This window comes from Microcebus murinus, chromosome 8 (assembly GCF_040939455.1).
Source record: "Microcebus murinus isolate Inina chromosome 8, M.murinus_Inina_mat1.0, whole genome shotgun sequence".
Classification (NCBI taxonomy): Eukaryota; Metazoa; Chordata; class Mammalia; order Primates; family Cheirogaleidae; genus Microcebus; species Microcebus murinus.
Genome location: NC_134111.1, coordinates 34,653,036 through 35,806,468, shown reverse-complemented (window position 1 = coordinate 35,806,468; position 1,153,433 = coordinate 34,653,036). Strand labels below are relative to the sequence as shown.

Sequence of the window (1,153,433 nt, the reverse complement as noted above, 5' to 3'; positions counted from 1 at the left end):
TCATTGAAACTTAGACTTTGAAAATAGTGCCCAGCCCCCATGCACCTATACAGTGTCTCTGCATTCAGTTCATTGATTATCCGGTTAAAACACATTGATATTTATTTATTTTGAGAATATCATGGGGGCACAAACACTTTGTTTACATATATTGCCTTTGCAACACCTGAGTCAAAGCTACAAGTGTGTCCATCCCCTAGACAGTGTGCACTGCACCCATTAGTTGTGCATTTACCCATCCCCCCCGCCCTCCCACCTGCCCAACATCTGATGACTGTTATTTTCATAGGTTCACATAAATGTTGATCAATTATTACCAATTTAATGGTAAGTACATGTGGTGCTTCTTTTTCTATTCTTATGATACCTCCCTTCGAAGAATGGGCGACAGCTCCATCCAGGATAATTCAAGAGGTATTAGTTCAGCATTGTTTTTTATGGCTGAGTAGTACTCCATGGTAGCCATATACCATGTTTTATTAATCCACTAATGTATTGATGGGCACTTGGGTTATTTCCACATCTGTGCAATTGTGAATTGTGCTGCTATAAATATGCAAATGCAGATGTATTCATTATAGAACATCTTTTCTTCCTTTGGATAAATACCTGCCAGTGGGCATGCTAGATCAAATGGTAGTTCTAATTTTACTTCTTTGAGATATCTTCATATTACTTTACATAGAGGTTTTACTAATTTGCAGTGTATGACTGTTCCTATCTCTCCGCATTCACACCAACATTTGTTGTTTGGGGAATTTTTGATAAAAGCCAATGTCACTGAAGTTAAGTGACATCTCATTGTGGTTTTGATTTGCATTTTCCTGGTTATTAGAGATGGTGAACAATTTTTGATATGTCTGCTGGCCATTATTCTGTCTTATTTTGAAAAGTTCCTTTTCATATTTATTGTTCACTTTTTAAAGGGGTCGATTTTTTCTTGCTGATTTTCCCAAGTTCTATATAGATTCTAGCTATCAGTCTTTTTTCAGATGTGTAGCATGCAAATATTTTCTCTTATTCTGCAGGTTGTCTGTTTGTTCTCATGATAGTTTCCTTGGCTGTCCAGAAGCTTTTTAATTTGATCAGGTCCCATTTATTTATTTTTGTTGTTGCTATGATTGCCCTTGGGGTTGTCTTCATAAATTCTTTATCTATGCTGATGTCTATAAGAGTTTTACAACATTTCCTTCTAGACTTCTTATGGTTTCATGCCTTAGTTTTTGAGTCTGTTATCTTTCATGAGTTGATTTTTGTGATAGGTGAGAGTTATGGGTCCTGTTTCAGCTTTCTACATGTGGCTATCCAATTTTCACAGCACCATTTGTTAAATAGGTGTTCTTTTTCCAAGTGTATGTTTATGTCTGCTTCGTCAAAGATCAGATGACAATATGAGGATGGTTTTCTACCTGGGTTCTCAATCCTGTTCCATTGGTCTATATATCTGGTCTTGTGCCAATGTCATGTTGTTTTGGTTATTATTATAGCCTTGTAGTATAGCTTGAAGTCTGGTAGATTGATGCCTCCCAATTTGTTATTTTTGCTTAAGATTGCTTTGGCTATATGAGGCATTCTCTAGTTCCATACAAAGTGTAGAATTATTTTTTCTGTATCTGTGAAAAATGATACTGATATTTTAACACAGATTGCAATGAATCTGTAGACTACTTTGGGTAGTATAGACATGTTAACAATATTGATCCATGAGAATGGTATGTATTTCCACCTGTTTACACCCTCTGCAATTTCTTTTCTCAGTATTTCATAGTTCTCTTTATTTAGATCTCTCACCTCCTAGTTAAATATATTCCTAAATATTTTCTTTGATACTATTGTAAAAGGTATGGCATCTCTGATTTGATTTTCAGCATGTTATTGGCATATATGTAAGCTACTGATTTGTGTATGAAAATCTCTGGGATAAAGCAAAAGCAGTCCTGAGAGAAAAACTCATGGCCTTAAATGCCCTCATCCAAAAGACAGAAAGACCACAAATCAAAAAACTAATGAATCATCTCAAGAACTAGAAAAGGAAGAGCAACCCAATCCTAAACTCAGCAGAAGAATAGAAATAACCAATATCAGAAAAGAACTAAATAAAATCAAGAAGAAAGAACCATACAGAAGATTAATGAAACAAAAAACGGGTTCTTTGAAAAGGAAAACAAAATTGAGAGTCCTCTTGCTAGATTGACCAGATGCAGAAAGGAAAAGACTTTGATAAGCTCAATTAGAAATGAAAAAGAAGTCACAACTGATATCACAGAAACACAAAACATCACCCTTGAATACTGTAAAAGTCTCTATGCCAATAAATGTGAAAACACGGATCAAATGGACAAATTCTTAGAAACACACAAACTCCCTAGGCTCAATTAGGAAGAAATAGAATTCATGGATAGACCAATAGCAAGTACCAAAATTGAAGCAGCAATGAAAAATCTTCCCAAAAAATAGACCCAGATCAGATAGGTTCACACCTTAATTTAATCAAACCTACAAAGAAGAACTGATATGTATACTGCAAAAATCATTCCACAACATTGAGAAGGATGGAGTCCTCCTCAACTCATTCTACAAAGCCAATGTTACCTTCATACCAAAGCCAGGAAAGAATACAACAAAAAAAGAAAATGATAGACCAATATCCCTATGTATGTAGATGCAAAAATTCTTATTAAAATCCTAGCAAACCAAATTCAACTGCACATCAGAAAAATAATTCATCATGACCAGGTGGGCTTCATCCCAGAGATGCAAGGATGGTTCAACATACACAAGTCTATAAACTTGATTCACCATATAAATAAAAGCAAGAACAAAGACCATAAGATCCTCTCAATAGGTGCAGAAAAGGCATTTGGCAAAATTCATCACCCTTTTATGATAAGAACTCTTAACAAAATAAACAAAGATGGGACATACCTCAAAACTATTAAAGACATAGATGACAAACCAATATCATACTGAACAGGGAAAAATTGTAAGTATTTCTTCTTAGAACTGGAATGAGACAAGGTTGACCACTATGGCCACATATATTCAACATAGTGCTGGAAGTCCTTGACAGAACAATCAGGCAACAGAAGGAAATGAATGGTACATTGAAATTAATTTCTAAAATTAATTTCCAGGTCATAAGCTTTTATACATTTTAAGTGTCTGTGTGGCCCAATAATATTTTTCTGCCAACGAATACTCACTCCAGCTCTCACGTTGCATTGCTAAAACTTAAATTTACTCTTGATACTGTTTTAAGACCATAGGGTGGGGTAACTAACCAAGAAAAAGTGGACTTGATATACAAGCTTAGATTCAGAACATTGAAGTTATGGATGTTGTTTCCAATCTATTTTAATATAGTTTGTTTTCTTTTCTTTTCTAGGAAGAAGTGTAAAATAAAACCTGGTTAGACATTTGCTCACAGACTATAACAAAAATAGATTTTTAAGAGAATAATTAAATAATGTACTGTTAAATATGTTTCTTCACAAGGAAGGATGCCATGAAAATGAGTACTTGCTCTTATTTTTTAATTTACAAAAAGATGTACATAGATTTGGGGAGAAAACATTTTTTTAAATTATCTTTTTATAAAAGGAAGAAAAAAGAGAGTTTAGTGAGCTAGGCAGAATAATGGCCCACAAAGAGGTCTGTATCCTCATCTCTAGCACCTGTGAATATATTACCTTCCTTTGCAAAACGAACTGGCAGGTGTGATTAGGTTTAGGATCTTGAAATGGGGATATTATCTTGGATTATCTTCCCCAAGGTAATCACAATGCTTCCCAGAAGTGTAAGAGCAAGATAGTCTTCTATCCAAGCAATATGTGACTATAGAAAAAGGCACAAAGAGATGCCACTTCGCTATCTCTGATGATGGAGGGAAGGTGTGACAAGCCACAGATGAATCTAATCAGCTCAACTATTTCATTGCTGTTCTCACATTCCGGCAGAAAACCGAAGATTTATTTTTTGGATGAAGGTAAAACTAGAATATTAGCACACTTAAGGATGAAGATACTGTTCCAAAAACTGGGAATAGATAAAGACTTATCCTGAGCCCACTGTGCTCTCAGAACATTGGCAGCCAGTTACCTACCCTGCATATCCTGCAAGAGGAGATTCTTATCTGGGCAATGTTACTGACCTTAAAGTGGGAGCCTAAAGATACTAAATTAGGGTAAAGAGTTCAACTATGTCAATCATCAGTGAAATCCATGGTTCAACTTACATTTGCACAAAATCTGATTAATGTTTGTAATTGCCCCACTATTAAATATGAGCAGAGACCTAACAGTCACCAGATATATGAAACAATCATTTTGTATGAAATATAGACTCAAAATTATACATATAAAAAGAAACTAGGAATAAGTATAATGAAGAGAGAAGAAACACTTAAACCATGCTATCATTAATAATTTGAGAGAGCTAACATCATGTATTTATGGAACAATAAAAGGAATCTTTAAAACTTTAGAGAAAAAATAGTCTTGAAAATTAAAATTAGTATAGCAGAAAGAAAATCTTGGAATATAAGTGACAAAAAAATGAAATAAATGGATATAACTGAAAGTCAATAGAGGATAAAGTCAAGAAACTCCCCAAGAAAATAGAGAAAAAATACAGAGACAAGTAAAAGAGGAAATATGAAAGTATTAGGGAATCAGTCCAAGAAGCCCAACATCCAAATAATAAAAATTAAAACTCCAGAAATAAAATTACACTATTCTGGTCCAACATCCAGAATAATGAAATGAAAATGAAGAAAATGCCAGGGAGTAAATGATATAACAAGAAAATTTTCCTGAAGAACATGAGAGTCCAAATGGAAAAGGCCCAGCAAAAGGGATTGAAGCAAAACCATACTTAGGCAGATTCTTTTGAAATTTTTAGAACACTGGGGAAGAAGAGAATATCTTAAGGGTTTTAGGGAAATATTAGTTTCATACAAGGGCTTATAATTCATGATGCCATCAGACATCTCAATAGCAACACTGGAAATTATTTAATAGAAAAAAAAGAACAATGTCACTGAAATTCAGAAGGGAAATAATTTCTATAAGAGATCAAATAATTATGGGCAAAAGATTTATTTAAAGATATGCAAGGTCTCAAAAAGATTATCACCATATTTTCCTTCTCAGAAACTCCTAGACAACGTGCTTTATTAAAACAAAAGGAAAATAGAGAAAGAAGAAAACATATGTTCCACGAAACAAGGTTTCTACACCAAGTACAGAATCCGTAGAATGTTGATTAAGGGAGCTCCCAAGACAACAGCTGTACAGGAGACTGAAAGAACTTTATATAGTAGAGCAGTTCAGAATGTCTTGGTAGAGATTTCTTCAAGAAGAAAATTGATAGAATATCTAATCAGTTTGACAAATTAACAGGAAAGTATTTACATAACTGTGAAATTCTCTATGGCTAGATTTATAATAAGTACATACATAAATGAGCAAGGCAAAATCAAGACAATTATCAACTCTAGAAAGAAGAAGCTGTGAAGGTTGAGGAAATAGATCAAAATGCATGGAGTCCAATTGTGATAGAACTTAATGAAAATATTGATTGATAATTAACCTATTAAAATATGATATATCTCTATTGGTAATTTAACTATATAGTAAAGTGAATGTTATAGATACATAGTGGGTAGCAAAGGTTGAAATAAAACTAAATCTTCTATCACAGTGGAAAGCAAACAGATAATGCCACAAAATTGAAAATCAAGAAGCAATAAAAGACTGGTTAGGAATTTGCATGTAAATAACAATAGAATTATTCAGAAGTGTTGAAAGTCTTTGTCTCTGGGGAGAGAGTGAGGAGAGAGTAGGTAGTGGGGACTGTTGTTTATTGTATCAAGCCTTGTAGAAATTTCTTCACGTTAATATATATGTAGTATGGTTTTCTATTACATATGTTTACACCCACATATATTTATGTGTGTGTATATATGTATATGCATATATGTATACACACACATATACACAGATACTCTCATATAAGGAAGAAATTCCTTCTGAATTTCAAAGACATTATTTCCTATATGTATATATATGTGCACATATATGCACACTCCCAGAGAATAAAACTTAGGTGACAATCTTAATTTGGGGGACTGAGATTCTAACATTTATGATGGGAAATGTACATGTTAAGACACTTGTGAAGAAGATAACAAGAACTGAAGATCCTATATGATTGCAGGGCCCTGTAAAGACTTATGGGGGACAAAATTTTATACCTACGCCCCAGTGACAGGGAAGCTTGGCTGTGCATGGGGCTATGGACAGAGAAAAAGATATCCTGGGAGAAGTTGAAATTCCAAACCTAACATTATGCAGTTATGGGTATATTCTCCAAGATATCCTACAGAAAAATTCGTTTTAATTTGGTTCCTGATTAATGAAATCATGGTGAAACTGAAGAATGTTTAAATCAAAGAGAAAATACAAGTACTCTTCCCTCCAAAACACAGTAATTTGATACATAATAGATTTTTAATCAATATGAAAATCCAGAAGACAATTATAAAAAACGAGAAAAAATATTTCAGATGATCAAGAACTGAGATTTTTCCACCACAGATGTTTGCTTAAAAAACTATTGAGATATAGACTTAACCACTTTGGGACCAGCGTCTATTGTAGTCGACAGCCACAGATGAACACGCACAGAGACTTTAGCTGACAGCCATGATATGAAGGCGCATAGCCGAGCATTAACTTTAGCCAACAGCTGTGATGACTTTTCTAATTTTTCATTTATCAAAATAAAATTGTGAACATTGAAAAATAACGTAACAAAAACATGTATGTATATGCTACCTATTCTGATTTGCATTACAAGTAAAGCTGCCTGTAAAGTAAAACAAGCTTTCAGTGCTTTAACGTTTTCCTCATCACACAAGAGCAAAACGGTGTTGTCAATGCACACACAAACAATCATGTGGACTATGAGTGCTGGCTGTGAGCAAGGTTTCGTGGCCTGTGAGCACGGTACCAAAGTGGTTACTTACGAAAAAAAGAAAAAAGAATAAAAGAGTGAAATGCAAGAAGCTATGGTGAACAAAGACATCAGTACATTTATAGGTAAATACAAAAATGCATTGACTTAATAACAATTATTTGTTAGAACATTAAAAACACATATAATACTGTATAAAATAGCACAGACAACAGAAGATGTGAATTTAACATGCTCTAAGATATTTGTGTTGTTTGAAAGGAGAGTAGAGATGTTAACTTTAGATTTCACTGGGTCATGTATACAAACTTAAATATTAAGGGTTACTAAAATAATAGACAAGAAATATTTCTAAAAAGGCAAAGAAAATACAAAATCCAAGAGAAGGCAGAAAAAAAAGTTATTGTTAAGAGTGTGTGTATGTATATATGGTTTGTTATATTTATATAACATATGAAATATTTCTATGTAAATATTTAAGTATGCTTATAGTATGCATATACATACTCATTTTTATACACACACATGCTCATGGGAAGCATTCACACAAATTTCCAGATAGTGGTAGCTTGGAATAGTGTAGGGTTTAGAAGACAAGAGGTGGCTGTTTTAGCTATTTCTATACACTTTATTTCTTCAGCAATTCATGAGGCAAATGCAGCAAAATGTTACTGTATCATTTGTTTTAACCTTTAGGTCTGTGGTACCTCTGTATGAGGACACTTCCTATTTATTCGAAATACTTTATATTAATAATTATTTTTTCAAGTGTCCAGTGGACTTCTGATTATTTAGTTTGGCTTTCATTTTACCACTTTGCCATTCAGGTATTTCTCTGTGCGTGACTTCAAGTTTCCGCCTTCCTCCATACTTTCTTCATTTTAATTTGTCCTTGTCTTCACAGTGCTGACCACAGCTATTCCTCATGCACCTACCACCTTCCACCCAGCACTTCTCCAAATCACAGCAAGGATGCCCGTTGGACGAGGCATCCTGTAGATTTGAAACTATTGCACACAGTCGTTGAATATTTATGTTTATGCATCCAAATTGCCTGGGATGCACAGTTGTTGTAAAAGACAAAGATTCTCCATAGATTTTAGACTCCCAGGGGGTAGAGACTACATCTCATGTTTGTGGGTTTAATTAAAAAACCCACCAAACAACCTCTCTGTGAATCAGTTTCTTCAAGTGTAAAATGGGGATGATCTCTACTATGCACAGTTGTTCTGAGGATTCAAATAATGTGTGCAAGTTCTGAGGATCCAGATAATGTGTGTGTATTCTCTTTGAGCTAAACGATCTTCAGTTTCACCATGATTTCATTAGTCAGAAGCCAGGTAAAAAAAATATATATATTGCTTGACTATCTTGAAGAAGATATCCATAATTGCATGATGTTAGGTTTAGAGTTTCAAGTTCTCCCAGGATATCTTTTTACATGTGCTTGACCATGCAAGTGACTGACAATCCAGAGCTGGGAAAGGATAAATAGGAGTACGTATGTGATGCTTAACCATTTCGGTACGGTGCTCACCGACCAAGAAACCTTGCCCACAGCCGGCACTCATAGTCCGCACATAGTTTGCTGTGCATTGACGACGAATCCTATTTGCTCTTGTGTGATGAGGAAAGCTTCAAAGCACTGAAAGCTTGTTTTACTCTACAGGCAGCTTTACTCGTAATGTAAATCAGAATAGGCAACAGAAACATATATGTTTTCATTACGTTATTTTTAAATGTTCACAATTTTATTTTGATAAATGAAAAATTAGAAAAGTCATATCACAGCTGTGGGCTAAAGTCGCCGTGCGTTCATCTGTGGTTATCGACTGTAGTCAATGCTGGTACTGAAGTGGTTAATAAGCTAGGAGGACATAGTGGGCCCTACAGTATATCTTATCTACAGAATCTATTGGCATAAACTGCCCTGATATTCTGAAACAGCCATGATTTCAAGAAAATCTTACAAGGAAAGAAAAATTCCCAACTTGGAAAACAAACAAACAAACAAACAAACAAAAACTAACAATTCTACTAAATGATGAGGACCATTCTCTCTGAACTGCAGCACCTTAGCTTTTTAAATGAATTCTGTGAGGTGCCTGGGAGTTTGGCGAATTACATATCATAGAACTCATCTGATCCAAGATTAGAAACACATTTTTCTATGGAACACTCTCAGGTGAAGCAACTGAACACTTTATTAAAAGATGATTTGATATTTAAACAAAATTAGGAAAACTATGCACGTGTCTGCTCTACTTACTGTGGCTTTTAAAACAGAGTTCAGCAAAGAATACAACGGTCATGTTGCTTCTTCCAAGAAATGCAGGTCTCAGGTGTCTGCATTATTAAGTTCAGGTTCCATGCTGTTCAAGTATCTCACCAACAAGGAGCCAAAATAAAAGGAATTCTCAAGGAATGACTTGTGATGGATTGAATCAGGGTCTATCAGGAACTGAGTCTTATGATAAACAAACTGAACCAAGGAATGTAGATTATTAACTGTTGAAAAGTAGAAAAATGATGAGCACACTGTAAAAATTAAACCCAATCATGTTTCAAAAGTTTAATATAGTTTTTAAAAAACTGAACTTGCAGTGTTGAATACATGATTTTATATTTTTGTAACCTAAATGACCTTGTACATTTAAATAGTTTGCATGCCAGAAAATGCAATTAGTTTGATACTAATTTAAATATGTACAATAAAATTCAAGCATAAATTCTGAAGTAGAGCTCATAGACATGCTGTGCAGTCAAGCGGAACCCTCTTTATTATATGGAATGGCAGAAATTTTCATAATACAAATAGAATGTAAGTCATCTTCTCATGACTTCAGTTTTCCTCCCACAGAAATAATGCATTATGAGCCCATTCTGTCCAGACAAAAAGGTTCTTGAGTACTGACACAACTGAATGCTTTTTATAATACTTTAAGCCATATAGGGATGAATTTAAAACAGCATAGGAAGAATTTTTTCAGAAATAATTAATGATAAAATATCCTTATTTTTCATTTGGTATATATTTACAAAAGTGTATACACATATTGCTGAAAAGAATAAATATTTAAATTGAAGATAAATATTATCAAAATAATTGTATTTCTTTTATTTACATCATTTTGATAAATAGAATGAAATATTTTACTATAACAAGAGCTATGTCATGAAAATCCTATAAAAAGGGACTATAGTTTCCAATGGTTAAGTTATTCAGTTCAAAGATCACATAATGTTTTCCTTTTCAATAGCCACCACATCAGTGGGGTGAAAATTATCTTGGCTAAAATGGACTGTTAGTCTATTTGATTTGAGCTCTTACAACTTCCAGAAATGGAAATAGCAGAGGTTTATTTTTTTATTCATTCAATAAAATGCATAACTTTTCATTGCTGAGAGACATGTCATGTACATATTGAATATTACATAAAGACACTTTAGTAAGAAATCATCCAGGCTGAAATATATGAAACTGAGATGTTTTTTCTTATAATGATCAGTGTCAGAAAAGTCAGAAAAAGGAGAAGAAAAGCAATTCTTTATTTTTATCCAAATATATCAGACTTTATAATTTAGTTTCAACAAAAGCTTCACCATATATCATTCAAACCAGGACATTATAAGAATGAAAGGGAGTGCTACTAATAATTACATAGATACAACAGGTATAAACTGGAATATTTCTGGGTCAACTGGGACCTATGATAAACCTAGAAATAAGGGTTAAACTGCAATTACATGCAGAAATCATACCTTTCCCACACATATGTGGAAAAGACAAAAGAATACCATTCACTCAGACAGGTTAATTTTGGCAACAGTAGCTCTTTCTCATCATTCAGGTTTCTCTTTAAATATCACTCTCTCCCTAAGCCAACTACATCTGCTGAAATAATCAATTTATTCTTACTTCCACAGTCATTTTGCATCACGCTACCCTGTTTTCATTCTCTTAGTCGATATTTTGACTACCTGAAATGGACTCCTTTCTTTTTCGTTTGTCTCCTCCCCACTCTCCTTCTCGTATGCAGTGTTCCTGGTGAGCAGTGACCTCCTCTGACTTAGTCAAATCCAAATCCCCGGGAACTAAAAAATGCCTACGTCATAGAAGGCAGACAAAAATTGTGTTGAACGTGTGAACACGTTCGGAGAGTTTGTTTTTGGTTCCATCTTCTCCTTGGCACCAAAGACAATTTAAAATGACTCTCCAACTTAATTATGGCTCTGTTTATTTTTAAGTTGTTGGACTAAATGATCTATGCAGCTTTCCCCACTGCTGATAAACATACAATGCCCTCTGGACCCCTTTCCCTCTCTGCCACTATTTTCCTTCCTGCATCTAGCAAGTAAGGGAGTTTGGTAATCAAGGGAAAGGGCAGCCCACTCTCTTCACAGTGGATGGATGCTCCAGTTTGATCATTTTGCCAGTAACAATTCCCTGGTATATGTTTGCACCTACAGAATTTGGTTGATACAGAGGTAGCCAGAAGGTATTAGTATAGTTAATGATAGAATTGTGAATGTGATAATTTGCCAATAATAAAATCATCACAGGATTCTGAAAAAACAGGAAACAATGGCAGCCCAAACCAGTGATTCATTATTTACATATTAATGAGAAATATTTTAATTCTGGGCAGACTTAGATGGTAATTCCCAAAGAAGTTGTATAGAAAATCCCACAATATTCTGATAAGGAACACTTCTAAATTTTCTTAAAAATTTCATCATTCCAAATCTTTATTTTGAAGGTCATCTACTGATCACTTTTGATTACTGCTAATGAGTCATAAATATCAGACTTCAGGGTTAGAAAACCATACTGCAAAAATTATTTGGGTAAGCCAGGGATCCAAGACACCAATAAAATCTGTGTTCAACAAAAACAACTGTGTGTAAGTTTTCTTCAATTCATTTAGTTTTAATTTCTCTCAGGTCTGTTCAAAACAATCCTCCTGAACTATATGAATGACAAACATGGGATAGGTTCCTCAGGTGAGGAAAAAGTCTATCCTATTACAACAAATGTCATAAACAAGAAAACAGAATAAAAAAGAGACTCAGTTAGACATACATATTTTAAGCATCATTATTTATCATCTGTTTCATTGTATTGTCATGTCTTCTGAAAGATAAATGATTGTTTTTTAAAATGGACAGAGCTTCCAGAAAAAGAATGAAAATGTTTCCAATTGACTCAGTTTGAAACAGGGACCATTAATTATGTAATTTCACATAGATTCTGATATATTCAATATAACTTGGCTACTGACTATTACAATGATTCAGCATTTGTTCAGAGCTCACATTTGTATTAGATGGTATACAAAACAAATTTCCATATTTTAATTAGTCCAGGAAAGGACCAACTCTCAAATTTATCAACATTTATTTCCCCATCACTACTAGCAACTTTTAAAAATCATAAAAAAATTTTCAATGATATACCATGACTGGTATGATCCAGAATTTACAAGTTAAACATATAATGGTTATATTTTTGCAGGGCCATAAATAGCACAAACTTGTGTGACTCTCATAGAAAATACAAGTGAAAACCTCCCAGGACCTTAACAGCAGAAAACATAAATCAGATTTTAAAATGACAAATAATTTAAGGCTAAAATATTTGGTATTAATAATTAATGCCAGTAGCCTCTCTATTCTAATAAAGTAAACATGCACAAGAACTACAACTTTGAACAAAACATCACAATTTTATCAGATATTTATGTATGTATGTGTGTGTATGTATATATATGTATATGTGTGTATACATACACACACACACATATATATATGTAGTTTTATCGCCCTGAAAGCTATCCACTCATGTTTGGCTTAATACATATATTAGAAATGTTGGGGAGAATACCTCCCTTTAAATATATATATTTTTTTTTCCAGAATATACAATATAAATATGCCATATATAAATCATGCCATAAAACTAAATGCAAAATTTGCACATTATTGCATGCTTGATGTGATAATACATGCCCATTAATAACTGCCTTATAATATCCTCCCTTCATAACCTTTGTTTTCTGCCTATTAAGCGATGTTTGGGAAGGAAAGGTTCTCAAATATGCTTATAGGACTGGGAGAAAAATGTACCTTCAGATTCCTTAGGGAGGATTACCTCATCAGCCAAATATTGGACTATTACTAAATCAAACATTAAATAATGCCTAAAGGGGGTGTTTTGTTATGTGAAGCGATCAGAGTTCATTTTTCTTAATTTGGCTGGGAGATTCCCTTCCATTCTAGCTGCTCCTCCAGCCATCTTTTGAAGCTTTGGTGGCAGATCAGCCACAGACTGGCTCATGGGATCAGACAACATCTTGGTAGTTTTAGAAACCAGTTTTTCTTCTGAGTTGCCAGGAACTGAACTTATTCGTTGAAGTTTCATGGGCAAATCTCCCAAACTGTAGGCTTTTTCTGAAGTTGTAGAACTCATCCTCAAGAGTTTTTTTGGAAAGTCTTCTCTTCCAGTAATTTTCTGCAGCTTAGATGGAAGTTTTGTACTAATGTCATCTAGTCCATCTAAGCATTCCACAGAATTGTGTCTTTCTTTGCTGTTAGTTATGGCTGGTGCTATTAAAGGGGACGACATAAGAAGCATTTCTTCCTGCTCTTTCACACTGTAAGGTGGGGTGGGGACTTCAAATGTTGCATGGAACTGGGAGTAATCAACTTTAAAGAATCCTTCTTCTAAGGAAATTACAGGAAAAAAACGATGACCCCAGAGAACTTCATCTTCTGTGTACGATGTCCGAGCTTGACAAGTCATCCCTATAAGCAAAAAGAAAACCCTTAATAAATTTTGCATAGTGGAAGCAAATGTAAAGCCAGTTTGATGTAAAGAATTCATCTTGCTTTCTTAAATCATTTTTGGAGTATTTATCTGAGTAGAATGAATAATAGAACAGGTTAAAAGACTTACTATAGGTTAATAGTTTTGATATATATGTTTTCTTCCAATAAAAACACACAGAGTGCTGATACTGTTTATGTTTGAAGGCTAATGTATCATAATATAATTATGATCCATAAACCAAGGCAAAAATGGCACATATTATTTCAAAACTGTGTGTCCTTATAAGGATATAGGTGAAGAAATTATGTAATTATTTCAAATGATTTAAGAAGCAATGTCATATATGAAACAAACCTGATTTTGAATCCAAACTTTACCAATGTGTAAAGTTAGGACAGATACGTAACTGAGTATCATTTTCCTCTTCTGTAGAGTAAAGCATGGAAAACAACATTTGTCTCATAGGACTGTGGTGAACATGAAATAAAATAATATATATGGAAATATTAAATGGGTCATATAATTTCTACAGGTAGTTGGCTCTTAACAAAATGAGAACTCACTTTTTTCTCTTCATACAGTGAAAGCTTGCTACAGGAGGTAGGAGGACCAATGATAATTCTCCCAAGTATTTGATAAAGAATAAAAGGTGAAAATATTTGCATGTTGGATAATAGAAAGTCATTGCCATTCTACCCTTTTGGACCTATAAGGCCAGAATAAATTTGCTCAAGTTTTAGAAATCCATATACTACAATCAGTAATCTGGGCAATGTGATATATCAAGTTCCATTCTTTCTCTAGAAATATCTGGAACTGGATGCTGTATATCAGATGTAAAATTTTGCAATTTATATATTATGTTGCTTGGATGTCATTTGCCTCAAGATACTCTGATTTACTCAATTTTGTTCTCTTCATTAGTCATTTATTTTGATTGAGTTCCTATCAAATCAGTCAAGCTCTGAATATTCATTTTGTGAAGACTGGAAGTACATGAATAAATTAAAACCATATATCAAGTTCCTGTCTTATATTAATCAAAAGACACAATTTGCTGTAAGTAGTAAAATCCACCGCTTTCCTCTACCTTTACTATCAGACTTCTATTAAAGGCTATTAAAATGTAAAATGATGAATTTTAAAAAATCATCCCTTCAATAATTAAGTATCATTTAGATAGGTAATGATAATCGTTTCAATTCATTTCAATTCTCCCTCATCACATTCTAAGTAATTTCTATTGTTTTTAAGTCTGGAAGAGTTCAGATAAAGTGATATTCTGCCTTTTTTCTCCCTGACTAGTAATCACACATACAATATGTACAGAGAATTAGGATAAAATGCATAATTAAAAAGCCACGTTGAAGATAAATTAAATCCTTCACTGAGTCCTTCCGAAATCTTGCCTTATGAATAATATCACTTATGTATTACCAGGGAATTAGTTATCACTATATACCATCTTTTTCAAGACAGTTTTCAAAGAAGCTTACATAGGAAATAAATGCCTATTATATGACAAGTGCTATGTTAGGCGCTCTATCTCTCTCTTTTTTTCCTAATCCCCAATATGGTCCTGTTAGGAAGATATTCTTATGTCCATTTTAAAGATAAGGAATCTAGTATTGAGAGAGGTTAAGTCTCTTGAAAGTGTATGTACCAAAGCTATAAATATTAACCTAGTAAGCTGTAAAGAAAAGATGTCAGTATTATTCTAGTTTCTGTGTTGTGATTTGTTTTGTTGTTTTACTTTGCAATGATGCCCCTAATAGATAGGAACCCGATTCCAAACAATTTATCACTTTATCTCTGTAATGGTGCAACTGTGACAGTGACTAAAATATCAGTGTTTACAATCAATCTGTCAGGAAAAGCCCCCAGAAACATTTATGTATAAAGATAATGAAATTACTTTAAAAATTAATTTGCAAGTTATATAGACACACATATAGCAGCATTTTGTAGTTTCCAATAATTTTATAATCTCTAAATATTTCACAAGAGAAATTTGCAGATTATCATTTAATCAGAAAAGGTCAAAATGCATTTCCTGATATATTTACTTCATTTTATTTTGAGAAATTTAAAGATATAGAAAAATATTTAGACTAAAAAGCAAATATTCAATGTTCCTATCCATTAAGATAAGAAATAATAAAATAAATAATGATAAAATATCTTTTAATTTCTTCCTAAAAGCAACCACTCTCCTAATTTCTTTATGTATCATTCTCTATGTAAATTTCAGTCTGGGACATTAATTTAAAAGATCATAAATGTATGTTTTATTAAGTGTAGTACTTCCTTATAACCTTGTTTTAATTAAAAAAAAAACTTAGACTATTGACAATTGATGGCAGGCAGAATTATCCTAAGTAAGTACACACTCAATATAATTCAATGTTTTGAAATATAAGGTAAGTTTGTAGGTTTGTCTTTTGGTTAATATAAATGCATGTATATATTGAGTTACAATAAATTCAGATCACGAACTTTGTTCGATTATTTCTAACACAATAAATATTGAAACAAAATTTGGTGACTATCATCATCTTAGCCCATTTCATTTTGGTGATTTTTTTTTACATTAGAAAAAGAATATAAAATGTAAAATCAAAATTCTGTCCCCCACTTTAACCATTACAACATACCATGTTGCTGATCACCTTGAGTCATTTCCTATAGGGTTGGCAGAAGCCATGGAAAAGAACTAGAGACACTTAAATGAAGAAAAAATGGAGGAGGAATAAAATCTTACACAATTTTAACTTTAGGGAAACAGGCCATCAATTAGTAAGGTACCTCAGGTGCTATTACCTCTATAGTAGAAATAGGCATTCAATTGTTTGTTCACATTAAAATACCCATAAACATTGTTATTGAAATGCCAGTGCATGATTTTGACTGAAAAGGAAGGTAGGGATTCTACTCCACTATAAAAAATTAACTTTCCTTCTTTTCACAGCAAACTAATATATACATGAGGCAAAATCATTATATAATTACAAAGTTTATGAATGTGGCTGTCAATACCACTACTAAATAGCTTGTGAAAATTACCTAAAGCTCTCTGGGCCGGTTTTCTGTTTTATAAACTAGAGGCAACATCCCCTCTCCATTGAGCCTGGTGAGAGTTTGAAAGTGAAAGGCACAGAACTCTGTTTGGTGTTTAGGCAATACCCATTAATGACTGCTGTTCTTATTGTTCCATAGTTACCACCTGCATTTCCTGATTTTCCTGAAAATTAGTGACAATACATTAATATAAATGGGGAACTTTTACATATTAGTCATTTATTCCATATTACTGATATACAAAATTAAATATAAAAGTCACTGGGTATGAAATAATAATTTTTTTAGATATTTTCAGATAAATATTCAAAATATTTTAAAATATAGGAAAAGTTACATTATTCATATTCCCAACTTTGAGAGTTTCTCAACATTTTCCACTGCAGTATCCCGAATAGCAGAGGAGACTAAGTGTAGAAACTTGAAGAAACTATTAAAAAGTCTTGCAGCAAGCTAGATGGATAAAACTAATTGTAATATTTTAGAGTACTGGGTTGATTGTACCAAGAACATTGGCCAGCACTTTAACACTTGTTTGTTCTTCTGCTTTTCCTTTCACACTTTCATAAAATGTAGTTACACAACAAATATTTCTAATCCACAAATATCATGGTTTTAAAATCTGGTTTCATCTCAGGATCTTATTAATTAACAAGCAATATATGGGTAATGATACTGATGATTTATAAATTGGACACAGGAAAATGTCTATGATTGTCAATCTGCAGATTAGACAATGAACTAAGATAAGATATAATTGAGAGACTACTTCTTTTTGCAAAAGTTATCCCAAAATGGTGTTGAAAAAAATAAAAATGCAAATTTCAATTGAGAAGCTTTAAAGTAGATATAATTATGTTTTCTAAGAACATGCATGTATCATAGCATTCTTGCTTCTATAATGCTTTATCTTCTCTTCCTCTAATTTTCTTCCTCTAATTCAAATTATTTTAAAATAATCCATGCTTGAATTGCAAATGTCATCTGAATTAAAATAAATGCAAATGAATACCATTATCCAAAGGGTACTATGCGATTGATTGCACCCCTTAGCCAGCAACAGGACTGTTTGCATGTTTTAACCAGATTCTGGGCTTGAACAAATGTGGTGAAGATCAACAGGAGCTCATCTCTGTGGAAACTGGCAAAGCAACAGATGCTGCTACTGGAAATAGCTGGAACTTTTGAATCTTTAGATAAAAAACATTTTGTGAAAAAAAAAATAAAGATTTATTCTGTGCACTGATTCACAGAATTTAAAAGGGTATATGTTATTGTTTAATGTAATTGATTCCAGTGTCAGTATGTCTATTTAAAATGGTAGAGGAAATGTAGTCTAACCTCTTTATTTTTGACATTTCCCTTTCCTGCTTCTGCCTTTACATCACCCTGAGTTCATCCTTTTAACTGAATTGAATGTTCATTCAAAGAACAGGTCTGAAAGGTTTTTAAGTGAAAATGACAAAGTGAGTTGTTATTTGACGAGACCTTAATTCAACTTTCAGAATACCTCTAAATCAGTTATTTTCCATTATTTCTCCTGACCAGAGGTGACGGCAGTGTCACTCACACAAAGTGGGCATGATATGGTTAAAGACAGTATAACCACAGGCCAAGGGCAGGGTGTCTGGAGGCTATGACACAGAAAATATCACACAATCAATAACTTCAGCACAGCAGCAGCTTTATTTAAACCTTATCAAATATAGAAGCTGCTTTGAGGGGGTGGGTGAGGAGACAGGGAAAGAATAGAGAGAGGGAGAAGGACAGGGAGGAGAAGAACCAGAGAGAGGAAAAGAGAGAGGGAGAAGAAGAGGGAAAGGGGAAGATGGGGGCGGTAGGGGTAGAGCATCCTCCTGTAATGGCTGCTGTGTCTTATCACACATGCATTAAACAAAACCAAAAAAAAAAAAAAAAAAAAAAAAGGAGCAACTCTCCTTCAGGTAAGCCATGTCATAATAATCTATATAAGGTTATGTGCCGAGAATCTCTCTAAGCATTTTTCACATGTTGGCTTTATCCTCACAGCTCTCTGAGGAAGGTGCTGGTATCCCTCTTCCTATTTTCTAGAGGTAGAAACTGAGTCACAGAGGGCTACAAGATAGTAATATCACATAGAGGTGATGAAGCTGGATTTTGAATTCAAGAAATTGAGCTTGAAAATTCATGCTCTTAATCCCTATGTATGCTGTATACCGCCCCTCTGTAAAGTTGTAACTACATAGTCAAAAGAAGGAATGAGAGGGAATTCAGCATTAGGAATATAGTTGATTAATATTAAGTTAAAGTGTTAACTTTAGGGCACAAGAGCATCAAGTCTGTGATTTTTGCGGTCAGGATGACCAGATTTGCTATAGTAAAGACAAAAAGCATGAAAGAAATGACTGCTTTTATAGTGATGAACACCAGAGGCACTTTGTACAACTTCTTGAAGTAAGTACTCTGGTGCCAGACAACACTCGGGCCACTTCCCAGCTCTATTGCCTGTGCTGTTTAACTTTGGGAAGGTGTCTTTGCCTCTCTAAACCTCAGCTGTTCTAATCCTTAAAATAATAATGATAGTACATATGTCCCACGATCTTTGGTATAATTTTATGAGATATTGTATGCAATATAGTTAGCAATGCCAATACCTATTAGCTATTATATTTATTGTAGTTATTATCTGTAGAAAAACTATGGGAAATCAAAAGGATCCGTGGACTTTTAAGAAATAATGAATGAGTCATCTTCCTACTGGACAGGAAAAACAATTTTCTTATGTTCCCCTGACTGTTGTTTAAGTGTTAATTATTAACAGTAAAAATAATAGTGACAAAGTTAATTAAATATTAGGTACTTAACCATATGTCAAATATGGTATAGATATTATATATTCTATCTCATTATATCATCATAACAACACTGTAAATCAGATTTTATTATTTCCATATTTCAGGGAGAACTCTGGAGCTTGAAAAGTCAAGGAACAGAGAGTAAGCACAGAGCTAAGTCCAGAACCCACACTGATTCCCAAACCTAAGCTCTTAACCAATAACTTCACTATCTAATGAAATCCTCAGTAAGAGCATATTAAAACCTAATCTCAGAATTAAAAATTAGTATCATTTATACAAATATATATATATGTATGTGAGTATAGGTACGTATATATATATATTTGAGTTTATTGGTTAAGTAAATTGTATATTGTTCATTTCTAGTGTGGGTTCCATATTTCTCAACTATCTTCTTAAATAAACAAAACCTTTAAATATCACCAAAACAATTGAACCAAGAAGATTCAGCTTCTTGGTCAGCTAGACAATCCTAGCTGATATTCTGTTGTCCAAGGTAAGCAGGTCATGTCAGCCATAGAGATCATTTACATAGAGCATAAAACATGAATTTTTAAGGCAAAACTCACCTAAAATCAAACACTGAATCCCAACTACACCACTAATTAATGTGTGACCTTAAAAAAATTACTAAATCTTCTTAAGCTAAAATTTCGTTATCTGTAAATTGAGTCCCGCTCTGCTGATTTCACATGGATTACTGTGAGAATTAAATGAAAGTAAGTAACATATGTAAACTGCCTGCACAATAAATATTGGTCATTTTCTCTCAGATGAGTCTTTGGAATACAGGCTATATGACTACAGCTTTCATTCATTCACACACACACACACACACACACACACACACACAGAGAGAGAGAGAGAGAGAGAGGTTGAAAATTTAATCAAATAACACATTTTTCCTTAAATCTATCCATTTTGTCTATTTTTCCTTCAAATTGGCAGCTGTTTTTATAAATGAATCAGCTAGTAGCTTAATATGCAGAGCATGTTCTATATCACAAAGTAATTTCTTAGTCTACCCTACATATTGCTCTGAGAATTATTGAATAAGGACTGTAGCAGTTTCTTCTCTAGAGTACTTCCAAAGTTTCACCCATCCCCCAAGATGTAATAACTATAAGCCTTGCTTGGCATTCTCTGCATGTACTCTATTGTGTTGCACTGAGCTGAACCCAGATTTAAACTATAAACCTTCTGAGGAAGTTTATTATGTTTTTTTTTTCTTATCTTGTTTATAAAACCTAAAGACACTGTGTACACTACTGTTCAATACTACTAAGGTTACTGGCATCAGGCTCTTCTGGGATATAGGTTACAAAACTATTAAGAATACATAAATTGCTTCCAGAAACTGCAGTTTTCAAATAGATGGAATCCTTTTAAAGCTTAACATATTCTGCTCAAGACAGACTTTTAGAAAGGAACAGAAGTTTCTGGCATGCACTCAATGCAGTATTATCCTCTATTATTTACAAGTACTTGGTCTTAAAATGTGTTCTCAGACATCAGTTTGACATTATTGTTCAAGGTAGGTCAAAGAATTATAGAAAAAAAATTAAAAAAAAAGAAGAGAAGCCCAATTATATTTGTTAGAATATAAAGTTTCAGTAAGACATTTACCAAAAAATATTTCAAATATAATACTTTAGCTTTCTAAGTTCCCAGAACAAAAGAAAAAAACAGATTTTTAATAATGATCAATCTAACAAAATGTTAGACTTTCAAAAAAGAATGTAAGTACAGATGCTAAGGATCAAAGACAAGGGAATATTAAACAAAAGAATAATGGGCTTTCCATATAAACTTGAGATTTTTCTTGTTTGACCATTCATTACTAGCAGGACATTGGGCATGTTATTTAAATTATCTGAACCTTGAGTGCTATAAACTATGGAAAATAATAAGGGATAATATTTTCTAATTTATAAGGTTTTTGTGACTATAAATGATATAACCTATTTATGGGCCTACCATATTACCTGGTAAATAATAAAAGTTTAATCATTGGTGGCAAATATGAATCATTATTATTAAGGTTCCAATTAATTTGAAGGTCAGTTTAGATATATTTTAACTGATTCTTTAGTTATTACCTTATTTCTCAGAAACAGCTCTATGCAATGGAAATAATTTTCACCTTGTTTATTTCTGGCAATTTGACATAGACCATGTTGCCTTTATTATCTGGAATATGAAGAAAGGCATATAAGGAACTGAGTCAAAGCCACTATCACTATCAGGCTGGCCTGCCCTGAACAAATATGACTCAACTTTGTAGTAGCAACTACTCTCTCCAACATACAATTAATTTCTCTACTGCATTGACAAAGCACTATTTTCAGCTCTTTACTTTTACTTTATATAGAAATATTAACTGAATTTGCCAAATTCACTTCCAACTGATTATCATTCCTTTAATCTAACCCAATGGAAATGTTTCAGTCTTACGACACCTTTTTCTCTGCTTTCTCTTTACGGTACCTATTAAATCATGTTTCATTGCATTGCCGATTATACAATGAAAACAGTAGCTACCTAAATCCATTCATTGTTAGCTTCCAAAAGGTCTTATCTATGTAGGTATAATAAATCCAATTGCTGTCGGAGGACATTTCATCTTGTAAGACTGACATCAGAAAATGTATTTTTGAGAAGCGAAATGTAACAAATTTGTAGCTTAAAAAACAACAAATGGAACATCTTTCAGGGGATGCTGAAATTTAATTATTTTAGAAAACATTATCCCTAGTCATAGGGAAGCCTTTTGAAAAATTATACGAAGCAAGAACATATATGTCAATTTTAATAAATGTTACAAGCGAATTACAAAAAAACCTCTGCTTTATATTGTCATGCTTTACAATGTGATGCTTATACAAAATAAATAAATGTAAACAAGAAAATAAAAATAAACTAAATTTTCTAGCATGTTTTTCTAGTTCCTTTAAATCTAGTTCTGAGTTCCCATTACAGTTTCATTTCTTAGAAATCCTTTATAACAATAACCACGATACAGAGTAAAAATATGTACCAGATCCTAAGTGTTTCTACGTATATTACTGCATAGTTCTGCCCACTGCCCTCTGTTCTTTTTCTCACGTGACTGATAAAGATATGGAAGTACAGGGAGGTGAAGCTGCTTGCCTAAAGTCAAATGACAAAGAGATGGATGTAGTCAAGATACAAACTTTAGTCCTCAATTCCATAGCCAGGCTTTTTACCTTCCATGCCACTCTGCTATTTTGTTTTTTTTGAATGACGTTTCCGCTAGATAAAAATGAGTGCCCTCCCCATTCATAGGACTTGATCAATGGTGTTTCAACTGCTTGGCATGTCCTTATCCATCTCTCTACCTACTGACATAATTCCTCACCTTCAAAGCTCAGATCAAATGCTTTTAATCTATGAAGTCTTTCCTGATTTCTCTATTTTAATTTATTGTATTTTAAATATGCCATATCGTCACACAGACACGTGCACACACATACACACATCCTCACCTACTAGGTGATGTAAATGTCTCAACATACATAGTTAAGTTCAATCATTAATATTTAACATTCGTTAATTTATTAAACATCTCCTTTCTGCCAGGCACTCTTCTAGGTACACAATTAAAGGTGCTTTTGGCAATGGAGGAAGGATAGACCTGCTCAACTTCCATTTTAAATCAAGTCTTGAAAGATGGATCATAGTTTGCTACATAGTTCATATCCACAAAGTTAAAAAACCCCATTCTGGAGTGAGGAAAGAACACATGCAAAGGCTTGACCAGTTCTACCTGTTCTAAGATACACTTCCTATTGGTTAATTCATTGCAGTTACAGATACATTTCAGATTAGAGTAAGCTTCTTAAGGGAGTGCTTATACATCTTATCCATCTCCTTACTCAACATCGTGCCAGGTATTAGATGATCAATGAATTCCTGAGGAGAGACAGCAAGTAGAAAGGAGGAAGGGGAAGAATGAGATGGTTAAAAATGTTAGCAGAGGTGAAGTCAACTTTTTGAATGGAACAGATCTTCCATTCCCATCACTGTACTATTCTACTTCACAACCAATACAGAGTGTCACTAACAAAAATGCAAAGGATATAATTATTAATGAAATAGATATATGCAATATGCCAGCCTGGATTATTTCCTATGCTTTTAAAGTGACAATATATGAATCAGTTCAACTCATGAACTCAAAAATTGACTTTGAAACATCTATACTAAGAGCTTCTTATATTGATAAGTGGGGGAGAAGAATATAAAATAAATTATATATAATCACTATTCAAATTATGAATCACTCATGCACAAAGAAGCAAGATATACTTGCTGATAAATCGCATTCAGTGATAACCAGTTGGTTTTTTTCTTACACCTTTATAAAATTAACCATAGCTACATGTGTATATAAATACATTTACTGGAGAGCTTGGCCCTTTCTACATTTAACCATTAAACTGTAGGATAATTACATTAATTGGACATTTCTGATACACTTGAACACTTGACCTCTATTGAATTTAAAGTTTTAGTGAAACTTCTATCTCTCATGCAACTGTATTTGATCATCTTATAAAATATAGTATATATTTTTTTACCTGACAATTTAAAACTTGTTTTCCCTAAACCCATGAATCTTACTTTTTATATAGGCTGCCACATCTTTTTTAATCACAAACTATAGCTATTTTTTAACATCTCCTTTGGCAGAAATTCAAATACATTGTGTTTGCTTGCAGGCTTAGAACAGAGCTTGAATAAATATTTGCAATTCAGCAGTTGTTCTGGTTCTATGCTTTGCAGTAAAAGGTCATAGAATTTTGCTTCTAATTTTGTTGTTATGCTATTTATAAAGACTAAATGAAAAATAAATTTCCCATAATTTTATGGAAACTATTTCTGAGTGCCTTTTATTTTTGTTGTGAAAATGCCACCTCACACTAATAATCACAAATATATGATGTTTTAGCACATATATTTTCAAAGGAAAAGGAATGTTTGGTTTGAACATGTATATACAAGTCTTATGAAGAAATTTAATTTTGTGCCATGACATACACTTAAAGTCAAATTATTAAACATTTCCCTAAACTACATGGTTTCTCATCTCCTTAGATACTATTATAATTCACTTTAATTTCATGAAAAAAATAGAAAACCACTTAAAGAAGTCAATGATATAAAAATACTGAGACAAATAGCATATAAGATACAAAAGTAACTAAAAAGTCAAAGATGCTGAGACAAATAGGATACAAATATAAGATACAGTGACTTCATTAAAATTGATATTTTCAGAAATGATAAATGACTTCTAAGTTTATGCTAAAATGTAGTTCAACTCCTATGGCAAGCTACATTTTTTCCCAGGTTTTAAAGTGAAAATATGATCTATCTACAAGCATTTTGTTAATATAGTGAGCCAAGGGTACTAGAGGTAAAATTCTCAAATAGTCTGGGGACCTTTTAGGGGAATTTTATCATATATATATATTTGCAGAATGTTTTGACATCTATGAATAGAATTATCCATATTATATAAATGATGCTAATATATCCAATAAATAAAATATTCAAAGGCTTGTTAAAATTGCAAAAATAATTAAGGCCTAAACAAGGAAGAGAGAGAGAGAAAGGAGGAAGATCAGGGAATTTAATCCACCTGTAATATTAGAAATCAAGCTCTCTGGCCATATCTCAACTTAGAAATCACTAGATAGAAATAATAATTGGACAATAAAAGGTTTATGCTGTGGCCATACATATCCGTAGGTATTAAATTATGTTATTCAGAATCAGAAACTAAATTTTTACACATTCTGACAATTTTAATATCCTTTGAGCTAGTGGTATACATCCTTAAGTGTATCATTTTCTGAACAACAAAAAGATAAGATTTTGAAAATAATTTAATGCCATGCAGCTATTTTATTTCAAGTAATATTTTATTACTTGAATTTAACAATTCTGCCTAATAAACATTTAAAAAGTTAACAAGGTATTATTCCAATTAACCTGAAAAATTAACTGTTTGATTAAATCCTCTCTTATACATAAGTACCAAAACTATCCTAAGACTATTTCTTTCTCTATCTCACATATTTGCTTTAAAAAATTTTAGAGGATAGAAAAGTGACAGAAATTTGTTTGCATTTAGGAGATGAATAAAGAATACGAAAAATATATAAGCCAAATCAAAACGAAGAATATTGGAGGTATTGATATTTTTAAAAGATTGGAAGGGAAGCTGGTTGAGGGACTGGAGAGGAGTGAGTTATGTTTTATTAATAGGTATGTTATTAAGAAGTAATGTAGATAATCCATAACAATTTCATCTAATGTTTACTGCATATATATTGTATGCTAGCTTCTATGCTGAAAAGTTTAAATTATTTATTTTCAAAATCCCAGTAATATAATTTTCTTTTTCAAATGAAAAATCTATACCTAAAAATAAATGGGCAAAAGATGTGAATAGACAACTTACCAAAGAAGATATACAGATAACAAGTAATCATACAAAGATGCTCAACATAGTCAGTAAATAAAATACTAATGAGATGCTGGTCGTGGTGGCTCATGCCTGTAATCCTAGCACTCTGGCAGGCCCAGGCGGGAAGATCGCTCGAGGTCAGGAGTTTGAGACCAGCCTGAGCAAGAGTGAGACCCCATTTCTACTAAAAAATAGAAAGAAATTAATTGGCCAACTAAAAATATATAGAAAAAATGAGCCATGCATAGTGGGAAAAATTAGCCAAGCTTGGTGGCGCATGCCTGTAGTCCCAGCTACTCAGGAGGCTGAGGCAGAAGAACTGCTTGAGCCCAGGAGCTTGAGGTTGCTGTGAGCTAGGCTGATGCCACCATAGCACTCTAGTCTGGTCAACAGAGTGAGACTCTGTCTCAAAAAATAATAATAATAATAATAATAATAATAATAACAACACCAATGAGATACCACTACATACCTATTAGGATGGCTAAAATCCAAAATTTTCACACCACCAAATAGTGGTAAGAATGTAGAATAAGAATGTAGAAACTTTTATTCACTGCCAGTAGGAATGCACAATGGCACAGCCACTCTGGGAGACAGTTTGCCAGTTTCTTATAAAACTAAACATATTCTAAACATATAAGCCAGCAATCATACTCCTTTATATTCACCCAAATGAATGGAGCATTCTTTTGTCGATGTAAAAATCTATACAGGAATGTTTGTAGCAGCTACATTCATAATTGCTAAAACTTGGAAGCAATCAAGATGTCTTTCAGCAGGTGAATGGAGAAACTGTGGTACATCCAAACAAAGGAATATTATTTAGTGATAAAAAGAAATGAGCTATTAAGCCACTAAAAGACATGAAGGAACATCGAATGCATATTACTAATTGAAAGAAGCCAATTGAAATGGGCACATACTATATTATATCAATTATATAACATTCTGGAAAATGTAACTACGGAGACAGTTTGTACTGTTTCCATAGTTACAATTTCCAGAATGTTATATAATTATTAATGTTATATAATTAATGTTATATGGTATTAATAACAGAATGTTATATAATTAATAAAAATTAATTATTGCTAGGGGTTTAGGAAGAAGGAGAGATGAATAGTTGGAAAATCAGTGATTTTTAGGGCAGTGAAATTGTTCTGTTTGATACTACAGTGGTGGATACATGCCATTATATATTTATCAAGACTCAGAATATACAACACAAAGAATGAACCCTGATGTAAACTATGAACTTGGGTTGCTAATGATGTGTCAGTGTTAGTTCGTTGATTTCAACGAACTTTATCTAAGATTACGTGCTGCATTTCAACCATTTCACTGGAGGACCTATGTATCATGATACATATGGTAGGAAAAAAACATTGACATAAAGATTAACCATCTAATCTGTTTTCTTGTCTAACAATTTCTAAATTTTGATTATAATTCATAAATCTATGATTAAGGGGATTTTAAGAACTTTTTAAAAATTACTTTTAAGGATGGCACAAAAAGTCACATTGTCAAATTCTATTTTGTTCTTACATTTGTATATGCCAAACACTCAGCTCACCACATTAGACTATATCTTGTCTATTCATATAAATGTTTTACTACGCCTATATTATATTTCCACAGATGAATGGAGGCAAGCAACATGAAAGTTTTCTATAATTTCTATGATAAGCTACTTTCCAAAACCTAAGTCTAATGCCAAAGTTTCCATGAACGAAGGTAAAATTATGTAATGTAATCATTCTTTATAATATAATATGAAGGAAATTTTTTTCTGTATAATTTGAAGGCAACACTATTGTTTATAGTATCCACAAGGGCTCATTCCCTCCATAGTTATTTATAGGCTGCTATCATACTGTTTTTGATCTGTTTCTTCCCTCCAGCAATATCTATTTATTTTCTTAATCTTTCTTCAGCCATCAATTCTTTAAGCACATAAAACATCTAATAAATAGTGAAAGAAGTAGAGCTTCCTATAAAGTAGTATCATATAACATCCAAATCTAAGATTGTTATGAGAATATGCTAGATTCTTAATAGAGAAGCATTCCCATAACCATCAGACAAAGGGAAGCATAGACTATTTTTCAAGAGGAACAGAAAGTGAACATTCAAAACTTCAATTGTCCACAGGTAGATGTAACATGATATAAATGAAGTTTAAGCTTCAGGGACTCTCACTAGCACAAGTCCTTTCCATTTTCATACATTTGATTTAATAATTTTATATTCAGTTTTTCTTTAAAAAAAAATCTCCCCAAATTATGTTAACCTCCAACCTGTTATGGTTAAGATATTTGAGCTCTCCAAAGCTCATGTTGAAATTTGAATCCCAATGTTGGAGGTGGGGTCTAATGGGAGGTGCTTGGGTCATGGGGGAAGAATCCCTCATGCACAGATTGGTGCTGTTCTTGCAGTGGTAAGTGAATTACCTGTCTATTACTTTTTGGAAGAGCTGGTTTTTAAAGTGATGTGACACGTCCTAGTCTCTCTCTTGCTTCCTCTCTCACTATGTAATCACTGCACACTCCCCTTCTTCCTGAGTCCCTTACCAGGAGCAGATGCTGGTACCACACTTCTTGCACAGCCTGCAGGACTCTGAGCTCAATAAACTTCTTTTCTTTATAAATCACCCAGCCTCAGTTACTCCTGTACAGCAACACAAACAGTTTAAGACACATCCTCACCTAGATTTGCTCCTGCAAAGTGCTATAACATGTAATCAAAACAAGGATCCCTGATGTAGACAGCATGTGCAATTGAAAAGATTTACCAATATCTTGATGGTAATGTTTCATAAATTTTCTATTCTTAATATTTATGAACATTGAAAGCAGAGTACACAATTTTGCATATCATTTATAGGCATTGCCTATTTCACCTCAGTTACTTATCTCATTCACATAAACAGCCCATTGGACACTATTCTTAATCCAGTAGGATGCTTCCCCATGCCAAAGCTGGTCCTGACAATAGCCACTGACAGCAAGACCTGGCCATTATCCTGACTTAAAAACTCTCCCTCACAAACTCCATTCTTCATTTCTGAGGGTGGTGTGTGATAAGTATTGACTACTATTACTACTACTATTAGTATTTTAATATTTATTTTTAGGACCCAGGCACTTACACAAAACGATTTCTACAGTAAAAGGTTAGACTTTTTCATTTCCTTTGAATGTTGACAAACCTCTATCAGATAAGGAATATTTGGTGTCGTATACTGAAGGGAAGTTGTACTTATCACCTGAAATAATGTGTTACTCCAGTGAGTGACGGGTAACTGATGGATTTTATCAAAGGCTATGACACAGTCTGATAGTGTTTTGCAGAGATCACTTTGACTGCTCTTTGGAGAAAATATCTGATGAGATCAAGACTGAAACAAGTAGAGCAACTGGGAAGCTGTAGTAAAAGACAAGGCCAAATAAGTAGCTGTGGAGATAGATCCCAAAGGTATTTAGGAGGCAAATTTAACAAGACTTGACAACTGATTGTATTTAGAAGGAGAGGAAGACTGGCTATCAACAATTTTTATTGTTGGGATGATGAAGATGGACATAGCCTGAAATTTTACTTGTACTTCTTTGTTGGAAGGAGAATATAAAAATAGTAAATGAAAAAATCACATCTTTCATGTTCTGAACTTTCTGATCAAATATATCTGACAGTTTTGTAGCATCACACCTGTCAACAGTCTTAGCAGCCAGTAGCATGAGAAAAATAACCAGCCTCATCTAATCATGTGCCATTAAACTAAGAACAATTACTTCCAACTAAACTGTCTCTCCATTCTGCTAACCTCAAAGGAAATGTTATGACCGAAATGTCACCTCAAGTCTCAAGTTTCTATATCTGGCATTAATTTCGTTAATTACAGACTCTTTGTTTTACTCCCGATCTGCTGACAGAGCACTGGCTGGGTCTCAGCCAACTAATCAGATTAAATACATGAAATCTGAAATACACACTGTGCATCTTAATGCAGTTGTCTTTCCAAAGCTCTTCTCTGGACAATTATGTATCAATAATCTTATAGTGATTTAGTGGTGTTAAAATATATTTTAATGAAAGCTGTTAACTTCTCTGGGGTCAATAAGAATCTGCTGGAATACAGCCACAATTCCCTGCTGCTTTTCCAGGAATATGATAGCAAAATAGGCAAAGAAAATGTACTTTGTTAAGAGCTCTGATGAGATAAACATTATGTCTTTTGTAAGTGAATAACCTTATTGCCCAAACAGTACAACTAAAGAAATAAACCCAGACTATTTTGAATTGGAGAAGGCTTATTAAACATAATCTAAAACACTAGCTTGCATCATAGAGCGAAACTGAGGTATAGAGGAATAATCTCTCCTGTGTACGTGCTAACATTACCTATTTCTACATTTTATAACACAATTTGGTTTATAGATGATATGTCAACAGTAAAAAGGTAAAATGGGTCCATGGCCTCAACGACCAGTTAATTTAAACACAATCTAAATTCTTGCTATAAAATGAAGAGAACTGTGATCTTGTCTACATTATTTAGTTTAATTTAACTCTCTGTAGAGGTTTACTTACATTCTGAGTTACCTCTTATTTTAATTAACAGTTCTAGTTACTATTAGAATATGCAAAGGAAACAGCCATCTGTCTCGTTCTCTACTGCTATTTATAAATAATATTTGGGTTTCAGTCCTTATTATACGTATTTTGAGGTCCCATCAGTTATTTTCAACCTCTATTTCACCAGGGCAAGGAGGTAAGTAATATAAGCAAAATGGTATGTCAGAAGAAAAGATATAGTTACTATTGAGTACTTTTTAAGTTTCTTATTTCAGACCTAAACATTATATAAAATCAGTTATTAATATATACTGTAAGAGTACCTATGTGGCTTTTGCTTGAAAAACTCAAATCAAATATTTTGTTCCGAAATCTATCTACTGAGCAATAAAGAACAAAAGCTCTTGATTTTGAAAGGATATAAAATTTTACATATCCCAAGGCACAGGCAGAAGAGAATTAGTAATATGAGATTTCCCACCTCTGCCAGAGGGAGGAGCACTCAAGGGAGAAGCTTGGGAGCTGAGGCAATGTCTAAGCTTGTACTTCACATTAGTCTAAAATAGCCCTGTTTGGCCTGAGCTAAGAGTTTAGCTAGCTGTTGTTCTCATTCCCATTCCATGTTGACATCTCTTAACCCTGACGTTGCTAAATCCACTGATTATATCAAACCCCTTGATGAGTCTTGACAAATCACCACCCCAAAATGCCAACACTTGTCCCCCATTCAGCAAAGGGATGATCCTAAACATATTAAAAACTTCTAACTCAACATTCGCCCTCCCAGCATTTAGAAACTCCTACCCTTCCCTGCCTTGGTTGCCCTTGTATGTGGAATGTGGCAGGGCTGGGACTACTGCAGCAGTCACCAACATTTTTGGCACAAGGGACTGGTTTCATGGAAGACAATTTTTCCACAGATTGGGGTAGGGGGGAGTAGGGAATGGTTTCAGGATGATTCCAGCACATTACATTTATTGTGCACTTAATTTCTATTACTATTACATATACAACTCACCATAATGCAGAATCTAATGCTGCAGCTGATATGACAGGAGGTGGAGCTCAGGAGGTGATGCAAGTGATGCAGAGCGGCAGTAAGCACAGATGAAGCTTTGCTTGCTCACCTACCACTCACTTCCTGCCATGCAGCCCGGTTCCTACCAGGCCACTGACCAGCAGCAGTCAATGGCCTGGGGCTTGGGGACTGCAGGATTACTGGGAGTCCCAATAGGGTATCTAACGCTTTTAATGCCTACTGAAAACACATGAAATAGGTTTTCCAAGGGTGAGGTGCATGTGGTTTTCATATGATGGCTCTCATCAGTGAAACCTGCCCATGCAGTGATCTTGGGATAACCATGTTTTATAATTTTTAAATGTAGAAAATAACAGATTAGTAATTAGTTATGTTTTCTTCAGAATTGAGTCATTGTAGTCTCATTGTTTATTTGTTCTCTAAGACTTAATTTTAGCATAACTACAATGTAAATGTCAAACTTGTCACCCATTTAATATGAGGGTAATTAATTTGAAGATAATCAAGTATAGAGATGCAATCAAAAATTGTGTACTTTAGTCTAACACAAGAATAGATACCTGGCAGAATTTGTTCATATTTTCTAAAGTCTCAGTTAGTTACAGAAAATGTATTGTTCTTTCCGGAATCTGATGATTGAATTGCTAAGAGTTATATTGAGGAGCAAAATTGCTTATTATGTTTAAAATGAACTGTATGACTATAAACTGTGTTTATATTTATTACTGTCTATTAAGATCCACTAGATTATTACAGAGTATTACACTGGGTATAGCTAAGATAGTAAAAGCCTAGTTAAGAATGGAATCTTTTACATGCACCTGCTTAAAGAAAATTGATGATTTTCTGAACATTTATAAAAAGCACCTATATAAGTCTGTCTTCAATTTATTTACCTGTCCCTTTCCCTCCTGTGTCCTCCAAATGTCATTAGACCGTGAGACTCATAGAGCTTTACAGCCTCTTGTAAATTGTTTTTCAAGCAGGAGTCCTTGCTGGAAAGGGGCACCAATCTCATCATACTTGCCAAGCAGAAACAGTCTTATTACCATGAGGCAGCCTATTTAGCAGAACATCTGTTAAGCTGATTTAGGAAAAATATCACCTTTCAGAGGTCTTAGGGGAAATTTCTAGGTTGGAGCACTAAGCCACAGAATGATGATGGATTTTGTCAACATACAAGTGCAAAGGAATGAAGGCCCTTTTCAGAACTTGTTTGATTTAAGTAGAAGAAAAAAAAAGAAAAAAAAAACCCACAAAATTATAGCAAACCAAAAAAGTAAAAAGCCAAATAAAAAAGCTTAGGCCTAAAACACTTTGCCTCTAAGAGTTTCTCAGCAAAACAAAGAAGATTTAAGTTGATTAAAAGACATGCTATGTTAAACCACCAGAATGGGAAAATGAAAGGAAAATAAAGGCAGATGTATTAAGCTGGAAGAGGGAAGGCTTTGATTTGGCAAAGGTTGGCATCTGAGAGAACAGGAGGTACCAATCAGAAAGGGAAACAGGGATCTTGGAGGCTCAGCTAATCAGACATATAAAAGGAAATGGAGAGACATACACTCTGAACTGCTCTGGAAAATCAAATTGTACAAGATGCCTAGAAGCCCCCAAATCACATATGCTGTCTTGAACAATAACTATAATAAATATATGCAAATTTATGAAGTTCACAATTTTGTTAAATGAAGTATACCTGCTTTAAAATAAAATGACATTGCAGAAAACACCCTCCCACTCCGCCCCCACAGACATACACATATATACACACACGCAGATATGTTTATTTCAAAAATAAAATGTCTGGGCTAAATATGCATAACAAAATTGGTGCTTTCTGAATTCACTGTGCAGCATTTTGTAGCAAGGAGTCTTGTCCAAACTCCTCATAACCAATTTCAGTACCCCAATTATCAGGGTGCTCTTATTGAAGGAAAGCAACAATTCAAAAGTATCTGCATGTGTTTATTACTAGTTCAATATAAAATTAGTTTTAACATTACATCTCAAAAGCACATTTTAGTAACAATTCTTAATAAATTACCTATGTGGAAATAGTAAAGGTTTTTCCCACATTAGCAAAACTCGAGAAACTGACACCGCAAATAACTAATGTCTTCATCAACTTCCATTTCATACAAATAAAAGGAAAACAACATAAGGGTCTGAAATTCTTTAAATAATTTATAAGTATATGAAAATTTTCAGACGACAAGGTTAACAACAACAACAACAACAACAACAAAAAAAGCCCTTGGCCAAAATTCTATGTCTTCTGAACCATTTTTTAATGAACATTTTCATATATCCTGTTGGGGAAAAACTATTTCTTATTCATCTGTGCCCTTTCTAATGATTAGTTCAGTCTAGTATATACCGAGTCCTCAATAAACAATTCATGAATCTTGAAACCATGTAACCAAGGATGCCATGGAGAAGTTAGTGAGAGCCTCAATCAATCTCTTTCTCTCTCACTCTCCCCTCTAAGTTAAATAAATTTGTAACATGCTTATTCTATAAGTCCAATAAATGGGATAGAAGTATCACTGAGGAATTTTTTTCAACTAAACGAATTGTGAGTTCTTATTAGGTAATGCTATCACGGATCTTTTCACCACTAAAATTTCCATTGCACCCCTGTGGAGTGTGCAAGCTTGTTTGTAATAGGTGATCACTAATGAAGAATTTCACAAGAGTCCTCAGGTATCTGAGCCTTCATTGCTGTGACTAGGTCTTTGAAATTGCCATTTGCTAATTAACATTTCTCCTGGTATTTCAGCTAGGTCATTAATACATTCATTTATGCATTAGGTATTGAACATTGTACTAGGCACCAAAGATAAATTGGAAAGCAAACAGGTTCATTCTTACTCCTAGGGACGTAAGGGTTTAGCAAAGAATCAATTTTTTAACACAACATTTTCAGCAAAGCGCAATAAATTCTATCCCAGGATCTTTTAAAACACAGAGCTGGGGCATACACCCTGAGCATTAGAGGTCAAAGAAAATGACCCATTAGGTAGGTTTTACTTAAAGGTAGGTAAAACACTGAAGGATAATAAAGAAAGGGTAAGTTGGGAGGAAGACTGTTCAGGACAAGAGATCTTCCTACTAGAATGCCCAGAAAGGAAGCCAGAAAGCACCTTGAATATGTTAAAGAAAAACAGTTATAGGCAAAGCATGGACTACTAAAAAGAAAGAAAGAGTGAGACCCCACATAAGTAAGCAGTGACCAGTCACAGAGAACCCTGAAGCCATAGTAAACAAATTGTACTTTAAGAGAAATACTCAAGGGGATTGCATAGGACTGTTTGTATCAAATAATTCACATGACTATTTTCCCTTAAAGGAACTTCACGTATGCTTTATTGTATCCCCTTTGGAGAAGACCCCAGTGTGGTTATTAATGCACAGTAGTTGCTTAGGCCTGCACCCCTGCAAGGTTAGCTATACATGTGTTTTTAGTATAATCCATCATCTAGTGACATGACTACTCCTCAGGTCTCTGCAACATCCTTTTCTTGTGGGATGGATTCTGCTTCCTGATTTCCATATATGAAATGGCCTGTGTTATATGATTTAGGAACAAACACTGTTTTATCTTCCTATTTTCTAAATGCATTTATATTTTTCTAAATACAAAGAATACCATTGCAAGCAAGAGGTAGATCTTAAGTTTCTTATAGATTACTCACCAATTTCATTTCAGTTATAGAGCCTCAATAAATGCTTGACTTTTACATGACTTTGAAAACACTAAAATTTTATGTAGTGAGACTTTGACATCTGACCTATTTTAGGCCTTTAAATCTTTGTTAAAATTAAGAGCTGATATTTAATATTTAAGGAGACTAGCATGAATATATTAAGAATACTAGTAAAAATAAAATTACAGTGATATATTTTCAAGTGTAGGGTAATTTAAGGCCAAATAGACTTTTCCCAATTTCATGTTCCTTAAGAGCAAAGCAAAGGAATTAAACAGATACACCAGGACTGTGTACTCTTCATTCATTCATTCCTTCTCGTTCATTCAACAATTATGTGACAAGTACTTCCTTTATGCCAAACACTAAAAGGTCAGGAAATCAAAGTCAAATAAATAACACAAAATCACTGACTCCATGGGGATCACAGTCTTCTATAGAAGACAAAAATATAAATAAATACCTCACAAAAAGCAAGATAAATAAAACAAGATATGTATGTATCAATACTGAGATAACAGAAAAGGAACTAATTCATGTAGGGCGTGCTGGGTGGGACTGGAGACACCACTTAAGAGGATGCAATACATGAATTGACTTTGCAATACAGATATAAATCACATAATTGAGAAAAGCAATAAAGGATAAGGAATTGATATATTCAAAGGTCAATGAAGGCAGTGGGACCAGACAAGAGATTACATTTGAGAGATGTAGGTACTCAGATCTATGTGTTTACAGTAATTATGAAAGATGCTTGAAAAATATTTGTTGTTTGAGGAGATAAAAGACTGAATAAATAAAACCATAAATTATTGCTGGACTTTGGTCATTGACTGGATGTAGGAAGTTTCTATGGTACCTCAGTCCTCTCTATTTTCCCCTGGCCTTCCCCACCTCCAACTCTCCCTCTGTACCTCCCTCTCTCCCTCCCTTCCTTCCTTCCTTCCTTCCTCCCTCCCTCCTTCCCTCCCTCCCTTCCTTCCTCTCCTCCCCCACTTCCTTCCTTCCCTCCTCCTCCTTCTGCTCTTGCACGTCAATGTTCTAATTCTATTTCAACATGAATTGTTCCTTATTTTAGCAGTGCTTTCTTGCAATTATTTTTAATATAATTACATTAATGTACAGTACACTAAGAAATGGTTAAAAGTCAAGTCAACGTTGCATATGCATTATTGTATATGCCATACTTTTTGTTAGTGCCATATTAACATTACTTGGCAATGTAAATTATTACAAACATCTGTTAAGGTTCCCAGCAGTCAAAAAATGAACATCATGATATCATGAACTCCATTAAAAATAATATCCTTCATGTTAGCAGAATGTCAAATATTAACATTATATTGATACATATTATAAGAAATATATTGATATATTATATGTTAATTATATATGATTAATACATAGCATTCATATAATTATATTGTTTTCATAAAATGTTCAATGCCAAATTTAACTTAAAGATTAAACTACTACTTAATGAAGCTAAAAGTATTTATAATTATAGTGCCACAAATTATATTTTTGTAATGCCAACTCTTCTTTGGATCTAGTCGTGTACTCGATTGCTAATCAAGTTGTGTACTCGATTGCTAATACTATAAGAAAATATATTTTATTTTAATAAAGCAATTTTAAAAACATATTTTAAAGTATTTTATTCGCATATTAGTTAAAATAATGGCTCATTTACTTGGAGAAATCAGAACCTTGCTCTTAATCTAATAGGTACGTTCTGCTCTCATTGAAACATAATACCCGTTACACAGCAAATGCTCAGCAACTGCTAAGTAATGTATAAGCTACATTGGCTAAAATAGTTACAGCTCATCTTGTCAATGAAATAAAGACAAGTGGACAGATACCTTTTTTCTTTGTAACAATGAATGAATAGATTTTCATGGATCTAATTCTTCTAGTATTTGCCACACCACTGTTTCATTTTGTTAATGAAAGAAATTGAATAAAAGATATATATAAATGTCATCCTAGGTCATTTATTGCTGCTGAAATGCCCCAGTGGCTCAAGATAATTATAAGGCATACAGATCAGAAATGAAATTACTATGAATACCTCTTTTAGTATTATATTTTTAATATCACATATTAAAAATTAAGTGATTATGTATATTTGACTTATTTCACCTCTGATATTTGAAAATCTGCTCAGATTAATTTGTAGACATCTACAAATAAATTCCCAAACTAATTACTGGAGTCAAACAAATATTATGTCACTACCTTGTTTTTACTGTTTTTGTGGAGAACATCATTAAGTTTGACAAGTGTACTACTATATAAATAGTGAACAGTAACAATAGCAGCTTAAGTGTCCTATGTCCAAAACTAAGGAAGTAGCATGACCACATTCTTTGGTATAGTTCTGCTGTTACACAGATGCATATTGATCTCAAAAAATTGGCTTATTCTTTTTTTTTCTTTTTTAGAAAGGTTTTGGTGCGAGCATTTCTATTCAGTCACTTTAAGCTTCTGAGATGGGATGCACTTGCTTTAAATTAGAAAGTCATCCCTAGGAAAGAACAAGATACAACTAATGGAATCTTACTGAAATTGCTGTGCAGAAAATAATTTGTAGATAGCTTGGCTTTGAGGAGATATAAGAAAAATATTTTTTAAATAAAATTTCTAACCTTTAAAACTTTGCAGTAGATTATTTTCTAATAGTTAATTGCCTAGTAATGTGCTCATGAAAATAATACATTTCAAAGAAATAGTGTCCATGCTTTGAAACTTGTGTCCTGGGTATGATCTCTTAATACCATTTTCACAAGAGGAATTGGGCTTATTCCAGATCTAAGGCAAGAAATGCACAAGATGAAACTCTGCTAACTTGTGCTTAAAAAAAAGGAAACTGTCAATGTCTAATGTCTAAAGGACACAAGTGCCAGCTTGATAGGGCTAGTACTAATAAGAGATGAGGAATTTGAGCATGAAAAAGAATAATAAATACAATGAACAGAAACAGTAAATGTATAAAAAAATCCAGGAGCTCATAACAATACTTAAAAACATACATGTACATAGACAAATTGTTCAAACAGAATAAAAGAGAAAAGCAAATCTCTAGTTTTCACTGGGGGTGGCTATAGCACTAACCCTTTAATCTAAGAGTTAGTAATTAAAGGGAGAAAATTAAAATTCAAGGCAACTAAATAACTAGTTTTTAAGGGCAAATTTTTTTCTTCACAGAGCAATTCCAGATAATAAATTTCAAAATAAACAATAAAATTAGAAGATTACCACCATTTTGCAACCCAAAATGAAATATGTGATTCAGGAAATGATTATCAATGAATACTAAAACCATGAGGAGAAAAATTGATGGAAAATTTACGATAAAATAACCTGGCTACGAATACCTGCAGCCTCCAATCTATATCCATCACTAAAATGGGACAAGCAACTACCATGTGTCTCCTGATGTGATAAAATATTAAGTAAACAGCATCACCCATGAAGTATTTTTGTCAAAAATGATGAACTTAAACTTAATTGAGCCATATGATCTATCTTTCAATTCTCAGGAATTGAAAGTATGTACACTGAATCAAGGTACATACTGAATAACACTATGAAGAAACAGATAAGTTCAGAATGTATAACATCCTATCCATCAGTTGTTTTGGTTTCTTCAATAACTGAATGACTTTGTGGGGGAAAGTGAGATATCTATATAACAAGGGATCCTGGATTGGATTCTGGAAGAAAAAAAAAAGTATTAGTGAAAAAACTGGTGAAATGTAAATTTTACCAGTAGGTTATTTAATACTTGTGGCCAATGTTAATTTCTTGATTCTGATCATTGCATTACTGCTAAGTAAGATGTTCATACTAGGGGAAACTGAAAAGAACTCTGCAATACTGTATTATTTTTGCAGTGTTTCCATAATTCTAAAATTATTGCCAATTAAAAAGTTAAAAAATAGGGATACAACAAATGCAAAGTGCACAGCTTGTTTGGTTCCAAATTTGAACATATCAACTATAAAAGGACTTTTTTTAGACAATCTGGGAAATTTAAATATGAATTTGGCATTAAATGTGCTTAATTATTTTAGGTATGATAATGATATTGTGGTTAGAGAAGAAAATCTCATTATTTTGAAAAAAATATATAGGAGTATTTAGTGGGCAAGTGTTCTGATTCTAAGGATTTGACTTAAAAATTCAAAAGAAAGAAAGAAAGAAAATTAAGATTTGATAATTTTTCACTAGTATTGATTGAATCTGAGGATGATTATATAGGACACCCTCTCCACATGTGTGTTTGTTTGCAAACTCTAACAATAAAAAGTTATTAAAAAGTTTACATTTCAGAACTTTTGCTTGGCCATATAACTAGAAACAAGTTCTGGATCCATCTAAGCCTCTGGCCATAACTTTCACTCACCATGCTGTTCGGTGCAACTGCTACCTCATAGTTGTTGTTTTTTTTTTAAAATTTAAATAGATTTAGGGGGTACAAGTGGAGTTTTGTTAGATGGATATATCGTATAGTGGTGAAGTCTGAGCTTCTAGTGTACCTGTCACTTGAATAGTGTACATTGTACTAAATAGGTAATTTTGCATCCCTCACTTCCTCCAAGCATCCCCCCTTTTTGGTCTCCAATGTCTTACACCACTCTAAGTGACCATGCATAGCCAGAGATTAGCTCCCACTCATAGGTAAGAACATGTGGTATTTAGTTTTCTGTTCCTGAGTTACTTCACTAGGATAATGGCCTCCAGTTCCATCCAAGTTGCTTCAGAAGATATTATTTTGTTCTTTTTTAAGGCTGAGTACTATTCCATTGTCTTGCTCTGTTGCCCAGGCTGGTCTCAAACTCCTGGGCTCAAGAGATCCTCCGCCTCAGCCCCCTGAGTAGCTGGGACTGCAGGCACGGCCACTGTACTGGCCTTGCCTTGTGATCTTTCTGTTGCAAGCACCGACTGGCAATCCCTATGCCTACTCTGAGGGCAGGCAGGAGAAATTCACAAGAAAGGCTTTGGCAACTAAAGCTTAAGTGCTATGGAATTTCTATTATGTGTAACAGGCTACTGAATTATAACAAAACAGACAAAATATCAAATGTGTCAGTTATGTTTTGTCCATAATCAAGATTTTTAAATATTTTGCAAGCTCCATGGAGCTAATCACAGAATAATTAGAGAAAAAAGTATAGTTTCTTAAATGTCTACACAGTTGGTAATTATTATTTAAAAAACAGCTTAAAAAGCTTAAAAATAAGTGTGTTTCGCCGGGCGCGGTGGCTCACGCCTGTAATCCTAGCACTTTGGGAGGCCGAGGCGGGCGGATTGCTCAAGGTCAGGAGTTCGAAACTAGTCTGAGCGAGACCCCGTCTCTACCAAAAATAGAAAGAAATTAATTGACCAACTAAAAATATATATATACAAAAAAATTAGCCGGGCATGGTGGCGCATGCCTGTAGTCCCAGCTACTTGGGAGGCTGAGGCAGGAGGATAGCTGAGCCCAGGAGTTTGAGGTTGCTGTGAGCCAGGCTGAGGCCACGGCACTCACTCTAGCCTGGGCAACAAAGTGAGATTCTGCCTCAAAAAAAAAAAAAAAAAAATAAGTGTGTTTCTTTTCTTCTGCTGGCTTTAGGATTGATTTTCTCTTCCTTTTCACATTTCTTGAGACAATTCATTATTTTGTTGATCTTTCTGTCTTTTGGACATGGGCTCTGAGTTTTAAGGCTCTGAGTTTTAAGGCTGAATTTTCCTCTCAGGAATGCTGTTGCTGTGTCTCACAAATTTGGATAACTTGTGCCCCCATTATCATTTAATTCAAAGAAATATTTTGATTTCCATCTTAATCTGCTTGACCCAACAATCATTCAGCAATAGATTAATTTCCATGACTTTGTGTAGAGATGAGTGCTTCTATTGCCATTGATTTCTTATTTTATTTCACTGTGATCTTAGAAGATACACGGTATAATTTCTATTTTTTTAATTTGCTGAGATCTGTTTTGTGGCATAGGATGTGATCAATTTTAGAGAAAGTTCCATGAGCTGATGAGAAGAACTACAACCTCTATGGAAATTAATATGGAGATACCTCAAAAACTCAAAGTAAAACTACCATTTGATCCAGCAATCCCATTACTGGGCATCTACCCAAAAGAGAAAAAGACATCTTATAAAAAAGACATCTGCACTTGAATGTTTATAGCAGCATAATTAACAATTGCAAAGAAGTGGAAACAACCCAAGTTGTTTTCTCAACAACCCACATCGATACTGAATGGATTAATAAAATATGGTATATGTATACCATGGAGTACTACTCAGCCATAAAAAAAAATGGTGAACTAATACCTCTTGTATTAGTCTGGATAGAGCTGGAGCCCATTCTTCTAACTGAAGTATCACAAGAATGGAAAAACAAGCACCACATGTACTCACCATTAAATTGGTACTAATTCATCCACGCTTATGTGCATATATGGAAGTAACATTCAACAGGTGTCAGGTAGGTGGGAGGGAGTAGGAGGGGATGGGTAAATTCATATCTAATGGGTGTGGTGTGCACCGTCTGGGGAATGGGTATACTTGTAGCTCTGACTCAAGTGGTGCAGAGGCAAAATATCTAACCAAAATGTTTGCACCCCTGTAATATTCTGAAATTAAAAAATAAAGTAAAAAGTAAGAAAATAAGTGTGTAATGGCAGCATAGTAACATAGTTAAAGTTAGGATTTAGAATCAGAAATTTTTGCCAGGTACATGATTTCTCTAAGCCTCTCTCTAAGCTTCAGTTTCCCCATTTGACAAAAGGAGATAATAATAGAATTCTGAGAAATAGGTCACAAACAACTAATTTACGTGCAATTAAAAAAGTTATCTAGTTTCACTTACTAGCCAGTTCTGTGGGAAAATAATTTCAAACTCTAATCCAAGACCCACCCTCAGAAGGATTGCAGATTGCCCAAGGTAATATATGGTATGATGAAAGTAAACTCCATTTTCTGACATTTGACAATGGAATATTTGTTCTAATCTTCCTTTTACCAAAAAGGGGGTGCAAATAATCTTTGAATGATCATGTCTGGCTCTTGCTTTTCATATAAGAACATGGAGGAAGAAACAATTATATATTAAAAAATGTATCCATTTTTATAAGGCATATGAAATAAGAGAATTTCTTTTTTTCTGTGTTTTTTTTAACTTCAGAATATTATGGGAATACAAATGTTTAGGTTAATATATTGCCTTTAGTTGATTAATAAATATAACTTTGATTGACCAAGTTTTTGCCTTTCATAAGTTTTCTTATTGTCCATGTGTTGAATCTCAGTGAGATAAATGCAAATCTTACTTGGGAAATGGGTTGCATATAAGGTATAGAAACAAATGGACAATAAAACAAAGGTTAAAATAAGAGAACAGCATGAAATTAAAGGGTGGGGAAAGATTTAGCAATTAGGAAGCACTTCCCAACAATGAAATCTATTAGAGCAGAGAAAGTTCTCCTGGGGGAAGTATAGAAATCTTATGGACCAAGTCATTTCAATAGACTAGACAAAATAATCAAAAATGGCACTAAGAAAGCAGTCCCTCCAGAGAAAGAGGAGGGTGGGAGGTTGATTAGATAATGTAATAGAGCTGTCTCATCTTTAAATTTCCATGATTCTAAAATTCTAGGAGATTTTCAGACAGTTTGATCACTCACTAGAGAGACTTTAATTTCATTTTTTATGACACATCTAATAGGTGAACAGCAGTGATCCTGCAAGCTTGTCCTGACTTGCTCTCTGGGGCTTGGATTTCTGGCACAGAGCTAACTACAGCTCTAACATAAACCTCAATGAAACCAATAATTACTAAGTAATCCCTGTGCAGAATTTCCATCAGACATCTAAGGCTCATATCAGCCCTGGTAATGTAGAATTATTGAAATTTAAATCAGAAGTGTTTATCCAACACTGTGATGAGATAAAGTGATTTGAGACTGCTTATCATGATTAAGCCTGCAGATTGCAGATTATTATTAGAATGAAAAAGGAATATGAAATTAATGGGAAGAAAACCAAACATAGGTTCTTATTATCAGGCGGAAGAAAAAAGATTATATCTTGAATGCAATGAATGCACTAAAATGATTGTGGTATTCTCTTGTTTCCTCATATTAATCACTTTTAAAACAGAGGACTGGCATAGATATGACATAATGCCTCTGGGCCAAATGACTTTCCAGAACAAAACACAGTCCTAAAATCACTCCCAGGGAAGATATGAAACTAATATTTGTGAGTAAAGGCCAATGAGAAATTGCAATAAAGATAAAAGGGCTAACATTGAACTACAATTTACATTCATATTTCAGAACGTTTATACAGAATAATTATTAACACTTGAATAAAAACATCATCCAGGGAAATTTGTTTTTCCTAAGCCTTACATAAACTGAAAGTTTAATGGTGAAAGTTATTAGCTATGATATTTGCTGATGTATTAACATTTTTTCTATCCATCATTTTATAGCCCCAAGGTTGTAAAGAATACTGCTGATAGAGCCTACCAATACATAAATATTTGCATTTATTTAATATCATGTGCATAATTAATTATAGTCAATTGTTAGTGCTTTTATGTTTTCAACAATTTATATTTGTTTAATAGTATTTGTGGATATGCTTTTATTTTTACCAAGGAAATGACCTCCTTCAGCTTTGGAGTCTCACTTATTCATATACCATATTTTGTAACACATAGTAGCATTCCAAAGTCTATGCTACATGAAAGGAAAAGTTAAAAAGAAATGAAAGACAAAAACAAAACTTTAATAATTTTTTCCTTCTTAATCAGTGACATCACATTTTAGTGCAGAAACAATTTTTAAAATGTAAACCTTTTTAAAACTTTGATCAAATTGTAACAGTCAATATTCCTTTTCACATAATATGGTAAACAGCAATTTTTACTGACTTCCTACAGCTACCTTTATAAGATATTTTTAAATGTTTAATCATGTTAACTAATTTGCTTATATTTTAAAATGTTCTTCATTTGAAATAAAGATTGTCATCATTATTTTCTATAGTTTTATGAATCTTCTGCATGCCAGGCAAAGTAACAACCTAATAAAATGTGCATTCTAAAGGAAAAAATGACAAAAAAATAAACAAGCAAATAAATAACTTAATAACATCATGACAGGCAGTAATTAGTAATCTCTGAAGAAAAACAAAGCAATATGGTGGAGCATGCATTTGTATATTGAGTGCCAAGAAACACTTCCCTGATGAGCAGATGTGTGGATACAGTGAGCAAAGGAAGCCATGAAAATATCTGATAGAAGAGGGTTTCAGCAAACAGACAATAAGTACAAAGGCCCTGAGGTGAGTACAAGCCTGGCAAGTATGACCATCAGTAGGAAGTTCAATATGATTGAGGGAGTGAGAGTAAGGTAACTAATATTAAGAATTGAATCAGTGAACTCATAAAGAGTTCGCTCATGTAGGCTTTGTGGACTGATGGAAGGAAATACAAAGTATGAAGAAGAAGACAGGAAGGAAATCTGTGTCTCTAGTCAAAATGCATAAGCACTTCACATATGCCCATGTGTAAGAGCACACACAGTCAATACTGGGTCAACTCCTACATTTTCCATCTATCTAGTCCATTGATTTTTTTTTTCTGGTGAACATGGACATGTATAATAAACCTATAAACAGATTGCCAAGGACAGCATTGAGCGCTGACTACCCAATCAATATTATGTCTAATGCAGTTTTCAAAGGAAAACGCAGCAGTAAAATAAAGAACTGAACAAAAATAGCAGAGCCTGTTTGCTATTAACAATTATTAATATAGATCTTTGAAGCGGAATGAGCTGTTGAGATTTTATAAATTCCCAGGTATTCTTTATAGTTGAATTAATAGCCATGTACATTTGCTTTTTCAAAAGGAGTTAAATTTGAAGCATATATTGAAAAAGCTGAGAAGAACCTTTTGCTTAAGAAGAAAAAAAGATGTAGAAAAAATAATTTATATAGAAATATGGTTTTAAAGGAAATGAGGAAATGTATATATTGAGTAGCAGTCGAACAAATTAGGCAAGGCAACTTTCATACATGCTTGACTTCTGGAGACAGCAGCAGCTATTCTGGTACATTCAACATACCATAAATACACAAGTCTTGCTTTTGTGCAAGTCATGGTGCCTGTTTTAACTGTCTTACCTATTTATGGCTGTGATCTTTTCCAGAATTGCTTTCTGGCTCTGAAAGTATTATTTGTTACATTTCCTATCATACAATAATTCCTTTGGTTACGACTTTATTCTTAGAACTTAACAAAGCTTACAAAATGTTCCATTTCTCCTGAGATAAGTATAAAAGAAAAGCCTGAAAGGTGAGCAAAAATGATTTTTATCAATTTTATGTATTAAGAGATTTCCTCCCTTAACATACTTCATTTTATACCCTACAAATGCTTTGAGAATTATACTATTATTATAGCTCTATATTGTATTAGACATTATATATTTGAAAGCTTTGCTAGTAATTTATAGCATTACATGTCTCCTGGGGATGGAGCTGTGTCATCTTATGTCAAAAGTCACACAATTAAGTAAAAAACAAAAGAAATTACTAAATTTATTTAAAAAGATGAAAGTTAAACCTTTCAAAATTGTGTTGTAAGTAGTAATTTTAACAGAACTTTTGAGGAAGTAATGAGAGGGTAGGAAAGAACATGATGAGACTAGATTGGAAGACACTGTTTAGTAAGGGGGAAATGTAGTAATTGCCCACCAAGTGGCAAATATGTAGGCAGCACAACCAGCTTGTTAGGTCTGAGTGGAAGGCAAATGGGTGGCAAGGCAGGTAGAGGAAGTGGATAAAGGTGGAGAGTGGGAACCAATCAAAATGCAGAAAAGAAACTTCAATATCAGATATTTGTGGTTAGAAATTTTTCCCTGGATGGAGCATGCACAGTGAGGATCTCCTAGTGACCTTAACTGACTTGGGTCTCATTAACGTCTAATTAGCGTTATGGTTTGAGCCTTAGGTAGGGCTTTTATGAAGGATTTGGGAAGGCACATGAGTAAAATGGAAACTCTTACATAACCGCAACCTGTTATATAACTCCAGCCTGTCAATCACCCAGAAGGCGGGAAATGTCAACCAATCTCACCCAGGAGAGAGGCAGGACAAACTAGTGAGCATATAAAAGACAGTATGTGCTAAGACTTTGGGGTCTTCTCCATTCACAGAGAATGACCCATCTTTCCCTCTGAGATGTAATTTTGCTTTACAATAAATACTGCGTGTGTGAGATTGCTTGTATTTGTGATCACTCCCTCACCAACCCAACTCGATACCAGTACTCATTACTGACACTGGGAACCAAGGACCAGGGAACATCAGAGAACATTGAGACACACCTAACAAGATGATTAACATATACATTTAAAAGAGCTACAAATTATGACTATCTGGGGCATATAACCCCAATTTCGGAAAATAATATTGTAGGGATAATGTATTTATCTCTGACTCAGTGTAATACATTGTTCTTTCTGTGTGAGGAAGATGCCAGTTGACAACATCACAGTCTGTAACTCAAGCCCTCACAAAATCTTAACATTTTGTCCTTAGGGCAAAAGAGTTGAATGTATAAGACCAACAACAAGAGTTACACACTTTAATCTCTAGATCTGAAATTTCATTCAGCTCACTGGATGACATCATGATCAAATACGTATTATTTCATATTTTGTTGAGCTAATTATAAAACTGATCCCAAACAATAACACATTTATCTTGAAAAGTGGCAAATTAGCATATATATCTAAGCCTACCTTCTACCAGAATTCACTGAAGTAGGCAAAAATATATAAGAAAAAGGGAATAAAAAGAGTTAAACTTTGGATCTTAATAGAAGTAATTTCTGCTAAATAGAGTGTAGAAAGTACCAGAGGATGGAAAGGCCACTCTGATGCAGGACTCCATGCATGCTGAAAAAGTTTGTTTCGGAAACAAGTGGAGCAGAACTCCGGGGGCCATGAACAACATGCTCTATTTTGGAGAGCTCATGGATGGTGAGTTCATATCAGCAACGCTTTGAGTAGATGCTTCACAGGACATCCTATGGTTTGCACTTGGAAAAGATCCCGTGCCAGCCAGAAAGCAGGCACGGCAGCAAGTAGTTATTAATGAGGGCAAATAGGCTAGGAAAAACGATAGGATTGCCTCTGTTGACTACTGAGTATAGGAAAGAAATGCTTTCACCATCCACACAGTGATTAGTAGTGCGAGTTCTAGCTACTTACTAGCTGTGTAACCTGGGTTAATAAGTTAGTCTTACTAACGTCAGTTCCTGCACGTGGAAAACAAGGATGATAACAGTAATTATCTATGGATACTGCCTGGATTAGTGGAGATACTAAATGTAAAGCACTATTAAATATGAAACACACAGGAAGTGTTCAATAAATGTTAGCTAAGAACATTATACACCATATCCACAATGCCCTTTGTCCAGCTTCAGTCACAATTCAATATATGACCTCAAAAATCAAATTATAGACAAACTATTTTCATATTTCTTCACCTGATTATAGGATAACCAAAATAAATCAAAACAAACTTTTGTAAAGCCCCCAGCATCTCCCAAAATTGTATTATACCTATAAGAATGTGAAAACAAAAAGATCCCCAGATATTTTTTTAAAAAATTATTTCGTCTAAAAAAAGGGAGTTTCTCTATAGATAAGAACCACCATCTTAACAATGAAATAAATGACCTAAATGAAATACCAAACAATTTAAAAAGTTTGTCTTCTCGACAGAATTTTAAAAGATTCTGCAGTTTTCACAAAAGAACAATCATGAATGAGCAATGATAGCCTAGAAAAGCTTGGATAGAGATTTTTGAAAGACTGTTTTAAAATTAAAAGTGTACATATATATTTTTAAATATATATTATCCATTTATAATTTTGTCCTCTTTCATCTAACAAGTTATATACATTCTGTGTCCCACACACCATAACAAGGCAGTTTGTTAAAATTTCCTTGATTATATAAGTACCTGTTTCATGCTACTGGGCTTTTAATTAAAATTGCATTACTTTTAGAGATCAATTTGAGCAAAGTTTTACCTTTCTAATATTGATTGTTTCTGTCCAACACAATGGAATTCATTTTTTTGGTACCAAAATCAATCAAATAAGCATTTAGCAAAGGAACAAGTAAATGTCACCCAATTATTCTTTTTAATGCTTCTAAAATAGATCCCAAAGATTTCTTTTCAAAGTTACTCCAGGTTATTTTGTACTTTTGGTAAATGTACAAAATTTTCTGTCTTATAGAACTGTGTTTAATTTTCACTATTTAATACGAAAGGATGCTGAGTAGGACGTTTTTCTTTGTCCAACTATTGAAAACTGGGGAACAACCTGAAAACACAGGAGGCCTTTAGTATTTTTTATTCTAAAGAGAATCTCAAGCAACAGGAGCAGACCCTTCCTTCCAGGCTTATTACCTTCCAGGTAAAATACCACCTAATTCTGTACAGGTGGTATGTGCAGGCACATAGCAGCATTACCATTCAATAATTAACCAGGAAGAGAGAAAAGCAAATTTAACCAGAATCTACATAGAACTCAAGTAAATCAGTAAGAAAAAACCCCATCAAAAAGTGGACAAAGGACATGAACAGAAGGTTTTCAAAAGTTTAAACATCGGAAAAAATGCTCAACATCACTAATCATCAGGGAAATGCAAATTAAAGCCACAATGAGATATCACCTTACCCCTCTTAGAATGGTTTTTATTAAAACGTACAAAAACAATAGATGTTGGTGTGGATGCAGAGAGAAAGGAATACTGATACACTGTTGGTGGGACTGAAAATTAATACAACCTCTATGAAAAAAAGTATGGAGATTCCTTAAAGAACTAAAAGTAGACCTACCATTTGATCCAGCAATCCCAGTACTGGGTTTACCCAAAGAAAAATAAGTCATTTTATCAAAAAGACACCTGCATTCAAAATGTTTACCACAATTCACAATTGCCAACATGCAGAATCAACCCAAGTGCCTATCAATTCATGAGTGGATTAGCAAAATGTAATATATATATATATATATATATATATATATATATATATATATACACACACATACCATGGAATACTACTCAACCATGAAGAGGGATTACTTAATGCCTTTTGCAACAATTTGGATGGAACTGGAGACCATAATCCAAATTGAAGTATCTAAAGAATGGAAAAACAAACACCACCCTTACTCACTATTAAATTGGAACTAACCAATGAGCACACATGTGCATAGAGAGAAGTAAAACTCAACAGAAATCAAGCAGGGAGTACAGGGAAGGAAAGAATGGGCAAAAACCTACCTAACAGGTACAATGAACACTATCTGGGTGACAGGCACACTTATAACCATGACTCAAGAATTATAAAAGTGATCAATGTAATCAAAACTACTTCTACTATTTCATGATACTTTGAAATAAAAAAAAAAGAAAATCATTTCAGAGTGTTATTAAGATGTTTTCTGAAATTAAGATGTTTCTGAAACAGAAAAAAAAATGCCTTATAGATACTGTATTTATGAGCACAAAATAGGTCAACTTCACAAGACTTCTGCTTCATTTTAGGACAGTTTTTCTACTCCCTCTTAAGTTTTAGCTCTTATCAAGCCACTTACATGATTTTGGCAGTCTAGCTGCCCCAGGAAGATGGCATGACTTCTCCAGCACAAGAGGAAATTATCCTTCCCCAAATCCCTACCACTTCCTTTTAGCCCTTTCTTTAGTCTGGATTTTTAAAAAAAAAAAAACAAAAACAAAAAATAAAACACATTTTTTTAAAGTCTTTCACCAGTTTTTAAGTCTACCTCTTTGGTACATATACCTACAGATTGCAGCTTTTACTTCCACACCGTATTCCAACTGCAGCACACACTTCTTCATAAAATTGTTCATTCTTCTTAGGATTTCATTTTACTCCTTCAAAATACTCAGAAAGCTCCCCTTTAAAGTTTTACACATCTTGATCTAGATCCTTATTCTCTTTAATTACCTTACTTTTTGTCAACTTAAAATTTAAAAATAATTTTAAATTATATTTTTTATCCTTACATTCTAACATCTGATTTGGAAATGAACTTTTGTACCATAATCTATTTGTAACTTGCAGACACTCTGGAATTTTATATTGAAATACATAAAAACTCAAGTGATACAAAAATGGAAAACTGATAACATGTAAATATTAGTTATTATAGACTACTTATGTTTACTGTTTACAAACTTTAGGAGCATTTCAAACACTGGAAAATGCTTCCTCCAGTTGGGAACATGGCTTCAATTCAGACTGCCCTGGATTTCAACACCAGCACTTTATTTTTTTGTGTATGAATATGGACAAGCTCCTTAATTATTTTCATCTTAGATTATTCATCAATAAAATGTAGATAATTCCTACTTCACGGGGTTGAATGCTATATTTCGCAGCACCGTGCCTCACGTGTCACAGAGTAAATCAGAGATACTATTATCTCATGAAACATTTGGCAGAAAATTATCATAAGCATATGGTGGATGGCTTCTCCTTCATTCTTACCCACTTCTCCCCATTACACCAATGTGAAATATCTGCTAAACAGTCAGGAAATAAAGAATTTTTGCAAATGTGCACAGTCGAGTAAAATAAAGTTTGTGTGACTGAGAAGAAGAGCAAGTGACAGTATTAGAAACAACTGGACCATAAATATGTTTGATTAGGTTTTTTTGCTAAAGCCAGCACTTTTGGGGGAAGTTGAAACTCTTATTATTTCTTTAGAGATATCTCATAAACCTCAACCCCTAGATTAAACATTTACTACCATTCATTGAGGACTTCTTATGTGCCAAAGGCTGTCCTGTTTTACATGTATTATCTTTTATATGTCTGAAAAACTGTTCTTTGAAATAATCTTGATATTTTATCAAGATGTCATCTTTTGAACATTAATTTGTATGATTTCATTGGCTATGTCTTTATCTTAGCCAGTACAATTTCAGGCCTCCAAAATTTGAAAGGGCCTTCAAAATGCTGAAATCTTTCTTAGAACTATAAAAGTTTTTTTTAAAAATATATGTTTGAAGACCCTAATGTAGAATGCATGAAAATGCTATTAGGCTCTATCACAAATATTGCGTTTTGTAAAGTTATGTTCTTTTTAAATTTTTTTCCTTTAGTTCAAAAATGATACTTAAAATGTCATAATTTTCTGTATTTAGAACAATGTTATTATTCACCTGAAGACTAATCAGCATTACTTACTCAATTTATACCACACTTCCACTCAACTTCAGTATTAGTCTTAACCACACTTCATTTCCAGATCATGATATATTTTTATTTCTATATACACCTTGTCAGTGAGGTGTTCTATTTATTTTTATTTCCATTTCAAATTCATCAGAGAGAAAATAAATGTCAGCATACACCCATGTAAAAATATGTATTTTGGAAGTCAGAATTTAAATTCTAGGTTTTAGAAATAATAATTAAAGAGACATAATAATTTAATTTAAGAATAAATATAGTAGATTCTTAACTCTGTGTGGGAAAGAATGTTACTTATCAATCTTCATTCTTTTGCCATCTTACTTGGAATTGGCACTAGATATTTGATAAATTAATATACTGAATCTTTCTCAATTTTTATGTGTTTGTGTGGGTGAACCATTTTGATTTAGAATCACTTTATACAAGATTGATTCTTGAGGATGATTTTTAAATTATTCATAATCATATTTTTAAAGACAGGTATTCGTTTAATTCAATTCTAATTTCATAATTCCCCACACTCATGCTTTATAATTTATTAGAAAAATATAGGACGTGAAGAATAGATTATTTACTAAAAATATCATTTTTGTGTCATGAATAATGGATCCTTTGAATATGAAAAATCCATTTAAATTAAATGATAAAACATTCTTTATTGGTATAATCTGCAAACTTTAAGAAATCCCCAAGTTTGTTCCCTCTGTGTAATGGAAAGCTTCTGCTAAATAACCTTGAGTACCAAGAAGTTACAATTGAACATTGTTCTTAGCTACTTCCTTCATCTTTCTTTTCATCATTAGTTCCAATAGTGGAATTATGTTATGTTAGTTTGATTGTAGAGCCTTTAAAATACTATTGGATTTACCATTAGAAAGTGAGTATGATGATTTCAACTATAATCTATAAATTATTTTTACTCAATCCAAGCTGGTAATTCCTCCTTCCTCTCAAAAAAAAAAAAAAAAATGTTCAATGCATTGTAAAAGCCACTGAAACGTCAACAACTTATCAATATTATCTTCAGTTTGTTACCCTATAAGAGAGCTGTACTATAAAACTATTAAACAACATATATATTCATATATATATATATATATATATAAACATTATGAGACTGAATGCGATAGAATTAATTTCTCATAGCCATGAGTTACTTGTTTGTGGGAGTGAAATGGGAATGTGGATCATTTCACTGATAAAAAAGTAGTCATGCATATTAGGCATCTACCCAAAAGAGCAAAAGACATTCTATAATAAAGACATCTGCACCTGAATGTTCATGGCAGCACAATTCACTATCGCAAGGATGTGGAAACAACCTAAATGTCAGTCAATTCATGAATGGATTATTAAAATTTGGTATATCTATACAATGGAATATCACTCAATTATAAGAAATGACAGTGACCTAGCACCTCTAATATTTTCCTGGATTGAGCTTGAGGCCATTATCCAAAGTGAGGTAACACAAGATTGGAAGAATAGGCTCCACTTGTACTCGCCATCAAATTGGTACTGACTGATTAACACTATGGTGCTCACACGGTAGTAATATTTTCCAGGGATGAGGAGTTTGAGGGGGGTGTAAATTCACAACTATAGGACACAGTGAGCATTGTAGAGGGGAAGGGTATGCCTCTAACCCTCGCTAGGGAGAGGCAGTGATATAAAATATAACCAAAATGTTTGTACCCTCATAATATACTAAAATTAAAAAATATATAGTAGTTATGTATATGCACCATGTAAGTATATGTTTAAACTTTCAGTCAAAAATGTCAATATACAGAAGAGATCAAACTTTCACTGTTTGCTGATGATATGATATTATATTTAGAAAACCCCAAAGATTCAACCAAGAAACTCCTGGAACTGATAAATGAATTTAGTAAAGTCTCAGGATACAAAATCAATACACAGAAATCAGAGGAATTCGTAAACGCCAACAACAATCAAATTGAGAATCAAATTAAAGACTCAAGACCCTTCACAATAGCAACAAAGAAATTAAAGTACCTAGGAGTATACTTAACCAAGGAGGTAAAAGACCTCTACAGGGAGAACTATGAAACACTGAGGAAGGAAATAGCAGAGGATGTAAACAGATGGAAATCCATTCCATGCTCGTGGATCGGCAGACTCAATATCATCAAAATGTCTATACTACCCAAACTGATCTACAGATTCAATGCAATACCTATTAAAATCCCATCAGCATTCTTCACAGATATAGAAAAAATAATTTTACGCTTCGTATGGAACCAAAGAAGACCCCGAATATCAAGAGCAATTCTAGGCAACAAAAACAAAATGGGAGGCATTAATATGCCAGATATCAAACTATACTACAAAGTTGTAGTAATTAAAACAATATGGTATTGGCACAAAAACAGGAATATTGACCAGTGGAACAGATGTGAGAATCCTGATATAAAACCATCCTCATATAGCCATCTAATCTTTGACAAAGCAGACAAAAACATATGATGGGGAAAAGAATCCCTCTTCAATAAATGGTGCTGGGAAAACTGGATAGCCACCTGTAGAAGGCTAAAACAGGACCCACACCTTTCACCTCTCACAAAAACCAACTCACGCTGGATAACAGACTTAAACCTAAGATATGAAACTATTAGAACTCTAGAGGAAAAAGTTGGAAACACTCTCCTAGACATCGGCCTGGGCAAAGAGTTTATGAAGAAGTCCCCAAAGGCACAGCAGCAACAAAAATAAATAAATGGGACATGATCAAACTACAAAGCTTCTGCACAGCCAAAGAAATAGTCATGAAAGTAAACAGACAACCTACAGAATGGGAGAAAATTTTTGCATCCTATGTATCCGATAAGGGACTGATAACTAGAATATACTTAGAACTCACGAAAATTAGGAAGAAAAAATCAAATAACCCCATTAAAAAGTGGGCAAAGGACTTGAACAGAAATTTTTCTAAAGAAGACAGAAGAATGGCCAACAAACATATGACGAAATGCTCAACGTCTCTAATCATCAGGGAAATGCAAAGCAAAACCACAATGAGATATCACTTAACCCCAGTGAGAATGGCCTTTATCAAAAAATCTCCAAACAATAAATGCTGGCGTGGTTGCGGAGAGAGAGGAACACTCCTACACTGCTGGTGGGACTGCAAACTAGTTCAACCTCTGTGGAAAGCAATATGGAGATACCTTAAAGTGATACAAGTAAATCTACCATTTGATCCAGCAATCCTATTACTGGGCATCTACCCAAAAGATCCAATGACACTCTACAAAAAAGACACTGCACTCAAATGTTTATATCAGCACAATTCATAATTGCAACGCTGTGGAAACAGTCCAAGTGCCCATCAATCCAAGAATGGATTAATAAAATGTGGTATATGTATACCATGGAGTACTATTCAGCTCTAAGAAACAATGGTGACATGGCACATCTTATATTTTCCTGGTTAGAGCTGGAACCCATACTACTAAGTGAAGTAGACCAAGAATGGAAAAACAAGCACCACATATATTCACCAGCAAACTTGTATTAACTGAGTAGCACCTAAGTGGACACATAGGTACTACAATAATAGGGTATTGGGCAGGTGGGAGGGGGAGGGGGCGGGTATATATATACATAATGAGATATGCACCTTCTGGGGGATGGTCATGCTGAAAACTCAGACTTTTGGGGAGAGGGGGGGAAAGGGCATTTATTGAAACCTTAAAATCTGTACCCCCATAATATGCCAAAATAAAAAAAAAGAAAGAAAAAATGTCAATATATTAAAAAGATAAAATTATGATTAAAAGCATGCTACCCAGCTTTTCTTAGTCCTTCTCTGAAGTTCTCTATTTATTCAAAAACACTATGAAGATACACAACTATAAAAACTGGCGATATGAACCAAAACATACATGGGATACAGAACCAAGTCATGGCAAGAACCAGAGCACCAGGCAGCCATAATCCTGCTTAAGGTCCCTAACCCAACCCACGCTGAACCATGCCTCCTCCCGGTTCCGTGACCACTCCTCTGGCCCCGTCGACACTTTCTACATCCCTGTAGACAACTGGGAGACAATGTACAGGCATAGTATAAGAGAAAAGTTGTTTAAAAAAAAAAACAACAAAAATGAAACAAACAAAAAAAACCTTGAAACATCATCTGATAGGTAGCAGGTTTTTTAATTAAAGACTGATATAAACAGTTATGCATTACTGCTGACTCAGAACTGCAGTTAAAATCAAGTAGCCAGAGCAGAAGAAAATCCCAAAGCAGCAGTTCCATAGATTTAAACAATATTAATACTAATAAAATGGGAGTAAGGATAGTTATTTTTGTTGTCGTGCTGCTTTGTTTTAATTTTGGGCATAACATGAAAGGGGGCCTTCCAGCAGCCTGGGGAAAATGCAGTAGGTAGAAACAGTTCCTTCCAGATGCCAAAAGCTAAGAATATATATGTATATATATATATATATGTGTGTATATATATATATATATATATATATATAGTCTCTTTTAAAGTTCAGGAAACAGAAACAAATAATTAAAATCTATAAGATCTATAAATAATAGCAAACAAAATTAAGAATAAATTTGCTAACACTCTTGCAGTGCTCACTATTTACCAGCCATCCTTTTAAATATTTTGCATACATCTACTTATTTAATCCTAACAATAACCCTCTAAAATCAGTAACATTTTTATTTCTACTTTATAGATCAGGAAAAGGAGAACCAGAGAAATTAAGGTAAGGGACTTTCCCTGAGTCATGCAGTTGACAAGAGTCAGTAAAAGTGGGATTTAAATTCATCTGGCTTCAGAGTACATACACAGGCTTAATACTACACTGTTCCTTCCGTATCCAAGTCTTAAGAAAAAGTGAGAATGTCTAAGACAGATTCTAAAACAACTAATGCTTGTCTTCTCCAAGTCAGGTGGGAGCCAGAGACACAGAAGGCTCCTAGGGATAGGAAGGCTGTGGAGCTTGCTCCTCTGATAGTGATGATACCGCCAAGCATTCTGCGTTGCATGGCCACCTTCCAGTTATGCTTTTATATATTTTACTTAAAATATAATCTCTACAGCAAGCACAAGCTTCCTCAAAACACAGCAGTGAAAAATATTTTTTAAATGAGATTCAAAATGCAATTTTGAAAATAATCGTTTGATGTCATCAAAAAGTGTCAAGCTCTATGAAACAGAAGAATGGGCCATAAGGAGAAGACAAGCAAGGATGAATGAGAAAGTGCGAAGAAGTTGGCAGAAATAAGAAAAAATGCAGAAAATCCTAAATACTAAAGCTCAATTAAAATTCATATTGAAGGCAGTAAAAAGTAGAATTAAAGGCATAAAAGCAGTGATGTGAAGGAAAAAACATAATAAGTGCTCTGAAAATAGAGAAGAAAGTCACTGAAAGGAAAGCTAACAAGAATCTGACAGATTTGGGGAAAGGGAATGGAGGGCAAACCTCTGTATTCATTCCTCCATTCAACAAATGCTTTTCAAGTATTTACCTAGGACTGGTTGAAACCTAAAACCTCTTGCCTCTAAAATAAAGTCCATATTTTTATAGAATTCATAAATTGAGAAAAGCAGAACTCTTCCGCTCATTTTGCTTGAATTTTAGTGGAATTGTAAGTTGTCCTGTAGAAGAAACTAGAACAGCTTAAGCTGTATTCAAAGATTTTAACAGTAAGCTTTCCAGAGCTGAAGGAAGGGAGGACCTAAACCTATAGATCAAAATAACTCAATGAAAACGAGACAAACATAGTGCAAATGAACCAATATGTACGTTTGTTGAGTTTGAAGGATAACAAAAACAAGCTATTTAGTGTAGAGTCCAGATGTCTTCACTGCTCATTCTGCCAGCTTCTTTTGAGACTTTGCAAAAATGTCTCCACCTCATGCCTCTGCCCTGCCCAACCTATTTAAAATTACAACGCACTCCTCAACTTGATCCCATTCTGCTCTACTTTTATGTATCCTTAACACTCACCATGTGCTTCTGTATTACCTAATTTGACTAGAATGTAAAATCTATGCAAGATGGGACTTTTTTTAATGCTGTTCAGGAATAAATCCCAAGAACAGGTAACAGTGCCTGAAATATATTAGGATATCAATAAGTGATCATTTTATTATGGTGTGAGGTCCCCAAAAGGTGGCAGAGGGAGGCTGCATTAACAGGAAGAAATAGCAGGCCTCAGGCACTTACACTGAGAGAAGAACCGGAAATGTGGCTGGAATGGTGTACTGGGGTCAAACAGGAAGAAGAACTTTTATTCTAAGTCTAGAGATGGTTTGGTGAGAATGGATTGAAGTTTTGAGCTGTCTAAGGTAAAAAAAGGAGGGGTGGTTAAATCCAACATGCAGAGCCTCTGAGACATCTAGGACTTGATTAAACCATTACCATCTCCATCCTCTTCTCCTCACCCCTGCCTGCCTCATCACCATACATTCCTTCTTCAACCTTTCCCCATAAATTGCTTTAAAATCTTATGATTTCTTTTCTTTTGACTGTGGAGTCTGTCAAATTCACAAAATCACAGACATAATTCTCACAGAACCACAATCTTATGTATTCAGCCTTGTTCCTCTCCCACCCCAACACACACACACACACACACACACACACACACTCCACACCATGTGCACAACACATATACACATCATACATACACACCCCACACTATGTGCACAACACACATACACATCATACACACACCACCCACACCATGTGCACAACACATATACACATCATACACACACACACACGTACAACACACATACACATCATGCACACACCACTCACGTGCACATGCATATATGTCATGTACACACACACTACGCATACACATGCACTACCCTCATACATACTACACACACCATGCACACATACACACTAAGTGCACACACACTACACACACAAATGCACACACAGTTTGTTCCCCAACAGCATTCATGCTCACCACAACTCCAAATGTAAGATATATAGTTAAACTTAAGATTCCTAGACAAAAGGTTCAATATTTTAAATACATCAGTTCTTCCCCAAAACATCTAAAACTCAGGGCAATCTTAATCAGAATCTCAACAGGTTTTTTTTTTTTTTTGAGAACTTGTCAAGTTGATTATAAAGTCCATCTGGAAGAAAAACTGTGCAAGAACAGCCAAGATATTTCTGGAAAAAGTAGAATAATAAGGAAGACTAGCCTTTCTTGTGATCAAAACATATAAAAGGTTATGGTGATTAATACAGTGCAGTTTTGGTGCGGGAATATATCAATGACAAAGAAGAGAGTCCATGAATACTAGGACCTGAGCATTAGGATAGGTGAACCATGATATTTGCTACAACTTCATTTAGAATTAAAAAAAATAAAAAGGTAGAGTTTGTTCTTCTGTGACTGGCTTATTTCACTTAGTATAATGTCTTCAAGATTTATATCCATGGTGTTGCATATTGCAAAATTACCTTCTTTTATAGGGCTGAATATATCACTGTATGTGTATAACACATTTTTCATCTATTTATCTATTAACATTGTTTCTATATTATGGCTATTATGAATGGTGCTGATAATGGCTGCCAGGGGCTGGGAGGAGAGGGAAATGAAGAGTTGTTCAATGGGTATAAAGTTTCAATTATGACAGATGAATGTGCTCTAGAGCAAGGTTGCTGTACAACATTGTGCCTATACATAATAATCCTGTATTCACCCTTAAAAATCTGTTGAGGGAAAATCTCATGTTAAGTGCTCTTATCATAATAATATAAAATAATAATAATAATGATAAAAGGTAGAGACAACCTAAACATTCAATCTAAGAAGAATGGTTAAACTAATCATCATATATTCCATAAAATATTATACATAGGGAAGAGAAGATGTATGTGTGCATGCGTATTTGTTTATATGTGTATCTATAGATACATATAAAATATGTTCCCACTTTTATAAAATAATAACCCTGAAAACATCAACAATAGCAAAACTAAATATATTTGCTTGTATGCATGACCACAGCTAAAAACATCAAATAGTACACCAAACTGTAAACAGTATGGTTTGGGAAGGAGGGATTTCACTTCTTATTTTATAGAGTTCTAAGTTATTAGATATTTTAAACAAGAAGTATATTTCATATTTTACTTTTGTAACTAACTGTATTTTATTCTTAAAAGAATATTTTAAACAGTTGACTTTCTGTGATTGTTATGCACCTTAACAGATTTAAAGTAGTAAATAGTAATAAAACTAACAAGGTAATCTGTTGATAACCTAGGTCATCTACTTTAAATGTTGCCCACATCAAGCCATTCAACTGTTATGTAGTATATTTTTTCATAATTATTATCACAAAGTAAGCTTTAAAATATGATTTTAATTCAGTGACTCAAAAATTAATGAGCAATATAAACTTCTGTATTTCCTAGTCAAATGTTAAATGCTTTGCCTACATCTGGTGGAAAAACATGACCTAGGATCCTCAACGAAGTAATGAGCAAAAGGTGTCACTTCATTTACCAAGGTGGTTAGTGTTTAAAAGACACAAAACCAATAATTATGCCACTGTATCAGTTAAATCACTGAAAGAAAATATAAGAATAACGGTAGGTCATTGGAATGCTTCAACACTGTCTGGACAACATTAACTGGAAAAACTGTGTTTTTCACTTTTGTATGAAGACGGATTTTATATCCACAGAAATTCATAGAAGCGTTTCCATGTCCACCTGGCTTGGCATTTCTTCTTTTGTGACTGCATCCCCTAAGTGTCATTCCCAGAATGACTGTTTCTATTGTACAAATTGATATTGTACCTCAACGACAGACTTCAATTCCCTCAATCCCCCAGATAACCTCACACTATTATGTATTTTAGTCCTGCATTACAACCTTTGTTAAGACACTCAACACAGTTTGCTGTTTAATCCATCACCCACATCATGTAAGTGATAGTCTGAGAAAGGCCAATGAAAAAACTGCAGTCTAGTAAAAAAAAAGAAAAAAAAAAAAGGAATTTAATTGCGGTCCAGGGCTTTGAGAACTAGTTTGCAAGGATACTCCGAAGGATGCCCTTCTCTTAGAGTTTGAGTTCCTGTCATTCACACTCTACTGAGGAAATTCAACTTCTCAAAATCCAATTTCCCAAGTATAAATCCAATTCTCTAAGTCTTTCCTTACTGTGCAATGATGCTTTTGGCTCCACACTGATTTAATAGAGAATATAAAAAGGAAAACACCTTACAAAGACATGCAAAAAATAAAGCACCAGGTATTCTTTTGCATCTCGAAAGAGGCCTGCTTTGCAAGTATATAAAAGAGAAAAAAATACTCGTAATTTATTCAATTGGCACAGCTACCAAATAAATCTGAAGCATTAAAAAGAGAAACTTTTAGCCTATTAGTTTTGCTCTGGAATATTGATTGAAAATACCCTTCATAAAATAAAAGACTTGAAAATTCTTAAATAGGAAAAAAGTTATTCATGAAAATATTTTTTAAAAAAGAAGCAAACAAATGAGTTTTGGCAATAAAATGATCTTGAAATACTTACAAAAAGTATGCTAAAGCATATTATTACATTATAATAGTTAATGGACACAGGAAATTAATTTTAAATATTGATTGTAACTAAAGGAAAAGCACTTTATGTGCATGTGTGTGTATGTGCGTGTATATACATATATATATATATATATATATATCTCACACAAATACGCAACAAAATATAATTTCAGGTTCAAAGAGATAATTTATCTTGACTTTTATTTTTCTAGGTGAAGGATTATAGATTTACAATCTCCAGTTTCATAAAACACAAATTTTCCTCTAAAACTGTGGAAAATATTAATACATCCTAATTATGCACCAAGCCCAATGAAAGGACCAACAAGAGGGTCAACATAATATGTTTCCTTAAGGCATACATATAAGAAGAAAAAAAATTAATACTGAAATAGATTCTGCATAGATAAAATCAACATTTTAAAAAATATTATAAATCTAAACTAGTAAAAATTTATTCTGTCAATCAAAATTATTTATTGTGGAGCACTGGTTCGTGCCAAGGGATATACATGCTGTTATTCAGCAATGCAGACTTGTTTGCTAAACTTAAAATATCAGCTTCCTATAGAAGATAAAAGGAACTTATGGCTGCTCAAAAGGAGATTATTCAAAATGGCAGAGTTTCAATCAGATTATCCAGGATAGTTGTAAATGTTACTGAGGATAATTTTCCTTTAGTATATTTCCTTAGCGTCCTGTGTTACATTCCCGCCTTAGTATTACAGATCTGTGTCTCTCACTTCATTATGAGTTTCCTGATGACTGGAATCTTATCTTCATTTTTATATCCAATTACATAGTGCTTGGCATATGGCATTAGGAAAGAACATTGTTCTTTGCTAGGAAGAAGAATAGGCCACTTTTTAAGGATTTTCAATATTTTCTCATTTGCTAGTATTTATTAAATACCCACCAAGCACTGTACACAAATATCTCAATGTGACATAGTCAATATGACTAAGCACTAAACTACCTCCATTGAAAATAATGAGGAGTCAGATAATACATTTATTATTCAAGAATATTTACTGCTTCACATGAACAGACATAATTCATCAAAAGGAATGATCACACTTGTTCATAAATGAGATTCATTATGACTTTGAGGGCAAGATGCCATTTGGCAGGTTAATCCCCTTTGCTGGTGAAATGAAAAGAGAATTTTGCTGCGAGCACTCTTCTAGTTATATTTATTCCTGGATCTCTTTCTCTCCTCCACTCAGTCATACTGCAACATATTGCACACTGCTCTATCTTGGAACAAGCACCAACCTCAAAATTCAAATTGGAGAATCTTAAAAATAGACTGAACATATCATGACAAATCAAACGTTTTGAAATAACACTGTTGGCAAGGTGGTTTTCACTTAAAATTGAAAATGTTAACATTTTGCAAGAAGGTGAATTATTTTTCTTGGCAGATATATTTTAAAGAACATTGAGAGGAAATACTGAATAAGAACAAAAGTTACTAAAGTAAAATCAGTTCTCTTGAAAGAAATAAAAACATCAAAAGGAAATGACAACAAAATATGTATCACTTTGCATCTGACAAAAACTTTATCTGAACAGGTTCCTAACAATAAAGCAATAGAAATTCTTACTCAATACCCCAATACATACAATGGTAGAACATATTAATTTGATTCTTTCACTTAGATTTGAAATGTCAGCTCCCAATGCAGCAAAACCAAACTTTCCTCAGAGATTGGTTTTGAGGAGATTCCAGACACCTCCACTTTACGTTGCTGAAAGTGAACACATAATAGTCCCTGAAAATAGCAAGGCATTTGCTTCAGGAAAAACAAAAAATTACCATAATGTTTTGGCTCAGAATCTACAGTATGAACTCCTAGAGGCATTAAATCCAATTACATATATTTAATCCATAGTCATGCCTTCTGATACTGTTCACTCACTAATTCATTCAACCAGCAAATATCTAAATGCCACCCTCCCTGTACTGGTTGCAGAGCTTACAGAGAGAGACATATTAAAGGTTAGTCCCCAGTCTCTGAAAACTTAAATCCCAGTCCAGCTTCTATGTGTTTCTGTGTGTGTGTGTTTATAAGAACCTTCCACCAGCAAATACTTGGAAACTTAAAACCTTTGAGGCTTATATGTTTTAAACTACAAATATATCTTTATGAAAACACTCAAAAAAATTTAATGTAAGGAATATTATAAAAGGATTGAGGACCAAGCAGTAATGATAAACTTAGGTAATCACAATTTTCTGATGTAATATAGTCCTGGAAATCAGGTTTCTTAAAAAAAAATGTTAAAAGACAGAGCACTTATGTGGTGTTCCTTGCTTCCATTTGTTTAGATAAATGCCTACAGTTTTCAGCTTTCACCATCAATTGATAAACATGTGCCTAAAAGGCACAAACTTGACAGACTTTATACAGTTGTCTTTGATTATGCAAAATTATTCAATGTCATCAGTGAATATTTTCCAATGTGCAAAGAGAGGTAGTGAGAAGAAGATTGCAGGTATTGAACTGCCTCAAATAGATGAAAAATGTAGTAAAAATTCACCAATATAATTCTTATGGCCCAGGTTTGTATTTTCTGTTTACTCATTTATTTCCCCGAAATCTCAAAGTTGTTTACTTTCAAATGTCATTATATGAATCTTTAGAAACTACCCTATATTCTGGAAAAAAAAATCCTGAATCAGCTCATGGCCTAAGTTTATTCTGTTCCCATAAAACTGACCATTTTAAGAAGCACTTTCCAAAGTGCAATTCAGTACAACTCTGTGCTTTCATTTCAAATAAAACTGTTTTAGAAATCTTTTTTTAAAAAATCACTTCTGAAGATTCACATTAGGGGTTTGTGGTAAAGCTTTATCTTTTTCTTACCTCTGTGTTCTTTATTTATAAAGAATGTATTTATATAGAATGTATATATACATTTTCCCAAGTGGGTTGAAGTATGGTCAACAGTGTGGCAAACTAAGCTAATATTTTTAGGTAGAATAGTTATTTCTCCAAAAACACACACAAATAACTAAAACAGAAAGAAAAGACAATCATTCTGTGAGGACACAGATCTCTCTGCCTTTGAGTTTGGCTATAATCAAAATAAAGAATGGTTCTCCAAGGAAACACAATTGATTATTAGTGATTGATTGAGTAAACTGCATTGCTCCTAATAGGATTTTATTGGACTCTTTCTCTACTTAAATAAGTATGATTGTGGGAAGGAGAGCTAGAAACAGGGCGATTTACACTGAAGCAACTCTATAAGCTAGTAAGTTAGCCTGTCAAGCCCCATAGATTCTGACAGAAGACATAGGACTCTTGGGTCAAAGAAGCAGAAGTATCAGTACAGTAGTACTGGTTCCCCAATCCACAAATCCCACAGGGCAACACAAAGAGAGAGGTGGAACTCGCCTGTGGAGTAGGGTGTGTTACCAGAGAGGAGCCCTCAACTTAGGGAATCTACTACTTTTACAACAAGCAGTGAGCCAGTCTCTGTTCTGCCCACTGAGCGACCAAGTGCAGCTCAGGACTACACGATGTGCTCCTAGGATGCATTGCCTCTCTTTTCAGAATTGCTTGCTGCATAAACAATCCTGAGAGGGAGCACAGGGGCATAGTCAGGACCTTGTGGATTTGGCACACTCAGGAAGACAAGTAGAAGCCTCAGAGGACTGTGGTAGACTGCCTCAAAGAAGATCTGAAAATTGTTTTGTATGTACCCAAGGTCAGGAAGTCATGTACTCAGAACTAGAAATATAAAAGCAGTTAGAAGACAAACCACTACTAATGGACGTGGTGAGCATTGTAGAGGTGAAGGGCATGCCTCTAATCCTTGCTTGGGTGAAGCAAAGACATAAAATATAATCAAAATGTTTGTGCCTTCATAATATCCTGAAATTAAAAAAAAAAAAAAAAAAGACAAACCACTACTTCTACTTTGCCTCCTACAGAAGCCACATAAGGACAGGCACTCTCATTTGCTTTGCTGACTAATATAACCTCAGGCCTAACATAAAATCTGGCCTATAGTAAGTTTCTTAATATAATTTTTGAATAAATAAAAGCATTTTGATTGCTTGTGCACCTATGACATTCTGTTGGGCATTCTGCTGATTAACGACTTGCATCTTGTGTATTTTCTGCTTTAATCACCATCCTTGGCTGTATCAAAATTTGGCTTATTCCTATACATTAATACAAAAGGCTTTCTGTCTCTGCTTTGATGCTCTGTTTCCCAAGTCCTTGCTTTAACTCTCCTATCCTTTATCCATTTCAGAGCTTTTATACCACCAGCCTATTTCTGCTCTCTGCAGTCATGCAATCTTATCTCCTATTTTACCACTTCTGACACCTACTCACATTGGATAAAAGGACAGATTTCTAAGTCAGAGTGTCTAGTTTCAAAATCTGGCCTATCTATACACTAGTTGTATAAACTTAGGTTTTGCAACCTCTTTTGAACTACCATTCCTCAAATGGCAATAATAACAGAATCCACTCCACAAGGATTAAATGAAGTAAGCACCTATAACCAGTTTGCAGAACAGGCTGGACTCAGAAGGCTTCAACACAGAATAAGAAACTTTACTTAATTTTCTAACACTAGCTCTTTCTAAAATCAACTTTGGAGCCCCCTTCTTCCTCTTCCCTGGACCAAATTTTGGGTATACTCTTTAGCTTTTTAATCACTTTCAGAAATTCGTTAATAGGCAGTTCTTATATATTTTCAGCTACTAAAACTTTAATCTTAACCAATTAAAATTTCAACACTTTGCTAGCTCAAGCATAAGCAACAAATCCCACTTTTCAAAACTGGTGGGGCTTCTCCCTTTTTCCAGTATTCTTCCCTGTGTTCTTCCCCTCTTCTTCCATATCCAACTTCTACTCATTAAACAGCTCCAGGATCCCAATACTGGTGGAAAGGAGAAGAAGGAATATAATGATAAGATCAAAGTCTTACTGAACTGAGGTTGTTGAAATCCAGACATTGGTAATGTCTTGGAATTCTTTTCTGAGTTATTCAAAGATCACTCTCTCCCCTTGCTGGGGTCCCCTGACTGCCAAATTCCCTGTCAAAGGGGGCATAGGCTCTCTGAATGACCTCTCAGGACTCCCACTCAACTTCCACTGAACATTCCGCACACCTTCTATCTACCAGGATCATCACACCAATTGATGATACCTGGATCTGAAAACATAGGCCTTCTAAGTGGGAGATAATAAAAAAAAAAACAAAAAAACCCAAATCTGCTCTTATGTCTTATGATAATCTACAATTTATAAGCCTGCTTAATTTTTCTCTTGGAAGGGAACCTTCTTCAAAGCATTTAACCTTACCATGAAACTTCAGTGAAAAATGAGAGAAAAGCAACATAGCTAATCATTAGTGTATCTATCATCCACCAGATAGAATGGTGTTTTGTGTATCTCAGGGCACATTTGAATGCATTATCCTAATGACCAAGTTGACTTCTACACCTATTCTATTAATTATATTAAGGGTACAACATGTAGAGTTTTCCAAAGAAGGCAACTCCCAAGCTCCCTTTGCTCTTCTAGTTCCTAATAAAGCCTTCCATAAAGCAAACTTACACAATTCAGGTTCCTAAATAAATATTCTTAGCATTTCCCTCATATAAAAGTCCCATGACACTCCAACAAACAAAGTACATTTAAAGATACAGTGGGTTTAATTTCCCCTGTGGCCACTGTCTTCTTTACTTTAACTTTAACCTGATTATTATTAGGCTCTGGGTACATGGTAACTCTTGGGCTTGTTGGTTAGAAAGAAATCTAATACTTAGAGATCCTTGTGCTTTTCCTCCTTGTGATATTATGCAGCTAAGAAAAATATCAGCCACCAAATCTCTGTGCCTTGAACAAATTAAAAGTTATGGAATCAGTATAACACAAAAGCTATAATAGCAAAAGATAATACTCATACCAACAAATTCTCAACCACCTTTTAAAGGTTTCTCAAACTTTAAAACTGGAATTAGGAGTGAGAGTCCTAAGCCACTTTGAATCAAGATCAGATAATATAGGATTTTTTAGAACTCTCATAGTCACACTGAGGCAAATTTTTGGTAACATTTTATCCAGCATATCTTCATTATTTTTTAATGCAATATATTGCCTCACTTCTTGAATATTATTATCATTTCACATATCTCTAGTGAATCTCTAACCTAAGTTAGAGATAGTAAATCTCTAACCTAAGTGAAAAAAAATACCTCAAACTCACATACTAATATTATTCCATCCATCTTAAAAATTATAGAAATAATAACGGCAAAAAACAAATGCATTTAAAATCAACATTTAACAAAGAGGAATAGTGTGTAACCATGTAAAACACATGCCTATAATAAGTGTTACTAGCCATCTCAACTTTTTCCATCAATATTTATTTAAAAAACTACTTTTGCTAGCAGACAGGAAGTAGTGAGTATCAAAAAATATAAGAAAATGATAAAACATCTGTTGGGACACAGGAAAACAATCTGGTAAATTGGTCCTTCTGCAAAATGTGAACAGACTACCAATTTTTGTCAATTGTAGCCTTATAGCACCTTGATTCAAATATTAAAAAGCTTCTGTACAGCTAAGGAAACAATCAACAGAGCAAGTAGACAACCTAACGAACGGGAGAAAATATTCGTAAGCTACACATCTGATGAAGAGCTAATATCTAGAATTTACAAACAATTCAAGCAAACCAGCAAGAAAAAAACAAACAACCCAAGAAAAGTGGACAAAAGACATGAACAGAAGCTTGTCAAAAGAAGAAAAACAAGTGGCCAATAAACTTATGAAAAAAATGTTCAACGTCACTAATCATTAGGGAAATACAAATTAAAGCCACAATGAGATATCCCCTTACCCCAGTTAGAATGGCTTTTATTAAAAAATCTCAAAACAATAGGTGCTGGTATGGATTCAGAGAGAAAGGAACACTGTTGGTGAGACTGCAAATTAGTACAACCCCTATGGGAAACAATATGGAGATTCCTCAAAGAACTAAATGTAGGCCTACCATTTGATCCATCAATTCCACTATTGGATATCTACCCAAAGGAAAATAAGACTTTTCATCACAAAGAGACCTGCACTCAAATGTTTATTGTACCACAATTCACAAATGCCAAGATGTAGAATCAACCCAAGTGCTCATCAATTCAAGAGAGGATTAATAAAATGTGGTATATGTATACTGTGGAGTAATATTTGGCCCTAAAACAGATGAATTAATACCTTTTGCAACAATCTGGATGGAACTGGAAACCATTCTCCTAAGTGAAGTATCTCAAGAATGGAAAAAGAAACACCACATGCACTCATTATTAAACTGGAACTAACCAATGAGCACAAATGTGCACAGAGGGAAATAAAACTCAGTATAAATCAACCAGAGAAGAGGGAAGGTCAAAAACCTACCTAATAGGTATAATGAACATCATTCAGATAATGGGCATACCTATACCTGGGATTCAAGCATTATAAAAATAATACATGTAATCTAAAATATTTGTCGTCCCTTAATATTGTGAAATTAAAGAAAAACAAATTCTAGAATACCAGCAATCTATAATATACACTAGGACCACTTGCTTATCTCATGAGTTTATATTCCAAAAACTCCTATCTTCCAAAAAGCAACTGGATATAATAATTTGCAATAATTAAAAAAAAATATTTGTTATAACTTCTCAATATTTCCATTTGCCAGCTACATATTTCGATATATTATATATAGATTTTATTTACCTATGTAGCAATAATGAATTTAGATATGTGACATGTGTACTTGTTCTCACTCTCACTGATGACCTTCTTTTCTATATCTTAAACATGGTTATCTTTTAATGCTCTGTATAAGCACATCTTCTCATCTCAGTTTTCATGCATTTAATGGTAATATCAGCTATTCCATTTCTTAGTTTTCCATACTGAATAAATGAGTGTGGATGAATGTCTATGTGTCTTCCTGAATATTCTTCTCTTCCATCAATAAATTTCTGACCAATTTACACAAGTGTACATTAGATTATAATATAAGAAAGGGTAAAATACTCACCATAAAAAAGTACTGAATCTCATTTAGATGTACAGTACCAGGAATGATAAATGGTATACTTGAGGTTACTACCAAATTATGGTCAGGTTTTCATAAAAGAAAGAGATTGAAAAAGCTGCATTCCAATTTGAATAAAAATCATGAAAAAAATGTTTGAATATAAAAGGACACTGGGTAGTTGCAAGGAACTCGTACAATACAGGTTGAATTTTGGATAAGGAAAGCCAACTTAGTTACATCTAAATCCACCTAGAAGTTTCTTTTAGATTTCTTTGTACTTGTTTGTTTGTTTATTTATAAGCAAAGTTAATTTGTCATATGTTTAAAATAATTGGTTATGTTTTTAGAAGCCTCATAGTAACATCAAATTAAAAAAAACCTACAACAGATACAAAAAATAAATAGCAAGAAATTACAACACACAACCAGAGAAAATCACTTTTAAAGGAGGGCAGGAAGAAAGGAATAAAAAAAGAAAAGGCACAAAACAACCAGGAATCAAATAACAACATGGCAGTAATAAGTTCTTACCTATCAGTAATAAATTGAATGTAAATGGACTAAACTCTTCAATCAAAAGACACAGAGTGGCTGAATGGACAAAAAACTAAAACCCACTACAAGAAACACACTTCACCTATGAAAACATACAGAGACTGAAAACAAAGGGATGGAAAAATATATTCCATGCAAATGGAAACCAAAAAATAGCAGGAGTAGCTATACTTCTATTACATAAAATAGATTTCAAGAAAAAAACTGTAAAAAGAGACAAAGAAGGTCTCTTTAAGTATAAAGGAGTCAATTCAGCAAGAGTACGTAACAATTCTAAATATAAATGCATCCAACACTGAAGCACCCAGATATGCAAAATGCATATTATCAGAGCTAAAGAGACACCCTAATTACAATAATTGTTGAAGAACTTAACACCCACCTTTAAGCATTGGACAGATCATCCAGACAGACAATCAACAAAGAAACATTGAATTTAATCTGCACTATAGACCAAATGGACCTAATAGATATTTACAGAATTTTTCATACAATAGCTGCAGAATACATGTTCTTCTCTTCAGCTCACAGATCATTATCATGGATATACCATATGTTAGGCCACATAACAAGTCTTTAAAAATTCAAAAGAATTGAAATCATGTCAAGTATTTTCTCTGATAACAATGGAATAAAACCAGAAATAAGTAACAGAAGAAACGTTGGAAATTACACAAACACATGGAAATTAAACAACATGGTTTTGAATGACTTGTGGGTCAATGAAGAGATTGAGAAGGAAATTTTAAATATTCTCAACACAAATGAAAATGAAATCACAACATATCAAAACCTATGGGATACAGAAGACGCAGTATTAAGAGTTTATATTAAAGTTTATAGCAATAAGTGCCTAATCAAAAAAGTAGAAAAGCTTCACATAAAAAACCTAACAATACATCTTAAAGAACTAGAAAAAAAGAGCAAACCAAACCCAAAATTAGTAGAAGAGAAATAATAAAGATTAGAGCAGAAATAAATGAAATTGAAATCCAGAAAGAACACAAAAGATTAATAAAATGAAAAGTTGTTTTATGAAAAGATAAACAAAGCTGATAAACCTTTAGCTAGACTAAGAAAAAAGAAAAATACCAAATAAATAAAATCAGAAATGAAAATGGAGACATTATAACTGCTACTGCAGAAATTCAAAGGCTCATTAGAGACTAGTATGAGCAACGACATGCCAATAAATAAAAAATCCTACAAGAAATGAATAAATTCCTAAACACATGCAACCTACCAAGATTGATCCAAGTAGAAATCCAAAGACAGAACAAACCTATAACAAGTAATAAGATAGAAGCAGTAATAAAAAGTCTCCCATCAAAGAAAAGCCCATGACCTGATGGCTTTACTGCTAAATTCTATCAAGCATTCAGAGAAGAATTATTATTAATCTTAAACCATTCAAAAAATCAGAGGAAGGATTATTTTGAAATTCATTGTACAAGGCCTGTATCACCCTGATACCAAAACCAGACAAAGACATAACAAAAAGAAAAAAACTATAGGCCAATATGTGTGACGAGCACAAATACAAAAATCCTCAACAAAATACTATTATGGCAAACCAAATTCAACCACAGATTTAAAAGATTACACATTATGATCAAGTGGGATTTGCCTCAGGGATGCAACGATGTTTCAATATATGCAAATCAATCCATGTGATACATCATATCAACAGAATGAAGAACAAAATAAGTATGATCATTTCAATTCATCCCAACAAACCATTTGATAAAATTCAATATCCCTTCATCATGAAAACTCCCCAAAAGCTGGGTATAGCAGGAACATACTTCATTCAACACTATAAAAGCCACTTATGACAGTCCCATAGTTAGTATCATCCTGAATGTGAAAAACTGAAAGCCTTCCCTTTAAGATCTAGAATAAGACAAGGATGCTCACTTTCACTACTATTATTCAACATAGTACTAGGAATTCTACCTACAGCAATCAGACAACAGAAAGAAATAAAACACATCCAAATTGAAAAGGAAGAAGTCAAACTATCCTTGTTTACAGATAATATGATCTCATATTCCAAAGAAACCTACAGAATCCACTAAAAAACTATTATAACTGACAAATTCAGTACAGTTGCAAGATACAAAAACATACAAAATCAGTAGCATTTCTATGTAATAACAACAAACAATCCCAAAAAGAAATCAAGAAAGTATCCCATCTACAATAGCTATATATAAAATAAAATACCTAGAAATAAACTTAACCAAAGAAATGAAAGATCTCTACAATGAAAACTATAAAACATTTGTGAAAGAAATTGAAGAAGACACACAAAAAAAGGAATGATATGCCATGCTTGTGGATTGGAAGAATCAATGTTGTTAACATGCCCAAACTACCCAATGCAGTTTACAGAATCAATGCAATCCCCATCAAAATATCAATGATATTCTTCACAGAAATAGAAAAAATAATCCTAAAGTTTATATGGGACTACAAAAGACCCAACGTAGCCAAAGCCATCCTGAGTAAAAAGAACAAAACTGGAGGAATCATATTACTTGACATCAAATTATTCTACAGAGCTATAGCAACCAAAACAGCATAGTACTAGCATAAGAACAGATACATAGACCAATGTGACAGAATAGAGATCCCAGAAATAAATCCACACATATATAGTGAACTTATCTTCAACAAAGGTGCCAAGAACATACAGTGGGGAAAGGACAGTTTCTTCAATAAACGGTGCAGGGAAAATTGGATATCCATATGCAGAATGAAACCAGATCCTTACCTCTCAGGATATACAAAAATCAAATCAAAATGTGTTAAAGACTTTAATCTCAGAACTGAAACTATAAAACCACTAAAAAAAACAAAACAAAAACAAACAAACATTGGGGAACTGCTACAGGATGTTGGTCTGGGCAAGGACTTCTTGAATAATAACCCCAAAGCATAGGCAACCAAACCAAAATTGGACAAATGGCATCTCATCAAACTAAAAAGCTATACAGCAAAGAAAACAATCAATAAAGTGAAGAGACAACCCAGAGAATGGAAGAAAATATCTGCAAACTATCCATCTGGCAAGGGATTAATAACTGGAAGATATATAAGGAGCTGCAAGAACTCAATAGGAAAAAAAATCAAATAATCCTATAAAAATGAGCAAAAGATCTCAATAGATATTCTCAATAGAAGACATACAAATGGCCAACAGGTATATGAAAAAACACTCAACATCATTAGTCATCAGAGAAATGCAAATCACAACTACAATTAGATATCATCTCACCTTAGTTAAAATGGCTTTTATCAAAAAGACAGGCAATAACAAATACTGGTGAGGATCTGGAGAAAGAAAAACCCTGTAGACTATTGTTGGGAATGTAAATTAATGTAACCATTATGGAGAATGGTGTGGTGGTTCTTCAAAAAACTAAAAATAGAACTACCATATGAGATAGGAATCCCACTGTTCTAGGTATATATCCAAAGAAAGGAAATCATTGCATCAAAAAGATATCTACACTCCATGTTTATTGCAGCACTATTCCACTAGCCAAGATTTGGAATAAAAAATCTAAATGTCCATCAGTGGATGAATGGATAAAGCAATTGTGGTACATATACACAATGGAATATTATATAGCCATAAAAATGAATGAAATTCTGCCATTTGCAACAACATGGATGGAACTGGAGAACATTATGTTAAGTGAAATAAGCCAAGCACAGAAAGACAAATCTCACATGTTCTCACTCATATGTGGGAGCTAATTTTTAATACAATTGATCTCATGAAGACAGAGTGTAGAATGATGGTGACTAGAGGCTGGGAATTGTAGCGGGGAGGGGAGATAAAGTGAATATTGCTAATGGGATTGAAAATAGATAGTAAGATAGAATGAACAATATTTGATGGCACAATAAAGTGACTATAATCAACAATATGGGCAATATGGATGTACTTTAAAACAACTAAAAGAGTGGTATTAGAATGTTCCTAACACAAAGAAATGTTAAATGCCTGAGATTATGGATACCCCAATTACCCTGATTTGGTTAATTTGGTTAATTGGTTACCCTGATTTGGTTAATACAGGCATAAGGTACACTTATGCCTGTATCAAACACCATATGTAACCTATAAATATATACAACTATTATATATTCATAATAATTAAAAAGTAAAAAAAAATAAATCCACCTGTGGCTTTTCCATATGTGAACTGCTACTTGTTATGAGAATGGGACTTAGGTAAGTTTGAAAAAATAGAAAGAATAAGAAGGGGGAACTAGACAGCTTTGTAATGCTTGGAGCAGTCACATTCACACTTTGCTCCTGGTGGCCTCCGGTTTCAAAGGGTACCCAATGGTTGCTGAAGTGGGGAAGAAGGAGGGAAAAGGAGGGAAGAGCACACAAGGTTGAGTCAGTCCCTGGTGCTGAGCAGCCCCATAGAGATATGATGAAATTCTGCTAATTCAAAAAGAGGGTAAAAAAGGCAAAAAAACTGAAAATCAATCTTTTCAAGAGAATACTAGGAGAAAGAACCATTAGTTAATGATGGAGCTTAAAAAGCAATGAGTAAGAGAATGTAATATCAATAATAGAAAATGTCATTGAAAAGGCAAGGAGGATGAAAGAGAACCTTAATTTTAAAACAGAATATTAAATATTGTTTTCCTCCATTTCTCAAATACTAAAAATACCTTACTTTTCAATATGCTTTCTAATGTAATTTTTTAAATGACACACATTCTTCCTAGTGGCAGAAAAAACACTTATTGGGAGATTCTAACAAATAAGCCAACCACATCATTGTTAACTGCGTGTTCTCATGCGATATCTCAGGATTTCTGTAAGTTATATAGTAGGTTAAATTTTAGATTAACAAATTAATATTTCCTGGCTTATGTTTGCAATCATAGCTACTAAATCGTCTGGTTCCCCTGTACAAATAGATGTTTTCCTCTTATATTCCATGGCTAATTCATTCTTGGTTTGTTCTTTAATGAAAAATAATAAATTTCAAATTCAATTTTGGCAATTATTATACCAAATAAAGGAGTATATATCATTTCTTGATTTTTTTCAGCTAACTAAAATAAAATTCTTTTCAGAATAACAGATTTATTAGTCCTGCATAGCAATCCATGATGTAATCAGAAAATGCTATTATTTATTTTGTTTTGTCCAGAGTAATAAATAATAGAGAAGTCTTGAATATGTGTATGTGTGTTTATGCATCTCAATGGTACAAAATATTAATTCAATAGCATCAAGTACTAAGAAGCATTTTTACTGACTGAAAATAACATGGGGAATGACATTTCATTTTTTGCATAAATGGTGTCCAATAATCAATTGTTAATTATATAACATTAGTGGATAACATCATTGATCCTAAACATTTCTCTTCTCCAAATGCCTCAAAAATGAGGGAAATATAAACTTGAGTACTTATTTTTCCATAAAGTGCTTGGTTTTCAATGACTCCTTGGTTCCTAAGGGTCTATAGAGGGAAATTTTTATATCTTTCTCCCACAGTTATAAAGGGAGCCATGGCTGGGTAAGGGATGTTCACGTACTCTGGGTTCTCAGAAAGATGTTGTCACTGGACCTCCTTTTCTACAATCAAGCCAAACCAGTTCCTGTCATTGGTGCCAGTATCGACTGCAGCTGGAAATTCCCCACTGACCAGCAACAGACCACCTGCTACCAACCAGCAACCACCAGGACTAGTAAATTAAGAGAGACTGGGGATTTGGGGCTTAAAGGGCATCCAATCAAGAGCCTGCCTCCCCTTCTCTGCCCTGCAGATTCTGCCTTTATAATTTCTAACTCTCCAACCCCCACCTTAGAGTGCACTTTCATTTGACAACAAAAGTTGCATCTTCCCAATCTGAAAATTTCTGTTAGAAAATAAAGTTCATTTGCCTTCAAAGATCTATTGATTTTCTGTTAACATAATCAATTCATTTCCTAAGGAGATGAAGTTCATATCACAACAGTAGTGCTGAAAAACAGATATCCATCAACATCTTGATTAAAATTTTGGAAAGAGATGATGATATTTTAAAGTTAGTCCAGACATTTAGTCACAGGTCTTAATTCATGTGCCTGAAAAGTGACCATTATGAATTATGAATTGTGCTCTCTTCCCTGCCCCCCAAATTCATATGTTGAAGCCCTAACCCCTAGTACATCAGAATGTTGCTGTATTTGGAAATAAGACCATTAAATAGGTAATTAAGTTAAAATGATACTATTACAGTGGGCTCAAATCCAATTTGAATGTTGACCTTATAAGAAGAGAAATTTGAGAACATAGAGAGATACCAGGGATATCTTCTTGGTCTATTTTCTTCTGCTCTAACAAAATACCAAAGACTGGGTAATTTATAAAGCAAATAAATTTATTTCCCACAGTTCTGGAGGTTGGGAAGTCCAGAAGTGTTATGCTTGCATCTAAGGAGGGTCATCCCATGGCAAAAGTCATCACATGGCAAGTGAGCCTGTGAGCCAGAGACAGAGAGGGAAGGGGGGGCAAACTTACCCTTTTTTCAGGAGTCAATTCTTATGATAACTAACCCGCTTCCATGATTAACAGTATTAATCCATTTTTGAGGATGGAATCCTCATGATCTAAAGGCTCCACCTCTTAATACCATTACAATGGCAATTAAATTTCAACAGGAGTTTTAGAGAGGACAAATATTCAAACCATAGTATGTGCTCAGGGAATGATCATGTGAGGTCACAGCAAGAAGGTGGATACTTGTAATCCAGGAAGAGGGTCCTCAAAAGAAATCTAATCTTCCAATACCTTGATCTTAGACTAGGAGCCTCCTGAACTGTGAGAAATAAATTTATGTTGTTATTTAAGATATCCAGTCTGTGGAATTTTATCCTAGCCCTAACAAACTAATACAATGACTTTACTGAAAATCTTTGCTATTCACATGAAATTACACATTTTATTTATATATTCTCTATGAGAGAACAGTTTATAGCACCAATACTTGGGATAACATTTTACTTACATAATGTTGCCATGTCTTATCTGCTATTAACACATTTACATGACAATTTATCCTCACCACCACCATCACAACAAAACCTAATTTTTATTGAGCATATAGTATGTTGTAGTCAATGTTCTGAATGGTTTGCATACTAAATCCTTTACCCCTCACAACAATTCTATAAGGTAGGTACTATTACTTTGCTTATTTTGTCAATTTGGAAACAGAAAAGTTAAGTAGCTTGGCCAAAGTCACAGAGCTAGGATACAAACACAATGTGAATAGTCTAACCCTGAGAGCATTCTTTAACCATTATGTTATAGGATTTCTAAAATACCACTCTGACTTTTAGAAAGTTAAACTGTCTTCCATTTTAGCCCAGTTACCCTTCTTTGATAATCTAAGTCTTTGTAATAAAAGTCATATATGTCCAATTTCCACTCAGAGATTTTTTTTCTCTTCTATATAATACAAATACCTCTTGGCTCAGATGCAGAAGCTAAATCAAAATCTTATCTAATATTGCAATGGTCATAAATAATATTTCTGTGATAAATAAGAAATTTTAAATATTAAACATTGTTTGAAAATCCTTGGGTTAAAATTATCAACTGGCAGACCAAATTTACCCTTGTCACTATTATTGATATATCATTAAAGTAATATCTTCAAACCTAATACGGGCATATTAAAAACCTCAAATTTTATCACCCAGCAAGCAGATTTTAATACCTGGATTTTTATTTAAAAGTTATAAAATAAAAAGACTACTGTACTCTTCTATCATTCCTTTATGAATCAATGCTGTATTATTTTATTATAAAATATGTATAAGAAATTGGTTTTTTTGCATCTAATCCAATCAACAATATTAGTAATTCAAATACATTCTAAAGTTGCAGCATATATAGAATTCAAACTGAGAAATTTAAAATAAAATAGAATAATGGAAATAGTTACCAATGAATTTTTTGTATAAAGAAGAAACACCATCTCTTATAGTTAAAGAGGTAGAGTATAAGGTTACTTGGGTTCAAATCTGACTCTAGCACTTAGGAACTATGCTGCCTTGGGCAAGGTATTTAGCCACTTGGTGCCTCAGTTTCCCTTCTATAAAATGTGAATGATTTACATGCCTACCTTAGAATGTTTATGAGGATTTAAAAAGTTAATATCTATAAGGCACTTGAAAGTGCAATTTGGAGATATTATTAACTTCTACATATGTTTATCAAAAAGACATATATTATAATTTTGTGGTGAATCCAGGATGTTAGTAGTGGCAGAAAAACATATGCTAAGGAGCTCTTCTTTTACTATATGTGAAAACATATTCCAGTGTTTCCTTTTCTTTGTCTCATATAGAGCAAAATGAAGAATCCAACAAACAAGGAACAGATCTGTGAACATCATTAAAGCTCATTAAGAAACAGAATTATGTAAAATTCACTGAAGACACAGATTAAATTTCTTTAATAGCCCTGACTATTCCAACACTATCAAAATCCAAACCATGTTTTGTTGTTCCATTGTCTCCTCTGGGTATTTCTTCATCAAAACATACTAAAAGTCCTCTTTTATGATTTAAATGCAGAGATATTCATTCAAAAGCAAATATGAAATGTTATCTAAAGTGATTTAATTGTAACCCCTATTCTCTTTTTGTATCTTAACACATCCTGGTCAACTGACAAAATAAACAAAATAGGCATGGGGTTCTCTGTGTTTTGATGAAAACTGTGAGGTAACCACATCTCTCTACCAAATCTTTTCACCTAGGCAGAATAGGAGGGAACACTTCATTATTCTCATGCATGGGACCAGAAGGCAGTTGAAGATACAGATTTATTAGTAGGTATTTTGTCATGTCATTTTGCCTCCATTTTAGACCTATAAAATGGATGTTGGATGTGAAAGAGTGTATGTGTGTATTGTAGGAATACGAATATGTATGGTATAATTATACTATGTTTCATAACAGTTTAAAATGTATATTTCACCTATTTCAATCACATGTTTAAGTAAATAATTATAGCTAACATTTATTTAGCAACTATTATGGGCCAGTCATTGACTACCTTAAATGTATTAACTCATTTAATCTTTTCTAATCTCTATGAAATAGGCACTGTTATTATCCTCATTTTGCACTAAAAACCTGATGTATAGAAAGGATGAGTAACTCTCCCAGAATTACATGGTTAACAAGTAGCAGACCCAAGTTTAACCAGGTATTATGGCTTCATATTTCTTCTTCTCAACTATCATAATGCCTCTTTAAAGGATCCTATTCAATAAGACTTCCCAGGTCCACACTGCATTCATGAGCATCATGAAGCTTGGAAAATACCCAAAACTAAAAACAATAATTTTACAAATCTCAATATCACTGACAGGCAAAATAATCACAAAAACAGATTAAAAGGCACAAAGAATTATTTACTCACTTAAGAACATTTCCCAGCACTCAAAGCCACTGACCATTATGTGCAGCTGTAAAGACTAGACTAGACTAGACCATTTGTTAGATTGACCTAAACAAAATTCTTACTAAATATAATTCTATTCACTAAGGCTCTCTTGAGTGCCTCATGTCTGGTAAGCATTGTGGGAGAAATAAGCCACAGGTTATTGCAAATAAATTATTAAATGGTTCAGGTAAGTAAGAAGTACCCAAATATTGATATTTTCTCTTTAAGATCCATCCACCTACTATATCATCAGTAGCCAAGAAGCAAACAAATCAGAAGCCAAGATCTTGCATGCTATTGAATTCTGCTATCATTTCAGCAATTAAAATGCACATGACTTAAGTAAAATTTCCAAAACAGACTCCTCATAGCTAATTCTTGCATCTGTACTTTTGTTTCATTGTGTGCTGCTTCTTTTTTCTTTCTGAGACTGTTTTTTTTTTTCTTTGAGCCAAATGCTAAAATTGAATGGTAAGCCTTCCTTGGGAAGGTTAAGGATGATGATTTAATATTCAGGTGTCATTTGCAATTTTCATGTACATAATTGAACATAGGATGGCAGGGAGAAAGTTATAGTGATGAGGCTCATTCATTTTCCATGGGTGAACTAATTTCTTACTGTGGTTGTAACAATTATCACAAACTTAGTAGTTTAAAACAAATTATATTATTTTATAGTTCTGTAAATCAAAAGTCCAAACTGGGTCTCACTGGGCTAACACCAAGGAATTGGCAGGACTGCATTCTTTTTGGGGGCTTCTAGGGGAGAATCCATTTCCTTGCCTTTCCACCTTCTAAAGACTGTCTTCATTTCTTCCCTCATGACCCACTTCCATCTTTAAAACCAGCAGTGGCTGGTTGTCTCTCTCCCATCTCATCACTCTGACATCGACTCTTTTGCTTTTCTCTTCCACATTTAAGGATCACCTGTGATTACAATGAGACACCACCACTCCCCTCTGAGCTTATTCAGGATAATCTCCCTATTTTATAGCCAGCTAATTAACAACCTTAATTCCATCTGCTACCTGAATTCCCTTTCGCTGTGTAATGTGATATATTCGGAGGTTCTGAAGATAGTATGTGAACATCTTTAGGGCGCCATTATTCTGCCTGCCTAAGGGACCATTGTTTCTCTGCTATTCAGAAATTATTTATACCAAACTCTTTCATTCAATAAATAGGATAGCCTGGGGATAGTTTTTAAATGCATATGTACAACATAAAAATATAGCATATATGTATAAAATATATGTATAAAACAAGAAAATCAAAACCACAAACACTTGTATCCCACATCTGAGAGACTGTGCAAAATGAAACTCAGGTGTTCCCACTGGGACCAGCCTCTCTCACTCCAGCTAACCCAATAATTAGGTTCCTTTTCTCTATCCCCAGTGATATTGCCTTGGTCTGAACTCCACCCACCATCCACTTTTTGCCTGCATGATATCTATTGACTGTTAGCAGTCTCTCTCTCTTCTAACATCCTTCATACTGATGAAAGAGTCATTTTCTATTACGTAAATCCTAATATGTCCCCTTTGCTTAAAATTGTTGCACCATTCTTCATCACCTACAGGATAAACTTAAGCCATTCCAGAAGGGTACCTGTCTCAATATCTAGCAATCATAGCACCTGAAACACATAATCCTCTCTCCTACAACATGTGCAAACACACACACACAGCCCTGTCTATCAATATCAAAATACTTATTGTACCTAGAATGTAACAGACTATGTACTACAGTTGTCCCTAATTTTTCTTTGCTGAAATCTCTTCCTTGTGTGCTTCAAGTACTCTTATTCATAATCTAGTTCATGTATTCCCTCATGAGTAAATTACTTGCTGACCTTTCCAAGGTAGGATATTTCCTCCTCTGTGTTCCCACAGAACATGATATATTGCTCTGTTAGAGGTTTATCACATTACCCTTGAATATATGCTCTAACCCCACATGCACACATAGATCTCTCTGTTCCTCTCTTCCTCTCTCTCTTCTCTCCTTTGTCTTCGATTCTGACTGAAATTTGATTCTTTCAAGGGCAAGGGCTATAAAATCAATATCTTTGAGTATATTCAATATGTAACTAGAGCATATCAGCACTTAATAAATGTTTGTGATATAGAAGAACAAATTAGTATATAGTAACCCTGCCGCAAGAAAACTGACTTTTCCTTACCTGACAATAGTATCAATGGAGGCATATTTTTAAGCCATAGAAAATGAAAGTCCAACACTTTATCATTAGTGTTCTAAACTAGAAGGGCACATGGAAGAGTAAAACTTTTTAAGAACTAGAAGAGCACGTGGAAGTTTGACTTTGGGAGGTATCCTAACCAGTGCATTATTCAAATGTCACACTCATATCAATCCTAATAACTGACCTGATAAATCACCAACTATTAATATTTGAGACCATTGGGTTACTAGAGGAGGTCTCCTGCTAGAGAAACCTGAACAACTTCAATTTTCTAAGTGCCTTCTCACGTGGTCTCTTTTTATCAATAATTCCTTTGCACAAGATCTACAGAACCCACTTCCAGCCTAGAGGTAAGTATAATAACTCCAAACCAACATAGTTAAATTTCTCAAATAATTCTCCAACCAATCTCCAAATACACTGTGGTTTTCCCCTGTTATTGCACAAGAATAGAATATACTATTAATAAGTTATCAATAATTTTTCTTTAATTTCATAATAAGAAGTATTGCTAAGTTTTATTAGGTACCAACCCATTTGTCAAGCACTCTCCTATGGGATTTATACATATTGAATCCTATGACAGCTCACTGAGGAATATATTATTATCTCTATTTCACACAGAAGAAAATTAAAATTTAGGGCTATTACACTAACCCTTTGGTAATGAGGACACGAAGCTTTACCCCCTCCAATAACTCAGCCTATTCCCTAAACTTTTCTACTTCCCCATGAACCGGAGGGGAAGAAATATTTAAGTGATTAACCTCTCCTCTGATGACAGGAAAGGAAGAGAAGGGAGAATATTCTCAATCTCAACTATAATTTTATAGAAAGATAATTGCTCTCCAGCAGAGTTATATGTATACATATTATGATAATTACATAACTCAATAAAAATTATCTGTTTTTAAAGCTATTGCATCATTTACATGGTGCTTAATTGTCTTAAGGGAAATCTATCCATGTCTAACTCTAAGACAAATCCCATTATAATGTAATAGGCTGAGAGTTTGAAAGGAGATTAATGTTCTCTCCATCATTAGAAACAACACTCTCTGATACTACAGAAAATACTTCCTGTCCTAGGAATTTTCGTCTACCAGACAAAAATTAACAAATGGAAACCTGTCATTCTATTTTTGAGTTTCAAAGGACAATTTGATCTGTTGTTTTTCTTGGCCTTTAAATATCTCAGTTCACCATAATAATCTTGGTAAGAGCATACTAATCAGAAACTAAGACTGCTCATTAACTCTCTGTTTTAATAAAAGCACAAGATGAAGTGTTACTTAATACTTTTTTGAAAATTATATTTTTCAAAATATTAGTTTCAACAGTGAAAATACAAATAAGCCTTTGGTGATGAAAACTTTGAAGAAATCTTTAGCATTTAAATCATCAAATTGGGTAGACAGACAATGATTTAGAAGATAACACAATTTTATAGGTATCACAGTTACTATCTTATCTCTCCTTTATCATTTCTGGTTATTCCTTTTCCTTGTGAAGAAGAATTAAGTGACAATAAATCAAGGACCAGACTAGGGAATATCCACTACTTGGCAAGGCAGGAAATAGAGATTGTGGACAGAGAGGTGTATTGAGTTAATTTTTGGTCATTTGTCATTAAAGTTCCACATTAAAGCTCCATATTTATGCCCATGTTTTATTTCCTAATGGCTACCATAAAGCCAATCTCCTTTTTCTCATCAGTTTTGTTTTGCCAACCAAGCCTGCAAATTAAATTGAGACAACTGACTCAGAGTAACTAAAGTTGAAAAATTCAGCAAGTTTATGCAAAAAAAATCATTTAAGCCTTTGAAGAAGCATATACATAAAGGAATACATTTCAGATAAACAAATAAGTTAAAACACTTTCAAAGTCCTATAAACTTAAACAGGATATACCACACAATGGGGGCTGAGGGAAGAAGTGTAACTGATTGAACTAATAATATAACCACTTCCAATATCCTACATCATACAGAGCTAGGAAAAAATATCTATCAGTTCACTGACAGAAAATGAAGGGGGGAGTAAAGTAGAAAGAAAAGATAAATAGAACTTGTCAAAGTGACAGGAAAAGAAGATAAGTTATGAATTTCACAGGACTGTCAATGGTTGTATAGTTTGCACTGGGTCAGTAATTTCTGACAGCAGAGAAAGTCAACCTGGCTAATCCAAGAAATGCACACGGTGTTCACTAAAAAAGGAAAATTTAAAAGAACATTTGCTTAAGTTTGAGACACATACAGGCAAGCATACCAACCACTGCATACACTTATTTTCATAAAGTCGGCGGATACGATGTAGTCACAGGAAAATAAGGAGGCCTGTTGCAGTGCAATCCATACATTCTCAATGAAAACTCTTTGAAAAGACCCTAGTTATACAAAATGCTTTCATATATGTGCATTATGTATGAAGACGTTTGAAGATTGAATTTACTATTTTGGTCCATCAGATAAATTTAGCTGAATCTTTCCAATTTGATGACTCTGTGCGTGTGTGTGTGTGTGTGCACATGTGTGAAAACTGGTTGAAGAGATTTCTGGAAAAATGAGCACAAGATTTCCTTGAAACATTTAGAAATGGAGTGACTGGTACATGTGATGTTGTCATTTTAAAATAGAACACTAGAACATAATTTCACTCTCCTTAAATACCTTTTTGTAAATGTGGAGGTTTTTTTTTTTTTTTCCTATTTATTGCCAATGGATTGCAAAGAAACTTAAAAATACAAGATCAAAAGTAATAAAATTTAAGTCATCTATCTAGACATTGATAAATGTCTAGTACGGTCATTATCATCATTTACAGTAATTTTTAAACTGGAACTTTAGTTAAATATCTTTTCTTCAGTGAAACTAGGGTATTAATTCAATATAATCATAAGAATGTATCTGAAGTACTTATCTGTCCTTACCGAACTGTATCGTAGAGGTACAGTCATATAATTGCAAGAATGTTCCCTATGGTATATATGTGACAATTTCAAGAACGGAAAGGACCTGTTTTACTAAATAATGTGGTTTGAAAATTACTATAAAATGGCTGAAATCTTTAGTTTGAAATCCACGACTTTTAATTAAAGGGTCTGTAAATTGTTTCATTAATATGTATATCGATATATTATGTGTACCCTCATGTCTCTCTCATGACCAATAGTGAACAACTATTCTTTTCCCCAGCTAGTCTCCAAACCTCTGGGCAGACAGGAAGGGTGGGAAGGAACCGTGGTAGACGGGAAGAGCAGATGCACTAGGAATCCCTTCTCCTGAATTCCTTTTACAAATGCTCATGAAAAATAAAGATCCTAATGCACATTACAAAATAAAATATAAAAAAGCAAGCAAAAATTGGAAGAAATTTCTGTCTGCCTCATAAAGAAGTTTACCTAAACTTTCATTATATTATATCTACCACCACACCCATCCTGGTATGTTCTCCATCTCCCAAGATTGCCCTGGTCTCAGGTCTTGTCTTTCGATATTTCATACAATTACTTATGCCCAACTGTTTTAGTAGAGAAGTTCTATAAAGTTCCAAAAAAGACATATAGTGAATTCCCTTGATTCTTAAATGAATGTGGTGGTACACAGTGACATTTATAAAAATGAAAATGTGTTCTAAATTCAATTAAAATATTTAATGTAGGCCGGGCGCGGTGGCTCACGCCTGTAATCCTAGCACTTTGGGAGGCCGAGGCGGGCAGATTGCTCAAGGTCAGGAGTTCGAAACCAGCCTGAGCGAGACCCTGTCTCTACCAAAAATAGAAATAAATTAATTGACCAACTAAAATATATATACAAAAAATTAGCCGGGCATGGTGGCGCATGCCTGTAGTCCCAGCTACTCGGGAGGCTGAGGCAGGAGGATCGCTTGAGCCCAGGAGTTTGAGGTTGCTTTGAGCTAGGCTGACGCCATGGCACTCACTCTAGCCTGGGCAAGAAAGCGAGACTCTGTCTCAAAAATAAATAAATAAATAAATAAATAAAATATTTAATGTAATGGTATTATTTGATTGTTTTTGATGTTTAATTATCTCATAAAATGTGTTATAAGCCAATCTTTTTTTTTTAGCAGTCTGTGACATTTAGGAGAGGAAAACATTAAGAAATGTACATACCAAGAAAACATCCAACAGAAAAAGATAAATACCCAATTTTGTGAAGCTAAACACAGGAATAAAATAAATGAATAGCTTAGCAAAACTTTTCTGCAAAATATTGATTCCTAAATAGCTAAACAAATTAACCAAGCTTCTCTGAAATGATTTTTAAAAATTTTATCCAACTGAAAAGATATGTAGTTTACAATGTTTTGTGATGCTCACTAAATATTATGAAAGCAATTTTGTATTACAAAAAAGAAAAGTTAGCAAAAATAAAATTCAGTGGAAATGTTAAAAAAAAAAAAAAGAAAGTGGGCTAGCTATAGGGTTTTTTTTAAACTGAATTTTAAACATAAAAATTGTCCGGTTATTATCATTATAAATGCTTAAAAATAGTGACATCCTAAATGGCTAACCATGATTTTTAAAAAATAATTTTGCATTTGCCTTTTCTACTTTTCTAATACCTTGAGAATTTTCTATTTTTTTCCATGTATTCAGAATTGCTTCCACACAGTACTTAAGTAAATCTTGTAATTGTAAGTGATGTGCTTGTTTTCCATCAACTGTTAATTATAGTTTTTCTACCTGATATAACCATTTCATCAAGATATTTTGTGCCCCTTTACAACTGCAGTTATTCTTTGAACCAGTGAAAACTCATAACTCCTCTAAAGGATTTTATTTTCATCACTCCTAAAAATAAGCCAAAGATATTGCAAGAAATTACATTAATCATTTGTAAATATAAGAGTTAGTCAATTGACCATCTTTCTTTGAATATTTTATTACTGGAGTATAATAAAAATGTTAATGTATATAAATATTTTATGTGATATGTTGAATTTACCCCTCTGACAATAAATTACTATATTAAAACTCTGAAGCAATGCAAATGATCAAGAGGTAAATAAGAAGAGCCTTCTTTATTCAAATGCTGTAAAACCAGTCTTAAAGAAAAAATGAAGCAGAGTTTTACAGGCAGGGAAATTAGCTTCTATTTGAGGGAACCAGTTCTACTCTATAAAATTTCCTTTAAAGTATGCGTCCTGAACTAGTGACTTGTTTCATTTGACAATATGTGTCATTTCAAAAATCATGTGCTAGAGGCAAATTATGACTGCCAAATGATAGTCAGTCTAGTTGGAAGTTATTAAAATGTTAAAGTATTACTGAATAAATTTTAGGGTTTCCTTAAACAATTTTTAATTATTATGGGTATATAATAGTTGTATATATTTTTATAGGGTACATATATTTTAATACAAATTTTTAAAAATAGGAGAGCAATGACCATCTTTGGTCAGCTTAACATGTCAGAATTGCATTTGATGACTTTTGCAGCTTATTGGGATGCTATATATGGAAAAATGAACTCCAAGAAAAAGACATTATTTAAGAAATCAGGCAATTATGCATTGGTGGTATTAATAGTTGTATAGTAAGTCTAAAAATAGCTGAAAACTAATGAATTTGTATCTAAAAAATCATTCTCTGACAAAGTATTACAGAAATTTAACATCTCATAATGACTGCACAAATGTTTTTAGTAGATATAATTTACATTTTACGACATGCTTCAAGTGTGGATATTAGACAGTCAATCAATTTAATAACCCTTCAAAATTTCTGAGAAAGTATAAATAAAAAATGTGCAACCTAAAAAAGGATAAGTCTGAATTATTAATAGCTCATTAAAATACAGGATACTAGTGATATCAAAGTCAGAATAAAAAGGCATTAATTGAAACACTACTTCACATGACTCCACCTTAATGGTTCTTGGCATGGGGAAGAAAAAGTGAATTTGGCAACATCATGGATCTGAATAAAACCAAAAAGTACTCCAAAGGCAAAGTTCATCTCAAGATCATGAAATCTCACCCTAAACATTAGGTGCCTAATACCCTAATGCTGCCTTTAATCTACTCCCAAATTTCTATTTTCAGAATCACACTTAATCCAACCATTTAATAAGATAGCCTATGTTCCAAAAACGTGCCATACTTAACCACCACACACATAAACTTGTAAACTCACATGCATACATACATACGCACACACTTAAAATCATATTTTGGTGCTAATCTCAGCAGGTAATAGAAAAGAAAGCAATCTCGTGATGCTTAGAGGAAATACAGTGAGTGAATCATTCAAGGAGCTGTTTACATAATAAAAGCAAAGACAAAATACATTAAAATAATTAAAGTATAACAAATTTCATATTAGTTAAAAGTTAATTTCAATAGTAAAAATGTACTTTCTTTCCCCTATTAGGTAGACAGGCTCTCTTTTTATATCTTGCTTAATTCACTTTACTACTGTATCTCAGTTTATTCAGGGGAACTTGCCATCCCACTGCTTAAGAACTCATGGATTGTCCATCACATGACACTAAATACTTCAACAAATTTTACAGAATAAGGTAAATTTAAACTTGGAAATACCATTTTAATGCAAAATTGAGTTAATAAAATTACTTTTGAGAAAAAAAAAATATGCTAACACTTGGTTGACTCCATAGTTCGAATGATTTTAAAGCTTTCTGTGATTTTTTAGACACTAAGATGAGTAAAGACACTAAGGCTACTGCCACCTCTGATCAGGCTTATAAGAAATGGCCTTTGAAAATAGAACTTTAAGAATAATAATTCAGAATAACTCTCAGCCTTCAGATTATTCTCATTTTCTCAGTTAATGTTTAAACTCAAATATTTTAAGCATTTTTACAATTGCTACAGTGCATTTTCTTTTCTACCAATTTCAGGGAAGGTAGCAATGAAAATAGAAGGTTAATATGACCATACAGCATTGTACTGTCAATAATCATCTTTCAAGAACAAAAACATAGTTAAATTAGATTTTATATTACTTGTGTTTCAACCATTCCAAACTCCATGATGAATTATTAATACTCATGAATTGCACATTAGAATTTCCATATATTCCAGTTGTATACAACAAATTTTAAAAATGAACTGAGACAGGAAACAATCCCTTAGCTATAATCATTCTCAGCTTTTATCTCTTATTCTTTCTCTTTTTCTTAATGTACTATTCTATGAAGAAAATAAATATAAGGAGATCGGGACAGGGGAATGAGACTGATCCACCGGGGACAATATTCAGTATATAAAATATAAAAAATATCCTAATTATTTGCAAAACAATTAGAAAAACATTTATCCATATTTAGATTTTCCCCAAATTCAAATTTTCATAACAGATGATTGGTTAGTGTCAACGTTGGTTTACGGCTTCACTCAAAACCAGTCATCTTTTTCAGTATCAGTTTATGTATTTTCAGTATCTTGACAATAGATCTTTCATTTCTGTTTCTGTATGTTTCCAGCACTTGTGGGGCTAAATGTCCACAACCAGGTATTGTTTCTCTGATTACAGTAATCCCAAACATAAGCATGAGGAATTCAAGCTAGCATATTACTTTGACACTTACTAACAAGTCTTTTTGTGAAGCCACTATTCTTGGGTTCCAAGGTCTCTATTTAGTAACTTGTGTAATGCTATTTTGCTATAATAGTATCAATTCCTCCCCTAAGGTATAGAGGAATCCAACCCATGTCCCCAATCTATGGTAAAGTCTTGCCATCTATGGACAATATTATCTAGTTCCCAGAGTTTACTTGGCCCTTGAACAGTGTTGAATGTTCCTTTTCTACTGGATGCTCAAAATCTCCTAACCATGTTGGACATAGTTGATACCAACTGTAACAAAACACAATTGCTTGGGAACTGGCCTGCAGTAAAAGAGTTCTTTCTACCTTTTGGAAAACATCTCCCAACTCCTGCCTGGGTTTGCCCTGTTCTACCCACTCACCTTTATCCCTTCAACTGCCATATTGTAGTAGCTCCAAACCTTCCCCCAGATTCCTACCCACCGCGATCAAGTTAGCTTTTCACAGTACCACTTCATGTTATAAAGCAATTCTGCAATATTTTCACCTAGAATTTTCATGCTTTCACTTTTTATATTTGATATATTTGCAATTTATCTTATGTATGTGAGGTATGGATCCAAATTTATTTTCTTTTTCAGATGACTCACATGTCCCAACATCATTTATTGAAAAGTGTTTATTTTACATGGGGAATGGAATTAATAGCTTTTATCCTTCCTCTTCTGAACAAATTACTTTTAACAAATAACCTTTAAAAATTATCTTCTTGAAACTGTGAAAGGAAATTTAATATTTTTACTATCACAAATTTATCACATAAATCAAATTCTTTTGGCATCTTCAAACTGATGGTTTTAGGTTTTAATATTTTGCTCCGGAGAGGTGTCACCCACAGACTAGTACAGGGAGTAACATAAAACTGCTTCCAGTGAATGAAAATCACAGGATCCATATGAATCCTTATGATTCCCTTCCTACCCCTATTTTGCTACCTCCCAACACTCCCAAAACAACAACAAAAAATAGTTATTTTAAAAATAATAAGACAACTTATTCCAATCAGAAAATCATCTAATTAGCAATGGCATGAAATGATCAAGATACTCTACAATAATATATCCTTAAAATATTAAATGCAAGGAAGAAAGAGAAAAAGAAAAAATATAAAGGAAAAAAATCCTATTTCTCAGCTCCTTCAAGCTGCCAAGTATACTGCTCACAGTTTCCAAGAGCCATGCTGAAACAGAATTTAGGACCATGAAGATTTCCACCAACATGAATTCTATTCATCTTTCCAAGAAGTCTCAGTGACACAAATTCTTAACACATTAGTGTGATGCACAATATCTGGAATTTCAAAGAGGATTGTTCGGAGGCTATATGCAGATATATACCAAGGAGAGGGTATGAGGAAGCAAAAGAAAGCTCATGATTATATATTTTTAAAAAACATGTTTAATGCTAGGAATTGTAGATTGCTAAATTACCTTTCAATGATATACTGGTCTCCTCAGCTAAGGTGTGTAATTCACTCTGAAATTTAATCTATCAATATAATACTTTTCCAGAACTAGTGATAATATAAAACTGAAGATACAATCACCTTATTTTAAGTCTTTTAAGAGGCTTGACTTTAAATTTCTGAATTGACTGAAGTTTTCTGTATTAAAACTATTAATGGAGGAATGATACCAATAAGCAAAGTTTATTACTAGTTTGAGGATTCATAAAGCTTTCTTTCTACCCCTTTCTACAGTAATCATATAACCACAGGATGTGGAGATATATTTATAGAGTCCAAGAAAAAGTTAAAAATGTCCCAGTAATTAAATAGGATTTGGATTTTCAGCTGGAATAAATTTGATTTAATTATAATTTCATTTATGGAATTTGTGGTACAATTGAATGAAAGTTATGGAAAAAGCAGAAAGCAAAGGGATCTGCAGTTTAATGAAAAGTGATAGTTAAGACTTATTCCAAATAAATTCTTATAAAAGCTTTATTTAGCACAGCCAAGACATTAAAACCTGTGAGTAGCTTAGGAACCGTCCAGTAGGTACAATGATAAGGTGTAACATCTACTTAAGATCACAGCTTAGTTCGAGCATTAACAGATAGATAGACTCAATGAAAATAAAAATATATAAATAATATGGATCATTTTTATCAAAATGTCTTGTATCTATTTCTAGTAACCTGGACAATCCTCTAAAATCAATATCAGTTTCTTTGATTATTGACCTTCAGCATCTTGGCAGAAGAAAACCTGCAACCCATATATATCCATTTTAAGTTTCTTACCATATATTCTTTTACAAATCAAAATGACATATCATGGCATAATACACAGTCAGATCTGTTAAAATATATTACTGCTTATACAAGAAACTGCAAAATAGCATCTATAAAAAGAAAGTGTTTATAATTAAAATGGTTAAACTGGCTAATGCAGAGATTCCAAACTTCCTAGATTCATCAACCCTTTACCATCTCAGTAATTTTTTTCATTATGCTCCTTAAACAAAAGAAATATCTACTTGTTCTATTCATTAAGTATTTAAATTCAAGCAACCCACTACTTATGTTCTTAACAACTTGATAGTCATTTAACAAAGTAGCGCACATAAATTGAAAGAAAAATAGCACTTTAATTCTTAAATAACCATAGTTACTCTCTAATGGCTTGCGTGCACCTGTTTAGCACCACACTATTTCTGAAATCCTGGAATCAGACTAAACATCGCCACCCTCATTTTCTGTTCCATATTGATTTTTTTTCTGGTAATTGCTTTTCATCACAGCAACTGTCAAAAATGTGTCTTGCAAAGATGTGACATCATCAAAAGTAATGTAATGTGCTCTAATATTGAAACTATGAATAAACTCTAGCTAGTAGCTTGCAGGGTGTATGACAAATGTTACTATGTTTCCCTTGGAAATTTAAATATTCCACAGGACCTCATGAGTTCACTAGAGCACCTTCGCACACCATTAGGGAATGATTAGGCTAAAGATTAATATAGTCACAATCACAGAATTCAGTGTTGAGACTCTGATGATTGCAAAGATTCACTAGTTTCAAAAATTTTATGTAATAGGAAAAAAATATAATCAAAATCAAAGACCGTTAAGTTCACAAATCCGTATTGAGTGCCAGCTATATGAAAGAAAGTATGCTAGGCGATAGGAATACAGTAGGGAAACAGGCAGAAAATGTCTCTTCCTCCCTGGACTCTACATTCTAGCAGGAGAAATTAATGTAAATAAATAAATATATATAGATAGATTTATACATATGATATATATATTTATACATATAATATATATATATTCATTCTGCAATTTTATTGGTGATAAGTGCCACAAAGGAGACCAATAGACTAATAGGCTATACTGCCTTTGCAGTAAGCTCTAAAAAAGTGGTTGTCAATTGAGGGTGAATTCGCTCCCCACTGGACATCTGGAAAAGTTATTTTGCTTCCCATAAATGGGAGGAGGGCATTCCACAGGCAGTATAGTGGGTAGAAGCCAAAGACGATTCTAAACACCCTACCAATGTACAGCACAACCCTTATACCCCTTCTCTTACAACAATTATCTAAACCCAAATATCAATAGTGCCTAGTCTGAAAAATACTATTCTAAAGTATAGAAGAATTTAAGTAGGCAAAGGTGTGCATGTGGGTGTGTGTTTGCGGTGGGAGGCATCAATGGGCATTCCCATCAGAGCAGACAACATGCGCAAAGGCTCTGAAATGATAAGAGCATGGTGCATTCAAGGAACTAAGAGGGGTTTAGTATAGATGAAGGCTAGTGTAAACAATTGCAATAATTCTCAAAGTTCACTCAGGAAAGTTACAAGAAAATGTAATTTAAAAAAGTGATTCTGCCTGAATAATTCTTACATTAAAAGAAAGAGGCATGGCTATTATTTTAATTATTCAGGCAAATGCCAGGTTGTACATAATATTCAAATTTTTCTTCTGTTGTGAAATGTGACACAGTATAAAAGGCAAGTGATCTATATAAAGGCTTACACAGTCATTACATGCCCACATGGTTGTGTTGGCGACAAGTCAGCCACGATATTTGGAAGGTTGCTCAAGCATAACCCGATCAAGCCAAAACACCCAAAAGGGAAAAGCGAGGAGGACATTTTATAATCAGAGCTGTTTTCGTCTCTCAGCTTTCATTAGAAATGATTACTTTCACTGTTCTTAATAATACTATTTCTTATAGTCCATAATATAATTGAGGTAGTTCTAGTATTTTTCATGCTTAAGCAATTGAATGATGCAGTAAGCTGACGATAAACATTGGTGCCACAATTGAGAACAGAGAGAATATCTCACGATTTGAATCATAATGTTGGATAATTCAGGTGGGACACACATACATCAGCTACATCCTAACCTACTGACCATGAGACAGAGGCTATGAGAAGCAGCATATACTTAAAACAATTCTTCTTCATGCTAGCAGTTGTACAACAGAGAGAAAGAGAAGGGATGTGATATTTATTAAATACTAAATTTGTATATGCTGGGTTCAGAATGAAATCTTTTCGCTTATTTATATTCAGCCTCTCAAATATCCTCATTTTAAGACAGAGAATACTAAGGCCATACAAGGAAACATAACATGCCCAGATCCAGCATTTATAAGCTAGAAGACAGAGCCAGCTGGAGTCTGATTCTCAGGGTCTCCCAGTATGCAAGTTCCTACCATACCATACTTCCCTCTGCAAAAAGGAGAAAAATAACTGCTTTTCCTCTTCTCTGTAACTGATCCTTCCTCTAGCCTCTTGGTGCTTTCTAGTAGCTGCTGGGCAGACCCTAAAGTGAACACCTAATTTCAAATCTTCTGCTTTTTCTCTCAAAAGGAAAGTCTATGCCATTCTGTGCCCCAAAAGTAGATAATAATAGCAACATGAGGTCACCACTATTGCATATCTCTAGGCCACTAATCCTAATGCAGATAAAAGAAGCGGCTGAAAGGAATCAGCATCCATGTTAGCAAGAAATACTGGTACTCCCAGCATCCTAGACCTGTGCAGAACCACCTGAAAATAATGAAAACTAGAGGGCATATAGAGGACACCCAGTGAAGAAGACAAAGAGTCCATTTATTTCTTCTTGACACATTAGCTTCTAAGCATTATTAGATAGCTGCAGACAAGAGACTAGATTCATTCTGGTAGCTGCATATAAAACAAATTTTAAAAGGTGCACTCTAATCTATTTAAACTTTTAACAACTAGGTGAATTTCTCATAAAATTCACTGTCAGAAATGCAAACCCCAAAGTTACAAATACAAATATACTGGATTGGGTATTTCATTATATTATTCCACTTATTATCACAACAGTTATCTAAAACCTTGGAATTATTCTCATGTTAACAGTTGAAGAAACGGCAGCTTAGAGAAATTAAATTACTAACCTAAGCAGATAATTCATGGTAGAATGGAGATTTCTCTGCACTTTCCAGGAGATCACATGCAGGGCATTTCCCCCACACACACTTTGGATTCCTCCTAGCCAAATAACTTAGAGCTTCCCAGTCCTCTCAATAACCACTAGAGGCTACTTACAGCTTTTTCAAGTAAATATCTAATGTAATGTAATGGCCACATTAAAAGGGTCTCATCCATTTTCACTACCAGTTTGTTTCCTTTTTCTCACTCTCTGTTCCTTTGTGTGGGCTCCAGGGAGTGAAGTCCCTCTTACCATATCTTTTTGTGTATCACTTGAGAGTTTATTTACAGGATCTTATTTGTTTCTCCCAACAACTCCTAGAGATAGAAGATAATATATTAATAAATCCTATTGCACAAAAATAGGACACCAACTTACTGAGAAGGGAACTGGCTTTGATGGGAGCACTTTTGTAAAAAAAAGTGACTATCAGTTCTTCAAAGTTCTGGTCCAGAACTTCCTTATTAGAACTGGGTACCTCCCTTGTCTCCAGCTGGGCTTAAGTCCTGGCCCACTTTCCCGTGGCCTGTGTCTACATCATGGATGCATAACGGGTAAAACTGAACCTCCTCCAAATGCTTCTACTTCTAGATCAACCTCACTTAAAGAACAAACTTTCTAAATGATACAGCATTTGTCATTTGAGACACAATATTAAAAATATTTTTTATTATACTGAATCAGATCAGAGCCTTAAAAAACAACTTCATCCGAGGATGTATTTGTTTCCTATTGTTGCTATAACAAGTTACCATAAATTTAATGGCTTAATTCATCACAAATGTATTACCTTACGCATTTAGAAATTAGAAGTATAACATCAAGGTATTGGTAGGGCTGTGTTCCTGCTAGAGGCCCTAGGGGAGAATCCATTCCTGACTATTCCACCCTCTAGAGGATACCCATATTCCTTGACTGCTGGCTACATCAATTTAGCCTCTACTTCCATCATATCCCCTTCTCTGACACTTCTCTCTTCCACTTACAACAACACTGTGTTGTCATGGGGTACACATGGATAATCCAAGATAATCTCCCCATCTCCTGATCCCTAAATTTATCACATCTGCAAAGTTTCTTTTACCAGAGTAAATTAATATATTAACAGGCTCTGAGGATTGTAAAGCATGAACATCTTTAAGGGTCCATTATTCTGTTTACTATGAAATGCAAATTTTAAAAAGCAAGCACATTAAATAATTACATTTTACATAGTTCTGAAAGGCTCTGATATATCAACAGCTCTGATACAGCCATTTCCAGAAGTTAAAAAAAAAAAACTAATTTGATTCATAGTTAATGGTAAAAATTAAACTATGCCCTTTAAAGTACAGAATAGCATAAAGTCAAGTAAGATCATCTATTTGATTCAATATTGGAGAAATGTGTGCCCTAGAAAACAGAATAAAACTAGAAGCAATTAAAAGACATAGAAGGATGCAATGATCCAATATTATGATGATGGCAAGTCTCCCTAAATAAATCTAAAAGTTCAATAAAATTCTAATCAGCATTGCAGTATGTCTTTTTCTAGAACTTGATAAGCTGATCATAAAACTATACAAAAGATCAAATGTGATTAAAAATAATGATGGGGATACATGCCCACAAGACATGATGACTTATTTTACAACTGTAGTAATTGAAATAGTGGGGCTTGGTACAGGAATAGATATACATATCTCTGAGATGAAAGTAAAGCCTAAAAATAGATGTGGATATAAACAGGAATTTGTGAAGGTGGAAGTGGCATTACAATTTCGTGGAGAAAATATACTCCATTTCTTCCATCAGAGTCAACTATCCATACACAAAAAGATGAAGTTAAATCATTACCTCATACAATATTGATAAATGGATTCAAAAGGGATTATAAACCAAAAAGCAAAAAGCAAAACATTACAACATTTAGAAAAATAGAAGAGAATTCTCTCATAGTATTAGATTAAAAATAGATTCTATAAACACCAAGTGCTGGTTAGGATGCGTTGGCTATAGAGTTCATGAATAGCTGGTAAGACTGCAAATTGGGGCAATTACTTTGTAGAAAAATTTGGCAACGTGTTATACTACTTAGAAAATCTGTTGCTGTATATTCCCTGACATTCAGAATTTCTTCGAATAGTTCTGTAGCTTTGTAAAAGTCTGTCTTATCTAACAGAACTCCTAAAATGATATTCAGTTTAGCAAGGCTGGTAATATGTAAAATTGGAAAACAAACGAGCCATTAATAAAATACTGATGATTGAACACTGGTTCATACCATGAAAGACTACAGAGCTATTAAAATACATGAACAAAACCTTAGTTTTAAAACAAACAGTAAATTTTTTTAAAGCAAGTTGCAAATGATATAATGTACCTATATTTTAAAAATCAGACAATCAATATTAATTTTTATGAGTACATATGAATAGGATAAAAATTAAAAAAAAACAATACACGGTATTGAATTTCCTTGGGGGAAGGAGGAAATGGAAAGAAGTTAGTTAGGTCTTGGTGAATATATATACAGATATCTATCTATAAAATATAGATATCTTTCTATAGATGCATATTTTTAAAAAAGAAAACCAACAGATATTGCAAGCCATATGAAACAGATATTTTTTCAAAATGTAAACAAGTGTTAAATCTGGATGGCAGATACACAAATGGTTCTTCTTACCATGTGTTTGAAATATATTATAAATAAAATTAGGTTCAATTAAAACCAGTATGAAGAAGGCCTGTTATGTATATTGCAAAAAGAACCAGCTCAAATGGTAAATGAGCCATTTTTAGACTTCTAGAATCACATCAATATGAAAAATGCAAAATCCTTCTGGTTTACCTGAAAGTCATTCTCAGTCCAAACATCAGACTTAAGTATTAGTTCAACTACACAAAGGAATAAGAATGAACATCAGTGTCCCAGAACTAGAAGTTTGTTCCAGGGTTCAACCCAATTCTGCACAATCTTGTGCTTTAAAAGCCATGAGATGTGCTCCGGGTTGGCTACAGACATGAACATTATAAATGGACATTTAATAGAAGGATTTGGAGCACCATCTGTTCCTGAGTCAGCAGAAACAGAGAATTTCCATCAACCTTTTTTATTTCTTTGCTTATGAAATTTGTTTTTCTGTTCTCAGAGGCCTCTAGGACAAATTTAAGAGTCTAATCAACAGCATAAGATGCAAACTTAAAATCACTAAACATAATGCCCTGAAGAAAAAGCTAAAAAAAAAAAAAAAAGGAGTGTTGTCAAGACAAATACTTTAAAAGCACCCTTTCCTTAAAACTGGGTTCCTGACTGTTTATACTGTCCTGCTATATATTCAATTTAATGTAATCCAAGAAAAGCATCAGCATTTGGTTCAAGTCAACAAAAGAAGCTTTCTCCCCTAACACATCTCACCTGAAGTCCAAGATTGCAATGTTTCCAGAGAGAGCCAGCACTAATAAGCAAATGTACTTGATTAGGCATAGCCCCTACATTACAGTTGGCTCTCCCTATCCACGGGTTCCACGTCTATGGGTTCAACCAACAGGGGTCAAAAATATTCAAAAAAGAAAAAAAAAAGGTTGCATCCATACTGAACATATACAGACCTTTTTTTATTCTTGTAGTTATTCCCTAAGCAATACAGTGTAACAATTTTCATAGTATTTACATTGTATCTGGTATTACAAGTAATGCAGAGATGATTTAAAGTATACGGGAGCATAAGTATAGGTTATATGTAAATACCATGCCATTTCATATCAGGGACTTGAGCATCACAGCATTTTTTATCCACAGAGGTCCTGGAACCAAGCCCCATGGATACGAAGGTATGGATTCTACTATGCTGTATGTTTTATGTCTTTACTTTTTGTTAAATTGCATTTAATGTACCACTTCTCTAGAGAGCAACACTAAGTATAATTCTAAACAACGTTGCTCACCAAGTGCCTTACTTGCCATCCTAGAAACAATCCTTATTCTGAAATTCCAAGATTTCCCACCAAAAGCCAAGTAAATGCAATCAGCTTAAACATAGGAAACAATTGTCAAGAGATTCTCTACTATTAAGAAATTTATAAAATGCCTGAAAAGAAGAAAACTTACTTAGTTGATATTATGCCCAATAAATTTAAAATGGTGAGGTTTTCTCTAATATTAAGCATATAATTTTTTAAAAATGTCACCTGTTATGATCAGAATATTGGTGTTCCCTCAAAATGCAGATATTGGAACCTAATATCCAATTTGATAATATTAAGAGGGGGGCATTGGGGGAGTGATTATACCATGAGGGCTCCACCCTCATGAATGGGATTAGTGCCCTAATAAAAGAGGTTCCAGTGAGCTCCCTTGCCCTTTACATCAGTGAGGATGCAATTTTTCTATAAATCCAAAACTGTTCTAAAGTAAAAAGTTTATTAAAATATTGGTGGAAAAATTGGCAGAATTCAAATATTTGTAGTAAAAATGATGGGGTTAATGCTACTTTATTCATTTTGATAATTGTATTATTATTTCTTACAAGGTTGAATCTATGTGAAGGTATCAATAAATAAATAAACAAAGAAATAAAAGAGACATTGTCATTAATGTTAGCACCAAAATAATATTGATAAGACAATATACCATGTTGTTTCTGAATGGCTTTAAGTCAATCAGAAATGCTGCTCTTAATAAGCATTACCACCTTCCATTTCCAGGGTAGTATAATTGTTATAACCTATACTGAAAGCAATAAGGAACTGTTGTATCCACTGGCCTTTGACCTCATAATTTTTGGAATCCATTACAATGAAATATTTTAATGGCTGAAAAAGGTTTGCTACAAAACAATGGTCATTTCATTATATATCATGAGACAAAATTCTTCTCCAATATGAGAGAATTAGGGTCTTCATCTGAGGTTAATAACAACACCAATCAAATAGAATTTCTGTCTTGGAACAATAACTGGTACATGTAGACTGCTCAATATTATTTCTGTTAAACAGTCTCATATACTGATTGGTTATATCTACTGAATGTTTTGGACATTATAATGGTTTTATTTCATGTTTTTCTTCTGTTACTCATCTTTTAACTCTGTTCATGATGTTTTACTGAGACAGAAGTTTTAATCTGCATCTAATTAGATTATTAGTTCAGTTTCCTTTACTTACCAAGTTCTGTATTTTTACATACAATAGTTTACTAGAACCCCAATCTACCTAACAGATTATATAATACTGGCACAATTATTTTCACCATTTTACAGTTAAGAAAACCAAAGTAGGCTTACACAGGATCTTCAAATAGTAAATATTTGAGAAATTTTTTAACTAACAGATAATATATAGTTGAGAAACTCTAAGAACTTACGAATAGTAACTATTCAGAAAAGGTTAGTGGTTAGCTATTACTGGCTTTGTCATTATAATCATCAAATAAAGTTTCATAATATTTCCTATTTCTATAGTTAAGAATACAAAAATAAATAATTTCTTCTAAATCTACATTTTACATCATAGAATTTTGTTTTAATCAGAAACATGTCTCTTTCCATTTCAAGATTTTTATATCCTTCTATATAAAATTTATACTTTTTGTTTTTTCCATATTTTTCCTTAGATTTATTCATATGCATTTTAAAGTTTATGTGGAAATTTATGTTATTATTATGAATGGACTTGATTTTTCTCATCACTACCTGGCTATAGCAATAGCCTACTTGGCTATTGCTACTACGAAGGAAAACTAATATTTGTTGCATTACTATTATGACAATAGTACTTTTCAAAGAAAAGCAGTCTCAATTTGAGTATAACAAAATGTTTCTGTATTCAAGAATATTTTCTGGCCGGGCGCGGTGGCTCACGCCTGTAATCCTAGCTCTTGGGAGGCCGAGGCAGGCGGATTGCTCAAGGTCAGGAGTTCAAAACCAGCCTGAGCAAGAGCGAGACCCCGTCTCTACTATAAATAGAAAGAAATTAATTGGCCAACTGATATATATAGAAAAAAAATTAGCCGGGCATGGTGGCGCATGCCTGTAGTCCCAGCTACTCGGGAGGCTGAGGCAGAAGGATTGCTCGAGCCCAGGAGTTTGAGGTTGCTGTGAGCTAGGCTGACGCCATGGCACTCACTCTAGCCTGGACAACAAAGCGAGACTCTGTCTCAAAAAAAAAAAAAAAAAAAGAATATTTTCTGTTCAGTGTATAAGATAACATCAAACTATTTTACTAGCATGGAGATTTATAGGAAGGAATTACTTCAAAATGAAAATAAAGGAAATTATATTGACTTAAATGAGTACAGCATAATTTAATTGATGTTAACTTGTGTCTCTCCACAATTTATGTGTTGAAGTCCTAACCCCAATTCCTCAAAATGTGACTACATTGGAGATGGGTTTTTAAAGAGGTAATTAAGTTAAAATGAAGTCATTAGGATGCCATAACCCAATATAACCGGTGCCTTTATAAGAAGAGGAGATTAGGACACACACAGACACAGAAGAAAAACCATGTGAAGACACAGGCATGAGATGCCCATGGACATGCCAAGGAGAGAGGACTTAGAATAAATCAGTCTTGCTGACACCTTGATCTTGGACTTCTAAACTCCAGACCTGTGAAAAACTGTTTCTGTCTTTTAGGCTACCTACTCCAGTATTTTATTAAGACAATCCTAGCAAACTACCATAATAGAAATAAACAATAATGTCTTTTCTACAGGATATAATTCTATAATTTTATTATATATTATGAGAGATCATTTTAATATTTCAATCTTTTAAGTAAAATGTAATAAATACACAGAAAGACACACATAATAAAGATATATAACTCAATGGATCAATAGATGTAAATCATATAGGATATATTTTTGTAAGGCAATTAAACTAGCAATTAATAAGATTTAATTTGAAATGTCACATATTTTGAAAAATTATGAAATAAAGTTCTAAATGTTAAATAATATAAATATAAATAAAATTTAGAAAATACTTTGATATTTAATGAAAAACTATATTATTGAAACTTTTGAGATACAGATGAAGCTTTCCTTAAAGAAAAATCTGTCTCTTAGAGGGAAATTTATAGCATATATTAAAAATATATGACAAAGTCAATAATCTAATCTTCTATTTTAAAAAATTAGGAAAATAGCAGTAAAACAAATTCATCTAATTGTTATTATTTTAAATCAATATGGATAGCCAAGTTTTTTGCCATTATAGTGATAATAAACAAAGGTTAAGTTTTATAAATTCCAAATACAAATTTTCCAAGTTTATTTGAGAGAAAATAATTATGAAGGGGAAAAGTGAAAATACTCATTTTTTACTAGAAAATATAAACAATCATGAGTTTTTTGTTGTCACTTGAGGCTCACAACTTACATCTTTTTTATTGTATTCATGATCTATCGAGTAAAGCATTGCAATGAAGGCAAAATAGCAAAGGCCCCTAGTTGGTAAAAAATCCACAAGAGTAAATCCAAGCCATAGATTTAATTAGTTCTAGCCTATGAAAAAGTTGTATAAAAGGCACAAGCGGCTAAGACACTGAGGATAAATCGATAATGTAGGGTTTTTGTTATTGTTGCATATGTTTGTCTATTTTTTTATGCTTGCCTGAAATAAAGCATTGAAATTATACTGCAGTTCAGAAGCTACACCAATAAATACTCTCATTTTAAGATAATAATTCATAGAAAGTTATAGAAAAATAATTCTAATCAGTTTTGGAATAAATTACCACTGCATTAAGAAACAATGAAACTTATTAAATTTATAAAAGTTCCATAATTTACATATATTAGTTTTATCTAATAGTGTTTTCAGTATAAATATTTTAATTATATTAGGAACAATTAGTAATGTAATACTGTTAATAATTATCAAAGCTCATGACCAAACCTTATAGGTACTAAAGCTAAAATGAAGCCTTTGTCAATTAATCACCTAATTAATTATAGCAGTGTAATTTTTTTTTATTGCAGCATATTATGAGGGTACAAATGTTTAGGTTACATATATTGCCTTTGACCCACCCGAGTCAGAGCTTCAAGGATGTCCATCCCCCAGATGGTGCACACCCATTAGGTGTCAATATACCCATTCCCTCCTCCCCTTCCCACCTGCCTGACACCCGACGAATGTTACTACTATATGTGCCCATAAGCATTGAGCAGTTAATACCAATTTGCTGGTGAACACATGTGGTGCTTGTTTTTCCATTCTTGTGATACTTCACTTAGTAGAATGGGCTCCAGCTCTATCCAAGATAATACAAGAGGTGCTAGATCACAATTGTTTTTCGTGGCTGAGTAGAACCCCAGGGTATACATATACCACATTTTATTAATCCACTCATGTATTGATGGGCACTTGAGTTATTTCCTCATCTTTGCAGTTGTGAATTGTGCTGCTATAAACATTCTAGTGCAGAATGTCTTTTTTCCACTTGGGTGGATGCCCAGTAATGGGATTGCTGGATCAAATAGTAGTTCCACTTGGAGCTCTTTGAGATTTCTCCATATTACTTTCCACAGAAGTTGTACTAGTTTGCAGTTCCACCAGCAGTGTATGAGTGATCTTATTTCTCCATATCCACTCCAATATTTACTGTTTTGGGACTATTTACTGTTTTGAGTGTAATTTGTGTTCAAATAAAATATAAAGAAGTTCGTATTTGATTATATATTGCACATGATGTTTATACAGTCTATTCTTTCATATTGTTCAATAGGAGAAATGTGAGGAAAAGATAACTTCTGTAAATGAAGCATCTTTATTGGAGGACATAATTGCTTTACTCCAACTCACTAGGCTTTCTTCTGCAAGACATTTATAGTACACTAATATTTTAGGCATAATTTTCACAGTTTTGTGTTCATACAAAAGTAGGTGAATAAACATTTATTTAGTGGTTAATATATACTCACTACTACTCCCTCAGAAATAATCTGTTCTCACTTTACAGATAAGGGAAATGAGAATGAAGAAAGTTATGTTGCTTTGGCAAGGCCATAAAACTATGTGATAAAACCAAGAACCAAACACATTTTAAAGAAAAGCAAAAAATGCAATATCTTGAGTTACAACCCTCTGACATGAGACCTACTCACAGAGTTTAATAGTTCCACGTTATGACTACTCAACATTATCACAATCAGATGCAACAAAAAATTGTTTTGCTTATTTGTCCACAACATACCTGTAGAATGTTGGGGCTGGCAAGCTAATTACCTTCGTAAACCATAATAATGAATTTGCTGAAACTTTTGAGAATATCCAACTTTTCATGTACATGTAGATGAGCCCACTATAAATGTAGATATCTTAGAAAGTTTTAATTAATTTTGAAGGGTCACTTGGTATTAACTAAATGCATTTGAAAGATCTCTTACTTGTCACTGAATCTACTATTTAATGTCATGTGGCTAAATTGCTAAGTGATAACGTATACCTAATTAATGGCTTCTATACGAACAGCGTGACTTCTGTGTGCACACGATTTGCCCCACCACTGCTCATTGGAACCGAAAATGAAAGCAGTGATTCTCATTATGCAAGTGTATTTGGTTAACTTTTAGAAATTAAATGGGAATAATTCCTGCTGATGTTGGAGAATAAAAATATTGATAGATCGCCATTGCAATGAGTCTGGTTAGCTGAAATTTGCAAAGTGCCTTGCAAGCCATTTCATTTTTCACTGTCAAGTGAGGGGAAAATCAAGTAGCCGATAAATAATTGTTAATATTGTTTATATCTGTGGTAAAAATACCAAATGTCTAATCTCCAAAGATTGTATGAAACAATTTGTGTTATATTGTATGTTGATCTGTCTTCTCACTGATAGTTGTAGTTACAAGATTAAGTTGTAGATAAATTTTAATGTCACCACTATTTCTTGAGAATGTAAGTCATTACTTATTCTATTTTCTGAATACAACTGAATGAAGAAATGCCTATAGTTTTCTAAGCAATTTGTCAATTTATGTATAACTGAGAGTGCTCAATTCACTCATATTTATTTTAAACTAAATATTTTACAATTGGGTGAGTTTGGTTCCAAGGCATAGGATGAAGGGTAGCAGACATTCTAGAAATGTCCTATAGAGCTGCATTCTCACTTGCTCTTGCTAGATAACATCACACTATAGAAGAATTTGAAAGGAAAACCAGCCTTTAACAGAGAACCCACATATAATTTTTTACTTTCAATTTTTACAGAGGACGATCACAGTTTACCATCATATCTTCAAGACGGCAAAATATTTTTTATTTTTTTACGCAAGTTTTATTTGAAAGGCCATTATATCTCTAGCACTTGGAAGAGAAAGAGAAAAAAAGGCAATCAACCAAGATTTTAAGTTGATTTAAAAACAGAAGTCACATTGTTTTAAAGAATCCAGGATTATTTACTGAGTTTAATGAGGTATGAATTTGGTCAGTGAATGATATTCAAATGGAAGAAAAGTCTTATTTTATAACTTTACAAAAAAATAAAAATAATCTAACATGGTTTATTGCTTCTTGTCACAAAAGGTTGGCAGGAAATTCTAACTTAGTCATGTGTTATATTTGGGGATGGGAAATGGGGACAGAAACCCTTAACAATGTCCAGGGGTTTTGCTAGAGTCACAGGGAGGCATACCTTGTTCAGAAAACTTGAAAAAGAATTTCAGGTTTGGTGAGACTTGGTCACTATAGAGATGTTCCCTAACCAAGCCCATGCAGATCACTCAAAGAGGGACTGCTTTCCTGCCTTGGACACTGGAATCTTTCACCTTATTTCCCAAAGCCAAGATTTCTGGACTCCCAGGAGCCACACATCACCCATCAAATATCTGGACTCCATCTGGGGTTCTTTAGGGTCTGAGCTCAATGTTTTTCCACTCCCCAAATCTACAACGCTAAGCCCATTTCTCTTGGGAAATTACCTTCATGTTGGGCTATTTACCCTTTTCAAATTAAAGCAATAACCTCTCTTTTGTCTTATCAGGAATGAGCATGTAATTGTAAAGCTTTTTACTTGCAATGGAGAGTAGATGGGTGGTAGTGCAAGGTGAGCTCAGACTTTTTAAAACATTAATGCTATTCCTCATCCCTGCTTTCCTGCAATAAGGGTAGAAAACAGATTAGTGTCACTCTTCCCCAACTGGTCCACAGTAACAAAACATCTGGGACACCAGTGTTTGTTTTTCTTAAAAATATATCTTATATTACATAAGTTTATATATATGTATGTGTCTATATATGCAAAAATATAAAAACTGAAAAATATTAATTAAACTTTCTCAATCTCCCCCTCAAAATTTCATTAGTCTTATCTCTTACAACTCTTCTGTTTGACAAATAAGTCTACAAGAATTAGGGACCATGCTTTAATCCCATAGATACACGGGCAAAAGAAGTATTGTTAACAGCTCAAAAGGTGTACGTTTTATGACAAATACAATACTGACTTCCTGAGAGAGGCATTGTTTTTAATTCACTTCTTACTTGGTAACTATACAGTACAACTCCAAAGTTGTTTATACAATGAAAAAATACTGTAAGTTTGGTGTACACCACCTATTTCACGAAAGTAATATTCTGGGACTTCCCTCTTCTTTCAATAGCAACAGCAGGAAGCAGTTTTTCTGTTAGAAGTTCTTACTGTCATTTTATAAGAGGTAGACTGGATTTTATTGCTGAGACTAAGCAACACATTGTTATTGCTAATTTAGATAATGACATTTTCTATATTATTATGATGTAATAACTTGGAAGATTTATGTCACAAAGAATTTTTCAGGAAGTAACAGCAAGAAAATATCTAAGTGGAAAAGTTTGGGGCCTGTTTAATTTCCTAGGTAGTTTTAAAAGCCTTTATGAATGTTCTTGTATTCCTTGTGATTCTTTTTCCAAATAAATAAGTTTTGAAATTCCAATGTTCTGAAATATTTGAAAAGATACATATATTTATATACATATATATAAAACATATGTATCATATATATGTGCATACATACTTGGCCCTCTGTATCTATAGGTTCCACAAACATGCATTCAACCAACCTCAAATCAAAACTATTGTAAAAAATAGTGATTGCAGGCCGGGCGTGGTGGTTCACGCTTGTAATCCTAGCACTTTGGGAGGCCGAGGCGGGCGGATTGCTCAAGGTCAGGAGTTCGAAACCAGCCTGAGCGAGACCCCGTCTCTACCAAAAATAGAAATAAATTAATTGACCAACTAAAAATGTATATACAAAAAGTTAGCCGGGCATGGTGGCACATGCCTGTAGTCCCAGCTACTCGGGAGGCTGAGGCAGTAGGATCGCTGAGCCCCAGAGATTGAGGTTGCTGTGAGCCAGGCTGACGCCACAGCACTCACTCTAGCCTGGGCAACAAAGTGAGACTCTGTCTCAAAAAAAAAAAAAAAATAGTGATTGCAATGAACAGAAAGTTTATGTCTCTGCAAAATGCATATGTTGAAATTTTAACTCCCAAAATGATGGTATTGGGAGTGGGGCCTTGTGGTAAGTGATTAGGTCATAGGATGGAGCCCTTATGGATTAGTATTCTAATAAAGGAGGCCTTGAGAGAGACTCCTTGACCCTTCTACCATGTAAGGAAACAGCAAAATGCTCTTATCTATATACCAGAAGGCAGGCCCTCAGCAGACACCTAATCTGGCTGCAGCCTTGATCTTCGTCTTCCCAGCCACTAGAACTGTGAGAAATACATTTTCTGTTGTTTATAAGCTACCCAGTTTATTGTATTTTGTTAGAGCAGCCCAAATAGACTAAGATAGCAATGTACCCCAGGACCCAAGGGTTTTGTCATGAATTCATTGAGTTTTCTGTTTGCCTTATATACATGTCTGGGCTCAGATTTAGAGCAAAGAAACTAGTAACTGAGGAATGCCAGCAGCCAGACCAAAAAAAAGGAAACAAACAAACAAAAAACCATGTTCCCTCTAGCCAAAGTGCAAGGAAAAGGACAGCCTAGCAGGAAAGAAAATGTGTAGGCAATAATCACTCTAGTCAAGGACCACGCAAAAAACATTGACTCTACTCCATCCACACCAGCAAAGGCCAAACGGGGAAACTAGATTTCCACCCTTACCTAGCTGTGATGAGAGGCCTCGACTCCCCCACTAGAATGGTCTTGGAGAAGACTGAGTAGCAAGTCAGGATTTTCACTTATGTCAGGTAGTAATGGGCTCCACCCTCCTATTCACACTCCTGCTGTGTCAGTGGAGACCACATGGGGATCCTAGAGTTCCACTCTCATACAGCTGAGACAAGACACCATCGCCCCTTCCCACTGAAATAGTATCAGAAGAGACTTAGTAGAGAGACTGAACTTTCCTCAGTAACCACACTACTCCCTCTGTCCCTAGAAGCAGTGGGGGCCACCTGGGGCACGGTAGTGTGGCATTCCTACACCTCCCAGACAGAGATCAGTGGAGACCTAGTAGGGGGCCAGAACTCTACCCTGGCCTAGCAATAAGAAAACTAGGATATCAGTGGAGGCTGAGCAGGAATCTGAATATTTACCCTCACCTGGCAGTTATGAGGTGGTTCCTCACCTTCCTATGCCAAAATGAAGATAGCTAAACCAGACAATGTAACACATTAACTGCCATGTGAGTTGTATTTAACTCACACTCGATTTGAGCCTGGGGCTCATATGAAGCATATGTAATTCACGTTTCTTTGCCTTGAGCCACGTGAACTATTTTTCAAGTTGCATATAACTCAAACATAGAAAGCAATAAAAAACAAATTTTTCATTAAATTAAAAAGGATCATTTTATTTTCAAGCTTTTTATTCTGTTTTCATAATCAAACACCATGGCCCCAAGGAAAAAAACATTTTGTCTAGTGTGGCAATGTGCTAAATAAGGTCAAGTCACATATAATGTCCAGGTTTCAAGTGAAAATCACTAGTTATTCCAAGAACCAGGAGGATCTCACACTGAATGTTAAAGACAACCAATAGATACTCAAAGGAAGATGACAAAGACGCTAAAATTGTGTGGGAAAGATTTTAAAACAGACATTCTAAAAATGTTTTAAAGAGCAATTGTAATCATACTTGAAACAATGAAAAAATTGTGTCATCAAAGAAATAGAAGATATAAAAATGAACTAAATGGAAATTCTAGAACCAAAAACACAATAACTGAAATAAAAATTACCAGGAACAGAAAAGGACATTAAATAATGTTAAAAGAGTCAATCCACAAAGAATACATAGCAATCCTAAACATGTACACCAAACAGCAGAGATGAAAAATGTGTGAAATAAAATCTAATAGAAATGAAAGAAGAAATAAACAAATTGGCAGCTATAGTTGGTGAGTTCAGCACTCCTCCTTCCATAATTGATAGGATAATTACACAGAAAACTATCAAAGATACAGAAAAACTCAAACATCATCATCAACAACCAGGATCTAACTGACATTTATAAAATATTCCATCAATCAACATCAGAATACACAGAACGTGTGTACTTTTGAGTATGCATAGAATATATACCAATATGACATATAATGAGCCATAGAATAAGCCTTAGCAAATTTAATAGATTTCAGATGAGGCAAAGTATATTCCCTGACCTCAATGGAATCAAACTAGAAATCAGTGACAGAAAGAATAGAGAAATTTCCAAACAGTTGGAAACCAAACAACACACTTCTAAATAGTCCATGGGTCAAAGTGGAAGTCTCAAGGGAAATAAAAATTATATTAAACTGCATTAAAATGAAAATACAACATATCTAAATTGGTGCAACACAGGTAGAGCAGTGCTAAGGTGGAAACTTATAGCACTAAATAAATCCAAAGCAAGAAGAAGGAAGGAAATAATAAAGTTAAGAGCAAAACCAGTGAAAGTGAAAATAGAAAAATAAATTAAAAGCTAATGTTACAAATACCTAGTTGTTGGAAATCATCAATAAAATTAGTAATCCTTTAGCAAAACTCTAACAGACACATGAAGAGAGAAGACGCAAATTACCAATATCAGTAATGAAACAGGGGATATCACTATAGACACTGCAGATATCAGAAGGCTAATAAAGAAGTGTTGATACAATGAGCAAATCTATCTACATATGTTTGACAACTTAGATCAGATGGACTAATTTCTTATTTAAAAAATATGAACTACCAGAACACAATATGAAATAGAAAATTTGAATAGTCTTATAGCCATAAAGAAATTGAATTCCTTATTAAAAACTCCTCAAACAGAAATCTTCAGACAAATTTCACCGTAGAATTCTACAAAACATTTAAAGAATTAACATCAATTCTACACAATCCCTAACCAAAGAAATAAATAAATAAGAGAGAGGGAAGACTATCTGATTTATTTTATGAAGCTAGTAAGTATTTCCCTGATACCAAAAGTAGACAAAATAAATACAAAAAAGGAAAACACATCAATATTCTTCATGAATTTAGATACAAAAATCACTAACAAATAAAAGCAAATAGAATTCAATGACATATTAAAATAATTGTACACCATAACCAAGTAGAGTTTATTTCAGAGATACAACGCTATTTCAATATTCAAAATCAATCACTGTAATCCATAATATTAACTAAAGAGAAAAATCACTGAATCATATCAGCTGATGCAGAAAACGGCACTTGATAAAATTCAATATCCATTCATAATTTAAAAAAAAACAGAAAAGTAGGAATAGTAGGGTACTTCTTCAACTTTATAAAGAATATCTACCAAAAAATTACACATAATACTATATTTACGATTGAAAGATTAAATTCTGCTCCTTAAGATGGAGAATAAGACAAAAATGTCCAAACCGTTATTCTTATTCAACGTAGTGTTGAAAGTTCAAGTCTGCACAGTTAAGACAAAAAAGGAAAATGTATTTATATTGGAGGAGAAATAAAACTGTGCTTTTTCAGAGATGACATAATTTTCTATGTAAAAAATTTTGACAAACCTTAAAAAACAACCTCCTAGAATAGTATGTTAGTGCAGTAAGATTATAGATATAAGTTAACATATAAAAATCAGTTTTATTTCTATACACTTGCAATGAATGAACACAGACACTCAAAAATACACCATATATAATCGCTCAAAAAATACATAAAAGTAAATATAGCAAAACATATACAATTATAAGACATGGCTGAAAGAAGTAAAGAAGACATAAATAAAGGAAAACACATCCCATGTTCATGGACTGCAAGACTTAATATTGTTAAGATGTCAATACCATCCAAAACAATCTACAAATTCAATGTAATGCCTAACAAAACCTCAATTAAATTTTTGGCAGAAATAAAAAAAAACTATATTAAAATTCATATGTTCACTCCTAAATCATAGACAAAAAAAAAAAAAAAAAAAAAAAAAAAAAAATAAAATTCATATGGAATCTCAAGGTACCCCATATAACCAAAATAATCTTGAAGAAAAGAAAAATAATGAAGGACTCACATATCCTGATTTCAAAACTTACTATAAAGTTACAGCAATCAAAATAGTGTGGTACTGGCATAAAGGCAGACATGTAGACTGTTGGAATACAAGAGAGATCAAGAAATAAACCCTCACGTGTATTGCCAAATAATTTTTGACAAGGGTGTCAAGACCATTCAATGGAGAAAAGATCGTTTTTGCCACAAATGGTGCTGGGAAAACCTGATATCCACATGCAAAAGAATGAAATTGAACTTTTACCTAATACCATATACAAAAATTAACTCAAAATGGATCAAAGATCTAAGTGTAACACTTAAAACATAAAAATCTTGGAATAAAACATATGGAAAAAGCTCAAAACATTGGATTTGGCAGTGATCTTTTGGATATGACACCAAAGGTTAAGGTAACAAAAGAAAAAACAGCCAAATTGGACTTCATTAAAATTGAAAGATTTTGTGCATCAAAAGACATTATCTATGGAATAAAAGGCAACCTACAGAATGGAAAAAAATATTTGCAAATCACATATCTGATAAAGAATTGATGTCAATATATATATAGAGAGAAGTCTAAAACTCAACAATAAAAAAAATAAACAACCCTATTCAAAAGTAGGCAAAGAACTTGAATAGACATTTCTCCAAAGAAGATACACAACTGGTCAATATGTGCATAAAAAGATGTTCAACATCACTAATCATTAGGGAAATGCAAATCAAAATTACAATGAGAGAGCACCTGATACCCATTAGGATAGTTAGTATCAAAAAATAGAAAATAAATGTTGGTGAGGATGTAGAGACATTGGAACACTTTTGCACTGTTGGTGGGAATGTAAAATGGTACAGCCAATGTGGAAAACAGTAGGGTGGTTCCTCCAAAATTTAAAATAGAATTACCATATGATCCATTAATTCCACTTCTGAACATATACCCAAAAGAACTGAAAGCAGGGACCTAAAGAGATATTTCTATACCCATGTTCACAGCAGCACTATTCCCAGTAGCAAAAACATGGAAGAGACACAAGTGCCTATTAACAGATGAAAGGATAAGCAAAACGTGGTATATGCTCACAGTAGAATATTGCTCAGTCTTAAAAAGGAAGACAATTCTGACACACACTACAACATGGATAAATCTTGAGGATGTTATGGTAAGTGGCATAAGTCAATCACAAAAAGACAAATATTGTATGATTCTACTTACATGAGTTATTTAGAGTACTCAAAATAACAGAGACAGAAAGTAGACTGGTGGTTGCCAGAGGCTGGGAATTGAGGGGGGCAGGGGATGAAAAGTTATAATTTAATGGGTACAAAATTTCAGTTTTACAAGATGAAAAGAATTATGGAGGTAGATGATAGTGATGGTTGCAAATGTTATGAATGTATTTAATACGACTAAATTGTATATTTAAAAAGTAAAAATATAAATTGTATGTTTATTTAACCACAATAAAAAATATAGAAGATTTTTATATTAATCAAAATGTCTTATCTATCAATTATATTCTTTTCTGCTTCCCAGAATTGTTATAGACTCAATTCTTTGCACATATATTTTTCTGTTATTTCAATGAAATATGGGGAAAGAAGGGGGCTAAACTTACGGATTAAGCTGGCATCATAAACCCCAAGTCAAACTTCTAAATTCTGTTTTCAGCTTACTGTAAATGCCTTTTACTCAAATTTTCATCCAATTCTACCAACTTCCATAAGCAGCAGATTTGACTGAAGAAATTACCATGCCCCAATATCAATAAAACAATTTGATGCTGATAATTTTTAATGCAATTGATTCTCTGTCACCCATTTAAGGAAGACCAAAACAAAACAGCCTAAATGGCAGAAAAAAGCTTCATAAAAATACAATACTAGAAAATGATTCAGCTAAGCTAAAACAAACACATTTTTTTTTCATTTCTCTATAAAAGAGTTTGAATTACATTAATGAGGGAAATGAGGGCAAAAAGGGTTTGTACTCTATCCTGGAGATAATCAAGCAATGACATGCATTCCAGTTAACAGAATGTGGCCTGGAGACAGACTGCAAGAGTTCCTGGCCCAGATGCACCATTAGCTCGCTGTGTGGCTTTGAAGAAGTTATTAAACCGCTCTTACACTCAGATTCATCAGGTGTAAAATGCGATAACAGTGTATACCTCATAAGATGATGAGAGGCTTAAAAATATTTATATATATATATATATATATATATATATATATATAAACATTTAAGATAAGGACTAGCACCTAACAATTAATAATAATTACTCAAATACTCAAATATTTCATAAGATTATTAAAAGCTGTGCTTCCCAGAAAGTATGGAGTACTGCCCACAGACTAAATATCCTCTTGACATTAATTCTAGTTAAAATATTATCTGGAAATCTATGGTGTAGGGAGCAAAGTATTCAGCTATTTGGTAACAAGTACAAATGTTCACAAACAGTGACTAAAGTGCTTTACCCTGGTCTAATTTGCCATTTGCATTATTTTCTGTCTCACAAGTCGAATACAGAGCCAGAACTGGTAGATCCTGCCAATACAAAATTTGAGGTTTTGGTTTCATATCATTTGCCACATTAAAATGATTTTGTACTGCTTTCATATGCAAGACTTGTCATTTTTTTTTTATTATATAAAACTTTCACCAAAAAAAAAAATATATAGAAAGGAGATTAAAAAGAGTCAGTGCTAAAACAGACTCTTTAAAAGCAAAATCCTACCATCTGTAGCAGGAGGACTTCATAAAACCCAGGGGTGTCTTCTTACCCAACTGTCAACACCAGGAAATGTGCCAAGAGGACAGATGCTAAAACTGGAAAGTCTCATCTAGGGCGTGACATCAGAGTCCTATAATTTCTCTCTTAAAAAGCCTCAGTCACCACAATGGCAATGAAGCATTAATGAGAAAACAAAAGCACTGCACTCTCTTTAATGAAAAATGGCTTCCGTCAAATAGTTATACTACTCAAATTCTATTAACAAAAATGAACATACTGGTTTGTGGGATGGGAGGTAAAATCTGTACTGAACAAGAATCCAAGCAACCAGGAGGTATTTTTTTTTTAACACTGGCAACAACAGGGAACATATGATCAATCAGGAATATAATAACAGAAGCCATTACTAAAAATAGTTTCCAATCACAGTGCAGAGTTGAAGAAAAACAATAAAGAAACCTCTCCCTCTGTTTCAACAGTACACTGACAAGCATGGCATAATGAAAACTCATAACGCAAAGGTAACATCTGGCATTAAAAATGAGAAATAATCTATAATTAATACTATGATTATTACCTGGGCAGTTTATGGTCCAAAAATGTACATATCCTTCAGTAAAACATATTTCATGCTTATTCAAGAACTGTTAAATTTGGATTTCTACTCCCACTAGATTTTTTACTTCTGTCAGAAGATATTGGACTTTTAAGAATTCATAGTCTTCAGCTGCAACGTGTGTTTTACCACCAGTCTGAATCAGAGAGTGTACCTGCAGACTGTGACTGCAGTTTCTAAAGCAAAGGTTGTAATCTCAAATAGACGGCATGAATACAGGTGACATGAATGACAGCAGACCATGTGGGAACTGTGGGAAACCAGAGACCAAATGCCACAGGTACACGAGATGGAAGCTATTCAACTTCATGCTAGAAAGCAAGCCTGATATTAAGTTTCATTTTTGAAGAGACATGGAAAAAAAAATCTATATTTTTATTAGCCCTTTATCAGATGTAAAATTTGAGAATTGTTTTCTCCCGTTCTGTAAATTGTCGATTTAATCTATTTCTTTTGCTGTGCAGAAGCTTTTTAAGTTAAGCAAGTCCTTTTTATTTATTTTTGTTGTTGCTGTATTTGACTTTGTGATCTTAGTCATAAATTCTTTGCCTAGGCTGATATGTAAAAGAGTTTTTCCTACATTTTCTTCTAGAATCTGCATGGTTCCATGTCTTACCTTTAAGTATTTATTTTTAATTCAGAGTATTATAGGGGTACAAATATTGCCCTTGCACTGCCGGAGTCAGAGCTATAAGCATCCCCTGAGAGCATGCACCACATACATTAGGTGTGAATTAACCCATCCTCTTCCCACCTGCCCAACACCCTATGATGCTACTTCCCACATGTGCACATTAGTGTTGATTGATTAGTTCCAATTTAATGGTGAGTACATGTGGTGTTTGTTTTTCCATTCTTGTGATACTTCACTTAGAAGAATGGGCTCAGCTCTATCTAGGATAATACAATAGGTTTGCCATATTTTTTATGGCTGGGTAGTACTCCATAGAAGTCTTTCTGTTTTTTGTTTTTGTTTTTTTTTTTTTGACAAGATCTCCCTCTGTTGCCTTTTTTAGAGTGCAGTGGCATTATCATAACTCACTGCAGCCTCAAACTCCTAGGTTCAAATGATCCTCCTGCCTCATCCTCCTGAATAGCTGGGACTATAGCTGTGCACCACCATGCCTGGCTAATTGTTTTTTTAATTTATTGTAAAGACAAGGTCTTTCCATTACCCAGGCTCATTTATGTATTTTATCCATCTTGAATTAATTTTTGTATTTGAAATTTCCAAGTTATATAGGTATTCATAATATATATGTGTGTATATATACATAATCAACATTTAAAAACCATGGGTGCCACATATATCCATAAACTAAATCCAACACAAAGGTTGCCAAATAGCTGTTTATGCAAGGTCCCCATTACAATTAAACCTCATAAGAATAAGGATGGCTGTTTTCTTTGTTTTGCTTTATTTGAGGGGTATGATGATTTATCCATGCATGCCAAAAATCATATCACTCTTATATGAAGAGAAAGGCTATGATTTGCAAATTTCTATTTAGTTTTGTATACAAGAGTTCTAAACTGGCTAAGAAAAACTGGATTATAAAGCTTTATACAGCCCCATATCAACATAAGAAGTAATACTGAATTTCCCAAGAAATGAAAATAAAAATGAGAAAAAAAACCCCCAGAGGTTATTTGCTTACTTCTAAAAGGTAAGAAAACAATATGAACTTCGGTTGTATTTTGTGACAGAAGAAGTATCAAGGTAATTCTGTCTAGTTATTGGCCTATTCTGTGTTTGAGAGGAAAATCATTAATAAGGACTATGTTTTAATATGATATGAGCCACAAAAGACAAACTTAATGAAAAAGACTCAAATAAATATAGACTACTTTTTCCTTTTGAATATATGAACAAAAACAATAAAAAACTCCAGAGAGAAAACTTAATAAAAGAATTACCATATGTGCATATTTTATAAACTTCTACTTCACTCTAGGATACTTTTACTAACCACTTTCATTTTATTTTATTCTAACACAAATTGATAAAAGAGATTTTCTTCTCATCAGCCAGTCCTTTGCATCTCACTGCTTCTCATTTCTATTTACAGAGAAGAAAACTGATATATATATGTATATATATATGTATATGTGTATCTTTATGACACAAAGCCATATTAGCCAGTTACCAAACACTTATGAAAATACCAAGTTATTTTCCAAATAGTAAAATAAATGCATAAACAAAGCACATTTGTCCAAACATATTTGGCAGGTTGTATCTTGAAGAATAAGCCTGAGTACTCTTCCATATATTTTTTGTACACTCTTCACATTCTGTAATCTGAAGAGAACCCTGTTCTGTGAGCTAATTTTCTTTTCCTCTTCCCACATTAAAACAAGGACTCAAAGAAGCCTCATACCTTTGGGCATAAAGAAAGTACTTGAAAGACTCAGAAGCATACTTGAGTTGTTCTGTTCCAAGAGACAAGACAAGATGAAGGTTGGGAGTCTCTGAGGAATAGGACATTATGGCCATAGGAAAATAGACAAATATAGATGGATCTTTCTCAAATTGGCAAGGAGAAGGATCAATGGCAGAAGACAAATTAGAGGAAAAGAGAATGACTAAGTACTATTGAGTGAGAGCACCAACTCATCACCCATGGAAAACTGAACTGGACACTTATTCTAAGACCTTTAAATAGAGACTGGGAACTTGAACTCTTTATATGGAAATGAAAATATAAAAGAAAGAAATCTTATGCTGTCTTCAACATCAAATTTTACAGAACTAGTTGGAAATTTTCTCAGGTTCTGGTACAATGGGTATCATAAAAAAAGTAAAGCTTAGTTGATATTCGCAGTAATTTAAGACCCTCTTTTCACATGGCAATTAGTTTCACAGACTAATACTCCTTCATGTTACAGATTTTAACAAATGCAACTCTACTGAAAAGTACAAAACAGTGCCTAACTGAAGTTCCACCCCCAGAAAAGTAACTTTAGGAGTTCTAGAAGTCCGAAAGTTATGTTTTTGCTAATGTTATAATTTATGCTGTCTAGTTTCTTGATATGTACTGCATTAACACTAGTGAAGTAATGAAATAAGTACATTAGGTGAGTTTTTTTAAATATTTATGAATGCACTTATTTATTGTGTTCTACACTTATTTGCATAGATACAGATCTCCATCTGGTACTATTTTTCTTCTCCTGAAGGACTTCCTTTAACAATTCCTTTTTTTTTTTTTTTGAAATGTGGATCTTTTAGCGATGAATTATTTTAGCTTTTGTATATATCAAAAAAGGCTTGATTTCACCTCTTTTTTGATAGTCTTTGCTGCTTATAGAATTCTAGTTTAACTTTTTTTCTTTCAATATTTTAAAGACATTGCTTCACTATTTTCTGGTTCCCATTAATTCTGACAGAAAATCAGCTGACATCTTTTTATTCTTTTACACGGATGTATCTTTTTCCTCTGGCTACTTTTAAGATTGTCTCTTTATCAGTGATTTGAATTAACTTAATTACTATAGCTTTCTTTGTTTTCTCCCCTTTGGGATTCATTGAGCTTCTTGGGTGTGTGGGTATAGAGAGTTATAGTTTTCCTCAAATTTGGAAAATTTGTGTCTATTGTTTCTTCAACTATTTTTGTCCCTTATTTCACCTTTAAGGTTCTCCTCACCTAAGTGATGTTCTTTATAAAAAATTATTTTCATATATTCTGCAATGTTTAAACTACCAATAATTTCAACAAGTATATTTGTCATTTCAAAAATTATAGTTTTCTTGGAAGAATCACTATTGTTAAAATGACCACACTGCCCAAAGCAATCTACAGATTAAATCAATTCCTATCAAAATAACAATGTCATTTTTCACAGAATTAAAAAATATATATCCTGATATTGGCATAGAACCAAAATAGGGTCCACATAGCCAAAATTATCCTAAGTAAAATGAACAAAACTGGAGGCCTCATTTTACCTGACTTCAAATTATATTACAAGGCTATGTAATGCAAATAGCATGGTACTGGCATAAAAGTAAACACATAAATCAATGAAATAGAATAGAAAACTCAGAAATAAAACCATATACCTACAACCAACTTATCTTCAACAAAACAGACAAAAACCTACACTATTTCTATGAAGAAATGACACACTATTCAATAAATGGTGCTGGGAAAACTGGATTGCCATAATCAGAAGGATGAAACTGGATCACTATCTTTCACCATATGTAAAAATTAACTGAATGTAGATTAAAGACTTAAATGTAAGACCCGAATGCATAAAAGTTCTGGAAGAAAACCTAAGAATAAACTCTTCTGGATGTTGGCTTAAGCAAAGAATTCATGATTAAGACCCCAAAAGGAAATGCAACAAAAACACAAAATAGACAAATGGGACTTAATTAAACTAAAAAACTTCTACACAGCAAAAGAAATAATGAAAAGAGTAAATAGACAATTGACAGAATAGGAGAAAATATTTACAAACTATATATCCAATAAAGGACTAATATCCATAATCTACAAGGAACTCAAACAACTCAGCAAGAAAAAAACCAAAGATTCATTAAAAAGTGGGCAAATGAAATGAACAGGCGTTTTTCATAAGAAGATATACAAATGGTTAACAAACATATAAAAAATGCTCAACATCTCTAATTATCAGAGAAATGGAAATCAAAACCACAATAAGATAGCACCTTACTCCAATTAGAGTGACCATTAATAAATGGTCAAAAAAGTCATAGATGTTGGCAAGGATGTGGTAAAAGCAAACATTTTTCACTGTTGGTGGGAATGTAAATTAATATAACCTCTATGGAAATCAGTATGGAGATTTCTCAAAGAACTAAAAGTAGTTCTAACATTCAATCCTGCAATCCCACTACTAGGTATCTACTCAAAGGAAAATAAATCATTATATCAAAAAGATACCTGCACTTGTATGTTTATTGCAGCACAATTCACAATTGCACAGCTTTGGGATCAACCTAAGTGTCCATCAACTGATGAGTGGATAAAGAAAATGTGTGTGTGTTTGTGTGTGTGTCTACACACACACACACCATGGAGTACTACTTAGCCATAAGAAAGAATAAATTAATGTCTTTTGCAGTTACTTAAATGTAACTGGAGGCCACTATCCTGAGTGAAGTAACTCAGGAACAGAAAACCAAACACCATGTTACCACTTATAAGTGAGAGCTAAGCTATGACTACATAAGGACACACAAAGTGGTATAATGGACACTGCAAACTTGAAAGAAGGGAGGAAAAGAGGGGGAGAGGGATTAAAAATTACCTATTGAGTACAATGGTGAGTACACTAAAATTCCACATTTCACCACTATGCAATACATAAATGTAATGAAATTCAATTTGTACCCCCTAAATCTATTGAAATAAAAAAAGAAAAGAATGATCAAGTTAAAAATATATAGTTTTTATGTCTATAATTTTGGTTGGGGTCTCTTTAATATTGCCATATCTCCACTGGTTCAGTTCTTCCTCCAGATTTCTATATTTACAGAATATAGTTTTAATAACTGTCTTAATGTCCCTGATTGTTTTTTCCTCTTGTTATGAATATATCCTCTTGCTTCTTTGAATGCCTGGTTACTTTTGATTGGATGCCAGAAATAGTGAGATTTACTTACTTGGATGCCAGAAACTGTGAATTTTTATATTATTGGGCACTAAATATTCTTGTACTCTTATGCATATTTATGAGTTTTGTTCTGAGCATGATTAAATTACTTGGAAAGAGTTTTGCCTTTTTAAATCTTGCTTTTAAACCTTGGTTGGCAGATCTAGAACAAATTTCAATCCAGAGCTCATTGTACCTTAATACTGAGACAAAAAGTGTCTGAATATTCCATGCAATGTCCCGTGAATTACGAGGTTTTCCTTACTGGCTGGTGTGAACAAGAATTCACCTCTGGCCTTCTGTGATTTCCAGCCACTGTCACCTCTAATCCTTCTGAGTGTTTCTTTCCCTGGCATCAGGTAGTTTTCTCATGGACATGAGCTGATCAGTACTCAGCTGAGGATATAGACCTTCGCAGATTTCCAAAGTTCTTTGCTGCATCTTTCTGCTCTCTGGTGTTTTGCCCTGTGAACTCTAGCCACTTTGACATCTCTGGATTCTCAGTTTTCCTCAACTCAGGGAAACCTCCAGGGTTTACCTGGATCCCCCCTTCCTACACTACAGTCTGGGAAAAGTGCAGGCAGTAAGCTGGGACAGTCTTAGGTCTTACACCATTTGTTTCTTGTCTCTCAGGAATCATTGTCCTTCGTTATCTGATGTACAATGTCCTGAAAATTGGTGTTTCATACTTTTTTTAAAGTTTTTTTCTGGTAGAATTTCATAGTGTACCTTGTCCCTAAAACTCCATCTTTGAGGGAATGGAGTTTGAAATTTTTTTCATTCATATATATACTTTTAAGAGTGTTCCTTTCTCCCCAAATTCATTACTCTAAAATTTCTATTGGTCCATTGAATACAAATATTGTAAACTCTCAGAGTTTGTAAATGGTACTAGAATAATCCAGGGTAGCCATAAGCAGAATCCATTGTCAGGTTATTTTATTTTTTTGTTTTTTAACTTAGGACTAGTGACCCCTGTCACTTCCTTCCACTCTAAAAGGGCAAGGTGGAATGACAAAAGGTAAATATTTCTTATGGCCTTGAGTTCTTAGTTTTAAAATAGGCCCAGGTTCTAGACATTAAAATAAACTGCATCAAGAGATGCAATAATTAAGGTTATGATTTATTATACCAACCAACATATAATAAGCTCAGGAAAATTGTATATGATTTATAATAACTAGAGAGAAAAGAGGAACACAGAAAACAAACTCCAAGCATGATTCAGAAGACACAGCAAGATTCCAAAAAATAAAGCCGCAATAAATTTTACACACTGCTCTATGACTTTACTAGAGACATAGTAGCCACTTGGTAACAGTAAAGATAACTTAAAACTCAAAAAAATGAATTTAGTATAGATTTTAATATGTCAAATTAGAAGGATCAAGCAATTTTTAAAAAATTCAAACCATAGTATTTTTTTATAAAACAGTACAAGGCATGTCACTCAAAATCAAAATTTGTCAGTTTTCTTTTGGAGGGGAAGTGAAAAATATAAATGTCGATCTTCAAAATTTTGCATATTCTGTAATAAATATTAAAATATTAAATAAAGCCATCTATAATAACATATAAAGGAAAAACTAAATTTCCAGAGTAATTGGAAATATCTCTATGCATGTCTAGTTCCACTTTTAAATTATAGTTCAGGACTTAATACTCAAAAATATTTATGTACCAACATTAGTAAGTCAAGCAAATTTAATTAACTACATTGCAAACAGAAAAATAATGTAAGATTTTATGAAATGTACTTCCAATGTTTCCCGTCATGATGTTTGGATAGAAAGCCGCCACATAATTAAACCTATTCTTACCCTATAAGGTTGGTTGTCTTGCAAACTCAGGCAGTTTATATTAACAGGAACATAGATTAAGATAATCAGTGCCTGGAAACAGATCCACAAGGGGAGTGCAAAGTCCAGCTAGCTAAAGCCATCACTATTACTTGACTGAACATAAATGGATCTTGTTTACTGAGCAGCCTGAATTTGATGTGGAACAGAAAAAAATAATAAGGTTTCTTTTTTCTCTGTCTTCTGCCTTTCAATTTGCTCTGTTAGATCTTCATTCTTGAATACTCTGAAAATATCTCAATCTTCCAGGTAACTTTCAGATATAGAACAGTCTCTTTACTGATAATTATAACTCACTTTTACTACTAAATGGTTCAGTCTTGTCAAAAACCAAACTTCAATCTCAAATTTAAGATTCTTTCACTCCATATCAGTAGGGGCATGTAATCTGATTTTTACTCTCTTATCTCCCTCATCCTCTTTCTTATCTGCCAGCTCTTGTAAAATTGGGCAGGGTTTTAGCAGTGGCATTGATGACAGAGGGGTGAAATACAGGCCCCTCTCTTGTTCTGTCTTGTTGAACACAGACTAGTTGTTCCATTCTAGAAATTATCAGATGCTGGTTCTCCTACAGGACACATAAGGGTTGGTGGTTGTTTTATTTTGTTTTGTTTTTGAGGCACTACACAATTTCTTCACTAATTTACATTCTTTGCAGGGGGTGGGGGAGAAGGGGACCGTCAATGTAATGATTTCTTACTCAGATCCTAACCATGTAAAATCATCCCAGATTTTCTTAATATTAGAGTGTGCTCCCCTCTAGCAAACAATGTGCTTGGGCAAGACCCCTCTTAGGACAGATTAAGCCCAGCTACTTCCTCCAGTATACAGTCAGCTTATGGCAAACTAAAGCATCCTTGACATAGAAAATGCTAGATGCATTAGCTGCTTTCAGTCTTGCAGAATTCTCTCTTCTCAAGTATCCCCAGCAAATTTTCATGCTTCTGAATTTAGCAAGTGGGAAGCAAATATTAGTTTATATTGGAAGTAGATGTACCATGAAATTAAGAACGTTTAAACTTTAGAGTCTCTTCTATAAGACCCTTCCAAATCCCTGAAAAGGGCCTTAGAAATATATTTACATAGTCAATGTTTATAAAATTTGCAAACATAATATGAAGAGAGTTCTCTATATTCTATAAGCTTCAAGACTCACAGAACATGGATCTATCTGCTTCTGATGTTGTCTAGATTCACTTAGACACACCAGACTCCAACAGGGACAAACACATGTCAGTTCTCTAGGAACCCTTACTGGGATTTTTCTGTTCAGTTTCTATGGGATAAGGGTGAGGAAACTCCCCAGGACAACAAAGTCCCCAGTAGGCTGATGCACTCCACATTGGTAATTCTCCTCAATATCCATTCAAATGGAGGTTGGCAAGAGGGGTTAATAGTCATTGAATCTGATTTTCAATCTTTTCGAAAATTCTACATGAATGTATCTAGTACCATCTTATGATGAGAGGCACTTATTATCTAGCAATTTCAGCTTTTGAGCTTCACCCTTAAAACTTAAGACAACGAGGAATTTTTCATAGACGTTTCTATTTATTCCTCTGAGACAACGGAGGTGGATATCACTGACTCAAGCTTCCTTCTCCACCCAAAAGAGGGCCTCAATTTGAAATAATAAAAATATTCAAGATAAATTTATTTTATATTTTATTTTAGAAAATAAAATATAGGAAAACACATTTTTGCTCTGCAAGGAAAAATGGAAACAGAGATGACCATTCACTGTTTATTATAAATGTTTATTATATCTCAATGAAGAGCAAAACATTGCAGGTTAATTTTGCAGAAGGTGGAAATCTATGATTTTTAAATCAAATGTATAATTAATTTGGAGTAATAAAAAAGCATTCACTTGAGAATTACATTTAAGGGTAGATGACCAGTTCAAACACAGCCACTGGAAAAAAAAAAATTAAAACAGCATCTGTTAGAGATAAAATCTGTTTCAGCACCCAAAATGTGTTCTTATATGTAAATGGTCACATAGATTTTGGAAAGCAAAATATATATATACCAATAGGTTAACCAAAAATCAACACTAAAGACTTTGTTTGCTTTTTCCAATGTTGTGCCAGGAAGACTTGGTCTCTATTTCCTAGAAATGCACTAAACATCTTATTTAATTTCACTTTTAAAATAAATCACTGATAAAAGCTAAATGTGCTTTTGTGCTTTCCATCCCTGATCAATTCCTAGTACTTTCAAGTGCTCTGTAAATAATACATGCTTCTGAATGATATCTTGCCAGATTGTTGTTAGTAGGCCCAAAGCTACACATTGAATTTTGATGGGCAGTTAGAGAACAATGCAAAGAAGGCAGAAATGAGAAGTTAATGAGCTGCTTGGGATGTCATCACAGCATTTTGTCCACACAAAACTTCAAGCCAAGTGGTAATACAAAGGAAAAAATACTGATCAAAGCCACAAATCTTTTTATATGAGGCTGTAAGATGTTTTTATGTTTCTAAAGAATCCCTTGAAGTCTACATTTGTCTTTCATTTATTCAAATATGAGTGGGTAAGAAAAGTATCAATTGCCATGAAGAAAAGGAAGTAAAGAGTAAGAAACAGAAAAACTCATAAATGCTATCGTAAGTGGGAAACAATGACAAATCCCATAGCAACAAAACTGTCCTGGGATAAATAATACATTTGGAGACATAAAATATACAAGTATACAAAATCAAACAAGGTGAAAAACTCACTTCTTACTAATCTATTCCTATACAAATTGAGTTTCATAATGAGAGAAAAAAATTAATGAATTATATTTTCAGAGCTTTTTAACCTATGGTAGGTGTATCTTTACATCTCACACAAGCCAAGGCTCAAATTGAGATTTTGACAAATAAAAGGCAAGTTACTCTCAGACATTTCCTCATTCATAAATATGGGAAATAATGCCTACCGCATGGGGAGGGTGTAAGTAAATAAAAGATGCATTTTAACATGTTTAGCCTCTTTCTTGGCACACCATAATCAATACATCAGTGCTATACTAGCAATACATAATAGTAGAACATTATGATTTTTTTTACCATATAAAGAACCTACTGAAATGAATTAACATTTTCATATTGACAAACTCATTTGGTATAAAAATGTTGATTCCCTTAGAATGCATGGGCTGACCCTAGAAGTCCCTGTACTATAAAAAGAAAAGTGAATCAAATAGTTTTATTTGAAAAACTACTAAGAAACAAAATTTGTTTTCACAGAGCAAGAGCTGTTCACCTAACACCAATTTGTTTCATAGGACAACAAATATATAAGATAGTAATATATAGATACCCTCATTTCTTTTATAAACAAAAAGTACTAGTTATCTATGTTAAAAAGACACCCAAAGAAGTTATTTGGCTTATTCAGAACAACTCAAATATATATACATTTATATATATTTATATATAAATTGATTATATATCAATCTCACATGTGTTTTAGGAAAAAGATTTTCCTTGAATTAACTAGATAAATTTTCATATTTACGAATAGGTAAACCAGAATAGGTCCTTTGGCAAAAACTACAAAAAAGACAGGCAACTAAAGCTAACAATTTTGACATAAAAATTTTACCATGTAAATTTATGTTTTCAAAACCATTCAAAATTTGCTAATCCCAAAGAAGATATTCAAATATCTTCATGATCTGGTAACCTTACCTCTTATTCTGTGTCTTGTGGAAGGGTTGATAACATTATCCAAATCATACCGTACTGTATCATTCCTTCAAAGATTTTCACTTGGTGCTGACTAAAATTCTATTCATCTTTTACAATTCTAGTGAAGTGACACTTCATCTGAATAGACTACCTTAACCTCAAACTCTCAGGGGCATTTAATCATACTCTTCTCTAAATGATACTTCATTCCACATCCTGCTATTATTATAAGAATCACACCATAGAATTGAAATGAATTATATTCTTAACTCTTTTTAGAAAAAAATATGCTAAATTACTTTTTCAATGTGATTTCAATTTTTGGTAGGTTTATTGCACCTTACTTCAAGTAGGGAATAATTGTAGATTAGTGGAAGGTGTGATTTGAAAATATGTTGCAGATAAAGATCCATCTACAGAAAGTACATTTTTAATCTGTAAGGGGATGCAAACTAAAATATGTTTAGGGGAAAAGAGCTCCTCATATGAATGCACAATTAAGGATATAATAAAATTTGATGTTTCTCTAATATTTTTTATGTGGCTTTAATATTTATATGTACAAAATTCACAGAGCACTGAAAAAGTTGGTGCTACTTTTATTTACTTTGACCTTAGCCTTATTTCATATTAAAAAGCAATATAGGTTAAAACTAATTCACTAAACTGAAAATTTTATTACTTCCCTACCACTAATTTTTCCTACATAAATTAGCTTTTATGGGAAAAATATAAAACTCTTTCAATTTCTTATTCACATTTTTAAATTATTAAGCTGGGGAAATTTCATATAAAAATAATACTTTTCATTATATTGCTTTATTAACAATTAGTATGATTTTTAAAACTTGGCTGAACAAAGATTTCTTTTATTCTTAGATTATCTATTCCTTGATTCCATTATTCCTTACTAAGACAACCCTTATTCAATAATTTTAAAAAATGCACAACTCAAAATACTCAATTTCTAAAACTCTTTCAGTTGGGGTCAGGGGTGGGGAGGAGATAGTTCTGACCAATGCAATGGAGAAAGAATTTCCTAGGAAATGTCCTTTCTTGAATAAAATGGCAATGCCTTTCATGAGAAATCCCTTTTGGCCTTTCTTCTTCCCCTTTCCTACTGTTTATAATTCTGAAATGATGCCTAAAGGTGCAGTGGACTGTCTTATGACTCCAAGAAGGAAAGGCAAGCGTTAAAGACAGCAAAGGAGGGCAGGGCAAAGTTTAGGTCTTAAGGACTCTTTGAGCCAGTGGTCCCCAACTCAACCTTTTTGGCACCAAGGAAGGTCACTTTTCCACAGCAGGTGGGCCACAGAGCTCTGAAGCCCAGTCCCTAACAGGTCATTGACTGATACCAGTTTGCAGCTGGAGGGTTGGGGACCGCAGCTTTGAGCAGTAGACTAGCCTGACTGCCTGCTTCTAAACATCTCCTTACATATGAAAAATAAACACCTAGCTGTTTAAACCACAGTTGGTTGGATTTTCTATAATTTGGGACAAAAGGAATTCCTAACACATGCACCATTAGTTAGAAGAAACCATACTGAAAGCATAAATCAAGCTTTCTGACATAAAGTTATTCTGATTTCATTACAATTGGCTTTATAATAAAACATTAATTATTCTTATTTTTTCTCATTAATTATTCTTATTTTTAAAATACAAATTTATATAGTCTGTATTGCTCTAGATATGTAGACTCAGTCCCCAGTCTTTGCTTCTCATTGATGAAGCAAAGTCATGATAATTAACATTTTTTGTCAGACATTATAAGCCAATATACTGCTTTACTGGTGATAGCTTATATAACAATTAAGTTATTGATAAACCCTCTCAAAAATACTGTGTAAGAAGAACAAAAAATGAAAGCCTTGAGTCACTTAGGAGTCATACATACAGTTGTTGATAAAATAAGATCGACAAGGGATATTGTGAACACTGACTACTACATTCAGGCACATGGTCTAGTTCAAAAAGAATTTAATTAAACAACTATGGCTTAAGCGGTTAACATTATTCCTCTTACCACTAAAAATTAAAGGATACGTGAAATTCTTCAATGATGATCTGATTGGCAAAGATAATTTTGAAAAGTATAAATTCTAGATGTAATCCTCCCAAATGGGCATAAATAAATCCAATTTTCAATTTATTGTAGTCATGCTAAAACTGCACTTGTCAATGAAAAGCATGCTGAAACTGAGGAAGGCTTCATTTTGGGTACTCATAAACAAAATTTTGTTGAAAATTTGTTGAATTCTACACCATTTTGATTCTTAATAGTTTTAGAGAATTAGTTTAAGAAAGTTGGTTTATATTACAGATGTTAATGCATTAGTCTTCAAATCTGAATTAAACTAAGAACTCTGTATTATTAATGATTTTGATAATAACAATTACTAAAATTTACTGGGTGGCTCTTAAGTATCAGAATGTGCTAAGCACACTAACTACAATGTCTTATTTTAATATTGTTAATTGAATCCTTCCCTAACTCCCTCCAAAGAAATCGACATAGGTCTATTTCTACCTCCATTTTACATATGAGAATGCCAAGGCAAAGGGAAGTTAATCAACTTGCCCAGAATCATGCAAATAAAGACAGGACATATAGAGACTAAAACCAGACACTCTAACCCCAAAGTGTATACCTATAATCACTGCATATGCTAATTCTTCCAAATAACCAGTCCAATCTCCTTTAACACCTGATATATTTTTAAATCAGCAAGTTGAAATATCCTGTTCCACATTCTTCTACAAGAAACTCAAACAACTCTGCAGATATTGATTCTTTTGACTAAAGAGATGGCATATTTTTCCAGTGTTTCCAGGACCCAACCATATAAATTCCCAGAAAGTGATATTGAACTTGCAATATATTAAAAGAGAAGAGGTTTATTGTAACATCATAAAACCTTGCAAATATATAATTGTTTAGGTATTCCCCTTCCAAACTGACATCAATAAAAAGTAGTGCAGACATTTATAAGGCTACCCAGTATCAGAGTACTAGAGCAAAGCATTGCAAAAATATAGAAAGACAAGCATATAATAAGCAAGTAGATAAAAAAGCCAGAAGGCTATTTCTATAAATAAGAAACAATGCCAAGGGCATCAGTAGTTTTACTGGCTATAACTAGACTATCATTAAAAATAATGAGGTCACAATAAATAACCAAGCACCTATCTTTACTAAACACACATGCAGTATGACATAAAATACTATAAAAATTTTGATATACCCAGAAGAACTAAATAAATATAATTAAGAAATAATGGCATAAATGAAATACTATTAATAATAAAATAAGATGATGTGAAAAAATAATATTTAAGTTATTTTCATTCATCAAAATCATTATGGTTTTCACAGTATGGGACTTCATAATTTTGTAAAATATTAATTTCCCTTTGTCTTAGCATAAACCAAGACAATCAGTATTATTCAAATATTACAAATAAAATTTTACTCAAGGATATTATTTGACTCGGCAAAGATAACATGGCCAGTTAAGGGCAGAAGTGGATTCCAACTCAACATTCTATCATAGCAGCTAACAATGCAGGTATAAGACTATTCTAAATGTCATTTTTAAAAAGGTAACACCGTAGATCTACCATTTGATCCAGCAATCCCATTACTGGGCATCTACGTAAAGGGACAAAAGACACTCTATAAAAAAGACATATGCACTGGAATGTTTACAGCAGCACAATTCACAATTGCAAAGATGTGGAAACAACCCAAGTGTCCATCAATACATGAGTGGATTAATAAAATGTGGTATAAATATACCATGGACTATTATTCAGCTATAAGAAACAATGGTGGTATAGCACCTCTTGTATTTTCCTGGATAGAGCTGGAACCCATTCTACTAAGTGAAGTATTCCAAGAATGGAAAAATAAGCACCACACGTACTCACCAGCAAATTGCTTTCACTGTTCAACACATAAGTGGACATATAGGAATAACATTTATTGGGCATGGGGCAGGTGGGAGGGGGGAGAGGAGGGGATGGGTATATACATATATAATCAGTGTGATGTGCACCATCTGGGGGATGGACACGCTTGAAGCTCTGACTTGGGGGGAGGTGAAGAGGAGAGGGAAGGCAACATATATAAGGTACCTCCATAATATGCTGAAATAAAAAAAAAGAAAAAGAAAAATGTAACACTATGTTTAACTTCTGCACCCTAGAAGTTTTCAATCTAAGCAACTTTTAATGTGAGAAATCATAGAAAAAGACCAAAAGTATTCAGAAAACATTAAAAGGTACAAGTTTTAAATAAATGTAATTATGCTCTTTCCATAAATTAAAATTAATTTCAGGTTATTGGCAGATCCATATAGATTACACCAAATAAGTTAATAAAAATAGAAAGTGAAGAGTATCATCAAGAACTAGTGAAATAAAGTTTAACACAGGAAAATTATCAAATATTATTAATGAAAAATATTGGAAGTGAAATCACAAAAATTTATGTTTTTAGATAGGTAGCAGCAGTGGAGAATCAGGGAGAGGTGATGAAAAATGGAAGACATAATGACACTGAGCTTGAAAACATTTTCCTATGTGGGACTTTGACTTTGCAATGTATGTTCTAGACATCATATCTTTGAATTCTCAGAATGGCTCTGCGAGTCAGGTGAAGAAGGTATTGTTATCACTATTTTCTACAAAAGGAAACTCTCAAAGAAAAGACATCTTCCCAAAATATCCAGGTAGTTGGTGGAGGATGTAAGATATAAAAAGTAGGAATTAGAGGATAAGTCTCCAGAAAATAATTTTGGAGGAAAAAAATAAGCAGAAAACAAACACTCATTGTCTGACTAGAGAATGACAGATGGGAGTGTGATTAAAACCAGTAACAATTTGAAAGATTTTATTTTCAATACAACAAACAAAAGGTTGACATTATACCAACTAAATTATATTTCTTGGAGGAGATTTTTGAATGTCTAAGAAAATTATTTTTGAAACATACACCATTAAGCAACAGCAGAATCTCACAAGAGAAACACTAAAGCACAGATGACTCATTAAAAACTCTTCAGAGTAAAATAATATTTCTTCATGTCTCAAGTGAGCATCAAAAGTGTACATATATAGTAATAAAATACATTTTGCTTATATTTCTAAATAATTAAAATAAAATATTACATGTGTAATGTTACACTAATATAGAGTTTACTTTCACCTAATACGTCAGATTTTAGTCTCCCAAGCAGTTAAAATCCTAATTTTCTAATTTGATAGCACACTATATCAGAGGATGGCAAAGTTAATACTAAAAGGCAATAAACCATTCCTACAGTATATAATTACTGGCACAATCCCATGAAATGAAATATGTCAAGGAAAGCATTCTTGAACATGTTATGATCTATTCTCACTTTTTCTTGCAGAGTAAAAACTACTGCACGAGCAGGAAATGTATAACAACTTAGACTGACCTTGGCAAACCATCAACAGAAAATTCTTGAGCTGTAGGAAAAGTTGACTTATCTATACCTTTTCTTCTTTAAATCAGTTTAAAATGTATTTTGCTAAAAAATAGGGCAGAATTTATCTATAGTCAGCACTCATTGAACTAAGCTATCCTTATAACAGCACAAATAAAATAATGATAATCATAGTCCTTGGTTAACTTTGTCTGTATCAGAAGCCAGAAGGCATGCAAGTGTATACACACACACACACACACACACACACACACACTCACTCACAAACACATATATTAACATTTTGTAATCTTAGATACCCCTGATATTTTATTAATTGGACATTATCACTAGACCAAACTCCATAACTGCAAAATTTGTCATTTTATCTTCACACAAAGCATTCATCTAATTTAACACATATAGAATTTCTGAAATTTTATTTTTTTCTTCTTCATAGAGTCATAATTTTCTTTTTTAAAGAATTCTGAAAGGCAAATGGGATATTAAAAGTTCTCTCTAGAAGTTAATTTTAAATTATATAATAAAAGTGTGTAATTGAGTTAATTCAAATACTTTTACAAATTTCCTCTAAAGAAAGATTTTTAATTTCAATTATAATTTGGAATTATAATTAAATTATAAATTATACTTTATTTTTCATATTACTATGAAGTGGATCTTTACAATATTGTGTTTTGAAGATAAACTCATTCTATGTATCTAAGTAATTTTTTAAAAGAAAAATAAAAAATAATAATTTGGACCATTTATCTGTACTGAAGCACTGAGAATATATAGCTCATCTGATTTTTAAAATGTATAGCACCTAAGTGGACACATAGGTACTACAGTAATAGGGTATTGGGCAGGTGGGAGGGGGGAGGGGGAAGGGGGGTGGGTATATACATACATAATGAGTGAGATGTGCACCATCTGGGGGATGGTCATGATGGAGACTCAGACTTTTGGGGGGAGGGGGGGAAATGGGCATTTATTGAAACCTTAAAATCTGTACCCCCATAATATGCCAAAATAAAAAAAAATTTAAAAAAAAATGTACCTATCATATTGATGTAAAGCATTATTCACAAAGCTAAATAAATTCAAACTATATCCATTCATCCTTTCACAGAAGACACAAAATGAACACAGAACATGAGAACGACAATGTTATATATGCTATTGTTACTTATTTTACACTTTATTACCAAGAGATCTTAAGTATAGATCTGATCACTGTACTTTCATGCGCAACAACCTGTGATAACTTCTTTTTTATCTAATAAACTGAAGATCTGGCACTCCAAGCTATCCACAACCTTCTCCCAATACCTTTCTAGCCTTACCATCTAGCCTATTCTACTTCTCACATCTCATCCTTTGGTCCAAATCTGAATTTAGAAACTCTTTCACTACATATTCCCTACATTTTCACCCCACAAAAGCCTACACTGTTTCACCATCTTAAATGTCTTCTCCTCCATCTTCAGATATCAAACTTCATCAAGGGTGACACAAAATCTTACATACTTAAAGTTTTCAACAAGTCTTCCCCAATATTCTAGCCAAGAGTGGATGCTTCTTCAAACTTCCACTAGCAATAGAGAATCATTTCTCATCTGAATTACTGCCATAGTATCCTAATGGGTCTACTTACCCCTAGTTTTGCCCCACTGAATATCTTCTCCAAAGTCATCCGGTGTAATTTATTTTTTCTAAAGTGCAATTGTGATTATATCTGTGGTTCTCCATTACTCATTAGAATTAAGTGCAAACACACAAATTACCTAAAAGTTCTCCATTTTCTAGCCTTTACTCTTCCACTACCATCTCCTGAAACTCCTTCTTTTGCCCATCACTTCACACACATCCTACCTCTAACCATATGAATGTCATTCAGTAATGTAAACAAAATGAAACTTTCCCCCCTCTCCTCTTTAACCTGAGATCTCCCAACTTTCCTCACTCTTTAGATAATACTGTTTCACCCTAACTCCCACTCATTCTTCCCAAGCCTAAGTTGCGGCCTCATATGTCCCCTAATTGCACGGTACATTTCCCAAATCACACTACTTATCATTGCTGGTTTAAGTGTTTTTATCACTCACTGGAGTATGAGTTATGCTGGCTGGAACCCCTGAACTTTCTTTGTCACCATTGTATATCCAGTGCCTGGAACAGTGCTTTATATGTAGAGATTGCTTAATGCACAGTTAATGAAAATATGGATGTCTCAATGACTTTTGTGCTATGACTTTTAGTGTATTTGCCCCTCAAAAAGGATTTTGCAATTTTGTTCAAAATCAAGCCTATATATAAGACATAATCTATTATGTGAACTTGCCTTCCCCTCTATTTATCTAGGTAACCAGCTAATCTGATCTAAAACTTAGAGCCTAGAAAATAGAGAGATCATTGAAAAATCATAACAAAATATAGTCTCCATGTCACTATAAAATATTTTAAAGTAGGTAAGCAAGAAATGCTTATATAAATAAGTGAAACATTATTGGTAATGAGAAGAATGCTGAAATAAGTTTCAAAGAACAAAAGCATCTTCCAGCTATTCCAGCAATGAACTCTGATAGGCAGGTAATTTCACTTCACTCAGTCATAGTATCCATTTTTGTAAAAAATTGGCAGGGGGGTGGGGGTGGGAGATTTAACTAGATTATCACTAAGGTGCATTTTTTATTTGTAATTCTACCATCCCAATTCTGCTATTCAACTAGGTGACAACTAAGATTCAAAATTCATAAATGTGCCTTTTTTTTCTACTTCTCAATCTTTCCTAATTCCAATAATATTCTGGATTTCACTATAAAAATAGAGTGAGAAATATGCTACTTCAAAGTTGAAAGTGGCATATTAGATTTTACCAAGCATATCTAAGCCAGGGAAGACATCCTATCAGGCAGATATAATTAAATGATCAGTTCAAATAAGAAACAATGCAGTAGAACCTGGAACATAGGAGGGATTTCTGCAAAGGTTACATCTTTCCGTTAGTAACATTTTATATATATTTAAAAGATAAGCTAAATTCCTCTTGTTAGAGTGAATTTAAGTGATATTCAATAACGGAACTAAAACCGATCATCAGTGTACTGCCCAGGTTAAGACATAAAAAGTTCAAGACACAAGTTTGCCCTCAATTTTAGCAAATTGGCCTTAATAACGTAAGGTATCTGTACTTTTTCATAAAGAATGATTGTGAGACACTACCATTTTACAATTTAGAGCCCATGAAATTTTAAAAATCTCAAATAATTGAATAGAGTAAGTCATGTAAGTTTAACAAAGCTTTATATTCAACGTATATAAATTAAAACAGAGGGTAATGAAGCATATTTGAAAAAAGACCACTAGAAAAAAATGTATGGCAAAGCAAAATCTCAAGGAAAAAGAAACCAGATAACACATGCTAAAACATTTTTGGAGCCGATAATGCTAATCTGAATAAATACACACACACACACACACACACAAAGAGACTACATCATTTTCCCTCTACATTCTCTAAGTAGTGCTGCCAAATACAGAAGGATTGAAGCCATTTCTGGAGAACTGCTGAATCAGGAGCATGAGTCAGAAAGTAAATCCTTAGTGAAGAAAAAGTACTAAAAAAAGTGCTGAAAGCTCATACACAAACAGACATGTACATTCAGTTCACAAGGTCCAAACTTTCCTTGGTCATCAAAGCACGATGTGCCCGTCCCTTCCCACACTTACTCTCCCATCTTTATGTATATTTGGAAGAACATTTTGTTTCCAAAGAACCAGATTTTATCTGTATCTAAATGGTAAGGTATAGCACAGACTTGCTACTGTACGTGACTCGAAATGGCTCTGAAAACCAAAAGAACATCTTCCAACTTAAATGGCAAGGAATCTAAAATGAAAATAAAATTGAACAAAGTAAAATAAAGGACTTAAATCATATTAAAAATTAATTTAGAGACATATGGAAAAATTGCTTGACAGTAATTTAAGGGAGACTAAGATGCTCTTTCTTCAAAAGCCTTTAAGATCTAATCATCTCTCTAAAATAGTCTAGACAGCTCTTCTCTAAGGTAGGCAGCAGGAATAGATCAAAACTAGAGCTACTGCCAGGCTTATGAGTAAATTTTTGGCATAAGAGGTTAAGTGAATACATTCTGTGTATAAGCAACACACATAAAATTATGCTCCAAGGGTAAGTCACCCTTGGACAACAAAGAATTGATTGTCCTTCCTTCCCTCCCCACTCTGCCACATGTATGTATATTCTCAATATTCTGATGGCACTCTGCCACTGCCATTAATAAATGTTAAGATGTCTCGTCTCAGTTTATAAAATAACTTCATATTATTTTATCTCATTCAACATTTATTTTCAACAGCAACAATAACAGCAGCAGCAGTGATTTCCCACTCGAATTTCAGTGCCAGGGTCATTGCCATGAGCTGAAGAAGTCAATGATCTTAGCTCTTTTTCAGACTGAGCCTGGGGCATAGAAATAATAAAGTAAAAACTAATCAAAGTGAGGCAATGTCAAATTGAGCCTAGAATCCTACTTGTCAAGAGAGAGTCAATCTATCTGGATCACAAATTATATCCATTCATTATCAATACCTATTTAAAAGCATATTTTTATTTAATCTGTTATCTCTGCAAAATTTTCCCCAGAAAAGAAAGCCCTCAAATGGTTTAGCTTTTATGACTAATAGCCAGCATTAGTCTTAGTGTAAAATTATGCAAATTGTCCTTTTGAACTTTGTTATATGCACAATGCTATTTCCTCCTATGACCCAGTAAATAACTGTATACAGTGTTCTGGTCCACTGAGTGTGTAGCAATTTCAATGATCAGGATTTTCTACATTAGTGAGTGGCACTAACATCCTTTTTGGCATTTACATAATATTACATCTTCACACACTGTTCCACAATAGATATCACATCTTGTTCTTGGTTATAATGATAAATATCAATGCATTTTAATTCATACTCCTGATTTTCACCGTTTTCTACCCACATTAATTTGCATTTGGTTACATTGATTAGCACAGTCTGAATCAACTCAAAACTACATCTCTGAAGCTTCAGAAATTTAAAGGGTTATGTTCTCAAGTTGTACCACACATCAGTGTTGTAGGTTAGGTCAGATATATTTCAGTTGCATAGTTAATTCTATAAACATTAGCAGATTTCCTAGTTGCTGGATGAGGGAATTCTCATACTTTAATGCTCTAAATAAGAATTACCTGTGTGCTTTTTTAAAAAGCCCCAGACATTTTAACACTGTTAAGTCTAATTGAGGACCCAGAAGTCATGATTTTAATGAGAATCCTATGATATTGTAACACAGGTAGTCCCAAGATCTCACCTTGAAAAACTCTGGAAATGAGTTAGTGTAAATTGAGAAGTTCCTTGTTACCGCACTATGCCACATCTTAACAAAAACTGCTTTTCCCCAATTAAAATTCCTCTATGCTTATATTAAACAATTAACTAAATTAGCCCTGTTTGCTGATTTCTTTTATCCATATCAGCCCAGATTGTGACAAATGTAGTGTCATCTCCACCTCAACCCTCCTCATCTAGTAATTTACTCATACTAACCTCCTGCACATGAGGTTAATGAGAAACTTGAAGCAAATGAGAAATTTGTATCCTAAGATGCTAAGTACTATATTAATTAAATTATCTATAAAAGATAGCAATGAAAATCATTGAGAAAACCAATATGTGTACAAATATCCTTTTTATGTATTTTTGAGACTTCAGTGTTAACAAAGGTAGAGTAAGGAAAATGGTAGAATGTACCAATCATGGGTGTAAAAAGGCTTATTCCACTATCAAGAAAGTAAATTTCTTAATTAAATTGAAGCAGGCATCTAGGAAAGCTGAACTAACATTCTGAGACTGCTGAGTAAGGTGACCAACCATGCCTGTTTGCATAGGACTGCCTTGGTTTTAGTACCGAAATCCCCATGTTCCAGAAAACCTTTCAGTCACAGACAAACCAGGACAGCTGGTCACCCTACTTCACACTTCAATATTTAGGTATTAATTTTTTAAAGCCTGTGGAAAATTGTAACAATAACCTATCAAGAGAAAATGATAAAATAGAATTTTATTTAGGACTTGCTCATAAAAAGTTGCTTTAGATTAAAAAGGAATCTATGGATTGAGGAAGCAAGATGGCGGACCAGAAGAAGCCTGTACAATGTGGCTCTCAGGGAGAAGATGGAAAATGGTGAAAGATATCCACCTTTGGATGGATCATCTGAGCAAGAGCACTGAGAATCCATGGAAAGGAGGTGAGAGTGAAGTGAAGCAGCTAGAAATGGGATGAGCTACTCGGCAGGTAATTAGGAAAGGTGCCCACACATGGGAAAGGGAAAAGGAGAAAAGCCCAGACTCCATGCTTCCCCTGAGGCCCCTTCTAATGCAAAAGGCCTCCAGACTACTAAAGAGACCTGGTTGGAGGCTGTGCAGTGAGGAGGAAGGGAAAGCTGGTTTGCAAGCCCTGGGTTCTGGGGCTGGTACCATTGTAACGTCAGGAACCCCAGAACACTACTTTTGTCCAGGCGTCAGATCTGTGACTGCAACCTCTCCCTTGCCCCTGCAAGGTGGGGGGAGAACAAGAAATCTAGGCATATGTGAGCAGGTGATGTGCACCACTTCCATCTGCTGCCACCTCAGAGAGCCCTGGAGAGAGCATGAGATTACAACTGCTCTCATGGCCTGGGCAATCCTGCTCAACCACACTTCCCGTAGGACCCAGGCAGAGAATACGCCCATAGACCTCAGTGCCCACTTCCCACTGCCAGGGCAGATGGACTGTTGCCACAGCCGCCACTACCTGAAAGGCCCCAAGTAGGACAAAAGGCAGCATAGCCACAGTCTTTGGATCTGGATGGTCTGCATGCCCATGGACCTGCACTATCTTGCACAGGCATCCTGGGCACTGTTCCCTGTGTGCACTCTGCCCTGCATGCACACACCCTGGCCGACAGCCACTCTGTCCATAAACATGAACATCATGCCACACGGACCTGTTCCACCCCAAGTAGGTGCCCTGCCCCATGGGTCTGGTAGACCTGATCCATGTGTGAGCTGTGTGACATATCTTCTATCTGTTTAGAGTTCAGAAACGTGGCCCCAAATGAGAAGGCAGCAGAATAAAAACTCCAGCAACATGAAAAACAGGCTGTCTCACCATCCCAAAGGATCACAATAGTTCCCCAGTAATGAGCTCCAACCAAAAGGAAATTGTTGAAAGGACAGATGTGAAATTCAAAATACAGACGGCAAGTAAGAGGAATGGAATTGAGGAAATGGTACAAGACCATCTTAAAGAAACCAAAAAAATGGATTCAAGATATGAACAAAAAGTTCACTAAAGAGACAGATAAAAAGGGGTAACCAAACATAAAGAAATTGAAGAGGCACTTAGGAAATTGCAAAGTACATCAAGAAAGCTTTAATAACAGACTAGACCAAGCAGAAGAAAGTATTTCAGAGCTTGAAGACAAGGATTTCAAAGCTCCCAGTCAGTAAAAAGTACAGAAAAAAGAACAAACAAAATGAACAATCACTGAGCAAAATATGAGATTATTCAAAGCAACCTAATATAAAAATTATAGATAGCCCTGAACGAGAAGAAGAATAAGCAATAAGCATGGAAAAACTATTTGAAAGAATAAAAGAGGAAAACTTCCCTGGTATCACTAGAGGTTTAGTTATCCAGATACAAGATGGTCATCGAACAACTGGAAGATTCAGGATTCAAATAGGACATCTCCAACACATATAATCATCAGCTTGATCAAAGTCAAAGTGAAGGAGAAAATCCTACGAACTGTGATATGAAAGCAACAAGTTACTTACAAAGGAAAATCCACCAGGCTAACAACAGACCTCTCAAGAGAGACTATTCAAGCCAGAAGGGTTTGTGTTCCCACTTTTAGTCTTCTTAAACAGAGTAACTATGAATTCTGTACCCTGCAAAAGTAAGTTTCATAAATGAAGTAGAAATAAAGTCTTTCCCAAACAAGCAAACACTAAGAGAATTTGTCACCACCATACCTGCCCTACAAGAAATGCTTATAAATGTTCTATAAATGCAATAGAACAATAGATATCCACCAGTGTAAAAACATCTGAAAGTTAAAGCTCACAACTCTCACAAAACAGTAACACAAGGGAGAAAACAAAGCAACTAGGTAACATTCAACATGATGAACAAAGCAGTATCGCAAATATCAATACTAAAATTGTATGTAAATGGTCTTAATGCTCCTTTTAAAAAATATAGAGTGTCTAAATGGATCAAAAAATATACCTCAAGTTTCTACTATCTCAAAAAAAATCATGTAACTTACAAAGATACACATAAACCCGAGGTAAAGAAATGGAAAAAAATATTATATGTGAATGGAAACCAAAAGCAAGCAGGAATAGCTATTCTCACATCAAATAAAATAGATTTTAACAATATTAACAAAAAAAGACAGTCATATAATGACTAAGGGAGCAATTTAGCAAGAAAATATAACAATCTTAGTACATATGTACCTAACACAGGAGCACCCAGATTGATAAATGAAACACTACTACATATAAGCAAAGAAATAAACAGCAACACTGCAATTGTTGGAGATTTCAACACTCCACTGACAGAACTACACTGGTTCACCAAGACAGATAACCAACAAAGAAACACTGGACTTAAACAAGATTCTGGAACAAATGGACCTAACACACATCTACAGAACATTCTACTCCAAAACTGCAGAATATACAGTCTACTCATCAGCACATGGGACATTTTCCAAAATAAATAATATGTTAGCCCACAAAACAAGTCTCATCAAATTCAGAAAAATCAAAATTATTCCATGTATACTCTCAGATCATAGTGGGATAAGGCTATAAATCAATTCCAAGAAGAACATTCCAAGAATGATCCTTGGGTCAATGATGAAATTATGATGAAAATCAAAAGATTTTTAGAAATGAATGACAATTATAACACAAGCATCCGAACTCTATGGGATACAGAAAAAGCCATGCTAAGAGGGAAATTCATAGCCTTAAATGCTCACATCAAAAAAAAAGAAATTACAAATTAACAACATAATGTCACATCTCAAAAAACTAGAGAAAGAACAAATCAAACCCAAAGCTAAGAGAAGAAAAGAAACAAGAAGGCTCAAGCAGAACTAAACAAATGGAAACCAGAAACAAAATACAAAGGATCAATGAAACAAAAAGTTGGTTCTTTCAAAAGAAACAAAAATTGATAGACCTCTAGCTAGATTAACCAGAAATAGAATATAAAGGACCAAAATAAGCTCTATCAGAAATTAAACAGGAGTCATTACAACTGATATCACAGAAATACAAAATATGACCTCTGAATACTATATAAATCTCCAGGCACACAAACTTGAAAATGTAGAGGAAATGGATAAATTCCTGGAAACACGCCTTAATCAGGAAGAAGTAGAAATCCTGAAGAAACCAAGAATGAGCAGTTAGATTAAAGTAGTAATAAAAAAATCTACTAACAAAAAAGCCTGGAACCAGATGGATCCACACCCAAATTCTACCAGACCTGCAAAGAAGACCTGATACCTATACTACAGAAAATTTTTCCATATCATCAAGTAGGAGAGAATCCTCCACCAATTAACTGTATGAAACTAGTATTACCTTGATAACAAAGCCAGGAAAGGACACAACAACAAAAACTACAGCCCAATATCCCTATGAACATAGATGTAAAAATGTTCAACACCAAAACTAGCAAACTGAATTCAACAGCACATCAAAATATAATTCACCATTATCATGGGGGTTTCAACACAGGGATGCAAGGATTATTAAACACACACTAATCAATAAATGTGATTCCCCACATAAACAGAAGCAAAAACAAAGACCATCTTGTCATCTCAATAGATGCAGAAAAAGCATTCAACAAAATTCATCACCCTTTCATGATAAAAAAAAAAAAAACCCTCAACACACTAGGCATAGAAGGAACGTATCTCAAAATTATAAAAGCCATATATGGCAAACCCACAGCCAACATTATACTGAATGTGGAAAAGTTGAAAGCATTCTTCCTAAGAACCTGAACAAAACAGTGCTCACTGTCAGCACTTCTATTCAACAAGTACTGGAAGTTCTAGCCAGAACAATCAGCCAAGAGAAAGAAATATAGGGTATTCAAATCAGGAAAGAGGAGGTCAAACTTCCCTTGTTCACTGACAATATGATCTTGTATCTAGAAAACTCTAAAGACTCCAACAAGAGAATCCTAGAATTGATAAATAAGTTCAGCAGTCTCAGGTTACAAAATCAATATGCACAAATCAGTAGCATTTCTATAAACTACCAGTCAAGATAAGAGTTAAATCAAAGATTCAATATCATTTACAATAGTTTACAATAGCTACAATGAAAAATAAAATACCTAGGAGAGGAGAATACTTAACCAAGGAGGTGAAAAATCTCCACAAGGAGAAGTACAAAACACTAAGGAAAGAAATCATAGATGATGCAAACAAATAGAAAAACATCCATGCTGATGAATTAGTAGACAACATTGTTAAAATGGCCATACTGTCCAAAGTGATTTACAATTTCAAGGCAATGCCCATCAAAATATCAACATCATATTTCACAGATCTAGAAAAAATAATTCTATGCTTCATTTGGAACCAAAAATAATAATAATAAAAAAAAACCTGAATAGCCAAAACAATCTTAAGCAAAAGCACAAATCTGGAGGCACACATTACCTGACTTCAAATTATATTATAATTAAGGCTATAGTAACCAAAACATCATAATACTGGTATAAAAGTAGAAACAATGGAATGGAATAGAAAACCTAGAAATAAAACTATCTATGTACAACTAACTGATCTTCAACAAAGCAGACAAAAACATAGACTGGGGAAAGGAAGCTCTATTCAATAAATACTTGGAAAACTGGATAGCAACATGCAGAAGAATGAAACAGGACTTCTATCTTTCACTATATATAAAAATTAATTCAGATGGATAAAAGACTTAAATGAAAGGCATGAAACCATAAGAATTTTAAAGGAAAATATAGGCAAACTCTCCTTGACATCTGCCTAAGGAAAGAATTTATGACTAAGGCCCCAAAGACAAATACAGCAATAATAAAGATAAATCAATGGGATTTAATTAAATTAAAAAGCCTCTGCACAGGAAAGAATATAGCCATCAGAATAAATAGACAACTTACAGAATTTCAGAAAATATTCTCAAACTATACATCTGACAAAGGGCTAATATCCAAAATCTACAAAGAACTCAAACAAATCAGCAAGAAAAAACCAACAACCCCATTAAAAAATTGGCAAAAGACATGAACAGATGTTTTTCAAAGAAGCTAGACAAATGGTCAACAAACACATGAAGAAATGCCCAACATCACTAATCATCAGAAAAATGCAAATTAAAACCACAATGAGATAGCATTTTACCCCTATCAGAATGACCATTATTAAAAAGTCAAACAAAACAAACAAAAACAAAACAAAAACAAACAAACAATAGATGCTGGCATTGATACAGAGAAAAACTAGCACCTATATGTTATTGGTAGAACTAAAAATTAGTACAGCCTGTATGGAAAGCAGTATGGAAATTTCTCAAAGAAATAAATGTAGATAACCATTCAATCCAGCAATCCCACTATTCAATATCTACCCAAAGGAAAAGACATTTTATCAAAAAGACACCTGCACTTGAATGTTTATTGCAACATAATTCGTAATTGCAATGATGTGGAATCAACCTAAATGGCCATCAATTCAGAAGTGGATAAAGAAAATGTGGTATTTATATACCATGGAGTACTATTCGGCCATAAAAAGGATTGAAATAATGTCCTTTGCAGCAACTTGGATGGAACTAGAGACCATTATCCTAAGTGAAGTATTTCAGCAATGGAAAAACAAACACCACATGTACTCTCTAATAATTTGGAGCTCAATGACATGGGCATCCACAGGCACAAAGAGATGTAAAGGATATTAGAAACCAAGAATGGGGAAGGGTGGGAGGGAGCAAGGGGTCAAAACTTACCTATTGAGTACAGTGAATACTATTCTAGTGGTTTGGCACATGTATTGCCCCAACTTAAGCATTATACAAGGCACTCATGTAACAAAAACATTTGTACCCTCCTAATATTTTGAAATACATAATTAAAAAAAGAAAAAGAGAAAAGACAATAAAATAAAGTTTTAAGAAAGGAATCCATGGGTCCCTAAAATTTTGAATTTCATTTTGACTCCATAAATTATTGATAAGGTGACTCTAAATGAAAAAAAAATCATAAGAGGTAAAAAATATTTAAGAAATATATACCATGGAAGTCACTGAGAAGAGGCTACTTTGAGATAACCAATTTATATAGATCCATGTGTCATTGACTTTTACCTGATAAGGTAAGTCTTCTAAAACACCAGCAATTACTTTAAAAGGTAACAGCAATCTGGGCCGAAACAGGGAAACTGGAGAGGTAAACAAGACAGCCTGATTGAGATTCTGGCTACAACAGGTATGCGGAGCTCGCAGGCTAATGATTCAGAAACTGCAATTAGGAAGGATAAATAACATTTCCAATGATCAGTACAATGCTACTTCATTTACAATAACACTAGGTGGTTTGCTGATTACTGTCTTCTCAGGGATTATTTAAGAGTAATAATTAATTATAATTAATAGAGCTAAATATTTCAGGATCATTAAAAGAGAAAAGAGTATAGGCACATCTCAATTATTCACAAGCTTCTGTTCTGTCATATATTCATTATAAAATTTCTAGCTATTTTTCACTAGTAAGAAGAGTCAATGGGTAGTTAATGCTGTTTTATTTATCAATTTATTGTTTTTGTTTCTTTGGGGATCCTGGGATCCTTTTTCCTATCCCTATTCAATCACACGTAATTGCTTGGGAACCAGGGGCCTGTTTCATTATTTTCAACAATCACATAGTTGCCTGAGAGACAGAATTTCATGCAAGACCCAGTTACCTCTGGTGGAATCTATTGTAACATCTTAATAACTGGATTCTCTCAGCCCCACTCAATTCATCCTCCACCTACAGCCAGAGAAATCTTTCTAACATGCAAATATGATCATGGTTTTCTCTTACTTAAAATCCTTCAAGGGCTTTATTGCCTACAGAATTAAATCCAAACTGTTACCTAGGGACAATTCTAGGCCCATGTCCAGTCAGTTCCCCTCCACTTATTCTACACTCTCACCATAACAAATTATTTATGATTCCCCTAACAAGATGAATCTTCAAGGCCTGCACTTAACTGTCTCTCTGGCCAGAGGGCCCCACTCTCTGCACCCTCCTGATGGGCTTCTGCTTCCCTTTTAGGTTTCAGCTCAGGCAATGTCCTCAGAAGGGTCTTCTCAGACCTCCTTAAGAAGAAATCCATGAGGTAGCACTCTTCCAGGCCTCCACTGTAGCCTAACTTGTACTTATTTGAGCAGGTAGTACTAACACTTGATTTAGTTCAACTCCTTTCTCCCTCTGGACTATGTACTTCTTCCCTAATCAGTCTTGTACTATTAATATATTGAACCTAATAAAACACGACATCAACAAGCATTTATTGATTGATCCCCTATAAGAAACAATTCATGTAAACAAGCTTATAAAAAGAGGGCAACTCTATTAAAATCAGTTAAACATAAAAACAAAACAAACAGCACCTACTGGGATCTACCACTTTCTGGGAACTAAGGCATACAAAATAAATAGCCATAAAATCCTTAATCAATATTGGAAGTTTACAATTTATTTAGAGATGTAATAAAGCACATATGAGACAAGTTTATAACAATTATAAATACATACATTAAGGAAATATTTTGATAAAAGTATGCAGACTATAAGGAATATGATTTTGCATAATGTGCTAATTATGTAAGCATTTATACATAAAAAGAGTTACAAGCAAATGACAATTTGAAAAATAAAACTCTTGGCCAATAGACAAGTACAATAATTTCAACCTTACTACTAATCAAAGAGAAGAGAATAATGGCAAAAATAAAAACAATTATGTCCATTGTTGGCAACGGTATGAGGAAATGGGAACCTTCATATACAGCTGTAAACTCGTATCAACTTTTGGGAAAGCAACCTTGAAATATGTATTACAAACCAACAAACTTATATGCCCCTTTACTTAGGAATTTTATTGATAGGAATTTATCTAAAATTATAAAGTTGGTGATAAATAAGTTGAAACTATAGACTATAAAAGTATTTAACCTTATTAAAAAGGAAATGGCTCTAGAATTCCAATAGTTTCACACCTAAGGTTCAATTCTGTTACCCAGCATGAGTTGATTTTTGTGAGAGATGAAAGGTGTGGATCCTGTTTCAGAAAACCTTGGAAATACTCTTCTAGACATAGGCCTAGGCAAAGAATTTATGAAGAAGACCCCAAAGGCAATCACAGCAGCAATAAAATAAATAAATGGGACCTGATCAAATTAAAAAGCTTCTGCATAGCCAAAGAAACTGTCAAGAGAGCAAACAGACAACCCACAGAATGGGAGAAAAATTTTGCAAGCTACACATCTGATAAAGGGCTGATAACTAGAATCTATTTAGAACTCGGGAAAATCAGCAAAGAAAAAACAAACAGCCCTATCAAAAAGTGGGCAAAGGACATGAACAGAAACTTTCCAAAAGAAGACAGAATAATGGCCAAGAAACATATGAAAAAATGCTCAACATCTCTAATCATAAGGGAAATGCAAATCAAAACCACAATGAGATATCATTTATCTCCAGTGAGAATGGCCCTTATTAACAAGTCCCAAAACAATAAATGTTGGTGTGGATGTGGAGAGATAGGAACACTCCTACATTGCGGGTGGGACTGCAAGCTAGTTCAGCCTCTGTGGAAAGCAATATGGAGATACCTTAAAGCGATAGAAGTCGGTCTACCATTTGATCCAGCAATCCCATCACTGGGCATCTACCCAAAAGAACAAAAGTCACTCTATGAAAAAGATACCTGCACTCGAATGTTTATAGCAGCACAATTCACAATTGCAAAGATATGGGAATTGCCCAAGTACCCATCAATACATGAGTGGATTAATAAAATATGGTATATGTATACCACAGAGTACTATTCAGCTATAAGAAACAACAGTGATACAGCACCTCTTGTATTTTGCTGGATAGAGCTGGAACCCATTCTATTAAGTGAAGTATCCCAAGAATGGAAAAATAAGCATCACATGTACTCACCAGCAAATTGGTATTAACTGATCAACACCTAAGTGGACATATAGGAATAATGTTTATTGGGTGTCAGGCAGGTGGGAAGGGGGCAGAGGGGATGGATATGTACATACATAATGGGAGGGATGTGCAGCAACTGGGGAATAGACAGGCTTGAAGCTCTGACACGAGGAGGGAGGAGGGGCAAGGGCAATATACATAACCTTAACATTTGTACCCCCACAATATGCTGGAAACAAAATAAAATAAAATAAAGGCAAAGTTATAAAATCTAAAAAAAAAAAAAAAGGAAATGGCTCAAGATTCAAGACTAGGAAATAGGTAATAAAAATTAAGATAGATATTAACAAATAATTAGCATATCACATTAGTTTTAAACCATTAAAACTAATGATCCAGATTTATAATTTGACACGAAAGATGTTCACAATAGATTATACAATAAACAAGGTATGAAATAGCACATGTAGCATAAAAACAATATATCTGAATACAGACACCTGAAAAGTTAATCACAACTGTGTTAACAGTACAGTGGATTAAATTACTGTTAAAGTTTTTACATTTTGCATATTTATATTTTTTTCTATAATGGGCATGTACTTAACAGCACTTGCATAGCAAATGATTTTGTTTTGATGAAGTATTAAAGAAAAACTAGGAACTGAGATGCCCAGAGAAGATTCAACAAATATGGCTGCTCTTGTGCTATGTGAGAGAAGAGGGAAATATATCCTAGGCAGGGAAAATGGCATGGTCACAGATCACAGACATGGGAGGCAAGAGCAAGCATCAGTGTATGAGCATTACCGAAGAGCAGCCTAATTTTCCCAAGAAGAAATGCACCATACTTTGACGTGGCAGTCATTAGGGACTTTTGAGCACAACTGTATCATTTAAGTGGTTGTTGAAAGCAAATTTACCAGGCTTAGCGTGCTATCTATATGTAAACAGAGATCCTGCAGGTACTAAATCCATTTCTGGGAAAACTACTGTGATTTAAAAGTAGCATTATGTAGGCTTAAAGAGGAAGAATTGAATCGAAAGACATCACTAAGAGGGAATGGCAGCCAGGTACCCTGCCCCCTCGCAGCATCTGCAATGCTGATATCTCTACCTGGAATGACCTCCTTCTGGTTATCTGCTTTGCTCAGGATACTGAGCTCAGCCATCACTTTCTGATTCAGCCTTTCCCGACTTCTACACTTACGATCTCTCTTGCCTTGTTTTATTTTATTTTTTTACAGTACTTATCGATTTCTAACAGTCTAGGTGATATGTTTAAATTCGGTTTACTGTCTGTTTCCCACATACAAATATAATTACCCCCAGGGCAAAAATTGTGTTTTGCTAACTAAGGCGTTCTCCAGGGTCTAGAATAGTGTCTGGCCTGTGATAGGTGCTCAATAGGTATTTTTGAAAGGAACAAATTAGATGGATATAAAAGGAAAAGAAGGGGCTGAGATAAAATAGCTATCACAAGATGATGACTTGGTATTTGGACAAGGTGACTCTGAATTAAAATAGTGACATCCAAGTGGGAAAATGGCCTAGAAATGAATAACAAATACAAGACCATAGCTGAGGGGAAGGTTTCATAGCTGGAGATAAAAGGAATGGCAGTTTTGTGAGTACTTTGTGAATTCACTAAAAAGGGAAATATCTAGACTAGACTAGAAAGGAAAAAGGCAAGGGCAGAAAGCCTGGAAATATTTACAGGAGAGCAAAGGAGTAGGAAGGGCAGTAACACAGGATACAAGGGACAACTGAAAAATATAAAGACGAAGAAGATAAAGAATAAAAGAAAGAGTGAGGGGGAATGTGGTTCCTTGTGTGGAGAGTGGAGTGAAAAGTCAGAATGGAAAGGGGCTGACTCTGAATCCCAGGAAGAACCTTAGAAGTATAAAGGGACAAATAATGGAAATAATGGGATTTTACTTTTTTCCACTAAGACAGACCTGAAAATAGTTCCGAGCAAATAGAAAGGAGTTCAAGGGATTTCACATGTCAGGGACGGTAAGAATTGGAGCTTGAGTCATAGGTGGTGGGAAGCAATGCATGAAAAACGTTACTCGCTATAAAAGAGATGGTTTGAGGCCAGGCACCATGGGTGATGCCTGTAATCCTGGCACTCTGGAAGGCCGAGGAGGCAGGAAGATTGCTTGAAGTCAGGAGTTCTGTACCAGCGTGCGCAAGAATGAGATCCCATGTCTACTAAAAATAGAAAAAATTAGCTGGGTGTAGTGGCATGCACCTGTAGTCTCAGCTACTCTGAAGGTTGAGACAAGAGGATCACGTGAGCCCAGGAGTCTGAGATTGCAGTGAGCTATGATGATGCCACTGCACTCTAGTCAGGGCAACAGAGGGAAACTCTATATGTATAAAAAAGAGAGAGAGAGAGAGAGATGTTGTGGAGAAAAGAATAAAGACATTTTCCCCCATAGACACCAGAAAAAAAAAAGAGAAGATATCTAGGGGGTAAAGATAAGGAGATAAATAAATGTATAAAAATTGAAGTGTCACTTTTTTTTTTTTTTTGATAGACTAGGTGGAGAGATGACATGCCAAAGAAGGAATGGGACAGCTGGAACTGGGGGCATGGAAAGAGAGAAAAGGTCTAAAATAGATCCCATGGGGAGCAAGCCTGAGAGTACAGAAAAGACAATTAAAAAGACTGCCAAATAGCAGCAGAAACCAGATTGAAGTTTGAAAGCATGAGTTCTAATGAGCCAAATCTGCAATGCTTTGTTTGCCTCTGGCAGTGCTCTCTCTCCTGGGAGAAGAAGCAAAGAGAGCAAGAGTTAGAGGTAACCTACGTTTAGGAATTTGCTAGATGAGCAAGAATGCAAAGGTTATTAATGAAGAGGCAAAGCTTGGGAGTGAAAATCCAACTCATCTGAAACAAGGAAGGCAACAATCTCCGAGTCTGATCACTGAGGAATATTTCCAAGGAATCAGGGAAAGTAATAATTAATTGTGAGTCCCGGGATGAAAGCTGAAACTTTCAAGGAAATTAGAAAGCTTCTAATTTCTCACTTCCCTCCCCCAACCACTCCTGCTGAGCCCATGGGAATAGGACTAAGCAAAAACTAAATGAAATGAGAAGATTCTTAACAGAGCACTGCTGTGAAGGGAGCAATTGTGTGTGTGTGCCAGGGTAGGGGTGTAGAGAAAGGAACACAAAAGTGTTCAAATGCAGTGTTTTGTTCAATAAAAAAGTGCTATCTAAAATCATATGCATTTCCAAGACATGAGAGACATCAGAGTGACTAATTTTTAAACAAACTACATGCAACCCACTTTTAAAAAGTGAGTAGGGTTTTTTTTGTTATATACAGTTTGCGATTACTAAATTATTACTCTTTCATATAAATATAGGCTCTTTTTTTTTAATGACATCCTAATGCTTCCTGTGGGTGCATAAAGTCCTCTATAGTGCAGAGGTGGCCCCTCCCCGCCAACTTTTCACCCCACTCTCCACATTGCTCACTCTGCTCCAAACACCTCCTCCTTCATTTAGTTCCTAGAATAAACCATGCTCATTCCCAATTCTGGGCCCTTGCACCAGCTGTTCCGCAATGCCTGCCATGCTCCTAGCCTGGACTGGCCCAGGAGGGCCTTCTGGACATTCGGGGTTCATCGGAAGTGTCCCCTCCTCAGAGAGACCTTCCCTAACCAACAACCTAAAGTAGCCTGCATGTACTCTTATCTCATAGCCTGTTTTCTTTTGCTTTTTAACCCTGATGCCTTATTACTTGATAATATCTTCCTTGTCCATTTATGTTTGTAGTTTTTCCTCCTCCAAATAGAATATAACCCCCATGAGGAAAGAAGTTCCATCTATCCAGGTCATTACTGTATCACGAGCATCTCACATACTTTCAAGCACATAAAAATATATTCAATAAATGGTTATCTAATAAATAAGTGAATGAATGACAAAAAGTTGGTATTTTAATGCTAAAAAGGTTACATAGAGTAAAAAGTTTATTCACAAAGTAATGAGAGATTTAAAAATGGTATTTTTACTGCCTCAATCCCAAAAGTTCCTATCTGTCTTATTGCAAGAAATAAATGTTATGAGAAAGTAAAATTTATTGGGAATGAAAGGATAAAGGAGGAAACGTCCTTAAAGATGAATCTAAAGAAATCTCAGTAAATTTTTAAATGATGAAATGGACATAAAAATGTCCATGTTATTTTTACCAGGCTCAGGGAAGTCTGAAAATATAGAGAGATTTTACAGAGTTTGAACAGTGTAGGATTTAATTAGTTAGGGCATACATACAAAGTGTCAGATAAATTTTCCACAAAATAAATTTTATAAATCGTGAATAATGTTTTGTTGTTTGTCTGGCTATACTAGATGTAGAAAACAGGCTTAATAAAGAGGTTAAGAGGAAGCAGACTATCATCTCTTCTCCATTAAAGGCAACATCTAAATAAGAAATTCAGTCTCCAGCCAAGTTTTCACATTTTCTGTAGAGAGTATTCTCTGCCAGTTGATTATTAAAAAAAAAAAAAAAAAAAAAAAAGCAGGAAGGAGGAAGTATTAAAATCTAACACATAATTTATGTTAGAAAATGCCTCATGACCTTATACAGTACATTATTTACTAATGATGACCCTCTGAAACAGGCGTCCTCAAACTACAGCCCGCAGGCCACATGTGGGGGTTTTTGCCTGTTTGTTTTTTTACTTCAAAATAAGATATGTGCAGTGTGCATAGGAATTTGTTCATAGTTGTTTTAAAACTATAGTCCAGCCCTCCAAAGGTCTGAAGGACAGTAAACTGGCCCTCTGTTTAAAAAGTTTGAGGCCCCCTGCTCTGAAATATAGGCAAAATTTTAAAACAACCTGCTTCAATATTCTCTTCAGATACCCATGTGGAAGCCCCAAATTAAAAGAATTAATGAATAAGGAAACCTCAAACACATCCAAATTGAGAGACATTCCACAAAATACCTGGCCTATGTTCTTCAAGTACATCAAGGTGAAGGAACACAATGTAAATTAAAGTGGAATAACTCTATTCCATCTTTAGACTGTGATTTTATAGGAAAATGCTTTCACTCTTAAGAAATACATTTAATATTTATGGAAAAAACAGGAATAAGTGAGTGTATAGCTAGCTAGATAGGTAGGTAGATAGATCTAATAAAAGATTTTAAGGCTGTCAAGTGAAACAAATCTTATGTCAGTGGTTAGAATAATAATAAGCAATTGGTAAACTATAAGCAGGTGTGTAAAAGAAAGAACCATATGCCATAATAAATAAATATGGCAACATCCGTTTTTAAGCTCTAATAATACATTATTATTTTAATAAATGAGATGGATAAAAATGAGAATTGAAATTTAAAGATTTCTTTGACTAAGAGCCTTTATAAATGAGTTGTATTCTTTACCAATATGTTATTTAAAAAAATACTATGACATTTCAATTTCAAGTTGAAAAGTTGAATGAGGGATTTAAATCATAAATTAGTAGACAGAAATAAAATTTCATATATAGATACATTAAATCTTTTCTTGCTGTTCTTAAAATCTTACTTTTGAAGCAGTAATAATTAGGCAATAGTAATGCTACAAGCACATTCGAGGTGGTTATTATATCATCTCACTTTAAAGAGAAGGAAAGAAACTTTTAGAGATTAAATATCTTCCCTAAATTTCAGATACTATAGTTATTATGTGACAGATGTGCTTAAATGACAATGGCTTGGCTACCCTTGCTCCTTGGACAAAAGTCACTGTTACATCATAAAAGATCTTCTACCTTGGTATAAAGCTTGAATTCATCTATGTTACTGTTAATGTTAACTTCAATACTGCTATAGTTTATTTATAATAATTAGCTTTTTGACATTCAGATGATATTGCTAAACAAAAAGCTAAAAGTTAATATATTTGTTCTCTCATTACTCATAGAAAATGTAAAACTCAAGATACACACACACACACACACGTGTATATATATATATATATAATTATATGGATACTGCATCATTAGTCCCAAACACCCAGCAGATTCTAAACCAACTGCCAATGTTTCTGCCCCAAATAATATGCCCATATTTATTGTTTCCTTCCCTTCGCTCCTTCTTTCCCTTTCTCTCCTCAGAAAGTAGCAAATTGTAAGTATTTGGGGCATATCCACATTATATTGCATCTTAAGTAAGAACATACAGCTCATAGCTATACTAAAGCAGAAAAAGAAGAAAAATCTTTTTAAAAAAAAAATTTGGTCAAGGTTCAGCTGGGGAAATCTACTGACCCACTTTGAAATTAAACTACTGCTTTAGCATACACAGCACACATGAGCACACACACAGGGGATTTTCCACTGAGGTTGCACATAGTAGATATCAAAGTTTTATCAATGACTCCCCAAATCACCATCACCAAGGCAAGAATATGCATGCTTAGTACAGGTTGCTCACTAAATTACCCTAATTTTCAACTTTAAATTTTTAAAGGAAAATCATTATTATATGTAAGTCAAGTTTGTAATTAAAATAGAACATTATAATCATTTCTAAGAGTCATCTCAGTTTCCTTTGTTTTTTTGCAGAGTATTCCTGAGTTAATATTATGTATATAACCATCAAAACAGTAAGTCTTGATTTTCAAAGTGGTATCAATTGAATGTTACAAAGAAATACGAGGCAAACCATTACTTTCATTATTGTGAACTCTTAGTCATTTAGCCCAATTCATAACAGGTATTGTGCATATCATACAATGTCATTATGGAATAAAGAAACTTGATGGCATATCTATGTTTTTACTCACCAGTTGTTTCCACAATGCCTTCTAGGATGACGACAATCTCGAACTGTTCAGTTTGCATGCTTCGCTGGGATAGGTCATAAAAGGGGCTTTTGGCATCGATCACGTGGCAAATTGTGAGGGGGGACACAAGAAAAAGTTGATCTGCCCCTGTACTAAAACCTACATCCAGTTCAAGTTGGTCAAGGGGAAGGAACTCACCCTCAGGTGTCTGCCGAGACTAGACAAGCACACAGAAAAAGAGAAGAAATCACCACTTGTACTGAAATTTTCAAGGCAGCCCAACAGTAATTTACATCATTGCCAACATTCTGCACTATCAATCATCTGCAACAAAATCCAAACAAATCATTATGCAACTATGTTCTAGCAAATGGGCCAAAATCCTACATAGCTCATGCGGAACATACATGCATTATTTATAATATACAACTTGCTATAATTACCATTCCCTAACTCATGAGCTTTGGAGAAATGCCTGGTCCAACAATGGTTGTTAGCACAAACCATGGAACTGAGTACATGTGCAACTGCTTGACATAAATCACTGCATGATAACTCATTGTACACCAGATATCTTTTTCCTCATGAAGCAAATAAAGTAGGCAATTCTTAGGGAGTTTGTTAAAGCTGGAAAAGGTTGACCATCATTTAGAAAAAGATTTATTATCAAAAAACAAAACACAACAATTTATTTTTCCAGACTTTTGAAAAGTAACAAATAGATATAAGGGAGAATAGGAGAGTGAAGATGTCATCATACTAAATCATGTTATATACACAAGAGATCACGTAATAAAAATAAAAAGCAAATGTTATTAGCTAATAGCTTTCAAACTTCTAATAATAAACTATATTACAAATATTTACTATTTATCTTATTAATTTTAAAACATAGTGAAAACTTGTGCTAAATTGAACTTTCCTTGATCAAAATGCAATTTTAAAAATCTGTATTTGAGAAATATAGTTTAGTAAAACTTTCATAAGGTAGTGGTCATTCAGTTTCAGTATAAACCACTGTAAAAGTTAATACAATAAATTGCATGCATATTAAGATGCTAAAAGAAAATTAAATATTACTATTAAAAATCAGCAAGCCATGAGAGTAAATTTACTCATCTTCCTTTACTCTAAATTTTAATTTTTTTTCTATATCTGTCACATATAATAATCATGCACAAGCAAATATAAAAGTTTAATTATATAATTATGGTAGTAAAATAAGGGCTGGGTAGTGATGAGTTAAATACAGAAAAATTGGGGTGAAAGAGGGACCATACCGCTGGTCAGATGGAACTTTGATGAATCCAACATATTTGAACAGAATGCTTGCAAATAATAATAATTTAATAAATAAAACAGAATCTATAACACTGGTCTGTCCAATTAAATGGTAGTTTGAAGACAAAATTCTTACTCTCAGAGTTCACAAAAATGCATTGGCTTTTTACGTGGAGCAAATGAATCTGAAAATATTGAGAAATGTGGTTTAGTAACACATCCTTTGTGGCAAAACAAAATGAAGGGTTTCAAATTGGTGGTGGTTTATTACCGCAGCAATTGCTGCAAAGAGTTTCAACAGCAGAATTAGTCAATTAGAGAGGTCACTTTGTAGATAGGGATACTCAGGAATAGTATTTGTGTAGAAAAAATATCTAATGAAAACTTTGGGCCTATTTTTATCCTCTACCTTATGGATAGCTTTAAAAAAAAGAAGAAGAAGAAGAAATGATTACTGAAAAAAAGAATTTCATGGAAAAACCTGATGGTGCAAAAATAAAAACAGCAGCTCTAGCAACCCATGTTGGAGAAAAACTCAGCATTTCCAAGCCAGCATGAAAAAGCTCTGCAGCTTTTTCAAATCACCTATAATTCTAAACCTATTCTCAAATTAGTAAAATATTAATGAGACCAACATCCTTCCAACTACACAGTTATATAACTAATATTGATTAATGTAACAAACTAAAGCCAAACTCAAAACAAAATAAAAATAAATAAAAACAAAAACCTTGTATCATCGGTCTTTCACCTACTAAGAAACAGGTGCTATATAAACACAAGGTGGTATTCTGATGTTTATAACTAATAACCAGAATTTAGGTCCTTTTTTGACTATTCTAAGCTCTGCTTTTCCTGAATTATATGGCTGTATCAACAACAATAATTCTTTATAAATTCAATTTCCCTTTCAAAATGATCTTCCCAAAGAAGATACAATTTTCTTATAGATATACACTAATACTAAAATTTGTCTTCCTTTTTTATGTGTTTGTTATTTGTACCTGTGCTTCATTCTAAAAGGCTTTACAGTAAGCTATGAAATTTTGTATTCCTTAATCACTCAGCAACCCATGAAAAGAAGAAGTGGCCTAGAAACAGGCAGGCTATCAGGAGTATGCCAATCTGGAAGAAGAAATATTTTATTTTTACCAAATTAGTTTATTCAGATATAAGAAATTTAGACTTAAATGTACGTGGATCTGTTCTACTCACACTCAATATGCCTTCTGATTTTAAATGTTTGTTCTATATACTCAAAATTACACTTATGTGCTCCTAACCTCCATGCTTTGAGTCCTATCCAGGTCTTCCTGTTATGTGACACTATGGGAAAAGTATTAATAATTCATTCTGCTTTTCATGCTTATTTTCAGATAAGTGAAATTTCCTACATATACAGTGAAAATTATTTTCCAGAGGATACTATATAATTTAACCTTTCTTTAAATGACTGAGATACTACACATATCTACAATTTTAATGTCCAGTTCCTCTTCCTTGATGTTAGGCCATCAAATATTTCAACTATTAATATACTCACCTCCCTGATTATCTGTTGGCTTTTTTGATTCTGAAATAGACTGGGAAGCCTATTAATTACTGGGATTAAATAGGAGGCTTTGGCTCAGTTCAACAGTGAAGGGTGTGGTTTCAGTGTGGCAGGTGCTTGGAATGCTGGGATTGTTTGAAGTCTGAACTCTTGACTAGAGCCAAGTTATCTTAAGGGTGCTCAAATATTTTTGGTGTTCCAGAAACCTACATATACCTACCAAATACATTTTTAGAAGCATACACATTCTACTCCAGCCTTGTAAATAATTCTAATCTAAGCTGTCCTAATTCTGGTACAATTCTAGAGATTAACTGGAGCAAAGAAAAAAAAAGCCTATGTTAGTTTTAGGTCTGTAAACTTGTATAAATGGAACAAGAGAACATTTGTTCAAGAAACTGTGATATGAACATGTACACGAAAGGGAAAGATACAGAGGACAAAAAGGGACTATATATGTGCCTTTATAAAATTAACTTTGATCTGTAACTTGAGTATATACTAATGCAGTAGTACTGACATTCCATCAGTTTCATATTGTCTTATTTAGATATCAATTACCATATTTCACCCAGAAATATTTGATAATAGGCAGAATATTTTGAGATAAAAGCCAGTTTAACCTTTCTTCATTATGTCATCTTAAGAATAAAGATATGAGAAGAAATCTTCCATTGATAGAGCAATTTGTTGGTGTTCCAATTATCTCCTTTAGCTCTATGAACTTCCTAATTCCAAAGGGATCACAGGACCATGACCGTTTCCTAGATAAAAATGTGTAAATAGATATGGTTTGTATCAACGATAATTTAAGTTGTTTTCAAATTCAAAACAATTGCTAAAAGTTAAGATCAATGCAATAAACTAAATTTCTAAAAAGTTGATTACTAATATTGACTTGTATTTGATGAAAAAGTCCTTTGGAATCAAAAAAACTGTGGAATAAACAAGAAAGTAAGAAAGAGTGGAAGAAAAGACAGTGGATGGAAAATTGGTAATTCTTAAAAATTTAGAATATAATTTGAAAAAAAACTATGACCTGAGATTGATATCCATACAACTTTAATTTTTAATCATGGAATCTTGGGAATGAAATAAAGATCTTTTCACTATTTCAAACCCTTTTTGAAAAGTTGACTGCATTGCAAATTCTGGGAGTTACAATAATCGAAGAAATCTAAAGTTTAAAATTTGTTTCAATTTACCATCCCAAAAAATGTTTAATGTGAACATCAAGGATTTTTTAAATGATTTTGTACAATTTAGATAGTGGCAATTATTTTGAAATTAGTCTTCATAAGAAAACATATGCTATTTAATAATAATATTTCAATTATACACATTTTCATTATATGCAAATGTTCTATGGGTAGAATTTAAGGCTTGTGCCACATTTTATAGTCATATTTACTAGTTTCAAAGAAGCAGTTAATGTCATATGACTTTGAACTACCTTCAGAAAAGGCCTACAAGATAATCAACTACAATTCTAACTACAGTTAGAAAAAGAAGTCACAGAGTACTGGAAGAGACCATCCTGGTCATAAACTTGACATAAAAATAGCTTCAAAGTAGAGATGATAAGACTGCTGAATGCTTATCCAAAGGCAAACAAATAGACCTATACACACATATACATAAATAACCCTGGGATACATCTTTAGCGCTGTTATGGCATAAGCACATCCACATTTGGACATCCTTCTAGGGGATATGTGGCCAAGTGCCACATTCATTCCATAGGGCCACATTTCACCAACACAATCCACATCTTTGCTGCCTTTCTCCCATTTCTCTAACCCATAACTGTTTTCTTTCCTAGCTCAGAGTGGGGCTCAGGGAATTTCGAATAAAATATTTAATCACTACCATCTGACACTAGAGCTTTTCCCACTAACATATTTCAAGCCTTCATCCACACCTCAACACCTTCCACAAGTCTTCAGTGGAAAAGGGCTCTCAGGGATAGAGGAAAAGGAAGGGAAGGGGAGTGGAGGGGAAGGGAGGGGAGGGAAGGGGGCCCAGAGGGGGAATGTAAGCCAGTTTTGCCTACCACCTCCCCACCATTTTATCTGTAATTTCACTTTTCATCTTTAAATGTGTGTGTGTGTGTGTGTGTGTGTGTGTGTGTGTGTGTGTGTGTGTGTGCGCGCGCGCTGAATATATGCTGAAGTCAGAAATAAAATTACATGGAGTGAGGTCAGAATACCACATAAAAGTTAACATTAGGAAATGAGCTCAAAGCAGGTACCAGAATCAGGAACAAAAATGCCTGTGACTCAAAACAGTAATGGCAATGGCTTTGGCACTCAGACCAAAATTCCAATCCGATGAAGGAATATATAGACCTAGAATTTTATCTGGATTGTCTACAATTACATTGTACATTTATTAGGACTTCTTAAGTTTGAAATTCCATGAATGCTCAGGTAGAAAAACTACAACCAACATTAAATTTTAAATAAAGATTTTTAATGCTATTCTAATCAACCCATAAAAATATACTAAATTTTATGAAAAGAACAATCCTTATAGAATGAAATGTAACTTATCGTGTAAAGGATTATGTGAGACTTTATTACCACTCAAATGAAAGAGCAGCTTTATAATTCCTAGAGGTCCCTTTATGGAGTTTATAATAACTGTGGACAGGATTTGTAACCCTACTTCCACATTTCCCTCCTACTCACCAAACACCCCTCAATTCATCAAATGCTTTTTTCTGCTTCTCTTTCTCATTTGTTCCTACCTACTGCTGTTTATTTGTGGGTCTTTCTGTCCCTTACTTCTGTTTACTCTTTATTCCCTGAGCACAAGCCACCCTGTACTTTTAAGTAACCATATTAAAAATAAAAAAATAAAACAAACAAAACATATTACTAAACTATTGAAAAAAAGAATAATAATCATAGATTTTTAAAAGAACATAAGTTCTATACTTACTGGAGAATTACTGTACTGTGTCAAAGAAAGCAAAACTAGACCAAATAGGAACTGTGATAATTTTTAGATATAATGAATCCACCTAAAGAACTCACCAATGAATATGGGATAGCCCCTGAGAGTTCTGAGGCACTCACTCTTAAACCCTTGAATATTTTTACTAATAGTTTAGATGGTGTTCAGCAGAACAGTATTTTTTTATAGATATGCATTTGTGGATTTAATTTTTTAAAGAGAGGTAAATAATGTCTCAAGATTAAAAGTAAATTTCAAATTGGCCAAGATCAAGTGGTGAAAAGAGTCAGTCATACAAACTAAGGTCATATAGAGTCAAAAACATTAAAAGCATTTAAGTGCAAAACATGGGATGAGGACAAACCATTAAATACATAAGAAAAAATCTAGGAATCCTTGCCCAGGAATCATTGTGGTTAAAAGATTAACAAAATGTTAGGACATAGGAGAAGGATAAAAAGCTTAATGGTTTTTCAACCACAATTTTTTATTGCATCTGCACTTGATCATATTCACATGGGGAACTAGACAGCATCCAAATATGAGCATTCATATAAATGGAGAATTTTAAAAAAGTGAGTACATAAATAACATCTGTGATGTTGGAAAAAGAAAAGAATGCACTCCATTACCTTTCAACAAGTGACAGTTAAAGGTTGTATAGCTGACCTCTTAGGACAGAAAGATGATGACTATCGGCAATGAATAGGAATATTAAGAAATAAGATTATGCTTCCATAAAAAAATATTATCCTTATTTCTTTGTTTTAAAATACAAATGCAATAATAATTTTATTTTTTACTTTATGCAAAAAAGTATGTGCTGCTGACTGGATGAATATAAACATATATATTATATATGTATATAATGACATTTACATAATAAATTCATAAACTTTTGAATGGTATATCAAAGAATATAATTTAATTCTTGCCTGAACAAGTTATATGCCTAGGTCAGTCACCCATTAGTATCATGTTAATAAAACGGAGTAAAAAAGATTTCCAGATCCTTTAAACCCAGTGCTAAGCTACAGGATCCAGCATTAACAGCCTTTGGTCTCAACTCCCTAATTCAGGCATTTTTATAAAAACATTCAATTGGATATTAAATTAGCATAGCCATGATATTAGTTAATTCCTGTTCTCTAGTTTGAAAAAAAAAGACAATTAAAATCAATTAGTAATTTAAGTAAAAATTCAATAAGGGAGTAAGAAGAGAAAAAAGAGAAAGAATATTCATTTTAAAAGAGGTTTCTATAGCTATATTTATATTAAAACATAGATTTTAACGAAGAATGTCAAACTATTTCCTTTGATTTTTACTTAATCTACTTTCTTTTTATCTGAGTAGAAAAAGAACTGACCCCTTCAGGCATAAAGTTAGAAGATCTATATTTGACTACCATAAGAAATTTCAGTATTTTTAAGGTGGAAAGACAGGAATAGAGATGAAATAAAATTTGCTTTCATATAAGAGAAAAGCATAGCTAAAAATTAGGCAAAGACATTAAAAAAACTTTCTCCAAAAATTAGACAATTCTAAAATATTATGGATGGAAATTTTATAGTAGCAATCATTAGAAAGCCACATCCATGTTCTTAATGTCTTCCTGAGATTGAAAATTCCTTATAATTATTAAATAAAACTTTTATATTTATATGGAAAAGAAGCTTTTATTCAGCAAATAAGAAGATAGCAACATAAAAATATTAGTAAATTTAATTAGGTAATAGAAAGAACATACATGCACTGTAATTACTATCATTATTAATTAGATTTTATTGACTCAAAAATTCTATATATTTTGTATTAAAGATATAAATTTTACATTGAAAATGTTAAATGGAAGTTAAAAGAGAAAAGTGTGTAATATTTAATAAGAAAAATGTACAAAAACTGATGGGGAAAATATTATTATTTTAAGATTTTGGTATAGCTTCTCTTTAAAAATATAGTTGACTGTTTTAGGTCACTTCATCTCCATCCCTAAGAGAAAATGAGAGCAGCTTGTTAAAGGCAAATCTCCCCTGTAATTTTTCTGAACGTTATTAGTTCCCCAACAAAACATGACTACTTTTCAATGAACTCTATGAAATGATAAGAACTATAAGAATCCATTTTAATTATCCTGGCTACAGGAAAAAAAATCAACTTTAAACAAACTACACTAACTGGCTGGCTGAAGCGCTGTCACTGATCAACACTCTCCGTTCACAAAAAGCAGGAAAGAATTCAACCATAATTTTGTTAAATATAAATTGATGCCACATGTTAATCAATTTTACTTCCAGAACTATCTTTTTAACAAATCAAAAGTAAAGAACTTTATAGAAATATGATATGCAATATTTTAATTAGATGTTTTTATCACCTTGTGTTAATATAGCACCTTGCTCCAAATTTGTCAACAGTATAAATCTTTTATTTGTTTTTAATCAGGACATTCTTTATGGTATATGTAGTACATGGCCTTATACAGAAAAATCATTATCAGTACTCTGCACCACTACAGAGACTGGATGCTTCAGATGCATTGCAACTTTGAATTAAAAAAAAAAAAAAAAAAAAAAAACCTGATATGTAGATTAATTCTATTTATGTCTGGCTTTGTTAAAATAAAATTGATAAAGTCTAAAAACAATAAAAATATGTTGCCTGGAAAAGATATCTGCTATGATAGATAATAACCTTATATGTTTTCAAAACTAGAAAATGGCAATAAATAACCTTTAACGTCTAACTTTCCATTTATATCACACCAATCATTGTCACAACTGACTCTTCATAAGAGTCTCAAAGTGATACATAAACATGGATTCCCTGACAGAAACCTTGGCACTGTATTAACAATTAAAGTGCTCATATCTGCCCAGTGGGCCTAACCTAAAGAATGAGAAGATGTATTTCAGAATATGCATAGAAACAGGGACACATAATTACCACTGCAATAAGCATGTCTAAAACAACTGCTCGGCTTGATATAAAAACTCACTTATTTCACACAGCAGTCAATATAAAAATATGCTAAGTGAAATTTTAGAAATTGTATGCAGTTCACTGAAATTAATTATAAAAGAATATGATCTACTCAAATTATTTATTTATAGTTATCTTAATGAACATGTACATCAGAGCCAGGCTCATAACTTTCCACTATAATGTACAAAATTTAGTCTATGTACCGTATATAGCATTATAAATATGCATATAATGTGAAGTGACGGGACAAGTGAACTGCTTTAATTCTAACACTTTAGTGAGCAACTTGGTCAAGAGTAATTAGGTTAAGATCTTATAAGTGAATAATGAAAATGACATGAGAGCAAAACTTTTTAAAAGCACACTGGATTACTTTTAATTGTAACTTAAGTTGGAGTTGTATAACACAACATAAAATCGTAGCATGGAAATAAGTTTGAAGGCAAAATCTCCACTTAAATACTTATCATTATCATTTTATTAATACTAAATTCTGAATCTGGCTATGCTTCTCTATGCAGTCTTAGATCAGTATTTTTCAACTTACAAACTATTTGAGCTCATCTTTCTCAATTTTTGAAAATTTGAAAACTACTAAGGAGAATCCCTCTAGAAAAAAAAAAAAAAGAATTGTAAATGGTACACAGGGAGAGAACTGGGTTTTACTCTGTCATTCCCAGTCTCTAATTGGATGAGCCTTAGGGAGGACTTCTCTTGTTTGTGATGGTGCCCTCTAAGGACTAGATGGACCTTGCTTTAATAACCACTCCATGTGCAATTTGTTTTAGCATTTACACCGCTGATGGTAGGAAGCAATCTTCTTTAATGGATGTTGAAAAGCTTCAAGTGAAATCTGTAATTGACAAAGGCTTCATAGAAACAGGCAATTAAGAATAAAATTAACAAGAGGCTCTACAGGAAAAGCACTCAAGCTTTCACGAAAACTTCTCTAGGAAAATATTTAGTAAAAATAAAAATTTAAAAGAACTAAGTGTGGTTTCTTCCACTTTATTAACTGCTTCCTGGATCTTTATGCTTCTTGAAATGATTACGATAGAGTTAAAGTTATTGGGTCTTAGTGAAATAACTCACTTGCTAATATAATTGGAGGGGGAATAAAAAAAGAAAAGCCCCAGAGCGAAAGTTGAAGCAAGTTCAGCACCTATTTCTTCAAAATAAAAGCTGTTTTGTTTAGCTCTATCTAGTACCTCACATTGAATGGAGCAGTGTGTCTGTGTGGACAATAATCAAAAGCGTTCTGAAGAGCAAAGCAGCAAGGGTTGGGAAGGGAACAGAGCACTAATGTCCCTCAAGGCTCCAGGAGCCAACACCGTTATCCTTAAGTGTTACTAGTCCAGAAAGTGATACAAGCACATCCGAAATGGTGAATATAAATAAGAGCACGAGAGTGGGTGAAAAAGAACAAACTGTCAACTGTGCTCTTTGCGCAAACCCCCAGCCCCTCCCGCGCAGAAGGAAGTTTACCTGTGGCGATAGGTAAGACCCAGGAGGGGGGCTGGAGTGGTTCTGAGGTGAGTTAATTGCCTGGCTTGGGGGAGAGGGGTCGCCTGGTGGGGAAGGGGCGGGTAGCACTTACTTTGAGCAGCTTGCAGCGGATCTGCGCAGAGACCATGTGGCTGTTGCGCAGGTTGCCCACCCGGAACATGAGCGTGAGTTTTCCGTCCCTCATGGAGATCACCGCATGCTCGCTAAACATGAGGGTCTCGGCTCGCTTCTTGGGCTGGGACATCTTGATGAACATGCAACCGATGAGGAAGGCATCCACGATGGAGCCGAGGATGGACTGAAAGAGGAAGAGAATGATGCCCTCGGGGCACTTGTCGGTGATGTATCGGTAGCCATAGCCGATGGTGGCCTCGGTCTCGATAAAGAAGAGGAAGGCGGAGGGGAAGTTATAGACATTGGCCACGCAGGGCGTGTAGTTGCCGACGTGGGCTTTGTTCAGGTCGCCCCGAGTGTAGGCGATCACCCACCACATGGACGCCATGAAGAGCCAGGCCACGGTGTAGGTGAGAATGAAGATGAAGAGGTTCCAGCGCCACTTGAGGTCCACCAGCGTGGTGAAGAGGTCCGAGAGGTAGCGGCTGGTCTCGCTGCCCAGGTTGCCGTGCTGAACATTGCACCGGCCGTTCTTGTCCACGAACCGCTGCCGCTTCTTCTTGGGTACAAGCTGCTGCTGCAGGTCCTGGCCCGGCCCCTGGGGCTGCAAGCCTGAGCCGCTGGACGAGGTGGTCACTACCTGGTAATCGTCCCCAAATTTCCTTCGGAGTGCAGACATAATACGGAGGGGCGAGCCAGATTCAAACGGAAGCGAAGGCGCAGGAGCTGGGCGCTGCAAACTAGCACCAATAGGGAGGTGGGGGCGGGGGAGGAAGGGGGGGCAAAGCGAGTGCTCTGGGGTGGGGGGCGCACCCGGCAGGTAGCCGCCGTCTCTGCCCCCTGCAGATGCCTCTTCTTCTCCCCTGAGACCGAGGCTTTCTTTCCAAGGTGAGTCTTAAAAAAGTGTTCCCCCACACTCAAGACTGGAGGGATGCAAGGACCAGAAACCCAAGCGCAATTTTGCCTCCAAGCTTTCCGAGGCTTCTCTTTTCTTCCCCTTCCAACGGCATCCCGGGCCACCTCTTGCCTTCCCACTGCCCTCCTGACTATCTAGCAGTACCCCCAAACTGACCGTTTAAAATTAATGAGTTGACAAGCGAGTTCCACCCCACCTGCCAACTCGCAGGCTGGCGAAGCTGCCTCTACCTGCTTGGACCAGACCCTCCCCCCTCCCCGCCGCTCCCCAATCTCCCGCCCCCCCGGACGGCTCCCGGCTCCCCCCGGCGCTCCCGCCTCCTATCTTTTAGCCAAAATCCCACCCAAAGGCATGTCTGCCCGGCACTGGTGCAACGCCCCCTACCCAAGCCCTCCGGGTTCGGGGTCCCCGGTGCCGGACTCCGGAGAGCTGTCCGCCTGGCGTCCTCCGGCCACCGAGTTTCCGCGGTCGCCACCAGGGCCCTCCGGCGGACCCTCAAGGGCCGGCAGGCCACCCCTGCGCTCGGCGGAGACGCGGCGGCGGGAAGCCCGGGCACTCACCCAGCGGGAGAGGGCAGGAGGCGGCGCGGCGGGCGGCAGCCTGGCCTCGCACTCCGCGCTCTCGGCTGTTTTCCTGGTTCTCACTTTTCCTGGCGTACCACGATGGGCGCCAATGCAGGTCCCCCAAGCTCCGCACCTCCCTAGGGGCACCACGCTGTCCCTCCAGAAGGATCCTGGCGCACAGAGCACAGCCTGACTCGAGCGGGGGAATCGTGGGTTCCTTGGCGCTGTGCCCGCCTTCCAGGCGACAGCGGTGCTGCTGGACGGTGCTGGAGCCTCGGGCTGCCGGTCAGACTTTCAGGGTAAACACTAGCGCCGCTCTAGCTTTTCCTCTGTCTCGTGGTGGAAACCTCTGTCTCTTCCTTCCTTGGTTCCCCAAACCCTGTCCGCGCCGCGGTGGCCCGGGGTGGAGGATGCGAGGCGCAAGCCGGGGCGGCAGGAATGTGGTGTGTGTGGTGGTGCGTGTGATCAGCTGCAGAGCCGCGCTAGCCCCGCCTGTCCCTGCCTTCCCCCGCTGCTCCACCAGCCTGAATTGCACCTCCGAGCCTCAGTTGAGCCTGCAGTGTCTGGCAGCTCAGGAAAAGCTAGCCCCTCCAATGAGTAGCTGCTCTAAATCTGCTCCCCAACGCCCGCCAACTCTCCTTCTTCGCCCCCTGCATCAGTCAGAAAGCCCCCGGTAAGCAGCAAATGCCGCTCTCTGAATGGAGAGAAGTACAATATGTCTCTATAACTAAGGCTCTCATTTTCAACGGATGCCTGGATTTGGGGTTGCATCATAAACAGAGATCCCAACTGGCTATGAGATAGGTATATTCAGAACTCAAAGTTACAAGAAGCAGAAGGAGTCTTAGGATGAACACAGAGAGGAGGGGAGACACTAATAGAAAAGCTCCCAATCCTTCCTGAAAATGGCTCTATCAGAAAGGTTCAGAATATCTAGAGTTAATGTGCGGTTGTAATTGAAGGAAGAAGCCTGGATTTTAATGGCTGCGGCCTGGCAGTTAACTTAATGAGGGGCAAAGTGCAGAAATAGCTAATAGAGTGCTCATGAGTAAATACCAGTTTGTTTACCACATTTCATGTTTGTTTTAAATTGCCATGGTATCTCACAGCATATTCCATTCAGTGCAGATACATAAAGTTGATTTTGTTGGAAAATCATCAAATCATGGCATTATAAAAGCAAGGGGCTGCTGGAAGACTACCATGCAAAGTAAAATAAGTATACAATCACTCTATCAGTTCTCTGCCAACAGGTACTCCCTTGCAAACCTTAGTGCAGGTAAGCGCAAGCCAGCTTGTCAACCATAAGTAGAGGACTCTTTCACTGTCAGCTGGGTAAAACATCTATCCTCAGTTACAGATGGTTCTCCTATAGGCCCTCTGATAGGAGGTCAGTAACTCTGTTTATTCTTTTCAGGATTACATAAGAAGGGAAAGTGACACTGTGGGAAGTGGAAACTGCTCTGGTCCTGGAATCATAAGACCTGATTTGAGTCCTGTTTGTGCCATTTACAAGCTGTGTGACCTTGAGCAAGTAACTGAACAGCTTTGAGCCCTAATTTCCTGCACTGAAAAACTGGGAGTTTTAAGATTTTCCCAGGACTGGAATGAAAAAAGAGAGTGAATGTGGTTTTATCATTTCTGCTGTAAGGGACGATATATACTGAGCTATAAAGTTGCAAGAAGGCCAAGAAGAAATTACAAATGAGTTTTTGGAATTGGCACCATGCTGTGAACTAACACCTATAGTCTATCTCATCGCTGGCTACTCTCCCCCAGTGTACTATGTCCTTGCCAGGCTGGCTTCTTTCGATTTCTAAAACACTCCAAGGCAATAACCACATCCCTGAGCCTTTGCACTATCCGTTCCCTCTAGAATGTTCTTGCCCTGCCATTCCTTTCAATCATTCATCTCTCAACCTAAAAGCATCCTTTTCAGGGAAGACATGCCTCACATCCCAGGTACTCCCTGTCACAGCAACCTGGTTCACCTTCTTCAGAGCACTTTTTTCTAGCTATTACTCTCTCCACCTGTTTGTTGTCTTTCTCCTCAACCATTACTAGATATAGAATGTAAGTTCTATGAGATCAAGAACTGTGTCTGTCTTGTTCCGTTATGTCTCCATTACCTGGAAAAAAACCTGTCACATACTAGTTCTACAATAAATGCTGGTTAGATCAATAACATGTGCCAATCTATGTCACCAGAAGGTCTACATGCACTGAAACTCTGAGTACTACAAAATTAAAAGTCATCACTGAACCAGATCACCTATATGACTTAATATAAGAGAACATGTAAAGTGTTTGTTAGCTTTGGAAATATTATTCAATCCGGTTCAAAGTCATTTGATTGTATTACTACAGTATTTCTCATATAGTTCCCCCTCTCTCTTTAAAAAAAATGTCACCTTTTTCAAATCCCCATTTCAATTTAGGCCCAGATTCAAATGATTTTCTTCTCTTCATTTAGTCTTTCTCTCCTTCAAACTGTTCTGGACAGTATTACTAGATCTATCACCTTAGAATCATGTAAGATTAGCATTGGAATAGAAAACAAAGGGTTCTCTAATTATTTTACTTCCAAGCTTTTAAAACATTCTCACTTTTTGAAAAACATTTTTCCATGAAAAACTTGCCATTTTCCAACACCAAATTTGTAAGCAAATAATATTGTACCACAAGAGACATGGTCTAGTCTAATCATCTCATTTTACAAATGAACAAATTGAGGCTAGAAAGATGAATTAATTTGCTCAATGTCACGGAGCTAAGTGGAAACAGATTTGACCATCAAACAATATGTCTCCAGAACCTGGATGATCTGCCATCCCTTACCAGGTAGCGGCAGAGTAAGAAAGGAGAAAGGAGTCTAAGATTCCTGATCCACAGCCAGGACTTTCTTCCTCTGTAGACCGCACTTCTCATTTAGGTTGAGAGCTAACACTCCCCAAAATATGGCCTAACCTCGCTTTCCAAATTATCGCCTATCTTCCCTTTAATGTGGCTCAGGTCTACTCAACTTTGACTGTTAGCAGTTACCCAAATATGCATTATATTAAGTTCATTTGCTCATTTATTTCTCATCATTTAACATATCCTTTTCCCATCCCTGTAAAGTCCAAATCACAGTCAATAGTATGTAAGGGAAGGGAAGAATTTCTTCATATTTTATTTCAATTGCCATCACTTCCATGAAACTTTTCCTTATAGTCCCACTAACAATAATCTACCCCCCTCCTACTCTCATTTCCTTATATTTCCAATGTGGCATTATTCATGTTGTAGTTTGTATTTCAGGTTAGTGTTCACCAAGATTCCCTCTATGAAAGGTCAGGCACCCTGAGCACCTACCCCTTAATATTTTGATATCATGCAGAACTCCTGTGATCCAACCTAGCCTTGCATATGATAAACATTTGATGGAGTATTAGAGAGAACTAGAATTTATTAAAAGGCAACTTAAATGTGCTAGGGAATGTACTTAGAACTTTAAGGTTAGCTTTTGTATTATATAACAAGAAAGACAGTGGAACAGGGATTCCAAAACACATCTGCCCAGTTTCAAAGTCTCTATTCTTTTAGAGACACAGTCCTGCCTGAGAAGTTAATTATTTTTCAGGACGCCATCCTGTCACACTTTATATGTGACTGAAGCTTTGACCTATTTGTGACATTGAGTCCTACTCCTTGAAAATGTTTACAGATGAACCAAACTCTTCTTTCCCTGTGAGGACAGCTGCTTCCAGGGTGAGGTTCTGGAGGGCAGCCAGCCCCACAGCACGGAGGCCAAGCAGATGTGTGGCGAACGGATGATAGAAGGACACCTAATCAGGTGCTGTCTGATGAACTGAAGTGAAACAGTGCCGGCAGAATGGGTCAAAGGAGGCAGAGACACAATCTCGAGCAAGGCCACAAAGCCAGAAAAATCTGGAAAATGTAACTGCAGGATACACTATCATTGGGAGTTTAACATTTAAAGATAGGGTGGTAGATTATACGCAAAGTACCATACAGTTTGTGGGGGCGCGGGATCAAAGCTATATTTAACAACAAACTCGGCTAAAAGCAAGGCTACATATTTATACTGCCTGGAAAGTACTTCTGGCAATGTCTTATTTGCTGTGTCCAAAATTAGTAATATCATGAATAAATATAACTTCAAAAATGAAGGATATGATTCTGTGTTTTATACTAAAAAGGTATGACTTTGTACATGTACTTATCCTATTATGTAACTGAACAGTGTGGGGAAAAGACTATCTCTAATATAAAAGAAAAAACCTCTGCCCCTGAGAAGTCCAAATTCTAAAAATGACTTAATCGGCCAACTGTGACAAAAGCAAGGCTTTGAACATCTCAGTATCCCTGGAGTCTGTCTTCTCGTCATTCACTTATTGCCACTGTGACACACCATGTGACAGTCGGCACGGCCAGAAATATTAATTACTCTCTGGGGAAAATGGTATTATATTTAATACTCCTTTACTCCTAATCCTACCATTTTCCAAAAGTACAATGAAGAGATGGGCAGGCCTGGGGATCTAAAGCTTTCCTGCTTCAAAAGGTGACACATTCCCATTGCCACCATAAGTTTTGCTATATCTGGGAAGAGGTCACTCTTTGAAATTCTATATGCAATTTTGGGATATAGAATGGTGTTCCTTTTTTTTTTTTTACCCTCCTAAAAAAGAATACTGGAGTTATTTTCTCTCTTGCCAAAAAGAGAAGAAAAAAATGAGAAGGAGAAATCAGTTTGAGATTTGATTGCGCAGACGTGAGAACAGAGGCACTGCCATACCATGGCAGATGACTCATCCCGCCTTTAATCTTGGCTCCAAACCCTGGCCTCTGCCTGAGGATTCAGAGAAAGGCAACACACCATTGTAACTTGTAGGCATTTATTTAGCAAGGTTTTCCTGACTTAAACCCTCTCTTCATTGCAAAGCTATACATTGGAGTATTCTGGTTTATGAAAGAATAAGGGCTTTTCAAAAGTCTTCCAGAACTCAGCATTTGTTTTAAAAGAAATAACTATTTTGTCAGCCCTCAAGGAAAAATAACAATGTCTTATCCTTATCCAAGTCCACGGAAGTTATACTTCTGAGGACTTCTTTTCTGAGAAGACCAATGAAATCCCAGATGTCAAAATATCTATAATAATATTGCTTAATTCAATACAGTAGGTACCTAGTATGCACAAACCATGTACTTAGCACTATATGAAGGGCTGTGTAGGTCAGAAGTGATGAAGACATTATGCCAACAAAATGTATTATGATTATATGTTATATCAAAATAATAATAATACAATGTGGTATGTACTTAAAGGAAGAGGACTGCTTTATTAGCAGTCAGAAGAAACCCATTTAGGAATTATTGCTCTAGCTAATGGGAGTTTTTCAAGCCTATCAAATTGGAATCATTTACATTTTGTTTAGCATTAAATTACCTCTGCTCAAACTACTTTATTTTAAAACTCTGAGTATAGATTTTTAATGACAAGATTTTTAACAGGTAAGTATTTTACACAATTAGAATAAGATAACAAATAAATCATAACCATGTTATAGAACCTTACAAACATGTATTATTAATAAAACCGTGGGAGAAAAAATACTAACAGTATTTTAAAGGTGGTAGAGTAAATTTTTCACTCTAATCTTCTGTGTTAGTATACAGAAAAGATTGAAATTATTTTTCAACAATTGGAAAATATTAATACAAGTTTTGTCATTTTTTAAAAATGCTTACAAAGATTAAGGCAGATTGTATCAGTACAGCTCATCTGGGGAGCAGACGCTGAGAGAAAGTTAGGGCAAGGGTTATCTTATGGGGCAAGCCCTATGAAATATAAAAGTGGAAGAAGGAACAGAATGAAGAAGAGAGCCTTCAATGCTATTCCTGAGCTGAGACCCCATGAAAGGAAATTTGAGGAAACAATTGTGTAAAGAGAGACTTGGGCTTTGATGTAAATTAGTTAAAATTTTAACCAACCCAATGGGAATCTCCAGAACAAAAGTTGCCTGTTAGTAGAATACCACGTTGGACAGAGATAGCCTGGCTTTAATGGCCCACTGAGCTGTCATTGGCTGGTGGCTGTTCTTGGAAGAGCATGTCTTTAGCCAAATGTGGCATCAGATCTGGAAAGGTGCTGTAGCTGGAGGTCCTGATCTCACTACACTTCTTCCAGCTGGAGGGTAAGTTCTTCTTGAAAAGAGATCCAGTGTCACACTCCTGTGACTGTCAGACAAAGACGAGAATTTATCAGTGTCTCTGCAGAAGTTTTGTTACAGATATCCAGAAATGCTTCCACAGTCTAACTAACTGATTATAAATGTAGGCATAAATCTTTAGTTTTGTCCTGGTAGAGTCATAGTCACATGAATCCCACTTTTTTTGGGGGGGGTGGAGGAGAGGGGGATAGTCCATGGTCGTGTTCATCTTCACTTTGATTATAGTTGGCTAAAGGGTAGGAATATATCTATTTAACTTGCCATAGCATCCTCCAATACTGAAGCTACAGTAAGACTGCATGAAAGGGAAGGAGAGTGGGGAGTAATGGAACAGCTGGAAAATAGGACAGAGAGAGGAATAAAGGAGAACCCAGTAAGGCAGGAAAGACCCTTGGTGACAAAGCACTGGGGAGGATAACTCAAACATTTCATGGCACATAAACCAGGTTAGATAGGAAGGAAAAATGACGAATAGAATTTTCTGAAATTGAAATGCCATATTTATGGTTTTGAGCTGTGCATTAGAATCACGTCGGGGCTTCACTCCGGATCAGTTGTACCAGACTCTCTGGGGGTAGGACCCAGGCATTGGTATTTTTCAAAAGCTCCTTTGGTGATTCTGACAGCACAGCTAGCATTGAGAAACACTGATCTATGGGAATTGCATGCCTATTAGTAGAAGAGCTTCCCTGGGAAATATCACGCACAGAATACCATCAATCTTCCTTCTTCACTCCTGAGAGCCCCCAGCCTTTGGCACCTAAGGGAGTTGGGATTAGTAAACCCTGGTTCCTGCTCTGTCACAAATCACAAGAGTCCAATATGTATGGACATAAACTTTTGGTGACAGGAGGATCTTCCCATCAGTGGAAAAGCACATGGGCAAAGCAGGACACACTATGCATCCACTGCAGGCTCTTCCAGTCCTACCACCCACACAGTCATAAATAATGAACATGAAAGGAGGAATCTGGAGCCGCTGAATTGTAAAGCTCATAAATGTTTAAAGTTTTTCTGTTAATAATGTTTCTGCTTTCCATGTATGTATATGTAAACGTTCTGTCATTATAATCCTTCTTACCACTATGCATCATACTTTTCCACATTGCCCAAGGAAGGAAGGAAGGAAGGAAGGGCACAAATATTAAAATTCTCACCAAGGCTACAAGACAGTGGAAGAGCACATCACTATGTGGCCAAAATGACAGCCAAGCTGGGATCAGTTATGCTGGTCATTTGCTTTACAGAATATGATTATTTAGAGACAGAAGGGTACAGAAGAATTGCAGAAACAGAAAACCATAACTACGAGAAACTGGGATGTCATTTTTACACAATCACATGTAGATTTTCTTCCAGTTTTTACCAGAGAAAACTCACAGTAATTTTCATTAAACTTTTCACTTGGGGAAAGATAACAGTTCTGAATTTACCTGGTAAAATGGCAGCATAAACTCACCCACATTCATGCTTGCCCAGCAGTCTACAGATCATCTTCATGATTCTCCAGGAAGTAAGAGAAGAGGCCCTGGGATTATTTTAAGAGTAGAGAAGGAAGACATTAAAACTCTCAACTTCCTTGTTATGTAGTCCCTCCTCCAGGCTGGGCGCAGTGGCTGCCACCTGTAATCCTAGCGCTCTGGGAGGCTTGAGGTCAGGAGTTTGAGAGGAGTATGAGCAAGAGCAAGGCTTCATCTCTACTAAAAAAAGAAAGAAAGAGAGAGAGAAAAAAGCGTAGTCCTTCCTCCAACTTACAAAGTACACGCTTAAGCAACTCAAATATTAGCTTGAGTAAGTAGCAATTGTTTTAAACTAACCTGAAAATAAATATTGTATCCATATCATTTACAGGGAGCATCCACCTATTTATTATGACCCCATGGGTGATGTTGTGGCTCTATAAGTATCTTGATATTAAAGTAATAATTAAATGTAATGATTCTTTAAAGCTACTCTTTTCCTTCTCTCATCTCTACTAATTAGAAAGTCTGTTCTCCAAACAGAGAACAGAGCTTAGATGATTGACAGTATTTAAAAAAAAATAAGAGAATTTCTCTATTAGAGAGTGAATGGGTGTTAGCACTTCATTATACACATAAAGAAGAAACCTGCTATTTAACACTTACGTTCTGTATTGTTTTTGTTTTGCATCAAGCTGACATATCAAAAAACAAATAAAAACATTTTGTGAAATGACCAAATAATGAATTAACTTTCTGCACATGAAGAAAGTCTTTTCAGTAGGTTATTTTAAATAAAATCAAAGACTAGGGATATAACAATTAGAGAAATGGGGAAAACAAAAGGAGAAAGTTGAGAGAGGGAGGTCACATCCCAGTTCTAGCTATAAGTAAAGTGCACATTCTTTTTTGCATTCTGTGAGGCTGGAGTTACTGCTGATAAAATGTCCTCACATATTCTGTCAATGTCAGGATGCAAACATCACTAAATAAACTCTTGTATCAAAATGTCACATAGTGATTATTTATGCTTCTTGACAACACCAGTGAATGACAAGGCTGTCTCCACTGCTGCGAAAGGTTGCATACCAATTGTTAGAAGTAACTTAGATGAAGGACAATGTGGTCATCAGAATTCATTTAAACTATGTCATTAAATTAGATATGTTACCAGTGGTCATCACGGTAAACACTACTATGATTCTCCTGAAAGAAAAATATTCCCTAAACCATTTAATGCAAAATACTTAATAATTTACATGCATTTCTGAATCTCTGCTATCAAGTAGACATTCATTCTGAAAGGGAAGTGTCATTTATTTTTATTCTTTAATTGTTCATTGTTTCACAGTGTTCTTTCTTCTGGAATTGATTTTGGAGTCTACATTTTTAGAGAATACTGCAATTACGAATAAAATCTGGAATGATAATGTCTTAGCAACATGTACACAAAGTAACTAAGATAGTTAACGCCTTTATTGTTTCTAAATTCCATATTGTTTCCTGTTCCAACTCCACTAATGAGAATAAGGGGTATACCACCAGTCAGTGGGACAAAAACATGTATTGTGAAAATATTTTATCAAGTCAATCTCTAAAATTTGTAAGGTAATTATGAATTTGTTATCATAGATTTTAAATTATTAAAGAATATATGTGTATTGTTTTATTTGATATAACATCCCACCAACATTTCACTCTATTAATCATATTAAAATATTTGATGCTCAAAACACAATTTAAAGCTCCATAAATCCGTACAACTTCAGGATCTTGGAAAAGGCCACTGATGCTGCCCTAGAATTATTTGAGTATGAATCCTACTTAGTACTTTCTGGCTATGTAAACTTAGGCAAGCTACTAACTTCTCTGTTCTTGAATTTTCTCACTGTTAAAATGAAATAGAAATAGCACCTACCTCTGTGAGGAAGTTTCTTGAAAGGATTAAATAAGAACAATCTACATAAAACATACACACTAAGATCTGGCACAAAATATTTCCAAAGTCAATGAAAAACAAATACATTAAAAAATTTATCATTAATTTAAAATAAAATCTACACAGAGAACTTCTAATTTGCTAATTAACCTATAATGATTTTGTAGCCACAGAAATAAACTGAAATTAAAGCAATAACTAACTGCAAAAGAGTTCTGCTTCCTCCTTCCTTTATAACATTGCAAGTTTATAAATTCCAAACTGTGTTTTCTCAACTCAACTCCACAGATATAAAAATGTGCTTGCTTTTACTCCCCAGGTGCTCCCATATTCCTGTTACTCTGTCAATGTGGCTGTATCTGAAATTACCCCCTTATACTGACTCTACTGTCTCTGGTCTAATAGGTGCCTTCATTCATTCTTCTTCATAAGACCTTTGCTTATTGATGGGAGGAGAAATTCATGTACCAACTTATCCCACCCTCTGGGAAATTTTGGCCTTTATATAAGAAAATAATAGCTTTTTAGCAGTCCAACAAAACTATAACCCCCACCTAGTCTCAACAACAACAAAACTACTAAAAGATGCAGTACTGGCTGGGAGATGGACACGCTTGAAGCTCTGACTTGGGTGGGGCAAGAACAATATAAGTAACCTAAACATCTATAGTCATGTAATATGCTGAAATAAAAAAAAAATTAACAATTAAAAAAAATAATTAAAAAAATTAAAACAAAACAAAACCAACAAACAAAAACCTCCCTTCTTGTAATAAAATGATGAAAGATGTAGTCACCAGAACACTTCTGAAGAAGTGAATCTATCAGTCTCTGGAACATCTAAAGTAAATAAAACCTTCTCAGGATGAGACCTCAAGAATTGCTTCCTACTTCTGCAAGGAAGAAGAAAGTCAAGAGGAAGAGAGGAAGCGTTGGGAATGGTGTCAGCACTAGGGCAGGGGGTCAGTCACCTCTGGGTGGTGATAGTCTTTAATATTCACAAAGTTCATCAGTGTTGTGATTATTTTTGAAGCCAATGAAGAGCCTGGACTTCATAGTCACCTTGATATAAGGCAAAGCCAAGGCAGCACTTGCAGGTATAAGAGCTTAAAGGGAAAGACACTCAGAAAGAAATAATTCTTAAAAACAAAGAAATCTCACGCCTGTAATCCTAGCTCTCTGGGAGGCCGAGGCGGGCGGATTGCTCAAGGTCAGGAGTTCAAAACCAGCCTGAGCAAGAGCGAGACTCCGTCTCTACTATAAATAGAAAGAAATTAATTGGCCAACTGATATATATATAAAAAATTAGCCGGGCATGGTGGTGCATGCCTGTAGTCCCAGCTACTCGGGAGGCTGAGGCAGAAGGATCCTTTGAGCCCAGGAGTTTGAGGTTGCTGTGAGCTAAGCTGACTCCACGGCACTCACTCTAGCCTGGACAACAAAGCGAGACTCTGTCTCAAAAAAAAAAAAAAAAAAAAAGAAATCTCTTAGAGGGCTTCGATTGGATAAGGCCATAGGTTCAAGTCAAGTTGGAATAGTTCTCTGAGGGCCAAGACGGCTCCAAGATGACCCTTGCTTTATAATCTTGATTTCATTTCTTTCTTTTTTTTTTGGGGGGGGGGATCATTTAAAAATATTTTCCTCAGCAAGTCAAAGAGAATAGGGGCTGCACCAAATCAGCATTTTCACCATTCATCTTTCCCTGTACTTTGTGTGTCTTACAAAATACACAACTGGAAAAAGAGTATTTTGAAATTTAGAGATAAGGGCGGGCCAGGATATTAAAATAGCTGTGCAGATAATCTAGCAACACTTGCAGAGTATTTCAAATAATGACTTTAGAAACTAAACCCACCTAACATAATAATGAGCATTTAAATTGGTGCTATTTAAAGGCAAAATAGCTGTACTATAAAAAGTGTCATTGATATATCAATTTTACATGCCTTTCAAACAGTATGAAAAACTGTAACTTCCATGTATGCCTCAAAAAGCAAAGAATTATAGCAGTGATAAATATTAATACATACAATTTCCTGAGAAACATCTTTATACATACATATATTCTAGAGCAAGAGAATTTAACTTTCAAAAGCAAGGAGACTTACAAGTAATAAATTAGTTTCATGTAACTATGATGGTGAAAGTGTCAGGGAAAGAGAGCCTTTATCCCTGACGTATGTCCTCCAGAATTGCCTGTCATTCCCCAACTATTTCAAAGCATTTAGGATTAACTACATTACTACCAAGATTACTGCTAACAGCTACCAATCCTAAATAACTCATGGCCCTAGCCACCTTCTAGAACTTTGGGAAGAACAAAATTCTTGAAATTCTTTCTTTAAAATAAAGTTTATAAGGGAGAACAAACAAAACAGATAAATGCAGAGCTACAACTGGTGAAGCTGGGGCACAAAACCCACCAACTTAGACCCTTCCTCCTTTTTCATGGTGGTCACCATGGAAATGCTGAGGAAACTCCAGGGTTCTGAAGGGCAAAGTTCATTTTTCATCACTTCCTGTAATTTAGTAGATGCCATGGAAGTGGGTGGGATGAGGGAGGGAGAGACACCAACTTCATCCCAAGCTATGCTCACTTCTGGGATTCTCTCACAGTTGGATGAATGATGAGACAGACCTGACAAAAGTAAACTGCCTGAGGCTCTTGAAAGTCTCATGAAAGACCTAACTCATTCCTTGGAAGGCAAGAGGAAATGAGGCAGAGAAGTTAGTAAAAAAAAAAGCCTTAGTCACTGGGGGGATGAGCAATTCTGCCTTTCACATGAAAATTCTCTCATCCAGTCACTAATAGTCTAATATAATGAATGCATGAATCTTGCAGATATACAGGTGTGGGTGAGAAAGGGTTGGTGGGATTCTAACAGGGAAAGGGCTATTCATTAAGATCATTTTTTAAAAAGTTTGCATATAATCTGCACACTTCGGTACCCTGGTAGAAAAGTATAACACTGCAAAGGAGATAGTTGTTTAGAAAAAGCTTGGTATCTGGTCATTTGGGGTATCCAAAGAATGCCTAGCCTAGCTGCTGTGGGAGGGAATGGACTTGATTTCAGTTTCAACAAGGGAATAAGTCACACTGGAGCAAGTGAAACCAGTAGCAGCAGCTCCACACTTAGTTCCCTGGGCCAGACCCCAGAGAAAGGACAGAGCTGGCAGGGTACAGAAGTTTCTTCTCTGTGTGGTACCATCCCTTCCCTGAGGAATCAGAGCAAGAAAAACAAAAAAACAAGTCTATGTTACTGGACCATACCTCAACTTATAAACATTAACAATAAAGAGCGACCACCAGAAGGCTCCCTAAAGAAGGTGATAGATGGTAGAAGCTGTATTACTTGAAAGAGAAAATGTTGGGACCAAGTGGCAATAAAAAAAAAAAAAAAAAAAAAGGTTAGCCATACACAACAGGGTTGTACTACTATAACCTTTACTCTTTCAAGTTTCAAGAAAAGAATTGTCCATATTAATCCTCTACTTATTGACACACTGCCTTTGCCCCTTCCTGGAATTTTTCAATCATTCCAAATTTTGCTAGATAGACAGCCATAGCCCTTTGGAGCATGCATGTAGTGGATGCCTTTTCAGCCCAGTTACCTAACAAGAGATTGAATGTGTGGGTTCCCTCCCCTTTCTTCTTTAGTGGGAAAAGCTGGTACTGGTACTACGTTATAGGTTAAATAAAGATGGAAAGTCACAACGAAATCACTGAGGATAGAATTGTTTAGAAGGGAAATCCCTGTTGGTCTCAAGCCACTGAGGCTGTTACTTTCCTTAGGAGTGGCCAAGAGGCCCTAGCCTTGATTTGGTAAAGGTTGTGGCCCCACAAGGATGACAGTTGGGGTAGCAGAAGGCAGGTTTTATTCTGGGTTCATATGAATAATAAGATAGTCTTAGTCACCAGGACTGGAACACTGGCAGAGAAAACAGTCTCCCAGGTGTGCTGCAGATGCTGGTTCAGGCGGGGCCTCCGTTTGAGCCACATCGTCTCCCCTCAGCTGCTCCAATGTGCCCTGCTGTGAGCAGCCACCAGAGCCTGAATCTCACTGCCTCATATGCATGAAGTGATAGATAATTAAAAGGACTTGAACCTCAAGGGCATTAACCTCTTTGATGGAAGCTTTTCCACTTTGAGTACCCTTAGGGTCCATTGCTGGTGACCTCCAATTCTGGTGCACCAAGCTAGCTGCCTGTAACTCCTCCCTCAGCCTCCTGCCTTTGAGAGTATCATCTTCTGCCTCTTTTGCTTTCCTAGCAGGAGCACCCATGGGGGTAATTCCTGAAATGTTTCACAGCCAGTTCCATTCCCCACAAATACTTTCCCCACAAACTACAGCTTGTCCGCACAAGAGCCCTTTGACCTGGCTCTCTCAGCCACTGTATCCAGGCATAGCCCTTTCCCTTTACACTTTTCAGGTGTTACTCAGGTCCTTGTTCCAGTGTCCTTCAAGCTCCAGTGGACTAATATTAAGAGCACCAAAATATTCTCTTGGATTTCTTTCCATTTGACTTTCTCTTCCACTTTTCCCCATGAGCCGTTGTAAGGACGGCACATAGTAATCCGTGAACTCTCTGCAAAGCAATTTTCACTATAGACTTTTTAACTTCAAATAATGTTTTGTTTTCTTATATCTAGCTTGAAATGGCTAATGAAGTAATATTGACTGAGTCGATTTCATAATCTCTGAGCATGTTTCAAAGAGTTCTGGCAACTCATTTTTTAGAAATATAGGAACTTGATAGCTGTTACATTGTTCATGACTTTTTTTTTATTTCAAGAAAATATGAGAGCACAAACATTTTGGTTGCATTTTATATCTTTGCCTCTCCCTAGCAAGGGTTAGAGGTTTGCCCTTCCCCTCCACCATGCTCACCACATCCCTCAGATGGGGGTCATGACTTTTGAGACCTGCAGTGAATGCAACACAGATACAACTTTGATAATATTACACATGTATCACGTTATACATTGATCATATTATATATTCATCACACTATATTAATATATAGATTATATTGATTACATTGATATATTGATTACATATATTGATTACATATTATCTTAGTTCATTTTTTTTTGTTACTATAATAAAATATCGTAGACTGGGTAATTTATAAACAATAGAAGTTTATTTGGCTAGGAAGTCCAAGAGCATGGTGCCAGCATTTGTTGAGGGCCTTTGTGCTGTGTCATCCTATGGCAAAAGGTGAAAGGATAAGAGAGGGCAAGAAAGCAAGAGGGGGCTGAAATTGATTTTATAACAAACTCACTCTCTTGAAAACTAACCCACTCCCATGATAATATTCAGTCATGAGGGCAGAGCACTGATGAACTAATCACCTCTTATTAGGCCCCACCTCCTAAGACTGTTTCATTGGGGATTAAGATTGCAACAAATGAACTTTGGGGGACACATTCAAATCATGGCACGTATATTGACTGTGTTATAATGACAATATTGTACACTGATGGAAATAAGTAAGGATGTTTGAAAAATTGTGATGGCTCAGAACATGATAACCCAAGATATAGCACTTTAGAATACTGAATATTTTAAACTAAAGGAAATTGAGAAAACAGAAGCAGGAAGGCCTCTCTGACTTTGTCCTGCCCCACTAAAATGACTTATACAAACTGGAATTCTTTGCCATTGAGGGGAGTCATAGAAACAAGAAATCCTCTACCCTGAAGCAAGCCATAAAACTAGGAAGGTCATTCTCTGACTTCCTCCCTCCCTTCTCTCTGGAAGACCATCATGTAACAGATGTCCTGCTCCATACCCAGGGGGGAAGGAATGTCACACAGAGATGCAGGAAAATTCTGAACAAATAGGTCTTGCTGAGCTCCCCTTAGTTTATTTTCATTATATCATGCCCCATTTTGTCTAATTATGTTTCTCCATAAGTATTCATTTCTTTCATCAAACTTGGCATAAAAGTACAGCTTTCCCTGGGAATTCAGGTTTTCATTTCTGAAGACTCTCGTGTCACATAAAACTTTTATTAAACAAATTTGTATGCTTTTCTCCTGTTAATCTGTCTTTGTCAGATTTATTTTTAGGCCTAGCCAGGGACACTAAGAGGGTTGAGGAAACCTTCCTCCCTTACAAAATAAAAGAGAATGTGGAGAGAATTGGTCTACATGATATTAAAATATGTTATATTACTATAATAAGTATGCTAAAGAGATGTCACCTGAACAGATTATAAACCCAGAATCTCACTTACTAACCTATCATTGCATTAACAAATTACAAATCAGTGAGAAAATAATGTGTTCTTAATAAATGCTCTTGCTGCTGTCAATATTGAGTAATGTCTTATCTTTGGATCCATGAAAAGCTGACCCTGAAGCAAAACCTTATGGAATGCCCCTTTATTAGAGAGCCTAATTTCAGACAGCAAGAATGAGGGAAAAGGAAATGAGGCCAGGAAGGGAGAAAGCCAATGGAGGGCACAGGAATGCATTAGGTTGACTGACTGCTCCATCTCAGAAGACCACTTTCTAAGGGGCAGTAAAAGCTTCTCACATCTCACTATCTGGGGTCAGAGGCCAAAGAATTGATCTTTAGGCCCCCGGGTTTGTCAGTGGTTAGTCAATAATATTCCACAAGGAGATTAATTACTCCAGACAGATTAAATACCACCAGACAAATATACTATTACACAAATAGGAATGGTGACCTCCCCACTCCTCTATATCAATAGGCAAGGATTAGGGTTGTAGGCATGAAGTCTGTGTTGTGACGTTGGTCATAAACTATCCCCAATTGGTCCTGACACCAGTCACTGAGGCTGGAACAAATAAAACAGATTAGAGAGAACAGTTGAGGCAGAACCATTATACAGTGGTGCATATCTGAAATGGATAAATTGACTTTGGGGTGGGAAAAGGGTATCTATTTAAACCTATATGTGACATTTCAGCAAATTAAATGCCAGTGGGTTGAAGAATTAAATATAGAAAAATGAAACTATTAAATAGAAGGTCCATTGATAAATTATACCTTTGCAATTTGCGATTGGTAAATTGATTCATATATAATGTGTCTAGAGAAGAGATTGTAAGCACACCAACAATGGAAGAGACTGTAAAAGAAAACGAAAAGGAAGTACAATCTCTGTGCAGCACTTAGGCATGCATTAATGCATTTCTTGAAACTCTTTCCTTTGCTATCATCCAGAGCACTAGTCTCTCCTGGTTCTCCTTATATATTTTTCAATTGCTTTCTCTTGGTCTCCTTCAAGGGTTCTCTTTCAGTAGTTTGTGCTATATGTGTTACTTTTAGCCAAATCCCTGTTTTGTTTCTGTTTCCTTCTCACCTTCATGCTTTCTAAAGTTCTTATCCATACTCCAGAATTCAATTATCTATAGATTAATTAGCTCCAAACCTATTTTGTCAACCCTGATCTTTTTTGAGTTCTATGTCAATATTTCTACCTGTAACTGGATATGTCTGTCTTGATGCTTTACAGGCATACCAGACTTTGCAGGCTTAAATCTGAAACCCAAACCCCCTTTCCCAACATGCATAATTGTCCCTCCCTCTCTGTCCTGATGTGTTATTGGAATTACCATCCATGACACATTCTATGGTAGAAATCTTGAATAATCAAAAGCACACACTTCTCCCTCCTTTCATTTCTCGTATTCAAGAAGTCAGCTTCTCTTACTGGTTCTTTCTCAGAAAGTCTCTGAAATCTGGCCTGTCTTCTCCAATTCCACCCCTACTGCTTTAGCTCAGAAACTCAGGATCACTCATCTATTGTAATATTGTCTGTTCCTTCTCTCATCAGATTCTTCTCACTATAATCTCTCCACTATATTCCTGCCAAGTAATCTTCCTAAAAACATTTTTAATTGAATGTGTTCTGATCATGCTTTAAAACCTCTTCTTGTTTCCACTCTTCACAGTGGGATTATAGGTTTTTAAAACAATGATTTGTTTTTAATCTCAAGTTTACCTAAGAGACAAATATATAGCTCTCAATCCCTTGGACAACCCTATGTGGGCTTCTATTAAACATCTAGATCATAGTTTTGCAATTTATCCATTTCTGTGCTGGAAAGTCCAAACTGTGGCTTCACTCACAATAAAAACTCTATAATATTCATATTTTTATGTCTCAGAACATGAGACATTGCCTAGATCAGAGTAGGGGCTAGAAATTACTGATATTGAATAAATTAGTAATTAAAGAAGGATCTTCTAAGATATGTTAGACAATATAATATAAAAATATTATTTTATAGACAAGCAAGTTTGAGGTGTTTTGGGAAAAATATGAAATAAAGTTTTAACTGGAGTACTTCTGAGAATCATTCATATTCTTTAATGCATATGTGTCTTAAAAAAACAATGTAGAATAAAACATTAACTGAACTTTTTGATCACTGGACCAGTTTTGAAATGAGTAGTGCTCTAAGAAAATGATTTAGGAAATGCTTTTATAAACAAATTCTCTAACTTCCTATACATAGGTAATAAGAATAATTTCCTCTCACATATATCTTTATTCTTCAGGATCATATTTGATATGACCCAAAGGTACAGTTTTATTCTAATTAAATTTAGGATGTTATGCAAGGCAGGTAAAAGCAACTTAGGCAAGTTTACTTTTCCTATGCCTTTCCAAGAAAATACTATTGATGATGTACTTTTCCACACAACAACAATAATAATACATAAATAAAAGACTGTATAATATTGTTTTTGAATTGTATTCATACCCTCAATGAAAACGTTGGTTCCAGTCATTGAGAATCCATGGTAAAGCTAATAACAGAAAGCAAGATACTGATTATTACTATGCATGTAATAAAACAAACAAGCCAAGAAAATAATTATAACTATTATGTGATTAAGTTCTTACAGAATGAACACAAACCATTTTCAAATTTCACTAGGTAGAAAAATGATTTGTTGTGCTTTTTGAAAGAGGTGAATCCTAATTCCATCAATCCATATTGGTTTTACAAATACATTGATATGTACTCACATAAAATATTGTTACATATCTGCTTTCAATTCTAACAGTCTATTAAAAGGCTCTACAGAGACAAGAGAACAAACAGAGTAGGATGGTTAATTTTGTGTGTCAACTTGGTTGGGCCACAGTGTCCAGATATTTCGTCAGATATTATTCTGGATATTTCTATGAAGGTGTTTTTGAACTGAATTCACATTTAAATTGGTGAACTTTGAGTAAGAAAATTACCCTCCATCATGTGGTTGGGATTTTCCAATTAGCTGAAGCATGAATAAAACAAAAAGGTAACCTTCTCTGAGCAAGAAGAAATTCTTCAGCAGACCTCCTTTGTACTTCACCTGCAATACTGGCTTTTCCTGGTTTAACAACAGACTGACTTTGGACCTAAACTCTAACTCTTTCCTGAGTCTCCAACCTCCTGGGACCTTCCATCAGAAATTTTCTGGGAACTCTCATCCCATTTATTCCTCTATTTGTTCACTCTAACCTCTATGTCTGTTCCAGACTTTTTCTCTGAAACATTGTAAATAAAACTGAGGAATTGAAGCAGTCAGTCTGCTTTGGGGCACCTGGATATTCTAAAAGAATTCCACGTATTTATAATGTGGAGCTGAAGCTGAGAACCACTTATATAGGACCTTATGTGCCATGTCAAGGTCAGTGATTTTTTTGTTGTTTGTTGTTTCATTTTGTATTTAGTTCTAAGAGCTATGGGAAACCACTAAAATTTCTTAAACAAAAATGTATCATTATCAGGATTGAGTTTTTTAATATGTTCCTTCTGGAAACTGGGGGGAATGAATTGGGTGAAGGGAACAAGTGTGGATGTAAGAAGATTAAGTGACTTGGACGAGGGAAGTATATGTAAATAATGAAAAGCATATGGATTCAAGGTACATTAAGAGATAGAACTGCCAGGAAGTTATAAAAGGATTCTCTGAATGTGGTCATTAGAAAGAGTAAGGAGGTCAGAGTTGACTCTTAGGTTTCTATAAGCAATGGATGATGGCAACAAGATGCTTGCATTTACTAAACAGGAAACAATGAAGAGGATCAAGTTTTGAACTCCATTTTGGGCATCTGAGTTTGAAGTACAATATGTTTGAGTTGGTATGTCTAGAATACAGATATAAATTTGGCAGTGATTATCAAACTGATAAGTTCAGTACTCTCTTTTCTTTGATAACACACTGGTTCCAGTGAATTATTATAGAGTTGATATTAGGTCATTAAATATGAAATGTCGAATTTTAAATCAAAAGTGTAGCTTATTATAGCTCAAACAAGAAGCAGTACAATTAAGCAAAGTATTTACTTAAACTGTCCACACAGTTTTGCCATCTTTGGTACCTGGTTTATGCCTGCAACAAAGAAGCCTAGAGAGTGAGTGGTGATAAAATTGTGAAAGGTGTTTTCCACATCTTGTTGAGTATTGAGTATTTTTCCTTGCAACAAGTGGTCCAAAGCTTGGAAGAAGTGGTAGTAAGTTGGTGCAAGGTCTGGTGAATACAGTGGATGACAGAGTTTCCAAGTCCAGCTGCTGTAGTGTGAGCACCGTTGTTTGTACTACATGTGGTTTTGCAGGAGAATTGTCCTATCTCTGTTGACGAATCTCAGCATCACTTCATCCAGTAGGTTTCAGTAGATATCTGCTGTAATCACTTAACCAGGTTTCATGAAGTTGTAGTCAATAATATCAGCGCTGGATCACCAAACAGACCCATTAGCTTTTTAAATGAATATTTGGTTTTGGACTGTGTTTTGGCATTTCATCTTTATTCAACCATTGTGCTGAACACTTGCAATTGTCAAAAAGAATCCATTTTTCATCACACGTAACAATATGGTGTGGAAATGGTTCAACCTTATGTCATGATGGCACAGAAAAGCAAGCTACAAGATGATTTCTCTTTTTATGCTCATGTAATTCATGTGGTACCCATCTATCTATCCAGCTTCTTTACCTTGCTGGTTTGTTTCAGATGGTCCAATATTGTTGGAATAGTAACATCAAACCTTGCTGCTAATTCACATAAGTTGGGATGGATTTGCTTCTACTACAGCTTTCAGCTCACGATTATCCACCTTGGTCTCAGGTTGCCCACTTGGCTCATTTTCAAGATTAAAAGCACCAGAACAGAATTTCTCAAACCATTGACATACTGTGCGATTATTAGCCACATCCTTCCAAAACACTTCGTTGATATTTCAAGCTGTCTGTACTGCATTAGTTTCATGACAGAACTCATATTCAAAAATAAAACAAATTTTTGATTTATCCATGGTTTCACAAAAATTGCCCTAAAAAAATTTGAAAGATAATCACAAGCCAAAATGTGCATTTGAAAGACTGAGCATGTACCTTCACAATAAAAATAAAACTCAGACTTGTGGGGGGAGGGAGGGAAAGTGCATTTTTTGAAACTTTAAAATTTGTACCCCCATAATATGCTGAAATAAAAATAAATTAAAAAAATAAATAAAAAAAAAATAAAACAAGAAGTGTCAAAGTGAAATGTCAGAGATATCAAACTTTCAAACTTAATACTTAAGGAAATCAGAAATTTCATACTTAATAACCTAATATAAGGGCTGAATTAGAAAAAAAGTGTGAAATGTTGCAGTGGGAGAGGGATATAGGGGTGTTTACTCATTTAAAATATGATTGGCTGGGTGCAAGGGCTCAGTCCTGTAATCCTAGCACTCTGGGAGGCCAAGATGGAAAGACTGCTTAAGGTCAGGAGTTCAAGACAAGCCTGAGTAGGAGTGGGACCCTATCTCTACCAAAAAGAGAAAAAAATTAGCTGGGTGTGGTGGCATGTGCCTGTAGTACCATCTACTTAGGAGACTGAGGCAGGAGGATTGTTTGAGCCCAGGTGTTTGAGGTTGCAGTGAGCTATGGTGGTGCCACTACACTCTAGCCCAGGCAACAAAGTGAGATTGTGTCTCAAAACTAACTAACTAAATAAATAAGGTCAAGATATCTCTTTTAACTATACTTAAGAAAGTTGTGTCAGGCCATTTTTTATTGCTATAACAAAATACCATAGACTGGGTAATTTATAAACAAAAGAAGTTTATTTAGTTCATGATGCTGAAGGCTGAGGAGTCCAAGAGCATGCTGCTATCATTTTGTGAGGGCCTTTTTGCTGCATCACAACATAGCAGATGGCATTTAATGGCGAGAGGCCAAGAGCAAAGCATGCCAGCTCAGGTCCCTCTTCCTCTTCTCATAACATCACCCCCATCATGGAGGCTGCACCCTTATAACTTTATCTAATCCTAATTATTCCCCAAAACCCACCTGTAAATGCCATCAATATATGAATTTGGGGATTAAGTTTCCAATAAATGAAATTTGGGAGAGATATTCAAACCCTAGTCATAGTGCATTCCCTGGTCTGAGAAGGAGAAAAAGAAGAGATCAAAACATTTTTGTAACAATCTTTCAAAGCAATCTCTTTTTTAAAATTTTGCTCAGAACTTATAAGTACTTCCTAGTAATACTTAAAGTTAATAATAATCCAGCTCCAATCATTTCAGTAAAAATTTATTTTATTATTAAACATATCAATAGATTTCCATGTACTAGTATGATTTATTCTTGATGTATTAGATAAATATTTCTAAATGTTGTTGATCTCTCAAGAGTACTAGTTTCCATGACTCTAAGGTTTTAGCTTGTGATGAATCTGAAAACAGTAGCTAGGGTACCAGGAAACTACAGATGAATGGAAAACAGTAGTCACCAAGAGTTTTCCGGAAGTTATCAACAGTGCTCCTCCTAGAAAAATTGTTTCCCAACAAAATCACCATTTGCTTATGGCTTGGTAAATCTCAGATATAGGACCTATAATTACTTATCTAGGACGCTGACAGAGCAGTAAATGCAGGCAAACGATTGGTGGATGATAAACACAGAAGATATGGTGAGTTTCTTTCAGCAACTGCATTCTCCTAAAAGATAAAAGAAAGTCTATTGAGAGATTATTGATACAGAAGCAACAGGTTAAAAGTAAAACAAACCAAAATGAAAAATTGCTTATGACTGTAAGAGAAATAATTTGTAATTGAGAAGTTTATTTATCTGTTCTTACAGGTCAACAGGCATGTTTGATAACCATCTACTTAAAAACCAGCAACTTGTAGTTACTCATTGTAATAGAAAAGTTCAGACCATCAATAAAGACCAATAGTAAGAGACGGTAACCTCAGAATGATTATATAAGGAAGACCTCCTACTTATAAATATCAAGTCATTTGAAAGCCACTTTTACCACTAGATTTGCATTTTTTAAAATAATAAATCATTTTAGACTTCACTATAACAACTCAAGAGAGTGCAAATACTTAACCAGGGCTATCATTCACTCAGGACTCACAGGTTAGCAACATCACCTGGCAATCCATCTTCCTGCCTGGTTGAGGGCATTACGGTTGGTAGAAGTTCATGACAAAACAGTTGTTAAATGTTTTTAATATCTGTCTTCAGCCTACATAAAGCTGTTATTGGTTAAAACCTGATGGAATAGGTATACCTTATCAAAAAAGATATGGTCAATCTAAAATGATACATGATATAAAAAGTATTCATATTGGGCTTTGAAAGGTATTTTTGTACTAATATTTGAATGTATGTCTGATGTTCTGAGAAATAACTTCAAAGAGATTAATGAAGTCAAACTGTGAAGACCTGACTCAGGAGAACTGGGAAATTGTCCAGCTTTTTCTTCATTCTCTTCCCTGCTGAACTCCTCTTTGACACCCGTTCCCTGACACCACAAGAAATAGCCAAAATGTCTTTTAGAATAATGTCAGTCCTTTCTTATAGAATAAAAAAAGATGGGAATTTGAGTACTACAGACCCCCCCCCTTTTTTTGCAGTAGGCAATGCAGATTTTTTAGAAGTACCTATAATCTATTTTTGTTGATTATATCTTTAGCATGCATTTCCCTTTTATCCTTTTGCAACAATCTCTGGTTTTATTTAGAGATCCTAGTGCTTTCAGGAAAATTGGCTCTCATCTCAGCTTCAGGTATGGATAAGGTGACCTTGGCATTCTCCAAGCTTCAAGTGTGAGAAGTACGACCTTGGTTCAGTACATCCCATTCCCTTTACTACAGTCATTGGGTTCAGATCCAAATATTCATCTAAGCTGGCCTAATAACTATAAATCTCAGAATTATTAAAGTGTTACAAACAAGCTTTCTTTGGATGATGTCATATATAGACACGAGGCTTAGGGCTGCTGCAATCATTTTAATGTAGTCATCATGAGGATAAACCAATATATAAACTTGCACAGAACTGAGACATACAGAGCTGGATGCCTCATAATGTTGTAAACCTTTGAATAAAGTCATATCCGAGCCCTTCCCCTTCCACAAAACATGCACTCAACCAAAAATTTCTTTAAGTTTTTAAGCCAATTAAAGTTGGATTTTATATATTTGCAATTTAAGGCCTCCTAATTAAAACCTTAAGTCAACTAATAGGTAATTGTACAGATTTGGAACTGTAAATTATGTTAAAATATAAATGCTACCAATTAATATGAAAGAAAATTTCAGCATGGATAATCACAAGGTTTTGCTTTTTATTGAGACAGTGTTTCACTCTGTCACCTGGGCTAGAGTGCCATGGTGTCAGCCTAGCTCACAGTAACCTCAAACTCCTGAGCTCAAGCGATCCTCCTGCCTCAGCCTCCCAGAGCACTAGGATTACAAGCGTGAGCCACTGCGCCTGGCCAATCACAAGTTGATAGACACATTTGCACTCCATCTCTCTTGGCATGTGCATGTGTGCACACACACATATCATCAATATATAGTATGCTGTATTTTAATTCAGTTGAGAAGTACATTTTCAGAGAAAATATACAAGTAGATACAAAAATGATCTCTATGCTATGAGCTAAGGTTCACTTGATCCTGGAAGAGTAGCCAGTAAGAAAGCCAATGTAAACCAGATATCAGGATGAACAGCTCCAAAAGTTCTAGTAGATTAAGATTCTGTTTTTTATTCAGAAGTAAATTTTATATTTTTTCACAAAGAACTAAATGAATTTTGATTAGAAGAAGGACTAGAAATAACATTAGTAATAAATGAAAATAAGAAATCAAGTGCTATTAGATTTATTATTATGTAATCATAATCCTGGTATGAACATGCCATCATTGTCAATATTTTGAAATATTCAGAAGAAAGAGCCTTATGTTCTTTATAGGTATTTATTTTGTTATGTTACACAACGGTTTTCTTATGTATGTTAGAACTGAAGGCAAAAGGAGCAGTCAATAGTTAGAAAAATTAATGGGATAAAAATAATGCTTTATCATTTTTTTAGAATATGATGGTAAGTATAAGTATTCAATAAGTCCAAAATTTTGCTACACTATGTTACCCTATTAAAAAGTGGGCAAACAAAATGAACAGAAAGTTTCCAAAAGAAGATAGACTAATGACCAACAAACACATGAAAAAATGCTCAAGATAGCTAATCATCAAGGAAATGCAAATCAAAACCACAACGAGATATTTCCAGTGAGAATGGCCTTTATCAAAAAGTCCCAAAACAATAAATGTTGACATGGATGCAAAGAGATAGCAACACTCAAATACTGTTGGAGGGACTGCAAACTAGTTCAACCTTTGTGGAAAGCAATATGGAGATACCTCAAAGAGATACAAGTAGATCTACCATTTGATCTAGCAATCCCGTTACTGGGCATTTACCCCAAAGAACAGAAGATATTTTATAAAAAAGACATCTGCACTTGAATGTTTATAGCAGCACAATTCACATTTGCAAAGCTGTGGAAACAACCTAAGTGCCCACCAATACATGAGTGGATTAATAAAATGTTGTACATGTGTACAATGGAGTTCTACTCAACCACAAAAAACGATGGTGATCTAGCACCTCTTTTATTATCCTGGATGGAGCTGGAGCACATTCTACTAAGTGAAGTATCATGGGAATGAAAAAACAGGCACCACATGTATTCACTGGCAGGTTGGTTTTAATTGATCAACACTTAAGTGCACATATAGTAATAACATTCATAGGGTGTCAGGCAGATGGGAGGGGGGGAGGAAGGGATGAATATATTCACACCTAGTGGGTCGATGTGCACACCATCTTGGGGATGGACACACTTGAAGCTCTGACTCAGGTGGAGCAAAAGCAATATATGTAACCTAAACATTTGTACCCTCATAATATGCTGGAAAAAGAAAACAACAAAATTTTGTTACAGCATTTTTTTGACCTAGGTTCCAGTGGGTACACAAAAAACAAATTGACCAAAGAAGATCTTGTCCATATTATTGGGTGTCTGGATAGAAGTAATTAAAAAATTAATAAAAAGAATGGCATGATCAGCTGTTATTCAATCCCTGTAGAGAACTGCTTTCTCCGAGAAAAATTCTTGGAGATGCATCATTACCTTATCCCTGTAGTCAGAACAACTGCAGTGAGGCTGTTCCTAAAAGTGCTCACTGACACATGCTGCCAGGGTAATGACTTGCGTCGGCACACTGCTTTCTGCTGCAAAGATGTGTGGCGCCGACTGACAGGCTCATCATCAGCAACAACTTGGAAACAGGAATTATGACACAATGGAAAGATAAACCCATTCCACCCAAAGCAGCCAGAGATAAAGGTAGAAAGAGAAAGTTTAATGATGGGAGAGGCGGTTTGGGTGGCTTCGGTTACAGACATATACGATTGAGTTAGCAACTGAAATCGTCTGCGACGGAATCTGAGAGATGTCAAGGAAAGTCACTCACTAACAATCAACAGTTGGTGCCGGTACAAGAGTTTTGAAGAGAGAAGCTGTATTTATCCTTTAACTAGGCCAAAGAAAAAAAAATGACTTCAACTATAGAGTCTACATTTCCTGTAATTCAAAAGAAGAGGCATTTATTATATATCATATCATATCAATATTACATTGATGATCAAAAAGGTTAAGATTCATGGACTTTTAAAAAAGTACTTGGTAGCAATGTGAGGTGCCTCCCTCTGGATGCTGGCCATGAACTCATAAATAAAGAAAACCAGATTGTCATTATGGAGTTAAACTATAAATATACCTTATAGAGGATCAAAATAGGAAAACACAAAGCACAAGCTCATCATCATCATTTTAGCCCCCAAAGCATCATCATTATCATGATCATTATCTTTATCCTAAGACAAAGTGACTGTCAGACAGCTGAACTATATGTTCTACAACTTGTAAATATCAACTTACCTAATGTGAGAATGCGTTAGCAAGAAGTGGATTTCTCTTCTGTGAAGATAGGAAAAAAGTAAGAATAGAGGGGCAACTGTTGATAACAACAGATCACTCCATGAACAGGATCATAGGTTCTGTACGTACAGAAGGGAAAGTTGCATTCTATTCATGGATAAATAACACTGACCATAAAGATGTTGCAATTACTTCTCCATTTTCTAACTTCATGGTAACTCAGCAACTTTTTACAATAATTTGGCTTCTTACATACAATTTCCTATAGCAGTGAATATAATTATTCTCATCAATTATTAATCATTAGACAGTCTTATTTTTATGCACCAGCTCCTTGTGAATGTATTTCTAAGAATTGTGGGGGATAGTCTAAGAATAGACTATCCCCCACAATCTTATTTTTGCTAAATTTAACTTAATTTCTAATGCTGATAAAAGAAGGGACAAACATTGGAATGAGGCAGCCAGATATCCTTCTGAGGTAGCATTCCATGCTCTTCCTTTGTACCTTTGATTTTCTGATTTTCTTTATTCTTCCATTCAATTTACCAAAAAAAAAATAATAATAATTATCACTAATGGAATTAAATGCCATTGTTGTTAATTCATGATAAGTGTCTTAAGAAGGCTTAATATACAAGACAATTATTAATTCTTTACTAGAAAGATGTAAGTAAACAGCACAGTAGACTAGGAAAGGAGGGGTAAAGTTACTGATTCAAAGAAAAGCATATATTTGATAAGTAAAAACCTTCTTAGTAAAGATAATTTGAAATACTAGAAAAATTCACAAAATAATGAGAGGAGGGTCTAAAATGTGGAAAAATAGAAGCAATAATTAATTTTGCTTTCATTTTATGAATTTGCAGATTTAAATAAATGTACAATCCATCTCTGGTGAGTTGCACATGAAAATAAATATACATTTCTAATAGAAGTATATATTAGTAGAAATCTCTTGAACATAAATTTAGGAGTAGGTTTGAAGTATCTGAAAAGTGTTCAACAACTTTGGACTCAGTTACTCAGATAGTATTCTAAGGAGTAATTCTATATTCAGAAACAAGATTCCTTTTTAAAGATTTTTATAAAGGTCTTTACTTACAATCTAACAAAATTGGTCAAATCCAAAGGACCCATAGTATGAAAATATTTAAGATTACAATGGTTCATCTGTTATTGGACTATGCAACAATGCTTTCAAAGATATTATAATAATATATTTACCTGAGTTTTTAAAATGAAGGGACAAAAAATTATAGATACAATTTGATTAAAGTGATATATATTGCATAAATTCATACTTAAGAAAAATAAGTATATTAAATTATCAATAATAGCTATCTTTGGGTGATTATAGGTATTTTTAAAATTTATTTTTACTTTTTTATAATTTTAAAATTTTTATTAATAAACCTTGTGTTGGTTTCATAATGGAAAATTACTGTCTGTTGGTCAATATTTAAAAACACTGGTGGGTGGCAGAATTGGATATGATCACTCTAGATATGTTATGTATAAACACATCTCTCTTAGATATTTATTTTAAGCATTTTCAGTCTTTTCATCAAACATTTCTCTTCCATTGATTTATTCGCTCATCCACAATTATCGCAAATATTTATAGAGCACTTGCTATATGTCTGGGACAATGATAAGCTCTGGGAATGCAATGAAAAATAAGACCTTATTTTTCTCCTCTTTATAGTTTGTATCACAGAGACCACTGTAATATTCAACTGAAATAAAATGTGATATGTACGTGGAAACATGGAAGCACGTGCAGGGCAGCTAACCCAGGCTAGGGGAAAGGATCAGGGCAAATTCCCTAGAGAGGGAGACCCCTGTGCAGGAACTTGATGACTAACACTTACTGAGTGCATATAATGGCTTAGACAGTGTTCTTTTTACAGGCATGAACTTATTTATTACGTTAACAATCCTAAGATGTTAATTTTGATATTAATTTAATCATCATACAGAAGAGAAAGCAGAAGCAGAAAGAGGTCCTCCAGGTAATAAGTTACAGAATAGGATTTAAACTCACGAAGTCTAGCCCTAGAGTCCACAAACTTAGCCAATACATATGTTCATTAAGCATGATGTGGTTGAGGAAAAACAACTTTAAACAGAGAGAGAAATGGCAAAATGGCAAGTAGGAGAACCCAAGAACACAGCAGGGTGGGGAGGTACAGGGAATTCGGCATGGCTAGACTCCAGAGCATGAGTTGAACTGCACTGAGAGGGCGGTTGGAAAGGTGGTGAGTTACTGTAGTCTCTGTGCCATGCTCAAAAGTTTGTAGTTTACCTTTAATTGATGGGGAAATAATTGAAAGGACTTTAAGCAAAGAAGTGACATGATCAAATGCATTTTGCAAAAATGACTCTCCTGAGTGAGAAGAATGGATTGGAGGGAATGGAGGGGTGAGATTGGTTTTGTTTCGTTTTTGCGACTATAGTGCATGCCATGCGTTATTAGGTATTTTTTAAATGTTTGATGATTTTATATGTTTTCGATTTGGAGTCTAACAAATTCAATGTCACATAATTTAGACACTCAGTAATTGAGCATAATGTTTATCATGATGATCTCCTCTAAAATAGAATAGAAAATAAAATATACATTTTATAGATGAAGGGCACTCTTTTATTTGGATATATTTCCATAGTGCTTAAACTTTGCCGCATTAAGTTGTTGGGTGAGAAAGGGCAGAGCTGTTAATTTATTTTGTTCAAATGCAGATTGTTCTTCTATATCTAGACTGACTTATACAAACTAGAATTTTAATAAATTATGTATAGCTGTATTAGTTTGCTAGGGTGGCCATAACAAATTACCACAGACTGGGTGGCTTTCAAAACAGAAATTTATTTTCTTACAGTTCTGGAAGCCAGAAGTCCAATATCAAGGTATTGTCAGGTTTGTTTTCTCCTGCAGTCTTCCTTAGCTTGCAGATTGCTGCCTTCTCACTGTGTCCTCACATGACCTTTGTGCTGTGCATGTCCCTGCTGTCTCTTCATCTTCTCATATGAATGGACACCAATCATACTGGATCAGGGACCCACTTTCATGATGTCATTCACCTCATTCAACCTTAATTACTTCTTTAAGGCCCTATCTCCAAATACAGCCACATTCTAAAGAACTAAGGGTCAGGGCTTCACCATATGAATTTTAAGGGACACAATTCAGTTTATAATAATAGCCATTCTAATACATGGTGTAAACTATGAGAGAAGCTATTTATTTCAGATTCATAAAATTGAGGCAGCACCACTTGGCCAGGAGAATATACGTAATTGTAGAAATCAAGCATGATATTTTGAATATCAAGTCCAAAATGTTAGATGAAGGCTATTAATATTTGTTCTGATCAGGTAAAAAATTACTTTTAAATGACAATCAAAATAAATTTATTTGATTTAGGAATATGGAAACTGTTGTAAAGACCAAAATGATAACCAGATCTGGTGAAAGAAATAAAATCACCTATTTCTAAACAAATAAAGCCAAAGATTTTTATTTCTTAGCAACTAGTTGAGAGATTAGAAAATAGGTGAATATTAATGTATAAATTAAAATTGATAATAAAGTAAAAACTTAAAAGTATAGAATGGGAAGCTCATACTAATTTTTAAGGAAAAAGGCATGTTTTCCCTTTTGTATCATCTATTACACCAAAATAAATGATGCAGTGAGAATTGCCTACTTGGAAAAAAACATAAGCATTGGCCACCATATTAGTTGAAAAGATTTTTTTAATCATATTTATATATCTAAAGTAACAGGCACTTCAGTTTTCAATTCACTGTAAGAGCAGCAGACTTTTGCTGCTCTTCATATTCCTAAAAAAAAAAAAATATGAACATAAGATGATATAGGGCTAGCCTATTTACATAGTGTCACACATTTAATCCTTTTAAAGTACCATCTACTTGTAAAGAGATGGCAAAAAATTAATGATTTTAGAACCAAGATGATGTTGCTCATAGGATTTGAAGGATCTAGTTATCCAGGCCAAGTTTCTCTATTTATTAAATTGGGATAGAAATAGTACCTACTATTTTTATGATGATTAAACAAGTTGCTGTAAAGACTAAATAAGATAATATAAAGACTAAATAAGATAATGTCTATACATGATTAACACAATATCTACAACTAAATTTATAAAAAGGGCAATGTCTCCTTTAATTCCTTCACATTCTCCTTTTTTTATCCAAAACCTAGGAAAGAGGTGGGATTTCAAGTTAGGAAAACCAACAATGTGGTAACAATATCCAAGCCCAAAATAATTATTATTACCATTTTCATTATTATTTTCATTGTGTGTCTTTTTTATTTTTTTAAATGTAAACATTTAAACACCCTTTTTTTGGTTTATTTTCTTTAATTTCAAAATATTATGGAGGTACAAATGTTTTTGGTTACATGGATTGCTTTCATAATGCTTGAGTTAGGGCTATAAGTGAGCCCATCATCTACATAGTGTTCATTGTACCCATTAGATAGGTTTATTGCCCATCTCTTACTCTCCCCCACCCTTGCTTGCTCCACTGCATTTTACTTACCTCTGTGCACATGTGTATTCATCAGTTAATTCCAATTTAATAGTGAGTACATGTGGTATTTCTTTTTCCACTCTCCAGATACTTCAATTGGGATAATGGTCTCCAGTTCCATCCAAATTGTTGCAAAGGCATTAAATCATACTGTTTTATGCCTGAGTAATATAAAATACTAGCAATCCAAATTCAGTAGTTTACCAAAAAAATAAACACAAACATGACCAAGTGGACTTCATACCAGGGATGCAAAGATGGTTCACCATATGCAAAACAATATAACAAAGATCATATGATCATATCAATATGATCAATGAAGAAAAAGCATGTGACAAAATTCAGCACCTTTTCATGATAAAAACCCAAAAAACTAGGCATAGAAGAAACATATCTCAAAATTATAAAAACCATATATGACAAACCCACAGCCAGCATCATACTGAATGGGGAAAAGTTGAAAACATTCTCACACAGAACTGGAACAAGATAAGGATGCCCACTGTCACCACTTGTATTCAACATAGTTCTGGAAGTCCTAGCGATAGCAATCAAACAAGAGAAAAATATTAAGGGTATCCAAATCAGGAAAGAGGAGGTCAAACTGTCACTTTTGTAGACAATATGATCTTATATTTAGAAAACACCAAAGCTTCCACCAAGGGACCTCTGGAATTGATAAATAAATTCAGCAAAGTCTCAGGTTACAGAATCAATGTACACAAATCAATAGCATTCCTATACATCAATAATAGTCAAGCTGAGAGTCCAATCAAAGACTCAATAATATTCTTACAATTGCTACAAAGAAAATAAAATACTTAGGAATATACTTAACCAAGGAGGTGAACAATCTCTACAAAGATAACTATGAAACATGGGAAAGAAATCACAGATGGTGCAAACAAGTGGAAAAGCACATGCTCATGGATTGGTAGACTCAACATTGTTAAAATGTTCATACTATTCAAAGTGATTTACAGATTCAACACAATCCCTATCAAAATACCAATGACATATTTCACAGATCTAGAAAAAATAATTCTATGCTTCATGTGGAATCAGAAAAGAGCTCAAATAGCCAAAGCAATCATAAGCAAAAAGAACAAATCTGGAGGCATCACATTCCCAGACTTCAAATTATACTACAACACTATATAACCAAAACAACATGATATTGGTACAAAAATGGAGACATGGAACAATGGAACAGAAAACACACATAAAAATGATCCACATACAGCTAATTGATCTTTGATGAAGCAGTCAACAATATACACTGGGGAAAGGAGCCTTATTCAATAAATCATGCTGGGAAAATTGGATAGCCACATGCAAAAGAATGAAACAGGATCCATATCTCTTACCACTCACAGAAATTAATTCAAGATGGATAAAAGATTTAAATGTAAGCCATGAAACCATAAGAACTCTAGAAGAAAATATTGGAAGAACTCTTCTAGATAGCAGCCTAGGCAAAGAATTTACAGAGAAGACCCCAGTGGCAATCATAGCAACAACAAAAATGAGTAAATGAGACTTGATTAAATTAAAAAGCTTCTTCATGGCTAAGGAAATAGTCAACAGAGTAAATAGACAACCTATAGAATAGGGAGGAAATATTTACAAGCTCTATATCCAAAAAAGTGCTAATAACAAGAACCTACAAAGAACTCAAGCAAATCATTGAGAAAAAAACAAACAACCTCATTAAAAAGATGTGCAACATTTGGGAGATGGGCATGCTTGAAGCTCTTACTCGAGGGGGGAGGGGAACATGGGCAATGTATGTAACCTTAACACTTATACCCCCATAATACGCTAAAATTAAAAAAAAGAATTTAAAAAACTGATCAAAATACATGAACAGAAGTTTTTTAAAAGAAGATAGACAAATTTCCAATAAACATGAAAAAATTCTCAACATGACTAATTATCAGGGAAATGCAAATTAAAACCACAATAAGATATCACCTTATCTCAGTCAGAATGGCTTATATTGAAAGTCCAAAAAGAGTAAATAGATGCGGCATGGATGCAGAGAGAAAGGAACGCTTACACATTGTTGGTGGGACTGCAAATTAGTAAATCCTCTATGGAAAATAGTTTGGAGATTTCTTAAGGAACTAAATGTAAACCTACCATTTAATGCAGCACTTCCTCTACTGGGTATTTACCCAAAGGAAAAGAAGTTATTTTATTAAAAACACACCAACACTTGAATGTTTACTGCAGACAATTCACAACTCCAAAGATGTGGAATCAACCCAAGTGCCCATCCATTCATTAGTGGATTAACACAATGTGATGTGTTTGTGCCTTTTTAGATATAACATATTTAAGGTGCAAGACATGATATGTTGATATGCATATCCATAGTAAAAAGATTATTACCAATAAGCAATTTAACATATTTATCACCTTCCATAGTGATCTGTGTGTGCTCTGTGTGTGTGTATGTGTATGTATAGGTAGGTAAGAACCCCTAAAATCTACTCACTTAGCAAATTTTTAATGTAAAATATGATATTAATTATAGTCCTCCCACTATACAATAGATCTCTAGAGTTTTCTATCCTACATAACTGCATATTTGTACCTTGTGACCTATCTCTCCCCATTTCCTCCCCCTTTCTATGTCGGGCAACCGCTATTCTACTCTTGTTTCTACGTACTTGAGTTTTTAATTTTTTTTTTAAGGTTCCACATATAAGTGAGATGGTACACTATTTTTATTTCACTGACATTTCTTTTAGCATAATGTCCTCTAGGTTCATCAATATTGCTGCAAATGGCAATATTTTGCTTTTTAAGGCTAAATACTATTCTGTGTGTACACACACACAGAGAAAGAGAGCACAATTTCTTTATTCATTTATTCATTGATGGATATTTATATTTTTTCATATCTTCATTATTGTGAAAATTACTGTAATGAACATGTTAGTGCAGATATCTCTTCAAAGTACTGATTTTATTTGTCTGGATTTGGCTATATTCAGAAGAGGGACTGCTAGGTTGTATGGTAGTTTTATTTTGACTTTTTAAAAGACCCTACATATTGCCTTTTCTTTATATAAGAGCCATCCCAATGTTGCCTGTAGGTTAAAAAGTTTGTCTCCAATGCAATATTCACTGGAATACCAGAAAAGTCTTCTTTCAAAAAATACTAGGTACTCTTAAGGCCTGTTGAATTATTTTCCTGTAATTTCATATTGAAGGATTCATCAGTTGGTTTCTAGCATTTATCTATCTTCTTTAAAATATAAATACAAGAATAGGTTTCAAGCCTTTTTATAATGCCTTATCAACACAAAGCACTAATGGCATTTGAAAATACGAAACAAGTAAAAGCAGAGCTACTTGAAGCAGGGTCAGAAAGCCAGGAGCCCAGAGCACTAAGACGAAATGGCAAATTTAGAAAACCATCACCTGAGAATGCCAGGTTTCCCAGTGAATAAGTTTAGTAATTCGTTTTACCCAAAGGCTACAATAATGTTGAGTGCAACCAAATTAGAAAGACACCAGAAAGTGAGGTGTCCTTGGAAGTGAGGCCATCCCTGAGTGGCCCTGTCTGAGATTTTATTTCTGGGGATGCTTCTCGTTGTGGCTCAGCTGCAGCTCTAGGAAGTGTATGAACAGAACTTGCTTATCTTCCCACTAACTAGTCTTTCTTCCCAGGATTCTTTCACCAGTGTTTCCAGTCACTAACCAAATCATTGCTTGTCTGTCTCCAAAAAAGTACCCTTCCATACAGACTTATTTAGAATTAGAGAATATTATAATTTACACAAATGTTTTGAATGGGCCTAGTGATTTTTAAATGTCTAGGTGGTACTATAGTACTTATACTAAGAGATTAACAGCCAGCACTTCATTGATTGATTTGAAAATTATCTGCTCAGTTGTAAGTCATGTAGCCATTTCCAGATGTTCATTAGTTATTGCTTATTCAGAAGATTGGCTATATTGGTCTCCATACATTTTTAGGTTTATTAGAGTGTGAACATATACTGTAATTACGAGATGCAGATGAGCAACCATCTGCAGATAGTTCTCTTCTCAAGGACTTTTAGATCAAACTGAGTCATATTCCACTGATGAGTTTCCCCTGGATTAAAGCTTTACAGCACTGTAAATGACAATAATTATGGTGCTGAAAATATAATGTTTATTTGGACTGAAAACTTTTTCTGTCCTTTCATGCTTTTAAAATAACTTCTAAAATAAACAACTACTTGTGTGATATGCTAATAAACACTTTAGGTCAACGTTTTTGGTTATGTTTGGACTACTATTGACAAAAAAGCAACTTATTTTTAGGTCACAATTTGGGGACCAAAAACAGTAACTTAATTATTAGATAATAATATTCAAAGATATATATTCATCCCATTTAGTCATCCCAACATATGTCTTCCCTTTTAGTACAAAGATTCATCCTATCTCAGTTGTGGTGTTTGTTTGATAAGTATTTTATGAAAATATTTATTGGAAATGTCTATAGTGGAGAAGTCTTCTGAAAATTCTCCAGGTATTTCTGCCATTGACTAACATTGCATATGAAACATTTAAATTCTTCCAGTAAATTTTGCTCAGAAAAAGTGAATTCACAGAGCCTATTTAAAAGAGGGTTATTTTTCTTAATCATGTTTTCCTTTGCCGTATGGGTTGCACACTCAGTAAACTATCATTTCAGTAGTATGAGACAAAATAATACGCTTCAGTGCAACTACTCTTATGGTCTTTTGAAGAACAATAGCTTTGGTTTTAAATTATAAAAATATTAATAGGCTTTGGCAAGTAAATTCAGAGAACTTTAAATCTAGTATATCCAGTTGGAAAGATTTCCTCCCAATCTTAATGTGACGTTATTCAACACATTTACTAAATGTCTAAAATGGGCAAAGCCTTATTGTATATTCAATAATTCCTGAAAAATCTAATGCAACACTGTTTTTCATGTTCTGCTTACCAACTAGTGGGACCAAATAGGCATAAAACTAGCCAACTACAGTTGTAACCAGAATTAAATTGGTGCCAAAATATAGGCTCAAGCGATGTGCTGGAAGAAGGAAAATGAATGACGGATTAAATCTGATTTATAGTTTTTAGCCTCTGTTCTCATCTTCTATCTCAGCTCTTTAAGTATTTATATGTTCTTTTCTATCATTTTTATAGATCTAGTATATGGAGTAGAAGACTCCAGTATAGACTCAGTCTTGAAATTAGAAGGCCAACAAATAAAAAACTATTCAGCATGCCCATGAAAATTCAAATTAAAATAAGTATGCTATACCTTCCACAAAAAAAGGAAATAAAAGGTTGATAGGTGTGCAGAAACTGGTACTCTTAAATACTGCTATTGTGAGTATAAATTGAGTGTGGTGAAATTGGTAATATATTTAATATATCATAATTGAAAATAAACATATCCTATTATATAGCAATTTATCTTCTGGACATCTACCTTGGAAAAATAGCAGTATATTAGCACAGAAAAGAATGTATAAAGGTTTTTGGTGCAGACTTTTATAAAAGAGTAAATATTAGAATTAAATTTGCTCACTAAATATCCATCAGGATGTGAATGACTAAATTATCTAAGAATGAAGATATATATTTTTCTAACAGGACATACACACGTATGTAACTGCAAAGAAATTGCTCTGCTTAAATAGTTTACCCAGAGAAAGGAAGGGAAGACATCTTTATTAGAGGTAGTGGTAAAGTTAGAGTTTAGCTTTATCTCTGATATTTAACACATTATTAAGGCATAATGTATGAAAGTAAAGAGCATTCCATGGTGTACAGCTTGATGAATTTTCATAAACTGAACACACCTATGTGATATCAACACTAGAACCATCCATCTAATGTCCCATTCTAGTCATGTGATCTTCTAGCAGCATAGATGACTTTGTCTAATTTTTATTTCAATTGAATGGAATTGTACAAGACGTTCTGTTTTTGTGTCTGGCTTCTTTTTCTCTACATTATGTGTGTAACATTTGTGCACAAGGGTCCATTCTTTTTGCTGAATAGATGTTATTCCAAGTGTAAATCTGTCACTATTTATCATTTAGTGTCGAACACCTGTATAGGTTTCAGTTTGAGATTATTATATATAGTACTTCTATGAACATTTTAGAACATATCTTTTGGTTAATAAAAAAAATGCATGCATTTGGGGAGGAGGCATATAACAAGTATTGGAATGGCTGGTTGACAGTATATGTATGTATGTGTTCAGCTTTAGTAGACACTGTCATATATTTGTTCAACCAATTAGCATTCCAATGAACAGTATATAAGAGTTCTGATTGCTCCACATCCTCACCAACATTTGGTATTTTCAGACTTTTCATTCTATTCATTCTGGTGGGTGTGTATTGCATCTTATTAGAGTTTCAACTTGCATTTCTCTGATGAGTGATGAAGTTGATCATTTTTTCATAGACTTATTGGGCATTTCAAAATATTCTTTTGTGAAGTGTCTGAGTCTTTTGGTCATTTTTCCCCTGCATGCCCCTGTTTTTTGGTTAATGGTTTTTGAGCCTAATCTATATATTCTGGATTTGATCCATTCATCAGAAATAGCAAATATCTGCTACTCTGAGGTTGTAAATTCATTCTTGTGACTTTTGATGAAAAATTTCTTAATTTTGATATAATCTGATTTATTAATAGTTTTATAGTTAGTAGTTTATAGGCTCTATATAATAAGTCTTTGCCTGTTCTAAGGTCATAAACATGGTTTACTATGTTTTCCTTTATGTCCTCTTTATTGTTTTATCTTTTAAATTAAACCTGTAATCCAATCTATAATCTATCTGTAATTAAATTTTGCATATAATATGAAGAAAGAGTCAAGATTCTTTTTCCCCATATGAGTATCCAATTGATTTAGCACATGAAAAATACTGCATTTTCATAAATCAAGTAATTGCACATGCAGGTGTTATCTTAATCCATTCAGGCTGTTATAACAAAAATATGGTCAATGAGTGGCTTATAAATAACAGAAATTTGTTTTTCACAGTTCTGGAAGCTGGGAAATATAAGATCAAGGCACTAACCAATTCTGTCTCTGGTGTGGACCCTCTTCCATATAGACTGACATCTTTTTACTACAGTCTCACATGGCAGAAGGAGCAAACAATTTCCTTCAGGTTTCTTTGAAAAGGGCACTATTCATTCCATTATTACCACCTCTTAATACTACTGCATTGGGGAATAGGTTTCAATGTATAGATTTGGGGGGGGGAGCACTAACATTCAAACAATAGCAGGTGTTTTTCTAGATTCATTTTGTTCTATTGGCTATTTTCCCCTCCCCAACTTGAAACAAAACTAAATATTCTTAATAGCTTTTGAGTATGCCCTGGATCTTGACTGTATAAATCTTCCAGGTTTTTGTATGTCTGCAGGATTGCCTTTGCATTTCCATGTGAGTTTTAGAATTTCCATGAAAATACCTACTATAATTTCTATTGGAACAATATTAAATGCATTGATAATTTAGGGAGATTTGGCTTCTCCAAAATATTGAATCTTCCAATCCATAAAGGACATATATACCTTCCCTATTTAGGTCTTCTGTAGTTTGTCTTAATATATACTTTAATATAAAGATCTTCCACATGATTTGTTATATTTATTCCTAGGTGTTTATGATTTTAGCCACTATTTTAAATTATACTGTTATTTGTTTGAGACTGGAATATACAAATGTAATTGATTTTAGAATATTGACCTTGTATCAGCAACCTTGCTAACTTCACTTAATAACCCTCATAGTTTTCAAATAACTACATATACAAGCATACCATTTTATAATAATGATGATTTCCAAATTTCTGGTTTATGTGTTATTTATTTTACTTGTTTTTTGCTCTGGCTAGGACTTCTGGTACAATATTGACTACATGAGGACATGAGTGATAGTGGGCTTACTTCTTTTGTTCTAAGTCTCTGATGAGAAAGAATTCAATACCTCAATATTACATATCATATTGTAGATTTACTTGTATGACACTATACTAGTGTCATACTTGTATGACACTATATCTATTTGCTAAAAATGGTTCATTTATTATTATGAATTCTATGAAAACATATTTTTTGCATTGATCAACATGATCATATGGGTTTTCTGATCTTTCTCTTAATAGGATGAAATTCATTGATTGATTCTTGAATGTTAAACCAATCTTGAAATTCCTAGAATATAGTTTCCTTTTTATGTTTTCCTAGATTTAGTTAGATAAAATATTTAAATCTATTTAGTTAATAATTTAATCTATAATTTTTATTTCTTTTAACATCTTTGCTAGGTTTTTAGTAAAAGTTATGCTATTCTCTTAAAAAGAGGCAGTGTTCCAAATTTTTTTTTCTCTGAAAAAAGGAGCAAAGTATTTGTTTTTTCTCTGAAAAAGGAGCAAATATTTGTTACTTCTTTCTTAAAATTTTAGAATACATTACTGGTGAGGCCAGGCTTATGTTTTCCTTTGTTCGTATTTCTTAAATAATGAATTCAGTTTCTTTAATAAATACAAACCTACTGAGACATTAATCTTTATCTACTTTGGAAATTTGTATTTTTTCAAGAAACTTATTTTCATTATACATTTGTTTAAATTCATTAATATAAAGATGTTATTAACATTTTCTTTTCCTTTTAACCACTTTGGTACGGCGCTCACCGGCTGCGAAATCTTGCCCATAGCCGATACTCATAATCCGCACCGTAGTTTGTGCTGTGAATTGATGATAAATCCATTTTGCTCTTGTGTGATGAGGAAAGCTTTAAAGCACTGAAAGCTTGTTTTACTTTACAGGCAGCTTTACTTGTAATGTAAATCAGAATAGGTAACGTATACATATATGTTTTCATTGCGTTATTTTTAAACATTCACGATTTTATTTTGATAGATGAAAAATTAGAAAAGTCATATCACGGCTGTCAGCTAAAGTCACTGTGCGTGTTCATCTGTGGCTATCGACTATAGTCAACGCTGGTACCGAAGTTAAAGTCTCTAAAATTTGCAAAAACATTATCCCTTTTCATTCTAGTATTGGTGCTTTGTGTATTATTATTTTGTTGTTGTTATCCAGACTCACTGGGATTTATCTATTTGTTTTTTTCCAATAATCAACAGTCTTTGTTAATTTTCACTATAAGACATATATTTTCTATTTTATTGATTTCTGAACTTATCTGCATTATTTTTTCTACTTTGCTTAAATATTTTATTTTGCAAACTTCATAGCAGTGTCAGTTTCTGCTTTTTAATAGATGAATTGAAGCCTATACATTTCCCTGTAATGCCTGCTTCAGCTGCACCTCAATAATTTGATATCTTATGCCTTCATTAGCTTTCAGTTCAAAATATTTTATAATATCTGTTCTGATGTTATGTGCAATCAATGTATTATTTAAGTATACTGTTTAATTCCCTGGTAGTTTTAGTTTTCTAAGTCTTCTTTTTGTTATTTATTTCTAGCTTAATTTCAGTGTGCTAAGAGACCATACTTAGAATAGTTTTAATCTTTTGAGGCTTTTCTTGTTGCCTAATATATAGCATATGACCTATTTTGGTAAATGTCATATATATATGTATGTATATATATATATATGTACGTATGTGTGTATGTATATTCTGAAGATGTTGAATATATTTGAATAAATTGTTCTATATATGCCATTTAGGTCAAGTATGTTAATTTTTTTCATATCTTCTATACCTTTACTATCTATTCAATCAGCTACTATAAGCATCACTACCCTACACATTATAGAATGCAGCCTTATTGTACCACAGCGTATTAGAGTTTTCCAGAGAAATGGAACCAATAGTAGACATAGATATAGACATAGATACATAGATATTGGTATAAATATATAAGAGGGAATTTCTTATGGAAACTGGTTCATGCAATTCTGGAGGCTAAGAAGTCCTACCATATAGCATCTTCAAGCTGGAGAAAGGGAACCTAGAAGCATCACTCAGTCCAAGTTGGAAGGCCTGAGAACCAAGTGTTCCTCTCAGTCTGAGGCTGAAAGCATGAGGGCAGGAAAATGTAGGAGTCGCAGCTCCAGATGAGAAAGGGCAAATTTGCCTTTCCTCTGCCTTTTTGTTCTATCTGTGACTACAGCCTATTGGATGGTGCCCACCCACATTGGGTGAAGGTGGATCTTTCTTAGTCCATTAATTCAAGTGTCAGTAATCTTCTGGAAACACCCTCAACAAACATACCCAGAAATAATTCTTTCCCAGCTATCCAGGTATTCTTTAGCCTAGTCAGTTGACAGTTGCAATTAATCATCACTTACCATCTCAAACAAAATATTACTTTAATATTTCCCTGTTATCACTAGAAACTTACTCTTTTCTCTTACATTATCCCACCATTTACATTATTATTACTACGCATTTTACTTCTGGATATATTTTAAATTTGAGAATCTATTACAATAATTTTTTGTACTGTCAATATTAATTTATATTGACCTACACATTTACCATTTCATTTCATTTGAAATTTCTGAATGGGATTCTTTTTTTCTCTCTGAAGAATTCCTTTTCATTCAGGAATCTGGCAGTTTTCTCAGTTTTTCTCTTATTTGAAAAAAGCTTTATTTTTGATATTTTTACTAAGTAATTAATTCAAGGTTGATTTACTTTAGCCTTTTGAAGATACCATTCCATTTTGCCCTGGCTTCCAGTGTTCTTCTTGAGAAGCCAATGTTTATTATTACTCTTTAAGATCATTTATCTTCTCTGGCTGGTTCTTAGATTTTCTCTTTGTCTTCGGGTTTTAGCAATTTTACTATGATGTAATTAGGTGTGGTTTTCTTTGTATTATTTATTTTGCTTGGGGTTCATTAAGATTATTCAATCTGTTGGTATACATGATTTATTACTTGGGAAAAATTCTTATTCACTTACATTTTAAATATTGCTTCTGCCCCATTTTCTCTCTGTTTTCCTTCCAAGAATCCAATTTTATATATAAAATCTTTGAACAGATCCCAAATGCCTCTTACACTGTGGAATTTGTTTATTTTTTCTCTCTCTCTGCTTCCATTGGATTATATCTACTTACTTCCATTCTACTTTATTAACCCTGTTGCTGTAGCCAATCTGCAATGAAAAACATATATTGTTACTAACTTCCAATAATGTATTATTTTCCTAGAATGTACATCGGTTCATTTTTTATAATTTTAATTTAACTGGTAAAATTTTTCATTCTTTCATTTGTCTTGTGCATCTTTTCCTCCTTTGCTTTAATGACACAATTATTTTAATATCTATTCCCATTTACTCCAATATTAGAATCATCTGTGAATTTGATCCTATTTTCTGTGTATTTATTTCATATTTTCTTATATGATTAGTAAAATTTTTATACCACATATTATGTGTAATAAAATTAAAGAGGCTCTTTGTGATACTATCTTCCACAAATGAGAATATTTCTTTGTGTTGTTAAGCAGATAAGATGATCAGCTGAACCCTATCAGTAATTAAGCTGAGAAGGGGTTGTGATACATTCCAGCAAGGTTCTGTCTACCTATAATTTGCTTCAGTTTCTAGAGTGCAGCTTTTCTGTGATTTTTCCAAGCCTGAAAGAGTACAGGAAGTCTAGCTATCTACTTCAGATTTTTCCAGTCCAGCTCTTCTATCTCCTGCCCCATACAATTTAGAAATCTGGCACATATTTTGAGTGAGAACATTATCATGTCCTTGAACCAACTTGTGTTGCCCAGAAGAATTCTTCTTAAATATCACAGAGCCACAAGATATTTCCTCTGTCTTTTGGAAGCATACAGTCTAACTTCTCAAATTCTCTAGTAGTTTTTTGAAAAAGCAAGTATTCGGTGATGAACATCAGCATTTGGGTCATTCGCTACTCTTCCTATATTAAAGTTTTCACCTAAACCTTGTCTAATATTACACACTTTTCTGCTTTCTCTTGTTCTCAGCAGAAGTCCTTGCCCTATGTATATAATCTTCAATATTCTCAAAGGCAACCTGGCTGGCAAGCATCAGCTGACCTCAGAAATGTTCTCCCCTATCCAGAACTTTTGTTCACATAGTCTCCATTGTTTCCACAGCTGATTTTTTTAAAAAATATTTTTTGTAATGTGTCTGGGTTATTTTTAGTTGCTATAAAGTGAACATTGGTATGTGTGGTGTTTTAACTGTACAAAGGATATTATATCATGATTTTCTTGCAATTAAAAGTAAATACAAATATTGTCTTTGAGGATGGATCAAAAAGTATCTGCAGGAAGAACTGACATCTGCACTACTCTTTGAAAGATATGTAGGTTTTACAAACCCTAAAAAAGTTGAAGGGTCATTAGAAGTTATGTAAAATAGTGTGAGCGAAGTCATGGAATAATGAAAGTTGATGTGATAAGAGATAATTTAGGTTATCAAATTGGGTTAATTTAGAAAATATTTTAATTCACCTACACAATTGTTTAAAAGCAAAAGGTTTGTTAACCTTGCCAAATACTTTGAAAATTAAATAAATATTTAGAAATATATTAAATTCTGATAATTATCTTTTGGGTCTGTTTTTCTTGGGTAGTGCAGAATCTATTTTTTTAAGGCCATCCTTTTCCCAAATGTGTGGTATGTATTGTAAATACCAGAACTTATTTAATAATATTAAATCAATAGGATTTATTTATATATAACAATTAGACTTTTGAAATAGATATCATAAAATGGATATATTTTCATTTTATTAAATATATACTCAATTCTAAAACATTTTCATAATGTGTCAATTAGTGTATGTACAAATTTTCACCTTCATATTTTTAAATTTTATGTCAAATATTATTGGTGACTATTCTTACTTGCAAGATTATCTAAGAGACCTAAGAGTTATGTACATTACAAAGGAGATTTTTCCCACAAATGCCCTGAGTTACCCAGCCAGTGAATAGTTCAACTCTTTCATCTACAAAATCTTGGATCTAACCAAAAAACACTGAATCCTACTTTTTCTATTTTAGCAAGGTTCGTTGAATATGAGATTCCAACAACTTTATTACTTCCAATCACTCATTTACAAAAGTAAAACCACTTATTTACAGAGTTATAAGGGTAGTTTAAGGGAAGAAAATGCAAAAAGAATAAAATGTGTATCTAAAAATAAAATAATTGGTGACTCCTAAGTGTATATTTCTCTATGCAATATCCTTTCCAAATCAATTCGGGTAAAATCAAAATTAACAATAAAACAATAAAAAAAGTCATCTGAGTGTAAACTTCTAGCAACTTCAACTACAATTACAATGAAAATAAAATCCTTGTTTTAAATGTGCAATACATTGACTATCTAAAACTGCATAGTATACATTTTGCAAAAAAGTTTGGGATTAGATGTAAATGACTCCTTTCTGCCAGTTAAGGAATGAATGCTTTAATAGTAAACAGAGAAAAGGAATATGTAGCTAGAATGAAACATAAAAACACTTTCAGAGTTCAAATTATTTAGATTAGTCTCAAATTCTTAAGTCACCTATTTAATCTAATTCTTTATCACTTCAAACATCATCTAATATAATGGCCTGGCTTTCTGTGTGAATATAATCCTTCTAATTGTCCCTAAATTCTATGCACACACATATACACATATATACCTGGAAAGTTTTACTTCACTCTATAAGAACTTTCCCCAATCATATCACATTTTGCTTGCTGCTTTGAAAACGTATTGCATTTTGGTTACATACCCAAAAGTGTTGATCTCCCACCACATTCCAGTTCATCCTATTTTGGGAAGCTGGACTTGGAGATATTGCTGGGTTGTATATATGATTATTTTTAGGTGGTGTGTGTATATGCAAAATGGAAGAGGAAAGTGGCAGGTTCTTGATGTTGGGCTGGGTTACTGAGAATGCCAGACAAGTGGGATTTGATGCAAAATAGTGGGTTTTCATTCCCCAATGATGACTTCATGGAGTTTCCAGGAGCAAATGCTGCACCATCTTATAAACAAAGTTGAATAGATCAAAACCAGAAAAATGGTCTTATGGTGAGCCTGGGTGAAGAATGGGATGCAAAGTCTCAGGTACAGCATTCAGTTATACACAGGAATAGGGCAAAGGTTGATCAGAAGCAGAAGTAAAGCAAAAGTACCACAGCAACAAACAGAGCTGCAATCCCCAGAGCTTATTTTCTGTAGTGGTGGTACCATGCTGTGTAATTGTGGTTTCCATTTACAGGATAAGAGTGGATTGTCAAAGTAGTGAAGGAGCAAAGCTTCCCCTCCACTGGTTCCTCTTCATTATAGAAGCCTTTAGAGAAGATAATGCCAAATGGAGAGGAGTATCTGATTAACAGGATCCAATTTCTAGCCCCACTCCCACAATCCCTAATAACCTATCCCTAATGTCTGCTTGAATAATCTTTCCCTCTATTTGAAATAGCAAAATATGGAATCATCAATGGATGATCATTGATGGATAATTGGATAAAAAATGTAGTGTATGTACATACCCACACACACGGGAATACTATTCATCCATAAAACAAAGCAAAATTATGTCGTTTGCAACAACATGGCTGGATTTGGAAGACATTATGTTAAGTAAAAAAAGCCATGCACAGAAGACAAACAGCGTATAATCTCACTCGTGTGGAATCTAAGAAAGTCAATCTCATAGAAATAGAGAATAGAATGGTGGTTAGTAGAGGAGGGGACAGTTGGGGGAAGGGGATGTGGAGATATTGGTCAAAGCATATGTAAGTACAGTTAGGTAGGAGGAATAAATTCAAGTAATCTGTTGTACAGCATGGTGACCATAGTTAATGATGATATATTGTATTCTTGAGAAATGAAGAGAGTGGATATTGTGTTCTCATCACAAAAAGAACAGCTATGTGAGACAATACATTTGTTAATTAGCCAGATTTAATCATTCCACAATGCATACATACTTCAAAATAGCATGTAGTATATAATAAATACATACAACTTTATCTGTCACTTTAAAAATTAAAATAAAATGAAAAGAAAGAAAGAAGAATAACCCTTCCCTTTCTTTTTCTCCCAGTTAGTTTGTTAGACTTTTGAGAGTCAAGGCTCCAGTAAAGTTTCTGATGTATTATTACACTATAAACAAATGTTAGACTATCTCTCTCATTTCCTTTTTCATCACTGGTTTGTGAACTCACCACAAATCTACACCACAAATCAGAGTCTTACTTCTGATCCTTGATTTGTTTCACTCTATCAGTAAAACAAAGATTTATTCAAGCCAGTAACAACTTTTCCTTTTCTCAACTGTTGCTCATTCTGGAATTTTAAAAGCAATATTTACATTAATATTCATGAGAAGGTGCACGAAATTTGAAATTCATATCAAATATATGTGTTGCCTTATAGCAGATCTAGTAAACATTTATTCGAAAAAGAAGATTTTTGCATGACTAAAATGAAGACATTGGATTTTTCAGTATTTTCTCATTTATTATCATTTTCATCCCATTTTACCAAAGATATTCAAAAGATTATTTGCAAAACTCATGACATTAATATTTGCTAAATTTTTTTCTTAAACTCATTAGTATTTATATTTGCATTCTTATAACGATGAATACAATGTATTGAACATAGCAGGTGCCTGCTAAATATTTGTTAATCTAATAAGTAATTTCTTTATGGAAAAAAATCAACATTTAAATTATGATTTAAAATCTACGTGTAAAATATGATTCTCTTATTTTTACTCCAATAGACAAAAAAGTCCAGGTACCATGAAAAAATTATATGCATCACTGTTATTTGAGCATTGTCTTTGACCAGTCTTTTTGTCTGTATTTCTTGATACTTAAAAAGTAGGGCTCACTCCACTTTTCAATCTTAATGTTCTGCTCCCAGAATATTAAGAACGAGTGAGGAAATGATGAGCTGCTAGTGCTTGAGTGTAATTTTTAATTACACTCAAAGTCAATAAAGCAAGTATGTAAAAGTCAATAAAGCAATATGAAATTCTTTATGTCTATTATAACCAGAATATCATGGGCTCTGTGTATCAGAATTACTAAATTCCACTCATTCCTGGATGATATCCCGAGGCTCACTAGCCCTGAAATAAGCCAAACTGAAACTTACATTTGAAATATGCAGACATTTTAGGGAATTACCCAACCAAATAAAAATCTTAATTGCTCAGCCATGTCTACAAGGGCAGGATATTTGCTGAGAATGTGTACTCGGAAAAATAGTTCTGAGGGCAAGGGGCAAAAATAGTTTTGGGGGAAAGAAAGAAAATTTCAAAATTCTACCTAAGGCATGCCTGTCATTTTGCATTACACAGTTTACTTATGAAGGTAAAGGAAAGAATACTTTTTAAGTGCTTTCCAGTTTTGTTTCAAGGCCCTTGGATCTGTTGGCCAAATGCCCTTCTTCATCAAACATTACGTCAGGGTCACATTGTGGCTGAGGTGTCCAGATTCAAACCTATTAACATATCCAAAAAGAGAATAATTGAATATAATAACTACTCGAGCCACAATATCTCTAAACATTTACACTTATCTTTTTGTATTTATCCATAAAAACAAAGCAATGGTGAATTACTTCAAGTTTATATTGCTTTAAGAAAATTATGATGAATTTTTAAAAGTGTGTGTGGTCACACAAGTTGAAGGTTGAAATATCAATCACAATAAACATCAAATTTGCTTATAATCCTTGCTATAAATCATTTAAACATCTTCTAAAGAAGAAATTCTACACAACCACTACAGTTTCTTACCAAACTGAATGGAGCCTAGTACCATGTCCAAATCCAAGTTATGAAGTCAAGAAAATGTGCGTGTGTGTGTGTGCGTGTGTGTGTGTGTGAGAGAGAGAGAGAGAAAGAGAGTGAGAGAGAGAGAGAGGAAAGGAGGAGGAGGAGGAGGAAGAGAGAGGGCTCTTTCTAAAGGTAAATGGTAGTTACACAAAACTGTCTAGATTTCTCAAACAGTGAAGGAGGAGGGGGAAGCTCTGAGAGACTCTTAAAGTTCTTACACTTTTCATTCTATATTCATAGTCCTAAACCTTCTTTGCATCCATTTCCTCATCTATTATGTGATCAATATATAATCATCCCATTCAATTCACAGAATTATGCAGTAATTAACTTTTTTTCCATGTGCAAAAGTATTTTGTGTTTCAGTATAACACATTAAATATCATGTCATATTATAATTGTTTAGAAGAATGTCAGACAGGTTCATTGTGTGCAATTTTCAAAGCTTTTACATCAGGAATGTCTCCTATGAATTCTAATTTTTTACATTGTTAATTTGATTATCTATTATCTTATTATTATAGCAGCAATATGTTAGAACAGGAAATGTCACAACTATACAGTTAAGACTTACCTGTGTTAACACTGCAGCTCCAAATGCATTATATGACTGTAGGCAAACTATTTAATCCTTTAGTATGTGTTCTTCATCTGTTAATGTATATGGTAATTTTCATCTATATTAAATGTGCTTATGGAAATACCTAGTTTACCACAAAGTATATGCTTAATAAATATTGGTTGTATCCAATGGTCTATTGAATAAAGCTTTGTGAAAACACACAAAATTCTCTTTCTTGGTTAATTTGATCACTCTTCTTCCAACTTCTAAATAGCGGGACAAATTAGAGGAAAAAATGCTTACAGAAAACAAGCACTTTCTACCTGATGATTCTGGCATCAAGACTGACAATAATGACCTTTCATTCTGTCACCCCAAGGGTGAAATAATCATTTCACCCTGAAAATATTAACTGTTACAGAATATATTTTTAGAACTCTTTTCTCCACACTGTTTCATCTTTACATATTCAAGGAAGAAAAAAATCCTAAATCTCTAAATATGACTTAAGGGTCATAGGATTTTGCCAAGAATTAAAAATCACAATGCTGCAGGCTTGTCATTTTACCAGTTATTTAACTTTAAATTTAAAAAAGTTTTAAAATGGATAGCTAAATAAAATGCCCTCTATCTAAAATCACAAATACACTAAACTCCTGCCAAACATTGTATTTATAAAATAGGTATTATTTAAGTTCAGATAGTGTTACAATTTTAGTATATTCCAAAATAAAAATCAGGTTAAACTACCAAACATTGAGAAGAAATACTTCAGTTCCAATATATGATCCTTTTTGACAATTTAGTAATCTTTGAAACAACTGTGTTTAACAGTGCTTGTAAAAGAAAAACCTACTAGTGAGATAACTATGATTAGTAAGCTGTGTTGTATATTATTCAGAGCTCTCCAAAAATTCTCCCGCTGGGATGACATTTGCAAGGTTGGTGTACCAAAAAGCATTTCTTCCTTTCAAAAGCTAAAAAAAATTTAAACATATTTTTACAGACCCAGACATTAAGATTAAAAGCCTCATTCTCTATAAACTGGAAGCTTGTAACACACACCTTAATATCAACATCATGCATAATCAATAACAGGAAATGTTTTCAAAATATTTCAACTACGGATCTAAGTTTTGCTTTGACTTTACATTTAAAAACAGAAAAAATGTATTTGCTAATACCATTCATAGAAATAATTTATTTATATAATAATATGAATCACATTAAAATTAGAATCCTAAAATAAATAAAAAGTAGCTACAACATTTTAACGCTCTATTATTTCCTCACTGTTGAAGTTCAGAATAAAACAGACATGCACATCCATAGACATGTTGTTTGATTAGGCATGCTTCAAATCCCCTATTAGAAAAGTGAAGGGATATTTTTCACAGAACATGTTAGAATCACTGGTACAGTTTCAGAAGGCAGAAGGCAATCAATGCCCATAACTGGGCGAGAGATTTAAGCTAAGCATAAGGAGACATTTTCCAACAATCAGAACTCTCTGTCCTAGGATGAGTAAGTTGGAAGTATTCACCTGGAGATAGAACTATCTTACAAGGATAGTCGATAGAGTGTTAGTGCAGTAACAGTAATCTAGATGTCTTCTAAGAGGAATTTCACTGCACATTTTCACTGACCAAACTGAAAATGAAGTGGAGCAAAATTAATTGGCAGGCAAGGAAGATAAGTTTAAAAGTAAGGAGAGACTCTATAATTTTTTAATTAAGACAATAATGTATAAAAACAATTATTATTGTTAGGAAAAAATTGATGGTAACATAACTATTTTTAGTCTTGCAAATAGCTATGTGGTTATTCCTTACCTGCTAATATGTTTTATGTAGTTGCATTAAGTAGACTATATTTTGATTTTTTCCTAGTTAACATATTAGGAACATTTTTGTAAGTTTTTGTCAACTTTTTATAAAAGTTGATGATAATGCAATGATTATAAAAAATTATGATCATGAAGATGGTGATTGATTACATCAATTGAGTGCTTTTTGTGTGCCTGGCACTGTTGGAAGCATTTTGTAGTGTTTATCTTTCTTAATCCTCACAACTGATTTGCAGATGGGTTTATCTAGGCAGAGACTTTAAATATTTACTCAAGCATGCTGTTATGTGATGAAACCAGGCCTTTATACCAGGTAGATTCTGCAAGCTGTTATATCACAATTTTCTAAATAATGAAAACTTGCTGCGGAGATTAGACAGAGGAGATTAGAATGTGAGGGGGTGGGTGGGGAAGAATTTGTGATGTCACATGTGATTTAATTAGTGTTTTCCTCATCTTTGTAGAAATAAGAATGTATACATTTCTACATGACCCTGCATTCCAATAAATAGAATTAAAAGATAATCTGTATTCCATTTTGAAAAGCTTCAACTTGACATATAGAAATTAATACATTTATATTCCTAGGAAAAACTCTAGGAGTACTCCTGAAGCCAAAGTGTTAGAGTGCCTAGATGTATCTAGAAATTTTCCAGGGTGGAAGGAATAGTACTGGGTGCCATAATATTTCAGAACTTCACAAGAATAAGGCAAGATTCTTCACTGAGAACTATGAGGGTATATACCCTAATAGTACAAGGTGAAATGGAGAACTTAATTCTTATTTTTCTCTGGACAGTAACTGTTATAGATTGGTTTTGTTTTATTACTATGGTAGTGGAAATGGACTCAACTAGAACAAAAGTTTTCAAATGTCACAGTGAAAGAATTTTTTAGAACTTTTAGAAGACTCGGCACCTGCTCCAATGAAGCTAAATGGCTTCATGAAGGTAATATCTGCAATGTTTTTATTTATCTTCAGTATGATATGCTGGAAATTCCAAGGACATAAATTACAGAAGAGGATTCCTCCTGATTAGATTTTTTTAAAGCGTAGGGGGGGAAATATTTGTTTGCCAACAATTAGAAGTCCTTTCATGTTATTTAAGTCTATTTGTTATTTTCCCAATACATTTAAATGATTCATATCCTGGAATAATGCCCTAAGATTTCAGTAATTCACTCCCACAGAAACAAAAAGTATCTAGAAAGCTTGCTTTCTGAGGCAGGAATTCCTCCCGTTTCAAGGCTTCTCTTTTCTTTACTGTCTCCTTCTGAGCATTTTTTTGACTTAGAATTAAACCTACAACTCCAAAATCATTAATAATACTCAGCTCCTAGGTTGTGGACACTTTGCTTGACTTGCTCTGAATGCCTTTCATGTGGAATACTGCATTAACTTAAGGAGAAACCATGGGATTGGAAATGATCATGAAGGTGAGTATAGACAGAGAAGAAGGCACTGAAACCTGAGACAGTAGACTGCTTACAGGTATAGGAAATAAGGAAGAACCAGCAAAACAGACTATTAAAGGTCAAAAAGGGGTTTTAGACACAATAAACTAGAAAGAAAGCAGATGTTAGTCTGAGAGTTTGAAATGCAGTTATTAATAATGACAAAATCTAGGTGAGCTATAACCATGAAAGTGAGCACTGGATTCATAGTGGAAGGCATGATCAGTGGCAGAAACAAGGTCAAGTGTCTGAGAGGCCAGTATATTGAAAGAATCATGTATATGAATTTTGAAGTCCAAGAATTAATGACAGAGAGCCAGGAAATCTTCAAAGAATAAGAGATATGTAATTTAGGGATAAGGCAGAAAAGGAAGGTTGAGAGAGCCTTACTGCAGCCATTTTGACTAATACCAGACCCAAACCACCCTGAACAGGAAGTCACCAGCAAGTCGCCAGCCTGGAACCACCCCAAGGAGAGATGAATTACTAAGCCAGATGCCTTACAAACTGATTGTTCTTACCTTTCGGTGACAGCAGTTTATGATTAACCTTTATGGCTGGACCACATGAAAATGCTGGTCATGTATGGCTGTTTCCCAGCAGGGCTTTTTAAACATTAAAAGTTTATCATTTCCCCATAAGGAGTCTCCCTCCTGCTCAGGAAAAGATTCCTACTCTATGGAGTAGGATCTAATGTCTGTCTCTGGTCTCAATAAAAATTCCTGTAGCCAGTTGCCTCACTCTTGAATTCTTTCCCACATGAAACTCACTTGTTGAGTTCAGGAGGCTTTTCTTCCTTCACTGGGACACCCACTATCATATTGACCACAGATGACTACAAGTAGGGTATAGGAGTTACAATTGCAATAATGCAAGACTCAATAATTTGGACTAACTCTCCCACTTGGAAGCGCTAGAACTGTATAAAATATTTAAAAACAACAACGAAATAAACTTCTTTAAATGCATTAGAGAGCTATCAAGGCAGTGAAAAATTATGAGCCAAGACCACTAAGGATAAGAAGAAAAACTAGTGAAGTGACCCCAGAATTTGGGATTACTTTCCCAAAGAGAGGACTACCAATATTCAAAAAGGTAGCTGAAGCAGGGAAGTACAGATTTTATAATATTCCTGAGGCTAAAGTTACAAATTTAAAATTCAAGTTCTATCAAAAATTGGGAGAGGTCTAACAGAATAAGTCTGAAGTACACTGGCCTTCATAGAGACAGAAGCTCATCTTGAAATTATCTTATCTCAATCCCTGATTTTATTAAAATTATCTGGGGTTGCAAGTTCCTGTAGACCAGAGGTCAGCAAACTACAACAGATTTGTCTACAGGTCTATTCTGGCCTTCTACTTATATTTTTTAATTACATTTCATTAGAAAACAGCCACATTCAATTGTTTGTATATTGTCTATAGCTGTGTTCTTGCTATGGTAGCAGCAGAATTGAGTAGTTGTGACAAAAACCACATGACCCTTAAAACCTAAAATATTTACTACCTTAACCTGTACTGAGAAGTTAATCAATCCTTGTTCTAGACAAGTGTTCCTTGTTAGCAAATAAATTATTTTTAAAGAAAGATAACATTATTCACAACCTGTTGTTTTTTTTTCCTATAAATTTTTATTTGCAATGTCTAACTCTCAATCAACATTAACAATGCACAAAGGAGGAAAGAAAGCAATGTGAAATGGGTTCCTCCCAGAAGCAAATCCCAAGAAAGAGCATCAAGTACAAATATTTTTGAGGAAGCATGTTCCCAGAAAACTTTATTAAAAAAATATAGAGGTAAGAAAGAAGGATAGGGGGAAGAAGACTTAAAAAGGATGAATTATTGAACCAATTACTTCTGAGGATAACTGAAGTTCAATCTACTTGGGGAACTTGAGGAGATGTTGTAAAATATATCTCAGAGTTATCCCAACAAAGGAGTGAGAAAAATGGTATACTTACCCATCAGCCTCCCAACAATCACTGGATGAGGGCTACTTCGGTAGACATTCCTTCTTCAACATTTCCAGCTTGCATTGTGCATAAGCCAAACATACACCCACCCATGGACAAAACAAAAGTGAAAAGGAAAGAAGGAAAAACAAAAGGAAGTGATGCTTGAGGAAGAGTACTTGGATATGTAGAGATAAATAAATGTTTAGTAGATATAGGCAGAACACTACTAGCATGTTACACAGAAAACTCATATAATGGAGTTGTCAGACATGGATTTAAACACAACTGTATTTAATTTGCTCAAGGAAATAAAAGACAACTGAAACATAAAACATAAGCAAATGCAAACTACATGACTTAAAAAAACACAGTAACTGAAATTAAGCTCTCAAGGTATTGGTTTACCAGTAAATTCCATACAGCTAAAAAGAGATTTAGTGAACTAGAATATAAATCAGAAAAAATATCCACAATGATGCCTAAAGTGATGAAAAGGATGGAAAATACACAAAAAATATATAAGGCATGGGATTCAGTGAAAATGTCTAGCATAAGCATACTGAAGTCCCAGAAAGAGAGAATAGAAAACACAAGACTGGGAAAATAATTGATAATTTTTAATTGATAATAATTGATAATTTCCTCAGACTGATGAAAGACACGAAGGCACAGACTTAAGAAGCAATATAAACAATAAGCACAATAATGCAAAGAAAATCACATTAATAACATCAGAGGAAAATTACTGAAAACAAATCCCAAAGGGAGAATATTTTTCTTTTTTCATTTCAAAAAAATATGAGAATACAAACATTTTGGTTGCATTTTATATCTTTGCCTCTCCCTAGCAAGGGGTAGAGGTATGCCCTTCCCCTCCACAATGTTCACCCTCAGATTTTTATGGGGATAAAGACATTTTGGTTACATAATGTGCTTTTGTACAGTTTGAATCACAGTTATAAGTGTGTCCTTCACCCAGTTAGTGTGCACTGTACCAGTTAGGTGTGAATTTACTCACCCCCTCCTCCTCAATGTTCCCATCTGATTTCCCTTGAGTTTTACTTGTATATGTGCACGTTTAAGTGTTGAGTATTTAGTATTGAATACATTTTAGTATTGAGTACATGTGGTATTTGTTTATCAATTCTTGTGATACTTCATTAAGAAGAATGGCCTCCAGTTCCACCCAGTTTGTTACAAAAGATACTAGACACCATTTATTTTATGGCTGAGTAGTTCTTCATGGTATACATATACCACATTTTATTAATCCACTCATGAATTGATGGAAACTCGGGTTGACTGCACATCTTCATGACTGTGAATTGTGCTATTATAAACATTCAAGTACAGATGTCTTTTTTATAAAATGTCTCTTTTTCCTTTGGGTAAATACCTAGTAGTGGGATTGCTGGATCAAATGGTAGGTCTACTTTTAATTCTTTGAAGTTATCTCAGTACTACTTTCCATAGAGATTGTATTAGTTTGCAGTCCCCACCGATAATGTGTAAGTGTACCTTTCTCTCTGCATCCTTGCCAGCATCTGTTGTTTTAGAATTTTTTGATAAAAGCCATTCTCACTGGAGTTAGGTGATATCTCACTGTGGTTTTGATTTGCATTTTCTTGTTGATTAGAGACATTGAGCAAATGTTTTCATGTGTTTCTTGGCCATTAGTCTATCTTATCTTCTTTTGAAAAGCTTATTTTCATGTCTTTTGCCCACTTTTTAATGGGGTTGCTTGATTTTTTCCTTGCAGATTTGCTTGAGTTCTTTGTACATTCTAGTTATCAGTCCTTTATCAGATGTATAGCATACAAATACTTTCATTCTGTAGGTTGCCTATTTGCTCTATTGATTGTATCCTTAGCTGTGCAGAAGCTTTTTTATTTTATCAGGTCTAATTTATCTATTTTTATTGTTGCTGTGATTGCTTTTTGGATTTTCTTCATAAATTCTTTGGCTACTCCAATATCTACAAGAGTTTTTCAAACATTTTCTTCTAGAATTCTTACAGTTTTATGCCTTAGGTTAAGTCTGTTATCCACGGTGAAGTGATTTTTGTTAGAGGTGACAGGTGGGGATCCTGTCTCAGTCTTCTACATGTGGCTATCCAATTTTTCCAGTAGCATTTATTGAATAAGGATTATTTACCCCAGTGTTTTTATCTGCTTTGTCAGAGATTATATGGTATATGAGGATGGATTCATATTTGTGTTCTCTGTTCTGATCTATAGATCTATGTCTCTGTTTTTGTGCCAATGCCATGCTGTTTTGGTTACTATATCCTTGTACTATAGCTTGAAGTGTGGTAAAATGATGCCTCCTAGATTATTCTTATTATGTAAGATTACTTTAGCTATTGGGGTCTTTTCTGGTTCCATATGAAGTGTAGAACTATTCTTCTGAGAACTGCAAAAACTAATGATGGAATTTTAATGGAGATTGTATTAAATCTGTAAATCCCTTTGGGTAGTTTAGATATTTTAACAATGTTGATTCTGCTGATCCATGAGCATGATATGTTTTTCCATCTGTTTACATTTTCTGCAATTGCTTTCCTCAGTGTTTCATAGTTCTCCATATAGAGGTTTTTCATATCCTTAGTTAAATGAATTCCTAAGTATTCTATTTTATTTTCTTTGCTATTGCAAAAGGTATTGTGTTGTTTATTCTCAGCTTGACCATTATTGACATATATGAAAGCCACTGAATTGTCTGCACTGAATTTTTAACCTGAGACTTTGCTGAATTCATTTATCATTTACAGTAGTCTCTTGGTTGTGGAAAGAGGAGGTCAATCTATCTATCTTTGCTGATGATATAATCTCATATCTACAAAGGGAGAATGTTAATAACAACTGTATTTAAAAAGAGAGACACTGTTTTCAAAGGGGCAACCACAAAAGTGATGGCTGAATTGTCAGTAGATAAAATGGAATATAGAATATACAGACTTTCTTCAAAGCACTGAACAGAAAAAAAACTTTCAACCTAGAATTTAATACTCAGAGAATGTATTTTCCCAAAATGAAGATAAGTTCTTCTCTGTGACATGAAGGAATAACAGAACCAGAACTTACAACCTTGATATAAACAAAAATCTGAGCAAAATACATAAACAATTTTTGGGGGGACAGGGTTTCACTCTGTTGTCTAGGCTGAAGTGCAATGGCATCATCATAGATCACTGCAATCTCAAATTCCTGGGTTCCAGTGATCCCCTTACCTCAGCCTCCTGAGTAGCTAGAACTATAAGTGCACAGCATCACACCTGGCTAATTTTGTATTTATTGTAGAGATGGGGTCTTGTTCTTGCTCAGGCTGGTCTTGAACTCCTGACATCGAGTAATTCTCCCATCTTGGTTTCCCAAGGTGATAGGATTACACCATGCCCGGCCTATAAACAACTATTTTTAAATACAGTGCAACAAGAAGCACAGAACTGTGATCCTTGCAGGAAGAGAAGCAAATACAGTGAACACTACCTATATTTCCTTATGTTTTCTATTTGGAGATAATTTCTGGCATGCAGAATAGTCAAGGGGAACCAAAATAGAACTAGGTGATCTTGATGATTTGCAGAAACACAGAATGGAGATTGGAGTACCTGAGGTGGCTAGAATTTGCAGAACAATATGTTAGAAAGGAGGTAACTATGCAGACATAGAGCTCCACAAATCTATATTAAGGTTTGTATTTGATTTCTATGCTATATAATAAATTATCACAAACCTAGTGGCTGAAAACTATACACTTTTATTATCTTACAGCTTTTGTAAATCTGAAGTACAGGCACAGCTTAGCTGGATTTTCTGCTTCATAGTGTCACCAACCTGCGATCTAGGGAACTACTGGGAGTGTGGTTTCATCTGAAGCTCAACTGGGGAAAGATCTGCTTTAAATGTTGTTGGCAGAATTCCTTTCCTTGTGGCCATAGAACTGAACGCCCTGGTTTCTTACTGGATACTCATTAGAGGTTGCCCTTGGGCCCTAGAAGCCACCATAGGTCCCTGCTGCATGGCCCTCTTGATAAGCAGTTCCCAAAATGGCTATTTCTTTCTTCAAGATCAATCGTAGAATGAGTCTCTTCTTGAGCCTCCTGAGAGGGAGTCTTATGTAATGTAACTATTTATGGGTTTGACATATTATCACCTTTGCTATATTCTATTGGGTAGAAGCCAATCATCAGTCCTGCTCACATTCAAGAAGGGGTTATATAGGGATTATATTAACATCAAGATGTAGATATCATTAGGGTCACAGAATTTTCTACAGTTCATGGACAAATGTTAATCTGCGCATATATAAAGTCACAAGGATGACTTGAAAAGAACTTCAAGAGAAAGAAACAGTACCAGGCCACTGGAAGTCAATTTCAACAGCTCACATAGTGTAAGGAGTCACTTGAATTCCCACAAAAATGGAGATACCTTGTTGAACATAGGGAACATTCAGCAAAAATCCAATTAGAGTCATACCTTAGGACTTAAACCAGCCTTAGAGTAAAAGCTTCTCTAGACTCCACTAAGAAAGTTTAAAAACAAGGCATGAGGAAAATTTAATTATATAATCTAAATATTTGTACCCCTATAACATGCTGAAATAAAAAATAAAATAAAATAAAACAAGGCTTGAATGCATTCACATTCATAACAAAGAATTCAACCAGAAAGGCCATGTATGTGACTGGACTCAGGTCCTCCCAGAGCCTCAGGTTGCCCAGCTTTTTAAAGTTCATTTAAGTAATAATAATGATTTATAGACTTTTGTTTCAATATATTTACTTCATTTTAAATAGTAACAAGCATTAATTACTGTGATCTACTGAAAATAGGTACTTTGTAGGAAGAGCACACCTTTGGGATGAGAGTGCCATTTTAGGAATGATATGAGCAAGGCTCCAGACACCACTTAATAAACGTAAAGGATTCTTCTAGGCACAAATAAATAAATAGTTTCTGAACTCTATCTCAAAGATGTGAATTAACCCCTTCTTGAATGTGAGTAGGACTGATGATTGGCTTCTACCCAATAGAATATAGCAAAGGTGATAATATGTCAAACCCATAAATAGTTACATTACATTACATTAGTTACTGTTACCATCAAATCATTTTTCTTCTACTCCAACCAATTGGCTACGTTCTTTTACCTTCCTTTTCTGTTCCTTTTTCCCCATCTGAAACACAAAATTCTATCAGATATTTTTTTAAAATAAGAGCTTAAAGTGATGATTTAACAAGTGAAAAAGAAATCTGGGGAACTATGCAATCAGAACTCTTCAGTTAGCAATGCAATATTAAAGCCATGGAGAAATTCTCTACATGTACGAAATTCAATAATTGTTATTCCAGGGAGTTTTCAGAAATGGATATGTAAATGATGCATTTCTTGGAATAGATTACCTCTCACACAATTAAATATGTATTTTTATGTGTTCCAAAACAAAGAACAAACTTTTGAGGGTTTGTTAATTAAACACATTTGATATATATGGCCTTTGACCCAGCAATGCTAAATCTAGGAATTTACAGATATATATATATATTTCACATATGTGAAATGACATAAATGCAATGACATTGGAGCATTATGATAGTAAAATATTGGAAACAATCTAAATTGTTTAAATAAGTTTTGTGCATTTACTGATGGAATACTATGCAACAATAAAACACAGTAATATTGGAAACTATATAGTAACTTTAGAAGACCTCCACACAACAACTCCAGATGTTTTTATTATTTCCATTACACTGGGGAGAAAACTGAGGCATACAGAGAATAAGAACATATCCAAAGAGATTATACCTCTATGAAGAACTAGAATGGATAGGCAATCTTTCAAAATACCTTTGCCTTCTGGGATGAACATTTCTCAGTTTGCCTGTAGTAATTGTTACTAGCACTTCCATTCATGTTCAGATGTGTCCTGGTTTACATGATAATTTTAGGTAACCCTATATGCAGCTTATACTTAGAATCTATCCCTAGAAGAGGAGAAAGGACAGAAAATGTAATTCTGCAAGCATATAGCACTAGCTTTCATTTCAATAATTGCAATTTTTCTTATTAATCTCTTTCTACCAAACTGAAATGATATTTTCATTTTCTACCATAACACTTCAATAACCATCCACTTATTCTGATCTTCCAGAGAACATTTTAGATTTTCCAAATTTTCCAAGGTTGATAGCTTTGGCTCATAATAATTACCTTATGTGTGTTCAAAACTCATTTCTAAATAATAATGTGCCTCTTCCCTTCTGTTCTCTAATAGCACACTGAATTTCATATCCTGGAAAAGAACCTTTAAAAATGAGCACTTTCCATGGAGCATGATGAAAAGCTAAGTCCATTCATCTGACTTGCAGAGACTATTCTTACTTTACAGCTGGGCTTTTTTAACATATACATAATTTTTAAAGTTATGTTATAAGGGCTTCTATATTATGACATTAAACAGAAGTCAATTGTATTTTATAACTAGATGTTATTAGGTAAATATAAACCTTAGGTAAAATAATTTTAAGACTTCCAATGTTAAGATATGGTAATTCAAGGACACAGTCTAGATTTTATATTGTTTTAAGAAAATCATCAAATAAAAAATAAATTATATATAATAATTAGTGATTACATTGTGAAGTTGAAGTTGATTAAAAGACATCTTTTCTCATGGCTTTGATACAACAATCTACATGTTTATCCACTATAGCAAAACACTGATTCCAAAATATAGTATATCACTTGGTTATATGAAATTATAATGTTGAGGGTTTTCCATTAATAAAGTCTTCTTTATAAATCATGGTACAGTATATATGCTTCTCTTTTGCATTTTGATGACAAATTTGATTTTCCTTCTAGTCATCTTTGCATTGCTAACTTCTATTTTTCATCTACATTATGTTGGTGGGTGACAAACTAATGATCTATGTGTTATAAAATGATGTGCCTTTTTCACTTACTATTTTTTAAATTCATATTTAGAATGCAATTTTTGGATCAGGACTGCTTATTGAGAAAGGTCATATTTGAGATGTCCTAGGTTCATCAACATATAATGAAAAAGTGCAAATTTCTAATAGCCTCTCAGAAATTATTACTTTTTATAGCTTTCCTATTTTCCTTATTCTTGTTATATGTAGCACATTTATAATTAGAGTTTTATTATCTACCTTCAATAGTCAACAAATTATTTACCTTATATGCTAAATCAGAAAGATAAACATTTTTTCAATATCTTCTCACATTAACCAAGAAATACAAAAATTTTCATTTTATTTTACTTTAATAAAATATGATCACCTCTATTTAAATAATATATCTGAAAAATAAAAATACATATATATTATCTCTATGTAATAAATACTTGAAGAGTAGCCACCCAGATCCTCAGATAGCAAACCACAAGACTTTCTGAAGGATAAATTAATAACTTTGATGTTGTAACACTTTTTTCTCATAGCTTTAAAGAACAGAAGGGATACATGGTGGATCTTAATTCAGCAATGGAAGGCAATGTGTAATAAAGGAGTGTGGGAAGAATTAGATCATAAAATTGATGTATGCCCTGTGAAATGAAGGATGCATTGAACATATGTAACAATATCCATGTCAGTTCTTTTCAAATTGGTTTTGACTACATATTCATATGTGACCAACTTAGTAATATACTTTTTAAAGTGTTTGATTCTTTTTGAATTATCCTGTATATAATGGGGGCTAGGGAGATGAAAATTATTCAGAATATTCAGTTTCAGACATTTACCCGACTTAAAAGATAGGAGCATAAATCAAGTACAATCAATCTCATGAACAATGTCCCCATTATATATAAGCATTACTTCTCTAAAATGTTTTACAAAAATTGGCCTCCTGACAGCATCAGAATCCCCAAAGAGCTGAAGTTATCACAGTCTGAGTCCATGACAAGCCAGAAGTAATACAAATTCATCTGCAACCAAATTAGTGACACCAATTCAGATTTGCAGAGTGGAAATATCAGAGTGGTTTTGGAAATGGTATCTTTTTCTTTCTATCCTATTGAAGGGCTCTAGAGTTTTTAGTTTGCCTTGTTTTTAAGATTATCTATCTGATAGATATCAATAATCATGATTCTTCAATAGGATAAGTGAGGCTGAATTTTATGTTGGCTCTATATATAACATAATTTCTCCATTTTCAACCACACAAAATAAACTTATATACTAACTCCAAGGAAGATCTTAATTCCTTCCACAAGTTATTTTCTGCCTTTGATTTAAAAGTTGATTCAATTCTATGCACATAAATAAAATATTAAACCATTAATATGTTAAACAATATACATTCTTTATAATCAGTATTACACATACTCTTTTGAATCTATTAGAACTATCTGAAAATCTGTTAAAGTCTACAGAGGCAGTGGAATTGACAATGAAATATGTTTTCTCTTAGTGTTCATCTGTGAGGCAGGGCAGTTTATTTATTGTCAGATATCTCAAGTACAGGGAAGAGCCCAGGCTTACCCCAGGCTTGGTCTTAGAATTGCTCACTGGGCTAGGATGGGTACTTAGAAGAGGACTATGGGATAATGAATATTCAACACAGCAGATGAGCTGTTTGGTAACCTCCATTCCTATGCAGACCCAGGGAAAGCAGAAATACACTTATGCATCCATAACTATCTTTCCGTCCATGATGGATTGCATATAAGACAGTGGTCCCATAAGATTATACAATTGTATTTTTGCTGTACTATCCTATGTTTAGATATATGTAGATACAAAAATAATTACCATAGTGTTATAATTGCCTACAGTAGTCAGTACAGTAATACGAAGCAGGGGTTTAGGAGCAATATGCTAGACAATATAGCCTAGGTGTGGAGTAGGCTATACCATCTAGGTTTGTGTAAGTACATTCCATGATGTTTACACAATGACAGAATTGTCTAAAGATGTGTTTCTCAGAAAGTATCCTTATCAATAAGTGACATGTGACTACAGTACGAGTCGCGGTTCAAGTTCCTAAGGAGAGTATCAGTGAGATGAAGAAAAAGTCTAGTTCTGAAAAGGAGATTGAGGAACACTACAAGTTTTTGGAATATAATCCCCAACTATAGTCTCAATCATGAATTAGAGAACATAGGAAAATTCAGGCTTAGGAATGTGAGGCAGGGGGCAAGAAACCAGAAGAGGCTTTCTCTGAAGGCAATGGAATTGCAACTCGGAAAACAATGGAGGACTCAGCATTAGTATCTTAAGTTCCAAGTCAGAATTATACCAAAATAAAATCTGCCTTACAATATGGGATCTAAATAGGGCTGGTGGATGAAATATTAAAGTCTTACTGGAAGCAAGGGGGTTAAGATGCCAAGAAAACACAAACAGTGCTTTAAAAGATTTTATTTGCGAACTGGCATGATTTTCAACCTATAGGTGAAATTATCAGTAAACTCCTTCAGTAGGGGAGGACAAAGGCTGGTAGTTGGCAGTTAGCTAGTGTTGGAGATGATTAGCAACTGGTGACTGAGTGTATTATCAAAACTCACCTTCTCTAGACCTTCTCAACTTTTATGTTCTTTACATGAAAAGTTCTTTCCAAGTCCTTGAGCCAATCCAAGCTCAAATAGGAACTTCCATCTCTCAGCAGAAGGATTTGGCATTCGTCTTAACGACCATTGGTATCGCATGTGAGGCTAAGCCCTGGGAACCTCTGTGCCTATTAAGCAGTAGCCTTCTCTTAACACCTCCCAGGTTGGCTGTTGCTTCTTTTTTTAGCCAGAGTTCAGTCCAAGCTATCTTGAACTCCAACCCATTTGTCAGGGTACTTGACAACTCACACAGTTTTTGAATTCTGTTTTGTTTGTGGTTGGTGGATGGTGGTGGTGCATGATGGCAGGAGTATTAGAAGTGAGAATAGACCCTGAGTTTTTGATCTGTAGAATTATATGGGCTGAGTTTGAGCCCTGATTCCACCACATGCTGGTGAAATGATCCTGCGCAAAGTTGAGTATTGCATTGGAGTGTTGAGAGATTAATTGTGATAACTCATGTAAAAAACTTCGCAAGGTATGTAGGATTGAAAAAGTATTTAACAAATGTTAGGTATTATCTACAAATACCGACTGAAGTCCTGCTCTCAGAAAAGTAATGTGGTACCATAATGTTGTCCCACATGCTGCCCCATTTCCTTATTGCCCTAAAAAATTAAAAAAAAAATACCTAATTTTATAAAGTAAAATCAACAAACTTGAATTTTGGTAATTGTCAGTAAGCATAAAGTGTCATATTCTGTCCTTTAGAATATCAGAGTGATAGAGACTATTGCTTGCCTATCTAGAAGCCATCCCCTTTATCACTCCTTCCTAATATAATCAGCATCTTGTCCAGCTATGTACCTCTCCCAGTTCAGGCCATGTGACTCGAGGAAGTTGACAGCTCTAGCATAGGTCATATCCTGTAGGTCCTAATTATTCCCAGCCAATTATGGTAATCCTATACCACATGTCTCTGAGCTGACGTGGTCTTCCCCTAGTGGTTGTTAATTTGACCAGGGATGAACATATGGTTTGGTTGGTCCCATCAGTCTGGAGGGAAGCTTTTATTTTCGTGGTTAAGGGAATGTTTCTCTGCCTTTCTCTCTCCTCGTGCCTACAACCACAATTGCTACTGGCAGCCATTTGGTGCTGATAAGGGAAGCCAAAATGGGAGAGTTTAAAGCTGAAAAATCCCTGTGACCAAAATTAGGAAGTTAAGCTCTAGCCTTTCCCTCATTTGAGATAATTCTTCTCTTGATTAAGCCAGTTTAAATCACTTTTTTTGTGTATTGTATACAAAAGCATCTCAACTAACAAAACTATTCTCTGCATTTTTTTCTGATCATCTGATCAGATCAGATCATTCTGATCAGTCATTTTTGTGCTCTTAATCCACATGCCTCCTTGGCTGATTTCATTCACTCTTATGACTCTGATGGCCTTCCATGTGTTGACATATCCATGTTGGACTACACTATTAAACACCAAACTCTTATTTCTAAATGCCATTACTTATCTCCTTCTGAGTCAACAACAAGCTTATCCGAACTAGCAGTTTAATATTGAAATTCTCATCTATGTTAGTATTATGTCTTTCTCTACCTACATTGTCATTAATTGTATTGTGATCCACCTAGCTTGAAAGTTTTATTCTCAACTTTTCTTTCCAGCTGTTATCCAATTGGTAATGGCATATATATCTTTTCTACTTCCTAAAATATCTCTGAATTCATTTACTCTTTGCCTTATATTATGTAATTCTGTACACCAAGATCTTTGTCATCAATCACAAGGAGCATTATGATCACATCTTATTTGAACATTCAGCCATGACTTTCTTCCCCTTCTAGCTATCCTTGAGACACAATTGCCAAAGTTATCTTTCTAAATCAAAAAGTTATTCACTCATTTTGCCAACAGGGCAATCATACTGTTCAGTACATCTTCCACAGCTCTTCATGACCAGACCCTAATCCATCTCTCTGAGCTGATTTTCCTCTACTACCATTTTTTTCACACATTTCTAGGTTCTGACCACTTTGAATGTCTCATTTTTCTCCAAGCATGCCATGTTTCCTCTTGACTCTATGCAGTTATACATGTTTCTTCCTCTGCTTCAATTGTCCTGACCTCATCCCTCTGCCTCAAAAACTCTTATTTATTCTCCAACATCCAGCTCAGTCATTCCTCTGAAAACCTCTTCTTATCAGCAACTTGAACTCTCAGGCAGAAGTAATCTCTCCTTGCTCTGTACTCAAATTGCGTGTTCTACATAACGTCTCATATAGCATTCTTCACGTCATACTCATATTTGCATTTTGTAAGTCTATATCTGTTCTTAAACTGTGAGCACTCTGAAAAAAGGAGAATACATGGTTCATCCATGGAACTCTCAGACCAGTTCACATAACATCTGGCACATAATAGTGTTTCAATAAAAGTTTGTAACAGAAAAGAACTGCAGGATCTCTCAGGGCTCCATAGAGTGGGAGACCCATGCTTTCTCAGGAATGGTTTAGATTTTATATTGATTTTAGTTTGTGGACTACACTCATACTTTATCACTGGCAGTCCCACTTCACCCTCCAGGTTATGCTCAAGGACACATAACTAGGAAACTGCTATTTCAGCCAAAAGCTGAAAAAGTGTATAGTTATCTCCTAGATCTAAAGGGAAAAATAAAGATAATCATGAATTCAATTTTAATAAACAACCCATCACATCCTAAGGCTGTTAGAAGTGAAAAATAAATGATATGCACATCCACAAAATGTAATGAGGGTTGACATAAAATCAATTGAGACATAAATTTATATAATGCCTTTTATGTTCCTCTGTTACAGCTTTACTGGGACTTTTTTTTCCCCCAGAGTAAAATCCTTTTGAAATAAGGGTGGGGTGGGGGCTGTTTGCTAGAGCAGAGCAGAAAATACAGAGCCAAACTTATCTTGACCCAAACACAGATCACCTCTCAGGAGCCTTCATAAAGAACAGTTCACCATATGTGCTATAACACTTTGCGGGACACAGTGATATTCTGCTTCCAAGCTTCCTAACAGAGATGATGGTTTGCAGCCAAATATCACTTGCTGTACTTCTAAGTAGCTTTGTAATGGTGCTAAATTCTTTTAAAGTGTTGCTTTGCCCTTTCTTGCATGAAGGTCTTGGCACATGGATCAGGAAGCTTTTTATGGCTTATGAGAATATAATTTGGGAGTTTCATGTAGCCCTGGCACATTTATGAAAATGATTAAATTAACTAGATTGAAATGGAACTGAAAGTGTTATCATGAGACGATTCTGAGTAAAACACATGTTCCTTCATGAATCTATGCTGGAAGAAAGCTGTAAATCTTCATAGTCTACATGTGGCATATTTATATATTGTAGCCAAATTCTAAATACCTTTATTAAGAAAAACAATTGGGAAAATCTAGGCTAAATAGTTCTATGTTCATAATAATGATTATAGTAATAGTAATAATAATTTTCTTATGTGTCAGGTACTATACTATTTTAAGCACTTTGAATGTTTGAATGCATTTAAATGTCACAACAATTTTAAGAAGGTATTAACACTACTATTATGCCCATTTTAGAGAAGTTGATATAGGGTATAGCAACTATACCTGCCACGGCTGGGATGTGGCAGCACTAGTGACAGAATTCAGTCTGGCTTCAGAGCCTACAGATTGGACCACTATGCAAATTGCCTCTATTTTAGTATTGTCCAAGGAGAACTTATTAACATTCTGAAAAAGATTAAAACATTGATTGCACATTGCTGAGGTCAAGACATAGTGTCCAATTATAAAATGTATTTTAGCTTTTACTCATACCATTTGCACTTGTGCATAACCAAGTCATAAATATTCAGGAGTTGTTTACATGTAAATGACTAATCATTATTAATTTAACAAGACCTAATCATTGAATTATATATTTGAAACTAATCCAGAAAATACACCAAAGCAAACAAAGGCCTGAATATTTCAAACAACTAATTTGAACACTTTCTTAAAAAAAGTAAATCAGCAAGTTATTCAAAGTTATTTTGAAGTCCAGAAGAAATCTAACTTAATCAATAAGTCATGGTCAAGTGGACAATATTGCATGGTACAAATGAGACTACAGGAGCAGTCCCCAGAGAAGAGAGGAATATGCTATATATCACCCCAAAAGGGAGTCTATAATAGCTTATGTGCAACTGAATCATCTAATTAAAATTATAATTAATGGATTTTAAGGACCAGCTTGCCCCTATCTATATGAGCAATGGAGAGGTAACTCTGAGAAGTAGAAAATTTCAGCTTGGGGGATGTGAATTAAAACACTTTGCTTTCACTGCTAGAATATCGCCATATCAAGTTAAGGGATCCTTGCCAACTCACCATGAGAGGGAATGCTATCCAGTTTTCTACTTCCTACAGGAACTGAGAAGTAAAATATGTTCAAGAAGCAGAATGATATCAACCTCATAGCAACAAAATTAATCTTTCTTTAGCAAATAAAAACTACATATTCTCGTCCAATCGCAAAAACTAAATAGTGAGAATCCCAGGGGCTTAAGATAGAACACATACCATTAAAGCTAGATATTTCCATTTATCAGCAAAAACAAGATCAGAAATCCAACCCTTAATGCTATCCTTTCATAATTTATCAAGTCCAACTTCCACCTTCACTTAATATATTAGGTAGGGAAAAGCTCTTTTTATGAGTCATGCTGAGGAAGAGAATGAAATGTTTACACAGTACAAATCTCAGTACAAAAGAAAAAGAGAGGCTAGAAATGAAATTTCCACACTGACACAGTGAGAAAGAGAAGAAAGCCCTCTACCACAGAAACTGAACTAGGTCCAAAGAAGGTTAAGGTAAATAGAGACAAATCTTAGACCAATATGCTATAATGCCTCTCCTTTGATTTGGCTAAACCTGTGGTCCCTAACCCCTGGACTGCAGACTAGTGCTGTGCTGTGCTGGGCCACATGGCAGGAAGGAAGTAAATGGTGAGCAAGTGAAGCTTCATCTGTATTTACAGCTGCTCCTCATTGCTGGCATCACCACCTGAGTTCCGCCTCCTGTCAGATCAGTGGCGGCATTAGATTCTGCACCATAGTGAGTTGTAGAATTATTTCCGTATATATTACAGTGTAATAACAATAGAAATAAAGTGCACAATAAATGTAATGCACTTGAATCATCCCCAAACCATCTCCCACTCCCGCGCCCCAGTCTGTGGATAAATTGTCTCCCATGAAACTGGTGTGTAATGCCAAAAAGATTGGGGACCACTGGCCCAAACCACCAAAAGAGATAATCTGGGCTTGTTTGTTCAGAAGGAAAGAAAAGGAAAACACACTCACAATATATATATATATATACATCTACAAAAGTAACATGTATAAATTTTATACACACACACACAAATAGTCCACATAGTCTTAACTGACATTTTGGAAGTCATATAAAAAATGGCAAATGTTCAGTATGGTTTTCTGGTTTTATAGTGCCCATCACCATAAATATAAACTTCAAGTTTAAATGGACTTATTCAGTAACAAAAAGACTTCAAGGCGGCTCTATGCTGTGAAAGTTCTTGGCGGGGACAGAGCCAAGTGTGATGTAGCAAATATAAGTTCCACACCCTGCTATTTTGTACCTCAGCTATTTCTGTACCCTAGCGTGGCATATCTTGTTAATTAATTTTTCAATGGTATTGTTCGCCCATAGTCTTTACATGGACTTTGTAATACACTATCTACTCTGTAGTTGAAAGAACACTGGAATTAGAATCAGAAAATATGGGTATAAGCTTGGCTTTGCAATGTACTACCCATTTATCAACCTAGTAATTTTACTTTTAAATATGGAAAATAAAACCTAAACAACATGTTTGTGGTGAAGATAAAGTGAGATTTCATGTGTGAAATCAACTTGTAAACTATTAAATGCTATGTAACATATTTTTTAAAATTAATTTTGGTTACTATTTGTCAACAGTAAGTTACAATACATCATTACCTGGATCTAAGACATGGCTTTTGTAACAGTGAACTTATGATCAGAAGAGACGAATTAACTTTCCACATATGATGAAATTTTGTACAGAAATATAAACATTCCTAGTTAATATGGTAATAAGTTTTTCTAGCTTTAATACCTTTCCTCTACATTTTCCGTAAAATGTCTATAAATAAATTCAAAAGCAAAACCAAATAGTATCACTGGGACAAAAGATAAGATTAAAATCATGTCAACAGGCAGAAGAAATTCACTAACTTTATTATTACTCATAATTTATTAAGAGGCCAAAGTTTTAATTATGCATCATGTGCTCTATTCTTGGGAAACAAACAAACAAACAAACAAAAAAAACCAACAATAACCAAAAATCATATTGCAAAGGTTCTCAGAGTGTGGTCCTGGGACCATGAGAAACCAGCAGCAGCAGCATCCCCTGAGAACTTGTCAGAAATGTAAATTCAGCAAATTCACAGGCCCTACTTCAAACCTACTAACTTAGAACTCTGCTGGTGGGGTCCAGCAATCAGGGGCTCTAACAAGCCCTCCGGAGGATTCTCATGCCAGCTAAAGTTTGAGGATCACTATCACAGACAGACATAAAGAAAGTGGGAAGAATGTTCTGACTTATTCTCAGCCTATGAACAAACTTCAAAAGAAAAATGTTTTAATGGCCCCAAACAGGTAAGTATTATTATTTCTACTTTCTGGTACAAAAATTAAAAAATAGGAAGTAAGAGATTTGATTCAATGCAGTATAATTAGGAAGAGTCAGAAGTCATGTTTTGAACTTGTTTCGACCATATTTGACTTTGAAGATCATCTCTTTCTTAACCATAGATTGATAGTGGTTCCCTGGTGCTGAGGCTATTAGTTTGAAAACTACTTATGTGAATTAAATAGAAAATAATGGAATATTTCTGCTTGATGTCCTCAAAATTATTGTAAAGGACATAATCCAGATATTGGCAAAATTTAAACAAAATTAAATGGGAGCAGAGAGACAAAAAAACGGTGAGTGAAGAAATAAGTGTATGGGAAATACTAAAAGACAGTGGCACAATAAAATTTATATTACTAAGAGTAGAATAAAAGCACACAAACTATTTTGGGAAGAAAACAGAATAGAATATCAACAAAAAGGACATACTATTGAAACCATGACAAAGAAGGTAAAAGATACAGAATTCTAAGATCTGAGGCCTAAACAAGAGTGATACTTGCCTTCGAGTAAAAAATATAAAAACAGGAAGAAAAGCAACAATATGTGATAAAAGATGGGAAAAAATGTTCTGGAAATGAGAAAAGGACTGAGTGTGTGTGTGTGTGTGTGTGTGTGTGTGTGTGTGTGTGTGTGTGTGTATAGATATATCTGCATAGGAATCATAAAATTCCATAAGAAGCTAACTATGAAAAACCAATCTATAACTGAACATATCATGATAATTTTATATGATTCTAATTTCAAAGGTAGAAGACAAAAATCCACAAAGAATTTAGGCTCAAGATACATTGTGAGAATAAATGAAGATCACAAAATGAGAACAAACAGAGGCGACTTATTTGCAGCTTCCCACAGCAAGGGAGTCAGTCACCATCGTTGCATTTGCCAGAGATTCAAAGGCAGGCAGGGAAGTGGAAAAGCTATACAGTGAAGGGGGAAAAGGGGGTATGCTTCAGGTATGCTTTGATTGAATTTTGTTAGCATGGGGAAGCTGGAGGTGGACTAACTGGAAGTAGGGTATCTTATGAGATGAATTTGGGGAGAATATTTGGCTTTCTTTGATTATTTCAGAGTTGAAATTTGAGGCAAAAATTAGAGAAGCTGGAAGTCATTGACCAAGTCCTGACCACTGTAAGCTGAAGACTACAATAAACTAATAAAATGTGAAAATATATAGAAAAGTGTTTAACTGATCTTTAGATAAAAAAAGACTTTCTAAGCTTAATAACAGAGGATATCACCAGTTATGTCCAAGGAAAAGATGGATAGACTTTGCTTCGTAAAAACTAAACACATATTCAAGATGACTGAGCACAGATACCAGCTGCCAGAGTGCCTCAGTAAGGAGGAAAAGTTTTAGATGAAACAGAAAAAAATGAACAAACAAACAGATCAGGTTTAATTCTGAGGAAAGGGTGCCAGAACCTACAAGAAACTTCGTGGGAAGAAAGTGTGGAACAGAACAAGGAAGAGCAAAATATCAGCAGAAATCAACCCCCAAGAAGTTTGGAGTCCACCAAAAAGGGTAGGTAGAGTAGTTTATTTCTCCCTCCTGTGCATCTCTGATAGCAGGTTCCTGAGCTTCTGGAGAGAATTTCTATCCTCAGGAGCACAAAAGCTGCCACTTCCAGTGATCTGGGAACTTCTTGTGGACAAAGCACCAGCCTCCCAACACTCCTGGGGCACTTCCCGTCACCACAAACCCAAGCCAGGATGGTAGGTACCATATTACTTCTCTACCCACCATGTACCTTTGTCCTTCACAGAGGAATTTAACTCCTCAGCTTTTGCCTTGCTCACTCTCATGCAAACATTTCCCAACTATGGCCCAAACTGCAGGAGCCACAGGGGTCTTGTGGGTCCCAGGGGATCTGCGTGACTAAAGAGCCTGGACACTCAGGGACGGATGCCATCTGGAGGGAGGGACAGAGACTACCAGAGTGATAGCTTTCCTTCATCCAGACTCTTTTCCTCCACTTCCCTTCCCCAACCTGTGGCTAATAAGAGGGACAATTAAGCCACCATACCAAGGCTTTCCCAGAGAGTGGGACTCAAACCTTTTCTCTTAAGGTTCTGCAGTGGACTAAGGGGTGCTCAGACTGTAAGCTCCAGGCTCAGAGGTCCTCCTCGGTGCTCCCTGCATGAAGGCTACATCAGAGCAGGGCCCACTCCAAAGTGGAAGGATGTCAAACCTACTTGAGCACCTCATAGATGACTCCAGATGAGCATGCTTCGCCCTGGCATGGTCAAGGATTAATCTTTGGGTGCTCAGGGACAGCCCTGTAGGCCATATTCCATACCCCCAGGTCTTGATCATGTTGCTTAGGGACACAGAGGGGAGATTTGTGAACTCATCTCAGAAGGCAAGAGAGCCTGTATGGGTGGAACAGAGAGGAGACAGTGTGGGCCCTAGCCCCAGCACACTCGTGGAGCACTCCTGCCCCAACAGGAAGGCAACATTCTCAGCCTGGGCTGGGATCCTGGGCAGGGTGCTCTGTAGTCCACAGTACAATTGCAGGGGAGTTCAGCTAGGTTGAGTTCTTCTCTGTCAGCAGTCATCAGAAGGAAATCATGGAGCAATGGGGAGAAGAACAAAACCCACTCCTGACAGCCAGAATGTGAATCTCAGATGGCCTCAACTCCACAAGCAGACTTTCTGGTTGGGTGAGGCCACTTCAGCCCCACCCTGGCAGGTTTACCCAGAAGCAGGGAACAGATCTTTGACCACTGCTGAAACAGCTACCTTGCCATTTTTTGTGGAGCCTGAAGGTAAGCTCACCCTACCCAGGCCTGCTCAGCTTCACTTCCCCACCTTCCTCTGCTGTGGCAGAGAATAAGGACTCAACTAGAAGTTCCGTGGCCCTACACACCACCTAGGGCATTCAAGTGCTTCTTCTGAGACACTAGATCCAGTCAAAAGTCCCAATAACAACACTGTAGCTTGTTCTTTCTGGCAAGCACCACCTACTGACAGGTAGGTCAATCTGCATACCTTTTACAGCATTTACTTACTGACTCAATCTTACAGGGTGTGGTTGATTCTCACCCACAAGCACCACCTACTGTCTCAGAGATTAATCTGGGCATGCCACTACCATACACATTGTTAAGAAGACCACAGGGCTGTTGAAAAAGAAAGGATTTCAAAGACTTCATCCTCCTTCATCAAAGAGAGAGACAGGGATTTGGCCCACTAACATAGTCCACCACTGCTACAGCCTACAAACAACTAGCAACTGAGAAAACCACCACACTAAGGATATCTATAATGAAAGCATCTACTAGAACCTATTACCTAGATAGCCATTAAAGCACTGACACGCAAGGCCAAAGGTTCCTACTCAACATTAGCTCCCAAACATACACATATGAGTTGGGGGTGGGGAGGAAACCTCATCTAAATAAAGAAAATGCAAAAATAAGAGGCAACAGCTGCTCTAAATGAGAAGTAATTAATGAAAGAATTCTAGCAGTATAAACAATTAAAGTGAAAAGACACTCCAAAAGGGAACACCAGCTCTCTAGCAGTGGATATCAACCAAAATGAAAGTATTGAAACGACAGATAAAGAATTTCAAATATGGATGATAAGGAAGCTCAACAAAATCCAAGAGAAAATGTAAAACCAACTAAAAGAAATCAGAAAAATAATGAAGGGAATGAATGAAAAAAAATCACTAAACAGATTGACATATTAAAAAAAATAGAACTTCTCAAAATAAATTCACTTAGGGAAATGCAAAACACAGTAAAAAGTTTTAAGAATAGACTACACAAAGCAGAAGAAAGAATCACAGAGCTTGAAAACAATTCTTTTGAATTAACTCAGTCAAAAACAAAAAACAGGAATTAAGAGGAATGAATAAAACCTACAAGAAATATGGGATTATGTAAAATGGCCAAATATAAGAATCACAGAAATTCCTAAGGGTGAAGAAGAAACTGCACAAGGGCTACAAAATGTAATTGAGAGAATAGTTTAGGAAAACTTCCCTGGTCTTGCTAGAAATTTAGACATCCTGGTACAAGAAGCTCAATGAACATCAGGGAGATTTATCACAAAGAGACAATCACCAAGACACATAGTCATCAGATGGGTCAAAGTCAACACAAAGGAGGAACTCCACAAAGGCAGTGTGACCCTGACACCAAAGCCAGGACAGTACACAAGAGAAAAAGAAAAGTACAGATCAATATTCCTTATGAATATAGATGCAAAATCCTCAATAAAATACTAGCAAACAAATTCAACACCACATTAAAAAAAATCCATCATGACCAAGTTGGCTTTATCCCAATGATGCTTCATACATACATTCATACATAAATCAACAAAGTGATCCACCACATAAACAAAAACAAAGACAAAGACCATATATGATCATCCCAATAGTAGATGTAGAAAAAGCATCTGATAAAATTCAGCACCCTTTCATGATAAAAATCCTCAAAAAACTAGTCACAGAAGTAACATATCAAAATCATAAAGGCAGCCATATAAGGCAAACTCTCGGTCAGCATCATACTGAATGGGGAAAAGTTGAAAGCATTCCCACTAAAAACTGGAAAAAGACAAGGATGCTCACTGTCACCAGAAGTGAGTGTGGAATCCTCTGGGCATGGTGAATGTGTGTTGTTTACTGATTGTCTTTGTGCAGAAGGAATAATACCTTTTTCTTTCCAGAATAAATTGGTGTAATGATAATAACATTTTACTACTGATTTTAACAGCCTTTTTGATGGTTTCACCAGGGCAGAGATGGGGGGACTGGTGGTGAGAGACAATTGTTGAAAAGGACTAGGGGCTTACATCTCACTGCGCCTTCCTCTTTATAATATTCAAGTCAAAGACCCTTACCTTTTCTGTGGTATGCATATTGTCAACTGCAATATCTTTTCTGTTTTTATCCTTAGGCTGTCCTTCATAATAAGAGATTGTTTTTCACATACAAATAAAATACAGCCCAGGTGTGGTAGCTTACACCTTTAATCCCAGCACTTCAGGAGGTAGAAAAACTTACTGGAGGCCAGGAGTTCAAGACCAGCCTGGGCAACACAGAGAGACCCAGTTTGTGCAAAAAAGAAGAAAGAAAGAAAGAAAAGAAAGAAAAGAAAGAAAAGAAAAGAAAAGAAAAGAAAAGAAAAGAAAAGAAAAGAAAAGAAAAGAAAAGAAAAGAAAAGAAAGAAAAGAAAGAAAGAAAGAAAAGAAAAGAAAAGAAAGAAAAGAAAGAAAAGAAAAGAAAAGAAAAGAAAAGAAAAGAAAAGAAAGAAAAGAAAAGAAAAGAAAAGAAAAGAAAAGAGAGAAAGAGAGAAGGAAAGAAGGAAAGAAGGAAAGAAGGAAAGAAGGAAAGAAGGAAAGAAAGAAAGAAAGAAAGAAAGAAAGAAAGAAAGAAAGAAAGAAAGAAAGAAAGAAAGAAAGAAAGGAAGAAAGAAAAAGAAAGAAAGAAAAAAATGAAAAAGAAAAAAAATGTTAAATTAGCCAGACATGGCAGCATGGTGTGCATCTATAGTCCTAGCTACCCCGGAGGCTGAGGCAAAAATATCGCTTGAATCCATGAGTTCTAGGTTACCATGAGCTATGATTGCACCACTTTACTCCAGCCTGGGTGACAAGACAAGAGCCTGTTTCTAAAACAATTAATAATAAAAAATACAAAAAAATAAAAATAAAAAAGACTTTTGAAAGTAGAAGAATCCATTGATGCTCACACAGGAAGGAAAAGGAAAAGCAAACACATACTTTTTAATGGATATGTAAATTGATATTACAATTACTTCTCCCCTCCCCCATTAACTGACATGATTAAAAAATGAGGGGGGTAAGTAATTTTAATATCAATTTACATATCCATTTAAAAAGTATAATTTTAATTGAGTGTGTAGAGCTGTGTTTAAAAGCATCAATTTGATGCATAACTTAAAACTGACAGATGAGATAGGTAGGAAAATGCAGTACATAAATCATCAGTCTCAAGTGTTGGTCATTATATTTACCTGAGGCTTCTGATGATGAACTTGACATTAAAGAACTGTGAAAGTGATAGTTCTCATCAAAACCTTTATGTACCAGAATCCTCTTCATCATTATTCATCAAATACATGTTGCATCAAAGGTTGTGTTTTTCTTGATTTCTTTTTCATTGTATTCAGTAGAATTAATTTTAGGGAATCATGGCTTGATTACTCATTTTCAATAAATATTTAATGAAATAAAGAAAACTTTTAAGAACTAGTTCACCTAGGGATATATATGCTGATTTGGTGAGAAGAATGTTCTGACAGGGTTTTTAAACTCTGTTTACTGATATTTTTTGTTATGAAAGAAAGAAAACATAAAAACAAAAAGAAAACATCTAGACAAGATCAACAAATTTTTATTAACCTTAATAATAAATTCTAATTATTAAGTTAACTTATTTCAGGGATTTAATTTTTGAAGATTTGTTAAAATTTTGAATGTTAAAAGTGGGAAATGGTGGCTGTTTTTACTACACATGACAAAACACAATGAAAACAAGTTTGCCTATTGAGTAAGAAGTGTTGCTGATGCATACTGTTTATTATTAATGATAATTATTAGTGATAATAAATTATTATTATTCATTTGCATATACAGAAGGGACAGAGTATGGTTCTAGATACTGAAATAGACTTACAAGTAGATCAGAGATTCTTTCAATCCAGCACAATATCCAAGTATCTTCATATCTAACCAAGATGAAACCATCAACATTTCCACAGAGTGGACTGAAATGATTACACGCTGTCTTTCAGTAGCAATCTGCCATTTATATTCATGAATTATCATAAAATAATAAATTAATGAACATATTATTGTCAATTGCACCCATATTTTTGTGTGTGTTTCCTGAAATATCATGAGACCAAGAAGGCTATAAAAATTTAGCAAGATGTTGGATTTTATATGCTATGGAAATCGGTCTAATTTTTAAACATTTATAGACTCAATGCAATATCATATTATTACACAGTGAAGCAGCAAGGCAATTATTAGTATTTTTAGTAAATAGTTTCAAAATGTATTATTAAAACACATATTATAGGGCCAGGCGCGGTGGCTCATACCTGTAATCCTAGCACTCTGGGAGGCCGAGACGGGCGGATTGTTGAGGTCAGGAGTTCGAAACCAGCCTGAGCAAGAGTGAGACCCTGTCTCTACTATAAATAGAAAGAACTTAATTGACCAACTAATATATATAGAAAAAATTAGCCAGGCATGGTGGTGCATGCCTGTAGTCCCAGCTACTCTGGAGGCTGAGGCAGCAGGATTGCTTGAGCCCAGGAGTTTGAGGTTGCTGTGAGCTAGGCTGATGCCATGGCACTCACTCTAGCCTGAGCAACAAGGGGATACTCTGTGTCAAAAAAAAGGAAAAAAAAAACACATATTATAAATTGTATTTTAAATAGACACACTTTTATTTAATATATAAATATATATTATATATTTAAAATAAAATATAAATAAAATAAAATAAAAATAAAATAAAATTAAATAAAAATATATAAATATGCACATATAAAATATTATATATACAATGTATGTATATTATATATGTGTACATGTATAAAATAATATCCCATTATTATAAGAGTCATTTCAGGTGAGGCTGTCATTCTTTACTTCTCTACCTTAGGGATACACCAGATAAAAAACTTGTAGAACATTGCCCTTGAAAATGATGGTAGTACATAGAAATACAAGTATAGTGGTCTGAATGATTATGGAATTGTTTTATTAAAAACAAAACAAGAAACAAAATAAAACAGCTAAAAATAATGAGAGCATTTGAGTCCTACAATGAACTTCTATACAGTTTATAAAAATTAGTGCAGTAGATTTTTACAATCACATGAGAATATTGACAATTTGTTGAATTTGTAGGTAAATATAGCAGGTTATAAAGCATATATATCACATTATCCTATTTTTATAAAATACTTTTTAGGGATGGATGGCATGTATTCTATATTGAGAGTTGCCATCTCTAATGTAATAGACATTACCCTCTTACCAATAGGTGGTTCTCCTTTATTTCTAAATGCACTTGATAGTTCACCTGATGGTGAAGGAAGTAGACACAATTTCTCCTTCAGAGAGCTTCCCACCTAATCGAAGAAGTAGATATTTTTGAATTATAAAATATTTAGCACTTTGATGAGTGCTAGCAGACTAAGATATCATGTAAAATAAGAGGCATGTGTAATATCATCTTGATCTAGTACAGAGCTTCTTGATAGTCTTTCCTGGTTAAGCATTCCTGGAGTAGACATTGGAAAATGAGTAGAAGTTGACTAGTGGAAGTGGAATTGCATGGGACAATGTAGTGTAGACAGAGAGAAGAGAATATCAAAAGACTTGAGTCATAGAACATTGTATGTTTGAGAAACTGAAAGATATCCAATATGGAATATTGAAGAGAAAGTGGGGCTTCAACATAACAAGATGGGGAGAAAGAGATGGGGATTGCAATGTCCTTGCAACAGTTAACAAAGCTGTTTTTTTTCAATTCTACTGGAGTATCTCAAATAGGAAATTACGTATGCCACTGGGATTTTTAAAGAATCTGTCTGAATGTCATAGGAGAAGAGGTTGCAACAGCATAAGAGAAAATTTAGGAAGACCCCTTATGAAGTTACTATACTTTTCCAAGCAAAATATGATTATAGATTAGACTTTTAGAGAGAAATGGATATGGGCCACTTGCAAAACATTGAGGAACAAATTCAAACAAGAGTTTATGACATATTACAGAGGCCAAAAGGGAGATTTCAAGAAATATTCTGTTGTTGACTTATGAAACAACATGAGTGGTAAGTGAAAAAGGAAAAATAATGGAAGAGCATAAAGAGTCACATTGGAAGATAGTCATGAGTTTTAGATGCTTTGGATACTTAGAATCAGAAAACTGACATGCAGAAGCAGTTGTGAGAAACTATTCAGCTGAATTCCTCATTTTTGCAGGTGAGGCGATGAGGGCTGGAGAAGTTAAAAGTGTAAGACTTTTTAAGCATTATGTAAAATATGCACACATATAGGTGCAAAAACCTTACACCATATTGCCAAATTGTCCCCTTTGTAATGAATATGTACCTATAACTTGTCATTCTGATATATTTGAAAATCTATTGTTAAAAAATATGATTTCTGTATAACTTCTCTAAGGGGAAAAAAGTGTAATGGGAAACAATCATCATGATCATAAATTAGATAATTATTGAAAATTGGATAATTATTGAAAAATGAATACAGGAGAAATAAAAAATTTAAATCATAGAATTATAAAACTCATATTTCCTACTAGCTGCATATTGCCAGCACAGGACAATATTACAATGCATATTGTCCAGCACAAGAATATTACAATGAAAGATATTTCTGAACAATTTGCACTAAATCTATATTTTCCAAAAATAGCAATTATATGATTCTGTATTGATGAATTCTATAGGAAAATGGTTAAATCTAGAATTAAAATGGTTAATTAAAATTAGAATATCAATATAAAATTTGAAATTTTTAAATTTGGGATATTTTAAAGCCATATTTTTTATTAAACTCTAAGAATGAGAAAGTGAAGTTTCTAATACAGCTATAAACTCAAGGAAAAACTTAGTAAGTTTGATTCTTTAGAGATTGAAACATCGGTACCAAATATATCAGAAGTAGGATAATGACCTTACTCCTTAGAATTCATGCAATATTCTTTGAAGCTCCAGACCACTTAAACACATTTAGGTAGTGACAGAAATCTATATAAAACGCTAATGAATAGAAATTGGCACAAAATAAATTATTTAGTATACCCATTTAATCAGCCCAGAAATGTAAAGCAACTATTAAGATGAAACAAATTAACCTCCATATATTTGATTCTACTCTATATAAGGTGCACACTATATTGTACATTGCTAATTCCAGTGGATTATAATACAATGGTTATGATCCTTAATAATAATGTATATATGTATTATGGGACATAGTGTCTATATGGCATTCATTATGTTGCACAATCAATCATTTATCAGGTGCCTTTAATGCGCCAGATCCTGTGCTATGGAATATGAGAATGAGCAAGTGATAAAGCCTCCTCTCAAGAGTTCTCAGTCTAGTGCACCTAAAAATAATGAGAATCCAAAAACAGATTCAAAACATGTGTATTGTGAGGGTAAAAAAGAGCGATAAAAAAGAAACCATGAGAAAGAGGAACTTTAAACTTTTTCCACTGAAAACAGTATGTAATTTCTTTCATGTGCTCTGCAGTTCCCTGAGTGAGTGGTGTGTATATGAGTGTGTCTGTGCACGTGCCACAGACACTGCTCTTGGAAGAAGAGGAGAATACCTGCTCAGAAGTAAACACTATAGGAACAAAGGAAAAGACAACACAACAGAAGATTAGACTTCACTTCCAACATTTCTATTTCTTGATGCCCACTTGGGAGTCAAAATCAGAAATCATAGCTTTTCCTCAATGCACTGAGTCCAGGATGGACTGGAACACAACAGCTCCACTTAACAGAGGATGCAATTCACCTTCTATAAATGGGATTTTTGCTTCACAAAGAGTAATTCAGAAGAGAAAATGGAAAATTATGAGCTAATATTTATTTAAAACCAAAGAAATTAAAAAGAGAGACACTTATTATAGCACATATTGAAAAATACACTTGAGAACAATTGTACCAGATGCCAATTTGCAGTGTGCTCTAGGGTAAAATGGGGGGAAAAAAACCATGAAAATGATTTTCCAAAGTGAAGTTAAAAATTAACACAAAGAGTAATAACACTGATAATATTTTTAAATAATGAACTCAATTACAGAATATTTTCATACTCAGAGTCCTGGTGCTTTAAAATTTTTAGACATAAATTTGGTTAAATTTCTTTCTATTTTCAAAATGATCCTCTCTGCTATAATCTACCTTAATATATAGTAATAGAACAGCTCAGAAGCTTCCTCGCAGAAGGTTGCCACAGCAACAACCCTTCCATATACATGCATGAAATTGAAGGGGAAAATACAGGTGAAATGCAGCGGACCATGCAATGTAATATAGTTGATTTTCAAGGGAGGAATAAGATATCCAGTGGAGATGAAAAAAGGGAAAGGATCAGACTGCAGAACGTGCAAATTATTTTGGCATTGGTCATCTCTGGTCTCACAGATCTCTGAATATATGTCCAGAAAATCTAGCACAGAGGGATATTGCTCTTGAGAGACAAGCAAAGAGAATGGACACACAGATGCTTCCTGAGGTAGGAGCAGGGGAACAAATTATGTCTCAAGGGCTGGCCCATCGCTAAACAAAGCTAAATTGAGATTGATACACAAAAGAGGAAGCACAGTCTACCTTTTACTCTCAGCTGCCTTTGATGCCAAATATTCATATGCCTTTGCCAACATTTAAATTTTCATGCTTTGTATGCTCTAAAGAAAAATCAACTTGAAGAAAGTTCAGCATTGAGTTTAGCTATTTCACCCTCTTCTCGAACCCTTTGGTCCTAGTTAAAGGAGAATTTCTTGGCAGAATCAAGCCAGTTAGACATATTGAGGTAGTGCTTGACTTAAATAATATCATGTCACTGCTTCTTCCAGTGACCTCTCCTACCTTCATATTTCAGTTCTCAGGTGCCTATTACCAGTGGACATACTGGGTAGCCTCCAAAATTTAATACCTATTATTTCATCTACTCTCTAGAATTTCCTTCCTTTGCAATTTCCCCTTATTATTTACATGGAAATTCACATTAGCCTGTCTCTTTTCCTCAGCCTCATAGTAAATCACTTTAAACAATCTAATAACAAAGGCTAACATTTACTGGGATACTATTGATATACCTAGGCTAAGCCATTTATGGGCATTATCTCATTTAGTATTTACGACTGTCTAGGAAGTCGATATTATTAATATTATTTCCAATTTTAAGGTAAGGAGTCTAAGTGTACAAGGTGTTCTATCACTTGAATAAAGTCACTCAGCTAATATGCGGAAGAGTCAGAAACTGAGCCCACGGCATAACTCCTGGATTTACGACTAACCCATGTGAAGATGTCTATGTGCTATAAATGCCCTAGAGTGTCTTTCTCTTCTCCTGAACAATACTTCCTTTTCTCAAAGGAATCTTTAGTGTACTGATGGAAAGAACTGATTATCAATGAGATTTCAGATTAAGTTTGATTCTGTCTCTAAAATTCCAGCACAAAATGTCTTTTCCATTTTTACTAGCATTTTTGTTTAAGTGTCTGCTCCTGGCTTCTGTGAAGGATAGCCTCTCCCTGAAATCCTAGCATCTGTATAGCTCACAGAATTCTATGTTCAGGTGTGTATGTGACTGAAGCTTTTCTGGGTGACACACTGCTCCCTCTGCTGGACTGTGGAGGACAGAGAGAAAAGCATCTTTAAATCCTGAAGTTTGACAGGGTACCAAACTGTCTTTACAGTAACTGAGAAATTGAGAGAGAGACAATGATCACAAAAAACTTCAAGGACATGATGGCACCAGAGAGCCAATAGATAATTAAGGATTCCAATGAGGCCTTTCCCTAGTGAAGATGTGCCTTCTCTCACAAGGCTTTCGGTTTTTATTTAGGAGGCACTGCAAAGATATGTTTTCAACATCAACAGCTTGCAATTGTCATCCTGATCTGTTTTGAAGATAGAGCTGGCATGACTATCTTAAATTTCTGCTATTTGTGAACCATTCCTGGTACATAGACTGCACATACTTTGTTCTTCTGGGAACCTTTTACAATCTAGAAAAACACCAACATGAGAGAATATGCACTGACATGATAAAGCAATTTATAGCAAGGATAATCTAAGTTTACTGCAATGTAGACAAGATTCTGAATTATTTGTAGTGCAAAAATATGACAAGAGTAGTGGCTGAGTTATTTAAAACCTTAAAATACAGTTAAGCTCATATAAATTCAAGAAACATGGAAAGATTCATGGTTTGTTAATCTCATTTATTCATTCATTCATTCAACAAACACTTATAACATTCTGACTGTGTGATAGGCTCAGAACTAGGTATAGGGAACATTGTTTCCACATTTCCCGAAAAGCAAACCCTGACCTCGGGAAGCACTGGGGTAGAAGAGGAAAGTAAAGTGAAACAGGGAAAAGATGGCAGCCAATGAAGGGAGCATTTAAGCCAGTTACTACGGTGGGTCTTAACTAGGTTGGTGAACCCTGGGAACCAATATAGAACATGTTCATTATTGTTATCCCATCTGAGGAGCAAGACGGCTGGATTATTTATACATCAGCTTTTATAAGTCATCAGCAGAGGGCTGAACCTAGGCTAGCAGATCTAGGATCTCTGCAAGCAGTGTATGTGAGAAAAGCAGCTGCCACGAAAGAAAGCCCAGGCAAAGAGTGTGGGGTTTAGTGCACTAAAATGTTAAGGCCCAGAGAGTATAAGTAGGCCACCTGCACATCTGAGGGAGAACACCAAAGTGGTTAAGACATAATAACTAGCATTGAAGAGATCTCAGTCTATTTAGAGACAGAAGTTGGGGAAACAGAGGGTTGATCTGGGTTGAACTGGTTTGACCAGAAAAAAGAGAAGTACCCTGCATTGTTTGTGATTTAGAGGAAAAGAGATAGAGATAGCTGAGAAATAGGTAAACTGTAGTTAGAAGCATAAGCAGTTGATGAAATAAAGAATATGGGCCCCATCTTCTGATGAAGTGGATAATCACTGAGGGTCAGAGGAGAGAGAGATGCTCCAGGAACAGGAAAGAGAGACAATCAAACACAATGGTTTTTTTCAACTACACTTAGTATTGAAATATAGAATGCAGAAAAGCAATTTATAAAATATTGAATTATCAAACATAATTTTGAAAGTCTCTTTGGCCATAAATATAGAAGTTGGGAGATATTAATGAAGAGAAAACAATGGATCCATACTTCTTGACTCTCCTAATATCATATCAGTCTTATTATACATTTAGCTGGTGTCTAAAGAATATGATCTTACTTTCAGTAAGCACTGTAGAACACTGACACTACTAGCCCACATCAAATCACCCATTCTTAAAATCTCAGCCGATGCAAGTAATATTCAGGAAGAGTTGTTTAATGGAAAGACTTTCCATTCTCCATTCACTTTTATGAATATCTTCCTATTTGGGTTCAATTCTTACTTGGACCAGCAAAAAGACATATGCCTGGATCACATGATAAATTTCACTAAATTATGTACACTTGTATTTTCAGATTTTGTTAAGTATCTAAAATAGTTATAATCAATTTGCTTCTATATTTGTCATGAATTTATCATTGATGATATTGCCATTATATCACCCTATGTACGTCCCATGTGAAAAATTTTAACTGAAGAAATGATAGGTATCCTCCCCTTTGATAAAATACTGCAACTTGTTTTACAATACTGCTCGGGATAAAAGGAGCTTGGAAACAAACATAAGGCCTTTTTTTTTTTTTTTCATTTACCAGATCGGCCATTTGCTGTATTACCTATTGTGATTTCCTAACCATTTTTATTATCATTGTCATTTTGAGTTCTGTTGTATGTGCCTGAAGTTCCTTAATAGAAAAAGTATAAATAAATTCTGAAGTAAAAATAATTTCTGGAGCAATGTAATTTTTTTAAAAAATAAGCATCCAAAGGAATATCCATCTCCTCCTGTCCATGGCTATACACAGAATGAAGCCACTTGCCCTATTTATGTTAACCCCATGGCATCAAAGTCACTGCTCCATTTTTGCCACCAAGCACCCTCATCATGGTGATATAAGTTACTGTCTACCGAGGAGTCTACAACATAAATATCTCTGCATTAGAGAGCATCAGGAAATAGCTTGTTTCTCACCTCTGCATACTTAGGAAGGGGACATAGAGTTAGTGAGACTCAATTTGCCACTTTAAGCTTATCAATTCATCACATCCTCAGAATAATCTCACAAGTTAGAATCCATTTCATAGAGGCTAAGTAAACTTTATAGTAACAGAAGGGGTCAGGATTCAAACATAGATCTGTCCAAACTTAGAATATTATCTCTGCCAAAATACTTGATTATGACTTAATTTTGGACTTCACAGATAATAGTATGTAAAGAAGGAAAGAGATGGGATGGTGTGATAGTGAATTTTATATGTCAGCTTGGCTGGGCTAAGGAATGCTCAAAAGCTGGTAAAACGTTATTTTGGGGTGTGTCTATGAGGTGTTTCTGGAAGAGATTACCATTTGTAGAGGTAGACTGAGCGAAGATAACCCTCACCAATGTAAATGGGCATCAGTCAATCCACTGAGGGCCTGAATAGAATAAAAAGGCAAAGGAAGGGCAAATTTGCCCACTTTGCTTGAATTGGAACATCCATCTTCTCCTGCCCTCTAACACTGATGCTTTTAGTTCTTGGGCTTTCAAACTCCAGGACTTACACTAACAGTTCCCTTGTTTTCAGGACTTTGCCTTGAACTGGGAGTTACGTCAGTGGCTCCACTGATTCTCAGGCCTTCAGGTTTTGACGGGAATTATCCCACCTGCTTTCCTGAGTCCCCAGCCTGCAGACAGTAGATCATGGGACTTCTCAGCCTCCAAAATCTTATGAGCCAATCTCTCATAATACATCTCTTTCTTTAAATCTCCACCTAGCCTATGGGTTCTGTTTTTCTGACTAATAACTCTGACTAATACAGGTATATTAATACATAATCAATGACTGGTGACTAGAAACGTATAATAAGCCTCACTAATGACAGTTCTAACAAAGACCATTCATTGTATCACATCATTATCTATTCTTATCATGTAATGTGACATGTCATTCTTATGTGCTTTTAAAGAATTGTTTATAAGTCTCTATAGGGCTTTTTTTGCTATGTCATAATCATTAAACTTGTACATGTCTATTTTCTAGGGAAATAGAGAATACATCAGTGCAGTGGATAGCTCTAATAGTAAGGCTGAGACACCTAAGGAGGAAGGTAACTGAACTGGCTCTATGCAGGGAGAACTAAGAGCAAAAACATGCATGAAGATAAAAAGCACACGTTAGTGTTAAATAGTCTCAGCAAAGTAGTAATATAAGAAACAAAAGTCAATACATCTCTCCTCTGCAGTTTGGGTTAAAAGGAATGCTAGCTAGTAGCCTTCTCTAATTTGCACATTTGCAACTTAGAGTATGAGTAAATCAGTACAGTCACTTACACTGAGATAATAAGTACGGCCACTGACAGATCATCTTATCATGAGGAAGTGTAGGTGACTAAAGGTATGTGGTTACTATTTTCCAGGTTCACTTGATTTTCTTCATCCTTTCACTGACAATAACAGCAGTTTCACAGGTCTTGGGTAGTGCCAAGGATCATCACTTAAAAGCACTCACTGTCATTGTTTGGACAAAAATGCCAGAGGAGAATGCTATCTGCTATTATAGTCAAAATCCTGTTAACAAGATGAATTTCTCCCAAGAGTGAGGTTGAAGTGAGAGCTACATCTTAGGTGATGGGTTGCCCACCCAGTTACAATTACCAAAAAAGGATGACATAAATCAAGAAAAATGTCTGGTATGGGCATCCTTGAAACTAAGACAGTTTTCCAACATGGTCCTTGAGCTTCTGCACCAGAATCTCCTAAGAATGATTTTGACAATCTACCAAATTAGAACCTTTGGAAGTGGCACCCAGAAATACTCATTTTTAGCAAGCAGATAAAGCATATTAGTATTAAAGTTGATTTCTATTCACTCTGGTTATGACATCATCATCAAGATATTTCAACTTCATTAAAAAAAGAACTTTCCTTTTCTTTTCATTATCAGATAAAATTGTCATACCCAATAGGACTGTTTATAATGAATGCTTCATTTTTATTAATGGCAGTTAAATATTTGAAAAATTCTGAAGCACAAATCTCACACCCTAATCTATTTCTCTTTTACTCTTGTATTTAAAATATAAGAATCCGGGCCGGGCGTGGTGGCTCACGCCTGTAATCCTAGCTCTTGGGAGGCCGAGGCGGGCGGATTGCTCAAGGTCAGGAGTTCAAAACCAGCCTGAGCAAGAGCGAGACCCCGTCTCTACTATAAATAGAAAGAAATTAATTGGCCAACTGATATATATATAAAAAATTAGCCGGGCATGGTGGCGCATGCCTGTAGTCCCAGCTACCCGGGAGGCTGAGGCAGAAGGATCGCTTGAGCCCAGGAGTTTGAGGTTGCTGTGAGCTAGGCTGACGCCACGGCACTCACTCTAGCCTGGGCAACAAAGTGAGACTCTGTCTCAAAAAAAAAAAAAAAAAAAAAAAGAATCCAAAGAATTTACATCAGTGTGATGATTAGTCATTGAATGATATAAAAACTTATGACAAACATTTTAGAAAACGTAATAGGTAAACATATACATCCTTCAAGCTAGAGCTATCCTTTTAACAAATTATTCTTGCCTCTCATCATACCAAAGACGACTTTGGTAACTTTTGTGACTAGTTTATCAGAGGACTGGACAAAAACTTCTGCCAGTCTGATTGACATGGTTATGATTGAACCATATCCTTTAATCATGGGTTCCTGGGTGGCTAATCCTGTCACTTGCTATTTGTCAAGCTCACATAAAGGGAAATCAACCATGTATTACATAACCTACTTTGCTTATGGGATTCTGAGTGTGTGTAGCCAAAACTGAATAAGATGTCTGTAGATAGGCAATGAGAGATTGGTAAAAAACTAAGAGGAAAAAAATAAAACAAAGAGACTAATAAAGAGTTAATGAAATATTTCTCTCTCATATCTGTCTTAAAGGTGGGATAATTTTATTATGAGATTGTTTTAATATCTATATCCTCTGAATGGAATTTGATTCAATAGAGCTACATGAAGATTTCAATATTGTTTTCTCTCCTGAGGGCTATAAATTATAGATTCATTTTTTGAAAGAACAAGACAAAATTAAATGAACACATTCTGGTAAGATTTCTAATCAATCACTAGCTAATGACCAAATGAAGTTCTTCATGTTCTTATCAAATAGCCATTTAACAAAGAATTAGTACTAGTTATCAAATAGTATTAGTATAATACCAGCTTCAAAATTTGTATCTTTACCACCCACTATTACTACTACTGGATGTGATTACAATGAAAATGCAAACAGTAAGCAATTCATTTTTTTTCACTTACATACCTACCCATTCACTTTTCATCTACATTTATTAAGCATCTACTAAATGTGGAGATTTATACTAAACACTCAGTAAATTGAAGAAACAATAATCTCATATGTCATCATTTATGTGAATTTGTAAGAGTCTACATTTGGAAGAATAGCATTTAAGCCCATTTTAACTTTACATTTACATAGTGCTTATAAATACTAATTTACATAATCCTCATAATGGCCTTTGAAGTATGCATAAGTATTGTTATCCTTCCTTTTCATATGAGTAAAATTAAGTCACAGAAAAATTAAAGAGCTTGCTCAGGGTTATACAAATAATAAGCCATAAGGTTGGATGATTCAGACCCAGTCTAAAGTCAATGCACCTAATTGCCATACTATGCAGATTCCAACATGGAATCTGCTGTTAACTACTGTTAAGAGGTAAGAATAAAATTAAACATTGGAATCATTTTCTTATCATGCTTTTTGGTCCATATCTATTTCTAAATCTGGGAAAATTATAGAACTTTGGGGAAACCTTCCTATCTACTACAATAACTGTATGACACCTTGCATAAACCATTAACAGCTCTCCATTATTTATTTAAGGTTTCAGAAAAAATTATATAATTTTTCATTCAATAAGTTATAGTCTTTTTCTAGGAAATATCTTCATTGGTGAGTATAGATACTATCATAATTACTATTTACAATTTATACAATTCACAGTAGACCTTCTAGAACTCTAGAGCTAAATATAGGATACTGTAACCATAATTCTGAATACCTAACTTTTAAGATGAGGAGAAATTAATTTGTGTTTGTTAGTTTTCTGTGCAATGGACATTAATCAATTTCTATCTGCCAAGGATCCTTGCCTGCTCCCTTATAATACATCAATTTTCTGTTGAGGATGTACTTCTCAATTCAGACATCATGGAGGGACTGAACAACTGACGTTTGTGAATGTCAAAGGGGCCACCTTCCTTCTCAGTACACCTGGGCCTCATATATGTCATAATCTGTTCACTTCTCTCTTCAAGGACATTCTCTCTTGAGCCTCTGGCAAAGATTGGGAAAGTACTTAGAGATAATTTGTTCCATGGGGACATGGCTGCAGTAGCTTATTGTGTCTTGTGTCTTATACCTTCAGCTGTCACAGCTTTCAAATAGTTTCTGTGTTTCTTGCTTTCTAACCCTCAAGAACTGTCATTGATTCCAGTCCATTCTTCTCCTACATCTCTGAGCTTTATATAAATCCTTCTGGTAAAACAAGTTTCACTAATTAGCCAAAATTTGTTTCCATTACCTACAACTGTGAATCCTAACATATTATATCATGTTAATTCATTTTTTCAAGGTCACAAAGATGGTAAATGGCAGAAAAAGGACTTGAATGAACCCACCTCTCCTCACATGAATTCTCATACCCTTTTCATTAAGGCTTTGTACTTTCTCAAGTATGTAGTACCCTCTCTTTCCCTTACATTCAAACTCTCACTATCCAAAATGTCAGAACTGAATAAATTTAGTGATATTCATTCTATCCAAATTATCTAAATATTCATTGTTCAAACTAAAGACAAATTGATTAAATAGAGAGGAATACATTATGGAGAATGAACCTGTTCAGCAGTATTACCCAGATTGGGTAGCAAATGAATGGGGGGAAAAGTTGAGTAAGAGAACAGGGTGATATCCTCCCAAATGGCTTTAATTTCTTTAATATGTATACTATATTATCTAACAAAATAAACATCATAAGTAATTGCCCTCAACCTAAGCTCTCCTAAAATAATTTCTAACTCATTACAGAAAACTGCCTAACAATCTACAACCTGTGATAAGACTCTCCTATAACATAATTACAAATTTGTACTTTAGAAGTTGTTTCCATGTAAGAAAAAGAAACATTCCATGTAAGAATGTTTCCATTAAAAGGTCCATTTCCAATTAAGATAAAAATAAAATAAATCAAAAATATAATAATCTTACTATTATATTAATAATCACAGGCCATTTGACCTGAAGTGGGTCATAGTGATATTCTAGTTTAAGACTCACGTATTGATAAATGGGGAAGCAGAGGACCAGGCTGAGAAAGTGGGTGGTATAAGCTCATAGAGCCTGCTAGTAGCATCTTCTGTCTCCAGGGCTAGTGTTTGTTCTATAACACTATACATATGGTTGGAAAAGAAATGAAACTATTTTGTTCTTGGCAATTAAAATAGTTACTTCTCAAATTTCATTTATTAAATTTTAGATAATTCACAATCCTGTGTTATTAGGCCCTCTACACTATGCCACCTATCATAAATAGTTATGTTTTTAGACACTTAGGGATTTTGAGAGACTTGCATCCCTGCAACAAGGCCAGGTTACAAAGAAATAGTGTGGGCACGTACAGTCATAGAGCAAAGGAGCCAGATATAAGAAGCAATGCAGAAACTGCGTAAAATAGAAAAACAGTCTAAGCAAAAAGAAAATACATTAAGGATTAAGTCTAAAAAAGAATGCTGTAGATTTCTATTTAACAGGGAAAGGAAATGCTCTATTGGGAAACATTAAAAAAGAAATGATTCATGGCACTTCACTTTAGTCTTTATACATAAAAAGATGTCACTTGTGTTCAGACAAGTGGAGAAGGCCACACTGTAGGTAGGAGGGCAGGAAGTCATTCTGAAATAGTGAAGAACAAAGTGGCATAGATGAACTCTTTATAACTGCAGGAGATACATTTTAAAAATTCAAATCATTTATAAGACTATCAATTTAACAGCATTTTTTTTTTTTTGGTATTCCAAAAAGAATGATAGATGTGAAGTCCAGAAAAACTAAAAGAGAAAAACAGATAAAATAAATGGAAACCTTAACTCTTGTCTTATGCCATCAAAATCTTTTAAATAAAGTTTTCTTGTTTCAAATGCTCAGGACACTTCAGTTGAAACTTTCTGTTGAACTTCAGGAAATAACATAGAATGCAAAGCTTATAATATTTATTATACCAGTGTGGGATTTCATCAGAATTTCCTTCTGCTCCTGCATATATACAGAGTTGGTGATCTCTAATTGTTTTCATGTTGTATTACTGCACGAAGAGACTACATTTGCAGTAATTGCTACAGTACTCATTTTCTGACTGGTATCACTATACTACATCTGCTCATCAATCATAGAAATTAATCAGATCCATTCTGGGGTAACTGGACATCATTGTTTGTAAAATAGTTACTCCATGGTTTCTGAGAGATATGAGGAAGATGATCACTCCAAAATCAAAGATTTTTCACCATGATCTTCTAGTGTTTCCATACTTCAGTTCTGCTGCAAACTGAAGCTAGCTAGTGCCTGAAGTACCATCGATCATAGGCTTCTGCATTGCAGCTTCTGCCCTAGGTTCTGAGAACTTCTTGGTGGCGGCTCCTCATGGTGACAGTACCCTCTCACACATGTTCTTTCACTTGAGGATTACAGAGATAGAGGTAGGCAAGTGTTAATTTGAGATGTGATATTAGCAGTTCATGATCAAATGTCAAATAGGTAGCAAACTAAAAAATTCTGCTTCAGTCAGTATCCTCTTTTGGATAATATTTGAAAGCTTCAGATCATCATCAAAGTAGATTTCTGTTGCCTGAGAGATGTGATTTTTATTTTAACCCACTACTCCCAGTGAATACAAAGAGAGTTCACTTTCTTGGGTTAATCAGAAATAGTTCTAAGAATAGAAGAAGGTTACACTTTGATGAAAGAGAGAAGTTTGAAACACAAAGGTACTAATTGGAAGAAAATACTTAAATGAAGTGCTTTAGGGAAGTCTCTGAGCAACCACGAAATAGCATGAATGCACTAGATTCAAAATAGCAAAATTGTTGGCATTGGAAGAAGAGTTAAACAAGGACTAATATTTAAATTTACCAATGTACAGTTCAAATTCCTGAACTGCAACCTACTTGTGTCCCAGTAGGTTGCAGTCCTGATGTCTGGTCTCCCCTCCCTTCTCCAAATGAGCAAACAATTGATATGGAAGATACAAGGTTGGGAGAGATATTGAGGGAGGGCTATCTACCCAGAGAGCATGCTGTATAATTAACATACCTCAAAATATTCCAAAAGAAACATCCTTCCCTGAATATTGCAGTGGTAAATACTGTCAATTGCCTATTTATAAGGCCATCCTCCATGCTGCTCCATCTTTGCAAACAGAACCTTGATTTTGTTCAGGCATTACATGACCACACATTTCAGAGGAGGATGAGTCTAAGCCAATCATGGTGATCTTATTATTCTTGCCATTATATTTGACTGGCTTAGACAGAGCAAGGGTTTCAATACTGACCAATAACATGTAAGGGGTAGTCTAGTTGATGCCACCCAGTAAAGTTTCCTAACTCTTGTAAAGGGACACAGTACAAGAGCCTTCTTGGGTTAATTATTTCTGTGATATCCAGAACTGAGAATCATCTTGGGTTATAAAGGTAGCTAGTCTAAAAAGACAACCCAGTAATGATGAAAATGGTAGTGCAAAAAGATTTAAAAAAAACTGTATCCTTGGTATTTAGCCTTTCAATTAATCAAACTGGGAGTTGCCCTATTTTTTTAAATATGAGATAAAAATCTCTCATTTAAAAAAATAGTTGTGCTTATTCTTCTGTTATTTGTAACTGAGCACATCTTAACTTTATATAGCAGCCAATTTATATCACTGATATAATATTGCAACTATATCATCTTCATTTAGATAGGTGATGTAGATGGAAGAAAACTAGACTTATGAGTAGATGATGTGAATCAGCCATAAGTGAAAAATATGGCTGCTTTATAAAGCAGGACCTAAAACAATATGTGACTCTATAGCCTATTAGAAGCAATGGCACAATCAAAATTAATTCATCCATGAAGGAGACAACAATTATTAAATATACTGACAAAACGAACAGACAGGAGATATTTCCAACTCAAAGCACAAAGTATATGGCATCTTACATTGAAATGCAAAACAAAAGTTAGACCGAGTATGGGGAAATTTGCAGGAAGTTCTAGCCTACCGAGTGACTATAGTCTTTGGAAGACCTCTCCTGGGTGAATCAACTGCTAGATTATTTGGTTACCAGCATCTCCATCCTGCAAGTAGTCTAAGTCTGAAGTTTTATAAACCTTCCTAACCTCCCTTATCCTCACAAGTAAATCTGAGTCAATTATTATCTCTATCATTTCTGCACCAACATAATTCCTGAATCCAACTTTGTTTCCTATTTGTATTCCATCTCCCATTGCCCAGGCCTTTAATATGTAATCTAGAAAATTTCAAAGATTTCTAACAGGATTTTTCTGCTGCTAATCTGTTGCAGAGTATCCTCTGCAATATTTTTGACTGTGAATGTGACTGTGAGCTCTTTGAACCATATGCCTGTAGGTTCTCAACTTGTTGATTAGGATTGGTGGAGTAAGAGGAGAGATTTACTAGCGTTGTGGAACAACTAACTGGTCTCTGGGTCATTGGGTGGAAGTTTCTCCCTACTCTGGTATGACAGGCTGGAGACAAATGAAAAGCCTGTTTTAGTGAAGTGTAGGGGTAAGAAACAACCGTCAAGGCTTCTGACTGTGAGGGAAAAATATAAGTTCCCCACCACACAGGGAAAAACACTGTGTTAACTGGGAGTGGTCAATATTGTTACAAAGTAGATTAAGCAAATATAGATAAGCAAAAATAGATTAAGCAAAGATAACTATAAGGCACAAGAGATATGCCTCAGCACTTACTTGAGGTGACCAGCTGAAACTAACCCTAAGTGCTTTAACTCTCCCATAGTACCATTTAACTAATTGTAATACTAAAATCTCCACCTAATAGAAAATTATAATGTCATTAATATAATGTGGGTTGTATGAAGCATATATAATGATTGGACTGCGCATGCTTAATCTGTTTTACATGTAAACACGCAATGACGCAATGAAAGAACAATGCGTCACTCACCCAAGGGGGAGGCTGTGCGGATTTTACTCTCTGGAGAAATCTTGTGCCACCTACTAGTGAGCACCCTGGGTACATAAACCCTAATAAACTCACTTAACTCACCAAGCTGGACTTGTCTGCGTCATTCTTTGTTCTCTCGGCACCATCTCAGTTCAGAGAGCGGTTTTTCTATACTGTCTCAGGATTTTCCCGAAACAGACTAGAACATTTTTTTTTTACCTCTAATATGAAAGATTCTACAAAGAACTACACTGTCACAATATACTGTCTTTTAAATAGAAGCAATGCTAGGATAGAATCACAAAGGCAAATCTGCAAGGCCTTGCCAAGTCACCCTAGCTAATATCACCTAGGATTTTTTTTTCAATATCTAAAATTATTTTAATTATTATTTTGTTTATATACTTATTTGTGGGTTTCCCTAGTTAGAGTGGAAATTCCTTGAGGGAAAAATTGACTTTGCCTTTCTTGTTTACTGCTAAATCCCCAATACAGAACACAGAACATAATCAAAGCTCAATAAATATTTGTTGGATGAATGATAAAACGAATGGATACATGTTACCCTCAAAAAGATTTTTGGGAAATAGTTAGGAGGAATGGACCTCAGTATTCTAATGCTAGTAGTGCAGGGCAGAGTATGTGCATGGAATTGGGAAACACAGTACATACATTGGCCTTTCTGAACAACCTACTGAATTAAAAATGTACTGATTCAGGGCACCTTAGGTATGAAGGACAAATATGTTGAATAGAATTTTCTTACAGTTCTGATATAATTAAGTATACTGTTTTAGGCTCTTTAAAAATGTTATTTATTTGATTCTGGCATGTTATCACAAGTTATCTGAGGATAAGATCATTAAAATTCTTCAATAAATATCATTTTTTTGTTTCTTAGCTGCAAGAGTCATCTTTAAGCTAAATGATATGCATGCTTTGTCTTAAAAGACTTTCTTTGAGGACAAGATGGCGGACGAATAACACCGCCAGACAGAGGGTCTCTGCAGAAAAGACCGATTCTAGCAGAAACTAGAGGAAAGAAGCAAGAAGACGAGCATACAGCGGACAAGGGCCGGAAGGAGGGGTACCTGAGACCCCGGGAGACTCCACGGGAGGAGGCTGCGGAGGAGAACTGGAGGCTGAGACCACCAGAGCAGCCCGGAGACCAGCGGCAAGGGTAGGTGGATCTGCTGTTACCCCTCCCCTGCATTCGGGACTGCTGGTGGGCTCCCCAGCGGGTGGAGAGACCTGCGGACATCAGCCCAGAGACTGCCGCCGCCTGCCAACGGTGAGCCTGTAGCAGACGTGGCACCAGGTTCCCAACTTCCTCCGGGCACCTCCGTGTGCACGGACCCGAGCCGCGCGGCAGGCGCCATATTGCCTCCTCCCCCCCTCCGCCGACCCTACCCGCGGCTGCCCAGAGAGACAATACAGCCACCAGCCGGAGGCACCTCCAGGGAACGGGACCTTCCCGTTTGGGACCCCGCCCGCCCTCCCAGGTGCTGCTGGCACCGTGTTCCCAGGAAAACGGTGCCGACTCAGAGGCTGAGAGACATAGACCCAGCTTGGGCTCCCTGTGGGTGAATTAGGACCGGAAACCCTCTCCCTGGTGGGAATACAGTTTGAACTCTGGGACCCAGAGGTCGGACCTGCAGACCAGATCCCCTGCACCAAGGGCTAGCATTGCCCGGGGCACAGAGGGATTATACGTGAACAGCCTACTGAGGTCTGTGTGCCTCCAGGGGCGGATCGGCGTCCTAGAGGGCAACCCTCCTCCCAGGAGGAGGCCGTGCGCCCAACCCAGGTGGCATTCCTGTGCAGGGAACCTCCCCGCCGGCATCACAGTCCGGGGAGGCCTGGTGGCTTGTGGTCTGGCCTGCTGGCAGAGGCCCAGGAGTAGCTGCGGAGTTGGGGAGGGTGGAAAGAAGCGAGGCCTGCTGCAGACTGTGGGTCTCAGACAGCCCCACCCCCACACCCAGACTTTCTGGCTGAGCGGGACCATTCCAGCCCCGCCCTGACAGCAGAGAACAGAACTTTGACCCCTGCTAACAGCCTGAGGGCAGGCTTACCCAACCCAGCTCCGCCCAGAACGAGAGCTGATAACAGGACTCAAATTCAACACCATAGCCTGTTCCTCCAAGCAAACGCCACCTACTGACAGGGACGGCATCTTGCACAGCCTTTCCACGGCACCCACTGACTCAATATACAGGGAGTGGTCCAATTTCACCCACAGGCACCACCTAACGCCTCAGAAACTAAACAAGGTGTGTGAATACCCAAACAATAACCTAAGGAAAGAAACAACAACTGATCGACATGGGAAGAAATCAGCGAAAGAACTCAGGAAATATGAAGAACCAAACGGAAAACACACCCCCAAGGAGGAGCACCAGCCCCCTAGAAACGGACACCGACCAAAATCAGGCAACGGATATGACAGAAAAGGAATTTCGTATGTGGATCATAAGAACACTCACCCAGCTGCAACAACAACTCAATAACCAACACCAAGAAAACACAAAAAACCTCCAAGAAATGGAACAAAGGTTCAACAAAGAGATTGACACAGTGAAGAAAACTTTAACCGAAGTCCTGGAGATGAAGAATCAACTCAGAGAACTACAAAATACTGTGGAAAGTCTCAAGAACAGGGTAGATCAAGCAGAAGAAAGAATCTCAGAGCTTGAAGATAACACCTTCCAATTAAATAAATCAGTCACAGAAATACAGCAGAGAAACAAGAGAAAAGACCAAAGTCTACAAGAGCTGTGGGATTATGTGAAAAAACCTAACGTGAGGGTCATAGGTTTAGCCGAAGGGGAGGAAGACAACACTCAAGGGCTGGACAAGCTTTTTGAAGATATAATAGAGGAAAATTTCCCAGGCCTTGCTCAAAATCTCGATATACAAGTTCAAGAAGCCCAGAGGACCCCTGGGAGATTCAATGCAAACAGGAAGACGTCACGTCATGCAGTCATCAGACTGACCAAAGTATCAACTAAAGAGGACCTTCTAAGAGCTGTAAGACAAAAGAAGCAAGTGACATACAAGGGAAAGCCAATTCGAATAACATCAGACTTCTCTAATGAGACTTTACAAGCAAGGAGAGACTGGGGCCCCATTCTCACTCTTTTGAAACAAAACAATGCCCAGCCTAGAATATTATTCCCTGCAAAACTAAGCTTCATATATGAAGGAGAAATAAAAACATTCGCAGACAAGCAAAGGCTCAGAGAATTCACCAAGACAAGACCAGCCCTACAAGAAGTACTTAAAACAGCGTTATGCACGGAACATCATAAAAATAACCCACGAATATAAAAACAACCAAAACCCAAAGATATTAAAGGCCAGATATTACAATGGCTCAAGACAGAAATCATAGCAACAACATCCAACCCAACAGAATGATCAGTAATCTACCTTACCTATTAGTTCTCTCAATAAATGTGAATGGCTTAAACTCTCCACTCAAGAGACATAGGCTGGCTGAATGGATAAGAAAATACAGGCCAAGTATATGCTGTCTTCAGGAAACACATTTAACCTGCAAGGATGCACATAGACTAAAAATAAAAGGGTGGAGATCAATATTCCAAGCAAATAGAAGCCAAAAGAAGGCTGGTGTGGCAGTTCTAATTTCAGACGATTTAGTTTTTAAACCAACAAAAGTAGTAAAAGACAAAGAGGGTCATTATATAATGGTGAAGGGCACAGTCCAACAAGAAGAGATAACAATTTTAAATATATATGCACCCAACTTAGGTGCACCCAGATTCATAAAGCAAACCTTACTGGAGCTAAGCAAATGGATTAATAGCAACTCCATAATCGCCGGGGATTTCAACACCCCACTGACGGCACGAGACAGATCCTCCAAACAGAAAATTAATAAAGAAATAATGGACTTAAACAAAACTCTAGAACAATTGGGTCTGACAGACATCTACAGAACATTCTACCCAAAATCCACTGAATATACGTTCTTCTCATCAGCTCACGGGACATTCTCTAAGATTGACCATATCCTAGGACACAAAGAAAATCTCAAGAAATTTAAAAAAATAGAAATCATACCATGTACCTTCTCAGATCACAGTGGAATAAAACTAGAAATCAACCCTAACAGAAACTCACATTTCTACACAAAAATGTGGAAATTAAACAACCTCCTACTAAATGATTACTTCGTAAATGAAGAAATCAAGACGGAAATAAAAAACTTCTATGAAGAAAACGACAATGGAGAGACAAGTTATCAACTCCTCTGGGACACAGCTAAAGCAGTTCTGAGAGGAAAGTTTATCTCCATAAATGCCTATAACCAAAAGGCAAGAAGATCACAAATAGACAATCTAATGAAACGACTCAAAGAGCTGGAAAAAGAAGAACAGACCAACCCCAAACCCAGCAGAAGAAGTGAAATCAACAAGATCAAATCAGAACTAAACGAAATTGAAAACAGGAAAGCTATTCAGGAGATTAATAAAACAAAAAGTTGGTTCTTTGAAAAAATAAACAAGATTGACACGCCGTTGGCTAAGCTAACGAAAAGCAGAAAAGAGAAATCTCTAATAAGCTCCATCAGGAATAAAAAAGGAGATATCACAACTGATCCCAAAGAGATACAAGATACAATTTATGAATACTACAAAAATCTTTATGCACACAAACTGGAAAATGTGAAGGAAATGGACAAATTTCTAGAAACACACAGCCTCCCTAGGCTCAACCAGGAAGAAGTAGATTCCCTGAACAGACCAATCTCAACAGCTGAAATAGAAACAGCAATTAAAAATCTCCCTAAAAAGAAAAGTCCCGGTCCAGATGATTTCACACCTGAATTTTACCATACTTACAAAGAAGAACTAGTACCTATCTTACAGAAACTATTCCACAACATCGAGAAGAACGGAAACCTCCCCGACACCTTTTATGAAGCGAATATTACCCTGATACCAAAACCAGGAAAGGATGCAACAAAAAAAGAAAACTACAGACCAATATCCCTAATGAATATAGATGCAAAAATTTTCAACAAAATCTTAGCTAACCGAATACAGACACTTATCAAAAAAATAATCCACCATGACCAAGTGGGCTTCATCCCAGGGATGCAGGGATGGTTCAACATACGTAAATCTATAAATGCAATTCACCACATAAACAGAAGCAAAAACAAAGACCACATGATCCTTTCAATAGATGCAGAAAAAGCTTTTGACAAAATTCAACACCCTTTCATGATACGAACACTTAAGAAAATAGGCATAGAAGGGACATACCTAAAAATGATACAAGCCATATATGACAGACCCATAGCCAACATCATACTGAATGGGGAAAGATTGAAATCATTCCCACTTAGAACTGGAACCAGACAAGGCTGCCCACTATTTCCACTTCTGTTCAACATAGTGCTGGAAGTCTTGGCTACAGCAATCAGACAAGAAAATGGAATCAAAGGTATCCAAATAGGGGCAGAAGAGATCAAACTTTCACTGTTTGCTGATGATATGATATTGTATCTAGAAAACCCCAAGGATTCAACCAAGAAACTCCTGGAACTGATCAATGAATTTAGTAAAGTCTCAGGATACAAAATTAATACACAGAAATCAGAGGCATTCATATACGCCAACAACAATCTAATTGAGAACCAAATCAAAGACTCAATTCCCTTCACAATAGCAACAAAGAAATTAAAGTACCTAGGAATATATTTAACCAAAGAGGTAAAAGACCTCTACAGGGAGAACTATGAAACACTGAGGAAGGAAATAGCAGAGGATGTAAACAGATGGAAATCCATACCATGCTCGTGGATCGGCAGACTCAATATCATCAAAATGTCTATACTACCCAAACTGATCTACAGATTCAATGCAATACCTATTAAAATCCCATCAGCATTCTTCACAGATATAGAAAAAATAATTTTACGCTTCGTATGGAACCAAAGAAGACCCCGAATATCAAGAGCAATTCTAGGCAACAAAAACAAAATGGGAGGCATTAATATGCCAGATATCAAACTATACTACAAAGCTGTAGTAATTAAAACAATATGGTATTGGCACAAAAACAGGAATATTGACCAGTGGAACAGATGTGAGAATCCTGATATAAAACCATCCTCATATAGCCATCTCATCTTTGACAAAGCAGACAAAAACATACGCTGGGGAAAAGAATCCCTCTTCAATAAATGGTGCTGGGAAAACTGGATAGCCACCTGTAGAAGGCTAAAACAGGACCCACACCTTTCACCTCTCACAAAAACCAACTCACGCTGGATAACAGACTTAAACCTAAGATATGAAACTATTAGAACTCTAGAAGAAAAAGTTGGAAACACTCTCCTAGACATCGGCCTGGGCAAAGAGTTTATGAAGAAGTCCCCAAAGGCAATCACAGCAGCAACAAAAATAAATAAATGGGACATGATCAAACTACAAAGCTTCTGCACAGCCAAAGAAATAGTCATGAAAGTAAACAGACAGCCTACAGAATGGGAGAAAATTTTTGCATCCTATGCATCCGATAAGGGACTGATAACTAGAATATACTTAGAACTCACGAAAATTAGGAAGAAAAAATCAAATAACCCCATTAAAAAGTGGGCAAAGGACTTGAATAGAAATTTCTCTAAAGAAGACAGAAGAATGGCCAACAAACATATGAAGAAATGCTCAACATCTCTAATCATCAGGGAAATGCAAATCAAAACCACAATGAGATATCACTTAACCCCAGTGAGAATGGCCTTTATCAAAAAATCTCCAAACAATAAATGCTGGCGTGGTTGCGGAGAGAGAGGAACACTCCTACACTGCTGGTGGGACTGCAAACTAGTTCAACCTCTGTGGAAAGCAATATGGAGATACCTTAAAGCGATCCAAGTGAATCTACCATTTGATCCAGCAATCCCATTGCTGGGCATCTACCCAAATGATCCAGTGACACTCTACAAAAAAGACACCTGCACTCGAATGTTTATAGCAGCACAATTCATAATTGCAAGGCTGTGGAAACAGCCCAAGTGCCCATCAATCAAAGAATGGATTAATAAAATGTGGTATATGTACACCATGGAGTACTATTCAGCTCTAAGAAACAATGGTGATATAGCACACCTTATATTTTCCTGGTTAGAGCTGGAACCCATACTACTAAGTGAAGTATCCCAAGAATGGAAAAACAAGCACCAGATATATTCTCCAGCAAACTGGTATTAACTGAGTAGCACCTAAGTAGACACATAGGTGCTACAGTAATAGGGTATTGGGCAGGTGGGAGGGGGGAGGGGGGCGGGTATATACATACATAGTGAGTGAGATGTGCACCATCTGGGGGATGGTCATGATGGAGACTCAGACTTTTGGGGGGAGGGGGGGAATGGGCATTTATTGAAACCTTAAAATCTGTACCCCCATAATATGCCAAAATAAAAAAAAATAAAAAAAAAAAAAAAAAAAAAAAAAAGACTTTCTTTGAACTTTTAACTTGGAAGTAATATAAGTAGAACATAAAAACTTCATAAATAAAAATGTTAAACTTTTCAATGCTCTCACAGAGAACAGAAATCACATTTAACTTGGAGGGAGTCCTTTTTTCTCCTTATAAACAAAGCAGATATTTTATAGTCATTATTTTTGCTTTTTTGGTAAACTACTATTTTTTTCACTTTTTTTATTCTTTCAACTGTTGTCACAAATCTCCTTTATCTAATGAGTTCCCAGATATACCTGATTTGAGCAGTAACCAGCTTTTCAAATTATGCTTTTACTGGAAGGAAGAATTTCTGACAGAAAGTCATGCAAGTGAAGACTCAAAGTTTTTCTTTCCTAAGCCCTCCAATTCCTACAAAAGTTTCAGGTGGCTTATTAAGACACATTCAATTGTTAATAGGTAGAGCAGATACTGGATATTATTGAAAACCATAATAGGCTGGCATCAAAACCAAAGAGTTAAAAAAATAAGAACAGTTTCCATACAGTTAAATTGAAAACTTCCATCCTTTCCATTCTTAAACACATTGACTTAGAGGACATAAGAACATAATTGGATTGCTGAATTACTTAAACCCTTAAGGCTATAATTACTATGTTTTGTTTAAAGGCAGCTATAGCTAAACATTCAGAAGCTGATTTTTTTTCCTCAAAAGAGGAAGATAGCCATTGTTTTAGGTGATTCAAAGGACAATACAATATAGAGCTGTAATTTTGTCAGCCATCAAGAGAACACTGGAAGTCATACAGCCAAGACCTGGCCAAAATTTAATCTCCAGGGGACAAAAGTGAGATACTAAAGAATTTAATATTTAATTGCCTAGCCAGTGAAACCAAGTAATTTGTTAATTTAGTGTTTGATGAATCATTTAGATATACCAATAGCTTATTTTGACATCATGTTACTGAAGGACAAAAGTATGAATGTCTATGGTGACATATGCTTTTCTGGGTGAAGCTAATTTGTTAAAATAGCCTCATAGAGCAGCAATTGATTGCCCTATCAGTGATACTTGACCATTGCAACTCATAAAAGAAGCATAAAATATCATTCAGTAGGAAATATAATAGGGAAATGTATTACTCATAAATTAAAATTTAAAAAATTAACTATAGAGGAGTCTAATATTCCTGAGGTAGATAAAAAAGGGAGAAAAAGAATTAAAGGCAGGACACAAGTTGCCAAACATTTATTTCATTAACTCTGGAGAACAATATAAAGGTAGAATTTAGCCCGGCAGTGTGGCTCACACCTGTAATCCTAGCACTCCAGGAGGCCGAGGTGGGCGGATTGCTCAAGGTCAGGAGTTCAAAACCAGCCTGAGCAAGAGCGAGACCCTGTCTCTACTATAAATAGAAAGAAATTAATTGGCCAACTAATATATATAGAAAAAAAACTAGCCAGGCATGGTGGTGCATGCCTGTAGTCCCAGCTACTCAGGAGGCTGAGGCAGAAGGATGGCTTGAGCCCTGAAGTTTGAGGTTGCTGTGAGCTAGGCTGATGCCACGGCACTCACTCTAGCTTGGGCAACAAAGTGAGACTCTGTCTCAAAAAAAATAAAAAAATAAAATAAAGGTAGAATTTGATTAATTGCATTTTCAACCAGAATGCATTAGGAGGAATAAAACATTATTGGTGAAAATAATTTCTGAAATTTTTCAATGCAATAAAAATCAAACATCAAATTGACACTTAATATAGTTTTATGGCTTAGGAAATAAAGAGATACATATATTGTAAAGTCACTTCCCTTCCTACATTCATACTGGCTACTGCATTCTAATTTCCCTAAAGTTGTAGTAAAACTATATTTTTGGGAACAGAGTTGCTCCTTTTTAAATGATGAATACAAACAAGGGACATAGCAGTGAAGCCTTTAATGAGAGTTACTTATTTATATATGAAGGACACATAGAAGAATTTAGGCAGCAGGGATCTGACACCTGCTCATCTGAATGTGGAGTGAGTCAATCATACAGTGGAAATTGAGAAGACTTCAGGAAGACTGTGAAGTAAAATAGAAGCAATACATTGACTTGAGAAATACCTAACTGCTCTGGAATTATTATTATGGTAAAGAGGTCATGAAAGAGCAAGAGATTTTAAAGAGGCAACATATACTGTCTTCTGAAATAGTACCACTCCATTTGAAAGAGTATGAGGATGCTCATGACTTTGGAGAAAGAAAAAGAGAATCCCAATATATTTTACTTAACAATGTTTTATCTATATTTCTAGGGTCCTGGATACAGGTGATGTCATTTGGTGCTTAAAGGATTCTTAGCATATTTTAGAAGCAATTTCTATCTAAATGAAATATAATATTTTAATACTTAATAAAACTAACCAAGTATTATATCTCTATTTATATTGACATGAATGGATATGTCTACAAACACATATTTAATGAAAAACAATTCATAGAAAATGTTCTGTAAATTTTTTAAAATGTTATTCTCTATTCTGTGATTTTTATATGATTCCCACCATTTTAGGTACTGGCAACTTGATGCAGTTGATTGTCAGTAATCTGCTTTTACATTTTATAGCTAGTTCCAGGGATTAAGACTTAATATATGTTTATTAATGAGTAAATAAAGAAATAAAGAAATGAGTATATATGTGAATAACTGAGTAAATATCCAATCCTTCATCTTTTGCCACAGAAACAATATTATCTTAGCCTCAGTTACTCTCTAATAATTTTCTAACAAAGCCTAATAGTTTGTTTAGATAGATCCCAATATACTTTTTCATAAGTCAGGGCTGAGTTTTCTAGTTGCTGTTGCTGCTATTTTGTTATCTTTGAAACAAATATTCCACATCTACAGTTTGCAAGCCAAAGGTTATTTCTTTGGTCTTTCACTTTCTTAAAAGACAATTGGTTAAAAAATCAGTCTCCTCCCTTGGCATGGTGACCTCTGATATATCTAAGCCAATTGAATTTTGAAATTGCAATCTGCTTGTGCCTACAAAGGAAACTGTGTAATTGAAATGTGTTTCAATTTAAGCTGGCTTAGTCAAATGTCATATTGCTAATCAATAGGGAAATAGTGTAGATAACTATGGATAATGATCATTTGCTGCTTTAGGAAACATTCCAAATCACCACTTCATACATACTAACAAGTATTGATATCTACACAATAACATAAATATACAGATTTCTGTTAGGCTTTTGCTGTTTGCAAGACATATATTATTATACTTGATCTTGGTAAAGCATTTGCACTTTGCTAAATTCTTAATAGATTCTGGTACCATTTCTTTCCACAAATAACTACATAACTTGTTTAATCTTCTGGGACTTAATTTAAAATCTCTGCAAGCGGATGTTGGATTGAAGGAGACAATTAGTCTGCTGAAGAAATAGAAATGTACTTTGAAGTGAACTGATACCAGTTTTGCTAGAAATAAAATGGTTAGTTATAAAAAGGTGGGATGCAAGTCTGAAGGCAAGTTACAGCCCTGTGTGTGAGAGAAAAAAATAAATGGATGGAATATGACTGAATTCATTGCCTGGGTTTATTAGTTTGGAACACTGTGCCAACTCTGACAGCTGTAATATGAATAGATTTGTAGAAAAAATAATTTAACAGGACATATGCAGACTATTTTCTATTCTCATCAATAGTTTGATACTACCAAAACAAGAGTTCTCCTTTTAGCTCTTTATTTTTTTAATTTATTTTTATATTTTTTTATTTATTAATTTATTTTTTTCATGTTAACTTTTTTTTATTTCAGTATATTATGGGGGTACAAATCTTAAGATTATGTATATTGCCCAGGCCCCCTCGAGTCAGAGCTTCAAGTGTGACCATCCCTTTAGCTCTTTAGCCAGAATTTTCTCTTAATTAAAAACACTGCAAATTGAAATGCTTCCTTTTCTTCCCCCATCTCTGTTAAGGCTCACATTACTCAGAAAGTACACTCTGTAAAAATATAAATCCCCCCCTTTCTGCTGATAGTTTTCCTTCTTACCGTATAAAATGTAGTGACTATTTGGTAGGTATTTTACTTGCTTTGAAATTTTTTTCTAGATAAATTATAAAGTGCTAAGCCAAGAAATGGTTAAGAAAATAGCGTAAGAGAAAGTTTTCTCTCTCTTTTACACAGGTAGTAATCAATATTGAGCTTTGCCTCTCAAATTATGCCAATGTTATTTCTGCCCTAAGCCATGTCTGTGGTTCTACAAGTAACCAGGATCAGGAAAACAATTTCCATGAAGCTGTTTTTTGATTGACAATAAAGCTAAGCAGCATAAGTAACCCTTGACTCTAGTATAATATGAACAGATATAGGTGGGCCAGCCAAGGCTGGACTCACTATGGGTGTCTCAGACTCTTATGTTTACAAAGAGTTGGGTTAGGCAAAAGGGAGCCATGAAGTTGGAAGACCCTGAGCTTCACAGTCAAGGTTTTGGCTTTGCTATTATGAGAAACCTGCTATGGAACAGCAGTAACCAGGGGAATTTGGCTATCAGAAGTGCTGCTCCTCCTGGCTTATCCACCTGAGCAGGAACTTCCTGGGTCATCTGGTCCACAAACAGGTTTGTCTTTCTGTGATTACATGACTGCGAGATATCCTCAGGTGGTAAATAGTTTCATCAAGAAACAAGTGGGCCTTAGTCTGTGTCAGCATTCCCATAAGTATCTGCTCCAAATGATTTTTCCGTCTCTCACTTCGGTGCCTTATATAAGGCAAGAAAAGCTCAGGGAAGAAGAGCCTAGGAGCGCTCAAGAGAGATGTGCTTTGCCTCCAGGAGAAAATGCAGAGTAGGGCTCTTGGAAGATACTAAGTAAGGAGGCAGCCATAGTCCCAAGTAAATTAGCTCACTGAAATTCACAACTCTGCATTTCTCTTACTAGTAACTCTAGAAGAACATCTGTTCTATAATAGGAGAAATAATTTTTAGCTCACAGGGCCGTTACGAAGATTCAGTCAAATATTGTATATACAGTACCTACTTCAAAACTGTGTAAATAATATGGGTTAGACATGTACAAGTTTTTCCTTGTACCAAAGCACCCTCTACATCTTGGCTTGCACCCCAAATCCAAATTTTACCTAAATAAAATCTATAGGCTTAGGAGAGAAAATGAATCTCCTTGCCTCTCCCTCAAATTATCCAGTTATTTAGAATCAAAACTTTATGGTAGTATCTAAACTATACCATATCTCATAGCACCATTGAAAGAATGCCTTGGATTTAACATCCAATAGATACTTGAGCAATGTCTCTATATGTTACCAGGAAAGGTCTTATTTTACTTAAGAGAGAAGATGCAATTGGTACCTGAAAGACGATCTAGGATTTTTCATTCTCACTCTAGCAACTTGCTAAGCAATTTTGATGACCTTGAGGATTTTAAAAAACTTAAATTAACAAAAGTACCCTCTGTGACTCCTTTCACCAACAGGAATAAAAATAATTGTAAGTAGGCTTTTGCTTTATTTTATACAATCTCAAATAATGATGCTAAAAAGGGACATGCAAACCATTGTCTGATTGTTTCAAGGTCTCTGGAAAACATGGAGAGATTACTCCCACAGAATTCACTGGCAAGAGAGATAAAGCCAATTACTACTTTTCAAAGCAAAAAAAAAAAAAAAAAAAACACTCCATAATTTAGATCTTTAGAACTCTTCCATTGAAGAAAGATTTATTATAATAGCCTTTGAAGAAATGATACAAATTATCACATTCATATTTAAATATGGGAAATGAAATTAAACATATTTAGAATTCTAGAATGTTCTTCTACCATGTCTTGAATTAAATAGGTACTTACTTAATAAATATTTAGTGTTGGATACAAATGCTTTGACCTTTCAAAATAAAACATGCATTTAATTACCTGAGCAACATACATAATGCCTAAGCATAATTATGAATAAAATTATGTTTCTGGAGGACAGAAGCCTAAAAAGAAAGGATTGTGTTAATTGCTCCTCAAATAAGCATTTATTTTTTCAAAAGCACAATGACCCAAGTAGTAACATCACACATTTTATCATATTAAGTATATTTTTACTGAAAAAAGAAAGTCAGATTTCCAAGCACAGCCACATGGAAGAAAATGTCTTGGAGATAATGTGGTTACAAACCCAACCAGATCTGTATTTCTTTTCACAAAAGGTTGGCCCTGGCTGCAATTCTGTAGCAGGAAGTTTTGGTCTTATTCTGACCTCCACAATCCCTGTACTCTTTCCTTTCCACATTAAGACACAAGCAGCACAAATTATTCCTAAGATATCCAGAAAAGGAAACCAAACGTAGATTTTCACTTTTATCTTCCCTTTCTCAAAATCTCTCTGAATTATATCTCATATCCTGTTCTTTGACGATAATTTATCTGGTAAACCACAGTATTGTAGTAATACACATTATTGAGTTGTTGATATGATATTTTGGTGTGATATTTCTAGAGATTCTACCTTCTTGAAAATTATTTGAAGTAGAAGAGTATCAAGAATATAAGATACTGTGTCTAAGCCAAATTGCTTCCCTTTAATAATGCCAGATAAAATGTCACCTACAGTACCTGATGAGTTTGCCATAGTTAAATTTGTATCTGGAAGAATGGATATTTTTCTGATTTTTCCCTGAGGAGCTGGTTTGCAGTTTAGCTATATCAGCTGAGAGTAGAAAATCAAATGATCTAATATTATACCTTCTGTGGCCTCTGGGTTGTTTGCTATTGTAACCATCCTTGCCAAAAAGAAGAAAAAAAAAAAGGAAAATTAAGCAATTTTGGGAAATTTTACATTCACTTTCAAACACTCTTAAAATTTCCTCTATTTGACATCCTCTAAGGTTACTCCTTGTTTAAACATTAGGTGGAATATATAAGTCTAAGGGAGATTTTGGCTTCAAGATATTAAGTAATAGTACTTATTATTGGAAAAAAATCTAAAATGCTTTTCCAATAAGGACATAATAGGAAAATATTTTAATCTTAGCTTATATATGTATATATACTTAAATACATTTAATAATTTTTAGAATTTATGTTTCTGAAAGTGAGTCTTTGTATATATATTGGTATGTATGTTAAATAACACAATACTAGCTACTCTATTGTCTGAAATTTCCACAGATTAATATAGTTGAAATTTATTTCTTTTTCATTTAGAGTCCAATTGGAGGCAAGGAGGGGACATGCTCTATTTAGTGATTCAGAACTCACATTACTGGAGGCTCTGCCATCTTGAATACATGCTCCCCAAGGTCACCCTGGGTACTGACTTCCAACCAGCACACAGAGAAAGAAAGAGCCTGAGGACTGAATGGGAGATTTTCATACATCAGGCTTGGCAATCACATACATAACATCCAGTAACAGTCTATTGGCATAACTCACTCACATAACCCTCTCTATAGAGATAAGAAGGGAAATATAATCTATAAAGAAAAGAGAGAATAGGAAAATAGTTTTGGTAAACAGCTAGGCCATGTATTTTATAGCTCCTAAATTCTATTAATGCCCCATTAATGTACATTGTGATTTCAATATCTGTTTCTTTGAAAATGTTTGATCCCCAGATATAATTCTTAACCCATGTAAGAGGCCAAAGAATATCCTTAAATTATATATGCCTGCAGAATAGTCAATTTCTTATAAATCAACTCTAATACAATAAAAGAATATTAATGTATACTATATGAAATCATGATTAATAATGAGATCAGTATTTACTATAAGCATTATTCATGTAAAAGAGAGCTCGCAAAGAAATAAAAGATGCAACATATGATGTTTTTGCCTGACCGGGTCAACTGGGAAGCTTTGTACTTGCTCAATGTGCTCATCCTGCAGTGGCCACAGTGTTCCTCAAGGCTCACATTGGTAACTGTTAACAACTTTTCTAAAGGCTTTCCCTTGAACATTTGTAGCCATTTCTTTGAGAGTTACCTTAGGGTAAACAGCCAGGTGTATATTCAATGACAGACTAGTGTCTAATTTCCTTGCCTACATTGTAATCGAATTTTGCATTGCAATGTACGCATCAGAGTTCTTTGAGGAATCAGATTGAAGCTAGACTTCACCTGACACTTTGTACTTGTATTGTTATTTCCCATATCCTCTCTAGTTCTCCTCACTCCCTGACAGGTTTTGCCTAAAATGACCTTAGTTAATCTCTTTCAAGCACACAAATACTTATTTCAGTCTGTGTTTCTAGGGAACCTTATTTAATACATTAAATAGGCATTTAAAGTATGTTTTAAAGTCCCTGGCATCTCTAAGACATATTTATTATAGGTAGTGAAGCTGCAAAGATCCTGCACTTATATTCTGGATAATATGTCTGAATCATCACTTTACAAATCAGTCTTTTCTTGTTTTGCAACTTTGTTGAGAGCCTTTGGTTTCCTTTATACTCATCAGGAGCACATACAATAAAGCTGAGAACAAATATAAATGAAAATAATAAAGTTAGAGAACCAAGATCCAAGGAAGAAAGTTGACCTTGGCAAGTTGGTGAATAGAAAAGATGATGATGCAAGTTTATCAGCAGGAACTATTTCAAGTTAACATTGAATCAGTAAGTGCATGTGTAACTGGAGTCAGATATATTTAACGTTCTAAAATAAAGTGTACGCGTGTACATGCACTGAATTATTCTGACCTATCCAAGGCTAGCTTGTTTTAACAGAATTTTTTAAATATATTTATTTATTTTGAGACACAGTCTCACTCTGTGACCTGGCTAGAGTGCAGTGGCGTCATCATAGCTCACTGCAACCTCAAACTGTGCACAAGCAATTGTCCTGCCACAGGCTCCAAAGTGGCTGGGACTACAGGCACGTGCCACCACACCTGGCTAATTTTTCTCTTTTTTGTAGAGACAAAGGTCTTGCCTTTTGTTAGAAAGGTCTCAAATTCCTGACCTCAAGCGATTCTCCTACCTCAGCCTTCCAGACTGCTAGGATTACAGGCGTGAGCCACTGCACGTGGCCTTAACAAAATTTTTTAAAATAGATATACATGTTTAGAAATTTAAATGTAACTTTTAAATTACAGTAATTATTAAAGGCAAAAATACGTAACTGTTAAATTTTGCCAAATTAATATATGGATGGTATGCAATCAAAAGAAATATCTCAGTAGGTGTGTGTATGTGTGGAAGTTGGCAAGGTGATATATGTAATTATATGTAAACAAAAAGAGCAAAGAATAACACAATCTTGAAGAACAATCCTTATTCTTTCTCTATTGGATGCTGAGATATACTATAAAGCTATAGTAAATGAGATAGTATGTTAGAGAAATACTTTAATGAAACAAAATGGAGTCCATAGACTAGACAATGTCCCTCCCCCATCATATTCAGATCCTAATCCCTGTGACTATTCCCATGTATGTCAAAAGAGAATGTGCAGAAAAGTGATTAAGGTATAAACCATCAAAGGGATAAATAATGTAAATTTTTTCTTAAGAGGAGAAAGGTTAAGAATCAAGAGAAACAAAAATAGGCATTGAAATTACCATTTGGATATATTAGAAATTTTATGCATTTCCAACTTAAATTAGCAAGACAAAAACAATCTCCATATTCTAAATAATAGAGTAGATCCCACTATGATTCTAATTAGCCTATTAAAATATAACTTTGACTCAAACTGTACAAAAGCAAAAGCAATTTATGTACCCAAAACATTTATATCTCTGTAATGCTCTGAAATAAATTAAATTAAATTAATAATGGAAAAAAATATATAGACTGCAGAAGACCATGGGAATGTAAAAAAGACAGAAAAAATTAATGTTAAAAGACAAATAAAAGGAGAAATCAATATATTTCATATTGCTATCATGAACTTTAGATCAAAAGAAAAGAAATATAGTACAAAGAGATTATTTGAAAAGGTAATGAGTGATAATTTTATAGAACCAAGACGATTAATGTTCAAATTCAAATGATCAGACAAAAGCTGAGTAGACAAATTTCATATTTAGGAGATGATTATGAAACTGAAAAAAAATAATGCATAAAAGAAATAAAATATAATAGATATTGATAAAAAAAAATAGACTACCTAGAAGGGAAGACCACTTAGTTAACAGCCCACATCTCAGAAAAAATTTCCAATGCTAAGGAAAAATAATTCTAAACTGACATTTTGTGTCAAACTAAACATCAAGAGGAAAAGTAACAAGAAGATATTATCAGACAACTCCTGATAAGAGCTTCACACACTTAGTAACACAGATTTGTTGAAAAATATTAAATGATATGCTTGTGCAGATTAATACTGATGAAACAGAGTGGTGATCCTGAGCTCTAGTGCATAGTCCCAGGGCTAATGCATGACTAAAGCCAAAGTTCAAGGTCTGCCTAAGGAAGGGTCCAATTGAGCCCACTGACTCATCCAGGTAGATACCTCAAAAAGTGCCCACGTATTCTTTTGCAAAGGCAATGCAAAAAGATAGACTGTTGCATAAAGATACAGAAACCTATGAACAAGTGGGGAAGAAGCTACTTCTAAGCTCATTCAGATTGTTAGAAGAATTCTTTCTCTTGCAGTATAAATCAAGTCTCTAGTTTTTTTGCTGGCTATCACCAGGGATACTCTCAGTTTATTGACCTTATTTTTATTGATTGTCAAGAGAGACCTCTTTATCCTCAAGCCAGAAACAACATGGCGGATCCATTTTTAATCTACCTTCCCCTTCTACCACCAGCCAGAGAAAATTCTCAATTGTAAAGCGCTTACCTGATTGGGTCAGCCCCACCTGTATCATCTCAATATCTGAAAGTCAAATGGTTTGGGATTAGAATTCAATCTGTAAAATCTCTTCACAGCAATGCATAGATTAGTGTTTGACTGAATAACAAGGGGAAGGGGATCCTTAGAATTCTGGGAAGGATGTTAATGCCATTAAAGTATTCAAAGGTACTTGTATCATCTGAGAAGAGTTAGAAATATTGTCTACTGTGAGATGATAGCATGTTAAGCATGCATTTTTTAAATTTCTACAATAAAAACTAATAAGAGGAGAGATGATGACTTCCAATAAGCATATAGTAAAATTTCTTTTAATTATTAATATAAAAGAAAAAAGGAGGCAGCAATCATACAACTACAAGGACAAACAGGAAACAAAATATGATAAGTGACTTGAATTGAAATAGATCATTAATACACTATTCTCAAATGAACGGAATGAATGAACTAGCTAAAAAGCACAGAATTATAATCAATTTAAAAATACAACTACATGTGTTTTTTTATTTATTTTTATTTTTTTTATTTTAGCGTATTATGGGGGTACAAGTGTTAAGGTTACTTACATTGCCCATGTGTTTTATAAGGAATATATCTAACATATCGATACAGAGAAGTTCAATGTAAAGAAATAAAAATAGCACATAAATACTAACAAAACAAAAACTTTTATAGATATGTTAGTAAAAGAAAAAAAGTAGACTTTAAACCAAAAAGCATAGAGACTTAGAATGTTACTAATTATTTAAAAAAAATTTTAGTTCACCAAAAGATATAACATTGCAAATTTATATGTACCTAATAAACTAGCTTCAAAATAAATGAAGACAAATTTTGCAGTAATACAGGATAACAAATTATTATAAGAGATACCATAAAACAATTTTAGGAAGAAGAAAAATGTGCATTACTCCAGATCCTTCAAAATTACAAATAAATCAAAATACTATTTTGAATGAACACTATATTAATAAATTAGAAAATGTATATAAATGAAATGGACAAATTCCTAGAAATTTCTAATTTATAAAAATTGACTCTCCTTTGGGTAGATGCCTAGTAGTGGGATTGCTAGATCAAATGATATTTCTATTTTTAGCTCTTTGAAATAAAAAAAAAAAGCAAAAACAAAAAACATTGACTAAGAAGAAATAGAAAACTTCATGAAATGCAGAATTTACAGAAAAATAAGTAAATGTTATTCGAGTCATTGATCCCATGTGCCCTCTGTGGTAGCAGTGAAAGGTTGTTTCTTCTCGTTAAATATAATTCTTATGAGTCTGTTTCAAAAATTCAATTCTTTAATTAAAAAAACAGAAATTGAACCCCCAAAAGTAGAAGGCAGAAAATAATAACCCTCAAGGTAGAAAATAATGAAATGGAAACAAACATATAATAAAGATCCACAAAATTAAAGTTGATTTTCAACAATATAAATAAAATTTACTCACCTGTGCTATAACTGACAAAGAAAAAAAGAGATACCATAAAGAGATACCGTGATTTTATTTTCTGTAAAATAAAATAGCAGATTTAAATTTCAACAATGTTGATTCTGCCAATCTATGAACATATGTTTTTCCATTTGTTTACATCACTGGCAATTTCTTTCCTCACTGATTCATAGTTCTCTTTGTAGAGATCCTTCACCTCCTTGATTAAATATATTCCTAGATATTTTATTTGCTTTGTTTCTATTGTGAAAAGGTATTGAGTCTTTGATTTTGTTTACATCTTGATTGTTGTTGGTGTATAGGAATGCTACTGATTTGTATACAATGATTCTGTAACCTGAAACTTTGCTAAATTGATTTCTCAATTCCAGTAGTCTCTTAGCAGAATCGTTGCAGTTTTCTAGATATAAGATGCAATATTTTGACCTCCTATTTCCCCATTTGGATACACTTGATTTCCTTCTCTTGCCAAATTGCTGTGGCTAGGACTTCCATCACTATGTTGAATAGGAGTGGTGACAGTGGACATCCTTATCTTGTTCCAGTTCTGAGTTTGAATGCTTTCAACTTTTCTCTATTCAGTATGATGCTGGCTGTGGGTTTGTCCTATATGGCTTTTATAATTTTGAGATATGTTCCATCTATGCCTATTTTATTAAGAGCTTTTATCATAAAAGGGTGCTGACTTTTGTCAAATGCTTTTCCTGCATCTATTGACATGATGATATGATCATTGTTTTTGCTTCTGTTTAAGTGGTGAATCACATTTATGGATTTACATACCTTGAACCATGCTTGCATCCCCAGGATAAAACCCACTTGGTCCTCGTGGTGTTTTTTTGTTTGTTTGTTTGCTTTGTTTTGTTTTTTTGATGTGCTGTTAAATTTGGTTTGCTAGAATTTTATTAAGAATTTTTGCATCTATATTCATAAATGATATTGGTCTATAGTTCTTGTTTTTTGTGTGTCCTTTCCTGGCTTTTGTATCAAGGTGATAATGGCTTCATAGAATGAGTTGGGGAGAATCTCTTCCTTCTGGATGTTATGAAATAATTTATGAAATAATGGTACCAATTTAATTCCCATCAAAATAACAATGTCATTTTTCACAGATCTAGAAAATATAATTCTGTACTTTGGTTGAAACCAGAAAAAAGCCCAAATAGCCAATGGAACATTAAGCAAAAGAATCAATTCTGGAAGTATCAATTTAGGAGAGTTTAAATTATACTACAAGGCAATAGTAACCAAACAGCATATAACTGGCACAAAAATAGAGACATAGACCAATAGAACAGAACAGAGAACCCAGATATAAAACCATCCATATATTGCCATCTGATCTTTGACAAGGCAGACAATAATATACACTGGGGAAAAGAATCCCTATTCAATAAATGGAGTTAGGAAAATTGGATAGCCACATGTAGAAGATTAAAACAGGATCCAAATCTCTCACCATGCACAAAAATTAATTCAAGATAGATAACAGACTTAAACCTAAGATGTGAAACCATAAGAATTCTAGAAGGAAATATTGGAATAACTCCTCTAGATATTGGCCCAGGTAAAGACTTTATGAAGAAGACCTCAAAGGCAATCACAGGAACAACAAAAATCAATGAATGGGACTTGATTTAATTAAAAAGGTTCTGCATAGCCAAGGAAACAATCATTAGAGTGAAGAGACAATCTACAAAATTGGAGAATATATTTGCAAGCTACACATTTGATAAAGGGCTAATTACCAGAATCTATGAAGAACTCAAGCAAATCAGCAAGAAAAAAATCAAACAACCCCATTAAAAAGTGGGCAAAAGACATAACAGGAGCATTTCAAAGAAGACAGACTAATGACCAATAAACATATGCAAAAATTATCAACATCACTAATCATCAGGGAAATGCAAACCAAAACCACATTAAGATATCACCTAACACCAGTGAGAATGGCTTTTATCAAAAAGTCCCCAAACAATAGATTCTGGCATGGATGTGGTGAGAAAGGAACTCTTATACACTGTTGGTGGGACTGCAACGTAGTGCAACCTCTATGGAAAATAGTATGGAGATTCCCCAAAGAACTAAAAGTAGACCTATCATTTGATCCAGCAATCCCACTACTGGTTATGTACCCCAAACGAAAAAAGTCATTTTATCAAAAGGATGCTTGCACTCAAATGTGTATTGAAGCACAATTCACAATTGCATTGATGTGGAATCAACCCAAGTGGCCATCAACTCATGATTGCTTTAATAAAATATGGTATATGTATACCATGGAGTACTACTTAGCCATAAGAAAATAATTAATACCTTTTGCAACAATCTGAATGGAACTGGAGATCATTCTCCTAAGTGAAGTATCGCATGAGTGGAAAAAGAAACACATGTACTCACTATTAAATTGGAACTAACTGATCAGCAGTCATGTGCACACATCTAAGTAAAACTCAGCAGAAATCAAGCAGGAGTGAGAGGGGAGAAGAGGATGGTTGAAATCATATCTAAACGGTACAATGTACACTACCTAGGTGATGGGAACACTTATAACTTTGATCCAAGAGGTACAAAACTAATCCATGTAACCAAAACATTTGTACCCTTGTACAAAATAAAAATAAATTCACCAAATATTAGCAATAGTTTTTGGGGTGGGGGGGAGTATTTCTTTATAGAGCTCTTACGTAGTGTTAAAATTTCTAGAGTAAAATTTTGAAATATTTTATGAAATATAACACATTTTATGCATTCTGATTTTACTTCAATCATGTTGGAAATGGATTTAGTAGAATACTGCATAAAATTATTTAGCAACTTATGCAACGTTTAGCAATATGCAATTGTGACAACTTTCAATGCAGCTAGTTGTGATGAATAATGCCAAAAACCTGAAAGTAAAAGTATCTGACAGAAACATTTATTCATAGCTGTGTTTCTAAAACGTAAAGCAGTTTTCGAGTGAAACCAGGGACATATTTAGAAAGCCCTTGTCACATGTAATTATTATGCAGTGTCAACTGGTCTTTAGTGTTATAATGTTAGTAACCATGGCTAGAGAATAATTTCTTGTATAAATGTCTCAATTATACAAGGCCAGGAGCTATTCCAGCCTTAAAAATATTATTTTAGGGTACTAAAAAAAAACAGGTTTTTCCTTCTTCTGTTTTAAATGTTGTTTTATCATTTATACCTAGGAAATTGAAAAGGAAGAGTTTATGAAGTAATAAATGTACATGTAAAGATATAAGTATAAAAGTTAGGTCAATTTTGAAATTGCCATCTTAATAACAATAACTTTATTTTCCTACATCTGAATAATACATGTAGAGGCTAGGTATAATTCATTCAACCAACATAATTTGGTTTTTCTCTCTCTACTTCTTAGGGGACAAATTATATTGCATTGTTATATTAATATAATGCTTCAAACACAATCCTATACAGCTACAATCTACAACCTCCAGGCTATGTACTGGTACTGGTCCATGGTCTGTTAGGAACCAGGCCTCACAGCAAGAGTGGCAGGTAAATGAGCAAACCTTCAACTCTATTTACAGTTGCTTCCCATTGCTTTTATCACTGCCTGAGCTCTGCCTCCTGTCAGATCAGCAGTGGCATTAGATTCTCATAGGAATGCGAACTCTATTGTAAACTGTGCAGGTGAGGGATCTAGGTTGCATGCTCCTAGTGAGACTCTAATGCCTGATGATCTTAGGTGGAGCTAAGGCAGTGAAGCTAGTGCTGGGGAGAGGCTGTAAATACAAATTATCGTTAGCAGAGAGGTTTGTACAATTATTTCATTATATGTCACAATGTAATAATAATAGAAATAAAGTGCACAATAAATGTAACACACTGGAATCATCTAAAACCATTCCCTGACCCATGGTCCATGGAAAAATTGTCTTGCATGAAACCAGCCCCTGGTGCCAAAAAGGTTGGGGACTCCTGCTATACAGTCTTCATATCAAGACAGCTTCATCAGCAACAACCATAAAACATAATGAGTCACCTTTTATTTAGCAAAGTTAATTTATCACAAACTGAATTTTTTCTGAAACTTTAAAGTCATCCTCTTCAGAAATTACCTATCTAGAAACTTATTTAGAAAAACATATCTATAAAGAAATTTTTTATTATAAAATCATATACTGCAAAGTATAAAAATTTCAAGTAAAAGAATAGACTTCACAATTTAAAATGAAATATCAAAACGTTTTTAAAAATTTCTTAAGAATGAAGGAGAATATTGGCAGGATGTGGCAACCTCGTTCAATTGCTTATGTCCATGTAAATTGGGATAAGCCTTTTAGAGGGAAATTTAGCAATATTTCTGAAATGTAATATATTCATTGTTTTTGTCCCAGAAAATTTATTATTTAGAAATCTATCTATTCTATACAAATAGTGTGCTCATTGTCACATTGTTTCTAGTAGCAAAAATACAAAGAAAGCTTTTAAAAAAAACATATTAAATGGGGGAAAGTAGCATTAAATTGTGTTATTGTGAAATGCCATGTGGCCATCCAATAAAAAAATAAAGGCAAACAATTTTGTACAGGAAAGAAATAGCTCAAATATATTGTCATACTTAAACACTCACTTTACATTTCATAATCATACATGCTAGGGAAATAGATTTTCACGCACTAGTAGAATGAATAGAATACAAAATTATAAGAAGAAAATGCAAACGAAAGAGCAGAGAAGGGCATCAAGTTTTCAGTTTATGTATTTTCTCTGCCCTAAAGAAACTGGTTCTAACAAAGCACCTATTTTTAAACTATTTTCTCTTTAACGAGTTATTTAGGAAAAGTACTATACCCTGGTGAACAGCCTGATTTACCATTACATACAAACTCTATTACAGATTAATCTCAGTGCAGTCTACAAACTGCTACCCCTTACATTCACAATTGCTGTCATCATCATTAAGGTGTCATATCAATCTTCTAATGGTTCCCCTACAGCTAAGCACTATTATAATTGACTTTTAATACAAACTGAGGAGTTGCAATGAAATCTACATTATGAGTTTATAAAAGCAAATTTGTCACTTTTTAAATTTGAAATAATATAGTACATAGTATAGCTCACACGCACATTTTTATAGTAGCTGAATAAAAAGATTTATATCAATTTCAATTTAAAATTCATTCCTATATGTAATACATTTTTATTCAAATAATAAATATATTTCATCTCAAATACAGTCCACAGTCATTTCTCCCCGTTAGCTAAACTTGAATGAGTGCATCTCCCCAAGTTTCTTTCTTACTACAAAAGAGTATCTGTACAGAAATTGCAATTAATGGAAAGTCAATAGGAATGGAATGAGATTAGGAAGATACATATATAGAGAGAAGGACTGAGATAGGTATATATATATAGATATAGATATAGATATAGATATAGATATAGATATAGATATAGATATATACCTTAGACTCCAAAATTTTAAACATAAACAATTTCTAATCTTTTCTAGTCACAGGTACCTCTTTTGACAATTTTCAACTCTCTTGAATATCCAAACCCTCAATTAGGTAAAATAATTCAATGTTCTTAAATCTCTCATACAATCGAGATTAGATGATGCATGATTAGTTATTGTTGCAATGAAAGGGGAAATTGTAAGTAAACATTTATAAGTTACAGTCAAGAATGATCACTCTAATGAAATTCATTTTGCCACAAAAAGGGATGAAATAATCATCTCAAGGTTAACAACCTCTTTTGGCTATAACATAATAAAAAATAAATATTAACCTATCAAGATCATAATTAATTCATTTTTGTGAACTTAAATTGTTGCCCATAGAACAAAAATGCTTCCATATAAAAACTCGTATTTTAAGGTATTTTATGGTTTTTCAACAAAAACCTTTTAATCTGTATGATATTATTTAATCCTAATAAAAATTCCTTAAGCATATCGTGTAATCTTCATATTAGAGATGAAGAACCCAAACTTTGGCTAGAACAGGGAGCTTACATGTACAAGATGCTATAACACAGATTAATAAAGTATGGACTTGAGAACATGATATAACAAACAACAAAATAATTAAATTATTAATATAAGAAATTAATAAATGGAAAACAAAAATTCAGGCCAAACAAAAAATTGATTTTTTTCTTTTAAAGTAAAACAAAGAAAATAGACCCAAACTTCTGATTGTATACAAAAGGATAACAATTATAGATATAGCATACGTAAAAAAGAATTTTATAATCACTTTTATATCAAAACAGATGAAATGGAAAGTTTACAAGCAAAATAAAACTTAGCAAAATTGACTCATAAATAAATAGAAAATATGAATATATATAACTACTTAGGAAATTAAATCAGATGATAATCTACACATCTATGCCCCCCACACACAAATAAAAACCTAGAAACAAAAATACAAGAACCATATGGGTTTTAAGGTAAGTTCTCTAAACATTCAAAGAACAGAAAATTTTATCAGCATTCCAACTCTTTCAGTAAATAGAATATTATTTAAAGAAGCCAATATAACCTTTATGACAAATTCAGGAAAAAAAGTACAAGAAAGGTAAATGAAAGTCAATATTATGAATATAGTGCAAAAATCCCAATACTAGCAACCTTAGCTCTTCAACATATAAAAGTATAGAGTAGGTTATTGTTGGGTTTTTACCACTAATGCCAGGATGTTTTAACAAGTAAACACCGATTAATAATTTATCACATTTAGATACTAAGAGACAGAAATATATAACCAGCTCAATAATCATGGGGAAGTCATTTCATAAAATGAAACAACTACTCATAATAAATTTCTTTAGTACATTAGTAACTTATTCCATATATGTTAAAAGGTATGGAGGACAGAGACAGTAATGCTCAACAAATGCTCTATGTTCCCTTACATTTCCCATATCCTTTGTATTAATAATTAGGCAGAATCATGTGACTACCTATGCCCAATAAATTATGCATGGCCTATGAGCAATTTTCCATTTCTCTTTCCCTGACTCAGTCCCAGATATGCCAGGAGTTCAGAACAGCTTAAATCCCTAAGAAGCTCTCTGCACCTGAAGCAGAATTTGATAAAGCCAGAAATCAACTGTTGATGTGTTAAATCACTGAGACTTTGGGATTATTTATTAGTGCATTATAGCCTACCCTATCATGAGTAATACAGAGAAAGGATGTGTAACAAGAATTCATAGCGAACTGCTTTACAACTCAATAGGAAAACTATAAACTGACTGATAGAATAATAGCTAAAAACAGGAATAGACATCACAGAAAGTGAAACTGAAAAAACTGAATATGAAATAAATGAAGATCCTCAACCTCACTATTATATGGGAAAATGCAAAATAAAACCATAATGGTTTATAATTTCATGTCTATCATATTGACAAAACTTGGTCTAGCAATGCATGCCAACTGTATGAATAAAAAGTGGAGCAACAAGAACTCATGGGTGGGTGTAGGTTGAGACAAACACTTTAGAAAGCAATCTGGCAATATTTTGCAAAGTTGAAAGTGCTCATACATTCAACTTATGCTCAGACGTTATGACCTGTATAAATCCTTCTCCGATTCACTGGTTTGAGGCAAACTCTTATATTTGTGTTAAATTACACAAACTTTTCTTAGAGTTATAAAAGATGTTAGTTACTTCAGACTAATATCTGAATCCAGATATTAGCCCAGAATCCAAATGTACCTTTTTTGGGGGGAATATGAGAAGTGAACTTGATGAGAGAAAGTTTTGTTATTTCCAAACAATGGCCTTGTTTTCTCACTAGCTTACTTGATCCTAAGGCAATTTTCTTTTTTATACCTGTGTGCTCAACATCTAGCAGAAAATCTGGCTCATAGTAAGCACTCAAGCATGATTGCTTAATTTAAAATTATTCAGCAGTTCCTAGGTACAAATTAAATTCTATGCAATGTGGTACATCAAAACATTACCTGTAACATCAGAATAAGAGCTTAATAGGAATCATTTTAATAGTCTATATATTAGATGTTCTTTAGTGAGGAAATTGTTCAAAGATAAATGCATTCACTATGCAAGACATGGCCTATTTTATATAACTTTCTATTTCTTCTTAATTTATATGTTTTTTCAAGGTACTATTTTTCTCTATTGGGAAAAATTATGTTAGGAATCTATAGTAATTGTTAGATTACAGTAATTTGGATGTAATAGAAATCCATGTAATTTAGAAATGGAACTAGGAAAAAAATTCAAAAAGTCAGAGGTATTTTTTTTTTCATTTTACAAGTCCCATAGGGACCCATTTTACAGGTCCCATAGAGTAATGGTTAGCACTCTGGACTTGAAATAGTTTTTCATTTCACAAACATACATGGTCCTTTCCCTGTCACAAGCTTCCTGTATTCAAATGCCTGTGATACATCTGAGCACAGTAAGATGACTTCTTGAATTGGAAATCACAATGATTTTGCAAAGAGAGGTGGACTTAGCTTTATTTTCATTTTGTAAACTTGTAGTATTTCACGGCATATTCCATGGCGCGTATCTCCAACTTTGTTTTACATGGCTGGGCAGGCATGATAGTGACTGAAAGCTCATCTGGATTCTGAATTGAATATGCTCCTCTATGCACCAAAACAGATCAAAATGACTTGCTTTTAATTTCCTTTGGGTACAACTTGCTGGCATGGCCAATGCTGAATTGCCATCTTGCCTGTTTCTTTTCTTTTTGAGTTTCTCCCTTTGAGCAACACTGCAATAGCTGCCGGCTATGCAATTAGGCATCTCTGCCTCTCCTTCAATCTTTTTCTCCTTATTAAGCTAGTAAGAAAATGTTAAGCCCCTAGGCATCTGCATCTATTAATAGGAAGAGAAGATTAACTGTCACTGTTGCATAGATTCATGATTAGTAGACTGCTGACAGAGTTCCCTTTTATTTCCTCTTTTTAGTAACAAGAAAGTCATGGGCATCATTGCAACATTATAAAGTGACTCTGCAGTAGGGCCTCTAATCTGGGTCTGATGGGAGATTGTTGGACCCCGATCTTGAACTGTCCATTCACAGGATTAAGACAAAGGAAAAAAATAGACTTAGTTCAAGACTCATTTAACAGATAAAGAAATAGAGGTCACATGACCTGTCAGAGCACATGAAGGTGACTAATGACAAAACAGAAAGAAGTAGAGTATCTAGGTCACCTGCTACTTCTAACCCATCATACTGAAAGTGTTATAAACCCTGATATTTCCGGAGCAGAAATTAACATTTTGTACAAATCAAATATTTAGAAATCTTTTTGTGATGACATAAAAGACTATGAACAGAATTGCCTGGACAGAATGATTAGAAAAAGGGTCAGTTGTAAAGTAAAGGCAGTAAGTATGTTTGTGGTACAAGGCAGACCAAATGATTTTTCTTTCTTCTTTTTTTTTTTTTTTTTGGCTTAATTAGAAAAAGCTTGCTTCAAAGCATCTGGGAGTTCTCAATGCATATCGTTCATTTGGGTTTAGCATGTTCTTCCTACAAAAAGACAATTTTAAAACATAATTATTTAAGCTAAAAATCAAACATAGAAAGGTGGTATGTAGCATAATGAAGTGATTCTCAAATTGTGGTGATAAGACCAGCAGTCCCAGGATCACCAGGGAAGTTGTTAGAAATGCAAATTCCCAGGCCACAGTCAAGCCCTACTGAATCAGAAATTCTTGGGAAGGCAGACATCTCTGTTCTAACAAGCCCTCCTGGTGATTCTGATGCATGCTAAGGTTTCAGAACCATTGATAGAGTCCTTAAGAACACTATCTTTAAATTCAGTCACTGGGGCTGAATTCTAGCCTGCTACTTAGGTGTGTGACCTTCAGCAAATCACTTAATTTTTCTCTTCTTCAGTTTCATTTGTAAAAATGTAGGCGACATTAATACTACTTATTTCACGATATTGTCTCGGATCCAAGTACCAGCCAGCTCCAGCAACCCTCTTTAGCTTCTGAGATCAGGCACATTCAGTGTGTTGTGGCCATAGACATATTTCATAGCATTGTTATAAAGATTCAGTGAGTTGATATATGTAAAATGCTCAGAAGAGAGCTTGGCATAAGCATTATGTATGTGATCACTTTTACTATTAACATGTTATCACAGGACAACTAATCTACTGGATTAGCTAACGTTACAGCCCAACCAAGTCCCTTGCTCACCACCCAGGCAAGGTGGATATTCTGAGACAGCAACGGTTGCAGCAGAAAAGAAGTTTTATTTAGCAAGGCACCAGGTGAGGAGATGGAAGGAATTTCTTAAATCCATCTCCTTAAGAATTTGGGGGCTAAGATTTTAAAGGTGATTTGGAAAACAAAGGGCTAAGGAATTGGGTCTGCTGATTGGCAGGGGATGGACTCATATAGGGTTGGGATGCAGAATTATCTTCTCAGTTGGGAGATTTCCTGGATAGGGGTTTTCAAGCCTAGTGGATCCATTCCCACACCTATCCACCAGTCTGGTTGGCATCAGTAGGCCCCCCTGGAATGCAGAGTCTGAAAAATATCTAAAATACTCATCTTAGAATTTACAGCCCCAATGTTATCTATAGAATCACAGGTCTTGGGCTTTACCATAACAATGTTAGCTAGGAAGTAGTGGGAAAAGTCAAGAATCTTGCACCTGTCAGGGAGGATAGTGCCATTAAGCAGTAACCAGTTATAGCTTACAGGGAATAATGCTAGTTAACTTCTGGTGATTTCTATACTTTTATAAAACAGACTTTAACTACTATTTATACCTTATGGCTCTACATTATTTTAATATGGATGGTTTCACTAATTTAGCTTAAAGAATGGCCCTGATGAACAAGACTGTTAGAAATAATGGATAAAAAGATTTTCAAAAGGTTCCTATAGGAAGACAAGCTGAGGGACACACTCAGGTACATGAGAATTAAGGCTACTTGTGGATGTAGGGATCTTTACACATAACAATTTATTATTATATTTGCCACAAAAATGCAGTAGAAAATAAACTTCAGTGTTGCACATTTCTCCATGAGCTAAGGATATGCATATCTTCTATGGATAACAAGCCTTTATTTTCCACAAAAATAATCTTCAATTATTGCTTCCAATTTTCTTTGAGAGAAGCAATATGTTTCACCTCTCCCTGGCCTACTGTCACTTCACAGGAATCTGTTAAAGAATTTGTAAAAGAACAAAATATTGAGAAATCTTCTGATTAGGAGACAAAGTATTAAAGCCTGTCATCTTATACTATTTCCTCTTCTTTTACCAGTGATTCTCAAACTTGAATGTTTATACAAATCACCTGGGGATCTTGTTGAAATGATTCACTGGATTTCTAGTGAGGCTTATGATTCTACATTTCTAACCAGCTTCCAAAAGGTGCCTCCGCACTTTATGTAGCAAGGATTTATACCACATCTAATCATTAATAAATCCTAGTGAGTCCTTCTGCATGAAATTTTGAACATCTTTTCTTCTGTAGCCAACGTGGTTCAGACACTTAACCCTTCCATCCATGCATCTGATCTTCAGTCTTCCTCATTCCAATTCATCTGTCCTACCACTGCCAAAATTATATTTCCAAACAGTATTTCGATCACATTCTCCCTGTGCTAAAAAAACATTCAGTAGGTCCCCTAAGATTCATTTACTGAGTATCAACTATATGATGGAAGCTTTGTTATATCCTGATACTACAAAAATGAAAAAACACTGTCGTATCCTTAAAAAGCTCAAAAAAACTCAATAATTTTAAAACAATAAAAAAGAACAGTGGTACACATTAGCCTTTATATGTGCATATACATGCCTATATATGCGTGAGATATTATAAGAGTATCAAAAAAGGAGTTAAAAAATTACTTGTATAGGTGACATACTAATTTTAAAAGATGAATGAGTAGCTTTGCAAATGAAACCAAGTAGAAATGAAAAGGAAAGTCATCAATAAGAGTGCTCAGCATGAACAAATGTATAAAAGCAGTGGTAGCCTGCGCAATGGCTAACAGTGGGCTCTGGGGAAGAGATGTACACAACTGGCTCTTGGGAGCAGTAGAAGCAGACTCCAGCACATAATTAAATCAAGATATCCAACTATGTAGAAAGGTGAGCAGGAAACTATTAGTAGTTTGGTGTTACCAGAATATGGAGTACAAATGTGTTTGCATTATTCAGTATTTTCCATGATTCAACCTGATTTTCAGATCTAACAATCTAAGGAGTCTTGAGTGATCCACAAGCCCAACGTCTTTAGGTTTCAATTTATTATTTGTGTATACAAAGAATACACAGGGATTAAGGGGTTGAAATGAAGGGGATGAATTGGGCAAACACTAAGGATCACTACAGCGTGACTCTTACAGGTGTCATTCTTAGCCATTTCATCATCCCCATTCATGTGCTCCATATTTCTAGTGGTTAGATTTCCTAGACCTCTCAATAAGCCTTGTGATTTTCCTTCCTCACAATCATCTATAAAAAAGTAGGGATACCAAGTCCTTAGCTATGCTTACTGGGCACAATATATAATCAAAGTTGTGATTTAAATTCACTGTCATTTGAGCAGCCATTGCTATTAAAACTGAGACTGTAGTTCTAAAGCTGCATTCAAGATACAAAGATAATATGGTCAGTTAGTCCATAGTAGTTTTACCAGTTCTGGAGCTAGATAGATGTTTTCCCACCACTTATAGGTGTGATATTTGGAAAAGATGTGTCTTAATCAGTTTGAACTTCTTTAGCAAAATGCCAGACTATGTGGCTTAAACAAGAAACATTTCTCCAAGTTCTAGAAGCTGAAAATCCAAGATTAAGGCATTAGAAGATCTAGTGTCTAGCGAGGACTTTCTTACTGATTTGCAGATAGTTGTCTTCTACATTGTATTATTACAAGGAAACAAGAAAAATCATGTCTCTCATGGCTCTTCTTAGGAGAGCACTAATTCCATTCATGAGGGCTCCATCCTCAGGACCTAATCATCTCCCATAGTCCACACCTCCTAACTCCATCACATTGTGAGTTAGAATTTGAACATAAGAATTTTGAGGAGACACAACCACTTACTCCATAATGATATTTAATAGCTCTGTAGCTCATATTTCTCATTGGAAAAGTGGATATGATAATTGTACTAACCTCTTAGAGTTTCTGAGATACGACTATGATATAAGACTAAAGTCCACCTTAAGTTGCAAGTATGTATAAGGTTCTTAATATAAATATTAGTGTGATGGTTGATTTTATGTCAAGTTGACTAGGCCAATGGGTGCCTGGATATTTGATTAAACATTGTTCTGAGTGTGTCTACAAGGATATTTCTGAACAAGATTAACATTTGAATCAGTAGACTGATAAAGCAGATTGCCCTACTAAATGTGGGTGGGTCAAACCCCATCTGTTGAAGGTCTAAACAGAATAAAAGGCTGAGGAAGGGAGAATTTGTTTTCTCTGATTGCCTTTTAGCTAGAACATCAGTTTTATCTTGCCTTCAGACTCAGCTGAAAACTAGAACATATACCATCAGCTCTCCTGCTTTTCAAGCCTTTGTACTCAGATTGGAACTATACCATTGGCTCTTCTGGGTCTCCAGCTTGCTGACTGTAGATTTTGGGACTTCTCAGCCTCAATAATGATATGAATTATTTCCTTCTAGTAAATCTATTTCCATAATGCTTATGTATATAGATTTTTTTTTATATATGTGTACATCCACCCCTCCACACACATACACATTTTTATTATGTTCTATTTTTATGGAGGACTCTAATACAATTAGTTATTCCTATTATCAGAAATATAGCTCAGAGAGACCAAGATTCAAAATCATCTGATCAAAAAATAGGTCAGATCAGAACGTAAAAGTCTTCAGCTGTTATAAGACTGATGTTATTGGGGCTTCTCATTTTCCATAGACTTTTATGCCAGATTGGCCCCACATTTGGGATGGATAGATCTAGAGTTTAAAGGGTTCAAGCTTTATTATTTTAGACCACAACCAGTCTTTAGAACTAGTTGTCCATGTTGGTTATTAAATCCACGTTTCTGCTCTGCTGAAAGTGTGGCCTTTGATAAGTAAGAGATGGATGAGTTTCTGTGAATCCTCTGAAGGTTCTTCAAAGTTGGAAGTAAGGGCCACTGGACAAATGGAGATTTCTGTGTGCAGAATCATCTTTTTTTTCCTCAAGCTTCTCATAGTTGAAGTTACTTATATCATATTACATACTGAAGTCTAAACAGAAGGTGAGCCCCAAATAGTGATTTGAGCATGAATTTTCCCCTACTGAAAATAGCTTCCATTCCCCGAAAAAAACATTTCTCATGTCCTTCAAGGTCCTTAAACCAACTTCTCCATAAAACCTGCTCCATTTAATGTCAAGTTTTAAAATGACCTCTGGTTCTTCTTAATTCCTGGAAGACTGCATGGCTAGACACTCAGTGGGGATTTATTGTATACTTAATTATTTTAAAATAGTTTTATGTTTTTAGAACCTAAAAAGCAGATAATATCTAGAATTTCTACATAATCTGCAAACAACTCCATATGTATTTTAATTCATGTATTTTAATAAACATTTAATTGCAAAGATAATTATTGGAAGCACTGTGATAAGTCCAAGCTTCTAGGGACCACTGCAAATAGAAGATGTCCTTTCTGGAAGCACAGTCAAGATGGTAGAGGTCCACAATTGTGCAGACTTCATCTGTAGAAAAGAACTTTATGGATGATCTGATGTGTTCAAATATTAAACAACCCTCTTGAGAAACTAGGATTAGATTATTTGTGCAAAATATTCCACACTATATTTGTGTCATCACTTCCACTAAGCCTGAAGGCATTATGGTACTTTAGTTACATGGGAAAGTTTGGAAAGAGAAACCAGTACATGTGGGAATCAAGTCTATGGGACCTGTGGATGTCTAGCCATGCCCAAGGCTCCATAATCTGCACCTCACCTTTCTAAGATCAAAAAACTAACAAATTAGTACTGGCTCAGAAACAATGAAGGCCTAAAACTGGCACTTAGCAGCTTCAGTGCCTATGGCTGAACAGGTCTAGGGAAGGCAATGCCTAACATGAAAGAAAGTGTTGGAAAAAAACATTCTGTTTCAATATTTTTGAAAAAGTGCTTTCTCACTATTAAAAAAAATATATTGTTTCTGTTTTCTGAAAATTTGGTGGGAAATTATATAATTAACAGATTTTTCTGATAAAACAACACAAGTTTTCAATAGGAAACAAGTACCAACAGGGTTTTCTAAATTGTTGAGTTCTTTCTACCCAAACGTGACACACAAGAAAACACAGCACAATAAAGATAGAAAGAACCTTTGAACATGTACCAAAGTTGATATATAATTTAACAGCAAGAAAAGGCATGATGTGCAACAAAACTTATAAGCACAAAGCTGTTTGAAAAAATATTCAGGCTGACATCTGATACCTCTGGTGTCTTTTTTAAAATAAACTTTACTTTTAGAACAATTTTAAATTTACAGAAAAATCATGAGGCTAATAATACCGACTTCTCATATAACTGTACCCAGTTTTCATATTATTAATATCATAGCATATACATAAATTACAATTAAAGAACCAATACTGATATTTTAGTACTAAAGAAACTTTATTCAGATTTTTTTTAGTTTTGACATAAATGTCCTTTTTCAGCTCCAGGATCTCATCCAGGATGCCACATGATGTGAGTCATCATGTCTCTCCCTGGGCTCCTTTACTCTGTAAGAGTTTCTCAGAATTCTCATGATTTTATAATCTTGAAAGTTTCGAGGAATACTAATCAGATATTTTGATATGTGGTTAGATTCAATTTGCTATTATTTTCTTGAGAATTTTTACATCTATATTCATGAGAGATATTGGTCTTTTCTTTTCTCAGAATGCCTTTATCTGGTTTTCGTATTAGGGTAATATGGGCCTCATAGAAAGAATTAGGATGTTTCCCTCTCCTTCTAGTTTCTGGAAGAGATTTGAAAAATTGAAATCATTTCTTCCTTAAATGTGTGGCAGAAACTACCGGTGAAACTATCTAAGCCTGTTTCTTTCTGTTCTAGAAAACTAGCCATTTTTTCTCTATTTCTCCGACAGATCTAGGTCTACTCAGATTGTTTATGTCTGTATTCGTGAATGTTATACCTTTTATAAATATCTTATATTTCTTGGATTTTCTGTTATTTTCATTCTTACATTTTCATTTCAGTTTTACAAGTTTCTATTGATATATCTTTGTAAACTAAAATAAAATTCTAAGCTGCCCTGCTGACTAAATGAAAGCCTTCTTGGACTTTCATTTCATTTCAAAAGTTTTCCAAAGAAAACTGAAAAACTGAGTTTCCAGCCATGAAAGGATGAGAAGTCACATATGCCTTATGATACCCACTTCCTTTGGCACTTCCTTTAGACACAACTGACTAGCATTAATATTAAAATAGAGATCATAACACTGACAGAACAGACTCTTCGAGGCAATAAGATACCAAATTATAAAGCAGACCTGAGGCCATGCCAGGGAAGAGTTAAGTCACATTTGCAGACCATCAATTTTGCTTAACAAATCACTTTAACCTAGTATATTGTGTGGCTTGCTCCGTAATTAGCAGTCTTTATCTTAACCTGAACATCTTTTCTGCTGACACCAAATTCTTAAACAAAGTTTTGTTCTTTGACCCAATTGCAAATTAAATAATTTCTAAATCCACTGATGAATTGTAAGCACACACTTCACAATATATTTCCCCTTTTTGGGCCTAACCAATGTACACTTTTCATGTATTGATTTATGTCTTTGCCTAGAATTCCTGCCCCAAGATGCATAATATAATATATTGATAGTTATATTCTGACTGCCTCAGGGCCACTTACTCAAGGCTTCTTGAATTTGTGTTTTCCCTGGGCCACATAGTAACTCATAATGGCTTAGAATAAACTTCTTTAAATATTTTACACAGTTTGGTTTTTGCATCAACATCTTCAAGCTCACTGATTTTTTCCTTGTTCGTATCCAGGCTATTGATAAGCCTATCAAAAACATCTTCATTTCTATTACAGTGTTTGGATTTCTAGCATTTTCTTTTGAGTCTCAAAGTTTTCATCTGTCTTCCCACATTATCCATATGTTCTTACATGTTTCTTGCCTTTTCCATTAGAATTCTTAACATATCAGTAATAATTTAAGTTCACTTTGATAATTACAGATTTGTCATATTTGAGTGTGATTCTGATGCTTGCTTTTCTCTCCAGACTATTTCCCTGGCTTTATAGAATGTAGTTTTTTGTTGAAAGCTGAATATTACTATGTAATTGAACTGAAGTAAATAGGCAGTTACTGTACAGTCTTATGATAATCTGGCAAGGAGACGGACTATGTCTAATATTTGCCTTAGCTATAATGTGCCAGAGGCTTCAGATTCCTACAGTGCCCTTGCTCTTATCTCCCCTGTTGTTTTAGGGCTTTCATAGGAAGTCCTTCTCAGAATATGTGTGGGAAGCTCTTTTAACTATAATTCAGTTATTACACTGCAGGCTTGTTGGTATAGTGGTAAGGTGTGGGAGAAGGGAAGGACATAGTTAGATCTAAATCTCATGGTTAAATCTAACTTTTTTGGTGACCTGTGAACTTCACAAGTGCTTCCTGGCCTGCTCCTCTTCCCCTTCTCTCTCCTTCCCTATTTTGTTGAGACAGAACGTCTATAGGGCCTTGATAAGGCCCTTGGGTAAAGTCTTTTCCACTGGAGAGTAGGACATTGTTATGAAGAATGCCTTGTTTTATTTCAAGATAGTTAGCTTTCCATTCCTCCTTCTAAAACCACTAGAGGATTCTTGGTTCCTTATCATGAGAACCGAACAGAGGTCAAACCCCCATAAATTTGAGTTTTTCACCAGGGTGACCCCAGTGTGTTTTTACTCTCAATCTAGTCCACACTTAGCCTCTAGGAGTCTCCCAAAGATCCTGTTTAAGTGTTCTTACCAGTTTGTGGCTTGTTTTAAGACAGAGTATTAAAGAAAATTTGAGATATACTGAAGCCAAAATATCAGGAGATGATTACTACTGAAAAGACAATTACTCAGTTTCCCAAAGGAGAGTATATGCTATGCCATGAGGGGCCAAATAAGAAAGAACCAGCATCAGTCAAGAGACAGAAGAGAGGTGAAAACTGTTGTCAAAAACATTTATTTGGGTTTCCATGGGAGGGAACAGGAGACACAGAGTAAGCAGTTTTAGGATTGGCAAGTTTGAGTAATTTCAGCAAGCTTTGAACACAGGAACCATTCCTAGCTGTCTGGCATATAGGCCGGGGATAATTAGGGCAAGTGGATAGTGACCCAGAATGTGAGACTCCAATAAAGAAGATGGTTGGGGAGTGGGCTCTAGAGTGGTTGGTTTGTGTTCAAAAATAACTCACAGGTGAGTTGTTTACCATCTCTAGGAATTGACTAACCCTAAGAGGGGCAGTCCCTCCAGGGTCAGCAAGGTGATGCTAGATAACAAAGCATCACCATAGAGAAAATAAAAAACATAGTTAATACATGGCTCCAAAGACTTTTGTAAGCAAACCTCAGCTGTGACTGGATATACCTCCAGATTTTAGGGTGGTGGTTTTCCCTGTGACCACAGTTCCCTGATGGGACCAAAAAAAACTGATTATTTTCAGTTTGTTCCATTTTTTTCTTGTTATAAGGAAGGGGGTGATGACTTCTAAAATTGCTACATGTCAGAACTAAAACCAGAAGTCTCCAATCCATTTATAATTGTTCTGCTAATGTAAGTTCCATGCCAAGCCTAAAATATTTGTAGGAGCTTCCAGATTATAAGGAATTACCCTGAGAAAATTTCTTCTAATGAAGCTTTTGCATAGCCTAGGAATGGGAGGACAGGCAGTTTATTTATACAGTACCCTTTGCTTTTATTTTGCTTTAAAATTCAAGATGAAACAGTATAAAAATATTGTTTTGTGGTTACTTTTTTAAGGAAAATGGCAGGAAATTATTTTCCTTTACAGACTAGTTATTCAAACATTATTTAGGGAAGCTAAAGAATAAATGACAAAAAACTCTAGTAATTTCTTTCTGATGTTATATGTTGCCTAAAGCACTGGACTAGGCATTTGAAGACTCAGGTTTGAGTACTGATTATTAATTACCAGCTGGATATCTTTTAAAGTAGTTCACACCCAAATTTCTCAGTATGTAAATTTGTATACTACTACTTACCTATCTCATTTTCAGTGTATGACAGGGCATGTGGAAATTGAAATTTTATATTACAAAACACTACAGAAATGTAGAAAAGTAATATTCTAATTAATAACTCCCATGCACATCCTCCTAAGAACAGGCAATTAAAAGGGACTAAGAGCTTCTAATACTGGCTGTTAGAAATACAGCCTCAGACTACACACGTGTTAAGAAGGAATAAATTGAATGGCCAAATACAACACAGGTGGAAGAGAGACATAGGTTTTGTATTCTTGGCTCCCTGACCCTTTGCTGGGCAACAGAACCTAAATGACTCTGTGATGAGAAAAGTAAGTGCTGTGTAAGGAAGTGAAGGATGACAAATAAGGCTCATCAAAATAAGCAACCAAGTGCACAATTTCTCAGAAAAGTTAACTAAGTAGGGAGTTTAAATTGCCTCCATGACAGAGTATGCCATTGCTTCTGGCTGGTAAAGTCAAGTGGGGGATCCCAGCACATATTACCAAGTCTGTTGGCCAGACCAATAGAGGACTTATGTTCCTGGCTTGACAATATGTCTTTTCCTTTCACAGTAAATTCAACACAAACGACAAACTACAGACAGAAAATGCTCACAGACTGTGCTTTGGGTAATAACACTAGCCAGAGAACTTTATTGCCCAATAAACATTTGTCCCAGGTATGTCATAAAGCATAGATATGAAGGCAACAATTCCCCCTAAATTGTCTGTTTTCCACAATTGTGTTCCTATTTTTTAACGTCGAAAGTGATACGAGTTTTATATTATCCACTGTTTGTTTGTATCTCTGGTCATAACACACAGAGATATCTTGCTAAAGTCTGAATGATTTCACTTTCCAAGGATATTTAATGTTAAAAGGGACCTAGCATTTCTTGAGCACCTACTGTGTAAGGAGCTCTGTGGGAGCTGATGCACGTTAGAGGGAAGTGGATGGCAAGGTAAGCTAACTTGGATTTGGATCCTTGGACGCACAAGCTGTATGACTTTAGGTCATGTGTCCTCTCTCTCAGTACCTCTTTTTTATTTTCTCATTTGTAAATTGGGGATAATACAATTTGCCTTAAAGGATTTTGGAGACTTGCTATATGTAACATCCTGGTGGAGAAATGTGCAAGCTATTATTTATTTGCAATCAATTAACTCAGATCATCCTTAAAAGAGCTCTGTGAATTAGGTATGTTCCACCCATATTTTATAAAAATTGAATGTGAAACTGAGAAAAGTTAAGAAATGTGCTCAACTGAGAAATATGGCAGGATTTGGGTAGGGTTTTTCTGGTGTCCCTATCTGGGCTCTTTCCATTCTACTATAGAATTATAGAATAAAATTATTAATATAAAACGTACATATTATATGTTGCATGCTATATGACACATGTTAATAGAATACAAATGTTATATGTATATTTAATCCAGCACTTTTTATCTCAAAACATTAGCTTCACTTATGTCTTCCTTAAAGCCCAAGGTTTTGACGTTTAAGTGAACTGGTAATTTGTCTCTCAATTATGTTTCTTTGTGAGAAGAATTCACACTACTCTGATGCTGTAAGAAAGGGTAAAAAGTTCAACAACCACTAATTTAGTTTGTGTTTCAGACCTTATAGGAATCACTATATTGTATGAACCAAAAGGTGAATCTTTGAAACAAATTGCAAAGAGATAGCAAATTAATAAGATACTCATCTACCTGGCAAGTATTATTTGGATCAGTATTTGAGAAATTGATAAAATGTTATTTATTGATAAATTTTATTTATAAAATTTTATCAATACTAAATTTATAATTTTTTATATTATTTCTTATACAGCAAAATTGTAACCAGTTCCAAATAGCAATCAATTTTCAAATATAAGAAAAATATGAATTAGGTAAATTAATTTCACTAAAGAAATAACCTGCATACTGAATTTTATAAAATAGAAAAAAGTGGAAAGTTTTAAAATACACTATTATATCTGGGGTCTTTGTTCTTTGGGCTCAATTGGTGAAAAAAAATATTACTTAGTTTTAAAGCCAATTTCAAAAAATTGAAAAAAATTTTTTCGCTTTTGAAATTGACTGCAAATTGGTTATGAGTGTATCAATTTTATTTAATTTCAATAATGTGCTTGAGAGAAAAATGTAAATGAATAGCACATGGAACACTGCCATATTTTGATTATGTAAATTAAAAATTTTGATGTAGAGTTATTAAACAATTTTGTCATATGCTAATGTTTAACAGAGTAATGCTAATTTTCTTTACCTTGCTTTGACTAATTAATGCTACCTTTGTGGAATTTTTTAAAGACTCTTGCTTAAACTTTAATGAAGCTAGTTAGTTCCCAGAAGAGAGTAATAAGATGTGACTTGTTGGAAATAACATGACTGATTATTTTTGAAAAGGCAGCCATTTCTCATACATGGGCACTAAAGATAGTGGAAACCAACTTTTGAGGATGGGGTGGTGAAGGCAAGTTAATGTGTGAAAAAGATTTTGAAGGTGGTGACTAAGAGTAAAAAGCAGAATCATATATATTGTAAATTTACCTACCTTGTGCAAATGCAATAAAATAAGAACAATAATAAATGTTTATCTTTGTTTGCTTTCCAGAAAAAGCCCAATAAATTGCAATGCTTCAAATTGTTTTTTCAAAAAGGAAAGAATGGAACAGTTAGTTCATATAGTAGTTATATTTCTTATAAGAAAAAAATTATGTAAATTAAGTATACAAAATACAGGCATACTCACCTATTTTTGAAAAACAAAAAAATACACTGGAATCATAAACCAGAAGTTAAAATATAAAATTATAGGAAGTAGGAGAAAGTCAAAAAAATAATCCATCACAACCAAGTGTGCTTCATCTCAGAGATGCAGGGGTGGTTCAACACACACATATCTAAGTTTAATTCATGACATAAATAGAAGCAAAAACAAAGAACATATGATTCTCTCAATAGACACAGAAAAAACATTCAACAAAGTTCAGCACCCTTTTGTAATAAGAATGCTTAACAAAATAGGCATAGACAGGACCTACCTCAAAAGCATAAAAGCCATATACAAAAAACTCACAACCAATATGATGCTGAACAGGGAAAAATTGAAAGCATTCCCACTTAAAACTGGAACCAGACAAGGTTGCCTCCATAACCACTTCTATTCAACATAGTGCTGGAAGTCCTAGCCAGAGCAATCAGACAAGAGAAGAAAATCAAGGGTATCCAAAAGGGAGAGAGATCAAACTATTGGTATTTGCTGATGATATGATCTTATATCTAGAAAACCCCAAAGATTCTACCAAGAGACTACTGGAATTGATAAATAAATTCATCAAAGTCTCAGGTTGCATAACCAATGTACACAAATAAGTAGCATTTCTATATGTCAACAACAGGTGAAAGACTTTTATAGGAAGAACTATGAAATACTGAGGAAGGAAAGAGCACAGGATATAAACAGATGGAAATTCATACCGTGCTCATGCATCAGTAGAATCAACATTGTTAAAATACCTATACTACCAAAAGTAATCTACAGATTCAATGCAATCCTTATTGAAACACCAACATCATTTTTTGAAAATCTAGAAAAAATAATTCTACACTTCATATGGAACCAGAGAAGACCCTGTACACCCAAAGAAACCTTAGGTAAAAATAATAAATTCAGAGGCATCAATTTACCAGACTTCAAGCTATACTACAAGGCTATAGTAATGAAAACAATGTGGACTGACACAAGAACAGAGACATAGACCAACAGACCAGAAGAACAGAGAATGCAGATACGAAATCATCCTCATATTTTCATCTGATCTTTGACAAAGCAAACAAAAACATACATTGGGGAAAAGAATCCCTATTCAGTAAATGGTGCTGGGAAAATTAGATAGCTACATACAGAAGACTGAAACAGGATCTGCACCTCTTACCTCTCACAAAAATCAACTCATGATGGATAACAGACTTAAACCTAAGGCCCCAAGAATTCTATTAATAGAAGAAAATTTTGGAAAACTCTTACAGACATCAGCCTAGGCAAAGAATTTATGAAGAAGAGCCCAAAAGCAATCACAGCAAAAACAAAAATTAATAGGACCTAATCAAATTAACAAGCTTCTGCACAGCCAGGAAATTATCATTAGAGCAAATAGACAACTTACAAATGAGAGAAAATATTTTCATGCTATATATCCAATAAAGTGCTGATAACTAGAAACTATATAGAACTCAAGCAAATCAGCAAGAAAAATTCAAGCAACCCCATTAAAAAGTGGGCCAAAGATATCAACAGAAACTTTTGAGAAGAAGATAGACTAACGGCCAGCAAACATGTGAAAAAATGTTCAACATCTCTGATCACCAGGGAAATGCAAATCAAAACTACAATGAGATATCACTTAATTCCCATGAGAATGACATTTATCAGACTTTATGACTTTATCAGAAAGTCTCAAAACAACAAATGTTGGTGTGTATGTGGAGAGATAGGAACACTCATACTCTGCTGGTGGGACTTCAAGCTAGTACAACCTCTATGGAAAGTAAGTAGTATAGAGATACCCCCCAAAACTAAAAGTAGAACCACTATTTGACCCAGCAATCCCACTACTTGGTATCTACTCAAAGGAAAAAAGACATTCTATAAAAAAAGACATCTGCACTTAATGTTTATAGCAGCACAATGCACAATTGCAAAGATATGGAAACAACCCAAGAGCCCATCAATCCATGAGTGGATTAATAAAATGTGGTATATGTATATGATGGAGTACTACTCAGCCATAAAAAATGGTGAACTGCCTATTGGATTATCCTGGATACAGCTGGAGCCCATTCTTCTAAGTGAAGTATCACAAGAATGGAAAAACAAGTATCACATGAGCTCAGCATTAAATTAGTACTAAGGTTCCCATATGGGAAGTAACATTCATAGGGTATCAATAGGTGGGAGGCGGGAGGAGTGGATGGGTAAATTCACACTTAACATATACAGTGCACACTCTGTGGGGGATGGGCATGCTTGTAGCTTTGGTCGGGTGGTACAATGGCAATTTATGTAACCAAAGCATTTTGGTTACAAAGCATCCCCAAAATACCCTGAGAAAACATTAAATAGGAGAAAAGAAACTGACATTGTTAAATGTATATACAGAGAAATTATCTTTGCTAGATGTATAGTATTCTTTTAATCCTCTAAGCAACCCTTTGAGGTAGATATTATCTTTGATTTGTATATGAAGAAGCTTATATCACAGATTAATAAATCATCCAGGTTCACATGGGAAGTAAAAAGCAAACAAAAAAAGTACAAATTGTGGAACTCTTATGAAACAAATCATGAGGATGGCATGAATACTGCTGGAAGAAATTTGAGGAGCATTAAATTTTTGTGAATTGATTCATGGGGGAGCTAGAAATTTACTGGTATGCTTCACTAATATAAATATAAACACCTGTTTATTCATAGATGAATATTATTTGGTCTAATTTTTTCTGTACAGTGTCTTCCTTGTCTGGACTTGTCTCCTCTTCCTTGTCTGGTCTCCTTTCCTCTTCATCATCAGGTCTCGGTCTTGTCTCATCTTCCTTATCTGGTCTGGTCTCATCATCCTCATCCAGTCTCATCTCCTCTTCCTATTCCAGTCTGGTCTCCTATTCCTCACCCTGTCTCCTCTCCTCACTCTGGCAAGACCTGGTTCTCCTCTTCCTTGCCCAGTCTCATCTCCTCTCCCTCTTCTGGTCTGGTCTAGTCCTCCTCATCCAGTTTCATCTCCTTTTTGGGTCTGGTCTTGTCTCCTCCATTTTCTTTCCCCCTCCTCCCCACTTTCCTTAGGATCTTCCTCAGTTGCCCGGGCTAGAAGTGCAGTGGCTGCTCACTGCAACTTCACACTTCTGGGCTGAAGCAACCCTCCTGCCTCAGCTTCCTAAGTAGCAGGGACTACACGTCCATGCCATGATGACAGGCTGATTATTTTTAGTAGAGATGGGGTCTGGCTCTCGCTCAGGCTGGCCTAGAACTCCTGATCTCAAGCAATCCTCCTGCCTCAGCTTCCCAAAGTGCTAGGATTACAGGCATGAGTCACCTTGGCCGGCCAAATTTCCTTTTTAAATACAGGAAAGTTTCCCACTTAAAAAAACAAGAAGAAGAAGAAGAACTTAGCACAGTATCTGTTCCATAGAGTGCTCAATAAATGTGATTTTGAGAACAGTACAGGATGGGGCAGGCCTTGAGTCAGACAGACTTCCCAAGGTCAAATACTGGCTCCAGCACAATTATTGCATTTCGTTGATTCTGTAACATACTTTTCTCACCTCCTACTCCCATATTTTAAACACCGCTGAAATCAGCATGCACCTTAGCATTGTAATGTGGTTTAATTGCCACTGCCTGTTAGCAGTACCTGAGATAATAGCCTGTCTTTACAATTGATATCTTACACTGGGCAAGTTATTTAATCTTTTGATACTTCAGTTTCTTCAGTTGTAAAATGGGGATAATAATAATATCTACACTTTATAAAGATGTGAAGATTAGATTTGCTTTGTAGGTTTCTAAGTTAATAAGGGCTTAATAAATTCCATGTATTGTTAAAAGAAATTCTGTACTGAAAGGAACACAAACAAAATGTCACAAACCTTAATATTTGTATATGAAACTCGAATCTAATGGCAAACAAAGGAGGGATTTTGTGGATGAGGAATAATAAGCATTTAAATTGAAACAAATGTAAAAGAGACTCTGAATATAAGATTTTATATAATGTTGACATATATGTATGTTTTATCTATTAAAAATATAAAATTATAAGGAAATATTAAAACTTAAAATGAGTAGAAATAAATGTTTTTAGCTATTTATGAACTTGGTAACAGTAACCCAGAGGAGGAATAATATTTCAAGAGACTTTTAAATACTGTATTTTGTATATTCTTGATGGTACATATTTAAAGAAACACACACACACGCACACACACAAACCAGCAAGGGAGTATTAAAGCTAACTCAAAATGTATAATGTTAATAATATTATTGCCATGGTAACTTTGAAATTATACTAATCATACTACTTGTATAAGAAAAAGCAAATAAGTAATTATGTTAACATATTCATGCTATTAGGCACCACAATTTTCAGTGCAATAAGATATAAAGAAAATTTAAAAATATCAAAGTGAACTTATGATTTCTACTTTTTAAAAATATTTCCTAGCTCTGTTCACTTAATGTAAGAAAAATTGATGTCACTTTAATAGCAATGAGAACCCATAGTGGTCAAATCTTGGGTATAAACACCACTCCCAACTAAGAAAAATAAGGGCATCATGGAGAAATTGCTATTCAAAGAAAGAGGCAGGGAAAATATACGTTAATTGTAGAATATCTTGTTATGCCAGAAAGCAAAGAAGAGTTTAAAGACGACTGATGCTATATCAAATAAACTTGGAACTCAGAAACACCTGGGATATCATTGGTCAAATTAGGTACAATATAAACATCAAAATAAATAATATCTACAATTGATGGCTAGACACTAAATGCATAAAGATCCATAATGAAAGTCAAAAAAATAAGGAAAAAAACTCATGTGCCACTAATGATGTTGACTATTACAAAAACTTCTTGCCTTATAATTGGAAATTGTAGATACAAAATTAACGATTTCCTTTGTATTTTTATGAGGCACTGAATTTCACTTTTATGAGGCACCCGTGGATGCTGTTCAAACTCTTATCATTACCTAAGGCCAGCTAATAAATGAAGAAAAATTAACATAATTAGAAAATCACAATTTTGCAACCCCCCATGAAATAACTGTTTCATACAAATATCATGAATGAATGCTAAACCCATTAGATAAAAGGTTTATGGAAAGCAGGTATTACCCTATGGATTACCTTCTAAATGCAAAGGGAAATCCTTTCTAAAACAATAAAAATATGGCTGTCACAATCATAGGCAAGTGATCAAATCTAATACCACTGACAGTGGGGTCAACAAACATTGTGTGCTTTCTGACACAATATGAAATACACAGAATCACCTATTAAATAGTCTCACCAAAAATGTATCTTAAAAAAAACTAATCAAGCTTTAAACTTTTAGATTAACTTACAATGTCCATGTAAAATAGTTATTAAAACTTCAAAGTTAAATGAAACCACATGCAATCACATGAATCCAAAACATGATCGTTACAAGACAATTGGTCTGTTCTCTTAAAGAGCAATGGTGGTAAAAAAAAAAAAAGTGAGAACTATTCTCGAATGATAGAAATGGAAACAAAATATTAATAGTAGCCAAATGCAATGCATGGAACTTGATAGGATCATAGAGCCAAAAATAAAAAAACAAAAAACTGAAAAACAATTTGTGCAAGGAAAAAATTTGAATATAGACTATGTTAAATGATATTGTAACCAATTAAAATTATCTTATGTGTGATAATGATATATGGTTATATAAGAGAAAGTCCTTATTTCAGGAGTGGCAAGATGTAGTTTTAGGAATTAAGTGTAATGTTTGCAATTTGCTTTGAAATGTTTCATAAAAAAATAAATATAAATAAGGCAAATTTGGCAAATTGTTAAAAATTGGATGTGTGGGTGTTCTAGTATTACCATTCTTTTAATGTAAATAAATGTTTTAATATGTTAGTGATAAAATATTTAGAAAAAACTGACAAAATGATAAATTTTGAACAAAACTTTATTTCTGAGTAATATGTAATGATGTTTTTCAACTTTTTATGTAAGTATCAATTGATAACATTATCTCTTTTAATTCTTGAAATTTGGGACAGTGGAAATCCTCTTTTCATAGCATGAGTTAACCTCAGCTGATTTGGATTTACCGAATGCTTAGCTTCAGAGTAGCCTGCAGTATGATGGTGCCTTGACCAATCTATTTAATATATTAAAGAAAACGATATCCTCTATTCATGAGTCTATAGTTGTTTGAGGGCAGGATATACACACCTGTCAGCACTGCTTAGCAATAATAATTGGATTTATTTTTTTCACCCGGTTTTTGTAGAGATTGGGGTTTTTGATAGTTAATGTGGTCATGGAAATAAAATGTGCCTATGAGACTTGCATAATATAAGAGAAATTTCCATCGTAAGCAGAATTGGGCTTTCTGGTACCAAGATGCTTTAAAAGCATGCCAACGTGATTCAAAACTGATGATTTGTTTTGATTTGTCCATGAATCCTCAGCAACACAATAGTGGGAAGACAAAGCAGCCAAACACTGGGATCTGCAGATCCTTTCAATTTATATCCTTCTAATCATGTTGTACTGTCTCCTTTGCCTGTAATGAAGATATTCCATGGCTGTAAACTACTGGACTCCTGTGAGTCTTTTCAGAATCCAACACTTAAGGCAATTAATGTGTAATTGAACTTCCATCTGTATCCTTTTGGTACACCCCCTTATTCTTCCAGTATTTCCTTGCCTTCTGGCACAAGGTATCCTAGGTACATCTTGTACATTTCCTGCCCTAGACCTGGAATCAACCATTTCTCAAAGAAGTTCTCATTTTTAGTAGGGGGTTGTGTGTAGAAAATGAAAGTCAGGCTTTGCTACTGTCTACTGTTTCCATGCTTTTCTAGTGCAGGAAGCTAAAATATGTTTTTTAAAAATAGAAATAGAGTTCACATTATTATGTCCAATTCAAATCCAAACATGAAAGTGTTTTCTCTGAATTTTGTTGATTTTATACTAGTATGTACTTATAAACATGTATTAGTATATTAGTCTCTTTCTCTAAAAACATCATTTCCAAAAATCACAATTTATGCAATTTACCTATAACATGTAAATTAAATGTTTTTAAACTATAATATCAATCATAATATTAAAAATAAAATACTGAAATTTAAGATTTCCTTGTTGTTTACGTCTTTAGAATATATTTCTCTCAGAATGCACAGGGTGCAATCTTGAAATTTTCTCTCTCTGCATGGCTGTGTTTCAAACCTGGTATATAGACTACTTTGCTTCAGCTTGTATTCAATATTATGATTTCATTTGTGTTCTTTTAAAATTAGTTTTATTATTTGAGTGGGTAAAGCATTTAAATGGTTGTAAAGCCAAAACTATAGATAATAGCATATTAAAAGAATATTGCATCCATTGCTATTTTATCCTGCCTGCCTCTATGCCATAAGCAAGTGTTCTTTTTTAAACTAAGTAAATTATGTAAATATGTAGGTTTCATTATTTATTTTTTTCTGTTACCCAAAAGGAAGTATACTGCATACATTATTCTACACTATGCTTTCTCTCCCAGCAACATGTCTTGAATATCTCATACTTTCAATACACAAGATCTTTCCTCATTATTCTTATGGCTGAATTTAATCACAGTTAGAAAGGTGTTCTCCACTCTTACTCTATAGAACAGAACATCCTTTTTATTAATAAAAGTACTTATTTGGCTTGATTTTTAGCAATGGGATTCCTGATTTATTTGGGTTTTATTCTGGTATATGGTATGAAGTGGGGATTTAATTTTTTTTCCAATAGCCAAATTCCCCACTCTATTTATTTAAATGTATAAATTTTCTTTAATGATTCTCATGCATGATATAATATACCATATAACAAACTTCCATTTGTACTTGTTTTATTGCTTTAGATTGTTTAAAAATTAAAATAACATGTATTCATATTAATTTTCTCCTATTTCTCCCCAGTCTGATTTCTCATTCCTCCCTCCTTCAGAACCAACTACTCCCTTGAAATTTGTGTATATTATTTCATTTTGTCTTTTTGTATTTTAATAATTCATCAATAACAAATTATTTTGTATGCTTTTAAAATTTTATAAATTTAAATTAAATAAATATTAGCCTGTGATAACTATCTTTATGTAGCTTGCTTTCTTTGACTTGAACTATAGTTTTAGGAGTTATCAAAGTTGGCATATATGATCAACTTCATTCACTTTTAACTCATCTTTAGAAGGTCCACAATCACTTATTCATAATTCTCAAACCTCAAAAGCTCTAAATCCAAAAGTTTTCTATTTGGTTGGTTGTTTGAAAATTTGGTATCAAAATTTTTAAGCACAACTCCTGAATTTACATAGATATAATTTATTACCTTTATCCATAGTTATATATTTTGCTGTAAAGATATTAATGGGCTTGAATGAAAAGAGCTGTTCCAGATACTGCTTAGTATTAGTGAAAGTTCAATATATACAGTAAATTGCTTGAGGAGGTAGTGTGTATTTATCCACAAATTCAGTCTGGACTGGCTATTTAATTGCTTTGGCTAGTAGAATATTACAGAATGGGACACAAGCAGAAGTTTGAAAAATGCTTCTGTATTGGACCTTGACTACTCAATGTTCTTGGAAATCTTGTGACTACCACCATGAGAAACAACATGGGATGGTCTGATGGCTGATGAGAGGCATATGGCTGCACTATCCCCTTTCCCCAACCAACAGTCAGACATGAGTCCTTGTACCAGCAGCTACCTTTGGATGGATGGATGAGCCCTTCTAAATCCTCTAAATCCAAAAGAATTTTTCAGATTTGACACAGCTCAAATTGCCTACCCACAAAAACATGAGCTAAATAAATGGGCATTATTTTAAATAAGTTTAAAGGCTGCATTGTTATGCAGCCAAAGCTAACTAATATAGATAAGAAATTATAAGCCTGTATTCCAACATATTAATATATGACAATGTATGTATTTATTTCCTTATTGATAGATATTTAGGTTGTATACAATTTGCCACCTCTAAAATAATTCAATGAACATGACTCCTTTATGTACATGAATAAGGACTTCTCTATGTCTAGAAGGAAAAGAGAGGTTCTGGTACAGTTTCAATTTCTCTGTATACAGCTACATCATTTCCCAAGTAATTTCTTCATTGCATTAGATCAGTAATGTATAAAAGTTTCTATTTCTTCATATCCTCTCCAATTTTAAGGTATTTTTCTTCCCACTTATGACTCTCTGGATATAAATATTTCAACAGAGTTTTAATTTTCATTTTTTGATTACTAGATAATTGGAATAGATTTAATACCCTTTCACTTTATGGACATCTATATTTTCTTTTCTCTGAATTGTCTGCATCTAGAATCTATTTTTCTATTTGTAGGAGGTATTTTACATAGATGTTATGTATTTTCTTACATACAGTGAAAATAACTTTTTTTAGTCCAGTGGTTCTCAATCTTACTTACACAATAGATTCACTTATAAAAGATTCACTTATCAATACCCAGGCTGTCGATATCACATAACCTCTTGGCTGTGAACCTTGCTACCTGTATGTTGCTTTTGATCTCCATTATCCCAGCCATTTCCATCTTTTTCTCAGCTTGGACTAAGTCTGAAGTATCAGCCCAGATTACTGATGTATGTTTTCTTCCATGTTTGGTCGATAGAGATGTTTAATTTGTGTTATTGTTTTTGTTTATGACAGCTAATCCTTTATATTGTTTATATTGTTTATATTTCATCACTACTTTTTTTCTGATGTTTTCAGGAGAAATACTAAAATAACTGCAGAATGCCATGTTGACTTTGTCCTCTTTATTGATATACCCAACAACTATCCAGATCACTAAAATTAATAATGAATTTTCAATCTGTATCTTATTCATTATTCAGTCAATGAGGTAATACATACCGTATATTTTTCTTCTATTTACCATGCACTCTATTAGGCACTTGTAAACATCATCCTAGCCCCCACTCCAAAAACAAAAGGAAAGAAAATAGAACCAAAGACCAAAATGTCTGTTATATAATTCACAATCTAGTAGAGAAGCCAACCACCAAATAATTTCATAAAATGTAAAATTACAACTGTGATATATATTAAGTGGTTACCACTGAATGAAGCTATAATAATATAAAATGTAGACATTTAAACTGATCACTAATGTTTGGTATACTTTCTGAATTATTGGTGGTTGACCTAAATTGGTGGTTGATCTAAAAATTGCAAGGAGTTAGTTAGCAAGATGGCAGGATAGAAAATCTCCCAGCATCATTCTCCACTCTCCCTACAAAAACATAACTATAATAGAGACTATTCAAAGATAAGATTACCACCCTGATTTTACCAGAACTCAAGGGAGAAGTGGAAAAATTCCCTGGTTTCACAGAATCAAGAAAATCCATGACTGATAAGAGAAACAGTCATTTTAAACTATACCAACCCCTCCTCCAAGTCCACATAATACCTCTCACAAAGGATTTCCCCTAGACTAAAGTTTCCAAGTGAGAGGAGAAAATTGGAAGTGGATGTTTAGTCTACCCTCCAGTTTGGGGAACTTCACAGGAAGCCCACTCTGGTCCCTTCCCATGGGAAGCACTGGAAGTATCAGGAAGACTGAACAAACCTAGGATAAATTGAGGACAAAGAGTGGAGTGCTGATGGAAGTGATTGGCATGCAGATCTTGGTTGCTACTTGCACTTCAATCAGTGAGAACATCCTGTTGAAGAGACCGGCAAGTGCAATAGCACTGCAGGGGGCACAATCCACGGGCAGGCCCAAATATTCAACCAGATTTTCCACAAAGCCCACATACTCACATGTAGCCTTACCTTGGCCCAGAAACAACTAAAAGGTAAGTTCTAGTGCCTGCTTAAGTCTTCCCCAGACTAGGAACAATGTTAGGGGAGCAATATAATTTCAGGACAATGGTTAAGTTCTGGTGCTCACTAAAACTCTTTCCCAGACAAAGAAACAACAGCTGGAAGTAATTTTGTCCTAGAACAGCATTTAAGTTCTGGGGTTTACTATAAGTCTTCCCAAGACCAGGAAAAAGCAACAACAATTCAGCAAGTTAGTTCCAGTACAGTCCTGGTGCTATAGTTCTGGTGCTCACTGTAAGTCTTCCCCAGAATGAAAAGCAAAAACAGATCAGAGTTTAGGTACTGATGCGTAAAGCTCTAACATCATCAAAGAACACCTTCAAAAACTGGAAGAGTAGGCTGTCTCCTAAAATGAACAGACATCAATGCAGAGTGGAAGGACTGTAAAAACACATGGAAATATGACACCACTAAAAGAGATCAACAAAACTCTAGCAATAGAGCCAGAAGAATTGAATATATGTAAAATGTAAAATGTAAAATATGTAAAATGACAGAAAATTCAGAATAATCCTCAAGCTCAAGGAATCAAAAAATACGCAGAGAAAACTAAATGAAATTTGGAATACAATCTAGGAACAAAATGAGAAATTTGGTAAAGAAATAGAAAAAAATTTAAAATCAAAACAAATTGTAAAAATAAAGAATACAATAACTGAACTGAAAACATATTAGAAAGTTTTAACAGAAGTCCTGATTAAATAGAGGAAAGAATTAATGAGCTTGAATCAGAACATATGAAATTACCCAATTGGAGGAGCAAAAAGAAAAAAAAATACAAAAGAGTAAAGAAGGCCTGTGAGAATTAATTATGAAACATTATTAAACTATCCTCTGCATAATAGGAATTACAGAAAGAGATAAGAGAGAAAAAAGGTATAAAAAGCATATTTAAGAAAATTATGGCAGAAAATTTCCCAAATCTGGAGAAAGACAACAGCATCTGGGTAAAGGAAGCTCCTATTTCATTAATCAAATTCAAAGAATAATTTCCTAATGTACATCATAATCTAATTAACAAAAATCCAAGACAAAGAAATAATACTTGAAACAAGAAAAAATGAAAATCACATTTAACAGAGCCCTAATATTGCTTTCAGCGGTTTTCTCAGCAGAAATCCTACAGGCCAGGGGAAAGTGGGATACTATATTCAAAGAACTGAAAGAAAAAACTGCCAAGCAAGAATACCTCACTAGCAAAGCTATTCTTCAGACATTAAGAAGAGCCATTGTATGATTGAATGATGATAAAGGTGTTAATTAATACAATAAAAGAATGTAACAATTATAAATATATATGCACCCAACACTAGAGGACCCAAATACATAAAACAAATTTTAATAGACCCAAAGGGAGAGATAAACTGCTATACAATATTAGTAGGAGACTTCAACTCCCCCTGCTCAGCAATTGACAGATATTTAAGACAGATAATAAACAACAAAAAAATCAATTTAGAATATGAATAAGAAATTTACCAAAGAGATATATACTTTAAATTAAAACCAAATAGAACTTTTTGAAGAAAAAACTGAAGGAATTACAAAATACAATTGAAATCTAAACCAATAGACTAGATCAAGCAGATGAAATAATCTCAGAATTTGAAGACAGATCTTTTGAATTAATGCAACCAGATGAAAACTTTTTAAAAAGAATTTTAAAAATAAACGAAGCCTTGAAAAACTATGGGATTACATAAAGCATCTCTAAACCTAAAAATCATAGGTATTCTTGAGGGAGAAGAAAAAGCAAAAACATTTGGAAAACTGATTTCAGAAAATAATTTATGAAAACTTCCCTAGTCATGCTAGAGATTTAGACACTCAGATACAAGAGGTTCAGAGAACTCCAAGGACATACACTGCAAGAAAGACTTCATCAATATATGTAGTCATCAGACCATCTAAAGTTAATATGAAGGAAAAAAAATTCTAAAATCAGTAAGAGAAAGCATTCAATCACTTATAAAAATAATAAAAAACCATTAGACTAACATCAGACTTCTCAGCAGAAATGTTACAAACCAGAATAAATTTGGATTGTGTTTTCAGAATTCATAAAAAAAAAAATCAACCATGAATTTTGTATTCTGCTAGAAGTAAGCCTCATAAGAGAAGGAAAAATAGTCTTCCCCAGAAAAACAAATGCTGAGAGAATTTCTCACTATTAGACCTACTCTATAAGAAATGTTCAAGGGAATTCTAAACATGAAAACAAAAGGTCTATACTCCCCATTATAAAAACACAAAAAAGTGTAAAATTCACAAGACTGATAAAACAATTACACAAATGAGACTATAAAGTAACTAGATAGCAATTAACATTATGGCACGAACAAAACCTTATATGTCAATATTAACATTAAATGTAAATAGATTAAATGCCCCACTTAAAATACAGATTGATAGAATGGTTAAAAACCATGATCTAACTGTATACTGCTTACAGGAAACCCACCAACCATACTATTAAAGACATTTATAGGCTGAAGGTAAAGTGGAAGAAAAAAATATTCCATACCAATGGAAACCCAACATTATAGGAGTTTCTATATTTGTATCACATAAAACAGGCTTTTAATCAACAGTAAAAACAGGAAAAGAAGGTCATCATACAAGGATAGGGGAGCAATTCCAGAAGAAAATATAATATAAATATATATGCACCCAACACCAGAGCACCCATATTTATAAAATAAATATTAGCATACTACAAAAGGAGAAAAGCAACAATATGATAATAGAGGCAGATTTTAACACCCCACTGAAAATGCCAGGTACATCACTGAGACAGAAAATCAACAAAGAAATACTAGATTTAAATCGGATTTTACACAAAATGGATGTAGGCGATGTTTACAAAACATTCTACCCAACAACTGCAGAATATACATTCTCATCAATATATGGAACATTTTACAAGATAGACCATATATTAAGCCACAAAGCAAGTCTCAATAAATTTTTAAATGTTGAAATTTTATCAAGTACCTTCACAGATCACAGTAGAATAAAATGATATCAATTCCAAGAGGAACTCTCAAAACTACAAATAACATGAAAATTAAACAAGCCATCCATGCATGATCTTTGGGTCAATGACAAAATTAAGATGGAAATAAAAAAATGTTTTTAAATGAAATGAATGACAACAGAGACACACATACCAAAATTCCTGGGATATAGCAAAAGGAGTGCACATGGGAAGTTTATAGCATTAAATGCCTATGTCAAAAAGTAGAAAGATCACAAATTAGCAACCTAACATTGCACCTCAAGGAACTAGAAAAACAAGAACAAACCAAACTCAAAGTTAGCAGAGGAAAAGAAATAATGATCTGAGCAGAACTAAATGAAATTGAAACAAAATAAAAAGGATCAACAAAACAAAAAGTTGTTTTTTTGCAAAGATGAAGAATATCAAACTGATGGCTAGACTACACAAGAAAAAGAGACTGAAGATTCAAATAAGCAATTAGAAATGAAATAAAAAGAAATATTACAATTAATATCACAGAAATTAAAAAGGATCATCAGAAACTACTACGATCAACTCTATGCTCACAAACTAGAAAACAGAGAAAATGAAAAAAAATTTCTAGAAACATTCAACCTTCCAATATTGAACCAGAAAGAAATAGAAATCCTGATAGACCAATAACAAGTAGTGAGATTGAATCAGTAATAATAATAATAATAATAATCCCCCCCCAAACAAAAAGAAAAGCTGATGACCAAATGGAGTCAGAGCTAAATTTCACCAGACATATGAAGAACTGGTACCAATCCTACTGAAACTGTTCCAAAAGATTAAGAAAGAGGAATCAGCATCACCCTCATAAAAGTCAGGAAAGGATACAACAACAACAAAAAGAAAATGATAGACCAATATACTTGATGAACATAGATACAAACATCTTCAACAAAGTACTAGTAAACCAAGTCCATAGTACATCAAAAAGATAATATATCATGGTCAAGTGAGTTTTAGCCCAGGGATGCAAGGATGGTTCATCATGTGCAAATCAATAAACATAATCAACCACATAAACAGAATTAAGAACAAAAACTATATGATCATCTCAATAGATACAGAAAAAGCATTCTATAACATTTAGTATCCCTTCATTATAAAAAAGCTCAACAAATTTGGCATAGAAAGAACATGTCTCATAGTAATAAAAGATATATGACAATCCTACAGCCAGCATCATACTGAATGGGGAAAAACTGAAAGCATTACCCCTAAGAACTGGAACAAAACAAAGATGCCCACTTTCACCATTCCTATTTAACATAGTATGGAAAGTCCTAGAGAAATAAATAAAAGACATCCATACTGGAAAATAGGAAATCAAATTATTTCTATTTGCTGATAATATATTATACTTAGAGAACCCTAAGGAGCTCACCAAAAGATTCCTAGATTTGATAAAGAAATTGAGTAAAGTTTTGGAATACACAATCAAAGTACAAAAATTAGTAGCATTTCTTTACGCGCATGCACAGAAAAGCTGAAAACAACTTCAAGAAATCAATTCCATTTACAATAGCTACAAAAAATATAACATACCTAGGAATACATTTAACAAAGGAGGTAAAAAAATCTCTACAAGGAAAACTAGAAAACATTGAAATTATACACAGCATAAACCAAAGGAAAAACATCCCATGCACATGTATCAGAAGAATCAATATTATTAAAATGACAATACTGCCCAAAGCAATCTACAGATCAATGCAATTGCTAGTGACATACCAATATTATTTTTCACTGAATTAGAAAAGCCAATCCTAAAATTCATGTAGAACCAAAAAAGAACACAAAGTTATCCTAAGCAAAAAGAATAAAGCTGGACATACCACATTATCTTACTTCAAATTATGTAAGACTATAATAACAAAACAGTATGGTTTTGACATAAAAATAGATGCATAGATCAATAAAAAACACACAAAAAAACCAAATAGATATCCCAGAAATAAATTCACATACGTATATCCAACCCACTTTTGACAATGTTGACAAAAATATATGCTAGGAAAAGACACCCTATTCAACAAATGGTGCTAGGAATATAGGATAGTCAGCCACAAAAAAATGAAAGTAGACTACTATGTCTCACCATATACAAAAATTGAAACTTTAAAATCTGTACCCCCATAATATGCCAAAATAAAAAAAAATTAACTCAAGATGCATTAAATACTTAAATTTAAGATATGAAACTATAAAAATTCTAGAATAAAACCTAGAAAAAACTCTTCTGGCAAGGAAGTCATAACTAAGACCTCAAAAGCAAATTCAACAAAACCAAATATAGACAAATAGAACTTAAAGTAAACTATAAAGATTCTGCACAGCAAAATAATGATCAACAACATGAACAGATAGCCTACAGAATGGGAGAACATATTTGCTAACTATGCATCCAACAAAGGACTAATATCCAGAATCTACAAGAAACCCAAACAACTCAACAATAATAATTAAAAAACCAGATTACCCCATTAAAAAGTGGGCAAAGGACATGAATAGACATTTTTCAAAAGAAGACAAATGGTCAACAAGCACACAAAAAAATGTTCAACATCACTAATCATCAGAGAAATGCAAATTAAAACCATAATGAGGTACCATCTTACATAAGTTAGAATGGCTGTTACTAAAAAGTAAAAAAATCATGTTGATGAGGATGCAAAGAACAAGGAACACTTATACACTATAGGTGGGGATGTAATTAGTACAACCTCTATGGAAAATAGTATAGAGATTTCTCAATTAACTACAAATAGAACTACTATTTAATATTTGATACAGCAATTCCACTACTGGGTATATGCCCACAGGAAAGAAATCATTATATCAAAAAGATACCAACACTTGTCTGTTTATTACAGCACTATACATGATAGCAAAAATATGGAATCAATCTAAGTGTCCATCAATTGATGAATGGAAAAAAAAGTAGGATGTGTGTGCTGCAACATGGATGGAGCTGGAGGCCATTATCTTAAGTGAAATGACTCAGAAACAGAAAGCCAAATATCATACGTTCTTACTTCTAAGTGGGAGCTAAATAATGTATACACATGGACATACAGTGGAATAATTAACATTGGAGACTCAGAAGAGTGAGAGGGTGGAAGAGTAGGAGGAGAATTAGGGATTAAAAATTACTTAATGGGCACAATGTACACTATTTGGGTGATGGTTATGCTATCAGCCTAGACTTTACAACTATGCATGGTATCTATGTCACTAAACTGCATATGTACCCCCTAAATGTATAAAAAATGGGAAAAAAAGGATATATACTTCTACTCTTTTTGATTAAAAATAAATTTGTACATTGTATTCGTTCTACACACGTGCTATATATGATCACTCAATATCTTCATTCTTATTCCTTTTATATTTTTGTACTTCAGAGACAGGAATATTAATCATTTTCCCAGAATCCATTACAGCTAGAGTCTACATTTGATGAAACCTAGAGTTTAGGTTTCATCAAAGCCAAAGAGAAGGCCTTTCTTCCAGATGGGAAGTCATTTTCTAGAAGCTATTTCTTCTGTTGAGCAAGGTCTGTGATATTTCAAGCCAGCCTGAAAGAGAGAGTTCTGCAGGTTCACTTGCTCATGACTAGAGTAGACGGAACCTATTAACAGCCGCTTCTTACTACCTGTGCTTCATGTAACCCAGAATAACAGCTGTGAATGAAGATAACACCCTCAATTGTGAGCTGTTTGGGGGCTTTAGACTTGGGTTTGTCATATTTCCATCTTAAGGATTTATTTTATAGAATTACTTGCATTTATTATCAATTTTTAAAATGAGGTTTATAAAACATCAATAAAAGAGTTTGTTTTATTTTTCAAATTGCATTTAGCAAATGAAAGTGTTTTTTCCTCATTGCCTGAATAAGCAGAGGGAGCCACCATAATTGGTTTATTCCATATGAAGCAATCCAAGACATCTTTAGAACATAAATTCCTAATCTCTGTGCCAAGTTCTTATCACTAAATTCTACAAAAATTTCCAGCAGACTTGTTATATGAAATTTTAAGAGCTTGAATTAACTTGTTTCTATTTTCTGTATTAGATATGCTATTTAGAGGAATGGCACACACTTTATACATATATATAACTTTAGATTTTAAAGTATATATTTCTCAAAGAGCTTTTGTGACACATCAGACTATTTAAAAATAGCTCATATAACATTATTTCTTCTGCTAGGAATCATTTGCTCAGTAGGACAATTCTAATGCTTTAGGTTGAAGTGTATGGTTCTTTGGGTAATGTGTATGGTATTATATTTCTGCACTTATTTAACAAACACTATGAATCTGAAGCAGATCTATAATATGGAGTAAACACTTTAGAAAAATTATATACAATTTCAAATAAGCTTTCTACTTGTAAACATCTATGAATTTCATCACCTTATGCCATCTAATTCACAGAAAACTTCATGTTGTAATTTTTCTATTTAACCTCGTGTATAGCAATCTTGTCCCCCAGTAATCATAGAATGTTTTTGGCTTCTCATGTAACTTACAAATGGCAAAGACAAAGCAGGTTCATAACAATCTGGGGAATAGTTAAAACTCCTTATTCCTGAGATTGAATAAGGTAATGTCTGAAGCTTTCCAAGGAATGTATTTTGACACAAGTTGTTATCAATTGCAAAAATATCATTGCTGAGAAAAATATTGATCTTGAGTCATATGTTCTTGGTAAATAGTTCTCCAAGAACATTTTCTTTTTTAGAGCTAATTTTAGGATGGTGTTTTGAAAATCCCAATTTGCAAAAATTTTATACGCCAAAGAGAAACCTAGTTTCCTAGTGAAACCATAAAGGATGTAGACAAGTATGTGGTAAGTTACCAAGGCAGTCCTAAACCAATTAGTTAGGTAATGAAAGAAATAGAAGAAAAGCCCAAATACATGGAGTTAGAAATTCCAATTATTATAATTCATACTATGGTTTGAATATGTCTCCCAAATTCCATGTGTTATAAATTTAATCACCATTGTAACAGTATTAAAAGTGGGGCCTTTGGGAGACAACTGGGATTAGATAAGGTTATCAGGATGGGACCCCCATGATGAGACTGATATCTTAAGAAGAGGAAGAGAGACTGGAGCTGGCATGCTTTTGCCCTCTTACCCTGTGTTGCCTTCCACCATGTTAGGAAAGACATGAAGCCCTTACCAGAAGCTAACTAGATGTGGCTGCCTGATCTTGGACTTCCCAGCCTCCAGAACTATAAGAAATAAACCTCATTTCTTTGTAAATTACCCAAGTGTCATATATTCTGTTATAGCAACAGAAAACCAAGAAACCTCCTAAAACTAACAAACATCTATAGTAAATTCTGCTGGAGAGTAACTCTCAAGACCTAAATGACAACACTAACTTCACGAATTGTTCAGATTTTATATTTATATTTTGTAACCCTCCTAATTCTTCAAATTCCTCTACGTTTCATATTATATTAATCCAGGCCAGGAAACAAACAAACAAAAAACTACTCTAGGTATTTCCAACAAAAAAATAGTTAATAGAGGAATTGGCTCTAAAAGTGTTAGAAGGGTCAGGGAGTCAAAAAGGAAGTAGTGTTACCCAGAGCCCTCCCTGAGGCTGCTGCCAGGACTCCAGAGTGGATTTGCAGGCAACCAGGAGCCCACACTCTGAGCCTGAAGTCCACATTCTCACTGACACTGCTGGCCTCACCCCAGTGCTAGGGCCAACAGTCTGCATCCTGCACTTCAGAAAGAATATGGTTTCCCCTTTTTATAAAATGTCAGTCTCGCTTTGGCAGAATATAACCATCAAACAGCTTCCAGGGAGCCTAGGGAATATAATTTATAACATAACACTGGGGAGAGTGAACATGAGACTGAACTGAGATAAACATGTGGCAAATTTATTTATGCAATATTCTTAGAGAGATAAACTCTGCAATTATATTTTAGGATTTATTTCAGAGAGACTATTAATATATGTAAACAATACTATATAATGGAAAGCGTGTTGCTGTGCTGGTGTGTTCATCAGAAGCAGTGTCCTTAGAAGAGCAAGGTGAGGTTGCTGTTGAGGGACTCCCCCCACCCCCAGCTTTTATTTTTACACTGGAATAATTCTACCCATTTAAAACAGCAAATGATGCCACGAACAAATATAGATCCAATAAACAGCATTCAATTGATGTTTAAATATCTTACTATTATTTTTTTCGAGGCTGCTACACAGGCACAAATAGAACCTGTAACACAAACTACTGATGGTCAACTCTATTAAGGTCTTCTATGAAAAATAGTTTTTTAAAATCCCACCTTGTGCTTTATACTATAATAGTTTCTAAAGCACATAAATACTTGTGCATGGTCTCCTGTACACCAAATTCACAGATTTTCATAGAAATTACTTTAATATTTACATATTTGGATAGACAACTTGTGTACGTAGACATATATATTGCAAGAATGTTTAAGTATATATATATGTGTGTGTATGTATATACATATATCAGAATACTTAGATGTATTAAAGTCAGAGCTACAATGTTAAAACAACATTACCCCCTGAGAGAATGTTAGTCAAAGCAAAATCTACTGTGTATGTACTTTTGCTTGCTTTACTGAATTGGCTAGGACATTCAGACTTTTTCCAAAATTGCTAATTTAGAGAAACTGTTTCTAACATTGCAACTCTAAGCATAATGTTTCTCATATATTTCTGATCAAATTTGGACATGTTCTTCTATTTCTGGCTTACTGTTTTTAGGTGAAAAATATCTAATAAATTATTTCAAATGCATTTTTATTGATATACTCTTTTGTGTGTTTTGATTAATAGAGTTAAGTTCATATATTGCCTAATGCTAAATCTTCCTAGCATTTCTAGGATAACTACATGGGCTTACTGTATTAGTCATTTTACACTCTGTTGGATTGCATAAACAAATCTATACTTGGAATATTTGCAATTATTTTTAATTAACTTGGTCACCTGCAACAAACACCTCTGCCAGGGTAATGATTGTGGTTCTACCAGGGAAATTCAGATCTGGGGGACATTTCCATTTTCACTTCTATAGGATTGCAGAATCCTCAGTTCTCCTGGGTTTCTCTCTCAAGCTGATAGCATCTGCTTTATAACTCTCTGAATTCCTATCTATTCTAACTTGCTGATGGCACCTTTCCAGCTTGCTGGCGCTATTTTGAATTTTTTCTCATAATCACAATTTTTTTCCTTTAATTTCAGTGGGATATTGGAAAGGAATGGAAGTAAATACTTGGTAATAGTTAACTTTGTTTATACTGGAAGTCCTGGAATTTATTTCCAAAGTATTCTACATTTATTTAAAACATTTTTTGAAATTTATAAGCAATTTTGACTAAGTATGTTTCTCAAAACCTTTATGAATGTATGTGACCTGTTTTCAGGACTTGATTTTATTTATTCCTATTTTTCCTCATTTTTCTATTTTCCTCCACGATATCACTAATTTGCTTTAAAGTTCTGAATAGGTGCAATAAGCCATATTTTAGTTATTTAATAAGTAAATGAATAATGCACAATTATTTGATATCTCATACAAGGCAAACAAAATAGAAGGTAACCAACATTTATTATGTCCCTAGGAAATCTAGGGCATACATATGTTAAGATACACATTAAAACAACTCAGTCTTATCATAGCTGCAGTATGCTGACTCATTTGCCAAAGATGCCAGAGTTAGCATCTTTTGGTCTAGCCAAAATTGGAACCCAGGTTTATTGACTCCAAGTCCTTACTCCTCTCAATCCCCCTCAAAATTCAAAATCCATAGCAAATGAGACCGAATGTTATTGGATAGAATTATCAGTGTTAAGGAATGGGTCTGCAAACTCTGAAATATATTGACATGGAAAGCATATTTTATATTCACTTAGGAATCAAAGATGGGGAGAATGAATAATTACAGAAGAGTAGTTCTAACTAAACACAGGTAGTGGCCACTTACCACCTCAATTATCATCCCAGAACCCCATTCCCACACCGTGACAGATTACAGGAGAACACAATGGCTTGAGCATTTGTTGCTGTGAGAACATTAATTACATTTATTTGTTTTCTATTTCAAGCTGCACATTTCTCACTTTAGTACTATAAATAGTCACAAAAGAATAATCAGTCCTGCTCATCAGTCATCTTTCTCTTGGCATGCTATAAAAAAGCAGTTGGTCAGGATAACATATTATAAGCTTGGTAAATCACTTAATTTTTAGAAATAAATTTTTTCCCAATAGGAAATGTTACCAAGGCAACATCGCAATTTCTCCTGGATCAAAGTAACTGCAGTGTTTTGAATGGCTAAAATAAAAATTAAAAAATAACAATTATAGGTAAACAAAACTGACTTCTTTAATTTACATTCCTAAAGTACATTTGGCCCAGTAAGTACATTATTAAATAGCATTGGAGACTTCCTAAAACTATTTTCCAAAATATCCTGAATGGATAAATGATACGCAAGTTAGGCACCATAGGGATGAAGGCCTTTGCCTGTCCCCAAAGGTTTGCTGAAAACTCACTGACATGAGGCAGATTAATAGGAGAAAAGGCACACGAATTAATTTAACATGTATACATAGGAGCCTTCAGAATGAAGACGCAGTTCCCCAGGGGAACAGAGAGACTTATATACTATCTTGAGGCTGCAGAAAGAATGCAAACTCAGAGCATGGCCAAAACCAGGTTTCAGTGGCAAGACAAGTTATGGGAGGAAGAAAGGAAGAGGTTTGGCTAGGAAAAGTGGTCTTTGTTATCAGTAGCCCTTAAAATAGATAGTAAATGTTTCTTTTTAGACCTTTAAAAGGTATCAGAATCTCAGTTAATCTTTCATAGATGGACAAGGAAAGGCCTGGCTACACATGGACAAATGTAATCACGTATATAACTACCAATCCATCAAGACAGGAAATATTTCCATCACCCCAGAAAGTTTCCTTGTACCCCCTTTCAAACACTGTCACTCATAAGCAACCACTACTTTGACTTCTGTTTGCTGATTCTTTATTGTCATATAAACAGAATCATGTCAAGGGACACTTTTGTATGGACCTTTTACTCAACTCAGCATTATGTTTTTGAGATTTATCCATGTTACTTTTCTGTATCAGCAGTACATTCTTGTTTTCATTGATTATTATTTCATCACATAAATATGGCACCTTTTGTTTTTGTTATTTTTATCTTGAGACAGAGTCTCATTCTGTTGCCCCAGCTAGAGTGTGGTGGAATCAGCATAGCTCACTGCAACCTCAAATTCCTGGGCTCAAAGCAGTCTTCCTGTTTCAGCCTCCCAAGTAGCTAGGACTATAGATGCAAGCCACCATGACTGGCAAATATTTCCTATTTTGGATAGAGACAAGGTCTTGCTCTTGCTCAGGCTGGTCTCGAACTCCTGACCTCAAGCAATCCTCCCACCTTGGCCTCCAAGAGTGCTAGGATTACAGGTGTGAACCACCACACCAGGTCTATATCTTCTGTTTTTACATTTCATGTTTTGAGCTTTGTTTTGCTGTAATTTCTTGCCTGAGGATTTTCTGCCTACAAAATTATGTCATATGCAAACAGAGGCTATTTTACCTCTTCCTGTTCTGTATGTTTACTTTTATTTATCTTGTCTCCTGCACTGCTAGTATGACAAGTACAAAATTTAATAGAAGTAGTGACAGCAGACATCCTTGTTCTGTTCCCTATCTCATGGCATGGCATTCAGTATTTCACCATTAAATACCATATTAGCTATAAGACCATATTAGCTATAAATGTCCTTTTAGCAGCTTTTCTTCTATTCAGAATTTGCTGATACTTATCATAAAAGTTATATTTTTTAAATGTCTATATTTGCATCTGATTAAATGACCATTTGGGCTTTCTCCTTTAATCTGTAAATGCAATGAATTACCTTGATTGATGTTTCTATGCTAAACCTTGCATTCCCCTGGTCAATTCAATTTGATTATGTACATTATCCTTTTTATATATCACTAGACTTAATTTACAAATATTTTGTTTAAAATTTTTTTGTCTATATTCATGAGAGATTTTAGTCTTGTTAACAGAAAACAAACAAACAAACAAAAACCCCTAAATAATTTAAATAGGTTTATACTGTGCAGTCAGGGGATCCACAAATCCAAGAGACCTTGAGTAAGTGGTCCTGAGGCAGTCGGTGGGGGTTGCAGTTTGATTCCATAGATTTTAGGAGACAGAAATTGCAAGTAAGATCTTAAATTAATACATGGAATGTATATATTGGTTTTGCCTGAAAAGGTAAGACATCTCAAAGACAGGGCTTACAGATTATAGGTAGTTTCAGAGATTCTTTGATTTGTAATTGGTTAAAGAAAAAAAGCCGTTACCGAAAGTTCCACACTTGTCCACAAGGCTCCATCGGTAGAACCAGGACAAGTGGTGAGGAGAAGGAAAGAGAAGTCTATTGCTTTGCCAGCAAAAGAGAAAAAGAGTAGACTATTGTGTCAAAATCCAAATTCTTATACATAAGCAGAAATATAGAGCTTTTAAAGGGAGGGCCCTCAGTACCAGGCTATTGTCACTGAACTACAGTTAATGAATCTAATCTTCCCATCTTTGCTAAAGATAAAGCCTGTGACTTCCATCCACCTGAGAGGTCCACCAGACCTCTGCTGGCCAGGAACTCAGTTCATCTGAGCTATCTCCTATAACACAAAGAAAAGACATTACCCTGTCTACTTCCAACCACTTGCCTGAGGCAGGGATACGGGCCTCAGTTCCCAAAAAGAGTAGGGGAAGTTTTAAAGAGATAGAAAACACCCTTTGCCTTTTGTTTTTTTTTCAGGCCATTCCCTCTGTTACAATGCTTTGCCTAAAGACTTTGAGTCAGTAGAAAGGAATGCTTGAGTTGAGATTAGGGGAAGTGCTAACTGGAGAGCAAGCCACAATGTATAGACTTAAAGTCATGTGTTAAGGAAATCAATGGCCTGTACACAACTTTTGCCTTGCATAACCTTAAGTCCAGTTTGCAATTAGTCTAAATTCTGAAACAGAGAGAGTATAAGGGGATGTATCTGACCTCCCTTCTCTTCATGGCCAGGAAGTAAGTTTTCAGTTGTTTCTGGGTTCCCCTTGGTTCAGTGGGCATGAGGCTTAGGATTTTATTTTTGGTTTACAATATTTTTTTCTTTTTGTGATGGCCTTGACTCATTTTGGGATCTGATATATAGTGGTTTCCCAATATGGAGTAGGAAGTATTCTTTTGTTCTCTGAGTTTGTTTGGGAATGTTATTTTTTTTTTTTTAATATTTTTGAAGATTCACAAGTGAAGCCATATGCATCTAGAATTTTTTTTGTAAGCAGTTTTTAATTATGAATTTAATTTCTCAAATATGTATAACTACTACATTTTTAAAGTTTTTAGTAAGTTCTTATAATTTCTTTCATTGAAGTAAAATTATTAAATCATAAAGTTGTTTATAGCAACTTGTGTTGTTAAATTGTGTTATTCTTCTTTTTGATGATTTTAGCTAAAGGTTTATTAAGTTTAGAAATCTTTCAAAGAATCACCATTTCTTTGTTGATTTATTCAATTGTTTGCCTCATTCTGTTTCATTGGTTTCTGTTCTTATTTTTATCATTTCCTTTTAAATTAACTTTAATTTGCTCTTATGAAATTCTTAAGGTAGAAGCACAGGACATTATTTTTAAACCTTTTTTCTTTTAAGCATTTAAAGTATAAACATCACTTTAAGGACTAATTTGCTTAAACTCCCATATTTTTATGTGTTCTCATTTTATGCATTGCAAAATTTTTCTCTTACATCATAATTTTTCTTCAGTCCATAGATTTACAATCTTTATTTTAAAGTCTTCATATGTTATAGAATTTTCTAAGTACCTTTTGTTATTCATTTCTAATTTAATTCTACTCTGAACATAGAATTCTAGTATAACAGGCTGTTTCTCTTTTTCTAGTATTTTAAAAATGTTCCATTCTGTTTGGCCACCAAGTTTTCTCATGGGAAGTCAGCATAATTTACATAGCTGTTCCCCTATATGCAATGTGGGATATTTGCCTGTGGCAGCCATAAAGATTTCCCCTTCTCTGATTTTTAACTGGAATTGAATTACCTATGGGTGTTTTCCAAGTATTTATCATGATTGGGATTCATTAAGCTTCTTTAAGTTTTTCACCTAATTTGGGAAATTTTAGACTATTATTCCTTCAAATATCTTTCTGCCTGATTCCCTCTCCATTTTACTTCTGGGATTTAAACTGCATGTATGTTGAATGGCTCCTTATTGTCCCTCATGTCATTTAAGATTTGTTTTTCTATCCTTTTCCTCTACATTCTTCAAGTGATTATAATCTAAGTTTCCCAACTCTTTTTTCTTTTATCTCCAATCTAGTGAATTTTTTATAATAGTTAATGTGCCTTTCGATTACAAAATTTCCATTTTATTTATAATTTCTATTTCTCTCCTGACATTTCTCAATCCTCATATTCACTTATGAAGGCAATATTTTCTTTTAGATTCATACTTGCTAATTACAATTCTGAGTCATCTTGGGTATTTTTCTATTTACTATTTTTTCCCTTTTAATATTATTGGTTACATATTCTTGTTCCTTGCATGTTCAGTAATTTTCTGCAATATACTAATTATGGTAGATAGTACATTGTATAGCCTATATAATGTTCTCTTTCTCTGAAGAGTTTTAAGTCCGCCCTATAAAATTACGTACATATCACCTTGAAATTATAGAGATTTGATATTTCATTAGTATTTGGCTCTTTCATTTTTGCCCTCAGCCCAAGGCAAACTCCTTATTTCTGTTACATTGTGTGAACTATTTAAGTGTGAGTCTCCTGAAATTTCCATAGAAAACCCAAGGCATTTACACACAATCTCTAACTTGGCTAAAGTCATATCCAAACTCTGCATCCCTTTGATTATGCAGAAAGTAAGATATATGCTTAGCTCTTTTATCTTTAAGCTACTGCTTTCTGCTGAGCTCCTTGAAGTCTTGCCTATACATGTGTATTTGGGGGTCAGGCAAAGATTATGTTTTGACCTCCTACTTCTAAGTCTCCCTTCTTGCAGACTGGGAAGTGCCATAGGGGAAAGCCATATAAATGTAGAAGATCTTACTAAGTACTTCACTCATCTTTCAAGGATCAAACACCTCTAATTTTTATTTTTTTGTTGTTCAGTGTCCTCAAACATTATATAATTATCCAGAATGTATACATTTTTTATGTGGGAGGATCAGTCCAATGGAGGTTTCTGTGTATTACAGGAACAAGAATTTTATAAATAACATTTTTCAAAATGTGATCAGCTTTCTCTTGAAAAGAAGTTCATATAATTCAACACTTAACAGCAAACAAGTGCTTTTAAATATTCTATCAAAAGAAAAACTCACTTAACTTGATAAAATATATCTAGAAACTTATAGTAGCATATATTTAAATAGTAAAATGTAAGAAACATTCTCATCAAGGAATATCTTGTAAAATAAAACAACAAAACATGGTAATTTATAGTAAGTTATTTGGATAAAGAGTCTACCAACAAAAATCTAAACTACTCTGTTATATAAACAGATATAACCTAGGAAATATTTTAATAAATATTATTTTAAGTCTTTCCCTATCATAGCAGCAACAAAAGTTGTAACACACTGAAAAGTTAATGTAACCCAAAATATTCCAGACTAACCTAAAAGAATATCTCATATTTTTCTAAAGGACATAAAAAGTTCTATAAAAATAAAGAGAAATAACATACTTCTTCATTGAAAGACACATTATTGTATAGATGTGCCAAACTAATCAATAAGAGAGAAAAAGAGAGTGCGTGTGTGTAATGGCATTGTTACAACAAGAGTTAACAAATCAATTAATGTAAAATAAAGTCTACAAATAGATTGCTATGTATGTGGAAGTTAGTAAATGGTAAAAAATGTTTTTCTAGTCACATGAAGATGATATATTCTTCAATGGGTATTACTGGGAAAGTTAGCTTTCTGTTTGAGAAAAAAAGTATATGCATCTATCATACTATACGTGAAAATGTATTTCAGGTGTGTTAAAGACGCAAATTTTAAAATAGTACAATAAAACATTGGTAATAAGACATGTGAAAACAAAAGTCTTTAAAGACCTGAAAGATTTGATTACACAAAAATGTAAAACATTTGTGTGATGAAGGACACTGTATAAAACTTAGAAGTAAAGTGACAGACTGGGAATAACTAATTTTATATATATATATTTTTTCTTATATTTTCTCCTAGCAGCATTGAAAATTGTGACATTTTGAATGGCAGTTGAGCCATTTATAATTCTAATTTATAAATTTTTATAAATATTTTAGTAAAACATGGGATGTTGCAGCAATTCCTCTTTTATGAATACTTATTCTGTGGATCACAGCACTCATTACAACACTGATTAACTGGGGTGATAAGTTAGAAAGCATCTAACGGTTGTTCATTAATAGGCACTGCTTTCATAAATTATGGCAAAACAAACTATATACTCTTATTTCAATAAGGTATAGCTTAAACATAGAAAATATTCTATGGTATATTGAGTAAAAAGTCCTATACCCTATCATCAAATATAAGTATTTTAAAATCCTATTTTTGTACATAAACATTGATTTAAGCAGGATGTGGGTATATTGATATTTTTATAATTTTATAAAAATACATCTGTTAATGGTGCTACTTCTGAGAAACAATTGAGAATTAAAAGTGAGTAGAAGAACTTTTCAAACCAACAGAGAATATTTTGAAATAAAAAAATCAATAAAACAATGAAGGAAAAGAGGGAAGTACTAACTGCAAACCTTGTTGCTCTTGGCAAATTGCATGCTGTGAGTGGCCGTGTCATACTGTTACAGCAAGTGATTCCTAGGACAAACCTAGCGGCACACAGAGAGAGTCAGAGAATCAAAGTTTATTCACCAGCATGCTTAGAGGGGTCTCACCACCAAATTCTGAGCCCTGTCTACCCGATTTTTCCCACTTCTATTAAGCTGGGATGGTCCGAGGGGTGAGGTCTCAGGTGGCTGATGCATCAAGTAATAGAAGGGGGTTTTCCTTATCAATACAAAACCAACTGCATGAAATTCGTTCATTTCTTTGGATAATGGTGTCTTAGTTCATTTTTGCTTATAACATAATACCTGAAACTGGGCAATTTACAAAGAAAAAGGAATTTCTTTCTTACACTTACAGAGGCTAAGAAGTCCCAGGTTGAACGGCTGCATCTAGCAAAAGGCTTCTTGCTGGTGGGGTCTCTGGAGAGTCCTGAGGCAATGCAGGGCATCACATGGCAAGGGCGCTGAGCATGCTAGCTCAGATCTCTCTCCCTCTTTTTATAAAGCCACCAGTCCCACTACCATAATCACCCACTGATCCATTAATCTATTAACTCACAAATGGATTAATACATTCATTCATGAGGGGAGAGCCCTTATGACCCAATCACCTCTTAAAATCAATATCTCAATACCGCCACATTAAGGATTACATTCCAACATGATTTTTGGAGTGGAGGATATTCATAACACTTGGGCACTTTTGCCTAAAATCTCTGAATATGCATTTGATGAATAACTATATAAACCAATTAAAATGCCTGCTGGACACCGAATTTATCCAGGTTAGTTCAGGGAAAAGAGTAGATAGGACCTGAATCTAACTAGCCCTTTACTTAAAAAATAGACAGTTTAAAAGATAGCAGTTGTCCTGGAATCATCTCCTCATAAAATGTGAAATCTAGAAACTTTATCTTCTTCTATTAAATCTTAAGCATTGTCAAATGTCCACACTCCTTTCTCTGCTGAAGAGAACTGGTTACTATAACAACCACGGCAACAGTATTACTAGCCACACAGAATTCTACAAAATAACACAACTTCAAACTGAAGAATATTTTTGTGTTGATAGTATAAACCAGAAATTCAGAAATTGACATAAATATGGTAAGCAAGGGAGAAAATGAAAAGGATCTGAAATTAGAACAATACAGAAAGCAAGTTTACACAAAATACAGAACAGAGGAACCAACTAAACCTCTAGGGTAGCTCCCACCTTCTGCTTCTGGCCACATAATTCTCTTAGCTGGGGATAGCAAGCTGCTAGTGCTCCACTTGTTTAGAGAAACAAAGTCTGAACCTCACTCCCCAGCTAATCTTAGGGCCATGGGTGAAATAGGGAGAGATAACTATTGATGCCAGAAAAAATATATATATAATATATAGAAATACACTGTAAAGACAACTGAAAAAGGCAAGAATGGAATAAAAGTATAAATTTTGAAGCTTTTATTTGTGCTTACTGTAAAATGAAAATAACATTTCTCCTGTTTTTCTTATTATTAGGGTGAATTTACAAAATCTTCTTAGAAAGTGATTTAAAAGCTATACTTTATTAAATGCAATATTAATAAAATTTAAAAGATCAAATATCTATAATTTGTTGATAATCTGTTTGATTTAATACTGTCATTTCTCCTTTGAATAACAAAATATTTATGTTATATCTGAGAACTACATAATATCTTATTGTTTTGATAAATTTAAGCCTCATTTAAAAAAATGAAAAATTAAAAGATACATGCAAGCATCGATGACTATAGTGAATTTTGAAAGTCTATGAGGTGGTCAAAGATATATTCAAGAAATAACTCATAATTAAACTCTAATATATTTGTAGTCAATCAGCAACCTATCATTCTTCAGAATTTAACTACATTTAAAATACCAAGTTCTTATATGCTGCTAAATATATTTCCTACCACATAACAGTGTAGTGACCTAAAATGGTTTTACTCAATTAAGTGGAGCTATTTGTATAGCTGTGAGAGAGTAAGTGTAAAAATGACAATCTCCCATTTTAACTTGGCTTTTCTGAAACTAGGAAGTAGTCAAAATAACTTGTCTTAAGGAGAAACAAAAAGCTTGTGTGACCATCTTGTCCTGATGGAGTTCATGTACATCAAGTTCTAAACCATAACAGTATTTTTTATAACTCAGTGCTGAACATCTAAAAATAGAAATTTATAAGGACAAATTATCAGAGAGCTTTAACCACAGAGCTGATTGTGTTCCTATAAATACCATTCTTTTTAAAATCCTAGATGATTATTGGATTTGTTAAAATATATTTAAAAGCTAGAAAAGAAATATAGAAAGTGGTAGAGAGGGTGTAAGTGCATAGGCTTAGGAGTACTGTTTTTGTTTGATCAGTAATATGTAAGATTAGTTTTATGAATCGCCACTATAATCTATGTTAATAGAGTCTGTAGAAAACTAGCAGAGGAAAGATAGCCCACAACTCTTCCCCACTATATACATGTCAATTATTAAATCAATAAAATAGATTCATCTGTGACAATGAAAACAATGTTTCTAGACTTTAGATTTGATGTAGTCTTAATATAGAGATATTAATTTTCGAATTCTACATACACAGATTTTTTTTCTTCTACTGAAAATTTTTGTCAGGAATTTTTTCGTTCATAAGCTTTTTCTTTTATAGTTTATTGTAATATTTTCTAAGGGAGCTTCAAATCTGCCTTTTGATTTCTTTCACTGCTAAAGAGATGGAGTGCTGTGGCCTGTTTGCAGGATGGGGGATGAACACAGAACATGAAGAGACACAAAAAGACACACACACACACACACAAAGACGGTACAAGACTCCAGTGCAGAATGCACCAGTCGTTTTATTTTTATACCCTAAAAAAATCAAAGTTACTTTTTTATACATGACCAACCAGGCATTGCAGCAATGGCCATAAATTCTGGAACACGTAGCCTAAGGACACAGGTGTCTCCTGACTCAAGGTTTCCAGTCAGTTGTTCAAAGCATAGGTCACAGGCTGAGATAAGCAAAGGTTAAACAAGGCAGCCACAGGGGGCACTTTCTGTCCCCAGTTCCTCCTGGCTGGTCTCCTGGCAGCTGTGCCTGTCTTAGGTTGTTCCTCCTTGAGGAATCTTACCTGTCATTGACTATCCAGCCATCTTACAAGGCCAAGCAACAATAATAGGAACAATGTGCTTATCATGTGGTCTCCAGGCCCCTATTAATGTGGGGCTGGGCAGCTCTTGTCTAATTGCAGAAACTCAGACTTTTGTTATGCCTCTAAGCAGCAACTTTGTTACATGGACTTTGTTTGTTACACATTACTCTTAAACATTCTGGGCAGGGCAGGTAGGCTATATACTAAATTTAACTCTAAGATGGATAAGTATTTTGTTAGTACCCAACAATGGAGAGATAGATTCTACCAAACTAAAAAAAAAAAAAAAAAGCTGAGATTCTTAGCTAATTAATAAGATTTGGCCCAATGCCAGCTGAAAACATGGCACAATTCCAGATAGCATTTTAAAGCAAATTTGATCAGAACATAAAATACTTATACAAAGTCCCTAAGCCCTTTATCAATTTATCATTGTCCATGGAAAAGTCTACCCTCCAGCTTGGCATTCAAATTGCTATCTCATTCATCACTGCCTCTGTCAATGTATTTCTCATTATTTCTCTATACAAATCACTCCAACAGCCAAATTTCCCAATTATCTATGATCTACACCAACCTTTGTAATTAATTCCTACTTGGAATATTCTTTTCTCACTCTTCTTATCCACATTTGACCAATATTTCCAACTATAGCTCAAGTCCCTTCTTCATGAAGTTTGCCTGTTCATACCAGCCTTAAGTAATCTCCCCCTCAATCCAAATCTTAGCACATGTAGGGAAGTTTAAATTTTTCCCCTGAAGTTTTAATTTGAGTCTATAAAATTAATAGACTGATTAACAGAAAAAAGGACAAATTACATGCACATGTGTACATGGGAGTCATACAAAATATGAAGAACTCAGAGAACAAGATGATTGATCTTTTATACCATCTTGAGGTTACAGAAAGGATTGGATCATGGCAAAGTCAAGTTATGGGAGGGAGAGAAGAGGAAAGACTTGGGAAAAAAAGTGGTCTTGTTATATAGACAAAATTTCATGGTAGCAGCCCTCAGAAAGAATAGATGGTTGTCAGTGGTAAGTAAATGTTTCTGTTAGACCTGTAAAAGTATCAGACTCTCACTTAATCTGTCCTAGATCCAGACAAGGGGGTTTCAGAGAAAGTCTATTTGTATCCATTGTTTACTTCACTTTTCTCTTCAAATGCAAATCTCCTCTCAAAAGACAGCTTTTTAGCTATTCTTGTATTTCCAGCCCCTCTGAGTAGCTATCTTGAAATGTGTCAAAGTAGTATATTTTGGCGTGAAATACTTTTAGTTTTCTTCTTTTAAACTCCTGAGTAGTATTTGTCACTTGCATCCTCTCTCTTTAACCTTATTGTACTAAAGCAATATTGTACTAAAGCAAAAAAAGAGTAAAAGAGTTTAACTTTTGCAATTCCACAGGAACTAGCAGATTTTCTTCGAACACAATAACAGCCATGATAACCAGCTACATTTATGGACTAGTCATATTTACTGTGGAGGAAAGACATAGAAGTATAAATCCAAATTCTAACACATATTAGTTTTAAGCTTTGATCAAGTTACTATTTCTTAGGTAATATATTAAAGACTTCACAGATGTTATCTAATTTAATCTTCAACATAACCTTGCACGGCAAGTTCTATTAGATGCTCAATTTTAAAACTGACTACCTGTAATCCTAGCACCCTGGGAGGCTGAAATGGGAGAATCACTTGAGCTCAGGAATTCGAGACCAGCCTGAGCAAGAGACCCCATCTCTACTAAAAATAGAAAAAATTAGCAGGGCATTGTGATACACACCTGTATTCCCAGCTACTCAGGAGGCTGAGGCAAGAGAATCGTGCGAGCCCAGGAGTTTGAGGTTGCTGTGAGCTAGGCTGACATCATTGCACTCTAGTCCAGGCGACAGAGTGAGACTCTATCTCAAAATAAATAAAATAAAAATAAAACTGATGAAAGTGAAGCCTAGGAAGTTTACCTAATGTCAGAAGACAAAATCATAACTACTTTAGTTGAAAGATCTAATTGACTTTTATTTGTAATTTCTAGAATTGGACAGCATTGCAATATAAAATAGAATGAGTACTTTGCTGAGCACGGCAGAACTGTTGTTTTTAGTAAAACAAAGAAACAATAGAAAAAAATTGGATTGGCTAACATCAGGTTACTTTTCTTGTAAAGGTTAGAGCAGAGGGAAATTCCCTATCATGCTGACTTGGTTTGACTGGGCTATTTCTGATTGGCTGCTGTGAATCTTCTGTTTTCTGGAAAAACTGGTTTGAGGATTTAGCTACTTCCTAAAATTTCAGTTCGATTATGTGGCATTTAGCATGAGTGACCCTATTTGGTCTGGTCTGTTGGGGCCTAGAGCAGATCAGTCCAACACAATGGCCTCTCATAAAATTGGTTTAACACTAAGGATAGCAGCTGGTGAATAAAGGGTCCAGGATTTCCCTGATTGAGAATGAAAAGCTCTGGTTTTAGCCAGAGAGAAGTATAAACTTGTCCAGAAAGACTATTGGATGTAAGTACCTAACCTTTTACCAGCAGGCAAAATATTTCAGGGTTATTGGGGGTAACAGAAAGTAGGCCTTTATTATTATTACTACTACTTTATTATTATTACTACATAAGGCTCAGATGCCTAAGCTCAAAGACAACTTTAACACTAACAGAAGAAACTGTTAAAGGACTTATTTGCTCTACTAATAGCAAAGCAGCAAGCCCTGCTGTCCTCCCTTACTGCTGGTAGACTGGGTGCTGGTGGTTAAATTAGCTCTCAAGGTTCCCCAAATAAGGACACGGCCTTATAGAGCAGGTCTGACAGTCAGCTGCACATGCATACAGGGGGTTTGTCAACACAACTGGGCATTTGACATTGAAGCTGGTTTCCAATTAACCATTAAAATTAAGGCAGACTGTATAAAGGAAGAACAAGGAGATATTTCAAGCACTTTTGCTTTTTAATAGGTTTGACCTTTTTAAGGTTGAATTTCGTGACAGGCTATGCCACAAGAAAATCTGGAAGAAATAAAACTGGAGATTCTAAAAATATGATGCATAAACACTGTTAGTTTAAAAAAGCTTAAGCCTCAATTCAGCTCAGCTGTCCTCAATACAAATATCTCTTAATTACCAGCTCTTGCTCTGTAAGCTATGCAAATAGGTAGTTTTTACCTGATGCTTCTTCCTTTCTCACCAATTCCTCAAGAAAAGCACTATGAAGTCTGTTTTGTCATTACTTTATAGCAAGTATTAAGTTGAGAGTCATTGATTACCTTCCTCCAGCACAAAGTCAACACTGTGTTCTAAGTGCTTCTTTAAAAGGTAGATGACATCTCATTTGCTTGAAAGGCCAGTAGTCAGCCAGTGTGCCAAGAGGCCAGCCAAAATCTAGGAAGACCTGCTCTAAATCCCAGCTCTGCCGGCAACCAGTTGCATAATTTTGCCTAAATCACAACCATTCCAGATGTCAGTTTTCTATTTTGTGAAAGAAATTTTATTCTATTATAGATTACAGCCAGGCCCTTTAATTTCATGCGTGTAAACCTACCTATTATGCATAGCTTCCATAATAGTCATCTCTTCGTTATCTTCTTTCTAGCATTACTTTATTTTTCATTATTGGCCATTAGTTTCCATCATCTCGAGGTGATTTTCAAGCCTTCTCTATTGTTTTACTACTTTCACACCTATTAATTTTTCCTCTGCATTCACTCGCCGTGGGATTTTAACTGTCAATTATTCGTTAAAAAACTGACAAAATTTTCAATTTCTTATTTTCTTACCTTCATGCCATATCATTTTTCTAGGTCATTTTTATTAGCAATATGGGGAGGGTCACAGACTCTTCCTGTAAAGCATTCTCTTATCCCCCAAGTTCCAAAGTTTCTCAATTTTGAAGTCAATTTATACCTCTTTTGCAGTTAATTCACAGCTAAGTCTTATTCTCTCTACAAGGTTTCCTTGTGAGAATTGAAACCATCTGTATCAACTTAAACACTGGGTTCGAAAACTGAGACCACTGATGTCACCAAGACTTAGCTGTTTGTTCAAAGAAATACTTGCCTAGGAACAGAAGACTATAACCCAGCAGAAAACTTCACAGTTTGTTTCAGGAAGAAACAAATTGGTTCCATGCCATGTATGAAATTATAATATTCAGTAAGAACATACTAGCATGTATTACTATTAACCCTCTCTTCTACTCTTCACATGGTTGCTAAACATTTCTTTAAAAAAAGTTTGGGGTATGCACACACTCTAGAATTCAAGAATTTTTAAAACTGCAGAGCCAACTTCCTAATATGTACTTTTTGCAGCCTTTCTCAACCATCTTGCCTTAATTCTCTATTAGGTATTTGATTTTAGGGTCCTTTTCTCATAGTTGTCTTAACTATATGTGAGTCTTTCCCTGGAGGCACTTAATTTGCAGCATTTAATCGTCTACCTCTAATTTTCTTCTTTTACTGGGAAGTCTAACTCAATATCCTTTGTAACTTGCCTCAATGGTCCTCATTTTTCAAGAAAGCTTCTAGCCATAATAATTGATCAATTAATTCAAATCACCCCTGTTAGATACACAGAGGGAGAAACACCAAGGCCAAGATGAAGGAAAAGAAAGTTTATTTTAATGTCTGCATACAGACAGGCTGAGTCTAAGATGGCGTCAGCCCAGAAATGGCGGGCATCTAGGGATTTTACAGTCGGGTTTGGGCGGGCTCTCAAAGGGGTGAGGCCAGTTTAAAGGGAAAGTTTCCATGGAACCACCCAGCAGCCCCTGGGTTCAGCCTAACAACTCCTTTCACCAGAATCTTCCCAGAGTTTTTCATTTGTACTTTAAACTATTTTGTTACAGTGTCTTTCAGGTTTTAAGGTTCACTCCTTCTCTGTGGCAGAGTGAGTTGCCTTCACCTAATGCTCCATCTTCTCATTCACATTTCCCTGCTTCTCTACAGTTAGGTGGAGCTGTGTTACTAATTCTAGCTAGTGGGCTGGAAAATAAGTGATTTTCTCAGTCACTTCTGAGCAAAAGCACAGAAGGGTGGGAGCTCAGCTTTTCAGCTGTCTCTTCCACTAGAAGCCTGCCTGTGCCAGACAGCACAGCTAGGAGGTGGTGGTGGAGCCTCCACTGGCCTGGATGCTCAAGTGGTGCTATACAGAAAAGTTCCCAAGTGGCCCAGGCCGATCATACAGTGAAAGCAAATCCAAACCTTTGTGTGTTGAGGCACTGAGATTCTATAAATAACAGTTATTCAAAGTTACCAGTATCTTTTGGAGAAGGACTATTTCTTCAACTGATCTTATAGTTCCCTCCCAAGTAGACTGTGTAGTTTCTACGTGAGTGTTGTAGTCAACGTTTATGACTGTATACCTTTGTTGTCTTGTATTTGTTTTTCTCTAAACATAATTGGCCCCAGAAATTGTAATGCAATAGAAATAAAAATCAACGATAATTATCTACAACTATTCCTTATACCATTCTAAGTGCTGCATTTCAGAGATTCGAAAAATAAATTTTAAAATTTTAAAAGGAAAAGAGTTGTCTGGGTGTATCTGTCAGGGATTAGTTAGGGAAGAAGAAATCCTATTAGTTATATGATAGATGATTATTATAGAAATCTGGCCTTATACAATTGGAGGACGCACTGGGTAAGGGAAGGTTTGAAAGAAGAAGAATCAGAGGAGGTACCTACCAGTCAATCTGAGAAGCCAACAGGTGCAGGCACTGAAGAGGGACTGTAAAGGATGAGTTGAAGGAGTCTTTGGGAAACTATTGCTTCTATGGGTCTTCAGACAGGCATCTAGGGATGGGCTTGGGGCTGCTGTTGGTCAGCAAGACCAGCAGTTGTGTAGAAGCTGGACGTGGAGTGGAGGAGAACAAAGATAAGCTGGAAACTCTTACCACTTGTGAGTCTGTCTTGTCACCACACCTAACAACAGAGATCCTCAGAGAGTAAGGGTTGCTACTTCTCTTCCACTTTCCAAATTTAATGCAAACTTCCCTTGTAGCCAAAGTCATCCAAACCATGCAAAGGACAGTATTTGAGAAGCAGAAGGGAGATGGGCATAGCAAACTGGGGAAAGTCTAAGTGAGAGTAGTTAACCTGAAGGCAAAGGGTGGTGGGTTAGAGACATCCACAAATCCTCAATTGCTTCTCCCTCAGTGGGTGGAGGCTATCTCCCCTCCCCTTGACTCTAAATTGGCTTTCAGATGTGCTTTGGTTTGCAGGAGGAGCAAAGCTATGGCTGTTCCTGGCTTCTCTTTTATAAGGCCATGCAGGAAGTTAATCTACTGGAGCATCAGCTGCTGCCCTCCTAGGCCCACCTGTGTCAGTGCTGGGCCTCGCTCTCCACCAGCTGCTCCTAGTTAATGACTGAGCATGGCAGGTGAGTCAATGATGGCCCTTTGCTGTGAGATGTGGAAATCCTTTAACTTAATGACTTTGGCTGGAGGAGTCTCTATGGGCCTGGCAGAAACGTTCTCAGAACTGTGCTACAACCTAAAATTCCTTCTGCTTGACCCTCCTCCCATCCCTCTCCTTCACAGGTGGTTGAACTGCTCCAGCGTCAGAAAGCTTTCTCTACCTTCCAGGGCTTCTTCTGCGTTTACCCTTCACTATGTTTCTCCCAAGAGATGTCTTGCATATCGAATACCATCTTGGTATCTGCTTCTTGCTAGACATGAATGAACACAGGCAGTTTGGCGTGTAGCAAGAAATAACCAAAACATAGTTGATCATTCTTCATCATGTCATGTAATTAGCCTGTTCAATAAAGATATTTTTATAAAATGTTCAATTGTTAGTGGTTATTCCTTTATGAACCTTCATATAAATGTGTATTGGGGGGATTACTTTGTTCAGGCCAGATATTCAATATTCACTTTTTAAAAAAAATTTTGGAAATAACATGTGTACTTTGAAAAGAAATACACTCTCATAAAAACATGTCTTCAGATTCACCTGCTTGTAATGAGCAATCAACAAATCCTTTCTGAGTGTCTGCTGAGAGGTAAAATAGCACTAAAAACAAGTTAACTAGATGATACCTTCAAGAAGTATTTATTATGCTATGAGGTAACTAACACAAATACCATTGATTATATTATAAGGTTAACTCCTGATTCATTAACTCTCTTTATCTATGTTCATTACTGTAATAAACCAGCCAGGAGTTAATCTTAGGAATGCCTACCTTTAACCAGGATTTGTAGAAGGATTAACGTGTCAAGGACGATAAAGAACCGACAAGAAGGACAAAAATAAAAATGAAAAAGAACTAATTACAGACTCGGTGAGAATTAGAGCTGTTCATGGAAAAGACATGACACATTTAGTGTGAGCCAGGCTCTTTTGAACTGGCAACCTAATTTGATCCTCAACAAAGTATCAGCTAACTAGAGAGCTCTACCCTAACACTGGGAACTTGATGCTCAAAGATCTGAAGTATCTTAAGCATCAAGTATCTTTAGAGGGCAGAGCTAGAATTCAATACCACCTTTGTCTAAGGTGTTTAAGCTTGGTAACTTGCTGGAATTCAGAGAATGAGAAAAGAAGTTTGAAGCCACAGAGACTAGAAAGAATGAAAACAGAGAAAGCAATTATATTTAACAAGTAGGAGGTCACTTGAAACCTTCAAGATTGCAAGTTCCTGGAATGAATAATACCTTTACAAGGAGTATGTAACCTAGAAACCACCGTAAGTGTCTTTTAAAAAATTGACTTTAGAATTCAACATAAGCAGTATTTTTTTTATTTTCCAGTCTCCTTATAATTCCTGGCTAGTGAGAAGTAAATAATTCTTCAAATTCCCCAATCAGAACTCTGAGCCCCTTTTGAAAGAGAAAGAATTATTTTAAACAGGAAAATGAACCCAATGAGATGTTATAACTTAATGATAATAATGGCATCATTTATTGAGTGCTATTTTGTGTCAGAAAATGTTTTTCATATACTATCTCATTTAATCCTTCTCAAAAGAGGTGGCGTAGGCACTATTTTATCTCCATTTTGCAGATAAGGACTATGAACCACAAGAGTTAAATGAAATTACTCAAATGCACACAGCTGAAAGTAAGTAAAGGTTCCAAGTTCCAAACCCAGGCATAATTCTGGCATCTATATTCTTTTATTTATAATTTGATGTTAAAAACTATATTTACTTATTTTTTAAAAAACATTTTATAATTACATAGTTCAAATTCCAAAAGCTAGCAGATTTTTATGTGTCCTAAAATGCATAAATAAGCAAAAACATACATATATATGCATATATAATCTTTTTTCTAAATACAGACTATCACACAAAGTAAACTTCTCTGACTTTTTTTTAATTTACTAATTTTCAATATAGTTTAGAAAAAAACTTTTTATTCCTTTATGGCTACCTGATGTTCCATAATATGGATGTATCGTAGTTTGTTAACCAGTCCACTATTGATGGACATTCAGATTATTCCCAATCATTTGCTATTTCAACAAATGTTGTAACTAATAACGTACTTATCTCTTCCTGTATTTCTCTCAAACCCCTCAGTCCTATTCCTGCTGCATGTTATCTTTCTGAGAAACTCAAATCATCATTCTTGGCAATTACAACTCTAGGATAATTTTTAAAATAAAAAAAGTAAAAGCATTTGAAACACACTAATCTCTCACTATTGTATTTTCCATTAGGCAAAGAGGTCTAACCATGAATATTCAGCTCAGAGCATTTGTTAAACTGATAGAATGAGTGGTGTCTGGTGTTAGAAAGAAGAGTAAACAAGGTATGAGAACAGACAGGGGTGACGATCAAGAACAGACGTCAAGAGGTCTTTTTTGCTTTTAATAATGAATCTCACAATGTTTTAGGGAAAACTGCAGCATTACTCTTTAGAAATCTACACCTCAAAAATGTATATACCAGCTAAAATACTGCACATGTATCAGCTAATTCTCTAACCAAACATTTGCCTGATGCCTGGACATAATTTACAGAGCTTAGGAAGCTACTGGTTATATATTTTTTCTCACCTACCTTAATTACTTATTTGGAAGGTCAATTCATAAAACTAAACAATTATCTTCAGCAAATACATTTTATTTTATTTATTTATTTAGAGACAGAGTCTCACTCTGTTGCCCTGGCAAGAGTGCCGTGGCGTTAGCCTAGCTCACAGCAACCTCAAACTCCTGGGTTCAAGTGATCCTTCTGTCTCAGCCTCCCGAGTAGCTGGGACTACAGGCATGCGCCACCATGCCCGGCTAATTTTTTCTATGTATATTTTTAGTTGGCCAATTAATTTCTTTCTATTTTTAGTACAGACAGGGTCTCGCTCTTGCTCAGGCTGGTTTTGAACTCCTGAACCTTGAGCGATCCGCCCACCTCGGCCTCCCAGAATGCTAGGAATACAGGCATGAGCCACCGTGCCCAGCCTCAAATCCATTTTTATTTTGAGCTCTTTGGGGAATACTTGTTATATAAATCCACAGCAATATTATAAGTGATACTCTTCTTGATAATAACAAGGTCCTTGGATATTTTAATGCCTCTACTTTGCAGATATTTATTAACCCTATCTGCTGTGCACTGGACGTTTGCTCTTCCTAGTTCCACTTTCCTGATTATGTCATTTCCATTCCAACACAATATTATCTCACTCCATTAAGAAGAATAAGCATTATTAAAGCTTTCTAAGGGCATAGCATGAGTGTGAAACCTTTATATAGTAAAAGGCAGAGGCTTAGAGGATATTCAATAAATGCTGTTGCTGTAATGATGATGAAATGACATTTGCCAAAAGATAAGTGGGAATTAAGACAGTGGAGCCTGTATCTTCAGATTTCTCATCTTCTGTTAATTTCTGATGATCATAGGTTGAGCAGTCTCCAATTCTTTACTCAAACCACCAGTAAGAAAAGGTTTTTTGCTGTATATTTTGTTTTAGAAATCTTCATGACATACAAATGGTATAATGAAAATATTTCTTAATTTGCATGTAGCTTTTGCCTTCAATTGAATGATTATGAAGACATTAATTTAGTGAAGCTATAATCTAATGCATAAAAGAGCAGAATACGTTTAAAGAGCACCTACGTTTCTAAAACGTAGGTGAATATAGAAAATATATATTATCTTATGCAGGAAAGCAGTATTATTTAGCTATGAATTCCTTAATCAAATCTATTTCACGGGCCTACTTTGTGCCAGGATCTAGGATAGGATCTAATCTAATAAAATATGATTCCTATCTCTTGTCTAGTTGGAGGCATGTATATAAACAAGTGAATGCCATAGAATACTAGATAGGGTGACATAATAACATACTATTATTAATTATAATTTTGGGTGTTATATTATTAATATATCATATCATATAACAACAACTAAAGAATGGAATGGCCAATACATTTCATCTGCCAACCTCATAGGCTGGTGCTAATAGCTTCTGGAGCATGATTTAGATGAATTTGAAATTGAGTCAGCTCCATGATCTAGTGGTGGGGACTGCCTTTTCTGGGATGGAGAGGGTCAGTCTGCAGGTTGTCGATTTGCCTTCTCTGTTGTGTGGTGTAGAATAAGTACACACAGAGGAGGCATAATTTTAAAGGATAGTTGACATTTGTGAAGAACCTTGAAAATTAGACTGACACATGGAGAAGGTAGTGAAGGCAGTTAATGCAGAGGGGAATGCATGAAGAACCGCAAAAGGCATAAAGCAGAGCAGCCTCTGTGTCAAGCTCAGCACTCCCTGTAACTACAGAGATGGCAGGGAGGGAGTGCCAGGCTGGAGAGTTTCCACAAGAGCCAACCTGAGGAGCTGGAACGAATCCCCCAGGTCAGTGTCTTGGAAACCTGTAGCAGAATTATCCCTGGTGCTTGTTAAGGCAACCAAACCAATTATCTGGATGTGGAGCTGAAAATCTACATTTTTAACAAGCTCTCCAGGTGATTCTTAAGCATACTAAGCGTGGAGTGGAAAGCCCACAGCAGGAAACTATTATAGCATAAGGATCAGGCTTTTCAGGAAATTTTCACACTGAGCAGTTAACTCAGGTTGTCCACAAGTATTCCCCACTCTAGAAGTGGGCCTGGCTGGTTCTCACTATGAGCGCCCACGTCCTTCGCCTCTCAGAATGCCCTTCCCAGGCCAAGCTGCAGCAGCTTTTCCAGCTCATTAATTTTAGTTAGAAAGAACCTTTAACATAGTATTCAAATTATAGCACTAGAATTTAATTGTGATTTGAAATACATCTCAGTTCAATTTGAGCATTTTTCAATAAATTGGATCAAAAGGAGATATTTCATCCTAGAGTCAGTAACATGTTTTTAGGTGTGGAGACAAAAGTAAGAGAATAACACATTGTCCTTGTCACTCACGATGGTCCAGATTACACGAGTCACTTACTTGGAACTGCAGACTTTTCCTGGTTCATTATAGAAAACAAAGGAAAAAGCTACTACTGTTTAATAGAGCCCTCTAGATTATTAAATGAACCTTTCCTGGTAGTTAAATAGCCTACAACTAATTAGGATGAGTTCCCTATTTACACGTAGATATAGTATACACTTCAGTAGGTACTTTTTACGTATTTATTTTTCTTGTAATGCAGCCTGTAAAATACAATCAAAGACCTTAGATAGAGAAGACAAAAGAAAATTCAGAGAGCTGGGATTTGCTTACCTTAAAAAAAATTATTTTTGTTGTTATTTTACACATTATAAAAAATGTTCATTTACTTCATAACATTTATCAACACTGGTTCGTTGATTCACTTATTTCTTCAAAGAATATTTATTACAACACTGCTGGATATAAAGGACAAAATGGTGGGCAAAAAACAAACATGTTTCTTAACCTCGTGGAACTGCCTGTCTAGCGGAGTGGCTAGCTATTAATCAACAATTGGCCAAATATGAGTCTAGTATCAACAGTTATAAAAGCTTTGAAGTAAAGTCACATAATGTCATGGGAATGTCAAATAGGAAAAAGTGAGCACTTTGAGGGTGTGTGTGTGTGGGGGGGGGGGGGGGGGGTTAGAGAAATTCCCTGGTGAGAGACATTTGGTTTTGAGCTGTGAACTAAGGGAAAGTATTCACAACTAAGGGAACAAAGGTGAGGTGAATTCTAGGTAAAGGAAGCTTTATATTTGCAAACCAGGAGGACATGTTTAGGGAACATAAAATATGGGTGGAGTGGAGGAGGCTTGTATAATTTGAGGTAATGAAGAGTTATGTAGGGGCTGGGCAATGCAAAATCTTGTAGCTCTGTAGTCTTTACATCTCTTATTCAAGCATTTAATAAGATCAGATAACACTAATTATATACTATATACCAGGTTCTCAGTGTTTTTTTATATGAACGATAGTAGGAAATGCTATGGTGCTGTCCCGAACTCCATTTCAGAACTGAGCACTCATTACCCTCTTTGCTGGGAGCATTATCCACTGACAAGGAAGCCCAGTGACGTCATCCTTGTGAATTTGCCTTGGCCAAAGCAGCTGCTTCCTCTAACTTTTACTCCTTCTCCTGATACTATACTCTTTATACTCCTTCTTCTCCTTATACTCCCTGGCACAGTGCTCATCCAATGACTGTTTTAAGCTAATATATAAAGTCTCCCCTCGTCTGCTTCACAATGATGAAGCATATCCATGGAAAATGATAAAATATTGTTACGTAAAACCTCTCATTGAATGAGTTCGTAACACTTATTTAAGCTATTGTACTATCAGAGTAAATATAATCTAAGAAATATGTATGTATACATATTTAAAGTAAATACAATCTAAGTAATCTATCAGAGTAAATATAATCTAAGAAATAAGTATGTAACATCATATCAGCATGTGTACTGATTTGCCTCTTCTCATAAAAATGGAAATACTATAAGATCAATGAAATACTCAAACAGTGTTTCAGTGTAATCTGTCAAGTTTGTTGAAAGGCTAAAGAATTTGTAGGGATAGTCTCATTGATAAATGCAAACAATGCATAAACTGCCAAATTAACAAGTGGGTTAATTTTTCTGTTCATATCTATTCAACATCTTTGCATCGATCGACAATGTTTAAGCTGTCCTCCTATTTTAAACTCTCTATTCCCTTCCCTTCATGACAGTATATTGTCTGGTTACTCCTAACTTTTCTGACTACTCCTTTTCTGTCTCTTTCAAGAACCCCTCTTCAAATGCCCACCCTTGAAAGTTTAAGAAGCTGTGTAATTCAGGGTTCAAATCTTGTCCTAGTACTCTTTTCACTCTGATTATTCTCATGATTTCACTCATTTTTATGGTTTATCTGTCACATAGATGATCATTTTCAAACCTTTTGTAATCCTAAACTTATTTCCCAAACTTAAAATTTGCATCTTCAGATGCCTGCTGTACTGTTCCAACTGGGTATAATATAAAAAACAAAACAACAAAAATATGACAATCTTAGTTTTTCTGCCAAGGTTGTTTTTTATGTATCTTCTCCATCTCAATTATGGCTAAATAGATTTACATCATATGAGTTTTCCTCCTAAATATTTCTAAAATCAGTGCACTATTTTAGGATTCCTGCCTTCACTTGGCAAAGTGGGTTTTCTTTAACTCTCACACTTTTGCCTCAGATCTTATCCCCTGCAAATTCATCTTTCATCCTACCACCAGAGTGATCCATGCAAAATGCAAATTCAACATGTCATTCCCCAGCTAAAAACTCTCTAATATTTTCTTATTTTCTACAAATAAATTCCCAAATCTTTAGCCTGGCACATACGTTTTTGAGGATATGATCTCTGATTGCCTTTCTACTGCTAGATCTTACCTTCATGGAACACTAATTCATGGAACACTTTTGTATAGTATTTAGTGGTGCTCAAAAAGTGTTCAAAATTGAATAAAGGAATGAGTGAGTGCTAGAAATGTGTTGTAACATTATCATGTATGACAAACATCTATAGAAAACAAAGGTAGGTGTGAAGTATCAACACCTTTAATAGCTGAGCAGTAATGGTGGTTAATAAAAACAGCTGATACAGCAATCTGAACAAATGTGCTGCACCAATGAAATAATTAACGTGTGCATTGATTTGTATCTGACTACCCTAGGACTATATGAAAATAAGAATCTCAGAACAATTAGGCAAAATCTTTTGAAAACCCTGTATACAATAATACCATACGTATTTTGGTAGTCCTTACTTGATTTGAATTACAGACTCCGCTTGTGGCAATTAAATGAATGTTAAAGGCAATGTTAGAAAAAACTTTGCATTCACGAAGTTTTATATAATATTTCAGTAATTTTGCTGAGCTTAGCTTAAAAATCCCTGCTACAATTTTTAATTTCCCTCATGCTTGGTTAGATGGGTTTTAAAAGTTACATCAAGAAATATTTTGATATTATTATATGTTCTGTTAGAGTAGATGATATAGCCAAATAGCAAATTATTGGCTTATGAATAATAATAAGCCAGTTAAAAATTAGTTTTTGATGCAACATAACATACCATATATTTTCTTTATTAAATTAAGATACATGTTTGTATGCTCATAATTCCCAGAGAGGAATGTACTGTAGTAGATTCATAAATGGTATTTGAACATAGCTATATGGCTTTAAACAAAAATAAAAGTAAAAATAAAATGGCAACTCACATTTAATCTAAAAAGTCCAAATGATTGAGCCATTCATGCTTTAATTTTTAAAGCATATTTATCTGGACTTTCAATTTTATTTTTTATTTTGCATTTCAGAATTTAGAATACACACAGGTACAAATATAACAACAATTTCGTATTACTCGAAGTATTTAATTAAATTAAAGATTAACACTGCCATTCATTTTTCAGCCCTACAGGCAAAGATTACATTATTTAAGGAAAAGAAAATAAAGAGCTGAGGAATTAGTGGGTGATTAAGAACTGTTATAAATACTTCTCCTGGAGTATTTATTCAAACTATGTCCTTCATCAAGCTCAGGATTTAGAGTCAGAATTACATGGACAATTTTCCCATCTTGCCACTTTGCCATCTGTCCTAAAGTAATCATTATTTTTCTACAACAATTGCACTGTGGAATCTTCATTAAGGAACAAACCACTATTTGGAACAATTAGTCTGGCATTGAGGCTGTTGGTCCAGCAAAATGCATTATTCACAAATCCCACATGCTCCACATATGCTGGTCCTATTGCAGACAAAACTAGAAGTCTATGGCTTTACTCTGATGTGAGAGCTTAGAATGAAAGATTGGTAAAATGGGTAAATCAAGTCAAGTATGAATTTTAGATAAGGAGTACTAGTCAAGACCTTTTTAAGCCTTCTTAACTGTGGGCAGCAACTGGAGAATTAAATACTTTCTTTTTACTGATGTGTTCATTGACCACCGTCCCATTTGATTATTTTTCTTTCCCTTTGTACCTTGCTGTCAGCAATTACAGATGTCTGTTAAACTGTCTCACAACCACTGAAATGGATGGGACATTTTATGTGCGTGACAATATAATAATGTTGTGCCCTACTAACACACCCAAAGAATTGAAATTATTTGAAATGATATGTATACCAGGTAAAAAATTCACAATTACATTGGTTATTTAGCAATTAGATTGGTTTGTCTTTATTTCTTTGTTCAATAGCATGCAATCAATACCTGCACTAGCATATATGATCATTATGAAGAGGCCTGGAAAGAAACAAATAGTTAAACAAGTGGGACCTGGCTGCACTTATGTTCTGCAATAATAGAATCAAAATAGTAGATTTCATCACTTTATTGTTTTAATTTCTTGAATACCATTATTTCTTTTGCTTTTTCTTTTGCCTCTGTTTGGCAGTAGGTAAAACATATGTCACAAACAAATGACTTCTCCTATACCTAAAATTTTGTATGAATTCTTTTTCTTAAAAGACTTAAAAATATTTAATCGCAAGTTTTCATACTCCTCACTGCTAACAGAAACATCTGGAATATTTTAGCACACTAAAAACTAGAGAACACTGGGTCACTATTGAAGCAATGGCAAGTTGACATATGTCATGTTTGCACTTCTTTATCATCTTTAAGTTCCTTTCTATTCATACAAAAAGGCAAACTACTCTTCTAAATCAAATATAATATTTTAATGGGCAGTATCAGGTATTAGGAAGAAAGATTTCTATCATGTACTTGTAGGAAAAATGGAAATCTATTTTTCAAAGAAAAGTAGTCAGGATTTTCATTTTACAAAAGTAACCTACCAAATTATTATTTTATTAATAACAATTTTACTTCCCAGAAATGGAATAAAAAACTAACCTCTTCTCTTGCAACCATGCTTTTCTAAGCTTAATTTTAAAATATTGTCAAAAATTGGTGAAATAAACTTTACAACCATCAGGATATTATTGAAAACACAAAATAATAAAGGTTGGCAAATATGGGAAGAAATTGAAACCCTTATGTACTGCTGGTGAGAATGTAAAATGGTGCAGCGTTTTTGGACAGCAGTATGGTGATTCATTAAAAAATTAAAAATAGAATTTGTTGTATCATCCAGCAATTCTGCTTTGGTTATATGTCCTAAAGAATTGAAAGCCGGGACTATATCCATGTTCATAGCAGCATTACTAAAAATAGCTAGAAGGTGGCAACCTCGGTGTCCATGTATGGAGGAATAGGTAAACAAAATGTAGTATCTACATACAAAGAAAGATTATTCAGCCTTACAAAGGAAGAAAACTCTGACACATTACAACATGGATAAACAGGATACAGGACATATAGACAGTCATTTCTCAATAAAGAGAGAAATTGTTGCTAAAAAGTTTAAAATTAGAGAAACTCATCCATTTAAAAACATGTTAGTGGGCCGGGCTGGTGGCTCATGCCTGTAGTTCCAGCTACTCAGGAGGCTGAGGCAGGAGGATCATTTGGGTCCTGGAGTTTGTGATGAGCTATGACGACACCACTGCACTCCAACCTGGGTGACAGAGAGAGACCCTGTCTCAAAAACAAAACAAAACAAAAAAAAAAAAACAAGTTAGTGAATATGTTATATACATAAAGGAAAAAGTGTCTGGAAAATACAAAATAAAATGTTAATGGTAGCTGTTAATGTTTGTTCCTTTTACTTAAGGATATTTCAATTTTGTCCATAAGGAGCACTGTGTAAAAAAAGGACAAAGAAGTAAAAGGGGAAGGAGGAAGAGGAGACACTGTAGTTGTTTTTATAATAGCTATTGCAAGATGCTGATATCCTGATAAATATGGATCATTTTGAAATGATATCGCACTTAGGAATTTTATGACCTCATTTCCCAACTCAGAGTCTCTTTTATGAAAACTTTGCCCTCTACAGTGAGCTTTATTTATTTATTATCACCTGCGGATTTAATTAATGTATGTTTATCTTCTCTTTTGGTGATTAATCTGAGAGATGTTAAATGTGAGGTCTCACACCGACTTCATTAGCACTCCACTTGACAGCTCCCTTTCATTCATTAATGATCAGTATCCTTTAACTTTTCCTTTATCCCCCAGCTAGCTTTCAATCCAGAGCTCTGTTTCAAAGGAATACTGAGAGGGCTTCTGTGAGAGACTGTTTAACATCTTCGTATTTCCTGTGCAATACTCTCTTGAAGGTGCCTTGTGTAGATGACATACAGATACAGATACAAATATCACAGCTATGTTGAATATTTTTATGTCGTATTTTTTTTTTTTTTTTTTTTGGGTGGTGGTGGTTGTTTTGAGACAGTGTCTGGCTCTGTCACCTGGGCTAGAATGCAGTAGCATCATCACAGCTCACTGCAACCTCAAACTTTTGGGCTCAAGCCATCTGCCTGCTTCAACCTCTCAAGTAGCTGAGACTGTAGGCACACATCACCATATGAAACTACCTTTTCTATTTTTTTTTTTTTTTTTTTTTTTTTGTAGGGAGAGGGTCTGGCTATGTAGTTCAGGCTGGTCTCGAACTCCTGGCCTCAAGTGACCCTCCTGGGTCAGCCTCCCTAAATGCTAGGATTACAGGCATGAGATACTGCGCCATGTCTACAAGGAGGGCTGATGCTAAACATCCCAGAGAATCATAGTATCTACCAACCTGGCTTTGTTGAGGGTAACAATACACAGTGGATCTAAACGTATTTTTTGACACTGGATTGAGACTGCTTATAAACATGAGGCTTTTCCAAAATAAAGCAGTCATAAACATCTTGAATAGGGTGCTTTTAATTTCTCATATTTCTTAGCTTTTCATTAGGATAGGTGATTAGGTATTTCGAGCTGGAAAATAAATCACCGATTCTATTAAATTCAGTATTTTTAAACCAAAGAATGATTTCATATCCCAAACCCTTCTTTTTCAAAACCAAATCATATAGTGGTTGTTATTGTCTTTAAAAACAAAGACTACCAGAGTGTTTTAGCCTTTTTAATTTCCACTATTCATAATGTACTCACATTTTTCAGGGCTCTATGAATTGTTAAGGATGAAAATTCATTGAAAACACAATTCCCTTTTCTAATACTCCTCCTTAGTCCTTTAAGACAGGGATTTCCAACCTTTTTGGCACCAAGGATTGGTTGCACGGAGGTCGATTTTTCTTTTTCCGAGGATGGGGTGGGAGGAGTAGGGAGGTGGAGCTTAGGGACGTGGAGCTCAGGCAGTGATGCAAGCGATGGGGAGCAACAGTAAATACAGATGAAGCTTTGCTCACTAGCAGACAGCTCACCTCCTGCTGTGAGGCCTGGTTCCTAAATTTCATGGAAGGCATTTTTTCCACTGACAAGGGCAGGGTTGGGGGTGGGGGTGGGGTGGAGCTCAGGTGGTGATGCACAGCCTGGTTCCTAACAGGCTGTGGGCTGGGGGTTGGGGAACTGCAGTTTTAAGAGATCCCTTATACAGACAGAGAGAACACTGATGCCAGCCACCTCTCGGTGTTCTAGTATCTTTGCCTCTTTCTTCAAATTTTTATTGTGAACGTAAGTTTTCTGCATCCTATTATTTCAATGTTTTATTGGAAACCAGCTAATCTGATTACCTCAAATGCGAATTGATTTATGAGATTCCATAGTAAAATGTCATCTAGCTGTGGCAAAACCTCATGTTGTCCTCCTAGGAACAATAAATTAACATAAAGGAATATCTATTATGTATGGGGATTTCAGACATTATTTTCAGGCTTGCAGAAGGAATATTTTCTTTCTTACAGTCAGCTGTTTGTCAAGTGTTTCTGAAACCTTTTGTTCTTAGTATATGGACCTCATGACGACAGCATCAGCATTATCTAGAAGCTTGTTAGAAATGCAGACTCTCAGGTCCCTCCTTATACTCATGAATAATCATCTACATTTTGACAAAATTCCCAGGTATTTATGTACACACTAAAAATTTTATAATCACACACTATGACCACTGAAAAGTGTAACTTATTAGTATTTTAATTTTTGTTTATGTAGCTAATAGCAAAACTGAATTGTCTCATATAATTATTGACCATTTATTTTTCAATTTCTATAATGTATTTATTTATTTTGCCTATTTTACATTTTAATGTTCATATTATTATTTTTAGGATTGATTATGTATTGTGGGTATTCTTTTCTTTAAAATAAGTTATAAACTTTTCTCTAGTTTATCATTTAATTGTGCTAACAGTATCTATTATTCAAATACTGTACTTTAAATTTTAGGAAATAAGATCTGTAAATATTTCTTTTATTATCTTATAACCCAAGTTACCATACGCTACCATCCATTTTCATTCCTGAAAAATAGCACAATGCATTTATAAACCAAAAACTAGAGCTGGTCATCCTTAGTATAGGTAGCAAAATTTATATTTATTGAAGCCCATGCATTCTTTCCAGATTTATAGATCATATTAATAATGATAACATTCTAAATTATTTTTGTTGGAAGTCATTTTGAAGTGAGGGTCTCCTCATTATAATCTTATTTAGGCCTCAGAGAGTATAAAATAAATAATTGTATTATGTTCACAGATCTCTAATCTGAGTTCACACTTTTGCTGTGCTGCTCTTTAGACTCTGTAATGTGATATATCACTACTGAAAAGGTTATTTGTTCAAATAAACTCTCAGATTCAGGAAGATTTCATGTAGCTCTTATGAGAAGAAAAAAGAAATTATGCCAGATAAATCAGCTAAATCAATGGCAATTATTAGTTGAGTGGCAGATATTGTATCCAAATGTCTTGCTTATTAATAAAAAGAACACATCCAAAGACAAGCTAGATTCAGAGAATCTTGAAATATTTGTATTCAAAGAGACCTCAGTTGTTATCTATTCCTAAAATCTATTGCTAGAAATGATTATTTAAATTACCTAAATTTAGACAACTCTATCAGAAATGTAGTTTCTAGAAATAGAAATGAGAAATGGGAAAATGTTCCAAGACAGTAGAAATTGCAGTTTATGACTAAAGCATATTCATAAAATAAAATTGCACATAGCTTTAGGAACAGAATATTTCCCTAGTATTGCTGGAGCACAGAAGAGACCCTTTAGGCCCCTATAAGGCCATCTGTGCTAGGACAGGTCTGTTTCAGAAAAAAATAACAACAGTAACAATCCCCACCAAAAACAGGACTTAAGACTTGTCAACTACCTTACTAACCCCACACCCCAACAAACACTACCATAATAACTTGTTGATAAGACAAAGTAAACTTGATTAAAGTTAATTCAGAAAGGATGAACAATATCTTGGTAGTCTTAATAGTGTCTCAGAGGGGGAGGTTGGACAAAGATATTTATAGGGTTTGAAATTTGATGTTAGAGGTTAATTTAGGTTAATTAAACATGTTAGGGTTAATCAAACAAGTTAGCCTTTTGCTCAGGTGAGAAAATTATCTGGACCAATTGATTTTCAGGAATTTCCTAAAGTTATTTATTATTTTACAGCACTATTTTCCTGGGTAAGAATTTCCTGGAAGAAATGTTCATGTCAAGTTGATACAGGTGGTTTCATTCCCCAGTTAAGCTCTGTGGATGTAGCTGGTCTCTATTTCAAGGAAGAGATCAACTGAGAGACAAATACTTGTTGCTGTCCTAGCTCATCATCAATCTACACATTGTACTCATCTTAGTCTTCAGCAAGATTCTTGTTAATTCCTATAGTATAATAATTTCAGGAGCCTGCTCACCCTCAAAATACCTGGCCATATGCTTAAAGATGTCCACGATTCTAATTGGAAATGAAAGGCTTAAAAGATAATTAGTTGGTTGAGTTAAGGCATTGGCTACAACTGCTCAAAATGAAAAAAAAAAAAATGGTCAGAATCAGCAAGTTTAAATGCTTTTTCAGTTTTGAAAGGATGAAGCACCATGATGAGAGCAGGAGGACTTTAACATTTAAAATTTGGAAAACATGAGGAGGTGTAAATTTGAAGGAGCAAAAAATGCAGATATGACAAATAAAAATTATAGGATTAAGTGTTTTGGTCTAGCTAACGCAGACAATCCCAATTCTGCATCATGGGGAATGTGAGGAATGAAATCGATACATGAATAATATAACTATTTAAAAATAAACGTTCAAGCTTGCAATTTTTTTATTTCTTTAAAGCATTTGAAGAATGAGTTGATTTATACCTGTCCATTGGCTAAGTCAAGCCAAATACTACATAACCTATTGACTCATTTGTAGGATGTGGGTATGGGGACCAAGAGTGTCCGGTATGTAATCCAATTCTAAACCAGCTATAAAATAATCGCCACTGTATGTAACATCTTTGAAATTCCCTCCTTATCTTTGTTTACATATAAAAAGACATTAAAATACTGCCTGTAGTGGTGTCAGAGCTATTAGATGTTAATAGTATATAACTCAATTTGTGAAAATTAAAGAACAAATATGCTGTTGGGTGCCATTTTTTTCAGCATATGTTCTATCCTCTCCCCGTTAGTTGTTTGACAACGGGTGGCCTCCTAACAATACAGAATGACAGTTTCTCAGTAACTAAAGTGTAAACATTTCTTCCTGGACTAGCAATGAAAGTAAATAATTAAGTCAGAGTTTTCACATTAGCAGATTTGAAAAATAGCAGTCAAAATTTATCTATTTATTCTATATAAAATGATCTTAAATATTGTTTTTATGACATGTAATCAAGGCAGGATAACTCACTATCCTTTAGAGCAGTGGTCCCCAACCTTTTTGGCACCAGGGACTGGTTTCATGGAAGACAATGTTTCCATAGACCAGTGGGGTGGATAGTTTCAGGATGATTCAAGTGCATTGCATTTATTGTGTAGTCAAACCTCTCTGCTAATGATAATCTGCATTTGCAGCCGCTCCCCGGCGCTAGCATCACTGCCTCAGCTCTGCCTCAGATCATCAGGAATTAGGTTTTCATAAGGAGGATGCAACCTAGATCCCTTGCATGCACAGTTTACTGTAGGGTTCTTGTTCTGTGTGAGAATCTAATGCCGCTGCTGATCTGACAGGAGGCGGAGCTTATGTGGTGATGTGAGGGATGGTGAATAGCTTACTCCCACCTACCTCCTGCTGTGTGGCCTAGTTCCTAACGAGCCACACACCTGTGGCTGGGGGCTAGGGACTATAGTTTAAAGTATTTACAAACAAATGTTTAGACATGATTATTCTCTTTTATTTATTGATTTTATAAAATGTTTTATATATAAATATATACACATACATTAAAGATTTTGAGGTATTTGATGTAAATCATTTCTTCCAATCACAGGGACGTCTCTCCAAGGTATTCAGTTTATATGGAAACTTACTGGTCATAGTACATGAAAAAGACAGGAAAGATGAATACTCTTACAATAATTATTGTTGTCGATGTCAACTTCATTAGTTCATGCTTTTTAAAAAGCTATTATTAGGGTAAGCAAAATTATCATTATATTTTAACTTTCATGATAAAGTTTCCACAGCCCAAAATTAGTTGGAAAATTAAAATAATGAATTAATTCTTCTTTTTATTAAAAAAGAACAGCTATTTTAACAATTATTAGAATACATACCTTTCCATAATAATTATCCTCTTTCCATTCCATATTTTTGAATCAGAAACAATTGCAGGCCAGGTGTGGTGGCTCACGCCTGTAATCCTAGCACTCTAGGAAGCCAAGGAAGGAAGATGGCTTGAGGTCAGGAGTTGGAGACCAGTCTGCACAAGAGAGAGACCCCATCTCTACAAAAAAATAGAAAAATTAGCCTAGTGAGGTGGAACACACCTGTAGTCCCAGCTACTGAGGAGGCTGAGGCAGGAGGACCACTTGAGCCCAGGAGTTTGAGGTTGCTGTGAGCTAGGCTGATGCCACTGCCCTCTAACCAGGGTGACAGAGCAAGATGCTATCTCGAAAAGCAAAACAAAACAAAACAATTGCATACTCAATATATAATATTGTCTTACAACTTATTAAAGTATGCAAAGAGATGATTTTTTTCAAAAACTAAACTCATAAAAATATATAATGTTATTTCTTTGTTACCAGAACTTAAAAACTATACAAACACAAATTTTCAAAAGAAAATTTGCATTCTGCTGCATTCTTTGATCAAACTCTAGCCTTTTTAGTAGGAGGTACTATTTGGGATTTCTGCCTAAAGTAAACTAAGAACGAGATGTACCAAAGAACCCTCATTTTGTAAAAGGAATGTTTACTGCCAGTCCTCTCTCTACCTCCAGGCTATAGAAAGAGAAGGAACAGAATCAATGGGGAAGAATGTCTGGGAAAATTACCTTGTGAAGATTGTCAAAGGGTTTGTCTTTTTTTCTCTGTCCCTTTGTTCAGAAAAGGGAGAGAGTAGAAACTTAAGAGGATACACTTACTGCCCATATACAACTGGTGATAAACTCCCAGTGATTCTTTTCTTTAAAAAAAACAGAACAGCTTTATTAATGTATAATTTATACAGAACCAAATGCACATACTTAAGTGTGAAATTTGATATATTTTGACATATGTCTCCATCCAAGGAGACATCACCACTGTGAAAATATTATAATTAACATTTCCATCAACACCATAAGATTCCTTCTGATCCAACCCTCCCTCCTCACTCTGCTAACCTTCTCCCCAGGCAAACATTAATCTACTTTCAGTCACTATCTATTAACTTGGACTTTCTAGAGTTTTATAAAAATAGAAACATATATAGTATACACTCTTTTCTTGTCTGGCTTCTAACAAATGGCATAATTTGGGGGTGATTCATTCACAGTTTTGTGTGTATGGATAATGTCTTCCTTTTTGTTGGTTAGTAATACTTCCTTGTATGGATATACCACAAGTTGCTGACCTGTCCTTTTGCTGATGGGCATTTGGGTGGCTTCCAGTTTGGGGCTATTACAAATAAAGCTTCTATAATCATTTTTATACAAGCGTTTGTATGAATACATACTTTCATTTTTCTTTGGAATAGTTGAATAATATGGTAGTTGTATGTTTCATTTTTTAAAAGAAACTGCCAAACTATTTTCCAAAGTAGTCGTATCATATCATCTTTTATTCCCATCAGCAGTTTATGAGAACTCCAGTTTCCCCATATCCTTGACAATATTTGATATGACCAGTCTTTTTAATTTCAATTTTCCCCATAAGTTTATTAGGATATTACAGAATAGTTTTAATATGAATTTCTCTAATAACTAACGATATTGAACGTTGATATCTGTGTATCTTCTTCTGTGAAATTTCTGGTGAAGTTTTTCACCCATTTTTATTAGTCTTTTTATTTTCATATTTATGAATTTGAAAGTTCTTGTATCTGGATAAAATTCCTTATTTATTATTTGCAAATATCTTTTCTTAAAATCTATTGCTGATTTCTTGATTCTCTTAACAGTGTTTTTCCAAGAGCAGAAGATTTTGATTTGGATGAAGTACAATTCATTATTTTTTCTTCTACTTTCAGTGTTATATCTAAGAAAATTTGGCCTAACCAAGATCATGAAGATGTTCTACTTGTTTTTTCTAGAAGTTTAACAGTTTGAGGCTTCACATTTATTGAATTTTTATTAAAGGTGTGAGCTGAGAATCAAGATTCTTTCTTTCTTTTATGTTTTGCACATAGAGCTATAATTGTTGCTGTACTATTTTTTAAAAAGAATACCTTTTCTACAAAGAATTGCCTCTGAAATTTTGTCAACTATCAGTTGTTCAAATATGGTTGAATTCATTTCTGAAATCTGGATTCTGTTTTATTAATCTACTTGTCAGTCTTGATGCCAATATCATTCAGTCATTTTAGAATAAGTCTTAAAATCGAATACGGTCAACACTCTCTCATACTTTGTCATTCTTTTTGAAAAATGTTTCAGCTATTCTGGACCCTTTGAATTTTTATATGAATTTTAGAATCCACCTGTCACTTTCTACAAAAAAAGCCAACTTGGATTTTCATTGAGATTGCTTTGAATCTATAGATCTACTTGGACAGAATTAGCATCTTAATACTGAGTCATTTGACTCAAGAAAAAGAAAAAAGGATAATTTATTTAAGTCTTATAAAATTTCACCCATAAAGAGTTTGCACATTATTGTCAGATTTGTCCCTATCTGTCTGAGGGACTACATAAAGGTGAAAACAAGTTTCCTGAAACAGGACAACTATACACTTCATTTCACAAAGAGGAAGGAGCTTAACACTTAACCCTCACACAAATAGTTGTGTATATAATGAGACATGTTCATGTGGTTCATGTTAACAGGGTTGCTAAGGGTGGGAATGATGGGTGGTGGTAGGCTCATGGTTGGAGTGAGCCTTCTTGAGAAGGACTTAGGATAAGACAAAGTTCTCAGAGAAAAAGTTTAAGAATCTGCTGTGCACATAATTGTCAATTTTTTAGTGGCAAAATTTGAAACTTTATTTTTAGGCTGGTCTAAAATAGCTACTTCTCTTCCCTTGACAAGGTCAGGTCGATATACCATTTATTGCAATATCACAGAGTTTAATTGTTCAGATGAAATAACTTCTTTAATGTTGGTTAACATCAGGTCAGATTCTGTTCAATGTTAGTGAAATCTTCATGTCTAGTAACATTTAAAAATTGAATAGCCAAACATTTGTAATGGGTGGTGCAGGCACCGACCTCCCTAAAGTCAAAAGGCTACACGACTATAGTGGTTTCCTGTGGTAACTCCAAGCTCTATGTGCAATTAAATAATAATGTTAAATAAGAATTCACATGATTTTAACAAAGAAGACCATTTGAGTTCACACCCTTAGTGGATTTCCTTCCCTCTGGCATAATCTTGAATCACTTTAGGCTATGGAGAAAATATTTGCTGTTAAAATGCCTTGCAGCTATGTTAAGTCCCTTGAGTGGCAGTTGACAGTTCTGGAAGCCTGTGGCCTTGGAATCTGATGAGGTTTCTATCCATCCCAAATTCCAAACAGAGGGAGTTATTTTTAACTCCACTATCGGTGCATATGACTGTCCTTGCAGGGCAAATGAGCCAAACTGATGTGATGTTTCTATTGCTGAGGTGGGAGAGATTGAGGTGCAACCAGTAGTTTCACTTGATCATTCAGGGTTGTGGACAACTTTGAAAAAAGAATAGTAATCAAAAAATAAAATAAAATAAACAGTGATTTTAGTGAACTATTCAGACATACCAGATGTTTACCATTAAGGAAATGAAAAGTTAATACAATTAGTTTAGATTAATTCTACCTAATTCTAGATTAATTATTCTATTTATACCTAATAATTAAGTGTTGATAATTCAGTGGTGATGATGCAAAGACCAATTGAAGGCACTCCCTTGCCACTCATTTTATAGGGTGTTTTTTAAAGACATGTTCAATCCTACCAACAATTTATCTCCCTGAGAACTTAATTCAACTCACACATCATCCAGCTCTTCATAAATCACTCAGTTACTGAACTCAAACTTCAACTCACTCAACTCAATACTTACTGGGCAAATAGCATGTGCAAAGCATTAAATTAAAGCTGTAGGGGACTCCAAGATAAATAACACACGGTCTTTATTTTCCAGGGAGTCACAGTTCAATAGGGAAGAGAGGCACACATGTCAATAATTTAAAGCAAGGGAATTTCTGATACGTATTTTTACTGTTATATTATGGAAAGAGAGGGAATTCTAGCTATGTTTTCCTATAGTCCTCACACAGAGGCACCCAATTCTATGTAAAACATATGCCAGACACACTGTCCCCGGAGACTTTGTGAAGTTCATACCTTAGATAATAGGGCATATCAGGAAGCTGAAGTGAAACTTCTTCCTGTTCCTGCATGGAAATCAACACTGTTTCTGTACTTTGATTGCTGTCATGAAGAAAGAGAGGGAGAACAGCACTTGGCATGAGTATTGGCATTTTTATGCCATTTTTATTGGCATTTCAATGGTGAAATTTCTTCAACAGGAGCAAAAGTGAATCAAGAAGGAGTTGGAGCAGGATAGGAAGAAGCTGATTCATGTGAGATACCACTTTTGTAATATCTACGAACAGCTGAGAAGTCCTTAGTTGTGTTTTTCAAGTCTTGAGTACAAGTTATCATGTCATCAGACTCCTGGGTTAAAACTGTAATTAAATTACCAAAATAAAGTAGCAAAACCAAAAATATTCAAGACCTCACTTTCCATAGGCAGTGCATCAATTATTTAATCCTTTGCTAGCAACGACCATCCCTCCGATATCCATGCCTGGACTAGTCATTAAACTCTGAGCCAAGGGACTGTGGGCAGAGTACCTTAGGAAGCACCAGGCTTGTCTTACACATGAAACTCAAGAGGCAACTTGAGGTATCGCCTTAGTTTTCACCCCCTGACTTAAAGCTAAGAACCAATCATCAGCCTAACATTTTAATTTATTGGTTTATCCATTTATTGTGTATCACTATAAACACAAATTCAATGACACCCTGCATTCAAAATAAAAGATCTATTTTTGGGCAAAAGGGCTGAAAAGTTTTATTATCAGAAGTTTCACAAAGGCTAAAATATAGAACCATAAATACTATTTTTATATAAACTTATTCTCTCAAGATGAACATAGGTGAATTATTTATGATGAACCAAAGAGCCATTTCCCCAATTCAAAACAATATTCATTGATCAAATAGTTGTTGGGTATTTAATTGGTTCCCAGCTCTATAATGGGCTGGAGAAATATTGGTGATCCAAGGAAACACAGTCCATTTTCTGACTGATACTACAGTTTAGTGGGGTGGTTGAACATTCATGCAATAACCACAGAACCAAATGTAAATTATCAGTGAAGAAAAATGCCCTTAAAGAAAACAACCCTAGCTTGCTACTTGAGGAGAGAGGCACTTATAGCAAGATACCTAACCCTGACTGGGAATCTAGACATGAAATCCCTTAAAAAAGTGACAGAAGGAGAGAAATATGAAGGGTAAAGAAAGTTAACCAGGTGAGATTAACACACCAGAACCTCTGTACTTTGCAAGCAAGTATCAATAGTAAGAGATGCAATTTTGCCTTTAGTCACAGTCTGACCTTTATAGGAGCCTACAATACGAAAGACCATATTTACAAGAATAGGGAGAAGCAAAATGCTGCTAAACAGGCAGACACAATCTTAGGAATTCTACTTACACTCAACACTTTTATATCCAATGTATTTTTTTTTTTCTCTGCAATTAACTCTGTTGTGTTTCTGGGCCTGATATAGTCTGGTTCACACTCCCTGTGGTTCCTGAAAGATCAGTAACCCTGTTATCTATCATTTGTGCTGCCATTACATGTGGTGACAGACATCATCCATAAGTATAGAGTAAAATTTGAAATAATTCTTATCCTTAAAATTTCATTAGTGTTTTAATGTGTCACTGTCAAGCAGCAGAAAGAGCAATGCAAAAATGGAAAAGCCTAGAAAAGATACACACTTGATCTTGAATATTTAGCATACTTGAGGCTTTTGTCTTCCCTGTGATTAAATAACTCTGTGAACCTAAGGAAGTCACTTTTTCCTAGTTTACTAAACATTCCCTCTGATAACAGCTGGAGGGGATTTTATTTTTCCCTTCTTCTAGCTTTTAAGGATAGAATGACACAATCTTGAATGCACCAAGGCAAGAAAATCTTCCTTTCTCTACTCTGTTCTTCATAATTTTCATAGATAAAAAAAAAAAAAAGAGTGCTTCCTTCTTTGGTTTCATGAAATCTTACTCTTCAATCTTATCAGAAAATGAAGAAAAAATAAGATCACAGGTATAAGAACAATTTTAGATCAATGTGAATGTCATCTTCATCTTCCTACTCCTCCTCTTCCTCCTCATAATTTATTTTTAAGCACTTGTGTTTCAGACTTTCTGTTATTAAGTAGGAAACATGAATCATCTCATTTAACCTTCAAAACAATTGTATGATGTGGATATCATTATTATTCCCATTTTACAGAGAAAAACTCTGAAGCTGGAAGAGAATAAGTAACTTCTCAAGGTGGTACATTTATCACAGTAAGTATTAGATGGGATTTTTATCTCTAGTCTGTGTTCTGAATTTATTCCTACCAATGCAGAAATTATGTAACTTTTTCTCTGTAGCTACATTTTTTAAAAGGTAGATGAAAGTAAATTCTAACTGTACTATTTTTTTCTAGTTGTAAACTCAAATATTTACATCAGGAAACTTCCCAGGTATCATTCTTCAATGCCCTCCTCTTTCCAAGAATCATGAAGTAATTTCAGATAAGTCAACATACCTGCTTTCTAGGTTGTTTCTCCAGGCCCAGCATCTTGGATAGTATTTCCAAGTGGGTATTCATTTGACACTTAGACCCTGATATGTTTCACTTTCTCCCCCCAAATTTAATCCAGTAACTTCCAGGTATAAATAAACAAACAAACAAATTAATTAATCAATCAGATAGAAATTAATTAGTGGCTCCATCCTTTCTGGCACTGGGCATGAAAACCACTGAGAATTTCCAGGGAGGAATAAAAATGGACCAAAGTGCACACCCACTTCTCTTTTTAACGGATTTCCTCAAAGGCATTTGAAAGCATAGTTTCAGCTTGCTACAGGAAATATTCATAAACCACTGAGAAAGTTCTAAAGGTTAGAATGCATTCTCTTTTCACTTTTGTCTTTCAAAGACTGCATTCCATGATCTTGTGTGGCTTTGCAAATAGCCAAACTTGGTTTCTGAGTCCGAAGATTCAAATTCAAAATTATTTTAATTATAGAACATGAGAAAATACTTTTCTAATTTGACCTTAAACAAATCACTCCTCAGTGGCTAAAGTCTGCAAATTCTATAATGATAAAATAAGACCCTGAACACCAAATCTCTTGAGTTGGTATGAAACTAGAGAATAAAAGCAACCATTCAGCTAATTTAGGCAAAATTGGGGTATAGGGTCATTATGATGTTTATTAGCTTAATAACATAAACCAGGGAAAAATGTTTCAAAGACCAATGTATTACATGTTACTCATTCACTAAGAAACCTTTTAGGTGAGCCCAGGATGCTACCAATATATAGTACAGTACTCAGATTTTCCCTATACTCAAATTTCTTCTAGGGTATTGGTGTTTACAGTATCATCTACTATGGATTTTCAGAGTAGAATGAGAAAAAGAAAATGGGCTTCTAATTTAAATCCAGGTTTCAGATATCCATGTTGCTTTAAAGAAGGTAGATAATTGATCTGGGCCTCATTTGCCCATCCATAACAAAAGGGCAGAAAGTACCCATTTTCAGGGTTGTTATTAAGCCTTAACTACGGTAATGTGCATCACACAGGGGAAGAACCCTCTCCCTTCCCTGTATTTCTTTGTATTCTCTGCAGTTCCTTAAATACAAGGTTTTTTTGTTTTGTTTTTTTAATTTTCAATTTTTATTTTTGGTACATAATAGATGTGCATATTTTGGGGGTACATGTAATAATTTCATCTATTCATATAATTAAATCAGGACAAATGGAATATTCATCACCTTAAATATTTTTTTTATGTTAGACACATTCAAATCATTCTTTTCTAGCTATTTTTCAATGTTTAATAGAGTAACATTAACTATAGTCTCCCTACTATCTATCAAACACCAAGTCTTATTGCTTCTAACAGTTTCTTTTTCTGAAGATTATCAAATGTCATTTCTAATAATTCGCTGTTAGTGTTGTCTCCAAAGCAACAACACATAATTGGCACAGTTCCATTTAAAAGATATTAATATCAGCATCATCACCCAATAATTTCAATTTATAAGGTCCACACACAATTTATGATTCTATGGCTTACTCACAGGGTGCTGGGCAAAGCAGCTAATTAGAGAGTGTTTATCTTTGAGATCTTCTGCTCTGAATTTATTGGCCTGGGCATCACCTGGAGAGGCTCGACTCACCTTTTTCTGCCCCTGCAGAGGCCTACCTTGCTCCTTTCACTAAGGGCCTTGATTTAAACTTGCTCTAATTGCACTTTGATAAGATACTTCTGAACTCTTCAGTCCAATGGGACTGAAACAGATTCATCCGTTCATTCAACAAATGTTTATGAATGCCTTCGATGCAGAGGAGCTGTGCTAAAAGTGAAAACATTATGTATGCCACAGGCTTAGACACAGGTGTTAGGATTTTCTTTTTTTTTTTCTTTTTGTGGTAATAAGGCCCTACTCAGCACCAATCAAATCATAGCAAATAAATCCACTTCTGCATCCTTAGGGGTGGCTTATTTTATAAAGATTAAAGTAAGAGTGGATCAATTCCAAAGGACTGAAAGAAAGAGAAAACCTTAAGTTCCTTCATTATTTAGGATCTGTGATTTAAAGAGGTAGGCAGAGACTGGAGGGGATAACTGTTCTTTCCTGCTGCACTCTGGAAGCAGCGACATATTCAAATATGAGCCACCACCCTCAGCAAGCTCTAGTTAAAGGATGGTTACATGTGTTGCCCTAGAATAGAACAAAGAGAATTAAACCAATGGATTTTTACATCTAAGACTAACATGCTGATATGGACATGTACACACACTTTGTAAGCAAACAGCCCAGAAGTCCTCAATCAAATTTATATGGAGATTACATGGATATGAAAATGTTTCTTCTCATTTTGGTCAAGCAGAAGTATACTGTGTTAGAGGAATGAGATATATGAAAATCAGTGCCAACTTCACTGCTGTTTCCCATTTTAGGGTTAATAGAAAGTTTCCTTTTACCCTCTAATACTGTGATTTATCTTGGGGGGGCTTTTTAAACTACATATCATGAGGTATGTTCTGGAAGGTCATATTGTCTCTTACTCTTGGTGTCATTCCCTAACAAATGCTATAGAAAATTCTTTTCATAGGTGTATAGAAGAGGTTTAAAAAATTTTTTCTTGACCTTTTCATTGTTAGTGCAGGGAAGAATAAGAAATAAAAATGGGTAAGATGCTCTTTGGAGAGCTAAAGAAAGAGAGACATTCTTTTTCTACTCACTATCCCAGTGAAATCTCTCAAGAGAGTTAATGTCTTCAAAAAAGAGTGTTGTCTTACTTCTGCATTAATCAATTGTAAAATGGATAGCTTCAACATTCACTATTTTCAGTGCTCAATATTTCTTATGAATCATTTTTCATAATTCATCTTCTATAAATTACATTGTTTTCTATTTTTAATCATCAAGTTGCCATCTATTCTACTTCTACTTCATGAAAATTCTCTCAATGTACGATAGAGGTTCTGGAGTCCACCAGCCCGAGACCTGGGAGCCGGACCTGGGTGGCCCTACCCCCACCCCTACCCCTACTTCCACCCTCACCCCTACCCCTACCCCCACCCTATTGTCCCTGGAGACTTGGAGGCTGGAGCCTGTGGTTGGGTATTCTGGCACTAGCCCAGCCCTTCTTTCCTTCAGTTGAACATTCCTTTGCTTCAGCCCTCCCCACCTGGAGAGAGTTTGCAGTTTCTATTTCAGGTTATGCCTTGGAAAACTGACGCCAAAGATGCAGCCCTAAAACCTGGCTTCTGCCGCACCCTAGCTGTTGGCCGTGAGTGACTCCTTTGACTTCCCTGAACCTGGTAAAATGGGAGCCAAAATACTGATTTCCAAGAGTCACTGTGAAATTGAATTAAATGCGAAAACACAAACATGAAAGCTGCAGACACGAAGTGAATGTTAGATACTTGCCTTTGGGAGATCTCCGCTGAAAAATGGTAACCTTTTGATATTAAGTTCATCCTCTTCCCCTATCCTTCTTTGCAGGGACAATTTGGAGTCCTCCTAGATATTTGAAATCTCACTTTCTCAAAAGACTTTCCATGAAAAAAAAAATAGATAATATAATCTTGGGTTTTTATTTTTCATTGTTTATTATTAATATATGACCTGTGTTCTGTACGTCTCTCTTGCTTCCCATTGGGTCTCCATGTCTGATACCTGATACATAAAACAGGCACTATTTGTTGAATAGACTGATGAAATTCTATTTCCATAGAAATCACCTCCCATTTTTAAGACAAAGGAGCCCCAAATCCTATCAGTGATCTTTACTTCTCATGAGTTATGCTAAAATACATACTGTATAAGGTTAAAATTATTAACCGACATAAAATTTTAGAAAATTAACAGGGAATATAATCTTTAAAATCATATGTGCTTTTATCATCTGTGGTAAGTAACTCAGAGTTGTAGCAATTTATTTTTTTTTCTTTTTTTTTTTTTTCCAGCACTCCTGGCAATAGACTGATGGAGAGTTGTAGCAATTTAAATAAGAGTATCCATATAAAGCACTTTGGGACAGCATCTGGCCCATAGGAAGCTGTTATCAGCATTTCGTCTAGCCCATCTTACCCTGACATGGAGAGATGGCCGCTTCCCAGAAACCTTTCAGTTGCATAAAGGGGAATTAGCCTTTACTGTGAATACTGAGAGATCAGGTCCAACCTAAATTAAATGGCTCAAAGAAGCCTATCTATGTTCACCTTAGATCTAAGTGTCCATGCCCCAATCCTTTTTCACCTCTTGAATTTTCCAAATGCTTAGAAACGGCACAAAGAGTAATATATAGAGAAAAAAGAAATGTAAATTGAAGAGGAGAGAAATGATTACTGCCCTACCCTCTTAGGAAGGTCAGAATTTATCTGCTCTAAAGGTGTTAATAGATGCCACCTTCTCCCATGTTACTGATTTTCTGCTTCCTCTATTTAGGGATACGTTTGGTGTGGGTTCTAGTCCCAATACTGACACTAATTGCATTGGAAAAATAACCTCAGCTTTCTGGATCTCTTGTTTTCTCCTGTGAAAAAGGGAAAGGTTAGATGAAATTATTCAGTGGTTCATTTCACTTCTAAAGTTATATGGTTTTATAAGTCTTCTCTCTCACACTCTGCTCGGAATGGATTACTTTGACATAATTTTTAAAAGTGTCAAAATAATTCAATAAAACTTTTTAAATAATTGCAACCAAATACAGTAAATATTTTGTGCTAATTTATGAATAGCTGATATTGCAAACTTACTTGTTCATAAGTAAATATACTTCCCAAATGGAAGCATATTAATGCATAATGGTCAAAAATTAATTTTGACCCTTGTCATTCTTTTAATCATCATCTTCCCTGATTTTGTTAGAATTGAAAAGCATTGCTTGCAGGGCATTTTCAATGAAATGATATTGCTGTTTAATGGGGGGAGGAGAACACCTGTTTACTAGTCAACTTCAGGTGAATCATTAGCTGCACCTTTGTGAGGATTTTGCTCTTCAGAATTTAGTAACCCATTTCTAATTATTAGAAATTTCCGGTGGCAAGAATATTCCAAGTTGTATTCTTGTAAATATGCAAAATGCCTTAGGAGTTTAGAGTCATTTATTCTAAGAACTTCAGTTCTGATTATACTGAACTCTATGTTCAGGTATGTTGCTTCCTGAGGGACAGAGCATCTCCGAAGGAAAGGAAGGCTGTCTTGATTATGACATAGACATAAAGGCTCATTGTGTTTTCAGCTATGAATTTGAAAGAAAGTGTCTCTGCATTTCCAGGTATCTCATTATTTTCTTAGTTTCAAGAAGATTCAAGTGACCTTTAGAAACATTTTGAAAAATATTCCCTGATGCAAACTTTAGAGAAAAAAAATAATATCCTGAGCAATCAGACACAGCATGCTACTGTTTGCTGGCCATTAATATACTCTATGGATCTGCAGCAGGAGGCAGAAGCCTAGAGGATGTATTTTCCAAACATTTGCAGGGTGAAAGCTGCCCCACTCCTGTGGGTATACTGTATTTGTGCAGCTGCATTGGAAAACATCCCCTGATGGGGCTTAGTGAGCAGCTTTTTACTTTTTCAGCAGCTCTTTCTTTTAACTGTTAGTTGCTTAACTCTTAGCGCTGGATGAAGTATTCTGATCTTGAATTTCTCCCAGATTGATTTACTCATTCATTAATTGCCTACCCAGTAAGCACACTGTTTACAGGTGGGTTGGAGAACAAAAAGAGCAGGCAGTAAGGCCCAGATACAGTACTTAAGAAAAGTCATTAGAGTCCAGTTTCTTTTTAGAAAAATAGGTTTGCAAATGTCTGTGTTAGGAAGCTTCATCCTGTCCACTCATTACTTATCACAACTAAACTGGGAAATGTGGAATTTTAGGGAATAGTTTCCCAAGTCATTTAATCTTGAAATAGTTATAGAATATTCCTACAATTCAGAGCTCATGAGATACAATGTACTCGTTGATTAAAGAAGACACACACGCACCCCCTCACAAATTACTTGCTAGAGGAAATTGCCAAAAAAAAGGAAATAATACAAATCTGAATTTTTTCCCAAACAATTTAATAATAATGACCCATCTAAAGAATTAAGTGGTGTTTACTAACAAATTTTTAAAAGATCTTTTAAAAGCAAAATAAAGCAAAAGGCTTTCATTTTTGTAGGTTTGTTACAAAACATGAATTTTAAAACAACATTTGAAACCATAAGATTGTTTTGCTTTCTTGTGAAGTGTACACTGGAAAAATATTAGAAATATTACTGCTGAGATCTATTCTCATCTCAAGTGTAACATCCTCCTTGTTATAATACTTTGTTTTCACTGTACAGTAACATATATGCCATTCTTTTTGATATGATAGAGAAGGAAGAAAAATATGGAACCACACAATTTTCAAGTTTTCAAGAAGCCTTTAATTAGACATCTCCTAAAAAATTATTTCTTCAGCAATAATTTAGATTTCACACTTATTTTTTATTTTTTTTTGAGACAGAGTCTCGCTTTGTTGCCCAGGCTAGAGTGAGTGCCGTGGTGTCAGCTTTGCTCACTGCAACCTCAGACTCCTGGGCTCAAGCGATCTTCCTGCCTCAGCCTCCTGAGTAGCTGGGACTACAGGCATGCACCACCATGCCCGGCTCATTTTTTTCCATATATATTAGTTGGCCAATTAATTTCTTTCTATTTATGTAGTAGAGACGGGGTCTCGCCCTTGCTCAGGCTGGTTTCGAACTCTTGACCTCGAGTGATCCACCCGCCTTGGCCTCCCAGAGTGCTAGGATTACAGGCGTGAGCCACGGCGCCCAGCCGCTTTCACACTTTTAGAAACAAAAATGTCCCATTGTGCTCTTTTAATGTATAACTTTTTATTATAGAAATGTGCTCATGCGGATAGAAGTAAAAAGAGAATAATCCGATAAACTCCCATGTGCCCATAACCAAGCTTTAATAAGTATCAACCTTCTGCTCTTTCTACTTCATCGATCCTCCAAATAGCTTTGTTTTTCTAGAGTATTTTAAAGCAAATCCTAGACATCACAGGGATTTAACCTATAAATACTTCAGAAAGTATATCTGACAGATAAAAAATTTAAAAAAAATAATAAGACTATTACACTTAATATAATTAAGAAAAAAAACATAGCAATATCTGATACATCTTTTGTTTCTTTCTTTCTTTTGAGACAGAGTCTCACTCCATTGCCCAGTCTAGAGTGCAGTGGCACGATCACAGATCACTGCAATCTCAAACTCCTCAGCTCAAGCTTTCCTCCCTCCTTGCCTTCCCAGAAGGCTGGATTATAGGCATGTGCCACCATGCCCAGCCATGATACATTTTTATAGTTGATTTATTAAGCCTATGGTCTAAACAAGGTCCACCTACATATTGCATATGGCTAATAATATGTCCCTTACATCTCTTTGAACCATATGATTGTTCATTCTCATTCTCTCTCACATTTATTCTCTCTCTCTTCCATTTATATGTTAACAAAACTGGGCCATTTGTCTTGTAGAATTTCATATATACTGGATTTGACTGGTCATAACCTTTTGATATTACATGATATATTGTTCCCTTACTATATCTCTAAGTTTCCTGTAAATAGCTGGCTAGATCTACCTATTTGAGCATCTCACTGCATTCCATCAAGGAATACATTATATATGGTTGTCTGACTTTAGTAAATATTCATTAATAGTAATAGTAATGGGAAATTGCAATGTCATGCATCTCTTATAAAGTTCCCTATCAAATTTTCACCTAAGGAATTTGGCATCTATTGATGTCATTGTCTAGATACATTATTTCAGATATTACAGAAAACTGACTTTCTAGTTGTAACATTTTCTTGCATTAATTTGCTTTGACTTTTACATAAAGCTCTTTTCTTCACCAACAATTTGGTGACTGAATCTTGATTGACAAAACACGGGATAAATGCTTGATTCTTCTCATTCCTGCTTCTCAAAATAATGAGTTGGTGCCCTAGTAAACTCTTAAAGAGACCTATAATTTATGCTCTGTTTTGTTGTCTATTTTATTTTCATCATGTTTTAGGCATCCATGGATTTTGACATAGTTCATAGTGTCAGTCCATGGCAGTCATCGTTCTCAGTGAAGCTCAAGTTCTCTCATCTTTGGCCAGTGGCTCACAGTTCCACTTTTCTCTGATGGATTTCTTGCTCTCAGTTACAAAATATTTCAAGTTTATCTTGTACATTACCTACTCTAGATTCTGAATTAGCCAGTTGTCCAAGGAATCCTGGTTCCTGTCACTGAAAAGTTGCTTTTAGAGATGATGGTTGGGGCATTAGGGCTACTCCTTGCTTCTAGGACTTTTCAGGGTACAAAGCTGGAAAATACATACATTTTAGAAAAAAATAAATCGTGTATTCATACTGATATGTGGAATTGGTATTTTTACTTAATGTGCAAAACTTTACTTGATTTTGACTATATATATATATCTTTCTAAAAAATCTGGATTCTAAATGAAATTAGCATAATTATATTTGCTTTATCTTACAGTAATATATATACACACAAAATAGTTTTTATATGGGCAGGGTGTGGTGGCTCACGCCTGTAATTCTAGCACTCTGTGAGGCTGAGGTGAGAGAATTGCTTGAGGTCGAGAGTTTGAGACCAGCCTGAGCAAGAGCAAGACTGTGTCTCTACAAAAAGAGAAAAATTAGCCAGGTGCAGTGGCATATGCCTGTAGTCCCAGTTGCTTGGGAGGCTGAGGGAGGAGGACCTCTTGAGTCCAGGAGTTTGAGGTTGCTGTGAGCTAGGATAATACACCCACTGCATTCTAGCTGGAGTGACAGAGCAAGACTCAGTATCAAAAAATCAATCAATCAATAAAATAGTTTTTATATAAATATATGGTTTTAAAATAAAATTATTCACATTTTCATTAAAAATAAGCCTATTTACTGAAAGTAAATATGAGTGGTTCTTTTTAGAGTTTAGAATATGTACTCTTACCTTTTTGAATCAAAGTATGAATTTTTAAAAGTCATTTGAAATAACTCTTCTATATCTGTTTATCTTACCAATTCATTATACTATTATATACTATGTAAACAGTTAAGATAAGTTTATATACTATATATACTATAAATATACTATCTGTGTATGTATGCAGGTGTATATATGTGTACATTGTTTATATACTATTATATTTTAATAGAATACATTGGTTTTTTGTTGTTTTTCATTTTGGTGTTCAATTCATAAATAATATTTACATGATTACAAAGTCAAAACTATGAATTAAAATACTTTCAGAGTTTCCAACTTTGTCCTCTTTCCTCCTTATTTTCTTCCTACCTTTTTCATTATCTTCCAGATTATCTTTCACTGTTTCTTCAAAAAAAGAAGTTACATACAATCAAACTCTTCTTGAGTCTATCAGGATTTGGCCAGAGAAACAGAACCACTATGAGTGATGGGAAGGATTTGTTGTTAGGATAAGACTTTAGGCAATTGAGAGAGCGGGTTAAGCCGTCTGTGCAAGCCTGGTACCCCTGGGTCTGGGTCTGGGCTTGAAGTCTGTAAGACCAATAGTTAGGAAGGAATGAGGAGAGCAGGACCAAAGTGGAACTGTGAAGAGAACTGGCATCTGCTTCTGTCTCTGATCTGAACTGGCAGTGGTTTCTCTGCACCTCCAAGCCTCCAACTCTGGTAATGTGGGAAACCTGCAAAAGAGCTGGAACATTTTGCCACTTTAGTCCCAACATGACCAGAGAAGCTGAAGAGGGAGATCCTGGAGAGTTGGAGAAGCTGCCAGCCAAGCTGCTGCCCTGTGCGGATCCACGACAGCGTCATGAGCTGTGTGGGCTGCAATGGTGCCCGACCGCGCACAGAACCAAGTGTAAACCTGGCTACTAATGCTATGCGAATTCCATGCAAATTTCACTTGTGGCAAACCCTAATCTAGAACCAAACTGTACATGATAGAAAATACAAAGAAACTCAGTTCTGACTAAACTGACACTGTACAAAGCCACCACAATCTATCCTTTGTCAATTTGTTATCAAATAGATATTCATCTTTTTAATCATACTTAACTGCCAAATAAATGCAATGGCAAAACCATGATTCCACCTAACATGATTCAACTATACTTTGTATAACCAAACTCACACTACCCTCTTCCCCAAAGAGGATACAGAGGTTTTTTTTACCCATCTTTGGGTAATTTTTATTCCTTTTCTTACTGTATGATGCTTTCTCTTTGGTGTTCTATAGTTTAAATGCTAAGATATGATGCTTCTACTATTAACGTTTGTTAGATGGTACAGGAACATGAGAGAGGAAGAAAAAGATGACTTACATATACACATATATGTATGTGTATTCATATAAAAATAAAGAAGAAATATTCATAATTATCATTTCATTTCTGTAACTTGAAAAATGGCCATAGCTGATATTTATAATAGCCATCTTCCACTATGACCATCTTCCACCTTCCCTATAACCTTGGCGAACACTTCGATGGGTGATTATTCTTTGCCTGGTGGGGTGACCTAAATCTTCATTCCTTTTGCAAAATTTTATTTTTTATTTTATTTTTTTTACTTTCATCGCAGATACTAAATCATTATTTCCAAATGTCTAGGCCATTACAATTGCTGCCTTTGTTGAGTATTCCAGTTTCCACTGACGTTAGTGACAGGACATTGAAGTTCTTTGCAGTTCCTGAGGGGATCTCCTGAATTCAAGCATATTCTTCCTTACCCCTGATGTGTAGTGGTAACCCAGTTTTTTCTTGTATTCAGGATGAATCAATCCAGCAATTATAATCAATTCAGTTTTTTGCCTGTTGATTACAGATTGATGGTTTAGTACTGTATGTCCTGGTAGAAACATTTCTCTTTGTCTTACTTAAGACCTATGAACTAGCAGAGCTGAGTGTTACAGATATAGGAAGCCACTATAGATCTCTGGAGTTATGGAAAAATTAGCTATTCTTATTCCCATCCCTTGATTCTCAGACCCATAAATCCTAACTGTGGGAGAAACAGTACCCATAGTCATTCCTTTAGAATACACACTGCATCCTGGAGAATATACACTCTACCCTCACAAGGTATGGCCAACCAAATGGCTCCATAACTGAATCTTCAAAAGGCCAATCCACCCTTCTAGCAGTCCAGCTACATGAGGGTAATGGGGAACATGGTAAGACCCGGGAATTCCACAAGCATGAATCCATTGCAGCACTTGCTATAAAATGACTTTCTCAGAAGTGATGCTGTGTGGAATGTCAAGAAGAAGAAAAAGTATGTTGTAAATGAAAGTACGATGATTTTGGAAGAAGCATTATGGAAGGGAAGGCAAATCCATATTCATAATTAGTGTCTATTCCAGTGGAAATAAAGCACTACTTTTTCCATTATGAATAGAGTCTAAAGTAATCAACCTGGTGGCTGGCAGAAGGTAAATAACCAGTTGCAACCCAGCCTTGGAAGTGACATTTGTCACTAATCTATTAATTGAGACGATCACAATGCCTTCCAAGTTTCAAAGGGAGGCAACACATACTCTAGTTCTTGAAGGGTGAGTAGCAACATTTTGAAACATGATGAATGTTATGTGAAAAATATGTTATATTATTCCTGGAAAATATAATCTGCCATTCTTCTGTAATTTCATGTTTTTGTCTTATACTATATCTTTAGGATCACTAGAGTTATATAGACAAATCTTCCTTATTTTTTATAGCTGCATAATATTCCATTATGTGATTATACTATAGCTCACTCAACCTGATACCTACTGTTGGATATTTCAATTGTTTTGTTATAAGAAAGAAATTGCTTTAAAATTATTTGTTAGAGGAATAATGCTGTAATAAACAGTCTTATTCATAAGTTAATCCTTTTTATTTTGTGTATATCTTTAGGGTAAAAAATATGCTATTTAAACTTTTCTATTTTTGCTTTTCTGATTCAGATACAGTTTGAGAAACAAAATATTCTGTTCTTTCTTGAGATGAGCCCATTTTATTCACATATTCTCAGACAAATTCATTTGTGAATGTAAATTAATGCTATACAATAAAAATCAAATATATCAGATATATTTTGAAATAATAATACACATTACACAATAAAGAAGGAAACACTGAATAGAAAGCTGTATTAGAATATTCATTCTGCAGTATTGCATGGTCTGCACCTTGATGAAAAAACAAATTAATCCTTTGAGGTGCTCAAAAAAATCCACAAAAAAGAAAGTCTTGAAAAATGCCATTGAATTGTTAGACACCAACATGAAATTTTTATGACTATTGGGATGCTGCAGAAAACAGTGATCCACACTTTTCAGATCTATATAAAAGCAGAATTGAATTTTGATCCAACTGAGTCTCTGAGGATCTCCTATAATTCACACTATAACTTCCTAGGTGAAAATGAGGTTTTTCTTATGATTCAAGTAAAAAACTGAGTTAGCCTTTCAAATCTAGGTTCCTACAGGCCAATTACATTAACATTTTCATTAAAATATTATCTTTATATTAATATAAGATAATTCAGCTAAATAAAACTGATGCTTTTCCTTCATTTTATTTTATATTCTTAGTTTCTCCAAGGTGTTAAGTCATCAAAGAAGCTCATAATACCTAAAATTGTGGGTCGTTAAGCTGATATAAAAAGTAGCTGAATGGATATTTTTGAAGCTGTTGTAAATTCAAAAATTACTATGGAAAAAGAAATGGGATATTGAGAAAAGATGGGAGTTTGGGGGAGTAGGAGATTGAATGAGCCAAAATTGCAAAGGATCAGTGTGCATGAAGGGAAGACACATTGTTTTACGAGCAGGGTAGGTTAGATAGAGAATAGACCTATAATGTTGGTCCTACCCAAATTTTGCTCTCTGTTACTCTGTGGTTGCATCAGAAATTTCTGCTAACAGAGAATTATAGATGAATTTGAAAAGGGTGAGAACACTCTATGTACATTTTGTGTTTTCCCATCTCTCTGGGCAATATTACCTTCTCAGTCTTTTCCTGTTTAGAATTCTTTTCTCATGTCCTCTCCTTACATGCTCCCTAGGGTTTGTTCTCAGTTTTCTAAGTTTCTTTCTCTATTTAAACTGTTTTGAAAACTTTTTAACTGCTACTTATAGTAAGAAATGTATTTTATATTATGATCCAGAACATACAGCTACATAATTTAAAAACAAGTTTTAAGAAACAATACTTTCCCAAGTTACATTGATTATATGTTGATATTTTGTCTTCTGTCCACCTCTTAAGTTCTGTGTTCTATGTCACAGAAAAAAGGATGCTGGTCTTCACCCACTAGGTTAATATTCTGTTTCATTTTGCACACTGGCTTAAGGTCCCTGTTGTACGTTTATGATTTCCAATCCTAAACTCCAAGCTACATCTCATTCTTGAAGTCTAGACATGCATGTAAATGTACCTATTAGTATTCTCTCTGGATGTCCCATGTCTCACAAATCCAATAGATATAAGATTAAAATGTTTTCCTTCTCTATTGTCTTGGCTTGCATATATATATAAAAAAAAAAATCCACCCAATCATTGAAAACAGACACTTGAGAATTGTGCTAAAGAAAGGACAGAAAAGACATCATTAATTAATGTGTTTTAACTGCAAGCAACAGAAATTCCAGCTCAAACTGGTTTAAAGAATAAGAATGTTGATTGTTTCATTAAGGTTGACTTAATCCTGGGTTACTTTTAAGAGCAAGAAACTTTTTTCTCAGAAGCCTACAGAAAAACTTTTCTGGTGTCTCATTGTCCTAAATTGCATCAAATGCCAATTTCCAGACCAACCACTAGGTTTGGGGAAGTATCAAGTGCTGGTGGGCTTAGGCATAGGCTCTTAAACCAATCCTTCTGCAAAAGCAGATGGGATAACATATTATGAATATTTATTAAAATTGTTCTATGTGATCCATTTTTTCCTAAAAACATGAGCTATATCCCAGAGGAGCGGCTATCCAAAAGAAAACTGGGGTATGGGTAAAAAAGAGACTTGTGAAATGATTCATAGCTAAGCAACCAATAGTGTCATTTTTATATGGCTAGTTTGTCCCAAATCCCTTCTCATGCCATGGCAACCATGATTAGTGTATCACTTCCCCAGTATATGTTCATATATAGCCCTATAATCAATCTAAACTGAGCAGTCCAAGCAGGCACTTCAAGTTCCTTGGAATTATCATTCTGTGTTTAAATCTATTTAATATTCCTGCCCTGCATTTTCCTTCTACTTCATCCTCATCACCTATTAAGTCATATGATTTCATCTCTGACATAACTTCCAAATTATTCCTAAAGCTGCAGCTCTATTTCAAAGTCTAATCCTTTCTAGCCTAAACTATTACAAAAGTCCCAATCCCTAAAGGCTATCCTTCCTTCTGATTTTAAAGAAGCATTTCCAAAATGCACATATGATCATATCACCAGCTTGTTTACAGTCTTTCAGACACCCATTCCCTTTAGAAAAAAAGTCCCAAGTCTTTAGCAGGCATGCAATGCTGTTCAGGACAGTTTATTTCTTGCACATTTCTGATTTCTGTTTACCCTCACAAGATCCTACGTTGCAGTTGTAACAAATCTCATATAGCTCCTTAATTGCACCATCACGATTCATAACTTTATGCATTCCTTCTCTTGCTTCCTCTGCTCAGAAAGTTCTCTCTCCTTGCTTACTAACTTCTCCTGATACACCTAAGAGTTCACCTTGGTGTGTGTGTTCTCCCTTCCTGCAGCGAGTTAATAAGCCTAACTTTGATTGACTATGGGCGTGTTTCTGGTAGTCTCTGGGCACTGTGCTTTATCAGTGTAGAGTGATGCTTCATGGCACAGCACACATAGAAAATGAGAATATGGCTTGGAAGGCATGCTGGATAAGGTGGGATGCTGCTTGGACACTTTGACAACAAAAGGTGTTATTTTTCTTTCAAAGATTGAGGGGTATCAACATCTCATCATAACTTTAACCCAACATTTAGTTTGAGAGGTCCTAGTGAGAGATTTAGGGTGCATGATGACAAGGTAGAAAAACAAGATTATTAAGATTATTTTTGGCAACAATGCAGTATACAAGCTCCTACCACATTCCCAGAGAAGTTTCTCCACTACACAGATATTACAGTGTTTCTTAGTTTGACATGACTGGCCCATCTATTAGAGGACCCCTGTCCATGTGGCAGCTGGAAGTTGGAACCACCTAGGTGAGAGTCAAGAAAAGACACCTGAAAATAACGTCACCTCATGGTTAAGGATCTTATAGGAAGTTCTGATTGCCTATCATCAGTGTTTATATGAAGTAGGTGGGAAGTAGGGTGAGAATGTTCCAGAGAAAACGAAGTCTGAGTTTGAAGCAATATTTATATTTTTAGAAGAAAAGAGTACAGAGCGAGAGGGGCCAGAAATGCATAAGGTATAGAAACAGTAATAAGAATAGCAGAAAGTGAAGGTGACAAAAGTTTGTCCACAGGCTGGAGTGCAGAGCAGTGGCCTCACTGTAACCTCGAACTCCTGGGCTCGAGTGATTCACCAAAGTGCTGGGATTACTTGTGTGAACTACCAGGTCTGGCCTACACTCTTGTTTTGTGAATCAACTTAAAAGGAAGAGATAAACCGTGGGCGTTATGGTTGAATTGTGTTCCCCCAAAAAGGTATGTTGAAGTCCTAACCCCCAGTTCTTCAGAATGTGAGCTTATTTGGAAAGAGGGTCTTTACAGGCGTCATCAAGTTAAAATGAGGTCATGAGTGTGGGCCCCAGTATTATACAATATGCTAAGTGCACTCATACAAAAGGGAATTTGGATGCAGAGATGCACACGGACGGAAGACAATGGGAAGACACGCAGGGAGAAGACAGTCAGGTGACTAGAACGATACATCTCTGCAAGTCAAGGACCACCAAGAATTGCCAGCAAATGTCAGAAGCTAGAAAAGACAAAGTGTTCTCCCCTAAAACCAGCAGAGAGAGTATGGCCCTGCAGTCACCTGGATTATGGACTTCTAGCCTCCAGGTGGTGATAGAATTAACTTCTGTTGTTGTAAGCCGCTTAGTTTTTAGCACTTTGTTATGACAGCCCCAAACTCATACACAGAGAAAGCATCGTGAAGGCAGCCTGAGAGAATGACAGGAAAACACAGGCCTGGACTCCAAAAGGAAATTTTCATGGCAAGCACCGTGGTTCTTCCCCTCTGCTCTGCTCTGCCCCTAACAAATGACAACAGCTCCTTGAAGCCTTACTCTCTATAATCAGGGGTTTAGCTGAACACAGAATTTGGATTACCTAACTGAGCTCCAGGCCTTTTCCATGAAACAAGGGGAGTTTAGCAGGATATTTTTAGCCTGGTGCCAAGCCTGTAAGATCCCTATTTATCATGCTATAAATAGGAATTCCCTATCTCTCTCCACACACACACAAATGAATGAGTGATTTTGAAAGAACTTTCTTCAAAAGGAATTAAGAATTTTTTTTTATAATTTATGACTTTGTAAATTAACTTTAGGCTTACATTTTATAACTATTAGGAATCTTGATTTTAAATCTTTACTAGAAACATCAGTCACAGAAACATTTGCTTATTGCTTTTTGCATTTGAGAGATTACTTTTGAGATTTTCCATTCTTGCTACTATAAAATTACTTTCGTTTCATCAATTAAACAATGACTCAATACCACACCTTTCCCAAAGGTATTATACTTAATGATATTACATTACTACAATATTGCATATAGTCTATTATACTAAATAAAATTACAAAGTTCATTTATTTTCAGATGGTATATGATGATAGGCACACATATGAGTAATGTTAATGTCTTTTCCTAATATCATTTCACCATATGAACTCACAAATTCCTAAAACGTAGGGATTGAGTGTGTTCAAATCATTCACAAAATATTTAACTTTAGTCTCTAGAAGATGGGCACTTATAATGATGATTGAAATAACTGGTGAAAATATTCAGTTTTAATCAAATACAAAGAAATTTACCTTTTCTTTTCAAATGTAGGTCTCATCATCCTTCTGATTCAATCATATCCCTTGTAATTGTTAAAATTTATTTCCAGCTGTGCCCTGTCTTTACAAAGACTTTTTTTTTTTCATATTTAGTACTTTGTTATGATAGCCCCAAACTAATACACAGAGAAAGCATCATGAAGGCAGCCTGAGACAATGGCAGCCTTGGAAAACAGCAGGACTGGACAGACTCCAAAAGGACATTTATCATTTGAGAACTTATTTTATGGGACAAAGAATTATAATGGCTTCTTTGGCCAATGCCATCCTTTAACAAGGGGGTAAGGTTTGGGCTGTAAACAGGTAGCATTATAGTATAATCACTGTACTATAGAAGCTATTTTAAGCATCTTTTCACACTTCCACACTCCAAGTCATTACACTTGAAAAGTAGCTAATATATTCTATTAGCTATTTCTGTTTTCTTTATAAAAACTTAAAAAGTAACCTCAATTGAGAGGAATTATGTTACTAAGGTCCACTAATTTTTACTAAAATAAAATGCTAAAAGTTAAAGCAAATAAAAAAGAGAAAACACCATCATTTAGCTTAAACTGCAGGTACATTAAGGATGTATAAGCATTTCACTTGAGTATATGATGAGATCTGTTGTACATGCATCTTTTTCTGTGGTGGGTTAGAAATAATAGGGATGAGATGAAACTAATTTCTATTGAACACCCTCCTGACTCATGCACAATTAGATGTTTCATATAGATCATACAAGAAATATTTATAAGAAATATATGATGCACATTTTATCATTTAGATTTTACAAATTATAAAACACACTCAACTAGGGTAAACAGTGATTAACCAATATATTTTTATTTGCATGTTCATAAAACCCAAACTTGAAACAGTTTAAGCAAGAGAGGAATTTTTTGATGAATTACCCAAACAAAAGAAAGGGTGATGGTGGAACTGCATTTAGTTTTAGGTATCTAAACTCCTTTAAGTCTCTTTTTCCTTTTAATTTCCTACTCATTCTTTATGCATAGGAAACCTCACGTGCATGAGGTTGGAACACAAACTCTTTTCTTTAATTGACCCTGGGAGGAAATGGGAATATTTCCCACCAGTTCCAAGCAGAAAACTTATAAAACAGAAATCTGGTTTCTATCATAGGCTTGTCTCTGAAATAGTCACTGTGGTTGGGACAAAGGGTTCCTTAACTGGCTCATCCCTAATCATGTGGGCAGGAGGTGTGGATGGGTGGTTGCGGGGTCCATGGAAACCACAGCTTTAAGGTACTACTTCCATGCTGGGATTGTCAATTGGTACCTGATTTGCCCACTTCAAGGCTGTCCTTTCTAATAAACCATGATATTGTAAAATATATTTGCTGTAATTATGGAGGATTTAGGTTAAAAATTGAATCAAAGTATACTTTAAAGGACTATCACAGAAAGTCTCTTGTGACTATCAAGTTTGGCTTACCAAAGAGACTTCTAATTTTGGAGCAATAAAAAATAGTAGATATTAAATAGGCAGGAAGTCACAAAGTAAGTCAATATCATAATAAATGTGTGAGCCTTTCTGTCTGTCTACCCATCTGATCTCCACCTTAATATTCAAGCAGCAATCTGGTCACAGAGCATTAGTCAGAAACTAGATTTATCTAATTGCATGTTGGCTTAAGAGCTTTAATTTGAAAATGATTTTTTGAAACCATAAAAAATATTCTTGAGTCACAAAATATAGTATATAAGCATAAGTATTCGTGCTAATATTTCCTACTTGATTTCAATACACTCAGGTTAGCTGAAGACAATCTTTGGTAAGCTATGCATATTGTTTTCATTAGGGCAGTATTTTTTTTCACAGAGATTTATGAGAATCTCCATTTTTTTTAAAATTTTACTTTTCAACTTCTTTTCTTTTAGCTCTAATTTCCATTGATTCAGATCTCGACAAATTTCCGGACAAAATCAACTAATTTAGTTAGTATGTAAGTGGAGGCAGAAGGCTGGCGTAGAGGAGGGAAATGGGATTGAAACATTCTGGCTGAGTAGTGAATAAAAAACGGGGATAGCTCTTCCGCTTTGCTGGCTCCCTTACCCACTTTGAAGGTTACAACTTGATTAGTCAATTTCAACGTAACTGTTAAAAAATGCAAATAGATGGTTGTCTTCATCTCTCCTTAATTTTGAGGTGTTGACATTAGATAACTAATTACATAATAACTGATGTTTGATGTCTAATTATAGCACACACAACAAATCCTCAAACACTGCATTGAAATCACTAACTTGCATAGAAGGTGTTTTTATAGTGATCCTTCTGTCAAAACTCAGGTATTACAAATTGATGATTTTTACCCTTATAAGAGAATCCAGCATTTTGTCGGAATCCCGGATTTCAGCACCAAAGATGTCAGGGTGGGAGTCTGCCCTCGGTTCTTGGTGTGCTCTTGGCCAAAGAATGACCAAAAAACAGCAAAGTGTCAAATCCAGACTATTATCCCAGTTCTCTGACTCCTCTCTTGGAAAACAATCACCAGCAAGGCCAATACAATGGAGTAAACCCAGGCAGGGAGCAGTTTCACAAGAGCAGATCTTTATTATAGAATAAAATGGGTCAATCTCCACAAGTGGAGAGAGACCAACTCACTCAAGTACTGACCCACTCACTATCTCTGACTTCTCAAAGTGTTTCCTTTTATTAGCCCAGTCTGGAGACAGGCTCTTGGGAGGTATAGGATGATCAACAGGTGTCCTCAAAATTCCATCTGCCTATGCAAACTCCCTATAAGAAAGCCCACCTTGGGTGGGGCTGAGCAGATTCAAGCTAATGCCATATTAATTACGTTTAGGTTACTCTAGGTCACTTTCTAAATCTTTTTATGCCTGGGTGGGGGAATTCCTAGATTGACAAAGCATTTCTTTCTTCCCCAGATGCAGCAATTGCTCAGGATAGGATTAAGGGTGGGGCAGCACCAAATGGAGCGCCCACCCTATCCTTCTTCCCAGGTGAGCAATTGCTGGAGACTGCACCAAAGCAGGGGACCCTTGCCCTGAGATGAGCCAGAGATCCTAACCGTCTACCTGACAATTTGACCAAAACGAGAGTTTCAGAAGCATAAACTATACCTAAGATGTACTGTTCATCTTTTGGCAAATGTTTCTAACTTAATGATTTTCTCTGAAAATATGTTAATAATTTTTAAAAGTTAGAAAATATGCTAATAAGTCATTGTAGGGAAAATAAGTGCTTCTAATTTTCAGTCTTTGGTAAAAACTTAAGGATAAAAATATGATTAAATAGTTCAGTGCCATAGGCAATTTCAGCTTTTAGAGCCAGAAGTAAGTTATATAATGATTCGTGTACATTAATTTGAGCTTTGCTGCTAATTGCATCTTTTGAAAAATAAAGCAGCAATACCTCAAATAGCATTGGAAATCCTTTAAAAATATTTATCTATATAACCCAGCTTTAAGGATCAGCATAGCTTATCATTAACAAAGTTTTGGATTTCAGTATGGTAGCTACTGAGGAATGTCTAAAAATGTTTGCATTCTGGGCTTCTGCAAATCTAAGGTGCTACTTTTCAGAAAAGCTGATCTGAAGAGCTTTTTACATAAAGATCTTAAGTTCTGAAATGTATTTCCTCAGGGTGCTCTAATTTAAATCCTACTCCTCCGCTGACTTGTGGGCCTACAGGGACAAAACACAGGACTTTTAGTTTGCTAGTGGTGTAAAACAGAAGCCAATTTCTACACATAGTGGAAAAATTAGGGAAAAGAGAAACATAAGATGCCTGGACATTTCTTATCCGTTGAAAGCATCTTTTGTCTCAGTTATTCTTCCACATGGAGAAATCAACAATGAAAATGCCATGCTCAAATAAAACTGCTCCTATGTAGCTAACTAACATTCTGTGCAAGAGGCACTTTACCCGATGATTGCTAACCCTCACATGAGCCCTTCCAGGTATACCTGTTGGCTGAAAAGGAGGAGGAGGCTTGCCAGCTTCTGGTATGTGGCCCATCTGAGATAGTAACTTAAGTCACCTGGCTTTAAAGTCCATACTCTTCCCACTACATTCTAAGATAAGAGGGTCAGAATCTTTTTCCAGGTAAATGAAACTGACCTGAATGATTATTTAAGCAAACATGCAACTTGGCAGGTATTGAAAGAAATCTCTATCAAGTGCAAGCAGCCTTAGTGGGTCTTCAGAGGCTGGCCCCTGCAGTGCAGGTAACAAGAACCTGCACTCCCACCTCGTCTGGAAAGTGATAGGATGGTTAGCACCTCCTAGGTCTGTCCATGTTAAATAGAAGATAAGAGATATGTCATAGTGTAGAACTCACACCACCTAAGATTTTGAGAAACGTAAGAGAGAGAAGCCCATTTCCCTACCTATGTCCAGAGACCTGTGTACATAAATGCTGACCCTAAAAAAAGGGCACAGCAGGGAGAATTTGATTTTCAGTTTTTTTTTAAGTTTGGAATTTATAAATTTATACTGCATATTTCCTTTGAATATATGTATTCATAGGAATTTAAGTAGTATGCTTGTAGTTTTAAGAAATAAGACTTAGAAAAAAATTACAATAGATTTGTGCAAATAAAATCAGTCTGTGTTACCAAATGTTATTTTATGATTCAGGGGTTGATCAGATCTCCAGCTGCCTTGTCATCCTAACATTCCATTATCCTATCACAAAATACCATGCTTTTATTAGAGGAAAAAATGCTCATCTGGTTCGCATCAAATTTAATTACCCCAATACTTGCCTAATTGTGGAGTTGTCTCAAGTTCTAAATGCATCCATTCCCTTAAAAATTAATAGTTTTGTAATGAAGAAAGATGAGGTAAACCTTTTAGTAGGACGACATTTAAAAAGTAAAGTGGAAATTAAAGTGTATAAATACAAAGAAGAACAAGAAAAATGTTAAAGTCCTTCTCTCTGCCTCCACGCCCCTTCTGGTCCTCCTCTTCCAGACACAGAATATAGTACACCAAGAGAGGGGAGAGAAGATGGAAACTCATTTGAAACTCAACCAATATTTATGTGTTAGTATGTGGTAGGCATTATTCTAGATACTTGCAATATATGACAATGAAACTGAGATCCCTACTTTGTGGTATCTTTTACTCAAGTAGGGGGTGCTTGGTAGGGGTAGAGGTGGAGAGAGAGAGGCAATAAGCAACTAAGCATTAAAAATAATAAATAAGTAAATTAGATAAGATATAAGCAGGTGATAAGTGCTATGGAACCAAAAAATGGAGCAGGATTATAGATTAGATATGTGGAAGACAGGTAAAAAGTAGTCTATGATATTAAAAGGGGTAGATGGAGGGTGTCATTGAGAATTTAAGTTGTGATCAAAGTGAATGAGTTAGCATGTGGTTATCTAGGAACAAATACTCCAGGTAAAATCCCTAAACCAAGAGCATGCCTGGCTTGCTCAAAAACACAACAAGGAGTACAGAGTGACTGGGATGAAGTGAATAGGGGAAACATTGCAGGGGAGGAGGTCAGAGAGTTAACAATGGCAGATCATGCACAGTGTTTCTGGGTCCTATCAGGACACAGCCTTTTACTTTATATAAAACAGGAAGCCATTGGAGGGTTTCGAGCAGAAGAGAGACATATTTGAGTCACATTTGACAGCATCATCCTGGTTCTCTTTGAGAATAGACTGTGGAGGAGGCAAGGATGCAAGCAACTTGGGAGACCAGTTAGGAGTCTCAAAGTAATTCAGATGGTGGCACGAATCAGGTTGGTAGTAGTGGAGGTGTTAAGAGGTGGTTGGATTCAGGACATGTTGTGAAGCTGAAACCAATATGATTTTCTGATGAAAAAACAAGTGTCAATCAAGGATACCAAGATTTTTGGACTGAGCAACTGGCAAAATGGAGTTGCCATCTACTGGGATTGAAAATCTCTGGGTTTATAGATTTGTAGGGAAAGGTAAAAAGTTCAGTTATGGACATAGTAAGTTTGAGATGTCTGTTAGTCATCCAAATGGAGATGTCAAGTAGGCATCTTCTGCACTGGACAGAGACTTTGGTAATACTCAGCATGACAGAGGTATTAAAAATCCATGGTTCTGGATGAGATCATACAGGAAGTGAATGTAAATAGTGAAGACCTAGGACTGTATCCTGGAATACTTCGGTATGAAGAGAAAGAAGGAAAGCCCAGCAAAGGAAACTGAAAACAATTGACCAGTGAGGTGGAAGGAAAACTAAGGAAGAACAGATATCTAAAAGAGGAGATGGTGAGTGGCTGAGTCAAATGATTCTAAATCTGCTCATAGAAACAGGAGTTTTAAAAAGGTATGTGGAAAAAATGGATCACCACCCACTTTGGACCATATAAATCAAGGAAGAACTTTAAAGTATATACATTATATATGCAACTTAGCTCCATGTCATCGTTTAAAGGCCACAAAAGAGAAAGCAAGCTACAAGCTCTGGGGCTGCAAGCACAGTTCCCATTAGTCTTACTGTTAATTTTGACTTCCATTGTTGAGACAGTGTCCATCTCCTAGCCTCTACCTTAAATAAGTTATGTGTTAAAGGCCATTTGCTATACCAAGTTCATGTGTTTCCTGTTGCAGAGAAAACTGTAGAATATGTTTCAGATGTTTGTATGTTTATATTCTCACTTCACAAAATTGGTGAAGATATTTTTGTCAAAAAAAAAAATTCAGTTGACTCTATCTGCCAACTCTTTCTCATAATAGGTGTGGAGATTGGTAATTAATATCCTCTGCCATGTGAAAAACAGAATCATATGTCAGAAAAAGAGTAAGTCAGCAGAGATACCACCTGATAACTCTCCCTGTCTGAGGAGGAAGAGGAGAGCACAGCCTCTGAGCAGGAGAGTTCACATTTTCTCTTTACCAGGTGCTGAAGAAAGCAGAACAGGTAAGTTATGGGTCTATCAAATCCTGAGGTGGGTGGGGCCACTTTACTAGGCTAACCTGAGTATCTGGTTGGCACTGGAAAAATACAGCTGGGCTTAAACCTGAGTAATAAAAAGAGAATAGCAGAGTTGGGTATGTAAAGTCTCACTCGGTTTACAGAAAGCCAAGAAGAGATCTTTTGTGTGTAAGACAAAAACTCCAGAAATGTCCTTTACACTTGCCGATGGTTATATAGAAAGTTTTGGAAAACCATTGAAGTGTTTGTGATGTTTGCACATCAATGAACTTCTGAAGCATAGGATTTATAAGGGAAGTAAAATAGAAACATATACAGTATGTAATATAATAGGAAATTTTAGGTGAGTCCTCTTCAAAATAAAACTATCAAAACAGATAATATTGGAATTCTTCTTTCCTCCCTCCTTCCCTTCTTGCTAGCCTCCCTTCTTCCTTCCTTTCTTTTCTTCCTTCTTTCTTCTCACTTAGCAAATCAAATGACCTTTTATTATTTTCTCCCTTGATTCTGTTTGTGGCTAGGACTGCAGAGTTGATCCTAGGGAACCCTGGTGCTATGGGGTGGGCAGCCTCTCTCCATCTTCTCCTGACCTTGACAGAACATCTCTCAAGATTCCAGCACCAGAATCAAGGAATGGGGTATGACCCATAGTCTTCTGAAAAATAATTTTTTATAATAAAATATGTTTTAAACTTTTCTACTCAAAGTTACTTTTATAAAACAGAAAGAGAAAAAAAGTCTTGATCATTTTTGAATAAAAAATAAATAAAATGATAAATACTTTAAAATCATGCATATTTTAATATTTCTATTTTATATATTTTTGGTATCAAAATTGTACTGGGATCGCAATATTTTCTTGCTGCTAAGAGATATCCATAGGCACTTAATCATTTAGTTAATGAATCTACAAAAATGGAACATTAGCATAAAATATTGAAAGTGTTTTATCTATTTGAAATGCTAACATTGTTTTTTTCAAAAAAAGACAACATATACCAAAGAAAAACTAAATTGGCATATTTTAATTCTACAAAAATGTATAAATATTTAAATTTATAGCAAAAGAACAATTATACCATTTAGTAATGATTACAATATTTAAAATGTGTAATTATGCACAATCTACTTTTATAAATGTTAAAGAACCGTGTGTCAAGCATAAATCTAAAACATTTTTGAAATTACTTCTTTCTAGCTGTGGCTACACTGACTGAAATAAACAAAAAGCCTCAAAAAAATCATGTAACCATCAAGTCCTTTTTTTTCCCCTGCTTGTGCTATTTTTAGCTGAAAGTACAACTGGAACCAAGCAGCAGCTTACGCTCATTTTTACACCAAATGAATGCATGATGAAAATCTCATTTTTAAAAAACATTATAGATATAGTCTCAATCGTCTAATTTCCCATTCTCATTCTAGCTCATTAAAAACAGAATATTAAGTGATTTGTTCTCGCTAGCTAAAAACAAAAACATGATAACTTTATATAATGATGACACAAGTATCATAGAAGTGGTCTTTATCTTAAAAGATAATTAACAAAAGAGCTGCCCTGAATCACTAGTATTTCAGAGGGATTTTTTTTTAAACAAATACAATGAAAATTGCCTTTAGAATTTATTGAATGATATAAAACAAATCTGTGCACAAATTTACACAAACTATTTAAAACACATTGCTGGTGTTCATTCAACACCTTAAATCTATACAATAGTTTATATTTAATAGCAGTTTGAACATAGTGTAGTCACAACAGATGTGTCCATGGACTATACATAAGAGTGGCTGATTTTATCTATTCCATACTTTAACATGTTAGGGAAAATGGGCAGTGGCTGCATCCTGAAACACAAGCTGCTTTAAGACCTAATTGAATTTTTACTGCCCAACTAAACTGGAAATTTACTCAATATGTGCGGATATCAGCTATGCGGATGACAGCTTGTTGATGGTGACACATCCATTAAGGTCTTAAGTTTCTAAAATTCTTCGTATTTGTGAAATCAGTATGTTAATACTTTATAACTTAAGAATGCATACACATTTGGCTTCCTCCTAGACTAGGTTTAGCATCTATAAATGATATGCAAGTAAAATGGCTGTGCTCAGATATGATCATCATTTCTGAAGTGTGGAAACAATGTGGGAAGGGAGCCAATATTTTGAGGTTTACTGAACCAATTCATAATATGTTTCTAACCTGCCACGAATTTTTTTCCAAAGGTAAAAACGATCTTGTTTTATTGTAGTAGTTATTTTTGCCTCTCTTTACTTTTTTTTTTCTTTTTATTTATTAGGCCTTTTCTAAGCATCATGGCAAAATCAAATTTATGGGTTGTGTTTACTAGAGTCTACAGAGCTCCACTGGGAAGCCAAGAAATCTCTGCTGATTATCCTGCAGTGTTTGAAGCTGCATAAAATAGAACTTACCCAGTGTTCACAGTAATAGATGGTCTAATTCTCTGTGTAAGCTGTAGGCCGACCTTAACTTTAATTTAAACATGATTATAGGGAAAATGAAAGTTAGTAGAGAGTATTTTCCATTAGTTAATGTTGAAGAGGCTTTGCTTCCCTGAAATCCAGTTTTCTAATAATTCTAGGATATTCCTGTAATCACGCTGTTTCCTGGTAATTTCTTTAATTTTGTCAGAAGTCTTATTGCCTCTGTTATTATTTTATAGAACTAATTTTATTTAAATATGAAAGCTAATAAGAATTTAAATACTTCTAAAGAATCAATGTACTGATCACAACATGTTTAATGAAGATATTTCCCCCATTATTGTTCCATTTCTATAATTTTTTGGGTGATAGTATTAGCTTATATTAACAATGAGGAGTCCTGGCAACATTCCTTGTAGTTATATGATCCTTGGGCAAGTTATATTACACATCTAAGTCTCAGTCTTATTATCTATAAACAGAGAAATTAAGAATCTGTAAAGTCTTTTAAAGTTTCTAAAATTGTGTTTTCTTCATTGACTTGCACTTAGAAAATAATTTTAGCAATAGCTCTTATGAAACCATGAAAATACATATGATTTTTAAGAGAATGATACGTCTTCCTTCAAAAGTCAAAATCTTACACCCTCAGCTGGCCATTGCACACAACCAAAAACTAAAAATTATAATTATTTTTAGCTTCATGAAGCAACTTATATAATATAGCAGCATTTTAATAAAATGTCATATTTCATTTCCATAAGGCAGGATATTTTATCACAGAGAACAACATATAGTCCATACTTTAATATGAAGAATATTAGAAAGAAAATTATCATTTGGAGACAAAGTTATGGAAATCCTGTCTAAATATATTATTAGATTTTATTTTAAAATTTAAAACAAAAATGTATGATACAATAGCATTTCATAATTTTAACACACATTTTGCAGTTCATTAATTCCAGAAATATTTAAAGAATATTTAGTATGTGTCAAGAACTATTCTAGATGCTGTGGATACTACAGTGAACCAAAGTGACAAAGTCCCTGCCTTTATGGGACTTACATTCTAGGTTGTCTCATGAGGGTGTTGGGGTCTGGGGAGATAAAAGAGTAGACAGAAATAAGGATGAAAAATAGTTTCTCAGAGGTAGAGGGGATGGGAGGGCAGGCAGGAGAAGGGTTTGCCTTACTGATGAGATAATATTTCAACAGAGACCTAAAGATAGTGGGTAAGAGGGCTCTGTGGGGCAGTGGGAACAAAACACTAAGGCAGGAACGTGCTTGGGAGCCAAAGTGGAGTAAATAAGAAGCAGAATGGCAAGAGATAAGAGATGTAGCCAGACACGTGTGTGTGTGTGTGTGTGTGTGTGTGTGTGAGCATGTGGGGGGTGTGGGTGTGGAGAGAGGTGCCATTCATGAAGGACCTTGACGGCTACTGGGGGTGGGGGGAGATAAAAAGTCACTGGAAGATTGGGAGCAGGAAGTTGATAAAAAAAATTCATGTTTAAGAGAATCACTATGGCTGTTGTATTGGGAAAAGACTTTTCTCAAGACAACAAGGACAAAGATTGGGAAATTATGGAGCCAAATTATAAGCATATTGCAATTAAAAAGGTTGGAGATAGTGACACCCAGTGGATGTGGCGACAAGTCATTCATTTTTAGTTATAGTTCAAAGGTAGTATCAAGGGAACTTGCTGATGGATTAGATGAAAGTTGAAATAGAAAGCAATGAGTCAAAAGTGACTTTAGGTTTTTGACCTGAGCATTTGGAAGGTTGAGATTGCACTAACTGATGTAGGGAGGACCACAGAAGATGGTGGTTTGAAGTAATTTAAAATATCTATTAATATTAGTCTAGCTCCATAGAAAAGGGATATATAAGATGAATGTATTATGGGGCCTATCATGGTTTTAACTTTTTGCATTGAAGATAGTAAATATTTTTGAAAAAAACTGAATGTTTCCCATTGCTTTCTGGTTTGGGGTATTTTGTAAAATTTTATGTCATTTTTTAACTTGTTAGATACATGCATTGAAACTCTTTGAAGATTCTTTGAAAATTCTTCTCTAGCATGAAACTCATGCAGTTTTACTTTTTCCTTTATTTTCAACATGAACATAATGAACTTTCAAATAGTTAAAATGCTGCTAAAAATGCTTCAAATTCAGTTTTGGTGGAGTAGCTGTATTTTTAAAAATTCGTCATGGACTGTTTTCTTGATAACATGCATTTTGACTGACAAATCAATAATAAGTGGAATACATTGTATAAAAGAATCCTTGAGAATTTAAGCTTTTTAAGTTTGAGAAATAATTCTGTGCAAGCACATCTTACCTTATTTTAGTCAGGAGAAGAGGAAAAGAGTGGAGAAAAAGATGAAAAACAGAATCATTAAATCAAGCCTCAGTGGACTTGGGAAGCCATTATCAGTTTAAGGCAATGGCTCACTATCTTTTGAGAGTCACAGCTTTCTTTCTAAGTTTCTTATAAGCTATGGTCTCTCTTCAGATTAGGAATGCTCTGACATTCAAACTTTTGCTTATAATTTTAGAAGATCTAGGGAGTCCTAGAGACCTTGATATGAGGGATAGCTACCCTTTAAGAAGCAAACCAGAAATCCTCCAGGTTGTAGAATTCTTCCCTAGAGTTGTGGCAATATAAAGTCAAATGCCAATTAGGAAAATCATTCAACAGTTTACTGTTCATTAGAAAGTGTCCTCCTTTTTGTTATAAAGCTGCGTGAGTGTGTGTGTGTGTGTGTGTGTGTGTGTGAGAGAGAGAGAGAGAGAGAGAGAGAGAGAGAGAGAGAGAGAGAGAGAATTTGTGTATAGCCAAACTGATTAATACTTTCTATAAGAGCTTTCTAAATAAAAATGAACATGTGAAGCCAGCTTAATTATGACTGTGTTCCTAGGGCCATACTTTATAGAAAATGGTATCTATTAATTAATAAAATTATTTTTATTTACCTAAAATAAAATCTTAAAGAATGTGTATGGAGTTTATTCCTCTGGTGATGAAAACTTTAGATATTATAGCATGGCAATGAAATTCTGATACTAATGTATTCTTTTTTTTAAATATAAAATTAAAATGACAATAGAGACCTAACTAAAATAATTAAATGCAATAGAATTAAAAATTAGGTCTAAAGCTCTCCTCTGCACCTACAATTCTGTACAGCATAAGTAGCAAGCTATAGTCTCTAGAGTAAAGAGAAAAGGCATGGTATAGATTATGGAGACAATGATTGCAGTTAAGGATTGAGTTTCTGACATCAACTCTGACAGAGAGATTGTTTAGCTTCAGCCTGTGCTAGGAATCATTGCAATCCAGCCGGAGTACCTCTTAACAATGATTTGTGTTGCAGTTTAGATTCATCTAGTTCTCCTCAATGCCTGTTAATTGCTCATTTCATGTACTTTAAATTGAATTTTCAAATTCTCCTCTTTTTTAAATTTGCATTTGTTTAGATGTGATGCTTTTATAAAGTCTCTATGAATTCAATATCCAATTTAATTTTTTTCCTGGTACAAAATTTGGAACTAACATTTTATAAGATGAATTCACTGTTCAGAAATAATCTAATATGTGGCCCTGTTGCTGACATAAAAATTCAACATGTTTCCATGAAGGTCCAGTAGAAAGAGTGAATTTATAAAGCAATTGATAATATTTCATAATGAAGTTATTTTATAAGGCATTTACATTATCTCTCTTTCAATCGCTATGACAATAACAAATAAAATAACCCCCAACTAACCCTGTGATAGGAGGGCAATAATATTTTTTTTAAAGCATACACAATTTGATTTTCAAGTTCTGATATTTAATAACAGTTTGCTAATATTTATATTTTTATGTGCTTCTTTGATCAGATACAAATTTTAGTAGGGAAATAAGCAAACATTCCTAAAAATAAATTATAAACAACTGTGTTTTAGAATACTAAAAGGATTTTTAAAATTTTCAATTCAGCAAAGTTAATATTTTCCCCAAATTGAAATAATGGAAAAACAAAAATGTAGACACTTTCACGGTTTGGGGAGAATGGTCTTTACGCCCCCAAGGTCATGTTCCTTAGCAGCCATTGTTGAGATCTGCTTCCACTACAGTCCTGCATGGTAGGCACCATTTTGTCTTCCTCTGAAGGTTCATCGAGACATTGATTACTGTTAACATGTCTCAAGGTGAGTCTCTGTAAAAGATAACGAATAATCAGTGCAGCCTATTTCATCTTTAATTCACTAGCACATCAGATTAAATCTGTTCTTTTAAATCCTTTATGATTTTTTAAGCATTGTACGCTGTGATATATTTGTAAAAGGAACTGTGTCCAGGTGTCTCTGGATTAGTTATTATACAACTTTAACTGTTATGGAGTCATCATTGTCTAATACACCTTTATTTGCAGATGGTTAAAGAAATTGGCCGACATTTATCAAGCGTTGCCAAGAATTCAGGCTCCTTTGAAAAAGCCCATTTGTGAGTTCTGAGTTCAGCTGAGGACTGCAAATATTAACAAGCTTTTGCAAAAGCTTAGTTTTCTTAGGCATGTGTTATTCAGTAACCATTTGGTAAACATGCAAATAGATGGCACAGCTGTGACCCAAATGAACAAAACTGCTAGAGATTTTCCCATTTCAAAATACTAAACAAGCCATAGTATCTATGACTGTAAGACATTCATTGTAGAAAAGTGATTATCATAGTAACAAGTAATCTGTCTTACTTGATAAAACGTTTGCCATATTTTTGTCTGCGTTTTTAAGGATCTTAAAAAATATTCATATTTAAAAAACCAGGCTATGATCCTCATATATATAGTTTTAAATGCTATATTTACACTTTAGTTTCTTCATAATTCCTGTAATTGTATCATTTTAACTAGTCATTGCATGTTTTCTCTTTGGAGTTCCTATGTATGTTTGAAATCACATTTTTGGACATTGAAGATATATATTTAAAGTTGATATGCTTTATGCATACTAATTATATATATTTCTGCTCAATTTCTTGGGCAATATCTAGGATCATATTATATGAAAACCTCATCAACCAAAAGATAAGTATTTGAATCTATGACAAATGATTTGCAGGTATTATTTTAAAAATAGCACTTTAAATACTTTTGTTGCAAATTACCAAAATTAAAAGTAAGCAAAGGTTTTTCTTTTTGCTCTTGATATTGCATTGAAGATGTGATGAAAATAAATGCAGGGAGTGGGCAATAAAAATAGTAGAGAAACACTAGCTAGACAATTGTAATTGGTTTAGATTAGGAGTAAAAATACCCTGGACTGCACTGTTGTGAGAAAAGATACAATGGGGAATAGGCTTGTAGTGGAAGATGCCTAATAGAAAACTAGCAGGAAATTAAAAGAGCAAGGCTATTAGATGTGATGGAGATTTCAAGATTGAGATCTTTGTTACTTTCAATACATGCTATTAATACTGAAAAATGAAGAAAGGGAGAAATGGCCAAAGTTAGGCAAGATGATGGCTGAGTTACACTTATGTTGCCAGAACTTCAACCAGCAGCCAGCTTGAAGAAAAAGGATATAGAACAAAAATAATATTTTTTCCTAAAAAGTTTTAGTTAAAACAACAAATGCTTCATTTTTTGTTACTTACCCAAAGTCCTTTGTGTATACATTCTCTTTCAAAAAAGATCACTTACCATTGCATGCTTCTGTTAGGTTCTTTTTAAAAAAAATGTATAATTGTATATATATCAAATGTTTCACTGCCCATTAGCTACCCCAGAAAGCACTGCCATTGTCTTATTCCAATCTGATCACACATCACAGATAGTTGAATACTTTGATCAATTATCAGTTACTTTAGGTCAAAATACAGCACAAACTCTGAGATTTTTCTTTAAGGATCATATTGAATATGTGTTGTCATCTACACAAATAATGACAATTTAAGAAAATACTAAGTGTTCTTTCTAAAAAAATGCATAAATATTTCCTTTGAAGGAATTCATTATTAGTCAAAACACACTGCTACAAAGATAAAAAACAAATAACCAAAACACTCTGTTTTTTAATGTAGTGCAGTATAAAATCAGACATTTTAGGCTCAGGTAGATCAAAGTGTGCGAATTCCTATTCACCCACTTAGTACCTGTGAATACTTGGGCAAGCTACCAAATCATTCTGAGGAATCAAATTCTTTGTCAGAAAAATACTTAAATTACATTTACAAATGCTTAAAAATACTCTTTCCCCTTCTGCTTAAAAAAATTTGACCTTCAGTCAATTATCTAACTTGGATCCCTTGACAACCCAATAAGGGTAAAAATGTTAACTATGTTTCTAGGCAACATGTTTTATGGTAAAAATGATTTCTGAGTGATAAAGTATACCTTCATCTGATAAACTCATGTAAATACCTGATCAGAAGCAAAATGTTGGGCTTTGCTATGTGTAAAGACTCTTGTAATTTTACATGTTCCATTGGGTTCCTGGAAGCCAGGCCTATGGAATTGTTGCAGGAGATATCATCTTCTGTGAGCATAAGGTCATTAGGCCAGGGCGGTTTCCACACCTGTCTGATGTGAATCACATCTCCTTGCACCAGGCTGTCATCTGTAAAGAAGCTAGCTCCCAGAATGCTGTAAGAATTGTTATGGGAACTGCCGCAAGTTCTCCTACTGAGAGAAGCAAGCTGTGGTTTCTGCCCTAGGGTAGTACTATCAGTAGACTTGTGAGATGTAATGTTTAGTTAATGTAAATGTTTAGTTAAGCCTAAAACCCCTTGTTGAGCATTGCACGTGCCAGGTATGGTTGCTTTGAAAATAAACTAAGACACTATATGTAAATTGCCTTGTAAACAAATTTGACTTTTCCAGCTTTTTCAACTTTTATGTTTGGAATGTCCTTATGTTAAATGGAGTTCTAATCAAAACAATATCCCTTTTGTCCTTCACTCTTCATTCCCCACTTTGTCATAGCCATCCAAGCTCAATTATTTCCTCCACTAACAATCTTTAACTAGTTCACCTGAACTAGAAAAACTCCCTAACTTTCCTTGACTCTTATAGTAAGGTATTGGACAAAATAAAATGTTTTATTTATTAGACAATAAGCCACTTAAAAGCACAACTTGGACATTTTCACTCTTTACAAAAATTCCATACCAGTTTATTGACTTGAACTGAATACTGATTCATTTTACTACTTACTAAAAAGATAGTCTCAAATCATACAAGTGAAAGATAAAAGGTCAATTTTTAAAAGGTTTTATTGTTATATCACTTAACCGACCACAAAGAAATGCTTAGAAATAATTTTCTCTATAAACGTATTGAAAGTTACATCTTTAATAACGCATTTGCTTAGTGTTTCAGGTTAAAATAATTACAAATTTTAGGAAGGATATGCTATATCTCCATGCAACCAAAGTATCAGAATAAAAATTAACAAAATTAATTTAAGTGTCCCCGAAACAATCCTTTTTGGGCTATGTTAGTTTTTTATTGATTTTTTTCAGCTCTGATGAAAAAATCTATTATCATCCAGACATGACTATGGTTAGACTAAAAACAGTTACTATCTCATAATATTTTTTCATTAATTATATGTATGCACATATATGCCTATATATTTGAATAAAGATAAAACAGGAAAGTACCTATTCATTAATGATAGACTAAACACTAACTAATATTAATACATGCAGTCTCCAAATTAATGAGCAGCTAAGAAGTAAAAGACATGAAAATAACTCCACAGAGAAATAATACATAAAAACTTTTCTTAACCACATTTTAAAGAAGTTTCCGGATTTCAACAACCAAACATAAAAATACTAAAATAAATGTAATCAAATCTACAACACAAACCTTTAAAAATCATTAGGGAATATAATCAGTAGAATTTCCAAAAATATTTCTAAAAACTTCCATTCTTGTGTGGTTTCTTAGGAACCATTTTTGCAAAGCGCTATCATTACATGTTTCCACAGTGGGATGTTTGGAGCCATCAGCTACTTTGTTCACTGAGAGACAAGACTGGGTGATTATATGAAGAAAAGTGTGGGTCTGTTTGACAAAGAAAATAATGAATAATGACAAAATCAAGTATAAAAGCAGTAATAAATCAATCATCCTAGGCAACATACAATTTCTACTGGATAAGGATGGGAGGCACATGTCATAATAATTGCATCCATGGAGCTGTGAGCCACCTTCTTTTAGATGGCTTTAATATCAACTGTATTCAGTAGGAGTAAATGAAGATAAGACTGAGAAATGCGGACGGAGAGAGGTTTGAGATTAAATGAGGAAACATTTTGGGCAAAAGATTATTTTAGATATAAATGATTATATTCTCAGTATTCCTCTTAGTAATAAAATGCTTTTTGGTACTGAATGAGTTATTTTGTGAGTGGATATTAAACATAGTTGACTAGTCCAATTATGGTCGTTGGTCTTCTCAGTCTTTTGCCCTAAATGTGAGTGAACACCAGGGAAGAATCTGGAAGATAATTTAGCTTTCATGCTTTGCTTGACTGTGTACAGTACGGTACCCAAATTGCTCCCACTTACGGTTTCATAGGTCTAACCTGGTAGTTAATGAAAGGAGGAAAAAATAAAAAGATCAAATCTATTGGGGTTCTTATCTTGTTCTAATTATTCAGACACAATTTTAATTAATTCATCATTAATTTGTCTGTTTCTTACTTTCCATCAATGTACCACACAGCAGCAGAATCTCCAGAAAGGCCACAGACCACGGATACCTGTATCATGAAGCCCAGTGCCTGCCCAGGGAGATGCTAAATAAATTCGTTGATTGAAGCATTTAGTGAAAGGCCAGTGCAGAAAATAAATTCTGTTAAAATTAAATTGTATCTCTTGGACAGCTTAATGGACACAAATCATTGGATTTATCTTTCCAAGGATTTAGCTTCTATAGTAAAATGGTAGATAGATAACTTATAAAGATAGGAAAGGTAATATTCTATTATACATGTCTTTTATCTGTAAAATTATACTGTTAACTATATACAGTTTGCTTTGTTAAGAAGATTATTTCTTTTTTTTTTAACCGAATCTGAATTTCCCACCCATCCTGTCCATTTCATCCATTTAAAATTTCTAGCCTAGATCATTCTCTGCCCTCAGTGATTTTTCCTCTTGCACTGAACTTTTTTTGGTAAATGTCATGTTAACATCAAAGATATCAGAGTTAGTAATTGTGAATTTCATTTGTCATTAAAAAGAAAAATGAATTATAAGGTTTTTCATGGTATAAAACAAAAACAAAAATAATTTTGCTTATGCTCTGGAAATGTGGCTCCAGAGCATAAATACAATATAAAATTTTCATAAAAAACACAATTGCAATATTTTCCTCGAGAGTGTTTATCATATGAATGACCATGAAAAAAAATTCAAAGGACTTTCATCCCAGGCACTTCTAAAAGCCAAAAAACAGAAGAGAAATTAGAAATCTGAACCCTATTGAGATAAAAATTATTTTTTTATTTAAAAAAATCCACAAAATTATTTAGTGTCTTTGTTTGAAAATAAAGCATGATTTGCTTATGTTTTCTGAGTATTCTCTCTAGAGGAGACAAGGATTACTAATGTTTTATATATTTTCTAGTAATTTTATCTTTTATGTATAGTTTCAAAATTGAGTCCATCTAATTAAATATCCTTCTTCCATTTATGTTTTAGGAATCTTTTCTATCATTAAAATAATCTAGACACATACTATTAATAAATAAACAATTTCTATGAAACAGATTTGCGAAAATTCATTTAATTTGAGGGGAATATTTTTCCAATTTAGAGCTATTGTAGATAATGATATGACAAACATCTCTGAACATCTCTATCAACAACTGTAATCATTCTTTTGAAATGATTCCTAGAATTGAAATCTCAAGCTCAAAATGTATGAACATTTTAACACATATTGGTAAGGTTCTTTACAGAAAATATGTGCAATGATAACTTTGTAATAGCAGCAGCAGTAGCTAACATTTCCTGCACTTACTATATGCCAGTATACTACATGGGTATCAGTCTTACTGTATCTTCACCAGGCTTTTGTGTTGCTATTAAAAACATTCTTGCCATATTGATAGGATGAATCAGAAATGAATAAAATAACACACATGAAATGATCTTTATTTATAAATTTTTGATACTTTCTTAAATTAACTTTTTTTCATTTTCATTAGCTATCTATATCTCTCCTATGCTATTTATTCTGGATCTTATATATTTTTATATTGAGAATACTTTTTTCTATTAAGTGCTCTTTATCAATCATGTCATACCTTATTTGTATTTGTTGTGAATGCCCCATTTATATTTTTTAAGCGATGGGGTCTCCTTACGTTGCCCAGGCTATACTCAAATACCTGGGCTCAAGCAATCCTCCTGCTTCAGCCTCTTGAGAAGCTACTATGGCATGCAACACAGGGCCAGGCTATGTTAACTCAATTTTAAAGGCACTGTGACATGCAGGCTAACATGAAGCTACTGCTAAATATCTTTTCCTTTAGCTTTATTTGATATATTGACTATAAAATAGAGTAATATGAACCCTAAGCTAGTATTGGCTTTTATGTAAAATATAGCATTACTTAATTGTTCTCCTCTAAAATGTAACGTATAAGCATTTCCTGGGATGTACAAAATTTTAATCACACTATTTTAGGATTGATAAGAAAAAATTAATAATTCCTGCCTTTAAACATATTTGTATGTTTTACTGAGGCAAAATGTGTCATGAAGTAGCTCTAAATCTACCCTTCGAAAGATACAATTTCTAATTTAAGCCAATTGCAATCAGACTAGGGAAGCAATTTTGGTGACAAAATAAGAACTGTAGTATTATAATATTAGATCACACCTTTGTATTAAAAAGCATTAAGTAAAAAAGAAGATGTTTTAATGAACAAATAGAACTGACTGCATAGTTGATGTAAAAACCAACCCAATCACAAAGGTTTAAGTTTAAAAGGTGGCATACTAAAAGTTTAAAACAAAATTCAATCAATTGTGTTATTATAACACATATAATAATAAACAAAATAAGAATAAACTTAGACTATTATAGACATTTAATTTAATAGTAAAAATAATAACATTCCCCCATTGATGAAATATAGAATAATAATTTTTTAAAAATTAATATAACAAAGTTGTTATTCAAAATATTAATTGATCTCCTGACAATGTAATCTATACATTCAATGGAATATAATAGTATTATTCTAAAAATTAAGTGTAAAAGCTTAACAAACAGGGACTACAAATACTATGCTAATCTATTGAAATTCCTACTCAATAATTAATTCTAATGAGAAATCACAGCTACAGGTTAATGGGAAGATGGAAAGGAAATATCTGTCTAATGTATGCAACCTTCAAAAGGTAAACTGAGCTGTTGTTTTTATTAGGAATGCTACACAGGGAAATGGTTGGGTTGCATTTATAGATCACTTACCTTGAGATTATAATCCCATTTTCCTGCTCTCTTATAAAGGTAAATAAAAGGGTAGGGGGTAAGTATAGTATAAACATAAGCTTCTGTGGTTTCAGTAACTATCAATCCAACACATTTTAGCTACTGAAAAAATTCCTTATGTTGTGACTCTGGAAAACATTTGATATGGATGAATATAAAATTCACAACAAATATTTTCTAAGTCAACTTGCTCAGTCACATGAAAAATATGACTTATTTTTAGCATCATACTTTGCTCCCTTTTTTTTTCTTTGTTGCATAGTGTTTGTTGAGCATTAAGTGTTCTGATCTAAAATTAGATTCTCACACTGTATGTAGCTGCCTGGATGTTCAAAAAGAAATGTGATTATGTGCACATATTGCAGAAAAAAATGTAAATTTCAAATCCATTGGAACATAATTGTGATGTTCAAACAGAATATAAGAAAACTTGAATAAAACAAAATGAATGGATGACAGATTTTTATAAAAATAATTTTTAAAATCTCTTAGTGAGATGAAGTTTAGATTTTTTTCCCTTTTTGTTTAACTCTGTGGCAATAAGCACTTCATGGTCTGAAAGTGTTTGGGTAATTTATTCAAGAAATTCTAGATCAGGTGGGTATCCTACAATTTTGCTAATGATGCTCAGGTTGTCCCTAAATCACACAGGTTAGGCTAGGTATTAAATGACAGTGAATTAAATTCATGGTTATTTAAGAATTATTTAGGAAAGTGGGAAACTCTATATTTCAAATCAAAGTTGGATAAAGACACGTATTTATTACCAGTATGTGCTTAGCTTCATTCAACTACTAGGAGAAGCAATTAGACATTAATTATATTATTATGTGTAGCTAAAGTCTGTAACCAATTAGACCATAATGACAAAGTAGTTTTATGACTGCCTGTTTATATAAATAGACCATATTTATTGTAGAACATATTTCCCATTATTAAGAAAAGGAGAAATTCTATGTGAATAAAATTTGGTACAGCAAATAACTGATAGAATTTAATTATTTCATTTGTAATACTGTACATTTAGATTATTATATCATCACCATTGAAAGCATTGGATTATTAATATTTTTAGTTTTTCAATTATGTCAAGAGGCAATGTAGTTTAGTAGAAAAATTGCTAGATTTAGTGACAGAAACCTGGGTGTGCAAACCTAAACAAGGGATTTACTCTATGTTTCAGTTTACTAATGTGAAAAATAGAGAATGATAATATCTATCTGAAAAGACTATTTTAAGAACGGCATGAGAAAACAGACACAATTATAGATATGCTCTTAACTTTATTCCCTTCTCTTTCCCCTCACTCACCTAAGAAGTAAACAAAATGAAAGTAGCAGGACAGATACCATGTTTTGAGGCATCATGACACTGGTTCCATTTTTCTCTGGATATTCCAACAATTCTGCTCCTATTTATGACTTTCTCTTTTAAGATTGAAAGAACTATGGGGAGATAAGGTGATGGAATATTTCAGCTGCTCACACTGTGAGATTCGCAATTGTACTGATAACTAGCTTTCTTTGAATACTTTATTAGAACCTGAATCCTAGCTCTGCTGCTCGCAGTATAATCTTTGTGCTTTAGTTCCTCCTGATAAAGGCTGAAAGAGAGAACTTTAAGGTATGTTTCAGTTCTGTAATTCTGTGAACTCTACCAATTTCTATTCTGCCTTGAACCTGTACCACCTCAGAGGCTTTTCAAAGAATAATTTTGCACTGGCTAGCAAAAGATAAAGAATTGAATTAAAGTAGTAAGCAGCACTCATCTACTTTCCACTAGTTGGAATCTGAGAAGAATAGAGTCACTAAGCAATTATTCCTCTTTCCCATCTCAGCATCTCTTATTCTTTCGTTCTTTCCCTCTCTCTATTCCCCTCTGGAAGATTTACAATTTTCCAAAGTATATTTATGACTTCCTAAATTTCAATATTTTTCATCAGTGTATAAAAAGATTATGGAAAATATATAGATGTTTGACCACTGTCTGGATCTGTCCTTCTCAAACTTAAATGTGTATATGAAAGATCTGAATATTTTGTGAAAATACACACTTGGATTTAGTATGTTTAGTGTGGTGTCTCATATTATGCATTTATAACACATTTCCAGGCGATGCTTTTAGTCCTAGAATCACCCTTTGGGTAGCAAGGGTTGGAACCCTTCTGTGGACTACAGTGATCCTAAATGTAAAACTTAAAAGAAAAGAAAATCATTGAAAGTAAATACTATATTTCAATTTTGTAAAAAATTTCCTTTTTGATGACTTTCTCACTAATAAAATCACATTTCAAAGCTGAAATTTCCAGAAAGGCAATATACTGTTCCTACAATTGTTCTATTCTCATGTGATTTCTCTACATTATGATTCACACATTTAAAATTTGGCAAAGTGGTGTCATTACACAATCTGAGCATCACTATTTAATTTTGAAAACATATAGGAGAATCCATTAAATTATGCTATAGAATTATTAAGATGATCAGATTATGTATTCAAAATAAAAATTTCTCAATATTTATGGTATTTTATAAGCTTTTTTTCTGTGTGTTTCAAAACCAAAGTTAATATGAAACAAAATATTACAGTGCTCTAAAATACTACAACTAGTCATCCAAATGGATACATTTGCAAAAAACATTTCTTTATCTTATGTGGAGCTACCTATTTTTATTTCGCTTTTCTTTCAAAATTCCTTAATATTCAATAACATTGCTACTGGCTGACAGAAACTATAAACAAAAATATAGACCTATTTACCAACAGTAGTTATTTGGGAAATGAAGGAATTTGAATTATGATTATAGAAGCCATTATTCACCCAAGAGTCTTAGAAGAGTTTAGAGATGAAAAGTGGTGTTCTGAAATTCAACACTGCTTCATCTTACTAAAAAGTATACAATCATTCCCTTTTCTTTATAAATACATGCTAGATTTCCTTATGTTTACCACAAACCTGACAAAGTCCTGAGTTCCTGGTAGAAACTAAACAGTAACAACAACGACAAGTTCTATTTAAAAATAAATACTACTTGTAGTATTCCTACTTTATCTGTATGTTTATCTGCACTTTTCCTCATAGAAGATAGACAGTAAGCTGATTAAGGTTCCAGATTTACCTACATGTATTTAGTGGAGGAAATGTCTTCTGGAGGTTTAAAATAAAGGACGGTGCCAGTAGATAATAGTTGAAGACAAAAAATGGTGGCCAGACAAGGTGAATAAGATACTGAAAAGGCAAATGAGGCTTAATAGAACACACTGGTGCAACACAGGAAGTATTCTGAGTGTTTGTCCTTCATTATATCCCAGAAAATTTTGTGTCCTAAGAGCCTCGTGACATTGTATAAATTTTAGAGCCAAAATGAACCATACATAACTGATTGCAAATCCTATAAGAATTCAGCAAGTTTGCCTGAAATCATGCAACCACAAAATCATGCAAACTAAAATGACATTCAGAACATTACAAAAATTATTTCGTTAAAATATCAACAATAGCAAAACCTCTTTGATTGATTTTTAAAATGTTATTCTTGCAGAGTATTTTAGGCTTACATGGAACACTGGATCTGCGAGATTCATTTACCTCTATCATATTATTTATCACGTAAAAATAAAGTTCAGTTCTTCTTTTAAATAAACCACTGACCATGTAGTAATGTAAATGTAAATATAACATAGACAACCAATTCATTTTGTTAAGCAAAGAGAGCTGAAATAAATAAAGCTGTTTTCAAGAGGCAGCTGTCTTATGCAGAGGAAAATATTTCTTTTTTATTAGCTCCATCTGATGGCTGATCTGGTTTTTACACACTGCCTGGCGATAAATTCTCAACAGTAATTTTGTTTTCTCTCTCTATCAGAAAGGTGTGCTATATTGAGAAAAGGCTGTTTATCTGATTATATGACTAGTTTAATAAATTCTGAAAAGTATTTATAATTATGCATAGTAAAGAATTACTTATAATATTCTTTACAATAGTAAAGAAATCTTGTCATTTTTTTTTCCTTTTTAGGTTTAGAAGCATAAATATCAGTGATCACAGTGGTAGAAAATTTGAAATTTGAAAATAATAACATTTGTCAATATCATCCTGTATGCACATCTTCATATTAATTTATGCCTCTCTGATAAGTTTAGCTTGCCCCCTGCCTAATTTATATTGGGCATGTACATGGAGATAAATTTTAACACACAAAAATGGTTTTATAGTCCTCATTCATGTTTTATACTAATGGACCAGTTTGGTAAGAACCTATTTATATGGTGCCATTCTAATTTTATCAGATATGAGCATGCACACTTGAAAATCCAATTCTGCCAATGGGAAAAAATAACAGGATTTAAATGTTTTAAAAATACATAACTGAGCATAAGTATAAATAATACATAAATTAAGAAAAATACTATACCTCAGCATCATATTCCCATAACTGATTTCCTCTCATATGGTGGCATTTTAACATGATTACAGGTCCATTGAGTCTAGAAACATCCAAGCACAAGTCATCGGTTCGGATTTCTTTGTCCGCAGTGTAAGAAAATACCTGAAAATATAAAATTCAGCCAATAATCTAGTTTTTAAAAAGTCACAATATTGCAGATCTATCAGTGGAAGATTTCATATCACATAAACTTGTGTTTTCAAATGATTGCTACTGTGTGTGATCTTAACAAAGCTAGTTCACTTCTCTGAGTCTTTTTCCTAAATAAGGACAATGGAATCTATTTCATAGGGTTTTGGTAAAGCCTCAATGTAACAAACAGGATTATTAACTGCTCATCATTTGCTGGCATTGTATTTCCTGCATGATACTTTAGTTATAAAACTCACAATAAGTTAAATAAAGTTTGTAAAATGCCTGGAGTTTAATAAAAGGCAGTCTTGTTCTTACCATTTTATGACCACTTCCCCAATTCTAGAGATAATGGTTTTATATATATATATAAAGTTTAAATCTCTCTTTCTGTAACATAAATACGTCACATAAATTTTATAAAATGTCGTGGGTTTCTGAAGGTTGTAGAATTATCTTCTCTAGAGATCTCATTAAAGGGAGGCTCTATATTTAACTCTAATATGGTTTGGCTAGGCAGGACTACATCAATTCCTCTCAAAAAAGCCAAGAATTGTCAAAGTCGATTGTGGACTCATTCTTAGAGAATTCAAATTGAAACCATAATAATCTTTATTATTTTGTTCTTGGTGTGAATAATTTATTTATAACATTGATTATTAAAGTTTCATGAGGGTTCTTAAGTGCATAATCATAAAATGCATTTTCTTCTTTTGGCTATGATAAGCATGGTTCATTACTCTGTGTGTTTTTCTTTTTTCCTTGCAATGTCAACAAGGAACATAATAACAAAAGTTCTCTCAGGGTCTTTTAAAATCTGATAAAATCTGAGGAAGTCAGCTTTAAAAATAACATAAACTCTGAGCCCTAGTCTGTAAGCTGAACAAGTTGGAAGGGTTCCCTCTGCACCACTGCTACTCAGGACTTCTAAGAACATCATAAAAAGTGGTGAAAGGAAGTTGAAAGTCAGTGAGAGAACCCAAGTATCCTCTCAAGCCAACCTCTTAAAAGGAAATTCTTCACAAAAGTTATCCATGCCACTCAACAATATACAATTTTGAGAGGTATGTGAAGTTAATTTATTAATAATTCAATTATATGAAATATATTACAGATTTCACATTTGGAAATAACAAATGCTCTGTTTTTATTACTTTTTCATATTTTCCATACTTTTCATTTGTCATACTTTTAATGAAAAATATCTAGTAACTAAAAGAAGAATAAAAGAAAAACACATCAAAGATAAGTATTTGTATCCTCCCAAACATAGTATTTTTGAGAACACAATTACAAATTTATTAAATTATTAATAATAACTGAATCTGGCAGTGAATCTTAAATTGAGGGAGGGAAATTTCCAGAGAAATTTTTTTCGCCTATTATAGGGTTATTTGAATAGTGAAGGATAATTTTCCACATTAAAATTGCTTCCTTATAATTGTGTACAAATGCCCGTGTAAAAATAGACACCAAACGTCTACATTGAGCATTACTTTTCTTTTTATTTTTTTGAGATAGAGTCTCCTTTTGTTGTCCGGGCTAAAGTGCCGTGGTGTCAGCCCAGCTCACAGCAACCTCAAACTCCTGGGCTCAAGCGATCCTTCTGTCAGCCTCCCGAGTACCTGGGACTACACTACAGGCATGTGCCACCGTGCCCGGCTAATTTTTTCTACATATTTTTAGTTGGCCAATAAATTTCTTTCTATTTTTAGTAGAGACTGGGTCTCGCTCTTGCTTAGGCTGGTTTTGAACACCTGACCTTGAGCTATTCTCCTGCCTCAGCCTCCCAGAGTGCTAGGATTACAGGCCTGAGCATTACTTTTCTATATTAAGTGCTGTATAGTAATGGCTTGAATAAAGATTCTCCTCAGGTCTCAAGATAGTTTTAAAACTGTACCTGTTGAAAGTTCTAGTGAGCAGTCTACTACTGTCTTTATTCCTCAATCTCTAACTTAGATTGATTTTTTGGTCAATTAGTAGATACCTTAAGTAATTTACATTCAAGAAAGATATATTTATAGAATGTTTTCTGAGCCTACATATGTGTCTATGATTATATTTTTTTTTGCCCTTTCTACTTGAAAAAAAGGTTAATTGATTTTAAAGTGCTTGGCCTACAAGTAGTTTTCTTGAAAAAAAAAATCTGAAGATAATGCTTCATTATTTTCTGGCATTAATATAAAATCAGTATTAATTTGCTTTTTGTGCCTGGGAAAAATCTCATTTTTATGCTTGATTATTTCTAGGATGTTTTTTACTCTTTATAATAATAAAAAAATCAGTGCATGTCAATATATACATAACCTTCTTGATTTTATCTGAGAATTACTAGGTTTGATATTAATTATTTATACTTTATATCTATTATGTTTTAATCCATAATTACTCTTCGTGTGCTTTTTCATATTTACTACTGTCAAAGGTTCGTGGAACTCACTTTGGATATACTGAACATTACATGCAAAATACTTTGTAGAGATCCTAGTAAATAGAAAGAATTTAGTAACTGATATTTAGAGTTGTTATTCCCAGTCCTGGAGCCAATCTCAGGTTGTGGAGTTATATGTGGATTCTTGCTTTGATGATCTACCCAGTACCCCTAAAGAATTTTAGGATAGGAGCCCAGTATTTTTGGGTCTTATCTCTCTGTGCCCACCCCTTGGCTACTATATAAAGTCTCAAGGAAGAAGATATAATACCAAATGACAGATTTTCCTAATACCTTCAGCATAGTACTAGCTCTACATATTGTGACACTCTAGAATTATTACTCCTGAATTCCTTTATGACTTGGGGGAAAACTTCAAATTTCTTGCTGAATTTCCTAGGAAGCAGTTACTCTACACGCTGCTGCCTGTCTCAATACCCCACATAGACTGTCTCAGGTGGTATGTGTAATGTGTAACTTGTTCTCCTTCGTTGTAGTTAAAATGTTCATGCCTGACCATAATATAAGATAAAATATTCCAGACCTGAAAGCCTACAAAGCACTTTACCTTAAACTATCACACATGTTGATAACCCCAATAGACAAGATTGATTCCTTCATTAGTAAAATCTCATTGTACATTGTCTTACAAAAAAAAATGAAAACTATTCTTACTCCTTTTCTAGATATCGCCCAAGTTGCTTTACATTGGTTACTGATACTCATTCTTACTAAAGCAGAATTGAGTTGCAGAAACCATGGACTTAGCATGTTTTTAGTTACTCCAATGCCAGATTGACTTTAATGACAATTAATTAGTTTGAAGTCTAATCTTTTTAATTAAGCTAAGATGACTAGAAGCAGAGTAAAACAATTAATCTCTGTGTCCTTCCTTCCAATATAACACAGGAGATAGGGAGGAAGATAACATTAATTGAACACCCACCTGTGTAAGAGACTGTGATACGCCTCATATATATTATATTCAATAAATTTGCCTTTTAATTTTATTGTGCATTCATCCTATGAATGTATAACAACTTACAGTATTGCAAAGCATAATAAGTAGAGCTCTTTACATAAATTACATGGATTTAATAGTTTGTGGCACTTTGGAAATTGTGTGTTTTACAGCTTATGTTGCCTGAACACATAAAAATTCTGAGCTGTCTAGTAATACATGTTCTTAATGTAGTCTGTTGGTCAAGCTAGGTCTACAAACAACTACTGAAAAGGCTATTTTTACTTGGTGCTTTTAATTTCAGCTGTGTTATAAGATAGTGATGGTGACAGAGGTAATGGAACCTATGCTCCATTTTGTGGATCTTGTTGATATTTACGCCTTCCAAAACTACCCTGATCACTGTAACAATTCAGTTTTTATTGTCTCCTATTGTATTAGTTTACTAGGGTTGTCATAACAATGCTGGACTTGGTGGCCTAAACAACAGAATTGTATTTCCTGACAGTTAACGGAGGTTAGTCCAAGATGAAGATGTCAGTAGGGGTGGTTTCTTCTGAGGCCTCTTTGCTTGGCTTGAAGATGGCCGTCTTCTCCCTGTGTCTTCACGTGGTCTCACCTCTGTGCCTGTCTGTGTCCTGATCTCTTTTTCTTAAAGGACACCAGTCATATTAGAGTAGGGCCCACATAATGATTTCATTTCACTTTATCCTCTTTAAAGACCTTATCTACAAATACAGACATATTCTTAGGTACAGGGGGACAGGACATCAACACATGAATTGGAAGGGGGCACAATTCACAATTTAGCTCATAACACCTGTTAACCTTTTAAAATGTATTGGAAAACACAATATAACTTTTCCTCCTCCTAAGTGAAAACTATTTTGTGCATGACTTTTTAGCTTTCTAGGCTGCCTTGGGATTCAATTCAGAAATTAGAATGTGCTGTTTAGTATTATTTATCAAAACTCTAAATGTAATGCAATAGTAAATCTTCTCCCCTTCTCTAAATTGGACCTGCTTTATGCTGGCAGCCTGCAGTGGAAAAGGCCATCGTTGACTTCTTTATTTCACTGTCTTAAACTTCTTTTTTTACTCATCATCCCTGCTTGCTCCCAAAGGCTGCTAATCAATACTTTACTCTTCAAATATAGTAAAGCTATAGGAAAGGTCTTACTTGAATTGTTTCTTTACAACTTCCTCTTGTTCTCTGGCCTGGCAGAGATTTAAATCTCCTTGTCCTGAGAGTATTTTTGGTTTTGTAGAGATTCCCATCCCTGAGCACTTCTCATTGCAGTGCTAACGAAGAGAACGATGCATATTTTATAAGTGAGGTACTTCTTGTGACTAGACAAACTTGGGAGGTAAGCTGACCATAGGCAGTGCAGTTAGTTTCCTCAATCTATTTAATAGTTGTCACAAGCCAGCTTTATCATGCAAGTCAGGTCATAGCTTGCCACTCGCTACAAGTGCAAGGAGCACATTGCAAGCTCTCAAAATGGTGTCCTACATAATTTTCAGGGCCCAGTGCAAAATGGAAATGCAAGAAATTGTTAAAAATATCACCTAGAAGGCTGGGCGCTGTGGCTCACGCCTGTAATCCTAGCACTCTGGGAGGCCGAGGCGGGCGGATTGCTTGAGGTCAGGAGTTCGAAACCAGCCTGAGCAAGAGCAAGACCCCGTCTCTACTATATAAATAGAAAGAAATTAATTGGCCAACTAATATATAGAGAAAAAATTAGCCGGGCATGGTGGTGCATGCCTGTAGTCCCAGCTACTCAGGAGGCTGATGCAGGAGGATTGCCTGAGCCTAGGAGTTTGAGGTTGCTGTGAGGTAGGCTGATGCCACGGCACTCACTCTAGCCTGGGCAACAAAAGGAGACAGACAAAAAAAAAAAAAAATCACCTAGAATTTCAAAATTGTAGGGCTCTTCATGATTGCATGGGTTGCACACCCAAGAAGCCATCCCTTCATTAAGAACTTCTTTTACTGGAAGCTAGAACTTCAACCTCTCCTTGCTAGAGGAAGGGCAACTACTCTCTCCATAGAAAATCTTACAATTTTCTCCATATTCTCATACCTCCCATTATGGGTTGAATTGAGTCTCCCAAAATGATATGTTGAAGTCCTAACCACCAGTGTCTCAGATTGTGAACTTTTTGGAAATAGTTTTTATTATGAAGTCATAGTGGTGTAGGGTTGGGCATTAATCCAAAATGATTAGTGTCATAAAAAGAGAACAGAAACATACAGAGAAAGGACAGCCATGCGATCACAAAGGCAGAGGCTGGAGTGTGCATCTACAAGTCAAGGGACACCAAGGATTGCTGGCAGACACTAGGAGCTGGAAGAGACATGGAATGATTGTCCCCCTAGGCTCCAGAAGAAGTATGGCACTTCTGTTGCCTTGAGTTTAGACTTCCAGCCTCCAGAACTATGGAACAATAAATTTGTATTGTTTTGAGCCACTTAGTTTGTGGCACTTTGTCATGATAGCCCCAGAACACGAATATACCTTCTTTTACTCCTTATGCTGGTTGGAGGGTCTTGAAGTCATGAAACCAGTTTTCCAAATTGCCATTACAAATTGTGCATAGATTTTGTGTTTATTGTATCTTGGTGTCTGGGCTGAAAATTCCAACATCCAGTTATATTTTCTAAAAGCATCAAATCAATCATTTTCATAATAATTTTCTATTTGGATACAGCTTCATAAAATGGTTCTTTACTATGATAAGGTGATTTATCTGATTCTTTGTATACTTTATTAAGGTCATATTGATCTCTGTCTCTGAATTGATGGTGTACTCAAATGCATACTATAGTATTTAGTATATATATAAAGGATGATAGCCAATTCCAATCTTAATTCTTTTCAATCTCAGTATTTTTTTTTCAGAGGTGGTAAGCATTGTCATTATTTCAACTATGTGTATAGTTTGTTCTGAAGTTTTCTTTTTAAGAAGTAAGCCCAAAGGCATTTTATAATTCTTCAAATATCTAAAATTAAAACAACATTAAATGATTTTTAAGAACATTTGTGAGACTTATATAAAATATTCTGCATTAAATTTATACTTCATTTCAAAAGTATTTCAAAGATTAATGTTGATATTTTGACCTCCTCCCAGGAACAAAGGAAGTTCTTAATGGCATCTAGAATGGTGATTCTTTCCAGAAGGTTTTCAATTTACTTTGCCCATGTCTAGCAGAGAAATCACTATCTATGGTACCTACAGCATTCAACTACTGTGATGTGTGATCAGATTGGAATAAGACTGCGTTTCAAAATGTATTTCTTAAAGAATAAGACTTGAAAGTCTAAATTACTCCTTGACTCATGGGCTGTAGAATTGATGTTGAGTTGGCAAGGATAAAAGCAACAGTAATATCTTTCTACATATTCATTGGAATTCTTGGGTGACCAGGTATATTATTAATGTGCACTAATATTAATAGGAATCTTTTCTTCTTAGCAGTAGGTCTCAACAGTAGGCTTAAAATATACAGTAAATCATGCTGTAAATATATGTGCTGTCTTCCAGGCTTTTTCCATTAACAGAGCACAGGCAGAGTAGGTTTAGCATAATTTAAGGGCTCTAGATTTTCAGAATGCTAAATGAGCATTGGTTTCAACTCAAAGTCACCAGCTGCATTAGTCCCTAACAAAAGAGTCAACCTGTCCTTTAATCTTTGAAGCCAGGCATTGACTTTTATTTTCTAGCTATGAAGTCCTAGATGACACCTTCTTCCAATATAGGGCTGTTTACTCTACATTGAAAACCTGTTGTTTGATGTAGCCATGCTCATCAATGATCTTAGCTAGATCTTCTGAATAACTTACGGCAGATTCTACATTGCTTCTTGCTGCGTCACCTTGCACTTTTATGTTATGGAGGTGACTGTTTTCTTTAAACCTCATGAACCAACCTCTGCTAGCTTCAGACTTTTCTTCTGCAGCTTCCTCACTTTTCTCAGCCTCAGAGAGAGTTAGTTGCTCTGGATTAGGCTTTCGCTTAAAAAAATGTTGTGGCTGGTTTGATCTTCAGTCCAGACCACTGAAACTCTCTCCATATCAGCAATAAGGCTGTTTTACTTTCTTATTATTTGTGTGTTAACTGGAGTAACACACATAGTTTCCTTCAAGAACTTTTCCTTTGCCTCCACAACTTGGCTAACTGTTTCAGCCTGTCTTGGCTATTGACATGCCGTCCTCACTAATCATTTCTTGCTTTTGATTTAAAGTGAGAAATGTGTGATTCTTTCTTTCACTTGAAAACTCAGAGGCCATTATTGGGTTATTAATTGCCCTAATTCCAATATTGTTGTGTCTCAGAGAATAGAGAGACCTGAGCAGAGAGGTAGAGATATGGGGGAATGGCCAGTTTGAGAACACACATAATATTGATTAAGTCTGCTGTCTTATATGGGTGTGGTTCATGGTGACCCAAAACAATTATAATAATAACACCAAAAATCACTGGTCATAGATCACCATAAAAGACATAATAATGTTAAAAGAAAGTATGAAATATTGTGAGAATTAACAAAATGAGGCACAAAGACATGAAGTGAGCACACACTGTTGGAAAAATGGCACTGACTGACTTGTTTCATGTAGAATTGCCACAAATTTCCATTTGTAAAAAAATGCAATATCTTTGAGGTGCAATAATGGTGAAGTGAAATAAAGTCAAGAATAAAAAAAAACAGAGTATGCCTGGGTGTATATATGTTCATTTTTGTTTTGTTTTATTACTTTTCATTAAGGTATAGTTTATAAATAAATAAATATATATATATATTCTGTGTGTATTCAAAATATTCAAAGAGATAACTTACATGAAAATAAATACATCATAATAGTTTTCTCCCCTTTTTATGTAGAAATATACTCCAAAATTTGTATTGAAATAAAATGGAAAATTATTTAGCAACAAAAATTAGAGCCTTAGCAATACGATTTACTTAGAAAATTTTTGCATCCTACACATCCGATAAGGGGCTGATAACTAGAATATACTTAGAACTCACAAAAATCAGCAAGAAAAAATCAAATAACCCTATTAAAAAGTGGGCAAAGGACTTGAACAGAAACTTTTCTAAAGAAGACAGAAGAATGGCCAATAAACATATGAAAAAATGCTCAACATCTCTAATCATCGGGGAAATGTAAATCAAAACCACAATGAGATATCACTTAACTCCAGTGAGAATGGCCTTTATCAAAAAGTCTCCAAATAACAAATGCTGGCGTGGATGCGGAGAGAGAGGAACACTCCTACACTGCTGGTGGGACTGCAAAGTAGTTCAACCTCTGTGGAAAGCAATATGGAGATACCTTAAAGCGATACAAGTGAATCTACCATTTGATCCAGCAATCCCATTGCTGGGCATCTACCCAAAAGATCCAATGACACTCTACAAAAAAGTAGAGTGCACTCAAATGTTTATAGCAGCACAATTCATAATTGCAAGGCTGTGGAAACAGCCCAAGTGCCCATCAATCCAAGAATGCATTAACAAAATGTGTTATATGTACACCATGGAGTACTATTCAGCTCTAAGAAACAATGGTGATATAGCACATCTTATATTTTCCTGGTTAGAGCTGGAACCCATACTACTAAGTGAAGTATCCCAAGAATGGAAAAACAAGCACCACATATACTCACCAGCAAACTGGTATTAACTGAGCAGCACCTAAGTGGACACATAGGTACTACAGTAATAGGGTATTGGGGAGGGGGGAGGGGAGAGGGGGGTGAGTATGTATATACATACATAATGAGTGAGATGTGCACCATCTGGGGGATGGTCATGCTGAAAACTCAGACTTGTGGGGGGGGGCAGGGCATTTATTGAAACCTTAAAATCTGTACCCTCATAATATACCGAAATAAAAAAATAATAATAATAAAATGTTCTCTCACCCTGTATGTCACATCATGCTGAAATCAGCATGGAGAATGCATAGATGGAATTGAATTCATCAGTTGAGCTGCCAGAGACTTTTGTTCTCAGGCAGTACATTTTCTATATCTTAATTGACTTCAGGCCTTACCCATAGGCTGTTAGCTTAGTGGTTTGTGTAGAGAAAGGTAAGGAGCAGTAGGTAGCTTGTCGCTGTGTACTCTTAACTTACCCTCACACACCTAGATGATGTCTACGGTCTTTTACAGCTTTTGCGCTCTCAAATTCTATTGTTAACGACAGGATGTGGGTGTGTATCTCATGTTCAATATTTTCATCCTATGTGAACATCATCTGTGAAGCCTTAACTTTTCCCCTTTCACCGCAATATAACTATATATAATAATTTGATGCTTTTCAATTTGTGCTCAGCAAGTCATCTCATTCTTCCATCACTAACTGTTGTTCTGTGCTGATCACATCACTAGAACTATCTTTTCCATTCCACTTAGCCAAGGAAAATACTATCCTCCTTAAAGTATTAGAACATTCTTCACTTTTTCATTCAGCCCTTGGTAACAACTTTTACCCAGATAGCTTGTCTGCTATCTTGAACTGCAGGTTGCTATCACCTCTGTATAATTTGGAGCAGGATAACACTAAAACAATGGGCTTTGGAAAATTACACAGAACTGGATTTGAAAGCTGTTACCTATCAGAACCAGAGGTACTGGGAGGCTTTTCAAAATCTTGGATTACTCGTCTGAGAAAAAGCATAAATATGCCTCTTGTTTCATTGGCTATTCTAGAGACCAAATAGGGCAATTCATGTAAGCTCGAAACATGGTCATTATCTCAAGTAATGTCTAAGTATTAGTGATTATCTGTGTAACATTCATGCATAAAATCTACATTTGACTACATTCTGCCTCATCTTTTCCCATTGGTGTTTTATATATATTTTTTAAACCCGGTTGACCCAATAACAATGCTAAGAATATATTTTGAATCCTTATGGAAACTCTTCTAGGAAGAAAGTAGTGTCCAATAATTACTTATTGAATTGAAATGAAAACAGTTTGTCTCTGAAATTCTCTAGTCCCTTTGTGGAAAACAGGGCAAGAGTGTAAGATAATACAATAAGCTCTATGTGCTAATACAATAACAAAATGTGACTGACATTTCTATTTTCTTTCTACTTCATTGTTAAATTATCCTGTTTTAAACATTACTGATGTTAAAGTTTATGTATTTTTAATACTTGACTCTCCCCTGAAGGGTTTTAAAGGAAGCCTACAATTCATGAAATCTAATATATAAACATTAGGCTCCACATACTCATATTTTACTATTGCAATATTGAAGAATATAAATTGCAAATTTAAGCAATTGATTCCAACTGGGAATCCCTTCCAAAATCCCTTCATCCCCCACCAGACATGCTTGAATTTGCAGATGCTGTTTTTCTGCTTTTTATGTGACTGTGGCGCAATCTGCAGGTGGTTCAAGTCTCCCATCCTCTGGTGTACATGCTTTAACAGTGGTCCCCAACCTTTTTGCCACCAGGGACCATTTTCATAGAAGACAATTTTTTCCATGGACTGGGGGGGAAGAAGATGGTTTTAAGATAATTCAAGTGCATTACATTTATTATGTACTTTATTTCTATTATTATTACATTGTAATACATAATGAAATAATTATACAATTCATCATAGGTTGGGGACTTCTGCTATAAAACCTCCTTCCCTTGAGTGTGGGGCAGACTGTGACTATGACAGGACAGCCACTCAGGATTATGTTATGTTATATAAAGTATGATATACAACCTCAGATAAGGAACTGAAGAGAGAGAGTCTCCTTTTGGCCTTAAGGATGAAAACTGTCATGTTTTGGAGAAGGCCACGTGGCAGGAAACTGAGGTTTGCCTTTAGCTGCTGAGAACAACCCCTGGCAGAGAGCCAGGAAACAAACAAACAAACAAAGATGGGGAGTCAGCTGCAAGAAACTCAATTCTACCAACAACCAGAGAGCCCGGATGATGACCCCGAGCCTCAGGTGACATCACAGCTTTGGCTGACACCTGGATTTCAGCTGCGTTCAACCCTGAGCAGAGAACCCAGCAAGGGTATGCCTGAATTTCTTCTACAGACCTGAGAGATAATAATTTTGTGTTGTTTTAAGCCACTACATTTGTAGTAATTTGTTATGTAACAATAGAAAACTAATACAAAGACCATCATGAAAAAGGAAACATATGCAAACACTAGAATTGTTCTCACCATGTGGAACATCTCTCATGCTCTGTTTCCATCATTATTTTATTCTTTTAATTATTCATTCACCTATTTACTCAACAGATACTTTTGAGTGTGTTGAAGGTCTCAGGCTTTATCCAAACATGGCTTTTGTGAAACGTTAGCTTAAATACACAAACATCTAAGTGTGAGACACTAGTTCTGTAAGAGTTTCACTATTCCAAGCTGCCTTGACCTTTTTGCTCTGGGTTCTTATCGTAATGATTTTCTGTAACAACTTATCTTTCCCTTGATGGTATTCTTCCCTATATCTTCCTAATGATATCATCCCTTAAATACTTACTCTATGGAGAATTAGCCCTCAAACATGTAAATTGCAAGGGAAGAAAAGTGAACTATTGGATGGGATAGCCTCCTTCAGCCAGGTGCAACATACATATGTGGATTCCCTTCATAACTATCTCATTGGTTGGTACCAATTGTGTTGTAAGATATCTGGTGTTTGAGGTTCTTACTGATTTATGCCTGTAAATGCAAAATAGACATAACAGCAATAATAAATGTCATTCACATGACATCTATATAAGCTATTACATATGCTTTAGTGTTTCTTTTATTAACTACAAATTAATGGTAAAAACCTTTTTGATATCCTATCTGAATATCTTTCACTGGGGTTTTGTAACATTTCATACCTTTTAAAAGCTTTTCACTTATATCATTGGTCACTTCCTAAAACTTTGGTATATGGTACATAAATAGCTAAAAATGATTAAATATATAAAACTTCTGAAAAGGAAATGATAATGTCCTACATGGCACAAAGATGCACATTTTGTATAAGAGTTTCAACCACCTCTTATCAGTAAAGGTAATCTTTAGTTTAAAGTAAACAAAATATTGAAAATTAACCTCCAAATTTGTTACCACAACATCTGCATTGGGTGGAAATAATACTAAATTTTTCTAGGTGGTTTCAAGCTTAAGAAATCTTATTTATTTATGGCATTCAATATCACTGCAAACTAACAGCAGAGTCTGTTTAGTTTGGGTTCCTCCAAAAACAAACACTAAGACAAGGATTCAAGTACAAGTAGTTTAATGGGGAGATGATCCCAGGAAAGACAAGTATGGGGTTAGAGAAGGGTAAAAGGAGAGTAAAGTTTAAATTATTAAATTATTTACTCTGTGGGTCACTAGAGCTTAATTCTCTGGCAACCAAAGTAGAACAAACACCTCAGAGGCAATCCCCTCAAAGAGTGAAGGAGCTAGAATATTTATACATCACCTTCCCTAGCTTTTGCTTAGGGTGAGCTTCCGGGGAGTGTAATTTATTAATTCCCTAAGCGTGAGCAGGTACGCAAAGCAACCTCTGTTAGTGAAAACCCTCAGGCAAAGGGGCAGAGGTGCTGGCCTTGGGATGTTGGGCTAGAAGCAAACTGAAGGAGAAAAAGTAAACAATATTTTGGGAGCAATTTCTGTGTGCTAAGCAAGATAGCTGTCATTTAAAATATATCCTATATTAAGTATGCTATAGCACACATCATATATTATTATTCCTATTTTATGAATTAGGAATTATTAGACTTGCAAAGTTTAAGTAAATTCTCCATAGTCACTCAGTTTGCAAGTGGGAGAATAAGTCTTTGAAGTATTGTCTGGCAGGCCCCAAATCCCATGTTCTTTCTGTACAATTAGCAGTTTGCTTCTTGGTGATAATTTAAAAAAAAATTAAACTCTAGACTTTATTCAGATTTCATTAGTTTTTGCATAAAGTTGCCATGTGATCCCATGCTCATTTTTTCTAGGATCCCATCCCACAGTACATTTAATCATCATATCCCCTTATCCTACTCAGACTGATGCTCAGACTTTTCTCTTTTTTTTGAGACAGAGTCTCGCTTCTTGCCCAGGCTAGAGTGAGTGCCGTGGCGTCAGCCTAGCTCACAGCAACCTCAAACTCCTGGGCTCAAGTAATCCTTCTGCCTCAGCCTCCCGAGTAGCTGGGACTACAGGCATGTGCCACCATGCCCGGCTAATTTTATATATATATATTAGTTGGCCAATTAATTTCTTTCTATTTATAGTAGAGACGGGGTCTTGCTCTTGCTTAGGCTGGTTTCGAACTCCTGACCTTGAGCAATCCACCCGCCTCGGCCTCCCAGAGTGCTAGGATTACAGGCTTGAGCCACCGCGCCCGGCCAAGACTTTTCTCTTTTTGATGATGGTTTTGAGGAGTATTAGTCAGGTATTTTATAGAAAGTCTTTCAGTTTGGATTTGTCTAATGTATATCTCATGGTTAGATTGTGGTTATAGGTTTTTAGGAGGAAGACCACCAAGGTGCAGTGCCATTCTCACCACATCACATCAAAAGTGCATGATATCACTATGACTCACAGTACAGAACCTTGATTACATACCCAAGGTAGTATTTGCCAGTGTTTCTGAACTGTACAGTTACCACCATCCCATTCCATGTTCTACTCTTTGGAAGTAAGTCAACACAGCCCACATCCAAGGGGACAAGGAGAGTTAAATTCCACATCCTGGAGCAAGGATCATCTACATAAATTATCTGAAATTCCTCTGTACAGGAGATCCCAGAGATCAATTTTAATGTGTTTCTAAAAATGTCAGTCTAAAATTGGGCACCATGTTTTTATGTTAGATTTATATAAAATACCACATTAAGATTCCCACATTTAAAGAATAAATACAGTTCATGGGCACTTGATTAACTCACTGAATGAAGTAGAAAATTCGAGGTCTCTTTTGTAGGTGGATTGGAAAGTGATAATTTCTGCCACCCAGAGGTGATACTTGCTCTCACTAATGTGTAAGCCATGAATTTACTACTACTGGCCATGGGTGACCCATCAAAGCCACTTTGATCATTCCCTGGTGTTACAATGTTCCTAAATGCATCTCTGAATTTTTTGGTTAAAAAAAAAAGACAAACAACTTTTGCATGTTATAGCCATATATACATATTTTACTTCTTTTTAAAAAAATGAATATCCCAAATCTTTTTAGAAAGTTAGAACTACAGAGTTGGAGCAGAAATATGTCTATCTGGTAGGGTTCCATTAGAAGACTAACATTTTCTATTAGAAATTGGAATGGACACTGGGCTGTTTCCACGGTAACCTACTGAAGCCTTTTTCCTTTAATGGGAAGGTGTCATTTCCGTACACACCACATGTAGCTTCTTGCTTTGTATTGGATCAAATCCTTTGATAACAGAATAAAAGAAATGAATTGAAAACATTTCTATAGTCTGTTCCTGCTTGCTGTGAAATTATACTTGGGTACTAAATAACAAGAATAAAAAGCCCTTTTCATTTTGGCTGTATTCACTATGTCATTTTTAATAACAAAAGTGCATGGCCAAGTATTTCCATGATGCTTATTACAAATAGGTTATAAGCTATCCTTTGACAGCTTTTGTAGTCTGAAAGCATTTTGCTCCTTTTGTCCCCTTGGGTCAAAATTCCCTTGCCTGACATTTACATTCTATTGTAATCTCAACTTCTTGACTTATAAAACTTAATTTTCCATGGTCCCAGTCCAGGCCTTCAACTCTATTTGTGCCAATATTCTCACTGTCCTTGCACACACTCCACTCTCTGTGCTCATGACTGACTGTTTTGTGCAGCCTTTTAGACCCACTCCTGTCCTTATCAGACCTTTTTCTCAATGCTTCTTGTAGAGTATATGAATACTTGTTGTATTGTTAATGATTTTTTTGTATTCCCAGTGGGATTGAGTATACAGTTTGTGTGCCTGTTTATTTATTATTTCATCTTGTTACAAAGCAGATTTAAACAGAATATATATGTATGTATACATATATATGCAGACACATATATATAAAATAGGTAAAAAATAAAAGAGAAAAAAACCCATCTCACACTGCTAAATTTTTGCTTCTATCTAGTGAAGAATGCAATAAAATACTAGAAAATATATAGAAAAAATTATCTTATGCAAAGGAAAAATATTTGACATACTTCAGAATAAAAATGATAGCTTTGAATGACAAGAATAGATCATTAATTTGGAGAATTAGCTAATAAAATTATAATTTATATAGAAAATTATGACAATTACATGATATCTCAGGTTAAATTTCTTTTTAATTTGACATCAAACATATATAATTAGGGCTATTAAAATATAGGAGATATTTTGTTGGTATAGTTTGACTATTATGTCTACATTTGTAACAAGGCAAAATATATATGGAATATATAACTTTAAATAAATAAAACAAAACATTTTATTTTCAGCCATGTAAATGTATAACTTGAATTTGATTAGTTTCCTTACTTAGGGTTATCTTAAATAATATTTTATATATGATGACTTCTTCTAGAAATTGTTAAATTTTAAGCAAGGAATACTTTCAAAATCTTGGTGCTATAAAAGTATTATACCTGATCTTTTCATTTGGCTTGCAGATTTCTTAGATTTTTCCTTTTCTCCAACTTTATGTTTCTCTTCCTGGGATAAATTACTAGCATTGATTGGTCAAATATTTGAACATGAACTTTTTGTCTAGTTTTATGTTATCCTGGCTTCGTTGTGCTATTGTTTCCTTTCTGAAAAAACTAAGTATTCATATTCTAAAGGGAAAAAAATACCTAGAAGTATCATAGCCTATTTTCTTCCAAAACTGTAAGAATTGAATAACAAAGATAGAACTGGGAATGCAGTAAGATGAAGAATACTTTAGGTACAGCAAAGCAAATGATCACAAGTATGGAGTCTGCTCAGCTTCTTGAGAATATAAAAGTGGACTAGGCAACACGGTTAATTTAGAAAGACAAGGCTATGATATAAGAAAACAAACAACACTTTTTAAAAAGTCTGGTCAGGGTCAATAGAGTTGTAGTGGAGAGTTTATATAGGTAGTGCAATGGGAAATAAAATTACAAAGGTAGGAAGGGGTCAGATTGTGTAGAGCTTTCACTAGTTAATAATGTTAATTTTATCCTATAATAACCAACAGCCTTTTAAAGTTTCATTTTGTTTGTATGTTTTTCCACTTGGGAGTGATACTTTGGAAGGAGTCATCATTTCATTATCTAGTAAGGGTGGAGTGACATGGGGACAGGTTGGATCCGTGGGGAAACTACATTGAACACTATCATAGCAATTCAGATCTGGGGCGATCAAGGCCCAGATTTCAAAAGTAGAATTATTAATAAAAGAAAAGAAGAAATAGATAAAAAAGACTAGTAGAAAGAATCCACAGGGCTTAGTGTCTTATTTGGAGAGAGCAGGGAGTGATGAAAGATGAGCTAGGAAAATATAAAAGATGAATTAATAGAGAGATTAGAGGACAAAAAGGCTTTAGAAGAAAAATGAAGTATAGACACCCTGAATTTGCAACTGTACTTGGTCATTCAAGTAGAAATGTACATCAGTCAGTTTGAAATGGAGTGGAAACCCAGGAATTCATAAGACATTGGAACTTCCTTATAGAGAAATTTGGTAGGATTAATTTCCTAGAAATATAAAATGTGAAGAATCAATAATAAACAGGTAACCAAAAACATTTGTACCCCCTTAATATTTTGAAATTAAAAAAAGTAAATCTAGAAATATAAACAAGAAATATTCCAAAAAGAAAGTCCAAAAGGCTAAATACATAACAAACAGCTATTTTATAAACAGAGAAATGCTATGGCTATACAAGATGTTAACATTGAGGGAAATAAGGTGAAGTATAGAAGTCTCTGTACCATTTTTGAAACTTTTCTGTAAATCTAAAATTAGTTCAAAATAGAATTTTTTTTAAATGAGGTAAAAAGAAAAAGAGGAATAAACAGAGTAGCGTGGAAATAATCGATTCACTGACCTGTGATTGTATCCAAAGGCTTTGCTGACACCCGACTAATTCTGTATTGTGGGATCTATTAAGATTTACTTCGAAGGAAACTAGCTCTTGGTTTGAAGGACTTGAGGATTAACACACAAGATACCCTAAAAAAAACTGGGCCAATGTGAAATGTTTGTTTTTCTAAGATATTTTTCCCTACGTTAGTCATATAATATCTGTTCTAGAGTGTCTGTTATGAACTGGGATAACTGGGTGTTTTTGGATGAATGATTGATTTAAGTTATCATTTGCTATCATTTAAATGTTTGTGTCTCCCCCACCCCAAATTCATACATTGAAATCTAATCCCCAGTGTGATAGCATTACAAGTTGGGACCTATGGAAAGTGATTAGATCATGCAAGTTCTGCCCTTATGAATGAGATTAGTATCCTTATATTAAAATAGAAGAGACCCAGGAGAGCTATCTAGTCCCTTCCATCATGTGAAGATACAACAAGAAGACTCTATCCATGAACCAAATCCTCAGCAAGACAAACCTTCACCAAACACCAAATCTGCTGATACCTTGATCCTGGACTTCCCAGCCACCTGGTTTATGGTGTTTTTATTATAGCAGCCCAGACTAAGACGCCATTCCATCCCAAATATATTTTAATCTCCTTGTGGGAGCACTGAACTAGCAAAGATCAGAGCAGTTCTCCCTGTCCATCATTAATGAGATTGAAAGGCTCTTAGAATAATTCCTATTTCTGTAGATGTTGTAGTAAATCTCTCTTCTAGCTTGCATGTATTCAACTCATTTAAACATTTAATAAATGATAGTTTTTTTTTCTCTTCTTTCCTCAAAGGCCATTCCATTTCACTTGCAAATTTACTTTGTGAAATCCCTGGTAAGTTTTAATTCCACTGTGCAAACTCCTAAAAAAGGATCAAATTAGTGTCAAAATGGCTGTAAGTAATTATAGTACTTATAAAAATGTAAACTTTAAAATGAATACATATCTGTTGAATGAATGTGTTTATTATAATTTGTAAGTACATTGGAATATATTCCTAAAATAATTATGTTTTCCTTAAGACAGAATCTGTGATGAGGAGACAAAGTATTTGTTTATTCTCAAAATTTTCAATACACCTGTCATGAGACTATAAGTAATCACATTGTAAAGGAGAAGGAGACATTTGTAGAAAAGAGTAGATAATACCCGAGGATCTCTTTTTTTATCTTGGCAGAAAACAGGGTTTTAATAAATGGCTAGCATAAGCTTCCCTAAAGCCTTGCTACCTTGAAAAATGGCTCTGAATCATTTACTGGAATAAATTATATGGAATGTTTCCATGTGCTTTCTAGCTTTCTCCAAATGAGTGGCTCCAGGGAGAAAGAGAAACATTATAAATGCTTTTGCTAAAATGTGATTATTTTTCCATCACTTTACATTTTTTTGTCTTTGAAAGGAAAACTTACAATGTGCACAGTGGCTGCTTTTTTTCATTTTTGATTAAATATATGTTGCAATTCAAAATAAACACCAGTCATTGGACTTTTAAATTTTTTATACTGATTCTTAATTTAAAAGTAAGAATGGCTATTTTATAAATAGTATATTAATCTAATTTGTACCTAATTATATTTTATGTTTTTGGATTTTTTTTTTAAGAGATAGAGTTTTGTTGTGCTGCCCAGGCTGAACTTGAAGTCCTGGGTTCAAGCTATCGAGCCTGCTGGGTAGCTGGGACTACAGGCATGCACCACCATGCCCAGCTATTTCTTGTAAATTTTAAATTAAAGTTAGCATAAATATTTGTGCAGATATAATATATGCCCAATAAGACTGAGGTTCAATTATTAATTTTGATATTGATGCCTTGTAGATATCATTTAAGAGAATCTCATTTAAAAAGAACGATATTTCTGCACCAAAAAGAGAAACTATAAAGACAAACACGGGTTAGAAAACTTAAACTGTTTAAAAGTTCATATATGAAAACAAATTATAAACAAAATGTCAAAGTCAGAAAAATGTTTGCAACATGCATGACACGAGGCAATAATCATATTTTAATTAAGTATTCTTATAAATGACAAAGGAAAAAAGAATCTCCAAACTCCAATGGAAACATAAGCAATAATAGGACTAGGAAATTCACAATGCCAATGTCTTAAATCCTTACATGCATTGATAATGCTAGAAATATGGTTGAAAGAAGATAAAATGTTTCTCCCATACTAAATTGGCAAAGATGAAAAACAAAATATAAAATATAATACACCATCAATGTTGGCTACTGTGGTTACAATCCCGGGGGAGCGTATTTGGGAAGATTCGTGTTGCAAGAAAAGTGAATATAAACTTGTGTGGAATTAGACTTAGGCTCATACTGGCTTTATCACCTCAACCACACTACTAATATCTTAGGGATTCTATTAAACTCATGAGTAAAATCAGGATAATAACTCTATATACTTAAAAGAGCATTGTGACCATCAAAGAGGATAATGCATATTAAATGTTTATTATAGTGTCTTTCTCTATTTCAGCTATTTCTCCTATTGAATTGGTGAAACCTTAAAAAGGGAACAGTTTGTCACATTAAAAGCCTTACAATGTTGCATAATGTTCGATTTATCAAATTTACTTCTGGACATATTTCTAAAGAAGGGAATATGGGTGCTTATCAGAATTTAGGTGTAAGAATATTGGTGAACCTTGTCTATAACAATGAAAATTTACAAATAATGTGTGTTAAACAATAAGAGATTAATTAAATAAAATATAGTTTATCCATTAAAAGTCTGTCTTGATTTAGGTTAAGAAGTGGCTATCGAATAGCTAGCAGAAGAGAAGCTAAATTATTTGGGTTTTGAATGGTCAATATGTCTTAAGTTTTTGAGGACAGCAGATTGCAGCCAATAGCTCAATCAGAGAGAGCAGTATAAGTGAACTGTTAGGATATGAAAAATGCTAGAAGCATGCAGGGAATGGGGAATTATTAACATATGTCTAGAGCACAAAAGTCTGTTGGAACATCAAGGTAGATCAGGCTGGGAAGCCAGATGGAAATAAAGTTGTGAAGGGCTTTCTATATCATACTAAGGAATTTGGACTTTATTTTTTAGGCAGAGGAGAACTGCTGAAGATTGTAATCAGTTTTTAAATTGATGTAGCATGAATGATATACTCATGGAAACAATGAGGTTTTTAAACCATACTGAAAATAGAGAAGATATATAGGGTAGGACAAAGACAGAGCCCCTGGTTATGAAGGGTCTCCTACTGAGAGGTAGGAGTCAGGAAATAATGTTACATAGAAATATCAGGATTTGGTGATTAATCAGATTTCAGGAATGAAGTTTCTATGTTAAGTTTCAATTTTGGATAAATACATGAAAAAGAAGAAAAGTAGTCTAGTTTGGAAACAGGTAAGTTTGAAATGCCTGTAGACATTCACAATAATTAATTGACAGTAGCTTTCAGAGCTCAGGAGAGAAGTGGGAGATGAAGATGTAAAACTGAGACATTAACATTGTAGGGGACATGGAACTGCTTCCAGGAATTGATGTCATCTTCTCAGAAGTACAGAGAAGACAATGTCATAGCTCAGTAACATATTATATGTCAGTAAATTGTAAGGTCTGTCTTTCACTTGTAAAAATTTATATTTAAGTTAATCAACATCTCATTTTCTTTACTTTGAAAGTGTTAATGATCATAATAATGCTACTTGCTAATGAAAAGAAATGATTGTAAGGACAGACAGAAATGGAGTGTCTAATTTTGGCATTATTCTTTGTGTTACATGCCTTTTATTTATAGGATTTTTAAAAAGAGCCCCTCAAAATAGTCATGTTGAATTTAATAATTCTCTACTTGTTTGTTTTTGCAGTATTCCTGCTACAAAAACCTTCATCGATTCCATTTCAGATTTTGCTGGAAATTTGAGTGCTTAAGAAAAAATATTCCCCAAATGATTGAAAGTAAATTTCTTCTTGATATTTGCAAGGCCTTAAAAAAATCCCAAAACTATCAAAACTGTTCAAGGAGAAATGGTTAAGGTATAGTTGTCAACAAACCAAAAGTACCTTCTTTTATAAAAGTAACTAAGTAAAAAAATGATGTTAACATTTGTTACGACTTTTGTGTAATAGTAGGAGAGATTTGAATAATTTTATGGGCTGGGGGCTACTTATAAAATTTCAAAACTAAGTAACTGTAAAAATAGACATTGTTTCCATGGTAACATAAAAGCATAGCAATAAAAAACAGGAAGGGTGACTCTGAGTATAAAATTCTAAAATCTATTCTTTACTAAAGTGAACAAGACAAAAATTTAAACATGTCCCTAGTATGGAAGTATTGAATTATGTCAAAGCAGAATTCATAATAATAAAGTTTTATGTGATGGTTAAATTTTCTTCATAATATATATTTGTCTGAGTAACAGGAGAGGCAGTTCATTGTTTTGAGATCAACAGTACCTAAGGATGTGTTGTGCTTTTATCTTGCCTTTGTCTTTAGCCACTGAATGAACACTTTATTTTTAGTTTTTAGAAATAAAGAGAAATAATTGAGAATATAAATGGAAATAATAAGAGAATAATAAATGTCAATGGACTAATATATATTGTGTGTCTAGTACATGCCATGCCTAGTGTTAGCTGTTTTATGAATTTTAGTAGTTTTAAGAGAAAAATTTGAGTGAAATCTTTTACTTATTTTGTGGATAATTAGTATTAAAGCTCAAAAATATTAAGTAACTTAAGTTACTTAATATTGGTTATTCAATTAATGATATCAGAGTGATGCTACAAAATGATGTTCTTTCTTAATTCTCAAAAGTTTGATTTTCTCCATTTTTATTTTTTAATTGAAGGCAATACATATACCATATGCAAAAAAATGTAAGGTTTAAAAAAAAGTGGAAATTTCTATTTCAACTCAATCTTCTTTCCAGATTTCCTCTCTCCAGGGGCAATCCATTTTCCAGATAGATTTTTATATATTTTAATAGATTATATAGCATCTATATAAATATATGAATATTATAGATACTATATGTAGAAAAATGTTTACGTATTTTTTCATAGATGACATTATTGAAAGTAAGTTGTAGTCTGGATTTTCCTTTCCTCATTTGAATTTTCAATCACAGTACATATTGACCTCCTTCAGTCATTTTGGTGGCTATATATTAAATAGTATTCTATACTGTGTGTACACCATGATTTATTTAGCCATTCCCCTCTTGGGAGGTATTTAGTTGTTTCCATTGTTTTTGTTAAGACAAAAACGGCTCCAAAAATTTGCATATATATGATATATTAATACATATTCATGTATATGCAAAAATATTGGTTTTAATTTCTATCTTGTCATTAAGTTGATCATGTAGAGAAATGTAAGAGTGAGTTCTTTGCTTATCATTTATTAGTTCATTTTCTTTATGAATCCCTGAGATTGATGTCTTTATATACTTTTGATTACTATGACAATAACAGCATATTATTTCTTGGCAATGTCTGCATAGTTCTAAGGTACAAATACATTGTTCTGACTATAGAGCAAGGGTCCTCAAACTTTTTAAACAGGGGGCCAGTTCACTCAGACCGTTGGAGAGTGCACACTGTGGGCCCGAGATGAGTTGGCTGCTATGCAGGACAGGCAGCAGCAGCAAAAACACCCAAGGGCTGGATTAATGTGCTAGGTGGCCCTCATGTGGCCTGCAGGCCTTAGTTTGAGGATGCCTGCTTTTTTTATATATTTACTTGTCTAGTATTTCTTAGGTGCCCACCACGTCCCAAATACACTGCCAGGTGCTGAGGCTAAAGATAAAAGTAAAATGTAGCACTGGCCAATAAGAAGTTTACAGTAGAGTGAAATATTTTATTTCCAGGTATTTGAAAACTTACAGATGAATAATATAATTTTTAACATTTATGACCCAGGTGTTAGACATATATGGCTATATGATTATGTATCCATTTTAACACTAACCATGGCCTTAATAAGTCTATGTGGATAATTCATCTGAGGTATCTTCTTCCCTCTTTTTTTTTTTTTATCTGGGTTAGAATCAGAGGTATTTCATAAGTAGTGTTTCTCATTTTAAATTCTGTAGGTCATCCATCATCAAGCAGATGATTAGTTAATTTTTTTCCCTATAAGCTGTCTATGGGGAAATAGTGCATGACAGGCACTTCTAATTGTCCACTCAATATCCATGGTAAATGAACTGTGAGGAGCATCCTGGTATGAGTTTGAGGTTAAATACTCAGTATTTTTTTGTACTAGGGGTGTCCAGGTAATGCATTTCTGGCCAAAGAGACATACATTGAGGTATGTTGAATTCCGAAGAAGACATTTTGTTTTCCTAATAAAAGAAAAGACATGGCTATTGCAGGTCTTCCCTACCCCCAAATTTTTCTGCCTTAGCTGTGGATATGTTGTCTGGAGTTTCAACGGCCCTCTTCTGACCAGCTGATGAGAAAAATTTTTGACTCTCAGGACTGAAGAATGGAAAGATAATAAAATTTCTAGTTTCTTAATGGAATAGTTGAGGACCTAAACAAATGTCAACAGTTGACTACTTTCAGACTTCTTATTATGTGAGAAAATTAACCCCCCACACGTTTAGTCCTCTGATCATTAAGCTTTTTGCCATTTCTAGCTGAATTTATCAGGACTCCGTTGGTGTTTGGCAGTAGAGGCCTCTCACATTCATTTTGAATCAATATAACAATAAGCTGGACCATTTCTGAATGTTTTGTCATTATTCTTCCTATGTTGTTTGTATTATTTTTTTTCCATAAGGTCATTTTTCTACATTGTAATTTTGAAATTTGGTTTTAAATATTTTTTGCTTAAATTGACACTCTGAAATACTAATTAGGATTTTAATAATTAAGCATTTTTATTTTATGTTAAGGGAGAAACTTTCTCTTACTGTTCTCCATTGAACACAGGACTTGTTTGAAAAATGGTGCCAAAAACTCAACAGAGCTCATTTGTTTGTTGTTTTGCAGTATCAGAATCAACATATATTTCTACATGTAATCTTGACACATTCAGCTGTATCACAAATATAACATAATGTCATGCTGAAAAGAATAACATTTTTAAGGTCAGTCCATGCTAACTCAGAAGTTCTACCACTAGATAAGGAACTCACTTCTGTGGTTCCCCTCAGCTTCTACAGACAACTTGTCTGCAGAGGATGATCTATCTCAAACTCTGCTATGTTGGTACAGGTCCCAGGAACTCCAAATTCTACCTCTCAAAGTGGCCATGGCAGCAAGGTTGCTCTAGTCTAAAGACTCACAGCAAGCCATCTTCTATGTGTGTATCTTGTTGAGCTGATTTCCAATGCTGAAGGAGAGTACAAGAATCTCTGCTGTGCTCTGATAAGTCTCTGATAATTAACTGGACTGTCACACACAAAAAAATCCTGTCCCTAGACTTTTAATCAGCCATCAACGTTGACCCATGCACTTAAAAATTTTATTATACTGCAAAAAATTCTATGATATACCTAAAAATGAATAAGAAATGTAGAATAATCACCACTGAGAAAAGATTGCAGTTATTGACAAATGGTTCTATACATGCAGTTAATAGAATAAAATGTAGTCCTCATTTGCTCATATGTGATAAAAATGAGATAGGTCTAAAATATTTGGATAGTCTCATTAATTGTAGGCTCATTGAAAGCAGTGTCCTTTTTATTTAATTTTGTAGTGCATTCTTAAGATACTTGAGACAATAAAATAGCCAAATCAGTCTTTGATTTGAATGCTCATTTATTTACTAAACTAAGAATTTATTGTTATTTGTATGTGAGCCATGATCTACAATGATAGCTTTAGGAACAATAATTTTCCTCCAAAATAGGAAACAGATATCAAAAAAGGAGAGTTTACCTGATTTCCTCCCATACCATGGCAGTTGAATATACCCACTTTTTCATTTTCTTTGCGGCCCATGTTGTCTAAACATTGATTGGTTTCAACATTTCTTATCTAAAGGAAGCACACACAAAAAAACCATAAGTTAGCTAGTTAATCAAGTCAATGGAAATAAGTTTGAACAGCATTGGCTTTGGCATTAGCATCTAATAAAGAAGCACTCATTGTTTATAGCACAGTATCAGAGAAGAAGCATTTACATATTATGAATTAGAAATTCTTCCCCAAATCCTCCAACAATTAGAACAGTTTTCAAATTCCAGTCAAATGACCATGACCCATTCTTGAACTCCTATAGTACTGTATGCAAGGGAATAAAAACAAATTGGGCAAATACTCAAATTTGTGTTTTTTAGATTGCTTCATTACTAGGTGCTCCCTTCTGTATATCAATATAGACTAATTATATTGTTTATTTCTGTGACTAAAACATATTCATACATCTTCTTTCCCATCTAATGCCAAACATAAAGGAAAATGATTGACCCTAAGAAAGGCTATTACAAGGCTAAATGGTGATTTCACATTAAGAATTCTTCAAAAGCAAGATTAAATTGCCAACTGAGGACATCAAGTTCTTGCTTTACATTCAAGCAGTGCATTAGTACCATAATTAACATAAGTTAATATAGATTTGACCCAAATGTAATTACAAAAACCATTCATTGATTTTAACGATTCTCAAATGACCAAATCAAGTCCAAATGAAGGCAAGAAAGACAAAGAAAAACTTTTCTAATAAATGCGATATTTCAGATTTTTTCTTTAGTCTCAACCCCAAGTATGTATTTCTATTTGTCCACTCGGCTTCTGAAAAGTTTGTGTCTCTGACCCATGTTAGGACTTGCATATTTTACTCTCCTTGGTAAAATTATTTGATACGTCTGTTTAGTTATCTATGCTTTGGGCATGTTTTTTCACTTTGGCCAATGAATAAGCCTAGAAACATTACATAAACTTATAAACTTATATAAGATGGATTAAATTTATACAATTCACTTTTTCTATGGTGCAGAACCTCATGGCCAAATATTGGTACCTGGAGTTGAAAAGAGTGGTATGATTTTCATTAAGGCTCCAATCAGCAACTGAGAATAGTAGGGATGAGAATTTACTATAAGGGTTTGAAAGAGCTGGGCAGAGTGGCCAAGCCCTGTTCCAATGGGCTGAGATTTAGAGCAGAGTTATAGATGGTTTAATCAAGAAATCTGAGCAGCAATCCATTAGAAAAGACAAAACATGTAGTGAACATTACAGAGAAAGGACACAGGCTTCTAGAAGCAAAACCTGTACTGGTGCCTATAGCGCTAAAATGTATTCGTAATCTGATTTAGGTTGGTCCAGGCACTGGAGGGAACTGAGCCTGTAGGCAAAAGATTTTCAGGACCTGCAGCTGGACAGGATTGAGGAAAGTAACAGTTGATAAAGAATGTGGTAAATAGGTCTGCATATGATGTAACATAGTCTGACGAAATTATGTAACATATAGATTGAATTATTTTAAATTGCTTATATTAGAATTTTAAATTTTCGTAAAAGGCACACTTCTTGAAAAACAATACGATTATGTTATTATTGCCATTTGGAGTCCTAAAAATGCCTAGAATGGTGTAATGCCATCATACTTAGAGGAATAAATATGTCATAAAATGATTAATTTATTTTTAGATATAAGTTATGAAATCTGATTTAAAGAACCTCTGCCGAGTTCATGGTACTTTTTTTTTTTTTTTTTTTTTTTTTTTGAGACAGAGTCTCGCTTGTTGCCCAGGCTAGAGTGAGTGCCGTGGCGTCAGCCTAGCTCACGGCAACCTCAAACTCCTGGGCTCAAGCAATCCTGCTGCCTCAGCCTCCCGAGTAGCTGGGACTACAGGCATGTGCCACCAAGCCCTGCTAATTTTATATATATATTAGTTGGCCAATTAATTTCTTTCTATTTATAGTAGAGACGAGGTCTCGCTCTTGCTCAGGCTGGTTTCGAACTCCTGACCTCGAGCAATCCGCCCGCCTCAGCCTCCCAGAGTGCTAGGATTACAGGCGTGAGCCACCGCGCCCGGCCTGAGTTCATGGTACTTGAATAGATACTAGTTAATAATAACAGAGGTTACAGGCTGAGTTGTTTATAAGGTTTTACCTCTTTGCTGGACAACAGAAATTCAGAGCCATATACAGTCCAGTATGTACACTGACAGTAGATTTTAAAGGGACGTATAATAGATGCATGTCATCCTGTTCTTTGACAAATTAAGCACAAAATTTAGGAATGCCTCCAAATTATTTTGCCCTCAGTAACAATCTATTATTGATCTATTTTCTATAAAAGAAACATTTTAATTTTTGGTCTGTAACATCTCTTATGAATAAATTTATTTAATTGAGAAATATTATTGGGAAAATATATACTTTGTGCCCGGCACTATTTGAGGGGCTGAGGATACAGAAGTGAACATGATAAACACAATCCCTTCCATCATGGAGCTTACATTTTGTAAGGAAGAGTGTAACAAACATAGATTTGTAATATGTCAGAAGATTAAGTCCTATGAAGAAAAGTAAAGCACAGTAAGGGTAGAGAACGTGACGGAGGGGATACTGTTTTAGAAAGGGGACTAGGAAAGGTCACTCTGAGGAGAAGATACTTGAAGACATCTTAGTAAAGAGAGACAGCGGCCACATATCCATCTAACGGAAGAGCATTTTAGGCAAATGAATGCTCCCTACACAATACTGAGTGAAATAACCAGCTAGCAATGTGGCCGAGCTATAGTGAGCAAAGGGCAGGTTAGAGAGGCAACCAAGACTAAATAATGTAAGGAATCATACGTTTTTGAGCATAAGCATGCACAACAGCTCATTCTGGCTGCTGTGTGGAAAACAGGCTAGAGGAAGGGAAAACTGGAAGCAAAGAAACAAGGAAGGAGCCCATTGCAGTCATGGCTGCAATAAATTGAATGTTGCTTGAAATAAATGGATAACAATGGGATGGAGAAGTCATGTTTGGGATTTGTTTTTAAGGTAGAGCCTATAGGATTTTCAATTGAATTGGATTTGAGCTATTAGAGAAAAAAAAAAAAAAAAAAGACATCAAGAAACATGCCAAGGTTTGGGACTGAGCAAATGGGCAAATGCTATTTCCATCACAGAGAACAATATTCTGAGTTCTTGTAAGTTCATAAATATATCTGTGGCCTTTAAACTTGAAAATAAGTTTGGTAGATCTGAAATCCTTGGATCACAAAATATTTCCTTGAGTGTCTTTAAAATGTTCATAAGAAAGAACATTTACATTCCATTTACATTGGAATGTTATGGAACATTATTCCATTTACATTCAGAATAAAGGGTTGTTTTTGCAAAGTCTGATGACAATATGATTTTTTCCCTAATTCTTACAAGTATCTATTACTTGGAAGTGAAACTTATTTTTATCTTTTTTTTGAAGTCTTGTAGATTTACCTAAATCTTGATATTATTCATTATGGAACAATCTTCTAGGCATGTAGTGCTCCTTTTCAACATATAGTTTGAATTTTATGTTCAGGAAATTTCCCTGGAATAATAGTTTTTTTTTTAATTAAAAATTCTGTTTTTTACATTCCAGAGAAGGAATGGGTCAACCCCATGAGTGAAGGAGACCTGGAATTATAGTTATTAATGTACATTTTATTTCATTGTTTGATTTTTCTCTTTAGAAAAACATCATTTTTGGTCTTGTTGCTTATCTTCTATAAGGTCAGTTTCAATTGAATAATTGTGTTTTAATTTTCTTTTTACTTTAAAAAAATTTTCCTTTTTCTCCTCTAAAACTTTTATGGCACTTTCCCTTGGTATTATATTGATTCAGGTGTTCTCATAAGTTTAGTCTTCATTTCTGAAATGATATAGTCTTTGATTTCTAATCTTTTCCTGCAGTCCTGCTACACATTTCAAAGTTTTTCTAAATTTGATTTATGTTGTTCCTTTCTATATTTGATCATTGAAAGTACTTATTTTAGCCCGTTTTGAAATATCAGGTTGTACTTTTCTTCTTTCTTATGAACATAAAGTTTTAGTGTGTTTGCATTGCTTGCAGAGATAGTAGTCTACTTCTTATTATTTTACTCTTATAGCATTTATCTTTTTCTAGTATTTTTCTTTTCTTTTCTTTTTTTTTTTTTTTACCTGAAATCAACTTTCCTGATCTTAAAGAGGGAGGATTTGACCATGAGAAAATTTCTTAGTTCAAAAATATAGAATTCTCTTTCCAGTACTTTTTGAAGTTTTAAAACATTGCCCTTCTAGTTTTTTTGGGGGGGGAGGGGGAGACCTCCTAACTATGCTTACTTTTCCCATTTTTATCTAGATTTTCCATTTCCTTTGCCCCTACTGTTTCTACCTCACCAATCTGGGCTTTATTACATGAAGTTTCTTTTGAGAAGGAGCTTCAGCTAATGAGTTCAGAAATTCATAGGTTGCACAGTATTCATACCTTTCAGACATTAGAGAGGAGTTTTTTTCATTCACCTGCAAACGCCTCTTTCATTTTCAGCTACTATTAGCACATTGGCCTGAAACAATTTCTCATGAGTATCTACTGGAAAGTTGGGTGTTATTCTGGCCTCATTTCCCTCAGACACCTTGTCACTTCCCTCCGTTTTCTCTTACAAAATTTGTAGTATCATGTGGTTCACAAGACTGCTCATTTTTAGAATTTATGAGAATACCTTGCCACCTAGTTTTGTTGTCAAAGTTGTTTATCAATTTTTAGTTTTTATATCCCATTTTTTTTCCTGTTTTAATGGGGAAATTCAAACAGATTCTAATGCTATGTCACTACTGCCACCAATTTTTCTAGAATTCCAGAATAGACTTATTTTGGGAACTATATGAAAATAGTCTATATTATTTTTGCCATTTTCTAACTATTCCACAATATGGCTTGGCAGTTTCTGGACATATAATATTACTTGTCCCTTAGGATAAAGCAAGTGCTAAGAGGATAGAATACAGGAACTCAAGTTTGTTATGACAGTCTGCATAATGGAACCTGGGAGAATAGCAATAGATAGGAGTTGGTGCTTAAGGAAAGCTGTCAGAATGACAAAAGAGAGACATCTATCAATACCACCACCACCACAATAATAATAATAATAATAATAATGATAATTAATTATTTTAGTTGTATGTGCCATCTATGCAATTACCTCCATACTACAAACGAAATCATTAAGGTACAGAGAGAGGTTAAGTAATTGGCCCAAGTAAGGAGTGTAAAGTTGTTATTAATACAAGGAGTCTGCAAGTTGCCAGTCCTATCTTCCAGACAGGCAGGCAGTATTTATTAGAAAGAGAGCCTGGAAGGAGCAAGGGGGGATTGAGTTCTGTTGAACAAAAGTGACCAGACCAGAGGTCATTCAGACAGTGGTGAAGACACAAGACACGTGAAAGCAGCCTACTATTAGATCTGGGGGACTAAGTCAAAAAGACTAGAAGTCTCTTCATGTGAAGTGCCAGCCTATCGAACTGAGGTCATGTAAATGATTCCTGTCTATGGCCAGGGTGATCTAAGATACAAGCAGGGTGGAAGACAGAGTGTCAGGGAACATGGGTATGAATTGCCATCTTAAAAAGATATAAAGATATATCACCTGGGATAGAGATAATATCTGAAAGGTTTTTATCACTAGGCCTATGATACCTGGATTTAAAAATTAAGAAGTCATGCACACCAAGAAGGCAAGTGGGTGCACATAGGTTGTTTTCAAGTCAGTGAGCTCCACCCTGTAGGCATCTGCTATATTGTCAAAATATAGAAATAGTCACCAGTGTTTTCTGACAATCCTCAACAAACAAATCTAAAACATGTCACAAGATACTGGCATACAGCAAAGTTCAAATTATGCATCTCATTTGTTGAGATGCAAAGAATAATCATGGTTAGGGTAGGTGACTTTGTATAATTTTAAAATCAGAACTTTTCTACAAACACCTTGATACTTCAGTCAAATATATACCCTCCAAAGAATGTTGTTTAAGTCAAGAAGTGAAATTTCAGAAAACATCTTGATTTTTTCATTGCTACCTGACAGCACCAACGATTGATCATGTCATTAATCCTGAGAAAAATCTAGGCAACTAACCACTGAAAAACTTTACCCATTAGAAATTCCTTACAGAGTCGGTTCTATACATTTGTATCACAATAAGAAGTGCACACTGGTAGTTCTGAGATGTGAAAAATTCTTTTGACTCATTCTTTATGTTATGGTAGAGCTTTGAATGTATGGCATAAGGCCAAGAGAGTTTTAACTTTAATTGGTTGTGTACTTTGAGATTTCTGTGTTTACACACGATCTTTTATTGCTTGAAAACAATTCTTAATGACATAAACTTAAGGGTATTTTTTCCACTTGTGTTTTGATGTTTGAAATTAGCAAGCCTTTTTCTAAATGTTTCTGCACATAAGCCGTCAGTTATCACTGGTAATGTTCTTACCATTTATGTAATTTGTTCATTAGCTTTTGCTCCCTCTGCTGGATTATAAAAGAAGCAGCAATAGGAATTTGCCCAGCACGAATCTTCACATTTGAAAAATTAATATATAAAATCCACTCTGAAGATAAGACAGTCTAAACTTAAACTAGTATTTTTTTTTACTGTAATTACTCAAACACATGCTTATCCTTCAATTGCACATTGTTACTTTTTATCATTATTTCACATATGTCAACCTCATTTGGTTTCTATTTATAAAGAAGGAAATAGGCATATTTGCAGTGAATTATAGAGTTTTATATTAATATTTCCATACTATAATTACTCTAGTGGGTACACATTTAAGTATATTTTCTGTTTATCAAATTGTGAATAAATCAGAAGGATGAAAGCCAAATCTATATATTTAAAAAATCCAAGGTGACTGACTTTACTTATACAGACCTGGGTTTAGAATGTCCTTGGTTAATGACTGTGAAATTTAAAAATTCTTATTATGTGATACCTTAATCCTTCTTCCACAAAAATGTAAACAATATAGAAAGATAAACAATTTCGTTTATTTTAGTGGTTAACAACAATTACCACCATCACAACAGCAACAACAAAAATCCTGGGAGAATTCAGTAAATGTCGAACTGGCATATAGTCTGTTGTAGTTGTTTGTGCCAATACATATTTGAGTAATAAAATTAGAATGAGTACTAGTGTAATTATCAGCAATATAAGGTTAAAAAATGTTTTCAGGTGGTAAAATAGCTCATTTTGTTCACAGGTGGGTTATCCAGCCTGACATTCTTTAGGGTTGACATCTGATGAACAGTGGCATATTCTGCCTGTAGGTATGCATATTCAGGTATCCTATGATAAAAATTAGCTACTATGTCCCCAAAAGTTTTAGAAACAAAATTATGGATAGGAAGAATGCCCACATTTGTGTAGATCACCTAAAAGTAGGCTTTCTTACTGGGTAGCCTATTAGAGGGTCAAGAAGACTGTGGCTCTATAAATAGATCTCCCGATTACCAAGAGAGAGGGTAAACTTGTAAGTGTTTTAGCTTCTGCATTTGACAGTAACTGATTTTACTCTTAATCCCTGCAGCCTAGCAGCTTCACAGATGTCTATTTTTAGTTACTTAAATTTGCTGTTCAGCAATGTTTAATGAATACAATACCAATACGTGCAAGGACCTTACCTAGTTGCTATGGTTAAAGGATACAAAATGAAAAAAGTGCTGGGGTCAAGTACACAATACAAAATACATACATTAAACATCTTCAAAGCAGGATGCAAATTTTAAGCACCAAGAGTTAAGTCATTTAGCTTCAGAAATCCTCATCATCTTCCTGTACCCTCAGATATTTCAATGTTCTATATAGCTCAGAATATGTTTTCTTATTTTTTCCAGAGTGCTAGCCTGTCAGAGCCCCAAAATTCGGGACAAAGCACTCTATTTTAGAAGGCCATTTTTCAATCTTATGCTTGAACTAATCTTTATATTTGCAAGATTAGAACCCGACATTTGAAATCTATATAAGCTAAGGAGCTAGTTAAGAGAGAATTTAATGCTACAAAGAGCTCAACTTCCTTATTCCATTATGATCTGCTTACTGAATCTAAAAAGCACATGCTTCATTAACTTACTTAAAGGTTTTAGTTCAAAGCAATTGCACAGCTTTTAACTTCCCATTGGAAATTGCATCTAATTCATGGTATGGGTAAAGCAATATTTCAATTACCTAAGTAAGATGTAAACATATAAGAAATTAAGATACAGATATCTGATATCAATAACTTTATTGATTTTGGCGATGATATATGATAATGTAGAAACTGAATACCATATTTGCCTCTATATATTCCAATATAGCAAGAAAGGTTATAAAAAGGAATTGACAGTGAGTGTTTACACTCACCAAAACACAGAAATATTAAATATATAGACTTTGAAAAACATTGAACTTAAGAAATATATAAATTTTTAAATCCAAACAATTTTATTTGAAATTGTGAGAAGTACAAATGAATATACTACAAAGAAATATTTATGTTGTTTTGATGAAAATTAGCTCAGACACTTGATATTGCTTGGGGGCTCTAAGTATTCAGGAGAAAGTGCCTTCATATATAAGGAAAGATATCATTTTACAGTCTTCCAATAATGGTTAATGACAGGCAGTTAGAAAAAGCTTTAAGTAAATAACTGTTGTCCATTAACAGTTCAACTCTAACTCATTATCAAAATGTCCGTTTTAAATTATGTATACATGGCTATGAAACATTGAATTAGGGAGTAGTGCTTGGTGAATTTGTCCTACTGTTTCCATGGAAACAGTTGCTGGAGTGCATTTCTTTATGGCTAGTTTTAAGTGGAAAACTACAGTACATTAATACCTCAGACAGCTCAGAACTTAATATATCTTTAAGATTCTTTTCATTTATTGGGCTTTCGAAACAGTAGTTCATAGCATGCCATATAACCCATATAGGAAAACTTACTTCTACTGAATTTCTTTACCTGCTTGATTCTCTGTTGTCATTACTTCCACTCTCCTTTTTGGTAGAAAGGCTTAAGATTAAAGGTCTTTCCTTATTTGATTTTTCAGTCTCAGCATGTAATAGAGACCCTAGCTTGCTCTGGTCTGAATGCATCCCTCCGAATTCATGTTGAAACCCGATCCCCATTGTGGTGGTAGTAAGAGGCCAGTGGCCCAATGGATACAAACTATGGAGCTGGATCTGAAGGAAGATTCAAGAGGTGAAGACTTTTGGGAAGTGATTAAGTCAGGAGGGCTCCACCCTTATGAATAAGATTCATATTCTTATAAAAGAAGTTGAAGGGAGTTGTCTTGCTCCTTCCTCTATGTGAGGACACAGCATTTGCCTCTTTAGCCATGTGAGCAACAGCAAGGCACCATCTTTGAAGCAGACAGCCATCCTTCACCAGACACTGTGTCTGCTGCCATCTTTATCTTAGACTTTCTAGCTTTCAGAACTGTCAGAAATAAATTTATATTATTTATAAATTGCCTAATCTAAGGTATTTTGCTATAGCAGCGCCAATAGCTGCTCAAGCATTTTTTTTTCTTTTTTTAAAATAGAGATGAGGTCTTGCTATTTGCCCTAGCTGGCCTCGAACTCCTGAGCTCAAGCAATCCCCCCACCTCAGCCATCTTCAGTAGCTGGAACTACAGCTGTGTGCCACCACCCCTGGCTTCAAGCTTTTGTTTAATAAAAGCATTTGGAATGAATAAAATAAAGTATAATAAAAGAACTCGTTTTCTCATTTCAGTTATAAGAAAAAGTGAGCTTTACTGTCAGACTAGCATGCATTTGTAGCCTGACTTAAATAGTTATCAAGCTATGTGACCCATCGACCAATCACATGAACATTCTACATATCCGTTTTCTTATTAAATTGGGGACAACAAAACCCAAGTCATGGAGTTGTGATTTTTATAAAATATAATTCATGTAAAGCAGCTAGAGCAATTTTGACATAGTAGGAAATCAATAAACAGTAGCTATAATAATTATGATAATACTGGTGTGTTGCTACTTCTCACCAGGCATTCTGCTAGAGGCTCTATGTCTTCAGTCATCACTATAACCCTGTATTATTATCTTCATTACGTTGACTGAGGTACCAGAGAGGATACTTAAATGCCATTCTGGTTGGAAGCTGTGAGACTAGAATTTGAACCCTCCTCTACCTGACTACAGGGCCTGGGATTTTTCAAATACACCATATTGCCTGTTCTTAATAACCCCTAAAGGCTCAATCCCTCTCTTTAAAAGCTTTTCATAAAGTATTTCTATAAATTAAAATATGATCACCCAATCCATTATAGAAGACACCTAATTCAAAATCAGTAGTTTGTACAAAGGAATTTGCTCACAATACATTTTATTTTTACTTTTCTCAGGAAGTCAATTAGGTTTCCTTGATGTAGTGCAGAAAAGCATACAGTTAGATTTTTAACTTGGAAGTAAACATCTACTTCTGTTTCATAGCTCTGAGTCTTTCTCAGAAGTCACTTTAGTGGCCCCAGAGAATTTCCAAAAAGTCCTCTTTGCTCATTTTCGTCTTGTTATATTTCCTTTCCTCTGTTCATATTTCCTTTTAGAGAAAGGAATTGATGTTTACTAATTATTTGGGTTCATTGACAACAGTAGTAGAAACACTTTACCACAATAATAAAAAAAAAAAAACTCCTTTTTTCTGAGGGGATGGTCAGGTTCATGAATGTTCAAATATGTTTTATATATTTTTCAATAAGGAAAATCATCAACAGGAAGGATATAATTAATAATAATTAATAAAGGAAATATTATTTTGAGCAATTGAATATATATTACATATATTTGTATAGTTATGATGAAGCCAGTTTTGTATTTCTAAATAAAATAGATATTTTGAAAAACAATGGTACTGATCAATGGTTCTCAGAAGGTCCACAAGGTTAATACCACTTTCATAATAATATTAAGATACTACTTAGAGTTTTCACTCTCACTTTCTCATGAACGTACAGAGTTTTCGAGAGGCTATTGCAATAGACTGTGACATATTGCAATAGATTGAATACCAAAGCAGATATGAAAGTTCAATTATCTTCTATTAAAGCAGACATTAAATGCAATTTAGAAAAACACAATCAATAGTAATCTTCTCACTACTTGATTTTGTTTGAGAAAATATTTAATATATTTGTTTTTCAAAATATTTATATTAACATATTATGTTAACATAATAATATATTAACATAATACATGTTAATATATTAACATATAATTAGTTATTGCATTATTTTAAATTAGTAAAAAAATAAGCCTTAAGGTTCTCAGTTTTAGTTTCAATATAGTAAACATTAATAGTTATAACCCACATAAATGAAAAGTCTTGATGTTCATAATTAATTTTAAGAGTGTAAAGTTTATATGACCAAGCTTTAGAAGTGTAGGAAAAAAACAAGAAAATGTTTGTTCAATCTTAAACTTTTTCTTCACTTTTACAATTCCCTGTGATGAAGACCTTTAGGGTCCTTGAAATATGAGAAGTCATTTAAAATAGATCTATTAAAAAACCCTTACAGCATTTTATTCATAACATGAAAAATATTGAGCTCCTTAGAAATTGCTCCATTTGCAAAATATATTTATAACTTAACCAAAATAAATAATTCATACCTCACCAAGTGAGTAATAACGTCTTGGGATCTGGGAGTCCGGATAGATGTTTTCTAGGTACCAAGAAAAGGGTTTACACTTCAGATTTTCTCTTAGTGTTTTTCTGACTGACACATCTCCATAATCCACTTTGACAACACCTGGAATTTTTGAGAGAAACACAAATCAGTTTGTACTATTTTCATTTTAGCACTGTTTCACTCTGTTTACTTTGCTATCAGTTTTTTCTTTATAATTATGATTTCATTAAATTCAATTGCATATGCAGCTGCTACTACACTGGTTTTCTCACTATCATCCAATTAGTACATTAAATACATATAAATAAGAGTTATTTTATTGGTTATGACTTTTGAAATGCAAATATTTATCACCAAGTACTTGTACTTCTTAGAGTGAATAATTAATTAACTAAATGTAAATTGGTATTAATTTAATATCATAATCAAAGCTTAACTGAGCTATTTAATAATGTGTCTGTTTCTCTTTAATAAAAAATTCCAATAGCTCCAATATTTTTGATAATGCTTACATTTTCCCTGTTCAGTCATTTACTTACCACCTGTAGATTTTATGATAAATTTATATAAATAAGAGTCTAAGAATGGACTGAACATATGTGTTCTAACTTTCCCTTCTTCTTCTTGAACTTCTATTCCATCTAGGTTTTACATAAACTGGATTATTCTTTTTATTCATTTTTTTTATTTTTTTAAATGTGTTATTGAAAGCCACCTCAAGTCCTCAGAGAAGTTAATACATAAATAAGCACAAAGAAATTAACATAAATGAATGAACAAGAATATATTCACATGTAAATATTGAAATTGCTTAATTTTATTTCATATAATAGCAAGATATTTGAAATTTAAATGAATATTTCCATTGAAGATTATAAAAGGATGCTTTATACTTAGGAAATAAAAACAATAATATTAGCAATTTTTATATAAAAACATCTTGGTGACTTGATTTGTTCATTATAATCAATATCAAAAATGACAAATGACATTTGATGAAAATGCCTAACTGTAACAAGATAGCAATTATTTCTTGGATTATTCTGAAAAGATTTCAATATTTAACTCTTTCCTTTAAGGCCAGTAAGGAACCAGACATTGATACAGAAACAAATGGCTTAGTATTTAAGGTATTCTGTCCTAAGTAAGCAGCAAAGCCAATCAATCATTCTATGAAATAGGAACAAGTGTTTAGAAACTCTAAATGTCTGTAACTTATGCCATTATTAGGTCACCATTTTCAAAAGCAGCAACACTCTCAAAGCCCATCACTCACTAGTTTCGCCCTTTTGTCTCTGCAGAATTGCCATAGTGTTGTTAGAAAGCATTCTGATGATGCTTAAACAGCTAAACCATTTTCTCCCAAAAGAAAATATTGATTTTCCTAGTTGGTGTTTGCACAGAAAACAACAAGGTCTTTGGGCTTTTTAAACAGATAAATATTTGGTTTCACAATGATTCTATCCAGAACTTCCAAACTGGAGTGCAACCTTCAAAAGAAGAGGCTCAAAAGCAATTTTCTATTTACAAAATAGATTATTGGAAAGAATTTCTCATTATGTTAAGTACTACAGCAATGGAAATGATCTAATACATAGTCCTCAAAGTCATATAAAGAGATAAAATTGAGATTAGGGAAAAAAAAGCACTGTTCCTTTAGAGGACTTAATTCAACAGTCAATTTTAATGTTGTGGCTTCATTTTCAAGGTAGGTGAATATAAATGAAGTGACTTATTTAATATCAGCTTCCTTCCTTTTTCATCACATAAAGATTTTGTAGTCTTCTCCAGAATTTTTTCCTACACGAGTTTTTTTTATTTCTATTTTGGTGCTCCAATAAAAATTTTTTATGAACACCAAAATTGGAATTTTATATAATTTTTCTGTTGTGAAATGTTATTCTTTTATTTTTTTTCCCCCAACAACTTAAAATTAGATCGTGAGCCATTATAAAACAGACAATGAACTGAGTTTGGACCATAGACCATAGTTGTATGTCCCTGCTGTAAAAGATAAAGTCCTAGAAGGTTTTTGTAAACCGTTTTCTGACTGGAAGGAAGGTTTGAAGTTTTATCTGCGCATCATTTTACCTTAGATCAGAGGAAACATCAATTGCTCACTTTGGATTTAGCACAGGGTCACTGGTGGAGAAAGACAGCTTTTACTGAGGAAAGCTAAAGCCTTCTTACCCTACCACCTCTAAGCAACCAGTTGGCATTCCTACTGCAACTTGAGTTTTATCTTAGTCCCAGACAATTATGTTAAATTACTTGTAGAAATGCACAAAAATACTGTAGGCTTATCTTAATATTTTGGAAGGAATGACTTTCCCCCTCTTTTCCATCTTTTCCTACTTAGAAGTGAGATATCATGTAAGAGATGGCAGTCAGTGCTCCCAAACACTCCGAATACTCCAGGCCCCTGCAGTTAGGCAGGGACATCTGACTAGTTCTGGCCAATACACTGTAAGGGGAAAGAGACATATGCCACTTCTGGTTTTAAAGATAGAAGAGCAAGTATAAGAGCTCTCTTTTCCTTTACTACAGGGACTGAGAAGGTCTTGTGTCCCAGTGGAGGCAGCTACAAGATGGGGTGACCTTAGTTGTGCCTGTATGATTTACTGAGTGTGAAGCAGAGGCTGAATTGGATTATTCAGATCCATAGCTTGAAATGCAATTTCTCCTGTTTCCCAAACTCTTATCTCCAACTCAAGCCTCTACAAAATAGTTTATCCAATTGTTTACTCAAAAGTTTTACTGGTATCATTAGTAGGCATTTCAAATTTGACAAGTCCAAAATTTGATTCTTCAACCTGCTCCACCTTCAAGTTTCTCTATTTCAGTAACTAGCACAAATATCTATTGATTTTCTCAGGGCAAAAGCATCAGAGTAATTCTCTTTACCTCACAAATGCATATTTAATTCATCAGTCATTCCTCCTGGCTCTACTTTCATAATATATCCTCAGCTCTCTACTGCTACTATCGTGATCCTACCCTTCCTCTCTCTTGCCTAGACTAGCATTGCAATAACTTTCTTGATAGTGCCCTGACATCTAACATTCCTCCACCTACCTGTATTCAATATTGCCTGGTCCTTAGACAATATATTCAAAATACAAATTAGATCATATCACCCTCCTGCTCAAAAGCTGCCAGCGATTTTCAACTATACTAAGAATAATTGAACATCTCTTAGCAATTGGCTGAAGAACTTTCATGAAATGTCTCTTGGTTACCTCTCTGAATTCATTTATGCTCACTTCATTCTAGCCACACTGATTTTTGTCTTTTCTCTGACTGTCTTTAAACATGCCAAGCTCATCCACAATTCAAAGCTTTGTACATGTCTTTGTTTTTGTCTGGAATGATATTACCCTGGAAATTTCATGACTTGTCCTTCAGATGGCCCAAGTCTCTGCTCAAACTGTACTTCCTCAGGTTTACCCTGATCTTCCTATCTAAATTTACCCTTTCCTCCCATCATCCTGAGTCAGGCTCTATCCCTCTATCCTGCTTAATTTTTCTCCATGGCACTTTCTCGGTGGCACTATCTAATATCATATTATAGGTTAATTTGCTCATCACCTCTTCAACAAATCTTTGAATTAATTATTTTTTCTCTTGAAGCTTAAGATACTCTATCTGATAATATCTTATAGGATATTATAAATACTAAATAATGTCTCGAAAAGGCTTAGTACAAATATTGGCATAAAATAATTGCTTAATACATATTATATATTGCATTGGATATCTGTTGTTTTGCATACTCCACAGGCATTCTGACTTCTGGTAAAAGCACTTGAATTTTCTTTGGTCAACCATTCCTGCCTCATTTTTGGTTTGGGTGGTTTGGGTGGAGCTGGCTTCCTTCTCTCCATCCTTTCAGTTCCACCTGGGGGCACAGAGTACAGACACATCACCAGAGAATCTTGTTAAAGTGCAAATTCGGATTCAGCTGGTCTGGCTGGGGTCTTTGAGTTTGCATTTCTAACAAGCTCCTGGGGGATGCTGCTGTTGCTCAGGCCAGCTTTTGAGTAGCACCCAAGACAATCAGAGAATTCCATTTCTCAACCATACTAATCTCAACTGAGATCATAATGATTAGTTCGGAAGTACGTGTGAACCAGTCAGCTTAATAAATGTATACCCTGAGAATTTGCTAAGCCCATTAGGAATTTGAATCTCTATTTCCTCTAGAATAGGAAGTTGTAAAGATGAGTTAAAGTTGGAGCTTCTGGGGCTACCATACAGAGAATGCCTACGATAGTAACACCAATAAAGAAGTAAGATAAATCAATAGATGGAAAGTGAAAGAGTGAGAGAGAGAAAGAGGAAGAGATAAAGATAGAGATCAGAGGCCATGCCAAGGTTAAGTCAACAGATATTTATTGTGGTCCAAATGTATACAAGGCACTTTTTCTAGGCACTTGGGATATATCTGTGAACAAAACAAAATTATCTTCCTCTGTGGAGCTTACATTCTACTGGAGAGAGACACACAAAAACAGTAATACATTAGAAGGTGATACATGCTATGGCAAAAAATAGGCTAAGATGAAGGAGAAAGGTTGTAATTGAGGCAATCTTAATGTATTCTTACTATCTAAAGGCAATTTATGAGAGTTATACATATTTAAGGCAAGTCTTTCAATGGGACTTGCAAAAGCCCTAAATAGGATTTGACAATGAGATAAAGGTTCATAATGAGTAAGAAAAAAAAGAATATTTTAATTAACTCCAGGGTTGCAGGTTTGAGTAATAGGTAAATGATAACACTTACAGGTTGCTATATTTTATTTAATAACCTATCCTTTATTCATCATCTTTAGTCCATTGCATGATAGTGAATTCAGATATTTAGAGCAATCATGTTTTAAATTTTTCAATAGATATTAGATGGAAGATCATAATTATTTGAATTTAATTTTTCCCTAGTAGACACCTAGTAAGTCTAACAGTTCTGTCTCCACATAATTAATGTACCTGATGAAAGAATACCGACTGCATGCTAAAGCTTAGAGTTTTATGCATAAGAATACATATTGGAACATAACTTAAAGTGTAGAAAAGGGGAAATAATTTTCCTTCAATAAGGATTGTTTAACTAAATCAATGATATTTCTAGGTTGTAAAATATTCACATATTAAAATAATTATGTATTTATAAGAATATGGAAAATGTTAATAAAAAGCTAAAAGTATTGTTATTATACTGTCTATAAGTAATTAAAATTAAAATATATTAACACTAATAAAAAATTCAGAAAAATAAAATAGCACTTGCCCTTTACTACTTAAAAAAATTATGAAAAACAACTAAGAAATCTCCTATTCTTTCATTTAGTATAATAGTCAAAACTATGCAGCTAATCATAAAGTTCATTATATACAATGTCATATTAACAATATATTTGCATATTATGGGAACAGGCCAGCATACATAATTCCTAAGCTAAATTTATTTTTTTTGATATTTTCTAAATTATTTATAAATAAAAAATCATCTCTATTTTGTTCTTTACTTTGACTAACTGGACCATTATGAATCAGAATTCACATTTTTTCCTCTTCAAAAGTAATAATAATAAGCCATTTTTAAGTCAATTAGCCATTATGCATCCTATATTATCTAAATACCATATTGTAAATGGTATTGGGAAAACTGGATATCCATACACAGAAGGAAGAAATTAGACCTTACCTTATACCACACCTAAAAAATCAAATGAAAATGGATTAAAGATTTAAATATAAGACCTCAAACCATAAAATTACTAGAAGAAAACATAAGGGAAAAGGTACACAAATTGATCTGGGCAGTGATTTTTTTGGATATGACCCAAAAGCACAGGAAACAAAAGCAAAAATGGACAAATGGGATGGTATCAAACTAAAAGTCTTCTGCACAGCAAAGGAAATAATTAATAAAATGAAAAGACAACTCCCAAAATGGGATAAAATATTTGCAAACCGTAGATATCATAGGAATTAATATCTAAAATACATAAGGAGCTCAAACAACTTAATAGCAAGAAAAAAATAATCTGATTTAAACATGGGCAAAGGACATGGACAAACATTTCTCAAAAGAAATGACTTGGAAATGGCCACTGTATACATGAAAAAATGCTCAGCATCACTAATCATTAGGAAATACAAATTAAAACCACGCTGAGATAACACTTCACATTTGTTAGAATGGCTTTTATCAGAACGATGAAAGATAAGTGTTAGAGAGGATGTAGAAAAAGGAAATTCTTAGACATTGTTGGTAGGAATGCAAGTTAGTACAGCCATTATGGAAAATAGTATGGAGGCTCCTCAAACAACTAAAAACAGAGCTACCATATGAAACAGTATTCTAATTCTGGAAATATATCCAAAGGAACCGAAATTATCATGTGGAAGAGATATACATAATGAAGTATTATTCACCCTTCAAAAGGGGAAAAATTCTGTCATTCATGAAAACATGGATAATCCTGGAGGACATTATGCTAATTAAAGAAACCAAGAACAGAAAAAAAAAAATACTACATGATCTCACTTAAATGTGGTATGTAACAGTTGAACCCAGAGAAGCAGAGAGTAGAACGATAATTAGGAGAGGCTGGAGGAATGGGGAGGAAGGAACAGGAAGTTGTTAATTAAAGGGTGTAAAGTTTCAGATAGGAGGAATAGGTTCTTCAATTTTTTGCACAGTAAGTATAGTCAACAATAATGTATTGCATATTTCAAAATAACTAGTAGAATAAATTTCAAATGTCTCACCATAAAAAAATGATAGGTAAGCAAAATGATAGTGATAGATATGTAATTTAGCTGATTTAATCATTCCATTTTTGTGTGTGTGTGTGTGTATATATATACATATGTCAAAATATCACATTTTATCCCACATATTTATGGATTTAAAATTTGTCAATCAAAAATAATATGACTAATAAATTAAAAATAAAAATAAATAAATACTATATTATATAAGAAGTTTAGCAGATTTCTTAGAATTATTTTTTGAAATTTAAAAGTATTCCTTTAATCCACCATTATAATTTTTATCTATTCTTTATGTGCATACAAATTACCTAGGCTCATAAACTCTCATTAGGATGTCACTGGACTACATTAACCGCTGATGGCACATCCCCACTAATAATACATAGTGATTATCTGTTGAATTTATCATTTGCTATTATTACTGCAATTTCATTTTAATGGAATAAAAATGAGAAAATTAATTCTACAAAATCATAGCTTCTGCCAAGAGCTATCTCACACAGAAGAACATCAGACAACTTCTCAATTTAATTTAATGCTATCTGCTATCTACAGTCAAAAGTTAAAGCAGGTCTTGAGGCTGAATTTTCCAGGTTGTTGCTTCAAACTTCAGTTAAATATGATAATAAAGATCTCATATTTAACTACTTGGTCCCTGATCAATGAGAATACAGGAAATAAAAAAAAGTCAATGTTTGCAGTATCTTTTAAAATAAAGAACAATATCATATTAGTTGAAACAAATGGACTATAAAATCTATAATCTTTAGAAAATTTTTTTTCAATTCAAGATCTTCAAGGCAGTGTTCACCACTCTCCAGAAGCTAGAGCAACCAAAGTATGCAGTTACCTGGTCCCTAACTCACATATTTTATGGAAAATGGAAGCTATTGGTCCACTGATAATACCACTGATCTACCTGTATACATGTTGTTTTTGTTTTTATTCAATTTTTTTCTCCCAGTAGTAAGGAAAGAATTGCATACAAATTATGTATTAATCTTTTATAAACTTCTAAAAATTATTAGAGAAGTATATATTCATTGCAGAGAATACTAAAACATAAGCAGGAAAAATAAAATAAAGATTACTTGTAATATGACTTTGCTTACATTATGATAATGATTTTTCTAGACTTCTTCGTATATATACACACAAATATATAGATATCACTTTCCTTGCAAAAATTGATTCATACCATAATATGCATTTGCAACTTGCTGTTTGCTAAAACAGGATGTCATGAGTACTTTCCTAAATCAATTAAAGTCTTCTGCAATTTTGTTTCTAATCCTTCTATGGCACTCTACTTTACGAATTAGTTTTAATTTATTTAATCATTCCCCTATAGTTGGACATTCAAGTTGTTTCTAGTTTTGGGCTTTATAATGAACAAATATATCTTTACACAAATTTTCTATCATACCCTTGATAATTTCATTAGGATAATTTTTAGAAGCAAAGTATTTTGATAAATCCTATGCATATTTCATGAACTAAATATGAACATACGTGTGTGTGTATAGATAGATAGATAGATAGCAATATCTATTTATAGATATTGCTGACCCATTCTCCAGAAAAGTTTTAAAAAATTTCATACACTCCAATGGTATAAGAAGTCAATTTCCCTTCTAAAACACTAGCTATTTTAGCTTATTTTTAATTTACCACTTTTTTGTTAGGTGAAGATAAATGGCATAAGTAGTATCTTATTATTATTTAAAATGTATTACTAGTAGAGACTATTCTTATATTGTTCTATTTCTTTTTTTGTAACTTGTCCATTTTTCCCCATTTTTCCAGTTTTCCATTTGTGTATATGCATTTTTTTATTTATAAGCACCCTTGAATACAAGCATATTTGGGACATATATTACAAACATTTAAATTTGTATGTACTTTTTTGCAATACAAAACTCTAATATCCACATGGTAAGTGCTAACAATCTTTTCCTTTGTGGTTTCTGCTGTTTGCATTATACTTAGAAATGCCTTTGCTATCCTGAGATATCAAAAGTGTCCAGCTATCTCTTCTTCCATTTTTAAAATATTTCATTTCTTATTCTTTTTAAAATTTACTCATTAATCATCTTAAATCTATTTTGGTGTATCACCAATCATGTTTCTTTTTTGCTTTTGTTGTTTTGTTTCTTTGTACATATTATATGTTTTTGAAATGACTCATTGGTTTTACTTTGCTTTAATTGAGGATATTAGCCAGATCCCTAATGTATCTTATAACATGAATAGTCTGTAGGTCATCTAAATTTTATCTAGAATCAACTTAATCTAATATATAGCTGTATATTTAGATATTATTTTAACCCCTGTGAAATCTAAATGAGGATTTGGCATTAAGATAGTGGTTTTCATTAAGTCAATACTATATATTATAAAATATATATTATATTAGTTACTCGAAACTTGGTATTGTAACACAATTTTTTATTATACCAAGGCCCTTGACTATCTCATCATACAATGTTTTTTATTTGTTGTTTTCTATTTTATTTTTTGAGAAATCTCAGAAGCAATTTCTTTTATGGACTCAAAAACAGGAAAGTTTATCTTTAGCAACTGATTTCTTTTTGTTTTTGTTTTTGTTTTTGTTTTTTTTTGAGACAGAGTCTCGCTTTGTTGCCCAGGCTGGAGTAAGTGCCATGGCATCAGCCTAGCTCACAGCAACCTCAAACTCCTGGCTCAAGCAATCCTCCTGCCTCAGCCTCCCAAGTAGCTGGGACTACAGGCATTCGCCACCATGCCTGGCTAATTTTTTGTATATATATTAGTTGGCCAATTAATTTCTTTCTATTTATAGTAGAGACGGGGTCTCACTCTTGCTCAGGCTGGTTTCGAACTCCTGACCTCAAGCAATCCGCTCGCCTCGGCCTCCCAGAGAGCTAGGATTACAGGCGTGAGCCACCGCGCCCGGCCAGCAACTGATTTCTTATATCTGAAAAACACTACTAACTTTATAATTGATGAAGTATCCTTCCATTCTGTCAGTGTATCTCATGAATTTATAATTTAGAAAACTATCTCAAAACATTTTTGGAAGAAGATAAGCATTCATCCATCCAGCCATGGCATAGTATGGTCTGGTTAAGCCCCAGAAGTTGGGACTTTATCTGTTGAGACAACAGATAAAGTATATTACTTTATAAATATTACTTTATCTGTTTAGATAAAGTAATATTTGAAGGACTTCATGTTCCAGACTCCACAGTAAACACTTTAGTATATAGTTTCTCATAAAGTCTATATAACATTATTATTTATTATTATTGTTTCTTTTTTTTAAGAATTAAATAATTGAAACTCTGAATTATTAAATAAGTTTATTAAGTATACTTAGAAAATAGCAGAAGTAGGATTAGAAGTTGTTCGTTGCTATATTTCAAAATCTATGCTCTTGCCCACTCTACTAGAATGGGGTCATAAAACTGGAGAAAGTTTGAAAAACCTATGGAGATAAATCTTTCCATGGTGCAGTACAAAATATGTTATCTATGATCTCTTGAAGGATACAATCCACTTGGCAACTTCTCCCTGTTCTGACATATCAATCCTGAAAAATCTTGAATTCATAAAAATAAACAATCAGTAATTATATGATATAATTGAGAGTTATTCTATTGATTTTACAATTAAATCCAAGCCAGAAGATTTCAGTATACAATTGACTGACCAATCAAAATATTTCCATAAAGTCCTTAACAAATTATGTTCCATCCATCACTAGTTCTGCCCAATGATAGATACAATTGTTTCATTAGGTCGATGACAGTATCTTCTTGTAACCACCCTGAAATGTGATTTATTTTATAGTCAATGCCATCTTACAATTGCTGTTGGGGTGAAAGCCATTGTATTATAGTTATTACTACTTGAGCATGTGCAAATGTGTTTTCTCCTCTGTGGAATCACTACCCAATGGCAGTTTAAGTAGTTAATTAATGGCCATTTAAATTAATGGGCCTTTAAATGCATCCTGAGTGTTGTCTGATAAAACCTTTCTTTAATGCCTCTGGGCAAAATCAACAATATACCAAGATAAAAATTTGCTGAATGGTTTCACGAATTTGAAAGACTATCCTCGGGATAATTTTGGATCATTATTTTAAGAAAGCCTATGTTGTCAATCATCTTGATGGCAATGAGAGAAACAGTGAATGGAAAGCACATACAAATCAGTAAATTTTCATTGAAAAGTGATTCAAAAAAGTCATCCTCCAAATGTAAATTTGCTTGACCATATTGTTTATTTTTATTTTTGTAAATGTATAAGAATGGCATACAATCCAAAAGTTGTATCTGTATTAGTTATGTCTGAAAGAGTTTCTTTAATACAGATAAAATAATTCTGGGTGAAAAGAAAGTTTTTCCTTATAATTCAACTATTAACATTTTTTCTTTTTTTTTAATGTGGTGCTTATTTTTTTTAATTTCAGAATATTACAGGGGTACAAAAGTTTTGGTTATATAAATTGCTTTTGTTTTGCTTGAGTTGAAGTTGTAAGTGTGCCCATCACCCAGATAGTGAACATTGTACCTATTATATATGATTTCATCTATCCCCATAAATCTGATCCCCTCCCCCCTGCATGATTTCCATTGAGTTTTACTTCTATCTGTGCACATGGGTCAGCTTAGCTCACAGCAAGCTCAAACTCCTGGGCTCAAGCAATCCTACCGCCTCAGTCTCCTGAGTAGCTGAGACTGCAGGCATGCACCACCATGCCCAGCTAATTTTTTCTATAGATATTTTTAGTTGTCCAGCTAATTTCTTTCTACTTTTTTTTTTTTTTCTTTTTAGTAGTAGAGATGGAGTCTCACTCTTGCTCAGGCTGGTCTTGAACTCCTGAGCTCAAATGATGAGCTGGCCTCAGCCTCTCAGAATGCTAGGATTACAGGCATGAGCCACCACACCTGGCCTGGGACTTTCCAATAAAAGCCATTGTCACTGGTATTAGGTGATATCTCACTGTGGTTGTGATTTGCTTTTCTCTGATTATTAGTGACGTTGAACTTTTATTCATATGTTTATTGGCCATTTGTCTATCTTCTCTTGAATAGCTTCTGTTCATGTCTTTTGCCCACTTTTTAAAGGAATTGTTTCATTTTTCTTTGCTGATTTGCTTGAGTTCTTTGTAGATTCTGGTTAATAGCCCTTTGTTGGGTATATAGCATGTGAACATTTTCTCCCATTCTATAGGTTGTCTATTTGCTGTGTTGATTGTTTTGTTGTCTGTGCAGAAGCTTTTAAATTTAAGGGTGGGCTTCATCCCTGGAATGCAAGGATGATTCAGTATATGTAAATCCATAAATGTGATTCACCACATAAACAAAAACAAAAACAAAAATCATATCATCATCTCAATAGATGCAGAAAAATCATTTGACAAAATTCAGTATCTTCTTATGATAAAAACTCTTAATGAAATAGGCATAGACAGAATATACCTCAAAATTATAAAAGCCATATATGACAAACCCACAGCCAACATCATACTGAATGGGGAAAAGTTGAAAGCACATGGAACTGGAACAAGATAAGGATACCTACTGTCAATACTTCTATTCAACATAGTGCTGGGTATCCTACTTAGAGCAATTAGGCAAGAAAAGGAAATTAAGGATATCTAAAGAGGGAAAGAGGAAAGAGGAGGTCAAATTATCACTCTTTGCTGATGATATGATCTTATATCTAGAAAACCCCAAAGGTTCTGGGGTTTTCAATCCTGGAATTGATAAACAAATTCAGCAAATTGATAAATAAATTCAGCAAGTCTCAGGCTACAAAATGAATGCACACAAATCAGTAGCATTCCTATGCACCAACCACAGTCAAGCTGAGAATCAAATTAAAGACTCAATACATTTCACAATAGCTACAAAGTAAATAAACTACCTAGGAATATATTTAACTGAGGAAGTGAAAGCTCTCTACAAAGAGAACTACGAATCACTGAGGAAGAAAATTGCAGATGATGTAAACAAATGGAAAAATATATCATGCTCATGGATTGGCAAAATCAACATTGTTAAAATGTCCAGGCTAGCCAAAGTTATTTACAGAGTCAATGTAATTCTCATCAAAATGCCGTCATTTATTGCAGATCTAGAAAAAATAATTCTACACTTCATTTGGAACCAGAAAAGATCCCAAATAGCCAAAGCAACCTTAAACAACAGAAAAAATCTGGAGGCATCATGTTAACAGATTTTGAGCAATCATACAAGGCTATAGTATACAAAACAGTGTGGTATTGGCACAAAAATAGAGATATAGACCAATGGAATAGAAGAGAGAACTTAGATATAAAACCATCCACATATTGCCATCTAATCTTTGACAAAGTAGACAGCAATATACAGTGGGTAAAAGGATCCTTATTCAATAAATGGTGCTGGGAAAATTGGATAGCCACATGTAGAAGATTGAAACAGGATCCCTATCTCTCACCACTCACAAAAATTAATTCAAGATGGAAAACAGACTTAAATCTAAGACATGAAACCATAAGAATTCTAGAAGAAAATGTTGGAAAAACTCTTCTAGATATCAGCCTAGGCAAAGAATTACCCAGGGGCAATCACAGCAACCACAAAACTAAACAAATGAGACTTGATTAAATTGAACATTTTTTTCTTACTGGTATATTATATAATGGTGATCTTACCTTTGATTATAGCTTAAATTAGGTGAAATATAGCCTTTAAACATTTACTATCTGGTCATATTTTAATGAAAACAATGAGTAAAACAAAGTTGAATAGGTATCTTTAATACAGGACTTAGAACTTTTATCATACTAAAGTGCATTGTGAATATTACAAGTAGGCAGCATTTCCCAAATTTATTTGCCCTTTTCCAGAATTTGAGACAATATTCCACTGAAAACATTTTGAGAAACATAGCTTCATTGTATTTTCTATACCTAACCAAAAATATTAGTCACTAACAAAATATAAATTGATCCTATTAGAGAAAAACTTTTGTGAAAAAAATATAATTTTTTCTAAATATTGTTTTAATTCTTCTATTAGCAAGCTTTTAATTAAACCAAGAAAATGGTAGTAAACACAAATACCTATACTTGTCAATATGTGTATTTACATTCATTTCCTAGAACAGTATCTGCTGCCAACAGACATTCTCTAAATAGTTGAATTACTCTCTGTCTGGCACATCATCTCTCTTATCTATAATTCACTGTCTCTCATTCTTTTTCTCTCTTTCACTTTCTCACATATGTGTGTTTTAGAAATATGTATCTATATATTTGCTTTCATGACTTAGAATTATTATCTATACTTACTAAAGTCTTTTGGACCTATTGAGATATATATTTTATGTTAGCCTTGTAATATAAATATATAGTAAAATGTGGCTCCAAAGTATTAGTTGGTCTCATTAAGAAAAGAATATCATAACAATAATTTTTAATATTTTATTAAATTGCATTGGTCTAATCTGTATTTAGTCAGCATTCTTTTCTGAGAAGCCAATAAGTAAATCTAATTATGTTTTTAAATTATGAATTATTAAAGAAAAAAAGAATATGACCCATAAAGACTGTTGTGAATTGGTTGTCACATTTTTGAACCCAAGTTGTATTTAAGATTATATTATGGAATGCATTAACTCAAAGCAAAGAAATTATAGCTACAAATAGTCAAATTGTGACTGTCTAGGCTAACTAGAATATACAATATTTTCAACAAGAATGATCTTTATAACATACAGATTTACAGATTTTCTATTTATGCAGCAATCACGATAACACCTTTTTCTGAGTGTTACTGTAATTATTAAATGATTTAACATGTAAAACACAAACAGTTCATGATGTATAGTAAGTGATCACTAAACATTACCAATTATGTTTGTTGTTTTAATGTGGATACCCACCTCAAGAGGCACATCATCTCCTAACAGAAGTGCAGGCTATTTTCTGAGCCTGTGTACTTCTGTTATATATCAGATTAATGAAGTGGGAAATCAAACACTTATTTTTGCCCAGATGCCCTTTCAGTGAGAAACATACGATATATTACTTCCAAGACTTCTCACAATTGCATTCCTACAGGTATCATTTAAGATCTCAACCCAAAGATTTTTCTAACCCCAAAGAACTAATAAAAGTGAAACTGAAGCTCCATTCCTCTCTGCACTTGCCATTTCTCCTATCCACATTTGTGCACTGGGGTGATTTTGACACATATGCCACACATTAACAAAGAAACACACACATTCCACGATCATGGACTCTCAGTTAAGATGTTGCCGTAAGAAAAGCAGAAATTAAAATTATAAAAAATTATTCTAAGAGAACATGTCAATTTGTGGTTTGAATGAACAATTGTAAAAATTATTCTTGGCTACCACTGTCAACCAATTTTCCCCTGCTGTCCTAAACTATTATAGATGAGTGAGCTGAAAAAGGCTAGAGGAGTATCATTAGTAGCCTCCAGGACACTGTGCAATGTTTCTGTCGAAAAACCAATGACCAAAATTTCAATAAGCATACGTTTGACTTATGACTTCTGGGAATGGTAGAGTAACATATTGCTCCTGTGTTTCCCATGCAGTATTTTTCTTCTTCCAGCACCAGTAGTATCAAGGAAATAATACTGAAAACAATGCAAAGTTTATGTATTGCATTCATAAGGTATGGTTCACAAACCAGTCTTCACACTGCTTGCTATGAGAGCTTCTCAGCAATTACTAAATAAGGGCAACATGCAGTCATGATGAAAGCAGGTCAAAGCTGTCAGCTACTTTATTGTGATACTAAAACATTCTTCTGCTTACTAGTCTATTTCTCTACTACTTAGAGAGTTCTGATATGTCTCTCTTCTTTGGAGTTTTTAAAATTTTTATCGAGATGTCTTTGTTCTAGGACTATTCTACCATTGAATTTAACAGACCCTCTGTGTCCATAGAGGGAAATGGGCCACTGAAGGGGAAGGCAGGATGCCAGGATTTCAACAACTTGAAAGTAAATAGCATGTGTGCAACGTAGTTTTTGTTTTCTGGTGAGGGTTTGATTTGCCCCGGGGAGAGTAGAACATTTTGAATTATATCATTGCTGTGGCACTCAAACGTACAGACTCTGGGGAGCATCAGGAGTGTTTCTTAAAATATATGTAATTTACAAACCTTATTTTTCTTGTTCTCTAACTTTGTTTGTGACAAATAGGTTAATGCCTCAAAATCACTGGTCAAAAGATGAAGGAATCCGTTGCCAGAAATTCTGGAGAAAAAAAATTCAATGCAATAAAAATTTGTGTATTAACAACAATGTAAAATCACAAAATTGAGTCAAAATTCAAACTCTGCTTTAGAAATAACTTTTCACAGATGAAAATCCCGAGGCTTGAAAATTTGACTGCACTTGTGTGAAATTGCACAGCTATTAAGTGAAAGGGCATGTATTGGAACCTAGGTCTCCTAACTTCCATGTTACTGCCCTTAACATCAGTTTCTTCTCTGGAAAGGTTGCTTTTCACCCTGTGTTACACATTTTGCTGAGGAATGGGAAAACAGTGTTGAACAAAAATCATATAGTCTCCTCACTCATCAGCTATATTAGTGCTTAATTAAATAACCAACACAAATAGAAATTAACAAATGTGAAATTACAAATGTATTCGAGAGATGTGCAAAGAATAGGTAACTGATCCACTAGTGGCTGGAGAGGAGCAGGTTAGGGAAGACTTCTCTGAGGAAGTGCTCTTTGGGTGGAGATTTAAAGGTGGGTGACATGAGATAGAGCAGAGTGAGTGGGCATTATAGGAAGTGCCAATGGGTTTAACTGTTTGAATACTGATAAAAAGGTTTTTTTTTTTTTTTCCTTTGGCTATTTTCAAGGATTATTCATTTGTTTGTTTCTGTATTATTTCTGAAGCAGATACTAAGATGTCCCACTATTATAACATACTTCCCAGGATTCATGCCTAGGTGCAATCCCTTTCCCTTGAGTATGCGCAGAACCTATGACTTGCTTCTAATCAAGAAAATAGGACAAAAGTGATGGGGCATCACTTTTGTGTAACACATAAGATTGTACCTTTTACATCTTGCTGGAAGATACTCTACTATCTGCATGTCTGGCTTTCGTGAAGCAAACTACCACATGGTGAGCTGGCTTATGGAGATGCCCACATGACAAGAAACTGTTGGCTAATAGCCAGCAAGGAACTAAAGACTTCAGTTAGATAATCCACAAGGAAAAAAATTCTGACAATAGCCACGTACACCTAGAAGCATATCCTTCCCCAGTCTGCTCTTGAGATGAGATTGCACCCCCTGCCAACACATTAATTACAGCCATGTGAGAGACCCTGAAGCAGGGGCAGCAGCTAGACCACCCTGGGTTCCTGACCCACAGGAATTGGGAGATAATCACTGTGTGTGCATTTGAGCCACTAAGTTTGTGGTAATTTAGCACACATTGATAGATAACTAATATGTTACCCCTCTGTGTCATTTCAGATTGCATATGAAATGTCTACTTTTGGATTCTGACAGAATTAAGTCTTTGGACATCTTATAAAAATCTCTCAGAAAACTAAGAAAAACATTCTGGGAGGAATATTATAAGGTTATTTAGATCATCACTTCATGTCTTAATATATTCGTTTAAAAAATCTTTTAAAAGTTCAACTTCTGTAAATATTAACATATATAACTAAGACTAGATAAAGAAAGATATTCTACTACCTCTTTTTGAAATGTCACACTAGAGTCTAAAAAGCATTCGGCTGCAAAATGTGGTGCCATAGAGACTTACATTATTAATTTCATTCATGTGAATGATCCAGCATGAATGATTCATTCATGCTGACTATGAATTCCAGGTCTGTGATATACCAACCATATGACCCTTGATATATTACTTTAATCCTGTAAGGTATAATAGATATAATAATTGTAAATATTTCATGGGATCATTATGAGGAAATAAATGAGATTATGCATTCAAAGTACCTGGCACAGAGTTAGAGCTCAAATATTTTAACTATTGATTGGTATGTCAAAAAATTATAAATGCCTTTGTTCAGTTATATAAACTTTGCAGTCAAGTAGTTCATACTTAAATAACAGATTACAGTTTTATTTATTTTACTTCTTAAATTTTTAGATATAAATATATAAATAATTTTTAAGTGTATATTTCTTCTGTTAGATTAGAAAAAGTTTAAAGCGATTTTTAATGATTTTAATCATGGATTAAGATATTTGCTGCATCATATAATAGTCATTAAGACAGTGTTTTATTACTGTTTTCATCAGGCTAAATTATCTTAATCCATTTTATATTTCTAGCCATATATAATATGTCCTCTAAAAATACTGCTGTTAATATGCCTTCTTACTACATAGTACAACAAGAAGTTTTCCTGAGACTGGGACATAAACATTCCTTTTAAAGTCACAGTCTATCAAATTTTAAATGAACACAGAAGATTCTTAGCTATCAAAGCCAATGTAGAGGCATTGTGACAAAACGATGCATATCAATGGTTAATCCAAGGAAAACTATCTTTAAAAAATTTTGTATTCTTATTTTTAATGACACATTGTAATTATATATATTTATGGGAGTACAATTTGATCTTTTGATATACATGTATGTTATATAATGATCAGATCAAAGTTGAGCTGATTCATATGTGGAATTACAAAATAAGATTTAATATCACAGAGAGTGGAACAGTGAATATGGGAGGGGGAATGAGGAGAGGATGGGGAGAGGTTGGTCAATGAGTACAAAGGAAAATTATCTTTGTCTTCTTAATACTCAACATTTAATATATAGCTTTGTAATACAGGAAATTGTTGTGACCAATCTTCCCCCTGCATTGTTTAAATTAGGCAGAATAAAATGCAATTTTTATGAATGTATAAACTAAATTATATTAGGTGACTATAGCAGAAAGGACAGATAATGGTTTTAAAGTAAATATTCTGAGTTCAAGTTTTTCCGATTAGCAGGAGGTATGAAAAGAAATTCTTATCAACATAAAATATTAGTTATATTCCTTCTCATCTCAAATGAAGGCATAGGGCTACACATCTAAGATCATTCCTAAGATAGTCAACCAAGCGGTCTCAGTAACATTTGTGATAATTTATCAATTCTTAATCTGAATATTAAGTAAGTGTAGGAGAACAATCTCCTGCTATTATCCCAGTGAAACTTTTGAATGGGGGTTGAACTTAAGTGTGGTGTATAGGCTTAGGTTTCTCTTATAAAGAATTGTCATTCCCTGTGTAAGTTCTCCCTACAGAAAACTGGAGGTAAAATGGTGAGTGGGTCTGAAATTTGAATAGTCTTACTGTGGTTGAGAGTACTCCCAAATGATGGAGGGGAGTATCAATGCAGTCACAAGAAGGAAGGCCAAGATAATTCAACTAAAAAGGAATGTACCCCCAAAATGGTGGCACATCCTCAAGGACCCCTGGGTTTTTATCCACCTCTAGGCCACAGCAACACTATGGTCAAAACACTAAAGTCTTCCTGTGAGACCTTTCCTGACTACCCCATCTAAAATGGCATCGCTACTCCACCCAGTTCCCTTTCATGATCTACTAACTTCCTCAGCTACTACTATCATAACCACACATACTATTTAATTATTTATTTATTGCCTATCTTTATACAAGAAGTTTAGCTCCATGAGGAAAAATATTTTTGTCTGTTTCATGTATTTCTAGATCCCTAAGACCTAGAGGAATGCATGGGGCATATTAGATAATGAATCAATGTCTGTTGAAGGAAGGAATAAATGAACTATCATTTTTAAGTCAGGTTAACTACTTCTATGTAATTTTTCATTTTTATTTCCTTCGTGTTCTCCCCTAGGCTTTAGTGTAGTCCCCTTTAAATACTTTAAAGTGAATTATTAGACCAAAGTCTCAGAGTGATTCTTCCTTTGTCATTAAATTTAGATGGTCTGGGCCTGGCTTAGTGGGGCAAGTGCAAAGAAAAGGCTAATTTTTTTGTTCCTCTGCCCTCCTTCCCCCTTCCTTCCTTCCTCCATCTCTCTCTCTCTCTCTTTTAACAACAGAATGAACATTTATTAAACATTTACTATAAGGAATATTTTGTGCTATGTAATTCCATCTCTCTTTTTCTTTCTCTTTTAAATGCCAAGAAATTTTCTCTTGCAAAAATAAAATAAAAAGTTCCCTGTGTCAATGTACGTGGGTCATAGATATGTAAAAAAGGTAGATCACAAACAAAGACAATGAACAGAACTCAGACAACTCAAAAAACCAAAACAAAACAAAAAACACACTGGACTAAAATATTTAGGTCCTTATTATAGAGGAATTACTATATATCATCTTTTATAATTTAATATTTGTTGTACATACTTACCAAACTAATGTATATTTAAATATAAACTATATATGTTACCTATTTTCAGCAAAGCATTTCACTGTCTTCAAAAAATCCTATTTTAGGTAAGCCTTCAGGTACAATTATAAGAACATATCTGGACTGAGTAAATCCTAACACTGTATTATATTCCAGGTTCTGATGCTGAGAGTATTCAAAATAAGGTCTCAGCAACCCTAACAGAATTCTGCTTTAGCAAGGCTTATTCTTTTCTAGGTGCAGAATTATACTTTCACTAATTTATAAAGGAAGAAATTAGCTAAAGCTGTAGAGAACTTATCTGGGAATCCTTTGATATTTACTATAGTTTGGGCGACAAGTCTTAAGGTTTTTTGGCTTTATTTCTTCAACTTAACTTCATGGAACCATGGAAAATCCACCAATTATACTGCCCTAGATATCAATGAGCTTGAAGCAAAAAAAAAATTTTGTCATATTTTTAAAATTTTGTCTTTTTGACATAATATGCCTGTAAGTGGACATTAACCTATAAATTCTTGTTTGTTTTCATTTGGTATAAAAGATACTCAATATGACTTTGGTAGTAATTGGGATCACAAATTCAAAAGGCTTCAATAAGACACAGACACCGAAAATTATGCTGCTGGTACATCTTTCATTCTATTAACTGAATTTTTAAAAATAAAAACCTTAAATTCTAGCATTATTTTTAAAGTCTAACTCTGCTGGAAAAAAAGGAGATTTATCTCTTTGTACTGACTTACTGAAAGATAATAGGAAAGAAATATATTACATGATTTATCTCAAATTATATATATATACATATATATATATATATATATATATACACTCCCTCTAGTGTAGTTCAAAGTATGCCCCCAAAAGACACTTTTTTTCTCTAGCTGTATAATGTAACATATAAGCAAGAAGATAGGTCATTGAATAGTACGAGCTGAGCTCAAAATAGAGGGACTCTGTTGAAGATGAGACTTGCCCATTAAATGTAATACAATTTTTAGAAAAGAAAAAGTGAGGTGACTATTTGTATAAAGAAAAAAAAAAAAAAACACTCCATTCTCTTTCAACCATCTTGAGATTCCAAGTAAAGATATCTTTACTGTGGATTTTCTTAATAAACAGAACTTCTTTGTTAGGTATTTAACTGCTCCATATCATTTATTTCAAGTGAAAGAAAAGTAAATTATATATTCCTTTGACTCCCTTGTGTGACATCATGCAAGCTTTCTATTTTGTAAAATCTGAAAGTCTTCAGTAATGACTATATTCTTCCAATAAAATGTAATTTAGAAGAATTATGAAGTCTCTAAATGGATATTCCAGTTCATGCATTACCAGCACAAAAACAAAATTAAATGTGGACTCTCATAATCTTTATTACTCAAAGCATCCAGTAGATGGAAGCCTTTTCCTTTTAAAACTCCAAACTGTTTCAAAAGCATGCATGCGATTGGATTTGCTATTCCTGAAGAACGAGCAGCTGGAAATAGCTGGGGAAAAACAGTTGTTCTGTTAAAAGCATATCAGAAAGACCACAATTTACCTGATTTGTAAGTGGTTGGAAAATTGCATTATCAAAGTCAAGTTGTTTTGACCCCCATGAGGTGAATGAAAAAGGGAAGAATAAATTGATTGATTCCTGAAGCCAGGCTCTTGGTGGCTGCACACACAAAACTTTTGTCTGTCTTCTTGCATTAGTGTCCACATTCTTGTTGCCCCCTTTCAGTAATAAATTCCCTAGGCTAGTGATTACATCTGTTTCTGTCCATTATAGTTTGTTGGAAGCACCCTCCCAACCCCCATGTGCAGAGGACATTCTACATTAGACCCTGCTGGGATAAGCAAAGGAAAGTAGCCCAGGGTCTCTCCTAAGGGCAATTCTCAAGGGCACAGCCTGGCTGTTTCCTCTTTGTCCCTATGCATAGCTTCTATCTTCTTCTCTTAGGCTGGTCATCTCTGCCTTCTTACCAGAGTCTTGAGTATTATCTCTGAGAACACACATAGATTGTCCTTACACTTGACTGTCGGGAAATGAATAATTGTGTTCTAAATAATTGAACAGATTTAATCACTAAGATGAATTAAATCACTGTTTTTCTATTAGATTGGTTATTTAGCTCCATGTCTCCTTTAAAAAGATATTTAAAACAGGGGTGGTTTAAAAAAGTCTGGGCTTGGAACATTTCAACGTACAGTGTAAATGGGTATTTTTGTCAGTTCAGACCTCAATACGGAAACATCACTTGGTCAAGGAGTCCACTTTTTTAACTCTAAAAGGGGCAGTTGAATGGTGTTTCCATGTGTTTACAAATTGAACTAATGAAACAATTCTGTGCAATGACAACCTCTGCTAGTGTACTTGAAATCAACATTACATACTTTCCATTGAATTGCATCATAATTAGGAAATAGCTCCCATGCCCCCCTTGTTTTAGTCAGTTCTGAAGTTTATAGTTAAGCTTTAATTTAGAGCCTTATCTTTGATAATGGCTCTTAACTGTTGCAAACGCTCATCAGCTGTTCTTGTACTAAGAGTCATGGGCTCATGTTTCATTGACTATCTCCCCATATGCTTTTAAGGACAAAAAAGCAATTATGCTTAATTAAGATTTGAAAAACAACAGCTACCACAACTTCTCCAGGTCAATAGTATACAACTATCCCTTCTTCAACAGACATATATGGGTAAAATATTTGGATGATATTTAATGACTATTGGAAATTCACCACATATCTAAACACCTTCTAGCAATACAGATAATAAAATCATATTACCAATATGCAAAATGGAAGTTTTAGTCTCCCAGTTACAGCTAAAATTTCTATACTGCACAAGTCAAGAAAGAAGGAAGCAGACAAAGGAAAAAGGCTGGAAGTAAAGATAACACTGTTCTTATAACTGGTGAACTGACCTAGCTGACAAGTCTGAAGGAAGAATTCCTAAAAGGCTTTGAGGAGCTATAGCATATTTTGAACACCACTTTAGCGTTACAACTTAAAAGACTGAAAATGGCACTCAGATGTATGAAATCTGTATTCACAGATAAAACAAAGCAAAACACAAACAAAACCCACAGAACCCTGAGTATCTTTGTTATTGTTCAGACCCTGTTTAAAAGAACCTTACAAGTTTTTAAAACAGTCCTCCCGCCATATTTGTGAACTACTGTCACAAGGCCAAGGCAAGATTTGGAGGCAAGATGGCAGAATGTCCATTGTCACTATTCTGTGATCAAAACCTGTTTTTGTGTCTTTTGATTTAACGGTTATGTAAGCCAAAGCAATTCAAAAAGTAGTGGAAACATAAGATTCTCATTTATTTTAAAAGAAGGTATGACATTTATACAAGATTTTGGGGGGCAAACAGTCTAAGTGATGGGGTTATCTATCTGTTCTGTCCCTCACTAGGTGGTCTTTCATAAGGAATATACCTTTTTAGACATCATTTTTCTTAGTAAGTTGGGGGTCTTAACTAGATGATCAGCCTTCAAGATTTTGAATTTGAAATTAAAATTACATTCAAGGTTTTGAATGATCAAGACATGGACAGACAGAAGCAAAGATAAAAGGAACAGAAAAATCATTGTCTTATTGATACCCAAGCCTCAATTTAAATGGTGAGTATATACATATATAACACAACTTCAGTTTTGTCTAGCATTCCCTGTATTTAATTTGGTTACAAAACAGCAAAGTTCAGTGCTTTTCTTTTTAAATTAGTGTATTTCCTCATATACTGTGCCAGATGTCTTAGTCTGGCATCAGCATCTGGTAATAAATAATAAGTGCTGAAGCTTTACTATAAAATGTATAAAACCAAGGAACTCTTTTTGTACATTATTCATTTTTTATAATGTTTTCATAACTCTAATTGACTTAGTCATTAAAATGCTTGGTAAAATGTTTTGACTTTTTAAAACCCAAATTCAATTTTAGCTTATCTTAGCTCCTAGAAATAATGTCCTTAAAAAAGTGTTCCAAAAAAACCCATAATTTTTAGATATAAAATTCATGATTAAATAAAAGATCAAGTCAATCTTTTAATTTATTTTAACATTGTCATATTGAAAATGGAAAAAAAGAAATGGACTTTATAACATTTTCATGAATTGAATTCGTCTATAAAGGAATGATTTTTTTTAAAACAGGACAATGTTTGCACATTCTGAAAACTTAAAATATGTGAAAAAAGAAATAAGTAATAATAATAAACAATCCCACTACTCAGAAATAAGCATAAGTGATATTTTAATCAAATTTCTTTTCAATATTTATTTTCTATGTTTTTTCAGCCAGCTGAAAACAAACTGCATTTTGCATTTGTGCTTTTTATATTTTACCTTATTTTCTAGGCAATTTCCTAATGAAATGCATCTTATAAATATTTTAATAGCTGTATGATGATATATCTATTAGATGCACCATGATTTAGTTGATTGATTACCTATTGTTGATTGTCAGATTTTACCCCTGTACAATGTTACAATGACATCAGGATGAATGCATTTGTATATAAATATTTCTATGAAAATTGTAATAACCTGTAAATCTCTTTCTTAATAGGGCTCCAGGGACTAAAAATCTATTTTTTATTACCTCTAGTCATTAGGAAAAGTTTGCAACCACAGAAATCAATCAGTAAAGCAGAGAGAACAGTGGATTCTTCCACATCCTCAGATCACAAACCCTTTGGATTATTAACCTGAGTAAATTCTATTCCTCTCTCTAGACAATTTTCAAATTAGTGTGACAGTAAAATCTCATTCAATTTGATGAATCTTGGAAGTTTTGAATTATTCATTCATTTTGTGTAAATCCAGGTAACTTCCTTAACAATCTAAAAACAAAAGACGTATTTTTTTTATAAAGCCATCAAGCTTTAGAATCTTCACAAAGTTGTCCGAACTCTTCACCAAAAAGTAGCCTTCTATATTTTCCACTTTTGATAAAAGCATCTTTTCCTTTGTAATACGTTGTAGTAACCTATTGAATATGATTTTACAATTTTAGGCAATAAATTTTCATTTTAATTATGGATATTTCTTTATCAGGTATAAGTACTTAAACATGTGTTTTTAAACTTTGGAAGCTTTGTATTGAATAGACTGTTCATTCTTATTTAACTAAATACAGGACAGGTGACTATTTTGATACACATCTTGTCCATGGTCTTGGTCATAATGGCCCTCAAAGACTAATCTTTCTATGGGAAATTAAGGTTTAACTAAAACACTAATGTATATAAAGGCAGTCTTTTTAATTATTAAAAATATAAAAGGTATACAAAATTAGAGACAGTTTTAAAAATAGTTTTTGCAAATGCACTTTGAAAAAAAAACTTAAGGACTTGTTCATACCTTTTCCCCTACTCAGGATCAGACTATAGCTGCAAACTGGGCAAGAAGAATGACTCCAGTGGTGATAAATAAAAATGCTTACCCTTGTTACCAGAAGATATAATACCTAAAATTATGCAGTTTCTGTCCTCTCTGCCTTCCTAAAAGAATTTCTTCTTGCTATTATGTCCTCTTTATTCTGAATCATCACTTTCTCTCCATCTCTACTGGATTCTTCTTATGAGGATATAAATATTATCTTGTATTTCCTATTACAAATATAATCAAAACTGCAACAATAACAAATTATTTTCTTGCTACATGGTCACGCCTCTACTTTCCTTCACACACACCCAAAACCTTCTAGAAACATTTGTTTTTAATAGTGATTCTCGATGCTGGCAGCAATATTAGAATTTATTAGACTTTAAAAGTATCCTAAGCTTCCAAAATAATTTCAAGCTCCAGCCCCTACTCCGAGCCAGAGGTTCTGATTTAATTGATTTAAGATTAGACTGGTGTGGGATCAGGCACTGGTAATTTTCCAAAGTTCCACAGGTGTATTCAGGGTTGAGAAACACCTGTCTATAATCTCTGTTTCCATTTCCACACTTTCTGTCTGCCATCAAACCTGCTCCAAGGTAGCTTTCATCAACATCACTCCATCGAAACTCCAGTAAGCAAGGTTACAAATCACTTCCATGTAACCAGATCTCATAGTCATTTCTTTGGTCTTAGCTTACCTTGTTAACCACATTTCAGAGAAGTAGCTATTCCCTACTTGCCAGCTTATCTTTTGTTGATTTCCCAACATCCTACTCTTTGGTTCTCCTTCTATCTCTACCACCATCTCCTGGTTCCCCTTGCTGGTGCCTCCTCTCAAGCTGGCCTTCCAAATGCTGTTACTGTGCTGAGGCTCAGTTCTGAGACTCTATTTCAGTATAAGTTTATCCATAGAGAATTTCATTTAGTAAAATGATTTGAATATTATTTATGTGCAGATAACTCTCTAATTTTTAACGTTAATCCTGACCTAACTCAAGATTTATAAATCTAGCTGTCTATTTAACACCTATACTTGAATATCTAGGAGGCCATCTCAACAAATCCAAAACAAACCTCTGGATTCAGCCACACCCAATCCCCAAATGCTTTTCCTTCAATCTTCTCCATTTAACAAATGGCACTTCCAACCATCTGGTAGCTCATAACTAAAATTTAGATTTTATACTTCTAATTCTCTTACCATTCCCTTCCATCCATTCTATTAGCAAACCCTGTTGACTCTATCTCTATGTCACATCCTAGTCCAGTTCTCTTATGTCATGCCTCTTACAACTGTCCTCATCCAAGTTCTCCTTTTGACATGAAGTAGTTTTCTGACTGGTTTTCCAACTGAAACTCTTTCCTCTTTACACTGATTATTCCACAGAGCCATTATAGTAAATTTTGGAAATGTAAATCAGACTTTGTCAATATGCTTTAAAAACTGTCCAATGACTTCACATCATTTAGGATAAAATCAAACTCCTTCAAATAGTTTAAAGACACTGCATGACTTCTCTACCTGTATCAATACCTCCTCAATAATATTGCCTTATTAGCTGCTAGGGAACTGATTTGTGTCCCCCATAAATATCATACATTGAAACACTGACCCCCAATATGACTTTATTTGGAGATAGAGCCTTTAGAAAAAAATTAAAATTAAATAAGGTCATAACGATGGGGCCCTAATTCAATGGGATTGGTTACCTTATGATTTCTGAAATATACAATATTATGTCAAGACTTTTGAGAAGTGTGAATTAAGTGAGAATTATCAGGTGTGAACCAAGATGATCTGTCAAGAGATCAGGCAGGTATCTAAGTGTCTCTCTGCACACACACTGTGAAGAATTTATGTGAGCACAGAGAGAAGCCTACAACCCAAAAGAAGATGCCTCAAAATGAAATATTCCTTGCTGACACCTTAATCTTACACTTCTCACCCTCCAGAAATGTGAGCAACACATTTGTGTGGCTTAAGCTACCCAGTCTATGATATTCTGCTATTGCAGCTACCCAGTCTATGATATTCTGCTATTGCAGCCTGCTATGACTTGAATGCTTATCCCCTCCTAACTTCATGTTGAAACTTAATCTCCAATATGACAGTATTGAGAAGTGAGACCTTTCAGAGGTGATTGGGTCATGAGGACTCTATCCTCATGGATGGATTAATCCATTAATGGATGAGTGAATTAATAAATTAATGGGTTAATGGATTAATGGGTTATCTTGGGAATGGGATTGGTGGCTTTATAAGAAGAGGAAGAGAGACCTGAGCTAGCATGCTCACCTCCCTCACCAGGTGATGCTCTGCTCCATCTCAGGACTCTACAGAGAGTCCCCACCAGCAAGAAGGCTCTCACCAGAAGCAGCCCCTAAACCTTGGACTTCCCATCCTCCAGATCTGTAAGAAATAAATTTTATTTCATGTCTATAGTCATACCACCCTGAACATGCCCAATCTTGTCTAAACTTGGAAGCTAAGTGGGGTTGGGCATGATTAGTATTTGGATAGGATAAATCAATTTATTTCTTAAAAATTATCCAGTTTCAGATATTCTGTTATAGGCAACAGAAAATGCACAACATACCCCAAGCAGACTAATACAGATTTTCTTTCTTTCCCTTAGAAATATAAAGTTTATCCCTATCTTAAGATTTTTCACTCATTGTGTCCTCTTTCTTTAACACTCCCTCCCAGATGGCTGATCTTACTCATCAGTTCAGATGACACTTTCTCAGAGAGACCTTTCTCAACCATTTAATCTAAAGCAGCCACCTTTCTGTAGTTGCTCTTATTTTATTTTTTTCATAGCACTTTGTTTGAAATTACACTATTTACTTTCTTATACATTATTCATCTACTCAAGTAAATTTAAACTCCATGAGAGCTGAAACTATATCTGTCCTGTTCACTGTGGTTTCTCCAGCATTTAGAAGAGTATCCAGCTCATAGTAGATACTCTTCTAAGAGTATCTCAGCATTTTGAAGAGTATCTAGCTCTGTAGATGATTATTGAATGAAACATATCTGGAATACCTAATAAAAGTTCAATAAAACTAAATAACTTATGCAAAAGGAAAGAAATCCCAGTGTCTTCTGCCGTTTTCTGTTGCTTATAACAGAATATCTAAAACTGGATATTTGTTTTAAAAAAGAATTTATTTCTTGCAGTTATGCAGTCTGAGAAGTCAAAGGTTGAGGGGCCACATTGGGTGATGGGCTTTTCGCTGGTGATGACTCTGCACAGTCCTAAGACATTGCAGGGCATCACATGGTGAGGAGGCTGAGTGTACTTGCTCAGGTCTCTCTTCCTGTTTTTATAAATCCAACAAATGCACTCCCATGGTAAACCATTAATTTATTAATCCATTAATCCACAAGTGGATTAATCCATTCATCAGGGCAGAGACTTCATGGCCCAATCACTTCTTAAAGTCCCTACTTCTCAATACTGTCACAGAGGAGATTAAATTTCAATATGAGTTGGAGGGGGCAAGTATTCAAACCATAGCACCTAGAATCAGAGAAATACTCAAGTGGTTTAAAGGAGCTAAGTGTGGTATTGATATGTATCAACCAACATGTAATAGTCAACCAGAGGTCTCTGATCTCTGCCTTTCCTGAGAAGAGCTGGCACTGATTGCATAGAAATATTACATGGTTATTGCATGTGTATTTCTTAAATAATTTTCTCAGAACCAGGCACATATTTATTATGCTTTCATTTCTGGTAAGAAAACTGAATCTCCTGGAAATGAACCTTACTCCACGTTACATGTAAGTAAGCAGGATTTAGCTCAGTTTGCTTTAAAAATTTGAGCTCTTCAATAGTGCCATGCTGCCTCTTCCAAAATCCCTTTAAAGTACAAATAGACAATGTCATCTGAAAGAAATTCTATCTCAGGCTTTTAGGGATCCCCAAGAAAACCTTTTGTCTTAAATAAATTAAGTATAATCCTCAAGAAATTAAACTTGATAACCTCGTAAAGCCTCCACCAGGTACTCTACAATTCTGAAACACAATAGAGCACTCACTTGTGGTATACAATTAGCAAAATCTGACCTTTGAAGGAAATCAAAGGGAATTGTACCTCAGAAGAATTTTCTTGCCCTTTAACATATTTAACTAGCTACTATAAAGTTGTGGAGAATTTGGAGGGATGTTATTCTGAGGTAATAATCACAATAGTCAACATTTATTGAGTTTCTTCTGTTCCAGGCCTTGTTTTCATAACTGCATGATGCAGATGTTAATCTATTTTAGTAATGAGAAAACTGAGGCCCGGAGAAATAAATTAACTGTGTACTATCCAATAATAGAGCAACGGCAGGGATAGGATACAAAGATGACAAATCTAACTTCAGAACTGTGGCTCTAAAGATCTCCCCACTAGGCCAACTTCATTGCCCCCTCTGAAGTTAACGCCCTTTATTTTGTATTCTGCAAATAAAAAAGGTAATATTAGGGAGGCATCTGATTGAATATCCTCCACAGAAGAATTGCCTTCAACTCACTTAAGTTGCATCCATTGTTCTTCAAAGGAAAGATTGGTTTGCATCTGGTCAGCCATTCTCCCAGAGAGGGCTTTGCTACTTTCACAGTGTTGGCAGGGATTTCTATGTCACTGCCAGCTTTGTCTGAACAATGCAGGCATTTGCACTGCCTAATCTCTCTTGAGAAAAAGCTCATAGTTAGAATCTAAGAATAAAAAGAAAATTTATGTAGGTTTATTGCTATGAAGAAGTAACAATAATTTATGATAGTAAATCTGTGAAATTGCCTTTTTTCATCAGAGTTACAGATTTTTTTCACATATTTTATCCAACGTATTAGCAATTGAATTATCTTTTAATCAAAATGAATTCATTGGCACCATATACAAATGTTTATTCTATTAATAAAAACCACACATTTCAAAATTCATTCTTGGCCAAAACCTAATCTTTTCAATTTGCATTAATGAATTATTTTTCTTTTCAATCAAACACCACTCATTTTTATTCACTTCTAAAAATATTGTGAGAATCTCTATTATCATAAATCGTCACACTTTATTTCTGAACTTTCTTTTTTCTCTCAGTATTCCCATTTTCATGATAAGTGTTTTCATCCTTAGCTGCTTTTTTCCTGTAAATTACTCTGCTTTGGACAATTCTTCATCCATTCCTGTCATTTAAACATATGTCTGTAGATCATTTCCACCCTACCTATTCTTGCTTTATCAATAGAGAAATTGACATGATCATAAAAATGTAGTCTTATTTTAAAAATTATGATAGAATTAATAGATTCTAGATTGTTTTACAGTCAGAACTTATCGAAAGGTTCCATTCAGTTTTGCAATAGGAACTGTGAAAATGTGGGGTTTTATAAAATATCGGAATGGGAAAATAGCCAATTACATTGTTATTTTATACTCTTGAAATGGTAAATAATGGAACAATATATAAGATTAGAGAAACAATGCTGACCTGGGGCTTTGGAAAATAAACTATTTTCTTTCACAATTTGCTGGTGATTTTCAGGAATGCTTTCTAACTGCTCAATTGGAGACATAAGTAACTAGCTTTATGTAACTAGTGGCTAATAAAGTTATGTTTTCTACTGTCTGACCCATTTCCGGACCATTTGCCTACATCATCCTTTCCTTTTTTTAAAATAATTTTTCTTCTTTTTCTTGGAATTTATTTTTACTTCTAGGGACTAAATCCAGTGGGGTAGGGGATGACATGGTTGTCTTCCATTTTCCTGCATCGCTTAAGGTTCTTAACATCTTGAACCCCCTTAGTCTTTGCTAATAATTTTCAGAATAACCTTGCTTATTTTTGTATCATTTATGTTTTATCTCTTCATTCGTGGTTTCCATCTCAGCTTTTTTTCTGGTTTATAACCAGAAACTTTCCACATTGTATAAAGCCATTCTATTTTTACCTCATTATAGAAATTTCAGTTTTTTAAAATAAAACTTTTATTTCTTCATTTTATCTAAAACAAGTAAAGATGGAAAAGTAGCAGCAATGAAATTTCCTTCGTCTCACAGTGTCCAAGCTAATGTAAGAGAAAGAGTACTCCATGGTATTTCTTCCTTTACACCATTCATAATCCAGTCTAGTCAGTCCCCATACACTCACCTTTAATGTATGACCCAGTTTGTTGGGGTCCCTTGCACCTTATTGACATTCTGGAATTGACTTATTTATGACCATCTGACCTAAAACTTGCACTTGCTTTTTTGTGTAACTATACTCTCCTCTTTCCCTCTTGCCTGGTGACCTCTTTTCATACATAAATCATTGTTGGACTCCATCCCAGTCTCTGTCCATCTTACAGAAATCATTCTTCTCATTGTGCACCAATCCCTGTCTAGTCCTTCCACAGATCACCTTGGTTCTTGCCTGATAATTCTTACCTGATTAACGCTGCTCAGAAGTCTTGACATGTGTTATACATTTTGGAAATTAATGCTCCCTTGGAACAGATTTTAATTTGTTTAACATTTCAACTCATTGTACTTGATATCGCCTCAGTCTAAAAGAGAGACATTAGTCAGTTTACTCAATCTTCTTATCAAGGTTCTGGTTGTCCCAATCACATCCTTCTCTTGATTAGACTTATGTCTGAGGCTACGCCATGTATGACAAGCATGAAATTCACAATTATATTAAATATATATTAATTATATATATAATCAAGACATGCACACACTCATATTTATATTATATACATATGTACATATATGCTGTATATGATATTTTCTAAACTATAGTTTTTAGACAAAGACACAAAACTTGGAAAACTTTTTTTTTTAAAAGAAGGCAGAAATCTTATTTTTTTTTTCAAGTATCAATATTAGATTAGCTCCTGCTCTATGTCTGGGGCATTTTAGAGGGATAAGGATGAAGAAAAATAAAGAAAAAAAATAACCTTGGCTGTGATATGTCACTAAATCCTTTCTAATGGTTTTGGCATAAATCAATGTTAAATGACATATGTGCACACAATCAGGAAAATATTTAATGTATTGTTAATTAAGATTAATTACAGGAACAAATCAATAGGCCTTAGTTCTCATCCATGATATTTATTTCTTAAGTACTGTAGTGGAAAGGATAAAAGCCTTTGATGATTGTCAATAGCATTGAATTCACACTAATGGCCGCAGGTCTAGGTCTCTTTACCAGGCTGATACTGGGTCATATTTCTCTGGAGGAAAAACTCATTACTCTTCACATTGAAGTCATCCTTCAGAAGATTTGACTACTAACCGGGCTTTCCATTTACAGAGATAGTTTCTTCTATGCAGTAAGTAAGACTGTTCAGTCAATGAATCTAATTACATTTATTGAAGATCTAACAGGAAAGAATGCAGACAATGGTACCCTAAGTACATGGTTATTTCTATGAATAAAGCTGGTGGAGAAATATTTCCTTGCTTCAGCCAAAATGGCACATGTCAGTCCATCTATAGGGTAAGCTTCTCAAAACAGTCCATATAACTTTGTGAAATAGATAGGCTTATTATAAACAGAATCTTAATTTTATAGGAAAACTTACCCTTTAAAACTATTTTGGTATGAACAATTATAGTAGTACACAAATCAAATTGAAGGAACTTTTGGTAATATTATATAAAGGGCACATTCTAACATAAGTTCAGAGTTTTTTTAATATTGGCAGTTTATAAACAGAACACAACTGTATTTTCCCTTTAGTTTTTTATGGTGGTATAGCTGTGTTTCTCAAGTTTATTTAAATTGAAGGTTATGGTTGGAAATGATCTGTGTAAAAACCATTTGTATCCAACAATTGATTCTAACCTTAGGGGAAAAACATGCCTATTCTTGTATTTCCAGAGCATAGCGTAGTAACATACATGGTGAGGGTGTTTAGTGAATAGAATAAATGGACAAATAGAGCCTCTATGAAGTTAATGATTTTATACAGTTGAAAAGAAGAAACCAATAGAGCAGAATGGGAAAATCACTCCAAAAACAGGGATTCTATTTTTCATATGTAAATTAAGATATGTTGAACTAGAAAACTAGATGTTTTCTAATAGGTGCTACACTGGCACTTAGTTATATATTTACAGAAAATATAAGAATCCAAATGCATATAAAATGTGTAGAATCAAAATACTTAATAGTCATAGAAGAAAATGGACCTAAAGTTCATTTCTAAAACACAGTATTAAAAAACACAGCATTTAATGAGAGATCTGATTTCACTGGCCCAAAGTAGTCTTTCTAAGAATATTAATTTGCTGTATTATCTAATTGCTGTTCTCAGTTTTGATGGAAGTCACTGGAAACAAGATGTTCTCCTTTGAACTTCTGAGGCCAGTCCTCCACCATCATCAAATTTTGCTGACGTTCCACAGGATAAGTGATATTCAACAAAATGCCAATGCTTTATACAGTTAGGTGAATTGTCTTCTTGCCAAAAAGGAGTTTATACTATTACATTTCCAGAAGTAAAGTTAATTAAAAATTGAGCTACTATTTTTTAACTTCATGAAATAATTAGAAATTTGACTCCCATATTTATATGAGTTGTGAATTATTTTCTTTTCTCAATGCACTATAACTTGCTTACAAATAGGTACTATGATAAAATTTGAGTTCTATAAGGATAATATAACAGTATCACATCTCTGTTTGCTAATACCTTTCATTGTATTCCATTCAATACATAAACTGTGTGATTTTTAGTTTATGCAATTTACAGCTCAAGGATGATGGATTTTTAATGCTCTTTACATCAAAAAATAATTATTGAAAGGTAAATGATTGAGACTATTTCACTTTTTAGATTTCCCAGTTAGTCTTCTCTGACAGCTATGCAGGGATTGAAATGTTTATGCCAACCCACTGAGCAGTTCTGAAATGTGATTCTTTTGTAGATGGGATAAAGCACTCCGGTGATATTTTCAGATGAATAAAGACATTGACTTAAAAACACAATTGCATAAACATGATGTAGAAGGCACAGGTCTGGGGAGTCAATCCAACATTTCTATTTAACTCAGTTTTTATCTTTTATATTTATTCTAAAGGAGCTTCACATAAAAACTCCCTACAGGCAAAGAATTTGCCCACATTTAAATTTCAGGCTATAGACATAACCATTTCATTTCATCACACTACTCTTTGATTTTTTTCATATTTTGGAGTGTGGTTTAATTTTCTTTCATTACCATAATGGGTCAGAGTGTGGAGAACAGTGATTATAACAAAATTGCATTTTAAGAAAAGGCCGTGCCATTAGCTGATGGATTGATAGAGATAACTACAGCTGGCAGAATCCTCACTAGGTTGATTGCATAAGTCCACAGAATAAATGTTCCTAACATTTACCCTTCTGCAAAAAAAAGATAAAACAAATGCTATAGACATAATTCAGAAGACTCTTCCAAAATGTTGCAGGCAAAGCAAGGCTTGAAAATATCTGAGCCATGGAAGGAAGACAGGGATGGTGAAAGAGTAGTGATTCCAACCGAGGTGAGCTGGTTGGACATGCACACATCTGGCTTACCAAGCCTATTGGGTTTTTTTGTTTTGTTTTGTTTTGTTTTTTTGAGACGGAGTCTCACTCTGTTGCCCAGGCTAGAGTGCCATGGTGTCAGCCTAGCTCACAGCAACCTCAAACTCCTGGGCTCAAGCAATCCTTCTGCCTTAGCCTCCCGAGTAGCTGGGACTACAGGCATGCACCACCATGCCCGGCTAATTTTTTCTTTATGTTTTTAGTTGGCTGATTAATTTATTTCTATTTTTTTAGTAGAGACAGGGTCTCGCTCTTGCTCAGGCTGGTCTCGAACTCCTGAACTCAAGCAATCCTCCTGCCTATTGGGGTTTTAATCTAACTAAGTTAATATAGGTCTAGAGAGAGTTATTAATAGAAAAATAAAAAGTGGACTCTGAAAACTTTAGCAAATCCCAGAGATCAGTGATATTACACAAGGAAAAAAAAAAGCATTGAATGTATTTAAACCTAGAAAACATTTCTGTGATAAATTAAATCAGAAATCAAAATATTAGTGGAAAATGAAACTTAAAAATCTGTGAAATGATATCTGGTACTTCAAAAACAGACTGAAATTTTATTTGTGATGTAAGTCTGTTACAGTGAAACTCACAAATGACTTTAATATCTTCAAGGGCTTTAAAGGTTGACCTACACTAATTACTGAGCCATCTAGTGTCCTCACTCATGAAAATGAAGGTGGGGAAAAAGAAGAATGGAATTTCTTCTTTAATGAAAAAGCTAACTAGCTACTTATGGGCAATATTTTAGAGATAAGTCATGCATTGCTAAGTGTAGCAGTTACCCCAAACAATGGCCAGCTTTTTGGCTCACAATTCTGCAGATTGGCAATTTGGCTGGGTTTAGCTGAGCTTTTTTTTCTTTCTCTCTTTATTGATTAAAGTTTCCTCTTGCATTTTGGGAGAGCTTTTGGGTTGATGGAGGTTAGCTAGCTTAAGATGACTCTGACCAGAAAAGATAGGATGAATGGTACCACCTTCCACATGGTCTCTCATACTCCAGTAGGCTAAATTGGCTTACTCATATGGTAAGCCTCCTCTCTTCAAAGAGAGAGAGAGAGAGAGAGAGAGAGAGAGAGAGAGAGAGAGAGAGAGAGAGAGAGGAGACATATGAAAAATACAAATTTTGTAAGTCTGAGGATCAGAACTTTCTCTATATGACTTATGCCACAAAATCAAGTTATAAGATCAGTCTAAATTCACGAAGTAAAATCATTGAATATCGGAAGCATGGTTGGGGGGAAGAGCAGAGGAGTAAAAACCTACCTGTCAGATACAATGAATACTATTTGGGCGGTGGACACACTTATAGCCCTGACTAAATCATTATAAAAGCTATCCGTGTAACAAAAACATATGTATCCCCTTAATATTTTGAAATTAAAAATAAATGGAAAACTAGACTCACTTCTTAATGGGGGGGGGCTAGAATTTGTGGTCATTTTTAATACTCTGTGACAACATGTGTTAGAATAGAGATCTAAGGATCATTCTGATTCTTATTGCCTATCCTTCTGTGGAAACAATAGGGTGCCACCTATCCCTGTGGTTACCCGATTCTTTACATATTCTCATTGCCTGCTTTACTCTTTGTTTCTTTACTCCTCTATTCTTCTTTGAACCACAAAAATCATGTGATCATTCCAAAGAAGGTTCTAGCTGAAAGAAATATTAGAGACCATTCAGTAACATTTTAGAAGGGTTAATAATTTAGCCAAAGTCACATATATAGCTACCATCAGAATTGGAACTACAATCTAATTTATTTTACATACACACCAACCTTGAGGGAAGTGTTTATACTATATGTGTATATAAACTGTATATTGATATATTGTGATAAACATTGATCTCCAAATATATCCCTATTCTTTGTAACACCAGCAGTGTTGATCACATTGTGCTCAATAAAATCTTTATCAATATAACTTAAATATCAGACAAAAAACAAATAAGTTGTTCCTTTCGGTGTTTAGTCTGAAAAATATATGTGGAAAATATGCTATCTGTGCAAGATTCCTCTATCTCCTTTCCATCACTCACTCCATGCTGCACTTAGTTTACATAATCCACCCTTTTAAATTATGTTTTGTATTTTCATTTCTCTTAATTTTTTGAATTTCCTAGTTGTTTTCTCAACTTCATCTTTACTCTGCTTTTCCAATCCTCTAAAGTATGATTCATCTTCATGATCCAAGTCAAATGCTACAACTGTTCTTGGCTAGAGTAATCTCATCCTTCTTCCTCTGAGTTCTCGCATAGGACTTACACTGCCTGATAGCTATCATGGTCCCACACCAAACCGTGAGTTCCTTGAAAGCAGGCACTCTCCTTTATGTTTCTTTAAATGCCTACCTCACAGCATACTACTTGGTACAAAATATATGCTCTATAAAGATTTATTGAATAGCCTCATGTATGACAATAGACACTTTTGGGACATTGATCCATGAATAGGTACACTATTGCAAATTTGTGGCACTCTAAAAAGGTAAGCACAAGCCATCTGATTAGTATTTCCAATAGAAAAACAAAAGCCCACAATCATTTGAGAACGTTTTTGTTTTTCTGTAATTTGGGATAAATTACAGTCTGTGGTATCTCATTTGGCACCTTCCTCTCTGCTTGGTGTTTCCAAACCCCCAAGATCTATCTAAGAGAGAAGTTAGAAAAAGAATTGCCTGTTCTCTTAATATTTAGGAATATGAATGGTTAGACTTCTGTAGTGAAAAGAAAGAAAAAGCTTGACTATAGAGCCATTGAATTGTAAATGGATTTTTTCTTTACATTGTAAGCAACAGCAGTAAACAAGGATATAAATGTTAATGATCTCCTTTAATTGAAGCTATCCAGTCAGCACTGTTGCATTTAGAGCAGTGAAATGATTAAACTACTGTAACATATGTGTATGTGAATATTTACAAATACCCAATCAAGGAAGAAAAGCAGTCAATGTAATACTGCATAACTCAAAAGAACAAGATGTTTTTTTCTTACAAGAATTACTGTCAGGCATTTTTTAAGAGACTTAATAAAATTCATTAACTACATATTCAGAGATACAATATGATCTCTTTATATAATATTTATATCTATACTCATTAAATCATGTTTCTTTGGCAATGCTTAATTTTTGAGATCAAAGGCTACATTTTCAGTCAGTTCACCTTAACAGATTTCCTTAGACAGCACTCTATCACATTAGATTAAAGAAAATAGCCATTCTAACTTATAATTCATTTTACTGGGGAGCAGCAATCTAATTCCCATTGATTTTGAGTAAACCTTTACATACCCATCTGCTCCATTTTAAGCTAGGCTTGTACAAATCAATGCATCTCTAGCATCAACATGCACTAATCAATAGGTAAGGAAAATCATTATTTACTGCTTAGTAATTGTGTTTACATTCAAATAAAATACAATAAAATGTGCAAGGCCATTTTGGAGGAAGAACAAGTGGCCCATGGATCACAAGTGGATTGTCGTATTTTTTATTTTTTGAAATGAAGCAGATGCTCTGAGGAATTTTGCCAGGACACTAAAGAAATGGCCAAAAGTCTCACCTTTGCCTAGCTTTAGCTCTCAAGTAAAGTTGTTGTCAACCTTTTCCTGATCTTTCAATTCTAGGAACCCTCCAGTTGGTAAATAGTCCTTTCAGGCACCATGACTGTAGGCAGCAATCCTCTTTGCTGGATTATGATCAGTTACAGTGCTGATCTGGTCTCTGCTCACTTGTTCACTATTGGCTCTGAACTCTCACTTCAATTTCCCTTCTTGTTATTTGAACTTGGAATATATACTTGGTTTCTGAAGGGTTTGAAGATCAGTTTTCCCTAGTGGATTATACCTTGGACTTGTCCCACTGGTGCTGTTTCCAAGACCACCTTGAATAGGATAGCTAATCTAGTTCCATCTCCAATTGAACTCTTATCTCTGGCATCACTAGCTTCCTGATTGCTGTTTTTGCTCCACCATGAAGGGTGGGGGAAGGAGAGTCAAACAACAGTAGTGCAAATAGAAGTAAATGAAACACCTTGTAATTCTTATTCACCAAGCCTTTTTAAGGCAGCCCTACAAGCAGTACTACAGATAAGACTAGGTTCCTGCTTCCCAGCATAACCGAACAGATGGGCTGTGATGAAATTGCCTGTCAAAATTTGTTTTGTCCTATTTTATTACAGTTATTCAGACAAAGAATGCAGATTGAAATAAGGAATGGCTGAAAACAGGTTCTGTTTTTTGTGAATTTCAGTGAGTGAAAAAATTCATAGTACTATGAATGCAAGTCACACATTTCTTTCACTGTAGCTTCGGCTAAACTAAAACGCTAGAGACAGCACTTGGGGAGGATCTGAGTAGTTAAGTTAGATGTATAAATATTGGAATTATGCAAGGAAAATGGGCAAGCACATTGCTCAAAGACCATGCACATTCGTAAATGAAATTAGCCAATAAGGATATAATTTGAAAAACAGAAAGATTCACTGTTTGTAAACCTGAAAAAGAAAAATAATCAAACAAGCAGACAAAATCCATATAGCACCAATTATGATATTCTTGTGCAATATTGTGTGGACTTTCCATTTTTTGGAGTAAGTTTTTATACTGCATAGAAATTTCAAATTAAGTGATTTTCATCCTTAAAATTGCTTTAATATATGACATTGTAAAATTTTACAGAAAAGTAAACATAGTTCTATGAATGTATATAGAGTTGGTTTAGAGTGATAAATGATCTTTCAGTTTGTTGATCTTTAAGCCAAAGCATCTGAATCTAGTATAATGTAACCAACTCTGAGTTCACATAGTGAAGAATAGGAAAAAATATATCTGGAAATAACAAAATTTACCTAATATAAATCACCTAATTAAGAAAATGACAGCACTTTCTAAGATGTGTGATTTGCTAAAAGAAATAAGAAGGAAGGAAAAATATCAAAGATAACTGGATCACACTTCCATGGTAACAGAAGTTGCTGTTTGGAACAGCAGCTTTCTTTGTTTCAATGTATATAGTGGAGCATCGTAACTTGTTTAAGAGCAAAGCAAATCAGAAGATTTCAAGAAGCCAAGTATTCCATAAGTAGTGTGCAAAAATATTCACATTCTATAGAAGTACTACAGTTTGGAAGTGCATAGTCCACTCAAACTCAAATATACTCAAGTTTTGCTGATATGAATAAGTTAGAAACTCAGTATAGAAGATCAAAGGAGACAATTTTATGAATTTAAATAAAGGAGAAAAGTTAAATATTTATAGCTTTATTTTATTTAGTCATTCAGTCTTCAATCATCTGAGCATAGCAAAGCTGCAAATTGTTCTTTATCCTCCCTGTGGCAATACTGAAAGGCCAACATTGTCTCCCACTTCTGCCAACACTCCAGCTGAATGTCAAATGGGATTGATATTGAGGTATTAGTGAGTATCCTATCATCCCATTGAATAATCAGTTATTCCTTGGCTTATACTCTTCAATAAATGAAGCTTTGTCAGAGATAAGAACACGGACGATCAGAGTATTTGAGTAGCTTGCCCAATGTCATAGGAAAGATACATAACAAGTCTTTCTCCAACTGTTCTCCAGCAAGCACAATGCCTCATGATTACCTCCTGCTACAGACTAAACTCAGCTACCTAAACACTTTGCATTTCTTAAATGTCAGCAGTACCCTATTTCCTACATTTTGCATGTGGTCAAATGAGAGAAATCAGTAGACCTGGGACCCCAAGCAAGATACTAAACTCGAATGATGATATGAGAACCCACATGGAATATGAAAATCAAAAGGTAATACTTATTAGTAACACAAGAAAACCAAAAATTAACAGTAATACAGCTTAGAAGATACATTGCCCAAAATAAAGCATCATCTAAGAGTGCTATAAAGTATTTTTTATTCTCCTAGAAAGTTAAGAGCTACAAGAGAGCTTCAAGGTTATTTTACTGAATGCCTTAAATATGTAGATGAAGTTATTGATTTGGCATTAGAAATTATGTACCCAAAACTATATTGTAAGTGAAAGGTAAAAAGGCAATTAGAATATAGATCTCCTACTTCATCTAATACTCAAAATAATGTTCTTTTCAGTATATTGCCTGAGTTCCCAGACTTCTATTTCTATTCATTCAACTTCTAGGTTAGTAAAAACAAGTATTATCAATATCCATATTTCTATAGATCATGTAAGACAAACAAAAGCTGTTCCTAACTAGAGATACATATAGTATATAGCCTAGTGGAAGACATGATGATCATGGATGGTAGGTACATGGATATCATTATACATGTTAATAGGTAATTTTTTTTTTTTTGGAGACAGAGTCTCGCTTTGTTGCCCAGGCTAGAGTGAGTGCCGTGGCGTCAGCCTAGCTCACAGCAACCTCAAACTCCTGGGCTCAAGCAATCCTTCTGCCTCAGCCTCCCGAATAGCTGTGACTACAGGCATGCGCCACTATGCCCGGCTAATTTTTTCTATATATATTAGTTGGCCAATTAATTTTTTTCTATTTACAATAGAGACAGGGTTTCGCTCTTGCTCAGATTGGTCTCAAACTCCTGAGCTCAAACGATCCACCCACCTCGGCCTCCCAGAGAGCTGGGATTACAGGCGTGAGCCACCGTGCCCAGACTAATAGATAAATATTTTTAATGTGCATTTGAAGTAATATGCATCAACCTCTAATTTCATAGTCTAAGTCTTAAAGTGGAAGGAGATTTAAAATCAATTTAAATCTCCTTCCATTTTAAAATCAATATAAAGAAAAATAAGTAAATATAGATTACAATATGGCAAAGGTAATGAAAGAGGTAAGTAAATGAATGGTAGAGGTTTGGAAAAAACGGACCTAAACTAGAATATATTAGATACATACAATTGAGAAGAGTGGTTATTTACAAAAAGATGCACCAGCAATGAGGTTTCCTAAGTAGAATAATTTAATGTGAATGAGAAAGTACCTCATATAAGATATGAAATGAACTAGAATATTCCATGATGTCCACCCAGTAAAATTCATTCAAAATAATTTATTTCTTATATATTGCTTTATTGCTATATTGATTTCAAAAACTGACTAAAAAGCACTTCTTCCATAGGTGTAGATTTCTCATAACTAAAATCCAATCTGAACAAATTGAACACTAGCAGTTCTCAGACTCCTAAGTGAAAACACACAATTTTAGAGTCTGAGTTTAGAAAATCAGATTAATCCACCAGAGACACATTTCTTCAATAGTCTTTTTTTCCCCTAAAGAGTGCTAAGAAAAATATACCTAATAGCAGATAGATTTAAATTTACTTGATTAATAGCAGAAAGCTAATGGGAAAATATGTAGATAACTTTGTTGAAAAATAAAGCAACAGATTTTAAGCTTATCTCACAAATAGCAATAGAACGGTGATGAAAGAGAAATCATTGAAAATTGTGTTTAGTAGAGATTTAGTGAGCAATATCAGAAATAAATGAAATAAAATTGAGGTATTTGAAGGCATTTTAATTTCAAGGGGAACTTGACAGCAAATAAGAAATTCTGTTCTCAATAAGAACACATGGCAATTAAAGATATTGGCAGGAAGAAAGTCAGAATGCCAAGATTGTGACGCTTATCACTAACTAAGAAAATTTTAAATCTTCTTTTGGTACACTGGTAGCAAGAGAAAAACATGACCTCACAATTCATTATCAAAAACAATCTGACCTCAGAACATAGTGTCTAACGTTCTAGAACATTATTAAGTGGATAATTTTGCCCAAATGAGTGTTAGAAAAGTACTCATTTTATGCAGTCTCTCAAACTAAAAGCTGTCTTGTGGATAGTGTGAGAACTTATTATTACTTTTATAAATAAACTCTGGGGTTAGCAGGTACACACACCAGCAATAATGATAATGAACAACTTAGTTTTCACAGCTCTGTAATAAGCTTTTGTATATCATATGTATGTTTTATGCTTTATGTTTATATTTATGTTCATACATATGCAACATAAATATGAAGTATATATATGTGCATATATGTGAGATTTTAAAAGGTGAATTGCACTATAATATATAATATATATTCTGAGGCATCATCTAGCAAATCTGAAATATATTTCTTTTATTTGTATTTAAGCAATGCCAACCAGAGCTGTAATTCATCTCATATAGCTTAAGATGAACTACATTTGCCTAAGGAGAGACAATAACTGATATTATTTAAAATAATAGCAGAGATTCAACCTGTCAATCTGTAGGAGTGGTGAAAATTCAATGGATTTGTGACCTCATCATTAGTATGAGCATATCCTAAATACACATTAGGTGGCTAGCATTAAATGTGTCTCATTCAAATATTGACTCTAGTGGGTGCTATGGATATATGTAACTATGAAGTGTACTGATGTATGAAATTTGCTTTGAAACACATTAAAAATAAGATGAAATAATAAAGGTCTAGATAGATAGCTATGTAATATAGCAAGTACATAATATCATAGAATGCTAATAGCTGAATATAGATGGCTGAGTATATAGTTGGTCACTATAAGATTCTGTCAACTTTGCTGTATGTAACTTTTCATAATATAATTTTGAGAAAACATATACTATTTTAACTACAGATAGCATACTGAAAAAGTATTATCACTGCTAGAACATTTATGTTTTTTGGGTTTTTTTGACACAGAGTCTCACTCTCTTGCCTGGGCTACAGTGCCGTGGCATCAGCCTAGCTCACAGCAACCTCAAATTCCTGGGCTCAAGCAATCCTCCTGCCTCAGACTCCAGGGGAACTGGGACTACAGGCATGAGTCACCGTGCCCGGCTAGTTTTTTCTATTTTTAGTTGTTTGGCTAATTTATTTCTGTTTATAGTAGTATAAACAGAAGTAGTATAAACAGTATTTATAGTAGTATAAACAGTAGTATAAACAGTATTTCTGTTTATAGTAATTTATTTCTGTTTATAGTCTCGCTCTTGCTCAGGCTGGTCTGGAACTACTGAGCTCCAGCAATCCTCCCGCCTCAGCCTCCCAGACTGCTAGAATTACAGGCGTGAGCCACCACACCTGGCCAGAACATTTTTAAAAATATGTGAAAATAAGTCCCACAAAATTTAAAATCATTTTGTGCATTTTACCTTAATATGGAGAATATATACACAGTCATATGTATTATTCATTAAAGTTGGTATGATAATTACACAGATTTACAAACTTTTGTTTTACTTATCAGGTATCACACTTACCAATTAACTTTTAGAAATTATTTCAATTCTGTAAGGACATCTCAAAAAAAGGCTCAAGGTACTCAATGGTTTTGTAAACTAAAGCATGAACAGTATTTTTGTGGTACTTTTCCATGTATCTTTGATCACAACTTCAGTGAAAGTAAAAAACCTACCTTTTTCTTTCATGTTAAAAGTAAGCTTTGAACTTAATTAAAATATAATCATAACTCCTTGCATTTAGGAAGAAAACCTTCTGAGACTCTCAAGAATATTTTTGAGTAGTGCTAAGAAGTGCTTAAAAAATATATCAGTAAAAATGCTTAAAAACTTTTAACATGCCTTGGGCACAACGCCTCATTTATGTATTTATCACTTTATCTATTTTGAGAGAATTCATGTCCTAGGTAACATGATTTAGTTAATTTCATATAAGAAGTTATCTCAGAGAAAATAGAGTTTAGGTATCCTTACTTTCAGGTTCCTCTTTTTCACAACAGAATAGATATGAAACAATTTTACATAATAAATGATCAATACATATATACTGCCCACTGAGTAGTACCTGATTAATTAGTTCTTTTAGTTAATTCATTTATCAATTTCGTTAATGAAAATTAGTTAAGCAGCTATTATATGCCAGGTTTTGTGCTAAGAAGGATATATTGCTTAATACAGTACTATATTGTACAGGTTTGCACAAAATGTTACCAGTCTTTCTCATATGGAACACATAACTGAAGAAGCATTAATGGAAATAAGACTAGATAAGAACATGTAGGCAACTGTCCAAGCACGACCAGGAATTTAACTTTTAGAGTCCTAGAAGAGAAGCAACAAGCTTAAATGGGTTCCTACTGTTCTAGTTGATGATGTCAAGACAGCATTTGTGCCTTGCAAGCCTGTGCTTCATGCCAAAGGAAAACACTGAAGATGGCTTTCTTCATTTTAGTATGGCACATACCATAATGTCAGAATGAAGTGTAACATTTACATGTACCTGTGCTGATGTACTTCAGGAACCAAGATTACTGAATCTAAGAAAAGGAAATCATATTCTGCATATTTATGGAAGTAGTAGATTGAATCATAAGAAATTGTTGGTGTTGGTAAAAAAAAAATGTCCAAATATCAGCATTTTCATGTGTTTCAACTAAACATTATCTTAGAAAGGCAGGTCTCCATTTCTTCATTCCATCTGTTAAAGTTCCACAACTGACTTATTGCGAAAATTAAATGTGAAGGCAAATCTGAAAGTACTTGGTAAACTATATCTCCAGGCTATACAACCTGAGCTTGGAAAGAGGTAAAACATGGGGCTGGGTGTGGTTACAAAGCTTGTGTGCGTTATCCCAACGGCAGGTGAGTGGGGACCAAAGCTTAAAGTCATTTGTAAATTCAAATTCAGTCCATGAAAGAAAAGGTAAGAATTATATGGATTATGATGAAATTCCAGCTGAGTCTAATCTCTTTCTGAGAAGGGGTTTGGCAGGCAGTGGCAGTGGTCCAGTCATGTAAGAAGTTAGTGTCATACAAACAAATGGGAAGTCTCAGGTATAGAAATACTAGGATTCAATTGGACTCTTATCTTACATCACATGCAGAAATCAATCCCAAATGGATAAAAGACCTAAATGTAAGACCTGAAACCATAAAAATCCTAGAAGAGAACATCATGAAAAACCTCCTTGACATGGTCTTGGCAAGTTTTTTGGATATCACACCAAATTCTCAGGCTACAAAAGCAAAAATAAATTAAAAAAATGGAACTATATCAAATTAAAAAGCTCCTGCCTGGCACAAGAAAAAATCAACAAAATTAAAAGGCAGCTGATAGACTAGAGAAATATTTTCAAACAACGTATCTGACAAGGGGTTAATATCCAAAATTTATAAAGAGCTCCTACAAATCTATAGCAAAAACCCAAATAATTCAATTAAAAAATGGGCAGATGACCTCAATAGACATTTCTCCAAACAGACACAAAAATGGCCAACAGCTATATGAAAGGTTATCACTACTCATCAGGGAAAAGCAAATGTAAACCATTGTGAAATATCACCTCACACCTGTTAGGAGAGCTATTATCAAAAAGACAGGAGTTAACAAATGTTGGCAAGGGTGCGGAGAGAAGGGAAAGCTTGTACACGGTGGCATATACCCAAAGTGGCTGAAATTACCACCTATTAAAGATATTTGCATTACCACTGTCACTGAAGCATTGTTCACAATAGCCAAGATACAGAAACCACCACGGTATCCATCAAAAGACGAATGAATAAAGAAATGTGGTATATATACAATGGAATATTATTCAGCCATAAGTAAGAGGATGATCCTGTCATTTGACACAACATGAATGGACCAGGGGGATATTACGCTAACTGAAATAAGTCAGACACAGAAAGAAAAATACCACATTATCTCACCTATATGTGGAATTTTAAAAAATAAACACAAATATACAGAGATAGAAAATAAAACTGTAGTTCTAGGGTCAGAGGTGGGAGAGGAGAAATGGGATATAGTTCCACAGATACAAAGTAGCAAATATGTAGGATGAAAAAGTCTAGAGATCTAATATACAACATGAGGACTATAGTTAAGTTTGCACTGTGACATGGATCTTTTAAAAATATATAGATTTTAGCTGGTATTGTCACAGACATACCAAAAAAGTAATTATGTGAGATGATGAATATGTTAATTTGCTTCACTATAGTAACCATTTTACCATCTATATGTATCCCATAAAATCATGTTGTAAACCTCAAATACACACAATAAAATTCATTTTTAAAATGAAAGTAAATATAATTTTAAAAGGAATTATAACAACAAGGCAGGTTTATTGAGTGCTAACTATATAAGAATGCTATGCTAATGTCCTCTATATTCATTGTTTGAGTTGACAACAAGGCTAATGAGGTATGTATTATAATATTCATCATTCAGATGGTAAACTGAGACTCCAAGAGCCAGTAGCACTGAAAACATATGAAAAAAAAATTTTCCTCATGGAACTAAAATGTAGAAAAACTTCACATGAAATAATTAGATTTCCTGAAAGATGATGCATTTAGTAGTTTGTCTGAAAGAAAAATGAATCCTGTAGTGAAGTTTTTATAATCTATGGTTGATTAATATGTATATTTTATTCTTCCTTTTTACATGCTTATATAAAACTACTTATTTTATTGACCAAAGTGTTTAGAACCTTTATTTTTCCTTGTGATAGAGATGCATGGATCAATATGATACTATAAGAGATTTATTTGTGTACAAGTGACTGACTGATCTCATAAAATAGAGCTCCAGTCTTTATTGCATTTTTTTTTACAATTCAATTCTAGAAGCTCACAACTGCAAACTTCTACAGGAGGTAAGGAGAATGTTTTAAAGTTAACTCACAGGCTGGGTGTGGTGACTTACGCCTGTAATCCTAGCACTCTGGGAGGCCGAGGCGGGAGGATCCTTTGAGCTCAGGAGTTCGAGACCAGCCTGAGCAAGAGCAAGACCCCATCTCTACTAAAAATAGAAAGACATTAGCTGGACAACTAAAAATATATAGAAAAAATTAGCCGGGCATGGTGGCACATGCCTGTAGTCCCAGCTACTTGGGAGGCTGAGGTAGAAGGATCGTTTGAGCCCAGGAGTTTGAGGTTGCTGTGAGCTAGGCTGACACCAAGGCACTCTAGCCAGAGCAACAGAGTGAGACTCTGTCTCAAAACAAAAAACAAACAAAAAAAAGTTAACTCATGTTTCCAAATGAAATTCTTTCATCGTTATTGAATCTGAAATCTTTCAAAATAATAAAATCAAGCTTAATGATACCATTTCCAAAGGATAGTCCATGGCCTTGACATTAATGCTTTGACTGAACCAGTGCTAAACTGCTAAGTCATTCCTGTGGCTAAAAGTCGTTTAATGCATCCCCATGTTCTTCATGATACAAACCAGGGCCCTTGCATGGCATACATAAACCTTCATGAAGCTATCCACTTCCTGTTTCTATAACTTCAAATCCTGTAACCTCACCTGCCCTGCCTCCAACTCTAATTCCATTTCCCACATACATCTCTTAATCTTTAGCAATATCAAAGTATATATTGTTCTCTAATAAAACAGGTTGTTATTTAAAAAGCAAACAAACAAACATACATTTCTTCAGCTTTAAATATTTTTCTCAAAGTGGAATTGCTCATTTCTACTTGTCATTGAAGGCATGGTTCAAGTGAAGTTCTCTGGACAAGTTTTGCTCAGTCCCTGCTGCCTTTCGCCCCTGTCACACAATGCTCCTTGCCTTCTATTCACCCACTTATCTCCTAACTAGAAAATGAACACATGAGGCTATTATGCCATTTTTATCCATATTCCTAAAACCAGCTCATTTGCACATAACCGGAAGTCAAACATTTTTCTTTGTGTGAATAAACAAGTTACTCTTCCTACTATTATAACTCTTAATTAACATTCTATTTTTGATAGAGTTACTTCTGCTTTATTCTTTTGTCCTTGAATCCCATAAACTCTAAGTTAGCAGCACCTAAGAGAACTGACATCCGTTATATTTCTGAATTGCATACGGTTTAATGATCAGAACCCTGATACTTCCAGCAGACTCCCTTGGTGTAGTCCTACTTGTTTTTTTGTCCAGCATTACCGTGCTCTGTAAACATGTGCTAGACTCAGAGTTACTGAACAGTGAGCCCATTTTATATTCTTGTAGGCCTGAATGGCCACCTATTTATCAGTATCCAGAGATTTAGGATATTAAGTCTGTGCACTGGGTTGGACATTTTCCCAGCATCTGCTTCTGGATATGACCATTTCCTCCCCTCCTGGCTTTACTCTCTGCACCTGTGTCACTCTAGGCTTTGTTTGGATTTATATCCAATTTAAATGATTTCATAGTAAGTTGAACCACACTCATCCACTTTCAAAGAGATGACTTGTGCCAGCTTTAATGTTCAAGCTAACAGCCATGTTGTTTGTGAATAGTTTGATTTTATACAATAGAACATTCTGACTTCTTCCATATTTTACGAGAATTATTTATGATTAAAAATGTGTAGCATGTTCATCTCTATTTTGGTAAGGGAAAAGAAAAATCTAGAAATCAGTCCCTTTTGTTAAAAATGCTTTCAACTATTTTAGGTGGTACTTAGATGATCTTCGCAATGTTTTTGTAAGCAAGAGAAAATAGTTGTATGTTATCCACGTTTCATGGTTAGGGAAATGTAACAGGGTAAATCCAATGACATGTTCCATCACTTACATATCTAATTATTAATGATGGTAATGAAATGGAGAGTCTCAGGTTCTTGCTATATATATAATAGATCTCTCCTTGGATCACACAAGCCTGTTTACTGATGATTGGCCACATGTACATTTGTTAGGACATTCTGGTACTCTCCAGAGTTGAATTTGATTAACAGAGCATATATGAGTTGTTACAGTCTTTTAAACATTATGGCAATTTCAAATAATTTGGTATTTAAAGCATTTTATTAAACCTGAAGCAGAGGTGATCTGGAAATCTCAGTATTCATCTCCAAAAACCTAGTGGAAAAATGTAGAAAGGCAGGATTATCTGAAGGAATTCACTAGTCTTTTCATTTCCATGACCCTTTAAAAAGTTCCAGAAAGGCTCTGTTTGATACTGACTATGCTCTTTCATTCTTAATGCTCACCTCTGAATAATGTGCAGACTCCAGAGAGCCAGATATTCAAGTGCATTTCCAGGACCTTGCAAAATAAAGTGTCAGGGATGGCTTTGTGAAAGCTTTCTACTGTGGAGTATAAAATAGTTTTGGGACTTCCTCAAATAGATTCCCCTGCTGGGATTCACCACTGGGAAGCAACTCACAGCACATCAAACACAGGCCAGGCCCAAACATAAAATAAATACTGTGGCTTTGTTATGAATATGACAGACTTCAGGGTCAATGCGCCTATCAGGAGGGAATGCATACTGTTTTTCAAAGGAGCTCTAGGACTTGGAAGGAAACTTAAGACTGTGTGGATATTTCTTCCCTCTTGACTCTAAACTCTGACTAATAGAAAATAGAAAATACACTTAAAACAAGCAAACCAACCAACAAAGAAAAAGCATATTTTAACACTGAGAGACTATTAACACTATTAAGTAGGGAGTGAATATATTAAGAGTGCCTAATCTGAGGAGTGTGCTAAAGAAACCATTTTGGGTGTGGCAGAGTCATAACATGTAACCAAAATGTTCCAACACCCATAGTATTCTGAAATAAAAAAAGGAACTATTTCGGTAACCATTCATAAGAATATGTTCTTTTCACTCTCAAATAACTGGGAAGTTAAAGTAGGAGGAGGTACACAGTAGTGTAATTTAGGATTTTAGAGTGACAAAGAGCCCAAAATTAGTAATTAGACCAAGGTTATAAGCCTCTTTCTAATACTTGATAATTCTGTGACCTTGGACCTCTGTTTCCTCGTCTTTAAAACAGATATAATATGCTATGGTATTATGGTCCATATCAAATAAGATTAACCATGCCAACTCTTTAGCAGGGTCCTTGCTTCTTTATAAAGTTTGATAATTACTAGTTATTTTAGAATCATTATTATAAACATGGATGTACCTGATTAAACAAAAAAGTTCTGGTAAGGTAAGTAGGCTTACAAGTATCATAGTCTGGTGAAGAGCTATACTGAATTTGAGCTGGTTAGATCTGGTTGAAGAAGCAAGTGCCACTAATTTCTAGCTGTATGATCTTAGCACTTTACTTAGGCCCTCATAGCCTCAGTTTCTTACCTTGTAAATAAGAATAATACCTACTTCTGGGAGTTGTGGTGAACTTGTAATAAGGTCACATGTACCAAGTGCCAACATGGCTAGTCCCTTTTGTCTTCATTGGAAATCTATGGCTATAATCTTTGTCCATCATTTCAGCTGGAATTAAAAAGACCAAACATTTTCATTCTATGATTTTTGGCTGACAATATGACTTATTAATTGTATATGTTCCAATATTATTAGCCAAGACATAGTTGAGATAAAACAAAATCTATAGGTGACATACTGATATGGAGAGATCAAATTTAACAATTAAGTAATTATTCAAATTACTGAAGAGTAGATGATTTACAAAATTGAGAGGAGATAGAAAAAAAAATTACAAAGAAACATAATTGCATATTTGAGTACATAAAAATTTAAAAGTCAGATCCTTAAAATATGTTGCCATTTTTTTTAAAAAAGGCATTTGGAATAAAATGTTTTATTTATAAGAAACATGGAAGATCAAGGGTTATCTTTTATATAATATGTGTTTACATAAATTGATAATCAGTGTACTAAAGCTCTGATAAATAAATTGGCAAAAGCAAGGATAGAGAACTTATAGAAGAGGAAATACAACTGCTAAACAAATATAAAGCAAAATATCCAGTATTGTTATTAAACCAAGCATATAAATTAAAATATTGTGATAGGTTTAATCACCTGTTAACTGTTTTAGCATTTAATTAATAATAATTATTGCTGGTGATGATGCCCAAAGAAACTCGAACTTTCTAACTTTGCATTTTTTCTCACTTTTCAAATTTTCTGAATAAGTTTATATTATTTTCAACAGTAATTATTACCTAAAATAATTAGATATTAGATTAACAGGTTTGGAATAGTTGACAGGAATTTTTATACCAGAATGAGAACACATGGAATGCACAGTGGGTTGCTATGCAGAAAAATTATGTCTTAAATCTATTTTGAGAATATTTCCAGAAGCTGTTACTTGTACAGATAGTTGACTAGAGTCTAGGAGAGAATGGCATTAGGCAGTAAATGCATGCATGCTGCATTATATTTAAAAGTAGGTTGTAAATATAATGTTCTTTGTGAATATAAGACATTATTATGAATATAACTTTAGAAATGGGAAGATAGATCAATCTGTGAGAGAAGGGATAGACAGTTGACAGAGTAATTGTATGTTTTTGATATTTTCCTTGCATTTTATTTAATAGTTTTTGAAAAGCACTGATATATATTTCTTTAATTCCTTCAATGATTATGTCAAATATATATTATATCATTTTTTCAAAAGAGGATACTGAGACTGAAAGAGGTGAAATGACTTCCCTAAATTCAGAAGGGCAATAAAGGCTAGAGCTAGCCTTGGACCTGAGTCTCAGGACTAAAAGTTCTATATTTTCCACTATGTTAGGCTGGATGAAAAATAAAAGTATTAATATATGAACTTCAATTATAAAGAATAAAGTGTTACTGTAGATTATAATAAAAATTTTGAATAGAGGTTTAGGATAATTGGCATGGAGAAGATGGAAAGAGCAAAGAAAGTGAACATGTATAAATAAAGTTTTCTTTAGCTTTTATTGTTTTAAGAACATTATCAATTTACTAGACTTTAAGCTATACTACTAGATGATCATAACCAAAACAGCATGCGACTGACACAAAAACAGAGACATAGACAATGGATAGGACTGAAAACCCAGATAGAAAGCCATCCTCATATAGCCATCTGATTTTTGACAAAGCAGACAAAAACATACACAAGAAAAGAACTCCTATTGAATAAATAGTGCTGGGAAAATTGGATAGCCATATGTAGAAGACTGAAACAGGATCCACACCTCTCACCCCTCACAAAAATCAATTCATGATGGATAACAGACTTAAACCTAAGGCATGAAACTATAAGAATTCTAGAAGAAAATGTTGGAAAAACTTTTACAGACACTGGCCTAGGCAAAGAATTTATGAAAAAGACCCCCAAAGCAATCACAGCAACAACTAAAATAAACAAATGGGACCTTATCAAATTAAAAAGCCTCTGCATAGCCGAGGAAACTATCATTAGAGTGAATAGACAACCTACAGAATGGGAGAAAATATTTGCATGCTATATATCCAATAAAGGGCTGATAACTAGAATCCACATAGAACTCAGGAAAATCAGCAAGAAAAAAATCAAACAACCCCATTAAAAAGTGGGCAAAGGACTAATGGCTAAGAAACATATGAAAAAATGCTCAACATCTCTAATATTAAGCGAGCTGCAAATCAAAACCACAATGAGATATCACCTAACTCTAGTGAGAATGACCTTTATCAAAAAGTTCCAAAGCAATAAATGTTGGGTTGGATGTGGACAGACAGGAACATTCATACACTGCTAGTGTGATTGAAAACTAGTACAATCTCTATGGAAAGTCAGAATAAGGAGATTACCTTACAGAAGTAAAAGTAGAACTATCATTTGATCTGGCAATCTCACTACTGGGTATTTACCCAAAGGGAAAAAGACATTCCATAATAAAGACATCTGCACTTTTTCAAAGATGTGGAAAGAACCTTAATGCCCATTAATACATATAGTGGATTAATAGAATGTGGTACATGTCTACCATAGAGTACTACTCAGCCATAAAAAACAATGGTGAACTATGTGGTGAGCACTGTGAAGGGGAAGGGCATACCTCTAACTCTTGCTAGGGAGAGGCAAGGATATAAAATGTAACCAAAATGTAAAAAAAAAAAAAAAAAAAAAAAAAAAACCATTAAGAGAACATTAATCAGGTGTCTGGCAGGTGGGAGGGGGAAGGAGGGGATGGGTATATACATACATAGTGAGTGCCATGCGTATCACCTGGGAGATGGACACACTTGAAGCTCTGACTCAAGGTGGGAGGGGAGGCAAGGGCAATATACATAACCTTAACATTTGTACCCCCATAATATGCTGAAATAAAAAAAATAAATGCTAAACATTTCAAAAAAATGGTGAACTAACACCTCTTTTATTTCATGTATTGAGATGGACCCTATTCTTCTAAGGGAAGTATCACAAGAATGGAAAAACAAACACCATATGTACTCACCATTACATTGGTACTAACTGATCAACACATATGCACATAAAGAAGTAACATCAGGTGTTAGGCAGGTGGGAGGGAGGCGGAGGGGATAAGTAAATTCACTCCTAATGAATGCATTGTGTACTCTCTGGGGGATGGGCACGCTTGTAGCTGTGACTCTGGTGGTGCAAAGGCTATTTATGTAATCAAAACATTTGTGCCCCCATAATATTCTGAAATAAAAAAAAACACTTTAAAATAAAAAGATAAAATATCCCACTGATTGCTAAAGGAGTGAATGAGAAGATTATTAGGAAATGCTGTCTTGAAAGTCTTTATAATAGAAATGGGCATTTGCATCTGAGACTATGTGAATAGTTATGTCTCCAAGGATCTTTCCGAAGTTTTCAAAAGAGACTGAACTTCTGTAATTATTGGCAGTTTGCATCACTCAAACATTCATTGTTGGGTCTCATAAGCAATTCAGTTTTAGAATATGTTTCATCTCAAGCATATTACCTCCTCTTTATTTTAGAGCTGTGCTGTCCAAATAACTAAATTTGAAGTTAAATTGAATAAAATTTAAAATGTTGTTCCTTAATCATTCTAGGCACATTTCAAGTGCTCAATAGTCACATGTGACTAGTAGCTACCACCATATTGAATAGCATAGAATTATAGAACATTTTCATCATCGCAGAATGTTCTCTTGAGCAACAACTTTCCTAGAGTGTGACTACTTCTTCTGCCGGTAGAACCTTCAACTTAGGGAACATAGGAGTTGCTGAACCATTTGGTGAGCTTGGATGCTTTCTGTGAGATTATTCTTGATCTGAGGGGGCCATCTGTCTCCTGTTCTTGGTGTTTTGAGATGATTATGCACTTTCCAGCTACTAAGAGTTTATGAAAGAATAGCAATGGCTAAAATGGTCCATTCATCAATCAACGGTGTTTTTAGGAGTGAAGTTTATCTTTATCTAAGGTCTTTTTGAAAGCTCTGTCTCAGAAGATATACAAAAGCTGCTCATAGAAAATCTTGCCCTTGTTGACTTAATTCCCCAAGTAGTGGATCCTAAGGCATTTCTAATTTGGGACACAGTTGTAAAGCATGTGAAGTGTGTTTTTTTAGCACTTGCTCCATATTCTGAGTCTCTCAGTATTTTTCTCCCTCTTTTTAACCATAGTGTGCTTGGAGCAATAAGGAATCCTCCAGTGGCACTGGATTTCATTGCCATACGCTAATTAACTCTTCCAAAAGCTCAAAATGTATCTTGTCTCCCACCCCCACCCCTCTGGCTAGAATTCAAAATATACCTTTCTAGAATTCTATGGTCTCTAGCTAGTTGCACTAATTCTTGTCTATACAATTAATATTAACGGTGACAGCATAATGAAAATGCCCTACAAATAAAAGTATTTGGGATTTTCTGGTGTGGGTGTAATGCCATTACAAGACTGTACCATTGAAAGAGAAAAAAAAATGGAATAAGAAGATCTATGTTTGGTTGTGTTGCCACCATTTCTTCTTATTTATCCAAAGGCATTATTCAACTCTCTTGAGCTGGATTCTTCATATGAAAAATATGGACAATACATCATAGAGTTTCCTCAAAGATTAAATGGGATAATGTATTTGCATGTAAATCTATTACAACAATTTTCCTCCATGATGTCAAGCTAATATCTTCACCAATTTTATTTTATTCCTTTGTGAAAGCATTGATGTCAGCTCAGGGCTGTTTTCTGCAGAAAAATTCCTATGTCCTTTAACACTGTCAGAATGTTATTTGTTGGTTGGAAGATAAAAGGATGACGGCAATAGCAATTGCAACATAATGGCTTGGTGGAAGTCTTTGTCAGGTCAGTCAACATGCAAGCTCCTTCCATTTGTGAGATATGTAGTTTTAGTTAATTTTCTTTAAACTTTGTAAATTTGCAGCAGGTGATTATGCAATTTACGTTTTTTCACATTTTAAAAGAAGAAAATTTTAGATCTGAGGTTAATGACACAACCTGTAAGTAATTTGTAAAGATCACAGAGACAATACATAAAACCCTTCTTAGAAACATATTCTATCAAGTAATGGGTCATAAGACTCACAAGGAAAGAGAAAAGAGTGTATATTTGGAGCCATATTCATATTTCTAAGCCACTAAGGTGCCACTCACTGAAATATTCTGTCTATAAATAGACATAAGTGACAGAATCACATATCCTCTCAAAATGCAAAATGTTCTTCTCAGGGGTTCAATTAGTCACAGTAAAAACAGACAGAGCAGCTATTTTCCCAAGCTTGAATAGCCCATAGAATTTTTTTTCAAATTATTTTCATAATCTATTATCTCATTCCATGCCATGTAACCAAAATATCTATGAAGACTCCTGTCCTTTTCTTATTATATCAGTAATTAGCAGTGAACTTGATTCCCTGTACATATGAATGTTGTAGCCATGATTTGAGATAACATATTCAATAAGACCTAGGACTTCCAAGACCTCATCATATGTAAAGTTTATTTAAGTCAAAATGTTGTTTTACAGATGCAAAAGAGGCACGCTGGGCAGGAGCATAGCTGTAGTTTATTGATTGACTTGATGTAAATTTCAAACATACATTTTTTTTTAATGTAGCATTTTATTGTATCAGGTCTATGAGCTCACATCCTAATTATATCTCTGCATTATAAAGTTGTTTGTTTGCCTGCTGGTTTGAAAATTTCTTAAAGTAATGTGTCATTTCATTTTATCTCAAGTGACCAGCTAAGTATCTAATATAATATATTAAAACCAATAATATAATATATTAAAACCAATTAAAACCTTAAATTGAATAAATTTATAAATGAGCAAATGTATATATTTACTGATACCACTCAATAATTCCACTCCTCCAAAACAAATAGCTCTAATCTTCTGAGGCAAGTAACAGTTCTTTCCTATTGCCTATGTACAAAATAATTTTACTTACTTTTCAAATCTAAATCTCTCTAAATCTCTAAATTCTCTCTAAATTCTCACAGTTTCTGGTATCTTTCTTGAAGGAACCTAGCTGGAGCTGCATAAAATCTTGCAGGTGCTGATGCCCCCACCTGCTTAGCTACACAGGGCAGTGTTTGTGGTAGAGTAAAAAGGGGACCCCAGACTTAAAGCCCAGGTCAGCCCGAGTTTGTATTCTGATAATTTATTAGATGTCTCTGATCCTTGATTTGTTGTCTCTAAAATGATCATAGCAAATTCATACTAAAAGTGATAATGTTTGCAAAGCACTTGGCCCATAGCAGATGTTCAAGACATGATACTAAGTACAGTGGCTTAACTCAGGAAAATTAAACCATGTGTGATCCATAGAAAAAAAAAAATCCTTTAAATATTTTAAAAGTTAAAAACCCTGAGAAGTATCTTGCATGCACACATACACACATACATTCTTTATTTTATGTTGTACTTTACTATACATATACACACAATTGTACAGAACTGTATAAACCTGTGGTTGGCAAATTTTTCTGTAAATGGCCAGAGAGGAAACAATTGAGGCTTGGTGAGACAGTCTCTGCTGCAGCTCTTCAACTTTGCTGTTGCAGAGCTAAAGCATCTGTAAATAATACATAAGCCAAGGAACCTGTCTGTGTTATAATAAAAATTTCTGGACATTGAAATATGAATTCCATAGAATTTTGATAAAATATTCTTCTTTTGAGTTTTTTCAATCATTTAGAAATATAGAAAACATTCTTAGTTCATAAGCTATTAGAAAAAAAAAAAAAAGACAGCAAACTGGATTCGTCCCATGGCCATAGTTTGCCAAACTCTGGTATAAACCAAGCTACATATACTGAAATTTAAGGGTGCTTTAGAGAATTTTTAAGATTTATGTTTGATATACAGTTTTTCTGTCTTATGTGCCGACTAACTCAACTACCTTTTGAGACATGAATTAACTCTTATTGTTAGTATCTTTGAATTACCTCCATACTCAACCCTTATTAGATCATTTTTCCTCTATGTCCATTCCTAGGGTGAGCTCATCTAGTGTGTTTTGAACTTAAAATCACCTATAAGTAGATGAATTCCAAATTTATATCCTCAGCCTGAACGTTTTCCCTGAACCCTAGACTCATATATCAAAAACCCTACTTAACATTTCCACCTGGATGTCTAAAGCACATCTCAAACTGGACACATCCAAAACTAAATTTATGGTCTTCCTCCTTAATCTGCTCCACTCATAGTCTATCTATTCCAATTTATGGCAATCCTTCCGTCTATTTGTTTAGGCCAAAAACTGAATCATCCTTGATTGTTTTCTTTCTCTTACAACACACAACCATTCTACCTGCAAATACTCTTGACATTATCTTTAAACTATATCTGGAATGCAGTAATTTCATGCTATCTCTACTGTTATCATTATTATCCTCTCACATAGATTATTGCAATAGGCTCCCAATTGGTCCCAATATTTTCCCCAGCCATCTACAGTGTATTCTCAACACAAGATTTAGAATAATTGGATACAATCTAAGTTAGATCATGTCACTTCTGAGTTCACTACCCTCTGATGGCTCTGGATTTCACTCAGAGAAAATAAAATGCTAGTCCTTGCTGTGTCCTACAAGGTCCTATGTGAGTAGCTCATATTCCTCTTTGCCTTTCCTCCTTTGCCTCCAACCTGTCTGACTTCATCTTCTATAACTCTGCCTATTGCCCACTTTACTGCAGCCACATTAGTCTTGCTGTTTTTCAAGCATGACAGTCCTGCCCCTTTCAGGAATACTCTAACCTTTTTTGCTTAAGGCTTACTTTCTCAATGAAGTATTCTCTGACTACTGATCTTTTTAACACTGCATTCAACATCTCCACACCTAGTACCTTTCGGCTTCCTTTATTTTTCCATCACATTGTCACCATTTGACATATATTGTACATTTTAATTATTTAAATCGCCTCTACCAGAATGTAATCTCCATGAGAGCACAGATTTTTTATCTGTTTCTTTTACTGTGGTTCTCCCTAGTAGCAAAGAATGGTACCTGGCATAGCAGAAATGTAAAATATATTTGTTGAATGTATGACCATGTTTTGGGGCTGGGATTGTGGATGATCTTTATTGTTTTTCTTTGTACATGCCTATGTATATTATTAAAAAGAAACAAAGAAGCTAGACCAGACTTTAAATCAAGAGACACAAATATTGGTCTCCAGCCCTGGATATGTCACTTTATATCTGTGTGATCTTTGGTAAGTTCAAAAGTCTATGACCTGAATTTTTTTATCTTTATAACTAAAATAATAAGATAAAAAGATATCCACCATGTATGAAATATGAATCAACATTTTTAGATACATGTACATATCAAACACATACATACATATGTATACATGCAAACACACAACTATATAATAAATACGAAGATATTTATGACTACCTACCTAACATATTATTGGGAGGATAAATGATATGATAAATGTTTTGAGGATATTTTGTAAAATATTATTGTTCGATATGACATCATTACAAAGGGAAGTTACTATATGTTTTTCTACTAATTATTTTAGGGTAAGCAATAGCTCATTTACATTTACGTATTTATTTTTGTCCCATAGACTTTGTAATCTGAATTTTAATGAGGAACTAGTTTTGAACTAAATTTAGGGTGGCAGTATAGTGATTTTTCTCTAGCTAAGGAACAAGAATTTTGAGAAAAAAAAATTCCTTTTTACCATCAACATCAAGATATTGCATCAGGTGACAAAAAGAATAATAAAAAAGAAGTAAATCAAAAACCATTTTATTAAATTGAAGTGATTATCAGAAAAACTCAGTGTGAAGTACATTTAGAGCCAAACAGTTTTTATGCACTGGATATCCATCTGCACATGTGAACTGAACACAATTCAAGCTCCCTAAAATGTTACAGAAAATGTTAATCCTTATACTTTTTAAATTATTTCCAATCAAACATGTCCCTGTAAGAACACTTATTTTAGGGGAAAAAAACCCCTGCAATTTCTTTCCAAATAATGAGTATATTTCAAACATCACATTTGGCCAACACAGTTCTTGACTTATTAACAGAAGGTGGTCCTAAAATACTAAAGTACATCACAGCATTTAACTCTCACCTAAAACATATTTATAATTTTATTGAATCACTAAAAGACAAGTGTGTCACTTATCCAAAGTTCCTCCAAATTATAATCAATATTATTCCTGTATTATTTCTGTTAAAGAGTAAGGCAAGCCTGACAGTCCGAATAAGCCATCTTATATAGAAGACAGTTAATAACAGGTATACAAATGACATGGTAGTTACTCTTGGTTTTGAAACACCTTGTATTAATATAAACTACAAGAAATCTACACTCATATAATGCATTTGCAAATGAGGTTCAGAGAGTAAGTTAAATGAAAGCACTGTCTGTGTCTGGTTTTGCCCATGACTGAATGCATAACACACAGGAGATGCTCTGTAAATAAATGCCTAATAAATGAATGAGTGAGTTTTATAACCATCTTATATTTGGTCCAATTCCTTTCCTTCAAAGTGCATTATGCATCTCTGCTCATTTTCTAAAAATGTCATTTTTGATATCAATTTTAATTAACCATGTCTTTTTATTTTCTGTGTTCTGATACTTTTAGATATGATGCTACTGACCCTGTATTAGCCAATTCCAGGATACAGTAGACAACTCAGGAGGGAGCCTGCCTTTCAAATGCAAACCAAACAATGCAAAGCCCTCACCTGTAACTACATCCTCCCCTGGGCTCTCAAACACCCACCTGCCTTCATTTTCCCAGGGCCTGGTACCAGACAACGAGGGACAGGCTGTATGACTGCTGAAATTATTCAAACTAGCCAGTCCTAAGCTTTCTTGTGCTACCTTTCCTGTTCCTTTCCATGGATACCATAATAGAGGGTCTTGCCTACATTTTCCCCCTCCCTCTGCCTCCTGACTGACCCTGGTGAGTCCCCATGTGGCCCTGTACCGTGTGCCACACTTCCTGTTACTAGGGAACTGTGAGTATAATAAACTTCATGACAGTCATTTCCATGTCTGCCTGTCTCACCATACCTAATTAAAACAAATCCCAGGTGGTCTTAATATACAATAGCTCAGGGAAAATGTTCTCATTCGAACTGTTAGTAAACAAACATAACTCCAATTTGAAAAAAAAGAGAATAATCTCATATTAAATTTATGAGAGACTTTTTACCTATGAAGTTGGCAAAGATTTTTAAATTGGTCATTCTGAATGTAGTTTGGTGCTAACTTTCTACAGGACTCTTTGGTCATACTTAAACCAATATAGCAGCAGTTAATTCAGCTTATAATAATATTTTTTAAAAAACTAGCTAAAATGCCTAATGGAATAGTGTGATGTAAACAAATAATATATATTAATATATGCCATATATGTAATATATATTACATGGAAAATATATGATACATTGTTTAAAAACATGAAAATTATAATTCCATATTTACAATAAAACACATATTTGGATATTCATATAACAAAGGCTGTAAGGATAAACACTAAAAATGAATAATTACCACTATGTGTTAGGTTTATGGGTGCTTTAAAATGTTTTATTTTCAATTTAAAAACATTTCAAACCTAGAGAAAATAAACTCTGTACCCACAATCCAGGTGTAATGAAGTCAATTATTTTACCGTATTAGCTTAAGATCTTTCTTTCCTTTAAAAAAATAAAACATTAGAAATATACCTAAAAGCCTCACTTAATTCCTCTTCCCTTCCTTCCTCTCCATAATTTATCAATAAAGCAATTATCTTTCATAGGCATTTTTTAGAAAAGTTTGTAAAGTTAACATATATTGTTTTGTAATCAGTAAAAACATATTTTAAATTGATCTGGAGTGGCATTGTAATGTCACATCATATTGAACCAATGTTAATCTGCATCACTATTTTGCATTTTAAGGTAAGCATTTTAAATTTAAATCTTGGCCTGAACTTGGAATACTTGCTGTGCAGGACCTGGCAGTCTACCAGAGGGTGCCAGGCATATCAGGGATCTTTTAATAGGGATAAATAGATATACCTTTATAGAGAAATATCTCAACAATTCAAAATTTATGTTCATTTATTAATAACTATGGATGATGTATTTACAAAGCTACTTTGATTATAAAAATTTTTGCTTAAATGTTATTATAAGCTGTTATTTATTTAGATGTTATTGGACCAGAAAATAATTTTCATATCCTGAACAAATTAAGACTCTTACCCTAAGGATTTACCTAGTTGGGTATACAAAAAGTTCCTTGAAGTAAAGAAGTCCTACTGTGGGGACAGTGCTAAGTTAACTAGAAGTAATTTCACTGTAGATTTCCTTATTAAAAAGTATTGAGACATTAAAAAATTAAATAAACACAATGAATGCCAAGTTATAATTACTATCAAAAGCTTTTAATCAGAAAATAAATTTGACCATTCTCAAACTAATTTTATAATTAAACCCAAAAGACATGTGCTCTTATGGTTTGCTTTAAGGAAATTTCCCAGGATCTCTGAATTCAAAATTAAATTCTAAAAGCACTCTTTAAAGACAACCACACTTTAAATAAAATAGGAGATGGTCTACAAATGAAATAAACCCAAATGATGATTTCAACTTTAAATTGACCCCTGTGGTCTCACAGATGAGCTTAGAAGCCAAGAATATCCCTGATTTGAGGGATTTGTCACTGATGTGACAGCAATTGTCACTGATGTGCATGATCTTGAATTGTCTAGATTGTCAAAGCCCTCTGGTTTTCCTGATGGCCTTTGAATAGGTTGGACTAGGGCCACTTTTAAAAGAAGACCAGAAAGTCTGTGGCTCTTGTCTTCACAAACTGCACTGCTTATTTAAAATATCTCTACCATTAACCATTCCAATTGTCCATCATAGTCTATTCTTTCAATTGCAAACATAGCAGGAGCTCATTTAATCAATTAGACTCCTAGGTATGCTAGATAATCCTATGTGCTGGTGGCACTCAGTTCCTTCTACAACTCACTATATATGGTATTATTCTGTGTCTTCCATCCAGACAAATATATGCTCTTTTATAGCCATTGTCTATAGATTATTCATCTTCAAATTCCTAAGAGTTTCTAACAAATTAAAGTAACAGATATTTAATGGACAATAAAAATAAGTAAATTTACCCAAATAGCCAAAGCAATCCTAAGCAAAAAGAACAAAACTGGAAGTATCTATCACATTACTCTATAAGACTTCAAATTACTCTATAAGGCTATAGTAACCCAAACAGCATGGAACTGGTATAGCCTCATAGACCAGTGGAACAGTTAGAAAACTCAGAAATAAAGTCATATACCTACAAAAAACTGATCTTTGACAAAACAGACAAAAAACCATACACTGGGAAAAAGATATTCTATTCAGTAAACGGTGCTGGGAAAATTGCATAGCCACATACAGAAGAATGAGAAACTGGATCCCTATCTCCCACCATGTACAAAAACTAATTCAAGATGGATTAAAGACTTAAATGTAAAACCTGAAACCATAAAAATTCTAGAAGAAAACCTAGGAAAAACTCTTCTACATTGGCCTAGGCAAAGAGTTTATGACTGAGACCCCCAAAAGCAAATGTAAAAAACAAAACAAAACAAAAATAAACAAATGGGAATCATTTTTTTTTTGATGGCTAGAAAGAGAGAGAGAGAAAAAGACAGAAAGAGAGAGAGAGAGAGACTAAATGGGACTTAAACTAGAAAACCTCTGCACAGCAAAAGAAATAATCAACAGAGTGAACAGAAAACCTAAAAAATAGGAGAAAATATTCACAAACTATGCATCTAATAAGTAATTAATATCCAGAATCTATAAGGAACTCAACTCAGCAAGAAAGAAAAATTTATTAAAAAGTGGGAAAATAACAGGAACAAACATTTTTCAAAAGAAGAGATATAAATGGCAAAAAAACATGAAAAAATGCTCAACATCACTAATCATCAGACAGATGCAAATTATTAATATAACCACAATGAGATAATCACTTTACCCCAGTCAGAATGGCCATTCTTAAAAAGTTAGGAAAAGCAATAGATTGTTGATGTGAATGTGAGTTAAAGGGAATACTTATACACAGTTGGTGGGAATGTACATTAGAACAACCTCTATGGGAAATAGTATTGAAATAAAAGTAGATTTACCATTTGACCCAACAATGCCACCACTGGGTATCTACCTAAAGGGAAAGAAGTCATTATATCAAAAAGATACAAGTACTCATATGTTTGTTACAGCCCAATTCACAATAACAAAGATATGGAATCAAACTAAGTGTCCACCAACTGATGAGTAGAGAATGAAAATGTGGTATTTTCACACACACACACACACACACACACACACACACACACACACACCATGGAATACTATTCAGCCATAAAAAAAGAATGAAATAATGTCTTTTGCAGCAACTTGGATGGAACTGGAGACCACTAACCTAAAGTGAAGCAACTCAGAATGGAAAATCAAATACCACATGTTCTTACTTGTAAGTGGGAACTAAATTATGGATACACATGTCCATATAGAGTAGAATAAATGATATTGAAGACTCCAAAGGTTGGGAGGGAGGTCAGGGATGAAAAATTACCTATTGGGTATAACGCACAGTATTTGGGTGACAGGTACACGAAAAGCCCAGACCTCACCACTATATAACATTTCATGTAACAAAATTGCACTTGTACCCTATAAATATATTAAATAAAAATACAAAAACAAAAATAAAAATAAACTAAAAACAGATACATTTAGACTTACCAAAACTATAAGAGATAAAGGTAGTTGTCAAATCAAGAAGGAATTTGCTTTCTATGTTCATTTTACTATTTATTCCAGCAGTTTAACTTCTAATTATTTATACTAAGGATAGGCAAAAATTGAAATTCCAAAACATTGATTGTAATGCTGCTTATAGCATATTTAAATGACCTAGAATCCCAGTAATTAGGATTTAGATAAATTATTTTGATTAATCCATATAATAGAATATCATGCAGCTATTTTCATTAATATAATTAATAAAGACTAAATATAATTTCTGACTGAAAAATGTTCTAGGTGTATAAGTTATTTTTTTTCTTTTTTCCCCCCTCTATATAAATATTAGGAGAATATATACAAAAATTTTCACAGTGATTATCACTGGTATTGGAGTCACAGTTGTTTCTCTTTGTCGTTTTTTTAAAAACTTTTTATGTCTTTTTTTCCAAATAGACACAAACTCATTTATAATATAGGAGATATGAATTATTAAAAATGATTACATGGAGTGGTTTAGTGATTAAACAAAGTGATTCTTTAGCCAGGGGTTCTAGTCCTGCATTAAGAAAAATACATAACTACTTTATCTAGGAATCTTTAATCTTTGAAAGTAAGAAATTTAATTACATTTTTGGGTTTGAAATAATGATGTTTAGCTTTTGTCATTTATTGAAGAAAATCATTGAGGGAAGCAATAAAATTTTCAAATCTTCAAATGTGCAAATATATACTTTCAATAACATTGTCTTACTTTCTCCTATTATTTTATGTTATATTAACTTTGAATTTACTTGAGATAGCAATGAATTCTTTCTACTTCTGTTTAACTATAAAATAAATGCTGAAAAATGTTTTAAACATCAATATTGAGCGATGACTAATAATAGTTATAAATAAACAGCTCCTGTTCTTGTTAAGGCAATTAGTGGCTTATTCCTACTTCTAGGCAAATTAAAATGATGAATATTTCTCCCTGTTAAAGAAGAAAGTAATAGTTCTCCTACCAAATCTGCAAGTGGCAGCTGATGCTTTGTTTGAAACTAGCCTTTTGTTTTAACAAATGAAAATAATCTAGTGTCTTTGCTTGGATACTAAATGAAAATATTCTAGTGTCTTTGCTTGGATACTAATCATGGAAGATAATATCAGAGAGGCCTATTTCTACAATTGCTATAACTTGCAAAGTTTCACAGACAGCTGAGTTCATTATGTTAAAGTTGTCAATCACACAGCCAGTCATTTATGTTGCTTTTGAACTCTCCTTGTTATGTCTCCTCATGGACATTTCTTTTCTCTTCTCTTTCACAGAATGTTTAAACATTCTAGTCTATCTCCTTACAAATTGCATTCTAGAAGATCCCCATGAGATTTTCTTTCCTGTAACAGAGAAATAGGATGCTTTGTTCATTCCACTAATGTTTGAGATATGATTTTTCAAGCTGATCTCAAAAAAAAATTGAAATTATATTCACTATTAGCTTGAGAATGTATTTTTGCCTGTGTTGTGAGAAACTATAGGGTATTACAGCATTCTACACACCGTAACTTCATTATAGATTTACATAACATTGACAGAGATAATTCATTGATGTCTAAGAAATCAATAAACAACCTTTAAACTGAATTGGAAGTATTCTCAGTACTATAGAAATTTAAGCTATAAACGTGACACAGGAAACAATGTTGAACTATTGATCTGAGTTTTCAGTCCTTATTGTGTAACCTCCAAGGCCACTACACCAAAACTTTTTGAGGGGGTCCTGTTTTAGACAAAGGCAATATCCATTCATTCATTTGCTTGCAACAGAAAACATGCCATTATCCTTAACTTCTTCCCTGTCTTTATTGCAAACTTTCAACAGATCACTATATTTTGTTGTATTTACCTCCAAAATTTTCCTGGACTTTGTGTATTCCTTACTATGCAGGTTTAGGCCATCAACATTTCATACCTGGTTTAAAGCAACATGTCTTGCAGCCTCCTGTCTTCTCTCCACTCCAATTCTTCTCCCATATAACAGCCAGAGTGATTCACTTTCCACTTACGTCCTTCACTGGCACACAATTGCCCTTTGATATACATTCTATGCTGCTGCCTAACTCTTCCAACCATATTAAATTTCTCACTTTCAGTTCCTGGACAGCATCATGCTTTCTTTTAATTCTCTGTAGGGACAAACTGTGATCCTTCTGTCAGAAAAACTGTATTTTCCCACTAGTCTCCCTTTTCCCTAGCTAACTTCTGCTCAGCTTAAAAGTCACTTCACTCTGAAAGACTACTTTGACCTCCTAAAAAGTTTTTCAGAAGACTTCCTATATGTTCTATTATACATTTTCATCCTACAACCTACTTTTAAAGTGTACCCTCACTGCTTATTTACTTGTCTTTATTAACATCTATGTGATAATATTTAAAAGGGATGGAAGCATGATCTTTTGTTCAACATTTGTTGAAGAAAAAGAAAAGAATGGAGTCAAGATTCAACAGCAAAAAATATTATTCCTATACATTTCATCATAACTCAAATTCATTGTCAAATGAACAGAGCTACCTAATTTTCTTCTAGCTTAGGGCCTCAACTCCTTAGTCCTATCTGACTACTTAAAATAATGTCATCATTCCAAATCCATTGTGATTCTTTTCTACTGTTTCAAATGTTTTTTCTCCATTTCAAAAGCTGGGGATTTTTATGCTTTCTGGGCAAATAAAATCCACTTTTCTCTTACAAGCAAGTTTCCTGTTTTATAGCTGAGTTCTTATATTGCCAAAACACCAAGGATATCAAACTTAATAACAGACTCCTAGGACCCTTGTCCATAATAGCCCTTTGTTGGAGTAGCTATCTCTTTCCGATGTCCCTCCCATCAATGTATCCACATGAATAGAGAGTAACACTTCAATGAGTAAAAATCCTCATTTGCTCAGTACTAAATTGAAACAGCTAAACAGTCTTCTATTATTACCAAGGTTTCTGAAAAATAAGTCATGTAATTTTTCTTTTGCTAAACTATTGTCTGCCGTATATTCAAGCACTCTTTTCTTTCCTTTTTTAGAGTGTACTTAAGTCTGAAGGGTCTAAAGGAAAAGTTAAAGACTCAATGGTTTTTAAAAAGTCAGTGTTTCCTGAGGCCCTGTTGAGTCACAGGTGCAGAACTAGGGAGGTCCTGGCAACATACAAAGGAAAAGACAGGGTGCCTACAACATTTCCTTGCTTTGGGGGAAGGTACATTCATAAACAGGAAATTCAAAAGCCATGTAACATTTTAAAACCAAGGGTTGTGCAATTCTACAGAAGCACTGAGAATGGAGTGATAATTCTGCTTGGAAAGAATAAAGAAAAGGAGATGTGATACACGGGGAGGCTCCTAAAAAGCACATACCTATATGCTTTTTGAATTGCCACAACAGAACATTTGAATAACTTTAAAAAATATGTAAGCAAACAGCTTTCCCACTTTTCATATATTTGCTATTTTTTTCTTTTTGTCACATAAGAAAACTAATGAGTTTTCAGCATTTTCTTTTAGGCTAGAGTTAATATAATTAATAATTTAATCAATTTCATCAGATACCTTACTGGTAATGTGGCCCTGGGGAAGGGAAGCACTGGCCATAGCTATTGGCAGGTTTGATCACAGGACAACCAGCCCACAGAGCCAGAAGACACACTCATGTTCTGGTGATATCTCTGTTGCAGGGTGAATAACTGGAAGAGGTAGATGCGTTGTAAAGAGGCCTCTCAACTGGTTTGTTTGAGCTCTCAGTTTCTAGACTATTGGGTCCAGTAAAGAATACTATTTCAAAAAATAGATACTTAATTTTCAAACCATGGAGTAGAGCTTTATAGACCACATGTCATGTCCTTTTAATATCTTACCTGGTTAGACACTCAAAATTTGTATATGGAGTAGTAATGGCAGAATTTATTATTCCCATTTTACAGATGAGTTGTTGAGGAGACTCATGGAGATTTAAGGATGTATCGAAACTAGAGAACTCTTGTAAAAACCAAGCTTCGAACATTCTGACTTCAAAGTCACCATTTATGTGTCTTATTTTTAGGCTCAGTAAAAAACAGTATCTCTTTATCTCTTGCACAACATATGTATTCAGTAACAGCCTCAATTCTTTTCTCCTTCAGTTTTGTCCCCTTTAATATTTTAGGATGAAATAAGAGGGCATATAAAGATACAGAGATTGTGTGTCTGGATTACTATCCAAGTGTAAGAAGCACAGTATTTTGAATGCTGAGTCCAAGAGGTAATAACTTCTACTATTTTCCATAAGATAAAATAAATTATGCAACCCAATACAACTGCATTCAAGCCTGAAATAGATCACATAGAGACAGCACATTGGTATTCAAATTATTCAAACCAGTCAAATGAATTTATTCCTTAATGAAGATTGCCTTGGGCATTTGCCTCCAGAGCTCCTGTGTCTTTCACAAATAACACATTTATAGTTCTCTATTTCTGTAGCAAGAAGCAGGTACAAGCTTATTCCAAAGGCTAGATGTTTGGGGTTTCAGAGAAAAATGTTAAAGGTATTTCAAATTAGTTTTCATGACTCTGAGACAGATGTCCACATATTAAAATCTCCTGGTTGTTGATAAAGCCAGGCATCATTCAGAGTACATAAAATAGCACATAAACATTAACTTTGTCAAAATTAGATACCTTCACTTTTCTCTGAACTAACTCCCTAGGAGAATTTATCTTCATGAAAATTTAGTGAAGCTTTTATTTGCAATGAAAAGAATGTTATTAAATAATAGGAATATAAGACAATTTCTAAATAGAAAAAAATTGTGGTTACTTAATAAATTTTTTCTAGCATAGATTATTTCAGAAGATAATCTTTTCAACTTGTTACCACTTACTTTTCCCCCTTTTTAAAAAGCTTCTGTTACTTTTGTTTCATGTATAGAAATGCCTTGGTTAAAGTTTTATTTTGCATTACATTTTAATAAGGAAATGGTATAATATTATAAAGGGAGTGCTATAAAAGAAATATTTATGATGAGATTTTTAAGTTTATATAATATTTATAACATAAAAAAGTATCGAGGTATATTAATTACTCCAATCTACTCTTTTCATATTATCTTTTGCTCTTCTCATTTTTTCAGCTGAGACTAGGGAAATAATAAATTGTGAAAATAAATTGTACAATGATGCTTTTGAATTTACATTATTACAAAGGGAGGGGATTTAAAACCAGTTAGTAGGAACTTAGTAAAGGGAGGGAGTGTTATACTGTTGAAGTTTAGGACATATTTCATTTTGCTATTTGAACCTGTGTAATTTCAGGTAAGCTATATTGGACAACACAACCAAATCCAATGTAAAATAGGGGGTAGAATGAAGTATGAATTTTTGATTCATGGTGTAGTATGGTCTGAGTGAAAAATTAATATCCTATTGAGATCCATTTCAGAGACTTCTGGAAGCAAAAAATAAATAACCAAACCATGGGTCCCTGGATACTCAGAAGGAGCAGAGAAAGAGCATTATGAAGCTGGGACTCAGACTAGCCCGGGGGGGGGGGGGCTTGGGGGGACACTTTGCTCTGTAAAATTTGGATTTAGTCAAAAGGCTGTACTCAAGGGCCTAGAAGACCACATGTGACACTTGTGACCTTAAGGCCGCAGATTCCTCACCCCTGGGCTAGCCCCACTCTTGTTAACCACAGCCCAGCCCCAGTCCGTTAAGATAGAAAAAGAAAACAGCTGTTTATGTATATTAGGGAGGGAGGTGATTAATGTCTGTACCACTTTATGATATTTAGCTTAAGCCAACAGGTCTGTCTATCTCCAGCTCTTTGCTTCCTCGTGGCTGCTGAACATGTGCTGGTCATTCTCTCTGCATTTACAGTGTACTTTAAAAACTTTTTTTGACTGAGTTCCTAGGTGAGATTGTGTCTGCTTGCTTTGAGGACAGGCACATATCCCTTGCCTAGCTATATTAAGTGATCTTTTTCTCCTCTTTGGCTATTTTTTTCTTGTGCATATGCTCCTTTCACTGGGAATTCATTAGCTGAGATTTGAGGGGGTGGTAGTATACGAACTTCACTATGTCTTCTGTTCCCCAAAATGTGGAGGAGTAGACATCTAGAGATATCAAAGTGGGAAAACACACCAAACAAACAAAACAAAACAAAACATAAAAACCCGATAAGCAGTAAGAAATTGATAAATTTGACCATATTAAAAAAAACATACTTCAGTTAACCAACATCATAAATATGAGAATAAAATTGCAAGCCATGAACAGGGTAGAAATGCTTTCATCTCCTATAACCAACAAAGAAATAACATACAAAATATATAAAGAATAGCTGAAAATCAGTAAGTAAAAGATAAAATGCAAATTAAAAGTGAACAAAATTATGAAAACACTTTTAAGAGAAGAAGAAATATTGATGGTCAATAAAGAATTGATGCTCAACCTCATAAATAAGATGGCTGCATAAAAGATTATTATGTAAACATCAATTGTATTATTTATATATAGAATTGATAAGTCAGAAAAATAATAAAAATAACACCCTTTCCACATTTTCCAATGTTACACTATTTTAAAGCTTGACGATGCCACTGTTGGTGAAAAGGGACCAAGGGAAGCTTTGCGGTGGGTCATAATAAAAATTGGCACAGCAACTTGAGAAAAACACTGGGCTTTTTCTTATGAAATTGAACTTCTCAAGCAATTCTAGGTCTAGGTATATGCCACACGCTAGTGGTTCTCAGGCTTTTTTTTTTTTTTTTTTTTTTTTTTTTTTTTTTTTTGAGACAGAGTCTCGCTTTCTTGCCTAGGCTAGAGTGAGTGCCGTGGCGTCAGCCTAGCTCACAGCAACCTCAAACTCCTGGGCTTAAGCAATCCTACTGCCTCAGCCTCCCGAGTTGCTGGGACTACAGGCATGAGCCACCATGCCCAGCTAATTTTTTTTATATATATATATTAGTTGGCCAATTAATTTCTCTCTATTTTTATAGTAGAGACGGGGTCTCGCTCAGGCTGGTTTTGAACTCCTGACCTTGAGCAATCCGCCCGCCTCGGCCTCCCAGAGTGCTAGGATTACAAGCGTGAGCCACCGCGCCCGGCCGGTTCTCAGGCTTTAATAACCATGAAAGGCTATATTGAAATGCAGATTCCAATTCAATAGATGTAGAATGGGGGATTAACAAGCTCCAGGTGACATTGATGCTACTAGACTCTGGACCACACTTTCAGTACCAAGCCCTAGAGCATATCTTGTATCTGTCTACCTGGAGACATGAAAAAAGGTATCACAGCAGCACCATTTGCAATAACAAATAGTTGAAGACAACCTAAGTATCCATAATTGATAGGAGAGATAAATAAATTATGAAAAAGTCATACTATAGAACACTCTGATTCAATGAAGAAGAATCAGTGTGAATGAATATCAAAAACATAATGTGAGCAAAATATAAGTTTCAGAAGAATTCATACAAAATAATTCCAGCTACATAAAAGATCAGAAGCTGGCAAATAAACATGTATGATAAAATCAGTAAGGAAAGAAAGAAAAAGAATGTTTATCAAAATATTCAACCTAGCACTTAACTCTAGCAGCAGGATGGTCATGCAACATGATGCAATTAAGAACTTGCACAAATGGTACTTTTAAGGTACAATTAGTACCTAGTTTTTAAACAGCATGTTGGGTACAAATATATTTATTTTCATAGTGTTCTTTAAACTAAATTTTATTATATGAATTTTGTTTTTATAATAAAAATTTAAAAATGGTCTACCTTATTCTTCTAATATAAATATAATGTAAATTAATATAAATATAATATAAATGTATAAAAGAAGAAAATGATGTTAATCAAATAAAAATTAAATGAATATCAAAATGCATAGAATTATATATTGTTTGACAACTGATAAAATTTGAAGGTGAAACCTGAAAAGGGAATTTAGAAAGAGCAATTCTGCCAAGGTGATGTGATCAAATTTACAGCTCTCTGGTATTCTAAGTCGATCCAACATAGACTCTAAATGCACAGAAGAGTGCATTGTTAGCAGCATATCCCTTAAATTATCCCTTAAATTATCTTTTAGGAGACTTTTGGTAGAAAATAGGAATCATACATCAATAGTACTCCTGTAGTAAGAGTTTAAATTGCAGTAATATGATATTGCTGATTAAGATAATTTATGTAAGTACTGGAAACCAGAAGAGCAGGACAGACTTTATAATACATTATTGAAATTAAAGAGTGTTCTCATCCGGTATTCTCATCCAAATGAAAGTGTACTTCATGTCCACATAGAGTTGGACCCAAGGACAACTAATATGAGATTTCTACAGGAAAATGAATTAGTTCTCCTCTAGCACTGAACCTGTATTTGACTGCAAATCCCCAACACAGAACTTAGCAGGTAATTTTAACTTAAAAAAAAAGTCTAAGCAAGAGTTACCAGTTATCCCCTAAAACAACAGTGACTTTTAGCAATAATCTAGCAGACAGAGTATCAAATGCAGAGCAATTGATGGACAAGCTAGCGTGGCTTAGTTGCAAAATGTACCCTCAGCACGTGAAAAATTTAACCTACTGCCGAGAATTAGTTGAAACTAATTTTTTATATGTTGGAAAATATTTTCCAAATATGATAATGTTTTTGGTCTTTTCATAGTTTTAGGTCTTCTTACAAGTGTTAGGGTATTTTGTGACTTAGGTCAGTTCTTGTTGAAGATAATAAGGCTAAGCTGTATTTTATCTTTTGTAGGTGTAAAAAGGGATATAGATGCTGGCTTATTAGAAGGATTTCAGCTCCTATCTCTTCCAAAAGGAATTGAAAAATTGTTTTGTAAGAAGATAATTCTTAAGCAAATATTCGTCTTGATGTTGGCAGAAATTACTAGTTTTCCTAAGAGAGAATTTTGATCTCTATGTAGAATTTCCAGAAGTAACAAATAAAAATACAGGATTCCCAGTTAAATTTGAATATCAGATCAACAATAATTTATTAGTATAAACATCTCCCAAGTATCAAATATTACATGGGACACGCTTACATTAAAATATTATTTGTTATTGATCAGACATTAAATTTAACAGGGAGTCTTGTATTTCTTTTTTGCTGAAATCACTTTTTATATGGAACAATCATATTTTGAAGCTTAAGGATTTTAGGATTAAAGGATTCTATGTTAGAAAAACTTGTGTATTTATTACAGGGGCCAGAGGCCAAAAACAGAGCCAACCAGAGGAGATAAAAATGAGACCAAGCAAATTCTTATTAGACTCACCTTTAACGTTCATGAGAATCACCAGAGATCTTGTTAAAACACCTAACTGGACATATAGGAATAACATTTTATCATTTATCGGGTGCAGGTGGGGGAGAAGGGGATGGGTATATACATACATAATGAATGTGATGCGCACCAACTGGGGAATAGACACGCTTGAAGCTCTGACACCAGGGGAGGGGGGCAAAGAGCAATATATGCAACCTTAATATTTGTACCCCCACAATATGCTGGAAAAAATTTTTTAAAATGCAGATTTTGATATAGTGGACCTGGAAAGGGGCCCAAGACTGTGCATGACTAACAAGCAGAGACAATGACAAAGCACACTGCATAGAAAGGGGTGAGAATAGTGGTTCTAGAACTTTAGTGCACTTTAGAATCACCTGCCTGGTGGGCTTATTAAACACAGCTTCCTGGGCCCCAGTCTCAGGGTTTGTTTCTAATGAGTTCCCAGGTGATGCTCATTTTTGTGGATGGGCTCTGAGAACCACCTTAAAAAATGAGTTATCTGCACAGCTGATCCCTATATGCCTTAGCTATTTATATACCATATTGAAAAAGTAAAACTAAAAAGTGGAATATATACATAATTATACATAATTAAAAGGAAATACTTAGTTTTAAAAATAAGTTACAGAAAGTTTAACAAGAAAATTGTAAATACATATTACCAGGAGATATATAATTAATACAAGTATAAAGTACAAATGATGTAACTCAGTTCCCAGAAGGCAAAATTTAAATTTTAGTGCCAGTAGTAGCAAGATCTATCCTATTCCAAAGCTTCACTTTATTTGCATTCATATATTTTAGCGTATTTGAGAGCCTTATTCTGGAGGAGCCAGACTTAATTCGTTTAATGTGGAAGTGGTGGAGAATTCTGGTTACTGAGCTTAAGATGGCTTTGATTAATTGTCTCACATTGAGGGGAGGAGCAAAGCTTTCTGTCTGGGATGGCGACAAACTTCCAGGTGGTATCTCACTCTGCTATGAGGACGGTCTGGTGCATTTCTCAGGCTTAGCTATTTTTGTTCAACTTGGCCATGGCTCTCTGATATGAAGCACTTGGGATTTCCTCACCCAGAGATGCCTACCAGGAACTGGTATGCCCAGGGTTTGGTCTCATGGAGATGAGACGATAGAGATCCTGACTACCATAGAACAATACCACCATGTACAGAACTCAGGGAGGAATGGAGCCTGGGACTCTCATGAACAGAGAGAAATGAAAATTAAGCAAATGCTTTAAAAAGGTGAAGCATCTTACAAATAAGGGTGAGTCTCTTCACTGGAAAACACTCACTACTTCTGGAGCTTCTGGAGACCATGTCCAGAACATTGTTGCAGAGCTGAAGTATTCCCACCTGTTAGACCCACCTGCTAGTGCCAAGTGATCACACTATTTCTGGGGAGCGTCCTGTCCTAGAGGCTCTCATCTACAATTGGTGGCTTTATCTTGTGCTTTGTGCACCAGAACCACTCCATCTATTCCCACCTTTTCTGATTTAGTATCAGGTTTGGCCCACTAGTCCTTCCTATTTTCCCTGTCACCTACTTTCTTGTGGCCACCCTAGTTTAACCCCTTAAATCTGGAACTTGGAAGGTAATTGGTTTCTTCCTTGCAGAAGGACCATGGGCTTCTCATGAAAATCAATCTGCCTTGTCCCCTCAGACCAAAACTGCACAAAAGACTTTGAAGTAGCATTTGCTAACTCACACAAAGCTTCTCAAAACTAGTCATTTTAAGTATCACAATGTAAATATACAGAATCTTCACATGTTGTACTGCTCAATAACCCCCAGAGAACAAAGATCAGAATTTATCTATTAAAAAATAATAAAACCGAATTATACCCTTTGTATATAACTTAAAAGTTAATAAGAACAAGACAGCTGGAATTATTTAAGACAATGAAATGTCTAATAATAAGAAGGAGAAGAACCAAAATGTTAAAAGTAACTAAGAAAAACTACGAATCATGTTTTAAAAGCCTTCAAGAGCGTAAGACAAAAGGCAAAAGAATTTAACTAATTTGATTACATCGGAATCAAGGCTTTCTCATTCAAGGAGACAGAAGAAAGGATACAAGGTGTGGGAAGAGTGGAGTAGGTGGAGATAGGATGGGATTAAGATTTCTAAATATTGACTTTATTATATTGTTATATTTAAACTATGTGAATGTATTATATATCTCAAATTGAATAAATAATTAAAATTTTAAAAAATGAATGTTGCTTAATAAAAAACATCATAGACAAAGTTAGTAGACATCTGAGAGATGATATTTGCTGGGTTGCTGAAAACCATCTGACAAAATTCTATGACCTAGAAATTTTTCTCCTGCATATAAATTTTCCCTCTCCATTCTTATGTAAGTCCATAAGAATATGTATGTTCTTATACCTAGAATAGTGCCTACACAGTACATTCTTGATACTATTTGTGGAAAACCTAATACATTAATGGTAGCAGATTTTGAGCTACTCTGGGTAACCATCACAGGAAGAATAAATAGTTAAAATGCATTCCCACTACTGAGTACTTTGCAGCACATAGATGTGCACTTAGATACAAGGAATGAATTTTAATAGTATAAGATTGTGCAATAAAGAAAAGAGAAATAATTAGATATATAACTCAATATCATTTATGCTAATTCAAAATAAATTGACCCAAACAATACATATTTTTCAGTAAACTATTAAAATAAAGCATATCTATTAAACAAAATGGAATCATCTAAGATGGGGATAAAAAACAAAACAAAACAAAAAAACCCAAATAAGCAAATACATATAGCTAGCTTATAAATACAAGCTGTTTAAGGACCGAAAATGTTAATGTGTAATGAACTAAGAAGAATGATTAACCAAATGCTTTGCTATCCTCCCTTTGAAAGATGGGGTTAGAAACCCCTCTGAATTTGAGTCATTCTAGAATTCAAAAGACTGGCCCATGTGAAGCCAACTTGAAAGCACTTTCCTTGAAAGTTATCTGAGTATCCTGAGTTTACTGTGCTGGAGAGGCCACAGATAAACATTTCGATTGATCATTCCAGAGCAGCCCAGCTTTTCAGCCATAACATCAAGATGCCAGACATGTAAGTAAAGCCATCTTGCGTCCCCCAGACCAGCCCATCTGCCAGGCAAATACCATGCAATGGTGTTAGTCAACACCTTATGGATCAGAGGAATCACCTGCTGAGTCCTGCCTAAATTCCTCACCCACAGAATCAGGACATATAATAAAAGGTTTTTGTTTTGAGCCACTAAGCTTTGGGGTAATTTGTTACACAGTAATAGAAAACAAGAACTAAGACAAATAAGAAAACCTGACTACCACCAATTTTAAAGGCTAGGAGTCAAGGATAAAAATATGAAGGTCTAAAAGACAAAAGCAGACAAAATGGTGTCTACCCTGAGTCAGAGCCCTTCAAACCAAGGCTACTACCAATATCCAGTTATGTTCTCATTTATTTGTTTTCTTAGTCTCTGAGAGCAAGCTGCTTGTCCTTTCTATTTTTGGTTCCTGCCCTCTGTGTGTTGTCCCAATTTAAAAGGCCTGAGTCAGGGGAAGATAGACTTCCTTAGTGAGTGCAGCTGAATCATGCCATTCATGTCAGCATCACCAAAAGAGAGAAAATGGTCTCATATTTCAAAAGAATCGAAGTTAGTTATTTCATAATAATACAGATGTTAGAGTTGAAATTGGAAGTAGTCCTTTTCAGTTTTCAATTTTAAGTATTTTAATGAAAATACTTAATACCTGTAAGATAAAGTCAGTTTTGCAGAATAAAAAAATACACCTTTAGAAAGTAAACTCAAATCCAAAATTTATAATTTACTTTCTTGCCTTTGAAACTATAGTCCTAGACCTTGGGTCAGGGAATCCTGTGAATTCCATTAATGGGAACCAAAGGTTCCGTGAATTCCTAGTTCATGTGAATAATAAAGTTGTATACATATGTATCTGTCTGAAATAATTTCACCTACTGCACAAAAGACTTTGAAGTAGCATTTGCTAACTCACAAAAAGCTTCTCAAAATCAGTCATTTTAAGTATCACTTTATCAGATTTCCAAGCAATGTATGATCCTGGCCCCAAGTTAAGAAACGTTGTCTTAGAGGAATCCATAAGTATATTCTTACCTAAAAAAAAAAAATTAAAAATTCTGTATTTTTATTCTAAATCTGTATAAAATATTTTATATAAAATTTTTATGCAAAAACTTTTGTAACATATCTGATGTTAGTAATACAATGTTAAATGATGCCTTTTAAAAATAATAGAACACATACATATTTACATATAAAATATTTGACCCTTGGCCAGTGCTTTCTTATATTATTTCCTCCAGATATTTTAATATTATAATTTATGACTCATTAAGTCCTTAGTATGTCTCAAAAACAGTTCAAATATCTTTACATACTTTATTTCATTAATTCTCACAAAAATTCTGTGTGGTAAGTATTAAAATTCCTACTTTACAAATGTAGAAACTGAAGTATAAAGAGGTTACATAACTTGTCCAAGGATATATAGCTAGTATTGAATTATAATTGAATACGAGCTATATATTTTTACTTTATTTGTTTATTAATACATGTTTGATCCACAAAAGTTGAAATGTTTTCTCTATTAATGTCTTCATTTACAGAAAAGGCAAAAGAATTAAAAGGAATAGCAGTTATTGGTTAAATTTGACTAAAATAAGATTTTTAAAAAACAGTAGAACTAGAGTAGCTGGAAGCAGTATGAAAAAATAGTGATCATTTGGCAAAGATTCTAGGGTAGGAGAAAGGAAGGAAAACTGACAATCGATACCATGACCAAAGCACCACCTGTGCAAGGCAGCTAACTATTGAAGTCTTTGTTCATCCTGGTTTAGTGTCCTTTGTCAATATGTAGCCAGGCTGACTCCAGGATTACACCAGGGTTTATTTCTCCTCTTCCACATCCCTCATCCCTGTCCTCTTTTCCCATAATTGCCTACTTCAGATCTTTGTATCCCCTCTCATTTTCCCATTTAACTGGACAACTCATCACATAGTACATTTGGGATGCCAGTTATTAGTACATGTTCCTTAAAGGTTTTCTACTTACTGTCTTTCCCACCTATATTTGAGGCTTTTCCAGAATGAGACCAATAAACACCAGAAGAAAATGGAAAATTAGAACATCAAGTAATTATTCCTGAAAGAGTTTCTACAGAGTAAAAAAAAAATCTTTCAAAGTTACTGTTCCTAGGAGTCTGATCTGGGATGGAGTTCACAATCAAATTTAGCATCTTGGATGATGTAAGTTCGTACAGAGAAAGACATGGCTGTCAGTACCAGGATGGGATGGCGTCTGAAAGTAAAAGAAAGAAAGAAAGCTTTCTTCAGCCTCTCTGTCTCATGCCTAGAGGAGGTTAGAATAACCCCTGAAAGATGATAAATAAAGCAGTGGAGTATAAGAGTGGAGGTCAGTTGGTCATGGAGGTTGCTGATGACTTTAAAAATAAAACGTAGCTTTTATGCTATGGTTCATGTAGATCATGCATTTGTAATTTTTTCCCACACAGCCACCACCCTTCTCTACTACTCTTTGCTGACAGCAATGGGGGAAAAGGACTTATGTGAGCATAATGTAGTGCCTGACAAAAATGAACATTTCTGGGCAACATCCCCACAGAATATATATCCAGAAGCCTGATAAGAAGCTCGCCAACTCATTGTTTTCCTTTTATGTTTACTTCTATGTAGATAAAATATAGAGAATCTAAACATGAAACCATCCAATGCAAGAAAATAGAGCACAGTAGGTGGTTCTTCAGCCACCTACTAGCAGTGGCTTCCAAGTTTCCTTATTTTCCCCTGACAATGAAGAAATTATATTTTCATTGTTAAAGGTGTAGACTCTAGATTGGTAAGTCATTAACTTAAGAGGATATATATATATTTTAATTGTATACTTTACTTATTTGGCAGGAAAAAAAACAACTTTGATAAATAACTACCTCTGAAAATGTCCACTTTTCAGAATTTCATGCATAGTATTCAGAGCGAAAAGAGTTTAGTCTGATACTACATACAATTTTTCAAAAAATAGGACCTATAGTTATTGGAAATATTTTTACTTGACAAGATTTTATCTGATTTGTGTATTTCATTGTTGGACACATGAGCACTAAGATATCCACTAGCCATTTGACAGATAAGAAGAAAATGTGATTTCAAAATTTAGGAGTTGACAATATATACTACAATAGATGCCACAGGAACTTAATGGCAAGATAAGGCAATGCATGGATGTCTGGTACACATATTATCTCTAGAAGCAGTATTTCACACTGGAAGATAACATAATTTGACAGGCCCAAGTTTATAAAATGATTTTTAGGAGTACTTTACAATTTTGGGAATAAGGGTACTTGCAAATATTATTATGGCTATGTCTACTTAGTTATCAAAACTTATAGGGAAATATACTATCATTATACTAAAATCTATAATGATATTTCAGTTAAATGAGAATTTTATAAGGCTTTTCCTTCTAATATAATTCATGTAAGACATTTTTTATTTTTGCTAGAGAAAGTACAGTGTATTAAACAATCAAAAAGTATCAGATTGTTATAGTTAATATCTGTTAAAAAATTCTGAATCTGGAAAATAAATAAATACTTTTTTCTTATGTGGACAAATTATATATATTCTTATATGGGATACATACTCAAACATATATAGTTATATTCATACATATATACACATTAGCATTTAGTCTTTTTAGAGTTTTTCTTTTATGTCTGCTATACTAAGAAATCAAATGTTTATAACTCTATTTTAGAAGTGAAAGTTTAAAGTTACTATATATAAAAATGATAAAAATATAACCCTACTACAATCAAAGTAAATCAAAATATGTTATTGAATGGAAAGAATAATATTTCTAGTTCAATATAATGGTAAATGTTGAGCATATGCTCAGTTTAACCAATATTTCTAGAATGAAGTATCATCAAAACAACTTTTTGGTTAAAATGGAATCACATTATTAAGAATTTATCATAGGGAAGAATGGGAGTCAATTCTTTTATTAACATTCACCATCTGATTGCTTAGTGATTTGTACACTTATTTCTTTGAATTATGCATTAGTATTCATTTTTCCTATGCTTTAAATGTGAAACAAAAGCTGCTATTGTTCAAATACCTGTTTACTTTATGCACTATTAACTTCTCAGGTTCCTATTCTATTTTCCTAATTTCCTCATATTTTGTACAGGTATGTTTAAACATAAATAATTAACATGGAGTGTGTAATTTACATTGAATTTTCATTTTTTCATGAATCTCACTGGCACTTAAGTAAAAAGAAAAATTGTGGTGAGATGAAATAGCTATATTTAGCTTTGATTTTAAACTTTACCAGTGTAATCAATATTCAATCATTCTTATCATCTCATCGGACTATCATATGATGCACATGTATATGTGTGTGTGTGTATATTTAAAATATATTGATTTTTCTTTTTTTTCAAAACATAGAATTACTATATATATTTATAGATGAAAAGTAGAGGAATATATAACCTTGTTTAAACATTAGGTAACTCCTTGAATAGCTGAATCCACTAATCTTGGCCTTTTTCTTGTTTTTCAGATCATATTTTAATCCACTGATTTCCAACCTTCTTTATGCTACCACATCATGTGAATTAATCTGTGAAATTACTAACCCATCTCTACCCACTTCTGTGTAAAGCTATATTATGGACTAAATCACATAATCATACTCATTAGGTTTATAAAAATGTTTTGCAAAAATATTTAAATTCCTATGGGGATGTTTGAAGATACTTTGAGATGTCAAAAACTTTAGATTTAGGAATAATTTGAACTTGAATTTTTGTTATCTTAAAATCAGGAATCATCATTGATAGATTAATAAGAAGAAGAGAGTGAACACATTTCCAAAAGGAATCAAAAGTCAGTGATACCGTTATGTGTCCAAAGAAATAACTTATTTTTTATTAATTATTTCTTTGTAGGTAGTATTTTATTTTATTTTTATTATTTTTTATTTTGGCATATTGTGGGGGTACAGATTTTAAAGTTTCAATAAATACCCTTTCCCCCCTTCCCCCACAAGTCTGAGTTTAAAGGTAGTATTTTAAAAGAGGACATTTTGTGGTGGGGAAGTGTTAAGAAAGTCACTGAACTAGAAGTTATCTGCAAACCACTAGTCCAAAAATCTAAACAACGTACAGACTTTTTTCTAGATTTTGGTAGGACAAGGATCTGCCTGAAAGAACAAAATAATTAAAAACAAAACAAAACAAAATATAAGTGGCATAATAAAGCTCATTTAGTAATAATAATTTTGACAAAATATTATTGCCAGTATTAACAATTCTGACAGAATTATCATATACCATCACTATAACTTCATTTATATTATTTTCAAAGACATAAATTAGAAAGATTTAACTGTTTGATAGACTTTATCAATACTCTCTGTGTTTAGAATACACCTTAATTCACCTTGCTAATGTCATATATAATTTACAAGTCAATTGCTGAACCAAACTAACCAAAGATAAAGGCTAAAATGAGTTCTTCATTATTTTGATACTTTAGTTAAATCGATTTGTAAAATATAACAATCTGTTAATTTAAATATGTTTTCTGCAATTAAAGCTGAACATTTTTAGACAACTGATGTAAAATTAGTGCCTACCTCCCTATTTGTTACTGAATCATGTATATGTGTGCATATGCTCCAAAGTAGATCTTTCAACACCAGATGGTTCATAGCCAGGCAGTTATCAACATGAAGGCCACCAGCTCTTAGGCCCTGACAATTCCAAACTAACAATGCTTCTGATAAAATTAGGCAGATGGCCTATTTGTTAAATAAGCATTCTATCTTTCAGAAATTGTTTCTCCTTCCCTTTGCAAAGTCCTCACCCTGCCTCCCTGACTCGCATTTTTATCCCATCCTGCATCCCTTGTCCAGCAATATTTTCCACTGAAGACTTGCTTCAACTTTCTCTTTAATTCATAATCCCATTGGATAAAGATATATAATAAGAATAGAAGTTTTATTTTCTAGGTAATTTGTATTAATATGCTAAGGAGAGCCACTCCTGAGGGAATGTAAATTATTAAGGATATACTCTGTCATTAAAAGTTTAATGTCCTGTAGGAACATTTATGGTTAGTTTGTGTGTGTGTGTGTGCATATATATATATTTATTTATAATAAATATAAAAATATATATAAATATAAAAAATATAAAAATATATATATTTATACATATATATATGCACACACACACACATGGTTTTATTTTTACAAGTGACTATTTTAGAGAGACTCTTTAAGATATCTGGGGAGTTTAAACCACTGTGTATTATTATTGAAACTAGAAAACACTTGATTTCTTAATTCTTTAAAAGTCATCCTTGAGTTTTCCTAAAAGTATATGTACCTGGTTCATTACAGAATTGAACTCATATTTTATTTAAAATATTCAAAAGATGAGTATAACATCAGCTCAAAGGAGAATACATTTCAATATGGGAATCCAAGCAAAGATGAGTGCTATAGTTTGGATATTTGACCCTCCAAACCTCATGTTGAAATTTGATCACCCATATTGGAGGTGGAGCCTAATGGGAAGTGCTTGGTCATGGGGGTAGATCCCTCATGAATGGCTTGATGCCATGATCATGGTAATAGTAAGTTCTCACTCTATTAGTTCCTATGGGAGTTATCCTAAGAGCTCTCGTTGTTAAACAGGGCCTGGCAATTCTCCTCTCACCATGTGATCTCTACATATGCCAGCTCCCCTTTGCCTTCCACCATGAGTGGAAGCAGCCTGACTTCTTAGCAAAAGATAAGCAAATGCTAGAGCCATAAATCTTGTACAGCCTGAATAACCATGAGCCAAATAAATGTCTTCTGTTTATAAAGTATTCGACATTAAAATAAAGCAACACAAATGAATAAGATAAAAAAAATGGTATGAAGCAATGAGATGTTGCTATAAAGAAACCTAAAAAATGTGACCATGGCTTTGGAAATAGGTAATGGGCAGAGGCTGTAAGAGTTTGTGTGGCTCAGAAAAAGATAGGAAAATTAAGGAAACGTTGGAGATTCCTAGAGATTAATTAAATGGTTGTGACCAAAATGGTGATAGAAATATAAACAGTAAAGGTCATGCTGATGAAATCTCAAATGAAAATGAGGAACTTATTGGGAATGGGAACAAAGATCACCCTGTTATGTAGTAGCAAAAAACTGGGCTGTACTGTGTCCATGGCCTATAGCTTTGTGAAAGGCCAAACTTAAGAGTGATGACCAAGGGTATCTGATGGATGAAATTTCTAAGTAGCAAAGCATTCAAGAAGCAACATGGCTGTTTTTAATAATTTCCAATCCCCTCTAATTCCCCAGGGCCCCCACTGGGACTGCAATTCCACCCCTGATACTTCCAAGTTGTGTCTGGACTGTAAGACAAAATCACTGAGTCCCCACACTACTGGTGAGTCAGCTGAAGTGCCCTGAGGTCCAACACTTCACTCAGGACCCCCAGGCCTGAGAAACCATCATCCTGGACTTAGTCTGAGAGAGTCCCTAGCAAAAAACAGGTGCCCTGAATGCCTACTAACCCAGAGTCAAGAAAAGTCAAATGAGAAGAAACCAGAAAAAGAACCCCAGAAACATGAAAAACCAAAATAGTGTGACATCCCCAAGAGAACACAATGGAGCTACAGTAGTGGTCTCCACTCACAAGGAAATTGCCAAAGTGGCACAAATGGAATTCAGAATATGAATGGCAAATAAGATGATTGGAATAGAAGAAAAAGTTGAAAACCAACAAAAAGAAGCCAAAGGGAAAACAATTTAAGAAATCAATGAAATCAATGAAAAAAGTGAAAAAGTCATCGAGAACTAGATGACATAAGAAAAGATAAAATAGAGCTTAGAGAAATGAAGGAGTCATTCAGGGAATTTCAAAATGCAATTGAAAGCTTTAACAGGGGAAACCAAGGAGAAGAAAGAATCTCAGAGCCTGAAGACAAGGTTCTCAAGATAACCAGGTCATTTAAAGAAGCAGAAATGGGAATTAAAAGTCTGAGCAATCACTGGGAGAGATATGGAACTCTAGGAAGCATACTAAAATTCAAATTATAGGTATCCCTGAGGGTGAAGAAGAAAAAGCTAAAATCATGGAAAACCTGTTTGAGGAAAGTATTGAGAAAAACTTCCTGGGCATTGCCAGAAATTCAGTCATACAAATACAAGATAGACATTGAACACTGAGAAGATTCATAGCAAATACATCATCTCCAAAACACATAGTAATCAACCTGGCCAAAGTCAAAATGAAAGAGAAAATTCTGCAAGCAGCAAGAAAAAACCATCAGATAATCCACAAAGGAAAACCTATCAGGCTCACTGCAGACTTCTCAGCAGAAACCTTACAAGCCAGAAGGGATTGGTGTCCCATCTTAAGTCAACATAAATTGAACAGCTGCCAGCCTAGAATTCTGTATCCTGAAAAATTAAGTTTCACAATAGTTTGAGAAATTAAGTCTTTTTCAGACAAGTAGACACTAAAGGAGTTTGTCCTGACCAGATCTGCTCTGCATAAAATACTCTGAGCAGCACTATACACAAATCAGCAAAACAAACTCCCACCAAGGTAAATTCACCTAAAAAACATGCACAACTCCTATAAAACAGTTGAAGATAAAGTAAAAAAAAAAACAAAGCAAAAAAAAATCCAAAATATTGTACAGAACAACATCCCACATATCAATGCTATCAATCAACATTGTTAAAATGTTCATACTACTAAAAGTCATTTACAAATTCAGTACAATCTCCATCAAGTTACCAAAGTTATGCTTCGAAGATCTGGAAAAAAATAATTCTATGCTTTGTTTGGAACCAGAAAACAGCCTGGATAGCCAAAGTAATCCTAAGCAAAAGAACAAATCTGGAGGCATCACATAACCAGACTTCTAACTATACTACAAGGGATGATGTAGTGAGTGCCACACAAATGAAAGTGTGGCACAAACACTTCAAACATGGTCAAGAATATGTTGAAAGTCATCCATGTTCTGTATGGCCTGAAATAAGCAGCACATCTGAGAATATTGAATGTATGTAGGTTAGGTTAGGAGATGCTGGGAGAACTGTGTGAGGTCCCAAGATGCCTACTTCAAAGGCAACTCAGGTGTTATTGTCCTATGTATAAGTTTTTCTTGTCTCTTGTATCTTCAATAAATGTCTCTATTTTTCATATTACATGGCTGAATATTTTCTAGACAGACTTCATATAGACATAGACAGTGGAACAGAAGAGACATAAAACATAACAGAGAACTCAGACTAAAACCATCTACCTACAATCAATTGGTCTTTGACAAAGCAGACAACAATGTACACTGGGAAAAAGAAGGCCTATTCAATAAATGGTGCTGAGAAAATTGGAGAGCCACATGCAGAAGAATGAAACAGGACCACTACCTCTCACCACTCACAAAAATCAATTAAGGATGGATAAAAGACTTAAAGAGTTTAGGCATGAAACCATAAGAATTCTAGATGAAAATGCCGGAAAAACTCTTCTAGACATTGGCCTAGGCAAAGAATTTATGACTAAGATTCCAAAGGCAATTGCAGCAAAACCCAAAATAAATAAATGGGATTTAAATCAATGCTCAGTGTCACTAACCCTCAGGGAACTGCAAATTAAATCCCCAATGACATATCACCCCAGTTAAGATAGCTTTTATTAAAAAGTCCAAAAATAATAGACACTGGTGTGGATGTAGAGAGAAGGGAATTTTTATACACTACTGGTGGTACTGCAAATTACTACAAACTCTATGGAAAATGTGCGGATATTCCTCAAAAAACTAAAAGTAGACCTGCCATTTGATACTGCAGTCTCACTACTGGGTGTCTACCCAAAGGAAAAAAAGTAATTTTACCAAAAAGATACCTGCACATGAATGCTTATTGCAGCACTATTCACAATTGCAGAGATGTGGAATCAACCCAAGTGCCCATCAATTCATGAGTGGATTAATAAACTGTTGTATATGTACAGCATGGAGTACTACTCAGCCATAAAAAATATGAATGGTAGTAGTATTCACTGGGTGCTGGTCAGGTGGGAGGAGAGGGTAGGGGTGGGTAAACTCATAACTAAGGGATGCAGTGCCCACTCTGTGGGAGAAGGGCATGCTTGTAGCTCTGGCTTGGGTGAGGCAAAGTCATTATATGTAAACAAAATGCTTGTACCCCCATAATATTCTGAAATTTAAAAAAATAGATGGATTAATACCCTTTACAATATCTGAATAGAACTGGAGACAATTCTCTTAGGTGAAGTATTACAAGAATAGAAAAACAAACACCACAACTACCTGCTATTAAATTGGAACTAAATGATGAACACACAGTGCACAGAGGGAAGTAAAAAACTGGGAGTAAGGGGAAGAAACCAACCTAGTGAACACTGTGAACACTATGTGGATGAGGGGCACACCTATAGCTAGGACTCAAGCAACACAAAAATGATTCATGTAACCTAAAACATTTGTACCCCTTTAATATTCTGAAAACAAAACAAAACAAAATGGGAAGTAAAACCCTATGCAGTATGGTGAATAACTTCTTTGAAAGCTGGTTGATAAATATCAATTGGTAGATGATACCACCTTGAGTGGGAACTATATTTTTAGCACATGAGATGCTAAGTAGATTATGCAAGGAGACTGAATTTGAAAGAAAAAAATGCATAGAAACACATGTAAAATATGCTACCCACTACAGACTTGATTTAGTATTAATATCATCCAAACTGCTCCTGTTACATCAAGGTTAAAAAATAAATACCACAGCACACATACACACACACACACACACACACACACACACACACACACACACACACAATAGCTTCTAGTCAGATATGGCCACAAAGAAATGAAATAATGTTGGAATTTATAATTAAAGGGAAGCACAGAGTAAGAATTCAGAAAATTCTTGGCCTGGATATGTGGTAGAGACTAAAAGAGTGTTTTCAGGAGAGAAGTCTGAGGATGCTTTGGAGCAACCATTTGCTAGAAAGATTAGCTTTACTAAAAGTGAACCAGGTGCTAATAGTCACAACAATGGGGAAAAAGGCTCAGACGGCATTACATTACAGAAATCATTGAGCTTGCCCTTCCCATCTTAGGCTGAGAGGCCTAGGAAGATAGAATAGTTTTGGGGGACAGGCCATGTATACAGCTGCCTCTTACCACCTTAGCATGCTGCCCCCAACATTCTGGCCATTCTGGTTCCAGCCACAGCTCAAAGGGCCCCAGGTATAGCTCAGGCCACCACTCTGGAGGGTTTGAGCCATAAGCCTTGGTGGCTTCCACATGGTGTTAAGTCTGCAGGCACACAGAATGCAAGAATAGTAGAGGCTTGGCAGCTTCCATTTAGGTCTCAGAGGATCTGAGAAAGTCCGAGTGCTCAGGCAGAAGCCTACTACTCAGAGACACTACAAAGGCAATGTTCAGTGGAAATGTGGTATTGGAGACCCCACAGAAAGTTCCCACTGGGGCAATGCCTACTGGATTCATGGGAAAGGGGCTGCTGCCCCCCAGACCCTAGAATTATATAGCATTTAGCAGCATGCAGCTCTAGCCTGGCACCAGGCTCAGGCACCAGATCCCAAGCCCTGAGAATAGCCATGTGGGCTGTATCCAGCAAAGCCATGGGAGCAGGGCTGCTTGAGGCCTTGGGAGCCTGCCGTTCGTACCAGTGTGCCCAAGATATGAGACATGGAGCCAAGGGAGACTATTTCAGAGCTTTAAGATTTAATGTTTGTACTGATGGATTTCAGACACATGTTGGGCTTGTGACCTCTTTGGGGAAATTTCTCCCTTTAGAAATGTGAATGAATATCTATGACAATATAAATAAATATGTACATATGTGTGTATACACACATATATATGCAAAAGTAAAAAGTCTGATAGTCTATTATGTTGAGAGTATACAGTAAGTGTTCAAGCACTGTTGCTGGAAGTAATAATAATTAAAGCCTTTTGAGAAAATGTAAGAAGTATTGATAATATGTACCAAAATATAAATCTATATCTCTATTAACCCAATAAATTTACTTCTATGAATATATATGAATAATAATAATGGTGATATCTAACACTAATTGAGTTTTTAATGTTTCCCAGGCATTTTTCTAAGTGCTTTATATATCTTATTTCATTTAAATCTTAAGAAACTCTATATAGAAGTTCCTATTATTATAATTTTCATTTTGGAGCAGGGAAATTAAGTGAAGAAATTAAGTACACAAAGGTTAAGCAGAGCTAGGATTTGAACTAACCCAGGCAGTCTGCCTCCAGAGATCTCATTTTTAATACTACTACATCCCTTAGAAATATGCTCTCAGGTTCACAAAGATGTTACAAGAATGTGTCTGTAATTTTTTGTGGTCATGGACAACTGGAAACTGCCTCAATTCTTTTCAATATAGGTATGATTAGATGTTTTGATACATCTATGCAATATATTGCTATTTCTCCGCAAAGTGGAATAATACAATCCTCTATGAATTATATGCCAAACACTGTAGGGCATACTATTAAGTTAGAAGAAAAGAAGTCACAAAAGTACTTATTATATTTTTTTACATATGCGTATGTATCTGTATATATATGCAAATGCATAAGAAAATATTTGAAGGATACATAGTAGTAGTGATTTGGACTTACATATTTTATTTGTCTCTGACATATGCAATAAAATAATATAAAATTAATAGATTTGATTCAATAAACTCTAAAGTAAAACCAAACAAATAAAAGAAATACAGGTTCTTTATTTTCATAGTTTAGTGGAGGGAAGAAATGCTGTAAAAATGCATAAATGCTACAATGGGGAAACTACAGGACCATTGAAATCCCTGGGGGAATTATATCAAATCTGATATGTAAATGATGAATGGAGGTGGGCAACAATGGTATATTTCCTTAACTCATAAAATACTATTTTAGACATACACAAAAACTTAAAAATGGGAGGGAGTTCCCCATGTTGAGCTTAGGGAACTGAATGTTGTTACACACCGCAAGTATGTGGATTCCTAGGGACGAAAGTGTAGGAGGAAAGATTGGAAAGCTGGGCAAGTATCAGATTCTGCAAGGCCTTGTTGGCCATGGTCAAGGATTTTGACTTTGTTTTAAGTCATGAAAATGTTGTTAGAGAAATGAGAGGCCAAGTGAGATTCTGGTTTAGGAAGGTCCTCTGGCAGCAATGTTAAGGATGGATGAACTTCAGACAAACATTAAGAAAGAAGGCCTGCTACGATTTACCTTTAGTTTGTGCCCACCAAAACTCATGCTGAATTTGATTTCTAATGTGGCAGTGTTGGGAGGTGGGGCTTAGCGAGAGGTGTTTGGGTCATGTGGGTGAATCCTTCATGAATTAATTAATGCCATCTGGTAGAGTGAGTTCTCACTCTCACAAGACTAGATTGGTTACTTCAAGAGTGGGTTGTTCCTTCTCACATTTGGTCTCTTTGTACATTTCCATTTCCCCTTCTGATTTCTGCTGTGAGTTGAAGCCTCACAAGACCCTCATCAGATGACCTGCCCAATCTTGGACTTCCCAACCTCCAGAAACCTGAGCCAAATAAACTTTTCTTTATAAATTACCCAGCCTCTGGTATTCTGTTGTAACAACACAAAACAAACTAAAACAGAGCCCCATCAGGATGATAAAGAGGTTATCTGGATGAGGATGTGTCTGGGGATAAAGAAAAATAAATGGAGAGAAATTAGCAGGGATAATAGAAAGGGGTTGGAGGTGCATTTCACTTTGAAGTTTGTGACTGAGAAAAGTAAGAATCAAGGAAAATGTAGGTAGTTCACATAAGAATCCCTTTTAATTCTTAACACTGTTTTTCTCATGTACTAAGTGCTTAATCTTGTTTTTCATTTACACAAATTAAATGTGACAATATAGTTGGTTCACTCCTTAAAGGCAAAGGCAGCATCTTAACTGTGTCTGTATCTCCTCCTACCTGGCATAATGCCAAGTAGGAATGTAATAAGCACTCAACAAATAAAGACAGAAGCAAGGTAATATCATTATTATAAAAACATAAATAAAAACACATATAATAAGAATAAAAGGACCAATAATAAAAATTGATATGATACCTTAAGTAATTAAAGAATTCAAAAGAATCAAAGTAATTTGATTGATTGCTGCAGGAAAAATCATTTGTTGACTATAGCTGTTATCCCTTATTTTTAATATTTAGCATTTCAAGTCATCACATAGATAATGCATCATGCGGCCCTGTAAGGATTTAGAATTTCGTCCTCCTCATATCAAATTCACTCAGTGATACCATGGCTGCTACTGCTGAAAAAGCATTTATTAAATAATAAAAATTCAAAATTCATAGATACAAATGTACTTTATTATCAGAAGTACTGCACTCTTTTTGGATGAATTCATGTTAATCCAACCAAAAACTAATATTCTTAGATTATTAAAAAATATCTGCATGCTACACATTTTGCTGGAAACAGCAAAACCTATGGTTAGAAGATCAGCCTGGAATAACATTTTCATGAGTTATTGAATAAATTGGGCTCTACACTCAAAAAGCTGGTTATTAAATATTGTATCTTTTCAAAAAATCAGCACACTGAAAACACTTCTATTTTAGAGATACAAATTTTAAGAGAGAGAACTGAATATACACCTTAAACTTTAATAATGATCCAAAGATACTGCTAACAAAAGGTGCCTTTGATGAGCTGATTTTTCTAATGCACTTTTAAAAGGTTAATGAATAAGGAGTTATGCTTCAAAATACGTTCAACGATTATTCTCTGAATGTGTGGTTTGTATTTACCTAGAATACAGATCAAACTACTACAATATCACCAAAGGAAAAATAAGCTATTTTCCTACTTACATATAAATATCTTTAAAGGTATATTTTCACAGTCTTTAAGTTTAATTTCAATTTGTTTCCGTTCAAAAGAATAAGACAAGCTGGGAGGAAAAAAATGTTGGATTTGTGGTAACCTCCTGCCTCTCTGCTCTCAGAGAAGGAGGTGAAGAACTCCAATGGCTACACATGAGTGGATTGCTTCCCTGCACCCCCGTCCCCTAAGAACAGTGTTGTGAATCTTCAGAGAAATAGGTGGGACACACAGCACAGGAAAGAAGAAAAAGGTGAATGGAAGATATGATCACAAAGACTATAGAGTGCAAGATATACAATAGGAAATAAAGTGCAGGACGGCCATGCTAGCCCAGCCAGCCAGTGAAATATGATCTGACCCACAGGAGGATGTATGGCTCCCCCACTGACCTCCACACCCACTCAGACAGGGACGCACCTGAGGTCGGTGCAAAGTTGTGGCATAGGATGACAGGCTCTGTGGAGAGGAGACAATAGTGGGAATCATTTTGAACTTCCTGATGCTCTGTACTGGGACCGCACTGGGTGAGGGAGGGACTGGTCTGAGTGGTTCATTCCTGTAACCCTGCGAGGGAGTTTGGAGATAGGCATCTTGCCTCTGGTGGTCAGTGGGACCAGAATAAAAGAGGTGAATACTGAAAAGGGGCTCTGTCCCTGGAAACCATTGATGATTCCGTCAGCTCAGGGCAGGACAGAAAGTGAAGGACCCTCTGGTAGGCAGATGTGAGACTGCAGGACTGTTATACAGACAGGGCAGCTGGTGGCCTGTTGATTTCTCCTGCTGAACTGGCATCTGCCAAATCCTGAGTGGTCACCTCCAGCGCTAGCTGCTACAGTTTCAGGGAGTATCCATCCCCCAGCCAGGGGACTTTCACACCAGGTGTGGTGAGCTCCACCTTTGGAGGTGGGGAGAAGTGACAAAAGCCACTTTCTCTGTGTGGCTGGTATGAATCCACAGGAGTTTGGTGCTGAAAAATAGTCCACGACCTGTTGATTTAGCTAGCCTGGCTGTTGTCAGCAGGCAAATCTTGAGTGCCTCCCCTCAACACTAGCTCTTCAGGGGTGGATAGCTGCCACCTGTGGGATCACCAGCCCAGAGATATGGTCTCAGGCAACACCCCTTCCCCAGCCCTGCAGCTTTTGTGAGGGGCTCAGCAGGCTATGCACTTGGAGGTGGGGAGAAGAAAGAAAAGCTGCTTTTTCTGTGTGACTAGAGTGAATCTTCTGGGCCTTGGTGCTGAATAATGATTGGCAGATTGTTGATTTGGCCTGATGGACCGACTTAGGTCATCTAATAAGAACATAACTCTAGGGCTTGCTCTCCATGTCCTGGTGGCTGCCAGCATTGGAGTTTTGGACAGGAAAAGAAAAATCTGGCCAGAGACCTCAGCAATTACAGCAACTGAGCCCTTCTATCAGGAGCAGCCTCCCAGGTGTGCTGAAAGAGCCCTTAATAACATATTAGTGGCTCCCCCTACTGGCAGATCAAGCAACATAGAGGCACACACATCCAGGCTTGCAGGCACCAGCTACAATCTATATTGCCCTTATCCCCACCTTAAGGGGGAACAGGGTCCAAGTAACCCTCAGGAGTGGCAAGACCCTTCCCAAAGACTGGGGCATTCGTATACCCATCCAGGGGACCAGAGTCTAATACAGAGACATCAGATTACCTCAATAACTGGCTCCTCCATGCAAACTGCAATCAACAACAGAGAGGGTAACCCCATAGCTTAACAGTGCCTTCCATCTAAGCTATTAGAGGGCAGTGGAATCATACACACAAGTGCAATCCACCACCTGGGAGCTTAAGCTGGGGGACCAAACTCACTAATCTCCATTGGCAATAAGTGAAGGCAATAGCCTAGAGGTAACCCAACTTGCAAAAATATCTCTTAGGCAGTACAGGACCAGCTTACCTCTCCCCAGAACTGTCAAGGAATGACCGTTGGGGACTTGGATTTAGGGTCATAAACCAGTCTTAGCACCCCCAGTTATTGACAAAGTAGCTTGATAAGAAAAAGTCAGTGAAAGAACACAGAAAACATGAAAGATCAGAGAGAAAAGTCAACCCCAAAAGAAATAATTAGATCCTCAACAATGGATATGAACTTAAATGAAATGATTAAAATGATGAAGAATTCCAAATATGGATTGTAAGAAAGCTCAATGGAATTGAAGAGAAAATAGAAATCCAACACAAAGAAGCCATAAGAACAATACAAGAAATGAAAGAAAAAAATCTCTAAAGAAATTGAAATACTATAAAAGAACCAAACAGAATACTGGAAATGAAAAAGGCTTTCAAGGAGCTGCAAAACACAGTGAAAAGAGTTAAGAATAAGATGGATCACTCAGAGGAAAGAATCTCAGAGCTTGAAGATAATGCCTATGCGCTAAACAGATCAGATGAAGAAAAAGAACATAGAAGCAAGAGACTAGAACAAAACATACAACGAACATGGTATTATGTAAAGAAACCAAATATAAGAATTACAGACATCCTGGAGAGAGAAGAAGACAATATGCAATAGCTGGAAAACCTATTTCATGGAATACTGAAGGAAAACTTGCCTGGCTTGGCCAGAAACCTAGATATCCAGGTACAAAAAGCACACAGAACTCCTGGGAGACTCAATGTGAGAAGGCAAACAGCATGTCACATAGTTATTAGACTGGCCAAACTAAACATGAAAGAGGCAATCCTTCAAGTAGTAAAATAACCTACAAAGTAAAACCTATCAGACTGACTTCAGATTTCTCAACTGAGACCTTATAAGCAAGAAGGAACTAGGGACCCATCCTCAATCTTCTAAAACTGAATAATGGTCAACAACCTAGAATTCATTACCTGGCAAAACTAAGCTTTATCTAGGAGGGAGAAATAAAGACTTCCCCAGACAAGCAATCACTGATGGTCTTGAAGACAAGACCAGCCCTGCAGGAAGTACTCAGACTTGCATAGTAATATGAACAGCACAATAGACATCCAACAAAGTAAAATCACTCAAGAGTTAAAGTCCAGAACCTGGATTCTAAAATGGCTCAAGAGGTCAAACAAAACAATAAGAATTTATCCAACAATATGACCAAAAATCTACCCCAAATATCAGTTATTTTAATAAATATGAATGGCTTGAATTGTCCACTGAAGCGACATAGACTGGTTGAATGGATAAAATATTACAAACCAAGTATCTGCTGTCTCCAAGAAATGCATTTTGCTCACAAAGACACTTTCAGATTCAAGGTCAGGAGTTGGAAAATAAACTTCCAGGCAAATGGAAACCAAAAGAAAGTGGGAGTAGCTATTCTTATATCAGCTAACATAAACTTTAAAATGGCAAAAGTAAAGAAAGAAAAGGATGGTCACTATATAATGGTGAAAAAAATACAACAAGGAAACTTAACAATTCCAATGTACCCAACACAGGAGCACCCAGATACATAAAGCAAACCCTGTTTGATCTGAATAGCATGAAAAACAGTGATGCCTTAGTAGCTGGAGATTTCAACACTCCACTGATGGAGCCGGACAGATCCTCTAAGCAGAAAATAAGCAAACAAACAATAGTCTTAAACAGAGCTCTAGAACAAATGGGTCTAACAGACATCTACAGAACATTCCATCCAAATAAAGACAAATATATATTAATCTCATCAGCTCATGGAACTTTTTCTAAGATGGATCACATCCTAAACCATAAATTAGATCTCAAGAAATTTAAAAGAATAGAAATTATACTATATCTTCTCAGACCACATTTGTACAAAATTAGAGATTAAATTCAATAGAAACACTCACCATTTCATGGAAACTAAATGTCATGGAAATTAAAGTCTATTGCTGAATGACTATTAAGTCAAGGAAGAGATCTAGATAGACATCAAAATATTCTTCAAAGTAAACAATAATGGGGACATAAGTTATCAAAATCTGTGAGATACAGCTAAAGCATTCTTGAGAGGAAAACTAATAGCATTATATGCTCACATCTAAAAGACAGAAAGCTCAAAAATCAACAAACTAACCTCAATGAACTGGAAAAGGAAGAGCAAATTATTGTAAACCTAGCAGAAGAAAAGAAATAACTGAGATCAGAGTAGAACTAAATGAAATTGAGAATAAAAAAACTATACAGAAAATTAATAAAACCAGAAAATGGTTTTTCAAAAAGAGAAACAAAATTGACAGCCTTCTCACTAGATCGACAAGAACTAGAACTCTAATAAATTAGAAATGAAAAAGGCGAGGTCACTACAGACATTAAGGAAATAGAAAACATTATCTTTGAATACTATAAAACTCTATATGCCCTGAAACTGCAAAACATCAAGGAAAGGAACAAATATGTGAAAACACATGACCTTCCTAGGCTCTATCAGGAAGGAATAGAATTCCTGAACAGACCAATATCAAGCACAGAAATTGAAGCAGCAATTAAAAATCTTCCAACACAAAAAAGTCTCAGACCAGATGGGTTCACGCCTGAATTTCAGCAAACTGAAAAAGAATTCATACCTATCCTGCAGAAGTTATTCCACAACATTGAGAAGGATGGTATCCTCCTCAACTCATTCTATGAATCCAATATCACCTTAATATCAAAGCCAAGAAAGGACAAAACAAAAAAGAAAACTATAGACCAATGTCTGTCATGAAGATAGATGCAAAAATCCTCAACAAAATCTTAGTAAACCTTATCTAATAGCACATGAAAAAAAGAATTCATCATGACCAGGTGGGCTTTATCCCAGAGATACAAGGTTGGTTCAACAAACACAAATCTATAAGTGCAATTCACCACATAACTAAAAGCAAGAGCAAAGACAATATGATTCTCTCAATAGATGCAGAAAAAGCATTTGACAAAATCCAGCACACTTTTATAATAAAAACTCTTAACAAAATAGGCATAGAAGATATCTTAAAATTATTAAGGCCATATATGATAAACCCACAATCAATATCATACTGAACAGAGAAATATTGAAAGCCTTGCTGCTTAGAACTGTAACCAGACAAGGTTGTCCAATATCTCCACTTCTATTAAACATAGTGCTGGAAGTCCTTGCCTGAGCAATCAGACAAGAGAGGGGAATTAAGGGTGTCTAAATGGGCGCAGAAGAGGTCAAACTCTCACTCTTTGCTGATAATATGCTATTATATCTAGAAAATCCCAAGGAGTTAACTAAAAGACTCTTAGAATTGATAAATGAATTCAGTAAAGTCTCAGGATACAAAATTAATACACACAAATCAATGGTATTCATATACGCCAGTGACAGTCAAGCCCAAAATCAAATCAAAGACACAACACCTTTCACGATAGCATCAAAGAAAGTCAAAATTTAGGAATATATTTAATGAAGGAAGTGAGAGACATATATAGGGAGAACTGCAAAACACTGAGAAGAGAAATTGTAGAAGGTGTAAACACATGGAAAACCCTACCATGCTCATGGATTGGCAGAATCAGTATTGTTAAAATGTCCATGCTACCTAAAGTGATCTACAGAATTAATGCAATCCCTATCAAAATACTATCATCATTCTTTACAAAGCTAGAAAAAATAATTCTACGCTTCATATCGAAATAGAGAAGACCTCGTATAGCCAAAGCAATCTTGAGAAAAAGAACAAATTGTGGTGTCAGTCTACCAGACTTTAAGCTTTACTACAAGGCTATAGCAACCAAAACAGCATTTCATTGGCACAAGAACAGAGTTATAGACATTTGGAACAGGACTGAGAATTCACATATAAAACCATCCTCGTATTGCCATCTAATCTTTAACAAAGCAGATAAAAATGTACACTGGGGGAAGGAATCTCTATTCAATAAATTGTACGGGGAAAACTGGATATCCACATGCAGAAGATTGAAACTGGATCCCCACTTCTCACCTCTCACAAAAATCACCTCACGATGGATAACAGACTTCAACCAAAAGTGTGAAACCTTAAGAACTCTAGAAGAAAATGTTGGAAAACTCTTATAGACATCAGCCTCGGCAAAAATTTATGTAGAAGGACCCCAAATCAATTACAGCAGTAACAAATATAAATAAATGAGACCTGATTAAATTATAAAGCTTCTGCACAGCCAAGGAAATGCCATTATGGCAAATAGACAACCTATAGAATGGGACAAAATATTTGCTCTCTACACAATCGATAAAGGTCTGAGAACAAGAATTTTCTAGAACCCAAAAGAATCAACTAGAAAAAATCAATAAATGGACAATAGAAATGAACAGAAACTTTCCAAAAGAAGACAGAATAATGGCCAGCAAATATATAAAAAAGTGCTCAACATCTCTAATCATTAGGGAAATGCAAATCAAGACTACAATGAGATATCACCTAACTCCAGTGAGAATGGCCTTTATCAAGAAGTCCCAAAACAACAAATGCTGGCGTGGATGTGGAGAGATTGGAACACTCTTACACTGCTGGTGGGACTGCAAATTAGTATGACTCCTGTGGAAAGTAATTTGTAGATATCTCAAAGAGCTAAAAGTAGAAATACCATTTGATCCAGCAATCCCACTACTAGGCATCTACCCAAAGGAAAAAAAAAGACATTCTATAATAAAGACATGTACACTGAAGTGTTTATAGCAGCACAGTTCATAATTACAAAGATGTGGAAACAACCCAAGTGCCCATCAATACATGAGTGGATTAATAAAATGTGGTATATGTATACCATGGAGTACTACTCAACTACAAAAAGCAATGGGGAACTAGCACCTCTTATATTATCCTGAATAGTGCTTGAGGCAATCCTTCAAAGTGAGGTATCACAAAAATGAAACAAAACAAAACAAAACAAAACAAAAAACACCACATGAACTTGCCATCAAATTGGTACTAAGTGATCAACACTAAGGTGCTAACTTGGTATTAATATTCATTCTGTGCTGGTCAGGTAGGAAATGGATGATGGGGGTAGGTAAACTCACAACTAATGAATGTGGAGCATATTGCATGGGGGAAGGGCATGCTTGTAGCCTTTGTTTGGGACAGGCAAAGGCATTATATGTAACCAAAAGGTTTGTACCTCCATAATATTCTGAAATAAAAAAAAAGAACACAAGCTGTCCATTAAGAAAGGGAAGAAGAACCTGGGGTTATATAAGGATAGTCTCTAATCACCATGTCCACTGATATACAGTTAGAAATCTACTTCCCCAAAGAAAGAAAATCAGTATTTATAAAAGTCAGCATTTCAAATATATGGTTGGTGTTATGACTACAGTCTATTTTCAAGTTGTTAAGCTTTTTACCTGTGACCAACAGGGAAAAAACATGTTGCTATTTATAATGGGGTATTCTGAGAAGAGCAGTTTTTGCTTACATTACTTTATTTCAAAGGATTTGCTAGGACAATCAGATTGGTCCAAGCTGAAACAGCCCAATTACTAATAAAAGCTGCCTCAGGCTTTAAGAGCCTATTGGGCTTTAAAAATCGATGATGCTATAGTATTTGCATCCTTAAAAAGACGGTTGGAAAACAAACTAAACAAATGTTTCAAATCTATTCTTCAACATTATTTCAAAGTATTTCTGTTCTTCAGTTATATGCCTATTTAGAAAATATACACAGCCAACTCTGTCAATATTGCTGAATGGCTAATGGGCATAGGCCAAAACAATTAGGACATATTATGAAAAAATTCAGATAAAAGTAATTCACCCATGTAGTTATTTATGTATCTTAGTTTAACTTTAAATTAATAGGGCTCATAAGAAAAATAAAAATCAAGACATATAAAAGTAACCTTATCTTAAGTTGTTGGCTCTTGTATTATGCTGCTCTAATACATTACTGTCTGCTTTAATCGTGCCTGTTAGACTTTTGTATTAGACTTGGAGGGCAAGGTTATATTACAGTGTGCACGTATGATTATGGTTCAATCATAAAACCCTAAGCATACATGTAAGCCAATGGAACTTTCTTTTCTTATGGCAAACACAGAGGAATGATAAATATATGAAGAGTACCCTTCACCTTTATTTTAATAGTGGGTCCTTAACCAGGGGCTGGATCAGAGAGGTGAGGCAAAGCCTTCCCATTTGCCACAACTCTTGTGAAGAGATTCCCTGGTATAAACCAGACATCATGGAAAATTCAATAGCAAGGAAGAAACAAAAGTGGCTCCCTTTTAAAATTCATATATTCATTCTTCTAATTATTTAGCAAACCTAAAAAAAAGAAAACTACAAGGTGACAGGGAAGTTGCTAGGCACCGCGAATATACATTTCTGAACAACTTTGGATGTAGAGAAAAGTAATAAAAATTAAAACAATATGATAAGAGGTAATGATCAGTTGGTCATGGTATCAAACTTCAGGGAGTACACAGAAAGAATACCCAGATAATTCAAGGCAGATAGGGGTAGAGCATGTCTGAAGCCAAACAATAAAATAGGCAGGTAATATTTTACAGAGTATATAGGAGGTTGTTGTCAGAATTAATAATGGCTATATATTTAAAGAATGAATTTTGAGAAACTGAATTAGGTGAGGAATAAAATTTGGTAACAGAAACAGATATGTTAAAATTGGAAATCTCCTCAAAAACATGTATGTTGGACAAATTATAACAAATGTACAGAGGTGCTTCTAGCAAGAACCATGACCCTTTCCTTAGCCACATTGTTAAGGAGATTACAGAGAACTCAATATAAACTCTTGTAAACTCTTCAGAGTTTTTCATAAATAAAAGATAAAATTATAACTGTGGATGTGAATGAATGTAACTCCCACCCCTCTTCCCCAAACACACACCAATTTTTGGTTACAAACTCATGCATTTCCCAAAGAGATGAAAAATAGAAACTCAACAATGCAAGAGGGTAGCAAAGAAATATTGATTTTGATTTTAATTTACAGAAACCACCACTATCTATTGCCTAACTAAATAATTGTTATCATAAAAGCAACAGATTCTTGACTTCCTCAATATAACTCGTTTTATCTGTTTTTGGATTATCTGAAATTTGCCCAGAGCTTGAATTGTTTTTAAATATCTGGCTCTAGTTTCCAGCCTGCTTGCATTCTTCCATTTCCACTGAGAAGCAATTTATTGTTTCCTGTCCCCCTGCTCCCCCCAACACCTGCCTCCTCCCCCTCAACACACACACATTATAGCAGGGAGATTCCGCCATTCTCAGGGAATCTCTTCACAAGAGTTGTGGCAAATGGGAAGGCTTTGCCTCACCTCTCTGATCCAGCCCCTGGTTAAGGACCCACTATTAAAATAAAGGTGAAGAGTACTCTTCATATATCTATCATTCCTCTGTGTTTGCCATAAGCTTAAGATACACGTAAGCTTAAATGCCCTTTAGGACATTCTTAGATATTTTCAGCATATTCTCCAAAATTCCCTTTTCTGCTTTCAAAATACCTTTCTAGATTTAAAGTAAGTTTGCTTTATAAGAACAATAACCTTCCAAATGATATTCATTGTAATTTAAAAACTGCACTTTTCAGGATATACAAACAGTTCCCGTGGAGCAACATAAAGCCATTAGTTCCAGATAACAGGCATGTTTTTTCATCCTTTATACTCTAAAGCTAGTCATTTCATTATACTTGAGAAATGGTTCTACCATTTTATCTGCCTCTTTCATTCAATGGAAAATTAGACAAAAGACTAACACATCATTTTTTAAAAATATTCATCAAGGGTGAATATAATACATATGATTACAATTATTCTCAATTACTCATATTCCTGAATGTAAACTGCATATAATCACACAAAACACACTTCTTCATCCATTACATCTTTATTCATATTTGAGCTTATATATTTCTACAAGTTATGATTTAGATTCAAAAAGTATCATCAAAAGAAAACGAAAAGGTTATATAAATGTCACTGCCTTGCTGCAAATTTTACATGCTCTTGTTGAACTCAACTCTGAACATCTGGACTGGATTTCTACTGTAAAGAAAATACAGCTATGTGTAAAATAGTGTTCCTGGCAATAGATTTTTTACTATAGAAGAGGCTTAAAAATGTGTGAAAAAGTCCTTCTCCTAATCGCACATTACGTATACAATGCCCTCATTTTTTTCCCCCTCTATAGAGTAATGGTGGATCTTAAAAAGAAACTTCATACCGCTGTTCCTTTTCATCATACTTCTGTAAAAGACTCTTCTATAAAAGAGTCTTAATTGCTTTATATATTTCTTCAAAATTCCGAGCCTTTCAATTAGAATACAAACTGGCTTTTCTAAGTCATGTAGTAGATTACATTAGTGAAAAGAGGGTATAGGCATGAATTTTTGTTATTGTTCTTACGAGTCATGTAATAATTACGTTGATGATCATAAAGTTTACACATGAACTATCAAAAATGGAACACTTCAAACTATTTGATCAATACAGTTAAATTTATTTTGGTCTCCTCGTTTACCCTTTGAGATCTTGAAGGTAACCTTGTGTCTTCCTCTTGTATCCTTATTCCCAATCTCCTTTTAATGCCTCAGGTTTTTTTTTTTTTTTTGGCTTTTTAAAAAAATATGTAATGTGACTATTGAAGAAAGTCTAGAAATTATAAAGAATGAAATCATTAATTTCATTACCACCACCTATAAATGAGATTTTCTCACAATGTCTTATTTTTTATTTTTTAATGATATAAAATTTTTTAAATAAGTAATGTTTGAATATTGAGGAAATTTAGAAAATATAGAAAAGTATAAGGAAAAGAATGAAATTACTCATAATCCTACCTACCACTGACAGCCTACATTTACTTCTACTTCTCTCTATATAAATTTCTCTGTAACTAAGGTAGTAAAACATTGTATAGTCCTGTGTTATTCTTTTTCACTCAATTATATTGATGAGTAACAATTTACTGTCATTAAATATTCCTCAAAAATATAAATTTTAACGTCTGTATAAATGAAACCATCTTGTTAATGTATGAAATCATTTGACTTTTCCCTACTCAGATATATTTTGAAAATTCTTAAATGGAGTTCATAAATGTGAATTAAATTTGGATTTTTCTATACTGCTTGCTCCATTTCTCTAGCATAATATTTGGGTTGAGACAAAATAAAAAAGAATATATAGACATTTGAGATAAATAGGTTTTCTCAATTTAGATCAAAATCAACTTTATAGTACAACTTTCTCAATTTGTTGCAATATTATGGTAATAAACAACGTTTTCTTTTAACTAATAGAATAATAGTAATAATGAAACATATATTCAGCATGTTTAAAACTTTATTTTTCCCTGTAGAGAAAGAAAAATGATAGAATTGTGTACCTGGGGATATGATATAGAAGAAGTCTTTAAATTCATCCATCCAAACTTCTGCCAGTCTCCTGTTGTTCTTGTTGATGACATGACCAGTGCCACCAGGGAAAGTGTACGGAGTTGCCTTCCGAAAAACATGACCAACATGGGAGCAAGTCACAATCTCCAATGAGCCTCCACATTGCCAAATCTAGGAAAAGGAACAATTATTTTATAACAATCATTGTAAATAATGCAATAATATTGTATGAGAAGCAACTAAGGCTTAGGACAAATCTTCAGGTCTCATACACTTGAAACAAATATCAGATAGACATGAAATTTAGGACTAGTACAGTATATTTACTTTGGTAAAAAAATGCTAATTTGGAAGATCTTGATATATTTAAATATCTGTAGCACTGGAATCATCAAGGTAAGATGTAATCATTTTCATGTCGTTTTATTAGACTACCTAATTTCCAGTTTCTAGTAGTTAACTTAATTACTGTTTAATAGATTTGGTATCCAAATCTGCTATGAAAGGATGAATTTGTACATGGTAGAAGCCATGGACAAAAACTAAACTTGCTTTGGAGAAAAATCAATCTATCATTCTCTACCCACCTAGAATTTTAAATGAACATTCAATCCAAGCTGCCCATATCATTGCGTCTTAAGACTTTGGATATGTTATTATTATTAAAATGTGCTGGGATGCATTTACATTTGCTAAATGTCTACACATCTTTCTAAACCCATCTTTAAAATCATTTCATCTAAGAAGGTCTGGGGGAAGATTTAGTATTGTGTACTTTTTGTATTTTAAAACTGCTTTTACTGAAAAACTGACTATATTATACTGTAAGCAATTATTACATTTACTATTGCTCATTTAAAATTATGAATTGTTTAAAACATGCTATATATTTCCTGATATCCTAGGATTTACTGTGCAGTTGAGGCTAAGCATTATGTAAACTATCCATAAAGTATTTATTTCTGTAAAATTACATCGTATAGCCTTAGGTTATGTTAACAGCATGTGTGTGTAATAAATATACATAAAATTATGTATATTTATTATGTGTATGCTACAGGATTTTTATCACAATAAATAGAATTAACAGTAACTGCTATACAGAATTTGAAAGATATGATTTTGCACTGTAATTAATGTTGTTCTTATTTGATAGGTCTGATTGAAGTAGAGTTGCTTTATTCAAAAAAAAAGTTTTTCCCACTTGATAGTTTATGTAACATCCAACTTAAAAGAGAGCTGCTATTGGACTTAGGTAGCAGTAATAGACAATCATTCTTTATGAAAAGATGAAAGATAATAAATAATGAGTTATTTTCACCAACAATTGTTTGTGCATTTCATGTATAATCTATAATTATTCATTTTCTAATTGTTTGAACAGTATAATGCTAGCATAAAAGTCATTCCAATTGAACATTGAAATATTGGTCAATATAAAAGAAGAATGGAATTCAACATCCCCCTCAAAAGACAAGGCAGCTTATTCTTAAATAATTGAAGTATTAAATAATTGGTAACTTCCTCATCTTTTTAGCATGAAATATGTAAACATTCCTATAATTACATTTTTACATTCCTTCTTCCTGTTAAAATGAAAGAAGTTGCTCCTTCACTTGTCAAAGACAAATCAATACTTCTATGTCAGCCTTGATCATATTCCTTATATCTTTTTTTAAGGCTATAACTGATTTGGTCATTTCCCTTGCATTTTCCCTGAAACATCAATTATTTCATTCATAATAAGATTATGTCTATCTTAATATACTATCTCCTAAAACTCTTACTTCTCAAATAGCTAAAAAAATGTGAGCAAAATTTTATAAAACACAACAAAAATTTCCTCACTCAGTCCATATCCATGTCCATTGTATTTCATGTCTATATTCAGGAAACACATCTAAGCGCAAGGATATATTCAGACTCAAGATGAAGGGAAGGAAAACAATATTTCATACAAATGGAAGCCAAAAGAAAGCTGGTATAACAGTTATGATTTTAGACAATTTAGTTATCAAATCAACAAAAGTAATGAAAGACAAAGATGGTCACTGAATAATCGTGAAGGCTACAATTCAACAAGAAGTTATAACGATTCCAAATATTTATGCACCTAACTCAGGTGCACCCAGATTCATAAAGCAAATTCCACTTGATCTAAATAAAAATATAAACAGCAGCCCTGTAATATCCAAGTACATCAACAACCCTCTGACAGAACAGGACAGATCCTCCAAGCAGAAAATAAACCAAGAAACATTGGACTTAAACAGAACCCTGGGACAAATGAGTTGTAAATGACTGACATTTACAGAACATTCCACCCCCAAACCACTAAATATATGTTTTTCTCATCAGCTCATGGGACATTCTCTGAGATTGACCATAGCCTCGACCACAAAGCAAGTCTCAAAAAATTTTGAAAAATAGAAATTATACCATGCATCTTCTCAGACCACAATGTAATAAAATTAGAAATCAACTCAAACATTCATAGAAAAATGAATAAAAATTGAGAGAAGGGGATAATATGCATCACTAAAATATATTTTATGTCTGCAGCTCCCCCAAAATTGCTCTGGTTAAAATCACAAACTCCTTTCTTGATACATTATCCTGTAGACTCCTTTCCAGGCTACTCTTGATTTTCCTCCTCTTGTTTCACTCTCTATCCATTTTCATTATAAATTTCTGTTTAAATGTTGACCTTCATCTCTCTTGGTACATTTTTTCAGTGCTCTCATTTGTTAATATTATTTTACATAGGTCCTGGATCCTGACCACTTCAATATTTATATCTTAGCCCAGAACTCTCCTCTGAGATCTTGATTTGTGTAGGCAAATATCTACTTTTTATGTTCTCTCCTATGTCTCAGAAACATCCAAATAGATATATCCAAAGTGAGATTCTTGATTTATCTCTGTCTTGCCAGCCAGGTCTTATTTTCTTCCAGTGTTTTATTTTGTTTTTAATTGTTCATAAGTGGTGCCACCATTCTGTGAGTGATCAAGCCAAAAAATAAATTAAAACAAGATAAAAATAGAAACCATCATTGAATTCCCTTTTTCTTTCATCACTCATATGTGATCCATTAATAAACCCTGGTGGTGGTATTGGTAAAACCATTCTCCATGTATCTATCTGTCCTAGGCTGCCCAGGCTGCCATTGCAAAATACCACAGACTGGGAGGCTTACCCTACAGAAATTTCTTCTTATAGTTTGAGAGGCTGGAATGTCCAAGATCAAGTTGCCAGTATGGTGAGATTCTGGTAAGGGCACTTTTCTTGATTTGTAGATGGGCACCCACTTGCTGTGTCCTTACTTGGTCCAGAGAAAGCTCTGGCATTTCTTTCTCTTCTTATAAGGACAACAGTCCAATTGGATTAGGGCCCACTTTTATTACCTCCTCACAGGTCTTATTTCCAAATAACATCACATTGGTCTTTGGGTATCAACATTTGAGTTTTGTGTGGACACAACATCAATTCAGAGGACCATCTCTCTCTGTTTCCACTTACAGTGTCCTTGTCCTAATCACCAATATCTCTTGTCTGTCAACTGTGGTAGAATTTAATTGTCTTGCTGCTTTCACTGTTGCTTCCTACAATTTGTTTTGTACTGAGAAATCAGATTGGTCTTTTAAAAAATGGATGACTTCATTTCACTTCCCTGCTTAAATCCTTCAATGGTTTCTCATTGTACTGTGATTATAGAAACAATATCTTTTAGTGGGGCCTCTAAGATCATACATGATTCTCCCCCTCTGTCAACAAACACTGGTGATATCGGCCTCCTGCCATTTTCTAGAATAACATATCACATACTTATTCACACACTTAAGCCTCAACACCTGGAATACAATTCTGTAAGCCCTTCACCTTGCTTGTCCTTTTCTCATACTTCTCATCTCAGATGGAATATCACCTCATCAGAGAGGTCTTCCTCAACTTCTGTATTTAAAGTTTGTTCTCTAATAGCACCTATTATTGCTCACCACAATCTGCACCTTATTTATTTGTATCCCTATGTACTTTCTTTCCCCAGCTAACATGTAAGCTCTAAAAGGACAGTGAAGATGCCTGGACATTTCTGTAGCCCCAGAGCCAACCTTAGTGCTATGCATGTAGTAGGTGCCATTATATGTAGGTTGAATGGATAAATGAACAATTCAAAATTAACTTCCAAGGTTAACCTAAGAGAAAAGGCTTCTCTGAAAGAATGATGAAATTGAATCAGGTGCATTTTGGGAAAAATTTAAATTACATTTTTATAGAAAATAACTTTAATTGACTAGGCAAAGTAGTCTAGTCAAGTGAAAGGCAATTGCTATTCCAACTGCCTTGGAAACTGAGGAATTTATTTGGTGGTTACAGCATAGAAACAAAAATTAGAAATGGCTGATGGTTCATGGCAAGCAAGATTGCTAAATGATGTCATCTTAATTTTTAATGTGGTATGAAAGACACCTATTTAGCCAACTTCACACTAATCTCTCTCTGTCTTAAAAACATGATTTAGTAAAGTACTCAGACATTCATACTGTAAGGAGGTCTTTCTAAATGGTACCTGAATTTCAGAAGAAATAAAATTAGACATGTGATACAAGAGAGGGAATTTAAGGTCTTCTCTTTATTGTGAGGAATGCAGTGCTGTTGGTAAAGAAGATTATTCCTCCTCATCTATGGATTAAGCACAAATGAAGAGTTTCTTTCCTCCTTCACCTAAGAATGGAGGTAAGTGAATGAAGGAGAGAGTGTCATTTCACTCCCAGCTAGACACTTGCTGTACAGAAAATCAGTGGCTGCCCTGGTGCTACTGTTAGAACAGAGCAGAATGTGTTTGGAGAGTTCTTGGTCAGGCCTCAAGTGTGAGGAAGACATGACCCTAGAAAAATAGAAACCACTTCTAATCTAGAGAATTCTGAATGTGCAGTTCAGGCTCATTGTAACTTGTTTCTATAGCATCGAGAGGTCCTGAGAGTTTTTGGTCTTGAATGGCAACTGGAAGTGTTGTGTTCTCTTCTTGTATACAACAACAATGAACTATTTCCCAATGGGATTGTGACATGTGACAAAAAGTGGATTTTATATGACAACTGGTGATGATCAGCTCACTGCTTGGACCGAGAAGCTCCAAAACACTTCCCAAACCCAAACTTGCACCCAAAAAAGGTCATGGTCACTGTTTGCTGGTCTGCTGCTGGTCTGATCCACTATGGCTTTCTGCATCCTGGTGAAACTATTATATCTGGGAAGTATGCACAGCAAATTGATGAGATGCACCGAAAACTGCACCACTCACAGCCAGCATTGGTAAACAGAAAGGGCCCAATTCTTCCCCATGACAATCCCCAACTGCACGTCACACAACTAATGCTTCAAAAGTTGAATGAATTGGGCTAGGAAGTTTTGCCTCATCTGCCATATTGAGCTGACCTCTCATCAACCAACTACCACTTCTTCAAGTATCTCGAAAACTTTGTGCAGTGTAAATGCTTCCACAACCAGCAGGATGCAGAACAGTTTTCCAAGAGTTCTCCAAATCCCAAAGCATGGATTTTTACACTATAGGAATAAACAAACTTATTTCTTTCTGGCAAAACTGTGTTGATTGTAATGGTCCCTAATTTTGATTAATAAAGATGTGTTTGAGCCTAGTTATAACGATTTAAAATTCACAGTGCAAAACCGCAATTATTTTTGCACCATCCATATAGCTTATACACTTGAGAAAAAGGGAAGCTATTCAGTGATGTAGAAATTGTGCAAGAATGTATTGCTGAAGTTGTAGGATGCTCAGAGCTGAAAACATTTCAAAGTACAAACAACTGCCTCTTTTAAGGAGAACTATAACTGATAGGCAGCATGAATTAGCCTTCAACTTAACAGAACAACTTCATGCAATACTTCAAAAGGAAAATATATATTATAAATTGCTTTGGGTGAATCAACTGATACTACTGACTCAGCACAGTTTTTTACTTTATTTGGGTCATAACAGAAGATTTGCTTTGTTACAAAGTGTTGGTTGCTTTTGGTGCTCTTGTGAACAGAACACAAGGGGATAGATATCTTCAACAGCTTCCAAGATAAATATCATGAAGTTGCACTGGATTTGGTAAATTTAGTGAGTGTACGTACAGACAGTGTACCTTCCATGACAGAAAAACATGAAGAAAAACATTTCATCTATTGCACAATCAAAAAAAAAGTATTAACAGACCCAAATGATCTCATTTCTTTTCATTATGTCTTGTATCAGCAAAATCTCTGTGCTAACACTTTGCAATAAGTTATAAGTATTGTTGACTATATTCCTGCAAATGCAACATGGAATGGTCAGTTTCATAACATGCGGAAGTTGAAGGATGAGGTATTATTCATTGTGGATTTGCTATATCATTCTAAAATGCATTAGCTATGGCAGGGACAGGTGTTTGCCAAAATTTTATCTCTGTGAGAACATATAGTTAAATTTTATGAAGCACAGAATAAGCAATGTGAATTGTTGAAAGAAGATTTCAATAGGAATGCAGCATTTCTGTGTGATATCATGTCAAATCAAAATGACTTGAGTATTTCTTTGCAAGGTAAAACTAAGTCTATATATGGTATGTGGTCAAAAATCCAAGCATTTAGAAAAAAGCCATCTTTTTCCAAAACACTTCGTTTTCAAAAGGAAAGTTTGGATGAACATTTTCCCCAGTTAGCAAAGATGAGCAAGATGATACATGTGAATCATTTGAAGAATATGCAGCTGATACAAACCTATCAATCAGAAAATACAATGAAAGTTTCACTGACTTTAAGAACCATGACATCATACTCAAATCAGCATTTCAGCCTCACCTACTTGATACCACCAAGGCACCTAAAGAACTATATATAGAATTCACTGAGTTCTCTGATGATACTTTGAAGTCATTGATGCTAAGAAAGATACAATTAAAATATAGAAAAATGTAGTAGAATACCCACTTAGGCAAAATGCCCTCCAAAATGCCTTCTTGCTTTTCAAGTACTTATTGCTGCAAATCTACATTCTCCTACCTGACTCAAATCAAGATGCCCTCAAGGTCACAGATGACTGATACCAGTCTAGACGATCACCTGAAATTGTGTACCTCCATTCTACAACCAAATATTCAAATGCTTTCCAACAAAAGCAGACACAACAAAATTGTCAAAAGTTTAGTTAACTTTAAAATTAATGAATAGTTCACATTTTTTAAATTATTAAGAATGTAATAGTTAGATTTTTTACAAAATAATGTACATTTTAAGTATAGCTAATTGAAGTTTCTTGAATGTGGCCTTATTTGATTATAGCTAAATTAATGCAGCCTTGCAACATGAAAGCGTTTCCCACCCCTGAAGGGGTTTAGGTACACTGTGAGGAATTTAAAAGAATAGCCAATTAGTTTCCAATCAGAATATTACATTTCATTCTCTGAAATTATTTTATAAACAGCAGAAACTGAATAAAACAAGATGTCTCATTCACAAACAAATGATCTGAATTACTTTGTATCATCGAGCATTTCTATTATTTCCTAGGCTTTTACCAGTTTAATATTTGTATATTATATATCACTCATGTAAATTTGACCATGTATAAAATACCATCTGTTATTTTATCCACAGAGCATTAAACTTTGTTTTTATTCCCAGATAGCTTTGTAAGAGTCATTTGATGATGGAGAAGATTTTTAATCAAAATGTAAAATGTCCATTGCTCATTTGATTATCTACTTGATTTCCTTCCCCCTGTTAAGAGACAATTAACTAACATAGATTATCCTTTTCATGTTTTTTGGCACCTACATCAGTGACATTTTAATTAAAGTTCATAAACTTCCTGAGCTCCAACTTTCCTATCTCAATTCTACTGCTAATATTGTTTCTAATTTTATAGCTAATATGCCAAATTCACGCAGCTGCTTGTTTCCATATTAATCTTTACCCCCTCCCCCAACCCATACACATGCTATCTCTGGCACAAAGTCATTGTTTGATATAGCCTTAATAATAAAAATCAAACAACAATAACACAAAATGGAGGCCACATAGCACAAAGGTTTTGAGTTTAGGCTCTAGCTTCTGAAATTCTGTCCCATTTCTGCCACTTACTAGCTGGGTGACCTCAGTTACTTCATCTTTCTAAGATTCAGGTTTTATGTAATAAAATAAGACTAGAAGGATCTACCCCAGAGGATTATTGTGTGGATTAAGGCAAACTAACAAACATAAAGATACTTAGCTTTTATTTGGAAAATGAATTGGAATTGAGAAAACAGGAGAGATGTATTAAGGGGCTATTGCAGTAATCTAAGAAGGATATGAGAACGACTTGGCAGCGGGTAATGGCAAAGAAATAGTGAAGAATGTAATAACTTGACAGAATGTTGGAAATTAAAATTAAGAATTAATGTATGAGGGCATATCAGCACCATGGAGGGAATAAGAGACTTCTGACTATCCCTTTTCCCACAGTCATACCAAGTAAACACCTATACACAGATCAATTCTCTCCAAGAGAAAGTCAGAATCCAGTTGAAAGACTCCTACACCTCAGGCAATTGAGAAATATCCACATCAAATTTGGTAGGAAAAGCAGAGATACACTTACAGACTAACCACACACTGAACACAGAGCCTTATAACTGGGAAAATAAAACCTAACACCCATTCCCTTTCTGAAGATTGAGGGGCTTGGACCATACATAAAATTCCAAATTTTTACAGTCCCTGTGGAGGGCCTAGAATTTAAATCACTGTGTTTGAGGAACCACAGGGACGGGAAATCAGAATAGTTTCTTCAAGCACAAAGAAAAAAAAGGAAGATTTGAACTACCTGAGAACTCTCAGCAGCTATAGTTACCTAGATCAGCTCAGCTTCCAGCTTCCCCTGGAAGCAGTTTGGGGTCAAGCTTTTTGAGCAGATCTCTCTTGTTCTGGCATCTAACAAGCCAGAACTGGGTTGTTATCTGGGAGCCTATGTAGCAAATAAAGAATAAACTTCCTTCAGCCTAAACAAAAAGAAGGATATTATCCACACCTTCTTTGCTGGCTTGCTCCTGAGATAAATGTCTGCAATCTCTCATTAGAGGGTGTCTGGTAGACCTCTCTGCTTGCCAAAATGAAAGGGAATATCCCCTGTGCCTTCTTTCTGGGCTTACTTCAGCAATAACTTCAGACCAGAATGTTCGCCCTGCAAAAATATTGTTAAACTTCTGCTTGCTTGGACAGGAGAGTGGACAATCCTTATACCTTCTTCCCTGACTATATCCTGAAATGAATTTCTGTGATCTCTCATTAGAAGGAGACTGGGGGACTCCTTCATTCCTGAAAGGAAAAGTAGGCATTTCCCATCCCTTTTCCCTGGCTTTACTTTATTAATAATCCCACACTAGAAATTTCCCCTTGACAGGAAGGTATGATATTTCTGCTTGTTTGAACAGGAGAGTGGGCATTACCTGCACCTTTGTCCTTGGATTGCTTCAGCAGTGAATTTAGATATGCAGACTCTCCATTCAAGTAGTTTCTACATTCATTGAGTAACCCAACTTCTATAGCCTTCACACATGTGACTGTCTCCTAAATCACCTAGCTCTGGGAGTTGACAGAGCTCTGCACTCCTGAGTCTCCTAGACTTCAGGGGGGAAAAAGTGACCTTTAAATTTGCAAATATTCAGAAGTTCTCTCCCCAGGTTCAAAGTAAGCAGTCTGACCAAGAGTACGAGCAGCTGCCTCCGACATTCTCCTTAGTGTAGGACAGAATGAGTGAGAGATAAACTCTAGCTCTCAGCTTCTCTATAAGAAAAGAAGAAATTGGAACACGTATCTAATACTCTAGCTGCATACAAATGGACTGTATTCTATTCCACCTCTTTCAAGGCATTAGCATGACTTTGAACTTTCTAATTTTGGGGAACCACTAAAAACAAAGTTTGTAAAAGCAAAAATTTAGAGGCACTTAGAATCTCATCTAAGAGCTCTAGCTGGGCTTCTGGGGAGGAATATCTCCTACACTAGACTAATGTAACAAGACTGTGAGAGGTGGTTCTTCTATCAAATGCACAGAAACCAACATAGAAATAAAAAAATTTCTCAGACAAAAAAAAGCTGAGGGACTTTATTACCACTAGACGTGCCTGACAAGAAATGCTAAAAGGAATCCTACAAGCTGAAGGAAAAGACCACTAAATAGAAACAAAATATATGTGAAAATACAAAACTCACACATATAAGCAAGCATAGAGTCAAACTCAGAACACTGTTATACTCAACAGTAAAATGTTGAAAGCTTTTTTTCTAAAATCAGCAACAATGATGCCCACTCTCATCACTTCTATTCAACATGGTACTGGAGATTTTTGCTAGAGCAATTAGACAAGAATAAGAACTAAAAGGCACCCATATAGGAAAGGAGGAAGTGAAATTGTCTCTGTTTGCTGATGATATATCTTGTACACAGAAAACTCTAATGAGTCCACCAAAAGACTGTTAGAATTGATAAACAAATTTGCAGGTTGCAAAAGTAACATAAAAACCACTAGTATTTCTACACACTAACAATGAAGTATCTTAATAATCCCATTTATGATAGCATCAAAACAAATAAAATACTTAGGAGCAAATTTAACCAAGGAGTGGAAAGATCTGAGCATTCAAAACTATAGAACATCAATGAAAATATTTGAAGAAGACACAAATAAATGAAAAGATATTCCATGTTCATGCATTGAACAATTAGTATTGTTAAAATGTCTATACTATCCAAAGCATTCTATAGATTCAATGAAATAACTATCAGATTTTCAATGTCATTTTAATGTACATAGAAAAAGCAATCCTAAAGTTTGTATGGAAGCAGAAAGACTACAAATAACTAAAGCAATCTTGAACAAAATGAACAAAGCTGGAAGTATATTCTCTGATTTCAAAATATTTTATAAAGCTATTATAATCAACACAGCATTTTGCTTGCATAAAAAAATGAACACATCAAACAAGAGAACAGGATAAAAAGCACAGAAATAAATCCAAATATTAACAGTTAATTGATTTCTGACAAAGATGCCAAGATCACACAATCAAGAAAAGTCTTCAATAAGTGGTATTGGGAAAACTGGATATCTACATGCAAAATAATGAAATTGGACCCCTATTTCACACCATATACTAAAATTAACTCAAAATGAATAAAAGACTTACATACAAGACTGAAATTGTAAAGCTATTAGTAAAACAACTTAGGGGAAAAACTTCACGACATTGGTTTGGGCAATGTCTTGGATTGAACTAGAAAAGTAAGTACACAAAAAGTGAAATAGACAAATAGAATTGCATCAAACTACAAAGATTCTTGCACATGAAAAGAAACAATTAACATGGTGAGAGAGAATCCACAAATTTGCAGAAAATATTTGCAAACCATACATCCAATAAGGAGGTAACACCCGAAATATTTAAGGAACTCAATTCAATAACAAGAATACAAATAACCCAAATGAAGAATGGGCAAGTGATCTGAACAGACAGTTTGCAAAAGAAGAGATACAAATACCCAACAGATATATGAAAAAATGTGCAACATCACTAATCATTAAGGATGTGGAAATTAAAGCCACATGAGATATACCATTAACTCTATTAGATTGGCTATTATAGAAAACACAAATTATAATAAGTATTGATGAGGATGCAGAGAAAAGGGAGCCCTGTACACTGTGAGTGGGAATGCAAATTCATACAGCTACTTTGGAAAATAGTATGGAGGTTCCTCAAATATTAAAAATGGAATTACCATATAATCCAGCAATCACTTCTGGGTGTATTTCCAGAGGAACTGAAATTGGTATATTGAAGAGATATCCGTGCTCCCATGTTTATTTCAGCATTGTTCAGGATAGCCAAAATATGGACAGAAACTAAGTGTTCATAAACAGCTGAAAAGATTTGTTAAAATGTGGTGTGTGTGTATACATATAAACACACACACAATGGAATACTCTATAGTCTTAAAAAAGAAAAAAAAATTCTTTAAATTACAATAAAATGAATGGAACTAGAGAACATGATGTTAAGTGAAATAAGCCCGGCACAGAAGACAAATACTGTATGATTTTACCTATATGTGTAATCTAAAAAAGTTGATCTCATAGAAACCAAGAATAGAAAGGTGGGGGAGTGGGGGAGGAATGGGGAAAGGGAAGATGCTGACCAAAGGGTATAAAAAATTTTAGTTAGACTGGAGGAATAAGTTTAAGTGATCTATTGTATTGCATGCTGACCAGAGTATATTGTATATTTCAAAATTGCTAAAAGAAAATAATTAACAAAAATAAGTTGGTGAGGTGATAGATACATTAATTGACTTGATTGAATCTTTTATAATGAATATATGGATCAAAACATTACATTGAATCTTATGTACCTTATAAATATAAATAATTATTTGTCAATTAAAAATGAATTTAAAATAAAAGAATTAATACATGTACTTTCCCTTATTTATTATGTCCTCCCTATTATGCTCAACTCATATATGTTTTTTTCTGGCAAATATTTTTGACTACACTAGCTTTCGTGAGTCTCAGTTTTCACTAATTTATTGCATTATTTATACACACATATATACATATGAAAGTATGTATATATATTATTTATATATGTTAGGTTAGTCTTATATCCCCAACCACATTGTGTCCTTAAGAAGAAGCAAAACATTTTTCACATTATGAGACTGAAGCATATTTATATATAGTAAAAAAAATCAGAACTTAAAGACACCATTTTATCAGTGTTTGCAAAATATAAAAAATATATAACTCATATCAGTTCTCAATACAAATTGGTTTATTAATTGATCTATTAAAATTTATATAGAGAAATAAAAATTACACAATACACACAAAATCTGCCTACCTTAAAATTGAATTGGGAATAATAGCTATTTTTTTTTCTGCATTCTGGCAATGGTGAAACTGAAACAAGATGCTACTGACTTAATTTTCAAAATATTTCACTCTATATTTATTGTTTGTTTCAAATAATCCCTGGAAAACATCAACTCTCCACTTTGTTTATATATATTCAAGTAGACTGATGAGAGCCTCCACTGAGATCCTAAAAGTACTATGATCCTTGATAAGTTTGCACAGACAAACACAGATGGATGAAAGTCATTATTTGAAAGGGGCAGCCCTAAGGGGTTCAGTAGGAATTTTCTTTTCATTCTTAACATGAAAGTTGCCATTTGTTCCTCAGAGTAGTTTTGACTAGGGGAATGCCTTCTTTAATTGTTTGGTTGACTCTTGGCCCACTTTTCACTTCACAGTATAATTGAGAAGATTTACTTATTTGGGAGAGGCCATTAGAGTTGGAGTCTCATATGATACTGTCATCTCAAGATGAAGATTTTTCTACATTAAGCTCCTGTGGCCTTTTAATCATCACTTACCAGAGGCCACAGGGAGATTCAGCACATGTGAGTAATCTATCTAGTACTTGAAATTTAATGCTCTTTAAAAACAGAATAATTTGTATGGAAAATAAAAGAAAGCATCAAGTTTGAGACTATAAAGCTCGATTCTGGTCTTGAAATATATACAAATTGATTGTAGAATTTTGAATAAGTCATTTAATCTTGAGAGTCCTTAGAAAATTCATATATAAAAGAAGATGGAGTGAAGTTGATGATGGCTATGTATTTTGCCATATTTCTATGATTCAGATTAGTCTCTTTACACAGAGTATACAAACCACTTTTAGATATTATATTTTTAAATAGAAATGATAGAACCCTTCAAAATTTAAATCAACACTTCCCTACTTAGGCAAGATTATTTTACTTAAGCTGTATTAGAACATGATAAAAAACACCATTCTCTGAACAGCAGAAAGCATGAAAAAGATGACCCTGTAAAACTTATGTGGCACTAGTGTGATTTTTTTCCCCTCAAATATGGAACTTCCTCTCTCTTAGAAAGGTCAAATATGTTATAAAAATAAAGGAAACAAGAGAGCACTTTCATTTTCCTTCAAGAGAATTTTTCAAGACATAGCCCTATATTAGGATAATTTAAAGATTTTATTTTCAAATTGTCATTAAATGTAGACATTCCTGAGTCGAATCCATACCAAGTCATACACGTCAATTTGCTTCTAAAATATCCTATTATCAAGTATATTCCCTTATCAACTACTTTCTATCTTAATTTAGAAATGCATTTCCTGAAAGCCCAAAATTCAACATAGTCTTTTTTATACCTACTCATTTTCTAAAGGACTTAACACATTGATCTTTAAGTAGATTTTCTAAAGGATGTCTCCCAACCAGTTTACTTTGCTGCTTTTCTAAAGGCCTAGTGAGTAGACTATTGGGTGGGTGGGTGAAAATAGGATTGGGGGGAGGGGAATAAGAGATATGAAATTGGAGCAAAGGAATAGAAAGGTCATACTGTGTGTAGAGCTGAAGTAGATGAACTATTTTGAATGGCATTGGTACAGTACGTGCCTGAACCAGTGTGCATCAGAGGTATGGTGAGGTAATGGTGGCCACAGATGGATTCTTTAATCTCGTCTCCCACTTTTTTCAAATACTGACACCCATTCCCAGCAGTTCAAATGCATAGTGGAGATACCTCCAATATACACATGCCAACATTTATAATGTACATTCTATTGTAATGTTTCACCTTTCAACAAATTTCTTTGCCTTGGAGCTTTCTGACCTTTATAATTACCACACTTTATGGCTACTGTATTTCTGGGGATCAGGAGAATTGTTACATGTCATTTCTCTATATCTTACTGGGTCCTCTGATATTTCAGAAAATCTCAAATCTCCTTTAGATCAACAGGGCAACACATGGTCCTGATTGTGTTATGGTAAATCTTCCATCCTCTGTTTAAATGAAATGTATGAAAATAGCAGGCAAGAAATGAAGAACATGAGGCAGCCTACCGGATATTGAAAATCCTACATGACATAAGGTGGTTCTGCTTAAGAAAATTAGTGTCTAGGTTTTCATATTTACAAAAAAGTATTGCTTTTTATGAGCATAGATTGTTTCAAGCAGATAGCTCATGAAGAAAAAGCGAACAAGAAATAATATGTGATTCAGTCATACTTTTTCATCTTTCAATAATCAATAATCTTAAAGTATAATAAATTCTGGTGGTTTTGGAGTATTTTCAGTACATTTCAGGGGAACATAAACAAAGACAAAAGGAGAATAATTGGAATTTGTGTTTTCTTGGTTGTGCAATTAACCCTGTGAATAAAACTCAACTGTGAAAAAACTGTACATAGATGTGACTTTGAAAACTGTAAAATGTAATTTGGAAAATGTAATTTATTAAATGATATTTGGGTCAGATGTTTTGCATTTTACATTAGTTTCTTCCAATGTCTGATGATCTGACCGCCTGTCAGATATCAGTAACATCTGCTGCTTCTATCCACAGAGCAGTTTCATGACAGCTGCATGACGCTGCCCTAGAATTCATGCCAGAACAGTCCCCTTTGAATATCAGTAGACCACCTGGGTACCCAGCTGTAGTGCATGACATCTCCTGTTCTTTTACAGATGCCAGAAATACATAGAAAGAAGCTGGGTGGAGAAGAATACCTGGTAGCTCAGAAAGAGTTATCCTTCAGTTATTCAGTTTCTCCATCTGGAATTGTCCAACCTATCCTAATTGTAGTTGCAGAATTTCAGTTTACATTAAATTTCCTCTATAACTTGTAAAGTGGTCAAGTGCTTTCCAAATGTAAGGCATTGTGATTAATTTGAGGACAGAAAATGATCTCTCTGCTCTCAAGCATTTTCTCTCAGGACTTGGCTGGCATCTACTCCGCAAATATATACTTGCCATTGATTTGTGTCAAGCACCATTCTGGGCTCTGGGGCATAGAGAAAGAATCATAATAAAACATGGCTCTCTAGTAGCTCACAGGCCAGTCTAGTTGTGAAAGTTAGAACTGGGAACATTAAAGTCTAGTCATTAGATTGCTTTTGACAGAAGTGCAATCTCTCCTGCCTACAAGAAAGGGATGTTTAAAGAGCTACTCATCCCAACTGTAGTTCCTTCCTGGACAGGATGTTCTTTTCCTGGTTTTAATGTCAGCTAAAGACATTTTGTTTCTTCTGAAGGACCTGAGACATTTTATAGAAAGCTATAAGTTTTGCTTCAGATAAGTACTTTCCCTAGGGGGCATATATAAAATTCTAATGCCATCAATGGAAAACTACGATTCTCTTCCAAAAAGCCTTACAGCTACCTTTTTGCTGTATTTAGCAAGACAAATGTGAAACATATAAAAAAAATTCATATTTATGTCACCTCAAGTGCTCATTAAAAATACCCAGGAAACCCACTATGAAGGGAAGTAATTCTCTACATTTGACAGTTTTTGATTTTTAAAAAATAAATTGGTAGTAGTTAATGTAGATTACATTGTACTTTAAAAGAAGAATCAAGAAATAACCATGAAATACTAATAACAACATTTAACATATCACTTTGCTCATTCATCAGTCACAAACAAGGAAAGTGGGGTGCAAACTTTATTTCTCCAGGTATGATGCTTAAATCATGGTAAAAATAATTTCCCCATCTCTGTTCCACTAGAGTTACAACATGTTATTTTTGTGACAATTAAATGTTGTTCCATTGAAAACATCAATGTTCATTCAAATGCCTTCTGAAGAAACTGCAATTAATCCAAAATTTTCTACTTTTATCAAGAGCCACTATCAATTCCATCTTCTCTGTAAATAATCTTTAGCCTTTCATTTTTCTTTAGTTTAAGAAGAGCTGACCTGACTTTCTACTCATTCGTATCTTGAAAACTGTCAAATAATCTTAGTTTCTTTTTTCCATTTTAGGAAAGGGCGTCAACACTACACTCTAAAGTGAAACCCTGATCTTAGCCTCTTGCACTCAGAATACAGGAGCACGAGACTTGGAGCCAAGGGATGTGAGTTCGCCCCTGCCAATTTCTAGTCACATGACAATTTCATCTGCAGTGTTCTGGTAAGGATATAGTGAAATAATGAGTGCGAAACTGCACTGTAAGCTAACAAGTGTTACATAGGTATATTTTATTATCTCTATAACATTCTTCTAACACCAGCAGATATTTATCTCATCAATTATCTCTTCCTCATTCTTTTTCAATATCATTTCATATTTTAATACTTCTCATCAGTTTATATTTTATTATCTTCCCTATGATAAAATAAAAGGATAGATAATACAAAATAATTACTTTGATCATATTTACCCTTGAAGTTACTATACTTTTTCTTTCTTATTTGCTGGTACAATTCTTAAAAAGCATTTTCCCCCATGTATCTTCATAATCCAATTATCTTAATATCTTATATTCTGGTATCTTGAATTTATCATATGAAACTGCTCAAGAAGCTTTTTATGAGCTTACATTATTCTTACTTCCTTACTTTTCTGCAGCATTTGACACTGTTGACAATCACCATAACTTTCCAAGTTTTTGTGACATTATATTTGTTCTTCTCTGACAGTTTTGACTTAGCATTCACTTTTTCTTCTTTTTCCCACCCCCAAATGTAGGTGCTACCTAAGGACATGTCTTGCTCTTTTGCTTTCCCTATTTGATTTTATGGCAAACTCACCCATTCTCAAATGCTCACTTAATTATAAATTCTATAAAGCTAACTTTCAAATCTGTCACCATCCTTATACTTTTCCTTGACTCTGCAACACATTGCCAACTTCTTCAGTTACATCTTTAACTTTCTATGACACTAAAGAGTCAAGAATTTCCATTCTGTTACCCATATTTGAAGAGAAAGCTTACAGTTCCTGGGGCCCTCTCTTGCAGGGCCAGAGAAATGATCAAGGGGCACTAGTCTGTCATCAGGTGTAATTACTATTTAAATAAATCATTACAGGATTAGTGTGAGACACTTCACCCTTAAACAGTTTATTATAGAGTCTAATCTCACCTTAGGAATTTCTAAGTTATGATGATTTCTGAAATCCATATAGCTTTAGTTGGCCAATTATAAATAATGAATATGAAGTTGGTCAAGCAATTAAAATACAGAATTAAAAAATTTAAATATAGAATTTGGTTGACCAATTAAAATAGAGGAAAATGTAGGACAGGGGTTGTATATTAGTAGGCTATGAAGTCAGTAGATAAGTGGGGAAATGTAGCCAAAATTTTGATAGTGGAGAAAAGCATGAAGAAACATATTTTAGTATGTAGGCATATCATAGTGGCGGTAGAAAAGTGCTAATAATTCTACACCAAGATTTGTATTTCAAATTTGGCATATTTGTAATGTAAACAAGTGGTTAGCTTGATAATTATAAAATATTTCTAGGATTTTTAATCCACCAAGTTTCAATTTTTGCAGATGTTGTGAAAACTTTTTTGGATATAATTTTTTGGGTAATTTAAAAAACCTATTGAAAACCTACAACTAGCTTTTCAATAATACTGAATTACTCAATTTCATTGGTACTTAATACTCAATTTTTGAGCAGTTGGATAAAAGTCTTCCCTCAATATTATCTCACATTCTCCAATAGTCATTCCTAGTATCTAGAATCTGTTATTGCTGAAATTGTTCAGCCTTATTTAAATAAATCTCATAATTGGTTTCCTTTTTTAACTACATTTCTGGTTGACTAGAACAACAGTAAAAGGATTGGTAGTCATGTACTTAAGATAGACATCACTAAGTGTGACAATATAATCATAGCTTAAGATGTTGCACATTTATTGCAGTAGTTACCATAGAGATTTAAATTTGGCTCTTTAATAAAAATTACATGGATTTGACTTTGAATGCATTAATACTGGTTAGCAAGGTGCAGTAGGTTTCCTAATTGAGTGTACATATATAGAAACAACAGTTTTGGAATTTTGTCCTAGAAATCTTTAAGGGATCAAATATAGGTATATATAAAATAATGGGTTCATTTTCTTGACTTTTTAATGGATACTTCATTAATTCTGTCATTTAAATCCTAGTTCTACTATATATATATATATATATATATATATATATATATAATGGTTTAGTGATACTTCATGTAATTTTCAAGAGGGAAAACAAAAGGTGGGAATCAGATATTCTAATCTAAACTTATGTATGGCTCAAAGTACAAAGCAGGAGCATAAAAGTAGAGATTGTAAAGTCAGAGCTTGCAGATTTCTAGCTCCTGCTTTTCTGCTTTGATCCACAAGACTACAACACACTTGAATATTTAATTTAAAAGTTCTTCCCTGACTCTCCTAGACCACAGCAATCTTTCCCTTCTTTGAACTTAATGCACTGTACCTTAATGCATCTGTACCTTCAAATGAGACCTAGAACATGTTATACTATCATGTGCTATTTATCTTAATATGCCACACTGAGAAAAGTCAAGAGCCACACATTGTATGTATTCTATCCATAGTATCTAGTGCAAGTTTAGGCATGTAACTATTTATATTGAGTGACAGTAAAATGAGAGTCGATTGGTACCTGGCTGCTACTTCTGAGGTGATCTGAAGTATAATGCAAATGTTACAAAATGCATTCAAGATAAAAACGAAATTAATGGGGAAAAATCTCCTTATATATTTAATTCATGCTAGAATCCATTATGAAAATACATATAAAAAATTCTATAAAGTATTGTTCAAATGTGAGTCCTTATGAAAACATAAACTCACACACACAAAGAAAAAGAGAGAAAAAAGAAAACATAAACTCCTAGAAAGCATGGCCTGGCTTGTTTGTTCATTCCTATACCTTTTGTATCAAGCACAGTATAGTCATGCCATGCTTAATGAGTGGGATACATTCTGAAAAATGTGTTGTCAGGGTATTTCATCATTATGCAAACATCGTAGAGTATACTTACACAAACCTATATGTTACAGGCTACTATACACCTAGGCTATCCTATTGCTCCTAGGCTACAAACCTGTAAAACATATTACTGTAGTGAATACTGTAGGCAACTGCAACTTAATGGTAAATATTTGTATATCTGAGCATAGAAAAGTTACAGAAAAATACAGTATTATAGTCTCATGAGACCACCATCATATGTCTGGTCTATCATTGACAAAAAATGTCATTATGTGGTGTATGACTCTACTTGGTAAAGAGTAGGTATGCATTAATTGTTTGCTGAATAAATCAATCAAACAAAATATTATTATTCTGAGAGGTGAATGCTTTCTTAACCCTCCCAGATATTTAAGATATTTGTGATCCTATAGATGTGGAATGGGAATATTCAGTTTATTTTGTAGCTGCCTGAGATCTTTTGCATTTACTGGATATTCTATGTTGAATGTTCCCCTGCAAATTTTTGTATAGCTAAATTCTTCCTGTCATTTTGGGCTCAGCTCCAATGTTCCCTTAGAGGGTTTCTCTGACCCCTCTAGGAAATGTAGTTCTCCACCCCTCAACCTCTACCTCTGTCATTCATAACACTTGACTTAATTTTACTTTTTTTCTAGGCACATGTCTTTATCCGAAATTAGCAGGCTAATATTATTTATGCATTTATTGCCTGTAGTCTCCCTCTAACATGAACTCCATGAGACCAGGGACTGTGCATGACCAACTACAGGCAAAGATTTAAAAATTAACAAGAAAATTACCCAAATTAAGCTTATTTGCAAATTTCATTTGAATTTAATGGCAGGTTTATCACATTAATCAAACCCAATCTATATAAATGATTCTTAAAATTCCAAGGCTAGAAATATATTTTGCAAGTTATTTACGTTAACTTTCCATTTCCACATGAAATAAATGTAATCTTAATCAGTGAAGTAAATAGTTCAAAGTTAATACATGGCAGCACATATTTAGATACAAAAAGAAACTTCAAAATTTCTTCACTAGACTATCAGGGACATTTCACATGTAAATCAGGAGCATAATTGCTTTAATTTTCAGTACCATTTTGTTTGATTAAGCACACTTAATGGGAGGCTCTAGTAAAATTTGGCCTCAAGAGAATGTCAAACTTTTCTGTGCAATAATTCTGAGTGCATTAACATTCTTCATACAGCTCTTTTTATTGCCATGAATTCTGACAGCTAAATTGTGGTCCTTTGCATTTGGGATCAGAATGAACATATAGACTTTTAAGGATAATATGCATATAGAATATCTATTTATACATATGAACAGAGAAGGGTCAGAAAGCCATAAAATTGGAATGTGTTTCTCAAAGGTAACATTTTAGATATTTGTCTCTAATAAGATTGTTGGTTTTTTAATGTACTGAAACTCATTAAAAAGCCATGTGTACCTGGTTAATTGATATATACAAGGATATTCTGTTTAGTATGTTTGAAATATCCCTGTATTTGTTAAAGAATAACATTTTCAAAACTGTTTTTATCATATATCACAAGTTAATAGTTTATATCTTTTCATCTACATTTGTTTTCATTCAATGGTATAATCCAAAAAGATAGAGCAAAAACTTTCTCAATTAGGCTGATATTCCAACAAAACTTATTTCCAACATATACTTCTGAATAAACTCTGCAAAAATATCACTCACTTCTTTATTTTATATTAATGGAAATAATAAGTCTATTTTATACATCACTATTTTTACATCATTTATATTCCATCTCTTTCTCTTTTTATGTACTTAATTCCTGTTGATCTCTCAGGATTCCATAATTTCATAATTCTTTTGACTATCCTAGTCTCAACTACTTCAGGATATCTGGTGAGTGCCATTCAACATTCATTTGCAATACAGACATCTAATGCTGTAATCTTTTTTTATCCATATATTATTTGTCACATTACATTGTCTATAATGACTACTAGAGACTTGCATGAATATTTAATTTTCACAGTCACATAGATTCTCATAAACATAAATGCAAATAGATATAGATAGATGGTCAAATTAAACAAATACTATTCAGAATTGGTGAGACATTAGGAGTATTTTTGCAGCTTGATAAATGTAGTATAGGCTTACACTTTCCTAGAGAAAAATTCATATAATGAGACCCTATGAGGTCATGAAAGAGAAGCAGTGAACGTTACTAGTGGAGGAGGGCTAGCTAGGTTTACTATACATATCCCACTTCCAAAAATATCTTTCTTACTATTCTCTATATAGCTAACTTCAACCAATCCTTTAACACTCAGTTCAAACATCATCTATTCTTCCCATAACTCTAATTAGTATTTGTCTTAGCATCCTCTATAGCCTCGTGCTATTGCCTAACAAAGCTGATATTTTACTCCTCCAGAATTTTTAGTTTGTTTAGTTTCAAGACAGCTGCTATAAACTGGCATAGTGATTGCATTGTAGCCAGTAATTATCCATTATTTATGAGTTGAACAGATAAAAAATAGTATATCCAAAAATATCTAGATAATTTGTATCTTGATTACATTTAATCTCTTGCCACAAAGTTGTATCCAAGTGATTATTTTCTCTAATAACATTATTCACAAGCAAATCTATGACCCTAACCTGTGAAGAAATGTGATGGTCTGAGAAGGAGAAAATGTTAATATCATAGTTTTCATGACTGTTAATATCTATATGCCTATATCTTTAATATGTGAGTTCTATTTTTATTAAGAGGAAAGATCATTCAAATATGAGTTGGCCAACAGTTAAACTAGACTGCATTTAGACATTTTAGGGGTAAAAGCCCAAATGATATTTTATCTTTAGATATAATCCTTTATGAGATCAAATCACTCGAAAGCAATGAAATTGATCATCTTTTCTTAGAGCACCCCCAGAAAACTACCATCCATTTGCCAAAACATGGTATAAAACATTGACTGCTTTGTACATAATGTATACAATTGGCAATGTCTTTTAGACTCTGGTTCTGCCAAAAAAGATTTCATGTGCAAAAAAACGTTTAGTGCAATCTTATCACTTTTTTTTTCCACTTTATCTGTCAAAATCTTTGAATGAATTTATGTTTACTTAAGACTACTAGCTCAGCCCATTTTCCTGTTACTTTGTTTCTCTTGCCCTTCTCTTGCTTTTTGATTTTTGTCTTTATTCTTAGTTGCTTTATTTTGAATTATTTTAATATGAGTTTCCACACTTTTAATCTGTTAGGACTTTTTTATAAACAGCCAAAAAATGTGGTTATGCTCCAAAAATAAATTGTGAGTAGTATTGACAACCCCCAAATTATTTTTCATTTTAGTAAATAATTAAACAAATGTAAAAGAAAACCAGAGTTCAACACAAAGGTTTAGCTTATCCAAATCTTCTAAAATGTCTTATATTTCTAAAAACATAATAATGTCTCCACATAGAATGTTTACAAGGTGGTGAAGCATCCTATCAAAGACTATCTAAAATAACTCTAGTCCCATATTCTGGTTTTGTGAACCAAAAATTTCAATGAAGCAGTGTAGTTATCAAAATTACCAAGCCTTAAGCTATTATAATTTTAAGAGCAATATAAGTTCTGCTAATGTTTGCTGATGTTCTTCTAAAGCTTGACTAATGTCTAATTTACCTGCTGTTCATTTGATTTTTTTTTCTAAATGAGCATATAAAGTTAGCTATCTATAGTAGTTCATATTTTAAAAAAATTCTAACACATTTATTTTGAATAAAGAGTCTTATAAAAATATTAAATATTATTCTATAACAACTACTCACCCAATTCTTGGAAAAATATATAACATATATGACAGTCTTTAGTAGCACTGTCTCAGTTATCCTTTGCCTAGAAGTATTTTATTCTGTGATTTAAATTAAAAAATCCCTTCTTTGAAGAAAGAGCCATGTTTAAACAATGGTTCAAGGAAAAGTAGTGGCTCAGATGACAGAAAAACTAATTGTAAGAACGGAAGCTAAAAATTCAAGCTATTTACAGTGTTTAAGGTTTAGCCTGTGTCAAATATGTAACCAGAGAAATTTTTGCTGGACAAAATCATTAATATTGGTTTATATTCTTTATGGAGGCTATACATAAGCATGATCTCAGTTTATGATATCTATGCTTTTTTTCAAAAAAAGAGGATAATACATTTCTATATTAATATTATGAGAATGGTTTATCATATATTAAAAAAGTATCTCACAAAACCATCTCCACCAAAATTATGGATAATAAATGAACTAAGATTAAGTACAATTAACTGAAATATTTCTTTGATAGTCTGGCTTCTATGATTGATTAAGACAAAAACAGTCAAGTTTTACACATTGACAGAAAATCCACTTTCATCATATTTGGATGAATTAAGTTTACAAAAAAGTAAAGAACTCTAACAGAAATAAATAAGCTAGACATTTGTCTAAACTGATTTCTGTCTAAAAAATTATTATGACTGACATTTGCATTGGTAAAAAATTTTGAATTGTGTGACATTTTTAGAAAAGTCTTAACTTTCTTTGAATACTTTAAAAATTCTGGATACTACAATCCCCAAAAGGTCGACAATCTTCCTTGCCTCATTTACCATACTATTCCGTTCAATGGGAACCCCTGCCTTTCATTTTTCTGACTATTTATTATGTCAGCTCTCATTTCTGTTTCAATCCATTGCCTGTACAATTTGGAAATAAATGAATTTCACATAAGAAGACATTTACTTGGTTATATTCTTTAGGTAAATATGCCACTGTTTGCATTGCGATTTGCAAGGAAAAGAAAATAGGAGCATTTAAAATAAAATCCATACTGTTAATTAAAATATTAGTTACTGATAAAATTGATTATTTTAAAAGTAATGATAATTAAAATGAATACTTCTGTAGTATATACAGTTTATAAAAAAGGTTAATAAATATTATGTCACAGTTGTCCTGAGAGGTAGATTGTTAGAATCAGATCAGCAAGGGTTTTTGAAACCAACTGAGCTAAAATATACTTACAATAAAGCCTCAAGTATAAAGGTCTGTTTTTGACTAGATACCTTCAGCTAAATTTTTCCACTCAATTCTCTTTGGACAATGCCTCTGTGTGTGCATGTGTTTCAATTTTTCAACAGCTTTAAGGTACAATTAAGACACGATGAACTGCATATATTTAAATTTTACCACTTGATAAGCTTTGTCATGTGCGAAACTTGCAAGGCTACCACCACAATCAAGAAAATGAATATGTTCATTACCTTCTAAAGTTTTCATATGGAGGGTGGAGCAAGATGGCAGACGAATAACACCGCCAGACAGAGTGTCTCTGCAGAAAAGACAGATTCTAGCAGAAATTAGAGGAAAGAAGCAAGAAGATGAGCATACAGCAGACGAGGGTGGAAGGAGAGATACCTGAGACCCTGGGAGACTCCATGGGAGGAGGCTGCGGAGCAGAACTGAGGGCTGAGATCACTGGAGCAGCCCGGAGACCAGCGGCAAAGGTAAGTGGATTTGCTGTTTCCCCTCCCCTGCATTTGGGACTACTGGTGGGCTCCCCAGAGGGTGGAGAGACCTGCGGACATCAGCCCAGAGATGGCCGCCGCCAACTAGTGGTGAGCCTGTAGCAGACGTGGCCCCAGGTTCCCAACTTCCTCCGGGCACCTCCGTGTGTACAGACCCGAGCCGCGCGGCAGGCGCCATATTGCCTCCTCCTCCCCTCCACCGACCCTACCCGTGGCTGCCCAGAGAGACAATACAGCCACCAGCCAGAGGCACCTCCAGGGAACGGGACCTTCATTTTGGGACCCTACAGCCGACTCAGGGGTACTCAGACTGTGAGCTCCCTACCCGCCCGCCCTCCCAGGTGCTGCTGGCACGGTGTTCCCAGGAGAACGGTGCTGACTCAGAGGCTGAGAGACATAGACTCAGCTTGGGCTCCCTGTGGGTGAATTGGGACCGGAAATCCTCTCCCTGGTGGGGATACAGTTTGAACTCTGAGACCCAGAGGTCGGACCTGCAGACTAGATCCCCTGCACCGAGGGCTAGCATTGCCCGGGGCACAGAAGGGTTATACGTGAACAGCCTACTGAGGTGTGTGTGCCTCCAGGGGCAGATCGGCGCCCTAGAGGGCAACCCTCCTCCCAGGAGGAGGCCGTGCGCCCAACCCAGGTGGCATTCCTGTGCAGGGAACCTCCCCGCTGGCATCACAGTCTGGGGAGGCCTGATGGCTTGTGGTCTGGCCTGCTGACAGAGGCCCAGGAGTAGCTGCGGAGTTGGGGAGGGTGGAAAGAAGCGAAGCCCGCTCCAGACTGCAGGTCTCAGACAGCCCCACCCCCACACCCACACTTTCTGGCTGAGTGGGACCATTCCAGCCCTGCCCTGACAGCTTTTCCTGGAAGCAGAGAACAGAACTTTGACCCCTGCTAACGGCCTGAGGGCAGGCTTACCCAACCCAGCTCCGCCCAGAACAAGAGCTGATAACAGGACAAAAAATCAACAGCATAGCCTGTTCCTCCAAGCAAACACCACCTACTGACAGGGACGGCATCTTGCACAGCCTTTCCATGGCACCCACTGACTCAATATACAGGGAGTGGTCCAATTTCACCCACAGACACCACCTAACGCCTCAGAAACTAAACAAGGTGTGTGAATACCCAAACAATAACCTAAGGAAAGAAACAACAACTGATTGACATGGGAAGAAATCAGCGAAAGAACTCAGGAAATATGAAGAACCAAACGGAAAACACACCCCCAAAGAGGAGCACCAGCCCCCTAGAAACGGACATCGACCAAAATCAGGCAACCAATATGACAGAAGAGGAATTTCGTATGTGGATCATAAGAACACTCACCCAGCTGCAACAACAACTCAATAACCAACACAAAGAAACCACAAAAAGCCTCCAGGATATGGGAAAAGAAATAGACTCAAGGAAGAAAAGTGTAACCGAACTCCTGGAAATGAAGAATCAATTCAAGGAACTACAAAATACATTAAAAGTCTCAAGAACAGGGTAGATCAAACAGAAGAAAGAATCTCAGAGCTTGAAGATAACACCCTCCAATTAAATAAATAAGTCACAGAAATAGAGCAGAGAAACAAGAGAAAAGAGCAAAGCCTACAAGAGCTGTGGGATTATGTGAAGAAACCTAATGTGAGGGTCATAGGGTTACCAGAAGGGGAATAAGACAACGCTCCAGGGTTGGACAAGCTGTTTGAAGATATAATAGAGGAAAATTTCCCAGGCGGTGCTCAAAATCTTGATATACAAGTTCAAGAAGCCCAGAGGACCCCTGGGAGATTCAACGCAAACAGGAAGACGTCACGACATGCAGTCATCAGACTGACCAAAGTATCAACTAAAGAGGCCCTTCTAAGAGCTGTAAGACAAAAGAAGCAAGTAACATACAAGGGAAAGCCAATTCGAATAACATCAGACTTCTCTAATGAGACTTTACAAGCAAGGAGAGACTGGGGCCCCATTCTCACTCTTTTGAAACAAAACAATGCCCAGCCTAGAATATTATTCCCTGCAAAACTAAGCTTCATATATGAAGGAGAAATAAAAACATTCTCAGACAAGCAAAGGCTCAGAGAATTCACCAAGACAAGACCAGCCCTACAAGAAGTACTTAAAACAGCGTTACCCACGGAACATCATAATAATAACCCACGAATATAAAAACAACCAAAACCCAAAGATATTAAAGGCCAGATATTACAATGGCTCAAGACAGAAATCATAGCAACAACATCCTACCCAACAGAATGATCAGTAATCTACCTTACCTATCAGTTCTCTCAATAAATGTGAATGGCTTAAACTCTCCACTCAAGAGACATAGGCTGGCTGAATGGATAAGGAAATACAGGCCAAGTATATGCTGTCTTCAGGAAACACATCTAACCTGCAAGGATGCATATAGACTAAAAATAAAAGGGTGGAGATCAATATTCCAAGCAAATAGAAGCCAAAAGAAGGCCGGTGTGGCAGTTCTAATTTCAGACGATTTAGTTTTTAAACCAACAAAAGTAGTGAAAGACAAAGAGGGTCATTATATAATGGTGAAGGGCACAGTCCAACAAGAAGAGATAACAATTTTAAATATATATGCACCCAACTTAGGTGCACCCAGATTCATAAAGCAAACCTTACTGGAGCTAAGCAAATGGATTAATAGCAACTCCATAATCACTGGAGATTTCAACACCCCACTGACGGCACGAGACAGATCCTCCAAACAGAAAATTAATAAAGAAATACTGGACTTAAAGAAAACTCTAGAACAATTGGGTCTGACAAACATCTACAGAACATTCTACCCAAAATCCACTGAATATACGTTCTTCTCATCAGCTCACGGGACATTCTCTAAGATTGACCATATCCTAGGACACAAAGAAAATCTCAAGAAATTTAAAAAAATAGAAATCATACCATGTACCTTCTCAGATCACAGTGGAATAAAAGTAGAAATCAACCCTAACAGAAACTCACATTTCTACACAAAAACGTGGAAATTAAACAACCTCTGACTAAATGATTACTTCATAAATGAAGAAATCAAGACAGAAATAAAAAAGTTCTATGAAGAAAATGACAATGGAGAGACAAGTTATCAACTCCTCTGGGACACAGCTAAAGCAGTTCTGAGAGGAAAGTTTATCTCTATAAATGCCTATAACCAAAAGACAAGAAGATCACAAATAGACAATCTAATGAAATGACTCAAAGAGCTGGAAAAAGAAGAACAGACCAACCCCAAACCCAGCAGAAGAAGTGAAATCAACAAGATCAAATCAGAACTAAACGAAATTGAAAACAGGGAAGCTATTCAGGAGATTAATAAAACAAAAAGTTGGTTCTTTGAAAAAATAAACAAAATTGACACACCATTGGCTAAGCTAACGAAAAGCAGAAAAGAGAAATCTCTAATAAGCTCCATCAGGAATAAAAAAGGAGATATCACAACTGATCCCAAAGAGATACAAGATACAATTTATTAATACTACAAAAATCTTTATGCACACAAACTAGAAAATGTGGAGGAAATGGACAAATTTCTGGAAACACACACCCTCCCTAGGTTCAACCAGGAAGAAATAGATTCCCTGAACAGACCAATCTCAACAGCTGAAATAGAAACAGCAATTAAAAATCTCCCTTAAAAGAAAAGTCCCGGTCCATATGGCTTCACACCTGAATTTTACCATACTTACAAAGAAGAACTAGTACCTATCTTGCAGAAACTATTCCACAACATCGAGAAGAACGGAAACCTCCCCGACACCTTTTATGAAGCGAATATTACTCTGATACCAAAACCAGGAAAGGATGCAACAAAAAAAGAAAACTACAGACCAATATCCCTAATGAATATAGATGCAAAAATTTTCAACAAAATCTTAGCTAACTGAATCCAGACACTTATCAAAAAAATAATCCACCACGACCAAGTGGGTTTCATCCCAGGGATGCAGGGATGGTTCAACATACGTAAATCTATAAATGCAATTCACCACATAAAGAGAAGCAAAAACAAAGACCACATGATTCTTTCAATAGATGCAGAAAAAGCTTTTGACAAAATTCAACACCCTTTCATGATACGAATACTTTAGAAAATAGGCATGGAAGGGACATACCTAAAAATGATACAAGCCATATATGACAGACCCATAGCCAACATCATACTGAATGGGGAAATATTGAAATCATTCCCACTTAGAACTGTAACCAGACAAGGCTGCCCACTGTCTCCACTTCTGTTCAACATAGTACTGGAAGTCTTGGCTACACTACAGCAATCAGACAGGAAAATGCAATCAAAGGTATCCAAATAGGGGCAGAAGAGATCAAACTTTCACTGTTTGCTGATGATATGATATTGTATCTAGAAAACCCCAAGGATTCAACCAAGAAACTCCTGGAACTGATCAATGAATTCAGTAAAGTCTCAGGATACAAAATCAATACACAGTAATCAGAGGCATTCATATATGCCAACAACAATTGAATTGAGAACCAAATCAAAGACTCAATTCCCTTCACAATAGCAACAAAGAAATTAAAGTACCTAGGAATATACTTAACCAAGGATGTAAAAGACCTCTACAGGGAGAACTATGAAACACTGAGGAAGGAAATAGCAGGGGATGTAAACAGATGGAAATCCATACCATGCTCGTGGATCGGCAGACTCAATATCATCAAAATGTCTATACTACCCAAACTGATCTACAGATTCAATGCAATACCTATTAAAATCCCATCAGCATTCTTCACAGATATAGAAAAAATAATTTTATGCTTCATATGGAACCAAAGAAGTCCCCGAATATCAAGAGCAATTCTAGGCAACAAAAACAAAATGGGAGGCATTAATATGCCAGATATCAAACTATACTACAAAGCAGTAGTAATTAAATCAATATGGTATTGGCACAAAAATAGGAACATTGACCAGTGGAACAGATGTGAGAATCCTGATATAAAACCATCCTCATATAGCCATCTAATCTTTGACAAAGCAGACAAAAACATACGCTGGGGAAAAGAATCCCTCTTCAATAAATGGTGCTGTGAAAACTGGATAGCCACCTGTAGAAGGCTAAAACAGGACTCACACCTTTCACCTCTCACAAAAACCAACTCAGGCTGGATAACAGACTTAAACCTAAGGTATGAAACTATTAGAACTCTAGAGGAAAAAGTTGGAAACACTCTCTTAGACATCGGCCTGGGCAAAGAGTTTATGAAGAAGTCCCCAAAGGCAATCACAGCAACAACAAAAATAAATAAATGGGATATGATCAAACCACAAAGCTTCTGCACAGCCAAAGGAATAGTCATGAAAGTAAACAGACAACCTACAGAATGGGAGAAAATTTTTGCATCCTATGCATCCGATAAGGGACTGATAACTAGAATATACTAGAACTCATGAAAATTAGGAAGAAAAAATCAAATAACCCCATTAAAAAGTGGGCAAAGGACTTGAACAGAAACTTTTCTAAAGAAGACAGAAGAATGGCCAACAAACATATGAAAAAATGCTCAGCACCTCTAATCATCAGGGAAATGCAAATCAAAACCACAATGAGATATCACTTAACCCCAGTGAGAATGGCCTTTATCAAAAAATCTCCAAATAATAAATGCTGGCGTGGTTGCGGAGAGAGAGGAACACTCCTACACTGCTGGTGGGACTGCAAACTAGTTCAACCTCTGTGGAAAGCAATATGGAGATACCTTAAAGCGATACAAGTGAATCTACAATTTGATTCAGCAATCCCATTGCTGGGCATCTACCCAAATGATCCAATGACACTCTACAAAAAAGACACCTACACTCGAATGTTTATAGCAGCACAATTCATAATTGCAAGGCTGTGGAAACAGCCCAAGTGCCCATCAATCCAAGAATGGATTAATAAAATGTGGTATATGTATACCATGGAGTACTATTCACCTCTAAGAAACAATGGTGATATAGAACACCTTATATTTTCCTGGTTAGAGCTGGAACCCATACTTCTAAGTGAAGTATCCCAAGAATGGAAAAACAAGCACCAGGTATATTTTCCAGCAAACTGGTATTAACTGAGTAGCACCTAAGTGGACACATAGGTACTACAGTAATAGGGTATTGGGCAAGTGGGAGGGGGGCGGGTATATACATACATAGTGGGTGAGATGTGCACCATCTGGGGGATGGTCATGATGGAGACTCAGACTTTTGGGGGGAGGGGGAAATGGGCATTTATTGAAACCTTAAAATCTGTACCCCCATAATATGCCGAAATAAAAAAAACAAAAAGTTTTCATATGTCCCTTTGTAATCCCTCTCTTCAATCCTCCACTTCCACGTCAATTTTCTGATTCCCTGTCCCTTAATGTTATCTTTCTGCCACATAGTTTGCATTTACTAAAATGTAGTATAAATGGAGTCATACGATATATAATCTTCTTTGTTTTTTTTTTTTTTGCTGGGTTCTTTCACTCAGCACAATGATTTCAAGATTCACCAAAATTGTGGGTTGTATTAATAGTTTGTGCATTTTCTGAGTAGTATTATTACATGTATCGACAAACCATAGTTTATCCATCCACCTGCTGATGGACATTTGAATTGTTTCTGGCTTTTGGCTATTATAAATAAATTGCTGTGAACACTAGCATACAGCTCTTTGTATGAACATGTGTTTTCCTTGCCTCTGGGTAAATACTTAAGAGTTGTTTAAGAAATAGTAAAGCTGTTTTTCAGAGTTGAGTGTACCATTTTACATTATCACCAACATTGCGTGTGCCGTTCTTCTACCTTGTCACCAGTGTGGTCAGCCTTTTAATTTTTAGCCTAATGTGATGATGTATAGTGTTTTCTCGGTGTTTTTAATTTCATTTCCCCAATAACTAATAATGTTAAGAATTTTTTCATGTGCTTGTTTGCCATCTGTATACCTTCCTTAGTGCAATGTCTGTTCAAGTATTTTCGTCATTTTTTATTGAGATAATTGTTTACGTATTGCTGAGTTGTGAGATTTTTTTTCTTTTTCTATTTTTAGACACAAGTCCATCATCAGATATACTATTTGCTAACATTTTCTTCCTGTTAGTGCCTTGTTTTTTAATTCTCTTAACAGTGGTTTTAAAAAGCAAAAGTTTTTAATTTTAATGAAGTCCAATTTATCAATTTGTTATCTTATGGCTCATAGTTTTGCTGTCATATCCTAGAAGTATTTGCCTACTCAATGATCACAAAAAATTTTTCTCCTATGTCTTCTTTCATAATTTTATATTTTACACTTTGAATTAAAATTGTTCATGATATAAAGTATGAATTGAAATCATTTTCCCCCACACAGATATTCAGTTGTTCTAACACTATTTATTGAAAATACTAGTTTTTATCTATTGACCAGCTTTTGCATATTTGTTGGAAATCTGATGTTTATATATGTGTGGGTTTAATTCCAGATACTCAATTTTGCTCCTTTGTCTGTCATTATGGCAATATCACAGTCTTGATTGATATAACTTTATGATAAATTTTGAAATTGTATTCCGTTAGTTCTCTTTTTTTTTATCAAAATGTTTTGGCTAATCTATATACCTCGTATTTCTATATAGCATTTAGAATCAGCTTGTCAATGCCTACACAGGAGAAAAAAAGCCCCCAGGGGTTTTCTTAGTATTGAACTGAATCTATAATGGTATGAGAGAGAATTGATTAATACTTTAATATCATATTGAGTCAATCAACTAATAATTGTGATATATCACTCTATTTAGGTCTTCTTTAATTTCTCTCAGTAATATAGTTTTCAGCATAGAAGCCTTATAAATCTTTTGTTAGATTTATCACTTTTTCATCTTCTTGGTGTTTTTAAAATATTTTTATTTTAATTTTGTCAATTTTGTGCTATTTGCTGAAATACAATTGACTTTTCTACATTGTTCTTGTATCCTACAACTTTGATAAGATGACTACCTTGTTTGTTTTAATAGCATTTTTGTGGATTCCATTGGATTACCCAGATAATCTTGTCTTCTGGAATAACAGTCTGATTTACGAGTGTAAGAGAATATGTTCCACCGTAGGTTCTTAGATGTCAGTAATTATCTCAAAGGATGTTGTGGCAGTATAAAAATATTTTTTTCTTTCTTCCTTTTTAAATTTAATCTCTTTTCTGGGCAGGGGAGTTTAGAACCACATCTTGACTGACACTTAGTGCAATAGTAATTATGAACATATTGCATATTCTGGCCTTAAAGGACTTTTAATGTACATTCTCTATTTGATTACCCACGATCAAAGCCAGATTATTAAGGGTAAGGTCACTTTTAGGTGATGCTCATGAATGCCATGATTTGCCCTAAGTTGCATAGCTTATAACCACTACCACCACAGCTGCCATTTATGATGCACTTTATGAGTGCTAAGTAGAATACTCAGCACTAGGTACATAATCTCATTTAATCTTTCCCAAAAATGTATAAGGAACATGCTATAACCTTTCCAATCCTAGAGATGGACACACTAAAACTTAGGGGACATGCTACCTTACCCAAGCTTACACAGGTAGTAAGTGCCATGGCTGAGTCTTGAACCTAGGCTTGCCTGACTCCCAGTCTATACTTATAATCATTAGTTTACTCTTCATGGCTGTGAGGCAGGCTTCTGAGTCCCTTGCTGCATTTAAACTCCTCTTTTCCATGACCTCACTTGATTTCCACAGTGGCAATTTATCTCTAATTTAAAATAACAAAATAATGTATACTTTGGGGAATTTTAGTCCTTGTCCTATTGCTAATGAAAGGTAAAGACTTTTGGTGGTGATTTTTTTTTGGTGACAATTATCCTGAGAACAAGATTATTATTTAAAGATAGAAGATACTTTCTGATGGTAATTCATAATTTATTTGATTTATATTATTATCAATTATTTTATGAGTATTCATTTCTCATTTCTTCCTATCTAAAATTTCACCCCTCACCCATTCTCTAACATCTAACATTTCAGATAATCTTCCCTTCCTTATTTTTTCTCTTTAACACTTCTCACTAATATATTAACAAATTGTACATATTTATTGTCCCTTTCTCTCTTCAAAATATAAATTTCATAAATTCTGTTTACCAGTGTATACAGAGCACCTACTTGGCCTCAATAAATATGGGTTAAATAAATTAACATTTATGGTTAGACAATTTTCTTAAGATTTATGTTATTTTGATGATTGTTGTGTAGTGAAGTGGGGAGGTATATCTGAATCTAAGCATTTGGAAGCATTAAGATCTACTTGTATATAGTTTCATTGCTATTGGATGTATATTATCTGCCATAAAATGCTGTAGCCTAGAAGAGGAAGATAAGGTCATGGATGAATCAACTATCTCAAAACTGGAGGAAGATTATATTTGCACATTAGCTTCTTTCTGTCTCCTGATACCAACAATTGTTAGGCTTGTTATGTGATAGATGGATGAACCCTAATGAGGAAGTAGTAGTGTAGTATCTAACAGTATAGATTATGGTCTCAAGAGTGCTGAGTTCACTTACTAGTTACTATAAACATTAGATGTCACTATTATTATATGTCAAGGATTTTTATCCTGGGACCTCAAGGGATTTTCCAACTCAACAAAATAACACTCAAGTCTACTCTGTTGAAGAAGTTGGAAGCATCTTTCTTAGAAAGTTTATAGCATTTATCAAATTTTCAGATATCTTAGAGTACCTATGCTTATTTCAGCACCAAAGATCAAGTGATACTGTTATAAATAAATACTTGCAATGTATTCCTTTGGTTTGGCTTAAATTCCCTTAAAGCCAGCCAGAATCTTAATATTTTGCAAGCCCTAAATAATTATTTTTTTACTTACACTGGAAGCTATATAGACAACAACTACAAAACCACAATAACTTCACTACTATTACAATCACCTTTTCACACTTCAAGTGAGGTTAACTCACTTGCATATAACATGATAGACAAAAAACCCCTCATACACTAATTTATATGAGACATTTTCACTTTTTTGGTCAATAATACCTATGCATCTCTCTCATAGGCATGTAGTTCTTTAAGTCTAAAGAAGCATCATTCCTTATTAATCTCTGTAGCCACAGTACCTGGAAAGGAGGTAAAGCACATACCACTTGCTCAGTACACATTTGTTGTGTAATGATTAAGCTGGATATTAGATTCATGTCTTCTGCTTGTAAATCTTCAACATATTCTTATTTCATTAAGTTATAAAATTAATCTAAAGATAGAAGAAGGGGTCTCAATCTTTTGGTGATGTACTGCTCTACCATTTTCTCTTACTCAATATCTTCCTGAGCTATAGTACAAACTGTTAAACAAGCACATTCATGTCACAGAGAATAAAGTAAAGCAAGAATTAAGAGTCTAATAAAAAGCAAAATACATATCTGTTTCTATTGAAAGCATATGGAAACTAAAGACAATGATATGTTCTAAAACATTCAGTATCATTTTTGAAAAGTCATCATAAGAACTATATTTCTTAATAGTCCTAAATAACTAATCACAGCAAAGCTCCTGTGTTATTTTCTAGGGATCTGATCATTTTTATGACCACTAAGTAAATTTCATCTGCCCCCTGGTATCTGCAGCATCTACCATATCCTAATACCTTCCTTTTTTATACCTCTGTTGCATTTCCTGATCAGATCTTCCTTGTTTATCATATTTTCCCACTAAATTCTTTCCTAATCCATCTTCCAATCAGTTAGATGAAGAGTATTCCTTCAATCTGGGAGCTATGTGATGAAAATAAGGGGAGTTCACTGGTAGAGAATCAAGCTTAATAGATAGAGAAAAAAAGAGGTGAATAAGAGTTTTAGGAAAGAAAGAAGGTGGGCAATGGGATCCTAGATAGTATAACTATTGTTATGTTAATTTTTAATCTTATGTAATCTCAGCATAACACCCAAAGAGTACTGGTTACTGAATGAGTAAATACTCTCTCATCATTACATCTAAGAGTAATTATATGGATTTTCTTTTTCCTTCTTTTTTTTTTTTTCATTATCATTTTTTATTTCCTTCACTTTAAGAACTACACCAAACAAAACTTTGGGGTCCCTAATGTCCTCAAAGGTTTTACAAAGATTTACCCTGGGCCTGATGACAAGAAGACATTCCTAAGTATGGTGTTGAGTTTGTTTTGGTAAATTCCATGAGACTATAACTATTTGAGATATGGAAATAATAAAATTCCATTAAATACTTATCTCAGACATCTGGCTATAATAAGATTTTCTAGGCAAAAGAATAATATAACAAAGCCATTCTAAGGCTTTTAAAAATAGTTTAGATTATCCAAGATCCATTAAATTCTACATTATAGAAATTCAAGGTAACTCATTCTCAAATTTTAAGATTTTCTTACTTCATATCATATCATCATATTTATATTATGTTAGTGAAAACAAACTTTGCTTTCTAAATGAGAAATTAAAACATAAAACTATTGAACTTCATAGATCAATATATCCAAACTCTAATAATTTTATTGTACAAACAATTTGTACAAAACAATAGAGTATTTCAAATATTTTACATTTAATTCTAGGAAGGAAAATAACAGCAGTATTATTAACTTAATTCATTTAAAATAATAATATACGTTGTTTGAAGAAAAAACAGTTTGTCAATGTATATCTATTTCTAAGCATGAAGGCACATTTATATGTCCATATTTTAAATTTTTAAATATAACAAAATGCTAAAGTTATTTGTATATCTCCTAGTAACACATTTACAGGGACTTACTCCTCAATTTTCATTTACTTGGAAGGTCATTATGTAAATCACTATTGTATTTGCTTTATTTAAACTAATTTATCAAATAATAATGCCTATGGTTGTGAAAATAGTCATCCTATTTGTAGAATTACCCAGAATTCCTTTTACCACATGTAATTCTTAATATTGTTTAAGAATAATTTAATGTAGCACTTGCAAATTCAGATTATATAAACAGTTCCAAGTTTCAGTTCAAAAGCACAAAGTGATTTTGTGGAGTAAGTAGCACTCTATTAAAAAAATACAAAGCCCTCTTATTTCATCAATTGAAAGCCCTAATGTTTTTTTTACCATGAATTAAAGAATTATTTTTAAAAACTTAAAAATACCTATATCTCATTTAACAGTAAATATTGCATGCAATAGGACTCTAGAAAGTATTTTAAATATGTATTAAAATGACCAACTGATCAGCAATTTGCATCACTTAGCAAAAAGATTTGACAGTAAATTACCGGGTCTGATATGTGCATGCTATAGTATAGTATATTCAGCATCAAAATAATAAAGTAAAATGCAATTACCCTAAAAGACATTTCAAGATTCTCTCCACCCCAGATATCCATTCCTGCATCGTAAGTTCCTATCTCTTCAAAGTAGTTTCTGTCAATAGAAAATAGGCCACCAGCCATAGTAGGGGTCCTAGTTGAAAAAAAAAACAAAAGAAAAGAATATCTTTTGAAAACAATGTGTGGAATTTAATGAGACTGTAGCAAATATTTTTGAGACATTTTAAATATAAAAAATAGTACTCAAAAATCTCAAACTGGAAACATAAAGTCAAGGTGTAAGAGGTTTTATAATTAACAAATAGCATTTTATCTCACATTTTCTGTAAAACTTGCTTTAGATTAATCTATATTTTTCTTATAGATGATCAAATAGATACATGGAAGGAACACTGGCCATTTAAGACTGGGGCTTCTAGCTTCCATCTGAAAGGCATAGTGAAGAGAGATTTTTGCCTTTTGCATTGTCCTTAAAGAGATTAACTGGTTATGAAACTACCAGTTGTGTTTATCAATTATAAATCATCTTAATGTAAAGTCTAGAAACCTGTGGACATGGTTTCTCTATAAAAAGACCCACAGTCTATTTAAATATGAAAATAATTAAATGCTATAAAATTTTTACAGGAAATAAATATATTGTTAGAGTTACAAAAGTATTTTTTAACATAAGAGCTTTACATCTAATTGTTTATTCTTCTGTCTACTTAATTAAAAGGTTATAATTAACCATCTAACCTGATGGATTAACATAAACCACATATGCTATTCAGAGGTTTAAAAGGACATTTGGCAGAGATTCTAAAACTTTTTCCTAGGAATAAATGCCTTTTGTTTCTCACATTCGAGATTTTCTCTATAGAAACTAAGAAGTCAGATGTTAAGTTTTTGAAGAATTAATTAATTTAAAAAGATTAATTAAAGACAATGCTTAATGGCTGAGCTCCACAAGTCTTTCTAAATAGGCAGAATGAATTAGAGATAAAAAAAAGAAAACTATAGTTGCCACGAATAGATCCATACTGGCAATGATGGTTTTTGAATGTTTCTTGTAATGCAGTGGTTTCCAGTCTACATAGCACATTAATAGCACTGAAGTACCTTTCAAAAAAGATGTTCATGCTTGCGTATCACCCTCCACAGATTCAGAATTAATTGGCCTGGAGTGGGACCTGACTTTGGTATCAGCTGAAGTTCCCAGGTGATTCTAATGTACTGCTCTAATGCACTGCTCAAAGATGAAAAACACTGATCTAGTAACTTAGGTTTGGAATGCTCATCCAAGTAGTCTGTGAGATTGTTAATAAAAATCAAATGTTTTGCTTCTCTCAAAATTATATCCTCCTCTGCCAAAGGTTATGTTCACATTTTAATTAAACAGAATCGGTCACTGAAAAATCACCAAATAATATTGTACTTGGACATCTACCATATTGCAAAGTCCTCTATTTCTCCCAGTGCTCTCACTGTTTTGTGCTCAGGTAATTAACTGTCCATCAGTTAGAGTAGCAGAGGCTTGCTTAGTCTCAGAGCTGTTTTATTACTTCTCATCTTGCTAGGTTCCTATCATGAACAGTATCATTGACCTTCTGAGTTATAATGAGAAACACTAACAAAGCTAAGCAGATGGTAATTATGAAGTAGCCATGACCCTCACCTGATGAGGTTTTTGGAATTCTATGGCAATAACTATATAAGGCATTACAGTGCTGGAGAGTCTATTTAATAAGATTAGGAACTAAAATTGCTGCAATTATCCTATGATAATGCAACCAAATGCTTAAGAATGTTAAGTGATGCATTTTTTAATGATCAGTTCAGAGTGTCTACCTACTTATCTACTTACTGATAAAGTATTAACACATTTTAATTTAAATACACATATTTTATCTTATAGTTGGTCATTATTCCTATAAATATGTAAGAAATGTGTGTTAAATAGCTACAAATAAGCTATATTTAACCATAAGAATGATTCAAATAGCTTTTACTTATGCTTATCAAGTAACAAAAATAATAAAATAAAATCACAACTTCTCAAAAAATGCTGTATTTTCTAAAGATGGATGCTCCTAGACAGATTCTTTTTATGTTTACAATGCCAGTTAGTTTTCTCAGTCTAGAGACTGTGCCTTATAATATTTAATGTCTATAGCCATAGCCAATGTTATGCACATGTTCTGTTCCAAGTTAACTGCCCTGTAATAAGCCTAATGAACTATTTACATATGCCTGTGTTCATGTTAAGTGTTCAGAATGTCTAGAAAATGCAAAACATAGATTATAGTTGAATTAGCTGAAATTATTTGCTTTTCAAGGTTGTGTCTATACAATGTCAAATTCAATTCAATCAATTTGGATGGGGGAGGGAACAATCAGTTCAATGTCTATGAACACTACCCATCACATAGTAAGTAGGTAAAGTAAAGCACTTGTCATAGTTCCCAACACATAATAATAAAGTTAGATAATTTATCTTTTTTGTTATTTATGTTAATCATGCAAACAAAATCCTTATGTGTCCTTCACTTAATTTTGGTTCTCATATACATAGCCTTCTTTTGATTTTCAAAATCATTTGGAACTACTTCATATCTAAGATGTTGACTCTGAAATCTGCCTTGGAACACAACTTCCTATTCTTTAACCCTTCCTATTTTCATAGGAAGTCACTTTTTAACCTTCATTGGTGATTACAGTTCCTTTGTTAATCCATATTCTCACATTAATCATCCCCTTCAGGAATTTTTTTTTTTCCTCTTCCCAGCTCCTCTCTAAGCTTCTGCCATGTCAATAAAAAACCAGTTAGCATCCTTGGTTCTCTGTCCTTGCTTTCTGCAATTCCCAATTCTCTTTTTGTAAATCTCAGTGCCTGGATGAAATTATCCTTCACTTCATTCACTTTTACTACTAAGACCCAGAAAACCATAGGTAAAGTAATGAGATGAGCCCAGTTGGTTATACAAGTCCATGTTATTGATTCTCTGTTTAGTTCACAAACTGCTAACAATTCTCTTATCTATGTTTATTTATTTGCCTGTCTTACTTTTAACTAGTTCTTTCCCAAAAGTTTTGGACCCTTTGAAAGAAGCCGGGGATTAAGGCAATGCATGCAATCTAAACTCGCTCAATCATGAAATCTAAACTATTTCGAACCATAGCTCAAACTTAGGTATCTTTCTCATGACCTCCTCCTTCCTCTTGTCTCCCAGGAAAGAATATCTCCTTTCCTCTCACTTTTGCTAGCATTTATGCTTGTGCCCTCAGCAGGCTCTCTCCTGACTATTCTTTAAGATACTTGCTCATTGACCATAACATTTATGTTTTATGGCTTTGATTTCTAGATTTTCCTCTTGAGCTTACAAACCTGCTCAATTAAGTTCTAGTCTACACCTAAATACATTTTCACTCCATCTTACTACTCTTTCAAACGAGGGACATATATTTTCTACTCCCCTCACTGGTAACCTTACTGAGCAGATACTTTTTACGTACTCCCTCAGCTCTTTTTGACCTTTTAACTAGAAGCTAGATCCTACTCCCACATCTATAATAATTTCTTTCTGAAAGGTCTCTATTGATTCTAAACTCCAATAGTCTTTCCTTAACTTCTTCATCTGAAAGCACATAACACAATGTGTCAGCCTTCCTGCTTGAAATTCTTTTCACCTCTAGTTCCCCTGCATTGTCCTACAGAGGTTTTTCCTTCTATTAATTTGACTGTTCATTTTATGATTCTTACCGATACCCCTTCCTCTTTCTTTCCCTTGCTAGGGGCTATCAGACCTTGGTCAATCTCCTAGTTTTACATGTCTCACATAAGTACAATATATCACTATAATATTATTTTGTGGATACATGCATTTCATAACTTCTTCTCTTGTCAAAAATGTAATCCTCTCCAGGGTTTCTCAGGGGTGCTTTTCTTTTTCTATGCTCTTTATCTGGGTAATATCATTCATCACATGTCTGTAACTGTCACTTCTATGAGGTTGACTCCTAAACTGTGTTTTCTTACTTCTTCTGTGTCAGTTGTGCTTTTGTAATTACTCACTATATTTTTACTTCAAAATATCCTCTGACTCTGCTCAGTATGTGTAACACAGAAATTAGAATTTTCTACCCATCTGCTTCACTTTCAGTGTCTTCTATTTCTTTCCAGTCTCTTAATATAAAATGACAAAACCACCTTTCAGCTCCTATTTTGTACTTTACTCAATCATTTCCCAAATACTTTCCACATTTTTTTCTGAAGTATTTTTGACTCTTATCTATGTTATGATAGTCACTCTCCAATATTATTCCCCTATGTCTAACCATTTGCTAATGGATCCTGCTAGCATCTATGGGAATCTGGATGCCTCTAGATTCTTTTGCTTCCAAAATTTACTTTGCAAATTATAGCCAGATTAATTTCTCTAAGTCAATCTCCTCTAAAAATGTTAACCAGATGTTCAAAAATCTATGTTAAGGAATAAATTCTGGCTTCTTATCCTGCCATCAGTGACCTGGCACCACCCAATGAGCTCCTCTCATCTCCTTTTAATTATTTCCCCGTATGTGAAGTGTTTAGCTGTTACTAGTAAATGCTTTTCATTTTTGCACTTTGGAACATTTGCTCATATCCAGTATTTACCTTAATTTTCCTTCATAAATTTCCCTTATATGTTCAAACATGCTTTACCTTAGGCCAATACAAATGTTCATATTCCATATAGACTGGCTTCAATACAATCACTCGTGCTTGCCCCCCAATCTGGATATATTCTTCCTTTTCTACCTTATTTTGTAGCCCCCTTATCTCTGTCTTTCTTAAGGCATTTGCCACTTCTTATTGTATATAGTGTTATATTTATTTCTGTAAACATTTTATCACTTCTATAAGAATAGAAAACATATTGGTTTAATAGTATTAGTCTACTAATAGATATTTCTTGAATAAATAACGTAAAAAAATGAGCAATGTATTTCCATGGCCACAGAACAATCCATTTGAAAGTTGAAATTATCTGCAATTTTTTTCTGAAATTTCAAAAAAGTTAGTTGTTTGCATCTGTTAAATTGATAAGCAAAAAAGATGCTTTCACTAATTCCAAGATTTATAAAGGCTCTGTCACCTAATAGAGGCTTTAGGGTTGAGTTTGGTAGTATTTTTACCCTGACTTCTGCATTATACAACTCATCCATGTAACGAAAGCACTTGTACCTCCTAAATGCATTGACTTTTTTTTTTTAAAGATACAAATAGTAAAGGACTCCAAAAAGTAAGCATTCCAGTTGGAAAAATACTGAAGTTTTTTACCAGAAGTTGGTAAATCCACAGAAATTGTCATACCATGCATTTATTATTTAATAATGCTAAAACACAATGCCTGCATTTTCACCAAGACAATATATCCTGTATTTCACACTGGGATAATCACCATGTGTGTAAAAAGCAGATAGAGAGTAAGGAGTCCCTAAGAGGCACCAAAGTTTAGTATTTACAAGTCTGGACTTTGTAGCTAGGTTGATTGGCTTCAAAACCCAAGCCCACAGTGTGTGACCTTCAGCAAGTCACTTAAACTCTGTTCTCAAGTTTCATCATCTATAAAATGTGGATTATAATGAGTTATATATGTAACTCTCTCACAGTAGCACCAGCACAAAGCTAGTACTATACATTTTAGATGTTATATTTATTAAGAAAGAAGAAAACATTGTGTTTGCCAAGATTATAATTAGCTTTATTTTTATTGTTTGCAGGGCCTAATTAATTTTTTAAATAGAGTTGTAATATTGTAGAGCTCTAAAATCCATACAGATTTGGTCAACAAAATTTAGTTGCAATGTGTTTAAGTGACTTGTTCAAGGACTCCCAAAATTCTCTCTCTCTCTCTTTCTCTCTGTATAATCATCTACAAATTAGTCATCTCTCAGTTCATCCTTATTAGTTTCTTTTAGAAACTAAAAGAAAATTAAATGCTCTGAGCTTTTCTCCTTCCTTCATTATCTTGTTTTCTATCAGAGTGATGAATAATCAAATATTGAATGTGAGTAAAGATTTTTACAGATAAAAAAATGTAAGTTTGGTGGAATATTGCACACTATTACAATGATCTGAACATATGTTTGGGTATAAAGATACAGCTTTCCATAGAGAAGAAATTGTTACGTTAAGGATTTATGTTGGCTTAGGCTTGAGTAAGGAAGCTTACTCAAATCCTGTAGAGTCTATGGAATACAAACAATTTCAATGTTATTTTTAAAGGCTAAGAAAAAATATGAAGTTCTGCTTAGTATTGGCAAATGATTTGTTTTGTTGACAATGAACCCATTTACCAACAAGTATAAGAACTGAATACTTTAACCTGTGCTTAAGGACTTGTATTTCCAATAAGGAAGTAGTTATTTTTCTCTTTTTTCCTAAATCCTTTTTTTATAATCCCCATAACATGATAAAACCTTAAGCTTCCACAAGGATGTACAGTAGTGAGAGAAAATTTTAATCTTTCCTTTTACTTTCATGTCATGGTTATGAGAGGTTAAAATAAACAATGGGAATAGCTGGAATCAGATGTTTTAAAATGTTCTGGTTAATTTGATAAAACTATACAGTATATAAATGTGATATTTAATTCATCACTCTGAAAGCTTTCTATTCTACCCTGTTTTCTTCTTAGCTCAAGAGACTAACAAAGTCTTGTAAATTATCCCCTAAACCATTAGGTAGTAATATGATATAAATGTGCTATTTTCCCCAAAGGAGATACAAAAATTCCATCTGAAGTGGGAATTTTTTACTTCTCTCAAAATCAACACAATTAGTTTTTAATCTTAGTAAGTAACAATGTCCACCAGTTGATCTTTCCAAAGTTCATCTCTTTCTGTCAGTCTTTGTTATGCTTACAATGTTGCTTTAGTATCTTTTATTTTATAGAATTGATTTAAAGGCTTTGGTGGAATCTATTTTCTGCTTCTTTCCTTCAATCCAAGCAAATATTACAGTTGGATTGAGAAAAATCTAATAATGAAAATCTGATAGATAAAAATTAATAAGTAAATTATTAGTTACTATTAAATATAAGAAACTTTGTCTTATATTTGCATGAATTTGCATTTTTTATTTATTATACTTACTAAAGATTCAATTATAAATTGAAGCTAGTGATTTTTTGGGTGAGGAAATCAAACTGGCAGAAGTATCAAGAATATTAAAACAAATTTGATATTATTAGTTGCATATTTTCTAAAGAGCCCATATCATATGTAAAAATTGTGGATAAAGAAGAAATAATGGGTAAAAATAAAATGTAAAAACAAAGTAAATAAAGTTTTAATGCACTTTAGCTACAAAAAATAGGGGAAGGACTAGGTAAGAGAGCAGCCGTTAAAATCTTTATTTGTGAAAAATATGTGGTGGTATAGAAAAACACTGAAGATATATTAACTCTCAAGTTGTGGATAAATTAGATAAAAATGTTCTAGAAGGAAATAAAACACTGAAAAAGGTGGTTTATTGGTGTTCTGCTTCTTCTTGCTTTTAGGTACTTGTTACATTTATTTTGCAATGTATATATGTTATATTACCAGAAATGAATTTAAAATCTAATTCCTATCAAATATAGTTCTTATTTTAATATTTTACAACACTTCATGAGTTAAGCAAAGCACAGAGAATAATTTTCTATTTTATAGTTGAGAAAACTTGGTAAATTCCCAATTGAAGGAGCTTGAAATAAAACCAGATCTTCCAAAGCCAGCTTCAAAGTTTCATCTATAATCATACTAGAATGACACAGGAGATAATATATGTGAACATTCTATGAGTTTTTCATGATAAAGTGCAACAATTGTAATCTAAGATATTATTAATAATGTTATTTATTTGATCTTCTTTGCATATATTCCTAAATTCTAATTGCTTGAAAAATAAATGTATCAGATCAGACAAGTATTAATAAAAAATATATAAAATTAAGTTAAATAGGTCAGGAATAAAAACTAATAATTACATTTATGCTTGATTTGTTACTATAACAAGTATTAAAAGGAAATCTAAAACTCTTTTACTTTACTTTAGGAATACACATAACATGGTACTTCCAGTAAGAATGGAGGAAGTTATATTAAGAATATTAATAATGACTAAATATAAATGAGTCCATAAGGTAAGATGTAAAGGATAAAAATGTAAAATACACTTGAAAATAACTGGTAGGTTTCTAATAAAAAAAATCTATCTTAATCAGTGAGAAATTAAAGTGGAAACAAATTATCCTTATAATTATTTATTGAGGTTTATTGATAGGGCATCATTAAGAGGCTAAAGCAGTCAATAAGATTTAAGACAGGCTCTTTTCTAGAAGTCCACATCACTCCAACAGTAGACATAGTTCTTCCTATGCGTCCATACTCGGCTACTTATGCTGGCCTCCTTCCCTCATCCAGCATACACATGGCCAGTGCAAGACAGTGAACAACTTTAAAGCATAGATTGCCTTATCCATCTTTAAATGTGCAGCATCTAGCACAGTGCCCAGCAGTGTGTACGAATGCGTATTTGCATATGGAATCAAACTTATTTCAATAGCCTAAACCAAATCACCTCAAATTCGCATGTGTCAGAAAAAAACACATAACACATCCTCATATTTGTTAAGTGATTTGGAAGATCATCTGTATTTTCAGATAATCTTGCTACTAGTTGCCTATTCCATTAGGTAACATATATGAATATTCATACAGGGCTAATGTGTTTGATTAGTTTCAAACTCAAGCCATTTCCTGTGTGGTAGCCTCAAGTTGAGGGCCAATAATTTAAACTATTATATCCAGAAAAAGTTAATTATATGAAGTTTATTGATTCCAAGAAATATATTTTTATCACCTTTGCTTGAAACACAGATACCAAGAAATATGTCTTCGAATACAACAATGATGACAAAGGACAACTCACCCTAAGCCTCAGAGAAAGGGACAAAATTATAAGGAGTTGTGGGGACTGGAATAAACTTTCATGCCACTTCTATATGGGCAGTTTTTACTCCACTCTACCCGAGGGTGCCGTAGGAGTGCTGCACCATTGTAGCAAGATTTGACTTTCCCATAGCTGGAAATCCAGATTTTTATTTAAAATGTCTCATTTTAAAAACGTCGGTAATTATTGAAAATATAAAACATTATATAGGCCGAATGAAACACTTTTACAGAGCACACTTGGCACACAAACTATTAGTTTGTGACCTTTCATTTTACAATTTGATTACTCTATTGTTACACACATAATTGAGACAGTCCTGAAATGTCATATGATCTGGCCACTTAAATGTCAAGGTAACTTTACTGATTAAAGAAAACTATATATTCAAGATTATACATAATCTTGAACATATATTTATACATAATCTTGATTAAGATTATACATAATCTTGAATATATTGTCGTTACATATTCACAATTTCAAAAACACCAAGTGTTTCACAAACTCAGCTCATTATGAAAATGAAAATACCAAAGCCCAGAGGTTGACAATAGAATAATTGAGCTATGATGATGCCACTGCAGTCTACATGGGGCTACAGACTCAGACTCTGTCTCCAATCATTATAAGCTTTAAATGTTTAAATGTGGTATAACTGAGTTTAGGTCATAAGTTCAAGTTGGTTCTCAATGTATGCAGATGCATGATTGTATTTCTAAATGATGACTAGCCAATTATAGTGACTACAAAGTTCTGTCATAACTGACATTTTAAATGAAGCATTGCACTAAGAAAACTAAAATTTCAACTTCATTTTAATCACTTCAGCTATTCAGAATTCTGTTAATCAAGTAGGAAAAAAATTATCTTCAACAACTGGAATGATTTATCTGTTTGTACAAATGTGAGAAAAATGATCACGTCTTCAAGTAATAGATTACAAGTAGGGAAGAAAGTTCACATTACAGCTATGCTGATGAAAATTACCTGCTGGCTGTTACAACAGAGCCTGTGAATTAATTAACCTTTTGCCATAAAAATCTAGAAACTTCAGCAAAGACTGAGCCTTCTCTGTTTCTCTTGCTCCAGCTTCCTCAGCATTTTAGAAAATGAAATGATGTGCAGTTACTGAGGCAAACCAAATATACTGAGAGTTTATCAATTTTCATGTTACTACAATAAAGCCATAACTTGTCATGAAAATATAGCAAGTTAGATGATTCACCCTTGGTGTTAGTTAATAAAAGATGATTAATAATGATTGATTTCTATACAGGTCTTTATTTTATGAATGAGATCAGTAGTTTCTTACTATCAATGTTGGCTACCTCTTAATTATTTACCTTTGTCTCTGTGAGAAAATAAAGTTAAAGCATGTCTTTTGCTGGTGTGTTTTTTTAATGAGTGCAAACATGCATTCCTATAACATCATTTTCAAAGGAATAAACACACTATCTATATTTAAGTGTATTGATCAAACTTTTGATAGTTTTCACTTGGTATCTAAAGTTTAAAAATCAGTTAACACTAAATATAATGAGAATTTGGGAAAACAATATTTCTAATAATTGATAGTAATATAAGCCACTGTATTTCTTCAGGTTGTTAAGGCAAAAATCAATCATGCTTTGTGAAGTTGAAAATTATACAAGATTTAAAGACTACTAAATCACACTTCAAATATTGACATGATAATTTACATGACTTTAAGCAAATGTTAGGAGCCACATTTTATTTTTCTCTTTGATGTAGTATTAATAGATCTCCTTAAGAGGTTAACAGATCCCAATATTTAATTGTTTAATAAGAAACAATTGTAGCTGTTCTCTTCCATTGGCCAATTTTTAGAGTTTAATTTTAATCAATTCATTATATCATTATACAGTTGACAATAGATAAGTCATCCCTTCAGTAGGTTACCAGTTATTCTTGTCTAGATAATAGATTATATACAAAGTAAGTCCTCATTTAATGTCATCATTAGGTTCTTAGAAACTGCAACTTTAAGTAAAATGAAGTAAAAAAAAATCATTAATGTTACAATGAAACAACATTGAACTAACCGACATTATTAGAGAACCCGCTGTCAGTCATTTCTGTTAGAGTCACAGTTTTACATTAAGAGAGGACTTACTATATATTGCTTTAGAATGCTAGGGTATTCTTCTGTTGTCCAAACAGAATGACAATTTGCCAAATTCACCTTTAAAAAGCTAGTGAACACCTCCCAAAATATTTTTCAGGAAATCAGTTTTTAGCTGCAGGTAAGAAGTCCACAGTAATACCTTAAAGTAGGAAGGTAACACTTTTGTGTTAATAAATTGCATAATACATACCTACACAATTAAAAATGCATAGGATATTCCTTTTTTATATTAAGAGTAAGCCCATATTTTACTAATAAATATTTCAAACTAAGTACTAGTTGAAGTAATTTGGACAAACAAATTCTTCATAATTACTAATACATTAAAATTTTCCAAATGGATCTACTGAATCTACAAGGAAGACAGCTCCTGAAAATTGGTAAATTTAGAATATTTAGAAATTTAGAAATCTAAAACATTTTTGGATTTCAATTTTGAGAACACTTCTTTTATAAAGCATATATTTTTAAGTAAGATATATATTTACTTGAAGTGTCAAGGCTAGCACATTTCTGTCACTTTAGAAAATTCATAATAAAAATATCTGGAATTTAAGAATACATAATGCTTTAAAAGATTTTTGGTAAGTCTGCCAGTACTTATGTTTGCTTATGCTAATTTAAACTAGATTTTATATTGCCATCGATTCTTATATAATCATATAAAAGGTCATAATGTATGTATTTGTATCTGAATAATAAGTATATAACTTTAAAATAATTAAAAATAACACAAATGCATAATATTTCTTAATTATTATAGGGATATGCATACAATCTTTTGGAAGAAATGATCTACATACCTGACAGGTAATGTTCTGTCTCCTTTCCTCCTATCCATTTCTCTTTGGGGAACAGGATACCAGCGGAAATTCAGTTTCCAGTTAAAACCCCCATAAGTCATGTCTGACCCAGCCATATATTCAAAGGTATCATCACTAATCACATCGATGATAGGGCATACAACTGTTTTCCTGAAGAGAAATTAAAACCAATGTACATATAAATGATGATTTAAATATTACATTATCTTCTTCAAACTGATTATAGATGATATGATGAAATGTAATTATTTTGTGACTTCAACATGCTTTTAGTTTCATTTTTATCCCTCTTCTCTATGGATTTATTTCCTTTGACTATATCTTCCTACTTTACACTATAATGTGAAATCTAATCAATATACTAATAGACCTTCAAGCTGATTTCCAAATGCATTCTAAGTATACAAACTCAGCAGGATGAACATGTTTTATTTTTCACAAAACCTCCACCCACAGCATGATTAGTAGAGTTGTTTTGAGATTATGCATCATTTTAGCTATAACCCACTGAAAAGCAATAGCATTCAGGGAGTGAAGAATGGATGATGGCAAATTAAATCTGGTAGTTTGCATTTTAAATAGGGTAGGTTATTTTAAAGAAATAGTTCTGAGAAAACCTTCATGGAGAAAACACCTACTGGGAAAAAACAAAAATCAACAAACAACAGCAACAATAAAAATCTTGATCTATCAGTATAAGCAAATGCTTTCTAGGAAGGATAGTAGGGTCATAACAATTTCTGAGTGAATTGTCTTAGAATAATTTATAGTCTCAATCTAGATGATATTTTAAAATAGAGAAAGATAAGTAACTTTGGTCTCTGGTGTTGTTTTATTCGATTTTTCTTAAAGTAAGAGGAAGAGCCAGGAGGTTTGTGGTGCTCTTCATGGTAGTTTTCTAGGTTAAGACAATTTCACTTGAGGAAATCATTAGGTACTCTCTTAATCCTTGTTGTGCCTTCTCATGTTCTTCCCTTTACTCCCAGATTGTGTATTTTATCATGGAATCAACTTTCTGTCATATCCACAAGTAAATGTTCAGGTCTACCAAAAATTGGAATGGTTCTAGCTAACTCTGAAGACCAGAGCTTGTTTTCCATATGCAAGGTAAATATATAAATAGGATTTGAATCACCCATAGATATGGAAGGTAAAGAAATATTGTCCATTATTTATTCTTGGTTTGTAACACCAGTACTTCCAATGTTCATTTTCAATTGAGTCTTATATTCCACACAATTGGCCAAAGCCTGAAGTTCTCTGAAATCGATAACACTCATCTAGTCTTGGAAAAGCTTCCTGGTGACTCTGGACTCAAGAAAATCAATATTTTTCTCTCTTTGTTAGATTTAATGATTTAACTTGTGGGGAGAAGAAATTAGGCCTAATAGCCTTTAACAGACTTTGTTACCTAGTTATGGAAACTTAGAATTTACAATCAAGAAAATAGTTTAGGGTTTATTATATGTAAATAGAGTGTAATTATGTTGTTAGATCATAAATGACCTATGCATGACCGTACTGAAACATTATATTAAAAACCCACTAAGTTGAATATGAAACATGTAAAAATGCAGCAATAATGCATGAAAAGTTGCCAGGAAATGCATTTAAAATGTTCTAAGTCCATTTTATTAATACTTTGCCAGTCTTCCTCTCCTGTGAGTACTGTACAATACACAGAGTGGAAAAATGTTATTAGCCATGTGCTACATACACTCAGTTGACTAAAAGGTTCCTACTGATTTCTTCAACTGCTGTGGTTCATTTTACTGACAGCCTCTATCCATCTTCCTGGCAAGTACCAAATCCTGCCGTTTCAGTGATGTGGCTGATCAAGCTCAGACTAAGCAGCTCCTGTCTTGAATATCTAATTAAAAACTTCAACTCTTGAAAAACTTTTCTACTGTAGATGAAATGATTATGCAAGCAAGGTGTTATGTAATGCCTTATTATTACATGAGATAGCATTTAATGTTAGTTGTCTTCATGAGGTGCTTAGGAATTATATTCGTGTATCACCAATGAGTATGAATATTTGCTAAAAAGAAGCTTGCACTTCATTCACAGCATCATAATCGGAAATAATTGTAGGCATGTATACATGTTATTCAATTTTTCAGATTTCACAATTTGTATGTATAAAATGACAATATTGTTTAAAGGCTCAACCTTATAATTATGTTCTCTTGTGGTTCTTGATTTTTTTAAATCCCGATTGCATTTCAGTGGTGTGTGTGTGTGTATGTGTGTGTGTGTGTGTGGTATGTTTAAAATCTTCAGCATGAATTTGAACTAGACTGACTAAAGGCACTGAGGTAGCACAGAGAACATTGTGGGGAGTGGAAAGAACTGAACTGGTCCCCCGGCACTTCCAATGACTGGGGCAAACTATATAACTTATTTGTTCTTTCTTACTATTAGGTACAGATAAGAACATCTACATTACCTATCTCACAGGGTGGCTATGAGGGCACAAACAGGTTCTTTGAAAATATGTGTCATATCGTACTATTTCGGATGGAATTGATTTCCTTCACCTAAAAAATGAATATTTAACATACTTTTTATTTTTTGAATTATTTGACTATTTCCTAACCAAATATCCACATACAGCATAAATAAGCCGGCCTTATTTATTAAATAAGAAGTGGAACTACTTCTTTAAAAAGCTATAAAATAAACCTGCTGAAAATAGCAACTTGGAAGAGAAATTCTGATGGACATCTGGAACCGTCCTAACAGATTCAATCATAACCCATGCAGACATAACACATGAATTCTTACCTGTCTTCCTTTATTCTTGCCAGCAAGGGCTCCAGCCAGCCCAACGTACATTCACAGTGTGCATCAAGAAAAGTTATGACCTGCCCTTTTGAAGCAGCTGCTCCTCGAAGACGGGCACGTATTAACCCAGAGCGCTCTTCCATCCTAATAATTTTTACTGGCACTTCTAAATTTTTCACATAATTCTCTAATGTCAACTTGAGAAAATCTGTAACATGCAATAAGAATTTATAAGAAAAATCTGAAACCGTTTAAAGACATAGCAGAGATACTGCTGAGATGTATATTCAGTACACAGAAATGGTGGCCAAATCCCATCAATTTTTTTTTGTATTAGATGAAATAAAATAATAGAGATTTCATCAGTTAATTAATATCACAGATCCACAAAGTCATATAAATGCTCAACAATATGATCATTTGGGTTGGGGAAAAAAAAGAAACATCTTTGAAAGTCACTGTGAGGTATATTGATGAAAATTTGATAGGTAGTTGCAGGATTAGTAAAATTACAAAGCAAATATAGAGCATTGCTTAATTATCTTTTTGACTGTAATAAAGCTATATAATTTAAAATACAAGAAAAATAGATTATACCTCTTTCACTGGCATCATCTACCAAGATGACCTCAGAGAGTAGATAGTGTGGGGAACGATTTATCACACTGTACACTGTTCTAAGGAGAGTGCTCCAGGCTTCATTATGAAACACAATGACTACACTTGTGTTTGGAAGTTCATCAGGGTAGACTTTTGTCTTGCATCTGGAAAAGAAGGAAGAAGAGGGATGTTAATAAATTCATTTCTCATCCTGATCATTGTAGTAAGAAATATCAATAATAACATAACTTCAGAAGTGCAGGCTTCTTACTAAGGAAATGTTTTATGAATATCTAAAATCATTTTCCCTTTTATAAGTGCTGTGAGTAATCACTTGGCATTTTGAAAATTAAATATGCATAATTACTAATATTTTATGTTAACTCCTGGAGGGAACAAAGCAGCATGATTTCCACAGGTCTAGGAAAAATCTAAGAAAGCTAAAATAACATTCTGAGACAGATTGTGAATAAAAGACCAGGTACAACAGGGAGAGATGAATTCATTTAGTGAATATAATTTTATTCTTTGTTTAGAAAAAGATAATTATTGTATAACTCAAGCAGTCATAAGAACATAAATAGATATGGGTCCACAGGGCTTTGAAGCATGTAAAACCAAGATTATTTTTCTGTTCTGAAATCTAGTCATGTATGCTTTTTATTCCATTTGAGAATGCTACTATCAAGAAAAAATTTAAGTTTCCTTTAGATTCTGAATCTATTAAATGCATCTGCCCCTTAAAATATCCTTAATTCCTGGAGATAAAGAAAGGGAATGGGCTGGCAGCACTTCTCAGACATTAATTTGCGTGGGTGGCAGTCACCTAAGGATAAAACAAGCACCACATGTACTCACCATCAAATTGGTATTAACTGATCAACACTTACATGCATATATAGTAGTAACATTCATCGGGTGTCCGGCATGTGGGAGGGGGAAGGAAATGGGTTTATTCACACCTAATGGGTGTGGTGCACACCATCTAGGGGATGGACACGCTTGAAGCTCTGACTCGGGTGGGGCAAAGGCAATATATGTAACCTAAACATTTGTACTCCCATAATATGTAGAAATAAAAAATAAACCAGATTCTACTTCATTGTGTCTAGGGTGGACCCTGAGATTCTGTATTTCTAAAAAGCCCCCAGATGATTCAGATGCTGCTGGACCCTGGCTGCACCATAATTGTCATTACTTTTAATATGTAATGTTTTCAGAAATGCTTTTAACTTTGCTTATAAAGCCAAACAAGTCCAGATTTTTCTTTTCAAGCAATCAATCCAAAAATGTACGCTTGTATAAATAATAATTGCAGAGCTCTCTGTGGTCAAACCAAATTTAACATGCAGTCATTCGTTGTTCCTGTCAACTTGTCAACATTCAGACATTTCTGTCATGTAATTTTAAATCATCATGATTATAGATTATAAAAAAATGTCATGGGGTATCTGGAGCTGTAATAGCAGTTTAGTCTCCTTTGGCTATTTTTTCATGTATAATATTCTGAAGAGCTAGAATATTTAAATTTTTTCATAAAATAAAATAAAACAGATGATACTTCCTGCCACTTATGAATGGCCTAATACATGACACAATGCAGCATTGTTAAAATTAGTTTCCTTCAGAAGTGATTGAAAAAAAGACAATAAGATATGAGAGACAAAGACAAATAATAAAAAAGAAAATACTGTTTATGTGCCTGTTGAGATCTTTAGCATCTTTAAAAATAGTCTAAAATATCACCTACTCAGTGAAGTCTCCTGTAATATAGCCAGGTAAAAATGTACATATACTTCAAATTTAAATATTTCCATCATATATTATTTGAAAACAAATTCATTAAACATCCAAAATACAAAAGATACTGTGCATATAAAAAAATTGAAATGTAGGGCATGGAAAAAGTAGTTGGATTCGTAGTCATCACTTCTCATTGAGGGGGCCAGACTGAAATGATTTCTATGTGCTTCATCACTATAGAGCTTTCATCGCCACATAACCATCACCAAATGAACTTAGAAAAGCAGCTTGGTACATGAGAAAGGTTCTCTTCACCATTTTTCTCAAAGCTTTCACATAACCATCACCAAATGAACTTAGAAAGGCAGCTTGGTAAATGAGAAAGGTTCCCTTCACCATTTTTCTCAAAGCTTCATTCTTCTGCATTAAAAAAAAACAACCCCACCACTTTTAGTATGCAAAGCAAAAATTATGGTAGGCATAATTACTGTCATCAAAGAAGTAAAGCTAGAAAAACTGGCTGAAAGCAATCCAACAGTCAACAGCCAATAGCCACTGGTTTAACCCAAGGATTAAAGTCAATAAACGCTGGTCAGCATCATTTGGAAAAAAGAGATTTTGTTTGAATCAAAATTTTTTATATGTTATGCTAAATGTCAACAATTAGATAAAGTATTTAAAAATCAAACTAAAAGTATATATTTAGATACCAGCATCTTAAAACTATTTCTATCAAGCTTTATTTTGGTGATTAAAATTCCACTCACAAATGTTAGTTTTATTTTCATTATATGTGTCAGGATTATAATGAATTAATTTACTATCAATACAGCTTGTATGCTTGCTTAGATAAAATTTCCACTATTTCATTATTTAATGTAGCATAAAAATGAGATGTGACTCATATTTTTATTAATTTTTCCTCTTCTTTCTATGTAAACAGTCATTCATCATATGGTACAAAGGTTCAGTTATGTGTGATGAGTAAGTTTGGGAGATCTGATAATGTACAGCATGGTGACTAGAGTTAATAATACTATATTGTATACTGTATTTAAACTGAAATAAGAGAATTGATCTTAAATCTTCTCACCACAAACAAAAAAATTATAAGAATGTGAGATGTGGTAATCATTTAACAATGTTTATATATATCAAAACATCAAGTCACAGATCTTAAATACATAAAATTTTTATGTATTAAGTATATCTCCATAAAGCTGGGGAAAAGGTCATTTATCAGCGAAGACTTTGTATAGAATAAAATAACATATAAGATAATTCTTAATCTATAAAAATTAATCATTCGATTATCCATGTCAGTTTATCCAGTTATCTTAAATGCACAGACTTGTATAAACAAGAATTATGCTTGTCATGATTCGTGATGAGTTTGTGACATACTGAACTGGTGTTTTTTTTTTTTTTTATATTTCATCAAAGCTAGTGTTTCAACTATGGTAAGATAAACTACACTTTTATTTACCAGAAGGAAGGGAAAAAAATGTTGTGGAATAAACTATAGCACAATGCTTTCTTATCATTAGAATCTATTTAAACTTTAATAGAACTTACAGAAAACGTTTTAAAATGTTTTGGACATAAATTTCTATCAATATTGTCATGCTTGATTTATAAATCACTCACATCTTTCTTGTTGCTTTGAAGTTTCTTTCACTTATTCTAAGGAGTTTCTCTAGCACTAAGTAGTATTGCCTAGTTTATGAGAGACAAAGATTTGGCACATACCTCAGTAACAAATATAAAACAGCTTCATTTTGTTGTGAATATCCTCCTTGGTGCTATGAAGTGGTGCTTTTCAAACCTTGAGGTGCAAATGAATTATGTGGAGACCTTGTTAAAATGCAGATTCTGATCCAATAGATCTGGTGTGAGCCCAAGATTCTGCATTTATAAGATCCTTGGTGTTGCCCACATTCCTGGCCGGTGGTGGTTGACATGATTAACAAGCAAGGCTATATAAATCAGTCAGCTGTTGTTTAGCAAGAAAATATAGAACCATAGTCATTGCTCCAATAACAAATATTTGCTTAACTATATGAAATTCAATTCTTGCTGCTGTTTCCTTTCCTTTTCTTTTTTAGACAATAACTTTGTGTTGTAATACTGAATCATCATGTAATCTTTTTGAAGAAATGGTGAATGCCAGGTAAACTCAATGAACATAGTATAAAGAGTACATATAACTTAGTGGAAGCAATGACTATATGAATAAGTATGTCCATATTCAGACAAGCTTAAGAAATATTGCCTCTATAACAACTGCCAGCTAGTAGACAATGATTGTAATGAACCATCGACTGTAAAATACATCCTGATTTTAAACAAGCAAAATGAAAAAGTGAACATCTTAGAACAAGTAAATACAATAGTTTTGTTGTTGTTTAGCCAAGAAAAAAGTACTTAAAGTGCCTTAAAAAATGCCTTAGGATCTAAGCTGGCAGAGTTTTTAGCTCACTGATTTTTCCAGAAATAATTCAAAACAAACAAAACAAAAAAATCTATACAATGGATGTGAAGGTAAATACTTACAATAAATAGATAGGATTTGGCTAATAATATATTCTCCCTGGTACATGAGAAACAACTTGTTCTTTGTGATATTAAAAGAATAATTTTTACCACTTTTTACCTCAGTTTACCTATCTTTTACATAATAAGATTAAAGTGGGTAATCGCAAAGGTCTTGTCTGAAATGTGTAGTAGACATTGCTTGGTTAACAATGCAGAGTAAAGTTCAGAATCTCTAAATGGTAAAACTGGAAAGGACTCTCAAAGCTGACTAATTCGAACCTTCATTTCACAAGGTACAAGTCTCAAGTCACACAGCTATTTCAATATTCTGTATAATAAGGTCATAAATAATAAGAAAGTAATAAAATTATTAACAATGATTTTAGCCCCAAATTATTTTATAGGCTATACCAAAAGTTAAATGATATTGTTTAGAAAAAGATGATAAAAATCAGAAAAGTTAGAAAACAACTTGAATTCCTTTAAAATATATTTTAAGAACCTTTCAAATATATATCCTTGTATCAGATAGGAAAATTTCCCTAGGATCATTTCATTAAAACTAAGCATAGAGGCCGGGCGCTGTGGCTCACGCCTGTAATCCTAGCTCTTGGGAGGCCGAGGCGGGCGGATTGCTCAAGGTCAGGAGTTCAAAACCAGCCTGAGCAAGAGCGAGACCCCGTCTCTACTATAAATAGAAAGAAACTAATTGGCCAACTGATATATATATAAAAAATTAGCCGGGCATGGTGGCGCATGCCTGTAGTCCCAGCTACCCGGGAGGCTGAGGCAGAAGGATCACTCGAGCCCAGGAGTTTGAGGTTGCTGTGAGCTAGGCTGACGCCACGGCACTCACTCTAGCCTGGGCAACAAAGCGAGACTCTGTCTCAAAAAAAAAAAAAAAAAAAAAAAAAAAAAACTAAGCATAGAATATCAGCTTTCATTGAAATTACATATAGACATACCAAATACTCTTTCAGCAGCAAGCCCTATGAAGACATCATTTGTTTTCCTTTATGTAAACATCTAAATGAAATTGGCAGAAATTGGCATTATTGTGGAGCACAATGTACATGTAATTAACTTTCAGATTAAATGTGGCAAACTACAATAGAAATTTTCATCAATCTGGAAAAAAATATTGGATGTCCACTAATCAAATCAAGTGCCTGAAATCTGATATTCCAGTGAAAACATAAGCTTTATCATGGCAACATTACATATAAACACTATATTTTGGCATGCTGAATTTATAATACTTGCAAGGAAGTGAAAGCTTGTTTCCATTTAATTCTATAATGATATATCTGTGGCTCTTGATCTTGACTGCATGTTGGAATTATCCACAAGCTTGAAAAATTACTGGGGTGTGGGTTTCGGTCACAGAGATTCTGATAAAAGTGTCCAGGTGTGGCCACAGGTAATGAGATTAAAATAAATCTTCCGTGAAGATTTTAATGTGCAGCCAAAGTTCAGAACTGTTACCTAAAGTTATTTAATAAAAAGCCAGATTTCTTTTATATGTAAAATCTTTTGGCTTACATCAATGTTTTAAAATAAGATACATGAGGTTAACATCTCATATTGTGTTTCTATTGGATGAAAGTGAGAAGACACTGTTTCCTGTAATTATCAGCATGAGGAGTCAGAAAGTCTTCTCCACTTCACTCATGATCTCTTCTATCATCTGGACATACACTTAATGTCCAGAACTTCCAAAGTTCTATTAGCTGTTGCTTTATAAGTATATGAAAAAAAGAAATACAGCGGTTTTATTTTGGAAAGAAGATGAGGGTAGAATCATGTTTCCGATGTCTGTAACATGGAAATACCATGGGAGAGTATTTCTATTTATCCTCTTTCCCCCCTTGGCTATCCACACATTATGGGAACATAAACTGTTACAATTTGATTTTATCCTTTCAAAGCCATGTTGATGTTTCCAGATAAGCTACTGAACACGACAGGCCACATCAAAGAAAGAAAAACTGACTATGAGATGAGAATGTGAAATCACAAAGAATCCGTAATTACACAGTGGTTTATTTAGACATAATCGATTTAGGAATCCGAACAAAGGTTGTCAACACTATAGTTTGCATAACTTGTTGGATTGCTGCTCAGTGAGTCAGTGGTTACCTTTTACTGCCTTAATCAAAGAAGATTAATAACAGCAATTAAAATAAAGACTTGCAATGCAAGTCCTCTATATATTTTTAAGAGCTACGGGAATTACAGAATTATGTGTGGTTTCTATATTTCTCAGTCATTAACATTCATATTCACAGAGAGAAATTTCATCATTCTCCAATGCATCCATGCAATGAAAATTTGGGCAACTGGAAAGTGGTTCTTTCATAATAATTTAAAAGCCTGGGGCCTCAAGTAAAATGAAGCACTAAATTCTGCATGGGTTTCTAAATGTTGATTTATATTTACAATGGGCTAAGCTTTTCAAAAGCAAGTTTCTATGTTATAATTACTTGTGCACTTCATTTTTTAAAAAAAACAAACAGATTTTTGTTTATCTGCCCCAAACACGTTTATTTTAAAATGTAAGTTGATACTGCAATCATGCTTGGTCTATTTGCTACCAGATCCATTCCTTGGGCCTTCTGTTTTCCTCTATGTATTGATAGAGGTGAAGGCAGGGTCACTGGGCAGGAAGTGTTTCCAAGGCTCCCCTATTTCTTGGCTTCTGTTTGAAATATGCCATAGAGATCTCAGGTGGGACATAGCTATGCTAAAATCAAAAACAACAACAAAAAAAAACAGGAGTAGGGAGCCAGGGATTTCTTCCTCTACCCTTCCCTAATCTCACAGAAGATTATTCAGTCCCACTTCCCTGGCCTTGTACCTTCTTTTTATTTATTATACTCTTTGATAATAAATCTACATAATCCAATCAATTGGAGGGATCCTTAAAAACAAGGAAAGTGGGGAGGTTCATCTTTTTTATCTCTGCCTCTCCAGAGTCTAGCATTCTGCATGTCACAAAAATATATGTAATAAAAAGTTGAATAAATGCAATCTTCACAATAAGGGAAGTTACTGTATAGAATTATCAGATCAATTCCTCAGTCTCTCTTCTGCATTATTATAATATAAACTACAGGTGCATAAATACCAATGTTTTTATATTATTTTTATATGTTTAATTGATTTTGTTTTTCTAGAACCACAACAAATAAATGAGCAAGGGATAGGGAGTGGAAAGAGTATAAGAAAATTAGTTTTCAAGTCATTCTATTATACATATTCCCCTCAAACCTAAGTAACATAATTACTATTTGGACATATTGAAGCAATATCTGTGAGGAACAGAGAAAGCAACCTCAAAAGCAATCACAAAACGTTTACATCCACCAGGGAATTAAATATATCTTGGAAAGGCTCTGAATTTCTATAGATAATTACTCTGGGGTTTAAGCTAACCTCATCTTGACTTTAACACACAGGGTATACTCAGCTGACATCAGGGTTATTTTAAAAAATAAAATTTATCATAGATCTAATTTCTACCAAATAAATGACAACCATATATTCCCACTAGAGTTACTTCCATGATGTCAATAGTTCAGAGTCTTTTCTAAGACATAAAAGTCAAGAAGATAACCCAGAATATTCTATAGGTAAGTTTTATATTCTTTCTATAGGGGAGAACTCTCCTGAAATTTGGAAATAATTATAATTCAGTTCTATAGCTCAAAGTAAAAGAATGTTATTCATATAAGTGCTGTAGCCTTTGTTGCTTTGGAACATTAATTTATGAGGTGATTCCCCTTGTATAACTTCTGAATATAATTCTTTCATGTTATTGTAAATACTTAACAGTTAGTTGTCTAGAATAAATGTGTTTATTGCATGTGATAACTATAATCATAGTGACTTTGCAACAAAATTACTCACTTACTTACTTTAAACTTACTCATAAGTTTAAATTCTTACATTTGTTAGTGAGAATAACAATGGATTTTATATCAATAGTTCTGGACTCTGGACCAACATCAGTAGAAACATGAGGTCTTCTAAGGTGTAGGATAAGGTACTTCTGCCCTCATTTTTGGTCTTATCTCAGTCAACTGATGATCCTGGGCTAGGTTTTTTTATTTCTCTGAGACAGTGAAACCACCATCTACCCAGGTACAAAACCAAAATATTTGATGTTGAAATTATGATGGTGATGTTGATATCATGAGTCACCAATCTTTAAATTATTGCATGGAGTCAATACATTGCATCTGTGTAATAGTCTTGATATCTAAAATGCAAATCCAAACATCCATTCCTTAATTCAAACATTTTTGATGGCTCTCTTTTTGCCTAATGATAAAATTGAAAGGTTCCATAGGATCTGGCTCAGTTTCACCTCTTGTTACCTTCTCTTATATTCCCTCTAACTCTTCAGCAACATTGACTATCTCAAAGTTCCAACAGAAAATGAAGCCCTCTCATTCCTTTCTCTCTTTCGAGCTATAGAATTTTTTCTATTTGGACTAGTTTCTTCCTTAAATCACTCACACATAATGCCCAAGTTAGGGCTCAAGTCATACTTCCTCTACGAAAACCTAATTTTCCTCAAAGATATTCAACTGTTCACTCTCCTAATTATTGCCCAGTATATTTTATATGTGTATTCACCTTTTCTTCTTATATAAATAGGATGTTGGGTAATTCAACTGACTGAGAGAATGGAGCCATTCTGAAGTATGTCGAAAATTCTTTATCATACTATAGCTACTGTTTTCAAGACAAAATCTAAAAGTTTCCCTGAAAGTATCCCTTTCTGTATAGTATTCCTTTAATGAGACTTCTCATCAAAAAATTCTTTTAATATAAAATATTTATATACTGAGCAAAATTTTAAGACTTTAGATGTACTAAATATATGTTGGTTATAGGCTATGCATTCTTAAGGAAAGATGCAGTTATTGATAATAAAAGTCCAATTGGTCAAGTGAAGCTCTGTGTCCACAGTGAATTATGATAGAATATGATGTTTCAGGGTAAAAATCTATGTAAAGAACATCCTGGAGTTGGCAAGGAGCAAGAGCATTGCCCTGGGGTGACTAGCAACAAGCAAAATGAAGAAATACTAATAGAAATTGATGTATTTGTGGGCAGTTTATCAGTGAGCAGGGGACTAATCCACCGGATGAATTCAGAAATACAGCACCATGGTTCATGAGAGATCACAGAAAGCTAAGAATTCACTCATGGAGAAACAGGAATTGTGATGTTGTTGGAGTGAGGATATTGATACGAAAGTATAGGACACAGACTTTGTTTATGAATCAGAACACAATGCAGGACCTAGATCTCAGAACCAGAGTGGGCACTGAAAGAGATAAATGCAGTCAGGTAAGATATGAGATGGGCATGTCACACAAAAATCAGGGCCACAACTAGCCCATATCTTGTGTGATTAGAAAAATGTTCCACTGCTGGATGGTGGAGTCCTGCCACCACACACTTAAAAGCAAATGAAGCCTTTGCTTCCAGACAAAGTCACCCCTTTTCAGTGAGACAGCTCTCACAGCATCATTAAGCAGAGTGAACCCATTCACTCCTTCAGGTGGTATCTTTGTGCAGTCCTCACACTGGATAACTCTGCATGAATGTCCTGAGCCTAGAAATCCTTAAATCACTCCGACTATGAAAATAATTTGTTCTGTTTCCAGAGGCACAGTTGTATCTTTAGATGAAGAATTAGGAACAGAATGAAGTGGGGCCGAAAGCCAGCGAGTCATTGCCCTTTACTTGAATGGGGTCAACGTGGAGAGTTTCTCTGTATGGAGTGAAATATGTGGGCTTTGTGAATTTTTTTTTTTTTCTCTTTGGCTCAGATCATTTTTTTTTCATTTATTTCTATCTTTGTTAACTACAAACCACTATAGATTGATATCAATATATATAAAATCAATATAAATGATATTCAATAGTATTAGGATTTTGAAATTAAATATCATGGATTTCTGACACTTATGCAACGCTTCAAGGAACAACTATACTTTGCTTCCATGACACAGAAACTTAAATAATGCTTGTTATGTTTATAAAAACATTTAAATCCACCTACAAGAACAAAATTATGGTTGTCTCATGCGTGAAATAAGTGAAGAAGTTTAAGTGTAGAAACTATGTGTTGTACCTACTAAAATAACATTTAAAAATATCAAATAGTAATTGCAAGGTTTAATTGCTGCTAAATTAAGTACCAATTAAAAGACTGCAGGCATCATCAATTTCTCTTCTTGTGTATTTCTCCATGCTCAGTTATTAAAGAATAAATTATTTATTAATTTTCTCTCCCCAATTATTTTCCTATTGAGTACAACTATTGTTATCAATAGCAGTAATAAGCACATCATTTACACATCACTGGATTCAGATAAGCAATTTTTTTTGGCAAGAATACAACAAAGGTAATATTATGTCATTATAGCAGGTGATATAGGATGTCAATTTGTGCCATTACTTATATTAACTTTGATCATTTAAGTAAGGTGGTATCTTCCAAGTTTCTCCACTGTGAAGTACTTTTCCTGAGTGATAAATAATTATCTTGGGAGGAAATACTTTCAGACTGTAAGTTTTCCTATTTTTAGCAAAATTTCACCCACTAGTTATATCATTCATTGATGATTGTTGCCATGCATATATATCTTGCACATGTATTTTTCATATATTTAGGGTATACCTTGAGAGTAAATTCCTAGAAGTGGAATTGCTGAGTCAAAGGTAAATGCATCCACACTTTATTAGGCTTTGTCAAATCTCTCACTATAATAATTGTACCAATTTGCTTTCACAACCCACTAATGTGTGACAGTTTTTGTTTTCCCGTAGACTTGCAAATAGAATGTGTTATCATACTTTAAAATTTTCACCAGTTTGATAGGTGAGTAGAGATAGCTTAGCAAAGTTTTAATTTGCATTTTTCTAAATAAGAATAAAATCAAACATTTTTGGATATGTTTAAAAGTCAATTTTAGGCCGGGCGCGGTGGCTCAAGCCTGTAATCCTAGCACTCTGGGAGGCCGAGGCGGGCGGATTGCTCGAGGTCAGGAGTTCGAAACCAGCCTGAGCAAGAGCAAGACCCCGTCTCTACTATAAATAGAAAGAAATTAATTGGCCAACTAATATATATATGTAAAATTAGCCGGGCATGGTGGCGCATGCCTGTAGTCCCAGCTACTCGGGAGGCTGAGACAGAAGGATCGCTTGAGCCCAGGAGTTTGAGGTTGCTGTGAGCTAGGCTGACGCCACGGCACTCACTCTAGCCTGGGCAACAAGCGAGACTCTGTCTCAAAAAAAAAAAAAAAAAATTTATATTATTTTTGTCTGTGTGAATATTTATTTTAGTGTTTTGCTCATTTTTGTATTGAAGGCTTTTTGTTACTTTGCTAATTTTGCTTCGAACCCCTTCGATGTTTCAAAGAGGTTTATAGTAATATCAGTCCTTTATCTGTAATGATATCTGGCAATATTTTATATCACTTTGCCATATGTCTTATTTTACTTATTTTTCACACTTTTTCTTAATTACATGTATTCAGATGTATCAACATTTTCTGTTACTGCATGCTCATTATGACCATAGACACAGAGTGTTTCCCTTCACCCAGGCTAGAGAGGAATTTAGCTTCTTTTAAAAAAATTAGATTGCTGATTGATGTGGGGCTTATTCTTTTGTATAATGTGAGAATTGGGTCTAATTATACCTTTTCTTCAAATGACTAACCAGTTGTGTTAACATCACTTATTAGTTCTAGTACAGTGAATTGAGATGTCACTTTTATTATTTATTAAACTTCCATTTATTTTTGTATTTGTCACTATATGTTCCATTTCATTCAATTTGTCTATCTGTTTATCCATACTCTACTATCACGTTGTTTTTATAATAGAATTTTATACAAGTTTTAATATCTAATAAGACTATTTCCACATTGTAACTTTTTTCTTTACTTTCCTAGCTATTTTAGCATGTTTTTCCTTGTGTGAGTCCCTGTATCCATTCTGATCCATATAACTTTTTATGCACATCAAAATATCAGCATACTCTACCCTAAAGTTTTCCGCATGCATTATTACTAGAGTTTGATTTTTGTTTCTGTTTTTCATTTTGATGTAATATTTAAACACAATGATATGCACATAGCTTAAGTATGCGTTTCCTAAGCTTTGATAAATGCATATACCTGTATAACCTAAATTCCCATCGAATAGTGAAACATTATCATAACTGCAGAAAATTTCTTCACAGGCAACTGTTTTGTCCCCTGAATCAACCTCTTATCTGCTTTTATCACCATATAATTATTTTGCCATAATATCATATGTACTTGCTCTTTTGTACAGGGCTTCCTTTATTCTCCCTCTCTCTCCACACATACACACACAGACATTTCTCTTTTTACCAAGTATTCTAAAGAATGACTTTCTTACTGGGCATTTTCTGAATTGTAACCAATAACTGAAGTCAAGGCAATCTCCATATATCAACTCCTCCCTTCCCATCATTAACAGCTCATAAATGCCCTGAGCCTCTATTGTAATTGTTAAATGTAATATAAAATATCATGCCTCAGTGACTGCAAGCAATATCAAAATGTCAAATATAGCTATTCTTAATTTCACTGTAATGCTGGTTAAGAGCAGTCATTACTATTGAAGAATGAGAAACCTGAGTGATAAATACTTTTACGTGCAATAAGATAATTTCCAAATGATTTATTAAAATTAAAATAATAAATTTCAGCAAAGTGAGTCAGCTTTTCACCTACCATTACATAGTAAAAAGAAATAGCGAATATAATCACTCTCAGATAGATTTGGTATCTGTTCAGCAGCCTTTTTATGTTGCTGATACCTCCTATTTTGAGCTGTCTACAACATAGTATGTGCTTACTTATTTCCCTTATTATAAAATTTCACATATAAACCATTTATAGAATTTTTATTTTATAAAAAGGACTGAAAAATACGTTGAATATAAGAATAATGGGTTTCTCCTTGAAAACCATATTTAAGATTTAAGACCACTTGATTAAAAACCTAAAGTGGATACTTTTATAGTTTTACATGCCAGAAATTCCAAATTTTATCTTCTTATAATTTAACCAAGAGCTATAATTTTTGATTTAATAAATAGAAAATAAAACTTAAACCAAGATTTTCTCTTGCTAAAAAATGTAAACTCTAAACTAGACCTGGAAAAATATCTTCATTTGTCTTCTTTATGATTTATTTAATAAGTATATTCTTACTTTGCCCTTAAATCCTTTCAAAAACAATGAAATTTTTTTAAAAAGTTTGCCTCTTTCTTTTGCTGACACTAATAACTCCCACCACCTCAATGATGCTTCTCTTGCTAATTCAACCTACTTGTGAACTCATAATTGCTAAACCAGTCCCTGCTTGAAGAGACAACATATGGTCACTTAATCTCATTTCCTTCCTTCTTTTCCTGAGCAATAACCACATTCCTCATTGCAAACCATTTCATTAGTTTTCAGATGAGTTAGACTCTTGGTACCAGCATTAAGATTTACTTCCTGAACAGCCAACCCAATTTCCTTTTGAGAAAATTATGTCCATAGAGACAGGCAGCTCCAGAATGTGGGAAGGAGAGGTGGAAGCCAGCAAAAGAAGAGGGGAAAATGGATGATCAGGTCTGGGACATACTAAGGAACCAAGATCCTTACGAAACCATTCTACTTGCTACCACGAACAAAGTTCTACATGAATGTATATTTCCCACTCCCTTATTTTACACTACATTTATAGTAGTATCCAGAGAATCACAGACTTCGAAGGAGTCTTATAGACCATGTAATAATATCTTTAATTTTATGGATGCGGAAAATGCATTACAAACAGGGAAAAAGACCTGGCAAAAATCTCACAAATAGCTGGTAGTTGTGCTGTCACCAGAATTCAGTCTTTGAACTCCCTAAAACAGTGACCCTGCCTCTCCAGGGTGTCCAGGAGCTACTGAGGAAAATGTACCCATAAAATGCAAATGTCCTCCACACTTTACCTCTTATGAAGCATATTACAACAAACTAAAACCAAAAGGAACAGGCCAAGTCAAAATTCATTCTGTGGTTCATCAAAAACCATTTTTGAGATTAAAATAATATGATACTTTGTTTTATTTTTTGTAAAGTCTATCCTTATTCAGTTTTCCTCTTCAATTCCCTTTATCTTTCATAATGTTGGCTGTTTAGTATATAGTTTTATTGAAACAATATAGCACTGATGAAGAAAAGTAGTGAAGTATTTTAAAGATCTCTCTCATTGACCAATAATTTATATAAATCATGATAGAATATATTATAACATCTTTAAGAAATTTAAGTTTTATCTAGATCAAATATTAGATTTCATTAAAATATCTTATATAAGATTTGTAGACAAAATACCCAATACTTCCTTTCTAGGGAGAGTGGGACCAACCTGTAAATTGTGCAAAAGGAGCAGGCAGGGACTTAATAAAGGTATGTAGAGAATAAATGTTGAGGACAAAAGATAAAAAGTGATTTTTCTGAAATTCTGGAAAAATGCACCCACCCATAGCATTTTAAGTATTTCCTAACATAACAAACAAAGCTTAAATTGAAGCAACTATGAAAGAAATGCAGACTATTGTGGAGAAATGTTGGGGTGGTTCCATCATTCTCATGAAGGACTACAGTAGTGTGGCCTCTGGGGAAAGAAGAAAGGCCACTTTGGCCCCACTTCAAACACTCATAAACAGTAAAACAAATGACTTTCTATAAGAGGAGAAACAAGTGATGTTTTCACTGAGGAAAAGAAGAAACTTCATTTAAATGTCAATGTTTGCGCTCTAAAAGAGAATGTGTCCATGTCATAAGGAAGGTTTCCAGAATAGTGAATAGAGTTAGTATCTGAAATCTAATCCTTTTTGCCACAGGGTGCAGGAAGGCATGAGTTGTCATTGGAATCTGTTACTAGAAGCCTCAAGTAGAATTACCTTTCATTCTCCAAGGAGAAACTACTGCAGTTGTTATTGTCAAATAATTACAAACTCAAGGTCATGCCTCTCTCAGATCTCAAATGGAACATGAGTCTATAATTATACATTCCAGTTTCAGGGAACAAAAGTCAATCACAAGGCAACAGTCAAAAGAAATGCCTACCTGCAAAATAAAACAGTTTAATTAGGTGCAGCACTAAGTCAAGGAGTTATTCTAATAAGAAACCTAATTACAATAGATTCTGGCTCTATACATAGTGGTTAAGATGATTCACTCCTAACTACTTACATTACTACTTGCTTTCTTTGTGGCATTCCAAAATAATAGAATTCATAATAAGAAATTTTGTATGAGAGCAACATTTTAAGAACTTCTATCACAAATTCACAATGTAAACATTTAAGTTAAAATAACATTTTGATTCTTCATAATTATATGCGTATGTGCATATATTTCTGAAAAATCAAAATGTTAAAAATCAAAACGTTATTTGATTTTTAAGGTTTGAAGTAAAAAAAAATGAACAAAGAGTCAGGAAATTAAGAGCTTAAAATCTAGAAGAACATGATTCTAGAAATGCTGAGGGAATATACTGGAAAGCAGGTGATTTCTTTTTTTGATACATCATCAAAATAATTACTTTCCCCTCGTCTATTGAGCCTCAAGATTTTTACTAATCATAACATCTGTTTTCAGGTTCTCACTCTATTTTCTAGGCTCTACAAATCACTTTAAGTTTTCATTTTCGCTATGCATCCAATTTTTTCCATCTATATCTCATGTATAAAATTTGTGCTTGGAACATATGGGAATATTCACTCATGGGGGAAATTGTTAAGTCAACTTGATTCTGGTATTCACTGAAGTGCACAGAGGCAAATGTACGATAAAGCCAAACAAGCTCAAGCATCAGGGGCCATTGCTTGCATGGCCCCTTCACCCCCTTCTATCTAATTTTATATTCATAATTTTTACTTTCCTTAAAGAAGACCCCCAAAAGTTTTAACCTAAATAAATCTGGATCTGCTCTGGAATTCGAGTATGATATATTTGAGATGTGTGCTATTCTTCACTTATCAGCAATTAGCTTACTCCTTGCTGAATGCCTCCTTGTCTCAGTGTACCAGGCATCTGAAGGTCATATATGGCCATAGACTGAAGGCTTCAGATCTAAAGGTTTCAACAAAAGACAAGCTCTGCTAGAAACCATCACTGGAGACTGGCATTCTTTTACACGGGCAGGGAGAAGGGCCTGACTATGGTCCATTAAGGAACAGAGCTCATGAAGCTGCTTTGTTACTTTGTTAGCTATGATTTCCAAAGAGCATCCATGGCCAAGGCCATCTGAAGATAGGTCAACCAGGAGCAGGATTGGACCACAAAGTTATGTTTTCATTGGAAGCAGAAGTTAAAATAGCTTATTTGTAAAACACCTTTAAAAGAATAAAATAAAACTTGAGGCATGCTATTGGTGCAAAAAATACTATTATTGTGATTTCCAAGTGGTATTTCCAGTGGTATTGCCTTTACAAATATGGAAAGATTTAAATCTAGAATTAGGTTTGGAAAGTGTTAAAACTGGAAAGATGGAAACAGGGAAGTAGACTAAGGGGTAGGTTTCCCAGATTCCCAGATTGACTCAAATCCTGACTCTCTCTTTTACCTGAGGTGGAACCTTGGTAAAGTGAATTAATCACTTTTGCCTTAATTTCCTCATCTTGAATATAGAATCACTAATAATACCTATCTCATAAGGATGTTGGGAGGACCAAATTAATGGGTACATGTCAAGCACTTGGCACAGTAGCTACATCACAGTGAACACTCAAAAAATGTTAGCTATTATTATTACCATCATTATTATTTATCGTCATTATTAAAATAGGCTAGGAAGCAGATAAAAATTAAGGAACTATTTAAGAGATATTTGAGTCTTGGTAATTAATTTTGACATCTAATAAAAGACATGAAGGGTTTAAGATCACTCCAGATTTTCAAGTATCATTAATAGAGATATGAGATACCCAAAGAAAAACTGGTATGAGAGAGGCAAAAAAAAAAGAACTTATGCATAATTTTAGGGCATATATTTATTTGGATAGCTGCAAGAGGATATTTCAAATAAAAGATAAAATGTTTGACTTTAAAGCTCTGAAGTTAATTCAAATATTGAGATAGATAATTAAACATCGTCAATAGATGATTGTTCACAAATTAAGCATTATAAAGAAGTGTGTATCAAAAATGAATATGAATATTTAAGATGTGAGAGTCAAATGAGAAACTCATGGGGAAGCCTGAAAAAGAACACTGAGAGAATTTGGATAAGATTCAAGATAAAGTGATTTTTATGGAAGGCTTAGTCAGAAGCACACAGTAAGAGAAAGATTGAAATGTTTCTCTTGGATTTCCCAACATGGAGCCTCTCTGTGACACTAGTACAAAGAATGTCAATTAACAGTCCCGGAGTCAGGCACCAGATTAGACTGGGTGGAGTAATAAGTTGGAGATGACTAAGTAGAGACAATCAGTGAAGATTACTTTTTCTATAATTTTGACTATTAAAAAAAAAGTGGGAAATAGTACAACATCTGGAGAAGGATTCCAGTTCAAGTGAGGGTATACTTCTTGCACGTAGTTTTATTTACCTGATACAAGCAATGGGGAAATGTTTACAGGCTGAGGAAAAGGTCAGTAGGGAAGGAGGGTTTGAAGACTGAGGAAAGAAATGTGGTTACTGCCATGTCTATGTCTATGGCTGATTGTAGAATATATAGGGAATCACCTGTTCACACCTTGAATAAACTGAGTAAATATTAATATAATCCTGGTGGAATGTCAATGCCCAGGCTGACTACTGAGGCTCCACTGATGAAAGCCGGATCATTCTATGGGTTCACTGATCAGTGTATTTGCCCTTTTATTGACCAACTCCTTTGCCAAATTTGTATGGTTATTGTTTCCCGAAATCTGATATCAAACTCACATCTGATGTGATGTCCTGGTGTCTTAAAAACTGAAATGAGCTTATGTCCCCATAAGTATGTGCTTGTTGCATGCTCCTTCTTTTAGCAGATCATCTTGACCTTCCCCTGCAATTTATACCTCCTAGACCCCTACTGCTTTCCTAAGGTCTCATTTTGGACAATTTTCTATGTTGTCAACTAAGTTCAGAGGTGATTAAGTGCATATAAATTCTGTTCACACAAACTGTTTTAAAAACACATCTTAAAATATTTTTTTTCTGAGGAGGGCATTTTTTTTTCACTTTACATTCTAGTTTATATACTTCTATGCAGCTTTAATTTTTTTTTCTTTTTTTAACCATGAGCATGCATTGCTCTTAGAAACATGAAAAAAGAAAATTATTTTAATCTTAACATTGCATAATTCTCATGTCAGTGGAATGCTAATTCCTCAGGGAGGATTTTTTTTCTTTTTTGATAGATATTTCCAAAGCTTTGTATACATAAGAGGATCATCAGCGTCACCATAGTACATAAAACTCGTGAGGCTAACAACTGTCAGAACATGTGTATAATATCATTTGATGTCATTGAAATCAAGAGGTATATAAATTAGAATAGAACATATGATACATAAAATTAAAATATAAACTTTAAAATGTTGTTGATAACTCTTCTTTCCACCAATTTACACAATTATATTTTCCCTTCAAACATACTAGGCTGGTTTCTAAATGTATGGCCAGATGTAATCCCCTCCAGAAATAGTACTTTGCTCATTCTTATGTTTCAAAATAAGAAGTTAAATCTGAGTTATGTACTGAATAATGAGAATTTCATTGCTAGTATCTGAAGTTTACATTTTATTTGTTATTTGTCATATTCTTTAGAGGTGGTATTCATAAGAGGTAAGGTAAGTGATAAGGTCCTTTTTTAAAACCTCTGATAATATAAAATATAAAAGTCTTTTTTTTGTCAGACAGAAGCACCTTGATTAGTTCAATAAAAAAAGAGAAATGGAAATAAATGGAAGGTATTTAATATAGCTGCCATTATAAAGAATTTTAAAGAAGGGGAAACAAACAATTCTGTATTTTTTCTTAATAATTATATGCAGAAACATTGATATAAATCTATGAAAATTGATTGTCCCAAATATTAAGAACAAAGAAAAATAAACTCCTATTATAATATTTTGGATCATCTTGATTTAATCTCATTTTAATAAAAAGAAGGGTAATATTTGGTAACTTTTAAAATGCATAATTTTTATGATACTCAGAAAAAATAACACAAAATCTACTTCATATGGAGAAAATAGCATCTATAAAACAACTACATATTTACTGACTTCTTGAATTTTATTGAATAAAAATACTCAAAAGCCAATCCGGTTGTATATTGAGATAATGATGGATATGGGAATAGGTAAGGAAAATGGCTCTCTAGTGTTCCATTATGTGACATAAATATGTTTTTAGTTTGTAAGTACAAAGACCATTCAGGCATGCTGTCAGCTGTCAAAGTTCATACTGATGACATACTCTGAATCTAATCTTTTATTTTTAACTTTTTTTTTTAAATTTCAGCATATTATGGGGGTAGAAATTTTAAGGTTTCAAATAATGCCCTTTCCCTCCCTCCCCCCCACAAGTCTGAATTTCCAGTGTTACCATCCCCCGATGGTGCACATCTCACTCATTATGTATGTATACACCCGTCCCCCTACCCCTTCCACCTGCCTAATACTCTATGTGTCCACTTAGGTGCTGCTCAGTTAATACCAGTTTGCTGGTGAGTATATGTGGTGCTTGTTTTTCCATTCTTGGGATACTTCACTTAGTAGTGTGGGTTCCAGCTCTAACGAGAAAAATACAAAATGTGCTATATCACCATTGTTTCTTAGAGCTGAACAGTACTCCATGGTATACATATACCACATTTTATTAATCCATTCATGAGTTGATGGGCACTTAGGCTGTTTCCACAGCCTTGTAATTATGAATTGTGCTGCTATAAACATTCGAGTGCAGGTGTCTATTTTGTAGAGTGTCATTGAATCTTTTGGGTAGATGTCCAGTAATGGGATTGCTGGATCAAATTGTAGATTCACTTGTATCGCTTTAAGGTATCTCCATATTGCTTTCCAAAGAGGTTAAACTAGTTTGCAGTCCCACCAGCTGTGTAGGAGTGTTCCTCTCTCTCCGCAACCACGCCAGCATTTATTGTTTGGAGACTTTTTGATAAAGGCCATTCTCACTGGAGTTAAGTGATATCTCATTATGGTTTTGATTTGCATTTCCCTGATGATTAGAGATGTTGAGCATTTTTTCATATGTTTGTTGACCGTTCTTCTGTCTTCTTTAGAAAAGTTTCTGTTCAGTCCTTTGCCCACTGCTTGATAGGGTTGTTTGATTTTTTCTTGCTGATTTTCGTGAGTTCTAACTATATTCTAGTTATCATAGTTATTACTATGTTTAAAAAGATATAGTATAAAAAGCTCAAAGAAATATGTGCATATGTATCAGAAATGAGATAATATATAAGAAATACACCTAAATTCACTGTAGTGTTGGCTAACAAAAGTTATAAGAAAATATTTTCCAAACGTAATAGAATTACTGCTATTTAATTAATTTCATATTTCCAAAATGTAATCAGTTTTTCTGATATAATGATTTTTAAATTTATTCTGAGTATGAAATTTATAAGATACTGTTTTTCTCTAAATTTTAAGCCTAAGATTAAGAGCAAGGCATCTGAAGAAGAACAAAAAATTTTGCCAAAATGGTCCCATTGTAAAGGTATTACAAATTTATCATTTCAGACTTTTAAAGACTATTATCCATTTGGTCCTCCAAGCATTTACTAGATAAACATTTATTTATGAATGAAATGATCTGATAAGAGTTGGAGATTCAGAAAAAAATTAAAATAATCCTCCCCTCTTTAGAGGTTTAAATGGAAGAAAGAGGAGTACACCTTATGGGCTTTGATAAAGACATGTCCAGTGGGCTATGGAGTACAAAAAATCATCAAACATAAAATATATGGGCAGAGGAGGGCAAAGAGTGAATAACTACTTGCTGGAAAAGAAAAAGAAAAACATTTCAGACAGAGCAAAACAGAAGTATAAATAATTGGAAGCATAACAGAACATGTTTGGTGGCAACAAAGTGTCCAGAGACGAAGTTGGAAAGATAGGTCAATGACAAAATGGTGAAGGACCTGTCACATCACAGCAAGGAAATGGGTTTATCCTGAGGGCAACACTGTGCTCACAAAGTGGAGAGGGTTAGATAACTAGGTCTTCATACTAGAAAGCTTACTCTGGTGGCATTAAAAGTTGGATTGGAAGTAGGACATAGCAGAGGTGACACATTCAGGAATTCTGGCTAGATATCACAGAAATCCAGTTCAAATTAGTTCAGGCACAAGGGGGGGAGGGTTAGTAGCTCACATAACTTGCAAAGTCATGAGAAAGCAAGAACTTTGCACAAGCCTGGGTCCATGTGCTCAAAAAATGGAGTCAAGTGCCTGTCTCCTCATCTAGGTTTGGTTTTTCTCTTTGCTGACTTTTCTCTTTACATGTGTTTGGAGAATTAACCATCAGAAACGTTTGGCTTATATATACTGACTCAGGTCAGCAATTCTTCTTAACAATATCATTTTTTCTCAGCACCCCGAATTAAAGTTTGAGTCAGTGCTCTCATCAATTATGTTTAGTCACAAGTCATCTGTGAATCCATCATTGTGGCCAGGGTCACAGACTGCTCTTAAGAGCACATCCATCATAAACCCCTACCCCCCTAGCCCCCACCCCCTTAGCAATTCTACTCTAATCACATTGATTGATAATAAGGGATGGAAGGATTCTCTGATCATGAACTAGACTGATGTTATTTAAATAAGATGGGAATGAAGTAAGAAGCAAATACAAAAATAGCACAATAAGCAATGCACACATGTTGAATCACCATGAAGAATGTTTTAATAAACATGCAATAAAAAATAAGGTATTAAACTAAGGAGAGGAAAATTGAAGTTGAATCGAGACACACTTGGGACAAAGCAGAAGCTTGCACAGCACTTGACGAAGGAGTGGTTATTGGTTGTAAGAGAGAGGGACGGATTGACTACTGGTGCCTGGTCAAAATAAATAAGTTGAATGGTAGTTAGTCACTACTAAGTCACTACTACTGAGAAATGATCCTTCAGTGGATTCACAAGTGAAACTTATCAATAATTTCAATTATGATAATAATCATAATTATATAATGATGTTGGTGGAATAGTTTGGTAAGCAGGTGGATCTCAGAAAGAGATCAGGACAAGTAGAAATTAAAATTGTTTAATTAAATGATAAAATATACAAAAGTTGGTATAGTTAGAGGACAAAAAATATTGAAGAGCAGAACAGATGAAGAAATATACATGACGATGACAATTGTTATAATTCTTCTTAAATAATTATAGATAAACTATAACGTGAATGATTTCAGGTAAATATAAAATTAATACTTATGAATATTTTTGGACTCTTCTATCTTCTTATTGAAACATCATTTATTTGTTATAAAAACATGATTTACCACTTCCTTCTTTCAGAAAGAGGGCTTCTCAGCTTTAGTTTTAGATTGATTTGGATCTAACTTCACAGATATGGTTTATAAATTTACATCAATAATACAACATGCTTTCTGCTAGTCTGTCTTCAACTTTTACTTTCAAATTCAACCTCAATATAAAAAACTGGCTGACTGCCTTTTTCTCTAAATCCTCATTTCTTAAAATTTATAGCAAATACAACCATCCTTTATCTTCAGACCAAATCCTGAAAATGATCTGCAAGTACTGGCTCAGTCCTTTGATTTCAACATCCCAAATGAATGTTACGCTTTCTGTATCTTATAAGGCCATAAAATATTTTGAGATTCATCCTATTCCATTTCTACTATTAAAATTAACAAATTATGTATATCTAAGTGGAAAAAAATTGCAAAAGGATATGCACAATGTAAAATAATTGTCGTATTATATTAAAGGAGTTATGTTACCATCATCTTCAACCTCACTCTATCTATTCTACTAGATTATTTATCTAGGCAATTAAACTTGCTCTAGTATTTACTGCCTTAGGAGAAAGAGAAGAAGGAGGGGGAGAAGGAAAGAGAGGAGGAGAAGGAGAGGAAGAAATAGGAGAGAGAAAGAGAGAGAGAGAGAGAGAGAGAGAGAGAGAGAGAGAGAGAGAGTTTGGGGAAATCATAATTTAAATTGTTTGATTGCATATCTTCAAAATTCTACCCCACCAAACACTTTGTACCATTTCAGAACAAAAGTTCTTGAAAAGTTGCCTATACCTGTTGTCTCCATCTTTTCATTATGCATTCTCTTTCAAACCCAATTCAATCTGGCTTCTGAACCTAATATTTTAGCAAAGTTTCTTTGACGAATATCATCAATGACATATAATTTTCCAAACTGAATGGTCAACTTTTGTCCATTTCTTGACAAATCTCTCATGGATTACCACTTTTATCTCACAGCTTTCTTGACCTATGTACCCTTTCTCTGTGTTATCCTGTTATTTTCCCTAATCATTTCTTCTCATTTTACTTTTTTGTATTATCTTCCTTGACCTATGTTCTAAACTTCTTCAAAGCTAATTCTGAATCCTCTCCTCCTATTTAATACTTCCCCTTAGGAAATCTTACCTAGGGCCATGGCTTTAAATACCATTTATAGTCATGCACTGCATGAGGACATTTTGATTAATGACAAGCTAAAATACATGACAGTGATCATATAGTTTATAATGTGCTATTTTTACTGTACCTTTTCTGTTTAGATATGTTTAGATATGCAAATACTTACCATTGTGTTACAAATGCATACAATATTCAGTGCAGTTAACATGTGGTACAGGTTTGTAGCCTAGGAACAACAGGCTATACCACATAGCCTAGGTGTGTAGTAGCTGTATCATCTAGGTTTGTGTAAATGAACTCTATGATGTTAACACAAGGACAACGATGCATTTCTTAAGCCATATCCCTGTCATCAAGGTACATGTGACTATAGATGCTGATGACACCCATATTTCTATATGAAGCCCTAATCTCTCCTCTAGGATATCAACTCAATATATCTACTTGAATGTCAGCATCTAAAATTAACATATCCAAAATTGAACTATTGAACCTATTACTCTTCTAGTTTTTAACACCTCTATCCATGATACTTACATCCATTAAGTTATTTAAACCTAAGGGTCATTTCTACCATTGCCCCTACATGAAGTCTGTCAAATACACTCCCTAAATGTATTTTGACTCCATCTTCTTTAATCAGTCATCATCATAGCTTCTTAGTTTAAACCACTGTAATTTCCTTATCAGTACTAGAAAAAAGCCTCCTAAATGTTTTCTCTACCATCATATTTGCCAATTCCAATCTATTTCTCATAACATTCAAAATGTTATTTTCTAAACAGAATAATGATTATATCAATTCCCAGTGTGAAACCGTTAAATGGTCCCCACTATATTAAAATGAAATACAAACTCCTTAATAGGACCCTTAAGATTTTGCATACTATGGGCTAGGCCTATCTCTCAAACCACATTGTCTGACATTCTCCCAATAACTTATATACTTAGGCATATTGGCCTTCCTTCAGTTCCTTAAATGTGCCAAGATCTTTCCAGCTTCAGAACATGCTTTTCTCTTTGGGACTTTATGCTCATCTTCACCTAGCTAGCTACTAGTCATTCTACTGGTCTCAAATTAAATTTTTCAAAATGTATGTAATATCCAAAATGTGTATTCTTCAAATAAGTGGGGCCCTGAAAAAATTACTCTTTTTTACAATGTCCTATCTCTTCCTACATTCCACTTATCACAAATTATAATCACAGGTCCATTTGTGGCTTACTGGGTTATTGGCAGTCTTATTTTAAACCGTAGACCTCACTAGAATAGGGGTCCCTCAGGATCAGTCACTTTGTATTCCAAGCACCTAGCAAATTGCTGGGCACATAAATTCAATAAATAAAAAAATTCATAAATGCTGTAATTTAAAATATACTTTAAATCTTATCATTAAATGTTAGTGGTATGTCCTAATACATAAAAAAAATGTATAAAATGTGGGGAAACACAAAAATCATAGAAAAAAACTATGAATACTTTTGTTAAGATAGCTTCTTCAGCTTCTGCACAGCAAAGGAAAGAATCAACAGGGTGAAAAAAAAACCTATGAATTGGGAGAAAACATCTGCAAACCATGTATCTGATAAGGGGTTAATATCCAAAATATATAAGAAACTTAAACAGCTCAATAGCAAGTAAACAACCTGATTAAAAAATAGGCAAAGGAACTAAATAGTATTTCTCAAAAGAAGACATACAAATGGCCAACAGATACATAAAAATATACTTAATATCATTAATCATTAGAAGAATGCAAGTTAAAACCACAAGGAGATACTACCTCACACTTGTCAGAGTGGCTCCTATGAAAAAAGATGAACGATAACAAGTGTTGGCCAGGATGTAGAATAAAGGGAATCCTCTACTACATTATTGATGGAAATGTAAATTGGTATAGCCATTATGGAAAACTGCATGGTGGTTTCTTGAAAAGCTAAAAATAGAATAACATATGATCCAGAAATCCCACATCTGGGTATATATTTAAAGGATTTTAAATCAATATGTTGAAAAGGTATTTGTACTCCCATGTTTATTGCAGCACTATTCATAATAGCTAAGATTTTGAATCAACCTAAGTGCCCACCACTGGATGAGTAGATTATGGAAATATGGTATAAATACACCACGGAATACTATTTTGCCTTAAACAACAACAATAACAAAAATTCTGTTATTTGTGACAACATGGATGAACCTAGAGGATATTATGCTAATTGAAATAAGCCTGGCACTGAAAGACAAATACCACATGACCTCACTGATATATAAAATCTTAAACCATGGAATTCATAGAAACAAAAAGAAGAATGGTGGTTTCCAGAGTCTTGGAGGTGGTGGTAATGTGGAGATACTGGGTCAAAAGGTAGAAAGTTTCAGTTAGACAGGAGGAATAATTTTTGAGATCTATTTTGCAGCATAGTGATTACAGTTGTATAATTTTAAATTGCTAGGAGAGTAAATTTCAAATGTTATTAGCACAAAAATGACAAGTATTTGAGTCACTGGCTATGTTAATTATATTTATTTAATGTTCTGCATTGTATGCATATATCATAACATCACATTAGATATATATAATTACATTTTGTCAATTCAAAATTTTAAGAAAGGAATATAAAATGATCACTCCAAGACAATGTCCAAATAATATACTAGACATGTAAGACAATTTTTGAAAGGTTGGATTTTTTTCCTAAAACTTTTACTGGAAGAAAAAGCATTATCTAGCAGAGTTGGAGAGATGGAATAGCATCAGCATTATGTAAATGATGGGAGGAGACATCAAATCAATTTTTTACTAGTAAAGCAGTAAAAAAAGGTTATAGCTTAGAAAAAGCAAATCTTTAGCAAGACATAGTGGAAACTAAGTGCAATTCAGTAAAGTGAACCCTAATTTATAGATTCAGTCAGAAGTTATTAACCTAAGGTCCATCCTTTGGGCCCTATTCCCTGAAATTATATGAAAAAAAGTTTGTATTTATTTGCATGTAGGCATTTTACTTTGAAGAAAAGATTCTTAGCTTTCATTAAATTCTCCACTGAGGTTTGTGACCTAAAAATAGGTCAACAACCACTACCACAGCAAAACCACTCTATCCTCAGATTTAATTAAATTGGTTTTTATGAAGTATTTGGGTATTCTCATTTTTTTCCAGTTGGAAACCTCATTCGCTCTCAGTTATTGGTACTCTTTTTCTCTTTCTTCTGAACTTCTAAAACATCTATTTTTTTAGTAAACCATAATTCTTTCTGTTTTATATCAAAACACTGTGAAGAGTTTGACTCTTTTATCCAGAATTAGAATAAGTTAGAAGGGATCTGATCGATGCTTATACTGCCATACAGAGAGAGGGGTTCAAGCTGGCTGACTAGAAGCATCTCATGCCTGCCTCCTCCACTCAGAGGAACCAGAATAGTGTATAAATAGTCACATTTCAAATGCATTGTCCAAAGAGAATTTTGGAATTCAACAGAGAACTGACAGAGAACAGCAAACCCAGGGAAGAAGGAGGAGAGGCTGTCTCTCAGGCTGGGATTAGCTGAGAAACAGGAGTGACTTTCTAATGTGGAGAAGAAATGAGTAAAAGACTTCTAGCAGCCCATGATGGAGTCATCGTCACCAAGGACTTTTGCTGTCTTGGTCATGGGAGAACCCATGAACCCAACCAACTCCTGAAACTAATATGGGAAGCTGCTGGGAGACCGGCAGACAGAACTGCTCCAGGGAGGGAGCTCAGGCTGTGTCTCATACCTTTTCTGAAACCTAAGTGGCTACAGCAAGGTGCCATTTTCAAAACTAACCTATGGCAAACAGAATGCTGTCCTGGGACTCAACTCAGGGACACCAGGACTGGAGCACTTACCATCAAACTGTCATTGACACATTGACAGGAAAGTGAGGTTGGAGTGCTCCCACAGCTGGGGTTAAGAAGTAAGCAAAGTATTGCATGGGACCTTTGAAACTAACTAAGGAAGCTGCCAGGAGACCATGGAATGGAACTGCTTTAGGGAGGGAGATTGCACTGGGCCCCACACCCTTTCTGAGACCCATATGACAAGAGAAAAGATCCATTTTCAAAACTAGGCTCTGGCAAACTGCACACTGTCTGGGACCCAGTGGCACAACAGACCACAATGGAATAAAACTGAAATCAATAACAAGAGGAACCTTGGAAAATAAACACATGGAAATTAAATAACATGCTTCTGAACAGCCAATGGATCAATGAAGAAATTAAGAAAGAAACAAAAATTTCTGGAAACAAATGAAAATACAGATACAACATACCAAAATCTATGAAACACAGCAGAAGCAGTATTAAGAAAAAAATTTATAGCAGTAAATATATATATATCAAAAAAGTAGAAAGACTGCAAATTAACAACCTAATCATGCACCTCAAGGAACTAGATAAGTAAAAACAACAAAACCCAAATTTAGTAGAAGGAAAGAAATAAAGATCAAAGTAAAAGCAAGTGAAATAGAGGCAAAAATATAGAAGATCAAGGAAACAAACAGTTGGTTTCTTGACAAGATAAACAAAATCAAGGAACCTTTAGCTAAACTAAGAAAAAAAGAGAGGGGACCCAAATAAATAAAATCAGAAATGAAAAAGAAGACATAATAACTGAGACCTCAGAAATACAGAATTACATTGTGAGAATTCAGATCAAACCATACAGAGAATTGTTAGAGACTATCATAAACAACCATATGCTAACAAATTGGAAAACCAAAGAGAAATAGATAAATTGCTGGATGCACACAACCTACCAATATTGAACAATGAAGAGAATAAAAACCTTAACAAATCAATAATGAATAATGAAATAGAAGCTCTAACAAAAAGTCTCCCATTAAAGAAAAGCCCAGGACCTCATGGCTTCAATAATAAATTCTACCAAATATTTAAAGAAAAACTATTACCAATATTACTCAAATTCTTCAAAAATAAATGAAGAGGAGGAGGAAATATTTCCAAATTCATTATATGAAGCCAGCGTTACTCTGATACCAAAACCAGACAAAGACACAATGAGAGCAAAAGAGAAAATTACAGGCCAATATCCCTGATGAACATAGATGCAAAAGTCTTCAACAAAATACAAGCAAACTGAATCCAACAGTATCTGAAAAAGATAATATACCAGGACAAGGTGGAATTTATACCAGGGATGCAAGGATAGCTTACCACATGCAGTAAGTGTGATACATCATATCAACCAGAATGAATGACAAAAATTATATGATCATCTCAATAAATGCAGAAAAAGCATTTGATAGAATCCAACATCCCTTCATGATAGAAAAAAAAAAACTCTCAACAAACTAGACATAAAAGGAACACACCTTAAGATAATAAAGGCATATATGACAAACCTACAGCTAACAACATACTGAATGGGAAAAGTTGAGTGCCTTTTCTCTTTCCTCTAAGAACTAGAACAACACATGGATGCCCACCTGTATCACTCCTATTCTACATAGTACTAGAAGTCCTAGCCAGAGCAATCAGGCAAGAGAAAGTAGTAAAGACATCCACATTGGAAAAGAGAAAGTCAAGTTGTACCTCTTTGCTGAAGATATGATCTTATATCCAGGAAAAACTGAAGACTCCACCAAAAAAGAAAAAAAAAAATCCAAAAAGCAAACAACAAACTCTTAGATTTGATCAATGAATTCAGTAAAGTTGCATAATGCAAAATCAATGTACAAAAACGAATAACATTTTAATACACCAATAACAAACTAGTCAAGAAAGAAATTAGGGAAGCAACCCCATTTACAATAGTACAAAACAAAACAAAACAAAACCCTAGGAATAAATTTAAATTTAACCAAGGGTGTAAGATATCTCTACAAACAAAAAATACACTACAAAACACTGATGAAAGAAATTAAAGATGACATAAACAAATGGAATGACATCCCATACTTATGGGTCAGAAGAAATAATATTGTTAAAATGACCATGGTGCCCAAAGTAACTTACAGATTCAATGCAATACCTATTAAAATACCAATATCATTCTTCACAGAATTAGAAATAATAATCCTAAAATTCATGTGGAACCAAAGAGAGCCCAAATAATAATAATAATTAAAAAAGCAAACAAACAAAAAGCTGGAGGCATTACATTACCTGACTTGAAAATATTAATATATTACACAGCTGTGGTAACCAAAGAAGCATGGCTCTGGTATAAAAACAGGCACATATACCAATTGAACAGAAAACAGAACCCAGAAAGAAAGCCACATATTTACAGCCAATTTATCTTAAACAAAGCTGACATGAACTTACACTGGGGAAAGGACACCCTTTTCAATAAATGGTTCTGGGAAAATTGAATAACCATATTCCAAAGAATAAAACTGGACTACTATCTCTCAGCATATACAAAAATCAACTCAATATGGAATAAAGAACTAAACCTAAGATCTGAAATTATAAAAATACTAGAAGAAAATCTAGGGAAACTCTCCATACATTGGTTAGGCAAAGAATTAATGACTAAAACCTTAAAAGCACAGAAAAAAAAAAAAAAGAACAAAAACAGACCAATAAAATTTAATTAAATTAAAAAGCTTTTCCATGGCAAAAGGAATAAATCAACAGAGTGAAGAGACAACCTGTTAAATGGGAGAAAATATTTGCAAAATATTCATCCAACAGGGGGCTAATATAGAGAATGTTCAGAGAACTCAAACAACTCAACAGGAAAAAACATACAAACAAATAAATACAAAAAAAATGCAATTACAAAGTTGGCAAAGGATATAAATAGACATTTCTCAATTGAAGAAAGACAGCCAACAGGTATATGAAAAAATAAATACTTAATATCGCTAATCTTCAGAAAAATGCAAATCAAAACCACAATAAGATATCTTACCCAGCCAGAACAGCTACTATTAAAAAGACAAAACATAACAGACCTTGGTGAGAATGTAGAAAAAAAGGAACTATTTTGTACTGTTGGTAGGAATTTAAACTAGTACATCCACTACGGAAAGGAGTATGGCGATTTCTCAAAAAATTGAAAATAGGATTACCATTTGATCCAGCAATTCCACTACTGAGTATCTACTCAAACAAAAAGAAATCAATATATCAAACGGATAACTGCACTTTCATGTTTATTTCAGCACTATTCACAATAGCAAAGATATAGAATCAACCTTAATGTCCATCAACAGATGAATAGATAAAGAAATTATGGCACATATACACAATGGAATATCATTCAGCCATAAAAAGAATGAAATCATGTTATTTGCAGCAACATGAATGGAACTAGAGATCATTCTCTTAAGTAAAATGAGCCATGCACAAAAAGACAAATATCACATGTTCTCATTTACATGTGGGGGCTAAAAAATTTGAAGACATGGAGGTAGAGAGTAGTAAGATAGTTAACAGAGAATAGAAAGAGAGGGAGGTGAGAGAGGATGATGAGAAATGAGCTAAAGAGTGCCAATATTCAAGGTTTGATAGCAGAGTAGGATGATTATACTTAACAAAAGTGTATGATACTTAGGTGATAGACACCCTCAATACTCTGACTTGATTACTATGCATTACGTATATGTAATAAAATTTCTCATGGACCCCATCAATTTGTACAAATAAAAAATACAGTTATACAAAATGTATAAAGGGTAAATATAGACTTAATTATTAAATTCTTAAGTACTATTCTTATGGGTACCTTTTGTAGTAAGACAGAGATAAAGTCAATTGAAGTAAAAAGAATTTCTACCTCTTTGCACTTCAATGCCAGTAATACAGATATGGATCTCATTATTTAAAAGTCTTCATATAGGATTAAAATATATATAGATTCAGAGATTAGGTAGCTGAACTAAAATAAGGGATTATGAAAATCTACCATACCAGTGGACATTTGAGATAAGAAAAGTATATGATCCTTATCTAATGTGTGGCTAGCACTGCTCTAGGCATGAATATGCTATTAGCTACACATATGCACACATACACATTAGTGACAAAACCAGGACAATACATTTCTTTAGTATCAGACTTAAAGGTCAAACAGATCTTGGTTGAATCTTGTGGTCCTGCCACGAATGACAGCAGGAAACATACTTAACCTTAGTCCCAGGTTATCATGAGGTTATATATAAAAACATAATAGATTGACAATAAATTTTACCTAGCATTATTATATTTCACACGTTATGTTATATTTTGTATTTGTAGCACTATGTTAAATAATTTAATATTTATTTGGATATAAATGCAATGTACAGATTAATTTTCTGACTCTAAACAGTCCTGTTTTTTCTCTTAATGATTCAAAAGCCTAGGAACTAGGTCTGTTCTATAACAACATATTATGCTTACAGAATAATGTCATGAGTGCTAGACACAATGTAAGAATCACCTATTAATTGATGCAGATTTTTTCCTGCTCTTTTTATACTTCTTTCTGTAATGACTCTTTGGTTGTTAAATTCTGTTTTTATCAACAATGTGATAAACCTCTTTGATCTAATTGGAAACAGGGAAAATTGCTAACATCCATATTGGTTGCTAAAAAAAAAATCGGTGTTTATTACTGAAGTAGAAAAGAGCTAGATTAGTAGTACGGGATTATAGGAAGTAAATCAGGATATTGCTGCAGGGCTACTTTGAAAAGTCCTATTTCAAAGCTACATTTGTTCTCTTAGTCCTGTTCAATATCACCTAATACTTACTATTGTTTCTGACAGAATTTTCAATGAATGTGTGAAGAATGACTCTTCTGGAGGCAGTCAGTATGAAAGCAGTTAGCTCTGAGTGATCAAGGTTTAGGGCAAGGTAGTGGCATCACTAGTTTCAGCTAGAGATTTCTGGTCTCATGATTTCTTTTTCAGATTTGTCCTTTTTAATTCAAGTCAATTCTCCCTGTCCCTTTTTCTTGGAGTCCTAAGTATAGTAATCACCTAATCTTTCTTTATTCCATACACATTTACCGAATGCCTACCATGTAATGACCGAGTGATAATAACAAATGACTACTAATATTGATGATTATAACAACAATAATCATGATATAACTAACCCTTAATGACCACTACCTATTTACCAGGCATATGCATTAACTCACTCAATTCTCCTTAAAAAGTGAGTAATGTGTCATTCTCATTTTTCTAACAAGCAAAATAAGCCACAGAGAATAAGGCAAGAGCTCTGCTTTCTAGGACAGAATCTTGTGGGAGGATTTACAATAAACAGATTCATAATAAAATTGGGTATGGAAGTGATAGATAAATCAACACATTTTTAATGAGAGGGCAACAAAAGGAGGCAAACAGAGAGGAGCAGTGTATGGTGATGGGAAGGAGGAAGACATGATTGGTGTTGCTAGAATATACAGCAGGAGGTAGGGAGTAGCAAGCAAGACACAATGTCAGAGAAGTAGCCAAAAGTTCAATTACACAGGGGCATGTATGCCCTATCCAGGGATTTAGACTTCATCTCTGAATTTAATGAGGTCATAGTTAATGACTAACAGAAGCTCTTACTTAGGAAAGTGATATTTTTAGATTATAAATATTTGATCATCTCTCTGGTAGCAGTGTGGAGAATGGATTTGATGGAGACAATACTGGAGAAAAGGATAATAGGAGATTGTTGAAATCATCATGGTGAGAGGTAATAAAACCCTAGAATAGGACATGGTATCGGAAATGAGAAGGATGACCAAATTTGATAAATATATCGTGGTAACTGATTCTTCATGGTGGAGTATTCTCTTTGTTCTTGACCTTAGAATTATTTCTTAAGCTCCAAATCCCTTTCCTTTTATACCTCTATAAAACTGTGACCCCCAAACCTAGAATGTTTCATAGGTAAATATTTGTGCCTGAGTAAGCGGACTTACTTAGAAACACAATTTCCATTCAACTAATACATATATACATATAAGAAAGATTAGATTTAAAACACCAAATTTGTCTTACAATAAAAAATAAACATAAAATCATAATTGTCTCAAACTGTGTAAGTCAGAGCTTAGAAGTAAAATATAATGCTAAATATAACATTTAAATAAATCTGAATTAAATCTAAATAAGAAAGCCAAAGGAATATGCTTTTTCTATTACTAAATTTGGGCATTTCCCAAAATTTTGAAAATAAATTATCTGTAGATTTTTCAAGCAGTAGAGACACAAAGGAAAAAGTCATCTGATTATTATGCCTTGGGAGGGTTCCTGAAAAGTTAGAGGCACAAAATGCTATGTGACACTCATCTGACTTAACCATTTCATCCAAAAAAAATCTATATATCTATATATGATGAAAAGAACATTTGTCTAGGAAAAAGAGTAGCATCGTTGCCATGTGGATTGTGTGAGTTATAAATGACTGCACTTAAGAAATAATAGACATGTTGAACAAGACAACTATAACTGTAATAAATTAGAAATACAATACAAGCCATATATGTAATTCTAAATTTTCTAGTTGCTGTAGCAAAGACATAAAATCAAACAAGTGGATTCATTTTAATTATATATCTTAGGTAACTCAATACATCCAAATTATTAACATTTCAGTATGTAATACATTTTAAGTTATTTCCTAGTAAGTCTAAGTTTACAGCACATCTTGGTTTGAGCTGGTAACATTCCAAGTGCTCTGTATCCTCAAATGACTAGTGGCTACTATATTAGAGAATACAGGTCTAGAACATGGGAAATACGTTTTTTTAAGAGGAAGGAAATTCTTCTTTAGACAAAAGTATGGACATACTATATAATTTTAGCAACTAATGTAATAAATACTTAGTTATTTTATCCACACATTTAATAAATAGTATTAAGTCTTTAATATTTTTAAAGCCCAGTGTCAAGGGAACACTCAGGTGCATTGGAAAGAATTCTGTTCACGTGATGATTATGGATTAGTAGAAAGATATCTTTCATCCATCTCCATTCACCCATCCACCCACCCACCCATCCATCCATCTATCCCTCATTTAATTTGCATACATGGAACATACACTAATCACTATGTTACTCTTCAGGGCTAGAATAGCATATAAATAAATAATTACCAATATGGCATAATAAATGGTAAGATAAAGACCTGTGAAAACCACTAACTACCCATGAAGAGGGGAGAACTGACACTTGAGGGGAGCCTCAAAGGGAATAATGTACTAGAATGGGCAAAGGCATGGGTCACAAAATAACATGATATGTCTGAGCCTATTCACAGTTTTATGTGGTTAAACAATACACAAGGGAAAGAGGCAGAAAATGAAGCCAGAAATAAATATAGAGAATAAACTATAAAAAGCCTTTAGACCTTGATCAGGACTTTTGACTTGATTTTATGGATTGCAGGAACTGCAAAAATTCATCATCTTATTGGTTTAGAAATTTAACTTTAAGAACTCTGTGGCAGATGAATCAGAGTGAGATCAAAAATGAGGGGCTGGTCCGATGGTAGTGGGTTATCAGAACTTATTCACATTAGTGTCACTAAAGTTGGTATTCAACCCCCCACTGCTAAATTTGACTGGCTTTTAAAAAAAAATAAAAAAAAAAAAAAAAAAAAAAAAAAAAAATGAGGAAAGGAAAATTGTTGGGATATTATCATTAAGAGTCTTAAAAAATGTTAAAATCCTCTCCTAATTATGAAACTTTTATAATAGAATGGAAAGAAAAAAGTCAAGAATTCAAATTATCATGTCATGACATGTATTACTTTATTTATTTAATGAGTATTTATCACGTACCTACAATATATAAGTACTTTATCAAGGATAGGAATATGGCAATAATAAGACAGACAAATCTTATATTTTAGAGGGAGTAAATTTTGATTGAATCAGTATAAAATAAAAAATAAGTTCCATGAAACAATTAATTGGAATAACATATTAAGAGAGAGAATAGAATGGTGGTACTATATTTAGGTTACTTAGAGAAAGGCTATCTGAGGTGGTTGATGTTTGAACTCAGACTTTATTAATGAAAAGTCAGTCAAGCATAAAGTGTCCCAGAGTAGAAGAGGGTAATGGGCCAAAGAGAATGAGCCTGAATGTCCAAACAACAGAGTTATGGCCTGTGTTTCTGGATAAGAATGGGCTTGTGGAAATGTGACACTAGAGATGTGGTCAAAGAGGTGGATAGAAGTCATGTTATTGATGGCTCAGTACGTAAGGTAAGGATTTTGCATTTTATTGAATGCAATCCAAATCTATTGGAGAGTCACTACTGAAGCAGTGACAGCATCATGATTAGTTTTTGCAAAGTCTTTTCTTGCTATTTCACAGATAATGGATTGTAGGTAGGCAACAGTGGAAACCCAATCAACAGCAGTGACTTGTGGTAGAGATACGAGGGAAGTGAATTAATTCAGGATACATTATAGAGCTTGATGAACTGTTCTTTCATATAGTTGAAATTGAGGATGGAGTATACATGAAAGAGAATTGAAAAAGACTCCCAGAGTTTCTCAAAGCACTGGTTGGAAGGTGTTATCATTCACTGATGCAGAGAAAACTGGTGCAAGAACAGATAAAGAGGGGGTTTCCTGGGAATCAGGAGTTGGGGAGATCCCCAGGCTTCTGGTTTGAAAGACTTTGAAAGGAATTACATGACTAGAAGGAGATTTTTCAGTGAAAGAAAAATTACCATTACAAAAAAAGTGTGTGTGTGTGTGTGTGTGTGTGTGTATAGATAGACAGATAGATAGATAGATAGATAGATAGATAGATAGATAGATAGATAGATAGACATGTGACATGAGATAGTTTATAGAAAAGACAAATCTGTTACAACTGGGAATGCCAATCATGATAGTTTGACAGTAGAGCTTTCAACCTTGATAAATTGAGAACTTCCTATTGCAGAATATTAATAAGTTATTAATGATCCAGATGTTTAACATGGAGAGAGAATTGTAAATGAATGAGGAGGAACAAAAAATACTCACATTTATTCCCCTGTCATTTTCTGCCAGGGCTGCTCAAGGCAAAAATGGCTAACTGGTTATGAGCACTCACAATGCATTTCATTATTTTCTTTTTTCCCTTCCCCCTGCCTCAGATTTTGTTACAGTAATTTTAGTTTCTGGGATACTTTTGTTTGGGGGCCAGTTACAGCCCCTTACAACAAATGTAAAGACTAGAAAATGTAAAAAAAAAAATACACACACACACACACACACACACACACACACACACACACATATATTTCCACCAGCTGGTATATGGCTTCCAAGCCCCATTTCATAGACTGACTAAATCAAATTAACCTAAATTATATATTAAAAGTCCTTATTTTAGTTTTCTTCCCCAAGATCTACTTCAGCAAAACATCTAATGTTAGGCTCAGAATACTGTATTTTTATTAATTTCCCTGGGTGAACAACAGTGGTCATTTTGGATTATTATTGTATATCCTGAAATGCTAAGGAATGTAGGCTTAGCTTAATTGAGAAATCAAAAGAGACTGAACCTTAAACAGAAATGAAGCTTTTCAATATTTTTTTTAAAGAATGTCGTGGTAGTGAAAAACGGACAGACCTATGGGGATAATAGTAAATGTTTCAGTTTATAAAACTTTCATAGTGATAAGAGCTTGAATCTTGGTGTCGGCCATCAGGTAGCCAAGAAAATCTCCTAAATTTTCTCCAGGCTACTAATCTGTTAATTTCCTATATGGTTTTAAGTTATCCTGGGTTCCTTGGGCCATGGCTGAAGAAGGAGAATACTGATAGTCATAACCTTAATCTGTAAAGTCTACCTGAAGGATCTGTGATTTAAAAAAATGCTACCTCCATTCATGAGCTAATCTGAAACCAGAATTGTGTTCTTAAGGATATTAAGAGCAGTTGTCTTCCCTGATAAAAAGATCTTTCATTAGGAAACATCCAGTACTTACTATATACAATTAAAATTCATCCATCCTTCAAAATCTAGCTCAAATATTACTGTACTGGGGTTTTCCTGACCACCCCAATTTGGTCTTTCCCATGAAAGGCAAAGTTTTTATTTTTTCCATAATTAATGCTCTATTAACATTTTATACAAGTCTGCATTATTGTTCTGTCATATAGTTATCTATCTTTCCTGCTAGCCAGAGAACAATCTGCCTGCAACCAGGCCCACAGTAGGTGTTTGGTAAGTATTTTAGAGTAAATTAAATCTAAGGGGAAGCCAGAGACCAGTATAAATGCCAGAAGGTTACTTTCACCAATGCAGCTTGGTTGTGAAAATGTGATTGTCAAGAGACAAATTGTAAACAGCAAGAATAAAATTAGCTGAATCTCTCAGAGTCCTGTCAAGGAGAGATTACAGGGCACCTCTGTCAATAAGCGTCATTCTAACTAAACAAGAATTTAGGTGAAGGGAAAGGACAGTCTGACACAAATCAATCTTTTAGGATGTATCTGCTCAACTAGATGCCAATTCTGTGAGTGAAAAGCAAAGAATTCTCAAATAGACATGCCTGTGGCAAAAACATTTACAACTGACTCTTACTATTAACAAAACATAAATGAAGATAAAGAAAGCCTTTGCAAGGAGATAGACAGGGATTTTTTTTAATGTGCTCTAAAGAACAACACTTTACGGTTTGTGGTTTTGATTGCCTCTATGTTTAAGCTGCAAAAATATCGAAGCCTGTTTGGAATAGTTATCTAAGGGGCCCAATCCCATGCCACTTTAAATAAAGTTAAAGGGTGATGATATATGTGTGTCATTGTTACTAAAGTCTTCTCATCATGATTGCTAATAGGTATGAGACAGTCTTCAATGCCATGCTTCACAAAGCAGGTAACAGATGCGTTGGTCTCAGAGCTTCCTTCCTAAATTGAATTTCTGTCAAGAAAGCAACAGCAACAAATCAAAGCTTCTATGACATGCCAGGATTTCAAAGTGCAACTAGAGAGTTATTCTCCCACATTGTCATCAATATACATTCATGCAAGACTTTCTATTGTCTTTATTAACTATGAGCAGTATAATTTCATAACTGTGCAGTCATTCAGATTACATTATTAATACCAATGACAACTCTTTGTAGGCTAACCATGATTCCTTCAGTTAGGTGATTGAACTTTATAATAGCTCTCTTGAACTAGTATAAAGTAAGCTGTTTATGAATATATCATCTGATATGATTACACACATACACACACATGGATACACATGTATAAAAAGACATCAAATGTAGGAACTGATAATATTCCAAACACTCTTTTTTTAAAAAGTTGTTATAAGATTGGATCTCATTTTCTTTTAAAAAATTACATAAGATGTTAATTTTTCTAGGCTAGCCTCTAAAGCCTCTTTAGTTCACAATAAAGCTAAAGAGATGAACAGCATCATCATATACATTAGTCAAATTTTATAACACAGTCTCTCTTATAGTTTAAATGTATCCCCTCCTAAATTCAAGTGTTGAAATTTAATGGCCGAGTGCTAATAGGAAGAGGTGGGACCTTGAAGAGGGGATCACGCCATGAGGACTCCCCTCCTGTGAATGGGATTAAGGCCCTTATAAAGAGGCTCTACACAGTGTATGGCCCACGTCCCTTCCATCTTCTCGGATGTGAGGACACATTCCTCCCCTCCACAGGATGCAGTGACAAGGTACCCTCTGGGAAGTGGAGACTAAGCCCCTTACAAGATACTGAACTTGCCACAACTTCAATCTTGGACTTCACGGTCTCCAAAACTGTAAATTTCTGTTATTTATAAATTACTCAGCATATGACATTTTGTTATAGAAGCACAAATGGACTAAGATAGCCTTCAACGGAAAACACGTTCAAAAGTAGTGTAGTGCATTTCCCCCACCCCTCTTGCCATACGCTTACTAGACCACAATTCACATCATTGGTGAGATCTCCCCTTTATTAAACACTCCATCTCCATGGTTATGGCAGCAAAACTTTTGACTTAAAGTAAAAGAGGTAAAAAAAAGTACGCATCATGCATAAGTTAAATAATAATAATACTTGCAGGATGACTTCAATATAGAAGGACAGCATCTAATTCTATGCTTATTGTCCAATACATCATTATGACTCCTAAAACAAAAACTCACAGGGATAACGATTTGTAGAAACTTTAATGCCTTAATATTTAAGAGTTAATCCTTCCCCCCTCACTGCCAAAAAAAAAAAGTGAATTTCTAGTGGGAATTATTTTACATATGTTGAAGATATGATTTCTGAGAAATCTATGTGGAATAAAACAATTGCACATACCTCTGGGTTTTTTGCTCTATAATTAAAAAATTATGGACATAAATGCCTATCTGAATAATATATTATGCTTTCAATTCAAGTTTTGATTATTGTAAGTCTTAGAAAATTTAAGATAAAGTTCAAATAAATGATTACTTACCATAGGGTGAAAAAATCCTATCTTTAGCATCCAAAAGAAACACGTTCCAAAACTGGATTAAAAAAATTGCGAAGTCCCCACATGTTAATAGTATTAGAATCTCTAATTTTATGTTCCTAATCAAATTTTATGACATGATTATAAGATTTCCATTTTTTACTAGTAAAGAAATTCTAACATATACAATGCAAAAATTAGTCCACTCAGGAGTATCTTGCTTAGCTTCTAGTGTTAAACATCTATAAAACCCTAACTACCTGTCTTAGAAAAAAATTTCATGAAAATAAAAAAAATAAATTAAAACTATTGTGATATTTGATAAGGAATTATAGAATGAAAAGTGACTAAATCTCAAGCTTTCTAGGATTGAACGTGCCCAAGCAGTGCTCTGTTTGATTATTAGAAAACCATAACTTAATGAAAAATCCTCCTGAAAATTAAGATTGAATTCTATTTTAAGTAATACTAAACCAAAGACATTTTCGGCAGTGTTTTTTATTCTTCTTCCTAGACTTAAAATACTTCTCCTTTCTTCTTGCATTCCATTTTGTATAGTAGCCATATAATAGGTATACTATTTCATTGATAATAAAAATTAAAATTAAGATATAGTACAACATGACCATCCCCCAGATGGTGCACATCTCATGAAACCTTAAAATTTATACCCCAATAATATGCCCCAAAAAAAGATATAGTACAAATCTAAGCTATTAATGGCAGAACAGAATGTTTTCTGAACCTGCCATGATTATTATCTTTTTAATCAAAGAATATATACAAATGCTTTTAAAAATACAGGAGAGGCCGGCCGCAGTGGCTCACACCTGTAATCCTAGCACTCTGGGAGGTAGAGGCAGGCAGATTGTTTGAGCTCAGGAGTTCAAGACCAGCCTGAGCAAGACTGAGACCCGTCTCTACCAAAAAAATAGAAAGAAATTAGCTGGACAACTAAAAATATATAGAAAAAATTAGCTGGGCATGGTGGCACATGCCTGTCGTCCCAGCAACTTGGGAGGAGGCAGGAGTATCGCCTGAGCCCAGGAGTTTGAGGTTGCTGTGAGCTAGGCTGATGCCACGGCAATCTAGCCTGGGCAACAGAGTGAGACTGTCTCAAATAAATAAATAAACAACAACGAACAAATAAAAAATACAGGAGAGACTTAAAAGCCAGTCTCCTGATCAATTTCCCCACCCTGAGTCTAGCTCCTCAGGTGCAAACACTTAGACCTCTTTCTGTTATTACTTCTCCATAGTTGTAAATAATATGCTATTATCTTTTAATTAGAACATATAAGCACATTGTTATTTGAATGGTTAATTTTAACTATTGAAATTCTACTATGCTAAATTAATATGTAGTTTGTTTAAATCATACTCCTTTTCCCAATATAGTTATATTAACAATACTGTTTTAAGTTACTCTATTAGTTATATTTGTATATTTTTAAGTGCCATAGCTGAACTGTTATTTCCTGTTATATCAACCACATATAGTATATCTAATTCTCCACTTTGTAAAATAATCCTTTTAACTCCTTGAACCTTCAATTCACACCCCCTACTGCCTTTCATCTTCTAATTTCTTACCGAGTTATTTTTCCTTTTATTTTTTCAAGGTTAATAACATTTATATTTCTGCTCTGTAGTCTCAGGTAGAACGGCTATATGCTTGAAGTCCCCTTAGGACTCTAAGTGTCATTCTTTAAAAGTGAAAGAAGTTACACAATCTTTCAGTACCTTGTCCACACTACTTTTCTGTCCCAATACGGTAGTCATATCCTTAAGGGTAAAGCATCTTGTTTTATTTATAACATTTTGAAAAATAATAAAATAACTTGAGGATGTGGAGGCAATTTATTTTAATGATGTCAGAGACTGTAAAATATTAAATAAATAGAAGTTATGAAGGAAATCTTTAAATTTCTAAAAGGCTTTAATTTATAAATAGAATTTCTTTATGGCACCAAGGGAATGAGATAGCAGTGGGATGATTCATGTTAGGATACTAAGGAGCATGTAATAACAGTAAGAATCAATCAAAAGTAGAAGCCACAGAGCTTAAACATAGGCTATATAACCACTTAGCAAAGACGTTGCCAAAGGGCATTCAACAGAAAGGTCATAAAATAATGATTTTAAGAGAACCTATTTCTTTGAAATCTGAATATAAGGAGCATCAAAAGAGCTTTTAACTATGAAAGGCTAAATCTATAATTACAACATGACTAATTAGAAACATGGTTTTATTTGTAATTATCACAAAGTTTATATAATCAAAAATAAAAACACTTAACAATGACTGGAAATAGCTTCCTATTAGTATCATCGGGGCTTCCAAATGCGTATTGATCATCTTGATGAGTGAATCAAAGCCTTTAAACTAAACAGGTATTGAATTTTATTAAAGCTTACTTTTTTTTTTTTTTTTTTGAGACAGAGTCTCACTTTGTTGCCCAGGCTAGAGTGAGTGCCGTGGCGTCAGCCTAGCTCACAGCAACCTCAAACTCCTGGGCTCAAGTGATCCTCCTGCCTCAGCCTCCCTGCTGGGACTACAGGCACACACCACCATGCCCGGCTAATTTTTTTGTATATATACTTTTAGTTGGTCAATTAATTTCTTTCTATTTTTAGTAGAGACGGGGTCTCGCTCAGGCTGGTTTCGAACTCCCAACCTCAAGCAATCCGCCCGCCTCAGCCTCCCAGAGTGCTAGGATTACAGGCGTGAGCCACCGCGCCCGGCTTTATTTCTTTCTTTATGTTGCCTCTGAATCTATGATTAGCTAAATATTTCACTTCCATTTGTCTTTGGTATGACTAACACCAGTAGATTAAAAAATATTAAGACAACAAAACAAAAACTACTATAAAGGTTTATAATTCAAGCGTGAACTCTTACTTTTCTCTCTTGAAGTATCATTTAGGACTCATTATGTTGTAATGTTGTATGTAATCAAAACTTCAGACAATATAGCCTAAAGCATAACAAAGAATTGAAAAGCTCAGAGTTTTCTGACTTCACATATGGTTTGATCTGAATTCTCACAATGTAATTCATGAGACTTTTTTTTTTCCTGAACATCAGATCCTTTCTAAGACTTCTTTTATTCTTTTTATCAGAAATAGCTAGCTGCAACACTTCTGGGATTCACAATCTTTTATCCCAATATTTGAAAGAAAGGAAACTATATTTCGTTCATAGCTCTCAGAGGAAAGAAGAAGCTTTTTACTCAGAACACACCAGCAAATATTTGCTGTCTCTCATTGGTTCAAGCTGATTCACAGGCAATAAATGTGGGCAAGAGAATGGATTGCACAGATTCAGCATCTAGCCTGGTTAAGCCAATAGTATCGTAATCATGGATATATGGATAGGAGTGGTGCGGTTCTCCGGAGTGGAGTGGGGGTTCTCATACCATAAGAAAGGAGTGGGGCAGCAGACTGGATGTTGCCCAGTGGCAAAATCATGTCATTGTAGTCATGTCACTGTCACTGCTGTCATGTGCGCAGCACTCTTAGCTACATGGGCTGGGATTGCACATGCAGTTCTACATGATTTAAAAGCTGAGACAGAGTAATTCATTTAAGCCCAATTGCTGAGACTTTATCAAAATCTGAAGAGGTTCATCTTTAATTGCCACAAAGAGCTATGAGATATATCCCCTGAGTCTTGGACACTAAACAAAGAAAGGTTGGCAAAAAGAAATCTTTATCAGATTGAAGTGTTGAAAATCTGAACAAGTGTTAAGAGTAGAAATGATCAGGATAATATGATTAAAGTTGATTTTAAGGTGAAGCATTTTATTGGAATAATTTGAAGTGAGCAGCAGCCCTTACAATATATAAGAATTATAGCTTCTTAGGAATTCTGTTTCACCTGGTTGAGTACATTTATTGATGTAGATTATTTAATCATGTCTAAAGGAAAGAGCTCTGAAGGAGAAATGGTTATGTTTCTCCCATGGTAAGTTTTTAGAAAAAAAAAAATGGAAAACTGTTCTCAATAGCACTGAAAGGCTAAGGAAGGCATGATAGTGGCTAAATGGTGGCTGAGGACAAGAGTCAACAGAGAGAAAGAAATGCCCAGGGTAAGAATATTTCTGATTCCCGGAATAGTCATTTATAAGAGGATGTGTTTATTCTCAGTGGATCTGGCTGAAGGACTGCAGTGGAGGGAGGCAGCAGCCCAGAGCAGCAGTTAAGAACATGTCTCTGGAGTCCAACTCTTAAGGTGGAAATACTGAAAATCCTGGCTGTACCACTTATAAATTGTGTGGCTTTAGGCAAGTTGCTTAATCTCTCTAACCGTAGGCTCTTTATAGGTAAAATGATGATATTGATTAGTTCCTAGTTCATTGCATATTGTGATATAATTATGTGAAGCCCTTAAAATAGTGTTTAACTTTCAGAGGGACTTTAATAAATCTTATCTAACAATATTGGGGCAAACCTGAAAAGTTTATCCTGAGTCTGTTGCAACTGTGCTCTGAAGAGGCAGTGGAAATCTTGGGAATAGGACAATACAAAGATATTTACAGGTACCATCTGGTTCAAATAGTCTCAACTAGTTACCACCCACAAAATAACTGTTTAAGGCTTAACAGAAATCTAAATTCCTCTTATTGTCTACATTATATTAATATTTTCATAGTTAAACTTTAACCCCATTGGTTTTTCTTTCCAACTCCACTTTATTTATTTATTTTTTTACTGCAAGTGAGTGCTTTGGGAAAAAAAATTGGTCTCAGGCTCTCTTTTGAGATTTCTAGTAAATACTGACACTGAATAGTGATCTAGAGTCAACAAACCACAGAATGGCTACTATTCTTATATGATTAGTTTATGATTAATAAAAACTGGACAGCAATTAGACTGATAATGCCTTCTTATGGCAGTCTGACTTAAAGTTGGTAGCATATCAGAGTCATCTGTGGAAATTAAAAAAAAAACATACACATATGATGAAACTTACTTCTCAAGATTCTAATTCGGTAAGTCTAGCTTGGGACTCAAGTACTTGATTTTTTAAATATTTTTATTGGATGATTCTGATATGCAGTGTAGAATCACTGCTGTAAGAAGGTACTATCCTGCAATGGCAATAATAACCGATGCCTGTTGGTTGCTTACCAAGTGTCAGGCACTATTCAACGTGGTTTATATGAACTAATACATCTAGCCCTCAAGTCATTTAAACTTCACAATGATCCTATGAGGTAGGCTGCTGTTATTACTTCCATATCACAAACAAGGAAATCAAGGCATAGGGAGATTAAGTAATTTTCCCAAAGTAGCATAGACAGTGAGAGGTGAAGCTGGGATTGAAACCCAGGAAGTCCTGCTTCAGAGGCCACTTACTGCATATATACATATGCTATATAACTGGTACCAGGTAGATTAAAAGTTAAAAGAAAGCTGTATTGCTGTCTACTTAACCCCTGTGAACACAAAGATAACCCAAATACACCTGGCTGACTTCATGGCCCATGTAGGCATCATGTTAGGTTGTAAAATCAATCAATCAAACATCTCTCCATGTTAAAACGTGATTTAGGCTTTACAAAAAGCACTGGAATGGACTATGCAAGGTGATTATATCACATAACAAAATATTACTTTTCTAAAATTCTCTTCTTGTAGTTGGGTGTTTTCAGTGTCTTCTATTACTCTCCACTAAATCTCCCTCAACAATGACAATTTGTTGATTTCAACTGCAGCCTCCCTAGAGATCTTTCTTTTCCTCTCAAACAGTGGTTGTCTAGCCTTTAAAATTTAAACTTCTTAATTCACTTCTCTGCTCAGGACAAGAAAAGTTGGTAAACCAAGAATTCAAGTGGGGTGTGTGTGTGTGTGTGTGTTGTATGTTTTCGTGGGTGTGCTTGTGTATGTGCATATGAACTGCTGCTATTGTTACCATTGTATAAACAAGAAATTTTATCCTTTATATAGCCTAATCATATTGTAGAAGGCTCAGTAAAGCAGGTACCCTTGTCTATTCCTCTCAACCATTTCACATCTCCAGTATTTGCCACTCAAAGGTTTCAAAAACCCTTGAGTCTAGAGAGAATGTTTTAGGATAAGATGGTAGACTTGCACTGTCTAATAATGATAGGAGTGCACAGCTATTGAGCACTAAAAATATAACTACTCCAAATTGCAAAATGCTGTTAAGTATAAGATGCACACCGGATTTCAAAGATTTAGTATGAAGAAAAGAATATAAAATGTCTCATCAAATATATTTTTTATTGATTGTGTTGAAATGATCATATATTTTGATAATTGCATAAATTAAAATAGATAATATATATTATTAAAATTAGTTTCACCCGTTTCTCTTTTTGAAAGTGACTACTATAAAATACAATTACATATGTGGCTCAAATTTGTGGCTGAAATTAAATTAGTCCTGGACAGGTCTACACTGTTCTTATTTTCAGACTTCGGAGGTTGTAATGCCAATAACAGCACTTATGGTGTTTGATTAAGTTAATGAGGAAGAAAACGAGTTGTTTTTGATTGTTTCCTGCATAGCAGATGGTTGCAGACAAAGCTGATCTGGATTTTGCCTCCTCTGTAATCCTTAAACCCGGTAGAATTTTTATTAAAAGAAATTTGTTTATATCTAATGAAAGCATATTTTAGTCAATTTTAAAAACACACATTGTATCTGTGTTATAATCACATTTGGTTATTTTTAATCCAGCATTTTAATCACATAGTGCTGAAATTCTAAGAGGAGCCACATACCTAGTTTCACCTTTTAGCTGTTTGAAGAGACATATTTTCTTCAGTGGGGCATACAGAAAAGCTTAACTCTGACTCCAGCAACAATTGGTTGGGTCAACAGCTGTAATCACAGTAGACATCACGTGTTTGAGCCTTGACTTGCCAGGCAGAGGGGATTGCTCTACATGAAGGAGGTAATTTCATGCTTGAATAACACTGCACTATTAAATCAGAAAATTGAGTTACGGTCCTCTCACATCATGATCCTGCTGCAAGCGAGCTTGCCTCTAAGGAACATTTGAGGGAATTTCATTGAGAACAAGACACTGAAAAGAAACACACACAAGAAAGATACCAAATAAGGTGTCTTTTATGATCTAACATTAAAGTTTTGATACTATTCTACTTTCATGTTTTTTTATGGTTTTGATAAGCACTTATATAAGATATAATATACTTTATATATCAAAATTAATAACAGAAAAATTCAAGCAACACTGTTGCAGGTATAATAATGTGAGTCTTTTTTTATTATGCTTTTTTTTGTACAAGGTGGGGCTACTTTTACTCATGTTGATCAAACAGTTTTACTTATCATTAAACCATTCTTCCTCCACCAAACCTTAGTAGGAACGGATGGCAGAATAAAATGTGGATAGTGACATAATACTTTTTGAGATGAAAGCTCACAATACCCTTATGTTTACCATTTCAAATCAATCTATTTTTTTTTCTAAATTAAGTCTAATTTTTATCTGTCTTAGTCAGCTTGGACTGCCATAATAAAATATCATAGACTAGATGCTTTAAACAACAAAAATTTACTTTCTCACAGTTCTGGAAACTGGAAATCCAAAATCAGAGAGCCAACATGGTCAGGTTCAGGTGGACTCTCTTTCTTGTTCCTTTGTGTTCTCATGGCTTTTCTTTGGTGTGCACACAGGAAGAGAGAGAGAGTGAATGAACACTCTCTGGTGTCTCTACTTGTAAAGGCACTAATCCTATCAGAGCAGGATTTTGCCCTCCTGACTAATTCCCTCCTACAGACTGTATCTCCAAACATCATGACATTGGAAGTTAGGACTTCAACATATGAATTTGAGGGGGGCAAAAACATTCAGTCCACTACATTATCCTACTTTTTATTTTTTATGTCCTGTTTATGATTAAAGGCATCTCCATTCTCTATATGCTAGTCTGAAAGGTCAGAAAGTACAACTATATAAGTAAGAGTAACTTTTTATCCTAGTTTCAAATGTTACTCTTATTTCATCTCATTCAAAACTTTTTAATCTCCCCAAAGTTTGCTGTGGTCTTAAGAAAACCAAAAATAAATAAATAAATAAAAATAATAATAATTTAAAAAAAACTTTTTAATCCTATGAGATAAGATTATTAAACCTGATTTTCAGATTAGGAAACTGAGGTACAGTAAGTTTAAATAATTGACTCAAGACTATTCCAGTTAGTAAGTTGTGGAACCAGGAATTTAAAAAAGTATTTTCAATCTTGATCAATGTACAGAAAAATGAAAGACTATGTTTAAATAGGAGATAATGTTTTGTATTTTTAAAATGAAGTAGCATATACTCTTTTTCCCTATAATAATTTTTTATTTCCAGTATAATATTAAAGTAAATAAAATACTTAAAATACAGATAAAAGGAGGGCAGAGATTTTCATTTGTACAATCCTTGGAACTATTCTGATATATGGAATAGATATGGACTGAGTGGGAGAAGGTTTTGTAATTCTGTCACTCAGATTTGTCTAATAGCTTTATCTTAGTATTTACAACTTTCTCAATAGATATAAAAACTCTTAGTTGTCGTGGCACCAAAGAATGTTGATGGTTGACTCAATAAGACCTCCATTTTGCTCAGGATGAACAATGTGGGCAACCTTTAATATAAAACATATTTTACAAATTCCTAGTTCAAAAAAAGTTGCTGCATAGAAGCTGCTATTTCCTTAAGAATGATATAAAGCTATTTATACCTCCATTTCTGCATTTTTTTCTTTGTTCTTTTCTGGCCATTTCTATTAGCTTGTAAAGAATAACTTCAAAGTCTATTGCATAGCTCCACACAATAGGGATCAAAAACTACCTACTGGGTACAATGTATACTATTTGGGTGATGGGTACACTAACAGCCCTCACCACTAGTCAATTCATCCATGTAACAAAAATCCACTTGTATTCCCTAAGTCTATTGAAATTAAAAAAATAAATAAATAAAATTTAAAAAATTATTTGAAGAAAAAGAATCATGTACTACTCCATTTGTTATATACAAGGACAAATGAAATATTCACCAATCTAATTTAGAAATAGTCCATTGTTTTTCAAAAATTCTTTCTTGTTAGAAGATTAACATGCTTATCTTTTTCTGCTTTAACATTAATAAATACTAATTAATTTATATGCAAAGCTTCTGCTGGGCTCACAATCATAGCATCTTTTTGTGTTTTGTTTTCCCCAGCTGGCAGTCAGCCTAGTGATGGATTTCACTTTTATTCAACATGGATACATCTAATAACATTAATTTATAATAACTTTTAATTGACCTAATTTTAAAAAATCTTGTAACAATGAATCTCTGCTGTGCAAACTTTTATTTTGTCTGCCTACTAGCCACCACCACCTTCAACAACAATTACTGTTCTTTATTTGAGAACTGTTAGCATCCTTCTTTATAGTGCATACCATGACTCTGACCTTTTGTTCATTATTCTGTATAGTACAGAGCATTCATCTGACCAAAGGTGGGTAAATGAATTACTTCTCTAATTTTTGGACATCTGTCCAGAAGATTCAAGTTACCATAGATGAAAAAATTGGAGGCCGCATTTACCACCATTTGGGGAAAGTTGTACTGCAAATGAGAGAGAATGAGGCTAATGTAGAGGGATAAGCAGAAATGAGAGAGAAAGAGAAAGATCCCTGATTCCCAGTTGCATCACTACGCTTTCCTTGGAGTAAGTTTCCTGTGAAATCACCAAGGAAATTCTTTTCATCCACATTAATAGAAAAGAAAAAAATCTCCATACATATCACTGTTTGGTGAATTAGCATGAGCTGTTTTTCTGTTATAGTCAAGAAACCCCTAATAAAATACCATAGGAAGAGAAAATATTTTTATTTTTAATTATAATATTTTAAAATGTTATTTTTAATATCTTCAACATATGGTGCAAATTAATTGCACTTCTTTCCCTATCCTGTTTTTATTTTCTAATTGTGATCTCAGGTGGTTGTTGTTAGGTCTCCACTCAGTTTTAAACTCTCTGTCCTCCTAGAGTACCTAAGAACTTAAAATGTGCTGTTGGACTGCCTAGCCCAAAACTGCATATTCAAAAGAGAGAGAAGGCCAAAATCATCACAAGGTAACAGTAATGTCTTAACATGATTGCTCTGGCTGTCACCCTTCAGATTAGATTCCACCTGGAATTTTCAAACATGCTTGAAAGTTGTTTTTTTTGTTTTTTGGGGTTTTTTTTGTTTTGTTTTGGTTTGGTTTTTTTCTACCCCTTCCTTAATCATTTACTCGGCTTTTACAAGAAGTTTCTGGAGGAAGATGATTAAACAAAGTTATGGAAATTATATTTGAAATGATAAAAAAAAACCCAAACATTTGTGTATTTAAAATATTTTAAAAGTTAATTTGAAATGACTTAAAATCAGATGTGTTTGAAATGAAGCATTGGGTTCAAGAGTTTTATCATGTCTTCATTAAGTAAGATGGACTGGTAATCCATAGTTCACTCACTAGCCCTTAATCATAATACTTTTCTGTAGTGTGATAAATGTGCCAATTCAGATTGATGCTGTAAGATTAATAAAACGAGCAATATTGTAAGACTACTTTGGTACATTTTATTTTTATAATAAACTAATTTTTTTTTGCTCTGATCTTTTATCATGTTTCTTATTTTCACTTATGCTTAATGCCATCTAATAAGGAAGGCATTTTCACAATATATAGTTTGTTGTCATACATAAATATTGAAGAGATGCTAGAATAGTTCCTTGACATCTGGCTTCCTATATGGTTTCATTTGAATTTGAAGTCAAAGAGTAATCACAAGTAATGCAATCTGTTCTTCTAAATTAGTCCTTTTGTGCACTCAGGGTCAAAGTCATGGGTTTATCCTGTAAATCTACTTAGATTGTCAGAAAACAATTTTGCTTTAGCTCAACAATATAGGCAGATGGTTTCAAGAAGAACCAAGTAAAGAAATATGGGTAAGATTATTGCTGTGTTTCTTAACTAGTTTCCAAACAAAATTAAGATGCTATTTGCCTTTGTTGCAGAGTTGACATTTGCACGTACGGTGTAAAATCAATGATGGATAAATTGCTGGCCCCTTGGCGTTAATCAAGTTACCAGGACCAAATCATACTAGTGATTAAATACTTCATCTTCCAGTAAGGGAGCATAAACAACAACAAATACCTTCTAAATATTCTGAGATGAAATGGAGAGTATTCCTAATGCACATCTGTTGCATACCTAAATATGATGTTTGTTCAGAAAAAAAAAACAATCAGAAGACTGTTTTAGTTGCAAACTAGTGGGTTTTGTTTGTTTGTTTTTCATGTAATGCCATTGCTACCTGAAAGAATGACTGACAAATGATCATTTAACAATTGAAAATTTGCCTGACATTTTCTTGAAAATTAAAAAAAAAAATTGATTCTGCTATTCATGAAAAATAACTGACAGTAGTAGATTTTTGCTAATGACAAACACTCAAGATTTCAACAAAAATTACAATTTTAGAATATTTGTATTTTTCACACTGAGCTCGATATCTTTACAATAAGTAAAGAGTTCTCTGATGCAACTGGCAGTGCTATTAACTGATATGAGTTTATGATATTGTAAATCTGTCAGATCTATCAGTAGATTTCTCAGCAAAAACTCTACAGGCCAGGAAAGAGTGGAGTAATGTATTCAAAATGCTGAAAGTAAAGAACTATCAACTCAGAACACCATATTCAGCAAATCCACCCTTCAGAAATGGAGCAAGACTTTCCCAGACTAACAAGAGCTGAAGGAATTTATCACCATCTGCCAGCCTTACAAATATCCTAAAGGGAATTATTCAAGTTGAAATGATAGGACATTAATTAGCAATGTGAAAGAAATGAAGGTATAAAACTCACTGGTAAAAGTATATATACATATAGTCAAAATCAGAAAACTCTAATACTGCGATTATAGTATATAAATCACTTTTAATTCTAGTACAAAAGTCAAGACAAGAGTATTACAAATGACTATAGCTACAATAATTTGTTAATGATATATACATAAAGAGATGTATATCTATATAAAGATATGTAAATTGTGATGTCAGTAACATAAAGTTGTGGGGGAGAGTATAGAGCTTTTATATGTGATCAAAATTATGTTGTTTTCAGCTTAAAATAGATGGTTATAACTGTAAGATGTTTTATGTAGGCCTTATGGTGCTATAGTTTGGATGTTTCTTCTCTTCAAACCTCATGTTGAAATGTGATCCCTGGTGTTGGAGGGGAGGCTTAATGGGAGGTATTGGGTCATGGAGGCAGATCCTTCATTAATGGGTTGGTGCTATCCTCATGGTAATGAGTAAGTTCTTTCTTAGTTCCCATGAGAGCTGGTTGTTAAAAAGACTGACATCTCCCTCAATCCTCTTACTTCCTCTCTCACCATGCTTCTTGTACATCCGGCAGAACTGTGAGCCAAATAAACCTTTCTCTATAAATTACCCAGCCTCAGATACTTCTTTATAGTGACACTAAATGGACTAAGACACATAGAAATCATAAATAATAATCTATAGTAGATAGAGCTTAAGATACAAATTATAAAGAGAAAGGAAACAAAGCATACCACTATAAAAATCATCAAATCACAAAAGGAAGACAATAAGAGAACAAAAGAACAAAGAAATTAAAAACAGAAAACAAACAAGTCCTTACCTATCAACAATTATTTTAGAAATATGTGAATTAAATTCTTCAATCAAAATACAGTGATTGAATGGATGAAAAATTAAGATCTAAATAAATGTTACTTAACAAGAGAATCATTTTAGTTTTAAGGACACAGAAAGGCTAAAGTGAAGGGATCAGAGAACACGTTTGATGCAAATGGACACAGGTATACTTATGTCAGAAAAATAGACTCTAAGTCAAAAACTGTCACAATTGAGACAAAGAAAGTCACTGCATAATATTATAGGAGTAAATTCATAAAAAGTATATAACAAGTATGAATATATGCATATGATTAGAGAACCTAAATATATAAAGCAAATATTAACAACTAAAGAGAGAAATAGGCAGCTATATAATAGTAGTATAGGACTTAATTAACACACTTTTACCAATAGATAGACCATCCAGACAGAAAAATCAATAAATGAGGACATGAATGACAGTATAGACCAAATGGACCTAACAGACATATACAGAACACTCCATTCAACAGTTGCAGAGTAAATATTCTTCTCAACAACTCTTGTGCAATATCTAGGATAGATGGTAGGCCACAAAACAAATTTCGACAAGTTTAAGATTAATCATATATATCTTTTCCAAAAATAATGGTATACAACTAGAAATAAACAACAAGATGAAAATTGGAAAAATCAGAAATATGTAGAAATCAAGCAACAATAAAAAGGAAAATAACAAAATATATCTCCAGGCAAACTAAAATGGAAACAGAGCACATAAAAACTTATAGAATGCAACAAGCAGTGTAAGTGTTTGTAACAATCAGTGTTCACCTTAAGAAAAAATAAAGATCTCAAATGAAAAAAAAAACAAACTAACTTTATAGTTAAACAACCCAGAAAAAGCATAAACTAATTTCAAAGTTAGCAAATGGAATGATATAATACTGTAATGGCAGAAATTAATGAAATCAGTACTAGAAAAGAATAGGAAAGAATAATGAAAACACTGGGAAAGAATAATGAAACTAAGAATTAATGTTTTGAAAAGATAAAAAAAACTGGGAAGACTTAGATTTTTCAAAAAAAAAAAAGAGAAGACTCAAATAAATAAAATTATAAAGAAAGAGAATACTTTACAGCTGATGACACATAAGTACTATGAACAATGCCAAAAAGTGGAGAATCTAACATAAATTGGAAAATTATTATAAACATATAATTTATAAAGTCAGAACCATAAACAAATAGAAAATCTAAACAAACCATTAACAACTAGGGACTTTGATTTGGTAATAAAAAAAATTCTCCAACAAAGATTGATTGCATTTCTATACACTAATAACAAACTCTGAAAAAGAAATTGAGAAAATCTTATTTACAGTAATATCAATAAGCATAAAATATATAAGTATAAACTTAACCAAGCAAATGAAAGAAAGATCTGTATACTAAAAACTATAAAACATTTATGAAAGAAATTAAAATAGATACAAATAATGGAAAGACAATCTCTAAAAGACATGTAAATGTAACTTGCAATCATCCTAGACCAAATAAGAAAATTAATTACTTCTATTTTTACTTATGAAATCCAGTAACTATAGTGAACTGAAACAAATGTGATTTAAAACTTAAAAGGTTATATATATATATATATATATATATATATATCATGTTGTGAAGTTTATCAAACTTGCTGTTTTTTAAAAAGCAAAATGGCATTGCAGCATCTTCAAGTTTAAATCATCCCTTTTAGAAAAGCACATCTTCACTTTATATCAGGTAATAAAACCTAAAAATATTATTTTACTAAAGTACTTGCCAGAGAGAAAAATGTTAATGTAAATAATAGAAATACTATAAATATGAGTATTAAATACATGACATATTGGTAGCAAAGCTTGGAAGTGTTTTCTCTTCAAGGATAACATATTTTTCTTTTAAGGGATGCATTTTTATTTTTTAAATTTCCTTCTCAATTCTGATCCTAGTCCTAAAATGTAATCGCTAAATGTTATTGATAATAAACATCTTATTGTCAATATGGTCTACAAATTCATAAAAAAATGACTAAATATACAACAATAAGGATTCATTAAATACAAAGAAGTACAGTCATTTTTTGGTATCCTAGCAGATAACAAAATCAGCTTACATTCAAGTCCCACAGTCCTACCTTTAGACCTTACAGATTTGAAAAGTTGGCCTTCTGTATACATGGGTTTCACATCCCCCAAATACTGCACTTTCCATCCATATTTGGGATAAGATGGTGAACCCAGTCATAAAGAGAACTGATTGTATTTTTTGAAAAAAAATCCATTATATAAATGGACCCGCACTATTCAAACCTGTGTTGTTTAAGGGTCAACTGTATGTCTATTTAACACTTGTTTTATCACTAACATGCTTGTGAAGATTTACAGTTAATGACATTGAAAAATAGCCATGAAATTAAGTACACAGACTAGATTAGAGGGGAAAACCATACAACTAACCATAAAATCTGTATCTGTAACACACAGGTGAATTTAGATATATGAATAGAGATACCCATATAAGGATATTAGTTTATAAAAAGAACCTTAGAATTATGAAGAGCAAAATATTAACTACACTTATTTTGGGTGGTTATTTTTATAATTATTATAAAATTATTACGAATTTTTAAAAATGTTTCCAAAGTATATTAATTACATTTGTAATCAGGAGAAAATCTATTTCCTTCAACAAATACATGTAATTACATAAATGCATACTTTTCATAAAGAAATTATAAATGTAGATTTCAAAGGTGAGATGTATACTGATTTTGTTAAATAACGGTTTGTTGAACTGCCTGACAAAAAGAACCATAAAATGCAAGGAAAGAGGGTGAGTGGGAGGAGGTTGAAAGGTGAAAAATTACCTGTTGGTTACAATGTTCACTATTTGTGTGGCATACACATTAAAATCCCTGACTTTACCATAATATAATTCATCTATGTAACAAAAAATCATTTCTACCCCTAAATCTATTGAAAATTTTAAAAAGGCAAATAAAGGAAAAGAACTACCTGAACATTTAACACACTAGTTATACTAAATAAATAGAAAATATAAGAACAATAATTATGTAAAATGAGCTTTTTATTTTTAATGCTCAGGAAAAGAATTTCCATGTTGCTATGAGTCTGTATTGTATGTATTTTGAAATAGTACAAAAGAGTCACTCAACAAAAAGCACAAAAAACCAAAATGATTATGAGGAGGCTACAGATGTCACAAATTATTTTTCAGGCACTGATGCCTTCAATGCCATCTGTATTATGTGTGTTTGGGTTGGTTTAAACAACTTGATGACACCTTCATAAATTGGCATTCATGCTGAGTATGTGAATTGCATTACAAATGAAGCAGCATAGTTCTGTAAATTCTGCTGTGAAATTTGTTTTCAAATCAAGCACATAATAAAATGCACTCTATAGAGAAATGTGTGTCCAAAACATCTGCCTCCCAAAGTATCTGATTGGATATGCACTTGAGTAACAAATAGAATTATATCACAGTTAGCTGAAAATCCTCTTTTCAAGATTTTTATCATGCAAGAAAGTTCCCAAACAAAAAATATTGACACTTAGATGTCCTTTCCTGAAAAGCTGTTTTAACTGCATAAAAAGTGAAGCCTCTTTTACTCATTAATATCAGATGAAAGGAAAAGCTCTTAAAAAATAGCATTTAGTATGTTTTCATGACATGATTCATAATAAAAGAGCAAACCCAAGACATTCTATTTAACAATGAATGTTATTAAAGTCCCTCAATGCTCAAGCCTACAGCTCTACAAAAATCATTCTGCTTTAAGAGATGATATTCCGTATATTACAAAGTTTCTCTTCACATCTTCTCACTTTGAAAACACTTTATGTACATTTTTAATTTTAAAATGAGTATGAATCAACCAGAAGTTAAATCATACATGCAATTTATCAGCAAATTTCCCTTTGCATAATTTAATTGTAAGAAATCAGTCCATATGGTAAAATAGCATTAAGTATTTCACTTCAAGATTCATTCACTTATTTATTCATATATATATATATTTGTTCACTGAACATTTTTTTAATATTTATTATATGCTAGGAAAGTAGAGATAAAGAAAATATAGTCCCTGATTTACTCATAGAGGAGGGAAACAGATGTGTAAAATTAACCAGAATAAACTATGTAATATATGCTACCCAAAAGGTATAAACAGGTGTCCTGGTGATGATTACCACTTGCCATACCTGGAATAGAGTTAAGGGGGTGGAAGGGTTAAAACAAAGATTTTAGAGTAAAGGGTGATTTTGTTGGGACATGAAGGATGAGTGGGAGTTTATCAGGTGGACTTGGCAAGAAAGAGAATTCTAGCAAAGGGAAGGAACACCATGGTAATGGGTTAAACACTAAGTGAAAATTGACAGCTCTACAAATTCTGACTTGCTTCTGTGTGACTGGATCAGAAGGTACCTTTGCGACTGAGGCTGCAGGTGAACTTGGAAAGGCTGTCTGGAAGAGTTGTAAATGATGCTAAGGTATTTAGACTAATATGTCAGTGAAAAATGTTAGGAAGGGAGCCACATGATCACATTTAGAAGACAATTCTGGCAGACTTGTGGAAGAAATTGGAGCTGGCCGAATGGGGAAGGAATTTGGCCGCAAAGGTGGCCACTGGAAGATCAATTAAGAAGCTATTGCAGGCTGGGCATGGTGGCTCACACCTGTAATCCTAGCACTCTGGGAAGACAAGGAGGGAGGATCTCTCAAGGTCAAGAGTTCGAAGAAACCAGCCTGAACAAGAGCGAGACCCCTGTCTCTACTAAAAATAGAAAGAAATTAATTGGCCAACTAAAAATGTATCAAAAAAAATTAACCAGACATGGTGGTGCATGCCTATATTCCCAGCTACTTGGGAGGCTGAGGCAGAAGGATTGCTTGAGCCCAGGAGTTTGAGGTTGCTGTGAGCTAGGCTGACACCACATCACTCTAGCAACAGAGTGAGACCCAGTCTCGAAAAAAAAAAAAAAAAAAAAAGAAGAAGAAGCTGTTGCAAATCCTCAGGCAAAAAAATGATGAAGACAGTGGGATTGAAAGAATGAGGACAGACTTGAGGAATATGTACTTGCTATAATGAAGGACTTTGTGACTAACTTGATATGAAGGGTGAGTGAGAGGGAAGACATTCCTAATTTTGAGTATTTTCTCACGGAGCAGTTCCTATGTTTTAGATAATGCTTCTTCGTTCCATATTCTAATTCCCATTTGAAAAATCCCTAGCAAATTTGTCAAATGCAAAAATGGCCAGACATTTTAAGATAGGCTCGCAATTCTAAGCTTCTTCTTCCAGTTGCTACTTGAATGACCTTCAGCAAGTTATTTCCATATCTTAGAACCTATCTCATAGATGTGACCACAGGTTGGCATGGTACCTGGTCCATCTACAGGAATGACAACTGGTAGGCATAGGACCAGTAGAAGATGTAGTGGCAATGGCACCTTCACCCAAGGTTCTCAAGAGCAAAGAAATTGCAACTATTGAATAAATTAATGACAGTTCTTCCCTTAAAACTTAGGTTTTCATGACTTGATTTTTTAAAGTTTAGAGGCCTGGAGTATATAAATCAAATTCCTAAAATAGGAAGTTGAGCTTGCTAACTGATGTGTTCTTGCTCCTCCACAAATGAGTGGCTACTACTCAGCTGCAGAATACTCTTACACTAAAAATATAGCCCAACATTGCCAGATCTCTTTTCTGCTCTGGTGTGTGTGTGTGTGTGTGTGTGTGTGTGTGTGTGTGTGTGTGTGTGTACATATGTATTTAATAATGTTTATTCTTAGAGCAGTTTTAGGTTTCCAGAAAAATTGAGAGGGTTCCTACATACTCCCTTCCCCCCACCATCCCCGCAATGTCCTTCTTATTAGCATCTTGCATTAATGTAGTACATTTGTTACAGTTGTTGAACCAGTATCAATATACTGTTATTAACTAAAGTCCATAGTTAACAATAGAATTCATTCTTGTTGTTACAACACCAGTGTTCTATGGGTTTTGACAAATGTAGGTACTCACCATTGTATAACAACATATATCCACCATTATAGTAACATACATGATATTTTCAGCTTTAAAACTCTCTATGTTGTGCTTACTCATCACTTCTCATTAAATCCTGGCAACCATTGATTTTTTTCTATTGTCTCCATAGTTTTGCCTTTTCCAGAATATCATATATTTGGAATTATACAGTAGGTGGCCCTTTCACAATGCCTTCTTTCATTTAGCACTATGCATTTAAGATTCCTCCTTGTCTTTTTGTGGCTTGAAAGCTAATTTCTTTTTATTGCTAAATAATATGTCATTGTCTGGATGTACCACAGCACATCTGCTCCACCTTTTTTTTGTTTCCCTTTCATGAGGCTAGAATTCTGAATTATTTTAATGTGAAATTTTTCAAAGTTTAAATATTAGCAAATAATTTAAGTTGCTAATCAATATTCAACATTGTCTCTGCCTGTTAAACATTGTTTTCTTAACCACACTTCCCCAAATTATGACTTACCTAGATTGGCGGTGGGTAATGAATTTGTATATCTAACCAGTTCCCACAGATTTGCAGAGACTGTTGGTGCCTGGCCCACAATTTGAATAACACTAGTTTGGATAATCAACTATAAATTTGGCTTAAGAGAGTTTTTGAATAAAATTAAGTCGCTGAGTATTTTCATGAAGAAGTTTTCCTTGGCTTTAGTTGATATGTTAAATGAGGCATAATGGATATTCTTTCAAAATCATCATTTTTGTAGGAAAATATGAATAGCACAATAGCCATAAGAGAAGAACTACAAACTAAAAGAACATCTCAATCATGATTTTCCTCTCTTCTATTTTACTTATTATAACATTCATATCATTATCCATAACAGACGTGTGTCTTAAGCCAAAGTAACTGCTTTTATATTCTGTTGATACCAGGATTTCTTAAAATGATATTTATTAATTAAATTACATGTAGAACTTGAACAGAAATACTCTGCATCATGCTGACTTCAAAGAGGCACAGATTCCCATGACAAAGAGCCAGAAATTCTAGTACAAAATGGGCAATGTTGTATTTTTCTGTGTGTGTGTGTTTGTGTTTAAACTAAGTAGTATAGTCTAAGGTTATTATTACCCTTTCTACCTCTGAGAGGAATCACTAACACAGGGTTTCTTATCCTCTTTTCTACTACCCTGAGGAGGGTACATGTATAGAATTCAGGACTTCATACACTTGGATGGGGGGAAAGAATACTTCATTATTTTAACTAAGAGACAACATTTACTTTAATTACAAATGTAGGCAGCAAAACATGGACAAATTGCAATACCTGTTACTTTGTCACTAATAAAAGTTGTTGATATTTTTGTATACACATTCGAGTCACAGTTATCTAGGATAATCACCTATGCTCATCATTATTTTGAACTTATGGTAGTTATTCAAGATACCAGTAACATTATAGTACATATTTCTCTATTATAAAATTTTTTTAAGATATTTTGATGACTATATTAGGGTATAATTATCTTTTTAATATTTTTATATGTTGTACATTTCAAAACTTTATTCTGAGAAGGAATCCACAGGTTTAACCAGAGTTCCCAAGGAATCCATGGCATTTAAAGGTTAAGAATCCCTGAACAGCTTGGTAAAAATATCCTTCCTGTTCCAAATTAGCACTAAGGATCACATTTAGCTTGAATTATTCCCTCCAGAATAGTTTTGAATTCTGCCACCTGACTAGTATTTTTCATATTCAATGCCTGTATGGAAATGTGGCTATTCAGACAATAGAAAGATCCATGTCTTTCTTTTGGAATGAATGAGCCAGAGTATATTGAAAGCGTTAGTTTATGTGATCTATGTGGATCTCTATAAACTTATTTGACCACAGTATTGATCAGGAGAACAGTTGAAATGAACAGATTAGCTATGTCATGTACTAATATATGTACTACATAAACTAAACTGCTCCAAAAAGTGAAAGAAGATAGCTAAAAGTAAAATTGTCCCAATTATGAGTTAACTTCCTAATAGTGGTATGTATTCATATTTACTGGCTAATAATACACAGGTGTTTGGCTCATCGGTTCTTTTCAAAAACTGGAAACCCTGAATTTACAACTTCTCTAATAAAACTAACAAAATGATAGGGAATATTATTCATTATTTGCTCAGGAAAAAAGATAGTAGTTGTTATAACCACGTTGAAATAAAATAATATCAGCTCAAGATTTCATAAGAACTTATGATAAGTCTCTTTTTAATATGTAGTAACTTTCTAATCAAGTACAGAAAGCAATATAGTTATGTCAACAAGACTTCCTCATTTTCCTAAGATTAAAAATATGATAATAGATGTGTACCTAGAAAAATGTGGTAATACTCTTACAGTTAACAATAAAAAATGAGAGATAGCAAAAACAGAAACAAAAGTCACACCGTCATAATTGATTACAAGTTTCAAAAACCTTCAGTTTTATTTCTTAAAGACAAATCTAAAAATTCAGTAAACCAAATGTCAAGTATCCTATATTTCCTTACATAGAAGAAAGGAAATAAAGGTTGTATCTTCAAGTAAATCTCACAAAGTCAAATGATCCTGAACTCATCTTGCTTTAAAACTTCCTATGACTAAAAAGGATCATTTTTTTTAATTTATTTTATTTTATTTTATTATTTTTTTATTTCGGCATATTATGGGGGTACAGATTTTAAGGTTTCAATAAATGCCCTTTCCCCCCTCCCCCCATAAGTCTGAGTTTCCAGCATGACCATCCCTCAGATGGTGTACATGTCACTCATTATATATGTATATAACCGCCCCAAAAAGGATCATTTTTAAACAAGTTAATGTTCACTTTTCAAATGGCACTTGTGACTCCAACAGTAAATACTTTCCAAGGTGTACATGGAACTGTATGTCACCATAGGAAATTCTCAGATTTATTTCTCTGAATTTCTTATTTCATACCAACCTCTATACCCCAGATTTTACTTGTTTTTCAGACTCTGTCTTTATACATTGGTATCTGCTTTCTGTATGGCTTCAAAGATATAATACCCTAGAGTAGGACCATTAACCCTCAGACTGTGATTGCATCTGCCCTGTCCACATTCCCTTATCAGCAATATTGGTATTTGAGGAAGAGTTTGTAAATACTCTGAGGTGCTATCTGGCTGAATCCGCATAAACCATCCAGCTAATCAGTGAAGAGGCTGAGACTGCACCATTTCAATATATCTTAAATTTTTTTTTTGCAAATATAACAAATCAAGAAAACCATAAATTGCAAACTTATTGCAATTAAATTTTGCCTATATAATTTAAGTTCAAGTAACTTTCTTATTTCAATAGATTTAGGGAGTACATGGGTGAACTGTATAATGCTAAAGTCAAGTCTTTTAGTGTACTCATCATCAGATTGGTGTACATTGCACCTGATTGGTAATTATCCTCATCCCTTCCCACTTTCCCCCTTTCTTAGTTTCCAATGTTAACTACACCACTTGATGATCATATTATATATACCCATCATTTAACTTCCACTTGTAAATAAAAACATGTGGTATTTGTTTTTCCATTCCTGACATACATAGAATAATGGTCTCTAGTTCTGTGCAACTTGCTGCAAAATACAGTATTTCATTGCTTTTTATGGTTTAGTAGTACTCCATGGTGTAAATATATCACATTATCTTTATCCACTTGTCAATCAGTGGGCACTTAGGTTGATTCTATATCTTTGCAATTGTGAATTGTGCTGTGATAAACATTTAGGTGCAGGTGTCTTTTTTGATATAGGGTGATTTCTTTTCCTTTGAGTAGAGACCCAGGAGTGGGATTGCTGGATCAAATGGCAGATCTACTTTTATTTCTTTGAGTAATATTCATGCTGTTTTCCATAAAAGGTGTACTAATTTACATTCCCATAACACATAACAGTGTATAAACATTCCCTTCCCACCACATCTGTACCAACATCTATTATTTTTGACTTCTTAATAATGACTGTTCTAAAACGGGTAATGTAGTATCTCACTGTGGTTTTGATTTATATTTCCCTGATTAGTAATGTTGAGCATTTTTTCAAGTTTTCTGGCAATATGGAAAAAAAATCCATATTGGAAAAAATCTGTTCATATCTCTTGTCTACTTTTTGATTTTTTTTCTTGCTGATTTGTTTGAGTACTATGGTCATTTGAAATTGATCCTTAAAAAATACTTTTTTATTTGGCAAAATCAGTTAAAAACTCAGTTTTCAGGAATCCAGATTCATATTTGATGTTCAAACTTAAGGTCAACTAAAATTAAAACTCATTTGATTGACTTAACATTTGTGTGTGTGTGTGTGTGTGTTATTTCTTTCTTATATTGAGTGTAGACATTATGTCTACTAAACAAGAAAATATCAGGATGGAAAGTGATGGCAAATAATTAATAATAGGAAACTCATAACAGAGTTACCATAACCCATAATTTACCACTACTTCCAAAATGGATTATATCATTAGTGACTCACAGCAGGCCAGAAGAACAAAACTCTCAAGTGGAATAATCTTGAAATAGCTGATAAAACAAGCTGTGAAACTGAGAAACAGTTTAGCACTTATGTGCTCATACTTCACTGGTGCCTGCCTTAATCAGACATCCAGGAGCTTCTATTTCAGAGTCAAGGACCACAGGGTGTCAAAGTAGACAAAGCATTTACTTTGGAGCTAAAAAACTAGGTTTATATCCTGCCTGTCTCTTCCAATTATTAACTGAATTATCCAGGCAAGTCAAGCAACCTCTTGGAATTTCATATTTCCCCTCTGTCCAAATGGGATACATATCTGACTTGCCAAGTCATGTGATATTTTGATGTTCAAATGAGATGCAGTATAAAAATTATTTTATAAATTAAAAACACTAACTTACAGTATGGATTCATACACATTGTGTTTCTCACCACAGGAAAATGCTGCTCGTGGAGTAGGTGGGAAGCAAGTGGAATTGAGAACAAGTTCCTAGAACAGTAGGTAGTGTTAACCCCCTCCCACTCTACCCTGTGGATGAGAATTTTGTTACTTAATAAGGAACATTTGAGGATGGATGATTCTCTGCTTTGGGGGAGTTTGTTTAGAAGACTCCTTTCAAGCCCTCCATGTAGTTGTTTGGTCTCCAAAAATATTTCTAACCTCAGTGACTTTTTTCATCCAGGAGATAACAATTAATATTGCAGAGCATATAATAAGGCCAGGCAGATACTATGTGCTTGCTTTAAAGATATCTTTTTTGATTATTAAAAATCCAACAATTGAGAAGCCCAAGTCTGAGAAAGTTTAAGTAAATTACCCAAGGCACAAGTACTGCTTGGAAGATTTTGGATTCAACTCAAGATTTCTCAATTCCAAACTTTTCCAGCAAACTATGGAGGTTGTTCCAGAGTATTATTTTGTTAAATCAACCTTTTTTTCTTTGGTGCTGGATATTTTCTTCTATCAATGATCTTCTATCATTGGTGCTGGATATTTTCATGTTGAAATTTTATTGTAGGGTTATTCTAATATTTATCCATTGGGGGGAATATAAAATGACAACACAAGAAAAATGTAATAACAGATGCTGTTCTAATAATTTATCGTATATATTTTTGCATATTTTAGCTCATTTAATTATCTCCATAACCTTGAAATGTAGGCATTATTATTCTTATTTCCAGGTTTCAGATGACAGAGGAAATCTGAGGCTTAGCCACTCCACTATGCTGTCTCTCTGATAGAGGCAATCAAGTTAGGATACCAATGTAATTCGTTGTACAAACTGTGCTCTTTGGGGAGGGAAGAGGGGAGCAATTAATAATTATTCCAGGCAGCAGGTATAGACCTGAGTAAATCTTATATATGGCCACTGTAAACAAAGTGAACAGCAGTCTAGCCTCAAATCTCCTCTCTCCCCTATTGGAGATAGTCTTGGTGGGAATTAAGGTTAATTTTAGGAGTTAACTGGACTGAATCAAGGGATAACCAAATAGCCGGCAAAGCACTATTTCTGCATATGTCTGTGAGGGTGATTTTGGAAGAGATTAGCATTTGACTTATGGGTCTGAGTAAGGAAGATCCGCCCTCACTCAATGTGGGCCAGCACCATCCTATTGGCTGAGGGCCCAGATGGAGCAAAAAGGCAGAGAGAGGGTGAATTCTCTCTCTTCTGGGCCTGGAAATCCTGACTAATACAGTGGGCCTAGAAATTAAAAGTGCACCCTTTCCGCAGTTAAAGACTAGTTCCATGACCCAACTAAGCTGGAAAAAAGGCTGTTTTTGGAATTTGAATATCCGTCTGCCTGAAATTCACCTGGAGTCCATTCTCTCCAGCAGCTCTGGATGTACACGGGTTCTTATGAATTCAGAGATTCACATCTTCCTCTTCCTTTGCATTTCATATACTATAAATACATTTACTTTTCATTTAAGTTAGTTAGAAATGGCTTCTCTACCTTGAAACCAAAGAAACATCTTTGGTACAAGGATCAAACTAGAGGGCTATTCACATACCATAAAAGCTGCTTGTCACCTACAAGTAGCTCCTCAGAGTCCTTGCAAATCTTGAATACATTTTAGATGGTCTCTTTGGGGCAGGTTGGTGTCTTAGTTTCTTATAACTACTATAACAAATTACCACTTAAGTGGTGACTTAAAATAATACAAATTTATTCTTTCACAGTTCTGGAGACCAGAATTCCGAAATCAGTTTCAGCAGACTAAAGTCAATGTGTTCGTAGGGCAGAAAGATCCATTTTCTTGCCTTTTCTTCCTTGTAGAGGATAGATCAAAAAGGATCTATTATATTTAAAGCACATAATATTTGTCTGGTATGCTCTCCTTGGCTTGGGTCCCTTTCTTCATCTTCAAAATGAATTGCCCCAATTTCAGTTACTACTATAACAGGGCCTTTGACTCTGACTCCTCCTACACTCCCCTTACAAGGATCTTTGTGATTACACTGGGCCCACACAGACAAAGATAATCCAAAGTAATCTCTAGATCTTAATATACTTATTCATATCTACAAAGTCTCTTTAGCCATATAAAATAACATTATAGGTTCTGGGGATTAGGATGGAGACATATATTTTGTGGGGGGGAGGCATCATTCAGCCTACAACAACTGGCAACTCCATACTTAATGAAACAGTATGGGAATAATGATGCAATATCACAGGAAAAAGCCATCTCCAAAGAGTAAAAAAAATTATATGTATGTGTATGTATATATGTACATGTGAATGCATATATGCACACATTTCTTCTTCTTCTTCCAAATTTCTTCTTATGAATTTGGTGAGACCCAATTGTGGAAATTCATCATTGGACATGATGGGTGCTATGATGTGCTGCCCAGATTCTCAGCCAAGTATAAAGAATCTGTGGTTCAACCTGCTGGGAGTACTACCAACAAATAGTTCCAGTTACCAGCCCAGCTTTGAGGACTTCCTAGATTGAAGAGAATTGCCTTTCTCCAAACCCTGTCCCCTTCCAAAGACAGCCTATATCCAATGATTAAACACTTCAGGGTGCGGTGATCTGACTGACTTGTGCCGATTTGGGGCAGTTTGGAAGGGGCATCCCATCTTCCAAAACCACCATAGGTTTGGAAGAAGTTTCCATTTAGAATGAGCCACAATGCCACTCAGCTGTAGCTGGCTAGGACCTGCCCATAAGAGCCAATTGTGTTTATTTAACTCTTCTCTATTTCATATCCAATGATGTCAAGTCAGTAACTTAAAGTCAGCCATGGTGAGACTACTTACACCTGGCAGCCTACTTCCCAAGTGTGACGGTTAATTTTATGTGTCAACTTGGCTAGGCTACAGTACCCAGATATTTGGTCAAGAATTATTCTAGATGTTTCTACAAAAATATTTTTAGATGAGATTAAAATGTTAATTAGTAGACTTTGAATAAAGCAGATCACTCTCCATAATATGGATGGGGCTCATCCAATCAGTTGAAGATTTTAATAGAAAAAGACTGACCTCTTTTAAGAAGAGAGAATTCTGCTAGCAGACAGCTCCAGAGTCAAAGAGCAATATGGTCTCTACCCTGAGTCTCCTTCCTGTCATCCCACCTTGTAGAGTTTGGACTTGTCAGCCTTTACAATCATGTGAGCCAATTCCTTAAAATAAATCTCTATCTCTGACATGCTGCTCAGAACTAGACTGCCATACACAGCCCTCATCGTGGTGCCCAGGCTCCATCATGCTACCCTGGGCCAACTCCTGCATGGACAACCTATACACCCCACTGGGCTCCAGCTCCTCATGCCACACTGCCTCTTCCCATGCACTGATGCCCTCCCCACCTGACTTGACTTTGATACCCTAAATTGGCTGGGTAAAAGTATCCCCCCTACCTTTGTGAAAGTACGTTTCACCTTATTCAGGCTCTAATACTCCATTCTAACCCCCTGCAAGTATGCCTTTCTAACCTTGCTCAGGTTCTGACATGCCATGCCCAGCCACCTTCCATGAGATTGCCACCCATGACCTCACAGGTCCTCAACCCCCATGAAAGGCTTCCTTTCCACTAGGACTCTCTCCTTACCCTGCTTGGGCTCTGATGTGGTTGCTTTGCTTATGCTCTACCAGCTTTCACACGGTTCAAAACATGGATTTCTTCCCATGCCTGCAAGGGTTCTGACTCTGCTCTGGATGATGCTGCCCTCCCCCGAATGCTCAGTCCCACCTAATGAGTTGGGCTGAAGTGTTAGGAAGAAAAGGGGAATGGAAAAGAAAGGGGTAAAGAAAAAGCTGTTTTATTTTGCACACAAAGGAGATATTTGCTGCTGGTGTGATGACTCCCAGAGTCACAGAAAAGGCTGCTTTTGTAAAAAACCTTTCAGATATTTAAACTAATTCCTGAAAGTTGCTTAATCACCAAAAGCTCAATTAGTACTATAATTCCTCTAACACCCCTATAAGACTACAATTTTTGAAGTGCTATGTGTTCTATTGGAGAAACAGATCAATTGATCACACAACATATTTCTTGTGTACTTTTCACTTTTCCTTAGCTAGAATGTAAATCCCCAAATGCAGAGAATATGCCTAACTCATATGAGCAATCACAGGTTCTGGCACAGGTCCTAGAACCTAGTAGGCCTTAACAATATTTATTTAGTGCATGAGTTGAGTTCTTTTAGACCAGTCTTTCAGAATATATAGAAAGCTATTTTATTTAGAGATGTGAGATTTTAGGAGAAATTTTCCAGAGTAGCAGACCTAGGTCATGACACCCAAACTTCCTCACACATAGCCTTAAATAATAATAGCCTTGTACTCGAAGATCCCAAGCAAAAAGTGCCTCTGCTCAATACTCTCTTGAACTCATAATCAATCAAAAATCTCCTGCCACCTGTGGAGTTTGACCCAATGGTACCCTTTCTACTGAGTTCTTCTCGTAGTCTTTCTCTTTGTGCAATTTTCTTCTCAGCTTGGGGCCCAGATCCCTGTTTAATTTCACTTTCTCCAGCCAAAATCTACAATCAGTGCCCTTTGGTAACCCTTCTTTTAGACACCTTTGAATCTAACAGAAAGGCTCAGAATATCCTTTAAATTCTTTCATTATAAGAAATCAGAAGCCTATATTGCATCTTATCCTAGTAAGTAAGATTCCAACAGTTCTGAATTCTCATGAAAACCAAAGAATTAAATTACAAACACATATAGCAAAATATAAATCAGCATTGAACTACATATTAAAATGACTAAATATTCAAATAAATGGTTCATCCTTTCTAAGGCTTATTTGTATTTTGCTGATATTACAAGGCTGTAAGTATAAGTATGTACATATGTCCCAGTTCATTACCAATCTCTGAAAATTGTGATGCGTACATAATGTGGGGTGGGGGAAGGAAAAAAGAATAAAAAGGAATTGGAAAATAAAAGAAATTCCCCTCAAAAGAAAAATGACAAATAAGAAAATTCCTTCAAGTTTATTGATGTTTTTCATTTTGGTAGACAGTGAAGGAGGCAAAAATCTCAAAACAAAAATATCAAACTTCTAATTGATACTTGTTAGATCATGTTTTTCTACAACTTAAAGAGAAATATGTTTATTGATCTTTCTTTCATATTGAATTAAGAGAGAAAGAAAGTAGTATCCTAGTATTTCCATGTGCTCTTTTTTCTTTTAATTTTTGAAACTCTCTTGAGGCAGTAAGCATACTTTCACTTGGTAGGAGATTTTCACTTCAATTTCAGGTTTTCAAATAGAGTATTTATTAATTTGTTTAAGATATAATCCTTGAGTCTAGACTGTTTAGCAGATATTTTGCTAGATATTAGAATTATAATCATGCAAAAAACAGACTCAACCCCTGTCCTCCTTAAGCTTAAGATTTATTATAAATCAAAAAGTCTATTTTAGTTTTAATAAATAGCATGGTTGATTTGTTCCAAGACTTTTGATTTTATGAATTCTAAATTTGTATATATCCTGCATTTGTGAGTATATTCAAATTCATATATCTATTTTATAATCAAATTCTGAATTTAAGTTGATAGTATTTGAGGCTGACACATCATGTGCTTTCTTACACTTCGTAAGAATAACTTTTCAGATTAAAATTACATAAAGCATTTGAGTTGATAAATTGAACCTACCATATTTTTCCTTGAAGAGCAGGTATCTCATGCCTCTATTACTGTTTGTTAGAAACTATGTCTCATTTTGAAATCATATAAATATTTTATATATTTAAACTATAACTCCAAATATCAAGTGTAATCAATGTAATACAAAACTGGAATGCTATATATGATCTATATATATTTCAGTTACTTTTAAGCCATTTATCACCCAAAGATCATCTTTTGGGCCTTTTTCATGGTAAATTTTCCCCCAATTACCAAATTTACCTGAAAAATATTGTAAATTTTTAGATTCATTGCTTCTTTTCCATTATCAATTCTAAACTTTTTCTGTCTTATAATTCTATATAATGCCTGCATTAATGCCTATTAAAATATTTTATAAAAACTCAGCATCTGTAAGACAGTATGATGTAGAGGCCTTGCACAATTTGGTGTGCCAAATGGTCCAGTGATCTTAATCAGGCATAGTTTACAACTTAAGAAAATCCTCATTTTAATAAACAATCTTAGACCTAGAGGAAAACTTGGATGATATCAAGGCCAATACTTACATTTTATGAATAAAATCCTATGACCTGTGGAATAGAAATGGTGTGAAATAAGGGACCTAGTTAGCTTATGACAGAGGAGAAATTTTTAAAAATGCTATCCTGAATTCTTGTCTATTTTTATTAAATCCTCGTTTAAAACACATATTTCTATGTGCCCCTACTTAACCCCCACTATTTCTACACATTTCCCATTGTTATCTTATTCCTCAGGATATTCATCTATATTTACTATCCATGTTCCTAAGATATCTTCAGTGTTGTTGCTATACAAATGCAACTCTAATTATGCTAAAGAATATGAAGGAACACAGAGCCACTTCAGCTGCTGCATGTCAAATGGAGAAAGGCTCCAATTATCACAGCCGTCACAGCCTGGGTGACAAATGGAAAATAGCAGTGAGATGGGCAAGGGAATACTCATGTATTCAAAGAATGTGGGGTGAGACGGAATTTTGTCTTTTTTCATAAATAGCTTTGGAAAATTCAGCTGACTACTATGCACCTTCATTTCCTCATCTTTAAGCGATGATTATGACTCTAACTCCTTTGACATTGTGAATATTGAATGTAATAAAATATTTGATGGGAAATATAAATAATAATGTTAGTCATAATAATTGTATATAAACACAATAAGGACATAGTAAAAAACATTCATATATTTAAGGTGGTACCAAACTGACACTTTCATCACTGCAATTTCATGATGATAAAACTAACAACAATCTGCCAACAAGTAGATTAATAACAGTGAGGATGGGACTCTTGTGTTACTTAACTCTGTCTCTTTATTTAATAATGTTCTTTGTAAGACACAAATATTCAATGCATGTATAAAAAGAAATTATATACATTTTAGGAAGATTTTATCTCTGTTTACTCACTCATATCATCAAAAATTATATGAAACCATTGTAGTTGTAGAGCCAACTTCTGTCAGACTGCACCTACCATTCTTAGACTATGAATGAAATATGTGCATCTCATGTACATCTCTTGCCTTTCACTCTCCTGTTTTCTGGGCTGCAATTTTGTGACACAGTCTATTAAGCACACAGTTGCAGCAAATTACCTCTGTTAAAATCACTCACAGCTGAATTGGCTCCCAGATGATCAAAACTTTATGAAAGGCACTGAATGTCTTTTTAAAAGTTACTATGTTTTTTTGGAATTGTACATGACAATTCCAAAAAATTGACAAAAAATGTAACAGTTAAATAGACATTTCTCCACATATCCACATTGGTGGTTCTTCTACCAGTAACAATTTCTTTCTTACTAAATTCTAGCTTTATGACGATTTTTTCTCATCCCAGTGGTTATTTGCTGTTTTGTTTTTTTTTTGTTTGTTTGTTTCTGATGCAGAGTATTAATGGAGGAATGGAGAATCACAACATAATTTTTCAAAAGAAAAAATATACTTGATTCTGTTATGTTGCTTATTTTCTCCTAGAATCAGATCCTCTTTGTTATAAGAGGTTATAACAAGAACATTGAACACATGTTTTTCCAAGTGTTATTTGTTGTATCATTTTAATTTTAAAGAGAGTAAATATGTAAAGGTCTCAACTCATATGATATTCCCTAAATTCATAGGGTAGGATTGCCAAATCTTCCTTACTCCCAGCATTATTTATCTACCACCCTCTAAATTTTCTTTATTCAAAGACCATACCATCTGTCTTAGCCACCCACTTAATCATTCCTGTTGTTCTCTCCTATCCCCACTCCCACCACAATGCCTACCAATTCTGAACACCCTAAAATGATACCAGTATAGGACTCACGTTTATTTTTCTTTGCTTTCTACTCTAGAGTCTACGTCAGTCATTTGGATGCATTTGGCATGAACTTTTGGATTGCTTAAATGCAGAAATATCCATTCTAGTTGAATATTCATTCAGCATATAGTACACATTGGACCCTGGGTATACGTATCTTCATTGAGCCAAGTATACTGCAGGGTTTCATAGGTATTTATGCTTGTCCTTTATGATCTTGATATCTTTACCCTTTTCCTCTCTTTTGCATGCATATTTCAGTTCCCTCTTCTCTCTCAAGAAACCCAAGTAAGGGGCATCAGAAGGAGTACAGCTTTGAAGTCAGAGAGACCTGTTTAAATCCTGCCTTTGCAGCTTGTATATTGTGTAATAACAGACAAATGTAGATAAGTATAATGAGATAAGAAAAATACATTTTCTTGGAGTTTTAGAAAGTCTGAAAACTGAGGCAGACTAGTGATAAGTAACCCAAACGCTCCAAAAGAAGCTGCTGGAAAGATAACAGACTGATACTGTGACTGTGAGTCTCTATCACCCAATGCCAGCCTTTTATGAGAGCAGATTAGGAATTTGAAGAAGAGTTCACAAAGCAAGAGAATCTGAAGGCATTGGGTAGTGGGTAGCATTTCCTACAGCTGAGGCAGGGAAGAAAGGTACTTCTCACTCCAAAGGCCAAGTGACAGGGATCCCAAAATATTTATTCTCAGAAGTTGTAGTTGCCTTTAATAGATCAGCATCTCACTCATGCACAGATATTTAATGGCTGTGAAATTATGACCTGAAATGATGCTTTGGGGCCATACCTGAATGCAATGAGAAAATGCCATGAGTTGGTTTCCCTAGTGTTTGGAGACATGTAAGTCAGGACGCATCCTAGAAGAGACCGTAAGGGCTGGGTGGGGAAACAAAGTCAGCGGTTGAAAATATGTACCTCTAAATTTTGGTGAGTCAAGGAGAAATGAGTTCCTAAGTGGACAAGGTAGAAGTTAGCTGGGGGCAAGGTACCTTTCAGAGGCTGTGCTTTACAGGGCTATCTGCTGAGGTAAGGGAGCCCCAGAAGCAAGTTCCTGTGTAGTATATCACTTGGAGCAGAAACTGAGGAGAGATATTGAGAAAAGTTTCCTGGGAGTACTTGATCTATGTTGGAAATTATACAGTGAAGAAGTCACCAAAATACTCTTCACTAAAAATGAAAATATGAATGCATGCCACATTGGAGAGTATGATGGCCAACTAGTATTAAGCAAAAACCAGCCTGTACCATTTACTATTTTAACATAAGATATTTCTAATAACTGAAAATAAAAATAAAAAAACAAACCTCTGCAGATAAATCATCCAAAGACTAGGAAGAAAATCTGGCAGCGAGTTTAGAAGAAATTATAGGAGAAAGCCTTTTCCAATAACTCAACCCAAACGAAGATTTTTCTTCTCCCCTCAATTTCCTTGATTGTAAAATTAAAGTAATCTCATTTACTTTTTAAGCCTAATTTGAGGATTGCAGATGGGCACCAAAGGTAGAGGGTTTATAATCATCTAGCATAGTTATCATCACTCAGTAGTTGTTCAATAAATCGAAGCTAAAAGAACAGCCAACTTTAATTTTTAAAATTTGTTCATCCTCTCTTAGCTATCACTAAATTCCAAGTACTTCAGTTTTGCTTGATCTTTTACAGAGCACATTGGACCTCAACATTGGACCACTGGACCATTTCCAATTTTTATTTTTTCTTATGCTGCTCTAGGCTAAGCTGCCCTGCTTTGATAAAATGATAAAAACGCTAATTCATCCCAATATAAATCAACACCTATTTCATCATCTCTATCTGTCTGAAAACTTATAGTCTCTCTTTAGACTGAAAAATGAAAGCCGAGCTTTTGTGCCTGACATATTCTCTATTTACTATCAGAATATATATCATCATTCATTAATCTATAAGCTCATTCAACATTATTTATTGAGTGTCCACAATACAACAGGAACTCTTCTAGAACTGGGGATACAGCAATGAGACCTCTGCATTGAACGAACTCATATTTTAGTGGGGGAAACAGATAATAAACAAGATAAGTAAGTAAAACAAGCACTACATTAAGCAGTCAGTAGTACAAAGGAGAAAAATACATCAGAGGAAGAAGGTAGAAAGTATCATTGGTGGGTGTGATTTTAAATAAAGTGGCCAGGGAAGGCTTTAGAGAGATGACATTTGAGTAAAGAGCTTGAACTATGGGAGCAAGTCAGCCATATGGGTATTTAGGGAACAAACCTCCCAGGCAGAAGGACTACAAAGTAAAAAAATCTTGCAATGGAAGTGTTCTTGGTATATTCCAGTATTCACTGGGGCCTGTAACAAGGAGAAATAAGCACAAACTGACTTATAATTTAGCAGGTACTTTATATTTTAACAGAATCACTGTTACTGTTATATTAATCAGAGACTGAAGGATGCCAAAGAAAAAACAAATAAGGAAACAAAAATATCCACTAAGTAGATTACTGCAATTATTTAGGTGAAAACCATTGGTAGCTTAAACTAGCATAGTAGCACTGGAAATGATGAGAAAAGCTAACATTTTGAGTTAGCTGATGAGTCAGATATTAGTTATAAGAAAAAGAGAATGGTCAAGCTTAGAAGGGAAACACTGGTTGAATATTTATGAAATTTGAATTTACTGAATAATTTATATGGCAGAATTCAACATCATCCTGCATAGTATGATAATAAAATAATTACATTATACTGGATCTTACCATTTAGATTTGAAGATAGAACACCATCTTATAAAATTAACTATTCTTTAAGTATAACCAGAAAGCTTCCTATAACATTGTAGTGAAAATGTTTTTTATCTCTATCTATATTGTATTGTCAAACACAAAGGAAAAACTTAAAAAACAATGGAAAGAATGCTTCTCCTCAGGGAAAAATAAAACAAGACACTATAAATATAATGCATGAATATATGATAGAGAATATATTTGTACACATATATTTTTATGCTAAAATTATAACCATTACATGTGTTCCATTTATTGCAAGTTGGACTTGTTGTGCACAAAATGAAATTTATTTATTTTTTACATTGTTTTAATGTGGTTTTTTTTTTTTTTTTTTTTTGAGACAGAGACTGGCTCTGTTGCCCAGGCTAGAGTGAGTGCCGTGGTGTCAGCCTAGCTCACAGCAACCTCAAACTCCTGGGCTAAAGTAATCTTTCTGCCTCCGCCTCCTGAGAAGCTGGGACTACAGGCATGTGCCATCATGCCCGGCTAATTTTTTTATATATACATATTTTTAATTCTCCAGATAATGTCTTCTTATTTTTAGTAGAGATGGGGTCTCACTCCTGTGCTCTTGCTCAGGCTGGTCTCGAACTCCTGACCTTGAGCAATCCTCCCACCTCGGCCTCCCAGAGTGCTAGTATTATAGGCGTGAGTCACCACGCTCGGCTTTAAATGTGTTTTAATATAAAAAGTTGCATACAATATTAACTATTAAAATTCAAAACCTACATTCAAATTTTCTTATTTACATATAAATTACTAGTCAGAAAGTATACTGATTTCTAGATGGCATCTTTGCAAGCTTTTAATGATATTAATTATGATATACAATGAAAATTTTTAGACATATTACAACACCTCCCATGTCAATACAACTAAGTCTTACTATCCTAGGTTAAACTATTTAGCTATGAAATCAAATCCATTCCCAGAAAAATTACATTGTAAGTTGGCATTAAAATAATTTAACCTTCCCTTAAGACACTGATATGTATACAGAAAACATCTGTCCATGGCAAAAAATACTAAGAAAAATGTCATACAGAAGTCACATAGCATTTTTCTAACAACATAGTGGCAATATCTGCATTCTTAAGTTGAATCAATCTGCAAATGTTTATTAAGAAATCATGTTTACTTTGCATATTAGATTTTTTCATGTGATGAGTAAAAAAAACTACATATTTTAATCACAAAGACTAGCTTTCAAATGGCCCATCTCAGCAACATTAGAATTTGAAAAATGCTTAAAGTTATATTTAATATTTTGCACAATTATGCTAACACTATGCAGACAAATTTAGTATTGATTTCACAAAGGAGAAATAGAAAATGAGAATATTAATAGGATTTCTGATCTCTGTTATACATCTTCTCTTTTTAATTTCAGAATTACTACAACTTTCACATGCTGGCAAAAATTTTGCCTGTAAAGATAACAATAATACTTTCTGTAATATTTTGATTTATCTAAAGAGCTTATGTGTGGAATTAATTTTGCTACCCATATTAAAAGTGGCATTTACTCTGATTAGTGTGATTCTCTGAATATATATGCTTATGTTTATGTACACACATGCATATACATAAACAATTAGTTAGCAATACCACAAATCTCCTATCACTCAATATGAAACACTAGAGTCATAGTTTGACTCCTCTGTTTTCTCTTCCCTTGTATCCAGATTGTAACCAATTCTGAAATACCACTTCAAAGTATACTTGGGATAATATATACTTATACTTCCTTTCTACCTTCCCTATTTGCTTCAGATTTAAAACACACACACACACACGTACACATACACACTTACCTACAGATATTTACATATACAAAATCACATTCCCATGCATCCTGAAGCTATCTTGAAATTTGTGTTTATTCTTTCTTTTCAATTTAACTTATTACTCCATATTGCTTTATGTTTCTAAAGCCCCTATTCTACACAAGTTCCTTATCGAATCATATCTATGTGAATACAATATGCAATATGGGATTATATTAAATTCAGGCTTTTCCTATCTATAATATCTTTTAATATCATACTGCAGGAATATCTCTTGCTAAATATAATTTTTATCATGTCACGCTTCTGTTCCAAAACCTCATAGTTGCCTACCATGACAGCTGTAAATAAAACCAGAGGCATTATTTTTAAGACTTTCATCATCCTTTCTGGGCCTATGAGCGAGCATGGGTAGTTACATTTTTCTATTTTAATTGGATTGTCTTCTCACAAGGCCTCATATACTTTCTGTTTCATCTATATCATCTTTCGCCATTGCCTACTTATCCAAACATTCTGTATTTTAAAAATTACTTTGTCTTTTGGAATTTTCTTATATTTTTAGAAAAAATATCTGGCATACTTTATGGATATAAGTCCTGACTTTTAATGGGGATTAAATAAATGAGTATTTTTGCCCCAAATCAAATAGAATCAAAATACAGGGAACAAAAAAAAAAAATTTGAAACATAAACAAACATAACAGCCATGAGAGTGAGTAAATATAAAAAACCCTTTTAGTCCTAAGTAGGAAAATATAAATAAAAAATATGATTACCATGGTAGATTCAGAATATGAAACTTAGATTCTCTGCTTTCTGCATAGAACTTTCAAAACAAACAAACAAATGAACAAACAAAAAGTATTTGGGAACTTGAATATATAAACTCTTAAGAGTATAAATAAAATAATAACCAGGGAACATACCCAAATTTACTTATAATCCTTATTAATGTTCTTAACAAGTAGTTTCATTGACTCTACTCTAACCAGAACTGTCTTGCTCCTCTAAATTTTCTTTCCTGCCCAGGAGCTTTCCCATTTCTGTCTTAGGCTGGTTCTACACAAATTTATCTTATAAAACCTGGCTCCAAATACACCCTCCTATAAAGTTGTCTTTCATGTCACATCCATACAATGGCACTTCTAAATTCACATTGCCATGTACTAGTTTTTTAGATATTCCTTTCTGCAATGAAGAATTGTATCTCTTGGATTTACATGTAAATCTTGACAAATGATGAAAATATAATATAAATATCTTTGTTTTATAAAATATTGAGACTGTGAATAAAACTAAAAACTAAATTCCAACTGGAAAAAAAGAATCTATCATTTAAAAAATGACCAAGGAGAGTTGAGTGTCTCATACACATGATTTCAAAATTTACTACAAAGCTACAGTAATCAAAACAGTGTAGTCATGGCATAAAAATAGACATATAGTCCAGTGGAATAGAATAGAGAGCCCAGAAATACATCTTGCATATAAAGTTAAATGATTTTCAACTAGGGTGCCAAAACGATACATTGGCAAGAGAGTCTTTTCAATAAATACTGTTGGTAAAACAGGATATCCACTTGCAAAAGAATAAAAGTGGACCCTTACCTTACATCAAAAATAAAATGTAACTCAAAATAGATCAGTGACCTAAATTAAACGTAAGAGGTAAACTATAAAACCCCTAGAAGAAAGCATAGGCAAAAAGTGTCATGATATTGAATTTGTCTATAATTCCTTGGATATGATGCCAAAAGCACAGGCAATAAAAGTAAAAATAGATACACTGGACTATATCAAAATTAAAAATTTCTCTGCATCAAAGGACACAATCAACAGAGTGAAAAGGCAGCCTACAACATGGGAGAATATATTTGCACATTTTATATCTTATAAGGGGTTAATATTCAGAATATATGAAGAACACCTACAACTCAACAACAACAACAAAATCCCAGGGTTTTTTTTGTTGTTGGTGTTTGTTTGTTTTCAGTAGGGGGAGAGGAAAGGATTTGATTAGGCATTTAGCCAAAGATAGTTTACAAATGGCCAAAAGCACAAGAAAAGATTTTTAACATCACTAATAATCATGGAAATACAAATCTAAACCACAATAAGATAGAGCCATACATGTATTAAAATGGCTACTATAAAAATTAGAAAATAAAAAGTGTTGGTGAGGATGTGGAGAAGTTTGAACCTCTGTGCATTGAAATGTAAAATAGTCCAGTGACTATGGAAAATAGTATGGTGATTCCTCAAAAATTTGAAAATAGTATTATATGATCCATCAATTCAAGTTCTAGGTATATACCCAAAAGAATTAAAAACAGGGTCTCAAAAAGATATTTGCACAACCATGTGCATAGTAACATCATTCACAATAGTCAAGGTGGGAGTAATTCAAGTATTTATCTATCGATAAATGGATAAACAAAACATGGTTTATACATTGCAATGAAATATTATTCAGACTTAAAAAGTGAGGATATTCTGACCCATGGTACAGTATGGCTGAAACTTGAAGACATTATGCTAAGTGAAATCAGCCAATCACAAAATGACAAACACTATATGATCTCAATTATATGTGTTACTTATAATACTCAAATTTACCAACACAGAAGGTAGAATGGTGGCTGCCAGGGGCTTGGAGAATGTAGAGTTATTATTTAATGGTTATAGAGATTCAGTTTTGCAAGATGAAAAGAATTCTGAAGACTGCTTGCACAAAAATATGAATCTACATATAGGGAGGCAAAAAACAAACAAACAAACAAACAAAAAAACAACTCCAAACACTTTCTACTACCTTCTTACCTTCTTAGGTTTTATAGCTGGGGCCTGTGAACTAAACTGACATAAGAGATTTATAGGAGGAAAGACATACAAATTTAATTTGATGATAATAATTTACTTTTAATATCCATGGGGACCTTCAGAAAAGAAGTGAAGGCTCAAAGAAGTGGTTAAATTTGGTAGGCTTATATACCATTTTAACAAAGAGTGATAAATTGTGGAGAAGTGTCAAGGTAAAGGAAAAAGGGCTTGAAGCTTCCAGGGCTGGTCAACTGTTGTAAGATATGAGGGAAACTAATGGCTAATAAAGGTTTTTTAGTAAGATTTAGTTTGTGCAGACTTATCTTGCACCACCTCTACCTCCACTGATGAAGGCTGTTTTATTCCTCCTCTTATGAGAGAGGTGACACTTTCACAAATGAAATATGTGCACTGCTTTTAGGTAGATGGGGAGGATAGAGAGATTTCCTGTGCCTGCCTTTTCTTTTGTTTAATTAATTTATTTTTATGTTTATTTATTTAATTTCAGAGTATCATGGGGGTACAACCGCTCTCATTACATAGATTGCCTTTGTATCACCCAACAAGCATGCCCATCCCCCAGTGTGTACCACATCCATTAGGCGTGTATTACCCATCCTCTCCTCCCCCTGCCCACCTGCCTGACACCCTATGAATATTACTTCCCATATGTGCACATCAGTGTCTATCAGTTAGTACTGATTTGATGGTAAGTACATGTGGTGTTTGTTTTTCCATGCTTGGAATACGTCACTTAGAAGAATAGACTCCACCTCCATACATACTAATGCAATAGATAGTTCACCATTTTTTATGGCTGAGTAATACTCCATAATATATATATATACACATATATATACCACATTTTATTAATCCACACATGTATTGATGGGTTGTTTCCACAATTTAACAATTGTGAATTGTGCTGCTATAAACATTCAAGTGCAGATGTCTTTTTTTATAGACTGTCTTTCAAATGATCTTTATGCTAATATCACATATTTTGGTGTAGCACATTCTGGTCCCCTTTATATTTAACACAACTGTGTACTTTAATGGTAAATTTTATGTTAAATATACTTTAACACAGTTTTTCTATTAAGTTAAGTACACTTTAACACAGTTTTTTTTGTTGTTGTTTAAGTTCAAAGCAATAGTGTCAGAAACTAAACTTACATATGGAGACTAAAGAGGGGTAGTTCAAGTATAAATGAGGGTATGCAGCATGTTTCTGCCCACAGTGATACTTAAATGGGTACCTGAGAACATGCCTAGACATGTTTTACTCTGCTTTCTTATTTGAAAGGGATTTTATAGTGTAGCAGCATTATTACTCCAAAGATAATAATAATACTTACGTCTCTGTCTTCCTCAGGAATGTTTGTATGTGTTGTGTATACATACAGAGGAAGAGAGAGACACACATTCTTACATGCCACTTTTAATTTGGGTAGTGAAATTAATTCCACACATGAGCACATTACATAAATCAAAGTATTACAAAAAATTATTATTATCTTCACAGGCAAGATTTTTACCGGCATATGAAAGTTGTAGTAATTCTCAAATTAAAAGGAAAAGATGTGGAACGAAGATTAGAAATCCAATTAATAGTCTCATTTTCTATTTCTCCTTTGTGCAATCAATGCTACATTTATCATATTTTAATTTATGGGAAAGGCGATCCATATAAATGAACAGATACTCATATGAGATTGAGCACAGAAAAATATATACTATGGTTTATTTCTATTTCATATACTAAATAAATTCTTTGGCCTTTGAGAGCAACTTATTCAAAATTTGTATGCTACAGCTCTCTTCCACTAATAATGCAAGACTGCTAAAGTCTTTTCCTCTTTATCGACTTGCAAGTGTGCATATGTAAGAAGCAGTTATTTGTCTAGGATATAAACAGCAGAAATAAATTTCCTATTTTCTTATTTTTTTTCCTGATGAAAAATATTTGAATTCCAGCTGCATTATAACCTTCAAATAACTTAATACCAGCACTAGAAATGCTATTAAATGTCTGAATACAAGTAAATGCTAAAGAACTTTAGCATTTTGTTTTAATTGCCTATAGCTTTATTATAAATATTCAACCTAATAATTATTTTTAACTTCTTACTCAAAAAGAATGGCAAAGAGTAAATGGAGTAGCCAATTGCTTAAAAAGTTTCTCTTAATCTAAAAATAAGAGTTAGAGGGCATAAGAGAATTCCATGAATAAGAACATCATATTGATAAAGAGCTGAAAATATTTTACATATAGATTTCACTAAGAACTCTGGGCAGCCCTATTCTTACTTAGTCATTTCTGCAATTACAGGTGTGTTCACATAGTATCACATAATTCACATAGTTCACACATAATTACTGTATATATATATTCCTTGTACTTCTCACAGTTAGGGCCTATTATATCCATTTTTTGTTCTTAAGGCTAATCCGTATTGGATAAATAACAGAGATTTGCTAGTTGGTTGAGTGATTGGTCAGTTTGTTTAAAGGAAACTAGGACTTGGAAAATTGACTCGCCCAAGACACAAAAGTAAGCCACAGAGCCAGGTCTTACACCTGGTTTTGGCTTCGTGTCTATAGATTTTTCTTCTTATTACTTGAAAAATCTCTCTCCAGTTGGCTTTTGTTCCCTCATTTGTTTTGTAAATACTGCAATGGAGTCATGTCCCAAGTCATTGATTATTATCATAATCATATATTTTTTCTACTTCCAAGAAAGTTTAGAGGGATGATATGCCTTAGCAAGCCAAAATGTGATCTCAAGATAATATAATTCAAATACTGCTTTCAAAAACAATACACATGTAGATATTCATTTATGCATTGGCTTTTTTATATTTGTAAGATTTTATATTATATATCAATTGGTCAGTTATATTACTAACATTGTATGTTCCAGGAACCCAGTATTTAATAATTTTGAGTGTTAGTAAAAATAATTATAATATTTAAGTTCTTAACATACAATCAATTTACTCAAATGTAAGTTTCTCAAAGAGGCTCTTTCTCACTACTCAATTCTTCGCTACCTCTGACCATTCTGAGCTCTTTTATTTGTCCTAAGTTCTGTGAAGCAGAAATTTAGCTTCATTCATTGCTATATCCCCAGCACATAGAATAGCGCTTGGCATTTCTTAGCATGTTAGGTGCTCAAAATAATGTATTTAGTATCTCTTAATAGGTTTTCTGTTTAGTTTGGTAATTCATTATCTCTCTGTCTTTTTCTTTCTCTCTCCAAATATTAACATAGAAATCTTAGGTTACAAACAACAAAAAAGGAAAAAAAAAGACATCTATTTATTTATGTTCTGAAAACCGAAGTTTTTAAGCCCTTCTTATAAAATCAAAACTATACAAATTTACAAAATCCTACTAGACTCATAATTGATAAAAAACAAAATAATGAATCCTTAATGCTGAGCTATCAAGTCATAAAGTCAATTTTCATTTTCATCAATGTTCTAAATCAGAATTTTATGACATACCACCTTTTTCCTTTAATATGTGGAGAATGGGCAAACAAGGTTTGGTTACAGGTTTCTGGAATTTTATTTATACATGTATATGAACCAAACAAGAATCCCAGAAAGGAAAGACTTTCAAGAAGGTAAATAATTCAGTAAAGGCCTTAATTACACTTAAAACACAGAAGTACCGTGAGATTTTTTGTGGTATCTCCCAGTTTACATCCCCCAAATAATTAAGGATTATATATAAATATAATATATATTAATGCATTAAATTTGTTAAGTTAATTATTATGACTATTTAAACATCCCTAAGGATGGAAATTACAGAACTTAACTCCAAATTGTCCTGATGTTTTCATCACAATTCCCTCCAAGAAAAACTATTTTTACTTACTCTCTTCTCTGTGAAAACATAAGATACATACTTAGATTTATTTCTCTAAACACACCTTTCAATATTTATAGATTGATATTAATGCCAAACACAACATTAACATTTTTGGCGAATTTTCTGAATTCAGTCAAAATAGTTTAAAGGTATACTGCAGAAAAATATGCTTAGATATTTGAATGAATTTGCTGTTTGAGTGGTTCAGACAATTTCTGTGTATGAACTAAAGTTTTCCACTGAAATAAATTAAGCTTTTTTAAAAAAACTAATTATTTGGAGATCCCGTTTTTTACATCTTTGTATAATTTATATCACTCATCATGGGGATAGCTCAATGTGATCATATCTTTCTTAAGTGATAACTATCTAAATATTGAACTGTAACTGACTAATAACAAAATTAAAAAAATATTTTCAAGATCAAATGAGTGCTAACATATTTCTACATCTTTTAAATAACAGTTTGGATAAGTGATTCATTGTAAGTTTTTCAACATCAGTTGTTCACAGGCAGTCACACAACTGAGTCATTCAAGATGACTTGCAATGTACCTGATAAACCTCACATATTATGACTTTTTGAGGAATTTTGAAGAATATTTCTGTTTTCTTACTGATAACACACTGTGGTTTTATATAAAAGTAAAATACAAAATTATTTATTTCACTAATATTATTTCAGATACAAATTGTGAAATCTTAGAATTCAAGCAATAATAACCACAGTAAATAAGGCATTTTATATACTTTTTATGCTAAGCAATTTGAACTCTTTTTAAAAATTTTTAATTATAATGGGTACATAATAGTTGGATATCTTTATAGGGTACATGTGATGTTTTGGTACAGGCATACAATGTGAATTAATCAAATCAAGGTAATTGGGGTATCTATCACCTCAGGCACTTATCATTTTTGTGTTAGGAACATTTTAATTCCATTCTTTTGGTTTTTTTAAAGTACACCTTAACTTACTGTTGATTATAGTCATTTTGTTGTGCTATCACATATTGTTCATTCTGTCTAACTATCTAACTATATTTTTACAGCCACTAACAATTCCCACTTTATCCTCCCTCCCTGCAACTCTTCCTATCCTCTGATATCACCGTCATTCTATTCTCTGTCTCCATAAGATCAATTGTTTTTAATATTTAGTGGGATCCCACATATGAGTGAGAACATGCAAGATTTTTCATTGTGTGCTTGGCTTATTTCACTTAACATAATGTTCTCCAGTTCCATCTATGTTGTGGCAAATGGCAAGATTTTATTCTTCTTTTGGCTATATAATATTCCATTGTGAATGTGTACCATAATTTCTTTATTCATTTATCCACAGATAGACATTTAGGTTGATTCAAAATCTTGGCTATTGTGAATGGTGCTGCAATAAATATGGGAGTGCAGATATCCTTTAGATATACTGAATTCTCCTCCTTTGGATATATACCTAGCAGTGGCATTGCTGGGTCTTATGGTAGGTCGATATTTACCTTTTTGAGAGACCTCGACACTGTTCTCCACAGTGGTTGTACTAATTTGCATTCCCTTAAACAATGTGCAAGGTGAACCCTCTATTTTAAATGTTGAATTGTTCCACAGTATACAACTTACTCAAGTACTTAATATGCCCAGTATTCGTAAAAGAAGAAACACTACTGTCCACAAATATTTTAAATGTCTGCTCAATTAAGAATGTGTTCCTTTTTCTTTATTTTTCAATCCATTATTCTGTGGTAAAGTAATTCTTACCTTGATAATCTTGGATCTGATATAAAAGTTAATTTATTTTGTGACAGTTAAAAGTCAAGATTTTTTTAAAAACTTGAAATAGTGTCTACCTAGTTTTCCTAAACATATACATATCTTACATATCCATTTTATCAAACCATGACATAAAAAAACAAAATAATAATGCAAAATTATATAGCATTATAAAGTTGGCATCTAAAAGGCTCAAAATTATTTTGAAGAATATGCCCATTGTACATCTTTTAAAATGCAAGTGTGTCTACATACTTACAAACAGGCACACATATGAACAGAACTCAATGTAAAATTATTTAATATTCAATGTTCAACCATTTTCTGGGGACCAAAAGTGTCCATATTATGTGGTTATTTGCGATTTTGTTGAAAGAAACATTTCAAAGGCATATAATGGAGTGAGAACAGTTATTGTTTAGCTTAGCTATCAAACAAACCAATTCACAAATACTAGCCCCAGCATCTTACAAAGGTTTTGGTCTTATTTGAAGTGATTCAGAAAGGAAAATAAATCAGAATTAGTAATTACAATGTTAATATAAGGATATATTAATGTAATGTAGCACATTATAGGTGGCAAACTTTATTTACATTATTATGATTTTATTATATAGACAGAAAATCATTATGTGCCTAGAAGAACAACTTCTATTTACATAGAAGTGTATACTGGAGTTTATTTGCAAACCTGGACATTTTCTAAACTCTCAGGACATATCTTTTGTGAATGTATAAAGAGTTTGCTTTACTAGGACTATATACTAGAATGATAATGCTGCCACTAAATATTCTGATTTTTATTACACCCCTTTATAATATGTTCAACTATCTGGAGCATAGCTTACAGCTAATCACATAAAAGTTAAAATTTCAACATCGTTTTCATGCAGTATTATTTCCAAGTGAATATTTCTTCCTTTGTTGATAACTGAACATTCTAATTATAAATAATAGCATAAATTTCTGGAAACCAAAATAAATAATTTTTAATAAGTCATAGAGTAATATAGGCAATTGGCCATTTTTATGCTGGAATAAGAAAGCATTTATTTACTTTTCAAACTAAGTGTATGGAGTTTTCTGTGCAGGTAACCACATATAGTCATGTGACATGAAACAACATTTTGTTCAACAATAGACTGCATATAATAATACAATGGTGGTTCCATAAGATTACAATAAATCGAAAAAACTCCTATTGCCTAGGAACCTTGATGATTCTGATACTGCATAGGCCTAGCCCAATGTGTATATTTTTGTGTCTTAGTTTTAAACAAAAAGGTTAAACAAGTAAAAAGTAAATTCAAAAACTGAAAACTGTTTATAGAATAAGGATATAAAGTAAGAAAATATTTTTGCACAGCTGTACAATATGCTTATGTTTTAAGCCAAGGATTAATATAAAAGAGTTAAAAAGTTAATAAAAATAAGTTCATAAAGTAAAAAAGTTATAGCAAGTTATAAAGTTAATTTATTATTGAAGAAAGAAAAATCTGTTTTTTTATAAATGTTGTGTAGCCTAAGTGTATAGTGTGTATAAAGTCTACTGTAATGTACAGCAATGTCCTAGGCTTTCATATTGACTTAGCACTTGCTCATTGACTCACCCAGAGAAACTTTCAGTCTTACAACTCCATTAATGGTAAGAAATACTTACCATTGTGTTAAAATTGTATTGACTATTCAGTACAGTAACATGATGTACAGGTTTATAGCCTAGGAGAAAAAGGTTATGCCACATAGCCTAGGTGTGCAGTGGGCTATACCATCTAGGTTTGTGTAAGTACATATGTGATGTTCATATAATGACAAAATCGCCTAAAAATACATTTCTTAGAACATATCCCCATTTTTAAGTGACAAATAACTGTAATCCATTAAGAAGCATGTTTTGCTCTGTATTTGGCAAGATAAAGCAAAGCAAAAAAAAAAAAAAAAAATCTCATGAAGAAGAACCTGTTAGGCCTGTGGTATTTTGCAGTGTCTTTGCAAGTAACATATTTTGTTCTGCCAGAGAAGAAAATATTAATAGTTCATATTTCTCAGCATATGCACCCACAGTAGATTCCTGCTATATCATAGGTACTCAGAACTATGCAGTTCTAGTGTTACTATAATCTCAGTTAGTTGAAGTTTGGAGATATTGAAATATGGAGATTACTAACATACAAGATTATGTAACACGTATATACTCACCCTTCTAATCTTACATCCGGCAGGCTTCTGTTAAGGGCAATCAAATCGCTGGCCATAAGGTTAAACTGATTGATTTTAAACAGCTCTTTCATTTTTTCCTGGTCGTCTTTAGGAATCAGCACAGCCTTTCCCATTTCTCCTGGCCCTTCTTGGTTTCTTGAAATAACAGCTGTAAGACATACACAGATACAGACATACATAGAAACACACAGATAATGAACTGAATAAATAAACTCATGCATTGGATTAGATTCTAAAATGTATTATTCATATACTAGCTTAATAATATAATCATCAAGACTTTAATGTTTATAAACCATACACTACACTAAAGAAACACCCAATTTAATTCATTAGCTCAATTCTGCATGCTTTTTCCAAATATAGTCATATTATATGATCTTATTAATCATTAAGATTTAATGACTAAATAATATAAAATATAAAATCTTAAACCTTCTTAGTCATATTTTCAATATACTTATTAGAGAGATATGAAGTTAATCCCTGGGCAGACCAAATTTTGCAAACTGAAAGAGAACTTTTAAAAAGATACCAAGATTAATTTATTTTCACATCTAATTAAATGTTTAGATATTAATATTTTACATATCTACTGCCATTATATCATTATAAATGTAAGCAAAGTTGATAATCCTTTCTCCTCATAGCAATTTGATTCCTTTGTTAAGGCATTTCAAATTGTGTCAGAAAAAGTTTCATAGTGGTGACACATAATTTCAAATGTCAAGCTGGATTTTGATACTATATGCTCCGTATCTGGAACTTCGCAACAATATTTTAGGCTTGGCTATTCATTAAAAGAACTCAGAATTTGATATACAGGCTAATGTTCTTGCTATTTCTCCCAAATTTTCACTACACTAAACTCCCTTCTAGCCCTAAAATACATGTTTTAATGTGTGTGTGTGTGAGTGTGAGTGTGTGTGTCCACACACAAATATCTGTATGCATGTTATTATATAATAATAAACCAGTTCCAGTTGATCTTGATGTACCTTTAACTTACTCTTCACAATGATATTAAATTAGGTTAAAATAAGAGGAATGTGTTTCCGTTCTTCACTCTGCCAATGCTTTGCTATATTGTAGTTCTTAACACATTAATCATACTGAATTTAATTTCCATGTAAAATAAAGACTAAATATTTAGATAGAAACTACATTGAAATACTGTAAAAATTTTAAGGACATAATGCATGTGAAAATAATATAACATTTCATAAAAATACAAATTCTAAAATACCATAAGAATGTGGTTAAAACTAGGATAGAGCACATTCAGCAAACTTTCCTCTGACTTGATCTCCATAGTTATAAACATCAGGTCTGGTATAATTTGTACTAATATACATTTGACTCTCAAGTTGACTATGCTCTTTGAAAGGTTATCCTGACTTTGAAATGGCATGAAGTCAAAGTATAAAAGAATAGGCATATCTAAGAACTTTTAGCTATGGGTACCAGGAAACTAATTAGCCTTGGAATCCTCTCATATATGGAAAAAATTTAATATTAAACATTTGAAAAATGTAATATGGAAAAAATATACATATTCAACTTCAAACTATTTTAAAAGTTGCCATCTAAAGAGAGTTTACAAAAGTTATCATTCAATAGAAATGATGGCAGAAATTTTATGAAAGAGCATATTTTGCTCATTTTAAGAAATAAAATTCTAATAGTAACAATTTAAGTTGGGAGTTAGTAAGCTTAACATCTCTAGAATCAGATGGAGTGGCTGGAGTTGGCTTTAGGTGAATTTGTGTTCTTGGTAAGACAATGTCATTAAGGTACCTTCCATTTCTAGCATTTAAAAAAAAGTTTCCACATAAAATGTTCCTTCAGGAGTACTGCTGATTCTGAGGAACATAGTAAGGCTACAATAACTCCTATTGACCATGAATATTCAGTTTAGACTTTTTATTACATATTCTGAACTGTAACTTTAATGGCATTTTAAGAAAGGATGATTTTTTTGTTAAAAAATTGACTTTATTGAGCCATTAAAGTATAGTTAGCAGAGCAATTTTCCTATTAACAGTTATTTACAATTCCCTTGTAAGGTAGGAAAACCTACTTTTACCTTCTTAAGTTCTGTGAGTAGCTTAAGAATTAAAATGACATAAGAGAGATTAACAGTAGAAAATCACACAAATTGATTTTTAAGTGTGCATAGGAGTTTTCACAAGGAGATTGAAGACCCAAAGAAGATATTTGGCCCCAAAGCTTATATACTTTTTTTACACAAAGCATGATAAATTATGGGGATATGATAACATAAAGGGGCATGGGCTAGGGAAAGTAAATTGTGGGACAGTGAGTAGGAAATATATTGGGAAAACTACTGGGAGATAGGGGTTGTTTTAGTAAGTTTGTTTGCACAGGTTCATTCCAGCATTGACTCCCAATTTCTGGTGATAAAAATGTTTTTCTCTTCCTGACACAGTGGAGGAGGGAAACTTGCTCATGGGAAATTTTATGACCTTCTTTAGAAAGAGGGAGGTCAGAAAAAGCTTCTTCGTTTGCTCTTTCTTAAGTGACTGCAGTCAAAATAATCGATAAGCCGATATGGCAATATTTTGGAGTAGCATGTTCTGAACCTCTTCACCCTCTATAAACTCTAACAAAAAAGACATTCTGTTACAGAGAAAGGCACCATGGTCAATATAATGTTTCCAAGACTAGGAGGCATACAAGATTAAAATTTTACTCTGTGGGAAAGACATGAGCTCAACTATAACATCTTCAGGCATGAAGATCAAGTTCAAGTACCCAGAAGTATTTGGCATTTGCAATATATTCAAAGGTGTGACAATTTTCTTTCTCAGGATTATGCAAATTATAGTTTGTCAGTAGTAGTAGGAATAAATGTATTGTATAATAGTATTATGGCCAATAAAATTCAAATGATCATAAATAGTATCCTTATACCTAGAACTAGTTGCAAGCACATGTAGTCATTGCCCTAATCATTCTCAGTTTCATAGTAGAGAATAAATAACAGCTTAATGCCTATCAGGTTAATTGTTCCCTCTAAATTTTTCTACGATATCTTCTAATAAATGTATATTTGACATTTTAAAAATGTTTTTTCTTCCCCCTGTTTGTGAGCAGACCTGTTGGTGTTTTTCATTATGCTCAAGCAAAAAGAATGCTAAGTAATTATAGTGTGAAACTAGCCTTTTTCTTTTTCTAGCTTTTATCTGGTGGAAGGCATCCTACTAGGAAAAAAAAATTTTATTCTTTCAAACACCAAAAATAAGAAATGGGAAAGAATAAGTTATTGGGTTATGTGGTTTATCTCTGATCTGTAGTACCTTTAAATAGCAGATCCTATTTTTTTCTCACCTGTTGATTTCTTTCCTCTACATAGTTTAGGGAAAAAAAAAAGACTACTCACACACCCATAAAATACCATGTTTCTCACAGCCAAACAACAAAAGAAATCAGAAAGAATTGCTACTAAAATAGTTGTGCTACTTATCTACTTTAACAGGCCAATGTAATGCACAAGGTCCACATTATGGTCTATTATTGATTTGAATATGAATGGAAATGTCCCAATTCCAAAGATAGTTTAGACTGCAAAAAGAGATTAATGTATTATGCTATAAGCTATTTTCTTCCTAATTATACGATGAAATCATTAAAAAGATAATTAATTTGATTCAAAATGTCATTATACATCTTGTAGAAATATGATAAAAGCAGAATATATTTCATTTTCTTTAAAATAGTGTCTACTTAAAAGATTTAAAGAATATTTATTTTAATCTTAGAATTCTCATTGATCAAGAGGATGATTACCAAATTATAAAAGAAAAATCTACCAAAAAATAGTGCATATTAAATGCACTATTTGCTTATGCACGTTGCATTTTGAGTATTTTCTTATTTGCAGAATTACCCCTATAACAATGAGCCCTATCTATTTGAAAAAAAAGAGAAATGGGCCAGTCTATATCTAGGAAAAAGCTTGTAGTGAATAAAGAATTCAAGTTGATATTAAAGTAATGATTTTATTCTGCAAAAGAACATAGCAATATATGATGCCTATTCGTAAAAGTATAGCATTGAAGCAAAAATCTAAATATTATCCCATGGAACGTGCTTTTCAAATTATATTCCCATCTTTAGGTCTATTCAACTATTAATTCTGTTTATTTGTCTTTAAATTTTCTTTTCATTGACGCTGTAGCTTTTCTCTCACTTCTGTCACTTCCAATTTGACTACTGTAATAAATTAGAAACCTTGGCTTTTAGTTTCTCTCATCTTTGAATATTCATACCCTGTTACCAATAAACCAATTTCCCCAAAGTAGTGCTTTTTTTATCTTGTCAATCATAAATCTTTGCAGTGGCATCAAAAGATGAGCAAATCATCCCAGCTCTTGCACCACCCCTCTACCATCAAAGCCCTTTTACCTTCTACTCAGCATTCTCTGGGCTATGCTCTTTTGCCAGTGCAAAGGCCCTGAGTTTTTCAAGGGTAATTTATTTTATTTTATTGTTTTATTTTAGATCTCACCATGTTGCCCAAGCTGAAGTGCAGTGGTCATTCACAGGTACAAACATAGTGCACTAGAACCTCTAACTTCTAGCTTTAAGCAATCCTCCAACCTCAGCCCAGAGTAGGTGGGAGTACAATGTGTACCACCATACCTAGATCAAGATTAATTCTTGATAAAATAAGGAAACTCACTATACACTTGCTTTCTCCCATTTCTCTTAGAAACAATAATGTGCTTTAAATGCCAATGTTACACTTAACCTATACATTAAATAACCAATTTCATGCCATTTAAAGTATGAACAAATAGCAATTTATCTAATATCCCTTTGAAAAGGAATTATGTACAAGTTTTATAAATCTGAAATATCTGACGATAAGTTTTTTTCTTTTTTCATTTTTTATCATGGCCATATGTGGTGTCCTGATTTTTGTCCATTACATTTAAATGACTGGATTTTTGTGCAGTTTTTAGATTTTTATGCAGAAAGTTGTAAATAGCAAGCCCTGACTGGATTAAGTCCAGCAGACATTAGCTCCTGTTTCTTGGGAGAGTGTCATCTATTAGATAATCAGTAAGGTGGCATTTTCCATCAGCTAGCTATGTGAGAGAGAGATTATTCACAAAACTAAAAGAACAACATTATCTTTCACTTATTTTTAAACAACAAATATACTCTTTTTTTTTTTTTTTTTTTTTTGAGACAGAGTCTCGCTTTGTTGCCCAGGCTAGAGTGAGTGCCGTGGCGTCAGCCTAGCTCACAGCAACCTCAAACTCCTGGGCTCGAGTGATCCTTCTGCCTCAGCCTCCCGGGTAGCTGGGACTACAGGCATGCGCCACCATGCCCGGCTAATTTTTTTTTATATATATATATCAGTTGGCCAATTAATTTCTTTCTATTTATAGTAGAGACGGGGTCTCGCTCTTGCTCAGGCTGGTTTTGAACTCCTGACCTTGAGCAATCCGCCCGCCTCGGCCTCCCAAGAGCTAGGATTACAGGCGTGAGCCACAGCGCCCGGCCCAAATATACTCTTTGTATGATAAAAATAACGTATGCTCATTTAACAAAAAACAAAAGAAGAAAAAAGGAAAAGAAAAAGAAAAAAAGAAAAAGAAAGGTAGCCACAATAAAAAATCAATGAAACCACTGCTGAATAAATAGTCAGCAATAATTTATACACAAACACACATATGTATTTAAAAAGGACCATTCGTGCATGCTGAATTTTAACATTTTATTTACCCTTATTGTACTTGCTTCTTTTAATTATTTACAAAGCAATTGTGAAAATCTGCCCAAATAAATATGTGAATTGATACCTACTTTCTAATGGCTGCAAAATATGCCGAAGTGTGACTATACCATGATTTATTTAACCAATTCTTTGTCATTGAACATTTATGCTGTTTTAATCTCTGTTATAAACAAAGATGCAATTAACATCCTTCCTATGCATACATCTTTGCAGATTTGTTTAAAATTTTGTTTTGAAAAAGTGGTAGAAGTTTAATGGGGGAATTGCAGAGTAACCATGCTGTATTAGAATTATTCCTCTTTCTCATCTCTTTCTCTCTGTATGATATTTCTTTTGCCGGGAAGTTCCTTCCATGTACTATCACCCGAGTAATCTCTTTCCACCTCTAAAGACCAATTTAAACTTTCACATAACTCTCTCCTCTATGATTTTGATAGCGCTTTTGCTTTATTCCATTATACCTTACATAACATTGCATTACTACTATGTGTTTATATGTTATGGCAAAGAGTCTAAGTATGGAACTAACTTTCTCTTACTACTGGACACATAGCTATACACCATTTCCCAGTCTCCCCTGTAATTAGGTGTGCTCCTCAACTGAGGATAGAAACAATATATGCCAATACCAGGCATGGCTCATAAAAACTTCCCATGTGTGATTCTCTACTTTCCCCTGTTGTAGCAACTTCAGAAGCCATGTGTTGAAAACAACAGTCATCACTAGATGGCAGTAAGCTGGGTGTCTGAATCATCACTTGGAGGAAAGCCATCAGCTCCTCAGAAGTATCCATTGCATAATTTACATGAGAAAACAAAACAAAATAACTCTATTTTGCTCAACCTGATAGTGTCATTTTTATCCATGCACTTTGTTCATTCCCCTTTTAGTTTATGAGTCTCACCAAGACATTCCGCCTTAACTTTAACTCATCCTCATACCTGGCACTGCCCATTCAATCAGTGAATTATTGAAAAAAGTAGAAGGAAACATTGAAACAATCTAGTTCTACTATCAAAAGACTGATAAACACAGTAATTAAAAAATACAAGTTTTCAAAGTCAGTTTTCCCTATCCCAAAAATGCATAAAATTGATCACATGATATTGAAAAAAAGTAAAACCTTTACTTCATATTTTTATATTAAAGACTTTGTCTTCCCTAGTATCTAATATTTTGGTTGAGATTAATATATGTACATGTATTATAAATGCATTCATCTATATTAATACAAACTCGGAAAATCTTTACTGCAGCTCACAATTAAAGTGTGTGGAGACTTTGACCTTAGCAAATTTAATTAGATCACAAACCAGATCCTAAGCAGAGAGTTAAAGAAACTACCATTGAAACATGGAAGTACATGATTAATCCCTTTCAATGCCTTAATGGTAACTTTTAACAAAAACAATAGTTTATGTAAATATTTCCACTATTATCTATACAATCATGCCTATATCACACCTTTCTATACTATTCTATACAAGAAATTAAATCATAGCTTATAGATTATGACTCAGGAATTCCTTTTTAAAAAATACATTCTAGGGAAATAAATATGGATATGCTCAAAGATTTCCCTGCATAGATGATTAAAATAGCTTATATATGCAGGTATGTTTGTACATGTATGAGAAAATAAATGCATATACTATCTTCCCATATATGTCTCTTTATATATTGTAACTACTACATAAATTGTGTTACATCTATATAAGAAAACTGTGCAGTAATTAAAATTATGCTATGGAAGAATGTTTAATGATGTGGAAGATGTTCATGTTTTACTAAATGAAAAAGGGGATTGTAGAACAATGTTGTAAAATAACCCTATTTTTGCAAAAAGAGAAAGTTAAATGAGGTATATGCATACATCATCAATAAAGACTAACAGCATTTTGTTAAATTAAAGGATCTTCTACATCTTCCTTTTGCATTACCTATATTCTCTAAATCAGTTCAACATTACCTAATAATGTTATTTCAGCTACATATTAACCAAAAATCTGGCTTTAGTGAAGATGGCTATAACTTGGCTTTTACAGTGACAGAACAAAGTGAAGTCAGTAGACATTGAGGTATGAAAAAGAAGGCTCAGAGTCCAGTGAAAAGAAAGCTTCTTAATGGACATAAGGTGGCAAACAGATAGAAGACTACCCATGAAGAATTATGGTTTCTTCTAGCAGAAAAGTTCCTCATAGGAAATTCAATACAGTTTACAGATAAGGAAAATTTTTAATAGCTGAGCGAGAGCAAGTATCAAGGTCGTTGAGTCATTTGTAGGAAAAAGCACACTCCAATATTAGTATAAAATTTTTACCTTTCCTTTCATAATCAGCCTTACAAAATATTCTACATATCCATTAAGCTCGTACGATTCATATATAAAGTAAGAGCTTGTTTGGCACATGTTACAGTCACAAATGTTTCCTGGAAACAATTAGCCCAACTTTTAAAGTGTTCACTAAGGTAATAAAATAATGCTGAAATATGAAATTATTTCCTTCTGCATTAGGAATGAGCTTCCTCATTAAAAGTATTTAAAAGGCTCTCGTCTTGCAATGGCCTTAGTAATAGCCTTAGTTTCAGCTTTATGCAGGAACTCTCTTCATCCTCCCCACTTCTTTCCACAACCCCCCTCACCAAATCTTTAAATGATCATGAATTCTTTAGAAATAAAAGCACCAATTTTGGCTGTAGGATGCCTTGAGCAGCCCTTTAGAAGAGGACATTTCAAATTGAGCAAGGACCATTTTAAAGAAGCTCTTTACATAATCTAAGATTCATTAAGAATTGCTCCTAAAATAGACAAGAATAAGCTTTCAGCATTCATTATATCATCACACATATGATTCACCAAATTGACAAAAATATACCTACTTTGGTCAGAAGGAAAATAACACTACACTTATTGACTATGCATCTGGTTGAAGAAGTGGACATATATTTTAAAAATTATTTCTGGTTGTAACATTTTTATTATGAAGCTATGTAAAATATTTAATAAAGCTCTAAATGTATTAACTTAGTCATAGAAAAGGTGAGGCTAGTATTACTCAGTAGATGGTCCTGGTTGGAAGTTAAAAAAATATATCCTTCACAAAAGTCTGCAATTAAAAAATTATCAATAAAATTATACTGGATTAAGTAGGAGCAGATACATAAGTGATCTCAAATACTCTAAAGTGTTTTAAGTTGTAAAATTGAATTGTGCAGAATGCCACTCCTTTGGCTCCCCAGACCTGACTTGGCTTCATCTGCAGCCTGCCCTGTGTCCTGGCTGGCACACCTGTATGTCCACACCAGTCAGGCTCTTTACCCTTTGACTCCTGGTTAATAAGGCACTGACAGGGTCTTAGGGGATGAGGTTGAGGTATTTCTTTCTGTAGTTTCCTTTCGTCTTTGTGGAGTTGCTGAGGTTGGCTCCCTCAACCACAACTGTACTCTCATGGGGAGTGCCTGTGACCAGTTAATAAAGGGGGAAAAAAAGTTCAAGCTCAGATTAAATAAGAGTCCCCTCTATATGCTAGCACATGTTGGAAGTTGCTCCTTTACAAGTCTACTCACAGGTGATCCTGAAAGTCAGTGGGGAAAGGAAATCCTCCCACTAGGCAGAAATCCAGAGGGGAAATTTGACTGAACACTGTGTGAAAAGTAGGGATGGCTTGAGGTAGGGACCTAAACTAATCCATGAGCAGTACCTAACGGGTTGGATAGCTGGTAAGAAAATTTCAAGGAACAAAATTGGGAGACTTATGATAAGGAGATCCAGGGGGAGGAGTATATAAGTGCTTCTCTTGAAACAGGCACAAAGGATTAATATCCATGCCCCATGTACTTTTCCAGAGAGGGGGTTTCCACTACAAAGGAATCTCTCCATGGGAGAAATGCTTTCACTACAGACCATAATCATGCCCATTAAATTGGAAATTGAGTTTGTACTCTGGACATTAGGAGCCCCGCAAATTGTCCAACTGACTGGCAAAGAAAAGGATCATAATACTGGTGGAAGTAAGATGTTACTTACCAATAGGAAATTAGATTGCTCTCACAAAGTAAGGAGAACTACTTCTGGAGCCCAGAAGCTTCTCTGGAGCACTTTGCTTCTCCAATGGTGCAATTAGTAAAGGCAGGGCCAATCAAAGGCTTATAACACAGGATCATATCATTAGGTAAAGAATACTATACAGAGGAAGTACTGGCAGAGCTTAAATGAAATATTGAGTAGGTGTGGCTAAAAGAATTTATTATTTTTGTCAAAGTCTTCATAATCAGCTACATAAATAAGACTGTGACAACTGTATTTTAAGTCAATTAAGAATTTCTGGCTGGACGCGGTGGCTCACACTTGTAATCCTAGCACTCTCGGAGGCTGAGGAGGGCTGGGCAGATAGTTTGAGCTCACCATTTGAGACCAGCCTGAGCAAGAGAGAGACCTTATCTCTACTTAAAAATAGAAAAAAATAGCCAGGCATGGTGGTGCATGCCTGTAGTCTCAGCTACTTGGGAGGCGGAGGCAGGAAGATAGCCTGAGCTCAGGAGTTCGAGGTTGCTGTGAGCCAGGCTAATGCCACGGCACTCTAACCCGGGCAACAGAGTGAGACTTTGTCTCAAAAACAAAAAAGAATTCCTTTCTCTACTTTTTTCTAGATTGCCTTATATGCAGAATACTCAGGTTTGCTAACATTTTACATTCTGTTTGGGAATGTGACTAAACTGACATCAATTTATGAGGATATGGTAGTTGATAGGATTCATGTAATCCCTTGCATTAGTGATGCATATTTTTCATTTGGAACAGAGCAGAGTGTTACAGGAGTGAAATATTGCAAATTTTCCATTTGCCTTCCCAGGCACTGTCTCCACCCTTACCTTTCTCATATTATGCTCTAGGGTGCTGCCTTACACAGACTACATCTATGGGCTTTCTTTTCTGACTTTAGACTGAGTTCAGCAAATGGGAGAAACCAGTAGAATTTATATGGTAGGACAAAAATAAAATCACACCATTTATTCATTTGGTCCCTCCTTGTGGAAAGTCCACAGTTAAATCACTTTGCATTTAAGCCATTACTTTTTCTCGACTAAACACTACTGAAACTTTCTAATATACTTTCCTAAAGGCTTTCAACGCTTTCTTTTTGGTTCATGTTATTCAATCAATTAAAAAATGCATGATTATGAATTTATAATAGATTATGTTTATTTGTTGAGAATAGAGGTATTACTCTAAACCAAAAATAGTAAATTTAAAATTAGGCAAAAAATAAAGAGAAATTCAAATATTTTCTTTGTTCCACTTCAATGAAGCACCTTCTACATTCCTGGGATGCATACCCTCCATGTTGGAAATCACTGTAGATAAAGTGATGGTAACATGCACTTCTTCTTGTTTCAAGACATTTTGCTGTCTTATTGCATGAATTGTTATTTATATTGTTATTTCATTTTAGTACTAACCTCATGATGCTGGGCATGGGGTTGGCCTTCTTATTGATTACTCTTAAAGCCACAGTATCAAGAAGAAAGAGAAAATTACTGGATAAGTTTTCTGAAGGACAAAATATGGGTAACATTCAAATGGCAGACACATTGTGCTACCTTTTCTGATAATCACATTGTCCCTTTCCCCAGAATATGATACGTTATAGTATTGTATCTATATGTGTACTCTAGTATGAACAGGTGAATAGGATGGGGGAAAATACAAAAACTGGAAAAGATAGTTTAGGATGGTTGGGTACATATAGTGGAAGCATAAAAATACAATTTGACTGTCGTATTTTAAATATTAATCAGAATATATTCCTTGAAGTAGAGTTGGTGGTCTCCGTGATGATAAAAACATCATGAGAGTAATAAAAAGCTTGTATGGTTTGCATTTCAGAATGACCAGATATAACTCTGAAAGGAAGCTCACATATTTCATCAGTAAATACAGAAATATGAAATGATATCAATTCTTCAATTTAGTTGTCAAATAATGGACGTAGATTTATTACCTAAATGGTTACTTGATTTTTAAATCAGATATTTTTCAGACACTCCAGCAATAATTTTATACCATCAAAATAAACTGATGTAAGTATGCTGCAATAAGCACTGTAATGTGAAATGTAACATTTTAATAATTATATTTTGTGAAGAAAATTTCTGGTGGAAGAAAAAAAGTCCAGTGTTCCACCAGAGCTAACAGATAACCTCGCAATCACAAATCTAATCACTACCTGCCTCCTACCGTCACCCCTTATGTTTATGTTTGGGGCATTCCAACATTTTATTGGCCATCTGTATAAACCAGCTGCTGATCTTTGTATTTACTCACAGTTATTATAAATCTTATTGCTCATCATTAATTTATACTGAGTTTTGATTTTTTCATTGCCCCTGGACATTTTCTGTTAGTTAACACTAATAAAGAGAACCAGGATACTAATAATGTGCTGTAAAAAAGGATAATTTTATTTAAGAGTCAAAAGAATTAAATTTAATGTCTTAACTGAAAATGAAAACATACCATTAAAATTACAGATATCGGTCATATGCTACCCCTGCTCTTTGTAAAGTATTCAAATGTTTTGGGAACTCAACCATTCAAAACACATAAAGTCTAAGTCAACACTCATTTAGTAAACATTCACTGAGTGTATTGAAGAAATATGCTAATCCTAAAATATAAATGCTGTCATAAATATCAACACAATACTCAACTACCAGTAAAGTATCTCTTTAAATGAACACACTCCTTATAATTCATCAGATTTATATAGAATGTTGCCAAATATATTCTGGACTTTGTTATCTAAACCTTGCTTTTATAAGAAAATTTTGGTTACATCATAAAGTCAAGTACATATTGCAGGTGCTTACTCGCCTAGACAAGGTACAGATTGAGTTAGTAAACCAATATAAAATAACACAATGCTTTAAGCCTGAAGATAAGCAATGAGCTCTTTCTTCTATTTCTTCATAGTTTCCACTTAAAATTCTTAATATTTCTACCTGATTATATATAATCAATGTATAATACATGTATTTATACACATATATGTATAGTTTTATATTTCTGCAATAATTATATATACTTGAATATATATAATATTATATATAGCTGATTACATATACTAAATATATCACATAAATATATTTCTGCAAACATTTACATACACACATACAAATACACACACAAAGTTTCCAGAGTTTTTGATGGTAATATCTAAAATATCATTATCGATTTTGCATTTTTCTCTTATATTATTTGATAATTTCATTTTCACTTTTCGCAACTATGTATGGAGGGGCTTAATTTTCATTACTAGTTTCAATCTTATACTACTTAAAACAAAACCTATTGTGGTTTAAATTTATTCTTGCGATTCTGCAATTTAACTTGATTTTCAAGGTAACTATTAACATTTTGAGGACCATTTCCCATGAATTCATTTCAACCAGAAGAAAAAAGCAGTTTACTCAGGGATAATCACCTCCCAATTCAGATTTCTACAGCAAAAATAGTTGCAGTCACTTTAGGAACAGCTTTAAAATTTCTCTATATTACGGGTAACATCATCCAATAGGTAATCCCACAGCTATTTATGGTTAATGGCTCTTTATTCATGCTGACAGGGAGGAGCAATGATAATATGCATCATTGTATTGTTACATTTTCAGTTATTAATATTTACTCCCCTACATCAGTAGAGTAATTTTAATTATTTCCCTTTTTTTTTATAGTCCAGAGAGGTAAAAATACTCCAGGGACTTCAAAAAATTTTTTAAAGTGCAGCTGTGACAATTCTTTTAGAAGTGAGCTCTAAGATTGTTTATTGATTAAATTTTAATTCATCTTCTATTGGAGTATAGCAAAAATATTAAAACTATCTCTTAGATATTGTTTTCTTGCCTTTGGTTCTATTTCTTAACTCCGGCCTCTTTTGTCTGATGTACAGGGCTATTTCATGTACTTTGATATAGGATACCAAATGGATGAAAGAGTCAACTTCGATAGGTATATGCCTTGTACGTTAAACTCTTTCATTCTTCAAAACTCAGATACATCATATCTTATAAAACTATAGAAACACAATATCTCAAGATAGGAAATTCATAAGTCATTAATTTATCCCTAATGCACAGAAGTGTTTTGAATAGAGAATTGTTTGGAGCCAGTATTTATTTTTACTTACCTATCTTTGAGTTAGAAAATAAAGTTGAGTTTAGCTTGTAAGTCAATCGTGCAAATTTATCTCCATGGTCTTAACAATCATTTATAATAATTTACAAAGTAAAAGCACGTGGCCTCAGGAAAAATATAGATTGATGGGAGAAAAGGGAAGGCAGTGATACATTAAAGTTTCTTTTGTCTTGAGTATCACACCCAGTTAAACAGAACTACATGATAGTAGCAACTTGCTAGTGACACATCTATTAACTGACCTTAGGTGTTCCCTCCCAAAGAATATTCATCCATTGAAAAACAGTCACGGCTTCCCTGGTTGAGATATTACAGAAGGTAGCTTGTCTCTCATGTAAGAAAGATCTGGTGTCATTATGTGAAAGCGTTCTGCTCTTACAAAAGACGTTCCTGAGACTTCAAAGCAAGCTATGAGTGGAGTTCCAAAGCAGAATTATGAATTTTAGTGTCACTGTAATTATTTAGGAAACCCCATTCTTACTGGTCATCTTTTAACTAGGCAGATTACAAAAAAGGAAACAGGGACAATGGAACCAAACTTTGTCAAGTTTCCCTGTGCAAGCTTCCATGTGATATATTTCCCCAATGAGTATAAATTAAGAATTCATTATGATTAATAAAAATCTTTCACCTTAGATTATTTCCATCTCTTCTTATTATTTCCCTATCTAATGGGGATTATTTATTGTCACCTTCTCTTTGTTCTGTCAGATCAAATGACTTATTAAGACATTTTATAGCCTTTGTACATGAAAATGATCTAATTCATGAAGATTCAAGTTTGTGGTACTCTTCTATAAAATAGTTTTATGTTCTATTTTTATGTAATTTACACATTTAATTATAATTGTTCAGATACAACTGAACACTTAACTTTTTGTAAGTGCTGGGAATGATGTAGTGTCCCTTCTAATTTACTTCAAATGAATTCAACAAGCATTTATTGATTCTCTACTATTTCCTTGGCTCTATTTGGGATTCTTGAGATATGTTATGGAACAAAACATACAAAACTCCTACCTTTGTGCTTCTTGCATCCTAACATACATTTCATAGTTCTGCCTTACCCACCAAAATTTTCATTTTCTTCTATAATATCCTTTATTACTACTGCCACTAGAAAATTTTCAATGGACAATTGTGTTACTATCCAGCAAAAACAACAATAAAACAGGTAATACTTATGCTGTGCTCATGTGTCAGGTACCCTTCGAAAGATTGTCACATACATTAACTCATTTACACTGCATAAAATCCTATAGGATTGGCAATATTTGTAATTATCCCAATTTTATGGAAGAGGAAACACAGAAATAGATTGAACTTAAATATCTTCCCACCTTGCCCAGTTAGCAAGTGAAGTCTTAATCAAACTCAGGCAGCTTATCCTCAGAACATGTGTTATTTACCACTCTGTATACTTATTTGTCTAAAATCGTTCCAGAAAGGCTTATATAGCATTCCTTTTAATGTGGTTACTTTAATTACATGTTCAACTTAAAATTCAATTCAGAATCTCTTATCAAATTGAAACTATGGCATGTATTTTAAATCAATTTAAAGGCATCAAATTCCATTGAACAATTCTCAGAGCACAATATTTCTCCCTTTCTTAAGCAATTTAACTTAATCTCATGGTCATTGATTTAAAATGTCTCTCTTTAATACTGAACTGATCATTCTTCATATTAAATCAGAGAATTCACATCTGTTAAAAATAACTAAATTTTCCCTACAAGTAAGAGATATATAGTATTAAGAGAATAGTGTACAGATTTTAATATTCTCTAATTCTATTACTTTCCTGGTTGTGATAAGTTGTAGGTACTCTAAGCATCAAATATTTTATCCTGAGAAAAGGAAGTGATTTTTAATAATTGTATAATTATTTCTGCAAGAAACAAAAAGTCCCATAAAATACTGACTTTATTTGCATATTATTTGTTGTGCACAAACCTATTAAAAAGTATAAAGAACAAACTTTACTACATCAGATTAAGTAAATCAATTTAATACATAATGACACATGTACCTGATTTTTATTCTGAATCCATTGTTCCAAGAACATATTCCTGCTAGCAAGAAACTTATGTATTGTGTATCATCTCTCTTTTTTTTTTATAAACACCCATATAATAGATGTAGATCTTTCCTATCTTCTGTGTAAACCAGATTGGTTTCATCTGGATGATTAAGCATCTCTTACGATAATGAAGTAGATTCTAGTTATAACCATCTTCAGACAAGGTATGGAAAAATATGAAACACAGATCTGTTACTAATTTTAATCCTAATTCTTGGCCTTCTTGAAGCATTTTTCAAACTAATTTTATTTAAGATATTATTTAAATACAGTAAATACACACATTTTATGTGTATAGTTCAATGAGTTTTGAAAAATATATATAGCCATGTAACCACAACTACAATTAAAACAAATAAAATATCCATCATTGTCTAAAAGTCCCCCAGTGTCCTTTCCACGTCAAACCCACACAAATGCTCAGACCTGCTGATATGCCTTCTGTCACTACAGTTCAGGTTTGTTTCTTCTAGTATTTGTAGAAATAGAATCATACAGTCTTTGGTATCTGACTCCGTTCCCTCTGCATATTGTTTTTAAGATTCATCTATATTGTTGAGCGTATCAGTAGTCATTCCTCTTCAGTAAACACCAAGGAGTAAAATTGCTGGATTATATGGTAAGCATGTTTTGAAATTTGTAAGAATTGCAAACCTTTCTCCAATTCACATTCCCACTAGTAATGTGTGAGAGTTCCAGTCGCTCCACATCCTTGCCAGGACTAGATATTATTATTCATTCTAATTTGGGGCATTTTAACGAGTGTGCAGTGACATCCCATTGTAGCTATTTTAAAGGGTAGAATATATTTTAAGAGTTTTCTACTGGTTTTATAAATTGTAAATATTTACATAAACAATATGTGTGTCTATATTTGCCTTCTTGATCCCCATCCTACAAATGTTTGAGGAGGACTCTAAACTGAAGCATTATAGGAGCATCAACAGGGAATCAATTACTTAAGCAGTTGTAGAAAGAACTCTATAGAAATACACATTATGTTCACATGACAAAAATTGCTTTCTCCATGCTGACATCATGCATCTCTGTGTTTTATCATAGTCCCATTTCCAAGTTCTTTGATCTCAGAAGTTCCTACACATGCCCCCTTTACCCCTCACAGCCCTAATCTGTAGAAACAGATCCTTTGTAGAGAAGTGTCAATATACAGATCTACAATGATTTTTTTTCTTGAGACTCTTTCTTTGTGTATACCCACATTTCTGACATACATCATTTTTTTCTGCCTGTAGAACTTCTAAAATTTCTTATAGTACAGGTTTGCGAGCAAAAATCCCCTCCAATTTTGTTTGTTCGAGGAAATCTTAATATCTCCTTCACTTTTGAAAGATAATTTCATTAGATATAAAAGTGTACATATTTTTCTTTCAATGCTTTAATGATTTTGTGCCACCCTATTCTTATTTGCATAGTTTTTGATGAAAAATCTATTGTATTTCTTATCCTTATTCCTATCTAGGTGAGGTTCCCCTTGCATCCCCATGCACAGCTGCTTTCATGGTTTTCTATTTGTCTGTGGTTTTCTGCAGTATGAACATGAAATGCCCAGGTGTGTATTTTGGCACTCATTCTGTTAGTATTCTCTAAGCTACTTGGATTGAATAGTAAAGAAATACTATGAAAAGGATTATACTTATCAAACTTATAAATTAGTTGAAATGGACAGCCTTCTTGAAATATATAAACTATCAAAACCCACACAAGGAGAAATATATAACCTGAACAAACCTATACCTTTAAAGAAATTGAATCAATAATTAATACTTCCAAAAATGCAAAAGCTAGGCCCAGATAATTTCACCAGTAAGTGAAATTCTACCAAATATTTAAAGAAGAAATAATACCAATTCCTCACAATTTTGTCCAGAAAATGGAAGCAAAGGAAACACTAACTTATTCCATAATGCCAGCATTATCTTAATACCAAGTCACACACAAAAATTTTACAAATAAAAATAGAACTATGGACCAATAATTCCCATGAACATAGACACAGAAAGGCTCAACAAAATGTTATTAAAGTAATCTAAATCTATTCTATTTATTTTAACCTAAATAAATAGATTAAAAGTAATCTATTTTTGTAATAAAACAGTATATACAACCAACAAGTGAAATTCAACTCAGGTATGCAAGATTAATTCAACATTGGAAAACCCAGTCACTGAAATCCACCAAATCATATGTTAAAGAAAAAACTTCAAATTAGCATATCAAATGCTGCAAAAAAAAAAATTCTAAAAATCCAACCACAATTCATGATAAAATCTCTCAGTACAATAGGAATAAAGAATTCCTATTGTAGGAATAAAAAAACTGTAAGAACTCATAAATAAATAAATTTGCAGGATACAAAATTAACATGCAAAAGTCAGTAGCATTTCTATATACCAAGAACAAACTATCTGGAAGAGAAATCAAGAAATAATATCATTTACCATAGCTACCGAAAATAAGTATTTTGGAATAAATTTAATTAAGGAGGTGAAATATCTATACACAAAATTACAAAATTTTGATTAAAACACAGAAGATATAAATAAATATATTCCATATTCATGGATTGTAAGAATTAATACTGTTAAAAGGTTTATACCATGCAAAGTGAACTAAACATTCAATAAAAATGCTTATTGACATTCCAATATTATTTTTCATAGAAATATAAAAAGTAATCATTAAATTCATATGAAACCAGAAAAAAAGTCTCAAATGCCCCAGGCAATCATGAGAAAAAAGTACAAAGTGGGAGGTATTACACTGCCTGATTTCAAACTACCCATATAGTAATTAAAACATGTTAGTACTACCTAAGAAATAGAAACATAAATCAGTGTAACAAATAGAAAGACCATAAATGAACCCAGGTACATACAGTCAATTAGTTTTCAACAATGGTCCCCAAAACATGCATTTGGATAAGAATAGTATCTTCAATAAACAGTGCTGGGAAAACTGAATAACCACATGCAGAAGAATGGAATTGGACCTTTATCCCATACCATATACAAAAATCAACTCAAAATGGATAAAAGACTTAAACATAAAATGAGAAACTGTAAAACTACTAGATGAAAATATAGGAGAAAAACTACATGACATTGAGTTGTGCAAAAATTATTTGGATTTGACCCCAAAAGCAGAGTCAGCAAAAGCAAAAATAGGCAAATGAGGTTACATCAAATTAAAAAGCATCTGCATGTCTTAGGAAACAATTAACAGTACACAGAGGCAACCTGCAAATTAGGGAGCTAGTAGCTACTATATTGGACAGTGCAAGTTATAGCATATGCCCATCATTGCAGAATGTTCTAAGGGACAGCACTGTCTAGATTCCTTAAACTGGTCGAGACAAACTTTTTTTATCCTGTCAACGTTTACTATAAGTACAGGCATGCATTGCTTTACAACAGGAATACATTCTGAGAAATGCATCATTAGGTGATTTCTTCATTGTGTGTACATCATAGTGCACTTACACAAATTAGATGGTAAATCCTACTACATACCTAGGATATTTAGTGTAGAGTGTAAACTATTGCTCCTAGGCTACAAACCTGTATAGCATGTTGCTGTTCTAAATACTGTGGGCAATTTTAACACAATGGTAAGTTATTTGTATCTAGCCATATTCAAACATAGAAAAGATACAGTAAACACATGGTATTATAATCTTATGGGACCACCATTGTATATGTGATCTTTCTTTGACTAAAATGTCATTATATGTCTCACAGCTATTTAAAATTAAGGTTTTGTTAAACTTAGATTTTTTTTTCTAAGCAAAGGTCTAGATTTAAAGAAACTTTCTGAGTCTGATAGTTATTGTATTATGTACATTTAATGAAAATTATGATTACTGCACTATCTGATGAAGTGTCATAATGGGATGATTATTGTTTCAGAATTCACATTTCTAGAGAGATTCACATTTCTATACTGTTTTAATGAACAGTGAATATTTTCTTTTATGTTAACTTATCTTTATGTTGACTTATCAAGGTAAATACACAAACAGTCCTTTTCTTAATTCTGATTTCTTTATATTTAAGTAGGATCTGTTGATGAGCAGAAAACTAACTTTTCTACCCTCTTACTGCCGTAGCACATCACTCACCTATAATCGCATTTCTCATATTCAGCATTTTCCCAGAGGTTTTGTGTTATTGTTTGTGTGCATCTTGGCCACTAGATTAAGGGAAAACAGAGACTTTCCTGGTCTGTTTCTCCATAAAACCTAGTATAATTCTTTGAACAGAGTAGGCACTAAAAAAAAAAAAAAAAGTCACTGAAATAATAGTCTAGCATTAATTTGAAGGAAAAGATTGTGTACACATATGGCAAATTTCCTGTGAGTATAAAGACTTCTTACAATTGCAATAAATTCAAGATATGATCTTTTATGTGTTTTAAAGCTTAAAAAAGATTTATTTATTATAGCAATTTTCCTACTTATATTCTTACTCACTTACTAGTTTATTTTGATGATATGGGATATGTCTTCCCAAAGTACCCTGTGTCATATTGGTCAGGTCTGCCTAATTCTCTGAGTCAATTAACAGGGTCATTTGGCTCTTACTGGACTATCTTCCAACTTAATCTTTATCATTAATAAAAGTGGCATTTTAGCCTACAACTGCTAACACCTTTTATGTATTTCAATTTTTTAGAACCTATGGAGTGAAGAAGAGTGCTATCTATTGGTACTCCTCATAGTTATTGCCACCAAGGACTTGATAACTACGCTGTCCTGGAGCCAATAAGAAGTTATTAATAGCATTTGAACTACACAGTGTAAGTATGGCATTTTTATAACTAATCAGTGGTAGCAAGGGGAATGGTCGTGTATGATAGAAATCAGAAGCAAGAATATCAATTGAGAAGACATTATAAGAGATGATAAATTCCTCTGTGTATGTAAGTCTCTAAGTCTCTGCACATACAAGGAATGAGAAGGCTTTGTGGATCATTTCAGTGTTGAGACATAGTTTTGTCATTTTTAACTGAGCTTGAGATTACTGTAAGCCATCTCAATGTCATTGCCTACAGCTAGTGGAAAGATGGCAAGACTATTATAAGCCTCTTCCAGTTCATAATAAGAGTATTTGTCTCTTTTCCTCACACTACCAATTATGATAGCTGGGTATGTTCCAGAGCCAGAAGCAGGATAAGAGTGGATATGTTACCTAATACCAAATAGCAAAAATAAGTTTGGGGATGGGAATGGAAAACCACTTTCTAGCACTTGTGATTTTACTTTCTTTGAATATATTATACAAATTCCACCAGAAGATTTCAAATTTTATTCCAACTTGTTTGTGTAAAAAATATGTATCTTTAAAAAAGTGATATATTAAGAAAAAAATGCAAATATTCTTTCTTATTATATATACAATAATATACAGAATAGAACACCTACTTGCAGAGTTGAAAGAAACCTCAGATCATGATCTTGTCTAGCACCTTACTAATTAGAAGATAGAAAATTTTCATCCATGTTTTATAGATGTGGATTCTGAGAATAAAAATAATTATCTTAATCTGCATATTCTGTGTTTTGAAGAAGCCAATGAGTACATTTTAAAAATGACAAATTTGAATTTATAGGAGTTCATTATTAGGCCTGAAAAATTTCATATAGTACAAAATTAAAACCAGTGCATTCAAGATTTAAATATTAAAGCTAGTATATTTAAAATGTGTGTATTATATAATGCCCTAAAATTTATTCAGAGAAAACTATGAAATTCTCTATTATACTAGAAGTAATCCATGTTATCTATTCATTTCCTAAGTTTAATAAATAGCACACTTTGGGGTAAAGCTTGTTATTAAATAAAGAAATATATTCTATTCAAATATTAAGGAAAAGTTATTCTTTTCCTTTTCTCTTCTATAGGGAAACCATAGGCACTAAGCATAATCAAAGAGAGTTGAGGACATGAATGAATTGGGGGTGAAGTGAAAAAACTAGCTTGTTTTTGACAGTGATTGGAAAGCAAATATTAAATTATACCTTTTAAAATAGTTCTTGACCTTTCTTTGTTCCATAGATCCCTTGGGTGTTTCAGTGAAAATGTGAAGGGTTACAAAAAACCCAATTACACTGCAATACAGTTATCAAAACATTTTTGAAAAAATAAATTTGTGATATAGTAATATAAATTCTTCTATGCAAATACATCATATAACACAATCTAGTTACAGATCTAATAACTCCAGTTATTTTAATACGGTAATAAGACTAAATGATATTTAGATATTAAAACATCTGGACAATGAGCTAACATCTGAAGGAACCACAAAAAAGCTATAGCCACTATAAGTGTCAGGGAAACATAAATAGGCTATATATGAACATATGCCAGATTTATTAAGTTATGGATATTTGCAATGGGAATTCTTCCTTTAAAAACATTTCAAATATCAATCAATTATGCATCAAGTAGAGCTGATGAATATATTTGTCTTCCATATGTAAGCATTTTCTCTACTGAAATAAAAAAAATTCAGTTTTTTTGTTTTTTATCAAAGTGGACATGGATTCAATGAAAGAGATATAAGTACTGAGAAAATGATCAATAGAAGCCATTGTATGGTGACAAAGATAGTAATATACATTATATTATTTTGAACATAAATTTAATATATTTATCTTGTCTCCTTAATCCAACAAATAAATTAATACCTCACGAATGTGATTTGCATAAGATTGAGAGCTCTGAAAATAGAAATATTCAAGATGAAGGTATGTAAAATAACTAAATGGGAAATGAGTAGTTAACATTTAAACCAAGAGCATGTGTTAAATGAATAAAATTCCTTCAAAAGTGAAGTTACTCTGCCAATTAAATATTGTATGTAACTACTCAGTGCTAAGTTAAATATTGAAATTTGGAAGAGACAAAAATAGAGAGAGACTGATTGAATATAATGCTAAATATAAACCAAATACATGGAAAATCTTATTTTTTTTTACAAATGCTTTTTTCCTCAATCAACTTTGCCTTTGGAGTTTATATGAAGTGCCAATTTTAAGGCAAGATTAGTCCTGGCAAATAATTTTTCCTTATTTGCTATTCTGTTGTGTTATAAAATGAATGCCTTGTTAACTAACTATAAGAGTCTAAGGTTATAATGGATAGATAAGAATATAGATTGAAATTGTGCAGCATCACACCAAGGCTTTGAGAACAGCAAACAACCTCAGATGTAAATAGAACATTGCCCAAACATTTCCTTTTGTGACCTGTACCTTTTGCTCTTCTCCTGGAGAAGGAACTACATTTTGCTACCCTGGAAACTTCCTGGTGGCCTAGTTTTATAGGACCTCATCCAGCTGGCTTTAACACACTGCTCAACAGCACTGAGTTTTAAATAGAAGAAAAAGGCTTGGGAAAACAATAATAATGTTACCTACACAGAACATGCTCCCAGTTTTAAAGGTACTTCATGTTTATGAACTCAGAGATAACTCTTTATGCAACATCTTGTAAAAATTAAATGCCAAACTCTAAACAGCAATGGACTCCACAGGTATGAAACAGCCACAAAACCACCAAACCAAAAGATCTTATTTATTGCCTGATATGGTTATATTTACATACAGTTTTTATGAAATTTAACAAGCGGCTTTAGAACAAGATTACCTGGTATTGAGTTACGCTCTGTAACATACAAGTTGTACTCAGAAGTATACGTATATTGGAAAAGGGTGTTCACTCTATTACTATCAATTTTCCCATTTGCAAAATGAGAAAAATATTCTGTAAAGCATTTGGAATGCACATTAGAGTCAAATGAAATAATGCCTCACAAAATACTTTAAAAATTTCAGGGCATTTCACTAATGACTTCATTCTTTTAAAAAAAAATTAACTATTTTATCTTTAATGTGGCAACTTAGAAGAAAAAGTCTCCCCTACACGTGCAGTTTGAATTATTTTTCTTCCCTGTGGTATCACAGTATCCTGGGCTCCTCACCAAACACATACAACAACTATGCACTATTCATTTTCATAATGTTGGAATAAAGTACAGGTATCTTAGATATGCTAAATAAATATTATTGAACTGTACTAGCTAAAATTTTTAAAAAAATGCTTATGGGAATTGGTCTTTACTATAAACATTTATAATCTTTTTGGATTTCCCTAAAAATTTCTGCAATCATTGATATTTTTATTACAGATATTACTAAAAAATAATCATAAAAGAAAAAGATAAAAGAGACTCCTTTACATTCAAATACTTTATAAAAAAGAAAAGGTTTAAAGGAAATATTCACCATTTACAACCTATTTCACATCTCATTTTCTTTATTCATATTATTTTATTTCTTCTACAATTGAGATTCTATTGAGACATAAGTAGGACTATATTATTTCCATTTAATGGTACATGAAATCTTTTGAGCCTTTAAATTTAAGTACTTGAGTTTATATTTTAAATTTTTCTACTTAGTGCTTTAAACACTAAGTAGATGTGTTGCAAATTTTATATTTATTTTTTGAACAGGCACTGGGAGACAATCCAGCTAGCTACTTCCTTGGGCATGGCACAAAAACTGGAGTCATTTTTCTCGATATGAAGCTCTTTAAAGCAAAGAAATACCTGCCTCCACCCACAATATTCCCTGTGGTCATGCCTCTTACTTCACAAGCACACTCCATACATTTTTCCCATTCAAAATAAAGTGCTAGTTCACCTGATGGCACTTCAGTTACTACTGCTCATGTTGATTATGCTGTATATTTCTCTTAGTCTTAGTAAGTGCTAACTATCCCTGAGTACATTCCTGTGTACTCTTCAAGCCACTCCTGATTCTAACAAGAATAATTGCACATTTTTAAGTATTTGGCTATGCCAGAGCAATTCCAACAGTGACAGTTTTCAGTTAATTAAGTTAATTGGAGAAGATATTTTCAGCATTAAAGGAGCTCTAGTCTACATGCAGAATGCATTTCAAATTGGGTAGCTGCTTTTCAATTCCAAAAGATCCATATTATAACAGGCATTTTGCATATCTCACTTAGTCTACCAAAACACCTTCAAAAAATTGACAGGGCCATCTAATGTATACAAAATGTCAAACATTTGGCTCAGATTTTCCTCCTATTAATTTTAATTAGTTCTTATTTTAAAACCAAATTAGCTTGAAAGAGAGAAATGTACAGTAATTCTTAACAATATTCATGACACCTATCGAAAATGACTGCAGTTAACTTGGCTGGGATTTTATAATTTTTCATAGGAGGACTCACAGGCCTTAGCAGCTGGAACTTGGACTGTCAAAAACACCAAATTAGACCATATGAATGAGCATACACAACTAAATTATAGCATATTTTTTTTTTGCAGACATGAAGCATGAAATTCCTCCACTGGCAATAAAATTCTCTATACTTAGCTTGTAGTAACAGGGTTGCCAGATAGGACTTCTGCCTATCTAAACTTTTATAATAAACTCTCAGGGTACAATTAAATATCCAATTCGTTCAAAGTGGCTCTGTAATCTAAATGATCCATTTAGTTATTGACTATACAGTCATACACTAGTCATTTGGTTCATTTCGTCAAACTCAATATTTCGTGTCTAAAGGAATAGTTAAAATTACTTCACAGAGTGAAAAAAGTAAAAACTTTCAGTTTAACAAATATACATCATCCTCTAACAGAAATGAGTGATTCCGAAGAAAGTGTTTATTAACATTTTTATAAATTAATTTAGATAAATTCAAGTGGTTTAATATGTTAATTCCTTATTACAAAACACACTGAAAATGATGTTAACATTTTAATAAATGCCTTCAATTCTACTATTTAAAGCTGGCAAAGGCATAAGTAGGGCGATAAAATACACACATAAAATATGACCCACACTACAAAACTAATAAAGGCAAATAGCTCATCTTTTTTATTCAGCAGATTTTGCAATGCTTAATACAGTTTATTTATTTTGGTAGAATCATTTTCTTCAGCTTGTGGAAATTATTTGAATCTTGAGTTTTTAGTCATTTAGAATCAATATACTCTCCAAATTGATCGTCTTTTATAATATAATAAATATGCTCTTTGTTTTTATTCAAATAAATAATAATAGAATATTAAAAATCAAATATAAATCAAATGTACTTAAAAGCTCTGAAAGTGGACAAAATTATATATATATAAAAAATATACCTATGTCAATATAATGTCATTTAGCTTACCCTGCATCATCTCTATCTCAAAATGGAGATCTTTTTACCAAGAGTATTATGAGAAATTTCATCAAATATCTGAACACTAGACTTCAAACATAGCCTTAGCAGAAAAGCAAAGAGTTAGTTACTGCATAGCAACAATATTATACTCTATTCATGCACTCTAAGATATTTGAGGCAATTTTTATAGCTACAACAAACAGTTGGCTCCTAATTATTTCCTTTCATTTACTCCTGTAAATAATATTGATAATTATATGTAATAATTTTTCTGGCTCATCAAATTAAGAACCCTAAATCATTATGTGAAATATTCTAATGAGAAAATTTATTATTTTCTTTCTACATCCAAAAGAGGTTACCCAATACTACGGATTCAATTTTCTTTAATGTTGGATTTTTGATTTTTAAAATTTTAAATGGTACAGAATAGATATTTCTGTTGGATAATTCTGTTGTGAAATATATGTTTTTGTGAAATAGGAAAATTTAGGGACAAAATGAGTAGGGTAAATATAAAATATCCTAATAAAAACAATTGTTTTTATAAAGGGAAAGTAAATTTGCATTGAATATCTGGAGTGATTTCCTGACTATGAACAATAAATGAATTATGGAACAGCTTCCTGTTCCTGTGGAAGCAGCTCAATCATAGAGGTTATTTTAAAATAGACTGGAAAATGCTGAAGGTACATTTTGTAACATAGGAAATCTAGATTTATAAAAGAATGAAATGAGTAAATCAAATATGCCATCTTTTGCACTCATATGTTGGGTTTGCATTGATAAATTCTAAATTGTTCAAAATAAAAAAATCTTTATTATATAATATTAAACATATATTGTAAATATTATAGCATTATGATATTAATATTATTATGAAATAAAAAGTTAATATCTGCATACATTTAATAGAAATTGACAAGATATTACACATTTAAATAGAGAAACCATAGAGTGATCTAAATTTTCACCTATTCCAAGAAAAGAACATATTAATAAATTTATTTTACCTTATTTTAAAATACTTCAATATTTCTATATTTTGATTAGTTCAAAAGAGCATTCCACCTTAAAATTACTGCCAAGTGTATATCTTTTTGTGCATAAATATATTTCTCAAAAATATTTTCTACTCACATCATTTTGCATTTTACAGTGCTGATGACATTGCTTACATTTCTCCTGTTTTAATTTGTGCTTCTTCCAAGAAACATTCACAACAAATTGATCTTTCTTTTCTCAGTATATAGCACAATTATTGCCATATAAATATATTCATTGTGAATTTATTTAAAGAATAAATACAATAAATGATGTTAATAATATAGGCAGAGAAGAGATGGCTTCTGGAATGGTGGTGGAATCCCGAATTTGTGGATTCTCTCCACAGCAAAACAACCACAACTGGTGAAAATCATATCAAAAAAAGATTTAATTTCTAGAAATTATCCAAATGGCAAATAGCCAATGAAGAAACACTTATTCAAGAAAATCCACTAAATCTTGGTAATGAGCAGCAAGAATCCATGGAATTGAGCCACGAATAGACCTCTCCCTCCCACTCTCAGCTGAGCATGAGAGATGCTCCATTCGAGATGGGTGCAGCCAAGAACACAGGGCTTCCTCTTCATCCATTCCTGGTAAAGATGTATTGTATCTCCTCTGCAAGGGCAGACCACCAACATTTCTAAGACCCCACCCCCAAGTCTGTGTTGCAGAATCTCTGTTTCAGGCAAGAATGATTGAGAAGTCTGGGCTTTATTCCTTTGTCTAGCCCTGCTCATAGGGTGAAAGCTCTACCCCAGGTATGGCAAGCCCAGAAAATATTTGGCAAGCCAAGAATAGGGTGTCCCTGATCATCGTTGCCTCAACTCACTAGTACGGGAAAAGTTTCATGGCAGGAGAGGAAGCCGAGAAGGTCGGACGCTACCACCACACCCAGTGTCTTGCTTGTAAAGTAGAAGTGTCATTATGAGAGAAGCAGACCGCTGTCTGGCCCCCAACTTCAGAGCAGTGAGGCACAGAGATTTCAATTACAGAGCAGCAAGGTACAGGGATTTTGCAGGGGAAAGGCAAACCATAAGAACAGAGCACTCCAAACCTCTCCCCAAAGGAAATGGCTTATTTGGAACAAAGCATAGTGAAGATCAAGCCTAAAGTCACTCTCAGTAATAATGGGGATTTTGGAAGTGAGATTAAGAGGATGCTGGTAGCTGCATGAGAGTATGGAGCTAAACCATGGACCAGCTACAGGTTCACCATAGAGAAACAGATAAAGAGACAATCAAGAAGAGCCCTTCTGGGTTCAGAACAAATCTCAAAGACTGATCCCTAAAACTACCTGCAGAGAAGCCTAAATTTAATTGTATCAGACTTTGGAACAATTTATGCACCATGGCAATTTTAAAAACAATACAGCGATCAGCTGATGATTAGTGTTAAAGAATAAAAAAAAATTGCCCTGATACTTTTGTGTAAAAATGCTTCCCAAAATTGTTCTTTTAAATCAAGCACTGTTACCTTTACTTTTTAAATGTATATAGAAATTATTAACTGAATATATAGCACTTTTCTAGAAAATGAGAATAAATATTTTTTTAAAAAAAGATTAAGGAACAAAAGGAAATTGTGTCTGAATCTAGTTAAAATTAAAATGCAGAATAATTTTTCTTCCTATCTGCTATAGACAGAAAAAGAAAAAAGAATATTAGAGTATTAGAAGAGATGAAGGCCTGCCTTGGTTAGTTTTGCAAAATCAATTAGAGATGCAAGGCTATTGTAAAGAATTATAGTGTCTGGGAAACAGCCTGTGAGCACTTCTATTTAATACATTTTCATGCTTATGGCAAAACTTCTCATACTGTATGATAGTTATCTGTGTAGAATTATTAAATTATCATCTACTTCATTTAAAAAGGGCATCATGCAACAAAAAAAACAATGGATCAACACCTAAGTGGACATACAGGAATAACATTTATCGAGTGTCCAGCAGGTGGGAGGGGGGACAAGAGGATGGGTATATACAAACATAATAAGTGAGATGTGCAACGTTTGGGGGATGGTCACACTTGGGGGATGGGGGAAGCTCTGACTGGAGGGGGGGAGGGTCATGGACAATATATGTAACCTTAACATTTGTACCCCTATAATATGCTGAAATAATAAAAAAAGAGAGACAGAGCAAGAGCTAAAAAAAATAATAATAAATAAATGAAGTCATCCGCAGTGGGAAAAAAAATTATTGCAAAGTGAGACACAGCAGCATAAAGCCAGGAATTACTACAAAAATGTTACAAGGTTCAAAACAATTATAAAAGCCAGGATACAAAGGTAGTTCTGAGGGTTTTTTTTTCTTCTTCTTTTTAACAAAGAAAAGAGAAAAACATAAATAGTTGTGAGCTTCACATTTTTCTTTCAAGGAAATTAAGCTATTGCTCTAAATATCAGCCTATTCTAGCATCAAGGTCTAAGAGAAACATCTCCCATGTGTTATCCATCATTTGGGGGATATTGAATAATGACAGGAAAATGGACCGCATGTATAGTGGCAACTTTGCTTGAATTTACTGAATTAAAAATTATCAGTAACTATTGTTGACTATAGTCATTTTGTTGTGGTATCAAATATTTTTTATCTAGGTAACCCTATTTTGCACCCACTTACCAACCCCACCTAGCCCGACTATCCCTCCCGATCTCTGTTAATTATCATTCTACTCTCTTTCTCCACGAGATCAATTGTTTTAATTTTTAGCTTCCACATATGAGTGAGAACATGCAAGATTTTTCTTTCTGTGCTTGGCTTATTTCACTTAACATAATGTTCTCCAGTTCCATCCATGTTGTTTTGAATGACAGGATTTCACTCTGTTTTATGATTGAATAATATTCTATTGTGTATATATACCATGTTTTCTTTATCCTTTCATCCATTGAAGGATGCTTAGGTTCTTGTCAATTTTTTAGGGGGCTTATGAGCAAATATATTTGAGGACTCCTTACCAAGATATCATAATCATGCTTTAGAGGAATAAAGTATTTCTAATCTTTAATGATAGGAAGTGGTGGTGGTAGACAAATTAATAGCATAGATTTAGTTAAGTAAGTGTATAATGGACTGTGATCTAATCATGGTATCATTGAAATAAAATGAGTTTGAAGAAACTCCAAGATGAATTTGTGTGGTTAAAAAGGTCCCTGTATAATCAAGATATAATAAGTGGTATGAATTCTCCAAACACATCTTCAGTTAATATGCAACATATTTGAGATTCAATATATCAGAGAGTTTAAACAAATATGTGTATTATGGTGTTTATCTAAGGTCCTATTGATTTTCTATTTTCTCCACGAATCTGTAGAAAAATCTGAAATACTAGTCTATGAGCCTACCCTTTTTATTCCTGAAAGAAAAGGGAACACAAATTTTTAGAAAAATTAAAATATGCTTTATATAACCATGTTAGAAAAATCTTTTTTCTTTTGGGAAACACTTAAGGTTTCTCAGTTGTATAAAATATGCACAATATCAACAATCCCTACCTCCTTTCAGAAGATAACAGTTTACTTTTTTCTTTTTCCTATCAGGAATCTGAATTTACACCTGCAAACATTCTATGTAAATAACTAAGCCCTCTCATGAAAAACAAATGATGATGACAAAAGTACATGTGGTGAACTAAATTTCATGTATTTCATCACAACTACTTCAATATATTTCTTTTTTTAGTCCAGAAAGTTTTATATAATGGTATATTTACAAATTCATTCATTTTCTTTAACTAACATAAGTTATTTTTAAGGGTATCAGTCTGTTAGAACCCTCTGTTTTGTGTTTATAAAATTTAAAAATATAAATTGATATACATGGCTTTAGTAAATATTATTTAGTTCCAAAATTGTAATTTAACCATTTATTTTCTAAAAGTTAGCCCATGCTTTAAAGTATCACCAAAACAAATTAAAAGGCAAATCCTCTTGTGCATGGACAATTACTTTTAGCAGGTAAAAAATTAGTTTTCTGTATAAAAATGCATACAATCAAAAGTTTATGCAGATGAATATATAGAATACTGATTACTTTTATAAAATCATAATTAATCTTTTTTGTATTAATAGAACAAACACATAATAGTATATATAAAGGGATTCTTCTGTGTGAAGCAGATATGTATGATACATATATATTAATATATAGTCACTAAAGAAAAAGGGTATTGTTTGTTTCATATTACAGCTCATTGAAATGTTATGTTATCTATTGACAATGAGCAGCAACCACAGTGTAATAGCTTTCCAGTATATACTACTAATGACACTGTAAAATTAAACAGGCAAAATAACAAATTACTTAAGAAAAAACAATTTTTAAGAATGAATTCAGCCAGGCACAGGGGCTCACACCTGTAACTCCACCACTTCCAGAGACTAAAGCAAAATGATCGCTTGAGGCCAGGAATCTAAGACCAGCATGGGCAACACAGAGAGACCCTGTCTGTACAAAAAATAAAATAAATTAGCCAGGCATGGTGGCTATAATCCTAACTACTCAGAAAGCTGAAGCAGGAGGATTGCTCCAGCCTGGAAGTTTGAGGTTACACTGAGCTATGACCCTGCCACTATACTCCAGTCTGGGTAAGAGAGAGAGGCTCTGTCTCTTAAGAAAAAAATAAGAATAACTAAAAGAAATTCAGAAAGTGGAGGATGAACCCCATTTATGTCTAAAGTTTAAAACACATTATCACTTGTAATCCTCATAGAAATTAGGTTGCATGAATAATGAGTAAACCAAGGCACAGAGTTTAAGTTACTTGCCTGGAATTTACTTCAATTAAATGATTGAAGGAAGAGAAGTCAAACCCAGGACTCTTGGACTCCAAAGCTTTTAGATCCTCCTTTTCAGAGCACACTGACTCTTTCACACCATCTTGTCTGTGTTAAAGTCAGTGAATTGTGAACAAAGCCTTTCTGTGTTTTTCCCAATTTGTGTAATTAGATTTAATTATTTCTACAATTAGCTTTTGGGAAGCTAAGCTGCACCTGAAAATAACAAAGGTTTACATATACAAAGAAAATTCATTCAAACACTGCTTTTACAGCTTGTGTTAAAATCGTAGTTGTACTTTTTATTTTTGTATGAATTTAAGGAGTGCAAGTGCAGTTTTGTTATATGGGCATATTAGGTAGTGGTGCATTTGGGCTTTTAGTGTAATCATCACCTGAATAATGTACATTGTACCCATTATGCAGTTGTACTTTGTTTCAATCAGCAATTAGTTCCAATCCATAGTTTTCAACTGTTACTATTTCAGACTTGAGAGTGAAAACAAAGAACACATTTCTTCTTCAAACAAATGATCTAAATCGGTCCTTTTCTTCCATTTAGAGTGTTTTCATTTTTTGAGAATTAATCCTGCCAAATATTTAGATTTGGGGGCAGGTGAAAAGGGAAAGGGGGACTAACAAAACTCAGTAGGAATATAAATATAAATCAACCATGTGGAATTGGGCAATCTGGAATTTTCATTATAGAAAATGTTCTGTAAAACAGGCACAGGACCAATAACTAAGCATGACCTTGAAATTACTTGAAAGCAATTAAATTGCCTTAGTGAGCAGGAAAAATAGTAAACAGTGAAAGAGATCATAGACATTGCATTATTAAGCAAGAAATTTGATGTAAATGTTCAAAATTGGTGATCATGGTAAATTACTCAAAATATCAAAAAGTTTCCAAATAACTTCAAACATAGTGTTACTAACAATTGGTCTATGCTGAAGAGTTTTAAAAAGGATGACATTCAGATGAAGAAGGAAATCTATCTAACATTAATATATGAAGTTTTTCTTAGGCAGTACTGTTAGAATGAAATCTTATCTGAACATTAACAACAAGCTTCCCTATTATTTTAGCTTAAACAGAATATCTGTGTTATACTTAGCATGGAAGAGGGATTTGCTTTAATAATGAGTTTTTTAGCATATGTGATAGAGGTAAGTGAAAGCATTAGTATTACATTAAACAATATTAGAATATAAAATGCCCAAGTACACTTAAATAATTTATTTTATACAATGATATTATATTTATATTATAATTATATTTTATATAATTATATTATACTCAAAATCAATTTTCTAAAATGTAGTAGGCTTGCTTAGAGTAGTAATATTGTTTCATGGATCACAATTTACTTTGTTTTGTTTTTATTTTTTTGCTGCTGTTGTTTTTTATATTTTACTTTGTAAGAGTCCATTTCATTCTCAAGGTATATGAAAGTAATTTTTTTCAATGTGGGTAGTATTGGTATAGTGGAAACTATATAAACTAAAAATTGTGTTAACCAGTTCATTAATAAATTTCTCATAATAAATTTTAATTAGCATATTGTAAAGAGAATAGCCAAGAAAACAAATGTAAAGAGCTTAATAAAATGATTTTGTAAAGTTCTTTATTTAACCTATTATAATAAAAAGTGCCATTAACAGTTAAATTATCACTTTTAGATCACTAGTGCCTGGAACTCTAAAAAAGGCAACCAATAAGTGTTTAAGCTAAATTTCCTCTCTAGTAAAAATTCAGCAGTGTATTTTTTTAGTATTCCAGAGGCAGCCTATTTGCACACAGTGTTCCTCACTCAAGTCCCTTCAATCTTCCCTCCACTCCCAGCGGATGAACATCCCCACAGCATCTGCCCTGTGAGTCCTTGAGTTCAGAATATGATCATTCTCCCTTCCCATCATCGATGAAAATATCAGGTTCGAATCATTCTTCACAACCGTTCACTCTAATTTTCCAGGACTTCCCAAGACTGGTAATCTCCTCTTAGTACTAAAGGCTGCCATTGTCACCTTGACTCACAGGCCATTACTTCTGCTGCCTTTTCTTCACTTTAGCTGAAACTAAAATAGAACTGCTGCTACTGCCACATAACAGGAAATGTCAGGGAGGGATGTGGTTGTCTGGCCAGAGGACACAAAGACCCTGTTAATTATCGGTGGTGCAAGTCATTCTGCAAAGGTGGTTTGCAAACAGAGGTAGCCGTGGAATATGGAAGGGAGATGTCTTTCTCAACTTTCAAGCTCTCAAGCAAAGCACTTCTTCAAGGAAGCCTACTCTTTCTCCAACTCAGAAAGCTCAACAATAGCACGTATTTCTTGAACCAACCATTTGATATTTATCACCCATTCCTTTGAGAGAAGGAACTATTTTATTACATTTCATAATACTCATTATAATAGAGCTGCACACAGGGTTTACCCAAAACACAAGCACTCTTGCTACCTCATAAAGTGAGAGCACTAAAGCAGTTTAAACACCTTTATGTTCAACAACCTTAATTAAGAAGTAAGGAAACAGAAGTATAAGAACATTAACAGAATTAACAATCAAATTAATTTTCAAAGTTAATTCAATGATAATGAAAATATTTTTAATGTTATATAGAATTTTCAACTGCTCTGGCACATAAAGTAGAGGAAAATTCTTGCTTTGAAGATACACAGCACCAAGCCACATCTCAGCTCAATTGTGTCTTTATTTTACTACCTTAGGTAAGTTATTTTACCTCAGCTTCATTTTGTATGAGATGAAAACAAAATTCATGTAGGTTATATTGTCTAAAAAAAAAAAAAAAAGGGATAATTCATTAAAAATACACATAGTAAAACCATGATGACATTCTCTTCACTTTACCCTCTGACCCCTGGATATAGGAAACTCCTAAAAGTTATAGACCTATGGAATCTACTTGGATAGAGAATAGTAAGGTGGTTTAGATTTTAAACAGAATCTAGGTATTAATAAACTATGCTACATTAGAATAAATATATTATATTTCATAAGATGTTTGAAGAATATTTTAGTTGTATGGACAGGAAATTGCTTGAATTAGAGCCTGGAGACTAAGAAAAACCAAGGCTCAAGCACTGTTTTTTTGTGGTTTGACCACAAGTGTCCATTAAAGGTTGAGGCTACTTCAAACTGTTAAACACCAGAGATATTATCAAAGTATGAATAAGATAAATCAATGGTCATTTGACAATGGTCTACCTTCAAAGCAAACTCTATTTGGATCTCTTAAAGCATTCATAGCTATAGGAAGTTACTCAGTAGCATGGGGGAAAAACATTGCAGTATGGGGAAAAGGGGTATAATTTGGGTTTGGAATACCAGTAGAAAGAATTTCAGAGTGTGTTTGTGTCTTATGATCTAAGTTTTAATAGTTTTAATAATTTTAATAGTATACTTGGAATTGATAATGCTTGGTTCTTCATAGCCCATTTTTCTACTATCACTCATTTGTAGCAAGGACTAAAATTGAACCCTTGTGATGGGTAGCAAGTGAATTTTCTGGTAAGAGGACACATAGCAGTGATAAAAGTCATTATAAGAAGATGAGTCCTAAACAAAGGTAGGAAGGAAGGTAGGTAGGACGGAACAGAGAACAGAAGGTAGAAAGCCAAATGAAACCTGCATTTGTCTCAAGAAGACAGATTTAAAGGCTAATATTGTGGTTGTTTTACATATGGAAAGGGCATAAAAGAAAAATACAAGTGAAAAAATAAAAAGAAGGCAAATGGTGAAGATTAATATCCAGAAATGGGGCAGATTTACATAGATTACGGTCGTCAGGCTTTTATGACTTCTCTGTGGCTTATACGCTAAAATAAACTGGATCACAGTGGTTCTGAGGTACATCCAGGCAATGAGGACATAAAACTCAGCTTATATGTAAGAAGCATAAAGGAATCTTGAATGCACAGCAACATAAAATAGAATACCAAATGTTTCACTCTGACTACATAGCATGGAAACTTATACTAGAGGCTATGGAAAACATGAAAAGGTAAACTTTCTTTAAAACCCAACATCCCCTGTCCTCTATCCTAGAGACTAGATGTGATAACGTGCTTAGGGATCTTGAATTCTAGTCTCTGAGTTTCCCCAAAGTACCACAAAATTTCCTAACACTGATATGATGAATGAATTTACTTTAGCTAATATTGGGTCACAATTCATGAAAAAAAATAGTTGAAATCATCATGCTTTGATAATACCATTTGAATAGTCAAAGGACTAAGGAGTAAGTGAATATTCTTCCACAGTATGAAAATGTGCATTGGTGTCTGTATACATACTGGAATTAAACCACTGCTATTGTGTCAAAAGAACCTAAACAATGTGGCAAGTTAGAAATCAGGTACATGCTTCTCCACTTGCTACCTCATTTGAGGAAAATAATGTTTTTAAAGGTCTCTAAGGAAACAATTCTAAACATTCCTTCCATTGAGTGCTGGGTTAGCACTTCATCATTTTTACAAATTGATATCCTACCTAAGTACATTTCAACTTTTCTTTATTGCCACTTGATTTCCCTTTGTATTCTAGTTCATGCCCAGTGAATTTTTGCAAAATGAATAAATGCTTCAACTGAAGCAGCCAAGTTGCCTAAATAAAGATTTCTACAGTATACTTTCTTCACAGCAGTCTTTGTTGAAATAATACATGCACAGATTACCAACTCTATTAACAAAAGTCGTTTAGAAAACAAACGGATGAAAGGAGTTCAAAGTATTAAGGCGTATGATACCCAAATATACTTAACTCCAAAAAAACTGTATAAAATAAACAAAAGAGTAAAATGTAATTTGCATTTTGTTCAATATTCTTTCTCAAATGACTGTTTAAAGTAATTTAATTTTTCTTTGCTTTACACTTCTGTTTAATGATTATTATTAATAAGAAAATAGTAGTTACCATAATGCTTTATATTTGTAAGTTACTTAAAAAGTTAATTTATGTATTTCAAAAGTATTATTTTTAGCAATTATTTGAATTTGGAAACGGAAAAGTTTGATTAAGAGAAACTACCTAAATAAAGTCTTCTGTCAAGATTGAAAGACCTGTTTTTATTCTGATCCATGAATATTTATCATAATACTATTTTGTGTACCCCATAAGAATTTCCTTTTATAAAAGCTTTTTAATGATATCTCATGCCATTCATAAATTTTATCACACAAATTACAAATTCATCAATAAACATGCTGGTTATCATGTATTTCTTTATGTCCATAAATCTCTTAATGATTAGCTTTACATATGTTGGATATCTTCTACATTCCTTCATATAACAGTAGAGCTGCCAACAAATTATTCCCATGTTTGAATATGTTTTATGCATTCCTCAAAGCTGTAAATATGCACTGTAATAATTATAGTTGGTTAGCAAGGAAATTATCTTGAAATAATAATAGCTAAATGTGGCATGTACCAGACATATTCTAAGTGTTTTATAAGCATTAACTCACATAATATTCACAACTTCAAAGATGGGTAGGCTTATCAAATTTCCCCCATGTTATTATTCTTGAGATAACAGAGGCACACACAAGTTAAGTAATTTTCTTTAGTTCACATAATAATGCTGAGATTCAAACACAAGCAATCTAACTCTAGAATCTGCCTCTAATCTTTTGTATTTACTGCCTTTCTGTATGAATACAAACATATATTCAGTAATTTATTATTTATCATTTAATGAATTCTTACATTTGGAATATATTTTGTAGTTTGGAAAGGTAGAAAAGAGAAATAAATTATGACATCCTGCCCTCGAAAAAGTCATATAAGATACGTGAAACAAACAGGAAAATATACGCACATTTAAATACCTGTGAGGCAAAATTATTGTCTTCTCAATGAAGATGTTAGCAAACCATGGTTTACAAACTTCTACATTATTCAGGGATAAAGAAAGATGAAAGAAGAACCTTCTTCCAACGTACATTAATTTTATTTGAATTCTTGTAGCTTACTTATTTACTCTATCTCCCTATCTATCTATATCACCTGTCTCTTTACTTATTTGCAATTACAATCTGTTTGTGATACAACCTTTTATCTCAAGGAGAAAATGTGTGAATAGGCACTGAGAAAATCATTTTAATTTTCTCTACCTATAGCATAAATTTGATTCACTAAACATAAATTCTACTATTAATACAAATTGCAAGATTATACTTGCAGTAAATGAACTACACAAACAAAGTGCTATGGATTTAAAGATAATTAGGAAACCTGACAGTAGTCAATAAAATATACTATTCTAAAGAAGCAACATTCTCCTGGTAAATTTACACTTTAATTTGTTTCATTTTGTTTAATAACTGTTTATGATTATAACAATATTTTGCAGGGTGTTATGGAAAAAACCACAATTGTGAAAGCAAATAAATGTCACCTGCTTTCCCACAATACAGTTTAAAACTACTGTTAACAAATATCTATACTTCCTTCGACTTTTTAAAATCGTGATCATCATATAATTAACAATTTTGCAGAATGTTACTTTCACTCAATATTGAACAATTAAAATTTCCTATGATACACTATTTGAAAGCCAGTTTGTTTTTAAATTGCTGTGTAAGTTTCCTCCATTGGACAGACCAAAATACAATTAACCTTTTATTATTATCACCAGTGTTTTAAAACTACAAATAATGCTGGTAGATAAACCTTACATTAAAATCTATGGGTATTTCCAAAGGATAAATTCCTTGATGTCAATGACTGGGATGTTTTATAAATTATTGCCCTATTATTTCAAATTACTTTTTCAGAAAATCTGTGTCAATTTAGTTTCTCAACAGCAATATATGAGAATGCTCATTTGACCAGGCCTTCATTAACACTCTATATCATATTTTTTAATCTTTGCCAATTCAATAGATGAAAATGACATCTTATTTTATTTTCCACCCTTTGGATACAATGTCACAAATAATATGGAATATATTTTGTAAATTTATTATTATTTTGTTTTTCTTTTGGGGTTCACTTGCTTATATTCAAATTCTGAGATCATTTCTCTATGGGGAATTTATGTTTTACTTTCACGTTTCCAAGTTTCAATGGTTAGATATAAACCAATGGAAACCCTGTAAAGAAAAGCTCTGCCAAGGCAATTAATGAGTCTTATAGGTAAACCTATAAATGTGTACAAACCAAAACTCCCTTAAGGTTTCTAGTACATGAATAAACAATGTGAAAATTGCTGAAGCTTTATAGTTTGTATACTCAGGTGCATTTATAAATTCCTTCACTAAGCACACAAAATAATAGGTATATAATCTAAGATCTAGAAATCTTGCTTTATTCATTGCGACACTAATCAATTCCTACTGTGTTTTATCACTCATTCTACTCTAGCTATTAAAACTTTAAAACTATTATTTGACCTCCCTTGGGAATATTAATTAAATCTTCAAATGATAGTTAAAATGTGCTAAAATGGAACAAATGTTAGAGACCATCTTGGGGATAACCACAAAGATGTATAAGTTTAGAGTATAGCAAAGAAGCAAAACCAACATAGAAAATTACTGTACCTTCAAGAGTATGACATCATGTATTATGCAATGAATCCTCTGTAGGTGTTTGATTGATATTCCTTACCCAAACTTGCCAAAGCCCTCAATTACTGTGCTTTATAAAATTTGCTTCTAGGTTTACCACACATCTTGGTTTATTTGGAATAGTCCCACACTAGCATTTATCGAAGAAAAGGTGTCCAGGTTTGGAAAATAAATTATATGGTTGCCATATTATAAATTTGGTGAGGTTCTAGGTAATCTTTTCTGGATATAATTTATCTCTTATCATTTAACCAGAGCACAGTCTCTGAAACCAGAGTGTTTGAGTTTGCATCCCATTTACATTATTTATTAAACTTCTGGATATGGGAAGATTACTTAAACTCTCTGTATCTCAGTTTTCTCATCATAAAATGTGGAAAATAATAACATCTAGTGTGATAGATTATATCTTTGTTCCCAAATATTTGCCACCCTCCTTGTGGAAGGATAATACTTTCTGTCCCTGTGATTTGTGGCCCTCCTCTGTATGATATGACTACACATTATCCTCATCCCAATAAGACAGGTTTAACTGTTTGAATCCTTTTGGTCAAAGCAATGTGCACAAAAGTGATGGGTACCACTTATGCACAGGAAATTTAAAAGTCATCTTGTGGTAAAGCCTTCTCTCTTTTCCCTTTGCTATAAGATTGACAAAGTCCCAAGAGGGAAAAATCCTTCTGCTTGGGTCCTATGAGGAAGATGAGCTAGAGCAGACTTGCTGTTGGCCCATGATAGATATGCAAAGTGAGCAAAAAATAAAATGTTGTTGTTATTGCATATGTTTGAAATATTGGTGGTATTTGTTATACCAGTCCAGTATATCTTGATGTAACCTGATTCGATAGGTTACTTCAAAGAGTTGTTTCCATGATTAAATGTGTCAATATAAATTTACACATATAACACTTAGAACAGTGTCTGGCATACAGCAAATAATATATAAGGGATGATGATGATGATGATGATGATGATTACTTCTAGTGATATTACAGTAGTTAATGATAACCTTTTTAAAAGCAAATCATCTATAATTATATGAAACAATGTAAAACTCATTAGTGATAACAACAAATAAAAATTAAAATTAAAAAAACATTTATTTCAGTAGTGAAGTAACAATAAATATTAAATTATATTTATTAATAGCTATAATATTTCTGTAGTCAAATATTGAAGTATATATTAATAATTCCAGTTTTGACATTTAGGGGGAATAACTATGGATATGTTCTAAATTATAATTGAAGAGTGTCTATTGCCACATTATTTAAAACAGCAAAATGTTGGAAATATATTTGATCACCAATAATAGAAATTAGTTAACTAAATTATGGTATAATCATAGCTAGTTTCTACTTAGGTAACTATAACTGTTATAAAGGAATATATAATGACACTTAAATGTTAATTACATTACATAAATATTTATTTATACATAATTTTGCATATTTTATATTGCATTATATATAATTACATATATAACTCAAACTGAAAGATATTATAGACATAGATATAATAGATGGAGTATAAGTAACCCATTTTAGTAAAAACAAACACATGCAGGTAATTTTCTTGCCTTTTACATTTATTTTCACTTTTTACATGCGTTAATTTTATAAGAAAAGTAATTTAAAATTAAACATACTAGGCTTTATTTATTGTGTGGCTGTGGCTTGAAACCTAAGGAGGGTTATAAGGGGGAAAAAAAACAAACCTTTCACTTAGTAATGTGGTGTAATGGAAATAGCAAGAACTGTGGTGTTGAGAATATATCATCTGATTCCCCAACTCTCTTTTTCTAAGTAACCAAAACTCAATAAAGAATGTTTTTCATATATACAAAGTGATGATAATAGTATCCACCTCAATGGCTGTTTGAAAAGAAAACAAAATTATGTATATAAATTGATTGTTGGCAGTAAATGTTATTATCTTTATGCTTACTGGAGAATGAGTCCTTGAATGATGTTACATTGGTTGACTGTTACTCCAGATTTCAAGTGAGCAAAATGTTTCTTCTGTTTTTGTGGTTCATCTACATTCTTTCTCCATATACTCACAGTACTACCTTAATTGATGATGAAATAGCTAAATTCTAAGACCTTCCTTTTGATTATCCTATATAACTACCATTGTCATTTTAAGCATAATTTAATCAAGATAATAATAAAACCTTACACTATTGAGATATTTTTAATATGTAGCATAGCAGCTCTCAAAATTTTTGACCCTAGAACTCTTTTATCCTCCAAAATGATTAAGGACTCAAACAACATTCATTTGTTTGTGCTCTATCAACATTTACTATGTTAATATTAAAACTATAAATTAAAAAAATTCTATTGGATGTAAAAATAATAAACTTAATATAAGTTAACATATTTAAAATATTTTAATAGAAAATAACTATATGCTCCAAAAACCCATGAGAAGAATGACATTTTTACACATTTTTAAAAATCAGTCTCTTGACTATATAGTTTAATAGAAGCCAGCTGAATTCTATCTGCCTTTGAATTCAATCTGTTACAATATAATGTTTTGGTTATGTTGTTTTGCTCCACACATATAATCTGCTGGAAAATGGAATAGTACTCTTATAGGTTTTTCATATAATTAAGGATACTCTGAATTGATACAACATCAAAACTCAGCAAGTAATAGTTTTTTAAAGGTTACTTGCAATGCAGAACCTGAAACCATAACGATGAATATTTAATATCCTACTAGGTTTAATATCCTACTAGGTTTTGTTTATCTTGCACTTTGAATAGGTTTTTTAAATTTGTGCATGATTTTGTAATATCCTGGATTGGTCCTTTAGAACATATTGGATCTTGGGGCTATGTAGAACTTGCAAATGTTGACACACTTTTTATGCAATGTTAAAAAATCACATTTGCTTATCACTTCTCTCAGAAAAGTCTTCAAATATTGGAAAGCCATCAAGGTCACAGTGAAGTACACAAGTTTTCTAAAATTCTAATTTTCACTTGAAAGTTCAAGTTTTGTTGTTGGCAATAAATATTGTTATTTGTTTTCCTTGAATGACTCACTTCATATATCTTTCAATGAAAATGTCTGCCAAATACCCAAGTTTGAATATATAGTTTTTCTGTCAATCATTCTTTCAGTTAAAAATGATGTTCCATAAAAATTAGCCATTTTAACTTGCAACTCAAACAACTGCACAAGTGCTTTTACTCTAGATAGCCACTGCACTTCATTATGCAGCTAACATTCTTTATGTGTATTTCCCATTTCATCATTTATGATGTGTACTCACTGTCTCTAATGAAGGTATCAGCAGTTTTATCCACTACTTCTTGTCTCCATTAGTGCAAATGTTGACAAAACGAAAAGGTAAAGACCACCTTATTCTTATCTTTTTATTTTGTTTTGACCTCTTGGACCCTCTGAAAACGTCTCTTGGGGATCCTCAGAGAGCCTAGAACCACATTTTAAGAATTACAACCATAGAGCAGGTTCATGTTCTGCAGTCATGCAAATTGTTGCCTATTGTTACATCCCTGAGGTAGGTGGGAAATTGTTACACTTTGTTTTATTTTTCTAGAGGAAATTTCTCCTGTCTTCATTTAATTGTTTGTGTCTCTAATAACCAGTGAAATATTCTCCAATAAAAAAATCTGGTAGTAGATTGCAATATCATTATTTAGCATCATCTTAATGCTGAAGTTGAAGCTCCCCCTCAAGCTGCTATAAAACTTCTCAGATAGTTGGGTAGCTTCAGTACTCTATTATTTATAACCAGGCAATAATGTCCTACCAGTTCTGCAAAGCATTTTGTAACCTCTTGGGTGACACATTGTAAACAAGGGAGCATTAAACAAGGACATATATATAGGTATGGACTCTGGAAAACTAGTAACAATTATGAGCCACAGGGCTAGATTGATGGTTTAAGCCAAGTATTAAATATATAAAAATGAAAAAAGAAAAAGTTGTAATTAGCTCAGTCTCTTTATCATGAAAAACAAACTGTATACTAAACATAAATGTTTGCCATCATAGACATGAACAGCAACCTCATACAGAATTCTTACTTTCAAACATGTTGAATATACACGTAAGTAGATGAAGTTCAGTTGATTCTTATTATTTCTGTAGTCATAGTCCATAAAGTTGTTATGAGCACTGAATTAGTGAATATTGAACAACTGCTCCAAGGAAGAATACAGGGTTACCTTCCTCCAAGACTCTGTTCACAACACTTTTGTCACCCCAAATGCTATTTAGATTATATAGGTTTGTTTGGCAAATTACTTATAAAAAAGTCACGTCAGCATTGAACACCTGCTCTTCCACGTGACTCTTTTCTCATATAACAGTAAGTATTTTAAAAATTCTTCCAGTCTCTTGTCTGCAGAATACAAGGGCTGTCTGGAAAGTATCTAACCATTGTTAATATAACAAGAACATATGGATACTTTCCGGACAGCCCTCTTATACCTCCCTGCAAGTTCAGCATTTTAATTCTATATTACCCTTTAAATGTGTAGGCTGTGCAACATTAGCCTAGAAGGATGTAGCCTAGCATTTTCCTAACCCTGAATAACGCAATCATAAATTTATTTGACTATCAGCCTCACAATAATGTTGACCACTATGCTTTTTATTGGTCATCATTTCATGAATCCACAAATTTAGCCACTTTCTCATCTTTTCCATAGCTTTGTCATGTACTACAGATGTTAGTTTAGCACTTTACAAAGCAACTTCATGTACAGATCAGCAAATTTCCTCTTCATTTTTCTAGACGTACCATATTGTTGATTCATTATCACTGAACTCAAAACCCAAACCACTATAACTCATGCTTAACGAAGCTTGTCTAACAGTCATAGTTTCTCTTTGTAAGGCACATTATTACAGCTTTCTTGTGCTTCTTGTCTATCCCAATATAAATAGCACTTCAGCACTGTGACTGAAACCATCTTAAACAGTGAAATCCCAAACAAAAAGCAAAAAAAAAAAACTGCAAAAAACTTAGCACTAAATATACCGCACAAAGGACACTTGTTCAAGATATGAGAGTTGAAACAAGACGACAGGGTGTTGCCTTGCCATGTTCTCCCTTGCTGGAACATGTGCTTTGGACAATTCAAATGTTTCGCTGCTCTCTCATGTGTGTGAATCACAGCAAAGGTGACATGAGTATTGATATGGGGGTTACCAGTACATTTTTAAATTTTTTTTAATTATAATGGGCAAATAATAGTTATATATCTTTATAGGGTACATGTGATATTTTGATACAAGTATACAATGTGAGATAATCAAATCTGGGTAACTGGAGTGTCCACCACCTCATGCATTTATCATTTCTTTGTGTTGAGTGGGTGAATCACAAATACAAAATCCACAAATAATGAGGAGTGACTGTGCTAACAACGAACTTAAAATTCAAAGATATTTAGAATTATAGAAACAATACAATCTAGAACAGGAAGATAAAATCTCAAGTGAATTTTTTTCTGTGTGTAATAAAAGTGTCCATCTATAAATTTCCAATATTTAAGAACATGGGACACTATAATAGGATTAAGCATATTAAAGTAGTTGTTATATATGGTATAATGTAAAGACCCAGAAATTCTGGACAAATTTTTAATACCAAGCTTTTCATCCAAATAGCATTAACCCCTAATATTGGTCTTAAGAAAATAGGTGTCAGTTTTTATGTCAGTTTGCAGTCTTAAATAAAATATTGTCAAAAAAGCTATAGTACTTGAATTAATAATAAAAAAGTGCCAACTTTGCCAACTTGCAACAAAAAAAATTCATATATCAGAAGACATTACTGAAGCTTTCAATTTTATTTGAAAATTCATTTTTGGCAAATTAGCATTGCCTTGATTCTAATTCCAGAAGTTTTAGAAAAGGCAACCAAATACAGAAACTCGACTAACTTTTAGAAAAACCTATTGTTATCTATTTTAAATCACCTATAAGTATTTTAAAATCTCTTTGTTAATAGGTAAATGCTCCAACATTTTTTATTACAAATTTGAATCTCTATTTATCACAACAAAAAAGAGGAGAAAGTAGGGCATTTTTTTCTTTTTCTTTTTGGTGACTTTTAACAGTTTTTCTTTGTTTCTTTTTCCAAGTTTCCCTCTATCATTCATTAAATGACACCAGCACTACATTATTTCATTCATATTACTTCCTCCTATGTCTGCTTTTGATGCTAATTTAGTTTGAAAACTTCTGAATGGTGTTATCAATATGGGGAACCATATGACAGTATCAAGTATTGATATTGATGATATACAGAACTATAGGAATGTGAAACTATAGGAATTTTAGAAATCTTCTTATACAACGAGGTCTCCCATATTTGGTAACACAGAAGCAACATAAAAAACTATCACTCTTCCATTTCTCCTTTCCCCTGTCCACTTCAACACCAAATAGAGAACTCTGCTTTGTGAGAGTCTCAATAAAGGTAAAACAATAAATCTCTGAATTGGAGCTCATTTGTGAATCCACTTAAATTTAAATATGGGATCACATAATCAAACGCTTATAGGATCAGCCCTCATTTGCATTTCCCCAGCCTTCAAGCAAGAAACTTCCAGGATCCTAAACTCTGAATCAGTCTTGTTGCTAGTCCTACTAGTGCATTCTAGTAAAATGTTCTCAGTAATAAGGTTTATGCTAATTGGTATTGATGTATCAACTATTTATTCAATATCCAACATATGCCTTGAACTTTGCTAGGAGGCTAAGAAAGAAAAGGAATGATACTACATGCATGCCAATGGTAAATTTCAAGTTAATTTTTATGTATGGAAAGAAGATATCACTAATGTCATGAGAAGATCATCCTTTCCCCAATGTATAGGTGTCGGTCTATTTCTGTACCCTATAATTTATTCCACTACTTGACTTGTTTATCCTTGTGCTAGTCCTATATTGTGTTAACTACTATAATTTTTATAGTGTTTCCTGAAACCTGGTAGCATGTGTTCTTAAACATTATTTCTAGCAACATTATGTCTTTTGAATATTCATATAAATATTAAAATTATTTTATTGATCACCAAAATGAAAGAAATATATTTGGATATAGATGAGGATAGTAATAAATCTATAGAGCAATTATATTCTCCATTTATTGAGCTATTCATGAAAATTTCTGAGCAATATTAAGGTTTTCAGTATAGAGGTCTCACACATCTATTAAATTCACTCCTTGGTATTTCTTGATTTTATGCTATTGTAAGCAACATGTTTAAAGTTTCATTTTATAATTTTTTGCTGCAAGTCTTTAACAGTACAGTTGGTTTTTTAATATTGATCTTGTATGTACAGTTGACCATTCTGGAACTCTTGTTTCTGCAGTTATGTGTTTCCATTTGGGATTATTTTCTTCAAGACAAAGAACTTTTCAGTATCTCTTGTAATGAAAGTTGCTATAAAAACTTTCAGCTTTGTCTAAATAGTAATTATTTTTCCTATGTTTTTGAAGAATATTTTTGCTAAGTATCGAATTCTATGTTGAGAACTTTTTTTTTGGTCCTTGTTTTTTTTTTTTTTTTTTGCTTTAACAGGAAAATGTCTTAGTGTTGCTCTTATAAAGGTAATCTATCTTTTTTATCCTATTTTAAATGTTTTTATCTTTATTTCAAATAGTTGATTTTATGCTTTGGTGATATTCTACCACTAAGCTTTGGTGATATTCTCTTTATATTTATATCTACACTGCTTACGGATTGATAAAATTCTTTTTTTTTTAAATTTCATCATATTATGGGAGTACAAATGTTGTTGAGGTTATATATATATTGCCCTTGCCTCTCCTCCCTCCTCAGTTTTTAAATGTATTTCATAGGATTCAGAAATGTCTTGGACTTTTTTTTTTTTTTTTTTTTTTAATAGAGACAGGTCTTGCTATGTTGCCCAGACTGCAGTGCAGTGGCTATTCACAGATACAATCATAGTGCACTGCAGCCTTCAACTCCTGGGCTCAAACAAGCAATCCTGCCTCAACCTCCCTAGTAGCTGGGAGGACTACAGTTGCACATCACCTTGTCCAGCCTATTATTTGTTTTAATATTGTTTCTGTCCCATTCTATCTCTTTCTTCTTTGTCTGAGACATGAATTATTTGTATTTTTATCTTTTGATGATGTAATGCATCTCTCCTACACTCTGTTTTGTTTTTCTTTATTTTTTTAATCTTGTGTTTCAGTTTGTATACTTTCTATTGGCCTAACTTGGGTTTTCTAACTGTTGTGTTCTGTTGCTTTTTCCATTCTTCCTTCTATTCCTTTCAGCATATTTAAATAGTCATTTATGAGTCTTTGGATCACCAGTGGTTCTGTTTTACCTCCTTTTTTTTCAAGAGATGGCTTCTTGCTATGTTGATCAGGCTGGACTCAAACTCCTTGGCTCAAGCAATCCTCCCACTTCAACTTTCCAAAGTGCTGGGATGATGACAAGTGTGAGCCTCCATTCCTGGCCTGCCTTTTCTCTTATTAGTCATAGTTTCTTGCCTCTTAGCACTTCTAGTATATATATATATATATATATATATATATATATATATATATATATATTTTTTTTTTTTTTTTACAAGTAGTTTATCTCAGACACTACAAATAAATTTGAAGACAAAGTTTCTATAATAATTTGTTAGGTGGACTTCCACTCCTCTGTTAGGCAGGCAGATATGAGAGCTGAATCTGGGCTGGTTTGGAACTTTAGTTATATTTAGTCCACTTTTATTTCCAATTGTCTAAAGGATGAGCTCCATGCTGTGGTTATTTCAGGATTTTCTCTCTAGTGGGTCTATGTCTCCCAAGCACCATAATAGTAAGGGAAATTTCATTTTGATTTTTCTAACTAATAATCTAATCTCTTTTATGTCTCTAGAACCCTTTGGTAGGAGGGCAGCTGTCCATTTGATGCTCATCTAAATTCCAATCTGTCACACCACAGAAGTATCAAAAGCTTCTCTGCTACCTCATTCCTTCACTAGACTCCTCTGGGTAACCCAAATTCAATTATTACCCTGTGTCTAGACTTTACAATTCCCCCTTTGCCTAAAGAAAGAGAGAAGAGTGGAGAGAGAGAGAGAGAGAGAGAGAGAGAGAGAGAGAGAGAGAGAGAGAGAAAAGCCAAAGTCAGTGGTCAGTATACCTAGGAAAAGCTCTTCCCTATTTGAAACTTTGATTCAGCTACTTCTCTTTGCTTTCACAGCTCTGATGTTCTTCAAAAATAGCTTTTTGTAATTTAACTTTTATTTTTTCCTACTTTTTTCAGTCAGAGAAATAGCATGCTACCAGGTTGACTTTATTCTATTCAATAGTGAAAATTTATCTGAAATTTTTTCTCATTTTTTTTCAAGATGGGACACCCTATCTAAGCTTGTATTAATTTTTGACAGTTATTAAAGTTAGGACTTACTGACTTCTAAATACTCTAAATTATAATGATATATTCAGTAAAGTGGTTAATTATATTAAAATGTCTATCAAACTGGTAGAATGACTAAATTGCCCTGTCAACTTATTCAAAACAGTAAATATGTCAACACCTTTAGGAAAAAAATGGAGATAAATTAGAATACTTACCATTTTCTCAGAAATTTGCAAATACATACTGGATAGTAAGTATTTTTAAATGTCATGTATGGTTAATCATTATCACTACTAAACAGCAAATTAGCTTTGTGTCACATATATCTTAATGACATCAGACTGTCAAAATTTTTGAAGAAAGAATGCCTTGTATGGCTTAATTGTCTTATGTTTATGGAAACTTTAAAGTTGTTCCTTTTTACATTTACCACCAAAAGTCTCTTCCCTTTGAAATAAGAACTCTCATTTTATAATCAGCATTTTTAAAAATAAAATTTTATATGATTATTTAAACAAAATAACTTCAACTTTTTTTTTTTTTTTTTTTTTTTTTTGAGACAGAGTCTCACTCTGTTGCCCGGGCTAGAGTGCCGTGGCATCAGTCTGGCTCACAGCAACCTCCAACTCCTGGGCTCAAGCGATCCTGCTACCTCAGCCTCCCGAGTAGCTGGGACTACAGGCATGTACCACCATGCCTGGCTAATTTTTTCTATATATTTTTAGTTGTCCAGCTAATTTCTTTCTATTTTTAGTAGAGACGGGGCTCACTCTTGCTCAGGCTGGTCTCAAACTCCTGAGCTCAAACGATCCGCCCAACTCAAACAATCCGCCGGTCTTGGCCTCCCAGAGTGCTAGGATTACAGGTGTGAACCACCACGCCTGGCCTTCAAATTTTTTGAAGTTTGCTGCTGTTATAGCTTTTGCTCAAAATACAGATGAATAGAGATCTCTGGGCTTGGAGAATAATGATGGCCACTGATTCTCAATCTCTCCTATACCCTTCCAAATAAATAATAAAATCAACAATAACCGCAAAAAAATCCAAATGGAACACAGAACTACTTCAATATCACTAGAAGATAGAGAGAAACATAGCCTTTAAAAAAAAAAAAAAGCAAATAAAATTACAGCAGAGTTTCTTCCAGTCATTTAATACTACAAATCTGTGGGTATGGAAGGTAGAAGAGAGAAGGTATAACAGACACCATGAAAAAAAGTGAGGGGAGCAGAGATTATAAATGAAATACAGACCAAATTACTCCCTAAAATACTAACTGCAGCATTAAATGACAAAATAATAAATATGGGACAACTTTTATTTGGTTACAACACTGGCTATACAGAAGGGGCTTGAAAATGTGCTGGATCAGAAGTGGCAGCTTTCCAGGAACATTGCTTTTTCAAGAGAATAAGATATATAGATAAGGGGTTGAAATAAAGTAGTGAAGGAAAATAAGGTAACTTATGTTTCCTGCAGAACAAAAAGGAGAAAAAACCACATCAACTCTTCTGTCTCCCCATCTCCATTAATGATGCCATTATTAAAACAAAACAGAACTGAACAGAATAGAAAAACGAAAGAAAGAAAATGACAAAGAGGGTACTCTTGGGCTAGGAATCATATTTACAAAATGAGTAGCTTTAGGAAAAAGCAGATCACATCAATGCTAAATTATTGTTAAAATTGTGACTAAAGAAATCCTACTGATGAAACTAGCTCCTTAAATACAAAATAAAGCTAAAAGAAATTAAACACCCAAAACCATGTTTTTGTGGTCATGAAAAAGTGCTTTGAATTAGAAGTACAAAAACTAATGCCAGAAATGGACAATAGGAAGAAAAGACAGGACAATTTAATGGACTTAGAAAAGAAATAGAAGAAAAAGAACAACTCATATCAGAAATAAAGACTAAAGGAAAAGATTACCAAGGGAAAAGAGGTTTAAATAAAAATTTAATAAACACCATTTATTTAAAAAATACTATCAAAACAGTTAGTATTATGTTTAAAAATGAAGTAAAAAGAATGCGAAAGGAGTGTTGCATTGGAAGACAGGTAAGGAAATACAAGACATGTAAAATTGGAGTCCATAAGGAAGAAGCTCAAAACAATAAAAAATAGTATTTCAATATTTACAACTATAATCAAACAAATTCCAAAAATAAAAGAAGATCTGGTTCCATGTATTGAAATAGCACACCATTTCCTTTGGCCCAAAACAATATACTCTGAGACATATCTTGCAAAGCTATTACAGTTTAAAGATGAAATCCTTAGGACCTCAGGCAAAGAGATGAAATATCTCACAAATGGAAGAAAATTAAAATTTCATCAAGCTTCTCAAAAACAACATACAAATCATGGCACAAGAAGAGCAGCATTTTCAAGAAATTTAAAGAATAAAAGTGCGAGCCAACGATATTACATTCAGTCAAATCCTCTCTCGAGTATCAATGCTATAGAAAGTATATTTGAATGTACAAGGACCCAGGGTGTACTCTTCTTGAGCAATCTACTAGAGGATGATCTTTATCCAACCAAGAGAGTACTAAGAAAACTTTGCAAGAGGACTGATGGTGGGCATTCTGTGTTTATTTTTAGATTTTTATTTTAGAATTAAGGCTAAAACAGAGGTGGCATCATGGATAAAAGATAACGTGCATCAAATTATAATTTGTGACAAAGCATTGAAGAGTCCCACTCCTGGCCAAAGTCCTATGTGGGATCTTTCAGGCCTGACTATAAGCAATCATACAGGCTTTACTTGGCAGATCAAATCGGGGAAAAGTACCATCCCCACATTAGACTTGGTGCATAGCCAATGCAATCTCTGAAGGGAGTTGTAGTCATGGACTCAGCCCAACTTCCTTGGCTGGCAAGGCTCTTATAATAGAATGATACAACATAAAATATATAAAAGAGAGTGCAAGAGATACAGAGCATACATCAAAGTAAATGGAGTAAACGTTAAATCTGGTTCAAGGCTATAGGGGTATTCTTTGTACTATTCTTATTTTTGCAACTTTAATTTTAAAAATATATTCTAATAAAAAGTTCACAAATATATATAAGCTAACAAGAAAAAAATTATTTGCGAAATACTTAGAAGCATAATGAGGGGTATTGGCTCCAAATGCTTGATATCTTTTTCAATCTCAATATAAATCAACTATCCCCCTACAAATTAAAATTTCATGTTGGCTAGATTTTTCTGTGTGTTCCTCCAAATTTGCTCTGCAGCTCTCTACAGCTTGCTGTGTACCCTTAGACTCTGACTTTTAGGAATATCACTAATTGGCTTCCCTTTCCTAAGGTACTTTCTTGCGATTAGCCAATGTGAACTGAAAACAGGATCAGCATGTGTGAAACAGGTTAGGTCAAGCTTGCTTTATTTAGGCTTTGTTCCTCTACCAAGTTTACTGTTTCTTTTGCATGGCCTGGTATTACAGATGCAGCTATGTTTAAAAGTACAATTCTCCCCTAGTACCTGCAAAACCATTCACTCCTCTTACTTAGGGGGTGTAACAGGGATCTTGGTCTCCTGAGCTTACGTCCTCATTTAGTCTTCTCAGGCTGTTATAACAAAATACCATAGCCTGGGTGGCTTAAATAACCGACATTCACTTCTTGAAGTTCTGGAGGATGAGAAATCCGTGACCAAGGAGCTAACAAATTCGATTTCTAATGAGAGCCCTCTTCCTGGCTTGAAAATGTCTACTCATATGGGTTGGGAGTAGGTGGGGAGTTCTGGTCTTTCTTCTTGTTCTTATAAGAACACCAATTCCACCACAGGGGGACCTTAATCTTATGACTTCATCTAAAACTACCTCTGAAAAGCCCATCTCCAAATATTTTCACAATGGGGGGGTCAGGGCAGCAGCATATGCATTTGGAAGGGACACAAAAATTCAGTTCCTAACAGCTCCCCTAACTATCCCTTGCTGATTTTTTTAACCCTGCCCACACCTTTGTAAATATTACCTTTATTAACCCTTCCTTGGTCACTCTTTTTGAGTGTGTTATCTATTTCTTGAAGGGATCTTGCCTGGTGCATAATACTAATGGGAAAAAAAAAAACTATGAAAAATATAATGTATTTAAATAGTGGAATTATTCTGAAAATTGCATATTACAAAAAAGCAACTATTAATAGCTGTGGTTTATGAATAAGTATGAAAAATTAATCACTTTGAAATATCTACATGGGCTGTTTCACAGATGAAAAATGGATAAAACTAATTTAATTGTGCTAAGATAGCATCACACATTTTCTCAAAAGATTTCTATAGAGTAGCTTAACATAATGCTGCATATACAATTTGGTAGGAATTAAATATTTATATGTGGAGACTAGAAGCAAAGCCTTAAAAACAAAATGAAGCCTATGCTATTTCTGATCAAGCCTTTATATTGCAAATTATTATCACTTGAATTTTATCACTCTCTTTGCTGCCATGGTCAAGACTTTAAAGACCATTCAAAGGAAAGGAAGGTTACAAATAGCTAAAAGTAACTTAAATAACAAAACATGATTATTTTCTCTAATTTTTCTTTATCTTCCCACCATTTTTCTCAATATATTCTGTTCATATTCTACAACCATAGCCACCTGAATTCTACCACTGATATCAATATCAGCAAGTTGAGTGAAAAGGGACAAACATTTTCTTTCATTCAGTTTATGGCACCTCCATCTTTCCAGTTGCTCAGACTCAAAACCTTGGAGTTATTCTTGATTCTTTTCTCTGTCTCATGCCACAAATCCTATTCATCAGCATAAACTATTGATTCTTCCTTCAAAATATGGAATTTGACCATTATCACCTCCTCCACTGTCCCACCCTAGTCTGAAATACTTACTGTCTTCTCTTGCCTGGATTGCTACAATGCCCTCATACTGCTACCATCTGGCCCTTCCTAAACTGTTCTTTTTTTTTCCAGGAAATTAAAATAGTACAAGCATTTTGGTTACATTTTATATCTTTGCCTCTCCCTAGCAAGGGTTAGAGGCATGTCCTTCCCCTCTACAATGCTCACCGGGTCCCTCAGTTGTGAGTCAACCCCCCTAATTCCCTAATCCCTGGAGAACACTACCACTTTGTGAGCACCATAGTGTTAATCAATCAGTACCAATTTGATGGCGAGTACACGTGGAGCCCATTCTTCCAATCTTGTGTCACCTCACTCCGGATAATGGGTTCAAGCTCAATTCAGGAAAATATAAGTGGTGCTAGATCACTGTCGTTTTTTATAATTGAGTGATATTTAAACTCTGTTCTTACCACAATGGTCAGAGTAAGCCCTTCACTATGTCACCCTTCTCCTCAAAATCCTACAATGTTTCCTCCAATCATGCAAAGGAAAACCAAAAGTCCACAGTTGCTTAAAAACCCCTAAAAGATCTCACTCTTGTCTCCTCTCCGACATTACCGCCTACTAATTTTCAAAATTACTTTCTTCCAGCCGAACTGGCCCCTTGCTACTCCTCAAGTGCAGCAGGCATTTTGCCACCTTGGAGCCTGTACACTGCTGGCCTCACCGCCCAGGTGCTCCATTCCCAAATACCCACAGGATGAGCTTTATGTATGTGCTCAAATGTCATCTTTTGAATGAGGCTTAACCACACCTCCTACTTATTGTTGTAAGATGCCCTTCATCCCACCATTTCCTATCCCTCATTTCTATTTTTACTTTTTCTTCATTCCACAAGAGTCACTGCTTTACATATTCTACATGTGTTAGATTTATATTAGCAATGGACTTGTTATAGTACCCTTTACGCATCTACATTTACTGCTTAGTGCTTTATTATTCTGTTGAAGCTGTTATAACAAAATACCACAGGCTGGGTAGTTTAAAAACAGAAATTTATTTTTTTAGAGGGCTAGAAGTCCTTGGAGTCAGCATGGCTGGGTTCTGGGGAGGCTTCTCTTTCTAGCTTGCAGAAAGCCACCTCCTCATGGTGTCCCCACAGGGCTGAGAGGGAGAGAGAGTGCCAGCTCTCTAGTATCACTTCTCATAAAGACATTAATCCTATTAGATCAAGACCCTATCCTTACAATCTCATTTAATATTAATTACTTTCATAAAGACCCCCATCTCCAAATATTACAAAATTGGGAGTTATGGCTCTACGTATGAATTTTTGGGACTAGAAATCTCTACTCAATACCAATACCCTCCTGTTACTCAAGTGTGATAACTGGCACTGAGCTGGTATTCAATAAATATTTGTGACTAAATTAATGAATTAACATAATCAATAAATATATATTGAGTACCTCTAGAATTGTTCGGTACTCTGAAAGTACTTTTTTTCCCTAATAAACATTTAGTGTATAGATTAGCCAGAAATTCTAAATGATATTGAAATCCTGATATGATACAATGATACAGCCTGAAACAAAATAATTTATAATTTCTGAGTAGATACTATTAAAATATTTTCACACAAATATTTCAAATATGCAACAAGGCAGACTTCCTTTGCCATTATTCCTTCTTGGAACTGCTATTCACCCGCACATCAGCTTGAGAGCTGGATTATGTGATCCTACTTCTCTTTGCTCTACCACAGTACTTAATATATTCAATTGGGGTTATCCGCTAATGTCTCTATTCTATAATCGATTATGAAATTTTCCAAGGCAATGCCTATTCTATTCACCTAAGCTTCCCCAACAGTTAAAGTCAGTACTACATAAATACTTAATGAATGATAAGGAGAAAAAAGAGAATAAGAAAGTTCATGGGCACTCCCGTACATTTTTTTTGCAACCTCCCAATCTATAATTGTTTCAAAATAAAAAGTTAAAAAAATAGTTTTCTGTCCTGCCTTTTTCTTAATATTTTCTTTAATTATAGGTAGTCAGATAAAATAAAGTCATTAGTAGAAACTCTTGAATCTTGGAAATTCAGCTTAAAAGTAAAAGCAATTCACTTTATTCTTCAATTTTTCTAATATAAATGTTTTACCACAAGTAGATACTTGACTATTTTCAAAATGTGATATAAATATGCTAACATATTTATTGTTTTGGCAATCTATTATTTTTGGAACATACACTCTAACATATTGGAATTAGTTAACATATTCAGGCAACCTAGGTCATGGTGTTTTAAGCAAAGACACATTTAAGAGCACAACTAAAATTTAAGCAGTTGTTATCAGTATTAACTATAGGTTTGATTTCACACTCCCATTTATTTAGTGATGGTTCTACCATCAATAACTTTAAGTACAGTAAGAAGAACGACAAAATTAATTCAAATGCAAGAATCAAAAACTCAAGGGTTTTTAAAGCACTATAAAAAACACTTGATCTATGAGTCTGAACCTATCAAGACAGTTAAATTAATCAGCTAATGTATTAACTACATTCCAGGATAGGCTGATCATTATTTTGCCTTAGATAAAAAACATAAGGATACTACTAAGATATTTCTATGATGAATAAGATAAGTCTAAATGTCCAGTAATCCTAAATTATTACAGCCAAATAAAATGCTTTGTCAATGTAAGATTTTTTTTAAGTGAACATTTTGGAGAATATCAAAGTCAACAGAGTTATATTGACTTTCAGCTGACATGCTTTCCAATTACATTTTACCTAGAAAAATAACTCACTGGGGTTTTTTTCTTTCTTTTTTTCAACTGGGTGATATAAAAAATGCACAGCTCTAAGCAATACAACAAAATCAGCTTAACAGATTTTTCTTACCTAAGCTTTTACCTTTGTGGAGATCAGTTAATTCTGACATGAAGAAAGGCCTATCACAGAATTATAACTACAAAGATAAAACTTCTTATTGGTTTAGTTGACAATAAAATTTGGATTTCAGTTAACATCCTTTGCCTAAGAGAATAGCAAAGTCTTGATCCAGCAGAAAGATATATGCTACACTAAAGTTGCAGGATGACCCTTAGAGCTTAACCTACTGTCTTTGTTCTAGCTAGGCCACAAGTTTATGAAAGTCCTACTTGAAAATGTAATATTCCTAACAAGAATGAATCTAAAACTGTGGTGAGAAAGCATACAATTTAACAAGATGTTCATGAATATGTACATTAGCTTGCCTTTGAGTTTCTCTGTATCTATCTCCTTATCTTTAAGAGTGACCCTTCTCAATTCTATTCAGATGCTTATTTATTGCAACAGCATCCATCCGTCCTCCTATCCACAGGGCTTGCCTCCCTAAAATTGTAGCTCTAGGATACTTCCTCCAATTAGTCACTCCCATTCTTATAGCTGAAACTCAATGTGATCTTATAATTAACCACATACTTCTAACAGTTTTAATGATTATGCATTTATTTTATCTCTGAATAAGTGTAAATTTTACAAAGGAACGGATATGTTTATATCACCGTGAATGCTGTGGTCACAATACAAATAGTAGATGACTAATGGATTACTCACACTCCCATAAAAAAAGGCATTTTATTTACTTCAATCTATATACAACTGTAATTCCATGAGCAATACTGGTTCAATTAAAAATTAATAAAAAATAATAATAACTACATGTTGGAAAACATGGCTCAAGAGAAAGGACTCCTGCTGTGGATAAACCCATCAAAGATATTATCCTGCCTTCTCATAAAGAGAACTGCTGCTTCAAAGTGACAGCTGTATCCACATGTCAGGTATGGTTACGAAGAGTTGTCCTGGTCTTTGGCTCCTTGCTTGGAAGAATGTCAAGCAGGGCCAGTGCTACAGAGTGGTGACAGATGTGAAGCACTTCCACAAAAGCAGTCTTTATTGCAAAGTGAAAGTAACTTCTAGAGAGAGGAAGAGGTCTGTCCCAGAGAGTGGAGACAACCCTGAGTTTAAAGACATAGTACAGAAAGTATAGTACATTCACAAGGTTGGTAGAGAGAGGACTGTTTCAATAAGGAACAGTGTCATCTCAGGGTTAGGGTCTGTCCTTTATGCTAATAATATGTTAAACTGGAGGTGGAATATTCATGTCTTTTGGGGGAGTGGGTGGAGATTCCAGAATCACATACTCTCCCATTTTCTGCCCTTGTATGGTTGGCTCTGTAACTGTCATGGCACTAGGGGCTGTGAGTTTTACTATGTTAAAAAGGGAAAGGTTAACTTTGGTCATAAGTTCCTAGCTTCTGCACATCTCCCAGTCAGGAAAACCCCTAACTTCAAGTTCTTGTTGTTGTAGTTTCTTTTATTTTTTATTGGTCCTGACCATCAACTCTTGACAATATGCCCCTATTGCCTTCCCTGCTACCTGCATGTCTAGCCACCTGCCCTACCACCTGCATACTACCCATCTCTACCTAGCACTACATAAGTAAAGTAGCAAAATAAATAATGATATGGCAAAAATTTCTACTTACAAGGGAAATCATATGAGTAGATAAATAATTATGTAGGATTTAGTGAACCAGACAACCCAGATTCTTGATAAAACTTCCACTTAACTTTGCCTTAAGAAATTTGTCATACATATGCAAAGAGTTACAACAGAAATTCTTTTATCTTTAACAGAATTATCTCTCACATCATGTTTTACCAATATAATTAGACACTGAACAAGTCACATAGTCTTCTGAAATCACACAGAACATTTAAAGATCAAGGCAAGTTCATAATTTCAATTTCTTAAAATATTTTTTATTTCATAAAACTTCCTGTGAAGAAATGTTGTCGTCAATTTGATTGGTCTTTTCTCCCTTCTACATAGGTATTGCTCTGTTGGCTACCAGAATGATTCCTCAAGGGAAAGAATAAGGCACCAACTCTCCTCCCATCCAAGTACTACCCAGGCATGACCCTGCCTAGCTTCTGAGATCAAATGAGATTGGGTGTGTTCAGGGCAGTATGGCCATAAAAGGCACCCACTGTCCTGTCTGCCTAAAGGGAGTCAGGAAAGAAAAAGATAGGGTAATCAATTTTGTGAATATTTGTACCCAAAAAGATAACTTTTGAAGGATTACGCATATGACTGCACACACAATTTATACCTTCATTTTAAAAAATGAAAGTAAGCATTTTATCCTATTTAACATAGGTTTCTTAAGTAAAATGCAAAATATTTTATGAGTCAATCTCTTACATACTAGAATAAGAATTCACTTGGCAGTAACTTCTATGGTGGAGTTTATATTTCTTTTATCAGTCTTTTATCTTTCTTCTTCATCTGAATAATAGCAGAGGAAAAGAATGTCAATTCAGAGCATGAAAATAAAAATGAATTATTTGAAATTCATAGCACACTAGTTCAGAAAGCATTCTGGACAAAATAATGGAAAAAGGAGCATAGAAAACATTCTGAGGGAAATAAAATACAAACAAGGAAATCAAGAAAAAGAACTGAACCTGTATCATAAAAATAAAATAATCATACATAGAAAACCTCCCATCAGCATAATATAGCTTCAAAAGATAAAATAGTTAAAGTAAATGCATTTTCAAAAAAGGTTCTATGCAAAAATATGCTTTGTATTCATATGCAGAAGGTAAAAGTAAAAGAGAAAAATATTGTGAGTATAAAATAAAGGCAAACTACATAAATCAGAGTTCCTTGGGCAAGAAAGTGATAAAAGAAAAAGAGAAGTGTTAAGAACCTGGTGTTTATTTGTTGGTACAATAGGAAAACCTATCCATTCTGTTAAATGTGTTTATCACCATAGTAGGACAGATGCACTGTCAGCTTTTAAAAGAAAAAGGAAGCCAAAGAAACAAACACAAAAGGGTATTTGGCAATTAAGATGATCTATTCACCTTGCCAAAGTCTCTCAATATTGACCTTTCATCCATTGTCAGCCCAGATTCAGACTAAAAGTTTCTTTAATTTCTATTTCTTTAAAAATCTAAGACATAAATCATTCCAAAGTGGATTTGGGAGGTAGATGCTAGCAATATATCTAGATATTGGTAATAACAATGATGTTTTTAAAAATACTCTATTTACATACTTCATCCTATGAGCTTAAGGCACGATTGTTTAGTCTTTTGTTTTTCAATATAAAGCAAATGGAATTTTTCCTATTTTTGCATATAGGAAATCAAAGAAACTAAAAAAAAAAAAAAAAAGGCTGGATTTAATATAAAATCCAGGCCATAAAAGTTTTAGGGCAAAACTGCTTAAAAATAAATTAAATAAAATTACTATTTTTAAAGGAGAGGCCAAGAAGGGAAAGGAAAAAGAAAAAAAAAATGAAAGTGAAGGGAAATAATAATAGGAGAAGGAAAAAAGGAGACTTTGTGGAGGCAAAATTACTGTACGCACCATATTAAGTGCTTTTGGATATGAAGTTATCTTAAATAGTTGATTCTGATGTCAAAGTCACTCAACCAGTTCATAGAAAAGTCAGTCTTGGAACTCAAGATTCTTCCTCCCAGTTCAAAAGTCTTTCTTATTATAATATCTCAAATCAAAACTTATTCCTCAGATATCTTTAAGAGCCCAGTTCCATAGAATTTCTAATAAATCACATCAGCTGTGGTAAGCTTTCAATGCTATCTAGGGGAACAAATGACAACTAAACAAAAACCAATGCTGTAGTTAAGTGTGAACAAAGTGTCCCATTCACTCAACAATCACTTACTGGGCACCAGCACACTAGGGGTCGCATGCTGGCCACTGCTGAAGAAAGAAGAGTTAAGCCACTCTTCTACCTCTTATACTCAGTCACCTCTAAGAGGTGAGAAAGGACATATTTAGTCACTGTGTTTCAAAAGAAAATAGAAAAGATTGGTAAAAAATGAAAATAAACTTCAGAGGGAGTTTAAGAAGACCAAAAAAATCTAAATGAGATGACTGGGAAAACGTTAGGAAGAGAGTGGATTTGAACTAGTGGCTGGGAGCATGCAGATGTGAGGGCAAGCCATTTTAAGGAGGAAAGGAAGCACACAAAATGCCTGGAGAAAATGGGGGCATCTGCAGGGTACAGGAGAAATAATCACACTGAGTCACACATTGAATGTGTGGAGATAAGTTTTGGGTGATGACTGTGGTCAGATAATAGAGTACCTGGGTTATGACATTTATTTTTATTTTTATTTTTATTTTTTTTTGAGACAGAGTCTCACTCTGTTGCCTGGGCTAGAGTGTCATGGCATCAGCCTAGCGCATAGCAACCTCAAACTCCTGGGCTCAAGTGATCCTCCCTCCTGTCTCAGCCTCCTTAGTAGCCAGGACTATAGCAGTCGCCACCATGCCCAGCTAATTTTTTCCATATATTTTTAGTTGTCCAGCTAATTTATTTCTCTTTTTTTTTTTTAGTAGAGATAGGGTCTCTCTCTTGCTCAGGCTAGTCAAGAACTCCTGAGCCCAAACAACCCACCCGTGTTGGCCTCCCAGAATGCTAGGATTACAGGCAGGAGCCACTGCACCTGGCCATGACATTTTTGTTTCACAAATATTTCCTGATTACCTACTGTAAAACAGGCACAAAAGCAAGCACTGACAATATTAGCCACAAACACAACAAATACGGTTTCTGCCCTCATGGAGTCTAGAGGCTCAGGAATTTGGACATGATTCAAGAGGCAATGACAATTAATGAAGATTTTTCAAGCAGTCAGGCTGGATTTGGGGATGGTTAAATGAGCAGCGGAGTGCTAGTATAACCAGAGGCACAAATCAAAACAATTCACACTACTTTCTCATGATTCTTCTCTCTGATTTTGCTAACAGGTGTGTACACTGAGAAATACACAATGTTTTTATAAAGGAAAATCATCTCTAAATAGACACTGAGAAATTCAGAGTTAGGATAGGACAGTACACTGAATGAAATGTTTTGCTAAATAGGAAAATCACATGGTTTACTCATAAACAGCATGCATTTTATATATGGAGTGAAATCTATGACATGTTTATCCCAAAGAAAAGTATCCATACATCATAATAACATTCCTCCATGTAATAATAGTTATACCAATGAGCATGTATATACAATTTAGAAGGAAAAAAGGAAATAAAGTAGATTATTTAATTTGATTTGAACCTTGATTAAAAATTAATTGTTAAAAGTTTAAACATCAAGAAGAAGAGAGATAATTTTTCATCCCCTGCTTCTTCCAGTAATTGAGATTTAAATAGGAGTGAAACTTAACAAGTTATACTCTACAGAACAGGACATTCTGCACATTTGATGTCACCTTGGCATTATCTTCTGATTTCCACTAAGACAAACACTGATCCACAAGATGATAGCATGGATATTATTACTGAGAGATAGAACTACTGCTTGCTCTTATCTGAGCACCATCCCTCAGTCTGACACATTGCTCCTAAAGTTTCCGAGAAGACATTCTATTTCAGAGTTTATAATGGCCTGTGTCCTGGGAGGAGGAGGTCAAGTATTGTGCCTGTGCTATAAAAGACATGAAATGCTCAACTTTAGTTCCTGAAACAAACGACAAGTGATTTATTTTAATCTTCAAATGCTGTATTCTTGTACTAGTGTAGGACCACATAAGGACACAGCATCCCTGAAATGAAGATTGATTTTGAAAATGATGAAGTGTGTAGAAAATGGTAATAAAATATAAAGTATTAAAATAGTATTAAACTATGTTTGTTTTTATAAAGAAAAATAAAGATGTGTGTATATATTCATAGAGACAGAAAAAAAACAAGGGGTGTGTGTTTGTATAGAGGGCAAAAAATAAAGTGGGTGTGTGGGTTAAAACAAAAGGGAGGTAAATCCTCTTTGAGTATTCCACCATACCTGATACTTGTTAAAATGTAGATGTATATTTCAACATTATTTCTCCCTTAAATTGGCTACTGTTTTTGAGCATCAGATAGAAAGATCGTTAAAGCTCTGGGTTGTTTTTTTTTTTTTTTTTTTTTTAAAAAGGTAGGGAGTGGTGTTAATCATTCTCCAAAACTCTTGGCTGTCTTTATCAATCTATCAAAGATTTCCCAAGGGAAATTACACACAATGATAAGGAACCTCAAGTTCATTTTCTCAGCAACAAAAGTGAGAAAATTTTAGCCGAAAAACACTATGATATAGCCTGAGAGCAAGGGCTTTGGAGCCAGAACGCAAACAAAATATCACCTCTGCCACTTACTGCTACACCTAGCAAGCTCTTGCTCACCCACAGACTCACTTTTTCCCACCACCAAAATGATCATGTTAGAAATTACATCTGCATCACCCTACTATTATGAAATTTTAAAACAGCATATATGAGAAAATTATACAAATTTAATTAAACATGCTTTAAAATCCCTTATTTCTTTTTCCTTCTATTCTTGATTTCAATGTTGACTATAAAATAATCAGTATATAGGAGAAAGGAAGTGGGATTGACAAAAATACTGAATCATGAATTGTGCTGCAAAAAATATTGCATTATAAGTATATTTTTGAAAAAATGGCTTTTTTTTTTCCTTTGGGTAAATACCCAGTAGTGGGATTGTTGGATCAAATGGTAGGTCTACTTTTAGTTCTTTGAGGAATCATAGAGGTTGCACTAGTTTGCAGTCCCCCCCACAGTGTATAAGTGTGCCTTTCTCTCTGCATCCAAGCCAACATCTATTGCTTTGGGAATTTTTGATGAAAGGCATTGTCATGAGAGTTAGTTTTGTGGTATTGATTTGTATTTCTCTGACGATGAGTGACATTGAGCATTTTTTCATACGATTATTGGCCATTAGTATATCTCCTTTTGAAAAACTTCTGTTCATGTCTTTTGCTCTTTTTAATGGGATTGTTTTTTCTTGCTGATTTGCTTGAGTTCTTCATAGATTCTTGTTATTAACCCTTTATCAGATGAGAATATTTTCTTCCATTCTGTAGGTCGTCTGCTTGCACTGTTGATTGTTTCATTGGATGTGCACAAGATTTTAACTTTAAGCAAGCCCTGTTTATCTATTTTTGTTGTTGCTGTGATTGCCCTTGGGCCCTTCTTCATAAATTATTTGCCTAAACTGATATCTAGAAGAGTTTTTCCAACATTTTCTTATAGAATTCTTATGGTTTCATGTCTTAGATTTAGGTCTCTTATCCATCTTGAATTAATTTTGGTACAAGATATGGATCCTGCTTCAGTCTTCTACATGTGGTTATCCAATTTTCCCAGCACCATTTATTGAATACAGATCCTTTCCTCCAGTGTGTATTGCTGTCTACTTTGTCAAAGATCAGATGGCGGTATGTGGATTGTTTTATATCTGGGTTCTCTATTATGTTCCATTGGCCTATGTCTCCATTTTTGTGCCAGTGCCATGCTATCACCTTATACTACAGCTTAAAGTCTAGTAAAGCGATGCTTCCAGATTTGTTTCTTTTGCTTAAGCTCGCTTTGATTATTCGGCTCTTTTCTGGTTCTTAATGAAGTGTAAAATTATTTTTTCTAGATCTGTGAAAAATGACATTGGTATTTTAATGGGGATTGCATTGACTCTGTAGATCACTTTGGGTAGTATGGGCATTTTAATAATGTTGATTCTGCCAATCCACGAGCATAATATGTTTTTACATTTGTTTACATCATCTGCAATTTCCTTCCTCGGTAAGACATGGTTCTCTTTATAGAGATCTTTCATATCCTTAGTTAAATATATCCCTATGCATTTTATGTTTTTTGTTGCTATAGTGAAAGGTATTGAGGCTTGGATTTGATTCTCAGATGGACTATTTTGATGTATAGAAAGGGTACTATTTTTGTGCATTGATTTTTGTAGCCTGAGACTTTTGGATGTATTTATCAATTCCAGGAGTCTCTTGGCAGAATCTCTGGGAGAAAGGGGTGTTTCTAGATATAAGATCATATCATAAGGAAAGAGTGATAGTTTGACTTCTTCTTTCCCCATTGTGATGCCCTTAATTTCCTTCTCTTGCCTGATTGCTCTTGCTAGGACTTCTAGCACTATGTGAATAGAACTGATGGCAGTGGGCATCTTTGTCTTGTTCCAGTTCTGAGGGGGAATGCTTTCAACTTTTCCCTATTCAGTATGATGCTGGCTGTGGGTTTGTCATAATGGCTTTTATAATTTTAAGATATATTCCATGTATGCCTATTTTGTTAAGAGTTTTTATCATAAAAGTGTGCTGAATTTTGTCAAATGCTTTTTCTGCATCTATTGAGATGATCACATTATCTTTGTTTTTGCTTCTATGTGATGAATAACATTTATGGATTTATGTATGTTGAACCATGCTTGCACCCCTGTGATAAAGCCCACTTGGTCATGGTGGATTATTGCTTTTTTTTTTACGTGCCACTGAATTTGGTTTGCTAGAATTTTATTGAGGATTTTTGCATCTATATTCAGAAGGGATGTTGATCTATAGTTTTCTTTTTTTGTTGTATCCTTTCCTGGATTTGATGTCAGGATCATACTGCCTTTTAGAATGAGCTGTGGAGGATTCCTTCCTTTATGATGTTAATGAAATAATTTCTGCAGTATGAGTACCAATTATTCTTTGTAGGTCTGATAACATTCAGCTGTGAAATAATCTGGTCTAGGACTTTTATGTTGGAAGAATTTTTATTGCTGCTTCATTTTTGTTGCTTGTAATTGGTTTGTTCAGGAGCTCTATTTCTTCCTGATTAAGCCATGGGAGGTTGTATGTTTCCAGGAATTTCTCTATTTCCTCAATGTTTTTGAGTTTATGTGCATAGAGATTTTTACAGTATTCACAAAATTTTGATTTCTATGGTATCAGTTGTAATATCTCCTTTTTCTATTTCTGATTGAGCTTATTTGGGCCCTTTCTTTTCTATTTCTAGCTAACATAGTGAAAGGTCTATCTTGTTTATCTTTTTAAAAATAATTTTGATTATCTTTTTAAAGAAAAGATAATCTTCTACAGTATTTTTTTTCATTAATCTTCCATATTATTTTGTTTCATTAATCTTCTGTATTTTTTTTCTTTTTTATTTCATTTAGTTCTGCTTTGATCTTAGTTATTTCTTTTCTTCTGGTGGGTTTGGATTGGTTTGCTCTCCCTTTTCTAATTCCTTGAGATGATTCATTAGATTGCAAAGATGTTGGAATCAACCCAAGTGCCCATCAATTCATGAGTGGATTAATAAAATGTAGAATATGCTCAGCATGGCATACTACTTTGCCATAAAAAAATGAATTGAAACCTTTTGCAACAATCTAGATGAAACTGGATACCATCCTCCTAAGTGAAGTAGTGCAAGAATGGAAAAACAAATACCACATGTACTCATTGTTAAATTGAAATTAACTGATCAACATCCATGTTCACAAATGGAAGTAAAACTCAAAAGAAATCATGTAGCTGGGAGGAGGTAGGAGGGGATGGGTGAAATCATATTTAAAGGGTGCAATATACATTATCTGGATAATGCACACTTATAACTTTGAAGCAGTACAAAACAATTCATGTAACCCAAACATTTGTACCCCCATGATATTCTGAAATTTAAAAAAATTATAAAGAAATATTAAAGGCGATGCTGTCTAATTTTATCCATATGACTAATTCATGGCAACATCATGTACTTTTATCTATCCATTAATATCTATCTTTAAATTAGAATATTCATGATTTGCCAAAATCATAGTGGGAAATATAACCTTTTACAATGTGTATAAAAAGGCCAAAATACTGAATCTAATTTTAAATGGTATACTCAAACAACATATTAACACAAACATTAACTCAATCAATAATATAATAACCATTTAATATAATTGAGGAAGGAAAATATGTTTAGCTAGAGCTATATTCTCATCTTGGAAAGACTTTTTGGTATTGCTCAAAGAGAAAAGGTATCCAACAGAATAAAAACAAAAGAAGTAGTAAAAAAAAATTCTCACACTGACAAAACCTGTGGGACATAACATTCAAAGTGGTAACAAAAGAAAACTTTTCCTTACAGACTGAATAATCAATAAAAGGAAACATTATTTTCCAGCTTGTCACTTTGCCAGTAAAGGATTATGTAAAACTTAGCATGAAAACATGATGTGGTAACTATTAAATTTGTGGAAAATTCCTTTAGGCTATTAAATTACTATAATTTTTTTTTAATGGACAAACACAGCTAGATACTGTCCATTATATGCAGTATACTCGCTGAATCTGGATACATTTGGTACCTGTCTCTTGACTTTATCTTTATATACATATATATACATATATATACATGCGCACTTATATAATATCTTACATCCATATATATGAAAAAGTACTACAGTGGTATATATCCTTTAATTATACATATCCACATATATGTGTGTGTGTGTGTATACATATACACATATATCCTTTAAATTAACTATTAAGACAAATCCCACAGATCCAAAGATGTACTTTTCAGCCTATTCCAAATGGACCAGTATATCAGTGATGAAGCACCATAACCTCCAAGCAACCAAAGATCAGTGGCTGGTAATTGATAGGTACTAACCATTTTGATTGATAACAGAGATGCCAGAGACAAAATGTGATACATCATTATATCTTGGAATTTATGCAAACATACTAAACTTCTATTGCATTATTGAATCATGAAAAATATCATATAATACCCTAATTTAGAAGGATGTTATACATTCACATGTACTTGACTTCCATGCATTTTATTTCTCTAGAAAAATAATACCTCTATGGTACTTTTAAAATTTTCCACATACTTCATCTTTCTATACTATTAAACATGAAATATGCCAGCATACTTTGGTGATTGTTTAAGTTTCTCTCTCCTATCCCTATTTCTATCTTAGACAAAGCTCTCTAGCAACATGAGGAGTGTCAGAAAGTAATTAATTTCATTTCTGATGACACCTGAATTATGTCTTATTAGCTTTAATTGTAACTTGTTTCATGTATTAGATGTTTTCATAAAAACATATGTGATCAATTTTTAAGTCAATTATATTTCCCTTATTATGCATTACCATTTTAGAGCATTAGATATATCAACATATTTTGGCCTCATACCACAATAAAAGAAACTCAGAGTTACAATTCAGCTGATCTCTTTTAATGATATTTTAAAAGGAAAACTATCTTATAAAACTCCAATACTATAAAACACCAGGAATAGCTCATGTAATAAGCAAAAATTAGATATATTTCCCAAGAAATTTTTTATTTCTCAATCAAATATTTTCCAGGGATTCTCAACTGAGGTCAATTTTGTCCCCTAGAATACATTTGGCACTGTCTGGAGACACTTTTGGTTGTTAGAACTTGACATGAGGAGGGTGTTTGCTACTGATATCTGGTTCGTAGACTCCATAAATGCTGTTAAACTCCATAGATACTGCTAAACATCATGTATGCAAAGTTCAGCACTCACAACAAAGAATTCTCCAATCCAAAATGTTAATGGAGCCTAGGGTGAGAAACCCTGCCTTAAATTAGTATCACAATAAAATTCCAGTAGTAACAATATTAACTGAAGATGATTTTTCCAATCACCGAGCAATAAAATTCAGAAAAATAATAGCAATATCTCAGGTGTAGGGAGTATTTAGCATGAACCAACCAGGTGCTTTTTTATCAATTAGTTTTCTCAGTCTTTATCACAGTTCCATGAGTTGAACACAACTATTATTACTTTTGTTCTACAGGTGAGGAAAATGAGGCTTTAATTTAATTAATTATGTTACCCATTGTCACCTAGCTTTCAAGAGTTTGAGCCAGGATTTATACTACAGCCTGCTAACTCCAGAGCATATTCTCTTGGCTATATCACTATATTGTCTTACTATCGATCAAAGAAGTTGCTTTTTGAAAGAAGATTTTTAAAAAAACATGCCACATTTAATAAAATCTATAGCAACCCCTAATGATGAGTCTCTATTGAAAAATTTCATTCTAGAAGATCAATAAAAGTTAAAGCATTCAGCAGATGTCATTAAATCGTTATTTATTCATTTATTGAGATTCTCATTCAGCTTTAGCAAATGTACTCAAAATATCTAGTAAAATGAAAAATGCAACTAAGTGAAACACATCACAATAACAAGAAAATGAGAATAGAAAGCACTTAGTTTGGGCATCATATTACAAGCATAAAAGCAAGTTAGGGTAAGAGAAAGTCTCATCAAATCATCAGAGGTTTCATATTTTTCAGAACAGCAAAATAAGTTACATGCTACTAAAAATTCACTCAGGGAAAAACAAACTTACTAACTGGAAAGTATTGTATATTATCTTTGCTATGAATGACATAACAAAATAGCACAGACTAAGTGGCTTAAAGAACAGAAATTTATTTTCTCACAAGTTAGGAGACTTGAAGTCCAAGATCAAGACGTCAGCAACTTTGGTTTCTTCTAAGGCCTCTCTCCTTTGCTTGCAGAAGGCAGCCTTCTTCCCATGTCCTCACATGATCTTCAGTCTTCCTTTTTTTCCTTTCCTCCATGATATCTCTTTTCCTTCTTATAAGAGCACCAGTCGTATAGGATTAGAGCCCTACCCTCATGGCCTCATTTTAACTTATTCATATCTTCACATTCTAAGGTACTAGGCTTTGGAACTTCAACATATAAATTTTGGAGAAACACAATTCAGACCATGACACACAGCAAGGAGAATTACTCAGAATACATGGGACTTAATCTGCCAAGAACTTTTTCCTGGAAGATTAAAAGAGCAGTTTGTCAGGTATTAGGAAAGAAAAAACTATAAGATAGTTATAGAATAAATGACACTGTGATATTGCAAGGTGGAACCACAAGTGGCAAACCTCAAGGGAGATGGCCCACCACTTTGAAACCAACTTGTGTCTACCAATGATACTCAAGATCTCATTGATAGTCCCGAAATGTTTTCCCCACTAGAAATGAAAAAGAAAAAAAAAAAACTTACTATACAGGAAAAATAAACATGTTTAATGGCAATAATGCAATCATAGTAAAAATATATTGAATCTTTGTCTTTATTGGTGAAAGGAAGAGGTAACTACAATATGGAATTCCTCTGCTTTGAGTTAGGTTTCTTTTGTTTGTTTGTTTGTTATTGCTTGGTTTTGAGAGGGAAGAGGTTTTTCTGTTTTTTTCTTAAACTCCCAGTAACATCAGAGCTGCTACTGAAGTTAAGGCACCTGCTTTCTAGAATGTAAAGGCTGCTTCTCTGCACCTGCCAAGAAAGCAGATCATAACTGCAGGACATGTTTTTCTCTCCTCTCCTCCTGAAGCAAAAGCGCCTGCATCCAGAGTTGTCAGCCTCCTCAGTGGGTCAGCAGAATCAGAGACAAAGATGAGAGTCAGGTAGCACAGACATAAAAAAACAAACAAACAAACAAACAAACAAAAAAAAACCACAAAAAACAAATGGAAAGGTGAGTAAAGCAAAGGTCACAAAGGAGCTTTTTTCTTAGAAAACACAGCTAACTGGAGACAAGGTAAGACACAGCATGGAAGCGATAAAGAACATTCCATAAGTATAAATAAATTATTAATACAATTGTCAGTGTGTGCCATTTGAATGTAAATTGCTATTTTGTTCTTATTCTGTTTCTTATATCACAGCTATGTACTTCTATGTCTTCCAAACATAATAACCAAAACACACATGGTTTGACTGTAATAAAGTGCTCCCCTTCAATCTCCACCTGATCGTTCATCCATAAACAGCTCTTTCATCTCCTTCGTTGGATGGTTTCATTCTTCTTTTCTAAAAGTTGCTTCAATTAAAAAATCACATAATCTCTGAATTATTCTATTAATTCCAGCCATAATTTGGCCTCACCCTACTGATCCATGTTTCATCCTTACCACATATACTCCAGCACATGTTGAATTTAGTAATACCTTTCTCCTCATTAACCTATGGACATGTCACCACACAGCCCAGAAGCCCTCTCTTTTCCCTTGTACTGACTGACCATAACACGCCTCATTTTCCAAGGCCCAGATAAAATGCAATCCATTCCCAAGTTATGGCTTCCAAATGGGTGATATCAGGGGTGGGCCTGACTGTCTATCCACTGTCCAGATATCTCAGCCTATATCTCTTAGTTACAAAAGATTAAATATTACTAAATCTGAATTCATTATCTGCTCCAAAAGAGCTGCTTCTGGTCCAGGGTTCCCCTTAAGTAAGAGTTCAGTTAGCCAAAACAGAGGTCAGAATCATCCTATAGTCTCCTTCCTCTTCACTCTACCTCCAGTCATTCATAAAGTCCTACTAGATTGATTTCTTAAACACCTCTAAAGTCTAGTTCCTATCCTCCCTTTCCCCTACCTTGTTATTTGTCATCTCCCACCCAGCCCACTGCATTCCTGTTCTATCTCCCTTATGCGTCACTCCGCCCTCTTGCAATCCATCAAACTATAGCTCTGCAGCATGATGGAGCCCATCCTGATCTAGCACCTGCAATAGTGTCCAGGCTCTACCACTGTCACATCCCCAAGTCAGTAACATCATCCTGCCCCATAAGTGATACCAGATGCTACAAGTTTTTGCACAGGGAAGGCCTCCACCCAAAATGAAATGCCCTTTCTTCACTTATCTTTCAGATAATTGTCAAGGTAGCTTTCAATCACAGTCTCAAGTTTTATACTCTTAAACTTGGTCTTTCCATAATATTAATTTTTAATTAATCTTATTAATATTAATATGAAATTTCTTAATTTCATATAATTCACTAATTCTTACTTCTACAACTTGGACGTCGTGCCTTTGTTATTAACAACTCTCCCATTATCCCCACATTTATACTTCTCCTTTTTCTCAAAATCCAATTCAAATCAGGTCACCTACACAGCATCTATTAATATATTTAACCAAGCCCAGGTCTTACTCATTTATTCTCTTTTATACATGTATAGATCATGTGTTTGCTATGAAGCTTTTCCCATGTATAAGGTTTAATTCTTGGTTGATTTTTTGAAAGTAGAACTAGATTTTTTTATCTCTTTCTATGAAAGATAAACATATATGTGTATTGAATAAATATTTTGACAATTATACATTTATTATTTAACCTGACACATTCTTTATTGTTTATACTCTAGACTTTTTTTTATCAGCTTGACAGATTTTTTTTTTACTTTCCTATGTCTTATATGTAAAAAAAAAAATGATTAGCAAATAATCATTGATTTAACTGTTTCAAGACACCTTATTTCTTTTTTTTAATTTTAGCATAATATAGAGGTACAATGTCAAGGTTACATACATTGGTCTTGCCTTCCCTCCTCCCTCGAGTCAGAGCTTCAAGCATTTCTATCCCCCTGACAATGCACATCGCACTTATAATGTATATATATACCTATCTCCTCTATCCCCTCCCACCTGCCCGACACTTGCTTTCTCTTCTGTCTTCCACCATGCGAGAACACAATAAGAAGGTCCTTACTACACACCAGATACTGGCATCTAGATCTTCAACATACTAGCCTCCATAATTGTGAGAAATAAATTTTTGTTCTTTAGGAATTACCCAGTTTCAGGTATTTTGTTTTAGCAGCACAAAATGAACTAAGATAGATGACGGAGTCATGAGAGCAGATTCCCTCATGGATGACATTAGTGCCCTCATAAAAGAGGCCTCAGAAAGCTACCTCGTTCCTTTCACCATATGAAGACACAGAAGACACCATCTGTGAGAATCATGTTCTCCCCTGACAACAAATCTGCTAGTGTCTTGATCTTGGACTTTCTAGCCCATGGATAATAAGAAATAAATCTCTGTTGTTTAAAAGAAAAAAAAAAGAAAAAAAAAGGAGACCTTCTTTCTATGTGCAATAGGTATGTATGTATTATGTATGTATAACATCCTTATAGTAAAGGTCAAGGAAGAGATTTTAGAAATGTTGATCTTTCAAAGTAACCCAGGTGTATCACAAAGACTATATGCATCACTGATTCTTTTTTCTGACTCTTTTCCTTTGGTTATACTATATCCTCTATATACATTTTGCTTTCTGATATCAACTATTAATATGAAGCACAGAGCTTTACAAGATTTTAGTCACATCTCTTCTACTCTACCAAGTGCCCACTAGAGTTCACCTATACTGGTCTTCTCTTACTCTCTTAAAAGACCTCTGCAGCCATCACCATGGGACCTTTGCACATAATATTCTCATTGCTTTAGTACAGTTAATTCAAACCATTCAGATTTTAGCTCAAATGAAACTTCCTGAAACAGCTTCTGGTCTCTCATATTAGGGAGATACCTTATTCTGTTACATGGTTGTATGCCACCCTGAAATATTTCTTCATAGCATTTACAATTGTTTTTAATTATATAGTTGGTTAATATCTTCCCACCAGACTAAGATTAACAAACTATTCCCAGGAACAAGTACTGTATCTCTGGAACAAAGTAGACACAAACAATTATCAGTTAAATGAGCAAAGTCTCATTATCTGTCCTGCAGAGGATTAAGTACTTTTAAATATCCTTTCATTCATTTACTCAACAAATATCAGGCATCATTATAAGGGCTAGGGTAAAGAAATGAACAGAATAAAATGGTATCTGCTGACAGAAGACTGACATTTCATTTGAAAGAAACAGAAAAATAATTCATAGAATAATAAATAAGAAAAAAAATTTAGATAGTGTTTTACACTTTAAAAATAATTATGATAGTTCCTTGAGAGACTGCTTTAGACTGAGTGGTCAGGGAACTCCTTTCTGAGGAGGTGACATTTAAGCTGCTACCAAAAAATAAGACTAAATAATAATGTTATAATATATTACCTTGTAGTAAAAGAGTCTGCTAGTCTGTTTTCCCCATTGACTGAAAGATATTTCTTTGAAAGTATGGATATCCTCAATATAGTACTTAAAATTATGAGCACTATATAATAGATACTCAGCACATATATCTAAGATGACTGGAAAGAAACACAAAGCTGTGTAATCATTGGGGTAATGTCATCATTTTCATTTTATGAGCAAGGTAACAGACCCAGAGAAGTTAAATGAAAATGGACATTCAGAGTTCCTCCTTCAGGGCTCTTTCCAACCATCAAAATCTAATCTTTTTCTTTATTGTAAGAGCTAGATGATTATTAAGTCGTAGAGTTGATATATTTAGGGTGATATGATATTGTATAAAAAGAATGTCACTTGTGACTTTTATAAGTCAACTACAAAACATTCCAGTTTTAAATATTAGGTGTGATTCCATTCAATAAATTTACCAAATGCCTAATTTATATAAGGTAGAAAGGATCTATGGAAAGAAAAAAAATATTATTAAATCATTTGCTGATTGCCATAAGGTTTACAAACTAGTCAGGAGCACAAACATGGAAAAAAAAAGCTAACTAAAAATCACACTGTTAGAAGATGAAGTTTGATGAAAACATAGAGGAGACAGTATTCAAATGTTTAAAGGACTGGTCAAGGTACAGAACAAAGGAAAATGCATGGACCTGTTCCCTAGAGTCTTATGGAAGCTTACAATCCCAGAGTAAAATGTATTAATATTCTGTTTAGCTGGAAAAATTAGGTATATCTTGATAAATTGACAAAGTTGTTCCATCTACTCTGAATTTTTCTTTATCTATTTTTTTACTTGTTTAAAAATATGAAACAAATAAAATTAGCAATTGATTTTCTTGCTGGTGACAAATTATGGCAATAAAATGTCTTAGACACAGCCTTAAAATGGAGAAAAATAAACATACCTAGTCAAATCTTATTTTGATTGGTGTGACAGATTGCACAGAAACAAAGAAGAAAGAGCGGTAAAATCTATATTGAATTCAGTATTCATTATCAACCTCATATCCAACATCATGATGATTTTGAAAGATATTTAAAGTACTGCATATTTATATTAGCAGATAATAAGTACAAATTATACTTTTTATCATAAGAGAAAATTTCTATAGTAGCTATAAATTCTTGTGTCTGTTTAAAAATTTATACTCTTAAAAGTTTAAGCCAAGCTAAAGAAATTCTGAACTTCTTATTTGTCAATAGGTTTTATGGCTATCCAGATAATTTATGTAAATTAATTCATGGCACACCTCTTTTCTTTGATGTAAATTTAACACTGTATTTACATAGGTTTTCAATGAGTCTGTCCTAATATTTGTCCACAGAAAAACTTCACAGAACATATTCTAAGATAAAAGAGTATAATTAGAAGACAACAAAAATTGCATTTGTAAATCTAAAGGAGATTCTCTCTCTTTAAAAGAAAAATTAAAAATAAAAGACCAGATTTCTCAGAGTCAAGGCCTGAAAGTAATAATGTACTTATTGTGAAAAACAAGTAAAATAACATAGTCTAAAACTGTCAAGAGAGTTTCCCATGTAAGATAGCTTGGATAATTTCTGGAGTAAAGCACATTCAGCCATAAAAGAAGCCACATTTCATATGACCCTTCACAGGCCCTGAAATCTATAAAGATTTTTACCAAAGAAAAAGATAATCACCAAGTTTATAATACCAATCCATCTGCAAGTTATGGTTTAGCTTAGAATTATGACCTAATCTTGAACAGTCAAATAAAACCAATATAATCCTATGCCTTAGCTGCAATTCTAAACTTTTTACATAAGTTCACTATTTTTCCTACTGATGAAGCTTCAGAGCAGCACTTTCTACAAAAACAGATGTTCTCTTTAAAGTTACCAAATGGTATTATATAAAAGATTCAAACATCTTGCGAATAATAATGAATAAGTTTGAGCCAGAAAGGAGAAAAAAAAAGAAATCAATATGTTGATTTTAAACAAAAGTATTTTACCTTTGTCAATTTTTTCCTATATCTTGCTGATGAAATATTTTTTCTTTCAAGTTCAATAATTACCTTAAGGGTAAAATATTATCAATTAACCATTCTGATACATAAAAAGCAGAAAAATAGTCTCCTTAAATAAACAACATAATTTAAGTTTAATATACTGACCAATACCTATATATCAGGCATAATTCAAAGAACCTTATAGGTATTATCTCGTTAATTCTCATAAATACTCCAAGAGGATTATGATTATTCTCTAACATTACAAATAAGGACAATGAGACATAGAGGTCAAAAAACCTATCCAAGATCATGCAGCATATTTACGATAGAGTAAAAATTTGGACTAACGCAATATGTCTTCATAGCCTGCATGTTTATCCATTAATTTGTACTGCCTCCCAAGAAAAACATTTCTTAATCAAAGTGCTTTCTACTCAATGCACCAAAATGGCAATGCCTAAAAGGCATTAGAAAGATGCCTTAGATTTGAATGTATTTAGTTTAGGCTACAGGACTACAAAATGACCTTCTTGATTTGGAATTTTCATATTTTACTCATGCAAATCTTGGACTTTTAGCTTCTCCCATTCCCCAAAATACATATCTGTAATATATACGTGTGCATGTGTATGTACATGTGAATGTATGTGTGTGTTTTCCTTCTGCATTAGACAGTAACTCACTTGAGACAGAAACCATATCTCACTTGACTTTGTATCTTCACCAAATAGCAAACATCTGACAAACACAGAGTAGGCACTGAATGAATGATTATTTAATAAACAAATACACAAGTGAGTTAATAATAAATATGTCATTCGGTAAAAGGATCTCAAAAAATACATTATGCACATGAAAGGCCAGAAGCAGCCTACCAATAATAGTAAATAATTACATCTGATTAATTACACACACCAATATTCTTTTATTTTTTAGTAGACACATAATAATTGTACATATTTATAGTACATAGAGTGATATTTCTGTACATTATACAATGAGCGATTATCAAATCATGGTAAGTAGCATATCCATCACCTCAAACATTTATCACTTCTTTTTATTGGGAACATTCACAATCCTCTGCTAAATTTTGAACATAGTAATAAATTATTGTTAACTATATTCACACTACAATGTTATAGAACACCAGAACTTAGCCTGCCTATCTAGGTGTTATATCCAGTAACTAACCTCTCCTACCCTCCTTTTCCTATACCTTTCCCACCATCTAATAACCATAATTCTACTCATTACTTCTGTGAACTCAATACTTTTAGCTCCCATATATGAGTGAGAACATGCAGCATTTGTCTTTCTGTGACTGACTTACTTCACTTAACATGATGTACTCTAGGTTCCTCTATGTAGCCTCAAATAACAGGATTTCATTCTTTTTTATGGCTGAATGGTATTCCATTGTACACATATATCACTTTTTTATGCAATCATCTGTTGATGGGCATTTAGATTGATTCCATATCTTGGCTATTGCAAATAGTGCTAAAATAAACATGAAAGTGAAGATATCTCTTCAACATACTAACTTCAGTTCCTTTAGATAAATGCTCAGTAGTGGAATTGCTACATTATATGGCAGTTCTATTTTAGTTTTTTAAGAAATCTCCACACTGTTTTCCATAATGGATGTACTAATTTACATTTCGCCAATAATGTATAAGAATTCTCTTTTTTCTATATCCTTACAGCATTTGTTATTTTCTGTATTTTTGAAAACAGCCATTTTCTGGTGTGAGATGATATCTCATTGTGGTTTTGATTTGCATTTCCCTGATTTTTAGTCATATTGAGTATTTTTTCATATACCTGTTGGCCATGTGTGTGTCTTCATTTGAGAAATGTCTATTAGGATGTTTTGCACATTGTTTAACTATATTATTTAGGTTTTTTTCTATTGAGTTATTTGAGTTCCTTTTATAGTCTGGTTATTAATTCCTTCTCAGTCCTAAACTCAAGAAATAGAAAAAGAACAACCCAATTAAAAAGTGGGTAAAAGACCTGAACAGACACACTTCACCAAAGAAGATACACAGATGGCACATAAGCATATAAAAAAGGTTCCACAGAATATGTCATTAGGGAAATGCAAGTTGAACAACAGTGAGGGACCACTATATACATTAGAATAACCAAAATCTAGAATATGGGAAACATTAAATGCTGGCAAAGGTGTGGAGGAAAAGAAACTCCTATTCATTGTTGACAGGAATGAAAAATGGTACAACAACTTGGAATAAAGTTTGGCAGTATATTACAAAACTAATCATACTCTTACCATACAATCCAGCAATCACATTCCTTGGTATTTACTCAAATATATTGAAAAGATATTTCACACAGAAATCTGTATAAGGATATTTATAGCAGCTTTATTCATAATTTTCAAAAATTGGAAGCAAGATGTCATTCAGTAGGTGAATAGATAAATAAACTGTGATACATCCAGGCATTGAAATATCACTCAATCCTAAGAAGAAGTAAGCTATCAAGCCATGAAAAAAAATGGCAGTACCTTACATGCATATTGCTAAGTGGAAGAAACCCATCTGAAAAGGCTACATAATGAATGATTCCAACTATATGACATTCAGGAAAAGGCCAAATTATGTAGACAGTAAAAAGATTAGTGGCTGCCAGGGATTAGGGGAAAGGGAGGGATGAATACACAAAAATCACAGGGGATTTTTAGGGCAGCAAAGCTATTCAGTATGATGTTGTAATGGTGGATACATGTCATTGTACTTTGTCAAAACCCATAGAATGTACAGCAAGAGTGAAATCTAATGTCAACTAAGGGCTTCAATTGACTAAGGGCTTTTGAAATATGTACCATTCTGGTGGGAGATGTTAATAATGGAGTAGGCTATGCACATGTGTGCACCAGGGCATATAGGAAATCTCTGTATTGTCCATTCAATTTTGCTGTAAACCTAAAACTGCTCTAAAAAAGAGTCTATTTTAAAGGGGAAAGGCAACAACTTATCAAGAGTAGTTTCCACAGTGTTTTTTCCCACTGTTACAATACTCCTTACAAGAAGAAAGAATCTTCTCTATGCCTAGGTGAATTGTTTTAACCCATTCTAATATTTTATCCTTCAACTTCCAACATTTTATCTTTTGTGGTTTCATTTTCATGAAATATAGCTAAGAGTCATGTGAGGTTTTGTGTTGATGTTACTTGTTACTTACTGTGAGACATCCTCATCCTTTTGTCAAAACCACTGTTTTCATTTTTGTTGATTCTCCCTTTACTAGGGTCCTTGGGTTGCATATTTAATCTCTATAATGTCTAAAGAGTCAAATTTCCTGGCTTTTTCTCCTATAACTGACTTACATTCTATTACTAGAATTTCATTTCCAGTGTAATCACTATTGTTCCTTTGCTGTAGTTTTGCTTTGTTGCCTCTCTTTCTCTCTATCAATTATCCAGCTTTGTGAAATGTCATGTAGATTTATCACTGGGAAACAAGAAGGCAGCAAAATGATACATTTTCCTGTTTGTGTGAATTGTGTGACCAATCACCAACAGACTTATGAAAGAAGGGACTTGATTGGTCACCGATCATTATGCACATCTGGTATTTACATAGTGATTTGCGGACTGTACAGTAAGCTGTGAAATTACTACTGTGTGCAATTTCTCACAGTTAATATATGGTGGTTATTAAAATTCGAATTATGTTCTTGGGGTACTAGATTTTTTTAACCAATGATAACTAAAATTCATACACATTTGAATTTTATATAGCAAGGAGTGACTATATGGCATAAATTTGGTAATATTCCAATGTAAGAAGAAAGACTTAGAATAATGTAGACTAGCATAAGAAATAATATCCTTGGTATGAGGAAGTCTTTGCCTAAACAGACCATGAAACTGAGATAGCATAAAGGAAACACAGTGGATTTGATGTCAAACGAATTAAAGAATTCTACATGACTAAAAGCAATCTAAACAGAACTAAAAGACAAATGAGGAACTAGGAAATGTGTAAACGTATGATCCAAGGTTTCGTTACAAATTTCTTTCCTCCACAATAGTATCAGTAGGCGAAAATATCAGAGAGTCAAACTTTATTAATCAATAGATGAGAGATTAAACCAAATTTCTCATGTAGTGTGGACTTCATCTTATGAAATACAAACTACCCTCTAACAGGAAAGTTGGAGAATTGCCGGTCTAACCCAGATTCTTGGCAATACACTTGGAGAAACCTCAAGTGTGTGATAGATGAACCTCTTGTCAGTTACATAAGAAAAGGAGATCAATTAACGGAATGTTTCTCCAGGGTAGAATTCCAATATTGTCTCTAAACCACTGAGCTTTGCAACATATCAAAACACACAGTCTCTAACAAGCCAGTCTATAACAATCAAGTAGGAAAGAAACGAAAAAGCTGATGAACTTGCCAGTTATATTTGTAGCCCCGATTCCTGTATAGAGTGATGATGGGAACCTCTGATGCCATGGATGTGAACCCTAAGGGGCATAGAGATTCAAATGAAGCACAGAGGGAAAGCATGTGCCGGACAACCAACCTAGGTTGAATTATTTTTCATTTCAAGTGGAAAAATGTTGACAAAGAAATGAGAGGGTCCATGCAGGACCAGCTCCTGAAAAACTGTGCCTAAATACTGCAAATAGACCAAAGGAATCCCATGGACAATTGTGTCATAGAGGAGCTGACCAATGGAGTCTAGTAAGTGCAGAGATTGAGTCCTTGCCATCCAGCATACAGGGAGCACAATGGATCTTTAGAACTATGTACCGTAACTGGGCCTAAAACCTAACTGGAAGTTTCCATAGGTGTGCGATATTGGAAATGGGTTTTCAGCTTCACTTGCCAAATCACCTTTGTTTCTTTTCTCCTCTTCAACTAGAATGTAGAGACCACAAAGGCAGGAATTTTTTTCTTTCTTCTAATTGATGCTACTACCTATAATAGTGTATAGCACATCCTAGATGCTCAAGAGATTTGTTAAATTAATAAGTGAATGAACTGCTTTCCAAGTAGTAACTGCATCTTCCATAGACATCTCATGTCTATTAAAAGTAGAACTTGTATTTTTGCCCAAATCACTCATGTTCATCTGTACATAACAGCCTTCTAAGCCAGAAGGCTAGAATAGACCTAGGCTCCTTACAGTCACCCATTTCACTTCCCTGTTGGAGCCTTCAGACCAGGGGATCATTGTTTCACATTTGCTTGGGTCACTGCAGTGTCACTAAACTTCTTGGACTCTGCTTTGTCACAATTTAATTCTTCCTTCTCATACAGTCCCAGGAATGTTTCTTTTTTTCTTTTTTCTTTTTTTGAGACAGAGTCTCACTCTGTTGCCCAGGCTAGAGTGAGTGTCGTGGCGTCAGCCTAGCTCACAGCAACCTCAAACTCCTGGGCTCAAGTGATCCTCCTGCCTCAGCCTCCTGAGTAGCTGGGACTACAGGCATGCTCCACCATGCCTGGCTAATTTTTTCTATATATATTAGTTGGCCAATTAATTTCTTTCTATTTATAGTAGAGAAGGGGTCTTGCTCTTGCTCAAGTTGGTTTCGAACTCCTGAGCTCAAACGGTCCACCTGCCTCGGCCTCCCAGAGAGCTAGGATTACAGGCGTGAGGCACCACAACCGGCCAGGAATGTTTCTAAGATTTATATAAAATCCTGTAATCTTTTTTGCTTATAATACTTTCGTGACTTCCCATACTTTCAGGAAAATGGACGAATGCCTTATTGTGGCATTTAAGTTTGTCCATGTTCTAACCTCTCTTGTCGAACCCTTCAGGTACATCTCCCAGCTTTGGTTCCACTCTTCAGCCACACCAGAACACCTGTCTGCTATCCCACTGGCTGGTCATCTCCCTTCGCTCACTTTTAGAATGCTATTGCTTTGATCTGGAAACAGGCCTTCTCCACTTGACTGTTCCCTTCTCCTCCTCAAAGGTGCAGTTCATGTTTCCTTTTCCCTGGAAGTAGTTTATGTTCTTCTTACCTCTCCATATATCTCAGTGCTTACCCATTCAGTTGAATTTTTGGTCAAGTTATATGTCTTTCCCACCACATTGTAAACTTTTCTAGGGCAGGAGATATCCTTCAACTCTATATTTCCAGGGCCTATCGTAGAGTTTAGGATGGAGTCATTACTGAATGCATGTTTAATGAAACGAGTTTGAAACTGAGGGAAATGCCGTACTTTTCTCTTTTCTCCATCTCCGGATGGTTTTCCTGGTTTGTGAAATGCCTTGGGGAAGATATAATTTTCACAAATGAAGTCTAGTGGAGACCCAGTAGAACTTGAGGGTCAGCTAGAACTGGTTATAATTGTTTAATTGGTGTGATATCCTAGTGGTTTACACTAGAGCCAGATCAGTTATCAAAGAGAATCTTTTCTGATATTTTTAAGCATCATGATCAATTCTAAGCAAACTTAAATTTTCAATAACTATACAGCACACATGAGCTCTTCCTTGCTTTGTTCCTCTAAATACAAGAAGCTGAATGCCAAGTCCAGCCCCTCTGAATAGTATTACTGGCCTAAGTCTGAACCAAAAACAAAGAAACACAACAAAAAGACATACATTTTTAAAACCTAAAATCAGGAAGTATGTTTTCTAACACACATCAGGGAGCATCTAGTCTCCAAAGAGGTCAGGGTGGTTGAAGAGAAGCATAGAAGAAGAGAGGGTGGGTTGCCCAGTGTCTCCCTTATCTGGACCTCAATTCCTCCTGGGTTATCATCCCTGACACTCGAACGTCACACAGAGACGTCAGGAGTCAACCTGTGAGGTCATGAACAGTAGCCAGTTCCACTTCATATTCCCTGGGAATCCAAGATGTTTGTGTAAAGTCTAGCTCAACATGTAACTCCTCATAAATGTCAATTATTTCTCCACAGTTGACTCAAAGAGCAAAGAAACATGAGCAGAGGTGGATTAACTAAAGAAGGGTTTTATAGACATTGTATGGGAACGATAAGAGTCCACTGAGGAAAGTGAGTTAGGGGAAAGGGAGAACTTGTATATAGCAGGGGGCCTGGGGCAGACACATATAGCCCAAAGCTCCCACCACTCATAGGAGCTGTGGGACTCATCAACACCAGTTGACCTGGAGGGGTGCTGGCCAACAGTAAAGTACTGCCCCTATTGCCAGACATCCTGGTGGCAACTCCAAGCCAAATGTCTTGGCTATATGAAGGGGGAAAGCACCTGGGTTGTTGGCTGGGTGTTAATAGGTCAATCAGCAAAACCGATGGCATTAGGTTGCCACTGGGTGGCGGGGCTATAGGAGAGTCCAAGCCTATAGCTTCCTTTTGTGTTGCTTCCTTCCCCACGTGAAAAATTAGTGAGACTATTGCTGTCTATTAGGGGCTGAGGATTAGGACAATGCTCCGATGTTGCAATTGGTCCCTGACTGACTGTTCAGGTATGCCCATGCCATTGGAAACTTGTGCTGAGATAATGCTGCCACTGGGTGGTGTGTTTCCAGGAAGCCCCATGTAAAAAAGGGACATTTGGAGACAGGAAGATAATATCTTCCGTCTTGGAAGGAGGAGTGGTATCCATAGCATTGTTGTCAAAGGCAGGCGTAGATGATAATACTGCAGAGGCCCTGCCCACCAGAGTGGAGGTGACTGGAGGAGCCATGATGAGAAGGCTCATAAATCAAGGAAAAGAGGCTCTCTGTTGCTGCCCATCACCAGGGGTCCCAACTGTGGACAGGTGGTTTCTAGGCCAAAGTGATAGTTATAATTTGAGGTGGGGCAGCTGACCATAAGTGTAGATGGGCTGATAGCCTTTACAGGGCACCTCCATTCCACAGTACAAGGGATTTGGGAGCATGGAGGAGAGCTCAACCTAGAGGTTGGGGGAGAGCTGAAAACAGGAGCCATAGAAGGGGGTAGTGTCCATCCCAATGACATCAAGGTCTAAGTAGGCTGCCAGGTCAAGCGGTTAGTTATGATGGTAGGTATGGCTGCTGTGCAATGGGTAAATGCACCCATGATAAAAGCAGGATTCCTGATAGAAGGTACTGGAGGATGGGTGGGGAAGGAAACAGTAGGGGGAGTAGAGAATGAGGAGCAGGGATGGAGAGGGAAGGAGGATAGGAGGAGAGAGGAAGGAAGGAGGAGGGGTGAAGAAAGAAAGGGGAGGAGGGAAGTAGAAAGAAGGAGAAGGAGGGATGTGGAAGGAAGGAGGAGAGCTAGGTAAGGAAGGAGGAGGAGGGTTCTAGAAGGAAAGGGGAGAAAGGATAGGGAGGAAGGAGGAGCCATGGGGAAAGATGGAGGAGGAAGGTTCTGGAAGGGAAGGGGAGGAGGGGAATCTACACACATGGAATTGGGGACTCAGTTCTACACAAGAGTGGCCTCAATGAGAAGGTAGGGGGCTAAATTCAGGCAGAAATGGGAGAAATTCAGTCAGAAATGGGAGGCACTGCAGCTGAGACTCAGTGATCAGGGGCTCCGTTCTCCTCAGGTAGAACCCACACAGTGGGACTGGCCCTAGAGGGAGGGAGAAGGTCAAAAGCAACAGCCAGCGGAGACGCTAGGGTTTGTGAATTTTGTTTTATCAATATTTGGTGCAGAGCAAGGTGGAGGGATAGGCAGGATCACAGGTCCAGCAGCCAAGTCAACCAAGTCAGGGGTAGTAGGAGGAACTGGGACCTGGAAAGTGTAAAGTGGCCAGGCACTGCGAGTCTGCCATCTCAGCAGCAGGTGGGGAGAGAGAGGGCAGGCTCAGTGGCCCTGCAGCTTCCCAGGGCCACTGTCTGATCCCTCAGAGCCACTGCTTTATCCTGCAAGATCTTGGTCTTTCTTTGGCACTCAGTACCATCCTCCAATGTACCTTGATCTTCCTCAGCAGCTATACAGGGAAGCTTCAGGGGTGGGGACAGCTCATCTCTGTCCCACAACAGTGGCAGCGGCAACAGCAGCAGCAGTGGCAGGGACATTTTTCTTTTGTAGAGCCCATTCCTGACAGCTCTGGGTAGAGAAGACCCCCTCAATGTAATATAATAAGTGCAGGCTCTTCGCCCTGCATCTCCTTCTCCGACATTGGCGGGGCCTGGGGCAGGCCTGGAGAGCTGGGCCCTTGGTCTCTAGGCAGCAGTTCCGTGGCCAACTTCTCCAGTAGCCGGGAGTAGCCTGGGGCCTGGTCGGGGAACACTGCAGCCTCCGAGTCAGGCAGTCCTGGAGGGAGGGCACCTCCAGCAGGGCTGTGTGAGTGGGTGACTCTATGGCCTTCAGAGAAGGAGGTCATCAGAGACACCTGAACCTCATCACTCCAGTTGTTCTCGAAGTGGTTGGGGTGGAGAAGGCCCAGGACTACGCTCCGGGGAAGTGAGGTCTCCCCGAGTCACCAGGGGCCTAGATGTTGATGGTGTCTCCGCGTTGGTAGGAGGGCCCCTTCTCCTGTACTCCTGCCCTTCTGTCTCCGGAAGATCCTCCTCCTCCACCTCCTCTGCCATCACCTTCCTGGGTTCTTCCTGGGCCCTCGCCTCATTCTCCTTCTGGCAAGCAAGGGGCAGATGACTGGATGGTATCAGCTTGGTAGCCCTGACTGACTGCTCAGGTGGTGAACGCAGGAGAGTGACTTTGCGTCGGAGAGGAGGGATGTTCTTGGACCTAGACTGTCGGACCATCACGGAGTCGCCAGCAGGCGGCACGGGCTTCTCGTTTGGGCCATTCCCCCCAGGATAGGATGGGAAGGATCTCCAGAGGGGAGCACATAGCCTGCCGGGTGGGATCCTGTTTATTAGGGCGATGTAAAAGCCACCCGATGAAGAGGCGCAAACCCGCCGGGGGTGGGACGGCCCGGGGACCGGGCGGGAGGCGGCACAGAGCCTCAGTGGCAGTATCTCAGGCGGGAGGGGCCGGAGGGTGACCCAGCGAGGGCTGGCGGCAGCCCAGGAGACCCGACTTGCCAAGATTGCTCATTTAGGGCAGATTGTGAGCCTTGCGACGCCGAGAAGAGGCGAAGAAACGGAAAGACCTCTCCTTAGCGTCCACCTCTTCCGGAGACCTAACGCACCGGTTGCCTGGGCGCTCGAGACTTCTCCGCGGAGCTCGTGACAGAGAAAGGGCGCGCCAGCGCGGAAGCCCAGCCGAGGGCGCGGAGAAAAGGCGTCAAAGGGCAAAGGGCAACTTCCTGCTGCTGGTGGCAGGGGTTTGGCGTGAGATGGGCCACCATGCGGGGACTGCTGGGGACTGCCCGGCTTCTCCGGGGACCTCTCCAGGGCCTCTGCGCCGCCATAGCACCCAGGGTCACCAGCCCAGCTGTGAGGGTTTCCAAGGAGGGTACGAGGTGCTCTGACCAGACTTGATGCTGCACCCTACGACATCCCTTCCTGGCAGGCAGGTTCTCTTCACCTCTTTTTACAAATTTGGTAAAACACTTAAGCCTGGGATGGTTCCTCGGGGTCACACAGGTGGAGTGGCCCGGCCAAGCTTGGAACCCAGGATGTGTGATTCTAGAGCTCCTACCTCCTTGTCATGTATATGCTGTGTATTATTTTTTAGTACTTAGCACCATGACATATCTAAACTAAGCACAGGCACACCTAGGAGGATGTCTTTAATTCAACTAAACTTAAATTGTCAACGGCCCCACTCTGGGCTCCAGTCTCTTCGGAAGACATAGAGCACGAACACCAACTGTCAATATAGCGTTATCCCACATTTCTCTTCTAATGGAGATTTGCAACCCAGATTTTCTTTTTGGTCTAGTTTTAAGGATCCACATGTGTAAAGATTATATTATAGATCAATGCGGATCTATCCTGAAAGAAATTCACCCATGGATTATTCTATATGGCTAAGAAGCCAATTTCTCTGGCCTTCCTAGAATTTGTCTAGAAAGCAAATACATTTATTTGCAAATTAATAGTGGAGCAATGTTTAACATTGGGCATAATTAATATGTTAAAAAATTGGTTTTAGCCCTCTGCTCATAAGATTCCTTTTATAGTGTGTCAGAACAACTTTGGACTTCCATCACCAACAAAGTTGGGGTTATGAGGACACAAAAAGTTTTTCTCACACTCAAATTCTGTTTGAAAAGAAGAGAAATAGCATAAGCCCTTTCTAACCTCTTCAAGAGCAGAAATGATTTACTGTTAAACAATGTGAATTAAATCATGGAAATTAGGGTATCCACCTCCTCATGTTTTTATAATTTCTTTGTGTTATGACATTTCCAGTTCTACTCTTTTAGTTATTTTTAAAGTATATCCTAACATTGTTGATTATAGTCACTTTGTTGTGCTATCAAATTTTGTTCATTCTATCTAACTATCTAACTATATTTTTGAACCCATTGATCATCCTCACCTTATCCCCTTCTCTCTGCTACCAGTCCCACCCTCTGGTAAACTATCATTCTCTTCTGTCTCCATGAGATCATTTGCTTTAAATATTTAGATTCCACATATGACAGAGAACATGTGAGATTTGTCTTTCGGTGCTTGGCTTATTCCAATTAACATAATGTTCTTCAGTTCCATCTATATCATTGTAAATGGCAGGATTTCATTCTTTATTGTGGCCATATAATATTCCATTGTGTATGTGTATCAAAATTTCTTTATTCATTCATGTATTGATGGACACTTAGATTGATTCTAAATCTTGGGTATTGTGAATAGTGCTGCAATAAACATGGAAGTGCAGATATTTCATCAATATACTGAATTTTGTTGGGAAGACATACATAACCAATAGTGGGATTGCTGGTTCATATGGTAGTTCTATTTTTCATTTTTTTGAGGAAGCTCCATATTGTTTTTCATAGTGCCTATACTAATTTACATTCCCAGCAACAGTGCATAAATGTGACCCCTTTTCTCTTCATTCTCCCCAGCATTTGTTATTTTCTGTCTTTTTGATAATAGCCATGTTAACTGGGGTGAGACAATATCTCATTGTGGTTTTGATTTGCATTTCCCTCCATTTTGATGATTAGTGATGTTGAACATTTTTTCATATACTTGTTGGCCATTTATGTCTTCTATTGAGAAATATCTATTCAGGTTCTTTGTCCATTTCTTTGTCCATTAGATCATTTGTTTGTTTGTGTCTGTTGACTTGAGTTCCTTATATATTCTGAATATTAGTCCCTTGTCTGATGAATAGCTTGCAAATATTTTCTCTCATTCTACAGGTTATCTCTTTACTCCATTGCTGGTTTCCATCGCTGAGAAGAAGCCTTTTAATTTAATATAGTCCCATTTGTCTATTTTTGTTCTTAGTGTCTATGCTTTTATAGTCTTATCCATAAAATCTTTGCCTATGTGTCCTGAAGCATTTACCTCATGTTTTCCTCCAGCGGTTTTATAGTTTCAGGTCTGACATTTTTGTCTTTAATCCATTTCAAGTTGATTTTTATATATGGTGAGAAGTGTGGTCTAGTTTCATTCTTTAGTATTTGGATATCCAATTTTCCTAGAAGCATTTATTGAAAAGAATGTCCTTTCCACAGTGTATGTTCTTGGCACCTTTTTCATACACCACTTGACTGTAAATAAGTGAATTTATTTCTGAGTTCTCTATTCTGTTCCATTGGTCTTTGGGTCTGCTTTTATGCCAATACTGTGCTGTTTTAGTTATTCTTATTTTGAGGATATTTTGAAATCAGATAGTGTGATGCCTCCAGCTTTGTTATTTTTGCTCAAAATTGTTTTGGCTATTCAGGGTCTTTTGTGGTTTCATATAAATTTTAGAATTTTTCTTTCTATTTGAGGAATTTCATTGGTATTTTGATAGGGATTGCATTGAATCTATAGATTTCTTTGAATAGTATGGTCATTTTAACAATATTATTTCTTCTAATCAATGAAGATCTTTCCATTTTGTGTGTGTGTTGTCTTGTTTCTTTCATTAGTGTTTTATAGTTCATTATAGAGATATTTCACCTTCTTGGTTAAATTTATTTCTAGGTATTTTTTGTAGCTATCATAAAGGGATTGCTTTCATGATTTCTTTTTCAGGGAGTTAGTTATTGGTGTTTAGAAATCTTACTGATTTTTGTATGCTGATTTTGTATCCTGCAACTTTACTGAACATATTTCTCAGTTCTAAGAGGTTTTTTTTTTTTCCTTTTGTGGAATCTTTAGATTTTTCTCTATATATAAGATCATATTTTATGCAAAGAGGGACAATTTGAGTTCTTCATTTCCAATTTGTATGCCCTTTATTTCTTTCTCTAGCCTAATTAAGTCTGGCTAGGACTTCCAGCACTGTGTTCAATAAGTGTGGTAAAGGTTGCCATCCTTGTCTTGCTCCAGTTCTCAGATAAAAGGCTTTTGACTTTTCCCCCATTCAATATGATGTTAGCTGTGGGTTTATCATATATGGACTTTATTTCACACATACCATTTAATCTTCAAAATGCCACAAGCATTATATTATCATGTGTAATAAGGAAGTATGTTTCATAAGAAGCCCACTCAAGGCAATATATTTAGGAAGTGTTAGAATCACCACACATACCCACGTATTCTGACTCTTAAGTTGGGTGATTTTCTATTTAATATTACATACCCTCCACAAGAAGAACAGGTTATTCCTGAATTCAAACTCATTATCTTGAAGATTGCAATGAAAAATGAACATATGGCATATAAAATCACCTTAATTTCCTTATAAAAATAACTTCTATACATTTTAAACCATAAAAGGTTAATAAAGTGGTTGCTTCTTATTTTAAAATACACAAGAATCTTTGTTTATTAGACATTTATACAAAATACATATTCTAGAGGAGTGATTTTCAAACTTTGCTGCATATTAGGATCATCTGGGGAGATTTTTTCAAAATCCTAATATCCAGTCTACACACAATACACATTTAATCAGAATTCCTGGAGGGTAACAAAGGTATTAATATTTCTTTAAAACTCCATTGTTTCCAATGGGCAGCCAAAGCTTGTGGACCATCATTCAGAATTTGCCTAGACTCTTACAGTGTTTTGTTTCCCCTCTTATTGTATTATAAGGCCAGACATTTGTTAGGTTTTAGAGGTCAAAATAACAACATATGATGGTGTAAAAGAAAATAGAAAAATTAGTTAAAATAGAAAAATACACAAATAAAGTATGTATGTATACTTGTACACAAAGATACACACACTCACACTCATATAGACAGGTCACTAAGAATATATCTTAAAAACTATACATTTTACTTGTGTACATCACATAAATCAATGATAAGTCCAGGCTGATTTATACTTTAGCAGTGGAGTCTGAGATGTATAAACTACTTGTGGTGAAAAAATTATTCTCTCAGAAGCTTTTTTTTGTCATCATTCCATAAATTTTGCATAAGTGAAACAGCATTTACTATGATGGTATCCACAATGCAGAATTTGTGGCTTACATTCCAGGTAATTAGGATATATCAGGTATATCAAGGGATCAATTTGGCTATTTTCAGAATAGATAAATTTAAACAAAGGAACTATAATATGAAATGCTCTCACTTTATGATTTAAGAAGGCCTCTAGGGAAATCACTGTTGCTATAGCAGTATTTCTTAACTTGAGCACTAATAGCAGGAAAACTGCATCAATAAATGAAACAAAAAAATTAATTTATCTAAATGAATAATTCTCCAGAATAGATACATTTATATATACTTTAGGGAGAAATGGCCAATCAACTCTTACGAGGAACAAGCTAAAACACTAGGACAATGAAATCATGAGAAAATTGGTACCTAATCAAAAGCCATAATTTTAAGTCTATCAACAAGCAAAGACTTATTTGGTATCTACAATGTTAGGCATGGAAGGATATCTTCATCCCAAAGATGATTATTTATTCTTCATTTTCCCTCCTCCCTGGTTGAGTGTTCGATACATATTTATAAGGCTAAAACTCCAAAATACATGTTAAAGGTGTGTGTGTGTGTGTGTGTGTGTGTGTATAATACCTATATATATATATATATTCTACATTTTTCTAGCATAGCTTAGAAAAATGATTTTGTCATATTTAGTTATGATGTATTTTCATTACAGATTCCTTTATTCAACAAATCATTCAACAGATATATATCAGATATCTACCATATTTCAAGCACTGGTCTAGGCATTATTATCAACATGATGAAACATTTCTGCCTTTGGAAATCTAACATACTGTTTAAATGTACTTAAAAATAAAATCATAGGTTGAACCACTTTACTTTGCAATAGTTTTCTACTTAAAAAAAAACAACTTCTTAATAACACATTTATTCATTGTTCATAGCATGCTAGACATCTGATAATTTTCTTACTACTATTTGTAGTTCAGTGATGGAGAAACAATATGCAGTGACATTAATCAATGTGCAAAATATAACTTAGTTCTGGGGTCAATTTAAAGTTATAGATTATACTAAATTCTAGGGTCCATTTGATTTTCAGTAAGCTGCTATATCACATGGAAAGAATTAAGCTATGAGATATCTGCATTTCTATGGCAAATAACATTTTATGGCAAATGATATTTTATTAAAAATGCTTATTAATAAAAAGCATCACACACACAAAAAAAAACCCCCACACCATTGAATAATGGGAATATGGATAAGATAAGCAATAAAAATCCCATGTGAATCAAACTTCATCTATTGACTGTAATTTTATTTGGAAAACTTATTTATTTGGTCTTTTCCAATGTCATATAAATGGAATTTCATAGTAGGTAGCCAATGTTTTGTGTATATCAACAATTCACTCTTTTGTTAGGGATGAGTGTCCTAAAATGTGTGGTTATACCACAGTTTGTTTATCCATTCACACTAGGTGAAGGGTATCTTGATTGAGTTCAATTTTTGGTGATTATAAATAAAGCTGCTAATATATTTATGTACAGATTTTGTTTCTCTTGAGGATATACTTAGTAGTGTGATTGCTGAGTGATACAGTAAATTTCATTTTATAAGAAACTGACAAACTGTTTCCAAAGTGACTGGACCATTTGCATTCTTACTAGCAATGTCTGAGGACTCATTACTATCATTTTTTTTTAAACTATAACAATAGGTGTGTAGTGGTATCTCATGTTTTAATTTGCATTTTCCCTCATAATTTATGAAGTTAAGCATCTTTTAATGTGATCTTCATGTGATTATATACCATCCATATATCTTATTCGGGAAATACCTGTTTGTCTTTACTCATTTGTTTTAACTAAATAGTTTTTATTATTATTATTGAGTTGTCTGAGTTCTTAATATATTCTGGATACAAATCCTTTGTCAACTAATTGATTTGTGAATATGTTCTCCCAGTCTGTGGCTTGGCTTGTCATTGTCTCAGTGGTGTCCTCCACAAAGCAAAAATTTATTTTGTTAAAGTTAAATATCTTAATGTTTCCTTTTATGGATCAGGACTTTGGTATCATATCTGAGAATTCTTTGTCCTGTCCAAGTTATGAATATTTTCTCCTATTTCTTCACGAAGTTTTATAGTTTGTTTTACATTCATGCCTCGAATCCATTTTGATTTAATTTTTGTGTAAGATGTGATATATGTATCAATGTTCATTGTTTTACATACAGATGTATTCCATTGCTTTCTGCACCATTTATTGAAAAGACTTTATTTCTCTATTGAATTTTCTGTACATTTTTTAGAAAATCAATTGATAATATTGGTATGGGTCTTGTTCTGGACTCTCTCTCTTTCCTTCCAATATCTATCCACATACAAAATTGGCTTCTACATAAAAAAATCCCAATCTATAAAACAACTCCTGGAACTAATAAGTGATTTTAATAAGGTTGTAGGCTACAAGGTCAATTTAAAAACAAAAATCAGTTGTATTTTTCTACACCTGTTCCTAAACTTAGGGAAAAAGCATTAGGTCTTTCACCAAAAAATATGATGATAGTTATTTTCATACTAGATATCTTATCTCAGATAAAAGAATTATTCTTCTATTTCTAGTGTTTTGAGAAGTTTATCATGAATGAATGTTGGACTTCGTCAAATGCTTTTTCTGCATCTATTGAGGTGATCATATGGATCTTATTTACTCTGTTAATATGGTGAATTACATTGTTTGATTTTCAAATGTGAAACCAGTTCAGAATTTTCTGGCTAAGCCCACTTTCTCATAATATAATATCATTTTAATATATTGCTAGATTTATTTTTCTAAAATTTTGTTAAAGATTCTTTTATCTGTATTCATGAGAGGTATTGGTATGTTGACTGGTAGTTTCTTTTCTTTGAGATGTTTGTGTCTGGTTTAAGTATTAGATGAGTTAGAAATTCTCCTTATACTTTATGGAAAGGAGTGGGTAGAATTTGTATTAATTCTTCTTTAGAAGTTTAGTAGACTTCACAGGTTAATCCCTATGAGCTTAAGAGATGTCTTCATTAAATGGTTTTTAAATACAAATAAGACTAGTCACATAATTTATTGTTTTTAGTGAAATTTAGTGTTTTGTATCTTTCCAAATATTTGGTTTATTGATATATAGTAGTTTGCAATAATCCCTTAATATCCTTTCACTGTGTAGGGGGTCTACAGTAATATGCCCTCTTTCATTTCAAATTTTAACATCTTTGCCATCTTTTTTTTCTCTTGGTCAGTATGGCTAAAGGTTTGTCAATTTTAATGCTTTTTTTCCCCCAAACATCAGCTTTGAGCTTCATAGATTTTCTCTATTGCTCTACTTTCAATTTCTCTGATTGCTGTTGTTTTATTTGTTATTTTCTTCCTTTTGATTGTCTTCGGTTTAATTTTCTCTAATTTTTATAGCTTCGTGGGGGAAGTTTAGATAACTAATGTGAGTCCTCTCTTTTGTTCTAATAGAAATATCTAATCTATGAATTTTCCTCTAACAGCTGCTACAGCTGCATCCTACAAATGTTAATATTAATATTTCACATTTTCAATACTAAAATATTTTTAATTCTTCTTGATATTTGAGCATATTCCAGATATATTTCTGTTTATTTCCAGTTTAGTTATTTATGTCCAGAGAACATTTTCTATGACTTCTATTCTTCTGACTCTGTTAAAGTTTATTTTCATCCCTAGAATATGGTCTATCATGGTGAATGTTCCATATGCACTTGCAAAGAATGCAATTTGTTGTTGTTGTTTGGACTGCAAATAATGGACTGCTAAATTTTCTACTGCTTGTTTTATTAATTAGTGAGTGAGGAGTATGGTAGTTTTTAACAATAATTGTGGATTGATCTATTCATCCTTTCAATTTTTCAATTTTTGCCTTATAAATTTTAAACCTATGTTGTTAAGTATATGTACATTCAAGATTCTTCTTGGAATCGAAAATGACTTTGTGGAAAATTTACTCCTTTGTCATTATTTAATGTTCTTCTTTAACTCTGTTAATATATTTTATTTATACTTTTCTGGAGATCAAGTATAAAAATGTCTACTGAATATATTCATATTGCTATTCCAGTTTCCCTTTGGTTGACATTTCCATGATCTATCTTTACCTATTCTTTAATTTTATCCATCTATGTATATAAAGTGGGTTTCTTGTAGACAGTTTTCTGTCATTCAGTTTTTAAATTAGTGGGCTTAGACTATTTTCATTTAATAATTTAATAATTACATTAACATCTTTAGTTTAAAAATCTACCATCTTGTAATCTGTTTTCTATTTGTCCCATCTGTTGTTTAATTTTTCCTCTTTTTCTGCCCTTCTTTTCAATTACTTGAAATTTTTATAATTCTATATTAGCTCTGCTATTCACTTATAATTTATAATTCTTCAAAATATGTCTAATGTCTACCTATCAGGTTTAAATTATACATCTTGATTTAACCAGTCAACCCTTAAATGATATTACATTGTTTTATTTTTTTTATTTTTTTATTTCAGCATATTATAGAGGTATAAATGTTAAGGTTATATATATTACCCATACCTCCCTCTCTAATTCTTCCCACACCCATTATTTGTGTTATTTTGTCATATTTTATTTTTACATATGCAATAAACAAACATCACATTGTCATTATATTTTGCTTTAGATGGTCAGTTATTTTCTAGAGCAATTAAAAATAAGAGGGAAATAAATTTTATTTTTACCTCATTCATTTCATTTTTAGTGCCTTTCATTTCTTTCTATATAATCAAGCTTTTGTCTGGTATTCCATTCCATATTTCTAAAGACCCTCCTTTAACATTCTTATGTAGCAGTTCAGCCTACAATAAATTCTCCTCATTTTTCCTTGTCAAAGAACACCTTCATTTCTCCTTCATTGTGGTAAATTTCAGTAGGTATAGAATTTTGGGCTGAGAGTTATTTTCTTTTAGCACTTTAAAGATGTCACTCATGTCTTCTGACCCGCACCGTTTCTGATAAGATGTCTACTGTATGCAATACATCTTTTTCTCTGGATGTCTTCAAAATTTCCTTTTTGTCTTTGGTTTTTAGCAGTTTGAATATGATTTCCTTTTATATATGTGTTTGCGTGTATTAATTTGTTCTCTGAGCTTCTTCAATCTGTGTTTTGGAGCCTCTCATTGATTTTTTTTCTCATTAAATTCTCATTAATTTTGGAAAATTCTTTGCCATTATTTCTTCAAATATTTCTTTGGTCCTGTTCTCTGGTTCTTCTACATGTGGGATTATAAGGACACATGTGTAAGATGACTTTCTCTAGGATTGCAAATACAATACTTGATATTATACTATGACCATTGATTTGCTTTGATTGTTTTGTGCCTTTTAGACTTTTTTCTTCTTTGTTCTTTAGTGTGAGTAATTTCTGTTGACCTACATTCCAGTACAATAATTCTTTCCTGAGCTCTACTAAGCATACTGATGAGCCCACCAAAGGCAGTCTTCACTTCTGTTACTATGTTTTTCAATTCTAGCATTTCCATTTAATTCTTTTTATGGCTTCCAGCTCTCTGCTAAAATTACCTATGTGATATGCATATTGTCCACTTTTTACATAGAATCTTTAAAATATTAGTAATAGGTAATAGTTATTTTAAATTTTCTGTCTGATAATTTTATTGTGTGGGTAATATATTTGGTTGTATTGAATACTTTTTATTTGGCAGTGCACCTATTTTTTTTCTTGCCATTTATATGCCTCATAAATTTTGTTTAAAGCTGAACATCTTGTGTAAGACATTAGAAACTGAGTAAATAGTTTTCCTGTCTTTAAATGAGAGTAACTGTCCTTCTGCTAGTTCTGGGGCTTAAATCAATATACTCAGGAGTTGAGCTAGGTTTGAGATTTGTTGTTACCAAGGTAACTTGGCATCACAGGCATCTAATTCCTCTGGTAGTCTCTAGTGTTTAGCGTGGGCACTAGATGGATAGACAGTTTTTCTCAATATCGCCTCTCAACTTCAAGTTTTCCCTATGTGCTATGCTTCAGAAAAAGTCTCTCTGCATACTCTTTTAGTCTCCTAAAAGTATTCCACTGTTACTTGTTATTTGAAGTTTGTTAGCCTGATTGATACAGGAGTCATCTGATGGATATTCTCTGTTGTTGATTAACCCTCAGTTTTAACTAGACTCTGTGGCCCTGGGTTTAAAGATTGTGGGCCTCTCTGCACTCCAGTATCTCCTCCAGCTATAGTTCTGACACCAAGAGATATCCCAACTCTTTCCCTAGGAAAAAGTATTTTTCTGCTGCCTTTCTCCCATGTTCAATTGGTTTTCAGCTGTACCATGAGAACCATGATTTGCTGTCCTAACTCTAGCAATTTAAGCCTTTTCTTCTGTTGGGGAAAGAGGAGAAGGATCCAGGTGATGTTTCCTAGCTTTCCCATAGTGACTTTTGTAGCTTGTGTTGTTTTCGAAGAGATGAGAGGAGGAGGCCTTCTGAAAACTCTAGCCAAACTTTTTTTTTTTTTTTATAAGCATCCACTGAGACTTGTGAAGAAAAGCCTGCAAGTGATTGAAAATTCCCCTTTTATCTGCAGCCAACAAAGATACTATATTCTCTTTCTAGCCCACAATTGGCTTTATCAATTAGATTTTTAAAAGATTTAGCTAAATTCTTACTGCTATCTGGTGGCTTCTGCCCCAAGCAAACAAATGCTCTAACCACCATTGTGACTGTATCTGGAGATGGTCTTTAGGTGATAATAAGGTTAGATGAGATCACAAAAGTGAGTTGTAATTCAATTGGACTATGAAATTTTAAAAAGAGGAAGAGAGAGAGATTTTTGGTGCTCTCTCCTCCATGTATGGACACCGAGAAAATGTGGCCTTCTACAAGCCAGAAAAGAACTCTCACCAGAACTGGTCCACACTGGCACCCTGCTCATAGACTTCCATCATCCAGAATTGTGAGAAAATAAATTTCTGTTGTTTAAGCCACCCAGTCTGCTATTTTTTTATGGCAGCACTAGCTGACTAATATACTAGCTAACAACTGGTCATAGTCAAGCCAAACACATCCAAATCAATACTTATTCTCTTTCTACTAAACCTGCCCCCCCCCTTGTATTCTGTATTTCATGTAACAATAGCAAGCCAAAAGATTGAGAGCTTCTGCTTACCCTTCACCTTCTGACCACCATCCAGTTGTCAAAAACCATAAATTATCTTCTCAATATAGCCATAATGTAAACTATCTTTCCTACTAGTATAATATTGGATCTCATGTCCTGTGTGGACTATTTCTATAGATTTCTCACTTCAAGTAGCTTCCTCACTTCAAGCTTTATGCCTGAGCAATCCATCTTCTGCTGTCATATAATCAATTTAAAATGCAAATCTACTAAGACATACTCCCTACCAAGCACACTGGAAACTTTCAGTGATATTCATTGCTTATATGTGGCAAATATGCTTCCACTCCCCTCTCCTCCCACCCATGATCTGAGCCCTACTTACCTTTATAATTTATTTCTTTCTACTCCACATGTATGCTTCTCTCTGGTCATTTATTCATGTGTCAAAACTCAGTTCAAGACCCAGTTTCCCCATAAGGAGTAGCTGCTTAACTTCTTCCCCTCAAAGAATGAAGTGACCATAATTTAATGAAAGTATTACTTACTAGTCTCTTCTACTTTAAGGCTTATATCTTATTGGTTAGTTGCATCAAAGTGTTTGGTTCATAGAGGGTACTTAATAAAGATTTGCTGAATAAATTAAGGAATAAAAAAATCATAGCTCAATAAGGCTACAATTAATATTCTGTAAATTAAGAAAGAATGATCATAAATAATTATGATAAATGGGAAAATAGTTAATTAAATGGTCCTGTACTAAATTAAAACCACATCTCCAAAAATTTATTGTTAAATAAAAATAGCAGAATGTAAAACTATATATACTGATAAATGTCCAGTAAGAGTTAATATATGTATGTGCGCATGTGTTGAAATACACAGATGATTATAAGAAAATGTACCAAAACATTAACAGAAGTTACTTCCAGATGGTAGGATTAGAGGTAAATTTTATTTTATTTTTGTTAAGCATATGTGCATTTTCAAATATTATAATAAAAAATATTTTCCTATAACAAGAGAAAATATTAAATGGCTTTAAAATGTTTAAAATCTAAATAATCCATTTGATTTTTAAATGATGAGATCAGTAAAGCTTCAATTTAATTTATGTCTTGGTTAAGGTTCTTAGAATTTTAAGAGTGATGTAAAATAATGAACAAGCCATACAAGTAGAACTCAAGGAAACTAAGAACAGGCAGTTCAGTCATGATTCTGGAATCAGGGAATAAAAAGATGTCTGCTACTTGGGTCTCACTATTTCTCTGAGGACATCTAATCTCTTGTGGTCTTCTTCACACATCTGTGTCCTACAAACAATCTCTCTCTCATTACCTCTCTGTCTTCCCTCTCTGCCCCTCTCCTCTTTCCTCTCTTTCTCCCCCCTCTCCTTTTCTCTTTTCTCTCTCTGTTTACTCTTCCTCTCTTCTCTCTGGTATGGATTTCTCTGCTTTTCAATACATATAGACAAGCAAAGTTGAATCCACTGATCTTGAATTTATATTAACTTAGTTCAGGTGACATAGAGACTAATATTTATGAACCCTAACTCACACTTCTTAGAGAATCTGATTGGCCCCGCTGGGATAAGATGTGCACAACTGCTGTGTCTAGGTGTTTGGAGGAGGGGTTACCAGAATTACATTTCGCATGCAAGATTCCTTCTCCTATGATTGGGAGTGGTGTTTACAGGATGGAATAAACCCTATAAATAAATAAGAACTCTAATAATAGCAAAATAAATGAAAATGTAATAGAGTATTTTACTAATATATTTACTGGGTTTATAAAACTGCAGTTGAGAATGTACCTTCTGAGATTTATGAAAACAGAGTTCTTGAGTTGCTATTTTGCCTTTGAATATCTAAATGTATCTACATATAAAAATAGATATTAATAAAAATATTGTTAATGTAAATATTGTTAATGTAAATAACTATATATTTGGATACATTGTTTTCTGATTGACTATACCGGTATCAGATTTTCCAAAAGTCATTCAAATTTTATTAAAACAAATTAGGAAGATATATAGTAAGGACCACCTGCATGACATCAGAACACCGGAGTCTTATTACAGTTTTCCCATTTGGTACATATGTGACAATCTTCAAATCACTTTATTTTTCTGAGTATCAGTTGCCAAAAGGAAAGATTGAAATCTGGCATGCTTACTTCATTCCAGGGCTATGAAGATTAATGTGGATTAAAGATACACTGATTTAAAAAAACAAAAAAAACTCATAAAGACATAAAAGTCATCAATGGACAATAACAAGTATCAACACAAAAATTATTTCCACCTGTACTAAAAATATAAATATAACTTAAAGACAATACATCTCATAATTAAAATTCATTTCAGATCTTCTGAAGGTAGCTATTAATATAATGTAATACCCCTAATCTTCCATATGAAGAATAAAAATAGAGTCCACAATGTGCATAGCAAGATGCAGTGGCAAGATATAAATAGATGTTTCAAAAATAATAAAAATGGCTACTTATTTAGAGAGAAAAAGTTAGTACTATATTTTAGAAAAAGGCTGGTTTTGCTTTTGTTTGGCAGAAAAATCTGAATACTTGTACTTGTTTAGTTAACAATAAATAGAAAATTAATATCTTGATGTGTTTAGAGGCAATAAAAACCCACTCATTACATTCTTTCCAAATTCCTAGGAAAATATGTATATGAATAACAACCTGTAATTTATAAATGGTGGAGGAGTGGGAACATAAGAGGCTCTATCTTTGCATTGAATATAAGATGGATTTCCTAGTGTCATCAAGCCTAGACTAGGCTTTAGTTGGTAATAGACTTAATACTATACACGGAAATAATATTAATATTTGGCCCAATATGTATTTTGCTGGCTCAAAGTTGATATCTAGGTACAAAAAAAGTAAAGAGTAAACAATGCTTCTTCTACAAAAAATAAAAATCAAAAGTATAGAAATCTATAAAGAAAATTTTAGCATTCTCTTCTCTATCTCCCATCTACCACCTCTCAGTCCTACACCTAATGTAACTATAACATCAAATGATAAGAATTTGGTGAATATTTTTCCAGATCTTTTCCTAAGTATATAAAATCTTTTTTGATGAATAAATAGTACTTCTCATACAGGACTAATTCTAACAAACTCAATCCAGAATATAATATTAACACAACTTGTGACAATCATATTTAGATATTAAAAGAACTATACAGATTACCTAATAAAACCCTTTAAATTTTCCATTTAGGATTCTCATAGTTTCTATGGGTCAGTAGTCCAGGTATAGCTTAGCTACGCCATCAGCTCAAGGTCTCATAAAGCTGAAAGCAAGGTGAATCCAAGCCATGCTCCTTTCTGGAGTTTAGGATTCTGTTTTGAGCTCATGGGATTGTTGACAAACTCTGTTCTTTGCAGTTGTAGAAATGAGGTCCCTGTTTTCTTATTGATTGTTGGCTAAGAGCTACTCACAAAGTCTAGAGGCTACTCCTAGTAGCTTGCCACAGGGCCCTCTCATGACATAGCAGCTTACTGTTTTAAGGCCAGTAGGAGAATTTCTCTCACAAGAAAGGTCCAAGTCACTCTATTAAAAGATTATCTGATTAGGACAGTCTTACCCAGGATAACCTCCTTAGTTATTAAATCAAAATCAGCTCATTTGGGACACTGAAACATCTATAGAATCCCTTCATCTTGGCCATGTGATTGAGCCTAATCATATACACAGGTCTTCTCACATTCAAGGGGAGTAAATGACATAGTGCAAACTACTGAACAATAAATCAAAGATACTAGGACTTCATTCTTGCAGATTATGTAGTGAGGAATTTTTAAAGAGATTTTTGAAAATCAATAGTGGGCACATACCAGGAATCGCATAGAATTAAACTCTGAACCTGAAAATAAAATTCACAACAAATAAAAAATATATAATACAAATCAATCTTCTACAACTAAAAGTAGAGGAATATCTTGCATGTAATTACTCTAAAAATAAAATAATTATTATGTGTATATCAATATAAATATGACTTAGCAATTTCACCAACCAACAATTTTAAATCATTTTTCAATAAGACCAAGACATAAGTTTAAAGTTTAATTAGCTAATATGACTGAAATAAGACAAAATTACAGATGTTAAATGGAGAACAATCTAATTTGAAAAATGAAACATGCACAGAATATGATCAGTTTTCCTCACAATGGTGGAATTTTAAAGCAACAGATTATTTAAATTATGTCTTAAAAATTACTAAATTTGTCATTCCATTCTTTCTAACTTTAAATGTACTCTTAAGTGATTAAATACTTTTCCGAGATTACAAGCAATAACTAATATTATAAAATGCTGATGTCATTTTATGATAAAATGCTGAATCACTAGCTGGTATGCTTATTAGTTAGCTTAGCACTTTATAAAGATTCATTCCCTTTGCAATCAAGAACACATATTTGAAAGATAACTACACTAAAAGTATTCTCCTGACCAATAATAAAGTTCTTATACTTCCACTATCTCAATGATTACAGCTAATTGAGAGAAAGCAGATCAATTTTTGTGACACTAGTACCATCAAAGATGAGTACTGGTCTATGATACCACTGAGATGGTAGCTGCCAATATAAACACTAAGAGATCAATCTACAACATGTAGTAAGAAAGGCTGACTCATACTTATTTTAAATTCCATGTTCTGTCAGAAATCAATCTCTCTTTCAGTACCTTAAATTGGGTCCACTTTATAAAATTGTGTCCATAATGAATGGTTTGGTATTTCAAGGGGACCGAATGCTTAATTATACTATAGTAAATTAATAACAATTAGGAATAATCCTATGGAGAAAAATTAAACATAAATAACACAACTTTGTATTCCACAAGGATTAAAAGAAAATTAAGAGGTGTGACACCAGCAAGATAGCAGAATAGAAGATGCCCCAGTTCCATTTCCCCCAGAAAAGTATAACTAGTCACTATTTCAAGTTGGGAATAACACCCTAAATTCACTAGAACTTGGGGGAAAGTGGGAAAAAAAAACCAACTTTGTGCCTGCATAAATGAGAGAAGCCACAACTGGTAGAGAAATAATTATTGTAGATCATACCACTCCTTTTCCTCAAGCTGGCATAATGCCACTCACTGAGAATTTCCCTTGACCTGTGGATTTGAGGTGGGAAAGAAAATTGGAGGTAGATGTTCAGTCACCCCACTGGTCTTGAAATCTTCACTGGAAGCTACCTTTGTTGCTGTCCAACAAGAAGCATTGGGGATGCTAAGAGGTCTGAATGACCTTGGACGAATTGGAAACAAGCACTGGGGGTACTGGTGGTAGTGACTGCACACAGATCTTGACAGCTGCTCTGATGTCGTGTCAGTGCAGAAGCCACACTGGGAAGACAGACTGGTATGAAAGCACTACAGGTAGCATGGTGCACTGGAAGGCCACAATTCCCAGCCATCCTCATCCCCTGTTGCAGAAAAAACTAAAAGGTTGGCAATTAAGTTCCAGAGCTTGCAATAAGTCTTCCCCAGACTGGGAAACAATGGCAGGGCAATGATTTATTTTTGGTATAGTGTTTAGGTTCCAGTGATCACTGCAAGTCTTCCCCAGCCCAGGAAACAACAGCAGGGCACAGAGCAATGTTTTGTGCTATGTTTTAGTTCTGGTGCTTACTGTAAGTCCTCCCCAGAACTCTAATACTGTAATTGTGGAAGCAACAGCAAGCCAATGATTAAGTTCTAATAATACGTAGTAAAAGTATAACACTACCAAAGAACAACTGCAATAGCTAGATGTTTCCACAAATGTGCAGGCACCAATGTAAAGACACAAGGACTGTGAAACTTCAGCAAAATATGACACCACCAAAAGAAATCAACAAAGCTCCACTAATGGATCCAGAAGAATTAAAGATCTGTGAAATATCTGACAAAGAATTCAGAATAATACTACTAAAGTAGTTCAGGAAATCACAAGAAAATACATATAAGAACAACCATTCTAACTGGGGTGAGGTGACATATCATTGTGATTTTAATTTGTATTTCTCTGATGATTTTCAGCATTTTTATCTTATACCTACTGGCCATTTATATGTCTTGTTTTAATCAATGTCTTTTCAAGTCTTTCATCAATTTCTGATCAGGTTTTTTGTTGTTTTGCTTTCTTGCTATTGAGTTGTTTGAGTTCCTAATTCCTAATATGAAATATATTCTGGATATAAGAATATACACTGGGGAAAAGAATCATTATTCAATAAGTGGTGCTGGGAAAACTGGATATCCACATGCAGAAGATTGAAACTGGATCCCTACCTCTTGCCTCTCACAAAAATCAAAAACTCACATTGGATAACAGACTTAAACCTAAAGTGTGAAACCTTAAAGATTCTGGAAGACAGTGTTGGGAAGACCCTTTTAGACATTGACCTAGGTAAAGAATTTATGAAGAAGACCCCCCCCAAAGCACACAGGAACAAAAATAAATAAATGGGACCTGATTAAATTAAAAAGCTTCTGCACAGCCAAAGAAACTATCATTAGAGTTAATAGACAACCTACAGAATGGGAGAAAATATTTTCTTTCTACACATCTGATAAAGGGCTGATAACAAGAATCTATATAGAACTTAGGAAAATCAATAAGAAAAAAATCGAACAACCCCATCAATAAATGGACAAAGGACATGAACAGAAACTTCAAAAGAAGACAGAATAATGGCCAGAAAACATAAAAAAGTGCTCGACATCTCTAATCATTAGGGAAATGCAAATCAAAACTACAATGAGATATCACCTAATTCCAGTGAGAATGGCCTCTATCAAAAAGTCCCAGAATAACAAATGCTGGTGTGGATGTGGAGAGTTCGGAACACTGTTACACTGCTGGTGGGACTGCAAATTAGTTCAACCCCTGTGGAAAGTAATTTGGAGATACCTCAAAGAGTTAAAAATAGAAAAACCATTTGATCCAGTAATCCCACTACTAAGCATCTATTCAAAGGAAATAAAGACATTCTAGAATAAAGACATCTGCACTTGAATGTTTACAGCAGCACAATTCACAGTTGCAAAGATGTGGAAACAGTTCAAATGCCCATCAACACATGAGTGGATTAATAAAATGTGGTATGTGTATACCATGTAATACTACTCGACCACAAGAAACAATGGTGATCTAGCACCTCTTATATTATTCAGTATAGACATTGAGGCTATATTTCAAAGTGAAGTATCACAAGGATGGAAAAACATGCGCCACATGTACTTGCCCTCAAAATTCGTACGCTAATCAACGCTAAGGTGCTCACACAGTATTAATATTCACTGGGTGCTAGTCAGGTAGTGGAGATGGAGGGGGTGGGAGAGGTAAACCCACAGCTAATGGAAACAGGGCACACTATATGGGGGAATGACATGCTTGTAGCCCTGGCATGCATGACGCAAATCCATTTCATGTAACCAAAATGTTTGTAACCCCATAATACCCTGAATTAAAAAAATTAAACATAGAACTAGCATATGATCCAGTAATTCCACTACTGGATATATGTCCTAAGGAATTGAAATCAATATTTTGAAGCGATATCTGCACTCCCATACTGATTAAAAAACTATTCACAATAGCCAAGAGATGGAATCAGTCTAAATGTCCCTCAACAGATAGATAAAGAAAATTGTGGTATATATACACAATGGAATACTATTCGGCTATTAAAAACAAAGAGGAAATCTTGTTATTTGGGCAACATGGATAATTCTAGAGGGCATATATTAAGTGAAATAAGCCATGTATAGAAAGACAAATACCACATAAACTCATTTATAGGTGAAATTTTTAAAAATTGATCTCATTGAAGTAGAGAGTAGAATAGCAGTTACTAGATGCTGGGGAGGGGAGGGCGAAGGGGAGGATGGGGGAGACTTTGGTTAATGGGTACAATGTTACAGTTAGAATAAGTTCTGCTGTTCTAGTACATACTAGGGTGACTATAGCTAATAACAATGTATTGTATTTGTCAAGATATCTAAAATTAAGTATCTTGAAAGTTATCACCACAGAGAAATGACAAAGATTTGAGGTGATGGACATGCTAAATACTCTGATTTGATCACTATACAGTGTATACATGTATTGAAATGAAAAAGACACCTTCACTCAAATGTTTATAGCAGCACAATTCACAACTGCAAAGCTATGGAAACAACCCAAGTGCCCATCAATTCATGAGTGGATTAATAAAATGTGGTATATATATACCATGGAATACTACTCAGCTTTAAGAAACAATGGTGACATAGCACCTCTTGTATATACAGCTGGAACCCATTCTACTAAGTGAAGTATCTCAAGAATGGAAAAACCAGCACCACATGTACTCACCAGCAAATTGGTATTAACGGATCAACACCTAAGTGGACATATAGGAATAACATTTATCGGGTGTCCGGAGGGTGGAAGGGGGGAGGAGGGGATGGGTATATACAACCACAACGAGTAAGATGTGCAACGTTTGGGGGATGGACACACTTGAAGCTCTTACTCAAGGGGGGAGGGGGACATGGGCAATATAAGTAATCTTAACACTTGTACCCCCATAATACACTAAAAAAAAAAAGGACTGTAATAAAAAAAAGTCACACTTTACCCCATAAACATGTACAGTTGTGTGTAAATCATAAACAAAATTTTAAAAAAGAAAAAGAAAAAGTTATGAAATAAAAGAAAATATCTCCAAGTTGTCTCTAAATTCCTGAGAGCAGCAGAAATGTCTTATTCTTATTAATTTATATATAACACTTCTTTTGGTTCCACAATGAATAGGAACAAAATGTTTTAATTATAATGAGTTGAGAGTTTGATACTTGTTAATAAATAAGCAAATCCAAGGTGTGGATTTATACATTTTGACCAAGTTATCAATGTGAGTTTTTAAATTGTTAAATATTTAAATGAACTGAAAAAATGGAAAGTATTCAATAGAGATATGTAAATGTTTATAACTAATTTATTTAAAAGTCAATAATTTCTATATATGCAAATAATTCAAAATTGTCTATGCTAATATAAGGGATATCCATGACGATATATTTTATCTTATTTAGAAATATATAAGCTCATTTTACTAAAGATTTCAACTTTCTTAAGTAATCTGATATTTTATAATACAACTAAGAAAACGAAGAAGTGTTTTGTTGAATATACATTTGAGTTAAATCATAAGCAAAATTTTCCTTTATTCTAAGTAATTAAAGTATAATTATGGTACACAGGGCTTACACACATTTTTCGAAAAGTAAGAGAAAAAAAGTCACTATCATCAAATTTTTGCATTCTTGTGCATATTATCTAATGTGTTAGTAAAATTTAATTATATTAATACTGCCTTCTACAATGAGTGATCAAAGAAATTATTTTTCAAATTTTGATAATATGGCTATTATGATCAATTTAGACATTAAATAATACTACTGTTTTATTCTGTTTTATTTAGTGAATTTATATTTTCTTTTTACACATCTTCATTGTGAATTGGATGCTTAATTTATAGAAAAAAAACCTACAGTTGATAAACATATCACATAGCAACTTAAATATCCAATAGTTATAAAACTTTGGTGTTTGAATTATCTTGATAATTTTCTGTGCTTTATAAATTGACTTCACATACTTGGTAAGAATATAAAATCTATTGGTCATAAATATATTACTTTCTGAATTTCTTAATACTACTTCATAAAGAAAAGCTTGAACTAACCTTTCCTAATAAAATAAATGCTTTCTCAGACTATATCATGTCTGATTTCACAGTATATTTTCTAATAAAGTAGACATCTGTAAGATTTTTAAGTTTTAATGATGGAAGAAAATTGGATATTAGGGAAAGATATAACATGTACAAGAAAAACAATTGTGAAAATTAGTTTACTTCTAAGGGTCTTGAGGAAAATAATTAATTTGCCTAATAGGCATGAGTGATGAGGCAGCACTTACAGCACATCAATTTTTTCACTGTTAATACTGCCATGAGTTTTCTGTTCTCTTGTTGTACTTTCTTTTCCAAAATTAAAAAAAAAAAGATGTAAGTAGTGTATTGTTTTCACAAACTAAAATGATAACACAGGACAATATATCACCAATGCACTTTGTTTTTTAGAAGAGTTATGAGAAAGGGATACACTTGTTCCTGAACCAGCCACCTACCACTATTACTAGCGAAAAAGTTCTACCAATCTAGAAGCCCAGAAGCAAGTTACACGATCAGGTCATTCAGTGTTCAAGTTGAACATAATTTTGCCCATACATGTATTTTTCAACGAATTTCATGTAAAATGAATAATTTAGTATTAAATTACCTGGTCCTATTTTATTTTTGTTTCAGATGTTTCCACAGACTAAAGTAAGTTCCAATGTGCATTCTAAATAGCATTAAATGTTCCTGACATGGATTGTTGTTTTATTTTCATGAAAACAGAGTTTGTTCCTGAACTTCTCCCTTAGAATTTAGTAAAATGAACAAGTGTATATTACCTTAGCATGCTAATTAAAAACATGCATATGAGATATTAAAACACACTGAGCTATTAATTATCACTTCATTTCTAGTTCTTTTACTTCACGACACTCAGCTATTTAAATAAACATGTTAGAGTAAAAGACTAGGAGACAGTGCTGAGACTGGATGCAGGGACTTGTAGATTGGGTGCAGGTGTTACTCAGGCAGAAGCTAACTAGAAGTGCTGATAACCACAGGAAAGAACTGACTTGTCAGCTCTCTAGATCACCTTACATGTATGAACTTTCACTAATTCCAGTATCATTTACATTGTGGTTTTAAAATTTCCCCACCCTTGAAATCACCATGACAGTTCTGAGATGACCATATAAAATATAAATAAGGAAAAAAATTCTAGTAATTACTACCCAAATTCTTCGTAAAAGCCAATCCCTTAGTCTTGAATATTTCTCCCTTCAATTAGTTAAGACTTCAAAAGACCAGAAACCACTTCCTCCCAGTGAAGCTGCTCTTTGTGAGCCTACCTATGGGCTCCTGTGCTTGCATGCATTCTCTCTCTCTCTCTCTTTCCCTTTCAATCTTTCAATAATAGTTGCTTGCTTTGTCTTATGTACATGTCCTGAAATTCTTTTCTTTTGACAATCACCAAGAACCTGAAAGAACCTCTACTTGGAGGGCAGTAACAAATACCATGGTTGCTATTTCTTCAGTTATTTGGAAGAATTTAGAAATTAAAAGCATAGCATAAAAACATAGCAATGATAATTTACTCATTTATCAAACCCCAGGACAAAATAATCAGATCTTATTATTTCTCTAAAAGGTTTAGTTCCCACCAAAGGGTAACAATTACCAGATTAATGTTTCATTTATGTGATTTCCACCATTATTTCAAACACATTGTTGACACCATCAGCCTTCCACATTGTTTATTTCTATCTTTGACATTAAGTACAAGCTTGTTCCTAGTAAAGTAGGAGTGATTGATCTTCAACACACTGATCCAAAACAGCAGCCCAATGACACTGGTAATATTATTCCTCCCTATTAAATAAGTGGAAATAGAAGTTTAAAAATTAAATAACTTCTTGAGGGCAAGGCAGTCAGAAATGGTAGAAATGAAAATTAAATGTAGGTCAAGCCCATCCCTTTAAACCAGTGCACATTTAACACATTATAGTCTAATTATTTGCTTATACATTTATAATCACTAGTTTATAAACCCCTCGATAGCATAAATTACGCCAAATCTATGCTTTTCTTGTAAAGTGAACAAACACTTCTTTAATGATAGTTCAGTCTTTTTAAGAATAAAAGCCCTATCCCTTAGGAAGAAGTCTTTTTTATGTACACTCCATGCCTGTTTACTCCTCCCTGACTTAGACCTCTGTAGAGGATTTACCCTTTCTCCTCTGAATCTTTCTTATATCCTCCAGTGCAGCCACACATCTCATAATCTTTCTGACTTGGATTTACCCTGTGTACTCTTGGTCCTTGACTCTACCTGTCCATTCAGGTTATCTTTAGGCCCTGCACCCCCAGTCCTTCCACCCAGTCCAGTGTCATCTCCTTCTCACATTCTTTATCCCATCAATTCAGTCCTTTCTGGCCAATGGTTTATTAGAATGAATTATACAGTATTTCCAATATTATAAATGAATTAGTCTATCCTCCCACTCAGGTTTCAATTTCTATAAAATATATGAAATGGTTTGTTCTGGTTGAATATTTTGGAGAAGGTTTTGCTGAGTGAAACTCTGAGGGTGGTTTTGTATACAGCTGCCCTGCTTTTCTTTACTTCCCAAAGATCAGTTGAACATATGTCTCCAGAGATTAGGAAGTTACCACACATAAATTTAGTCAGATCCTTGGGCACTCATCCCAAAGAGAAGTCAATTCACCAGTTTCAGTTGTCTTCCCTTTACTACAGAGCACTTTAGCTGTAGGCTAATAGCCAATTGTGTGTTTCAATCTGCTCATCAAATGTCGAAACAATAGCTATCACCATTTGTACTCCAATTTTCTAAAATACTAGTCTGAACTATTTTAAAGTTGCAGAAGAAAGTTTTTAATTCTGCTGCGTAAGCTGTATGGCTAGGAAAGTGCACATTAGATTACTCATTTAGACTTGTTTCTAGCACTGCTTTGGGATATTTATCATTCCATATTCTCAAACCTACTCTTTTGTTTTATTTTCAAAGTAAGAAAGTACAATAATATGTAATGAATGTCATATGAGACTGTGAAACACATTTTAAAAATATGATTAAATGAGCCTAATTCCCTTGTAGGAAGGATTTCTAAAATTTATCATCTTCCAATGACTCACTTTCATTTCTACATTGGGGAAAGACATTATTCTAAGAAACAGAAAGTACATATTAGTTACTCATTAATTTATTACAAATATATCTGATACCACAGAAATTGAGGATTCTAACATTGGCAGTGGATATAATTAAGTGTGGGAAGGTCTTCTATATACAAATTATGATACAAAGAATACACTGTTGGTAAATATATCTTCTTTGTTGCTCTTCTGTGACAACTTGTCATCTTTCTTACATCTTTTTCCCTTCTTCATCATTTCTTAAATGATAGCTTCCTTACACAGAATACCAGCTCCACCATTTACTAATTATGTAATCTTGAGCAAGTTATTTAACTTCTCTAGTTCTTAGCTTTTTACATCTGACAAACAGTAACAAAAAAAGCACCAATCTATATATAGATTCAATAAAATAATACTTGTGCTATATAGAACTGTTCATAGAGAGCCTCCAGTAAATGCTAGTTGTTACATTACTATTATGTCTTCTCTGGATGAAGAAAGATAAATCTAATATGTTGCTCTATTTCAATGAGCATATTTTCATATATTATTGATCCTTTGTTGCTTTATCTCTGTAGATTAATATCATCCTTCTCGTATTGGAGCTAATGCCACTGTCCCCTGACAAATTTATTTACCTCTAGACTTTTCTTTATCTAAAATACCATGTGTTCTGACATCGTATCAACATGCCTTGAAAACATCACTCCAATCAATGTCTCTTACTTCCTAGCACTTTCAGCTAAATTCCTAAAACATATTGAGGGCAAGAAAAGGAATGCACCTATTTTATTGTTGCAGTATTTTGTAGTGAGCATAGATAAAGCAAATGCTCAACAAATAGTTCTCTGTGATAATCACTCTCTCCCTGAAATTGCCCTGGGCTTTGCGACACTCACATATCTTTCCTCATATAATCCATCTTGCCAAGAATACCCTTCTGCATCTTTGAGATGCCTAAATTCTACACATAAATATGCTGCAAAGAGAAATAATTCCTCTTCACTTCATCATGCATCATGCTTTCTTGCACACTAACCCCAAGGAAGAAAATTAAGTTAGTTGCCTATTGTCACAATAATTGAACCACATACATGTAATGATCAGTGGTTTAGAGGGGGGAATATAAATAATCAGGCAAAGACTAAGCACTCTCCACTCTCTCTTTCTTTCTAATCTTAAAGGATGTGGCCTTTTTAAGCAATAGAGGGGTATGATTTGAGACTCAGGTTTATACTTAGAGGTTGAAATTTAAGATGCAGACCTACCACTATACTTTGATTCTAGATTATTAAGGCCAAAACATCAGTTAATAGATTTTTCAACAGGAACAAACCTAGCTGCATAAAACATTGCTTCACTTTGTTTCATATCATTATGAATTAATTCCTTAAAAACCTCCTGGGAAAGTTAGTAGAAGAGGATTCAGGCATTCTAAAGGCACTGGCCAAAATAGTGTAACAATTATATCTAATTTTTATTCCTTAATTGCACTTCTATCTATTATTGCAAGCATGCAGCATGACCAGGGTCAACCACATTTGACATAAATTATACCACTTTTAAGGCTCAACTTAAATCCAACATGATGACTCCAATGAAGAAGAGATTCTCCTTTTTTACTACCATTTCTGGCATTTACTATTTATTTGACTCTATATATTTCCTGATTTATGCAAACTCATACTTCTCATTTTAACTAACCTGAATTCAATAAAAAAATGTAATAAATAAATAACTCAAAGACTTAAAAAATATGTAATTTTTACTTTAGCTCCTCACCATGCTCTTAAATTTCCCTCAAGGGTTGGACACATATTATTCAGGAGGCCTATCAATGCCCTTCTCACAGCCAAATGACGTCAGTTACTTAGACATACCTGTCAATGATTTACTTCAATATTGCCAATATTTTTAAATTTTTGGTCCACAACTAACCTAAGTGTCCATTAATGGATAAATGAATAAAGAAAATATGGCATATATACACAAAAATAATACTACTCAATTTTATAAACAAGAAAATTCTGTCATTTTCAACAATGTAGATAAGCCTGTAGGACATTACACTGAGTAAAATAAGCCAGGCACAGAAAGACAAATACAGCATGATCTCACTTGTATGTAGAATCTAGAAACGTTGAACTCATTGGACTAGAGAGCTGGATAGTAGTTACCAGGGATTGGGCAGGTGGCAGGGGGAAGGGCAGTGAATGGGAAGTTATTGGACAAAGGATATAAAGTTGCAGATAGAGGAATAAGTTTTGAGAACTATTGCACATCAGGGTGACTATGGTCAATGATAATGCATTGTATATTTCACAATAACTAAGAGAGTAAATTTCAAATGTTTCACCATAAAAATAATAGGTAAAATAGGTGATGGGTATACTAATTAGCTTGATTTAATTATTCTAAATTGTGTGTGTATATATCAAAACATGAAACTGTATCCCATAAATATATAAAATTATGATTTATCTATGAAAATAATATTAATTTTTAAAATTTTTTCAAATCCTGATCCATGGTACTCTTCCCTCTCATTTCCTTAAAGAGCTTAATGCTAACTATAGAAATTGTCTTAGGGCTCTTAATATTATAACTATTTTTATTTGACCAATACTTTTAATTTAATACTCTTACAAATGATGTAATAAGGGTGGTCAGAAAACTGAATGATCTCATAACAGCCTTCTCTGCAAAGAATATATTTCCACTGGCTTGAAGGCAATTATCTGCCAATTCACGGTGACTTACTATCCTATCTAGTACCACACCCAGAAAGTTAATGAATAAATTATATTCCTATTATTATCTACAAGGCCAAGCCTAGTTTTATAGTATAATTCTTCCAAAGATTCCTTACATTAATATAATCCCTAGCTTCTTGCTCTGGCATGAGTTAACATGCACAAATTCCTTATAATAAACACAAGACTGGGGTTCATTATCGGAACATTTGAACATGTGTATATAATCTCTCCAATTAAAGTGTGAGATCAGTCAATACAAAGACTGTGTCTAATAATATTTATCTACTTTCTGCCCAGATAGGTGCCTTCTTCTTGCTTAGTATTTGTCTTGTTTCCCAGGTAGAAACAGTAAAGGTTCTCTCTCTTAAACCCAGGCTAATTTTTCAAGCACTTATCTAACAACTCCACATAGATGGATTATGAGCCAACACTGAACTCTAGTTTCTCAAGAGCCCTATCTCCTCTTACTCTCAGCCAATTCCTCTCCCCACAAGCTTGCCCAATTTTATTTAAATGACATAGGCATTTATACATTTGCTTAGGCCAGACATCTGGCTCTCATCCTGATTCTTCCTACTCCTTTATCCTTCACATCCACTCTATTACTAAGACACATTCATTATGTGTATAAAGGGACCCAACTCCATGCATGTCTCTCCCTCTCCCTCTCCTCCTCATTAAGTTCAAGGCACTTTCCTTTCTTCCCTTGGGCTATTCTGATAACCTACTCATGCTTCTCCTCTTGTTTCCTACCAAACTAATTGCCAAACAATGTCCAGAATGAGAATTTTAAAATGTATATCTGATTATGCCATTTCCTCTCATTCCCTTCTATTATTGTTAATATTCTTCAGTGGCTTCCCACTGTACTTCAGATGAAATCCAAAGTTTCACCTGGACCTAGAAACTCTGCATGAGCTTTGTTTTGCCCAGTTTTTCATAATTCTCTCTTATGATTCTCCCCTTCATCCACTTTGCTACACCCAGTATAGCTCAGTTCCTTGGACATTCTGAGCTCTTTCAGAGGCTTTCCACAAACAGAGAGTGTTTTGCTTGTTAAAACACTCATACAAAACAGAATCTCCCACTGTGACATGAAAATTTAGTCACAGTGATTGGGGTAAACTTGGGCTAACAGGATTGGAGAACAAGGGATTAAAAAATAAATACCCAAAGCAACTTTACAATTGTGGATGTCCACAAATTCAAACTGGGAAACTGCTGCCAAAAGCATGTCTCCAGGTCAGTGATTTTCAAATGTATGACTACCAAATCCCAGTATTTATATCATTGATGTTTATTATGTGACCAAATATACTTTTGTAATCCTAGTACTTACTGATTACTGTTACGATATCTAACTTACACTGGGACATCTCAATTGGAACAATGCCAATCTTTCTCTTTTTAAAAAATAAGCAGGATGTAAAGCTTGTTGCTGATTGGATATTAAAGATTGTTGCTGATTGGATGCTTTTTGACTCCCACCGCTGATTGGGTAATTCCTCATGCTCATAGTTGATTGGTTGTGTGTAACCCCAAGAAGTGTATAAAACTGGAGGAGAACAAGGAAGCAGTGCTCAGAATTTGGTGGCATGCCCCTCTGAGCCCGCCGGGGGAATAAAGGCTGATTCTCCTACAAAAAAAAAAAAAAAAATAAGCAATATATATTTTTAAGTATGATATGTTTTTCCTCTGATTTGGTAGTCCAAAGTCAAAAAGAAAGTGTTATACTTTCTAAGTGAGATTCTCCTAAATTAAACCATCTCCATGTTAATGCATATAGCATTTGATCTTTTGAAGCCATCTCTTTACTATATAAAGCATAAAAAGGTAATGATTTGGAAAGGAGGCAAAGTCACAGAGAATCATTCTCTTTTTCCTGCCAGAATTAAAATGTCCCCTGCCCAGTGTTTCTGTCCCTCATCACTGGTAATACTATCAAGCTATTTCACCTTGATTATAGATAATGCTTATAAATCAGGCCAAGGTCCAGTTTCAAAACCACCATAAAAGTTCACAAGTGCTCTGACCTGACCAACTGTGCTGAGATCACATAACAACTTAGACCAAGGAAACTAAATACAGCCAAAGATTTCCAATAAAAACACAACATTGCAAACTGTCACCAAAGTCAGCTTCCTACTGAATAGCATTTTAAAAAATAATGAAACAGGAAAATGCATCAAGCAAATAGGCCTGGAACTCTTCTGAGAGATGTTCAGTCAGGACATGTTTTCATGTGATGTCATGAAAACATGATTAGGGTAAACACTTCCCATTCTATAGTTGGCTAACATAGGTAAGAAGCAAACTGGTTAATGTGTTACACTGGTATAGTCCAGTAAAACTGCTCATATAAAAATGGTGCAAGCAAAAGTTAATTGTTTTTTCTAGAATTTGTTTAATTCTTATATATTGTCCTTCAATATTAAATAAATAGCTATTGTGCCAGGTACTAAATGTAGTGCTAAAAAGAGAACAAATGAGATGAAAGCCTACTCTCTCCAGGAGCTCACAGTCCAAAGAAAAGGAATCCATACACACATCATCAAAGTTTAATGTAAAAATTGATGTAAAAGAGGAATACCAAGTGGGCAGGAAAGAAATTCTTCACATAACTCAACTAACCACAGAAAAGATGCATTGCATATATTGGGCTGAGGAGAGGAATCTGGGCAGGATACTGCCAAAAGGACTTCAAGAGACATTTGACATTTGAACTTCCATTGGTGGGAAGAGATGTTATGTGAGATGCGAGGGGCTTTTTCTTAAGAAAGTGATGCTTTTATCAGATAATTACAGATAATATCAGATATTTATCAGATAATGGGCATATTTAGGTATCTAAATGGGCATTTGATAAGTCATGAATATTAAGCAATAATAATAATAGCGAGCAGTCATTGGGAATTTACTTTTTACTTCCAAATGTTATGTATAGATTATTACATTTAATCCTACCAGGTAGATGCAATTGTTTTCCCATTTTTCATTTAAAAGGCCCCAAGGTACTGAATAGCTAAATAACTTCCTCAAGTTAAAACATCAGTGACAGGATTTGACCTTGAATAGTCATTTGAAAATTATACATATTTTATTACAGAAATATTTGTAGAATTACAAAATAATAGAAATGAACAATGAACTGGATGGAAGTAACAGCAGATTTGATACTACAGAAGATAAAATCAGTGAGACTGATTGTGATGAAAACTATTTAAAATGAAACAAAGAGAGAGACAAAAAAAACCAAAATAGTAAACAAAAGCATCAGTGACATGAAATACAATAAACTATACTTACAAAAAGCATATCAGTATTTTCAGGGGCAGGGGTGAGAGCAGAAGATCATGTTCGTCACACACTATATACATTTATCAAAACCAATTATAATGCTCATATAAAATTGGTGAATATCACTGTTCATAAATTATACTTCAATAAAACTGGTTAAAGAAAAAAATAACTGAATGATGGATAACTCACCATTTGGCTAAAAAGATGGGGACATAACTCATGAAAATCAAAAAGTTGTAATTTATGTGGTTCAAATAGTAAGATTTAAGTAATGCTAAAGATAAGAGAAGATCTTGTTTCTCTAAATTTCACTGTTGGAATATATTTGAATATTAATTTCTCTGGGTGCCTTTAGTATACTAAAGTCTTCTGGAAGTAGTGTAGTACTCTTCATTATATAGTCGTCAAATACACTTCCAAATATCTAGCACAAGACTGCATACATAATGATTGTGTTACACATGTTAACTATCATCAGTGATCTAAATAGTCAATCACAAAAATAATTTAACATTGCAATAAACCCAACCTATAATTTATTTTCATTTCAAATTCAAAATGAATCCTAAGAAATAAGAAGGCAAAGAAAGCATTCCACCATTGAAAAACGTCCCTTTCAGAATTTTCCATTTGGGTGTCTGATTATTTGGAGGAGAGGAGCCTAAGTATAGCCTCTGTAGCATTTGATGATTTTATGATGTGCTTTGGGATGTATGGATGTTATTTTGTTGGTACCTCTCCACCTCATAATCCTCAATGGCAGCGTCTGTCTTTTGTCACGAAATGTATAAAAGCACCCAGAGGTTGTTAAGTAGTAGGTGCATCCAATAAATACATAAATCATAAAAGGAAAAAAGAAAAAAAAAACATCTTCGACTATAATACAGTTTAAAAATTATGTATTTCACTAAACTTTTAAAGTTGTAGCTCCTCAAATCAAAAATTAGCATTCAATGGATTTCCTATAAGAAACATTTTATTGTAAAAAATATATTAAAATTAAAGATGGCAGGCATAATCAAATGTGATAGATATTTCCTTGAGCTAACCAGTGAAATTTATTGCAGTCTGTGATACCACTAAACATCTACCTGCCTTATTCTCACATTATATTTCTTTTCTTTTAGAAGAAGCATAATATTTTCTCTAAAAGGAACAAGGTAAGTGACACCTTTCTTGAAAATGCCAATATGGTACATTACAAAGGGCACAGAATGAAATATGTTCATTCCATTTAGGCCAATACAAGCTGCCACATGTTAAACGGTATGTTTATGTAATGAAAATAGAATGCCAAGGACATAAAGGGTTGCAATGAAATAAATCACATTCAAACTCCCTTACTACTTTATTATGCAAATGAAATCTCATTTCAGTTTGTCATATTTGGAAATCAGAGTTTGAGAGAATGTTTAAAACTTAAATCTTTCATTACTTGGAACATAAAACTATCCATTTACCACTTCAATGTTTGTCACAGACTGGCTTTACCAGATAACCCCAACCAACTCAAAAATTAGAGGAAGAAAGGAAGAGAAAGGGAATTAAATTACATTATTTTAAATGCGTAATCTAAGTTGTAGTTTCTAATACTTAAACAGTTTATAAATAAATATCAATATTAAAAGATTAATTTTATCTTAACTTTTAGGTAGAAATTACATTTTTTTAAAACATTTGAAACATCTTTTTTAAAAGAATAAAACAAAACCATTTATAGATGATAACACTTTAATACCATAAATAATTATATTTTTCTAAGCTACTATAACAGCATGCATCAGATTTCTTTGGAAATTCTATCTCAGCCCCGAATTCGTAAAAATTACAATAACATTTGAATTTACCCAAAAAGGAAAATTCGGTAAAAATTAAAGAAACTATAGCAAATTTCACTACTCACTGTTAGTGCAAATTTCACTCTCAATGTAAAAAAGAATTAGTTTATAAACAGAATAGACTCATTTCAAGATTGTTTTTTATGTTTCTGACAGATGAACTTTATAAATTTTTTTTGTCTAATTTATTTCCAGATAGGAACAGTTCTCTTTTCAATCAATTAAAAAAATGCAGTCTTGTTTTTTCCCTTCGAATGCTAAAAAAATTCTTAGTCCTTTAAATATACCCAGTAACTTAACTATTCTCAGCACCCTAATACATAGAAACCAAAACTTCTTATTGAATAATTTTTCCCCAGACTACTGACATCTGGGATTGTTTTGTATAAAACTGTATTTATTTTATAATCTACAAGTCTTTTTGAAAAATAAAAATGAAACATTATGTTTGGTAAAGATCATTCAACATGTCTCCAAAAGTCAAGTTATAAGTTACAGTTTCCTCATGCGACTTGTTAAAAGAAATAGAGAATGGATCTTAGAATAGGCACTATATTACCTGCTAAAGATAGGCACTATATAGGCTAAATATAGGCACTATATTACCTGCTAAAGATAGGTAAACTTCCCCCCTATAAAATGAGGTAGCTATATACACTGGCAGATGCTATGTAGAAACTACTCTGTCCCTGTCACTATTTTTACTTAGGTACACTGACTTCAACATACAAACTTGGTGATAGATGACTATTAGAATTTACAACAGAACTTGCAGTTATCAGCAAACTATTCACAGATTTATAAAGTGACAGAGCACAGTATTTGTATTACAGTAGAAAATGCTTTGCATACATTTATAACCTCTACATTTTGAAATTCATTTCATCCTCCCACTGAAAACAGATCAATATTTAAATAAATTTAGTGGTATTTACTTACTAAGATGAGCCAAGTACGTTTTCATCCTTCCAAATGGATCATAAAGTTTTATTCCACAATATAACTTCTCTCTGAGCCTGTCACTTTGATTCCTACTGTTTCACTTGCCTAAAATGATACATGTTGGAACTCTGTTCTTGTGTATTATAGTGAAATATGAGAGAAAAAAATGTTAATTTCTTCCAGCACACATTTGTTAGAATTGAGTGTCAGTTTGAAAAAGCATCAGAAAGCTGAAATTATACCTTTTCAGTTCCTGTTGTAGAGGGGCATTCTGTGTGTCAGAACTATTTGTCCTTCATAACAAAAAAAAGGACAAGACTACTCATTCACTAATTCTACAAAGACATCACAGTAAGACATGATAAAATATATATTAATAGTAAATTAATAATAAGACTAGATAAAAAGTAACTAGCAAGAAAATAAATATATCAGGCCATTCCATCTCAGGGAGAGGACTATTGGATATGAACCACTGGTCTGTATTCCATGCACCTAGATAAATACCTAAAAGCTAAAAGGAGATAACCTGGTTAAGTGAATTTTAAAAATGAATTTATTTAAAAATAAAATATTATTTGAAATTGATACCTATCTAAAAGCAAAGCTTCTTTAGTTGAAAAGGAAATTAAGGGCCTGGCCTGCTATTCCCAGATACCTCTTCAATATACTAAGTGTTCTGAGCCACCTTAGTGATACCTTAGGACTCTGAGAAGCAAAGCTTGCAAACCACTGCATGACTCTAAGTACTTTGGAAGTCTACTTCTATTTTGTACTCACATTTCAAGAAAAGTGAGGTGACAAGTTCCCTAGTTTTATATGAATAGTACATAAGTTTTTGCATTCATATGCCTTAAAATGATAGTTTCAACTCTTAAAGTTGCCAATAATTCTCTAAGATTCGAAAACATGTATCCAACTGCCTACTTAACACTTTTAGAAAAATCCCTAAAAGGAACATCAGGTGCAATATATCCAAGACTAAAATCATTTCCTTAGCAAAGCAAAAGCCTAAGAAGGAAACCTGGAGTCACCTTGATTACCTCTCTCTCACTCGCCCTCAAACAATTTCCAACCATCTCTAAGTTATGCCTATTACTCTTTCTAAACCTCTGTTTTTCAATTCTATCTACTCTTCCCATTCCCATCTCTATTGCCAATAACATGGTTCAGCCTCCCATTATGTCTGCTTCCAAGCTACTGCAATAACTTCCTAACAGATCTTCCTTCCTTTTCATAATTTCTAATCTATTTATTCACAAAGCTGTTAGTTATTCTTTTTAAGTGCATAACTGACCTGAGGGCTTCTCTGTTTAAAATCCTTCAGTGCTATCCCACAGCTTTTAGAATTAAGAGCAAAACCCTTAATAAGGCCTGGAATGATTTGACCATGCCACTATCGCTGTGCTCCAGCAGTATTAGCATGCTCTCTGTCTCTCAAGTGCTGTCAACTCCTGCTTGCCCTAGAGACTGAGCACAGACAAGATCAGATTATCCATTTACATGCTATTATATCATGTATCACAACCATAATTCAACATACAATTCTGTTTCTAAAATTTATGTTCCATATTTGCTGGACTCTGTGGCTTACTCTTGTATCCCAGCACATAACACAATGTCTTATACAAATTGAGCTCCATGAGCCTATATCCGTTGAATTAGTGAAAAATAATCTGGGATCTGGGGAGGAATATAACCTACTTGTCATTTGATTTTTCACGGACTTTTGACTAGATTTAAACATTTTAATACTTTTAGTCTCTTTGCAAGAAGCATATCAGCTTCACTTAATGCTGAAATTTCTCTACTTTTTTTCTGCTTTGTTGTATCTTTAATGAGATTGAAGAATGTTTAGAATCATAGATACAAATGTTTTACTTGTGCATATGACATATATATATATATAGAAAGATTCTATTAGAGAATAGTTATGATTTGCATTTTCAAACCTATTACTAAATAAAGATCTCAACACTTCAATGTCCTTTTAGGCAACCAGGCATACCGCTACCAATTGAAGTTGACAAGCATTACAGAAAGGGCGGATGGTAGAAGAGGAATATGTATTCAGGTCACTAAGTTTGCCAGAAACCATAATCTCAGATCCCTAACTCCATCTAGTATCAGTGAATCTATTTTTAATTCGTTCCTGGATATTTAGCTGTAAGTGCTTCTGGTTCACTTGCATATATTGATCTGTTCAAAAGCAAGGACATCTTTATTACCACATTAATTTTTGATCCTCTGTCCCTCAGCAACCTAGCATATTATTTAAATAAGTGTGGCTAGCTGAATCACTAACAAGATTTATGAAATACATCCTTAAAATTCAAAACCATTGATTTTGGGTAATTCATTAAAAGTAAATACAAATTAAATAATTTATTTTAAGAGTTTGTGTATGAGCTTTTCTTGGATAGCTACACTAAAAGTAACCTGGATTTAAAATAATGAAACAGTACTAATAGCCAATTCACAGTCTTCATTATATACCACTGAAGACTACACAAAATTTTTTGCAGCTATAACATAATTTAATTCTAATAATAACCTTTTGAAATAGGTGGCATATTATTCTATTGTTGTTATCTCTACTTAATAGATGAGGAAACTAAGACATAGTAAACTGAGATACTTGCCAAAGGTCACACAAAACAAGGGGGCAGAGTGAGGATTCATACCCAGGCTGAATGCAAGCAGAGATAAGGATTCAAACATAACTCTATAGGGTCTCAGACATAATGACAAGGTAGGGAACCTCTTCAGCTTTCTCTTACTGTGTTACTAGCTTAGTCAAAGAGGAAGAAGATGTAGTGTTTCTGACTCTGAAAAAAAGAATTTCAGCAATTGAACAGTAGCTTAGAGAGTATATAGATAATAATCTACCTTCTTACCTCTGAGAAATTTAGTTTGCATTAATTTTAGCACTCTATTGTAATGTTCTGGGGAACATGATTATATTAATAATTACTGAAAAAAACATTTTTGGAGTATCTGTTAAATGCATTTTTTTAGGGGAAGATTGAAGCACAAATACCATCCTCAAGAGCAAACTAGTCCACAAAGAGCAGTAATTTAAGGCACTATTTAGAAATTCAATAATTTCCAGGATTGAGATCATATTTCTCTAGAGTATTAAAGGAAAACTCCAATAGATAGTGGTTTTGAGTATGGTCTTAAAAAAAGTCAGAATTTTAAAAATTGAAAAGCTAATGGGGAGGATAGTTTGGAACTTACCTGTAAAATTTGAATGGGCACTTGAATGACCTGGGGGTCTTGTTAATGTACAAATTCTAATTCAATTTGTTTGGGTGGGACCTGAGATTCTACATTTCTTTAAAATGCTCCCAGGTAATGATGCTCCTGCTGGTTGAAAGACCACACTTTGAGTCGCAAGGTAATTTTAAATATAAAAAATAGTATGAGCTAATCTACAATCAGAAAAGAATAATACATGCTTTGAATAACAGTAGCACCCTTTCTCTGGAGAAACAATGGATGGGGAAAAAAAGATTTATTTAAATCAAATTATGGAGGGCCTTAATTTTTTTTCAAGAATAATCATTGCTTTCATCACTTTCTCAAAGAAAACTATTCCCTTATATTGATAAAAGCAATGTCTAAAAGAATTTGAATGTAAGTGATTTATTAGTTTGATTAAGACTAACATGCCTTCTATTATAACAGGAGGCAGGGCTCATGCCCTTAAAAAATTCTTTAGATGGAATTATCTCAATCACTTATCCTAACTAAGATTAAGTTTACAATTAAGTCCCCCAAAATAAGATCTACCCATAAAATAAACCCTAGCAGGATTTCTAAGCATTTGCGCAATATATGCCCTACCCCAAAAATAAAACCTAGTTATGGGCATGGCTACGCAGCGTATCTGCACAACCCATGCATTTTGTCGAAGAGCGGTGAAGAAGAGGAGCAGCCCTTCTCATCTGCCCCATGAGAGCTTTATTGCTTGACATGAGAGATTGGGGCCAATGGTTCTAAAGGAAATAGAGTCGCAAGAAATTCAGGATGGAATTCGGGGTTTGGAGAGTTATGATGATGTTCCAGAAGAAGATGACTAAACTGTATTTGAATAAATGTAGATTGTTGTACTGTACTTAAAAAAAAATAACACATGCCCTGAAAATAAGCCCTAGGGTGTCTTCTTGAGGAAAAATAAATATAAGACCCTGTCTTATTTTTGGGGAAACACAGTAATTTAAATGGACATTGATATCAATAATTTTTTAAAACTCTACTTTCATACCACTTTCAATCAAGCACTGAAGATTGTCAATTCATATATTTCCAGGGTTTCTTGCCAAAAATGTTATAAAAATATGCAAATTTTCTGAAATATCAAATGCTTGGCAGGAATTAATCACTTAATAATATAGAATTAAATATATTTACTACATCACTTATTGTAAATAATACAACACAACAGATTGACCAAAAAACTTGTTTCTGCAGGGAAAGCTAAATGATCATCTTTTGTTTCCCAAAATGAGCTATTATCTCAAACATTTATTATTGGTTCCAAATGGTTTCAATTGATTCCAATTGGTTCCAAACCCAGGATTGCAATACAGCCTGTTCTTAAGAGCAGAACTGTTTTAGTAGTTTAATTAAAGTAATACAAATGTTATTCTGATAAAGTAATACCTTTTTGTCTTGGAAGAAAATTGAGTTTAGGAAAAGGAGACATCCAGATTTTATAAGGCTTAAAATTTATAAGTTTTAAAGGGCTTCTTAAAAAGATTACAATTGAATATGCTTCATGATCATAAGGGAGACTAAACCTTAAACTTCAATAGCTTCATGATAAATAAGAATCAGTTTAGGAACTATACAAAACATATTTAGTTACAGTATATAATCAATTGATTAATTGATTGACTAATTATTGAGTACCTACTCTGTTCCAGCTGATACTAATCTAGGCACTGAGAATGAAATGTTTAATGAAACATACAAAATTTTTACTTTTTTAGAACATATGTTCTAAAGGTGTTAAACACAATAACACATAAACCCATAAGACTAAATCAAAATATATAATAAGATAAGGGCTATGAAGAAATTAAAACAGGATAAAATGATAGAGAATAATTTGGAAGTAGCTATTTCAGCTGTTATCGTCAGAGAATGAATGTGTGTTGGGATGTGATATTTATTTATGTATTTTTCCTTTTTCTCCCCAGCTTTATTTAATGTAATCAACAAATAAAAATAGCATATACTGGCTGGGCGTGGTGGTTCACACTTGTAATCCTAGCACTCCGGGAGACTGAGGGGGAAGGACTGCTTGAGCTCAGGAGACCAACTTGAGCAAGAGTGAACCCCCCCCCGACCGTCTCTACTAAAATTAGAAAAATTAGCCAGGTGTCATGCCATGTGTCTGTAGTCCCAGCTACTGGGGAGGCTGAGGCAGGAGGATTGCTTGAACCCCAGAGTTTGAGGTTGCTGTGAGCTAGGCTGACACCACTGCACTCTACAGGGGGGCAACAGAACGAGACTCTGTCTCAAAAAAAATTGCATACACTTAAACTGTACAATTTGATGTTTTTATAGGTATACGTTGTGAAATGATTATAATAATTAAGCTAATTAACATATCCATCAACTCATGGTTACTTTTGTGTTTGTGTGTCATGTGGTGAGAACATTTAAGATCTACTCCTTTAGCAAATTGCAAGCACATAATAAAGTATTATTAACTATAGCTACCACGCTATACATTAAATCTCCAGAAGTTATTCATCTGGCATAACTGAAACTTTGCTCCTTTTAACCAACATTTCTCCACTGAATCCTTTCATCCTATAATGGAGGCAGCAAAACTAAGAGAAATTTGTTAATCTTTTTTTCAGTTTCTTCCACAATAGGTAGAGTAGGTGATCAATAAATATTTGCTGAAGTGTTAAATGAATGAATGAAGAGAAAATATTTTGAGTAGTTAAAGTAGGAAATGCAAACTCCCTAAAATGGGCATAGCTTGCAATTTGGGCAAATGGAAAGAAGGCCTGAGTGCAGGGAAAGGTGGATGATGAGGAGAATGGCAGGAGATGAGATTAGAGAGGTGGAGCCATATCACCTAAATCAATAGTCCTCAGGCTTAATGGTCTAATGTTCTCAAGTTGCAGATTAGATCAAGTGAGAAATTTGACAAAACACCAATGCATGGGCCCCACTAGAGGCCAGTTATATCAGAAAAGGAGGATAGAGGAGTGGTGTCAGAGAAAAACCATTTGTTTTCTATTCCTGCAGGTAAGTCTGATATGTATCCATTGTTAGGAATTGATGGCCACAGACTTGAAGGCACACTTAAAATTTGTGGTTTAACCAAATATTAAGGACAAAGTAATAATGAGGGTTTAAAACAATAATGCCATGAAAATGTATATTGCCTTGATTTAAGATTCAGAATAAAAACTTGTCTAAAATTCTTTTTAATTTTTTCCTACCTAATTTGTATATTTATACACACACAAACATAAAAGAAACAACAAAGACAATCATATGCAAATCAGGGAATGGGTATAAAATAATCTTCATTATTTCTAATGGTGGTACCTTTATAATATACTAACCAAGAATTCCAAAATTTCTCACTCATCACTTAATTTGAAAAAAAAATTCACATCTTGTTCATCTAGACTATTTTACATCACAAAGACATAGAAAGACCAAACTGTCAAAACCAACTTCTTTTCCTTAAACGTAACTCCAATTCCCTGGGACCTACTGACAGAATAAATAATAGGAAGCTTGAATCTGTCTTTATCTCTAAAATCTGAATTCTTCTGCTAGCTATTACTTCTGGAAAGCAAGGCAGGAAGAATATCTCATTTGTACCAAAACTGATTTCTATCCTTCCCTTTCAGTACAACTCTTCCCCAATTCCTACTACGCCCTACTCACTTAATATTTTCATAGCACTTTTTGCTTTCTAACATACTATACATTAATTATTTATGTGTTATATTTATTGTCTGTCTCCTTCAACAGCATGCAAGCTCCACAATAATTTTGTCTAGTTTATTTACTGATTTATCCCGGTACCTAGAGGAGTGCCTAGCACATAGTAGGTATTCAATAGATATTTGTTGAAGGAATGAAAGTCCATGTGGTCATTATTTCTATCTTCAAGATGGAAAAAAAAAACCAAAAAAAACTGAGGATCACAATGGCAAATGAATTCTACAAGGTCACTCCGTTAAGAAATGACAGACTTAGCATTAAAATGCAGAATTGTCTCATACAAAAGCTCACATGTTAACTACTATACACTAAATATTTAAGAAAGTATTTGAAGCTAAGACTAGAATTTTGTGTAGTGGCCAGACCGTAGACAGTTTCTAGTGCCAACGCAAGGAGTTATGACTTTGAGCTGCCATTAGTTGGAACTTACTGAAGGACACAGAACAGGCAAGTAACAGCCTCAAAACAGTATTTCAGGAAGATTTATCTGCCATCAGTGTGGAGAAAAGATTGGTAGGAGAAGAACATCAAGGAAGCAAGAAGGTTCAAAGAATAAAAGCACAATGTCAAGATAATTTCAAGAACTAGTCAAAGTAAAAGTCTATAAATCATTGGAAACTTCAAATTGTTCTTCAGCTCGAGATGCAGACCTATTACAAATGTTCATTCAACAAATATTTATTGAGGACGCACAATGTTCATAGCCATCAGCAGCAGATTCTACCAGACATTGTATGTCAAGTGGTAAGACAAGGTGATCTGTATATAGTCATGTTCGTTTCATTCCACTAGGTAGGCATATGAATAGCATAAACACCTTAAATATGTCAAAGAACTACTTACTATAAGGTAAAAGTAGGAAAGGACATCCAAACTAGATCAAAGTTTATTCATTCAGTAAATGTTGGTTCTGTACCTTCTCTACAACTTTCAAAACATTTTATTAGATGATTCCTTAAGTGACAGATGAATCATAGGCTCTGAACCCAAAGTGCCTTTAGGAAGGCAAAAAACGATGCACATAAGCAATGGAAAATAATGAGATTACAATGGTAGAAGTTTAGATAAGGTACTATGTGAGTTGAGAGGAGAAATCAGTTACTATAAGCTTGGGATTACAGAAATCATCAGTGAGTTGCTCGTTACTGAGCTAAAAATTATATTCCATCCAAATGCATCAAAATAATACATTAATGGATTTGGGGTAATTCTTGGTAAATATCAATAACTCTTAATGATATTGGGTACAGTGGATACAATAATGGTGATACATTTCATGAAAAGACATTATAAAATTCATGAGTTAGCAGGCAGGGTTGTAAATTAAAGAGGCCTTCCAAAGTCACTATAATTTCTAAATTTCTGAGCAGTAGGTCAGAATCCTCAAGGCTCTCATTAGCTTCGCTTCTACTACTTGTCCAACTTTGATAATTGATGCAATATCCTTTCCAAATCCTGTTGGAAAAAAAATAAGCTATAGACCACTAACCCCTCTTTACATAGAAGGTTTGATATTTTATCAATTGATAAATTCTATTTACATAAGATTTTATTTGAAAATGTATTCTACGTCATTGAGAATATTGAGAAATTTAAAATAGGCTTGATGATTTCTAAAATTATCACCTCTAAAACTCAAAGATAAGACCGTGCTTATATTATTCTTTTCATTTGCTCTTTGTCATATGGGTATTAATTCTAAAGTGTTATATAATATGAATTATATCAATGAGGTCACTTCATAGATTATCCTGAGTGATCTATTGGTAAGTTTCACCCTGTGAACCTAATATAAAGGGTTATATACACATATTATGACATAGCTTCCAGTTTGCTTGTAGCTCCTTTTGCAATGGAAAGTAAAAATCTTCAAATTATGAAATATAACAACCAGCAGCCTGCTTATATAAGTTGGTAAAATGTTATATATTCTCGATATTTCTTTACTTTTTTTCTAGTGAGTGGACTTTATTAAAAATGTATTCAGATCTTTCTAGCACTATACAACATTTTCTTTTTTTATCCTGTTATTAAAGTTAGAAAGATAAAGTAAATTTGTGGTAGCACCTTGAACCAGGAATAAAGACTTCTTAACAACACATCAATATCCTGACTGAATCACTTTGCGATTTGGGACAAGCCATGCCTTCACTCTTCCTGCACTGTTATGACTGCGGACCATTTGAAAAATGGTTATTAGTGGTTGTATTTATTTCCCAGGGCTACTATAACAAATAACCACAAATGTGGGGGCTAAAAACAACAGAAATTTATTCTCTCACAGTTCTGGAGGCTAGAAGTCCAAAATTAGGATGTCAGTAGGGCAACGCTCCTTCCAAGAGCCCCAGAAGAAAATTCTTTCTTGCCTCATCCATCTTCTGGTGACCCCAGGCATACCCCGGTGTGTGACAGAATAACTCTAGTCTCTGCCTTCATTTTCACACAATATTCTTCTCCCCGTGTGTGTGTCTCTGTTTTCTTCTCCTCTTATAAGGACAGCAGTCATTTGATTTAGGGTCTACTATCATATAAGCCAGTATGAGCTCATCTCAATCCTGAACTAATTCTACCTGCAAAGACCCTGTTTCCAAATAGGTCATAGTGTAAGGTTCCAGGATGACATGAACTTTTTTTCAACTATTTGAACAAATACTTGAACAAACAATTCACTTTTGTTCACTATTCAACCCATTAAAATGGTTATAAAATATTTAACCTATTTGTATAAAATGCAAAAAAGATTTAGCATACACATTACTGCATGCCATTTTCCTAATGCTATAAAATTGTATCATAAAAGAAAAAAAAATCCGTGATGCTTTCAGCTGTTGGAAACCCTATATTTGAAACTTCATGCTTTCTTGATAGATTGATCATGTCTATATACTGCTTATGTTGTATATTGATTTCAAGTTAGAGTTTTGAAATGATTCTTTCCAGTGGTAAATTATTTTTGGAACAACACTCTGCAGATCATTCTATCATGGCAGCATTAAACAAGTATTCACTGAGTATTCCTTCTCTCATTTATGCATCTGATGTGCTAGGTGCTTCTTGGCACAGGGGATATAGCAGTAAAATAAATGCCTTGTATTATTGTTGTTAGGCAAGGAGGGAGAAAAAAAAATGTAAATCATTAAAATATACATCAGGTGCTAAAAATGTAGTGGCAAATAACAAAGCATAGAAAAAAATGAGTATAGGAATGAGGAACAATTCAATGTACATTACAAATAGTGTGGCCCTCGCCAAACTGAGTCAGTAACATTTGAGACAATGCCTGAAAGAAATGAGGGAGAAAAATAAGACATGAAGAAAACTGGAGATAGAACATTACATGCAAAGAGTCAGCAAGGCAAAGGCTCTGAGATAGAAAGACACCTGCCATATTCCAAGAATAGCAAGAAAGTCAATGTGACTGGAGGGGAGTGAATCAAGGAAGAATAACAGAACATGAAGTCAATGTGACTAGGGTGCACATGGAATAGAACTTGGTTAAGCTATTTGTTAAGAAATTTAGTTCATATTCTGAGTAGTGGGAGCCAGCAAAGAGGTTGGAGCAGAGGAATGGCATGATCTGACTTAGGTTTGAATTATAAATATATTTTAAAGAAAGAATAGACAGGATTTGCTAATGCAGAATATGAGTGAAAGGGAAAAGAATACTTAAGATTTTTGGCTTAAGCAACTGGAGTGATGGAGTTGCTAGAAATTGAGGTAGAAAGGACTACAAGTAGAAAAGCTTTTGGTGGAAGGCCAGGAGTTCAGTTTTGGACATGGTTAGTCTGAGATGTTTCTTAGCATCCAAAAAGATATATCAATTAAGCCTCGGTCATAAATGTCTAAATATTAGGAGGGAGGTATGAGAAGGCTACATAAATTTTGAAGTTGTAAAATTACAGCAAAGCATATGAAGGAATGAGATATTAGATTGGACAAGATCACCAAAGGAGTGAGTATTGATAAGGAACAAATAAATCCAATCCCACTCCCTAAGCTACCTCAACATTAGGAGGCTGAGGTGAAGACAAGGAACCTGAAAAGGAGGTTGAGAAGGTGTCGTCAGTGAGGTAGAAAATCAAGACAGCATGACAGCCTCTAAGGCAAGTAACAAAAGTAGTATAAGGAGGTAAGAATGATTGACTGTTCCAGATGTTATTGATAGTCATGCAAATTAAAGGTGAGAATTGGCCATTGGATTTAGCAATATGGAGACCATAAGTGGTATCACAAAAGCATTTCTGATGAAGTCATACTGGAAAAACCCTGACTGGAGTAGTTTTAAGCAAGAAGATGGGGAGTGAATTTAGAGACCATGAGTGCAGAAAACTTCATCAAGATAATTCTCTCTCAAATTCTCCATAGAGATGTTTGAACATAAGGTGCACATGTGCTTTGAGGTTACAGCTTGGTATACAGTAGACACTTAATAAGTGGTAGCTTTAATAATAGTGAAGATGTTTATAATAATGTACATGTTCTTCTAGTTCAACAACAGTGACAATCTCTTCAAGAACAATTTCTCACCACCAGAAATCTGTCTTTTGAAGTCCACCTCATATCTCATACAATAAAAGTAAGATTAGGCATGCCCCAAATAGGTACAATCATAATGAAATAAATTAAAACTCACAGCTGACCTTAAAGGAGAGAAAAAATCACATACAATCATACTACGTGGAAGAATATAATGACAGATATGAATGAGGAGCTAATAAAGATTTTTAACTTTATCCTCCCTTTTAAAATCCAGAGGAAAATGTTTAAACATTGTTATGAATTAATTATATAGAATAATGTACAGTCAGTAAAACTGTGTTTTAAGGAATATTTAATAATGAAAGAAAATTTCCAAAATAAAATTCAGATAATTAAATCAGGGTATAAAAATGAAATAAAGTAGGAGCCCTATTAGAAATATAAAGAAACAAACCAAAACTTTATTTATAATAATCTATAATCTACATGTGATTGGTTTATATTTTTACAACTTCTCATATATTTTTCTACATTGAAAATGAAGTTTTAAATAGAGATCATGTGTTATTATAACATAGAAGGAGAATAAGTCTTCCAAAGAGGGAATCTTTTATTGTATTTAAGTGATTTTTAATAAAAACAATATTTTAAGTGTTTCTAATTAAAAGAATAAGACTTTGTTTTTAGAACTGTTAATACTAACCTGAGGTAAATTAGGGTTTTTGTGCACTAATGTCCTTCTGTAGAGTCTTTTATGATTCTTAATGCATTTTTGTTGTTATTGTTTATCTATTTAATCCTCAAAAGATGGTGGAAGTAAGATTATATCTGGGTCAGACTTCTATTTAAGGCCAGAGCCATGTTAAAATTCAGATCTTCTGACCACAGCACCAATATTCTTGACATTATACCATTTTATCTTCAATATCCTCACTTATTATACCAATAGAATCATTATGACAGATCTAAAAGAAAACACATGTGAATGCACTTCCATAAAGTGTGAAACAAACAAAAAAATGGAATCCCAGGTATATTTTTTAGACCAATACTCTGACATATTTCCATAATCTGATCCTATTTAAAACTATGGTGAGCTTTAGTGAGAACACAATACTCTCTATTTATTTATCATGAAAAAAAAATCAATGTTTGGATATAGAAGAAGGTAGGTCTGCACCAAGCCTCTCATTTTATAGATCAGGACAGTGACACAGTGATGCAGGGGACACACTGAAAGTAGCAAAGTCAAGATAAGAATTGTAATGTAGTCATTTTCCAGCCTAGAATAGTCTACAACCTGTCAAGTGTTTCATTAGGCAATATAAATTTTAATAATCAAAATGGTTTGGCTAGGGAATATGATTTAAAAGATAGATCAATGGAATAAAATAGCCAATATCCAGATCTTGGTATATAAGATTTTAATAGATGTTTAATTTTTAATAACTAAAGATGTTAATTTTAACACCCAAATCAGTGATAAAAGCAAAGATGGTTCAATATATAAGAAAATAATTATCAAAAATTAAAATATATCCACTTTATTATACTAAAGTAAGATATATATGTATCAAATCTTTCAATGTGAAAAAATGAAAACCAGAAAACATCAAAAGTTGTGATTAGAAAGTAGTCTAATTAGCAAAGGTGGTTTAAATTAAATTATAAATATTGTGGTGAGATGAGTATACTCAACTGCTGATGAGAGGTGAAGATCAATAGCCTTTCCAGGAAATCACTAGAAATATCTAACAAGAGACTTAAAAAAAATTTACGCCTTTAAAAAGTTATTTTCATTACCAAGAATCTAGCCTAAGAATATAATCAGCCACATATTCAAAGATAATTTCAAAAAATATTCATAACAACATTATTTAGTGATGAAAATCAGAAGGAATTTACATGAAAATTAAGGACAAATAGTTATAAAAATTATCATATAGACATACAATACAATGTTCTGTTGTTATTAAACCATATTTGGAAAGAATATCTCATGCACAACAAAATACTCATGATATATTGATTGAAAAAATTTTATTTTAATTTCAGCATATTACCAGAGTGAAAATGTTTAGGTTACAGATATTGCCTTTGCCCCACCTGAGTCAGAGCTTCAAGCATGTCCATCCCTCAGATGGTGGGCACTGCACCTAATAGGTGTGAATATACCCATCCTTTCCTCCACCCCACCTGCTCGACACCCAATGAATGTTACTACTAAATGTGCACTGAAGTGTTCGTCAGTTAATACCAATTTGATGGTGAGTACAGTGGTGCTTCTTTTTCCATTCTTGTGATACTTTACTTAGTAGAATGGGTTCCACTTCTATCCAGGATAATACAAGAGATGCTAGATCACCAATGTTTTTTGTCTCTGATCAGAACTCTATGGTATACATATACCACATTTTATTAATCTGCTCATGTACTAATGGGCATTTGGGTCTACAGCCATACCACCCTGAACATGCCCAATCACTTCTGATCTCACAAGCTAAACAGGGTATGGCCTGGTTAGTATTTGGACAGGAGGTGTGGAAAAATTTTAAAAATAAATTTTATTTTATTATAAGGTCAATGTCTAGATGGAATTCAAAGTTATTTTTCTTCTGTATTTTTATTTGTATTTTAATTTTTCCACGATGAGTATTTGTTAATTTTATTATCAGAAAAAATATGTAATACTATTTTTTAAAAAAGTTAAATTAGATCTGATTTTTAATTATTCATCAAATCAATTTTCTAATTTAGATTTAGTAAGTAAAATTTGGATATTTTTCAAGTTATCTAACAAATTTTATATCAATTACATAAAATATGCAATGAATTCTAGAAAATAAATTCCTGCATTTATAATCAAATTATTCATGTAAGTAATAGAAAAATCTATAGGTGCATACTGAAAACTTAAAAAATGTTCTTATTTCTATAATTCACACCTTTTTATCTTCAAGGAACAAATTTTCTGGAAAAACTGAATTTTTATTTTGAAAGAGTGAAACTTTGACTTTGTGTACAAAATATTAATATAACTCTAATCTTTAAAGCTGAAACCATATATATTCCAAAAAAATATACAAGCAAAAAATTTTCATGGTGTTGGCATAGGTAAAGATTTCTTAGGACACCAAAAGAAAGATAAAAGAAATAAAATACAATCAATTTCATCAAAGTTAAAAATCTCTGCTCTTTCAGACACCATATAAATAAATAAATAAATGAGCCACAGACAACTCAGTGAGAAATGAGCAAAAGAATTGAACAGATAGTTCATAAAAGAAGACCGGCCAAATAAACACATGGAATGAAGCTCAATATCAATTGTTATCAAGAAATGCAAACTAAAATCACAATGAGATACCGCTATAAACTCACTAAAATGGCTAAAATTTTAAATGCTGGCTATGAAGTGTTGGCAAGGATGTGGAGTAACTAGATCTCTCCTACATTGCTGATGGGAATAGAAAATAGTCTAACAACTTGGGAAAACAGACTGGCAGTATCTCACAAAATTAAACACACACTTAGCATATGACTCAGAACTTCCATTCCTTGGTATTTTCCCAAGAGTTGTGAAAACATATGTCCACAACAAGACTTGTGTATGAATGTAGCAGCTTTATTCACAATAGTAAAAAGATGGAACAACCTAAATGTCCACCATCAAGTGAAGAGTTCCAACTTCTAGAAGCTGTTGGATTCAAGGGCTGAGTCAAAGCACTATCTTGGCCAACTACAATGGGATGGACTTGTTCTTTCAGCTTCTGTCCCTTGCTGTCTCCTCCATTCTCTTTGCACCATTCTTCATAAGATCTTCTTCCATATGCCAGTATAAATGAAATCATTTTCTTTTCTGAATTTCTCATTATTTACATTGTTACCTCATTCTAATTTACATGGGCTTTTCATCTTATTCTGATTTACATTGGATATGGATTTTACTATTTTTATCTATGTCTAATAACAATAGCCATCATTTGTTGAATGGTCACTATGTGCCAGTCATGATGCAAAGCACATCAGATGAAGTATTTCCCTTTGTCCCCATAACAAGTAGGTAAGATGAGAATTACTATTATTCCCTTTTTCATGTGTGGAAACTAATGATTGGTTAACAATCTTGGCCAAGTTTACACAGCTGGTTAGAAATAACATGAGTTGGAACACAGGATGTCTATTTGGAATTAATGCACAAATTACAGAAAATTTCCCTCTCTCGTAATCTTGCCTTAGAGAGAGACTATGAATATTTTAGATAATAAAATGTGATTACTGTAGAAATATACCTTTCCCTACTTTTTATGAATAATTTTGGCTAAAGAAAACTATATGATAATGGAACATGTCCAGAGTCTGGATTTTGTCTGAGGCAAACAGACACCTTCCATGGTTAAACTCTGTATTTTATAAAAATATTTTATTTCCAAGTTTTAGGTATGTTAAATAAATCTTTTAAGACAAAACAAAAAAAAAGAAAGAAAATATTTTTAAAAATTGCAGTCTATCCATATGGTTATGGTCTGAATGTGTTCTCCAAATTCATGCATTGGAAACTTGATTCCTAATTTTGAGGTACTGGGAGGTAGAGCCTTTTAGGAGGTGAATAGATTCATGGTTCTATAAAAATATCTTGTAGGAGTGGCTTCGTTCTCTCCTGCTCTTCTGCCATGTGAGTACATAACATTACTCCTCTTCAAAGGACAAAGCAACAGGCGCTACGTTGCAACAAGAGACCAAACCTACTGGTGCCTTGATCTTGGATTTTCAAGCCTTCAGAACTGTGAGAAATACATTTCTGTTCCTTAAAAACAGAACCTGAGACTTATCCAGTCTCAGGTATTATGTTATAGTAACATAAAACAGCTAAGACACCATACACAGAGTATTTTTCAGCAATAGGACCACTGACACACTCAACACCATGATTAATCTCAAAAACCTTATGGTGAGCATACATACGTAGCCAGACAAAGAAGAATTGATAATGTACAATTCCATTCATCAGATTTTCTACAATAGGCAAAACTAACCAATAGTCACAGAAACCAGATCAGTGGTTGTGTGGGCCTAGAGTGGAGGAATTGACTGCATAGAGGTATGAGGGAACATTCTGGGGAGATAATGATTGTGAGGTTGAACCTGTGATCAATTTGTCAAAACTCATCAAATTATATACTTAAAATGGTGCATTTTGTCACGTACCTTAATAAAGTTGATATAGAGAATAAAATTCCGTAATTGTTCCCAAAGCTATATTTATGTGGAGCTTTATTGACTCATCATGAGTCCTGTTCTACAATTGCATCACCTAACTGTCAGTAATTTTCCTTTCTGATTGAATTTTTCACTTCTAAAGTTTTCCAGTATTACTTTCTTACGTTCATTTCCCATTATCTCCTTTTTTTCTATCTACTTTTTATAAATGAACCAAATATACTATACCACCTACCTCCATCTTTTTTGAAGTTCCTCACTCTAATTTTCATGAATGTTCCTGCTGTGCCCTTTGTGTATTGATCCATTCCACATATTGTACATAATATGCCTATTCCGTCTAGAAGTATCACCAATAACACTACTATGGTGTCAATATGCAGTGATCTCTAAGCCTCTGGATCACAGAGATAGTTCATACAATGCAACACAAGGCAGATTCTCAAGGACAAAAGATAGTCCTCAGGCTATGAGTTTGTCTCATATGAATTTGGGCTGTAAATCAAATTATATGAACCAAGAAAAGATACAAGAAAGTAATCTAAATTTTGGCTATGTATGTAAACTAAGCAATTTTTTTAAAAACATACATTGGCCATAATAATAGAGTTATTTCAATTTTTTAAATCTATGATCATGAGGACACTCAGAAAGTACCAAGCTGATTATGCATTCATTCTTCATTCAGTCAACACCCACTAATTAACACCTACTATGAGCAGGCAGTCTTTTAAGTGATGATAGAAGTGTACAAAACTGATAAAAATTCTATCATAGCTAGTTGTCTCTGCTGCAACATAGCCCTTTAATGGCAATGTCTTCTATTGAGTAGAGATAAGATTTCTGCATTCTCATATTACTGATGAGCTATTTCGTAAATAGTTTAGTCCCCACTCTTTAGTCAATCAACTCCAGTCTTCATAAAATTGAAAATTAGATCTTGCCTTCAAAGGACATGTAGTATTGATTTTTTTTGTTTTTATTTCATATATTCTCCCTCTTCCTAATAATATAGCATTGACATTATGACATTTCATTCATATAATTCTGAATTCCTTTCTCCCCTGCTAAACATGAAAACAAGACATTTCTTCTTTATATGTCTATCTCCAGGTTTGACACAAATCAGCACTCAAATAATGTTTATTGAAGTTGTCTAAACTTAATACTAAATAAGTAAAGATTTTTGAGTAGTTACTTTCTTATGCTTTATTGATGCATAGTTGATAAACAAAAATGCACATACTTAATACATATATTTTGATGAATTTAGACTTGAGTGGTTACTTTTTAAAATATCTAAACTAAATTTTACAAAAAGAGTATTTTTCTTATTCTTAACAATTAATTTTCAATGTGAACAACTTAAATGACTTAATATTCCATTTAGTTATTATCTAATTGAAGTGGTTTTAATCAGTGAATAAAATGTTAGTATCTGAACCTTTATTTAAATAAAGATAAAATGTCTTGGTGCTATTGTCTTGTATATGTAACTAATGGCATTGTATTTTCCTTCCAACCTTCAGTTGATGATCAATATACACTTTCTTTTCCAAAAACCCTTAATTGATCCCCTTTTCCTAGAAAGCAGTTAAAATTCCTTTCCCCAACATGCAAAGTCCTTTAAAATCTGTCTTTATCCTAATTTTCAAGCCTAAAATCTAGAAATCCCTTTTATATGTAATTTTCTTCAATCAACTAATTCACAGGTCTCTTATATCCTTATTTTGAGCAAGGCAACAGCATTCTCCTGGTACTTAATTTCCTCCTGTTAGCCCTCTCTCCCAATTTTCACATGCCCACAAAACTTATTTATTTTTAGGCCCCTTAACTCTCATGGTAGTTGATTTGGTACCTCTCTCTAACAGCAGCAACCACTTTCTATTTTGTAAAGTAGTTATTTATGTACAGTTTGTGTTTCCAGCAGAGTGTGTGATTCTTGAACGCAGGGGCTTTATTTGATTAAATTCTGTTCATTACACAGTACCTAGTGCTTTTGTTGAATGAATGGATATAAGATTGCTATCAATCATTCTTACTAAGCTTTGAACAGAACAATGCTTCACTATTGTGTTCAATATTTAACTATTCTTTCAAGATTTCAGAGGCTTGGCCCTAGAGGTCGCTACTGAGGGAAATTGCAACCTGAATTCATCAATTTTCAATGGAGACTCACTATATGTGAAATTGGTAAAGCCTGAACTAAGACAAGGTGAGCCTGGCAGAGGTACTTTTCCCTTAAATTCCATTAAAGAGGGCATTTTTTACCCAAAGGCTGTGGCCATATCCTTCCATTACCCCAGAAATATCCCCATTTGTATAAATATTTTATAAATAGTATATAAATGTTAGTATTACTTTGTCCAAAAGGTACGCCTATGACCTAAGCATACCTGAGTCGGGGACACAGCATAATCTAGTCTAGTGGTTCAAAGTACGGGTTGAAAAGTCTGACAAACCAGGCTATGAGTCTATTCTTCCCTCTTATGGCTTTGCAACCTTGGGGAATTTAATTAACCTTTCTGTGTCTCAGCTTCTCATATGTAAATAGTGACAATAATAGTACTTACCCTAATGCTGTTTTGAAGATTAATTGAAATAATGTATATAAAGCAACTAGCAGATTAAAACCTAATAATTGTTCACTGTTACAATTTATTTTTTATTCCTGTATGTCTGTGTGGACTGGCATAAATATTAGAATGAATTATGGATAAGAGTATAAAAAAGCAAAGCAAATACCAGAGGTCAAAATTGTTAAAAGCCTATTAATATTTGGACACTATATATAAAACTGATTGAAAATTATCTGGGGAATATATGCCCTTAATCCAAGTCAATTATGTCTATATGGCTTACTTTTTGTAAGATTATTTATATTATCACCTGAAAGTTCCAGTAATAGTCATAATTTACTCAAAACAATTCCAATACTGACAATGCATTTAAACCAATCACACTCTTCTATATATCACACCCAAGGTGAAGCCATATGTTTTTAAAAAGGACAATTCGCTGTTAGTGTTAATACTTTAATTCACCTATCTGCTGTTTCCCCTCACACGAGGGAATTCTTCCATGAAGCACCAAAAGATTAATCAAACAAAATCAACAAAGATTTGCTATTTAGTAAAGGAGTGAATGACTATGAAGAGAAGATCATTCAAAAAGCAACAAAGAAGGGGATGACATAACAGCCTATTGTCAAAAATTCAGAAGAGACCACTTGTCTCCTTGAATTTATGAGAAGAAACCAGTTAGTCTCCCTGGAAGGACCAGGGGAATATGGAGGTGTTGAATCAAAATCATTGGTCAGCAAGTCCACTCGTTTTCTTTATTTCCCCCCATTCAGAGCAGCAGTGGGACGGTCTGAGGGAGAAAAGTGAATAAGAGTAACTTTGCAGAACCTTAAAATGCCAGATAAGGTGATGGCTTCTTTTTTTATAAATGATCTGCAAACAGAACAACCCCTGATAAATATTTTCCTGAGTGAAATTTATACCTCCTACTGGCTAGGGAGATCTGGAGGGTTGAGGGTGTCTCTGAAAATAAAAACAAAACACACAGTTCAAGTTTTCAGAATATGCAGCTCCATAATGATATCCAAATGAAAGCATGGTACTTGAATTTTAATGCAAACTGGCATTTATTAAGGACAGAGACCGTTTTTGAGCTTACAGTATAATAACCAAATTTTATTCCATTGATTGTTAACATTCTGGAAGATCCCTTTAGGCTCCCACAGCCTCTGCTTCTCATGTGTAAAATAATAATAATGATAATAATGCCTACATCACAGATTTGTATGATAATTAAGTTAACATTTATATACAATTAATAGATTATACTTAAAATTATTGTTGTATTGTTATCACTAGTGAATAATGTACTTATCTTTTCTCCCAATCAGATATTCTCTTTTGATATTTTTCCTTTTTTTGCAAGTAAATCTCATTTCCTATGTATGTTTAATATGTTTAAGATTCAGAATAAGGTAAAGAAAGGCCGGTTTCCTTCCCTTCTAGAATAGCATATCATATATTATAACCCTTTTGCCCTCTGTGATGGTAAGAAACCTCTGGGGTACCTAAGCCTATCCCTTCCCATTATGTCACTGCTATATAACCATTTCTATCTCAAACAATACATTATCTATGATTAATCAAAAGCTAAATACTAAAATAATTCACTTTCCATAATTTTATTGAAAAGAAAAGCATATTGGGATGCATAATTTTAAAAATCATGATTCATATCCATTTCATGTTACAGATGGCAACTGAGGCCCAGAGAGATTACTTCACTTGCCTGAGGACATAGGCCATTAGTCGGGGGAGCTGGGCCTAGAATCTACTGTGGCTCATGCAAACCTGCCACCTGACCTCAAATTTGCCCAAAGTGTTTGCAGATGCACTCTCGCATCATTTGGCTTTTTAAATACCTACTTTCTTTTTTTTTTTTTTTACCATGTGAATTCCATTTGTAATAATTCATGTTTTTTCTAAAACATCTATTCTAACATTTCCAAACTGGGAGTAACAACACTTAGTGTTCCATACCATTTGGGAGTTAAAATATCCTTTAGTGCATTTTTATTCTAGGTGGCACAAGAGTAGCATTAAAGAGTTAATATTTTCCCCCCGACAAGTATGTATGTTACCAAAAAGCAGTCCTTTGGAAAACAGGAAAAGAAATAGGATTCAGGGGTCTGTATCTAATATTGGAACAGGCCTACAATTCTCCCTTAAAGTCCCTGAAATCATCTCTTTTTTACAGCATCATCCATAACTGATGTGTAAGATGATAATGCTAACTCTATAATAAAGAATCAATTATATCCCATAAACTCCATGTAAAAAAATAAGATAAAATGTGATCCATTTTAGAAAAATGTCCATAAAAGTGATAGCTTTTCAAGTTTGATATTTAGAGTTTAATAATGTAGCTAACTTCCTACTGCACAGCTCTACTCAGTTGCCTAACAAGTGTCTCAAACACAATATGTCCAAAATAAACTCAATGTCCACCCTCAAATCAACTTCTATATTCTCCCCTATCTTAGGAAATTATAGCAAATAGAGCCCTGCAAGAAACCAGAGATATGTCCTTGACACTTCCCTCTCCTTTACCTGCCAAAGCCACTCAAGCTCTCTTACTCTCATATTTTAAATGCCTCTTGATTTTGCCAACTTCTCACTGCCACTACTCTGCTCTAAGAAGGCATCACTTATATACAGAATGCATGGAATACTGCCATAGCCTCCTACTCAGTTCCCCTAAGGAGAATGGCTCTTCTCTAATTCATTCTCTACATGTATCCACATCAATTTTTCTGTAACACAAATTGGATCCTGTCTGCTGTGTTTTTTAAACCCATTCAGTAAGCTTCCCACTTTTTAATGAATAAGATCCAGTGAATGGATATTCATTTAGTTATCCATATAATGTAATAGACACATTAAGCCCATATCCAAAACAAATGTAGGACTCTAGCAATGCCCCACATTCAGTCAAAATGTTCACCCCCATCCCATGCCCGTGTTCCCCCTAACGTATGAAGGCCAAGATCCTAAGTACCATATTCATAATTAGCTTCACTTGCTTTTTATAAAGTCTTGTTGCATCTCTATATATTCTTAAACTTGTATATTTTCAAATTTTTGCTATATTTTAGCAGTATTATGTTATATAACATATAACAAGCAGCATTATGTTATATAACATTTTTGAAAGATATAACTTTTATGCTTAATTTACTATTGTATTTTCAACATTCATTCATGTTACAAAAGTCTGTGTAGTTAATTCATTTTGACTACAATATAATTAATATTTCCTTGTATTGATATGCCAATGTCCATTCATGAACTTTTCCACTGATGGACTTATGGGCTATTTTCAGGTTTTATTTTTATGTATAGTAGTGCTATAAACATATTTGTTTATATTGGAAGAAATTTTATTGGGTATATGACTGTAAGTCCTGAGTCATATATAAATGTTCAGATTTCAGAGATAATGCCAAACTGCTAACTGAAGTTATTACAAAAATACAGAGATGCATTACCTCTAATAATTGGTATTATCTGCCTTTGCAATTTTTGCCAATTGAATAAATACAAATGAGATGTCATTATATAGACTTGATCTGCATTTCTCCAATTATGATTGATGTTAATTATTTCTTCACAGATTTATTTGCAACATGTGTTTCCTTTTATATGAAATGTCTGTTCAGTTCTGTTGCCCCCTTTTTTTTCTATTGGGTTGTTTGGACTTTTCTTATTAATAACAGGAAAATTATTATATATATACTTGATATACATAACAATTGTTTATATATATAATAATTTGTCAGTTATATTTTCTTTGAATATATTCTATAATCTGTAAATCCTCTTTTTACCTCCCTTTAAGGTATTTTGAATAAACCAACTTTCTCAATTTTAACATTATGAAATTTATCAATATTTTCTTTTATAAGCAGTGTTTTTTATTTGCTTGTTTGTTCATTTTGTTTAAGGGATTTTCCCTATTCCAAGCTGTTATCAATGCTTAAATATTTTTCTGCTAAAGTTTTAGTTTTTTTGACATTTAAATTCTTAATACCTCCAAAGTTTCTATTGGTTCATGATATGAGTTAGACATCTAATTTCATCTTTTTACACATGGATTACCATTATATTTTCAGTTCTATTTATTGAAGAGCCTCTCTTTTTCCAGGTGCCCTTTGCTCTAATACTACATCCTTAATTACTCTAAATTTTATGATATGTTATTTGTCATATCTCTACTTTGTATTCTTCTCCTTTAGGAACATCCTGGGTGTTCTAGATCTTCATCATCCCATGAAATGTTTAGTATCTTCTCATTTTACTAATATTTTACTGGTCACATCCTACTTTTTGCTATAGACCTCAAGTTTAATGCCATAGCCTCTTTGAGGTTTTATCTAATACCCTAGATCCATTTTCCTCTACTTCAAGCATTCTCTTTCCTTATCCTAATACCCATTATGTTTTGTATCCATTTCTAAATTACTTTATCTTTTAGATGAATATATACAATTATGTGTCGCTTATCAATAGTAATATGGTCTGAGAAATACACTGTTAGGCAATGTCACCACTGTGTGAACATCACGGAGTGTATTTACACAAACCTAAATAGTATAGTCTACTATATACCCAAGTTATACAGTATAGCCTACTGCTCCCAGGCTACAAACGTATATAGTGTGTTACTATACTGAATACTGTAGGCAATTATAAAACATTGGTAAGCATTTGTGCATCTAAAGATAACTAAACATTCAAAAGATAAAGTAAAAATACAATATTATAATCATTGGGGACCACCATCATGTATGTAATCCATCATTGACAGAAATGTCATTATGCAGTACATGATTATATACATATACGCACAAAAAGTGAGAAGGAGAGAGAGATAGAGAATGAGAGAGACAGAGAGAAATATGTAATTTATAATTGACTATAAGCTCCATGACAGGCGAGAACTCAGTTCCCTCATGTCCCAAACAGCAAACAGCAGGGATCTCAGTTGTATCCTCAAGACCGAGTATCTAATAAGCCCTTAATAAATAATTGGTGAATGAATAAATGAAGACATCTCAAAAATTAATTCACAGTGTATGCTAATGTTAGGTACTTAGAAATTATTTAAAATTTAGAAATATAAAAGATCTTAGAAACTACCTCTTCCAAACCTTTGTTTTAATAATGAAGACATGTAGGTCAAAAAGGATCAATTTTTTTAAGTCAAAAACCCCATTTTTGCATATGTAGAACATGGAAATTTCAGTCAAGTACACTTGGCACAGCATTGTCTTCTTGTAAGTAAAATATTTTGAATACAGAGTATAAATTCCTACATAAAGTGACAGTCTGAAATAATAAGTAACACAAATTAAATTAAAACCCTTAAGTCTATTGTCCATTCATTCAAGACAAATAATGTCAATATGCAACATTGAACAAGTACCATAGACTGAAAGTTTGCACACCCGCCCCCCCCAACAAAATTCATATGTTGAAATTCCAACCCCCAAGGTGATAATATTAGAAAGTGGGGCCTTTGGGATGTGATCAGGTCATGAAGGTGCAGCCCTCATGAATGGGATTAGTGTTCTTATAAAATATGCCCTAGAGAGGTCCCTCAACCCTTCTGCCATGTGAAGTTAATGACAAGACAGATGTTTATGAGGAACAGTCTCTCACCAGACACGGCATCTGTCAGCACCTTGATCTTTTACTTCCCAGCCTCTCAAACCGTGAGAAATAAATTTCTGTTGTTTTTAAGCCACCTAGTATATGGTATTTTATTATAGTAGCTCAAATGTACTAAGACGACAAGTCTTACAAATAAAGAGAAGGTAATTTAATTTTACAATTCAAGCCCAAGGAAATGTTATTATTTTTGTCTTGCATCATTAAATTTTACATTTTGAGATTTAAGACTGAGCATTAAGGACATAAATCAGCATAACAGTACTTTTTTGGTACTTTCAGAAAAGGATACCATAGTTTTGCTGAATCAGGTTATAACATTTTTTGTGACCAACCTAGATCTCTTCTTTCAACAAATGACAAAGTAATCATTCCAAACTGATGTGATCCATCAAAGCACATTTCTACTTTCAGCCAAGCAGCAGCTCAACTGATTCTAACAAAGAAGCAGAGAGGCCTGATTTATTCTGGGGTTTTAACTAAAGATCAGCAAATCAATTCCCATATTCATTTGTCAAAACCTGATGGACTCATAATGTTCTCCTCTCAGAATAATTGTAGTACAAAGGCATAAAAAATGCATATAAACTACCTAAATAGGTCTAGGCTTAGTCACTTCCAAAGTACTTTATCTAAATTATTTGTATTTGTCAAAAACTGCAGCAAGAGAGTTAGACCCATTTTGAAAAGAAGAGGTAGATATTCAGAATTTCTCCCATTGAGCAAAAATATTTTTACAATCTAAAGCAAATCCAAGATATCTAAAATATACTCTTTCGGCAAAAAATTAAGTTTTCGAAATGTTCTTCTGTGTTTCCCTAAACCTCACACAATCATGTAGTATAAAATGAAATTCTGCTTATTAGAATATTTTAATTAATAAATAACCTAAAAATTGTAACATTAAAAGCATATTACATTTATTAAATAAATCATTAAATTTTTAAATTATTAAATAAATGCAAATCTCGACTTGATAATTTAGAATCACTTTTTCAAAAGGTACAAACATTTCAACTAAGACTCAAAGTTGACCCTTTTGTCATATTTATGCAGAAAACTTTGCTAATCAGAGAATATATGTTAGTTCAATGCGAATAAAACTAATTCTGGGCACCCTTAAGTACTATAGAAGCACCTATTTACTAGGAATATTTCAGAAATATATTTATAGATCTTAAAATCAGCAAAAAGCAAAGCATAGAGAAAATTGTTTGGAATCACTTTGCAGGAAATTAATCTCCATGCCTTTACTTGATGAATAACCATTTATATAAATTATTATGCTTATTTAGCATTAGCTCTTATCTGTTCATTGAAACTGATCCCTCAAGAGGAATATACTGAGTTACACTGACTTTATAACTACTTGAAGTTATAATAATTTTTGCACTTCACATAGAGCCAACAATATGGTGATCTATAGGGTGAATCTGGCCGCTAACATGTGCTTTGTTTTGAAAATTGGTGTTTTTTATTTTTTAACTGTTTTGGAAGTTTTAGGGATATCATGCATAGTTCCAGTTTTTTATAATCCCCACCTGTCTCACTTTAGTAGTTTTTCCCTTTTATGTTATGTGCTTGGTCTTTAAAGGCTTTTGGCTTCTGAGAGCCTAGATTTAAAATTCTGCCCAGTTTGAAAGTTCACTAAATGGTTCTTTTCATACAGGCACAAAACACTGAAATTTATTAGGATTGGAAGGTATCTTAGAGGTTAGCCAACTATTCTCATTTCTTCCAACAAAACACCTAAAACCAAGAAAAGTAAAAATAGCTGCTTCAATAGTTGAATATTGAAGCCCCTGGTTCAATAGTTCTGCCAAAATGCTCTTTTGACTCAATAAGGCAAAACTATTCTCATTTTGGAGTTTCATATTTTGTCAAGCATCACCACAACTGTCATCTCTATTATAAAAATAATTCCTGCTTCATAAGCACTTACCCCTCAATGCAGGCAGCAGGGATCTCTCCTTCTTGTCATCACATTTGTTACATTCGCTGAAGTACAAGAGTAAGAAGACATCGACAAGAACCCACATCAGTGAAGTGGCTAGAACCACCTTGCAGTAAACAAATCTCCTCATGTCTTTCTGGATTTCTAGTTAACACACAGATCGAAGACAAATGCTACTGTGATAAATCCAAGCCACAGAAATGAACTCCAGCATAAAAGCAGGATGCATTCCACTGTATAAAAAAAAGAAAAGGAAATTTCATTATTGCACTTGTTTTTGTATAAAATACACATAACATGAAACAGATGACTTATTTAATGCTCCCAGATATAATAGCACTTCAAATTCAAAATTAAAAGCTCAAATAGATGAAGGTTGTTAGGAAGACAGGTGTCTACAATTCTAACACCTAATACTAGGATCTGCCACTACCCTCCTGGGCCCTTGATAAACTGATTACTTCAAGTAATATTGTCTTTACCTTAAAGTCCTATCATGAGAATCTATATAGCATCATGTTATCAAAATATTAATAGTACAGTTTAGAATTTAGCCAGATTTAGGACTTCTGATGATCTAATAATACTGGAATGGAAATCATCCTGAAATATAATGTATTATAGTGGCTAAGAAATGGCCTTTATAGATAGACAGGTCTGGGTCTATGTACTTTCTAGGTATGGGAGACTTTCTAAGCCTGTTTTCTCATGTATAAAATGAAGATAACAATGACCAACATAAAGATTTGCTATGAGGATTAAGGATGATCATGCTTGTGAAGCATCTTGCAGAACAGATAGTTATTAATATTAAGATGAAAAAATAGTTTTCGGATTATCAAGTAGGGCAATTACAAGAAGTAAATCAACACTTGTTTGGGCTTAAAAACCCCATCTGCACTTCATAGAAAGTTTACACAATAGATGTGTATTTTAGAACAGATAGCATTCACCCAAACAATTTAACAGAGTAGAAACAACATATTAATGTAAAATGACTTAAAATAACTAGAGCAAGAATTCTAAAGGGCATTAATAAAGATATGTGCATAATTAAGAAATATCGAAAGTAAGTATAGAATTAATTCTATACACACATACATATTTATTTATACTACATTGAGCAATAGCCACCTGGTTAACTAGTCACTATCTATAAAGCAAATAAGTCAGACCAAAAATAATCTGATATGATTTGCTATATTTAAAATAACATCAAATGAAGTATAAATTTTGTGATCTGAATAATACCAGTGACATAGTTCTGACAGTGATATTTGGGGTGAGCAGTATTAAATAAAAGGGAACTTGAAATGTTTTTTTCCTAAACACTTGTCTCAAAATAAAAGCATCAGAGTATAATTTGCTGAGGCAGAAGCTCTTTAATGGTAGCTGGCAACATCATAAAACAACAGAAATGCTGTTGACTTTTACAATCAATCCACCCTAGTAACAAATTCAAAATTCACATAAAGTGAATAAAAGTAAAAAAATAATTATTATAACAAAGAGTTTATTTCAGTAACTACATAAAATTTACGCTTATTCAGAATATATATATATATATTACAGACAAAAAGATATATCAGGCCGGGCGCGGTGGCTCACGCCTGTAATCCTAGCACTTTGGGAGGCCGAGGCGGGCGGATTGCTCAAGGTCAGGAGTTCGAAACCAGCCTGAGCGAGACCCCGTCTCTACCAAAAATAGAAATAAATTAATTGACCAACTAAAAATATATATACAAAAAATTAGCCGGGCATGGTGGCACATGCCTGTAGTCCCAGCTACTCGGGAGGCTGAGGCAGTAGGATCGCTGAGCCCAGGAGATTGAGGTTGCTGTGAGCCAGGCCGACGGCCACGGCACTCACTCTAGCCTGGGCAACAAAGTGAGACTCTGTCTCAAAAAAAAAAAAAAAAAAAAAAAAAAGATATATCATGTGGAAGTTCAAAGAATACATGATATTTGAGGTTTAAAGTTATTCTTGAAAAAAAATGGCTTGCTAAGTATCAAGTTTGTTTCATTTCCACTTCACTTTTCTATAAAAATGATAGCTAGATATTGGAACTCAGCCTTTAAACCTGATAATAAGGGAAAGATTCTTCCATATATGTCCCATTACTATGTGCCTGCTTTTCTAAATTTTAGGTATGAAACAATTCAAGCTATCAAATTTTCTGTCTTTCTTCAGTCCTAAGATGGAGTAGGTCCTTCAGTTTGTTGTAGAAAAGAAATGCTACAGAAAAGTACACATACCACTGATGGTCACCAATTGGCCATGCCCTGGTTGAGATGGATCATTATAATAAATGATCTTTGAAGGTGCCATAAAATAAAGAGATGACCTTAGGTATGCATCTTGCCTCTCTGTTCTTCATTTTCTTTATTTTTAACTATTTCCTGCCCCATCCACCTCACAAAATATTGGGAGGCTTAAGCAAGATATGAGTGAGAACATTTTTAAAAGAAAATATGAAGAATATTATTGTAATAGAAAATCTGAAATCACTTAGTATTAAATATTGAAATGTCTATGATAAGTCATTTCCTAATAACAGCCTTAAGTTGAGGTTATTGAGAATTTCATTTAAACTTTAGTTATGATAAAAAGTCAAAATCACATCTTATTGCCACTTTAAGCATTATTCAAGTTATTCAAATTCCATGGCCTGCTAGATACATATGAAGACATTAGCACTTAGAAAAACCTAACTTTATTATTTCATGTGATAAAACTAAGTTGTTCTTTAAGTTTTTTTCTAATTATGAAACGGTTTTTCATGTTTCAAGTTTTTAATTCTACTTATGACTTGAAAACATCTCTACCTTGAAAACAGGCTAAGCTTTATCACTCAAAGATCTTATACCTTGGCACTTGTAAAATATTAATAATAATCTCATATCTTGTGTTCCAATACTCCTGTTCTTATACTAACCAACATAAGCACAGTTAGTGGCCAAGTTTATTTAAGAAAACCAGCATCTGTATTATGTTTTTATTTCAATAAGCTCCTGTTTATTTGCAAATACTGTTCCATTTCTCAAACAGTCAGGAAATCCATGTTCTGCAATATCCTTGGCTTGCTAAAGCCAGTGTGGAACATGACCAGCTTGCATAAATGACAGGATAGACAACAGGCCTTTCTATTCGACAATATGACCCCTTTTGTAATTGTTTCAAAGGTCTTTTTAGCACAGATAGATCTCTCTCAAAAATATTTCCCTAGATAGGAAAACTTCAAGAAATAAAAAATTATCTAGTACCATTTTGCTAGTCAGATTGCCTTTCCCCTTTTTTTCCTGCCCACTAAATAATAGTATCAGCCAGATATTCTATGAGATATTAGATAATTCTTGCTTGAAAATATGCAGCATTTTCCTATCTTTATTACAATAGATTTCAAATGTAAAAAAATAAAGTCTGGATAAAGTTTAAAATTTGGGTAAATATGTTGTTAAATAAGAAGAAAAAATCTTTTTGTTTGTTTTTTAGTTTTTTATTTGTTTCTGTTTTTGTTTGTTTCTGTTTTTGTTTTTTAACTAGGAGGTTATTACTTAGCCAGGGAATCTCTTTAGTTGTTAAGTATGTTTTTATCTGCAGCCATATATTGCCTTTTGTAGAGAATTACAAAATGGGTGCAAATTTATTCAATCTGTTTTATGAGGCTATACTTGAAGCTGCCAAAGGATCCTGGATGCTAGTGTAAGGCTGCTGGTAGTGCTCCCAGAAGTTTCAGGCACCCAGCACACTATAAATGTTTTAAATAGCTATTCAGGAGTTTCTGCTAGCTGATGACCAGACAATTTGCAGAGTTTGATTATCATGGACTGATAAATCTAGCAAGCAAGCACTGAAAAAATATTTTAAATTAGCTTCAGATCTGACTGATCTTTGCATGAATAAAGATAAAAAATTAAGGATAGACCTGGGGAATTCACTCACAGTCTAAACCAAAGGGTCTGCTGTAATAAGCACACCATACTGAATGACACACTGAGAGATAAAGAAGCCAACAAAGATAATGTTAATTAAATGCCTTTTGCTGAAAGATGGTGGAATAGAAACAATATATATATATATGTGTGTGTGTATGTATATATATATATATATATATATATATATATATATAGAGAGAGAGAGAGAGAGAGAGAGAGAAATGCTCTCACTTGTATATTAACTAAGAAAAGGTTGAATATTCACAACATAAAATTTGACTGTTAAGAGGCAAACCTAGCAAAGGCTCTAAGAATAAATACTGTAGCGTTATAGTGTCATGATTTGGGTCTGGGTTCCAACACTCACTAATTGTACGACTTAATTCAAGTAATTCAAATGTTGAATGCCTTGGTTTACTTATACACAAAATGTAAATCGTGGTAGTTACCTCATAAGGCTAGGATGAGTATGAATACATGTAAAGCTCTTAACATAGTGCCTAGTACATAGGAAGGACTCAATATACATTAGTTGTTATTAGTAGTAATAACAGTAACATTGTTATCATCAGGAACATCATCCAAAGTAAGAGAAAAGAATGAGGATTCTCCTTGCCCACTTTTCCATAAGTAGTGCATGTTCAGTGTGCCCCTATTTGGGGGGTTAGGGAACAAGAGCACCATGAGCAGAAATATTTAACAGATGTAGTTGCTGATGGTGTGTGAATTACACAGAGTTTTACAATAGTCAAAACTCACTGATCCATGCATTTATCTGTGCATTTCACTCTACGTAAATTATAACTCTTTTTAAAGGTAAAATACGATAAAATGGCTATGTAGGTATCATATGATTCCCTGATATCATCAACTTTTAATTTAAAAAGTTATAGTCACAATTGAATCAGATAAGAGAGATTCTATGTAATACCTTTCTAATCTCATCTCCTACCACTGTTCTTCATACCAGCCACTTGGGGCTCCTGGCTGTTCCTTAAACATGCAATTACTAGCTTGCTTCAGGCATGTTTTCTCTGCCCATTGATGAATTCATGACTCTCTGCTCTTAATTCCTTCAGTTCTTTCTTCCCTCCTGCTTAAATGTCACATTACAGAGAGCTTTCTTTATCAACCTATATAACATAGCAGACATACCTTAGTCACTCTCTCCTCACCCCACTTTATTTTCCTTCTTAGCACTTATCTCTCCCAACATATTCAAAAATTAACTTTTTTGTTTGTTTGCTATTTGTCCCTATTTATTTTCTTTTTTTGTATCCCAAGAAAACACTATCATTTAAGATGTCCTGATTTCTTAAATGATAAGTTATATGAGAATAGGATTTCACATCTCTTACATGTACCCTCTCTCACTGCAATATATTTAATTTTAAGCCCCCAACATTGGTGGTTATGGGCTGAATTATCCCACCCTCCCCCTGTCAAAAATCTATATGTTTGAGTCCTAACCCCTAGTATTATAGAATGTGACAAGGTAATTAGATAAAATGAGGCCATAAGTTTACACCCTAATCAAACATGACTGGTGTCCTTATAAGAAGAAGATATTAGGAAACAGACACACACACACACACACACACACACACAGAAAAGACCATGTGAGGACTAAGAGAGAAGATGGCCATCTATAAGCTACAAAAAGAGGCCTCAGAATAAAACCAACACTGCTGATCCTTGGATTTTGTACTTCTAGACTCCAGAACTATGAGAATTTTGCATACTCCTATGTTGAATGTATCAAGTTTCTTATTTCTATTACCACCACCTCTACATCTGCAATTCTACTGTCTGGCAATGGTGTGCCTTTTGTTGCAAAGGTCACCCAATGACATAATGATAGTGAAAGTATTAGATGGATTTTCCACACTCACTACTATCCAGTTCTTTGTTGAGTGTTAGAATGATCTCCTCAAAAATTGACTGAAAAAAGATATCTGACCAATCCTCTCCTCTCCTCCTTATTCACCCACTCTAGAGCAGTTGACTCACTGAATGTGGCTCTCCCAAGAAAGAGTTCATCTTCCTTTGGGCACCCACTGGATAATGATAAAGGTAAAAGTAGTAAAGAATTATATAAAACAATTTTGAAATTATGGGATTGCAACCTGTCAATTCCTAGGCAAGGGGCATCTTTCTTTTCCCTAACAGCAAACCCCAAGCCAGCCTACTTGGTATACCTCCAGGTGGCAGCCCAGCCAAAAATGACTCTAAGATATTCAAACTTAATTCTGAGTCAGCCACCTGAATTTTCTTGTATAGAAATATTTCTAGATCATGAGGATAATAAGTACTTGGTTAAGTATACAATCATGCTTTGCTATCCAAGGGGGACTGGTTCCAAAACCCCTAAGGATGCCAAAATTCTCAGATGCTTAGATACTCAAGTACATTAAATTAAATGGTATAGTATTTGTTATGTTATAGCCTATGTACATCCTCCTACAACCATTAAATCATCTCTAGATTACTTATAATATCTAATACAATGTAAATGCTACATAAATAGTTGTTATGCTATCTTGTTTTATATTTGTATTATCTGTATTGTTTTTTTTTTCAAATATTTTCGATCTGAGGTTGGTTGAATCTGTGGATACAGAACTTGTGACTACCGAGGACTGACTGCACTGCTAACTAAATCCTTCTACTATGTCCCAGTGGGACGACATGGGCGGTATAATGTAAATTTTGTAATCTCTGTAAATTTTGTAAAAATATCTTTGTCCCCATCATGCTTAATCCTTCCATATGAAATGTCTGGGTTAGAGTAGTAGATGATTGGAGAAAAAGAGATAAAGTTATACTTAGTGAAATGGGACACACCAAATTCATGGCCATGGAGGGAGAGTAATGACCCTGACATCACACAAGAAGAAACAATTTGTACACTGAGTTGTGGGGAGGGAGACGGATCAGTTAATGCTGTCTCTGTCACCTAGATTTAGCATCAGAATCTGGCAAAATCATATGGCCTGCCTGAGTGAAGCCGACTTCACTCTGTGGCTGACAATCTGGCCTGCTGTTCTACTTGTCACCTCATCCAAGTGCTATGAAGCAGGAATGCTCATGTGGGCATGGCTGCTCCTCAACTATTCTGCTGTGCCTAATACCCTCAGTGGCTGCTCCCAAACAGAGACCCCTGCTTCTCCCTAAACAAACACGAGAACTTGAAAACTTTGTTTCTATCTGGGTGCTAGAAATTCACAGACTTTTCCTAATGTCTGAGCAGCTTTGGTTTATGTCACACATACAATCTGGGCTACAAATTTTCAGTGACACGGCACACGCTTAACCAAATCAATGTAACAGTAATCCAAATCAAGTTTAATAACCAATCTTTAACCAGAGATATTTGTGCCCCTTTGGGCTATATGTTTGTATGTAGGACAAAATGGGCCATAGACTATCTCTCCATTGGAAACTGAGGTTCTAAATCGTCTATTGCAATGATAACCAAAGATCAGCATATCTGTCTAAACTCCATTATACCAATTGGACTGGATAATACATTGGCCTTACGCTACTACATCTGGGCTGTATAAAATAAGACCTACTGATAGTCTTTGAGATTGACTTGAGTCCAGGACTAGAGAGACATGATTGAAATCAATATGGCAGGTTGTCCTAATCTTGTTGCTTGAAGTTCTATTCATAATAACCTTACATAAATAATGATAAGAAAAACTGAATGGATTTGGTACCAGCCTCTGTCAGATTAATCTAGGTGTTCAATGGTGATGGCATACTCATGTGAAAATTCACCAAAAACTAAGATGATGGAAGACTAAAGGGTGGACATCATTGAGAGACCCTCCTCTACTCTCTTAAATAAGTATTCAGCAATACTTCTTGCTGGGTATAACAAGAATGCAAGGACCCAAACACTCTTTACCAAGCTGCTTCTCCGAGTTGTATTTGCAGTGAGCAACCTTAAAGAATGAGGGGAGATATACCCTCTGGGACAAAGAACAGCCTTTTACTGATTGCTATAAAATGGTAGATTCCCTAAGGCTATCGTCCTTTTCCTGTAATGCCACCCATCATATATGCAGGTATCTAGTGTAGCTGTGTACAAGGCCTCCATGAAACATAGGAAGCAAGTGGATCTGAAACAATCACACTGATGCTCATGTACTTGCTGTGCCATGAGTAAAACTGTCCTTTGCTCTAACACAGGAGTCTATTCTGCCAACATCCATGAAAGGGTAACAAGCTAACTTTTAGCTAAGTGAGATAAAATCAAATTTCAGACCTTTCAAAGACCTGAGATCACCATATACAGAAAAATCAGAAAATGGATATGTGTGTCTATATGAATTTTCATATGTATAGAAAATTTCTAGAAATGATACACTGGCTAAAAATTGGTAATATCTGAGGAATATAATTGATTTACAGTAGGTTTGAATTTTTAATATAAGCATATATTACTTTCAGAACAATACTGCTACCTTAATTATAAAAAGCAAAATATTCCTTTCCTACAGATACAACTATATGCCCATATAGGTGCCAACACTGTGCTTGACAATAAAGATAAAACAGGCAACAAGACACAATCCTGCCTCTGGCTCAGGATCCAGTAGGGGGGATAGACACGAGCTTTGGAGTAGGGATAAAGAAGGGGATAAATGAAATATTTGAAGCAATTCCAAAATGTGAAACTCTTTAACAGATAGTTTTTATATGTGATTATTAATGTTGAGAGAAAGAAGCAATAAATAATAATTGGCCATAGAGTGAGTGAAAGAAGGGTGGAGCTTTAAAAATAATATTTATAAGGCAGATAGGTGTTAAGGCAGTTTGTTACACACTGGTCTTTTCAGAAATGTTTTAATATAGGATGTTCATTCTATGAAGATGCTATGACTATCAAAGCCTAAAGAACTCAAAGTAGAACTACCATTTGATCTAGCAATTCCACTACTGGGTACTTACCCAGAGGAAAAAAAGACATTCTATAAAAAAGACATCTGCACTCATATGTTCATAGCAGTGCAATTCACAATTGCAAAGATGTGGAAACAACCCAAGTATCCATCAATACATGAGTGAATTAATAAACTTTGGTATATGTATACCATGGAGTACTACTCAGCCATAAAAAATGATGAATTAATGCCCCTTGTACTATCCTGGAAGGAGCCTCCATTCTTCTAAGTGAAGTATCACAGGAATGCAAAAACAATCACCACATGTACTCACCATTAAATTGGTACTAATTGATCAACACTTAAGTGTACAAAGGGAAGTAACATTCATAGGGCTTTAAGCAGGTGGCAGCGGGAAGAAGGGATGGGCAAATTCACAACTAACAGGTACAGTGCATTATGTCTGGGGGTCAGGCATGCTTGTAGCTCTGACTTGGGCATTGCAAAGGCAATATATCAACCGATATATTAATCTTTTAAGCATTTTCATTAAAAGATAATGGAATTAAGTCTTCACAAAAAAGGTTGTAAAAAGCAATATATGACTCAAAAAGATAATGAAATTGTTAGAAAAATCGTATTCATCGAACAAAAATTTCTTCATAGTTTATTTAATGTAGGTATTAAATGACTATTCACTATCAATCTTATAACAGGTTATATCAATGGTTCAAGATTGTTCATTAATTGTCACCAAGAGGAGAAAACAGAAATTCAAAATGTTCATCTGGATACACAACCAGAGATTTAAAACAATACTACAGCATTTAAACCATTTCCAATAGACATATACCACCTAGCTGGCCATCTTCTGCCATAAATCTCATTATTAAAAGAAAATAAATGTTTCCACTGAGATGTCAAACCATTAGAAAATCATAACTTCAGTTTCCAAGTTGGCCTATGGCTACTGAATTCTCCATGATAATAGATGCAAGGAATGAATTATAAGTGTTCTTTCTTTGAAACGTGTAGGGTAATGTGGCTATTTCTTGTCTAGACTTCCATTTCAAAACAGGAGCACTTGTTAGTAAAAAAAAAAAAATCAAGAATAATATTAAATTGTTTTGTAAAATTATATCAGTTCCTCTGACTGCTCTGGTTGACAGTTAATGAGCGACCAAAAAAAGTGAAGTTGAGTCAAACAAGAACACAGAACTCTGGGGCACAAAAGGACCCTCAGCTGCACAAAGGAGACACGCAGAAAGGGCTTTGCCACAGAGTACTCTAGAGATAGAATGAAATGGTACAAAATTTAAACCCAAAACAAAAATAAAATTTTATTTGCCTGCTCCCGTATTAATTTTTTTTACCACATCTGATCCATGGACAAATGTACACTTTTCTTAAAACTAGTTAATAAAGTATTAACAGATGAAATATTAAACTTCTTCCACTCAAAAAAAAAAAACACTTTATTAAAGCTTTTATATATCAATTCTTACATATTAATTTTATTTACAGCCTCAGTTTTTTTTTTCCTGCAAACTTCCTAGTGAAGTTATTAATCATAAGTTAAGTACCTTAAATGGCAAGCAATTACAGAGAAGAAATAAATAAATAAATAAATACTCAGAATATTGAATTAATTAATCAATTAATTGGCTGTAGAATATTATATCCTCAAAAAGTTAAAACTCATATTTTTGTTAGCAAAGTAACCTTGTGTGTGAATGAACTAAAGATGGTAACTTTTTAGCTAATATAAAGCAAAGCAATCTACTATAATGAAGTATATAATCCATTAATAGAAAATACAGAGATCCTATAAAATAATTTGCCAAAAATGCACAAAAAAGGGAAAGATATAATGTCTTTTTGTAAGATTTAACAGTTGAGCAGAGACTACCATTATGTGTACAAGTACATGAACAGGGAACCTGTAAACAAGGCAACAATTTCCCTATCCTCTGAGAAAACTACTAATTAATTTAATTAATAAGTATGCTTTTTAAAGAATCATAAAACAAAAATAAAAACTGGTTTTACTAAATTATTTTAGCAAAAGTGGGATGAAATGGGTCCTTTTTTACTTTGCAGGTGGACATGTAAATTGGTAAAAACTTTTTTGGAGAGAAATTGGGTTTATTAAAAATAAATAGAAATTTTGGCCTAGTATCTTTAAAAAAATTATCATATACTTTGAACTAGTAATTTCTCAACTGGAAACTCTTTAAAACCCCATATTAGAGAAAAGGTCTTAAGTTCAGAAAATGTTATGACACCATTATTTATTAAAAATAGTTCAAAATAGATACATAGCTAATTAATAGTATATTATGCAACTATTAGAAAACATAAAAAATTGTAATAATATGAGAAATGTTGATATAATAATATAAACTAGACAACACACTACTTGTTTGTACCCTATGATTGCAACTATTTTTTTTTAACTTACTAGTATAAAAGTACTGAAAAAATAGGTAGAAATATCGGGATTTTCTTTGCACTCCTCTTACTATTTCTTTGACTTTATGAATTATCGAGAAATAGTATATAATACCTGAATGATGGGGAAAATATATGTTTTACTTTAAAGTAAATAAGGAAACCACTAATAATAGTGATACAGACTAAAATTCTGAGTCGTCTGATATTTGTGCATATGCAAGTCTATGGGCACACACACTCACACACACACACACATTTCATTATGATGAAAAACAGTGCAAATATAAAGCAGTCGCCCTGAAGAACTGCCAAAAGTTATGCACAAAACAGAATAAATAAGAAAGAAAAGGAGGGCAAAATCTCCCATTAAAATGAAGCCTGATTTAAGTATTCTGTTTCCAAAATTCTAACTTTTACTAGTCTCCAGTATTAGAGAATCTGTCACACTGGAAAGATAAAAGTTTGACCCACATGTCAAATTCTATTAAAATTCCATATTTCTTTGAAGAAAATGGCTAACTTTCCAAACTTGGGATTTTACCCAGGATTCAGGGACTTTTACTGGTAGTATATGGGGCCTTTGTTCCAAACAAGTACTCTCTCAAAACCATCAGGACCATATTTAAAATGATCATTCAAAGTGGGGAGGACTAGTCATTTCTAATCACTCTCACTATTTTACTCAAATCCAACTAGGTTTTTAGAAAAGAAACAACTCAAATGAATTTCATATTCCACTCATATAAAAAAATTTAATACATTGAGGACATGTATTTGGAATTCAAAATCTTCTTCCCTTTTATATGATTTAGATTAAAATCACATGCAAATTGAAGACCCTGAGAACTACAATTGAAGTCCCTGAGTGATTGTTGCTATAGAAAAGCATTATCTCATCAATTGTATAGTGTGATTTGGAAAAAAATCATGATTGAGATAATGACAAAAATGATCAGATTCCAAAATCTAATTAACATGAACAAAACCACCTTGGTAAAAGCAAGTAAGCTAGTGTTTGTTTTTATTCAGAACCCCCCCCAAAAGAGTAGTACATAACTAATATAATCTATTCCATAATCTATTTTTAAATGTCTAATCTAAAAAATTTAAATGACCTTATTATTTTAATGTATTAGGTAATATATCTCTGAGTTTCTAAAAGATGCCATTCCATTTATCACTTTGGACCAATCACTGCAATTAAATCAATTTCTGAAAACAATTTTTCTTTCAGTATTATTCATCTGAAGTTAGCCATGAGGAACATGGTGGTGGGCTGGAGGGAGGGGTGCACTAATGGGGTAGGAGAGGAGCAATTAGCATCCCAAACAAGTTTACCTCAATTGTCAGGTTTTCTTTCTTGAAATAAGATCTTTATAGTTGATATTATGGCAGTGAGTAGCAATGAGTTAATCACAGACAGTTTTTCTTATTATAATTTATTTCTGAGTCAAGGTCCAATTTCTAAAAGCAAACAGTTCATAAATTTTCTGCAAAGGTTTTATAGTTTTATAGCTCAAACAGGAAAGGTATAAAGCTTCAAGATCAATAACATCTGTTTAGTCCAAGGAAAAGCTCCACCATTTATGTGGCTGAATGATTATAATATTTTCTTTTGATTTTGATAAACATAGTAAATACATTCTAACCACTGATTGACATCAGAACAAATCAGTAGGTGTGCTCCAATCCAAAATCTCTTATGTATTAATTTCTGTGGAATAAAACAGTGCTCAAACTGAGAAAGATAATGTTGGCATGATTCCCCTCCTGCAAAAAACCATAATCAGTATAAAAATTCTCTGATTTCCCACATCCATTCAGCTCCACCCCATTAGAATAGCAATCAAAGTTTTATTTTCCTTTTTGCTTCACATTTCTGGCAAAGATATGTACAAAGGCAGCAATTTGAATCAATGAAGGCTATTAACTGATGCATGGGATTTTTTTCTTTATACCACTTTAATTCCTGGTTATTCTACTTCTCTCATATTTTTAAAATTTTATTTCTCTTTTAACATATTTAAATTATGTTTCTATTTATCATATTTCTCACATTTCTTTTTTAGCCATTTCATTTCCTGTCCACGGTCTCTCACTTTCAATTATAAAAATCACTTGACTGGATTTTTCATTTCAATTTGTAATTGGCTTTGCAGGATATAGTTGTTAATTGCTTTTCCGTATGTCAATGGTTTCTTCCATTCTTTTTCACCCTTCCTGTATTTTCTTCCTCTTCTATGGAGAAAACATCATATTTCTTGGTCGTCCTAATATTTCTCCATAATCTTCACTTACCATTCTACAGAAACTCCTTTACTCTTACCTAAAGTCTTAAGACATATTGTAAATTCTTTCTTCATGCCACCGCAGAGGAAAATGAATATCAATGATATCTAAGAAAGATTGTCCTGTAGTCATGGGCAAATACTAAGACCTTGAGGAGGCTAAATGATAGCAAAAACACCAGAATAATGAATATTTGCATCACAAGAGCCAGGAATCTAGAAAATGAATGAGTCAGGAATATAGAAAATGACTTTTTCCCTAAAAATTCAGATACATATGTATATGTGTGTGTATATATGTATGAGCCTGTATGCATATATTTGTGTATATATGAATATATAGTCTGTTTTTAAATGTCTAATCTAAAAGTGCTATTTTAAATGACCTTATTCTTATATATATATAAGAATATATATATATATATAAGAGAGAGAGAGCAAGATTAGGACTATTAGGCAACTTTGTTTCAAGTCCCACCCCACCACCCATTCATTTGAAGATATTAGAGATTTGCCCAGCTAACTACAGTTGTTCCCACGTTTATGAAATGGCAACAAGAGCTATCCCTACTTACTTATATGGTCATGGTAAAGATAATGCATATGAAATGAGAATCAGAAGAACTGGCACATAGTACCTAACTAATCAGTATATGTCAGCCATTGCCGTTATTGTCATCAGTATTATAATGAGGAAAATAATTTGTTAACATAACTTGGAAAGAGGAAAGAATTTAAGTTTCATGTAAATAGCTATTTATTTCATTTACTTAGCAAATAATTTCTGAGAACCTAATGTGCTCCCAGCCCTAGCCCAAGTTAGATGCTTGGGACACCTAACCTCACAGAGTTTACAAGCTAGCAGTTTTAGATAAAACCAAGGACCTGCTCGAGATTAAAATTTCTGGTGCTAGCATCATTGTTACAAATATTAATTTATTATTTTTATTCTTCATGTATATCAGTACTATATATATTTAAATTAAGTTGAAAAAAAGTAATTTAGGAAAAAATGGGTGTTCACAAATTTGCTGGTAGATTTTGTTGATTTTGAGGCTGTTATGGGATATACGAGTGGACTGAATTTATAGGGATTAAATTTCAGGAAAGGAAAAGGTTATGGAGTCGCCAAGCTAATGTTAATTGAAGCCATGGAAATTGATGAAACGGGCTCATCAAGAGTACATGTGGAGTATATTCCACATACAGCATAGTCACACAAGCCTTTGGTGACCTTAGAAAGAGCAGTTTCAGACAAGCAGACAAAGCAAGCAGCGTGTTGAGGTGCGAATGCCCATGAGAGAGAATATAGACAAGACTTGGAAATGGTTAGCTGTGAGAAGAGATAAGAGTTACAATACAGCTAAAAGTGAACTTGGAATAAAGGGAGGATTTATGCACATAAGCATTTTTGTTTGAAAGGGAAAGGTATTTTGACTTGTTTAATCAGGAAAGAGGGAGAAGGCTGAACATGAAAAAGAAAATGTCATTTCAATTAGGGCTCTTAGAATATGCCCATGTGCAAGATTCAGAGTATGCATGAAGGCATTGGTTTATAGAGGAAAAGATATCATCAGAAGGGAAGGATAAAAGGATTTGGGGTACAAGTTAGCAGGAACCTCCTAGTTCCTATCTCACAGATGCTATGTTCTCTGCACATCAACTATTAAAAAGGAAGAGAGAAGAGTGGTGGTGGGGTTAGAGCATGGGAAAGTAGAAAAAGTCTGATGTAAAACCATGAGGAATAGAAGAAAGATACTTGTCCACAAAAGGAGATGAGTTGCTTGGCATAGTAGAGAGCTCAGATGAGCTTGTCATGTCAAATGCTCACCCTGTTCGCTTGGCATGTATCATCTCTGAGCCTCATCCAGAAGGACTTTGGCAAACCTCCCTTCTTTTCACCTTCCAATAAAGGGTTAACTCCAGGTTATTTTATGTTGTATTCCCAAATTTTCCTGAACAAAGTATATCGATTTTAAATTCAGATTAATTATTTTAAACATGACTGAATCAAACATAATACTGTATGATTAAAATCTCAATGAATTTTTAGTTAACATACCTTGAGTATGTCTAAAAGGATTTGTAACATCCTTCCCTCCTATAAATGAATGATGATGCAAGATTGCCAAATCTTTGCACTCAAACATATAGACAGAGCAAAGAAGGAAAACACAGTGGAGTGGAAACCCAAATAATTTTGCTCTAAACCAGATGCATGTTACTAGGGGAAAAAAAATTGTTTGTGGTCCTGATTAACAAGGATAACTGCTCAACTGACACTCTGCATTTTCTCTCTCTCTCTCTGTCTCCCTCTTCCCTCCCTCTCTTGCAGTTGGACCCTTTTGTTTCCAAGATACCTTCTAGTTTAACTCTGTGGCTCACTTGGGTGTCTCTGATACTGTCTGAGGTTGCCTGGCAACATGACCGATAGAATACTCACCAGTCTGTGTGGTAGCTGTATTTTTTGGCTTGCAGGTGGGAGATTTGGACAGAATTTTATGAGGTTTTCACATTGCAATTCTATTTAATTTCAGTGGATGTGTAATTAAGTTAATTACTTGTAGTAGTATTATTATAGTTTATTTCATTTTCTAGTATTGTTTAGAGGTTTTGGGTTTTTTTGTCATAATTATTAATACTTCTAGAATATTTTAAAAGATTAAAATTACCCTTCAAGATATTTAGAGTTCACTTCATAAAGTGATAGTTTTTCAAGTTCACTATCATAAGGTCAAATTTTTAAAAATTATTAAAAACCGTGTATATACACATGTAATGAGTGTGGTATGCACTGTCCAGGGGATGGACATGCTTGAATCTCTGACTCAGGTGGGGCAAGGGCAATATACATAACCTAAACATTTGTACCCCCACAATATGCTGAAATAAAAAAGAAAAATGAAGAAAACATTGAAGTAAACAAACAAAAAAACTGAAAAGTTATTGATGGGGAAGAGATGTAAGGGGAACTTCTTTGAGACTGGAAATGTTCTATATCTTCATCAGGGTAGGGTAGCAGTAACTCAGATGTATATATACCATGTAAACATCTATTAATCTGTATACTCAATATTAGTGCATTTTACACAGTTTAATATACATATGGTATATTCAACTCAAATTTTTAAAGGTGGTGACAATATGAATAAATATGTGCACACATATAAAAGCTTGGTATATGTTAGTTTGAGGACAAAAATAATATCTATGCTTTTATCACAGAACATAACATCTTCTTAAAGACTAGGCATTTCTGTTACATTTAATCAGTTTAACAATAGAGACTATTTTGCCATATGGCAACCATGCTTTTACTAATAACTTTCTATTTATAGAAAGGGAGACTTAACTGTCAATTCAGATGAGCAAATTAGAGAGAGCAGACAGCACTAATAGCCACACACTGAAAATATAATCTGCCATTTGTTTCAGCCTCAGTGGATCACAAGCAGAATGCTACAGATGTAAAGAAAGATCATATATGGAAATTTAACTCAATGAAACATTTCATATACAAAGTCATAGATGTGCCTTGCTTGTCTGACCACTTCAAGGTCAGTCACTAGAGCCCCACCTGCCACAATTTCCTATGGCATAATGTAGCCAAATAAATAAATTGGAAAAATCTAACACAAACTTTAAAACAAAAGTCCTTGATAGCTTTGTTTATTGTGCTTTATGTTTTTAAACTTTATTTCATATTCTCCATACCAGAATGTGAGGGCATTTTCTGTGCTTTTTTGCCTATTGGATATGCTAAAGAGCTAAGCATCAAACATGGACGTTTTTTAAAGATAGTTATTATCATGCCCTTTTACAGCTGGGAGAGTAGTACCAAATAAAAACCTTGTTTGAAGTCACATAGTAATTTGCTGAACTGAGATCACAACCCAGTTCCATATGATGCTAGAACCTGGGCACACTATCCCACCCCATCCTGCCTCAGAAATCAGATTACCTAATGTAATTCCTGTCCTCTTATGACTGTAATCGCTAAGAGCTCACCCAGTAACTATCTTCCCTTTCATCCTTATTAGGTATCCAACAGACCAGGTGTATGAGGAGCTACAACACTACATGTAACAGCTTCTTTTGCAACTAAGAGTAATGATAGCTAGATAGAGAACATTGGGCAGAGCTTCCAGGGAATCTCTTTGAGGAGAAATAAATCAGCTGGTAGCAGGCCCTTTGTCAGTGCATTTTTTAGTTTTTGCATTCTTGCCTTTTAGAACACAAATGTGATGGGTGGGCTGCAATATTCATCTTAAACTATCGGAAAGCTCTTGAGGATGAAGTCGTATGGCTAAGATGGTGGAACAGGACTACACAAGGAGAAGAGTTTCCTAATGACCTAGGAGCTATGATTCCAGCCCTACAATGCCAGTGACCAGGTTTCCTTTATGCAGATTTCTGGGGTTACTAAGCAAAGAGATGAACTAAATTTCAAGGAGCCACTCTGAGGAAAGACAGGACATATGAACCATTTTACCTTTGACAGAATGAATATGAGAGGAATGGATGATCACCATGAAAGTGGGTAAGAAGAAAACAACTGAAATTGTAACAAATAATTAAGGGCCAGAATGGGCCAACAGAACAGTATAGACACTCTGAGTGGATATCCACTCTGAGTGGATACTACACCATCCACACACACACAAGGGGATATGCATTCATTCAAAAAATGCCTTACAAATAAAGACTGAGGCCAGGGAATAATTCACAGAGAGCTCTTTGGTAGCAAAAAGGCACAAAATCCTTCCCAATTCCCCAGATCCTTCTCTAATATTATACAAATCAAAAGTTAGCCTTTAGGATCAAAACCTTCATACTCCAAGGTCCTGGGAAAGATGCATAGTTTCTGGAGTAGTAGAAGCAAAATTCCAGGGCCCCTGCGGGAGGGACAGGTAACTTTGTTGCATCCAGAACTCCACACTGACACAAAACATAGATCTGCTAACACTGGGGTAAGAGCAGGACACCCTCTCCATATAATGAACCCCAAAGATTCAAGGAGCTTGAGCACCATGGGAGGAATGGGCAGAAATGCTGAAAGAGCCATACACCTGAGGTCCAGGAATACAGGCTGTGTCTAAGATAAAGACTGAAGAAAAGGAACCAAGAACCCTCCTGTTTCCACCAGGAATACTGCACTAACAAGCGGCAGCATGTTAGCACTGGGGGAGATGCAAGAGTGTAATAAGAGGCCTCCTCCCTTATGGGAGCATGCAAGAAACACTGAAAGGGCTGCAGAAAAGCATTGAGAAAAATCCTCTGGCACCCCAGGTCCCACATTAAGCAAGAAGTTTGTGGGGGAAAAAATCAACATAAATCACCAGACTAACAAAGTAAAAGAGAACAGTCATTTGATAATCTCAACAGATGCAGAAGCATTTGATAAAAATCCAAAACCTGTCTATGATTAAGAATCCTATCAAAATCAGAATAAAAATAATTTTTCTCAATGTAATATATGCTATTTACAAAATGACTACAGTAAACATCATTTGTAATAGTAAAATGATGAGTGTTCCCTTTGATTTGAGAATAAGACCAAACTGTCCACTTATCCCACTTGTACTCAGCATTGTTCTCAATATTCCAGACAAGTCAGTAAGACAAGGAAAATAAAAGGATAACATTTTAAAAGTATTAAAAAATAATATCTCTGTTCACAGAAAACATGAATCTTTATGAAGAAAATTCAAAAGAATCTACTGAAAAATTATTGTACTTAATATGTGAGATTACAATCTATTGTATGCAAACTCAATATAAGAAATGCATTTTTTCATACAAAGAACAAAGAAAATAAAAAATTTTTAAAAGATGTATCTTAATATTATTAAGCTGCATAAAACTTCTAGGCACAAATTAACTAAAATATACAAGACCTCTATGCAGAAAACCATAAAATGTGATTGAGAGAAATTTTAAAAGACTGAAAGAAGTGAAGTGTAGTAATCACCTGTTATCTGTGGTTTCACTTTCTGTGCTTTCCATTACCCATGGTCAACCATGGTCTGAAAATATTAAATGGAAAATTCTAGAAATAAACAAATTTATAAGTTTTAAATTGCTGCCATTCTGAGTATTGTGATGAAATCTTGATGTATCCTGCTCCGTCCACCTAGGACCTTAACCATCTCTTTGTCTAATGTATCCAGGCTGTCTACACTACCTTCCAGTTAGTCACTTAGCAGCTTTCTGGGTTATCAGATTGGCCGGTGCATTATCACAGCCCTTGAGTTCAAGTCACCCTTATTTTACTTCATAATGGCCCCAAAGCACAAGGGTATTGATGTTAGCAAGTCAGATATGGCAAGAGAAGCTATAAGACACTTCCTTTAAGTGAAAAGACGAAGGAAGGAAGGAAGGAAGGAAGGAAGGAAGGAAGGAAGGAAGGAAGGAAGGAAGGAAGGAAGGAAGGAAGGAAGGAAGGAAGGAAGGAAGGAAGGAAGGAAGGAAGGAAGGAAGGAAGGAAGGAAGGAAGGAAGGAAGGAATCATATGCTGAGGTTGCTACAATACATCATAAGAACAAATCTAGGAAGGAAGGAAGGAAGGAAGAAGGAAGGAAGGAAGGAAGGAAGGAAGGAAGGAAGGAAGGAAGGAAGGAAGGAAGGAAGGAAGGAAGGAAGGAAGGAATCATATGCTGAGGTTGCTACAATACACCATAAGAACAAATCTGTGAAATTATAAAGAAGGAAAAAGAGATTCATGCTAGTTATGCTGTTGCACCTGAAACTGCAAAAGTTGTGGCCACAGTCATTTACCTGACTTCATCTCATCACATAGGTATTGTATCATCTCAAATCATTATAAGAAGAGTAAGTAGAGTACAATAAGATATTTTGAGAAAAAGAGAGACTACATTCAAATAACTTTTGCTACAGGATATTGTTATAATTGTGCTATTATTAGTTGTTGTTAATCTCTTTCTATGACTAATTTATAAATTAAACTTTATCATAGGTATGTATGTATAGCAAAAAAACATAGTATGTATAGGGCTTCATACTATCTATGGTGTCAGACATCCACTGGGGGTCTTGGAATATACCTCCTGTGGATAAGTGCTGGATTAACTATGTTCATAGATTAAAAGAGTTAATATTATAAATTATGCCCATTCTTTAAACATTTACTTAACAATACATTGAATGCCATACTAACTAAAATCCTCTGTTCTTTTTTTAACTTAACAAAGTAATTCTAAAACTCGCATGAAATAAAGCAGTTAAGATGTGCTTGAATACAACCACAGAGGAAGAATTTGTTTTAATAGAGATCAAGGATAATTAAAAAGTAACCATAGTTAAAATAGTGTTACGAGTAGTAAGAAGAGACTAATAAACCAATTAAGTAGAAGAGTTGTGCCCCAAAAGACCAACACATGTATGAAAATTTGATTTAAGGTAAATAGAGTGTTGAAGACTAGTGAGCAAAGGAGATAATTTTCAGTGTGATTCTAGAACAACTGGATATCTACTTGGAAGAAAAACAGAACTCAACTTCTACCTCAGCTCATTCACCAAATCAATTGCCATTGGAAATGAACTTTAATAGGAAAAAGAATGATTAAAATTAAAATTAGAAACATCAAAAAACTCCATTAGGAAATTGCAAAAGCAAATCATAGAAAGGGTGAAGATATTTGTAACATGTTTAACCGACAAGAAGCTCTTAATCCAAATATAACTAATTTCTGAATATTAACAATTTAAAAAAATGCAATAGAAAAATAGGCAAGACATTTGAACAGGCTATTTACAGGCAATAATATCCATATGGCAATTAAATCACATGACATAACCAACTATATTATTGAAAAAGGAAATGTAAACCAAACTTTGAAAAGAATGGCTAACATCAAAAGGACTGATTATATTAAGCTTAGGTAAAGATGAAACAATGGAAATCTTACACACTACTGACTGGATTGTAATTAGTATAACTGCATTGGAAAACTGGCAGTATCTACTAAAATGGAAGATTTGCATGGAATATAACCTAGAAATCCCATTGATAAGCATATGTCCAACAGAAATGCATGTGCGTATGCAGCAAGAAATATTTAAAAGAATGTTCATGGCAACATTTTTCATAATGGCTCAAACCTAGAAACAGCACAAATGTCCATCAACAATGCAATGAATAACTACACTATAGTATTTTTATACAACGGAATACCATATAGCAATGAAAATGAGTGAACCACACAAAAACATTAGTGAAGCGTGGGTATTTATTTCAAAAAATTGTTTTGTGCCTTTAATGCTTAAAAATTCATGAAAAGCTTGAAATGGCAATAATTCCGTAATTAAAATTGATATGTTAAAAACTATTACATATAAGATAAAATTTAATGAACAGAACTAACATTTATTGAAATGTACTGATTCAAGAGCCATTATGAGTGCCTTAGCTATTTGATCTTTACAATATTCAGAAGACATAGTACTATTACTATTAATATCACATTTCAAGGTGAAGAGACTGAGCCACAGAGAGCTTAAATAATTGACACAAAGTTACACAGCTAAAGAGGCCTCATTTTGGAATCTAAAGCAAAGCATCAGAATGGTTCTGGAGCCCATGATCTTAAGAGCAGTATATTATCCTGCTTCTCCAATATAGAAAAACAAGAGATATTCCATATGCTGTGTTATGTTTTCCCCTTGTCAAAATTATTGTTTAGTATGATAGGTAAACTAAGTCTAAAATAGTGGTCTTCCATGGACCCAATAAGTTAAATCTTTTAATTTACTACTCTGTCCTCATTTCATTTTTAAACTCTGCTACGAAAGGAAGATGAATCACATCAAGATGACATATTTAGTATTCTAATTTATAATTGAGTAATATCATAAATTACACTTCCTGTTCCTTTTGCCCAGCATACAAGTGACTGTATACAAGAGATTCATCACTAACCTCAGGTCTTGCATTTATCCCTTCCTTCTCATGCTGTTACAATTGCCTAAAATTGATTTTGCTATGAGTCTTTCCAACTGCAATCAATTCTGAAGACGTCATCAGAATAATATTCAAAAGTGAAACTTTTTGTTCACAAGATTAGCCCTCATGAAATTTTCTCCCCCCCCTTTTAATTGCCTACCAATTAAATTCAACTTTCTTGAATGGTTATCAGTATTTCCCACAACCTGGCATCAGCCTTATTTTCCACTATTATCTGTTCTTAGGCCAACATAGGAAACTTATTCTGTTGCCAAACTAGTTATTTTACCATTCATTGAATGTAAAGTACAGCTCTTCACTTCTAAACTTTAGTATGCCATTTCCTTAACTACTCTGTTAACATTTTCCACCTTCAGTAAGATAGAGCCCAAATGCAATCTCTACGATAAAATCTTGGGCCAATGCAATTTGGAATGATATCTCCTTTATAACATTTCTAACGCTTTTTTTTCATACATTTATACCTTTTATTATTTCTCAAATTATGTGAAATGACTTTTTAAGTTTGATTAGTTTATGTCATTCTCATGATGTGACTTACCATACTCTCAGCTTTATTCACACCAGGACACATGTTATTTCCTCAAATTGAAAACAGAGTTTCCTTGAGAGTACATTTGGTCCTTCCTTCCCACTTGCTCAAGTATTACTAGCTCAGTGCCTCTCACATTTAGGACTATGCAATAAATATTAATTGAACTTAATGAAATAAAATCACTAAACAAATTCACTAGCTTTGTCTTCCAGAGACCAAATCTGGAAATTAAGAGTAGAAGTATTTGGTAAGTCCTTCATTATAAAAACTAAGAGTAATGCAGGCTCACGAAAGATGACTTATCCATTTTTAGAGCAGTAATCTTTTAAATATTATTAAATCTAATTATTTCTCACAGATAAAATGTTGCTGATGAATTGTTTCAAGACGTGAACTGAAGGGATTGGGACCAGTGGATGCCTAAAGTAGAAGATGAAGGTCGCCAAAGATTCCAAAAGAGAAAGCGTCAATGTGGCCAGTATGTTGTAAAGGATGGTGCTACAAATGCCACACACCTGAAGATGATAAAGAGGAAGAAGGATAATGGTAAGTGAAGCTGAACTCTTCATTCCAAACTTCTCTGCACTGCAGGAAGCGGCTGAAGGAGTACAAGAAAAAGTATGGCCAGCCACTTCAAATTCTGAAAAGCATAACAGAAGCATAAGATATGGTCTCCACCATTAAAAAAGGAACTTTTTCACTTCTTAAATTTTCTGTAATCAAACAGCATTTTTTTCCAAGGCAATTCATTTTTGATTGTTGGGTGGTCCCATTGACAATATAAAGCATTTGTTATTTCTTTTATTTGAAATTCAATCATAAAATATTCATTTATTAAAGCCTTTTTATGTATGATCTGAGGTTTGGGAATAGTGTTTTTATGCAAATAAAAAAAGTTAGATCAGCTACAGAATCTCAGTGCTTAACACCCAGGTTAAGAAGATAAAGAAGCTTTAGAAATAGGCAGGCTTTCAGTTTCATTCCCGTGAATGACAGATTTAAATTTCCTGTAGTACATTTTCCTAATATGAAAAATGAGGATACAACATATGTGCCTCATAATATTATTGCTTAGATTAGCTACAGTGTTGGATGTAAAGTGCATGGGATAAAGTTAATACTTAATAAAGGTTTTCTTACCCACAATTCTTCAGTTTCCATGACTTGCTTAAGAGAACATTGGATAAGCTTATTCTTCCAAATTATTTGAAAACCATTTAACTATTTTCTTTATTTTGTTTTTATAAGTTTGCCCTGTCTCCTTCAAGATAAGTATGTCAGACTCCACAAGCACTTCACAATTGCCGCATCTTCGCCCCATAAAACTCACACACGCATTCAGCCTAGGTCTGTAATCAACACACAATAAAATAGACATGCATGCTGACTTTATATACTGTATATATGCTAATTGACTAAATGGTTGTTTTTTCACTAAAGGCTCAAAAAGAAGCAAATGCACCTACTAAAACCATCTTGTTCTCTGTTTAAAAAGAAAGCTGAAGTTTAGTTTGTTTTTGAGCACTTCAATCAACAGTATTCATGGAATACTTTATATGTATATGTACTTTATATGGTATGATTATAAGGTTATAATGCTTGATAAATAAACATACTTGAACTGAAATATCCAAATAAATCAATTGCAATTCAATAACCACTAAAACTTATTTGAGTATTTACTATGTAGCTAGAACTGTGCTATACTTTACATGCGATTATCAACTCACCACAAATGAGGTAATTCCTAATCTTACGTTCATTTTAAAGAGACAACAAATAATTTGTTCAAAGTCACACAACTAGTAAGTGATAAATCTAGAATTTAAACCTGGCTGTTCTGAATCCTGAGTCTGGATTCATCAACCACTACACTATGCCACATTTTTACTAAAGGGGTTTCACTGGGAAACAATGTACAAACATCAATGCTGCCATCTTCCTCATTATAGTTTTGAACTGTGCTCCAGATCTTCCCATTTCATTAAACCAGGCAGTCAAACATATGAACGCTAGGACTCTGAGTCTATGGTCCCTTCCAACTCTAACATAATATGATGACATTTAATTGTGTTCTTTAATGAATTAAAGAAGACTTTTGGAAAACTCTGGGACACTAACACTTTTTATCAAACACTTTATCACTTTTCCAAACACTTTTTATCAAAGAATAATTGAACTGAATCCATAAACTTTTTTTCAGGAATCTGCAGTTCTACTTACTTCCTCATAGTTCAAAGCAGTCCAAGTTAGCAATTGAAAAATATCATTTGAAATGGAAGCAATGACATGATAGAGAATACTAAAAATAAATCTGCAACATTGTCAAGACAATGCTTAAGCAGAACCAAAATCCAAAAGAAATAACCAGAATGTATTTGAACTCTTAAACTTTTAGGCCCTTAAATTGAAGTAATTTACTTATTGTAAGTTACTGGTGGAGGCAATATTTTATGAAATGTCTTACATTCAAAGCCTGGATTCATTACTTTGAAGAGAAATTGAGCAAGCTATTAAAACTTTTTGGATCTCAATTTTCTCATTCATAAAATAGGAATAAAATAATGATCTTAAGATATTTGGGGAAGTATTAAAGGTAATGCTTATATAAATTGCCTGACACACAGCAAATCTTAATACACATTAATTCAATACTCCTCTTTAAATGTTCCATAGCAACACAGGCTAATATCACTAATATTTTCTTTATTCTTTTCAATTTATGAATAAGTAGGGAAGAAATATCAAAGAATACATGAGAAATTTTATGCTTGGGTGATACAGAGCAACAGTAAAAACAGTCATTAGAAATAGTGAAATTATACCACTTAATTCAGACTAGCAAATAGCTCATCAATTTTTTTTATCTTTTGTATGTATTTTTCCTCAATATTCACGCTATCAAAAACTGTAAATAGAAATGTGTTATTTCATGACTGTCTGCCAAATTCATGGAGCATGACTGCAATTGAGTGGAAAAATAAAAATATATATTACTGTATGTGGCACTTGGCAATTTCAAAATTATGTGCAAACATTCATTCTCAAAATGCTCTCACAAAATGCATCTGTGGAAGAAGAAAAAAAATCCAAAAGAGTAAGCAATTTGCCAAGGTCACAGAAAAACTAATCTAGATCACGACACATTTAACCATTATACACTTTAAAATACTAAAATAGGTTTTGCAAAATACAGATTATACATCTGGCAAAATATAATGGGCTGATGAATGGAAATATTCCCAACTACATGAAAATATCCTAAACATCAGTCAAGGAAGACACTTTGAAGCAAGAGGTAAGAAATGTCTGCATATTGGCTTCAGAATTATATGCAAGAAACGCAGTGCCCACAGAATATTGGCAGAACTGCATAAAAGGAATTCAAAAATAAGAGCTGTTTGTAAGTAAATTTAGGTGGAGATTTGAGGTGATTATTCAAATAATTCTTTTTAATATGTACTTTGGTCTGATATATGAGGATCACTGAGTTAGAAGTTTGCTTGATTCATCCAGAGAATTGCACCAATTCACTTTGTAATTGCATTTCGATTCTAATTGAAAAGCCATGCACTGAGAAAAATGCAGGCATGTAAGACTTGCACACCTCAGGAAAATACACAAACAGATCCAGTCTCTGTTTTCCAGAAAGCCAATATGATCATAAGAAGAAAGTGATTTATTCAGGCTTTATTAATTAATGTGTTTTAGAGGAGGGGTATTGGAAGAGCTGTTTTTGAAGCTGTAAATAATTCAACTTAAATAGATTTTATGCTACTGATGGTACTATTTTATAAAAGACTGTCCAAGAAACAAAATAAAACACAACCTAATGGAAATTACACATAACCTTTGAAAGTACAGTGTGTTGTTTCAGACAGATCAGACACACTATGTACCAAACAAATAAAAATCTCCCTAAGCAACAAGAATCTTTAGAGAAATATTAGTTCTCAGCGGCCAATAGAATTTCTGCCCAAAGAAATCTGGGTCTTTACAGTACTAAGCAGAAATACAAGTTTAGTAATACAGGAGTTGTGCTTCTGTGTAAACAAATCAACAGTTCAAAATTCAGAACAAGCATTGTGAGTAGTGTGTAAAAGGCACCAGGATGGCACTGGACTCTACCTGGACCATGCAAGCACTATTTTACCAATGTTCAACACTAAGCATCTCAAACAAGGGGAAACTAGCATTAGTAAAAATATAGTTAAATGGCAAAAATAAATCAAGAAATTCCTAAGAAACTATATGTTTTCTAAGTCCAAACATAGAAATTAACAGAAGACACAAATTCATCTTCACATACAATTTTAATGGAGTTATGAAGTTATAACAATTAGCCAGTGTATTTCTTCATACTTTAGCATATTCCTCCTCATAGATAAGGGAAGTGAGTTTAACACTAATTATGTGACTTGCCCAATTTGACACAGCTTTTTTGACCCAGGTTTCCTCTTGCTGTAGCATCTGCTAGTCTCTACACTGGATCAAGGCAAAAGTTGCAAACTGGACAAAAAACCAAATCTGGCTTACAGAAATGTTATGATTGTCCCACACCATGGTTTTAAAAATATTAAGCAACATTTGAAAGTAGAGGATTTCTCATAAAAATCCTCATTTATAGCTTTTTTGAAAGAGCAATGATTTTGAAATGCTGGGCTCAGAGTTCCCACAAGGAACAGAGAAATGTCTGTCCCTCTTAGATGGCTCATGCTTTCTGCACTCACCTAGTCCCTACTTTTGCAGACTGTCTTCTAATCTGCCATTTTCAAGCACCAGAGTGTTTTGCACCTGATCCAAGCCCTCCTTTCCTACCCACTGCCATCATACCTCTTTGCTAGAGGAAAGATTTTCCTTCATTATGCTTGAAAAGCTTATTGAAGCAACTACTTATAAATCTATATTTCACTGGATTACAATAATCAGGTGCTATTGATTAGTTTTCTTGTTTTAAAATCTTGTAGCTTTGGATTTCCATTTATTTAAATATATATTTGATTATTTTTAAACTAAGGGAGAAAATTACAAACAAAATTACAAAATTACAAACACATCAAGAGAATCAATGATCTCAGATAATGATTTTACATTTCATATAGAGATGTCTTTCAGAGGGATAGTTCCTGGATTAATAGGTATGTCATGTAACAAAATAATTATAATGATAAAGAAAAAAACCTTCAATTTAATTATATAAACTGAATTATGAGAACACTGAACCCTAGAGGTGAAGCTGCCAACCTAAAATTTTGGTTAAATAATGGCATATTGCAAATGTCTTAAAATATAAGCACATTTTTGCAGAATGCTTAAAAATATGTACCTGGAATTCTGAGTATCTCTGATAACAGAAGCCACCTAAATCTGACACTCTTTAAATATCCTGCAAAAAATAGACAACCAGCAAAAAACAAATAAAAATACACAAACCCTAGACCTTCAGCATAACTGGAAGTTGGAGAATGATAAAAATGTCAAATTACCTATAAACAGAAAATTAAACACCAATTTCTAACACAGCTACTTTTCAAGCTCTCACTGTATAGATTAAAGAGATCTAGGGGATCCAGAAAAAACTGTGAGAAAGGTATTACAGGAAAAGAAAGGTTCTAAGAGAGATATGAAAAATGAGGCAGAGAAAGTCCATTCAAACTCTGAAAATACTGAAAAACTATCCTGGCCTATTAGAATACATATGCAAAAAGGAGACTTAAAAATATAAGGAATTTTAGGCAACAATGTTTTCCAGGAGAGGAACAAAAGTAAGGCATTTAAAAATTATGGGAATATGTCAAAAGGACATAGGCCTCAGGCTCCAGAGATTCTCACTGGTCAAATCGTGGATAATTAGGAAATAAAAATAAATAATTATCATAAAGGATTGAAATTCATTATTAAAAATATAAATAAATAGATAAAATATAAAATTAAAGAAGACTCTTCCTTTGAGTAGAATTTCACATAAAAAATTAAATAGATTTATGGAGTTGGAAAGTCATCATTAAGCAAACATTATAGTTTAACTGATTCAGGCAAGAAAATACCAACAGATTGGCACTAGCAGGAAAAAAATGTGATGACAAACAAGATAGTTCCAAAGTCTGAAAGTTATCTTCCCACAAATTACTTAATTACAATGGGGAAAATAGTAACTAGCAGGAGAGAAACTTGGCAGAAACCACCTTAACTAATTGATCAAAGACAACATCATCAATAATAGGACAAATACCCATGACATGCCTCCAAGTATGATGTACTTGAGAAGGACATATCACTATTTCGGTATGCCTGCCAAAAAGGCATAACCTGAATTAATCATTAGGAAACATTGCATAAAGCCAAATTGAAGACACTGTACAAAATATCGGTCCTAAACTTTTTTTTTTATTTCGGCATATTATGGGGGTACAAATTTTAAGGTTTCAAAAAATGTCCTTCCCCTTCCCCCCGCCACGTCCTAAACTCTTAAAATGTCAAAATTATTAAAGACTGAGGAAATGTTCTAAGTAAAAGGAAGTTTAAAACACAAGACAACCAAATGCACCTGAAATCTCAGATATGGACTGTGAGTTACATACATACTTCAGGCAGTATTGTGTCAATGTTGAATTTCTTAAGTTTTATAATTGTGCTCTGATTTATATAGAACGATGTCCTTATTCTTAGGAAATACACACTAAAATACTTCAGTTAAAGAAGCATGATGTCTACAACTTATTTTCAAATGATTCAGGAAAAAATACATGTCTGTGTGTGTGTGTGCATGTACTGAAAGAAACAATGAGCACACAGAAATAAGAAAGCAAAAAAGGTAAAATGTAAACAATGAATCTGGACAATGGGTATTCAAAGTTCTTAAGCATTAATTCTTGAAAATTTTCTGTATGTTTGTATCAAAATTAAAAATTACAGAAAAAAGGTAGAATTAAATAAAAATAAATAAATGTTTTACTTCCATTTAGATATTTTGGGATCACAGAATAGTAGTCAAACATATATCAATAAAGCATTTTTAATTAGAAAAAATTGAGAAGCTAAAATAAAAATAAGAATGATTGTCCAATGTTTTTTGATAAGTAGGATAACAAGAAATCCAGTGATATATATAAAATACATACTTCTGTATTTTATATATATTATATATTTATATATAATTTATATCTTTATATATTAAATATTTATGTATTTGAATTAAATTAAAGATATATATTCACAACTTACATTTTTATATAATATGTGTTAAATTTATAAAATACAGGAGAATGAAAACAAATGTAGAATCTAGTTTTGGGTTTTTAAATAAACCACACAATATTATATTATAGTCAGAATATTAAGCAATGTAAATTTAAACAATGGCCTTATATTCACAGAATAAATGGTACTAGTCAGTAATTAAAGAAAAAATATTATCAAATAAACCATCTTTAAAGATTATCAGTATAAGTGTTCTTTCCTTCTATAATTACCTTTCTAAATAAAAAGTTCCAAGTTTTACTTTTAAATTCAGGAAAAAAAAGAAACATAAAAATATAAAATCACCATTAGTTCTTGAAATGACATATTTTCCTGTATAACTATGCTGTCTTTACTTTCAGATTATTATATAAAGAATTATATCATATGAACCATTTTATAATTAGATTCTTTTTACTTAATTGTGAATTCTTTGTGTGGCAATATCACCATTTTTTATTATTACAGCGCAAGATCACTTCACTGGTTAATATCCGATTGCTATTACATGCCATCATTTATTTTCATATAAGTTATCATCAAATATTTGCTACAAAAACTAAACACTGCAAAGGTCCTTGTGTATATACCTTCATAGCATGATTGTTTCCTTAGGATAAAATTCCGAGAAGTGGAATTGCTGGGTCCAATTTCATGACACTATTAAAACTTGTTAAACTATATTTTATTCACACTGATGCACACAATTTTCCTATTTGAAGATCCCCAAAGTCAGGTTATATTTTACAATCACTGCAGCCAGTGGCAGTCACAATACAGGGTTTGTTGCCTGCATATACCTCAATTTGGCCTTAATTCTTCACATTTTTATGCCTTCATTTGAGTTGTATGCATTCTTGGTATTTTACACAAGTTTACCTTTAAAAATGTCTTCAAAAAGATTACACCAAAAGTTAACATTGAAATGAAAAATTGTATGAAAAGACATGGAAACAAAACAGCTTTAGTAAAATAATTATTCAATTTGGGGGTCATTAACACAATTTCTTACTTTCTTATAAACCAAGAATCAAGTATTTTATAGGACCTAAGGAAGAAAATACTCACAAATAGATGATGATGTATTACAATCTTTTAACTCAAATCATACAAAAAGATTGATTATTACATGACAAGGAATGCAACTAAATATAGAAAACAGTACATATCACCAGAATAATACAAACAACTGTATGTGGTCTCATTTCTAATTTATAGCAACAATATTTCAGAATGCCTCACAAACACTAGATATTACTGGGTTTTTTTAAAAGTGTCATTATAATCAATGTTTTTCATCAATCTTCAACATATTTCAGACACCTTTTTTTCTTTCCATATTCACTTTAGATTCCAGAAAATTTCCACAATTTAGCAACTTGCCTAGTCTATAGATTCCATATTTTGTATTCTTAAAATCTAGAGATTAATACAAATATCATTCAGTATAAGTACCCAATAAACACTTCTGGTGTCCAACTTGATTTACCCTAGCAGGTCACTGATTCAATGACAAATAACAAGCCATGCCTCCCTTTATACAAGACTATATTTTCTTTACTCATTGATGAATATGTTGTATGAGATAAAAACTAAGCCTTACTGAAGTAAAGATATATGAACTATTTTGCTTCCCCTCATATTTTAATCTTGTCATGGTATCAGAGAATAAAATTAAATTAACTTGGAATGATTTACTTCTCTGCCATGTTCGTTGTTGTCCCATTTTTTTCTCCTCTTTGAGGTATGTGAAAATCAATTGTCTCTTTGTTTTATTCCTCTATTTTCCTAGATATCAAATCAAGCTAATCTATAATTTCTAAAGTCATCACTAGTGTGTTCTCTCTCCATTCCTCCCTCCTCCTTCTCCATCCCCATGTCTCCCTCACCCCTTATAATTTGACCTTCAAGAATCCTAACTCCCTTACACACTTCCTGTTGTAAATATGACCTCATTATGATCCTATGATATTTCAGTCATAGGCATGGCAAATCAGGATCTCCTGAGTTGTAGATAAGCAATATTTAAACGTAATCCCTGTAAAGCCCATCAGCCAATTTATATCAGTGCATAATTCCATATCTAGGCTCTATGCCATGGTTAAATGCCATACTGTTGCATTCCCTAACTGAAGACTGTATCATCCATCCCTCTTCTTATTCATCCAGATGGGGAGGAGTCAGACACCTATTACTTAACTCATGTAGGTTCTCTGTCAATTCCTTGTTCCCTTTATTTCATTTTTTTTCATTGAATATTTAAGGAACTGGCAAACTGATTGTTGCAAATAATCACCAGGTCTTTGAAATTCAAGTTCAAACAACTTCATCTGTATAATTTATAATACTTGTAATTGTAATCTATAAAAGCAACTAGATAGCTTAAATTAAGGATCAACTAAGTAAATTTCGATGCGTCCATGTAAAATAATGTCATGCAGTCACAACAATCATGTCTCAAATAGTATTTATTTATATACAGAAAATTTCATTATATATTTTCAAAACTACATAAATAATCTAAAATAATATGGAGAATAAAGATGCAATTGTACAAATAATTATAAATATATATGTACATATATATGTATATAAATTCAGAAAGATTGGAAGACTATACAGCAAAATGTTAACAGTTGTTATGTCTAAATGATGTAAAAATGTAAGTAACTTTAATTTTCTCTTTTGTACTTTTCATAATTTTCCAAATCTTCTACCAAAAATATGTATATGTTATAATCCACTCTCCCCCAGAAAAAAGAACACTAGTCTAAAGACTCAGAGAGAACAAAAATAACAAAGTACCTAGGTAAGAACCAATTACACAGCTATAAATCAGACCAAACTTCAGCATTAAAAGAGCTAGAAACTAGTACAAATAAAATTGGGGCATAAGTACATAATAAGATGAAATTTTCAAAAAGTTATTAAAAAGTGATTTTTTTGATGCATGTGGCTGGGCCTGCCAGCTGCCTCCCCAGTATTTAATCTCTCCTTCCTTAGCTGCTGTGTGCACTTTGACCTTTACCTTTTCAAAATGTAGATATAATAGTTGGAACTCTAGCAGGTATTTTGAGTACATGAATCCTAGAATGATCACAAGAATCCAAGATCCCTGATGACATTATAAAGCCATCTTATCAGGCCTGGACTACCAACATCAAGACTTCACATTTTCTGAGGGAAAAATAAAGCACTAATTTCTATAGGCTACTCTGGGTACAAACTGAACACAATTCCTAAATAGTACACATTCTATAAGAATTTGCAGGTAAGAATAAAGAACAATTTTTTTCTGTAATGGATGTAATGAATATTTGGTTAGCATATATCAGCAAATATTAGGGTTCACATGTCAAATCATACATATGTAAAATTAAGACAAAGGATAGAAATGAAAAGAATTATTTAACATTTTGGAAATTGAGATACATTAGAAATGACTGAGAGAAATTTATATTCCATAAAAGAAAATGTTTAGTAGTTTAATTATATTTAGTAATATGAAAGATTGTTTTTAAAATTAGATTCTAAGTAATGAAACAGTGTTAATAGTAGCAAGTGAGATTATTATACTACACATTAAAAATGAACTTCTAGGAATTGAAGATTGTTTAGAAACTAGTTAGTTTTTTAAAAAATGAAGAGGTTTTGAACATCTTTAAACCTAAATTTAGAACTGGGCCTTTCACATCACAAGGTCCAATTAGAAGTGTGGTATGAATATGGGATGGAATTAAATGGTTTTTTTTTAATCCTCTTGAATCCATGATTTTGGTAAATTTGTGCCAATTATCTTTGCAAGAGATTATGTTAATATTTTGATATCCCCATTATAGTCCAGATAAAGATGCAAAGGGTGTCACAAAGATTCATTCAATAGAGCATCATTAAATTCATAGCCCTTTATCCTACTGAATCAATATTTAACAATTTTTTGAGACATTTATTGAATAATTAGCCATATTACGGACTTTCATAGGCCCCAAGGGAAAAATGAGGAATGTGGGTTCTCCATTGTGAAAAAGCTTATAATCTAAAATTGGAAAAATGTAAGGATACCACTGTGATAACACGTTGTAAGTTAGCAACAGCAGTAGAAACAAAGTGCTATGGGGAAGAGAGAAAATAGAATAATTCTGCCTTGGAGATTTGGAGAAATCCTGATTTGGTTATTTGAGCTGAAACTTGAAATGAGGAGACAGGAAAACCAAGGCTGAAAACCAGTGTGAGCAAAGAAACAGAGTCACAGACACCTAGGACATGTCCAAGTAACAGAGAAGCAATTCAGTGGACCCTAAAAATAGATTGGGAGGAAATAAAAAACGAAATATGATGTTAAAAAGGGCATTTTGGATTGATCCCTATGAAGGGTCTTGAACGATGTGCTAAAGAATTTGAAATTTAACCTTCAGAGCTTTTGAAAGTTTTTAAAACCCAATCCATTCTCAGAATTATATTCAGAGAGATCTTGCTATTGAAAATGTGGAGTATGTAACAAATGGAGTGGGTAGCTTTATTTTAGAGAGCTTTATTTTATCAGTCTTGGGTTTAGCGTAAGCACAACTTTGACTGAAGGACATCAGGGAGACAGCATTATCCCTCAAGACCCCTTTCGATCTTAAACTCTGTGACTTACATCTGCAAAGAAAACAACTTCCAGGCAAATTCTTATAAAAGATAGAAGTGGCAGAATTCTTGGGCCGCTTTGGTGAAAATTATGAGGCCAATGCAGTTTCAAATACCCAAAGAGTTTGACAAGATGTATATAAAGCACACAGTCTCTGACTGTCAGTTCGAGAGGGGGAAAAAAATCACATGGAAGACAAAATTCTTATAGCACAGTGGAAAGGCAGTTTCAACTATCCTACTGAGAAAGTCACATAAAAATTTGACTGACCTAAATCCTTTTTGGCCTGCATCATTTTACAAAGTAGCCTCTACTGCTCTGCAAAGCCCTGGGGACCTATCTGTGCATGTGCAATCTAATTAAATGCATGTAGTAAGGACTTAATTGTGTAGAGCATTTTGCTAGGTACAGCACAAAACCAACCCTGGTAGACTGCCTTCTTGGATTTCATAATCTACGAAAGGCAGCTTATATGCATTATACATTAGACATTTATAATTTAGGCATAAAAAAGGATTTTTAAACTATAGGAACAGGCAAAAATATACATAGTGACATTCAGTGCTTCATGAGCTTCAGAAAGTGGGACAAATCCTTGATTAGTTCCATTTCAAGGAGAAACACAGTTAAGGGTCAGAGAATAAATACCAGTGACCAGATTTCACTCCTGAGACCCAATGGATGAGAAAAGGAAAGCTTTGCCCTATTCAGGTTTGACAGCACTAAATGGCAAAGTCATTCAAGCAATTTGAGGCACAACATGCTCCAGGAGGGCTGTGCTTGAAGGGAGAATAACAGCACAGCATCCATCTGAAAACACAAACTCCTTTTCTTTCCTTCTTATTTTGTTGTTGTTGTTGTTGTTGTCACATTCTAACAAGTGCATTTAACTTGACAGAGGTAAACCTAGGCATGAGTGTCTGCATAAAGTCAGGAACTCATCAAATTTCTCATGAATAGCAGGTGTGAACCAAGATTGAGAAAGCAACATGTGAAAAAGTTTTAAGTTGGGATGCAGTGTGAATTTTATCCCCAAGACCAAGCATATGGTATGTGAGATCAGAATTCTTAAGTCCTCTGAATGACTGGCCTTATGGCAATCAGCCAAGTATGTCATCAGATCAGAACTCTAGATGCTAAAGAATCTCCTTGTCCTTGAAGCCCCCACACAGTGGTAAATGAACAAATGAGGCACACATTTCTCTATAAAATACCGCCATGAATAACATAATATGAAAACATTTACTAAAAAACACAGAAAAGCAAAACTAAAAATTTTACAAGTAAGTAATAATGCACACATGATTCATACATCTGTAACCACTGTTTATATAGGAAAATTATCTTTATACCTGTTTATGGCACAAAAGGTCCTTTTCTTTATAGAATGGCTTGGAAGAGATGTAGCTCTATTTTGCAGATAGTTTTCATCCCTGAATAAAGAAATAATCCTCAAAGCAGGGATGAGAAAATCATCTTCTTAATAGTATAAGACTTTAGCAAGGCAGTAACTTGACAGAAATCAAGCAGAAGTGCAGACACGCAGAAAAAAGAAAAAAAAAATAATTTTTGCCTGATGGACCTCCATGGTTTTAAGATTGCAAAAGCACTCAGTAATTACATACCATGAGCATGAACCCATTGCTGAAAACCCATTTGTAAGCATGTGCCTCTTAATGATAGTTTAGGAGTGCCTGATCTTGCATTTACATAGTGCCTTAAACCAAGTGGATATCAAAATCACTGGCCAGATTTATTAATTGATTATGAATACTGACTGCTTAAGGAGGAATCATTTCGTGCACCAATAAAGTACAGTCATTTCAGTATTAAAATGTAGCAACATTTTATTGGCCCACAATTCTATATATCTAGTTATTGTGATATGTTGCCCTTTGGCTAAAAAAATTATGTGGGTACTTAGTGAATTATATTAAAATAACATGCATAAAACACAATGGGATTAAAATCATCTAATAAATTTTTCCATGGCAAGTAATAAATGCATGAGTAATTTAAAAAATGGATAAAAAATAACTCCTCATCAGTTAAAACATTATTTCTACATGTGGGAGTTTTAGGGTATGTTGGGAGGTACAAGGGTGAAAGGGTGTCTGAAAGGCTTTGAGGTTGGCTAAAAACTCAAAACTATGGAGTAAAACCTGACAATAAAGTTATACTGAACACAAAGTTTTAGAGAACTTTAACAAAAGTCTAGTTGGCAAAACTTAATTTGATCCAACATAAGGTCAAAACAAACTCTATAGTTAATAAAGCAACTAAAAATCAATAATCTAAATTATCATAAAATAAGATCAGCACTTTATATTTAGCTTTAGTGGTGCACAAGTTCAAGTTTCCGAAGGTCCTCACTTAAAAACAACCAGGAAATTCATAAAAATGAAAACTCAACTTTCAGTGGGAGCCCTTTGGAGAAAAACACACACTCACATACATACACCCCCACAGGTAGTTTGCACTAGTGTAGCCCTGTGCGAGGAAACATCATATCTTTGATTTAGTGCCAGTCAAAAATACATTGCAAAATCAATCATACTGCTAAGTATTTCTATATCTTGGTTTTATATTTATGAAGATGGGGAATATTTTTTGTGAGTTACTAATTTCCAAAGTACTTGGTGTAAAAGGAAATGAAAACTGTTCAGAAAGAAAGCTTACAGAGTTAATTGCCAGTTAATTATCACACCATAAAATAATTACAGGTGGCATAATATTTTACCACATAGATTCAGCAATATAGGAAAATGAATCAATTGTCTGTGACAATGTAACTTTGGTTGAAAATGGTTAATCTCATCTATGGTCTCCAAAATTGGAAGGAATTATTATTTGACATTAAATATTTCTCATGTTGAAATTCTTTACACAGTTATTAAGGTTATAATAAACATTTTTTAAAATTGCTTTAAAATATATTCAGCGCTGCACAAAATTTTAAGATGGAAGGCAACAGGAGCACTACAGAAGTGCAAGCTGAGGATGCAACATGATTTTTAGACAACACGAGAAAATTGTTTGAATCACATGGGAAAAGTAGTAATAGATTATTTAAATAAGATCATTACTCATGACACAATACAAAAAGTTTTTTTAAAAAACACAGAAAAACACAGATACTATTTAATAATCTATAATATTACTTCTTATATAATAAACTCTCACAAAACATAATGCAATGCAATTTAATCCTGTACCAGCTTGATTTTTTAAAAAAATATAACTTGTATTTTACTAAACATGTTTTTTGAGGTAAGGAAGTTATAGGTTACATTTAAAAATTAGTACTGGTATATTTTAACATTCTGCAAATGGTTTAAAAATTAATAAAAAACAGCATGTAACATCATTAGATTCCCACCAGCAGTTTATTAATTTATGTATAATTATCATTAGCACAAATTATTATGAAGGAAATGACAAACTACCAATCTCAAAACAACATATTCTCCTCAGATGATAAAAGTGAATTGGAATTCAATATTTCTAAGTGGGAAATCAATTACAATTTGCTATTTCTAATTATGCTTTCTTCTAAATAAAAAATAGAAAATTTCCAAATAAGCATTTCTAAAATCATTAAAAACCAGATATCACATACTGAAAATGAAATCTGTTTCTAAAGAATAAAAAAAATGTTTTAAAATGTTCACTATTTTTCATATTCACACACACAAAAAGCATTCATCTTTCAATTTCTCTAAGGATCATCTACAAGAAAACAACATAGACAAAGGGGATCAAAAAACTAAAGGGAAAATAAAGGATGGCTCACTTAACTCAGAATAGTTAACAAAAATCAGCAGTGGTATTGGAATTTTCCAATATAGTTAAAGGGAATAGAAAATGGTTATGACTCTTTTTCTAAGCTATATGCACTTTTTTGCAAAGTAGCATTTCAGTGTTAAGCATTATCTACAATATATACAATATCGTATTATATGTATCACTATATGAATCCACCTTTGTCTTCACACATTTACCTTTCCTTCTCTCTTAAATAAGATTTCTCGATATTTCACTAACACAGTTTTACTGTTTCTACTTCACTTGGCTTCAATCCTATCTTTAACTACTATTTATTTATTGTCACTTGGGGCCTAATTTTCCAGTAACTCCTTACAATAACTTTTCCAGGTCTGACGATTTGATTTCTGAAATAGGTTAAGCAGACCAGATTTACTAGACACTTTTCACACTAAATGCCAATAGAGGACCATGGAAGAGGAGATACACTAATAATAGCTAGCATTTGCTGAGCAATTGCTAAGTGTCAAGCATAATAATAAGTACACTACATGCACTGTCATCTCACCCCTTATGTAGTTACAATTATTAGATGGAAAAAATAAATACCGAACTCATAGTGTTGTAAGAATTAAATGAGCTAACATTATGTGAAGCACTTACAAGAGACCTTCATGTCCAGTAAGAGACCTGGGTATATTAGTAGTAGCTATTATGACTATTATCCTCATTTTAAAGATGATATAACTAAATTCCATAGTTATGTAACTTTCAGCTGTCATGCTTCTGGTAAGTAGATGTCAGAATTTTTAAGTACCTTTGTGTGATTTCAGGTATCACATTCTTACACTTGTGTCTTTAACACTTAACTCTGTGTTTTACTGTCTCCTCCTAACTTGAAATCTGCATTTTTCTTCCCTTGGAATCAAGAGCAAGTTAATATGCTGAAAGGTCCTAATTAATTGTCAAGAACTTCACCTTTAATAGGAAACTTAATGGACCTCTGATTCATCAAAACCAGGAGAGATAACAGGAAAAAAGAGCTCTAACTTCCGTTGTCACTACCCACAAAATATGATAACCCCCAAAATAATAAAAGGAGGTAACAGAGATCATAATCACAACCTGTCAACAAAAAACAGATATTCACAGCTTTACGGAATCCTCATTGTTAATTTGTTTTGATTTTCTCATTTCAGAATCCCCTATTTTTCTATATTATAAAATATTAGTTTTTAACATATAAATTAAAAGGAATTTGTGTTCTCAATTTTCCACAATATCTTTCTATGTCACACATATCCTAAGGTATGGGGGAAAACTTTAAAACTTCCTCATTTTTCTCTTTCTCTCTCTCTTCATTACTATCTACAGGAAGCTATAATTTTTTTTTAGTTTGATGAATGGATACTCGTAGTTAAAGATGCTAAAGGATAAACACATACACACACATACAGACACACACACACAGAATTCTTTCGGCAACTAGCAGGTTAGCAATTTCTTGTAGGACCTAACTGTATTCTCACATTTATTAGGAATAGCTATCATCATTAAAGCAACTATTTCTTATTTCTGATCAGCCACCAAATTTAAATGTTAGCCCCAATGATAAGGAGTGAAACTTCAAGAGCAGCTGCCGATCTAAGATGACAATATCTTCACATCTGTGTAATGTTGAAATGGCCATCCTTCATCTTTCAATTTTTCTGTGAATCTGCAGGCACATCAGGTAATCACAGTAACTGGTATAATTTAATAACAGACAGGACTATAAAATTTACTGTCTCTATCTGGAAACCACTACAAAATGTTGTTTAAAATTATTGTTTAGTGCTTTGAAAATGTTCAGGAAAACACAGGTGAAATGGTAACAAGGTATTTTTAAAGCATCAAGTGGTAATGCTTTGCATTTTTATGTTAGCAAAAAAAAAGTTTTTTCTTTAAATTTTGAGAAAATAAGGCCTCAATGAATGAAAAAATTGTATTAAATAACCCTATTTGGGAAGTGATTACTACAGATTCATAAAGCTAAAGATGCACAATTCTGATTTGAGTGGTAAATTCAGTGAGAGGCAAACTAAAGAACCAAACTTAAAGGAGATAAAGGATCACATTGTTAAGAAGGCAATGAACACCTTTACTCTAATAAAGAGCTAGAGGAATTAAAAACTCTGAATCAATCTTGGGACTTATATTTAGAAAAATTATAATTCATTATATTCTCAGTAAAAATAATAGGCCTATCTTCATAAAATAAAAAATAATAATAAAGTAATACTAGCTATATTTATATCAGTTGCTTCATTTTAAAGATAAGGAAACTGAGATCCAGAAAACTTAAATGTCATGCTACAGAGTTTACTAATGGCTTTATCAGGACTAGAATCCAATTCTCTTCTCTTAGACCCATAATATAGTACTGCAGGAGATGACTGCTACCATTTGCAGTTAGGAAAGTTCCAAGTATTTTTATTTCTTTATATATTGCTTCCCCCCAACACCAACCAGTTCCTCTCCCCAGAGGGAGTCACCTTTAATTTTGTATTAGTTCTACAATAGATTCCTTAAATTCAAATATCTTTATGGACCAGAATGACTCAATAGAGAGTGGCTGGAATCTGTGAAAATCTGGAGATCGCATACTCACTTAAGAGCAATCACATTAAAAAATAATAATAATAAAGCATACTTTGACCAAAGAAATGGACTCAAAGCATTTTATACATTGTCTAAATTATCTCACGTTGCACTCCCAGCTTCTCAGTACAATTCCTCCTAATATAGTCATTATTCCTCTTATTGGTTATCCTTATAACTTTAAGGACTATATCATTACTACTATTTCTTATATGAACAATAGACACTATTTATTAACTCCCACTTTTTAATATGCTAATATTCCAACCCCTAACCTTTCCCTCAGCTCTCTTCAGTCCTTATACCTAACTCCCAACCTCTACCACCTGTGTGCTTATTGTGGCATTGCCAGTGGTGACAATATTTACATTCTCTTCTGTATTCATGATTATCTTCCTCATTACATCTAAAGATTGATTGAAAATCAATCCAAAGTTGAAAATCAGTGAAAACCACTTATATTTAATATAAAATATTTTTCATTTCAGAGCTAAGGAAAGTTTGATGACTATTTTCCTTTCTTATATATATATTTTTTGCTTTTCCTAGAATGTATACATTTTTTCCTTTGCACTATTTTTTGTCTTTCAAATGCTCCCTAAATATTAAATGTTCAATAATGTCTCCGTTTTGTCCCAGACCCTCTCACCACCAAAGCCCACCATTTTCTTATATTAATTCTACACTAGATTGAAACAATATGAATTGTTCGCCTTCTTGAACTATTTCATAGCTATCATGCTATGTTTTTCTGTTTTTCTTAATCCCATTTTGTTGGGGTTCAACCTCAAGTAACTTGTAAGAAAGATTATATTTAAGGAAGATATCTTTTGTCTTTATATGCATCAAAACATCTTTGTTCTATCCTTACACTTGATATTTTAGCTGGATATGGAATTCTGAGTCGCAAATCATCTTTCTTCAGAAATTCGAGAATTATCCTCTTACTTAATACTTGTTTTAACTGTATTTTTTGTTTTCCTACTAGACTTCTAATTAGTAGGAAGTCACACTTCACAGAGATTCACCATAACTTATATATTCCATCTTGTTTTTTTGTTTGTTTGAATGAGAGATTTGAGAGATTTTCCCTATTTAAAATTACAAATTTTCCTTAAATTATTTATTTGAAAATCTTTATTTTAATTTCCAAAAATATTTTTCTTAGTCATTCAGATTCCACATCATTTCTTGTTTTATGAATGAAACACTTCTCTGGATCTTTTCAAGGATTCTAATTTTTTTTCTCTCTCTCTCTATGATCCTTTTTGTCTGTTCTTACAAGGTCATTTTGTTGTTACAAGTTTTCATTTACCTTGGACTTACTATTTTTTTTTCATGTTGCAGAATTTAAAAAAATTTTTTCTTAAATTATTTCTGAAATGTCTGGTGATCTTTGGTTGTTTTATATTTAAGAATGACGGAAAAGAAAATGCCAATTCCTTTGTTCTTAAGTGAGTCTTGTTGACTAAAAGACTTTGCCTTAGGGTACGAAAGGAGCTGATCATTAGGCTGAGAGAGCCTAAGTGCCAAAATAAATGGAATTTTATTCTATTGTTCTAAGACCCATCACTAGTTGCCCTCATTGTCCCTTGGCAGTTCATGCAATTTTATTAGTATGTGTTAAGGGGAGATGGTTGGGTAAGGCAGTGAGAAAAACTTCCTATAGGGATTTTTTTCGTGGGGAGTACAGTTGGTGAATGGCTGTCTATTCCATCTATGCATGTTCAATTATTTCACTTCAGCCCCAGTGTCTCATTTCTGTCCTCTATTTTTCTTGGCATTATTGAGCCTCAAGTTTTGGGGGGCTTGTTAAGGCCAGGGTGGCTCCCTCCTCAATTTCAGGACACTCCTCAATATCCTAGGCAGTTTCCTCTGCCTTGCTTTACTCCATACAATTAATAATAGTTTTATATATTTTTGATCCTTTACTTTAAAGCTTAAATTGATGAGTTTTCAGGAGGTAGTTTAGATAAATATACCTCAATCCTTCCTTTTAAAACGGATATTCACTTATTGAAAAGCAACTCCACTGACCTGAAGAAGCTACATTTAAAACTAAAAAAAAACAAAGAAAACTCAAGAACAACAACAAAAATTATTACATTGTTGCCTATCGCCATAATCATAACAGTAATAATGTTGTTCAGAATGATTCCAATAAGGCTCTCTGTTGAGATAAATACAAATTGCACATCTACATAGATCTTAAGGTACACAGGACAAAAGTAATACTACTGATTTCATGTCTGAAATGCCTTATTCTCTGCTTTATGTGGAGAATGAGACAAGTGATTAACATTCTCAAGAAAATAAAGATTCATTGAAGTCCAAAATTATTTAATGAGATAGTTGCAAATATCTCATATTTGTGGAGGTTATTTTCTTTACAAAAGGAATGGAAATGATGTATACATGTTATCCCACTTGAATTAGAATTTTATATAGATAAGAAGAATTTGTGCATTGTAGAAGCAAAATGGGCCTATTGTTGTCTGCAACAGCAAATGAAGTGTCTCATAACTAGCAATTCAATGTGCTAATTCAGCTGTACCATCCAATTACCTACAATTCATCTCAACTTTAGTGTACAACAATAAATGTCTTCCAAAAATCTGTGACAAAATGTCTGCTGTAGGCTACCAAATAGGGGCAATACTATACATAAGCCCAGCAGTGGATGCCACAGAATGTGAGTTGTTAAAACTGTTCATCCTAATCTATCAATGAATTTTTTACATGAAGTCAATAATCAGGAGTGAGTAATGAAACGTACTGGTGATTTTATGAGAAAAACCTGACCAAGGCACATGAGAACTGTGTGGCAACTGCCAACTGCCAACTGACCACAGGGCCCAATAACACAATTTTAAAAGTAGACAAAGGTAATGAGATGCAAATTTAGCATCCCAAGCCTCCTGCTAAATGACCTAGATGCAAGAGCTATAGTGTCTGTCTTTCCTACTCACAGACTAAATGATGAAATGAACAAAAGCTGTTTTTTATTTACTCATTTTTCTTTTCAGAATCAAGAAGACCAATAGATAGTTCAGTCCTGCCACATGAGGATTTATTAAGCCATAGAAGAAAGATAATTTAGAGAAGAGAGTCCTATGAAGAAGGAAGAAAGGAGGAAGAGATGTGGGCAAAAGAAAAAGAATACTGAGAAGTGATAAACATAGCATTTACTTAAGAAAAAAATATAGACATGTACTTAAAAATCTATAATATGAGTAAAGTTGGAACCATTTTCAGTGACAGCCTGGTTTTTAATATTTGTCAGAACAAGTGATATATAGTAGCAGTCAAGACTAAACCATCAAGAGAATCAAAGAAATATGAGCCTCAGGAATCCTGGTAAAATTTGCTATGGAAAAAAAGAGAAAAGATTGTACTGAGTCTTGAAACTAGGATAGTCAATAACACCCCAAACCCTTAGTTCATTGTTACTAAGTGCGGATTTTTGTTTCTAAAATAAACCAGACAACCAGAGGGACTTCTCCTTGGGGGTATATAATTTAAATAATTTACATAATCTAATCAAATACCAGTGATTCTGAAATAAAATTTATCTTTAAAAAGACTATAGAAATGCCATATTAAAAGACTGTCTTGGGGCATTAAACAAAAATATTAAATAACAGAAAGATATTGAAAATCAACCAAAGGTCAGAGGTAAGGAAATGCATCAGGTTTTTACATATTATAAATGATGGCAAATATTCCATCAAATAAAAAGGTTACAAAAAAACATTTTTGAGGGGAAAAAAAAGAAATTTCACTAATATTTCCATAATCTTTTCACAAATATGAATATTTCCTAAAGTAATTTAAAGAACTTCTCAGGAGTATTGCAGGAAAATAAGTTATTTCTTATTTACTTTACTTACATATGTAAATCTTAGTTATGGCTTGAAGTCTTGGTGTAGATCTTATTATGTGATGGATTGAAACAAACACCAACTTCTTTTCCAAAAATTTTAAAATATATAATCTTCCTGTCTGCAAAACTATATATTAATGATTATTATTAGTATTTTGGTTTGCAGCAAGACATCAAGTCAATGACTCCACTTCAAGAAAATCACACTGATTCTCCATGTTTATTGACCTCTTCATAATTAGCTTTATGTCTTAATCAGGTGCTATGACTTTTAAAAGATAAACATTTTTTTCTTATTTACAACTCTAGAGATCTGAGTTTGTTCATCAGGTTTTCTTTCTTCACTTTCAAAGGCAAACTAACTCAAATAGGAAAGAAGAAATCTGAGTTCCATTTTCAATTCTGCAACTTTAAGCTTTGTGACTTAAAGCAGGTAGTTTTAATTACTTCATCAAAATAGTATAATCCTTGCCCTTCCACGGATCTTCTTACCCCAGTCAACTTTCTGAACCTTTTTGTGGCTTGCATTCCTTATCTCTAAAATGGGGATACTAATAAAATCTACTTTGGGGGACTGTTACGATTAAATGAATTAATATCTGCAAAGTCCCTTAGAACAATCCCTGGAAGACACTAACTGCCATATTTCATTAAATGAATAAAAGTTAATAAATAAATCTATGAGATGATATACTAGAGATAGATCACGGTGTTTGTTTCAATCCATAACATAATAAGATCCACACCAAGACTTCAAGCCATAAACTAAGATTTACATATGTAAGTAAAGTAAATAAGAAATAACTTATTTTCCTGCAATACTCCTGAGAAGTCCTTTAAATTACTTTAGGAAATATTCCTATTTGTGAAAAGATTATGGAAATATTACTGAAATTTCTTTTTTTTCCCTCAAAAACGTTTTTTTTTTTTGTAACCTTTTTATTTGATGGAATATTTGCTTGAAATGTCACTGCACATCAGACTCATCTAGGAAATCATTTATAAAGATAAATTCTCTGGACCTATCCGAGGCAAATGAGAAGAACCTATCAGTGGGACCCAACAACCTGTACTAAATTAAATAAATAAATAAGCTCTAAGGGAATTTGGATTTACAAATTGGCTTGGTTGAAATGAGATTAAATAACATTCATTCCTTATTCCAGTAAGCAGACTGGCACCATCTTGGTGACAGTGATCTGTGATTTACTACCAAAAAGGAAAGTCATCTCCAATCCTCCACTCATTTCCACCAAACCTGATGCAGTACACTAAGGCAATTGCTAGCATCTTTCCTAGGTCTGAATTTTATTACCCAGACTCACATCTAGAACAAGAATGAAATAAGCTGTAAGTACTATGTCTCATTAAGTCATGGATATGACAACCATGCTGGCCTAGGCAGTGTGGGTGCATGGGGTAGGCAGTATATCATGGTGGTTCAGACTAAGAAGGGTAACTGAGCTCAGTCTACATACAGAATTAAATGTTCTGTGATGAAATTTTAATTAGTCTTGGGTTAAATTCAAAAAATAAATGCAATACGGAAACTGTACAAGGAACTAAATATATTCTATTTAAAGAAAGACTCTTTATTGTGAGATTCAGTTCTTCCATCTTAGTTGGTGTTACATTCATAACATGAAATGATGATGATTATATAAGTGAACTTTTTAAATCATTCTTATTGTACAAAAGAAAATGTTCACATGGAGATTGGCACTCCATTTTTTTTAAAATTTTATTAGTCAATGACAATATCAGATGGAGAACTGCTAGAGCATTGGTTTCCGATACAGAAAGAACTGGTGTCATTCTTGGCCCCAACACATATTAGCTGTGTAATTATGAGCAGGTGAGTCCTCATTTGTACAATGGGAATAGTAACATTACTTATGACTCATATGGGTTGTTATAAAGATAAAATGTGGTAATACCTGCCAGATGTTTACTTACCACATCATAAGTACAAAGTAAGCATCTAATAAATTTTAGCTACTTTACCAATTTATAACCCATTTCATCATTTTTAATTCCTTCATAAATAAATTGGCATAGATATACCTTCCTTCACATATTTTGTTCCATTTTTCTTTCTTTAAACTAATGGTAGTATTTCATCAGGTTCTTGATAGTCATATAAATCTCACCTTCTCTATCTCAAATTAATTATGTAATAAAAACCTCAAGAGCAAATTAAGTCAGTTATTATGCTTCTGATCTAAAAGAAACTACATAATCCTCCTCATATGTCAAAATCTATTTTATTAACAAAAAATGAGATGTGCTGCTTATAATATATATGCAATTAATATAAGGCAAGAGACTAAGTTGACATTTACTACTATCTTGATTCAGCAGGCTGTGCTTTACATTCTTCTTTCTGTTTAGAGTGACTACTCACCACATGTATATTGTCCACCAAAGTGCCAACCAACAGTTTAATCACACTTTTTCTATGATGTTGTACAAGAGCTTAAATAAGACTTAAGTGACAATGCAATGTAACATAATGTATGAAACACAGCCCCAATTAATTCCTCCTCATGTTAAAAGCCTGATATGATACATCTTAGACAGCGCTCATGTGTCTTAACAATACATACATCTAAAAATAAATAAGTAAAATAAGTCTGAGTATTTAACATGGAAATTGTTTAATTTTCTTATATAACATACAATATGATCACAAATATGTTCATACCTATGACAGTAACTGTCACTCCTCTCCCTACATCTCTATCAAGCTATCCTGGGTGAATTAACCATTAATATGGAACAACTTTTAACAACTGATATTTTGAATCTTGATTTGGTTCAATTGTGATGAGTAGGTGATTATAGTAGGGTAGACATGAAAAGAGAGCCTGATAGTTCATGAGAACTATACCTATGCGGACATTTGAATGAATCTGGGCCCTTAAAAGAAAAGCATGTCTTCCTACTTTAACAATTTAAATGTTAAGCTCCATCAATCTCTTAATAATCTGTAGTAATAACTTTTAAAAATTAAGAATGTCAGCTTAAATTAATAGGTCTGAAGACACATTAAGGAAAAAGACTTGGAAAACAAATAGCTAAAAATGAATTTAAGGACATGAGAGCATACCATAGTCAGAATCACACAGATGTCTTTAGTCACCTGTAATTAGTTCTTGGTAATAAAGCTAAGACTACTTAAATATATTATTATAAATATACCACACTGAAAACATAGATATAGGTCTAAATCTGGATCAAGGAGAAACAAATGAATCAAATGAATAAAATCAGTTTGGTTTATACTTCTGCTCCTAACGGTAACTGGGCTTATAATGCCCCAAATGGAAGACCACTATTACTGAATTAACATGTGCACTTATTTGTATAAAGTTCCTTGAATTCTCTTAAGTACCAAATTTCATAATGAAAAGCTAGATTCTTCAAAAACAGTTATGCCTATAATTGAATGGCAGAAGTCCTTAAACAAAGTCCTTTAAGACAGAAATTATAAATAGAAGCCTAACCTGATAAAATGATAAATGATTTATCAAAGCAGTGTCAGATTTTTAAATATGATTTCTGTTTTCAAACATATGCTTTGTGTATGTGTGTTTGTGGGTGTACGTGTGTGTTTTGTTGAGGGGTGCATTTTCTTAAGACATTCCATCAATAGGTTGTCAGAGTCAACATGAGTATATATATGTAAATCTTGATTTGATGTTTCACATATGTTTACTCTGATGACAAGAGCAGAAGGAAAGATTTAGAACCAAAGCCCAGTTTAAATCCTTTGATAATTAAACATATGGTCACTCAGACTTCAAAGTGGTGATCCTGTTAGATCCCATTAGATTTAAGATCTACATGTTCCTTCTGATAGGGACACAAACCCCAAAAGGTGATGTATTAAAAGTCATGGTCAAGAATGTGTTGTTTGTTGCAATAGGTATCATTTGAGAATATGATGTTTAATAAGGCAAATTAGTTAAAGGTCACAGCTATAGGAACTGTCTGGTTTCATAAAGCACATTGAACAACTATCAGAAACATATAGCACTGTTATTTATCTTATACAGTAAGACAATTCCATTCATGCTTTATTCTCAAGCATTTTCTTTATTTTCTTGTTATTTAAAAACACCAGTATTCTCATTTATCCAATTGGAAAGAAAATATCCATTTGTTGCTTGTCCTGTCACCCTCTTCCTAAAATGCCAAAGTTTTCATAAGCTGCACAATCTCGATAACATGCAAGTGTTCCTGTTACAACTAACACCTCTAAAACTGAAGTTGGCATGGTAGAAACTTATTTCACTCTGGCATAACCGTTTAATCTGAAATAAATGCATATTAAGCTAAAAAGTTACATGTGTAAGTTAAATCTGAAAAACATTAGAAGGCATCTCAAACAATATCAGAATGTCCACTTTCACTATTTCTTTGCTATTTTTAAATACAAAAACTAGCTAAAGTATCAGGTGATTTATAAGTAATATTTTTAAAACAAAATTGCCTTGAACATGATCCTGCACAATACTCATGGTAAATCACCAACTGTTTCAAGAAATGACAAGCATATCATCAAAAAAGTAATATTGCAGCCCACGGTTTCCTACTAGTACATTGAATCAGGAGGTATTATGTTTCCAGGTACTTTGGCAAATTCTCAAATGCATATAGTATCACACCTCTCATAGATATTTGAAGCTGTAAAGGAATCTATAAATTATTTAGGGCGAGTGATTCAGCTTGCAGATCAATTTATAGCCTCCAAATATTTTAAGCTGATATATCTTTTCTTTATATTAAATGAGAGAACTTTTCACTTGTTAAAAACCACATGAAAGTATTCACCCCCAAATGATGTCGTGTCTCAGTTTACATTCACATAGAAATATTGAGAGATGCCACCATTCAGAATCTCTAAACTGATTTCTTCAATTCTGCAATGAGTGTTAAAGAATTCCAGCCAAGTTAAAGACTTGCAGAGAGGGGCAAATTCAAGCAGTAAGATGAGCTAGAAAAAAGCAGAAGACTCCTGTTTCAATATCCCTTCTGCTAGTCCTCAATTCCCATTCATAAACGACTAAATGAACAGAAAAAGAGGGAGGTAGAATTCAATTTGTAGTGTGTAGGCTCATGAGCATAGCTTGGTAACTTGTAAGCCTGCATACATCTCCATGCTAATCAATACAACCAACAAGTTTTTATTAAGCATTTAACTAGCTTTCCCACACTGCCCTAGAGTCTGCATATCTGTGACCAGGTCTGGTCCCATTCTAAACTTTGTGACCCAGAATGTATACCAGCAGCACCCTATAATTCTTTTGGAAAAGATTTCTCTCCTTACTCTCCAAAGCGGATTCTGAGACACAGTGCCCCTACTTAAGCAAGTAGCTTAAGGCCTGGAATGGGATGAGCATCACAGAAATGGTGAATTAAAAGGATTTATTTAAACAAGCAAGAGAAGCCAAGGAAATTCTAAATGAAATTGAAATTGGGCAGGGACATAAGAAAGAGATGTGAAATCCTGATTTGTGGCAAAGGGTGAAGGGAAATGCACGGTTTGTTTTATGTTCAAAGTCTGCCTCGGGCTATGAAAATTCTCCAAATCTATCCAATTCAGAAATCAAACGAACACGGTTTCAATATTAAGGTTCTAATTCTGCAGGAGAGGAGGAATTTGCATAGATCAGGGGAAAAGGGAAACATTAGTAGTGAATGCAAAAGTCATTCAGGAAAAGGGAAGGATGTGGATTAACACTAGGAGAATGATCCTGGAAAATGAGAGGTCCAAAGTAAATAACTAATAGGTTGATCTTACTTTTCAATATTCTCAAACCAGCAGGTTTCCTTTAACACTAGAGGGCATGAACGCGCGCGCCTGCACACACACACACACACACACACATACACACACACACACACACACACACGAGGGAGGGGGAAGAGAGAGACACGCTGAGCAAAGGCAAAGGCAGCTTTCACATAAAGCTAAGAATCTGGGGAACCACAAGGAAACCAGAAATTCCAAGAGGGCTTTGGAGGTCAAGTGTCTTTAGTCCCTGCATATAAAATCTCTAAGTTGTTTCTGGCAAGAGTGACCACGATCTCTCCCAAGAAAACCGTTCTCCTAAGGAAGGACTAAGTGGATGGCAGTTTAAGGCAGGCATGCCTCCTCCATGCCCAAAGCTCTTCTCTTCTGCTAGCAATACCTTTGCCTGACGAAATCTTCCACCCATTCAAGGTTAGTTTTCCCTGAACCTAGAAGCATCTATGTTTGCCTGCCTACTCTTCCTACTGCGGGTGCCTATAAAGGCTGGCAATGTAGACTTTGCACCTGAAAATTCAACTAACCATAGCCAAAAAACTGGCTACTGGGAGGGGCTCCCGCAGCTTTCGCTACCCAGATCAGCAGCCTCAGTGCGCTCGGGTTCGCAGCAGCGCAGCGCCTCGGACCTACAAGGGGAGGCTGGCGGGGCGCCCTCCGCTCTACCCCTTGCGCCCCGCACTCAGTTCCAAGACAGCCCAGACAAGGGCAGGCTCCCTCCATCTCCGCGCCCCGAAAACCCCAAGCTGGGAGGTCTCTACACCTAGAAGCGCCCAGACCGTGGGCTGAGGCATGCATCTTGACCAAGACGCCCCCAGGGATTAGGGGGCTGGTGCTCCAGAAGACGGGGCAGGGAGGTGGTAGAGGGAGAAAAAGATGGGCAGCAAGAAGCTAAAACAGAGAGGGAGGAGGAAGAGAGAGGGAGATGGAGAGACAGAATGCTGCAAGACGGAGAGACAGGCGGGAGAGACAGAATAAACGGGACACAGAGACATCCCAAGAAAGACAGGAGGAAACATAATGAAAGAGAAACACGACCTGGAGACCGGGGTGAAGGGTGAGGGAACCAAAAGCCAGAAAGAGAATCAGAAACAGAAAGAGACAGAGATAGAGACACGTAGAGATTGAGAGGCAGGGGCGCCAAAAGAGAAAGGCGAAGGGAGGCAAAAAGAGAGGAAGGCAACCGTCGAGCAAGACACCCCAAACCCAGAGAGCGCCTAGTGTCGGGCAGACGAGAAACGCCCTCACGGCAGCCCGCAGCTGGTGAGAGAAAGTTGCCAGGGCGGAGAGGCCGGGCCACCCCACCTCCCCACCGCCCGGCGCCACTAGCATGCAGAGGGGGCCAGCGCCCCACATCTCACTCCGCCTAGCAGCCCAGAAGCGGAGCAGAGGGCGGGCAGCGGCGGAAAGTTCCGCGCCTGGAGATCCTCCCGCCGCACCTGCAGTCGCGGGGCGAGCGCTCTCTCAGCTCCCGGGAGGCCGCCTCGCCGGGTCCGCCCGAGCCCCTGTCCTTGCCCCGGGACCGGCCCGGGGCGCTCGACTCGGCGCCCTGGCACTCGCTGCGGGACTTCGTGGCGCTCAGCCCCGGCACTCCGTCAGCCCAGAGGGGGCTTGTCCCAGACAATCATGAGGGAAAACAGGGGGAGCGAGAGAGAGAGAGAGACGGAGACCTGCTATCGTGGCCAAGGATCCCGCGAAGAGGGCACGGCAGTCCACACACCGGATTCAGCCTCCGATCCAGCCGGGCCGGCCGGCCGCACCGAGTGCCCGCTCGCAGAGCCCGCGCTCACCTGGACCCCGCGCCGGCCCGCGAGCGCCGCGCGCAGCCCGGGCTCCCGCCCGCGCCTCTCTTCACACTTGCCCGCGGGCAGCGCGAGCCGGCTCCGGCCTCGGCCAGCCCCAGAGAGGCTCCCTCATAGCGCAGCGGCGGGCTGGAGGGCTCCGCGAGCGCGGCGAGAGCGGACGCCCAGGCCGAGGAGGCGCCCGAGACAGAGCGAGGGCTCCTAGCACATTGTCACCTCAGCAGAGCCGCCGCCGCCTGGTCACTTCGCCCCCGGCCCCCGCCCCCCTCCCACCCCAGCCCGCTGCCTCCCGCCCCTCCTCCTCGCGCGGTCCCTCCCCCTCTCGTAGCCCCAGCCTGGAGGCCTCTCACTGGGCTAGTATCATTTACGTAACCAGCACCCCCGGCCCTCCTCCCTCCCTGCGCCCGCTCCTCCCCGGGCTGGGGCGGTGCGCACCGAGCGCGCTCCAGCTGCTCCTGGAGCTGCGGCTCCTGCGATGTGCACAAGTCCCGCGATACTTGGCAGGCACGGCCCCCAAGAGCAACTGTGGGGTCGACTCTTCTTCTCGGAGGGCGCCTCGCGACCCCGGTCCTCGGGTCCCCACGGCGCGAAAGCCGGCTTCCGTGCGCCGCGTTCGCCCGGCGCACCAGCGAGCCTCTGGGAGAGAGCTGGAGGGCCAGGGACTGCCCTCGGGGAAAGCTCCGTCCGGCAACCCCACCCTCGCCGTGCGTTCTCCAATGGAGAGGTGCTGCGGGGAAACTTGGGGTTCCAGCGCCGTCAGGCAAAAAGGACAGAGTTTGGCCTCTTGCCCATGACAGTTCCTACACCCGGACAGGATGGTGGCTACTGCCACCGAACGCACTGAGAGAGAACTGGGAACGCAGAGCGCTTCCTTGTGCTCTTCAATATTTCAGGGAGAAGTAAAGAAAAAAGTGACGCTTTGAATTCCTTTTTCAGTCAGGAAGGTATAGTATTTAACACACACACACACACACACCCCGAAGTACCTGAACACCCGCATGTCTAAGTTAATGAGGTGTACTAAATGACTTAAAATATATGTAAGGACTTTAGAACAGTGCCTGGCACAAGGCGCAGACTTACTGGCATCTGGAAGACGTTGGTCCTGTTGCCACTGCCACGGGGGAGGAACTTTCCTGGCAAATTGGAATTGCTGAGCTTAAGTCCCTGCTTGATCATTTATTCACTGTTGGTTGTTAGTTAATTTTGGCCCTTGGCTTTCTTCAATCTCAGGTTTCTTATCTGTAAGAAGTGGTGGCAGGGGTCGTTTATTCCTCTCGCGGTATCACTTCACGTGTCTTATAGTTTATTTGGCAGAACTGGGGGAAGATATGACAGCTACTTAAAAAATATTAAGAGCCACATTTTACAAACATATGATACTATTAATTATAATCTAGTATGTCAATGGCATTCTTGATTATACTCATGAAATGCAATTTCTACAGACATTATCTTTATATCTTTTCATGAATCAATTATCATTAAAATTTGTATGATAATATCTATATTAATGTCTCTTCGTACATTGTCTATCTTACCCCAGCATCACTTATGGAACATCTACCAGAGGTGTTTCTGTGCATGTTTGAGGACACAGGGGCCCTCTCATAATACCCGGGACACTCTAAAATTTCTCTCTACTTCTCCTCTAGTGAGTCCCAGTTCTGCCATCAAGTAACTTACTGAGAAAAACTGGATCAGCAGGTAACAGACTGGGTTTATAATAGTGGGCCAGCCACTTACTAGACATTTATTCTTGGAAGACATAAAGCCCTCATGATTACAATGTTTATCTCTTTTAAAAAGAAAAAAAGAATAATACCATTTTGGAACCTTTGTAGTAATAGTTAATTTAGGCAACAACCATAAATTTACTTGGTAAAAGTTATATGTGCAACTGGATATTTACATAGTTCCAAAGTACCTCCCTAAAAAGTTTTAGGTGTTGCTCATAACACAGCATCCCAAAATGTATTGGCCCCAAACAATAAACATCTATAATTCCTCAAGGTTCTGTGGGTTGTCTGGGAGGTCTTCTGTCCTGGCTGGTTCAGTTAGAAGTCTAGAAGTCTAGAATGGCCTCTCTGGCCTCTCTGTGGGGAGGTGAGCAAGCTTGTTAGTCTTGGGGACAGGGCTTAGCTGCAATAGCTCATCTTTGTTCAACCTAGCCTGTCATCTCTCAGTAGGCTAGTAATAGTGGTATTAATAGTTGTAGTGTTCCAAAAAGCAACGAGTGAGTATAAGCTCCAATGTGGAGCACTTTTCAAGATTCTGCTGTCATACATTTGCCAATGTCCCATTAGCCCAAGAAAGTCACATGGCCCAGCCATGGGTAATATAATCCATGTCTTGATGGGAGAAACTGCAAAGTCATATTGCAAGGAGAATACACATACAAATGAGAAACACTGAAGCCATTTTTGTAATCTATCATAGATTCTTAATTGCAAAGAAATTAAAAATTACCTGTAATGGTAATTTTTAGGCATTACCTTAACCAAGCAATCAAGGTCAAAATCACCAATAATGCACCAGTGACATCATTAACCTCAGGATGTGATACACTGAGATGTGCATAATATTATTTATTTAGTATTCCAGACAAAATGCATAATTTAATGTAATCACAAGGAAGCAAAGACAAATTGAAATTATAGGAAATTCCACAAAATATCTTGTCTGTATTTTTAAAAAATGTCACTATGATGAAAGTCAAAGAAAAGATGAGAAACTGTTCCACATTAGCGGAGATTAAAAACACATGATTACTAAAGGTAGTGTGTAATACAGAATTGGATAGTGAACTGGGAACAATATCTATAGAGGAAATTATTGGGACAATTGGCAAAATGTGAATAAATGCTATATCTAATCTATAGGCTTTTTATTTATGATGTATTATAATTACTTTTATATCAATAAGTGAATAATTTTACATTTCCTTAACCTTGAAGTTATTTTTTAAAAAATGGAGCAGAATCTTTACTTATCTCACAGGTCGAATAAATGTAATAATTTATCTGAATAAGTGTTGAAAATAATAAAAAGTTATATTGTAATTTTTTTCAAATAGAAAGCTAGGAATTTATCTTTAATCAAAGGGGAGCTATTGCAAGTATTTATTTAGATAAATAGGATGACCAATATTGCACAATTGATTGGCATAAGGCATACAGTGATTTTGATTGATAATATATTAAAGACAGGGATATGAGTTTAGCAGCTACAACTGCCCATTCTGTGATTAACCAAGGCCCTAATTCAAATGGGATGTGAATGATTAGATAGATATACCTTGCTGAAATTAAACTATCAGGTTTTAGCAAATTATTAGAAATGAAGGAAAGGGGGAAAAGGTGTTAAATCATTTTAAGATTGGATGAGGAGGACAATGGAGATGCCATTATTAAGAGAAACAGAGAACAAGAACTTTATTTCCTAAAATGAAATGTGATAAGTTTTTTTCCTAGTTATAACATTTCAGAGGCTTCTCACTGCCTTTAAAAAATAGTCTAAAATCTCTAACATTACAAGCTTACAAGAATCTTTATAATCTGGGGCTCAGCTTCCCTCCTTACTGCCTACAATGAGCTAAGTACTGAGGTAGGTGTTGAAAACAAACAGTAAAGTAAATATGGCTCTCATGGAACTTAGAGTTTAGTCAATCATCCAGTGAATATACATTGAGTGCTTATAGTATGGCAATTATTTACTGGGAACTGGGAATACAGCAGTGTGCAAAATGACAAAGACCCTGCTTTCATGCATACTACATCTTAGTGAGGTATTTCCTAAACAGATAACAAATAAATGTGTACTTATGTCCAGTGACAATAAATTCTAGAAGAAAATTGAAATGGGCTAAGAGCTGAGCTTTCTAAATAGTGTACCACAGATGGTTTATAGATATGCCATGACATATTGATCACCTCACCCATCAGAAATGGCTAAGTAGTGTTGCTTCAAGTAACTAGATCCCACAGTTAGGTAGCTTCTGGTCATAAGAAACTTGTTAAGGGCTTCTTGAAGATTAGCCTGCTCTGTGTAACCCACCATGGAAGGGGACAAGGAGGTTACACAGTAATTTCTAGTGGAGATAGTTCCATCTAATAAACCAAAGCTTTAGCAACATAAATATCAGGTAATTGTATTCCATTTACTGTTGTTTTAGTGTTTTAGTGGTAGCCATGTCAGCTGCAGCTTGACTGTTCTAATAATGCATGCATATTCTTTGAATTCAAGTTTTGTCATTATGTCAAATAGATGTGATAAAATTCATGTATAGGCACAAAAAATTAAAATTAATTAATTAAAGGAAAGCAGAGTTGATATATTTTAAATACCATTTTAACCAATGTAAATATTATATTGGTTATAAAAGTAAATGTTTAAAATCATTGTCACCTACATGTACAAATTTTCTCACCCTTTATAATGATCAAATGTTATACCGTTATTTCAAATGTCATGATCAGGAAATATTATAGCTAATTTCAATCATAAAATGTGTTGTTAAATATTGAGTTCATGGAAGTAAGATCTCAAAATGTTTTTTTAATTTTATTTGGAAGCCTTATGTGATTCAGTAGATCTTATTTTTAATATATTTATAATAATTTAATAATGTAAAGATAATATAATTAGTTTAAGCTCCACATTGACGCACTCAAATTTACTCTAGTTTATCTCATGATCCATAAATCCCTCTATCCTTTGTACCTAACACAGTGGCAAATTTACACTTTTTTCATAATTGCATAATTGCTGTCTCCATTACACAGTAAGATATGGTATGATACATAAAAGAAAGGAATAAGTTTATTTGTTTATATTGGGAGGTGGTTGTTATAGCTTCATTCAAAGTATAGTGCCTTTTGTATTTTACAGGGTATCCCAAAAGTCACCTTACATAGAAATAATGGGAAATTGTAGCTAAATGTGCCTTTATTTACAAAATTATCATTACAAAATTTTACAAATTTTTTCTTTTGTATGGAAACTTTTGGGGCATCCTGTATTTTAAAGTTATATAAACTTTTGTTGAAGGGGTAAATTAATCCAGCCATCTATTAATCAACAGTTAAACTTTTTCTATAAACTTTATGGTTTTAACCTTCTCCTTCCACACTAGACCTTTTCTCTCTGTGTTCTGAATTCTTGACTGAGCAGTAATTATTAGTGCCAAATAATTACTATTGAAAAAACAACTGATTTTCAGTGCACAAAGATATTTCAGTACCATGGAGAGCAACAAGCTGCCTACCAAAGAGGTGATCAAGCCAGCCTAACTATGCTATTTAGCATACATTGACAGAAAAAATAAATAGAAAGTAGAACAATGTGGAAAAGACTGATTATACTACCGCATTCATAACCAGAGGTAAATAAATAGATGGAAGGCAGGACAATGTGGAAAAGCACTGGCATTCACTTGAGGGATCATTGTTTTGCTGTCACTTAACCTGTCTGTATCTCCATCATATCGAAAGGCAAATGAAGTAAAATGCAAAGAGCTCTCAGAGGTAAAAGCAAGAAGCAATTACATGTCTACAATCTCAAAAGTTTTTCACTACGTATATCGTATGGACATACCTCTACTTAGAAGGTGAACCTCTGGAAGGCAGGGACTGTATCATGGCTTCCCAGGACTGATTGCAATATGTGGCACATAGGAGGTGGACATTTATTCACTAAATTTATGTACTAAATTGTATTATACTGTCAAGACTATTTCACTTCCTTATTAAAGCTTATGAATAATTAATTAGACCATTAAAACTATTTTTATATTTAAGAATCTAAATCTTTGCTCCTCAAATTTTGAACATGAATGTTTATCAAAAATAACTAAATAGAAAGTAAAATTTATTGGGTTTCATTTGGACTTTATTTTAAAGCTACATTTAAAATACTTCCCTCTTGTATGAAGGATTTTCCAGTGTATTTTAATTACGTGTTTGAAGCTTTACTCGTAACTCCAGCTTACTAACTATAAAAACCACAAAATCTTTTATCCAACAGATAGCTTATGTATGATTTAATTCTAATTCTGTAAGACAATAGATTTTACATTTGGGAATTGATTTCATACAGAGTTAGAGTGAGTCAGATGTAAAGAACAAAGTATCAAAGTCACTATTTTTAAATATAAATATTTAAAAAGATTCCCAGAATCAGATTTTTATCTTAAGTTTCATTATTCTTTGCCTCTACCATTCAAAGCAATTATTTATGTTGCAATACAATGTACAAAATAAAACTTAATGTACTGAATAAGAATATTTTAAATAGACAAATTCATAAATTATTTAACATTTAACAAGGAACAAGAAGTGGAAACTATTAAGTGGAATATCACAAATTTTGATCCTGGGCCCTATCTAAATACCTGGTTAGAGTTTGGATAAAAATAAGGACATATGTTTCACTTTAAATTCACCTATTTTGCCAGATTGATGTGAAGAGGTAATTTTCTCAACATTCAGTGACAGAATAATGACTTATCCACTAGGAAAAGTTGACTACTATTAAATGTAAGGAATTCTGTAAAACTTAGTTAACTAAATGAAGGAATATTTTTCACTTTATTTTCAAAGATTAGAAGCTCATGTTATACTACAAATTAACTCTAAAAAGATAATATGTTATTGGGATTTTTCATTAGTCTGGAGTGCATAAAGGTTCATTAAGTCAGATATATGTATGTAGTAATTACCTTCTGATAAAGCAGCTATATATATACACATACCCTATATACATATACATACTCTATGTACATAAACATACGTGTGTATATATACACAAATATAAATATATTTATTTTGAAAACTATAAAGCATTTTACAAATGTAAATGCTTTAGTAATAATAAAAATAGTAGTAAAACTTAACAGATTGTTGAGAACAATAAAAATGATGAACATTTAAGTAATAGACCCCATGATTCTAAGCTTATTACTATTAGGGAAGAAGTGGCAGGGTAGAATATGTAGCAATGTTTTAAAGTACTATTGCCTTGAAATAGTCATCAGTATAATGTAAAAACAATGAAGCCTATTAGCCACAAAGTATACAGTGGTATACTCTCTATGAAGAATTCCATAAACATAGGAATTGACCTTTCACAATTTATAGTGAAAGGTATTAACAATTACTCAAATTTATAAAGAAATAGAAGTGAAAGTATTTAAGTGTATATATGTCCCAGGGATATACAAAACAGTTCTGCAAGATTCTTTCTAGACTTTCAGTTTATTAATTTGACTGAAATCTCTGAATGAAAGGTCATTCATTACACATGCATGTGTGTGTATGTGTGTAGGTACCTGGGTGAATCTGTGAATTGTAATACAATTCATTTTTATGACGTGAATACTCAGAGTTATCTTTCTAAGTGTGAAATTGCTGTAAGACTCTTGAATGTGAAAAGTTAGCTCTTATAGCTACCTCTCATAAAATGTACAATGGGACTAAGTATGTCATGTGGCATAAATGATGGTATATTATCTTTTGAGTATCCTCCAACACTGAATAATAGAAATTTTTAGAGTGGTTAAAAATTTAAAACTCGAAATAATACTTCTCCCCCACAAATCTGCAAACCATGTGAGTTGCCTGTAGCTAGATTAAAACAAAATTGATATAAGACCTAGTATCAGAGCCACTAGGTACCCATTAAAGAAAGGAATGCACAGTAAACTGTATTAGAATCAGCTTTACAAAAGTGGTGCTTCTGCTTCCATTTCCATCACAAACAAATGAAAGAAAATAGTAAATGAAAAATCACTCCCATATTCATTCACCAACCTATGTAAAGTTTTTTTTAAAATAATCTAAATATCTTCTTTCTTTTGAGACCCAGAGGTCCACAAACAAATTGTAGACTTTATAGCAGACATGGACTAAATATCCAGTTCTGTCACTTAATAGCTACATGACTTTGTATGTGACCCTCTGAGAAGTAGTCACTTTGTTAGTAAAATAATTATACACTATGTACCATAATGGATGTTTTGGGAATAAATAATATAGTATGAGGAGGGTCTTTAGTATGCTACCTGGCTCATACTATGTATTTAATAAGTGATAGCTATTTCTAAGTTCCCTGTATTTTAAAAAGTATTGTTATCATCTATAAAATATAATGGAGGCTTAAGGTGGATCCAGGAAGGTTTCATGCTACTTGCTATGGGGACAATTTAGGACTATAAATCTAGGTAATCAACATTTTTGGATACATATCATGGGTCTCTCTGTTTTCTGCCTCCTTAAATCTCTAAACTCAGTAATGTTCCTAACTTAGAATCAGAATAAATATGTGTGCTCCCGTCCCTAAACCAAATTACTACCCCTATCATTTGCCTTTGTGCTTGTGTGTAAGCATCATACACACAACTATGCATAAGCACACACATGCATATAGATTCACACTTAAAATGTGAGCTCTATAGACTTTTGACTCATTCATCATAGAAATAGATAGAACTGAGTGTCTGCCATTTAGTGAGTGCCAAATAAATAACATGGATTATCATATAGTTCTATATTTTTATTTCTTCAATAACCACTTTTTTTGGTCAGGAAAAATTGGCTTTTATCAAAGTATCTTCATTATCAGCCTTTTTAGTGACCTAATTAGGTAATGAAAGCTCCTCTCTGCAGAGAAGATTATTTAGCCAACAACCACCTGCTGAACCCTCCATAAGCTTTGCATATAATAGAAGAGAATGGAACTCAACTAATTTAGTCCCAAATAAATAAACAAGCAACTATGTCCCATATCCCTAGTTTGTACTGAAGTTTGCTTAGCTGACTTTGGCAAGTTCGAAGATGTTCCAGGCTTGCTAAGATGTGAATAAAGAAGGAAACATTTAAAAAGGAACAGTAATAGAAGCATGATCTGTTCATCAGGACTCAAAGAACTTTGATAACTCCAGAATTTTGCAAATTCAGAACTTTTCTTTACAAAGTATTATGAAAGATAACCTGTATTATATCACAATGTTTTGCCTTTTGTCAACCCAATTTCCAGAGTTTCAGAAGAAAGTATAAAATCCCTGAATAAATTCATGTAATTGAAAGCAATTTACTTGTGCATTATTCAGAAATGAATCACCTAGAACTTCTTTTTTCCACTTTTTAAAAATCAACTTTTTAATGATTAATTTTGTTATCAGTGCCAATGGAAAGAGGAACCAATGCTAAACATTTGAATTATGAACCTCACCTGTGTTATACCATACCATAAAACTATTTAAATAGGATTTTTTTTTTTTGAGACAGTCTCGCTTTGTTGCCCAGGCTAGAGTGAGTGCCATGGCGTCAGCCTAGCTCACAGCAACCTCAAACTCCTGGGCTCCAGCGATCCTTCTGCCTCGGCCTCCCGAGTAGCTGGGACTACAGGCATGCGCCACCATGCCCAGCTAATTTTTTACATATATATATCAGTTGGCCAATTAATTTCTTTCTATTTATAGTAGAGACGGGGTTTCGCTCTTGCTCAGGCTGGTTTTGAACTCCTGACCTTGAGCAATCCGCCCGCCTCGGCCTCCCAAGAGCTAGGATTACAGGCGTGAGCCACCACGCCCGGCCTAAATAGGATTTTAAACCAACTATTATATTAATACTAAATTGTATTACAGCATTTACTACTGGTGGAAAATTCTTCCATTAAAAAGTGTAGAAGTGATGACTTCTAATCTTTAAAATAAATATGTGCATTCTTTAAATCAAAATTTAGATGAATATTTCAATAATACTTAGAAAGTACTCTCTATTTTGCATTTCATAGTCACTGCCTGTTGTTCAGGGCCAGTATGTTTTTGCTTTTATTCTCCTAAAATTAAGCAAAAGTTTGAAAATGTTTTGTTCATATATTTCTTTTGTTCATTATTAACATTTCATATTCTGAGATTAATATTAAGAAAAATATTGCCAAAAATAGCTTATTGGGGCTTAAAGAACACGTACCAGTTTCCTATATGTCTCTTCTATTTAGGGATGTATTTCCAAATAATTTGCCATATTTCAAGACTCAAGACAGGAAAATGAAAATCAACACCAAACGATGTAGACTAAGTAAGGAGAGAAAGCAAGCAAGACCCTGGTTTGAGGCTTGTCTGTTTATAGAGAAAAGACCTAGCTACAAAGACAGACAAACGAGTTGGAACAGTATTCAGTGACATGGTGATTCCAGTCAAAAATCTGTAGACATAGATTTCGTCTATGTGTATCTTCATGTGTTAGGAAACAAAACAAAAGAAATCAATGCAACATTGGAATATTAGGATGTTTTTCATTTAAAAACTTGATACCTGGCCTCTCAAAATTTAGAAGACCTAAAAAAATTGAACCTACTTTATGAAAAGCAAACTGGAGCTACTTCACTGGACCACAGAGCCATCATTTCTCATGTGGATTATTGTACCATAGGCCCAGCTGATCCCCAGGGTAGAAGTTCCAAGTCCCCCAGTGGATGCCTGAAACTCCAAATAATACTGAACCTATGCTGTATAAACTATATTTTTCCTATGTATGCATACCTACAATAAAGTTTATAAATTAGGCACAGTGAGACATTAACAACAAAAACTAATAATGAAATAGAACAATTGTAGCAATGCCCTATAATAAAAGTTATATGACTATGGTCTCTCTCTCTCTCTCTCTGTCTCTCTGTCTCTCTCTCTCTCTGTCTCAAAATACCTCATCGTCCTGTACTCACCTATTTTTGGACCTCTTTTGTTTTTTTTTTTTTGTTTTTTTTTTTCTTTTTTTAACATAATTCATGTGAACAGAATTTGGACCTCTTTTGACTGTGGGTAACTGAAACTGTGGATAAGGGATGGGCGGACTGTTGTATCACCTTCTGTTTCTCTACTTTCCTTCCTTGACTCTATTCTCAATGAAACAACTGAACTGATTTGTATTAAACTCAAGTTCGATCACATCACCACTCTGCTTAAATCTCTGTACGCCTCCACATTTTCACTCAGAGTGAAAATCAGAGTTCTTCTAGTGGCCTATCTCTGACCCTTTCTTACTCTATTTCAGTCATACTAGCCTCCTTGCTAGTTCTCAAATAGTTCAGGCAAGCTTGTGCCTTAGGGCCTTTGCATTTTTATTTCCCCTCTGCCTATAATGCACTTCTCCTAGATATTTGCTCTTACTTCATTCAAGTTTTGACTTAAATGTCATCTTCTCAGTAAAAACTAACCACCTAATTTAGTACCACACCCCTGATACTCCTATCTCCCTTCCCTAGTTGATTGTCCTTCATGGCTATCACCACCTATAGATTTTACTTATGTGTCTTATATATTCTCTGTGTTCCCCTTATGAGCAATTTTTTACCATGGATCTTCGTATATTTTACTTCTTGCCACTTTGCCTTCTATAAGAGTCATACCTGGCACGTAACCCTTATTCCATAAATTGTTTTGAATTAATAAGTGATGAGTATGATTATTCTTTCTATTTTGCTAATGAAGAAACTGGAAGCTATTAGTAGAATTATATCATTTGCACAGGATCACATAGCTAAAAAATTAAAAAGGCAATATTCAAATCTTAGCAGTCTGATACCAGGGCTCAATCTCTGAATCACAGAGTTACAAATATGTCAAGAAAAGGCATGTGATTTTCAAGGAAAATATAAAACATATTTCTATGTGGAGGTGCAGAATATTCCTATGTAACTAAATATGCAAACTCTATCTTCATTCTTTTCTGCCTTCTGTAGAAATAGAAGATCATGACCCTTTATATAAGTGGTGAAGACAAAGACAAAAATCACAGTTTTTACTTAGTACTTTAGCCCCATTGTTTCTCTCACAGCTGACTCCTTAATTCTCGTGTCCCACTTTCCTTGGATTTGGGTTAATCAATACTATAGGGATATTTCTTTGAAATTACAGTTACTTTCTTTGTTTTCTTCTCTAAAATATGCATTAACTTATGTTTTAAAGTATAATATAAATAAAGAAAAGTTCACAAATCACATGTGCATAGCTCTGTGAATTTAACAAAGTGAATGCATCTTTATACCAGTGGTACACTGGTAAATATATAATGAACAGCTAGCTCCCTCACTAAAAAAAAAAAAAAAAAAAAAAACACCAAAAAAAACCCAAAAAACACACATTAAAAAAAACCCCAGTTTTAATGGTGTGAATACTCCCAACGTGGCTAATTTCAGGCTGCCAGCTTGATGTCAACCAGCCTGCAAACTTAGCAATGAATTATTACACTATGAGGCAAGCCAGTTGTAGCATATCATTGAAAACCAAGAAGTCTCACCATGATTCCCCGCCAATCAGTACTTCCCACTTTCCCAGAGGTGGCCACTATCCTGACTTCTAACATCTACTTTTGAACTTAACTTAAAGGAATCATATACTCTTTGTGTATGCTTTCTTTCCCTCACTTTTGTGTATACGTGATATATCTATATTTCAAATAGCAGTAGTTCATTCAGTTTCAGTACAATCTACTATTCTATGCAGTGCTATAACTTATAGATCTACTTTAGAGTTGGCAAACATTTAGATTATTTCCACCCATTGGTTATGAAAATTCTTATACATGTCTTTTTTTTTTTTTTTTTTTTTGAGACAGAGTATCGCTTTGTTGCCCAGGCTAGAGTGAGTGCCCTGGCATCAGCCTAGCTCACAGCAACCTCAAACTCCTGGGCTCAAGCAATCCTTCTGCCTCAGCCTCCTGAGTAGCTGGGACTACAGGCATGTTGCCACCATGCCCGGCTAATTTTTCCTATATATATTAGTTGGCCAATTAATTTCTTTCTATTTATAGTAGAGACAAGGTCTGGCTCTTGCTCAGGCTGGTTTCAAACTCCTGACCTCAAGCAATCCGCCCACCTCGGCCTCCTAGAGTGCTAGGATTACAGGCGTGAGCTACCACACCCGGCCTTTATACATGTCTTTAGTGAACACATGTACTCATTTGTGTGTAGGTTCCTAGGAGGAGAATTGCTGGATCACAGGACATATCAACTTTATTAGAAACTGTCAAAAATGATTTCAAAGTAATTACATGAATTTTTATGCTGACATGCAGAGTGCATAGGAATTCTAGGTTCTCCATATCTTCACGTAGGCAACGAATTTTCAGTCTCTTTACATTTTATACATTCTGGACTGATATATCCCATTTTCATTTCAATTTTCTTTTCCCTGATGACTGGTGTGATTGAGCACATTTTCATATGCTCATTGAATGAATGATACAGATATTCTCTTTTGTAAAATGGTCTATTGATGTCTTAGATCCATTTTTCTTTAGGTTTGATTGATCTATAGTTTTTTGTATATTCTGAATACTAGAGCTTTGTTGATTAAAAACATCTTCTACTCTTGGACCTGCATTTTGATGCTCTTAATGGAATTCTTTAAAAACAGAAATGTCTTACTTTAAAATAATTTTCTATTTATTAATATCTATCTATTTATCTATCTACCTACATACCTACCATTTATCTCTCTATCTACCTATATACTCAGCTTTATCAGGATATAATTTATAACATAACTTACCCATTTAAAGTGTATAATACAATACATTTTAGTATATTCACAGTGTTGTTTAACCATCACCACATAAAATTCTAGAGCATTTCATCACCCCCAAAAGAAATCCCATATTTATTTCTAATCACTCCCCACTTTTTGTCCAAGCTTCATGAGCCTAAGACTACCACAAATATTTTTTCTCTATATATTTGCCTACTCTGTATTCTTCATATAAATAGAAGCATACAATATGTTGTCATTCATGAAGTGTTTTAATTTAGTATAATATTTTCAAGGTTCAAGGTTCATCCATATTGTGCTATGCATTGACAACACTTTATTCCTTTTTATAACTGAATAACATTCAATTATATATATATATATATATATATATATATATATATATATATATATATACCACATTTTATTTATTCATTCATTCACCATTTAGGATATTTCCACTGTTTTGGTTATTGTGACTAACGCTGCTATGAACATTCATATAAGTTATTTTATCAACATACAGCTTCATTTTCCTCATGGAATTGCTGGGTCATATGGAACCTCGATGTTTAACATCTTGAGGAATCCTCAGATGGCTTTCCAAAGCAACTGCACCGTTGAAAGTCCCACCAACAGTGTATGAGGTTTATAATTTCTCTCCATCCTCAAAAACACTTATTATTATGATCTTTTGATTATATCCATTCTAATGGGTACATGGTGGCATCTTGTTGTGGCTTTGATTTGCATTTCTCTGATGGCTGATGATGTTGAACATTTTTTTTTTTTCGTGAAAATATTGACATTTGTAATCATATTTGGAGAAATGTGTGCTTAGGTACTTTGCCCATTTTTTTGTTTTGTTTTGTTTTTCTGGTGCCCATTTTTAATCGTATTACTTTTCTTTTTATTACTGCATTCTAAGTGTCATCAATCTTTACTTTATGTTTAATGTGTCAGGTGTCCTGTTTAAGCACCTTTTCCCCTCCTCTAGGTTATTAGGATATCCCCCCATGTTAATTTCTATAAGTTATTTATTTACATTTGTTGGAATTAAATTTTATGTATGGTGTGGATTGAAATTAACTTTTTCCACATGGGTATTTAATTGATTCAGCATCATTATTAGGAAAACAATTGACTTCCTTCTGTTCTGCATTTTCAACTTTGTCACAAATCTAGAGTTTATATGCATGTAGGCTTCTTTCTGGAATCAATATCATCCCAAGATCATTTTCTATACTTGCCACAATATAACCTGGTCAAAATTAATGTATTGAGAGTATGATAAAGTTCTGATTTCTATAATGAAATTTGTCCATTTTTCTTTCTCTCCTTTAAGACTGACCTGATTATTTTGGCCATTTGCACTTTTTTATACATTTTAGAATCAATGTGTCAATTTCTACCAGAAATGTTCTTGGTTTTGTTTAAGTTATATTGAAACCATACATTAATTTGTGGAGACTTGATGTGCTTAAAATATTGACTCCTTTTATTTGTTAACATAGTGTATGTTCCCATTTATTATACCTTCATGCTTTCTTTCAGTTGTATTTGAGGTTACCTTTGTGAAGATCTTATATATTATTATTGAATTCTGAGGAATCTTATTTTATTTAATAATATAAATTATATTTTTACTTTTAATTTCTTAATATTTCTGATTTATAGAAGCATTGCTTTTTATGTACTGATTTTTTGTGTCTAGCAACATTATTTCTAATAACTTATCTGTGGTTACTTCTAGATTGTTTAGGTTTTTTATGTTATTAGCAATAGTCACAATTGTACTTCTTCCAGATATTTACATTTGTATAGCTTTATTGAGGTATAATTAACATATTAGGGACTTCACAGATTTAAAGTATATGATTTGATAAATTTTGGCATGTATATATACTCTTAAAACCATTACCACAATGACTAATAAACATACTCATCAGCCCACAAATTTCCTCATGTGTTTTTATAATCACTTCATTAAAACCTAGCTAAAACCTCATTTGTATTATAGGCAATAATTATTCTGCTTCCTGCCACTAAAGACTGCTCGTATTTTCTAGAATTTTATATATGTGAATCATCCAAACTATATTTTTTCTGACTTATTCTATTCAGCATAATCACTTTGAGATTCATCAGTGTTGTTGCATTTATCAATAGTTATTCGTTTTAATTAAGGAGGGATATTCTATCATATTCCTCTCACTATATATATGTATATATCCATTCATCCATCCATTTAATTTCTATCTATATCTCAATTTTTTTCACCTTTTGCTGGATACTTGGGTTATTTTCACTTTGGGGCTATTACAAATAAGAGGGCTATTAACATTTGTGTATGGGGGCTGGGTGCAGTGGCTCATGCCTATAATCCTAGCACTCTGGGAGGCCGAGGTGGGCGGATTGCTTGAGGTCAGGAGTTTGAAACCAGCCTGAGCAAGAGAGAGACCCTGTCTCTACTATATATAGAAAGAAATTAACTGGCCAACTAATATATATAGAAAATTAGCCAGGCATGGTGGCAACATGCCTGTAGTCCCAGCTACTTGGGAGGCTGAGGCAGAAGGATTGCTTGAGCCCAGGAGTTTGAGATTGCTGTGAGCTAGGCTGATGCCAGGGCACTCACTCTAGCCTGGGCAACAAAGCGATACTCTGTCTCAGAAAAAAAAAAAAATTGTGTACAAGTCTTTGTGTAGGTATATGCTTTTATTTCTCTTAGCTATATACCAAGTAGTTAAATGGCTAGGTTATATGATTGTTATATGTTAAAAGCTTTAAGAAACTGTCACACTGTTTTCCTCAGTGGTTATCCATTTTACATTTTGTATACTTCTGTTCTTACATGGATTATTTGATAAATAAGTCAAGTTGAGTGACAGTGTTACTTAAGTATTTTGTATACTTACTGACTTTCCATGTACATATTCATTATTGAGAGGATATTATTGAAATCTCCAACTATTTGTGAATTTGTCTATTTCTTATTTCAGTTCTATGCATTTTTCCTTTATATATCTTGCATCTCTGTTACTAAGTATATAAACATTTTAAGGTTGTGTCTTATAGATGAATTGACTCTTTAATTAGTATTAAATGCCATCTATCTTTGAAAATATTGTTGAATAGCTGATCCACTTTAATATTGGCATAGCTACTTCAGCCTTCTTTGGATTACTGTTAACACAGAATGTATTTAATGTGTGTTTCTTGTGGGCAATATACAGATTTTTTAAAAATGCAATCTAGCAATCTCTCCCTTTAATGTGCTTAGATCATTTACATATGATGTGTTTATTAATATGGGCTTAAATCTACCATCTTCCTCTTTGTTTTTTATTTATTGAATCTATTATTTGTTTCTTTTTTCTTTGATTTCTCTCTACTTTTAAATTGAATAATTTTATGACTCCATTTTATCTCCTTTTGTGGATTATTAGCTGCAACTCTTTGTTTTATTATTTTGGCAAAAGATTTAAGGTTAATATAATACATCTTTAACTTATCATAGTATACCTTCAAGTAATATGATACCACTTCATATATGGTGTAGATCTTACAAAAGTATATTTCATTTCCTCCTCCCAGATTTTGTGCTATTCTTGTCATATATTTTATTTCTTCATATGTTATAAACTTCACAATATACTGTTGTTCTTTTTGCTTTAAACAGGCCATTATCTGGAGATTTGTTTAAGTATGAAAAATGGTCTTTAATATTTATGTACATCTTTACAAATTCTAGTGTTGTTAATTCATTTGTATATCTGCAGATTTCTATCTGGTGTAATTTTCATTCTGCCTAAAAGGACTTCCATTACCATTTGCTGTAGTGAAGTTCTTCTTGTGACTATAGTAATTCTTTCAGCTTCCCTATGTGTCTAAAGTCCTTATTTTGGCTACATTTTTGAAAGATGTTTTCTTTGGTTGTAGAATTCAAGATTGATTGTATTTTTCTTTCAGCATTTTAAAGATATTGCTTTACTCTCTTATGGTTTGAATTGTTGCTGAAAAAAGAATTGTATTATCATTTTTATCTTTATCTTTCTTTGTAATGTGCCCTTTTTTCTGGCTACATTTGAGATTTTCTCTTTTTTGCTTGTTTTAAACAATTTTGTGATAAGTTATAGTGTGGTTTTCTTCTTCTGTCTTATGCTTGAGGCTGTTGGATTCTTAGAATTATGGGTTTATAGTTTTGAACAAATTTAGTAAATCTGTCATTATTTCTTCAACATTTTCTCTGTCACTTCCCTCACCCTTATTTGGAGTTTCTAATTACACCAAGGCTACTTGAAGATGTCCCACAGAACCTGATTCTCTTTTCATTGTTTCCATAGTCTTTTACCTCTCTGTATCATTACTTTTAGTTTATGTGGCTTTTTCAAGTTTAAATCTTTTCTTCTACATTGTCTGAAGTTAATCTCATCCTGTGCATTTCTTATCCCAGAAATTTTAGTTTTCATCTCTAGAAGTTTGGTTTGGGTCTTTTCTGGTATGGGGCTTTTCTATGTGTCTGTTAAACATGATCAATTTTTTCTACCATCTTAAATATACAGAATATAGTTATAAAAGTTGCTTCAATGTTCATGTCTTCTAATCATTATCCATATTTTTCCTATATCTCTTTCAACTAATTGATTATTCACATCATAAATTATATTTTCCTACTTCTTTCTTCATAACTTTATTTATTTATTGAGACACCATCTCACTGTGTCGTCTGGGCTAGAGTGTGGTGGCATCATCATAGCTCACTGCAACCTCAAAAACTCCTGAGCTAAAGTGATCCTCCTGCCTCAGCCTCCCACGTAGCTAGGACTACAGGCATGTGCCGCTGTGCCCAGCCTTTTTTCTTTCTTTTTTGCTATTTTTTGTTGAGACAGGGTCTTACTCTTGCTCAGGCTGATCTCCAACTCCTGGCCTCAAGGAATCCTCTCACCTCGGCCTTCCAAAGTGCTAGTATTATTGGTGTTAGTCACTGCACCGGGCCTCCTGATAACTTCTGATTGGTTGACAAACACTGTGAATTCTGTCTTTTGTATTTTGAAATTTCTTTATATTTTTATAAAATTACTTGGGCTTTGTTCTTAAATATATTATAGCTAATTTGTTTGGAAATACTTTTATCTTTTTGAGGATTGCTTGTAAGCTATGTCAATCAGGACCAAATAAGGCTTTATTCTAAGGCTTCTTCTCCTCTATTGAGATGGAACTACAATTCTGATTATTCTGTTTAGTGTCTTCCTGGTAGGAACAGGAACTATTCCCAAGACCTGTGTGAACTCCAAGGATTGTTCTTTCTGCTTCTTTTGAGTGGTTCTTATCCCAGACTCAGATAGTTTCTTAGACACATATGTTTATAAGTACTTACCTGAGTACTTAAAGGGACCCATTACAGATTTCTAAGTTTTCTATGTAGCTCTCTACTCCTTAGATCTTTGCCTTTCAAACTCTACTACCTTGTCCTCCCTGGAGTCCCAGTTCTGTCCCCTAAACTCAGGGAGACACCTGGGTTCTCCTCCCCACATACTCATGGTCACCAATTGGGGCCATCGTCACTCTTATTTATTTCCCCTTTCTCAGAGTCACTCTATTCCATTGCCCAATGATCATTGTCTGAAAATTGTTGTTTCATATATTTGTTTAAAACAGAATTCTAATTATTTTATTTTTATCATTTTCTTGCCTCATTTCATTGCTAAGCAAGAATACAATATTGAATTCACTTCAGTATTGAGAATAAGAAGTTTAAGAGCATACTTTCTAGGGGTCTTGCTCCTATTCTCTAAAGAAAAGCTTTAGATATTTTACTATTAAGTATGATTTTTTATGTAGAATTTCATCTTTCAGTTTAAGGTGGTTTCTTCTATTCCTAGTTTTATCAGGAATATGTTTTAACTTTTCTCAAATGCTTTTTCTGCATGGATTGAGATGATAATGTGGTTTTTATTCCCTTCTTCTGTTAAAGTGATAAATTATGTTGTCTGACTGTTGAATATTAAAACAACTTTACATTCCTGGAATAAACCCAGCTTAGTCTTAATGTAGTAGCCTTCCATATTTCATTAGTTTTGGTTGCTAATATTGTATTTAACTATTTTCACAGCTAAATTAACGAGAAAGATTGATCTGTAATTTTCCTTTTCTTAATGTCCTTGGCAGGTTCTGGGGTCAAGATTTTACTGGCTTTATAAAATAATTTTTTTTCTATTCTCTGGAAGAGTTTCATGATTTTAGTGTAATTTCTTCCATATTTTTTTCTTACTTTTTGAGATAAAACCTTAGAGGTTGATTTTCAGCCTAAGACTTCCTGGTGGACACCTTTGAAGCCTTACTCAAATCCTCTTGCACCCCTTTTACCAGGGCTGTGTGCCCATCTCCCAGTTTCTGTGTTCTTTGCTGCTCACAGTGTGGAGGTAGAAATTTATTCAAATGATTACCCTCAGTGTAATGAAATTGCATGGCACATAGATTCCCCCAAAACCTTTTTCCAGTGTCAGTCTCCCAGTTTCTGGCATGTTGTTGAGGCTATCTGCAGAGAAGTGCATTTGGTATACTTACTTGAGTATATACTTACTTGAGTAGCCTTGACTATCTTGAGAGCTTGAAGTGCCTTGAAATTTACATCTCACTGAAACAGACCATAGCCAATTACTGACTGATTCAGAGGTCCAAAAGCCAGCTTTCTTGGCTGTAGATAAAATTCATAGAGATGAAATTTTATTTAGCCTAAAAGCTCTCTACGGGATCAGACAGTGGCTGTCTTTCGGTAAAATCACGTATCTTGGCTTTTTATACTTCACCAAACTGCTTTCTCCAATCCTTTACCTGTTTCTGTCTAGAGCCTTTCCCAATAAATTCTTGGATTAAGGAGTGCTTATGGGAGAAACAAACTTAAGACATAGTACTCGTTTTTCTATAAGCTCTGCTTTAGCTTGGTAACATTATTTTGACAAATATCCTATTTTTATTACTACTTAACTAAAAATATTTTCTAATTTTCATTATAATTACATCTTTACTCTTGGGTTATTTAGGACTGTGTTGCTTAATTTCCAAGTATATAGGAATTTTCATGTTATTTATTTGCCATTGATTCCAAGCTTATTTCCACTGTGATCAGATAGTGTACTTACTCTATATGAGTTCCTTTTTTTTGGAATTTGTTGAGACTTTGCCATATGTTTCATGTTTACTTTTTATGAGTTTATGGTGAGATATTATGTATGTGTATTGTGTGCGTGTTTATGTATATGAGTTCATATATTTGTTAAACATGTTATTCAAATCTTCTAGAGTCACTGACATTTTTGTCTCTAGGTTACCAAAAGACTTGTATTCAAAATCCTTTATTATGCCAGTAGATATTTCTAGTTCCTCAAATCTCTAAATTATTCCTTTCTATGTAATTTGAAGGGAGGGTAGTATTAGATGCATTAATTTATAATTGCTATATAACTCCATTCTGATAGATCAACCCCTTTTTCATAATGAAATGTGTCCCATATCTTTAGTAATGTTGTTTACCTTTAAGTCTGCTTTGTCTGATATTAATTTTTCTACACTAGATTTTTTATTCGTTTTTACATGGAATATATTTTTCCATCCTTCTACATTCATGTATATTTATATTTAAGATATCTCCCTTATAAACAACATAAATGATGTTTTGTCTGTATATTCATTTTGGAAATCTTTATTGGAGAAAAATTGTGTTTTAATCTAGGCAGCTTCCCAGGTTATCTGATTCTATCCTTTCAGAATCTTTGAGCTATTTTATAATATTATAAATTTGTAGACACGCAAATTATGTCTTATTTCATGGAGATTCCACTGTCTTCCTTCTTTCCTACGGAAAAAGTTTTTGCCTCCGATGTACATAAGCATTTCATTATTTTTTATTCATAAATGTGCCTGTTCTTTGGATTGTCTTTAAGTTGGTTTGTTACATGTGTCAGGTTAAATCATAAGTTAAATAAACTCTTTAACAAGTGTTTATTTTTATATCTGTTAAAGAGTCATGAATTAACTTGTTATGAAAATTATCTTTTAATGCTATTTTCAAATTAAATTATTTAAACCATTTACACCTAATGTAATTTCTGCATAAGATTATATCTAACATCTTACCTGTGTTTCTAAGTTTCCTACCTGTTTGCCTTTCCTTTTGGATTAATCAACAAATTTCATCATTATTTTTATCCCTCATTACTTTGTTAATAATGCACCCAATATTTCTTAGTGAATACCTGTAGACATTCAATATACATTCTGTTTTTATCTCTTCCCTGAAAATGGCAGTATTTTTGACAGCAATTTCTCCCTTCACTTCCCTCCTACTTTTTGCATTCTATAGTCTTCTATCTGAAATCTCTATATACTTAAACTCCAGAGGCAATTAGTACTAATGTTTTAGGAAACATCTATTTTTTACTTCCCATACATTTATCCTTTCTATGAATTCATATATATTTTTGTATTCTTATGTTTTCATCTGAAAATCATTTTGCCTGAAGAACTTTCTTTAGCATTTTTTTTTACTGCCTATCTGCTAATAGGGAAGTATCTAAATTCTTTTTAGCCTGGAACAGCCTTTAATTTGCCTTTATTTTTGCTGGATATAGAATTCTAGGTTAACAGTTTCTCTCAGAACTTTAAAGATGTCATTTCAGTGTCTTATTTTTTCCTTCACTTCTGTTGAGATATCAGCTCTTGGTCTTATTTCTTCTTTGAAAATAATACACATTTTCCTTGTCTATATTTAAGATTTATGTTTGGCTTATAGCAGTTTGACAATAATATTACAGAAGTATGGTATTTAATATTTTTCTTGCTTTCAAAGAAATTCATGACTTTGTGGCTTGATATCTATTGTCAGTTCTGGAAAAAAAATTTCTAGTATGTCTTCAAATATTGCTTCTGCTCTTTCTCTCTGCTCTCCTTCTAGGATCGCCCAAACACCACTTTTTCATGTTTATATCATGTCTCTTTAGCTCTTTTTATGTGTTTTCCATCTTTTTTACCCTCCATGTGTTAGCAAGGATATGTACTATTGATGCATTTTTCCAGTTCACTAAACTTTTCTTTTGCTATGTTTAATTTTCTGCTAAATACATGTATTACATTTTTAATTAAAGCTATTGTATTTTTTTTAGTTCTATGTCATAAAGTATGTTCTATTTTATATATTTCAGTTTCTTGGTGATATTTTCAATTTTGCCTTTTATTTTCTTGGACATATTGATCTCACTTATTTTAAAGTTCACGCATACTTAGTCTGATATCTGAATTACTTACTGGTCTAATTTTTCTCCCAAGTTTTCCTTTTATCATTTTTTTTTGTCATTTGCCCTTCTTTTGGCATGCATGATTTTTATGTTTTATTGCACTCCAGCCCTTGTATATTAAAAAGATAAAAGATTAACTCATGTTCTGACTGATGTAATTTCTCTCCTGAAAATAAGCAACAAGTTTTGCTCTTTATCAGTCAGTTTAAGTAGAAAAAATAAAGAAGCAAAACAAAATGAAACAAAAAAACCTTCTTCCAGTTTGGAATTGAGCTTGTTTGAAGTTGTGTTTCAGTCCTTTGTGAGAGCTAGTGTATTTCTAGTTCACTCTCCCTCTTAGGCTGTGACACTTCCAGGTTCCTGAATGTACATCTTGAGTATTATCCAGGACCTCTGCTCTTTGATGCTCCCTAATCTCTAATATTTGTCTCATCAGCCTGCAAGACTGTCAAAATTTCTATTCAGTTTCATATCCATCAAGTGTCCCTTTTTGTTCAACATCTTGGCCTCTCAGCTGTGAGTGACATGAGTTGGCAAATAATTTTAAAAGGAACAGGGATAAAGAATGTCAGGTTCATTTCAGTTTACTTCCCTTCCTTCACATTCTGGTTCTCTGGCTGGTTCTCTGATGTTGTAAGAGAGATTTTTTTTTTTCTCTCCAGCTTTTCTAGTTGTTTTTGGTGGCAAAATTGTTCTACAACAAGCTGTTTTATCATTATGGGAAACATAATCTCTCCCAACCCTCCACCCTCTTCTCTCACATCCATTATACTTTCATTTGTGTAGGAAAGCACACGCCTAAGATTTTAGTACTTGCTTCGTTTGTCTTCCCTTGGATCAACAAGCTTAAACCTTAATCCTAAAATATGCCAACAATAAAAATCAGAAATGTAAACATCATCTTTTGTGTACTTTCTTTTGAGTGTTAATGTGTTAACATGTACTTCTAGATCTCAAATATACATTGTTATAGAAATAGACCACTTAATAAATAAGGACTTTATTATAACTGTATACTTTCAGATGTTTATACTTGAAACTTGAGATCTAATCATAACACAGGTACTCGTGATTTTCTCAAAACATAGGCACATGTTGTATAGAAAAATTGTGAGAGAAATAGGGGAAGAGGAGAAATATTATGCAGTGTATTTCAGGAAGTACTTCACCTTTGGAATGAGATGTGTATGTTTCAAATCCTGGTTTGGCCAGTTGCTATATGACTAGGATTTAGTATCTGTACTCATCAGTTTTCTCCTTTGTTAAGTAATAGAAAACCTTGCAAATGTAGACAGAACTTATTCTGAAGTTGTTTCCAGAGAATTGTGAGTTTACAACTTTAAGATATCTTATTGATAAGATAAGAATTCTCAGCTCTAGAATGGTTAGAAGTAACTTTCCAAGGTTACACACACAAAAAAAGTAATGAGAAATACCAGTTGAGAATATGTACTGATTACCTGCAATTTACTTCTTTAGTTGTATTCTCCATCCTTCTGCAGTCTGCTCTGGACTCTGAAAGGCTTCTGGTTGAGTTTGTCCAAGTGGCCAACATTAGGAGGAGATTAGAGGGAAGCAGAACAGTGAAATCAAGGTATCTAATCCCCCTTCTATCTCCCTCCAGGGTCAGTTTGGCTGACTCTATTTTTTGCTTCAGGTTATATTTTATGCCAGGCAATCCTCACCACACTGCTGTTAAAAGCCACTGTTATAAGCCTCAGGGTATTTCACTATCCCTTGTGGTTTACCTATGCTCTGCCCTTTATAAAGCATTCCTCAAATTACCTGATTGCAATATGCCATCTTTTTTTCTGCTAATATGTTGATGTGCAGAGAAACCATGTCTTTAACTGGGATCTCAGAATTTTGTGGTTCATTAGTCAACATTTTCTCCTTCTCAATAAGATGATTAGATTATTGCTGCCCAGAAAGTTATTGATTTGTTACCTAGATTATAATAGAATGATCTGATTCCCAAGTATGTTCATAAGGTCAATAATTCTTGACACAATGTCATACATTACTATTCTCTTTCTTAACATGTAGTTTTAGTTGTAAAAGTAAGTTATGTAAAAAATGTTTTAAGATAATAAGAATATAACATCAAATATTTTCAAAACTTGGAGGAGAAACGATGTACCCAAAACTGGTGAATGAAATGCTATCGCCAGTGGATTTCTGTTAAACTGTTTTTTAGTTTATTTGTTTAACTATTTTTTCCATTTGTAATCAAAGTTCTTCAATGTATTGGAGCAACATTACATAGGAAAGTATAGGTTGGCTGGGGGCGGTGGCTCACGCCTGTAATCCTAGCACTCTGGGAGGCTGAGGCGGATGGATTGCTTGAGGTCAGGAGTTTGAAACCAGCCTGAGCAAGAGCGAGACCCCGTCTCTACTATACATAGAAAGAAATTAATTGGCCAACTAATATATATAGAAAAATTAGCCGGGCATGGTGGCAACATGCCTGTAGTCCCAGCTACTTGGGAGGCTGAGGCAGAAGGATTGCTTGAGCCCAGGAGTTTGAGGTTGCTGTGAGCTAGGCTGACACCATGGCACTCACTCTAGCATGGGCAACAAAGTGAGACCTTGTCTCTAAATAAATAAATAGAAAGTGTAGGTTAATGAATAACTAATAACTACAATGTGCCAACCACAGTAATTGGCAATAAAGAAAATAAGTATAGGTCCCTATCAGGAATACTTTCCCCAGTCTTCTATCACATCACCTTTTGAAAGAAATGTTCTAAGTCAGATTCTTCCCATTACTAAGTCATCTTCTGGTGACAAATTTAGTTGTTTACAGAACAAGTTTTTTTTTAATGATTGTGGCAGTACACTCACTTGCTTAAAAATAGAGTTTTATTTACTCCCTGTTTTGACATCCCTGGATTACAGACGACCTGATTTATGTCATTCCATACTTACAAATGGACTCCTAAGGCTTCCCATAAGGAAAATTTATAATTAAATAATTAATCATTCAGGATCCAGTTTCTTCCATGCACGGAAACAAACCCACGTGGCATAAGCAGTTTCTTGGCACAACATCTTTCCACTAGCGGCTAGTCTCATTGTTTATATGGTCGCATATGCACAGCATCACTTTCGTCTTAACTTTTTTTATTCGATTTTGTGAGTCTGGTGTTTGCCCTTATGACCATGCCTCCAAAGCAAAAGTCCCTTGCAAGACCAGGTGAGCCTGCAATGAAAAGAAATGTGATGACAATGGAAACAAAAGTAGAACTAATTAAGTGTTCAGAGAAAGGCTGGACAACATCATGCATTGGGAAAGCATTACGCGTCAGTCACTCAACTATTGGAGAATAATAGAACATATAAAAGGCAGTGCTCCAATGAAAGTGTCAATTTTCTACTAAGCAGTGTGGTGAATTAATTGTTGAAATGGAAAGGTTATTACTGATTTGGTTAGAAGATCAAAATAAGCATAATATTCCTATTAGCTTAGGAATTAAAGGATGAGCACAATACTTTCTGTAACTTATTATTACAGTACAGTATTATTATAATATTGCAGTATTATTATTATAGCATTACACTATATATATTAATATTACCACATATGAGCCATTATAATATTGATATTATTATTATTACCATAATATGTGCTGTTTATCGGGGATCCAAGTTATATACAAATCCTACCTAAAGACATTTTCAGGAATGTACCTCCTCCATAACTCAGGGACTGCCTGAAAAGAATGCATAATGGCCCCTTAGTGGTTCAGAAAGGAAAGTCAATTTAACATGGGCCTAGATTTTCCAGTCTCCAATTTTATCAATGATGAAAAAATAATAAATATGTATACTCCAAATAGCTCAGAAAAAGTTCAGCAGGTATTGAAGTTGCAAATTAGGAGTAATCTGTTTGGTACACACACTTCATGTTCAGATATATTGTGTGGCTTATATAATTCATATTTAAATTTTTTTCTTCTATAATATACTACATTAGCAGAAAGAAGGATAAAAATAATATGTCATCTCAATAAATATATAAAAAACATTTAACAAAGTTCAACATCCTTGTATGATAAAGTCTCTCAAAGGATTAGCTATAAAATGAAACTGTCTCAATACAATAAAAGTCATGTATGACAAGCCTACAGCTAACATCACACTCAACAGTGAAAGAGTGAAAGCTTTTCTTTGAAGATCAGGAACAAGACAACGATGTTTACTCTTGCCACTTCTATTCAATATATTAATAATACTGGAAATTCTAGCAGTAGCAATCAGGCAAACAAAGAAATAAAAGGTATCTAAATTGGAAAGGAAGAAGTTAAAATTATCTCTGTTTTCTCATTACATGACTTTGTATATAAAAAACTCTAAACACTTCACCCCTCAAAAAATAAAAATCACCTTTTTTGGAAGTAATAAATTCAGTAAAGTTACAGAATGCAAAATCAGCATACAAAAATCAGTTGCATTTCTATATACTACAAGAAAACTACTCAAAAATATTTTTTCATTTTATTTTATTTTATTTCAAGAAAATATGAAAGTATGAACATTTTGGTTCCATTTTATATTTTTGCCTCTCCCTAGCAAGGGATAGAGATATGCTCTACCCCTCAACAATGCTCATCACATCTCTCAGATGTAGGTCTACCCCCCAAACTCCCTAATCCCTGATGAACACCACTACCATTTGAGCACCATAGTGTTAATCAGTCAGTACCAATTTGATGGCAAGTACGTGTGGACTCCATTCTTCCAATCTTGTGTCACCTCACTTTGGATAATGGGCTTAAGCTTAATCCAGGATAATATAGGTGGTGCTAGCTTGTCATTTCTTAGAAATGACTACTCAAAAATATTAATAAAATAATTTCATTTAAAATAGCATCAAAATAGGCCGGGCGCTGTGGCTCACGCCTGTAATCCTAGCTCTTGGGAGGCCGAGGCGGGCGGATTGCTCAAGGTCAGGAGTTCAAAACCAGCCTGAGCAAGAGCGAGACCCCGTCTCTACTATAAATAGAAAGAAATTAATTGGCCAACTGATATATATATAAAAAAATTAGCCGGGCATGGTGGCGCATGTCTGTAGTCCCAGCTACCCGGGAGGCTGAGGCAGCAGGATCACTCGAGCCCAGGAGTCTGAGGTTGCTGTGAGCTAGGCTGATGCCACGGCACTCACTCTAGCCTGGGCAACAAAGTGAGACTCTGTCTCAAAAAAAAAAAAAAAAAAAAAAAATAGCATCAAAATAAATGAAATATTTAGGAATTAATTTAAGCAAGAAGGTTAAAAATATGTACACTGAAAATTATAAAACACTGATGAAAGAAATTAAAGAAGACACAAATAAATGGAAAAATACTCCATGTCTATGGAGTGAAAGAATTAATATTGTTAAAATATTCATATTAACAAAAGCGATCTAAAGATTCATTGCAATCTCTATTAAAATTCCAATGACATTTTTTTACAGAAATAGAAAAAAAGAATCCTAAAATTTTGGGCTGGCATGGTGGCTCACACCTGTAATCCTAGCACTCTGGGAGGCCAGGGTGAGAGAATTGCTTGAGCTCAGGAGTTCGAGACCAGCCTGAGCAAGAGCAAGACACTGTCTCTACAAAAAAAAAAAAAATAGAAAAATTAGCCGGATGCGGTGGCACACACCTGTAACCCCAGCTACTAGAGAGGCTGAGACAAAAGGATTGTTTGTCTCAGTCTGAGTTTGCAGTGAGCTATGATAAAGCCACTGCACTCTACCCATGGCAACAGACAAGAAACCTGTCTTCAAAACAATCCTAAAATTTGTATGTAATCAAAAAAGACCCCAAATAGTCAAAGCAATCTTAAGCAAAAAGAATAAAGCTGGTGCATCATACTACTTGATTTTAAAGTATATTATAATGCTAGAGTAATCAAAACAGTATGGAACTGATATAAAACAAACATATAGACCAATTGAATATAATGAGTCTCAAAAATAAATTCACACATGTATGGTCAACTAATCTTTGACAAAGGCACCAAAAATAGACAATTGGAAAAGGAAAGCCCCTTCAATAAATGGGTTTGGGAAAACTGAATATACACACACAAAAAGAATGAAATTGGAATCTTACACTATGCATAAAAATCAACTCAAATGGATAAAAGACTTAAACATAATACCTGAAACCATAAAATTCTAGAAGAAAACATAGGAGGAGAGCTACATAACACTGGTTTGGGAACTGATTTTTTGGATTTGACATCAAAAGCACAGGAAACAAAAGCAAAAATAAACAAGCGAGACCACGTCAAACTAAAAAGCTTCTGCTGATCAACACCTAAGTGGACATATGGAAATAACATTTATCGGGTGTCAGGCAGGTGTGAGAGGGGAGGAGGGGATGGGTATATACACACATAATGAGTGTGATGCACACCATCTGGGGGATGGACACACTTGAAGCTCTGACACAAGGGGGGAGAGGAGGCAAGGGCAATATACGTAACCTTAACATTTGTACACCCATAATACGCTCAAATGAAGAAAAGTTTCTGTGCAGCAAAGGAAACAATCGACAAAATAATAAGGTAACCTAAAAATGGAACAAAATATTTGTAAACCATATATTTGATAGGGGTATATTATCTAAAATATGTAAGAAATTCAAACAACTGAATATATCCAAAAAAATATCCAATGAAAAATGGGTAAAAGACCTGAATAAACATTTTTCCAAAGAAAACACATAAATCTCAACAGGTATATAAAGATGTGCTCAACATTACTAGCCATCAAAGAATTGCAAATCAAAACCACAATAAAATATAACTTCACACCCATTAGAATGGTTACTATGAAACGGTCAAATCATAACAAGTGTTGATGAGGATATGGAGAAAAGGAAACATTTGTACTCTACTGAGATTGTAAATCAGTACAGCCATTATGGAAAACTGTAGAGTTTCCTCAAAAAGTTAAAAATATAGCTACAACATGATCCAGCAATCCCACTTCTGGAAACATAACCAAAGAAAATTATATCAGTATCTGAAAGAGACTTCTGCATTCACATATTAATTGCAGCAATATTCACAATAGCCAAGCTATGTAATCAACTTTAGTCCATGGATGGATGAATGAACAAAGAAAATGTGAGGTATCTATATCTGTCTGTCTATCTATCTATCTATCTATCTATCTATCTATCTATCTATCTATCCATCTTCATAACAGAATATTATTCAGCCTTGAAAAATAATGAAATCTTGCCCTTTGCAACAACACAGTTGAACGTAGAGAACATTATACTAAGTGAAATAAACCAGACTCAGAAAGACAAATACTGCATGATCTCACTTAACTATCTGAAATCTAAAGTCAAACTCATGGAAACAAAGAGTAGCATAGTGGTTGCTAGGGCTGGGGAGTGGGAAAAATGAGAAAATTTCTGTCAAACAGTAAAACCTTTCAGTTATAAAATGAGTAAGTTCTGAAGACAGAATGTGCAGCATAGTGACAATAGTTAATAATGTAGAGTATTTATATACATTAAAATTTGCTAAGAGAGTATATCTTTGCTCCAATCACACAAAACAACGGCAATTTTTTGAGGCAATGGATGTGTTGATTAACTTGATTGTGGTAATCATTTCACAATGTGTAGGTTGTACAGCTTAAATACATACAGTAAAAATACTTTTTCCTTGTCTTATCACATCAATAATTTCTTCATGTGTTACTTTATCTTCATTGCATTCAGGTATTAAAGCCATACCTAAAATTGAACATCTTCTCCAGATATATTTAGGTAATTTAACAACTTGGAAATGAAAGTCTAGGATTAAAGTCTCCTAAAATTATTTTATCTTAACCATAGATCAATGGACAAGATCAATTCATATTGCTTCATACAGCAATTATGGCAAACTCAATGATGTTGCTAGGTTTACTATTCCAAAAAACATGTCATAGCTAAAATAGACATACGTTATGTAGAGCAGTCCAATCTGATACTCAATCTTAGAGAGGCCAAAGCATCTCAAGTCCAATTGAGGAAGTGATTCATTACCTATCAAAATGCAAGAGTTAATCTGCTGGTTTCCAAATATCAAAAATTTGTCTTTTAAATGTATATTTAAAATATTTCAATATGACATGAAATGATAACACTAAAATAATCATATAAATATATGTGATAGGTGAATAAAATGCATTCACATTTTGAAGCATAGACTGCATTTTAACAAAGCAATTATGTATTTTGAAAGTTAGTTTCAAATTTATGAATTTCAATTTAAAGGCATTATTATAACATCTTTTTAAAGTGAATAAAAAAGCCCTCAAGATTCCAGTTTACCAGGCACTATGGCATTTGAACTATTTTATTTATCATGCAACCAATCCTCCTTTTATTAAGTGTATACATTTTTGAACTATATTCTTTATTCTGATTGTTTTACATGACTCAAACTATCACTCGTACCAAAGATTGCCTCAGAGCTTTTGAATGATGGGTAACGAATATTATAATCTTAAATTAATTGATAACAATGTAAATCACTGGATAGTGAATAATTCTTATGTTTTGTAATTTTATCTATTTTGCCTCTGAGTTTTCTTGGGATATCACATGTAAGATTAACCACCGTGGATGGCCCTGTGTTCACTGATTCTACTTACAGCAACCAGATACACTCAATAATGTTATATTCCTGGTTCATATTCTCTTAATTACAATGTATAGAAATTCACTCAAGTTAGCTCAGGTTAAGAAGACATCACTGTAAGGTGATATGTGGAAAAAGTTTAGAACTAGAATTAAAAAGCACCACAAAAAGGGGCAACACCAAGGACCAGATTCTCTTTTTTACTCTCTCATGGACTTAATTACCTCCTTTTGAGTTTCTATTTTTTTTTTTTTTTGTATGTCTTTTCAGTTCTTCTCTCAATTGACTTACTGACAGTTGACTTAACGTTCATGTTTTAATGGCTCATATTTTATGGCAGTTCAAATAATTACCTCAAAGATTTATTATTCCAATTGAAATGCAAATATTTACTAGGCATGGACCATGTTCTAGGTACAAATGGCTTCATCTTGTCATGGCTCCAACTCTGCCTCATTTTTTGTCAGTTTATTTCCTCCTATCATGCCTGTTATAGAAGCCTATTACAGGCCTCATTATGTCTCCAAATTCAAGTTCCCCAAAAAGAAAATCAATGTCTACTAGAGAAGTTGTGAATAGTGGTGGCTCAATGGTCATTTTAAACCTTCAAATATGTTTTAAGCACACACACTGTTGTCCCCACCCACCCAACAAGGTTTTAAAAACTGGAATTAACTCCCAACATTTAAAAATTGGAAAACTTTTACCAAAAAAAAAAAAAAGTCTCAATTTCTGGCATTCCTTGAGAAAAAACAGAGGGTCTTGGCAACACTATGTATTTTATTTTTATGATAACAATTGCTTGAGGATGATTAGCTGCAATCTGCTAGATAGAGTGTGTGCTATCCAAGTTGCTACCACTCCTAACTGTGTCCTACACTAAGACTGGGATTCTTTTGCCCTTTATCTTTGACTTTATGCACTGCATTATTTTAGAGGAGAGCCTCTAAGCAGCAGAAACTACTCTTTACTTTGGCCTCCCTGTCTTTTATATTAACTGCCTGGCCTCTGGGAGCTTTTCAGTTTGCATCTCCTATCTCATTTCAGCATAGTGGCCAGCCTGTGGCAGGCCTTCCTTATATAAAACCCACTCTCCTGGTCCTGGGAGTGAGGGGCTTTAAGACAGAAAATATAGCTGTTGTATTACTCCATTCGTATTGCTGTAAAGGAATACCTGAGGCTGGGTAATTCATAAAGAAAAGAGGTTCATTTGGCTCATGGTTCTTCAGGCTGTACAGGAAGCAAGAAGTCAGCATCTGTATCTGGTAAGGGCTGAAAAGCTGCTTCCACCCATGACAGAAGAGGAAAGGGAGCCAATATGTGCAGAGATCGCATGGTGAGAGAGAAAGTAAGAAAGAGAGGAGAGGGAGGTGCCAGACTCTTAAATAACCAGCTTTCACGGAACTAATAGAGCAAGAACTTACTCATTTCCTCAAGGACAGCACTAAGCCATTCATGAGAGACCCCCATGACCCAAAAACCTGCCATTGGGCACCCCCAACAATAAGGATGAAATTTCAACATGAAATTTGGAGCCAAACAAACAATTTCCAAAGTAGCAGCTGCCTAACTAATAGGAGCTACAGGTGGTACAATTTTCTTTACAAGAAGATGAAGACAGGTAGACCAGTATATTTACCTATTTAATTTAATGTAACGAAGACAAAATTGAATATACTTAAATCACAAAAGAAAAAGATTCAAAAACGTTTACCGGTAACATTGTGAAGAAATTATATAAACGTTTTCAAAGCGATAACTGAAAATTAAAAGGTGCAGCTGCCCAATATTACACTCAGAAAAGGATCAAAAGAAATATAAAGCTTGGTGGCATAGAATCCCAAAGATCACATCCCACCATATTTTGAGAGCTGCCAAAACACAACTCCCCCAAAATATTTCTCCCTGGAGAGTTGATTGCATAGTCTCTGTTTCCAATCTTCTAAAGTAGTGATTAGCAATGTACAGTCTATGGCACAATTCTGGCCTGCTGCCTGTTTTGTATACAGTAGTCCCTCCTTATCCCTGGGCAATATGTTCTAAAACCCTCAATAGATGCCTGAGACCATGGATAGTACTGAACCTATATAATAATTTTTCTATAAATATATACCTATGATAAAGTTGAATTTATAAATTAGATGAAGTAAGAGATTAGCAACAATAATGAAACAAGTAAAACAATAAACTATAATATTTCCTTTTATACAATTTCACAGATAGATTTGTTCTTACTGAAGATCTTAGCAACCTCACCATACAATTATTTTTCTTTCCTTATTGAGTCAAGAACTTTCATTGTTTCACTTAAAGGAAGCAATCTAAGGCTTCTCTTTATCATATCTGAATTGCCAGTATCACTACTCTTATGCTTTGGACCATTATGCAGTAAAATAACAGTTCCGTGAACATAAGCACTGAAATATCACAGCAGCTGATCCGATGTCTGATTACAGGGTCAGCTACCAAGTAGGTATCACACACAGAGTGAATACACTGGACAAAGTGGTGATTCGTGTCCCAGGCAGGATGGAGTGGGATGTTGCCAGATTTCGCTACACTACTCAGAAGGCACACAATTTAAAACGTTTAAATTTATGTTTCTGGAATTTTCAATTTAATATTTTCAGACTGTAGTTGGCCATGAGTAACTGAAACTATGGAAAGCAAAACCATGAATAAGAGGGGACTACAGTATATTTTTGTTAGAACCCAACCACACTCATTTGTTTACCATTGTCTGTGGTTGCTTTTGCCTTAAAAAGTTAGAATTGAGAAGCTGTAACAGAGACTATCTGGCTCAAAAAGTTTAAACTATGCACTGACACTTTACAGATAAAGTTTTCCTATCTCTGTTCTAAAGTAAAACATAGCCAGGTACCCCAAATACACTGAAAAATGGTCCTTCTAATACAAGTTCTCCTACCTAATCTAAATTCTCCTGCTGCACCTTAATTTAATTCCTTTCTTTTGACCTTGCTTGAAATGAAGAACTACAGTATCATCAATAATATTTATTTACATTGAAATCTATTAGTAAATAGATTTATAACTAAAACCCCTACCTTTTATTTTATGTTAACAATATTCCCCAGCTAAGCATTGAAATCAAAATAAAGCTCTTTCACAACCATATACCTAATTCTCTGAACAACTTAAATCCCATAATAACACCATTTATTTTTAAACTTATTTTGATCATGGTAAAATTGACCTATCAAGACTCTCATACTAAAAAATATGAAATTTTCTCTTTCTCCTTCACAGATCACATCACCAATAACATTTGTAATTTGCTATGAATAGCATTTCTTTTGGAAATAAGTACCACTTTTAGTAATGTCTTCTGTGATCTTTTCTGTCTTTATTAGTCTCCAGTATGCCTTTTCCATTTTTTCCCAGTGAACGTGTATTGTGATATAGTCAGATTATTCAAGCATTGATAGAACTGGTAGGCTTAATTTATGCTAGCTTAAGCTTTTAGCATAGATACAACTCCAATGATTATGCCCTCAAATATAATTCTCTTATTTCATTAACTTTAGAAAACTGAATTACTTAAAATCAAAATGGAAATAAAAAGTTTTCCTTTATTCCAACAATGACCAGCTAGAAAGCTATCCCATCCACGCAAACAACAAAACATAAAGTACCTTATTATTAACTAGAAGTATGTCAAATGAATATAGAAATACAACTACAATTCTGTTAAACGAAGTCAATAAATGAAGGACTATACTGTGTTTCCAGTTATTAGTCTAAGTCCTGTCATGAAATAAATGAATCCAGTCAGGGCATAGAGGTAAAAAGCTGTCAACTAGGAAACTGAAAATGTAAAAAGAGAACTATAGAATCACAGAGATAGCAACAGCAGGAGCAGTTACCACTCCTAAGGCTGAGGAAACAAAGGGAAGAAGTTGGATTTATGAATACGTTGAAGTTTGAGGAGTCTCACAGAGCTGAAACTCAGGTCTCTGAAGATGGGGCACCAGCAGTTGATGTTGAGTCTCTGGTTGCTGAGGTGTGACGAGGCTAATTCTGTGAGGGTTGGGAAATCTGAAAAATTGACACAATAGCTGCTGTGGGAAGAAATTGCTATTACCAAAAAGGAAAAGCATTGCTGGGGACCTTCACAAGAACAAAAGCAGACATGGATCCCACAGGAAGTAATAAGAAGGAACAACTCCAATGACCCTCTCCTTGCCTTGCAGCCTCCCTTTGGCACCCCCTGTTGTCAGAGTCTGACACAGAGCAGCTAGCAAAGGAAATGCACATTGCAGTGTCTTAGCTCCAGTATCACAGGGCAAGGAATAGAAGAGTAGGACTGAGACTGGAGACTGTAGCATAGCATAGTAAATGGTACAACAGATGTTCATCTTCCCTAAGTACATTTATAGCTATAAATGGATTGAGGTGGTAAAATAATAATAAATTAAAATAGTTTAAAGTTCAACTGTAATTTAAAAAAAAAAAAACAGGAAAAGTTAGTCAAATATAATAAAAGTGGTTTCATAGTATGAACATGAAAATGCATGATAAATAACAACACTAAAAATCATAACCAGAGTATAGTGTAAATTAAATAAATTGTTGAGAAATAGACTCTGTTATATCTTCATATTTTATAACAATTATCAATAAATGGTGCCATAAAGAAATTTGAGATATCTTTAATCTTGCATAACACACCAAACTAAATTTATTTTCAGGTGAATTAAAATTTCAAATGCATAAAGTGAAGACACTAAAAAATAGAAGATAATAAAGGTTTCTCTTTCCTGGATTCAGCATGAGGAAAGAATATATAAAAACAGAAAGGAAACCATCAAAGGAAAAGTTGCATTGACTATATAATGTATAACTCTCTAACCAGAATTATTAAAGCAAACATGAAAGGGATAATAATATCTAGAAACAATTTTGCAAATTTGTGCAGAAAAAGAAATATAGTCCTTGTCAGCCAAAAAATATTACAAGTAAATGTAAAATTCAAACATTTCTCCTTAGAAAAATAAGAAAAAAATCTGAAAAAGTAGTAAAAGATAAATTAAAAAATGGAAAAAGCATATAAAAATTCAGGTTTCTTAGTAATTAGAGAAATACATATAGAATAAAAAATCTATACTTCTTTGGTATAAAACTGGCAAAAGCAATACTACTTAACAGCAGCAATATTAAGGACATTTCCATACTCTGCTGGTAATATTAAATTGGTACAGCTTGTTTAAAAGACAAAATACTAGTATGTGTCATATAACCTTAAGAAACTTTCTCATTTCTGGGAATCTAACTTAAGAAAATAAACAGAGACATAGTCAAAGTCTTGGGGATATGAAATACAACATCATTTCTAATAATAAGGAAATTTAAACTTCCTAAATGTCTAAGGAAAAAAAAGTTATGGTAGAGCCATGTGATGAAATTTTATATAGATATTGGAAAGCATGTTCTAAAAATATACATTTAATATGATAAACTTTGATATTTTTCAAAACGTGCAAAGTAAAGTAAAAGCAAAATATAAAATAATATTTTTGACATAATACTAGGTAGTATATAAAAATTAATAGCAATTAACATGCATAATTTTTAAAATACAAAATAATGTTTTTGATGTGACTCAAAGTAACATATAAAAACTTATAGTAATTATCTCAAAACATTTTATTCTTAAAATACTTTAAAAACTTGCTATTCATAAAATCAAAATACTGAAACACAATTTTCTCATGTGCAAGTATGTTTAAGGGAAATAGATATACAGAACTTGATAATCATTCTCAGAACAAATAGATTTCCCCATTACTCTCTCAAAAGAAAATTTAGAGACAGAGACTTCTTCAACAATAACAAGTAAACTAAGTAATTCAGGCTTCTCTAAATATCAACTGCTAATTCTTTAAAATGCAATATACACACATTTTTATAGTAACCAGAATTTGCAATATATTAACCATGAGATTTTATTCAGTAGTTTTTGAGAATGTTCTGTAAATGTTTGTTCAGCCCATTTGTTCTATAGTCCCATTTAAGTCCAGTGTTTCTTTACCTATTTTCTGCATCAGTGTGTCCAGGTCTGTCAGTGGGGTGTTGAAGTCTCCACTATGCTACTGTTTATCTCTGCATAAATCTAATAGAATTTGCTTTATGAATCTTGGAGCTTATGTGTCAGGTGCATATATATTTAGGATTGTTATGTCTTCTTGTTAAATTGCTCCCTTTACCATTATATAATGACCATCTTTGTCTTTCTTTACTAAATGTTTATTTAAAGTCAATTTTATCTAATATGAGAATGACCACACCCATTCCCTTTTTGTTTCTATTTGCATGAGATAATTTTTTGCATCCCTTCATCTTGAGTCTGTGTGAGTCCTTGTGGAGTAGATGTGTTTCCTGAAGATAGCAGATACTTTGGTAGTATTTTTTCATCCATTCAGCCAGCCTGTATCTCTTGAGGGGGGTATTCAGACCATTAATGTTGAGGGATAGAATTGATATGTGGGATACTGTTCTGTTCATCATATTGGGTAGTATCTTCTTGCTTTGTTTTCCCTTTTGTAATGATTGCTTAATACTAGCTGTCAGCTTTAGCTTTTGGATGGTTTTACACTGGTAGGTGTCTATTGTGCTGATCCATGTGTAATGCAGTTCTGAGTGTTTCCTGCAGGGCAGGCCTGATCATGACAATTTCCCTCAGTGTTTGCTTGTCTAGAAAAGTCTTTATTTCTCATTCATATATGAAAATTAATTTTTTAGGATATAAAATTCTAGGCTGGCAGTTATTCCATTTAAGAAGACTTTAGATGAGGTCCCAAACCCTTCTGGCTTGTAAAGTCCCCACTGAAAGTCTGCAATGAGTTGGATTTTCCTCTGTAAGTTACTTGATATTTCACCTCAAGGCTCCTAGGAGTTTCTCCTTCATGTTGATTTGGCTATTCTGATGATTATATGACTTGATGATTGCCCTTTGCAACAAATCTCCCAGTTGTTCATTGACCTTCTTGCATCTGGTGTCTAAATCTCTAGAAACAAGGGAAGTTTTCCTCAATTATTCCCTCCAATAGGTTTTCCAGACCTTGTTCATTTTCTTCTTTACCCTTAGGGATACCTATCATTCTTACATTTGGCTGTTTTACATAATCCCATATTTCTTTTAGGCTGTGTTCATTCCTCTTTATTTTTTGTTTTTTATTTTTGACTGACTAAGTTAATTTGAAAGAGTTCTCTTCAAGTTCTGAATTCTTTCTTCTGCCTGATCTAGTCTATTCTTAAAACTCTCCACTATGTTTTATATTTCCTCAAATGAATTTTTCATTTTCAGAAGGTCTATTTTTTTAATATCTCTATCTCCTTAGTAAATTTTTTATTCATTTCTGAATTGTTTCTCTGGTTTCTTTGAGTTGGTTTTTCATTTTTCTCTTGGATTGCATTGAGCTTCCTTACAATCCTTACTAGGAATTCTTTATCTGTCCTTTCAATATTTTCATTTTGGTTGAGATCCAGTGCTACAGAGCTGGTGTGCTCCTTTGGAAGTGTCCTTTCACTCAGATTTTTCATACTTCTGGAATTCTTGCACTGATTTCTTCTCATCTGGAGCAGCCGTCACTTCTTGTTTTTGGATTTTCTTTTGTGTAGATGAAGTTTTTTTAACCTCCTCACTCTTAAGGGTGTGTCTGTAGCATATGTTGGATAAGAATCTTTGGCTTTGCTTGTGGGTGTTTTGATGGGGGTCTAGGTTCTGGATGAATGCCTTGATTATAGACATCCTTAGTGTGGTGTTTTCTCTGTTGCTAGTTATTTGTAGGCTATAAGGGTGGTGTACTGTGTGTGGGGCAGAGTCTTTGTCTCTTGTTGATGAGGAAACATGGAGGTCTTTGAAATATTTTCTTTTTCCAGCACTGTGGTCTTATTAATACCATGAATTATATTAGGATGCCCAGTTTAATCTCTGAGACAGTAGGTGTTGCTTATAGATAGAATCAGCCACACGACATATGATTCAGTAAATAATGTAATGGATTGCACAAGTTGTCCTTCCTCCCAGTTGGTGGTGTGTGCCAGGAAGAGCAAGGTGCAGTATTGTTTATTGGGACCTGTGACCAGCTCTAGCCCCTCAGGAGAAGCACTTGAATGCCCCAGGTGGAGGGTGGGGCCCCGGAACTCCCAGGGGACTCTTTATTCTCCACCACAGCAGAAGTGGGTGGGGAAGTGAGGCTAGGAGGAACTGCATTGGGTGAGCCTGCCTTCAGGCTCCATAAATGTCAGCAAGACAGCTGTCTTTGCAGGGGTCTAGGGTCTACTCCCAGGCAGCTAGGGAAAGCTACTAGGAAGGGACTGAAACAGCCCCACCAAACCAGAATGTCTGCTCATGGAGGAGGGGCTGTCTGGGATTCACAATCTGCCTATTGGGAGTGGGTTTCACACTTCCCTCCCTTCCACTGCCCAAAAGTCTCCTGCCTGCATCTGGCCACGGGTGGAAACTCAAACTAGATGAGTCGACTAACAATGGCACTGCAGGCTGGGAGCATCCCTGTTAAGGATCCCACCTCATGCAGCCAGCACAGCTTTCTTGTAGGGGGGATGGTGCTCCATGAGTGTGCTATGGCTCCGACCCACACTGTACTCTCCTCTCAGTTCTGCCCATGTGGGCATCTTTGCCTCTCATGATTAGTTAACAAATCTCCCCTGCATGCCTAAGAAACACTATTGAATCCTGGGGGTATGGGATCTGGCCTGTGTGCCTGTCCTCTAGTCCCCCAAGTTCAATCCCTGACAGTACCAGAGAGAAACATGCTGGCTCCAAGTTGCCTATGGGGTGCTCAAGTAGGTTTAATGTCCCTCTGCTTTGGGATATTCCCTGCTCTGCTAGAACATCCAGGCAAGCAGTACCAGAGAGGGCAGTCAGGCAGGGAGCTCAGTGTCTGAGGACCCTTTGGTCCACTGCAGGTTTTTTAGAGGAAAGATATAGAACCCATTCTCTGTGGAAGCCTCAGTGTGGTGGGTGCCCAACAGAAGGGAAAACAGCTGCTTCTGAAAGTCTGGGCTCCATTTTTCCTCTCAACAGCAGTGATGGGGGAGTGGCAAGGAGGAAAAGAGTCTGAATGGAAGACAGCTCACATTCTGATCATCTCTGTCCCTCTCCTTAGAAGGTAGCCCACCCAGAATGTCCAAGCTCTGGGGTCACACAGAGCCCCCAGAACCCACCAATCTCTGTGGCTCCCACAGTCTGGGCCAGAGTTGGGAAATGTTTGTGTGGGAACTAGCAAGATGAAAACTGAGGGACTGAAGCTCTCTGGGGAGGACAAAGGTACACATGGGTGGAGAAGCAGTATGGTGCCTTTCATCTTAGCTCAGGTCTATGGTGACAGGGAGCAACCCCAGGGGGCTGGCAGGCTGGTGCTTTGTCTTCAAGAAGCTCCCAGTTCACTGGTGGCTGCAATTTTTGGGCTCATGAGGGTAGAAAAGCTCTCTAGCAGCTTAGGTGCCTGCTGAGTTTAAGAGACTTGAGAGAAGGAAAAACAAAACCCCCACCTACCCTTTCTGCCAGGCTCCAAGCCTTTCGGGGGTTGATCTGTGCTAATTATCTTGCTCCTTCTTGTTTTGGTCTGCAACTTCTTCCCATTGAATCTCTGACTTTTCCCTGAGAATTACACTCAATCTATGTTTGGGGTATTTTTTTTTTCTTTCTTTCTTCTTTTATTTTACTTCTAAAACTTTTTTTCCTTCTGGGACAACCTGGCAGCCGATGTCTTTGGTCAGCCATCTTCCTCCCCCCCCTCCCATCCCCACCCTTCCCCTTCTCCCCTTAACTATGAAATTCTATTTCCCAGGTTAAATAATAGAGGAAATTACATTTACATGTTTATTATTCCAAACCTAATTTTTTGACCTCTTTCCTGAGCTCCAAATGCACACATTTAACTGTCTACTCAGCATCTAACCCTAGACATCTAATAGAGTTCACAAAGTGAACATGTCTAAAATTTATTCCTTCTGTTCTATTCTATCTTCCTGGTACTTCTGCATTATCGGCTTTCTCTTCATTTTCTCTAGAACACATCTAATTACTCATGCAAAAACCTGATTCGTTTCTCTATTCCCAACTCTCTCCTTCACATATATTGTTCCTACTTAATCCAATGCTAAAACTTGGGCTCAAGCTCCCAGCATCTGTCTTGGACTATTTCAATACCCTCTTGTCTGTTTTCCCTAATTGCACTCTTTTCCAACTGCCCATTTGTCATAAAATAGCTATTGTGGCCATTTACAAATATCATTTAGATAATGTCATTTCCCAATTTAAAACCGTCTAAAGGTTTCTGTCTTCATTTGGGTTTCTCCAGAAGTGTCCTTTGATAAGCATAAAAGTACAAAGAATTTATTGGACAGGTGATCCCAAGGAACATTCATATGGAACTGGGGAAGTAAGATTAAAAAAAAAGAAGGAAGCCATAAATGGTACATTACTAAGTGCTACAGCTTGAATATTTGTCCCCTCTAAAACTCATGTTAAAATTTAATCCCCAACGTAGCAATATTTAAAAGTAGTGACTTTAAGAGGTGATTGGATCATGAGGGAACATGACTCTGCCTTCATAAATGGATTAATCCATTAATGAATTAATAAATGAATGGGTTAATATTTTAGTGGATTATCATGGGAGTGGGACAGGTGCCTTTGTAGGAAGAAAAAGACCTGAGCTAGCACACTCATCGTCCTCATCTTGTGATACCTTGTGCTCCCCTGGAACTCTACAGGGAATTTCATCAGCAAGAAGGCCCTCATTAGATGTGCCCTCTCATTCTTAGACTTCCCAGTCTCCATAAGTGTAAGAATTATATGTCATTTCTTTATAAATTACTCAGTTTCAGGTATTCTGTTGTAAGCAAGAGGAAATAGACAAGAACACAAAGCTAACCACCACTATGAGCAAGTGGAAATGAGTCCTATGGGGAATTATAGAAGGCATGTGTAGAATATCTCTCAGTTATCCTGCCAGAGGAGCAAGTAAACCAACTCCTCTTAACCATTGTTGAGACTGTTCCTGCAAGGGGTGGTGGTTGGGGGATACAGGCATTAATTTCACACTTGGATGGAACAGGCTTCAGTGGGCACACACACACCATACAGAGAGAGCACTCAGGTAAAGAACCAGAGACACCAGCAATTGCAAGTTAAGCCAGCATGCCTACAAATGTTAAGTGGCATGAGATAAACAATGAAACACTGAGAACTAAATGGCAGTATACCTTTTGTACTACTCTGTTCTATTAATAATTTACTTAATTTCAGAATAGTGGCTTGTCATCATCTTTATATACATTCAAACAATAGAAGTCACTGCTGTAATTGATTACAAGCTGACATTGCTACTTATTATCTCCTTTCTCTAACATTGCTTCTATATTTCCTTTAAAAGTGGTCAGCATTTCCATTGATCTAAGTCAGAATTATTCAATGTCAGCACTATTAACACTTTTGGGCCAGGTACTTCTTTATTATGGGGGATGTCCTGTGCATTTTAGGACATTAAGCAGCATCCTTGGCCTCAACCAGCAGCACACCTCCCATCAAGTCATAATCACCAAAAATGTTGTCTTCAAATATTGCCAAATATCCCCTAGGGTGCAAAATTCTTCACTCTTGGTTAAGAATCACTGGCCTAAGTGGATAGTCTATTGGGTCAATTGTTATATTCTATTTTTAGGGCTCTGAATCTCTGGTGACTATGCTTTTGTCAGGCTGTAGTTGTTGCAATTGCCCAATCACAGCTATCACTGGGAATAAAAGAAACAAAGAAAGCCTCAGTGAATCCCCTGAGTTCCAGATATAATTGTGTAAATCGCTTGTATAAAGCAGCAGCTCTAACTCTTCATGAAAATCATTTGATTATTATTGCCAGTAAAGTAATTCTATTCTTTGTCTACTGCATCTCTAGATACATTGGCATCTACAAATGCTCATTTGGTCCCTGTAGCTTTGGGTTTAGTGGAACCTGACCTGTGTCTCGTGGTGGAAGGCCCTACCATCCCATGCCTACAATTAAGAACTCCAGTCCCAAAGAGCCTTACTTTGTAGAGATTTAAAGTGCAAATTCCTAAGTGGGTCATTGGATGTGACAATAAGATAGTCCATTCCTACTTCTGCTCTTTTATTCCCAGACACAAGTATACTGTATTTGTTGACACATAACACCATATAATAGCCATGAGTAAAATGTATATCCTGCAGCTTGAAAGAGAGTCCTTCACTCTACAAGATTGACATTCTAGATATACCTCTCAGAGGCCATCTGTGTTAGTTTCCTCTAACTTCATAACAAATCCCCACAAATGTGGTGGCTTAGTACAGCTGGCATTAATTCGATCACATTTCTGCAGGTCAGAAGTTGAACACAACTTGACTGGGTTCAGGGTATACAGGCTGAAATCAATGTGTTGGCTGGGCTGAGTTCATCTCCAGTTTGTCTGGAGGCTTAGGGAAAAAAATATCCACTTTCAAGCTCATTCAGGTTACTGGCAGAATGTAGTTTCTTGTGGCTTTAGAACTAAAGGTTGCCATTTCCTTGCTGGATGTTATCTGGGGACCATGCTCAGCTCAAAGATGTTCCCATTCCTTGCCAAGTAGCTCCCTCCAATTTTAAGACAGCAGCAGTACCTCAAATCATTCTGGTATTTTGAATCTCTGACTTCTCTCCTCTAGACGATTGCTAGCCTGACAAAATTGTCTGCTTTTAAAGGCTCAAGCAATCGAACCAATCCAGATAATCACCCTATCTTTAATTCAACTGATTTGAGACATAAATTACCTATGCAGAATCCCTTCACAACAATACTTATATTAATGTTTATTTAAATAATTGGGAGATGGTGTGTATACACCAGGGGCTAGAAATCTTGAGGACCCATATTAGGATTCTGCCTCCCACATCAACCCAACATTTTAGCAACCATTAGTATTTCCATGATATGCTAGAAGGCACGACTGGTGTATTTCATGATCATATGCCCATTGTCACACCTCCTTCAACAAAAAAGAAATCCTTGGTCCAAGGTATATTAGGCTGATCTTATCTTGATAAATCAGACGTTCTATAATCCCTTGAATAGTATTGCTAGCTGAGGCACTATTAGCATGAAAAGAACCCACAATATGTATCAATCTAAATAACAATAAATTGATGCCTCTCCAAGGTTGGAAGATGGCTTATGTAATCAACTTATCCCAAGTTGCATGTTAATTTCCTGGAAAAATGGGGGCTCAGTGTTTTTCTCTGAGGCTGATCAGCTATTCTGCAGGAACAGTAGCTAGATCAGCCTTGGATCCATGTACAGTCTCCATCCTTGCTCCCAGGGCCTCTCCATGTGGGGTTCCATTGTGCAAACAATGGAAGACTTGAGGGCAGAAACTGACTCATCTTCCTGGGACAATCATCCTATCTACCTGTTTAATCAGTGTGGTGAATATTCCTGGTAGTCATTAATGAGATACAAAAACATCCACATATTTTGTGTTCATTCCCATAGTTCCATCCACATGCTTCCTTCTCAGACATAAGTGCCTGATCTTTAAGGCTTGTTTCCTCCAAATCCTTTACCAATTATCCAAAAGTATTTGCCAGAGATTAGGAATATAGGTATATTCTTAGCTTCAATCACTTCTCCCTCCCTTCTAATTTAATAACCAGGTATCCCGTTCAGGTTTCTGCCCATTGAGCATTTCCCATCACCGCTGTCTTTCAGGACCACACTACCTGGAGCTGAAGTGCATAAGTAATCTAGTTTAAATTTTCAGCATCATAACAAACCAATCCATCTTTTTTTAAAAAAAATAGGTTTATTGAGATGTAATGCACATATCACACAATTCACCTATTTAAAGAGTACAATATAATGGCTTTTAGTATATTCTCAAAATTATGCATTTATTATCACAATTTTAGAATATTCATTACCTCAAAAAGAAAGCCTCGGCCGGGCGCGGTGGCTCACGCCTGTAATCCTAGCACTTTGGGAGGCCGAGGCGGGCGGATTGCTCAAGGTCAGGAGTTCGAAACCAGCCTGAGCGAGACCCCGTCTCTACCAAAAATAGAAATAAATTAATTGACCAACTAAAAATATATATACAAAAAATTAGCCGGGCATGATGGCGCATGCCTGTAGTCCCAGCTACTCGGGAGGCTGAGGCAGTAGGATCACTGAGCCCCGGAGATTGAGGTTGCTGTGAGCCAGGCTGACGCCACGGCACTCACTCTAGCCTGGGCAACAAAGTGAGACTCTGTCTCAAAAAAAAAAAAAAGAAAAAAGAAAGCCTCAATGCCTTATCCACCAACCCCAATACCTCCATTTCCCCAAGTCCTTGGCAATCACTAACCTACTTTCTGTGGCTATAGATTTGCCTACTCTGGACATTTCACATAAATGGAATAATATAATATGTGGTCCTTTTGAACTGGCTTCTTTTGCTTAGCATAATGTTTTCAAGGTTTATTCATCATTTAACATGTATCAACACTTAATTAATTTGTATGGTTGAATGATATTCCATTCATAGATATGCTATATTTTTTTCTCTACTAATCAGTTGATGGATGTGTGGGTTGTTTCCACTTTTTGGCTATTATGAATAATGAATATATGAATATATAATGAATATATGTATATGATGAATAACGAATAATGTTGCTATGGACATTTGTGTACAATTTTTTGTGGTGTAAAAGAAAAAGAAATTATTCAATGATACTTGTTAAAGCACTGTAAGGAAGACTTTATTCAAAGCCATTGTGATAAAAAGTGTAGGGGCCATTATACTAAAGATCTTGTAGTGGGGGACAGAGATTGGGTGCAACCCCAATAGCATGGGCATGTGGGAATTTATGGCCAGGGAGCAGGGTGGAGATCAGTAGATGGAACATTACTAAGAGGATACATGGGGCAGGGGGCGATTCTGGCTAAAAAGGGATTTTTGCTGAAATTAGGCTAGGCTGATCAGACATCACCTGGGGACTGGTGAATGATGAGAAATTCAATCCCGTATTGGAGTGTCAGATAGCAAGGATGGGAAGTTCTTGGTAAACTGACTTAGCTGTGTTCTTTGCTAAAACTGGATTTTACGAGAAAGTATGCAGTAGGCCTAGGAGAAGGTTTAGGAGTTTGTCTAAAGTTTGGCCAGGCGAAGAACCTTTGTCAGATTCTGGAGATCTGCCTACCTTTGAACCTTGCCAGGTTTTTCTGGTCCCAATGAACAGCCCATGAAACTCTGCATGTAATTATACTGAGGAAGAGTCATTGGTGGAGCAGATGTCATGGGGGCACTGAGCCATCTGCTTAGGGCTGAGCCCAAGTGTAGCACTTCTCCTGCATGATGGACTATTGTTGTTCTTGCCAGACCTTATAACTTGGTGGGTGAAAAGGACTAGCTTAGGATGAGTGGCTCTGCTTGCATAGATGTGCAAGTGCTGTGTGCTATGGTCAGGCACTGTCTTTACTAGGGCCCGATCCTATTCCAAGAGATGCTTTCTGATCAATGAGCATTTTTCTTATGCATAATGTGTGACCTTGGTCCAGAACTCAGAGTCTGCTTTGCAGCTCTTGTATTGGCACTAGTCTGACACTCAATGTATTGCCATAAGTCACCACAGATATATCTAGAACTATGGAATTTGCCAAATCATATAGAGCAAGCAGCAAGACTGCTGGCACCACAATATGAATTTGCCAAAAAATTGTCTTTTGCTGTAGATCCTACTCAAAACTAACAGCCTTCTAAGTAACCTTATGTGATGGTTAGTTATAAATACACTCTCAACTACCTATCTGTATATCCTTTTGGTTCTGTCTCTTTAGAGAACCCCAACTAACACATCTGATGATTGGTTCAGAAAAATATTTCTAAGTGAGGTATCAGCAGTGTCTGCTGCAGTTTCCATTGTATTTACGTTGAAACTAAAAGCTAAGTGTATGTGCCATGGAATCCCAGTCACTTCATAAGCTGCCCTTCCTACTTTATTTTTTCTACCTCAGCTCCTACCACTCCCCCTTTGCTTACCACGACTTCCTAGTGCTTCTGGAACATATGAAATGTGGTTCATTCTGAAGCTTTTGCACCTTCTGTACCTCTGACTTGACTGCTCTGCCCACACATCTCAGAAGCCAAATTTCTGTCCAGATTCCACCAGCTTAGATTGAAAGAGCCCTTCCCTGACTGCCTTTCACTTTTCCTCCTCCCATTCACTTTTCCTTGCTTTGGATCACTTCTCATTCCAATTCTCTGTTTCATTTTTTTATAGAACTGCATGTAAAATCATAGTACATATTTGTTTGTTTACTTATTTATTTTCCCCCATAAGGATGTAAACTTCACAGAAACATGGAACTGGCCTGCCTGGCTCACTGGTATGGGCTCTCCAGCCAGTGCACTTGTTAAATGGATGAATTGAGAAAATGGAGGGATTATTATGGATAGTTATGTTACAGAAAGAAGAAACTGAGATGTTAACCAAATAAATAAATGTATCCGAGGATGTAGGTTTAAAACTTGGGTATTAGAAAAATGAATTGACAATATCAAGACTTTTCTTAACACAAAATAATAAACTTTCATCACATTTTAATATGAGTTCATCACATTTTTTTATGAGTTGAGACCCATAAAAAATCCTTGCCTCAGAATTTTATGACAAGTGACTGTTTGAGGACATTTTCTAAGGCTCCATTATGTCTAAAAGTTGTATTAAGAATTGAAACACTCTTATTGTAAAACATGCAAAGTTAATGACCTTGTTTAATAACCAGATATGCACAGACACCCCCCCACCCATTATGAAATAACTTACAGCTATTACCTAGAAGTATTCAAGATTGGTATGTTTGCAGAGTAAGGAGACTGAAGAAGTAAATCTTAGAGGCATTAAAAATTATGATTCATACTTAGAAGTTCTTATCTGACGATGTATATATCTCTTAATTTGGCTGTGAGGCACTACCTGAATGGAGTGAGATGAATTTACATTCTCAATGTTTCCCCTAAATGTCCCCAGGTACTTCACATAAGTTTATACACACTAGGTTTATGCACAACATTGTGGGTATATTGTGGGTAGAGATGACTGAACAGAAAGTATAAATAAAACTTAAAGATTTTGTTTGATCACAAGCTCAATATAAGACAACAGTGTCAATAGATTTATAATGCCCAGAACTAGAGCATAGATGACATCATCTATTATACTGTTTCAACTCTCCAAGTGAACTGCATCTGCTTTAAGACAGCGGTACCCAAACTCTTTGAAACCAGGGACTGGTTTCATGGAAGACAAATTTTCCAGAGATGGGGGAGGGGTATGTAATCGGGAGGTGGGAGCTCAGGTGGTGATGGCAATGATGGGGAGCAGATGCTGTAAATACAGATGAAGCTTCTGAAGCTTCACTCACTAGCCTGTTGCTTGCCTCCTGCTGTGCAGCTGGTTCATAAGTTTCATGGAAGACAATTTCTTCATGGACTGGGGGTGTGGGCAGGCGGAGCTCAGGCTGTGGTGTCACATAGTTTCTAACAGGCCACAGGCTGCTATATTGTTCTACATCAGTAGATTCCTGAAATGCTAGGTGCTTATGATCAGCCCATGTGTTGTATCAGATTGAGATTTCCAGCTGCTGGTACTATTCAAGAAGAGCCTCTCTAATCACTTGTGGGAAGTTGTAGAAGATAAGAGAGTATAAGATAGGTAAGATCATACCAGATGACCTCTGAGATTCTTTCCAGTGACTGAATACTACAGGAACACCCTTTCTAGTTCCTCTGTTTAAACAAATAAGTGAGATAAAGCATATTTTTCCCCCATAATTCATAATGGGGAATTTGTTTGGATGATCTGCTACTTTATGATTCCAGAATCTACTCAAAGCTTCATGGGTACAAGACTTAGGAAAATTGAAGACATTTATCCATCTATAGTTTTCTTAATAGCCTATGAAAATTTAAAATATATTTAAAATGACATACTGCAAATATGTTGCATCACAGTAAGTTGGTTTTATCAATACGCAAACCTTTCAGTCCCAAGGAAATTGAAAAACTAGTGTTACACTTTTCCACTCCTTCCCACACCCCTACCTCCACATCAGTAATATTATTTCATTCATTTGTAATAGAGAAGTGTATACTTCGATTCTGCATCACTGAAAAGAAAATAGATAAGAATTCAAAACTCATATATAGACTCTAAGTGAAGAATGATAATAAAATGATGAACCCAGAAAGAAATCGTATCTCTGTAAAAATTTGATAAAAAATGAAGCATGGAGATAAAAAGAGAAGCGATCAGATGAAGAGGGAAACCATTCTGACCTTTTTTGTACATTTTAATCTATCAGCAACATTGGCAAATAAGATAACATGAAACCTGTATGTAGAATGGTTCAGATAATTTTGTAAAGAGAAGAAAATCTGGAAGATCTTTTAAAGCCAACATTGCTATGAGGTATCCATATTTACCTAAGATTAGAAAGGGAACATTTTGTGTGCATAGGGAAAACAGTAAATACATGTAGAGAGAAATCACCAGTGTGCTCCAGATAATATCAGAGTTGGAAAAGCTCTGAGTATCCTTTGCATCTACCTCAGATAAGCAAAGGAAAGATGGAGCAATACTGAATGGAAAAGAATACAAATTAGGCCTGGGGAGAAAAATACTATGTAGGGATGGCCACAGCTAAATAAACCTTCGCTTCCTTCTATTATGCTGTGGATACAAAGTAAATAAGGAAAGAATGCGCTGAAAAGAAACTAAAATTTCTATTAGTTTTGAGATTATGAAGATATGTGTAGAGAAATATTTTTAATAGTACATGAAATTATTTTATTCTATCCTTCTAACTCTTGTATTTTAGGTATATTAGTTTCCTTTCTCCTTCCCTTGCAAGACTTCCATCTTTGTCATATTTTTTATAGAAAGGATTGAGGAAATGAACAATAGAAACTCAGGAATTAGAGAAACTACAATATATTGTTTTCATAATTTTGCCTCTTCTTGTATCACATCAATACCAAGATGGATTTCCATCCAATATAAAATTTTCAAATAAAAAACAGCAGAATACAGGTACAAGAAAAAAATGAATGAATCTCATAGAGGTGCCAAGTGAAAAACAAAACAAAACAAGGCCAGGCAAATAAAAAAGTTCATACTATATGTCTGAATTCATTTATAGAAAATTCAAGAACAGGCAAAACTAACTATTGATAATAGAATTCAGAATGGTGGTTACCTCTTGGGGAAGGTAGTCTAGACAAGATGGGGTATAAAGGAATCTTACAGAGTGCTAGAAATATTTTATGTCTTCATCTAGGTGGTGGTTAAAAGAATGCACACATATGCAAATAATTCTTAAACTGCATAATTAAAAGTAATATACTTTATACAGTTTGATATATATATATTCTTTCTCAATCTAAGAAACGATAGAAAAAAAGATAGAAATTGAAAAAATGCGTAAGCTCTCTGGCAAATGTGTTAATTTTGGAGAACCCTGGTGTGAGCACTTCAAAAGAAAGACTGTTGTCCCCCAGAGCAGCTGAGCCTTAGAAATAAAAAGAAGCTTGTGTAACTGACAATTGAAAGAATCATTCTGCATATATTAAGACATCACAGACAGAGAAAACAAATAGTGGTTTCAATTATGAGCTCTAAATAAAGAGCCACAAGGGTAGAAGCTCCAAACTGTAGGCCTTGGCTTGCAATTGATCTACTTCTCACATGGGCAACTCAATGTTGCAAATTCCAACAAGAGTAGTAGCAGAGATTTATTTGTTCAACAATGGTGAGTAATTCTTCTAAGAAATTCAGGACAGCTAATAAGAAAATATATGTAAAAAGTAATTACCAGGGTAAAAGAGAATACAAATAAGACATAGATAAAGGCAATGAAGATAAAGGCAATAAAGACAGATAATTGCTATGATTGCACTTTAAATTTGATTCAGCTTCTCAGCAGCCAGTGAACAGAGGTAACGCTAATCAGTTTTTTAATTCCCATTGTCAGGAAAGAAGACAAATATCAGTCTCTCAAAGGAAATAAAAGTTTGTCTGGAATTGAATTTATAATAAAATCCATTCTAAGTGATACCCACTTTGTCCCACAATATGGTAAAGTGGAAAGATCATTGGATTGAAATGAAAAGATCTGGATTTCGATCAAGAATTCATCATTGTCCAGTTGAGTAGTTCTAACCTTTCTGAATCTCAGTTATCCTGCCTTTAAAATAATAATGATAACAACAAATATGCTTGCTATGTGCTGGGTCCTGAATTAACTCAATCCTCACTACAACGTTATTTATATTCCCATTTTACTGATGATGAAATTAGGTCTCAGAGAGGTTAAATGATTGGCCCCAAATCACATATGTAGTTAAAAAAAAGATAATCATTCTTTTTTAGTCTACCTCACCAAGTGATATTTGGTTAGTGTTTCTGAAAATACTGTATAATTTGAGAGATTAAATATGAGAAATAGCTATTTCATACTTATTTATAAGCAAAACATTTTAATAGATGAATTAGAGTCCACAAAAATATGAATGAATTCTGCCTTGATTTAGTAAAACACCACCCTCTAAAGCCAATGGCCATGATAGTCTCTCATATAAAGATGTCTTCCCTTGACTCTATCCTTTCCTATACTTTTCCAAGCATTTTGCTGATGTTTTCCAGAGCCTCAGTGTCTCCTTCTAATTCTTCAATTTTCTCTCCTCAGCCCTATACTTCTATTTGTTGTTAATTGAAAGAATGAATACAATTTTTAAATTAAAGTAATAAGCAAGAAAAGAAAGTTGATGGAACTTAGGAAAATACATTCAGAGTGCTTGTGATGAGAGTATACTGTGATGATTGTCACAATTTTAGTTAGTTCAAAGATCTTAAAATGTAATGTAGATTACCAATAATTTAATATGATGAGGTAGAATAAAAAGAAAGTGGAGAGAGTGATTATAAACAACAGTTTGAAAAAAATTATTTCTCTGGTAATTGGAGGGAATCTTCAGGTCAAAGGAAAAAATTGTCAGCTAACAAATAGTATAGCATATTTGTACATTTATGGCTCTAATTATTTAGAAGGGGAAAAATTGTTGATATAGAGAAAATAGAGATTGAGAGACAAAATCCTTGAGCAAGCAAGAAGAGATGGGATCAAGTACATAAGTGAAGTCTTTAATAAGTTTAGGGAAAAGCCATCCATTGAGGAACTGGAGAAAGCAAAATATAAAGGAGCCACACATAATATTGCTTGTCTCCAAAATCGCTATTTCCTCCTTCATCCTTTCTAACATAATCCAAATTATGTTAAGATATGCCCAGGATCAACAGACTGACTTCAGTGGACTGGGCCTAACCAATCTTGGATATTTGCTTTTTGATAATGATTGTTTTAGGAGTGGGAAGACAATTCATACTGTGCTCAAAGAGATACAGGGGAAAGTTGTTTGAAAGTTAAAAAAAATTTTTTTTCTCCTTGATTAAAAGAGAGAGCCATACAGGGATAAACTCCTGCTATCTATTATTTTGATATATTGGGACATGATGTTGGAACTGCAGCCACTATCTTATGACCAAGGAGATCATAAGAAGCCACCCAGAGCCCTAATTTTGAGCCATAGATTAAACCAATCCTGAAAACACACATCTCTAGTTTTCTTTAATGTGATATTAAAAACAACATTTTAAAACCTATTTTAATAGTGTGTTTTGCTGCTTGCTGGCAAACACATCTTAACTGGTTCAATGAATAATGCGTGCATATAAATGGAAGCTGAAAGATTTGATGATAAAAAGACCAGAACATTGTATCCTGGTGGCTTCTATGTTATCAGTGAAGCAAGAATAGATTTTACTGTCAGTGAAGAGAGTGAGAAGGTTTAAGATATGTGAGAGAGGAAATATAAGAATCATTTTGATGACTAGGCAAGTAAGTTTACTAGGGAAATATAATAGGAATGCTTAGTATTCCCGAGTGCCCACTAAGATTAGTGACTTAAATTTAAAGTGCAAAGCAGTCAGCGTGGTTGTGCTTTTACTCCAGGCATTGTCAGGTATTCAAGTACATGCACAGAGTAAGCAGAATGATGAGCTTAATCGGGTTTGGCATTTTGCCAGGCAAGTTTTGAAAGCACTAGAGAAAGGCAAAGGAGTTGAGGGGCTCTGCAAGAGAGTGATTAAAGTGATTAATCATGGAGGCTAACATAGGTAAAGAGAAAATTGAGAAAAAAGATAAGGCAGATGACAGTGAAGAATAGGTTGGGTCAAAGGATTGGATGTTTCAGTGGAGGCAAAAGAATTGTTGGAGAGAAGAAGCTAATGTGAATTTGAAAGAGAGCATGTAGTGGTCAGAGTAAGGTGCTTATATATGAGATTTTTGAGAGGCTGAAGTATTGAACACATCAATAAAATGGAGATTGAAGTCACACAGAATAATAATAGAAATAAAGTTAGAAAGAAAATGAGCTGAGTACTAAGATAGTTAAAAACCAAGAGAAGAATGTTGGAGACTAGATGACAGCAAAAAGGAGAACTAATGATCTAGTCTGAGAGCAGGCATTCTAAAGCACCCCAAGATTTGAAGAGCGAAGAGGAGAAATGGACCAAAAATGGTGATAAGAAGTAAGGAAGACAATTATACCACCTTCAGGCCTTATGGTATGAGATGTAGCAGAAAAATCAGGAACCAGTTGAGAATGCTGTGGCAGGAGTTATCTAAATTTTATGAACTTCTGTTTTTCTTAACTATAGCGTATTGTTAATATTGGCTTTCTAGAGTTGTTTGAGTATAAAATTAACATATAAATTCCAAGAAAGCTGCCAGTATTATAGAACAAAAAATACAGTCACATTTCTGTAACTCACATTTTAAAGTGCCCATCACAGTATTAAATATAGCTCTTTTGGCTATTTTTATTCACTTTGCACTTTGTTCCATGCACTCTTCAGTGGACATTGACGAGCCAGTGATGAGAAAATTCAAGTCCCAATGTCAAATTGAGAGTTCAGTTGAAAGTCGTTTCAGGTTAGTAGCTTACCCAGATGTCTATCAAAAGCATATGAAAATTTCCACTAAGAAAAAAACTCAAGCCTTTAACCCAAGCCTCAAACTGAATTCCCATGAATAAATATCCAAAAACTATGAACTCACAGTAAAGGAAAGTCACAAAATGCACAAGAAAATAAGATATTATGGCCAAATGATATCTTGCATAGACTGCATAATCTAAGCCTCTCATGACTGTGGATATTAGAATTATCAGACACAGACTTTAAAATAAACATTCATAATATCTTTAAAGAAATGTAATAAAAGCTTGAAGCTATGAGCATAAAACTTTGATTATAACCAAGTTGATCTGTAAAACAACCCATGAAAGAGGATGGGATAATGTCTGGCATATCAAGAACTTCAAAGATATTGAATTATTTTTTAAACTAGATGATAGGAATATGAGTTTTCATTGTATCATTTGTGTTTCATATTTTTATAATGGTTTGTAAATATACAATATTTAATGAAACAATTGAAATAAATAATTTTATGCTAATTCTAAGAAATATTATATGGCCATTCAAAAAGGTGAGGTGAAGGTAGCTAGTTAATAGAAGACATAGTTTGGACATATTATTCAGTAAGAAAAGGATGTTGAAGGGTAATATTAGGTTGACTGCATTTCTATAAAACAAAAGAAATCTTATATTAATAGGTATAACTGCAAATATATACCTATCTGTGTCTATCTATCTATTTATCTTACATGTAAAAGTTTAGAAAAATATCTGGGAGGACATATGTGACTAAGTTACAAGTGATAACACTATGAGAGAAGAGGTAGAGGGCTGCTAAAAGAGGAAATTCAATTTTTATTTTGTGATATTACTACCTGGATTGAGCATATTTAATAATGATAGCAAATGCCCCTGTAACCACCACACTGATCAAGAATTTTACCAACCACCCTACAACCCCCTATATGTTCCCAATCCCCATCATTTCCCCCTCTTCCCCACAAAATAACTACTCTCTTAACTTTTATAATAACCACTTCCATGTGTTTCTTTATAGTTTTTATCACCAAACTGTTCATATCCAAACACTGTAGGCTTTGACCAACTTTTTAAAATATTTGGTATACTTTTAATTGTCTTTAATCTACAGGTTTCCCCTCCATTCTTTTGTCCTTACAATGTATCAATTTCATACTCAAGGTAAAGATTTGTATATTCTTCTGCATATTTTCTACAAATTAATAGATAAATCTAGAAGCTTAATCAGACTCATGTTCAACCCCTTTGACAACACTATAAGGGTATTGATTCCTTTCTTAGGGAGGGACATAATGTGTGGTTGCCTCTCTCTGTGACATTGGCAGATCATTGCCTAGATCAATGCCTAGATCTATTAATTCATTGGAGATTACAAATTAGTGGTATTCCAACTCTATCATTTCTGGCCTATTTCCATTGAAATACTATTATCAAGAACCACTCTTCTTATCTGTTTTTAGTTATTCAGTGGTATAAGATACATGTTTATTTTTTCCCTTATTTATCTGCTTTCAATATAGTATATTGATGAATTTAAGTCAATTGCAATTATTCTCATTAAAGGACAAATTATCCTATCCTTGGCCGGTGGGAGTTTCTTCAAATTGCTTCCATTTGACATACCTAGTAATTTTTAACATTTCCGTAATAATCTTTAATAGCTTTATTAACAATTGATATAACAAAGTATTCTATACTTAGCTTGAACATTTGCTGCCCCAGATATGCCATCAGACATTTTTCTAAGCAGCTCTAGTATTCTGATCAGAAATAGTATTTTAAGACTATAGCCTTGATGCTAGATGCTAGGGATTCTCATTGTTCCTGAGTTGGCTGTTGTTTCTAGGTCCTTTGATGAGCAAGCTAGGAATGCATACACACACACATTTATACACACACACACACACACACACATATATATACACACATACACATACATATATGGACATGCATATTTATATACATGCATATGCATTACATAGTACATATATATTAATACATATAAATGAGGATAGATACTCTTGATTCCATACTTATACTTTCATTTCAAATTTAATATTACAGGATTTTTAAATTAAGCATTTGTAATACATGTGAATCTTCTTTCTTTTTACAAAGAATCAGAATCCTAGTTTTAAAGGACACAAGGAATTACAGAATTAGAAAATGTCATAAGTATTTAACTATTTTTCACACATAGTACAATGTTAGAATAACAATATTAATATTATGACACCCAAGGAGAACTCTAAAAAAATATTTTTGCCTATATTATTGTCATACTCCTCCTCCAATTTTTACTATTATTGTAATGTATCTATATGGTCTGAGGATACCTTACTCTCTTCCTTTTAACTCTAATTTAGGATTCATTCTATAAGTAATTATATAGTTAATGTTCATCACTAAATTTTTATGTCAATGTCTCCCTCCCCAACTTGGTTTCCTGAACCTTTCCCTTTAGTAGATTGCTCAGGAAAAGGGGCAATATGCCCTGAATTTTTACATGTCAACAACAGTTTATCTGTGACCTTTATGTGAAAAAGTCAATGTCATTAGATATAAAATTTGGAGTTCACATTTTTGTTTCGTATTTTAATATATTACTCAATTTTCCTTTGGTATAAATCATTAGTGTTTAAAAGCTTGACGACAGTAAAATTTTTTTCATTATATGTCTCTTACTGTATTAGTATTTATTTTATACTCTTGCTTTGTTTTGTTTTCTCTTTAGAGATTCCTATTTTTTATATGTTGGCTTTTCTTTACCAAACAATAGTTTTCATTTCCAATTTAATCCTTTTCATTTATTCTTGATTTTTAATTTTTCCTATTTTAATATTTCTATTTCATAACTTAAATGTTAATATTTATGTTATATATTCAGCTCATATATTACATATACCAATATTACATAATTACATATATATTATATTTCATAATTTATGTTCATTTGCTCTTGTGTTTTATTTAGTCTATTTTAATTTCTAAGTAACATTTACTATATAATTCTTCCTAAGTTCTGTCACATGTTCTAAGCTTTTCTAATTTTTATTAAAGTTGTTTCTTTTATTTTGCAATATTTTAATGTGATCAAGCTCATTTAGAAATAAAAGGTAAATCTTTACATATTTTATATGAGTATGCCTTCCTGGTATACTTTGATTCTATGTAGATTTTATTCTGCTTCTTAATTCCTTTTTTGTTATAACAAAATATATGTTATTTGACATTGTAATACTTAATTTTTACATTTTTCTTCTAGTTATTTCCATGTCATTTACTCAGAACTTCTTCAGAGCAAAGGAAAAAATTAAAGTATTTACCTTAAATAATTAAGTAAAAATTAAATGTACCCTTTCTTTCACCTTTTAACTAGTCAACAGTTTTTTTTTTTGAAAACCAAGGAAAGAGAATAGGAGAGCCATTAGACATGTTATTTTCACTTATAACTTTTGTCTCTTTCCACCTATCCGCCTTCGTTGGAAGAATCTTACTTATATCTACTCCTGGATTTTCTTTATATTAACCCTAATTTCTATTTCATTGGTATGTCCTGTGTCCAACATTCTATTCCTGCTATTAATGGCATTCCCTTGGTTTAAGAATGTCTAAAGAGGCTCTTGACAAATGCAGATATGGTCACTCTAGCAGGTTGCGTATTAGGAGATGGAAGGTTAGGGGTTAGTTATATTTATCTGCTTGGCTTGCCATAAGGAATAACACAGACCAGATTGTTTAAACAACAGAATTTTATTTCTCACAGTTCTAGAGGCTAGAAGTCCAAGACCAATGTGCTGGCAAGTTAGGTTTCATTCTGAGGCTTCTTCTCTTGACTTGTAGGCAGCCACCATTGCTCTGTGCACTCACATGATCTCATTTTTGTGCTCATGGAGAGGCAAAGAGATCTCTATTCTTCTTCCTATAAGGCTACCAGTTCTATTAAATTATGGCCAGACCTTTATGACCTTATTGAACTTTAAAAATCTCCCAAAAACCCTATCTCCAACTATTGTCACATTGGAAGTTAGGGTTTCAACATATGAATTTTGGGGTATACAATTCAGTCTGTAGCATTAATATAATGAAATAGACTTACTGTTTGAAATAAGACAATGAAAATATCGATCTGGATTTGGGATATGGGAAAAGATGAAGGATATGAGACACTGCATAGCCTGATGGGCTCATAGAGTATGGTCCCAGTGAGGGCTCTCAGTTCACCAGAGACAGCCTGAAATCACAGGCATTGAAATAGGGATGGCATCACAATGATAATTTTCAGCTGGTTGTAATGAATGTTGAATCTAATTTGGGCTATTGTTGAGGGCACTGGGAAGTGAAGATCACACACCCAGAAAGCGGCAGAATCAAAATTTCCTCTAGAAATACGTGAGACCAAGACCAGTGCTATTCCTAATGTATCCTCTCTTCTTCTGTTGCCGTTACACACTTCTCAGTTTTTCTTAGGGCAGATGCCAAGCCTTGAGCCTAAGCTTCTATTTTGACAGGAATCCATTCAGTAGTTTTAGAGGCATTTGAGCTTTTGGTTTCTATAATGCTGTGACTAAATGAAAGAGGCTTGCATAAGAATACAAATTTGTGGAACCTGATTGAACAGAAATGAAAGAATGTTGAAGCTATTTCTTCTGTTCAGGATGAATACTGTAAGTCATAAAAATAACTCAGGATGTATTATTTTCAAGGGTATTTCATGAAATTGACATCCATATCCACTGATGTTTTAAGAATTGTCAGCCTGAAATGTGGTTGTAAGGATTAGATGGACTCATAAACACAGCAGACTCAGCAGTGCCTGGAGATTATATAGAACTCTTTTTCTCTACTATAAAACTTGCAACGATATGATAACAGAGAAAATTGAATAGAATGACATCATTCGTCTCCTGTGACTAATCGAGTGATTGATAGTAGAACAAACCAAATAAAATATCCTAAAATAAGAGATCAATGTGTATTTTAGTTAATAAAGAGAAAGTGCAGCAGAAACACTCATTTTCTTTTCAATTGTATTATAACTTCTGATTCACATTTGGATTTTTCTGAAAAATCCGTGCCAATAGTACAATTATTCCATTTATAGATGCTAACATTTTAAGAAAGCCTTGAAGACAGAAATTCTAATAACCATTTATTATTTCTAATAAAACTTAAGGTCATGTGACATTTTACCAGTCAGGAAAATTGTTATCAAAAGTATTCTCCACCTAGTAAATGACATGCCACTACATAGTCCTTATATATACAATATAAAGGCTCACTAGTGGCCAGTTGACTGGCCAGGCATGAACATTCTGTTCAACAAGGATGATAAAGTGACTAATGCTCTTGGGAATAATAATGAGAAATTCGTAGAGTTGGCAGCAGGTGTTACAAGCAGAAAAGAAAAGACATAGGAGACAAAAAAAAAAAAAAAAAAAACAACTGAAGTCACAGTAGAAAAATCCATGGAGCAATTGATACTATATGTAAGGAGAAACAATGAGTAAGGGAAAACTGTATGCAGGGATAACTTGTTTTATTGTGCTTTGCTATACTGCATTTCACAGACATTGCATTCTTTATAAATTAAAGGTTTGGAGGCAACCCTGCCTCCAGTGAGTTGATTGGCCCTATTTTTCCTACAGCATGTGCTCACTTCATGTCTCTGTGTCACATTTCAGCAATTCTCGCAATATTTTAAACGTTTTCATTTTTATTATATCTGTTATGGTGATATATGATCTGTGATCTCTGATGTAACTGCTTATGATGTAACTGATGTAATTGTTTGGAGGCACCACAAACCACACCCATGTAAGATGATGAACTTTATTAATAGATGTTGTGTGTGTTCTGACTGCTCCACTGGCCAGTCTGTCCCTCTTGTCAAGTCTCCCTATTCCCTGAGACCCAGTAATATCGAAATTAGGCCAATTAACAAGTCTACAATGGCCTCTAATTGTTCAAGTGAAAGGAAGAGTCACACACCTCTCACTTTAACCCCAAAGTTGGAAATAATTAAGCTCAGTGAGGAAGGTATGGAGAAAGTCTAGATAGGTCTCTTGCTCCAAATGGTTAGCCAAGTTGTGAATGCAAAGGAAAAATTCTTGAAGGAAATTAAAAATACTACTCCTGTGAACACACAGACAATAAAGCAAAGCAGCATTATCGCTGATATAAGGAAAGTTTTAAAGGTCTGGATACATCAAATCAGCCAACACATTCCCTTAAGCCAAAACCTAATTCAAGGCAAGGTCCTAACTCTCTTCAATTCTGTGAAGGCTGAAAGTGGTGAGGAAGCTACAGAAGAAAATTTTGAGGCCAGCAGAAAATGAGGTTTTCATGAGGTTTCAGGAAAGTAGCCATCTCCATATTATAAAAATACAAATGCTGATGTAGAAGATGCAGCAAATTATCCAGAAGATCTAGCTAAGGTAATTGATGAACGTGGCTGTATCAAACAACAGATTTTTGATGTACACAAAACAGCTTTCTACTGGAAGAAGATACCATCTAGGAATCTCATAGCTAGAGAGAAGTCAATGCCTGGCTTCAAAGCTTCAAAGGACGGGCTGACTCTCTCGTGAGGAGTTAATGCAGCTGATGACTTTAAATTCAAGGCAATGCTCATTTGCCATTCTGAAAACCCTAGTGCCCTTAAAATCATACTAAATCTACTCTGCCTGTGCTCTGTAAATGGAACAACAAAGCCTAGATGACAGCACATCTGTTAACAGCAAGATTTATCGAATATTTTAAGTCCACTGTTGGGACCTACTGCTCAGAAAAAAAATTATTTTTAAAAGCTTACTGCTCAGGGACAATGCACCTGGTCTCTCAAGAGCTCTGATGGAGATTTATAAGGAGATTAATGTTGTTTTCATGACTGCTAACACAACACCCATTCTGAAGCCCATGAATTAAAGGGTAATTTTGACTTCAAGTTTGTTATTTAAAATAACATTTAGTAATGCTATAGCTGCCATAGATAGGTAAATGATTCCTCTGATGCATCTGGGAAAAGTAAATTGTAAACCTCTGGAAAGACTTTACCATTCTACATGTCAATAAGAACACTTGTGATTTATAGGAGGAGGTCAAAATATCAACATTAATAAGAAGTTGATGTTTTCGAAGAAGTTGATTCCAACCACCATGAGTGAATTTGAAGGGTTCAACATTTCAGTGAAGGAAGTAACTGCAGAAGTGGTGAAACAGCAAGAGAACTGGAATTAGTGGAGCCTGGAGATATGACTGAATTGCTGCAATCTCATGATAAAACTTTAATGGACGAACAGTTGCTTCAAACAGATGAGCAAAGAAAGTGGCTTCTTGAGATAGAATCTACTCCTATTGAAAAGTCTGTGAACATTGATGAAAAAACAACAAAGGATTTAGAATATCATATAAACTTAGATGATAAAGCAGTGGCAGGTTTTGAGAGGACTGACTCCAATTTTGAAGGCAGTTCTATTGTGGATAAAATGCTATTGAACAGCATGGTGTGCCACAGAGAAATCTTTCCTGAAAGGAAAAGTCACTCAGTGTGGCAAACTTCATTGTTTTCTTATTTTAAGAGATTTTCACAGCCATTCCAACCTTCAGCAACCACCAGGCTGAGCAGTCAGTGGCCATTCATTAACACTGAGGCAAGACTCCTCACCAGCAAAAAGATTACGATTCAAGGAAGGCTCAGATGGTTGTTAGCTTTTTTAAAACAATTTTTTTTTCACTAAGGTATGTACATTGTATTTTTTAGACATAATGCTGCTGTACAGCTAATAGACTATGGTATAGGGTAAACATAATTTTTATATGCACTGGGAAATCAAAAAAATTCATGTGACTCACTTCATTACTTCTTGGGATGTGCAGTGCTCTAGAACTGAACCACAATATCTCTGAGATATGCCTATGTATGTGTATATATGTAAAATAACATACATATATGTAAATAACATATATATATATATATATATATATATAGAGAGAGAGAGAGAGAGAGAGAACTAAATTGAAGAAAAATTAATTGGTCCTAGGCAAGATTATGCTACAGTAAAAAAACCCTCAAATTTCCTATGCCTAATAAAAATAAATGCTCATTTCTCCCTTGCATTATACAACATGGCTCACTTGTAGCTTTGATCTATTTAATATAGGACTAAGGCTTAAGGAGGTCTTATATGATGCATGTCACTCCCATGGCTGAAGAAAAAGATAGCATTTAGAGCTTCTGTTTGGAAATATCATTTGTCACTTTTTGCTCATACTTAATTAGTCAAACTAAGTCATAGCATCAAGCCTGATAGTGTTATATAGGTCAGATCAATATAATTCTTTCATAGAGATGGACAACAAATAACTTGGAACAATAACATAATAGAGTACAGTTACCATAATGGCGGAACATCAGAATAGGAAGCAGTGGATTTCTGCTCGATAATTTGTGTGTTCTGAAGGATTTTCTAATCTCTGGGTCCTTACTTGGTGATTGCTGGGACTCTGGGGTATCTGTCCAATTCCTTTGCATTATTCCCAGTTTTATTAGCATATACAAACACCATCAAGGTATGGGTGTGGAGAAATGAATAGAATTTGCAGCAACTATAGGAGCCCTTCTGGTCAAGGGGGCTGGGGGAGGTAGGCAGTCTGGAGACACCTGAAGAAAGGCTAGGAAACCCCCAGAAGTTCTGGTCTATGCAGTTGGCATTTTCATCTGTTCCAGGTAAATGAAGCAAGGCTGGTGTTTAAATTTAGCAACATAGTCAACTTAATAAATACTGAATTTCAACAGAAAATATCCACAAAGCATTACACTTTTTTATGTTTGTAATTTTAAAGAATACAAAATGTCAGCTTTACAAGCTTGCTTGACTGGGTGACTTAATAGGGGTCCATATGGGAAAAATGGGGATTATGAACCCCATAAAAACAATCTGTAAAGGCTGTTAGAACTTGTAAACAAATATAGTTTATGTTTAGATCATGTGAAAATAATCTATCAGTATTTCTCAGATGCACACACATACTGGTACACAAATATTTATAACACCCCTTTAAAATATCAATTATAATAGCACTCAATACTATGTGGATAGGAAGGTGGAAGAAGCACCATAACTGCTTTTAAGTAAAAGGCAGTAAAATCTAAATAATTATTAATTTACTGTGGAATTAATTAACCATGCAAAGACCTCAAAACATAATTTTTTAAAGAATTCAATGTGAGATTTAATGAATCTGTTATAACAACTTAGATAAAAGGAATTCTCCACATATGTTTAACACTGTGATGGACTTTCCCCCTGAAAACTGGTTCTGCAGATGAGTCTTTTTTTATTATTGTTATTCCCTATTCATTAGAAAACAGGAACTATCTGATTGTAAATGTATCTTTATGAAATCTAACAGGATATTTTTATGCTGCACCAATTAAAATTCCCATGTATTTAAAGATGTTGTAATCCAATTTGATATTGCATCTTTATCAGTAAACACTGCATCCATCTTAGAAGATGAATTCATATAAAACATATATAAGACTAGACAGTGATACACACTCATAGAGCAATAAACTTAGTAAATATATCATTCACCAATACATTCCTTTTCACCACTAATTGTTCTATTCCAACTATATTATACATATTATCATGAAAGAGTAAAATTTGTGCAAATATTTAATTGGAAACTGAATAATTTATGTAAATGCTAAACTGTACCCTCATCAAATATTTTGTATTCATCCAGTGAAGAGTAAAAGGCAATAGGAGACAAACACAGCAAATTCTGAATTGTAAGATCAAGAGAAGATATTGGCTAGCACAGAACAAGTTATGTGTTGACTTATATCAAATAGGGACAATATAGAGCAGAGCTTCTAAAATTTCAGTTTGCAAACAGATATTCTGGAGATCTTTTTCAAATGCAGATTCTCATTAAGTAGGTCTGGAAAAGGCTTGAGATTCTTGATTTCTGACAAGCTTCCATGCAATGCCGGTGTCGTGGCCTACCAATAGCTACGTGTTCAATAACACTAGGACCTATTTCAGAATTACTCCAGAAAAACACAGTAGAATACAAAAAGCATTTTAGATCACCTTTGCACCAACTATCATTGTGTTACTAGTCTGTGTATGGGAATACTTCAATGGGCATAGGCCAACACTAGCATGGGGTAGGAGTCTCAGCAAGGTCAGATATAGCAAGCCTTTGCACTGCCTGTCTTTATCATAATTTTATCTTTACTTTATTTCAAAGTTTCTTGTCCAAAGATATAATTGAATCCCACAGGAGTACCAGCCTCTGATCGCAAGGGGAGGTTTCTGATTCTTTTACAATGCACTTCCAGTGACCAAAAGAAATGCAGTTGACGGGTTTTCAGGGAAACACATCAAGCCTCTGATCTCTGCTCAGGCTGACTGGAGGTGACATAGGAAGTAGAATCATAGGAAAAGTCCTAGAGGGATCCCTTGAGATTAAACATGGTGAGCCAATGAGATTACTTTTTAGGATAGTTGAGCTTCTGTGACCCATACAAAGTGAATGTTATTTTGTCCGTGCAGAGAGTGGTTCAAAAAGGGCTTTTGGTCATATTATAACATAAAACTTAAAAAAAAATACCAACAGCATCACCACTCCATTCTTTCTAACCTCTTATGGAAATACAGCATTTCTCTTTCTAATACTGATTTATAGCCTAATGGCAATGCTTCTGCACATTTTTCTCTCTCAGATTGAAGCTAGGTACTAGATGCTTTTACTGATTTTTTTTTTTTTAAACTTCTGTCCATGACACATCTAACAGACTTGCCATTAGACTGTCTTACTCTTCACAATTCTTCTGCCTCTGCTGATGGGTAAGCATCAATTGTGGCCTGAGTGCTAGCTTTCATGTGAATGCTCATCAAATGCATCATTAACTCTTCCTTTGATAATACAGATCATACAAATTTAAAGCTTAAAACATTTCATTTGTCAAAAAATGTTACTAAAATGAAATTGATAATAAAAATAAACCCTTCAGTTCATTGCATCAAACATGTAGGAGAAGATAAATTTTCTCATTTTCCCCCATTAATGATTTACGTATATGTTGAAATTATAAATACAGCTTTTGTCGATAATGGGTAAGACTGAGTAATTCTAAATAGAAGGCGAGAAAGACCTACCATTAACTTTTTTTTTAATTTATGGCACTGAAGAAAATATTGTAAGACAAGTCTAGTTTTGCCTTCGTGAGATGCTACACAAAATTCCAAGTATATTATTTCACTATATTAAAAACAGAGAATATTTTTACACAAAATGTATTTTATAGCAGTACCTTCTATGCTTGTTTGGAAATATCAATTGAATTTCAAACATTTTATACTGCCAAGGTTGTTTTCCTTAAATCTCAATGTACTAAACTTGTGACATAACTTTTATTATACTTTATTATAATCTTTATTTTTATAAAAGATCACAAACCAGGGCAATTGATAAATTAGAGCTTCAAATTAATTATTCCAACATGAGCATTTTCATCAAGTCATCTGATTGCTCGTGGAATATAAACATTGGAAGTTTGTTGAGTTATGACAGCTATGATGTATTTTATTAAATAATGCATAATGTAGCATTTCAGCACAGGTAACCTTTTGCTTTTCTTGTGCAGTACACATTGTATTAGGGCAAAAATGTTCTTCACTCTTCCTCTTTTCTTCTCCTCTGTTCCCACAATAATTGGTCCTGCATTCTCCCAGTCTGTGCCATCCCAGAAGCCTGAGCATGGGCAATGAGTGGACATTATCGATGCCATGCATTATAATGGGTCCCTCCTGCATCAAACACTTCATCTAGATAAACCTGCACAGAAATACCCTCATTGTAAAAGTAGCAAGTGTATGGGAAAAGAGTAGAAGTGAAGGTTTGAACTCTTTGACCTGGAATAAGAAAACTCTATAGGGTGCAGGTGGCTTTCTTTGATCTGCCACTGCATGACACTAAAGGGGGAGAGAAAGAGCACATGCTAATTGCAACTGAGCACTCCAACCTACATACTCTATTATGATAATAAAATGTGCCACCGATGGTTTAAGTAAATAATTGTGAATTGACTTCCTGTGGTCAGAACTCTCTCATCCTTGATATAGTAGGTGAACGTAATAAGCTTATCAAATTGAGAGTAATCTTTTACCAACTGGAAACAAACTAACAAATCTCATGATAAAAATGTGCAATAATCTTTTTCAATATTGAATTTCCACAAATGGCTCTCTTTCGGGAATCAATTATAACTTGAAATTGGGTAGAATCCAGAGTAAATTGAGTATATTTTATATAGAGGTCATAAAACAAACTTCCAAAGGTTGCTTTTTATGGTATATATTTTGCCCATCAAAAGCTAGAGGAAATGGAATAAAAAGATGCCTACCTGGGATTTGTTTGTCTGAGTAAATCACTTTATTTGGGCCCAAGAGATTATCAGGTAGTTTACTGTGATCATTGGTCAGTGTGTGTTCGTTCCAAGGTCAGGTAATTCAGCTTACTGTTTACTCCACTGAGAATAATCCCTGTAGCTTTGATGACAGTAAACAGGGAGCACATTTTCCACCACCTTAGTCAAGGAATGTTTGTACAAAATTAGCCAATGTGCAAACAATAATGTCCAGAAAGTGGGCTCAATTTTGAGCAAATTTCGAACCAAACTAAGCAGTTTAAGTAGCACAAAAGCATTTTACCTATAAAATTGGAATATTATAAATGAATTGTCAACTGGATAGTGCTAGTGCCAGTCTTTTAAAGAAAAATGAATACAAACTAACAGAATGAGGGAAGGTTTAAACAAATCTAGAGCACTCACTACCACCCTCTCTGTCTCAGCTAAATGCCAAACCTGCTAAGCCTGTTTAGCCTTCTCTTTATTTTTAATTTAAATATCATCTATGCTTTGAAACTGTGGCAAGGAAAAAAAGGAGCTATACTGGAGTATTATTTTATTTATAAGTGAAGTATTTCTTTATCAGAGATATAAATGACAAATCTTCTAAGTGTGTTTAGCATTGCTTAAATTTGTCTTATTTCTGCTTCAAAAAATTTCTGAAATATCACTTTAATAAAAAGTTATCCTAATATAACTAATGGAGCGTTTCTTGGAAACTAAACCAACATTCATTGGTCTTAAAATTTTTAAGCACAGTTATGTTTAGCTCCAGATTGCTATATTAAATTACCTTTTATGGTACTAGGGATCTTTCTGAATAACTGATAATAAACTAATTCTAAAAGAGAAATGATTTAGAAAGGAAAGACATTTTAAGAAAACCACCAGTGAAATTCCCTAATTTTTTTTTTAAAAATTAGGATACTAACATATTGTCTAATGTTTTAATGTTCAAATTTTTTAATTAAAATTTTTATATTTTTAAATTTTAAGTGAAATTTAATTTAAAAGTTTATTAACCTAGATCTTGAAAATAGAAATAAGTTTTTTGAGGATAATTTTGAACTTTAAGATTAAAGCTGCCTATATTTTTTCTGACTTTGTTTCTTGGCTTCCAGAATGAAATGGAACTTAATTTTTTGATACTGACAGGAAAAACAGATACTTTATAGCAAAAAGAACAATACTACCTTCTGAAAATTCAAAGTAATATGCCTAAGAAGTATTACAATATACTGTATCTAGTGGTAACAGGATTAACCTCCTTGCAGGAGAAAATCTACATAAACCCTGGGAGATTACATCCCTGTGACTGCCAAATTTCTAGAGTATTCACTCATATCTTTAACATGTGTTTCTATTTTGCTTGCATTATTACAGGTATTATAGAGAAACACAAAATACTGTGGGGATAAAGTATTGGGAAATATTCTCTTTTTTATATTTACCCTGCCATTTTAGATTATAAATCCTTAAATCCAAAGATTTAAATTGACCTTTGACATATAATACGATAGGCTGTTTTCTTGTATGGGGGGGAGGGGAGAAAAAGAACAACACTATTGTTCAACTTTGGAAGAGTGTTTTTTTAAATAAAAATAAGTTTCAGTTCTATAACTCTCATTTCAGAAGTGAGAGAACAGAGAGGAGTTGTATGATTTGACTATGTCATTTGAAGAACTGTCAGTTGAGAAACCCTCCACTGCATATTTAATGGATTAAGAAGCTATGTTTTAGATTACCTTATATTATGCTCAGTTTTCAAAAGATGTCCAGGATTTGGAGTAAAGAGAAAGTATAAGAACATTTTTATCTCAAAATAGAATATTAAAAATGCATAGCTTAGTAAAACATGTATAGAACTTGCTTTATTTCAAAATATATAAAACCTATAAAAGGTTTTATATGTGTGTGTGTATATGTATAAATATAAAATATATATTTTATATTTATATGTATATGTGGAATCCACCAATAAAGAGAGCCAACTATAATCACATAAAGACGAATACATAGAAAAACACTGCAAAGGTAAAGACAAAAATTTTATGGTTACTAACATACAGAAGGATTATAAACAAGTTTATTTTTTAAAAAAATAATTGGCATGGTTTTCAAATGTTCTTTTACTGATTTAGTTTATAAATATTTCAAACATAGAAGTATGTGGAAAATAATGCAAATGGCACACCACTCAAGTTTAATATGTATTAAGTTTTTGAGTTATGGAGTTAGAAATAGTAAACTACATAAAAAGAGGTGATAAGGAGATAGCATCAAAGCAGAAGGGCTACTGTGAGAAGATGACAAATACTTGGTAGAGGTAAACCTTAGCCTTAGACAACGTATAGGACAGGGGGAAATCCAGATTGAGATTAAAACACAAAGGAGCCACCGAAGGTGACTGATAAAACAAGGAAAGTGAGGAAAATAAGGTTTTTAAATGACATTTCTAGTATACATTCTCATGTAGGGAAAAAAAACAGAAATCTAGTCTCAGAAAATTATTTTAATTTGTAAATTTAAGATTAAGTCATCTTCTCTTGTTTTCAAGACAAGGTATGTAACCTCTGGGATTTTTCCTTCCTTGGCTTTCCTGATGGATCTTCTCTCCCACTCTAATCCTAAAACTCCACATTTCCAAAGTTTTTTTCTTGCCACATTGATTTTCTTTCTATGTATTTTCTATCTCAGATATGTAATCTCTTCTTGTGATTTGCCTTTTTCTATCAATGGGAAGTGGCCCCATTCTTAAGCTCTAGACTCAAATATTCATCAGTCCTTTGGGTGAGTTCTTTCTATTTTACACTAAACCCAAAACACCCTCACTTTTCATCTCACACTAAATTCTCTTTCCTGATTTACATGTTTCTAGTACTTTTATAATCATTTCATAAGACTCAATTTAGGAGAGAAGTTTTCCTCCAAGCACTCTCACCTAGCTGTTGACAAGCCCCAGAAACAGTTGTTAGCAGATGTATTAGTTTGCTCAGGCTGCTGTAAAGGTACCACACACTGGGTAGCCTAACCAACAGAAATTTATTTTCTCATGGTTCTGAAGGCTAGAAGTTTGAGAGCAAGGTGTTGGCAGGGTTGGTTTTTCTGGGGGCTGTAATGAAGGGATGTGATCTCAGACTCTCTCCTTGGCTTATGGATGGCCATCTTCCTCCTAAGTCTTTACTTCATCTTCTCTCTGTACATATCTGTGTCCAAATTTCCTTTTCTCATGAGGACATTGGTCATATGCAGTTAAAGACTACCCTAACAACCTCATTTTAACTTAATTATCATCATATGCCACATAACAATATTTTGGTCAGTGATGGGCCATATATAAGATGGTGGTCCTATAAGACTGTAATACCGTGTTTTTACTATACCTTTTCTATGCTTAGATACACAAATGCCATTGTGTTACAATTGCCCAAGGTATTCAGTACAGTAACATACTGTACAGGTTTGTAGCCTAGGAGCAATAGGCTAGACCCTATAGCCTAGGTGTGTAATAGGCTACACCATCTAGGTTTGTGTAAATAAACTCTATGATGCTTGCACAACAAAATAGCCTAATGAAACATTTTTAAGCATGTATTCTCATTTTTAAGTTAGATATTATCATTATTAAGTGAGACGTGACTATACCTCTGTAAAGATTCAGTCTTCAAATACAAGCACGTTCTGAGATACTAGAGGTTAGGTCTTCAACATATGAATGGCGGGGGACACAATCCAGCTGCTAGTGACAGGCCTGAGGTCTTACTAGCTGCTGACCATAGACTCCGTGCTTTGCCATGTGGGCCTGTCCACAGGGAAGCTCACAACATGACAACTGGGTTCCCTCAGAGTGAGCAAGAGAAAGAGCCAGAGAGAGTGAACAGACAAAGCCAGCATCTTTTTATAACTTAATCTTGGAGGTGACATCTTCCATATTCTACTCATTAGAAGTGATATCTAATCCTAATTGTTTGAAATTCTCTGTAGAATTTGGAGCAGTTTCCAACTCTTTATCTCAACTTTGATTTCTATTGACTAATTCTGAGACAACAGAAAATGTCACATCTGTTACGCTTAGATTTTAGTGAGTTTTTCTTTAACTTGAAGACAGTTTTTAATTACAAAAACTAGTGCCTCTTCTTTAGTACTATTTCTGAGATTTTTCACAAATCAAGAATATTTAGCTTCATATGTTGGATAAATGAAAGCCCCCTTTTCAAGTGGCAGAGTTTCCTAGCTACAGAGAGGGAGTCTACGCTTCAGGGAGTCACTGCGTACTGATTCTTGCTGGGCACGCATACCAAAGCTTCATCTTCCAGTGTGTATTATACATCACAACTAGAAAGAAAACTAATCGATTCTCTACAGACATGTTCATTCTAATTCTGTGTCACCAAGTCTGTTCGTGCATTTTCTTATACACTGAGATGAGATGTATGAGATGGCAGGGTAAAGATGAGCAAAATGAGGCAATAGAAAGTCACGCCACACTCCTGAAACCGCCCGGTGACAAAGGTAATGTAACAACTTCATAGTTCCTGACACTAAGACTGTTTTCAAACCAGCAGACTGCACCCAAAAGTTATTAAGGCTGGGTGTGATTACTTTAGTATTATATACAACAAAACTTCAATTCCCTGGAAGCAAATAAACAAAAATCCTCAGTTCCTTTGTATGTGAGGTTCCCTCTCCCAGGATTGCTCACAGCACTGCCACTCTCTTCCTCAGCCCCGACACTTAACTAGCATGTAATTGCTTCTCAGGTTCACCTGATCATCCTTTAGAAACATACATCTGACCATTCCATGTGTTCATCAATAAATGATCATAGGTTTTTATCATACTGTGTTATAATCTCATGTTTAGTTATCCATATTCCCCATTTAACTGTAAGCTCTGGGGAGGCAGGAATCATGTCTCTCTCAGCCATCACCGTCTCCTTGGCACTTAATTCAGGGCCTTAAACTATTGCCACAAATGAGTAGGCAATATTTTTGCTGCTCTCAAATTTCAGTGGAAAGTAGGCTATTGTGTGGGGCATATCATTAAAAAAAAAATTCTCCCAAAGGAACATGCATTTGTGTGTCCCACAGCCCTCCCACATGGAAGAGTATCTCTTGTAAATACCTGTAAGGTATGATCTAGTGTGGTTAGTGTTAGGGGAGTACTCTCCAAGCATCAAGAAGATATTATGTGTAGATAGAGCAAGAGGTTATTTTATATGTGTGTTAGTAAATGCAAAGATTTATACTAAATCCTTAGGACCAGAAATATGATTAAAATAAGGAATACAGAACCAAGAGTTTGAAGTTAAGCCAGATTTGTGGCATAAGCAAAGCCTGCCTAGTGTGACTGCAGTGAGCAGCACCGAGGGATCAGTAGCCCACCTTGAGAGTCTAAATGATGTTAGTGGTTTCCAGAAGTAGGTTAAAGTGAGGCTTAAGAGGAATCATATTAAAGTCAAATGTACAGAAAGATAGCTTCTAATGTATAAATCTTCAAATTCTGTCCTAAAGAAGATTATGTTACCTAGGATGGCATGATTCAAGATATGAGCTGTATGGAGCCATTATATAATGGATTGTTGGCATGAGAGAGAAAAAAAATGCTGGTTACATTGTGAGAGTATATTCTGGTAGTCTGACAGAGACAGGAGGGCAGTTCACCAGAGCTATTATTGACTCTGATGGTGTCTTGCTGAATCATGCATGGTGTCAGAAGAATAGAGAATTTTCTTGAAAAATGAATACATTACACTCACCACACATGTTAAACTAGATGGAAATGAAGCTGAACAGTGAAGAAAATGTAAACAGTTCTTGATTTATTCAGAGACTTCAGGGGATTACAAAAAAGAAAGAAAAGCTGAAAATCTTCTTGTTGTGCTACATATGGATATTACATTTACATCTAAGAAAAATTAGAACCGGTTTAACTATTGTGATCCAGATGTTTTATGAAAACTGTGGTCTCCAGTAAAACCATCACTCACTAGAAATTACACCTTTTCTTTTTATTGTGAGTCTGGAAATATACAGATCAGATTTGCGTTCAAGATTATTATTATAATATAAAAATGGAACGTAGCAATGCATTTAAGACTAACATTGAAATCCATCCTCATAAGAATATGCTAAAATAATAAATGTACTATTTTAAATATCTTTCTTGTAGATCATGGTAGTTGAAGTTAAATGATACTTTATTTGAATCGCATTGAACGTTCAATTTTACCAAAGTTTTAAAATCCAAGTATTAATAAAATGGTATGTGCACTTTAAGAGTTAAATCTCAATAATGCATTGTAAAAATGAAGCACCTGAGAATCAGAATCAGTGTCTTGGTAATAATTATGTCAAATCCATAACTTAATTGTGTTGGGAACATTGGCTCAGCATTTAATGAAAGACAACACATTTCTAAAACTTTAACTACTTATTAGCATCTCTTCACTGGCTCAGAACTTCAGAAGTCAAGCTTTCAGTACACAATATAAGTGAACTTAAATTCTTTACCGCTAGCCCTAGAATTCCTCACAGAAAAGAAAAGGGGGGGGGAATTTCTTTGTCCTTTGTATGTGCCCATCTCTGAAGTCAGTTCATTTATTGAGTATTTATTATGTACTAGGCACTGTGCATAATAAGAACTCAAAAACATTAATTGGCCTTCTTAAAACCTTAGTAATAGGTCATATCAAATTTCAGCTGAGGAAGCTGTGTGAGTTTAAAGAGATTAAATAATGAATCCAAGACCACTTAGTCAATTTTAGAAATGGAGTCTGAATCTAAACCTGTTTCCAATATCTGCTTTCCTACTATTATTCATTTCTACTTCCTAATTTGGCTAAATATTAATAGATTAACATCTAGCTTTCAAATAAGAGTTCAGAAAAAATGAAGAAAAGATATTAAAAGTCTAGAAGTAGAGTTCATAATAGAGATTGAGAATAGTTGGAATTATTTAGCATAGTGAATAGGGTTAAAAATCTTTGGTTATTTTTTATGATAAGTTTCTTCTATTATGAGTCATAAAATACTTGGAAATAAAGTTCAGTAGATTGGATTAAAGAAGTAGACATGTCTACTGTTTCCATAATGTCTTCTCCTTATAAAGGAAGATTTTCACCCTCTCAACTCTTAAATTTAGGCTATCATTTTATTGCATTAGGCAATACAATATAAGGTAAGCGGAAGATAAATGTGTCAGTTTTGTGTATATGGACACAGTGAACTGTGTTTGTTAAATTCTCCAGCTTGCTCTTCCCTGCCATAACTACCGAAGGGGCATTTTGATATACTTTGTTGTATTAAGCCAGTGAAATTTTAGCACTTTTGTTACCACAGCAAAATTTACCCCATCCTGACTATTATAGCGCTTGTTATTCCTAAATGGAATATGTTATTTTTATATGACTCTATTTAAGGGAACATAGGAATTTCCATATCTTTTCATCATGTCAATTATATCCAAAATTATGCCATGACAGATTGTATAGGTTATTAGTACATTTGTGTAGTAAAACACAAATGCAAACACTTCTAGAAGGATGAAACATAAAAGTTTATCAGTTACCAACTTTTTGTGCACATCAGATAGTTCCAACTAACAGTAACTCTATGTGAAAATTAGGATAACATTTGGTATAATGGCCTGGGAAACTCTAGTTTAGAATGAGCATAAGGGAGAATCTACAAAAAGGCTAATAGAATCCAGAAGAGTGATAAAAAGCAGAGTTTTGAAAACCATGAGCTGTTAACATCAGTGCCGCTCTGAGTGAAGACAAGGCTCAAACGAGACTGTACTAAAGGTTTTACTGTTTAGAAACTTATACTTTAAAAACATATATTTATATATGACAGAAATGAGTAAAAATTGGTTGCCTTAATTCTATTTTTAAAAATGACATTTCATTTAGTTTTGTTTAATGCATAAAAATATAAAATGAAAATGAATATCTAATAATGCCCCAGCCCAGACAACCCCTTTGATAGGAAAAAGTAATATGTATACATGTTAAGAATGTTTAAATATTTTATTCAAAAACACTAAACTAAAGCCTAATCACCCTCACCCCAGTCTTATGTTTTTTCACCAAAGGTAACTTCTGTTACCCATTTTTATATATCATTCCAAAAATTTTTGTCATACAATAGCATCAGCATTTCATTCTCCATCTTTATCTTCATTTAGATTTCTATATATTTAATCCTAGATACACATATAGGTGGTTTTTTGTATTTGTGCAAAAGATATCATATTTCACAAATATAATACCTTGATTATTTTTCATTTAATAACAATCTATGGAAAGTCTTCTATATCACCACATACCTTATTATTGTAATAGTTGCCCAGTATTTTATTTAACCAATCCATTACTGGAGAATGTTGGAATTGTGTCTATTGTGTTATAAAAATATTATAAAAGATATTTTTCATATACTTTGCCATTAATTTGCAAAAAGTCCTTGAGGTAAATTCTTAGACTGGGAGTTACCAAATCAATTAATTTGAGCATTTTAATAATTTGGATACATACTGCCATAAAATGTTGTATCAGTATATACTTTTACCAACTGCATACGTATGTGTGTCACCACTCCCTGAAATGGGACTCACTAACTTTAAAATTTTGCAAATCTGGTAGGTAAAAATTAATATCTTTCTTTGGTTTGCTATTCTGAATGAGATCATATATTTTTTCATACTTTTTGAATGTTGTATTTTTTCTAAACAACTTTTTTATGATTTTTAAATGATTTATTTCAAGTAATTATTATTAGCAGAGAAGGTTTACTTAGCTTATCAAAAATATAAGTGAATTTATATTTAAATCAGTTTTATTTTGTGCTCTATTTTTATGTATATCTTTTGGATTTTTGAGAAGACAGAAGGGAGAAGAGGAGAATGGAGAAATTAAATGAGTGAGAGTTAAGATAATGATGAATGATACATAAAAATTAAAAAGTGATAAGAACAAGTAAAGAAGTAAAGAAAGCAATAATAAAGGAATAGATGTTTTTGAAAAGACAAAGAAAAAAGTAGAAAGGAGGTAAAAAGATCAGAAACAGTAATCACAGAAGCCACTGGACAATAATCACTTTAAAATCTGGTTTCCTCAAAAACCATGACAACAAGACTTTATTGCTAGGTTTTCCCATAGCCTTATAGAGTTAGAAACAAAAGTAGAAGATTTAGTACAAAGGGGAACACTCCTAACTTTTTTTTATCTATTGTGAATTCAAAACACTGGCCAAATTGAAAAAATAGCTATCATCTTTTTCTTGCTTAGACTAGGACTAACAGTGAATCTAACATATTGCCTTAATGCTTCTGGAAATTATTATACAACATTTTGTTTTTTTTTCTTCTGCTAGTAAGAATGTTCTTGTGTCAGTTTCTCTGTTCTGGTTTTAGATAAAACTTGAAATAATGGTTCTATATTAGACACACACCAAAGAATTTAGCTTGCCACTGTATAAACAAGTGATGTAAGGTATTGCAGTGTTAATTCCCTAACACTGAAAAGAAAATATAACTTCATTTTTCTATAAAACTACTTAATATTTAGTATGAGCTCTAACTCCACTGGATCAAGGATTCTTAATCAAACCATTTTAGAGTTACTGCCCTTGACTGGCTACTCAGGTCATATCTAAATTCCCGGGATTTCAGGTGAAGAAGTGGGCTATGTAGTATAAAACTTGAGTACAGCATAGCCAGTCTATCTCAATATCTATTCTCATTGACATCCTCTGCGACTCAGACCACAAAGTACATGATGAATGGCCCCTAATTTGGATCGTAAGCCATTCTGTGATGTATTCCTTTAGTGTCCTGTTCTTCAGTCCCTCTCAAGTGTAAGAAAATAAGGAAGGACTGTCTAAGGCTCTGTATGACACCGTATTACACCAAAGTGCACAAGAGAGTAGACCTACCGATCCTAGGCATTGTCAGAGTATAGAGGAATTCTGAGAGGCTGTCTCAATACCCTTTTGCCTAGAAAAATCAAGCAATAAGTTCTGGACTCATGCCATATCACATAAGCTTGGCAAACATACTGAGCCACTAAGCTTAGCATTTAAGCTCTTTTCTCTACCCCCACCACTCCTCATTCCATTTCATTTTACAGTCTAGAAAACTACCTAGTATTGGGTAGGTATGGAAGCAGAGTTTGAGGCAAAGGAACTTTGCCAAGATTCATCACAGTGCCTCAAATATATTGCTTATAACCTGAATGCTTCCTATAAGCCTATGGCCTCAGTTGTAAAACTGGAAAACCAAGGAATGGACTTCTCGTTTCCTCTTCCTTTTATGGTGTTATGCCTCCTGAGGCATGATGCAGAATGCTTAGCTTACTGTATGTGAAAATAGCTGTGGATAAAAATAAGTATGGGAGAATACAAAAGGGGTATCTACCACAATACTGTCCAACACCACTTGCAACATTCTGGGGTATTTTTCAACCAAGATGTAGTGCCAATAAAGTATTCAAGTAACATTCAAATTTTAAAAATTTATAAACCAATTACCATTTCCATTGGAGATTTTAAAACCATACCTTTAATAGGTTTTCAGGTATCTTGATCTCATCTTTTCTTACCCTCAAACTTATTAGACAGTTTCATGAGATCTCTCTAAAAAATGTACTAGTTATAATTCCAGTAATGACCTCTGTCTTAGCCTATTTGGGCTGCTATAACAAAATACCATAAACTGGACAGCTTATCAACAATAGAAATCGGTTTCTTATGGCCCCAGAGGCTGGGATGTTCAAGTGAAGGTGCCAGCAGATTCAGTGTCTGGTGGGAGTTCACTTTCTGGTTCATAGACGGTGCCTTCTCCTTGCGTCTTCACATGGTGGAAGCCTTCTCACTGAGTGTTCACATGATGAAAAGGCAAGGCAGTTCTCTGGAGCCTCTTTTATTTATTTATTTTTTTCAGGTTATATTATTTTTTATTTTTAAATTGTGGTAAAATACACAGAGCACTTACCATCTTAACCATTTTTAAGTGTACATTTAAGTGGCAAAGAGTACACTCATATTGTGTGACCATCGTCATCCATTTCCAGAACTTCATCATCCCAAACTAAAACTCATTAAAAAATGATTCCACACTCTCCCCCCCCACCTCTACCCCTACTCCCCAGCAACATTCTTTTTTTATTATTTTTTTTCTTCCTTTTATTTCATCATATTATGGGAGTACAGATATTGTTAGGGTTACAAATATTGCCCCTGCCCCCCTCTTTCCCCCGATGTGCCAGAGATTCAAGCGTGTCCAATCCCCCGGTAGTATGCACTGCACACACTATGTAAGTACACACCTCTCTGGAGCCTCTTTTATAAGGGAATTAATCCATTCATGAGAGTAGAGCCCTCACAATCTAATCACAAACCAATAGCCCCCAATTCTTAATACTATCACATTGGTGATTGGATTTCAACATATGAATCTTAGGGGAACACAGACATTCAGACCGTAGCACCTTCTTTGAAATGCACAGCATCCAAGTGTTCTCCACACCCCGCCCCCCTGTCTCTCACACAAACTGGAACACTCAGAAACACTGAAAAATGCTGCACTGAACAAAAAATAATCGGCGTGACTCATTTATTCCTTTAATTTTGGCTTATTTCCTTCCCAAGCATCTATAATTCCTTGAAGAATTTTGTTTCGATTTGTAACAACCTTGATTTTCAACAAACCCTATAAAGGAGACACTAAGATCAGATGTATGTATTACAAATATCTCTTTTCAGTAGCTTTGTAGTTGTTGCAAAATGTCAATCAGCTTCATTTATAAAAAAAAAAAAAGCAATAAATAAATAAAAGTGGAGAAAAAGCCCCAAAATATCCACAAGTAAATATCCAAAACCAAGCCTTAAAAGAAGACAGGAAATGATGAAACCACTTTTTACTATGGGAACTCCATTTTCACTGAGGAAAATCTTGATTCAGACATGGTGACAGGCTAAAAAAGTAGCCTTGGCCAAGGCAGAGGAGCAACTTAGTGCCTTAGTAATCAAAGTGAAGAACTTCTAAAATAAGGCGTCTAGGAAATGTTTCATCTAGAAAAAGCACAAAGCCTGGCTGCACTAAGGTTGAAGCAATTACTGAAATGTCAGGGCTGCACAGAGAAGAGAAGCTACAAAGATTCTTACAGAAGGTGACAGGCTTTTTTTTTTTTTTTTTTTTAAAGCATTTGCTTTACAAACGTTTTCAGTAAACGTGTGCTTTAGAGGTAGGTAGTTCAGAAATCTTTGGGATAGATAGCATCAGAAATGAAAGACATGCAATTGAGAAATTGAAAGAAGCTTCTCTTGGATGTTAATGCTTTGTTGAAATTGACATTTTGAAGCTACAAAAGTCACTTAATAGCTTCAGTGAAGTTCCAAGGATGTTTTGTCCTTGGAGAGAACGAACAGGGTACTAGGGGAAGGATAAACAGGGAAATCTAAAGTGTTGGTGCTCTTTGGCTTTATTGAACACATCTCAAGGGAAATTTTGTAGCCTCTCAAAACTTAGAGTAGGAACACAAACCTTCCTCCAATGTCTTTAGAAAATGTACACAACCAACTGAAGAATTAAGCATAACTCTCTCCCTTTTGGATCTTGATTTTGAAAAACATTTTTGGATACAAGTTTCAAAAATTCTTCTCAACCACTTTCTGAAAATAAAATGTCCCATCAAGGAAATAGCAGACTTCATTGTCTGTTTTTTGCTTGATTTCCATATAACATATTACACCAAGGTCAAAATTATGAGTTAAATACAATAGTGCTTAAATAGGTAGAATAGATTTTCTTGGTGTTTATAATAGTATCTGAGTTTAAATCTTTAAATTTTCTTCTCTTAAGTTTCCTATTCATTTATTGGTATTTGCAATGAGAAAGTCACCACTTCCATTTGAAGGATAATAAATAAATTTATTAATAATTTATTATTTATTTACTTATAATAAATAATAAATAAGTTTGCTAATGAATAATCCTAGGATTTTAATAAAGATACAAATAGAAAGTACATTTAAAAAAGAAAGAAAAAACTCAAACAAGTCTTAGAAGAATATATTTAGTATGAACATATTAATATGAATATATTTAGTATGAACAATTTCTGGTAATTGTATTATATAAGACAGTTATCCAATATTATTCAGTACATTGCATTGTGTTCAAGGAAGGCTCTAGAAAGATGATGTGATTCTTGCTATTAGATAAGTATATACCTTTTGAATATTTTCGAGGCAGTATAAAATCACATTATTTACATTTACAAATATATTACCTTTTGTAAATTGAATACATGATGAAGAAAAAAGATATTAGACCTTGTGTCCCTAAATCTCATTTGAAAATTATATATTTTGGTCCAAAGAAGGTTCAAGCTTGGGAAAAAAATGAAGAAAGTTTATAAGAAAAAGGTGAGTTATTGTTAGTAAGAGAATAGTTTGTGGAAAGTTATGCATGATTTCCATTTAATAACTTGGTATTTGCCCCTTAATAGAAATCTGAAAAGTGAGTAGAAGATATCAACATATAAAGGAGGCAGTGTGAGGTTACTATGCAACCTCTTTATTAATTCTGACAATATATTGAAAAACTAAATTTAAAAATTGATATAGTAAATGAATCAATATTTAATAATGTTTTGTGTTAATACTTGACTTGGTTTTGCTTCTATCAACCTACCGTATCCAAATAAATGTCCTAAGTTGGTTTTATAAAGTGAAAGCATTTGTGATCTATTTGTATAATAGTATAACATGCTTTTAATAGTATATTTGGTATTCTAAAGAGAAGTAACTTCTTCCTCCTCTGTCTCTAAACCCACCCCCATTCTTCTCTACCTACTTATGAAAAAGAAAAAGAAAATTTGCATTACCTCTTGTTTGACTCATTAAGCTAATATTCCTCTTTCTAAGAAAGTGTTGAATTGATTAATTTTTACTTCTATAATAATGGCACATGGTTTGGATGTTTTCCACTTTCAGAGGATGTGCTTGAGCATTTGTAGTATTTCATCAGAAGTGTAAACAATACTAGAAATTATTTTATTCTTGAGTAAATGTTAACAATGATAAGTTTACACACACACACAAAAAAAACACCACAAATAAGGAAATTTCCTGTCAAAAGGATCATGGAGGGGTATAAGTGTGGATTATATGCCTTTATAAATGGTTTACTGAATCAAGTAATCTCTGCATTCACCTGAAAAACAATTAAAGTTCCTTTATATAAGACACATTTGATATGTAATTTAGCTTCTACTTTTTCATAATTGCAATGCCATCTTCTCCTACTAAGTAATATTTTTCTGATTATGAAATTAATTTATACATATTAGAAAAATATGGAAAATAGAGAAAAAAGAAACATCATCTCTGAGCCCAATAACCAGTAATTTCCACTAAGTATTTTATCTTGATTTTTCAAGACAGATTTATTTTTATATATTTATGCCTTATATTTATTTATTATGTTCTTCATCAATAAAAATTCTTTATATATATTATTTAAAGGCTCTAAATATACTATAGCCTCTACAACACAATAAACAAGAGTATTTATTTCAACTACGTTTCCGGAAAAAAAGGTTTGTTAAAAATCAAATTACACCCCATCAGCAAAGCATGATTAATTCTAAACTAATCAACCATGGTGAATAAATGGATACTTTTCCTATAAGACCAGGAACAAGACAAGGATGTCCATTCTTATCACTTCTATTCAACATAGTATTGAAGTTTTTGCCAGAGCAATTAGGCAAGAGAAAAAATAAATAAATACAGGGCATCTGCTAGGAAAGAAGTGAAATTGTCAATGTTTGCTGATGACTTGATTTTATATACAGAGAATCCTAAAGACTCCACCAAAAACTGTTAAGGCTAGCAAATGACTACAGTAGATTTGCAAGATATAAACTCAATATGCAAAATTTAGCAGCATTTCTATACCCTAAAAACAAACTGTATGAGAAAAAAAATTAAGGAAGAATTCCACTTACAACAGCTACAAAAAATGATTAGAAATAAATTGAACCCAGGAAATGAAAGATCTGTACACTGAAAATTAAAAAACTTTGATGAAAGAAATTGATGTTACAAATAAACGAAAAGAAATTTCATGTTCATAGATTGGAAGAATTAATATTGACAAAATTTCCATACTACCCAAAGTGATCTACAGATTGAATGCAGTTTCTATCAAAAGTAAAATATCATTTTTCATAGAAATATAAAAAGTAATTCCCAAAATTCATATGGAACCACAAAAAAAAAAAAAAAACAAAAACAAATAGCAAAGGCAATCTGGCACAAAAAGAAAAAAGCTGGATGATTTCAAACTATATTGCAAAGCTATAGTAATTAAAACAGCATGGTATTACCATAAAAACAGACACATCAATAAATGGAACAGAATAGAGAGTCTGAAAATGAACCCTCACATTTATGGTCAACAAAAGTACCAAGAACATACTATAAGAAAATGATAGTCTCTTCAATAATTGGTATGGGAAAAACTGCATATCTCTATGGATACAAATGAAATTGGACCCTTATCTCACACCATATAAATTAAACTCAAAATAGATTAAAAACTTTAATGTAAGACCTGAAACTATAAAAGTACTAAAAGAAAACCTAGAATAAAAACTATACTATATTTTCCTGGACAATTGCTTTTTGGATTGACACCAAAAGCTCAGGGAACAGAACCAAAAACAGAGAAATAGAATTACATCACACTAAAAAGCTTCTGCATGCAAAAGAAAAAATAACAGAATCAATAAGCAATCTACAGATTGGAAGAAAATATTTGCAAACCATACATTTTATAAAAGGTTAATATTCAAAATATATAAGGAATTCAAATAACTCAATTAAAAGAAAGTATACAACCTAATTAATCTGAATAGAGATTTCTCAAAAGAAGATATCCAAATGTCCAACAGTTACATGAAAAAATGCATAGCATCACTAATCTTTAGGGAAATACAAATTAAAACTACAATGAAATATCACTTTTGATAATGGTTATTATAAAAAAGATGAAAGATAACAAATATTGATGAGCATGTGGAGAAAGGGAATTCTGCCATACTATTGATGGAAATGTAAATTAGTACGGCCATTATGGAAAACTATACTGAGCTTGCTCAAAGAAACTAAAAATAGAATTACCCTATAATCCAGCAATTCCACTACTAGGCATATATTCAAAGGATGTGAAATCCATACGTCAAAGCACTGTCTGCACTCCCATGTTCATCGCAGCATTATTCACAATAGCCAAGATATGGAATCAACTTAAGTATTCATCAGTTTATGAATGGACAAAGAAAATGTGGCATACAGGCACAGTGGAATACTATTCAACCTTTACAAAGAGGAAAATTATAACATTTAAAACAACATGGATAAACCTGGAAGACATTGTACTAAGTGAAATATGCCAGATACAGAAAGACAAATACTGTATCTTCTCACATATATGTGCAAGCTAAAAATACCTACCACAAAAAAAGAGAGAGCAGAATAGTGGTTTCCAGAAGCTGGGGAGTGGAGGAGAATGGGGGAATCATGACCAAATGAGACGTTTCACTTAAATGGGAGAAATAAATGATAAGTTTTGAGGTAATGCATATGTTAATAAGCTTGACTTAATAATTCCACACTCTACATAGATATTACAGCATAACTTTGTATTCTATAAATATATACAATTATAATTTGTCAATAGCCAACAAAAATAAGTAAAATGCTGTCAAAAATAAAAAAATGAAGAGAGTCACAGAGAGTGACTCTGTGACACAAGTGTTTAATGATGAAAGATACAGGGTCTGGGTGAGAACAAAAAAGTACCTAAATAAAGTAAAAGGACAATAGAAAGCCAAGAAAAGGCACTGGAGTACATATTTTATGCTTTTGCTGAGAGGAAGGTCCAGCTGTGGGCCCTGAAAAGGTATATAAAACTGGTAAGTTTCACTGAGTATTTTGAAGATACTACTTTAGAATGAAAAGTCTAGTTAATAGTGAGTTCTAAGATTGTAAAGCTGGAAAGCAGGAAAGGATGTTGAAACACAAAGAAAATGTTCCTTATAATTAGGAAATAAAGGCTTATTCGCTGAACATGTATAAAAATAAAAGAAGGTATTTTAAATTTTGTTTGTTTGTACTGTATTTCTTTTAAAGGCAATCTTAATACGTGATTTAAAGGCAAAAATACAACTCAACTAAATTGAACTTATAAAATGAGTTATTGATCTTATTAAGTTCTATTAAGTTATTGATCTTATTAAGAAGACAAAAGTAAAGTGAAATCTATGTTTGATTTTATGAAATAGCTATTGCAACCAATTCTGTCTCCTTTAAATGATGCATTTAACAAAGCAAAGCATAAATTATAAGCACATACATTTGCATGTTTATTTACATGGTTTATCAATATGTTTTCTTTCTCACAAGAGCATTTTTCTCTTTTAAATCTAAATAAGGTAAAATATTTATTTTATTATTTAGCTTTTCCACAAAAGACATTAAATTGATCCTAGTAAAGTATTCTTGAATGCTAGCTTATATATGATTACCCCCTGAAGACATCTTTTTATTTTAGCCTTAAAAACTATTTGTTTCCCAAACAAATCTAAGAATTTAAGAAAGATAGCATGTGTACTTATCAGACTTCTTCAATTTTACTATATAATCTTATAAATTGTTTTTCTGCTTCTTAGATTAAGATTTTTTTTAGGAATGTACTTTTCCCATAGCCCACTTAAAGGGCATTCTTCATTGACAATGTGACAAAGAATGACAGGAAGTATTAATAACTTCTTGCAAAATCAATAAGATATAAACCTTAATTATGAATAACTACTTAAGGCCACAGGAAGTGTTCATTACTCCATTCTCTGGTGAAGAGTGTTATGTTTAAGACAAAGATTTGGGCACTTATAATATTATATTTGTATTTTGGAGGACTAATATATACCTTGTAGGAGATATTTTTAAAATAACCAACCACGATTATGTAGTCTAGTTAAATAAAGAAATCAAATACACAACAAAGGAAACAACTAACAGACTGAAGAGACAACCAACAGATTTGAAGAAAATTTTTGTAAGTTATACATCTGATAAAGGATTAATATCCAAAATATATAAGGAACTCAAACAGCTCTATGAAAAGAAAACAAGTAATCTGATTTTAAAATGTACAAGGGATCTGAATAGACATTTCTAAAAAGAAGATATACAAATGGCAAACAGATATATGGAAAAAATCCTCAACATCATTAACCATTAGAGAAATGAATTTAAAACCACAATAATATATGACCTCCCACCTGTTGGAATGGCTACTATGAAAAGATAAAAGGTGACAAGTGTTGGCCAGGATGTGGGGATTCCTACTACACTGTTGGTAGGAATGTAAATTAGTACAGCCATTATGGAAAACTGTATGGAGATTCCTCAAAAAACTAAAAATAGAATCACCATATGATCTAGCAATCCCACTACTGAGTATTTACCCAAAATATTTGAAATCAGCATGTTGAAGAGTTATCTGCACGCCTATGTTCATTGCAGCACTATTGACAACAGCCAAGTTATGGAATCAACCTATGTGTCTACCCAACAATGAATGAATAAAGAAAATGTGGGGGAGACCTACACAATGGAGTACTATTCAGCCTTAATAAATAAAAGAATTTCTGTCACTTGTGGCAACATGGATGAACCTAGAGGACACTAGGCTAAGTGAAATAAACCAGGCACAGACAGACAAGTACTACATGTTCTCTCTTGCATGTGGAATCTAAAACAATCAAACACCTAGAGGCAGAAAGTAGAGTAGTGGTTGGGGAGTGGGGACTTGATGGTAGAAGGGTACAAAACTTCAGTTAAACAGGAGTCATAAGGTTTTTCAATTGAGACCTATTGCACAGTGTGGTGAATAGTTAGAACAGTGTATCATACATTTCAAAACTGTTAATAAAATACATTTCAAATGTTACACCTTTGAGGAAAAAATAAGAATTTGAGGTGATAGATATATTAATGAGTTTGACATTTATTCTACACAGTATTCATAAATCATAACATCACTTTGTACCCCAGAAATATATATAAATATAATTTGTCAAATTTCAATAAAAATAGTTTTTAAAAGAATGCTTAAATAGTCAGCAAATTTAAATTGTCAGTTTTTCAGATTAGGATGCTCTATGGGAAATTTTAAAAGCACTATTTCTGGGAAAAAATATATGTGCATATTTATAATTTACCTTTACAAAACAGCTTGAAAGAAAAAATAAAAGCACCTATAGCAGCAACACTAAAACCAGGCATTGGTTCTAGTCTCTGTACTATCAAGTAAATATAGTAACATTAGTTTGATATAATACAGTTTGGATTCTTTACACAACAACAAAGATATATTGAGTACCTCCCACTTTCTCTGGTGCTTAGGAATCAAGAAACATTGAGGAATGAAGGAAATAAACACAGACCATATGCAAACCCTTGTGCAAAAGACAGATTTAGAAATTTTAAGAGTCAGAGTAAAATTTTATATAACAGCTGTTGTAGAAAAATCTCTCAAAGTGCAGAAGAAAATATAAAGATATGGAAGATATTAGATAGGAACTGATAGAATGGAAAGACAGAGCATATTAACATATGGATAGTTGATATGATTGGAGAAGAAAATTCAAATAGTGAAACAGAAAAATATATTTAGACATATAAGAGAACTGAATACATATTGAATAAATATTGAAATGGCTCATCATAATCCAGAAAAATAATAAAATATGATAGTGAGACTTATTACTGATGAATTTAGCAAATTTCCAATCCTAAGAAAGATTCCTAGGAAATCTAGACAGAGCTAGATACATAGAAGAAATATAGGATGCTTGCAGTCGTTTGTTAATCAACATTACATGACAACACACAATGCAGTGGGGCTTCTGCTTCCAGTGTGACTAAGGCCTCCACTTTGTTTATAGCTCCACAGTTCACAATTGCAAAGATGTGGAAACAACCCAAGTGCCCATCAATACATGAGTGGATTGATAAAATGTTGTGCATGTATACCATGGAGTACTATCTAGCTATAAGAAACAATGGTGATATAGCACCTCTTATTTTATCCTGGATAGAGCTGGAGCCTATTCTACTAATTGAAGTATCCCAAGAATGGAAAAATAAGCACCACATGTACTCACCAGCAAATTGGTTTCACTGATCAACACCTAAGTGGACATATAGGAGTAACATTTATCAGGTGTCAGGCAGGTGGAAGGGGAGAGGAAGGGAAGGGAATATACATACATAATGAGTGTGATGCGCACCGTCTGGGGTATGGACACACTTGAAGCTCTGACTCAGGTGAGGCAAAGGCAATATAAGTAACATAAACATTTGTACCCCTGTGATATGCCAAAATGCAAAAAATTATTAAAAAAATAAAACTTTTGGCTTAAGTGCAAGCACTGCACAGGAAGACTAAACTGCTGGTAGAACATTCATAGTCTCTTTGATATTAAGAATAAGAGGCAACCCACTGTAAAGTGAAAGGGCAATCTTGAATAGGAAAGAGCTAACAAGGGGCTGCCCCAAATGCTATGCATAAACTCTGTTTAAGTCTCTGGCAAACCCTGAAACAAGCCTATACAGGGCATTGGCATAGCAGCCCAATTTATATTTGAACTGCCACCTGTAAGACAGTGGTTGCAGTTTGAATTAAATTAATTGCTTTCTAACACAACAACAAAAAAATCAGTTCTGAAGGAATATTAACAGGCCCAAAGTCTCCACAGAAAAACATTCACAATGTTCAGGATAGAATAAAAAATTATTTAACATATAATGGTCCAGGAAATTTGAATAAGACTAGAGAGAAAACACTAATAAAAATGAACCAGATATTGGAATTAGCAGAAAATAATTTAAAAGTATCAATTAAGTAATCAGAATATGCTCAGAATGAATGAAAAATAAGAATTTTCAATGCAGAAACAGAAATACATGTAATAAAAATTCAAGAGAATAAAAATACAATATCTGAAATTAAAAATTCACTATAAAGGTTTAACAGCAGAATAGAGTAGAAGAGGAAAGAATTAGTATATTTGAAGATTGATCCAATATGAATAAGAGAAAAAAATTTGAAAGAATAGTGCCTCAGAGACCTGTGGGAACAATATCAAGATACATAGTATAGATGTAATCAGAGTCCTAGTAAGAGAGAAGAATAATAACCAGGATAATATATATTTGGAGATAGGTTCATAAGTGTAGCAAAAGACAAATTTAAAGACAAATAGCTCAGTGAACCTCAAGCCAAGAAATTTGAAAAAGATAAAATAGACAATTCTTTGTAAAATACCAAAACTGGCACAAGATGGAGCAGAAAATTTCAATGCCTCTATATTTATTGAAGAAATCAAATTTGTTATGAAAAAAAAATCTTTCCACAAATAAAACTCCAGGTACAAATCCTCTCACTGGTAAATTCTGTTAAATACTTATTTAATGAAAAATGATAATACTTAATTAAACTCTATCAGAAAATAGAGACTAGCATAAACCTACTACCAACACCTGATAAAGATATTACCCCCCAAATAATTACATACCATATCTCTCATGACTATACATGTAAAAGTCTTTAGCAAAATATTAAGAAATCAAAACCAGAAACATATAAACATTATCATGATCAAGTAGAATTTATCCCAAGTAAGCTCATGGGATAACATTAATAAATCAATTATGTAACTTATCATATTAAAAGAGTAAAGGTTAAAAGCCATAATATTTTAATAGATTCAGAACAAAGATTCAACAGCTATTGATTATAAAAACTCTCATAGAACTTGGTCTGACAAATGTATCTATGAAATACCTACAAGCTAAATCATGTCTAATTGTGATTGTTTACCTCCAAGATTGGGAACAAGGAAAGAAATGTTCTCTCAGACATTTCTGTCTAACTTTATACCAGAGATTCTAGTCATTGCAATAAAGCAGGAGAAAGTGAAAAATTTATGAAGATTAGAAAGGTAAAAGAAAATCTTTCCATTTTCAGATGACATGAGATTACATGAAAATTTAAAGGGATCTACAAATAACTACTAGGATAAATAAATGAGTTTTTCAAAGTTCAGATTTCAAGATTAGTAACAGAAGTTAATTGAATGTTATATACTAGAAGGCCAAATATTGGAAAACAAAATGAAACATTAAAATTTTCATTTCAATAGCATTGAAAATATAAAATACATTTTAAAAATTTAACTAAAGATTTAGAAAACCTCTGAATGGAAAATTACAAAATAGTGTTAAGATAAATAGAGTAGCTAAATAAATTGACAGATAAGCCATTTTCATGATTTGGCATACTCACTTTTGTACCCTAATCATTTTATAGATTCAAACTAATTCTAGTTAAAATCTTAGTAGATGTTTTGTAGAAATTAACAAACTGAATCAAAAATGTACATGGAAATTCAAAGGACCTAGAACATATAACACATTCTAGAAATACATGAATAAAATTGACTGCCTACCTGACTTTAAGATTTTCTATAAAACAACAGTTATCAAGATAATGTGAGCTACCAAAAAGAATGGCAAACAGATAAGTGGAATAGAATACAGAGTCTAGAAACAGAGAGTCCAGAAACAGATCGACATCTACATAGCCATTGGAGTTTTCAAAAAGGTGCCAAAGCCATCAATGAGAGAAGATATTTTTTTCAACCAATGGTGCTGAAATAACTGGGTATGCATACAGGAAAAAAATAAATTGTGACTCCTACCTTAAACTACATACACAAGTTTATTTGAATTAGATCATTTTTGTAAATGTAAAATCTAAAAATGTAAAGCTTTTAGAAGAGAACATCTTCATGACTTGGAGTTAGGCCAAGGTTTCTTATAAGTCTCACAGAAAACAATAACCAGATAAGAAACAATTGACAAATCAGTCTTATATTTTCAAAAACAGCTTTAAGGAAAAAAAGAATATGCGGACATTAACTGATATAAAATATTGCTAAAGATACATATATTAAAAGAACTGGTTTCCAAGATAATATAGAATACTTACAACTCAAATAAAATAAAAAATCTTATTTAAAAAGACCAAAGATTAAAGCACATACTGATACACACAAAACACTATATCTTAAAAGCAAGCCAAATAAAGGAAATCTTACACAAAAGAATACATAATACATAAGTCCTTTTTCTGGTGGAATTTTAAAATACATACAAATAATCTGTATTGATACAAAAAAGCAGTTATTAATTATTAGCTTATAGGTCTGGGGTAGGAATTAATTTGGGAAAACCATTAAGAAACTTTCTGAGAAGGGGGTAAAAATCTATATCTAAAGAGAAGGTTGGGTTATACAGAGGAATCTATAGATATTTATTGATATTATATTAATACAATGAAAACAGAAAATGTACTTTATTTTCAAAGCATATAAGAAATGTCCAAAAAAAAAAAAGTTGATAAGATGCTAGACCAAAATGTAAACCATTGAAAAAAATCTCAATTCCATGTTGAAAAACAATGTATTTGAACACAGGCAATAAGAATAGAAAAAATAGAACTACTACCCCCTACCCCAAACTGAACCATTAAAAAAATGTAAAAACAGTTCCCTAAAAACTTTTTCAGGTCCTGACTTTCCTGGTTCTTTAAAATTCTCCTGCTTACAGAACCAGTAAAAAAATGTAAAAGCACTTCCCTAAAGATCTGGCAGGTCTCCACTTTCCTGATTCTTTAAAATTCTCCTTCTTTCTGTCATCCTATCTCCCTTCTTGCCTGCCTGCCTGCCTGCCTGCCTGCCTGCCTGCCCTCCTTTCTTCCTCCCTGAATAATTAAGTTCATATGCCCTTGGTGGGCATGCTTGGGAGGCCAGGCATCTCCAGTGTGGGGTGCTGGAGCCTGAGCAGAATGACGTGGATGTCTGTGGCAGCCGTGAAGACAGACCAGCATGGAATGTTGGATCCCAGGTGGGTTTGTGGACAGCTTCCCACTGGGAGGGTGATGGTGGTGGCAGGAAAGGCAGCAGCAGGGAAGCATAGGATGTCAGCAGTTGATGGAGGTGAAAATGGCATCTGCCTCCTGGGTGGGTGGCAACATGAGGAGGGCATCCACGTTGAGGGGTGGCAGCAGTGACAGAAGCTATGTTGCATTTAGGGAGCCTGAAGGTAATGAAAATGGATCTCTCACTGTCAAAGAAGGGAAGAACAAGCATGAATACACAGAAAGGTGACGTGTAAAATGAACCCAACGGTGTTGGATTGAAATTGGATGTGTCATTGTGAATCTGAAGTTTTAAAGAGAGATAAATAAATGATAGCTAATACATAGAGAGACAGATAGATGATAGGGAGAGACACATGTGAATATATGGTGTTTGGGTGCTAATATATAAGAACTATATTCATATATTCCTAAGTTCTGTCCATTGAGAGGGCACAGGAGCAACACTATCCCAATCAATAACAATAAACACATCTAGTGCCTAGATAATTTGTTTCTAAATATAATTGACTATTAAAAGGAACCAAAATTCCTGAGAGGGAGATACACCTGATTCCAAGGCTGAGGTAGGGAAAACATACGTGAACGTGTTACATCTTAGAGATTGATGAGGCATAGAAAAAGAACACAAGAGCTATCTTAATGGAGCTCCCACTGGCTGAATCTGAAATAATTCAGGCTTCAAAAATAATACTGATATCAATGGATTAAAACCTATTGAGTAGAATGAGAATCCATGAGTGCATGCTACCTTAAATGAATGGATGAATAAATGAATGGGGAAAAGAAAAAGCTTTTATTATGAGGAACTGCCAACTAAAACAAATGTAGGAGAAATGACGAGGGAAATGGAGAGCCATCATTTGATAATCTTCACGGTGATAGTTGGTTCAGCCAAGAAACATGAACTGATAAACTAGTCGGTGAAAGTTTGATAAGGAATGGAATGTTTAAATAGTCTCAAAGTACCTCTCCACAAAATACTTTATTCCAAAGGTTAAAAGAAGTAATTTTGCAATGGAGCAACCTAGTAACCACTAACTTAAATCAAGTGATCTGAGTTAACATCACAGTAACAGTACAAATCAAAATCATGTACTACGTGGTAGACAGCAGCAGAATAATCACAGCATCACTTCTGTGATATTCCTGCCCAAAATGCATGGCCTGAGTCTGATTACAGGGAAACAGACAAACTACATTAAAGGACATTCTGCAAAATTATTGCCTTGTGATCTTAAAAAATGATGGATGATCATAAATGTCAATGAGGAATTGGGAGAGTCTTCTAGATTGAAGGACCCTGAAGAAGTATGACAACAGAATGTGGTGCATGATCTGGGCTTGGATCTGCCAGCTATGGAGACCACTGTTGGGACAATTGAAGAAGGCTGGGTGGGATCTGTGGAAAGTATGGTGGTAATGTCTACTCCACCAGTTATCGCAAAAGCAAATTCATTGTGCCAGCCTTTATCAAGACGGCCTAACCACATCATCATACTATGTCAAAGCCAGAATATTTAGAAATCTTTTTCTAATAACATCTATTTTGTCTATTTTTACTACAACCCCTTAAAAAGGCAGCTTATTTGTGCATCACTCACTACAACCTATGTATATGACAACTTTAATGCTTTTGATGCATGAAAGCTTGGAAGGAAAAAAGTCTATTCTCTCTGATGAACAACCTAAAACCATTTTAAAAAAAAAAAACAAAACAGTAAGCTCTAGAGATCAAATTCAAAGTTATTTTACATTAAGAATGCCATTAAGCAAGACTTACTCTCTGAAATAAAAATAGGTAGGGCTTGCCTGTGGATATTAATTAAACTCTCTGAAAATAAAAATTTAGAAATGGAGTTCCAAACATGACAGGATACATTGTAAAGTGGAAGCCCTGCAGCTGTGAGTCTCTCATTTTGTCCTTTAGGCAATATCAAGCAGTGGTTCTGTCACTTTGGCAAGCAGCCAGGGAGCTACAGGTATCGATGGAGATGTCACAGTTCCATCATTGGCCGCATTGCCAGGTACTCAGAGAGTACAAAAGAAAAGTTAGATCTAGGTCTTGATTGTGGCCCTCTAGTAACTTAGTATTCCAAATTCAAAAGCTGGTATTTCTTTAAAAAAGAATTCCAAAAATTATGAAAAAAAAATATAGAACTAATGTCCCAAAATGTTAAACTATGACTTAGGCCAAAAAATGTTGGCTTGATCAGCACGTAATTTCTGATTTCGAAAGTAGCTCAGAACATAATTACATCTAGAATCACAGCCTAGGGAGGATTGAATTGAATGCTATGTAGGTGTATGCCACACTGTTGCTCCTAAAAGAAAAGTAGCTCAGTTACAGGTCAGAATCCATCTCTTTTCAGCCACCAGACATATTTGTGCATACGCATGACACTGACTACCCATAGGACCTGCAATTTAAGCAGGCTGCTTATGTGTGCAGTCTTAACCCTGATTCCTAGTTTATGTCTCTTCAGACTCCACTCCAACCTTGTTTGCCTACTATAAATTCAGTTCTGGCAGAGCTGTGTTTTGAGAGGTCAATTAGTCAAAACAGTTAAGATTCAGGTGACTGCCTCTTTGTTTTCCTACTAGCAGCTATGATTTTCCTAGTAAGTATGTCACAAGGAGTTCACACATGAAAGAAAAGAAAAAAACAATTGCATAAGGCGTGTTAATTATAATACATTATGAAATGGAAAAGTAAAATCTCTTCCTGGTAAATGTTTTACAGGGTAACAAGAGAGGACCTCAAAGCACAACATGAAAAACAATTATGTTAGATATGCACATGGAAGCCACCAGAGGTCAGAAAACTGAATTGATGTGCCTGGAACCTGGCTTCTGACATATATGGTTTAGGGCAGTCACCAGACATGGCAATTTAAACAACATCAACCTAAGCAATGAAATAGACAGCCAACATGGTCCTGAGCTATATCAGTGTGTCTAAGACAATCAAGCAACATGACTGCTTCCCTGAGAAAGAAGGAAATGTAGACATTGAAGAAATGAAAATGGATGGCTCTAAAATGAATTCACCAATCTGAAAGAGAATGCTGTTGAATAGAGAGGAGGGAATCTAGATGTTTTAAAAGGACAGTCTGCTGGAAAACCGACTGAAGTCCTACAGTTCATACTCTTGTGTTATTCAAAATGATTTAACTTACATTAAGTCTTATTGCACAAGTTCACCTGCTATGAAATGAACACTTTCCCACCATGTGCCTGCAGTGGCTTGTGCTTTAGACCACCACGTTATTGCCAATAACCATTTGCTCAATAGCAGCTTTAAATGCCTTACACATAGAGGAAGCCACTTTAAGACTTAATAACATCCATTCTAAAAGTCTTTTCTGAAAGGGAAAGAATTGCAAAGTTGCTGGAATTAGCCCTTTTATAGAGAGCAAAAAAACATTTTCTTATATGAGGTTAAGCCCATTACGAAACATGGCAGCATGAATGTGCACATATGTGTACACGTGGGTATTGGGATGTGAAAATGGATAATTAGGAAAAAGAGGAACTGCACCCAGCTGATCTTATCACTGTGGCATAAAGGAAATAATTCCATAAACATTTATTGAAAGATTTTTGCCTGTCAACTGTTAGTAGCTCTATATGAACAAACAAACACAGACCCTGCCATCTTAAAGTTTGCAGAATGACTTGAAGGGCAGGCTAACTTCAATAGCTGAATTTCTTGCATATTCTAATCTAGCTCAGTGGACACATGATGAATGAAGAAGTGGGATGTTGCCTTATGATTGCAATATGGCTGTTTTAGCTCCAAAGCAACATGACTACCTTCAAAGGCAGGAAGAAAAGGTAGGAGAGTAACCACTTCTCCTCTCTCTACTTTTATTATGAAGCAAAACATTCCCTAAGTTCCTACTGACAAACACCCCCTTGTATTTATTTTATTGGCTACTGTTGGATCACATTCCTATCCTTAGTATAGGGATCAAATCCACTTGATATTCAGAGTCTTCCAACCTATTACCTAAAATATAATCAGAGTTTGGCTAGTTAAGAAAAAGAGAATATGTAGATAAGCAACCATAGTTTCTGTACATGTTTTAATACCCGTTTACAGATTCTTCAGTGGTATGAGTTTTTCTTACATGAATATGTTCTCATTAATTTACCATTAGGAAAATATGTCTGGAAAAAAAAAAGTGAGTGCAATGGCCAAAGCAAGGCCAAGGCCCATGATACAAGATAGTACACTTTTATCTGATGTGCCAAGGCTCACCATTTTTCTTCCTCTCTTTTGTTTTTCCTCTCTTTTGTTTTTCCTCTCTGTTTTTGGAGACAGAGTCTTGCTCTGCTTTCTAGGCTAGAGTGCAGTGGTGTCATCACAGATCACTGCAACCTCAAACTCCTGGGCTCCAGCAATCCTTCTGCCTCAGCATCCTGAGCTGGGAGGGCTGGAACTATAGGCTCGCACCACCACGCTCAGCTAGTTTTTTTCTATTTTTAGTAGAGATGGGGTCTCCCTCTTGCTCAGGCCAGTCTCAAACTCCTGACCTCAAGTGATCCACCTATCTCAGCCCCCTAGAGTGCTAGGATTTCATTGCACTCATTTTTAAGTTTGAAAGGTACTAGGTTAGAGTTCATGGTTATATCACAACACAAAACTATCTGGTCTGTCCAAAAATTAAATCCATGCCTTCTGCCTCATTAATACTTTATGATAATCAACTATAGTCATAACTGTACCCTAACAAGATTATAATATACCAAATTGCTGTATATTATAATACAATACCAATTTGCTGTATATTGCAATCTTGTTAGGGTGCAGTTACCACCACAGTTGATTATCATAAAGTGTTAATGAAGCAGAAGGCATGGATTTAATTTTTGGACAGACCAGATAGTTTTGTGTTGTGATATAACCATGAACTCTAACCTAGTACCTTTCAAACTTAAAAATGAGTGCAATGAAATCCTAGCACTCTAGGGGGCTGAGATAGGTGGATCACTTGAGGTCAGGAGTTTGAGACTGGCCTGAGCAAGAGGGAGACCCCATCTCTACTAAAAATAGAAAAAAACTAGCTGAGCGTGGTGGTACGAGCCTATAGCTCCAGCGTCAAAACTAAGTGGACATATAGGAATAACATTTATCGGGTGTCGGTGGGTGGGAGGGGGAGGAGGGGATGGGTATATACAAACATAATGAGTGAGATGTGCAACATTTGGGGGATGGTCACACTTGAAGCTCTGACTTGAGGGAGGAGGGGGACATGGGCAATATACGTAACCTTTACATTTGTACCCCCATAATATGCTGAAATAAAAAAGAGATTATAATATATAATGTTTTATTCATTTTGTTTCAATATAATTGATGTACACACTCATGTGCTCACAAGTGAGGCAAATGTTAACTCTCATGAGTTTACTTTAGGCAAATGATTCAAAACTACTAAATGTGAACTCAAAACACATTGGAACAAGAAGGTATTATTCATTTTCTGTGAGGTCAGTCTCAAAAATTTGGGGATGTATCCTTGAACTCCACTTAATAATTTTCTGTGGATTTAGCATATATGAATTTATCTAAATTTATATACAACCTAATGATATTTTCAGTCTAGAAAATCTTTCAGAATGATGAATTTCCTAAGATCTACTACCCATTGTTTGGCCTCTGTAGATAGAGTATCAGATAATTTAAAGACTCCCAATGTATTTCCATTTTCCAAAATGAGAAAAAAGGGCATTCTGTTTATTTTACAAAAGCAACATGTGACTATTTCACTATTTATAAGCAATGGGGGTGTCAATGGATGTTCACATTAACACATATCACAGTAAAGCACATTACTTAAAACAACAGAATAGTTATGTGCATTTAGTCATATCACTGGCCAACAATCTGTTCTGCAGTTTTATTTAAAGGACCTCTTTCTCACAGTAGTTTATAGAAGCTTCACATTGCAGACAAAATGATGTCAAATGTGAAATTGACAAATATAAAATATTTCCCAAACTCTATTTACTTACAGCCTTCTGCCATGTAATACACATAATTAATGCTATGCTCCACTCTTAGGTATGGACCCATTAAATGCATAAGTTAATGGGGCCATGGAAACTACACATTATTTTAATATTAAACTCAGGCCCTAGTCTGCTTCTGCCATGTTCAGACATGAATAAGGCAACCTGGATGACCTGGAATGGTGTGCATAAGATATAGTCCTTATTTTCTTAATGAGGTATTTCCAGCATTTCTATATTTTATAAAACAACATCTGTATACATTCCCCAGTATTTGGCTGAGAAGCAACTAGAACTCTTATAGACAGCTGGTTATGAGTGGCAATTGGAAAAGTCATTTATAAGACTCTTTGACAGTATCTATTAAAGATGAACCTGTATATACAGTATGTTCTAGCAACTCCAATCCTAACAGAAATGTGTACACTTGAATGGTAATAACAGCACAGTTTGTAACAGCAAAGGAGAAAAAATCAGAACCAGGTACATCAACAGTAGAGTGAAAAAATTGTGACCTATTCACAAAATGGAATCACGTACAACAGTAAGAATGTACAACTACAAACAAAAATAAGGATAGCTCTCACAAACCTATTATTAAGCAAAAGGATCCAGAAACAACACTATATAATTCTGTTTATGCACAGCTCCCAAACAGTCAAAACCAGTATATACTTTAGAAATCAGAATAATGTTTAGCCTTGATCAGGTTAAATAAAGATGGGAAGAGAAAGAAGCAGGATTTATGAAAGCTCAAGAAATAAATGGGTTCAGAATAACCCAGATGATAGTTGTTTTACCTATAGTCTTCTGAAAAGGGTAAGCTTTAAGATCTATATCAGGTAACTGAAAATCACATAATTAGTTAATATTATGTAGGTACTAATATTACCCAAATATTACTATTTAGGAGCTATGATTGTGCAATTTCAGGTCAGCAGCTGGCAACCAATGATTTGGTAATTTTGAACAGGAAACAAGCTAGCAATTGAATATGTATTTCTTAACAAGGGGAAAAGATATGTAAGCTAAATGCTATGCTTTATTTGTATTATTTTTAAAATAAAGAAATTTCTTATGCAGAAAATAGAATAGGTAGAAGTTTAGGCTTTCATTGTCTGAACGAGTTTTATTTGGCCTATCAACACTTAGAATAGAGTATCTTTTATCAAATTTACTTTGCAGGAATTTCATTAAAATGTGCCTCACTAAGCAATATTTCATTACACTCAAATTATGGCTGTATGAAAGAATGATTAAAGAAAAATTAGCCTGAAGTACGGATTCCCCATGGAAAAAAAAATGAATTTTCAATTAAATAAAAAAACTACACAAGTTATACCTCTCAGAGTTACTAAAGACAACATTGACTTACCATTTCAGTCAGTCATTTTAAGTAAGCTTTTCCAAATGGTTCAAATTATAATTTAGAGTAATTACCATATGGGATCCATGTGTTAAAAGATCTATACTGCATTTGTGTAATTTTTCCATATATATGTGGAAATATTTGTTTGTGTGTGTGCTTCTAGTGAAGAACCATTAAAAAAATGCTCCAAAGAAACATGAAAAAAAATGTTAACTTTTTTTCAAAATTTTCCATTTTAAGATTTATTATACTGGAATGAAAATCTTCATCAATAGAATAATAACTCCATCGCAATACAAAAGTCATTGTTTAAAAAATAGAGACTCTATGCATTTCCTACTAACACTTTATACTAAAAAATTATTACTAATTAAAATGACCACATCCACATACACAAAAGATAATACAAAGAATGTTATATAATTTATCCTAGACAAAGGAAAGAAAAGCCATTTAAACATTCAGCACAATGTGACTACTTTATAAAAGAAATTCATGAAACAGCCTTTTTTCATATGACTAAACTGTGCAGTACATTAGGAATGCCAATTAAAGTTTCAAATTACATTTTCAGAACCAACTGCCAGTGGCATCCATCTTCCTCAAAAGTAACATCTGTGAAGCTGGCAGCATGGGACCAGATTTTTGGACACTATGGGATAGAATATCATAAGCATTATTTTTTCAAAAGGACTTCTTAAATTTTTCTCAACCTATTTCTATCCATTTATTTTTTGAAAACTTCCTATGACTTTATATTATTTTGGAATATAAAGGCAGAACTACTACACCTTACTCATATTAGCTTCTTTAAATGGACTTTGGACAAATATGGAAGCAAACACCTCAGCATCAATTACATAATAAAAAGGTACCTTTGAGTCAACGTCAGTTATGTTCTCAGAAAAGGTTTCTTTGCAAGCTAGCCACTTAAACATAAAATCCAGTGAGTTAAAGAGTGACTGTAGATAAATTCTGTTTCTTTTCATGCAACAGGAATTCAAACATTTGATAACACTCAGACCATAATTTCTATCTCAACTTATCATCCTGGACATCCCTTTCCCAAGCTACACATTCTCAGCTTCTCCAAGTGACTACCGATCAGATGGTTGTTGTAATCAACTTGACAGCATCAACACTATATGTGAAGACAGGAAACCAAGGCTTTAGGCTCCCTGCCATCATCATCAGTGATTCAGTGGAAGAAGTATAGAGAAGTGATTATCACCAATAGAAAATCCTTCCCTAGGGCTTGAAGATAATCTCCATGGCATTATAGAAAACATAGAACTCCAGAGTTTGATGAGACATCATATGTAAAATTATATGGTTTGGATACAAACTTTAAATTCTCCTTTCAATAGCAGCACATTATGTTTCTATTAAATATAATGGCTCTTTTTTTCAAAGTATATTCTAATCCTGACCCTCACAACACTGTGAGATCAGCAGAATAGGAGTTATTTTAACACTATATTGATGATAAAGCTAGGGTTCATTGAGGTTAAGGAGATTATAACTTCACAAAACGGATGAGAGTAGAAATCAGTCTTTAATCAAGGAATTCTTCTCATGCTCCATCCTGACCACACCTGCAGCCTCCCCAGGTTATGGAGTTAGAAGGCTGTGAAGACAGCTGTGGAACATGATTTTGAAGGCCACCCAGAAGACCCATCAGCTGCAAATATCACCCTCATTATATTAATGTGCTTCAAATTCCAAAATAGGGATTTATTCCTGTGGAGTTTAAAGGCTTCTCAACCTTTAAAGAATAACTTTTAAAATTAAAAAAAAAATAATCTCTAAGCTTACACCAGAATACGTTTTAGCAGAAACAGATGGAAGTTGATTAAGAGGAGACACTGAAGGACACTCAAGGCAAATTTCACTACCTTACTTTGTGTCCAGCCTTTGGATGAGTCTTAATTCTGTTTTTTGTTTGTTTTCTATTAGACTGTTAACACCCAATTTCATCTCTTTTATGGTCTCCTAGCTTCTTTTTTTAGCATATGTTTTTGGTTTGTATTCTGATAGTAATAATGATGAAACTATATTTATTTTCAATCTATCGTCAAAATCATGTTCCAAAAATTATGGACTTCTTTATTAAGTAAAAACACCAATGAATCTTATTGACATGGTTAAAAGAAAAGGAGAGTCGAGCAGTATTCTCAGTTCAAAAATGATTCCAGAGCAACACCAAAAGAGATATCCTGTGGCTTTGAGTATTAATAAAAAGTTTGCTAATTTTTAAGCTCTTTTTATTTCTTCTACTAGTTTTGAGAACTTGGTAAGTAAATCTAGCTGTACATAATTGATGACCAAGCACTAACTGTTGAGAAAATTTTGACTTTATGAAAACTTCCCTCCAGTAGCTGCTGTATAGCAATTTTTACTAAAAGTAAGCCGGTTACCAGGCTGCTATTAGATCAGTTTAACAGTCATTACAAAAGCCTCAGTCTTTAAAAATTCAACATGTTATTGAAATATTAAACATTTGTGCTGTTTCTTCCCTTTTTTTGCCATGAAATGTACCACCATTTCAGATTTAAAATCTGAATGTTGAAGTTTTAAAATCAGCTGTAAATATTAAATACAGGAACTCAATTTGTATTGTCTCATATAAATGATAATATTGACATAATTCTTCAAGCTGTGCTCATTCCCTACATAACACCATGTTCAAGTTTTATTTCCAGAAAAAAAAATAAATAAATGCCAAATAAGTAAGGAATGATACCTGAGAAAGTATCCTACTTAAAAATGCAAATAATTGTATCCTGTAAAAACTTAGAAGTTATTTCCTCAATAGATGGCTAAATCTCTACTAAAAATGCCACAGCAGAAAGTCTGCTTCACTTATTATCTAAAAGAATACTAAAGTGGAATGGAATCCCTGCAGAATGGAAGGCAACTCGCTAATATACGCTTTTATTTTCTGTATGTGGCAACTCTCTAGCAATTAGAGACAACAAACAGCCAACAGAAGGGGGGGGAAGGAAAAGCAGAATGCTTATTATTTTGAGAGGTTCATCAGAGATGCTCTTATGTCAGGGCAATGAACATTGCCACCTGGGCAGAGAAGCTACATTGCTTCCGAAATGCCCCAGCAATCTAGAATTAAATTAAATATAGAATTAAAACATCTCTTATCCCTCAATCTTCACTTCCATAAATACAGTGACAGGAGTGTGGTTCAAGACATGCAAAATGAGAAGTAAGCAAACCAATGTTATTTGGAGTAGGTTGTTTTTTGTTTTTTTGTTTTTTGGGTTTTTTTTTGTTTGTTTTTGGAGGATTTGGGATTCATCTTGAAAGGAGCAGTGTCTCTTTACAAAGAACGTGAAAATATTTCCCTTCTGTTTCATGCTTTGAGTCATGGGCTTTCCCACCTAGGTTGGTTTAGGAACAGAAAGGCTTGAAGCTATTTATTTCTCAGCTCACTATCATTGGGGTTAGGAGTAATTTTACTACTCACAGCCCTATTTATTAGCTGTAACTAGTTCTTTTCTAATATTGAGTGAGATAGTATTTCAAAACTCATTAAATCTCTAGTGGACCATTGAAAGGTCTCCAGTGATCATTTGAATGAGCCCTAAATTCAGAGCCATTCTACAATCTAAGTCTTCCGTACCAGGGTAGTGCCCAATAATGCAACAACACATTTAAAATGTTGAATCTGATCTGTCTGCACTTCAGAATATTGCTTTGTCATAGAAATTTAACAAAAGGCATTATTTCTGAACTTCAGAATTAAATGCCATTACTGGCTGCCTTGACTCCTCGGGAGCTATTATTCCCCATCGAGTGCACTTTAGAGGATCTGAGATATTCAATGAGAACAAAGCTCCTTCACACAATTAAGTTTCATCTCATTTTCTCTCTGGCGCCCACTTACTCTGCATGATGGTGGTAGGCCTGCTGCAGGTGAGAAAGTAACCAGATCAAATGATACTCAGCACAGCAAGAGTTTTCTTTGTCTCTCCTCCATCTCTTCCCAATCCTTAAACTTTTCTTACCAAGGAAACATTTATCACTGCCCTTTCAACCATATGAGAACAAAAAGAGTACTCAGTACCCCAAAGTTCTTAACCCAAAAAACCATCCTTGGCCTTCTTCCCTATATATGGGTAAAATGAAAAGACGTCAGCTTGAAATTGTGGCTACTTATAGCTCTGATAGCCAAACCACAAGTCAGGAAAAAACACAGAGACAAAAGGGAGCTAGCAGGTAAACCATAAAAGAAAGTGAATTTAGGATTGAGGGTGTTAATGTAGGGTAAGGAAATAACAATGCATAGCTTAAAGAAGGAAGAGCCAGAACCTCTTTGGGAAACAGAGGGAAGGAGTACTCTGACCCAAGCCTGCTGGAATGCCTCGTATTAGCCATTTGCTTTTTGAAAAGTTGACAAGTAACACACACCAAAGACTGGAGATGGAATTATAGCCTTCATTTATGTATGTTTTCAAAGTACTTTGTGTTTAAAGTAGTACAAGGCACAGAAACCTGCTGGGATAGCTGCAAGGCTGCAAAGCCATTAGCAACTACCATTTAAAGCTGTTAAAAGGTAGTGCACCAGTCACAGTTGAGAGAGCTGCTGACACACTGTGGAAAGGCCAAAGCCAGCCAAAACCCCAGGGAGCTGAGGAGACTAGAGAGCTGCAAAGCAATCAGCCACTGCCTCTGAGGCTCTGGGTATTTCTAAAGACAGTTTCTTCTAGATTTCATTCCCAGATCCAATTGCCACCACAGCCATGGGTAGCAATTAACACTTAGTAGGCACAGGAAAGTACCCTTCATTACAATTAGCTTTTACAAATCAGTTTAAGTAATAAATTTCACACATGGCAGTGAAATCGAAAACCAAGCAGTGTGAGCCCAGCAATTGGATTGTGAGGTGAAACCAATGTGAAATCTGGAGCACTCCTGTTTCTTGCAAGCTGATAGTTCACTAAGAGTGATGCCCTCAGAGCCGTGGTGCAATGGAATGACAAGCGCTGACAGAGAAAGTGAACTACTTCAGACATGTATTTTACATTTATGGATAAACTACAGGAAAAGAATGTGAAATTTCTAAAGTGGCATTTGAACTTTAATTAGCTCTCAATTAGCAGCTTCTGGCAATATTCCCTAACACTAGCATTTAAGACCCTTTGAGACTCAAAGTGAATGAAAAGAAGGGCTAAGTATAAAATAGTATGACTCTGTTTGTTTGTTTTTCTATAATGTAGATTCAGACAAAATAGTAGGATAACATGACATTCAAGCATTAGAACCCAGAGTGGGGAGACCCATAATTTTAGCTTTTGCTGTGTCTATTTTACCTTGCTTTGTTTAAGCTGGTGGGGGCTCTTGGAAGACTGAATAGGTACCTTGAGTACTTTTTATTTAGTACTTGATCATTGTCATTTTTCTCTTCCTTAATTATAACATTGAAAATTGCTTATCCTTAGCAGTTCCTTTAGACTCTGTAAGCCATATTTCCCAATATTTTAAATTAAATGAATATATCATGGTCATAGATTTTTTTAAATAGTGAAACACTGGAACTGTTAAGGTGGCAAAAGTGGGGGAAATTTTTGAAAGTATGTAGTCAAATAGTTGAGTGAGTAACAGTAGGACTTTATTAAAATAAAAATTGTGATATCTATAGACATACCTATAATGTATCTTATTTAATTAAATAACCAAAGCTGACTTTGAGAACTCTGTGATATAGAACAGGTCTCCAGATTTTGTATTTGCATGTAAAGGAAATTTTTCTCCTCCTGGAAGAAAAAGTAATGGGAATTTTGGTAATGACAAGTGTTTTCTGTTTTGATGGGACCATCAATTCTAAGTGAAAAAGCCAACAAATATATCTAAATCTCTAGACAAATGTCCCAGGTTTTAAGAACTCACCATGATATAGGATGGATTGAAGGAATTTGCTCTGGGATGTAGAAACTGAATGGAGAAGTGATGTTCCAATGCAATAAATTGCCCCCTGCCTTGCCCCTAGAAACTTAGGGATGGGGCCCTAAAACCTGAGAGAGGTTGCTTGGGAGAGAGAGAGCAGGTTATTTAGAACAGTATTTTTGCTCCTATTGGACACTGTCATTAAAAGACACAGCCTCTCTACAGAAGAGTGTGGAAGCATAAGAGAGTCACCAGTAAGAAAGAACTGACTTCAGCCAAATGGCGCTGTAAGAGAGAGGTTGGGATATCAACAAGGAGGAAGGAAACCCAGGAATTAGGATGCTTGCAGCTCCAGTGCCATTCGTGGGGCCGATAGAACTGTGATGGCTGCTCAAGTTTTGTTGGCCCTCAAGCTAGGTTTTCCAGGAGAAATGAATCAGGATAGCATGCATTTCATACAAAGCGGAGTGTTATAATGTATTTTATCTTTTATCTAAAAGATAAACGTGTTCGATGGGAGTACTGGGACCAGTTTCAGGAATGATGATATTTTGCCAGCTGATCTTTCATATGTATATACATATGTATATAATGTAAATTCCATATCTGCCATATGCATTGGTTTATGCCACTAACAGAATGCCTGAAGTGATTCATCTATACATTGGCCTTGGGAGTAGCTTTCATACAGTTGGACAACAGGTTCCCACAGCACAGATTGCTTATTTTGTTGGATTCCACCTATCCTTTTATAAGAATGTTGAAATAGATTTGTTTATTTCACATTCTCCTATGGGGCAGGGAGTAATAATCTTTCCAAAATAGTGGACCAATACATGTTTTGATCTCTGAGGGTCAGGTGGCTCTGCCTGGGCTGATTCTCAAGGGTCAGCTGCAGTGATTAGATACTGACTACCTTTCTGTGCTAGCATGATGTCCTAGCCATTCACTTCAACCCCGACAACTTATTTTATAATTAAAAAAATGAACATAGCTAAAAATCAAAGAATATATATAATGAGATTCCTTTTTTCTTGTGGATGACAAGCTTATCCTATGATAGTGACTCATGAGCTTTGATAAGAACCTAGAGGGGAGATTAGAGACAGACTGGAGTGATGTGGGTCAGAGGTTGAGGAAGGAGTCATGGAAAAAATGTATTAAATCTCAGTAAGTGTGTTCTTCTTTGAACGATAATAAATTGGTAGTTTCTTTCAAAAGACAAGCCATAATTTTTAAGAATGACATATATCTGTTATTGAAATAATGTAAACATCATCCTTCTCATTGAGGTACATTTTTAGACTTTTAAAAAGGATTGGAGGTGTAAGAACAATTTTCCATGATTTTCCCAGGTATTTTATGACTAGTTACCCTTGAAATTTCTAAAGAAGGAATATGATTATAGTTTCAGATATAATTGTCTATTCCCACAAAAATCATCACATGCCTCAAAACAATTTTATTCTTTATTTCTAGTGGCGCCAAAAGAACTAACATTTAGAGAGGTAGTGTTTTTTACTCAAAATTTCAAAAAGAAGGCTGTGATTATAATTTGCTTTTTTCCTAGCATGCAGTAGGATTCATCCCCCTGAAGCTAGGCCTAACCATTTGAGTTGGCAAATAAAATCTAAATGAAAATGATGCCGTTAACTTCCAGTGCACAATTCTTTTCATGCTCTTTCCGTGTAGTAACAAAGTATTGATGATTCAGAGGGTAGAATCTCGTTATCTAGCATTTCTGAGTAGGGAAAACTTGGAACAGAGCCCACAGCTGATGCATGATGGACATACAGCATGAGTGAGCAACAAACGTTCATTGAATTACTATGAATTTGAGTTTATTTGCTACTACTAACCAAACTTACAATTGATATAATTACTTAACTTCTTTGCATTTAGGTATGCACAACTTTAACAACAAACCTACCTGGGTTCAAATCCTGGCTCTGCAATTTTTTAGGTGACATTGGCAAGATTCCATTTACTTATCTGTGAAGTGGGAACTGTGATATCTACTTCGCTAGGTGCTAGGTGGCTGCTTGGATTACAATGAGACATATAAAGGACTGGACACAGTTCCTAGCATATTGTATTGAGCTACACAATATATGGTAGCTTTTATTATAATTATCTCTTAGAGAAGGCTATAGCTTAAGCTATTTCAGGTTACTTACGATGACATCAAGTTCTAACTTTAGGCCAGATTTTTAGTTAATGTTTCCACTAATGTAACCCCATGCATACTATGAATGTTATAAAGCCACAGATTTAGGCCAAATTATAATGGCAATTTTTATGAATCCATTTTAGCATCCTGAGCTTGGTAATTTTGATAAATGACTCTTTCAAAAACTTGGCTTTCATAGTGACTGAAAATGGTTTAGAGAGCTGAGTTTAGAGCTGAGTAATTGTACAACAAAATTCCTGTGACAAAGCTCAGAAGAAAAGGGGCTTAAAACATTGCTTTAAAGGCAGGTCTTTTTACTTACGTTGTAAGTGTTTTTTGTTTATTTTTTCAACAACATCAAATCCAACTTCCAAGATTTTTATTCTTAAAGGAAACAGTATAAGAATAAAAATCGACTGTAGAATAATGAGATTTTGTATCATATGGTGGCTTTGCTTTGGGAAATTGTCACTGTCAAAAACCACTTGATTCTTAAAAATAATCAAATTTACAATAACTATAAGAAACAAAATGTATGAGCTGCTTAGTATGAATGACATAATTATTTACCACTTAAATCATTCCCAACGTCTATGATACTTACTTTAATGACACCTGGATAATACTAATAAAGAACTACATATGAAGAAACAAGCAAAGATTGTTGGATGATTGTATGTCAATGCCTGCTACTATTTATTAGAGGAAAAAGCATGAAACAAAGATAGGCTCTCTAGGAACTATAATCTAATTGGGAAATCAAAGTATACACTCCTTTTTTAAAAGTGAATGTGTGAAATTCAGATGATAATTATATCAAGGTTTAGAACAGAGAAAACGATTTAGACCCATTTGTGCTCAAAGTGTGGTTCAGGAACTGTAGGACTTGCTGAGACTTCTCAGGGAATCCACAAGGTCAAAAATGTTTTCATAATAATAACAAAATATTATTTTCTTTTTTCACCTTCATTTTCTTCAGTGTATGAGACATTTGCCAGGGGCTAAATCAGGTATGATGACACTTTCTCTTTGACAGCAAATGGAATGTATACTTTTGTATATTCATATTTTAAAAATTCTCTGTTTGAATTTTTATTGACAAAATATAGTTGTATACATTTCCAGTGTGCAAAGTGATGTTCTGATTTATGAATACAATGTGGAACAATTAAATTAAGCTGATTAACATATTCATCACCTCAAATACTTATTACTTATTTTTTGTGATAAGAATATTTGAAATTTATTTTCACAGCAATTTTAAAACATACAATACACTATTAACCATATTCACCTTGCTGTACAGTAGATCATAAAAAATTTATTCCTTGTGTCTAACTGAGGTTTTGTACCCTTTGACCATCAGCTCTGCATTCCCCATGCCCTCACCCCCAACCTCTGTTACCCACTATTCTATTCTCTGCCTCTATGAGTTTATTTTATTTTATACTTTATTTTAAAATATTAAGGGGCTACAAATGTTGCTGTTACATAGATACACTGTATAATGCTGAAGTCAGGGCTTTCAATGTGCCTGTCACCAAGACAGTGTTCATTGTACCCAATAGGTAAGTTTTTACCCTTCACCCCCTTTCATCCTCCCTTCTTAGTTTCCAATGACCTTTTACATCTCTTTGTGCCTGTGTGTGCCCATTGTTTAGCTCCCACTTATTAGTGAGAACATGTGGTGTTTGTTTTTCCACTCCTGAGATAATTCACTTAGGATAATGGTCTCCTGTTCCATCCAAATTGCTGCAAAGACATCATTCCTTTTTATGGCTGAGTAGTACTCCATGGTGTGTATATATATATATATATATATATATATATATATATATATTACATTTTCTTTATCCACTCATGGATTGATGGGCACTTAGGTTGATTCCACATCTTTGCAATTGTGAATTGTGCTGCAATTAGCTTTCAAGTGCAGGTGTCTTTTTGATAAAATGATTTCTTTTCCTTTGAGTAGACACCCAGTAGTGGGATTGTTTAATTGAATGATAGGTTTATATTTAGCTCTTTGAGGAATCCCCATACTGTTGTCCATAGGAGTTGTACTAGTCTGCAGTCCTATCAACAGCATATAAGCATTCCTTTTTCTCTGCATCCATGGCAGCATCTGTTGTTTTTTTAGCTTTTTTTTTTCTTTTTTTTTTTTGAGATAGAGTCTCGCTTTCTTGCCTAGGCTAGAGTGAGTGCCGTGGTGTCAGCCTAGCTCACAGCAACCTCAAACTCCTGGGCTCAAGCGATCCTCCTGCCTCAGCCTCCCGAGTAGCTGGGACTACAGGCATGTGTCACCATGCCCGGCTGATTTTTATATTATATATATTAGTTGGCCAATTAATTTCCTTCTATTTTTATGGTGGAGACGGGGTCTCGCTCAGGCTGGTTTCGAACTCCTGACCTTGAGCAATCCGCCCGCCTCGGCCTCCCAGAGTGCTAGGATTACAGGCGTGAGCCACCGCACCCGGCCCATTTTTTTTTTAGCTTTTTAATACTGTCCATTCTTACAGGAGCAAGGTGATATCTCATTATGGTTTTAATTTGCATTCCCTGATGATTAGTGATATTGAACATTTTTTCATGTTTCTTGGCCATTTGTTTAATCTTCTTTTGAAAAAATGTCTGTTCATGTCTTTTGCTCACTTTTTAATGGGGTTGTTTGGTTTTCTCTTGCTGATTTATTTGAGTTCTTTTTAGATTCTGGATATTAGTCATTTATATAGTTTGCAAGTATTTCCTCCCATTCTATAGGTTGCCTATTTACTCTGTTGATTGTTTCTTTTGCTCTTTAGAAACTTTTTAAATTTAATTAAGTTCCATTTATTTATTTTTGTTTTTGTTGTATTGACCTTTGAGGTTTTAGGCATAAATTCTTTGCATAGACCTATGTCTAGAAGAGTTTTTCCTATGTTTTCTTCTAGAATTTTTATGGTTTCCTGCCTTACATTTAAGTCTCTAATCCATCTTGAATTTTTGTTTGCATATGGTGAGAGTTGCAGGTCCTGTTTTATTCTTCTGCATGTGGCTATCCAATTTTCCCAGCACCATTTATTGAATAGGGCTTCTTTTCCCCAGTGTATGTTTTTGTCTACTTTGTTGAAGATTTGTAGGTCTTAGCTCTAAGGTTTTGTTTCTGAGTTCTCTGTTCTGTTGCATTGGTCTATGTCTTTACTTTTATATCAGTACCATGCTCTTTTTTTATTTTTTGTTTATTTATTTATTTTCTTTTTACAAAGTGACATCGGAGAGTACCATGCTCTTTTGGTTACTATAGCCTTGTAGTATAATTTGAAGTCAAGTAATGTAATGCCTCCAGATTTGTTCTTTTTGCTTAAGATTGCTTTGGCTTCGGGATCTTTATTGGTTTCAAATAAAGCTTAGGATTGTTTGATTATTTTAGATTACACATATAAGTGAGAAAATGTGATATTTTTGTCTTTCTGTGCCTGGCTTATTTCACTTAGCATAACATCCTCCAAGTTCATCCATGTTGTTCCAAATGACAGATTTCTTTCTTTTTAAGACTGAATCACATTTTATTGCATATATATGCCATTTCTTTATCCATTCATCTGTTGATGGAAATTTAGGTTGATTCCATGACTTGGCTATTGTGAATAGTGCTGCAATGGATATGAGAGTGTAGATATCACTTTGACTTACTAATTTCAAATATTTAATGTAAATACCCACAAGTGACATTGCTGAATCATATAGTAATTCTATTTTTAGTTTTTGAAGTATCTCCAGTTTTCCATAATAGCTGTATTAAATTATATTCCCACCAATAACAGAAGGGTTTCCTTTTCTCCTTTCTCCAAAAGGTTTTCCTTTTCTCCTGGCCAAAATTTATCATTTAACTTTTTATAATAGCCATTCTGACAGCTGCCAGAGGTGATATCTCACTGTGCTTTTAATTGGCATTTCCCTAATGATTCATGATGTTGAACATTTTTATCTGTTGGCGATTCATATGCATTCTTTTGAAAAGATATACTCAGGTTCTTTGCCCATTTTTTAATTCGGTTATTTGATTCTTTGCTCGTCAGTTATGAATCCCATATATATTTTGCATAGTACCCCCTATGAGATGTATGGTTTGAAAATATTTTCTTCTAACCCATAAAGTGTCTCTTCACTCTGTTAATTATTTCCTTTGATATGCAAAAGCTTTTTAGTTTGACATGGACTTATTTTCTATTTTTGCTTTGGTTTCCTATACTTTTGGGGCCAAATCTAAAAACTCAGACCAATGTCATGTTATTTTTTTCCCTATGTTTTATTCTAGTAGTTTTACAGTTTCAGGTGTTATGTTTAAATCTTTAATCTATTTTCAGTTAATTTTTGTATATGGTTTGAGATAGGGTCCAATTTCATTCTTTTTCATGTGGATATCCAGTTTTCTCCACACCATTTATTGAAAAGACTATCTTTTTCCCATTGGCCCCTTTGTTGAAAACCAATTGATTGTACATGCATGGGTTTATTTCTGGGTTCTCTATTCTGTTTCATTGATCAATGTGTCTATTTCTATAAAACAGCAGTGCTGTATTAATTACTATTGCTTTATAATATATAGTAGCTTAAAATCTCATATTGTGATTCCTCTGGATTTGCTGTTTTTGAGTTTGAATATTTAACTGGTAAATAGAAATACATAAACCTGTATAAATAAAATATCTTTAGGTCCTAAAACAATTTTAGGAGTTCAAAGGAATCCTGGGGATTACTGATTTTCACTAAAGCTACAGTCCTTCCAATTTTTAAAGATTACTAGTAGATGATTATTTCATATGATAAAGTTTAGAGACTGAATGATGTAATAGGTTTTGAGACACATATACATAAGGTAGAATTAATCTGATACACAGCCAGTCAAATGCATAGTTATTATTGTGCTACATAACAGTTAAGAATAGATTGTAGTTTTATTTTACACCAAGTCACATAAACTCTCTCTCTCTCTCTCTCTCTCTCAATCATACACACATTCTCCACAGAGGTAGGATTATCTGAGAGAAGGAAGCTATTTCAAGGTCCCTGTGAAGATTATGAGATTCATACCATTATAATTATCTACACTTTTTCTGTACAAGGAACATATACCAGTTGTTGCAAGAGGTTCACTGTCCTCTAGTCTACACTTTTCCTCCAATGGAAATTACTTTTTCTTTTCATTATAAAATGAAGATTGTCAAAGGAAGGCCCTATACAGAATATAGAAATTGGTAATGTGGAAATAAAAGTGAAAGAGAGCTCCCTCAATGCGAGAAGACCGGTGGCAGCATTGAGCGGGGGCGTTGGGGATGGAGGGAACTGTATTAACATGATGAATCCATTCTCTCTATTGTTCCAGAGAATTTATAGCATCTTAATATCATTTAATGTAGGCCATGGAAAATTCATTTTTTCAGTCTAATTAGCCAAAAAATGTTATAGTAGACCCCACCTTCTTGAGTTCATAGATTGAATCCAAAAGCCTTCTGGAACTACATTCAGTCGATAATGATCTAAATTACATTCCTCCCTGGTCTAACACCCTCAGATTCCATTCTCTCACACACAATCAAGATTTTTGCTCATGGATATGTTCTTATCTCAAGTTTGAATTTGTATTTGATTCCATAGAACACGATGGACTCTGATTCTAGTAATAAGCTTGGACATAAGGAGAGGTGGTAGAGCAGGAGCAGTAAGAGGACTGGTTTTCCTCTGAAAGTAACTCTCTTAAGCGAGCTCGTCCTCAAGCAAAGCAGCACAGCAGTGGAGGGGCAAGGGAGGCTCACATTAGTGCTATAGCATCTACTGATAGAACATAGGTCCCATGCCTGCATCTATGCCCAAAGGAAGGTAGGAAACAAATGTCTGGTTTTCACCTGAGAAGGTGTGAATCAAAACATGAGTATCTTTCCAATCAAGATGTGTGACAACACCAATATGATGAAGATTTTCAGCAGGTTGATTTGACTTTTTTAAAGTATTATGATGAATAATTTGTATGATGATAAAGATCAAGTATATAGCATTTTACCACTGTTCAATGGGAGTATTCTAGAAATCAAGACATTTATTCATAGAACTTTGCAATCTATGTCCTATTTTTCTCATGTGACCTTAAGGATAAGGAAACTAATTCAGAAAGTCTAGGTAGTTTATTTAATTTCAAATAAATAGTAAGTGCCAGGGGACTTGATTCTACAATCCATCCTGTATTCCACTATGCTATAGCAAAAAGGAACAATTTTATTCTGAAAAGGAAGTTGAAAATAAGAACAGTAAAAATGATGGGGAAAAGAACAAAGAAAGGGGTTCAGCTAAACAGATATGAAATATATGTCCAGGAACGTGAAGGTCTATTTCATGATGCAACCAACTGAGTCTGTTCCTGCATCTGCATAGTCATGTGCACACAGTTTATTGGAAATGACTGAGGAGGGGGCCTGCTCTGTCCATATCACTGGTTGTTAAATATTAAAATGAAGTCATTTGGTAACCTTCAAATCCTCTAATGCAATCTTCTCTAGTTGAAATATTATTCCTACAGTTTTAATTTCAAGACAACTTTGTAGTAGGTTTTCATTTTTAAAGATTATTCTTCATAATGGTCTTAGAGTTGGGGCAGCAGACTTTTGAAATACATTTAAATAATTGACTGCAATAAAGCATAATCATAAATACAAAGCACATATATTTTGCAAAAGATAATCGAAGAGGAAAATACTCTGACAGATGCTATTTTAAATTGATTTTTAAGATATCTTGCTGCTATTATTACCTGCGTATTGTTTTCAATTCTGTCCTCTCCTCTGTCTATGCCCTTTGTCATGTGACTCTGTACTGCCTCCCATAATAAGTAGAAAACACTTCTCTGGCCCATTAATGGTCATGGGGCTTGCTTTGACAAAGGAATTTTAGTGATTATGCCAGGCTTGAAATCAAAGGCTTGAAATGTGTTTGTACATTTGGGCTTGCCTTCTTGTGTGCCTACTCTTTACATTGAGAACATTGGACTAAAAATGGAGACTGAGGAAAGCCAAGTGACTTACCCAAGACTAATCAGTGAAGCAATAATTTAAAAATCAACTTTTTACTCCAAGTTCAATGTTATCTCTTATAAATCCTATTTGTCAATATTTGCATTAGGCATATATGACACAAGAACAAGTTTCTGTACCAAATCAATAGCTGCTGCTAAATCTACACACATAGCAAAACATTCAGTACACTCAAAATACTTGGCTTCTCTAAAGAATGCTGGGATATGCAATGTTTAGTGGTTGACATGAAGATTCCAAAATTAACTGTACCAGTATAAATAAGGATATTGAATTTTCACCACAATTCTAGCTTTATTATTAGTGTTTACCATAGGACTTGTAAGTGTATCCAAAAACTTGTTTGGTGGCAGTCCTCTGGGATCTGTTTATTACATTTAAAAGATTGGAAATATAATTCTCTGTTCTCATGCTGCAATAAATTCCTTGGGTTGTTCATCTGTGTGAAAATATTTGGGTTTCTATTAACCTAACTGCAAGAATTCAGCCTACATTTACTATCTGAATGGAAATAAGTCATTGGTTCAGATGGCATTTATATCCCAGAAAGGAGGCAGCTGCTGTTAAGAAGCAGAAAAATGAAAATATCATTCATTCCAAAACAGTTCTCCAAAGTCACATGCATGCTCAAACAATAGCCACTTTGCCTATTTCATTATAATTGCAATAAGCTCCAAAGCTTTAAGAATAGAGATTTTCACTCTTGCATTGAACGCTGAGGTGCATTTGTACATAGAGAGAAAAGTATATTATATTTTCAATGGAGAAAATGACACTTATGCCATTCAGAGTGCACTGAAAATTAGAATAAAATTAAAGGTAGTTTGAAGGTATTTCAGGGAAAGTTAATATGATGCTTAAATAATATAGTTGTGCTTACTGTCAATCAAGTGAATGGCTTATTTTCCTTAACTATCATTTTTGAAAGTAAGAAAAAAAAGTCCACTTAATATGTCTACAAATAGTTTTGCTTTTAATCATAAATTTTTAATTGGACTAAAAATCTTGTCTTCTATAAATCAAAATGTTCAGTGATACTTGTTTATTAATGTTCTGATGAGGAGGAAAAAAGACCTTGGATAATATAATGCCTTATACATAAAAGTCACTCATTTCCTCTGATTCTTACTATATTAACATCTCTATAGAGTAGATTTTTAAACAGAATGAAATGTTGTACTGCTGTTTTTTAAAAAATATATAATATGCTGGAAAATGAAATAAAACATGTATGGAATTGGAAAAATATTCTGTAGGACTGAGGAGTATGTTAAAGTAATTAAAAACACAGAAATGTTCATGTCTTTAGACATGAAGGTCTTTAGGGAAGGTCTTTAGAAATAATACAATTTAATTTTTTTATTTTACTTTGAAGAAGCTGCACCAAAGTAGTGAAAGTGACTTGACTGCTCCTCCACACTAGTAGTGATCCATGTTCTCTCTAGTATTTGACAGTCTCTAAGAAAAGCATATACTGGTATCTATGAGCTATTTTTTCCAGAAGTCTGTAAAAAAGGAAATGCAGGGTGAAATTAATTAGATTTTACTTTCAGCTTGGATTGAAAAGGGTAAACATAGAGACCAGACAAGACAGGGAAAAAGGGAACAGATTTTAAGCACCATCTAACTGCCCTATATTTACGTAAATAAAAATGTTCACTAGAGATGTTCATGAACACGTTAAATAAAATGAAGTGCATCTATTTAAAAGTACTAGAAAGGAAAGGCAGGCAAAATGACAGCAAGGAAGGAAAGAAAGAAAAAGGAAAGGAAAGATGGTAACCTGTTCTAGAAAAAACATAGACCCTTAGGAAACAGAAGAAAAATTTATGCAAATTAAGTTTATATCCTCTAGGAAGGGAAAGAACCTAAAGAATATGAAATGAGAATAAAAGATTAAAGCACATTAAAGATAAAACTTATACCTTTAGTAAATGATAAACAAATGAGATACAGTAAGAAACAGGACCAGTAACTTGAAAGAAAAGATTAAGATTACATTTTTAATGACAAGTAAAAAAAGACACACACACAAAAAAGATTTGGAAAGTATAAAATGTGTATGGAGAAGAGATACCTATGATGCTTTAACTCGCGCCATTTCACAGTAACTGTTATTATCAAGATGCTTCACATTATAAAAGCTACTAGTCAATTCCCAAGCTTCATGTCACTTGACTATCAGCATCTCTTGACTCTTCTGATCACTTACCTCCTATAAACATCTTCCTTACTTGGTTTGCAGGAGACCTTACTTGCTTTGCTTTTCTCTCATTTCACTGGCCTCTGCTTCTGAGTCTCTTTTCTGGTTCCTTCTCATCTTCCCAACTTCTTAAAGTTAAAGTTATTAGAGCTTAGTCTTTGGTCTTTTACTTATGCCTATCTATACTCACTCTCCAGGTGATCTCATCTGGTTTCATGAGTTTAATTACTAGCTAATTTTTGATGGCTCCAAAGTGTACCTCTTTAATATAGATCCTTGTCTTGAACATCAGATTCATATATTAATCTTCCTACTAAGAATTTCCATTTCAAACTTAGCATGTCTAAAATAAGCTTTTACTATATTATCCCCACCACAAATTACTTCCTCTGAAGACTATCTCATCTAAGCTAATAGCTGCTCTATTCTTCTTGTTCAAGCCAAAAACTTAAGGTCATTCTAGATTTCTTTTTTCCTCTCATATATCATATTCAGTTCATCAGTTAATCCTGTTGACTGCATTTTCAAAATATACACAGAAGCTCATCACTTCTCACCACACCCACTGCTAGCACCCTGGTGTAGGTCATTATTATCTTTCACCTGGATTATAGCAATAAACGCCAAGCTACTTGTCCTCTTGCCAGAATGACAAATGTAAGTCAGCGTTAATATCCAAGTCAGTTCACTTGGATATTGTTCAAAACTCTCCAGTACAGACTAAAAGCCAAAATCTTTACTGGTGATACCAGACTTTGGGTTCTTGGTCCCTGAGTCAATAGAAATTGTTCCAAGACCAGAGAAGTTGAAGCAGGCAAGACTTTATTTGGGGCTTTTGCTCAAACAAAAGGGAGAGAGTACTGGTCAAGAAGCAACCAGACTGCCCCCCCCCCCGCCCAGTCAAAGGGCTGGGACACGTTTATAAGGTTGTACAGAGAGAAGCAGGTGTCAGCTTTGAAGGCAACACATGTAGAGGCAGGGCTTTGTTGGCTGCTGTGCGTGTGGCATTCATGCTTCTTCATACATCTCATGTATCATTAGCATTTTAAATCTCTACGCTTCGGTGTGATTTTTAGCATTAAAATGAGAGTAGAAGCCTATAAGAGGTCAAATTTGGACTCTATCTTGGCATAAACAAGTTTATGCCATTTCTCACTGGGGGTTACAAACCCCACTCTGAATTGTTGCCACATTCTGTGAAGAAAACAAAACTAGTTCTTTCCTTCACATTCTGTGAAGAATACAAATCTAGTTAGTTCCATTTTAACAGATGATCGGTGTATATGGCAGGCCCAGGCCAGAGGCTCAGGTAAGGGGACCCAGGTGCAATCCCCATGCTGTCTCACTAGGACCTTTAACTTGCACGTTGCCATTACCTCTGACTTCATCACCCATCACTCTCCCTGTCAATCACTCGGTTCCAGCCACATGACATCTTCGCTGGTTCTTGAATATTCCAGATAGTCTCCTATGTCAAGATCCTAGCAATTTATTTTTTTCCTTGTCTGGAATATTTTTCTCCACATATTTACATTTCATACTCAGAAATATCTAGTTCTCCATTCTTTCCTGAGCATCTGAAAGGTGACAGCTCCCAGGCTCCTTACAATTTGGGGCGGCCATGGGACCAATTTTAGGCAATGAAATGTAAATTTAAGTGATGTTATTTCTAAGCTGAGCTAGGAGGTTCTTCTTTCTTTATTCTCTTGATGTGGTAAGTATGGAAATATCATGTTGATTTGGAAAAGTCACAAGATTGTAGGATTTTATAATCAAAGACAAGATAGAAAGTCTTATAAAGCAGCAGCCACAGGAGGCTTTGTAAACAGAAAGAATTTAATACAGGGGATTAAGTGCTGAAGGATCAATAAACAGAACAGATCACTGCTAGCTTTGAGATTTGCTACCACCAGTGAGGTACTGAGAAAAAAAATTCCTGTGACTGCAGTAGTCAGAACTGTGAGAAACTAACTCTGAAATCACAGATGCCCTGCAGCAATCAGGCACATTACCTGCAGGGAAACACATAAAGGCTTCTACAAACCCTCACAGTTCCAGGAGCTCACATGTCTATGCTATTAGAAAGTGGCTTTGACTTCTGTTTCTCGGAAAATTCTTTTAAGAGTCCCTCCTTGGCAAAATGCAGCAGGACTCAGATTCTTGGAGACAAGAGAGTCTGAAAAACGTAAATCTCACATTTTCAGCCCATCAAAGGAAGGGAAAACCATAAAGGAATGAAGTTGCCAAGAAAAAAAACACAGTTCCCTCCTTTGGCTACTCAGCATCCATATTCTAACCACACACTAATCCCTTCGTATTCATAGTTTGACATTCTGCAGTTTCAGTTATTTGCAGTGAACTGCAGTCCAAAAATATTTTGAGAGACCACATTCACATCACTTTTATTATTGTTGTTATAATTACTCTATTTTATAATTAATTAGTTATTGCTGTTAACTTCTTATGGTGCCTAATTTATACTTAGACTTTATCATAGGTATGTATGTATAAGAAAAAGCATAGTATACATAAGGTACTATATGGACTATACATATTTGTTACTATCCAAGGTTTCAAGCATCCACTGGGGGGGGGTCATGGATTATATCCTATGCAAGTAATAAAAGTGCACTCACTTCTTCAAAAAGGAGACCGAAGTCCCAACCTCTGTGACTTTATTCCTTCCAATTTACTTACAATCAACATTCATAAAAATATAGTTAGTCTATAGATTAAATCAACAATAATTTTATAAAAGTGGTGGGAAGAGAACATTCACTACTAATTTCCACCTTTCTGAAATTGAAAGTGAAATAATAAAGCCATAATTGATATTTATATGTTCTGTTCTCAACCACATATTCAGGATGTCCATAAGCCTTCATCCATCAATTCAGTTGGTCATGCTTTTTACTTAATAGGCTGAATCAAATATTCATTCCTGAAGTATGAGAGCTTGTTGTGGACCTACCCATGTGCAATTCCTGTGAAGAAAAGAGGTAACCAATCAAGCCTGAGGCTGCTATCCTGTTTGCAAGGTAGGCCCTTGTCTAGTGTCTGGGAATTTGGATTTGGAAGAGGATTCCTGCAACCCCTAATAACAGTGACTCACTGTGCCTAAACTGTTTGTACAAACAATGTGGTTTATACTGAGCACCTGATTTCTTTCTGGGAGTCTGTAATTTCCATACAAGCCTACATGGTGCCTAAGTGACAATCCCTCAAGAAAAACTCTGGGCACTGAGTCTCTGTTGAGCTTCCCTGATAGACCATATTTTCCATGTGTTGTTGTAACTTGTTGCTGGAGGAACTAAGTGCATCCTGTGTGCCTTCCCTAAATTGGTGTTTAAGATTGTTTCTATTTATACATAGGAAAAGAGCACATATCAGAAATGAACAGCCTATTTATGATTCACATACTAAATCCAAGCATTTATTATGAGCACCTGTGTCAAGAATGAGAGCATCCTGCATATCCCTCACATAGACTTTCAGTCTCTATCCCTTCCAAAGGTAAGTTTCTTCCTATTTTAGCAAAAATTGTGTTGTGGGAGAAGACTTGCAAGCTTGTGCCTTGTTTCCTCTGGACTTCATTCCATATGCCTTTGCCCTTTGCTTATTTTTCTTTGTATGCTTTTGCTGTAAAAAAAATTATATCTATGAGCATAATAACTGTATGTTTAATCTTATGTGTTGTCCTAATGAATCATTGAATCTGGGGATTGTCTTGGGGCTCTAACACCAGTTGCTGAAATATATGTGGAATGGCAAGTTGATAAACGTTGATGTGTACTGGATTAAAAAAAGGAGCCAGAGATAAAACAATGGAGGCATGCTACTGTACTGCTAGATGAAAGTAAATTGCTTCTGGTGGTCTTTGCTAATCAATATAGAGAAAATAGCTTGTGCCAGATCAATAGCTGCATATCAGGAACCAGAGCCTGAGTTGATTTATTCCAACTAAAGAAACAATATCTGGAGTAATAGCAATGACTGAAGTCAAGACCTGATTACATTTATGATAATACACTGTCATTCTCCAAGACTCATTTGTCTTCTCTACTGACCAAAAAGAATAATAAGGTATGTATCTTTTGATTCTTTAAAGGTGGCACCAAACTCTGTAATATTTCCAGGGATGTACTATTGTTTTCTTTACATTATAATATGCATAACTAAAATGCTCTTAAGTACATAGCCTGATAAATTTTTAAGAAAAAATATACCATGCAACCAGCTGCCAAGTAAACAGAACAATACTAGAACCTAAGAAACTCACTTTGTGCTCCCTTATAGTCTCTACCAACCCCAAGGGTACCCTATCCCCAGTTCTAAAAAGATGGATTAGTTTTTCCTATTTATATAAAGGATAAAAAATTGCATATATAAATAGAAAAATATAGTATGCACCCTTTTGTATTTGTTTCATTTGCTCAATATTGTATGTGTGGAAGTCATCCATGTTGCATGGAGCTGTAGATCTTCCATTTCCATCGTTGTATAGTATTCCATTGTATAAAGATATTATATCTCATTCAGTCAATTTTCACTAAATTGGTGTTTAGGACTGTTTCTATTTATGCATAGGGAAAAGACCATACATCAGAAATTAACAGCCCAGTGATGATTCACATACTAAATGCAAGCATGTAAAGAGCACCTATGCCAAGAAAAAGAGCATCCTATATATCCCTAACACAGACTTTCAGTCTCTATCCCTTCCAAAGGTAAGTTTATTCCAGTTCTAGAAAAAAATATTTTTGTCAGTTTTTATACTTTATGAAAGTGAAAACCTACATGATCTTTTGTCTCTGACTTCTTTGCCTCAAATTATGTTTTGGAGATTCACTCATAACGTTGAGCATAATCGCAGATTGTTCAATTCCATTGCTTATAGTTATTCTACAAGCAATACCACAAGCAATGAAATGTAAAATTAACAGAGAAGTGGAAATATGGCCAAATCAAAGCAGTCCTTACTGAGCTGAATCAGAAATGGATTAGAAACACAATAAGACAGTCTACTTCTGTCCACAGTCTACTTTTGGCATTTACTTAAGAGCTTAATGGGACGTCTTTTCTCCTTAGCCATGAAAGACTACAGGAGATATTATTCTGACTCCTCCATTTTTATATTAGTGTATTAGCCTCCTGCAGTATATATATCTTCAAATTTTGGCAAAGTCTTGAAGTTCAGTGAGACCTGTTTTTGAGGCTAACTCTCTTCTCCACGTATGTATTTGTTTCTCATCATCACAAAACCATGAGAGATTTGTTTCCACATTTTAAAAACTCTTATTTCATGGTGCTTGCACCAAAATTGTCCATTAAGTATTGAGGAACTGAAGAAAGAGTCACACGTAATTTTGTGGATGCATTAGGTCCACTGTAAGATAAATTTAAACGATAAATCTATCAGCTCAGCTCCATAAGTCCCCACCACTCTAGTTGATCATGGTGCCATTTTGGGTTCATGATGATTACTGTAATCTTTATGTTAGTACCCAGCAACCTACTCCAGGCTTCAAATCGAGATCCTTGAAACAACAAGCAGACCATCTCTCACAAATCTTGAACCCAGCTTCAAACCAAACTGTGTTTATTATTCCATATTGGATCAAGGAGGCCTGACTATGTAACCATGGGCATGAAAACATTTAAATCTTCTTCAAGAAAGATAGCATCATCAAATCCTCCACATATTGTCAACACAATGTTCAGCATTCAATGTCCAACTTACCAGACATTCCAAGACATAGTATAAATGTAAAATGACAAGACTACAAACAAACAATAAAAAAGGCACAAGGTAACTCACAAATATAAGTAGAAACTATATGAAAATTTGAAGTATTTCACCACAGAGATGAAATCTATAAAGAATCAAATGGACATAGTAGATCAGAAAAGTACAACTGTTGAAATTAAAAAATTCAAGGCATGGCTTTAATAATAATAGAATACTACACACAGCAGAAAACAGAATTGGAAAACTAGAAGACAGGTCAATTTAAAATATCAAAACTGAACCATAAGGAGTGAAGAAAATAAAAACTGTTAAAAAAAAAAAAGAGTCCTACTACATGTAATTGTAGGCTCAACAAAAGGGGGGAGAGCAGGCTAAATGGCTCACACCTGTAATCCTAGCACTCTGGGAGGCCAAGGTAGGACAATCGCTTGAGCTCAGGGGTTCGAGACCAGCCTGAGCCCTAGAAAGAGTGAGACCCTGTCTCTACTAAAAATAGCAAAAATTAGCTGGGCATGGCGGTGCACACTGGTAGTCCCACCCACTTGGGAGGCTGAGGCAGGAGGATCACTTGAGCACAGGAGTTTGAGGTTGCTGTGAGCTAGGCTGACACCATGGTACTCTAGCCTAGGCAACAGAGCGAGACTCTGTCTCAAAAAAAAAGAGAGATGGGGAAAGGAAATAACACAAAAAAATATATGAAGAGCTACTGAATGTGTCTGCTTTGAAAAAAAAAGAAAAAAACAAGTCACAGATTCAAGATGCTCAATGAAAACCAAGCCTACCTGTTCCCCTCCAGAACACACATTTAAGCAAACTGTGGAAAAACTGGTGGAAATTAAAGACTAAGTGAAAGTCTTCAAGAATAGAGAAAAAAATACATATTATCTATAAAGGAAAAAGTAAGCATGACTGCTGATTTCACTAACAATTATATAAATCAAGAATCAATAGGATCACATATTTCAAAGATTGAAAGATATGAAACTATTCCACATCATAAACAAAACACTTTATTCAATTGTTATAATCTAAATGCGGAGGACAAAAATAAAGTATTGCTGGAAGGTAATAATGAAGTAAATCTTGAATTGGGCAAGCATGTCTTTTTTAAACACTTTTTATTTGAAATAATTATAGATTCACAGGGAGGGGGGAGACTAGAACATAGAATCCCATAAGCCCTGAAAGTTTATGCTTTTGCCAAATTTTGGAAATTTTCAGCCTCTATTTCATTTACTACATTTGCTGCTGCACTCTCTTTCTAGGACTCTGATGACATGAATGTTAAATCTTTTATTATTATCAGAGCTCTCATGGTTCTGTTCATTTTTGTATTTGTTGTTGCCATTAGGTCAATTCTATTTATCTGTCTTCAAATTCATTGATTCTGTCCCATCATCTCTATTCTGTTATTGAACTCAACCAGTGAGATTTTATTTTGATTATTTTACTTATTCAATTGTGTAATTTTCATTTTGTCCATTTTTATAGCTTCTATTCCTTTGCTGAGACTTTCTATTATTGATTCGTTTCAAGTGTTTTCATAATTGGCAAGCATGTCTTAAATGAGATTTATTAAGGGCAAATCAAAGATTGAGGAAAACTATACATAACAGTTATAACGAATAAAGTGCTTATCTCCAGATTATATATAGAATGCCTACAAATCCAATAGAAAAACATAGGTAATGGGTAAATGGACAAATCAAAAGAATCTATCAAAATAGCCTAGCATGTGACCGTGTGCTTAATCTTGTTATTCATGTGGAAAATACAAATTGAATCCACAATGTAATTCTATTCATACATATATATTAGACTGGAAATCAAAATATAAAATTTCTGTATGGATATGGATTAACTGATATTTCATACACCACTGGTAGAAATGTTAGTTGGTTCATTCACCTTGGAAAACAGTTTGACAATATCTATTGAAAATACACACACACACGTTTCTGTGTATATGTTATATATATATATTTTTAACATCCATACACATACATACCTAGAACATGACAGTTACACTCCTGGTACATACCCAACAAAATCTTACCAGAAGTTCACCAAAATACATGCACAAAAAAGGTAATAACAATATTAATAATAGCCACCAAAACTGGTAACAACCCAAATATCCATCAAGATAAAGCAATTAATAAATCATATTATATTTACAAAATTGAAGTGTGACAAGTTGGTAAAAAGTAAACAAACCACTGCTACATGCATCCATGTGGGTGGATATCAGAAACATGTTTAATGAAAGAGATCAGATATACATAAGTAGCATAATGTATGATTTCTTTTGGATAAAATTCAAAATAATCAAACCTGATCTATGGAGAAAAAAGTCAGAACTTCATAAGAGAAATTACCTTTGTATAATGATGACTCAGAGGGACTAAGATAAAGACCAACGTGCTAGTAATATGTATCTTTATCTGAACAATAGTAACACAGATATGTTCACTTATTAAAATTTCACTGAACTATACATTACGTATTAATGGATGTGTGTACTTTCTGGAAGCATATTAACACATCAAAAAAATTTTCACTAGAAAATTTTATTTTAAAAATACTAAGAAAAAATATTTAGTGATATTGACTTGTTAAAGTTATACAGAATATAGTAGCCCATTCAGTTATACATGTTCTAAAAAAGTTCTTTCCCAACAGAAGTTTCCATAAGACAAGATTGGCAAAGGTTTTCTGTAAAAGGTCAGCTACTAAGTATTTTAGTCTTTGTAGGGCACACAGTGTCTTGCAACTACTCAACTTTGCCACTATAGCATGACAGCAGCCATAGACAATACGCTAATGAATAGATGTGGCTATGTTCCAATAAAATTTATTTACAGAATCAACTTTATTCATTTACATGGCCCAGGTGGTAGGCCATGATTTGCTGTCCTCTACGCTAAGTAAACTTAAGAGCCTAAAAAGAATTTGAGGATTTTACTGAAATTAAAAGCAACAACATCTGTGTAGTCACTTTGGCATATTATCAACATTTGGGGATAATACCAAAATTACTTAAGTGTCCCCTATTTTATTTTATAAATATGAAATCTTGAATATTACCTATTAATGTCTCTGAACTGGAATGTGAAATCATAGACCTAAAAAAATAACATAAAAATGTCTTTCTTTTTACTTTCTGTTTTTGTTTTCTGTTTTGGGAAGTTTTTTTTTTTTTCTAGTAAGTTTTTAAGGCAATACCTGAAGGTACTTAAATTTGAGAGATGACAGAAGAATTCTTTAATCATTTGCTTTTGATGGGGTTTGTGTTTTCCACTTGGATTCATGTTATTGCACAAGAGAGATATTGTAGCTCCACAAAAATCAAAGATTTGGTAAATTACTATTAATTGTTATGCAAGTGAAAACACTGTACTAATATGGGTAAGTGCCAGGCTAAATGAAAAATTTTTAAAGATGGAAAAGAACTTAAATGAATTTTGAATGAGAGAGAAATATTTCTTCTTCTGACACTACAAACAAGGAAATCAATCAGAAATAAACAAATAATTTGAAAGAATTATTGTGGCCAAAATAAATGTTTATTCTCCTGAGGTTTCATATCACTTGTCAACATTTCCCATGGTTGAATGCTTAATGGAGCTTCCTAATAACCCAAGTTAAATATTTTAATATGCAATGTGATGTGATTCTCAAGCAGAAAAAAAAATTAGGTCAATTACCCCTTTTGTAGCATTTAGTTGGAATAAAATACTGTTTTCCCCTATGAATCAATGAAGAGTTCATGCATAATGATAGTCAGAAGACTCAAAATACAGACACAATAACCCGGAAAACTGTTATGGAAATAGGATGGGAACGATGTGAAAATAACATGAGGAAAACTCATACATAAATTCACACCAATAATTGTCATAACAAATTTCATTCTGTTGTTACCACTAATCTCACTTGTTCTTATGTATTACCCACATCAAATTTTAATTTTAATTTATCCCAGGCTACCTGTAAAACAATGTAGAACCCTTTAAATAAATGTACTGACTAGTCTCACGGCCTGCAATATATATGTATTCCCGTCATGAAGAGGAAATATTGATATAGGGCTTTAGTGAGAGCTGCTAATTTCACTGAAAATCCCATCAGGTGATTTTTTTTAATGCTGACTTCCAGTTTTTGAAGGACAGTAGTAGCTAGAGGTGAGAGGTAATTGCTTCTTGTCACACACTTTTATCTATTTATTTGCTTCTTTCTACCATCACTGGTTGAAAATGAAAACACAGAAGCTCCCAGGAGGTATCAAAGCCTTTACAATTGAGGATATACAGATCCGAGAAAAAGTAGTTACTCCCAAAAGATTAGAAGTGACGGAAACTGGCAAAAGATATTTTTACCATTTAATTCAAAGCCTACATTTGTAGATTGCACCCAGAGGCAGGGAAAGCCTCTTTGGAGCATTGGTACAATTTAAGAGGCGTCAAAAGTCCAAGGGCATTTCTCTTACGGCCAGCCTTTGTGTTAATCTCATCTACTCATTTCTTCCAATAAAATGTGTTATTTTCAATATCCAACACTTGAGAATCATAATATATTGTTGTTATAACAAACATTAGATATTGTACAGTGCAATCAATTCCCCTTAAAAACACGGAAAAGTTGCTAAAACGAAGTTAATCTTGTACTTTATCAAGAGAAATCTCTTCAGGTTATGCTTTCCAATTATGTACATATAACTGTACTTTTTAAGGAAAACTTTTTGCTAAGCTAAAATCTGCTTTTCCACTTCCTCTTCACTGATGATAGTAACTTAAAATTATTGGCCACTTTACTATGTGCCAGGCATTGTACCTAGCTAGCTCTTTGCCTGTGTTATTCATTGTGATTCTTCCAGTCACTTAATGAAGTAGTGGAAACTGAAGGTTGGATAGTTAAATGACTTACTCAAATTTCACACAACTGTAATGCCATGGCTGAGATCGGAGCCCAGCTTTCAGGGCTGGAATATTATTTATATACTACACATCTCCATAATCTGCATAAAAATCTATTAAGTATCTCAGATAAATCAATAGAACTACTGTGTTCCTCTTTCAAGTTAAGTATTCTCAGTTCTGGTTTTCCTTTTTTCCTAATCATTTGCCTGGCTTTCATAACATTCTTCTTTACATTTGTGGAAGATCTCTAAGTGTGGAAATCGTAACTAAATATGATAATCCAGCTGTGTTCTAGTTCTAATCCATTCAGCACAGAGAAAGGCATGCCCTGCTTACTCGCTCTTCATTTCTAATTAAATTATACAGGTGTCTCATTACTTTAGAACATTTAAGCTAAGCAGTTTAGCTATTTTCTGTAGTTGTGTGTGTTTTCTTAGGACCAAGTGTAGGACTTAACTTTTCACCCAATTTGATTTCATATTATTATACACATAATATAATTTTGACCTAATAGATATTTCAAGATAACAGCCCTGAAGTATATATGCTACACTGTCCAGTCATCTGCATATTTCATGACAAAGCCCCTTGTAGTCTTACGCAATCATTGATGAAAATGTTGAATACAAATTTCCAAGGAACTACATTATTTATCTGTTCTATATTTATTTATGTGAGAGCAGGTGTTTTGACTGTCTTGTGAGGATAGGAAAGTGTGAGTAGTTTGCAGAGGTAGTGGTATATGCATGTAAATAAGTCAAGTAAACAGTTGGAAATCCGAGCTGGAGTTCCAGAAGGAAGCCCTTTGTAAGATATAGATTTAGGAATTTGTCTAAAGGTGATGGCCAAAGTTACCAGATAATCAGGGGAATGAGGGTAAAATAAGGGAAATGTTACTAGGATATTATAGAAGAAGTCTAGGTAATCAAAATTAACAAGAGAGGATTAAAGAAAAAAAAAAAGATTCAAAGGAGGGTGTGTGAATCCTTTCCACGGTTAGAAAATGCAACAAATATGATAGAAAAGCAAAATAGACAGGGATAAAGAATTTATTGGGCATCTATGGGCAAGCCACCAAACGTGCACTTGGGAGATTCTAACAAAATTCTCTGAAGTGAAATAGTGTATGATGCATGTTAATATATAGTATATGTCATGATATTGAACATTCAGGGTGATACTTAGTTGCTAGGGCAGGAACATGTAATAACTTCACTCAAGAGAAAGGGATCTACACCACCCATGCCTGGTACATAGCAGAAACAGCTTGAAGATTTTACTGAGAATTACTTCCTGAAACAAAGGATTGAGTGATATTAAATTACTCGTGCATATGTGTGTAAGAACTCTATGCTCTATAGTGTTCTAAGCCCAATACATTTTTTTTTTATATAGAAAAACCTGACAGCATGCCTTTGGTGTCTATCTATAAATCTGAACTTTTCAAATGTGGCAGAGATCCCAGCCCATGACCACTGTGGAGAATATAATGCTGATTGAAAAAAAGAGAGAGAGAGGGAACATTTTACTATAATTGGAGAGCGGAAGACACATCGCAAAGTGTGCAAGAATGAGCGATGGAGGGGCAGAATGAGGAAGTGAAAAGTAGTGAAAGACTTCTCTGAGAAGAGACACTAAACAGAAATTAAGAATGGTGTGACAGCATGAAAAAGAAAGCTTGGTTGCCTTTTTTCTTGTTTTTTATTTTATTTTTATTTTTTTATTTTAATGATAGGGAGTGAGGAGATGAGCATGTCTGTAGATTTAAGGAATGTAGCCAGTACTGAAGAAAATATTAAGGAGAGGAAATAATAGATGAAATAATATTCCACAGAAGATTAGAGGAAATTTCCAAGAAAATTTCAAAGAAATAATTGTAGAAGTGGTCTAGTTTCCCAAATATCTCTGAGACTAATATTACCATGACATAATCCAAGGTCACAATCAGGCCTTTTCAGCACAGAATCCAATATCTATTTGGTGTGTTCTAACCACCAAAGGTATCATATATTAAAGAAATTTCATCTATTTATGCCAGGTGTAATCCCTGCAGGACTGAGGCTTCTCCTATTTCCCCATTTATATAGTTTCTGTGGATTTCTCTGACAGGTCGGGGCATGTCTTCTAGCCTAATGGAGGACTTGTCACAGTGTACATGTGTCCTTAGGGAATTTGGTGGTTTTAGCACCATTTTGTTGGAGGACTTCTCTCTACAACCTTGTCTTTTCAGAGTCAGAGGTAGGGTCTTGGCCTGCGTTCTTGAAGACAGAAAAAAAAGAAATTATTTAGCTTCATTAAGGCTGTACCTGAAAAACTAAGACTAATTGGTATCTGGGTTTTATGTACAGTGTAGTACTTCTAATTTTTGTTTTAATGATGTGAACTCATTAACTCAAAAAATAACAAAATAGTAAATTATTCATACACAGTCACCCTCTTGTAGGATGGGCAAATATAGCATTGAGTAAGACAAAGGGGCTGGCCTAGGAACAAACTGAATGTGGGTCACATGGGCAGAGAGGGAAGACATTGACATTCAGAAAGTCTACTGAGATTTTTCACAGTCATTCTTACTGAGTCTGTAAGCAGGAATCCAGAAATGCATTTATTCATGTTTGAGTGAGAGGTGATGAAGTTTAAGATAACTTATGAGTATTCTGTAATTCCTCGAAGGTGTGTATGTGTTTGTGCAAAGTTTATGGGGGGGGAAGATCCATAATTTCTGTGTCTTACCACTTACAAATTAAGATTTTTATTCTCTTTTATGCAAATATAATTTGGTCTCAGTTCTTATGTAATTTTTTCCACAGATACTTCTGTTTATTGTTTTTTGTTTTTATAAATTCCAATCATTTTTTCCCTCCAGGTAGGGGGTGAAATAATTTTTTATTTCCTTTGGGGTAGTAGAAATAGGCACATTTATTTTGTCTCTCTGTGGGACAAGAGATAAAACAGCTGGTATCTTTCTACAAATTCCACTTCTCATTTATCATATGGCATGACATAACATTTATCCACTTCACAATGTACTCTACTCATTCTATTTTTAAACTTCTCTTCCTTTTCTACATCTCCTACATTTATTCATTCATCCATTCATTTGAACAATATTTATTTAGTGCCTTCTTAATGGAAGATGAAACATAGTCTCTGCCCATGTTTCATCTACCTCCATGTAAGAAGGACAAGTGACAAATATGCAAAACAATAAAAAATAAGGCAGATTATAATAAATTTTACATGGAAGATAAAAGTATGTTATGAAATTCAGAATAATAGAGGATTATAGTAAAGTGAAATTGTTTTGCAGGTATGAGAATGTACCAAGAAAAGTCTAAGCAAGATTCTGAAAAGAAACTGAATGTGGACTGACATTGAAGATAATATCTAGATAATAGAGGAGATAATGGAGAAAGAAGACGTATAAGAAATTTTGCTATATTATATCCCCAATTCAAAGGATGCACATAATAATTTACAAAATTAAACTAATCTGTTGAGGGTTGGATTACTGGCAAAATAGTGATACAACTGGCAGTTGTTAAAAAGGCAGAAGATATATGGGAAAGAAAATTTTTAATTTGTTTTTGGACATAATGTGTTTACAGTGCAGAAAGGATAACAAGGTGAAGACATCCTCAGAAAAGAACTATAATTGGACAGATTTATCAAAACTGAAGATACAAACAAAAAATGAATGACATGTACTATGCTTAATGTGGGCATATTTCCAAGATGGATTCAGTAGATGTTGTCATTTTCTAAATGAAGAAACTGAGGCAAAAAGATTCGCCACAACGTATTTAGTGGGTCAATAATATAAATGGGGAAAAACACAAGTCCACAATTCTCTTCATTGTTAATAAGTTTTGAAAGTTGAGGTTTTACCAGAGAAGTATAATCATTATAAGTATTACAAAATAAGGGATTTGTTAGAGGATTTAGACTTTACGCAATCATGGGAGCTGCGTAGGCAGTCTTGTGTAATGCTGTTACCTCTGCAACTGGCGTTTTACTGAAGTCAACAGGCTGGCCATTGGGAAGGAAATATAGATGTATATAGAAGGAATCAAGGAAAAGCTGGATTTCACGAGGACAAACGGGAACCCCTGAAGATGAACTGGTACCCATGCCTGTCTCTCACAACTTCTAATCATGGTAATGTGGCTGGTGTACACAGTAAACTGGGTCTTTTCCCTCCATAACTGCTCATGTTCCTGGCCCAGAATTCAAAGAAGCTGAAGAAGGATATCAGATGGGATAAAGAGACAACTACTGTTTCACTTCCATTTTACAAATCCTCAGCCAGTGCTTTCTGTGGCCTACTGGGAAACATAGGAAGGGAATTCTAGGAAATGTGGTTTCAGCTTAGCTAAATTGACATAGTACAAAGCCCCTCATCTATCCCTAGACAACTTGGCACCATACTTGAACCCTGCATAAATCACACTGTCTTAGCAATTCTTAACACTTGCAAAGAAATACAATAGCCAAATCGTACTTCACTTAACTTGGTGCCGTTAAGTGATGCTATGATGCCATGTCATGTACAACCAAAAACATGGTTTCCCCCCCCAAAAAATATATCAAATCCCTTTATTCATCTTCAAATAATGCTTATTCTTCTTCTACTTGAGTTACTGTCCCCATTTGATGTTTTGTAATTTAAATAAGAAGATATAAGGCTAAGTAGTATTAACCAATTCTATGTTGGCTAGGAGGAGCTGGTGGGAGGAAAGAAATGATTCATATCTACACATATATAGTCATAGAAAATCAGGAAGAAACATTCATAAACTATTGCAGATCATGGTTTCTGCTGGTATTTATAATTTTCATTTTTTGTTAGCCATTCTACATTCTCTTTACCTTTAGCAAGCTCTTCAGCTGGTCACAATTCTTTGCCTGGTGAGTGACCCAAACCTTCATTTCTTAAAGGTCTGGCCCTTTAGCAGTGCTGCCTGTATTGAGTCATTGTTGCTTGTTGACTTTTACCCGAAGGCATAAGGAGAGGCACCTAAGGAGATATTCCCCATTCCAGACATTCTCTTCTGTGCTTTCATTCTATAAAGCATCCCACTTTCCCTTGAAAGTGAAGATCAATTCCCTAGCCAGTAGAGTAAGATTTTACCTTTCCTGTTGATCCACTGTCATGAGAAGTCCAAACTGGCCAGACATTTAATATTTGTGTGAGTTTGAACCCCATATTTGGGTATAAAATTTCTATTCTAGTTGCTATTGCTGCCTATAATATTGTATTCAAATTTAGTGATATAAAATAACAACTATTTTTCCCACCATTTGTGGATCCAGAAGTTGAGATGGGCAATTTTCACTTTGCTGTAGTCAGATGTGGGGAGAGGTGGAAGAGGATTACCTGGGTTGGTTGTAGATGGTGTCACATTTACATGGCTGGCAGTTGATGCTGGAATTCAGGTGAACTATCAACTCTTGTCCCCATCTGTCACCTTTCCAGTACCACAGGCTTAGGATATTTACATTTTACACAATGGCTGGCAGCTCCCAGAGTAAACATCCTAACAGAACTAGACAGAAGCTTCACAGTCTTTCATGACCTAACTTTGGAAGTCACCTATCATAAATTTCACTGTGCTCTATTGGTCAAAGCAGTCACAAGCCTGCCTTGTTTCAAGGAAAGGGTGTGTAGACTCTAACTTTTAATGGAAGAGTGTTGAAGAACCTACGGTGATATTTGGTTTTTGATTCCCTTCACACTCTCTACACTCCTGTTCATCTAGACCACATACAGTTTTATAAAACCCTTGTATGTTTTCTTAGCTAAGTTCAGGTGGTACTGCTTACATTGCTTTCTCCTCTTAGAATGTCTTAAGTCTCCATCTCTTCCTAAAGAGGTTCTGCCATTTTAAGATTTAGCTTAAATTCTAACTCACTTATATCTTCATTCATTCATTTGATGGATCTTTATTGAGGTGATTTAGATTCTATAAAGCATACCTAAATATCCTAGAAGTGATTTGTTTCCTGTTTCTGAGTCATCAAGTTATTTGTTAACCTCAAACACTTTCTCTATCTATTGTCTTCAATTATAACTGTTTTGGTTTATTTTATTTCCCATCTACCTCAACTGTATGATTTTTGTAAAAGTAAAATGAACATATTTTGTATTTCTACCACTAAGTTTATGGTACTTTATTGAATAGATGTTGTTAGACAGATAGATGGTTGGCTGGCTTGCTGGATGGATGGATTGATGGAAAAATGGGCAGACCAATGTATGTGTTCACTAATAAAGAAATACAAATGACTCCAATTTCAATAATTTTAGTAGAAACTAAGACTTTCCTTAACATTTTAATTGTGCAGAAACAGGTAAAGTTTAAAAGTGGCTTTGCTTTTACTACTATGGTATAAAAGCCCCACTTAGAGGATAGAATATATGTACCAATAATACAGAGGTTACATGTTGCGATGCCTCCTTTCCTGACACTCATATCTCTTTCAGGTGCATACCAAAATGACATAGAGAAACCAGGCTACAAGATGAAATGAGAATTCTGAGAAAGTTGAAAGCCTGTTATGGAAAATAAATTGAGAAAAATTCTGTAAGTTAAACTGATTAGTTGACTGTAATACCTAGATAAAGTATTTCATGTTTGTTCCAAATTTGTTTTATTGGCTAAACCAACATATACTAAGTGAGTGCATATTTTGTGCCTGGCACTGTGATAAGTGCTCTCAAAGTTAATGCATACCTATATCTGGACAGGTATACATATGTGTGTTTTTATGAATGTTATTTATCTCAGATTCTGTTAGCTACATATATAAAATCTAGATAACATAATTAAAACATATCTCTTGGAATTAATTTTGAATATTAAGATATTAATAGCATGGGTTTGTTCAGGTTAAGATGAAAAGCAAAATTTTGTTCTGCAAAAACAAACTTTAAGCCCATAAGTGAATAAGCCAAAAAACCTTTAAGGAGATATTTCCTACTAGTTCAATCAAATTGTACTAATTGCAAATATCTATAAGTTATTAGATGGTCAGTTTCTTGAAGGCTGTAATTGTGTCACCCTACTCTATATCCTTTCAGACCCTAGAACGCCCTTACATGAACACTGAAGGCATTCACTGGACACTTTGAATTAAGGTTGAATGAATGAATTTATACATAAATGAATGCATATGTCTGGAAAACATATTTCTTTAAATAGGCAAATTTACTCTGTGAAATCTTCTTTGTGTTGTTACTTTCCTTAGTTCTAGTTCCTAGTTCTTTCTTCAAAGATGAGGTAAAGTCTGTGGCATGAATTATTAGTGATTCCAAATGAGTCAAATTCAAATTAATAAAGACTTTACATTTCATCCATACGCTCATGTGTGTGATCAACTATATTGTTTGCTTTAGAATCCTACTAAAGAGCCATGCCAAGCCTTTGTTGTTCTGGCTTGCTCCTAGAAGAACTCCATACACATGGTGGCATTTAATTCCTCTTGACAATGATTATAACATGTGGTCAGAAAATGAAGTTAGGTGACCTTGGACACATATGCCATTCAATTCCCTACAGTGACACTTCTCAGACATGACTTAAAACCCCAAGCTGAGGCTCAAGAAAAAAGTGAGAATGTGAATGATTTAGTTGAGCTTTAAGGAGACTGTGCTGTTTTAAACCATCACACTTAATTTAATACAATTAAGCATGACTGACACTTTCTTTTCAGGAAGGAATTAGAAGCAAGCTGGCACGGAGAAAGAAAAACTTCCTCTACCCCAAATAGACACCTTTCCCCTGGGTGAAGTTGAGCTAATTAGCAGGGCAGGATGTAGACAATAAAGGAGAACTCTAATGTCAGCTGCTGCCATGGACTTTATCATAAACGCAATGATGTCCCTCAGTATAGAGCTGGGCAAAATTGTTCTTTGGAGGTGGGGGGATTCTTTAATTGGATGAGATTTGTCACAGCCATATTTCAAACTGACACTCAAAATGTCAATCAGTTACTTTCAGGTAATGAAATCGATCTATTGTATTTCTGTGCAGCACATGGAATAGCTTAAAGCTCAGTAAACATTTTTTCACTTTTTTTCCTGACATGGCCAAAATTAAATAGTGATTTATTGTCAGCACATTACAAGGAAGCTTATCAACTTAAAGTATACACTTTCCACATTGGCCTCCTCTTACTCACTTAAAGTAAATTTCGAAAAGTCTAGTTTTATAACATTTTAGTTATTATTCCATACTCCTTTGCTGATTTTACTGAGCACATTTCATATTCTTCTGGATACATTTATTTTGTATTATTTTTACATTTTTAAAGGTAAAAATTGGTGGTTATAAAAACTTCTCCCAATCCAGTGTGTCTACTGAAACAGCAAATATTTTTACAAAGTTATTGCTAGATATTCAATTACTCACAGAAAAAGCAATCTAGAGTTTATTTTTATTATTGATTTCAAAAGTGTTCCTTTTCCCCACCCTTGTCCTTTTCCTTTTATCTTTCTTCCTCTCACAAGTCTCCCGTGTGGCTCTGTATGTTGTGTTGACTTCGTATTGGTTTTCTTGTTACAATTAGTATGCTTTCACTGGAAAAAGATGGAAATGGAAAAAAGGGTTCCATTAAACTTGGGGATGCTATGTGTCTCAGCAAGTATGTATGTAGACTTTTAAAGCTTATTGTAGGCTAGGCACGGTGGCTCACGCCTGTAATCCTAGCATTCTGGGAGGCCGAGGCGGGCTGATTGCTCGAGGTCAGGAGTTTGAAACCAGCCTGAGCAAGAGGGAGACCCCGACTCTACTATAATTAGAAAGAAATTAATTGGCCAACTAATATATAGAGAAAAAATTAGCTGGGCATGGTGGCACATGCCTGTAGTTCCAGCTACTTGGGAGGCTGAGGCAGAAGGATTGCCTGAGCCCAGGAGTTTGAGATTGCCTTGAGCTAGGCTGACGCCACGGCACTCACTCTAGCCTGGGCAACAAAGCGAGACTCTGTCTCAAAATAAATAAATAAAGCTCATTGTGAATCTTAGAAATCATACATCTTTCTAGTTGGGATCAGGTCCCAGTGATTTTGGGATCAGGTCCCAGTGATTTTGAACAGCTTAGCGTTCTTTCTCCAGAAAATGTACATATTCAGATAATATCATATAGTTTTTATATGGTTATAACAATAGGGGAAGATGGACCTCTTGAAAGCCAAGATAATTTTCTCTGATTTTAGTACAAACTTATTATTTTACAGATGAGGATAATGAAGCTCAGGTAGGTCAAGTGAATTGCACAGGATTACCCGTTTGTTAGTGGCAAAGCAAGGACCAGTACCACATAAGTCTTTCTCCTGTAACATGAATCCGGTGCTAGAGATTTGTTCCCTTCTGAAGACATTCCTATCAACATTTTTTTTTCTTTTTTTAAACCTATGACCTTTACCTCTTTCAGTAGATGACCTTACTGCTTCCAGCTAGGTGGTTACATAATCTCATCTAATCGTCCCTCCTCCGTAAAAGGACTATGTCCACCCAGGTCCTACTGCTTGACCTGCGGAGCCTCCAGTGCTGCCCGGCCCACTGTTGTGCTTCCTCCTGATTTGCTTTGACCAAGAGGAGTAAATGTGACTGTGCTACATCTGGGAAGAAACTTTAAGAACAATTTCAAAATAAGGTTTTCCTCTTGTTCTTTTTTCTCTGCTATAAGAATAACATATCCCAAATAAGGGCTGCTCCTTCAACATGGCCTTGAGTTAAAATGACACCCAGAGCAGATCTACAACAGTTGAACTGTAGCAGCTGACAGGTAACATGAGTGAGAAATAGTTTTGCAAATTATTGGCATTTTTGGGGTTATTACCACACAGAAACTAATATTCTCCAATCCTGTTTCTTTCCCACCAATCTTTTCTATCTCAATAAATAAAATACCATCATCTACCTAGTTCATTTCAGCCAAAGTGATCTTTCAAATATGTAAAATCCTACAGTATGTGTTCCTGGCTTGAAACTGTTTGATGTTTTTGCCCACTATACTTCAACTAATTTCCAAAGTCCTTATGCTGACCACAAAACCAGATGTGATATGCCTCCATTTCTCACCACGTTCCTTCTTGCTCTGATCCTTGTCGCACTTCTCTTCTTTCCATTCATAGACTATGTCAAGTTTGTGGCCTCTGCCTGGCTTCCTGATAGTCATATCTCTGGTTACCCCTCATCATTAGATCTCTGCTCAAATATCATTTCCTCAAAGAGAGTTTGAATGGCCAACCTAACTAATGTTGTTTTCAGTTCCTACTAGTCACTTTCTATTACCTTGTGCTATTTTTATTTTCATCAAAGCATTTCTTGCTAACTGAAGTTATCATTTTCTGGTTTATTATATGTCTTTGTCACTATAATGTATATACCAGGAAGTGGGAAACTTCTCAGTCTTGTTCACAGCTGCATCTTCAGCATCTAGGATAGTGTAAGGCACATGGCAGACAATCAGCAAGCCCTTCTGAATGTATGAATGAATAAAAACATATTTCATCTCTAATATATTGAAATATCAATTATAGTACTTTAGAATATCTGCTTGACTGGTTGTTGGTTTAGTTTTGCATATTATATCACAAGACTTCTCATCCCATTAGTTGAAAGCTGCATTTCATTGTCTGTGCTGGGACATACTTTATTTGCGTGTGATTGCAACTGATAATTTGAATTAATAAGCTTTGAATTGGGGTGAAACTATGAAATTAGTGGAGGTTTACTTTGCAATGTTTGTGTACCCTGATAATTTTTTTGGTATTTCCTTTAAAGAGCATATCATAGTGTATTTTGTACTACACTTCTTTGACTATTTGTCTTGCCCATCAACTAGATTCAAGAAAGGTTGGATATGATTTGGGATTTGAGGGACTAGGTAGAATTCAGTGATGCAAAGAAGATATGAACAGAGGTACAGAGAGGGTAAAACATTTTACTCATTTTTGTATTCTCTACAGTATCTACCATGAGGCCTCACTCAAAGCAGATATTCAATATATGTTGGTTAAATTGAACTGAAATATAAACCCAGGAGGAAAAATGTTCAATGATTATACTTCCTTGGGTTTTCACAGAAATGTTTAATTCTTGCAGATACAGAATCTGGCAACTGCTACTAGGGCCTGCCAAATGTCTATATTAATACTTCTATAAATGATGTAGTAATTCATGCTAGAATTGATGGTTGGATTTCCCATAACTACTGCATCTCTGTGCAATACAAAAGTGTTCATAAAATCTTGTTGAAATAGATATATATGCATATAATAGAATTTTGTAATAGTGTTCAATCCTTTTATTTTAAGTTATATCCTAGTCTATAGGAACAAATAGTATATGCTAATGCATTAGATTGTGATGTTCATACTTGTGAGTACAATGTTCTAAATATTATATTGGAATGACAGATGCACATACATTAGAAGGCACAAACATGTGGGCTGATAGATGGTCCAACAGATGTGTTTATTTTGCCTTGCATAATATTTAAAATTTGTTTCAGCAAATATTGAACATTGAAGAAATTTCACAAGAAAATATGAAGTTCTGGATTTTTTTTTTTTAAAAAGTAAAAGCAAAGTCTGGCAACTCTGAACATGTATTCATTCCTATATTGTAATAATTTTTCCATTTTAGAAAAGACATGTAATCTCCAAATGATTTGCTAAATTCTGATCTATTGTGTTCCTGAGTATGGGACTACTACAATTACCATAATATATACTCTATTGTATTTAATAATAATAAAAATAAGATCTATTGATAATTTTTAAAGATGCCAATCAAATAAAAATACTTATTATGTGTTTGCTATGTGCAAAGTACTATGTTGTATGCTAATCAGAGATATAAATAAAAAAGCCAAGTCTCTGCTCTTGTTGGGGAGGGGAGTGTCTATAATCTACTGAACTTAAGATTTATATGGTCATATAAAAATATACTTAACCACATAAAGGAGTCAAACATGAAATTAGTAATGAGTGCTACTTCTTATCAGTGTTATGGAAGTGCAGGGGAGATAGCACAGAGGCCTAGGTCAACAGCAGAGGTGGGATGTGATCTTGAAGGAATGGGTGGAATTCAGAAAGCAATGAATGTATAAAAAGGGAAGCATAGAAGTCAGGCATTTTAAAGAATAGAAGGTAGTTTGGCCAGATGGTGCAATGAAAGGTCTACATGAAATAATGTGGAAGGTGTGGCTGGGGAGGTTTAGTAATACACAATTCTGCATGGGAATTCAGACCCCTGAATGAGGGGTCTTGAATGAGGCAGGAGTCCATTTTTTTTTTTTTTGACCTTATTGTTGGTGCTCCTGTGTGAAAAGGTCTAGAAATACAGCTGACTACAAAGATATTCTTCAAAAATTCACTTCCAGCCTATGCTGCAGAAGACAGACTTGGGTATATTAATAGAGCAGGTTGGATTTTCTACATCAATTGAAGGATGTTGGCAGCAAAATGGAATCAATACCCAAAGTCAGCCAGAGGCTATATTTGAAGCTCTAAAGGACACACATGGAAGGGATAATAAGAGCCTAGGCTTGTTGTATTATAGTGAAATCTGCCAAGTTGGTCTTGAACATATGCCTAATTGGTTTATGCTATAAGAGACTAATTGGAGATTTAAAAAGAAGTTAACTTAAACTTGAAAAACTTTGTTTAAAGAGCTATTTTGTTCTAAAATGTATAAGGAATATAATCCTAGATGTAAAATGCTATCTATGGAGATAATGTGGTTTGGTAATTGAGAGCTCAGTTTATATACTCAGATATTGCTTCCTGACTATACCTCCTATCCTCTAGAAATTTGACTAGCAAGTCACATAGTCTCTCTGTGCTTCAGATTCTTCAACTATAACATGGGGATAAAATCAGTCTCTACTTCATAAGATTATTGCGGGATTAAATATGGGTGAGGCACATATATGCTTAGTACCATCCCTGTCATGTAGCAAAGGGTATTATGTCTATCTATTGAAATAGTTCCCTACTGTTTATATATTAATTCTCTTCCCTCTTGTACTTGTTCTGGACACTGCCATAATGAGCACTTCTCACCTTCTAACTCTCCCATTCAAAAAATTGAATAACTCCTCCAGTTCCTATAAATAGTACCCTCCATTCCATACCCTTGACTTCCTATATAAAACCTGTCTTTGATGTGTATGTTCCTAGAACATCCTCTTTGCTGGAACAAAATTGAATGGATTTTATATTTTCTCAATATGTTCCGTGTTTGCTACGACAGAGCCAATAACTTCACAGAAATTCGTCTGAAAGCTCACTACCACCCTGACCTCACTTTAAGATTCAGTCATTCCTTTTTTATTTTTCCCTCATTCCCTTCATCATTGCCTGGTCACTTAGGCAGCTAAAGATCCAGGCTATTGCCATTGCCTACTTAATTTTTCTTTCTCATTGCAGCAGCTACCAACGCCCCGCCTCCTTAAAGCTGGAATAAACTTCTGGTTCCTCTTGTTCCTAGAATGTTTGAACCTCACTTCATAAACTTCATCCCAATGTCTGAGTTTTGCCCATTTCTTTAAGAAATGTCAACCCAGATTTGATGCCCTTGTTCCCCAGCTCAGTTCTAACTGACATGATCACCTGGTGAATGGCAATGATGCATTCCAGTAGCACTCTCCATTATGATAGTTTTTCTTGACATTTATTTTCCCTAAAGAGTAGCCTTCAAATTACCTAGGTGGCACTTGAAACAAAAATAATCCAACCTTACCGTTTATGGCATCTTTGTCTGAGGTTTATCGACAATAGGAACTTTACCACTGTTCTAACAAAAATGTTTTCTTGTTTCTTTTGCCTGAGATTCAACACAGAGTACCTACAACATTCCAGTTACAGTGTGAGTTGCAAGAGAAACAGATAAAATAGTTGAAATAGTCTCTGTTCTCAGACCACAGTTCTCCATTCTCAGGCAACTCACAGGTCAGTGCAGTATTTTTCAAACATTTTTGATTATCACACAGTATACTTTTTACATTATAATCTGGCTCTGTCTCTCACACACACGGCCTTATATAATGTCAGCAAAATTGGTCAAACGTGCAAAAAAGCAATCCCAATGCACTGGGACAGTCACCATAGTTGAAATGTGTGCTTATTGTCTTTTTCACCTTATTCGTCATTATCTGGCAAAGCATCTTCTGTACAGTAGGCTCTAAATAAATACATGCAGAATTAATAAGCCTATTGGCAGGATTTTAAAATTAGCTATTTATTACTAAGACATTTTAAATTTCCTTTATAGGCCAATTAAAATGTTTAATTACTGAGACATAATCATTCACATTTTGTACAACATAGTGGGCAAGCCTTCAAATAATAAAGAATATATTGGCCAGGTGTGGTGGCTCACTCCTGTAATCCTAACTCTCTGGGAGGCCGAGATGGGAGGATTGCCTGAGCTCGAGTTCCAGACCAACCTGAGCAAGAACAAGACCCTATCTCTACTAAAAAAATAGAAAAACTAGCTGAGCACGGTGGCATGCGCCTGTAGTCCCACCTACTTGGGAGGCTGAGGCAGGAGGATCACTTGAGCCTGGGAGTTTGAGGTTGCTGTGAGCTAGGCTGATGCCACTGCACTCTACCCAGGGAGAGAAAGCGAGACTGTCTCAAAAAAAAAAAAAAAAAAGAAAGTGAAATACTGGTAAAAATTTTTCATATGTGAAGACACTATATCTATTAAAGGACTTATTTTTAGATATGTTTGAGATTATATTATATATTTCACGGCTGTAAATCTGCTCACTTTGTGGCATCTACCTTAGTCTAACCTTCTAGTTTTTAGCCGCTCTTCCCTTCCCAAGCAATCACAAACATAATACTGGGGGGAAAAAAGAATTTATCAAATATCCTAGTGATAATAGTGAGATTTTTTTTCTTATATGAAATAATTAAGCTGTCTGTCTCAGCTTCTACATTTCCCAGCCTCTCTAAAATGTCAGATTTCAGTTTTCTGGACATAAATACATAAATATCCTATTCTCATAACTTCAAGACACCAGTAATTCTGAATGACTTTGCATGCCCCGCTCTGTATTGATGTTAGCCATTCTTCTTGATATTTAGAGTAGCAGTTTTCAAATCCACAGCTATCCACAATTCTCATGTTCATGATTTGGATCCATTTATTGGTAGTCATAAAGATATATCTCTTTTTTTGGAGCATTTCCACATCATTTTGGCACAAAAACTCTATAAATCTCTTGAATCAAAAGATCAAATGTGAAGTTTAGGGAATACTAAAATTTAAAAAACATAATTTATACAGAGAAAATGAATGCATGGAATCATATTTTAGTTAAAAGTCAATCAAATATTTTTAGTAATAATGAAATTATCTTCTTTCTGCCATCATTATATTCTATCAACTAACAAACACAAAAATGTTTAATATCTCAAGTATTATAGGATGGTTGAATTATGTGTAATAAATAAATCAACTCTAGATTCTAAATCTGTGCTATCCCTCAAGAAAAATCAGAGCAGTGCTAGCCAATACAGCTTTCAGATAATTTGGTATAGAAAGTAGTTATTTCAATAATATCACTCTTTAAATTGAAAGTTTATCAAACCTGATAATAATATGGATTTGCAAGTTATGGCGTTTTAGTTACATGTGTTTATTCATTTAGTAAACGCGTTTAATAAACATTTACTGAGAGCTAAGGATAAGATAGGTGCTATTCTAGGTGATGGGGAACCAGAATAACAAAATACCTCTGACATCAGGAATTTACATCTAGTGTGAAAGTGGCAAAGATTCAGATACTACATGAATATAAAGTCATCCCTCAGTATCTGCAGGAAATTGGTTCCAGGTTCATCTGCCAATGAACATATCCAAAATGCAAGGAGGCTCAAATCTCTTACATAAAATGACGTAGTATTTGCAAATAACCTACACACATCCCTCCCATATACTTTAATTCATCAGTAGATTACTTATAATACCTAAGACAATGTACCTGCTATGTAAATAGTTGTTATATTGTATTTTTACTTGTATTATTTTCAATTGTTGTTTTGTTATTTTTTATTTACTTTTCTCCAAATCTTATTGATCCATGGTTGGTTGAATCCTCAGATGCAGAGTCTGTGGACACAAAGGACTATACTATACTAAAGTATTCTCAGTAGTAGCAAGCAAGATTATTTTAAGTAATATGGAATTTGAAAATTTGTTTCTTTGCTCACTTAAATATTTCAAAGTCAAATTTTAAATGAAAAAAAAAGGCACAATCATGGTACTGATACAAATTTTTCTATTTAAGGGAACTTACATAAAACAATTGATTTAATTTAATACAATATGTAAATAATTGTATTGATATACAAAAAATTGTTAGTGTTTCTAAATAATGACTCAAGTTTAGGAAACCTGGACTTGGAAGCATCAAATGTTCTCAACCCTTCGATTTCACAAGCCAACAATTGAATTTTAAGAGACTTAAAACCAACAGAAAAAAACATTTTAAAGTGCAAATGGTTACCATATTCAGTAATGGCCCTTTTGTTCACTTGTGTTAAGTTTTTTGTTTTCAATCAGCAAGCTGGATAAAATTTTAAGCAAAATAAAAAATGAACAAAACATCTAGAGAAAGCCATACCTGACAACCAAATGAGAAAGTTTTAGAAAGCTCCAGTCCCTTTTGTCCCAGTGTGGGACTCTTTAAAGGGCAATTTTCTAAAACTCTTCAATGGGTTAGCTTAGGCTTTGTTGAACCTGAATCACTTGACCTCTTCCTCTAACTAATCCTGCTTCCCCCTACTTCTCTTTACATGTGTTGATCCCTAATAAACATATTTCATTCCAATTATTATTTCAGCATCTGATTCCAGAGAAACAAACATAAAGCAAAAACATTAAATAAATATTGACCTCAAATTACTTGACTACCTGACTCAATTCCAAGTACAATCTTTCAAAATTACATGTCACCTATACTGTGTATTTCTGGTCTATAAATTCATATATATATATGAATGTCATCTGTAAATTCACATTATATATATATATATAATGAATAGGTATACCCAAACATTTTTAAAAGAAAGCAAAAAGTGAACAATTTTGTCTTTTCTATGAACTTCCTATTTACTCACAATGAATTCTTTGATAACATAGTATTAATGTGCATTTAGCAGTTTTTGATTTTAGAACCACAGCAGAAATTTCACCTCATATGGTAAAGAAACTAGAAAAAAATTTTAAATATATAGGGAGCTAATTACAGGCTACATTGTTTGGAAAAGCTGGCTACATTTTTGTATTTATTTCAAACTAATGGCAAAAGTACAGAGGAACATATATCAATCATAGTTATTGGTCTTTCTGACTCTAAATGTATGAGTACATTTGCTTCATAAAATTATCAAGTTCAATTGTAAAGTACTTCTATGACCTTTAAAATTGGTTCAAATATTATTTAAATGTACCAGTTTATTATGAAATATATTTGTTTCCATCCTAGGAGATATAACTGAAATAAAAAATTTAATAAGTAAAACTTTATACATGACCTATGCAACACATACAAAAGAAGTCTATTTATATGTAGACTATCATAGACTATACTAAAACAAAGTAGAAAAAGATTTTAAAATGATGACTCAGCACTTGTACTTCCATCAGCAGGATAGTACCTGGGAAACTTATAGGTCTTTCACTTAGAAAGGCACCTGCTGGTGCTGAAAGGGTTGTGCAAAAGTTAAATTGAAGTTTGTAACCAGAATCAAATTTAAAATAATGGATGTATAGATACGCCACATCCTCTCCCTTGATGAAAACCATAAAATCAACACCTAATACATTTTAGGAAATGGATAAAATCACCCTATGGCATTTTACTTTTCTTCTCATCTTCTCAGAATCTCAGGATCTCAGAATCCTACCTTCCTAACATATCCAGTTTCTCAACCTCTGTTCAGATCTGTTATTATAAGGAAAAGTAATACATTAGTAAAAACTGTAAGGCCAGGCATGGTGGCTCACGCCTGTAATCCTAGCACTCTGGGAGGCCAAGGCAGAAGGATCGCTTGAGGTCAGGAGTTGGAGACCAGCCTGAGACCTAAGCAAGAGTGAAACCCTGTCTCTACTAAAAATAGAAAAAAGTAACCAGGCCTGGTGGCACATGCCTGTAGTTCTAGTTCCACAGGAGGTTGAGGTAGGAGGATCACTGGAGCCCAGGAGTTTGAGGTTGCTGTGAGCTAGGCTAATGCCACTTCGCTCTAGCCCGGGGAACAGAGTGAGACTCTGTCTAAAAAAAAAAAAAAAGAATTGTACATTCAATCAGCACCATGGTTAGCTCCATTGATCACTATGATCAACACATTTGATCAACACATTGATCACTATGATCAACACATTTGCCCTTCCCATGTATAGAATATTTTTTATTTCAACAGTATTATCTACTTAAGAATGATAAAAAATTATTTAAGGGCTGTGTGCAGGTTGACTCAGGATATCCTCTACCAGGGAAGGAACATAGTAGCTGAGATATTGAAAAAATGGCAGAAAAGGTATTGTCTATTCTGCCATGAACTATTAATCTAGTTTTCCATTCAATCATTATGGCCCTGTTACAAGTACCAAGAGTTGCTCCTTGCGGTATGAAACCTGGCTTCTTTCATCCAATTTGTTCTTAATCTTATTCATCAATTCATTTCTGTTCTGCTGGAATCAGACTCCACCCTATAACTTCGATTCTCACCTCTGGTCCCTATCAATTCTCCAGACTCCTCCTTTATGTTTTCTTCCTCAACACTTCTGCTCCTCCCCACTCCTTTTTAAATGTTACTTTATTGTAGTAAGAACACAGCATGAGAGCTACCATCTTAAAAAATTTGAAGTATACAATGCAGTATTGTTAATTAGAGAGAAAATGTCAAACAGCAAATCTCTAGAAGTTACTTATCTTGCATAACTGAGACTTTATGACTGATATTCTGCTACCTTTTTTACTTCACTTGAACCCTTGATTTTGTTATCTCACATCAGTCAGATACATACTCCCACATCAGACATTGGTCAAGCCAGTCCCAAAGGTACGAGTTTGATTACAGAAGATGGAAGTGTGCACCACATCCAAGTTTTAATCTTTTAATTCTTAAACCTGAATGGAACATGTACTTTGTTTAAAACAGCTATTAGTTGAGAAATTTTGTAGCCTTGATACTTGCCCAGAATTTGGAATGTTTTTCTCCTAGTTGTTGAACTGTTTCCTTTATAGTTGGAGAAAATAACAATGACAGTGGAAATGCAGATGTCTCCATAGTCTTAAAACAATAATCTTAATGAATAATATTTTTTTCAGAAACAACTAGTATTTTCTTAAGGTTACTTATAGATGCTTTTGAACTGTGGAAAAATATTATTTTCATACAATCAACAACTATTTGACATGTCACTGTGTGCAAGAAGCAAGGTACAGTGGAAAAAAAACTAGAAATGAAATCAGAATTCCTGCGATAAATTTTATCTTCACCATTTATTATGATATCCAAAACAGCCTCAAGCTACTCCATCTTTAGCATTATTATCCCCAAATAGAAATAATAATGTTGTTTCTACAAGGATCAAGTGAGATTATGTAAACGCGAACCCATTTTGTAAAATGTAAAACACTTTCCACACAGCAAGATTTTAGTAGCATATTGTTTAAAACATATGAATGGGTGCTGGTTGCCTAGCTACCTAGTTTAACAAGAGGTCTCCCTGGTGCTCTATAACCCCTTTTCACTACTTCGTTTGTTAGGTGGGAAATAAAAACATGCACAGGAAAAAGGAATGTAAAGTTAAGATTCTGTGAAAGCTTGCCAGGCACATTTGGAAATAAGTGCATCGTGAAACCAGCATTTCTCCTGCATATAAAAATGCTTTCCCCATGCTAGTTGTTCCTGAAAACCTCTGGAGACATATTTCAAAACGTGCTCTCTCCAATCCAAGATCATCTTAATTTACAAAATCCATAAATCTTGATGAGTGCAAAACAGCTCTACATGCACATATGATGATAGATTTAATGAGTCAATGAAAAGTATTGTACTTACATAATTTTAATTTTTCTCTAAGCCAAAACAAACATAATATATTATGTTTTAAACCATTTTATCTCACAATTTTGTCAGAACTGGGGAAAAAATGACAATGCTATTGAAAAAAAAAGCTTTCAAAAATCAATGAAAAATAGTTAAATGTGTACAGAAAAAAAAACATATCAACTATGTTCCAAACTATTATTTATACAATATTATGAAATTATAGTATTGGGAAAGGAAAAATGCTGTTTGTTAAAGGCATATTACATTTAAAAGGTCATTAAATTTTAATATGTAAAATTAAGTGTGTAACTCAAGCCTTGAGCAAAGCCACATCCAGACTCTGGCTCAGCAGAGAGCATTATACCATGAAGCACACATTTTTCTTCATATTCTTATAGGATGTAATCTGAAGTAACCTTGCCTCTAACTCTTTGCAGTTAATTTTTATGAATGTTTTTAATTAGGGAAAATGTTTCACAATAATGAGGATCTGGGGACTTGCCATATGCAGATAGAGTTTTACATGAATTTTAAAAGAAGAAACATACTGACAAATGTTTCATAGTAATGTTGAAATAGTAAAAATAGGACTGTAAGCACAGGGAAGGGAGATGCAGGATATACTGACAGGTTTTGCTCCATGGGCACATTTGTCCATGAAGCCAAATGGACAGAAAGAACAATATAGAAATCCAAAGAAGTGAATCTTAATAGTGACAAATTGGCACTATCATTGGCTCAGACTCTGTCTGAATCTAGAATTATTATACACTTTGCCTGATCTTGAAAATGCACTTATATGCATATATATCATGTTGGAATTCTAATGTATTTAATAGTAGGAATTTACAGGACCAATAAGACTGAGTGTCATAGTCAGTGAGTCAAGAAGTAGGTCCAGGTTTGGTGGTGGGATTGGAAGTGGGGTAGGGTAGAGTTTATCAGACATCTACACCTTTTAGCTATATAGGAGGCCAGAACAAATAATGCATTTAGTACATTGTCCCTGCAGTATGATTATCAACAACCACAGGGGGAAAAAAATCTACAGATCTCTTCCCCAGTACTGCTCATAGCCCCAGTTTCCTTCCCACTGACCTAAGTCTGAGAGGTAACTGAACTGCTCTGATGAACTTATATTACCCAGGCCTTAAGCTTCAGACATGAGGGAGAGTTTTAGCAAAATCAAAATGAATGTGAAAGGGTCAAAGAAGAATGCATTGTCATTTTTCGGGAGGAAAATAGTTAAGGCACTCTCATTCCAAATATATTTTATTTCTTGTATTTTATATTTATTAGATGGGAAACTTTCAGCCCTAATTAACAAAATATTTTCATTACCTAGGTAGAAAAATGCAATTTCTTTTATATTTTATTCTTATATCCAGCACCTTTGATTTTAATAATGTATTTGTAGATACTTTGGTGTTCTATTTAAGTAATCATATCACCTACAAATAATGACAGTGTCTTTCCTTTCCACTCCTCATAGTTTTCATTTCTTTTCTTGTCTTACTCCACTGGTAAGATCTTGTGAGCAGTGTTGAAAATAAACAGTACCAGTAACATTCTCGCCTTTCTTCTGATATTAAAGAGAATATTGAAGAAAATAGCTAAGAATTATTGTTCCAAGTTTTTGTTAGAAATTCTTTATGAACTTAAGAAAATCTCCATTCCCAATTTGCTGCAATCTTTCATAGCAAATGAACATTGGATTTTACCAAAAAGTTTTTTGCCATTCTGCACATATAGTAGCAACATTCACTGGGTGTCAGGCAGATGGGAGGGGGCGGGGGGATGGGTATATTCACATCTAATGGTTTCAGTGCGCACTGAGGGATGGGTACAATTGAAGCTCTGATGCAGGTGGGGCAAAGGCAATATATGTAAACTAAACATTTGTACTCCCATAGTACGCTTAAATTTAAAAAAATTAGAAAAAGAGGGGTTTTTTTGCATAGACTGAGATGATATGGTAATACAATAAATTGAATTGAATGTTTTTATGATATCAAACCACCATTCCATTGTTAGGATAAACCAAAATTTGTTGTGATGTATTTATCTTCTGATATACTTGGACATAAGTTGGCTAATATTTTTAAATTTTTTCATCTACATTCCTAAATGAAATCAGACTGAATTTCCAATCATTATTAGATGATGTTAATATATGAGAATAATTTTTAGGGTATTACTCTTTTTCTATATAATACGGAAATTTTATGAGATTAGATTAATTTATTCTTTGAAAGTTTGGTAGAATCTGAATCTACCCTTTCTTTGGGCTAAGATTTTAAATAAAAATTCAATTTGGTTTTCATCTGGAGTCAGTTGTGTTAAATTATATTTTTCATAAATTTTTCCATTTACTGTTTTAATATTTATTGCCATATGTTACTTACAATATTCTTTTTTTGACCCTTTATTTGCTGCTGTATCGGTTGTAATGGTCACTTTTAAAACCTTAATCTATTGCTTATTTTTGTCTTTTCTATCTTTTCCAGATTATATTTACTAGAGATTTGTCTATTTCACTAGTGTTTACAGAGAAATAAGTTTTTTCTTTGTGGATTCATTTTACTGTATTGTTATTTTCTATTTTATTAATTGCTTCTTTTAATTTTGTGTATCTTTACTTCTAATTTCTTTGTGTTTATTTACTTAAATTTTTCAAAATTCTCTATATTAATAGATTTTTTCCCTAACATAAAACTTACAATTCTGGAATTTTTCTAAGGACACTACACACCACAAATTACAATAGTGTTATTTAAATAACTAGTCAATTGTAATAATTTCTAATTTATGTTATTAAATTGTCTTGACCCATCAATTATTTAGAAGTGTGTTTCTTAATTAACAAATGTATGGGTTTTTATATGTTTTATCAATTTCTTATATAAATATATTTTATTAGAGAAGTAGTCTAATCACATCAACATTTTCAATTTAAAAATTACTTCATTACCCTTGTTCATGGGCTATTTTTGTAAAGGTTACAACAAAACAAAGTATTCTTTAATTGTGAGTTCAAAGTTCATATTTATCATTAAAGCAAACTTGTTATTGTGTTGTTCAACAATTGTTTAACTTTGTACCATTAATAATTGATAAAGTGCTATGAAATCTCTCTTTATAATGGTTAAGTTGTATTTTTCTTCTTGTAGTCTTATGAAATTTTGCTTTATATGTTTTTGGAAATATGCTATTAGATACATGCAATTTTAGAATTTTTATATCTTTCTAGAAAATTATACCGTTAATCATTTTAATAGTAAAATGACTTTTGTTTTTGACATCTGTTCTGTCTGATTAAAATAGCCACCTCATGTTATTTAAATAGGATTTACCGGCAGTATCTATTTTGTTCTTTTCTTGAAATCTTTCAATTAAAAGATGTACATATTATATAAATATATATTACACATACATTAAATGTGTCTCCTGTAAACAGCATATAGAGTTAGAATAAAATGTATTTTATTTAAAAATAGCATGCATACACACACACACACACACACACACAAAGACCATTTGAATATAGTAAGAAGAACCTTGGAAATCATTAAATATTTATTAAGAATTATTAAGGCCAGCAAGGGTAGCTCATGTCAGTAATTCTAGCACTTTGGGAGGCCGAGGTGAAAGGATCACTTGAGGCCAGGAGTTCGAAACCAGTCTGAACAACATATCAAGACCCTGTCTCTACAAAAAATAAAAATAATTAGCTGGGTATAGTGGTGTGCACCTATGGTCCCCAGCTACTTGGAAAGCTGAGGCAGGAAGATTTCTTGAACCCAGGAGTTTGAAACCAGCCTCAAGAAATGTGAATAAGCATAACAACAGAAGCAGATAATCATAAAAGAAAACCAAATTATCATGGCTTCAAAGAGTGCCACACCAATAAGTGTGATCTGTAAACATACAATGAACCCTGATCGAAAGTAAACAAGCAACAAGCATTAACATGGAATTTCACTAATCAAAATTTGAATTGTTTTCTTTCTGGCTTGGGCAATTCCAAATTGGATGGGAAGAATGAGTGAGAATGAAGAAGCAATACCCTTACATATGATATTTTCAAAGTTAATATTATACTAATGTATTTTCATAAATCAATAAAAATAATTAGTATCTATGAAAAATTGAGTGTTTTAAATTTTATATCTGTGTGTCAATTTGGATAAGTTACTTAATTTTATCTATTCATTTAATAAATATTTATAAAGAACCTATGAATTGTGAGTCACGTTTAGGATGTAATGTAATGTAATGATGTAATGTAATGATCAAGAGGGTACTCTGACAATACTTACATTACAGTGGATTCTTACTTTCCCAGCCCACACAATAACTCACAGTATTATGGTGAGATTTAAAGAGGATAATCTTTGAAGTGTTACTATCACTGAGTAGGTTTACAAGGAATGGTTACTTTAATACAAGGTTAGATACAAGAAAAGATTATTTGAGCAAAGAATGCCTGAAGCATTGTCATTTTACATATATCCCCTTCCTATACTAGGAGTATGCAAAGGAATTTTATCAGGCTCCACCAAAGAGATTTCCTTCAGTCTTTGGTCTCCTGCCAAGATGATGAAGAGCAGGAAAGAAATATTTCTATTTCATTGTTTCTGTACCTGACAATTTTTCAAAATTACAAAGTTGACCCTTTCTTTTTAAGCTAACATTACTCTCCACTGCTCACCAATATGTGTTCTCCACTGCAGCAAAGACCACCTCCTATCTGGCAAACTTCTTATACCACCATAATGTCTTCGATTCTGGTCCTTTTGTTGAATTATACTGTCTTTTTACTATCCATATGTAGTCAACATTTGAGCTCAGTTGTAAGTAATTCCACAATGAAATCTTTTCTCCAAGAGATTATGGGACACCACTCTTTCTTAGATGTTTCTCATCCCACCTTTGATGTCTGCACTTTGGAGTGGTCCACTAGCTCTGAGGTAACTACTCTGGCCACCAGGTTTCCACTGGAAGGAGAAAAGAGGGAATACTGCTGCTCTTTGAACTTTGGTAAAAAGACTTTCTCTAGCTTCCTCATCTTCAAGAGCTATGGACAAGAGGGAGCCACAGAGCTCTTAGTGCTCCATTTAAGACCAAACTTCTTTTCCCAACCTCCATGTCACCATTACTAGGTGAAGTCAGACCTCCAGAACTAAATGGAATTGGCAACTGCATTATCCTGCTCTCCTATCAGCTCTCGCAGCCTCTCCATGAGCATCTTCCTTGAGACCATCAGGACAAATCCCATTATGCCATTTGTCCCTGAACATATTGTCACTAGAAGAAGCTAAGAATTCCCAGGTCATCTCTTATCCTCAAGGCTCTAGTCTTCAGATTGCATGATACCTCAACTCTTCTGACTCCATTTTCCAAACTGGCCCAGCTCCTGAAACACTTTCACAACTGTACCCTCTGAATTTGTGGTAAGTGATTGGCAGAATCTCCCATATTCTCAAACTCCTCTTTGATCTTTCCCTTCTATTTATTCTTTTAATTAAAATCAGTTTAAAATTATAGTCCTCACAAGTGGGGAATGTTTAGGCTCACATGTCTCATTTTCTTTATATTAGTTTGATCTCTTTTTTGTCTTCATTCATAGTCAATGATATTTGTTCCTGTTCTACTAACAAAACACAGCTATCAGAAGAGAGCTTCCTCACGTTCCCATCACTATACCTATTTACCTACCTGTTACTGTGAGCATATAAATTGAGTATAAGTTTAGAATTATGGTCAGGCCATGTACTCAGCCTTTGCTCTTGTTACTATGGAGGAACTACTCATTTCCCTACCCAAAACCACTCCCTCTGCTTGCATTCTAGATTTCATCCTCCTTCATTTATTCAAAGATCTACTATTCCAGCAATTCTTGCTTTCCCCTACTTCATCAGTTATTTACTCTCATCAATAAAGAACAATATCATAATCTCAACCCTCCTGCAGCTACCGTCTCATTTTCCTGTTCCTCCGTTGTTTCTCAAATCTCTTCAAACATTGTTTATATTTAATGACCCAAATTTCTCTCTCCGTATTCTCTCTCAAACTTACTACAAGAAGATTTGTGCTCTTGCCAATTTTCTAAAATATCTATTTTTAAGGTGACCGATGAATGTAATTGTGCTAAACCCTGTGGTCAGTTTTCATCTTTACTTCTCAGCAACATTTGACATAACAAATAAAGTACTTTGCAACTTGGCTTCCAGTGTGCCATACTCTCTTGGTTTTCATCCTACCTCATTGGGTTCTCCTTCTCAGTCTGCATTGCTGGTAGATTGTTGATAGATATCAGTCTACGAACCTCTTCTGTTCTCTTCCTACACTCAGGTTCTTGATAATTTCATACAGTCACATGTGTTACCAGCTATGTTTTAAGCTGATAGCTTTCAAAGTTATGCTTACAACCTGGATCTCTCTCTGTATTCCAGACTTATACATACAAATGATTATCAATATCCTTTCTTGTATGGTCAATAGGTACCTTAAGCTAAACATGTCCATAAGTTCAATTTCTGACCTTTCCAGCTACAGTAAATGTGCTCCTCTCATTATTTCAGTCACACCAAATTGAATCTTCATCTTTCTATTTACCCATGGGAAAATTTTTTAAAGTTATTCTTTCCTTGTTTCTGTCTCTTACTTCAAGGGCAATCTATCAGCATTTCTGCATGCTCTAACTTTAAAAGATATTCATAATTTCACCACTTTTTACTCTTGCTTTTGTTGCCCTTGGTGTCTAGACAACCATCATCTCTAGCCTAGATTTTTGCAGTAACTCTGTAAGTCCCTCTGCTTCCCTTCTTGCCCTCCTACTGTCCATTCTTAAGGGAATATCCAAAGAGAATTAAAAAAATAAAATCATTTCATGTCACTGCTCTGCTAAAATTCCTCCAATGATTTCCCCTTTCAGAGATTAAGCCAACGTCTTTACAGTGATCTCCAAGGTGCCACACGATCTGCCCATCTCTACCTCTGATCTACTCTGATCTCAACTCACTCTGTTCCAGGCACCTCAAACTCATATCCTCTCTTCCTGGAATGCCCCTTCCAAGGTATCTAAAAGGTTTATTCCTTCAGCTTCTTCAAGGACTCACTGAAGCATCCCTGGTCATCTGCCCCATGTCCCTTGCACTGCTTACTCCACTTAATTTTCTTTAGTTTCCTTCATGAAACTCAGTGATACATGGCTCTCATTATCTGTTTTCTTACTCCAACCCTCATTAAAATGATAGTTCCACAATGGGAAAAATTCATGGCTCTTTTCTCTGTGCCTGGCACTTGGGAGGCACTGTATAAAATTTTATTGAATGCATGAATAAATGAATAAACATAGTATGTGCTCAATTTTTACTGAATGACTAAATCAATCATTTTCTCTTGTGAGCTGTGGTAACACTTAAAGTCGGTACCATGTCAGTTGGTAGCTAATTATCAGAAGCTACTATAAACTCCTCATGTATAGAGATCATATTTTAGATTTCTCTTACATTCTACACAGTGTTTTAATAGTGCTCAATTCCTGGCAGGTGTCCATAAAATTCTGCATATAGATTAAAGTACTCATCGATTACATGGGTCTAAAAGCTCCAAGAAAACACAACAAATTTCATGTTGTATTTATTTCTCTGTCTTCTGTCTGCTTTTTTTTTTTAACAAGCCTGCTAAGAAGTGATAACATTAGGAAATCTTGAACTCTCAGTACTTCCTATTCTATCCTACCATCCAGAGAGGTGTTTATCAGTAACAAAATTCACATGAAGAGTAACTCAAGCAAAAAGAGAAAAAAGGCAGAAGAAGGAAGCCTGAATTGGAATTCCTACTACATAAGCAGAGCTTTTGGATTTACCCTGCGGTATTGTTGGTTAATTAAAGATCATGTGAAAGATTGCAATATGTTGAGCTTCCTTCCAGTTAGAATATTCAATTGAAATGAGGCAATGTGGACTTCAAAGGGAAATAACATATCATATAAATATTTTTATACATAGGATTTGAATGTTTTAGAAATTCAGCAATTTGGTACACAACCAGATATAATATCACAACCTTGAATAACCATAAACAGTGTTATAATAAAATCAGGTAAAAAAGGATCCTAGGAGTTTATTTTCTTTTATTTCTCTGCAACAGGAAGTTTTACCTCTTTTTGTGCCTATTCTTGAGTTTAATGCAGCCCCTGTCAATAAAAGTTACCTTATATTTGATCCAGTAGTTCGCCACTGTAATTTGCACCATCTGCTTGACAGAGATACAGAGCACCTCTTCACAGGCACCCTTTACTTAAAGACATGTATCAAGTCACCTTTTAACCTTCTCCTCCCCAGGCTAGACTGTGCCAACTGCTTTCACTTTGCCTTCACAGATTGTGCTTTCATACTATAATAATTTCCTTAAATCCTCTCTATTTTTTTCCTTAAATTCCTAGATATTTAGAAGGAAATATTTAAACATGTTATTTTAGAGGTTTTAACTGATGCACAATATTTGGGAAGCAGTAAAAGCCCTGACTCTACTGGAAGAAAGGGAAACCTAGATTCTAGTACTATTTCAATTATTGATTAGAGTTGCCTTGCACAAAGCACTTCGTCCAACCCTGAATCTTAATTTCTTCAAATTTAAAAAACAGAAATGCCTAATTTATCTAACAAGGTCCTTGATTGGGGTGGGAAAATGCTGTATGAAATATGAATTATTTCATAACTATAGCTATATATTATTATATTTCCTGCTAACCCCAATCAAAAGGGAAATTATGCTTATTAAATAAAAGCTACAAGAAATTTTCTTTTACATACTAGAGCCAACTGAAAATACCAGTTTTCTGATTTTAAAAGAGTTGAAAACTATTAAATAAAAAATAACTGAACCTATTTACTGAGATATATTTAATTTTTTAACGTGTATTGGGCTGTTCTTGTCTTCATTAATGTCAGTAATAGGAAGCAGAGGAGAATATTAAAAAATAACTAGGAAACTGCTTGTCTTGGTTTAAATTCTTTTCCTATTCAAAATGTGACTGCAGTTTGAATGTGTGGAATTAAACATAAATGGGTATGTTTCCAGCAGTGTGCAAGGGGAATTAGACAGAAAAAAGTCTTCTTACATAATGGGTGTTTTGTGCCTGATTTCTTTCCCAGCATGCTAAAAATGTAATCACCAAATGTGATATAGAATACATGGAGTTTGGAATTTCCTTTTCACAGAGTCCTTCCCATCCCACATCAACACACACGTAAAGACTTCGTGTTTACATTTAGTTTCTATTTGTTATTCAAACAAAGCATTTTCTCTCATGTTTCTTTTTTCTCCTTTTCTCAAGGCATCTGAAATTTTAAAAGCCAATTTTTAAAACACGTACAAAAAATATGATACTAGAAATAAATGAAAGCCCCAGACTAATCTGTGAAGCCTTTGAAGTTAACGGACATACACTACACAGAAACTACAGAAGCACAGTATGCAAAGATCTCCAGGGAGTAACATAAAATGAGTAGTCTTACCCAGAGGAGACATGGACTCAGGACCACCTGACCTCCCCATGGTGAAGATATGAGTGATTTCTAAGAGTGAGAGGAATCTCTCAATTCTGCAGAATTCATCCTTCAGCTAAACACCTGCATAAAATTTTAAATATCAACCTGTTCAATTCCTTGCCCTTGTTTACTTTTAGTATCATGAAATTTCTTACAATTGTCCGAATAATTGTTTCCTTAAATCTTAAAGACTGAAAAGATAAATTTAAAATGAATGTTTTTTCTACAATGCTATCAGTATAAAGTTATAGAAAAATTTCCTCTTTTTAGGGTTCTTTGGTTGCAAATACCAGGAACTCACTTCAGACTACCTGAGGCAAAAAGAGAAAGAATTGTGAAAAGATGGTGTACGATCCCTTATCACTTGAGAGGTGGTAAAATTTCTCAAAAAAACAAAAAATCTTTCAGCTAGGCAGACACGCCTCCCTGGTCTACTAAAAGGACCAGGCAGAGGAAAATAATAAAGCTCATGTTTTATGTTAAGAGTCTCACCCCCATTTCTCTTTCTTGGAAAGTGCTTTTTCCCCTCTCTTTCAAGATCTAATTTCCTTCAAAGTAGTTGTCAGTTTCCCACTTCCTAGAAAATATGCTTTTCAAAATCACTCTGCTTTAGCACCTAATGTCTCTGTCAACTTCAATTTCCACGTTCCCAAATTGAAGCTAAAGATGTCTTCCTCCCAGAGGTAGAGAATACCAAGATGAGATAATTCATGTGTAAAATCTATTACAGTGTTTGGTGTGTAATATATGCTCAATAAAGATGTTAATTGTTCTCCAATCACTAACTTAAACTCATAAGTTAGTGACATAATATGTCACTTCTCCCCAGGATGTATGGATGAAGAAAAGAGTCCCTAGGAGTAGAGATTTCATGTTTTTACTTCTCAGAGTTGATATCATAAAGAACAATTATAAAAATGTCCCATCAGTGTACTATTAGAGAACAATGTGAGGTGAATAAACAGTTACTAGCTGTATTACTTTCAACATTCATATGGCTTTCAACACAAATGCTCTTCTGGATATATAATTTTAAGTAATATACAGATTAAGATTCTAGTTTTGTTAATTATTTGTTCTTGTTTAATTATTTATGCTCAATATATGCTTCTTCTGAGTAAAATCATAAAGCTCAAAATTATGTATGACTCTTTTATTGAACAATTTTCTCATTTGTTCTGGACTACTGAGTCTCTGTATAACTTCTGCTTATTTTTCCTGACAATTCATCAATATGCCACACAAAGTTATGGAAATTCTTTGGCATTGCATCTGACATCTTTCAATGAGATGATGAAAAATGATGATCTTTAAGTCAACAGTACTCAAAAGGTAGCTAATTAGATTTTTAAATCTTTAGGGTCTGTAGGATTTAAAAGTCAGACATTGGGAATTATTAAAAGAAAAGAGATTGGCAGTTAGGTCCACAGACTTTATTGATTATAATAAGATATTTATAAAGCCACAGCACTGAGGAAAAAGGTACTATAAATGTATTGCTATGAAAAATTAAGGGCCTTTTATATAGGATGCCAAGGAAATATTAAAGGCTTTCAAAGATGTTCAGCATCAGAGTTCCAAAAATTGGAGTATTCTGAAAATAAGCTACAAACACTGTACTCACAAAGAGATTACCCACTGGACCCATCAGTTAGCCACTCCTTAAAAACATGGCAAAGAAGACCAAGTTGTTAAGAAGCTACAACGTGTAATTCACCACCAGGTGATGAATGTTTCCTAGGGAGGAAAATACTGCAGTAGACAAACAAAGAAAAGGCATTTCTTGGAAGAAGCTGTGGTTTTGGAGTGTCTAAAAATAACAGAAAGTCTCCAGATATATTTCTAGTCTTTCTCTCTATGGAATATTCTTAAAATATTAAAAGGAAAAACCTTAATATTTACTCAAGCTTATTATCATCTACAATGATGAAAGGCAGTATATTCAATGGAAAAGAAAAAAAAAAGAACCACTTGGTGAGATAATGTCTTTTTCACCTTTGGCTGAAGCACATTTATTTCTCTTAAGAAGAATAACTTTTATACTCAGGTATGTAATTTACAAATATGAATTGAACTGCACACAAATTCAACCTGGGAGACAGAGAAGACAGATTTTATTTCCTATTTTATGTATGTTGGAAATTAAAGGTATATTTAGCGATTTCCTTAAAATTTGGTTGCCAAAACATGGAAGTAACCAAGATGCCCTCTAATAGGTATAAAGGGATAAATAATCTGTGATACATCCATATAGTGGAATATATTCAGGAATATTCATTATTATTATTAAGAATATTATTCAAGAATAAAGAGAAATGAGCTATCAAGCCATGAAAAGCACAGACAAACTTGAAATGAATATGGCTAAATGAAGAAAACCAGTCTGAAAACACTACATACTGTATGATTCCAATTGTATCTTGTATATTCTCTCTTCTGGAAAAGGAAAAACCATCTAGACATTAAATTATAGAGATAATAAAAATATCAATGCTTTTAGGAGTTGGAGGCTGTGGATTAGTAGGGATGAATAGGTGGAACACAGGGGATTTTAGGGCAGTAAAAGTGTTGTGTATGCCACTGTAATGTGGATATATGACATTTGGCAAAGTCCATAGAACTGCACAACATAAAGTGAACCCTAATATAAGCCACAGATTTTAGTTAATAATGATCTATCAATATTTGTTCATTAGGGACAAATGTCCCACACTAATGTAATATGCTAGTAATAGGGGTACTGAGGGGATTAGGGGGAAAGGATATGAGAATTCTCTGTACTTTCTGCTTAGTTGTTCTATAAACTTAAAATGACTCTAAAAAATAAAGTCTACTAATTAAAAAAAAAAAACATGAAAATACCTGTGGTAAAAAATGTTAGGTTTCTTTAGTTTTTACCGCAGGAAAAAAAACATAACCTAGAGGAACTCAGTAACAGGGACTTGGGTGGGGCTTCTTATAGCAAGCTCAGATACCAGCTTGTTAATTCCTAAGAATTCTTAAGAGGGCCTAGTAGATACTATTTTGGTTTGAATGCTGTCAAAGGCTGGAACAATGTGTTTCTTAATTTTTATCTTAAGAGGTGGAGGATTAAAACAGGACTATCAATACCATTGGTTAAAAAAAAAAAGGCCTAAACATTTTGTCGGAAGAGGGAGTATGTAACTCATTTGTGTGGTTGTTGAAAGGCCTATGTCTGTCCTCTGAACCATGCTTACAGAAAGGCCTCGTCTGAGTATTGCTTATATTTTATGACCATTTATATTGAGTTGGGAACATCATGGCTGTTGCCAGTACTATTTTCCACTTGCTTACTATAATAATGTGACAATTAAGTAAATCATGCAAAGTCTTTCTTGATGTGGTCCTAAAATACCTGATACTATAAGGTCCTTCAGGCATTATATCCCCACACAACAATGCTCAAAGACTGGAAAGGAAAAAAGGACTGTACTTTTTCTTACCCCTTTTTAAGACTGAAAATAACTTCCCAGAAGTTCCCAACAAATTTAGTCTGTGTGTATTTTTTTCTATTTATACTGTTTTTCCTTAATCTGAAATATTATTACATATGTTATTGCATAAGTTCCACATGTCTGGGACTAAGTCCAAGAAATATTTTTTGAATTTAGATGAGGGCTTGGCAAACAATTCCTGTCAAGTGCCAGATAGTAAATATTTTAGGTTTTGTAGGCATCATAGGCTCTTTATTGCATATTCTTGATTTTGTTTTGTTTTGTTTTGTTTTAACCATTCCTAGCTTGAGGGCTCTATAAAAACTGGTTGCAGGCTGGAATTGGCTTGCAGGCAGTAGTTTACCCATCCCTGAGTTAGTCATTTGCTTTTTTTTAACAATAAAGATGATGCTAAACTGTTGAATATTTAAAGTTTTATTATAAGTCCAGCTCAATATAACAAATATGTATTAAGCTTTTCCTATACCAGGCATGGAAAATAAATCTATGAATAAGTAATACATGTTCCTATTCAAACAAGAAGAGTTGAGATGAGGAAAGATTATATAATCAGCAGGAGTCACAAAATACAGTGAATCCTTAGATTACAGAAGGACCCATTAGAAAAAAACAACATATGATAGCATCTAGAAATCTTGCATTTAAAACACCCATATTGAAAAGAATATGTTTTGCATTTATCTCCCCTTTTGAGTTACTGTGTTTCTTGATTATCTTTGTGTGAAAGATTATGTGAAGATTTTTGTGCTGTTATGCAATATTTATGTTAGGTTCTTTCTCTTTCCACTTTTCACCTTGTATATACTCTATGAGTAAGTTTATATTTCTTCATTCAGTGAGTTGAAAAAACTGAGAAGCAATTTTTTATGTGGGAGTTAGGAAGTGGCGAGTAATTTGGAGGAGTTGAGATGGGATCTTTTATGGGGCATGTATCTTACACCCTTGAAAGAACCAAAGTTGTATATTTACTTTTCAACAAGGTTCACAATTTGTAAAATAGAATTAGTATTAGAAACCAGTAGTAAGTCTTAGAATACAAAAAGAAGAAAAATGATGCCTTAATCAGTTTTGGACAACAGACAACTCCAAAATTTCAGATGGTAGCTGAAATCAATAATCATTTATTTCTCATTCATGTTACATGCAAGTGAAGGTTGGTGATGGCTTCTATGAGAATGAGCAGCCCTCCAAGATCATCTCCTTCCAGAACTCAGACTGAAGCATGAGACTCCTCCTGGGACATTTTGATATTATGGCAAAGGAGACAAAAAAAGACTGAGATGAATCAATCTTATTTGAAAATTCCTCAGTATTCCCTTCAGATATAGCCAAGGAAGATAGTAGAAAAGAGAGTACTTCCCAAAGCATGAGGCCAAAGTCCATGGAGGACAATATACAGGGTATCAGAACAGGGACTCAATAAAATGTCACTGCTTCCTCTGAGGTAAGGAGTTCTCACAAGATTTTCACAGACTTCAGAATTTTTCTGGCTGTGTGACTTGTCTGGGCTTCAGATTCTTTCCTCTCTATGTTGATAAACCTGAGATCTCAAGGGTTTCCTGATATTGGGAACAATCAGTGTTTTTGTTCCAGGCTTTTGTTACTTTTTCCAAGACAAAATTTTCAAAAAAAAAAAAGATTATTTTATTTTTAATTTATTTTAGAATAAGGGTTCAAGATGGATGACTAGAGATGTTGGATACCAGTTCTCGGTTGGAGAGTTCTTCTGCCCTCACAAACCTGGATGCTGGTTTGGACAACAATTTCAGGACATTGTACCAGACTGTGAACTCACAATATGTTGCATACCGTTTCCCCAGACTCTAGCAGAGGGAGTGGGGCATTGTACTTGGGGTACAGTCATCAAGGGACAATATCCTGCCAAGAGAAATTTGGCCCTTCTTTCTCCACATCAAGGGATCTTCTATTGACATTTCCCAGCATCTGATTAGAGGGCAGTAGCCACACAGTCTGGCTGGACCCAGGGGAGCTCCAGAGTTTCCAATGGTCTAGTCCTCAGAAAGTGCTACTGCTCCTAAGGGAAGGAAGAGTGGACCCTTCAAGAAGCATGGTACTTTGTTAAATGTCTGAACTTATGAATCATAGGTATTCTGGAGGGGGAAGAAAAAGGAAAATGTTTGCAAAATCTCCTTGAGAAAATAATTGAGGAATACTACCTAGTTTTACTAGAAATTTAGACATTTAAAAGAGATTAGGGTCCTGTTTTAGACTTCTTAAAGAAAATAACTTTTAACAATGGATTTTGTATCCTACTTGAATAAGTTTCATAAATGAGGGTGAAATAAAGTTTTTCACAGATAAGCAAATGCTATTGGAATTTATAACCCCTAGACAGGACCTACAATAAATTCTCAAAGGAATTTTAAACATGAAAGTAAAAGGTTGATACTCAGCATCATAAAAACACATTAATGTATAAAACTTTTACACATGATGTTATAAAACAACTACACCATTGAGACTACAAAGCAACTAGATAACAATTAATATTATGACAGGAACAAAACTTCACATATCAATATTAACCTTCAACATAAAGGGATTAAATCCTCTATTTAAAAGACACAGATTGGTGGAATGAATTTTAAAAATCCAGCTATATGTTTACAAGAAGGTCACCTAACTAATAAACAAACTTACAGACTGAAGGTAAAAGATAGAAAAAGACATTTCATGGAAACAAAAACCAAAAGTGAGCAAGAATAGCTATACTTCTATCATATAAAACAGACTTTAAATCAACAATGATAAAAAAAGACAATAATGATAAAGATATTGATTCAACAAGAAGATATAAATAAAAATCCTAAATGTGTATGTACTCAACACTGAAGCACCCAGAGTCATAAAACAAATGTTATTAGACCTAAGGAAAGACATAGATGACAACATATTAATAGTTGGGAACTTCAAATTCCACACTGACAGCATTAGACATATCATCAAGACAGAAAATCAACTAAGAAATACTAGATTTAAATTGGACTTTAGACCAAATGAACCTAGCAGACATTTACAGAACATTTTACCCCAAAAACACAAAGTATACATTCTTCTCAACAGCATACACAACATACCAAAATCTATGAGATACAGTGAAAGCAGCACTAAGAGAAAAATGTATAGCATTAAATTCCTACATTCAAAAAAAAATAAAGATTACAAATTAAAAACTAGTGTCATACTGCAAGCAACTAGAAAAAGAAGAAATCAAACACAAAGATAGCAGAAGAAAAGAAATAACACTGATCAGAGCCAAACTAAATAAAATGAACCAAAAAAAAAGGTCAATGAAAATGTTGGTCCTGTGAAAAGATAAACAAAATTGATAAACTGCTAGCTAATCTAACCAAGAAGAGACAAGATTCAAATAAACACAATCAGAAATGAAAAGGAGACGTTACAACTGACACCACAGAAATACAAAAGGTAATCAGAGACTACTATAAACAACTACACTCTCACAAACCAAAAAATCTAGAGGAAATGGATACATTCCTGGAAACATATAATCTCTCAAGATTGAACCAGAAGAAATAGAAATCCTGAACAAACCAATAACAAGTAGTGAAATTTAATCAGTAGTAAAAAATATCTGCCAACAAAGCAAAGCCCAGGATGAGATACATTCAGAGCCAAATTCTACCAGATATACAAAAATTGGTACCAATATTACTGAAACAGTTTCAAAAAAATGAGGAAAGGGGAGTCCTCTTTAACTTATTCTACACATCCACCATCATCCTGATACCAGAGCTAGATAAAGACACAACAAAAAAAGAACACTGCAGATCAATATTCTTGATGAACATAGATGGAAAAATCTTCAACAAAATACTAGCAAACTGAATCTATCAGCACATCAAAAAGATAATTCACCATGATCAAGAGAGTTTTATCCCAGGAATGTAAGGATGGTTCAACATATACAAATCAATAAATGCGATTCACTATATAAATATAATTAAAAACAAAAACCATATGATCACCCTGATAGATACAGAAAAAACATTTAATAAAACTCAGCATTACTTCATGATAAAAACCTTCAATAACCTAGACATAGAAGGAACATACATCAAAATAATTAAATCCATATATGACAAATCCATAGTCAACATCATACTGAATGGGTAAGATTGAAAACATTCCCCTTAAGAACTGGAATAAAAAAAGGATATTCACTTCATGACTCTGATTCAAAATAGTACTGGAAATCCTAGCCAGAGTAATCAAGCAAGAGAAAAAAATAAAAGACACCTAAATTGGAAAAGAGTAGATTAATTATCTCTGTTTGTTGACAGTATGATCTTATACTTTGAAAACCCTAAAGACTCCACCAAAAGACATCTAATATTTGATAAGTAAATTCAGTAAAGTTGCAGGATACAAAATCAATATATGCAAATCAGTAGCATTTCTATACACCAATGACAAGCAAGCTGAGAAGTTAAGAACACAATCCCATTAACAGTAGCTATAAAAAATAAATAAGTAAAATATCTAAGAATACATTTACCTAAGGAGGTGAAATATCCCTACACAGAAAACTACAAAACTCTGATTAAAGAAAGTGTAGATTACACAAACAAATGGAAAGACATCCCATGCTCATGGATTGAAAGAATCAATATCACTAAAATGACTATACACCCAAAGCAATCCACAGATTCACTGTAATTTGTATCAAGGTACCAAGTTCATTTTTCATAGAATTAGAAAAAACAATGCTAAAATTCACATGGAACCAAAAAAGAGCCCAAACAGCCAAAACATTCCTAAACAAAAAAGAGCAAAACTGGAGCCATTACATTACCTGACTTCAAATTTTACTATAAGGTTATAGTAACTAAAACATCATGGTACTGGCATAAAAGTAGATACATAGTTCAATGGAACACAGTAGAGAACTCAGAAATATATACCCATACCCACAAGATCTTTGACAAAGTTGTAAAAAACTTATGCTGGGAAAGGATACCCTATTCAATAAATGGTGCTGGGAAAATTGGATTGTCATATGCAGATGAACAAAACTGAACCCCTGTATCTCAAAATATTAATTTAATATGGATTAAACATTTAAATATAAAACCTAAAACTATAAAAATACTAGAAGAAAACCTAGGAAAACTACATCTGGACATTGACCTAGGCAAAGAATTCATGACTAAGACCTTAAAAGCAAATGTAACAAAACCAAAAATATATAAATGGGACTTATTTAAACTAAAAAGCTTCTAAACAGCAAAAAAAAAAAAAATGAAAAGAAAAGAAAAAAGAAAAACTATAACCACCAGAGTGAATAGACAACATGCAAAATGGAAGAAAATATTTGCAAACCATGCATCTGACAAAGGACTAACATCCAGAATGTACAAGGAACTCAAACAACTCAACAAAAACAAACAGACAAATAACCCCATTAAAAAGTGGGCAAAGGGCATGAATATTTTTCAAAAGAAGACATACAAATGGCCAAAAAAGCATGTAAAAAGTTCAACATCACTAATCATCAGAAAAATGCAGATTAAACCACAAAGACCTATCATATCATCTTACAAAAGTCAAAATGGATATTATTTAAAAATCAAAAAATAATACATGTTGGGAAGGATGCAGAATAAAGGGAAGGTTTATATACTATTGTTGGTAATATAATAAAAACTGTAAGAAAACTGCATGGAGATTTCTCAAAGAACTAACAATAGAACAACCATTCAATCCAGCAATCCCACTGCCAGGTATCTACCCAAAGAAAAACCACTTATTATATAAAACAGATACCTGCACTCATATATTTATCACAGCAGTATTCATAATAGCAAAGATATGAAATCAACCTTAGTGTCCATCAACAGATAATTGAATTAAAAATGTAGTTATTAAATACACCTTGAAATACTACTCATCCATTAAAAAAAAGAATGAAATCATGTCTTCTGAAGCAAGATAGATGGAAAGGGAGGTTCTTATCTTATGTGAAATAACTCAAAAACAGAAAGTCAAATACTACATGTTCTTACTTATAAGTGGTAGCTAAATAATATGTATACATGGACATAGAGAGTGGGATAATAGACATTGAAGACTCAGAAGGGTGGGAAGGTGGGAAAGGAATGAGAGATGAAAAATTACTAAATCAATGTACACTGTTCAAGTGAGGGCTACACTAAAAGCCCAAACTTCACCACTACCCAATATATCCATGTAACAAAAACAGCACTTGTACACCCTGAATCTATAACAATAAAAAAATATTTTATTGCAGTCAGCTTCATATGCAATCACTACCTCCACAATTCTTTTTGAACATAGCTCCTCTTTCTCCTGACTTAATTTTAGGTAATTTGAGACTATCAGTGTTTTGTGGAATTATCCCTTTTTTTTCCCCTGAGCCATTTTGTTCATTTGAAAGACCATCTTAATCCACTCAAAAATCTTAGCCCAGAGCACGAGATGGCCATGTTTTGCATTTACCCTGAGACTGCAGTTCAAAAGACTAATTTTATGTTTTAGTGATTGGAATTGACAAATAGCTCCATTTTCCAATTGTACAATTCCAGAATTGCTAGGTTCTCTATTTCCTTTCATTTTTACTTTCAAATACATCAATTCTTTCTTGACCTCAGCTTTCTTATAGTGCAACTAATAACAACCAACTCATGCCAGTATTGTACTGTTTTGAAACCTTCTTGCCCAAAGCTACAATCTTTTATCATACATCAATTACCTTCCAAACTATCTCAAACAAAAACATTACAGAATATTTTGCCAGCCTGTAACACTTTTTTAGTGTCCCAAAACAATCTCTCTTCCTCCTGGTTCCCTGCAAATCTTGGTCACGTGTGTTAGGCATTTTTGTTACAGTAGACCACCAGTTTTAGCAGCTAGTTTCTAAAGAGGGCAAGCTGTGTTTATGGCAGAGGGTAAAAGTAAAAGGCAGAGGTGAATCACATGATCTCTTTCAAAGCTCCTGTTTGTATGTGACATACGTCATATTTGCTCATATCCATTTGCCAAAGGGCAGGGAAGTATCCTCCACCAGAAAAAGAGGCACTGCAGAGCACAGGGTATAGAAATAAAGTCCTCTTATAAGGGAGGGATTGACTATGTGGCAGTAATAGAGTTTAAGACAACAAACTCTGTGCAGCAATAGGCTCCTTTCTGAGATTAAATTTCATGAATGAGTTATTCTGTGAATCATAATAAAAGCCTTCAAATAGGATAAGGATCACAATAATCACACCTTCCATTTTTTCATTTAACTTTGCAATCCCTAGGGATGATGTGTTCAAATAATCAATATAAAGTTAGGAATAAGTTAGATATATCGTTATCTTCTTCCACTCTCCTAACCAATTCCCTCACCCAAACTCCATACACCATCTTTATTAGAGAAAATATAAGCATTTTCATGGTTAGAACGGAAAGATTGGAACCTATGACTGGAAATATGCTTTTCTTAACAACTTCCACACGTAATGGCCAGAAAATTTTACATTTAAGCCATTCTGTTCATGAAGTATATCATCCCTAAAGAATGTTCTTGAATTCCTCACTTATAAAACACATATCTGCTTACTGAATTCTTAAATAAGAATTATACTGGTGAAGATAAAAAAAATAAATAGGATACTCAACATTTTTAAAGATGTAATGTATAAAATTTTTATCTCTGATCTTTAAACCATCCTTTATATCTAGCTCTCCCTAGAAATTCAAATATTTGTCATTTATATGAATTCTCCAAGTAAAGCATTTTAAATAAACTGAAGTATAATGTTAATCACATACGTTATATATTTCCACAATATTTCCATAATAATTATATATATTAACTCCATTTTTATGTGAGATTGTTTCATTTTATTTTATGTTAAAGGTCTAAATATTTGCCACCATTTGGGAGGAAACTGCTTAGGTTGAGCTTTGTTAGAATAAAGGCAGTTTCTTCTTTTGTAGCAGAGAGAACTACTCTTCATTTGTCCTTGCAAAGCACATTTATAGAGAGAGGCATTTATAAAGATTTCAAAAGAAGATTTGATGCCAATTGCTATAGTAAAGTGAATGCCACCAAAACTACAGTTTTATACTTCAAGAAGCTAATAGGCCTTTAATAAAACATATTTCCCGTTGTGATAAGTAGAGCTAAGTATCCTCAGTCTATAGATGAGGGAAAGTAAGGTTGAGGAAGAGTTTAAAGTAATTTGCCCAATGTCGAAGGAGTCAGAAGTAGATCTTGGAGGGCCCTAATAGTTTACAATGAAAAAGAGTATTATCAAAATTACAAACCACTCACTCATATTGTAGGATTTCTACTGCAGAAATAAATAACTTCGGTCATAAGAGTCTATTTCAATGGAGAACACAAATATAAATAGCTAAACATCAGAATTAATAAAAAACAGTCATAATACCCATATCATTTCAGTGCATGTATACAACATAAAAATTAGAAAGTTTATATTATCACAGACCTTACAGGACTACATAAGCTCATCTATTTTCAAAAGAGGTGACCCTAAGCATTCACTTATCCATCAAGTCATTCTGAGTCTAGAGTACATATATGTTACTTTTATATATAAGGTTAATAGCTTATATTTTTATTTATCTGCCATTTAATGTAAGTTTAATATTGGAGGTAAAGATGAAACCAAAACATAGTCTACCAATGAGATCATTATGGAAGTTTGTGAAGAGTCAGAAATATGTTCATTATCTATTAAATAAATAATTTTTATCAATAAGAACTTTGTTTTTCATTTTGTGTATAATTCTGGACACACATAGTAAATAGTAAATATGATAACCAGCTGGGTAATAAAGGACATTGTGTTTGGATTTTCCTGAGACATTTAGACTTCTTTTCTTGGAAAATTTATGGAACGTCCATTCCATATGGAATGATGAGTGCCATGATTACTGTGGCACCAGTAATCATGGTGCTCTGCCCTTTGGCTAGACCATAAATTAAATTCACAAATCATCTTTGCCTCACCTCAACTGTGAGAGGGCAGACTCACTCAATTTCTAAAAAATGTGTTTTTGTGGCTATTTTAATACTTCATGATTCAAGCAACCGTTTTAGCAGATCTCAAGAATATCTCAAAGTATGACCTTACTCTTGCCTCTTAGTTATAAATGAATATGGCTAATTTCCCATCAAAATGACTTAAAATCTTTATAAATAAGACCTTTTGATCTCTGTGAAATTTAAACTATATGTTTTATATATAATATCTATAAAATATCCACTGTGTGTGAGAGAGAGCAAGAGAGAACTATGAAGTAGTAAGATTTATTTATAACTAACATGTTATAACTAACGTATATATGACATGCTGTTCTTAAAAGTCGTCACCTTGGAACATTTCATATGAATTTCAATGACGTTACCTTTTTCAAAATACCACAGCTGTCAGCATAAATGCCCACCAGTGTTGAGCTTCCTTTATAACCATACCTTATTTTTAATAAAAAATGGCATGATCCAATAGAATCACCCATCATTTTACTAGAGTAACTTCTAATTAATGTTAAGCTGTTTCCAAAATCTAACGTCAATCTCCAAATTTCACTCTGAGATACCATCCAAAATCAATGTGCCTCAATAATTGATGGAATTCCACAATAGAATTTCAACAGTCTTTGAGAACACAGTAATATCTATATTAATGATAATATTAACTATACTAATGGTAGTATAAAAGTGTAGCAATGTAGAAATAGAGTTCCAAATAGTCCTTGGCACCCCAGTCACCATTCACATTCTGTGCTCAGGCTTCAGCTAGAGGTAGGAAGCTGACCCACTTGCTCTAACTCAATGGCTCAGCTCCCTTCTGCTTCAGATGGGAATCCCCTCTCCCCACTGCTCAGGAGAAATCCAGTCATTGTTCCTCCCACTGTTCTCTTCCTGAAATAATGATAATTATAATAGCAATAACCATATTGATAATTATCACAATGCATACTTACAGTATACCAAGAACTTTCTAAATAAAATATTTCCTTTAATCAGCATCATAATTCAACTTAATTCTCAAAACAATCCTAAAAGGCAAGTATTATGAGAATTCCATTTTACTCATAATGTCTTTAAAGATGAGATGTGACTTAACTCTAATGTTGTTATGGATTTGGCAATGGTCATGGCTACAGTGGTCCTACATAGTGGATTTTAATACTATTAGAGTTCACTGTCACGGAGGAATCATCCCTTCATCCATCTCACCTCTACCTAGAAGCCACTCAGATTATAGTTTCTGAAATTCCTTTTGGTGATAACCATTTTTCAGTTTTGGAAATGCTCAGCTAACCAATTTTCTTATATTAGAATTTTTAATTTGTTTTTCCTAAAGTAGTTGCACTTTACAATTCTAAAAAGTTAATAGTATATGTTGTGTTCTTGAAAAAAAAAATTGATCATGGGATCTGTCTCTCTGAAAAAATATTTGGAGCTTATTATTCAAAGAAAGACACTTTTTCTTCTTATGTCATATAAAATCCTAATACAGTTGAGTTATGTGGATGCCATGCTTTGCATCCAACAGAAAGACAAATTCAAACTTAATAACCAGAATATAAGGCATATATTTATTGAACTCTCTAAAATAGACAAGAAGGTATAATTATATTGGGGTTTTTTTTGCTGTTTTTTTTTTTTTTTTTTTTTTTGAGACAGGACAGAGTCTCACTCTGTTGCCCAGGCTAGAGTGAGTGCCATGGCGTCAGCCTAGCTCACAGCAACCTCAAACTCCTGGGCTCAAGAGATCCTACTGCCTCAGCCTCCCAAGTAGCTAGGACTACAGGTATGTGCCACCATGCCTGGCTAATTTTTTTCTATATATATTAGTTGGCCAATTAATTTCTTTCTATTTATACTAGAGACGGGGTCTCGCTCTTGCTCAGGCTGGTTTTGAACTCCTGACCTCGAGCAATCAGCCCTCCTTGGTCTCCCAGAGTGCTAGGATTACAGGCGTGAGCCACCGCGCCAGGCCGATATTGAACTAACATACAGCAAAGCTTTCTGTAAAACCTGGATGTCCTGTTAGTATAATCTGCCAAATCCTCAAGCTATCTGCTCAAAAATGTCTTTGATCCCTTGCCCTCAAAGTGAAAATTTCAAATCTGTTCTGTTTCTATTTTCTTCTTCTTTCTTTTGTCCTGTTAAATTCCAAATTAATTTTTTCCACAAGTATATCCTTGTCTGTATTAATGACGGTGCTTTCAGCTGCAAGGAAATAAATATTCAAACAAAAGTCACGTGAATATTGAGGAATGTATCTCCCTATGTAAGAAAACTACATAATCCCTATGTAGTTACTTGACAACAATATAAGGCCTTCGGTTTGGTTGTTTGCAATTCTTTTTGTTTTCCTTTCATGGCAGTAAGACAGTTGCAACCATTACAAATGTAACATTCTTACCCTAAAGCATCTTACTCATATTCCCTTTTAAGAATGATTCCCAGAAGCACCCACTGGTAGTCTAATGTTTGAAGTGAAGTATCACAAGAATGGAAAAACAAGCACCACATGTACTCACCATCAAATTGGTACTAACTGATCAACACTTATGTGCTCGTACCATAGTAACATTAATGGGGTGTCAGGCAGGTGGGAAGAGGGAGGAGGGGATGAGTATATCCACACCTAATGGGTGTGGTGAGCCCTGTCTGGGGGCCAGGCACACTTGTAGCTCTGACTTGGGCAGAGCAAAGGCAATATGTGTAACCTAAATATTCTGAAGTAAGAAATAAATAAATAAAATAAGAATGAAGATCACTTTCCCAGAAACACCCACTGATATTCTAATGTTTTATTGGTTAGAATTGTGTCATTGACCCATGCATGAATTAATCACAGGCAAGAGAAAAGGAACTAAGTATTATTTACCGATCTAATCAAGACTCATCCCAACAGGTGGGAGAGGAGCCCCTGGAGTAATGGACAACATTGGATTGTTTAGAAAGAAAAGGTCATATTTTTGAGTAGTAGTCATCACCTGCGCTTTCTCTCGCTTTTGCATTATCTATCCTCAGGTTCTTTCGCTTTTGCATTATCCTCACTACCCATTATTCCCAGTCAGTACCACAAAAGACCTTGCAAGCAAACAAAATACTTTATAAAAAGACAAGGAGGGACAAGGTTACAATTCTACATTAATTTTTCCATCTATGTATACATGTATCTATGTATACATGTCACGGAAAATATTAATGCACAAATATTATTGTCATATTGTTTCGATAGCCTGCGATTTTTCTTTTAAGAGTAGATTGCACAACTTTCCATTGAAATGAATGAACTTATACAAGATCATTTTTAGCGATTGAGTGGCACTTAATTTTGTGACTATCAAAATTATTTACCATATGTATATTTTCCTGTGTGTTCTTTGTCTATTCTTCTTCAAGTTTGTTTTCTTATTGATACAAGACTAGTAATGTACAAAAAATACCAACAATTTTTATTCTCAGTTTATCAGTTGTTTTTCAATTTTGCTGTGTTTGTATTTTTTCACATAGAAAAGATCACCATTTTCATGTAGTCAAATCCATCATATTTTTCTCTTAGAGGCTATCTTCCATGTTACTCTTAAAATGCACCTCCCCTCAACTCCCCAGGATTATATATGGTTTCTTTGTCTGTGGTTTTTACCCATAGCATACTTCAAAAGCATTAGCCTGGAGCCAGTTTGCATAGGTTCGAATCCCACGCATTCACATATTAGGTGTATTACTTTTGGCAATCAAATTAATTCCTTGTGACAATGCATGTATGTCACTTAGAACTCAAATACTTGACAATTCTTCTAGTACTTTTATTATATAATTTTACATTTTTGAAGTTTCAATTCATTTGGATTTAATTTCCTAACAGTATAACATGGAAAGTTAACTTTAAATTTTCAAATGGTTAGCCACTTGACAAAGCCATTTAAGTCAAATAATAATTCTTTTTCTGCTGATTTGAAATGTGACCTTTATCATAACTATATTGCATAACTGATTTCTGTGTTCCTGAGCTTTCTAGTTTGTCATATTTCCTTGTATCTCCTGAAGTTTTACCTTTATTTTAATACTATGCTCGTTGGTTCAAAAAATTCTTGAGAATCAATGTGGATTTTAATCTCTTTTAAAGTTTTATTCCCTCTTTATTTTATTGAAAAGGTTTGCATTGGCACCGACATTTTCTAATATTGATAATATAATTTATATTTGGCATTTTCTTACTATGCCCTTTGTCTCCCTTTAATATTTTTAACTTTCCACATGTTTAAAATATTTTATGTTAGCTATATTTATTATATGTAGCCTATAGTTGGGTTTTGATTTTGACCCAATCTATTTATTTCAATAAATATGTGCATATATCCCATTTGAAAATAGTGAAATGTTTTCTTGTGTTTTCTTTTCTTTTATATCATGTTTTCTGTTTCTAATTCTTTCTTTTCTTTAATAGATGAAGCTTTTTGTTTTGTTTTCTGTGTGTTTGTATGTGTATGTTTAATGTTATACTTTGTATAGTCCCCTGTCTGGTTTTAGTTCTCCTGGCAATATTGCTAACTTCATATAGGATGCTCAAATCCTACCTCTTTATTCACAACATTGGTAATAGTTATTGACATATCTTTACTACGAATGATAGGATATGAACACATTCTCCGGGACTTTCACCCCATTCCTAGCAGTCAACAGCCAGCAGAGCAGAAAGTTGACCACATTCTAAGCTTTGGCACGGAACAGCTTTAGAAGTGCAAGCAGTATCTCTGATCATTAGAAAAGAATCATGCCCTTCACTCTCAACACTTTTTACTCAGTGAAGGAGAGTGACCCAACATCCCCAAATTAGTACAGCTTAAAGAACATTTTATTGCACATGTAATCATTTCTGAGATTTTCAGAATTACTGGGGAGGGGAAGTCCTGCAGAAAGCAGCTACAGTCCTGAGATATGATCATAGTGCTCACCAGCTTATAATGCCTGAAGTGCAATGGGTACAACTGTGTAGCAGAATGAAGCATTTCTCCACTTCCCTAATTAGCACCTCCAATTTGGCTGGCAGCCTACCACTCCAGAACTGTGATGTTGAGGGTGCATCCAGGGGCCCTTACCATTCCTTCAGAGAGGTGGGCATTTCTCATTCGTGAACAAATCATTAACTGGCCAGTCTTTCTCCCATCTGATCTCATCTATCCCTATATCTTGCTGTAATTCTTTCAGTTTTCTCATGAGTGACTCAAACCATTACTTCTTCCTGAGAAATTATAAACTCTTCCTATTCAAAGTTTTCAGAATTTTCAATGAGGATTTGGAAACCAGTAGAATTAAACACACCCATTTAGGTTAGCATCTAGACCCCAAACACATTTTTAAAAATTAAAATAGCAATGTCAAAAGACCTTTGAGATCATGGTTTTAATTCATGATGTCATCTAGTGTGGGTAGATTGCCTTTGTACAAATTACATGAGGTGCCTTCTCTGGACAGTCCATTGTGAAGAGTCCCCTATCTCCCTCCTCACCTCACCCCCTGCCATCCTGCCAGACACACGAGAAAAGCAACCTATGAGTATGACATTCAAGGAGCACAGAGTACCTGTGTAAAGAAGAGGGGTGTTGCCCCCTAAAGACAATGGCAGTGTTTAGTAACTGGGAGTTTGCACTGGATTTCAGCCTCGACTCACCCCTCATCTGGGTTTCTCTGTGTCCTGCCCAGATAAATACACCAAGAAGGCTGTCAAGGTCCATTCTAGTTGTCCAGTTCAGGGCATAGTTAGTGTACTGACTTGTGACTTGGCTTATTAGTTAAAGGCTCAGTTTTATACTTAAGACAGTATATTGGCGTGAGACTCTAGCTGGATTTGAATCTACTTATTTATTTCCTGTGTAAGCACAAAGGGCAAAATGGCTAAAACAATTGCATTTGAGAGTAAATAAGGTTTTTCTTGTAGTTACAATGCTTTATGTCTCCATCAAAGCTAGGACTTACTGCAACAGAATAGTCGCCATTCCTCCCATAGATATGGAAGTGTAAAACTGAGAGTGGGGAATATGTAACAGGGAATGGCCTGGGGAAAAAGAAAGATTTCTATCTTTTTAAAACTTCCTCACTGGGAATTGCAGCCTGGCCTGCATCCCTGAGTCAGGTTAAGCCTCTCTTTAAAACTCCCAGGTGGCCCCAGCCTCCCCAGGTGGGCAGCTGGCAGAGTTCTCAGGCTTTGTCTTTGGCAGAGATGGGACTATTAGTTAACTGCAGTAATTGCCTGAAGCCAAGAACCCTCCCTTTAAAAGCTCTGTATTTCTGCCTATGTTTAGGAAATTTGGGATTTTGAGAGGAGAAGGTCTACCATTTTTTCTCCTTTGCGAAGTAAACTTTCTTTCCTTCCTTCCAAATTGCTTGTCCTCGTTCTTCTGATTAGTCCTCTTTCGTCTGATATGGCCTTGTGGACAAGTGGCAGAGATTTCAGGAACATTACTTCTACAGATAAATATTCAAGACCCTTCTCTAATTGGAAAGGTGGTTTAAGTGAGAGACGCATTCATGAGGAAAGGGTTTGGGACAGGAAGAGACATTTTACTGGGTGAGTAGAGGCCTGATAGAGGACAAGTTCTCAAGTCAGAACAAATGCGCTTTGAAAGGGACCTGGAAACAGAGAAATGGGGAGCAGGTGTAGAAGGAGCTGGGGAGTTAACATGGGCGGCAGGGTTCTCTTGGATACTTACAATAGATAGTTATTGCCAAATATTATCTGACATCATCGTGAACTGATTATTATAATTTAAAGTGTTACAGAGTTTAACACACTTAGAAGCAAAGCATACTTTGTCAGAAAAAAGTAGATTTCGATTTAGGAAATTATACGTGAAAATACGAAATTGGAAGTAAAAAGTCCTATTCTAGATTTCTACACTCTCTCTGTCTCTGTCTCTTGCTCAAAAAAACAATATAATGAGAATATATTACATGGCTGGATAGTTTCTGGACAGACTATATATAATATATATATAATATACTATATTATATATATAGACTATATACTATATTATATATAGAGACTATATACTATATATATTATATATAGACTATATACTATATTATATATATAGACTATGTATAATATATATAATATATATATATACCAAAGCACTAAAATAATCATCTCCAAATCCCTTCAATTTTATCAGGCAAAAGCTGCTGTTATAAAGCATAAAGCACTATTATTGTGACAAGTACTCAGACACTATTTTAGACTTTTATCAGCAACTGAACTATACATGGTTGTGAATGTATTTTTACAAAGAAAACCAACAAACAATTAATCTTTCCATTTTCTATCTGTTTTTAAATTGTCACACAATCTTATTTCTTGCTGAATATATTCTGCCACCATGGGTGGGATATAGGAGAGAGAAGCTGTGGAACTTTTAAAAAATAACACTTGTCCTTATGGCTTTTATTAAGCCCTTAGACAAATGAAACACCTTTAAATATGTTGTAGAATCAGTCACAAGCTTAAATACAGTTTGTTAGAAGATATTTAAAATGCGATTCATCTGCTATTAATCTCTTAACCGTCTCTGCAGGGAGTTGTCACCAACAGGGAACAATCTGGAAGGCTTTCAGAGTCTGACACCTCTGCTGTAAACATTTCAGACTAAAGTCCCTGGTGCTTGTTCAGAAAAGTCCTTGATCTTCTCAGTGCCCAGCTTCTACACTTCAAGAACAGTGAGAAAGTTGGTGGTGGGATACTGAAGGAAAACATTTTTAAAGTAAGGGAAAAAATATATATATATGCTTCAAACAAAAGACTAGCTAAATCTAGCTAAATATATGTAGCTATTCCTTTAACAACTATACTTTAAAGTATATCTAGCCATTTGCTCTGGAGAAGTACTCAACATCTTAAACTTGAACAAGAGCTATGGTAAAAAAAAAAAAAAAAAAAAAAGTCAGTTTAGCCTGGTGAAAATTAAATAAAGACATTAAATTCTTCTTGTCTTCTTGTCTCCTATTTCTGGCAAGTGTCCATGACTGTCTTTTTCTGGAAGACTCTCTCAAATACTACCCACTTCTTCCTATTAAAACTACCTTATAGCTGAATTTGTTAAATTAAAATAAAAAAACACAGTCTTGTCTATTTCAAAGCAAACATATACTTACCTTCAGCCTACTCTCTGTCTTCAATTTATACTTTCTAAGAAAATTATATTTCTTAAAAATTTAGATAAAAATTACCATATATTTGAAATGAAAGATGAAAATCTTGTTAGTCATCCTTTGGTAGTGCTAAAGGTCCAGATTGCAAAGGATTCTTAATTGGATATTTTCTGCCTTTACTCATGCTTATGCTCTTTCTGTGTATTTTTTCTTAATATTGCCTTAACCCACAGACTAATCCATTTGATATGGATTTTCTCTGGTAATGTATTTAGAAAATAAGACTGCAAAATACCATGAAGGTAGTCATACTGTCTGTATGACGTTCTCTTTTATTCATTTTTGTTTACTCAGTACCTAAAACGGTTCTTTCCATGTAGAAGTCACTAATAAGTAGTATTCAACAATGAAGGGATAAAGGAACAGAGCCACCCTTAAATTTCTTTAAAGGAGCTGTCCTACCTTCTCATGTCACTCACCAAGTAATTCCTGGGCACCCGCATGCAATGTGTTAATTCCAGGACGTCGATGGCAAATAAGTCATGTGCTTTCATGGAACTTGGATTCCTAGTGGTCCTATAGGAAGGGAATTTGACAAACAACTTCAATGAATTCCTCATACAGAGATAACACTGAGTGCTGTGGGAGTGTGCTGAGGGGCTCTTCACACAGACCAGAGCCCTAAAGAATGTTTTTCCAGAGAAAATGAATGTATACACTGAAATGTGAATCATAAATAGGCATTCAGGTGAAGATAGATGAAGAATGGATGTGGTTGATGGGCATTGTGGAGATACTGCATGACGCAGAGGAAACAGCCTATGGAAAAAGTCTGAGAAATATATGACCCAGAATCTTCAGGGAACTGAGAGTAGCCCATTCTGGAGAACAGACTTTGAGGAAGTGTGGCAAGTAGTGGCCAAATCTCCAACTTTAGGAAGAGATAGAAACCTTGAGTCTGGGCTATGTAGCTTGTGACACCACTTTGAAGGTTACCACTCCAGGTTTCAAAATGGGAAACCCATTAGGGGCATATGGTTTGGCTTGAGAGCTCCTAGTTATGTCTTCTGGGTCCCCAAAATATCATTATGGGTGAGGGTTTATTGGCTGTTGCAATAGAACTCTCTTAAAGTTTCTTTCTAATAGCCAGAAATAGCCTCTAGAAACATCACCAATAGACCCCCAAGGCTACCACGGCATGCAGAGCAGTATGTACATATCTATATATGTATTTGATGGGAATATATATTTGTTAACCCTGCCCTGCCTTGGATCTAATGGGTGTTGCTGCTCTTGCATGAAACCCCTTCACTATTATTGCCCTCTAAAGATGGATATATATGAGCATAAATATGGGGAACTGAATATTGCCGGATTTGAAACCTGGCCTCCTTCTCATACCTATTGTTCTGATCGTAAGGACCCTCACAGCATTCCACAGACCCTCCCTGCTGAAATTCATGATGTCCATGACACATAAAGACACTGCATGAAATCTCAGTATGAATGAAAATTTGGGACCCTTTCCTCCTCTGAGCTTATCCTTTCAAAGTGGTTTAAATCAGAATATTTCATAAATTCTTCAAACACAGCCAAGGGTTCATGTTTATCTTATTCTCAAAACTCGGACCAACCTCTCTTCGAGACAGTTTGTTTCCATTTGTGGAAAGAAACCAGTTTATTTTTATACAGCAGTAGAAGCAAGGCCAAAAAATGATAACAGATTTTTTTTTCATTCTAGGTAAAAGTAAATTCTGACAAGCGTTCACCCACACTGCTAAAATGAAGATAAGAAATGACGTGTGGCTCCAGAGGAATTGATTTTAGACTGTTTAAATCTGAACCAAAAAGGGGAAAATTTATACTAAAAAACGCTCATCAAATATGCCACGGTCTCTGAAAGAACATCCTTATGTTTAAAAAGTTTTTAAAAAGTTCAATTTTTTCCTGAATGCTAATAACTCACTGTAGTATGCTGAAGCAGTTCATAATAATAGAAAATACATGACCACTGTAGGAGCAGGTATGATGGTCTTGGATAATTGAAAATTCTCTGTCCATAAAGCCGATGAGCTTCTTAGCAAGAGCAAGTTTAATTTGGGTTTGAAGTCAATCAAGAAGTGATTACCAGCTCTGTGTAAAGAGCCTACCTATTATTTGATACCTGATAACAAAAAGAATGGGATTTAGACTTAGCAGAATAGAAGGCTGCCAAAAAGCTATTTGGAATTTCCAGAAGGAAGGAAAATAGAATGAGCACATAGGTTTTTCTTTTCCTGTGATTTCAAGCACCCAGGCTGGATGGGGGAGCCAGAATGTTGTAAAAGTGGAAATCACACTGGACAGATAGATGGACAGGGGACCTGGCTTTCGGTCCTGGCTTGAATTCTAATTGCATGGTCCTGATAAAGTCATTTAACTTCCCTGGGCCTTATAGTCCTCACCCATAAAACCAATAATTAAACTAGATGGTCGCTAAGCTCTAGTCTGTGAGCTGCAGGTAAATAAGGACTATGTGTTTCTCTTGTTAGCCTCAATAGCTGGCAGAGGATCTAGCACAGTCTCCATCCAATAAATATTCTTTATGTGACTAGAAAAAAACTATATGTTAAATTTCCCTTAATAGAATAGCATCATACTTATCCATGTATATGCTTAGAGATTAAAATAATTATTTTATGTTAGTTACCAACGGTGTCTATGGAATGACTAAAATATCAGGTGACATAACAGAAGGAGCCACATATAACTCAAAATGTTAAGATTAATTGAGATGACACTTTGACATAGAATCCAACTAATAATTATTCCAACATCTTCCAGCAGGTTTATCTGGATAGCAATTTAAACAGGCACCTCACTCAGGAGGTTAAGTTTTGTTTCAGCTGAGACTTTAATGTTAAAAATGGTCAAAAGCCAAATAACTGAGGCATAAGATAAAATCATTGGTTGTAGTGAAATCTAACTGCATTGGTTTTCTAAAGGCACTATCTGTATATGAGAGACAGATGGAGAGAGAGATACAAGGAGATAAAGACAGAGAGAGATATTAGCAAAAACTACATTTACTTACAATTTCTTCATGCCTATAATAACCATGTCATTTATTTTCCATGAGTTTTCAGGTTACATTCATGCTCCTTTCAAAGAAACAGGATATGGCATGGTGCTAAATCATTTATGGCTCTTGGTAGCCACCAAAGGGCTATGGACAGAGGGTGATGGGGCAGAAGCAGTCAGAATATAACTTGGCAGAAGGAAATCATGACACAAGGAAAGGGAAAATCTCTGGAAATGCCACAGCTTCTCTAAATGTTTTCCCTGGTTAATTAGATTTTGCTGCTGGCTGTCTTTACATTGTAAGTATTAATAACTCATTTGATGGTGATGATTACATAATTATTAGTGAATTTCATTTACTAATGAAAAATAATATTCAAAACAAACCTAAAATGTTTTTGTGGGGAAGCTCACCTAACAAAGATACAACAGACAATGGCATGTACACAAAAAAGACTTAAGGACTTCCTTTGAATTTTCCTATTTTCAGAGCTTTAAATATGGGCCTCGGCTGGGCATGCTGGCTCACACCTGTAACCCCAGCACTCTGGGAGATCGAGGAGGGAGGATCGTTTGAGCTCAGGAGTTTGAGACCACCCTGAGCAAGAGTGAGATCCCATCGCTACTAAAAATAGAAAAATTAGCCAGGTGCGGTGGCATGCACCTGTGGTCCCAGCTACTTGAGAGGCTGAGTCAGGAGGATCACTTGAGCCCAGGAGTTTGAGGTTGCAGTGAGTTACGATGACACCACTGTACTCTAGCCTGGGCAACGGAGTGAGACTCTGTCTTAAATAAGTAAATAAATAAATAAATAAAGGCCTAGAAGTTGAAACAAGACTCTTCAAGTCACAGAGTAACTTTCTTGACAGCTAAGCCTTGGGCTCTTTTACATGGGGTTTTACTGTTTCTACATTATCAAGTATAATCTTACCTCAAACTATCATACTTTTTGGTCTTAAAATATTAAACCAGCCTAAAGGAGAATTTTAGTTGCAGAACATCAATAAAATGCAACAGGGGATACACTCCTTTCTTTGCTAATAGTAAAACTTAAGGATTAATTATTTTCACAGCAAAGTCTATGGTAGCTTTAACCAGCAAAGATTGAAAATGAATGAAACTTTGAAAATTCTTAGTCTGTAGACAATATTGTGACCCCATCTATCCTAGCATGAAAAGAATAGGATATTATTATCACCTTGAGTCACTTTACTGCTTATTTTCTAAACACATAAAATAGACAAGCTTATGATGACATTTGAATAGCCATTCCAGAATGGATCTGTGTCAAATAGAATTAGTCTTGATCTGGGCTGTCTACCTATGGCAGCTCTGATTCATAAATTCCTTGGTGTTCCAGCTCTTTCTCTTATTTCTGTGTCGTGAATGGCTTCTATTCTCAAGGTTATCTGATGTTTCCAATGGCTTCTTTTGCTTCAGTCACTACATCTGTCTAGAAAGAAGAGAGAAGGTACCTCATCCTTGAAAGATACTTCCAAGAAGACACACATAGTACTTCCTATGTTCCATTGGCCAGAACTTAGCTATTAGATGACACCTGAGAGCAAACATAGCTGGAAAATACAGTCATGTGTTCTTGTAAGTATGTGGAATAAGATGGAAAACTAGAAGACTATAACAAAACACTTGTATTTTTTAGGCGAATAGTCAATATGTCCTGTTATTAAAGCTACCCAAGAAATATTAACCCCATTGCTACTGTAATCAAGTTGTGTTAAATACAGACCTGTCTTCTACCCTCTTCACTATCATCTCTACTTTGGTTTATAGCAAACTTAGGGAAATCTGCTGATCTTTAAATCCCCATGTCTTCCTGTTTGCCTTCCTTCTTTCTCTGCTGTTGCCACTACAGTCTATCTTCACGTGGCAGTGACAGCAAACTCCTATGATGAAAACTTTCCTATGCCACTTTCCTTTACTCAGAGAATTAGCCTCTCCTCTGATCTCCAAAGCCTTATATAACACAATCTGCTTGCCCAGAATCAGTCACCTTTATCTTCTAACTCTCTCCCATTGCTCACTCCATGCCAGCCACAGATGTTTTCATTTGCTATTCCTTTTTCCACACCAAGAATGCTCCTAACTCCAAAACTTTGCACTTGCTGTTCTCTCTTCCTCAAAATGTCTTGCCCATAAGTCCACATGGCCAATCTCCCCATCTCCTTCATGTCTTTCTCAAATGGACCCTTCCCAGTAGGGTGCTATCTAACTGCCTAAATAAAATTAGCCCATACCCACCCACCAATCTAAATCCCTCTTTCCTGCTTTAGTTCCCTGCAGAGCCCTTTTACCAACTAACTACTACTGACACTTATTTGCTTTCCTTTCTCTGTCTCACCCAACCACCATGAAGACAGAGATTGGGAGGGCTTTTGCTCACTACAACCTTAGTGCCTGGAAACAGTACTTAGACTATGGTACATATGTAATAAGTATTTGGTAAAGAAATTAACATGTTATATATTAGCTTCACAAGTATAAAACATGACCCCTGTGAACTCTTCATATCTACTATTCTGTTTGCCAACCAAATACACAATTAATGGAGTCTTGCTGATCTTTAAATGCCTGTGGTTTGCTCTTTGCCTTTTCCTATTTTTGTTTTATTTATGCAGTATAATTGTTCAGTTGCATAAGGCTCCACATTGGACTAAATATTTGCTCTTTTGAGAATTTGCCAATTTAAGCATTTTAATTGACCTATTACACATGGCAGAATGAATCAAGTGATTTGTCATGGCTCAATCCCATTTAACTACATAGGAATAATGCAGCATTCTAGCTTTCTTCCTCACCTAGCTATTTAAGATTACTGGGTGTATATCATCTTTCAATTTACATTCTGTCTTCTAACATTTTTTAGCATTGTCCTTAGAGTAAGGAATATTTTATTGTGTATGTCTACATGAGACTAAAAAGTCATATAAGGTCTAGATACACATAGCATTTGTTTCTGTGTATCAAAATCATTTTCTGGCATTGTAGTACATGTGGGGTCCTAGTGTATGATATGCTTTCATTTCACTTGTAACTAAACTGAACAGGAGTGACAATGTGGAAATGAAAAAGAGTTTACCACTGTTCAGCTTGAGAAATTGCATCTGACACGAAAGGAAATATGTGGAAATGTTGAAACCAAAAAAAAAAAAAAACAGTGAAATTTTTCAAAAAGAAAACATGGCATTCTTTGCTTCTCTCCTCAAGGAAAAATATTATCATATTCCTTACCAATTAAAAGTATTGGCATCGTTTATAAGCGCTTTCTCATTATAGTTTACTGAGTATAATTTATGTTCCTTATGTTGTAGAGTCTCAAATCATGAAAGACAATATTTTGAATTGAAAGCCATCATTATGAATACAAACTCTGTTTTAGGAATATGTAATATCAGATCATGGAAGAAAAATTCATCAATGGTCAAGGACTTTAAAATAGCTCATGATTTAGAAAATAAATTTCTAAACCAATACTGCCCTATAAATTGATAGGACCAAAAAAAGCCTACTAAATAAGTAAATTTAAAAAAATCATGTATGTCTAAATATGTTAATAGAGCATTTATTATTCTATTAGCCATCACCATCCTTTTCCTTTCTTCAGTTGACAATGCCTTGGATTTCTTCCTGGAACCACTATTCCTCCATTCACAATATGATGGCTGGATTTAACTCCTTACCTGACTTTCCTGTGTGTTTATGAGTTAGGCCTCGCCAATTTGTATATTTCATCCTTCTGGCCATAATGATTTTAATCAGGAAAGAATATTTGACATCATTTGAACTATTAAGAACTGGATCTAGGTATTTTCAGAAATCCCTCAGCCTTTCTCATCCAGGGAGCGTCATCTGAATTGCAGCACAGAAACTAATATCAGTGACTGCTTTCCTAAAGACAGGACCCAATTGCTACCACCCAACATACTGAAAAGGAAAGTTAATTCTTTACATAGCTACATCTATTGATATCCTAAGAAATCAGGATTTAAACCTGTCCAATAAATCTCAGTTAAGAAAGACTGGAAGGGAACTCCTTACTGGGAATATGAGATCGGGAGGATGGAAAGCTTGTGCACTTAGGACTCCATGAGAGGGAAGCACACATGCAATAGTGCAGGAGTTGCAAAAAGCACTGTTGCATGAACATATAGACATAAACAATGTCATGTCTCAATCTGGCACTACACCTGTAATATTGAGTTATGTGAACCAAACACTTCTTTTAGCTTGTGTCCACTTCAGTTAGATTTTCTGACACTTGCAACAGAGGTCTTAATTGACTTATTTAGATATTTCCAAAATGCAAAATGAATTAGTTTTCATCTAATTTAAGTGCAAATGGCAGAATTGGATTTCGAAAGAAAATGAAATTGCATTTTACATTTTAATAATAAAGTATCATTTTGGGATAGTATGAAATAAGAAAATGTTTTATTCAATAATTTATCATAGAAAAACAAAAAGAAAGGGGGGAAATGACACATAGAGGTTTCATGAATATGGCATGAACTAAACAAATGGATGAAACTCCTTCTCTCTGCTCCCTGCCTTCCTGGTTCTGGTTCTTTACAGTTATCTGAAGGGTAAACATATTTTTAAATAACTGGGGCAGAGTTTCTCTAAGCCTTTCTTCCTACAGGGATTGAGAGGTGGTGGGGTGAATGTAGGGGTGGTGAATGTTTACATAAGGCCAGTTCTTCACCTCATTAAAATTACTGGATGTGCTCAGTAGCTGTTTTTACCATGCAGAAGTTCTCAACACAGCTCTGGGGCTTTAGCAGCAGCTCGAATAAGAGGGGGAAAATATCCCACTTAAGAACCTATTTACAGGAGATTTGTGAAAAGATAATAAAATAAAGAGACATAGGTAAATTATGCTTTCTTGGATACAACAGTTTAGGGATTAAAAAGGACAGAGTCACAATAATATAAACCCCATCCATTATGGTAATGTGTCCATCTACTCCAAAGCCTTCCTTAATTATATCCAAGTGTCTCTTGGAGAGTTGTATATTTTGATCTTTACTTCCTCTTTTCAAAATGTGGCAACCAATGTGCTAAAACAGCCATAACACCCAAGAGAGCAGTAGTTATAAATAATGTTTGGCTTTGGGCTCAAACCCCAGCTCGCCACCACTTACTAAATGTATATTCTTGGGTCAATCAGTATAATTAACACAATTAGCACTTTCTTCATACGAAGTGGGTGTTCTTGATCATATGTGGAAGCTAAAAAAGTGGATCTCATGAAGACAGAGAGTAGATTAGTGGTTACCAGAGGTTAGGAAGGTTAGAGGGGAGGGAGGGATGAAGAGAGGTTGATTAATGGGTAACAAATATACAGTTGGATAGAAGAAATAAAATTTGGTGTTCGATAGATGAGTAGAGTGACTATATTAACATTAATCTATTGTACATTTCAAAATAGCTAGAAGATACTCTAGTAATGATTTAACTCATATAGGAACAAAGTGTTATTGCATATTTTGTCTTTTTTCTTAAGGATCTATCGAAATGCATTCTTTCACTCTTTGATTCAGTTAATAACATTGAGTTCCTACAATGTGTCAGGCACTGTTGTAGGGGCTGTAGATATAGTAGTGGGTAAAGTAGATAAAACCCCTCCCCTCAAGAAGCTTCATTTAGTGGAAAGACAGCCATCATATACATAAAAAGCTATTTAACATGTGGTATAAAGTGCTATAAGAAAAATTAAGGCAGATGCAGGGGAGGGAAAACAAGGCAGCAATTTGCTTTAGATAGGCTGATAATTTTTTTAAAACTAAGTCAAACATTTTATTTGATGTTTCATGCTAGGTTGATTTACACAAATAAAACAACTTTGTTGAACATTTTTTTAATGTAATGACTGTGTACATGCACAACTGAGAATAGAGAAAAGGCCCAAATTAATGTTTTAACAAATTACAAGCTGTTACTAAAGACCATATGCCTGGATTTTTAAAAAATAGTCTTATACATGAATAGTCTCTCATTCAATCTAGCAGATTAACCAGTCCCTCTTTTTTAATAAAACTAACACATTATAATGGTATAAATTTATCTTTTTAAACATTCCACATAAAAGCACATGTTCTCTCTTTTACATTTATTCATTAGTAGTCTCTAAAATGATAAAAATAAAATTGAATTTATATTAGCAAATGAAAGTACAAGTTTGTACAGCTAGGCCCAGCAGCAAAAGTGAAGAACCAGAATGAAAGGTGGAAAGCTGATGGATGCTATACAGAATGAAGATTTCGGCCAGGCGTGGTGGCTCACGCCTGTAATCCTAGCTCTTGGGAGGCCGAGGCGGGCGGATTGCTCAGGGTCAGGAGTTCGAAACCAGCCTGAGCAAGAGCGAGACCCCGTCTCTACTATAAATAGAAACAAATTAATTGGCCAACTGATATATATATAAAAAATTAGCCAGGCATGGTGGCGTATGCCTGTAGTCCCAGCTACTCGGGAGGCTGAGGCAGAAGGATCGCTCGAGCCCAGGAGTTTGAGGTTGCTGTGAGCTAGGCTGACGCCACGGCACTCACTCTAGCCTAGGCAAGAAAGTGAGACTCTGTCTCAAAAAAAAAAAAAAAAAAAAAAGAATGAAGATTTCTATGAGGGTCCCTGTCCTGTGCACCAAATACAGTCAATGTTCCATCATTTTTTCATTGCTCTTGGTAATTTAAGATACATACCTGAATGAAGGGAGAAACACAGCCATGCGAAGACCTGGGGCAGAGCTTTTTGTCTAAGGAGGAATGTAAGCACAAATGCACCAAGGCAGGAAAGAACTTGGTGTCTTCACAGCTGGCAGGGACTTCAGAGTGGCTGGAGAGGCAGATCTAGATGGAGAGTAGCAGCCGATGGGGTTGGGAAATAGGGAGATATCAGATCATACGAAATTTTATGCAGGAAAAGTTTAAGTTTTATGCAAAGTATAATAGGAAGCCAGTACAACCTTTGAGCATGAGTGGTGTGATCGGTTTCGGGTGTACACACATACAAGTACTGCATTAAGTCATATTATTTAACAGCTTTATTGAAGTATAATTCACATACCATAAAATTTTTCCCTTTAAAATGTACAATTCAATGGTATTTAAAATATTCACAAAGTTGTACAACCATCACCACAAACTAATTTAGAACATTTCATCACTCCTAAAAGAAATCCCGCACCTGTTAGAAGTTACTCCCTATTCCAGGTCCCAACCCCCTCCCACACTCAGGCAACCACCCAGCCACATCCTGTCTTTATGGAGTTCCCTATTCTGAGCACTTTATATGAAAAGAATCATACAATGTATATATGGCTTCTTTCATTTAGCATAATGTTTTCAAGGTTTATCCAGACTGTAGTATGTATCAGTACTTCACCCCTTTTATGCCAAATAATATTGAGTTGTACAGTTATACCACATTTGTCTATTCATCCATTGATTGGCATTTGGGTTTTCTTTTTTTCTCACTTTTTGACTCCTGTTAATGACGTTGCTATAAACACATTCATGTACAAGTTTTTGTGTGGGGAAATGTTTTCGTTTCTCTTGGGAATATAACTAGGAGTTAAATTTCTAGATTAGATGTTAATTCCATATTAGCATTTTAAGAATGGTGGAATTGTTTTCTAAAGTGGTTGTACCATTGCACATTTTTACCAGTAGTGTATGAGGGTTCCTATTTTTCCACAGCCTAATGCTTGTTATCGTCTGTCATTTTTATTATCACCATCCAAGTAGGTATAAATATTTCATTGTTTTATTTGGATTTCTGTACTAAATAATATGTCTAGCATCTTTTCATATACTTCTTTGGAGTTGCCTATTTTTTAATTGGAGTATCTTTTTATTACTGAGCTGTAAGAACACATATTTTCTGAATACAAGATGTTTATCATATATATGACTTGCAAATGTTTTCTCCCATTCTATCTTTTTACTTTTTTGACGGTATCATTTGTAGTGTAAACCATTTTTTATATTTTTAGGAAGTCCAACTTATCTGTTTTTTCACTTGTTGCTTCTGTTTTTTTGCAAGAAGAAAACATTCTCCAACCCAAGCTCATAAAAATGTACTCCTGTTTTCTTCTAAAAAGAAAACAATTTTAGGTAATTTTACTCTTCATTTAGTTCTGATTAGAGTGAATTTTTGTGTAAGGCATAAGATAAGTGTCTAACTTTAGATTTTTTACATGTAGATATCCAATTGTCTAGTACCATTTGTTGAAAAGACTATGCTTTCTACTAATTGATGTCACATCGCAGTTGTTAGATATATTTATAAAAGATGTCGTGGAACAGGATCAGCTGTGTAATCTGTGCTGTTGTTCCGAACCCTGTGCTTGAAGGGTGCTATGGTAGGTAGCAGAGCATTAGCTCTGCTGTGGCTGTACTGAAATTCAAAGTAATTTCTTAACTAAGGCCCACATTTTCATTTTGCACTGTTCCTGAATATTATGTAGATGATCTGTTGTGAGAGAATCAAAGGAGACCATAGGAGAAGCCTAGAGGAGACGTTTTAGAAAAAGATTGTAGAATCTAGATAAGAAAAGAATTCTTTGGATTTTTCTAAAATTTAGATTTTTTTTCCCTATGAATGGCAAATATTTCTCCTATTTTTCTGTTTATAATTTGATTTTGTTTCAGGGTGTTTTCTATACTACAGATTTTTAAAATTTCCACCCCAATTTTTTTTAGTCTTTCTACATCATTTGTTGAAAAGCATATTTTAACCACAGCTTTGAAATAAAACTATGCCATTTACTGGATTTCTATATATCCTAGAATTGTATCATTTTTACACTGAAAAGTCTTTCATTTGCATACATATATACACACATATATACATATTTGTATATATATGTAAATCATTTTAACTACTCATTTTATTCTCCTTTTTCTTCTGTTTGGAGTTTTTTCCTGGCATTTTTAATGTGCATATTTTTCCACATGGACTTTGAAATAATTCTGTCAAATGAAAAACAAAAACACATTATTTTAATTGAGATTAAATTGAAGTTGCAGATTAGTTTAGAAATAATTGCCATGTTTATAATGTTGCATCCTCCTAGCTAAGACAAACACAGATTTTTCCGTTTAAAAACTTTTTTGGTGTCTTTCACTATGGTAACCAAAATTTAATGATTTGGATGTTGCAAATTTCCTACTAGGTTTAATACTAAGAGTGACAGATTGTATTTTCAAAGGCGACTGCAAAAATAACTCTATATAACATGCTCTTACCTGCAATATCTTTATTAAAGTGTTCTCGTTAAGAAGTGAAGTCTACTTCCTCACCTCCTAATGTGTGATGGTCTCTGTGATTGCTTTCATTGACATGATGTAACAAAATGACACTGTGTTGGTTGTGGGCATAGAGCTTATCTGTCTTGGCAGCTTCAACACCTGTCCATTGGAACTCTCACTCTTAGGATACTTTCTCTTAGAGCTCAAACGCCATACTTTAAGAAGCCTGTGAAATCCAAGATGTTAGCCACAGCAAAGTTTCCACACAATAGTCAGTTTCAATTGCCAGCCATGTGAGTAAGACGCCTTGAATAATCAGCCCAGCTGAACCTTCAGAGGACTAGTCTCCCAGCCAACAACTGATCTCACCTGCGACAGGAAATGTAAGCAAGAACCACTCCGCTGAGCCTATACATAGAATTGTAAACAATAATAAATGTGTTGTTTTAGGCCAGTAAGTTTGGAGGTGCTTCATTATGCAGCAATAAATAACTGGAACACTAAGTATTTGTCTTTTTTTGTTAGTGTAAATAAAGTATTTTCCCCCTTCCATTTTGTTTACTTGTATTAATAGAAAGTTGATTTTAATATTATTTATTTATATATTAATAATTCCCATACATAAAATAATATCTGCAAAATAAATATATTTTATTCTTTAAATACTTATACCACATATTTATTTGCATATCTAATTGTATTGGTGGGTAAAATCAGAACAAGATTGAAATATGGTGGTAATATTGGTCTCATGTTTTCTTGCTGACTTTAACGAAAATGATTCTAGGGTTTCATGTGGTTTTAAACAAAATCATTGTAGGAAAATGTCCAACTATTCTTATTCACTCAGAGTTTTTAGATGGCTTTTAACAAATAAGGAATAAACAGTAAACTTTAATACATTTTTAAAACATCTTGCTCAGTCATTTTGTAATAATTTTATTTCTGATGATTCTTTTCATATAACATATAATTGAGTTTGTTTTGTACAAGCTGATACCTTTTTAAATATATTACATCTCTTATATTTACTGTTATAAACTACTGTTTGATTTTAATTTGATCATTTTGGATTTTTCTATTTTCAATCTTCCTTTTCCCCTATCAATTGGTACATAGTCTATATTATCTATTTTGAGTGTGATTTTCCCCCCATCAAATTACATTGAAGTTTTATTTTCTGCTCTTAATTCTCTAATGGATAGTATTAAAAACACTTCAAATTACATAAGTAAACCCTTATTTCTTAATTTAACTCTGAAAATTTTCTTTAAACATAAAACTATAAAGATAGGAAAATATGCACTTATAGTTCCTCCTGTTTCTCTCATCCTTCCATGCCCCAATATTACATTAACATTTTATATTTTTTTCTAGATTTGTCATTTATATTTCTTATGGATCCAAAATTTATTTTCATAATTACTTAGATTGATTTTTAGTATTCTTTCACATAACTTCATCATTCCCAAGACTCTGATTTTGATTTGCCTCTTAGTTGGCTGAATTTTACAGTCAAATAGTTTTATTTTCCAAGGACTCATGAGTGCTATAATCCTAAGATTTTCCATGCTTGAGAATATATTTGTTCTTAGACTGGTGAAGGCAGGAGCAGTTAGCAAAATAGATAAGCAAGGATTCCCTGCTGTGCTTATCTTATAAAATTGTTTACAATTTCTACTTAGAAAAATAGGGGACAGATTTGAAAGGAAAGATAATGAGATAAGACCTGAATGAATATTTTTACCTACATCATATAGTTGATATGTACAAGAAGAAATGCAGAAGGAAGATCGTAGCTGAAAGGTAAAGGAATCAGAATTGTTAGCCTATAGGGAATAATTGAATTTATTAGAAAAGATAAGATGACCCAAAAAGAACATACAGATAATTCAAAGACTCCTGTGTAATATGATTATTAAAGGCAAGTAGAAGAGATATCATTTAAGCAAAAAGACATTAGAAAACACAATCTGAAGTAGAAAGAAATTCAGGAGAGATCAATGTCATGGAAGATAGGTGGAGGAAAATGTTTCCCAAAGCAAGGTACAGTCACCCAGGACAAATACTATTACATATAGGAAAGTAAGTTTAATAATAAGCTCTAGAATTTTTAATCAGAAGGTCAACCTTTATTGGTTATCTTTAGTAATTGGTAACCTTCATTAGGACAGTTTTAATAGAGTGCTGTGGGCAAAAATCACAGCTTGTAATGAGGATTAATATCTAGCATCTGTCTGTATGTGCAGGAGTAAGAGAACTGAAATATATAAACATCCAGGGGAAATTTTCTTACATTCATTTGACTTTTGGATTCCAGAGAATTACCAAAGGAAAAGTAAACTAAAAGGTTGGTTTGGCTGTGTAAAATTAGTAATAGTTACTCTCATTAATGTCAATTGCCTATCATTAATGGATAATTACCAAGTAGAGAGTATCTATGATGTGTATTGTCAACATAGGTCAGATTATTTTGTGGTAAGTTATTTAGCTAAAACTAAACCCTTTTCATGAAGCTTCAGTCTTCATTGACTTATGGAGCTTTACTCTCTGCATAAGATTTTAAAGAAATAGAAAAGCCACTGGCTCCTAGGAGAGCTCTTGTTGTACTAGAAAATGAATCAGCGGCTTATCAAGTCTGATGATCATTTTTATGCTACATTCTTGTGTAAACATCTGGTGTAGAACATTGAACATTAAAGCACTGAAGCATAATTTTTCTAGGAATCTTTAGTGCTAGATTCCCACACACACCCTACTCACTGCACTATATAGAGGTTTACAAGAATGCCAGATAAACAACACATTATTAAGACAGAAGCACTTGGCAAAGAAACTTAGCAAAAGCAACTAATGCCATTGAGACAATAGGCAAAACCTGAGCAACTTCACCTAATCTAATTGAGGCATTTATCTTTCTACTTGCAGTCAAAAACTTCTAAAAATTTTGTAGTTACAACTTTGCAAGATCCTTCTGCTTATATCTAAACTAGTGTCTGACTTGTGTAGTTTAAAGCAGTTTTTGCTATGTTGGTTGGTTTTGTCATTTATTTTTTTAAAGAAACTGGAACTAACCAATTTTCTTCTTGTTATAATAACATCTGTGAAGTTACAGATAATTACTTGATCACCCTGAGTTTTTTTTCCCGATATTGTAGAGAGAAAGGAGGAATAGAGAAGCCTAAAGAATAACAGAGCAACTATTTTCTTAAATCTGCTCTTTTGTATATTAATTCTTCCATACTTGTTACATTTATATTATATTGAAGCATATGAAATTGCCATTTTATAGGTTAAAAATGGTCAAATATCGGTAATTTCATGTGCTTCAATTATAAACAATAGTAATTTCATTGGTGTGTTCTCTTAGCACACATGCTGAAACATCCATCCCTCAGCCAGTAGTTCTTTTTCTCCCTTCTCCACAGATTAAAGCCTATTAATTCCTGGGATCTCAGCTTAAGTGATGTTTCTTCCTAGAAGCATTCCTTTACCTCCAAGCTAAGTGAAATCTCTTGACTGTGGATTTTCATGCACACTTCCTTTAAAGCAAGTGTCACAGCTGCATTTACAATGATATTTGTGATTGTTTGATTAATGCCTGGCTTGCCCACCAGTCTAAGGCAACACAAGAGTAGAAATCATGCCTGGTTTTGTTTAGCATTTTGTCTCCAGTATCTAGCACCATGCCTGCCTGGCATATAGTATAATGCCAAATTACTATTTAAGTGGTGGATTAAATGAATGATCTTGAAAAATAAAATATTTTCATATTCCATAAAGGTACTCTGTAACTTTACAACCAGTAAAGTTATAATACAGCATCTAAAAAGCTAAAAGCACCCTGTATACTCAAATCTCATATCTTTGGAATATAGATGCTTAATTTTTCAGCCTGTTGATTTTTATTTCAAGGAGATGTATAGAAATCTGACTCATTTGAATAATAGTGAGTGAATTATGGATCCTGTTATCCAAAGACAGCAATTCTATGGGCACAGATAATTTTCAAAGAAGCAACCATATTTTTATAATTTTTTTTAATAATTAAAATGGTAGAAACTGCTTAGAAAATTTTAATAGAATTTTAGTTCTTAAAATTGGGTTTTTATTTAGTTTAAATAGGAGAAATATATTTTTTTGGGCCAAACACTTTAAATAGTTTTGGTGCCAGAAGTCACAGAATTGCTATATAACCAGAGTTTTACTCATTACTAAGTTATGCTCAATTCTAATAAACTAATTTAAAAACACTCAGCTCAGGTATTTGAATGGTTCAAAATTCAATACACATATAACAAAATAAATTTTTACATGGATTAAAAAGAAATCCCTTAGAAACCACAAAGCAAGTCTGAATTTACTCTGACATGGCCATCAATGTAGAGCATTAGTTAAGCCAAGTGAAAATTGAATGCAATTAATAGCTTAGGAACTGTAGATATTTTCTCAACTAAACTGAAAAACGCCTGATTCTGCAGTTGCTGGTAAGCATGCTATGAAATCAGAAATATTTTAGCAAATATCCAGGAAACTTTGAGTACTTTTCCAGATATTGTAGACATTCCTACCAAATAAACAGACAAACAACAGAACATACATAGAATATACTTCCCGCTCCTTATAGGAACTTGAGTCTCTTCTTTGCCTTACAAATGATAGCTGAAAGAAGATACAAAGTTTCTTTCAGGAGTCAGTTTTGGAAACAATAGATTCTAAATACCTGTATGGCAGTCGAGAGAAAGTTCCTTTTTCTCTATATTTTGTAATCCAACACACGTTTATAAGGCAACTCAATGTCCCACATACTATCTAAATATTGAGGGATGAATAAGATACGAAGACATGGTATAAGACATGACAAAGACAAAGACATATAAACAGTTACATGTAGCACAATGTGTTGAGCACAGTGATAAAGGATGCACAAGGATTTCTAAGTGGGAAGGATCTAGATTAGAGCAACGAAGGCAAGGGAGGAAGAATCATTTGGAATTTGGCCTTGCAGAATGAATAAAAATTTTACATATAAACACCAACATCAAGTTGTTCAAGACAAAATATAACCAAAGTAATTTCTTTAAATGGAACCAAGATGCTACCTGAGAGAGGTGACTAGAACATATCTCGCTACTTCATTGCTATTACTACTGCAATGGACACTTCACTGTTACACCTTGTTGTATCAGCAGTGATTTCTTTGCCAGTAGTTCTTTTGCAGTAATTGTCACAAAAGTCTATACAATGGATTTAAGAAGTATTATTACTGAAAGGTTTGATTTTCATTTTTGTTTCCCTTACAAGAAAGATCAAAACTCCTTCCCTCTATTTTCATAAATTTTAATTTCCTTCTTCTCTGTATTTCCTTCTTTCAGTTATGGTCTCTTCTGTCCTCTTTCCATTCTCCTGCATCAATTGTCCATCTCAGTATATATTTTTCTAGCAAAAACTTACTTCTCATACTGCACTGTCTTGGTTCTCTCATCAGACGTATAAGTGAGTATTCTGGAGTCCCTCGGCTAAAAGTGAGTTTTCAGGTGGGCCATTGATTATCCATTCCATTCTCCAGAGAGAGCTGGAAACAAGCTGGTGTGGCATATGTTTAGCATCACGTTTTCTGGTCAAATGCATTTCTTTGTTGTTAGAAAGCATTTGTTCAAGTTGGCGATTCTAGAAATTGTTCTATAACCATGAAATTTTTTACAGAATGAAGTCACTTACAAAGAACTCAAGTGTATGAAAGATTCCTTACTTTGCAGAAAACCCTTAGGATGAACATAAATATCACATTTTACCTCCCAAGCTGTGCTTTCAGGAGCTATGACACTCACTTTGTTTCTCTGAGGAGAGAAGAAATAGCAAAAATTAAATTTGATTGAGCTAAACTAAAACTCATGGAAGCTTTTCTTAGGTGCTCTTCATCTAGTGAAATCATAAAGACGGAAGTAGGTTACAGTTTACCATATTCAAGCCAATGAATCACATAAAACTTTGTAAGGAATAAATATGGAAACATTCGTGCCATAATTTTCTCTCAAATTAGACTCAATCATCTTTGCATTATGCCTTACAGATCACTTTAAACATGTGGTTATTTTATAAATTAAAAATTTTAAAAGATTCAAAATAACATTACAATCAGAACAGCAGCTTGTTCCTTCCCCAAAATGTTTCTCTGAAAGGCATGACTGTCTCTATCTTACTGGCCTCACTTTTACTGTTGATATTAAAAATAGGTTTCATAATCATCTCAATTATGAATAAAAAGACCTGAAAGCCTGTGTTAGCAAACAAAACCTTGGGATACTATGCTAGGAAAAAAAAATCTTTCCATGTCTTGATTTCTAAGCCAGAAGACTCCTGAGCAAGGCCCTTGATATCCTGGTTAGATCCTCCAGTAAATCTTGAGCCCAACTACCCAGGGTACTTCTTAATCCCCTGGATTGCAATGAGTGACACAAAAATCCACCACTCGACAATAGGGATTTTAGGTTTTCTCAGGATATGCGCTAAAATTTCTGGGAAAGCTACAGTTTTCTTATTCCCTACTCAGTATAAACCAATATGGTTAGGAGATACTCAAACTTTGTAAGATTAAAGTTGTTATTTAAGATTGACTAGAATTTATTAGCCAGATAATTAGAAAGAAACTTTGTGTTCATTGTCTGATTAGTTAGGTTGGCAATGAAAACTATATTATATAAGTGTTCATAGCATTTATGTCTTATTTATGGTTCCTTGTATAAATCCTTTTTAAATTGTAGGTGACTGCTAACAATTCCAGGAGTGATGCCAATGCATTTTACACACCTGATCTTAGCATATGTGAGATTAACTTTGTAAAATATTGCTAACTGCCCATTGCTATAGACCACAAACTTTCATACTGTTTTGTCAACTTGCAAACCCTGGACCTCAATAATCCTACAGATGAAACGGTTCTTACCCTCTGAGATAAAATTACAACCTTTACAGATTTTGTTCTCATTTTGTGTCTTCTCTCTCTGTTTAAACTGCTAAAGCTTATGGCTTCAAGCCTTCAGAATCTTAAGCTTTCTCTTTCCATCCTCTAACAGGTCTATGGTCAAGGTTGCTGCCAATCAGTCTTCATTTTCCTCTTGTGAATTTACAGCACGGAGAAGAGGTGCGACTTAGCAAGTGATACATTATCTTTTACTCTGGGTAATTTGACTTCCCCATGGCCTACTGATACCAACTGTCCTCCACTGGTATTACAATGTCTCTGCATCAAATGTGTTGATGTTACAGGTTATGAATTTAAATTTTAGGCTATATACTGGAGAAAACAAGGTTCAAATTAGTTTTTTGTATGCTATTTTCCCTAAGATAAAATTAAATTACAACAATCCAACATAAAAGCAAAAATGTTCTTTTGACATATAGACTTAACCTTGAGGTTTTCCCTCAAGCATTGACACCAAAAATCACTTATCATATATATCTTGTGATGGTAAATGTGTAAAGGGAACTATTTTAAAAATAGCTTTCTTTAGGAATGTAGAGTGTAAGACATTAAAAAAAGATTCTGAGGATATATAAATACTTAGAAAATAATATGCATTTATGATAAAATTATATACAAATATATACACAGATATAATTTGATTTGATACAATTGGATTAAACTAACTCCTTGAATAAAAGGATCTTTTATATGTGCTTATATGTGTGCATGTTTATAAATATACATGTATATAAAGGGATTTGTCATAGTATAATTTTCAATGTAAATTTCAGTCAATTGAGAATTTTTATTCAGATATAGAAATAGAATATTTTATATCTATCTTTAAACTATTCTATAATTTTTTTCCAAATATTTTGTCTAATTACTAGGATATTGTCTTTTTTTTTTTGAGAAAGAATCTCACTGCATTGCCCAGGCTAGAGTGCTGTGGCATCAGCCTAGCTCACAGCAACCTCAAACTCCTGGGTTCAAGTGATCCTCCTGCCTCAGTCTCCTGAGTATCAGGGACTACAGGTGTGCATCACCATGCCTGGCTAATTTTTCTATTTTTAGTTGTCTAGCTAATTTCCTTCTATTTTTAGTAGAGATGGGGTCTCGCTCTTGGTCTCGAACTTCTGACCTCAATCGGTCCTCCTGCCTCAGCCTCCCAGAGTGCTAGGATTACAGGTGTAAACCACCACGTACGGCTCAATAAATGCCTTTTATAAAAGAAATGCTCTGTCTGAAACAATGGCCCAAAACCATTTTTGTTCAAGACTTTTAAAAAACTAGAAGAGTATCTTTTGGTAAATATATATATATATATATATATATATATATATATACACACACACACACACACACACATATATATATACACCTTGAATATAGTAATCAATAAAAAAAATTGAAGGTGGTGTACTAAAAAAGTAAACTTTTCTCTGCTATTCTGTGAGCAAGAAAGACAAGCTAAAGGTATTTCTTTAATCCACTGGAAGAATAGTGATGAGGAAATAGACCATGTGTGAAAAGAAAAGGATGTTTGGTTTCTAAAAGATAAGCAATCTAACAACACTCTGATACTCGTAATCTTGAAATTTCAAGAGGAAGTGTTAGCAAAAGGTTTTGTTTTTTATTGCAATATAAAATTTAGAATAAGTCAAAGAAAAGTTTAAACATCAACAAGAAAGACAATGGCTTGTGCCTTGAACATTTTTTAATTTTGAAATGTCATGTTACAAGACATAATTGCAATTCAGTGGGGGAAAGATGACTTTGTTAAGAAATTTTCTGGGGCAATTAATATCCATATGAGCAGTAGGGAAGTATCTTGACCTCCCATCTCATACCATACACATATATAAACTCTCTCTCTTTCTCTCTCTCTCAATTCTACTTCCATATTCTTTTCAGATTTAAAAGTGAAAAGTAAAGAAATGAAACACTTAGAGGAAAACAGGGAACATCTTTGCAACCTTGAAGTAAACAAAGATTCTTAAGTAGGATATAAGAAACACCAACAATGACAGAAAAAAAATACAAATTTAATCATATTAAAATTAATTACTTGTGCTTATCAAAAGAGAGCATTAAGAATAAAAAGGCAACCCAGAGAGTGAGAGAAGACATCTATGCCACATATATTCAACAAAGGACTCATATCAAATTACATAAGGAACCCAAAGCTAATTAAAAAAAATAATAGGCAAGCAAACAGAAAAATGCACAAAAGCCTTGAGCAGATGATTTAAGAAAGAGTGTATCCAAATACTTAATAAACATATAAAAAGTTGCTCAGCTTCAGCAGTCATCAGAGAAATGAAAGTTAAAGCCCAAAAGAACATGAGCACACAAACTCAAGAATGGCTAAAATGATAACAATGGAAAATAAATGTAGAAAAAGATATAGAATAACTTAACTCTCAAGCCATGCTCCACTAAAATTCAACATAAGCATAATAAGCATAAGGTATGGCCCAGCAATTCCACTCTACCCAAAAGAAATACATACATATGTTTTCTCAAACACATATTCATAACAGTAGTATTCATAATAGCCCTAGAAACCATCTAGATGTTCATCAGGATAAGTGAATTATGGAATATTCACCAAATGAAATATTGTACAGAAAGGTTAAATGAATGAACTATAAACTTTAAATATTACAAGTGAATTTCAAAACAGTTTTGGGAGAAAAAACTTAGACATACTGTAAGATTCCATGATTTTATATATATATATATATGTATCCAACAACAAAACTAATCCATAATCTAATTAATTTATGATACCACAAGTTAGGATAGTGGTAACTTTTGGGAGGTGTATACTGACTAGGGCTGGTATTATTTGGTATTATTCTTTTTGTTTTCATAATTTGAGCTCTGCTTATGTACATGTATTCAGCTTTTGGAAATTTATTGAGCCATACATTTATGTGCACTATTACACATGTATATTGCAATTCAATGAATAGAAAAAATGTCATCTCTAAAATGAGTATTATTAAGAAATTTTACTTTTATGCAGTGAAACATAAAAAATTCACTGTTGTGGGGGAGGTATATGAATTTTAAAAAATGTATTACAGTCTAAGAAATCAGTACCACTTGAGGGCCATGTCTCTAAGTAACAGTCTCAGGTTTTCTGATGTTAATAAAATACTTGATGAGATATTTAAATTCAACATACAAAATAACAGCTTCAAAGAAACAAATAATTATGACATGTTGGCCTGCTGACATAAGTGAACCTAAGTTTAATATTTGAAGTTTAAATTTAAACAAACTTTCCCCTTATAACAATAACTCAAACATTAGAATTTCAGGCCTCCTCTATCATTTGACAATTTCTTTCAGTAAAGTTAGATATGGAAATAGCAGAAATAATAGAAATCACTGGACCAGAACAAGAGGAAACAATTCAATGGAAGAAGCATCAGGAAGCTAAAACATCTCTCTGCCCTGCATTCCTCAGATGCATAAACCAAATGCTAATTAAGCTCAACATACATGCTGAGCCCTACCACAAATTCCGGAATCAAATAGCTTGTGAGACTTCTTAAAGAATTCACTCAAGGAATTCAGTGCCTTAGTAACATTAGTCCTGCAGTATCTCTCTAGATTTTTTTTTTAATAAACAGCTCTTTTATGCATAGAACCTGTTTTTATAACCAGTTCTTGCTTTTTCCGTAGTAAGTCTTGCCTAATAACCCAGGTCCTATTACCTGGTTTCTGCTTTGAGTCACCTATCCAGGAGTATTCTGCTTGGTGTCCTACCCCACATCCAAGCACTTTCTGGACAGAAATCTCATTGTGCTTCCTTCCTATTTTCCCCACGGACCTAGGTCTGCTGATTCTCATAGACTTGCTCAGCGTGTCCTTCGACAATGGCCTATTGTCTGTTGCCAGGATTTTTTGAAACCGTGCTCTGCCTGCTAACCAGGACAGTTGACTGTCACTCACTCCTCACCAGCCCTCCCTGTCCCCACAGGGACTTCCACTTGTGCTAATTGCCAGACTCCTTTTCCAACCACCTCCCCCAACCTGGGAAGATATTCTAACCCTGGTATGTATACGTTATGCATCTGTCAATCTAGAATCCCTCACACTGCTTATCTTCGAAGTGCATTTCAAATCTTCAGTGAATCTGTCTCCACTCTGGGTCCCATCCCTTTCAACCTGGCCCTCTGACAACCCCAGTGAGAAGGAGGCAGAAATTGAGAACAGGATACATTTATTTGTGTCTTGGTCATGCTCAGGATGCCACAAGATAAGAAACAGCCTGGAATTTTCCATCCTTGACAATGTTTACCAAGTCCTGACTGACTTGGGCATTGAGATGGAGCTAAAAGATACGAAAAGCTGAAAAAAGCAAAAGAAACAGGAAACAATAAGAAGAGGAAGGATGTATAAGCAGTTTATGCACTAGTGTTTCCCATTCATCTGTTATTTCTGAGCCTCCTTTGTATAATACATTACTGCTATAGACACTTTGCCCCCTATTTGCTTATTCTGGCTTTACTCTATTTAATTAGCTAATGTGTGTCATTCATCTTTTCATTAAAGTTTTTTGTTTGTTTGTTTTGAACTATTGAGCCACTTTGGTAGTCATAGTCCTTGACTTATCCTCACCTCTAACCAAATGCCTAGTTTGGATTAGATAATGAGTTCTCTATCTTTGGGAGGGGGTGGATTCCTTTTTATTTGCTAAAGTCATAAGGTTCACGAGAGTAATGAAGTCATAGCCTTTGAGTTAGTTGGAATGAAATGAGGGCAGAAGGCTGATTGCTAGAACCAAGGTGAACCCTCCTGGTCCCAGTGCCAGACAAACTAGAGTTTAAATTCCTACTTTTTCATTTTCCAGAGATGTGACATTGGGCAATTACATAAATTCAATCAGCTTCAGCCTCCTAAGCTACAAAATGTGGATTAACAATAGAGTTGGCCCCATAGGATTGTTATGATTCAGTACACAGGACATAAAAGTACTCATATATTTGCCATTGCAGATATATATTTTAAGACCTACTGGCCAAAGTGGAAGCTCTGTCAAATAATGAAAAGAACAACGAACTACAAATAAGTCAGGGCACAGTTTCAAATTCTAGTTTGGCCACTTGCCTACTCTGGTCCTTTGGATGAGTGATTTAACCTGATACTTCCTGATCCATAAAATATGATTAGAATAGAATATTTTAAAGATATGTTTCAATTCTAACATGCTACAAATATCTTACTGATTATATTTTTTTAAAAGTTTTTAAATACTGTGTGTCTCAATAGTAAATGAGTCTTCACATGCTGTAGTTTATACTATGACATATCATAAGAACTCCAGGATCCAATGTTACAGTGAAATATACTATTCAAATAAAGGCCTCTGTTTCAAAATAATATTTACCATTATATTTTGAATTTTATACTTACGCTTTTCTTTCTGCTAGATTGATTAAATGTTTTTATTTAAAATAACAAAAGATGTATTTCATCGTGAAAAGTGCATTACTTTATTACCTTGATACCATATAACTCAGGCAGAAATACAACTGATAAAAATTCATCAGTAGAGGAAATGAAGTTGCATGTATTTCACTATACATTTTTTACCTATAAGTCATCATATGGAACTACATTTTCTTTTCATTTATTTTTGCCTAAAATAATTAACCACACAGAGAGTAAAACTTTTATTATAAGCCAGGATGGAATTTAATGCAAATAATTTCAAATTAAATTATCTTGTGTGTGTGTGTGTGTGTGTGTATGCATGTGCACACTTGGGTGTACATTAGAGATATAAATGAACAATAAGTCCTCATTTAACATCATTGATAGGTTCTTGTAAACTGCAACTTTAAATGAAACAATATACAATAGTTCCTCAAATACAACATTTCCTTCAACATTGTTTCATCATAATGTTGATGAGAAAAAAACTTGATTTTATAATAGGTTGTTTTGCTCAAAGTCATGGTTTCCAAGAACCTCTGGATGACATTAAGTGAGGACTTGCTATATGATCTTATGTATACACACAGACACAAACACACACGATTTTAAACACTAAGCTTTGTTAAAAAATAATTTGGAAGCAAAGAGATATTACACACAAGATTTGTCAACCACCAAAAAAAAAAAAAATCTTCCCAGAAATGAATATTAATTCTAAAAGTGCATTGTCATTTTTTAATGTATTTGGAGAAAAGCCTATGAATTTGAGAGATTTCAATACACTATTATATAGTCAAAGCACCTGCCTAAATGTGTTTTCCCTTCCTCCTCTCTTCTTTCCCTTCTCCTCTCCAACTACTTTTGGCTTTATAATGCTATATGTATTTATTTTCTATAGATGTACAACAAATAGTCAAAAGATAGCACCTTAAAATAACACACACCTATTATCTCACAGCTTCTGTGGGTCAGAGACAGACACAGTTTAGAAGAGCTCTTTGCTTTGGCTTTCATGCATTCACATGTTCTCATCTGGAGGCTTAGGGAAGTAGGAGTCTGCATCCAAGCTCCTTCATGTTGTTAGAAGGAGGCATTTCCCAGGGACTGATGAAAGATACCCTTAGTCCTCAGGGCTGCCAACAGTTTCCTGCCATGTGGCCTTCTCCATAGGCAGTTCACAACCTGGTTGTTTCTTCAAGGCCAGCAGAAGAATCTCTGACTCCCTTGTGCTAAGACAGAATCTCATACAGAGTAATCATAGGAGGAACATTCCATCACCTTCACAGGATAATGTAACTTAATCAAGGGAGTGATCTTTGCCACAAGAAGACAACTTAGGATGTGTCTGCCACACCATATAACTGTCATTTGTTAAGAATTCTTTTTCCAAAACCACAATTTAAGTTTACTCATACTATTGACTTTCAGGTTCTCTTCAGACTCTGTTGAAATCTTTTTAAATTAAGAAACAATAATATTTTTAACTCCAAAAAAGAAACTAATGATAATATGTTGACCCCACTTGAACTTTTTCTCCATGGGGTGATTTAAATATTTATATCTATACTATTTTTACATATTTGACTGACAAGCACTTTATAAGGTATTGATGTCAATAAAACAGCGTGGTTCTCATGACAATATTACTTTTTGTGCTAAAAATTTATATTGAAAAATTTGGTTTTTTGTATAAAGGCAATAAAATATACTTCTCTACTTCTTTTAAAAGCCAACATGAGTATTATTTTATTACAGTATTAATATTGCCAGAAAATTGTGAAAATGGAGAGGATAGAGTTGAGAATGCAGGTATATGTAATAAAGAAATTTATTAGCATACTTTTCAAATCTCTCCATTCATCATAAAAAAAAAAACAGCCAGGCATAATGACTCATGCCTGTAGCCCCAGCTACTCAGGAGGCTGAGAGGGGAGGACCATTTGAGCCCAGGAGTTTGAGGCTGCACTTACTATGATGGTGCCACTACACACCAACCTGGGTAATAGAGTAAGACCCCATCTCTAAAAAACAAACAAACAAACAAACAAAAAGTATAGGGAAAAGAAAGGGAAAAAATCTATGGACATCTACAAAAAAATCTAGCGACAAAATATTCCTATCAACTTCTAAAAATAGAAGTTGGTGGTGTCAAACCACTGGTAGTATGACCTGTACGGGACAAAGATAGCTCAGAATAGAAAAAGAGTAGTACCAAGAGCCCAGAAACTATAAGTAAACAAAAAAAAATTCACATATACAAAGGAGAATACTCTCATTTTGGAACCTCAGCCATGTATAAATAAGAAAAATCAGTGAAAGTTGGATATACACCAGCTCCAATTTGAGAGTGAGTACCAAAACACCATGGGGACTTACTAGGAAAAATATTAGAAAGTACTAGGTAAGTTGACCCATGAAGGATTTTGGAAATATTGATTAAAAACTCTGAACTGGGAGAGGGATACTTCTGTGAATAGATGATAAACTGAGTAGTGCAAAAACTCTAAAAGTGAAGGAGAGAGAAGTTTCATATTCTGTGTAGTAGATGAGGGAGGTCCCAAGGAGAACCACACATAATTTATATTTTTAATACTTTAGAATTATAGCAGAAGAGGGAGCTCTCAAGCAATGAAGCTACTCTAACCCACTCCACACAACAGGAACATGCCCCTAAAAATACAAGAAAACCCATATCATTTAATGTGAACAACAGAAATAGATTGTGACTAAACCTCAAAGAAAGATATTGGAAGAAAATGAACTTAATTTAAATACAAAAGCATGAAGGTCCAATAAAAAGTCTGACAATATACTAAAAGTAAATGGTAATACAACATGTAAACAGAAGAAAATAGCAAATATAAATTAAGAAAACTCTAAAGTGATTAACTAAAAGTATAAATGAGACATAGAAAAATCTCAAAATGAAACTACACAATAAGAGGAAGATTTGGAATAGAGCTTTCAGAACTAAGGACAAAATTTGAAAAAAAGAAAATAAATTTTTTTCTAATAAATAAACCTCAGCTAGAACAAACTTAGACAAAGAGATATCAGGGAAGTTAAAGTAAGGAAAATAATGGATGAAAAGGAAGAAAAATATCAAACAGAAAGTATACAGATGGATACATAGACAGACAGGTACGGACAACAAAAGAAGAAGGTACAACATAGATATAATAGGTAACCCTAAGAGGAAAAATAATGTGATCAGCACAAATAGTACATATTAGAATCCACATTATCCTAAAAAATAAAAGGCTTGAACCTACATTTTTGTAAGGGTACGTCACACAATTGGAAAATTATGAGAATGGTCACGCTGAGACAATTTCTATTGGGCCTAAAAGAAAGTAGTTTTCAGCATTTAGACAAAGAGATCAAATTAGTTATAAGGAAAGAATAATTGAATTGTCAACAAATATCACAGCAACACTTCATAGCATAAGATGATGGAGATAGAAATACTCAAAGAAAAAGTGTGAGCTCAGTATTTTAAATTGAGCCAAATTGATTTTCTGTCACTCCTATAAATTTTCAAGAGCACAGGGAATATTAAACTCAAGATCCCTTCCTGAGAATTTATTAGTGAAGCAGCCCACCAAGAATTCAGGGGAAGTTTCAGCAATTTTTCTGTAAAATTCTGACTAAAATAAACTGAATAATGCATATTATTTGGGTGACAGACACCCTAAAAGATCTGTCTTCACCACTACATAACCCATGCACATAGCAAAATTATACTTGTACCCCACGAATCTATACAAATAAAAAAAAATTGAAAATGTATATAACAAAAGCTAATACCAATCAATGGGGCTAACACAACCAAATAGAATGTAAATGTGGTGTTATCTGACAAAAGAAATCTATTACAGCTAAAATATGATGAATAAGAAAGACAGAATGTATGGGTTATACAAGTTCATTGCCTCATAGAATGTGAACTAGTATAAGAGATTATCACTATCGAATCAAATTCTGTGGGAAAAGAAGAATGAAAAAGTTACTAGCTAATTTTATTATTGTTACATTATTAAAGTAGTAGACAGTGTTGATAAAGGAATGGACTAGATATATATACACATTAAGGTAACTATTAGAAAAAGGCAGAAGCCTTCAGTATTTTGTAGTAGATGGACATAATATCTTCAACTTAATCAAAAATAGTTCAGAAAAAATATATAATGGCCCTGCTGTCTTCCACCACACACACACACACACACACACACACACACACACACACAGAGGGAGGGAAAGAGAATGATAAATCAAAAGGCCAAGAATGTAAAAAATTGATGAAAGATAGTGAAGGAAAAGCAAGATTTTATTATATAATTGCTGAATATATTCTTCTATATGTTTGATGCAAAATTTGGAAATTTATTAATACAATATACATTAATAGATCTAAGAAGAAATAAATAGAAAATGTCTTAATGCAATAAAATGTGTATTATTCCAGTTTAAAAATCAGTAATGAAGACACCCTAGAACCATTACCTTTAAAGTCTAGAACAAGACAAGCATACCTAGCATCTTCAGTTGTATTTCATATTAAATTGCAAGTATTACCTAACCTAAATGGTGATATGCATATAAAAGTTGAGAATTCTTAATCCAAAAATTCAAACTCTGAAATGCTCCAAAATTAGAAATTTTTTTGAGCAACAATATGTCGCTACAAGTGGAAATTCCATACCTCACTTCATGTGAAGGATCACAGTCAAAACTTTTTTCATGCACAAAGTTATTCAAAATACTCAGCCTATGTGTACAAAGTGTTTATTAAATACAAAGGAATTTTTTGTTTAGACTTGGGTCCCATCCCTAAGATATCTCATTATATATATATGCAAATATTCCAAAATTTAAAAAAATATAAAACCCCAAACATTTCTGGTCTCAAACATTTTGGATAAGGGATACTAAACTTGTGTATGTGTGTATATGTGTGTATATATATGACATAAGAATTTGGAAAGAAGTTTATCTTCATATGTTAGCATATTATAACTAAATAACAACAAAAAAAATCAATAAGAATCTACTGCAAACAATAATGATTTAGTAAAGTGGCAAGATATAAAATAAACATACCAAAATCAAAAACCTTAGCAAGATGTAACAGAAAGGAAGACTCTATTTACAATAAAATAATAATAAAGTATATAGCCATAAAATTTTTAAAGTGCAATAAGAGATATTAGGAAAAATATGGCTGCTCATGAGAGATGCAAAGGATATGTGACCAAATGGAAATGTATATCTTTTTCTTGAATATGAATATTCAGCTTCATAAAGATGTCAATTCCAAGTTAATATCATAAATGTAATTAATTCAAATAAAAATCCCATAATGCTTTTCCTTGGGGCAAGACAAGTTGATTACAAAGTTTGTAAAAAAAAGGATAAATAAGAAAAGTTAACAAGGGAAAGGCTGAAGAGGTATGTGGTGCGTGGTCCTATCATAATATTAAAACATATTAAGGTCTCTATAATTAAAACAGCATGGCATTATTTCACTAATAAACCGAAAGACCAATGGTAATTAATAGAATATCCAAAATGAGCTCAAATATCTATAGAATTCAGTAAAGATAAAACTGTTATCTCAAGTCAGTGGTGAAAGATACATTTTTAACAAATGGTATCAGGATAACTGGATAAGCATATGGAAATATGTAAAATTTGATCCATTTTTCATATTATGTACTAGGATAAATTCCAAATGAGTCTGAGATCTCAATATAAAAAAAATAAAATTATAGAAGTAGTAGAAAACATGTATGAATTTATTTTTTAAACTGGGAGAGGAAAAGACTTTCATTCCCATCTATCTATCCATGCATTTATTCATCCAGCCAGCCCAGCATTATAGGAAGCAGCCTGAAGAAAACAAATCATGAAAGTATAAACGTGGCAACTGTACACTCAAATATAAAACATGTATATGCATTCAAAAACTTTCCCTTAAAATATATATATTTTCAAACTCTGTCCATTGGAAAGGCATAGAAACAATGTTAACCCACCAGTAAAGAATACCTTTAGGTCCCAGATGGTGGTCTCTTTCATTTCCTACTAAAAGCGACAGTGGTCTTTGGAGAAAGGACTGACACCGGGTCTGGGGCAAGAAAAATACAAGATGATCCTAGGATACTATGTCTAAAGGCTATAGAAGCCAATTCAATGGGGCTCATACTGATGAGATTAAGCATCAAAAGGCATTGACATCTGACATAGGAAAACCTGTTGAGTATGAAATAATATTTTAAAAACCGATTAGATACTATTAACATTTGCTAGAATACAACTAACTGACATGAAAATCTATCTTTTTAAGAAAAGTAAAAATTCAAAAACATACTGTTTTTTCTTACTGAAAAAGAAAGCCAAATAAAGTTCTTCTTTACAGAAAAGTTACAGCTAATAAATAAAGATAACAGGATAAAATTAGAATGTCACCAAATTGCAAACTCTAAATAATGGATAGGGATTAAAAGCCAACAGACTTTAAACTAACTAGGTAAAAAGTTGGTGGGAATCTTTTAATGGAGGAATCAGGCTGTTACTGTTTAAATGCACCAGTCAATTTAAACATTACTAGGAGGGAAAATGACCAGACATTTTGTGCCTCCTGATGTAATTTACTAGGAAGTACAGAGCACAATCTATTATGATGTCTTGCCAAATAATTGACTATAAGTCTAATCCTCTCTCTCTCTCTCTCTATATATATATATATATACATATATATATATATATATGTACAATTTTACAAGAAATATAGGGGACAGAGAGACAAGGTAAATGGCACTATGAGAAAATAATCAGCCGAACCCATCACATTGACACGATAAAAGATTCAAGTTCTCCAGCTAAACTGTGGCATGGCAAAAAATAGGAGGAGAGACTGTTAGAACAGAAGATACTTAAGAGACATAAAGATCAAATGCAATGCGGTATCTTCTTTGGATCCTTATTAAAACCATCTATAAAAAGTCATCTTGAAGACAATTAGGAAAATTTTAATCTAAATTAGATATTAAATAAAATTAGGAAATTATTATTAATTTTGTAAGGTATTATAGTGGTGGTCACATTACAAAAATAAATGTCTTTATTCATTAGAGATGCATACTCATGTGTTCATGGGTGAAATAAAATAATATTTAGGATTTGCTTTAATATACTCCTGAAAAACAATGTAATACATGTTAGATTTTCAGAGTTGGTAATAGTCATTGTTAATCGTCACCAAAGTATAATGAAATTTCAATGTGACAAATATCCAACTTTCCAGAAAAACTACCATATCTTGTTGTTGAAATTGGCCATTGTTCCTGATTTTTCACATACCTTTATTTATGAAATTTCCACTGTCCACAACACAACATTTGTCTGTTGGGAAGAAACAAAAGTGAAAGAGACTATTACCTAACTTACAAGAGTTTATGACTTTTCACTGGAGCTATAACACATAATTTGAACACTTTTAGAGAAGCATACACCAATATATTTTCACAGAAGTTTTCCATGTCCAGGAACACTGTAGAATTATTTTCCCCTTTGGGGAGGATCATTACTTGAATGAAGGCAGTTGATCACTCCTGCACCTGTCTCAAGATTATTGTTAAAAACAATAGCAGGAGATGTGGACTTATAAATGTCAACCTACAAAGGACCTTGGTAAGGAGAAAACTGAAGAGCTCAATTTTCTACCTGAGGTACAAACCACCGTTAAAAACCGCACTAAGGAGGTCACCAGCGGATGTTTATGATGCCATCTCTAAGATATGTGGGATGCAGCTGGAGGGGCTATTACCAAAGACAGAACAACTCTTCACAGTTGGCTGCTGGCTCTGTTCTCCGTGCACCCCAGTCAGGCCTGCCCACCGAGGATATATGGAGTGGCCTGAGGCTGAAGTAGAGCCGTTGAAAATGACAGCATCCCCCTGAGGAGCTCAGATGCTTGTCGGGTGTCTTATACTGTCTAAGTGAAAGAGTACTGTTAGCACTGACAGTTAGGTTATACTGCAATGTATTTAAACATCTGTTCACTCAAAATATTTATGATGCATGTAATCTCTGAGCAAAGCAGGAAAACTCTGCTGTGACAGAGCTTCCAGTCAAGTGAAGGAGACAGACTTTCACCAAATAATTGCATGATGAACACAAAATCACCAACTGTGATAAGGAAAGAAATTAGTTTCTTCATGAGTCTATGTCAATGGAATCCTTTTCTAATCTGGGAGTTTCGGGAAAGGCTTTCCTAGGGAATGCCACTTACCTGAGGCTTGAAGAAAGAAAAGATGTGCTGTGGGCAAAGTCAGTGGAGCTAAAACTTCCCAGGCAGAGGGGATCATGGGAATAAAATTGCTGCCAGAGGAAGCCAGACGGCTCCAGTCCAAACGACCAAGAGGAGAATGAACACTGGATGATGCTTGAGGATGAGGCAGGCCCAACCTTAAAGAACTCTGTAGCCACCTTAAGGAGTTGGATTTCATTTTAAAAGCAATTGGCAGCCATGAAAGGGTATTAAGCAGAAGAGTAAGATGGTCAGATTTATATCGTAAGGTTATTCTAGTTTCAGTATAGAGAGTGGATTGTAAGAAGTCTGACTAAAAAGATTAAAAAAGGGGTTTGCAAATATCCAAGCAAAAGATGATAGTAAATCAAACAAGGCGGGTCACATGGAGATGAAGGTAAGGTTGAATAGATGTGTTAAGAAGGTGAAACTGCTAGGCTTGGTAAGAGTTTAGATAAACAGAGGGGGAAGGAAGGAAGTGAGATACAGCAGAGGAAATTGTCTATGAACTTCTCAATTCATTGTTTGTGCAGAGCCATGCATCACTTAACAATGGAGAGATATTTTGAGAAATACTTGATTTCCTTGGTGGGGAAACTCCCTAGAGTGTACTCACATAGCCTGGATGGTACTGTATGGCCTACGACCCACCCAGGCTAGACTATTGCTCCTAGGCTGCAAACCTGTCCAGCATGTTACTGTACTGAATACTGGAGGTAGCCATAACACAATAATAAGTATTTATGTGTGTAAAGATAGCTAAAGATAGAAAAGGTGCAGAAAAAATACCATATTATAATTTTATGGGACCACGCTTATACATGTAGTCTCTCATTGACCAAAACGTCATTATGCATGACTGTAATAAAAAGGGGGCAGGGGCCATATTTGTGGAGATGGAGAATCCTGGAAGAAAACTAGGTTTGCAAGAGATGTTTGGTCTGGGATATGTTGAATTTGAGATATCTTATTGGAAATGTCTGATGGGCAAATGAATGTAAAAATATGTAGCACAAAGAAAGGCCTAGAAATATGGGAGTCCTTGGCCAGATGGTAAATGAGGACAGAGACGTAAATGAGATTTCCTAAAGGCGGAGAGTAGAGAGCAGGGCCTCAAGCTGAATCAAGCCAGCAGGGAGGGTTGTTTTGTTACCAGCCAAATGTTTTTACTTTTTCTGAATGTCAGAATATTTAGGTATGGCATGCATTTTCCAGTTTAACAATTTTCCCTCTCTTCCACCAGGCTACTTAACACATTCGTATTACCTGCTGGCTTTGAAGACATTTGAGTTTTCACAATATGGCTTGAAAATGAAAAGGATCTAAGATATTCTTGAGCAATTTCATTACATATTGTACATTTGGGTAGCAACAGATGAAGCCTGCAAAGGAGACTGTGAAAATAGCTGAAGTGCTAAGGGTTAGCACGGAAATTTTTATAAAATGTACTATATCTTCAATGAAAAAATGTATAAAATTATATTATGAAAATGATATTTGCCTAAAGATATATTTTATAGTGTCTGAACCACATGGTCATTTATGCACTAAGAATATTAGTTTTTAATTTTATGAATTTTTTTGGATATGTAAAGCATATATTAATAGTCTAATGTAGAAATAGATATTTAAATCATGTACAAAATTTCTCTTACTTTAAACTGCATCTTGCTGCCATTTTTTTAAATTAGAATGATCCAATCTTTAAATATAATACAAATTGTTTCATTAGGTTATCATCTGTAATTCTTCATCCCTTTAACATCTAATTTTGAAAAACTGGAAGTCACTATATAATTTCAAGCATCACCATCTATGAAAAGAGAATAAAGAATGAAAAATATTAAAAATGTATGCAAGCACTTACTGAAAAAAGTTATTTTGCTATAATTACAAAAATATATTAGGATGACAAAAAATCATCATCCATTTGCAATCTTTATAATAAAAATTTATAGAGTGGCATTTGTCCTTCCACAGCAAATTCCTTTTCCCTAGCTCTAGGCAAAAACATTGTGCTGTGTTTAATGTGTCAAATTAATGAATATTGAAATAAATTGTATGCTAATAATAATCTCCCTATAATCTTCTGTAATTGTCATCTTTCTTCTTTATTTTTAATACTGTAATTGGCTGAATTATATGTAAAAAAATCAAATCTGTCCTTAAGAACAATCATTCAGATGCAGTAGAACACAGCAATTAAGAGCATGGACTCTGGGTCGAGACAGTCTGGGTTTAGGTGTTCGACTCTGCCACTTCCCAACTGTATGACTCAATATTTTCTGTCTCAGTGTCCCCATGTGTAAAACAAGATAATAAGGATAACTGCCTCCTAGGGTTGTCACAAGAATGAAATTAATCACCATAAGTTGTTAAAATAATGCCTAGCGCATAATAAACACTTAATCAGTGTTTTAAATAAATAATTTATTCTTATTTAAAATTAAAGCTTCTGTTTCACAGGGATAAAATTATAATCAAGATGGTATTACAGAGATGAATTAGGGGAACAATACAGGCTTTCCTCCACCCCACTCATGCAAGCTATAGAAACATATTCTAAAATGAATTATTTTTTAAAAGGCACCATAGAGTTGAACCTTTTTCTTTTTAATGTATTCAACTAAATATCACTGAGTGTCTACTAGGTGTTAGGTGATATGTTAGCCCTATGGATGTGAAGCAATCTTTATCTACCTGCTCTAAGAGAGTTTATATTCTAATGAAGAGACAGACATTACATTAAACAAATTCTCTCTCTCTTTCTTTCTCTCTCACACACCCACACACAATAATTTCATGTCTTAAAAAAATGATATAAAAGGAAAGCAAAGGGCATATGTGAGTATAATAGTGTGGCCTGATTTAAGTTAGGGATTAACATAAGGTAAAGTATGTCACTTCAGTTCTCCAATAAAGCACACAAGAAGACAGCACAGGTGCAAAGTTTATGTGATATGTGTTTGCACACACATGCACATGTATACACACATACAGCATCTCAGGTTTCTGGTTTTGGTAAAAGCCCTTTTCTTAAACATTAATGTTATTTGCTTCAACAGTGCTTGGTCTATAATGTAAGAAACTGGGGTGAACTCCAGATGCATTTCTTTGAAATATGCTTTGGAAAAAATGCATCAGAAAGAAAGCTGAGTTAAAGAGAGAAGAAACTGCATGACAGAATCATATTTAAATAGCTTCTATCACCATTAGCTTTCTCATTTGTACAGCACCAAATGCCACATCTGAGGCAACTCACCAAGTTTTGTTCCCTGTCAACTTGATCGCAAAACTTTCACTTTGCAAACTCGTCCTTAGAATACACAGCAGCGAGCTCTCATTATCCCCTGTATCCCTGTTTACGCCAAACACAGGAAACCCAAGATGCTCAGGGCATCCCTCATCCCTAGGGCTCACATCCATACCCACCAACTTGGGAAACCTGTGGAGACTCAAAAAACTCCCTGGGGAATTTTCAGCCATCTTCTGCAAAACCCTTTGTATTCTCAGCATCTTTGGACACTCCTTTCACCTGCTTGCCATTTCTGGAGCCTGGCTTTACCCTGAGGACATGACTTCACCTGAGCCCTCTCAAGAGCTGCTTCTTTCTTCTCACACCCCTCATTCTCTCATTCCCAGAAATGAAGGGTGTCATCCTGCCCCCTCACTGCCATTTTCAGGACTATTCACTTTCTCCTTAAAAATCAATGTTTTTAATTTTATATCTTTAAATTCTACCATCAGGTCACCTGTCTTCATTCTTTGACAAGCTCCACAACCACCTTCACACCTTCTAGGAATATTATCATGTTTCTTAATGATTTTAATATTCTTCCAATGGCCCATTCATTCACTGACCTGCTCTTCTCCAATGATCTTTACATCCAATTCCATACACATGATCATGATCTAGACTTTGTTATTACCCATAAATATAACCACTCTATATCTTAGTTTCTGCATCCTACTCACTAGCCACTGCTTGGTTTTCTATTTCATGCTTGGTAATACCCCCAATTCAACAATTACCCAACCATAATTTTTCTACTTTCTAGGAAACAATTTCATACCAGTGCTTATTTCATCAAGTAGCCAACACCTCCTTCCCATCTTCCTCATTCTCAGTGATGACTTTGATTCTAATTTTACTGAAGAAAAAATAGAAGCAGTCAGAAGACAACCTTCACCAGCCTCACCCCACAACTGCTCACCTACCTGTTCCTGTGTTTGTCAACCCTGACCATCCTCTTGATAATAAGGTGGAACTGGCAGTGCTACTCTGTACATCCATGTTATTTTCCCTTGCGCACTTGATCCAATCTCTTTCACCCTGCTCCAGAACATCATTCCTGTAATTATTCTTGATCTCTTCTACTGGATCACTTGTTCCTCTCTCCTGGCTCATTCTCAGCTACCTGTTTTTAAACCCACTTTTCTCTTCCTTGTTGCCCTGTTTCTCATCTATCTTTTATGGAAATCTCCTCAGAAGAGTTGTCTTACTATCTCAAAGCCTTCTACCCCTATTCTTTCTTGAATCCATTTAAACAGGTATTTGCCCACCATGCTGCTGGAACTTCTCTTCTCAGTATCCACAAATAACCTCATGTTATCAAATCTAGTGGTCAATTTTTGATCATCATCCCACTTGACCTAACAGAAACATTTAATGTGACTGACCATTTCTCCTTCTTGAAACACTTTTTTTTTTTTTTTGGTTCTAAGGACACCCTGCTTTCCTGAATTTTTTCTTATCATGCCAGCCTCTGTTTTTGAGGTTCCATTGCTGAGTCACCCTCAGCTCCACAACAATCACACAGTGCAGTGCCCAGGGCTCGGTTCACATTTCTCTTTCTTGTCTACACTCATTAATTTAATGATTCAGTCAGTTCATGCCTTTAATTGTCATCTGTATGTTAACAACTCTGAGAGTTACATCTATAGCCTAGAGTTAAGCCCTGACCTACAGATTTATCTACCCTCTGACATAGAATGGACATCACAAACTTCATGTATCCCAAAACAAATTTCTGATATCCTCCTCATACACTTCCTTATCTCAGTAATGGCAAAAACTCTTTTTTGATCAACTTTCCAATATTTAAAGTTATCATTGATTGCACTCTTTTTCTCACATGCAACATGCAATTCATCAGTGGGTACTGTCAGTTCAAGCTTCAAAATGCAGTCAGAATTTCAGCCCTTCTTACCACCCCCATTGCTACTACTTTGGTCCAAGCCCTAATCACCTCTCATCTGTATTAATGCAGTTTTCTACCTTATCTCCCTCATCTGCCTTTGTCTTCCTTAATTTTGTCCTTGTCTTCTTACAATCTATTAACAACACAGCAGCCAACGTGATTGTTTTATGACATCTTATGATATCAGTCATCTCATGTCACTCCGTAGCTCCAAATGCTCTGTTGATTCCTGTAGTAGACATGAAGATACGCCATGAAAAAATGCTCAACATCTCTAATCATCAGGGAAATGCAAATGAAAACCACAATGAGATATCATTTAACTCCAGTGAGAATGGCCTTCATCAAAAAGTCCCCAAACAATAAATGTTGGCGTGGATGCGGAGAGATAGAAACACTCCTACACTGCTGGTGGGACTGCAAACTAGTTCAACCTCTGTGGAAAGCAATATGGAGATACCTTAAAGCAATATAAGTAGATCTACCATTTGATTCAACAATTCCACTACTGGGGATCTACCCAAAAGATCAAAAGTCACTTTATGAAAAAGACACCTGCACTCGAATGTTTATAGCAGCACAATTCACAACTGCAAAGTTGTGGAAACAATCCAAGTGCCCATCAACTCATGAGTGGATTAATAAAATGTGGTATATGTATACCATGGAGTACTACTCAGCTTTAAGAAACAATGGTGATATAGCACCTCTTGTATTTTCCTGGATAGAGCTGGAACCCATTCTACTAAGTGAAGTATCTCAAGAATGGAAAAACAAGCACCACATGTACTCACCAGCAAATTGCTATTAATGGATCAACAACTCAGTGGACATATAGGAATAACATTTATCGGGTGTCAGACAGGCGGGAGGGAGGAGGAGGGGATGGATATATACAAACACAATGAGTGAGATGTGCAATGTTTGGGGGGTGGTCACGCTTGAGGCTCTGTCTCGAGGGGGTAGGGGGGAAGGGCAATATACGTAGCCTTAACACTTGCACCCCCATAATATTCTAAAATAAAATAAAAAATTAAAAGTTAAAAGATATACCATGCAGATCCTCTTTCAAGGGAGAAATTGGTACTCCAACGTAGGGAATGTGGTCAGCAGACAGCCTCCTGCTGTCACTGTCTGTGGATATTCCTCAGAGGTAAGATCACCTTACCTGAGCTTATGATCTGCATTGAATGACTAAGCAAGGCAGGTATGTAAAGGCCCAGTCATTTGAGCCTGATATGGGACAATTCTGAGGGGCAATATTTACACCAAAGGCATACTGTGGTGGTCAATGTTTTTGTTGGACCTGCATCACAATTAAACTTCTCTACTTAAAATGGTAACATCCCACCAAATAGCTCTCTCTAGCTCCCTCTCAGCTTCATTTTTCTCTGTAGTATTATTACTTTATGACATACCTTATAATCTACAGATTTAATTTTTATTGCCTACCCCACTAAAATATATAATCCATGAAGCAGGTATTTTTTGTTCATTACTATATTCCTAATGTCTAGAAAATTGCCAAAACCTGGTAGTCATTCAATAAATATTTGTTACATGAATTGAATAATTAAATAATTTATTTATCTAACAATCATTGTTAGATATATTCAAAGATAATGTTAATTGTCACTGAAGATAAAAAAATTATATAAATTGTATAAAGTTGAACATTATGAAGCAAACAAGTATTTAAGAACTAGTCTGGAAGTGGGTAAGCTTCATTACACTTAGTAGGCACTCAAGAAGTGCCTATTGTTGGTGATGGCAATAGTGATAGACAGTGATACCTACAGAATGTCCCAAAGGCCAGGGAGCACTGCTCTGCAGACAGTAACAGCTAACTCAAAAGTTAAATGATAAAGATTGTTTTTATACATTGTCAATATGCAAAGATGTATGGAAATACCCAGATAATAGACTAAGAAATCACTTCGCTGGCTAGCTAGCTGGCATCTTGTAGAGTCAGGGTCTTCAAGAGTATTCTATAAAACAGAGAGCAGAAAACGAATGATGTTTACGCCTTTCAGTGAAGATCTTTCTCTGTGACACAAGATCAGATGCCCATTTTGGACCTAACCCATGAAGTCTCTTAGAGATTGCTGTGGTCTCTTAGAGGTCAGCCATTTATTAAATCAGAAGGCAAGCAAGCTCCAATGGTCTTTAAAACCAAGGATGGAGTGGAACAAGAGGACATAAAGAAGATGTAAAGAAAGGTCTAGGATGGGTGCAGTGGCTCATGCCTATAATCCTACCACTCTGGGAGGTGGAGGCGGGAGGATTGCTTGAGCTCAGGAGTTCAAGACCAGCCTGAGCAAGAGTGAGACTCATTCTCTACTAAGAATAGAAAAAAAAAAAAATGGGCATCGTGGAGCACATCTTTAATCCCAGCTACTCAGGAAGATCACATGAGACCAGGAGTTTGAGGTTGCAGTGAGCCATGAAGATGCCACTGCACTCTACTTGGGGCAACAAAAGAAGGTTCTGTCTCAAAGAAAAAAAAAAAAAAGGTCTGGTCAGATACAGCCGGATATTTTATTCTTTCTTATTGTTCATGTGGTCATCAACAAGTCCCATTAAGAAATGGTATCTAGTCCACTAAATAGGGCATTGCTATATCACTAATAGCCTCAGGACTTAGTGATTTGAAAGAATCATTTATTTTCTTGGGGTTCCATGGATAGAAATTTGTATTAGGCTCTGCATGGAAAACTTGTCTCTGCTGATCCTATCCTTGTCGTTGGCCTTCGGCTGAGATGCTGTGAGGGCTGGGGAAGCCAGACTGTTCTCCCCACACTCTCTCTTCTCATGCTTGGTCACAGAGCTGTAGTCTTCTAAGAAAGTGGAAGTCAGGCCACAATTTCTCTTCTAGCTCTCACACAGAACATGTATGACATCTACTACATTCTACTGGTCAAAGCAAGTCATGAGGCCAGCCCAGTTTCAAGGAGTGCAGAAACAGACTTCACCTCTCGACGTGACACGTCACAAAGAATTTATTTCTATTTTCAATCTACCATTGACCTATATAATGAAACTGGGCCCTTTTAAAACAGTTAAGTAATATGGGAAGTACACTCTTCTCAAGTATTTTGTGTAAAGATTTAGAGCTGCTGAAGCATCTGGCACTTGATGTACTTTTATTAATATTTTCTGCATTTTTATTGATATAATTCATATACCATAAAATTCACCATTAAAGTGTGCATTCAGTGGCTTTCAGTATATTTATACAGTTGTATAACCATTATCACTATCTAATCCCACAATATTATCATTCCAAAAAGAAATCTCCTACCGATTAGCAATCACTCCACATTCTCCCCTTTCCCCAGCCTCTGGTAACCTCCAATCTATTTTCCATCTCTATATATTTGCCTTTTCTAGACATTTCATTTAAGTTAAATTATAAAATATGTGGCCTTTTGTGTCTGAATTCCTTTACTTAGCACAATGTTTTCACCCATATGGTAACATATATTAGTATTTTACTCCTTTCTATGCTTGAACAATATTCCATTTCATGAATACACCATATTTTTCATCTGTTCATCAACCAATGGACATTTGGGTTGTTTCCACTCTGGGGCTACTATGAACAATACTGTTATGAATACTCGTGTACAAGTTTTCATGTGAACATGTGTTTTCAATTCTCATGAGTATACACATGGAAGTGGGATTGCTGGGTCTTGATGTACTGTTCTACCCAGAATTCTTCATTATGTGGATGCTTGATTGAGCCATATGAATATGTTTTATACATTCTTATAGATACAGAGATGGGAATAAGTCAGTTATGTCTCTGGTAGGGCAGGCCAGATGGAAAGTATTGTGGGTCCTTGTCCCAAAAAGTTCAAGTTCATCACTGTGGTCTAAGGTAGTTAGGTCAAAACAATTCTCCAGATGTGGGAACCAGAGGTGACTCAAATCTCTACACACTCCATTACTCTCAAAAATATCTTTTACAATAAACAAGATATGTCCCTTACTGTTCTTTGGTATTATTAGTATACCACATCAGTTGAGGTTAGTGACATGCCCTATTGTTTGAAGGCACAATTTTTGCTTAATATTGGCCTATGGTACCAAGTCTTACCATTTCTCTCCCCCTATTATTTTTTTTCCTTTTGGAGACAGAGTCTCTCTCTATTGCACAGGCTAGAGTGCAGTGGTGTCATCACAGCTTACTGCAACCTCAAACTCCTGGGCTCAAAGTGATCCTCCTGCCTCAGCCTTCTGGGTAGCTAGGGCTACATGTGCGTGCCACTCTGCCCAGCTAATTTTTCCACTTTGTAGAGACGGGGTCTCACTCTTGCTCAGGCTGGTCTCAAATTCCTGGCCTCAAGAAATCCTCCCGTCTTGGTATCCCAAAATGCTAGGATTACAGGCCTGAGCCACTGCACCTGACCCATTTCTCTTAACATTGTCAATCACGGTGTATTACGTAAGACTCACAGAGCACAGATGGCTGGCATCACCTGCAAGCTTCTTGAAATGCAGGATGTCAGGCCTCATTCCAGTTGTACTGAATAAGAGCATAAATTTTAACAAGATCTCCAGGGATTTGCATGCACAGTAAAGGTTGAGAGGCAATGCCGTATAGCAATCTTAATTCATCAAGCTCCTATAGAGCTTAAAGCTAGAGGCTTGGTCTTTTAATCAAAGCCTTCCTGTAAGAATTTGGACATTAAATAATAATATTGCCAATAATAAACAGAAAACTTATTGGATGTCAACTACATTTCAGGTAATATGCCAAGTTCTTTGCAAGCATTATCTCATTCCATTTTTATGGCAATCCAGTATTTTTGCCCAATTTACTGTTACCAAAACCAAAGCTCAAAGAGATCAAGCTACTTGCTGAAAGTGAGCTCTCTCAAGAATAAGAACCAAGAGTCAAACCCTGGTTTATCTAATTCTAGAGCTCAAGCTCCTCACCACTACCATATCTTGCCTAGAAATTTCCACAAATAGCATTCTCACATCTAATTCATCAAAAAAACAAAACGAAAGAAAGAAAGAAAGAAAACAAGATCTATTCTGTAAAATTTCTAAACTTCCTTGAGTAACCATATATGTTCTTACCTACTCACAAGAACATTAGTAATATGAGAATAGGAGTTTCTGTTATCATCACAGCTATATCTCTGGTACCTAGAACAGCACATAAGCCATCAACTAAAGTTATTGAAAGAACAAATTAATTTATATAACAAAATCCCACCTATGGCTTGTTAAAATGAGTGAAATTTCATCTTTACTGATTTCTCTTTCAATTTCTCAGCCCTGGACTTTACCTGTAATACGAATGCTAATGACTGGTTTGTTGTGGCACTGATGCATTTATCTTCAATGAAAACAGAAGTAATATGGTGTTATGCATCAGCAGTAACTCCTCAAAATGCCATCTTATCACAGAGTGTTTTGACAGAGTACAACCTTGAAGGAACTGTATTTGTGGCTAAAAATGTATCTTGTCAGTTGTTGTTTTATTAGAAAACATCAGTGTGGAAACAGTCTGGGCCTAGCACATGGGTGCATTTTGCAAAAATTGAAAATGTGCAGCATAATGGTGTCAAAATATGCATTGAGAGAAGTTAAGATATATTACCCAAGGGACTAATAGTGCAGGAAATTCCTGAAACCAAACATTCTACTTCATCCATCTTGTACATGATTATTTTACAGTGGGGCCACTTGTTATTCACCTCCATTCCATTAGGCAACCAAATTACATGCCAAGCTAGCTTTATAAATAGAACCCTGAGTAGGTGGGCCATATCTGAAGGAAAACAAGAGAATAAATTCATTTATATAATCTCATCTTTTAGGGTAGAAAACGTCTTTTCCATTTTTATATGTAAGAATTGTCAGAATTAGACAGAGGTGAGAAAGGGGGTAATTATTCAAAAGTACTTAGGAAAACACAGAAGACCTTCAGTATTTCTTTAATATAATAAAAGGATATAAATCTATATCAGACATGCTGAAAATTACATTGTGGCTATTGAGGCAATATACACACTGATTTATTGACAAGGCTATTTTGCTTCTAATGCTAATATCATACTTGATCTGCACACAAGTCTTATTGTCATTAATATTGTTCTTTGGCTGTAGATGGTGAATGGCTAAGTAGATGAGGTGAAGGACAACATCTAATCTTGTTTGACACATGACATGTAGGGCACACCTGGACAGCCAAAGGGTAGATGTTCTAACTAATCCTTTCATAAGATTTGACCAACTTGCCTCCAGCACCTTAAAAGCAAGATATGCCTAGATTTCAGTAGGGAAACTCACCTACAAGTCCAGCTACATAATTTGCAGGGCCCAGTGCAAAATGAAAGTGTGAGACCTCTTGTTTAAAAAGCAGGGAGCGGCAATGCCATTAAAGATAATAAAATATGAAGTCTTTTCCTTTCTTCTGCAATCACTCTTCCAACTTGTCAAAACATTTTTATGTTTGCTATGTAATTTCATTCTAAGCAAAGAAGTGCTTACAAATTTCAAGTTATTATCATGAATTTTACCATTCCTCTCTATATGATGAAATGCCAGTTTTAAATGCAAATATCAGATCCTATTAGGAATCACTGAAATTATGCGTTTTGTGGTTTATCCCCTGAGGGTGTGAAGAGCTGGCCAGAAAAGACAGACACAAGGCAGACTCAGACTGGTTGGAAGGAGGAGTGGAACGTCCTCCAAGGTCAACCGGGATGCTCATGGGGCAAGTGCAGACCCACAGGCTGCTGGGGATGCCACCTATGTCCTAGGCTCACATGCTCTGGACCCTGACCCAGCTGGCTTCCACTTCCTGCCCACCACTGGATCCAGCTACCTCACCCTGCCCAAGGTGGAGAAATTGAGCCAGGCATCTCCTCTTCCCAAGGGCATTGCAAATTTGATGCTGGCTCCCTAGATAGGGGTGGGTGAGAGGTTTCTATTGTGCTGCCAGCCTAGGGCTGGGACATCTATCATCATGTCCTTCCACTCCAGATAACAGGGCACAACCTCAACCCACAGCCTCTCAGGGCTGGGTAGCAGCAGGGGCCAAGTGGGGCCCAGAGTGTCAAGTAGCAGGGACGTGGGCAGCCTCGAACTCATACCTGGGGGTGTCAGGCCTTGTGCCTTGTATTCATCCTATACCCTGCTTACTTAACACATGTTTCCATTGAGGCAGCCTGGGCAGGGACTGCTGTTTGCCCTCCGATATCCATTCTCCCCTTGTTGAGCAGTAATGGAACCCTCAACTTTAAGCAAGAAACAAGGATGCCTGGGATAAAGCCAACATTTTCCAGTCAGCCTTGCAGATGAGTATATAGTGTAACTGAGTCATGGCTAATGACGTGTAAATGGAATCAGCATGTGTGGCAGTGATTCTCAGCCTTGGCCTCTTTCTTCTTGGTCTTTTCTTCTGCCACGGAGAACATGGATGTGATATCTGGAGCTGTAGATGACATCTTGAACCTGCAAAACAAGGTCCATACCTTAGGCATGACCAAACAGGGAGCTTAAAGGAATTGAGTTTCCACCTGACCAGTTGTTGACTGCTACCACCAGACTTAAGAGAAAGAGACATACACATCTAACTTGTTTAAGCCTTTATTTTTTCTGGGTCTCTGTTACTCACAGTCAAACCACAATCCTAAAGATAGCATAGAAAGTATAATCCAATTTTTATGTTACTGCACTCACCACTCATCTTTGCTCAGAGGATAATTTTCCAATCCCAAAACCCCTGCTCATTGCTATCCCACTTTCCCAGTAAGCTATTGGAAAACAATATCCCTTCAATATTTGCATTTCGTTATAGATTCATTTTAACATATTTAATTCAAAATGATTATAATTGATTTTGTTAATTTAGGATCCCATGTGTTTCCTGAAAAGAGATAGCAATTGCCAACCATTTAAGAGTAATTATATACTTCAGTCTTGTCCAATTCTACCATGATAAAGAAATTGAATTCTCAACTATGGAACACTTTGTCCTTGCATCCTAGTAAATTGTTCAAAATAGTTTCCCAAATCAATTCTAAATAATGAGACTCCTCACCTGAATCATGGATTTCTACCTAATTAGACAATAATTGTTGTTAATTTCCCTCATTCAGATCATTTCTTAATCTTCAGCGTTTAGGAATTAAAGTGATTCTCCATTCTGTGGATGTTGGTAGGGAGCAATATGCCAAATTAACATGTACTCAAGTGATTAAAACGATAAATTCCTGACTTAAGTGAAACCAACAAAGATTTCATGCAATGTTTACATTATGATCGACCTGTTAAGAATGGTTATAAATGTTTTATGTTCCCACAGACATATGAATTGTTAGCAAGGAGAGTAGACAGAGAAGCAACAGAAGAGAGATATGGCCACTAGATAGAATAATTTTTCCCTGGATATTGGGGATTTAGGGAAACCTTTGATAATAACCAGCAGAGTTTTTATAACTCATGCACCAACCCTATATTCCTCTATTTCTTAAATCTTACTGTGCCAAAGCTTCTCGAGATTGATGACCCAGAAATCATACATTTCTGTATTTATTTTTTCCATCTTTCTCTGTACATTGTGCTTATGATCGATTGCAGGGCAAAGGCAGATAAAACTCTGAATATTTATGTGGAGCACAGGAAAGGACCCTGCTGTGAGCTATTAGCTCAGCTGATGACGTGTGGGCTCCCAGTTGGAAGCTAAAGGGATGGTAAGAGCAAGTAGCATTGTAGCCTTTTAAAAAAGGTGCATGAAAAGCACCTGTTTGCCTGCTTCATTAAACTTCCCCTAATGAACACCTCAAGGGAGCAGAACTAGGGAACTTCTTTCCTTTCCTGCTATAAATAGAGAAAGGTATTTAAAAGTTCTCATTTAAATGTGAGTACTGTTATCTGTAGCAATTTGCAAGAAAGTAATACCCCTCAGGAATATAAATGAGCCAGTACTTGCATGTATTCCTGAAGATGACCTACAGCAGGAAGAGGGTTCCTTGTACTATTTGGATAATTTTGTTTTCCAGCAGGATCAGTCACATTCTTAAGCTTTCTCTACCTATCTCCTGCTCAAGAAAAACTCTCTCTCATGAGAAACTTTCTTAAGCTTCCCACCTCTCTAAAATACACAGACATATACTCCATTAAGAATGCAGAGTATGTGTTCTTTTATAAATATTAAAACACTTGTCACCTTGTAATATAATTATAAATTTATGTAGGGGCCAAAAGAAAACTTCCTCTCCAGCCTCAGAGGGTTCACTGCAAACAATTGACAAAAGGCAGATTAATAGGAAGCAAAGCACACAAATTTATTAGTGTGCATGGGAGTCTTTTCAAAATATAAGATCTCCAAGAAATGGCCAGATAGTTGATGCTTTTATATCAGCTTGAGGTTACAAAAAGAATGGAGGACTTGGATTGGGGCCAAACAGATTATGGGAGAAGAGGAGGCCTGGCTAGCTGATCTTGTTATGTAGATGAAACCTCACAGAAAGCAGCCCTTAGAGAGAACAGATGATAAATGTTTCTTTCAGACCTCTAAAAGTGTCAGACTTTTCAGTTAATCTTTCTTCTATGTAGGCAGGAGAGGACCTCAGAGAAAGCCTGGCTGCATCAATGCAGATTTTTCTCTACAGATGCAAATATTTCCCAGAAAAAGACAGATCTTCACCCATTCTTATATTTCCAGCCTTTTAGAATAGCCATCTTGAACTATATCAAAGAAGTATATTTGGGGGTGAAATATTTTGGTTTCCTTCATTTACTTTTTGCCTCTCTGAGGCAAGGACAATATCTTATTTTACACTGAGTCTCCAGCCCTCCTGAGTGTGCCTGTCACAGAGCACTCACTCACAACAAGGTGTAGGTAGGGGCGACAAACGCAATGAACATTGTCTTCCTTCAGCTTCTGTGAGATTGTCCCTCATTTCTCTGGCCATTCCATCTCAGTTTCCTCTGTGGTCTCCTTTGCTTCTGTCCAGCTCTTAACTGCATTCTTAAATGTGGGTATTACCAAGGTTCCACCTCCACCCCTCTAGTCTTTCCAACTCAATGATTATTTCTGGGAGACCTCATCCACAGACTCTCTTTGAAGCAGAGGCTTCCAAGCTGCAGTTCACAAGGCAATCAATGGAGTATGGAAAGAAAATATTAGAGCTTCCATGCATACATATTAATATATTTTAATTTACCCTTTTAAAATGTCTATTGTGCACTGGACACAAAAATCATATAAGTAAATAAGTCATTAAAATATATGTAAAGTTGGTTGCCAGCTTATAATGTTATTATATATGTATTTTTATTAATTAAGTATAATATATGTAAAATTAAAAAATATATCTGACTGCCTGTACAAACACTGGGATAGAAGTCCATCATTCTCACCAAGTCTGTTCCACTTGACTAAGATTCTTTAATTGACCAAACTTTAGTCAGGCTTCTGAACCTTCTCCTAGGGCCTACATGTGCACTTACTTGCAAAACGCAGTTTTAGCAAGAACACTGGTAAGTTGGTTTACCCAGAATCCCCCATCCTACAAATCTGATCAGCCTTGAAATGTAATCGAGTTCCTCATCCTCCCATTCCCCAGGAGATGTCTGATTGTTACCATCTAACCAGGTTCTTCACCCACTGCTCAAGAGGAATCCAATACACTGAGACAGCAGGTTTTACAGAAGAGAAGGAATTTAATTCCATGTAGTGCTAAGCAGGGAGGCAGGAGAAATTTCTCAAATCCACCTCCCTAAGAATTTGGGAGACAAGGTTTTTAAAGGCAGTTTGGTGGGCCAAGGATTAAGCAATTAGGTTTGCTGACTGGCTAGGTTCAGGCCAAATTCTACAGGCCAAATTCTGTAGAAATCATGCTTCAGTTCCAGGGGTCACAATTCCAGCTGAATCAGGTTCTTGGTCTGGGCTGCTGGTCTGGGTGAGTCAACCCATCCACTGGAATTTGAAACCTGGAAGGTATCTCCGAAACTACCTTTAGCTTTTGAAAAGGTGGTGTTATCTCTGAGGAAAGTTAAGAATCTTTATGACCATCAGCTATGGGACTCCAGAGTAGCAATGATGGACAGTGACTAATTACTATCATTATTTTTAGCTAGGTGAGTTCCTTAACAGAGTTGTTGGGGCCCTTATCTAGTTCTTGACTTGCACTCCTTTATTGGTTTGTGTAAAGGGCAGTTTCATGATCATCTTGGCCTGTCTTTGGCAAGAATCCTGTTAGGTCAGTGTAGCTAGAACTTCCCTTATCCCTGATGTTTCCTCCTGGTAACTTTTCTTACTGTTGAGACAAAGGGAAAACTTCAGCTTTTCATCTCACAAAAGGCATTTTGTGATTGGAAAAAAAGGGCCTAAAAATTTATTATTAAATTTGAAGGAAATTAGAAATGTTTTAACAAAAATATTGCTTTGACATATTTTGAGATGGCTACCATAGGTCTCACAGATAGATATGGCTCTGCAAGGCTGTGTTATATGGGATGGAGGTGGTAGAAATTTACATCTGTAGAGAATCCCCATTAATGCAGCCAGGTCTTTCCTTATCCTACCTAGAAAAAATTAACTGAGAGCCTAACACCTTTAAAAGTCTGAAAAGAAACATTTACCATCTATTCCTTCTGAAGGCTGCTACCTGTGAAGCTTTAGCTGCATAACAAGACCACCTTTTCTAGACAAGTTTCCTATCTCCCTCCCATAACCTATCTTGACACTAAAAAACCTGTTTGGCTACAATCCAAGCCCCTATTCTTTTAAAATCTGTGTACCACCTTGAGAAGTTGAGTTTTCATTCTGATGGCTTCTGTGTATACATATTTAAATGAAATTTGCATGCCTTTTTCTCCAATTAATCAATCTGCCTCACATCAGTGATTTTTCAGTGAACCTTTATGGAGCCAAGGGCCTTGGTCCTTATAATGCATACACAGGAATCTTCAGAATGAAGATCCACTCTCCCAACAAGGGGCATAAGCCTACATAGAACTACTAACAGACAAAACACTAACTCTCTAAAATAATTTATAGAGTTTTATTCTGAGCTGAATATGTGTGACTGTCAGCCCAGGAAGCTAAGCCCAAGAAGCCTTGAGTAAGCGGTCCCGAGTTTAGTTACAGTTGGGTTTTATGTATTTTAGGGAGACAGGCATTGTATGTAAAATCATAAATAGAAAGTATACATTGGTTTGGCCCAAAAAGGTAAGACATCTCAAAGCAGGAGCTTACAGGTTATAGGTGGGTTCCGATATTCTTTGATTTGTAATTGGTTAATGAAATAAAGATTTGTCTAAAGGCTTAGAATGTTTTAAGATAAGGAAGTCTTTTAATCAGAGACAAGCCATAATATACTCAGTGATCTGTTAAGCAAATTGGTGGCCTGCTGAGTGTGATTCAATCTTTGCTTTGCATGGCCTTAGGTGCTGTTAATATTATAATTTAGTATCTTATTGTCATAAAGAGTCTGTTTTGTCAGTCTTATGGTCTCTGTTTTAACATTAACACTGGACAATTGTAGTGTCTAAACTCCAAAAGGGAAGAAGTATAACAAGATATATTGAGATATATCCAACTTCCCTTCCTTTCATGGCCAGGAACTCAGTTTTAAGATATTTCTGGGATCCTCTTGGCCAAGAGGGGGTCCACTCAGTAGGCAAGCAGGGCTTATGATTTTATTTTGAGTTTATATCATCTTGAGGTTACATAAAGAATTTGGGTTCAGAGAATAGCCAAAAACAGGTTATACTGGTAAACCAGGTTTTAGTGGCCAGATAGGTTATGGGAGGGAGAGAAGAGGAGACTTGGCTAGCAAAGGTGATCTTGTTATGTAAATGAAACCTCTAAGGTCTCAGCCCTCAGAAAGAATAGATGGTAAAAGTTTATTTCAGACCTTTAAAGGTGTCAGACTCAATTAATGTTTTCCCATATTCAGACAAGGGAAGGCCTGGCTGCATCAATGCAGATTTTCCACAGTTGTAAATTTTCTGCACAAAAGCCAGCTTTGCAGGCTACTTCTTTTTGCTGGCTCTCTGAAATCCATCTCAAAATATGTCAAAGAAATATATTTTGGGGGGAAAATATTTTGATTTCCTTCAGACCCCAACTCTGCCACTTGGCTATAAATTCCTATTCACCCATGCTGAATTTGGAATTGAGCCCAGTTCTATAGTGAGATCTCTTTTCTCTTATTGCAGTAGTCCTAAATAAAGTCTATTTTTACCTCTTTAACTACTTTTCAGTCTGGATTTTCCCTGACATATTCCCCCACTCAGTAAATGAAACCAGTATTCACCAGCCACTCAAAAGAGAGGGCACATTCCTCCCTCATAAAGAATTGATCCTATAAACAAATCCCTCCTCTCCTGCCTAGTCTGACAGTTACAACCTTGGTTCAGGCTCTTGCCTGGTGATTGGTACAGCCTTAAATAGGGCTTATCTCTGCCAGAGTGCTCTTTGGAAAACCCAGCTGCAATCTGTTTAAAAATCCTTTAACGTGTCTCCAAAGATTCCAAGGCCAAGTTCAGTGTTCATCTTCATGCCCCGTGTCAGCCCCTGCACCCTCATATCTGCCTCTCCTGTACCCAGAGAGAACTTACCTGTGGCTCCTTGGCTCCAGCAGGCAATGCACACCTCTGAGCATTCACACGCACCACTGGTTCTTCTTGCTCCTACTTTGTTTACTAAATTCTACTCCTTTGGAAAGCAGCTCAATATTCACCTCCAGTAAGAAGTTTGTGCAGTGAATTTCCAGTCAGATATAGGTAGCTTTCAACTAAATGCACATAAAATTGGGTGTGGAATACTGTTAAAGCCTTTATCATACTTTTTCATAAGTATGCATTCATTTATATATTAGTTATGTATGCCTTACAATTGTACTTATTTTTATTTTACATCCATAATTTTGTCTTACTTTCATAATTAAATAATTATATATAAAATCTTTGGACTAAAAACCTTCATCACACTATTTTAAAATTTCTGACTTTATGTGTCTGTATGTCTTTCCCCCAAAGTATAAGTATCCTGAGAACAGAAATCACTTATTTTATAAAGTAGACTTCTAAACTATTAGATGCTCAATGAATATTAATTGAATAAATTAATTAAGAGCAAACTAAACAAATATCTCGTTTGCTTGGTTTAAAAATAGATGTAGTTCTCTTGGTTTCTGGTTCTGCACGTAAGGTGCTTAGAAGTCACCAATTCATCATAACAAGTGGAAAGCTGAACAAACTGAAAAATAAACAATGTTTCTTAGATCAGTGAAAGAAATGAAGTTACAAAGAAAACTATTGTCCCTAAATTAGAGAGACAGGCAGTTACAGTTGGAGAATCACAACATATTGAACCAGAACCAGTGCTGGCATAGGAAACTGGACTGAACTGTAACTGACAAACTGTTGGATGCTACCTATGAACAAGTCTAGAAGTTACAAACTTCAGGGAAACGAGTCATGAGGGGCTCCCATGCTTTAGTGAGTTCTACCTCCAGGAGCTTGAGCAGATTCCCATGATAAATATACAAGAAAAACAGCCTCCTGCTTCCCTCAGGGGAAGAAGAAAAGACCATTTTGAAACATGCCAGAGCATTTTATTCTTAATTAGTTTCTCCTGAGGGCAAACCTTGTTAATCAGACCCTAACATGATGACAATTTATCAGAACCTAACTGATCATGAGGAAGGGAAATAACCAATTCTAGCCCACTCTGGCCATTCTGTCCTACCTAAAGGGCAGGTGGGTGGGTGGGTGGGGGGAACACTTGTGAAGTTTGTAGACCAGAATCACAGGCTCCCTAAAGACAGAGCCCTACCAACCAGTATTTTCCATGAATATAGATGCAAAAATCCTTAACAAATTAAACCCAACAATATATAGGAAGAATTATACATCACTGTCAAGTGAGATCTATTCCAGGATGCAAGGCTAGTTTGACATTTGAAAAATCAAATAATGTAGCCTGGCACACTGGTGCATACCTATAATATTAGCTACTCAGGAGCCTGAGACTGGAGGATTGCTTGAGCCTAGGAGTTCAAGACCAATCTGAGCAACATAGCAAGATGCCATCTCAAAAGAAAAAGACAGAAAAAAAGAAAAAAATTAAGTAATATAATTAATTACATAACAGGCTAAAGAACAAAAAAATCACATGATCATATCAATAGATGCAGAAAAAGCATTTAGCAAAATCTAACACCCATTCATGATAAAAATTCTCAGTTATTTATGAATATAGGGAAATTTCCTCAACTTGATAAAGAATATCTATAAAAACCCTGCAGATAACATACTTAATGATGAGAAACTTGAAGTTTTCCCACTAAGATCAGGAACAAGATTCTCTCACCACCTCCTTTCAACATCATCTTGAAGTCCTAACTAATACAATAAGACAAGAAAATAAAATAAAAGGTATATAGATTGGGAAGGAAATAATAAAATTGTCTTTGTTCACAGATACACCATTAATTATGCAGAAAATCCAAAAGAATCTACAAAAAAATCTCCTGAAACTAATAATCAAGATTATAAGATACAAGGTTAATATATAAAAGTCAATCATTTTCCTATATACCAGCAATGAACAAAAGGAATTTAAAATAAAAATACAACGCCATTTACATTAGCACTTCAAAAAATGAAATACTTATGTATAAATCTAACAAAATATGTATAGGATCTATATTAGGAAAACTCTAAAACTCTGATGAAAAAATTAAAGAACTAAATAAATGGAGAGATATGTCATGGTTTAGGAATAGAAAGACTTAATATTATCAAGATATCAGGTCTACTTAACTTGATCTATACAGTTAATGCAATCATGATCAAAATCCTAGCAAGTTATTTGTAGATATTGGCAAATATCTACATAAACTAATCCTAAACTTTATCTAGAGCAGCAAAAGACAGATAGCCAACACAATATGTAAAGAGAAGAAGAAAGTTGGAGGAGTGATACTACATGACTTCAAGACTTACTGTAAAGTTACGATAATCAGGACAGTGTGGTATTGGTTAACAAAATGAACAAATGGAGGGAAGAGAATAAAGAGCCCAGAAATAGACCCACATAGTCAACTGATCTTTGACAAAGGAGCAAAAACAATGCAATAAAGAAGAAGGAGTCTTTTCAATAAATGGTGTTTGGAACAACCGGACATCAGCATGCAAAAAAGGAAATGTAAACTGACTTTACATCTTCACAAAAATCAACTCAAAGTGGATTACAGACCCAATGTAAATCACAAAACTGTAAAACTACTGTACTAAGAGATAGCATAGATGACTTTGGGTTTGTCAATGACTTTTTTTTATTTCCCTTTTTTAAAAAATTTTAACGTATTATGGGGGTACAAGTGTTAAGGTTACATATATTGCCCATGCCCCTCCTCCCGCCTCGAGTCAGAGCCTCAAGCATGACCATCCCCCAAATGTTAGATACAATGCCAAAGACACATCCATGAAAACAAAGATTTGATAAAGTTGACTTCAATAAAATTAAAAACTTCTGCTCCACGAGAGACACTACCAAGAAAATAAAAAGATAAGTCACAGACTGGAAAAAGATACTGGAAAACACATATCTGATAAAGGACTGTTATCTAAAATATATAAAGAACCCTTAAAACTCAACAATACGAAAACATCCAATTAAAAAATGGGACAATGACCTTAACGGGTGGCACACTAAAGAAGATATAGTGATGGCAAATAAGCACATGATAAGATGCTCCACACTTTATGTCATTAGGGAAATGCAAATTAAAACAATGAAATACCACTGCACTCCTACTAGAATGGCCAAAATACAAAACACCAACAGGAACAACAGGAGCTCTCTTTCACTGCTGGTAAGGATGGAAAATGTTACAGCTACTTTGGAAGACAGTTTACTGGCTTCTTACAAAACTAAACATACTCTTATGATATGACCCAGCAATTATGCTCCTTGGTATTCACCCCAATGGAGTTGAAAATATACGTCCACAAACACAAAAAAAATACATGCAGATGTTTATAGGAGTTTTGTTCATAGTTGCCAAAAAATGAAAGCAACCAAGATATTGTTCAGTAGGTGAATGGACGAATTTTAGTACATCCAAACAATGGACTATTATTTAGCACTAAAAAAAAAAAAATGAGCTGTCAAGCCATGAAAACACATGGAGGAACCTTAAATGCACATATTTGGAAAGGCTACGTACTGTATGATTCCAACTATATTGACATTCTGGGGGGCAGTGAAAATACTCTGTATGGTACTGTAATCATAGATATGTGTTATTATACATTTGTCTAAACCCAAACCCATAGAACATACAACACCAAGAATGCAACCTAATGTGAACTGTGGATTTTGGATGATAATGATGTGTCCTTGTAGGGTCATTAATTGTAGCGAATGTACCACTCTGGTGGAGGATGTTGATGATGGGGGAGGCTATGCCTGTGTAGGGGTGGAGAGTATGTATCTCTGCACCTTCCTCTCAATTTTGCTGTGAACCTAAAACTATTCTGAAAATATAGTATTTTAAAAAATTGATATAGTTCATGTTCTTGGACAATAAAAACTTAGGCAAGTAATTGAAATTTTATAATAAAAATTTTCTATTAGGAAAATAACCTAATGGTGTTTATCATCCACTTTACATAGTGTTCCTGTGGGAAGTAATTAGATGGCTTTAAAAACCGCTTGGAGCACCTTCATAAGGAGAACTATATTCTGAGATACCTGCAACATATACTAAATAAACTTGAGTATCTTTTATATGGTGGTTTCAGGTATATTTCCTAAATAGCATTGTCTTGCTTTGAAAAGAAAATAATCACAAGTTTTTAAAAGTATAAAACAGGATTATAATTAAATCTGTTATGCACCAAAAGGAAAATTTTGGAACTAGAACGGATGTCATAAAAATTTACTAATAAATTCTGCAATTTAAAAGCAATTTCTATTCAATTATCTCCCTGAACTCAAATTTATCAAGAAATTAACCTATTTGTGTTTATATTATCTCATGGTCTCTTCTGCCTATGTATTTTTGTCTATGGACAGGGAATTATTCAGATTTGATGATTAATTCCCACGAAGATAATAATGTGTCACTAAAACTTAAACTATTTTGGAAATTATCAAAATAGAAGAGAAAATGTCTTTGAAATAAGTTATAAGGGAAATGAAAAGCAGTAGGGAAGCCAACAGCAGAGAAATGTCAGCTGCCAGTATGCCAACCCCTCAGCATTGTCTTTTATTTCTCAAGCATCAAGATGAAATCTATCCCTGGGAACCACTAATGAGTTCTCCTTCTCTGACCAGAAAAAAAAAAAAGAAAGAAAAGAAAGGAAGAACGGAAGGAAGGAAGGAAGGAAGGAAGGAAGGAAGGAAGGAAGGAAGGAAGGAAGGAAGGAAGGAAGGAAGGAAGGAAGGAAGGAAGGAAGGAAGGAAGTGTTGGGCCGTAGAAATGTACAGCCCGTTTGGGAGAGAGAGACGACCGCCCCAAAAGACTCAGAGTCCAGAGGCTTGATGCAAGAGAGCAAGAGGATTTATTTCCAGCGCAGCACAGGGGCTAAACAGCATCACCGAGATGGGGAAGCTGCCTCGCCGAAGCTCTCAAGCTTAGGGTTTTTATGGGGCGAGACCACACGCAGGTGGCCGGGGAGTTTAGGGTGGGGAAATTCCAGTAGCTCCATCTTGCACAACCAGTTGCACGACCACTACCCAATTCCGAGAACTTGCAAGGGACACTTACGGGAAAAGAAAAAGAAAAAGGGAGGGGTAGGGGTCTTAATTACCTAAGAGCAAGCATAGTTACAGAAGCGAAAAGCTGGTTAGGCTAGTTTGGGCCTTTAGGCTAGTTTGGGCCTTCCAGAAGGAAGGAAGGAAAGAAGAATTGATTCCTGAAGTCAAACTCAGTTCAGATTCCTTCAGATTGCATGTTAGGATAAATCCTTAGATTCTCAATGATACCAACAATCCATAAACTTTTGAAAACCCAAACTAAGCTTGAAAAGAGATCTCTGTTCTTTGGTCATCCCCAAATTTTGGAGAATTATAAACCTCAAATCATCCCCCTGAGTTTACTAAATTTAGATGCTGATCTTCCCAACAAATCATTTCCTCAATCAGCCTGCATTGCTTGGTGTCTGTCTTATTTTTATGACCTCTGAAGAGAGAGCTGCAACAACTATTCATTCTTTAAGGTGCATTACTGGTTGAAATCCAAATCATTATACCTATTCACATAATTAAATAATAACTCAAATATGTTGCTATACATCACTTTTAAATGAGTGAATTTTTTTCTAGTAAGACGGGTGGGTGTCCAGCTCATATTGTCATCATCATATGTTTAATAGTTTAATTTAGCATCTGGTGCCTTTGCAGCCAGTCCTACCAGGAGAGAGATTAAAGATGGACCACATCTGCAGCTAGTAATAGCCAATCAAAGCAGTCATGCTCTAAAAAACAAAGATCTCCAGGCCACATTATGTTATGCTGGGATGCTAGCCATGATTTGTGATAGATCCAGAACACTAAAGGTAGTCTAGGTTAATCTAAGAAATAATACTGAACTTAAAGTGCTAAAACAAGCCCAGAGCAATAAAATGTCATAGATTTCAACAGTGTCTTCTTTATTTCATTTTTTCTAACTCCCTCAACTTAAGCTTCTGATAGTGGCATTCTATTTGTAATACAAAATAGATGAGAGCATAAGTTTTAGAATTTTTATCACATGAAATATTTCCCATTGAAGCCTATTGCTGTATCTTTTATAGCAATGATGAGCTGGCGATTGAATAGCTTGATTTGCCAATAGATTGAAGATGAAATTTTATCTGAATAAAGTCTACATATGTAGATAACATACAAGCAAAAAGCCTGTAAGGGGGCAGCAAACTCACAGAGAGGGGACAGAGACAGAAAGAGCAAGAGAATACTTCTGGCCAGCAGGTGGCGCTCGAATCCATCATTGCATCATTGTTAGCCAATTGGAAATTTAAGTACCACTTCCACTATCCTGTTAACTTACCTGCTATTTCCTATTTTAAATTTTCCCTATCCTATTACCTTGGTGCAATATATCATGCTATGCTCAATTATTTTCAATCAGCAAAGAACTCAAGCAATTTTTTAACATTTTCAAAGGAAAATGTTAGGACTGATTGATTAACTGCAGGACTGATTGATTAACTCTGCTAACAATATCAAAAATCAAAATTTTATAATAAGCATGTTATCAACCCTGTGGGTTATTAAATAAAGCCATTTAAACTTTGGAAAATATCTATTTTACAGCTCATCAACAGAATCATATTTGGATGTGTAAAATAGCAGCAATTTTGAGTAAAGTTAGGCTTAATGGATTTCTAAAAGTCCTAGGAGCCTTGGATACAATAGGCCTACCCATTAACTCCTAGTCTATGGCTTAGGAACACTTATAAAAGGATGCAATTTAACATGCATAGAATGACATGATTATCAGAAATTTATGGAACACAGTCATTTATTCCAAGGATGGAAATAATCTGGCTAGCGTATGATTTTTATGCACCCTTATGTGCCCAAGGCAGAAATCACTAACCAATTACAGTACTGTATTGTGCTGAGCAAATGAAAGCCTCTCATTCTATTCAATAGGGCTCTCACTTCATAGGAAACCCATTTTCCATCTCTGAGACTGATAAGAAAAATGAGGCCCAAAGAAGTTAGCTATTGTTCCAGAAATATATTAGATACTTATTGAACCAAAACTAGAGTAACGATTTTACAATTTAAAATAATTATCTTTCTCCCATACCAGGAAATCATGCAAACCCTTTATTTTATAGATTCAGGAATCATAATACAAAAAGGTAAAAAAAATGAAAAATACTTGTATAAGAGTATAAAGTCAATAAGTAATAGACCTGATTCATAACCTTGCCTTCTGAATCTGTTTTCTTAGTATATTTTGGATTTCTACTTGAGAAATAGGATTTTGCTGTTTCTTTACTCATTCATTTTCATTTTCATGAAATCTTCATCATTTCTGTATACATTTCAGAAACCATGTTAGCATTGAGTATCCTTGATGAACAAAATATACATGAATTTGTTCATTTATGAATTTATCAAGGAGCATACGGTGCAGATAACTAAACAAGTAGACGGACAGTATGTGATTCTCACTATGATAAGAGCTACAAGGGAAGAACGAGGAGCAAAAATCATAGAAAGACAAATTCAAATTGGTTAGTTAAGAGCATGCTTGAAATCATAGAGGAATAGAAAATTTTTTTCTCTGAAAAATGAGAAAGAACCAACCACGTGAAGAATACAAGTTGTATTTGTTGGGCATGGGCCTCGAATTGGGAATAGTACATCCCAAAATGAAGAAACACGTGTGACTTCCCCGAGGCACCATGTTTTATCATCACCTTAGAGAAGGTATTGCCTTCTGGCAAGAATAATTTTTTAAATGATGCTGCATCCTTCTTCGTGTGTATTAGGGTTTCATGATGTTGATATGTCTTATGTTAATGATCTTCACCTTGATCCCTTCATTACATCACTGTGTGTTGGGCTCCTCCACTGTAAATTTATTATTTTCCTTCTGTAGTTGACAGCTATCCTAAGGGACACTTATCTTGTTTCTCTTTAAACTTTTGCCTAATAATTTTAGCACACAATGATGGATTTTTATCTGCAATATTTATTATTATGTTTTTTGCCTAACATTGATTCTTTATTTCCCTTTTTTTCTACTTTTTTAATTGAAATTCTACTATAAGGAAAACTATCTGTATCTCCCAATTACTTACTTACTATATATTTATATTAGTAAGAACTCACAGAAATGCATTTTATTGTATGGGTTAAAATTCAATGTCACCCTGAGTTATTTTATTTCTCAAATTGTTCTAGTGTTGGCTGTTAGTTCCTTCAGCTGTGTCTCTCATGTTTTTCTGACAAACCTCTATCTGTTTTGAGCATTTCTTTGCTTTCTGGCACCACAAAGCGTTCTAGTTTCACACTATATTTTCCTTCCCAAGCCCTGAAGTCAATCATTTCTTCCTTTTATTGGATAAGAAAACTATTCTTAACTCACAGTGCATATTAGATTGACCCATCTGATCTAGTTTAAAAACATTCAGGGTCTATTGAATCTGAATTCCTGAAGAAGCTACATAGATACCCGAATTTTTTAAAAGCTGTACAGGTAAGAGTATGTATTTTCATGGTTGAGACCCACAGTCTCTGAAAGACGTGGACAGTATCTGTGCTATTTTTATGGCACATTAAAAGTGAAGGTGGGAATGTTCCCAGACTAACCCATCCACTACTGCTCGCTCCCTGTGATAGTAAACTGCACCCATTTTCCTTCTAGACTTTTAGCCTCTCACCTAGAATCAAAGCCTGGGCAGAGGAGACTGATTATAGTGGGAGAAAGATACTAAGACCTTAGGAGGGAAGAATGGTTACTCGTTTACAAAATAAAGAATTGAGAAGTGGGTGGAAGGTAAAGTATGATAGAACTGAATCCTACAGGAAGGCAAATTATTTATGAGGAGGAAAAAAACGGCCACCTGAGTACTGCATAAAAGAGAACCAGGAAGAAAGAAAGGGTGTGGAGAAGTTCATCTGTGGGCCCTGAATTTGGTCCTTTTTAATGTCCGATAAATCTGAGTAAAAAAAAAAAAACCAAATGGAGTTCATGTTTAACTATTTAGATTATTTAATTATTTTTTTTTTTCAGCATGAATGGGACTCAAGGCATGATGCTCCTACTACTACAGTTTTCTAGAGAGAATGTTACCTTAGTCCGTTTCTAAAATGGCTATGTCTCATCTTTTCTCATTTCAAATACCCTATTATCCTCCCCGTCTCCCTTCAGATGCTCTTTCTTCATATTTCATTGAAAAGCAACCTGACAGGAAATCCCCCCTCATCCCACCAACTAACTAGCAATCTACTCAAAGCTATGTTCATACTTCTCTTTTTAACCTATGACTATAAATAAAGTTCCTTTATTCCTATCAAAAGTCAACACTATCCTCTCCCATTTCACCTTCTTAATCCATCCTGCCAAACTAATCACCCGGTGATATCATTCACTCATTCATTCTGCAGGGATTTACCTAGGATGTATCATATAGCAGCACTGAGAATCCGTATTTCAAAAAAAAAAAAAAAAACGTAGTAGCTACATTAAACAGTTCAGATCTGATTTTGGAGACATATTTGTAGACAAATAATTAAAATACAATGCAATAAGTATGGCAATAATAGTATAAATCTAGTCAGAATGAGAAGAGGGGAATGAGAACTTTGTTCTCGACTACTTAGTCACAGCATTTACTTGTACTAAAATGCAACAGTTTCATCACTAGTCTTTCTCTTATAGTCACTCCAACCCCTCAGTTCTCCCTATATACAGTAGCTAGAGTGATTCCTCAAAAATAAGTTGAACCATGCAATTGCTGTCATAGCCCTTTGGTAGGATACAGAAGGTAAAACTCCTTAACATGTCTAACAGGGTCTGCACTGAGCTGGCACCTGTCATCTATCCAGCCTCTCGCCACCCTTGTGACATATATTCCAACCAAAATGAATCTTTTAATTCCTCATGTACCTTTTTCTCCTGCTATACTGACTTTGAACATACAATATTATTATTCCCTTTGCAGGGAACATGTTTTGGATCCCTTTTGTCCCGCTATCTCTTAATACAAGAGGTTATTTTGAGCAGGAAGTTCTCCCTAGTTTCCTTAACTACATTGGGCACCACTAAGTGGTTCCATAGGATTACATACTTGACCATCTACCTGTCACATTTATTACAACTTCAAGTTAATTACCAAGCTGGCTTTCTCACTAGATGACATGCTAATAAGGCATGGGCTAATAATGATCACCATCATTGCTTTAGTGTGTATTCCAGTGTTTGGTACATGGTTGTTGCTCAGCAAATATTTGTTGACTAAACAAATTATCATGATTGTTCAATGCTTGCTGAAGGTGAAAGGACAGGTAAACATTTTCTAGAAATTTTGTAGATAAAGGAGGAAAGTTTTCATAGCACAGGAACACTGAAGCCTAAAATAGCAGCTTGTGCCCAGGGAACAGCAAAAGGCTCCCTGCTGCAGGAGCAGGACAGTAGGAGAGTGGGGCATCTGGCTGGGAGAAAGAAGGACCAGAGCAGGGATGGGATCTATGACCTATGAAGTTATTTACACTTCAGAATGTAGTGTAAAGGAAGTCACTGAAGGGTTTACACCTCTTTAACACTGCTAATGGAGAGAAGATGGTGAATCAACTTGGGCTGCAATATCCCTTCCCCCAAACCCAAACTTGGAGATGGACTAAAAAAATCAGAAGATTGATAGATCTTAGAGTGATGCTCAGCATCTAATGAAAACACTTTAGGGGTTTCAATGGAAGGTGATGAAAGATCTGGATTTTGGGGAGAAGGCCAGGGGCCACAGAACACGATGGGGGAGGAGTGGGCATGCAGAGGAAACTGTTCTTTCTGTATACTTTTCTCTTCCCACATTGCCCTGCCCTGATTACTGAGCAGGATTATTTGGCAATAACACAGCATTCTAAGCACAGCACCTGCTAGAGGTAGCAGGATCAAAGCAGGCACCCAAAAGCATGGAAGAAGGAGCCAATAGCACAAAGCACAAGCATCTGAGTGTCCCTTATTTCCACTCCTTTACAAACCCATGGGCAATCGCAACATTAATGGTAGCCCCTGCATAAGGGCAAGGACTACAGCAGAAATCCTGGTAAGTTTCTTCACAGTGAGGAGTGATGAAGGGTGGGGAAGGGAAGAGAGGGATGATCTGAATTCAGATTGTAACCCTGGAAATGCTCATCCATAAAAGGCCCATGTCTCACACACCACCCCCCCCAACTCTCCTGGAGGAGCAGAAAACAGGGTCCAGGCTTTTACTCCACCCTCAAAGTTAAAATTACTAGCAAGAAGTGACTGATAGATTTGGCCAGCCACTATATAAGCAGAACTTTAACAAATGGAACAGAAAAAGAATATAAAATAACCACTTACTTTCAGAGTGATGGGAAAGATCATAGGCAAGATAAAAGCAGGAACATGCAGTATGAAAACACCAACTGGTGACAGTGAGCTTAAGAAATATCGTCACTGAAATAAGGAACTCAGTGTGTGTGTTTTTTTAAAAAATAGATTTGATAGACCTAAAGAATGATTTCATAGGCTAGAATATTAAGGTAAGAAACTCTTCAAATAGAGATAAATAAGAGATAAAAGGAGGACAGAATGGGGATATAATATATGAAAATATAAGATTAAAATAAAAGTTTTGAAAGGAAAAATAAACAGTATCTTTTTTTATTTCAATACATTTGGGGGTACAAGTGGGTTTTGGTTACATGGATTAAGTGTACAGTGGTGGCGTCTGGTCTTTTAATATACCCATCACCTGATTAGTATACATTGTACCCAATAGGTAATATTTCATCATTCACCTCCCTCCTACCCTACTCCATTCTGAGTCTCCAATGTCCATTATACACCTCTGTATGCCTCTGCATACCTGTAGCTTGGCTCCCACTTATAAGTGAGAACATGCAATATTTGGGTTTCCATTCCTGAGTTATTTCACCTAGGGTAATGGCTTCTAGTTCTATCCAAGTTGTTGCAAAAGACATGATTTCATTATTTTTTATGGCTGAGTAGTAAGTACTCCATGGTGTGTGTGTGTGTGTGTGTGTGTGTGTGTGTGCGTGTGTGTGTGTGTGTGTGTGTGTGTGTGTATATATGTACCACATTTACTTTTTATTCACTCTTTTGTTGATGGGCATTTAGGTTAATTCCATATCTTTGTGATTATGAATTGTGCTGCTATAAGCATATGATTGCAGGTATCTTTTTGATATAATGACTTTTTTTACCTTTGGTTAGATATTCAGTAGTAGAATTGCTGGATTGAATGGTATTTCTGTTTTTAGTTCTTTGAGAAATCTCCATACTGTTTTCCATAGATGTTGTACTAATTTATATTCCCGCCAACAGTGTATAAGCATTCCCTTTTCACTACATCCCCACCAACATCTATTGTTTTTTGACTTTTTATTAATGGCTATTCTGACTGGGTTAAAGTGATATCTCATTGTAGTTTTAATGTGTATTACCCTGGTAATTAGTGATGTTGAGCATTTTTCCATGTTTTTTGGCCATTTGTATATCTTCTTTTGATAAATGCCTGTTAATATTATTTCTCATTTTTAATGTGGTTTTTTTTTTTTACTGAGTTGACTTCCTTACAGATTCTGGATATCAGTCCTTTGTCAAATATATAGTTTATAAATATTTTCTTCTCGTTTTGTAGGTTGTCTATTTACCATTGATTATTTCCTTTGTGAGTAGAAACTTTTTAGTTTAATTATTAATAAGTCCCATTTATTCATTTTGTTTTTGTTGCATTGGCTTTGTGGTCTCAGTCATAATTTCTTTGCCTATACCAATATCCAGATGAGTGTTTCCCTAGATTTCCTTCCAGAAGTTTTAAGGTTTCAGGTTTTACATTTAAGTCTTTAAACGTAAAATGTATATCTTGACTTAATTTTTGTATATGGTGAGAGATAGGAATCCAATTTCATTCTTCTGCATGTGGCTATCCAATTTTCTCAGCACTGTTTATTGAATAGGCTGTTTTTTCCCCAGTTTTTGCATGTTCTTGTCTGCTTTGTAAAAAATCAGTTAGTCATAGGTATTTGGTTTTATATCTGGGTTCTCTATTATGTCCATTAACCTATGTGTCAACTTTTATACCAGTCCATGCTATTTTGGTTACTATAGCCTTGTAGTATAATTTGAAGTCAAGTAACGAGATGCCTCCAGGTTTTCTCTTTTTGCTGAGAATTGCTTTGGCTATTCAGGCTCTTTCTTTGGTTCCATATGAATTTTAGGATTTTTTTTTCTAATTTTAAACAGGATTATTTGAAGAAACAATGAAAATGAATCCCCCAGAATTAGAGAAAAATAAAAAGATATCTCAAATTGGAAGTGATATAATGTTATAAATATTCCCTAGAAAACAAAGTTCAAGACAGAGCTTACAGGCTAAAGAGTTTTGGAAACTGCAGTTCTATGGTGGCAAGAGTAAGTGCAAAAGGAAAGTGAAGAAAGGGAAGTGGGAAAGTGTAGGTAGTATGTTTCCAAGTTCACGACAGCGTTTCACTCTCATACATACACACACACACACACACACACACACAGAGAGAGAGAGAAAATTACAGATGATGGCGTGGTCATATGTATTATAATTCAGATAGACAAGTATCTCAGAGTATAGAAAATGAGAAGGATTTGCCTGCCAGCTCCTTTTCTGTCTGTCCTTAGCCAAAATCTGGCTCACTGTGCCTTAATTTCCCTGAACTTCTGGCTGCCTCCAGCTCAGCTAGATCCCACTCCCCACACCTCTGGGCTTTTACTGAGCTTGAAAGTGGTGGGAACAGCCATAGGTATGGAAACATGTATGGCAAGTAAAGGAAGGGAATTAGTGAAGTATTTTGTTCTCTGGACAAATGACCAATGGAAAAATAAACACATACAAAACTCAAGCACCAAACTGAATGAAGAAGAAAGTAGGGAATAGTGACATGAGGAAAGTGAAAACTTGCTTAGATAATTTTATTATTCAGGACATAGACATAAATATTGATAAGCTTTAGAGATTAATATGGAAGAATCAACATAAGTTGGAGTCTGAAAAATGTTGTGGGGGTAACTACTAGATGAATAAAATTTGAATGTATAACTTTCAAAGAAGCAGAAGAATTTTATTTGTTCAGGGTAATGAGCAAGGGGAGAAAAACAAAAAGGAATTATGGAAATTAAAATTCTTAAAATAGAATGACAAAATTAAGTTTCAAGAGATCCGCAGTTTCAATAAATGTAAATCTGTAAAAGTAACTAAATAAGATTCAGAAGCTCTCAAGTTGGAAAGAGAAAAGGACCAGGAGTAAGTTGTCTATGAGCAATACATTTCACCTAAAAAAATTATGAGAGACTGAAAATAAACAAAAAATGGAACTTTTTAATCCAATTATATATTTCTATCAGTATGTACTCAGTGGGCATTTATTTTACTCTATTGGTTAAAATTCATTACTATGTTAGAGGGTCCCAGCATCCAGCAGATGGTCCCATATTTAAAATTTATTTTCTCAGAGTATTTTAGAAATTTTTTTAAAATTAGCAAATAACATGTGTTGAGAATTATTAATATTACAGCCACCTGATGCTATAGAATCCTAATATATATCATATGGAGACCAAATGTTCAAACAAAATTGGAGCAAACTCAGCTGGGCAGAAAGCAGTTTTATTCATTCTTTGCCAGGCATCTGTTTTTCTCCCTTCTAAAGGCAAGTTAAAAATGAGTAAAAAAAATAATAATAACAATAATAATCTTTTTCACTCCTCAAAAGCAAATTAAAAATGAGTAATCATCATCATCATGGCTAACATTTATTGGCTGCATACTTTCCTTAATGTGTGCCAGATGGCATCCTGAGTGTTTTAACATGTATTATCTCCTTCACTCTGAGCAGTAATCCTACGAGACAGATATTGCCATTCTCCCCATTTTAAAGATGAAGAAGACAAGGCATTAAGGCATTAATGTCACAGAGCTATTAAAGTAAGCAAAGGAACTGTGACTGGGATATAAACAATTAGTCTCCAGAGCTCACAGTCTTATCTACCATGGCATCTCACTGCTGCCAATGAATTTACAAATGCGGCTTTCACTGTCATATAGTGTAAAAAGTCTGTAGCCCTCTCAAGTGGTGGCTGTTTTCTGTTCCACAGACATTGTTCATTGTGCCTGATAGTGGTGTAGGTGCTCTCTCTGCTCCTCATTATTGCTTCCAAACAATTGATCTTCCTTCCCTAAAAACCCAGTTTTGAAGTCTGCACCACCTGTCACGTTGCTTTGTGACAGTCAGCTACAGACTCTAGGGTCATCCTCCTTTTCCTGGAAGGCCTGAACCTGCCTCAAATCATTCTCACCAACAGTCCCCCTGCCATGTGTTTTGGTGGTTTTCATGTCCTCATAGATAAGCCTTCCAATTCCCTGGCCTCTCAGTTCAGTTGTCTCCAATCCCTCCACGGACCCCAGCCATCATATCTAAGCCCCTCTCACCTGTGGTCATTCAGTAGGTCAGGCATACCTACATTACCAGTAGCTGCACCTTCTCCATAATCTCACTTTCAAGCCATCTCCTCTCTGAGCACAAACTCTTATCTTTCCATCATTCTGGACTTTAAACTTCAATTCATCTTCAACCTCATTGGGACCTGTTTTGTTTTATCTGACCACCTCCTCTGCTACTCATCTCCTCCCTGTTTCATCTTTTACCAATGTGAGATTGCATTGTTCATCATTATACTTTGTGTTCACCCATAAAGCTCTTATATTTATATTATTTGTTGTATTCATTTGGCAAGACCTCAACTCTGGTAAAAATCAATTATCTTGCTTATTCACTTCATTTATTCTGATTCTGTACCCACACAGCTGACTGTGGCTAGTGAAAAATACAGAACTGCACTAACTGGCATATATTTAATTTCATGACCCTTATCTCATGTGGTCTTGGTCCATTGACTTTCCTCTGTCCTAGAATTATGTTATTTTCTTTCCTCGCATCTCTAACACATTCCCTTCCCTGGCTTTCTATTTCCCTGAGACAAAAGAAACACAAAAACAATCTGAAAAGAAGTTCCACCATGTCTTGAAACTTTCCTGAATCCATTCTCCTACATTCTGCCTTCTCTCATATTAATACTTCCCATGGATGACCTGCTTGGGCTCCAAACCACGGCCACCCCCTTAATTTTTGCACTGGATCTAAGCCCCTCCTCAACACTCAAGGACATTTTCCCAGAAATTTCTCCTTTCTCCTGCCTCGTCAATTTCTTCCTTTTTGCTGGATCATTCCCATGACCATACAAACATACTTTAATGGCATCTATCAAAAGAGAGACAGATTTCAAAAATCCTCCTCCTTCAATTCCACATGCACTCCCACCTCCTACCCATTTCTCTGCTCCCAAATAGAGCAAAACCTCTGGACAGTTGTTATTACTCTGTCTAGTTCTCTCATTCTCTCTTGCAGACTCCCAATCAGTCTTTCATCCTTATCTCTTAAAGAATATGTTCTTGTCCCACAGAGCTCTCCACAGTGCCAGACACCACGCCATGGCTTGCTTTCTCCTTTTAGCAGTATTTGATTGATCACCCGCTCCTTCTTGGAACAATTTCTTTGATTCATCTGCACCCCAGCTCTCTTGTTTGCTTCTTACCTCGCAGACTACACTGTCACCATCTCCTTTGCTGATACGTCCTAATCCTTCCTGCTTCCAGACCAGTGTTTCTTAATTCTGGGTACACATAAGAATTGCCTGGTAAGTTTTTTAAATACATCAAAGCCCAGGGCCTCAACCAGACTAATTAAATCAGAATCTCTGGGGGTGAGTTGACAGGGAATTTTGTAAAAGATCCCCAGGTGCTTCTAATGTGCTGAGAACTACTGGAAACGCAGGAGCGCCCAGGCTCCATGATAGACCTGAGTCTACTCCATCTACACTTCCCTAAGTGATCTCATCCACTCTCTTGGCTTCCAATACCATCAATACCTTGGGTCTTCTAACTTTATCTCTTCAGCTGAAACCTTTCTCTTGAACTCTGAAATTTTATAGATGTAATTTCCTATTGCCATCTATACTTAGATGTATATTTCTTCAAGTTAGCATTTCCAAAGGTGAACTCTTAATCTTCCCACAAACCTGCTCCTGCTGCATTCATCTCCTTCTCAGGAACTAGCAATTTTATCCTTCCAGCTACATGGATCCTGCCAGATGCCAATGTGATTATCTTGTAGTCATCATTTACCATATTCTTATATCTCCCATCCAAACTGTCAGTCAATTCTGTTTCAAAACAGATGCAGGAATCTGGTTACTTTTCTTGCCACTTTCAAGGTTATATGCTTATTTGAGCACTTGTCTTCTTTCTCTGTATTATTATTATACTTCATAATTAGTCTTTCTGCTAATGCCATTGACAAAAGACAACAGCCAGAGTGATTCTTTTACAATATAATTTAGAAATTTAGATCCTGCCACTTCACTGCTTAGAATCCTCCAATGGCATAAATCACCTAACTCGCCTTTATGACTTCCTGCTATTTTCCTGAACTTATAACATCTCTCTCTCTCTCTCTCTCTCTCTCTCTCTCTCTCTCTCTCTCTCTCTCTCTCTCTCTCCCCTCCCCTCCCCTCCCCTTCCTCCCCCTCCACTCTAGGCACATCAGGCATTATACTATTACTAAAGCATGCCAGAAGCCCTCTTGCCTTTGTCTTTGGGTTGTATCTGCCTCAAACATTCTCTTTCAAATACCTTCCCTAACTCACTCAAATGTGAGTTATCTCTTGAACAAAGTCTTCCCTGGCTGCCTATATAAAATAGTACTTTCTCAACATATGCTCCCTGTTACCAATGTTGCTTTATATATGTGTTTGTTTTCAGTCTTCCCAGATAAAATACAAGCACCCCAAGTGCAGGGTCTTTGTCAAAGCCTGGAATGGCCCCTGACATGTCCTAGACACTCAGTAATCACTCGCTGAATAAATCAGTCCAGCTTGGGAAGCCAAAAGGTCTGGCTATGGCCTATGAGGTGTTATTGTAAGTAATAAAATGTCAAAGGACCAGACAAGGATTTTGGAAACAATATATACTCAGAAAACTTATACTTGCCCCTTTTGTTAGGATTGTCCCTTTGATTTGGGTGGGCAAATGGGGATGAGACTAAAAATGGTATTGTAATACTGTGGCTTAAAATAAATCATGGTGAGATTTGCATTCGAGTCATTCTCAAGCTGAAATATTTTGTGCTTGTCTTTAAATACTCTCTGTTTTCTAAATTCCCTGAGACCCTAAAAGGGTCACAGCTTCTGTGAGACAAGTCCTGATACTGCTACAAAAACATTTAGCAAATAAATGAAATCAAATAACACAGTACAGGGTAAAAATGAGGTTAAAATATACTTAATATTAAAAATAAGTATAGTTAAAAACCAAATTAGGTTCAATATCTAAACTAAACATTTTAAATTACAGCAAATCTCCCACCCTCGATTAATGAAATAAAGCTTGGATTCTTCCTAAAAACCTTTATAATCCCCTGAGCCAAAAAAAATGGAAGACCTTTTGCCAGAGTTAGGTCTGAGAGTCTCTTGGTGGCCAAAGCTTTGCATGTTATAGCCCTGGGAGAGAAAGAATCTAGTTGTAATTAGTTGGAGTAATTAGTTAAAGTTAGCCACTTTCTTGCCTCAACCAAGGGATCACTCCCTTTGCTTTACAGCTTTAAGACCAAAGACTAAAAAGACTAAAAGAAAAACCAGTTTTATGTTTTGAGAGTCAGGTGAAATTGTGATTCAAACATACTGTCTCCTACACACACTAGATGTCACTGCATGACCTGAAACATCGCCTGTAATGTAATCTGTATCTTTACTATCCTTACAGGCTAAATCAGTGTATATAGTACAAAATAATCTCTACGTATGTTTCCAAATGAGTACCTGGCCAATTGCATTGATACAAATGAATTTTCTATATAAGATCAAACAAATGTTCTATCTAGTACAACTCACATTAATTATTTAGCTGAAACAAACAGAAAGAAACTTAGAAGAAATTTTGTGTGAACAGTAGATTTTAAGCTATGTTCCCAGATTTCCTGGGAATTATTCTTTCCCTTCTGCCATTAGGAGTTCCGCAACCACTTCAACACCAGCGTCGACTGTAGTCGATAGCCACAGATGAACGCGAGCGTTGACTTTAGCAGACAGCCGTGATATGAAGGCGCACAGCCCAGCGTCGACTTTAGTTGACAGCTAAAAGCTTTTACTTTTATCTCTGTAGTTACAGTATGTACGTTCAGCTAGTAAGTTACTATGAATCTGTGACCTTTTACCAAGTCCTTAGTAGGAGTTATTATTTTCCTAAAGCTGCCTATAAAGTAAAACAAGCTATCAGAGCTTTAAAGCTTTCCTCATCACACAAGAGCAAAACAGATCCGTCGTCAATGCACAGCACAAACTACTGTGTAGACTATGAGTGCCGGCTGTGGGCAAGGTTTCGCAGCAGGTGAGTGCCGTACCCAAGTGGTTTTAAAAAGAAAAGGTTCAGAAAGCATTGTCTTAAGAGAAACCATGGTTTATGTGAAGTTGCTGAGCTAAAGAAAATGGGGCAATGCTATGAGGAATATGTTGCAATAGAGTCTGTTTATGAGGCTTGGGGAAAGTCAAACACTAAAATCTCCTCTGAACATCAGTGTTGGTTTCTTCTGTTTGCATCTTCTCTGTCTTGCACCCTTCTCTATTCTCATCTGTGCTGCCAAAGACTGATCAGTATAGACAACACCAACAGGGCTGCTATAGCCTCTGGTGTTCTGCCAGACAGGGCTCCTTTTGGCTGAACTGGCAGAAAACCAAAAGCTATAGCATCTGGTGTAGATGTGGTGAAAAGGGAATGCTTATACACTGTTGGTGGGAATGTAAATTAGTACAATCTCTGTAGAAACCATATGGAAATTTCTCAAAGAACTAAAAGTAGATTTACCATTCAAATCCTGCAATTCCACCGCTGGATATCTACCCAGAGGAAAAGAAATCATTACATCAAAGAGATACTTGGCCTCATATGTTTATCACAGCACAATTCAAAGTCACAAAGATATGGCGTCAACCTAAATGCCCATCAGCTGATGAGTAGATAAAGAAAATGTGGTATATGTATATATACCATAAAGTACTACTCATCCATAAGAAAGAACGAAATCATGTCTTTTGCAACAACTGGGATGGAACTGGGCCAGATATGGTGGCTCATGCCTGTTATCCTAGCACTTTGGGAGGTCAAGGTGGGAGGATAGTTGAGTGTAGGAGTTCAAGACCAGCCTGGGCAAAACTGCAAGACCTTGTCTGTACAAAAAAATTTTTTAAATCAGCCATGCATGGTGATGCATACTTGTAGCCCTAGCTACTTGGAAGGGTGAGGCTGGAGGATCACTTGAGCCCAGGAGTCAGATGTTGCAGTTATCTACAATGGTGCCACTTCAATAACCTGGGCAATAGAGCGAGACCCCGTATTTAAAAGAAATTAAAAAACATAGATGAAACTGGAGGCCATTATCCTAGTTGAACTAACTTGGGGACAACAAAATAAAGGCTGCATATTCTCACTTATAAGCAAAAGCTAACTTATAAGAGGAAGCTAAGCCATGGCTATGCAAGCACATGCAGAGTGGTATAATGGACATTGGATACTCAAAAGGGGAGAGGTTGAGAGTGGGTGAGGGATGAAAATTTACCTATTGGGAACAATGCACACTATCTGGGTGATGGGTACACTAAAAGCCCAGACTTCACTAATATAATATATATACATGTAATGGAATTCAACTTGTACTTCTATTGAATTTGTTTTAATCTATTGAAATTTTTAAAAACACATTTTCGCATTAAATTTTTCTATTATTTGTCTGCTTTCTATTTCATTAATTTCTGCTCTCAACTTTATTATTTCTTTTCTTATACTAATTTGTTCTTATCTTTCTAGCTTCTCCTAGTGGTATTTTAGGTAATTCATTTTAGGCCCTTTTTTTCTAGAAGCATTTGAAGCTGTAAGTGTCCTCCTAAATACTGCTTTTGCTACGTCACACACATTGTGATATATTGTTTTCACATTATTATTCAGTTTGAAAATTTTGCTTTCTTTTATTTCCTTTGGTCCATGGATTGTTTAGAATTAGATTATTAAATTTCCAAATATTTGAGGTTTTCTTAGATGTTTTATCATAAATGAACACTAACTTAATCTTATCATGATTAGAGAATATGCTCTATAAAATTTCAATACTTTTAAATTTAGTGAAACTAATTTTAGGGCCCAGCATATGCTCTGTCTTGGTGAATATGTCACGTGCACAAGAAAAGCACATCCTGCAGTAGTTGAGGTTAGTGTCCTATAAATATCAAGTGGGTCAAGATGGTTGCAACTTATTTTTTTTTAGTTTTTCTAGATCTGCTCCAATCCCCACTTTTATACGAACATTGTTTCCTTTTTCTTCTGTTGTCCCTGTTCCACTGAAATTGTTTTCTATTCCCAGGAGGGTGGGACTTTGACCTCAAAGGGAGATTTAGCTAGTTTTTCCTGAGTATTTATGATCTCAGCCTTTCCTGCCTGCTCTTTCAGTCTTTTATGTAGACCACTTGCACTCACCCATCGTTGACTCGTTCAAACCAACACCTTAACTAATGTTCTTCTCTTGTTTCACCAAGCTTTTGTATTAGTACCTGTTAATTGATTCAGCATTCTCATGTCCTCCAGGTACCCTGTTGCTTTCTTCTCCTCCTCTGCTCCCTCCTGCACAAATGTGATGCTATCTTGGTCTTGTAGCTGTTGGTGGTTTGTCTCTACTCATTCATATGTTAGGGTTAATGGGGATATCTTGTCACCTCATTCCTTCATAGATGTTATCTTTAAGTTAGATTTTCATGTCTTACTTTCTCTATGTGTTTGAATGGGGGGATTTGAGAAGACTCATAAACTATTATCCCATCACCAACATCACCCTTCAAGAATTCTCTGAACTCCTTTAACATTTTACTTGTGTTTCTGCCTTTATATGTAGTTTATCATTTTAGTCATTTTTTTACATTTAATTTTTAAATTAGAATTAGAATTTTATTATTTCATAAACAACCAATTTCTCTGGCTCCATATATAGTAAAATGTGTTTTGATTTGAAATTCTTAATTAATATAGAAATAAATATCATATGGTTTGGGTATGTTTCTGAGTTTTCTAATAGAATCTTCTGGCCTAACTTTTCTTCTATTAGTACCACACTGTTCTAGTTCTCACAGGGAAAGTCTGTGCTCATTAGCATCTCTTTCAAAATGATTTCCCTTACTTTCATAAGTATCAATGTAAATCCCTTTGGGATTTGGACTGAAGTCACATTGCAGTTATAAATACAATTAAGATCTTTACTATATTATTTCATTCAGAAATTTGGTATAATAATTGTTTACTAAGATCTTCATCTATGTTTCTTAGTAAAGTTGTTAAGTTTTCCTTTGTGACACTTTACATTTCTTCTTATGTTCACTTTGTGTACGTTATATGATTTATTCTATGGCGATGTGATTCATTTTTAACATATTATAATCTGTTATTGCTGAGTTAAAGGATAATTATTGTTGTATTTCAACAATTTAGCTTTTTTCAATTAGCCTCCAAATTAGGTCAATTATGTTTACATATGTTAAATTAATAGGTGCATGATACGAACACTTAAGAAAATAGGCATAGAAGGGACATACCTAAAAATGATACAAGCCATATATGACAGACCCATAGCCAACATCATACTGAATGGGGAAAGATTGAAATCATTCCCACTTAGAACTGGAACCAGACAAGGCTGCCCACTATCTCCACTTCTGTTCAACATAGTGCTGGAAGTCTTGGCTACAGCAATCAGACAGGAAAATGGAATCAAAGGTATCCAAATAGGGGCAGAAGAGATCAAACTTTCACTGTTTGCTGATGATATGATATTGTATCTAGAAAACCCCAAGGATTCAACCAAGAAACTCCTGGAACTGATCAATGAATTTAGTCAAGTCTCACGATACAAAATCAATACACAGAAATCAGAGGCATTCATATACGCCAACAACAATCTAATTGAGAACCAAATCAAAGACTCAATTCCCTTCACAATAGCAACAAAGAAATTAAAGTACCTAGGAATATATTTAACCAAAGAGGTAAAAGACCTCTACAGGGAGAACTATGAAACACTGAGGAAGGAAATAGCAGAGGATGTAAACAGATGGAAATCCATACCATGCTCGTGGATCGGCAGACTCAATATCATCAAAATGTCTATACTACCCAAACTGATCTACAGATTCAATGCAATACCTATTAAAATCCCATCAGCATTCTTCACAGATATAGAAAAAATAATTTTACGCTTCGTATGGAACCAAAGAAGACCCCGAATATCAAGAGCAATTCTAGGCAACAAAACAAAATGGGAGGCATTAATATGCCAGATATCAAACTATACTACAAAGCTGTAGTAATTAAAACAATATGGTATTGGCACAAAAACAGGAATATTGACCAGTGGAACAGATGTGAGAATCCTGATATAAAACCATCCTCATATAGCCATCTCATCTTTGACAAAGCAGACAAAAACATACGCTGGGGAAAAGAATCTCTCTTCAATAAATGGTGCTGGGAAAACTGGATAGCCACCTGTAGAAGGCTAAAACAGGACCCACACCTTTCACCTCTCACAAAAACCAACTCACGCTGGATAACAGACTTAAACCTAAGATATGAAACTATTAGAACTCTAGAGGAAAAAGTTGGAAACACTCTCCTAGACATTGGCCTGGGCAAAGAGTTTATGAAGAAGTCCCCAAAGGCAATCACAGCAGCAACAAAAATAAATAAATGGGACATGATCAAACTACAAAGCTTCTGCACAGCCAAAGAAATAGTCATGAAAGTAAACAGACAACCTACAGAATGGGAGAAAATTTTTGCATCCTATGCATCCGATAAGGGACTGATAACTAGAATATACTTAGAACTCACGAAAATTAGGAAGAAAAAATCAAATAACCCCATTAAAAAGTGGGCAAAGGACTTGAACAGAAATTTTTCTAAAGAAGACAGAAGAATGGCCAACAAACATATGAAGAAATGCTCAACATCTCTAATCATCAGGGAAATGCAAATCAAAACCACAATGAGATATCACTTAACCCCCGTGAGAATGGCCTTTATCAAAAAATCTCCAAACAATAAATGCTGGCGTGGTTGCGGAGAGAGAGGAACACTCCTACACTGCTGGTGGGACTGCAAACTAGTTCAACCTCTGTGGAAAGCAATATGGAGATACCTTAAAGCGATACAACTGAAGCTACCATTTGATCCAGCAATCCCATTGCTGGGCATCTACCCAAATGATCCAGTGACACTCTACAAAAAAGACACCTGCACTCGAATGTTTATAGCAGCACAATTCATAATTGCAAGGCTGTGGAAACAGCCCAAGTGCCCATCAATCCAAGAATGGATTAATAAAATGTGGTATATGTATACCATGGAGTACTATTCAGCTCTAAGAAACAATGGTGATATAGCACATCTTATATTTTCCTGGTTAGAGCTGGAACCCATACTACTAAGTGAAGTATCCCAAGAATGGAAAAACAAGCACCAGATATATTCTCCAGCAAACTGGTATTAACTGAGTAGCACCTAAGTGGACACATAGATGCTACAGTAATAGGGTATTGGGGAGGTGGGAGGGGGGAGGGGGGCGGGTATATACATACACAATGAGTGAGATGTGCACCATCTGGGGGATGGTCATGATGGAGACTCAGACTTTTGGGGGGAGGGGGGGAAATGGGCATTTATTGAAACCTTAAAATCTGTACCCCCATAATATGCCAAAATAAAAAAAAAATTAAAAAATAGGTACATATTAATAGATTTTATAATATTAAATCATCTACTTATTCCTAGAATACAGCATAGTTAGTTGTGGTATAGACATATATTAAGATATTTTTGTATTAAATTAATAGGTATTACTTTATAATTTTATATTTACTCATAAGCAAATTTAGTCTATGGTTTATTAATAGTTTTGGTATAAGCCTTGTAAGGTTGGGTGAAGCCACATTTGCAAAATGTGTAAAGAAGCTCTCTATCCTTCTTTATTATCTAACAGTTTATAGAGCATGAGAATCATTTATTTCTTGAAAGTCTGATTTAACTTGTAAGACTTATAAATAAAATGGTTTGGGGGTCAGTATCTTTCTTTTTTTATTTTATTTTTTTATTATTTCAAAGTATTATGGGGGTATAAATGTTTTTGGCTACATGGATCACTTCTGTGTTGCTTAAACCAGGGTAAAAACAGTGCCTGTCACCCAGATAGTGGTGCATTGCACCATTCATTGCATCTGTTATGTAGGTTTTTGCCCATCCCCTCCCCCCGCATCCCCTTCCTTGATTTCCTTTGATGTTTACTTCACTCTATGCACATGTGTGATCAGTTAGTTCTAGTTTAATAGTGAGTACATGTGGTGCTTGTTTTTCCATTCTTTAGATACTTCACTTAGGATAATGGGGTCTCCAATTCCATTCAAATTGTTGCAAAAAGCATTACATCATCCTTCATCATGTCTGAGTAGTATTTCACAGTATACATATACCACATTTTGTTAATCCACTTATGAATTGATGGGCATTTGGGCTGATTTTACAACTTTACAATAGTGAATTGTGCTTCAATAAACATTTGAGTGCAGGTGTCTTTTTGATAAAATGACTCTTTTCCTTTGGCTAAATACCCAGTACTGGCATTATTGGCAGGTCAATTTATAATTCTTTGAGAATCTTCACACTATTTTCCATAGACATTGAACAACTTTGCAGTTCTACCAACAGTGTATAAGCATTTCTTTCTCTCTGCATCAATGCCAGCATCTATTGTTTTTGAATTTTTTAATAAAAGCCATTCTGACTGGGGTAAATTGATATCTCCTTGTGATTTTGATTTGCATTTACCTGAGGATTAGTGACATTGAGCATATTTTGTATCTTTATTGGCCATTTGTCTATTTTCTTTTGAGAAGCTTCTATTCATGTTTCTTGCCTACATTTTAATGGGGTTGTTTGACTTTTTCCTTGCTGATTTACTTGAGTTTTTTGTAGATTCTGGTTATTAATCCTTTATCAGATGTATAGCTTGCAAATATTTTCTCCCATTCTGTAGGTTGTCTATTTCCTCTATTAATTATTTTCTTGGCTGTGAAGAAGTTTTTCTTTTAATTTAATCAAGTCCTATTTATTTACTTTGATTGTTGCTATGATTGCCCTTGGAGTCTCCTTCATAAATTCTTTGCTTAGGCCAGTTTCTAGAAGAGCTTTTCCAACATTTTCTTCTAGAATTGTTATGGTTTCATGCCTTATATTTAAGACCTCTATCCATCATGAATTAATTTTTGTGAGTGGTGAGAGATATGGATCCTGTTTCATTCTTCTGCATGTGGCTATCCAATTTTCCCAGCATCATTTATTGAATAGGGATTCTTTTCTCCAGTATATATTGTTGTCTGCTTTGTCAAAGATTAGTTGGCTGTATGTGGATGGTTTTATATCCGCGTTTTCTGTTCTTCTCTATTGGTCTATGTCTCTATTTTTGTGCCAATACCACCATGCTATTTTGGTTACTATCACCTTGTAGTATAGTTTAAAATCTGATAATGTGATGTCTCCTGATTTGTTCCTTTTGCTTAATATTACTTTGGCTATTTGGACTCTTTTCTGGTTCCTCGTGAAATGTAGAATTATTTTTTCTAGATTGGTGAAATATGACCAATCATATTTGGTATTTTGATGGGGATTGCATTGAATCACTAAATCACTTTGAGTAGTATGGACATTTTAACAATGTTGATTCTACTGATCCATGAGCATGATATATTTTTCCACTTGTTTATATCATTTGCAATTTCTTTCCTCAGTGTTTTGTAGTTCTTTTTGTAGAGATCTTTAACCTCTTTGATTAAGTATATTCTAGGTATTATGATATTGAGTCTTTGATTTGACTCTCAACTTGACTGTTATTAGTGTACAGGAATGCTACTGATTTGTGTACATTAATTTTGTAACCTGAGATTTTGCTGAATTTATTTACTAATTCCAGAGGTCTCTTAATGGAATCTTTGGGATTTTATAGATATAAGATCATATCATTGCAAAAAGCAATATTTTGACCTCCTTCTTCCCAATTTGGGTACTCTTTATTTCTTTCTCTTGCCTGATTACTCTGGTTAGGACTTCCAGCACTATGTTGAACAAAAGTTGTGACAGTAGGCATCCTTGTTTTGTTCTAGTTTAGTAAGAATGATCTCAACTTCTCTCTGCTCAGTGTAATGCTAACTGTGGGTTTGTCATACATGGCTTTTACAATATTTAGATATGCTCCTTTTATTCCTAGTGTGTTGAGGGTTTTTATCATGAAAAGGTGCTGAATTTTATAGAATGCTTTTTCTGCATCTGATGAAATAATCATATGATCTTTGTTTTTGCTTCTGTTTATGTGATGAATCACATTTACTGATTTACATATGTTGAACTATCTTTGCATCCCTGGGATAGGCCCACTTGTTCATGGTGGATTATTTTTTTGATATGCTCTTGAATTCAGTTTGCTAGTATTTTATTGAGAATTTTTGCATCTATATTCATAAGCTTTATAGTTGTATTCTTTTCTTTTTTTGTTGCGTCCTTTCCTGGCTTTGGTATCAAGGTAGTAATGGCTTCATAGAATGAGTTGTGAAGGATTCCCTCCTTCTCAATGTTATGGAATAAATTCTGCAGAATTGGTACCAATTCTTTGTGAGTCTGGTAAAATTCATCTGTGAATCCATCTGGTCCATGCCTTCTTTTTGTTGGAAGATTTTTTATTGCTGCTTCAATTTTGTTTCTTGTTATTGGTCTATTCAGGAGTTCTATTTCTTCCCAATTGAATCTTAGGAAGTTATGTGTTTCCAGAAATTTGTCCATTTCTTCTATGTTTTTGAGTTTATGTGCATAGAGATTTTTGTAGTATTCACAGGTGATATTTACTATTTCTTTGGTATCAGTTGTAATGTCTCCTTTTTCATTTCTAATTGAGCTTATGTGGTGTCTTCTATTCTTTGTTAATCTAGCAAGAGGTCTATTAATTTTGTTTATGATTTCAAAGAACCAATTTTTGTTTCCTCGATCCTTTTTTTTTTATTTTTGGTTTTCATATCATCTTCTGCTCTGAGATTTGTTTTCTCTTTTCTTCTGTTGGATTAGGGTTCAGTTTGCTCTTTCTTTCCTAGTTCCTTGAGATGTGATATTAGGCTGTTAATTTGTGATGTTTCTCTCTTTTTGATGTGGGTATTTAAGGCTATGAATTTTTCCCTTAGGAATGCTTTTGCTGAATCCCATAGATTTTGATAGCTTGTATCCCATTTGTTGTTCAGTTCAAGAAAGCTTTTGATCTCCATCTTACTTTCATTATTGACCCAATAGTTGTTCACCAGCAGGTTGTTTAATATCCATTACTTTGTGTAGAATTGAGTGTTTATTTTGGAATGGATTTCTAATTTTATTCTGCTGTGATCTGAAAAGATACACGGTATGATTTTTATTGTATGCAATATTCTAATTTTGAAAACCACCTCCAGATCTGTGTTTATTAGTTTTCTATGATTGCTGTAATAAATTACAGCAAGCTTAGTGACTAAAAACAACAAAAATTTATTATTGTATAGTTCTGTAGTTCAGAAGTCCTAAATAGATCTCATTGAGCTAAAATCAAGATATTGGCAGGCTTGTATTTTTTCCAGAAACTCTAGGGAAGAATTTGTTTCCTTGCCCTCTCTAGCTTCTAGAGGTCACCTACATTCTTGGCTCATGGCCTTCTTCCTCCATTTTCAAAGACAGCAACAGCAGTTTAATTTTTATTAATTATTATTATTATTAGAGACAGGTTCTTACTCTGTTACCTAAGCCAGAGTGCAGTGACCTGATCATAGCTCACTATAACCTCAAATTCCTGGGCTCAAGCTATTCTCCTCCCTCTGCCCCCCTGGTAGATATAGGCTCACACCTGTAATCTTACATTTAGCTAATTTTTAAAAAAATTTGTAGAAACAAAGCCTCATTATATTCCCCAGGTTTGTCTCGAACTTATGGCCTCAAGCTATCCTCTTGCCTCAGCCTCCAAATGTGCTGGGCATAGAAGCGTGAGCCACCACACCCATTGATTTTTTTGTCATATCTTATCACTCTGACCTCTTCTGCCTTCCTCTTCCATATTTAAGGACTTTTTTGACTATATTAGCTCTATGCAGATAATTCAGGACAATCTCTGTTCAAGGCAACTAGTTAGCCACCTTAGTTCCATCTGCTACCTTGTCCTTTGCCATGTATGGTAACATATTCATAAATTCTGGAGATGGGAGGATCAGGACATGGACATGTTTGGAAGGGACATTATTTTACCTACCACACTGTAATTGTAGAATTATTCTTTTAAATTTCCTTTCATACTAATTTCATTCTGGTCACAAGATATGCTGAGGTTTTATTTTTTTCTAATTTTAGTATAGTCAAAAATTGTTTATTCTAATCTATAGCTTTTATTAGGAAAAATCCCTTTACTTATATTTTAGTCTAGTTATCATGACTTATTTAAGAAATGTATTTTATTTTGATACATAGCATGAAATAGGAATCTAATTGAATTGAATCCAAGCAATTTCCCAGCTCCATTTATTCTATAGCTCATCCTTTCTCCTATTGATTTGTAAAAGTTCTTCTTTCTTCTCATCTAAATATTTAAGCACACCAGAGTATTTTCATGGTCATGTGTTCTATTCCACTGTGATCTTTCTTTCCATTCTTGCTCATTTTAAAATTTAGTAGAGCAAATCTTCCTTCATCACTCTTTTTTTTCCAAATGTATGATAATCACTCCCATAAACATAAATTTTATAGTTCTACAATTTAATCTCATTAATATTTTGATGATAATTACATTAACTTAACTTATAAAGAATGCACCATTTTTATGGTATTTTTCATCCCATTCATGAATGAGACATGTCTCTCCATTCCTTCTGGTGTACCTTCATATAACTCTCTAAAACATTGTGTTTATTTCTTATAATAATGTTACACATTCCTTGACAATTATTCTTTGTTTATTTTATAGATTAATATTTTAAGAGAATTGTTTTCTTTTCTCTTTTAACTATTGAATTATATATTTCTCTTTTATCCAAGCGCATTACTGAAAACTTGTTAAACAGACAAAACACTAATAGTTTTTTCTTTTAGATTACCTATATGTAATCATTTTCTCTATTAACAATTCAAAAATTGAAGTTTTTAAAAATTTCCAATAAGTTCATGGAAAATATAGTTAACTTTTAATGTCATTAGAATATTATCCAGAGGCAGCCATCTTAACAGAGGTACTCCTGTCACAAGGACTGAACGAAGTAATTCCATATGCCAGGACACTTTGTATTCTAGATAGATAGGTAACATATTGGCAGGCTTGCCTGCTTTGGATCAGCACTGTGGATGTTGCATTACTAAAGCTTCCTCTTTTGAGTAACATAATTTAACTATCCATGATAAGAAATTTTACCTTGCAGCAGTTTTGATAAGCTATATTAACACAATTTATTTTCTTATTTAAGACCCAATATGTACTAGGAACCATTTGTATACACCTGTTCTTACCTACTATGTCTTTAAAGTTTGTCTCCAAAATGGTGGGTTGCCTTGATTTTACCCCAGCCTATATTAATCAACAGTTTGAAGATTAGTGATTCCACTTGCATGTAGTAATGACTGACATTCTGCCCACAACAATGATATATAACTTTGGACTGAGAATGAGTAAATATGCCCCACCAACTGTCTCTTATTTTTCTTTAAATGTCTTAGTGCTAGTCAAACAATCTTTGTACTATCGGGGATATCAAGAGATGTTTAACATTTAGGAATCAACCATTAAAGAGGTAGAACGGGCTTTTATCTTAGTCTGGTTTGTGCTATTGTAATGAAATACCATAGACTGGGTAATAAATGAAGAACAGAAATGTATTTTTAACAGTTTGGAGGCTGGGAAGTCCAAGATCAAGGTGCTACTATCTGGTGAGGACCTTTTTCCTACATGTTTACATAACAGAAGGCAGAAAGGGAAGAGAGAACAAATTCCCTTCATCAAGCCCCTTTATAAGAGCATCTATTCCCATTTATGCAGGAGGAATCCTCAAAGTTTAGTCACCTCCTAAAGGCCCCACCTCTTAATATTATCACATTAGCAACACCTGAATTTTGGAAGAGACATAGTCAAACCATAGCAAGCTTCATTATTTTTTTCTTGGAGTTCTCCATTGTCTAAGTCTTCTAATATTAGAAATAGCTGTGGACGTATCACAGATGCATCATCCTGAATTTGGATTCAACACTGTCACTACATGAGCTCCATAGACATTAAATTCAAGGCAGGCTTTCTAGCAAGATATAAAATGCAGTCAGACCACCAGCTGGATTCAAGAACCACCAAAGACATCATTATCTGGGTAGGCCATGGAGTTGGTTGGTGACTATCAAAGTGAAAGTGGGTCACTCAGCAGCCTGAAAAAAAAATATGTGTGAAACATCACAAAAGCTTCATTTGGAGCAATGTATTACAGCTCTGGGTTGCTGAGAAACAAATAGTGCCTAATAAAACACTCTAGCAAGCAGGACTGAGAGTCATTGCTCACTGTGTGTGAATGTGACATCCTGAATGCAGAGACAGACTGCGACCAGAAAAGTTATTATCACAGAGAAAGAACAGATTCTCAGCAGGTGAAAATGCCTTCTCTGGTCATTTCAGGGAGGTTCAGCATGGGGACAAAGTTCTCTTTCACAAATGTGTCCAGCACAACTGAAGAAATTAAAACCAAAAGTGGATGTTCATACTCTGGATGCTGTCTTCAGTTAATTATAAAATGAAGTTCTAGAAATGAAAAGCCACCTCCTTTCCTAGGCTACCAGGCATCTCTGGTGTGATTTATTTAACATTTAATGCATAAGACTTTATACTGTTCCCAGAGGTTTCACTTACCTTAGTACTCCTTTAGCACTGCCTGCAGAGATTCTTTCTAAAATGCAAATCTGACTTTTTCAGTCTGCTGCTTAAAACCCTTCAATGTCTCCCCACGGTTTTCAAGTAGAAATCCAAATTCCATAAGATGACATAAAAATCCCTTCATGATCTGGCCTCTCCAAATTCTTTAATCGTTATCCAACTTATAGTAGTCAATACTCCAAAAATGCAGAACTACTTGCATGCAGAAAAGTGAAATATATGTTCTTTTACACCTTAGTGCATTTGGCAAGCCTTACCTGGCCAGCTCTTCTCCTGTTCATCCTTCACAACTCAGCTCACGTATCATGTCCTCATTACCATCCTCCCCATGCCCCATTCCGGATTAGATGCTGTTCATGTATCTCCCATAGAACTTATCACAGCCTACAGTAATTGCCTCTTTGCTGGTCTGCTTCCTAACTCCTGGAAGGCAGAGACTGTGACCCTTACTTAGTTCTGTACCTCTAGGCAGTGTTATACACATAAGATGCTCCATAAATGTTTCCTGAATAAATACACTAATGAATTGCCATAAAAATCTTAGAGGGGAAGGAAAAAGGGTTGAGAGATAAGGAAAGGAAATTGAGCAGAGTGATGTTGGTAGGTGACTTGTCCAACGACATCAATCACATTGACTTTTAATAGTTTTTAACTACAGAATCACAGGTGTGCATACAGTGAGCGTTGGACTATTGTTTGCCACTGTGATCTGTGCATAAACACAGAAATACAGCCACCCTTGCTTGTTACCTGAATATAAGTGACTGTCATTGTTTCCCTCCATTGTGTCTATATATGTGCAGAAGATGTAAATCTTTGCGAGTTCAAATATACAAGTCTAAATTGAACATGCTATTGGAGAGATTTTGTTTTCCTCTTTTGCTTCCATGATGACTTCTCCTTCGTATTTTTATATCGCTATTGGAGTAAAATAATGCAAACCTGTTCTATGAACATAGATATAATCCTGCCTCAGATTAATTGAGCTGCAGTGGAGAAATTGGAGAAATTGTGGCTTCCAAACCTTCTTGCAGGCCACCTGCTTTTCTGCATTTTGAGGTTGGTGCAGCTCCTTTTTCTTTATCATGGGAAGGGATGCATTAGTGACACAAAAGGCTTTAAGCAGCTCAGTGGCTTTTTCACTCTAAAGTCTAAATCATGCAGACTTAAAGAGTGGGCAGAAAATCAGAGTGAAATAATGACAAAAATTCTGTGGAGGCAAAAATTGTCCACACTGCACATCTAAAAATAGGAGAGCATAGGTCTACGATGTATCACTCTGAAAACTTCCAGGTATGCTCACTGGTCGGAAGTTTTAAATCAAGCTTGGGGTGAGTTTTTACATGCTTTTCTTGGCCCTTTACCTCAACAATAGTAAATAGATATTAACAAATGAGAGCAATGTAGGTGCTGCTCCCCGTATTATTCCACATGCTTGTGCATTTAAAGAAAGCCTTGACTCAATGGAGTAACTCACCTGAGTAACTCAAGGGCAAACTTCATTCCCTCTCTCTCACAGAAAGAAGTGACTGTCACCGGATGTCAGAGGAAAGAGATCCAGGGAATGTATTTAAATAATAAGAAGAGAGAGGCACTTGGTTCAGCTTTTATTGTTCCCTTCACTCCCCAGTTGTTTTTCCTCTGAACTACTTTTATCAAGTAATAATTTTGAGTAGCCTAAGAGAATAGATACTTAAAAGATAAATTAGACACAATATCTGCATTTTACAAGCTTAAAGTTTAAAAATTTAATTAAATTGAAGGTTGCATACTATAAAGAAAAAGATACCTGAAATCCCTTAAGTAGTAAATTTTAAAATGTTGTCAGCATTATTTAGTATGCTATTATACATATTGATGGACTGTTTACGCTTGGGAAAAGCTTATTTTGCACTAAAATACCTTCCACCTAGTCCATAGTGTAAAATATTAAGCAATGCAAATATCAAAAATACTTTTAAAAAATATAAATAATAATAATATATATATAAAATAATTAAATTCTGGATGAGAGTGGCTTTTCTAAGATTAAAAGCAATGAAAGAAATCACAGATGAAGACATTGATGAATTTATATATGTAAGAAAATTCCACATGCCCAAAAAGAATATAGCACAATTTAAAAGGCAAATGAGTTAGAAACAGATTTACAAATATTTCATACAAAGGATTAATATATGTAATAAAGGAAGTATTATAAATCCATATAAATGATAAAACTACAACTGAGAAATAGATAAAGAACCTGAATATAAAGTTTACAAACCAGGATATATATTGTCCACTAAAATAATAATATGCAACTTCAAAGAAGGTACCACTTTTTTCTTATCAAACTTGCAACTATAATTTTTAAAAGCATAATACTTGGTGCTTAATAACAGTGGTTTCTTGAATACTTGGGTAAAATACAAATTTGTAGAAACCCTTCCAGACCCACCAAGCAGAATCCCAGAGGAGAGAACCAGGAAGCAATTTGGGAAACTGATTCATTTGGTTTGCAATAAGACCTGGAAGCAGTCACCTCCCATCCCCATCCTAGGTGATCTTAAGATAAGGCAAGCCTGGAAAATATTTCTCTAAGCAGTGATTTTCAACCAGGTTGGGGAATTGTAAGAAATGCTGACACTTGGGTTCTACCTCCAGAAATTCTAATTTAATTACTGTGGGTTTGGTTTGGGTATCGAAATTTTTGAAAACTCTTTAAGTGAGTCTAACATGTAGCCAAAGTTGAGAACTACTGCTCTAGAAGGTATGACAAAATGAATATTTGCACTTTACAAATGGGAGTAAAGATTGGTACAACCCCTTTTTGCAAACAACTCATTGTTTGCTGCTTTCTGTAAAAATAATATTGTTTTCACTAAACATTACAATTTTATAAATTCACTCTATCAGTATAATTTAATATAGAAACTTTTCTGAGCAAAAGTGTTCTTTGTGTGTAATTAATTCAATAACAATATTTGAGATCAACATAACTGCTCAGTTATAGGGTAACAGTTTAATAAACAATGGTACATTCACATAACAAACTACCATACTCATTTAAAATGTGCATATAATTTTTTTGTGTTGGAGAAAATATAGTGTTATGGGAGAGAAGCAAGGTATAAAATTATATTTACAGCATAGTCATGACTTCATTAAAATAAGCATAGTAAAAAGATGGAAGATATTCTACATTTCTAAAGGTAGTTATCTTTGAGCTAAGTGAGTAATAAATTTTTGGAGATTATTTTCTTAGTTTTCTGTATTTTCCAAAACTTATATATTTGTGCTAGAGCTAATTAAAAACACTTAGAATTTTTAGTTATAGCAAAGTACATAGGACATAAAACTTACCTTTGTAACTATTTTTATGGGTACAAGTCAGTGGCATTAAGTGCATTCACATCATTGTACGACTATTACTCCATCCATCTCCAGAACTTTTTGGTCTCTTCCAAATGAAACTCTGTACTCAGTAAATAATAACTCTCTAATACCCCTCTTCCTGATCCCTGGTAACTACTACTCTGCTTTCTGTCTTTATGAATTTGACTACTCTAGGGAACACATATATGTGGAATCATAAATACTTGTTCTTCTGTAGTTGGCTTATTTTGTAATGTCCTCAAGATTCATCCATGTTGTTAGCATGTATCAGAATTTTACTCTTTTTTTAAGTCTGAATAATATGCCACATTTTGTTTATCACTTCATTTGTTGATAGACATTGCTTTCACCTTTTAGTTATTGCAAACAATACCGCTATGAACATTAGTGTACATGATATATGTTTTAGCATAAGTTTTCAATTTTTAGGAGAATATACCTAAAAGTAGAATTGATGTATCATATGACAATTCTATGTTTAATATTTTGAGGAACCACTATAGTGTTTTTCACAATGTCTATACCATTTTACATTCCTACCAGCAATACACAAAGGTTCCAATTTCTCCACATCTTTAGCATTTTTTACTTAGCAAGGTCAATCACTTTATATGGAAGTCTTTTTAAAATGTATAACTCACTTTCCAGCTTTATCTTAAAAAGAAAATATGGAACAATTTTTTTTCTTTTACTACTTACAAATGCCTCCTCCAGAACTATTGTAATATATATTTATTTGCAATCTTGCTATGTGCTGGATACTGCTCCCAATTATTTCCATAGAACAGATCAATTTTTTCAAAATTTTGTAAATACGGTCCCCATTTCACAGATAAGTAAATAAGGTACACAGAGGTTAAAATTTTTTTTAATTATTAAAACTTCCCCAAGATCACGTGACTAGTGAGTAAAACAGCAGGATTCAAAGCCATGCTTTTACACATTTTACTAGACTCCTCCACATCTAGGACTGTTTGTCTCTTTAATGAATGTCCTTTATACTCTTAGAAAATCTATGTATGCTGTTTAATGTTTTGTTTTGTTTTTCCTTCTGGCATTACTCCTTGTGGTTATAAAAGCACCAAACTCTAGCCATTTCCTCCTCTCCAACCCACATGATGATACTGATACACTGTCTTCAAGAAAAACAGATTTAAAAAGAAAGTTAAAACTGTGTGAAAAGTAAATGTGCTTAGGCTCTGAGAGATAATTTGAAGGGTGAATCTAAGGGTAAAGTATATGAACTTATGTAATTAGCTTTCACAATATCTATTTTGGTGACTGAATGACCTATTTTGCTTATTTCTGGCTTTCTTTTTGTGTTTCAGCTCCCGAGGCTGCTGTTATGAATGGCTTCTTAATAGGAGTTCTTCTTACTCTTACTCCTACTTATATTGTGTAATACAGTATAACTTATTTTTTAAAAGATTGCCCCAAAGCAATAAATATAATTTCAATATCTGAAATTCTCTTTTTAAATGTCTACTTAATATTTTCATAATACACAAAATAAGAGAATCAAGGAAAAGGCTTTTGGTATTCAAAATACTTGGTCCTACATCAAGGCTATTCAAACTATAGATTACAGCTGCCATCAATATTGGCCAGGAATACCCTTGCAGAATTTATTTATGTCATGGATACATTTTCTGGGTAGGCATGTGTTTCTGTCCTTGTGTAGTAGTAGGTACATTAAAAAATGCTAAGTATTTAATGTTAAAAAATCAAACCTACTTATTTCCAATGAAGTAGAAGAGGTCACTGGTTAAATAAATAATGAGTCTTTCTATGTATTAAAAACCTTTTCTTTAATGTGAATCATCAGTATGTCCCTCACTCCATGTCATATTACTACCTATTTTTTTTGGAAATTAAGTTTTTCAATGTCAGCATTTCTTAAAGGTTTCTTTTTCCACACTTGTAAAATTTTCCTAGGAAACGGGTGAACAAAAGGAGTAAAGCTGAGAGGAAACTGTTCACTCAAAATACAAAAGCAAAAGACAAAGTTTTTTTGTAAAAAATCTCTAGCAGCCCAGACACCCTTAAGTGTGTCTTAATTAGTGATTAATAAGTGATAGATGTAATTTTTGTACTACTAGGTTTAGAATTAATTTCCATCTAAATATCTCAAGTAATTTTATTCAACAAAATCAGAGTAGGGGAGGAAATAAAGGAAACAATCCCACTGTTTTGTTTAATAAAACCAGAGCTCTGAATGAGCTAAGGGGGGATAATCATTATCTTATACAATGATTTTGTGGCTGGTTAACAGCTTAAGCTGAAGACAAAAAAGAAAGTGATAGTGGTACCTTATGTCTTTTAAGGGTATGTTTCCCTGATCTAAAGTTTTGATGAGATATAAAACATCCCTGGACTCTAAGGTTTGATCATTTTAACACTGACTTCTGACTAAAACAGCAATACTGTTAATAGCAATAAATAAATTCTGGTGGTTCAACTAACATTTTTAGCATCCTGCCATACTGGACCTTACAAATGTACTATAAACTAACTCTCTTTTGTCACATAAAGAAAGAGTTAGTCTTCCTCTATTCATCCACATCCAACTTCTACTAAACACATAATCCTGTGCAAGTTAACAACCCTGGAGTTCAGCCTCTGTTCTCTGACCTTTGGCTTTTTAAAATTTCTATTACTTTCTGCTACCATTCATTTCAGTATTGCTTTATATTTTCTTATATTTGTGTAACTCTTTCACACATACATTATATTTTATTATTTTTAAGTATTACCCACATTAAGATAGACTGATTATATAGTAATATTTAAATAAATTCTTTCCAACCAATTAATAATAAATTTGTTCTAAGAAGAAATTGTTGAAAGTGGGGACATTTTGCAGGCCAGATTAAATTATGTGAAACTAGAGCCACAAACCAGGAAAATTGTGGGTGAAGCCCAGAAGTGGGGGTTTTCATCCCCACCCCCAAAACAATAGCTATTTAAAAGAACCAAACTTATTGCAACTGATATACAATAAACATCCAAAAAATTGGAAACTCTTAACTAAAAGGCATTTCATTCTATTTTATGATAGTCAGGAAGTAGTGTAAAAACATTTAAGGAAACCTCTGACCATGGAATAAATGATGTTTGAAAAGACAAAAATAAAGATGTACCAAGCAAATAGAGTGGAATTAACAGTAGAGGTGAAGGCTGGGTGCTGTGGTTCATGCTTGTTATCCCAGCACCTTGGGAAGCTGAGGCAGGAGGATCACTTGAGGTCAGGAGTTTGAGACCGGCCTGGGTGACACAGTGAGACCCCATCTCTGCAAAAATATAAAATTAGCCAGGCATGGTGGTTTGGCATGTACCTATAGTCCTAGCTACTTGGGGAGGCTCAGGCAAGAGCATCTCTTGAGCCCAAGGAGTTACATACAGTGAACTATGATTGAACCACTGCATTCCAGCCTGGGTGACAGAGTGAGAAAAAAAAAAAGAAGAAGAAGAATTGAAAATGGCAAGACAGCTACCACATTTTTTTTAGTTTTATTTTAATTTTAGTTGACAAATAATTGAAAACTGTATATATTTATCGGGTACAAAGTGATATTGTGCTACATGTATACATTGTGCAATGATCAAATCTGAGTAATTAGCATACTCATCACCTCAAATATTTATCATTTATGTGTGATGATAACATTTCATAGAAATTTAGTATATGCATTCTCTTAAAGGTTTGGACTGGCCTTCAAGTTACTGGTTTCCAGCTGGAAGAAAGAGAAGGATGATAGGAGGGAGGGAAAAGGGAAGGGAGGAGAAACCCTAATGTATTCTTCTAGAGCTTAAGAAACTTCATCTGACAGGTTTCACAGAAACCAACAGCCAATTCATAATGAGCCAAAGCCTCAATAAGGCCCCTAACACATCTGTAGTTTGGTTTGAAATGACGAAGGGTGACAGCATCAGCTTATGGAAAACGAGGACGGCTTCCGCAGTTGGCCAGAGTTCCAGGCGATGGATGTTGGTGAGCAATGCCCTTAAACAACCGATTTACTGCCAACAGACACA

General features: G+C 34.3%; 2 protein-coding genes and 1 long non-coding RNA gene across 4 annotated transcripts; 1 reads left to right on the top strand and 2 right to left on the bottom strand.

Annotated features, from left to right (window-relative positions):
• Window positions 1–7,386: 7,386 nt before the first annotated feature.
• On the bottom strand, window positions 7,387–164,851 carry KCNJ3 (potassium inwardly rectifying channel subfamily J member 3). Of its 2 annotated transcripts, XM_012742737.3 has the most exons (3): window positions 163,667–164,851; window positions 153,296–153,512; window positions 7,387–13,779 (listed from the first exon to the last, which is right to left on the bottom strand). In XM_012742737.3, exons 1-3 carry the CDS (start codon window positions 164,366–164,368, stop codon window positions 13,193–13,195), a joined length of 1,506 nt encoding a protein of 501 aa, XP_012598191.1. In that variant the 5' UTR covers window positions 164,369–164,851; the 3' UTR covers window positions 7,387–13,192. The 2 variants fall into 2 exon arrangements, with proteins under 2 accessions (XP_012598191.1, XP_012598192.1); XM_012742738.3 differs by lacking the exon at window positions 153,296–153,512 and having other exon boundaries at window positions 13,690–13,779.
• LOC142872349 (uncharacterized) lies at window positions 164,503–167,350 on the top strand. Its single transcript, XR_012920551.1, has 2 exons — window positions 164,503–164,577; window positions 166,586–167,350. It is a non-coding gene; the product is annotated as an uncharacterized LOC142872349 (long non-coding RNA).
• Window positions 167,351–387,996: 220,646 nt separating this feature from the next.
• On the bottom strand, window positions 387,997–885,116 carry GALNT13 (polypeptide N-acetylgalactosaminyltransferase 13). Its single transcript, XM_012779946.3, has 12 exons — window positions 885,036–885,116; window positions 832,298–832,542; window positions 686,514–686,682; window positions 599,211–599,377; window positions 598,614–598,821; window positions 595,806–595,976; window positions 583,910–584,027; window positions 546,140–546,320; window positions 442,480–442,619; window positions 430,770–430,868; window positions 405,275–405,409; window positions 387,997–393,558 (listed from the first exon to the last, which is right to left on the bottom strand). The coding sequence occupies exons 2-12, from the start codon at window positions 832,437–832,439 to the stop codon at window positions 393,418–393,420; spliced, it is 1,671 nt and encodes a 556-aa protein (XP_012635400.1). The 5' UTR covers window positions 832,440–832,542; window positions 885,036–885,116; the 3' UTR covers window positions 387,997–393,417.
• Between the last annotated feature and the right edge of the window lie 268,317 nt (window positions 885,117–1,153,433).

Excerpts from the sequence above, each read along its gene's own strand:
- GALNT13 (XM_012779946.3), bottom strand. The coding sequence starts at position 832,439 with ATGAGGAGATTTGTTTACTGCAAGGTGGTTCTAGCCACTTCACTGATG. Across the intron at positions 595,977-598,613 it reads GCAAGAATAAAGGAAGACAG|GAAAACAGTTGTATGCCCTA; the intron begins GTAAGAATTCAT and ends ATTTCTCTTCAG. Across the intron at positions 546,321-583,909 it reads ATCTTGAAATGTCTTTTAGG|ATTTGGCAATGTGGAGGCTC; the intron begins GTAATTGCATTT and ends TCCTTTTCCTAG.
- KCNJ3 (XM_012742737.3), bottom strand. The coding sequence starts at position 164,368 with ATGTCTGCACTCCGAAGGAAATTTGGGGACGATTACCAGGTAGTGACC. Across the intron at positions 153,513-163,666 it reads TCCGCTGCAAGCTGCTCAAA|TCTCGGCAGACACCTGAGGG; the intron begins GTAAGTGCTACC and ends GTGCTTGTCTAG. Across the intron at positions 13,780-153,295 it reads AGGCATTGTGGAAACAACTG|GGATGACTTGTCAAGCTCGG; the intron begins GTGAGTAAAAAC and ends TTTTGCTTATAG.